The following is a 1,153,433-nucleotide window of genomic DNA, read 5'->3' as shown; positions in this document are numbered from 1 at the left end:
AAGAAAGGTGGGGTAATGGTAAACAGGGGGAGTTCTCTAAAGGGCCCCTACCATGTTCCCAGGGTAAGGATTCCCAGCCCCCCAAGTGAGAAGAAACCATGGTTTGCCGAAGGGAAACCTGCTGAGGGGGGTCCTTGTAAGTGCTTTGCATGTGACCAGGTGGGTCATGTGAGGGGGGACCCCAAATGTCCCAAGGGTACACCAGCACCCAATGGTGATCAGTTACAGGGTTTGGCCAGTGTAGCGCTTGGGGAGGAGTTGGTTCCAGGTGGGTGAGAGCCAGCTGAGATGACCCTTGTCTCACTAGGGGACAGTGAGATGGTCCAGAGAACCCAAGTGCCTGAGAACACTAAGAGGTACAGGCAGTGGGTGACCATTAATGGACAGAGGGTGGAGGCTCTGAGAGACACAGGAGCCTGATGTGACTACAGTGAAGAGGCACCTGGTGTCTGAAGAGCAGAAAGATGCCCATGTACTTCACCAAGTAGTTGCAGTGGACATTGTGCAAAGTGGCGCAGGTTCCCTTTGAATGGGGGAGTCTCAGGTTCCTTGAAAGTAGTTGTGAGTCCAATTATGCCTGTAGATTGTTTGCTTGGCAATGACCTGGAGGATTCATCTTGGAAGGAGGTGGAACACAGGTCACACTTGGAGATGTTGGGTCTGCCTGGGTGGGTATGCATATCTACTCAGTCAATGGCAGCCCGTCAGGGTGGTCAGAAGCCCCTGGGGCCTGAAACAGTGGCCCAGGACTCCGCCAGTAGGAGGAAGGGCAATGGGTGTGGGAAGCTGGCTCCTGAAGTTTGCACGGTCTGGGAGGAGGCTGAACCTGAGGGTGGCGCCCCAGAGCCTACAGGGGAACAGGTGGCTCAACTGGTGGAGGTCCCTGAGCTGTCACAGTGGCAGCAGGAAGTAGGGCCAACCAGGGAGGCATTCTGTGAGGCACAGAGAGTATGCCCTACTCTGGAGGGTTTGTGGCACCAAGCTGCAGTCCAGGCAGCTAGCAAGGATCCAGGATCTCACCTGGTCTATTGGGAGGATGGCCTCCTGTATAATGAGTATAAGGTTGCTGAGCCAGGGTCAACCCTTGGTCTAGTGGTACCCCAGTCCTTCAGAGCCTTCCTACTGGGTCTGGCTCATGATGTGCCTTTAGCTGGACATCTAGGGCGAGACAAGATCCTTGACAGGCTTTTTACCCACTTCCATTGGCCCCAGATGCGCAGGCACCTAAATGCACATTGTAGGACTTGCCAGACGTGTCAGGCAAGTGGCAACAGTGCGAGGAAGTGCAAGGCTCCCCTCCAACCTTTTCCTTTGGTTAGTACCCTCTTTGGAAGTGTTCGTATTGCCATTTTGGGGCCTCTAGATCACCAGACAGCCATGGGCCACAGGTTTATCCTGGTCTTGGTGGACCATGCCACCTCAGTACCCAGAAGCCATTCCTCTGAGTTCAATCACCTCCCCTGTGGTGGGACGTGCATTGATGTTTTTTTTTAAATCCAGATGGGGTTCCTTAAGGAAATGGTATCTAATAGGGGTACTAACTTCATATCTACTTAGATGAAGTCTCTGTGGCGGGAGTGGCAGGTAATATATAAGTTCACCACTCCTTACCACCTCCCAAAGCAATGGTCTGGTTGAAAGGCATGATTACGGGCCTGTCAGAGCCCTTGAGGTGCAAGTGGGACGTCCTCTCGCCATGCCTTCAGTTCACCTACAGGGAGGTGCCTCAAAAAGGGCTTGGATTTAGTCCTTTTGAGTTACTGTATGGACACCCTGTCAAGGGACCTTTGAGTCTGGTGAAGGAGGGCTTAGAGAAAGCCCTAGTAAACCTCCCAGGATGTATTCAGCTACATGCTGTGGCTTTTAGAAACAAGACTGCCTGCTTCAGAGCTCTCACACAAGAGAACCCAGAAGCAGGTCAGGAAGACATGAAACAGTGGTATGACCAGAATGCCACTCTGGTCGAGTTTCAACCTGGACAGACTGTGTTGGAGATGGCACCAGTGGAGCCTAGGGTGCACCAGGACAAGTGGACTGGGGCATTTGAGATGGTGGAGCGCAAGAGCAAAGTCACCTACCTGGTGGACTTGCAGACTCCCAGGAACCCCTTGAGGGTCCTGCATGTGAACCGCCTCAAGCAACACTTTGAGCAGACTGAATCGTCTATTCTCCTAGCAACAGATGACAGAGTGGAGGAAAAGAGTGAGCCTCTTCCTGTCCCCCATCTGCTGGAGAGAAAGATGGGTCTGTGGAGGGAGTGAACCTCTCCCTGATGATTGCAGTGCAGCCTACCTGGACGACATTGCAGTGTTTGGTTCCACTTGGGAGGAACACTTGTGGAAACCTCTGCCGAGTGTTGGAGGCCCTGCAAAAGGCAGGCCTCACTATTAAGGCCAGTAAGTGCCAGATAGGGCAGGGTTCAGTGGTATATCTGGGACACCAGATAAGGAGTGGCCAGGTGGCACCCCTACAGTCAAAAATTGACACCATTCTGGCTTGGGAGCCTCCCAAGGCCCAAACTTAGGTGAGGGTCTTTTTGGGCCTCACTGGCTATTACAGATGTTTCATCAAGGGGTATGGAACCATTGTTGCCCCTTGAATGAGTTGACTTCCAAGAAGCAAACAAGGAAGGTGATCTGGACAGATACTTCCCAGACAGCTTTTGATGCCCTGACGGTTGCCATGTGCATAGTACCTGTGCTGACGGCACCTGATTTCTCCAAGGTGTTTGTTGTGCAAACTGATGCTTCAGAACATGGTATAGGAGCAGTGCTATCACAGCTGAATGAAGAGGACCTAGATCAACCTGTAGCCTTCATTAGCAGGATGTTACTTCCCAAGGAACGTAGGTGGAGTGAAATAGAGCATGAAGCTTTTGCTGTGGGCTGGCCGCTGAAGAAGCTAAGACCCTACCTGTTTGGGGCTCACTTCGGGGTTGAGCCAGACCACAGGCCCCTCAGATGGTTAATGAAGATGAGGGGTGAGAATCAAAAAATTGTTGAGGTGGTCCATTTCCCTACAGGGGATGGACTTTACAGTGGAACACCTCCCTGGCACAGAACACGGCAATGGTGATGGTCTGTCCAGATTCTCCCGTCATAGTGATAAGAACTCCCATGAGGTTGAGTAGTTTCTCCCCACTTTCAGCTGGGGGACACACATGTTAGACTTGGCATTCTTGGCGTGGTCTCCCCTAACTTTATGCCTCTGCTTCCAAGGGTGTTGATGTGTGCTGGACTCTGTTTTTGCTTTTTTTTTCGTACTCTAGGCACTTTCCCACTGCTAACCAGTGCTAAAGTGTAAGTGTTCCTATGTAAAATGTATGTCTAATTGGCTTATCAATGATTGGCATATTTGATTTACTGGTAAGTCCCTAATAAAGTGCACTAGAGGTGCCCAGGGCCTGTAAATCAAATGCTACTAGTGGGCATGCAGCACTGGTTGTGCCACCCACACAAGTAACCCTGTAATCAAGTTTGTAAACATGGCTCAGACCTGTCACTGCAGTAATTGTAGGTGCAGTTTTAAACTGCCAATTCGATCAGGCAACAAACCTTCCCCTTCCTTACATGTAAAGTAGGCCCTAGGTAGCCCCATGGGCAGGGTGTAGTGTATGTTAAAGGTGGGATATGTACTGATGTGTGTTATATGTCCTAACAGTGAAATACTACTAAATTCAGCCTTCACTGTTGCAAGGCATGTCTCTCTCATAGGCTAACATGGGGGCTGCCTTTAAATAAGATTAAAGTGCAGATTCTCTTTGAGAGCAGATAGAAATAGGGAGGTTTTGGTCTCTGAACTCACAATTCAAAAATACATCTTTTATTAAAGTTGGTTTTTAGATTGTTAGTTTGGAAATGGCACTTTTAGAAACTAGGCATTTTCTGGCTTAAACCATTCTGTGACTCTGCCTGTTTGTGGATTCCCTTTCTGGGTCAGTTTGACAATTGGGCTGTTTGTGAATCCCCTCTAGACAGTGAGACAAAGGCAGCTGGGGTGTAGACTGTATATCCTAATGAGCCATCTGTGCTAGAGTGGAAGGAGGAGGGGTCACTTACACCTGAATGGGCTGTGACTGCCCTCTCACAATGGAGTCACCAACCCCCTGTTGTGTGTCTGGGGCCTGGCAAGGAAGGATCTTGTGAACAACAGACTTTCCTTTGAAGTAGGCTTACTTCAAAGGCAGAAAGGTGTATACGTATTGGACCCAAAACCCCTGAAAATCAAATCACTTCTGGAACCAAGAGGAACCTCTGCCAAAGAGAAGAGCTGAAGAGCTGTGGAGGAGTTCTACCCCTGCCCATGACCGTGCTTTTTTGGGTTATCCTGCAGTTGCTTCTTCTGCCTGTGAAAAGGGACAAAGACTGGACTTTGCGGTATATTCCTGCTTGTGAAGAATATCCGAGGGTTTGAGTTGAGCTGGCCTGTTTTGAAGTCTCAGGGCCATCAAAGACTTCCTCTGCAACCCAAACGACGCTGCCCGACTTCTCGAGTGAAGAATCGAAGCAGCGCCTGCCGAAATGTTGATGCATCACCTACCAGATGACGCAATGCCCGTGTCTTCTTCCCACATGCCCAGGATTTTCCCTGCATCATCTCTAGGTGTCAAAAAGATCCCCGCATCTCAGTGAGGAGCCAAGACTGCGCGCCTGAAATAGATGCAAAGCCTCTTGCAGCGTGGAAAGAAACAACGCATCATCTGTGCCACCCTGGAAATTCTGACACACACCCTATTTTTTCACGCATCTCCTCCTCTGCGGTCTCCGTGCTTGTTATTTTTTACGCAAACCAGGTACTTTGTGAAACCAAGAGACAACTGTTGATTTCTTAGATTTAAGACTCTTTTTAATCTTGCAAAAGTGATATCTCAACTTGTGCTTATTGAATCTTTATCGTTTTGACCTTAACTTGACCAGATAAATATCTTATATTTTTCTAAACCTGTGTGGTATATTTTTGTGGTGTTTTCACTGTGTTACTGTATGATTTATTGCACCAATACTTTACACATTGCCTTCTACGTTGAGCCTGTCTGCTCAGTGCCAAGCTACCAGAGGGTGGGCACAGGATATTTTGGATTGTGTGTGATTTACCCTGACTAGGATTATGGTCCATATTGAGACAAAGGTGAATACCTCTGCCAATAAGAGACTCCTTTTCCAACAGCCCTGCACAATGAAGGACCAGCACACTTCACCAAACGCCTGACCTTCCACCAACTAGACACCTTTGATCAGCTTTCCTCTCCCTTGCAAACACCCCTCGGATCCATTGAGCCCATGGTGGAGGATGCTCCTTCTTGCACCTGGCATCCAAGGCTTGGAACAACCTCCCCCTGCACCTCAGGACTGTACCATCACTCCAGCAATTGAGAAGAGAACTAAATACCTGGCTGTTTGAATTATCACTCCTCCATGTAGCAGCATTCATCCCCAGCGCCTCAAGACGCTCAAGGCTGATTTGCTGTGCTCTATAAATGTTTGATTGATTGATCGATATATAGTTAGTAACCATAAAACCATGGGCACACAGATAAAAAAAAAAAAAAAAAAAAACAGTTCTATGCAAAATTGCATATGTAAACAATCATTGACCAGTAGGGCCACCTGATGCACAGGGTTCCATTTCAGGAGATCTCAAGTGTAAGGCCTGTCCGTCGTTGTTATGTTATGTTATGCTATGTCATGTCATGTCGTGGCATGCTTTGTTTTTACTTCTTATAAAGCACATGTTCACCAGCTGTTTCTTGGCACTTAGTTGTAAGCAATCCTTGAAAAGTAGAGCCAGACCACAAAAAGTAAAGCTACGTATCAAATGACCTTGACCTAAGTCCAGACCCATAGCATTTGTTTCACTATGAACCAAAAGCAGATAGTATTACAATATTTTGGGAACATATGTTAAAGGATATCTATGGAAATATTGATGGAGTTTCAAATGATGACATAGTCCTGATTTTGTGCAGCTAAAGCTCATGAATCCATACATTTCACCACAATACAGATCAATTTTTCATGCATGCAACTCAGACACTGCATAACAGCTTATCTACGAGATCTTAGTAGAAGAGAACTAAAGTTTCTTCTAAGCAGTTGACTTCTCATGGCTGTAAAAGTGGGGTAGAACCACAAAATATAAAGTAGTGATTTATTTATATCTGCAGTCTGCAGTTCATAGTAGTCCAAGTTTGTTTACACTGTGGAGGTAAATCCTTGGATGGAAAGCTTCTCCAGTTTATGAGAGAGGAATTATTCACAATCCTTAATAGTTTTAGTTTTTTTACAATTATGGAAGAAGTGCTATATAAAAATAAGTTACTTATGTGGTTACTGAAATTACAAGAAATTAAGAATAATCCATGCAACAGAATAGGGGCTTTTATCCTTGTGGCTAGTACGTATTATTGCTATTAAGAAGCTGCATGAATGTATTCTTTTATCGCCACATAAATAATACAGTATGTTCAATATCCCAAGAGGGTTTGCATTTAAAGGAAAAATGTTCACCCTTGCAGCACTTACAAACAAAAGAAATGTGATAATTGGCGCTATATATAAAAGTTGTTGTTATTAAGAAAATAAGAAGGGAAAGAACAGAACAGAACACACTAAAGTGTCCTTACAATCGCTCAGATTAATACTGTGAAAATAAATACTAATTTATGTCTTTCCTGCACAGAAACTTCATCTCCAGTGTTACAAGGTTCAACACGTACCCCCACTAGTAAAAAATAGTAATGGGCTAAAGTCAACTGAAATACACACAATGCTATGGAAAGAAGGAAAAGTGCTTTAAATTAAACACATGCAATGGAAACAAAGGGGCGAATCCACAACTGTAAATTTATGCTATTTCTTATTCCCGTTACTCTTAAGTGAAGTATTAAGAGTCTCTATACCCTTAAATGAGATGGTGGAGTATCTTACTACCCATTTTACGATGGTAAAGTTGCTATTAGTATTTTTTGGGCTGTTTATGGAGATCTCCATGACGAGGGTAGAGCTTTCCTGTGCAATAATATAAAGAAAAGTATCAATGATTATTATTTAAACAGATATATATTTTATTGTGTATTTTAATGCGAAATATCCATAGAAATAAATTAAATTAATTACGGATAACATAGAACTAATAAATTAAGAAGTTACAGAACATTTCTCCTCACATTATCTTTTTATTACATTTTAGAATAATGTAAATATTAATTTCCTAAAGATGTATTCATTTTTGAAAAATAATAAAAAAATAAAATTTACCCCCTCACTAACATTTTTTATTTAATTTGCCATGGACTTGGTGAAACATTGTTTTAAGTAATTAGAAAATATTATATATGTGTAAAAAAGTTTAAATTTTTTTAATTTTTTTTATTAAATGTCTCTTAATTTGTATTGGTAAAAAGTAAATATACACATAATTCAATTGTGAAATGAATTTAATTAATTTAACATTAATTCCTATGAACTGTTAAATTGATTCCCTGCCTCCAATGTTTCGTTTGGAAGCATGTTGCAATACCACTGATTGGTCTTCTGTGGTGATTGACGTACTCCAAGGAAGAGTTGGAGTACATTTAAAAACACTTCATTAGTTGCGCTTTTGTGAATCTAAAAGTATATTGCATGAACTGCAATAGTTTTACCCTTTTATGGATGTGTTTTTTGTACTATCATGTCTTTTTTGAGACCCTTCTTAAATTCCCCTATCCCCACACCCATTAAGCAGTAATTATTCTCCATTTTCCCACCACTTCAACTTGACCCACATTTACTACTCATACATATACTTATGTATGTAGAGATCTCCACCATTTGGGCTTCCATCTCCCCACAGAAGAGATGGAAGAGGTGGACCTCTCCACCCCTAAGTTCGTGAATTCCATTTTGCAGTGAAGTAATACTACTTTATGTACTCCAAAATGTCTTTTGTGAATTGGTCCCAAAATATTTATAACCCCTTCAAACCCTTCTGCCCATCTCTGTGTTTTTGTATAGATTGGGAAACAAAATGGATCTCCCTATTGTCCTTTCACAATGTAGTTAAAAAATCAACTGAAAATGCAATGTTCACAAATGTTGAACTTTGCTTCAAAGACTTGCTTCTGTCTCTGCAGGTGCGATGTTAAGATATGTTTGTCAGTTTTATGAAGCCCTCATCTCAGCAATTGATGATTGTTGCTAAGAGTTTATGCAAAGAAAGAACTGGAAATCTAATCCTTTTTGCCTTCATGCTATAAATACTGACTCTTTGAAGTTTGCAGAAGCAATACAGGCAATTCAGGAACTCTATTAAAACAAGAGAGATACTTATTTGCACTTTTAATAGTATATACAAGTTCTGTATTATTTGTACAGTGTAATGTAGAAAATACAATTTGTTTTCTTTTTTACACAGCATTTGTTGTACACAAAAATACTTTCTTTAAAAATAAAACTTTATCAAAACTAAAACATTAACATATTTACACAATTATGTACCTTGTACTTCAAGTAAGCATTCGGTAATAAAACAGAATGTGTTGTTTCTCTAGGGAAAAGCCTTTCTTTCTAGATTAATTCTGCAGTCACCAATTAGTCTCCCCAATCAGGAAAATGGTAGTCATGCTTAGATGGTGCTGGTGCTGGTAAAGCCAAGGACATGGAAGGAAAATGCTGAAGAGGGCCATGGAGGCAGGGAGCAAAAGCATTATGACCAGGTGTCATAGTAGTGACTCCGAATATGAGGAGGAGGGTGCAAACGGTTAGAGTGTGGTGGAAGAATATTGGGGGAAGCAGGCTGTTGGACCTGGCCCTTTTTGCAGGGTCATCCTCAAACGTTTTGCCTCCTTCTTCCTATTGTTTTGACTGTTTTTGTTGGCTTTAGGACTCTGGGTGCTTTACCACTGCTAACCAGTACTAAAGTGCATATGCTCTCTGTCTAAACTGTATTGGTGATTTCTTTATCCATGATTGGCATATTTGATTTACTAGTAAGTCCTTAGTAAAGTGCACCAGAGGTGCCCAGAGCCTGTAAATCAAATGTTATTAGTGGGCCTGCAGCACTGATTGTGCCATCCGCATGAGTAGCCCTGTAAACATGCCTCAGACCTGCCACTGCAGTGTCTGTGTGTGCAGGTTTGCACTGCCAATTCAACCTGGCATGTGTACCTACTTGCCAGGCTCAAACCTTCCTTTTTTGTACATGTAAGGCACCCCTAAGGTAGGCCCTAGGGAGCCCCATGGGCAGGGTGCAGTGTCTGTTAAAGGTGACATACACATGTACTGATGTGTTTTACATGTCCTGACAGTGAAATACTGCCAAATTTGGTTCTCACTGTTGCAAGGCCTAACTCTCTGATAGATTAACATAGGGACTGCCTTTAAATTTCTTGTAGGTGCAGTTTCCCATTGGAGCAGATAGGGAGTTTGGGGTCTCTGTGTATTCCATGTCTGGGTCAGACTGACAGTTGGGCTATCTCTAGACAGTGACACAAAAAGTGCTGGGTGTAGCCTGCATATCCTGATGAGTCTCCTGGGCTAGAGTGGGGAGGGACGAGCTGACACTTGCACCTGAAAGGGCTGTGCCTGTCCTCACACAATGCAGTCTCCATCCCCCTGGTGTCTGTCTGGGGCCAGACCTGGGAAAGGCAGGATCTTGTGAACAATAGAGACTATCCTTTAAAGTTTTCCTACTTTAAAGGCAGAAAGGAGTATAAGTGGTGGACCCAAAACCCCAGATTTTTAGAATACTATATAAAGAGGAACCTCTGCCAAGGAGAAGAGCTGAAGAGGTGGAGAAGGAGTACTGCCCCTTTGCTGTGTATGCTTTGCTGGGTTGGCCCGCAATTCCTACTTCCTGCTTCTGCTTTAGAGAGGGCAAAGACTGGACTTTGCAGTGTATCCTACTTATGAAGTTTCTCTCAGGGCTTGGACTGAGCTTGCCTCCTGTTGAGAAGTCTCAGGGACAGCAAAGACTTCACCTACCAGCCTCTGGGTTCACATGCTGTGGACCCTAACTCGCTAGGTGGTGTCTATTCCAGTTTCTGGGACGTTGTGAGGGAAAGCTAGTTTAAAATTAAGAAAAACCAAGTGCAGCGACTCCGAACGACTCCAGGACTGATGCCGCATCCAGATCCGCTGTGGTGCCTGCATCCCCACGGTGTGACCGCCACCCTGTGAGGTTGCCCAATGCATATTGACCAACAGACATCAACCCCACTGGAGCAGAAGGATCTGACGCTTCGCATCAACAGTGTGACCGGCGCCATTGAGATCGGATTGTTGGAAACGACTCCGTCACAATGCAGTGATAACACCAAATTGAAGCATTTGTGTTTCTAAGCGCTATATTAAAGTTTAATCTTTGAAAATTCATAACTTTGCCTGTGTATGTTGGATTTTTGTCGTTCTGGTCTTGTTTTACTCAGATAAATATTGGCTATTGTCCTAAACTGGTGTTGAGTCCTTTTGTGGTGTTTTCACTGTGTTACTGTGGGTGATTGTAGAAATACTTTACACATTGCCTCTGAGATAAACCTGACTGCTTGTGGCAAGCTACCAAGGGGGTGAGAAGGGGTTATCCTCTGTGTGTATCTCCCTTAACCTGACTAGAGTGAGGGTCCCTGGTTGGGCAGAGAGAAGACTGTTAACTAGAGACCCCATTTCCAACACAGGCAATGAGAGTTCCAAAGCTGTGATGAATGTTGAGGGGACACAAAACAAGAAAAGAACATTGATGGCACAATATATAAAATATTGCAATGCTAGAGGGAGCAAACAGCAGAAACAAGAAACTAGAGAAAACACAGAAAAGGTTAAAAAATATATTTTAGCCTGCATATACTGGCTAGCCCTCTGTATGTGGACACATAAGAGAATATGTTCCATTGAAAAAATAATTTGTATGGGATTTTAATTGTTGGCAATGCCAAGTGCAGATAGGTTCCAGGTTCCAGCGTCAATGTAGGTAATGGAGGAGGGCCCACATGCAGAGACACATTGTGTTTGACTTGGCCCTCTCTGCAGGGTCGTCCCAAACATTTTTCCTTCACCCTCCTTTTTTCTGAGCCCATTTTTGTTTGGTTTTATCACTCTTCACACTTTATTATTGCTAACCAGTGCTAAAATGCTTATGCTCTCTCCTATAAACATGGTAGAATCGGCTTACATCCAAATGTCATATCTAATTTACTTCTAAGACCTTAGTAAAGTGGTACTACCTGTACCCAGGGCCAGTAAATTCAATGCTAGTAATTAGAAGGGAAACTACACCAAGGTGCCTAGGTCTAACACTCCTGAATTCATTTTTTACTACTGCACTGCCTATCTCTCCCATGGGATAGCACCGAGCCACCTTGTTATATTTAATGTAATAGCTTTCAATTGGGAGCAGATGAAATGTCGAGTTTGGTCTCCAAAGAACTGTAATTTAAAACCCTCTTTAATTTACAGATCGATTTTAAGTTCACAATTCTGGAAATGCCCCATTTAGAAAGTTGGAATTTTCTTGTCCAAACCATTTGGGTCCTAAAGCCTGTATTCTGAGATGCACGACTAGGGGTAGCTGGCTGTTGGTGCCAGATAGTGAGGCAAAAAGGTAATACGTGTTGGTGCCACATTTGCACAGCAAAAAGGCTCTGCCTCAGCACACTCACAAAGGGTTTCACCCCAGTCTTTTGGGTCTCCAGACAAGCTGGAGCCATGGTAGAGTATCAGAAAAGTCCAGATACCTCTGGGCGTAGAATGCTCTAAAAACATCTTCTACCTAAAAACGTGCACCAACAATAAATAGTGGATCCTCAGACCTAACTCTTGAGTAAACTTCTGGACCTGTTGAGACTGCATGTGTAGGGAGCCCTGTTGCACTGTTGCTTGAGGGCTGCCCTGCTTGCTGAGAATTTAAGACTGGACCTTCAGTCTTCATCCCAGGCTGAAGTGGCTCCAATGGTTAGCTGACTGGCCTCCCATTAGCTACAGGACATACAAAGCTCCAGAGCACCCCCCTTGCATTTGCAAACTGACCTACTGACTGGACCTGCAACTAGACCTACAACAGGAACTGCAGAGCCTTGCTGGCCTCTGCTGGAGTGAGATCCTGATCCCCAAGAGGTGTGTACTAAGATCTTACCTCCCTCCAATGCGAAGTTCCGGTGAATCCAACTCTTCACGATAGAGCAGTGACCATGGGCAATGAGAGCTCTGCCCTTCGCTCCACAGCATCAACAGCTTGTTGTGGTTGCAAATGTGTGCCTCCAGTAATGACCGTCTGCGATGTACTAACCACTCTCTCTGCTCTTTGCGGCCTCCTCTCCCACAAACTGAACGCTTCACTCTGGAATTTAGAAGGTAACTTTTTCAGTGAGACTAACTTGATCTCTATATCCAGTTCACACTCCATCTCAGTTGGCTTGAACTTGTGACTTTGATCCTGTCTCGCATGACCAGATAACCATGAGTGGCACTTTGTGTTTTTAAGCACTGTACTAACTGCAAATCTTTGAAATTGCAGATCTTCTGTTCTACTGATTGGATTTTTGTTGTGTTGGTGTCAAATAATTTATTTATATATACTTTACTTTTCTAAATTGGTTTGGAATTTTTCTTCTGTTGTGTTTTCACTTTATTACTGTTTGAAGTGCTGCATAGATGCTTTGTACATTGCATCTGAGTTAAGCCTGACTGCGTTCGAGCTAAAGTTTTTGAGGGTTAAGCACAGGTTAATTTTGGGTTTGCTTGTGTTTCGCCCTGAATTCTGGTTGCTGCTTGAGTAGGGGTTCTCCCCTCTCAACCAGTAACTCAATTACCTACACAATGTTTTAAGGAAAGCAATTCAAGAAAGGCAATTCAAAGTCAATGAAGAAAAAGAAGCTTGAAAAAGCATGATGACTGTTAAGGAAGATCAAATACAGACCACTAGACTAGGAAGTGGGAAGGGTTACTTACACAGCAAATTGGGCTCATGTAGTTGATACTTAGTATTTCAGAAGTGCTAGAAGAATAAGAGAAGGGTCTGACAGTTCGTGGTTAGAGATTCATGTACATTATTTATGCACAGATTTAGAAAGGGTTTTTAACTGCCACATAAGGGTTCAATAATTTGATGTTCCGTAATTAAGTTGAGATCAGCCAAAAACAGCTTGGGGTTCTTATGGAACAAATAAACTCTCCCTGGTCCTCTCTCAGAGATAACCTATCCACTTCTATTTTCAATAATGGGATGATCATAGGTCTGTCCATAGGTCACGACATCAAGGTATATCAAATATATATCCATTCTCTCCTAATGGAATACAAGAGCACTCTTTCTTAAGTCCAACGTTTTCCCTACTCTTGCTTCATTTGGAGTGGTAGTATGTCTTTACTTTTTCTTCCATTTAAAAAAAATATATTATTTTAATTATTTATATTTCTGGGTTATTCTTTTGTATTTTCATTGTATTGTTCTAACATTTATTTTTTTATTGTTATTAGTAAATGTAATGTACATTTATTCATTGTTTAAATATTTTGATTTTTAAAGAATATGTTTATATTCATTTTTTTATTTTATAATTGTATAATATTATGTTAGACTTTACTATCTAAATTGAATTAAGTATAGTGCTATATATAGTAATGCACATATACTTACCTGTTATTTGACAATATTCTAGTCCACAATATTTTGTCTCAATGTTTTTATAGTTTACATACAAAGTATGTAATCACAGCATTTTGGTTCCTGATGTATTTTTCGGGATATTTGTGTATCCTAATATTTTTGTTCTATATTTATAACTCAGGCTCAAAGATTTAACTGAAAAAACTTTAGAATTACTGAGGAAGTAGAATTGTAGATGGAAGAAAAAAACAGATCTGAAAAACCTTCCAACCACCCAGGACAATCAGCACAAAAAGAAGCAAGAAGGAAACCTAAACTGATCCAACAAGGAAGCAACAAGCAACAAGTGAAGTTAGGATGCCATACATGCCAACAGGCCCAATTCAGGCGAGAAACTACAGATTTTGTGAAGCCAAAATCAGATAGTTTATTTTGGCTGTTTCCCGTCTGAAATTGCCTCTCTCCAATGGAAGTCAATGGGAGAAATGCATTATCCTGATTATTTTTAAAAAATTGCCCACTTTCCTCTTCTAAAATGTTGACATGTGTGAGGCACAGAGTGGACCCAGTTCCTTGTATATAATCAACCCAGGAAGTAACTACTAGTCAGCAAGAAGGAGTTTTCCTCCATGATGCCTTACAAAACGTTTTCAGGCCAAAAGGTGAAACACCTGGGCCAAAATCAAAGGGTAAAAGATGAAATAGTTGACAGAATATTAGAATTGCAAACATTAAAGGAAATATCAAATATCTAGCCTGGTTACCTGAGACATTTTATGTATTCATTTATTTGTATCAAAAGCATTTGCTGCAATAATTAGGAAGATGAAACAAAGCCAGGTAATAAACATTACAAGGTGAAGAAGATAAACAACCCCACCCTGTTGGGTGTTTATAGATGTTCTAGAGAATGAATAAGGCATCCATGCCTTGTACCTGCCAATCTGTCATTCCCCAAACTGATGTTAACTCAGTTATTTTTTCCCCAATATTCATAGCCTTGTATGGCCAATTGGGAAATAAATAAATTTGAATATATCAATTTAGTGTCTTTGAGCAAGGTTTTCCTTGCTTTTACTGTTAACGATTTCAAATAACATGACTCGGGGTTGGTAGCATCACACCCAGAAAAATACATGAATTTATCTACATATGTATTTGAACTCCCCACTGGTTCCCACTGTGTGTACTTAAAAACTATACGTGGGGTGTGTTAGAAATGGGGTTTCTGGTTGGCTAGGGTATGTACCTCAGCCAGGCAGAACTTACCCACTCTAGTCAGGGCAAGGGAGTTACACGTCCAAGATAACCCCTGCTCACCCCCTTGGTAGCTTGGCACGAGCAGTCAGGCTTAACCCGGAGGCAATGCGTAAAGCGTTTGCACAACACACACATACATGTGACGCAATATCCCCACCACAAAGGAAACACAACACCAGATTATATAAAAATACACTGTATTGTACACAACGTAATTATTAGACCAACATCACATAACAGTACTATCCTGCTACCTTAGCAGTTGTCAGAACACGTTACACATTAATTACTCTGCAAACTAGCAGTAGTCACACATAACACACAGGTTACTCAGTATTCTGCAACATAAGCAGTAGTCAGGAAACACGTTATCACATTAGCACACTTGTCATAAGAATATCATAAAACGCCCATAATAGGAACATTAGAAAATCTATGGCAAGTTAAGCAAACATATTAGCAAGTCATGCCCATAAAAGGAACATGTGCACACATATGTCAAAAAACATCAAAGACCAGGTAGGCAATATAACATAATTACAAAAAGTCTGTAGCAAGAACTTTAAATCAACGTTACATTAGTCCCTTTTAAAGTACCTGAAAATGATGAAAAGGCACCTCCAGTGCCTAAAACGAATAATGGGGCCCCCGGCGCTCCTTTGCGCAAAAACGGGGGCTTCCAAAACATTGCAGATAGAGAGGGGCGGCACGCACCCTCTCTGACTCCTTATCGGGCCCCTTCTGGGACCCGTGATCACCGGGGGCCCCCCGGGCCTCCACCGGCCCTCTCCAGGGGGGGGGCCCGAGTCAGGGAAATCTTGTGGTTAAGGAGGGGGGCGCCACGCACCCCCTCCAAGCTGTGCACGGGCCCCTCTGGGGGCCCGCAAACTCCTGGGGTCTCCCGGGGCCTCCGTTGGCCCTTTCAGAGGGGGAGACCCCTTTCCGATGGCCTGGGCCCACGAGGGGGCCAACACCGGAGCTGGGGGCCAGGGCGAGCCTCCCGTGAGGCGGCCGCCCGGCAGAGACAGCAGGAGAGTCCTCCGGGACCCCTGCGCACGAGGGAGAGGCGTACTCCTCTCCCTCGATTCTCTGGCTGCCGTAGTGGCCCAGGATGGGCCGGCTGGTGCCCCGGGGGCGCCCTGAGAAGGGCGCGTCCCCCAGGAGCACGCTAGGAGCGTGCCAGCTCCGATTTCTTTAAAAATGATCTTTCCTGTGCCCCGGGGGCACAGAGCTGAGCGCGCTCCTCGCTTCTCAGCAACAAACAAAGAAAGAACCCGGCTGCGGCGGTGATTCTACAACACAGGAAAAGCGCTGTAGAGAGCGCACAGACACATTGAGGCTCCCGGGCTGCGGCAGTGATTTCCCTGGGCAAAAGGAAGGCGCTTTCGAAGCGCGGAGACACCTCAGCAGCCCCGGTTGCGGCGGTGATCCTTTTCAAGCGCTTTTCACAGCGCTGGGGCAATTATGCAGCCTGGGCTGCGGCGGTGATTTCTTCTACAGCATGTCCACAAGAGCGCTTTTCCCCTAAGCGCTAAGGCCACATTTAAAGAAGATCAGTGCAGGGGTCAGGGGCCACAGCACCCTGCCCCTGGGAACAATTCAACAAGAGGGAGCACAGGGCTGGTGGGTCCAGCTACAGGCCAGCACAAGGGGTGCAGTTGGTGGCAGTTCCTCCTAGTGACCAGGCAGGTCACAGGTCAGCACAGCAGCAGCAGTCCATGGCGGTTTCCTGGTGAGTCCATTCATCAGCGTTCTGTGTCCAGTTTCAAGTTCCAAGAATGTTCAAATTGTGGGGAAAATTCCCCTGTACTTATAGTCCTTTTTTTACAGTGTTTTACAATGACAGGGAGAGGAGGTTCCAGCCAGTTACAACTGGTTCTGGGAGTGCCCCCTCTCTCCTTTCAGCACAGGCTCCAAACATCAGTGGGGGGTTAACGACCCTATTGTGTGAGGCCAGGGCACAGCCTTTACAAATGTAGGTGTGCCCCGCCTCTCCCTTCTCTCAGCCCAGGGAGACTATTCAGTATGTAGATGCACCTCAGTGACACCTCCACCCTCCCTGTGTACAGGCTGTCTGAAAAGTATGCACAAAGCCCCAACTGTCACTCTGCCCAGACGTGGATTGGAGTCAAGCTGCAAAACACCAGAATCATAAGCACAGATAAATGCGCACTTTCTAGAAGTGGCATTTCTGTGATAGTAATAAAAAATACACCCACACCAGTAAGCAGTATTTATTATCACCATCACAACCATACCAAACACGCCTACGCTAGCCCTCATAAATCAGACAATACCCCTACACATAAGGCAGGGCATTTCTAATGCAATCCTATGAGAAGGCAGCACTCACAGCAGTGAGACACCAAGTTAGGCTGTTTGTCACTACCAGGACAGGCCATGCAATATGGCACATGTCCTGCCTTTCTACATACATGGCACCCTGCCCATAGGGCTAGCTAGGGCGTACTTTAGGGGTGACTTACATGTAGTAAAAGGGGAGTTCTGGGCCTGGCAAGTAAATTTAGATGCCAGGTCCCTGTGGCAGAAAACTGCGCACACAGGCCCTGCGCTAGCAGGCCTGAGACAGGTTTGAAAGTCTACTTCAGTGGGTGGCGCAAGCAGCGCTGCAGGCCCACTAGTAGTATTTAATTTACAGGCCCTGGGTATAGAGATACCACTGTACAAGGGACTTATAGGTAAATTAAATATGCCAACTAGGTATAAGCCAATCAGGTATAAGCCAATCATACCAACTTTAGATGGGAGAGCACCTGCACTTTAACACTGGTCAGCAGTGATAAAGTGCTCAGAGTCCTAGAGCCAACAGCGAAAGGTCAGAAAAACCAGGAGGAAGGAGGCAAAAAGACTAGGGATGACCATGCGTATGGCCAAAAGTCCAACACAACCCCCTACCAGCCAAAATCCAGGGGAGAACAATCAATACCTTGATGTACTTTCCTGATTGGGGCGATAGAACAAGGACCCAGGCCCACAACAGCAGGGGCATGTTCCAGTTCTACGCCTTCCTGACTCCACTGGGATCTCTCTGTCAATGCGTCCCAGGCAGCCTAGACCAACACACGGGGATTCTCTAGCTGCCAATGGCCAGAACCAGGCCCCAGGCCATCTAGGAGCCTCTGGTCTCTGAAACCATAATGAGTGGGGGGCGGTAGCCCCAGGTGCAAAGCAACCTGTCTCCACTCTATTTCCGATCAGTTCAGGGGCTCTACCCTGCCACTGATCCACCAACCTAGGGTCTGCACCCATAGGTTCTACAGGGGCTAGAGGCGAGGCTCTCCTCCCTCTACCCCTCCTTCTAGGATCCCGCCCTCCTCTCCTAGGAGGGGTATCACCAGAATCCACACTTGCCAGGGTGCTGGGTACAGCAGCCCTGCACAACTTTCTCGCCAGCCCAGGATCACTACCTGGCGACTGACCACCCAACCTAGGGACGACACCCTTGGGTTGCACCGGGGTCCAGGGCGGGCTTCCCCCTCCCTGAACCCCACTTCCAGAGTCCTGCATCTCCCCACCTCGGGAGAAGCCACCAGAAGTTTCACACGGGGAGGTGAGCGCACTAACCGCCCCCCCAACCAGGTCAGAGTTTACCCCCTGAACCTGTCTATCTAGTCCAGGGACGACACCCTTAGACTGGACCATTGCCCAGCGAACCAGGACTTCCTTGGGAGCACACCTACCCCCTACCAGATCAGAGCTTACCGCCTGAATCTGGCAATCCAACCCAGAGTCACTACCCTGCGGTTGAACCACTGCCTGGCGCACCAGGACTTCCTTGGGAGCACACGTACTCCCCATCAGGTCAGAGTTTACCCCCTGAACCTGATCATCCAACCCAGAGTCACCACCCTGCGGTTGAATCATTGCCTGGCGCACCAGGACTTCCTGGGGGGCACACCTACCCCCCACAAGGGAAACACTTTCCCCAAGGGCCATACAAGAGTCTGGCTGGCGCAGGTCTCCTGACCTCTGCCCATCTGACAGAGTCTGGATTCCCCCCAGCCCAGAAATGGTCTCACCAAGGTCATTCCTGGGGGGCTCTGCTCTCAGAGCTAACCCCTGACCCTCCAGGTTCTCCACTGGGGCCCGCAGCCCCCTCTCAACCCTATGCCTGGATTTCCGCCTCCTCCGCTGTAGAGCGAGACTACCAGACACCAGGACCGGCGGAACGCTATCACCAGCCACCCGCCTAAGTCCTAATGACAAAATGGGATCCTTCTGAACAGCTGGCCCTACGGCACAGGTTAGGCTCACCTCCTGGCGTTCACTCATGGAACCTTCAGGGGCCTGGGACGGTATCTTGGGCACCTTGGGCCTCAGCCCAGCCCCATTCCCTCTCCTCAGAGACGGGACATGGGGTCCCTCACCCATCCCAGTCCACTGGGACCTACCTGGGACACTCCATTCCTTTCCCACCACACCTTGTTGGGAAACACCTAGACCACTCTCATTAGGAACACCCCCTAATGCCACACCAGACCCTCTGGTACGCAACCAGAAGTCTGCCTCCTTTGCAAGCTCCCTGGGGTCAGAGAGCTCACACACTGACAAGTGTTGGCGTAACTCTGAAAAACAACAACGAAACAGGTGCTCTCTGAGAATCAGATTAAACAGCCCTTCAAAATTGTTTACTGTGCTACCCTTCACCCATCCATCTAGTGCAATGCAGCAATCCTCCACAAACTCCTCCCAAGACTGGTGGGATAGTTTCTTACCCCCTCTAAACCTTTTTCTGTATTCCTCAGGGGAAAAACCATACTTCACAATCAGTGCGTTCTTCACAGCGGAGTACCCCTCCCTGTCACTCTCTTTTAGAGTCAGTAGGGCATCCCTCCCCTCCTCAGGAATAAAACTCCCTAGGCCAGTTCCCCAATCCTTCTCAGGGATCCTGCGCTCTACCAGAGCCTTCTCATATTCCTTTAACCACTGACGTATGTCACCCCCCTCTTGGAACCTAGGTACCAGATCTATGGGTATGTGAGGAACATCTTTGCTACAGCACTGTACATTGCTGCCACCACTGGACTCCACCTGCAGCGCTGGTGAGTCCAGAACCTTCAGACTGCGCTCTAGAGCGAGTCTTTCTCTGGCAAAGGCCCTCTCTGCCTCTGCCATTCTCTCCTGTACTAAGGCCTTCTCTACCTCAGCCCTTCTCTCCTCAACAGCTAGGCGCGCTAACTGCAACTTCAGGTCCCTCTCTTCCCGCCTATCTCTTAGCTCATCAGGCGTCATGGAATGAGAGGTAGCCCTGCTTCTTACTCTGGGTCCAGCAAGGGACTCCCTATCACTGGGGCCTTCCCTGTCAACTGGCGTCCCCAACCGGTCATTCTCACCCTCCTGATCAGTCTCTCTACCACTCTCTAGGGATGAGGTCTGGGAGCCCTCCCATTGGGAACCCTCGCTACACTCAGGATCCTCTGGGTACCCCCTAAGCACACTCCCTCCCTGGGTAAATGTCACAAACCTTTCAAAGAAATTCAGAGATCTCCTGAGGTCCCCTTCTACAGGCAGCCCTCTCTCTCTACAGAACCCCTCTAATTCCTCCTGCGTGTAAAACGGCAGGTCCTCTAAATCAAAGGTAAGCCCCATCTTGAAAAGGTACAAATAACTCAACTGTGACAACCACAATACCCAAGCGTGAGAACTGAAAACAGGAAAAATGACCAAAGAGAGAAAGTTAAGAGAAGCCAAACATGTGATGGTCTAAACGCAATCCTTGTAGTGAAATAATGAGTCACAATGGTATTGTGCAAGCGCAAGTCCTATCCTCACCGCTGACTTCCAATGTTAGAAATGGGGTTTCTGGTTGGCTAGGGTATGTACCTCAGCCAGGCAGAACTTACCCACTCTAGTCAGGGCAAGGGAGTTACACGTCCAAGATAACCCCTGCTCACCCCCTTGGTAGCTTGGCACGAGCAGTCAGGCTTAACCCGGAGGCAATGCGTAAAGCGTTTGCACAACACACACATACATGTGACGCAATATCCCCACCACAAAGGAAACACAACACCAGATTATATAAAAATACACTGTATTGTACACAACGTAATTATTAGACCAACATCACATAACAGTACTATCCTGCTACCTTAGCAGTTGTCAGAACACGTTACACATTAATTACTCTGCAAACTAGCAGTAGTCACACATAACACACAGGTTACTCAGTATTCTGCAACATAAGCAGTAGTCAGGAAACACGTTATCACATTAGCACACTTGTCATAAGAATATCATAAAACGCCCATAATAGGAACATTAGAAAATCTATGGCAAGTTAAGCAAACATATTAGCAAGTCATGCCCATAAAAGGAACATGTGCACACATATGTCAAAAAACATCAAAGACCAGGTAGGCAATATAACATAATTACAAAAAGTCTGTAGCAAGAACTTTAAATCAACGTTACATTAGTCCCTTTTAAAGTACCTGAAAATGATGAAAAGGCACCTCCAGTGCCTAAAACGAATAATGGGGCCCCCGGCGCTCCTTTGCGCAAAAACGGGGGCTTCCAAAACATTGCAGATAGAGAGGGGCGGCACGCACCCTCTCTGACTCCTTATCGGGCCCCTTCTGGGACCCGTGATCACCGGGGGCCCCCCGGGCCTCCACCGGCCCTCTCCAGGGGGGGGGCCCGAGTCAGGGAAATCTTGTGGTTAAGGAGGGGGGCGCCACGCACCCCCTCCAAGCTGTGCACGGGCCCCTCTGGGGGCCCGCAAACTCCTGGGGTCTCCCGGGGCCTCCGTTGGCCCTTTCAGAGGGGGAGACCCCTTTCCGATGGCCTGGGCCCACGAGGGGGCCAACACCGGAGCTGGGGGCCAGGGCGAGCCTCCCGTGAGGCGGCCGCCCGGCAGAGACAGCAGGAGAGTCCTCCGGGACCCCTGCGCACGAGGGAGAGGCGTACTCCTCTCCCTCGATTCTCTGGCTGCCGTAGTGGCCCAGGATGGGCCGGCTGGTGCCCCGGGGGCGCCCTGAGAAGGGCGCGTCCCCCAGGAGCACGCTAGGAGCGTGCCAGCTCCGATTTCTTTAAAAATGATCTTTCCTGTGCCCCGGGGGCACAGAGCTGAGCGCGCTCCTCGCTTCTCAGCAACAAACAAAGAAAGAACCCGGCTGCGGCGGTGATTCTACAACACAGGAAAAGCGCTGTAGAGAGCGCACAGACACATTGAGGCTCCCGGGCTGCGGCGGTGATTTCCCTGGGCAAAAGGAAGGCGCTTTCGAAGCGCGGAGACACCTCAGCAGCCCCGGTTGCGGCGGTGATCCTTTTCAAGCGCTTTTCACAGCGCTGGGGCAATTATGCAGCCTGGGCTGCGGCGGTGATTTCTTCTACAGCATGTCCACAAGAGCGCTTTTCCCCTAAGCGCTAAGGCCACATTTAAAGAAGATCAGTGCAGGGGTCAGGGGCCACAGCACCCTGCCCCTGGGAACAATTCAACAAGAGGGAGCACAGGGCTGGTGGGTCCAGCTACAGGCCAGCACAAGGGGTGCAGTTGGTGGCAGTTCCTCCTAGTGACCAGGCAGGTCACAGGTCAGCGCAGCAGCAGTCCATGGCGGTTTCCTGGTGAGTCCATTCATCAGCGTTCTGTGTCCAGTTTCAAGTTCCAAGAATGTTCAAATTGTGGGGAAAATTCCCCTGTACTTATAGTCCTTTTTTTACAGTGTTTTACAATGACAGGGAGAGGAGGTTCCAGCCAGTTACAACTGGTTCTGGGAGTGCCCCCTCTCTCCTTTCAGCACAGGCTCCAAACATCAGTGGGGGGTTAACGACCCTATTGTGTGAGGCCAGGGCACAGCCTTTACAAATGTAGGTGTGCCCCGCCTCTCCCTTCTCTCAGCCCAGGGAGACTATTCAGTATGTAGATGCACCTCAGTGACACCTCCACCCTCCCTGTGTACAGGCTGTCTGAAAAGTATGCACAAAGCCCCAACTGTCACTCTGCCCAGACGTGGATTGGAGTCAAACTGCAAAACACCAGAATCATAAGCACAGATAAATGCGCACTTTCTAGAAGTGGCATTTCTGTGATAGTAATAAAAATACACCCACACCAGTAAGCAGTATTTATTATCACCATCACAACCATACCAAACACGCCTACGCTAGCCCTCATAAATCAGACAATACCCCTACACATAAGGCAGGGCATTTCTAATGCAATCCTATGAGAAGGCAGCACTCACAGCAGTGAGACACCAAGTTAGGCTGTTTGTCACTACCAGGACAGGCCATGCAATATGGCACATGTCCTGCCTTTCTACATACATGGCACCCTGCCCATAGGGCTAGCTAGGGCGTACTTTAGGGGTGACTTACATGTAGTAAAAGGGGAGTTCTGGGCCTGGCAAGTAAATTTAGATGCCAGGTCCCTGTGGCAGAAAACTGCGCACACAGGCCCTGCGCTAGCAGGCCTGAGACAGGTTTGAAAGTCTACTTCAGTGGGTGGCGCAAGCAGCGCTGCAGGCCCACTAGTAGTATTTAATTTACAGGCCCTGGGTATAGAGATACCACTGTACAAGGGACTTATAGGTAAATTAAATATGCCAACTAGGTATAAGCCAATCAGGTATAAGCCAATCATACCAACTTTAGATGGGAGAGCACCTGCACTTTAACACTGGTCAGCAGTGATAAAGTGCTCAGAGTCCTAGAGCCAACAGCGAAAGGTCAGAAAAACCAGGAGGAAGGAGGCAAAAAGACTAGGGATGACCATGCGTATGGCCAAAAGTCCAACAGGGTGCTAGCTTTCTGTAGGTAATGGTGTCCATAATGATGGTAACAGAACATTTTGCTGTAATTTGCAGAATTCATATGCATATCTTCGTTTTCAAATACAGTATAATATTCAGTCTCAGAAACCCTACAATCAACTGTTTTTACATCCCAGTCATCAGACACAACACTAGGTGTAATAATATAATTCATGGAAAATTTGAAAACATATGGAATTTTAATTATTTCAGTAGGACAAAAAGTACCATACCGAACTTTATCCCAAACAATCCCTTCAGGATCTTAAACTGCAGAAATGTTCACTAGGAACATGTCCCTTCGCACTTTATGGGAGGACAAGTAAGTCTCTAAAACCTCATCCACCAGTTCAACAGCAGAGCACTCAGAAGATAATGTCCATGTATAAGTAAAAAGAAGACAACAAGAAATCCAAGACATAGAAAAAAATCAAGCCATGCCAAATTAATCTGCAGACAAATTAAATAAGTGTTGAGAAGCTAATGTTTACCCTATTCTAAAGCAATAGTTGAAGATGAAGAGAAGTCGTCTATGTCTGCAAAATAACCAGAATCAGTCTGGGCAAAATCTGGAGCTGGTGCAGGTGAAAGAGAACAGGTAGATGTCTCTAACAGTGGTTCATCATAAACAATTCCATTGATTTGCAATGCGGTAGCACATTGTAGATTAACAGTTTGGACATTTCTTGTATTTGTAGTGGTAACTGTAATCAACAAGAGAAACAATTTCAGTGCTGTTTAATGCTTGAAGAGGTATCTCCTGTATGGTAATGAGAGAGGAAAGGGTACTGCACAGGAATCCTTTAGGTCTACTGTGCAGGATTGGCCACATGATGCAGTTTTATGTGGTTAATGGAGAAAAAACATTTGTCTTTGGAACCAACAAACGGTGGTAGAATCATGATCCTGATGCCCTGTATCCCTAGACCAGGAACTGGTGCTCTGTATGATGGGCCAAACTCCTTCTTCACAGGAATCATCTCACAAACCAGATCCCCAGTTTTTGGAATCCTGCCCGCGGACATTTTCTAAAGTGGTGGCGTGTGTGGTGGAACATTTATCTCAGAACTGTTGTAATTTCTACAAGACAGTGACACATTCATTTATATCAAATGGGGTTTCTGCTGCTACTGCACCAGAACCACCAAGATCTGGCACATTCCTAGGGATGCCAAGCAGGACTTCATATGGGGTACTGCCTCCCAAAGATCTTCTAGGATGATTATTTAATGCTCTCTGGACCCCATATAGAAGATGGATCCAACTATGATCTAAAGCTAAAACTCTAACTGTTAAGGCTTGCCGTAAGTCTCAGTTTTTCTTTCCACTATCAAGCTTCCCTCGGGATGATATGGAGAAAAATAATGCACAGCTACACCCAACATTCCCATGGTGTTCCTGTAAGCTTTCTGCAAAAGCAGGGCGCTAGTCCGAATGGAATGTAGCAGCTGCATATGACCCGATAAAGACTTGCAAATCTTTTTCAAAAAGTGTGAGCGTCAGCCGATTGCTGCGGCCACACTCAGAGGAATCTGGAGCAAGAATCTACAGCCAGTAGAACAGATTGATATGCAACTTCAGAATTCAAAGGACCACAATGGTCAAGGTACACACACTGCATAGGCTGGTTGGACACTAAGGAGCATATTTATACTCTGTCTGCGCCAAATGCATTCGGCGAAAACCTTGCACCATATTTATACAATGACACCCGACCCCACGAATGCCAAACGTCCGCTGTGTGCATCTTTTTCTGGATGCGGGAAACTGCCTTGCGTTAATGACATGCAAGGTAGGCGTTCCCGTCCAAAAAATTACTTAAACACCCGTGCGCCAAATTTATGCTAACGCGCAAAAATCCCGAACGGCCGGGAAGCGGAGTCGGAAAATGACGCACAGCCCGATATGCGTAAAAAAATAACGCCTGGGTCAGGGCAGGCGTTAAAATGGGGCAAACACACCAGTACAAAAGGAAACACACACAAGCAACAGCAGAGCTCCCGAAGGAAGACATGGAGGTGCTTTTTATCCAGCATGCACGCAGATGCAGAGCACAGGACCAACAACAGCAGCTTTCACAACACCAGCAGGGACCCCAAAGGCAACGCAGAAGTCAGGAGAGGATATTCCGCACCAGGACAACCCTTCTGGGACTCCGGCAACAAGACATCATCCAGAGGTACAGACTCAACTGGCAAGCCATTCAGCAGCTGCTGCGCAACATTGAGCCACAGTTGGCACCCAGCTTGCAGACACCCCACACCATTTCACCAGAAACCAAGCTGCTAGCTGTCCTCCACATGTTGGCAAGTGGCTCCTTTCAAACCACTGGTGCCCTAGATGCCGGGATCTCACAGCCCTCATTCTCTGCCTTCCTACCCAAAGTATTGGATGCCATCATCTCCCTCACACCCCGCCACATCAGCTTCCACAACACACAGCAGAAGCAGCAGGAGACCAAACAGGGCTTGTACCAAATCAACGGCTTCCCACACGTGCTTGGTGCCGGTGACTGCACACATGTACACATTGTGCCTCCTGCTGCAACCGAGCATCTGTACCGCAACAGGAAGCACACACACTCCATCAATGTGCAGGCCATTGTCGATCACCGGGGATTGATCACCAACATTGTGGCAAAGTATCTTGGGAGTGTTCTTGATTCATCCATCTTCCGTCACTGCACCATCAATCAACACTTCCAGGATGGACGATATGGAAATGGCCTACTTGTTGGTAAGTACAGAAACCTACTTATATACACACACAGAACAGCAACCCTCTAGGACAAACAACACATACACCACTGCATTGACACGTGGCCAGGAAGACACTGAGGTTGTGACACCGCTAGGCATGTTTGATATCCTCACCAAATGGGTTTCACACCTATGGACAAATGACAGTTCCAAAGAACAACAGATGCCACTCCACAGACACAAGGGAACAATTTAAAAACAACACAATGACAATGACATGGCCTTAACTGGCAGTACAACTTGGAAGATTCATCTTTCAATATCACATCAATAACACTCAATCAAACACCCTTCCTACCAATAAGTACTGTGTAAGGGGTGTGCAATGTGTTTTGCTGCAGGTCAAACACCATGAGACACATAGCATGATGATAATGACTACAATGAAGGTGACATGGAATCAATGAGGTTGTACCAGTATCTCACATCACTCCTGCTCTGACATAGGCCACTACCAATAAGCAAGTAGACTGTGCTAAGAACACATATTGATGTGACAATATTGAAAGTGCACATTCCTACACATACGGTTTGAGACTATTTCACACACACACACAAAACAGATGTACAAGCATATGGACCTTCTGACACTGTAAACAACAACCTCACAACCAAGTTAGCCACCTGAACTGGAACAGGTTCAGTAGTATAGATACACGTTGAACATGAGTCGACTGGGCAAGAGAAATAGGTCTGCAGAGAACTTGTCACACATGGGATATTTGTGCATAGTCAATTGTCAACACGTCAGTGCTGACAACTTATGGAGATGTGTTGTACATTGTCACCTTGCCAAATCAAAGGGCCTCACTCATGTTTAACAAATTCTATTGCATATGTTAAATTGGATGGGATGTCCAGGCCATATAGATGCAACGGTGTTACCACCACTGTGGAATTGATTCTGTGTATGGAAGTATCATGTCACCCCCAGTTAAGAGACATGGATACCTCTTTCACATGACATAATGCAAGGGAGTACACAATGTACTGCAACTCCACAAAAATGCCGCCTACATCCGGTCAATCAGCCAAACACCAGTTCAGATAATGAAACAACCCAATGCTGATGGTACATCCTAGAAGCCTAGGATTCCACACAATAACACAAACACAGATGAGTCACAGACAACACAAGAGAACAACTGCCATGCAAAGTGATAATCATGGTGCAAGCAACATCAACATTTTCTCACTCATTTTCTCTTTCAGCTGATCAGGGGTATGGGATCCAGCCATGGATCATGACCCCATTTGCAAACCCAAGCACAGCATCAGAGTGTGCCTATAATGAGGCACATCGGAGGACATGCACCATAGTCTAGAGGACTTTTGGCATCCTGAAATCAAGATTCAGGTGCCTCGACGTCACCAGAGGCAGCCTCCTATACTCACCAGAAATGGTCTGCAAGATCATTTTGACCAGTGCCATCCTACACAACATTTGTGTAAGGAGGAACATTCCCCTCTATGAACCAGACCCACAAATACCTGAAGAGGAGGAAGAGGAGGACGTTGTCCATCAACATGAGGGGGACCATCCAAACACAGCTGCAGGATTGCGTCGGAGACACCACATAGTCCAAAACATCTTTTAACTCTACTCACCATCACTACTGTCTTACCATATGTCATTAAACACCTATTCTAATCACTATATCCTGGTCTCGATAATCATATTTGCATCACATTATCCCAAGGATTCATAATCAGAGTGTAGCCTCATGGAGTATTGCAGGATTACATATTAGGATACTGAAAAATCCACATCACATTTGATGGGTATGAATGTACACCCAACTTCACACACACTGTAAATGACATATATCCTGTCCCTTTCACATTTGAAGGGCAATAGCAGAGGACCACAGCTATTTCACACATACATGTTGGCAACATGGTTCATTGCAGCATATGGCACACAACTAAGACACCATCCTTCACTAAGGAAAACAATGTCTCACACATGAGGCAGTGGATGTGCTATAGCATTGGTAACAAGAAGGTATGACCAGCCCCTTGATAGCAGTGAGTGTGACTATCTTTGCAAGGAGTAAGTGTGACAAGAAATCCATGTAAGCAGCAAATGGATAGCACGAGGGCCCCAGGTTTGACTAGCATTGCTCACAAGACATCCCCTGCACATGCCATCCCAGGTCATAAGTACTGTAACTGCCATGTTCTGTCTCTCCCCACCCTTCTCGAGGGGGCCCTGGAAATAGACTATTTATACCCAGATAATCCCTCATCTACACACACCCAGACTCACATTCTGACTCCAGTGTGCTTCCCTCTTTAGTATGGTATGCCATAGTCATTGTTCTTCTGTCTGCATGGATGTCTGGTTGGATAATACACTGCCTTGTAGTCTGTAGGACCTGTAATCACCTGTCCATTGCTTCCCATGTGAAAGGTATTGTTGGCCCTTTGAACTTGATTCTCACCTACATGGCTTGTGAGAGACTGAAGCTGCACACACCTATGTACATCTCCATGAAGACCAGCCATTTGAACATGCACTGCCCTTGCAGCTGCCTGGAATGGCATAGAAACTGACATTATGTGTATATCACTGTTATGCATTGCCGAGGCGGTGGGAGGCTTTTCACAGGCAGCAAGGGGGGTGTGAGTCAAGGCGAGACTGCGCTGACCCCGTCAACACCCGTCAACACCCGCCCCAGCGCTTCAACCTCAGCTCTTGCCCGGCTCAGCTCAACCGAGGTTCCAGACTCGAGTGGCTCCCGGAGGAGAGGCAGCGGTAGATGAGCCGGGAGTCCACAACACAGCACAGAAGGCCCTGACCCTTCACCCCATGGACTGATCTGCGGGAAACAGCCCTCATCTCACAGCCCTCATCTCACTAACAGAAGACAGAAGCGGAGATCGTGGAGCTCCTGGGGGGGTGCATGTGAGAGCCAGAGCACAAACTCGGTTCAACGGAGGCTCGCGTGCCTAGAAGGGTAGAGGCGGACGAGCACGGCCACAGGTGAGAGCGGCGAGGTTGGAGCGGCCCCGGCTCAGACTGCGATTCGGCGACCCAGAGAAACGGAAACCCAGGCGCCCAGCAAGGTTGTAACAGTGCCGTCTCGGTCCAGGTACCTGGATCCTGGCAGACAGCGAGAGACCATCAGACGACGCGAAGACAACTTAGCCGGTAGGAGTGGGGTGCATCGGCGGGGGCTGGGGCTACTGCAGATTTGCACATCCTGGGGAAGACACTAACGCCTGGAGACAAAAAGCTCCTGCTGCGTAGGTAGCTGCTCGTTTTATGGAAGCCTTGACTGCCACCTTGGATTAAAATGAGTGATTAGGAGCAGGAGCTATCTATCTTTGACTGGCCTCCCATTTTCGCAGACCCGCTTTTATGTATTGTTCAGAGGACGGAGAGGCAGCTAAGTGCGCGGGTCCCTTTTTGGTCTGAATTAACTTACCGACTCATCTTGAGACTCCGGTTCTTCGTTTATTTACAAGTGCCCTCCCCCAGCCAATCTGCTCGCTTCGAAGCATCGACAGCCCACAGACTGACCTGATCCGCGGCTGCCCGTCTTTCGTTGTGACGTTTCCGGGGGTGAGATCATGCACGGCGCCAGCTGCGGGGGGTCGCGGACTCCGGGCGGGGGAGGCGAGACAGTGACGAGGTGTGGAGGCAAAGACGGAGCAGAGCAAGGGGCTCTGTCGGTGTTTGTATACTGCCGAGACCAGGCTCTTTCGGTGTCTGTGCCCGGATAAAGGGCGGACAGTTTGTGACGAGGTTCTGGTTTATACAGGCGGCTGACCTTTGTGACCTGTATACCTGTACACTGAGAGAGTTCATTAAGTGTTTTTTGGGACTGTATGTAGGTTGTGTATATCACATTTTGTTTTCAAGCAGCCCTTATTATCTTATTATTTGTGCGTAATTTGGAAAAGCCTTATTCAATTTTAAAGTGATAATTAGTGACTGTTAAGCATGTCAAAGCAAAAAGTCCCCTCTATACCCCAGACATTGGATAATTATTTAGTGAAGATTGTTAGTAAAATGAATTGCGAGAGGAGACAATCCCTAGGGCTTAGCAGCCCCCCCCCATTATTTAGTGTGCAACTTTCACCTGCTCCATTGGCTCCACTGGCTCTGGATGACAGTAGTAGTGTCTGCACTAATTCCGGTGTTCCTGATAGGGAAATGATTATGCAGAATACTTCTACCTTAGCCGATTTAGAGGTTTCTACTGACCCCATAGTGCAACATCCACCCACCCCACTTCCTAGAGTGGTTAGAGCATGTAGAAGGACCCAGACTAAATGTGGGGGTGCTCGGCCCGCAAAAAAAAGATTAGTCAGCCCACTCAAGAATCCAGATAAGGATGAGGATAATATGGCAAATATCGACGACGTTAAACTAGATGCAGAAAAAACAAAAAACTTAGTAAGTATTATTGACTTAAAGATTAAGGGTATTGTCAAACCTCTTATGGTAAAAATTGATCAGCTAACCGCGGAGGTTAATAGATTAGGCGATCTCCTCAAAAAAACACTGGTGGAAGCAGATAGTGTGTCAGCCCCAATAACAATAAGTGATCATGATACTCAGGTTGCTCCTCCCGGTGATGTTACAGGTCTAGATATTAGTAGGAGTGTTGTACAGAACTACCCGACAGCACAGTCCTTAGCCTGTAATGATAGCCAGGTTGTTTTAATACCTGATAGAAAAGAGGATTGGACTGAGGTAAGGCGAAGGCGCGCCATTAATCTCCCTCCTGACTGCGCACCATATGTGGTAGTTTTAGCTAATGTTCCCCCTGTTGCAAAGGGGAATCATCAGGAAACCCACGAGTCTTTAAAAAATAAAACCGTTTCCTGGATGCACAGGCATTGTGGATTCCCAACTGAACTCTCAGATCAAGTTCTGACTACCAGAAGGGTAAATTGGATAGGGAGCTCTAAGAAAAGTTTTAGTGGTGACTGTGTCATTATAAACTTTAAACACCCTCAACATGCTGCCACTGTATTATTAAGAGCTGCCTCATTACCAATTACTGATAATAATGTGTGTGCCCGCTCGCTTGCTTTCTTTTACAGCCATCATAATAATGCCCCTTATGGGAGTAGAGGAAGTAGATTATGCCCTGCTACACACAGGCTATACCCTGATATTTCAATGCAAAACCGGTTTCAACCCCTAAGTTCTCTGGATGCAAATGATTGACTCAATGAGGGAGGGCAGTTCTTACCCCAGGTGATTATTATTCCCTGTGTGAATACCATGGCCCAAGAGATGCCCAACAACACAGAAATTGAATTGGCGGTGGATATAACGGCACCGCCTGATTGTGGGGACATAAGCAATTCAAACCAGAATGCGAATTGGGGACGAAACAATGGTATGGTGCCTGATAGTAATTGTGTTAGGGGTAAGGATACTATTACTATTGTTTGTTGGAATGTGGCAGGGCTGAAATCGAAGGAGAGGGATCCGGGATGGTTAACGTTTATTAATGCCCATGACATTTTATGTCTTCAAGAAACATGGTGTAAAGATGAAGTTAACTATGAGGGATTCGTTTCTTACAATTTACCGGCGTTGGGAGGTGGTATAGGTAGAGCGAAAGGCGGTCTCCTTATACTTGTAACGATCTGTCGTCCTATTGTGGTTAAAAAGTATATACCTGTAGGGGACCTTGTGCAAATCCTCTGGCTTGTGGATGACAAAGACCATAATGTTTTATTGATTAACTATTATAATAACCTTTTTGATGTTACCCGGGTCAAAGTAGTAACAGACTTAGCGGGCGCTGTCGAAAATCTATGTCTGGAACAGAATGTTGTATTTGACTTCATCTGGGTAGGGGACTTCAATACTACTTTGTGCGATTTGTCTACACAAAGGGTTTGTGGGGTTACTAACAGTGCCGGCTGGGATGTCCCGCATTTTGGACATAACAGTTATGGGGAAGCACTGCATAAGTTCATGGGCTGTTATGACCTGGAAATAGTGGAGTGCTGTAAAGATGTTAATGGTTTACCCATTCCCACTTTTAAAAATTGGCACACCAGCTCGGTCATTGACCATGTGATCACATCTTCTAATATTAGTTCTTACTGTGATCCACCAAGAATTGAAGTAACTACCCTAAGTGACCATAACCGTATTATTCTGGACACTACCCTTTGGACCGGTAGTTCGGTGGATGTGGGAATTACTATTTCTAATGTAGAACCACATAGGACTAACGGTGTAAGGCTAAGATGGATTGGTGAAAGAGCCGATGATTTAACTAGCTCCATAATTAATGAGAGCCTGCTGGACATTGCTTCTATTTTAAAAAATAGTTCTGACTCTGAGAGGGTTTTATATTGTTTTAACCAAATTAATAAAGCTATTGATGCCAAGTTTACCAGTCGCAATAGTAGGCAAAGTAGGAACGGACCGAGATGGTTTAATCACCTTTGCACTTCCGCACTAACTGGCCTCAAGCAGGCTTTAGCAGCGAGGCCCAGGGACAAAAAACTGGTAAATAAATTAAGAATGGAATATAAATGTGCGCTCAAACAGAGGAAGGGTGAACTGCAGCAACAGGCTTGGGATTCCCTCAACCAAGCTGCTGAATTATCAAATTGTACATTATTTTGGGCCACGGTCAACTCGCCTTTTCTAAGGGATGAAAAAACACCACAGTTGACTTCTAATGTTTCTAGCGAGGGCTGGATTGCACATTTCTCCAGCATTTTTGACTCTGATAAAGACAATGATCCTAGTCCCAATAAGTGGCCTACTCTGCCTTTGGATATATCCGTTAGTGAGGTTAAATATGGTATACGGGCTAGTAAAGGAGGGAAAGCTCAGGGCCCGGATGGGGTACCTATAGACGTTTATAAAGCTGCGCCAGATGTCTGGGGCCCCCTTTTAACCATTGTTTTTAATGTTGCCGTGTGTGCCGAGGCCCCTGTAACTTGGGGTGAATCAATCATTGTGCCAATTCATAAAAAGGGAAGTAGATCTGATGCTAAGAATTACCGCCCGATCTCTCTCCTTGACTCTTCAGTCAAGGTTATGAGTAGAGTGATGTTAGTAAGATTAGAGGAATGGGCTGAGCAGGATAGCATACTGGCTGATAGCCAGTATGGTTTTAGGAAGGGACGAGGTACGCTCGACCAGTGCATCAATCTTGATCTACTGATCGGGAAGTATACTGAAGCGAAACCCGGTTCCCTGTATCTTTGTTTTGCTGACCTGAGCAGCGCATTCGATATGGTAGATCATTCCATTTTATGGCCAACTCTGTTCAATTTAGGAGCCCCAGAAGGTATAATCTTTTTCCTCGCTAGGTTATACGAGAAATTGAAAACCAACGTACGTTTTGGAACCAGAGGAGAATGTACTCCAAAAATTTGTGTTACACGAGGAATTAGACAGGGTTGTGTTTTGGCACCTCTCTTATTTATTTTATTTATTAATGGAATTGATGATATTTTAAAAAAGGTTAATGCTGATGCTCCTCAGATCAACGGTGTTCCGGTGCCGGTGTTATTATATGCCGACGACGCATTGCCGTATAAATCACTTGGGTAACACAGGCCTTGGGTTATTGTGTAACGTTGCAGCACACAGGACAAATACTGTTTTCATTTTCCACAGTGTTGTTCCACTATTTGACCAGTATCAGTCTGCTCACTGTGTATTTGCCTTGTTAATTTTTGTTCCTGATTGACCCTGCATCCTGTTAGCCTGACTGGTTCCTGTCTTTGCGTTACCATAAAGGTTCCCTGTGGCTACATTTGTCTCATAGTTGCTTTCCATGCCCTCACTCTCCTCCTGGGGTATTGTGTCAGGTAGGTTTACAATGAATACTCAAATACATTGTATAGCGTAATCAGTTTACTTATCGTATCATGGGGGGAACTTGTCTTCAAATAGCCTAATCATGGCCCATCCCTTGTCTGGGTTTCATGTATGCATGAGTGACAAATAGTGACAGTGTACCATGGCTGTATGCATGGATTGGGTATGGTGCCTCCAGCACAACAAACAACTTTAGATAATGTGCATGAAATGTAAACATATGTTTGTACCCTGACGGTCCACACACTGATTCACATTGCCCCCAAAATATTGATGGGGCTTGCGTGGTGAAGAGCTGTGAGATTAATCAGCATAGAGGCACTGATGTTCCCGGATGCAGTGGGAATTTTAGAGGCCACCCTGTGTACAAATGTTGTGAAGAAACCTGCAGGTTTAAGATTTCTGATTCATTAACTTTGTGAGCACACCAAGGTTGCCCTGTTGTCAGGATCATAGAACTTCTGCAGTGCCATAGCTGGACTATCCCCATGTGTGTTTTCTATTCCTCTTTGGCTTTTGTTCGATTCAGCTGTGAAGGATACTTTGTTAATGCAGGGAATGGCTCCACAGACATGACTAGACCTGCACGTAACTGTGACAACATGGACCCCAATAATGATACAGGCTAAACATTGGCCCACACACTTGAACTGGACACCTTTGTGCAATTAACCACTGGAAATATGTGAACACGTGCTGCTTGGTCTGCTGGTCCTCCACTGCCACAGGAGAAACATAGGTCATTTATATGACTCAAACTGTGGAGTGACATTACATTTGTGGATTGGTTTTGGGACTCTGTGTCACAAACACTGTACCCACATAGTATTTTCCAATGCCTGACTCATGGGTAGCATACAAACAAGTGCCCAGGAATTGGTTTTCAACATTCCAGGACATGTGATGGCCTAGTCTTGGAACTTTCTATCTATCCTGTGCATGGTTTGTCATTGGAGATGCTTATGTCCCCAAAAATCTGGTAAGTTCACACAGCATTTGTTGCTACATGTATGACAAACACATTTCCTTTCTCATTTCCACACTGAAAAGCATCTGATGGTTCGCCACATTGACAACACATGCATACAAGCACATTTAAGAAAACACGTCTTGTGATGTTCACACAGTGGAACAACTACATTTGTAAGAGCCAATTCACACACATTGACACACAGGCAATGAGTTACTGTATTGAGTTGCGTAGCCTTGCTATCCTTTATTGAGGCACAACCTACTCAAACTGGGCACTACCAATTTTTATTCCACACGTTTGGGCCTCTATTGCGTCAGTGAAGAGTGCAAATCCGGTACAACAACTAGAGGATCATGGTCCGCTGCAGTATGATCTGCCACATGTACAGATACACCGGAATGCACAATGTAGGTGCAAACAGCATATCTCTGTATAGTCACACCTGTCATGTACTAATAAAATTGAGAAGTGACCCAAACCCAGTAAAAGACAGAAATTTGGACGCATACGGGTCAAAAAAGAGGCACATGCGTGAAAAAATGCTGCATATGCATCGAAAAATGGAGCTCACTGCCATGATACATTCATTGGCCTTGAGCGATAATTCCCACACTGTATCCCATGAAATTGGTTAACTATGAAAAATATTTGAAACTATGGATGCAGGGTAATTTCTAAGCATGTGCATAAAAATTAAATGACACACAGACTGTAAGCGTTATAATATTTTGACGCATAAGAATAAAAACACACCACATTTGAGGCAGGAAGTGATGTAATAGGACATCCTGTTTACAGAATTGGTATAGTGGATGTACTTTCACTTTCACTTTGCAGTCTGTGATTTTTCTTGACTGTGTGGCTGTGTTTGGACTTGTCTCTCTGTGAATATTGTGAATTTGTCGCCTGTGTGCTCTTTATATCGTCTTTTGGTGTTTCCTAAATGTCTGTGGTATCCCGTGTAAGTGTATTTTTGTCATTTCTGGTGTCTAATTTTGTCTTTGTACTGTTGGTAGTCTGTTGTGGGTAGTGTTAGATTTGGGATAGTTGGGCTGTTGTAGTGTTCTTTACTTTTCATTTCCCTCTCCTCCTTTCCCTTTATTCTCCTCTGTACCCCTTAATTCCTTCTTTTTGTTCAAGCATGTTGGGTAGGCAACATCTTGGTAGAATGGAGAGTAGGAGCTGGGTGGATTTATTTGGCCGGTGTGCCACTTTCTCCCATTAATGATTGAAGCAGGTGGCCGGGTGATACAGGTGTATCACACAGAGGCAAGGAGGCTCCGGTGGGAAAAGGTCCTGTACCATCTTAAAAGTATAAACAACACACCGCGCAATGACCACCAGCTAAAATACCGTTGGGCTGACCTGGTTACCAGGGAGCAAGACCTGCCGGACCACCTGGGGATTGTGATTGGTGGCCCTGTTGGTGAGTACAATTCAGAGTAATGTGCACATTTAAATGCTCTGTAGTGACAGTAGCAGATTTGTTCATATGGTGCAGGCAATGTTATTGGACTTGGGGAATGCAAATTAAACATACAGTTGCCGTGAGTTATACAATAATTCCTACACATTACCGTCATTTGTTGACGCAACAGCTGCACTAACTTACAAAACACAACTGGAGCCTGTAAATTAGTGCTGCCTTCATGTCAATCGATGATGCAAATGTGGCTCTAACATTTGTTTTATGCATGGTATGTGAGTGTACTAGGAGAGACATGTTTTTAATCCAGATATTTTCAAGAATTAATGTGTCCCCCAATTATTTTGGATACATGTCTGAACTGGATTCTGACACATACGTAACAAGTTATTTCTGACCTCGGGTAACATCTTAGGCTAATAGTTTGACTTGTTTGTGCCGCAATTAAATTAGGAATGGATGCCAAAAGTAATGCACACGGGTTCATATCAAAATGTTTGGTGCTACTTACCATAGCTGTGGCACATAAAATGAAGCAAATGATACAAATTGAGGGGTAACAACTATCCATGGCTCTTTGTTCATTGTACCTGTGTGTCTTACATTGGTCTTAGTCACAATAGCTGGACCCGAGCTATTTCATTTGCCATCTGTGTTACTCTGTTACCATGTACTTCTCATAAGTTATGGGATCATCATGGGATCATCATGGGATACCTCACGTTGAGGAATGCATAATCACAATGGATTAAGTACATGATGGACCAATTCCATCATACATATACAGTTGAATAATACTTTGCTAGTTTAGTTTGGCATACCCATGCTGATCTAGTGCAGCATAAGTTTAATAACTAACCTCCCAGTATGGAGGCTATCACTGACATGGGTGTATGCTAAGATCTGAAGACCAGCATTTCTGTGACTGCTGTCATTCCGAAGGTACATACAAATTGAAACCTACATCATCATGATTGACACAGTGGTACATTTGCTAAACCATGTATTAATAATGTCACAGTGTCAGTTTGCTGTATATCCGCTGATCGACCAAATTGGTAAATGTAAGATGATGAATGTGGCTCATCTGTGATTTCCGAAACCCTTATTGGGTAAACAGGGCAATGAGTGACACATTTCAGGTGCAATGACTACACCTGTGCCCATGCAGTCTGTCATGGATGACTACAATATACACTGTCAACATATATCTCCTTGTTGTATCCAAATATTAAAACTGGTCAATCCATGGCTAGCCTCAAACTGTCACCAAATAATGCACAGGATCCCTGCCATTATGGTGTCATGGGGGCATATGTGGCTCAGGGTACCCTGTTAATGTAACACGTGTAACTTAGGGCCAGATGTAGCAAGGCTTTTGTGCCTCGCAAACAATGAAAATCGCTGTTTGCGAGGCGCAAAAGCCACATCGCGATGCCCATTCCCATTTTGCGAGTCGGTAACCTGGTTACTGACTCACAAAATGGCAATGCGAGTCACAAATAGGAAAGGGTGTTCCCCTTCCTATTTGCGAGTTCCATTGCGATGCAGAATTGCTTTGTGACCGCGAACGCGGTCACAAAGCAATTCACAGTTACCACCAGTGTCACACTGGTAGTAACCCATTCGCAAAAGGGAAGGGGTCCCCATGGGACGCCCTTCCCCTTTGTGAATGGCCCTGAATTTTTTTTTTCAGAGCAGGCAGTGGTCCGATGGACCACTGCCTGATCTGTAAAAATGAAACTGACACGTTTCATTTTTACGGTCGAGCCTGCGTTTCATGCGCTTGCGCATGCGTATCGCAGCGAGACGCTTTAGTTATTAGAAAAGGGCTTAGAGCCCTGTCGACATCATGTCAGGTTTTTTATTGGTTCGTGGGCTTGCCTATCAAAATCCGCTTGCTTTAATTAGTCGAAGGCATGCACACGTCATGCCTTTTCCGGTGGCTAGCCCTCCTCGAGCGCATCGACCAAGTACAGAAAACATGCAAGGCTCGCTGTTTTCTGTCCAGCTTGTGGACTACTTTTTCTCAATTTTACTAGCGCGATTTCGCTTGGCAGAAGTCGAGCGCTTTACACAGTTAATTGCACTTTTTCGGTTACGTACATAAATACACTTTTGCCGATAGGTTAAAAGTCGGGTTAGGAGTTTACCAAGCTATTTGCTTGTTTAGTTTGTAATGCATTTCGTTTTCCTTTAAGGAAAACGGGCTGCATTATAAAAAAAAAACTGCTTTATTTAAAAGCAGTCACAGACATGGTGGTCTGCTGTCTCCAGCAGGCCACCATCCCTGTGAGTGCTGCGTCTTGCAAGGGGGTCGCAAATTGCGACCCACCTCATTAATATTAATGAGGTGGGCCTTTGCGACCCCCTTGCGACTCGCAGATGGTGTCAGGGACACCATCCTGCATCCAGCTTTGCGACTCACAAATTGCGAGTCGCAAATCCGGAATTTCCTACATCTGGCCCCTAGACACAAGACAAGCCCTACATGTAAGGGACCATAGAAAGCATGATAAATCATGCCCTTAAATCAACCCACAGGTGCTTCACATTGTTAATAATTGTCCTTTGATGGCCAAGCCACAATACCTGAGTGACTGGTATTGCAGTGCTCCAGGAAAGTGGCTTTACATGTCTCTCATTAATACAAAAGATGAGAGGAGTACACTCCATAAATGAGTCTGCAAACAAATGATGGTGCATGTTTGCCACCACATGATAGTTAGGGCCACTGCATGTGTGCAGATATGTGTGTATCACACACTGGAGTGACCAGGTCTGTACATGTTTGCAGTGGTATGTCTGTTGCAGTATCATCATGCCTGAGAGGCTGGACTTAAATATTTAATGTTACACACAGTAATTGTATTTGGAAGTGTTGTACAGTGCACAGACATTGAGCACCTTTCTCCCTTCCATGCTTTACAGGCCTGCCCCCTACACAATCGGAGAGGTGGCTCGATTTGCGGACCCAGACATCTCCAGTAAGTGTTGATATTTCTGTTCTGTGTTGTGTTTGCAGCTGTTGTGTGATTGACTCCTGTGTGTTGGACACAAAGCAAGGTATGATGTGCTGGTAAATGATCAGATATGTTACTTGAGTAGAGTATCATTAGCGTATAGTCATTGTTGGACCTGGCTTTTTGACAGGGTCATCCCCAAACTTTTTGCCTCCTTCCTCCTATTTTTTCTGACCTGTTGTTGTTGGCTTTTGACCTCTGGGCACTTTACCACTGCTAACCAGTGCTAAAGTGCATATGCTCTCTGTGTAAATTGTACTATTGATTGGTTTATCCATGATTGGCTATTTAATTTATTTATAAGTCCCTAGTAGAGTGCACTATGGCGGTCATTGCTGCCTGCCATGCGGTCACCGCCATTTGGCCACTCCACGGTCATAAGACCGCGGAGGCCATTCTGGCTTTCCCGCTGGGCCGGCAGGCGCCCGCCGGCCCAGCGGGAGAGGCCCTGCAACATGGAAGCTGGCTCTGAATGGAGCCGGCGGTGTTGCAGGGGTGCGACACCCGTCGCGATTTTCACTGTCTGCTAAGCAGACAGTGAAAATCATGCTGGGGCCCTGTTAGGGAAAGGGGGTGCAGCGCCGCCATGGAGATTCAGCCCAGACAGGGGAAATCCGGCGGAAAACCGCCGGATCCCCTTTTCTGACCGCGGCTTTACCGCCGCGGTCAGAATGGGCAGGGAAGCACCGCCAGCCTGTTGGCGGTGCTTCCGTGGTCCTCCACCCTGGCGGTCGATGACCGCCAGGGTTGGAATGACCCCCTATATGTGCCTAGGGCCTGTAGATTAAATGCTACTAGTGGGCCTGCAGCACTGGTTGTGCCACCCACTTCAGTAGCCCCTTAACCTTGTCTCAGGCCTGCCATTGCAAGGCCTGTGTGTGAAGTTTCACTGCCACTTCGACTTGCCATTTAAAAGTACTTGCCAAGCCTAGAACTCCCCTTTTTCTACATACAAGTCACCCCTAATGTGTGCCCTAGGTAACCCCTAGAGCAGGGTGCTGTGTGGGTAAAAGGCAGGACATGTACCTGTGTAGTTATATGTCCTGGTAGTGTAAAACTCCTAAATTCGTTTTTACACTACTGTGAGGCCTGCTCCCTTCATAGGCTAACATTGGGGCTGCCCTCATACATTGTTGAAGTGGCAGCTGCTGATCTGAAAGGAGCAGGAAGGTCATATTTAGTATGGCAGGAATGGTAATACAAAATCCTGCTGACTGGTGAAGTCGGATTTAATATTACTATTCTAGAAATGCCACTTTTAGAAAGTGAGCATTTCTTTGCACTTAAATCTTTCTGTGCCCTTCAATCCACGTCTGGCTGGGCTTAGTTGACAGCTCCTTGTGCATTCACTCAGACACACCCCAAACACAGGGTACTCAGCCTCACTTGCATACATCTGCATTTTTAATGGGTCTTCCTGGGCTGGGAGGGTGGAGGGCCTGCCCTCACAAAAAAAGGACTGCCACACCCCCTACTGGGACCCTGCTAGACAGGATTGAACTGAAAGGGGACCTGGTGCATTTCTTAGCAACTCTTTGAAGTCACCCCCACTTCAAAGTCACAATTTAGTATAAAACAGGGCCTCTGCCCTACCTCACCAGACACTTGCTGGAGAAGAAACCTGAACCAGAAACTACATCCTGCCAAGAAGAACTGCCTGGCTGCCCAAAGGACTCACCTGTCTGCTTTCTCCAAAGGACTGCTGCCTTGCTGTTGGCCTGCTGCTTTGCTGAACTCTTGTCTGGCTGTAAAAGTGCTCTCCAAGGGCTTGGATAGAGCTTGCCTCCTGTTCCCTGAAGTCTCAGGACAAAAAAGACTTCTCTTTTTCATTTGGACTCTTCGTGCGCCGAACATTTCAACGCACAGCTTGTTCCGCGGCGAGAAAAAACGGCGCACACCGACGCTGATCGACGCCTTCGGGGCGACCGGAACTTCGACGCACGGCCTCGCAAGGATAACGCCACCCGACTTCCAGAGGGGAAATCAACGCCACGCCTGCCGTGAGAGCGAAACTTCGACGCACAGCCCCGCGGAACGATGCGCAGCCGGAAAACCAGCAGGAGAATCCACGCACAGACCCCGGGACATCTGGTAATCCCCGTGACCCACAGAAAGAGACTGTCCGCGTTCCGGAAAGTGATGCACGACTTCCCCGCCTGAAAAATAACGACGCAAGTCCGTGTGTGCTGGGGAGAAATCGACGCACACACCATTTTTCCACGTATCTCTTCTTCTGCGGCCCCTTTGCGGAGATTTTCCACTCCAAACCAGGTACTTTGTGCTTGAAAGAGACTTTGTTTGCTTTTTAAAGACTTAAGACACTTCATATCACTTTTTAGTGATATCTTTACAAATTCATATTGCATCTTTGATCGTTTTGACCTACAAAAACCCAGATAAATATTATACATTTTTCTAAACACTGTGTGGTTTATTTTTGTGGTGCTATATTATGGTATTGTATGATCTATTGCACAAATGCTTTACACATTGCCTTCTAAGTTAAGCCTGACTGCTCGTGCCAAGCTACCAGAGGGTGGGCACAGGATAATTTGGATTGTGTGTGACTTAATCTGACTAGAGTGAGGGTTCTTGCTTGGACAGAGGGCAACCTGACTGCCAACCAAATACCCCATTTCTAACAGTCATATTTTGGGATTGTAGTGCAGCCCTGTAGGCATGGCCATTGTGAATAGGGTGACATTTGTTGATAAAACTTTTATTAAGAACATTTAGCAGAGTACCATATTTATGATTTAGTCAGCAAGTCAGACCCTGAATCTCACAGAATAGGGATGCCAAAGTCTTACCCACAGACTTGAACCTCCCTGCTCACTAATGAACACGTTTGACTGTATGTTTGACTTCCTAGTAGCTTGTAGATCAACATGTTGTGCTACATGTATGTGGCACTTGAGTATAATGTCATAGGTGTGCATGCAGCTCATCTATCTGCTTGTTGTAAAACATGTATTAGTGTTATTAAATGATGTTGATAATTGTCTGCATTTCCAAACATAAATGTGGATGGGATCGTCAAAGGTTTGGGTGTATCCTAGTTGGACATCCTCCTTACCTGGGGTGCACTGCCCAAACCCATGTACAGCTGTCCAAAGCTTCCTGGGTGTCCTAGATGTTGGAAAGTATTTGTTGCTTGTCCATCCCCCCCTCAGGCAGAGTCTTAGGATTATGAAATGTGTACCTAAGACTGATGATCCAAGTTCAGTACATAGACATGTAAATCTGTAAATGACTTGTCCAAAACTAGGATACTCACTCATGATTAGCAACTGCATTCTATCCTGGCAATTCCATTTACAAATCACAGATCTTGTGGCCCTTGATTGTCATCCAGAAGATAGTCATTAGTTGGCCTGTCACATGTGGAGGACTTGCAGCATTTTTTACATGACAAATGGCTGAACTATGATGCATAGGTCATTTAAGTTGTTACACATCTTTTAGAGCATTGCTGTGCTATTAGATAGGACATGCGTAGGCTGCGTTGGCATGTACTTCCTCAGAGACAATCTGTGATCTGCGTAATGATATGGCCTGATTCTGGTACATTAGATGTATTGTCTGATTTACTTCAGTAGCTATATCACACAATGAAGTACCTAATGTTTGTTTTTATCCTTCTTTTAACAGCAGCCAATATAAATGCCATCCAGATTCGGGAGTTTCAGCTCTGGGAGATGAGTTACCGCCACATTCTAGATGTGGAGTCTGGGTTCCGCCACATGGCACGGTGTTATCGCCATGAAAGAGCCTCCGGAGTGTGGAGGGCATTTGCCCAAGGGGGCCCTTCGGTGTCCACCACAGCCACCACCACCACCACCACCACCACCACTACCACCCAGGTGGCCCCAACCATAGCAAGCACCATTGCAGGACCATCAACTTCCACTGCTCCTGGACCGATCACAGCACCACCTGTACCTACTCCTACACGCATGGCACCGACAACAGGACAAACATCTTCAACATGCACCCAGACCACCCCTGCTGCAGTCATTGACCCTGCAGATTTCCAACAGATGCAACATGACATTGAACGCATGTTGAGGAAAATTAACAGGCTGCAGCAGGAGGTGGCACAAGTTAATAAGAGGGTGTGTGCCATAAAGATGACCCTGCGGTAGGCGAACTTGTGAACAATATACCCTCAGCCATCACTCCCTCCCCTCCCTCCTCTTTCCTAGTTTTTAAATTAGTGGATTTAGGGGCTTAGTGCTAGGTTAGAATAGGCTGTTAGTTTAGTTAGTAGTAGTGGGTTGGGGGTGAGGGTATGATACTTTTAATATCTATTTTTTATTATGTGTGTGTGTGGGTGTGCGGGTGGGTGGGTGGGGGATGTTGTTGGGGTTTTAAAAAAATAAAATAAAAAATATATAAAATATAAAAATACAAAAATATATATTTGTTTAGTATAAGATAGTATGTGTTTAGGTTAGTATATGTTATCCTCCATGTGCCCCGTCTTATAAGGGGGTGGGGAGTTGATGCTTAGATTGTTTAGTTAAATCTGATAAGTAAGTTTACCTTAGGTTAGGTAGGGCCTGTTGTGGGTAATGTGTAGTTAGGATAGGTTAGGTTAGGTAAGGTGTTTCCCCAGGTTTTATCTTCCTTTTTTACTGTTAAAGAAATATTTAGGTAATCCTTTACAGTATGTGTAACATGCTTGGGGATCAGGGCCTTGTCATGGCTGAACAGTGTCTCTTTAGTATTTGCATTTGTGTCCCATCCTGCAACCAAATCCCAATTGAGCTGTTACATTGGCAGCTCCACCAAAGCTACTTTGCCAAGATTCTGCCATCCATTGCACCCACCAGTCAAGGTTACTATGGATCCCAAAGTGTTGTTAATTATTGATGTATGTTTTCATTCTCACCTACTTTGGGACCAGATTTGGTTTCGAGGACACTGTGTTACGTCTGCCTGCCGCCTGATGTTCATGTGAAGCCTTATAAGGTGAGTGGTAGTATGATCTTATGTAGTATGGTATACATAACTTACACCTATCATTTGTTACATTGTTCAGCCAGGTTACATATTTGTACGTACACTCATACACATCCATTCTTGCTGTATGGTGTGTGTTAGGAAAAATTTGGGTCAAATGTCACATACGTAAAGATTGGCTTGAAGAAAAATGTGAAGGCAATAATTTTTGGTTTACACATCCCATGAGGAAGACTTATTCTGTCCAACACATCATTATACTGTATAGTTTCTATTTCCCTCAGAATTAACCCTCAGGAAGGGCAGATGATGGTACCATCCAGATCACAGTGCATAGTTATCAGCCCACATTCTTTCAGGGCAGCCGGATTGACATTCTATAATCATTGACATGAGGTAAACATCACTGATCTCCATCACGGTTGATGTGTCACATTACACAGAGACAAAGTTGTTGTGTAAGTGCTATTTATTTTAAAGTGCTGTAGTGCTATATTTCCATTGTCCATGATTGTGAGTCCGTTAGTGTGACACCTTCCATTGTGATCCTACACAAGTGCAAAAGGACATGTCATTGGACATGTTGGGGTTAAGTGTCAGACAGTGCAGAGGGACAGGTTTTGCCAATGAGTTAGTAAGAGACAATCACAGGGCAGAGTGACAAGATAAACAGTGGGCTGGAGAACAGTGCTTGTGAGCAGCTGTTGCAAGACTGGCATGTTACAAAGCACAGGACCTTGGTTATAAGTGGCCAGGAGGCAGGGACTAGTGCTACTGGGTACTCTTACAGGTGAAGGCAATCTGTTCCACGTCTTCATCTTCTGATGTGTGTGTTGTCTCCTCTGCCCTTGGCGGTGGTGGCTGTGAAGGGGCAACACACACCTCAGTGTTTGAAGACGTGGAGTCAGACATCCCAGTAGCTGCCAACTGTGGGGCTATTAAGGGCAGTACAGCAGCAAGGAGGAGCTGCTGGGTCTTAAGAATAGCAGCCACATCACTGTGGTACGCAGCCAGGTCAGCCCTGAGGGGGTCAATATTGCATTTGTGCTGATTTCCTTCACACTTTTTTCGAGTTCATGCAAGATTGATGTTCGCCCTTGCATGGCTGCTGCCTGTTCTGCAGTTGACATCATGCACAAATGCACCCCCCTCTAGGCTGGCTGCCATATTTTCCATCCCCACCAGCACCTCATTGGCCAGCTCCCGCTGTATTGCAACTACAGTTCTCTCAAAGCTGGTGCCAGTGTCGTCAGAGACCTCAGCTGGACTGGAGCTGGCAGGTCGTAAAATTGGGGTGGTGGGTGGGTCCTCTGTGATGGCTACTGTATCTATGTTCCTCCTTGCGACTGAAGGTGGGGTCTGGAGGGTCCCAAGGACATCTTGGAGGGTCTGCTGGCTGATGTTTGTCAGCTCCTCGTCCATGTCATCAGGGTAGTCCAGGATAGGCATATCCCCAGGAGAGCCACCGTCCTTTGCAAGGAGATATTGTACAATTAGTGTGTCTGTGTTGTGGGATTTGTAATGTGACATGCCTGCCTTCCTATTTGTTGCACATTGTGATCTTGGTTCCTGTTCATTACTCCTGTCTTTAATATTAGCATTCTCCAATGGCCTATGCCCCACCTGCATGTCACATGTATTGTGGTCAGTTTGAGGACTTATCAGTATCACATCCTATAGGTTTTGGTTCTGGCCAAATTGTGAATTTCCACCTTCTTGTCCTACTCAACCCTCTGTCTACTTCCATTCTGATGGTGAGGCCTTGCACTGGCTGTGGTTGTTCTGATGGCACTTGCACCACACTTCACAATCTGGAACTGAGCCAGTCTCAGATATTTCACATCCAGCTATATGTTGCTGAGACCTATCATATACTATGTATAGCATTGGCATGGCACACTACAGATGTCAGCATTGGTAGTGTGTAATATTGATGTTGGGGAATGTGTGCTACATTGGATTGCACTGACGGTCCTAGCAGTGTTCCATTCCCTCTTCTGACTGTGAGGGTGAACTTCACTAGCCGGTGACATATGTCCTCCCCCTCAATGCTGTTGTCTGAGCAGTATGACATTTGGGATGTTGCATGGTGTCATTGGAGCTATTGTGACCCAGGCACAGGGTGGACCCTGACAAATGCAGCATGGGTATGACATTAAAGCTCATATCCTAGAAACAGGACACTGATTTTTGTTTTCTTAAAGTTGAATTTGTGGTATTGTGAATACCAATAAAATGCAAGTTACCCTGGCCAAATGTGTATTGAGGTCATCATCCATCAGATAAATATCATCTACATAGGACAACGCTTCAGGATCAATATCATGTAACATTGATGCTACACTAGCAGAGAACAGTCTGAACCCTTGGGGGAGTCAGCAAAATTAGCGTTGTGAGCCAAGTGCCAAGAAGGGGCTCAGATCCCTGCTGTCAGGCGCTATATTTTGGCAGAAGAAACTATTGGAAATATCCAAGATTCTTTTGTGTTTTTTCCGGACATTGCTGTTCATTAAATGTGAGTTTTGCATTGCAAATCTTTATGTATGACTATTTAATTGTCTGAAATCTAAGACTATTATGTATGAATGGTCTGGGTTAGCTATAGGAAACAAAGAGTGATTTGTGGGAGACACACAGGGTTCAATTACTCTCTGGTACTGAAGTTGTTAGAGACTTTCCCTCATAGGGGCTTTTGCATCATGCTGTATGGGGTAGTGAGGTTGTACTTGTGGGCTGGTCATATTGGTATAACATGATAAGCAGAGTTACTATCCCAGCCACATGGTTGTGGAACAGTGCTGGGGCCTGTGCTGGAGCCCAATCTGCAGAATAGGCTTATTTCACTGGAATTGGAATTGGGACTGAAAAAGATGGCAAAATTCCATCTTTCCTTGTAGGAGCGTTCTAACAAACTCTGGCTCCCAATCCTTTTCTGCCAACAGATGTCAAAACTGAGCGTTAATCTTTCCCAGAAAAGTACTTTAATTGTGCGCATTATGTCCCCCTCAATTTGAATATTCAGCACACACACTCAGCTCACAATGTTTGGGTCTATACACCCTTGGAGCTGTGCATGAGTGTCAGAAGGTGAACATGCACTTTCAGCACACACACACTCAGAATGTGCACACTGTCCCACATTGATAGGTTTCAGTTGTGTATGTGTTGCCCAGGCACATGCCTTTTCCACATGGTGTTGATATGCACACATATTTTGGTCTACATAAAGTTGTGCTGGGGTGAGTGTAATACCCAGCTACAAACCTTTGGGATATACCTAATTCAAGTTGAGGAGATTTGAACGTTTTGATGTTTACAGTGACTGTGGCATGAAATTGTTTGTATGATTTCTCCTCTGTCCTCATCCTCCTCCATAGCTTCCTGCTCTTCATTGGGCATGTCCCATGGGACAATTATCCTTACACATATGTTATGTAGTATGCAACATACCAGTATTATTTTGCACAGCATGGGGGGGAGGAGTATAGCAATCTCCCCCTGACATGTCCAAGCAGCAGAAGCAAGACTTCAGCACACCAAACATTCTCTCAACAATACCCCTGCTCTTGCCTAATGACTGGTTGTACCGAAATTCAGCCTCTGCCTTGGGATGCCCAAATGGGGTCATGACCCATGGCTGCAGCCCATATCCCTGGTCAGCTGAAAATAGAAAAAAAGATTTTTCAATCAATGACTATGGTGATTGATAAACACACATTCCTGTGCATTTCTGTTATGTGTACTGAATGACTTATACACATTTCTACCAGAATTTGTCAATATTGGTTACATATATATTTGCCCAAGTTCTATGTGTCACATCAAAAGATGTGCATGCCCTGATACTGTTGACATTTTCACAATCAGACCATAACATTTGGTCAGTAGCTTACTGTGCTAGGTATTTTGAGAGGTTCATTGTCACTGTAGGTTATGTGCACTAACTGCATGTACAAAGTGACAGTATACAGTATTGATCTTAATTTAGCCCTTTTGGTCATCCCTTGGTAGGCTGTGACAGTGCCAGCCTGTTTCACACTCACACATACAATTGTCCCTGTGGAACCACTGATGTTGCTGCACTACCTGCCAACGACAGAGCCTTTGATTTGTTCACTTACTTTAGCAAGTAATTTTGGTGGTGCACTATCCAGCTCCTGGGGCCTTGGAAGGTGAAGCTGGCAGACCAAGACTTCAAATTCACACATCAACCGCCGTGCGGGTAAAATATAGATGCACCTTCTTAGACGTGGGTGAAAAACGACATGCCACCGGCTTCGCTGCAGCAATAAATGCTCCACTGGCATTGCGGCAGGAAAATCGACACACGCAGCTGGAAAAACGACACGCTGACGGAGACTGATAATGTTGCAACCCACATTGCGTGGTTTTGCTGATACCGTGCTGCAGGATTTTCGATGCAAACCATGCTGGGTGCGGAAAAACGACACAACGCCTGCCCAAACCCGAGTGCTGCCCAGATCGACACATCACTCTCCTGCAGAGAGTAAAAACGACGCACACCTACCCGACCGGAGAAGGAGAAACGACGCACGGTCTCGCTTGCAGGTGAGAAATCGACCATCGCTAACCTTTTACAACGCACACTAGTCCGCGTGTTAATTTGACGATACCCAGGTACTTTTCAGCGCTAAAAGTGTTTTTACTGTTTACCAAAGGATTAAAGACTCTTTTGCTTTTAAAATGAATAACTTGACTTGTGTATGTTGCATTTTTGTCATTTTGGTCTTGTTTTGTTTAGATAAATATTTCCTATTTTTCTAATCCTGTGTTGTCATTTTGTATTGTTTTCACTGAGTTACTGTATGTGTTGGTACAAATACTTTACACCTAGACTCTGAAGTTAAGCCTGCCTGCTTATGCCAAGCTACCAAGGGGGTGAGCGGGGGTTAGCTGAGGGTGATTCTCCTTTACCCTGACTAGAGCGAGGGTCCTTGCTTGGACGGGGGTAATCTGACTGCCAACCAAAGACCCCCATTTCTAACACTGACCAAGTAAGCCATTCCCATATTGCCCATTTTGAAAGTGTTCATTGATGATGGAGTGCCTGGAGATGTAGACATCATGAGCACACCTAGGGTACGAGGCCAGCCCATTTGTAAACATCCCCAAAAGGTCCACAATTGCCTATACGTTGATGGAGTAGGTGTGCTTTCTATTGTGAAACAGGTGTGACATTGCTGCAGGGGGAACAATTTGCACATGTGTGCAGTCCATAGCCCCAAGACATGTAGAAACCCAGAAATAGCATAGAAGCCTTGCTTGGTGTCCAGCTGTTGTTGTTTTGTCTTAGGGAAAAGGAGGTACTGGGGTGTGAAGCTGGCGATTGCACCCAGTACAGAGAGTAGGAATGCAGAGAAAGATGGCTTGGAGATTCCTCAGGTCTGGCTGTTGTGCTCTGGCATGAACCACATGCCAGCATGTGGAGGACTGCCATCAGCTTGACATGCAGTCCATCAGTTGGTGGCTGCAGCCTTGGCGCAATCTGTTTGAGGAGCTGAATGATGGACTCCCTCCTGAGCCTGTATATTTGATAACCTCATCCTCACTGAGGTCAATGACAGAAATCTGCTGGCTGTAGACATGCTCCCTTTTCCTGTGCTGACTATGTGGTGGTGGTAGTCTCCTTGCAACTCCCAGCTGAAGTATGAGCACCTCCACGGCATAGATGAGCTTGCCCAACGATTTTGTGTGTGTTGTCTTTATGTACCGGAGACACTGCGTCATTCCTTATGCCTGAGTTGCCAGTGTGTGGGAATTTTGACACATTTCAAGCTCTGGGCCCCACTTGCCAACGATGCGTCACTTTTTCGGAAAACCGTCAATATCACAGTGTGAGTTTTATGATAGAATTTTCGAGGGAACGCCTACCGTGCATCTGTTAAGATCTGGGTGGCACAGCCGGCTCTGGCGCAGGTATTTTCTCGAAGCATAAATAAATATACCCCGAAATTTCTAGCGCGAAGATGAATCTTTTAAACAGCATATTTTAATTGTTTAAAGAGCAACAAATACGCTGAATACTATGCAAAATAAAATACTCCTATTCCATAGGCAATCACATCACGCTGGGGCATGGATTATGGCAGCGTGACATGGCTCCCGGGGATTTCACCGCTAATTTTGCATGTTTGTCCTTTGATATGAAAGGAACTGACCAGTCAGATCTGCAAAATCAATTGTCCCTTTGAAATGGTAGATAATTTATGCCTGCTGTGTGTTGAGTGGTACTGGAACCATTACATGTGCACCAAATATTATTTACTGTGCTGCAATGCAAGGGGCCTTGTCGAAAACCGACGTCCTTAACTTGCTGTTTTTTTTTTACTGCACGAAGACACTGCTTTGTAGACTGGGGAGTTTATTTTTCAGGGTTGTATGCCTTAAATTAGGCAGTGAGGAACAGAACGGGAACACAATTAGAGGTTTTCGCAGTCAGGGGCCACTGTGTTCAATACAGTATGTGGTGAGCTCTAGTCGGCAGTGAGATTGGATTTTTCAGTACAGCTGCTGTAATTAAGAGGAATGGAGCACGCGGGAGCCTCAGGAAAGACCCTGGAGGCCGAAGCAGTTGATACGGGTGTAAATTCTCTGTATTAGTTTTCCTACCCTCCTCCCGTGTAGTATAGTGCAATTGACGGGTTCACTTTTTTTTGCTGAACTTTGTTCTGACAGAATGTGTCCCGTGTGGTCTACGCGTGTTATTACAGAAAGTACAGTTTGTGTCAATACTAGATATTAAGTGCCTCTGAACAGCTCCAGCGGCCAATTCCAAAGGTTAAAAAAACATGTTCGCGAAAGTACGATGTACGTCTTCGACTTTTACAGAACATATACTATTCACAAAAGTACACATAGAATTACGTTCCAGTACAGAGGTGCATCAAAGGGAGTTCAGTGAGGCAGGTGGTTGTCCCATATCTACCTCCTAATACACTTAGGGGCATATTTAAGAGCCACTAGCGCCACCTTAGCGATTCCATAGCATAATGTTTTCGACGCTGAGGCAGCGTTAAAGTGGCTTTTTCCAGACACCATATTTACACCTTGTGAACCCTTGCGCCACATTATGCATGCACCAGGCATTATGTATGTATGGGGGGAGCCATCCAGTGATAGGAAGCTTGCAAAAATGACTCAGTGAAATTGAACAGATTTCATCGTGCCATTTTTTTGCGTAATTTTCAATTCCTGTTCAGAGCAGGTATTGAAATAACGCTCCCATAGAAACATTTTTGACGCTAGGGTAGCAAAGCACCATAATAGAATCAAAAATTTTAACGCTATTGTGCTAATGACTGCCATGGTACACCGTATCATTAATATGACACAACCATGTTGTCGTTAGGTGCCGTTAGGGGTGGTGCAGAAAAAGTGGCGGATCAGCTCTGATGTGCCACTTTTTTTAAAATATGGACCTATGGGGCATATTTAAGAGCCCCTAGGGCCACCTTGGTGCTGCCATAGCACCATCTTTTTACTCTTAGGTGGCGCTTAAGTGGCTTTTTCCATGCGCCATATTTACAAAGTGGAGCAATGCATGCATTGCACCACTTTGTAAACCCTTGCACCACATTATGCCTGAGCTAGGCATAATCTATGCAAGGGGGCGTTCCGGTGCTAGAAGGCCCGCAAGAAAGGTGCAGTGAAATATAACAGATTTCACTGCACCATTTTTGGCATTATTTTCAACACCTGCTCAGAGCAGGCGTTAAAATGCTGCTCCCATAGAAACCTATGGGCCTCCTTGCACTTTTCTACACTAGCGTCAACATTTTTGATGCTAGTGTAGCAAAGCCCCACAATAGCTTCAAAAATGTTGACATTCTTGTGCTAACGACCACCATGGTATGCCGTATTATAAATACAGTGCAACCATGGTGTTGTTAGATGGCCGTATGGGGGGAGCAAAAAAAGTGGCACATCGGCTCTGATTCACCGCTTTTTCTTAAATATGGGCCTAAGTTTTTCTATTTACAGTACATATTCATATTGTCTGAAATATGTTAAATGCTTGAATAAAGGTTATAATAATAGAATTAAAACACAATGACATATTACCCTACACAGAAGAATCATGGAGAAATTATACATAAACCATATATTTATTAAACTCTATAGTATTGTGATTCTCATTGAATATTATCTAACTCGGGTAGAAGATTTACATATTAGTATGAGCATTTGAAACTGAAAGTTGCAAATCATCTCCCTTACTTTTCCCACACCCCACACATGCATCTGTAACATGTTCACAGATTGTACACAGCTGAGTCTGTATTGAGTTGTTTTCTTTCTTTTAACTTTTATTAACCTTCCTTAACTAAAAGATTAATAAACTCAAAATAACTGAGCCCTCCAAATGATATTCAAGAAGACTCCCTTCACAGTTCAGCAGCTGGTTTTCAGTTTTTTGCCTCTGTAAGTTCCTTTGTTGCCCTTCTGTGACCCTAGGGAGAATAGAAAAGATATCTGAGATCCAATTCTTATCTTATTTTAATTTTATGGCAAGACCCCAAGGCCAAAAATATGCAGTAATTTTTTTTATTGCCTCGTTCAGCAGCATCCCTAAAGCTTATAGAACTTAGAATATTTAAACATTGCAAAACATATTAGAACATTGGAATGTTCGGAGATCAATTGGAGACAATGGAGTGCTCTGGGGATTTACTGGCTCGTAAAAGCCTGGAGCATCAGCATTCCAATGTTCTTTGAAGGCCACCATGGATTTTAATCCCTTCGGTCGGGCTCCATAAGAACTATGTTTTATTTATTAGAACGTTGTGCCCTCAGGTGGCAGAATGTTCTAATAGCCTTATAGCCCTTTGAAGTTGGGCTGTACCGGCAATTAAAGCCCCGCTCCCTTATTAAAGGCCCTCACCAAAGTGGGCCTTTAATGGCCAGCATCGCCCGCTACACGTGCTTTGTGGCTTTAATAAACCCCCTGACAACCAGTCCTCTTCCATCTTTTATTGCTGCTGCTCATTCAGATAAGTTCATAAGCGCTGTGTGATCATTTGTGCTTGAGTGTGTGACTTAAATCAGAATAAATGTTTACGTGATATGCTGTGCTTGAGAGGTAAAATGATTTAGCTAGTGTAAATTGTTGAATGATTTACAACTGCTAAAGCTGTTTTTAGGCTTATGTGAGTAAGAATATGTTTATTGACAATTTGTGCTGACCTTAATCGGCCTGTCTTCTTTGAGAAACGTGTGTGAGTTACTTTCATTACGATAATTTTCAGATGCAAGGGTTTTGTCAATTTGGTCGTTTTCAGGCTGCCTGGCAGCAGCGGAGTTATGTGTGAACCCATGAGGCTGGTTTTGTCAACGTTAGTGGAAAAAGAGTGGTTTTATTTATTTAACTAAATTTTAAAGGAAAATAATTGTTTGAATAAAAATCCAACCTTCGCCTGAGCCAAGCAGCTTGACACAGTTCCAACCGTCTTCTATAGTTGTTCGGTTCTTGCAGTGGCACGCATATATGTTAGCGTCCTTTGAGCTAGAGTGCTAACCCGATACAGGGCCTAAAGAAAGCATTCGGTGAGCCTTTCTGGCCAATTTGATGATCAGTAAGCGGAGAGCCTGTCAAAGCTCACACATCATAGAGTCTGTCAGAACACTCACTCTTCAGTGAAAGTGACGCATTGGAAGGCGTTCTGCAATGTTGGGTATTTTGACACCTTTGTCAATGTTTTAAAGGGAAAGAAGTTTCTTTTTCAATATTAGACTTGAATTAAAACGTGTTTCAATTTCTTAGTGTTGCTCTGAGAAAATTGTCACAAAATACTGGTACTCTGCAGAGATCAGCAGTAGTCACATATACCACACAGGTTATTCATTATTCTGCAACATAAGCAGTAGTCAGGAAAACATTACTATAAAAATTCACTTGAAAGTATCATAAATGAAAGCATCGTAAATGCCCATACCAGGAACATTAGAAAAGATATGGCAAGTCATGAAAAATAATTAGCAAAGAATGCCCATAAAATGAACATTAGCCAGCATAAAGCAAGTTATAGCACATCAACATAATGCCCCTAGTGGGAACAGCATAAACCATATGGCAAGTCAGACAAACATCAAAGATTAGCATAAACCCTCATAATGGCAAAAACCGGCATGTTGCTAATAATGGTACTTGTCCTTGTACAGTGAAGGCACCTCGAGTGCCACAAAGGAGAAGACAAGGGAGCCCACGGCACTCCTCTGCGCTAGATGGGGGCCGCTCTGGTCATTGGGGGGAGGGGTGTTGGCATGCACCCCCCCCTGGTTTTTATATTGGGGCCCCTCCTGGGGCCTGCTCCCAAACAAGGCACCAATAAGATCTGCTGGCTCCCCTCTGGGGCCACGACCGGCTCCGGAAGCCAAGGAGCTATGAGGAAAGGGGCCCAGCTGTGGGGGGGGGGGCTCTGATGAGGATTCCACCCCGCCCACGAGTCCTCATTTAGCAGGTGGACCCAAGCCCGCAGGTTCTAAAGGTGAGCTCCCGCCTGGCCGCACTACCTCAATTGCGGTTGGGGGTGAAAGTCGGCAGACGGCCCCTCGGAGAAGGGAAGGCGTAACCTCCTCCACTGGCCAGAGGACGAGGGGGTGCACCACAAGCTCTCCTGAGCCCGGCGCCTCACTCCACAGCACACCCACACCCAATCCTGGTACACAAGTGTGCCTCTTGTTTCAGGCTGCGAAGGTGGGACCCGGCAGCAATCTGGTCCCGTTGGTGCCCCTGGGACGCTCCTGGGAGCGTACATCGCCATGGAGGCACCGCTAGGAATGCGCTCAGTGGTGCCCTGGGGGCACTTTAAAGAGTGCGTTTCCAACGCACTCATCAATTTCTGAAACGCCCAGGTCATGCGGTGATTTTAGCACGGCAATGCGCTCTCAAGGCATGAAGGGCAAAAACACCATAAGGTGCTCTCAAGCCACTATCAGCAGGGGATCCAAAGGACTCTCCACACGCAATAAGCAATAGAAAGGGGAGTGCTCCTCCCGCGATGCAGCAGGTCATGTCAGGGGCCACAGCACCCAACCCCTGGGGGACACAAGAGATGGAGCACAGGGTGGCAGGGCCCAGCAGCAGGACAGCACAAAGGGGATGCAGACAGTGGCAGTTCCTCTAAGTGACCCAGCAGGTCACAGGTCAGCACAGCAGCAGCAGTCCAAGGTGGTTCCTGATGGGTGCCTCCAGTATTCTGCGTCCAGTTACTAGTATGTTTCTTGTCCAGAGTGCCTCAAATTGTGGGGAAAGATCCCCTGTACTTTTAATCAGTTTTGCAATGGTCCAACAAAGAAGGGGACAGGAGTTTCCAACCTGTTACAACTGGTTCTGGGAGTGCCCCCTCTCTCCTCCAGCACAGGCTCCAGACATCAGTTGGGGGTAAACAACCCTTTTGTGTGAGGCCAGGAAACAGCCTTTACAGATGCATGTGTGCCACACCTCTCCCTTCTCTCAGCCCAGGAACACCATTCAAAATGCAGATACTCAGAGATTCTTTGTCTTACACAGGAAGCAAGACAGAAATTGGCATGGTGATTGAGAAATATGGAGGCGTGGAATCGGCGTGCAATTTTTGAGAGAATCCAGATTTGGTTGTACAATCAGATGCAGCTTGGAAGGATGGGGTGCAAGTTGTGGATTGCTAAGGACTGGTGGTTGCTTAATTGAGTAGGAAAGGAACCTGCAGATAAATTGTTTAGCAGGTTATTTTGTAATCAAGTGTTTTGCAGAACAGACAGTAAAGTGTTCAGTAGTACTGAGGATGGACAATATGTCCACAGTGAGGTATGTCAACAGGCTGGAAAGACCACATTCACAGGGGCTGACAGATTTGGCAAATATCTTTTGGGAGTACTGCATGGAAAGGGGTCTGAGTGTGCAGGCAGAGAATATCCCGGCATTGAACAATTCTGTGGCAGATTGGTTCTCAAGAAATTCCAGCGATTGGATGTTGGAGAGGAATATATTCAGGAGGTTGACCAATTTACGGAATCCGTTTCAGGTTGAATGCTCAGGTGGAGAGATTTTTCCGCTGGCAACCAGACTCGGAAGCAGCAGGGATAAATGCATGGTCTTTGCCCATATGCTTTTCCACCATTTTCCATGATCGGCAGAGTTACTGAGTTGATTCGCAGAGAAAAGGAGACAGTGGTGGTGGTCACTCCTTTGTGGAGCTCTCAGGCATGATACCCAATCATGTTGGAGATAAGGGTTCGAATTCCCTGTGTTGCTACCAATATTTCCAGAGATTTTATAAGGTACAGAGGGAGAAATACACAGTCTAGTAGCTGCGGGTCAGTTAATGTTGGTGGCATGGAGAGTTTCAGGAGAGTATGGAAGAAGCCAAGACTTTCATCAGAGGCTTCTAGAGTCATTGAAGAATTGTGGGCACCAGGGACAATTAAGGCATATACATTAGCATGGGGTAAATGATTTTGCTGGTATGTGGAAAGGGATCTTGATCCAATTTCAGTTGATGTAGTTCAAGTAATTAACTTTTTGACAGAATTGCTTGCTTAAGATCTGGCATACAGGGCAGTGAATCTGTATAGATCAGCAATTGCAGCTGGACACGTATTAGTGAATGGTTTGTCTGTAGAACGGGAAGTGAAGAGATTATTAAGGAGTATTGCTAAACCTCCAGCTACTAGATTCACAGCCCTAAGTTCCTAAGGTACTAGGTTTTCTGGAGAGTTGGGTTGATAATAGAGATTTGAATTTGAGGGATTTGGCATTGAAGTTGACTATGCTGTTGTGTTTAGTGTCTTTTCGTTGGGTTTCTGATGTTCGTGCTTTGGAGGTATCCTTTAGATCATATACCACGGAAGGTATATTGTTAGAAATGGGGTTTTTAGTTGGCAGTCAGGTTACCCTCTGTCCAAGCAAGAACCCTCACTCTAGTCAGGGTAAGTCACACACAATCCAAAATTAGCCTGCGCCCACCCTCTTGTAGCTTGGCACGAGCAGTCAGGCTTAACTTAGAAGGCAATGTGTAAAGCATTTGTGCAATAAATCATACAATACCATAATATAACACCACAAAAATACACCACACAGTGTTTAGAAAAATATATAATATTTATCCGGGTATTTGCAGGTCAAAACGATTAAAGATGCAATATGAATTTGTGAAGATATCACTGAAAAGTGATACAAGGTGTCTTAAGTCTTTAAAAAGCAAAAAAAGTCTCTTTCAAGCACAAAGTACCTGGTTTCTGGTGGAAAATGGTGTGTGCGTTGATTTCTCCCCAGCACACACGGACTTGCGTCGTTATTTTTCACGCGGGGAAGTCGTGCGTCGTTTTCCGGCGCGCGGACAGTCTCTTTCTATGGATCGCGGGGATTACCAATTTAGGAGTTTTACACTACCAGGACATATAACTACAAAGATACATGTCCTGCATTTTACCCACACAGCACCCTGCCCTAGGGGTTACCTAGGGCACACATTAGGGGTGACTTATATGTAGAAAAAGGGGAGTTCTAGGCTTGGCAAGTACTTTTAAATGCCAAGTAGAAGTGGCAGTGAAACTGCACACACAGGCCTTGCACTGGCAGGCCTGAGACAAGGTTAAGGGGCTACTGAAGCGGGTGGCACAACCAGTGCTGCAGGCCCACTAGTAGCATTTAGTCTGCAGGCCCTAGGCACATATAGTGCACTCTACTAGGGACTTATAAGTAAGTTAAAATAGCCAAACATGGATAAACCAATCAATAGTACAATTTACACAGAGAGCATATGCACTTTAGCACTGGTTAGCAGTGGTAAAGTGCCCAGAGGTCAAAAGCCAACAACAACAGGTCAGAAAAAATAGGAGGAAGGAGGCAAAAAGTTTGGGGATGTCCCTGTCAAAAAGCCATGTAAGTTCCTAAGGTACTAGGTTTTCTGGAGAGTTGGGTTGATAATAGAGATTTGAATTTGAGGGATTTGGCATTGAAGTTGACTATGCTGTTGTGTTTAGTGTCTTTTCATTGGGTTTCTGATGTTCGTGCTTTGGAGGTATCCTTTAGATCATATACCACAGAAGGTATATGTTTTCATTTGAGACAGAGAATTAGGACAAATTCTTCTTCAATATTTTACCCATACTTCAATGAAAGACAAAAGTTATGTGTTTTACGGTGTGCTAAGGAGAATGGGTGCAGAACAATTTTGCTGAGATCGACAGGAGTGGAACAGTTGCTTATTTCATCCAGACATCCTCATAAGGCAGTTTCCTTGTCAACTCTAGTAAGATGGGTGAAAGAGATAGTACAACGAGCTGGTGTGGATGTAGGTTTGTTTAGTGCACATTCTGTGAGGGGTGCAGCTGCTTCAAAGGCTTGTATAATGGGTGGACATTTGCAAGACATTTTGAGTTGTGCTGATTGGTCATCTGATGCCATATTCAGACATCTTTATTTTAAGCCGTTGGAGAGTGCTGCAAGATGTCTAGTTGATAAGCTTTAAACTTGCACAATATTGTCTTCCGGGTCTTGACATAAAATGTAGATTTTCCACAGCTATGGTGGGCTGAAAATCTAGATTTTATTAAAGACATTTCCACCACCATCACCAAACTAGTGAAGCTCTCTTATTTTGTGATCATCTTTCACCTTTCTCTCCACCAATTAGGTGAACCAATCACTCTGTCTTCCCTCTTCTCAGGCCAACTTCCTGCTGCCTGTATGTTCTCCCCCAATTGTGGTTGGCTTTCACGTTTCCTCCACCAGTCCTCCCCCCCAGTATATATAATGGGTGACAATAATGTTAGGAGATTTAAAATAAGCTTTACTCGCCTGATTCTGTAGTTTCACCTTTGGGACGAAGCACTCTGGACAATGATACCTTCTTCCTTCAGGTCACCAGGTGCTTGTACAGCAGTTTCTGCATGTTTACTTCCAGGAAGTTACATGCTTCCTCCAGGGCTTGCTCCAATCCTTTCTCTGTCATGCTCCTTGCCTCCGTGTCCTCCTTCTCCAAGCCTGTCTCTACTACTGTTCTCCCTGTTGCACTTGTCACCTTTGTGTCCTCCTCTTCCTTGCCTGTCTCCACTGCTGCTCTCTCTGCCACACTTGTCACCTCCGCATCCTCCTCTTCCAAGCCTGTATCCGTTGTTACTCTCCACCCTGCACTCATCCCCTCTGCATCCTCCTCCTTCACTCCCCTTGTCTCCGCTGCTGCTCTTCCCACTGCATTCATCCCAATTCCTGTCCAACCTCCAGCAACTAGAATGTTTCCCTTTCTCATAGATCGACCCTGCATGAGGCCATCTTGAAATTCTTGTGAATGGGATTCATGACTCCTTCACAATCTGGAATACAACCAATGGCCTGCACCTAGCAAGGTGTCAGAACAATGTCTGTCTTTCCAAATAAGATAAGGGTGACAGGACTGTTTCCAGGGCAGTATAATCATCAGGTCATGCCTACTAGACAGCACATTTTGCAAAACATAATATTAGCTAACAGTGGGCTTATAGCCTGTCATTGCATACCATTGGTTAGGTTTATTGTCACTCCATCAGTAAGCATCAGGGATGCTATGCAGCTTGGATAAAAACCATAGATAAAGCCAATAGTTCTCAAAGAAAAGACCTAGTAACTTTGCCAATGCTTGTTACATATATGCCCACTGCCTCTACTAGGTATCACAACCACCCATGTATGTCGCACGATGGGAAACAACAAACATATGAATACTGTTAGACCTGACAGCCTTAGGGTGGTCACCCCTAACTTTTTGCCAGCCTCCCTCCACTTTTTGGACACTGTTTTTGCTGGCTTTTAGACTTTGCACACTTTATCACTGCTAACCAGTGCTAAAGTGCATATGCTCTCTCCCTTTAAGCATGGTAACCTTGGATCATACCTGATTGGACTACTTAATTTACTTATAAGTCCCTAGTAATGTGCACTATATGTGCCTAGGGCCTGTAGATTAAATGCTACTAGTGGGCCTGCAGCACTGGTTGTGCCACCCACTCAAGTAGCCCCTTTACCTTGTCTCAGGCCTGCCATTGCAAGGCCTGTGTGTGCAGTTTCACTGTCACCTCGACTTGGCATTTAAAAGTACTTGCCAAGCCTAAATCTCCCCTTTCTCCACATATAAGTCGCCCCTAATGTGTGCCCTAGGTAACCCCTAGAGCAGGGTGCTGTGTGGGTAAAAGGCAGGACATGTACCTGGGTAGTTTACATGTCCTGGTAGTGTAAAACTCCTAAATTTGTTTTGCACTACTGTGAGGCCTGCTCCCTTCATAGGCTAACATTGGGGCTGCCCTCATACAGTACTGAAGTGGTAGCTGCTGATCTGAAAGGAGTAAGAAGGTCATATTTAGTATGGCCAGAATGGTAATACCAAATCCTGCTGACTGGTGAAGTTGGATTTGATATTACTATTCTAGAAATGCCACTTTTAGAAAGTGAGCATTTCTTTGCACTTAAATCTTTCTGTGCCTTACAATCCACGTCTGGCTGGGCTTAGTTGACAGCTCCTTGTGCATTCACTCAGTCACACCCCAAACACAGGGTACTCAGCCTCACTTGCATACATCTGCATTTTGAATGGATCTTCCTGGGCTGGGAGGGTGGAGGGCCTGCTCTCACACAAAGGACTGCCACACACCCTACTGGGACCCTGGCAAACATGATTGAACTAAAAGGGGACCCGGTGCACTTCTTAGCCACTCTTAGAAGACTCCCCCACTTCAAAGGCACATTTGGGTATAAAACGGGGCATCTGCCCTACCTCATTAGACACTTGCTGGAGAAGAAACCTGAACCAGAACCTGCATCCTACCAAGAAGAACTGCCTGGCTGCCTAAAGGACTCACCTGACTGCTTTCTACAAAGGACTGCTGCCTTGCTGTTGCCCTGCTGCCTTGCTGAACTCTTGTCTGGCTGTAAAAGTGCTCTCCAAGGGCTTAGATAGAGCTTGCCTCCTGTTCCCTGAAGTCTCAGGACCAAAAAGACTTCTCTTTTTCATTTGGACTCTTCGTGCGCCGAATATTTTGATGCACAGCTTGCTCAGCAGCGAGAAAATTGCCGCACATCGACGATGATCGACGCGACGCCTTCGGGGCGACCGGAACTTCGACACATGGCCTCGCAAGGACAGCGCCGCCCGACTTCCAGAGGGGAAATCGACACAACGTCTGCTGTGAGAGCGAAACTTCGATGCACAGCCCCGACGCGCAGCCGGAAAACAAGCAGGAGAATCCACGCACAGACCCCGGGACATCTGGTAATCCTGGAAACCACAGAAAGAGACTGTCCGCGCACCAGGAAAATGACGCACTATTTCCCCGCATGAAAAATAACGACGCAAGTCCGTGTGTGCTGGGGAGAAATCGACGCACACACCATTTTTCCACGTATCTCTTCTTCTGCGGCCCTTTGCGGAGATTTTCCACTCCAAACCAGGTACTTTGTGCTTGAAAGAGACTTTGTTTGCTTTTTAAAGACTTAAGACACTTCATATCACTTTTTAGTGATATCTCTACAATTTCACATTGCATCTTTATTCGTTTTGACCTGCAATTATCCAGATAAATATTATATATTTTTCTAAACACTGTGTGGTGTATTTCTGTGGTGTTATATAGTGTTATTGTATGATTTATTGCACAAATACTTTACACATTGCCTTCTAAGTTAAGCCTGACTGCTCGTGGTGCCAAGCTACCAGAGGGTGGGCACAGGCTAATTTTGGATTGTGTGTGACTTACCCTGACTAGAGTGAGGGTTCTTGCTTGGATAGAGGGTAACCTGACTGCCAACCAAAAACCCCATTTCTAACATTGGTGATCAACGGTGAGGATAGGACTTGTATTTGTGCAGTGACATACAGTAGCTAAGTATTTCACTACCTACCCACAGTTGAAGGTCAACTTGATTTTTATCTCTTGTTTTGCAAATTCGTTTTCCTGACAATTTTCAAAAACTAAATCCTCACTCAACATGTCTCTGACTGGGTCTCAAGTAGGAGACTTTGACCTAGCCCTGTTGGATACATATACGGTCAAACAGCTAAGAGGGTTCTGCAGGGTGGTGAGAGTACCCACCCAAGGGGCCTGCAAAAAGGAGGACTTTCAAGTGGCGCTGAGGGCCTGGGCAGAAGCCCATTTAGAGGAGGATGATGAGGAAGAGGAGCAAGAAAATGACCCCTCAGAGGATTTGTTGCTATCAGTGGATGATGTTACCACTGCAATTGTGCCCCCCCTTCCAGACCAGGGAGCAGTGTCTCTGTGCAAAGCCTGACCGCAGAGGAAAGGAGAGAAGAAAGGGAGTTCCAATTGCAAATTGCAAAACTGAAAATTGAGGCCCAACAGGAAGACAAGAGGGCAGAGAGAGAAGCCAAACAAGCTGAGGCTGAGAGAGAAGCCAAACAAGCTGAAGCTGAAAGAGGAGCCAAACAGGTGGAAGCTGAAAGATCTTTGGCTGAAAATAAACTATTGTTGGCTCATGAACTGAGTCTCAAGGAGCTGGAGATCAAGGCGAGACAGACTGAATCCAGCAATAATGGTGGCAGCATACAGACAGGACCTGCTGGAGAAAAGAAGGTTTGTATACCCAAAAATGTGGTGCCCAGTTTTGTGGTGGGAGATGACATAGATAAATGGTTAGCTGCTTATGAAGTTGCACTAAGGGCTCATGAGGTTCCTGAAGGGCAATGGGGGGTAGCTTTGTGGTTTTATGTGCCGCCATTGGGGAGGGACACACTTCTCACATTGGATCAACCTGATCAAAACACATACCCACTTCAGAAAGCCACTTTACTTGCCAAGTTTGGGCTGACCCCTGATGGATACCGTCAGAGGTTCAGGGACAGCCCCAAACAAACCACACAAACATGGGTAGATGTCTTTGACTTTTCCAGTAAGGCACTGAATGGATGGGTGCGGGGCAACAAAGTAGATAATTAGAAAGGGTTATATGACTTGATTCTGAGAGAGCATATGCTCAATACTACGTATACAGAGTTGCGCCAGCACTTGGTAGATAGTAAGCTGACTGATCCCAGGAAGCTTGCTGAGGAGGAGGACCTCTGGGTTAGCACCAGAGTGTCTAAAAAGGTACCTGGGGGGGGACAACCACAAAGGTGGTCAGGGTTCCCAACAGAAGAAAGAGGGGGGAGATAAACTTACAGATAAGGAACTTACCAAAGGCCCCCAAAAGAATTCCCGGGGAGGGGGTGGCAACCATTCCTTTTCCAGATTTGGGAAAAAGCCAGGGACTTATGATAAATCAGGGAGATCCAACCCCAAATGCTTAGAGTGCTACCAATATGGTCACTATAAAGGCGACCCCCAGTGCTCCAAGAGGGCACGTCCACTACTGGACAGACACCTGGGTTCATAGTGTAGTGCTCAGGGGAGATGGACCCAGATAGCTTTGGGGAGCAGGTAGAGATTTCCCTAGTGTCCCTGGGAGAATAAGAAATGGTGCCCAAAGCCCACATGCCCCAAAATACTTCCAAGTACAGGCAGTGGGTTACCATTGATGGGAAAAAGGTGGAGGCTCTGCGTGACACAAGAGCCAGTATGACTACTATCAAGAGTCAGCTGGTGTCAACAGAGCAGATAGTCCCTAATACATTCCACCAGGTCATAGTCGCTGACAATCGTGAGAGTCACCTACCGGTGGTTCTGGTTCCCTTTGAGTGGGGGGGGGTCTCTGGTACTCTGAAAGTAGCTGTGAGTTCTGCCATGCCTCTAGATTGTCTGTTAGGCAATGATCTTGAGCATACTGCTTGGAAAGAAGTAGAGCTCAGATCTCACCTGGAGATGTTAGGGTTACCTGAGTGGGTCTGCATGACCGAGAGGGAAGTCAAGGGCGTCTGGAGCCTGGAACAATGGCCCAGAGAACTGCCAAGAGGAGGGGCAAGGGGCGTGGGAAACCGGTCCCAGAAGTTCCCGCAGTGGTTGACGGGGGCTCATGAGGAGGAGGCTCCCGAACCAACTGGGGAAGACATTGCCACCCTAGGTGATCTACCTGAGCTTGCTGGCTGGCAAGTTGAGGGTGGACCCACCAGGGAGGAAATCTGCAAGGCGCAGAAAGAATGTCCCACTCTAGAGGGTCTGAGGCAGCAAGCCTCAACCCAGGCAGCAGGTGAAGCCTCTGGTGATCACCACATATATTGGGAGAATGATCTCCTCTACAGTGAGCCTAAGGTTCCGGCCATTGGGGCAGTACGTGCGCTGGTGGTCCCCCAGTGTTACCGAACCTTCCTACTGGGTCTGACTCATGACATTCCCCTGGCAGGACATTTGGGGCAAGACAAGACCTTTGCCAGGCTTGTCACCCACTTTTATTGGCCCAGAATAAGGACAAACTCAGATATGTTCTGTAGATCTTGTCCTACCTGCCAGGCCAGTGGTAAAACAGGAAAAAGGGTTAAGACCCCCCTAATTCCACTTCCTGTCATTGGCACCCCCTTTGAAAGGGTGGGCATTGACGATGTTGGTCCATTGGACCCCAAAACTGCCCTAGGCAACAGGTTCATCCTGGTTTTGGTGGACCATGCCACCCGTTACCCAGAGGCAATCCCTCTGAGGACCGTAACTGCACCGGTGGTGACCAGAACTCTGATGGGGATATTTACCCATGTGGGATTCCCAAAGGAGATAGTATCTGACAGAGGCACTAACTTCATGTCTGCATACATGAAGGCTATGTGGGATGCGTGTGGTGTAACCTACAAGTTCACCACACCCTATCACCCCCAATCTAATGGTCTTGTGGAGTGATTCAACAAGACCTTGAAAGGCACGATTGGTGGCCTCCCTGAGGCGTAAGTGGGACGTCCTCTTACCATGCCTTCTCTTTGCTTACAGAGAGGTACCCCAGAAGGGGGTAGGGTTCAGTCCCTTTGAGCTTCTCTATGGGTACCCTGTCAGGGGACCCTTAAGCATTGTCAAGGAGGGGTTGGAGAAAGCTCCAAAGGCACCCACTCAGGATGTGGTCAGCTACATGTTGGCCCTCCGCAACCAGATGACCCGCTTCTGGAAAGAGGCCAAAAGTAACCTTGAGGCCAGTCAAGAGGTAATGAAACGCTGGTATGACCAGAAGGCCACCCTGGTAGAGTTTCAACCTGGAGACAAAGTGTGGGTAATGGAGCAGAAGAGCCTAGAGCTCTCCAGGACCGCTGGACTGGCCCATTTGAAGTAAAGGAGCGGAAAGGGGAGGCCACTTACCTAGGGGACCTCCAAACCCCTAGGAACCCCCTAAGGGTGCTCCATGTCAACCGACTGAAGCCTCATTTTGAGAGGTCTGAAATCAACATGCTTCTGGTCGCAGATGAAGGAATGGAAGAGGAGAGTGAACCTCTCCCCGACCTCCTCTCTGCCCAAGAAGGTGATGGGTCAGTGAAAGGTGTCATTCTCTCTGACTCCCTGACTCTAAACCAGAGAGGAGACTGCTATTAGCTGTTGGAGCAGTTCTCCCCCCTGTTCTCCCTTACTCCTGGACTGACCCACCTCTGTGTTCATGACATTGACACAGGTGACAGTCTCCCTCTGAAGAACAAAATTTACAGGTTATCGGATAAGGTGAAGGCCAGCATCAAGGAGGAGGTCTCCAAGATGTTAGCTTTAAGGGTTATTGAGAAATCCAGTAGTCCCTGGGCCAGCCCGGTGGTGTTGGTCCCTAAGGCTACTGCCCCAGGTGCGAAGCCAGAACTCCGGTTCTGTGTGGACTACTGGGGTCTCAACTCAGTCACAGGGACTGATGCTCACCCCATCCCCCGAGCTGATGAGTTTGTTGACAGACTGGGCGCTGCCAAATTCCTGAGTATGTTTGATCTTACTTTAGGGTACTGGCAGATCGCCCTGACTGAGGGGGCTAAAGAGAGATCCGCATTTTCCACACCTGATGGCCATTACCAGTTCCGGGTGATGACATTTGGGTTGAAAAATGCCCCCACTACCTTCCAACAGTTGGTTAACGGGGTCCTAGCTGGCAAGGATGCCTTCTGTGCAGCCTACCTGGACGACATAGCTGTCTACAGTTCCAGCTGGGAGGAACACCTGCTCCACCTCAAGGAGGTGCTTCAGGCCCTGCAACAGGCAGGCCTGACCATCAAGGCTAGTAAGTGCCAGATTGGGCAGGGTTCCGTGGTGTACTTGGGACACCTAGTGGGTGGTGGCAAGGTGCAGCCACTCCAGGCCAAGATTGAAACTATCAAGGCCTGGCAACCACCTAGAACACAGACTGAGGTGAGAGCCTTTTTAGGCCTCACAGGATACTACCGCAGATTTGTCAAGGGCTATAGTACCATTGTGTCACCCTTGACAGAACTCACTTCCAAGAAACAACCTAGGTTGGTGAATTGGACAGAGGCTTGTCAGAAAGCCTTTGACTCTCTAAAGGAAGCCATGTGCACGGCCCCCGTGCTCAAGGCCCCTGACTACTCCCAGGAATTTATCGTGCAGACAGACGCTTCAGAGCATGGCATAGGGGCGGTCCTAGCTCAGCTAAATGAGGAGGGCCTAGACCAACTAGTAGTCTTTATTAGCAGAAGGCTATTACCACGGGAACAGAGGTGGAGTGCTATTGAGAGAGAAGCTTTTGCTGTGGTCTGGGCACTGAAAAAGCTGAGGCCATACCTGTTTGGGACTCACTTCCCGGTTCAGACAGACCCACAAGCCCCTCAGATGGCTCATGCAGATGAGGGGTAAAAATCCAAAACTCTTGAGGTGATCCATTTACCTACAGGGGATGGACTTTACGGTGGAGCATCGCCCAGGGGTTGACCACGCCAATGCTGATGGTCTCTCCAGATACTTCCACCTTAGCGATGAGAGCTCCCAGGAGGTCGGGTAGCTCTCCCCACTTTCAGCTGGGGGGGACACATGTTAGACCTGACAGCCTTAGGGTGGTCACCCCTAACTTTTTGCCTGCCTCCATCCACTTTTTGGACACTGTTTTTGCTGGCTTTTAGACTCTGCGCACTTTATCACTGCTAACCAGTGCTAAAGTGCATATGCTCTCTCCCTTTAAACATGGTAACCTTGGATCATACCTGATTGGACTATTTAATTTATTTATAAGTCCCTAGCACTATATGTGCCTAGGGCCTGTAGATTAAATGCTACTAGTGGGCCCGCAGCACTGGTTGTGCCACCCACTCAAGTAGCCCCTTTACCTTGTCTCAGGCCTGCCATTGCAAGGCCTGTGTGTGCAGTTTCACTGTCACCTCGACTTGGCATTTAAAAGTACTTGCCAAGCCTAAACCTCCCCTTTCTCCACATATAAGTCGCCCCTAATGTGTGCCCTAGGTAACCCCTAGAGCAGGGTGCTGTGTGGGTGAAAGGCAGGACATGTACCTGTGTAGTTTACATGGCCTGGTAGTGTAAAACTCCTACATTCGTTTTGCACTACTGTGAGGCCTGCTCCCTTCATAGGCTAACATTGGGGCTGCCCTCATACAGTATTGAAGTGGTAGCTGCTGATCTGAAAGGAGTAGGAAGGTCATATTTAGTATGGCCAGAATGGTAATACCAAATCCTGCTGACTGGTGAAGTTGGATTTGATATTACTATTCTAGAAATGCCACTTTTAGAAAGTGAGCATTTCTTTGCACTTAAATCTTTCTGCGCCTTACAATCCACGTCTGGCTGGGCTTAGTTGACAGCTACTTGTGCCTTCACTCAGACACACCCCAAACACAGGGTACTCACTTGCATACATCTGCATTTTGAATGGGTCTTCCTGGGCTGGGAGGGTGGAGGGCCTGCTCTCACACAAAGGATTGCCACACACCCTACTGGGACCCTGGCAGACAGGATTGAACTGAAAGGGGACCCGGTGCACTTCTTAGCCACTATTTAAAGCCTCCCCCACTTCAAAGGCACATTTGGGTATAAAACAGGGTCTCTGCCCTACCTCATCAGACACTTGCTGGAGAAGAAACCTGAACCAGAACCTGCATCCTACCAAGAAGAACTGCCTGGCTGCCTAAAGGACTCCCCTGACTGCTTTCTACAAAGGACTGCTGGCTTGCTGTTGCCCTGCTGCCTTGCTGAACTCTTGTCTGGCTGTAAAAGTGCTCTCCAAGGGCTTGGATAGAGCTTGCCTCCTGTTCCCTGAAGTCTCAGGACCAAAAAGACTTCTCTTTTTCATTTGGACTCTTCGTGCAACTAAAATTTCGACGCACAGCTTGCTCTGCGGCGAGAAAATTGCCGCACACCGACGCTGATTGACAGAACGCCTTCGGGGTGACCGGAACTTCGACGCATGGCCTCGCAAGGACAACGCCGGCCAACTTCCAGAGGAAAAATCGACGCGACGCCTGCCGTGAGAGCGAAACTTCGACGCACAGCCCCGCGGAACGACGCGCAGCCGGAAAACAAGCAGGAGAATCCACGCACAGACCCCAGGACAACTGGTAATCCCGCAACCCACAGAAAGAGACTGTCCGCACACCATAAACGACGCATGACTTCCCCACGTGAAAAATAACGACGCAAGTCCGTGTGTGCTGGGGAGTAATCGACGCACACACCATTTTTCCACGTATCTCTTCTTCTGTGGCCCTTTGCGGAGATTTTCCACTCCAAACCAGGTACTTTGTGCTTGAAAGAGACTTTGGGGGTCATTCTGACCCTGGCGGTCATAGACCGCCAGGGCCAGGGACCGCGGATGCACCGCCAACAGGCTGGCGGTGCATCCAGGCCAATTCTGACTGCGGCGGTAAAGCCGCGGTCAGAAAAGGGAAACCGGCGGTTTCCCGCCGGTTTTCCCCTGGCCTGAGGAATCCTCCATGGCAGCGCTGCAGGCAGCGCCGCCATGGGGATTCCGACCCCCTTCCCGCCAGCCTGGTTCTGGCGGTTTTGACCGCCAGAACCTTGCTGGCGGGAACGGGTGTCGTGGGGCCCCCTAACAGGGCCTGTGTGGTGTATTTTTGTGGTGTTATATGGTGTTATTGTATGATGTATTGCACAAATACTTTACACATTGCCTTCTAAGTTAAGCCTGGCTGCTCGTGCCAAGCTACCAGAAGGTGGGCACAGGATAATTTTGGATTGTGTGTGACTTACCCTGACTAGAGTGAGGGTTCTTGCTTGGACAGAGGGTAACCTGACTGCCAACCAAAAACCCCATTTCTAAGAAATACCAAAAAATTTCACATATTGTCTGTCTATATTACCATTGTATTACATGTGTTACCAGCCCCTCAGAAAACTGCCAGAATCGCCAGTGTACTTGCCCTTCCAACAGTGCCTTGAAGAACTCCTATGAGTCTTTATGGATAAGAGAGAATGGTAAGTCTCCTTTAGCATGTACAATTAATTTGCACTGCATGTTTGGTTCAGTAAATGATGATTGTTAGACATCTGGCATGACGGGAGTTACATGATAACCATCCATCTCTCTGCTATTCACCTCTACACCTACAACATGTGTAAGCAGATGTCTGAGGAATTTTCTCAGGTCAGTGAAGAATGGATATGAGAAAGAAAGAGAGAGACTAACAAATCAGCTATTCCACTCAACAGTTCTTATGGTAGTACAACCAGAAAACAGGATATTATAATGTACCAGTCTCTCACTGGTTCTAAACATGGTTACCACTAGTTAATAAAAGCAGTTACAGAAAATACTTTTTGTATCTTACAATTCTGCCTTTTCCAGTATGTTGCTACTTATGTTTTTTTTTCAGGCAGCATATTACTCTTGTCTCTCCTCCCTCATAACCTGAATGCACAGCATAAAAAGTTTTACAAAACGGGGGCTGTTCTTAATTTTTCAGCACAGCGCCTGACAGTCATTGGGGATGTGTGCAATCAAGATTGCAGTGTGCAGTACTTTATGTGGGCAAAAAAGATCCCAAGTGTTACCTAAGGACAACCTGTTGTACTGCACCCTTTTCTTCACTTTGTACACATTATAACGGTAAATGTTGCAGGTTTTTTTCAGCCAGCATTTTATAAGTGTAAAAGCGTTAACGTAAACAAGTTCTTCCTGATTACATTTCACGTGCTTTACTTAATCTTGTTTTTTTGGTCCATGCTATCCAGAGCGTTCACGCAGTAATTAACGTTCTCTGTCAACAGATGGCTCAAATATGGCATAGCTCCAAAGCTGCTCCCTTTGTAATTGGGGAACAAGGTATGAGTAAAAATGAATCTGCACTTGTGTAATATAATTGGTGCTCCTATAAAATGCTTAGATGCCTGTTGGTCGAGTTCATGCTATATAAAACTGCAAAAAAAAAGTGGTGATTTTGGAGAAGATTTTAAGCCATAAGTAGTCCAGCACTAAGAACTCACATAGATGCCGAACTTGATGTTGCTTTAAAATGTACATCCTGTCAACCTTTGTGGCATTTAAAGGTGCTTTCAGTCGGGTATGGTGCTGTGTCTGTTGGATTTCACCAGGAATTTTTACACTCAGACAAAAACACATCCACACTCTCTCTCTCAGCCTGTTTGGAAAGACTTCAAAAAAGGTTGATCCTTTCACAAAGTAATGTGCTTCATCCCACTTACTACACCTACAAATCCATATTCCTCTCTCTTTTGACTGTCCCTTAAGTCCCTCTTGTGCGCCCTGCTTACCGTATAATAGTACGTTTCAGCCACTGGAAGCATGGGATGAAAAAGTGGGTTTACACAGATTAGGGCTTGTCAAGTTGATTAAAAGCTGCCCCGCTAGTTCCAACTTCTTGTTAGTAACAGCAGTGAGGAGATGTGAGCCATCATAACTCAATTTTGCCCCATTTAAAGCTCCACATCTGTCGTAAACTCTTTAGCGAACCCTTCTCAGGAGAAGAACATCTTCATAAAATATACTCTCCCAGCTACTGACAACTGCTCCCCAATCCACTTCCCTACTTGTGCAACCACATTTATCATACTTTTGCCCTGGTTCTCCCCTGGGGCACACGTATTTTGGGGGCCCTGTTCCTAACAGATTTGAATTTGTGATCCAGGTTCAGCTCTTTCTCGCCCTCTTTGGCCAGGTCACTGACAATGCACAGGCGCATCCGCCCGAATTCTTAATGTGTTTACATCTAATATTAAGGGAGAGTGATGTGTGTTTTCAATACTTGTTGCACAGCAGCAGCTAACTAATGTTACTCCAAATAACCTCAATGACACCCTCCTATTTCTCATATGTGAGGTCCTGTTTTGGTCTTAAAGAGCCTTTTTACATGGATGTTGTATGAAACAAACACAACACTTCTCTGAAAATGTCAGTAACAGCCCCTCACACATCACCCACATTAAAAATAAATTACAAGAAAACGGTGCTAAAAACAATCTGAGAAATGTTGAAGGTCATCTGGGCAAGGCTCTGCAGTAATTGAAAGTGCCCAATTTATGTACATGGCCACTGGAATTAGGTGGCAGAAAGGACCAAATTATATGGCAAGGTTTGCCAATTTATGTGGCAAGAAAAAGTCCAGTTATGCATTTACAACACCAATAGCTTTAACTCAAGCAAATGCAAGACCTATTGCATTGCAAATGCTAGGTTGATATTGTGATTACATACATCATGTTACTCGAATTCCTGACAGTCATCACAATCAATCAAGAAATGTATAAAGTGCAACAGATACTCTCAAAGAGTGACCCTATGCTGAAAAACTACAACACTTCACCCAGCTACAGAGATGCCCTACTCAGAAAGCCAGATCAAATAGCCAGGTCTTCACATAGCTGATACCAAGCTTCGGCCGCAAAGTATGGAACAACACCCCTCCACACTTCTTGTGTCTGATCCTAAGGACCTGTAGTAGACTGGCACTTGATGAAAGAAGAATTTGAATCAGTTGGTAGTGCCTTAGTCACAAAGAAAGATAGCAGGGGACCATGTCAAAAAAAGCTTTATGAGCCAGTACTACTGTTTTGAACTGGATCCCTTCCTTGACCGGTAACCAATGGAGCTCCTTCAGGTGGGAAGAGATTGATGAACACCTAGGACTTTTTAAAATTAGCCTAGCTTCAGCATTTTGAACAACCTCCAGTCTTAAGCAGATGGTCAATCAGACGCAAGTACAGAATATTAACAAGTCACTGTCTTTTTACTTCTAAGTCCTTTGTAGTGCACTAAACCATATACTCAGGGCCTGTAAAGTAAATGCCACTAGTGGGCCGTAGCACTTATTGTGCCATCCACTTAACTAGCACCTTAAAAATGGTCTCAGGCCTGACATTGCAGCCTGAATGTAGTTTAAAACTGCTAATTGGACTTGGAAATACAACCTAATTTTCAAGCCTTAAACTACTCTTTTAATGTATATAGGTCACCCCTAAGGTAAACCCTAGACAGCTCATAGGGCAGGATGTATTGTAACTAAAAGTTTTCACATGTACTTTTAAGTCTGACATGTCCTTTAACTGCAGTTTTGAAAATGCCACTTTTAGAAAATGCAAAAACAGTAAGGTGATGGATGGAATGTTTGAATCTCAGCCACTGGCAATCACTCGGAGGTACATCCCAATCCATTGTTCTTTTATCCACCATGCCACCCCACTTTGGACCCAGCTATATGCAAATTATTCTTGATTCTGCGCCCCATGGGAAAAGTCGAGCCTGAACTGCCAGACCACTTCCTCTCTGGACCAGAAACAAGCATCCTGGAATCAATTTCAGGGTATCACCCTTCATCAGCCAGGCTACCTTGAATCCAGTGGCACAGTGAGGCCGGGACCCATGTCTGGGCATATAAAGTGCACTTTGGGCGACAAATGAAAAACAACAAGATGATGGATGAAATGCTTGAATTATTCTCAGCCACTTGCAATCGCTTGGGCCGCATACCAATCCATCGTGTGGATTAGGATGCGACCCAGAGCGATTGCCAGTGGCTCAGATTAATTCAAGTATTCCATCTATCACCTTGTTGTTTTTACTATTAGAAAGTTGGCATTTTCCTTCCACTAACCCTTTTGTGACGACAGGCTATCTTGCATCAAATGGCTGAATGTAACTGACCTCTAGTCTATGTAAATTCCTCCCAGACAGTCACACACTATTATGTGTGCCTGAATGTGCCATCTTCTGACATGATGGGCAGGAATGAGCGGGGCTAAGCATGCCCCAGTTGCAGCTGAATAGGCTGTGCTCTGCCTTCACACAAAAGACTTATCAGTCCACATGGTCACTGCAGCTAGCCTAGAGCCAAGGCATGGGAGTGAGGTAATTCCATGCACTTCCAAGACACTTTCTAGAAGATTCTCCCACCTTCCAGTAGAAGGGGACCAGGTATAAAACTAGGACCCTCAGACGCACTCTTCAGTTAACTTTCTGGACCTGCAGAAGGATTTTCAAAGGGCTACCTGCTGTGCACTCTGCAAGACTTCTTTGCTGTACCTGAAAGGACTGTGTTGCTGCCTGGAGTCTTCCTTTCTGCTTCACACGGCAAACACACTAGGCCCTACACAACCAAGGACCTGCCTACTTTAACCACTGCCTGAACTTGCACCAACTGTCAACAAAATTATGCTCCGGCTCCCTAGTACTTGCCCAAACTCCACTCATCTGCCAAAGCAGAAGTGCAGGATGCTCCTTCTTCTACATTGCAGCGAAGACATGGAACAGCCTCCCCATGCAGCTCCGGACCAGCACCTCACTTCTGAAATTCTGAAGGGCTATGAAGACCTGGTTGTTCTAATTACCCTCACGGGACCTGCAAGATCCTGGATACCCTAATGGATGATTAGCAGCACTATACAAACATCCTGTTTGATTGATTGAGCCCTGCCCTGCATCTTCACCTGCAACCACAACTATCAAAGTGACTCCAATGGCTTGTTTGCTGGCCTCCTGTTCAGAGCCACAAGGACACAAAAGGCTCCCACCATGTTGAACCCAGCCTGAGTGAGGACTAAATCCCCAAAGGGTACCCTAGCAGTACTGGACCCTTGATCGAAGTACTAAAGGTACCCAAATAGCCAAAATCCAAACCGTTTTGGCTAAAAACTGCTCTGAGAACTGAGGGGAGACAAGGACCTGTATGCTTGTCTACCCATCCAAGGTGCATTGCTGGTAGGCATTATTTTGCGGCTGCACGTGCCATGTTCCTCTCCCCAGTAGCAAATCCTGTTCTTCACTAAAAAGGGCATCCCAGCCCCTGGAACTCTCTTTGACTATAGTCTCATTTGCTGGATATTTTCAACTTTCAAAAATTAGACTAAGGCTGAACATAGACATTTCTACCGTGACTTTGACACAAAGCTCCCAGATGACGACACTCCCTCCTCAGACATTGTCTGCAGCCTTGCCCAGCTGAACTTTTCTTTCTCAGAAAAATCGTCTAATTACAAAATTAAGTGCTAACCAGCCCCAATTCCCCTTTTGCACTCAACCCATCTTCCATCACAGTCAGACATATTTTTTTTACTTTGATCTGTTCTCGTCTGACTAGATGTCCGCGGTTGGCACTTTTATCTTTTGGGCACTAGTTTTCTCTAAAAAAATTAAACATTCATAACTATGGTTCTAGCAATTAGATATTTTTCAGATAGCTAGGAAAGAATAAAGTCATGACAAGGCTAGGCCAACTACACCTATGTCCTTCAGGTATTGTAACAAGATAGTATAGGACACAGATAAATCCAACAAGACCAGGGTAACCTGTTTCCAGGATCCAGCTGCAGTCTAATAGAGTCAACAACGTTTTCCAGTGCAGTCTCTGTACTTTGTCGTGATCTAAAACCTGATTGCGAAGGATGTAATAGATTGCACTGTTCTAAATAGCAAGACAGCTGAGTATTAATTCATTTTTCAAGCATCTTAGAAGTTTCCTCATGTGCATCCTATTGTTTCTTGCTAAGACACCTTATGTAATACATGTCTCATAATTATGTTGCCCGTGTCCTCACAAATCCTTCTCACTGTCCTCACACAACATACACCATTGGCATGACCACCACTGGTGTCACCAACCCTTACGTATTCACTTAATAAATCTGTGTTTCATGATATCCACTAAGTATAACTTGCCACATTAAGCTTCAGTGTTACTATGGTACCTATAGAACTAAGGGCCACATGTATGTAGCCTTTTGCACGTCACAAACGGCGAATCAGGCTGTTTGCGACAAGCAAAATGCACTTTCCCATGTACTAAACCATTTTTGCAATTCGGTAAGCTATTTACCGAACCGCAAAAAGGGATTGCGACTTGCAATTAGGAAGGGGTGTTCCCTTCCTAACTGCTACTCGCAGTCCCATGTATGATTGTTTTGTGAACGCGAATGCGGTCACAAAACAATCGCAGTTAGCACCCATGGGACCCCTTTGTGAATGGCAGTAAAAAAAAAAAATCAGAGCAGGCAGTGGTCCTATGGACCACTGCCTGCTCTGAAAAAATAAAACTAAAACGTTTCATTTTTTGTTTTTGAAATGCATCTCGTTTTCCTTTAAGGAAAATGGGCTGCATTAAAAAAAAAAAAAACTGCTTTATTTGAAAGCAGTCACAGACATGGTGGTCTGCTGTCTCCAGCAGGCCACCATCCCCGTGAGGGCGGCCATTCCCATGGGGCCGCAAATTGCGACCTACCTCATGAATAGTCATGAGGTAGGCATTTGCGACCCCCTTGCGAGTCGCAAATAGTGTCATTGACACTATACAACATTCAGTTTTGCAACTCGCAATTTGTGAGTCGCAAAACCAAAGGTTGATACATGTAGCCCTAAATCCCTCAAAAACCAATATTGACCTAATTTCTTCTCACAGATGAATGCAGTGAGTGAGTATACATGATCAATAACTGTGTGCATGTAATGGCTTGTGATGTAATTGTAGATGTTGTTAATCCTGATAGTGTCATGTCAGCCATTATATCACTGAGCTATGCCATATCCAGCAAAACAAGTTAAAAAATAAATGACCTCCTAATACCAGTATCCGTAGGGCAGGACACTATATAGTAAAGGTATATGAAATGGCTCCATGTACACATAGCTACTCTAACTTTAAGACGTACTATACATATGTCACAATATCTGACTGTGGCAATCAATGTTTTTCACAGAGTTAAGATCCACCCATCAATTTGTATCAAGGAGCCTCCTGCAAGCAGGACTCTAGACATTTGTCATCCATCAATCTGGTATGTCTGTTGCTTTGGAGGCTCAATAGCTCCAACTGCCCTTACCAGTGCAATGTGAACAGACAATAGTTTACACAAGTATGTGTATGACTATTTGAGTTGTTTTGTGTGATCGTCCATATGTCACTTCTTGTGAATGTCCTTATGATGTTTCTTTGAAATTATTAATATGTTTAACCTGTTGTTTCTTTATGTATGCAAAACTACACATAACTCATAAGCCTAACCGATTATTTATTAGGGTCGAGCCTGCGTTGCATGCGCTCGCGCATGCTTCTCGCAGCGAGACTCTTTAGTATTTAGAAAAGGGCTCGGAGCCCTGTCAACTTCACGTCAGTGTTTTTTTATTGGTTGGTGGGCTTCCCTAATATAATCTGCTTGCTTTCATTAGTCGAAGGCACGCATACGTCCTGCCTTTTCCGGTGGCTAGTCCTCCTCCAGCGCAGCGACCAAGTACAGAAAACATGCGAGGCTCGCTGTTTTCCATCGGGCTCGTGGACTTTTTTTTCTTTAATTTACGAGCCCGATCTCGCTCGGCAGAAGTCGAGTGCTTTACATACTTGATTTCACCTTTTCGGGTTATGTACATAAATGCACTTTTGCCCGATAGGTGAAAAGTCGGGTTAGGAGTTTACAACGCGATCAGCTCTAACATGAGCAAACGCGAGACCCGATGCATTGTAAATGCTTGTTTTTATGTATGCTAAGGTTTCAATCAGTTTTTTACCTCATTTCATTAGGTAACTTAGAAGCATATACATGCCGATTAGTTTGTCAAGTAGCACATAAGGTTCATGGCTTTGTGCATATAAGTACCAAGATCCTAACTATGATTCCAACTGGTTTGTTACTCTGTCTGACGTTGTGCTCGTTTTCACTATGTACATGTCTGTTTTTTTGTATTTTTCCTGTTAAGTCTCCTAATTCTTGATTTTCTTTTAATGGACACTGGTGTGCCAGCTCATTTTTTAATAAGTTTAGAAACCGATTTACAGTCCAAGCAGCAGGCAAACATACATGATGGAGAGTGGTCTATCTTGTCAGCATAATGACACTGATTTTACACACCTTACTGTGCAGCATTATTTAGTTCTTGTTTCTCCACAGAGATCCATATAGCCAGCTTCTGTCTATGCTTACCTTTGGAAGCACTGCAACATCGCTCTTGACAAGTTTTAATGTTTTTGTAACATTTTCCAGGAACCATACTCACATCTGAAAAGTTTTCCCTAAAGCCTACTAGTTTTTCTCAATGTTTTCTGGAGATAATGAATTCACTACCATGGGTGCAGTGGCCTTTTACTCCAGCTGCCTGAGGCTTGACTTACTGTGGATCCTGAGTAACTGGGGCAAGTAGTACCCCTTTCAGCACTTGACTCTCAGTGGTAGCGTAGATTAGGCAGTCCAAAACTCTTTGAGGTGGAGGTAGATGTGAGACATACACAGACACCAGACCCAAAGTACAAATAGTACCCACAATAAGGTGCTTGACGGTCAAATAATTGCTTTTATGATGAAAGCAGTATTTTAATACAAGCACACAAAACAGAGAGGCAAACTCACTACATACTATCCACAGTCTTTTAAGTTCACCATGCTAGTGGCATCCTGGGCAGTATCATTGAGTCCCTCCATTCATTCTAGTGAAGCTGATTATTCTAAATTCGATATTGGAGATGACTCAGATGTGGCCCACACTGGTGCCCCTATGCCAGAGTCTACATTTGGTCTTACAAGTCAACTTCAGTGGTGCTATATGCTAAATATAGGTGCATCCCAAACAGGTATGTCTACCTCAAATATTCTTACCTGACCTCATGGCAGCCAGAAAGCACAGGAGGACTGGGGCATGTCTCTGTAGGCTATGGTCTCCAAATGCTGAGGGTTCATGCCCTCTTTTGGTCTTTCCCCAATGACATTTCGTATCTCCTCAGTCTCTAGATGGCCTGCGTCACTGTCAGGTGTCCTGATCTGAGACTTGCAGACCTTGGTCCCTAGTCCTGGTTCAGGCAGCTAGAAGTATTGATGATCTTCTCCCCTGATGAACAGTGCTGTTGAACAAAGTGTGGGACTCATGCTCTCATTTTTATAATTAAAATCCAGACACCAAGGTGACTTAGGCCCTCACTACGACTTTGGCGGTCTTTACTGAAGACTGCCATGTTGGTAGCTGCCAAAAGGCTGTTATGGAGGCCATATTCCGACTGCCGTATTACAAGTCACACATTGAACACTGCCAAAATACATCCACATATCCGAGACCGCCAGGACAACCAAGGGCAGGATAGAGGGGGTACGATCACAAGCACTGACACACTGACTACATTTCACTCTCCAGATTATGGCCCACAAATCAGCATAGTGGTTCTTGCACGATGGAAAACCATTGGCAGTGCGAACCGCCGCTGACAAAAGCCCACCTCAGCCAGAACACCACACCACATAGGACAGTACGAATACCCCACACCTGAGACACGTACGCACACCACACACACCTGCTCACTGCACTATATTACACCCCCCACACAAACCACAATCCTTCGCAACCACAATTACTAACACAAACAGGGAGGAGCATACAAACTGAAGACTCTGCACTTGTACACCTTAGGCACTCTCACACTCAACACTCAGCACATACCACACAACTGCACCATCAATACAATACACACATCACCTCTGCACACAAACGTCACATCCAACCAGCACACACAACCAAACATCCCTTACCCCACCAAGCACCCTATACTGCACCCCTGCACACAACACACACCACCACCCACAACACAACCACCATGTCCCGTCAAAAGCACCCACGCTTCTCAGACAATGAGTTGAGGGTCATGGTCGATGAAATTGTCAGGGTAGAGCTACAACTGTTTGGAGCACAGGTCCAGCAAACCTCCATAGCCCAGATGTTAGACTTGGCATCCTTGGCGTGATCTCCCCTACCTTTTTGCCTCTGCTTACCAGGTTGTTGATGTGCGCTGGACTGTTTTTGCTGTTTTTGATAATCTGGGCACTTTACCACTGCTAACCAGTGCTCCTATGTAAAATGTATGTGTAATTGACTTATCCATGATTAGCATATTTGATTGACTAGTAAGTCCCTAGTAAAGTGCACTAGAGGTGCCCAGGGCCTGTAAATCAAATGCTACTAGTGGGCCTGCAGCACTAGTTGTGCCACCCACATTAGAAGCCCTGTAAACATGGCAGAGACCTTCTACTACAGTGTCTGTGTGTGCAGTTTTATACTGCCAATTCAACTTGACAAATGTACTCACGTGCCAGGCCTAAACCTTCCCTTTTCATACATGTAAGGGACCCTTACAGTAGGCCCTAGGTAGCCCCATGGGCAGGGTGCAATGTATGTTATGGGTGGGACATGTACTGATATATGTTACATATTCTAACAGTGAAATACTGCTAAATTCAGTCTTCACTGTTGCAAGGCCTATCTCTCTCATAGGCAAACAGGACTAACACTTTAAATATTATTGAAGTGCAGATTCCTTTTGAGAGTAGATAGAAATGTGGAGTTTGGGGTCTCTGATCTCACAATTTAAAAATATGTCTTTTAGTGAAGTTGTTTTTTAGATTGTTAGTTTGAAAATGCCACTTTTAGAAAGTAGGCATTTTCTTGCTTAAACCATTCTGTGACTCTGTGTGTTTATGGATTCCCGGTCTGGGTCAGTTTGACAGTTGGGCTGTTTGTGAATCTTCTTTAGGCAGTGAGACAAAGGGAGCTGGGGTGTAGCCTGCATATCCTGATGAGCCATCTGTGCTAGGAGGGGAGAGAGGAGTGGTCACTCACACCTGAATGGGCTGTGCCTGCCTTCTCACAATGCAGTCTCCAACCCTCTGGTGTGTGTCTGGGGCCTGAACTGGGCAGGATATGATCTTGTGAACAACAGAGACTTTCCTTTGTAGTATGCCTACTTCAAAGGCAGAAAGGGGTATAAGTATTGGACCCAAAACCCCTTAAAATTAGATCACTTCTGAAACCAAGAGGAACCTCTGCTAAGGAGAAGAGCTGAAGAGCTGAGAAGTGCTGCCCCTTCCTGTGACTATGCTTTGTTGGGCTCTCCTGCAGTCAATGCTTCTGCCTTTGAATGGGGACAAAGACTGGACTTTGTGGTATATTCCTGCTTGAGAAGAATCTCCAATGACTTGAGCTGAGCTTGCCTCCTGTTTTGAGGTCTCAGGGACATCAAAGACTTCCTCTGCCAGCACCTGGACTCTCTGCTGAGGCTCGTGCCCTGCCAAGTGGTGCCCTATTCAGTCCCTGGGCCCTTGAAAGGTGAAGTTAGCGGAACAAAAGCTAGGAATCCACGCACAGAAAGCCGTGCAGGTAAATCTTCGACACACCATCTGCAACGCGGCTGATAAATCATGCGCCGCCGCCTTCACTGCTAAAATTGATGTTCCACCTGCATCGCGGCTGGGAGATCAATGCATCACAGCTGGAGAAACGACGCTCAACACCCACTTGCAGCTGCTGATAAAGAAGCAAACCCCACACAGCGCGGTTTTCTAACAATGTGCCACAGTATTTTCCAGGCAGTGTCCCTGGGCGTCAAAGTCAACCAGACTTTGCATGGATCCGAGGTGCCCCATCCGGAAATCAATCTTGTGAGGGAGAAGAACAACGCATCGCCGACCCTACCAGAGAAGAAACGTTGCACTGCCTCCCTTGCAAGGAAGGAATCGACGCATCGCTGAATTTTCTGATGCACGCTCGCATGTGCGGCTTTATTTTTGATGCAAACCAGGTATTTGGTATAAAATCATCTTTTCCATTGTTTTCTATGGAGTAAGACTTACACCCTTATTATGACACTGGCGGTAAATTCCACTTACCACTGCGGTGACTGCCGTCAACATACCATCGCGCAGCCGGACATTTGTTTGCCATATTATCACACACACACACAAAACCAACAGAATACTGGCACAAACACATATCTGCCACTACAGAGGTTAGTGGTAAGGTGTCGGTAGGAACACTGATACAGTCACGCCAACAAAACAACACCCTACACATTATGACCCACGAATCACCACAGCAGACATTCAACAGCGGTAAACCATTGGCGGTACACACTGGCGAGGTCAGAATGGCCACCCAAATACAAAACAACACAACATTGGCCAATACTAAAAAGACCTGGCACTGATACACACCCCACACCCACCCACAGCACCATAAAACACACAACCACATTACCACCAACCCTTTATGAACACGAAATATAGGCAACAGCCACGCAAATCACAGCAACAACTACACACACCACTAACACCCAGCCATCCGTCACGCACCCCACACCCCACCACATCATACAACACCCACTGCACAACACACACCACACAACACACAACACCCATGTCCCCACAAAGGCACCCCCATTTCACAGATGAGGAGGTGCGGGTCATGGTGGAGGAAATAGTCAGGGTAGAGCCACAGCTGTTTGGAGCACAGGTACAGCAAATATCCATTGCAAGGAAGATGGAGCTATGGCAAAGAATCGTGGACAGGGTGAACTCCGTGGGACAGCATCCAAGAACAAGGGACGCCATCAGAAAGAGGTGGAATGACCTACGAGGGAAGGTACGTTATCCAGAGGACTGGCGGTGGACCCCTACCTCCTCCCCCACAGCTGACAGCATAGGAGGAGCAAGTTTTGGCAATACTGCATCCTGAGGGATCTCACTGGAGTTGCTAGAGGACTGTACACTGGTGAGTCAATATTTACTACCTATCACCCCCCATACCTGCAAGCTGCCCCCACCCCTCACCCTGACACCCATCACTCCACTCCATCCCACACATTGCACCTACACAATTGACTAACCCCAATGCCAAGCCCTGCATGCCATACCCACTGCATGTACATCCCTCCCAGTCCTGCATGTACACACACCACCAATGCATGCAAAGCATGGAGAACTAACAATCCCACAATGCATCACCATATGCAAACAAAGGTGGCAGGCCAAGAGCAATGATATAGGGGAAGCTAGGGATGTGGAATGTGTCACAGACATGAAGCATAATGCATCACTTACATCCCCACAGGTTCCCAAGCCAATCTCAGTGGCGAGGAGGTGCCACGGCTATCCAGTCCCCCAACAGGAGATGTCCCCAATGATGACAGCAACTCTGGACTTCTGGATCTGAATGAATTTCCTGGCTCATCAGGTACCACTGGTCAGTCAGGTACCACTGGTCAGTCAGCCACCCCAGCCCACTCCCAGTCCACCACAGAGCCCCCCCCCTCAGTAGCTAACACCATAGCACCCACCCAACATCCCCACACCTCTGTCCCCAGGACGCATCATGTGCCCACCTGTACAGGGACCCCAGTCCACGCCTCACAGCCAAGACAATCAGGGTCCTGGGGTCAGTGGCAGTGGGCACACCATTCAGGGAACACAGGCACAGGGGGACAGGGACCATCGGAGGACAGATGTGTGCCAGGGGGAGGACAGGCCCAGGGAACCGACTGTCCAGGATGCACTCACTAATGTCCCAGGGGCTTACCAACAATCCCAGGGCAAGAGGGCCAGATTGTTAACATCATGCAGGACAACTAGCCACTGCAGGAGGTACACCATCAGGAGATCAGGAATGATTTGCAGGCCCTCAACACCAGCATGGTCTCCATAGCAGGGGTGTTGGCTGATATGGCCAACATCAGAGGGAATATACAGCACACCAGCTGGCCCCTTCTACTAGCCATTCAAATGAACAGCCCTCCACATCTGCTGCAGTTAGTGGACAGGAGGCCCTGCCACAGGACCCACAGGCCACCAGCACCCTTCCCCCTGTAGAAGTTGAACCACTCCGCAAACGTTCCCTGCAACCCAGACAGATGCCAGAGACACTTGCCAAGACCACCTCCAGGCAATGAGACCCTCCTGAATGTTCCCCTTGTGTTACACTCTGTCACCTTGTCCACTTTGAACTGCCATTACTCCCCTTCCTATGGCCCCTTGGACACTGGACGTGTGCTGCAAACAGACTGGACCACTACACTGGACTTTCCTCTACCATCACCCCATTCCATTGCACTATTCCTTCTATATATTTCCCTACAATAAACACCCTTGAACACAACTTGAGTGATAGTGCTTTATGTGATGAAAATGTGCAATTATGTTAACAGTTACATCTTGTGCAATTGATTTGAACTTTGTGATAGCATACAAATAATGACCTGTAGCTGTCTGTAGTCATCACATCAGTACACAGTTGTAATAATACCAACTTCTGCAAAATGAGAAGGCATAGGTAACAGTCAGTTGAGATGCAAAGGAAGAGACTGCCATCCTGCTACAGCCACACTGAAAACATAAATAATCAGAGGAATGGTCAGTTCTACTGTCTTACCTGTGTGACATTGGAAGTACTGCTGTATTACTGATGTTCTGTTGTCCACATCTTCATCCTCTGCCTCCTCATCCTCACTGTGCTCAGGGTCTACTGCTGCCACAGGAGCATTTCCAACCTCCTCCTCCTGCAGATAAGGCACTTGTCGTCTGAGGGCCAGGTTGTGCAACATGCAGCATACTACAGCTATCTGGCAGAACTTCTCAGGGGAGTAGCACAGGGATCCACCTGTCAGATGGAGGCATCTGAACCTGGCCTTCAGGAGGCCGAAGGTTTGTTCTATTATCCCCATTGTTCATCCATCTGCATCATTACACTGATTTTCCGCCCCTTTCCTGGCATTCCTCACAGGGGTCAGGAACCACGACAGGTTTGGGTAGCCAGAGTCACTAACAAGAATTGAGGGACAAACATTAACCTTACACAATGGTATGGGGGATGACTCCTGAAGGCATACACTGACATGCATTGGGTGAGGACTCAGGCTCACCTATTAGCCACATCCTATGCCTCTGTAGTTGTGCCATCACATTTGGGATGCTGCATATTCCTCAAAACAAAGGCATCATGCATCAACCCAGGATAATTGGCAGTGACATGGGAGATGTACTGGTCCGCCTGGCACACCATTTGCACATTGAGTGAGTGGAAACTCTTCCGATTTCTGTACACCTGTTCATTGTGCCGGGAGGGAAAAATGCGATATTAGGAATACGTCCCATTGCATACAATCCAGCCTTCACAGTGGCCAAATCTTCCACTTGGGGGAAAGCGATGTAGCTGCACATGTGTTTGAGCAAGGCAGAAAAAGACCTTGCCAGCACTATTGAGAACATTGGCTTTGGGACATTCCTGCTGCCAAGCCCACTGTCACTTGGAAAGAACCAGTTGCCAGGAAATGAAGCACAGATAGAACTTGGACAAGAGCGGGTATCCCAGTGGGATGACGGATAGCTGATATCAGATCAGGCTCCAATTGAGTACACAGCTCTGTGATTGTGGCCTTGTCCAGTCTATAGGTGAACATTATGTGCCTGTCCTCCAGCGTAGCCAAGTGCACAAGGGGTCTGTACACAGAGTCTTATTCCTCTGCGGTGGTAGGTATCTAAAGGGCACAAGAGTGAGAAGGGTGTCACAAATTGAACAATGAAACCACCACCTCAGTGTAACTGAGCATGGATGTAATCGGACAACGTGAATGGTATGTACAATTTACAGAAATGGTATGTACAATTTACAGAAATGACACAGTTTCCAATTTCAGATTGTTGTCCACCACCATAAAATGGCGACCACCTGTCCTGTAAGTATGGACAGGTGGAAGTGATGTAATTCCGCCGGCGATGGGCGTCAGGGCAGAAGGCGGTCTTGCACCACCATGCTATTCCTCACTGGCTAAAATGGGGCTCTATGGAGTACAGTGACCAATGGGAATCACCAGTGGTGGTGACGGTGTACACAGCCGTGGACGTGACCGCCATTTTCTGTCTATAACCTCACTTGATTCCTGACTTTCCACAGGACACCACCTACACTGCATGTGCTGTTGTGACCTGTGTCTGGAACCTGGTATATGCAGTGTTCCGGGTGATGTGTGTACCAATGGAGATGAAATGGTATTTGTGGGCCATATGTGTGACAGGCTGGATTGTATGGTTAATGGTGTCCTCCTGTCTGACTTACCTGTGCAGGTCAGCACCCATCAGAAGAAGGGATTGTGGCATGCCATCGCCAAGTAGATGTGGACTCTGGTGGTCTATAGCAGGCAGAGAACCCACTGCAGGAAAAGGTGGGAGGAACTGAGGCGCTGGACCCGGAAGACCGTGGAGGCCCAGCTGGGGATGGCCTCCCAACGTGGGTGGGGTGCCTGTTGGAACCTGAGCCCCCTGAAGGCCCGCATACAGGCGGTGGCCTACCAAGAGCTGGTTGGGCACTTGAGGGCAGCACAGAAGCCACAAGGGGGTGAGTACAGTGAGCATGACAACCATTTTTGTTGGCTGGCATGGGATCCTGGTGGTGGGTTTCAGTTAGTGGGTGCCCCTTAATGCCAGCTCAGACATTGCTGCGTGGTCCAGCTCAAGGTAAATGGGTGTATAGCCAAATCTTGTAACCTAGCTAGGTGGTATTCTATGTCAGATGGGGCTTAGTGGGTCCCAGGAGGGGTGCAGTTGGTGGTGGTTGGCTCTCATCTTGCTGTGGTACCTAGCCAATGGAATGCCAGTGCGATGCATAGTGCTCAATCCTGATCCCTGTGTGTGATGGTAATGTGTGTGCCATGTGTGGTATTGGTGCTGTAATTGACCAAGTGCTCCCTTTCTGTCCCCTCACCCCTTATTTGTCTCTGTCACCCTGCTCATGTGTGCATTAACATCATCTGGCGGAGGAGCAGGGGTACCAACGACTGAGTGAGCTGCATCCCACCGGAGGCAGAGTCCACCGACGCCAAGGGGACCAGTGGGACGGAGGGTGAGGGGAGCACCACGGCAGAGATGGGAGGTGACAATACTGACTCAGATACCTCCTCCGATGGAAGCTCCCTGGTGGAGGCAGATACCTCTGTGACCACCCCAGCTGCAGGTACAGCCGCCACCCCCTGTACCAGCACTGCCCTCCCAGTAGCCCCCCACCGAGTTGCCCATGCCCACTCACCCAGGAGGATGGGCATCACTTTTGCCCCAGACAACTCAGGCCCTGCCCCAGTAAGCCTGCTGCCCTCAGTAAGGAGGCTATTGACCTCCTGAGATCCACCTCTGTAGGGCAATCAACCATAGTGAATTCCATCCAGGGGCTGGCATCCCAGATGCAGCAATGCAATGCCTACCTGGAGGGCATCCACAGTGGGATGGCAGTCCTACAGAGATGATTTTAGGCTCTGGCCTCCTCTCTGATGGCAGCCAGTGTCCCTGTTCCTACCGTCCCCCCTCCAACTACCACTTCCCAGTCCCAGTCTCCTCAACCCCAACCCATCCCATGCACACATACAAACAAGCATGCACACAATACATCACACAAGAGTAGCACAGTCACACACAGGCAGCACACTTCAGGCCACAAACACTCACACAAACAACAGACAGTTGCACAAACAACAACCTCCACTGCCTCCAATGTCTCCCCTCCTCCTCCCTCATAGTCACATCCCCACTCGCACCTGCATGCACTGCATCAACAGCCACCACTACATCAAGCAGCACACACACCTCACTTGCAGACACCTCCACAAAATCCATCCACTTGTCCCCTTTGTCCTTTCCCACCCTGTGTGTCCCCTCCTAAGAGACACAAATGCACACACTCCGACTCCCAACAGCCATCCAACACACACACGCACACTGTCCATGCACCTGCACCCAAGTCCAGCAGACGTACACTCCGACAACCACTCCCTCAGTGTCCACTCCCATCTCTCCTCCCACATCCCACCCCAACATCTTTAAGAAGCTTTTCCTTTCCCATCTTGACCTCTTCCCTCCCCCTCAACCCCCCCATCCTGCCGTTAAGAGCAGGGCCCCAAAGACTGCTGTCTACCACTGCTCCCATCAAATCATCAGCTGGTGGCACAAAGGGGACCCTGAGTGTGACAGCTGCCACTCCTACTGAGAGCACACCTCCACCTCAGAAAGGGAGTGGTGAAAACCAAGAGACAGGAGATGAGGACAGTAGAGGCACCTCCTAGTCCTGGAGGCAAGGACACAAGTGACATGTCAAAGGCCAAGAGGACCTGTCACAAGAGGGGACACATGGATCCCGCTCCACCACCAAAGAGTGCCAAAGATCCCATTCCACCACCAAAGAAAGGGAAGGTTCTCCCTCCACCACCAAAGAAAGGGAAGGTTCACCCTCCACCACCAAAGAAAGGGAAGGTTCCCACTCCACCACCAAAGAAAGGGAAGTTTCCAACTCCACCACCAAAGAAAGGCAAGAGGCCCTCTCCACCAGCAGAGGGCAAGGAGCCCTCACCTCCAGCAGAGGGCATGTATCCCACCCTCCAAAAAGTGTTGGGCAAGGAGCCCCCTTCAAAACCAGTGAGCATGTACCCCACTTCAGAGACTGTGGCCTTTCATTCCCCCCAGTGACAATTGGGCAAGGAGCCCCCTCCAGAACCAGTGGGCATGTTCCCCCTTCAGCTGAGGTGCCCCGCCACCTCTCCCTTCCCCCTGAGGTACCTGTCCATTTCCAACATGATGTCCCTGAACATTGGATTCCGGATTGTGTCAGGACTCAAGTTGGGCCTTGGACTGTGCCCTGTGGCCATGTGGCCCTTTTGTACTTTGTACTGGCCATTGGCCCATTCTGGGCATTGACGCCTGCATTTGCTTTGGATTTGACATTATGGTGGCTGTTGACATCAAATTACATTGTTCGTTCATTCTCATTGTGGTCCTGTTTTAATTTAGCGTGGGTCCTGTGACATTCATTGCAGCTGGTTCTGTGTGTGTAAATGGTGTGTGTTGTGCGTGTGTGTGTCCCTCTCCCTTTCCTCCCTCCCTCCCTTGTGTGCTAGGTGGATGTACTCACCGTTGTCTTCTTCGTCAGCGTTGGTGTTCCAGGAGGGCCATGGCGTGGTAGAGCATTGGGAAGACTTGAAGTTCCGGTTCCAAGGCGACGGCGGAATCCTCTGTGTCCCGAAAGGTGAGCCTTTTGTTTTCTGTGCAGTGTTTCTGCCACGCTTTTGATGGTATTGGTGCTGCCCCAGAGATCTTGGTGGTTTGCTATGTAAAAACATGGTGGGCGGTACCCTGGCTTCCACCTGGCTGTTGATGGCTACCGTCATGGTCAGTCATGTTAACACCCTGGCGGTTGGTGTGGTACATTGGCTGTCTATGGGAGGTATCACCGCCACGGTTATAATTTGGCAGTATTTTCCGCCAGCCTGTTGGTGGTATTACCCCCACTTTAACAGTAACTACCAATGTAGGAATGACCACCTTATTCTTTTGAAAACTCATATTTTAACTTGTGGATGTTGGATTTTTGCCATTTTGGTCTTGTTTGATTTAGATAAATATTGCCTATTTTTCTAAACTGGTGCGGGTCTATTTTGTAGTGTTTCACTGTATTAATGTGTGTGTTGGTACACTCACTTTAGACATTGCTTCTGAGTTAAGCCTGTCTGCTCTTGCCAAGCTACCAACGGGGTGAGTGGGGGTTAACTAGGTGTGTTTCTCCTTTGCCTTTACTAGAGTGAGGGTCCTTGCTTGGACAGGGTGTAACCTGACTGCCAACCAAAGACCCCATTTCTAACACCGGAAAATGGAGTTGTGGCAGAGAATTGTTGACAGGATTAACTCAGTGGGCAACCATCAACACACAAGGGAGGACATCAGGAAGAGGTGGAACGACCTCAGGGGTATGGTCCATTCCATGGCATCCAGACACCAAACTGCCGTGATGAAGACTGGCGGTGGGCTCCCACCTCCTCCCCTAGAGTTCGCAATGTGGGAGGAGAAGGTCTTGGACATCCTGCATCCTGAGGGGCTGACTAGAATACCTGGAGGACTAGACTCTGGTAAGTAACTATCACTCCCCTGGTACTAAGTACTCCTGTCCAGCATGCTTCCCCACCATCCTATCACTCTCCAAGTCACTCTACCTTCCACTCCACCTCCCAATCACCTAATGCCCATCCCCTGCATGCCACACCACCACCCAGCCACAATGCCCACACAGTCCCTGCCAAGTGCACAGATAGCACTGCCAATACCAGTCACTACAAATCCCACAATGCACCAGCCCATTTACATCAAAACCTGCTATGTCAACTTCACAGTGCAACTCCTGCATGTATAAATATTGCACATGCTACACCAACTGGATGCTTTGATTCAGGACCACTACATGGCAGTGACAGAATTGCAATCCTCATTCCTCAACCCTGAATGGAACATGGTACCTATGTCACAATCCACTAACCACAAACAATGTCTGCAGTGCTGCATCTGTCATTGCCATAACTGGGAATAATATCAAGCTACTGTATGCATCAGACAAAGAGACAACCAATCACACCTCCACCATGCAGCCCTCTTCCACTCTACCCACAGGTACCACTTCCACCATGGAGAGGATGCCAGAGACAGCTAGCCCTCCCCGGATGAAGGCCCCAGTGAGGACAACACCCCTCGATGTCTGAACATTGATGACTTACCTGGCCGATCTGGGACACCTGTTCAGTCCACCACTACCAGCCTCATCCTGCCCACATCCACTCACCCCCCACCCTGTGGCATCAACAGCACAGCCAACCCCTCGTTCCCAAACCTGTGTCCCAAGGACTGTCCCAACAATAGTGTGCCCCACAGTACAGGGACCAGAGTCGACCCCTCACACCCAAGACAATGAAGGTCCTGGTGACACTGGGGGCGGGCACACCGAGCCGGGGGCACAGGCACAGGAGGGCAGGGGCATGTGAGGGCACCTGTGGGCCAGAGGATGGGGCAGCTCAGGGAGCCAACCAACCAGGAGGCCATCTCCCAAGTCCTGGGAGCATACAAGCAATCCCAGGACAAGATGTGTCAAATTCTCACCATCTTGGGGGAAAACCAAAGGCTGCACAAGGAATACACCAAGGGGGCTATGCAGCAGTGGCAGGCACACATCACCACCAAGACCTCCATTGCAGGGGTGCTCAGGGACCTCACCAAACGCCTGCTGTCTTCCTCTGCCCACTAGCAGCCCTCCTTCCACTAGCCACATACCAACTGAGCCAGCCAAATCTGCAGCAGCCAGTGGGATGGCGGCATTGCCAGAGGAAACACAGGCCACTGGCATCACTCCCTCTGTAGCTGAGGAACCCCCTGCAAATGTGGTCATCCATTCAGACATCCAGCTGGATGACAAAACCCACTACCAGGAAGTGACCCTTTTCTGAACATTCTCCCTTATGTGCCACGGAGACAACCTCTAGACTGTTCAATGTCATGTCTTCACATTGTCATGGCCCTTGGGCACTCGACTTGTACTACATACAGCTAGCCATCCAATTTGATGATTTCATCCTCCATGACCCCACGCATCAACTGTTGGACAATATATGCACATTAAACACTGTAGATCACAGCAACTGTATTTGTGTCTTTATTTTTAGATGTGCAAATGTGTGGCTAGCAATGTGTGGATATTCCCCTTAACCAACAACCAGTGAAATGGACAGTAGAGGGGGCATCCTCTGCAGGGGACACAGTACATCAGACATGTCCCAAACATCAGTTGTAAGGGAGTCACTAGTCCAGCAACGCACCAGAGTAGATTCAATTATCCAACCTGCAAAAAGACCAAGACAGGGACGCACATTAGGATGTTAGGCATGGTGGCACTCAAAGCACATTTTCAGTTCATTGTTGTTGTGCCCAGTGTATATTGGTAAGGGAACAGGGCACAACAGATGACACTTCTACATCAACAATCTCAGGAAATAAATGACTAATACTCTGTAGATGACAGCTGTACTGGGCTACACACTACACTTTCAACTGTTAGCAAAGGCTAATGTACATGAATGGCTCAAGCAACAGAAAGGAGAGGGAAAGATTCACAGTACACAGTGAATTGCTGGAATTACATCTGGACAGGAGATTGGAGGACACATAGCACACTACCTGCCTGTCCATAGGAGATGTTAACCTAGCAACCTGCATTGAGAACACATGTCAGAGTTGAGACCAATAACACTGCTCCTGACATCCAATCTGTCTCCTACCATAACCCACACATGGGATAGATACTGATGTACTTGGCCAGGAGGAGCATTGTCATGTTTGGACCATTTTCCACCCTATCTTTCTCTCTCTCTCTCCCTCTCTTTCTTTCTCTTTGTGTGTGTCAGCATCATCAGGTGAAGTAGAAGGGGCACAGGTGAGTAGGGAAGCAGCAGCCCACAGGACCTAGGAAGCTGGTACCAGAGAGGCCAAGGGACCCAGTGGGACAGAGGGCAAGGTGAGTGCCACGGGGGAGTCCAGATCTACCAGCTCATCTTCGGAATCCTCCTCCGGTGGACACTCTCAGGTAATGGCGGACTTAGGTGGAAGCACCCCACCACCATCACTGTCCTCCATATAGCTCCCCACTCAGTTACCTGTGCCCGCTCACCCAGGAGAGGGGCATCACCTTTGCCGCAGGCACCTCTGCCCCTTCCCCAGTCAGCCCTGCTGCCCTCAGTGAGACGGCTATTGACCAACTGAGGTCCATCTCAGTGGGCCAGTCCACCATCATGAATGCCATCCAGGGACTGGCAGCTCAAGTCCAACAGAACAATGTATTCCTGGAAGGCATTCACGGTGCCCTGGCTGGCCTCCAGAGATCCTTTCAGGCTCGGGCCTCCTCACTGATGGCAGCCACTGCCCCTTTGTCTACTGTCCTCCCTCCACCTACCTCTTCCCAATCCCAAAGCCCTCTCCCCACACCCATCCAGAGCACACATTTACAAAGGCATGCATCTACCACAACAGACACGGTTGGTACTGACAAACACAAGTACCACAAGACCCACTACCAGCATACACACAAACACCCACCTGCAGGCACAACAACATCCACTTCCTTCACAGACTCCCCCACCACCCTCTCCTTCACGGACACTACACCTGATAATCCTGCAGCCAGCACATCATCATTTACAGATCCAGCCAACAGTCCCATTTTACCCACAGTCACCACAATATCAGACCCTCAGACATCCACTCCAGTCACCACATCCATACTCACCACAACCACAGACGCCACCACATGCAGCACATGTACCATACATGCAGACACCACCTCAACAGTCACCCATCCAGCATGGCATCTCCCAGCACTTCCTCCCCCATCCTCCCCAGACACCTAAATGCCTGCAGTCACCCACCCAACAGACACCCAGCACACACAAGCATTTCAGGCATGCACCTGCACCCAAGACACCCACAAGACACATCTTACCACCACTCCCTCTCCCTCCACTCCCAAACCCTTTTGCCATGACAAGAAACATTTCCCCTATGAATTTTATCTGTGAGACCTCGGAGCGCTCTGTGTCCCTCTACAAGTCCAGCCCTTCCATCTGCAAGTCCTCCCCTGCCACCCCGGTAGTGCCCATGCCCCTCCTCCTGCCAAAACATCAACCCTTCCAAGGCCAAGGACCCCCCTCCCAAGCCCTGACCCAAGGACCCCCATCCAAACCCAAATACAAGGACCCCCCTCCCAAACCCAAACCCAAGGACCACCCCTATCAAACCCAACCCCTCTCCAACCCCCTCCTCACCACTGAGGTGCCTGCCTGCCCCTTTATTCCCTTACCCTGTGGAGGTACTTTTGCAGCCAGGAGTCAAGTTGGAGCACAGTGAGGTGCCTAATGTGCCTTTGGCACCTCTGACATTGGACTGGCCTATGGCCTTTTATTGTACATAGTTATTAATTATTTATTTATTCTCACAATTTAATACATCTGGGTCAACAGGATGTTAGCATCCATTGAACACTACTTGTCCTAGCTTTCTTTCCCCATGTGAGATTATTGTTTGTGGTACTCAGTTTGTGTGTGTGTGTGTGTGTGACGTGTGTGTGCTGTTGTGCATGGCCTGCATGTGTGTGTGAGGCCCTGCCATCAGTCCTGCGGTGATGTGTGTATTGTATGTGGGATATGATTGTGTAGTTACATGCATGTGTGTAGCTATATTGTGTAATGTTCGTGGTGCGATGTGTTGTGGTGGTGGTGTGTGCCACTGTATGGTTGTTGTGTGTGTGTCCATGTGTGTGGTGATGGCTATGTCATATGTGTTGTGTGTTGTGTGGGTGTAGCGTGACACTTGGTACGGTGTATGGGTGTGTGATGGTGTTGATTGGTTGTGAGTTGTTGTTCCATGTTGTTGTCAATATGTGTTGTAATGTGCAGGTGTGCAGTGCAATGGCTTGCCAACGCGTTTGTGTAGTTGCGATTGTGATGTCATTGTGTGACTTGGTGGTGTTGTGTTTGTGTGTGTTAGCCAGTGGTGGTGATGTGTGTGTGTGGGGTGGTGTGGTTGGCATGTGTGTATTGACCATGTGTGTATTTTTGGTGTGTGTGTGTGGTTTGTGTGTGCATGTGTGTATGTAGCTGTGTGTGTGTGTGTGTGTGTGTATGGGTGTGTGGTTGCCTGTGTGTGTGGCCGTCGCTGGCCGTCCCAAATGTGTGTGTTGTGTGTGTTCGTGTGTTCTAATGGCTTTCCCTCCAGTGTGCGCTCAGTGGGTGTACTTACGGTTGTTATCTTTGTCATCGCCATCGCTGGTTCCGGAGTCGTAGTGCGAGCAGGAGCAGTGGGAGGAGTTTGAGTTTTGGGTCCATAGCGGCTCGGACGGTGTCTGTGTTCCTGAAGATGAATGTCTCCTTTTATTGAGTTCCTTTCCACCGGAGTTTTGGTGGTGGTGCGACTGCGGCGGAAACCTTGGTGGTGTGCAGCCTCGTAATGTGTCTGGTGGAAACATGGTCCCTGCCGGTCGGAAGGTGCCTACTGCCATCTTCGGCGGCCTGACCACACTGGTGGTACTGGCAGTAGTTTGGTTGTGCTTTGTTGGGAACACCACCAGGGTCATAATTTGGCGGTCTTCACTGCCAGGCCATTGACAGTGCTACTGCCGCCACCAACATGGTGATTCTGGGACCGCCAAACTCGTAATAACCACATTAGTGTCTGGTTCTTGAAAATCTGGTTGTGGATGTCAGCTCCTTTAAAGTGCTCTCTCCTCTGCTCTGTATTTTGTCAAAGAAACAGTTTGTCACAGCAAGACTGGTTCCAATTCTGATTGGTTCACAACATAGCCAATGGAGTAACAAGGGATCACACCCAGCTGTCAGCCTCCACTGAAATATGTCTCATAAAGGTTCAAATCCCTAAGCTTTCTGCTCCTTCATGATTCCCTGGTCGTACATTGCTAACCTTATCAAGCCCACCATCTCCCTGACAGTTGGCCCAGGATTCACTGGCCAATAACTCTTTATGGAATCAATGAGAGTATGCTTGGCTCCCTTACCTCCAGTATGTGGTTTTTCATACCAGCCCTCAGGAATGTCAGAAATCAGCATCTCCTGTCTTAGAGTTTCCGTCCTCACATCCACTATCTTTTCCTGGCCCTTGGCTTCCAAAATGGAACCATCAGGCATCCATGTTATGCACCATGAGAAGGCACACACATCCCAGGACACACACACAAGTAGCATGCACTGTCCAGCACTACACACATTCATCATGAAGGCCAAGGGTGAGTTAAGTACACAGAAGCAAATTCTAAATGAGGGGGCCAGTAGGTACCACTCCTGTAACACAGGAAAAAAGGCCTGTTCACAATAATGATCACTACTAAACACAAAATGGGTGAAATACATTGTGAAGCTACTTTAGCTATTACACAGACATGACAATTCAGCCTACGCTTGCAGCTTGTGCCCTTTAACTCTGACGCATGCATTTTTATTCTGTTATTCTTTTCTCTGCATGACATTCTCAGGCTGTGCTCTATCCAAGGTTGTACGTGATAAGTTACAAATTACTGCTGCTACAAAGCATTCATCATGTCCCCAAATCTTATACACAGAAATATATGTGTTGTCACATCAGGGCAGTTTTCTCAGAACACCAGATGTTTTATTATAAAACACTTCACTGGCCCCTACACAATAGAGGGAAATTCCAACCAGTTGCCATTGTAAACTTCACGTCGCCTTTGCACGTTTCTTCTGAGACCTGACACAGTATTTCCCTCTATATGGGAGAATTGGTGGTAGACCAACAGTTCTCTTCTTTACCTACTTTCACAAGTATGAAGGATGGGGCTGTCCCAGGGGGCTTGATGGGCAGAGTAGGGGGTTACATTGCCATGCTCTTGTAGGGAATCTCAGTAGTGCAGGTAGAGATGTTAGAACCATTGTTGTGACAGTATGGTAAGCCTTTTCCTATGTTTCACTTTCCTTGTTACTGCCTTGCTCTTATTATGTTTTATCATCCTCATAATCGCAATACATGCCTTTTTACGTACAATGCAGTTCATTCAATAAAACCAATTGAACCTTGCCCTGCTTCTGTTCTGCCTTTGTATGTGTGAGACATATGTGACTGAGAGAAGGGGATAAGATCTGTTCCACCACGATTTCTCTGAGAAATCCAGATGACGTTCTAAGGACTTCCACAAATCACCTTTTACTCTTGGGTAGCCGGAAGGGTTAGGCTGACAGCTGTCACACAACGCATGACCAAACTCAGTCCCCTGCCCCAAGTGGTGCTGCCACCCAAATTCAGCAGTCTTGTTACTCTAAAGAGAGTCTTTATGACATGGCGCTTCCAACGTTGGTTAGGCACTGAATTACGGATCTCACAAGTATCTCTGTCTTACTACATGCTAAAGACACCATAATTACCTTATACAGAGACATCCGTGGTATTAGGGGTATTCTCCTTAGCTAAGATAGGCAGTACCTATTTTGACTGTAGGTTGTTCAAGCTTGAACCTTTAAAAGGATGATTCAATCCCCTGTTAGTCTCCCTATCTTCGAACTATGTAACATTGAAATATGTCAGAACCCCAACAGGTTGTAATTGCAGCAAACATTAGGCTTCCCCTCACAAGTCATTTAAAAAATAATGGCCTCACAGAGGAGAGAGGTGCAGTCACATTTGTAGTTGAGGCAAATGCAGCATATAGAACTGATCCTTTTAATTCCTGGGTCAACCTTCCAGCAGTGGATGGGAACACACTTGCATTTAAGCACTACACTATTGCTAATGCACCTGAACAATACAGACCTTATGCATACTTTTTTATTTTTTTTTATAAGATAGAGGTATTTCAAATTGGCTTGATGGCGCCGTACCACACGTTGCACACAACGTTAGACTAGGTCCTTTAAGCAATGAAGGCCCTTCATGGTCACAGCTGGCGAATATACACCACACCCAAATACTAATACCATGGCGGTAGTGGAAGTGCACTGCCTATATAATAATTTAGTAGAAGTATATAGACCCTTAATATAATTTGTGATGCAAACATTAAATACTGCCCTGGCAAGGGCTGCTCCAGCGCAACCACTCATGGTTATAGCAGGCATTAATCCTGTGACAGTACATTCGTTCATGGGTAAAGTTCCCACCAAATTTGAAGAAATTCCATTTTGGCTAGCACAAAAAATAAACACTTTGGAAGCAGTGTAGTTGTGTTTGACTCTCATTATACTAAATGAGACTGCTGGATTCAAGCAGCAGCACCACCAGGCTGTGGGGAACTGAGTTGGCTGCTGTAAAAGCTGCAGTAGAGAGCAAGCCCTTATGGAAGCCATATGCTGCCAAATATTCCTACCACATAAGTGCACAGAACGTTGCCTTTGTAACAATACCAGGTGTGGGTGATCGTGAGACCAGAGTTAATAAAAGCAGCACATGAGGGAGCTGCTTCTGCCCATGCAGGTGTGGTGGCTACGATTTCCTTATTGCAAAAACATTACTAGTGGCCTGGTCTATTTAAAAAGACCAAAAAGAATGTCCTTTGTTGTGACATCTGTCAACAACTAAAAGAATCCACCATCAAGCACACATCGCAGACACCCCTCCTAATTTCCAACAAACCACTACAATGTGTGTACCTGGATCGTTGTGGTCCTTAGACACCTGATGGTGTATACACATACATCTTAGTCGCTGTCAACTCTTGCTCTAGATTCCTATAGGTATGGCAACAAAGATCAGCTGACACACAAACTGTTATTAAAGATTTTCACATCTCTACCAGGACATCTGCAGTTGCAGCATTTCATTCAGACCAGGGCCCTGCTTTTGCCTCAAGGGCATTCAGGGACTCCATGGCCATGTTGGGGGTCCAATTGCATTATTTGTCTGTCTATCATCCCAAGAGTAACAATTTAGTGGAGTGAAAAAACTGAGCCTGAAAGCAATCTTTAACAGTGAGAGTATTAGGTACAGGTCATAGTTGACTTAGTCACCTATATGGAGTCCAGAGAGCACTTAATACTCTGCCTAGAAGGTCCATGGGAGGGCGCATCCCTACGTATGTCCCGGATCATGATGGCTCCGGTAGCAACAGACATACCTTTTGACATAAATGAACATCACTGTCTAGCAAGAATACAGCACTTCTGTGATGAAAACTTATCTGCATATGCCGCCACCCTGGGAATAAGGGATGCACCAATAACACAAACCAGATAGATTCTAAAAGTTGTGGGTCTGGTGCGTGGAAAAATGCTTTGAAAAAAGAATTCGGCCCTTCATATAGAGCACTGGTTCCAGTCCTAAAAAATACACAGTATCAGGACTGTCTTCTTACCACTGCAGCCTGGTTCGAAAGGAAACTGCTTTGTCTCCATCGACAATCTCAAATTACACCATGTGAAGGATCCTATACAGCAGACCTAGAGGACTCCTGGGTAGTTCCTAAACCCCCTCACCACTAACCAGGATGTACCTCTACAAGTTTTAGCAAACAACGCTGACACTTCCCTGAGCTTGGGGACGGTGGAAAATGATCTCTCATTAGTACCAGCAACTTCACTGAATCTTCTATGTCTTCTTAAGTAACTATAACAAGAGCATGTAAGCTGTTCACTTACCTTAAAACTAATTATGTGATTAGTACATGGAACTATTTATGGGTTCTATTAGTTGTGCTTGACTTTCTTCTTTGGTTTAGTTTTTTCATAGTTTTCTTTCTAATGATATATGGTCATTATCTCCCTAAAAGGTCTGCTGTTGAACTCGTGGATGAGGTCCTAAAACCACATGTGTCTTCACATAAGGTCCGGAGAGACTTGTCCTTAGTAAACATTTCAGTTATACTGATTCCTGATGGGATTGTTTGGGATAAAGTATTCTTTGATGTCTTTGGACCGACAGAGATCTTCCAAAAACCGTATGTGTTTAAAATGTCAATGAATTATATAACACCAGGAGTAGTTTCTAATGATTGGGATGTAAAAACAATTGATTCTATGCTTTCTGAGCTTGAATACTACATTCTATTTGAAAGTGAAGATGTTTATCAAACAACTGCTAATTATGGCAATATGTTCTGTTACAACCATTTTATTATGGACATAATTTTATACATAAAATTAGCACCCTGAGAGATGTTTATAATTACACATGAGTTCAAAAACCTACATGGAAACATTTTCATATTTTACAGGGCATGATGTAACTAATGCTGAGTCTTATTATTTCAAATTATCTCCTCTGAAACTGCTAAGTATATTGTTACCAGATACCAGATTGATTTATTCCAATTCCTTTGTTCCCCAGTTGGCAATAGAAGGCTATGAATTTTGGTTAAAGTCGACTTAAAAAGTGATTGGGGAACTCAATTTTGACAAATACAGGGAAGGGAAGCTTCGTTTAGAGCATGCCTTATTCCATTGCAATTTTTTTCTAAAAGGCACGATAAAGCAAACTAGTTAGTGAAAATTAAGGAAATGAATGTGCCCATTATTCCCTCACCAGCTAAATGTAAAAATTGGCAGAAAATAATGTCACTGAAGAACAGCTCGAAGGGTTTGTCCAGAAAGGAACATTAACACAATACTTTAAGGTCCTGACGGGTGGTTATTGTGGCCAATGGACACAAATCATTGTCATTAATGTTTTGTACACTCTGCAGGGGGTTTTACGTGAGCCAATCTGACCCTCATTATATATCATCACTCTGATATTGTCACCACATATAGAGTAGGAAAATTATGCCAATAGTAGCTGAAATCTTCCTCACTAGAAGTCATAAAAGAACACCTCATTTGCCTATCAGAAGACACAGATCTACATGATTTCTTGTTGGGCCCCAGAAGACAGCGAAGTAAGTGCTTCCTATATGCAATTTACAATGAAATTTGGAACATTTTCCAAATTGAAGTCACAGCCCAGTTAAGGCATATAGACCAGGAAAACTTACAGAAGACATTTAGCCCTTGAAGATAATGGAATGGACACCTTGTCCAACTACATATACACCCTCAACAACATAAATTCTTCTGAAATAGACATTATACAAAATAGCATGTTGTCTTTACAACATGGGCAAAGTCAATTAAAGTCCATTATGCAGTTAGGTTGGATGTTAAAAGTACTAAAAAGTGGTCGGGTACCATGGCAATATATTAGCTCAAAAGACTTGTTTGCTGAATTTAATTTAACACAACAGCAACAAACAATGGCTAAGAAAGAAGCAACTTATGTCATGCTTTACATCAAAAAGTTAGAAAAGATGCCTTTTACTATGGCAAAACTGCCATCTGCTGTCTATTTAATTCATGGGGTTATTAATCTGCTATACAATTTACTTCGTGGTTGAATCACGTTCCTGTAGGCAGATATAAAAGGCTGGGAGATAGTTACATTCATGAGATGTGTGAGTTCCCCTTCTTGTACAAATGTTTCAACGACATGAAAGAGGCCTTTCTTAGTGGAAGCAAGTGTGAGTCTTCTCTAAACCATTCAATGATTTGCAAACAGTTGTATGTGCACGGTGCATGTAATGCTTCAGTAGCAAATTTAGCCTGTTATCTGAAGGAAGTTCCTGTCCCCTTGATTTGTCCAGCATTCCAGGTGCTCTCAAATGGGAGCCATGTGGTTCTGAACAAAGGGAACTGTTACGGAATGTGAGTCGAATTGCCTACATCGTTTTGTTCTCCCAAATTGTCACCTGTTGCGGTAATGTGCTTTTTCCTCCAACACAACGGACATAAGTAGCAGAGATATGACCTCATATTGACACTTCAAATGTAAATTTTGACAAGATAAGCAGATTGAAAGCTCTTTTATTTAAAAAACACGTGGTGCTTACATCTGCTTGTGAGACGTATGCACTCTAAATGGCGAATTCATCTGCAGAGATATATTCCCTTTTAAATATTAATTTTCCTAACCATTTCGGTGAAATATTTGGGTGAATATTTAACACCTCAAACACCGCTGGGATTGTGTATTTCTTTAAGGGTGTTGGTTTTGGTTTTGTTAGCACCTTTTCCTCTATATTTGGCATCATACCTTCAGCCATACACTTTATTTTTTCGAGTGTTTTTATTGGCGTATTTTGCTGATGCTATTCTTTCTCCGCAATGGCTGCCCCTTCACAACGAGGAGGATTAATGGTGCTAAAGCCAGCACAAAAGTGCAGTGAACGCATGATGCAGTACTTTGGGGGCAGAACTCCTGGAAGAACTGGAGTGTAACTGGTCTTTGTCATTCAGACCGGTTTGGGACTGTGTGCAGCCTGTCCTTCACTACTTGTGGTGCCCTTTTGAGCAGGCACTGGAAGTGTCTCTTGCTATGCAGCACATACCTTCTTTGAACGCTGATCTGTTGATGTTCTCACTGAGGGCTCATTACCGAACATGCACATTAAGATTGCGTTTGTTGCCGGAAGCTTCTTATGAGTCGCCTTTGAGGACCAAGTGACTCCTGGTGCTACAACACCTGTCACTGTATGGGATACTGCTGACTCAGCTTGAGCTGAGATGATTGATCATGAGTGCTCTCTCACCTTCCTTGCCAGTGAATTGGTTACCTTGACATCTGACGAAGTGGGGTCTTTCCTGGATGCAATTAAAATTGAAGACATTGGTGATTTTCTATAACATCATGATTATTGCTGACTTATTGACATTCAGCCTTATTTTTTATTGCTGTTTTTAAATTTTAAATTGACCAGTTTTAATTTGAGCTGCTTTTGTCTGTTTGCTTGTCAACATGGATATTTCATTGTGTACATTTTAGTATTTATTTGAAGGTTTTAGATACAGAAATTGCAGTTTTTCTTTGGGCTTTGTTAGGAACATATACACTTTGAACTGTCAATAGGGAGGGTGCCGTCAACCTACTTTAGCTATTACACAAGCACGATATTTGAGCCTAGGCCTGCAGCTTGTGCCCTTTCACTCTGAGGCATGTATTTTTATTTTCTATATTTCTTAGCTGAAGCCTTTTTTTAGTGGAGAGGCTTTTATTATTTTATCAGCTTGTCCTTTACAGGGACTTCGATCTGTGATTCTTTTCCCCACACAAAATTATCATGCTGTGCTCTATCCAAGGTTGTACGCAATAAGTTATTAATCATTGCTGGTACAAGGCACTCATCACGTCCCCAAATCTTATACACAGAAATATACATGTTGTCACGTTGTGGCAGTTTTCTCAGAACACCAGATGTTTTATTATCAAACACTTTACTGCCCCCTACAAGATAGAGGGGAATTCCAACTAGTTGCCATTGAATACTCCACATCGCCTTTCCAAGTTCCTGCTGGTTCCTGACGCAGTCTCTCCTTCCATGTGGGGGAATTGGCAGTAGACCAACAGACCTCTTTGTTACCTACAATCATAGGTATGGGGGATGGGGCTCTCCGGGGAGGCCTGATGGGCAGATTAGGGTGTACACTGCCATGCTCTTGTAGGGAATCTCAGTAGTGCAGGAATGGCTTTTACAACCATTGTTGTGACAGTATGGTGGGACTATTCCTATGTTTCACTTTCCTTGCCACTCCTTTGCTTTTATTATGTTTTATCATCCTCATAATTGCAATACATGCCTTTTTATATAGAATGCAGTTAATTCTATAAAACCTATTGAACTTCACCCTGCTTATGTTTTGCCTTGTATGTGTGAGACATATGTGACTAGGAGAAAGGGGTAAGATCTGTTCCACCACGGTTTGCCTGAGAAATCCAGATGCCATGGTAAGGAATGCCACAAATCACATTGTACTCTTGGGTACTGGTGAAGTGCTGTTAGCTGGCCGGAAGGGTTACAGGTACAGCTGTCACAGGGCTCAGGATCAGACTCAGTCCCCAGCACCCTGTGATGCTGTCACCCAAATCCAGCAGTCTTGTTACTCTAACAAGAGTCTTTATGACACTGCCACCACCACACTTGTGTCACTTCTGATAAGGGCCGTAGGCCTCAAGCACGCTGAGAGTAGCACTTGATTGCTGTACCCATCCCAGTCTATCAAGACAGCATTACCATGAGGTAGGCCCAGGTCAGGGCACACATGTATGATCTATGATAGCCAATGACCAAAAATCCGTACTGCAGATCCTAATATCGATGCAGCTGGAGCACTCAGTGCAGGGGTGCATGTCCGAACCCATGTAGTGAACATTTATATGCCAACATGCATGTTACGGTGTACATCACTATGTAAATTGGTAATGCCAATGTCTTTAATTTCATCCCCTTCCTTTTGTTATCTCTATCCTTGATTTAAATTTGAATCTCTGGGCAGAAGTAAGGTGCTCTTACTCTCCATCAGTCATACCATTCCATATTACTTTGAATTTGAATTACATCTATTATTCCTTTTTATTCTAACTTCTCTCTATGTTTTCTGATCAATACTCTCCTTAAGTTGTTTTCTGAGTGTTAGAAATGGGGTCTTTGGTTGCAGTCAGGTTACCCCCTGTCCAAGCAAGGACCCTCACTCCAGTCAGGGCAAAGGAGAACACAGCTGGTTAACCCCCACTCACCCCCTTGGTAGCTTGGCATGAGCAGGCAGGCTTAACTCATAAGCAATGTGTAAAGTACCAAAACACACAGTAATACAGTGAAAACAGTACAAAATGGGCACCAGTTTAAAAAATAGGTAATATTTATCTAAATAAAACAAGACCAAAATGACAAAAATCCAACATACACAAGTTAAAATATGAATTTTCAAAAGAATAAGAGTCTTACTCCATAGAAAACAATAGAAACGATGATTTTGCACAAAGTTCCTGGTTAGCGTAAAAAATAAAGCCACACGGGCAAGCATGCATCAGAAAAGGCAGTGATGCGTCAATTCCTTCCTCACAAGGGAGGCCGTGTATCATTTCTTCTCTGGGCAATGTGTCATTTTTCTTCCTCGCAAGAGAGCGATTCGTCTATTTCCGGACGGAGCACCTCGGATTCGCACAGAGTCGGGTTGACTTTGATACTCCGGGACGATGCCTGGAAAACCTAGTCATACAGTGTTAGAATACCACGCTGTGTGGGGTTTGTGTTGTTATCAGCAGCTGCAAGTCAGTGTTGTGCGTCGCTTCTCCAGCTGCGATGTGTCGATCTCCCAGCTGCAATGAAGGTAGAGCATTGATTTTAGCAGCGAAGCAGGGAGCACGTCTTTTACCAGCCGCATTGCAGATGGTGCATCGAAAAGTTCCCCACACAGTGTTCTGTGAGTTGTTTTTCAGCTCTTGTTCCACCAACCTCACCTTTCAAGGGCCCAGGGACTGGATAGGGCACAACTTGGTAGAGCAGGAGTTTCAGCAGGGACTCCAATTGTTTGCAGAGGAAGTCTTTCATGGCCCTGAGAGTTCAACAACAGGAGGCAAGCTCAGTTCAATGCCTTGGAGATTCTTCTCAAGCAGGAATGCACAACAAAGTCCAGTCTTTGTCCCCTTTCACAGGCAGAAGCAGCAACTTCAGGATAGCCCAACAAAGCACAGGCAGGGGATACACTTCTCCTCAGCTCTTCTCCTTGGCAGAGGTTCATCTTGAATCCAGAAGTGATCTAATTTACAAGAAGTTTGGGTCCAATACTTATACCCCTTTCTGCCCTTGAAGTAGGCATACTTCAATGGAAAGTCTCTGTTGTTCACAAGATCCTGCTTTGCCAAGGTCAGGCCCCAGACACACTGCATTGTGAGAGGGCAGGCACATACCATTCAGGTGTAAGTGACCACTCCTCCCTCCACTCTAGCACAGATGGTTCATCAGGATATGCAGGCTACACCCAGCTCCCTTTGTCCCACTGTCTAGAGGAGATTCACAAACAGCCCAACAGACAAACTTACCCAGACAAGGAATCCACAAACAGGCAGAGTCACAGAATGGTTTAAGCAAGAAAATGCCTACTTTCTAAAAGTGGCATTTCCAAACCAACAATCTAAAAACTACACTGACAGATGTATTTTTAAATGGTGAGTTCAGTGACCCCAAACTCCATATTTCTATTTGCTCTCAAAGGGAATCTACACGTTATTAATGTTTAAAGGCATCCCCCATGTTAACCTATGAGAGAGATAGGCCTTGCAACAGTGAAAAACGAATTTAGCAGTATTTCACTGTTAGGACATGCAAAACACACCAGTACATGTCCCACCTTTAACATACACTGCACCCTGCCCATGGGGCTACCTAGGGCTTACCTTAGGTGTCCCCTACATGTATAAAAAGGGAAGGTTTAGGCCTGGCAAGTGGGTACACTTGCCAAGTCAATTTGGTAGTTTAAAATTGCACACACAGACACTTCAGTGGCAGGTCTGAGACATGTTTACAGAGCTACTCCTGTTGGTGGCACAACAAGTGCGGCAGACCCAGTGGTAGCATTTGATTTACAGGCCCTGGGTGCCTCTTGTGCACTTTACTTGGGACTTACTTGTAACTCAAGTATGCCAGTTATGGATAAGCCAATTACACATACATTTTACATAGGAGCACCTGCACTTTAGCACTGGTTAGCAGCGGTAAAGTGCCCAGAGTATCAAAAATAGCTAAAACAGAGTCCGGCACACATCAACAACTTAGGAAGCAGAGGAAAAAAGGTAGAGGAGACCATGACAAGGATGCCAAGTCTTACAATAAGAAGTCAATATGTCAACAATATTGCTATTTTGGTCTTCAGTTATTTTAAACTGTCCATGGAGCACTACAACCATTGTCCTTTAAAAGCTAACTGCTGACAACCATAGCATAGACTATTTTATGCTGGCTGTGCCTGGTTCTACATTCTTCACTTACTTTTCACCAGTCATTTGCACTGAGTCGTTTTTCTCTTGTAGCACAATTTACCTAATAGATTTACTGATATATTGTTGATACACAAAATTAATATGTAAGCTTTATGCTTGCTGAACATACGTTACATTTTGTCTCAAAATTATGTGCAGTTACTTTTAAGAATTGTGATGTGGGTGTCTACTTTATTGTCGCCTTTCAAAAAAACTATTTAGTATTATTTAGTGATTCCAAAGGAACCACTATATGAGCATTTGTTTATTAAACTTATTGGACCTGTCTTGAATGACACCTTCATTTGTGTGTCAGGACCAATATACACACACCAATCTAAGATATGTCAGATGTGAACTGATGTTTTGCACCTTCCCACACATGTTACTTTACTCCTCTATGATATAAAATCACCGATGAGGCCTAAATAAGCCAGTACCGGTTTGGGGTTGCCTATGTTTCCATTTAAGGGAACCTGGTGTGTCAATTTAGAGTGGACTCCTTCTTTCGGAGGAGGACCAAACCCTGTTTGCCTACTAGAATGGCATATGGAGCAAAAGAATGATGAACTGGAGAGTAGCTTGCACAAGAGCGATTTTAATTCAAGCATTCCCCATCACCTTTTTTGCTTTCTTCAGTGTGTCGCCCTAGGTGCGCAGTATGCTGAGACATGCGTCCTGTGCTCACTGTGCCATAAAAAGCAAGTAGTACCTCATTTGTGCGACCTAGATATACTAGAACTGCTATGAGGTTGCATGTGGTCCTAACTGTAAGAAATCTGCTTCACAGTTGAAGCTGTTCTAATTGGAGCACGATCAAGCCAGATTTGCATATGACTGTTTCTATCTAGGGAAGCACGGCGGGAAAAAACTCGGACTGAAATGCAGTCCCGAGTAATTACCAGTACCTGAGATTGATTCAGGCAGTCCACTCATCACCTTTGTTTCTATCTTCAGTGTGACACTCTAAGTGCAATGGGTAAGCCCAGGAATAAGTGCACATTTCTGGCCAGGGTGCATTTTACACATTTCTCTGTCAGAAAATTGAAAGCAGGAGTAAAGAAAATGTGGTCCATGATGCAGGTCGCTTTAAAGGACGACAGATGTATAGGGCTTTCTGTGAAAATGTGCTTGTAGGCATACCCACGTATATGCCAGAGGAGCAGTTAAGAGAATTGCAAGTAAGTGTGGTGAGCGCCCTCTCTGGTGTAAGTTAGTGGGTCTTCACTAGCACTTATAAGAACACTTCAAGCTCTTTTCAGCATAGCTAAATTGTACCTGAAAGACCCAGGTGTAAGCACTGCAGAAAGGAGAGTATAGAGCACCATTCGCCACAGTACATGGACAGGCTCTCCGTGGAAAGGGGAGCAGGGCCACAAGATTGCACATTGATGCTACAGTATCTTTATGGGACTGTTTATGTCAGAAAAGTGCTCCTTAAAGGAACAACAGGCTGAGGTTCCACAGAGAGTTGTAGAGGGTTCTGTTGCCCTTCTTCACCCGCCCGCTGTGGCTCAAACTCATCCTGCCTGATTGATTGACAGCCGTCTGGATGCTTGGATGCCTCGGCTTGGCTTTCAGAGCCGGGCAGGGCTGCCTGTCTCCCTGTCATCACGGACGGCATTGCAGCTTACTCTTTGCGGCACGCCGTGGCCACAGCCAAGGACGCCGACGAGCTGGAAAGCGGCTCCTCGGCTGCACCTTGAGGGTGAGGGATTGCCCAAGATTGCCCCTAAAGCTTTGATTCCCATGGTGTTATAGGAACCGGTGTGGCACAGCCAGTGTGCAGTCTGTGAATAGTTTTGGCACATCGGAACAAGAAAAGCTGAACGACTGCGAGTTTTGGAGCACTGTCTTGTGAGTGAGCAAGGTAAGGCTGTAGGGCTGTGGCTTATAGATGGAACGCGCAAAGGCGGCCAGCATTAAGTTGGTGCGACTTGTGCCGTTCCAGTTTACTGCCACCTACCAGCTCCTCTCCCTTTACTACAACAGCCTAATATAATTTAGCACAATATCGCTACTCCTCCTCCAATCCCTGAACTTGCTTGTGAACCCAGTTTATGTTGTAACTCACTGCCGCGATCTACAGCATACATCATTTATACCCGAAAAGCTACAGGACAGTCAAAGGCTACAAAGAGGCCGCAAGAGACCAAGGGCCAGATGTATGAAAATGTTTTGTACTCGCAAACGGTGCGAATCGGTAAATTCGGCCGTTTGCGAGTGCAAAACTGTGGTCTGCGATGCATGAAAGGCATTCGCAGACCACAAATAAGAAATCGCTAAAATTGCGATTTCTTGCGTTGCGACCTGGAAATTGCGAGTCGCAATTTGCGATTCGCAAATTCCAGGTCGCAAGGCGATGCTGCAAAAAATCGCAAATTGCGATTTTTCGCAGAATGGCATTTTACACATGCAAAATACCATGGACTGCAACCAGGTGGTAACCTGGTGCAAAATTAAAAAATGCATTAAAAATGCATTTTTAAATTGAACATGTAAAGCACACATGCCCTTTTGGCATGTGTGCACCTTACATGTCCCCCAAAACATTTTTGGGGTGCAGCAGAGGGGGCCATAGGTCCCCAGCACCCTGGGGATTTGCTTTTCCAAAATTGTGATTTCTGGTTCAGAAATCGCAATTTTGGTAATGCAAAATATTCGCAGCTATGCCATAGCTTCGAATGGGGCCGGTATTGCAATTTGCGATTCGGTAATAGCATTTGCGATTTTTAAGAAATCGCTATTACCGAATCGCAAATGTGATACATGGCACTTTGCGAGTCAGTAATAGCAATTTCTTAAAAATCGCTATTACCGAATCGCAAAGGGCTGTGATGATACATCTGGCCCCAAAACTGCTATCATGTACCGCTGCAGTGAGTTTTGAACCTCAAGAAACCACAAAGTAACCCTAAAGGATCCGAGGTGCAATTTAGTTGGGTACTGGTGTGCGTGTTCCTCTCATAGTGGAAAACAAATTGTTTAAGGGGCAATTCACAGTCTAGGGAGGAAGGCGGCACGACCCTTGTTTCATCAGAGGACATCTGAGATACAGAGAACGACTAGACTCAGGTTGTGATTTGCGCAAACAGCGAGAGGTGTGCAAGGTGCTTCGCAGGGGATTTCAAGCCCTCCTGACTCTCAATGGATTTACCTCGAGATAACAAGTACACACTAGGTGATCAGGGAAACCTAAGGGTCCTGTGGTGGCTCAAAAGGGAAGAAAGAAGCTGCCTAAGCAGCCAAGTCAGCAACTGGAACCGACACTTTTTTCGGTGTCACCACACCAAACCTCACTTCTGGACACCACCAGCCCCCTCTAAGGAGGCAAATAAAGGGCTCTTTCAACCAAAAATTACAACTGAGTTCACTTTTGGAAAGACGCCGGAGGAGCCTTATTTTCAAGCAACACTAACATCAAAAGGCTTCAAGTTCCCTTAAGTCACATAATGCTGGTACAAAACTCATTGAGAGGAATGGTTATACTACTACAGGCAGAAGATTTTGCGTCTTGTAAAGGCCTCGTCATCCTTAACGACACCCACTTGCCCCCTGAAACACGGCACAATCTGGCCATCCATGGCAGGGATAGGGAGCTGGCAGATGGAGCCTGCCCGAGTACTAAATCCAGCCCTGTGTGTTAAGAGCTCCCCTGAACATTTAGAGGTGATTGAGTAATCTGCAATGGTAAAAGATCTTACTCCCCCACTAGCGGAAGCCTCCGCGCAGCAATCTCTCAGCCCATCGCTGGGAGGAGACGATCTGCTCCAGCTAACCAACTGGAGGAGGAAGAAAAGAAATGCCAAATGCTCATGACTGAACCATCTGCGGGAACAGGAATGGGATCTGGCAAAAGCAGTCAAACTTCGTTGGGCTGCGCTCTGGTAGCGACAACCCCCTCAACAGTGATGAGCCAGAAGGGCCTTAATTCACCTCAATAGAAAGCAGACAACCAGGCCGGAATAATCAACGAGGTCTCATGAGCCAATGAGAATGACGCCTCGTACCTTCATTCGAAGAAAGGGAGAGGCTGTTCGCTTCATGTGACAATGAGGAACCAACAAACTCCAGTCCCAATCCAAAGGGAAGAATGAATCCACAAGGGACCCTTTGGTTATCCATATTATAAATTCTGCAGAGCTCAGTAGAGGCCTTAAACTTCCAGGCTAACAAAATGAATATACAAATGAACCTCCTTAACACTCTTGAAATGTATGTTGCAAGTATTGACGAGAAAGTTGCACACTTAAATAATCTTATAAAGAGAGCACAGGCTGATACACAGGGAATAGGACAGAGGTGCGGTTGCTCCCCTGTCCTAGATAAGTTGTCAATACTCCCGAAGATGATGGTCAGCCTACTCATCAACCTTAAGGATATGATCGAAGATAGGCCCCAAAAGAGGTTAAGATATACATATGCCAAAGCAGTCCACTCAGAAGCGCCACCCATAATGGAGCCAGAGGGTCTGCAGAGTCAAAATCTTCCCGGCTGTAATATGGAAGGCCTTGGGGCCGCTGACTCCAACCCTGGGGTGGCATGAGTACCACTGGCAGGTTTGCCAGAATCTGACAGGACTCAACAAAATATGGATGGTTCTCTGAAATCTAAGAGGGCTGAAAAGAGAAAGGGTTGTAACAAAAAGTTCCCACTGGTAAGCAGGTAGGCATCCTATCCTATTTTTAATACAAGATCCAGACAATCTCTCCCTCCTAGGGATGCTGATTCCCACGAGCAATCAATGGACCTGGATAGGGAAGAGGATTTAGTGTCAATGGCTTCTACTAAGCAAATGAACCATGTAAATGAAACATACAGCTGTGTTGAAGCTGTCCAGGAGGCCGTTCCGCTGGTCCTTTTGCCCCCAGCAATCCTTCTGCCCCACAAGAAATACCATCATAGGACATTTGCGTAAACAACGCAAAAGGATGATGGACGGAGTGTTGAAACATTTCAAACACTCACACCCAGTCACAGATCTGGGTTGAATCCATCGTTCTTTTGCTCACCGTACCACCCCAGTTTGCACACAGCCATATACAAATCAGTCTTGACCCTATTCCCCATGGGAACAGTCCAGCCTGAACTGCCAGGCTAGGTCCTCCCTAGTCCTTCAAGTAACCTGATCTCAAGTCGCACTTTACTTAGAGGGCTTTACAATTTTTTATACTACTGCAACCAAAACACATAACTATGGGTATGCAAGTGTAGTCTGGCGATATATGTTTCTGCTGCTTGTAAGATTAAATGCTGGAGGCAAGGCAGCAACGAAAGTGGTTTCCAATTTGTGGAAATGTTTCTCAAGACACCAAATGGCATGCCTAAGAAAATTACAACGGCAGACATTTACATCCACCCTAATGATGCATCTAGGGCTAAGCTAACCGATAAGTTGATTGAGAAGATCTTGGTGCAAAGATTAAAGGGACTGGACAATGAACTAATAGTCATGGTGACTCTAACATGTGGCTAATGAGTAAACTCCTCAAGAATGATGTTATTGAGACCCACGATGCCCTTTGGATGACCCCAGTGGTTAAAAGAAGACTGGAGAGGCCAATGACTACAAGGTCATCTAGACCATTTAGGCTTTAGAGCATTAAACGGTCAGTACAACCCCAACAAATCACCTGGGCCTTTGTATCTAACTAGTTCTGGAGCATCATCGATTACACAATTGTGGGCCTCCCAATGCTGCAGGTTGTCACAGTTTATGTATTCGGTGAGAAATTCTAAAGCGACCATCCGCCACAAGACATTACTATAGACATAAGCCTAGAAGCTCATGCACCCACAATGGATCAGGGAATTCCAGGTTATACAATCAACCTTACACCTATAAAGTGTAAAACTGTCTCCTTACCAGCATTGGCACAAGCTGCAAAACTATTGTTGACAAACATAAAAACAACAGATGCAAATCCACTGAAAATATGGGAAAGGTTCACCACAAAATTCGCAGATCAATCTGCAAAACCAGTCATGCGGGTCACAGATGAAAGGAAATGGCAAGTGAGTGAGGCCAACTCTAAGAAGAGGAGTGGGTACACCCCTATGATCAAGATGGCAAAAAGGAAAGTAAATCGCCTCTGGCGGGCCCTGGAAAAGTCACCCATGGATTCCATCATTCTGAACGACCTTGAGGAAACAACTTAAAAGGGCTGAATGGCTGTTATAAAGGGAGTGCCTGGATCGTTTTAGGCCAGGTTCCTGTATGACATAAGAAAAAATAACTTCACCTCCTTCTGGCGAATGGTAAATTGTATCAGTAGAGCTCATCCAAAAGTGTCAGCTTCTAATATTTCTGAGGCTATCTGATGTCATTTACTGCTCAGTCTTTATAATCTAAGGGTTCTACAACTTAGGTGCCTTTCTGTTGACCTGGATCCTGTAAGTACATCCCAAACACCCTACAGGGAGTGGGTCCATAGATTATCCTATTGCAGCTCATGCTCTGTCCAGAGGCAAATCACTAGAAAATGCAGGGAAGGGTTGCCAGGCCAGAATGCTTTCCTGCTAGCTATCTATAAGCCATCTATGAGGAGGACCCTTTGTTCTGGGCAGCTCAACTAGCCCGTCTATAACACCACTATTCAGCACTACAGCATTCTATCTTCATGGAGGGTCTTGATGCTCATCCCAAAATACAAGGGAGGGGACAAGGGCGACCCAGGAAATTATCACCTAGTAGTCCTAATTGACAATGATGAAAAATATTATGCAGGAGTTCTCTTGAAGAATTACAGCACAGGGCTGAAGAGAAATTCCATTATCCCTCCAAATCAAACTGGTTTTATAAAACAAACAGTAACTATAGTAAACATCATGACACTCTCGTTGCTGTTTGATTCTACCAAAACGAATAAGTACCCGGTCTACTTGGGGTTAATTGAGTACAAATCAGCATTAGACAGGGTTGACTGGAGAAAGCTCTGAAGGAAACTGTTGTACAGCTATTTTAGGCGTACTTTAGACATGTTATTTAAGCAAACCAGGCCTGCCATTGTGCAGTTTAGCCCAGTTACATTTTATGCAGCATCGCTTTATTTTTCTAGCAATAGCCACATTTGCAGTGTTGTTTTATTTCTCTCTATCTAATTGTTCTTTCGCCTAGTAAAGCAATACGTTCTCAGTAGGACATTCATTTCACTCTGTGCTTTCTTCAAGGCTACAGTCAGATAGGTTGCCGGTAAAAGTGGTATGCTGTGTCTCCAACATTCACAGAAACATACACACTCATAAGTGGAGACCATTTCACAGATTGTCAACTGTTTTATTATAAAAATACTCCTTTGTCCCATACACGTTAGAGGAAGATTCCAGCCAGATGACCAAGACTGCATGCTGAGTGCCACACTACAATTGCTTGCTTAGATGACCAAATTCCTGACCCACATGGGGAAGATGCCTTTCTAGACTACAGGCTATCTTGCTCAGATTTGAGGAATGATGTTTTCCCAGGGGGAACATGAAGGGTGGATTAGTCTTATTATGCTGTGCTCGAACATGGCATAGGTAGGAGAACTATATCTTACTCCTAGTGACAGTATGGTGGGACTATTTTTGTGTTTCACTCTCCGCGTTACCTTATTGCTTTAATTTTGTTTTATCATCCTGGTTATTGCAATACATGCTATTTTATCTAAGACGCAGTTACTCCAATAAACCCTTATTGAACTATATTCTGCCTCTCTTGTCTTTGCCAGTGTGAGATTAATGTAACTGAGAGTAAGGGATGGGATCTGATCAACCGTGACCTGAGGAGCCTTTCTTGTCCTGCGCCCAGTTGCCACAATCATCCCTACTTTTGGGTGGAGATGTGGCGCTGCTATTTAGCCAGAAAACCCAGATTAGGCCGACAGGTGTCACTTGGTGTGGAATTTTACTTAGTACCCCACAATCCATGCAATTCTGCCACCCAAATCCAGTATCCTCATTAGCATAATGAAAACCTACGTGACAAAACCGGCCAATCTAAACATCCCAATTGGCATGTTAAAAGCCTTGGAACTTCTACATACTGACACCTGGGTCAGAATCAAGATTGGGGATGGTTCCCATCTATCCAGGAAAATTAAAACAACGGAAGGGCTTAAGCAGGGATGCATTTTGGCCCCATCTTTATTTTACCTGTTTCTCGCTGATCTTACCCCTCTACTAAATGAAGTAAACTCTCATTCACCCAAACTAGGGGGCTTCCAGTTATCAAACTTACTGAGTTCAGATGATCTAGTCCTCGCAAGCAGAACCAGGATTGGTTTACAGAGCTTGTTTGATGTAACCCTTGCTTACTCTGCAAGAAACGGTCTAATAGGAAAAAACAAAAAGGGGCAAAGTGTTGGCTTTTGGCACGAGGTGTCTATACAACAAACTAAATGGCCCCACTCTCATGCCAATCTTGCAGGTGGCACACGCTAAGATCTTCCCCACTCTGACCTACGGGAGCAAGGCACTTAGGGGTAGGGATTATGCCACCCTGAGTAGAAGGGATTTCAAAATTAACAGATCTATCTTCCAGCTACCTCCAAATACATTGCCTGCACAAATCAGGTTGGAGTTTGGCATTGCCAGTCTTTGGTCCTTTTGTCATGGGTTCAGGATGGCAAAGGAGGGTTCCCTGGGCAAACACCTTTGTCATGAATTGAAAATCAGGCCGAGCTCTCCGGCACAGGTCTTTCTAAACCAAGCCTTGCATTCCCTTGGCCCAATAAATGCCTGGGACTTATTTTTAGGCCATAAGGAGTTAAAAAAACTAACCAAATCTAGTGCTCAGTTGTTATCAATGTTTGAGGATAAAGACAAACTGTCTAAGCGCAGTCATGGGGGGAAGACTCTTCAGAATTACACCAGGCTGAAACCACAGGGCTACCTAAATTAAACTTATGGCAACCGAGCCAAGGAACACTTACTGAAATACAGGCTGGGTCTATTACCACTATCAAAACATCTTCCAGCATGGAAAAGGAGGCCAGGGCACGACAGCTGTCGTTATGCATGCAAGAGCCAGAGAACATTGTTCAAGTCTTATGCCTATGTCGTTCCGGCATGGGGGATCGACGAGAACTCCACTACAGGAAGTGGAAAGACCGGGGCATTCTTAAATCCTCTGCAGTATCTGTAATTACCCTCAGTCATGTCTAGATCCCAATTCTCGAAAAATGAATCCATTTGCACCTTAATTCCAAATTGCACTACCTCAGACCTTTTCAAGTTTGCTTTGGTCCAGACATTATCATAACCATTCGCTCTGCGTCTTTACAAAAATAGGTTTTATAAATTGACTACTGCACTGCGTTTTTAACTTAATCTGGTTTTATTGGTCACACTACACTTTAGAGTTTACTTTTTTTCTGACTCAATTCAAGCATTCACAATTTTAAATAGGTTTTAACTCTTTTTGCTCTTAAGAATTATGATGTTTGTTTGATCTTATGTTCCTTACAAAGGTTTTTATTAATCCAGCAATAAAGATTTGGGGCCATATATATGAAAAATGGAGTTTGCAAATCGCAAATAGCGATTTTTAAGAAATGGCTATTTCAAAGTCGCAATTGGCCATGTAACAAAATTGCGATTCGGAAATAGCGATTTCTTAAAAATCGCAATTTGTGGTTTGCGAGGACCATTTACCGAATCGCAATTTGCATTATCGCAAATTGCAATTTTTTTTGCGATTCAGTAAAAAAATCGCAAATTGCGAGAAAGTTCGAGAATGCACACCTGGAGGAGCCTGATGACATCACCAGCAGGAAATGAGTCATCCCAGGCAGTTTCAGGTGCCACACCCAAACCAGCATCCTGAGAGAGAGCAGCCCAGCCACACAGAGCAGCACTCAGAAGGAGCAAGAACACCTGAGCCAGGATGGACACCCTAGGCCAAGCACAGGAGAAGGCTGAAAGGAAGCGCAAGCTGAAATTCAGCGCACAGGAGCTTGAGTTACTAACTGAGGAGGTGGTGAGGAGCCATGACCGCCTGTTTGGAAAAAGCTCACTCCAGGTGCCTGAGAGTGAAAAGAGGAGACTATGGCTGGACATACAGTCCAAAATCTGCGCCATTGGAGTGGCACAGCACTCCATCGAAGAGATAAGAAAAAGGTGATACGACCTGTGGTCCCATGCAAAGGAGAGGGTGGCAAGGAGACTTGCAGAGGCCAGGGGTACAGGTGGCGGTCCACCAACAGAGGCAACATCAACACCATTGGAGGGCCTAGTGGAGTCCACACTCCTCCCTGAAGCTGTGACTGGGGTCACAGACATCGACACCTCCGGCACACCGAGTACCAGCCAAGGTAGGTGCAATATTGTATAGGTATATGCACAAAAGCCCCTTAGGAATCAGCATGTAATGTGAAACAGTGTGTGAAGTAGTCCAGTCCACATCTTAGAAGCAGCACTACAATGCATTATGGGAGTGGCAGTCCACAACCTAGAACTGAAAGTAGCACAACAATGCAATTAAGTATAGTGACACCCAAAGTAACACAACACACACAACACCGTGTAGAGCAGTACCTGTACCTTTATTGCCATTGTCTGACAGATAATGTAACATACAGAACTGACATGCTGCATATTGTTGTTGCAGGTGGGTCAGGCCCAGCAGCCACACCATCTGCATGTGTAGGAGAGACAGACACCCATCTGCCCTCAGATTCTAACACCAGTGGGTCCCTCCACATGTCGACTGTCCGACGCAGGCCCAGGGCACTGCCACTGCCTGAGCTCAGCAACGACTCTGATGAGCAGCAGGAAGGGCCAAGCACACCATCAGCACCACACAGGGCGGGTGTCAGCCAACTACAGCACCACGCAGGATTGCGACGGAGTCCCGGGCACAACAGCATGAGGCAGGTGAGGGTCCCTCCTTATTCGGGGGCCTTGAAGCTGCTATGTTGCAGCAGCAGCATCTGCAAAATAAGCGGATCCTTGGTTTAGACCGAAACCTGCGCAAACACAACTGCAACATAATGGGCCTTCATCGCCAACTTGACGCACTCAATAGTAATATTGTACAGCTGCGTGAGGGACAGGTGCAGGCTTCACAGGACACCAGGGACCTTACAAGTGCTGTCCTTGAACTGTGCCAGGAGCTGCGCCATGAGAGGGTGAGCCAGCGCAGACAGGAGCGCAGATTCCGTACAATGTTTGGCAGCTACTGCTGGTCCTCTAACAGGATGGCAAATTCGACTGCATTGATTGCCCGTCGCGCAGTGGCTGCGCAAGTGGAGGCTGCACATAGCAGCAGGGACGTTGTCCATGGACTTGTTCAGTACACAAATGTGATTGAACACATCATTGGACCACGATCAGCCACTCCAAGTGAGCTAGCACTGGTCGACACTGAGGATAGTTCCAGCCTCAGCAGTGTTGCCGTACCAGCAGCAGACACCAGACGGCGCAGTGCCAGGCACAGCACTGCCACTGAAGGTGACAATAGAGGTGCCAGTGACGTAACTGGGCACCGAGTGGTGTGCGTGGTAGAAAAAAATGACTCTTGCTGCCATTAGACTGCTGTTGCCACTATGAAGAAATAGTGCATAACTCTGGTTATTTGTTGTTTTGCGTTTGTCACATCACCTGTTTCATTTATTACTCACTCGTACATTACCTGACGTAAGGTAATACATTTATTTCATTACAGGTACAGTTGTCAGTGGATTTGTGTCATTAATACTTACGTCTGAAATGGTTGTGTATGATGTTGGCACGCCTTTGCCTTCCCTCTGCTGCACTGGTCCTGTCTGCTGGCTGTAGAGGTGGTATGGGATTGTCATCCTCATCTGATTCAGTATCACTGATTTCTACAGGTATGCCCCTGGTTGTAGCTATATTGTGCAAGATTGCACAAGTAGCCACTATTCTACATGTTGTCTCTGGACTGTACTGTAGTGCCCCTCCACTTTTGTGGAGGCACCGGAAGCGACTCTTCAGCAGTCCAAATGTGCGCTCCACCACGTTGCGGGTTGCCCTGTGTGCTGCACTGTGTCTCCGTTCAGCTGGTGTTGTAGGATTGAGGTAGGGCGTCATCATGTAGGTTCGCACTGTGTAGGCACTGTCAACTGGAAGGGACAGAGGGTGTGATGAGTAACTGAGCCATCTGACATGGGTTTGCCATCTATGCACCAGTGTACAGAGTGACATTACCTAGTAGATATCCTTCACCAAACTCCCCAGCTAGCAGTCTTGTGTGAATGCCGCTGTGGCGAAAGATGTACGAATCATGTGTGCTTCCTGGGTACCTGGCCACGAGATCAGTTATGATATAGGAGGCATTGCATATCACCTGAATATTCATGGAATGTTGGTATTTATGGTTTCGGTACACATACTCTGTGGCTGATGGTGGACAAATCTATGGCACCTAGGACGTGGGGGAACTATGCTATCTGGTAAAACTCTATTTTTGTCAGCTGTATTTCCTGTGGGGTGTGGGGGAATCTGATGTACTGTTGTAGTTTGCTCAGCATGGCGTTGAAAGAATAAAAAAATCTGGAGAGGGTACTCTGTGAGACCCCTCCAGCTGCTGCTATGACCCCTTGATAGCTCCCTGAGGCGAGTAGGTGTAGGGAGCATAATACCTGCACATGGGTGGGTATGCTATGACTCCTATGTGTTGTGCGCTGCAGTATGGGTTGTAGCTCAGCTATCAGGTCAAGTATCATGGCTGAGTTCAACCTATACCTCTCATATATTTCCTCCTCTGTCAGGTCAAAAAGAGTTATGCGTACTCTGAAAATGCGCTCCTGTCTCCTTCTCCCTCTCCTCAAACCGGCCAAGATCCTCATCCTCCTCGCCATGACGTAGAGTGCAGCCATTGTGGAAAAGAGTCACAGGCATTCTGGGCCTCTTTATATAGGTTGCACCTGGTTACCACCTGGTTTCAGTTCATGGTATTTTGCATCTGCAAAATGCCATTCTGCGAAAAATCACAATTTGCGATTTTTTCATGCATCTCTTTGCGATTTGGATTTTGCGAATTTTGCCAATTTGTACCTCGCAATTTCCTACTGACAATACCGAATCGCAAAATGCGACTCGCAAAACCAGGTCGCAACACTAAATATTTCTTATTTTTGGTCTGCGAATGCCTTTCTTGCATCACAGACCACGTTTTTGCACTCGCAAACGGCAGATTTTTGCGATTCACACCGTTTGCGAGTGCAAAATTGCTTGATACATCTGGCCCTTACTTACTTAACATTCGCCATAAGTTTCACATTGGGTGAAAGAAGACAGAACATGTCAAGTTAAAGTGGGGAAGTAAAATGATCTGAGTTGTTATTTTAAAAACTTTTCCTATGTTCAAGCCGTTTTTACAATGTTTTACATAAGTGTTGGAAAACAGCAATTGTGTTTTTGCGAATATATGCACTTCTGTGTATTTTTTCTGGCAGTCTTAAATTATGCCAGCCATAAGTGATTTGAGTGCTTGCACGTTTAGATGAAACCTAAACAGAGCATAAAAAGTATGGTATGGTTAGCGTTACTTTAATAGGTACCTTACCTGTCATTGATTGTAGGCAAACATAATATTTTACCATTAAAAAAAGTTTGGTATTATTCTCTATTTCATCACTTTAATCTCACATTCGCCGTTCACATTCAGTCTATCCCACCTTCCTTCAACTCTTTCTCAGCAAGTGATGCACCAGGCTGTTAGTTTGCATAAAGATCCAGAATATAAACATTTCACTATCATCCCACACCCAATGTCATTATCTCTGAATCCGAGCTCTCTAGAAGTTTTTTCTCTTCTATAGAAAACCATAAAAAATAAAGTAATTACAATATCTGTCATTAAAGTTCACAAGCAGAAAAGAAACATTTTGTGTTGACTAAGCACTGCTAACCCAAGATATATCTTTTCTTCTGTGCTAGCCATGATACCTTCCCACTCCATATTCTATCAATAAGTATCCTTGTATACCAATGCCAAAATTACTGTTACTGATGTAGGGTTGGCAGTGGTAGCTTCTTATCTCCTTTAGTCTTTGCTATGGTATGTCGCAAACATATCTGCAAGAGAAATAACCCAAGACTTTTGATTCATGTTGTATTTATCAGACAATTCAGAAAAAATATAACACTAACGGTAGATCGCACATATACATGCAATGTGACTACTTGAGTGCTTTGACTGAATGTCCCTTCAATGAAGAACATCATGTTTTCACTTTTTCATATTTTGCATACAGAAATGCGCTTTATAGCATTATAATGAACATCATGAACTATATTATATATCATGGTTTGTAGATTAAGTACTCCTCCAACCTGCCCTTCTTCCTGCCAGGGATACCCAATTTTAAATCATTTGGTAAATAAACTTAATGCTAGTTCTTGTGTGTGATGTATGGATATTACGTTCTGCTGCAATTTCCATCAAGCCCACTTGATCCTCCATAGCATCTGATTCCAAAAGTTTCGTGAAAAGATTAATATTTTAAAGATACTGTACTATTAAATCACTCATAATAGGTTGTCTGAGTTCTGTTGCCCTAACTGCTGGTTTATCTGAAAAAACACACAGGCCCTCATTACAACCCTGGCGGTCGGTGATAAAGCGGCGTTAATACCGCCAACAGGCCGATGGTAAAAAAAAAATAGAATTATGACCACGGCGGAAACCGCTCAGACAGACAGCCACTTTAACACTCCGACCGCCACGGCGGTAGCTACAAGCACCACGGTGGTAACCGCCAACAGCCAGGCGAAAGACAATGTTCCGCCCCACTCTATTAAAACAGGCCTATCCGCCACCTTTTTCGGGACGGTACCAACTACATCAAAAGCACAGTGGAAACAGAACACAGAAGTCAAAGGACTCACCTCTGGATACTCAGGGAACAACCACAACGCCATGGAGCCCGAGTTGCACATTTTCCCCATCGTCGTCTACCTCCTCCTGCATTATGAGCAGCAACGCCGGCGAAGACGACCACGGTGAGTACTGCTGCCTAGCACACAAGGGAGCATGGAGGAAAAAGAGAGTGACACACACATGCAATACCCCCACCCCCACCCCTACCCCCAACACCATATACACAACCAGATGCAGTAACATTACATATTCACCCCCTACCGCTCAGGAATAATGCAAGGACAAAAAGATTGGAAAAAGTGAGTGTAGTACGATAAAATAACATGAATAAGTGCATCAATATACAAACGTATATACATATGTACAAATTGAAGGACACTGCCCAGTCCTCAATGTCCGTGGGCCACAGGGCCACAACACATAGGCCAAGGCCCCACCTCACTCCTGCAACAACACGGAGAGAACACTGCAGGGGCATCGGGTCGAAAATACACAGGCACCTCAGGGGGATGGGGAATGGGGGGGCACCTCAGCCGGAAGACGGCACAACGCCACTGGTCCTGGAGGGGACTACATGCCCTGTGTGATGTCCTGGGAAATGCAAGGCCACTGTCTCTCAAGTGGGTGGTTTGCCCACTGCTTGGTCCTTGAGAGTGCAAGGCCACAGTCTCACAAGTGGGTGGATTGCCCACTGCTTGGTCCTGGGGAGTGCAAGGCCACAGTCTCTCTAGTGGGTGGTTTGCCCACTGCTTGGTCCCGGGGAGTACAAGGCCACAGTCTCTAAAGTGGGTGGTTTGCCTACATGCTCTGAAGGGGGCAACATGCCCTGTGCTTGGTCCTGGGGAGTGTAAGGCCACAGTCTCACAAGTGGATGGATTGCCCACTGCTTGGGCCTGGGGAGTGCAAGGCCACAGTCTCTCTAGTGGGTGGTTTTCCCACTGCTTGGTCCTGGGGAGTGCAAGGCCACAGTCTCTCTAGTGGATGGCTTCTCCACTGGTGCAGGAGGGGGCCTTGTGCCCAGTATGCTTCATCCTGGGAAAGATGGGGTGAGTGGATGGCCTCTTCCACTGGTTCTGGAGTGGGCCTTGTGCCCAGTGTGCTTCATCCTGGGAAGGATGGGGTGAGTGGATGGCCTCTTCCACTGGTTCTGGAGGTGGCCTTGTGCCTAGTGTGCTTTATCCTGGGAAGGACGGGTGAGTGGATGGCTTCTTCCACTGGTTCTGGAGGGGGCATTATGCCCTGTGATGCAGATCTTGGAGAGTGCAAGGTCACAGTCTCTCACCTGGGTGTCACACCTACAGAATTTGCACGGGCCAGGACGCACTACAGCCCATGGAGGCAGGACTACACACTGCCCGCCGTCAGTGACGGCTGCTCAGTGGTGGCAGTAGCGGGTCTGGTGTTGGGGCTGGCAGTGGTGGGGAGGCTCCAGCCCTTCCCCGGGAGCCGCAGAGGGCTAACCACTGGGGCTGCTGCTGCTGGCAGTGGTGCTGGTGACGGTGCTGGCAGTAGTGGTGGGAGGCCCCAGCCATTCCCCTGCAGCCTCGGACGGCTGCCCACTGGGGCTGCTGCTGCTGGCAGCGGTGCTGGTGGCGGTGCTGGTGGTGGTGCTGGTGGCAGGGCTGGCAGTGGAGGGGGAGGCTCCAGCCCTTCCCCTGCAGCCTTGGACGGCTGAACCGCCATGGTTGGTGGTGGGGGCTCCGAATGAGTCCCAGCACCATGCCTCCTGTCCTTCCTGCCTGCTGGACCCTTGCCCTTCACTTTTGCAGCTGGTGGTGCCTCCTTGCCCTTCCGTTTCGCAGCTGGTGGTGCTTCCTTGCCCTTCCCTTTGGCAGCTGGAGGTGCCTCCTTGCCCTTCACTTTTGCAGGTGGTGGTGCCTCCATGCCCTTCCCTTTCGCAGCTGGTGGTACCTCCTTGCCCTTCCTTGATGCACCTGGTGCATGCACACTTCCAGTACTGCTGGTTGGTTCCCGGGGTCCTCTCCCACCTGCAATAGCTGTCATCACTACTGTGGCCATAGACTGGGTGGCTGAGGTGCTCGCCTGGGTTCTGAACACCCTGGCCCAATGTGAAGGACTGGGAAGGGGATGTAGAGAAGAGTTAAACGATGGAGAGGAAAAGCTTCTTAGGGACATTGGGGCAGGAAGAGGATGAAGGTTTGGGAGTGGAGTAAGAGGAAGTGGTTGTAGGAGGTGTATGTCTGCTGTGTTTGGATGCAGGTGCATGGGCTGGATGCTGTTGTGAGGTGGATGGCTGTTGGGTGTCTGAGTGCTTGTGTTTGTGTACTTTGGGAGGAGGGGGCACAGACACAGTTGGAGAGGACACAGGGGACGTGTGCATGGATGTGAGGGTGGTGACTGCCAGTGAGGGGTGTGTAGTGATAGGCGTGCTGATGATGGAGGTAGTGGATGAGGATGCAGTGCATGCAGGTGTGTGTGTGTAGATGCTACTGGGAGAGAGGTAGGAGACGAGGAGGAGGGGGCCACAGTGGAGGCAGTGAATGTTGGTATGTCTGCTTCTGGATGGTGTTTGTGTGAGTGCCTGTGGGATGAAGTGTGGTGCTTGTGTTTGCCATGTCCACTCTTGTGTGTTGTCCAGTGTGCATGCTCATCTGACTATGTGCTTGGGATATGTTGGGGTTGAGGGGAAAGAGGAACCTGGAGGGGGGAGGCTGGAAACAGGGACAATGGAGGCCAGAGCCTGTATTGATCTATGTTGGCCCGCCAAGCCAGTGTGAATGTCCTCCAGGAATGCATTTGTCTGTTGCATTTGGGCTGCCAGCCCCTGGATGGCATTCACAATGGTTGACTGCCCAACAGAGATAGATCGCAGGAGGTCAATAGCCTCCTTACTCAGGGCAGCAGGGCTAACTGGGGCAGAGCCTGAGGTGACTGGGGCGAAGGAGATGACCAACTTCCTGGGTGAGCGGGCACGGGAAACCTCATGATATTGGGAATTCTGTGCCGATTTCAGCCTTGTTCAACTGAGTTCCACTGGGTATTTTCATCCGATGGGTTTTAACTCATTATTGTACAGTACTGGGGGTGTTACCACACCGTACTAGTAATTATGGTTGCAGGATTTGCACCCAACCAGAACTATGAAACTCGAAATATTCAACTAGATTAAACTCTACAGGAGCATTGTTTTGGAGGAGACAAGCAAGAAGGAACGCCCAGTGGAATGTCTGCTAGCGGGTTGCCTGTGCCTCACTGTGGACGGCTTTATTGTAGTGCTTAACTTTGTGAATGTAGGAGTTGGCTAGCAGTACTTTTCCCTACGTAAAATTCTTCATGAAATCCTCAGTGGTGAACTTCAGCCTCTAAAACTTTCAAAGCACAATTGACATGCCTGACTACACCCAGCTCTAGGGCCTGATTTCAAACAGCTTTGCAAACCTCTGTGACAAGTAGATGTTCAAACAGCTGCGTTTACAGGCAGAAATTCACAAAATTGTATTTGCACTGCTAAATGGATTTACTCACATGTGTGAGTAAATCTCTTAATACGATGGTGATCGGTGATGGAGTGGGAACACTTACAAAAGTTGTTGGTTATAAGCATGTCACAGCAGGTTTCAATTCACGGGCTTGCTATTGTAGGGGATGGCAAATCACGATTTAAAGTGCTAAAATGGAAGGTTGATTACTTGGCTTTGCATTCAGTATCAATCAATCTGTACAATCTTTGGCCCTATTGGGGACAATCCCAATGTTTTTGATTAATTGGTCATTGAGCTAAGTAATAGGTCCTGAGAGGTAATTTTACTTAGTGATCCTAACTATAGGTTTCACTGAACCCATATTCATGAACAGACCTAGTCACTCATTTCATATTAAAATCCAATATTCAACTAGATCCTATGCTAATCTCTGACCACAGTACACCTATAATTAAAAACTGAATAGGGGATGACATCCGGTGTAACAAAAGATTGACTTTTGATCGGACCTTATTGTTGTACAATGAGTTTCTTAAATAAATGTGTATTTTTATTAAAGATTTTCTGGATATGAATGTTGATACAGCCCAAACAGTCATATAGATATTGTCTGGCATGCTCTTATGATGCATACATAAGATTATTAAATTATGGTAGAAAGAAGCATAGACACATGATTGAAAAGGAATGTCATCTTAAATGCGCTTATAAAGCAAGGGAAAAATACAAAGCCTCAATAATCAGGGTTATTAAAGATAAGACAGGTAGAATATTACATCACCCTGATAAAATCAAGACTCGATTTAAGGATTTCTATAAGCAGCTTTTGTAGGAGGCTGGCCTGGTTTGTAGTGGGTACCTTGGGTACTTACACCTTACACCAAGTCCAGTTATCCCTTATTAGTGAAATGTAGTAGTGTTCTAGCAGCTTAGGCTGATAGAGGTAGCTATAGGCTGAACTAGGAGACATGCAAAGCTCCTGCAACACCATTGTGAAGCTACATATCGGTATTGACCTATATGTAGTGCACGTGTGTAATGGCGTCCCCGCCCTGAACTATGTGGGGGCACCTTTGCTAGAGCAAGGGTACCCTCACACTTAGTAACTTTGCACCTAGCCTTTATTAAATGAAGGTTAGACATATAGGTGTCTTATAAGTTACTTAAGTGCAGTGAAAATGGCTGTGAAATAATGTGTTCACTATTTCACGCAGGCTGCAGTGGCAGTTCTGTGAAAGGGTTTGTCTGAGCTCCTTATGGGTGGCAAAAGAAATGCTGCAGCCCATAAGGATCTCCTGGAACCCCAATGCCCTGGGTACCGAGGTACTTTATACTAGGGACTCATAAGGGGGGTCCAGTGTGCCAATTGAAATTGGTAAATGAAGTCACTAGCGTATAGTGACAACTTTAAAAGAAGAGAGAGCATAAGCACTGAGGTTCTGGTTAGCAGAGCCTCAGTGACACAGTTAAGCACTACTGACAACACACACATTAGGCCACAAACTATGAGTACTGGGGTACTGGCTGGCAGGATCCCAGTGAGACAGGCAAAACACACTGACATATAGGTTTTTATCTATGAGCCCTGGGGTCCTGGCTAGCAGGATCCCAGTGACACAGTAAAAACACACTGACACACACTCACAAACAGGCCAAAATTGGGGATAACCATGCTTGAAAGAGGCTACTTTCTCACAGCTTTGCACACAAAATGCCTCATGTAGTCAGTAGGAAATAACTCAGTATATTAATAGCATTAGTCTTCCGTGCTTGAGTATCACTGAAGCAGCAATACTCCATGTAGAGAATTCAATTGACAACATTTTGTCAATAGCTTCTGGCAACGCTGCAGGTGAGAAAAGTATCCCTTTAGAAATGTACATTTAAAAAAAATACATTCTTTCCCCTATAATAGTGAGGATAGCTGCAGGGGCCCACCACAGTCAGGGAGTACCCCATTCATGGAGCCCAGGTAAAATAGGGGTTTTCCTAAAAAGGAATAAACCAAAGGAGGGCTGTGGATCATATTGGACAATCTCTATGATTAATGCAGATGTTAAAATATATTCCAAACATTGGCAGCTAGTTTATCTAAGATCATTGCACAGTTTGCTAGTTAACAACATGAGTTTACTTTAGGGTATGATACCAGTGTGCATGTTAAGAATGCGATAGCTATGTTTGATGCTGCCCATGCACTGGATTATAAGGACTACTTGATGCCAAAAAGGCATTTGACCACATTTCTTTGGCATATTTTGTATCTGTTATGGTAAAAATAAGGTTCTCTGCCAAGATATATAAGGTGAATGTAGGCCCTTTACACAACTCTGAGAGCTGGAATTATATCTATGGTGTTAGCATCCAACAGTCTAGCAATAACCTGTGGCGTTTGGCAAGGGTTTCCTATTTCCCAGTTGCAATTTATAACCTATGAATGAAGGTTTTTGCATTAGTGGACGATATTGTGGTGTATTCTCAAAATTTCTCGCACACTTCAAGAAGGTGAGCAAGAGGCTGATTCCTGGACTTAACCATCATTTTTTTTAAAGAAGCAACATCTTTAGTCAAAAGATTAGTAGTCTCTCAAATCAAATGGCTAAGTTAAATGATGAACATTTATTCAACAAAAATGCATTTCATTGTTTCATAATTGGAATAGACCACCCATACCTCTGGTCAGTCATTGTAATATCATTAAAATTAATATTTTTCTAACATATTGTACATATTTCGTTCCTTTCTTTGGTTGTTCCCAATTCATTTTTTCACAAGCTAGATTCCGCTTCTGGGAATATTCTATGAGGGTACAGGAAAGCACTCAAGCTGAATCATATTCTTAAAATCCCAGTACTCAAAGGTCGATGAGCTCTGCTGATTTTAAGTTGTAGTCTATTATTACAGGGTGGCAATGCTACAAAGAATCATATGCTTAATAGTGGATGGTTTAATTAGTCAATTCAATATGATGATTCGGTACTAATGTTAGTTGTTTTCCTCTGAAATACTTTTACCTCATTTATTTAAAAAAGGTTCAAAAGCTTATTGAAGCTGCACATCAGATTTGGACTTCAAGGTGCAGTCATTTTCATGTTCCAGTATTTGTATTTGTGAGGTGTTTGATGATCCAATACTGGTCGTGGGCAGAATGCCCTGCCCCCAGGAGCCTTGAGTGGGTGGTAGGGTCCAAGGTTGTGGGGCGACCCTAACTGGCCAGATAGTGCAGGGATAGGTGAGGGTCAAGTTCAAGATTTTTAGGCGGCAGTTAGTGGGTGCCATTTCAACTGTACGCACCGGCTGACGGGAACAGTAACAGTTTATGAAGAAAGTTTGGTTTGTGAAGCAAGTTTTATCATAGGGTATTGCTCTAGCACATATTATTGTAGAGATTATGATGGCTGCATCGCAAGAGGAGCAAATGAGGCAGGCGCTTCAGACTCTGCAGGAGGCAGGAAGGGCTGATTTGTAGGTAGAGGGGGGCCTTGTGGGTATGAAGCAGGAGAGGCTGCGTCAACAGGAGGAGTTGCTACTGCCGTTATAGCTTGCATGTCTCATTTGCACAAGGTATCGAGGAGGCCAAGATGCCTATGGGTGGGTCCCTGTGCAGCATAGCAGGCTGGCCGTCGAGGTCCGATATGCCTCGCTGCAGGACTGGGTATGGGCAGGGGCACAGTAGTTTGGCATACCGCCCAGGTGCTGCTTCGGGCACCGGGGCTGAGGTAGGTCAGGCGAGTAAGGTGGTGCAGGGACTTGGCATGGCCCCCGGCTTGGGCGGGAAGATGCATGGGGGGCACCAAAGTCCCACACAATGGTGGTAACAGGCACAAGCAGGGCAGGATCACACGACCCTTGCAGGGTCATCTCATCCTGCAGAGTGTATGAGCTTTGGGGGCAATTTGTCAGTCGCCAGCCCCTGCTTCTATGGCAGAGTGCGATGGGCCGGCTCCCGTGTGGCAGGCGAGTGCAATGGCGCTGCTTGACTGCGTGGGGTAGGTTCTCAATGTGGCAGAAGGGGACAGGGCTTTGGGGATGCCAGGTCCCTTTGATCTATCCAGTCCCCATCAGCACGTACCAGCAGGTGCCTGAGGAGAGTGGAAGTGATCCACCTGGTTTCCCAGCTGGAATCTGGGTTTGATGGATCCAGGCAGAATTTTATGGAGGCTAGTGGGGGAGGTACGAGGCAAGTGGAGACACCTTTAAGGAGTGATGGTTTGGGGGTAGTGACTTGTCTGCCAGGGTTACAGCACAGTTAGGACGGGGGACAGGGTGGCATGGGGAGGGTCAGGCTCCCGGCGAGAGGGCTAAGAAGGGGACAGGCCTCATTTGTTTAAGGCATGTCCCATAGTCTGGATGAATGAGGAGGCATTTGGTGATGGGGTCCAGGGAGGTGAGTGTAGTGTCATGACCTCCCCCGTCTGGTTTGAGGCATGGGAGATGCCTTGCGGAGGACACTGACAGTATCGGGGACAGCTGGACAGTGAGCTTTTCCTCCAATGACACCAGAATGGCCAGCCCCATCGACTTATATGGCGAGCGGCTGGCCAGTTATTTATAGGCCTTTTCGAGGGTGCCCCACTCCAGCGGATTTGGGGTGGGGTGGCAGGACTCGGACAGGCAGGGACATCAGGTACGTGCTAGTCCTATTAAAATGGGCACTGTTTTCAGGAATTCTGTAAGTTATATGCATGAGGGCTCGAAGTTCAGGGGAAGCACATGCTCATACAGTGTGGACCCCAGGGTAGCAGGTTTTGTCAACAGGGGGGGCAGTGGTCAGGGCCGGCGAGCATGGTAGGGGATGAGGAGGTCAGAACCATTTGGGAAAAGGTGCATACGCCAGTTAAGTTAGATAAGATAGAACAAGGGGCTCAGGCTGTTGGGATCAGAAGGGGAAGGGGAATTGCTAGGAGCTGGTTTCAGTGCTGGTTTCATTTGTGTTATTAAGGCCTGCGAGGGAGGCAATAGGTGGACAATGTCAAGTTGGTGAAGGAGGAATGAGGTGGGAGCTCGGCCGACAAGATGGCTGACCCGCTGCTCTAAGCAAGGGCTCCCAGGGCCAGCCACAGAATCCTGTAGTATCCTGCAGCCTAAGAGCCTTGTGGACCTCGTGTTCCCCTTGTGTGAGGGGGAGAGCTGAGGAGAGGCTGAACTGGGGATGGATCTGCCCGGGGACTCCTTCACGGCAGCCGGGTGCAGACCAGCAGATCGAGCTTCGGCCCCAAGATGGCGAGCATGTCGGATTGCGCCCTTTGAGTCTGAGGCTGTTGCGGGCTCTATGCAGCATTCCTGAAGACTGGAGAGAGGCGCGACTGGGGCAGAGAGGTGAGCAGGCACCCATAGCCCTCTGATGCTGAGAGGGTGCCACAGGGAGGGCTATTGGAGGCGCTTGATGCTGGCCAGGGGCTGTCTAATGCCGACGGCATGCAACTGGATGGTTTGGTTGCGTAGTAAGCCCAATTGAGTGCTGCTGGTTCTGACCTGCCGCCTTCCTGGTGCTAGACACGCGTGACCCCATGGAGGTGGAGGGAATACGTGGCACAGCTTTGGCCCTGAACTGATCCGGCTGCCTGGAAAGACACGATTGATGGGCCTACTGGAGGTGACAATATGCTCTGTTAGTCAAGAGTGACATCCCCCCTCCCTATGGGAGATGAGGAGACAGCGGTAGATGGCAGACTAGTCCCCCTACTGTTGGTGGGGGACTGACCTGGAGGCCACTGTACACAGCTGTGAGGTGAGGCCTACATAGTGGCTATATGAGAGATTGAGCTGACTGGGCCTAGACCCAGATGGAGGGCCATGAGAGGTAGGCTGCATCACTATGCGGAATGACTGAGGTGGTCTAGACTGCTGACGGGGTGGACTCGCTCGCTTGCCCCTGCCTGGTCTCAACTATTGGAGAAGATACTACAGAGGCCTATGTGAGCACTTAGTGGCCCCCAGAGACGGATTGATGGTAGGCCCGGCACATGGGATGGGTCGCACATGTGTGCCTGGCTGCTGCCTGGTCTCCCCCCTCAGGCGGTTGACATGCTTGTTGACTGGCGTGCCCACGGATGTGGTGCTGAAGGTGGACTGCGGGTGCAAGGCTGTGGTGGGAGTCCATCCTCCCGGTTTGAAGATCTGAGAGGCATACTCTTCCCAAAGGGACTGCTGGTAAGTGATAATACCCTTTGAACATTGAGGAATACCTGAGGATGGCTGATTTCCATTTGCTCTTCCCTCTGCTGTTTCTGTAGGGCATTGTTCGAGAGGTAGGGCAGCGGCCAGCACCAGCGATGGCTGCAACTGCAGGATAAGTGAATCATCTGGATCCGTCTCCACATAGTTATGGGCTGGGTGCCTTGCTGTGTTAGGGGGCTCCCCTGGGTACCGTGCTGAGGTGTGCTGGTGGACTGCGATGCTACAGGACTACACCTACTGTGCTGTGAGGATCTCAGTCTATGTGGCACAGCTGGCTTCGTGGAGGAGGGAGCTTCCTTTCATCTGCCTGACACATGTCCTCACCTGGATGCTGGGAGAATCCGACTGTCATTGATTTACTACATCACTGGGCGCCATGGGTAAGGACAGGACTGCTAAGGGAGCTCAGCAGACTATAATGGACTAGTTCACTGCGCCGAGCACAGATGGGGGCATACAGCCTGAGCCTGGTAAGGCATCAGGAGATGCTCGCAAGCCCTCTGGGGCCCAAATCCTGGCAGCAATTGAGGCCTCTGGATAGACATACAGGAGAAGATCGTAACCATGGCAGTGGATGTAAATTTATTGAGGACGGATCTGCGTGCGGTGGCGAAAAGATCTATAGCCACTGAACAACAGGTAACTACAGTGCAGACAGACCTAGATGCCCTGGAAGCCACCTTGGTCACCCTGGAGGTTAGGTCGCACAGGCTGGATGGGAGGGTGGAAGATGCGGAGAGGAGATCCCATAGGTGCAATTCAAGATTTGTGGCGTTCCCTGAGGGTGTAGAGGGAACTGCCCCAGAATAATTCCTTGAAGACTGGATTAAGAGGTCACTTCCTGCAGCACAATTGTTGCAGGTGTTTGTGGTGGAGAGGGCACTCAGGGCCCTGGCCCCTTCGCCACCACCTGGTGCCCCGTCGAGGACTATTATCACTAAGATTCTCAATAACAGAGATCGAGATATTATGCAGCAGGAAACACGTAAGCACAGGGACCTGGCCCATGAGAATCACATCATACGCATTTTCCCAGATTACACTTGTTCGGACCAACTCCAAAAATAATCCTGTAATGGAGTTAAGCAGAAGCTGAAAGCAATGGAACTCACATATATGCTGCTGTACCCTGCTAAACTGAAGGTGCTCCATACCGGCTTCTCAAATTTGTTTCCAAATACCAGAGGCTGCATGGGACTGGCTGGAGCTCAGAGGAGGTGAGCGTGTCCCAGCGGCTCCCTCAGGGAGGGAAAGTGGAGAGGCCCGGAGCACCAGAGGTGCACAGGCTGCAGTACAGAGAAGGAGTAAGTGCTGGTATCACATCAGTTCTGATGCAAAAGTGATGGTCCACTCCGATGCCACCCTGAGTTTAGAACTGTTGTGGCAGGAGTAAGAGGAGGCCAGGCTGCTAGTGGAGACTGCGACCTCTGTGGCATCCTCATGCTCTGGGTCGCTTCGGGAACAAGATGGCCCAGCTTCGGAGCAGGAAGATGTCTGGAAGTGATGTATGAAGTTCTTATTGCGCCCTTCTGTGGTGGTGGAGGCTGACCGCTGGTGCACCTGCATGACTCCTCAAGACAAATGAGTAGCATTTAAAATGAAGGACTGTAATGTGCTGTTTCTTGGGCCTTGTCCACCCCCTCTCGAGGACAGATGTTGCAATTGTGTCTGATCCTTTGTGGGGTTGGGGGCGGGTAATTTTAACCTTCCTCTTCCCCCTTCTTTCTTCCTTCTGGCTTTTTTGTTCTGCTTGGGGATCGTGGAGCTCCGGGGCTGCTTCACAGTCAGGCCGTGGCTTCAGGAGGTGACTGTGCCCCTCCTCTCCTTCTTGTTTGCTCCATTACTCTCTCTCTCTTTATTTTTCTCTTCCCTTACCTACGGGTATTGTTGTGATAGCAGTGGGAGGGTGTAAGTGTGCACTAGGTGCTCTTAGGGGTGCACTGGAGTGATCGGTCTTTACACTTCCCTGCAACACCTCAGTATCTGATAGAAGGTGAGAAACAATCGAATACGCTGCCTCTTTTTAGGTTTCAGATGGTTCCATACACAATTTGGGGAGACACAAGTTGGTACAGTGGTGTTAACCCAGGGTAGGATGTGGGAGGCTGGGCTTTGTTGTTTGTTGTACGAAATTAGCTGATTCCACGCTGTGTGCAGCAGAGATTGCAGGGGAAGCCGTATTCTATATTTCCTCTTGGTCGGGCGGTGGGTGCTGCACTTGTGCGTGGGATGACGGGGGAGGCTGCAGCCACGGAACAAAATATACAGGGATGTTTGATCTAATATGTTTTATCATGTGAGGGGACTGAATTCCTTTGTCAAGTGCTATAGAGTACATTCATATCTCAGGTGAGTCAGAGCGCACATTGCTTTCCTGCAGGAGACACAACTCTTAAACGATGAAGCCCAAAAGTTAGAAAAATAGTGGAGGGGACAACTCTAATCCTCCATATATTTCTCTTATGGTTGGGGGGTCTCGATCTGGGTCACCCCCGGGGTGCCACTTCAATTAAGAGGACAGGTGGCAGACGTGTTGGGCCGATAAGTGCTGCTCCATGCGATACTTGACGGACAAGAGCTATGTCTAGTAAACGTTTATGCCCCTAACACTGATGATGATGGGTTCTTTAGGGACATAGAAAAAGAGCTTCTGCTGTACGTTGGGATCCCCATTATTTGGGCTCGGGACTTCAATTGCGTCTTTGCTGGCAATTGGGATAGAAGCCCGCCCAGGCAGGTCACCAAGCCTCGAATGACAGCTAGACTTTGAGAGACCATGGGCAGACTGCACTTTATGGATGTGTGGAGAGTGCTTCTCCCTACATCTAGGATGTGTTTGTGTTACACACCTACTCATGGGGCATACAGAAGACTGGAAAGTTGTCTATTGGCAAACGACTGTACTTTAAATGTTAGAAAGGCAGCCTATCAGGTGTGGTGCATGTCGGATCATGACCCTTTGATATTAGAGTGTGAGATCTGCACCTACAGGCTGGCGATCCCACCATGGCACCTCAGACCTGAAACGCTAGGAGACACTGAGTATAGAACAAACATGTTGACAGCACTACATGGTTGTTTTGGTGCAAATTGGAACACTACCCAGATGCGGGTATGGAGTAGGGGGCTCTCAAAGGAGTCCTACGGGGCATTAGTCATGGTAAGACTTTCGGTATTTGGAGGAAATTGGAGCGAGAGATTGCACTGCAGAAGGAATCCCTTGCCCGGCTGCAGAGTCAGGGAGAGGATTGTGACACTGGGGATGCGGGGCTCCTAGAGGCACGCGGGCGGGTTGAGGCCACCTGGAATAGGCTGGATTGCTATATATGAAAGGATTTCAGGCAGAGGCTACACTGGGAGGGTGACCCATCGGGCGCATCTTAGTCTGGTTAATTAAGCGTGAGAGACCCCCTCCCGTTGATCCTGTCACTTTGGGGACCGACGGATGGGATGGTGGTGGGACAAACACAGGTCAACTTGCTATTTAGAGATCACCTGATGGGAGTGTATGCATCCCTGGTGAGTGCGTATAGTTAAACTGTGGGTGAGTTCCTGGACGGGGTTCGGATTCCCAAGTTGACTGAGGCACAGGTTGAATGTAGGGGCTTACAGCTGGAGGAGCTACAGGAGGCACTTCAAGCAATGCCCCATGTTAAATCTCTGGGACCAGATGGACATCCAGCCAAATTTTATCAGTTCACCTGGCAGATTATGAGTTGCTTGGGATTCAGTTAGGGGCCTGTTCTTTGTTGACAAAGTATTACTGATAGGCTGTTCAGTTTCTTGTTCATTGTTTAAGACTTTCAGTTCCTTTCTGCAGAATATGTTTGTTTACGTAGCAGGGAGGGATATCATGACCTACTATTTAGATGACTTCTTTATGGTGGGGGCCAGATTGCGAGAGAAGTTTGAACCTGTTTCAGTGACTGATGCATGTGGTTGGGGTTCCATTAGCACTGGAAAAGATAGTAGGGTCAGCACAGGTGATTACATTCCTGGGGGTGGAGTTAGACTCCATCAGGATGGATGCCGGAGGACAAGATGCAGCATTGTCTGGAGCTTTTAAAAAGGTTTTTGCAGCAGAAGAAGGTGCAGGTGAAGGACACCAAAGTTCTGTTGGGACACTTGAATTTTGCTTGGCAGGACCATTTGCAGCTTGCATGGGTGGGCTTACTCAAGGAGGGGTCACCCTCTTCACTGTTTTCACCTGACGGTGGGAGTGAGGAAGGACTTTTGGCTCTGGCATCTTTTTCTGACAGTTCAATGAGGTCCCCATGGCAGGATGAAATGGAGTGGTTGATTCAATTCTCAGATGCAGCAGGAAGGCATGGTTTTGGTCTCTTTTGGCAGGGTCCTTAGTGTGCTGAGTGGCCTGAGGCTTAGAAGCAGGGGGCAGGAGTATTGCTTTCCTTGAGTTCCGGTAGCGGCTGTTTTTGGGGATGACATTTTGCCAATAAACATGTGCTGTTCAACATTGATAATATTACAGTGGTGAACATCGTAAATCACCAGTCAGCGAGGGACCTGAAAATGTGGAAGTTGTTGCTTGTTTTCATTCTGGAATGCTTCCACTTGAATGTCATTGATGGCTGAAGTGGTCAATGAGATTGCTGATGAACTTTCTCATTTTCAGTGGACCACATTCCATGGGCTTGCACCATGGGCCTTTGAAGTGAAAACGGAGATGTCAGCTCACCAGTGGTTAGTCAGCGAGAACGTTTGAGGCAGCTGATTTTGGGCTCTCTGTCGGCGTTCACCTGTCAGGTGTACCAGTTCACATGGGAGTAGTTTCTTTCGTCTGGGGCTGTGAGACTTGGGGAGGATGGTGGGCTGGCACAGCGCAATGATGCGCTAACTTTCATACCATCATTAATTGACAGGGTAAGTTGGCAGGGGGTATCATTTTACGTACAGCTGCTGTGGGGGTATGAGCCGTTGGTGGGGGAAATGGGGAGGAGAATGCTGGAAGGCTGGACCAGGGAGAGTGGTAATTAACCAAGAGTAGGGCACGCACTCACACTGAACATACTGAAGAGGGAAATTTCAGAGGGGAGGCACTGCGCTTTGCAGCGATCATGGTTTGGTAGTTTTTCAGGGCTATTTGGGTTACGGAGGTGGTGGTGGGATCAAAGGCTCAGGCAGGAATCAAGTGGGAGCACGTCTGGGTTATATGGATGCGGCTGTTCAAGTGTAGATCCCTAGGTCCAAAACAGACCAGCCAGGCAAGGGCACGTGCATTACAATGAGGGGGTACCCGAATCCGAGAATCTGTCCTTGTATGTGGCGGACAACATTGTGCAGTTGGGGGGTAGGTGGTGGGGAAGTTTTTCATCATGAGCATGGATCGCATTTTTCTGTGGCACAGGTTTTGGGGGGTTTGCTCAAGGTGCTCCGATTTTATGCTACAAGGTGCAGAATTTCAGGACCTATTCATTTCGAATTGCGATGGCGATAGAAGAGCAGTCCGAGGGTCGGTCGGGGGCAGACATTCTGAGAGTGGGGTGCTAGTGTTGGGACCGTTATCAGTGCTACTTGCCTTTGGGCTGACTGTTTCAAGGTCAACCATAACATGAGTTTGTGTTCTCCTAGGTTGTATTTCCGGCCCAGAAAGTTGCTACATTAAGGTTTGGATATGCGGGAATTTCTTTGTGAAGTGGACGATGAGGCATGCTGACACCAGAAATGGAGGTTCTTGAACTGGGATTGCCAGACATGCTGGTTCAGTTGAAGTGGTTTGGAAAAGGTGGCATGCGTTGGCACAAATTGTTGCCCAAACTAAATTGTCTAATTCAGGGTGCGCCTTGTCTGGACTTATTGCTCCTGTACCTAGGAGGTAATGACTTGGAACGGCTAAAAGGTTTGGCTCTGGTAAAGGCAATAAAGAACAATTTGCTGGAGATCAAGGCAGCTTGGTCAGGCACTACAGTGATTCTTACCAAATTTATGCCAATGAGGAACTCGAGGGGGTGCTCTAAAACTGGTGGTGAATGACAGAGCACGTAGGAAGAGTAATAAGGAGCTGTGAAGGTTCTGCAAGGCAGAAGGTTTCTTTTTCTTGGAGCACAGTGACATCAGATTTGAAATGGTGGAGTTCTTTAGAGATTATGGCGTACATCTTTTAATTTTTGGGGTGGTGCAGATCAGGAGTGTTTTGGCGGAATTGCTACACTTACCAGCGGGGATGTAAATACGTCTTGGGATAGGTGTGTGGGGGACAGAATAGCTCAGTTTTGTCTGGTGTTGATAAGTTCAAGAAGTTATCACAACTGAAATGTTGAACAGTTTAAGACCTATTTGAGATTTTAGGGTGGGGGAGGAGAGGAGCAAAAGATTTGCAGAACGGAATAAAGTCAACAGCAGATTTTGATGCATGAGGTGTGGGTGCAGAGACCAAGAGTGATGATTGGATGTTTGACTGATTAGGTTGTGAAGGGCTACTTAGGGGAGGGAGAGGCAGGTTGGATAGTTATTGAGATGTATAGTGAGGCTGGGAGAATATTAGGATGGAAGGCGTTAGAGCCAAGATTTGGTATATTAGTGGCACCTGTCTCATTAAAGCAGCCTTTTTCACCCTAATAAGAGCCAGTCGTCCTTGGATGCGACGTCTTGCCTGATGCTGGTTTTGTTTGGGGGCAGAATGCCCTACCACCTAGGAGTCTTCCAGGGACGACCCTGATTGGCCAGGTAGCGAAGAGGTGGGTGAGGGTCAACTTCAAGATCTTGAGGTGACGGTTAGAGGTTCCTTTTTAAGTTTATGGACCAGCTAGCAGGGTTAATGGCAGTTTGTGAAGAAAGGCCTCCACCCTTCCTCCTCCTTTTTTAGGCTTTTATCAGGCAGGTTGTAGCTGGGGGTTTTTGTTGTTGAAGTTTGGGATAGGTTGTCACTGACGGTGAGAAAGTGCAGGCCAGGTGTTGATAACTTGAGATTTTTGGGGATGGGGAGGAGCACACGATTTTGATGCACAAGGTGTGTGTGCAGAGATTTGAGTGGTAAAAGTGGTGATTGGACTTTTGAGTTATTAGGTTGTTAAGGGCTACTTAGGGAACAGTGGAGGCAGATTGGATAGCCATTGAGTTATATAGGCCCATATTTATATTTTTTTTGCTCCGCATTTGCGTCATTGTTTTACACAAAAGCGGCGCAAACGTACAAAATATAATCGTAATTTGTAAGTTTGTGCCGCTTTTGCGTCAAAAAATGACGTAAATATGGCGCTAACAAAATTATAAATATGGGCCATAGTGAGGCCATGAGAATATTAGGATGTAAGGTGTTAGAGCCAAGCTTTGTAATATTAAAGGCACACCTGTCTCATTAAAGCAGCCTTTTACACATTAACAGAAGTCAGTTGTTCTTGGATTAGCCATCCCGCCCGATGTGTCGTGTTTGGGCACAGAATAAGGTAACTCATATTAGTCATATTTTTGAGGATGGGGTAGTTCCAACTTTTCTTGAAATACAGAGGGTATTTTTACAACCAAAACATTGCTTTTATAAATTATTGCAGATAGGAAATGTATTTAGTAAATACCAATTTTAGAATTATTACAATCCGGCAAATGGTTTAAGAATTAGACACTTAGGACCATATTCACTAAGTCTTTGCGTTGTCCTTGTTTTGCTCAAGGTGACACAGGGAAACGCAAAGGTTTTTTTAGGATTTACAAATCCATGCAAGACCTGATTTGCATGGCCTTGCATGGCTTTGTAACGAAATGTAACGCAAAACAGCAACTTGTGCTGCGTTGTGTCATATTTCTTAGTGGTAGGCGTTCTATTGGTGAAGGAGGGGTGTTCCTGTGTAGCCACCCAAGGACTTCATAAAATTCTAGATTTACTAAGGTTTGTGAAGCTGGAATTTTGTGAAATTGGTTCACATACCATGTTCTGCATCATGCATAAAAAGAGGAAAATGCTTTTAAGGATTGTTTTTGTGCAGGAAGGTATACCTTCCGGCACAAAAAACAGTGCTTAATTTGAGCCAGTGGTTTCCGTTGCTCAGCACTGACACTTATTTCACAGGACCAGGACTTCAAATTTCTGATCCCACAGGTGGTTGTCTTGATATAAATAGTTCAACTTTAAAATGAACAGGATATCTTGCTGGGAGGTTGCCTAGTATGTTTTCAGAGGCTGGCCCACCCCTGCCCAGGCAGACATGAATGCATTTTATGATGTTATGGATGATGTCACCACACCTGTCACAATTCCAAGAAGTCATTGTCACTCAATGACTTGCATTCTTATTTCCTGAGTTTGCTGCACCCTGCCCCTGCCTGAGGCTAAGCCTCCCATATGATAATTGTAGCTGGGGGCAGGCTCATAGCTGAGTTCATGCAAGGCAGGCTTGGAGAGCACTAGTCGAACTTATCTTTGAGGGCACGTGAAGAAGAATAAATGAAAATGTGCACTCTAATTGCTGAGCATGCATGAGTCCATCAGGATGCAACAGCCACGCTAACTCGTATTGCATTGCACATAATTTGTCAGAGTGACAATTGGAAAATCTGAAGCTTTCATATTATAGACTGAGCTACGCCCCTGCTTGTGCTGTGGCAGGCGAGGGCAGAACAAGCTAAGCATCAGCCCATTCCCAGCTGCCCAGACCTAATGAATTACAAGCAGCACCAGCTACATGGTGCCATGACCTTCTAAGATAAGTGTTCCTCTGGAGCAGCCTCCTGTTTCGCAATGAAACTAATCGGGCCACATTGTTACGTCGTGGGACCTAGGTTCACATGCTGTTTTATAGAACGACACATCTATATGTTCCTTTGGCCCTATGTGTGCTCTTGGCATCCTCCCTGTGCCGTGTGACATCTGAAAATCACCTGCAGTTTTTTCCTTCCCGACTGGCCATGGTAAGTGGGAGGAGCCTTCACCACACTTTGGCATTCTGTTAACTTTTCTTTTTGAAACAATTTACATTAAATTGTTACTGTGGTGTATGCGGTCTTTATTCACTTTGAAAAGTGTGCAGATATTTTTATGCTTACCAGTATATCTTGGTAAAAATGGGCACAAGCAACTTTTGTTTGTGTCTGTGCTGAACTGGAAGATTCTACACATCCTGGCCCTCATTACGAGTCTGGCGTTCCTAGGACCACCTGTCACAGTGGCAGTTAGACCGCCGCCAATGTGGCAGTCCAGCCTCCACATTATGAACATGGTGAACGCGCCATGGTCGGACCGTCGGCATGCCACTTTCTCACTGGCCAATGCCCTGGCAGTGCCAGCGGTCTTAATTGCAGAACTGCCCTGGGGATTACAAGTCCCCTGTCCACCTGTTTCTACATGGTGATTGCATCCCCATGTCAAAGCTGGTGGAGAGAGGGGGCCCCATGGGGGCCCCTGCACTTGGCATGGGCAGTGCAGGGCCCCCATGTACATAGCATAGCAGACAGTGAAAAGTGAGACAGGTGCTACTGCACCCAACACACCTGAACATTGCAGCCGGCTCAATTACGAGCTGGCGGCAATGTTGTGGGCTGTTTCCCGCTGAAAACTCGTAATGGGGGCCACGGGAAGGAGACCACACTGGCGGACTCTCCTGAATGTGTGTTTGGCGGGCAGCATTTTCCACTCACCAAACCCGTAATGAAGGCCCCAGTGTCTGAATCGTGCCCTAGATGGCACACCATTAGTGTTAGTACTGTTGTGTTGACAGGTTGTTGGGAAAGGAAAACCATGTGCCATGATATTTTGGGCAATTTCTGTAGACATGATAAGGGAGGCTCTGAACTATAAATCTGTGTGTGAGTTTCAGTGGCACCTTAAAATTGCTTGTGCAGTACTCAGTGGTGTAGCCAGTGTGTCCTGGGCCCCAGTGCAAGGAGGATTAAAGGCCCCCTTGGAAACTGTTTGAGCTGCCAAGTACAGCAATAATCAGGGTTCAGTGAGCCCCACAGGCTTCTGAGCCCTAGAGTCACTTCACCTACTGCAACAATTAAGCCCCACCCCCACCCACTGGACGATACTTCAAACATGTGAAACTACTTTTCTTATGCACGGTTTGTTCAGCACAGGAGGAAAGGGGCTGGCACCAGAGCTTAATGTGAGCTGGTGGTTTCCTCTGCTCACCACTGGCACTTGATTGTCAGCGCCTGCATTGGTGATAGCCTGGTGGTGATGTCTGGCTAATTTAGAGCTCACCCCTACAATGGGAAATTACTAATTCAATATACATTAAAAATGACTATTACCTGCCACACATTCTTAAAGCTTGGGGGGCCTGGCATAGTCCGAATTGTCGCACTTGGAGGAGGAGTGTGATGGCTAGTAGGTGTGTTGTTACTATTGATTGCAGCATGGCAGGGGCAATAGGTTGTGCAAGCTGCAGTGGCCTCCTGACAAGAGCACTGACACTTTTTTATTTTTTTACAAATTAAGCACTGATAAAAACAATTCTGCACATAACGCAGGCACCCTTTTGCAAGGCTGCAAAAATGCCTGCATTGGGGCTCGGCAGTCACAAATGCATCAGTGCAGGGAGAGATGTGAACAGCACCATATCTTTGTAAATATGGCACTCTTCAGTTCTCTCCTGTTCACGTGCCTGTCTGTAATTTCATTGCTTGATTCCTTTGTAAATCTGCCCCTTAGAGCTTTAATTTAGCAAGCTGATAGAAGATGACCGAATAGCAACTATTATAATGTGGTCGAACAAATTGGGAAAGTACTGAAAGTTCTTAAACTATATTAAATCGGATTGACAAAGACCATCATACATCTAAATGTTCCAACCTTATGTTACCTTATGTTACAATAGTATTAAGTTCACAATCAGTTGTATTTTATGCCATATAATGTTAATGCACTCTAAATGTCTTAGATGTAACTATGAACCGGCTGATGATACTTATATGTTCGCTGAGTGTACAAACTTGGTCTAACGTTGCTAACGTGGGGAGGCAGAGATTTTGTGGTCTGCACTGCTAGACTGTGGAACTCCTTGACCCTCAATATTAAAATAAACACTAGCTGATGACCTTTAGAAAGGCACTGAAAACATGGCTCTTTTATCACTTATCTGGACCTGTTATCTGCCTTTAGAGGTTCTCGACTTCTTTCTTCTGGATCAGAGCTTAAACACCTCCGGGTATTAGAGAGCTTTATATATGTTCATTTCATTTCTAGGAGTGTTTCTGCTCTTTTCAGTAGAAATCTTTTTCTTACAACTCCGAAATGCTCAGAAATGAAAAACATACACCAAGTAAATTGTATGCATTAGTGATGCTTGCATATTGCTCGAGTGGATTGAAAATAAGACCTCCTACATTGGCATGTGATCGGGTAAGCAGTGGTGTTATTTTAAACTTGAAGCAATTGTTCAGAGTGTAAAAGGTCCATCTGGGTAATTGCTACTTTATAAAATATGGAAGCCATTTATTTAGCACAGATAATTAATTCTGACTTGATTCTAATACATTTTACCAGGTGTTTATATTTTCATAACAATCAATCAATTGTGCTACACTTCTGGTCAATGTTTAGGAAATTATATGAGTGTATTTTTACATTTGTATATGCCATTTTTTCTTTTTCCAAATTACAAAACATGTTGTTGAACACTGTGTCAATAGCAAAATTGTAAATGTGACTTCAGGGTGGTAATGCAAAGGGAACATCCCCATAAAATAGCTGATCGGGCAGTTGAAGGAGTATCTGCTAAATGGAAGTTGTTTTGCATACATTATATTTCCAAATGTGGAAATGGTTACACGTCAGAATTCCAGGACATCTGTGAAAGGGGCAACTTCCCATTAGTACTCCTGGAATACATTTTAGATTCCAAGAAAGTATGACATTTGCTGAAAATGTTGGAGTAGCTCTACAGGGGTAATGTTCTTATTCAAGCCTTTTCTCTCTTCCTCATAAGGCTTGGAAACAACATTGTTTGTTCACAGCAAACATATAAAATATATAAGTAGGCGATTTCGGTTTAATGACTTTTATTCGACTGATAACCATAAAAGGTAAAAGTATCAATATAAGCACAAATAAAGAGTGCATTCACTCAAATAGGCAAGCCAAGATCACAGAAAAAAAACAAAACTTGCGTGATTCGAAATGCAGTGATATATCATATGATTTGTATCGAGATAACCATAAAATCAGTTTAAAAGACCTACTTTAAAAAGAACAATAAAATAAGGGACTCTGGCCAAGAATACAGAACTAAGAGACTCATGAGCCCTAAATATTCTAATAATGTTTTTTCTCTTCTTATCCTAAGTGCTTGTTGAACATAACTTATAACGCGGTGGCAGGTAAACTACAAATCAAGGCGCAGTAATGCTTGCAGGCTCAGAATATGTGATCTGAGACGATATGAGCGCAATAATGGGCGTAAGAGTTGATGTCTAGGTCTGTTATAAAAGCCACAAAATAAAATGAAATGAGCGAGAGATTGCTCGGAGATGTTATCAAAGGGACAGCAGGGTAAAGTAGAAAAACAAGAACCTTGCTGCACCAAGGCTACAAGAAAGTGCAGAGTGCCTAATCTGAAACAAGTCAGATAAAATCAATGTTCGGGATTTACTATCCACAATAAATATCATTCTACTCCCCCCTTTACGTTTTATCACTAAATATCAATAAACCGAATTCATAGATTGACTATTGGAATTCTGATCTGGATTCTGTGCTTGTGAAAGAGAGATTTCACCAAATTCTTGGAATTATTATCAATTTCATTTGGAGAATAAAACAAATTTGGTAAACCAAGGTCAGTGAAAACTCTCTTGACATAAGCTAACTAGGGCATGGAGTTCATATGATCCTGACTGATGCAATCTTCAAGAACCAATCAGGAAAATGTGGTGTGTGGAGAGTGCCAGACCTTGAGCCAAAGGAGGATGGACGCAACCTTTACAATATCCCCCCAAAAAGGTAGCCCTAGTTCCAAATAAACAATTAGACTGGCAGTACTCTTGAGGGATGCCAACAGCCTATTCTCTATAATTTGCAGGCTTCCTGGGATAGCATAGTCCCACACACCGGTCCCATTTGTACCAAAAAGAAAGGAATATGCTTTTATACAATTAAAGTAGGTCCCTTATAGGCTTATAACCAAGTTTCTTTAAAAATCTGAAGATTGTGTCAACTACCCCAGCACACTTACAGGCTCTCTGAGTCAGCAGCTTGTCCCATCTCCAACATAATGCCAAGGCAATTAAAATTCTGTACCTTGGAGATTGTGGTTCCACCTATGTTATGTGTATGTGAGTATGTTCTTTTTTGGACAGCAAATTATGACATATGAGTTCTGGTGGCTGATTTTTAAATTGAGCTTCCCCATAATTTCAATAGTCAAGAAGCATCTGCAAAAATTAGCACTGCGTGCAATTAAAACGCATCATCTGCATGATGTGAAACAGGGACTTGGCAGCTCTTATCCATTGGAAGGTCCTTTCCTCTTATCGCCAACACCGAATCAAGGGTATTTATACAAAAAGAAATTAAAAAGGAGCTAAAAAGCAGTCCTGTCTGACTCCTGTGCTAGAGTTAAAAGGGAGGTACAATCTCCATTTAAACCGTATCACACCTGTGCAGTCATTCCCCAGTGCGAACATTTTAGAAGGTCAATTGAGGCGTAATCTATGCCTGCCCATCATGTCCCATAACTTGCTCCTGTCAACTATGTCAAACGCACCGGAATAGGGCCATAAAAACCATGTGAAGGGCACCTCCCATGGCTTGAACAAATTCCCCTGATAACAGGAGCAAGTTCAAGGTTTGCTCCACTGTACCAACCCCTTGGTGAATGCCATAATGCACTTAACTACCCAGCCTGCTAGCTTCTGAAGGATTACCCTCCCTATGATCTTTATGGATGAGTCCAAGAGGGAGATAGGTCAATAACAGGCTGGTTGACTTCTATCCCCTTTTTTGTAAAATTGGGACAATGGTAGACTGCTTCCATGAATTTGTGATTTCTCCGCTTATAACACCACAAAAAACATTAGTTAATAGGGGTGCCCAAAATGTAGGGTTCAGTCTAAAGATATCAATGGGTACCTCATCTGGGCTTGGTGCCTTACCAGCAGGGGTCGTCGCTATAGCTCTAACTTCTGCTCATACTTCTATAGAGTTACTTTAAGGCTATTACATTGTCTAATGAAGGATTCAATGCATCTACAGAAACTTGGGGTATGTAAACCTGTCCAAAAATCCTAGCGAAACGCCAAACCCACTCCTCAGTAGCAATATGGCATACTATTCTCAGCTGTTTATCATCTGAGAAAAATGGCTGGTTTATAACTTCCCAGAATGCTCTGGAGTCCCTTCGTTCTATGGCAGCTTGCACGTTTTCCCATGCCTTCCTCCTAATCTCCTGTTCCTCTCATCTAAAGTTGATTTATATATAAGCCTAGCCTGTCCAATATCTTCTATATTACGAGGTGATGCTATGGTTACCACTTTTAAATGCAGCAGTACAGGCACTGGTAAAACATTTATAATGGGGATCCTTTTGCAGTTTCTTGGTAACCAACATGCTACATACCTTTTAACAGAGGCCATCAAAACATTCTAGAACATCACAAGCCTTAGCCCCTCACATGACTTCAGCTTCCTTTGTAATAATTAGAACCTACAAAAATTTGGTATGGTATAAGTTTTCACACTTAATACGGATGCCTTTAGTTAAGCTAAGCTGTAAGTAAGGGGAGCAGCAGGGCATTTGTATATCAGTAGTCATTCTGGCAATGACATGGAACACAATGCAATTAGATTTATATATCTGTTCAAACTAGATTCATAGTATGTAATTTGCACCTCAGCATATGGTTAACAAACGTTAATGGTCATGTTTTCAACTGTAGTAAACAGGATCATGCTACTTCATCTCCATAGAATAATAACTGGCATGTTGTTTCCTCTTATTTTGTGTATGGTGAGGATCTAATAAACAAAATGCAGCACATTTTATAAGCAATAAGCTGTTGCTGCAATCTACAGTGGATGAATGAGTACAACAAAGAACCCACCAAGAGTGTGTAAAACATCATGGGAACCCTATTATTCTTGTTTTGGAGATTAGACTCATATAATGCCTGTTGTTGTTCCCACCCTTCAAACTGTAGCCATTCCTTTCAAGCTATCCAGTTTACTGGGCGACTTGCAGCATCATAGGGCTTTTGCCTCACGTGTGTGGAGTCATTCCATCACAAGAGCGGTCTCCTCTATGTTAGGGAGCTCTTCAGGTCATCCTGTATTACCACAGAGGGGCGTGGCCAACATGGCGACCGGAGCGGCAGCATAAACTGCAGCTCCGATCCCCGGTGTCTAAGGTGTCAGGTTGCCCATTCAGCTGCCCGGGACCCGTGCTGGCGGCCGTGGCTGCGCATCGGGGTTCGCGGCAGCTTCGGTGAAGACAGTCGGTCCGCTGGGTTACTAGGCCCGCGCCCGCGGCGGCGCCCCACACGCTCACCGTGTGGGGCCGCTGACCGCCCTCTGGACCGGGCGCCAGAGAGAGGATCTGTGGCTGTGCCGGAGGCCGTGTCACGGCAGATCCGGCCCCTCGGCCGGCGCCGGAGGTGTGCGCCCGCCTCAGGCCACATTTCCGTGCGGCGTCGCCGGGCGGGGCTAGCCCGTTGCGGCGCCGCGCCTCATCTCCCGATGCCTGCCGGAGCTTCTGTGTTTATTAACCCCCGAGCGGTGTTCTTGATGCTGGTAACCGCACCCCAGCTACCTCGCTCGTTGGGAGGGGGCGCGCCTGACGTCTTACTGTGCCCCGAGGCTTGGGGCTGCTGTGGCCTGCCAGGAGGAGGCCTTTCAGCACAGTGCCCAGCAACAGTCGTGTAGCAAACACACAATCCAGCACCTGGGCCTCAATAACCACCAAGGACCCCACAGACCAGCGACCTCGCCTAACATTTGTTTAAGCTACACCACAGGAGCGGTGTAGCAGAAGAAATGAAGCTGAAAGTCAAGCGCGCAGGGGGAAGGTGAAGCAAAGTGAAGAGTGAGGTGAGCCTTTCAGTGACATTTACCGAGTCGCAGTGCGCAATTGTGTTGATCACCTCCCTCTGGTCCAATCTACGCTGAGCAGCTGCTGGCCCAACCGGGCACACGAGGTACCGCCCCCACCCCTCCGGGCCCTATATATATAACTTTCCATTAGCACCATCGCCCCTAAGCCGCGCAGGTGACTGCCAATACACTAAGCCATCATCTATTATCCTTCATAGACCCTCCATCGCTCTGTTTGAACTCGGAGCCCACGCTGGGCTGTGCTGAGGTGCGCTTCCTGACCCGGCCGCGTATGACACTTCTCGCTCAGCTGCTGCTCCGTCGCCCCTGTGGGGCTATTGGACTTTGCCGTTTAATGCGTTGGTAGCGGTGCAACGCGCTTGCTTCCTTTGCTGTCTAGAGTCGAGCGGCGTGGCAGACATACGTCCAAGCGCTAAAGTACTCTGTTAAACTACTGCTCGCCTCTCTATCACGAACCTGTACATTCGACACAGAGGCGGGAGAGAGGTCTTCCAAACCTTGCGCACCACTTTACTGACGCTAGTATATCACTCCTGGCCTTCAATAGTTACTTATAGCCCTGCGGAACTGAGACTTTACTACACCTCATCTGGCCCCTTTTTTCGTTCTGCCCGCATTGCCTTCACCCGGTCCCAACTCGTTAGTGACGACCGAGAACTGCACCGGTCAAATGGTCAAACCAAAAACCCCACGTGCACCTTCAGGTAGAATGGACCCCGACACCCCCCCTCCTCTGAGTCCCACGCCACCATGCAACTGGCTTTGCAGAAGTTGGAACTTACCTTACAATCACACACATCACAGTTTTAAAAGATATTGCAGGCCATTCTAGACACCAAATCCACCCTAGAAGCCAAAATTGGCTCGGTGACAGAAGACCTCAACATACTGCGTACTGATCAACACTCACTGGATGACAGGGTGGCCGAACTAGAAAAAGACGCTGCTACCCTCCCCCGGACTGTGAATGATCTCAAATCACAATTGTCTCAATTAACGACAGAGGTGGACTCCTTAAAACGCAGAGCTGAAGATGCAGAGGGCAGGTCCCGACGCAACAACATTCGCTTGGTGGGGTTTCCTGAGTGTGTCGAAGGCCCCAGCACAGAATTATTCATAGAACAATGGCTCACGGATACAATTTTTAAAGACAATATCCCGAAGTTCTTCTCTGTCGAGCGTACCCACAGGGTCCCCGGCAGACCCCCTCCACCTGGCGCACTGCCTCGCCCGTTGATAGCAAGACTCCTTAACTACCGTGATAGAGACCTCATCCTGCAATTATTTCGCAAATCTGGCCCGATACGCTTTGAAAACGCTGTGATCACAGCTTACCCAGACTTCACGGCAGAGGATCAGAGGAAGCAGAGCTCTTTCTATCGTGTTAAAGAATGCCTTCGCAAACATAACATCAAATACACGCTGATGTTCCCAGCCAGACTCCGGGTACAAGATGACACTCACGTACTTTTCTTTACTACGCCGGAAGATACCTGGACCTGGCTGCATGCCAAGGGCCTCGCCGACCCGATTGATATGAACACTCCTGGTGAAAATTGGTCCTTTCCCAAGACAAGGTGCAGGCAACGCAAAAAACAAGGCAGTAAACCCTCACCTGAACAGTCACAAACTGAGCGTTCCCTTCTCCTGCAGGCCACATCCAGATTTGTTAACACTTCGCCAACAGTCCTGTCCACTCAAACTGACGGGGAACCACATCACGACGTAAACGCTGACTCAGCAGAATCTACAAGGGGTCCCACTCTCACGCCGCGCACGGCAGATGATATTTGCTAAACCAATTAAGCACCACCTACTTCTGCTCCTTATATACAATAATATGACCTCCCTCCTCCGGCTGCCCGGAAATGGCTTGGCGACTCCACGGATACTTGATGCGGCGCGCTGTCCGCCGGCGGTCTTGGGCGGCGCTCTTTGCACCTTTAGCAACCCGGGCAGGGTAACTCCATAACTTTGATTCAATGTTCTTCGGCACCCCCCTGCTCCATATGGACCATTCTTTCAATCCGGCAAACGCTGGAATTTTTCTCGTTGTTTCATTATTTCAGTTACTGTTATACATTGTTTTTGAGTGCTTTTTTTTGGGTTGTTGGTTTTGTCACAAGCTAATTAATCGTAAACATAGCAACAGAGGCACATGTCATGTTTACCTTATTAATAGGTTCACATTTCACATCACCAAGGATATTAACTGGCTAGCCCTGGAGGGTAACCGTCATAATAGTTCCACAATGGGGGCGGAGGACACACACTTTTCAGGTTTTATCAAATCTAAAATCGCCGTATGGCCTCCCAAACTCAGCAAGGTATCTTGAAATATAAGATACTCACATGGAATATTAAAGGTATGGCAACACCGAGTAAGCGGCAAAGGATTCACACATTTTTTAAAAGACATCAGGTACACATAGCCCTACTACAAGAGACACACCTCTCTAACTCCACTTTGGAACGCACACGATCAAAATGGAAAGGACAATTGCACGGCACCACTTCCTCGTCCTTCGCTCGTGGGGTGGCGATCTGGATTGCTCCTGGGGTCCCATTTACTACATCGCGCACACAATGCAACCCCAACGCTTGACATGTGATACTAGAAGGCGTCCTTGACGGGTCCCCCTTAGCGCTCGTAGCGTTATACTCCTCAAATTCAAATCAATGCGATTTCCTGAGTACGCTCTCCACTGGCAATCTTAGTGACCCCTCACTAAAGTATATATGGGGGGGCGACTTCAACAGCGTCCTGGATACCCAAATAGACCGCTCATTCCCCCCACTCGCCTCGGCTCCATCCAATCGCGCCTCGCAGGCACTGGCAAGCTGGGCCTCCAATAACGGTTTGAGTGACATCTGGAGGGTGGGCCACCCCACCCACCGCGAATACTCTTACTACTCCCCTGTACATAAACTACACACCAGAATAGACATGGTTTTCGTATCCGCAGCTGTACTTAAAAAAGTGTGTACGACCGAATACCTAGCACGCACCATATCAGAACATAACCCGCTCTGCGTAATAATGACCCCGGGCCACGCGCACACTCGCATACCAACATGGCGACTGCAGACAGAAGCTCTCTCAGACCCCACCTTCCACGCAGAAATGTCCAAGTGACTGGCTGATTACTTCTCACTGAATAAAAATACAACCTCATCTCGCGCTACAGAGTGGGATGCCCATAAGGCGGTGATACGTGGACACTGCCTCGCGGCCACAGTGGGGGTAAGAAGGACACTCACCAAAGAACTACAAGGTCTGGAGGTTAAACGCCACAAAGCGGAGGTTGAGGTCTCCAGCAACGAGTCTACAGTAGCTGCTCTGCACTTGCTGAGACCTGCCAATAGAGAAGTAGACACCAGACTTTGTAGGCACGACTACAGACATTACATAACAAGACAACACGACGAGGGTGATAGATCAGGCAGGCTGTTAGCGGGGCTGACCCGCTAACACTCACAATCATCACCCATTGGTGCCTTACGCTTGAACTCCGACGTCATTATTAACACCCAAGCAGGAATTAACGAAGCCTTCTCCACATACTACCGCACCTTATATATGCCTCCTTCCCCCCCATCGGAGCAGCAATTAGCTGACATACTATCACACGTCTCCCAAAACCAACATATCACTGACAATGCCGCCACTTTAGACGGTCCCATTACTATAGAAGAACTGCGCTCAGCTCTGGCACAAATGGCATGTAGCAAAACGCCTGGCTCAGATGGCCTACCAGTAGAGTATTATAACTTCCATGCCACCCACCTCCTACAACCACTCATAGAGTTATTTAATGAAGCGCGTAATGTATTACAACTACCAGACTCCAAATGCGAAGCACTAATAGTCGTCCTTCCGAAGGCGGGCCGTGATCCTCTCGACGTGAAATTATACAGACCGCACTCTCTCCTCAACACAGACTGCAAACTATTAGGGAAAATATTGGCAAACAGGCTACTCCCTTACTTAAGCTTAATACACCCTGATCAGTCTGGCTTTAATCCAGGGAGAAGCACCTTTTTAAATATTAGAAGACTACTTCATATAATGCACAGTAACACAGAGTTAGAAGCGGTGGCCCTCTCCCTAGATATCGAAAAAGCGTTTGATACGCTGAGCTGGGATTATCTTCTACGCACACTCAAAGCGTTTGGATTTGGTCCAGGTTTCATCAGTTGGATCATAACACTCTACTCCAAACCCACAGCCCGAGTTAAAAATGGACGTGCTATTTCTGAAGCATTCCCCATAGGCAAAGGCACCAGACAAGGTTGTCCATTATCCCCTTTATTATTTGCCATAGCCATGGAACCATTAGCAATTAAGCTACGTAGCTACGCACACATATGGGGCATCACTGAATCTAATATACACCATATTATATCCTTATATGCAGATGATGCCCTGATATACCTACGTAATCACACCACCTCCATGGCAAAGGTGTTGCTAGTGCTCGACTCCTTCGCTCTCGCCTCTGGACTACGTGTCAACTGGTCCAAGTCAAGTATTTTCTCCCTTACCCCCATACCAATCGATCTTCACATGGTATTACCGCAATATCAACTGCCATGGTCACACACTACCTTTAAATATCTGGGGATACAAATGTATCACTCCATTGTCGATTTGAAAGAGGGCAATATTGATAGGGCACTCAGCTCTACCAGCAGCTCATTGTCATCTTGGAGCTCACTTTCTCTATCCCCTATGGGCCAGGTAGCAATAGCCAAAATGCTCATCCTCCCCAGGTTCTTATATTATTTCACTGCCCTTCCATTATGTTTGCCATGCTCGTTTTTTAGTAAACTGCATTCATTATTAACCGACCTGCTCTGGGGCAAAGACAGACGCAGAGTAGGGTTAGCTATAACACAATATCCGCAAGAAGCGGGCAGTCTGGGCATGCCTAACTTCTAAAGATACTATGCAGCTGCCCAGCTATTGTGGTTATCCACATGGCTCAGTGAAACTTCCCCTCCTGAACGCACAATGCTGCAAGCATACACAGCTCCGCAAACGATACTGTCCTCACTCTTATCCGGCCCTAACCGCCTATCCTCAAAACCTATATTGTTGGAGGCAGCTCGTTTCTGCTGGAGCAGATACGTTCAAAGCAAGACCCCCATACTTCCTTATTCCCCTCTGTTACCGCTGTTTCAGCTGCCAGGCACCCAAATACTCTCAAAACACCATGATACACGGGACATAAGCACACTGAACATGGGCGATTATTACTCTAACTCCACAATGCGCACCTTCGCGGAACTAGTGGCCGCTGAGGTTATGCACACTGGTGCCTTCTTGACGTATAGCGCCATTAAAAGGCTACTCATAACCTCTGGGGCTCTGGCAACAACGAACCACCCGAATCCCAATTACTTACCACTATCCTTACCATAGGTAGCACAAAGGGCATCATAACTAAATTATGTAAAGAATTACTAGCTGAAGTCTGCTTTGCCCTGCCGCTTGCTAAAGCACGCTGGGATTCCGTCCTCCCTTCTCCTTTACCACAAAAAACTTGGGTCGCGGCTCTCACAACGATCAAGTCAATATCTCGCAATCCTCGATTGCGGTACACACAATTCAATTACATTCACTACTCATAACTATCCCCGGCCCGTATCCAACGAATATACCCGAACACAAACCTGTCATGCCCCAGATGCACTACTCCTGCAGCAGACTTTTACCACATGGTCTGGAGCTGCCACTCAATAAACTCGGCTTGGCATCGCGTGACGGATGTCACAGCAGACATTTCATCCCATACTTTGATGCCCACCCCAGACTCTTGCTTACTTGGCATACGTCACCGTACCAAAAGCGATAAACACATACACAGATTCATTGATCTTGCATTTGTTGTCTTCAAGCGCCTAATAGCTACGCACTGGAAGGCCCCACACGTTCCATCCCAGTCCGCTTGGCTCCGCGACTTACATAGCCGTGCACAAGCCGAAGCTCAGACACTACGCTCATTACAACATAAAGGCCTACTACAGGATGGCCCTGAAGTCTGGGACACTTTTGTGGTAGCAATAGAAGCTAGGGATGACACATACCCACCCTAAACTAGTAATTGTACATGTATTATTTTTTTTTGCTCAATATTTATATCACATTATTCTCAGCTGCCCTACCATTAGTCACCCTTTGTATTAATTTCCTCATCCCCCCCCTAATACAACAATGTAACACTTCAGTGTGCTTCACCCACGACTATGCTCTTATGCAATCCACGCCTAGCCTTGCTTATTACCAGCCTGGTTCTGAGCCCCTTCCTGTCATACAATTCATATCTCAACTAAGTCTCCCCGTCCCCTATACACAATAGATGTACCCTTCTTCCCCCCCCCCACACCCTCCAAGTGTTGCAGCCAACAACAGGTGTGATATTAGCAGTGTTTAGCTGTGACTTTACTTATTTTTTGCATAGTTTCAAGTTGCATCTTTAGCACTTCATTGCGCAATTGCGCTGTACCAGTTCATAATTGTGTGTAAACAGATCGCAAAACAATTAATAGCAAAATGTACTGTTGTGTGTGCATAAAGTTTGTTTAATAAACAGATTTTAAAAAAAATTTATTACCACAGATCTCAAACTGTCCTGCTCTCAAGAGGTGAATAAGGTGGAAAAAAGCAGGGATCCGTGAAAAATGCCCCTAAATGATATAATTAAACACCTTTATTCTTCTTGCCAGATGGCAACATTAAAGGGTTGCAGGAAAATAATTTAACTCAGGTAGTATGTTGATAGGTTTCAGGTGGTAATACAAGCCCAAGTAAGGGTTGTGTGCATTTCCCAGGACCAGAGACCCTGGATATGTAATTTATAGCTGCACAAGTGTCCCAATTCTAGTGTGTATACGTGAGATGTTTTGAAGCAAAAATACGTTTTTATATACTAAGCTAGAATTCCTGGGTCCAAGTAGTAGACAGGGGTTCCACTAGCTATGAAACCCCTTCCTAGTGAGTTGTATTTGTGACCTGCAGAACTAAATGTGGGTCAGTATTCCCTTCCTGTGCATCTGATAAATGCAGCAGAGTTAGCTAGTCTAGAAACCATTGACCATTGTCACAGTCCATCAATCTTCAGAGTCAGTGTCAGTGTGATGCTCAAAAGGTCCACCTCCTGGCAGCACCAAGTTAGTGTGCTATTATATTTCAGATCTTTAGTGTGGCCAGACGAGGGAAAGGGACTGGGAATGGTGCAGAGGGGAGTGAGACCTGTAAAGGAAATAATACAATTAGCAGAAAATGTTATCTTTTTTCAAAACCAAACCACTCTTCCTACTTTTACTCGGACTGATTTTCACCTGTAAAAATAAGAAGGCTGGCTGGCTCTCTTCGTAATACCAATCCCATCTGCAGTTAGGAGCATCTTGCGCCACATCTAGAATATATCTAGACATTTAACTCCACATAAGTTAAAACGAGAATGTCAATAGTTTTATTTTAGTTTTAGTTTTTCAGACTCAGAAAATTACTTTCCAGTGACCTTTCCTGAAGGTATTGGAATCTTCCTTTGGCATCTTCTTTCAGTTTACTTTTACACAATGTTCCTTTTTATTTAACAAAACCTTAAAGGAAATATTGAACAATTATTTTCTTTACTCAAGCTAATTATTATCGAACTACAGCCTTTAATTTATCAGTTTACTATCTACAAATACAAAGTCTTTGTGAAGCACCTCTCTAACACACAGCACTGAAAGAATTGCTTTCCTTTTCAAAGTAAACTTGTCTTGGCTTGAATAATCCTCAAAATCTATAAAACAAAGATAGTGTAGGAGCACTCCTACCTAGAGACCAGTCCATTCTCTGAATTCCACTGAAAATCTTCCTTTGAAGATGGATAAAGTGCAATGAGCCTAGGGCGGGCAGCCTTTTATATCACACCTCCACCCAATATGACCATTCACTAGGCTTCCTGGGATATGTAGTCCATTTTAGTTATGTGCAGAAACAAATCTAAAGCATGTGTTAAGGAACAAGATAAGGGAAACGTGTTCAGTTGTCTATGTTTAGTGCAGAAACACTTTTTCTCATGTATCGGGCATCCTATTACAAACTGGCTTTGTCCACAGCATGAGAACTGGAAGGTGCCATTGTTGCTATGTCTGACAATATACCCCTCCCCCAAGTGCCTTTAAGGGAAGGGTTTGCGAGGCAAAAGCTGATGAAATTGATCCATCAGTCATGGGGCATGTACAGCGGTTGTGGGTTCCCAAGAGTCATTTTCCGGACCATGGCCCTTCCAGGAAATCAAATACCATAGACATGATCCTCACATCTTGGCATCCTTCATTTTACCGACCTCAAACTCCCAACTGCCTTTCACTAAAACCAGAGAATGTCTCTTAAACATGGGGTCCAAAGCTGGCTTTAAAAGCACAGTATGGAATACTGGGTGAATTTTCAAAAAGGGTAGGAGTTTCAACTTGTAAGTTACTTGATTTACTTGACGGATCCCTTCAAAAGGGCCAATGAATTTGTGTCAAAATGCACTCTACCTTGAGATGTATATTTTTGGTTGATAGCCACACCTTGCTCCCAGGAAGATGTGTCTGACCTTCTTTGCAATGACGATCATAAGATTTCTTGTATTTGAGCTGTGCCCTATCAAGATTGCGATGAATTTATTTGTGGATCTTTTGGAATTTCTATATTCTCTGATGGACTTCAGGTACATTAGAGGAAATCAGTGGGTATGAAATTGAAAGGAATCAGGGATGGAATCCGTAAGTGCTAAAGAAAGTAAAAGTTCCAGTCATTCTGCGAACCATGTTGTTGGGGGCAAATTCTGCCAACTACAATAAATTACAAATGATTCCATGGCTTCAAAAATGTGGCATTGTAAAAACTGTTTTAGGATTCACTTAGGGAGCGAACAAGATGGCTGACCAGAAGTAGTAGCTGTGACCTCCAGGTAGCACCTTGTCTAGTCCTACATAGTCCTAGACTCCCCAGCAGCGATTTTGACTGGACTGCCCACCCCCTGCAGTGAACCGGCTGGTGGAGCCCCTAATACAGCCAGGGGGGTCTGGTGGGAAGCTGTGTGGGTCAGCTGGATCTGTGGCCTGTGCCTCAGCTGAGGGGCATGAGGTGGTGGCTGCAGTGATGGAAAGCAGCCAAGAGCAGGGGCTGCTGACAGACCTGCTCCTGTGTTGTGGCCAGTGTGGCTCCCTGGGGGGGGGGGAGGATGTTGAAGCTGGCAGCGAGGAACCGAGGCTTGTTGAACAAAAAAAGGTGCCCCTCTTTTGTGCTGCCAAAGGTGAGCCTGGGGGCTGAGTGGGCCTTTGTGGCCTGTGCTCTGGGGGCTGCAATGTCAGATGAAGCTGCTGGCGGTGAGTGTCAGAGCACTCCCTGCCTTGGGGTGATCCTGCCCCCACCCCTCTGCTGCAGGTTCGGAGCTGTGCTGGCTTAGGGAGCAGCAGAGAGGGCATGGAGAATGGGGGCCCCAGAGAGGAATGCCTGTGGACCCTCCGGGGCCAAGGAGGCCCTGGGCCTTGCCCTGTGATTGGATCTGTGGTGAGAGTGATTTTTAGGCCATGTCCTCCACAACAGACTGGGAGACCACAAGTGCTGCCTGAGCTCCCCCTCCTGTGGAGAGAGGCTGAACCCTTCTGCTCAACCCACTGTGCTATTGCCTAGGAATAAGGGGAGCTGCGAAGGGACTTCTTGAGACTATAAGCCCCTGAAGGATTGAGCCTCTTCCCATCTTCAAGGCTATGGATAAGGTGGGGGGGTGCCACTGAGAAGGGATATTTTACCTGCACTCCCTGAATGACCCTAAGATGGCGGAATAAGCACAGTGCTGGGTCATGATAGATCCTCTCACATAGGGTAATAGACAGAGATGGACAGGTACATGGGGACTGGCAGCCCCACACATAAATCGAGAGAGGGGGATTAGGCATAGACATCGCTGCCGAACGACACCTCCACTGTCCAGATACTGACAGTTATCGCCCAACTGCAACAAACGCTGGAACAAAAAAGATATGTGGCATCCATTGATGTGAATCTCCTGTGTGTGAATCCTCGCAAGGTAAATGAGCGATCCCTGGAGACGTTTTGTACTGTGATAGGAATCACCACTGAATCTATGAACAACGCTTCACACCCTCACTGATAAAACAGTATACCTGGATGCATGCCTGGAAGACATAGAGAGAAGGGCACAGAGGTGCAAGCTCAGGTTTGTGGGCTTCCCAGAGGGTGCAGAGGGGAAAGTGCCAGGACAGTTTCTAGAGAGTTGGCTCAAGAAATTGCTCCGACATGGTGAACCCTCCCTATTATATGTAATTGAGATAACCCATCAGGCACTGGCCCTTAGTTGCCCCCGGCGATTGCCCAGGTTGATGATAGCGTCGGTCCTCAAGTATCGAGACAGGGAAGCTATCCTAAAGACATCCAGTTTGAGGGCTAGACTGCTCACATCATCCCTGATTATACCAAGAGAGTTCAACTGGAGCAGAAATCCTTCCTGGCAGTGAAGTAGAAGCTGAGACAGTTAAATATTCTTTTCATGTTGCTGTTTCCAGCAGAATTGCGTGTAGTACATGAGGGCCAAATGCAGTTTTTCACTCTGCCAGAGGATGCGTGGGACTGGCTTGATGGTATCCATCAGATCAGTGACTCCTGTTTCAGCCCCGCTGAGATCGGGACACCAAGACCAGCAATAGACCAAATGGATTGAAAGAGAGGCGTCATTGGGGTATGGTGACAGGACAACGTGCTTCCTGCATGGAGGTGCAACCAGGTGGCATGCTGGTGCTTACAAACTCTCTGGATCATGGACTAAGTGACAGGCTGGCAGTGGGTGTCCTGAAGAAGAGTAATTGGCTACTCCAATGGACTGATTTGGATGGGCATGGCTGTATAGATGCATCATCCACTTCACATCATGAAACGTTGGTGCCCCTGGCTTGGGGTGAATGTGGTTTCTGATACGGCTAGAGGACTGTGTTCCCCTCTGCTGGCTATGGGTGATGCTGAGAGGCAGATGTGTGGTGGCAGAAGCAACACACTGCATCCGAGGGAATGATACAACCTTTGAGGTACTGACGAGCAGGGTTGCCGGCAGATGCTGCACATTGAGGAGCACCTGAGAGCCTGGACTCCGGAGTGTACATCAGGCCTAAACCTAGCTTCTAGGAACCTGGGTAGGTCCTGACTTCAACGGCTGGCTAGTATTTGCTGGCTGGACTCAGAGGACACAAGACCGCCTTCTGCTTGAGTGTTATGGAGTTTCTGGTTACAGCCCCTGTCCGCCATCAAAATAATGGGGTTGCCCTGTGTCCCTCAGAACCTGGGTATACAATATTAAAAACTACAATGTGTTCTGTCAAGTGTTACAATTACTTTGTGCAAGAAATGGTGTCTAAGCACCACACCTGAGTATGAATTGCCAATGAATTGGCTGCAAAAATCAAAAGGAGTGCAGGCCTGCGTTGCCCTTCACTTAGGATCCCCACAGGCACACTAATAAAAATAACAACACATCACAACAATAATAATCATTTACTATATATCGTATATCAAAATGGCACAAAATCTTTAATACACAATTCTTTAAATACGGCAGTTACACAACACATACAACAAAAAATATAACTCAGTGCTACAGTGTCAAACTAAAAAAAACAATGAATGGAACACTACAACATACAGTAAAAGGCTGATCTCAGCATATTATACAAAAGCAAAATTTGTGTAAGGTCCGTTCTCTCACAAATCTATACTTCCGCCAACACCCGATATCGTTGACTTTTCATTAGAAAACATGGAGCAATGAAATTGTTGTTGACGTTTCAACCCTCCGTGTATTTGTTGTTAATTATACAGCACGGCGGGTCTTCTTTAGGAACAAAAAAGAAGATGTGAACAGCCTGAAAACAAAGAGGACGATGTACGTGACTGACCTCTATATCAGGCGATTCTGAAAGTAAGAGACTCCTCCAATCTAGGATGGAGTTCACGGTCAGGGTCCACTATTATCCCTAGACATCTATATAAAAAACAGGGGGAGGGACACCAACAATGGGGTTCACTACAAGATGGAGACAAAAAACATATAAAATAGAAATAAGTAAAAGGTCTATATCTTGCAGGAGGCTTGGATTACAGCCACACAGAGTTTTTGCGCACAATTAGAATTCTTCAAACCAGAGTCTGTGACACATCTGGCATGAGCTCTGTGAAATACACTGTAACTTTATAATCCTCTACTGTTTTATACAAATTAGAATTAATATGTTTTTTCAAAAAGGGAAAATAATCCATGTTTAGGAGGACCATCCCCAAACTCACTAATACAGCTTCCTAGCTGACTCTAGTATCCCCACGGCACGCGAAAACCAAACGCGGCAGGGGAAACTCACTTAAGCAGAGAGAGAGATTCTAATGGCCACTAAAAAAGCGTGCACATCTTCTCAACTGATTACTTTGATCACCGGGAGCCATCCTGCAAGTGGTCCCTTAAAAACAGTTAACAAAGGAAAGTCGTGATGTTATCCCCGCCATCACGTGTATTTCTTGAGATCTTCCGATCAATATACGAAGGCCAATCAGTGCAGCTACAGAACTCTAAGTTCCAAATGGAAACCAAATTGGTACCAAAAATAAAACATATTGGTAACAGAGGTGGCATAGTACCGTTATAAAACATCACCTCAGAGCTAGAGCAGCATCTCATTGTCCGCATTTGAAACGTAACAATAACATCAATGTGACAGAAATCAAAACATTTCCACATTTCCACTTATAAATGACACAGACATGATCGAAATGTTATGAATGTACTACAGAGGCCAGCTCAGTTGGCAAATAGATACGGAACAATAAATGGTATTGGTAAAGAACATTCGATATATACACAGTTACATGTCTTCTCCCAAGTGATACATTTTTTTCACATACAGATGGAAACTGATTCCTGGATATTACAGTATCAGGCCTGAATGTAGACACACACTACCATTCAACAATAACAATACATGGATTCCAATGTATAAAGTTACATCTGTCATCTCCCATCTGATAGGTTTCGTATCACATATAGAAGGAAATGAGCGATTAGCGTCCTGGGTGTTACAGTATTAGAGCTGGATGCAGACACACGCTATGATTGAAGTAATTCACACTCGTGACCTGGAAGTAGCAATCCCGGACATTAATACCAGCCCCAGGAAAATAGTAATAAGGGGATTCACTGAACTAATAATCGTAGCTCTAGCAGGGAAATAATCAATATAGAGAAAAACTACTAATAGAGCTACTCAAATAAGCATGAAGATACAATCATCTTCACGTACCAACACTATGGGTTGGAATGATACTAACTATATATTACTGACCAGTTATATGCTCATGATATCAGGCTACTATACTTAGGTGCTTGGTCACAGATAAAGTAATCCTACTACATAATTGATGTAAACTCATTTTATAAATACAAATACTTTATTGTTCAATAATAACACAATCATGAAAAATATATATTAAATCAAGAAAAAAAGAAAAAACATACAAAGCGCGTAAATCAAACATACCACATGCACACTGGACTAAACAGATAAATAAACATGTCTCATTTACAAGTGAAACAACACATCAAAAAGCTAATCAGAATCACATAATAAAGCTAAAACAATTTAAATAATAAAAAGAATGTAGAAATATAAATTGTTTTGATGTATTAACATTGATAGTCTGATACACAAAAAGGAAACAATGTTGATATAGTTCTATCCAAATGGTACCGTAGGGACCGAAGGCCTACGCGCGTTTCGGTGTTTTAGAATATTATGGACAACCTTCCTCAGGGCCGTTCCCAGTGGTACTATTCAATGATGCTCTAGTGTAAGCAGCCAAATCTTCTGGTCAGATTGGTTATAGGTTTGTAATGTTCTTTTTGATGTAGTAGTCAAAAAATCTTGCTTGAAGAGTCTTGTCTAACGTTTTTATAGGGCAATAATTTTTCCAGCCATTTCTGCTTCACTGCAGAATATGTTGATATCCATTATTATGTAGAAGGATGAGCACGCAGGAATCATTCTTTTAGGCCAAACTGAATTGCATTGGAATTTTGAAGGATTTTTTTCATACGACAGACAATAGCCTTTCTCCCAGTCCATCTGCTCTAATTAAATCCGTGGGAGAGGAGAAAATGCAGTGTTTTCTTGTGGGAAACCATGTTTGGAGCTGGGGGTCGCGTAACTAGTTAGCATGGAGGAGTCTCGTTCGTTATCGGAATTAACCAGACAAATCGCTCCACCAACTAAGAACGGCCATGATTGTGTTATTATTGAACAATAAAGTATTTGTATTTATAAAATGAGTTTACATCAATTATGTAGTAGGATTACTTTATCTGTGACCAAGCACCTAAGTATAGTAGCCTGATATCATGAGCATATAACTGGTCAGTAATATATAGTTAGTATCATTCCAACCCATAGTGTTGGTACGTGAAGATTAATACCAGCCCCACCAGACTGGCCATTACTAAGTAACCCACCCTGCCTGCCGATTTCCTCAAATTCATTGAGGCCCTGATTTACTGTATCAAGAATATGGATCCATTTGCATTCCCTCAAGGTCAGTAGCGACGAAATATCCCCTCCACTAGGGTTACGGGTTACTTTCTCAAGGACCCACCACCTCAAATTCTCTACCTGGTGTTCCACAGATTAAAAATGCTCAACTAGAGGAGCCCCCTGGACTCTACATCTGATCCTGCTACACCGCTGGAGGGTTTAAGACTTCACCTTTTGGCAGGTTTGCCCCACATACAATTTATCACAGAGACATTTTATCGCATAAACTGCCTCTGAGCTATTGCAATTAGTGAGATGTTGCTGTATGTATCTCAGATTGGAATGAGTGAACTCCTTGATCTTCATTGCTAGCTCACATGCCTTACACCGGCCACCTTAATAATGTCCCAAAAGTGGTGATAGATGAAGCTGTACTCTTAAATCTGGAGCACAGGAGGATCTCAGAAGGGAACTGACCATATATTCCTTAACATTTCTTCCCCTTTTGATGGTGAACAGTGGTTTCTCAGCCAAGTCCACTTCCTCTGCCACTAAACCCTAGTTTTTGTTAACTACCTTTTTGATCTCATGGCTCTTTGTCCAAAATGATCAGTCTATTCTTGGTTTTATCTGCCTTTTTCTGTACTTCCAACAATGTGTCACAAGGACAAAACCATGCCCTCTTCCTTGTCCTATGCAGCAAACCCTTGGGGTAACCTCTCTCCTTCAGTCTGGCAGCAGTAACCCTGTTTCTTTAAAGAAATCCACCCTCCAGATACAATTCTTGTCGAACCTCAGGAATTGCCCATATCGCAGATTATCCCACTAATTTCTTGGATGGTGGCTGCTATATCTGGGGAGTGTGTTACTAATGCTGGGTTTCCTGTACAAAGTGGTGTATTTGTTAATTTCCTTGATTTTTAGAGTAAGGTCTAGGAAACGAATCTCCTCCCTGTTATATGTTGTTGTGAATTCCCATTTAGCCAAACAAAGAAATTCTTCAGATTCAGTTCACTACCAGTCCGAACCATAAGTACATCATCAATGTGAACATTGTGATGTTGTCAAAGAAGCGGTTATATATACTGTATATACTGTATATATGGATTTCCTCAGATTTGTCCATATAAAGGTTCGCCAAAGGTTCGAACCCAGCCCTCATGGCCACACCTCATACCTTTGGTCTGGAGAAAAAACTCATCATGGAATGCAAAATAGTTCTGACTCATGTCAAGCTCAAGTAGTCCTACTACAAAATCAATGGGTACCAATACGGGGTTCACTTTCCTTTTGAGAACCTCACATACTACCTCTAGTGCCTGGTCCTGAGGTATACAGCGAAGCCACGTCCAGGGTCAACTGAAATTGAGTAGTTGGGTCAAAAGGTTGATTTTCCACCATTTGGATATCATCCATTGAATCCCTGATATAGGACCTAGTTTCACTACCCAAGTTTTAAAAAAGCACCCACATATTTATACAGGGGCTCCAGAATCGAACCACAACCTGAGACAATAGGAGGTTGTTAGACCTGACAGCATTAGGGTGGTCACCCCTAACCTTTTGCCTGCCTCCCTCCACTTTTTGGACATTGTTTTTGCTGGCTTTTAGACTCTGTGCGCTTTACCACTGCTAACCAGTGCTAAAGTACATGTGCTCTCTCCCTTTAAACATGGTAACCTTGGATCATACCTGATTGGACTATTTAATTTACTTATAAGTACCTACTAATGTGCACTATATGTGCCTAGGGCCTGTTGATTATATGCTACTAGTGGGCCTGCAGCACTGGTTGTGCCACCCACTTAAGTAGCCCCTTTATCTTGTCTGAGGCCTGCCATTGAAAGTCCTGTGTGTGCAGTTTCACTGTCACCTCGACTTGGCATTTAAAAGTACTTGCCAAGCCTAAACCTCCCCTTTCTCCACATATAAGTCACCTCTAAGGTGTGCCCTAGGTAACCCCTAGAGCAGGGTGCTGTGTGGGTGAAAGGCAGGACATGTACCTGTGTAGTTTACATGTCCTGGTAGTGTAAAACTCCTAAATTCGTTTTTACACTACAGTGAGGCGTGCTCCTTTCATAGACTAACATTGGGGCTGCCCTCATGCATTATTGAAGTGGTAGTTGCTGATCTGAAAGTAGTAGAAAGGTCATATTTAGTATGGCCAGAATGGTAATACAAAATCCTGCTGACTGGTGAAGTTGGATTTAATATTACTATTCTAGAAATGCCACTTTTAGAAAGTGAGCATTTCTTTGCACTTAAACCTTTCTGTGCCTTACAATCCACGTCTGGCTGGGCTTAGTTGACAGCTCCTTGTGCATTCACTCAGACACACCCCAAACACAGGGTACTCAGCCTCACTTGCATACATCTGCATTTTGAATGGGTCTTCCTGGGCTGGGAGGGTGGAGGGCCTACCCTCACACAAAAGCCTGCCACACCCCCTACTGAGACCCTGGCAGACAGGATTGAACTGAAAGGGGACCTGGTGCACTTCTTAGCCACTCTTTGAAGTCTCCCCCACTTCAAAGGCACATTTGGGTATAAAACAGGGCCTCTGCCCTACCACCTCAGACACTTGCTGGAGAAGAAACCTGAACCAGAACCTGCATCCGGCCAAGAAGAACTGCCTGGCTGCCTAAAGGACTCACCTGACTGCTTTCTACAAAGGACTGCTGCCTTGCTGTTGCCCTGCTGCCTTGCTGAACTCTTGCCTTGCTGCTGAAGTGCTCTCCAAGGGCTTGGATAAAGCTTGCCTCCTGTTCCCTGAAGTCTCAGGACCAAAAAGACTTATCTTTTTCAACTGGAAGCCTTGTGCGCCGAAAAATCAGACGCACAGCTAGCTCCGCGGTGAAAAATTCACCGCACGCCGATCCGGAAAGACGCCGCTCGACACGACGCCTGCAGTGCGGCCGGAACTTCGACGCACGGCCTCGCCTGGACAACGCCGCCCGACTTCAGAGAGGAAATCGACGCGACGCCTACCGTGAGGGAGAAGATTCCACACACAGCCCAACGGAACGAAGCGCAGCCGGAAAACAAGCCTAGGATTCCACACACAGACCCCGGGACATCTGGTACTCCCGCGAACCCCAGAAGGAGACTGTCCGCGTGCCGGAAAACGACGCACGACTTCCCCGCGTGAAAAATAATGAAGCAAGTCCGTGTGTGAAGGGGCGAAACCGATGCACACACCATCATTCCACGTATCTCCTCCTCTGCGGCCCTTTGCGGAGATTTTCTAAGTTAAACCAGGTACTTTGTGCTTGAAAGAGACTTTGGGGGTCATTTTGACCCTGGCGGTACGGGACCGCCAGGGCTAAAACGACGGAAGCACCGCCAACAGGCTGGCGGTGCTTCCAGGTGTATTACGACCACCGCCGGGGCCGGCGGTATTCCGCCACTTTTGCCCCGGCGGTGATAATCCACCTGGGTAGCGCTGCTTGCAGCGCTGCCCAGGGGATTACGAGTCCCCGACCACCAGCCTTTTTCTGGCGGTTTGCATCGCCAGGAAAAGGCTGGCGGAACGGGGAGTCATGGGGCCCCTGGGGGCCCCTGCACTGCGCATGCCACTGGCATGGGCAGTGCAGGGGCTCCCTGACAGGGCCCCATGCAGCTTTTCACTATCTGCTATGCAGACAGTGAAAACGCGACGGGTGCAACTGCACCCGTCGCACGGCCGCAACACCGCCAGCTCCATTTGGAGCCGGCTCCTATGTTGCAGCCATGATCCCCGCTGGGCCGGCGGGCGGAAACCAGGTTTCCGCCCGGCGGCCCAGCTGGGATCTCCAAATGGCCGCGGCGGAGTGCACTGCATTGGCGGCCGCATGGCGGTCAGATCTTGGCGGGCGGCAAGGTCGTAATGACCCCCTTTGTTTACTTTTTAAAGACTTAAGACACTTTATATCACTTTTCAGTGATATCTCTACAATTTCATATTGCATCTTTTATCGTTTTGACCTACAGATATCCAGATAAATATTATATATTTTTCTAAACACTGTGTGGTGTATTTTTGTGGTGCTATATTGTGTTATTGTATGATTTATTGCACAAATACTTTACACATTGCCTTCTAAGTTAAGCCTGACTGCTCGTGCCAAGCTACCAGAGGGTGGGCACAGGATAATTTTTGATTGTGTGTGATTACCCTGACTAGAGTGAGGGTTCTTGCTTGGGCAGGGGGTTACCTGACTGCCAACCAAAAACCCCATTTCTAACAGAGGTCATCTACCATATTTATGCACATTTCGAAGGGTGTAGATAGTAGGGATTTGGGGGCTTTTTTATTTAAGAAATCATATTCTGGTTTGTTAAGGTACCCCTTATCTAATCTTTCTTGCTTCAAACTGCAGATTAATTTAACAGTGTCCTGGGTGGGATTTGTTTTTATCTTCCTGTAACTTTCCTGCACATTCAACTGGGCCCTGATCTCATTGGCATAGTCTTGGGTGTTGTGTATGACTATGGCCCCTCCTTTGTCTCCATCTTTATCACAATCTCTGAGTTATTTTTAGAGACTGCAAGTTCTGTCTACCTTCTTTGGAAATGTTGTATATATTGAACTCTCTGTTGTTAAATAAATTCATAACTTCCATGAGCACAACATTGGGTCCAATGACCCAAAGCAGGAAAAGTGCTCCCTTGGTCATTGGAAGGAACCCAACCACAGGAAGTGCTGCCCACGTGAAGCCAGTTGACCAGCTGCAGTGTGGAGGATAGAAGTGCTGCTTAACACCAGTGAGTTAAGGAGTGGTAGGAGCAGTGTAAGATTGCACAGAAATGTCCAGCCAACAGCCACAGAGGAGGGCACCTGCAATGAAAAGAAAACTGAAGTTCTTGGAGAAAGAACTTGAAATACTGACAGAGGAGTGCTGCAACTACCATGAGCAGCTGTTTGGATGTGTATCCCTGACAGTGTCTGAAACACAGAAAGGCAATATCTGAAAGGAGATGCAGCATAAGATCAATGCTGTTTGGTTGAAGAAATACGCAAGAGGTGATATGACCTCCAGTCTCGCACCAAGGAATGTGTGGCCAACGGCCTCAGTGAGTCCCATGCTCCCTTTAAACATGGTAACCTTGGATCACACCAAATTGGACTATTTGATTTACTTATAAGTTCCTAGTAGAGTGTACTATATGTGCCCAGGGCCTGTAGGTATGTAGATTAAATGCTACTAGTAGGCCTGCAGCACTGGTTGTGCCACCCACTTTAGTAACCCCTTTACCTTGCCTCAGTCCTGCCATTGCAAGGCCTGTGTGTGCAGTTTCACTGTCACTTCGACTTGGCATTTAAAAGTACTTAACAAGCCTAAAACTCCCCTTTTTCTACATATAGGTCACCTCTAATGTGTGCCCTAGGTAACCCCTAGAGCAGGGTTCTGTGTGGGTGAAAGGCAGGACATGTACCTGTGTAGTTTACATGTCCTGGTAGTGTAAAACTCCTAAATTCGTTTTTACACTACAGTGAGGCCTGCTCCTTTCATAGACTAACATTGGGGCTGCCCTCATGCATTATTGAAGTGGTAGCTGCTGATCTGAAAGTAGTAGGAAGGTCATATTTAGTATGGCCAGAATGGTAATACAAAATCCTGCTGACTGGTGAAGTTGAATTTAATATTACTATTCTAGAAATGCCACTTTTAGAAAGTGAGCATTTCTTTGCACTTAAACCTTTCTGTGCCTTACAATCCACGTCTGGCTGGGCTTAGTTGACAGCTCCTTGTGCATTCACTCAGACACACCCCAAACACAGGGTACTCAGCCTCACTTGCATACATCTGCATTTTGAATGGGTCTTCCTGGGCTGGGAGGGTGGAGGGCCTACCCTCACACAAAGGCCTGCCACACCCCCTACTGAGACCCTGGCAGACAGGATTGAACTGAAAGGGGACCTGGTGCACTTCTTAGCCACTCTTTGAAGTCTCCCCCACTTCAAAGGCACATTTGAGTATAAAACAGGGCCTCTGCCCTACCACCTCAGACACTTGCTGGAGAAGAAACCTGAACCAGAACCTGCATCCGGCCAAGAAGAACTGCCTGGCTGCCTAAAGGACTCACCTGACTGCTTTCTACAAAGGACTGCTGCCTTGCTGTTGCCCTGCTGCCTTGCTGAACTCTTGCCTTGCTGCTGAAGTGCTCTCCAAGGGCTTGGATAAAGCTTGCCTCCTGTTCCCTGAAGTCTCAGGACCAAAAAGACTTATCTTTTTCAACTGGAAGCCTTGTGCGCCGAAAAATCAGACGCACAGCTAGCTCCGCGGTGAAAAATTCACCGCACGCCGATCCGGAAAGACGCCGCTCGACACGACGCCTGCAGTGCGGCCGGAACTTCGACGCACGGCCTCGCCTGGACAACGCCACCCGACTTCAGAGAGGAAATCGACGCAACGCCTACCATGAGGGAGAAGATTCCACACACAGCCCAACGGAACGAAGCGCAGCCGGAAAACAAGCCTAGGATTCCACACACAGACCCCGGGACATCTGGTACTCCCGCGAACCACAGAAGGAGACTGTCCGCGTGCCGGAAAACGACGCACGACTTCCCCGCGTGAAAAACAACGACGCAAGTCCGTGTGTGAAGGGGCGAAACCGATGCACACACCATCATTCCACGTATCTCCTCCTCTGCGGCCCTTTGCGGAGATTTTCTAAGTTAAACCAGGTACTTTGTGCTTGAAAGAGACTTTGGCGGTCAGGGCTAAAACGACGGAAGCACCACCAACAGGCTGGCGGTGCTTCCAGGTGTATTACGACCACCGCCGGGGCCGGCGGTATTCCGCCACTTTTGCCCCGACGGTGATAATCCACCTGGGCAGCGCTGCTTGCAGCGCTGCCCAGGGGATTACGAGTCCCCAACCACCAGCCTTTTTCTGGCGGTTTGCATCGCCAGGAAAAGGCTGGCAGAACGGGGAGTCATGGGGCCCCTGGGGGCCCCTGCACTGCGCATGCCACTGGCATGGGCAGTGCAGGGGCCCCCTGACAGGGCCCCATGCAGCTTTTCACTGTCTGCTATGCAGACAGTGAAAGCGCGACGGGTGCAACTGCACCCGTCGCACGGCCGCAACACCGCCAGCTCCATTTGGAGCCGGCTCCTATGTTGCAGCCGTGATCCCCGCTGGGCCGGCGGGCGGAAACCAGGTTTCCGCCCGCCGGCCCAGCGGGGATCTCCAAATGGCCGCGGCGGGAGTGCCACCGCATTGGCGGCCGCATGGCGGTCAGATCTTGGCGGGCGGCAAGGTCGTAATGACCCCCTTTGTTTACTTTTTAAAGACTTAAGACACTTTATATCACTTTTCAGTGATATCTCTACAATTTCATATTGCATCTTTTATCGTTTTGACCTACAGATATCCAGATAAATATTATATATTTTTCTAAACACTGTGTGGTGTATTTTTGTGGTGCTATATTGTGTTATTGTATGATTTATTGCACAAATACTTTACACATTGCCTTCTAAGTTAAGCCTGACTGCTCGTGCCAAGCTACCAGAGGGTGGGCACAGGATAATTTTTGATTGTGTGTGACTTACCCTGACTAGAGTGAGGGTTCTTGCTTGGGCAGGGGGTTACCTGACTGCCAACCAAAAACCCCATTTCTAACAGAGGTCATCTACCATATTTATGCACATTTCGAAGGGTGTAGATAGTAGGGATTTGGGGGCTTTTTTATTTAAGAAATCATATTCTGGTTTGTTAAGGTACCCCTTATCTAATCTTTCTTGCTTCAAACTGCAGATTAATTTAACAGTGTCCTGGGTGGGATTTGTTTTTATCTTCCTGTAACTTTCCTGCACATTCAACTGGGCCCTGATCTCATTGGCATAGTCTTGGGTGTTGTGTATGACTATGGCCCCTCCTTTGTCTCCATCTTTATCACAATCTCTTAGTTATTTTTAGAGACTGCAAGTTCTGTCTACCTTCTTTGGAAATGTTGTATATATTGAACTCTCTGTTGTTAAATAAATTCATAACTTCCATGAGCACAAAATTGGGTTCAATGACCCAAAGCAGGAAAAGTGCTCCCTTGGTCATTGGAAGGAACCCAACCACAGGAAGTGCTGCCGAAGTGAAGCCAGTTGACCAGCTGCAGTGTGGAGGATAGAAGTGCTGCTTAACACCAGTGAGTTAAGGAGTGGTAGGAGCAGTGTAAGATTGCACAGAAATGTCCAGCCAACAGCCACAGAGGAGGGCACCTGCAATGAAAAGAAAACTGAAGTTCTTGGAGAAAGAACTTGAAATACTGACAGAGGAGTGCTGCAACTACCATGAGCAGCTGTTTGGACGTGTATCCCCGACAGTGTCTGAAACACAGAAAGGCAAGATCTGAAAGGAGATGCAGCATAAGATCAATGCTGTTTGGTTGAAGAAATACGCAAGAGGTGATATGACCTCCAGTCTCGCACCAAGGAATGTGTGGCCAACGGCCTCAGTGAGTCCCATGCTCCCTTTAAACATGGTAACCTTGGATCACACCAAATTGGACTATTTGATTTACTTATAAGTTCCTAGTAGAGTGCACTATATGTGCCCAGGGCCTGTAGGTATGTAGATTAAATGCTACTAGTAGGCCTGCAGCACTGGTTGTGCCACCCACTTTAGTAACCCCTTTACCTTGCCTCAGTCCTGCCATTGCAAGGCCTGTGTGTGCAGTTTCACTGTCACTTCGACTTGGCATTTAAAAGTACTTAACAAGCCTAAAACTCCCCTTTTTCTACATATAGGTCACCTCTAATGTGTGCCCTAGGTAACCCCTAGAGCAGGGTTCTGTGTGGGTGAAAGGCAGGACATGTACCTGTGTAGTTTACATGTCCTGGTAGTGTAAAACTCCTAAATTCGTTTTTACACTACAGTGAGGCCTGCTCCTTTCATAGACTAACATTGGGGCTGCCCTCATGCATTATTGAAGTGGTAGCTGCTGATCTGAAAGTAGTAGGAAGGTCATATTTAGTATGGCCAGAATGGTAATACAAAATCCTGCTGACTGGTGAAGTTGGATTTAATATTACTATTCTAGAAATGCCACTTTTAGAAAGTGAGCATTTCTTTGCACTTAAACCTTTCTGTGCCTTACAATCCACGTCTGGCTGGGCTTAGTTGACAGCTCCTTGTGCATTCACTCAGACACACCCCAAACACAGGGTACTCAGCCTCACTTGCATACATCTGCATTTTGAATGGGTCTTCCTGGGCTGGGAGGGTGGAGGGCCTACCCTCACACAAAGGCCTGCCACACCCCCTACTGAGACCCTGGCAGACAGGATTGAACTGAAAGGGGACCTGGTGCACTTCTTAGCCACTCTTTGAAGTCTCCCCCACTTCAAAGGCACATTTGGGTATAAAACAGGGCCTCTGCCCTACCACCTCAGACACTTGCTGGACAAGAAACCTGAACCAGAACCTGCATCCGGCCAAGAAGAACTGCCTGGCTGCCTAAAGGACTCACCTGACTGCTTTCTACAAAGGACTGCTGCCTTGCTGTTGCCCTGCTGCCCTGCTGCCTTGCTGCTGAAGTGCTCTCCAAGGGCTTGGATAAAGCTTGCCTCCTGTTCCCTGAAGTCTCAGGACCAAAAAGACTTATCTTTTTCAACTGGAAGCCTTGTGCGCTGAAAAATCAGACGCACAGCTAGCTCCGCGGTGAAAAATTCACCGCACGCCGATCCGGAAAGACGCCGCTCGACACGACGCCTGCAGTGCGGCCGAAACTTCGACGCACGGCCTCGCCTGGACAACGCCGCCCGACTTCAGAGAGGAAATCGACGCGACGCCTACCGTGAGGGAGAAGATTCCACACACAGCCCAACGGAACGAAGCGCAGCCGGAAAACAAGCCTAGGATTCCACACACAGACCCCGGGACATCTGGTACTCCCGCGAACCACAGAAGGAGACTGTCCGCGTGCCGGAAAACGACGCACGACTTCCCCGCGTGAAAAATAACGACGCAAGTCCGTGTGTGAAGGGGCGAAACCGATGCACACACCATCATTCCACGTATCTCCTCCTCTGCGGCCCTTTGCGGAGATTTTCTAAGTTAAACCAGGTACTTTGTGCTTGAAAGAGACTTTGGGGGTCATTTTGACCCTGGCGGTACGGGACCGCCAGGGCTAAAACGACGGAAGCACCGCCAACAGGCTGGCGGTGCTTCCAGGTGTATTACGACCACCGCCGGGGCCGGCGGTATTCCGCCACTTTTGCCCAGGATAATCCACCTGGGCAGCGCTGCTTGCAGCGCTGCCCAGGGGATTACGAGTCCCCGACCACCAGCCTTTTTCTGGCGGTTTGCATCGGCAGGAAAAGGCTGGCAGAACGGGGAGTCATGGGGCCCCTGGGGGCCCCTGCACTGCGCATGCCACTAGCATGGGCAGTGCAGGGGCCCCCTGACAGGGCCCCATGCAGCTTTTCACTGTCTGCTATGCAGACAGTGAAAGCGCAACGGGTGCAACTGCACCCGTCGCACGGCCGCAACACCGCCAGCTCCATTTGGAGCCGGCTCCTATGTCGCAGCCGTGATCCCCGCTGGGCCGGAGGGCGGAAACCAGGTTTCTGCCCGCCGGCCCAGCGGGGATCTCCAAATGGCCGCGGCGGGAGTGCCACCGCATTGGCGGCCGCATGGCGGTCAGATCTTGGCGGGCGGCAAGGTAGTAATGACCCCCTTTGTTTACTTTTTAAAGACTTAAGACACTTTATATCACTTTTCAGTGATATCTCTACAATTTCATATTGCATCTTTTATCGTTTTGACCTACAGATATCCAGATAAATATTATATATTTTTCTAAACACTGTGTGGTGTATTTTTGTGGTGCTATATTGTGTTATTGTATGATTTATTGCACAAATACTTTACACATTGCCTTCTAAGTTAAGCCTGACTGCTCGTGCCAAGCTACCAGAGGGTGGGCACAGGATAATTTTTGATTGTGTGTGACTTACCCTGACTAGAGTGAGGGTTCTTGCTTGGGCAGGGGGTTACCTGACTGCCAACCAAAAACCCCATTTCTAACAGAGGTCATCTACCATATTTATGCACATTTCGAAGGGTGTAGATAGTAGGGATTTGGGGGATTTTTTATTTAAGAAATCATATTCTGGTTTGTTAAGGTACCCCTTATCTAATCTTTCTTGCTTCAAACTGCAGATTAATTTAACAGTGTCGTGGGTGGGATTTGTTTTTATCTTCCTGTAACTTTCCTGGACATTCAACTGGGCCCTGATCTCATTGGCATAGTCTTGGGTGTTGTGTATGACTATGGCCCCTCCTTTGTCTCCATCTTTATCACAATCTCTGAGTTATTTTTAGAGACTGCAAGTTCTGTCTACCTTCTTTGGAAATGTTGTATATATTGAACTCTCTGTTGTTAAATAAATTCATAACTTCCATGAGCACAACATTGGGTCCACTGACCCAAAGCAGGAAAAGTGCTCCCTTGGTCATTGGAAGGAACCCAACCACAGGAAGTGCTGCCCACGTGAAGCCAGTTGACCAGCTGCAGTGTGGAGGATAGAAGTGCTGCTTAACACCAGTGAGTTAAGGAGTGGTAGGAGCAGTGTAAGATTGCACAGAAATGTCCAGCCAACAGCCACAGAGGAGGGCACCTGCAATGAAAAGAAAACTGAAGTTCTTGGAGAAAGAACTTGAAATACTGACAGAGGAGTGCTGCAACTACCATGAGCAGCTGTTTGGACGTGTATCCCTGACAGTGTCTGAAACACAGAAAGGCAAGATCTGAAAGGAGATGCAGCATAAGATCAATGCTGTTTGGTTGAAGAAATACGCAAGAGGTGATATGACCTCCAGTCTCGCACCAAGGAATGTGTGGCCAACGGCCTCAGTGAGTCCCATGCTCCCTTTAAACATGGTAACCTTGGATCACACCAAATTGGACTATTTGATTTACTTATAAGTTCCTAGTAGAGTGCACTATATGTGCCCAGGGCCTGTAGGTATGTAGATTAAATGCTACTAGTAGGCCTGCAGCACTGGTTGTGCCACCCACTTTAGTAACCCCTTTACCTTGCCTCAGTCCTGCCATTGCAAGGCCTGTGTGTGCAGTTTCACTGTCACTTCGACTTGGCATTTAAAAGTACTTAACAAGCCTAAAACTCCCCTTTTTCTACATATAGGTCACCTCTAATGTGTGCCCTAGGTAACCCCTAGAGCAGGGTTCTGTGTTGGTGAAAGGCAGGACATGTACCTGTGTAGTTTACATGTCCTGGTAGTGTAAAACTCCTAAATTCGTTTTTACACTACAGTGAGGCCTGCTCCTTTCATAGACTAACATTGGGGCTGCCCTCATGCATTATTGAAGTGGTAGCTGCTGATCTGAAAGTAGTAGGAAGGTCATATTTAGTATGGCCAGAATGGTAATACAAAATCCTGCTGACTGGTGAAGTTGGATTTAATATTACTATTCTAGAAATGCCACTTTTAGAAAGTGAGCATTTCTTTGCACTTAAACCTTTCTGTGCCTTACAATCCACGTCTGGCTGGGCTTAGTTGACAGCTCCTTGTGCATTCACTCAGACACACCCCAAACACAGGGTACTCAGCCTCACTTGCATACATCTGCATTTTGAATGGGTCTTCCTGGGCTGGGAGGGTGGAGGGCCTACCCTCACACAAAGGCCTGCCACACCCCCTTCTGAGACCCTGGCAGACAGGATTGAACTGAAAGGGGACCTGGTGCACTTCTTAGCCACTCTTTGAAGTCTCCCCCACTTCAAAGGCACATTTGGGTATAAAACAGGGCCTCTGCCCTACCACCTCAGACACTTGCTGGAGAAGAAACCTGAACCAGAACCTGCATCCGGCCAAGAAGAACTGCCCGGCTGCCTAAAGGACTCACCTGACTGCTTTCTACAAAGGACTGCTGCCTTGCTGTTGCCCTGCTGCCTTGCTGAACTCTTGCCTTGCTGCTGAAGTGCTCTCCAAGGGCTTGGATAAAGCTTGCCTCCTGTTCCCTGAAGTCTCAGGACCAAAAAGACTTATCTTTTTCAACTGGAAGCCTTGTGCGCCGAAAAATCAGACGCACAGCTAGCTCCGTGGTGAAAAATTCACCGCACGCCGATCCGGAAAGACGCCGCTCAACACGACGCCTGCAGTGCGGCCGGAACTTCGACGCACAGCCTCGCCTGGACAACGCCGCCCGACTTCAGAGAGGAAATCGACGCAACGCCTACCGTGAGGGAGACGATTCCACACACAGCCCAACGGAACGAAGCGCAGCCAGAAAACAAGCCTAGGATTCCACACACAGACCCCGGGACATCTGGTACTCCCGCGAACCACAGAAGGAGACTGTCCGAGTGCCGGAAAACGACGCACGACTTCCCCGCGTGAAAAATAACGACGCAAGTCTGTGTGTGAAGGGGCAAAACAAATGCACACACCATCATCCCACGTATCTCCTCCTCTGCTGCCCTTTGCGGAGATTTTCTAAGTTAAACCAGGTACTTTGTGCTTGAAAGAGACTTTGGGGGTCATTTTGACCTTGGCGGTACGGGACCGCCAGGGCTAAAACGACGGAAGCACCGCCAACAGGCTGGCGGTGCTTCCAGGTGTATTACGACCACCGACGGGGCCGGCGGTATTCCGCCACTTTTGCCCCAGCGGTGATAATCCACCTGGGCAGCGCTGCTTGCACCGCTGCCCAGGGGATTACGAGTCCCCGACCACCAGCCTTTTTCTGGCGGTTTGCATCGCCAGGAAAAGGCTGGCGGAACGGGGAGTCATGGGGCCCCTGGGGGCCCCTGCACTGCGCATGCCACTGGCATGGGCAGTGCAGGGGCCCCCTGACAGGGCCCCATGCAGCTTTTCACTGTCTGCTATGCAGACAGTGAAAGCGCGACGGGTGCAACTGCACCCGTCGCACGGCCGCAACACCGCCAGCTCCATTTGGAGCCGGCTCCTATGTTGCAGCCGTGATCCCCGCTGGGCCGGCGGGCGGAAACCAGGTTTCCGCCCGCCGGCCCAGCGGGGATCTCCAAATGGCCGTGGCGGGGGTGCCACCGCATTGGCGGCCGCATGGCGGTCAGATCTTGGCGGGCGGCAAGGTCGTAATGACCCCCTTTGTTTACTTTTTAAAGACTTAAGATACTTTGGTGGTCATTCTGACCCTGGCGGTCAAAGACCGCCAGGGCGGAGGACCGCGGGAGCACCGCCGACAGGCCGGCGGTGCTCCAATGGGGATTCCGACCGCGGCGGCAAAGCCGCGGTCGGACCGGCACCACTGGCGGGCTCCCGCCAGTGTACCGCCGCCCCATTGAATCCTCCACGGCGGCGCAGCTTGCTGCACCGCCGCGGGGATTCTGACCCCCCCTACCGCCATCCAGATCCCGGCGGTCCGACCGCCGGGATCCGGATGGCGGTAGGGGGGGTCGCGGGGCCCCTGGGGGCCCCTGCAGTGCCCATGCCACTGGCATGGGCATTGCAGGGGCCCCCGTAAGAGGGCCCCTACATGTATTTCACTGTCTGCTGTGCAGACAGTGAAATACGCGACGGGTGCAACTGCACCCGTCGCACAGCTTCCACTCCGCCGGCTCGATTCCGAGCCGGCTTCATCGTGGAAGCCTCTTTCCCGCTGGGCTGGCGGGCGGTCTGAAGGCGACCGCCCGCCAGCCCAGCGGGAAAGTCAGAATTACCGCCGCGGTCTTTCGACCGCGGAACGGTAACCTGACGGCGGGACTTTGGCGGGCGGCCTCCGCCGCCCGCCAAGGTCAGAATGAGGGCCTTTATATCACTTTTCAGTGATATCTCTACAATTTCATATTGCATCTTTTATCGTTTTGACCTACAGATATCCAGATAAATATTATATATTTTTCTAAACACTGTGTGGTGTATTTTTGTGGTGCTATATTGTGTTATTGTATGATTTATTGCACAAATACTTTACACATTGCCTTCTAAGTTAAGCCTGACTGCTCGTGCCAAGCTACCAGAGGGTGGGCACAGGATAATTTTTGATTGTGTGTGACTTACCCTGACTAGAGTGAGGGTTCTTGCTTGGGCAGGGGGTAACCTGACTGCCAACCAAAAACCCCATTTCTAACAGAGGTCATCTACCATATTTATGCACATTTCGAAGGGTGTAGATAGTAGGGATTTGGGGGCTTTTTTATTTAAGAAATCATATTCTGGTTTGTTAAGGTACCCCTTATCTAATCTTTCTTGCTTCAAACTGCAGATTAATTTAACAGTGTCCTGGGTGGGATTTGTTTTTATCTTCCTGTAACTTTCCTGCACATTCAACTGGGCCCTGATCTCATTGGCATAGTCTTGGGTGCTGTGTATGACTATGGCCCCTCCTTTGTCTCCATCTTTATCACAATCTCTGAGTTATTTTTAGAGACTGCAAGTTCTGTCTACCTTCTTTGGAAATGTTGTATATATTGAACTCTCTGTTGTTAAATAAATTCATAACTTCCATGAGCACAACATTGGGTCCAATGACCCAAAGCAGGAAAAGTGCTCCCTTGGTCATTGGAAGGAACCCAACCACAGCGTCAATTTTTGATCAAGGTCAGGTTGGTAATGTAACCAACCCACATTTTGAGGGATATAGCATTCGTTGAGGGGCTATTTTTCCATTTCAATACAACTTCTGACACCTGACAATCAAGGTTTGTTCCCATGCATCATTCAAACTATTGTACGAGCACTTTCATTTGTCATATTGATGTGACCATGACTGACCTTAAAAAGTAATGTTTGGCGATGTGGTCCTTGCGCAGTTTCCCCTCCACTGCTCTACTCTCTTCTGTTTGCAGTGGGACCGGGAGTCCAGGTTGTTCATCCTCTGATTCTGAATCTGACACTAATTTCGAGGCCTCTGCAGCAGGCAATGTTGTGTAAGATGGCACAGGTTCTTACCATCTTACAGGCAGTCAGAGTTGCATGTTGCAGGGCACCCCACTTTTATGCAGGCAGCAGAACCTTGGTTGCAGTAGCCCAAAGGTGTGCTCAATTACAGTTCTTGTTCCACTATGTGCTGTTTTTTATCAGCTTCCATTCTGGTTGTTGACTGAGAGGTAGGGTGTAAGTATCCATGGGCATAGAGTGAACGCACTGTCACCTGAAAGATGTAAAATGTTGGAAGGATACATACCTTTTGTATGTCTTGTGCAATTACTTTCATGTTTGGCCATGTGTTTTCAATACCTAATATGTACCCATCATCAAACTTCCTAGTTTCAAGTCATCTGTGTATACCGCTGTGCCTAAACATGTTTGAAACATGTGCACTTCTTGGGAATTTGGCCACGATATCTGTGATCAGGTTTTGAGCATTGCACACAGCCTGTATGTTGATTGAATGTGTATTTTGGGGGTTCTTGAATAGGTATTCTATATGGGCTGGTGGACATATGGCTACGTGTGTCCCAGCTATACAGCCAATTACATGGGGGTAATTGGCTATCCTATAGAAATTCATTGTTGTGCTTTGTATTTCCTGAGCATTTCTGGGCAGGTATATGTAGCGATTTATGCAGATGGGCATGGCATCTAGAACTCTCCTAAAGAAACAGGAAAGCGCACTTTGAGACACCAGTCCTAGCATAACCTAGTAACCTCCACTGGCTAATTAGTGTAATGAGCACAACATCTGCACATAAACAGGGATAGCTTAGCTGCGCTGAGTTGGTCTTTGAAAATGTGGCCTTAACAGCTCAATAATGCCCAGGATGACGGTGCTACTTTATTTGTTTTTTTTGACTGACTGACTGCGCTACATAGCCTGTACTGGTTGTATATTTCTTCCTCTGACGTGATAAACAGTGTCAGTCTGGTGCAAAAGATCCTTTTTTTGTCTCTGCCTCCTTCTTTGCTTTACAGCCAGTTTGCACTTCTTCATAGCCATCCGGAATAGACCAGCCATTTTGGAAAGGCGCAATGCATGCTAGCCCTGTTTTTATAGTTTGCACCAATTTACCACCTGCTTTGAGTTAGTGGTAAATTGCACATGCAAACTGACCAAATTGTGAATATTCACAATTTAGGACTGCCTCATACATGCATTTAGGGCCAGATGTATGAAAAAAGCCTTCTGCGATTCGGAAATAGCGATTTTTAAGAAATCGCTATTTCTGATTCGCAAAATGCAATGTATCACATTTGCGATTCGGTGATAACGATTTCTTAAAAATCGCAAATGCTATTACCGAATCGTAAATTGCGATACAGCCCCCATTCGCATCTATGGGCCTGTCGGCACATATTTGAGAATATTTTGCATGTCCCAAATTGCAAATTCCTAACTGGAATTCGCAATTTGGGGAAATGCAAAGTCCAGTGTTTTTGGGGCCTAAGGCCCCCTCTGCTGCACCCCAAAACATTTTTTAACAACATGTAAGGTGCACACATGCCAAAAAGGCATGTGTGCTTTCATGTAAATTTTAAAAATGCATCTTAAATGCATTTTTAAAATTTGCACATGTTTTTTTTAATTTTTTTTATTGTCCTCATCTCACCAGCCCGTGCCAATAGCAGGAGGATCCATATTTGCTACAGGTATCCAGCCCCTTAGTATCAACGGGCCATTCCACCTGACGCACTTTTCTGTGGATCTCCTTATCTCCTTGGCAAGTCGTCCCCTCCTTCGCCCAAAATCCGGATTGACCAGTAGGGCCCGGTGTATCAAAGAGGGGGTCAGGTATAATCATCGGACCTCTTTAACCACTTAAATAATATTTTACCATTCATTTTCCCATCCCACCCACAAAACATCTCTTTTACTGATCGGCCCGGCTCTATCCAGTTTATACAATCTATCTATTGAGTTCAGCCACTCCTGTACTGTAGGAGGTTGTGAACATATCCATTTATAACAGATTTGTCGCCGAGCAATAAGCATCAAAAGGAATAATAAACGTTGCTGAGATTGGTCTCTCATCTCACAAACGCCAAATAACACTAAACCAAGATTCAATATTATTTCTTCCCCAAATATCCTATTTAAGACACTCTGCACATCTATCCAATATATTTAACTAATCCTGGACAGTCCCAAAACATGTGCAAATCGTCCGCCTCAATGCCTTCACATCGTGGGCATTTCCTCTGGGTTCCACTTATCCGAGATAGTCTCGCTGGAGTCCAATACACTCTGTGCAATGTAAACAAATGATTCTTCCTCATTGCCGCCGATTTCACCGTATTCCAGAGAATAGAGCATGATTTTTGCCACGTCGCAATTATGTCTATATTTGGGAACACCTCTCCCCATTTCTGACATGGAAGAGGAGGGTCCTCCTCAACTGCCTCCATCAATGCTTTATACCAAACCGCCATTTCTTTCGGTATAGATCTTTGAGTTAGTTTCTCCTCCCAGCTGGATCTACCAATTTCTCCTTCTTGTAAAGATTTGATCCAACTGACCAACTGGTAGTATTTGAATTTAGAAATGTCTCCTCCCACTCTCTCCAAAAATGTGGCCCATGGTACCAAATTCACGCCCTCTATAATCTGTCCCCATTGTATTATCCTGCTAACTTTTAGTGGATTTGATAGTTTATCACACAGACATGCCGGAGTGCCTGGTGAATCCCATATTGGAGCTGAGCCTGAGGAATAAGCTATCCGCAGTAAATTGCGGATCTGTAGCCAAATTTTACATGCCTGCCGCAGAATCTTAAGTCTAACTTTTTAGAAAAATTTTGGGTGGCCAAATTTGTATAGAAAAAACTCCGCTCCTTCTCCCACGTATGCAGTCAATGCTGCCCACATTAGTGTGTAATCTGATTTTTTATTTAAGAGAATTCTACTATTCTTAAATTGAAAAGCCAAATAGTACTTGTAGAAATCAGGTGTTGTTAGCCCCCCCCGTTCCTTTCTCTTGCATAACTTTTTCCACGAGATTCTTATTCCCTTTTGTGCCCAAACAAACAAAGACATATCTCCCTGTAGTTTTGTAAACCACTTGCTCTTAAATTCCAACGGGATAGTATTAAATAAAAAAGTGAATTTTGGCAAAATAATCATTTTCAAAATATTGGATCTACCTATTAAGGACAGCGGGAGAGCTGCCCATGATCTTAGAAGTTTCTTGGCCTCTAGATGTGTTTTCTCAAAGTTTATCCTTGCCAAGTCCCCCAATTCTTTTGTGATCAAAACTCCTAAATACCTAATTTCCTGTTTAATTAGCGGAGATTCATATGCCATATTCCAACACATAATCTCTGTTTTCTCAGCGTTAACTTTATATCACGACATTCTGCCAAAACCTTCTATCGCCAATTTTATTGGAGGAAGTGACAAAGAAAGATCCCTGGTGTAGATCATAAGATCATCCGCATATAGTGCGACCTTCTTTTCCCAACTCCTACTCTGAAAGGAGAGGATTTCCCTATTATTTCTAAGCAGTGTCGCGAGTGGCTCAATATATAGATCAAATAACAAAGGAGACAAAGGACAGCCCTGCCGCGTCCCTCTGAAAATAGCTACTTCTTGTGAAAGCACATCATTGATCAGAATTCTCGCTGTTGGTGACCTATATAGTTCATTAACTGCTCTAATAAAAATAGTCCCTAGTCCAAACCTTTCCATAACCACCTGCAAAAATACCAGTTTACTTGATCAAATGCCTTGGCTGCATCAAAAGTTATTATTGCAAGAGGAAGCCTCTCTGCCAAAGCCAGATCCATTGCCGCCAATAAATCGTGCACTAACTCCTGTAGCTGTCTATCCTTAATAAACCCTTTCTGATCTGGGTGGACCAGTCCCGGTAAAACCTTCCCCAACCTTTTAGACAGCAGACTTGTATAAATTTTATAGTCAGAGTTGAGTAATGAGATAGGTCGATAAGAAGAACACTTTGTTGGGTCCTTACGGGGCTTCAAGATCAGACAAATTACTGCTTTCTTCCAGGAGCTTGGTGCTTGGCCCCCCTCTAAGAGCATATGATTAAATAATTTCAATAGAACCGGAATTAATTCTTCCCTCAGTGCCAAATATAACTCGTTCGGGAGATCATCTGGGCCTGAGGCTTTACTTCTCTTCAAACCCTTAAAAGTGTCCATTAATTCTGACCCAGTTACCTCTCCTTCTAAAATGTGCAACACTGAGCTCTCCAGGCGAGGCAGGCTGACCGTAGCCAAGAAATCTCTAACCTGCTCCTCAGAGTTCCGCAGCTCATCTGAATACAGATCTTGGAAGAAGGAAACAAAAGCAGCTTCTATTTCTGTACCTTCTACACAAATCTGACCAGTAATGTTAGACCTAATTGACGCAATATGTTTCTTTGAATGGTCAGATTTTACCTTCCAAGCCAGTAACTTACTGCACCCTTCCCTGTACTCATAATGCGCATACTGGCTAGCTTCCCATTTCTTTCTTTCTCGGACTTCCAATAAATACTCTAGTTTCGAATGGGCTTCCTCATGCTGTCGTTCGAATGACCTTAATTGATCCCCATTCCCCATTCCATGTGCGGCTTGTATAGAGTCCTGCAGCATCGCTATACTGGTCTCGACACTATGTATTTTCTCTCTCTCCTCCCTGCGCTTAAATATGGCCAAATTGATCAGCCTCCCCCTTATATAGGCTTTATATGCATTCCAGACTATTTGCAAGCTAGCCGATCCCTGATTCACTTCAAAAAAGTCTATTGTGTCCTTTCTTTCTGATCTGGATGGACCAGTCCCGGTAAAACCTTCCCCAACCTTTTAGACAGCAGACTTGTATAAATTTTATAGTCAGAGTTGAGTAATGAGATAGGTCGATAAGAAGAACACTGTGTTGGGTCCTTACGGGGCTTCAAGATCAGACAAATTACTGCTTCCTTCCAGGAGCTTGGTGCTTGGCCCCCCCTCTAAGAGCATATGATTAAATAATTTCAATAGAACAGGAATTAATTCTTCCCTCAGTGCCAAATATAACTCGTTCGGGAGATCATCTGGGCCTGAGGCTTTACTTCTCTTCAAACCCTTAAAAGTGTCCATTAATTCTGACCCAGTTACCTCTCCTTCTAAAATGTGCAACACTGAGCTCTCCAGGCGAGGCAGGCTGACCGTAGCCAAGAAATCTCTAACCTGCTCCTCAGAGTTCCGCAGCTCATCTGAATACAGATCTTGGAAGAAGGAAACAAAAGCAGCTTCTATTTCTGTACCTTCTACACAAATCTGACCAGTAATGTTAGACCTAATTGACGCAATATGTTTCTTTGAATGGTCAGATTTTACCTTCCAAGCCAGTAACTTACTCCACCCTTCCCCGTACTCATAATGCGCATACTGGCTAGCTTCCCATTTCTTTCTTTCTCGGACTTCCAATAAATACTCTAGTTTCGAATGGGCTTCCTCATGCTGTCGTTCGAATGACCTTAATTGATCCCCATTCCCCATTCCCTGTGCGGCTTGTATAGAGTCCTGCAGCATCGCTATACTGGTCTCGACACTATGTATTTTCTCTCTCTCCTCCCTGCGCTTAAATATGGCCAAATTGATCAGCCTCCCCCTTATATAGGCTTTATATGCATCCCAGACTATTTGCAAGCTAGCCGATCCCTGATTCACTTCAAAAAAGTCTATTGTGTCCTTTCTTAGTGTCTCAATAATCAGGTCATCCAGTAATAATAAACGACTTATTGTGCCTCGGAACCTAGGAATTTGCGCCGTGAAGGAAAGATACAGCTTAACAGCCGCATGATCTGATAAGTGTAGCGGGGCATGTACTATTGAATCCACATTTCCCATCAAGCTATTCTGTACTAGAAAGAAATCTATTCTGGATTTATGCCCATATTTCTTGTTGTGGAAGGTAAATCTAGGTTCTACACCCCCCTTAACCTGCCACACATCAACCAGCCCCAGATCAGTCATAGCCTGCTTAACCAGTAACCTACATCTAGGGGAATTAGCCGTTCCCCGGGGAGTGGACTTGTCCAAGGCCAAGTTCAGTAATATGTTAAAATCCCCACCTAATACAATCGGGTATTTGGATTTCAGGAGATTATATAGTTCTATAAATGAAGTGGCATCATCTATATTGGGTCCATAATAGCCTGCGATCGTGAGCCATACTCCAAAAAAAACAACCTCCGCCACCACCCATCTACCCTTTAAATCAACATGTACATCGCCTATACCTAATCCCTTCGCTATTCTTTCTTTAAAAAGAATAGCAATGCCCTTGACTGGGCACGACTGCTTAGTCACTATCCCCCTCGATATCCACCTTGTATTCTTGAACACATTTTCCCATTCATCTTGTGAAAGATGCGTCTCCTGTAATATAATCACCTCCTCCTCCGCCTGCCTAAGAAATTCCAAGATCTTCCTTCTTCTACCCTTGACCCTAAGCCCGTTGATATTCCATGAGATTATTTTTAGTGATAAGCCCAACTGCTTACCCATCCTATTATAGGAAAAAAAAATACCTGGATCTCCCCTTTCTTACCATGTAAAAAACCCGTCTTGAGGACTTTTATTTTATTTTTAACCTTTTTTCCCCTTATGCTCCCACACCCAAACCAACCAAATCTCCAAACCCCTCCAAAACCCTCTATACCCCTTATACCCCTAACTCCTCCACCCATGGGAACCCTCCCTGCTTTTAATAGGACAGTCATTGCTTGTCCCTTTGAGCCCTCCACACACCGGGAATTCTTCAATCACGTCAATACCATTGCACTATTGCGACGACTTTATCTGTTCTATAAAGGCCTTAACCTCCTCAGGGTCTCTTATGTTATGCGTTTTATTCTGCCACATGATCCGCAGGGCCGCCGGAAACCTTAACTGTACCGTTGCTCCCAAAGAGCGGAGTTCTTGCATTAATTTGCCCAGCTCCCACTGTCTATCCAAAGTCACTCTGGAGACATCTGATCGAATTCTAAAAGACCAATGATCCTTAGTGAAATTTCCACCCTTCAGAGCCTCATTCAGAATTTTCTCTTTTATAGAGTAGGTGGCGAAGTTCAATAAAATTCTTCTAGGGGATTTCCTTCCTGGATTTTTTTTGAATGGATCACAATGTATCCTTTGAATATCATCCTCCAGTTTCAGATGCGCTAGGCCTTGCATTGCCTCTTTTATCAACGATATCAGATAACCCTTGAGGTCTGCTCCTTCCGCCCCCTCCGGTACTCCAAGAACTCTAATGTTGTTTCTTCTCATATTGTTTTCCAGAAACTCCAGTTTATCCTGCATAGCCCTCTCCCCCCGCTTAAGATACGCAATGTCTTGAGAGTTGGTTAGCACCTGATTTTTCTGCTGCTCCATAGCCTCTTCCACCTTGCCAACCCGATCCGTTAGCTGATTGATCTTAGTCTCTAAAATCACACACGCTTCTTGTATCTTAGCCTGGTTATTTTTAGAAATCTCAAACCTCTCTCGAATCTCCTTCTTGAGGGAGAGCAAGAGCTTGTATACTCCCCCATCCCTAGGCTCCAGTAGGGCTAAAGCGTTGGGCTCCGGATAGTCTTCTTTGCCCCTTAAAGAGCTGCCCCCTACTGCAGTTAACTGAATCATCTGCGCCTCCCACTGCAGCGGGGAACCCTGCTCTAATACAGCTGGACCCTCTGGGGCCAAGTGTGATTCCATAGATGCCGGAGAAGTCTCGCTTATTTCCTCCATGCCTGACTGGAAGTATTTAGTTATTGACCCTGGGGTATCCCTTTTTCCTCCTGGACCCCCTTTCGTATTAATCTCCTCCTCGCCCCGACTCTCTTTTACTCTAAATTGTCCTCTCCTTTTTGTCGAACATATGTTGTCAGTAGTTATATTGCACTCCGACCCTCGAGATCCCGCTTTTCCTTTCTGTATTACTCCTGACTTGCCGATGCCCCCCTGAGGACCTTTTACAAAGTGCTTAACCGGTGACATCAATGCTGAAGTAGTTGTCTCCCCCCCTTGGCTCTTTATTTCTGTAAAGTCTGCTCCCAAGAGTGATCCTGGGCCTCGAAGACTGCACCTAGCAGTGTAACGTCTCCCCTGGCGCACACCCCTTATCGCCTCACTCCATACTCCTGAGGTTGAACAAAACCTCCTGCGCCTCTCTCCATATAAACTACTATTTACACTGTTTCCTGCCGCATCCGCGGCCTGAGTTGAGGTGTGTGCCAGGTCTGATTACGGTGAGAAGCCCTCTCCCACTGTTATCTAGTAAACAGGGAGGGGGGCTGAGAGGGAGATAAAAAAAAAATAAAAAAAAGAAAGAAATTTTCCCAAAACGCTACCTCCCTCCAGCCCCCAGCTCACCTTAAATCCTCCATTTAACCTTGGGGGGGAGATACTCCCAGTCTATGACTCCTAAAAAGGAGTCTTACCTTCTGGATATTTCAATACTTCCAGAAATGGCCCTTCTGTCAAGCTCTGGTATTCTCAAGCCGGTTCAGCCCCTCGAATGGTCTCTCCAGGGATACCGAGGGGCTGGGTTCCTTACAAACACACACCTCCGAGGGAGGAGGTAAATAGAATCAAATTTCGGCGCTTTGTCGGTAACTCTCCTCCGTGCTCAAAAAACGCCGGCACTGGCGCTTCCGCGCGCTTCCAGCAGCTCCCTCCTCCTCCCCTCGTACTGCGGCGCGTTGCGTTGGTAACCCCCGGTGCGGTACGGAGGACTCGCGGCTCAGCTTCCTAGCTGGCCGCCATGTTCCCAGCCCGGAAAATCCAAAATTTGCACATGGTTACCACCAAGTTCAACTTGGTGGTAATAGCGATTCCTTAATGCCCAATTCGCATTAAGGAATTGCTTCATACATGTGCTTTAGAAATCGCAAATAAGGATTCCTTATTTGCGATTTCTTATTTATCTCTAGAGATTATCTCTCTAAACAGGGTCGCAATTTTATGGAATCGCTATTTTAGCGATTCCCTAAAATTGCATTCAGAATGCCTTTGATACATTCTGAAAGGGCTTTTTGCATTCGCAAATGGGCATTCGCACTGTTTGCGAATGCAAAAAGCTTTGATACATCTGGCCCTAAGTGACTCGGTATTAGTGAATTGCTAATACTGACTCACTAAATGGTTTCGCAATTTTATGCAACTTGCAAATCAGTCCAAAATGTAGTCAGAGTTTGTAAGTGGGTTTCTTACATACAGTAAGGCCCATTTTGGACTCGCAAACCTGTCTTCAACCAATTTGCGAGTCACAAATCAGTTATACATCTGGCCCTTGATTTTCTCATTTGGGACTGTTTTTGAGGTCTTGGCTATTTTAAAATGGATACTACTGCTCCATACAGACCCGATGGGGAGTCTCCACTCGGGCAAAAGGCTTTCCTGACATGGAACATAGAAAGGGACACATAACAGGGATGCCCCTATCCCTTTTTGCCCTGCCAACAGAGCCCCTGGCCATACCATTACTTTTGATAATGCAACCCTGGGGCATTCAGCTGGGTGGCACGGCTCATGTGGTATCTATGTACTCGCACAACACACTGGTCTATCTGACCCAACCTGAGGAGTTCATTCCAGTCCTTTTCCAGGAGCTAGCAGGCTTTAAGGGGAGATCTGGGGTCAGAGTTTATAAACAGAAGATGATGCTATACCCCTGCGTGTGCCTGAGAGGCTCTCCCCATGCGGTTTTACCTAAGGTTGGGATCCCATGGGCATGTTGTGCATACTGATACCTAGGTGTCTGGGTGAGAGACGCAGCAACTCAATATCACTAGTTGAATAGGGGAAGGATTGTGGGGGTCATAGGTCTTCCATTGACTTTTGGAATACACTACTCCTTTCGATAATGGGAAGGGTGGTGCTTGCAAAAATAGTCCAGCTGCCCAGATGCATTTATGCTCCCCAAAACACACTGTGGGCCAGATGTAGCAAAGTTTTGCGAGTCGCAAATGGGCCGATTCGCTATTTGCGACAGTGGAAAATCGGAAATGGGATGCAAAAAGCCCATTTCCGACTTGCAAAAAGCAATGGGACCCGTTTGCGAGTCGCATCAGTTGCGACCCCATTTTGTGACCCGCAAATAGCAAGTTGCAATTTGCGAGTCGCAAACCTTATGCAATTGCAACTCGCAAATTGCGACTAGTCGCAAAAAGCCCATTTTGCACGTCCCATTTACCACTAACTCAGAGCAGGTGGTAACCATTACCAAAGTATAAAAGGAGACCCAGAAGGCACCTGGGTTACTCAAGATGGCGGAGATATACCTGATAGCAGTGAGAAGGAGAGTCCACGCAGCCCAGCAGAGGAGGAGGAGGGGCCACAGACAGGAGAAGATATATAGAACAAGGCAGGCTCTTTTTCAGCAAACTGAGGATGAGATATACAATAAATACCACCTTAGCAGCGCAGCCATCCTAGAATTAATTGATTTACTGAAACCACAGCTAGAACACCAGACTCTGCGTGGCTGCGCCATCCCTACGCATGTGCAGGTGCTATGCTCACTGCACCTCTTGGCCTCAGGGAGCTATCAGGGGGTCATTGCTGTGGCAGGTGGGGTATCCCAAAGTGCAGTGTCCAGGTTCCTCAGGGCCTTCCTAGATGCTTTAGTCACGCACATGTCTCACTTCATATACCTACCAAGGAATGAGGCAGAAATGAACAGCACCAAGCTGGACTTTTACAGCATTGCCCACTTTCCCCATGTCATAGGGTGTGTAGATGGGACACACATTCAAATATGCCCCCCTGCAAATCTGGAACACCTTTTCCTCAACAGAAAGTGTACCCACTCACTCAATATTCAGGTTGTTTGTGACGCCCATTATGTCATCACGGACATTGTAGCTAAGTTTCCAGGCAGTACCCATGACTCATACATGTTTAGGCATAGTGGGATACATCAACGCCTGGAACGTGGGGAATTCGGAGACGGTTACCTCCTAGGTAGAGCTACAGACACTTTGCAGACATACACACAGGTCACTGTGCACAACAATCAGGACTTCCTAACAGTGTACTTTTTGTGCCCAACAGGTGACAGTGCATATGCTCTAAGGCCATGGATCATGACTCAGTTTTTAACACCCAGCAATGAATGTGAGAGGCAATACAACAATGCACATAAGAGGACCAGGAACCTTATAGAGCGCACCTTCGGACTCCTGAAAGCAAGATTCAGATGCCTCCACCGCAGTGGAGGTGCCCTCCAATATACCCCCATTACCGCATTCAAAATTGTGGTCGCATGCGCCATCCTCCACAACATAGCCACCCGACGTGGGCTACCTCTCACCCCTGCAGACCCAGATCCTGATGATGAAGAGCAAGAACAACCACATCGCCATCATGGGGATCGGAGTATAGCTAATCAAGGCAGACTGAGACGGGAACACATCGCAACACAATATTTTGGAAGGTACGTGTCAACTCCAACCATACTCACCTATTGACCAAAAACTCCATGTGTTAAGTGGAACAAAAATAACTATTTTATTAGTGCAGAAATGAAACTATTTACAAGTACTGAATGTCCATGGGCATGAAAATGCAAACCAGGCATGTGGCACATTGACGTCATGTGCCACTTCTAATGGTCCAGGTTGGTCTCTATGACCTTCTGCCCCTCCTTCCAGCCTGGCTGGTCCCTGGTGCTTCCGTGGTGCTCTGCCTGCTACTCCTGAGCACCCTGCTGTCAGAGACAGAGACACTGCTCACTGTCGAGCCCTCCTCACTGTCCTGGGGTGTTTCCCCTGTGCCCCTAGACATATTCCGTGTCTCCATCAAGTCAATGATGTGGGTCAGACATCCCAGGCCCCTAGCCACATCCCCAGCGAAATGCCCCATTTCCACCTGCAGCCCAACTGTCCTCCTCGACAGGCCTGTGGTGTTCATGGCGAGCCTGCCGATGGATGTGGCCATCCTGTCCAGTCTGTGCATGAGCTGACGGTCCCTGCGCCGCCCACCCTCGGCCTGGGCCAGTAGTCCTCCCGCCAGTTCCCTCATGGCAAGGGCAAGGTCCCCAGTGTTAGTGCAGATCATGCCCATCCTTGAGTTCAGGTGCTGCATGCTGGCATGGTTATTGCGCACGAAGCGGTGCAGCACACCACTAATCCTCCCTAAAATTCGATTTTGTAGGCGCTGACCATGCAGCAGCTGTGCCTCACTGGTGCTGGGAGGAAGTTGCCCGGATGCAGACTGCAGCCCTGATGTCCTGGACCTGCGACGCCTGCGCAGCGGTGGCTGCCCTGTGATTTCCCCTGTCTCATCCCTGCCTGTTGCTGGGGCAGCCTCTTGTGATACTGTTGCAGCAGGTGTGGCTACTGCAGGGATGCTGTTGACCGTGCAGGTGGGGGTGCTGGCGGGTCCTGAGGTGTCCTCATGGGGCTGGCTGATTGGAGTAGTGGTGGTGTCTTGTTGGAGACCTGTGGGACATGGGGAACAGACTGTCAGTGTCTACTTTCTGTTGCACACTTCCTAATAAACATTTGCCTATGAACTGCCTACTTGACTACATTTCCCATAATGCATCATTCTGGCATTTGCTACCCTGAAATGGAGCTATCTTGGTTGTGCATGCCCCTGTGTACATGGTGGGTGGGGGTATGACATTGATAGGGGTACAGGTATGTCACATGGTACTCACCGGTTGATGTGCTGGGCTCTGAGGTGTCCAGGTCCCCAATTCCAGACACTACCTCCTGCTCCAAGGTTTCCTCCATCCTTTCTTCCAGGGGTGTGGGTGGTGGCACAGACGATGGTCCCCCTCCTGTGCCTCTCATCTCCCGGAGCCTTCCACCTTTTCTTTATGTCATCTATGGTCCTATGGCTCACCCCCAGGGAATTTATCTTGTCCTGTATGTCCTGCCACAGCTGTTTCTTGGTGGCTTCAGGAACATTGAGGGCTGATTTTCCAAACAAGTCATCACAGTGCTGACAGCATTCGTCTGTCAGCACCTCCAGCTCCCTCTCAGAGAATTTCAACTTCCTCTTCCTTGGTGTTCCCTCCATGGCAGCTGCTGTTTGTCCTGTGTGTAGTTCAGCAGTTATAAAAGGGTGTGGTCCTCCCTCCTCCCAGGTGTATTAGTAAACTTCCTGGCTGTGATGTCATCATCATGTGCCAGGAAGTGTTTCCAGAGTGTTCTGGAGTGGTTTCTGGAGTGTTCTGCTGCACCTGTAATCAATTAACAAGTTAATCGCAATTTGCGACATCGACTCGCTAATTGCGAGTTCGTTTTTTGCACACTCGCAAAAAGCGACCTCGCAATCGGTGGACTCGCACACTGCGTTGCGAGTCGCATCAACTCGCAAAATCCGAGTCGCTAATTTTTAGTTTGCTACATCTGGCCCTGTATTCGATCCCACAAGCACTCTTTCATGAATTGGACATTCTCTTAGTTTCCCTTGTTTGGGCTGGGGGAAGAACTAGGGTGCAGCTAATGAAACTGAGTAGGGAGAAAGGTGGACTTGGACTTCAGGATCTCAAGCTTCATTAAATGGCATCGCAGCTGCAGCACATGATAAAGTGAGGCCACACTTCGTCAAACTGGGAGACCCTTTCCCTGGGTGGTACAGTGGAGGAGGATAATCTGCCGGTTTGCCTGATGTGGGGTCGCAGACAATTTGCGGGGGTATTGGAGGTGGTTGAGCAGGTTGCAAATGTTTGGGACAGAGTGGTATGATGAGTACTGAAGCGCCTACCATTTAGTAGGCCCCTGACTTTGGATTGGCTCTATCCATTTTGCCAAATCACTTGTCAGGGTTGCCAGGAAAGGATCCATTGATTCTGAGGAATGGAACAATGGTACGAATGGACCCGACTCCAGGCACCACTGGGTTCCTAAATGAAATTAACACAGGACCCCTGAGATGCCAGGTGAAGAGAAGGAGGAGCGAAAGGGATTGCTGGGAAGGAGGCTTGAAATGGCAAATGTAAGAAACATTTGCATAGTATATGTATGTGTCAAATTCAATAATCATCTAAAATGTATGTACTTGTCATACCACTGATAAAGTCAGTAAATGTCAAAACAAATCTTTCCTTCCAAAGGGAAATAGGCTTTCCTGACTATGATCCTTATTTTCTTTCAGGAAATGTAGAGAGGAGAATCTTGATACAATTGCTCTGTTTCCAAAATGTTTCTGTCACAAAAAAATACACATAGCTTGAATCTTCTAGCTATGAATATGTCTTATGATTATCTTCTCACAGTTGTGTATGTGTTCCTCAGCGTTATCAAATGGTTATGCCTTAAATTCTCACAACTGCACTTACATCAGCACTTGAATTTATTTTGCCTTTGAAACTCAAAAACAACTGTGTTTTCCTCAGCGCTTGATACTTCATTGATACTGATGTAGTTCACCTGGAATGCAGTTTTAATCAGCGCTTGTTAATTTGAAAAGCCATGTTAACGATACTTTGATATGAGCTTGTATTTTCCAGTGCAGCTGAGTTACTCACAGAGATCACCTTAGTTAAGCAATTAATCCTTGCATTTTCTTTGAGCTTCTGGAAAAGCAAGTGTTACAAAGTCTATTAAACATTTGAAAATGAAATGCAGCTAACAAGGTTTACTGTCGAAGGCAACCAATAAACATTCCTTGAGCTATTTGATAACCACTGTGAGCTTTTGTTTTTTCAGAAGAGTTAATTGTTGGTACAAGGTCTTCGAAGTTTTGGAACTGTAAGCAGTTAACAACGATCACTGCCAAGAAAGACAAATTCACTCCTGTTATACGTGAACAGATAAAACTGAAGCAGATATTTCTAAGATAAAACTTCAGTATTTCCAAAACAAACACGCTTTCACAGCTCTGCTTACCACATATCACACATCACCCACACTCACTAGGCAGATCTATGAGTGACTAGCCCCACAAAGATTCTGAATACTGAGAGCTTACAAACTCTCCTTCCCAGGGCAATAAATATGACAAATGAAAATCAGAGCAAGAGCACTCCTCCTCTCCATCCAATGAGAATTTGTTTTCAAATAGGAAGTGTTGGTTTGGATACCTTATATAAAAGAGATGCCCCCCCCCCAGGATAAAGGATCAGGAAGCTGGTAGTCCTGCAAACACAAGGTTTGTTTTTTCCTTGTTTATTAGCCTCGTCCATGGAAAAACACATGAAATGGTCATCTCATTCCTGATCATGACATTAGTGAAGTCATTGCACGGCTCGTGGAGGGAAGATGCCTCCTTCTGGGAGAACTCTGGATCTACCGACAATGCTCATGAAAGTGCTGTAAGCAGGGGATGGACACTTACAAAATCATCTGCCCTACCTTGAGTTGAAACAGCCTTACACCCAAGTTCAAGATATAGCCAGTAATGTCAGATTTAAGCTCACACACTTCCGCTATCTTCACCGGACTCATCTGACAGACTGAAAAAAATATATAACACTAGACTGTTGATGTGATCAAAATGTAAAGAACACAGGCCCTCATTATGACCCTGGCGGTCGGTGATAAAGTGGCGGTAATACCGCCAACAGGCTGGCAGTAATAAATATGAAATTATGACCACGGTGGAGACCTCTCAGACAGACAGCCACTTTAACACACCGACCGCCAGGGTGAAACCAACAGGCACTATGTCGGTAATTGCCTACAGCCAAAGGGAAGACAATGTTCCACCCACTGTATTATGAGACACCAATCTGCCACCTTTTCCGGGGAGGTACCAACAACATCAAAAGTCTGGCGGAAACAGAACACAGAAGTGAAAGGACTCACCTGTGGAGACTCAGGGAAGAATCACGCGGCCATGGAGCCCGAGTTGCATGTGTTCCCCTTGCTCTTTTACCTTTTGCTCCATTACGAACACCAACACCAGTGAAGACGACCACGGTGAGTACTGCCGCCTAGCACACAGGGGAGGGGGGAGGAAAAAGAGAGTGATACACACACGCAACACACCCCCCTCCAATATCATACACGCAAACAGATGAAGTAACATTACATATTTACCCTGTACCCCTCAGGAATAATGCAAAGACAAAAGGAACTGATTAAAGTGAGTGTAATAAGATAAAATACTATAAATATGTGCATCCAAATCAAGAAGTATATACATATTTACAAATGTAGGGACACTGCCCAGTCCTCAATGTCTGTGGGCCACAGGGCCACATCACATAGTCCAAGGCCCCACCTTACCCCTGCAACAACACGGAGAGAACACTGTAGGGGCATCAGGTCGAAAATAGCCAGGCACCTCAGGGGGACGGGGAATGGGGGGGCACCTCAGCAGGAAGACGGTACAACGCCACCAGGCCTGGAGGGGCCAACGTGCCCTGTGCTTGACCCTGGGGAGTGCAAGACCACAGTCTCTCAAGTGGGTGACTTGCCCCCTGGCTCTGGAGGGGGCACCATGCCCTGCCTGTGCTTGATCCTGGGGAGTGCAAGGCCACAGTCTCTCAAGTGGGTGATTTGCCCACTGCTTGGTCCTGGGGAGTGCAAGGCCACAGTCTCTCAAGTGGGTGACTTCTTCCATTGGTTCTGGAGGGAGGATTGTGCCCAGTGAGCTTCATCCTGTGGAGGATGGGGTGAGTGGATGGCTTCTCCACTGGTTCTAGAGGGGGCATTGTACCCAGTGAGCTTCATCCTGGGGAGGATGGAGTGAGCGGATGGCTTCTTCCACTGGTTCTGGAGGGGGCATTGTGCCCAGTGAGCTTCATCCTGGGGAGGATCGGGTGAGTGGACGGATTCTTCCACTGGTTCTGGAGGGGGCATTGTGCCCTTTGATGCAGATCTTGAGGAGTGCAAGGTCACAGTCTCTCACCTGGGTGTCAAACCCACAGGATTTTCAGGGGCCAGGCCTCACAACAGCCCATGGATGCAGGACTACACACTGTCTGCCAGCGGTGACGGCTGCTCAGTGGTGGCAGTGGTGCTGCTAATGGTGAAGCTGGCAGTGGTGGGGGGAGGCACCAGCCCTTCCCCTACAGCCTCGGACAGCTGCCCACTGGGGCTGGTGCTCCTGCCAGTGGTGCTGGCGGTGGTGCTGGTGGCGGTGCTGGCAGGGGTGGGGGTAGGCTCCAGCCCTTCCCCTGCAGCCTCGGACGGCTGCCCTCTGGGTCTGCTGCTGCTGGCAGTGGTGCTGGTGGCAGTGCTGGCAGTGGTGGGGGGGAGGCTCCAGCCCTTCCCCTGCAACCTCGGACAGCTGCCCACTGGGGCTGCTGTTGCTGGCAGTGGTGCTGGTGGCGGTGCTGGCAGTGGTGGGGAGAGGCTCCAGCCCATCCCCTGCAGCCTCGGACGGCTGTACCACCGAAGTTGGTGGTGGGGACTCTGACTGAGTGCTAGCACCAGGCCTCTTTTCCTTTCTGCCAGCTGGTGCAGGCCCCTTGCCCTTCCTGCCAGCAGCTGGGGATGGCTCCTTGCTCCTTTTGCCAGCAGCTGGGGATTGCTCTTTGCCCTTCCTTTTAGCAGCTGGGGGTGCCTCCTTGCCATTTCCTTTAGAAGCTGGGGGTGCCTTCTTGCCCTTCCTTGCAGCAGCTGGGTGTGCCTCCTTTCCCTTCCCTGCAGTACGTGGTGCAGGCACCCTTTCAGAGTGGCTGCCTGGTGCCCGGGATCCTCTCCCACCTGGAGTATCTGTGGACACTACTGGGCCTGTGGACTGGGTGGCTGAGGTGCTTGTCTGGGTTTTGACCACCCTGGCCTGACAATAATGACCGCACTGAAGTCTGGCTCCTCGCGGGACCCGGCTCCGCCGTCAATTTTAGGACTAGCGGCCTCCACAATAGTTCCAGTGTTATCAGAGTTATTAAACCTGTCACTATCAGTTGGCATTGTTCCTCCACAATGGAAACATGCCATCGTAAAACCACTGCTTAAAAAGCCCAATCTCGACCCTGCCTCACCCAATAACTACAGAGCCATCTCCAGGCCTTCTGCCCTGGCAAAGATACTGGAAAAATACGTTAACACTCGTCTCTGAAGCTTTTTGGAGGAAAATAATCTCCTACACCCCTCCCACATGGGTTTCAGACCGTTACACAGTACAGAATCGACATTGATTGCGGTCACTGGAGAAGCAGGGAAACGTATGGATCAGGGCATGGTATCAGCAATAGTGCTACTAGAACTGAGTGCTGCATTCGATACAGTTGATCACCGGATTCTACTGCAAAGAATGAGGGAAAACAGAGTTTCAGGAAATGCTCTACGCTGTTTTGCCTCATTCCTGGATGCACGATCACTTCAAGTACTGGACCAGTTGTTCTATTCCGACTTCTTTAAGAATAATTGGGGAGTGCCACAAGGCTCATCTTTGAGTCCCACACTTTTTCATATATCTATGGGTCCACTGGCAAAAATAGTGGAACACTTTGGTATCTCTCCTGTGTCCTACACCGATGACACTCAGCTGGTGGTCTCCTTCTCCACTGATCAGAATTCCCCCAATTCCCAACTTATTCTTTGGCTACAGGCGATCTCCAAGTGGATGTTGGATTCCAAGCTGAAGCTGAATGAAGGGAAGACAGAGGTCATGTTCCTGGGGGCTCAGGCCAATCCAAACCTAGCCTCTCCTGCTCACAGGCCATTGGGAGATCTTCCCCCACCCAATGCAAATATCAAGAGTTTAGGATTATGGCTAAATCCTTGGCTAACCATAGATTACCAGGCAAAAATAATATCTTCCTCCTGCTTCGGTCTGTTTAGAAATTCTAGAAATTCTCACGTTCATCGCAAAAAGGCTCACTATTGAGGGCCTAATAATTTTGTGTTTAGATTATCGGAATGCTTTGTTTCTTGGAGCACCAAAATATGTGGTGTAAAAACTACAGGTGGCTCAAAACGCTGCTGCCCATCTCCTTTCAGAATACCAAGACATGAGTCAGCCAGGGCAGCGTTATCCTCTTTGCATTGGCTCCCGATGGAGCAAAGGATAAAATTCAAATCTTTATGTCATATTCATAGAGCCCTACATGGCAAAGGCCCACCCCTTTTGAAAACCTTAGCCTCTTTTCACGTCCCTACAAGACAGGTGAGATCTTCCTCTGCTGCCCTTGCATCTATTCCCCGAATCAAAAAACCTAGATGGGGAGGAAGATCGCTAAGCTATCTTAGAGCTAAATTGTGGAATTCACTACCACTGAATTTATGAAAAATCAGTCAGGAACTTCCATTTTGGAAGTTATTGAAAACCTGGCTGTTTTACTGCCGGCCCCTTGTGTTGTGTCTTTGAGGATTTCCTTTTAGCGCTGGGAGGCCTTCGGGTATCTATGTGCTACATAAGTGTTCATAACATAACATGACATGAAGGATGGGGGAGGGCTAGGGAAGAGGTCAATGTTTGCAAGGAAAAGCTTCTTAGGGACATTGGGGCGGTAAGAGGGAGATGGTTTGGGAGTAGAGGAAGAGGGAGTGGTTGTAGGAGGTGTCAGTCTGCTGTGTTTGGGTGCAGGTGCATAGGCTGGATGCTAGGGTGTCTGAGTGCTTGAGTTTGTGTACTTTGTGAGGAGGGGGCACAGACACAGTGGGAGAGGACACAGGAGATGTGTGCATTTAAGTGGGGGTGGCGACTGCCAGTGAGGGGTGTGTGTTGGTGATGGGGGTAATAGATGAGCATGTAGTGCATGCAGGTGTGAGTGGAGACCAAAATGGGAGGGCGGTGGACGACGAGGAGAGGGGGCCACAGTGGAGGCAGTGGATGTTGGTATGACTGGTTCTGGATGGTGTTTGTGTGAGTGCCTGTGGGATGAAGTGTGGTGCTTGTGTTTGCCATGTCCACTCTTGTGTGTTGACCTGGGTGCATGATGGTCTGACTGTGTGCTTGTTATAGGTTGGGGTTGAGGGGAATGGGATTGGGTAGAGGAAGTTTTAGGGGGGAGGCTGTAAACAGTGACAATGGCTGTCATCAGAGAGGAGGCCAGAGCCTGGATTGATCTATGTTGGGCCACCATGCCAGTGTGACTGCCCTCCACGAATGCATTGTCTGTTGCATTTGGGCTGCCAGCCCCTGGAATGCATTCACAATGGTTGACTGCGCAACAGAGATGGATCACAGGAAGTCAATGGCCTCCTCACTCAGGGCAGCAGGGCTAACTGGGATAGGGCCTGAGGTGCCTGGGGCGAAAGGGATGCCCACCCTCCTGGGTGAGCGGGCACGGGAAACTTGCTGAGGGGCTGCTGGTAGTGCAGTGCTGGTAGGGGGGGTCGAGGCTGTACCTGTAGCTGGGGTGGTCACAGAAGTGTCCGCCACCACCAGGGAGCTCCCAGCGGAGGAGGTATCCGTGTCCGAACTGTCCCCTCCTGTCTCCGCCGTGGTGCTCCCCTCACCGTCCGTCCCACTGGTGCGCTCACCGTTGGTGGATTCGGCCTCCTGGGTCCTATGGGATGCAGCTCCCTCTGTCGCCGGTTCCTCTGCTCCTCCGCCAGGTGATGTCAATGCACATAAGGACAGGGTGACAAAACAAAAAGGGGGTAGACACAAAGGATACACTTGGTCAATGGCTCCAACAACACCACCGTTTTCGTACACAACACACTCACACACAGGGAACAGCCCTAAGCACTAGGCAATGCACTACCAGTCATAATGCTAGTCACCAGGCCATGGATAGGGACACCTAACGCAAATTGCAGCATACCTGAGACCCACAGACCCCTGCCCAGTAGTGGATGCCTACTAGCTAGGTTTGAGTACTTTCGCATCAGAACCCTGCCCAACATGGGACCAACCCTGCAATTCCGGTCCTGGTCTAGGGGGCACCCACAGGGCCCCCACCCGGATCCCACCCCACCAGGTGCAAGTTGTATATTGGGCACTGTACTCACCCCCTAGAGGTTGCTGTGATGCCCCCAAGTGCCCATCCAGCTCCGGATAGGCCACCGGCAGTATGCGAGCCATCGGGGTCAGGGTTCGACAGGCACCCCTTCCTCGTTGGGAGGCCATCCCCAGCTGGGCCTCCACGGTCTTCCGTGCCCAGCGTCTCAGGTCCTCCCACCGTTTCCAACAGTGGGTGCTCCGCCTGCCGTAGACCCCCATGGTCTGCACGTCCTTGGCGATGGCACGCCATATACCCTTCTTTTTGATGGGCGCTGACCTGCAGGGAAATGGACACAGGGAAAGGTATTAGTCTGACCATCCTGCCTGTTACACTCATGGCCCACCATGCCCCTTCCTATCCCCATTAGCATAGACATGGCCCACCATACATGCTGCACGCTGCCCAGGGCCCATCCACCACCCCCCCTCACATGAGGCCTTCACACACAGCACTCCATGCATTCACGCACCATGCATCGTACTCACAGTGTACTCACCTATTGGTCCGGAGGCCCATACAGCATTCGGTACTGGGGTAGGACCCCATCCACCAGTTGCCCCAACTCCGCCGGGGTAAGGCAGGGGCCCTTTCCCTAGTCACACGAGCCATGGTCAGTTCCAGACACAGGTCACAGCAGCACATGCAGTATAGGTCCTCTCCTGTTGAAGGTCAGGTAGCAAGTGAGGAATTAGATAGAAAATGGCGGTGACGTCCACAGCGGTGCATACTGTCACCGCCGGCGTACATCACCATTGGCCACTGTCCCCCATAGGGCCTAATGTTAACCAATGAGGAGTTGGTACGGCGGTTTTTGACCGCCTCCCGCAACGGCGCACAACATCAGCAGAAGTACCTCATTCACACCTGTCCCTCTATACAGGACAGGCGGACGCCATTTCGGGGGGGGGGCAGGCCATGGATCCTAACTGCGTCACAGGACACAAATGCACCCTTTGGACATCTCCAACAAAATATTGTTACAATCACAACATGCATTGACAGATGCAGATTGGACACAAAAAGGGTGACAATCAGGAGGGTCTTATTTCCTGGCGGGGTCTTGGCAATAGTCTCTGGCTTCTGCCTGGATCGCAGGGAACATTTGCGGGGTGGTTCTCCTCCTGCAGGGGGAGGGGTGCTGGTGGCCTGTTGGTTATGTGACAGGGCCTCCTGATCACTAGCGGCAACTGAAGTGGAGGGCTGTTAGTCAGTTTGGCTAGTGTCAGGGGCCGGATGGTATGCCACTGCCTTCCTCAAAGTGTTGACCATGTCTGCCAGCACTCCTGCAATGGAGACCAGGGTGGTGTTGATGTCCTTCAAGTCCTCCATGATCCCCAGGTACTGTCCCTGCTGCAGCCGCATGTTCTCCTGCAACTTGACCAGTATCTGGTCCAGCGTATTCTGGAAATGTTGGTATGCTGCCAGGATCGCAGTGAGTGCCTTCTGGAGAGTCGGTTCCCTGGGCCTGTCCTCCCTCTGTTGCACAGCAGTCCTCCCAGCTTTCCTGTTGTCCTGTGCCTCTGTCCCCTGGATCATGTGCCCACTGCCAGGTGCCTGATCGTCCTGTGTTTGTGGGGTGCTCTGGGGTCCCTGTAGTGGTGGACACACTGCTGATTGACGTGTCCTGGGGACAGAGGTATGGGCCCGCTGGGTGGTTGCTGTGGTTGTGTTTCCTGAGGAGGGAGGCTTTGTGGTGGTGTGTGACTGTGCCTGGGTAACCAACTGTCCGGAGATCCCTGATGAGCCAGGTTGGTCCTTCAGATCCAGGTGACCAGAGCTGCTGTCATCACTGTGGGCCTCTTCTGTGGGGGGACTGGATGTTGCTGGCACCTCTTCTCCGGTGACATTGGCTGGGGTATCTGTGGGGATGTAAATGCAGTGTTATTGTTTCTGCGTGTAACATATTGTACATGGGTGTGTTGCCCTCTATGGTTGTTGTTGCCCTGGCAGATTTGCATTTGTGTGAGTTGCTATTTGGTGGGCTAGGTGATTCTCTCCAGTGTGCATGCAGGGGTGATAGGTGTCCATGCAGGTATGTGAGGGGTGTCCATTCATTAGCGTTGCATGTAGGGCTTAGTATTGGGAGCTGTGGCTCTACCCGGATGATTTCCTCACCATGACCCTTAGCTCCTCCTCTGAGAGCCTGGGGTGTCGTTGTGGTGCCCTGGGTGTAGTGTGAGTGGTGTGGGTGAGGGTGTGTGGGGTGATGTGTTGGGGTGTGTGATGTAAGGTGCGTGGATGGTGTATAGGTAATGGTGTTCTGTGGCTCTGGTTGTGTGGGTCCTCTTGCTGTATCTCTCTCGTGGCAATTCTTTCTAGTCGTAAAGGGATGTGGGTAGTGTGGGTGTGTGTTTTATAGTGGTGTGGGTTTTGTTTGAGTGTGTGTATTTTGTGCGCGGCGGTATGTACCGCCAATGGTTTACCGCCATTGAATGTCTGCCACGGTGATTCGTGGGTCATAATGTAGTGGGCATAGTTCTGTTGGTGTAACGGTGTGGGTTTGGATACCATCAGTTTATCAATGACCTTTGTTCTGGCGGACTTGTGTGTGTGGCTGTACAGTGACGGATTAGTATGTGTGTGTCATAATATGTTTGGTGGTTATCTGCTGCGACAGCATTATGTTGTCGGCAGTCGGCATGGTGGTAAGTCGGATTTACCACCAATGTCATAATGAGGGCCATAGTGCCACATTTGTCCATAGGACATGGACATGCAGAGTGTTAACGGGATACTGTTGTGCAGTTCCTATTTTGGTATTAAGACTGCATGTTTTAGGGTGGCAGCACCACCGAGTGTGGGTGACTGAGTTGGTCTGGAAGCAGTCGGCCTCACTTCTGGCTAGCCCGCAGTGCCTCACCTGACCCTACAAAGGAAGGGGCATTTGTGGGAACCCAAACCTGACAATTTGGCTCCTCAGGGAAGTTGTGGTGAACAGATCATACCCCTTTCACTCAGTTACTCAGAGACTCACACATGTAAAGGCAGAACAAGAGATGCAGAACAGATTTCAATGCATTTATTGAAGCAGTTGCATCCTACTATAAAAAGCAGGTGCTGCGATAATTAGGCAGATGAAACATAAAACAGTGATCATCATTACAATTAGTGTGAAGAGAATAAACAACCTCAACATCTTTGTATGATCCTAAAAACCTAAAGTTGCTTACTTACACCCTAAACCTGAAGGTATAGCGGTGGTAACCCTTTGTAGTGAATCCTACTTTGTTTTAATGGGATACAGGAGTTACCTCAGCCTTTGACTTGCAGACTCGTGCCCACGTCACCTAGTGACTTTTACCCTACTTAGCTTGCTCTGTTTTAGCACATTTATTCAATTATATCTTTTAAGATGGCTGCTTGTTTTTAGTTAAGGCCTATGTTTTAGTTTCATGTTATCAGTGCCAAGGCATCAATATCAAGCAACAAAGATAAACAAACTGTAGGTGTTCACAGTAGGTACTTTCCCTCTTTACTCTTTACTCTTTTGAGGGAATTGTTTATATAAATCACCGTCCCAAGCATGTCTTGTTATCTATTCTTTGGGAACATACCTACGTCAGGGGTCCAGACAGATCTGTATAAATACTCCTCACTTAGACTGATAGTCAGAGGGATTCCAACCAGATGCCATCGCTGCTATCGATGTTGCACATCCCCTTGATGCTGACCCAGTCTTTGTGTCCCTACGGAGTCTGAGCTAGAGAAACCCATTCCAAGGTAGCGAGGGTTGAGGGACTCTTCTCATGGACATGGCATTGGCAGATTAGGTTTAACATACCTAGCTCTCTTTTAGGTTAGAGGTTAGGCTCATTATGCTAGGGTATTAGGACATATTTTACATCTCATGTCATTTCATGTCATTGCAAGATGGTGAGGGTCTTTGTATTAATTACTCTTGTCTTTACCATTCTGCTTTTTGCACTGTTCATTATCCTAATCCTTGCAGCCCATGCAACATATCGCAGATTGCAGTCTTGTTAAAGAAAACCTATTGAAACATTACTGTATCTTCTTTATTGCCTGTGTTTGATTGAGACACGTTGTTAATGTAAGAAAGGGGTAATCTCCGTTTAACCACGACACTCCCTGAGATGTTACACGATTTGTCATAGGATTGGTATAGTCACCTACAAACATAAGTACTGTCATCCTTAAACCAGTAGTCTTGCCTAGAGCAAGAGTCAAACTACGTCACCTTTTACCTGTCCCAGCCTAAGAGAAGGACCCCAACCACATACCTGTAGAGGCTGGCAAAAGACTGCTTGTTGTCTAGATGGCAATCCTCTTGGGTAGCTGAAGAGTCACCACTATGATAAGTGAAGCTGTCACTGGAATGATGTACATTGCAGGATGGTCATGACTGGGGTGCCCTCTGCCCCCTTTAGGCCTATGTGGTGTTCCTGCAGAATTCTAAGAACAGGCCTGACATGCTAATGTGTCTAGGAATTGGGGACTGATGCCTGAGCTCCTGGAGTGGCAATATGAGTTAGAATATCGTGCATCAAAAGAACATGACATCCTTGAACAGGGCACAAAGTGAAATGTGAACAAAGAACTGATAAAATGTTCAATGCAAACAGCTACAGCTTCTCAGAACTAAGCAGCCTATTAAAATATAAAAGCAACGAGCTAAGAGCTGGCTGTGCTAAAAAATATGAAATGGATGAAAAAGTGTCTACTTGTAAAAGGCACAGGCTGCGGAACTAATCAGTCAGTAAGGAGAACCCACAACACCCTCCCCTTACCAGTAAAGGAGCATCTGGTCCAAGACCTAAACTAATAAAAATATAATACAACTAACTTAAAAGCAAGTGTAATATAAAATATACATTAAAAAGGTAAAATGTCCACGTTCACAAGCACACCAGGCTAAAGAATAAGGCTGAATTAAAACAAGTCAGCTTGTGAAATAAAAAACATCAGAATCCTGCATGAGGCCTTCAAACACATCAGTAGAGATGGAATTCAGGATAGACCCCACTTCAGCAGACGATAAAACCACCAGAGCCTCATTCAAAAGGTGGAAAAAGCATATGTGATCTGTTGTCTCAGCCACAGTCACAGCAGAAGAGGCAACATTCTGTACTGTACCAGATGTTGGAACAACAAGAGCCTTCAAATCCACAAAGGACGGCTCATAGAACACGTCACATAGCAACCGCAATCTCGGGGGACAAATTTGGCAAAGAACCATCATTGAGAACATCATCAGATTCATGGCTACAGAAAGAACATGTTGCAAAGCAAGCCACACTTCCAGTGCATGTTAGAAAGGGCACCACAAGCAACGAAAGATGGGCTATACACATCAGAGAACCAGTCAAAATAACAATAACCAGTCCATGTCATGTTTCTTCAACAGTGTTGCTCCAAAATATTACATCATGGGTTCACGACACACTTGGACAGGTGGGAGCTCCATCAAACCTCTTAGTTGGGATGGGGCAGCCAATGTGAATTAAAAGTAGCAACAAGAAGATACTGCCAATTAAGGACAAAATAATCAGGAAACCTCTGAGAACAGTCAAAGAAAGTGAGTGAGTGGCTGAAAATATAACTCCAAACACAGTCTGGAAGGTGATTACAAATCCAGATCCTACAGCATTAAAAATGAATACAATCTCTGCGGTGTTTCATGCATTAAAAATGTGACTGACCAATTCACCAAAGTGTTTTGTAAAGTTTGTATTTAAAAGGGACTGTACCTCTGTAGGCAACCTTGCCACTTGAAGGCCATATGTTTCACTGATAGAGGTTAAAGCCATGTGTTTTTGAAACAAAAGTGCTTTTAGTCTACTCAGCTTGTCAAAACTGGCATTATAATTAGCAATGTGAGGTCACAAATTTGCTACTTTTATGTTATGCGTGGGAGGAAAATGCACATTTTCACAACAGGTCACTATTTGAGAAACAGAAATCACATCTGCGACACCTGCTGTCACCCCACAACAGCCTTGATCACTCAGCATCAAATTACTCCCATTCAAAAATAACTGAAACACTGGGTGAATCAAAGGGATGGGAATACTCTTCAAGTAGCAAGCTAAATTTGCTTCTGACACATTGAATGCACCATGCAATGCCATCTGTTTGCAAATTATAGAATAGCTTACAGAAGTTTCACAATAGCTTCCTGTTAGAAATGGGGTCTTTGGTTGGCAGTCAGGTTACCCCCTGTCCAAGCAAGTACCCTCACTCTAGTCAGAGAAAAATGACAATCACCCTCAGCTCACCTCTGATTACCCCCTTGGTAGCTTGGCACGAGCAGTAGGTTTTAACTTCAGAGTGCTAGGTGTAAAGTATTTGTACCAACACACAGAGTAACTTAATGAAAACACTACAAAATGACACAACACAGGTTTAGAAAAATAGAAAATATTTATCTAAACAAAACAAGACCAAACTGACAAAAATCCACAATACACAAGTCAAATTATCACTAAAAATGCAAAAAGAGCCTTCATGTAATATTAAACACACACTAACACTGTTAGTGTGAAAATGTACCTTGGGTGCATCAAAAAGAACCCTGAACGGGTGAGTGTGCGTCAAAAAGGACTTGCGATGCGTCAATTTCACTCACAAGCGAGACCTTGCGTTGTTTCTCCTTTTGCCGGGTCGGGCGCGTTGTTTCTTCTCTCTGCAGGAGAGTGATGCGTCAATCCGGTCAGCACTCTCGGGTCCTGGCAGGCCTTGCGTTGTCTTTACACGCCCAGCGGTACTTGCATCGGAAATCCAGCCGCACGATGATCCAAAAACACGCAGCGCGGGTTGCGATCTCACCAGCCTCGGTCAGCGATGCTGTGCGTTGTTTCTCCAGTCCCGGGCGTCGATCTTCAAGTCACGTTGTAGGCGAGCGATGATTTTCAGCCACGAAGCCGGCAGGGCGTTGATTTTTCAGCTGCAGATATCAGAGTTGCGTTGATCTATTCCCCACACGGCATTCTGTGCGTGGATTTCTTCCTCTTTGGCTGCCAGCTTCTCCTTTCAGGGTCCCAGGAACTGGATGGGCACCACTTGGAGGAGTAGGAGTCTCACTAGACACTCCAGGTGCTGGCAGAGAGAAGTCTTTGCTGTCCCTGAGACTTCAAACAACAGGAGGCAAGCTCTAAATCAAGCCCTTGGAGATCTTCACAAGAAGGAAGGCACACAAAGTCCAGTCTTTGCCCTCTTACTCTGGCAGAAGCAGTAACTGCAGGGCAAAGCAGTCACAGACAGGGCAGCTCATCTTCCTCGGCTCTTCAGCTCTTCTCCAGGCCGAGGTTCCTCTTGATTTCCAGAAGTGTTCTAAAGTCTGTGGTTTTGGGTGGCCTTCTTATACCCATTTTCTCCTTTGAAGTAGGCCTACTTCAAAGCAAAGTCTCTCTTGAATGTGAAATCCCGCCTTGTCCAGGCCAGGCCCCAGACACTCACCAGGGGTTGGAGTCTGCATTGTGTGAGGGCAGGCACAGCCCTTTCAGGTGTGAGTGACCACTCCTCCCCGCCCTCCTAGCACAGATGGCTCATCAGGAAATGCAGACTACACCCCAGCTCCCTTTGTGTCACTGTCTAGTGTGAGGTGCAACCAGCCCAACTGTCAAACTGACCCAGACAGGGAATCAACAAACAGGCAGAGTCACAGAAATGGTATAAGCAAGAACATGCTCACTTTCTAAAAGTGGCATTTTCAAACACACAATCCTAAAATCAACTTTACTAAAAGATGTATTTGTAAATTGTGAGCTCAGAGACCCCAAACTCCACATGTGTATCCGCTCTCAAAGGGAATCTACACTTTAATCGTATTTAAAGGTAGCCCCCATATTAACCTATGAGTGGGACAGGCCTTGCAACAGTGAAAAATGAATTTAGCAGTATTTCACTGTCAGGACACATCAAACACATTATTATATGTCCTACCTTAACCATACACTGCACCCTGCCCTGGGGGCTACCTAGGGCCTACCTTAGGGGTGCCTTACATGTAAGAAAAAGGGAAGGTTTAGGCCTCGCAAGTGGGTACACTAGCCAATCGAATTTACAGTTTAAAACTGCACACACAGACACTGCAGTGGCAGATTTGAGGCATGATTACAGTGCTACTTAGGTGGGTGGCACAACCATTGCTGCAGGCCGACTAGTAGCATTTGGTTTACAGGCTGTGGGCAGCTCTAGTGCGCTTTACAAGGGACTAAGTAGTAAATCAAATATGCCATTCATGGATCAACCAATTACGTACACATTTTGTATAGGACCACTTGCACTTTAACACTGGTTAGCAGTGGTAAAGTTCCCAGAGTAACAAAAACAGCAAAAATAGAGTCCATCACACATCAACAACCTGGGAAACAGAGGCAAAAAGTTAAGGGAGATCACACCAAGGATGAAAAGTCTAACACTTTTGCTGACAAAAACCTTGATGTTGCTGTTCAAGCATTTGAAATAAAAAAATCAAAGTGCAACTCCCACAACTCATGGATGTAGCTATCTCCTAACTGCTCAAACTTCCCAAAAGGAAAGTGTTTCAAACACAAAGTGAATTGAAATGTTGATATCAAGATTACCCGATATCGACAAAGTGAATTGAAATGTTGATATCGAGATTACTCTATGTATTTTACACACTCATGAGAGTTTTTCGTCTACAGTAAAAGGCAACTTTTCTAATTTCTCAGTATTAAGAATGATGTAACTAGCTTCCTTCTTAACCATTATCATAAGGTCAAATGTGGCTAATAACACCTTAGAGATAACATAGTTCCAGGGCAGGTGGCGACTTCTCAGAATTTGTGGAGTCCAGCTCAACTGCATAATGGCCTAAGCTAGCTTTGTCCATGGTGTAAAAATGATATGTTGTTTTGAGTAATGTAAATAGCACAAGACACAATGCTGTTTAATGTGTAAATGTGAGTGGACAATGTGTTCATACCATTATCAATAATGGCTAAAGCTTTCGCTTCATTTTCCTTAACAATTTTTGCCTTAAATGTGCAGCAGCTTCCTTATGGGAAAACTTCCAAATGTAATTATATATCTCAGGTAAGAATCTTTTAGAGCCTGGTTTCTGAGACCTAACAAGAAATCTTGCAAGTAAATGTCTTCAGAAAGGAGAAAAAGTTGTTCTTTTCTAGCTGTTAGTGTGGATGACTGTAACCATTGTTGACATAATTTACCCACGCTGTATGTGGTGACGATACCTGAGTGCTGTGTGATGATGTAACAAGTTCCTGTCTGCTCAATCTAAAACCCCATGTGGGGTTGATAAAACATGCATGACAACCATTTGTGTCCACCGGCCACAGTAACCAATGGCTGGCACCTGAAAGTGATGAATTAAAGGTACTGTTTTAAACACAACCATTGAGTTGTTTTTCTGTAACATTCACAATACTTTGCTAATTTTCAAATTTAGTCTTCGATGGAATACTGGGCACATTCATTTATTTTACTTTTGGTAACCCAAGGCAAGCTGTTTGCTGGGCAACGTCATTTAGAAAAATCATTTGCAAAGGAATTAAACAAGCTCTAAATAATACTTCTGTGCCTGGTATCTGCCAATCTTTTGTCCCCAAAGACTGTTTAAGTCAATGGGCATTTTCCAATATTCATATCCTTGTATGGCCAACTGGGAGACACAGGAATCTGAATACATTAATTTAGTATTGGTTAGCAGTATTTTCCTTTCTTTTGAATTGGGTAATTTGAAATAACAGGACTCAGAATTTTTAACATCATGCCCAGATAAATATGTGAATTTCTCTACATATGTTTTGGAACTCCCCATTGATAGAGGTGGACAATGTTCCCATGAAGTGTAATTAAAAACTACCCTTAGAGTACAAGCTTGTTGTCAAAAATGGTGTACATAATGATGGCAACAGAAAATGTCCCCATAATTTGAGGTATTCATATATATATATATATATATATATATATATATATATATATATATATATATATATATATATATATATATATGTATATATATATATATATATATATATATATGTGTATATATATGTTCACTTTCAGACACAGTATAATATTCAAGCTGAGAAAGCATAGATTCAACTGTTTGTACATCCTAGTCATTAAAAACAACCCCAGGTGTAATAATGTAATTCGTAGAAATTTTGAAAACATGTGGATTTGAATCATTTCAGGAGGATGTAGGAGGCTGGCCTGGCTTATAGTGGGTACCTGATGGTACGTACACCTTGTGCCTGGTCCAGTTATCCCTTATTAGTAGATAAGTAGTGTTCTAGTAGCTTAGGATGATAGAGGTAGCTATAGCAGAGCAGCTTAGGCTGAACTAGGAGACATGCAAAGCTCCTATTATACCACTTATATCATATAGCACTATATCATAAGAATCACAATACTCAGGGTTACTAAAAATAAAGGTACTTTATTTTAGTGACAATGTGCCCAAAAATCTCTCAGAAGATATACTCCCTTAGGAGGTAAGTAAATACACACAATATATACACAAACCAAAATCAGGTAAGTAAACAGTTAGAAAAGTAGTGCAGACACTGAAGAATACAATAGGATGCAATAGGCCTAGGGGCAACACAAACCATATACTAAGAAAGTGGAATGCGAACCACATAGGAGCCCCTGGCCTAGTGTAGTGTGTAGAGGGTCGCTGGGAGTGTAAGAAAACACTAAGGCTGTCCAAGATACCCCACCCCAAGACCCTGAAAGGTAGGAGTAAAGTGACCCTACTTCCTCAAAAACAAACTAAAGTTGTGATAGGAGATTCTGCAAAGACCACAACAAACTGCAAAGCACTGAAGACGGATTCCTGGACCTGAGGACCTGTAAAGGAAGGGGGCCAAGTCCAAGAGTCACGAAAGTGTCCAGGGGGAGCAGGAGCCCACTAAACCCTGAATGAAGGTGCAATATGGCTGCCTTCGGGTGGAAGAAGCTGCAGATTCTGCAACAACGGAGGGTGCCAGGAGCTTCTCCTTTGCACAGAAGATGTCCCTCAGAGTGCTGGAGGAGCAAAGTTGTTTCTTTGGAGAAAGACTACAAACAAGTCTTGCTAGCCGCAAAGGTCACAGTCGAAGAAAAAGGGTGCTGCCCAGAACCAGGAGGTCGCCACTTGGAAGAGGAGATAGAGAAGGCCCTCAGCGACACAGAGAGCCCATGCAGAAGAAGGCAGCACCCGCAGAAGTACTTGAACACGGGTTCAAGAAAACTGAGCACTCATCTCAACACTACAAAGGAGGGTCCCACGAAGCCGGTGGTCAACTCAGCCAGTTGAGCAATGAAGGACTGAGTGCTGGGGATCTGGGCTATGCTGTGCACAAAGGATTCCTTTCAAAAGTGCACAGAAGCCCTGGCAGCTGCAGTTCATGGAGTACACAGGATTACTGTCTGGCGAGGGGAGGCAAGGACTTACCTCCTCCAAATTTGGACAGATGGACCACTGGACCTTCAGGGTCACTGGGAGTCAGCACCTGTGTTCCAGGGACCATGCTCGTCACAATGAGAGGGGACCCATAGGACCTGTGAAGCTGAAGTTTTGGTGCCTGCGTTAGCAGGGGGAAGATTACATCGACCCACAGGAGATTTCTTCTTCGCTTCCAGTGCAGGGTGAAGGCAAACAGCCCCCATAGCATGCACCACCAGGAAACAGTCGAGAAAGCCGGCAGGATTATGCGCTACAATGTCGCTGGTAGTCTTTTTGCTACTTTGTTGCAGTTTTGCAGGCGTCCTGGAGCAGTCAGCAGTCGAACCTTGGCAGAAGTCAAAGAGGGAGATGCAGAGGAACTCTGGTGAGCTCTTGCATTCGTTATCTGAGGAAAAGCCCACTGGAGAGACCCTAAATAGCCCTCAGAGGAAGATTGGCCTCCTAGTCAGGTAGGCACCTATCAGGAGGGGTCTCTGACGTCAACTGCTGGCAGTGGCCCCTCAGAGGCTTCCACTGTGCCCTCACACCTCTGGATCCAAGATGGCAGAGGTCTGGGAAACATTGGAGGAGCTCTGGGCACCCCACAGGGGTGGTGATGGACATGGGAGTGGTCACTCCCCTTTCCTTTGTCCAGTTTCACACCAGAGCAGGGGCTGGGGGTTCCCTGAACCGGTGTAGACTGGTTTATGCAAGGAGGACACCATCTGTGCCCTTCAAAGCATTTCCAGAGGCCTGGAGAGGCTACTCCTCTCAAGCCCTTAATACCCATTTCCAGAGGGAGAGAGTGTAACACCCTCTCTCAGAGGAAATCCTTTATTTCTGCCTTCCTGGGACTGGGCTGCCCAGTCCCCAGGATGGCAGAAACCTGTCTGTGGGTTGGCAGCAGCGGTAGCGGTTTGGCAGTACCCGGGGTCCATGGTGGAGCCCCGGGTATGCATGAGATTGGCACCCCAATTCCAGATGTGGCATGGGGGCAATTCCATGATCTTAGACATGTTACATGGCCATATTCGGAGTTACCATTGTGAAGCTACATATAGGTATTGACCTATATGTAGTGCACACGTGTAATGGTGTCCTCGCACTCACAAAATCTGGGGAAATTGCCCTGAACTATGTGGGGGTACCTTGGCTAGTGCCAACGTGCCCTCACACTTAGTAACTTTGCACCTAACCTTCACCAAGTGAGGGTTAGACATATAGGTGACTTATAAATTGCTTAAGTGCAGTGTAAAATGGCTGTGAAATAATGTGGACGTTATTTCACTCAGGCTGCAGTGGCAGTCCTGTGTAAGAATTGTCTAAGGTCCCTACGGGTGGCAAAAGAAATGCTGCAGCCCATAGGGATCTCCTGGAACCCCAATGCCATGGGTACCTAGGTACAATATACTAGGGAATTATAAGGGTGTTCCAGTGTGCCAATTAGAATTGGTGAAAATGGTCACTAGCCTATAGTGACAATTTTAAAGGCAGAGAGAGCATAAGCACTGAGGTTCTGATTAGCAGTGCTTCAGTGACACAGTTAGATACTACACAGGGACACACATTGAGGCCACAAACTATGAGCACTGGGGTCCTGGCTAGCAGGATCCCAGTGAGACAGTCAAAAACAAACTGACATACATGTAAAAATGGGGGTAACATTCCAGGCAAGATGGTACTTTCCTACACAACCCCCCCCCCCCCCAAACGAGGGGCAATAAGGCTAACCTTGCCCAGATGAGTCTTCATTGTCTAAGTGGAAATATCTGAAGAGTCCATCTGCATTGGAGTGGATACTCCCAGGTCTATGTTCCACTGTATAGTCTATTCCCTGTAGGGAGATGGACCACCTCTTAGGGTTTTCACCTTTCATTTGTTTAAGCAATAATAGAGGTTTGTGGTCTGTCTGAACAGTAAAGTGAGCACCAAACATGTATGGTCTCAACTTTTTCAGTGCCCAGACCACAGCAAAGGCCTCCCTCTCTATGGCAGACGAACACTTTTCTCTAGGGTATAAGAGCAGCAGGTTGATCCTGGCCATCACTGTGAAGCTGTGATAGAACTGCCCCTACCCCTAATTCAGAAGCATCAGTCTGGACTATGAATTTCTTGGAGTAACAAGGACTTTTTAGGACAGGTGCAGAGCACATGGCCTGTTTGAGCTCACCAAAAGCCTTTTGACATCTAGCTGTCCACAATACCTTTTTAGGCATCTTCTTACTGGTGAGGTCATTAGGAGGGGCTGCAATGGAGCCATAGTTCTTAATGAACCTTCTATAGTACCCTGTGAGGCCTAAGAAGGCTCTCACCTGGGTTTGAATTGTAAGGGGAGCCCATTCCATAATGGTCTGGATCTTCCCCTGCAGTGACGCAATCTGTTCTCCACCTACCAGGTGGCCCAGATAAACCACTTTCCCCTGCCCTATCTGGCACTTACTGTCTGGCGAGGGGAGGCAAGGACTTACCTCCTCCAAATTTGGACAGATGGACCACTGGACCGTCGGGGTCACTGGGATCCAGCACCTGGATCCAGCACCTCTTAAACATCCCAAACATCTCAAACATCTGTAGCCTTGATAGTGAGGCCTGCCTTTTGCAGGGCCTCCCAATCTTTCCATAGATGGACCAGGTGCTCATCCAAGTGGAGCTAAAGACAGCTATATCATCTAGATGTGCTGCACTAAAAGCTTCCAATCCTTGCAGGACTGTGTTCACCAACCTCTGAAAAGGGGAAGGTGCATTTTTCAAACCAAAGGTCATAACCGTGAACTGATAGTGCCCTCTAATGGTGGAAAATGCTGTTTTAGGTTTAGCATCTTCTGACAACTTAATCTGCCAATACCCTGCAGTTAAGTCAAGCTTGCTTAGATACTTTGTAGCTCATCTTCCCTGGGTATAGGGTGAGCATCAGTTTTGGTTACTTGATTGAGACCCCTATAGTCAACACAAAACCTCATTTCCTTTTTATTATCTTTGCTATGAGGTTTGGGGACAAGCACCACTGGACTAGCCCATGGGCTTTCAGAAGGCTCAATCACTCCCAGATCTAACATTTTCTACACCTCTTGTTTTATGCAGTCTCTGACATGGTCAGGCTGCCTATAAATCTTACTTTTGACAGGTAAACTGTCTCCAGTGTTGATTGTGTGCTCACACCAGGTAGTTGTACCTGGGATCAGTGAGAAGAGGTCAGAGAATTGGTCTAGGAGATTTATACAGTTGTCTTTCTGCTCAGTAGTAAGGCAATCTGCAAGCACTACTCCCTCCACTAAGCCATCAGCTTCAGTGGTGGAGAAGAGGTCAGGGAGAGGGTCACTCTCTTCTTCCTGCCCCTCAGCAGTTGCCATGGACAGGGTTAAGTGAGCCCTGTCATAGTTAGGTTATTGACATGGAGCACCCTAAGGGGACTCCTGGCAGTGCCCAGGTCTACCAAATAGGTGACCTCACCTTTCTTTTCAACAATGAGATTGGGTCCACTCCATTTGTCCTTGGGTACTCTTGGGGCCACAGGCTCCAATACCCACACCTTCTGTCCTGGGTGGTACTGGGTCAGGACAGCCTTCTGGTCATGCCATTGCTTTTGGAGCTCTTGGCTGGCCTGAAGTGTTGTTACTGGCCTTTTCATGTACTAAGCGATCCTAGATCTCAGGCCACACATAGTCCACAATGTCTTGCTTGGGAGCTTTTAAAGGTTGTTCCTAATCCTCCTTCACAATAGCAAGGGGACCTCTTCCAGAGTGCCCAAAAAGAAGTTCAAAGGGGCTAAATCCTACTCCTTTTTTGGGTACCTCCCCATAAGGAAAAAGGAGGCTGGGCAATAGAATATCCCATCTCCTTCTGAGTTTTTCAGGGAGTCCCATGACCATACCTTTGAGAGTGTTCTTAAACATCTCAACCAGACCATTTGTGTGTGGATGATAAGGAGTAGTGAACTTATAAGTTACACCACACTCCTTCCACATAGCTTTAAGGTATGCAGACATGAAGTTACTACCTCTGTCTGACACCACTTCCTTAGGGAAACCCACTCTGGAAACGATTCCCAGGAGGGCTTTTGCCACTGAAGGAGCTGTAGTGGTCATTAAGGGAATAGCTTTAGGATACCTAGTGGCATGGCCCACTACCACAAGGATAAACCTATTGCCTGGGGCTGTTGGAGGGTCAAGGGGGCAACTATGTCAACCCCTAACCTTTCAAAGGGCAGTGGAATTAAGGGGGCCTGAGGTGTGCCACCAGTCGTGCCACTGGCTTGGCAGGTCACACAGGAGCAACACAACTCCTTAGTGTCCTCTGACATATGAGGCCAGTGAAACAATGGAACAAGTCTGCCCTAAGTTTTACTCTGACCCAAATGCCCAGCCAAAGGAATATCATGTGCCAAAGTTAGAAGAAACTCCCTATACTGCAAAGGGATGACCAATATCCTGGCAGCTCCAGGTTTAGGGTCTCTCGACTCAGTGTAGAGGAGGTTATCTTCCCAATAGACCTTATGGCTATCAGTGGTATCCCCATTCTGCTGTTTGACAGCTTGCTGTCTTAAACCCTCTAGTGTGGGACAGGTCTTCTGTGCCACACTCAGCTCTTCCCTAGCAGGCTCCCCCCTGCACCCAAAAGCTCAGCAGTGTCTGCTGCCAGCTCATCTGGTGTAGGTTCTGCACAGGGAGAGGATTCCTCTTCTCCAAAAGGGGAATCTTCTGGTGAGGTAGGGATAGTGGGCAAGGGTTTACCCTTTCTACCCCTAGCTTTTGGAAGCACTTGGTCCATTGGTCCTGTCCTCTTTGCTTCTGGGCCTGAGCCCTTGTGAGAGCAAAGATATGCACTGGAATGCCCAGCATTGCTGCATGAGCCTCCAACTCCATTTCAGCCCAAGCTGATGTCTCCAAATCATTGCCTAGTAAGCAGTCTACAGGTAAATCAGTGGCTACCACAACTTTCTTTGGACCAGTAACACCCCCCCACCCGCCAGGTGAGATCCACAACAGCCATGGGGTGGCTAAGAGTGTTGTTATGAGCATCAGTCACTTGGTACTGCTGACCAAGTAGGTGTTGATCAGGGTGAACCAGTTTCTCAAACACCATAGTGACACTGGCTCATGTATCCCTGTAGGCCTCAACCTCAACACCATTGATTAGGGGAAGTTGCTTGTACTTACCCATATTAAGGGGACAAGCAACCAAGGTAGCAAAGTCAATCGCACCATCAGAGACTAAAACTACCTCTGTGGTCTCCCTAACAAGACCAATCCCAACTACATTACCAATGGTGAGCCCAGCTACACCCTTTGATTGGCTATTTGTACCTGATTTCCCACCACCACTGCTATTACTAGGGGCACTAGAGGATGCAGTTGGGGTTGTGGTAGTGGGAGCCTTGGTGTTTTTCTTTGGACAAGTGGAATCACTTGCCCAATGGCCTTTACTTTTAAATAAATAACACCATGGCTTCTTTTGATTGGGTGAAGAGGATTTGGACCCATCTCCCCCAAAGGATTTTTGTGGGCCTGATGAAGACTCGGAATGCTTTTTATCTTTGCCCCCACCCTTGTCAGAAGACTTACCATCCTTCTTCTTGCCATCCTTGTCACCCCCTGTATGAACGTTTCTGTTCACTCTTGTTCTGAACCATTTGTCTGCCTTCTTTCCCAATTCTTGGGGAGAGGTCAGATCTGAGTCTACCAAGTACTGATGCAACAAGTCAGACACACAATTATTCAAACTATGCTTTCTCAGGATAAGATTATATAGGCTTTCATAGTCAGTCTCCTTACTGCCATGTAACCATCCTTCCAAGGCCTTCACTGAACAGTCTACAAAGTCTGTCCAGTCTTGAGAGGACTATTTTCTGGTATCTCTGAACTTAATCCTGTATTGTTCAGTGGTTAAGCCAAATCCATCTAAGAGTGCATCTTTCAAAACTTTGTAGTTATTGACATCACTTTCTCTGACAGTAAGGAGCCTATCCCTACCCTTTCCAGTGAATGATAACCACAATATAGCAGCCCACTGCCTTTGAGGGACCAACTGTACCATACAGGCCCTCCCAAGTGCAGCAAGCCACTTGTTGATGTCATCCCCCTCTTTGTAAGGGGGGACAATCTTGTGTAGGTTCCTAGAATTGTGTTCTCTTACAGGATTACTATCAAGAACACTGCTGCTGCCACCATGGGGAACTAACCCCAACTTCTGTCTTTCCTCTCTACATCTAGATATTCCCTGTCTAAGGCCACCTGCTGCTGTCTCAGCTTCAGTCTGGCTTCTTCCAACCTCATCTTTCTGAGTTCCCTGTCTAGGGAGTTATCCTCAGGGTGGGAGGCTTGGGAATTCTGAGACACAGAGGTAATGTGGGAACTGGCAGAAGTAGACCTGTCTCTAACTGGCTGGACTCTAGTAACCTGGCCTTTTGGAGTGAAAGGTGCCCTACTGATCTGTGACCCTCTCCCATTACCAGCTTCACTAGGTTGCCTGTTAGCTGACATGTCTTTGGAGGAACCATCCCCAGAATCCCCAGGGCTCTTCCCTGATTCTTCCTGGGTACCCCCCTCCTCTACCTCCTGATCCTGAGATAGGCCAGACTGGTTCTGGTCACTTTCTAGGAGAAGGCTAAGGAGAAGGGTTCTTACCAAGGCTTAAACCACTTTCTATTTAGAGACCCCTCAAACTTTTAAAGTTTAAACTACCATACGTTGGCTGGACAACTGTGGGAGTGAGTTCTACTGCAGACATAGTTGTAATAAAGAGTTTAAGATAGAGAGAAAAAAGTTTTTGGAAACTTTGAAAGAAAAGAGAAAAACTTTTCAAACTTTTCAAAACTTTTCAAAACTTTTTTGAAACTTTTTAGAAAGAGAGTTAAACTGTTTAGGTTAACTGTATAGATTTTTAAGTATTTGGAACAGGTTTTTCTTATGAAAAGCACCAATGACAAAGTGATAAAGCAGTTACAAGTATTTATCCCACCGCTGCACAAACAATGTAGGAGGCTGGCCTGGCTTATAGTGGGTACCTGATGGTACTTACACCTTGTGCCAGGTCCAGTTATCCCTTATTAGTAGATTAGCAGTGTTCTAGCAGCTTAGGCTGATAGAGGTAGCTATAGTAGTGCTGGAGACATGCAAAGCTCCTACTATACCACTTATATCATATAGCACTACATCATAAGAATCGCAATACTCAGAGTTACTAAAAATAAAGGTACTTTATTTTAGTGACAATGTGGCAAAAAATATCTCAGAGGATATACTCCCTTAGAAGGTAACTAAAATACACAAAATATATACACAAACCAAAATCAGGTAAGTAAACAGTTAGAAAAGTAGTGCAAACACTATAGAATACAATAGGATGCAATAGGCCTAGGGGCAACACAAATCATATACTAAGAAAGTGGAATGCGAACCACGTAGGAGCCCCTGGCATAGTGTAGGGTGTAGAGGGTCGCTAGAAGTGTAAGAAAACACCAAGGGTGTCCAGGATACCCCACCTCAAGACCCTGAAAATTAGGAGTAAAGTGACCCTACTTCCCCAAAAACACACTGAAGTCGTGATAGGAGATTCTGCAAAGACCACAACAGACTGCAAAGCACTGAAGACGGATTCCCGGACCTGAGGACCTGTAAAGGAAGGGGACCAAGTCCAAGAGTCATGAAAGTGTCCAGGGGGGGCAGGAGCCCACTAAACCCCGGATGAAGGTGCAAAATGGCTGCCTTCAGGTGGAAGAAGCTGAAGATTCGGCAACAATGGAAGATGTCAGGAACTTCTCCTTTGCACAGAAGATGTCTAACGGTGTGCTGAAGGATGCAGAGTTGTTTCTTTGGAGAAAGACCACAAACAAGCCTTGCTAGCTGCAAAAGTCGCAGTTGAACAAAAAGGGTGCTGCCCAGGAAGGACCAGGAGGTTGCCACTTGGAAGATGAGACAGAGGGGGCCCTCAGCAACACAAAGAGCCCACGCAGAAGAATGCAGCACCCACAGAAGTACTTGAACACAGGTTCAAGAAAACTGAGCATGGCGGTCATCTCAACACTACAAAGGAGGGTCCCACGAAGCCGGTGGTCAACTCAGCGAGTTGAGCAATGCAGGACGGAGTACTGGGGACCTGGGCTATGCTGAGCATGAAGGATTCCTTGCAAAAGTGCACAGAAGCCCTAGCAGCTGCAGTTCACGCAGTACACAGGATTACTGTCTGGCGAGGGGAGGTAAGAACTTACCTCCTCCAAATTTGGACAAATGGACCACTGGACTGTTGGGGTCACTTGGATCCAGCACCTGTGTTCCAGGGACCACGCTCATCACAATGAGAGGGGACCCAGAGGACCGGTGAAGCTGAAGTTTTGGTGCCTGCATTAGCAGGGGGAAGATTCCGTCGACCCACGGGAGATTGCTTCTTGGCTTCCAGTGCAGGGTGAAGGCAGACAGCCCCCAGAGCATGCACCACCAGGAAACAGTCGAGAAAGGCGGCAGGTTTAGGTGCTACAATGTCGCTGGTAATCTTCTTGCTACTTTGTTGCAGTTTTGGAGGGGTCCTGGAGCAGTCAGCGTTCGATCCTTGGCAGAAGACGGAGAGGGAGATGCAGAGGAACTCTGGTGAGCTCTTGCATTCGTTATCTGAGGAAAAGCCCACTGGAGAGACCCTAAATAGCCCTCAGAGGAGGATTGTCCACCTAGTCAGGTAAGCACCTATCAGGAGGGGTCTCTGACGTCACCTGCTGGCACTGGCCACTCAGAGGCCTCCACTGTGCCCTCACACCTCTGGATTCAAGATGGCAGAGGTGTGGGACACGCTGGAGGAGCTCTGGGCACCACCCCTGGGGTGGTGATGGACAGGGGAGTGGTCACTCCCCTTTCCTTTGTCCAGTCTCGCGCCAGAGGGCTGGGGGTTCCCTGAACCGGTGCAGACTGGTTTATGCAAGGAGGGCACCATCTGTGCTCTTCAAAGCATTTCCAGAGGCCTGGAGAGGCTACTCCTCTCAGGCCCTTAACACCTATTTCCAAATGGAGAGGGTGTAACACCCTCTCTCAGAGTAAATCCTTTGTTCTGCCTTCCTGGGACTGGGATGCCCGGACCCCAGGAGGACAGTAGCCTGTCTGTGGGTTGGCAGCAGCGGGAGCTGCAGAGAAAACCCCAGAGAGCTGGTTTGGCAGTACCCGGGGTCCATGGTGGAGACACGGGGAGGAATGGGATTGGCACCCCAATACGAGATTTGGCATGGGGGGGCAATTCCATGATATTAGACATGTTACATGGCCATATTCGGAGTTACCATTGTGAATCTACATATAGGTATTGACCTATATGTAGTGCACGCGTGTAATGGTGTCCCCGCACTCACAAAGTCCGGGAAAATTGCCCTGAATTATGTGGGGGCACCTTGGCTAGTTCCAGGGTGCCTTCAAACTTAGTAACTTTGCACCTAACCTTCACCAAGTGAGGGTTAGACATATAGGTGACTCATAAGTTACTTAAGTGCAGTGTAAAATGGCTGTGAAATAACGTGGATGTTATTTCACTCAGGCTGCAGTGGCAGTCCTGTGAAAGAATTGTCTGAGCTCCCTATGAGTGACAAAAGAAATGCTGCAGCCCATAGGGATCTCCTGGAACCCAAATACCCTCGGTACCTAGGTACCATATACTAGGGAATTATAAGGGTGTTTCAGTGTGCCAATTAGAATTGGTGAAAATGGTCACTAGCCTATAGTGACAATTTTAAAGGCAGAGAGACATAGTCACTACTCAGGCACACACATTCAGGCCACAAACTATGAGCACTGGGGTCCTGACTAGCAGGATCCCAATGAGACAGGCAAAAACAAACTGACAGACATGTAAAAATGGGGGTAACATGCCAGGCAAGATGGTACTTTCCTACAGAGGACCAAATATACCAAAAGGTACTTTATCCCAAACAATTCCATCAGGAACTGGAACAGCAGAAATATTCACAAAGGGCAAGTCTCTTTGCACTTTGTGTGAGGACAAATAAGGCTTTAAAACCTCATCCACTAGTTCAACAGCACAACATTGAGGAAGACAGTGACAATGTATCAGCAGAAAAAAGACAATAACAAACCCAATCCATATAAGAAATGCAAGTGGTGTAAATATGATCCACAGATAATACAATGGGTGAATCGAATAATTTTGTTTAAGCCATTTAACAAGCTCACGTATACCATGCGCTGGTGCAATAGCTGGTGCTGAAGAAACTGAAGAAAAATCATCAGTGTCGGCAAAGTAACCAGAAGTAGTTTGTGCAAAAACTGGAGCCGGTGCTAGTGAAAGAGAGCTGGTAGATATATCCAAAGGTGGTTCATCATAAACAATACCATCCCTTCAGGTTGCATAGGAAAATTGTAGATTAATATTTTGGACATTTCTTGTCGAAGAAACAGTTACCTTAATCAATAAAAGTTCATTCTCGGCCCAACCTCAGGGAAACAATTTCAGTGTTGTTTAATGCTAAAAGAGGTATATCCTTTATGGTAGTGAGAGGGGCAACGGAACTACCCAGTAATCCTTGTGGTCTGCTGTGTAGTATCAGCCACATGAGGTCATTTGACATGGTGAATGGAGACAAGGTGATTGTCTTTGGAACCAGGCAGCAGTGGTAGGATGAGAGCTCTGGTACCATATATTCCAAGAACCGGCACCTTCAAACTAGATCCCTAACTTTTTGAATCCAGCCTGTGGATGTTGTTTAATCACTCATTCCCAAAGAGGGGGGCATGTAGTTCTGAATGCTCATCGCGGAACTGCTGTAATTCCTGCAAAAGCAGTGACACGTTCATTTATGCCAGAGGGTGTTTCTTCCACCACTGCGCCAGGACCATCAAGATCTGAGACGTACATAGGGATGTTAAACAGGACATCGTAGGGTGTACGACCTCCCAAAGACCTTCTAGGCAGATTATTTAATGCTCTCTGGATTCCATACAAATGATATCCAACTACGCCCTAAACCTAGCACCCTAGTTGTTAAGGATTTCTTTAACCCCTTCACTGCGGGCGTCGGCCACTGACCAGACCCACATCACGCAGCACCGTGCCTCTGACAACCGAACGAAAACGCAGCCGGACTGACACGGTAGGAGTGCTATCGTTCCCCGGGGGGGTTGGAGAACGCCCGTGGGATAATGAACGCGGTCCTCTGAGCAGTCTTGTAAGTCTGATATTAGCGTCTTATCGTCTACATCACCAATTGGCACACGGCCCAGATAACAAATGAAAAATCAACGGCAGGGAAGAATTTACTTTGCCTTCTGATATACGGCTTTCCTGTCCTACAAAAGCAGACTAACTTAGAATCTGACATTATTTACAAGCTACACGGTAATCAGTACTGATAGGTATATACTCACACAGAGTCCCGGTTTACAGAATTTTGGTCCGTTATCTTTTAACTTTTTTTGTTTTTTTGTTTTCTTCGTTAAAAGTTACAAATTGGAGATTTGAATAAACTACGAGACATTGTTAAACTCTATTTGAAATGGCTGAACGGAGAAAATTGTGGGAACAAGCAGCAGCCGAGTTGTTTGACAACTCGAAAACCAGCAGTGGACCCATGGGGGTTCAAATACAAACTACCTCAAACATCATACATCAACTAGAAAAAGCACGCATTTCGGAACTCAAAAAATGGTGGGAAATGACCTCATTAACTAAATACATTGAGAGTGGTAGAATTCCTAGAGGTCTACGTATTCTAATTCTACCCACCTTAGGAGACATGGACTCTGATTTACTGGAGGAATGGCGAATGCAAACAACAGATTGCTCAACTAAACTTATGGGAACCTTAATAACTCAAGCCAAGAGACACATGGAGGAACAAATCACTAAAATTGAACAACTTACAAAAGAATTAGAAAAGATGCCTAACCAACAAGAAATTTCTATTCAATTAGCAAAAATGGAAGAACGGATCAAACACAAGGAAGATGAAATCAAATCACGTAAAGCACATAAATTCAACAGAGACAAGATAGATTACGAACATGGAAGAATCTACACATTTGCTAGAAAATATGACACTGTAAGAACCAAAGATATGTCCCAGATCGGGGCTGAATGTGCTGTACAGCAGACATCTGCAGATGACAGTTCAGAAGTAGAGTCTTCTGCTGATGAGATACCGCGCAATAAGCTGGATTTTCAGGGGGAAATGCGCCTTATGCAAATGATCACGCCACCTCCTGGGCAAAATCGCAGGCGTGGCCGAGGAAGCGGAAGACGAGGAGGGGCAAGAAGAAGAAGCAATCAACTATCAAATTAGAACCTAATCCTGGATCAGTCAATAAATTGAATGACTTGAGTACGGTGGTAAATATTTCCCACAGCACCTTGACAGACAATCAGCTTCACATGCTTGATTTAGGATTAAGCTTCTGCCCCAATGTACAATGGGATTATGTTAATACCCGTATTGAACTGTACAAATTTGTTCGTAAACTACGTCTCATCAAACACTTTTCAAATAAAGATATAAATCGAATGACAGACAACATCAACCCGAGGGCTGGACTCTCTGGATTCAACATTTCTGAAAGCTCAGAATTGATAGCCATCAATGAGTTGGATCGTGACAGCGATGAAGCTAGATGTTCTATACATGATGATATAAACAAGAGCACTGATATGCTTAATCAGATGGGATTTACAACTAACCTCTATGAAAAAAGTAATCTAAAATTGTTGAGTAGATTTAATCCTCCACTACCCAGTGGTAACATGATAGATATATTTCATGAGTTAGTGATTAACGATATTGACAAATTTCGCAATAAAAGCACTTTAAAGATATCGAGAAAGACGAGACCTAATTTTACGCAACAAGATTGGCATGATCTAAACACACTGAGGTCGAACTCTTCTATCATCATCAAGCCCTCAGATAAGGGTGGCAACATTGTTGTCATGGACACAACTGATTACACTAAGGAAGCATATCGGCAATTGATGAATAGAGAGCATTATGAGAAGTTGAAGATCAGCCCCCTATCTCAATACCAAGGGACATATCATGATATGTTAAATGAATGGTATACAAAGCAATTGATGGATTATGATGAGTTTATGTATTTGAAAATTGATCATCCTAAAATTCCTTGTATTTACTTCCTACCTAAAATTCATAAGAACAAAACCCATCCTCCAGGTAGACCAATAGTTAGTATGAATCAATCACTACTTGAGAATACCTCACGATATTTGGACCTGTTTTTATGCACCTTTGTCACAGAATTACCTTCATACTTGCGTGACACCAATGATTTTCTGGCCAAGATACATGACATCCCATGGCATAAAGACTACTTATTGGTCACCATGGATGTAGCATCACTATATACATCCATTAAACATCAATATGGATTACAGGCATGTAGGTATTTTTTACAAACACGATCCATTGAATTTTTGGAACATACCAATATGCTCCTATCGATGCTACAATTCTGCCTGACACATAACCTGTTCCTCTTTGATAATGAAAGTTTCTTACAAAAACAAGGGACAGCTATGGGAGCATCCTTTGCTCCCACCTATGCCAATCTATATATGGGCTGGTGGGAGAAGGAGGTGGCATGGTCAGAAAGCAATAACATCTATATGGATAGAGTGATATTGTGGGTGCGATATATCGACGATCTGTTCATTATCTGGGATGGCACAGAACAACTGCTGTTGGAATACATAAATGTATTAAATAATAATCAATTCAACATTTATCTAGATGCCATCTACAATAGAGATACCATCTCTTTTTTGGATGTCCTACTACAAGTAGAAAACAATCATTTAAAGACATCCATATATCGAAAGCCCACGGCTTGTAATTCTATATTACATGCCAATAGTGGACATCCTCACTCACTGAAATGGAGCATTCCATATAGCCAGCTACTGCGGGCCCACAGAATATGCTCTGATGAAAACCAATATGAGTTGGAATCTAAGGCTATGGTGAACAGGTTTTTAAGTAGAGGCTATCCTCCAAAAATCTTAAATGATGCTTTACACAGAGTACGGAATAAAAGCAGAGATGAGTTACTTTTTAATAACTCAGTAACTAGTAATGATTTCCAACATTCAGCACCTAGAATATTTCTCTAGTACAATCAACAACATGAGTCACTCAGAACTATACTCCAAAAAAATTGGCATGTTTTACAGAACGATCCCATTATTAATGATCACATAGAAACCCATCCGTCCATAACATTTCGTAAAGCACGTTCTTTGGGAGACTATCTAACTAGAAGTTATTTTTCAGTAAAAACCAATACATCTTGGTTGAGCCAAAAAAGTTTGGGATTTTGGAAATGTGGCCACTGCAAGGCCTGCAAGTATGCTAAAAACACATACAAATACCAAACTTTTGATGGTCGACAGTGCGAGATCAAAGATCGGATTACATGTGACACTGAATTTGTGATTTATGTCATCGAATGTGGATGCCAGAAAAAATACATTGGAAGTACCATTCATAAATTAAAAGTTAGGTTCTTACAGCATTTTAGAGCCATTAAAAATCAGGACAAGACCTATCCTCTGGCTAAACATTTTTGGGAAGTACACAAAGGAGAATGTGGCACTTTAGCTTTCTATGGCATCAAACACATTAAAAACAACTCCAGAGGTGGCAATAGAATACTCGAGCTCAGACAAATGGAATCCAAGATGATTTTATTATTGGGATCTGAGTCCCCATTGGGGCACAATCTTGATGCTGAGCTCTATGTCCATCTTAGATGAAAACACACTGTTCATTGCTTTTTAGATGGAGACTCCCCCTGTGTTTTAATTCCTAAAAATAGTAGTGCTAATTTGGCAGTATGTTATCTATATTTCCTTTTTAGGAAGATGGGTGATAAGATCTTATCTACTTAAATGATCGTGCCATGATGTAATCTGTAAAATAGACATGACTTAATAACTTTCCCTAGTTCGAATTCATATCACAAACTGATGAAACATAGATGGAATTAGTTCGCATACAGATTTGTACTGTACCATTGATGATGATGTTTGATTCCATTTTATTCTTTTATAACTTGGCGACTGAAGAATATTAAATATCATATATAGAGTTATATATGTACATCTAGATTATAACATGGACCAAAAGATCAACAGATCTGACTGTTTTTAATTGGAGTTTTTGTAACACTTCTATGCACTTTATATGCTCTTTTGCACTTATTATTAGTTTAGTTTTTCAGCACATTGCACTTTACGCCAAGGCCTCATTTTAATACAACATATTTATATGTATGTGTATGGAATTACCTAGTATACAGATAAGGACAGTGAGGAACTAGATTTGATTATACGGGCATCCGATAAAAACTATGGTATTAAAACATAACTATTGTCACTACCTAAACATGATTTTAATACAAGACACTAATTAATTATAAATAATTATATGTATATATAACGAATGATAATTTAAACATTGTAAAATTGAAAAAATTGATATTACCGTTTCTTCGTTTATATTCATACTATTATTGTTCTTGTTATTTAATTAATGTTTTTATATGATCAAACATTATGAATTATTGGAAGCAATTGTCTTTTTTCCTAATATATTTATTATTCAATATTTATTCCTTATGACTGTCCAATTTTAACTTTGATGTTATCTGTAAATATTGGCATCAATGTAGGTTTATTCCTCTATTAATTGTTGTATCTATAATAATTATAATTACACACTTCAAAATGGCCGCCGCGTTTGTAGTACATCACAGTGTTATAGAAATAAATGTAGGACGTAATAGCTATATGTAAATGATGCCGGCTGATTAGCCAAACTGTCCAGTAGAAGGCGTTTTGCCGAAACGCGTTGACAGACATCTCATTCGGGACTCTGAATTACCTATATAAGCTAAATAAATAAATTTATCAACTAAATACGAGCGCTTTGGACTCAATTGACCTCGACACTTGGGAGATACGTGATGGGATCGGTGCAGCCGTCAGATGGCTATCAGTCCATCTGTTGAAGAAATAATATATATATATATATATATATATATATATATATACATATATATATTTATATATAGATTTGCCACCAGTTGTCTTGCAGTTGCAGCTTGCGTCTTCAAAGCAATGCACATACTTCAGCTGACCCATTTCACCTGTAGGTTTTAGGCAGCAATAAAAAAGTCAAGTAAGTATTGTGATTATGTTTCTGCTACAAAAGGATCAGACTTTTGTCTAGTGGCAGTTTTAGTGCCATAAAGAAGCACAGAAGGTTTATATGACTGCTGCAAAGAGCAAATCTGTATTTTATGTAAATAGCTGAGTACTTTAGTAAAGTCAGCCACTCCCTGCGCTATAATACAAATGAAATGTATGTGCGGGGTGGGGGGGTGACTATGGAGAGATGAAGAGCACGTTTGCTGGGTGGTAATGAGGGAATCCAAGGAGGAGGACGTGGGAGCACCAATAAAGATTGTAGGACTGGGCGCAGGAGGTGCTAAAGACTGTGACGAATGGTATGTGACAAGGTGTTTTTTGAGTGTCTTGAAAGAACGTGCTGATTGAGGGAAGAAGCGCAGGTAAGGTGGCCTCTACTGTTGCACGTATCTCACTCACACCATCGATTTTGTGACTGTCTACGTAGGCTAGTGCTTTAGAGCAACAGTTTAGCCAATAGCAGAGATGGCATCTTGATGGATGACTGCTGCCGGCACTCGGTTTATAGAGTACAGCTCTGACATAGGATCAGAGACTGAGACATCAGATACTGAGACAGCATCTGAGGGATAGGACAATGGCGCAGACTCTGGGAGTGATTTTTCAGTCGGAGGAGTCCCATTCGATAACTCCTCTTCCAGTACATTATGAGGGAGGTGATGAGGACAGTCCTGCTGTCCCTTCGCAAGCAGTCTGTGCAACTGGATAATGGTGGGTTAGCCCAACCCAGAGAGCAGGTGAATGCGGCGGAAAGCAGAGAGATCAATTTAGTTCAGCCCCAAATTCCACAGCCCAAATCGTATTGTGGAGACATCAAAATTATCTATCGCAAAACAAACTGGTTTTGTAAGGCAGGCACCTGTGTTTTTGGTCCTGAGTTCAGCGGCCATATAGAGAAACACACTAAACCTAAACATTTCTGGAAACTAGACATTCGGGGAAGTCCACAGAGGTGTGACTTGTGTGGATTCCCCAAAGTTTTCTTACCCAGAATACCCTGCAAAGCTGAAATGTTGAATAAAAACTCTATTTTTCTCGCATTTCTGTCACACAAACTACAGGAATATGCTGGGATCCACAAAATTACTACCACCCAGTGATTCCTCACCTGTCCTGATAAAAACACTACTCCACTTGAGTGCCTACACCTAGTGCCTGCGTCAGGAATAGATCACCCCAGGGTCAACAGCTGCCTCATGTGAGGACCAACATTGACCGTTGTGTGATCTATTCCTGTCGCGGGCACCAGGCCTACCCACACAAGTGAGGTACCATTTTTATCAGGAGACTTGGGAGAATGCTGGGTGGAAGGAAATTTGTGGCTCCTCTCAGATTCCAGAACTTTCTGTCACCGAAATGTGAGGAAAAGTTGTTATTTTAGCCACATTTTGAGGTTTGCAAAGGATTCTGGGTAACAGAACCTGGTCAGAGCCCCACAAGTCACCCCATCTTGAATTTCCCTAGGTCTCTAGTTTTGAAAAATGCACAGGGTTGGTAGGTTTCCCTAGGTGCCGGCTGAGCTAGAGGCCAAAATCTACAGGTAGGCACTTTGCAAAAAACAGCTCTGTTTTCTGTCAAAAAATGGGATGTGCCCACGTTGTGTTTTGGGGCATTTCCTGTCGCGGGCGCTAGGCCTACCCACACAAGTGAGGTATCATTTTTATCGGGAGACTTGGGGGAACGCTGGGTGGAAGGAAATTTGTGGCTCCTCTCAGATTCCAGAACTTTCTGTCACTGAAATGTGAGGAAAACTTGCTTTTTTAGCCACGTTTTGAGGTTTGCAAAGGATTCTGAGTAACAGAACCTGGTCAGAGCCCCACAAGTCACCCCATCTTGGATTCCCCTAGGTCTCTAGTTTTTAAAAATGCACAGGTTTGATAGGTTTCCCTATGTGCCGGCTGAGCTAGAGGCCAAAATCTACAGGCAGGCACTTTGCAAAAAACAGCTCTGTTTTCTGTCAAAAAATGGGATGTGTCCACGTTGTGTTTTGGGGCATTTCCTGTTGCGGGCGCTAGGCCTACCCACACAAGTGAGGTATCATTTTTATCGGGAGACTTGGGGGAACGCTAGGTGGAAGGAAATTCGTGGCTCCTCTCTGATTCCAGAACTTTCTGTCACTGAAATGAGAGGAAAACATGTTTTTTTAGCCACGTTTTGAGGATTGCAAAGGATTCTGGGTCACAGAACCTGGTCAGAGCCCCACTAGTCACCCCATCTTGGATTCCCCTAGGTCTCTAGTTTTCATAAATGCACAGGTTTGGTAGGTTTCCCTATGTGCCGGCTGAGCTAGAGACCAAAATCTACAGGTAGGCACTTAGAAAAAAACAGCTCTGTTTTCTGTCAAAAAATGGGATGTGTCCATGTTGTGTTTTGTGGCATATCCTGTCGCGGGCGCTAGGCCTACCCACACTAGTGAGGTATCATTTTTATTGGGAGACTTGGGAGAACGCTGGGTGGAAGGAAATTTCTGGCTCCTCTCAGATTCCAGAACTTTCTGTCACTAAAAATGTGATGAAAACGTGTTTTTTTAGCCACGTTTTGAGGTTTGCAAAGGATTCTGGGTAACAGAACCTGGTCAGAGCCACACAAGTCACCCCATCTTGGATTCCCCTAGGTCTCTAGTTTTTAAAAATGCACAGGTTTGATAGGTTTCCCTATGTGCCGGCTGAGCTAGAGGCCAAAATCTACACGTAGGCACTTTGCAAAAAACAGCTCTGTTTTCTGTCAAAAAATGGGATGTGTCCACGTTGTGTTTTGGGGCATTTCCTGTCGCGGGCGCTAGGCCTACCCACACAAGTGAGGTATCATTTTTATCGGGAGACTTGGAGGAACGCTGGGTGGAAGGAAATTTGTGGCTCCTCTCAGATTCCAGAACTTTCTGTCACTGAAATGTGAGGAAAACGTGTTTTTAGCCACGTTTTGAGGTTTGCAAAGGATTCTGAGTAACAGAACCTGGTCAGAGCCCCACAAGTCACCCCATCTTGGATTCCCCTAGGTCTCTAGTTCTCAAAAATGCACAGGTTTGATAGGTTTCCCTATGTGCCGGCTGAGCTAGAGGCCAAAATCTACAGGTAGGCACTTTGCAAAAAACAGCTCTGTTTTCTGTCAAAAAATGGGATTTGTCCACGTTATGTTTTGGGGCATTTCCTGTTGCGGGCGCTAGGCCTACCCACACAAGTGAGGTATCATTTGTATCGTGAGACTTGGGGGAACGCTAGGTGGAAGGAAATTCGTGGCTCCTCTCTGATTCCAGAACTTTCTGTCACTGAAATGAGAGGAAACATTTTTTTTTTAGCCACGTTTTGAGGTTTGCAAAGGATTCTGGGTCACAGAACCTGGTCAGAGCCCCACTAGTCACCCCATCTTGGATTCCCCTAGGTCTCTAGTTTTCATAAATGCACAGGTTTGGTAGGTTTCCCTATGTGCCGGCTGAGCTAGAGACCAAAATCTACAGGTAGGCACTTAGAAAAAAACAGCTCTGTTTTCTGTCAAAAAATGGGATGCGTCCATGTTGTGTTTTGGGGCATTTCCTGTCGCGGGCGCTAGGCCTACCCACACTAGTGAGGTATCATTTTTATTGGGAGACTTGGGGGAACGCTGGGTGGAAGGAAATTTCTGGCTCCTCTCAGATTCCAGAACTTTCTGTCACTGAAATGTGAGGAAAACGTCTTTTTTTAGCCACGTTTTGAGGTTTGCAAAGGATTCTGGGAAACAGAACCTGGTCAGAGCCCCACAAGTCACCCCATCTTGGATTCCCCTAGGTCTCTAGTGTTCAAAAATGCACAGGTTTGGTAGGTTTCCCTATGTGCCGGCTGAGCTAGAGGCCAAAATCTACAGGTAGGCACTTTGCAAAAAACAGCTCTGTTTTCTGTCAAAAAATGGGATGTGTCCACGTTGTGTTTTGGGGCATTTCCTGTCGCGGGCGCTAGGCCTACCCACACAAGTGAGGTACCATTTTTATCGGGAGACTTGGGGAAACGCTGGGTGGAAGGAAATTTGTGGCTCCTCTCAGATTCCAGAACTTTCTGTCACTGAAATGAGAGGAAAACATGTTTTTTTAGCCACGTTTTGAGGTTTGCAAAGGATTCTGGGTAACAGAACCTGGTCAGAGCCCCACTAGTCACCCCATCTTGAATTTCCCTAGGTCTCTAGTTTTCATAAATGCACTGGTTTGGTAGGTTTCCCTATGTGCCGGCTGAGCTAGAGGCCAAAATCTACAGGTAGGCACTTTGCAAAAAACAGCTCTGTTTCCTGTCAAAAAATGGGATGTGTCCACGTTGTGTTTTGGGGCATTTCCTGTCACGGGCGCTAGGCCTACCCACACAAGTGAGGTATCATTTTTATCGGGAGACTTGGGGGAACGCTGGGTGGAAGGAAATGTGTGGCTCCTCTCAGATTCCAGAACTTTCTTTCACTGAAATGTGAAGAAAGCATGTTTTTTTAGCCACATTTTGAAGTTTGCAAAGGATTCTGGGTAACAGAACCTGATCAGAGCCCCACATGTCACCCCATCTTAGATTCCCCTAGGTCTCTAGTGTTAAAAAATGCACAGGTTTGGTAGGTTTCCCTATGTGCCGGCTGAGCTAGAGGCCAAAATCTACAGGTAGGCACTTTGCAAAAAACAGCTCTGCTTTCTGTGATGTGTCCACGTTGTGTTTTGGGGCATTTCCTGTCGCGGGCGCTAGGCCTACCCACACAAGTGAGGTACCATTTTTATCGGGAGACTTGGGGGAACGCTGGGTGGAAGGAAATTTGTGCCTCCTCTCAGATTCCAGAACTTTCTGTCACTGAAATGTGAGGAAAACATGTTTTTTTAGCCACGTTTTGAGGTTTGCAAAGGATTCTGGGTAACAGAACCTGGTCAGAGCCCCACAAGTCACCCCATCTTGGATTCCCCTAGGTCTCTAGTTATAACCAAAGGAACAGGTTTGGTAGGTTTCCCTATGTGCCGGCTGAGCTAGAGGCCAAAATCTACAGTTAGGCACTTTGCAAAAAACAGCTCTGTTTTCTGTCAAAAAATGGGATGTGTCCACGTTGTGTTTTGGGGCATTTCCTGTCGCGGGCGCTAGGCCTACCCACACAAGTGAGGTATCATTTTTATCGGGAGACTTGGGGGAATGCTGGGTGGCAGGAAATTTGTGGCTGCTCTCAGATTCCAGAACTTTCTGTCACCGAAAAGAGAGGAAAATGTGTTTTTTTAGCCATATTTTGAGGTTTGCAAAGGATTCTGGGTAACAGAACCTGGTCAGAGCCCCACAAGTCAACCCATCTTGGATTCCCCTAGGTCTCTAGTTTTCAAAAATGCACAGGGTTGGTAGGTTTCCCTAGGTGCCGGCTGAGCTAGAGGCCAAAATCCACAGCTAGGCACTTTGCAAAAAACAGCTCTGTTTTCTGTCAAAAAAATGGGATGTGTACACGTTGTGTTTTGGGGCATTTCCTGTCGAGGGCGCTAGGCCTATCCACACAAGTGAGGTATCATTTTTATTGGGAGACTTGGGGGAACATAGAATAGCAAAACAAGTGTTATTGCCCCTTATCTTTCTCTACATTTTTTCCTTCCAGATACAAGAGAGTGTGTAAAAAAGACATCTATTTGAGAAATGCCCTGCAATTCACATGCTTGTATGGGCACCCCGGAATTCAGAGATGTGCAAATAACCACTGCTCCTCAAAACCTTATCTTGAGCCCATTTTGGAAATGCAAAGGTTTTCTTGATACCTATTTTTCACTCTTCATATTTCAGCAAATGAATTGCTGTATACCCAGTATAGAATGAAAACCAACTGCAGGGTGCAGCTCATTTATTGGCTCTGGGTGCCTAGGGTTCTTGATGAACCTACAAGCCCTTTATATCCCCGCAACCAGAAAAGTCCAGCAGACATAACGGTATATTGCTTTAAAAAATCTGACATCGCAGGAAAAAGTTACAGAGTAAAACATAAAGAAAAATGGCTGTTGTTTTCAGCTCAATTTCAATACTTTTTTATTTCAGCTGTTATTTTCTGTAGGAAAACCTTGTAGGATCTACACAAATGACCCCTTGCTGAATTCAGAATTTTGTCTAGTTTTCGGAAATGTTTAGCTTTCTGGGATCCAATATTGGTTTCACACCCATTCCTGTAACTAACTGGAAGGAGGCTGAAAGCACCAAAAATAGTAAAAATGGGGTATGTCCCAGTAAAATGCCAAATTTGTGTTGAAAAATGTGGTTTTCTGATTCAAGTCTGCCCGTTCCTGAAAGGTGGGAAGATGGTGATTTCAGCACCATAAACCCTTTGTTGATGGCATTGTCAGGGAAAAAACCACAAGCCTTCTTCGGCAGCCCTTTTTTCCCATTTCTTTGGGAAAAACGAAATTTTCACTGTATTTTGGCTAATTTCTTGGTCTCCTCCAGGGGAAACCACATACTCTGGGTACCATTAGAATCCCTAGGATGTTGGAAAAAAAGGACACAAATTTGGCGTGGATAGCTTATGTGGACAAAAAGTTATGAAGGCCTAAGCGCGAACTACCCCAAATAGCCAAAAAAGGGCTCAGCACTGGGGGGGAAAATTCCCAGCAGCTAAGAGGTTAAGTCACAGTTTTTTCTTTCCACCACTAAATTTCCCTCAGGTGAAGAATAATGCATCCCAACACCCATCCTTCCCATGGCATCTCTGTATGCCTTGTAGGTAAAAGCAGAGCCCTGGTTCGACTGGAATGTTGAGACTGTATGTCCCAATGTAGACTTGCAAATCTTTAATAAACGTTCAGGCGTCATCCAATCATTGTGGCCACACACATAGGAAACTGGAAAAATAACCTACAGCAAGTAGAATGTATTTGTATGCACCATCAGAATTTAAGGGACCACAGTGGTCCAGGTATACACACTGCAAAGGCTTATTTGATATTAAGAGCGGTGTCTGTCGTGGCTGTTTGATGGTGAAACCTTTAATTTGCTGGCATCTGTCACAGCTAAAGACAGCTTGGTCTGCTTCTATAGACTGGGCCATCAATGTGTTTTTGTGGTAGAGAGATTGTAGCACCACACCAGCATAAGCAGAAGCAACACGCTTTGTGCTGCTTTAATCAAATCTCACATAAGATCTTGGTTGGGTATCACATGATCGTCCACCCCTGGTATTGTAACAAAGGCAATATTTTGGGTAGGAATATTTGGTAAGGTATACTTTTGGTAAAGGCCATCAGCTGAAGCATTCACAGCAGCCACAATGTCATCATCCACCCCCATGTGTGAATGAGTTTTCGCACCAACAGAAGCTGTAGCCACTGCAGACTGGGCCGCTATTATACCTGGCATTCGTGGTGTGGTTTTCCCTGTCTTTTTGCCTCTTCTTTCTGTATTTTTGACTGTCTGCTGGGTTTTGTTCTTGCTGGTTAATTTGGTACTCTGGGCACTTTACCACTGCTGACCAGTGCTAAAGTGCAAGTGCTCTGTGTGTAAGTTGTAAATATGATTGGTTATCCCTGATTGGCATATGTGATTTACTATTAAGTCCCTAGTAAAGCACACTAGAAGTGCCCAGGGATGAAATGTTTTCAAGCATACGTGATAAGAATTTTAAATTCTATTAAGGACAAGGAGGCAAGGATTATGCTTCTCCTTCTTTGCTGTTCATTAATTTGCAAACCATAGCAGCCAATAAAATACAACTTTTACAAAAAACTACAACTCCCATAAACCTGACGTCAAACCTCACCACCAATGGACGTCCATACTGCCATATATCTGCTCTAACCGCCATACTTCCTCCTCTTTCTTTGCAGTGAGGAATAAAGTCTCAAAGTGATAAACTACGAATCGACCGATTCCTCAAAACGTCAGAGCGACATAGCAGAAAGAAGAGGCATTCTTCATTAATTATATCACAAAGGCTTCTGATCGGATGCTGAAATAGAAGGAAAAAAATGTGTATATAATACACAGTTGTATATTGTGTGAATACATGCAATACACCATGCAATCTTAGAAAAAATGTACATTGCAGCAAATAAAGCGAGCGTTACAAGACCATGATATCAAAGTGGCATTGGATCGCGTGAGCAATAGACTGAACACTAAGCTGATATAACATAACTGGGAGGGTAAGGTATATCCATTGGGTGGGATGATTATCGCCTCTGTGTCCTTAATAGAAATGAAAATTCTTATTGCATATGCACGAACATTTTTCATTCTTTAGCAGGACCGGAGGCTTGGATTATGCTTGTTTAAAACTGTTGGAAAACAACTGAGGCTACATCCAAAACTGGTTTATGATAAAACGTCTTGAATGTAGAATCGGATGACCAGTCTGCGGCCCTCATTATTTCCTGTAACTGAGAGCCGAGAGAAAAGGATTTTGATGCCATGGCACCCCTCACCGAGTGGGCTCCAAAGGTAGAAGTATCTGTTCCTGGCTCCGACAGAATCCATCTCACCCAGCAAGCTAAGGTCGCAGAAGATACTGGATGAAAGGGTTTCTGGAGTGCAATTAACAATTGGTCCCCAGGAGATTGACAAAACTCCCTGGTACGGTCCTCATACTCTTTTAAACACTGTACCACACATAGGCCCTCATTATGACCCTGGCAGTGGGTGATAAAGTGCCAGTAATACCGCCAAAAGGCTGGCGTTAATTACCACCAAATTATGACCATGGCTGTGATAACTCCCATAGACAGCCAATGTACCACATCATCCGCCAGGGCAGAAACAACAGCCACCACAGCGGTAGCCGCCAACAGGCAGGTGGAAGACAAAGTACCACCCACCATATTAAGACACAGCAAACCACCGCCTTTTCCGGGGCGGTACCAACGCCAACAAAACCCTGGTGGAAACAGAGTTCAGAAGTGAAAGGACTCACCATTGGAGACACAGGGAATAAACCACGCCGCCATGGAACCCGAACTGCAAGTTTTCCCGATAATCCTCTATGTCATGCTCCACCTGGAACACCAACGATGACGAAGACTACGACGGTGAGTACAGCTGCCTAGCACACAAGGGAGGGAGGGTGGAAACTTGGAGTGACACACACACACACATGCACCCACCACACACACCAGACACCCACCCACCCACCATACACACAACCAGGTGCACACGAAAAACAATTTGTCCCTGAAAATCGGCAGAATAATGTAAGGACACCAGGAATTGACTAAAGTGATTTTAATCAGATCAACATCATAATTAATAAATCAATTTGGCAATGAAACAGAAATGTACACATGTACAAAAAAAAGGGACACTGCCCAGTCCAAAGTTCAAAGGGCCCACATGGCCACAGGGCACAGTCTAAAGCCCAACGCGAATCATGAGCACATGGGATAGAACACTGCAGGGGCATCAGTTAGCAAATAGGCAGGCACCTCAGGGGAAGGTGGGGCTCCTCAGCTGGATACAGGAACAAGCCCACTGGTTCCGGAGGGGGCAACATGCCCATTGCTTTGACCTCGGGAGTGCAAGGCCACAGTCTCTCAAGTCGGTGACTTGCCCAGTGGTTCTGGAGGGGGCAATGTGCCCATTGCTTTGTCCTGGGGAGTGCAAGGCCACAGTCTCTGGAGTGGGTGTCTTGCCCACTGCTTCTGGAGGGGGCAGCCTGCTAAGTAGCCCCAGGGGTGGATTACATGGTGTCTGCCGGCGGTGATGGCTGCATGGTGGTGGTGGTTGGGAGAGGCTCCTGGGTAGCCCCTGCACCCAGTGATGGCTGCATGGTGGTGGTGGTCGGGGGAGGCTCCTGGGCAGCCCCTGCACTCACTGATGGCTGTATATCCACAGCTGGCAGTGGGGGCCCTGTGACAGCTGGTGGTGGTGACGAGGTTAGCCTGACAGCTTCCTCTGGTGTAGAGTGCCTCTTCTCCTCCTGTTCATGGGTTGGGAATCCCTTACCCTTCCTGGCAGAGTTGGATGGGCTCTTCCCCTCACTGCCTGGTGGTGCAGGCTCCTTCCCCTTCCTCACAGCTGGTGCAGGACTCTTCCATTTCATCCCTGGTGGTGCTGACTCCTTCCCCTTCAGTGTTGTAGGTCTTGTATCGTTACCACTAAGAGTAGGTGGTGCTATCACTGTCCCCGTGGACAGTTTGGCTGAGGTGCTGGGCTGTGTCCTTGGTACCCTGCCCGTACATGCAGGATGGGGGGAGGGGTAGGGAAGAGGTTAAGTTGGGCAAGGAAAAGCCTTTTAGGGACGTTGGGGTGAGAGGAGGGAGGAGTAATGGGAGTGGAGGATGAGGGAGTGGTTGTTGGAGGTGTATGTCTGCTGGTTTTGGGTGCAGGAGCATGGGCTGTATGCTGATGTGAGGTGGATGGATGTTGGGTGTCTGAGTGCTTGCATTTGTGTCCTTTAGGAGGGGGGAGAGACACAGTGGAAGATGACACAGGTGACGCGTGCATGGATGTTGTGGTAGTGGATGTTGATGTAATGCATGCAGGTGTGAGTGTGGACGTAACTACGAGGGAGGTGGAGGAGGAGGAGGGGGAGACAGTGGAGTCTGTGGATGTTGTTGGGTCTGCAACAGTATGGTGTTTGTGTGAGTTCCTGAGGGATGAAGTGTGGTGCTTGTGTTTGCCTGTGCCACTCTTGGGTGTTTCCTTGTGTGCATGCTTGTCTGTTTGTGTGCTTGGGATGGGTTGGGGTTGAGGAGAATGGGACTTGGAAGTAGGAGTTGGAGGGGGGACGGTGGCTGCCATCAGAGAGGAGGCCAGAGCCTGAATTGATCTCTGTTGGCCTGCCAAACCACCATGAATGCCCTCCAGGAATGCATTGCATTGCTGCATCTGGGATACCAGCCACTGGATGGCATTCACAATGGTTGACTGCCCTACAGAGATGGATGTCATGAGGCCAATAGCCTCCTCACTCAGGGCAGCAGGGCTCACTGGGGCAGGGCCAGAGGTGCCTGGGCCAAAGGAGATGCCCACCTTCCTGGGTATGGAGGCACGGGCAACTTGCTGAGGGGCTACTGGTATGGGGGTGGTGGCTGTACCTGCAGCTGGGGTAGTCACAAAGGTGTCCGCCACCACCAGGGAGCTTCCATCGGAGGAGGTGTCAGAGTCTGTGTTGTCCCCTCCAGTCTCTGCCGTGGTACTCCCCTCGCCCGCCATCCCAGTGGTTCCCTCAGCATCGGTGGACTCTGCCTCTAGGGTCCTGTGGGATGCAGCTCCCTCTGTCACCAGTGCCCCTGCTCCTCCGCCGGATGATGCTAATGGACACAAGGACAGGATAACAAAACAAGAAAGGGGGAGAGAGAGAGACAAAGGATACATTGGGTTAATGACTGCACCAACACCATCTTTGGCGTACACAGCACCCTCACACACAGGGAACACGCCTACACACTATGCATTGCACTACCAGTGATATGGCTAGTCACCAAGGCATGAGGAGGAGCACACACCACCAACTGCAGCACACCTGGGACCCACGCAGCCCTGCCTAGAAGTGAAACTAACAAGCTAGGTTACCTGTATTTGCCATGCAACCCTTGCCCTTCAGTGGCCCTATGCTGCTATATCTGGCCTGGCCTTAGGGGCACTCACTAACACACAACCACCACCCAGATACCACCCACCAGCCACTATACTCTCCCCCTTGTGGCTGCTGTGATGCCCTGAAGCGCCCATCCAGCTCTGGGTAGGCCACTGCAGTATGCGGGCCATCAGGGGGGTCAGGGTCCGACGGGCACCCCTTCCTCATTGGGAGGCCATCCCCAGCTGGGCCTCCGCGGTATTCTGTCCCCAGCATCTCAGGTCCTCCACCGTTAGCGCCAGTGGTTGCTCCGCCTGCCATAGACCCCCAGGGTCTGCACATCCTTGGCGATGGCATGCCATAATCCCTTCTTTTGATGGGTGCTGACCTGCAAAGGTAATGCATACAGGAGAACTCCATTTAACAAACAGTCCAGCCTGTCACACATGGCCCACCATACCCAATCCCATCAGGATTGCAAAACACATAGGCCAGCTCACAACATGTAAACCGCCAAGAGTAAATGCCCCCGCCACGCACCCACCCTTACACAATGCCTTCACACACATCTCCATGCATCCTTCCCACATGTATTGTGCCCACAGTGTACTCACCTGTTGGTCTGGAGGCCCATACAGCAGTCTGTACTGGGGTAGGACCCCATCCACCATTCGCTCTAACTCCTCAGAAGTGAAGGCTGGGGCCCTTCCCCGGTCACACGGGCCATGGTAGGTTCCAGGCACAGGTCACAGCAGCACATGCAGTGTAGGTCTTCTCCTGTGAAAGGTCAGGAAACAAGTGAGTAATCAGTTAGAAAATGGCAGTCACGTCCGCAGCGGTGTATACCGTCACAGCCTGCGTACATCCCCATTGGCCACTGTACCCCATGGGGCCCAATATTATCCAACGAAGAATTGCACAACGGTTCATGACCGCCTACCGCCATGGTGGACAACGTTGGCAGAATTACCTCACCTGTCCCTCCACACAGGACAGGCTGTCGCCATTTCAGGGGAGGCGGGGAACACGCCTATCGAAACTTGCTGTGTCAGAGGATAAAAAGCACATACTTTTAAATTGCACTGTCCCTAAACATGTTTGCACAATATGGACTGCTGTTGTGGTATAGGTGTTCAAATTGTGACAGCCAACTTACTTGTTCTTTAGATACCTACCGCTGCGGATGAATAGGAGATGGAGCTATACCCCCGTGTACAGACCCCTGGTGGACTTAGCTACACTGGAGGACAGGCACATAATACTCACCTATAGACTGGACAGGGCCACAATCCCAGAGCTTTGTGCCCAATTGGAGCCTGAACTGATCTCAGCTATCCATCATCCCACGGGGATCCCCCCTCTTGTGCAAGTGCTATCAGTGCTCCATTTCCTGGCAACTGGTTCTTTCCAAGTGACAGTGGGCTTGGCAGCAGGAATGTCACATCCAATGTTCCCAATAGTGCTAGCAAGAGTCTTGTCTGCCCTGATAAAACACATGTGCAGCTACATTGCTTTCCCCCAGGTGGACGATTTGGCCACTGTGAAAGCCGGGTTTTATGCAATGGGACATATCCCCAATATAATTGGGGCGATTGAAGGTACACATATTGCTTTTGTCCTCCCCCGTGGCAAAATGAACAGGTGTACAGGAATCGTAAGAGTTTCCACTCCATGAATGTGCAGATGGTGTGCCTGGCAAACCAGTACATCTCCCACGTCAATGCTAAGTGTCCTGGGTCAGTGCATGATGCCTTTGTCCTGAGGAATTGCAGCATCCCAAATGTGATGGCCCAACTACAGAGGCACAGGGTGTGGCTTATAGGTGAGCCTTGGTCCCCACCCAGTGTATGTTGGTGTATGCCTATGCTGTTGGCCAAATAGGATAGTGTGTGGCTAAACGTTGTCCCTCAATATTTGCAGGTGACTTTGGTGAACCAAACCTATCATGGCTGCTGACCTCTGTGAGGAATGCCAGGACAAGGGCAGAAGAACATTGTAATGAGGCACATGGGTGAACCAGAAGGATAATTGAGAGAACCTTTGGCCTCCTGAAGGCCAGGTTCATGTACCTCCATCTGACAGGTGGATCCCTGTGCTACTCACCGAGAAGGTCTGCCAGATAGTAATGGCATGCTGCTTGTTGCACAACCTTCCCCTATATGCCATGTACCTTTTCTACAGGAGGAGGAGGTTGGAAATACCCTTGTGGCAGCAGTGGACCCTGAGGACAGTGAGGATGAGGAGGCAGAGGATGATGATATGGACAACAGAACATTAGTGATCCGTCAGTACTTCCAAAGACACACAGGTGAGACAGTGCAACTTCACATTTCTATGACTATTGTATTCTGTGTGGCATTGGCATGCTGGCCTTACCCACTTGTTTCTTCTACTTACTGTTACATATAGATTGGTATGTTACAGATCTTGGTGATTTGACAACATGTCCTGATGTGATCACAACAGCCTGCAACAGGTCATTCATTCTATTCTCTCACAATGTACAGTTCATTTGCAATGGATGTAGCTGTTTCAATCAATACAGATTTGCAATACATGAAATACTAGTAGTCGAGTTTTATCCAAGGGTGTTTACTGTAGTGCTAAGAAATTGATGGGAATGTGCAATGGAATGGGATGATGATGGAGGAAAGTATTGTTTTAGTCTGTTTGTAGACCATGTGCAGTGTCCAAGGGGGACATAGGAAGGGGAGAAATGGTAGTTCAAGGTGGACAAGGTGACAGTGTGGGACACAAGGGGGACAATCAGGAGAGTCTCATTTCTTGGCGGTGGTCTTGGCAAGTGTCTCTGGCTTCTGTCTGGGTCGCAGGGAACATATGCGGGGTGGTTCACCTTCTGCAGGGGGTGGGGTGCTGGTGGACTGTGGGTCCTGTGGCAGGGCTTTCTGGCCACTAGCGGCAGTGGAAGTGGAGGCCTGGTCGATGGACTGGCTAGTGGTAGGGGCCCACTCGTATGCTGTTGCCTCCCTCATGATGTTGGCCATGTCTGCCAGCACCCCTGCAATGGAAATCAGGGTGTTGTTAATGGCCTGCAAGTCCTCCCTGATCCCCTGATACTGTCCCTTTTGCAGCCGCCTGTTCTCCTGCACGTTGTCAAGGATCTGGCCGATCGTGTCCTGGGAATGTTGGTAGACTCCCAGGATCTTTGTGAGTGCCTCCTGGAGAGTCGGTTCACTGGTGCTGTGCTCCCCCTGGCGTACAGCAGTCCTCCCAGTGACCCTGTTGGCCTGTACCTCTGTCCTCTGAATGGTGTACCTACTGCCACTGACCCCAGGTCCTCGATTGTCTTGTGGGTGAGGTGTAGACTGGGGTCCCTGTAGAGGCAGGCACACTGCTGATTGACGTGTCCTGGGGACAGAGGTGTGGGTACACTGGGTGGGTGCTGTGGTGTTGGTTCCTGATGGGGGAGGCTCTGTGGTGGTCTGTGAGTGGGCTTGGGTGACCAACTGTCCACTGGTTCCTGATGGGCCAGGTAGTTCCTCCAGATCCTGAAGTCCAGAGGTTCTTTCATGACTGGGGGGCCTCTTCTTTTGGGGGACTGGAAAGTGGTGACACCTCCTCTCCACTGACATTGGCTGGGGTACCTGTGGTAATGTAAATGATATATTATTCTTCATGTGTATGACATTTGTAATTCCCTAGCTTCCCCTCTATGGTTGGTGTTACCCTGCCAGCTTTTGGTTGTGTATGGTGATGTATTGTGGTTATGTTAGTTTCCCTATGCTGTGCATGCTTTAGTGATGGGTGTCCATGCAGGGCTGGGAGAGGTGTACATGCATTGGTATGGCATGCAGGGCTTGACATTGGGATTAGTGAGATGTGTAGGTGCAGTGCGTGGGATGGAGTGGAGTGATGGGAGTGATGGTGTGGGTGTGAGATGTCATGCAGGTATTGGGGGGTGGGTGATAGGTAGTAAATACTGATTTGCAGTGTCCAGTCCTCCGGCAACTCCAGCGAGTCCCTCAGGATGCAGTATTGCCAGTACCTCCCCCTCCCATGCTGTGAGCTGTAGGGGAGGAGGTAGGGGTCCTCCGCCAGTCCTCTGTATGGCGAGCTGGTGTCTTGCTGCAATGGAACATACCTTCCCCCTTAGGTCGTTCCACCTCTTCCTGATGTCGTACATTCTTCTTGGGTGCTGTCCCACGGCATTGATTCTGTCCACAATTCTCCGCATAGCTCCATCTTTCTTGCAATGGATATTTGCTGTACCTGTGCTCCAAAGAGCTGTGGCTCTACCCTGACAATTTCCTCCACCACGACCCTTAACTCCTCCTCAGTGAAACAGGGGTGCATTTCTGGTGCCATGGGTGTTGTGGGATGTGGGTTTGTGAGGGTGTGTAGGGTAATGTGGTAGGGTGTGTGATGTGGAGTTCGTGAGGGGTGTATGAGTGTAAGTGGTGTGTGTCTAGTTGTCTCTGTGCTGTTTGTGTCAATCTCCTGTCAGTAATTGTTGTTTGTAAAGAGTTGTGGGTAACGTGGGTGTGTGTTTTATAGTGGTGTGGGTGTGGTGTGTGTATGAGTGTCAGTTGGGTGTTTTTCGTATTGGCCAATGTAGTGTAGTTTTGTTTGTGGGTGTCCATTCTGAGCGCAAAGGTATGTACCGCCAATGGTTTACTGCAGTTATGATTCGTGGGTCATAATGTGGAGGCCTTGTTTTGTTGGCATAATGGTATGGGTTTTGGTACAGCAAGTTTATCACTGCCCTTTGGTCTGGCGGATTTGTGTATGTGGCTGTATTCTGTCAGATTGGTGTGTGTCATAATATGGTGGATGGAAATCCACCAACGCGGCGGTAAGTTGGCGGCCGTCAGTGTGGCGGTAAACGGGATTTACCGTCAATGTCATAATGAGGGCCATAGTTTAGAATCGTCTGGATAGCTAGCATAGGTTACTTGCCTTGAACCAGTCTTCGTTCTCCTGGAAATCGAAAAAGTTACTCCATTTGGGAAGAACACATGATCTGAAATATCTAAAGCTCTCACATCAGACACCCGTCTGCATGACACCAAACACAATAAGATCGACAATTTAGCTGATAACTGTTTTCTGGATAAGTCCACATTACAAGGCCAGTGTCGCAAAAATTAAGGATGATATTTACATCCCACAGGTGCGTATACTTCGGTGGAGGAGAGTTAAACCAATCAGATAACTTTCATGACTCTAGACACAAGAGGGTGCTCTCCTACTGGCTTCCCCTCTAGGAATACATGACCCGCTGAGATAGTGGACCTGTAATTATTTACCGTGCAGAAACATAGTCCGTCTGATACTAGTTCTGCCAAACAATTGACTACATTAACAATTGGGGCCCCCAAGGGATCCAAATTCCGAGGGTTGCACCAACCCACCCATCGGCGCCATGCCAAGGCATAACGTCTATGGGTAGAGACTGACCAAAACGCTGATATGAAAGAAGTAGATTGCTCCGAGAGGACTGGCAGGTGCCAATATTGCCTGAAATTCGCCAAGCCATGACATGTAATTTGTCCTTGATCAAAAGAGGATGTGTCCGCCCCTCTGGGTCCAGCAATAATTCTGGGATTGGGGGAATTTGGACTGGAAAATCCCTGGACATTTCCAGAAGAACTGGAAACCAAGGCTGAGCTCACCAAAAGGGAGTGATCAGAATCAATTCTGCTTTCCGCTTGTCCGACTGAGACGCCACCCTGGGTATCATCACAGAGGGGGGTAAGGCATACAGGAGTGGCACTGTCCACTGTAAAGTCATCTGTGGCCATTGCCAGAGGATCTGGTCTCCACGAATAGAACCGCTGCAGCTGATGGGAGAGGCAGGACGCAAAGAGGTCTATGTGACACTGTCCCCACCGGCTTTGGAGGGCTTGAAAGACCGAGGGATGGAGTTTCCACTTGCTGGAATCCCTGAGGAATCTGAAGTTCCAGGCCGCTACCGTATTGAAATGACCTGGCAGGTACTCTCCTGTTACCGAGATCTGGTTCTGAAGACAATAATGCCAAAACGCCTTTGTTATCTCTTCTATGACCTGAGACCTCATCCCGCCTAGCTTGTTAACGTATCATACTGCTGAGATGCTGTCCATGTGCAGCAGAACGCAACAATTGGAGAGATGGGCCAGAGTTTTTATGGCAAAAGAACCTGCCAAGAGCTCCAAGCAATTTATGTGTAACTGAGACTCTTCACGCGACCAACGCCCTCTGGTGGAGATGGAATCGCATTTTCCTCCCCAACCCCACTTGCTGGAGTCAGATTCCAGAATTATATCTTGACGAGTACCGAAGATTGTCCTGCCATTCCACATTGCCGTTTGGTCGAGCCACCACTGAAGCTCGCACTGTGAGGGTCATTCTGACCCTGGCGGGCGGCGGACGCCGCCCGCCTGGCAGGAACCGCCAAATGTCCGTTCCGCGGTCAGAAGACCGCGGAGGCCATTCTGACTTTCCCACTGGGCCGGCGAGCGCCCGCCAAGGAAGCACCCGCCGGCCCAGAGGGAAAGGCCCTGCAACACAGAGGCCGGCTCCTAATGGAGCCGGCGGTGTTGCAGGGGTGCGACAGGTGCAGTTGCACCCGTCGCGATTTTCACTGTCTGCAATGCAGACAGTGAAAATCTCCCTGGGGCCCTGTTAGGGGGCCCCCGCACTGCCCATGCCAGGGGCCCCACGACACCCGTTCCCGCCATCCTGTTCCTGGCGGTAACAACCGCCAGGAACAGGTAACAACCGCCAGGAACAGGATGGCGGGAAGGGGGTCGGAATCTCCATGGCGGCGCTGCTTGCAGCGCCGCCATGGAGGTTCTGCCCAAGCAGGGGAAATCCGGCGGGAAACCGCCAGATTCCCTTTTCTGACCGCGGCTTTAACGCCGCGGTCAGAATGGGCAATGAAGCACCGCCAGCCTGTTGGCGGTGCTTCCGTTGCCCCCGGCCCTGGCGGTCTTGTACCGCGAGGGTAGGAATGAGGCCCCGTGTCTCTTGTGAGAGTGATGAATTCTGTGTACGAAAGACCGTTTTGAAGATGACACATTTTGAGCCGCTATAGCGCCCTGTAATGTAGGGGTGATGGAAATATGGCTTGTATAGAAGACGCTAAAAGCCCCACTATCCTGGCTAGAACTCTTAGGGATGTCCTATCCTTCTGGAGAGTGGACCTGATCTCCTTCTGGATTGATTGTAACTTCTGGGCTGGAAGAGATAGGAGGGGAAACACCCTTAACAACAAGTTGTTAAGGCCGACCTGTCTTAACAACGATTCTTAAACCACTAGTTAGTTTGTACCACGAGGTACAGAGTAACCACGGTCTTAGGAACGATTTTTCCTAAAGAACGAGTGCTGCAACAATGACTTTTATGGTGGAAGAAAGAATTTTCAGGTAAAAAAAAAAATTGTAGTTTGGTTATTTTTTGTTTATATAATGTTTATTTGTTATGTTAATATATATATATATATATATATATATATTTATATTAATTTTTATGTTTATTTATATTTTTATGTGTATATGTATTTTTTTTAAAGATTGTTGTATATATGGTTTGAATGCTGTACATTAAGGTGTGGGATATATGTTTTATGTAGGGGTTATGTGAGGGGAAGTGTGTTAATACTCAGGTATTAATTTAAATACTTGAGTATTAAATGAGGAATGTAGTCATGTAGGGGTGGCATATATGGTATATAGGGTTTATGGGTAGGGGATTGTATTTATATGTTTTGGTTTAAGTAGCGGGATGTATGAGAGGTAGGGGTTATGGGTGGGGGAGTTTATTTATACTTAGGTATTTTTTATTATTATTATTGTTTTGATTTTTTGTTTGTTATATGAATAAATGTTTGTTTTAGAAATGGTGGTGGGATGTTTGGGATTTAGGGGTTGTGGGTGGGGGAGTGTATTAATTTGTATTGGGTTAAGGAACGGGATGTATGGGATAAAGGGGTTATGGGTGGGGAAGTGTATTAATACTTAGGTATTAATAAAAATACTTGGGTATTTTTTTATTATTATTATTGTTTTTATTTTATGTTTGTTATAGGAATAAATGTTTGTTTAGAAATAGTGGTGGGATGTTTGGGATTTAGGGGTTGTGGGTGGGGGAGTGTATTAATTTGTATTGGGTTAAGGAATGGGATGTATGGGATAGAGGGGTTATGGGTGGGGAAGTGTATTAATGTGTATTGGGTTAAGGAGTGAGATGTATGGGACAGAGGGGTTATGGGTGGGGGAATGTATTAATACTTAGGTATTTATAAAAAATACTTGGGTATTAATTTTATTATTATTATTATTAATATGATTATTTGTTCCTCAGAGGAATAAATGTTGGTTTTGAATTAGTGCTGGGATATTTGGGATTTAGGGTTGTGGGTGGGGAAGTGTATTAATTTGTATTGGGTTAAGGAATGGGATGTATTGTAGAGGGGTTATGGGTGGGGAAGTATATTAATAACTAGGTATTAATTAAAGTACTTGGATATTTTTTTATTTTTTATTATTATTGTTTTTTGTTGATTAGAGGAATAAATGTTAGTTTAGAATTAGTAGTGGGATATATGGGATTTAGGGGTTGTGGGTGGAGAAGTGTATTAATGTGTTTTGGTTTCAAGAGTGGGATGTATTGGATAGAGGGATTATGGGTGGGGGAGTGTATTAATACCTAGGTATTAATTACAATACTTGAGTATTATTTTTATTATTTTTATTAATATTTTTGGTTGTTTAAAGGAATAAATGTTGTAGAGTTAGTGGTGGGATATATGGGATTTAAGGGATGTGGGTGGGGAAGTGTATTAATATGTATTGGGCTAAGGAGTGGGATGTATGGGAGAGAGGGTTTGTGAGTGGGGACGTTTATTAATACTTGGGTATTTAGTTTAATGTTTTGTATTTTTTTATAAATAAAAAAATATTTTGTGGAGTAAGGGGTTGGTTGTTTGGGATGTACACCTTATGGGAGGGGAAGAGTAGTAGTACTCAGGTGTTATTTTAATATTTTCATGTTTAATTGTTTTTTTATAGTAGCTTTTTAATGAAAAAATACTCATTCTTTCTTTTATTTTTTGTTGGGAATATATGGAATTTAGGGATTTGTGTTGATGGTTTTGTATTAATTTATAAAATTATGTTATGTTTTTTGTTTTATTATTTGTTTCTAAAATATTTTGTGGTAAATAGGATAGGATAGAGCGACCCTTGACCCAAGGGTAGGTCGCTCCCCCTGCCGCTGCAGCTCCTCCAGGTTCCTGAGTTCCTGAGACCCACCTCACAGTAAGTACCCCCACCTCCCTGCCCCTCGCTCTGCCCTGCGCTACTCACCCTCTCTCCTGCTCCTGCTTCTTTTCTTCTTTTCTTCTTCCCTGTTCTTCTGTTCTTCCTCCTCGCTCCTCGCTCCTCGTCTGTAATCTTCTTCTGTACTCTTCTTTCCCCCGTCTTCACTCTACTTCTCTTCTTCCTCATCTTCTTCTGTGGTCTTCTGCCCTCTGTTCTTCGTTTTCTGCATCTTCTTCTGTATCTTCTTCTGTGTTCTTCTGTGTTCTTCTGTGTTCTTCTGTGTTCTTCCGGTCTTCCTTTCTTCTCTCCTTCCGGTCTTCTGATCTTCCTTTCTTCTCTCCTTCCGGTCTTCTGTTCTTCTGTTCTTCTTGTCTTCTGTTCTTCTTGTCTTCTTGTCTTCTGTTCTTCTTGTCTTCTGACTTCGGCTCTTCTGCCTCCTCCGTCCTCTTCTCCCCGCGCCTGCCCTCCTGCTCCTGCCTCATCCCCCACTCGCATCCCCCTCTCTATCTCCCCTATCTAACCCGTTCACTATCTACCTCCCCCACTCCTCCTATCTACCTATCTCTCTATCTCTCTATCCCACTATCTAACTCCCTCACTCTCCACCTCCTCCTATCTTCCTATCTCTCTATCTATTTCCCTATCTATCGATTTCCCTATCTATTTTCTCTATCTATTTCTCTATCTCTCCCCCCCTCCCTCACCCCCTCTATTGCCTATCTTCCTATCCTCTCACTCTACCTCTCACCCTCACCCACCTCTACAACCCCCCCTCCCCTATCTTCTCAACCCTACTCCTATCTTTCTCCCCTATCTCCTAAACCTCCTAACACTCACCCCCCTCCACCCTTAAACCCCCCTCCCCCAGCTCTTCTCACTCTACCTGTCCCCCCCTCCCTCGCGCTTTCCCGCCGCGACCTCCTGCACACCCCCCCCAGCTCCCATTCGCCCCCACCTGACCCCTCCCCCCCCTCCTACCTCATATGGCGGCCGCTGCGCGACAGCGCAGCGGGCGAGCCGGAGGCGCGCCAGAGGCAAGCCCGTCTGCGCCCGTCCGCGCCTGTCCCGCGCCCAGCGCCACGACCCCTGGACCCCAGCTCTCCCAAGCCCCGCTGACCCGCTACGACCCCACCACCCTCCACGCCCTCAACCCAGGACGCTCCAACACTTGCTTCCAAGCTCACCCCAAACGCACCCATGGACCCTTCGCCTGCAACTCCTGCAAACGCACCTTCCACCACGCAACAACCATGACCACCAGCCCACGCGCCATCAACCACCTCAAGTGCATCCTAGTCAACGCTCGCTCCGTCCACAAACACGCCGTTGAACTCTGGGACCTCCTGGACTCCATAGCACCGGACGTCGCCTTCATCACGGAGACCTGGATGAACGCCTCCTCGGCCCCTGACATCGCCACTGCCATCCCCGAAGGCTACAAGATCTCCAGAAAAGACCGCACCAACCAGGTAGGAGGAGGTATCGCCATCGTCTTCAAAGACTCCATCAGCGTCACCACCTCCACCGAAGACACCCCTCTCGCCACTGAACACCTGCATTTTCAGATTCGCACCGATCCGAGGACCACCCTCAGAGGATCCCTCATCTACCGTCCTCCCGGGCCACGCGCCCCTTTCAGCGACGCCATCGCCGACTTCATCTCCCCGCACGCCCTCGCCTCGCCGGACTACATCCTCCTAGGTGACCTCAACTTCCATCTGGAACAAAACAACGACCCCAACACCACCACCCTGCTCGACAACCTCGCCAACCTCGGCCTCAAACAACTGGTGAACACCGCCACCCACATCGCCGGACACACGCTTGACCCCATCTTCTCCGCCAGCAAACACGTCTTCTTCAGCCACGCCTCCGCCCTACACTGGACCGACCACAGCTGCGTCCACTTCACATTCCGACGCGAGACCTGCCACCTCTGCACCCAACCCATCCCTCGTCGACAGTGGAACAAGATCCCCGAAGAGCAACTCTTCTCCGCACTCGCCGCCAACCAACCCACCCTCACCACCGACCCCAACGACGCAGCCCTCAACCTCACAAACTGGATCTCCAACTGCGCAGACATCCTTGCTCCCCTCAAACGCACGCATCGACAGACCAACACCAAAAAACCTCTCTGGTTCTCTGACACCCTCAAAGAATCAAAGAAAACTTGTCGCGCCCTTGAGAAAGCCTGGCGCAAGGACCTCACCGCTGACAACATGACCGCCCTCAAGAACGCTACCCGCGAACACCACCACCTGATCCGCGCCGCCAAAAGGAACTTTTTCACCGAAAGACTGGACAAAAACAGACACAACAGCAGAGAACTCTTCAGCATCGTCAAGGAGTTCTCCAACCCCAGCGCCAACGCCAACGCCGTCACACCCTCTCAGGATCTGTGCGAATCCCTCGCCACTTTCTTACATCGCAAGATTAGCGACCTCCACGACAGCTTCGGACACCAGACCCAAACAAACACCACCGAACCGGCATCCACGGCCATCACCCTCAACAACTGGTCCCACATCAACACGGAAGAAACCAAATCCATCATGAACTCTATCCACTCCGGCGCCCCTTCGGACCCTTGCCCGCACTTCATCTTTAACAAAGCCGACGACATCATCGCCCCGCACCTCCAGACCGTCATCAACTCTTCTTTTTCTTCTGCTACCTTCCCCGAATGCTGGAAACACACCGAAGTCAACGCCCTACTAAAGAAACCTACGGCTGACCCGAGCGACCTGAAAAACTTCCGCCCCATCTCTCTTCTGCCTTTCCCAGCCAAAGTAATAGAGAAGACCGTCAACAAACAGCTGACCACCTTCCTGGAAGACAACAACCTGCTCGACCCCTCACAAACCGGATTCCGAACCAACCACAGCACTGAAACCGCCCTCATCTCAGTCACTGATGACATCAGAACCCTAATGGACAATGGTGAAACAGTCGCCCTCATTCTGCTCGACCTCTCGGCTGCCTTTGACACCGTCTGTCACCGCACCCTAATCACCTGCCTACGCTCCACCGGAATCCAAGGCCAGGCCCTGGACTGGATCGCCTCCTTCCTCTCAAACCGTTCCCAAAGAGTTTACCTCCCTCCGTTTCGCTCAGAACCCACCGAGATCATCTGCGGCGTACCCCAAGGCTCATCACTCAGCCCGACACTCTTCAATGTCTACATGAGCCCCCTCGCCAACATCGTACGCAAGCACGACATCATCATCACCTCCTACGCCGACGACACGCAACTTATACTCTCCCTCACCAAGGACCCCGCCAGCGCCAAGACCAACCTACAAGAGGGTATGAAGGACGTCGCAGATTGGATGAGGCTCAGCCGCCTAAAGCTGAACTCTGAAAAAATGGAAGTCCTCATCCTCGGCTACACCCCGTCCGCCTGGGACGACTCCTGGTGGCCAACAGCCCTCGGCACCGCACCGACCCCCACAGACCACGCCCGCAACCTCGGCTTCATCTTGGACCCTTTTCTCACCATGATCAAGCAAGTCAACGCCGTGTCCTCCGCCTGCTTCCTCACCCTCCGCATGCTCCGCAAGATCTTCCGCTGGATCCCCGCCGACACCAGAAAAACCGTGACCCACGCCCTCGTCACGAGCCGCCTGGACTACGGCAACACCCTCTACGCCGGGACTACAGCCAAACTCCAAAATCGCCTGCAACGCATTCAAAACGCCTCGGCCCCCCTCATCCTCGACATACCCCGCAGCAGCCACATCTCCGCACACCTGAGACACCTGCACTGGCTCCCAGTCAGCAAAAGGATCACCTTCCGACTTCTCACCCACACACACAAAGCCCTCCACGACAAGGGACCGGAATACCTCAACAGACGCCTCAGCTTCTACGTCCCCACCCGCCTCCTCCGCTCCTCTGGCCTCGCACTCACTGCTGTCCCTCGCATCCGCCGCTCCACGGCGGGTGGGAGATCTTTCTCCTTCCTGGCGGCCAAGACCTGGAACTCCCTCCCCACCAGCCTCAGGACCACCCAGGACCACTCCGCTTTCCAGAGACTCCTAAAGACCTGGCTGTTCGAGCAGCGATAACCTCCCCTTTTTCCCCTAGCGCCTTGAGACCCGCACGGGTGAGTAGCGCGCTTTATAAATGTTAACGATTTGATTTGATTTGATTTGATAGGTTATATGGTATTTGTGTTTTATGTTTGGAAATTATAATTTATATTTAAGGTTTATAAGTAATAGTTTTGTTGTAATATTTAATGTTATTTTTTTATTGTTTTTAGTGTATTTAAATTAAATATATTTGTTTTTCTTTTACATTTATATAATTGTGTTTTATTGTAATACTGACATTTTTATTAGTGTAGATAATATGTAAAATGTATTGAAAATTGTTATTCAGTTATTTTTGTAAATTATTTAATTTGTAGTATTTTTTAATTTTTATTGGTTATATATGTTGTAATTGTTGTGAATTATTTTTATATTTAATTTTAAAAATATTTTGCACTGGAAATTATATTTTTTGGGGGGTAATATGTATATTTACATATGTGTTTAATATGTTAGAATGTATTTGTTTATTAAATATGAATGTAATATATTTTTGAAAGTAAAATGTATGTGTTTTTTAGACTTAATTATTTTTTTTAATTTAGTTAGAGAAGATATATTACGTTTTTTATTTTTGTATTATTGTGTTATAATCTAGAAAAATGTAGCACCATTTGTTACTTTTTTTATATGCAAGTACATTTAAAAAAAAATAAAAACACATAATCACAACTTTTTCACCACAAAAAGTTTAAAAAATACAGAAAATCATTTTTAAATATATAACTTAATTTGTACTTATTTTTTAAAAATTTTACAGACATTATTTCTATTTTTTTTGTGTACTTTTTTAGTGGTATTTATTCCATTATTTCCTATGGAAGCAATAGTCAGTTTTCTATTTTTAGTGCCCTCCTCTGTTTACATAGGTAGTACGTCTGTTTCTTCATTCCGGGAAGCGTTGCGGTCAAGAATGGATGGAAGAGGACACCTTGCTCGGGTAAGTTAACCTAAAATATTTTTAATATTTGTTTTAGGATATTTTTATTACAGAGATAGGTATCGGAGGTAATTTTAAGTTAGGGAGTAGCGTTTCGAAGTGGCGTCTGTTGATAATTTGTATGTTTTTTTCCTGTACAGGTTAGTTATCGATTGCGGTTTTATTTATAAAGTTGTTTAAAAATGTTTGGTTTAGTAATATTTGTAAAGTGAATGTTAAGAATTTGTGATGCTGATTTATGTTGTGTATTGTTGACAGACGGAGTTGGCGGTGTTTTTTTGGTAAACATTTTAATTTATCGTAATTAATGTTATTCGTATTTTTTTATTTTGTTGAATTTTTTTGTTCGTTTTCTTGTGTTTATGCTGTACTTTTTATTAAATTAATATATATTCAGTATGTTATTTATGCTTGTTTGATTTTTTTAAGGGATTTTTTTTTTTTCAATGATTATATGGAATATTGTTCTTCACCTACTTTATAATTGGAGAAAAAGTATTTTATAATTTATTTATTTTTACATTTGTAATTGGGTATATATGTTTATTTCTTCTCATACATTTTGTATTATGCATGGTAATTTTTGGGGTTATTGATTTATTTATTTTCTTCTCTGCAGGTTAAAATGAATTATTTGTTTGAAAGAAGATCAATATTTCTACAGGGAGAGATGAAGAAAAGGTCTTATTTTTATATTAAGACAAGAAAACACCTTAAGGTGGGAGCTTTTGTGTTTTGGGATTATTTTGGTGTTAAAGAATTGTAGTTATTTTTTATTTGATTAACGGTGTTTTGTAAATTAACAAGTAATGCTGAGTTTGTTTATTGTTATTAGTAAGTTAGTACATATGCCATTCCATTAAAGGGAATTCTTGTATTTTTGCTAAAGGTTTTCTGACATTTGTTTGCTTTTTTGTGTTGTGTGTGGGTTTAGGCTACATGATAGTGATTGAGCAAGCCTCATTTCTTGGAAACTTTGTTCCTTTTTCAAACTTTCCAGGAAATTATATAGGTTTGGGAAGGAGTTGTGCCATCCTTCAATGCCATTATTAGTTTTTGCTCCACCTTCTAAACAGGTTGTGTAGAAGTTCCACCATTGTATAGGATATCTTGGCTTTCTTCTGCGGCCTGATCTGTTTAGGTGTCCTATCCATGTTTCTTCAAAATAATTTAGTAATGGTGATAATTTGTGTTCGTTTATTGTGTAATAGTTAGATTCTGTGATTGTTGTGTAATATTGATCTACTTTATCAGGTGGTACGAAGCATAATGCTGTTATGTTTCTTAATTGAAATTGGAGTATGTAGTCAGAAAAATATTCTGTACTTAAGGATGATTTTTGTATTCGACACCAATAGGCTTGTGAAAAGTGAAAATAACATCCTTCTATTTGTGTTTCAGGATATATTTTTATTATTGTGTTTACCATTGCAAGTTCAAAGTCAATTATTACTTTTCTAGGTGTTTTATTTATTGTTTTGGTTCTGATTATTGTTAATAATTCATTGTAAGTAGAGGAATTTTTGTCAGGTAGTAATGCATATACTAGGGGGGTTGTGGTGTTATTTTTTGTAGCATGTATACTGTAAATTTGGTTGGATGGATGTGGTGTTGATTTAAATGTTCCGTCCATCATCCAAATTTCACTATTTTGTAGGATTAGTAACTTACGGTTTGTACTAAAGATAAAAAATCTTTTTGTGTGGTTTTCATTGTCGTATATTAGGAATTCTTCATTCGAAAAGGTAATTTTTAGTTCTGGTGTGATGTTTATATCTGCATAGGATTGTGGTGTAACATATTGGGGGTTACGTGCTTGTTTTTCTCGTTTATACATTCGTTTAAGGTTTTGTATTGAAGGCAGCCTACCTGAAACCTGTTCAGGAATTGATTGCGCTACTGCCCTTGGGACCTGTCCGCAGGATTCATTGGAGGTGTGTGCCAACTGTTTTATTTTTTGTATATTGTTTCGTACTTCTATTTCCATTGCAGAGGCAGAGTGGTTATGTTCTGTTGTTCTAATGATGGTATTTTCTAGAGTTGATGCTCTGCCTCTGCAATTTGAAGAGAAGTATTGTACACACCTCCAATGACTTCTGTTTTGATGAGTTTTATCTCTGCACTAAAGATATCATTCGAATTTCAGGAGTTGGTGTCCTGTGTGTGATGTCACATAACTTGCTTCACCCTGTGATGCCATTTTTTGAGAGTCTGTAAATAAAAGAAATAGAGAAAAATATATTAGTACGTTATTAATTACTATATAATTATTTAATGGTGTTAGAATAGTTAATTTGGTTTTTAATGGGTGTCTATTTCCTGGTTTGAGGTAAGTATTCTATAGAGTTGATTTATTTGTTTGGTTATTTTGGTGATTCAGCACCTGTTAGAAGGTAAGTAATTTGTGGTGGAGGATTAGTAATTGTGGTGTTATATACTGTTTTTTTCTGCTTTTTTGGTAAGTATCTAGTGGATTATTAGTAGTTAATTTATTTATTTTTTATTTGTGGTGTATGACTTAATTTATTTCTTGGTGGATTTAATTTAGTAGATTTCTTTAGTTGTTATACAGGTTTTGTTTTTAGGTTAATAGTTGGTGGAGTGGTTATAGTATTTTTTTGTACTTACTGTTTGGGTGATTTTTTTTATATGGTTTTGAAGATAGTGGTCTTTGCGTTGTTGATGGATTTCTGTTGTTTTTTTTGGTGAATCTGAAAAAAAAAATCAAATTATTTGCTTTAGTTATTTATGTTTATAGTTTAGTTAGTTTTAAAATGTTTTGATGAAGGAAATGTTTATTGGAGGTAGTGTCCTGTATTTGTGGGTGTGTAGTTGTTTAGTTTGATTACAGGTAATTACTGGTTGGCAAAATTAAGGAGGAAAATAAGATTGTGAGACAGGGAAGCAGAAAGAGTATTTTATTATTTTTATGTTATATATTTGTAAATATTTGTGAATGGCAGGCTTATAATATTTTTGTGGAGGAAAGCTTGAGTGAATAGAGAATCTTACAGTTTTTGGGAGGAAGGTATTTTGAAGTGGTTTTTTACTAATTTTGTGTGTATATGGTATATAAAAAGAAATGTAGAAGAGTGTAGTAATTTAAGTTTACTCTATGTTTGAACGCAGTATAAATTTATATTCATTTTTATTAACATTTTCCTTATAATGCTGTATTTTATCCTAGGTAGTATGTCATGTTTATTTTTTTGGGTAGGGTTAAGTTTGTTTGTTGGAGCGAGAGCTGTAGTTGGCCTTGAAGCCACCTCTGTTGAAGTGGGCACGGCCTGCTTGGGCTCTGGCCGGATGAAAGCTGTCTCAGGGAGCCGAGAATCCCTTGCCTGTCGTGTTGTAGGAGGGCTGAGGGCTATTGGAGGCGGCACGGCTGGACAGGTGCCCTCAAAGTCTGGCGGCCCTGGCAAAAACCCGATTCCGAAAGACCTTGTTAATTGAGGTCTGGCTTTATCCAGCACAGTAAATGTATGGACAAACTTGCCCAAATCTTTTACAATTGTGTTGCCGAATAAGGGACATCGGCAAGGGGTCCCGGTTCTGCGATTGCGAGATCTCCTAGCTTCGGGTTTATTCAAAGTAGGATGGACTTCCTCCTTTCTATGGAGATAGCTCAATTGGCGTTGCCCAATATGCAGAGCGTGCACTACGCCCATCCGGCCAGAGTATCAGGGTCTACCTGCGAGCCGGACTCTTTCACCACCACCGCTAAGTCCAAGATCTTACATAATGGACCAGAGAGGTCCAGGACTTTGTCCTGGCAGGGCTTCCAGGACCTATCAATGTCTTTTTTGGGGTCCTTTGTGGAGCGCCTTAGGAATGTCGCTAAATTTGGGTCCAGCTCTGGTGTCATTGCCACTTTGTCGGGGATGTCGGGACATTCGGACCGGAGGCGACTCCAGATGTCCTTGTCTAAGGCTTTCCTTATGCAGGGAGGGGAACCCAGGGAGGAGAACCCAGTCTGATGACCTGGGGTGAATGATGTCATCAGGATTAAAATTGAGAGCAGATGAAGGGCCGGAAACTTCAGAGGGAGCTGGGCTGTGCTGTCCATCAAAAGAGTCACTCTTCTGTTTGTCACTGTCCTGTTCGTTAAGGAAAACTGTGTCCTCTGAAGTCTGTCACTCGCTCATGGCAGCCGGAGTACAGACTTGTTTATGAAAGAACTCTTGCAAGAGGGCAGCAGGGGGGAGTCCCCAAGCTTGACCTGGCCGTGCAGGAGGCAACAAGAAATGAAGAAGCAGTAGCCTCTAGAACCTCCTCCTGGAGGATTATATACAGCAGTATGTTTATATTTGTCAAAAAATAAATCTTCCCCCTCAGGTAAAGCCTGTGATAGCCAATTTTTTCAGCCCTGGCGAGTGGGCATGTGGGGAATGCTTCTGCTCGACCAATTAATCAATTCGGGAGCCAACCAAATGACAGCTGGGTCTCTTGCCATGAGATCACTGTCAGTGATACGAAACTGAGAAAAAACCCTGCGGCGCGAGGAGCGCGCACAGGAGTAAGCTAGAGGTAGGACTATTGTCCTTGCACTGTTAGCGCTCGTTCCCCCTGCCTCCTGGCACCCTGTTGAGTGCAAATACATGAAAAACAGCCGGTCGTGTGCCGTTCCACAAGGTCCAGCAGCGCGTACACTGTGTGCGGAAGACTCCGGTCACAGAGTTAGGACTGTAAAGCAAAAAGTTAAGGCAAACCGTTAAGGAACACGTTAAGAAGACAATAAGGCACTTGTCTGCATTCCGAGCAGCACAGAAAGCGGAGGAAATATGGCGGTTAGACAGATATGTGGCAGTATGGACGTCCATTGGTAGTGGGGCTTGACGTCAGGTGTATGGGCGTTTTTTGTAAAAGTTGTATTATATTGGCTGAAGGAGAAGCATGATCTGAGCCTCCGGTCCTGCTATAGAATTGTAAATCAAATGCTAATAGTAGGCCTGCAGCACTGATTGTGCCACTCACATGAGTAGCCTAGTAAACATGTCTCAGATGTGCCAGTGCAGTGTCTGTGCGTGTAGTTTTGCCCTACCAATTTGACCTGGCATGTGTACCCTCTTGCCAGGCCCAAGCCTTCCTTTTTACTATATGTCATTTACCTCTAAGGTAGGCCCTAGATAGCCCCAAGGGCAGTGTATTTTAAAGGTAGGATATGTACTGATGTGTTTTACATGTCTTGATAGTGCAATACCACCAAATTCGTTGTTCACTACTTCAAGGCTTATCTCTCCTATAGGTTAACATATGGATTGCATTTAAATTTGTTTTAAGTGCAGTTTTCCCTTGGGAGCAGACAAAGATTTAGAGTTTGGGGTCTCTGAACTCACAATTTAAAAATACATCTTTTGGTAAAGTCAGTTTTTAGATTGTCTGTTTGAAAATGCCACTTTTAGTTAGTGGGCATTTTCTTACTTAACCTTTCTGTGCCTTTGTCCGGCTGATGAATACACGTCTGGGTCAGACTAAAGGTTGGGCTGTTTGTGAATTCACTCTAGACAGTGACACAAAGGGAGCTGAGGTGTGTCCTGCATTTCCTGATGAATCTTCCAGGGCTGGAGTGGGAGGGAGGAGTTGACACCTGCAACTGAAAGGATTGTGCCTGCCCTCACACAGTGCAGTCCCCAACCCCTTAGAGTATGTCTAGGGCACGGAAAGGAAGAGGCAGGGTCTTGTGCTCTATAAAGATTTTCCTATGAGGTTTACTTACTTCAAAAGCAGAAATGAATGTAAGTATTGGACTGCTGACCCCACAATTTTAGAACACTTCTGGATTAAGAGGAATCTCTGCCAAGGTGAAGTGCTGACGAGCTGCGAGAAGGAGTACTTCCCCTTTGCTGTGTGTGCTTTGCTGGGTTGTCCTGCAGTTGCTGCTTCTTCCTTAGAGAGGACAAAGGCTGGACTTTGCTGTGTATCCTGCTTGTGAAGATTCTCTAAGGGCTTGGATTGAGCTTACCTCCTGTTAAGAAGTCTCAGGGACAACAAAGCCTCCATCTGCCAGCACCTGGGCTCTCCTGCTGAGACCCCCTGACTTACCAAGTGGTGCCACAACCAGTCCCTGGGCCCCTGGAAGGAGAAGCGGTCTGAAAATCCACACTCTGGAGTCGAAAGGCAGAAAAGTCAATGCAGCACCTGCACTGCGGCTGAAAAATCAGCATAGTTGACATAGAGGCATCGCCCGCTCAGCACGGATGCATTGCTACCTTGTGCCTGGATTTTCCACGCATTGTCACTGGGCATCACAATCTTCAACATCACCATACGGAACTGAGTGTTTTCACTCTGTTACTGTGTGTTCGTGCAAATACTTTACACATTGCCTCTGAGATAAGCCTGACTGCTTGTACCAAGCTACCAAGGGGGTGAGCAGGGGTTATCTGAGCTGTGTATCTCCCTTACCCTGACTAGACTGAGGGCACCTACTTGAACAGGATGTAAACTGAGTGCTAACTAGAGACTGCTAACTAGAGAGCTAGAGCCCCAATTTCAAATATTGGTGGCAAGGGTGGGATAGAACTTGTATTTGTACTTCACATACAGTGACTGGTATACCCTACTGTGTCAGTGCAGACCATTACACAATCATTGGGGTTTTTTTCTTGGATGTTTTTTTTTCTTTTTCCTTCTTGAATTTTCCTTACCTTTTGAAAATGTGTACCTTTGTTGAGCCTTATCCACAAACACATCTCACTCTGGGGAACCATCAGTAGTTACTACAAAGGTAGTGTTTGAGCTGGCGACATTGGATACCTATAATGTGCCTCAGCTCAAGCAGTTCTGTAAGGAGTTCAAATGTCCAATCACAAGCTCACCCAAGAAGGAGAAGCTGCAAAAAGCACTGTGGGTCTGGTTGGCAGCAAAAGAAGCTGAGGAGCACACAGCAGTGGAGAATATGGCTATGGTTGAGGAGGTGTAGAGCCTACATGATGTTTTGTTACATAGCCAGGACCTGCCAGGAGGGAGGGCCTCCAGGGCAGGCAGCGGTGTTTCTTCCAAATGCCTGACCAGGTGGACAGGCAGGAAAACAGAAGGCATCAGCTGGAAATGGAGAAGCTCAAACTCCAGCATGAAAGGGAGCTGCAGCTGGCTAGAATAAGAAGGGAAGAAGAAAAAGACAAACTTGCCATGAAGAAGAGACAAATCTTTGCTCAAGAGCTAAGTTTGAAGGAGCCGGATCTGAAGGATAAGTCCAGCATAGATAGTGGCAGCAGTGCAATCTGACAGGAGGATGCACATTCCCAAAGATCTAGTAAAAGATTTTGTGGTGAATCCATATTCGTTTTTATTGGGAAGCAGGAGATTAACTCAGCCCTTCGGCTTGCAGGCCTGTGCCTCAACACCTAGTGACTTTTAACCAACTTAGGCCCTCATTTCAACCCTGGCGGTAAGTGCCACCTACCACAATGCTGACTGCCACCAACATACCGTGACCGTGGCGGTATACAGCTACGGGTATTATGACCCACACAGAGAAATCCGCCACTATACAGACATCCACACAAGTCCACCAGGCCAAAGGTCAGTGATAAACTGGCAGTACCAAAACCCACACCGTTACGCCAACAGAAATACGCCCACAGCATCATGACCCACGAATCACTGCGGCGGTCATTCAACCGCAGTAAACCATTGGCAGTACACACCGCTGTGCTCAAAATACACACACACATACAAAACAACACCACATTGGACAATTCAAAACACACACACCTGACACACATACACACACCACACACCCACACCAATATAAAACACACACCCACAATACCCACAACCCTTTACGCCCCAAACATTTTGGCAAGTGAGAGAGAGACAAGCCAGGAGCACCCACTGAATCAGAGCCACAATACACCATCACCCATAAACCATCCACACACCTCACAGCACACACCCCAACACATCACCCCACACACCCTCACACATACCACTCACATCAAATCCATGGCACCACAAAGACAACCCAGGTTCTCAGAGGAGGAGCTAAGGGTCATGGTGGAGGAAATCATCCGGGTAGAGCCACAGCTATTCGGATCACAGGTGCAGCACACCTCCATTGCTAGGAAGATGGAGCTATGGCAGAGAGTCGTGGACAGGGTCAACGCCTTGGGACAGCACCCCAGAACAAGGGATGACATCAGGAAGAGGTGGAGCAACATATGGGGGAAGGTGCATTCTGTGGTAGCAAGACACCAGGTAGCTACACAGAGGACTGGCGGTGGACCCACACATCCTCCCCCACAACTAACAACATGGGAGGAGCAAGTCTTGGAGATCATGCATCCTGAAGGCCTGGCAGGAGTAGCAGGAGGACTGGACTCTGGTAAGTCAAATCTTTACTACTTTATCCCCCAGCCTACCTGCATGCCATCACAAACAATAGCCCCTACCCTCACACCCATCCCACTACCACCTCACATATACCCCACCATCACAACCCACCTATCCCAATACCAAGTCCTGCATGCAACACAAATGCATTGACCCCCATCACAGACCTGCATGGACACCCATCACCAAAGCATGCACACTAGTGACAATCACTTAGCCAAACCAAACACAACTCACATAAGCCAAAGCTGCCTTGCTAATAACAACCATAGAGGGAAACATATCCATGAACAAGATGTCACACGCAGATACAATAACACTGCATTTACATCCCCACAGGACCCCCACTCAACATCACCAGAGAAGAGGTGCCAGCCGCATCCAGTCCCCCCCCTGAAGAGGCCCACAGTGACAACAGCAGCTCTGCACGTTTGGATCACGATGACCAACCTGGCCCATTAGGGACCTCTGGACAGTCGGTTTCCCAGCCACAGTCCCAACCCACCACAGAGCCTCACCAGGAAAAACCAGCACAGCAACCACCCAGCGGGCCATTCCTCTTTCCCCAGGACACGTCAATCTGCAGTGTGTCCACCACTACAGGGACCCCAGGCAACCCCACAAACAGGACGATCAGGGACCTGGGGGTCAGTGACAGTGGGCACATGGTTCAGGGGACAGAGGCACAGGACAACAGGGAAGCTGGGAGGACTGCTGTGCGACGGGGGGGCAGGCCCAGGGAACCGACTCTCCACAAGGCACTCACCAACATCCTGGGAGCATACCACCATTTCCAGGAGATCATGGGCCAGATACTGGCCAAGCTGCAGGAGACCCAGCGGCTGCAGGAGGGACAGTACCTGGGGATCAGGGAGGACCTGAGGGACATCCACACCACCCTGGTCACCATTGCAGGGGTGCTGGCAGACATGGCCAACACCATGAGGGAGGCAGTGGCACACCAACGGGCCCCTGACACTAGGCAAACCGAAGAACAGCCCTCCACCTCCGCCAGCGCTAATGGACAGGAGGCCCTGCCACAGGAACAACAGACCACCACCACCCCACCCCCTGCAGAAGGAGAACCACCCCACAAATGGTCCCTGCGATCCAGGCAGAAGCTAGAGAATATTGCCAAGACCTCCGCCAGGAAATAAGACTCTCCTGATTGTCACTCTCTGTCCCACTCTGTCACCCTGTCCACCTTGAACTGCCATTGCTCCATTTCCTATGCCCCCTTGGACAATGCACCTGGGATACAAATAGAATGGACTCTACCCTGGACTTTCCTCCATCAGCAACCCAGCCCATTTCAATACCCCCTACACTTATTAGCGCATAAATAAACACCCTTGGAACAAATTCAAGCATTGAGTCTTTGAATTCTATGGCAAATGTATTACTTTCACAAACTGTAAACATTGCAATTCAAATGTACTGTAATATTTACATAGGTATGACCTGCAGTGGGCAGCAGTAAACACACCAGGAGCCAGAGTGGGGCACAGAGATCTGAAAATAGAGATGCCAAAGGGTACAGTAAGTGGCCATAGAAATAGGGAAATCAGGCTGCCATGTTCAATGTCAAACACAAAACTGCAATGGAAAGTGAAGTTACAGTGTCTTACCTGTGTGTCACTGGAAGTACTGTTGAATCAGTGTACTTCTGTTGTCCACATCCTCTTCGTCTACCTCCTCTTCATCACTGTCCACAGGCTCCACCCCTGCCATACGACCATCCCCAGGCTCATCCTCCTGCAGAAAAGGCACCTGGCATCTCAAGGCCAGGTTGTGTAACATGCAACATGCAACAATGATCTGGCACACCTTCTTGGGTGAGTTGTACAGGGATCCACCTCTCAGATGGAGGCACCGGAATATGGCCTTCAGGAGGCCAAAGGTTATCTCAATGATCCTCCTTGTTCGCCCATGTACCTCATTGTAACATCCCTCTGCCCTTGTCCTGGCATTCCTCACTGGGGTCAGTAGCCATGAGAGTTTGGGGTAACCGGAGTCACCTGCAAATATTCGAGGGATACCTGTTAGCCACACACTCACCCTTGGGGCCAAACCCACACCCATATGCCTACATCAACTGGGTGGGAACCATGGGCTCACCTATTAGCCACACCCTGTGCCTCTGGAGTTGAGACATCACATATGGAATGCTGCTATTACTCACGATAAAGGCATCATGCATAGAGCCAGGATAATTGGCATTGACATGGGAGATGTACTGGTCCACCAAACACATCATCTGCACATTCAGAGAGTGAAAGCTTTTCCTATTTCTGAACACTTGTTCATTTCTCCGGGGCGGGGGGCACAAATGCAATATGTGTACTATCAATGTGGGCTGGTGGATAGTTGAATTCAGGTCTGGCTCCAATTGGGCACACAGTTCTTGGATTGTGGCACTTTTTTAAGTCTGTATGTAATGATAATGTGTCTGTCCTCAATTGTGGACAGGTCCACCAGGGGTCTATGCATCGGAGGGTGCCGCCATCTCATCATCTGCGTCAGTGGTTGTACCCTATGGAGAACGGTGAGCAGAAGGTCATATTTCCACATAAAATGTACAACTGTTGCTGAATTTAGGTCACACAAGCAGTATGTGAAGTCTAGAGTCAGTTGATGGGTCAATGACTCCTGTGACGCAGTTAGGTGCCATGTAATCTGCCCCCCGAAATGGCGGCTGCCTGACCTGCGAGGAGGGACAAGTGGAAATGAGATAAGTGCGCTGGTATTGTGCACCGCCACGGTAGGCGGTCGATGACCGCCACGCAGATTCGTACTGGTTATTATTGGGCCCTATGGGTTCCAGGAGCCAAAGGCGATGTACGCCGGCGGTGACGGTATGCACCGCCGCGGACGTCACTGCCATTTTCTAACTATTCACTCACTTGCTACCTGACCGTCAACAGGAGAGGACCTACACTGCAAGTGCTGCTGTGACCTGAGTCTGGAAGTGTCTGTGGAAAGGGCCCCTGCCTTCACTGCGGAGGAGTTGGAGAAACTGCTGGATGGGGTCCTACCACAGTACACGTTAGCCTACGATCCTCCAGACAAACAGGTGAGTACACTGTGAGCATGATGCGTGGGCAATGCATGTTTGGAGTGGTGTGGATGTAAGCCACATGTTGTGGGGTGCTGATGTGTCCTGGCCTGAGTGCTGCATGAGAGGTGGTGAGTGTATGTGCGTCAGGGCATAGGTGGGAACTGGGGGGCAATGAGAATGCAGGTCCGAACAGGTGAGTAATTTCCTTTTCTGCTGTATTTTCCCTCTAGGTCAGCACCCACCAGAAAAAGGGTATTTGGCATCACCAAGGAGGTGCGGACCCTGGGGGTCTATCACAGGCGGAGCACCCACTGCTGCAAGAATTGGGAGGACCTGCGCCTTTGTTTTGTCACCCTGTCCTTGTGTGCATTAGCATCAACTGGCGGAGGAGCAGAGGCACCGGCGACGGAGGGAGCTGCAACCCACATGGGCCTGGAGGCCGAATCCACTGAGGGTGAAGGCACCAGTGGAACCGAGGGCGAGGGGAGCACCACGACGGGGAAAGGAGGGGAGACCACTGACTCCTCCTCCAATGGAAGCTCCCTAGCTGTGGCGGACACCTCTGTGCCCACCCCAACAACAGGTACAGCCGCCACCCCCCTACCAGCACCGCTCTCCCAGAAGTCCCTCAGCGTGTTTCCCATGCCCGCTTACCCAGGAGGGTGGGCATCTCCTTCACCCCAGGCACCTCAGGCCCTGCCCCAGTCAGCCCTGCTGCCCTCAGTGAGGAGGCTATTGACCTCCTGAGATTGAGATCCCTCACTGTTGGGCAGTCAACCATTCTGAATGCCATTCAGGGTGTTGAGAGGCATTTGCAACAAACAAATGCATACCTGGAGGGCATTCATTCTGGTGTGACAGCCCAACAGAGAGCATTTCAGGCTCTGGCCTCAGCACTGATGGCAGCCATTGTCCTTGTGTCTAGCCTCCCCCTCCAACTTCCTCTACCCAGTCCCAATCCCCTGAACCCCAGCCTATCCCAAGCACACCTTCAGACCAGCATTCACCCAAATCAACACACAGAAGTGGCTCAGGCAAACACAAGCACCACACTTCATCCACCAGGCACTCACAGAAGCACCATCCAGATGCAGACACACCAACATCCTCTGCCTCCACTGCGTCTCCCTCCTCCTCCTCGTCCACTCCCTCCCAGTATCATCTCCACTCACACCTGCATGCAGTACATCCTCAACCACTACGTCCAAAACTCAGCAGACGTACACCTCCTACAACCACTCCCTCTTCCTCCACTCCCAAATGCTCTCCATCTTCCTGTCCCAGTGTGTCAAAAAAACTTTTCCTGGCAAACTTTGACCTCTTCCCTACGCCTCCCTTTGTGCCAGGGTGTCAAGATCGCAGGCCAGCACCTCAGCCACCAAGTCGGTGTCCGTTGTGATGCCAGCAAGTGCCAAAGGATCAAAGGGGCACCTGTCAGGGCTGCCAGTGTGCCACCGACCCCTGCAAAGGACCAGCCCATTCTGCCACCTGCAAAGGTGAAGAAGGTGCCAGCATGCAGCACGGCCAAGAAGCAAGACCCATCCAGCAAAGGCCTCCTCAAAACTGCATCTGCCAGTGCCAAGGTCCCAGCAGCGTCTGCCGAGGTGGGGAAGGGCAAGAAAACCCAAGGCAAGGCACTTCAGGCCTCGGAGCCTTCAGGTGAGGGACTGGTGGCCACCATCTGTACAGACAGCCCAGCAACCTGTACGATGGAAAGCACGCCGCAGGCACTGCCATCTGCACAGCCATCTGCACCGCCACCTGCACCGCCCCCTGCACTGCCACCTGCACCACCGCTGCCACAACAACATTCAGCAGCATCATCCCCAGTGTGCAGCCATCCGAGGCTGCAGGAGACGGCCTGGTGTCTCCCTCCACTACTACCAGCACCTGCACCACGGCCAGCACCGGCAGCATCACTGCCACATACACCGCCGCAAGCACTGCCACCTGCACCATCTGCACCGCCACATGCCCCACCGGTGCCACTACATCTGTCATCAGCAGCATCCCCAGTGGGCAGCTGTCCCAGGATGCAGGGGGAGGCCTGGACCCTCCGCCCACCACTTGAAGCACCACCACCAGCACCGGAAATACCAGCAGTTTGCAGCCTATGTCACCGCAGGATGGAGTCTGCCTCTGCCTCCATGGAGTATCATGTTACCTGTTCCCTGAACATCCCGTGCCTCAGAATCCCAGGTGAGGGAATAGGAACTGCCACACCCCAGATGCAGCATTACTGGGCACAAGGCCTCCTCCAGAACCAGTGGAGATATGCATCCACTATCACTTTCCTTGTCAGGATGAATCAGACTGGGCACAAGGCCCCCTCCAGAACCAGTGGAGATATGGATCCTCCTTCACTTTCCTTGGCAGGATGAAGCAGACTGGCCCAAGGCCCCCTCCAGAACCAGTGGAAGAAGGCATCCATTTGAGAGACTCTGGCTTTGCACTCCCCAGGACCAGGCAGTGGGCAAACCACCCACTTGAGAGACTTGAGAATCTGTGGCTTTGCACTCCCCAGGAGCAAGCAGTGGGCAAACCACCCACTTGAGAGACTTGGGAGACTGTGGCTATGCACTCCCCAGGGGCAGGCAGTGGGCAAACCACCCACTTGAGAGACTTGAGAGACTGTGGCTTTGCACTCCTCAGGACCAGGGAGTGGGCATGTTGCCCCCTCCAGGAGCTGTGACGTAGTACCATCTTCTGGCTGGGGTGCCCCCGGGTGCCCCCCCTCCGCTTCCCCCCTGAGGAGCCTATGTGTATTCAACCTGATGCCCCTGCAGTGTTCTTCCAGTTTTGAGGCAGGAGTCAAGTGTGGGCTTCGCCCATATTTTTTTGCCCACTGGGCCATGAACTTTTGGAAGGGACAGTGTACGGCCTTCTGAACATATTGTAAATATTTGTATATACTGTTTTTTCCAATTGTTAACTTTATCTGCATATTTCTAAATATCACTATTTGCACTCAATTCCTTTTGTCCTTGCGTTCTTCCAGGGGGTCACGGGGTGTAAATGTACTGTTGCTGCGTTTGTTTGTGTGTATGGTGTTGGGGGTGGGGTTGTTCCGTGTCGCGTGTGTGTGTGTGTAGGAAAGTACCATCTTGCTTGGCATGTTACCCCCATTTTTACTTGTGTGTCAGTTTGTTTTTGCCTGTATCACTGGGATCCTGCTAGCCAGGACCCCAGTGCTTATAGTTGTGGCCTATATGTGTTCCCTGTGTGGTGCCTAACTGTATCACTGAGGGTCTGCTAACCAGATCCTCAGTGTTTATGCTCTCTCTGTTTTTAAAATTGTCACTGCAGGCTAGTGACCATTTTTACCAATTCTGATTGGCACAGTGGAACACCCTTATAATTCCCTAGTATATGGTACCTAGGTACCCAGAGTATTGGGGTTCCAGGAGATCCCTATTGGCTGCAGCGTTTCTTTTGCCACCCATAGGAAGCTCAGACAATTCTTACATAGGACTGCCACTGCAGCCTGAGTGAAATAACGTCCACGTTATTTCACAGCCATTTTACAGTGCACTTAAGTAACTTATAAGTCACCTATATATCTAACCCTCACTTAGTGAAGGTTAGGTGCAAAGTTACTAAGTGTGAGGGCACCCTGTCACTAGCCAAGGTGCCCCCATATTGTTCAGTGCAATTTCCCCGGACTTTGTGAGTGCGGGGACACCATTACATGCGTGCAATACATATGGGTCAATACCTATATGTAGCTTCACAATGGTAACTCCGAATATGGCCATGTAACATGTCTAAGATCATGGAATTGTCTCCCCATGCCAAATCTGGAATTAGGGTGCCAATCCCATGCATCCCCGGGGCTCCAGCATGGATCCCGGGTACTGCCAAACTAGCTCTCTGGGGTTTTCTCTGCAGCTACCGCTGCTGCCAACCCTCAGACAGGTTTCTGCCCTCCTGGGGTCTGGCCAGTCCCAGGAAGGCAGAACAAAGGATTTCCTCTGAGAGTCAGTGTTACACCCTCTCCCTTTGGAAATAGGTGTTAAGGGCCTGAGAGGAGTAGCCTCTCCTGGCCTCTGGGAATGCTTTGAAGGGCACAGATGGTGCCCTCCTTGCATAAACCAGTCTACACCGGCACAGAGAGGTAATATATTCCAAGAATTAAGTTTAGAAATTCAGCCCCAGGGCTTTCTCAAGGCATAGCGAAAAAAAGAGCAGATTAGACGATGAGCGCGTCGGACCGTTGAATTTTGCTCATTTTTCAGAAATAGCACTGTCATACTTACAGTGGTATTTGTGCCTGAAGAAATTCTGCTCTTTTTTTCGCTATGCCTTGAGAAAGCCCTGGCGTATTCACAGTGTGGGGCGAAACACGTGTTGGCTGATACTCTACTGAACTTTGGCAGCAACTCTCTTGAATTTTGAAACTTAATTCTTGGAATATATTACCTCTCTCTCAAATTTAAGTGCGTCAACTTGGAAGCTGAAACTATGTTGAACCTTGAAACCTAAATATGGGAACATATCACTGTTTCATCAATGAAAGTGCACTGAATTGGACTGAAGAGACTTAGGTGGTCATTCCTACCTTGGGTCGCCGCCCGCCAAGCGGGAACCGCCACTTGACCGCACCGCGGTCAAAAGACCGCTGCGGCCATTCTGGCTTTCCCGCTGGGCCGGCGGGCGACCTCCAAAAGGCCGCCCGCCGGCCCAGCGGGAAAGACCCAGCAACGATGAAGCCGGCTCCGAATGGAGCCGGCGGAGTTGCTGTAGTGCGACGGGTGCAGACACTGAAAATCATTATGGGGCCCTGTGAGGGGGCAAGCAGCGCCGCCATGGAGGATTCCTTGGGCCAGGGGTAAACCGGCGGGAAACCGCCGGTTGCCCTTTTCTGACCGCGGCGAGAATGGCCCAGGAAGCACCGCCAGCCTGTTGGCGGTGCTTCCGTCATTTTAGCCCTGGCGGTCGCCGACCGCCAGGGTTAGAATGACCCCCTTAGCCTGTTCTTTTCCTTATCTAAAATTCTACTATTAACATTATAATATCTCAATTGTGGGAACTCACCAGTTAGAGTAGTGTTCTTTACCAAGGGAGGATTTGGGTCCATGTCCTCCGGTTTAAGCTCCCACAGCACAGAATAAAGGCATTTCATACAGGAAGTTATCCCGCTTGGACCCTCCCTTCTTTTTGGAGCCAAAGTAACATAAATTGTGTACAGGATCAAATTATGAAGATAAAGAAAAAACACAAGCTGACCACATCTACAAAACAAGTTTAATCTACCCAATATCAACACCATTAAGCATTCCAAAATAATTACACAAACAAGCAAAGAAATAATTTGTGCAACAGAAAAAAATGACAAATTATTTGATGTTGATATTAGTCAATCCACATTCACAGATATCACATTAAATGAGAATAATTGTGGGGACAACCTACTACTATAGCAAATTAGGATACGCTTGTGTGGGGTTGGGCTAACACATGCAGTCAAAAAGCAAAATAAAAGGACAAAAATAATTTGGAAAAGTGATCTATATCGGGCTAGATTAGTCTAACTATAAAAACAAAATAATCAGGTATCAACATGCTAACTCTAATAAAAAAAACAAGGCAAGGGCACAATTAGCATTGTATTTGAATATACCTTTCCTGGGATCAGCATACAATTCACATTCAGCAGCAAAGCAATAGATCATCAGCAAAGTCAGATAGAAGCACCATCAGAGAAAAGTGCAGAAGATGAGCTGCACCTAGAAATTAGGAAAGGACCAGGGGACAAGTTAACAGTTCAAGATTCAAAGTGGCTACTTACAAGTCCATCCCTAATCATACATACTCAAAACAGTTTGATTGGTCAATTTGATGAGTCCATGTTATGCAAAAGGGGGAGATATCCAAGAAAAATTAAGACACATATTAAATTTGCGACACCGATGAAGATTCCTAGGTCTGGGGGAAGTCATCTCTCCTTCCGTGTGACACTAGCATTAACTGGCAACTCTGGACATCACTTGATAAATTCCAATATCTTCCCATGGCACAGGACAGTTCCAACATTTCTCATGGGAGAGTTTAGAATAACAATGGTGTCTGTCTTGGTTCCCAATCTCTAGTTCTCAATGTACCATATTGAAGGTCATGGAGGAAAAACTTACACATAATACAATAGGACTCTTTACTATTCATGTGAAACAACCTAATGGAAAAATGCATGTTAGAGAGAAAGAAGATGACTCCACATTTCATGTTACTGCATTATGAAAACTTCAGGCCTAGTTATGCTAACACAATAAATTCAATGCAATCATATCATCATTAATAAAACACACATAATATGCAAACTTACAAATTCATCATTAATATTATATCATCCCAATATGCAAAAGCATTTAAATATTAATTGCAATCTTTGTTAAAGGCTTACCTTGAATATGACAAAGAGGTGTATTTATTTTTCTGCACACCTGTAACGTTATACTAATAACTCACATAAATCATAATGAATCGTATTAATTTCTACTTATAATAATTCATTCCAATGATTAAAATGTATTTCAACATTGTACTTAATCATGTTAGCACACTGTCAGTTCTTGTGGGCACAGCGTGTGCCATGGCAGGCATAATATCCGCTACCAATCAAAACATGAACACTTTTAAAATACATGTTTATGGAGCTTTTTATTTCTACATTTTAAATGTGAATATAAAAGTTTCCTAGTGCTAACTTCTGAGCCACTAAAGCATCATCAAAATTTTCGCTCCAACACAGATAATCTACCAGCTTCTTTCAAGCTCTCAACAAAGCTTTCCTTAAAAAATTTAACAAAAGTGGTGCCATGTAGTTACATTTAAAAAACAAATGTGCAGGGATCATCAGGAAAACTGAGCTATGTGAGAAATCAAAGTGATGAAACAGTAGGCGATAACTGTGCACGACTATGAAGCTTCCAGTGATGGCTGTCAATGCTCATGAGTGCCTGTTCTTCAGCCTTGCTATACCTATAGCATCTCCCCAAAACCCCAACCATCCATTATTTTCGAGCAATGCTTGCATAGAACCATTACACTCCAGCTGACTGCATTTAATAATCCTATTTTAACAGGCCTATTACCTTTTAAAGTATTTTACTTTATACATTTCTCATTTTACCTATTACACCATGGTTTGGAATGCTTCTTAACATTTATGAACCTTACTAGCAATTTTACCAATGATGTTTACAGTTGCTGTGGAAGAAAATGATTTATCAGCAATAAATATCAAATCTACTGGTTTAAAAGCAGTTTTTGCAGTCCCAGGTGTAAGGAATATGATACTAATGCCAACAGCTTTATAAAATAAAAACCTGCTCTACTTCGTGTTTCATTTATTGAACCTCATTTCAGCAATAAATCTACAGTATTTTAGAGCATTCCTGTTTACAAAAAAATGATGAAAAGATTGAGTGTGTCCTAATTCAAGCTTTCCTGCATATACTTCAAATTAAATGCGCCCATGGGAAATTATCTTCTCAAACTATCTGAAAATTATTATCCTTGGACAATTGCTTCAATACCTTTAGAGGGTCGCTCGACTAACTTTCAAACAAAACCACTTCACCGTGCCCAAACATAATTTCCAGGGTACATTTTTTTTGCAAAGGGAACACCAACGTGGGGGTAACTTTACAAACATTTTACGTTGGGTTTGCCTCACAAAAGTGAGGCAAACCAGCATATTTTTTTTCTGACTTACTTTCCAGTGCAAAAATTGTTTTACACTGGAAAGTATCATGAAGTAACGCAAAGCAGTTCGAAAACACTGCTTTGTGTTACTTAGAATCAGGAAGGCGTTATGTAGGTGGTACATGGGTGTTCCCATGCAATCACCCATGCTTTCTGACGCAAAAGCCTATCTATTAACAATAGTAGAAGGCGGTTTGCACCAAAAATTAATACCATTTGAATGGAGGCATTAAAAGGAGAAATGTTTTTATTGCGCCCTTCGTTTCTGACTTTGCATGTGTGCTGCACTGTACAGCACACATACAAAGTAGGAAAAGGTTTAAAATTAAGTCTAAGCGGGAACCGTGCTGTGCTGTTGTGCTGCACTGTTGGTTGGGGACTCTATGTCCCAGGATTCAGCACCAGGAGAGGGGGGCGGAGCCTGAAAACATGAGCGATTGAGAGCGAGTCGCGCACCCCTGCAACGCTGGAACCTTGCTGTGCTGTTGTGCTGCCATGTTGGTTGGGGACTCCTTGTCCCAGGATTCAGCGCCAGGAGAGGGGGGCGGAGCCTGAAAACACAAGCACTTGAAACTGCGTTGCGCACCCCCGCAACGCGCCTGTCAGAAACTGGAAGATGCCGGGCTGGGCCACACCTCTTGATTTTAAGGTAGACGTTTTCTGGTCTGACATTATATTTGTTTCTGGCTATATCTATAGCTTCTTTCGATATTAATTATAAAATGGGGAAGCACATGGGAGTCCTGTGACAGCAGTCACATCATCTAAAATCCCTAAATCCCACAAAAACCTAAAGAGATTTTCCAACTGTGCTACCAACGAAATTGACACTTTAATCGTAGAGGTGGAGTCTATGCTAAATGGGAAGGAGACCCGAGCTACAAAAGGATGAAATAGTGTCCCTTTTTTGTCCTTTTTTAGGCCTAGAGCATCGAAAAGGGCCAATCCAGCTAGCTGCATGGATCCCACCCTAAACTTGATAACTGCAGAGGGGTTGGATGATGCAGCTGATCTAGGGGCTAAAAGACAAAGTTTCACACAAATTGTAGATGTGGGTGTTGCTGATGGGACTACTACAGTGCATGATATACCCTGTTCCAATCACTTTTCTGCATTAGGAGACCTTGATCAAAACCTAGAGATAGGTTGTGCGTATCCCAATTTGCAAATGTTAAGCAGTCAGGTTATGGGTTGGAATTTCCAGATAGAAGTGGTCAACCTAATCATAGATCTAAAACAAGAGGTAAAGGACCTAAAACAAATGCTGTCTGAGGCTCTCACCTTGCTTCGCCCGGAGGTTGAGAAAAGGGGTGGGGAGATTTCGCATGAAAAAAGTTTTAAATCCACCCTACCTACTGCTAAAGATTGGAGCAAGTAATCTGGCGTAGGGCCCGATAAACTATTGACCAAAACAGGACCACCATTGGGAACTGTAAAAGCCCCCAGAGCATTTAGGCCAAGCATCCATCCTTTGCAGTCTAGCTCCTGTATAGGAGAGCCACGGAATACCCTTGCTAGGCAACCTACAGGGAAAAATTACAACTATAAAAGTGACCAATCAATCTATATGTGCAATGTCCCGAAGTTACAGCAAACACGTACAAAGATAGTTTGTCGTTAAGAAACAAGGCCACCCACTGGATAAGGCATGTCAGGAAATGTGGTTCCATTATTCACTCAGATATCACTTTTGCTAAGCGCCATATAGGCAAGCAAGGCCACCTGGATAATGTGGAGCTAGTCTTAGTTATTCCTGACCTGCACAAAGGCCTGATATCCCGGGAGGCCCGGAACCCATTACGCAGTGGATCGAATATTGTTCTTCAATCAAATTGTCCTACCGGGGATACCCTAGCTAAGGAATCAACTGCTACCCACTGTAAGTGGGGTCGTTACTACGGGCTCTGTCGAGCCATCTTCTCCTATTCCAACGGTTCCTTCTGTGGACACTCCCTGGAGTGAGTGTGAGACCCAGGGCAAGCAGCCGAAATCTCCAAACAAAATGCCAAGTTCTAATCTATCAGACATTGATTGACTGGAAGAAGCAATAGCCCCCTGAATATTATTCCATTGTACGAGGGTGGGAACTTATGTGAGGAACTTGGAGGGTAGTTCCCAGGAGTCCATTGCGGGGAGTCCCACTCAGGATGGAAGACCAGGGATAATAGATGATTTAGCAATCCTGCCCTTAGTCCCTCGCTATAAGGTTGGCACTGTCATCCATCCTAGACCTAGGTCTCTCCACTCTTCTTTCATTTCCTGGAACATAGCGGGCTTACGGAACAAAACTGGTGATCTGGAGTGGGGTTCTCTTATCAACTCCTGTAGTCTTTGTATTTTCCAGGAAACAAGGGCCGCTACTTATGTATACAGACAAGGGTATATCTCATTCTGTAAAGAGGCCATTCCTTCACATGCACGGAGGGTAGGAGGGGGTCTTATTACATCGGTAAAGATTTCCGAGGTAGGGGAAGTGAAGGAAATCTACGTGAATTCACCTGATATTTTGGCGGTTTCATGTAAATCAAAAATGGGTTCACCGCTTTTGTGCGTTAACCTATATAATAGACCAGGTCCCTCTAGTAAAATCTCAGAAACTATATCCCTGCTAAATACACTTGTGGCTGATCAAGTTCCCTCGCATTTTGTTATCATAGCCGGTGACTTTAACACTTCCCTAGAGCCCAATTCCCTATTTGCAGAGTTAACTCAGGAAGAGGATGCAATATGGGGAATTCCATCCTTTTCCATGGCGAGAAACCAGCCTAAATCTAGCCCAAGGGTGTTGCAGATTATTGAGCTAATGCTGCTATATGGCCTACGGCCAGGGAATGGGCGTTTTCCTTCAGATATGCCAGCACGTTCCTCTTTTTTTAGAGGGTCCTATAGCAGTCTGATTGACTATCTGTTCATTGATGTTAGGATCTGGCACGAAATTAAGGACCTTAAAGTGGGAGACCAATGCTATAGTGATCTCTGCCCCCTTTTGTTAGAGTGGGTCAGATGGTTTCCTGGTTCTGGGCCAAATAACCAAGATCAGAGTGTCATGCCCTCGTTGGGGGTGGCTAGCAATCAGCGTGTATTAAGATGGGAGGCTTTTACGAACAAAGGAGCCCTAGTAGCTCAAATGACTGATTTGGTTTCTAGGCATTCAGTTGCCCTTGTATCCAACCCCTATTCCACAGACCAAATCATGGCCAAACACGCTGAGCTCTTTGCTTCCCTGAAGGCCCTTTTCATTAGGGAAAACAGGGGAAGGGGGAGGCGTAGAGCGCTTAAACTAAATCCATGGTTTAACAATGCCTTCAGGAGGGCCAAGCATGGCCTTTTGAAAGCAGTTAGACAACAGGAGAGACCTGCCATAATGATGGCAAGGCATGACTATGCTGCTGTAATTAAGTCTAGTAAGGCCCAGTGGGTGGAACATATATGTCAAGATTTGCTGGTAGCAGCCAGGGATTCAGATACAAAGCGATTTTGGTCCCTGGTTTCCCAAGAAGGGTGAAATCTGAGCCATAGGCTGAATTGCCACATCCCTGCAAAGACTTGGATCTCTTATTTTACTAATCTATACAGCCAGGATTCAGTTGCATCGTTCACTAGGAAAGAAACAGAGGCAACTATTATAGCCCAAAAATCAGGGAAGGCTCCTGGGCTACACGGGATCCCATCTGACCTGTATAAGTCTGATTTGGTACTATGGGGCCCTTATATTAATAGAGTCTCAAATGCTATTCTGGAGAACAACATCTTTCCGCACTCGTGGAAGGGTGCAATAATTGTCCCTATCTACAAAAAAGGGGACAAATCGGCTCCGGGAAATTACAGACCGATTAGCCTTTTAGACAATCTACAGAAAATCTTTTCCTTCCAGGTTTTGGGTAGGCTCAGAGCCTGGATGGAGGAAAATGGGGCCGTAAGCCATTTGCAGGTGGGCTTTAGGCGAGGGATGGCCATGGTGGACCAGGTCTTTCACTTTCTTACAATCGAATGGAAGGTGGTGGACCTGGATAGTGGTAGGCTGTTTGTCGCCTTTGTTGATCTCAGATTTGCTTTTGATCTGGTACCCTGACCCAAGCTATGGGAGACTCTGGCAAAAATTGGAGTCCCGGGCCCCTTGTTAAATTTGATTAGGGAGCTGTACTCAGGGAGTTTTGCTAGAGTAAGGTGGGGGAACGACGTAGAGATATCCGACGAGTTTCCCATACAGAAAGGTGTTAGGCAGGGATGTGTTTTGGCTCCAACTCTTTTCCTACTTTTTAAAAATGCCTGTATCCCATACTTACTTGATAGCTTAAATGACGCCCTGAAATTGGGTGGTATCAAGACACTGTGTTTTCTGTTCGCTGATGATACCTTGCTTTTATCCCAAACTGCCTCTGGATTATCTAGGCTTCTGGAGAGATGTTTGGGGTTTTGTAAGGATTATGGCTTACAAATAAACAGCACCAAAACAAAATGCATGGTATTTGGCGACCCAAAATTTAGAGCAAAGAAGAATATAGTGCTGGATGGTGAGGTTCTTGAACGTGTTAGTGATTTTGACTATCTGGGAATTAGACTAGAAAATTCCCACAAATGGACATCACACCTGACAAAGGGTGTTATGTCTCTTAAACAATAGATAGGGGGCATTTTGAGATTTGCTGCTAGAACACCTGCAGTGGATATTTATAAAGTGCAGGCCAGAGCAGGTGCTTTCTATGGTGCTGAGCCGTGGGGCCATAGTAAGCTCGATAATATGGAAAGAGCAGAGAACCTCTTTATCAAGGCCCTGCTAAAAGTTCCCTCAAGTTCTCCTACCTTGCCTATCCGAATGGATTTAATCTTGTATTCTATCGCTGATATTGCTGCCTTGAGACCGCTGCAATATTGGATTCCGATTTGGTCCACTGCAGCGCTGAATCCTTATATGATATGGCTAGGAGTGCTTTTAAGAGACTCTCAGGTTAGAAAAATCCCATGGTGCCAGTATGTAAAAAGAGGTTTTCTCAAACTTGGGCTGGGCTCCTATTGGACGGATCCTTTGCATCTTCCAAAAAATGCCCAACAGATTTTGAAAGATGGATACTGGGTGAGTGTACAAACATCAACCCTAGCAGCTGTTCCGTCGGGTAGTATGATGGACAGCTTTTTATCATTTAAGTGTCATTATGAGTTTGAGCATTTTTTTGATACTATTTTACATCCTGTGGCATGTGCACTTTCCCTAAGATTCAGATTAGGATCCCTACCAGTGAGCGATCTTACTTCCAGATGGAAGCAAACTGTTAGTCTGTCAGATCTTTGCCCGATGGGGTGCAATACTAGGGAAACAATTAGCCATCTTTTATTCTACTGTCCCACAAATAAAAACCAAAGGGCCCACTGGATATGACCTCTTTGTAACTCCATGGGAATTAGGGATCACCATTCGGCTCTCAGGATTTGTTGTACCAGTACCCACGGGCCGGTGGTGTGTGCTGTGGCAAAGTTTTTAGCAGCCGCGTGGCGTATTAGAGCAAGCTTTTTGACACAATATTTAAGGATAGAGACTGTGTTTTTAATTGATTTAATACTGTTGTTTTTAGATTTTCACTATATAATTGTAGTATACCAGACTTCCTCCTAGTATGGGGAAAACTTTTAAGGTTTTAAGAATGTAATTTATTCGCTCAGGTTTATTGTGTTATTTGTTTGATCTAGAATATAAGCTTGGTTAAATATTTCATGCCATAGGCTTACGAATATTAAGAAAAACTAAGCCACATGCATCCCTTTATAGAGTAATTTGGTGTCTGATTTGCATGCCCTGGGTTTGGGCAATGTGAAAAAAAAATTCTCTCAGGGATTATGTGTGTATTTGTACTGCTTTTATGGTAGCTGTTGCCAAAATAAAGCTCAAATGATGAAATCTAAGCATAGTATTTTGTACTGGAAGGAAACCCTACCAGTAAAAATCCTTTGCAAGTCTCCCGCGCACACCCTTGTACTATGGCACAAAGGTATGTGCGTGGCGTTCAGCAGCAAACTTCTTCACTGGATCTAGGGAGAGGAGAGGAGAGTGTCATATCCCTGTATATATGGGACTCTCCTGCTCTCTACCTGTTAGGCGACGAAGCAAAGCATTTTTGGCTGCTGCGCTGCGTTCCGTGACAGTTATGTAAGTCTGGGTCGTAGAGTCTAATCCTTCCTGGCAACAGTGCATCAATACATTTAAAGGAATTCTGAAAGAGTTGATGGAGCATACTAAGGCCCTCATTCTGACCCTGGCGGTTCTCTACCGCCAGGGCCAACGGGGGCGGGAGCACTGCCGACAGGCCGGCGGTGCTCCCTTGGTCATTCTGACCGCTGCGCTTTGGCCGCGGTCAGAACGGGAAAACCGGCGGTCTCCCGCCGGTTTTCCACTGCCCCTTAGAATCCTCCAAGGCGGCGCAGCTCGCTGCGCCGCCGAGGGGATTCTGACCCCCCCTACCGCCATCCTGTTCATGGCGGGAAAGCCGCCATGAACAGGATGGCGGTAGGGGGGGTCGCGGGGCCCCTGGGGGCCCCTGCCGTGCCCATGCCCATGGCATGGGCACGGCAGGGGCCCCCTAACAGGGCCCAACTAGGCTTTTCAGTGTCTGCGATGCAGACACTGAAAAGCGCGACGGGTGCTGCTGCACCCGTCGCACGCCTTCCACTCCGCCGGCTCGATTCCGAGCCGGCTTCCTTGTGGAAGGCGCTTTCCCGCTGGGCCGGCGGGCGATCTGAATCAGATCGCCCGCCGGCCCAGCGGGAAAGTCAGAATACCCCTCGCGGTCTATTGACCGCGGGCGGTATTCAGGCGGCTTCCGACGGGCGGGAGGCAACCGCCGCCCGCCTAGGTCGGAATGACCACCTAAGTTTGTTATGTTCCTAGGTATAGGAGTGTGACCTGAGCAAGACATAATGCAACTAGGACACCCTTTAACCTTGACCCTCCTGAAGTACCCTATATTCACCTGTGATCCCAATGCCTAGGAAGAGCGTGAACCAAATGTGTCATTAAAAAGGTCATTGGTGAGTGATATCACATATCTCAAAACCCAAGCAGGAGTCATCAAACAAAGTAAAATTCTAGAATGCCTATTCTTGCAGGACTGGGTAAAGAGGATTGTTCCTTTTTTTCTACACTGTACGGCTCTTTCAATGAGTGCCTCCCATACTGCAGTGACTAGGCCAACAGGGCACTCCAGAGGTAAAATGATTCCCAGATCCTTCATAATAAGTGAAAAGTGCCTCAGGGCAACATGATATATACACTCCTCTACACACGATAGCCCCTTCAGGGTGTGCCTTTGCATACTGTGGTGACTGGCCTAACTGTGCAACCTATCGGAAACATAACATCCCCCAGACCTTCATAAAAAACAAAAAAAAGTCTCTGCATAAAGAAATATAAACTGCTAATCCTTGGCAAAAGCAAATAAATGCACATCCTGGCAGCGGAGGAATGATGACTTCTGGAAGGAAGAAGTAATATACACAAAAGCTAGATAACAGGATAAACCATTATCATATGTTATTTAATAAAAGATTCTGTTTCAGATCCCATACTTTCCAATGGCAATGTCAAACATATGAATTATTTTTGCAAACCAAATGCAGTGCTCATGGCCTCACCCATAATGTGATTTGTGACATTACAAGTGACATAAATGATCTCACTAGTGTCAAAACATATTATCTTTCCATTAATATTATTCATCATTCAGCAATGATTACAGTATGATTTCTTTCTTTAGAATTAATTAATGATGTTGCCCTGCCAGGTGTTTTACTTGTTGATATAAATATTGTTAGGTCATAAAATTACATTTAGTGTGCACGTTATGGTTTTCATGATGAATGTGTAATTTATGAAACTAACCATAACTGGATAAATTCAAAGGTCTATTGGTTTTTAAGTCCGAACCATGTGTATACTATAACAGGGTGCTTTTAAGTGGATTCATGAGTTTTTTCAAACTTGTATTTATGTTGTCATGAAACAATAACTTCCCTTTAACTGTTTTTTATCAGTGGATTTCCGTTCTTTTTGATAAATACTCCAAACAATAGTGTTGCACTCTGACCATAAGAGGCAGCCAACCCCCAGACTCACAGGTTTTGGTCATGCCCTGCACTGATTGGCCACAGGGCGAGGCCCTTCTTTGAGGCCCTCCATGTGCCTCCAAACCCCACTGTGCATGGCATTAGTGTTGCTATGTAGGACGCGTTCTAGTAACACGCAGATAATTAGCTTTATCTTAGAATTAGGAATGACCTAAGGAGGTGTGTTGTGTACTGTACTGTGAGTCTGGACACCTAGTAACGTAAAGCAATGCTAAGGTGACGAGGCTTCCTCGGTAGACAGGAATGTCACCAGCGCTGACCTGGAAGATACACCCGCACGTTTGTTGGGGTTTCGAGATCATCCATGTTTCTAACAAAGCTTCTTGTGATTCTCGGCTTATTTCTTTATGTGTTTTTGGCAATCACAGTACACCCCAGACATTGGTGAAAGGGCACCACTTCCTCGTGACACCTGAACTACATCACTCTTTCACAGCTGAAACCATCTGAAGCTCCTTTAAAGTTGAAATCATGATAGCCCTTTATCCGCAAGACTTGAACAAAAGGTGCATCTTTCTTTTTCACAGGGTTGCCAGTTGGGCTGGCACTAGTGGGATTAATAATACATGAAAGGAGCACTTTTGAAGTCAAATTGTGTAACTTGATTTCCATTACTTCCACGGTACAATTACATCTGGTCCATGCACCTCTCTAGGTTTTTTGAAGCTCATCGCCATTGTAGTAACCCAGCCAGTTGCAGCAATGTGCAAACAACTAGCTTTGTTAGAAGGGGGTTTTCTCCAATTAAGATAGATACAGGAGCAGAGGTAGGTTCAGTTCAGCCCAATCTAATTATTGATTGATTGTTAATGAAAGCTCAGCATCTGCAAAGTTCTGCTTTGCTGCTCGATTGTGATTGTTTAACTGTCATTTTCAAAAAGGCTACGCAGTTTGAGCTGCTTTAGTAATTTTTTCTTCCCGTTCATGTTTGTTTGCCCTCTTGTGTGCAGACGGTGGCTAGGAGCTGCTATGTCACTGCCACAGAAACAGAGATGTTTATAGTTTGCTATTAAAGCCATTCTTCTTCAGTGCTTGTGCCATCTGCCTGACTTTCAGCGTTATTAGGGTCTGTGTGTGGGGCTGTCTTAGGGCCTTCTGCCAAGCTCAGAATATGGATGCCCAGCTATTTTAAAGTGAGATACAGGGCAGTGTTGTACATAGAAGTGGGGAGAGGCTAACAACCACAGTAATGTATAGGCAGGATGGGAGGGTGCTTTCAACCTCCTGTGAATGTCCTGTTAGAACATTATTATGATAACAAACCCTCAGTGCATTCAATGTCCATCTTTCTCATGTTCATCATATGTGTGACCTCCTGCAACCGTATCTTTTTGTCCCTTGGTGCTTACCTGGTCACCTTAATTACTCTTTTTTGCACTTCCTATGTACCTTTGAGCATGATATGTGTACCTACATTGTGTTTTTAGTGTTCACTATTTGTGTCCTTCAGGGTCTCTCGTTTTGGTACCCTTAATTTTCATTGTCTGTGTCCCCTATTTAGCTCATTGTTTATTCTGTACCTACTGCTGTCTCTGATGTACAACCTTTGGATCCTGTTGCATTTGTACTCTTCATTGACTCTAGTTTCTGCAGCTGATTGACAGTTAGTTGTGCAGTGCCTTCGATATGTCTCATCTGTGCTCTATAGTGCCACTTATTTGTACCCCTTGGACTAACAGGGTTCCGCATTTACTTTTGTGACCCAATTAACCAAGAAAGTGTTACTATATAATCCCCAGTGTCCCGCATTTGCACCCCAATGTCCCTCATTTGCATAGCAGTGTCCCTAAGGGGGTACTCTTGAGTAGGCTTAATGTGTGCCCCTCACTTATCCTCATGATGGCCTTTGCTGTATCCATTGTTGATGACTTAGTGACCCTACTACCTGTCCGAACACTCCCTCCCTTTTGTGGCTTGGTAGCTTTGATGTGTACTAACGCCTTTCACACGCTTACTGGCCACTATTTGTGCCAACTAGTGTCACTTGTTTGCTTCCCTCAATAATAAGCATTTGCATCTGTGTAGTGTGTTGTTATGCCCTCAACCGTCCATCATCTCTAGCCCCTTTGTGCCCCTTATTTGGGCCCTTAAATGTTCCACAGTGCCCTTTCCTAGCTCCATCTCTAATGTGTACTCATTTGTACCATTAGCTCTGCATTGTAGGATTTTCATTGATATTTATAAACAGTAGAATTTTTCCCCGCCCCATGCGTGAACCCTGGAACTTTTCATATCTATATATTTGTCGATTTTTTCACAGGTGAGGTACAAATTCCTATGTTTCATATGGTGTGAAGCATCCTTTAGTACCTTTGCAAAGTCAAGATTTTTCAGAAATTTAGACTTCTTTCAAGACTGTATTGCAGCATCCATGAGGGCATTCTGAGGACACACCTAGTGTGCCCTTTCAGGTCACAGGATAGGTCGTGGCCCTCACATTGTTAGAGGCATGCCTAGTCTCCTTTAACACACTAACTCACTGGGATGGCAGAGCCAACTAGAAGGATGGCAGTTTAATGGGCAGTTGGGCATTAAGGGTGAAAACCATGCCCCTATTCCTTGCAGGGTAAATTACAGTCATAACAGGATCTCACCAAAATAAGACACTGTCAGCAAATACACATATTAGCCCCTGTTTTAGCCTTTACGTCAATGGGGTGCTAGGGTGGGGAAAGCTACTCAATGAAAGCTTGTCTTGCTGTAGGTAAAACGTTTTCAATTATTCCATTGTTGCTATGACTGTGAGTTTGCTTCTTTCGAATGCAGCCTCGGGTGCCTTGATATCACCTTGTGTATGCGTCCAGCCTAAGCCTGAGCTTATCAGCTGTGTTTGCCGAAGCATTTAGCTTTAGCCTAGCAGTGGACAGACTGTTTGCCTGATTCTAGTACCTATCACTACTAATATAGCACTACCTCAAATGTAAATGATGTTTCATTCTACAGTTTTACATCCACATACTGCAAGCTATCACAAAAAGCCTCCTCAATATTCCTTAACCCCTTCGCTGCCAGGCCTTTTCCCCCTCCTGTGCCGAGCCTTTTTTTGGCTATTTGGGGCAGTTCGCGCTTAGGCCCTCATAACTTTTTGTTCACATAAGCTTCCCACGCCAAATTTGCGTCCTTTTTTTCCAACATCCTAGGGATTCTAGAGGTACCCAGACTTTGTAGGTTCCCCAGAAGGAGGCCAAGAAATTAGCCAAAATACAGTGAAAATTTCGTTTATTTAAAAAAAATGAGAAAAAGGGGCTGCAGAAGAAGGCTTGTGTTTTTTCCCTGAAAATGGCATCAACAAAGGGTTTGTGGTGCTAAAATCACCAGCTTCCCAGCTTTCAGGAACAGGCAGACTTGAATCAGAAAACCCAATTTTTCAACACGATTTTGCCATTTTACTGGGACATACCCCATTTTTACGATTTTTTGTGCTTTCAGCCTCCTTCCAGTCAGTGACAGAAATGGGCATTAAACCGATGCTGGATCCCAGAAACCGAAACATTTCTGAAAAGTAGACAAAATTCTGAATTCAGCAAGGAGTAATTTGTGTAGATCCTACAAGGGTTTCCTACAGTAAATACCAACTGAAAAAAAACAATATTGAAACTGAGGTGAAAAAATCTGCAATTTTTCTCTACATTTTACTCTTTAACTTTTTCCTGTAATGTCAGATTTTTTAAAGCAATATACCGTTACATCTGCAGGACTCTTCTGGTTGTGGGGATATATAGGGCTTGTAGGTTCATCATGAACTCTAGGTACCCAGAGCCAATAAATGACCTGCACCCTGCCTTGGGTTTTCATTCTATACCGGGTATACAGCAATTCATTTGCTGAAATATAAAGAGTAAAAAATAGCTATCAAGAAAACCTTTGTATTTCCAAAATGGGCACAAGATAAGGTGTTGAGGAGCAGTGGTTATTTGCACATCTCTGAATTCCGGGGTGCCCATACTAGCATGTGAACTACAGGGCATTTCTCAAATAGACGTCTTTTTTACACACTCTCTTATATTTGGAAGGAAAAAATGTAGAGAAAGACAAGGGGCAATAACACTTGTTTTCATATTCTATGTTCCCCCAAGTCTCCCGATAAAAATGATACCTCACTTGTGTGGGTAGGCCTAGCGCCCGCGACAGGAAATGCCCCAAAACACAACGTGGACAGATTTTGGCCCCTAGCTCAGCCGGCACCTGGGGAAACCTAGCAAAACAGCACATTTCTGAAAACTAGACACCTAGGGGAATCCACGATGGGGTGTCTTGTGGGGCTCTGACCAGGTTCTGTTACCCAGAATCCTTTGCAAACCTCAAAATGTGGCCAAAAAAATAATTTTCCTCTCATTTCGATGACAGAAAGTTTTGGAATCTGAGAGGAGCCACAAATGTCCTTCCACCCAGCGTTCCCCCAAGTCTTCTGATAAAAATGGTACCTCACTTGTGTGGGTGGGCCTAGCGCCCACGAAAGGAAATGGCCCAAAACACAACGTGGACACATCACATTTTTTCACAGAAAACAGAGGTGTTTTTTGCAAAGTGCCTACCTGTGGATTTTGGCCTCTAGCTCAGCCGGCCCCAGGGGGGGCAGAAATTGCCTAAAATAACTTTGCACCCCCAGCCCCCCGGGGAGCGACCCTTGCCTACAAGGTCGCTCCCCTTGCGTGACGGCGCAAAAAAAAAGATCCCTGTTGCCTAGTGGTTTCTGCCCCCCTTGGGGGCAGATTGACCTCAAATCGGCCGATCTGCCCCCAAAGGGGGCAGAAATGGCCTAAAATAAATTTGCCCCCCAGGGGAACGACCCTTTCCTAAGGGGTCGCTCCCCTTACGTGAAATTCACGAACAAAAAAAAAACTCCCTGGTGTCTAGTGGTTTCTGCCCCCATTGGGGGCAGATTGGCTTCATAAAAATAGGCCAATCTGCCCCCAAGGGGGGCAGAAATGGCCTAAATATAATTTGCCCCCTATGGGAGCGACCCTTGCCTAAGGGGTCGCTCCCCACACCTAAAACAAAATACAAAAAAATATATATATATATCCCTGGTGCCTAGAGGTTTCTGCCCCCCCTGGGGGCACAAAAGGCCTTTAAAAAAATGCCCCCCCAGGAGCGACTCTTGCCCAAGGGGTCGCTCCCTAAGCCAGTTTCATTTTTTTTTAAATATCCCTGGTGTCTAGTGGGCGTTTTGACAGCTGGATTGCTTTCAATCTGGCTGCCAAAACTCAGAGATAGACTTCAAAGGGAAGGAAATACATTTCCTTCCCTTTGAAGCCTCTCTCGGCCTCCCCCAGCTTCCAGCGCGATGGGGGAGGCTCTGTGACAAACAGCGCGCGCTCGCGCGCTGATGTCATGGGGGGTGGGGAGGGTCGGGGGTGGAAGGGGAATGGCTTCCCCTTCCATCCCTGCCTTTGGGAGGGTGGGGGGAAGCACACAGAGGGAGCGAGAGCAGCACCATTACGTCCGTGGCACAGAACCGGTTAAGGAATGAAAAATTTAACTTGACTTGAAACCTTCGATTGTTGCCTTTCCTTTTTTATTCTTTCAAATGACCAGGGAATTTATAAAATCCAGAGTACAGTACTGCTCGGTGTGAAACGCTGGAGTAGCAAGAGCTATATAAATGCAATTACAATACAATACAAAAAATTTTGATTTCCTAATTACCGTTTCTTAGGTCTGCATGAAACTTGGAAGACACTTTGCATGCTCCACCTTTTTCTGATATATTGAGTTTCATGAAGCTCTGGCAAGGCTGGGTAAAGAGAGTCTAAAACATTTTGCTGACTTTGGCTGGCCCCACTGAAGGTGGTTACAGTGGCAAACCACATTGCATATAACTATGTGTAGTAGTGGTTAGCCACGAGGTGGATTTGCACAGGGTATAGGTGGGGGCCAGGCCTTGTAGACAACCCCCACTTCAAAAAGCTGAAGCAGAACGGTGGGGGTAGAATGCAGCATGAGACAGAGCACCATACCTAACACACACACACCACATATAACCACAACACTGCCAGTAAAACACTTTCCATCTAAAAACAAAGTTATTCCCAGCTTTGCTCCTAACACCTTAATGTATGTTTGAAATCCTTTGAAATTCACTTCAAAAACACAGTAAAAGGGCAGTTAGTGTTACTTAATAAAACAGAAAAACATCTTGAATGCAATTGTCACCATATACATTGCATATGAACCGACAATATTTTTAAAAATAAATAAAAAATACTTCTTGCCATATCTATAAATTATAAGGGGGAGGGAGCACACTGCCTGTTATCCCAGCACAGTTCACCCCATTGCATACTGGTAAATGCAGAATGCTTGCTTCAAGGTTGCTATAATTTTACACCAAAGTTGGTGCAGATAGTGCTGTTATCTCTACACACGTTTCTAGGATATAGCTATAAATTATAATGGCTATACAAAGAAACAATATTGTATACATAGTTTTGTGATTTATAACTTTAATGGTAAGGTAAAACAACATATCACTAGTGATATAATTTAAGTTAGTTCTGAAGCCACCTGTTACATAAAGAGTAAAGTGAAGTCACAGGCATGCATTTATTGTGTGAGTTATGGTTGGAATGGCAAGTGTGCAAGCTATGCTTTATGGAGCTAACTATAACTGGAAACTGCACTTAAAAAAATATATATATCTATATACATAAATAAATATATATAAACCCAGTGGCAGTAGCCAGTGGAAAGTTATGTCAGCTGTTCCATAGGAAATGCATTTTTTGTGTTGCTCATAACTTTGGCACCGTTTGACAAATCTCCAAGTAAGTTTTCAAAAAGGTGCTACTAGTTTGCGTGTGGAAAGTTTCAGTGTGATCCGTCAAGTGGGGTCCAAGAAAAAATGGGAGGGTCTTAAAACACAAAATCCCCATTCATTTTCCATAGACTACAGCAAAAAAACTGTTGAACTAAATTACATCAGATTTGGCACGAAGCAAGATCTTGGTCCACAGAATGTGCTTTGGTGTAAATACGTTCAGTAGTTTTTGAGACATTAAGGTTTACAAATAATTGTATATCTGGACAATTGTGTCCACAAGTAGGTCGAGAGAGTCTCATGATAGCGCCAATTTAAAATAAGAGCACCTTGATTGGCCCAGAGAGCATTTTTTCCCTTGGGCTATCTTGCTCCTGTGGGAGTTAGACTCAGAAACATGAGAAACATTTTCCTGGCAGCCATTACAAGACTCGGGGACTTAGCCCCCTGTCTGAACATGTTAAATAAAAAGCTAATATAGGGGGTAGCATAGCAGCATAGCCTGGCCCCCTAGGCACCATGATGGGAACCCAGAGTGCCAAAAACAAAACAAAATTGGTAAAAATTGCTGCAGTCTGGCGGGACTCTCGCAAGAATGGCGGCTAGAGTCACATTGATCAATTATTGGCCAGGAGGTACCCACCCTTGTGATTGAAATTTGCATAGAAGGAATTGGGGAAACTGCACACAAACCTGCCCCCCCCCCCAAGCCTTTAAAAACCTCGGGGACCACCCCCCACCCAGGCCCGTCTCCCTGAGCCACTAAGGGCCCAGAAACCCCATTCCGTGAGGGCCGGCTCACTACCTATATCCTGGGGATCCCACACTGGGACATAGAGTTTTCCCTGCCCACACCTGTATTTGCTCTTGTTTGGCGGGAGCATTTTTGCATCTCCTGCAAAGCAGGAGCAAAAACAAAGTCTGTTTCCCTGCTTGCACTGATACGGGCAGGGAAGCAGATTAAAATATTGTTCCCTTTATGGAGGGAGCAGCATAGGTATCTCTTCCCTCTGAGCAGGAGCAATGCTGGCTCCCGCTACAAGCAGAGAGCTGGCTGGGTCTGTGGGGGCTTCGGGCTATACCTGCAGCTTCCAACGTATATATAGTGTGTGTCTTGGGTGGGCACCAGTGCACACCCCCCTTAAATTATAGAGGCCCTGGAAGTTGGGTTCCCCAGGGCCTATTGAGACTGGACTGTGTCTCCCCCTCCCCTTCTTTGTTGGTTTTGGCTCCAGCGTGGGCTACCTTGGGGATACAATGGCTTGGTGAGAGGTGCCCCATGGCCCCCTTCCCCTTTAGAAAAAAAAGCCCTGGGGTGTGAGGTCTCCTGGGCCTAAGAAAGCTCAGGGGGCTGTTGCTCCCGCTCCCTCTTAGAAAATATAATGCCCTTGTGGATGGGGGTCCTCAGGGCCTAATGAGGCTTAACGAGGCAGGACACTTGACTGTCCTCCCCATTAAAAAATAAAAACACTTACTAAGGCTTGGGGAGAGAGGCCATGTGGCCCCCTCTGCCCTTTAAAAAAATAAGGCCCTGCGGCCAATCCCCCACAATGAACGGGCAAAGACTGTGCCCTGTGGGGGGTATGGTGATAAAATATTAATTTACTTTAAAAAAAAAAAACTAAACATTTAATGAAATGAAATGAAAAAAACAAAGGTTAAATAGTAATTATAGTTAGGTGAATATGTAATTGACATCATAAATGTGCTGAACTAAAAACACAGAAATTCAGCAGTCTTGTGACCCTGCTATGCACTGCTTATGACCTCAAGTATTATATAACTCATTACATGTTCTACGGCATCCTTTATGACATCATATAAATATTACAGGACATATAAATATATAACAAGAACAAAAAATGTCATACACAATGCCAGTAAAACAATCAGCAACAAAACAATGTAACCCACTACTAAAGCACACAACATAAAGGAATACAACACAACAATAGAAAACAATAACATAGAATTAAAACACTGCACAAAAACAAAATACAATGCAACACAGCACATGTGAATTACTTATGTTTTTGGTTTATTGGTCTGCTGTAATATAATTGTATTTCACCTAGCTTGAGTACTGTTGTTCTTTTGGGGAGTAATGTTATGTGACATGTACTTAGTATAGCGCATGACTCACTAGAGAAGGAGTATCTAAGAGCTTAGCAAAACAGGACTAGAGATAGCTTTGAAAACTAATTTTGAGTTCACTATTATACAACCATGTTTTTGACAACTTTTTGAACTTCCTAAGCTCTGCAAAGGAGCAGATGGAAAGGGGTAATTTTCTAAAATGGGGCCAGATAAGAAAAAGATCTGCCACCATGCCTAGCACTGCAAATTTGTTGAATCTTTCTAAAGGCTTTATGAGTGAATCTGGGCAATCTAGAGGGCTGATAATAACATAGATGGTCTTCATAGATAGTATTCGGTCGATCTTAATACCAAGGTTTTTCACCACCTGTTTGGGAACAGGAGCCGGACCAAGTTCAGACGGCCACCAGTCGGCTGACCAGGTCTCCTGTGCTTTGCCAAAGAGCACAATCTCTGTTTTATCGCCGTTTAATTGTAACAGTTGTTAGTCATCCAATCAGCAATATAACTCATGCAATTTGCAAATTGAGATTGCACTTTCGCTGGATCAGCCCCAAAGGAGATGAGAAGCAGGATATCATCTGCATATGATACAGTCTGAAATCCACATTGTTAGACCTGGCATCCTCAGGACGGTCGTATCCAGACTTTTTGCCTTTTGACCTCCTGTTTTTGCTGTATGTTTTTGTTGGCCATTTGGACTCTGAGCATTTTACCACCGCTGACCAGGGCTAAAGTGCAAGTGCTTCTCCTCTAAACATGGCAGTATTGGTATATACTGTTAGAAATTGGGTCTTTGGTTGGCAGCCAGGTTACCCCCTGTCCAGGCAAGGAGCCTCACTTTAGTCAGGGTAAAGGAGAATGATATTCAGTGAACCCCAAAACTAACTCCCCTGGTAGCTTGGCACTAGGCAGGCAGGCTTAACTTCAGAAGCAATGTGTAAATTATTTGTACCAACACACACAGTAATACAGTGAAAACACTACAAAATGGACACCACACTAGTTTAGAAAAATAGGTAATATTTATCCAAATCAAACAAGACCAAAACGACAAAAATCCAACATACACAAGTCCAGATATCAATTTTTAAAAGAATAAGAGTTTTTATTCTGAGAAAACAGTGAGAATGCTGTTTTTACGCAAACTATGTGGTTAGCATCAAAAATAAAGCTGCATGGGCGAGGAAAAAAAGTAGCGAATCATCGAATCCTTACTCGCAAATGAGGTCGTGCGTCATTTCCTCCTCCGGTCGGGTCGGCGATGCATTGTTTTTCTTCTTCGCAAGAGAGCGATGTGTTGATTCCCAGGTGGGGCACCTCAGATCCATGCAGAGTCGGGTTTACTTGGATTCCCAGGGGCGATGCGTGGGAAATCCGGTCGCACAGTATAAGAAAACCGCGCTGCGTGGGGTTTGCGTCATTATCAGCCTCCATAAGCGGATGTTGCGTGTCGTTTCTCCAGCCAGGATGCGTCGATCTCCCAGCTGCGATGCAGGTGGAGCGTCCTTTTTAGCCGATAAGTTGGCAGCACATCATTTAACAGCTGTGTTGCAGATGGTGTGGCAAAAATATCCCCTCACAGCGTTCTGTGCATGGATTTTCAGTTCTTGTCTGCCAAGTTCACCTTTTAAGGGCCCAGGGAATGGATAGGGCCCCACTTGGCAGGGCAGGAGTCTCAGCAGAGAGTCCAGGTGCTGGCAGGGGAAGTCTTTTATGGCCCTGAGACTTCAACAAAAGGAGGCAACTCAGTTCAAGTCCTTGGAGATTTTTCTCAAGCAGGAATGCACAACAAAGTCCAGTCTTTGCCCCCTTTCACAGGTAGAAGCAGCAACTGCAGGACAGCCCAACAAAGCACAGGCAGGGGCAGCACTTCTCCTCAGCTCTTCAGCTCTTCTCCTTGGCAGGGGTTCCTCTTGATTCCAGAAGTGATCTATTTTTCTGGGGCTTGGGGCCCACTACTTACACCCCTTTGTACCTTTGAAGTAGGCAAACTTCAAAGGAAAGTCTCTATTGATCCCCGAAGAGCAACTCCTCTCCGCACTCGCCGCCAACCAACCCACCCTCACCACCGACCCCAACGACGCAGCCCTCAGCCTCACAAACTGGATCTCCAACTGTGCAGACAACCTTGCTCCCCTCAAACGCACGCATCGACAGACCAACACCAAAAAACCTCTCTGACACCCTCAAAGAATCAAAGAAAACTTGTCGCACCCTCGAGAAGGCCTGGCGCAAGGACCACACCGCTGACAACATGACCGCCCTCAAGAACGCTACCCGCGAACACCACCACCTGATCCGCGCTGCCAAAAGGAACTTTTTCACCGACAGACTGGACAAAAACAGCCACAACAGCAGAGAACTTTTCAGCATCGTCAAGGAGTTCTCCAACCCCAACGCAAACGCCGTCACGCCCTCACAGGATTTGTGCAAATCCCTCGCCACCTTCTTCCACAGCAAGATCAGCGACCTCCACGACAGCTTCGGACACCAGACCCAACCTAACATCACCGAACCCGCACCCCCGGCCTTCACCCTCAACGACTGGCCCCACTTCAACACTGAAGAAACCAAATCCATCATGAACTCTATCCACTCCGGCGCCCCTTCGGACCCCTGCCCTCACTTCATCTTTAATAAAGCCGACGACTTCATCGCCCCGCACCTCCAGGCCGTCATCAACTCTTCTTTTTCTTCTGCTACCTTCCCCGAATGCTGGAAACACGCCGAAGTCAACGCCCTCCTAAAGAAACCTACGGCTGACCCGAGCGACTTGAAAAACATCCGCACCATCTCTCTCCTGCCTTTCCCAGCCAAGGTAATAGAGAAGACCGTCAACAAACAGCTGACCAACTTCCTGGAAAACAACAACCTGCTCGACCCTTCACAAACCGGATTCCGAACCAACCACAGCACGGAAACCGCCCTCATCTCAGTCACAGACGACATCAGAACCCTGATGGACAACGGTGGAAACAGTCGCCCTCATCCTCCTCGACCTCTCGGCGGCCTTCGACACCGTCTGTCACCGCACCCTAATCACCCGCCTCCGCTCCACCGGGATCCAAGGCCAGGCCCTGGACTGGATCGCCTCCTTCCTCTCAAAACGTTCCCAAAGAGTTTACCTCCCACCGTTTCGCTCAGACCCCACCGAGATCATCTGCGGCGTACCTCAAGGCTCATCGCTCAGCCCGACACTCTTCAATGTCTACATGAGCCCCTCGCCAACATCGTACGCAAGCACGACATCATCATCACCTCCTATGCTGACGACACCCAACTTATACTCTCCCTCACCAAGGACCCCGCCAGCGCCAAGACCAACCTACAAGAGGGTATGAAGGACGTCGCAGATTGGATGAGGCTCAGCCGCCTAAAGCTGAACTCTGACAAAACGGAAGTCCTCATCCTCGGCAACACCCCGTCCGCCTGGTACGACTCCTGGTGGCCCACGGCCCTCGGCACCGCACCGACCCCCACAGACCACGCCCGCAACCTCGGCTTCATCTTGGACCCCCTTCTCACCATGACCAAGCAAGTCAACGCCGTGTCCTCCGCCTGCTTCCTCACCCTCCGCATGCTCCGCAAGATCTTCCGCTGGATCCCCGCCGACACTAGAAAAACCGTGACCCACGCCCTCGTCACGAGCCGCCTGGACTACGGCAACACCCTCTACGCTGGGACCACCACCAAACTCCAAAATCGCCTGCAACGCATTCAAAACGCCTCGGCCCGCCTCATCCTCGACGTACCCCGCAACAGCCACATCTTCGCACACCTGAGACACCTGCATTGGCTCCCAGTCAGCAAAAGGATCACCTTTCGACTTCTCACACACGCACACAAAGCCCTCCACAACAAGGGACCGGAATACCTCAACCGACGCCTCAGCTTCTACGTCCCCACCCGCCTCCTCCGTTCCTCTGGCCTTTCGCGCTCGCTGCCGTCCCTCGCATCCGCCGCTCCACGGCGGGTGGGAGGTCTTTCTCCTTCCTGGCAGCCAAGACCTGGAACTCCCTCCCCACCAGCCTCAGGACCACCCAGGACCACTCAGCATTCCGGAGACTCCTAAAAACCTGGCTTTTCGAGCAGCAGTAACACCCCCCCCCCTTTTCCCTAGCGCCTTGAGACCCACACGGGTGAGTAGCGCGCTTTATAAATGTTAATGATTTGATTTGATTTGATTCTATTGTTGGCCCCAGACACGCACCAGGGGGTTGGAGACAGCATTGTGTGAGGGCAGGCACAGCCCTTTCGGGTGTGAGGGACCACTCCTCCCCTCCATCCCAGCATAGATGGCCCATCAGGATATGCAGGCTACTCCCCAGCTCCCTTTGTGTCACTATCAAGAGGAGAGGTGCAAACAGCCTAACTGAACTGTCAAACTGACCCAGACAGGGAATCCACAAACAGGCAGAGTCACAGAATGGTTTAAGCAATAAAATGCTTACTTTCTAAAAGTGTCATTTTCAAAAACACTGTCTAAAAACAACCTTTACCAAAAGATGTGCTTTTAAACTGTGAGTTCAGAGACCCTAAACTCCATACTTCTATCTTCTCTCAAAGGGAATTTGCACTTTTAAAAATATTTAAAGGGAGCCCCCATGTTAAACTGTGAGAGAGATAGGCCTTGCACAGTGAAAACCGAATTTGGCAGTATTTCACTGTTAGGACATTTAAAACACATTAGTATATGTCCTACCTTAAACATACTGTACACTGCACCCTGCCCATGTGCTGCCAAGGGCCTTATATGTATGAAAAAGGATGGCTTAGGCCTGACAAGTGGGTACACTTGCCAAGTCGAATTGGCAGTTTAAAACTGCATACCTAAACACTACAGCGGCAGGTCTGAGCCATTTTTACAGAGCTACTCATGTGGGTGGCACAATCAGTGCTGCAGGCCCACTAGTAGCATTTGATGTACAGGCCCTGGGCACCTCTAGTGCACTTCAGAAGGGACTTACTAGTAAATCAAATATGCCAATCAGGAATAAACTAATCAACAATACAATTTACACAGAGAGCATATGTACTTGAGCACTGGTTAGTAGTGGTAAAGTGCCCAGAGTCCGAAAGCCAACAACAACAGGTCAGAAAACATAGGAAGAAGGAGGTAAGAAGATTGGGGATGACCCTGCAAAAAGGGCCAGGTCCAACACAACCCCCTACCAGCCTAAAGCCAGGGGAGACCAATCAATACCTTGATGGACTTCCCTGATTGGGGCGATAGAACAGGGACCCGGGACCACTACAGCAGGGGTATGTTCCAGTTCTCCGCCTTCCTGACTCCAGTTGGATTCCTGTCCATACTCTCAGCGCCCACAAACCTAACCCATGGGGAACCTTTCTCCTCATCTGCAGATACCATCTGTGCAGCACCTAAGCTTACTTTGCTCGCAGATGTATCCCAGGCGCAGACAGTACCACCATGGCCAACACAGTGGCATGGCTCACTCTACCCCAGGGGTGTGACTCCCATCCCCCCCAGGGGCAATTCAGTCCACCAGGAAAGCAGGCCACAGTGGCCACTGACAGCTGGTAGGGATGCGAGCCGGGCCCCAGGCCCTTCAAGGCTCTCCAACCACTGTGACTGTGGAGAGTAGGGGGCAGTAGCCCCAGGTGCCTGGCACCGTTTGACCACTCTCCCTTCCACCAGGGCAGGGATAAAAGCCTGACACTGGCTCTCCCCTCTGGGGCTCTGTACCCTCCCCCTAGGAGCGGCACCCCCAGAGTCCAGAATTATCAGGCTGCTTGTTGAAGCAGTCCTGCACAATACTCCCACCAGTGCAGGGATGTTAACCTGCAACTGGTCTTCCAACCTGGGGTCTGTACCTTCAGGGTGGACCAGGGACGAGGCTTCCCTCCCCCTGCCCTTCCTTCTGGGGTCCTGTACCCCCCCCACTAAGAATGACCCCCCAGAATCCAGAATTGTCAGGGTATTCAAGGAAGCAGTCCTGCACAATTCTCCCACCAGTGCAGGGATATTAACCTGCAACTGGTCCTCCAACCTGGGGTCTGTACCTTCAGGTTGGACCAGGGCCAGAGGCAAGGCTTCTCTCCCCCTGCCCTTTCTTCTGTGGTGCTTCACCTCCCCGCTCACTAGGAGTGACCCCCCCAGAATCCATCATGGTAGGGGCTCTGTTAGGAGTAGTCCCTCCCTCCAGGTCAGGGGGTACACCATCAACCTGGCCCTTCAACCCAAGGTCTGTACCCTTGAATTGAACTGGGGTCAAGGGTCAGTCTCTCTCTCTCCCCTGCCCCTACTCCCAGGGTTCTGTACCCCCTCCAATAATGAGGAGTACCCCTAGAAGTCACACTTGGGTGGTGATTGGGCAAATCACCCGCCCATCAGGTGAGGGTTTACCACCTGCACCTGACCCTCCAGCCTAGGGTCTGTACCCTCAGTCTTGACCATTGCCTGGCAATCCCAGTCTTCCTGGGAGCACACTTACCCCCCCCAGCAGGTCAGAGCTTACCCCGTGAACCTGACCATCCAACCAAGAGTCACCACCTTCAGGCTGGAACGCTGCCTTGCAAGCCAGGACTTCCTAGGGAGCACACCTACCCCCCACAAGGGAAACACCTTCCCTAAGAGCCACATGAGAGTTTGGCTGGTGCCGGTCCCCTGACCTTTGCCCACCTGGCAGAGCCTGGCTCACCCCAGCGCAGAAATGGTTTCACCAAGGGCATTCCTGGGGGGGCTCTGACCTCAGAGCTAACCCCTGATCCTCCAGGTTCTCCACTGGGGCCCACAACTCCCTCTCAACCCTCTGTCTGGACTTCTGTACCCCCTCACTAGGAGTGGTACTGCCAGACACCAGAACTGGTGGGACGCTGGCTACAGCCACTACCCCCCAAGTTCTCCTGACACTATGGGGTCTCCCTCAGCAGATGGCCCTACAGTAAAGACCAAGGTCCCCTCCTGGTGTTCACTCATGGAACCCTCCAGGACCTGGGATTGGATCTCAGGCACTCTGGAACTCAGCCCGCCCCCATTCCCTCTCCTCTGAGACTTGACATGGGGGGTGCCTCACCCATCCCACTACACTGGGACCTACCTGGGACACTGCAATCCTTTCCCACCTCACCTGTTTGAGAAACACCTAGACCACTCCCCTCAGGAGCACCCCCAAATGCTATGTCAGATTCTCTGGTACTCACCCAGAAGTCAGCCTCCAATTTAGGTTCCCTGGGGTCAGAGAACTCACACTCCACCTGGTGTTGGTATAGCTCTGGAAAACAAGGACTGGACATATGCTCTCCATCAATTATATCACACAGTCCCTCACATGAATTAACCAAACTACCCTTCACCCAACCAACCAGTGACTCAGCCCTGAAAAAGTACCCCACATCACCCTCCTGAGACTGGTGAGACAGCATCTGACTGTCCCTGACTCTCAACTCACACTTTTCTGGGGTGTCCCTACACTCCATAACCAGGACCTTTACCTGGGGGGAACCCCTCTCCCTGGCACCCCCATCTAGAGTCAGTAGAGTGTCCCTCCCGCTACTAGGAATATGACTCCCCATGCCAGTTCCCCAATCCTCCTCAGGGACCTTGTGCATCACTGGAGCTACCTCATACCCCTGAACCTCCTGGTGTATGTTAACTCCCTCCTTCAAGTTGGGCACCAAGTCTCTGGGTATGTGCACTTCTTCATCAGCACTTCCTCAGTCTTAGCTCACAAGCCAAGATTATCTTTTCTCCTCTAAGTCCAGTCTTCTCTGCTCCATCTCTATTTCCATCCCAAACATCTCTAATTTCAACTGGTGAGCCCTCTCTGCCTGTCTGCCAACAAAAAACAGGTCAGACAAAATAGGAGGAAGGAGGCAACAGAATATAGGATGACCCTGCAAAAAGAGTTGGGTCCCTTGGCATATTTAATGTACTTGTAAGCTCTTTGTAATGTGGTATACTATATACCTAGGGTCTGTGAATTAAATGCTACTAGTGGGCCTCCAGCACTGATTGTACCACCCACTTCGGCAGCCCTTAAACATGTCTCAAGCCTGCCATTGCAGAACATGTGTGTGCAGTTTCAATGCCACTTCGACTCGGCATTTAAAACCTCTTGCCAAGCCTTAAACTCTCCTTTTATTACATATATGTCACCTTTAAGGTAGGCCCTAGGTAGCCCATAGGATAGGGTGCTATGTAAGTAAAAGGCAGGGAATGTACTTTTAAGTTCTATACGTTCTGGTAGTGAAAAGCTCCCAAAGTTGTTTTTCATTACTTTGAGGCCTACTCCTCTCATAGGCCAGCATTGGGAATTCCTTAATTTATGTTTAAGCTGTAACTCCTGATCAGAAAGGAGTAGCTCATATTTCAAATCATTGGAATGTTAATGATAAATCCTCTCCTCTTTACTGGTAAAGTGAGATTTAACATTATTATTTTAGAAAAGCCACTTTTAGAAAGTGCTCTTACTGCTTTGTGTGCCTGAAAGCCTATCTCCAATACACGTTTGGGCTGGGTGACAGCTGCATTTGTGCATTGCCTCCACATAGCCTCAACACTTAACCGCATACTGATGGGTCTTCCTGGGCAAGAAGGATGGGAGGGGCTCACACTTACATTTCAAAGGGTAGTGACCTGACCCCACGAAGGACTGATTACACACTCACACACACTTCAGAGCGTTCCTTTGAAGTCATCCCCCACATCAAGGGTACTTCTGGGTACAAGTACTGAGTCTTTGACCCCCCTGGAATCAGTGCACTTCTGGACCTGGAAAGAACTTGAGGCTGAGTAAAGACTACTGTGCAGTAAGGATTGCGACTTTGCCTAGACTGACTGTTCCAAGGAACTTATTCTTTGCATTTGCCGAACTGCTCTGCTGCCTGCTGATCTCTGCCCTGCTGAGGAGAAAGACTGGACACATCTTGCTGAACCCAGAGTGACTTCAAGGGTTTGCTGGCTTACCCGCTGTTCTTCTGCAGTCTCAAGGACATCAAAGACTGCCTGCAACTCTTCTGGTGCTGCTGGACTCTGCCATCTGTGAGTCCTACCCTTGCCTGAGGTGCCCCCTCCATTCCTGAGCCTCAGACGTGGGTTCTGCAGCTGATTTCTGCAAATACTGACATATTGCCAACACTGCGCTGGTCAGAACTGACGCATCGCCCCTCGACGCCGATGCAGAGGCTGTTCAATGACAGTGGGTTCACATCCTGTGTGACGTGACGACTACACTCTGTGCGGCCCAATGATGCATTGAATTAATGTAAGGAAAAGGCTCCCTGTTGCAATTACCCCCCACTTTTTGCCTGATACTGATGCTGACTTGACTGAGAAGTGTGCTGGGACCCTGCTATCCAGGCCCCAGCACCAGTGTTCTTTCACCTAAACTTTCCACAATTGGCACACCCCTGGCACACAGATAAGTCCCATGTAAAAGGTACCAGTGGTACCAAGGGCCCTGTGACCAGGGAAGGTCCCTACGGGCTGCAGCATATGTTGTGCCACCCTAAGGGACCCCTCACCTAACACATGCACACTGCCATTGCAGATTGTGTGTGTTGGTGGGGAGAAAAAAGGCAAAGTCGACATGGCATCCCTCTCAGGATGCCATGCACACAAAATTCTGCCTGTGGAATAGGTAAGTCACCCCTCTAGTAGGCCTTACAGCCCTAAGGCAGGGTGCACTATACCACAGGTGAGGGCATAGCTGCATGAGCAATATGCCCCTACAGTGTCTAAGTCTATTCTTAGACATTGTAAGAACAGTGGGGCCATATTAAGTATATGGTCTGGGAGTTTGTCAAAAACGAACTCCACAGCTCCATAATGGCTACACTGAATACTGGGAAGTTTGGCATCAAACTTCTCAGAATAATAAACCCACACTGATGCCAGTGTTGGATTTATTATAAAATGCACACAGGGGGCATCTTAGTGATGCCCCCTGTATTTTACCCAATTGTTCAGTGCAGGACTGACTGGTCTGTGCCAGCCTGCTGCTGAGAGACGAGTTTCTGACCCCATGTGGTGAGGGCCTTTGTGCTCTCTGAGGACAGAAACAAAAGCCTGCTCTGGGTGGAGGTGCTTCACACCTCGCCCCTGCAGGAACTGTAACACCTAGCAGTGAGCATCAAAGGCTCAGGCTTCGTGTTACAATGCCCCAGGGCACTCCAGCTAGTAGAGATGCCCGCCCCTTGGACACAGCCCCCACTTTTGGCGGCAAATCCAGGAGAGATAATGAGAAAAACAGGGAGGAGTCACCCACCAGTCAGGACAGCCCCTAAGGTGTCCTGAGCTGAGGTGACCCCTGCTTTTAGAAATCCTCCATCTTGATTTTGGAGGATTCCCCCAATAGGAATAGGGATGTGCACCCCTCCCCTCAGGGAGGAGGCACAAAGAGGGTGTAGCCACCCTCAAGGACAGTAGCCATTGGCTACTGCCCTTCCAGACCTAAACACACCCCTAAATTCAGTATTTAAGGGCTCCCAGAACCTAGGAAACTAGATTCCTGCAACCCAAAGACGACGAAGGACTGCTGACCTGAAGCCCTGCAGAGAAGATGACGACACCAACTGCTTTGGCCCCAGCCCTACCAGCCTGTCTCCCCACTTCGAGAAAAACTGCAACAGCGACGCATCCCCCAGGGTCCAGCGACCTCTGAAGCCTCAGAGGACTACCCTGCATCTAAAAGGACCAAGAAACTCCAGAGGACAGCGGCCCTGTTCAACCAACTTGCAACTTTGCAACAAAGAAACAACTTTTAAAGACCACACGTTTCCCGCCGGAAGAGTGAGACTTTCCACTCTGCACCCGACGCCCCTGGCTCGACCTGCGGAGAACTAACTCTACAGGGAGGACTCTCCGGAAACTGCGAGCCTGTGAGTAGCCAGAGTTGACCCCCCTGAGCCCCCACAGCGACGCCTGCAGAGGGAATCTAGAGGCTCCCCCTGACCGCGACTGCCTGCTTCAAAGAACCCGATGCCTGGGAAACACACTGCACCCGCAGTCCCCAGGACCTGAAAGATCCGAACTCCAGTGCAGGAGCGACCCCCAGGCGGCCCTGTTCCTAGCCCAGGTGGTGGCTACCCCGAAGAGCCACCCCCTTGCCTGCCTGCATCACTGAAGAGACCCCTTGGTCTCCCATTAAAACCTATTGCGAACCCGACGCCTGTTTGCACTCTGCACCCGGCCGCCCCTGTGCCGCTGAGGGTGTACTTTCTGCGCCTGCTTGTGTCTCCCCCAGTGCCCTACAAAACCCCCCTGGTCTGCCCTCCGAAGTCGCGGGTACTTACCTGCTGGCAGACTGGAACCGGGGCACCCCTATTTCCATTGAAGCCTATGCGCTTTGGGCACCACTTTGATCTCTGCACCTGACCGGCCCTGAGCTGCTGGTGTGGTAACTTTGGGGTTGCCCTGAACCCCCAACGGTGGGCTACTTTGGACCCAACTTTGAACACTGTAAGTGCTTTACTTACCTGCAAAACTAACCAATACTTACCTCCCCCAGGAACTGTTGAATTTTGCACTGTGTCCAATTTTAAAATAGCTTATTGCCATTTTTGCCAAAACTGTACATGCTATTGTGATGATTCAAAGATCCTAAGATACCTGAGTGAAATACCTTTCATTTAAAGTATTGTTTGTAAATCTTGAACCTGTGGTTCTTAAAATAAACTAAGAAAATATATTTTTCTATATAAAAAACCTATTGGCCTAGAATTGTCTTTGAGTGTGTGTTCCTCATTTATTGCCTGTGTGTGTACAACAAATGCTTAACACTACCCTCTGATAAGCCTACTGCTCGACCACACTACCACAAAATAGAGCATTAGAATTACCTCTTTTTGCCACTATCTTACCTCTAAGGGGAACCCTTGGACTCTGTGCATGCTATTTCTTACTTTGAAATAGTACATACAGAGCCAACTTCCTTCTATTCATCTCTGCTGAGTTCGATGCTGACACAGGACCCGACTGCATGGAAAATATCACTGCATCTCTTTCACATTTGCACCTCGGCATTTGCTCCATACAAGTTACTTGTTCAGCGGACCCTGTATGGATTTTGTAGCTGGCCTACCCTCCATTGCAGTCACCATGAACTTTGGATTTGCAACAGTTCCTCATAACTTCAACAAACCTTTTGACCGCTAGTGATTTCTAGACACTATTTTTAGTACAATCTTTAAAAATTCATATATCAAATTCGACTGATTGAATATTTGTCATTTTGGTCTTGTTTTACTCAGATAAATATTCTCTATTTATCTAAACCTGTGTGGAGTATTTTGCGGTGTTTTCATTTTGTATGTGTGTGTGTGTGTGTGTGTGTGTGCGTGCGTGTGTGTGTGTGTTGCACAAATACTTTACACATTGCCTCTTTAGATAAGCCTGCATGCTCTGTGCCAAGCTACCAGAAGGTGAGCACAGGTTATTTCTAAGTGTGTATCTGGCTTTTCTGGACTGAGATCGTAGTCCATGCGTGGACATAGAGTATATCTCTGCCAACTAGAGACTCAATTTCTAACACAAACGATCACAGAAATAATGCGACGAATTGGCAGTATTCTTTGAAAATAAGATTATAAAGATTCTTGATGACATTGACGATTCTTCAGCGAAGAGATTACCTTATCTCCTTGAAGATACCCCGGGGGTGAATCCCCACAAGATTGTAAGACCGCTCTGGAGACAGAACATGGCCTGTATGGGAAAACTAACTGTATGATCGATTGTTTTGACACTATATCAGAAAAATATTTTTTCAGTATTGCACTGTCCCCTATGTCTGGCTCACCATTAGATCGCGTCCCGGTGAGTCAGTGGAAAAATTGGGATCATGAGCTTTTGCCTCCTGTAAGGCTTCTTTGTAATCAATCTTTGAGTCTGGGAGAGGTGCCATGCAAGTGGAAGAAGGCCATAGTTACGCCCCTTCAAAAAAATAAAAAACCTTAGCTGATCCAGTAGTATTTGGTAACTACAGACCTATCTCCCGTCTTCCATTTCCAGTGAAGATATTGGAACATCATGGTAGCAGCATCATCTCCCAATATCTGGAATGGCATTCACTACTAGAGGAAGAACAATTCGGGTTTAGGCCTGGTCATGGCACTGAGACAGCCCTTCTGAGTGTGTTGGATGAGATGTGTCGAATGGTTGATAATGAACTGTCCGTGGTATTGATTCTGCTGGATCTATCAGCAGCTTTTGACACAGTAAACCACAACACCCTGTTAGGATCATTGGGTGTTGATGGTACTGTATTAAAATGGATAGGATCATACCTACAGAACCGTTGCCAGGCAGTGGCTTTGCCTCCCTTTCATTCAGACTTTAGATCTATCCAACATGGACTACCTCAAGGGTCTGCGCATAGTCTGGTTTTATTTAATATCTATATGCAGCTTCTGATCTCCAGAATCAAAGTGCACAACATCCCGGTGATCAACTATGCAGATGATGCACAGTTAATTTTATACTGGAATGAACATCAGCAGGATGCGATATCCTCCTTCCAGGGGTGTATAACGGATATCGTAAAATGGATGAATGCAAACTCCCTTAAATTGAATGAAGGTAAAACAGAGTTTCTATATTGTTCAGCTAATAAGATTCAGCTGCCATTTCCCCAAAAGCTCTAGCCCCTTCTGACGGAAGTAGAGATGTGCTCCTCAGAAGAGGTGCATAACCTGGGTTTTGATGTTCACCTTTCTCCTGGGAAACATGTAGCTAAAGTGGCAGGTATCTGAAAACATTTTCCAGTGTTGCAATTACACGCCAATCTCTAATTACACATGGCGCTGTACATAGCGGGCTCGACTACTGTATTGCCATCCTTCTTGAAGCTCCTGATTTTCTAATGGAGAGACAGCTGTTGCTAAATTAACACTGAATCTGCCTAGAAGATCTTCTGCCTCCCATGTTCTTAGGGAACATCATTATTTTCAAGTCTCTGTGCATTGTGTTTAGAACTTTGCAAGGGATAGGTCCTGTTCTGTGGCAGATCAGACTGAAACAATATGGTCCTAAGAAACACATGCGGTCTGCCATGGCTAACCTTGTGCAGGTACACAGGTTCTGCAAATGTCGACAAGGAGGTCAAGTCTTCTCTACTGCTGATGCTAGATTATGGAATAAGCTTCCAGCCACTCTGAGGTTGCATACAGACTTCCTTAAATTTAGAAACTTGTCTATTCCCAAAATATTGAACCTGGCTGTTTTACTGGTGACTCTCCCTGTATTGAAATGGCTGTGCATCAGTGCCAGGATACCAAATTTGGTCACAGTGCAATTTATAAATGCTATTTAGTAATAATAATAATCTCACTATCAGCGCTAGAGGCGCTACCTAGATTTTAAATAGTGAGGGCTCAGAGAGGGGGTGTTCCTTATTAATAGTTATTATTCTGGATTGAAAAGGGTCCAAACTGATGTTTTGGGTACGGCTATAAAGAAAATGCATGAGCCAATACAGGGAACTGCCGTATACTCCTGCTTCATATAATCTGTGGATAACTATAGAATGTGAGACCGTATCGAAGGTCACACACAGGTCCAGTAGTACCAGCATAACTGGGGTACCTGCATCCGGCGACAGTCTGATAGTGTCAGTGACTGCCATTAGTGTGGTCTCTGTGCTATGCGATGCTCTGAAACCAGTCTGTGTAGTGTCTAAGATCTAATGTTCTTCTAGGAAGATTGGCAGCTGTTTATTAATATAACTTTCTAGAATGTTAGCAAGCAATGGGATGAACGAGATCACCCGATAGCTAAAAAGGGTATCTAGGTTAGCAGAAGGCTTCTAGAGAATCAGAGATACTTTGGCGTGCCTCCATTCCTTCTGAAGTTTGGCTGAAGTTAAGGAAAGATTGTTGAGAGCTCTAACTGATGGCGCATTGCAATTGACGACACTGGCAGCTACTTGGGGGGTGGGCTCAGGGGCTCAAAGGGGAGTCTAATTTGGCTAGGGATAGCATCTTCTGCACCTGCTCCAAAGAGTATAGTTTGAAATTACCCAAAGCTTTGGTGGTGAGTGAGTTGGGCTGACTAAAATTGGGTTCAATCACAGAGAGTTGCTGCCTACTTGGAAACCTCATGTAAATAGTGTTAATTTTGTCTAACAAAAAAAGTCAGCCAGCGAGTGTCACAGTATTTGGAAGGCTGGAAAGGTATAAACACAAGGTTGTGGTTTTATAAAATTGTTCAAATATTTATAAATTTCCTTAGTGGAAATTTCTGCTTCGTCAAAAGTTCTAATTAGACATGCTTTACGAGCTGCTTTAAGCTGATGTTGGTAATTTTTCAGCAGTGACCTCTAGGCTTCTTTAACAGCCAGACATTTGGTTGTACCCCACCTATGTTCAAGTTGTTTACATTTAGATTTAGTCACACGCAACATTTCAGTGTACTAGGGGACTTGGTTTCTGGCTGATTTGGTCAAATGTCCTCTTGAGGAAGTCGTGATAAGCACCCCACACAGTGTTAATATCCACATGTGACGCAATTGAGATTGGCCTATAAAACTCAGAAAAGTAGGTGGGCAAGACCAACTTCCAAGCGCGGCTGGCTTTGAAACCTTTTTTGCGGGACTTGGAGGATGCACTATTACACAGGATCCGAAATTGGATCACATGGTGGTCCGGCCATATGTCTGTATTGGTAAAAATAAGTCAAGCTTATGCCATGCCTTATGCATAAGTCCTGTCACTTTGTGCGTGCCCTAATGTTTCCATGTCTGCTAAGAGTTGGGTCACTCCTACGTCCTCCATGTTTTCCCCAAAGAAATCAAAATCACCCAGCATTAAGAATTTTTTTGTAACCAAGGTATGTGGTGCGATGTAGTTAATTAGTGACTGATTAAAGTTTGTTTTCATACCAGATAGGCGATAGACCAGTGCTCCCCTCCAACAATCAGTGATGGAGATTGAGATTTTAAAAACACACAGCTCGACCCAATCGGGCGTTAACGTACATATTATTTCAACGTGGAGGAAGTAGTAGAAGGCAATGGCCACACCTCCTCCAGGTCTTCCCTCTCTGTTGCGTTTGACCAATCAGTACTGTTTTGGTATGGCAAGGGAGTTTTGTGGCATTTAACCGAGTCTCTGAAAAAAAAAAAAAAAATTAGGAGAAAGAGATGTAATAGGACCCCTATTTCTATAGAATGTTTGACCATGGATCTAACATTACAGTACAGCCAGCAGCCTTCTGACCAGGACACATATTAGAAGGGAAAGAAGTACCAATGTTTAAGTTGGAAACCTTCGAAAGCAGTACCTTAGCTGAATTAGCAGGAATGGGAGGGTCGGTGTATCGACACCATTAGGTGTTGGCAGGGAAGCAGAGCAGAAGAATAATTTCTCACAGGAGGTAGGACCCCCAAAAGGGGAGCGCTGGTCACAATGCCAGAAAGGGTCGTTAGCATTCATGAGGCTCGCTTGAATATGACAGAGCTCTGAAAAGGAGTACTTTCAAGCAGCTATGCTTACCATGATGCTGAGATATGGAGAAAAAAAGAACAGGGGTCCAGGTGTCTGGCATGGTCCAGACACAGACAGGTTTGCCTCACCCTGCTTCACCTTAAATAGGGTCCTGGGAAAGCACTCAACATCTAGACAGCCAATCTGCCCAAGATGGCAGTGGTCTGGTACCCCCCCCACCACCCCGCAGGAAGTCAAATGCAAACTCCCGACTCTCTCCGCAACACTCAGCAAAAAACACAGCAGACCAGATAGCAGTGAATAAAAATCCATTAGCAAATCCCTTCGAGAAATGCCACAAATGCTAATAAGAGTTGTGTGGTATTTTGTTGTTGTTCTGATGCACTGATTGTGTTTTTTTGTTGTGATGTTATTTTCTCTTACTGTTGCATATTCTTGCTGATGAGTTAAGGTTTTTTTTTTCTGGTTATTTTGTTGTGTTTTGCTATGTTTGTATGCTGTAGTGCTATTGTACTGTTTTGTAATATGATGAAGTCATATGGTGCTGGTGAGTTGCCTAATGTCATTATACGTTAATCCTGCCCCTTTTTACCCGGGGCCGTATTACACATACAACACACTTTCCTTCTTTGCGCCATGGTACAACTTTCCAAAGGTACTCCCTGAGCAAGCAAGGAAAGTCTGCCATATTAGAATGAATGTGCTGCCCCTAGGGCAGCCGCAAACTCATGCTGTCCTCGGGGCAGTGCATTTAAAAGAAATCCAGACTGTTTAAAAGCTGCTTTGTGTTTCAGCTGCACTTTTAAAGGGGATCAGAGACCCCCTTGCAGGTGGGTGCAGGAAGTGACATTCCAACCTGCGACTTTAAGATCTGGTCAAAAAGGTAACCATGCACATCTGGCAGGCACAGTTAAAGAAGGGAGTGGGAAGAGGATGTGCTAGGGTCAGAAAATGTGCAACAAGAAAAAGGTAACAGAGGCAAAGGCAATATAATCATCCAGGCATTGCTACAGCACTGTCCATTGCACATTAGTAACCACAACAGGTGTGTATGTGAAAAAGGCTACTTAATTGAGGTTGTCTATCTCAGTAGCAAACTCAGGCCAATACCTTACAGACTAATTACAATCTTTCTAAACATACAATATCGACCAAACCAATGTCCCCTATCATTAATCATTCCCAAAAACATTTGTTTTACTTTTACGCAACTTGTAACTCCCAAAACTAGTCTACTTATTTCCATCTCAACAGCCTCAGTACCTCCTCCCCCCAGCTCAACCCTAAAGCTGGTCCACCCCCACAGCTGCAGGACCAACTACCATTTAAGCAAAGAGAAAACCAACAAACCTGCCCAGCCACACTCACAGCACATCTGCTCATCAGCGACAATATTATAAAGAACTCCCTGCACCTTCTCCATCTAACCTGCTTACCATTCCTTTAACTTGTATCTCTAGAGCAACCCCTTTTCCAGCAGGGTTTAACTAAATTACCTCCTAGTCTATCAAACAGCCCCTTTAAAATCACAGTCATAAGGATGGGCCAACCACAAATCCATGCCACTAAGTTGATCAATCAACAGAAGAAGAGTTGTGTCACTGAAGACCGCCCTGAAGACCCTGTCTCCACCACCCCTGCCTCCACCACCCCTGCCTCCACCACCCCTGCCTCCACCACCTCCTGCCAATGGCTTCCTGATGCTTCTCAATTCCACGCTACTTGCATAAGATAACAAGAGGAGAGCCCATATTGCTAAGATGTTGAGCCTTGGTAACCACAACATTTGTATATAAAAAATTGGTTGCTGTAATGGGACAGGTGTGCATCCCAATAACAGACCCTGGCCGGAGCCTTGCAGTCTAAACACAACATCACTAAACATTAAATTATACATTACCAACACCCCCTCCCTTAATTGGCACAAACATCTTTTGCTTTACCTTTCCCCAACTCGTAACATCCAAAACTACTTCCACAACTCTATTTATGGCATTTACCTGTCCTATAGTCATTCCTCCTGTCCTATAGTCATTCCTCCAAGGTCTGTTTATTTTCACTTCGAACAAGCTCAATCTTCCTCCCCATGCCCATATCAAGCTAGTCAACCAGCACAGCTGCAAGATCAATCATCATTCAAGGGTACAAAAAAAACACCACCGCAACCCAAGAAAAATCTCCTTCAAGTAGTTTTTCTGCCCTACTTCTAATTTTTCAATAAAATCTCTCCTATGTCTTCCACAATTCATACAAATAACAGTACCACCCAATAAAAGAAAGCTGGACTCTGTCATCCCTAAAAACTATAATTGCTTGGACGCAATCTCCCCATGATGAATTCTTGCAATGCCTTTCTCCCTACTACATCTCCCTGATGACTTTGCACCTAGCCTTGTCAATAGTGGCAGTCATAAAGGGCCATATGTACCAATGCATTTTCCCATAGACACAGAATGGGTAAAACCCTTTGATACATCTGGCCCAAAATCTCCTCAGCAAACCTATCTCAAAAGTAGCTCTCTCCACACAACTGTAGTCCCATACCACAACATATCAGTGTGGCATTCTATGATTAGAATGCACTTGGTGAGAACCTTCGGGTGGTAACCAAGGTGACCGGAGGCAGTTGATGAGAAGGATCGTGAGAGACCAGGAGCACGTCCATTGGCTGGGGTGTATTTACCTGTACCTCTAATAAATAGAGACTTTATATACTTTAAGCAGTCTCATTTACATCATTTCAATCAGCTCAACAGTATTTTTTCATTTATTTTAGCAGAACCATGCCCTTCAATTACACCACATCATTCTTCTCCAAATGCTTTACCAACATATCTGGGCTACCCATCCCATGACACAGATCTGATACATTTAAAACTGACACTAGCACACCCCACACCTATTGCATGTTTCAACCTGGAGCTTACAGTCATTGAAACCCTGCAGGCTGCCAAAAGAGTTGTTCAGCCTGCCTGTCCTCTCCCACAAGACAAATCAGTGACCACAAACCACCTCCTTGACAGTGGTGAGAATAACCCCAATCGCCTACACAGCAGTTGCAAGAAGGAACCAGAAACGCTAGTAAGTATTTCATGCTTGCAGACTACTCATTCCAGTCTAATGTACCTCCACCTAAATCTCCCCAATTCCCTAATATGTATGATCCACTGACAAATTCAGTCATTCATTCTTGGTGCCTGCGTGTTGCTGCTCTAATCTTAAACTGATTATGTCTCCTACTCTCAGACGTCAACCAAAACATACTCAATATTCATTTAAAAAAAAAACTTTAGCTAGATTTCAATAACTTTCCCTTTGTCCACCTCATTGTGTCTCAAAATCCCTCCAATTCCTATCCCCCAATAATTCTGAGACCCTGAATGCCCCAACCATCAACCATGGCATAGCAACAGCAAATACCGAGTCCTCAAACTAATCTAAACCAAACTCTCTCAACAATTTCAGTATTCCATGCAACAAAGACAGTATTAATCAGGCACCACAACCTTACCTTTAAATTCTGTATTCTAGCCCTCTAACATACTCCTTCCCAGCTTTTCTTCTAGGTTTCTTAACCTAAAAACACCTTCCCATAAAAATATGAATGCCAACGTACCAGATGTAGTCTACTTAGATAAACCATTATCAAACTTTGCTAGTAGAAATGCAACTATCTCACCCCGACATCTTTCAAGTCGACACTCACTCACTGCCTATCTTTTAGCCCTATTTGCTAAAAAGTCAAGCCAAGCTTACCTGTAGCCAAAGGGGGAAATGTCAGCCTCAAATTTCTCCTTAGGGACTGTTGTTCCCTTTATCAATTGTACTGCCCTGGTCCTAGGGTTACTGGGTTGCCGTCTTTTCTTTGAATTTAAGCTTATCTGTAGCAGCGCATGGACGAGGGAGCCAACAATTTCTCTTTCAGCTGATCCGCCCTCATCCTTCAATTTGCTAAAGTTCTACCTGCATCTCTGCCTTGTAAACATCCTCTCCCTGAGAAAAATCTGAATCTCCTTCACTACAAACAAAATAACACATAATTTCATTGTTAGCTCCCAAAATACACCACGCCCGAAACACAGTCTTATATTCCAAGCAGCTAAGAACAAAAATTGTACATCAACTGCAGCACCCTAAGGTCCCTTGAAGATTCCTATTAACCACCTGTGTTGTCAATGTGCATAGGACACTCAACCTCCTCTCCGGATGTGTTGTGTATGTGCAAAGGCAACCTCTTTGTTTATGAAAGGCCTGGCCCAAAGCACTGATGCCCCCAAAAAACTAAAGGAATTCAAGCAGTGGAATGATCCTGCTTTTAATTTTTTCATGCCTAAGGTCACTGTTTGACACACCACCTCCTTAGGCAAATTAGAGCACAGCCATTTCTTTCTACTGCAACAGAAAATAACTGCACTCTACATTTCACTACTGCTACTAGGGTAAACACCTTTAAAGTTCACCAAAAAAACCTCTCACACCCTCAATTATGCTTCAACACCAGCTGATTATCTCAGCATTTCATGTGGCAAGAATTTCTCAGCTAATGCAAAACCCTAATCAGCCTCCAGCAAAATGATCTTCCTATTCTCAGTTAAAGTTTCCCAGCATGCATCTAGCCTCCACGGTCTCCAACTACAACATTACCTCCCTCTTATAGTGGTTGATCTTGTTTCCATTGCAACCAAACCCAGCTCGATCCCTAATAATGTGAAAGCTATATATCCAGATCAACTGTTTTGTCAGGTGCCAAAGGTACCACAAACACTTCCATCAAAATGTGAAAATCTTCTAAAAATCAACCCACACTTTCAGTCTCTTCTGAATCAACTAAGAAACAAATAATCTACTAAGGCTTCACTGACTCATAACTTGTTGCAAAAGAGAAAACCCATTGAAATAACAGGCACCATACTTCTCAAACAGTGAAAAGGATTGGACAATCTGTTGTGTAGCCATTTTAGTTATAGCTCCATGCACAATATTTTAGCATACTAAGCCTGCCGCCACCACTGTGCACTTTAAACTAGATATATTTTATTCTTAGAATAGCCACTTTTGCGGCCTTGTTTTATTTCTCTCTATCTAGCTGTTTTTTCCTAAGCCAGCACTACGTTCTTAAACAAGACGTTCTTGCTCACTCTTTGCTTCTTTCAAGGCTGCAATTAGATAGGTTGCCGGTGAATGTGGTAAAGGTTTTGTCTCTGACATTCATAGAAAAACACACATCCTTACGCAGGGACATTTTCTCAGAACATCAGCTGTTTTATTATAAAAACACTTCCCTGTTCCTTACATGTTAGAGGGGAGATTCCATCCTGAGAACCAAGACTGTATGCTGATTGCTGAACCTTGCTACAGCTGCTCATGCAGACTTCAGGCCTTTGCTCAGGTATGGGGGATGATGTCTTCCCAGGGGAACCTGAAGGGCAGAATTAGAGCTTAACATGCTGTTCTCCATTATAGCCTAGGTAGGAATTAGTCTATTGACTCTAGTGACAATATAGTAGTGTTATTTTTATGCTTTACTCTCCTTGTCACAATTTTAATCTTGTCATGTTGACCTGGTTATTGCAGCCCATGCTTTGCTATCTAAGATGCAGTCGCTTCATTAAAATCTTATTGAAACATATACTGCCTTTGTATGTCACTGTGTATGTGAGACTAATGTAACTGAGAGAAACGGATGAGACCTGAGTGACCACGATTTCCCTGAGAAATCAATTATGTCATGCGCTTGGCTGCCCAATCATCGCTGCCCTTGGGTAGAGATGGGGCACTGCTAGTTAGCCAGAGCAAAACCCGGATTGGGGGGACAGGTGTCACCTGTAGTGGGTCAGACTCAGTCTCCCACACTGCAGGAGATTCTGCTGCTCAAAATCCAGTAGTCTCATTAGAATAATGAGAGCCTATACGACAAACCCATCATCAAGACTTTACCAACATAATACTACTGGTGCAACTGATTACCCAGCAACTCATAATCATCCAGATAGAATATTCGAAAACCAATCTGATGTCTCACTTGGCCATAAAGATCTATTTTCCTGCTGAAATAATGAGTATCACTACATCATCTACTGAATCATAATGCACAGAACTCAGTTTCTATGAAACAAAATCATTTGTTGACCCACCCTCTGACCATGACAGATACTAAATCATGCAGACCTCCTTGCTCCTTCTTGGGAACTACACCCGCTGGTGACAATCAAAACTTCCATTAGCTAGTCATTAAATGGGCCCTCCATTCCCTCTTATTCAGCTTCCCTAAACTGCTTCTTCTGCTTTCCCAGGATGCTCCAAAGCCAAACTCAGGTTTACGTCTAATGTCAATGGTTTTTCACCTTAATCCTACCATATTGATCACAAATGTTTTCTAAGAAGGACAGCTCTTGTGCTATCCATCTAGATTCCTACCATCTTCCCTCAATGTACACCTTTCAATATAGCCACAACTTCCACATCTTTAACAGCAACTCAGCACCACTTCCACCCCTTTAATCACAACTCACTCTAGTCAAAAGGTGAGCAGAGGAATGGGTTGAAAAAGTGATTTTCCAAGAGCACGCAATTTGGCCAACAAGATAAAAGAAAAAAAAGGATACAGGATTTAAAAAAGTGCCCTTAATTAAGAGATGAAGGTGGAATGTACTCCATTCTACCAGGGCAGTGTGCATTGTACTACTCTGCCCTGGCTGACTTCATCCCTCATATTTAGAGACCTGTACTTGCATAGTCATGATCTGGGCCACCATTTATGTAGCTTTCTTGTGCAAGCTCCATCTTCAATGCAAAGTTGTAAGTTTTATAAACACAAATCTCAAAAGCAGAAGTTTTTGCTCTGTATCTAGGGGTAAGTCCTGTCTTTTTAGGTCGAGCTTCAGCGTTTGACCTGGTGTATACTTAAGTATACTTATACTGTGGGTTAAAGCAATTTCATTTGTCTGCTGCCCTGTCCGTTACAAATCCTTGCTCACTGGTGGTCAGTTCTGCCTTTTTCTCCCTCCTTTTTCTGTTTCAGACCAGTTCCCAAGTACTGTATTGTTCCGTTTTGGTTTCTTTATCTGTTGCTGTGACGGACTATTTTTGACATTTCTTTGGTGCTTCCTTTTAGATTGCACCTGCCTGCGTTTTATTACAGTATTCCATTCCTCCCACCTCCTCCCTTGTGCAGACATTTGTTTTAGCTTTTTTCAGTGCTGTCCTCTACTCTGCTCCTACAATAAGCTAATTTTACTAAATAAAGGGCACCTAAAATAAGCTTATTTTACTAAACAAAAACACCACATGCCGTCACATCCCATCCCAGTGTCCCTACCTACCTGCATCCACACAGGGTATTGCTTATCTTTATTGCGGGTCATAAATCTTCTCAGGCTTCTCTGCTAACTTCATTAGAGCTTCTTTTTTTGTTTTTGTTCATGTGCACTGTTCTCAAAAGATGACAACTTGTTTGAAATGTTTCTGTTTTTGGTCGGTGTGAAGACGTGCGTTCAGCAGCACAATACAAGCAACGTTGTTGCCTTCATCTGCCCCCAGCCTGGTCATTGATTGCATTCTTCATCCCCCTAGCTCGTCACTGCTTGCGCCCGCCCCATCGCCGCTTGCAACTGGCCTCCCTCCCCTCACCTCTCTTCCCTGTTTTTGCTACTTGAACCCACACCCACTCCACCATTTTTTCTGCGTTGTTGCTGTTTATTTTAAACTCATCGTGTTTTGATCTTTTAAACTGGCTTGAAGTGTTTGTGTTGCTTTCACTTTCAGTGACATGATACAGTTAACATTTCCCACTGAGTGAATTATTGCTAAAATAAATAATAACCAGGTTCGCACGTGTTGTTCTATTTTTCAGTGGGCATGAAGATGCGCGTTTAGCAACACAATACATGCACTGGGTTCCAAAAATATTTGGGGGGTACAAGGAGCTACAGCTACTGTGTACAGGGTAAAATCAAGCATGCATTGAGCCAGTGAATGCAGCGCTCTTATGATACGGGTTAGTTTTGGCACGATTAATCATTCTACGCAATTCCTGAAAGGATGCAAGGCTGTCTGGAGGGGATGGGCCTGTAAGCCTGAAGGCCTATCTACTTTATACATTACACAGACGACACACATGCAGACTTTTAATAATACCGCTCTTGAAAACACATTTAAAAGTTGACCACACGGGCTTGCATCAGATCTCTGCTCTGGGTCTCATCTGTTTGTTGTGGGCACGCGTGATGAGGTGCTAATACAAGACAGTGAGGGGGAGGTAATCCATCACAATTTCTGACTTATGCTTACATGATCAGATTTTCATGTGCTGGAGCATTAGAATGCTGTTCCGGTACCCATAATACACCTGCGCCTTTTATCCTCATTCTTTCATTCACTGCACATTGCCCATGCAACGTGCACAGGTTATTTTCATAACTGCTTAACATCATTTCCTCAGCTTATTTGCTTCGAAAATAATTGCAGTTAATCACCTGGGTAGTTTCTGCTTTCACCAGCCGTTACTTGGTGGCCTGCCTTGTTCTTTTGGATTGGTAGCCAAGTTGATTACTTCTCGACTTGCTTCCTGTCAGCCTTCCACAATGAAAGCAGTGAGTGGACTGCAGCAATTCATCATGTGGTACAGATTCAGTATGTTTGTTATAGAGTACACAAAAATCGTGAAAACGTTTTCCCATCACTGGCTAACGTATTTGGTAGCAAAAATGGCAAGTGCCCAGCTGTGGATATAGTAAAATTACTCTGATGCAAGTAAACATGAATAGGTAAAAAAATACTGCACGTGGTTAAATAGCCAATATGGCTGCTAGTCACCCATGTGGACACTGCTCAAAAAGTAGTTCTGGGTGTGAACTGGTGAAATGTGAATGAGATCAAACATTTATGTACGTGGAGGAGATGGGAACATTCATGTAACTCTAAAGAGCTTTACAAATTATTGTGTCCACTTTTCATGCTCATTATAGAGCTTAAAAGTATATTATGTTGAAACCTGAAACTTGCGGGGTGGCTGGCCTGTCATCCCACTTCCCATTGGAGCTATGAGTGGTAGTTGGAAACTGCCAGCAAAAGGATCATACCATAGTCTGTCTCCCCCTGTGGGACCTGGTGTGGCTTGCAAAACATCTTAGACCTCCTAATGCTTAAATCAGCAACCCGGTAGCATCAACATTATAAACCTGGGACAAATATGTGAGCACTCCAGGCCTAGCATTCTACGTTCACTTTAACCTGGTGTTTCCCTCGGCATAAGCTGAAATTCATCCCTTAAATGGAGGGAAGGATAGTGCAGAATGATAGCAGATACGTATGAAACCGATATGCCCAAAACGTTTCAGCTCGTCACTGGGTTACACACCCTTTCATTCGAGCGGAAGGCATTAAAGCTGAAACACTCTTTGACCTCCAGTTGCCCAAATTGATTGGTATGCATGATACAATTTAAGCAATATACCGACTTCTCCTGTCCCAGGAGATGCCACAAACCTGGTGGTACAATGCTGAATGGGAGAGCGCACTCGGAGCACTGATAGAACCTAAGTGGTGCGATAAACTACACAGAGATATTCACTTCTCCACCGCATCCCTTCTCACCACGGTTGAGAGAAACATCAGAAACTATTATTGGTATGGGGATGGCACTGCACCCCACATAGACTACACCGTATAAACCATAACTCCAAGGTGTTGGGGAGGTTGTGGCACGCTTGGTGATGCACTACATACATGGTAGGGCTGCCCAAAGATTCAATCCTTCTGGGGGGAAGTCGCCTCGCTCCTCCAGAGGTTCCTGACCTTCCCATCCCTGCCAATCTGGAAACAATACTCCTGGGGCTGAGGCCTATTCTCCTGAGGGCATGCAAATCGAGAACCTCTTCGAATGAAAGTACCAATAAATGCAGTGCACTCAAGCAAAGGCTTCACTGAAACAGTAAAAATGCCCCTTCCTAGTTGGTTACTGACATTGCGAGGTTTGAAAGACTATTCCACAGTAGTCTCTTTTCAGTGTCCATGGCATAAAACCCTTTAGATATTCATTATTAAATTATATGGCCGATAAAACAGTGTCATTCTTGTGGCCTTGCTTTGGTGAGGCATGACGTCATCGTGTCGCTTAATTCAGTGTGCCATAATTTGCCAAAAGATGCTCGTGGGAGCAGGAGGTTCAGTTGACGAGTTTTCCACATCTAATGTGGTCAATGCAAGTTATCCAATTTTTTTTTCTCCAAGTTTTCAAATGTGGTCTAGTGTTCAGAGCTTTGCCCGCAGGTACAGCATGTTTCTACCCACCTCTACTGGAGAGATAGGCTGGAGATACTTCAGTACACGAGCTGTCTTCCCTCCCTCATAACCTGTTTCCCATTTTCTGGTTCTCCAGTGCCGCAAGGTCACACGAATGGCAATAGCTCTATACAATATCATCACTCCACTGCATATAAAAGAACAAAAGTAAAAAAATAAATGCCATTTTCAATGGCAAGAGTACTAATTTTCACAAATGTGTGATCAATTGCATTGCAAATGCTTGTTTTCTATTGGGATTACCAGGATTTCCCTAGCGGTTCCAAACAGAATAAAAGCATGTGAAAACATCTGCCCTAAATAAGGCCAACAGTGTGAGGTCCTTAGATTGATGGCCGCTGTCTGTGGAGCCATAGGCTAAGGTTTCCACAGGCAGAGCCAACAGAGGAGACTCGGTCAGTGGAAACATGACAATTCACCTGTCACTAAATAAAGTGGACGAACTAGGAGTTTGGATGACAGGGTACTCTGTCATAATTGTGATAAGATGCTGAAGATGTGGAGAAATTATGGGGTCCTGAAACAATGTTAGGGCTGTAGAAAAAAGGGCAGTCAACTCATGCAGGAGTTGTGTAAAGATGGGGCATAGGATGTAGCGGGGGGTACAAGATGTAGTGGGATTTGACAAGAGATGTTAGGGCTGAGTAGAGACAGGGCTGAGACTGTAGAGAGATTTAGCAGTGAATGGAACAAGGTGTGGAAAATGAAAGTAGAAAAATGATTTTGGGTTTGTAGAATGATGGTGAAGAGATGAGGGAAACATCTAGGACAAGGGCTGAAGTGTAACAAATGAGGACAGAATTGTACTTCAAAGTTGGTTGGGGGTCTTTATAATCAGAATTTGCCAAATGATAATGCTTTCAGGTGTGACTTCAAGCTTTCGAGTTTCCCTACAATATCACCCCCACCCCAACAAGAACATTATGAATTCTATTATTAGTTAACAGTGGACACCATGGCCCTCATTCTAACCCTGGCGGTGTCTCACCGCCAGGGCAGAGGGCAGAGGGCAGAGGAAGCACCGCCAACAGGCTGGCGGTGCTTCCGGGGCATTCTGACCGCCGCGGTCAGAAAAGGGGAACCGGTGGTTTCCCGCCGGTTTTCCCCTGCCCCAGGGAATCCTCCATGGCGGCGCTGCATGCAGCATGCAGCGCCGCCATGGGGATTCCGACCCCCTTCCCGCCAGCCTGGATCTGGCGGTTTTCACCGCCAGAACCAGGCTGGCGGGAACGGGTGTCGTGGGGCCCCTGGGGGCCCCTGCAGTGCCCATGCCACTGGCATGGGCACTGCAGGGGCCCCCTAACAGGGCCTCAACAAGATTTTCAGTGTCTGCATAGCAGACACTGAAAATCGCGACGGGTGCAACTGCACCCGTCGCACCCCAGCAAATCTGCCGGCTCCATTCGGAGCCGGCTTCATCTTTGCTGGGGCTTTCCCGCTGGGCCGGCGGGCGATCTTTTGAAGATCACCCGCTGGCCCAGCGGGAAAGTCAAAATGCTCCCCGCGGTCATTGGACCGCGGGCGGTGTTTGGGCGGTTTCCGCCCGGCGGGCAGCGCCCGCCGCCCGCCGGGGTCGGAATGACCCCCTATGTCACGAAAGACAAAATGATTCAGTCTTGAGTTTTCCTTTTACAAACACTCCTTTACACTAGAGGCATATTTCAATTGTAGTCATTCATGGTAATCATTATTTAAATTACCATAATGCACTATGTTGTGAATTAAAAGATTAGAACTTAAGGAGTACATCCTTGGTGGCTTGGACTCATCAGGTCACCTTGATAAGGGATGTGCCTGTGTTCCTTAGTTAACTACCTCATTCACATTTAGGCCACTACTAGCCTAACTTTTTGACTTGTGAGACCACTGTTTTTAGACCATATTTTCCTCAGACCTAGGAAATGATAAATGCATGGCTGCCAACAGGTCCCATGTCTCAAAGGTTACAAGAACCAGTTCTGGTGTTTGCCACATGGTGCCTGTACGCCCCCTTAGTGTAATGTGAACATTCAAACTACACATCTCAGTTTGCAAAGTATTGGAGGATTTTGAGTCATCTGGTCACCTTAATAATAAGAAACATTTGTCAGGGTTACTAGAATTATTTGACATGGTGGACCACATTAAGCTTTAAGATTATCTAAAATATGCATCAAAAATGCAAATTATTTAGCAAGTCTCTTGAAGTATTAATTTAATCCATTTGAGCAAGAAACATTTTTAGTGAAATCTGCAAATTAAGCGGCAAAGGTGGAACATCCAGAATTATGAAGTACATAAATTCATGACTCTCACCATTGCCCATTATTTTATTATATCAAGCAAGGTAAACAAAACTCAAATATTTTTGTTCTGATTGTCCATTCTTAACTGCGCTTTCACACTAATTATTAATGTGCAGTATGTTTCTATATTGCCATCTCTGGGTTCTAGTGACATTTACAGACCACTCAACTTCCCAAGTATTATGCCTTCAGAACACAACCAAATGCAACTCTTGCGACCACACATTATTTATATCAATATATAATACCAACTAAAAGTGAAGTGTATTAAACAATTTAGGAGAAAATAGGTTGTTGGTTAAGGGAGGTGAAACCCTACTCAAGAAAGCCACAATCCCTGTCAGGGTGAACACAAAAAGTCACTACATTAACCTGTGTTTTACCCTCTGGCATCTTGGCACAAAAGCAGCCAGGCTTACCTTAGAGGCAATGTGTGTAGTATTTATGCAGCATTTAAACAGTAATAAAGTAAGAACACAAAACAAATCCCACACTAATTTTGAAAAATAGGGTACATTTTAAAAAATTTGATAGCAAAACATCACAAATCCAATCAGTTGAATGGGATTTATGAATTTTTAAGATTTAAAGTGTAAAATGGTGCCTAAAAGATCAAAGCGCCAACCACAATTTAGTTGACCAAGACCAGGGTAAATTATAAAGTTATGGCTGACCACAATGGAGTGTGGGTCGAATACACAAAGTGGACTGGGCCCAGTTCCCGCTTACCTTTGGACTTAAAAGAAATGTTAGAAGAAAAATGTCTGAGAAGATACATTTCAGCATGGTAGGCAGTCGGAGATTTCCGAGGAGGTGGTGTCAGCGCCTTGAGACCCTCACGGGTGAGTAGTGTGCTTTACAAATTCCTGATTGATTGATTGTCATTGTTGAAGAGTGGTTGGACAAAGTCACTGTGAACATTTCTACATTCTGCCTTAATCTCTTTTATGGAAGTTGGAAATCTCCAGCGGACAAAACTGTATGCTGTAGTGGATGAGTGCTCCACAAGGCTGCATACCACTTCTGAGAGGACCCGCTCAGCAGGATTTGCTACTCCTAAGAAGACCATAGCAGGAGTTGTCGCAAAGCCAGGCTGATGGGCAGATTTGCAAGCAGGCAGGTAGCAGTCTCTTCTCAGGTCTCAAAGTTTAGATATGGGCTATATGGGCACCTTTAGCACCACTTGCAGATACAATGGATACAATAACTAACCTAACCAAAGTTCTAGAGGACAGAGCAGATGAAGGAGAATACTTTAGATGAAAGAACCTCAGATTTCTGGGTTTCCAGAGCATGATGAAGTAACACGAGGCACAAAGTTCATGGAGAAATTGCCCCATCAAGTGCTTAACACAGCCACTGTCATTTATGTTTGTGATGGAGAAAGCACTTAGGGTCCTGGCCCCACGTGTGGGGTCTCACAGCACGCTCCCACTGCTTAATTCTTCAATTATGAAAATCATAGAACTGCGATAATCATACGACTGCCATATTTTCTGATTACATAAAGAAGATCCATAAATCTACAATATACGTTGCTATATCCAGCAAAACTGCAAGTCATCACAGATAGGAGAGATACATTTCTAGCAAGGGTCAAACCTCAGCTGGACTGAAGCTGTGGGATAAAATGCTCTTGACCAGCCCACTACCAAGCAAGGACAAGCAGATTGAGGAATCATGAGAAATCAAGATCTCTGAATAGAAGCCCTCACTCATCTGAACGTAAATTAACACGGATATCCATTCTCTTTCCAGTTGCCTCTCTTCTTTTTTTCTTTCTGAGTTCATTCTTTCTCTCTATCCCCTTACCTCTTTCTGCCAGGCTACCCTGAGCATTTCTCTCTTGAGCTCCCTAGCCTTTCTGTAGTTCTTGCCTATCTCGCTCCCATGTCATAGCTCAACCTCAGGCCATTGAAGGTGCACATCTGTGTGGATGCAAATGAAGGTGCAAAATATTGGTGGAGGTGTCTATTGAGGCTTTGGGCAGTATGGTGCTTGGAGAACGAAGCAGTGTTTTGTCTCCTGGTCTCGCGTGCTGAAATAAGGTAAATCCCAGGAGGTAAAGGCAAATTATTGCTGCTATCTTTGAAGATCTGGTTATAATTGGGAACTGTGCTCAAGCCACACTGCTTGTTATTACTGGAGTCTTCCGGCCGGGTGGCTGTTTTCCTTCCTAGTTGTGTCATGGTGTTTTTCTAGCTGTGCACTGACCTTTGGGGACAGAAGACTAGAGGAATTAGGTGTGAAGAAGAAGCCGCTGTATCATTACAACATAGTCAGGCATGACTACCCTTGCATTTTTTTCTTGTACTCCAGCACATGCTGTGTGTTGCGCTCTATAATACACCGCTTCCCACTCTTTCCATATCAGCTGCCGTCCCAGTTCTAGTTCCCATCTCTTTTGACTCAGGGTTTCAATCTGTAGGGTAGCTTGGTGCAGTATGCCGTATAGGTCTGTGATGAGAGCTCCTATCTCAGGTTTTCATTGCCAACCAGTTTTCGAAGGCTTTGAGGGGCTGATGGGCTCCTGCCCGACTTGTCTGATGTATAAGCCAATGGCAAACCTGAATGTAGTGCATTCTCTCTGATTCCAGCAGCCCGTAATATATACGTAGCTGTTTGATAGGGAGGGGGCCATACTCAACGAACATATGGCCCAGGGACCAACAACCTGCCTGCTGCCACAGCTGAAACGCGGCCTGATCCATTCCTGGAGTGAAGTCAGTATTGCCTATAATCAGCGTCAGTGGGGAAGGGAACAAGGATAAGCTCTTGCATGCCACCACTCAGTCCCATACCTCCAATGTACCTCTAGGAACAGGTGAGGTGTAGAGGCCTCCCAGATGATGTGTTCATTTAAAAAAATTTGACTTTTCATAGATGTAGCCCCACAACCACATGGCCCATAAACAACCAGTGCTTCTCCAGTTCCTACCTGGTTCATTCCACCACATACCTGGGTTCTGCCACCTGGTAGTAGTAGAGGAGATTCAGAATGCCTTGGAGGTCTGTGGCTCAGATCTAGCCACAATTGAGGTCTCCCATCTGCCCAGACAAAGTAGTTCACCTCTGCCTGTAGGGCCTGAACTGTACTTGCAGAAGGTTCAATCGGCAGGATCCGAAATAAAAACAAAATCTTTGAGGGGGCTGTCATCTTCAGGGCAGCCATTCGGCCAAGCTAAGACAGCCAATAGTGCTTCCAGTGGGCCACATCTCTTTCGATGTGTCAAAGCAGAGTACCGTAGTTAAGAACTGCAGTTTCCTTCACTGTCAGAGCCAACTCGACCCCCAAATAGGGGATGGAGGGCGTTGGTTATTGTATCGGGGATAGATGGGCTATTTCCCCCTGTCACCAGTGGGACCGAGAAATTGAGGGCCTGTGATTTGTGAATATTGATGTGGAAGCCAGCAGCCTGGCTGTAGGCTTCTATCACAGTCAGAAAGGCTGGGAGGGCCTCAATCAGGTTATTCAATGCCACTAGCATGTTGTCTGCATACCAGCTGATTGTCTGTTCCTCCCCACCAAATTTGACCCTAGTAATTTTAAGATTATCTCATATGTGCTTAAGGCTCTATGTATAGGGCAAATAGCAGGGGGCGACAAAGGGCACACTTGTTGTGTACCTTTGCAAATAGCGGAGGGTGCCGATGTCTGGCTGTTCACGTGGACTGTTGCCCTTGGCTATAGCTGTTGAGGACTCACATGCTGAAACGCTCATGTGAAAGCGCTTCCTCTAAGTAGGGCCATGCACCTGGTCAAATGCCTGTTTCTGTTTCTGTGTCTATGGCTAGAAGCATTATCTCTTTCCTTGACTGTTCAGATTTGTCTCTCAGGTGCATGATGAGTTTGGTATTGCCGCTACATTGCCTGTGGCGGACAAAGCCTGCCTGATCTGGGTCGATCAAGCCTGACATTAAAGGCCCCAGTCGCGCCATTAGAATGGTAGTGATTAATTTGAGAACCACATTGAGAAGAGATATCGGGCGGTAAGAACCACATTGTTTTTAGTCCTTTCCCATTTAGGGAATGACAATTGAGACATCTAGCATCGAGGGAGGTACCGTGTCAAGGCCTGCAGGTGCATTCAAGAGCCGAGTCAAAATCGGAGCGAGTATGGAGCAGAAACAATAAAATAAAAAAAGGACTGGAAAGTAGTCCGTTTTTTTGAGGAGCGATGGCAGATATGACCTCTTCTATCGGCATGGCATGATCTAAAGCAGCAGCTTGAAATGGGGTTAGGCACACAGTGTGAGCCTCTCTAAGATATAGGCCTTATCTGTCCGGCGGCAGGGTCTGCTCTGAATAGAGATCCTCATAGAAGTCCTGGAGGGCAGACGCTATGGGGATGTCCCCAACTATGGCCGTACCATCCACGGCCCTTAGGGAGTCCATTCCAGCAGCTTGTTGCTGCCTTGCAGACTAATAGCCAGGAGCCTCCCTCACTTGTCTCTCCCCAAGGAGAAGGACTTCCGTAGCTGGAGTAATGCATATTCAGCTTTATCTAGATCAAGTCCGGATAACTATGCATGTGCTGCTTCGAGTTTTTGCCAGACCCCCGGGTGCCTGTGTATTCGTTCAAGTTCCTGCACCTGCGTGTGTAACCTCTCTCGGTGTGCTGGAATTAATTGCCTGCCACTGATATAGCCATCAGTTCCCCCTTGACGACTGCTTTTAGGGTCTCCCAGAGGACTGTGATTGTGGCGTCAGCTGTATCATTAATGGCTAGGAAATCTGTCAACACTCTGGTAACCTTCACAACCTCAGGTCTATGAAGCAGGGTTCCAGGCATCCAGGAGGGCAAATAACCAGGTGGGAGGGTTAGGCAAAGGGACATTGCAGTGTGGTCTGAGACAGTCACAGAAACAGAGATGGAGTCACACTCTAAGTCCTGGAGCTCATAGACAAGGCAGGCATTTGTTTTGAGCGTGTGAGTAAAATGTATTATCCCAGGTCTGGGGGTGCTGTTCACCACTCAAGCCCATCTTCCGGAGACAGTGGGCACCCTAATGTGAGAAGGGGTCTGAGTGCCCATATTGGTGAGTTGAACAGTCCAAGTCATTTTTGAATACCAAGTTGAGGTCGCACACTCATAGCACTAACCTGTCCTGGGTGGACATTATGGGAGTCATTAAGACCGTCAAACTCATTGCCGCCACTTGACCGCCAGTGTGGTGAAGTCCTTGCCGGCCCTATTATGATTTTCAAGATGGGCCTTTACATTGACGCCGGCTCCTAATGGAGCTGGCACCAATGTGGCGGTGCAGCAGCACCAGTCACGCATTTCACTGCCCGTAATTCCGGCAGTGAAATGCACGACGGGGCTGTGCATGGGGGCCTGAGTCACCCATTCCACCAGCCTTTCCCTGGCGGTGTAAACAACCAAGAAAAGGCTGGCAGAAAGGAACTCATAGTTCCGAGGGTGGCGCTGCATGCAGTGCCACCCTGGAGGATTACAAACGCCAAGACCGCCAGGCTGCTGACTGGCAGCAGCGGCATTTCAAACATAGCGGCTCTGCCATGTTCATAATATGGCGGGCTGACCCCCACATCCACAGCTATCCATCCGCCACCGTGACTCTGGCGGTCCCAGGACTGCCAGACTCATAATGAGGGCCTAAGTCTTCTACGACTTGGCACAAGAATGTTCTTGTCCATCGCTGAGGGCGTACAAGGGAACCCAGTGTAAATGTATAGTCTCCTACACTTACTGGGTAAACCAGGAGTCTGTCCTTAACTTCTGTCAGTTTAGAGCAAATTGGGCCTCGGAAGGAGCAGGAGACTAGTACAGCTACCCCAGCAGTTTTAGAAGGGACTGAAGAGAAGAACTGTTGCGGAATGGAGCGGGACCGCAGCATGTGGTAGTCACAGGCTACAAAATGAGTCTCCTGAAGGACACACAAGTCTGCCCTTGTCTGTTCTAGGTAGGAAGGGTGATAACTTTTAGTCTATCTTGTGCATAGTGAGAGTAGAAAACTCTTGCCCACCGCTCCCCAGATTGTGTCTCCTCTGTAACCCCTTCAGAGCCAGTCTAGAGTGTGGTGCTGTTGCGTGCTGTGCAGGTACCCCTCCCACCCACCTTAGAACCATAACATAAACATTTAAGAACAAAAACATTATACCTTTCAAACCAGGATCTCCGGACAGTGTCAAAATGTCAGACTAAAAAGTGAAGCTTACAGGTCTGTACAGTGACTCACTCTTTTCATCCAACCCCCTGTCACTTAACGCCCCACCCGCCAAGGCTGCTGCTTATGAACTGGGAGCCTCTGTGTAGTTCATGTTGCCTCTATTCGGTCTGACTCACGCGTAGTGTCTTTAGCACCACTCGCCATACCATAGCCTTGGTTTCTGGGTCTGGGCGCAGTCCCTTTGGGGAGGCCTTGCGCCATACTGTCTTGACAGTTTACGAGCTTTTAAGTCTCAGTGGCTGGACTGCTGGATCCCCTTGGGCAACTCCTCAATGCTCAGCGCCCGTCAGGCTTTTGTTAGGAATCCTGCTGTCCAGGCGAAACATTATGCGGAATTGATGTCCCCAAAAGTATGGAATGCCCCTGTTCACCAGGCAGGTTGTCACTGGTCTGAAGTCTCAGAGTTCTTGTAAGGTGAGGGACACCAGGTCCTGGAAGGGCATCAATGGGTGTCCCCCAAATGGCAAAGGGTGGAGGTCCCTGGCTTTGTGTAAAATGCTTTCTTTAAGTTGAAAGTCATGAACACATTCCAGGATGCCAGCTGGGTGGGTGTTCTCTGGTCTCAGTAGACCAACTTTGTGCACTGTCAAGTTGTATCTCCTTGTCAGGCAGGAGTTTGAGGATTTGAAGGAATAGGTTCCTGGTATACGCCTCCACATCTGTGCCTTTTGCTGTGGTTGATACCCCTCTGATGCCACCTTGACCAGTTTGCCAGGTTCAGCATGGGCCTCTAAGTATATCTACTGATCTCAAAGCCTGAAAACCTCCTGCTGCAGTTTTTCGATTTCCTGGTCTCTACTGAATCCATGATCTTCCATGCTGGAAACCCTATTGCCCACCTCCACTAGATCGCGGCAGACCTTTTTGAGTTTGTTCAATAAGTCCTTTTCAACTTACTGGAGGTCATCTCGAAGGAAGGCAAACAGGAACTCCAAAAAAGATTGTTTCACCGGACCCTCAGCGTCTTCACTTTCTCATGAACAGTGATGTTCGGTCTACCACATCGGCCCTCCATTTCCCTTGGGCAGCAACTCCTTTTGGGAGTGATCCTTTTTTGCCTGTGCAGAGGCAATATTCGTCTGTGGCCTCGGGTTGCTCAGTACCCAGGAGGTGTAGAAACAGGGGCTCCCAACAGGGGTTCACCACAGACCAGGCAGGGTCACAGTGAGGAGCCCCGGAGGTTATGACAGGGAATACCTCAGCGGCTGCAGGTGCCAGTGTAGCCGAGCAGAGGTCTTGTCAGGGCGTTTGTGCTATGCCCTAGGTTGTTGTCAATGTTTTCTCAGCCCTCCTGTGCCAGCTCATCCGGGAGAACTAGACCAGGCCCTGAGGTCCCCTTTAAACATGAAGACTTCTCACCGACCCACTAACCCCTTAGATCAGATAAGCGGCCCTCTCCAGTACCCCTCTCACCTTTTCAGCAAAGGTAGCACATCAAGACTGCGATCAGGCCATATGGGTGTCCCAGGCAGTCTCGCCAGGGCCCCACCGTTTTATAGCTTGACAGCACATAGTGCTGGGGCTATGACCAGGAGGCTTACAAGTGTCCTTCAAGTATTGTAGGTACATTTGTAGCGTGCGCCCACTGAGTGCCACCAAAAGCAAGGATCCCTGGGGCTCTCAGTTTATGCACAAGCTTCACTTCTGACCGTCACTCTCTGGCCCCCTCCTGGGGCAGCATTTGTTTGCTCCAGGTCGCAAGGACTTCCCTGCTGGCCAGGTCTCCTGGGGTCAGAGATCGGGCACTCAAGGCAGGGCACCTTAGGAACTTGCAGTGGTCCCATGAAGCGATCCGGCAACATGTGGTGTCGCGATCTCTGACATGCAGGTTATGGAGCTCTCAGGCACTCGTGTAGCAGTCAGGTGAGACCCTACTTGAGGCCCATGACAGTGGCAGGGCTTTTCTGCAGTGCTTGAATTCCCTGTGGCACAGCATGGTTCTGTTAATCCCAAGGGGCAGTCTCCCCGTCACTGGAGGCGAGTGCACGCAGTTTGTAATGCGTCATACCCTTGATTGCGCAGGCCTTACCGGATGTCCAGTGGCAGTACTGTCCCCCTTTTGAGGCCGGGCTGCTGGATCATCCACCTGGGCCAGGCAGAGCACATAATTAACAGGGACACATCCTTCCGAGACTGTTTGCGGCCCCGGTGCACAACTGCGGCTCTTCTATGCACTATAGGAGCCAGCCGCTGGGGTTCTGGCAGGCAAAATGTGGCAGTGTTCCACCTCATCAGAGCACGGTCAGTGCCATTTTCTGTCTCAGGAGCAGCTCCTGCCACATCTGCTGCAGGCTTGTAGGTCCCTGAGGGATGGTGGAGGTCACGGGTGGTTCCCAGGATGCCCAGTGACCCCTGGATGGACAGGGAGGGGAGGGGAGGGGAGGAATAGAAAACATGTCCTAACCGTCTGCCTTCTTGGCCAGACCCCCGATTAGCTATTTTGAAGGCATTGGACTGTGTAGTATATTTCTACTTCAGTGATATTGTACTGCAACAATACTGCCAGAAAGCTTTCTTTGAGTGAACATTTGTTTAATACCACTTGTGAAACAAACATTTTGGTACACAGAAGTGGAAACATACATTGCATTTTTTGTGTGGTTTAGTGTGGCAATAAAAGGAACGTTCAAAGTCACTCAGGTAAAAGGTAAAATCTATTTACCGTCGCACTGGAAGGATATAAACATATTCTCCAGTTTCATCATCCCAGATCTCCTTCCCTATATTATTTTCCCTAATTCCCCACCCCTCATCAAATGGTCACTCAAAAACTCTGTTTTACTAAATGCAATTGGTGCTGCTGGAAGGTGGGCATCTCGAGGTACTCCACTCAAAGAATTTACAAACTAAGCACCTTGACCTCCCACTTTTTCTTAGCTTTCTGGAGTACTAGCTTGAGTTTGAGAGAACTCTAACCTACCTAGAAGTATGATATCTAGAGCAGCTCTATCTTCAAAATTGGTTGTAGAGTCAGTCTTGTCCCAGAGAACAAAAGAGGGTACAGTGTGGGAATATTGTAAGGGGAAGACTGCACCCTGGGACTCCCATTGGTCCATTACAATATCTAGTGTGATCTCTCTATCCCTGGATGTTGGAACTGTCCAATCATTATCCCAACACATCTCTTTCAAAGCATCTAGTGACATGTTTCTCAGGTTTCTTTCCATTTGCCACTATACACAGATTCTATGTGAAAAAGTTGGATACAATAAGGTTTTATTAGCATTTGGTGAATCCTCACTGCTTGCCATCAACTGTGGGAATTTTTCCAGGGTTCCAGGTCAAATCTGGAGTTACTGGGCCCAGACTGCAAGATTCAGGACTAGTTCTCACTTGTGTTACGAGGGTTAACTGTTCTGCTTCACCCCAAATTAAACCAGCGGTGTCTATAGACATGATTTTTTTTTAAGGAGGGCACATAGTTTACCCTGACAGATTTCCCTACAGCCATTCGGTCCTTATGTTGATCTTGACTAAAACTAAGCTAAAGAAGCCACGGTGATCTTGAGTTGAGTCCCTGACTAATCAATCCTTTGTCACACATATGCGAGAATTCACACTGACAATTCTTTCAATCTAATTTTGAGATGACAGGAAGATAAGATGAAAAAGAGGCCATTGGGAAAGATGTATATCTCAAGTTACTGGGATGAAAATAGAGAAGACACTGTTGGATCAAGAGAGGGAGGTAGAAGTGAAATCTGAACCGTTACACTGCTAGGTAGATGCTAAAAGACAGCTGGAAGACACATGGTCTACCGTGGAAAATTACAAACACAAGGTTCCCTCAGAAAGGGAGGCAAATCGGGTTGAATGTTCTCCCGGTTGTTAAAGACCCCACACATATTGAAATTACATTAAGAGGGTAGGCCTGATATCATCTCCAGGATAGGAGTAATTTAGAAATGTATGGAGTACCTAGCCAACAGATATAAGATATAAGATATAAGCAAACTGACACTATCAGAAACCAACATATTTACTTACCCAGCCAAAATAAAACCACCCATACTATCAAATGAACATAGAGCCAAGTAAAGCATCCCTCCCATAAAAGATGAACTCAAAGGCCCCTTCTTGACGATGCAGAAAGAATAAATGGTATGCCTGCTGGTCTATATCACGTCTTAATCGAGTTATAGTGAGGAAAATAATTGAAGATCTTTTGAGATGGCCCATGAACGGGGAAAAATGACCTCTTTCTCTAACAGAGGTCTTGATTACTATGACCCTTAGGCTGACAGGGACCCTAAACACCTCATGTTACATTGCTTATTATTGAGGGTGAAGGTCTATGAGAAATAAATTAGCCTAAAGAAAATATCCAGCGATAACAACACTTGTTCATGAAGATTAGTCAGGCTTTGTTGAGTACAGTGTAGAATTATAGACACTAACGTGTGTACTACAATAAAAGATTTCGAAGAGGGGCATGCCCTGGTTACCTTGGACATCGAACATGCATTTGACAAGGTGAACTAAATTTCCTTTCATGCAACTATGCAAAATATCAGGAAAAGTGAGCAAAATTACAAATAAGTGAAATGCAAAAATGTAATTGAGTGCACACTACGAGTGTGACAATTTTTGATGTGAGGATGAATTTCCGAGTAAATAAAAACAGCACACAAAACTGGCTGTCCGTGTTATTCCTGTGCACTCACAGTAAAATGTTACCCTGAGCTGTGCATAATTATGCAACATGGTAAATTTAAAAATGTCGCTGTCCTCCATGCTGTTTGCTATGACTAATGGGCCTACGACTTGTGGACTAAGAATGGCCATGGTGTGATGGTGAGCCCTGGGTGGGCCTGACAAATCACCCTATGTTGCTCTACACAGACAATACATTGGTCGATTTGGGAGACCGGATAAGCTCAGTGACACTCTTCCTCCCAGAACCCAGGGCTGAACAGATTTGGAACAAGCACTGGCAAAGCCAATATGTTGCGCTTAAATAGATCTATTGGTTTTGTCAGTGCTTTTTTTCTTCTTTTTTAACATGCAGCGAAGCAGCACAGGCTGCTGTGGAATGTGGCTTAAAGATCAAATAAAAAGTACTATGATGAGGCCAGTGTTGATACATCAAAGTGTTTTTTCCTCGTTTAATCCACGTTGCACAGCAGCTCGTGCTGCTGTGCAGTATGTGAAAAAAACACTGCGGGGAGGAGAGGGTGGCTAAACAAACCATGAACAGCAGGCGGGGGAGATGATTAAACAATTCACAGATAGCGGGGTGCATGGGGGAAGAAACAGACAGCGGGAGGAGGACAAGGGAATGCAACATGAGGGAGGGAGCAGCTGTAAAGTAGAGGGAACAGCAGAAATGCACTCTAATAGCGTGCATGTCGAAAAGTCTAAAAAGGAGTTACCTGCAGGAGCTTGCAGACAATGGAAGGTTGTGGACAGGAGGCTGTATTTGGTGTATGCTGTATGGCAGGGATAAGAACAAAGCCCTAGAGAGAAGCTGAGACGAGGAGGAAGCTCTGCCCAATTAGAAGCAAGGAGGTAAGAGTGAGGCTGGAGTCAACCAATAGTAGGTAAAGGGCAGGCCCTAGGTCAGTTTTAAGCTTTCTTTTGTGTATAAGAGATTTCACAATCAAAGCACAATTGCTGTGCAGACGAAACATAAAAATGACAGAACGGAAAACAGACTGGGGTAAATCCAAAACTTTCTCACTGGGTGGCCTCAAAGGTGCAGAAATGCACACCATTTGAACCTGGAATTAACTTGGGAAACTAAGAACTTTAAATACTTAGGGATCCAGGTGATGAATCACGAAGAGACCCAATGTACACTTAATATGGGCAGAGTATTGACAGGGCTAAGATTCTCAGTGGAATTTTAGAAGATGCTACCACTCTCTGTAATAGTAGACTATCCCATTTATTTTTTGCGTTTCAATTCTTTATTAATTTTGAAAACTTATATAAACATAAATTACATATAAACTAAATAGAATAAAGACCAAATATTTTTTTTTTAAAACAGAAGTGTACAAATAAAGGATTTCAGTAATCATTCTGCATTAAATAATATGGAAAGAAAGAAAATACACAATAATTATTGAAATATATAGAAAGAGAATCCTATTCTAATATAGCTTTTTCAATAGGTAAAAGAAAATAGAAAACGGAAAAGATATCCAATCAAATTCCATAAGGTCATGTATCAATTTGTTTAAGATTGTCTAAGAATGAATGTTTCCAAGAAAGCATCATAATGTATAACAATAAGAGGTTCACAAAAGGAAAAATATTTATTATTCTAAGAAAGAGCTCCAAATAGCCTCAAATTGTGTTAAGTTATCAATTAGTTTATATATCAGTTTTTCAAACTGTGCCACTTCAAACATATCTTTCAACCAAGATTGAAACGTTGGTAAAACATTAGATTTCCAAAAACGTAGTATATTAACTTTAGCCATACTAATTGCTGTAGATAACCATCTGAATATCTGTGGATTAATTCTTCATATATTAATGGAATCATGCAACAAGACCAACCTAGGTGATAAAGAAGTAATACTAAGTAATACTGTTCTCAGATGATTTGCTATTTGTATCCAAAACTGTTGAATCTCTGGACATTCCCATAAAATATGTACAATATCGCAGTTGGATTGTTGACATCGCCAACAATGAGAGTTTGGACTAAGTTTGGCTGAATAAAGCTTTGAAGGTGACCAGTGCCAACGATGTAGTATTTTGAAATAATTAAATTTTAATCTCGCATTGCGAAGACCCTGATTATAATTTTCTAAAACTCTAGTGCAGTCTTTATCTGAGAAGGTGATATTTAGCCTAGATGACCACCATATTTTTAAATGATTGGATGTATCAATTGAAAAGGATCTGGCAATTAATATAGAATATAAACTAAATACAGTACTTTTGGAAGTTTTCCATGTGGGGATATAGTGAGCAATAGATTATAGTGGTATGGGGTCTATACATGAGTCTAGTTTGCAATTTAAAATGGACGATATAAGAATAATCTTCTGAAATCACAGTTCAATAATTTTATGTCTCTTGCAATTGCGAGAATGATCGCTAAGAATTATTCTGTGTATATAAGTCCGATAGGGTATTTATTTTATGATTTCTCCAAACAAACCAATTAAGCTCTTTACCCTTATGGATAATAGCAGAATTATTCCAAATTGGAGTATTCAAATGAATATAAGCAATCCATTTTATTATTTTATTAGCCTTTTGCCATGCTAATTGAAAAGAATAAATTATTGGATTAGAGAACTGTTAATATTTGGGATTTTTGGTATACTAAATAGCCATGGGAGTAGTAGTTTTCAATAAGAACTGTTCACATTTGACCTGTAAAGGTGCATTACAATTTGTGGATAACATATATGTTGAATGTGACAGTTGTTTTCTAAATGTGGAAGTCTTAGACCTCCTTTTAAGGAGGATGAATGCAATTTTGAGCCACTTTTACAAGGCCTTTTTTTCACCCCAAATAAAGTGAGTTATCAAGGACACAGTGTTTTTGAAAACATTGGAAGTGACAGCATGTTGAATACATAATTGAACTTTGGGATTGTATTCATTTTAATAATTTGTACTCTACCCCATAATGAAAGATTTAACTGGGACCATCTTATAAAATCCAGTTTAAGTTTATCTACAATAGGATTCAGATTGTCCATCATTACGTTTTTCAACCCAGTATTACGTAAAATCCAAAGATATTTAAGTTGTGAGGATTTCCATTTAAAAGGGAATACATCTAGGGAAGCTGGTGTAGAACTAGTATTTATTGGCAAAGTTTCACATTTAGACCAATTAATTTTATACCCGGAGAATTTCGAGAATTGATTTAAAAGGAAAATCAAAGTATTAGCCGAAGAATCCAGGTCTGATATTGTTAATAATATATTATCTGCGTAATAAAACGCTTTTATCTCTCCCGAAGAGGTATAAATACCTCTAATATTGATATTTTGTCTAATTGCAATAGACAAGGGTTCTGAAGCAATAGGAAACAACAAGGGAAAGAGTAGACATCCTTGTCTGGTACCCCGAAAAATGTTAAAGTAAGAAGATGTAAAGCCATTACAAGTGATCGCAGTAGTTGGGGAGTGATACATTCCTTTGGTTAATGTAATAAAATCTGTACCAATACCCATTCTATCCATGGTTCGAAATAAATATCCCTATTCCACCCTGTCAAAAGCTTTTTCTGCATCCAGGGATAATATTTTCTTCTATTTTATGTTGTTCCCAAAGTAAATGTAGAATTGTTTGGAGATGATTTGAGGAGGAACACGATTTAACAAAACCGACTTGAGATGGGTGAGTAAGTGATGTAATAACTCAATTTAAACGAGTCGCAAGTACTTTTGCCAACAATTTAATATCAGAATTTATCAATGAGATGGGTCTGTAACTGGAGCATTCTAATGGATCTTTACCGGGTTTACGAATTACAGTGATATGTGCTCGTAAAAATTCTGGAGAGAAGTGCCCTTTATTTAACGCTTCTTTAAAGAAAATTTGTAACTTTTGGGTTATTTGAATTTGTGTAGTCTTACAAAATTCACTAGGGAAGCCATCTTCTCCAGGAGCTATATTTGTAGCTAGACAGTCAATAGCTTTTATGATTTCTTCTGTTGTTATTTTCCCTTCAAGATTATCCTTCTGTTCTTGGGATCATTTTGGAATATTTAAATTGGTTAAACAATCATCTTCCTCTTTAGTATCTGTACAATTCAATTCATAATAAATCTGAAATTGAGTCAATATATCAGTTGGTAGTATAAATAAATTATTTGATGAATTTTTAATAGCAGATATCGTTCTGGAGGATTCTCGAGTAATTGATATACTAAAAGTCCTCCAGCCTTTTCTCCCCTTTCATAATTACATTGACGGATTAAGAATAAACATTTTTCAGCATGAGATGTATAAAAACCATTAAGCTTAAATTTAACTGAAAGTAGTTTTTTTAATATCTCAGGAGAGTCTGTTTTGTTATATTTGGACGTGAGTAACATGACCTATTTTTCCAATGATAACCTTTTGGTATTTAATTGTTTTTTTTAAATAGATGAGTCTCTCATAATCGTTCCTCTAATTGCCACTTTACCAGCACCCCAAAATGTACCAGCATCTGTAACTGAATTCTCATTTTCTTTAAGAATTTGTTCAACATGTTGACATAAGTTTAACTTAGCCTGAGGTGTTTTATATGAAGATATATCTGAATTAATCAGATTTATAAAGACTGAAATGGATATAAGAGAGAGATGAGAGGTAATCAATAAAAATATACAGGATTCAAAATATGTCAGTACATGTAAATACTAAGAAGTGGGATATAGAGTCAAATTAAATATTTGGAATATGCTAAAATAAGAAATGATTATTTTTATGAATTATCAATACAGAAAAAAATTGGCCAAAACAGGTGATTAGACAATTATATACACTTATCAACTAAAACTTTAGACTGAGGGTGTAAGCACTTATGTCGCGGAGTGGTGAGCAGAGGAGAGGGTAATAATGCCATCTCCAGTATAAGAGAAAATATCCAATACCATATAAAGATATAATTACAATGAAAAAGGGATAAACGTTAAGGAAAATATATATATATATTTTTTTTAAAGAAAGAAAAAAAGGGGGGTACAGAATGGTATTTCACATGTGTTAAGTTCTAAACATAATTAAGGTTTCAGAGGTGATCTAGATTTGTCTCTGGGTTGATACTTTTTCCATGCTTCAAGTTTACAGTCATGAGACCAATGACGCTGAACAGTCTCCTTGACTTGCTTCATCTGGAGTGTTAGATGTAGAAGGTTCTTTTGTGCCTGATGGAGATGAAGCCTTATGTCCCATCTCTAAGTCTTTATCATCTGAGTCAGGGTTCTGCAAAGTCGGTCCTGGAGAGCCGGGTCCATGCCAGATTTTTAGCATATCCACATTTAGAAAAATGTAGATTTCTGAAACATCTTTTTTCTAAATGTGGATATGCTAAACACCTGGCATGGACCCAGCTCTCCAGGACCAACTTTGAAGAACCCTGGTCATTCAAAAATGATTCCAAGCCATGAGGATCAAAATATTCCTTGGTTTTCCCTTGAAAATTTATAATCATAGTAGCAGATTCCAAAAGTCCGTATTTTATGTCTCTTTTCTTTAATCTAGCGCGTAGGTTTAAAATTTGTTTCCTATCTACATTAGTAGAAGATAACAGCAAAAGAGGGGAAAAAAACCAAACAGTAGATTGTTTAGATTTCCAACTCTTAGATACAGCGTGAGATCCGTTGCGTTATCTGTGCTTGTTGATGCGCAGGTATTTCAGCTAGGCCGCGGGTACGTTATCCTGCCCTCTCATGCGTCGCGCTTCACTACGGCAGCATCGATTGGAACGAACAGTATTCCAAAGCGGCATGTGATTATTCTGATATTGCACGATGTAATAAGGTATGAAGTGCACATTTTGAAAATTCTTTTGCACTTGTTAAATGCTGATGTGAAGGTATTTCAGCTATGCTGTGGGTATGTTATCCTGTCTTCTTATGCATCGTGCTTCACTACGGCAGAATTAATCGGGATAAACAAAATTTTTAAAGCAAAGGTTTACGCCGCCATTTTAAGTTCCATCGTTCGTCCGGTCTTTGAACAATAAGTTTGTTAATGAAACAATTTTACTTCAGTTGATGAATCCGATCTTTTCCTCCTTTCCTCCGACAATGGAGATAGGGAAAATGTAGTTTGGCATGTTTCCCTGTCTCCATTCGTTCCGGCTCCAGAAAGGAGCCAGCATCTTCCATGGCGCTTGGCTCCACCCCCCCAAGACTATCCCATTCAAAAGGTCTTCCGCCCAAAGTGCCTTTAAATCCTACAGAGTTCTGTAGCCCTTCCGATATAGTATGTTTTGGAACCTAAAGAAATTGAGTTTTTTTTGGCCTGGGCCGAGAGCAGCGTTAAGTTGCTAAAAGTGAAATTCTCTTAGTAGAAAGGCAGTTAGAAATGGGGTCTTTGGTTGGCAGTCAGATTACCCCCTGTCCAATCAAGGACCCTCACTCTAGTCAGATTCTTCCACAAATGGAGAATCACACTCTGTTAACCCCCGCTCACCCCCTTGTAGTTTTGCACGAGCAGGCAGGCTTAACTTCAGAAGCAATGTGTAAAGTATTTGTACCAACACACACAGTAATACAGTGAAAACACTACAAAATGGACACCACACCAATTTAGAAAAATAGGTAATATTTTTCTATATCAAACAGGACCAAAATGACAAAAATCCAACATACACAAGTTAAAAAAAGAATTTTCAAAAGAATAAGAGTCTTACTCCATAGAAAACAATGGAAACAATGAGTATGCACAAAGTACCTGGTTAGAATCTAAAATAAAGCCGCAAGGGCAAGTGTGCATCGGAAAAGGCAGCGATGCATCGATTCATTCCTCGCAAGGGAGGTTGTGCGTTGTTTCTTCTCCGGTCAGGTCGGCGATGCGTCAGTTTTCTCCCTCGCAAGAGAGCGATGGGTCAATTTCCAGATGGGGCACCTAGGATCTGTGCAGATTTGGGATGACTTTGACGCCCAAGGATGTTGTGTGGAAAATCAAGTTGCACTGTGTTAAAAAAACCATGCTGCATGGGGTTTTGTGTTGTTATCAGCAGCCGCAAGCGGGTTTTGCACCTCGTTTCTCCAGCCACAATGTGTTGATCTCCCAGCCGGGATGCAGGTGCAGCGTCGATTTTAGCCGTGAAGCCGGCAGTGCGTTGTTTATCAGCCGTGTTGCAGACAGTGCGTCAAAATGGTCCCCACACGTCGTTCTGTGCATGGATTTTCAGCTCTTATTCTGCCACCTTCACCTTTCAAGGGCCCACCAACTGGATAGGGCACCACGTGGCAGGAATCTCAGCAGAGAGTCCAGGTGTTGGCAGAGGAATTCTTTGATGGCCCTAAGACTTCAAAACAGGAGGCAAGCTAAGTTCAAGCCTTTGGAGATTCTTCACAAGCAGGAATATACCACAAAATCAAGTCTTTGTCCCCTTTCACATGAGGAAGCAGGCAATGCAGGATAGCCCAATGAAGCACAGTCATAGGCAGGGTTTTGGATCCAGTACTTTTACCCCCTTCTGCCTTTGAAGTAGGCCTACTTCAAAGGAAAGTCTCTGTTGTTCACAAGACCCTGTCTTGCCCGGGCCAGGATCCAGACACACACCAGGGGGTTGGAGACTGCATTGTGAGAGGGCAAGCGCAGCCCATTCAGGTGTAAGTGACCACTCCTCCCTCCACTCCAGTACAGATGGCACAACATGATATGCAGGTTACACCCAGCTCCCTTTGTCTCACTGTCTAGACAGGATTCACAAACAGCCAAACTGACCCAGACAGGGAATCCACAAACAGACTGAGTCACAGAATGGGTTAAGCAAGAAAATGCCTATTTTGTAAAAGTGGCATTTTCAAACACACAATCTAAAAAACAACTTTACTAAAAGATATATTTTTATATTGTGAGTTCAGAGACCTCAAACTCCTTCTCTCCATTGGCTCTCAAAGGGATCCTGCCCTTTAATAATATTTAAAGGCAGCCCCCAAGTTGACCTATGAGAGAGATAGGCCTCGCAAATAAACCAATCACCAATACAATTTACACAGAGAGCATATGCACTTTAGCACTGGTTAACAGTGGTAAAGTGCCCAGAGTCCTAAAGCCAACAAAAACTGGTCAGAAAAAAATAGGAGGATGGAGGCAAAAAGTTTAGGGATGACCCTGCAAAAAGGGCCATTTCCAACAGGCAGTATTTCCCTTCATTATCGGTTTATTAACCAGTTACCTCCATGGTGCGGGTAACGACCAGTGGCAGACACCAGGGAGGGGGTTAAAAAATCCTCTGCATCTTCCCGCCACCCCCCTCCCGCCCCTTTGTGATGTCAGGTCAAGGCCAAAACAGCCTCCCCAGATGCCAGGGAGGCATCTATGGAAAGGGGAGACTCTCCCCTTTCCATCAATGCTTCCCTGGCACCGTTTCCTGGCCATGGATCGCGGCGCGGCTGTGATCCTTGGCCAGGAAACGCCGCTAGGCACCAGGGATCTTCTTTGGGGGGTGTGGGAGGGGGGGGGGGGGGGGGGTTGGCCCCCTTGTAAATTGTCCACCCCGTGGGGGGGCTATTTAAAAAAAAAAAAACATGTTTGGGTTGCTTTGGGGGGCGATCACGCCCCCTAGATTAAAAGAAATGGTTAAATAAAAAAAAATAAAAAAAATGGCGGGGTCGGCCTTCCAAACACGGGATGACCCCTGGGGGATCTAAACAGAATCTAGTTTTCCCTGGGGGGCGATGGGGCCCCCCCAGGGAATATTACAAATTAAAAAAATAGAAAATGTTGGGGGTCAGCCCTTAGACTGACCCTCTATGGGGCCACTTTTCTTTTTATACGTGTGATTTGCCAAGGGAAAGCACACATGTATGAATAAAAAGTTATGTAGAGAGTTAGTGTCTCTATCTATATATATATATATATATATATATATATATATATATATATATATATATTATTATTATTATTATTATTATTTTTCCTCTTTTGTTTTCCGGGAGCCACAATTGGCCCCCCTAGGGAAACCACACATATATAAAAGGGATATATATGTCTTTTGTCTAGTGGCAATTGCCATAAAGTAGCGCAGATGGTTTATTGCCCTGCTGCAAAGGATATACATTTCTTTGTATATAGCTGAGTGGATTAGTAAAGGCAAGCGTTACCTGCGCTTTAAAACAAATGTTATGCGAGGGGGACTATAGAGATATTAGAGGCACTTTTGCTGGGTGGTACTGAGGGAATTAGAAGAGGAGGTAATGGGAGACAGAGCACCAAAAATGACTGTCACACTGGATGCCACCAGCGCTAAAGGCTGTGATGATGGGTACGTGGTAAGGTGAAGTAATACATTCTTTTTTGTTTCTTTCAGTGGTTTCAGAGAATCTGTCGAATTGGAGAAGAAGCGAAGCTAAGGTGACGACATTTCCTATTAGACACATCAAACATACCCACGAGCAATTTTGTGACTATCTGCCTTCTACGTAGGCTAGTAATTTAGAGGGACAGTTTAGCCAGTAGAACAGATGGCGTCTCGTTGGATGACTCCTGATCAAGCCCTAACTTGGGTTATGGAAGACAGTTCTGATGTAGGCTCAGAGACTGAGACAGTATCTGAGGGAGAGGACAATGGGGCAGAATCTGGGAGTGATTTTTCAGTTCGCGGAGTCCCATCCGACGACACCTCTTCCAGTGAGTGTGAAGGAGACAGTGCTGTCCCTTCGCAAGCACATTCTGTGCAGCAGGACAACATTGGGTTAGCCGAACCCAGAGAGCAGGTGCATGCGGCCGCAAGCACAGAGTGCTCTCTTGGCAGCCCCCCTGTTTAGTTCATCCCCAAATTCCACCTTTTACTGGTGACGCTGGATGTAAAGTCGATACAGCTAACTATCTGCCAGTTGACTACATCCATCTGTTTTTGGATGTTGACTTCCTTCAGGAAATTGTGCAGCAAACAAATTTGCGTGCAGACCAATTTCTGAGGGAGCATGGAGGCACTCTAGGGCCCCATTCTAGGGCACACCAGTGGACTCCCACTTTGCTGGCGGAGTTGAAGATATTTTTGGGCCTTACGCTCAAAATGGAGAAACGCTCAAAATGCAGAAACCCACCTTGCAGTCCCTACTGGGCAACTTGCACGGTTTGGGTAACTTCCATCTTTGCACCATACATGAGCAGAGATCGTTTTTTGCTACTGCAGCGCATGCTTCATTTCAGTGACAATTCTGCTGCATTGCTCTGGGACCATCCAGACCATGACAGGTTGTTCAAAATTCGGCCTGTCGTGGAACATTTGTCTGCCAGGTTTCCAGAGATCTATACTACTGGAAAGAATATAGCAGTCAACGAGTCCTTGATCCTATACAAAGGACAGTACATTACGAGCAAAAGAGCTCGCTATGGCATAAAGCTATACATGCTGTGTGAGAGCTCTTCTGGCTATGTGTACAGCTTGAGTGTGTATACAGGGAAGGATTCGACCCTAAACCCTGTAGGTTGCCATACCGCGTTAGGGGTCACAGGTAAGATTGTATGGGAACTTGTCCAGCCACTTCTTCACAAAGGTTATAACCTTTATGTGGACAATTTCTATACAGGAGTAGAGCTGTTCAGTGTGCTCTACAAAGCTGGTGCAGTGGCCTGCAGTACAGTTCGTTGTAACCGCAAAGGATTCCTGCAGGAGATTGTTTGCAAGAAGCTCCAGAAATCAGAGAGTACTGCATTGCGTTCTAACAAACTGCTCGCAGTCAAGTTCTTGGATAAGCGTGATGTATACGTGCTCACTACAATTCATGATGACAGCACTTCCCCCATCACAGTTTGGGGTCAGATGGTCGAAGTCCACAAGCCCATCTGTATACTTGATTACAATTGGTACATGGACGGAGTGCCCAAGAACGACCAGGTTCTTCAACCATACAATGCGTGTTGTACAACTCGCACTTGGTACAAGAAACTGTTTACCTACCTGATTCAGATGGCAACATATAATGCGTATGTTGTTTACTGTCAGACAACCACAGGAAGACTCATGACTTTCCTTGACTTCCAGTTGTCTGTAATTGAAAGCCTCACTGCTGTTACAGAAGCATCAGCAGCCTCCACCTCATATGTTCTGAGTACCCTTTCTTCACCAGCATGTCTACCTTACTTTCAACAGTAGATATGCTCACTCAGTTCGAGGAATCACTTTGTACGGCATACTTGGACACCCCCAACTTGCATCCACAAACTAGTATAGGTTCATCTGGCAATTATACAGGATTAGTCAGGACTCTGATGAGAAGAGACATGAATGGGTAAGGAAAGCTTATGGTAGGTGTGCCTTCACAGGGATATTGCACAGGTAGAAGGCAGATAGTAAAGGTAGAACAGATGTACATAATCTACACCTATGGATTCAAACCCATTGGTGCCATCCCAGCACTGAAGGAGAATGACTTGTATAGGTCAGTGTTCGACCTGCTTTTCATGTTCATCCTCCATCAGAACTTAGTAGATGTTCAGTTTGCTGTATAAGTGCATTACAGTCACATCACTATGCATAATGTTGGCTGGGACATATGCTACGTTCTCATGGACTCCCCTGTGTGCCAAACACTACCCTTTTTCATAGCCTATGACCTTCTCTTTAGGGAACATCATGAGAAATCCCCAGCATGTCTTGCTTAGTTTCAAAGGTAGATATGCTCACTCAGTTCAAGGAATCGCTTTGTACGGCATACTCCGACACCCCCAACTTGCATCCACAAACTGGAAGGAGTTGGATTTAGCACAGTGAGTGCATTAAAGGTGCATGAAAAACATGTCTTCCTGAGCCTCAGGTGGCTGTCACAGGAGTCATTAGTAAAGGTTTGTTACATATGCATTTGGTAATGTTAAGGAAGGAGGAGGAAGTAGCTTGACAGGTGGTAAAATGTAGTCAAACGTATTCTGTTCTGTGGCGTGTGAATGCGAGGGGCCCATGTCGGGCAGCAGTAAGTTAATGTGAGTGCAGTGACTGGTTGGATTGGGCCTGTGGCCGGCGGTATGAAAGGGTTGTTTGTTGTGCGTGAATGGCGTGTGAATGGACCATAAACAGGTTGGTGCCTGGACGCTGCTCTATGGCCCACCTTCAGAAGGCTTGGTTTCAATATTCAGATACTTTGATAAGTATTCATGCTTTGAAACCATAATTTCCGGAGGTGCTAAAACCAACCAGTGTGAGTGGTGGGTTAACTTTAACAAACTAGTGCAAGCGGAGTCCAAGGGTGCAGGACTTGCGTGGCTCTCAACAGTTTTCCTTCACCCAGAATCCCCTTGAAATCACAAAATGTGCTTAAAAAACACATTTGCCTTGCATTCCAATGAGCAGAAGTCCAGGGATCTGCAGGAAGCCACACATTTTCTACCACTCAGCATTCCACTAAGTCTCCAGCGAAAAAGTGCCTCACTTTACTGAGTGGGCAAGTGACCACAACAGGGAAGTACCCAAAACGGATTGTGGAGACGTTAAAATTATCTACCACCAAACAGCCTCGTTTTTTAAGACAGTCACCTAAGTATTTGGTCCTGGGCTCGGCAGCCATATAGGGAAACCTACCAAACACAGACATTTCTGAAAACTAGACACCCAAGGCAGCCCACGTAAGTGTGGCGTGTTTGGATTTCACAAAGTTTTCTTACCCAGAATACCCTGCAAAAGTGAAACGTTGATTAAAACCACTATTTTTCCTTTCTTTTTTATCACAGAAACTACAGGAATGTGCAGGGATCCTCAAAATTCCTACCCCCCAGTGTTTCTCCACTTGTCCTGATAAAAACACAACCCCGCTTGTGTGTCTGCGCCTAGTGCCTGCATCAGGAATGGATCACTCCAGGGTTAACAGTAGCCCTCATGAAAGGACTACCAATTCCTGTCACAGACACTAGGCCTACCGACAAGTGAGGTACCATTTTTATCGGAAGACTTGGGGGAACGCTGCGTAGGAGGAAATTTGTGGCTCCTCTCAGATTTCAGAACGTTCTGTCACAGAAATGTGAGAAATAAGTGGGTTTTTTTTTGCCAACTTTTGAGGTTTGCAAAGGATTCTGGGTAACAGAACCTGGTGAGAGCCCCACAAGTCACCCCATCTTGGATTCCCGTAGGTGTCTAGTTTTAAAAAATGCACAGGTTTGGTAGGTTTCCCTAGGTGGCGGCTGAGCTACAGGCCAAAATCCACAGCTAGGCACTTTGTAAAAAAAAAAAAAACAGCTCTGATTTATTTTGGAAAATGTGATGTGTCCACGTTGTGTTTTGGGGCATTTCCTGTTGTGGGCACTAGGCCTACCCACACAAGTGAGGTACCATTTTTATCGGAAGACTCGGGGGAACGCTACGTAGGAGGAAATTTGTGGCCCCTCTCAGATTTCAGAACGTTCTGTCACCGAAATGTGAGAAATAAGTGGGGGTTTTTTGCCAACTTTTGAGGTTTGCAAAGGATTCTGGGTAACCGAACCTGGTGAGAGCCCCACAAGTCACCCCATCTTGGATTCCCGTAGGTGTCTAGTTTTAAAAAATGCACAGGTTTGGTAGGTTTCCCTAGGTGGCAGCTGAGCTACAGGCCAAAATCCACAGCTAGCCACTTTGTAAAAAAAAAAAAAACAGCTCTGATTTCTTTTGGAAAATGTGACATGTCCACATTGTGTTTTGGGGCATTTCCTGTCGTGGGCACTAGGCCGATCCACACAAGTGAGGTACCATTTTTATCAGGAGACTTGAGGGGGGGACACAGAATAGCAAAACAAGTGTTATTGCCCCTTGTCTTTCTCTACATATTTTCCTTCCAAATGTAAAACAGTGTGTAAAAAAAGACGTCTATTTGAGAAATGCCCTGTAATTCACATGCGAGTATGGGACCCCAGAATTCAGAGATGTGCAAATAACCACTGCTTCTCAACACCTTATCTTGTGCCCATTTTGGAAATACAAAGGTTTTCTTGATACCTATTTTTCACTCTTTATATTCCAGCAAATTAATTGCTGTATGCCCGGTATAGAATGAAAACCTATTGCAAGGTGCAGCTCATTTACTGACTCTGGGTACCTAGGGTTCTTCATGAACCTATAAGCCCTATATATCCCCGCAACCTGAAGAGTCCAGCAGATTAACGGTATGTTGCTTTCAAACACATCTGACATCGCACGAAAAAGTTACAGAGTAAAACATAAAGAGAAATGGCTGTTTTCAGCTCAATTTCATTTTTTTTTTTTATTTCATCTGTTATTTTCTGTAGGAAAACCTTGTACACAAATGAACCCTTGCTGAATTCAGAATTTTGTTTATTTTTCAAAAATATTTAGCTTTCCGGGATCCAGCATTGGTTTCACACCCATTTCTGTCACTAACTGGAAGGAGGCTGAAAGCACAAAAAAATAGTAAAAAATGGGGTATGTCTCAGAAAAATGCCAAAATTGTGTTGAAAAATGTGGTTTTCTGATTCAAGTCTGCCTTTTCCTGAAAGCTGGGAAGCTAGTGATTTTAGCACCGCAAACCCTTTGTTGATGCCATTTTCAGGGAAAAAACACAAGCCTTCTTCAGCAGCCTCTTTTTCCCAATTTTTTTTAGAAGAAAAAAAAAAAAAAAGAAATCTTTTCTCTATTTTGGCTAATTTCTTGGTCTCCTCCAGGGGAAACCACAAACTCTGTACCTTTAGAATCCCTAGGATGTTGGGAAAAAAAGGACGCAAATGTGGCATAGATAGCTTATGTGGACAAAAAGTTATGAAGGCCTAAGCACAAACTACTCCAAAAAGCCAAAAAAAGGGCTCAGCACTGGGAGGGTGGGGGGGGGGGAGGCCCAGCAGCTAAGAGGTTAAATATGATGCAGCACAATTGTAAAATGTGATACAGTGGATTGATGATAACAATGACTGGAAAATAACCTACTTGCTGGAACAATTCCACCAGGTTCTTCACCCGAAGCTTTTAGGCCACATAAAAAGACACCGAAAAACTGCCCATATTTGTTTTGGGTAATGGAAATAATCTGGGAACCATTCATTACCACAGATTTGAAAATCTCGAACCTGCCCCTGATTTTCGGATGTGAGCAATTAAAGGTTTTAAAGATGATAACGATAGGTCCATGGCCAGAAGGCAAGAAGAAGGTTGCCAAACCGTGGGAGACCTATTTTTCAATAACAAATTTGTAACTTGTGAAAAGACTCAATGACCTTTTGTACAGGCCCTAGTGCTTTTGAAAAAATTGGAAGTGACTGGAACTTTGGGATTGTATTCATCCCTATACGGAAGACTGATGCAACTTGCAGGAAGGATCTGGGCTACTTTTCCAGAGACACCCTTGGGAACATGCACAATGTCAGAAATAAAAACAGTTGATCACAAATCTTTACTCGGCATTGACACAAGACGGGGTGGTGATACAGGCCAAACCACAGAAAATGGTTACAATAATACCCAGATCCCTTAACAGACCCTTCACCAACTGGAATAAGGCATGTGCACAAATCAAGCACGTATCACGTAACATGCACATTAAAATAATCCAATTTCACTATTTACACATGACATATATGACTCCTTAGTAAAACCATTTATGTTTGGCTGCTGCAATACAAGTGGAGATGACTTTCTACATATGGTGCGACAGTGCTCATGAGTAGCCTGGTTCTGGGAGATGGTGGTAGGCATGTGCAAGTGGCAATAATGTGACCTACCTGAAAATTAGTATGAAGCAGTGTCTATTAGGTGTCTTCCCTAGTAGGAAAATATCAAATTAAAACAAGACTAGCAAGTGTTGGCACAATCGTTGTCAAAGGCCACATAACTATATACTGGACACGCAGAGGTCCAAATCTTGAACGATGGAAAAAAAAAATCATTGATTGAATGGGCTATTGTAGATGAGATACACATGGAAAACATAAGACATTAACAGATGACTTAACAGAATAGTGGTGATGCTGACAAAATTGACAGACCCTCCCAATAATCAACCACCTTGAGGTTGAAAGACGACAGGACATGAAATACATAAAATGCTCTGGTGATATGGAGCAAGACTTTGTGGAGAAGACTGGAGTAACTACAAATTAAGTTAAGAGAATACTGCAAAATATAGTATTTATAGTATATATATATTATATATAAGGAGATTTTCCATTCAATCTTCATTGTGATGCCCCTGTACTCATACATGTTAAAAGTTAATCTCCCCACATCAGCTCCAGGTAGCGCTTTCATGAACTATTAAAAGACTACAATATTGTCCATGTAAGCCAGGTGGAACATTTGCAAGCCGGACAACATGCAGGCAACGCGGCCTGGAGGTGGCAGGAGAATTCTTCAATGGAAAGACCAACGGGCCCAATTATAAGTTAGGCAGGCACTGTTCTGCCATCGAGTTTTCGGCTGTAAAACCACTGGCTCCTCAGTGGTCTGACCACCCAATCAGGAGTTGGGTAGTGACAATGTCTCAGGACTGCCGCCACTGTGGACATTACTGCTACCGCGGTAGCAGAGGCAGACCCGCATCAACCACTGCTGGATTGATCAGGACCTGCCTTACCACCAACCTTCTCCCACCGGGAGAAGTTCGGTGGTAAGGCACGGAAAGGGTCACAACAATGGCCTTGGGCGATTCTCCCTTCCTCAAATGTGCACTGTAACTCACTTAAATGCCCTCCCCCAATGCCGGCTGGTCGGGTGCGTGCACTGTCACTTGCTAGGGACACAGTACGCCTGGCTGGTTGGCAGCACTGCAGCATAGCTTGGCTTCAGGCTCTGTGCCACCACCATGACTACAGTGTCAACACGCCGTCAGCCCCGCTGGAACATCAGAATGAGCAGTCGGGATGCTGCCACATTTGTGGTCTTTTCTCAACTGCCGCCGCGGGCTGGCCCTGTGCCAGCCTAACTCTTAATTTGGCCCAATACCTTAAAATGATAGGACCCTAAGGTTTGGAGAATGCAGTGTTCTATTGACCCAGGTGCTCATGTGATTTACTAGTCGCCACTATTCAAAGTACTGAGGTACTTTGCAGCACCCAACCTATCCACTAGCTCATCGGTTCAGAAGATTGGATGGACATTAGTCGTAACATCTAGTGGTTAAATTCAGGTGCTTTTTTTAAATCCTAAACCACGGAGCAATGTTCTTTTTTTGATAGAAGGGGGGTTTCTTTTCAATGAAGGCCATATCTGGTCAGGGTTTTCTTAAAGGCACAATTATGGTCTCTAACAGTTACTGTACTGACAGGTATGTAGCTCTGGTGTTCTTTGTGATTTCTAGGAGCAAACGAGTATCTAAACTTGGAGGAATTTTGCATGGACTCAGACTGCTGGGTAGACTGGCAACAGTGTTTGAACTGTGTCCTTTGTTAACAATCTGCCTTACTATGAAATGAGTGGCATCATACTCCTTCCCAGACTGATGAGCAGCAACAATTCCTTCTTTGAGATTTACACAGATCTCTTCGGATGCATTAAACATTGCAACATACCTAAATACTCCGCACCAAAACGTTTCAGGCAATAATATTACCTTCTTAACTGATATAAAAGCAGTATCGGTACACTTTCACACAAAGCTTCATGATGTTGGCTTATTTCATCATTTAGCAAATGATGATGAAGTATGTGTTAGATCTCACATGAAGGTAAAGACAAACATACTGTTAGAGACTGGTGCAAACTCGATAAACATAATACATATATTATAAATATATGTAAAACCCTAGAATCTTAAGGAGGAGTCTTTTTTTCCCAATCACTGAACGTCCTTTTGTGAATTCGGGTGGCACACCTTTAGTATTATTCAATATTCCTTCACCTGGGATGCTTATTCAGTATTCTTCACAAAAGATGCTCAGTGTCTTAATAGGGTTTAAACGTGTGGAATGCAAGAGTCCGAGGGATAATTATGGTCACATCTGTGATTCTGATTTTGTCATCAACAGGTAGTGCTGAATTTGCTTAGAAGTGATTCCCCCAATATTTTTCTAAATGTTGAAGTGAAGTGTTAGTTCCGGTCTGCCTCGATCCCACAGGATAAGACAATCCAAATGCTGTGAGGAGAGGGTTGCAACGTAGGGAAACGTTCCCGGAGAGCGACACGATGCAATCGAAGCAAGGCTAGAGTGTGGCCGTGAGTTATTAAGTTTCCAGAGGGTGGGGGGAAATTGTGTTAGAAGTCAGCGTGTAATTATACAGCAGGGGTCTTCAAACTTGGGGGCAGGTCTCCTAGGGGAGCCTCAGATGATTTGGGGGGGGGGGGGGGGGGGGGGGGAGGGGTGGAGGAGGAGGGGGCAGGCGGTTGTGAAAAGAAGCATTATGCTGAAAACCAGGCTTTGTTTTAAGCACGAAAAAAAAATAACAAATGAGCAGCAGTAATGCACCATCACTAAAATGTTTTGTCATTTATATCCAAGCTGGGAGTATGTGTGAAAAGGGAAGGGGCTATAAATAATCTTCAAAAACCCCACTTCTAATAATCGCTCTGTGAATACGTTTATACCTTAGTAAGGCCTGCCTGAGCAGAAGAGCATGTTTGGCATCACGTACTTGCTTTGTATTTTTAAAACAGCATCAGAACTTAACTGCAATGATTAAGCCTAGACATATTTAAACACTGCAATTTCACAGAATAAATGTGAAAAATTCAGAAGGGAGGCCCATTTATTTATTTTTTCCAACTGTTGTGGGGGGGGGGGGGGACAAGAAGAGTCATTAAAAAGTTTGAAGGCCGCTGTTATAGAGGTCCTAGGTCATGACAAAGTACCAGAGGATAAGGGAGAAAGCTTAAGTCTGCCCCAGAGGGTAGGTTTTTCTGTTCAGTGCCATTTTTCCAGGGAAGTTACTTTGATTATACATGGTGTCCCAATGAGCATCGGTGGAGTGTAGACGGTTTTGTGTTTCAGATGGCCTGAGTGCGCTTGATCGTCTGTTGGTGCCGACGTTTGTGTGAGTATTTCTGATCATCGTGCCTCGTTTTCTTTGCTTTGCATAAGGAGAGATGTTATAAATACTGGGAATGTCTTCAGATTGTATTCAGTCAATATGGCGATTTTCTAAAATGAAGAAATCCGGCCTGACGAAATCAGCTGACATCTGTTTGTTGCACGTAGTACTGTAAATTCACATGCTTTGCATACTCCTGCCATCTAGTGTTGGGTCCGGATGTGTGCAAGTTTTTTTCTTCAAAGAAGCTTCTCAAGTTACGAGGTAAAGTGACTCATCCTTTCAGTGATGTTACACATGGCATCAACTCCATTGTTAGATTGTTTTCCCGCAGGAAGGACATATGAAATGTGAACGTTAGTAAAGAGATGTCCATGCATATGAGATTATAAGAATATTACTACAATGGCCACAGGTGCCCAGGGAGTGGGGTGGGGGCATTTGAATCTACTGCACTACATGCCACGAACAGATGTCTATAGGGTAAGTAACATAATCCGTTTGATGGCATGTGTGACTGTAGCTACACATGCTTTGCATAGACTATAAAGCAGTGTCCTCCGGAAAGCGGTGGCTAAACTGTGGGTGTTGCAGTTCTTTGAAAATGTGTACGTAGCACTGCCTGCCCTACATTTGCTTGTTGGCGTGGTAATTCATCCACAAAGTAATGTTTAGTAAAGGTGTGTGGAGTTGACAAGGTAGCTGCTTTACAAATTTTAGATATTGGTATATTGCCCAAAAAAAGCAATAGATGCTCCTATTTTACGAGGTCAGTGTGCTGTAGGAGGTATGGGCTAAGTTATTTTAGTTTTGGTGTAACAAGTTTGAATGCATTTAATTATCCATCTTGAAAGCCTAATTTTGAAATGGGCTTCCTTACGTGAGGGAGCGAAAAAACAATAGAATTGCTTGGTTTTTGCAAAATTCTTTAGTTATGTTGCTATAGTACACATTAGGGCTCTTTTTACATCTAGTGTGTGAAGGGCCTTTTTTACAACTGAGGTGGGTTGTGGAAATAAGACCGGTAATTTCAGTGACTGGTTTAGATGAAAAGCGGACCCTACCTTTAGAAGACATTTTGGGTTAGTTCGAAGGACTACCCTATCCTTGTGTATTTGAAAGAAGAGTTCTTCCAAGGTTAATGCCTGGAGCCCACTGGCACGTTTTAGTGAAGTGATTGCTATTAAAAAGGCTACTTTCCATAACAGAAATTGCAGGGGGCAGTTATGCAAGGGCAATCTTGATATACCAAGCAGGTGCAGGGTGTACTCTGGGTTGAATCACTCTTAAGGCCTTCCATAAATGCTTTTATAACTGGTACTTTAAAAAAGGATAAATGTCTATTTTGGAGGTAGGCAGCTACTGCAACTAAATGCAGACAGATTGATGTGTACGCTAAGCTACAAGTTTGTAAATGAAGCAAATAGACAATATTTTGAAAAGTTACATTGAAAGGCAGTAGAGAACAAATCTTTTCCATTTAGCGGCATAACATGCTTTGGTTGTGGTTTATGTTCCTCCTTGAAAATCATTTGTTCATGCATTCCAGATGGTGATCAAAGTGTCTGAATTCTATGACTTCATGAGCCAAATTATAAGACTGAGTTCCTTCGGATCCGGATCTTTCACTTCTCTATGGTGCTGAGTGAGAAGATCTGGATTTGGGGGGGAAGCTTCTCATGAGGCACTACAGAGAGTTCGAGTAGTATGGTGAACCATGGTTGTTGAGCCCAAGTAGGAGCTACTAGTGTGAGCGACGTTTGCCTGAGTTTCTGAACTACATACGGAAGGAGAGGCAGAGGTGAAAAAGTTTGGTCAAATATCCCGACTAGTTCATCCATGGAACATTGCCCTTGGATAGTGGGTGTGGGAACCTGGAGGCAAAGTTTGGCGCTTTTTGCATTGCCTGCAGTTGCAAACAGGTCTGAGTGTGTGGAAATCCTCATCTGTGGAAGTATGGGAGGAGGACTTGTGGGTGGAATTCCCATTTGTGGGCTTGTTACCGCATCCACTAGAGGAATCAGATGTTGGTTTGGTGCCTGCTTTGTACATAGGGCACCAAAAGGAGCCATGAGGAGTGAGAGTTTGAAGTGCCCCCGTAGATTTGGCGACTTCCTTATCTGTTTTCTAACTTTTGGTCTACTTGTGGGACAAAAAAATGTTCCGGATCAAAAGGGGTACTTAAAAGTGCATTCTGATTTTAAACCAGATATTTACAACCAGGCATGCCTACGCAATAGAATACTAGTGTCAATACCCCTAGATGCTGTATACACAGCATCCAGGGAACATCTAATAGCGCTGTTAGAAATTGTCACTCCTGAACAATTTGCTGTACTTTCTTCTTACACTCTTCAGGGAGATGCTGGAGTTCCTCCATTTCACTTCAGTAGGATATGTCGTATGTTGCTAAGAGCCCTTGGGTGTTGGCTATGTGTCAATGATTAGCTGCTTGGACCGCGACCTTTTTGTCAGAAGCTTCAATCAACAGACTCTTTTTCAGGTGGAGGGGCATCTTCCGATGTTGGGAGTTTGCCCTTTTTCGTGTATTTGAAACTACCAAAGAATCTGGAATGAGCTGACCCTTAATATATATAGGGTCCGAGGTAGCAGTCTCATATTTTTGTCTGCCATTGGCTTTATTATGCAAGCTCATACTGGATCTTTAAAGATCTTTTACATGATGTGTTATCCCTTTTAACATAGGCAAGTACTGACATGCCCTTGTAGTAGAAGACAATGTTATGAAGAAATAAAAAAAAAAAGGACATCCTCAATAGGATCTTTATGCAATGGGACTTGATGGTATGAAGCAGCCGTAGCAATAAGTTCCTGATGTAGCATCTTCCTGGGGGGAGAGCTTAGCTGGGTAGAGATCTGGATCATTATCTCCACTAGGGTCTATATCATAAGTATCCCATGGATCTGTAAATGGCTGCTGTGAGTATGTCATTCGCCCTGATTTTCTATGTATGTTTGTGGGATCCTAAAGGAGTATCCTCACCTATTTCATCAAGCAAGTGATGTGTTGGTGGTGAAGAAGGTGGTGGAGGCGGTAGAGGTGGCTGACAAATAGGCAAGGGCGTAGTGGCAATGTCCTTTGTGTTCTTTTTTTTCGGAGGTGCTGGCAGTTCAATGTCCTCCTCAAAAGTAAGCTGACACTGATGTGGAAGGCACTGATTGCACTGTCTTCTCCATAATACATTCAGTAGTGGGCTTGGTGTGTATTTTCTTTTATTTTGGGTCAATCCTCTCTGTCAGTCTCTAGGATTGGTACCGGTGTTAAGTTAGAGGTTTTTGGTACCAAAGCTGGTTTGAGTTTTGGTGCCAAGTGGTCAGAGCCAAAGTGGCATCGCTCGGAGCTGAGGAGGAAGATGGTTGGCAGGGCCAGAGACTGGACAGCTCAGTCTGGCCACCGTTACCACTAGACTTCACAGGAACCAAACAAGCCTGCAACCTCCAAGATGACCTCGCCTTGCAAGGAAAATGTCACTTACCCAGTGTACATCTGTTCGTGGCATTAGTCGCTGCAGATTCACATGCTGTGCATAGTCCGCAGTCTGGTGTTGGGTCGGAGTGTTACAAGTTGTTTTTCTTCGAAGAAGTCTTTTCGAGTCACGAGACCGAGGGACTCCTCCTACTTTGGTTCCATTGCGCATGGGCATCGACTCCATTGTTAGATTGTTTTCCCCGCAGAGGGTGAGGTAGGAGTTGTGTATGTTAGTAATAGTGCCCATGCAATGGAATGACTAAGTATGTACAAAATGAAGGTTAAAGTAATATATTTACAAATGTACAAATGTTGAATATTACTTCCAAACGGCTACAGGCTCCCGGGGAGGCGGGTGGGCGCATGTGAATCTGCAGCGACTAATGCCACGAACAGATGTACACTGGGTAAGTGACATTTTCCGTTCAGTGGCATGTGTAGCTGCAGATACACATCCTGTGCATAGACTAGTAAGCAGTTATCTCCCCAAAAGCAGTGGTTCAGCCTGTAGGAGTGGAAGTAGTTTGAAATAAAGTTCTTAGTACAGCTTGACCTACTGTGGCTTGTTGTGCAGATAACACGTCTACACAGTAGTGCTTAGTAAATGTGTGAGGCGTAGACCATGTTGCTGCCTTACATATTTCGTTCATTGGAATATTTCCTAGAAAGGCCATGGTAGCACCTTTCTTTCTGGTTGAGTGTGCCTTTGGTGTAATAGGCAGCTGTCTGTTTGCTTTAAGATAGCAGGTTTGGATGCACCTAACTATCCATCTAGCTATACCTTGTTTTGATATTGGATTTCCTGTATGAGGTTTTTGAAATGCAATAAATAGTTGTTTTGTTTTCCTAATTAGTTTTGTTCGGTCAATGTAGTACATTAGTGCTCTTTTGATGTCTAATGTATGTAGTCCTCTTTCAGCTATTGAGTCTGGCTGTGGAAAGAACACTGGCAATTCTACTGTTTGATTTAAGTGGAACAGTGAGATGACCTTTGGTAAGAATTTTGGGTTGGTTCTTAGAACTACCTTATTTTTGTGTATTTGAATAAATGGTTCTTGTATAGTAAATGCCTGAATTTCACTTACTCTTCTTAGAGATGTAATGGCAATGAGAAATGCAACTTTCCACGTTAAGTATTGCATTTCACAAGAATGCATGGGTTCGAAAGGTGGACCCATGAGCCTTGTCAAGACAATGTTGAGGTTCCATGAAGGAACAGGTGGTGTCCTTGGTGGTATTATTCTTTTTAGGCCCTCCATAAACGCTTTAATGACCGGTATTCTAAATAGGGAAGTTGAATGAGTAATCTGCAGGTAAGCAGATATTGCTGCAAGATGTATTTTTATGGAATTAAAAGCTAGATTTGCTTTTTGTAGATGTAGTAAATATCCTACTACATCTTTTGGAGATGCATGCAATGGTTGGACTTGATTATTATGGCAGTAGCAAACAAATCTTTTCCATTTACTTGCATAGCAGTGTCTAGTGGATGGCCTTCTAGCTTGTTTTATGACCTCCATACATTCCTGTGTGAGGTTCAAGTGTCCAAATTCTAGGATTTCAGGAGCCAAATTGCTAGATTCAGCGATGCTGGGTTTGGATGCCTGATCTGTTGTTTGTGTTGTGTTAACAGATCCGGCCTGTTGGGTAGTTTGACATGAGGTACTACTGACAGGTCTAGTAGTGTGGTATACCAAGGTTGTCTTGCCCATGTTGGTGCTATTAGTATGAGTTTGAGTTTGTTTTGACTCAATCTGTTTACTAGATATGGAAGGAGAGGGAGAGGGAGAGGGGGGGGGGGGGGGGGGGAAAGCATACGCAAATATCCCTGACCAATTCATCCATAGAGCATTGCCTTGAGATTGCCGGTGTGGGTACCTGGATGCGAAGTTTTGGCATTTTGCGTTTTCTTTTGTTGCAAATAGATCTATTTGAGGTGTTCCCCAAATTTGGAAGTAAGTGTTCAGGATTTGGGGGTGAAGTTCCCATTCGTGGACCTGTTGGTGATCCCGAGAGATTGTCTACTAGCTGGTTCTGGATCCCTGGAATAAACTGTGCTATTAGGCGAATGTGGTTGTGAATTGCCCAATGCCATATTTTTTGTGTGAGGAGACACAACTGTGTCGAGTGTGTTCCCCCCTGTTTGTTTAAATAATACATTGTCGTCATGTTGTCTGTTTTGACAAGAATGTATTTGTGGGTTATCATTGGTTGGAATGCTTTCAACGCTAGAAATACTGCTAACAATTCTAGGTGATTTATATGAAACTGTCTTTCATGAACGTCCCATTGTCCTTGGATGCTTTGTTGATTGAGGTGTGCTCCCCACCCTGTCATGGAAGCATCTGTTGTTATCACGTATTGTGGCACTGGGTCTTGGAAAGGCCGCCCTTTGTTTAAATTTGTACTGTTCCACCATAGAAGCGAGATGTATGTTTGGCGGTCTATCAACACCAGATCTAGAAGGTGACCCTGTGCATGTGACCATTGTGATGCTAGGCACTGTTGTAAGGGCCACATGTGCAATCTTGCGTTTGGGACAATGGCTATGCATGAGGACATCATGCCTAGGAGTTTTAAGACCATCTTTGCGTGTATCTTTTGTGTTGGATACATAGCTTGTATCACCTTGTGAAAATTTTGAACCCTTTGTGGACTTGGAGTGGCTACCCCTTTTGTTGTGTTGATTGTCGCTCCTAAGTATTGCTGTGTTTGACACGGCAAAAGGTGTGACTTTGCATAGTTGATGGAGAAACCCAGTTTGAAAAGGGTTTGTATAACATAATCTGTGTGGTGTAAACACTTTGTTAGCGAGTTGGTTTTGATTAACCAATCGTCTAGGTACGGGAACACGTGTATTTGCTGCCTCCTGATATGTGCAGCTACTACCGCTAGACATTTTGTAAAGACTCTTGGTGCTGTCATTATTCCGAATGGCAACACTTTGAATTGATAATGTATTCCTTCGAATACGAACCTTAGGTATTTCCTGTGCGAGGGATGTATCGGTATATGGAAATACGCGTCTTTTAGATCTAACGTTGTCATGTAGTCTTGCTGTTTCAGTAGTGGTATTACGTCTTGTAACGTGACCATGTGAAAGTGGTCTGATTTGATGTAGGTGTTTAGTGTTCTGAGATCCAATATTGGTCTTAGACTTTTGTCCTTTTTCGGTATTAGAAAGTACAGTGAGTAAACTCCTGTGTTCTTTTGTGTTTTTGGTACTAATTCTATTGCGTCTTTTTGCAGTAATGCTTGAACTTCTAGTCCTAGAAGGTCTATATGCTGTTTGGACATCTTGTGTTTTTTTGGTGGGACGTTTGGAGGGAGTTGGAGAAATTCTATGCAATAGCCATGTTGGATAATTGCTAAGACCCAAGTGTCTGTTGTTATCTCCTCCCAAGATTTGTAGAACTGGCTTAGTCTTCCCCCCACTGGTGTTGTGTGAAGGGGTTGAGTGACTTGTGAGTCACTGCTTGTTTTGAGGGGTTTTGGGCCCTTGAAATTTTCCCCGGTTTCTTGGGAATTGGCCCCCTCTGTATTGGCCCCGAAAGCCTCCCCTTTGATACTGTCCCTGGTAGGTAGACGGTGTTGTTTGTGAGGTGCTGGCTTGTGTGGCTTGACCTCGAAACCCTCCTCTGAAAGTAGTTTTGCGAAATGTGCCAAATGTGCCTCTGCCCTGCGGGGAATAGAGTGCGCCCATGGCTTTAGCTGTGTCAGTGTCCTTCTTTAATTTTTCAATTGCAGTGTCCACTTCTGGTCCAAACAATTGTTGTTCATTGAACGGCATATTGAGCACTGCCTGTTGTATCTCAGGTTTGAAGCCGGATGTGCGCAGCCATGCGTGCCTCCTTATCGTTACAGCAGTAGTTATAGTTCTTGCAGCTGTATCTGCTGCATCCATAGAAGAACGGATTTGGTTGTTGGATATGTTTTGTCCCTCTTCAACCACTTGTTTTGCCCGTTTTTGGAATTCTTTGGGGAGGTGCTCGATGAGATGCTGCATCTCGTCCAAATGGGCTCTGTCATATCGCGCTAGGAGTGCCTGCGAGTTGGCGATGCGCCACTGATTTGCAGCTTGTACTGCAACCCTTTTCCCGGCTGCATCAAACTTTCGTCTCTCCTTGTCTGGAGGTGGTGCGTCGCCTGATGTGTGCGAGTTGGCTCTTTTACGAGCTGCTCCTACGACAACTGAATCTGGTGTCAGTTGTGATTAAATAAAAGCAGGGTCTGTGGGTGGTGCCTTGTATTTCTTCTCCACCCTTGGGGTTATAGCTCTGCTTTTAACTGGCTCCTTAAAGATTTGTTTAGCGTGCCTTAGCATTCCAGGGAGCATAGGAAGGCTTTGATAATTGCTATGGGTGGAGGACAGGGTGTTAAAAAGGAAGTCATCCTCGATAGGCTCTGAATGTAGCGATACGTTATGAAACTCTGCTGCCCTAGCTACCACCTGAGCATACGCTGTACTGTCCTCAGGTGGTGAGGGCTTAGTGGGGTACGACTCAGGGCTATTGTCCGATACTGGGGCGTCCTAGAGATCCCATGCGTCCTGGTCATCTTGGCTCATGGTGGTATGAGCTGGTGATTGTGACGGAGTCTGTGCCGGTGATATAGGAGTTGCCGGTGGTGGAGAGGGTGGTGGACTTACCTTCTTCACCACTTTTGCTTGTGGTGTTTCTTGTTGTTGGAAATCTAGTTTCCTTTTTCTTCTGATTGGGGGAAGGGTGCTGATCTTCCCTGTACCACTTTGTATAAAGATCCGCTTTTGCGTGTGATCTACAGCTGTTGTTTGTAATTCCTCCTCAAACCTGTTTTTGAAGTTGGGAGGACAGTGATTGTTCCTCTGAGTAGGAACTGGCTTTCGGTTCGGTTGCTGGGCGTTTTGGCACCGAAACCGTGTCTTTTGTTGTTTTCGGCTCCGAAGAGATTTTCCTCTTTTTCGGTGTCGTACCTTCTTGGCGTCGACCATCTTCGGTGCCGCTATCCCTGTGCCGAGCAGCTTCGGTGCCGCTGTCTCGGTGTCGACCCTTTTCTGCAGCAGTATCTCGGTCCAGAGATTGCCGCATGCCTGTGTCTCGACCTGAGTCGGACGATCTCGGCACCAGCTTGCCCTTTTTCGGTGCCGATGGGCTGTCACCTACTTTATGGGTTGAGCCATGGCATGTCGGCAGTGGCGTCCCCTGGGCTTTGTCTGTTTTTCTGTGTGATGCTTGTTTCGACGTCTTACTCACGGTTTCTTCGACGTCGAATTCTTCGGAATCGGATTCGTGGATGGAGAATGTTTCTTCTTCTCCCTCTTCCTCGAACCGTTGTTGTCCTGTCGGCGTGGACGCCATCTGCAACCTTCTGGCTCTTCGGTCTCGGAGCGTTTTTCGCGACCAAAACGCTCGACAGGCCTCACACGTTTCTTCTTTGTGCTCGGGTGACAGGCACAAGTTACAGACCAAATGTTGGTCTGTATAGGGATATTTACTGTGGCATTTAGGACAGAATCAGAACGGGGTCCGTTCCATCAGTCTTGATGTTGCTCGCGGTCGGGCCGACCAGGCCCCGACGGGGGATCGAAATTACCCCGAAGGGCTTCCGGAGCTCTTCAAGATTCGGTGTCGATTCCAATCTAACCCGATACCGAACGAAACAATACCGACGAAGTTTCCATTGATTCCGACTAACTTTCCGACCCGAAACACTGAGCGAAAAGGAACACGTCCGAACCCCGATGGCGGAAAAAAAACAATCTAACAATGGAGTCGACGCCCATGCGCAATGGAACCAAAGTAGGAGGAGTCCCTCGGTCTCGTGACTCGAAAAGACTTCTTCGAAGAACAACAACTTGTAACACTCCGACCCAACACCAGACGGCGGACTATGCACAGCATGTGTATCTGCAGCTACACATGCCACCGAACCAGTGTTTCTCAGGCTCCTTCCAGCAACTGCAACACTTCCACAGCTGTGCATCCTCCTGGGGTCAGCAAGACTTCAGCTGCACCAAAGAAACAAGAAGGAATCTCCCTTGGAGTGAAGGAGTCACTCACCTGCCTCCGCAGGCACCTAAGACACAGACGTCTGGCTGCTGGGATCTGCTCTCCACAGGAACTGCATGGATCCTCCAACACAGGTGGTGGTTCTTAGTGGTCCTCTTGGTCCTCTCTTCCCTGTCCAGCTTGGGAGAGTCCTTGCCTCTCCTTGCAGAACAGTACCCCTGTGCAACGCGACTCTTGCAGTCAGCAGCCAAGGCTTGTTGACTTCTGCTTCAAGGGATTTTCAGGCTCCAAGTAGCCCCTGCCCCCAGCACTTCATTCTTGCAAGGACAGTCTCTCCTCTGCTTCTCCAGTGACATGGGCTCCTCTCCAGGTGTGCTGATTGGACCTCACTTCAACTCACTGTGCCTGCTGCCAATGGGTTGCCTGTGGGGGCTGCAACTGTATCAGCTGGACCCCCTGACTTCTGTTGGTCAGCCCGGACTCCTCTCCAAGGGTCAAGTCTCCTAGACCTTGCTGGTCCTCTCTTCACTGTAAATCCCCTTCTGTCAAGATTTGCATTTGCCTAGGCGTGTTGGTTGTTCTCCTGACAACCCACCAACTGCGACCCAGCGACCAGCGTGGCACATCTGCACAACTCCAAGGACCTCTCTGCAGCTCCTGGGCTCTACAGCTGATCTTCTTCACTCCCCTTCGACTCAGATCTTCATCCACAGAAGGGTGGGTAGCGGCTCCTGCACCACCTGGACACTCCTGTGTGGACTGGACTCGGTCTCCTTCTTTTGCAGGCCCTCTTCTTCCAGAATCCAGAGTTTGGTTCCACCGAACTAGTTCGGTTCTTGCAAAGTCCCTTTTCCAAGTCCCCATGTTAGTCCTGGGGAAGACATGGTAACTTACCTCTGCTCTCCTAGTCGCTGGGGGTCACCTAGGTACTCACTCTTGGGGGTACTGAGTTCTCCCAACTCCCTTCTAACTAGTCCACATCCTTGGGTGGAGGACCTAACTTTGCATCACACTATTTTGGTATATGGTTTGGCCCCCCCTATAGGACCCTAGCTATTTTCTATTTCTTGCCAATGCTTGTTGTTGTTCTATGCTAATTCTGAATACTTACTGTATATATAGTGTGTACTTACCTCCATTGGGGGACTGCCTATAAGTGATAGAGCGCAGTTCTACTGTAATAAAGTACCTTTGTTTTTGTAACACTGCGTGATTCTTTTTATGTGAGATAAGTTACTATGTGACTGCTGTGGTATTGCAAGTGCTTTACACTCCCCCTAGATAAGTCTTGGCTGCTCACTCCAGCTACCACTAGAGAGCCCTGTCTTCCTAGACAATGTCTCACTAACTAATAGGGATTGCCTGGACCTAGTATAAGGTGCAAACACCATAGGTGTCCACTACACACCAGGCCACCTTCCTACACCGAATAGAGTCGGAAAAACAGTCTTGAACCGGAACATGTCCGAACCTGATGGCGGAAAGAAAGCAATCTAACAATGGAGTCGATACCTATGCGCAATATCACCGAGAGGAGTCACTTACCTCAAGAATCGAGAAGCTTCTTCTTCAAAGGAAATAGACACACATCTGGACCCAACATTAGATGGCAGCAGTATGCAAAGCATGTGTATCTACAGCCACACACGCCACTGAACAATTAATTTTGGTCAAATGCTACAAGAAGACAGTATGTTCCATGTGGAAGAGAATGGAGATTACCACTCCAATAAGAACAGAAAAGGGTGTGGGAAGAGAGGATGGGGTAACGTATTGGGGGGGGTAACAAGATTAGTTATATCATTCAATGAAATGTGGTGGGTGGATAAACCATCATGAGATAATGAAGGAGTGTTGAGGAGTGACACCCTTTCTTGATAGGGAAAAAACAGACTTTGGGGATTGGTGGGGAAACCAACCGCTAAATAATAATAATGAGAATGAGAATAAAAATAATAATAAAAATAAAATACCCCTGAAAACACACCAGAAGAAATGCATTTTTTCTATTTTCCCCAGGTTGTTTTCGTCAACTTGATGAATACTTCTTGAAGAAAAACAATCGTCAAAAAGTTTTCAGCAAAACAACATTCAGTAGAAAACACAACCTTTCAGATACAGTAACTTTATGCACCTAGTCATTTATTGCACTGAGTGCATTGAGGACATGCTGTATTTTAATTAAAAAGTGAAGTTCACTCTGAAAATGTACACAAAATATCTTATTGGCAAAAGCAACGAATAGCACAGTTCTGGATAAAAGAAGGTGGTCACAGAGTGTGCTGCTGGAAAAGGCATTGGAATGTGTACAGTTGCAATGATGTGTTTGGTAGGTTTCTCAAAATATTTAAAATGTATAGATTCCCCATAGATCCGTTGTGATTTCCGTGTCCTAGTCTGTACAGACAGGGGTATTTTGTTAAAGATTGTCAAATAATATACGCTGCATGTCATTTAACGTTAAGTTTCAATTTATGTAGCTGCTTTAGATGATTATTGAACACAATTATTGAAACAATCTAAAAAATGCCAGTTGTTCTTATGAATAATACTCATAGTTAATAAGCAAAACAAGGACTTCCCTTCTGGAAAGTTTTATTTTTTTACATAAATATAACGACCAAGGTCTTTCTGAAAGACAAAAAGAACCAACTCAGTAATTTGTTTTTAATCTTCAACCGAGTTACCAGGCTAATGTAAAAAGCAAACAAGTCACAAGGTGGCAAAACGACGCTGCCTAAAACCAGGAGAAAAAAAAACACTGGCAAGTGCAGAATAGTATATATCTGTTTCCGGAAGGGGTCTAGGAATCGCCCTCCATATCCACATCTTCTTGCAATTTCTGCACCATTTTGTCCTCCAGTCGTTTTGCTTTGCCTGGAATCAAAAGCACATCCACTAATGAGTCAGTTTAAAAAGAAACGTTTTTCCATCACAGCAAACATAACATTTTCATCATAGTATGACAGTGCAAAGCAAATTGAAGAAAAATCAAGTGCTGTAAACTGGAAGTATCCAACTGCTGACAAGTGTTCTGTAAACGTATAGTCAAGATAACATTTTAATAAACGTGGCATCAGTTTTGCATTACTCGTATAGCAAGAGTGCTTCATTTAGTATCACAGAAATCGGCACGGCAATTTTTACCACTAACACAGGCTTTTTAGGCTACTGTCCCAACAATCACAGTGGCGTCTTCTATCCTACAGCAAAAACTTGAGTTACCATTTCATTATGACATACCTTACTCGAGAAAAACTACTTAACCCTGGAAGGAAACCTTAAGGCAAAGCACATTAAGCCCTTAAAGATACCTCTGCAAATACTGCCGACTACAGTGTTCAGTAAACTAGCAATTAGTATTCATTTGAAGATGTTTACTTTCAAGAGTTTCTCATGACAATTTTAACTCGTGGTTCAAGGGGCATCATTGGTATGACGGGAGCTACTAGGAAATTTGGGGACCTCAAGTCCCACAAACACTGACATCTGCAGACTTGAGGATTTACCGCAGGAGGGGGAGAAGCTCAGTCACCAGAGCTATGTAGTGCAGCCCCCGACCCAGCAGTGCAGGAGTTACTTGGCTATTCGAGGACATCGGAGTGCCACAAGCACCAGCGGACTAAAGTTGATACAGCAGGATGGTGCATCACTACGTCACCAGCACTATAACGCAGGGCCTCTCACTCCGTGGTGCGGGCCTGACCCGGGACCAAAGCAACCAGAGGAGGAATGGCTGGGCCCCCCTCATGACTTGCTGATAGTCACCCAATCGTGCTAGTAAGACCGCCGTCTTTATTTTGTCCTTCTGTTTTTAGCAGCTTCATAGTGGGCACTTTTTGATTATAGGCCTGACTTTTCTGATCTGCCTGAGGCCACCGGTGTTTTGCGAGGTCGTCCTTTTCGCCAGCATGATAAAACGTATATTGGGTGCCCATAAACTAAGAGCTGAAAGAAAGACTACACAGGATGGGTTTTTCAAGCGGGCGGTGATAGATAGTCACTGACAAGGAGACAACTAGCTGAAAGACACCCATCCTTAACACTGGATACTGTGGAGCCGCCCCCGCAACCAGTGCTTAATTTGTGCTTGTTGTAACCGGTGCTAAGCACCGGCAGTTATTTTTGAGGGCCGGGGCTTATTTTTCTGCCTCAAGCATTTACTGCGAGCAAAAGACACATATGGGACAGACTGGAGGAAGAGAAACACGAAAAAGCTTCACAATGGGAGAAAGCAGAAAGCTGCAAGAGTGAGCTGAAGGGGCAGGGAGGGGCTTTCAATGGATTGAAAAGGGCCGAGATGGTTTCAGGATTATGCTGCCTCAGTATTCCATGTTTGCACATTCTATTGCATCAGCCGCGTGTTTATGAGGAGGGCTTTGAGCACCAGCACGTTTTTATTTACAAATTAAGCACTGCCGGCAACCCTTAGTCTCTGTACCTTTAAGGTCACCAAGGTAGTAGGCGGGCCTGGTGCTTCTTCTGTTTGTAATAATGGTGAGCCTTCACCATCTATAGATGTAACTACATCAACCATATCACTGCCCCCAACTACAGCAACCTGTGCAAAAACGCCAAAGCAGGGCTTGACTCACAAGAATTTGGTGGATTAATCGGGACTGACATCTCTACAGTCATATCCACAACCTATGTGCCGCCCCCTCCTCGCAGGCTCTTTAAGAGTAAGCTTATTTCTCAAATTTGTGATCAGTTTAGTTGGGTTCTTGATTACTGCCTTTTCATAGGCGTAATTGAGCAAAAAGTAACCTCAGTGGGAGTGGCAGGGGCCATGTTTCCTAGTCCTCTAACCAAAGCTGTGAACCTAATAGTTACAAAAGCTCATGCTCTGACCAGGGTTGTAGCAAACGAGGCTGTTGACTCTCAGTCTAATATACAGCCTGCAGGTACCCACCCTAGTGCACATGGAGAATATTCAAATGTAGTAGATGAAGCCACTAATGATTCAGCATCCAATGTAGGAGCAGACTCTGTTGGCATCCTACAAATAGAAGGGCTGAAAGTAATACAGTTTGCTCTCTAACCCCAGGGCCGGCCCGTGTTGATATTGGGTAATGTTCCTTGATTAGACAAGCAAGTAATCTATGGGGTAGTTGATGAACAAGGTCAAGCACTGGTTTCATACCCACGTCAAGTGCAACGTCTGTTTGATTGCATCTTGTTTGCCAGCAGAATGGATTGCGTGGGCTCAATGATCAAGGAGTTTTTTGTAGTTTTTTTTTTTTTCACAAGCTTTGCACTGTGACCTTAGAGTTTCTGTTAGATCTGGTTAATGTACAGAGTCTTTAAGATTGTCCTGAGTGGCACGGTGGGGCTGCGTGCTTGCCCCGTGGTATACTTACGATTTATTAATGGCCTTTAACCTGACTTGATCTAGGATGTTAAATATATGCCCAAAGTTAATAATAAGGCTGTGCCTGTTTTATTACACTCAGACGCTGTGTTGTTAGTAAAAACTTCAAATGGGCCTAAGCTGTTGTTGGATGCCTTTGTTTACTTCATAGCACAGCTTAACTTGGATACTAACCTCACTAAAACTTTTGTCATGGCCTGTGGCCCAAGAAATCTACAGTCCCGCTGTTTGGCCACCTATAGGAATCCAATCTCTAGAACCCACAAATTCTCCTATTTGGCAATCATTTTCGACTTGCAATGTTCATGGGTGCCTTGTTGGCCACACAAACACAGACCTGAAAATGCTGTGGGGTTTCTTTTTAATCGTCTGCGTTCACTGAAAGAAAACCTATCTTCCTCCCTACCCCCGCTAGAAGTGTGCAAAAAGGAAGTGCGTACCAGTTTTAACTGTGGTGTCAGGGGTTATAAAAATATGATGTAATTACAAGTCAAGGAAAATAAAAAATGTAGGTACATCTGAGGCCTACCAGCTAGCTGTCCGTATCTAAACTATTTATAAAGAGATGGGACACTTTTGTTGAAGATTATATTGATTTGGCCCTCCTATTGTTATGGTGTTCGATATGGTCAAATTCGCAGGCCACTTAACAGCGAAGTCATTGAGGATTGCCTTCCTTGTGATTTGAGACTCTGAATCCAAATGCTTTTTTACATTAAACACAGTTGCATTACGATAGACACACCCTCGTGTTTTTTTTTTTTTTTTTTTTTTTTTTTTTTTTAAATATCCCAGGAGTCTACATGCAAACAACAGATGTTGGGTAAGAATAACTTCTAGGCCATTGGGCAGCTGGAAAGGGCGACAGTGGACTTACTCAAACGAACCAATGTTGAATACTCTAGAATAGGAACCATCGTGTGCCTGGAGCTGTAGTTGGCCTTGGTGTTGTCTACCAGAGATCATAAGCCACTTATGCTTCCCACTGGGCCGGTAAGACTCCCCAGCTTTTGTGATCTGTCTTTGTGGTGGGCACTCGATATAAAGTATTTTTCCATTTTCTTTTTTTGTAATTTGACAAAAAATGAATTCCTGTTCTCAGGAATGCTGTGTAAACCATCATTACTGGTTCTTCAACCCCTTAGTACAGCGTTAGTATGTTTTAATATGTGCTCTTTCCTGAATCTTCCAATACGAATTAGGAAAATCACTCATGTTTTGAATGTATTGGGACTATGGATACTGTTTTAAAATCTTATGAATTGCTGGACTAGTATGTACTGCTGGATTAGGTTTTATGCGTTTCATATTTGTATGCACTTTTATGATTATTTTTAAATGATCAAATAAAGCTTTGGACTGAGTGACTGATTTGTATTGCAACATTAAACTGTACCAGATATAAAGTGTTACAACTTCATCCCAAACTTCCAACTATTTCATTGTCCATGGACAACTGTGGAATGTACCATTTCACTTCAGTATGATGGCCAACAATTGATTTAAGGAAAAAAAATGACATGCAAGTTACTGTTCAAAAAGGGTGAAGCAGCTTGCTGAAATATTGCAGCATTTCCCGTCACGAAAGGAGAATTTTCAAATCCCTTTTACCCAGTCGCTGTCGAATAGCCTCAGTAAGTCAGAGCTTGAAAATCTACCAGATAAATTAAGTCTGAATGCAGCTCTACCAATAGTCTCTCTACCAAAAGTCTGCGCTCAATGGTTGTTTTCCAATTTTTTACCTTGACACTGGGAATGCTTTATATATATATTAGCCTGCCAAATACAAATGGTGCATTACATTCAACTCATTCAAAGCATAGCAGCAAGGCTGATCTGACATGGGTCCCATGGTCACTGTACCACTTGAACCAACCTGTGCAATGAGCCCTAATAAGGGCAGAACCGAGCCTGGATTCCTTGTGTTCTGGTTAATCGAGGTCCAGGCCTAACAGTTCTGGCTTGACTGTTTCCACTGGAACAGGGTGAATACTGATTTATATATGGCTGTGTCCAAATTGAGGTGGCATGGTGGATGAAAAAGGGTGGATTGGGTTGCGGCCTGGGCGATCACCAGTGGCAGAGATTAATTCAAGCATTCCATCCATCACTTGGTGTTTTGATAGTCAAAAGAAGCGAATTTGTGGTGGATAGATATTAGGCCCGTCACCATCATAAGTGCAGTACTGTGCTGGATCCACCAAAGGTACGGGAGTAGTGGTGAATCAAGACAATGAAGGAGCAGATAAATTATACCTTTAGTAGTGAACACTTTTTAAGTAGTATCAGTGAATATCTGGAAAGGGGGTTCAGCATGGAGAGTTTAGTTTAACTCCTGGGTATGCAAAGCATAGGCCCAAGTGTACATGTCAGCCTAAGTGAATCAAACTCGCCACAAATTCGCTTCTACAACACTATTATGCGGTGGACACTTATGACACCTTTGCCCTTGCTGGTATGTCTTGTCAGCATAGCACCTTGTGTGTTCTCACAATCACCTCTGGTGACATTCCTTGCCAGATAATGGAGGGGTATCCCACCACCTATCCCCTTTTCAGGTTGGACACTTTCTTTACTATGTGAATCTAACAGGACTGACTCACTCTGTATGATATCATCCTCAAAGATATTTGGATTAGGATTGAATATTATAATTGTTATATATTTCTTGCAGCCTTGAAGAAGTCATATACTGTGACGAAAGACGTGTTGGCTGTGGTTATGAAACAATGTTTACCCTATGATTATGATGGTTGTGAATATGGAACAACGACCATTCTATGGATATGATGTCCATGTCTACAATTAAAGAACCCACTACTACTTAACTTCATTGGAGGACTCATTTACTTACATTCACTCTCTGGAGTGCTGCAGTGTATTTTATAAATTATTTTATGTTAATTTACTTTAAAATGCTTTAAGTCAGTCTTCTTGAAATGTTCGCTGCTTTTGCTCTGGAACCTTCAGCCATTTGCCTGAGTCATTGTCCATCACATCTTGGACCAGCCAACAAGAGTATTTTGGTCTGCTCTTTTTCTATTGACTGTTTTGGTGAGGTTTTTCCCCCTCCTTTTGAAAGCATACCGAGCTAGTTTGCATCTGAATACAGTAGGCAATTGGCTTTGTGTGGTGCCAGACCACCGGTGAGCTGCCAAACCCTCATATTGTTCTCATTACCTTCATTTTTGCCCTGCTATGCAAATGAAAAATGTGTATAGTGCCGGAATAATGTACTCTATCAAGTAACTCCTTTTAAGGTTTGAATTGCTGATTAAGGTAGAGGTGGCGTGGCCTCCCATTTGCAAGGTAGAAATAGAATTGTCTAAGAGCAGCAGGCCATAACACACTGCTCAGAGTGAAACCTTGTTAAGTAAAGTGCTCGTTTGACTGACCAACCAGCATGATGCACACTTTTAAGCCATTTTTAATGAGACATACCGCATTACATGAGAAAACAGGGGCTAGATGCCTACAACACCCATGTCTCTGTATGAAAGCTGTGTTTCTTTGCCAAAAGACAGCACAGACAAGGCCTGGAGACTGCCCGTTTCATTCTAGGATTTCTACCTTCTCCATGCATTGATAATTGGATGACAGCTAATGTTCTGAAACTTCAGAAAACCTTTTCTTATATTTGATGAAGATACAAAGGTCAAACACTGGCAAAAAAACATTATTCTGAAAACAAACTCATCTGCAGACTGCAAAGATGTTATATCGCTGGAATCAGAACAAACTTCCCCTGTGGGCAAAAATGACAATTAATAAATATGAATGCTAAACCTACCGACAAATCAAGCTAAATGAAATTGTTCAAGTAAAAAATTGAGACTGTATTGAATCTTAGGAAAGTCTACATTCCAACAGCGGTCAGCGAGGATTTAGTTATTAAAAATTCAACCCTGTAGAGATGACAAACATCTTTCAACAACTTTGATTGTCATAGTTGAACTCTCACACCTAAGCAAGACTGCTGGTTTAGGGAGGACAGCACTTTTGTTTATATGTGACTAAGCCACTCCTGCAACTAATCACAGCTTTCAGCCCAACCTTCCTGGCTCACAAGCAGTACCTCACCAAAAACCCAAACAGTAAAAGGTGTTTTCTGGCAGCCTGACGCATGGACTCTAGATTGCAACATCGCAGGGGAGTTGTGATGGAACAGAAGTGAGTTGTGGTGGAACAGAAGTTACCCTTTTCTCTTGTTAGCAACAATCCTCAGTCACACACAGACAATGAAGGAGATGCATCAGAGTTTTCAGTATATTTATTGAAAAGTCTGCAATCTACGGTAAAATGCATGAGCTGCAATGATTATAATAGTGAACAGTAAAAGAAACATAATTATGAAGATGAGTTGTGAATACAAAACCTCCACCATCTTACCACAAACCTAAGATGTAAAATTCCTAGCTAGGAGCACCTTATCTCTAACCTGAGAGCGAGGTATGATAAACCTAATCTACCAGTACCATGTTCAAGAGAAGCACACACCCCCAACCCTAGTTACCTTGGAATGAGGCTTCCAAGTCAGACTTTGTGGTGACACAAAGGCTGAGTTCTACAGCGTTGGGGGGGGGGGGGGGGGGGAGAGAGAAGATGAGTGTGCAGTGTAGATGGCATCTGCAAGGAATCCCTTTAATGACCTTGACTATGTGAGATGTATTTATACAGATCATGTAGGACACCCGACGCAGGCATGTTCCCAAACAATTGATAAGAAGGAACACTTCTGGCAGCAATTATATAAACAATCTCCAAAAAGTATACATTATGGTCCTGTCACACGTGAGAAAGGGACAGTATGTGAATACCTACATAGATCACTTGATCGTGACACTGATAATGACGCCTTCACAGTGTGGCACTAATAATGCAAATTAAAACATTTCTATAACTATAAACAGTGGAAGCCATCTGAAAAGAAATAATAAAATAAATGGACTAAAACGGATTAAGTTATGTAGGGTTAAAGTCACTAGGTGGTGGGGGCTCAGGCCTGCAAGCCAAAAGGCTAAATGTATCTCCGATTCTCAATAAAACTAAATTGGATTCATCACACGATAGAATCAACCACTAGATGGCACCAGTACTCAAAGGACAGGAAGCTATAACAAAATAATGCTTCAAAAATAATTTTTTTCCCAATACCTGACCTCTGTGGTACAAGCACTAATTCGTACACAGACTACCAAAATCTACTATCAACAACGTAAACTGCACTTTTAATTTCAATGCCAGACTGAGTGTGGCAGCAAAATCTTAGCACATTATGGTCATCGCGAGACTGCCACTGGTCGCCGAGAAAGGGCAGTTCCTTGGACGGGAAAGAACCCCGACTTTCTCAGCACTGGCAGCAATCGCTGCGGAAATATGGGCACCAGCAAAACGGAATGGCAAGCTAAGGGATTGTAGTTGACATGTGTGACATGCAAGTCATAACTAAAAATGGGGAATTACACTAGGGAATACCATTTACCATAACAGACTGGAGGATATTTTATAATCATATTTTGCCAAACAAGGTTCACGTTTATAAGGGGTCATGAAATAAAATTTCTGTCACTGCTGCTTGCCTGACAATAGTCTAGCTACTTTGCTTATTGGCAGCTGTGGCATTTGTATTTGTCATTCAATGATATATCAAACCTCAATACACTGCACCGTATACACAAATTAACGTATTTATAGAATTATTGTAGATCGCAATACTAACAAGATGAACTGCAGGCAAAGGTATTTCCATAGTGCTCTTTTACGCATAAAACAGCACAATTTGTTAATTTCTTTTTGTGAGGGAAGACTTTGTGAATCTTTGGTGAAGACATGTGCCTACTGAGAGGTATAAGTAATCTGCAAAAGGGGAACAGACAGTTTGCAATCACTATGCGCCAAGAGAACAGCCAGTGCAAGTGTAAAGTATTTTCTACACATTAGACCTCAAAGGTTGCATCAAAGGATTTCTTTCAGTGGTATTTTGCCTGTGCATCAGGGGAAAGTCCAATCCCGATGCCTACCTATATGGTTTGCGTTATCCACTTAGAAACCTAGACACTGCAAAAGCCCTAATGTACAGCATTTCTATCACAAATATAACGCAACTCTGGTAAAAAATTAATAAAATAAACTCAAGTCTCGCCTCCATCAAGCCAAAAGAGAGTAAAACGCAGTTGTGGCATCGGTGTCTGTCATCAAATGAAATGAGTCCAAAACAGTTGATATGTTTGTTCTTCTGCTCTACACCCGAATTCTGTTAACACGCGTTGGCAAAAGGTGAAATGTCTCACTCGCCTTTGGGAGAAATAGGCTGTGTAAAAATAAAAAAGGGAGAAAGATGCGAACTCGCACCGCTATTGTCAAAGGCATGCCAAGTACCACGAGTTACACTAACATTTGAGTACGTGTCCTTGTCACTGTACTAAAATGCATGTTACGCATTAGCGTTCCGTCCATCCAACTATGCGCTGCCAGTAAGTGCGCTATTTGTGCTCAAATACATATTATAAAATGAGCGCTGCGTAGTCGTTAATTAATTCACATCATAAGTCAAGCCTGGCAACCACTACCACGTGCTTTCGGTCAGTGGCGCGTCGTGGTCATAGTAATAATTGCAGACCCGGCTGACCAGTGGAACTGGGGCAGCGAGTGGCGCCGGGCCTGTTTTCTGGCAAAGCACCTGCAGCACTGCGTCGTGGTCATAGTAATAATTGCAGACCCGGCTGACCAGTGGAACTGGGGCAGCGAGTGGCGCCGGGCCTGATTTCTGGCGAAGCACCTGCACCACTGTAGCCATGCAGTGCCCGTGACTGCCCGGTGAGATTGGAGGGGCGTAGATACTCAGGCGGCGGGCTGCAGCTTTTTCCCTGCGGCGCCCACTGTTGCAAAAGTGGCTTCTGTGCGCAAGGCTGAGTCTCCGACAGAGGGACGGTTGGATGTTGCCTCAGGCAAGTATACGAGTTTTCTGTTCTGCGGCAGCTACTAGACAGTAAAGCAGTTTCACCTGGCCTTCGCCCTGGGGGCTTCTCCCAGAGCGTATCCTCCACTGACTGAGCAGTGGCACCGATATGACAGGAAGCTGCCTCCGCTACTAGAGACCGGCACAGGAGAGCCTTTACAGGGCAGGTGTCCTCGCGCACCTACATAGTGGTGATCAGAGCCGGCTGGTCGGTGTCCATTCACATTGTCTGGGCGGCAGACGGTTGGCACTCGTACACTGAGCCGTGAACATTTATAAATTATGTATGTTGCAGTTTCTATTTTAGAGTCGACAAATGTGTACGCATGTCTGAAGAGACCCAATCCCTTACTGCCAGTCCCTTTAACATTATGTAACACCAGGGTTGTCTGCAGAAGTATGCCTGTAGGACTGTCTTCACATTCAAATTAAAACAAGGGTTGTTTATGGACTTGTAAGCAAGTTCTGCAGCTTTCTGTAATACATCAGCTCCGAGCAAGCAAAACAATGGAAAACTACATCCTGTAAGAGTGTGGGTTGTTAGTGGAAATGTGCGCATGGGCACTTCGCAGAATGGGAAACCCACCACGAATGTAACAGCAGCGGCTGGCCCGCAAATGGCATTAAAATTCATCATTTCAAAATTGCCAAATCTGATTAGTGGTTTAGAAAGACACGAGGTTCGGTTAGCCACAGCCGGCAAAGAGTGCACTGCAAACAATTTAGCTAGTCAGCTTCGTGTAGCCGCCCGCTGAATCAAACTGCCTCACACAGACTCATGTCAAGGAGGGGGAAGAAAGCGAGAGAGAATCTGATGAGAGGGAGAGGAGAAGGAGGAGTACGAGAGGAGAGATAGAGAAGCAGACTGCTGTATGGATTAAGTGATATAGAAACAATGGAGAAAGTCAAAGGAGGTAAAATGGTTAAAACGATAGGGAATGAGGGAGGGTGGGAAGTGAAGTAAAGAAAGGAGTTCAAAGGGGGCTATGAGCTAAATGGCAAAATGAAGGGGAAACGAAAGGAGAGAGTATCAGTAGTTCCCAGGATTGTAACAATAAGAGGTTGGGCAGTACTTACATGTGCTATCGTAGTTCAGCAGTATAGGGGTCTGCTTTAAAAGTGGGCTGTAATGTATAAATGTGGTACCTAAAGGAATTGGAACACCTCACCGAGAATCCACTGATGGGGTTTCTTCACCGTTGGGAAAGTATGGTGAAGAAAATGCGAGTGTGGTAGATTCTTCTTAGGTATTAACATAGTATTTAGGAAATAGGAAGATTTTGTGATCACCAAACTATAAACTAGGCACGGGCCTGCCCAACTGCAGAGGCACAGCAAGTCCCCTTGATAGAGAAGTGATAGGTTAGTGACCGGGTATGAGCGGTTCAGGAGCGCTTTAGGCATTTTATGACAATTTCTAAAGTATTAACATTTTCAGAAGGAGCCATCTCTGATACCAATCTTCTTACATTCACTTAACTGCTGTGTTCTACTAACTATAAAGTGTTACTTTGTCACACACAAACCTTTGAATGTCGCACATAAACACACTAAAACATGGAAATGGCACGCATAAGCCAACTGAAAACTTGACAGTTATGTTGTCATGCTAAATAGTGTTCAAAGAAGCCATGAACCTGGTGTCCCACCACGCTTCCTTCCCAGCACACATTCCTCTACCATTGCACCCTCTTGCCATCTTTTAATTGTAAAACACATACACCAAAAAAATGCTAAGTATCTTTCCATTCATAAGCCCCCAAACGTACACCCACGCCATTTCCCTTTTCCATCTCTAATTCCACCATCTATACACGTGGTGTCCAACCCTCATTCATCAGTTAAAAAAAATAAAAAACAAAAAAACAGTATGTCCTTGCCCAAAACAAAACTACCTGGCATTATGCCACCTTCGTTAATTCAAATAAACCATATACTGCATCGTGCACCCACCTACTCTCCCCCCCCCCCCCCCCCCCCCCCCAAAAAAAAGATCCAATCTGCCGACCCTTACTCGGAAACGTACTGGATGTTCATTATCTGGGATTCTGCTGCTTCTGTATAGCTCAGAACTCCCCCTACAAGGATTTCCGCCATGGCCGCCTAATACCGGCAGTTCTGCCACACCTAACCCTCTGAAAAAAACTATATAGAACATCCTTGTCGCCATCCAGACACCTTGACATACCAAGTCATATCTCATGCAAGGGATCAAAGGGTGCCTTCTTCAGCGGCAGAGAATGAAGTACAGCATCCTCTCTAGCTGATTCTTAGTTACAGCAAGTGTTTTGTTGGGACAGTCCAAATTCAGACAGGGCTACCAGGACTGCAGTTTGTAGCATTCACATCAGAAATCAGTTCTGCCACGAAAAAAGAGAACCAACCACCTTCCTACTCATGTTTTTGTACTCAATACTGACATTTTGCAGATACTACAAAAAAACAAAAAAGAAATATATAGCAACCGCGAAATCACAAACTGGGGACTTACCCAAACTAAAGGCACAAATAATCCTGAGTTTTGCTTTCGGTTTAGTACAAGGTGACCATGAACTTATGGAAATCCTGTGCATCTTTAATATGGTGGGTATTCATAAGGAAAATAAATGCCTTCACTACCTTAACATTCCCTCCCCTCATCCCACAAGAATACATTTAAAATCAGAAAGCCATGGCTCAAGAAATGAGTAACGTCATTGATCTATTACTGCAGGAAATATTACTGTCGCAGAACAAAGAGGATTCCAACTCTACTGCATCTAAAACTGCTACTCCAGTGCCACATTCCTTCATTAAAATAAACATGTATAAGTGACTAACCTGCATGAGGAGCACGGACAAGGTGTATGTTTTGCTTGACTTCTTTGATGTCCTGTGCTTTTTCCAATTCTTTCCCCTTCTTTAGTCTGAGGAAGCATAAAGATATAATAATTGAAAATCTTGCCCATCAGAAGAAACATTTGATTGGAATTATGTTGCTCATATATACAGTTTAACCAATCCACTGAAATAGTTAATAGACACAAAGGTCAACAGAAATCCAATGTTAATTAAAAAAAAAAAAAAAATTAGATCTTTACTTGGCAGCGACAGAGACTACTTAAAAGCAAAGAGAAAACAAGCATTGTGATAGCCAATCACTCTTATGTTGGCTACCAGCATCTCGGATTTATCAATGCTTTTTTGCCTTCTTTGTTACTTTATTGACCGTTACAAAGTGTTTTTATTCTTTTAAATGTTTAGGTCAAAAGACATGAGACTGGCAGACATGGGCACCTGCATAGAGCTTGCAGAGCCCATAACCTTATCTCTAGTGAAGCCGGAGATTTGGGGAAGGGGGGCGGGGGGGGGGGGGGGGCGGGGCTTTTATTGATGTCGATTAAGGACGGCACTCTAGTGAGCCGAGAGCTTGCAGCTTTTCTCCCCCGAGTGTTACTACACAACGAGAGAGAAAGTTATGGTTACTATTCCATCATATGAAACATGGCAAGAGGTTGATTATTATCAGGAGCTTATGATGTTATGAACTCCTGATGAAGTTCGAGTAGAACGAAACACGTTGGCAGCAGAGAAACATGTTTGGAAATTCCTCCATCAGCAAAGGAAAGGCTTACTTTGCAATGATTTTTATATATATATATATATATATATATATAAATATATATATATATATATATATATAAATATATAAATTGCAGTTTGCGTTACCGGCCTTTGCCTATAAAGCAACAAAAAAAGGAAAAAAATGTGAAAATATGTTTTGGTTTCAAACAGCACACATTGCCATAGTGGTCAAGGTTACTGAAGAGAACTACTTTGGATTTGTCCCATGCTAAATGAGGGACTAAACAGGCCAATGGCTGAAGATGACTGGCTAAAGCCCTTATGAAGGGAAGGGTGTGCACTCTTTACCGTGTGGTCTTTACCCCGTCAGATGTTACCAAACAGATCAACTTTCGGTATTTTCCCCCACAGTACTTTACCCGGAAGTTATGTACTTATGTTTATTTAAATGCTAAATATCATTATTTGAAAACGGAGGATTTAAGGGTTAAGCCATGGGTAAGGGGGAGGTAAAGGAAAAGAAGGGGGTTTTATGGTGGCAGTAGAAATGGAAAGTAAGGGTATTTTAGTGTTCAGGGGTGGGTAGAGGTAAGGTAAGGGTTTTTAGGGTTCAGGGACTGGTAGAATTAAAGGGAGGCTAGGTTTTTTAGGGTTTAGGTGAGGGTAGTGGTATAGGGAAAAATATGTTTATGGTTAGGTAGAGGTAGCATAATGGAAGGATTTTAGGATTCACAGGAAAGTAGAGGTAAACAGAAGTTAGGGGTTGAAAAATACAGGTGGGGGGAGGGGTGAGTGGAAATAACCTTCCAAAACACAGAAAAGGAAAAAAAAGGAACAGCAATTGCCCAAAATATATTAATTGTACAGTGGCGGTCCACACTGTCCACTGTATAGTTATAGTTAGGTCAGACTTTCCATAGGAAAAACACTTTTTTTGTTTTCCTAATAACTTTGAAACTTTTGTGAAGATTCATCAAACTGTGTTAGAGTAATACGTCAAGTGGAGGACCAAGAAAGTGGGGGTGTCAAAAAAACACAATTTCCTCATGCAATTTGGAAGAAAGCTAGATCTTTACCTAGAAGTGTGAATTGATGTATACCCTCTTTATTTTTGTAAATTACTTATGCAGGACTACAGAGGAACCAATTGTCAATACATCTCTCTTTTTTCACAACATTGATATCTCAAATACTACTGAACAGATTTACTCCAAAGCACACTCTGGGTAAAGATGTAGCTTTCTGCTAAATCTGGTGTAATTAAGTTCTGCCATTATGGTAGTAGCATTGTGTAATGTTTCAATGCCATCACACACTATTTCACCTTGAGCACCTCCACTGTACACTATTACACTGTATGCAACTTTAATCTTTGACCTTCTACTGCATGGTATTCCATTCTACTCCACTCAACTGTACACCACTCCGCTGTATGCTTTTACACTCTACCCCACAATACAACACTCAAGTGTACATCACTTTCGCAGTGCGCGACTCCGCTGTACGCTATTACACCATGCACTACTCCAGTGTATTCTCCACCACTGTATCTACACAACTCCACTCTACAAAACTCTACTACACTCTATGCCACTTTTCTAGACTATCTTCGTACGCTCCACCGGTTAACTATGTACTCAACTTTACGCCTGTACATTCTATTGTAAAACTATCTACAGCACTTTACAACAGTTTTCAACACTGTACGATAGTACTCCATTCTACTGTATGAGACACCAATCCAATTTATAAGTTTCCTTGACTCTATGTCACTTCAATGCATGCCCCCCACTCTATGCTAATCCACTGTACCCTACTACACTGTATGCTACTCCACTGTGCATAGCTCCACTCTACACTATGCCATTCCATTCTTTTACACACCTCTCAACAGTATTCCACGGTACACTATTCCATGGTATGCTGCTCCACTTTACGCTAATTCACCCTACGTCACTACAGTGTACGTCACTTCAATATATGCTGCTTCACTGTATGACACTCTCCTCCACTCTATAACTTCACTCCACAAAAGTATACCACACCTCATGGCAATCTATGACATTTTACTTAACTTGATCCCCGTACACTCCATTGTCCAACTCTATACTTCACTCTATGCCTGTACACACCAATGACAAAGTACGCCCCACACCACTCTACGACACACCAATACACTATGTTCTTTACTCCACACTACATTAAACTACTCCACTGTATGAGACTTTACCTCATTCTAAGCTACTATATAACAATCCACTCTACGCCGCTCCACTGTTTCACACCCTACTGTACACTATGCGCTTCCACTCTACAACAGTCTACTATATACCACTCTGACACTTTACTCATAACTATATCTCTTCACTCCACTGTACTATACTGTATGCCATTGTACAACACTACTCCAATGTATGATACTCTATTCCACTATACAACACTGTACTGAACTCTTTCTAGGCCACTGCACTTTGACAGTACTCCACTCTACACCCATATATGCCATTGCACTCTATAACACTGTGCAAATCCACTGCACAACACTGCACTGAACAATAATCAACTAGATGGTATGCCACTCTAATATACTGTAATCTACATCACTTACATATACTGCCCAACATCACACACATTCAACTGTACAACATGATACTCCAATTTATGACACTTTGCTTAAAAGTATGCTACGCCACTCCATTGCACTCCATGCCATTATAGTCTATGGCACACCATTCTAATACACTTTACTCCACTCTACACTATCCCACTCCAGAGTACTCCATTCTACTATACTTTATGCCACTGTACTATATTCAGATCTACACTTTTCCACTGTCTGACACCCTACACTACTGCATGCAACTCCACTCTAGAACATTCTACTACACTCTGATACTCTACTTCACTCTATGTCCATCCACTATACAGCACTGTATGACACTCAACATGCCACTCCACTACGACAGCACTCTACAACACTCTCCTCCACTGTAATCTACAACACTCCACTTGATGATACTGCATTCTATCACACTGTACTTCACCCTACTCTACTCTGAAACACTCTACTCCACTCTATAACAGTCTACGACACCCTACTCTGTTTGACACACCAATTTACTGTACAACTCGCTACTCCAGTCTACGATACTTGGCTCATTATGAGATACCATGCCAATACACTATACAACACTTTATTACACTGTACGATACGCTAGTACACCCTACTCTATTCCAATCTACAGTACTCCAGTCTAGTACAATAGACTACTAACCTCCACTGTCCTGTACAACAACTCTTGCAACACTGGACTCTACGCTTTGAAACACATTTTTTTTTTTAAAGTTTAAAAAACATTGAAATTCAATGAAAAAACAAAGATGAAGCTTAGTTAGTCAGGAAAACGGATTTTCCCTATAGAAACCATGTTTAAACTACACAAACTTTAAACATTCAAAAGTTATAAATGTAACTTTCATTTATAATTTGTTCACCACCTTCAAATTATTATAACTAGTAGACCTCATTACACACACCTCAGCTGGCTAACCAGAGTACACTAACAATTATTAACCACTCTAATATGCACTGCTTTCTCACAAATGATAGCTCACCGTACGAGGAACTCCACCATTCTACTGCACGACACTACACTCAACATCTCTGCACTACACAACAAACTTCTCCACTGACCTCCAACCTATGCCACTACACTCTAAAACACTCTGTTACACTCCATGCTACTCTATTCGACGACACTCTTCGACACTCCATTTCATGGCATTCCAGTGGATGCCACTCCACTGTACAACAGCTCCACTGTTTGACACGCCACCACACTGTACAACATGTTGCTTCGCTCTACGATACGACACCCCGTCACTCCACTGTATAACACTTTACTCCACTGTAGGCTACATCACTCCACTCTATAATGATCCACTCTGACACTAGACTCTACAACACTCATTCACTGTACTGTACTACACTCCAATAATGACACTCCACACTATGATTTGAAACATTTTTATTCAAAGATAAAAATTATTAACATACATTGGAAAAAAAAGGTTAAGGATAATTAATAGTTAAAAATACCTTATTTATTCTTTCTATACAAACAGAAATTGTGAACTTATAATTATAACTTCAATTTATAATTTATGCACCACCTTCAAATTACCATGCCACGGACCTCTGAACATAGCATTGTCACCTCACTCGCCACACTACATTAACTATATCTCATGCTTTTTCTACGTACTGTTTACACCCTTGCATACTACATCAAATAGCATGAGCATGTGAAATCATAGCATTCAAAACACTTATAACTTCTCAAATGACATTTGTCACAACACAGTGCGTGATCGAGTGGTGAATTATAGTTAGTGATGTCTTGTTAACAAGCCAAAAAAGTTTGTGTAAAGCGGTCTGGTACTTCTAATAATTTGAAGAGTAACTATAACTGCTGGACTTTTACGGGTCTGTGTGGGTAAAACATGAGCCTAATTATAATATCCCACTAACGAACGAGTTACTTACCTTCGGTAACGACTTTTCTGGTGGATACATTAGCTACCTGTGGATTCCTCACCTAATGAATACTCCCATGGCGCCAGCATTCAATGGAAATCTTCTTACTAGTCTCTGCACGTCGACGAGGACGTCACTCTTGCCCACGCGACGCCGTCTGACGTCATACAGGCAATAAGAGGTCCTCGCCGACGTGCCGATGACAGTACCAACATTTTTTTACGTGCATGAGAATAATAATAATAATAATAATATTGTAAATCACCCAACATTGCAATAAAGTAGTTGTAGATTTAATATAACCTTCTTTTTTTTTTTTTTTTCCAAAACAAATAAATATATTTATACATACGAATCATGTATATACACAATATTGAAAATGTCACTTACCCAGTGTACATCTGTTCGTGGCATCAGTCGCAGTAGATTCGCATGTTCTGCAATAGCTCGCCATCTGGTGTTGGGCCAGAGTGTTACAAGTTGTTTTTCTTCGAAGAAGTCTTTCGAGTCACGGGACCGAGTGACTCCTCCTTTTGTCTCCATTGCGCATGGGCGTCGACTCCATCTTCGATTGTTTTTCCCCGCAGAGGGTGAGGTAGGAGTTGAATTGTAGTAATAGTGCCCATGCAATGGAGTGACTAAGTATGCACCTATTTAAGGTTGAGATGACACACATATAAATAATTGAAGGTAACTTCCAAACTGCTACAGGCTCCCGGGGAGGCGGGTGGGCACATGCGAATCTACTGCGACTGATGCCACGAACAGATGTACACTGGGTAAGTGACATTTTCAGTTCGATGGCATCTGTCGCTGTAGATACGCATGTTCTGCATAGACTAGTAAGCAGTTATTTCCCCAAAAGCGGTGGATCAGCCTGTAGGAGTGGAAGTAGTCTGAAATAATGTTCTTAATACAGCTTGACCTACTGTGGCTTGTTGTGCGGATAACACGTCTACACAGTAGTGCTTGGTGAATGTGTGAGGCGTAGACCATGTGGCTGCCTTACATATTTCTTGCATTGGGATGTTTCCTAGAAAGGCCATGGTAGCACCTTTCTTTCTGGTTGAGTGTGCCCTTGGTGTAATGGGCAGCTGTCGTTTAGCTTTAAGGTAGCAGATTTGGATGCATTTAACTATCCATCTGGCTATACCTTGTTTTGAAATTGGGTTTCCTGCATGAGGTTTTTGAAATGCAATAAAGAGTTGTTTAGTCTTTCTGATGTTTTTTGTTCTGTCAATGTAATACATCAATGCTCTTTTGACATCTAATGTATGTAGTGCCCTTTCAGCTACGGTATCTGGCTGTGGAAAGAACACTGGAAGTTCCACTGTTTGATTTAGATGGAACGGTGAAATAACCTTTGGCAAAAATTTAGGATTGGTCCTTAGGACGACTTTATTTTTGTGTAGTTGTATAAAAGGTTCCTGTATTGTAAACGCCTGAATCTCGCTTACTCTTCTTAGGGAAGTAATGGCGATGAGAAATGCCACCTTCCAGGTTAGGAACTGTATGTTGCAGGAGTGCATGGGTTCAAAAGGTGGACCCATAAGACTAGTTAGGACAACATTTAGGTTCCATGAAGGAACAGGTAGTGTTCTTGGTGGTATAATTCTCCTAAGGCCCTCCATGAATGCTTTAATGACTGGTATCTTATATAGGGAAGTTGAATAGGTAGTCTGCAGGTATGCAGATATTGCTGCAAGGTGTATTTTAATGGAAGAGAAAGCTAGGTTAGATTTTTGTAAGTGAAGCAAGTAACCCACTACATGTTCTGGAGTTGTGTGTAATGGTTGTATTTGATTAATATGGCAGTAGCAAACAAACCTCTTCCATTTACTTGCATAACAGTGCCTGGTGGATGGCCTTCTGGCTTGTTTTATGACTTCCATACATTCTTGGGTAAGTTGTAAGTGCCCGAATTCTAGGATTTCAGGAGCCAGATTGCTAGATTCAGCGATGCTGGATCTGGGTGTCTGATCTTTTGGTTGTGCTGTGTCAACAGATCTGGCCTGTTGGGCAATTTGATGCAGGGTACCACTGATAGGTCTAGCAGCGTTGTGTACCAGGGTTGCCTTGCCCAAGTTGGTGCTATCAATATGAGTTTGAGTTTGCTTTGACTGAGTTTGTTTACCAGGTAAGGAAGGAGAGGGAGAGGAGGAAAAGCGTAAGCAAATATCCCTGACCAGTTCATCCATAGGGCATTGCCTTGGGATTGTTTGTGTGGGTATCTGGATGCGAAGTTTTGGCATTTTGCGTTCTCCCTTGTCGCAAACAAGTCTATCTGAGGTGTTCCCCAGAGTTTGAAATAAGTGTTCAGAATTTGGGGGTGAATTTCCCATTCGTGGACTTGTTGATGATCTCGAGAGAGATTGTCTGCGAGTTGATTTTGGATCCCTGGTATAAACTGTGCTATTAGGCGAATTTGGTTGTGAATTGCCCAATGCCAAATTTTTTGTGCTAGCAGGCTTAACTGCGTGGAGTGCGTCCCCCCTTGCTTGTTTAGATAATACATTGTTGTCATGTTGTCTGTTTTGACGAGAATGTATTTGTGAACTATTATTGGTTGGAAGGCTTTTAGTGCTTGAAAAACTGCTAGAAGTTCTAGGTGATTGATATGCAGTTTTGTTTGATGTACGTTCCATTGTCCTTGTATGCTGTGTTGATCGAGGTGTGCTCCCCACCCTGTCATGGAAGCATCTGTTATTACGTATTGTGGCACTGGGTCTTGGAAAGGCCGCCCCTTGTTTAAATTTATGTTGTTCCACCACAGAAGCGAGAGGTAAGTTTGGCGGTCTATTAACACCAGATCTAGAAGGTGACCCTGTGCTCGAGACCACTGTGATGCTAGGCATTGTTGTAAGGGCCTCATGTGCAGTCTTGCGTTTGGGACAATGGCTATGCATGAAGACATCATGCCTAGGAGTTGTAATACCATCTTTGCCTGTATCTTTTGTGTTGGATACATGCGTTGTATGATGGTGTTGAAATTTAGAATTCTTTGTGGACTTGGAGTGGCTACTCCCTTTGATGTGTCTATTATGGCTCCTAGGTATTGTTGTACCTTGCGCGGCAGAATGTTGGATTTTGTAAAGTTGACGGTGAACCCGAGTTTGAAGAGGGTTTGTATGATCTGATTTGTGTGATTTGAGCACTGTATGAACGAATGGGCCTTGATTAGCCAGTCGTCCAAATATGGGAACACATGGATTTGCTGCCTTCTTATGTGTGCAGCGACTACCGCTAGACATTTGGTAAAGACTCTTGGTGCGGTTGTTAATCCGAAAGGCAGTACCTTGAATTGGTAATGTATTCCTTTGAATACAAACCTTAGGTATTTCCTGTGCGATGGGTGTATTGGTATATGGAAATAAGCATCCTTGAGGTCTAAAGTTGCCATGTAGTTGTGTAGTTTTAGCAATGGCAATACTTCTTGTAGTGTGACCATGTGGAAGTGGTCTGATTTGATGAAAGTGTTCACTACTCTGAGGTCTAGGATTGGTCTCAGTGTTTTGTCCTTCTTTGGTATCAGAAAGTACAGTGAATAAACTCCTGTGTTTATTTGTGTGTTTGGCACTAATTCGATTGCATTCTTTTGCAATAGTGCCTGCACTTCTATCTCCAGGAGATTGGAATGGTGTGTTGTTAAATTTTGTGCTTTTGGTGGTATGTTTGGAGGGAATTGTAGAAATTCTATGCAATAACCATGTTGGATAATTGCTAGAACCCATGTGTTTGTAGTGATTTTCTCCCATGCTTTGTAATAATGACCTATTCTTCCCCCCACTGGTGTTGTGTGGAGGGGGTGAGTGACATGTGAGTCACTGTTTAGTAGTAGGGGTTTTGGGGCTTTGAAATCTTCCTCTATTTCTAGGGAATTGCCCTCCTCTATATTGTCCCCGAAAACCTCCTCTATACTGTCCCTGGTAACTGGACGGTGTGGCTTGTGAGGTGCTGGCTTGTGTGCTTTGACCCCGAAACCCCCCTCGAAAGGGCGTTTTACGGAATGTGCTGTAATTTCCTCTGCTCTGCGGGGAGTAGAGTGCGCCCATGGCTTTGGCAGTGTCCGTATCTTTTTTGAGTTTCTCAATCGCTGTGTCCACTTCTGGACCGAACAGTTCTTTTTCATTAAAAGGCATATTGAGAACTGCTTGTTGAATCTCTGGTTTAAATCCAGACGTTCGGAGCCATGCATGCCTTCTGATAGTTACAGATGTATTAATTGTCCGTGCAGCTGTATCTGCAGCGTCCATGGAGGAGCGTATCTGGTTGTTGGAGATGGTCTGTCCCTCCTCAACCACTTGTTTTGCCCTATTTTGTAAGTCCTTGGGCAGATGTTCAATGAGATGTTGCATCTCGTCCCAGTGGGCTCTGTCATAGCGCGCAAGTAGCGCCTGGGAGTTCGCGATGCGCCACTGGTTTGCAGCTTGTGCTGCGACTCTTTTACCAGCTGCATCGAACTTGCGGCTTTCTTTATCTGGGGGTGGTGCATCTCCAGATGTGTGAGAGTTGGCCCTTTTCCTAGCTGCTCCTACAACGACAGAGTCTGGTGGCAGCTGTGTAGTGATGAAAACCGGGTCCGTAGGAGGCGGCTTATACTTTTTTTCCACCCTTGGTGTGATTGCCCTACTTTTGACCGGCTCCTTAAAGATGTCTTTTGCGTGCCGGAGCATACCAGGGAGCATAGGCAGGCTTTGGTATGAGCTGTGGGTGGAGGAGAGTGTGTTGAATAAGAAATCATCCTCGACCTGTTCTGAGTGGAGGCTTACGTGGTGAAATTGTGCTGCTCTAGCCACCACTTGAGAGTACGCGGTGCTGTCTTCTGGTGGAGATGGCTTTGTAGGGTATGCCTCCGGACTGTTATCTGACACTGGGGCGTCGTATAGGTCCCATGCGTCCTGATCTTGGTCACCCTGGCTCATGGTGGTGTGAGCTGGGGAGTGTGATGGAGTTTGTGCTGGTGAAACGTTAATCGCGGAGGAGAGGGTGGTGGTGTAACTCTTTTCACCACTTTTGGTTGTGGTGTTTGTTCCGTCTGGAACTCCAACCTTCTCTTTCTCCTAATGGGGGGAAGGGTGCTTATTCTTCCTGTTCCCTGCTGAATGAAGATACGCTTTTGCGTATGGTCCACATCAGTTGCTTGTAGCTCTTCCTCAAACCTATGCTTCTGCATTTGGGAGGTTAGCGAGTGCTCTTCTGTATAAGAGCCTGAAGCTGGGTCGCTTGCAGATTGTTTCGGCATCGAAACTTTGTCTGCGTGTTTTTTCGGCTCTGAGGTGACTTTTTTCCTTTTCGGGGCCGAAACCTCTCGGCGTCGATCTGTTTCGGTGCCGCTGTCTCGGCGTCGAGCCGTGTCCACACCGGCATCTCGGTGTCGAGGCTTGTCTCCAGCACTTTCTCGGTCCCGAGAAGGCTGCGTGCCGGTGTCTCGACCGGAGTCGGACGATCTCGGCACTGTTTGGGCCTTTTTCGGTGCCGACGGTCGGTCACCGAATGTATGGGTCGAGCCATGGCCTGGTGGCAGTGGCGTCCCCTGGGCCTTGTAAATGTTCCTCTGAGTGGATTTCGACGTCTTACTCACGGTTTGTGTATCGTCGAATCCTTCGGAGTCTGAGTCTTGGATCGAGAAGGTACCTTCCTCTTCCTGTTCCTCGAACTCCCGTTGGGCTGTCGGTGCGGACGCCATCTGAAGTCTTCTGGCTCGACGGTCTCGGAGTGTTTTTCGGGACCGGAACGCACAACAGGCCTCGCAGGTGTCTTCGCTGTGCTCAGGTGACAGGCACAGGTTGCAGACCAAGTGTTGGTCTGTGTAGGGGTATTTATTGTGGCATTTGGGGCAGAAACGGAACGGGGTCCGTTCCATCGGCGTTCTTCAGCACGCGGTCGGGCCGACCAGGCCCCGACGGAGGATCGAAAAACTACCCCGAAGGGCACCGGAGCTCTTCGATCTTCGATGCGGTGTGGAATCTAAGTACGCCGATCCCGAACGCAACAATACCGACGAAAATCTTCCGAAATTAGCTAATTTTCCGTTCCGAAACTCGGAGCGACAGGAACACGTCCGAACCCGATGGCGGAAAAAAAACAATCGAAGATGGAGTCGACGCCCATGCTTAATGGAGACAAAAGGAGGAGTCACTCGGTCCCGTGACTCGAAAGACTTCTTCGAAGAAAAACAACTTGTAACACTCCGGCCCAACACCAGATGGCGAGCTATTGCAGAACATGCGTATCTACAGCGACAGATGCCATCGAACATATAGATTTATCTATAAATATACACATATATACAAATCATATATGCAAAAATGTATTGCACCCTCGAAGACCAAGAGAAGCGCACTCAAGGATTACTTGGTAAGACCAGAAAGGCAACGGGGAGGCAGGTGGGACCGTGAGGAATCCACAGGTAGCTAATGTATCCACCAGAAAAGTCGTTACCGAAGGTAAGTAACTCGTTCTTCTGATGGATACAACTACCTGTGGATTCCTCACTTAATGAATAGAGTCCCAAAGCAGTACCACGCCCGGCGGTGGGTGCCTAAATGGTCAAACCAAGAAATCCTGCAGCACTGACCGTGCAAAATGGCCGTCCCTTCTAACCTCAGAATCCAAACAGTAATGTTTTGCAAAAGTGTGAAGGGACGACCAAGTTGCGGCCTTGCAGATGTCGACCACAGGAACACCTCTGGCCAAGGCCGAAGTGGCCGACTTGGCTCTGGTGGAATGAGCTCTAATGCCCTCAGGAGGATCCTTCTTTGCCAAAGAGTAACATATTTTAATGCAAAGAACAACCCACCTGGATAGTGTTCTCTTGTGGACTGCCTTTCCTCTCCTCTTACCCACGTATCCAATAAACAGCTGATCCTCCAGCCTGAAATCCTTTGTTCTATCAATATAGAAGCTCAACGCCCTTTTTGGGTCCAGGCGATGTAGTCTTTCTTCCTCCTTTGAAGGATGAGGCGGAGGATAAAACGTGGACAAAGTGATTGTCTGAGCCAAATGGAAGGGTGAAACAACCTTCGGAAGGAAAGCAGCCTTGGTCCTCAACACCACCTTATCCCCATAAAACATTGTATAAGGGGGTTTAACCGATAAGGCCTGCAACTCACTCACTCTCCTTGCAGATGTTATAGCTACCAGGAATACTGTTTTAATAACCAAATACCTTAAGGGGCAAGAATGCATAGGCTCAAAAGGGGACCCCATAAGGAAAGACAGGACCAAGGACAAATCCCATTGAGGCATAACGAATGGTTTTGGAGGAAATTGATTCAGAAGACCTTTCAAGAACCTGAGAACAATAGGGGATTTAAATAACGACGGTTGGTCTGGAAGACAAATGAAGGCTGACAAGGCCGACAAATAACCCTTAATGGTAGCCACTGCACAACCTTTCTGCGCTAGAGACAGTGCAAAAGACAAAACATGTGACAGATGAGCATGTAATGGATCAATCTGTCTCTCTCCACACCACATAACAAATTTAGACCACCTATTAGCGTAGATAGATTTAGTGGAGTGTCGCCTGGCCGCTAAGATAACATCCACTACATCAGGCGGGAGAGAGAAGGAACTCAGGTTGCCCCGTTCAATCTCCAAGCATGTAGGTGCAGACTCTGGAGGTTGGGGTGTAGAACCTGCCCCTGCGACTGCGAGAGGTCTGCCCTGAGAGGGAGACGGAGCGGAGGGCACAGTGAGAGTTGGAGAAGGTCGGAGTACCATACCCTCCTTGGCCAATCCGGAGCTATTAAGATGACTTGGGCCCGGTCTTGGCGAATTTTCCTCAATACTCGAGGAATCAAGGGTATGGGGGGAAACGCGTAAAGCAACTGGTCGCACCAGGTTATCCGAAACACGTCCCCCAATGCTCCCTGCATCGGATACTGGAGGCTGCAGAATAACGGGCAATGCGCGTTCTCCCGAGTGGCAAACAGATCTATCCGAGGCAACCCCCACATCTGGAAGATTAAACAGACTTGATCTGGATTGAGACGCCACTCGTGGTCTGCCGAGAAATGGCGACTGAGACTGTCCGCACGTACATTCAAGACCCCGGCCAGATGATTTGCCACCAAGCAAATCTGATGGTCCTTTGCCCAGGACCATAGCCGAAGAGCTTCTCTGCAGAGAAGGTACGACCCTACTCCTCCCTGTTTGTTTATGTACCACATCGTGGTAGTATTGTCCGTTAGGACCTGTACCGACTGACCACGAAGGGAAGGGAGGAAGGCCTTGAGAGCCAGACGTACAGCCCGTAACTCTAACAGATTGATGTGAAACATCTGTTCCTCTGGAGACCAAAGACCTTTGATCTCCAGATCCCCCAGATGAGCTCACCACCCTAGAGTGGAAGCATCCGTTATGACTGTGGCCACTGGTGGCGACTGCGCGAACGGCTTTCCCTGTGAAAGATTGTTGCCCGCAATCCACCACTTCAATTCCACAGCAGCATCTCTGGAGATCTTGACAGTGCCTTCTAAATCTCCCTTGTGTTGAGACCACTGCCTTCGGAGGCACCACTGAAGAGCCCTCATGTGCCAGCGAGCATGCGTGACCAACAGAATGCAGGAGGCGAACAGACCGAGCAGACGAAGGACCTTGAGGACTGGAACTACCGCTCCATTTCGAAACATTGGAACCAATTCCTGAATGTCTTGAATCCGCTGAGGCGGAGGAAAGGCTTGACTCAATGTTGTATCCAGTACTGCCCCTATGAACAGGAGGCGCTGAGAGGGCTCCAGGTGAGATTTGGGCACATTCACCGAAAAGCCCAGGTCGAACAACAACTGGGTTGTTGACTGCAGATGATGCGACACAAGCTCCGGGGACTTGGCTTTGATCAACCAGTCGTCCAAGTAAGGGAATACTGCTATCCCCTTCCTTCTGAGCTCCGCCGCAACCACTGACATCACCTTTGTGAAGACTCGAGGTGCTGAAGTAAGACCAAACGGGAGGACCGCAAACTGATAGTGCCGCGACCCTACCACAAACCGGAGATACTTCCTGTGCGACTTGAGTATCGGGATATGAAAGTAAGCATCCTGCAAGTCGACAGACACCATCCAGTCTTCCTTGTTCAACGCCAAAAGCACCTGTGCTAGGGTCAGCATCTTGAACTTTTCCTGTTTGAGGAACCAATTCAAGATCCTCAGATCCAGGATTGGTCTCAACTGACCATCCTTTTTGGGAATCAGGAAGTATCTTGAGTAACAACCTCGACCCTTTTCCTGCTCTGGGACCAACTCTACCGCGCCCTTTGAAAGGAGGACTTGAACCCCCTGTTCTAGCAACAGGAGGTGTTCTTCTGAACAATAAGATGGGCGGGGCGGGATGAGGGGCGGGAACTCCCGAAAAGGAAGGGCGTAGCCTTTTCCCACAATGCCGAGAACCCAAGTGTCCGTTGTGATAGACTTCCACTTGTGGAGAAAATGCTGTAATCTTCCCCCTACAGGAGAGGAGTGAGTGGGAAACGGCGGAAGCCTAAGGCTGCTTCCCCTGCTGCACCCCTCCAGAGGACGAGGAAGAGGCAGAGTGCTGTTGAGAGGCTCCTCTGGTACGGACCCCACCCCTCCCCCTCCCTCCCTCTAAATGACCTATAGGGGAGGGAAGAGGCGGGTTGCTGGAACCTCCCCCGAAAGGAAGAGGAATAAGAGCCACACCCAAATCCCCGAAACCTCCTGAAAAATCTAGAAGAGGCAGAGGAAGAAGGAGCTTGCAGTCCTAACGATTTGGCTGTGGCTCTGCTCTCCTTAAATCGTTCCAAGGCCGAATCCGCCTTGGCTCCAAACAGTCTGTCCCCATCAAACGGAAGGTCCAGCAGGGTCGACTGCACATCCGCCGAGAACCCTGAGTTTCGGAGCCAGGCCTGCCTTCTTGCCACCACAGCCGTGCCCATTGCCCTGGCCACCGAGTCGGTCGTGTCCAGCCCAGACTGGATAATCTGGGTCGCGGCAGCCTGGGCGTCCGAGACCACATCCAAGAGACCCTGGGGAAGTTCCGTAAATGTGGACGAAATATCATCCATCAGAGCATGGATGTACCTCCCCAGAATGCACGTTGCGTTGGTGGCCTTCAACGCCAAACTGCATGACGAAAATATTTTCTTGGACTGCGCATCCAGTTTCTTGGAGTCTCTGTCTCCAGGCACCGTCGGGAAGGAACCAGGCGCTGACTTTGAGGAACAGGAGGCTTGCACCACCAAGCTCTCCGGCGTAGGGTGTCTAGAGAGAAAGGCAGGGTCAGATGGTGCAGCTCGATACCTCCTGGCCACAGCCCTATGAACGGCCGAGGAAGATACCGGCTTCTTCCACACCAACACCGGATCCAGCAAAGCCTCATTAAAAGGCAAGAGAGGCTCAGCTGCAGCAGAGGCCGGATGCAATACCTCTGTCAGCAAATTCTGCTTCGCCTCTGCCACCGGCAAAGGCAGGTCCAAAAAGCTCGCTGCCTTCCTCACCACAGCATGAAAGGAAGCAGCCTCCTCCGTATATTCCCCTGGAGATGAAAGGTCCCACTCAGGGGAAGTGTCCAGTCCACTGGCTGTATCCAGACCATGCAGTCCGTCTCCAGAGTCCTCAATCTCTCCCTCCTCTAGGACTCGCTGGTACTCCTGCTCTTCTAAAAGACGAAGAGCACGCCTCCTCGAATGAAGTCTCTCCTCGATACGCGGAGTCGACATGGCCTCCGCCGACATCGAGGAACGGCGCCGATCGCCAGAAGCATCCGACGCCGCGTCCGGCGCCACAGGCAGCTTCGGCGCCGAGGCAGGAGCCGGAGGACGAGGTCTTGGAGCCGATGGACCAACCGGAGTCACAGGGCAAAATCCTGACTTCGACGGAAGGACAACTTCCGGGGCCGAAACATCCGGAGCCACCGGAGCGGCCACCGACGCCGGTACCGGCGCCGAGCCCACATTACCGAAAGGGAGAAAGGGAATAAAGGGTGCCGGCCGAAGAGGCGCAGGATCACCCAAGGAAAAGGCCAAGGGCCCCGAAGGACCAGCCGGAGCAGCTCCTGGAGCCATCTGCTGAAAGATGGTATACATCGCATTAAGAAACGCGGTACTATCGGCTCCAGGAGTGGGAAAAGCCGGATACTGGGGTGCCTGGATCGAGGGCGACCCCGACGCCGGCCTCGACGTCTGCGACGCCGGAGAAAACACAAGAGGCTGCACCACCTCAATCACCGACGCCTGACCAGGCGAAGTCGGTGACGCCGGAGAGGGCAACGGCGTCGAAGGATGCGGCGTGACCGTGGGGCTGACCTCCCAAGTCTTCCGACGCCGAGCCGAAGGTGACCTCGAACGAGACTCCTTGCTGGAATGACGTCGTGAGTCTCTACGGCGCCGGGAATCTCGATGACGCCGGTGAGACCTTGGCGAAGAAGACTTCTTATGTTTCTCCTTCTTCTTTGACTTTGCCATGAATAACTTGGCCTCACGCTCTTTGAGGGCCTTCGGATTCATGTGTTGACATGAATCGCAAGTCGAGACGTCGTGGTCGGAGCTCAAACACCATAGACAGTTGGAGTGAGGATCTGTAACTGACATCTTGCCCCCACACTCTCGACAGGGCTTGAAACCCGACTTCCTCTGAGACATTATTACCACAGAGAAGACTACGCAGCAGACAATACACTGTAACCACGAAGGTAACAGTAGCTCCCTCGAAGATAACCGTTTCGAATGCACGGAAAAAAGGGAACTGTCATCGGCACGTCGGCGAGGACCTCTTATTGCCTGTATGACGTCAGACGGCGTCGCGTGGGCAAGAGTGACGTCCTCGTCGACGTGCAGAGACTAGTAAGAAGATTTCCGTCGAATGCTGGCGCCATGGGAGTATTCATTAGGTGAGGAATCCACAGGTAGTTGTATCCATCAGAACTTAGTTTTTTTTTGTGTGAATTTCTATGTTTTTTTTAATGCAAAGTAATATAAAAATACTGTATGTTAATACAACCACTGCCACACACAGCCTTTGGCTGTGCACATCTGATGTGTCCAGGCCCAGCAGCCAACTCCCCACATGCACCCAAACCCACGCTGTGCATGGCCAAGGGCATGAGTATAATGGGTATAATGGGTGAGATTCCTCCAACAATTAACAACCCCCCCCACCCCCCCCTTTGCTGGCTTCAGATCCGTGGATACCCACAGAATTTCTATGGTTTTGTACAGGTAAAATGTCAGCTTAACTATAACACCCCTGTAACCTTGGATTTTTTCTGTGAAATTCTATGGTTTTTTTTTCCAGTTTTTTTTTGTTTTTTACACACGCGTCTTAATATAACCAGCGCTGCCCTCAGTCTTTGGCCATGCAATGCAGGTGTAGGACGCAGGGCAAGGCCCTGTGGCCAACCCTCCCGCATGCACACAAACCAAGGATGAGGTGGGTGTTTTTTTTTTTTTTTTTGCAATTTCTCTCTGGATCCGCGGGTCCACCACGGATCTTACACAGGGGGCCTCACTGAGCCCCTGCGGAGGATCCGTGGACCAGATGAGAAAAAAAAACTGGACACTTTTGCCCATGAGGGGTCCCCTAAGGGACCTCTCTGTGTGTCCTACCCCTGTAAGCGGTTTTGCACTGATTTTTCCCACCCCCCTGCTGATGCGACAAACAAAATGGAGGCCGCAACTTTTGTCAAGTTGCAGCCAGCAAAACTGTGTCTTGCTTTTCCCCCCAGATCCGCCAATCAACCCTATGTACCTATATTTTTTGTTTAACCTTAAATTACTCTGAATCTGCCAAACTGATTTACACCAAATCACAAAAAGCACAACCTGCTGACCCAGATCTAGTTTCCTGCCAAATTTGGTGCAATTTCATTCAGCAGTTTGGGCTGTAGCCATGTCTAAAGAACGCAAAATCCCTACGAACACAGAAAGGGAGGGAAAAGTGTTTGGGCCCCCCTTTTTATTTCCCCTCAGCCCCTCTTGACTGATCACCCTAAAACTTTCAAGACACTAGCGAAAGTAAGTGTTGCATTAGTCTGAAAATGTTGCGAAGATTTGTCAAACGGCACCAAGGTTATTGGCAAAACAAAGCCTCATCTACGGAAAAAAACTGTCTTAACTAGAACCAAAATTATGTATATATCAGACAATACATCTGCATTGCACAGAAATGGTATGCAGTGTAAAGGCCAGCATCGAAATACAATACATGCTGGCACAGTGAAGGCATCATGGGTAAAGCCCTGCTTTGTAAAGTCTGATATTCCCTATGAAGTCATATATATATTATTTTTTTTGTGAAATCAATAACTGTTGGCTAACACTATACCAAATGAAAAGGTGCATGGAGTCAGAACAAGGTGGAGGAAATGAAAAGAACACTGGAAAACCACAGTAAAAGACAAAAAATGCAGGGGCGTGGCTTCGGGCGTCAAGATGGCGGTCGCACTCTGAGAGTGCTCTGGACCCCTCCGTCATCCGCCCGTAGTTAGAGTGGCCTGACCGAGTTGAGGATGTCGTCTTGACGATCCTTGCGACCCCTGGACCCCTGGGAATCTCCGGCGGCGAGTAACTTCATGAAAGCGGCCCCGTTCCCGAGCCGCGCCCGATCCGTCCCTGGAAACAAAATGGCGGCCGGGGCTGATTTCCGCGGCCGAGTCGGGGCCGGACCCACGATCCCTCCCGATGCGGCCGAGCTGGAACGGAGGTGTGGCGGGGTGAGGAAAGAACCCTGGAGGGAGCTGAGGCTGCGCTCCAAACGTGGTCCCCGCGGCATGCAGGAGCAGTGCTGCTGCATCTAGGGGGAGAGAGCGCTGTGTGGGTGGCGCTGCGGCCGTGCGCCGGCTCGAGGACATCAGCCGAGGAGAGCTGAGAGGCTGCGCTGCACCCAGGGGAGACCCCGCGGGCCGGGGCTGGAGCGGCGGAGGGGCGTTTGCGGAGACGGACTTCCTGGTGTTGTGAGTGATGACAGAGGTGTGCTGAGGGTCCGCGGAATGTGGCGGAGAGACCGGGATGGGACGAGGCCTCTCTGAGGATACTGACACGTCCGAATAACCAAAATTGAACGGAAAGACTTGGGGCCACCCTCTCCGGGTTCCCGTTCTGAACGGGCCCACCGCGGACCGCTGCCGCGCCGGGAAACACACCGTGATCCGGCCCAACGAAGGGCATAGGCCTTGAGTGACTTCATGGCGTCGCGGGTGCAGCGTGATCAGCCCTGGGGCCGGTCGAGGCCCTACTGAAGGTAACGGCACGAAGTGACAACAGGGTGGGGGAGGGGAGAGGAGTTAGGGGAGAGGATGCCCTACCCCCCCTTACCATTTAATACCTAATGGCGGTTAGCGGCTGGGCCGGGATGGAGCCGGACCCATCGTGGAGTCACCGCATGCCAAAGGTGGAGAAGACCACAACTTGGGCCTGAACACCTCTCCCCACGCCCTCTTTATAACTGTGGTAACTACAAACGCGCAGGGGACCTAGGCTGGACTTGAAAGACCGCAAGAAGTGAGCTACCGGACTCCTGTTTCCGATATTGTGATGGGGAGAGACAAGGCGAACAAACAACCCCCACCCTCCCAGCAAAAGATTGACCAGTTCACGACGCCGGCGGGCCAGCGAGGTGAGGGAGACACAGCCAGCGGAGGCCCCGCACCAGACGGAGTGAGTGCCATCCTTCAAGCCATTCAATCATCACAGTCTGCGGTAGAGACTAAGATCGGGGAAGTGCGAGAAGACGTGGGTCTTGTCCGACAGGACCTCAGAAACGCAGTGAACCGGATCACTGAGGTTGAAACTAGAGTCTCCCAGACTGAAAACGACCTAGCCGACCTCAGAAGTAAAGTGGCCCAGCTGCAGACCCGAACCGGCGAGCTTCACCGCCGTGCGGAAGATGCAGAAAACCGGTCAAGATGCAATAACCTGCGTTTCATCGGACTCCCAGAGGGCATAGAAGATGGTGGTGCATCCGAGTTGCTAGAGAAGTGGATTAAAACCTGGATGCCAGAGCAGTCCCTTTCGCCCTGGTTCGCGATCGAAAGAGCACACAGGGCATTGGCTCCTCGCCCCCCTCCAGGCGGCCCAAAACGTCCAATGATTGCGCGCTTCTTCAACTTCAAAGATAGAGACAATATCCTTAAAGAGGCTAGGAGGTTGGAAGATCTTCAATGGGAGAACCATAAAATCCTAATTTTCCCAGACTATACCCGTGAGGTCCAGACCCGCCGCCGGTCGTACGAACACGTTAAGCAGCTTTCATACATGCTCCTCTTCCCCGCGCGGCTCAAGGTCCTCCTGGCCGGGCGAGCGCATTTTTTTTGAAACACCTGAAGAGGCTTGGGACTGGCTGACGGAGGAGGGCGTCGGAGCCCGAGGGGGGCCTTCGGGACACTCTGAGAGGGCCCCTCTGGTTGGTCCCCTCGCCCCGGGAGGTCCCCGGAGGAGCCGGAGGCGCACCAGATCCCGGAGAGGGAGACCGAAAGACACAAACACCTTGGAAAATAATGAGGAAATCCGAGACTTTGGCTCACAAACAGAGAGGGAACCCGCGGAACCCTCGGGGCCTCAGACCCCAAACCAATCAATAGATGACAACAACTTGAGCCAATCCCCGGCCCTCGGTTAATATGACGCATTTGACACCCACTGATGGGAGTCCAAAAGACTTGGGATGTCAGACTTACCTATGCAGACCTTACAAGGGTCACTATAGAAGGCGCCAAGCCTCTCTAATATATGACACCCGAGACTTGGCAGGCTTTCACTAATTGTAATTGATCCGACTATATGGAGGGGTCCAGTCCTGCTGGCTGTCTGGTTTTGGTTGGGTATTTGGGCGACAGATGCTTCCGGGGTGGGAGTATGGGGAGGGGGGTTGTTGGGGGGTGGAGTTTTTGAAGTTAGTTTAGATAGGAATAGGAATAAGTTGGTTAGGTCTCTTATTATTTCATTGTTATGTTTGGAATGGTCGCCCCTGGGTCCACAGCCTGACACTCAGCCCTATGTAACACCTACGCAACTCATGCCTGGCACTCATTAACCCAGGTCCTTTCCTGGAACGTAAATGGCCTGTTGGACAAGATCAAGAGGTCAGCCGTATTTAACACTCTCCGCAGGTACTCCCCCTCAGTGGTCCTCTTGCAGGAAACTCACCTCCTTGGGACTAGGTGCCCCATGCTCATGCGGGGAGGATATGACAGAGTATACCACGCGGGCTTCTCCAGGGGCTCTAGAGGGGTAGCCATTTTGCTTCATCGCTCTCTGCCTGTGGTGATCACAGCCACGCAGGTCGACCCACAGGGCAGATTTGTTGTGGCCACGGGGACTCTTCATGGAACACCGATAAACTTTATATCTGCGTATGCCCCCCCCTGACTAGACTTGATGCCTTCTTGCACTCGCTCCGCCGAGTGGTTGTGGGACTGCCCCAGGGGACCACCCTGTTGGGAGGGGACTTCAACGCGGTTCTTGATCCCGATTTGGATGTATCCGGCGAGATCACGGCCAGTAGATTAGCCAGGGCTTCGGCTCTGACTGGTTGGACCGAGAGCCTTGGCCTTTGCGAGGTATGGAGAACCTGGCACCCTAGGGATCGTCGGTACACCCACACGTCGGCCGCCCACCGGACGCAATCCAGAATAGATCTGGTATTCATGTCCGCTCTGGACCTCTCAAGCGTCACAGGGACAGAGATACTTCCCCGGGGAGTTTCAGACCACGCACCGGTGCGGGTCCGCCTAGGTGGAGCAGATCCCTCCAGACGCCCGGTATGGCGCCTAAACGCATGGTACTTACAAGACAAAGACTACACCCAGGAGATCAGAAATCAACTAACCCAATATTTTGATCTGAATCTGGGGTCGGTCCGGTCCCCGGGAACATTATGGGCCGCCTGTAAGGCTACCCTTAGAGGGCATGCCAAGCACCTTCTCCACTCCCGCGAGCGAGACAGGAACTCCCAGATCTCTGACCTGGAGGCTAGGGCCCTGAGACTGGAACGCCAACAAACGACCTCTTCGTCTGCCACTGCCCTGAGGCAGCTGACTATGGTCAGAGAAGAAATTAAACACATAATGCTAGACTCGGCTAGGTGCATGTGGAGAGCTTCGGTAGCCCGTATATATGGCTGGGGGGATAAAAATGGGAAGCTCCTGCACTGGCTGGCGGCTCGCCCTCTGGCCGGCAGGGTTATACCTGAGATTTTGGAACCCTCGGGCTCCCTCTCCAGGACACCTGCTGAAATTGCACAAAGCTTTGCCTCGTACTATGCCCGCCTCTATGCAATGCACCCCCGCCCTGCCATTGAGAAAGAGACCCCTCTTTTGAATGACGTCACTCTCCCCAGTATCTCCCTGGAGGCAAGAGATAGACTGGATGAAACTATTAGCCTCGCAGAGATCACCAGTGCAATTTCCGGCTTGGCATCAGGCAAAACTCCAGGCCCTGACGGACTCCCGGCAGAGCTATATAACAAATGCAGTGATATATTGGGTCCCCACTTACTCAATATGTATGGAGAAGCCGAGAAACTAGGCAGATTCCCCACCGAGATTGACCAAGCTACGATAGTTGTGATACCAAAAACCCAACCCCCATCGCGGCATTGTTCGGCATACCGACCCATCTCACTTCTGAATATTGAGATCAAAGTGCTTTCCTTGACCCTGGCCTCTAGATTGAAAGAGATAATGCCCACACTAGTGCACCCTGATCAATGTGGCTTTATGCCCACTCGTAGCACCAGGCACTGCATTAGGCGGCTGCATATGGCTCTGGCACATCGCAGGACTCTGTCACACACACCCTTGGCATTACTCTTACTGGACTTTGAAAAAGCCTTTGATACAGTGGATTGGTCCTACCTTGAATTGGTCCTGCAGAAAAATGGACTCGGCCCCAAATTCCGAGGCCTAGTGAGACTCCTGTATTCCAAACCGACAGCTCGAGTCCAAGGGAATGGAGTGGTCTCCGACCTGTTCCCTATTGGCCGCGGAACCCGGCAGGGTTGCCCGCTATCCCCATTGCTCTTCGCATTAATGATAGAGCCTCTTGCGATACTGCTGCGAGGAGATCCCCTGATCGAAGGCTGGTCCTGGCCCGCTTGCGCAGAGGACCGTGTGGCGCTATACGCAGATGATGTCCTCCTATATCTCTCCAACCCGGCTAAAAGTGGCCCCCGCGTGCTAGAGATCCTGAGCCTTTTCGCAGAAGCCTCGGGGTTGATCCTGAATCCCGCCAAGTCCCTGTTGGTCCCCCTACACCGCTCCGGAGACTGTGTGGACTGGCAGCGGAATATTCCAGTCCGAAGAAACAGCTTTAAATACCTGGGAATATTTATTTCACTTCTCCCTGAGTTGACATGGGAACTTAATGTTACACCGTTAACCAGGAAAATTAGAAGCGATCTCCTACACTGGAGGACACTCCCTCTTAACCTGCTTGGTAAAATAGCGCTCTACAAGATGATGATCCTCCCTAGGCTCCTCTATCTCCTGCAAAATTTTCCCCATCCAATTCCTAGGAAATGGTTTGGGGAAATGGACTCATTGGCACGCCAATTTATATGGAGCGGAGCCCGCTCACGGTTAGCACTCAAAACCTGCCAGAGAGATGTGTATGATGGAGGTTTGGGCATGTCTAATATCCATTACTACCACCTCGCGTCACAAATACTTGTAATTAATGACTGGATGGGGGGTGGGTGGACAGATCCGGCATACCGACTGGAGCTCCAAACGATGGGATACCCACGGATTTGGGACACCCTTTATGGAGGTCCGATCTCTCGAGACATCCCGGACGTGACCAAGGTGGTTCTGCAGGGATGGCGGACGGCTCAAAAATCGACAGGGTGGTGGGGCCGTCTTACCCAACAGACCCCATTGTGGCAGGGGAGGCAATTGGTGGAGGTGGCGGGCCTGGAGGGGTTTCAGAATTGGGATAACATTGGCATCTCCACACTAGGCGATGTCTGGAATGGGTCACACATACAATCCTTCGAAAATCTCCAGAAAAACTTTTCATTAAATAAGACACAGTTCCACAGATACCTCCAGCTCCGACATGCCTTATCAGTACATATCCGAGTGGGAGAAACCATACCCGAGTGCAGCCCCATGGAGGCCAAGGCATTGATGGGGAGCTTGGGCAAGGGAGGTGTTTCCCAGATATATCGCACCCTGGTCTCCGGCACCTCGGGTTCCCTGGGGGTGCTTCGCCAGAGATGGGAGGGGTGGGTGGGCCCCATGGAAGAGGTGGAATGGAGTGAGGCGCTAATGGCCCCGCGTGCCCTGGCGATTGCTACCCGTCTTAGACTGATACAAACTTATTTTTTGCACACAGCATACCTCACACCCGACAAACTACACAGAGCGGGCCTCCGCCCCACTGCGGAGTGCCCCCGCTGCAGAAATCCCACAGCCGACTTCTTTCACATGGTATGGACCTGCCCGCCCATGGTAGTCTATTGGGGAGCTGTCTTGGGGGAGGTTTCCGAGGTGTTGCAGGAGAATATAGAAAGAGAGCCTTTGCCCCTCCTTCTTGGGATCATGGGTGACACCGAACTAAGGAGACCGAATCTTCCTTGGGGTGGCGTGCTTAGTGGCTAAGAGGGATATAGTGGCAAACTGGAAGGCCAAGAGTGCCCCATCACTGGCTAAATGGAGACGGGGAGTGGATTGGTGCGCACAGAGTGAAAAACTTGTATATGAGGCTAGAGGATGTCCGGATAAATACAATAGGATATGGGGGAAATGGGAGACCGCAATAGGCACCTGAACAACATGTCATCTCTAATATTAGTGCTGTCTGGGATCACAGGTTCGACCAATGTTGGGTGCCCGTTGGCATCGTGTTTTGATGTTTGTATCATGGTTTTCTTTCTATTGCAACAATCAATAAAAGTTCTTTATAAAAAAAAAAAATAAAAAAAAAAATTAAAAAAGAAAAAATGCAAGAAGAAATTATAACTGCATGCATAGAAACATGTTAGAAACATGTACTGATTTAATGAGTGACAAAAATAAAATAAAGAATAGGGAAAATTAACTATACAAATAGTTGGGACCTGGCATTCTCGAGGGTCTCCCACAAACGTTTTGCCTTCAACCATCCTATTTTGCTGAATTTGTTTTTGTTGGCCTTAGGACTCTGCACTTCACCACTGCTAACCAGTGCAACTACTCTCTCCTTTAAACATGGTAAAATTGGCCTACACCCAACTGGAACATTTACTTTACTTATAAGTCCCTAGTAAAGTGGTACTATATGCACCCTGGGCCTGTAAATCAAATACTACTAGTGGGCCTGAAAGATTTATGTGCCACCCACCTAATTAAGTAGCCTTTTGAAACCTGTCTCAGGTCTGCCCTTACAGCATGTATGTTCCATTTTAAGCTGCCATTTTGACTGGACAAAACAAGCCTTTTGCCAGGCCTAAACCTTCCTTAATATGTGTCACCTCCAAGGGTAGGCCCTAAACAATCCATAGGACACAGTAAATTGTATTTTAAAAGTTGGACATGTACTTTTAAGTTTTACAAGTCCATGTAGAAAAACTTTCTCAAATTCATTTTCCACTATTACAAGGTCCACTTCTCCCATAGATAACACTGGGTTACGTTATTACATTTATTAAGTGATACATTTTAGGTGGGTGGGCACAGGATGGAGTATCACGATTGGTGTCTGAGCAACTGTACTTAAAAACCTTCCTTAATGGTAAAGTCAGATTTGAAGTCGCAATTCTTAAAATGTCACTTTTAGCAAATTGGCATTTTCTTGTCCAAACCATTTGGTGCTTGCAGCCTCTTCTGGGGTCCTGTGATTAGGTGCAGTTGACAGTTGGTCTTGGCGTATTACTTCCATCCGGCCACACAATAGAGGGGGCTGGGTGTTGGCAAGATGGGCCACGCTGACTTGACTTGGGGGGGGACTTGACTCAGCTCACACACACATAGGACTTCACACTAGCTTATTGTGCCTGCAGGCAGACTGGGACCAGGACAGGATGGCCCGAAATTCCATATACAGGTGGAAACCAGAAGTTTCTTCCACATGTATAAAATGGAGCTCTCTGACCTACTCTTCAGTACACTCCTGGCCCTGTGGATCCTGCAGAAATAGGACTGCCCTGTTGCTTGAGGCCTGCCCTCTCTGAGAAGGAAGACTGGACCTACATCCTTCATCTCAGAGATGAGTGACTCCAAGGGTAGGCAGACTGACCACCTGTTTTGAGCTACAGGGACACAAGTTCCAGAGGCCTCCCTGCCACTGCTCAGCTTACCTGCTATACTGGACATGCAACTAGACCTGCCTCAAGCCTTCTGGCCTTTATTGGAGGGAGTTCCTTATCCACTGAGGAGTGCTACTCAAGGCCTGAAACCCTTGGTGGGGCATCAGTTGAGCTCATAAAAGAAAGGGAGAAAGTTTGAGGGTTTGGGCTCTTTGCGACTGTGCCATGATCTTGCCACCTGTGTCGACCCGCAACACAAAGCTCCGGTGAACGCAAGTCTTCGCACTACAGCAATAACTAGTAAGGTGAGATCTGCATTTTGCGCTACAGCATCAACAGCCCTCAGTGACTGCCAATGCGAAGCTCCAGCAACAACCGTCCACTACGCCCGGCAGGATTTAGACACTAAAGCAACAACAGTCTGTGATGCCCGGCCTGCTCTTTGTGCTACAGCTAGGACCATCCATGATGCCCTCCCTGCTATTTGTGGCCTACTCCGCCACAAACTGAACTCATTGCGCTGAACTTTAGAAGGCAACTTTTTTCAGTGGGACACACCTCGTTCCTGTATCCGGCCCGTTCTCCATCGTGGTCGGCCTGGATTGCCATGAATGGTGATTTGTTCTTCTAGGCGCTATACTTACTTAGATCTTTAAAATTACCTACCTATGGCTCTTCTTTCTGTTGCTACATAATAATTCATTACATTTTAATCTTTTTCTAATTTGGTATGGGATTTTCCTTGTGTTGTGTTTTCACTTTATTACTGTTTGAGTGCTCCATAAATACTTTACACACTGCTCTAATTTAAGCCTGACTGCTTTTGTGCCAAGCTACCAGAGGGTTAAGCACAAGCTAGTTTAGTGACTTTTCGTAGTTAATTTAGGGACTTTTTTGTGATTCAACTCAATTTCTCACACAAATAATGAAGTACACCACTGGAAAAAAAGGCTGAAGGAAAATGCTGCTGCATACTTGCTGTAAACAAGTATGCTCGTAGTACAACTCTGCTAGCATCTTTGCAGATAAGAGGCTGGGATAAAAACTTGAAATATCTCATGGGGGCATGTAAAGTAGATAAAAGGAGGGCTGGCCTGAGCGAACATTAAGCTGCACTTTCTGGAACTCTTCATCAAGTCCAATGTAGTCAAAGGCAGCATGGCTTGACCATCAAAAATGCAGTCTAAGCCGAGAACTCAGCAGTGCATGGAACCTGTACTTTTGAGGGACACATCCTCTAGCTCAGTCCTTAGCTGGGTTCCTAGACTTCTATCCAGTTAACACGAGCTTGATAATTTAAGGTGGCATAGCAAAGCACTGTGTTCAAGATTTTGGATTAGAAACATATCCACATTGTCGCCATAGTCGATCTTTAAGTGAGATCTTGTAACACAAATCAGTCTAATACCATATGGATCTCCTTCCAATAATGTAGGCTATATCAATGGCATTTAGGCTACCAGTCGTGAAAAAGTTCATGTATCCACCCACAATAGATAGTGAGATAAATACTCAGGTCAACGTAGAGTGCTGCCCAGCCATCCTAAAGTAGGTCACTCACAAAACAAGAACAGTCCAAAACATTCCAAAGCACTCTGATCCCTACAAGCCAAAATAAATATTTATTTAGACTAACAAAGGGTAATGGTTTATATACATGCTCCACCTGCCCTCCAAAAAAACGGAACCATATTTTAGTGCACTGATGGTAATTTGTGGATGATTAGGTCTACCATTTTGGAAATCACTGAGGCCTTGATTTTTTAACAACCTAGATACATGCTCATGCAAATATATGTTAGATATGAGAAGGTCTTTTATTTTTATTATACCCCCACAATTAAAAATTAAGTACTGTTGGCAAATATAAGTTAAGTCTGATGCACAAAGGAGCTTACTGGGAATAATGCCATCCCAATAACCAATATCATTATTTTATTTATGATGTGTGTAGTACGGACCTAGCCACCTGGGCAATGGGGCATTTCACATTAAACTAGAACACAGAAACAAATATCTTTAAAGGTGATTAAAAGGGTAAAGAAGTAGCAGGCAGAATAAAGTCACAAAATAATGTATTTCATTTCAGAGAGGCATCAAAATGTTGCTGCTGAAGATCATTCCGTTAATACCAAATTTCACAAATATTTTACAGTTAGTTAATAAAAACTTTAGTACTGATACAATCACAATCTCACAAACTCACCTGTTCATGATAAACCGAGCCTGGCGCTTCTGTTTAATCTCTTCCACTCGTTTCATTGCGTCGACTTAACAAAAAAAAAAAAACAAAAAAAAAGCTTTATGGTTAGATTAATATATTTTATTTTACCCATGCCATGCTTCTATAACAAGATAAACAAGTATCACTATTGTTCCTTTTATTGTGTACTGGTTTATGGTTTTTATCTTTCTGTACGTATGTATATATTTTTAAATCTTTTAAATGGCCCAAATTTGGACCGAATAAACTATTGAATTGAAATTGAAGTATCACTAATCATTTAAATGACAGATCAAAACTATCGACAAACTAGAATCTCAACCATGCTAAATATAATTTACTGCTATACAGACAGAAAATTAACAACGCAAGTTAGCAAAGAACTCTCCGCCTTGGCCAAAAGTTCCTCACGCCACAATTGCCATTTTAGCAACGGTGTGTTCATTTACAGTGATTTGCGCCTGCAAGAGATGTCCTTGCTATCTATAATCTTTTTCCCTGACAAGATTTCAAAAATCAGAAAACCATTAAAAACAAGCAGTAAGCCAACAACTTACACCATACTAACTTGGTGGATCAAAATCAATTTGTCTCGCATACCTAGTACACTGTAGATTTAGACCTGCATTTTCTCATTTACAATTTACTTATCTGGATTGCACAAATCGTTTCGAATGAAAAACAGGATGCTTCGCATTATACCCACAAAATTAGATTTTTACTAGCGACATGGCTACAAAACACAAATTAGAACCAACACCATACGATTCATAAAACTGAAAACTGAAAACTAAATGTTCACGTTTTTTAAGTAAGAGAAAGAACTAGTTACCGGACTTGCTCCACAACTCTCTCTGGTATTTTACGGGTTCATTTCTGCGTTTCTCAAACTCAAGGGAATTGTCCTGCATAAAAGGAAATAAAAAATTAAAGCAGTTCACTATTGAACAACTTAACCAGATAGCACACAAAGAGCACAAGAACATCTTTTTAAGCACACTTTCAATTAAGGAAGCAGTGGCTGCGAGAGCGGTGTCTTCCGAAAAAACAGAATTGTCTGCAATGACAGCCACTAATCCAAACAGAAATACCATTACAATGGAGCGAAGAGTCATTGAGATATTTGGAATGGATATGCAATGCACCTTGGAGATGACATAAGGACTACTATGGGCAAGCAATTTCATCATTTCAGGATACATGAGATAAACGGATCACACTAATACTGTCCATGGTCCTGCGAATTACACTTATGTAAAAGGTATTCCTATAGCGCAAACCTAGCCAAAAGGAATTTATCAAAATGATAATACTGTGCAAAACTGCAGGCCGGTCGCAAGGGGTAGCTGGTTATTTTTCCGTTGCTGTTTGATGTATTTAGATGTTGCTCAGATATGAAGATGAAAACGTTGGCCAATGTTACAACGCGCAATACTGCCACCAAATGTGCCAACTTATGCTACATAATTTGCCTTTTACTGTAGCATGATTGCCGGGGGGTAGAGGAAGGAAAAAAAAAAAAAAAAAAAACACCCAAAGCAGCCTGGGAATGGCTAACAGAGCAACATCTGCTCAGGATTAAATCAGTCCCCCCACGGACAGGGACCAGGGTGCGAAACCGGATCCCACACAAGCACATTCCCAGTGAAGAGGCAGGTGCAGGGGCTCTCGAGGGTGACAGAATTGGTCCAGGAAAATGTGGGGCTCCTCCGGGTCTGTTAGGATGCTAGAGACTCCTCTCTCCCAAGAGAAAGAGTCCCTGATGGATAGGACACAGCCTCCACATCACACTTTCAACGGCCTAGCCCCAGGATGGACTCACATCTGACGAGTTGGGGCTCTGGAGGCTGAGCTGCCTTGAGGGAGAGTCTTTGTTGCTCTCTTTTTTACGTTTTTATCTGCCTTTTCTTCCTTGTGGAGAGAAATGCTTCAGGGGCGGAAGTGTAGGGTGGGGGTGGCTTGGAGGGAGATTGGTTTTGGCTCTTCTGGCCTTCTCCGTTCTCAACATGCATGAATTTGAGTACAATATTGCCCACTTAGTTCACACACTGATCTGCCATTCCAGAGGCATCGCCTGCTGCACCATACACAAGTTTGAGATTTTGACATGGAATGTCAACGGGATGAACTACTGTATTGAGAAGGAGGGCAGTGCCTGGGTTTGCTAAATGACATCTCACTGCCACTTCTGCCTCAAGCATTTACTGCGATAAAAAGACATATGTGGGAAAGATGGAGGAAGAGAAAAACGAAAAGGCGTCACAATTGGAGAAAGCAGAAAGATGTAAGAGTGAACTCACAGTGCAACGAGTGGCTTTAAATAAACTGCCCGAGATGGCTTCAGGATTATGCTGCCTCAGTATTCAGAGTCTGCACATTTAATTGCAGCAGCCGCATGTTTAAGTGGAGGGCTGTGGGCACCGGTACGTTTTTATTTACGGTCATGTAACCCCGTTGGGATTGTTTGGGTTTAAGTGGGAGATTAAATAAGAAAGACAGTACTTGCTAAATGGGCCTGGCAAACATGGAACCCCTCTGCCAGAGAGTACACGCATACCTCTACAGATCATGTATAGACCCGTTCTTACCAGCCAACAATCGGCTCAACATGTCAGTGGCACACATTCACTCACAGGGCACCTCCGACCACTCCCCTGCGATGCTTCATCTAGGATCCCTAGAGGAATGGGAGACACCCACTTTGGTGGCAACGCATGGCATCTGGTAGACAGAGAATGCACAGTTTTGTTTCTGGGGCAGGAGACACAAACATACTTTAAACTAAATGCAGAATCAGTGAATTCCACAGGAATCCTGTGGGCAGAACTGAAGGTTTACGGAATCCTTCATCAGGGGGCCAGGAATGAGAGAAGATCAAAGAGATAGCCACCATGGAGACCCAAGTCCTCTGCCTCGAAGAAAATGGAGGGCCTTGACCACAATATATTTGATGGCTACCACCTGATCATTCACAGATCGACATTTCGTCAAATCTACCTGCACGGAGCTAAAAATTGTTGGAGGGCCTCCACTAACTACGGCGGCCATTATTTATGGCGTTTCCGTGGATCCTGGAAGCCAAAGCCCCATAAAAGTCAGCGCTTGCAGCTAACTTTTACGGGGCTTTGTCATCTGCTTCCTGTCACTGGCTCCAAGTCTGCTGCCCGCCTGCCTGCCTGCCTGCCGTTCTACATTTGTGGCATCTTTACAGTGCTTTGAGTCAGGTAAGGCTCTTTGGTTATTTATTTATTTGTTTTTAATGTAGTGTGTGTGTTACTGGGGTAGGAGTGAGAGTAGATTGCGCTGTGTGTGTGTTACTGGGGTAGGGGTGAGAGCAGATGGCGCTGTATGTGTTACTGGGGTAGGGGTGAGAGTAGATTGCGCTGTGTGTGTGCGCTGTGTGTGTTACTGGGGTAGGGGTGAGAGCAGATGGTGCTGTATGTGTTACTGGGTAGGGGTGAGAGCAGATGGCGCTGTGTGTGCGCGCTGTGTGTGTGTTACTGGGGTAGGGGTGAGAGCAGATGGTGCTGTATGTGTTACTGGGGTAGGGGTGAGAGCAGATGGGGCTGTGTGTGTGCGCTGTGTGTGTGTTACTGGGGTAGGGGTGAGAGCAGATGGCGCTGTGTGTGCGCGCTGTGTGTGTGTTACTGGGGTAGGGGTGAGAGCAGATGGCGCTGTGTGTGATAGACTGGACCCCGCAAGGGTAAGAACTGTGCTGCAGCATTGTTTAGCAATGGTTTGAAAAAGGGGGCGGGGTGGTTGTTCCCTCTCTAAGCCCCCCCGTCCCCCCCCCCCCACTGTCACTTCAGTCCAGCCCTCGGCCGCAAACCATACTGCAATATTTTGGCCCCCGAGAAAAAGTTTGTGAGTACCCATGCCCTAGACCAAAGAGAGAAATTCTGCCCTACAGAACCCAAGGAGCTGGAGGAGGCCTTCAAGGCTATAAATCAGGGCTAGACTCTGGGCCCAGATGGCTTACCCATGGAGTACTACCAGAAACAACGTAGACACACTTTTGGGCCCCTATTCATGATCGAAGAGAAAGTGCACAAAGAGCTTCACTCCTGATTTGGATTTGGCCACTATTGTAGTTCTTCACAAGGAGGGTAACCTCCCTCCACCCCGAAAAATGCTCATCCTACCTCCCCATCTCCATGACCAACTCTGAATTGAAATTGTACGTCAAAATCTTAGTGAATAGACTTCATGGTACTCATAAAGCTTGTTCATCCTGACCAATGTGGATTCATCCCCAACAACAGTATGCGTCACTGCATTTGTAGAGTGCAGGCAGCGTCTGCACACGGACACGGCATAATGGATCTGGCCAAGCTTATGCTCATCAACTTTGAGAAAGCCTTTGACTCTCTGGATTGGGGTTTCTTCATGGGGGTACCTGAACTTTGGATTCAGACCCTTCTTTCTAGCTTATGCTCAAGTACTTTAATCTCACTCTAGGGCACAGGGCAGGGTCAGTGGGGTGCTGTTGGACCCCCTCCCCAGTTCAGAGGGGTACCTGGTAGGGATGTCCTCTATCACCCAGGCTATTTGCCCTGGTAATAGAACCACTGGCAGGCTGGATCCGGTGCAACCACACAGGTTATCTGGGTTGACGCAGGTGCGGGCTTAGCAGGGCTGATTGCATTGCCCTTTATGAAGAGGATATCCTACTATTTCTCTTAAGACCAGCAGATACTGGTCGTTGACTCTTTCATATTCTACATCAATACGGGCAGGCATCTTGCCTCTCTGTCAATTGGATCAGCTCCCTCTTGGTTCCTTTGTCTGGAGAGAGGGGCGTGCCAGATTGGCAAGATAGAATGCCCTACCGCAAACACCACTTCCAATACTTGGGCATCCACATTTCCCTCCTGCTGGGCCTCACGTGTAACCTCAATACCAAACCGCTGTTCTCCTAGATGACCCGAGATCTCTCACAATGGACAGGTATACAGTCCTCCAAAGATGGTCTACCAAGGATTCTCAAGCTATCCCCAGGGTATGTCAGAGGGGTCAACGAAACCTATCACTGTCTACCAAGGTAATGCCCAAGATTCCATGTAACAAAGTTCTTAACCACAGACCTAGCCACAGTGTGATAACAAGCCATACTTAAAGGTCTACGGGCTTCAAAATATGGTTTTCACAATAAAAAAATAAAAAAAGTCAAGCCTACTGTGTCTCAACATTTCATAATAAATAGACATGACATATTACATAATTGCCCCTAAATAATCAATAAGGCATACACACTTTATCAAGGACTTCTGACAATAGCTATCTCTGGCCTATGGTTTTGAGAATATGCCTTCACTCAAGGCAATCACCAGACACAGCCATAAAATTACAACTATGGACAAAATTATATATTTCACAAAACGATATACAACCCCTCCAGAAAGGGCATAACAAGAAACATCAACAATACATATTTTCTATCCCCATAGTTTGTCATGGGGGTAACATCAAGATTCTTCCCTACTCTTGTTCCTGTGAGATTCCATGTAACGAAATAGCTGTCCACAGGGTTCTCACAAGCCATTTTTATAGCATTATTAGCTTTAAGAAATATTTTTCACAATAAGTCAAGCCTATTTCCTTTGTTGTTACTTTTCATAATAATATCAGAGCTATACTATCCAAAACAGTATTTCACAATGATCCAATAAGGCCCATAGACTTGATCACTGGTCTTTAACAATTAAAAATAAAAAATAAAAAAAAGAACAAAAAGTCCGGCCTACTGGATTGAGCATAATATTTCCACCACGCAGTTAGCTGACATACAGTTATAAAATTACAAGTACATACGTAATTAGTTGCAAAACAACGTAAGAACCCTCCTAATTGGGCTTAATAAGACTAAATACTCACAGTTAAGACTTTTAATAACACACAAAATAAAATGAAACTTACTGATCCGAATAAACTCTGCACTAAAATAACAACTCTCTTGATCAAAGCACAAGAGTCATTCATAGTTGGACAAAATTCAATCTAAGCTCCTTTTTCTATTTAAGAGGTAGTCGTCATTTGTACAAATAAAGAGCAGCTTTAACTAAGATTTCACATAATCATATTTTGTAATTCCAGCGATCATTCTATTTTATTACCAGCTTTCCTAATTAAAACTATCAGCAGCAAACACACGGGTTAGGGGAGGAGATAGCATGAGAAGGGGGTGGGAGTGTGTGCGTGATGGGTTTGGGTAGAGGGCTCAGTGAAAATGAAAAGGCAATGATACACGGTGAGATAAGAGGGATACCTGATGGAGAGATTGCCTCATAAAGACGATAGGTAAAGACAGAACAAAGGAAATCTCTATATTAGCAAGAACAGTTGCTACACGATTTAACAACAATTGTATTGACTTTAAAGAACGAACGCTAGATTAGCCATGCGAAAAAAAAAAAAACAGACCCAACAATACAGTTACATGAGGTGCTGCGTTGGATATAGTAGGTCAAGGACTGAAAAGTATAAACAGCAGAAAACAATATTTTACTTTCCTTTTTTTCAGACATAGGGAAATAAGCAATGATAAGGCCTATAGATCTGACGTCCTATTAATAGAAATGTGGGTCAAATGATGGACCAGTTTGCGAGTTGGTATAGGGTCGGGTAGAGGGGGAGATAAATGGTAGTTTTCTTTTTTAGTGCATAACTTTGGGAGATTTCAGATGAATGTGTGAGTGCACAGATAGATGGATGGGTAAGGAGTGAGTATGCGGTGGGCCATTCAGGTTGGTGGTAGCACACAATATTCCATTTCGGCCGCTTCTTTACCCACTGGCCCATTCATCTATCAACAATCACTCACTTAAGTAACCCAGGTCTCAATGACTCGTCCAGTCAACACCATACAAATTCGCACATCAGTTGCTATATACCATCGCTAACAAAATGCGACATCTATTCGCTTTCGTAGTTCTGCTAACAGACTGTCCGTAATGCCATGTGATTCCGGCTGGCACTAGCAGTGTTTTAGTGATCTTGCCTATTTTTTTGGTAGATCAAAGAAAAAACAGACTTTATAGCAACTACGTTCCTATCACAGATGTACTGACAGAAAGAAACGGTATATTACACCAAAAAAATGGTGTTATTTGTGAAGCTCTTATTTTTTGGGATGAAGAACAACTGGAGATAAGTTATTTTGCCACATTTTTGAACTGATAATATTCAAGGATCTGAACCTTTGTATAGCTTTCTTTTGCGGCCTTACCAAAATTGTTAGAAAAAAAGAAAGATAAAGTCAACAGCAAAGAACTCCACGAACCGGGTCTTCAGCTGGGACAACACAGCCTGCATGTGCTGACATTTTCTAAAATGTAGACGGATGCTTTTTTTAGGCTAATTTATACTTCACAGCTGGTAAAGAAAAGAAAACATCTCCTCCATTGCTGGATCCCTGTGCTTGGGCCCGACTGTGCAGAGGTTTTTTTTTTTTTTTTATATTTCTTTTAAGATAAGTGCTTGCTTATCTTGGCAGATGTTGCTGCATTCAGGGATAAGGTGAACATTTACAGTGCCAATGCCATTTCTCTGCTATCACCCCTGGGAGCCAAATGCTCAATCTGGCACGAATATAAATGTTTCTAGAAACTATCTATATGGGGGCATCCGGCTGTTTGGCTGTGCACAAGAATGTTCGTTATCTTTTCACTACCAGTGACAACCACATATACAAACACTGCAACACGAATACATCTAGGCACATATTTTTTTAATATGCTGAAAGGCTTAAATCTTTATCTCCCTGATGAAACGCATATAAGGCACTTAATCCACCGGTAGTAATCACTAGTTTTCTCTGATCTGAAATAGCTGTTACAATGATTCCTTTAATCAGAACACTGCATGCACCAATAGCCTTCTGTGTACTGTTTTTATGGTTATCAACAGACAGGATTCGTGTTAATTTGTCTGCCACTACGTCACTGTCACCCTCGAAACCAAGCAATTCCCCCATCTCTCCTGATACTGTCTGCTCCATCAGCTCAACGAGTTTGGTGTAGGAGCATGCCAGGCAATCTTTAGAAACAGCTAAGAGGGAGCTTTCGTAGGAAAAGAAAAACTAAAACAAAATTAATTCAGTACGAAAGAACAAGGCCCAAGTGCCATTTATTAAACTTAATGCGGTAGTCACTTTGAAAAAGCAAACCCTTGTCTGTGTGCTGCAGTAAAAAGGACTGTCGTAAGTATACTGAAAAGTAGATAGTAATGGCAACCCTAAAAATAGTTTTACGTACTTATAAGAAGAAAAATGTCTGCAGCTTTTTACAAACTAAATATATGAAGTAATGTATTAAATTGTCTCTTGTAGGTTTACACCTAGTCACCATATGGCCAAACCCCGTTCACTCCAGGAAGGCAGGGCTCTTACCTCCGTTCTCTTGCTTCAAGGAGCTTTTAAATGATAGTATGACGAGAGATCTCTGGTGCTTCTGAGAGTTGTAGTAATCCTGGCCAGAACAAACACGGAGGGTAGTCATGGCCATATCTGCCCTATCAATTATTTTTAGGATCCATCTTACCTTTACACAAAAAAGTGGGAAGAAATTTAAGGGATCCAGACAGACTACACAAAAAAAGATAAACAGAATGCCATCTGAAAGAAGCCAGTCTCGACAATCAGCTTGCATTGTGGTTTACATGTTTCTGAATGACAGTGTGTAAAATAGGCAATGATTGTGTGCTCATATTTTCTGCTGGTACAATGGAATAGTGGGATGTCACACTTGTACAGCATTGTGTGCTCTTATTGCTACACGGAAATGGGTAGGGAGTGATGTAACAGTCTGTGCTGCGACGTTTTGTGGCTTTAAATTGGAGCAAAATACAGAAAGGAACAGAAGCCATCTTAGCGCACTTGCCTTCTGAAACAAACTAATTCAGGTTGCCATTTTCTTTTCTTCAATAAATGAATTTGTGTATTCAGTTGCTTTGCACAAATAAATTACTGTTTTGAAAAATAATACCGGCACGTATTATACAGCATATGCATACTTACTGAGATCATACTTTAAGTAAATGACATAGAATGTATTACTTTAAGTGGGGTAATTCATCCCATCGTGATGGTTCATGTATTCAGCATGCAGTCCATGTCAGCGAGCGGCTATTCCCCAAAACAATGCACTGCTGCTGAAGCACTCCCTAGTAGGCCGAATAACACTTAATAGCCATTGCATAACATGTGACAGATATTCTTCTTGCCTGAACCAGGATGTGAATAACACTGTCTTGAAGCAATTGATAAAGGGAGCTGACCCAAAGGAATCAATGGCTACTTGGGGCTGTTAGCTGTGGCTGTACCCTAAGCTGACTCCACTGTGCAGTTTACATGAGGAGAATCCCTCAAAGATCTGAAAGCATTAAACAATTGCAAAAAGACAACAAATATCTCTCATGCATGGGGAAAGTAGTTCATAGTAAAATGTCTGCCATTGTTTAACTGAGTTATGGTTTGGTAAGCCTTAGCCATAAGCAGAATAAAACAAAGGAGCTTCAACCTGCTAAGGTTGTCTTGTTTTTCATCTACCACTGACCCAGAAATTGCCAGTAAAAACAGGAAACTATAGAAATCTGAAAAATACATAAAAATAAACAATTTTGTGTTGTTATGCCTAGCAAAGAAATAAAGAAATGTCTTCCTTTATTAGGTTGATTTTCAAAACCTGTTGTATATCCTTTGTGGGCTTCAAGTCCGCCCACTGCTTTTCATTTGTCTATGTCAGTTTCCTTTAAATATCCTTGCTTGCTAATTGTCAGTTGTTCTTCTTTCTCCCTCCTTTTTGGATCATTGCACGTTTGCCGATGCGCCTGACTGCGAGCAAATTACTTTCCTTTTGTGTCTCTCCTTCGCGCTCATGGATGCCATGGCGCTTTGAATCGGCTCGCTTATGTCAACTATTTTACTTTTCATTTTCAATTAATGTGGCAAGAAAAGTCCAGTTAGGAAACACGAGACCCATTGCATTACAAATGCTTGCTGGCTTTTGTTTCCTTTTACGGAACACCAGCCAAGTACTGTATCCTTTCGCTTTGCTCATCTGTCCTTTTGTTGGGATTATTTGATTACTTCTTTTCTGCTCATGTTACACTGTGGGTGCTTGCTCAGCTTCAGCACCCTATTTTTTTGTATCTTCCCTGCTGCCCCTCTCGCTCCTCCTCCTGACCCCTTACAGCGGAAGAACTACCCTACAGCTTCTTCTCCTAAGGATGGTCCCGCGACCTCAGAGGGTTCGGGTGTCGGCGACAAACCAGCATGGCACCGCTCTCTAGCTGTAGCACAGAGCCATGCAGCAGCTAGCACTACTTTTGGTTGTATTACTTTCCAGTTTGCTTCTTTTTTTAATTACTCTTGACATCTCCACCCTTCGTGCCCCAGACTGCCTCTGTGTGCGCGATTCCATTGTTTGCTTGCCACAGCTTCCCTTGAAGAGCATGCATATGTGTTTTTATGAATTGCAGGCCAGGCGTCCTTGTCCGTGATGCATTTTCTATAACCGAGGTGGGCTGCAGTTCTGATTTTCATTCGGGTCCAGTTGGTACTGGCAAGTTTGTTATAGGTCGCATCCTCAGGGCCTCTTGGGCATGACCGCCTCTGCGTGTGATGGTGCTGGTCCTGGGAACTTACATCTCCCTCTCCTGGCCAACATGTTGGGTGCATGGACTTTCGAAACAGAGGCAGTGCCTATAGCCTAATCAACGTCTGAGACTCCTGTGTATTGACATTCAGGAGGCAGGTTCTCGTGGCCATTCAGTCGTCAGTGTGTGCAAGTCTGGTTTCAATTTGTCCTGTGTGTGTAAAATTTCAGAATTCCGTGCCAGCCGCTCAGTGTTGCTTTTCAGCAGGCTACATGCTCAGCCTAGCATACCATTCTACCAACCATGAAACCACAAACAATGATGGACCTGCTACAACTGTATTGCCCTGTCCTTACCTGCTCTCTCAAAGTCTCTCATATGCCCTGATTCAAACTTGTAGAGACGACTGTAACCACTACCACCCTCCAACACCCCCTGACCTCTGGCATCTCCTGCTATAGCCACTCAGCCAGTTAGTGCAGTGAAATCCAGAGACAGCTGTGGGGAGGATAATCAATAATTAAGCTCTGGAGTAGATGGGAGACTGGTGACAATGTGGTTACTGGGGTACCCACACTGGTGAGCACGTACTTTAAATACATAAAGCTTGCACACTCGGAAACTGTGCTTTTGTGGGTTTTATATAACACTGTCTGTTAAATGCTATCAGTTGTGGCACAAAGGGAACTGATCGAAAAATAACTTGTCGAAAATGGCACCACATTTAACATAGAGAGGGCGCATTTAGGTTTTCCTATGCCCCCCATCTGTAGTTTATGAGTTACACCTTATTACCACATTAAGCTATTGTTTCACCTTGTTTACCTCTCTGCCGTTGAAACCGATAAGGTTTTATAAAGCCCTGCCCAAAAAATAAATCTACCTGATCTTGAACCACAAGGACACATATTAATAGACTGCTTTTCTTTTGATTTCTTGGCCAGTGCCTAAGATCCTCTGAACGTGGTGCTGTATTTTTTTAACAGGCTCTTCTATTGCTGTTATGTGGACAAAAAAACCTGTCAATACAAAAATGTATTATAAAGTACACCAAGGTGTTTCTGTGTTCCGCCATATATAATACTAAATAAAAACGAGGGTAGTGCTGCAAACATTTTTATATAAAAAAAATTAGCTATTTCTTGGTTATCCCCATAATTGCTGCATGTCTGTCATCAGTAGTAAAAGAAAAATAATGCCCCTTTCTCAGCTGCTCCCCTTGCTTGTTTTGTTCGATGTATTCTTGTTAAGTGGGAAAAAAAAGTGTCGTTTAATGACTAGCACAATTCTTCATAGCTTAAATACACTGGCAAAGTCAATAGCTCTGGCTAAACACTTATAAAGTCCCACAAGTGAGACCTATTGGCTATGCCAATGCTTGTAAGGTTTAAGATTACAATACCTGGACAAAGCATATAAAACATGAAGAAACGTTTACTCACTACAGTCAACTCCTTGCCAGAAGCTTTTCGGAAGGCCTTGGTCCATCTCACCTTCCTGGGGTTGCGCTTCTTTTTAAAGTTCTTATGGCATTTTGATCTGCAAAACTTGAACATCTGAAAAGGAACAAGCAAACATTTAAATCTAGACTTAAACTGCCCTCACAAGTGAGCAATTTACCCAACACATTTCATTAACCGTCTTAAAACTGACAGAGATTATGAGATACAAACAGCTGCAAAGCTAACAAGTCTGGACTCTTGTAGGTGGCTGTATTCTATATGGTAATGGCTATATGTTTTGCATTATGAGAAAATGCACAGACAACACGCATACATGTACCCAGACATTGCACACATATACAGGTACTCATATGCTGCACACAAGTATGTATAGACAGATGCACACAATAGATGCAAATGGAGGGACAGCTAGACATGAAGAGTGGTTTAACTCTGGTCGGATAGTCTGACATCTTAAACCAGTAGTTCTTAACATTTGATTTCAGTGGACCCCCAGAGAACTGCTATGGGAAGGCAGGGATCCTGGTCCTGGCAATTTCTACAATTTGAACCTCAGAACGATAGACAAAAAAAATATAGACACAAGAATACGTCAAATGAAATATTGCATTCACAAACAATATACAAAAAATCAAAGTTGTAATTTTTATGGGCAGTTTGAAGCTTTTCAAAATTTGGGTTCACTTCTAAAAGATGAAGTGGTATGCTGGACGTTACCATATCATATAGTCTTTTATGCTTCTAACACATGCTATTTTTTGTTGGGGTATACCGGTATACTAATTGAGGCCACCAATCATCCATACTTGATTAAAAGTGGTGTACCTGCTGTGCTCTCACAAATCAAGTTAAGGATACCAACTTAACTTTTACCTGCAGATTTCAAATGTTTTCAATGCACGTTTTAAAATTTTGAATTTTTGTATTTACACACACACACATATATGTATATATTATGAATCTGCTAATAATATTTTAAACAGTTGTGGACATCCTGAGTAGGCATTACAAACAACTAGGGTTCTTCAAACCCCAGGTTAAAACCACTGAGGACAGCTGAATAGCTCCAAAACAAGCAAGCTAATGGTCAGTGGTCCTAGACTACAGATCTGTGAGATTATACATTTCACATGTGTTACTTCCAGAAAGGAGAGTTACATCCCAGGTCACAAGTCCCACAGATCTAAGTTAAGCAGGAGAGCAGAGATTCAGCAGCAGGGGATGTAGAGTCCTAACCCAGAGCGAGTGATATGAATATGTGGGTGGCTGTGTCAGTGTGGAGGGGCAACATTGTTATTCTAAGTAGGTTAAAGTGGGTTCTAATGAGTAGCTGATTTAAACTGTTGTTTAAAAAGTGATTGTGAGTTCATGATTATGAGAAACTGATTTTTCTTTCTTTTAAAATCAATGGGTGAATAGGTGACAGATTTGAAGTGATGAACTGTGTTACATGTACTTAAGTTAAACATCTAATTATCCAATTGTGGTGGGTGATGTTATAAGAGAGGAGTGGCAAAATATGCAGCAAGTATTGGACATTCGTTTCACCCTCCACCTTTCTTCCTAAACTGTAACTAATGTTTCTGTCTACGCCACTTCACAGTAGTCTTATGCTCATCCTCTCAAAACTAAGGTACTACTCTCCAACCACACTTATTATTTTCTCCCCAGGCACTTTTCATAAGGGCCTTCTAACAATCCACAACCCTACACTGTGGCACCTCCTCCCAACATATTCAGCTCTTCTACACATTCTATCCCTCTTGGCTCAGCTACTTCTCCTATTAATATTTCCTTTACTCCTTCCTTTAATTCTGCTTAACCCTTGAACACTGAATTGTAAATCTTCTCTGGAGACTATTTTTTATGCATCCCCTGTTCTTTCACTGGACCTTTGCACCATTCATCCATCACCATGCTCACCAATAAATTAGTTGTCACTTAATGCATAGTTTCTGGGTGCCTTCCATCACACACTGCTCATTAAGCTTCTTCTGATCTTACCATCTGCTCAACTCGCTTTTGCCCCTACAACAAGCAACTGAATTTGTAAACTACTAAGAAACATAGCAAACCAGAAAAGAGTGTTTTCCATGGATGTACATCTTGGAGAGACGGATGAGACAAACCTTGAATTGTTTCTCATACACTCTGAAGCTAGAGGTGGAACAAGGACTGTTCGTGATACCACTCCTGCAACTATTACCATGGGACAGAAATACTGGGGAAGTGGGCTTAGAAGTCACTATTATACAACAAATCTGGTGACTCATACATACTTTTCACAAATTCTTCTTGAGGACCTTCACCTAACACAAAATAGCTTTTGCACTGCTACCCTGTTCCCTCACTCCTAGAATAGGATACAGTGTTTTGCCACCAACTTAGTATAATGGCAAAAGGTCATCAATGTTCACTTGAAGGCTCTCTCCACACTTCTCTTTAAAACATATCCATAACCCAACACTGACTGGCCAGGCAACTTTCGGAAATCTAATTCCTCAAAAACAGAACTGTTAATCAGCCTAAATGGTTAAACTCAATTCTTCCATCCGTCCCTGAGATTTGGGCTTCTACACAGAGTCCTCAAAAGCAGTACGCAACTTGTGAATTAATTTGTCCCTGACCTTACTTCAATACATCAGGTCTCCAGGTTTTGAGTTACTGGCAACTCAAAACAACTGCCACCATTTTCCAGTTGTCGTGGTCTTAGATCAATCTTGTTTGGGCTGTGGCAATGCCTACTCTCTGGGGCTCCTAGACATTTTTAGGTTTTGCCTGCACAGCACTTGCGCTGTATTTGCAAAATCTCTTGCATTTAAAATAAATAAATCTGAAAATGGGCTTCAAGACGGTCTATTACTTATCTTTACTTGCCATTGGATGGCTCGAACGTGACTTTACTCACCATTCGCTGGCTACCACATCACCCTTGTTTCCTAGCTTACTACTGGTCAGCACCTCCTCACCTCGGTCTTCCTTCTAGGCTTCCAGTGCCATGGTGCCCGGACCAAGTACTGCTTCTGTTTGCCAATGCCCCTCCACTGCAGGCTCCTGCAGTGCAGGCATTTTTTTTTCCTTCTTTTTTTACTTTTTGACATGCACTGAGTGTATGCTTCTGCAGTACCTCTCCACCACCACCGCTTACAGCTCCATAACACGGCCAGCATTATTTGCATCCTAGTATTGTCTTTCCCTTTTGAGCCATACCCATGTAGGTAAGGTCTGCTTTCAGACAGTCGGAATGATTCAATAATTCCCCGCTGCCACTTATGATTTACCAACTCATGAAGAAACCTGCAACAATCACCCTCATGAGGTAATTTCAGAAGCCTCATCAGTTGCTATGGTGACAGGGACAGAAGATGTTTGCGAAATCATGAGAAGCCAATAGAAAGGCATGTCCTAGAACCGTGTGAGAATTATAGCATTTTCCTTCACAAAGACTAAAATCTATTCCAGAGATAAATATAGTCAATTTTCCCTCAAAACAGACTACTCTTCACAGCCCCTATAAGAAACACAAATATCCCAAGGACACAGCCACCCATGAAATTCAGTTAATCGTGAAAGAAACAGTCTCAGCATAAAACAAACATTGAAAAAGCCAATGGGTTTCACTTATGCAAAAACTACTGGCTTTGTCTTCACATGTTGCACAGCGGTTGAGCTGCTGTGCAGCATGGGTTAAAGCAAAATAAATAAATAACATTTTGAAAAAATATTATGACACAGACAATGCTGGCCGCATCGTGCTTAAGAAAGCAAGGCGAAGCTACTGGACTATGCAGACCCTTTATGATTCAGCCTACAATCACTGATGCTTAAACGTACATTTTATCTAGTTTCTTTGCATCTCAAGAGACCCAGGTGAGGCAGAGCTGGCAACACCAGCACTAAAAACTCTGGAAGTCACATGCAGGCTGAGATGGAGGTAAGCTATTTGGAGGAGGCGGAAGAAAGATTATAATTCACTACTATGTCAAACTGGTGTACAATAATGTGCTGCACACTGGTGCAATGTTACACCAATGCAACTAAAATCAGATTTAAATTCTGTCTCCTACCGAAATACTGGTATTCCATACAGAAAATATGGTTGTCGCTGATCTAAGTTCTCAAACATTAGGTACCAATGCACCATTGATTAACTGATTATTTACAAATATCCCAGTAAGCTTAGCTTCCAACCAGAAAAAATGATTCAAAGCACAGTGCTTTTATAGATACTTACATTGGAAAGGTAGATATTTGTAGGGCACTATTGAGTCATCATGTTCTCTGATTTGGAGGTGAAAACTTCAGACACCAAATAAGGCATCTGTAGTTTCAGTCCCCCATATCCTTCATGTTACAGGTCAGAAGGTGGTATGAGCCCTGTCAATTGTAATGTTAGTACTCTAACCCCCACTAGAAAAGATAGCATTACCCTGCCAAGTTACCGAGAATTTGCATGGAATTTGAGCCTTTTATTGAAGTACTCAAGGAACACCACTATTGCAAACAAAAACGAGAGGGTTGCATATAGTAAGCACAGTGAACAGAAGGCATGCATTGACTGAGGATGCAGCATACAGCTGGCAAGATGCGGGTTGACAACATGGGTTTGCTTCCACTTCCTCAAGAGGGCTTGCAAACATCATATGGACAACTAAGCAAAGCTTTGGACCAACTGTGCTACATAACGACAGATTTAAAAAGCCTCAAGACAGACCTACAATTCAGGTATCTCAAATGTTCTTTACCTTCCGAAGTCCTCACTCTGACAAAATCGCAGATTCGAATGAAGGGGAGCAGAGGAGAACTGCATTTTCAAGTTCATCACAAGCAAGTCATAAAAATGTATTTGAAATTCTTAACACCACTCCGCAGGTTTACAAAACCATCAGTAAAGTGAGCACTTCCAGTGCCTTATGCATCATAATCCTCAATCTGCCAGCTACTTCAGTCAGCCAGAGACGAGGGGCACAGTTGCCACAACTTAGAGCTAGGAAAACAATTCTCTCAGCCAGAAAACCAAACATCTGACACCTGCTGAAATCCCAGCATACAACAGAACATCTCTTTCCTACATTACATGAAGCTTTTTGTAATATACTAATGACATGCATAGTAGTCAGTTCAAAGTCATACCATTACATTAGTGGCACACACAGCACTCAGTTCAAAGCTATTTTATCCTTGGGTGTTCACTCTTCCCCCTCCTGCCAAGCTGACGTAAGTGTCAAATTACCAACATAAAAACCCAACAGCTTGCCGCTCATATATCAACACAGTTACTACATGCTAGACAGTGACTCCACCAAATCCTGTACAATGTTAAAGCAGCAATACCAAACGATTATCTACTTGCTGAAAACGTCCTTGGTGACATTAATCTGTACACACTAAACCATGGTAGAGAATGGGCACATACAGGGAAATCTGGGGGTTATAAAACAGCAAAGGATTACCCAGTAAAACCTCCTTCTGAAATTAAAGAAATAAAATCATCCAAACTAAAACAAACATGGAAATGATTATGCAAAAGGTGCAATGCCAAGAGAAAAGGTGCAGTATACCAAGACTTGATTCATACAGAGATATCTGGTACTCAAAGCAATTAATGCTCTAAAAAACAATAAACAAGGCTTCAGTGAATTGGAGGATGCAAGATCAACAAACAGAAAGCCAACATTTCTACAAAAAAAAAAACATTACATTGAAAAAAACACTACAGAACTGGAAAAACGAAACAAAAGGGAAAAATGTAGTGTTTTCGGCCTACTTAATAGTGGAAAAGTTGACGTTTACTGCAAACAGTTTGGCAGAATATTGATCCCCACTCTCCTCAGCTGTGTTTTGTCAGAGTGTTTGAATTAGAGTGAGTTCAAAGGGTACCTACAGGGCTGGTAAGGGATGCTAAACATCCCAGAGCACCTACCTTTAAAACTTTTTTTTTTTTTTACTGCTGCTCACAAAGTATTTGTACAATGTAAATGGCTTCAATGTCAAACTTAAAATGACAGGATCACATAATATCCACAGTGAAATACTATCATTATTTATGAAATATTTAGCCAAAATTAAATAGCCTTGTATGAAAACATAAGTGCACGAGGCACGGTTGTTACATGTGGAACACCATTTAATAGCAATAAAATGAAGTTAACACTTTTTGAAAGAATTTATCAATCTGTTGGACTGTTTGGGAGAAATTCTCGCCAACGCCTTACAAAATTGCTTGTGGTGATGTCTGCAGGCTTTCTCTAGGTCTCGCCAAAGCACAACAGGATCTTAATGGGGTTAAGATATGGACTTCAACTAGACCATTCCAAACTCATGCTTATTTTCATTTTCTGCCATTCAGTCGTAAGATTTATTGGTCTGTTCTAGATCACTATCATGTTACATAAGCCACTTTCGGCTAAGCTTTACCTGCTTGACTGATGAGTCTCAAGATTTCCTCTATGCAGGCTGGTGTAGAGAGAAATCCATGGCAGACTCACAAATTATGAGGCATCCAGGTTCTGCAGTTGCAAAGCAGGACCAAACTATGAACCATGCACCACCGTGCTTGACAGTTGGCATAAGGTTTGTGTGGTGATGTGCAGTGTTTGGTTTCTGCTGAACAGGTGGCTTTAAACCCAAACAACTCAATGTTGTCTAATCTGTCCTTCAGTCATTGTTCCATAGGTCTTTTGGTCCACTGGGGTGCTGTTTTCCAAGCCTATCCTGAGAAGAATGAGTTTTCTCCTACCTACCCTACCACAATAACCATGTGTGTTTTGCAAAGGGTAGAACCAACCTCCCAAGTTCACTGTATTGTCATAGTATAAATGTACGTTTGGGGGTTCCCTGCAATCTGTAGGAGCATCACAGAACATAATAAAGGCATGAATGAGCTGGAATGCCCATTCATCTCAAGATTGCTAACTGGTTTGATCTTTCGCCATTATGTTCTCATTGAAGAATGATACATTTCATATTGTTTGTAAATGGCTTTATAACCCTTTGCAGGCTGAACAGCAAAGACTCCTCTGAGACCAAAGTGTTATACTTAACATAGACATGAGTGTCACAAGCCTAAATGCACCACACTAATTTGATAAATCTTCTGATTGCTTGTTAAGCAGGAAGTGTTATACAATTAAGTGCACTGGTTGATTTTGAGTTGATAATACAATTATTGCTTGCTAGACACATTTATAGTTCGTTATTTTATCGAGTTCAGTCCTAGTGGCAGAAGAGAGGGAGAAAGAACCCTACCATATTAGGATGGGTGTACACACTAGTGTACATGTAACCATCCTGGAATAGGGTATGTAGGGTGGGGAGATGGCCTGGGGTGTTCACAAGTCTCTTTTATGAAGTCCTATTTTCTTTTGTTTTTCCCCTACTGATTACTCTCTCTTTTTCTCTTCTCTATGAAACAGGTCTTCTGCACATTCCCCGTTGCACAATACACACAGCAGTCAATAACAGACCAATTATACAAGTGATTGCTTCCTTTACAGCTTATCATACTGGGTAGAAGCTTTAATATTCCAGCCCAACATCAGACAATGCATACAGTGTATAGGCCTCAATAAACAGTACTTCCTTTCCCACGTTTGGTCATTAATGTTAACATAGCCTCATCTCATTTTAAACCCTTCGCTGCCAGGCCTTTTCCCCCTCCTGTGCCAGGCCTTTTTTTTTTGGCTATTTGGGGCAGTTCGCGCTTAGGGCCTCATAACTTTTTGTCCACATAAGCTAGCCAAGCCAAATTTGCATCCTTTTTTTCCAACATCCTAGGGATTCTAGAGGTACCCAGACTTTGTGGGTTCCCCTGAAGGAGGCCAAGAAATTAGCCAAAATACAGTGAATTTTTTTTTCAAAACAATTGGAAAAAGTGGCTGCAGAAGGCGGCTTGTGGTTTTTTTCCCTGAAAATGGCATCAACAAAGGGTTTGCTGTGCTAAAATCACCAGCTTCCCAGCTTTCAGGAACAGGCAGACTTGAATCAGAAACCCCAATTTTTCAACACAAATTTGGCATTTTACTGGGACATACCCCATTTAAAAAAAAAATTGTGCTTTCAGCCTCCTTTCAGTAAGTGACAGAAATGGGTGTGAAATCAATGCTGGATCCCAGAAACCTAAACATTTCTGAAAAGTAGACAACATTCTGAATTCAGCAAGGGGTCATTTGTGTAGATCCTACAAGGGTTTCCTACAGAAAATAACTGAAAAAGAAAAATATTGAACTTGAGGTGAAAAAAACAGCAATTTTTCTCTACGTTTTACTCTAACTTTTTCCTACAATGTCAGATTTTCGAAAGCAATATACAGTTACGTCTGCTGGACTCCTCTGGTTGCGGGGACATATAGGGCTTGTAGGTTCATCAAGAACCCTAGGTACCCAGAGCCAATAAATGAGCTGCACCCTGCAGTGTGTTTTCATTCTATACCAGGTATACAGCAATTCATTTGCTGAAATATAAAAAGAGTGAAAAATAGCTATCAAGAAAACCTTTGTATTTCCAAAATGGGCACATGATAAGGTGTTGAGGAGCAGTGGTTATTAGCACATCTCTGAATTCCGGGGTGACCATACTAGCATGTGAGTTACAGGGCATTTCTCAAATAGATGTCTTTTTTACACAGACTTTTATATTTGGAAGGAAAAAATGTAGAGAAAGACAAGGGGCAATAACACTTGTTTTGCTAATCTATGTTCCCCCAAGTCTCCCGATAAAAATGATACCTCACTTGTGTGGGTAGGCCTAGCGCCCGCCACAGGAAACACCCCAAAACGCAACGTGGACACATCCACTTTTTTGAAAGAAAGCAGAGGTGTTTTTTTGCAAAGTGCCTACCTGTAGATCTTGGCCTCTAGCTCAGCCGGCACCTAGGGAAACCAACCAAACCTGTGCATTTTTTTAAAACTAGAGACCTAGGGGAATCCAAGATGGGGTGACTTGTGGGGCTCTGACCAGGTTCTGTTACCCAGAATCATTTGCAAACCTCAAAATTTGGCTAAAAAAACACGTTTTCCACTCATTTCGGTGACAGAAAGTTGTGGAATCTGAGAGGAGCCACAAATTTCCTTCCACCCAGCGTTCCCCCAAGTCTCCTGATAAAAATGGTACCTCACTTGTGTGGGTAGGCCTAGCGCCCACGAAAGGAAATGGCCCAAAACACAACGTGGACACATCACATTTTTTCACAGAAAACAGAGGTGTTTTTTGCAAAGTGCCTACCTGTGGATTTTGGCCTCTAGCTCAGCCGGCCCCAGGGGCTTAAAATAAATTTGCCACCCCAACCAAGGGAGCGACCCTTGCCTACGGGGTCGCTCCATCTGCGTGACATTGGCGCAAAAAAAAAAAAAAAAAAAACACGGTGCCTAGTGGTCTCTGCCCCCTTGGGGGCAGATTTACCTAAAATCGGCCAATCTGCCCCAAAGGGGGGCAGAAATGGTCTAAATACAATTTGCCCCCCCCCAGGGGAGCGACCCTTGCCTAATGGGTCGCTACCCATCACTAAAAAAAAAAAAAAAAATTTGCCCTGGCGCCTAGAGGTTTCTGCCCTCCCTGGGGGCAGATCGGCCTAATAACAATAGGCTGATCTGCCCCTGGAAGGGGAGGGCAGAAACGGCCTAAAATAAATTTGCCCCCCCCCCCCGCGAGCGACCCTTGCCTACGGGGTCGCTCCCCCTGCGTGACATTGGCGCAAAAAAATATATATATCCCGGTGCCTAGTGGTTTCTGCCCCCCCCCCCCCCCCCTTGGGGGGCAGATTGGCGTAGCAAAAATTGGCCGAGGGCAGAAATGGCCTAAATACAATTTTCCCCTCTAGGGGAGCGACCCTTGTCCAAGGGGTCACTCCCCAACTGTAAAACAAGAAAAAACAAAAAATCCCCAGTGCCTAGTGGTTTGCCCCCAGCCTAATCAAAATAGGCTGATCTACCCCCGAGGGGGGCAGAAATGGCCTAAAATAATTCCCCCCCCGATGGGGGAGGCCCTGTAACAAATCAGCGCACGCTGACGGCACGGGGGTGGGGTGGGGGGATCGGGTGGAAGGGGAAGGGCTTCCCCTTCCATCTCTGCCTTGGGGGGGGGGGGGGGGGGGGGAGAGAAGCACAGGACGGGGGGGGGGGGGGGGGAGCGCTAGTGCTCCGCCCCAGTTCCCGGGTGTAGGACAAGGTGACCTCATCCAAGGCACCCAAAAAGTTAAAGGTATATACAGGGAGTGCAGAATTATTAGGCAAATGAGTATTTTGACCACATCATCCTCTTTATGCATGTTGTCTTACTCCAAGCTGTATAGGCTCGAAAGCCTACTACCAATTAAGCACATTAGGTGATGTGCATCTCTGTAATGAGAAGGGGTGTGGTCTAATGACATCAACACCCTATATCAAGTGTGCATAATTATTAGGCAACTTCCTTTCCTTTGGCAAAATGGGTCAAAAGAAGGACTTGACAGGCTCAGGAAAGTCAAAAATAGTGAGATATCTTGCAGAGGGATGCAGCACTCTTAAAATTGCAAAGCTTCTGAAGCGTGATCATCGAACAATCAAGCGTTTCATTCAAAATAGTCAACAGGGTCGCAAGAAGCGTGTGGAAAAACCAAGGCGCAAAATAACTGCCCATGAACTGAGAAAAGTCAAGCGTGCAGCTGCCACGATGCCAATTGCCACCAGTTTGGCCATATTTCAGAGCTGCAACATCACTGGAGTGCCCAAAAGCACAAGGTGTGCAATACTCAGAGACATGGCCAAGGTAAGAAAGGCTGAAAGACGACCACCACTGAACAAGACACACAAGCTGAAACGTCAAGACTGGGCCAAGAAATATCTAAAGACTGATTTTTCTAAGGTTTTATGGACTGATGAAATGAGAGTGAGTCTTGATGGGCCAGATGGATGGGCCCGTGGCTGGATTGGTAAAGGGCAGAGAGCTCCAGTCCGACTCAGACGCCAGCAAGGTGGAGGTGGAGTACTGGTTTGGGCTGGTATCATCAAAGATGAGCTTGTGGGGCCTTTTCGGGTTGAGGATGGAGTCAAGGTCAACTCCCAGTCCTACTGCCAGTTCCTGGAAGACACCTTCTTCAAGCAGTGGTACAGGAAGAAGTCTGCATCCTTCAAGAAAAACATGATTTTCATGCAGGACAATGCTCCATCACACGCATCCAAGTACTCCACAGCGTGGCTGGCAAGAAAGGGTATAAAAGAAGGAAATCTAATGACATGGCCTCCTTGTTCACCTGATCTGAACCCCATTGAGAACCTGTGGTCCATCATCAAATGTGAGATTTACAAGGAGGGAAAACAGTACACCTCTCTGAACAGTGTCTGGGAGGCTGTGGTTGCTGCTGCACGCAATGTTGATGGTGAACAGATCAAAACACTGACAGAATCCATGGATGGCAGGCTTTTGAGTGTCCTTGCAAAGAAAGGTGGCTATATTGGTCACTGATTTGTTTTTGAATGTCAGAAATTTATATTTGTGAATGTTGAGATGTTATATTGGTTTCACTGGTAATAATAAATAATTGAAATGGGTATATATTTTTTTTTGTTAAGTTGCCTAATAATTATGCACAGTAATAGTCACCTGCACACACAGATATCCCACTAACATAGCTAAAACTAAAAACAAACTAAAAACTACTTCCAAAAATATTCAGCTTTGATATTAATGAGTTTTTTGGGTTCATTGAGAACATGGTTGTTGTTCAATAATAAAATTAATCCTCAAAAATACAACTTGCCTAATAATTTTGCACTCCCTGTAGAGGGACAAAATATTAAGTCGGTCATTAAATGATTCAATCATCAAACTAAAAACTGAAACGTTTCTGACTAAGTTGCATGACTTAAACGTTATATAATACTCCAAACATTTAACTTAACTGGGTATGTAATATACTGGATACCAATTGCCTCAGCCAAGAGAAATGATGTGGCCATTATCATCCCCAAAAATAAAGTCACAGTGATTTCCTGGGAGGATGACCCGGACGGTGGAAGGCTAGTAGGCAACCCCCAAAAACAACATCAAATTGTATGCCCTGGATGTGTATGTTCCAACAGAGGGGGACATTCTGAGACAAAGGATTCTTTGGATAGTACACGCTGATTGGTAATAGGTGACAATGTCAATCTACATTTGGTCCCTATACACAATAAATAACCTAAACTAAGGAATACAACTGCAAAGCCTTGAGTTGTTTAGAATCAGTGTGTAGAAACCCGAATTTGGCAGATGTATGGAAACGTACACAATATTACTGAGACTTTAGCATGTTCTTATTTGTCGTAAGGTTATTTTAGCATTTACACTGGCACATTATTTAGTTCTGGTCCCGATACCTGTGCCCTCTCACCTAGTTACATTGCACTTTAGTAATTTTAGCAAAGCTTGATTTTAGTGGAGATGTTTTTCATTCTTTTATCAGTTGCTCTTCCATGCAGAATTTGTTATTCATTTCTTTGCACATCATTTTCATGCTGTGCTCAACCCAAGGCTGTAAACAATACTTACCAGATATTGCTGGTCCAAAGAGTACATTAGCTACCATATACAGGACAAAAATGTGTTGCCACGCCCGGGCAGTTCTCAGAATAACAGATATATTATAAAACATCACACTGCCCACGCCATCTTATAGGGGACATTCCAACCAGCTTGACATCTCATGCTGCAAGTCATTGCAGTTTCTGCTGAAATATTTTGGTTCCTTTTAGTTTAAATGGGAGGACTCCTAACAGACAACTTCTTCACTTCAGAATGCAGGTATGAGGGTAGCTTCCTTCCCAGGACCAGAAGGGCAGATTACCACTGCTACTTGCTGTCATTGAGAAACTTAGGGTAGGTAGGGATGTTAGACACAATTGTGACAATATGGCAGAACTCTTCTTTTGTTTCACTTTCTTGGTCACTGCTGTGTTTCATTATCCTCATAATCGCAATTCATGATTTATTTATTTTTTTTTACGTAGAACGCAGTTGCTTCAATAAAATATACACTGGACGAAGATCCTGCTTCTGTTTGTCTGAGAGAAAGGGGTATGATCTGTTCCACACCAACTTCCCTCAGGAGTCTGAGGTCACGCGATAGGTTGTCAAATCACTCTTACCTTTAGTATGGGTGAGGTGCTGCTAGCTAGAGGGAAGAGTTAGGCCGACAGCTGTCACACGGTGTGGGATCAGACTCAGTCCCCCATACTCAGTGGTGCAGCCACCCAAAGTCTAGCAGCCTTGTTACCACAACGAAAGTCTACAACATTTCCATATCAAACATACTCTAGGGTAGATTAACTTTTAATCCATCACAACTCTATACTTGAACCTATCTGCACAAACTATAAACCTTGTGTATACAAACTTCACCAAAGCTGTGCTTGCCGAATCAAAAATCAAATTTTAAAAAAAACAACAAAAAAAAAAAAAAACAACAAACACACACACAACACCATATATAAAAATAAAATAAAAAAAGAAACCATAGTACTCGCACGCTCAGGACTCAAGGAAACAAACAAAATTTTTTATCACAGCACGTTTCGACTGACACAGCAGCCTTGGTCACGTGAAAGTTACTGCCAATCAGAATCAATTAAATACCACCTATTCAACAACATAAGAATAAGACAGGAAAAGAAAAAAAAAAAAACTGTACCATCTATGACATAATCGCCCAATTCTTAATCACAATGACTATTAACATGAAACAATATATCAAAAATAAATGCTTATTACATATGTAAGATAATATAAATATTTGGTCTTAAACTCATCTCATACAAAATTAATTTATATATTTCTACATATGATCAAAATTGTGAAAAACCATGCTACATAGATTGGAGAAATTATCCAAATGGTGGAAGGCTACATCTTTACAGAATTATGTCAACCAACAAATGGTCCAGAGAGGCCTGAGAATTTTTATTACACCATCTTATGAAACGCCGAATCGTGAGATGTTAAAGGAATAGGCAGACAATTCAGCTGTTAGTTCGAGACATATGTTGGACATACTGATAAAATATGCATGGCAGGACAGAGAAACTTTATTTGTGGATATTAGGAAAATGAAGGACGATTTTGATTTCAGAATAGGAGATTATACCTAAATTTATGAAGACAATGAATGTAAGATTGAGATAATATGAGGACGACATTAATGCTAAAAACCAACAGAAACTGCATAGAGATATAGGTGATTACGAGAGTGGAAGGATTCTAACTTTTAGAAGGAAATTTGACCATTTATACAAATCTGCTACTTTTTCCCACACATTGGATGACCAACAATCAAACTCGGAAAGAGATGTGGGAAGTATGAGGGAGACTGATACTCCAAGTTCAACTGAGAGTGAAATATCGACTGATGAAGTTATTAGTAAACCAGCGACTTTTTTTAGACGAGTATCGCCTGCTACAACAAGACAGGCAAGTCTCCAAAAATCAAAAAGGACAAACATCAACATACAGAGGCAGGACAACGAGTCGGAAGAGGAAGACGGGGCGGAGTCAGAAGAGGCGAGAGAGACTCAGAAATCGCAACAAAAACAGACCTAATATGGGACAAGTGGGAAAAATAACAAGGAGCTCCAACATGCAGACATAATGGATATCAATATGGTGAATAAAACGATTGTCAATTTTTCCAATTTTACGTTACCAGAAAGTGATAAAATTGACATTATGTTTTGGTCTTTCGTTTTCTCCCACTGAAGGTTTTAATTATGCCGAGACTCGGATTGACTTTTTCAAATTTATTAGAAAATTTACGTTGAAAAAAAAGGTTTAAATCAAAAAAATTACCCAAAAAATGATGGTGAAAGTTTTAAGAGCGATGATCAACATGATGTGTTGTGTATCAGTGATGGTGATTCACTGATAACTCTGCATGAGTTGGAGAGGAATGAGGTAGAAATGAATGTATACCAAGAATGTATATGAAAATTTTGGATGATTTGGATATTGTATATGATCTGTCTGCACCTTCTGGGTTTAAACCCAAATCCACTTTTTTTCCTAACATGAATCATGATAATATTGATACATTTTATGATGTGGTGGTTCGAGATCCTATTCAGTTCCGACAGAGAACATGGATTAAACGTAGACATAACCAGAATATGACAGGCTCAGAGAATCATGAGTAAAACGCTGGCTGATGACAGTGAGGCCATCATACGTCCGGCCGACAGAGGCAGTAATATAGTACTCATGGAAAGACAAACATATATTGATGAAGTTATGCCTCAACTTAATGTACAATTCTATAAAAGGTTACTACTAAAGAGATTTATACCAACAGTATTTTAGGGATTTGGCAATTGCTAACGGAATGGAAAGACAAAGGTTTATTAATATTGGAAGAATAATGTTTCCTTAAGAAAGATTTTCCCAAACTGCCGGTCTTGTATATCCTTCCTAAGATCCATAAAGATAGGATTCATCCCCCACGGATACCTATAGTATCTTCATGTGACAGTGCATTAGAGAATGTTTCTAAGTATGAGGACTTTTTTTCTGAGAGAATTTGTAGTCAATTTACCCTCATATGTCCGTGATACCAAAGATTTTCTGGGAAAACTGGAAGGTATTGTGTGGGAAGATTAATTTATATTATTAACCTTGGATATCAATTCCCTAGAACTATTATAGATCATGATAAGGGAATACAAGCATGTAGGCATTTTTTACGCCCTAGATCACTAAAGTACTTAGCACATACTGATATGATCATAGACATGATTAGATACTGTTTGACCAACAATATTTTTCAGTTCAATGGAATATTATACAAACAGATTCTCAGAACTGCCATGGGAACTTGCTTTGCTCCCAGTTTTGATTGTCTGTATTTAGATTGGTGGGAAGAGAAAATCTTTAAAGATGAAGTCAGGTATCCAGAAATTAATCAAGCTATTTTGTGGCTTCGAAATATCAACGACTTGTTTATCATTTGGAAAGGAATTGAAGAAGAGGCTATAGAATGTATTGATAAATTAAATAGTAATTATTTGAATATAAGGTTAACTTACAATATTAGCAGGTCATCAATACAATTTATGGATACTATGGGTAAGATTAGTGGTAATAAGATCAGCACAGAACTCTTTCGTAAAACAATGGCAGATAATAGTTTATTACATGCCTCAAGTGGACATCCTGATTGGGTGATCAAAAAAAGCAACCAAAAGAATTAAGGGGTTAAAAAGAGTAAAGACCCAATTTGATAATACTGTTAGAAGAGAGGAAGATGATACTGATGGAATTAGACTTATGACATATAATGAAGTTACAACACAGATTAACAATATTATTTCAAAGAATTGGAATATTTTGAAAAGTGAACCTATTATTGGGAGTCCAATACAAAAAAAGACCTCAGATTACTTATAGAAAGGGACGGAGTTTTCATGACATTTTAAGATCTAACGATATCACGACTATTCCTCAAATAAGACAACACAATTTACAAGGATTCTTTCCCTGGACACTGTAAGGCATGCCGGAACAGTGTCATGCGGAAAGAATATGCTACTTGCAAACCAGGAAAGGTCAGACAAATCAATCAATTCCTAACATGTAGTACCCCCTTTACTATTTACATACTTGAAGATCTATGCTCTAGGTGTTATGTGGGAAGTACCAAACACAGTGTTAAGAAACGTGTTTTGGAACATATGAGAGCTATTACATCAAAAGATTAATATTATCCGGTAGTTAGACTCTTTGAAGATAAACACAACTCGGATTGTACTTTGTTATCATACTTTGGTATTGAACATGTGCCATTGTATCAAGAGGTGGCAATAGAGAGCTGATATTACGGGAAAAAAAGATTCTAAATATATTTTAGATTTAGAAACTAAGATGCATAATGGATTGAATACGGGCGAGGAACTGAATACCCATTTACATGAAAACGAATTGGATGTTGGAGGACTGAAATTAATATATATTGGTGTAGTAGTTAGAAGTGTTGGAATTCACTATACTGGATTATGATTATTTTAATTTTTAGGAGACTGTTGATTTGTGTAAAATTATAATGTGTATATTTATCTCATTTTAGGTTGTTGAGGGTCGGATGGAGAATCATTGAACCCCTTCTATCTGCACCTTTTTTCGTTTATCTTTATCACCGGATGGTGTTCTTTGGTGTTGGATACACAGACAAGAGAATTAATTTACTTGTTACACTATTGCCTTAAAGTCTTCTTTTCATCCTTTTTAGTGTTTTGTTCAAGTTTATGATACATTTTTGTGGAGTTTACTGCATATACAGTTATGATTAAAAGAGATTGTTGTATAAATTGATACTAAGACGGGTCTGTAATATTTAGGTATAATATACTGTTTGGAGGGAGTGAACTTTAATGTTCGGTATGAGCACCTGCACTCATCATTGATATTTTATCGCAATTTATTACTGTAGGTGTGGAAATATAATATTAAAAATATGCACATCCCACTCTCTAAAATTTTATTTTTTTACATTCCGCTTTAGAAGCTATTTCTCCCGATGTTTTTCGCAATTTTGGTCATATGTAGAAATATATAAATTAATTTTGTATGAGATGAGTATAAGACCAAATATTTATATTATCTTACATATGTAAGAAGCATTTATTGATTTGAGATATATTGTTTCATGTTAATAGTCATTGCGATTAAGAACTGGGCGATTATGTCATAGATGGTACAGTTTTTTTTTCCTTTTCTTTTCCTGTCTTATTTCTATGCTGTTGAATAGGCGGTATTTAATTGAATCTGATTGGCGGTAACTTTCACGTGACCAAGGCTGCTGGGTCAGTCGAAACGCGCTGTGATTAAAAGTTTTGTTTGTTTCCTTGGGTCCTGAGCGTGCGAGTACTATTGTTTCTTTTTGATTTTTATTTTTACCGGCTTGCTCATGCCGGTTTCTTGCACCACCCCTCTTGGGCCGTTTGATCTCAGAAACAATATATATAGCCAAAACTGAAATGACATATGTAAATGTGGTTCTAGTTACCTATAAGTCAATTTAAAGGAAAAAAATAACTAGTGAATTGGGGAAGCACAGAAGCTAGCCAGACGGGTTAGTATGGGGGATAAATTCATAGCAATATTTGGGTTCAGTATAGGAGAGCAGGGAGGAAATGACCATACCGGTTATACATACTGAACTGCACCTACTACCAAAACACACATAGATAAGTGTACAAAACATGACATCGGTCAACTTATTCAGATTAGACAGATAAAGTTAATACCTCAATTGGCATGGAATGTCAGAGGCCTTAACAGCCCAAGAAAATGCTGAGACATATGGGAGCACACCTAGACTGACATAAGGTTGATGTCGCACTGTCACAAAAAACAAATCGATCAGTTAACCGGTCAACAGCACTGGTGAAGAAATTAAGTGCACAAATATTTCAACCTTAATTCAACATATTTGAGAGGAGAGGCAGTAGCAACTAAGAAAGAAATAATATTTAGTCAGATATAAACAGTGGCAGATGTAGAAGCCATTTCCTCATAATACAGGGAATGTTTTGCAAAACCCACACAACAATAATAAACCACAAAGGCTCAAATAATGACAAACATAATTAAGATATGGCCCCACAAAAGTGTGCTGTTAGACAAGGTATTTAAGACTGAAATCAAATAAGTCTTAAAAAACGACCATGTAGCAAGCATTAAAAGCGGTTACAGAGAGGAATGCTTAGCTAAGAGGTCAGGAATATTCAATCTGCAACAGACTATATTCACTAGACAAAGAGAAGAAGAAAAAAAAACTCACTAAACTTTGAGATAATTCTTGATACCACAAGTGACCCTAAGGTACTATCTAAAAAACACACTCACTAGCCAAACTTAACAAGGCGGTAAATCGAGAGATCTAATTCTTTGGGAAATACATAGCAGCAAGAATATAGGGGGAACGCCCCAGTCACCCACTAATTTAACACATGTGACCACACTGAGCAGCATCAGCTAGAACTTAAATACATTCCTAAACAGGAACACCACCAAACAACCCATTAATCCCATCAGCTGTACTAGTATAGTTTACCAATTCCGCACTAAACTATACAGAGTGTGAACTACATTAGACACAAGTGATATAAACAAATTCCTGAACAATCACTCACAAAGCCGTAGGCCAACCTTTGTGACCTCCTGGACTTGGCAATACAGTACAACCTGGGTACTCACAAACATTTTCCAGGTGACAAAAAGTATGGCCTGTGATGTTATTGTGAGCTACATTGCAGCTAACAGGGTAGGAGCTGGGGCAGTCATAGTAATTTGGGCATGGGGGGGCAAAGCATGTACATGCTGTGTACTGTTAATCACAAAGTTATTTTAAGGGTTTTAGTCCACACTAAGCATGAGCCCCTAGTCTTTAGAAGAAACATTAATTTGACTTTAGTGTGTTCATCTTTATCTGAATTGGTATGCTTTTATAGCATCATGGAGTAAGCCTTCTTTGATTACTATTGCTACTGGTCAGTCCATTGGATAAAGGAAGTAACTCATTTATTGAATTGGAATGAAATAAAAACTTAGGACTCTCAAACTCCTTAGACTTATTGTAGATTATCTGTAAACATTAGGAGCGCTGAGGAACAGGCTCAGGCATGGAAGTGAGTGGTACAATGGGAAAGTTTAGTCATGTCACTATAAGATTTGACGTTTAATTCAGACTTTACCATGGGGGAGGCTGGCTGTGGCCAAATGCCAGACAACATGGCAGCTTGCAGAAGCGGCTCTAACCTTCACATTACATGACCCCCTAACATCCATCCAATAATCCGGTCTCCTCAGCCCTGATGGAGCAGAGCTGAGATGCTGGGGGGTAAGCCGCTGAGCCAATAAGGAGCAGCTAGGGTAGCGAGCCAATAGAGATAGGAGAAGGGCCCGTGCGGTGTGGTGAGCCGCGGCCTCGCATTGTGGGGCTGCATCAGAAAGAGGGACTGGCCCGGGAGACGTGCAGCTCTCCAGGCGTTTGCAACCCGCTGGCCTGGCCACACCTGAAAAGCCATAGATAGAGGAGGCACAGCCGAAATCCAGTGGACACCATGTTGGGGGCAAGAGGCAGACTGCTACTGCCAGAGTGAGCAGACGTGGCCTTGTGTCATGGGCCGCTGCAGAGGAGAAGCCATAAGCCTGCATGGTGGGAGGGCCTATTAACAGTAGGCCGCCTCCAAAACTCGGCAACCCCTCCCTATTGTCACAGCAGGGAGCCAAGAGGCCTGCAAGAGAGCAATGCAGAAATGTGCCTCCCGAGATGAGTTGGGCCACCCTGAGGGTTGGACACTTCTGAGGCCCTGACAGAGAAGGAGTACCCGTGAAATCCTGGTGGTGCTGACAGGAGGCAGGCAGGTAGCTTCGGTCTGAATTGGAGACCAGCACTGGGGTGAGATCTCCTGCACCCTGTTTCCCCTGCATAAAAGATAAGTTGCCTGCTGACAGAAGAACAATCAGGAACTAGCAGTTAAAACAAGAAAAGTTGGTACCAAGGGGACAGTAAGGGCAAGTTTTTCACCCCCCCACACACACACCAAGACAGTTCGACACTGGCACTCAAAGAAATGATGGTTGCTACCCAGGGTGTCCAATGATCCATAGAGACCAAAATAGACATGGTATCCAGAGGTTATGTTGGTCTGGGCAGATCTCTGCAACATGAGTGCAAAAGTGAAAGAGGGGGAGAATTTAATAGTGGCTCTCAAGGCAGAGGCTAAGAACCTACGAAAAAAGGTCGACAAACTGAACCTCACTCCTGATGTACATGGGGCGAAACTAGAGAACTTTGAGGGCTGCTCGAGGATTAACAATATTGGAGTGGTCGGCGTCCCAGAAAGAGCGGAAGGATGAAACTCATCTCTTGTAGCACACTGAATTGGCCACAAGCATAATATTGCTCAGTTACAATTCACAGTGCTGGAAATTATTCTGACGGACCCTTAGGCCAACACTTATAAATGGCTATCACAACGTGTCTTATATTCCAGCATTCACCCTGGGATATACCTTTCCTTTGATGGCGCCGCTTTTGCACACAAGGGTTTGGAGTTCTTCCTGGTCCGCAGATAATGTGTACTGTTGTTCACTGCAATTTTGTTCTTTTTATTTCCTTTTTAACGGTTTGTCATGATCCACAGAGCTTGTGTATCGCAATTGGACTTTGGCTCCAGCTTTTTGTGGAATACCAGGCTGTTGTTCTTAGGTATTGTTTATATGGTTTTCATGGTCACTATGTGGGGGATATCTTTTGGCCTTTTCTGTTTGGTAGCGACTGTCGATTAATTCCAGGGATCTGTCTTTCACGTTGCATGTGCCCGCGTACTCACCACTAGCGACGCACCATTCAAATGGCTCATTTCTCCCAGACTGCTGGTCAGTTTATTGTGGGCAGATACTGCAAGAGTGGGGCACTTTGTTCAATCACTATGTTTCAGTTTCACGCATAGGCCACCTGAGCACTCCTGTTTTCAGCATGACGACTGACATGTTATTTTCTACAAGAATGGGTTTCCAATGATTGGCAAGTGTTTTTCCATCATTGTGCTATTTAGGGTGTTGTTCTTTGCAGCTACTTTCTACGTAATAATATAGTTTCTTAATTTTGTGTGGGGGAGGAGGGCTACAAAGCATGGGTGCATGTGTTGCACTATGTAATTCAGTTTGGAATACCTTCAGGCTGGCTGGTTTCTTACTATGTGTCTGTTATTCAATCTGTGATGCTATTCATATATTTATTTTGACTGTTTCAATTTGTGATTTACAGTTACCCTTGATGAAGGGTGATTTGCAATCATGAAAAATTATTTTGAGTTCGGAATGTCAACTCCATGTCGGTTATAAATGTGATGTAAAACTTGTAAAACACAACTGCAAATAAATTCTTCTAAACAATCACATTTCCTGCTTCAAACTTTTGTTGCACTGTCTATCATTTACTGAATATTTGATACCATTTTGACTGATTTTGCTCACTCTGAAGCCTGTTTTGGCATCAGCTGTGCATGCTGCGCCTAGTACACTTTGTTGTTCTAGCCCATTTAAAGTTGTTTCACAAGTTTAGGCAGGGCTCCTTTCAGCACTACACGTTAAGTTTGTTGATTAGGTTTTAAAATTTATGATAGGTCTGTTAGTATTGTGTAACCAGAGTGCACTGCGACCATTGTCAGATATTAAGCCAAAAAACCATGCTCCAAGAACAGGCCATTGAGTTGTCACTAGAAGCTAGGATGGTGTTTCGACATGGTAAAAAGGAATTCTTTTTTCAAGGTGCTGGCCAAGCTGGGCTTTGGCCCGCACTTTACGCAGTGGGTGCGACTCCTGTACTCAGGCTCCATGGCACAGGTTAAAGTTAAGTGGGGTCCGTCCTGAGAGTTCAGCCCCGAAAGAGGTTCCAGGCAGAGCTGCCACCGGTCCCCCTCATTTTTGTTCTGGCATTGGAGCCATTGGCAGCATGGATCCAACAAGACTCTCTGGTCCGAGGCCTACAATGGGAAGACAAAATCTCTCTATATGCAGACGATGTGAGGCTGTATATAACAAACCTGGAAAACACGTTACGCAGTCTGATGCAGATTATTACCATCTTCGGTTGGTACTCCTGTCATACCATTAAGTGTCATAAGTCCCTGATATACTTCGCCACTCAGGGTTTCACTGCTTGGGAATATATGTCATGCCAGACCTTATCTTTATCAACAACTTAGCACCGCTGCTAGAGAGGCAGAAGAGAGACGTGCATCACGTATTACTGGAGGACCACCTCTCACTAAAATGATAGCCCTAACCCGTTTTTTTTTTATATGACCGCCCCACCCCCCCCCCCACACCATATACAAATTATATTTTAAAGCAATCGAGGGAGAGATTCGATCACTGCCCAGGGATGGGAGGCCTGGCACACACAGCGTTCAGCAGGCTCGCACAGAGCTGGTACAATAAAGAGCTAGTGTTGCCTGATGTGCATAAATATTACTGGGAGGCACAATTAAATACTGTTAATGGCTGGGTCTTTCTCCCTTAAACACCGCCCACTTTTCGTATAGACAGGCTAGTTCTTCAACTCAGGGGGAGCTAGACGAAAAGACTTACCGGATCCCACAAAGACAGAAGTGAGGCTTTGGCATACAGTAATGCTGGCCCTGGGATGGAAAAATAAGATCACACAGGCGCCGCCACTCTGAATTCTGAAATGTTGGGTACACTAAAACAGCTACCAGGGTTTGCCAAATAAGACCTCATAGGACTTTACCCGGTGGGGGATGTCTAGGCCTAGGGTGATATTATCTTCCTACATGAGCTACAGCACGAATAACAACGAACACCCAATGATACCCATCGCTGTCTGCGGCTTTGCAATGTATTTAAAGTGTACCTACCCAAAGAAACTGATCTCCCAGAGTCTTCAGTTTATCCTTTGGAAGGCAATGTCATTGACATAAAAAAAGTTGTTATACCTGACAACCTGCTACACCTGCAGGAGAAATGCTTGAGGGACTGGTGGACAAGTGGAATGAGGTGCCCTGGTATCCCCCAGGGAGGTGATTGTGTGGGCAGGTTCCACCTGGTCCAGTTAAACATTTTCCATCTATCGTACTATGCTTGAAAAACTATGGTTAAGACCACAGATGGGCGTGATTTTTGTGGATGTGGGCAGAAGGGAGCGTTATTTCACACCCTTTGGGCATGCCCAATGATACAGAGATTTTAGAAGGCAGTGGCTGAATGTGTGTGGGTGGTGAGGGGGAGAGGTATGGAAGTGTCCACCAAGTGGTGCCTGCTAAATGTCTGGGGTGCAACAGATACAGGCTGCATGCAACAAATCTGAATGACGCTAGGCCTAGCTGAAGCTAAGAAAAATACAGCGCCATTGTGGGGGGCCTAGCAGACCCCGCTGCTTGACGGCTGAAAGTGAGACATGGACTGGTGCATGCTGGTAGAGAGAGTGATGTTCGAGGACAGAGGATGCCCCCCAAAATGGGGTAAAATATGGAGCAACTGGAACACATACAGGGGTAACATATGCCGCGACCTTGCCGTCCATGCCATGATGCAATATTATCATGTGGACATGTGGTCCCCAGGATGTACGATGAGTATCAATAAAAAGCAAAACTTTTTGCCAATGCTGTGGAGCAGTGGCGAGAAAAAAAACTAAAAACGAGAAAAAGCTCCTAGATGAGACCAAGTCATTTTGTGGGCAGGTCTGTGTGTGTGCTATGCATATAGAAGAACATAGGGGATATGTTATTTTTCCCAGGGCAAACGCCAATTAACTCTTAACAATAAATACATTTTAAGAGCATGAACGCTCTTTTGCTGTAGCAGAGCAACCAGCAGCAAGTGCAGCTGCCAGGCCCTCAAAAATACGACTTTATATATTTTTTCTGTTTAAATGTCCACAAGAGACAGGGGAACAAGGGAGGAGCAGGTGGAGAGTATGGGGTGCAGGGCAGAAGAAACAATGGAGAGTGTGGAAAACATAAAAAGGAAGCCGGGTGGGGGGCTATTAAGGTGAATAGAAGCCACGATTAAGAGAACCGCACAGGAAGAGGGGATAAGCACACAAGAGAGGAGCACAAATCAGAGAGAACAACAAAGACAGCAGAGGCAGGTATCTGGCAGGGGAGAAGCACACTAGGGAGAGAGCTAGAAAACATATGCATTCTCCGAGTTCTTAAAAAAAAGCTAAAAAAAGGTAATTTCTAACAGAATTGCACAATGATACAAGTCAGCCAATCTAAATACTGCTAAATAAGAAAGGAGCTAGAGGCAGGACAAACAAGAAAAAGAAGACCAACAAATAAGAAGCAAGCAAATGAGTGATAAAGCCAACTAATGGAAGCAGTAGGTAGGCTTTAAATCCACCTCAAGTTCTACGTATTGCCCTCAAAAGGTCTTTTGTGGGTATGTGAGACTAAAGCACCAGGCAGTGATGGCCTACTGCTAAAATTCTACAAACAGTGCATAGAGGAACTCGTCTCATACTTGTTATTAATATACAAGCATATAAAGCAGAGTATTAGACAGTAATAACCCCACCCAATACCTAGACATTACCACTATCTTTGTATACAACAAAATCCTTACCAAAAATATACCAAATCAACATGTACTCTTAATGTAAGTTCTGAGTGGAAAAACTGAAAAGAGAGAAAGTAACCCTTTTCATCAGGCCCTGATCACAGGACACCACATCTGTATATCATTTACAAACCTATAAATAGAATTGAGTGGCTATCTTAATCCACAAAAACTAGCAGCAAGATTCTATAAAATGTTCACAGACCCAATTAATGTTTGAAACTTTTCACTTACAATAAATTCCACTCCATGGAGTGATAACCAGGTGTACTGAGGTGAATAACACGTTAGAGAAATACACTTTTTTTTTTTAAAGATGTGTATAGAAACTTTATCAAACTCTTACATTAGCTGAAAACCTTTACACATGAAGTTAACTAGTGCAGCACACAGTTCATGCTAGCTCTTCCTTCAATTCAGATAAGTAAACTAATGCTTGTACATTTGTGCAGCATCTTTTTGAACATTAGTGCTCAAACAACTTAACAGCAACTTGGATGCTGGAGGGAGGTGACTCCAGACACATCCAGTATGCTGGACATGGTGTGGTGTATGTTCAGTGGGAGTGCTCTTGGGGCAGCACCTTCCAAACCAGACATTGAGTGGGTGACAAACATGGCACTGAATATGCTAATGGTTACTGCAATGTGTCTATATTAATTGTCGTGTTATATTTTTAAGTTGGTGGGGTGTTTACATAACATTTTTTATTATATATTGTTTATGGTGCACATAGTTTGCATAAACTAACAATATTTTATAGCATAGTATTAAATACAGAATAGTGGGGATATAAAAAGAAGCTCTTATTTGTCACACTATTTCCTTTTTTACTGGGAGAAGTATCTTTGAAACTGTTTCTTTCAACAGGTTAACGTCCACAATTTACATGCAAACATTTTCAACCTGTTATAACCCTTATAATACTGCATGAAAAATTAGCCTTCCATCATTTATGTTTTTTTAAATCGCACTCTGCTTCTACCTTCTGTCTCCCTCTTCTGTATACAAGCCATTCCAAAAAACTCATACCCAACTGCTTTATAGCTCTTTGGAAACCATAACAATATCTATTAATTCTAGCTAAGAATTGTGTCTCACTGAGCTCCCCTCTAATGATCACATCTATGTGGGCAATCGCGACACAGAAACTAACATGAATCCATAGAATAAGCATGCAAAACTAACCCCAATAACCAGTTCACTGACCACTAATGTGGCTCCCGAGTAGCGTAGTACTCGCTGCAAAGCACTTTCACGCCTCGTCAGGGGTAGTAAGCATTATACTAATACAATTTAATTCTGCTGCTTACCGGAGGCCACGTGTGGTCCCCATGATGTACGACGAGTATCTCTGCTGTACAGCATCAATAAAAAACAAAACGCACTTTGCCAATGCTGTGCAGCAGTGGCGAAAATAAAATAACAAAATAAGAGAAAAAGCCCACTGATGAGACACGTCATTTTGTGGGCAGATGTAAGCTATGCATACAGAATAACATGAGGAATATGTTCTGGCAGTCCTGTCACTTCCAATACCCTTTAGACTGCCCCTGGTTATCCATGGTCCGGCAGACATTAAAACGGCCATGACTAGAACTCATCAAATCACTGCACGGGTCTATACTCCTGAACTCCAAACACGTTACAAACCCACAGCAACTTCCCTCGTTTAATATGCTCGTGCCACCACAGCTACACGTCCACCCACCGTTTGCGATCCTCAAGCTCCCACATTACGATTCATTTCCCTAAGAGGCACTACAACACAAAACTATCTGTCCGTCACGCCCACCATGAACGTACTCCTACGTCTGCATTTCCTCACCACTACCACCTCACCTTGCAATCATTCCGCACGAACATCATGCCGTGCCCTGGGTACACCGGGGCGGAGCAGAAGTAACACTTTTCGATACGCATTCTGAGGCTGGCGAGGAGGAACGGCTCCTACACCACGAGTCACTAGAGAAAAGGAAGTGACGTAGAAATGGTCACACATGATACTTTATCAACAGGAAGTGAAATGTATTGTGTGCTGCGGGACAACAAACTAGCCTGAAAGAGAGGCTACACGTAGCAGAAAAAGACAACGTGTTTCCCTATAGCGCTCTCTGGCGGTTGCAGATGACACACACGTTCTCGCTGATAAACCCACACTCCGGTTATAAAGTCGTTCTTTCGTTAGGATTATATCAGCCGTCAGGGCACTTTGTCAGCAACCGAAGCCAAACCCAATGTTTCTTAAGGAACATCCAGCGGACAGCCCTCGATGAAATCAGTTGCCACCTTACTGCCAATGGTTTAACGTAACAGTTCTTAACAGGGGCGGATTGGAACAGAAAATAGGCCCGGGGACCAAAATGAAAGTGGTCACTATTAGTAAATTAGAAAGTTAAAAAGAGTGGCCCATGCTTGCGAACTGGGACGGTTTTAAACTTGTAACGAGATTTTAGCTTGTTGCAGTAAAAGTTTATTTTAATAACAGGGCAATTTACAGAGAAAAAAAACTGCTCAGTAGTCGTCAAAACAGGTCCCCAAAACATACAAAAACCAGCCCAAACACTGACCTATCAGACCAGCCCATCAGGAAATGCCTGATTGCCCTATAGGCCAGTTCGACCCAGCTACTTAACCTTTTGACTTTATACGGACCTCCACCACTGAATCAGTACTGGAAGCCGGGAACCAAGACCTTAGCAATTTCTACAATTTGAACCTCAAACAAATATACCACAAGCAATGGCAAAGCCAATAGGTCTCACCTATGTTCCTACAGGTGAATTGTGACAAGAGTGATTGCAGGTGCAGATGTGGTATTTACAAAGAATATAACGTTGGCTGATTGACAGTACAATTTTGATAGCACCGAACTTCTGTGTTAAGTTTAATGTATGTAAATCCACAGTTAATGATAGTCAACAGTGCCATACGTGGATGTTTCAATACCCTATAACAAAAACTGGGGTCCTTCATCATGATAAACAAAATGGTAGGAACTGTGACAATGAGTCCACTAATCAACAAAAGGGTCCAGCAGTGTCAGAACTTCAAAGTACTTCAGTTTGGAGAAACATCTATTCTGCTAAACAGTCTACACCATCATTGTGTCAGGGTGTGGGCCGCTATTCGGGCAGCAGTGCAAGAGGTGTAGGTAGAATTGAAGGCTACTGTAGCAAGAACAAGGAGGGCGGGATCAAGAGGACTGTGGAAAGGTATGTGTAATGAACTTAGAGGATAAGGCTGAAGGCTGCTGTCGCGAGGCCAGAGGGTGGGGCCAAGAGGACTGTGGACAAGTTTGTGTAATCAACTAAGAGAATAAAGCTAAGGACTGCTGTTGAAAGGACAACAGGTGGGGGCAGGAGGACTATGAAGGGAAGGGAGACAGAACATTGAGGGTAGAGTGGAAGACTACTATGGCAAGGAGCAGTCCAAGAGACCTTGGTGTGGCATTCTTTTAAAGTTGTTTATTTCAGTTACAAAACCATAAACTCCACAAGCACAGTCTAGGGATCAACCAGAAGGGCACATGCCTTGCAAAACCCAGGAGCTCATCTTGACCACCATGGACTGGGCTCTCAACTGTCAGTCCTCGTGTGATGGGAGAGAAAAATTACCCTGTACAGCAACTTGGTTACTCCAAGTCAATAGGCTCCACCCCGTTCCTAAAGTGCAGGTACATGAAGCTGTTCATCAAAGCTGTGAGTGTACAAACGTTGCATACTCGAATTTTGACACAGTTTATTTAACACACACTGACCTGCTAATGAAAACCAAAGGCTGTGATGTCACTTTCTCTGATGTCAGTGAGACCACCTTGCGTGTGACATCACACCCGGTACTGCTGAAATGGTGTCAATGGGGACGAGGGGTGGTGATTGTAATTTAGTGTTCTTTAGGATGCATTGAGCACTAACTAAAACTGGACAATGGAAAATGCAGAAGAACAAATAAAGAATCACTGCTAAATAGTCTATATATCCATAAGCCACAGAAAGAAATGCAAACAGATGTCCAGGTAGTAATAAGGGCCCACGGTCTGCTAACCATTTTGCAGACTTCGGTTCATGAACTTTTTAAACCTGGCCAAATCATTAACTATAAAGGGTGGGGAGAGGAGGCTTACCTTATTAAACCTCCATTTTGCCTTGTAGCCAGCAAGCAGTGTTACAACAGTCAATCAAACAGAAGGACCTACCGTCTTAAATCTGTATCACAACTATAGCAAAACTGTTATTTTCAAATCATTATGTAACCAAAATACACCCAGAGAGAAAGGGTTCCAGTTTACATCTTAGTAGCAGCATAAAGCTGGTTGTGTTTACTAAAGCTTTAAGGGTAAGAAAAAAATGAGCAGAAAGATACACAGGGTTATAAAAAAGGAAAAAAAATCAGGAAGTAATGAAAACAGAGAAATTGCATGTGCTGTCAAGAAAGTAAGTCAGGACAATGTGAACATATTAAATACTTTCCTTTAATGTACTATTTTCAGAACAAAAGTCTTGCAGGAACGAGAAACTAAAAAAAGAAGGGCTATGGCATGGCCAGCGCTGGCTACGTCATAGCATTTTTCTTTCCTTTGGTGGGTGAGTAAGTTAGAAAGAAAGAAAGAATTAGTACCTTAATCACAGTGCTAGCATTAAAAGGACCCTAATCAAGATGATGCTATCTGTACTTGGTCCATGCTCCAGACAAAAGAGGAGGAAGTGAAGCCGCCTCGAGCTGCCCAGTTAAGAGGTCATCAAATAAGAATGACAATGAAGTCCACAAATGGTAAACAATGAGTAGGCTCCAAGCCCCTTCTAGTTGACAATGGTGGTCATTACAACCCTGGCGGTCGGTGTTAAAGTGGCGGTAAGACCGCCAACTGGCCGGCGGTAAAAAATGTGCAATTACGACCGTGGCGGAAACCGCCAACAAAGGCAGCCACTTTAACACTCCGACCGCCACGGCGGTACAAACAAACAGCTTGGCGGTCACCGCCAACAGACAGGCGGAGGACAATGTACCGCCCACAGTATCACAACCTACTAATCCGCCACCTTTTCTGGGGTGGATTCACCGTGGACAAAAACACGGCGGAAACAGGACTTCGAAGGGAAAACGCTCACCTCTACACACTCCACGAGGAATCCGGATGCCATGGAACCCGAGCTCCAGATCCTGCCAGCCCTCATCTTCTTCCTCCTCTACCAGGAACACGAACGCTGGTGGCAAAGACAACTGTGAGTACTGCACCTACGACACAGCGGAGGGGGGAGGGAAGAAACAGGGACACACACACGCAACACCCCCACCCTCACCCACTACAACACACACACTAATACAGCATGTAACATCACAGTTACACCCCTCAAAGCCCCCAGAAGCATGCAAAGACAAAAGCAAATGAGTGTAACCATTGTAATCTATTAAAATCCAGGACACAAAAATATATATACACTATAAACAAATATATACACCAAGAATAGCAGTCCAGGTAGTGCTCCATTGAAGTCAGTGGAACACTGGGCCCACACGGCATGGGCGAGGCCCACACTCAATCCACGAACATGACGGAGAGAACACTGCAGGGGCATCAGATAGCAATAAAACAGGCACCTCAGGGGGAAGGGAAAGGGGGGGCACCTCAGCCGGATGAGTGCACAGTGCCAAATCCACGAGGGGGCCACATGCCCACTGTTCAATCCTGGGGAGTGCAAAGCCACAGTCTCTCAAGTCTCTACAGTGGGTGGGTTGCCCACTGCTCCATCCTGGGGAGTACAAAGCCACTGTCTCTCAAGTCTCTACAGTGGGTGGGTTGCCCACTGTTCCATCCTGGGGAGTGCAAAGCCACGGTCTCTCAAGTCTCTACAGTGGGTGGGTTGCCCACTGTTCCATCCTGGGGAGTGCAAAGCCACGGTCTCTCAGGTGGATGCCTTTCTCCACTGGTTCTGGAGGGGGCCTTGTGCCCAGAGTGCTTCTTCCTGCCAAGGACAGAGGTAGTGGATGTATCTCTCCACTGGTTCTGGAGGGGGCCTTGTGCCCAGAGTGCTTCTTCCTGCCAAGGACAGAGGTAGTGGATGTATCTCTCCACTGGTTCTGGAGGGGGCCTTGTGCCCAGAGTGCTTCATCCTGCCAAGGACAGAGGTAGTGGGTGTATCTCTCCACTGGTTCTGGAGGGGGCCTTGTGCCCAGAGTGCTTCATCCTGCTCATGACGGACTCAGTAGCATCAGTGCTCTTGGCGCTCATGGGCCAGCGGTGCTTGTTGCGGCGGTGTCCTTGGCAGCGGTGCTTGTGGCGGCGGTGCCCTGTTCAGCAGTGCTTGTTGCGGCGGGGTCCTTGGCAGTGACTCAGCTGCTGGCGGTCCTGTCTGGCCCAGCGGGGCTGGTGCTGGCGGTCCTTTCTGGCCCAGCGGGGCTGGTGCTGGCGGTCCTGTCCTGGGCAGCTGGGCTGGTGCTGGCGGTCCTTCATGGCCCAGCGGTGCTGGTGCTGGCGGTCCTTCATGGCCCAGCGGGGCTGGTGCCTGTGGTCCTTCATGGCCCAGTGGGACTGGTGCTGGCGGTCCTGTCTGGCCCAGTTGGGCTGGTGCTGGCAGTCCTTCATGGCCCAGCGGGGCTGGTGCTGTCAGTCCTTCATGGCCCAGCGGGACTGGTGCTGGCGGTCCTGTCTGGCCCAGTGGGGCTGGTGCTGGCGGTCCTGTCTGGCCCAGCGGGGCTGGTGCTGGCGGTCCTGTCCTGGGCAGCGGGGCTGGTGCTGGCGGTCCTGTCCTGGGAAGCGGGGCTGGTGCTGGCGGTCCTGTCCTGGGCAGCGGGGCTGGTGCTGGCGGTCCTGTCCTGGGAAGCGGGCCTGGTGCTGGCGGTCCTGTCCTGGGCAGCTGGGCTGGTGCTGGCGGTCCTGTCCTGGGCAGCTGGGCTGGTGCTGGCGGTGGCCTCCTGGGCAGCTGGGCTGGTGCTGGCGGGGGCCTCCTGGGCAGCTGGGCTGGTGCTGGCGTGCATTCCTCCACCATCATCCCTCACCATTTTACAACCCCCTCCAATATTGAGCACTTAAATAAACACCCTTGAAGCACAAAACAATCTGGAGTCAGTCTGTGATTTCGAAATAATGTATTAGCAATTGCAGTGTCAAAATGCTCTTTCAAATGTAATGTCAACATACCTGTGTCACACAACTCTAGTCCATGAGGAAACAAAGCAGCTGTCACTCAGTGGGACCCACATCTGTGAAATCGTAAGGGAAAGTGACAACTCAGTGACCATACACTGGGTGAAAACGACAGACAGTTGAGAGGTAGTAGTGTTAAAATACATGTAGTAAGCAGGTTTATAATCTTACCTGTGTCTCACTGGAAATATTGCAGGATCACCAAGTTCCTGTTGTCGATGTCCTCTTCTTCTGCTTCCTCGTCTTCCCTGTCCACAGGCTCCACAGCTGCAACAACACCGCCATCTGGACCATCCTCCTTCAGAAAAGGCACCTGTCATCGCAAAGCTAAGTTGTGAAGCATACAGCAGGCCACGATGATCTGGCACACCTTCTTTGGTGAATAGGGATCCACCTGTCATATGGAGGCACCTGAACCTGGCCTTCAGGAGGCCGAAGGTCCACTCTGTAATCCGCCGAGTTCGCCCATGGGCCTCATTGTAGTGTTCCTCTGCCCTTGTCCTGGGATTCCTCACTGGGGTCAGTAGCCATGACAGGCTGGGGTAACCAGAGTCACCTGCAAATGGCGAGGGACAACTGTTAGACACACACTAACCTGTAGGGATATCCCCAGACCCAGACAACCATTCCCACTGACTTGCTTCCAGGTGCTCCCCTAATAGCCATACAAGGTGCCTCTGGAGTTGCCCCATCACATAAGGGATGCTACTATTCCGCAGGATGAAAGCGTCATGCACTGAGCCAGGGAATTTGGCATTAACATGGGAGATGTACTGGTCTGCCAAGCACAACATCTGCACATTCATGGAATGATAACTCTTCCGGTTTCTGTACACCTGTTCACTCCTGCGGGGGGGTACCAAAGCCACATGTGTCCCATCAAGGGCACCTATGATGTTGGGGATATGTCCCAGGGCATAGAAGTCACCTTTCACTGTAGGCAACTCCTCCCCCTGAGGGAAAACGATGTAGCTCCGCATGTATTTCAGCAGGGCAGACAACTCCCTGGACAACATGTTGGAAAACATAGGCTGGAACATGCCTGATGCTATGGCCACTGTTGTTTGAAATGACCCACTTGCAAGGAAATGGAGTACTGACAGCACCTGCACTTGAGGGGGGATTCCTGTGGGATGGCGGATAGCTGACATCAGGTCTGGCTCCAGCTGGGCACACAGTTCCAGGATTGTGGCACGATCAAGCCTGTAGATGATGATCACATGTCTTTCCTCCATTGTCGACAGGTCCACCAGCGGTCTGTACACCGGAGGATGCCGCCATCTCCTCAGATGTCCCAGCGGACGGTGCCTATGAAGGACAACAGCGAGCACAGAGTCAACCAAGTCAGAGGTACGTACCCACAGCTTACACAGAACACGAATCATAATCAGAAATTTGGCCTGTATGAGTGTTGAGGCAAGGCCTAGGTATGTGTGACAAGGTTAAAAATTAAGCCATGTGGGCCCCTGAAATGGTGGCTGCCTGACCTGTAAAGTGGGACAATGGGATGTGAGGTAACTGCGCTGGCGTTGTACACCGTCGCGGTAGGCGGTCGAAGACCGCAGCGCAATTCTGCATTGGTTAACATTGGACCCTATGGGTCCCAGGAGCCAATGACGATGTACGCCGGCGGTGAAGGTACGCACCGCCGCAGACGTGACCGCCATTTTCTATCTGTTCAATCACTCGATACCTGATCTTCGACAGGAGAGGACCTACACTGCAAGTGCCGCTGTGACCTCGGTCTGGAAGAGAAAATGGCTCATGTGTCTGGGCAAAGGGCCCCTGCTTTCACATCGGAGGAGTTGGAGAAACTTGTGGATGGGGTCCTCCCCCAGTACACGCTACTCTACGGTCCTCCAGACAAACAGGTAAGTACACCGTTACCATGCTGTATTGGCAATGCCTGTGTGGAGTGGGGTGGATGAAAGATGGGGGGGGGAGATTGAGGCGTGCATGAAAGAACGGTGAGTGCATGTGCCACATGGCAAGGGTAGGGATGGGGGCCAATGACTGTGACAGTGCAGTTGGTAATAACTTTTCTTTTCCCCATGTACAATTCATGTAGGTCAGCGTCCACCAGAAAAAGGATATTTGGCGTGCCATCGCCAAGGACGTCCGGACCTTGGGGGTCTACCACAGACAGAGCACCCACTGCCGTAAGAGATGGTAGGACATTCGCTGCTGAAGCAAGAAGACGGCGGAGGCCCAGCTGGGGATGGCCTCCCAACGTGGGAGGGGAGCCCGTCGCACCATGACCCCCCTGATGTTCAGGATCCTGGCGGTGGCGTACCCGGAGTTGGATGGGCGCTTGAGGGCATCACAGCAGCCACAAGGGGGTGAGTACACTCTCATTCTGCTGATTTTGCGCGCAGTGGAGGTGTCTGGGTGGGGGAGGTGGGCTGTGGGTTTCTCTAGGCCAGGGCGAGCGTGCTAGTTAGGTCCCCTTGTTCTGGCAGACCCTGTGGCACCCTACCCCACCTGTGTGCAGTGCCAAGTACACCTAGTCAGGCTCCTGTGTTATTCATGTGTGCAGATGTCGGCCATAGCCTTGTAGGCCATGTCCCAGGGATTGAACAGTGGAGCCCAAGTGCACGGCGTAGTGCAGGGGGCTTCTGTGTCTGTCGTGTCCGCCAACGGTAGCGGTAATGCATGCACTCAACATGTCTTTCTTCTGTCGTCTCCCTCTTTTTGTGGTCTCCCTGTTCTTGTGTGCATTAGCATCATCAGGCGGAGGAGCAGTGGCACCGGAGCAGGAGGGAGCTGCATCCCACATGGCCCTGGAGGGCGACACTACAGACCTCTGTGCCCCTGCATCTACAGGTACAGCCGTCACCCCCCCCTACCAGCACCACCCTCCCAGCAGCCCCTCAGCCTTTGCCCCGTGTCTGCTCACCCAGTAGGGTCGGCATCACCTTCGCCCCAGGCACCTCAGCCCCTGCCCCAGTCACCCCTGCTGCCCTCAGTGAGGAGGCCATTGACCTACTCAGGTCCTTCACTGTTGGGCAGTCTACCATTTTGAATGCCATCCAGGGTGTAGAAAGGCAGTTGCAACAAACAAATGCATTCCCAGAGGGCATTCATTCTGATCAGGCGGCCCTTCAGCAAGCTTTTCAGATTCTGGCCTCAGCACTGATGGCAGCCATTGTCCCTGTCTTTAGCCTCCCCCCTCCAACTTCCTCCACCCAGACCCAGTCCCTTCTACCTCAGCCTATCCCAAGCACACCTTCAGACCAGCATGCACACAGGTCAACACACAAGGAAAGCTCTGGCAAACATAAGCACCACACATCCCACAGGCCCTCACGCAAGCATCACACACATGCAGACACACCAACATCCACTGCCTCCACTGTGTCCCCCTCCTCCTCGTCTCCCTACTCCCTCCCAGTCTCGTCTACACTCACACCTGCATGCACTCTAGAGTCCAGTTTATTAGTCTCACAGGTGCACTGCCCAAATGGGCATAGGAAGTGGAGCTGGGGCAGTTTGAGGATGGACAGGGTGACAAAGTGGGACAGAAGGATGACATTCAGGGTGGTCTCATTTCTTGGCGGGGGTCTTGGCATTGTTCTCTGTCTTTGTCCTGGATCTCAGGGACCGTTTGCGGGGTGGTTCGCCCTCTGCAGGGGGTGGCGTGCTGGTGTGGTGGTCCTGTGGCTGTGCCTCCTGTCCACTAGCGCCGGCAGAGGTGGTGGGCAGTTCATCGTCCAGGCTAGTGTCAGGGGCCCCTTGTAGTGCCGCTGTGTCCCTCCTGGTGTTGAGGACTTCCTTCAGCACCCCTACGATGGTGACCAGGGTGGAATTGATGGATCTTAGTTTCTCCCTGAAGTCCAAATACTGTTCCTCCTGCAGGCGCTGGGTCTCCTGAAACTTGTCCAGTACCGTTGCCATCGTCTCCTGGGAGTGGTGGTAGGCTCCCATGATGTTGGAGAGGGCCTCGTGGAGAGTGGGTTCCCTTGGCCTGTCCTCCCCCGTCGCACAGCAGCCCTCCCAGTTCCCCTGTGTTCCCGGGCCTCCGTCCCCTGGACCGTATGCCCAATGCCACTGCCCCCAGGTCCCTGTTGTTGTTGGGGTGGTGGGTTAGCCTGGGTTCCCTGTAGTGGTGGACACACTGCTGCTTGACGTGTCCTGGGGACAGAGGTATGGGCCCACTGGGTGGGTGCCGTACTGGTGTTTCCAGAGGGGGGAAGCTCTGTGGTGGCCTGTGACTGTGTCAGGGGAACCGACAGTCCAGAGGTCCCGATGGGCCGGGCTGGTCATCTAGATCCAGTTGGACAGAGCTGCTGTCATCACTGTGGGCCTCTTCTGTTGGTGTTGTGGACATGTGTGGACCATCCTGTCCGGTGACGTTGGGTAGGGGCCCTGCAGGGGCATAAAAGGATGTTTATTACATCTGTGTGTGGCATGGTGTGCAATGGGTGGGTGACCGTGTACCCCAGTGCTTGCATTCCTGTGTGGGTCCTTGTGTGATGGTGGTTTAGGGGGGTGTATGGGAATGTGCAGTGGCCATGCATTGGTGATGGGTGTCCATGCTTTGTTGTTGCAGGCAGGGCTTGGGTTTGGGATGTGTGGTTTGTGATATTGGGACATTTGTGAGGAGTTGGAGTGATGGGGGTGAGGGTGAGGGTGGGGGTATGTGATAGCATGCAAGTAGGGTGGGGGATGTAATAGTTGAGATTTGACTTACCAGAGTCCATTCCTCCATCTACTCCTGCGAGGCCCTCAGGATGCAGAATCGCCAAGACATGCTCCTCCCATGTTGTTAGTTGTGGGGGAGGAGGTGGGGGTCCGCCGCCAGTCCGCTGAACCCCAAGGTGGTGTCGTGAGACCACGGAACGCACCTTCCCCGGTAGGTCGTTCCACCTCTTCCTAATGTCATCCCTATTTCTTGGGTGCTGTCCCACTGCGTTGACCCTGTCCACTATTCTTCGCCATAGCTCCATCTTGCTAGCAATGAAGGTGTGCTGCACCTGTGATCCGAATAGCTGTGGCTCTAGCCGGATGATTTCCTCCACCATGACCCTGAGCTCCTCCTCAGAGAACCTGGGGTGTCTTTGCCGTGCCATGGGATGGTGTGGGTGGTGTGTGTAGTGATAAGTGGGGTGATATTTAGTGGTGTGTTGTGTGAGGTGCGTGGAAGTTATGTGGGTGATGGTATTGTGTGCCTGTGGATGCTTGGTAGTTGTTTGTAGTGTCTCTCTCTGGCCTTCTCTCAGTAATTTTGTCATAGGGGTTTTTGGGTGATGTGGGTGTGAGTTTTAAATTGTAATGGGTGTGTGGGAGTGGTGTGTGTATGTGTATCAGGTGTATGTATTTCGAATTGTCCAATGTGGCTGTGTTTTGTAAATGTGTGTGTATTTTGAGCGCGGCGGTGTGTACCGCCAATGGAATACTGCGGTTGAAAGACCACTGCATGGATTCGTGTGTCGTGATAGTGTAGGTGTATTTCTGTTGCCGTGACTGTGGAGGTTTTGTTTTCGCCAGTTTATCACTGACCTTTGGTGTGGCGGACTTCTGTGGGTGTCTGAATTTTGGCGGATTCCGAGCATTGGGTCATAATGACCGTGGTGGAATTCCGCTGCCACGGTGGTATGTTGGCGGTCTTCTGCACGGCGGTAAGCGGCTTTTACCACCAATGTTGTAATGAGGGCCAATATTTCTTGCAAGCACATGTACTACTGCTGCATACACTGTCACAGACCTAAAAATACAGAAACAAGTATTCAACAAAGAAATACACAAAATATGAAAACAAGATAAAAAAATATACAAACATTAACATTTTAATTTTGAAGTTTGAGAATTTCAAAATGTATTTTCATTTCTTGAAGACAAAGCAATTAGGTAGATTCCAGCATATCACTTTGGCTCTGTGTGCTCCTAATCTGTGCTTGAATAAAGGAGGATCTAGTCACATCTGGCAGCTAATACAGTATTGAACCAGGTCAGGGATCTGTCTATGCCTATTAAAAAATATACGGAATTTGTAAATTGTACTACCCTTGACAAGACGTTGAAGTGCTGTGTGGCTAGTAGCACTCTGCTATTAGAATTTAATGCAGAACGTGGATTTAAATTAGAATTTGCATGTATACACTGACATGATGTAATTGCATTTGAAACAAATTTGCTGTGACTTGTGTTCTGTTTTTTTGGCTTATGTTAACTAGGCCGCAGTTAGGCCTCACTGCCATCTTGTTTAAAATGGATATCTCCTCCTGAATGTTCACTGTTCGTTATTTCTGCAGCACACAGCCAAGCAGAGTCAGGTTGGTATATTTCCATTGACATTGTACTTGCTGTTCTCAAAGAAAACTTTCCAAGTGGACACAGTAATGCATTTTTTAAGGCAGTTCTGCAACTTCATTGTACTACAGTCATTCACAACAGTTTGCTGTTGTTCTACTCATTAGATAATAGTGTGTACAGATGAGTATACCCAATAGCAGTTTTGAGACAGGGTACAAATTATATGTTTAAGTTATAAATATAACTTTCAAATTTCAAAGGCTTCTGTAGTTTGAGTTGGGTTTCTATTGTAATAATGAACGTTTCCCTAACTATAACTAAGCTTTAACCTGCGCTTTTTCATTGAATTTCTATGTTTTTTATGTTAGAAATATTTTTTGTAACATAACACAACTTAAATGCATAATTGTTTTTTTAAAATAGCGATACAGATTTATATGGGAACTTACCTGTTTTATATAGGAACATATGCATACGTGCATGTGATGAGGTATAAATTATCATTTCTATATTAGTTTTGTTTTTGACAGAAAAAATAAAACTGTATTGCTGTATTACAGCTAGCACAATCTCTCTGGTTGTTATTGTCATTAAGTAGTATTGAGCTGCGCTTATAGCCCATTTGGTGCTACTTTCTAACGGTAACCATAATTTCTATGGTTTTTGGTGTTGTTTTTGTAGTATTGGGCTCTGTTTGTAGCCCACATGAAATAATGGGCAAAATAATTTTGGGGGCTATTAAAGTATACATACACTGTGGATAAAAAATGCAAAGGCTGTTGTAACAGGCAGTCTACAACAAGTGTAGGTTAATTTTGTGAGCTTCATCTATTTTCTTTTGTAGTTCATAAGTACCGTGATATCTCCTAGATACTGTTGCAAAAGTGCCCCAATACGTCACAATTGTAAAACCACTTTTTATTGGCTTAAAACAGTGTCAATTACAGGAAACAGGAACTTTACACCCCTTTTTTCATTTTCACTGTGAACCTGTAAGGGAAAGAGGGTGTTGTTTTCCTGTGGGAAAAGACTATTTTTTCCAGTCAACTTTGAAAGTTGTCAGGCATGGCCTGGACGAAGATGGTGGCAGTTACTTGACTCCACGCTCAGGAGCTGGCGACCTGACGGGCTGTTAAATCAGTGGTGCCTCTGGGAGTTCCAGGAGGTCGCAACAGTGGTCCTTGGGGGTGTGAGGGCACATCGATTAAGGTCCTTGTGGTCCGCAACAACTGCTGAGAGCACGAGGATTGGGACTGACGCAAACAAAGTGCATGTAAGATGGCAGCACCAACCACGCCTTGATCCCACAATGCCCTCTGGATGCTCCGGATCCCCAGGTCTGATTCAACAGTGGTGGCTGACCCCCACGCTGATATCTGCGCCTGGTGGGAATCCCTTGGCAATCTGTGTGGAGAGGTGGCATTGGGGGGTCCATGTCACTCCCCTTCCTGACTGCTGTGCCCTGGCGTACTGAGAGGAGCAAAGTAGATTGCGTCCCAGCCAGAGACGACCTGCAAAAGACTGGCAGGAGTAGGGCCAGGTAGTGAGTGTGGCCGGTGCCAGGAGGAACATACGAAGCTCCACGAGGGGTGCTCGTGCCCTTGGGGGGTTGGCAGTGGCCCCTGCAGGGGCTTGTCCAGTCTGCCTCCTGGGGCCTCGGCACATTTGGTTCCTTAGTCTTGGTCGGAGGGCCTGGATCCCTGCAGGGACTGTGGTCGTCGGCTTCCTGGGAGTGGCCCCTACCAGATATAGGAGAGTGCCTAATTTTCGATACAGAGACAATATTCTGGAATTGACCAGGGCCCACGGACCATGGCTCTATAGGGGGGCTCAGTAAACATTTACCCTGACTACACATCTACCGGCCAGAGGCAACATAAGACATTCTTCACTGTGAAGAAACATCTGAGGCAATTGGACTTGAAGTATGCACTGATTTTTCTGACTAAACTGTGAATTATCGACAGGGACAGTGGCTGGAGACTAGGGAGTACTCTGTGCCCAATGGGGAGGCACGTGATGGCTCCCCAGGCTGGATTAGGAAGTGGTCATGCCTTCAGCCCCGGAAATGTATGACAGCAGCTCCCTCGTGGGACCAGGCTGAGATGAAGAGGGCCAGGGTAGTGGTGGACATTGACCACAGACAGTCTGTTATGACTGCCAACCGGTGGGAGGCAATGGACAGAAACTTTGGTAACTCTAATGAGGAGGCCACAGGCTCAGAAGGAGAGTAAAAAAAATTCTAGCTTACGCGTCAAGAATTTACAATTCTATTAAGGACACGGAGGCGAGGATTATGCTATCTCCTTCTTTACTGACCCAAAAACAGCAGCCAATCAAATTACAGAACAAACATTAACTACATTTCTCATGAGGCATAAGCCTGCTATCACATGGTCCAATCACCTCCCATGCCCTCTGTCCATAAATGTCTTGACCCCAACGTCACTTCCTCTTTCTTTGTCCAAATCCAACAATAATGAACTTCAGAAACGAAACTTCTTACATAGTCAAAGAGTCAAAGGTTCTCAAACTCCTAAGTGAAATACGATCCGAACTCCACTGGAACCAAAACGCCTCAATTGAACCAGACAACAGATCCGCAAAACGATATCATCAGAGGAATCTACCGAAAGTTTCAAGTATTCTTCTGATCAGAACCTAAGAAAAATAATATAAGCAAAAGGTAACACCATCTAATATAGTGTAAAAAGAAAGCTTTAATGCCATATAGATATCTCAGGGTGGGAAGAAATAACGTTTATATACAATCAATAAATAATGACAAACATTCTTTACTCTAACAGTATTGTTTCTTTGGGAGGGATAATCCTCTCCTCCGTGTCTTTAATAGAATTGAAAATTCTTGACGCGTAAGCTAGAATTTTTTTTTATTCTATTTCAGGATCGGAGGCTCCGATTATGCTCGTTTAAAGCTGACTAATAACTACAGAAGCAACATCTACTACAGGTTTATGATCAAATTTGCGAAACGTAGATTCTGACGACCAATCAGCAGCCTTCATAATGTCCTCTAGACGAGAACCTAATGCATATGTCTTGGATGCCACTGCCCCTCTCACTGAGTGAGCTCCAAATTGATTAATATCTATCCCAGCTTCATTCATTAACCATTTAACCCATCGAGACAATGTGGCTGACGAGACTGGTTTGAAAGGTTTTTGCAAAGCTATAAGCAACTGACCAGTAGCATCCTGTCTAAATTGCTCTTTAACCACTTCATATTCTATTAAACATTGAACAACACAAAGTTTGGGATTATCTAAAATCATTGGATATGTTACTGACCTGCAATTGGTCTTTGTCCGTTTGGTAATATTAAATGTAACCCCTTCAGGTGAATACACCCTACCAGCTAAATCCAAGGCCTTGACATCCGATACACGCTTACAAGAGAGCAAACATAATAACATTGTCAATTTAGCTGAAATCTGTTTACGAGACAGGAATCTATTGAGTGGCCAGGAAGCCGAAAACCTCAGTATAATATTGATGTCCCACAAAACCAAATACTTGGTTTGTGGAGGATTAGATAAACAAATACCTCTAAGTAACTTACAGATAAGAGGATGTTCACCAGCAGGTTTGCCATCCAAGTGAGCATGACCAGCTGAAATGGCCGATCTAAAGTTATTGATGGTTCTATAAGCTAATCCTGAACCTGCCAATTCTGCTAAAAAGTTAATTATAATTTCAACACTTGAGTCCACGGGATTGAGATCCCATCTATCACACCAACTAGTCCATCTGCGCCATGCGGATGCGTATCTTTTATGGGTGCCTGAAGTCCAGGCTTGCCTGATGAAATCAGCAGCCTGTTGTGAAATTCTTGGGGCATTCCATCTTGCCCTGAAACCCTCCAAGCCATCAATGTTAGTTTCTCTGAAATGATCATTAGATGTTGATGGTTCTCCGGGTTAAAAAGAAGATCCGGACGTGGAGGAATGAGAAGTGGTAGAGCGCAGGTTAACTGAAGAGCAAGCGGGAACCAAGGCTGAGCTCTCCAAAAAGGAGTCACTAATATGATCTCCGCTTTCTGACGCCTTAACTGAGAGAGAACTCTGGGGATCATTAGAAAAGGGGGGAAGGCATATCCCCGAAATTTTGACTAATCCTGAAGAAATGCATCCGTCGCCAATGGTAGAGGGTCCGGGTGCCAGCTGAAGAACTTCGGCATCTGTGTATTGAGCCGAGAGGCATAGAGATCCACTTCGCATGAGCCCCATATCTTGGATATCTGTAGGAAAATTAGCGGATCTAGTCTCCAGTCACTGGAATCTGTCAGGTACCTGGAGTTCCAGTCCGCTATTGCATTCTGATCTCCTGGGAGATATTCCACCATGACAGTCAGGCGATGACTGAGACAATAATGCCAGAACTCTTTGGCAATCTCCTCCAGTATTCTGGATTTCGTGCCCCCTAGTTTGTTGACGTACTTCACTGCAGAAATGTTTTCCATTCATAACAAGATGCAGCAGTCCGTCTTCTGAGGAAAAAGGCTCCTGATGGCAAATGACCCTGGTAGGAGCTCTGGACAATTGATATGGAGAGTCTGCTCCCAAGTCGACCAACGACCTCCAGTTACTACTGAGGCACATCGGGCTCCCCATCCCCATCGGCTGGCATCGGATTCTATCACCATTTCTGGGAGAGAACCGAAAATCGCTCTGCCGTTCCAAGCTTCCACGTGTTGGAGCCACCAACAAATTTCTGTTTTTACCACATCGGTCAGGGGAATCAACTCTGAGTAACTCAGACCCTGTTGCAAATGTCTGATCTTGAGTCTCTGTAGGGCTCGATAATGTAGTGGGGCTGGGAAGATTGCCTGAATCGAAGATGCCAGAAGGCCCACTATTCTGGCAATGTTCCTCAAAGAAATCATCTGAGTGGACAGAGCAGATCTCAATTCTCTCTTGATACTTCGAATTTTCTGAGGAGGGAGAATCAGAAGGGAGCGGATGGAATCTATCTTGAATCCCAAGAAATCTATCACCTGGGAGGGATTCAATAATGACTTCTGCACATTGATAAGGAAACCCAAATCCTGCAGAAGACTGATGGTCCATTCCAGATGAATCAAGAGCGTTTGAGGGCTCTGAGCCATCAGAAGAATGTCGTCCAGATAAATTATCAATCTGACTCCCTTGGTTCTCAGCCATTAATCACTGGCCTCAACAGTTTTGTGAAGCACCAAGGGGCCGATGAGAGGCCAAAAGGAAGCGCATTGAATTCTAGGCAGTGTCCCTTCCATAGGAATTGTAGGAACCTCCTTTGAGGGGGGAAGATGGGGACCAAAGGTACGCGTCTTTCAGATCGAGACAAACCATCTAATCTCCCTCTAAAAGAATGTCTTGTAGCAAGTGGATTCCTTCCATCTTGAAGTGTCTGTATAATATCCAGTAGTTGAATTCCTTTAGATTAAAAACTAGACGATGACCGCTGCCCTTTTTGTCTACAGCAAAGATGGGACTGAGGAAGCCTGATGGATGAGGAGTTGAAAAACTCACTGCTCCTTTGTGTAATAAGGCCTGAACCTCTGTGTCTATAAAAGTCTGGTCTGCGAGGGAAAATACATTTGTGTTGGAGGGGAGAATTGAACAGGGGTTTCTATGAACTCTAGATGGAACTCTAATACTGTCTGAAGAATCTAGGGATCTCCTGAAATCCTTTTCCAATTTTCCAGGAAACCCACTCTGCCCCCAAGACGTACTTGAGAATAATGAATAATGCTCACCTGAATAACTGGATTCTTGGATCGCTCCCTGTTGACCCCTGCGCGGTCCTCTTCTATATCTGGGGCGGCCCCCTAGATTGCGAGTGGGGTAGAAGGTGGTGTTCCGATTGGTCGGAGTACCAGTTTCCTCTCCCTCTAGGGTAGTGGTATTGAGAGCTTTGAAAGGATCCCCGGCCGGGCATACGCCCTCCGAAACGTCCGGCCCTGGCAAAAAGGTTTCTTTTGAACACTTTTTTACGCAACATTTGCGCTTTATCTAGAGATGAGAATGTGGAGCAAAATTTAGCTAAATCCTTTATGAAGGATGAACCGAACAGGAGGCCATCAGCCGATGGGCCAGCTTCAGAAGTTGCCAGGACTGTTAATTTAGGATCAATTCTCATGAGGATTGATTTACGTCATTCTGACGAAATCACGCAATTTGCATTGCCCAAAAGACAAAGGGACCTCTAGGCCCAACCAATCAGAACATCATTGTCCACTGGGGCACCCGACTCTTTGACAAGAAAGGCCATGTCTAGGATCTTAGTCAAGGGGCCTGTGACATCAAGTAATTTATCTTGGCAGATCCGCCAAGACCTGTCTAATCCTTTCTTGGGGTCTTTGCCAAACTTTTTCATAAAGGTGACCATGGTGGGGTCGATGTCAGGGGTGTCCGTCACCTTCTCTTCTATATCCGGTCTAGGACATTTCGCTCTAAGGCGTGAACGGACTTCTTTGTCAAAACTCCTTCTGATATTGTTGTGGACGTATTGAGCCACCTCTGAAGATGGAACCCAGTTGGAGGCCCTAGGATGTATGATTTCCGTTGGATCGAAATCCAGGGTTTTAGAAGTGGATGCTTCTTTCCTGGGTTTTTTATTGGGGACCGGAGACTCCGGTTCGTCTGAGTCACTGGAGTTGGTGTCAGAATCAGAAGAGGTCTGAGAGGATACCACATCCTTTGAGGAACTATAATTATGTTCAGTGGAGTGTTTCTTGAACAACTTATTAAATGCATCTGCATGTAAACCAGTAACCGTGTCTTCGTTTCATTCCAAATTCTTGGTTTTGCATTTTAATTTTCTCTCATTACAAGATGACTGTTGTTCATTAAGCCAACCCTGGGATTTGGCGTAGTCAAAGAGTTGCCCTGAAAAGGGTCCTAGAGCTCTTACCAGAGCGTCATTTACAGATTGTTGGACCCTACTATCAAGGGCTTCCACCAAGTTTACTTCAAGTTGATTGCCCAACTCCTCAGGGTAGTACCCTGTTTCATTTTCACTCCACTTAATAAGAAGAACAAATGAGGGGGAGTGCAAACCCCTGACAGGCAAAGTAAACCCAATTAAAGCGTGGAGGGAGCAGCCTGTGATTAGCACTCTAGGCAGAGCCTCATAAATTATTACAGCCCAAGTTCTTTGATTTTTTATATAAACTGGGGGTCAGGGAGCATGAAAAACAACACTGTACTTCTTAATCCAGGCTTACTGGCGCTCCGCGCGTCTACAAGCGAGCCGATCCATCAAAGTGAAAGAGATGGGATTGGCTCGTAATGCGAGCGCGAAGTGCGAGCATAGAAATAAAAGAGGGACTACACCGCCGTGTAGTAAGCTCCCGCTCCACATGGCTAAAATGAAATCGGCACGGAGCCGTACACTGTGAGCGCGAAACGAGCTAAAAAAAAGGCTCACAACGAGCGAAATCGCGTCGCTACCAAACTAGAAATACAGCTGATAAAATCAACATTTAACATGCAAATACAGAAGAGAATTAAAAGCGTCACTTATCTGCTGCGAAGCAGCAAAGAAAGAGGAAGTGACGTTGGGTGTCAAGACATTTATGGACAGAGGGCATGGGAGGTGATTGGATCATGTGATAGCAGGCTTATGCCTCATGGGAAATGTAGTTAATGTTTTTTCTGTAATTTGATTGGCTGCTGTTTTTGGGTCAGTAAAGAAGGAGATAGCATAATCGGAGCCTCCGGTCCTGAAATAGAATCACATCCGCCCTGCAGCTGTTCACACCAATGTCCTTCGATTCCATTTTCTGACTTCATCTTTATGCTGTCATATGGTGCAGTGAGGGTGCAGTAGATAGGGCCATGGGAGGGACCTCGGATGGGTGGGAGAGGTGAGCACAATACATCATAAGCCTGCAACGCACTGCCCCACTGAAAGAAGGACTACATTAAAGCTCACCACGGAGGCAGTTTCGCTAGTTATGTTAGGGGGGAAACAGATGCCCTGAACTATGAGGTCATAGGTAGTTTTAAACCTGCAGCACAAGGTAGTGGGCTGGGAGGGTTTGGTTGAAATGTGGAAGTTTTGCTATGCAGACAAGGGCACACAGATGAGTAGAGAGAAGGGGGAGTATGAGCTCCCACATGGGCAGGTCCACACTGATGGCTGAGACATCTAGCTCTGATAGGAGCAGCCAGGCCCTTAGGATACTTTCCTGGAACGTTAATGACTTGGGAAAAAAATTCAACAAGAGGTTGTGATACCGTATCTCCTGCGGCAAAACCCATAAGTGATTCTCCTACAGGAGACCCACCTGGCTGGATATAATTGCAGGTTTTAGTATAGGACAAGGTACAAAATGTTGGGGCACTCAGACTTCTCGTTAGACTCTAGCGTATTTGGCATCATGGTCCACCAATCTCTCCCGTTTCACATAACTAACACCTGGGTTGATGGAGGCAGCGGTGAGTGGGAATTGGAATAGGGAGACCCTAGTAATGACTTCCTGGTACTTTTGTCTGGGTCTTCAGACAAAGGGGTTGGAACAACTGGGGGCCAGGCTGACACGGGTTTCGAGTGCCCTCCTGCTCCTCACGGCACACAGTGTACTGGACAAGATTACCAGTTCTAAAACAGTCCCCAGAAACGAGGATCAACTCTCCACCATCGGCAGAGCCTTTGGCCTGGTTGACCTTTGGCGAGTAACACACCTCTCCTAGTGGCAGTACTCATATGTTTTAAATCAGATGTGGTCTTTGTCATGCCTCGACTACATGTTGGTACCCTTCTGGCAACAGCGTAGACATGACAGCACAGAGTATCTACCAAGGGGCATCTACATTCACTCTCCCGTAGTGTCATGCCTTTGGTCGCCAACACAGCCCCTGGGACCTAGCAGACTGGGACACGACTATTATAAGGAAAACTTTGGGACGGTGGACTCAGGGGCCATTGTATGGGAAGCCTTCAAGTCAGTGATCAGGGGACAATCAATAGCCCATGTTTCGAGGAAGCGGAGGAAGTGAGACAAAAAGAGTTGGGTGCTGGAAAGTCAACTGATTGACTGGGAGACCAAATACATACAGACCCTAACTGCTAACTTGGCCATTTATATAGATATAGGCCTACAGTCATAGGTGTTATGTGACACAGGAGACTAGTGCTCTGTACAATGCCCAACAGAGTAGACTGTACAAGATGGGCAACAAGGCAGGAAAACTCCTGCCCTGGTTGTCCCACAGAGAGGAGGGACAAAGATGGGTAGATTTGGTGACCACAGATGGGAGCAGGGAGGCCTAATCGGCTGTTGACATTGCACAGGACGTCTCGGATTATATAAGTGATCTGTACTCTGGGGGAGCTGGTTTGAGTGTTGGTGACTTAGACAGTTTTATAAGGGATCTTCTGACTCCCATACTGAGGGAAGATGCCAGGACCCTGCTCGATGAAGAACTGACAGAAACAGAACTCTGAGGCCCTGGCACAGCTATGTTGTCGGAGAGCCTCAGGCCCTAATGGGTTTCCCCAGAGTTTTTTAAATGTGTAAAAAGTCACCCAGTGGGACCCCTAAAGAAGCTGTTCTATGTTGCTAGGACAGAGGGGATCCTTTCCAGAGACTTCAGGCAGCCTACCATAATGCTGGAGACCACGCTTCATAAAGACCAATTCACTCCTTAATGTAGAAACAAAGGTCCTGGCAAAGATCCTGGCCAACTGCCTAGATCAGTTAGTGTACACCCTCTTAGCACTAGATTAAACAGGCTGCATGTCATACAGGGATGCAAGGTACAGTCTCTGATGGTTCTTCGGATGTTTGGCCCTCAAGCACCTCCTCTGGGAGCTGGTGGTGCTGCTGGCCCTTGACGCCAAAAAGGCATTTGATTTCATTGAGTGGTCATATTTGAGGGCGTTTCTGGAGAATATGGGCTTTAGACCCTTCTTGAAGTGGGTGAAGCTGCTGTATAATCAACCAATGGCCTGGGTCAGGGTCAATGGGACCCTCTCTGTGGCCTTCCAGTTGGGTTCCATGCTTTTTGCAGTGGCGCTAGAGTCTCTTGCGACCTGGGTGAGACGGGATTCCCTATTCTGTTGTCTGAGATGGAACCCTGACTGGGAAGACATTTTACATTTATATGCGGTCGACATACTCTTGTACCTGGTCAATCCAGACCACTCTGTCCCAAGAGTCCTTGAAATCGTGGAGAAATCCTGGGGTCTTTGCAGATTACTCCGGGGTGCTTTTCACCTGGTGCATATCGATTTTATATCCTCTGACAAACTGGAGCCACACAGCTGATGGAAAATGCTCCCTGGCATGTGAGCAGAGAGGATTCACTTAGGAATGTACATCATGACCAACCAAGTGTTGTTCTATAACCATAACCTAGATAGATAGATGGAAGAATATCAGAGAGACGTGGGCCACTGGCAACACCTGCCCCTGTCCTTAATAGGCAGAGCAGCCCTTTAGGAAATGATATACCTGCCTGAGTTCCTATATATTTTACAGAATTACCCATACGCTGTTTATTATGACAATTTCTTTCAGCTGGTTGACGGGATAACAAGACTGTTGTTGTGGGGCGGGGGGCTGCACTGATATCATTACCGTGCTAACCTGGAGACAAGAGGGTGGGGGGATGCTGCTGACAAACCTCTGTCTTTACTTTTGGGTGTCCCAGCTGCTAGTTGTTAATAATTACACCTTTTCCAAGCACAGTGAGAGCCCTCGCTCCTAGCAGAGAGGAGGGCAGTGGACACAGGGGGATAAATATGTCTGCGGAATGGCAGCAGCCATATGGGGGCTCTCCCAAGCCTAATTGCCATGATGGTACAGGAATGGAGGAGTGCAGCTACACAGCTGGGCTGAAGCAGTAGGATCACCCTGGAGACGCCCCTTTGGGATACTAATTTACTCAAAAACCTTTGACTGGTGGAGGGTCACCGTAAATAGGACCTTATAGGTATTACCAGGCTAGGGGCCTATGGGCGGGCAATTGGCTATTAACCTTGCTCAATCTGCGGAAGCAATACAAGCTTACAGGGAACCAGTTCTTAAGTTATCTCCAGATTTGGCATATTCTACAGGCATCAGGGACCTGTTACACGACGTGACAGAAGACTCCGCTGCAATATAAAGTCCGGGAAGCCCCCTTGATGTAACATGCCGTATCTAAGTACTACAACAGCTTGTTGTTGCTCAGTCTCCCTCCCCTGACTGCTCGGAGGGACAGGTCAGACAAAGACCATGGGGCACTGGAGGATGAGGCATGGGGAGAGGCCTGCCTCCACTCTTGGGTAGTGGCTATAAGAGCAAGCTTTTGTCTGGTTCAATTAAAGATCTTTCACAGAGCCTATTATACAAGCTCAAGGCTATATCATTTGGGGCTGATGGATAGCAAGCTCTGCCTCCTGGGCTGCAGCTAAGTTGGGACACTACTACATTCTCTCTGGCACTGTCCCCGACTACAGAGCTACTGGTGGGCAGTCACTCATGTATTGTCCTCAGTGATCGGGAACGAACTGGCCCTACCCCACAATCAGTAGCTATGGGAAAATGGGGTGAGCAGACCTTGTGCAACATCAGGCTGATAGTCGCAAGGTGTGATGTCATCTGACTTTACGGAGTACAGTGATGCCTACCTTTGCCCTATGGGAGACCAACATGGAGTGGTGTATGAGGGCAGAGGAGTTAGTGTATAGGACCAGGAGATGTCCCAGAAATTTGCTAAGATATGGGACTCCTGGTGCTCTCTGGAAGACTCACCAGGCAAGGGAGGAGATTGTGCCTGAGGCGGTAGACTGGGAATGGGCACAGAGAAGACATCTGTCTGGTGCGTGCCAACATGGGAGTCCTATCATGCTTTTTAGTTCCATTTTGTGCTCTTTAGTGTTTGTAATTTTTGAGTGACATCATGCTCGGCATGCCTGCTGTTGGCTCTTGGTTTATTGTTTCTATATTTTGTGTAACATGAAAGCAAATAAAAATGTATATTTTTTTAAACTTTCAAAGTTGTCCTGTTTGCGGAATGACTGAGCTGCGGAATCCTGCCCTGCATCAGCAAGAGGAGGAAGAACAGGAGGAGCAATTGATGGTGCTAAAGGAACAGCAAGTGGAGCGCCGCAAAAACTCAGGGATTCTGTTGTGTGGCAGTTTTCTCCTTGTCATCTGAAGAGAAAAAAGTAAATGCAAATCTGGTGGCCTGTAACCTCTGTCAGATGGTAATTTTGGATGGCAGCTGACAACTGTACTCCTTTGGGATGACAGGGATGCTGAAGCACTTTGAGGCAATCCACTCTACAAGGTTGGCGTGGGCTGAAAGTAGGCAGGAGGAGGAGTTGCAAGAGGCGGCAGCAGAAACATTGGCAGGGGCCACTTCTTTAGACACTGCAGCACCTTTGACCTCAGCAGCATTGGCAGGATCTCCACCACCAACAACTCCATCTGTGGCAGTATCTGTACCTGCTCCTGGTACTGTGATTCCAGTTCACCTCTTGCATCAGGTCAGAGAATTTGTTGAGCCATATGGTAGCTCTGCTGTACAGTAACTGTTGTTGGTGAGACAGGCATGATTCTCTATCACTGATCATAGGGCTCCGCTGCCCTCCTGAACACCCCTAGATTCTTTTTCACCCCTATGTGTCCTGCTTTTTCCTCATTACACTTTGTTAGTTGATTGGTCAAGTTGACTCTTTGAAATAAAACTTCCAGAAAAAAAGGTTTAAACTTTACAAAAAGAAGAAGACAAAGTTCTTTTGAGAACTAATCAAATATTTCAACATATAAAGAACTTGTACTTTTATTAATTATCTTGTTTTTCAGGTATATGAAATAGAACATTATAATTAATATAGACATTAAAGATAAGTGTAAGATAAGGCAAACGTGTCTTACGGTGGCTTTATAGTACATGGTAAGTTAATAATACAGTACTGCAGTGGTATGTAATTTTATGTCAAGACAGGAGGCTGCTATTATGCTTATTTTTCTTGCTTTAAGCAGCAGCGCAGTCAAGAAAGAAAAATCACTAATCCCATAGAGACCAGAGAAATCCTCCGCCAATACAATGAACACTAGGAACCAAACAGTACATGACACGGTTAATATATACCCATCTAGACCTGCTCGCAGTCAAGATGAGTATATATTCTCTATATATTCTCTTCACTCGATTGGTGCATGTTAACTTTGAAGGTTAAACGGAGTTTCAGTTGTATATTGTACTTGTATTCCCTTGGCATTCTTTCTTATCGCGCTCTATCGCGTGTTTCCTCTCCCCCTGCTCGCCCGTTACCGGTGGTATCTTCTGCGGCCAGTCGTGCTTCTCCTGGCGTGGCCATTAGAAAGCCTTCTTTTCCCTCAGGAACGCTTTCGAATTTGACTCTTCTACAGCAATTTCTATTACCGCTCTGCTATTTTCAACTGTTCCTTCTCACAAACGCTCCCGGGTGCCTCAGCCGAAGCTTCACTTGCGTTCTGCAGCAGCACTCAGCGTCATCTTCTGCAATTTTTCTTCAGAGGGGCGCGGCCTTTCCTAGAACACACCCGCTTGGTTGTTTCCTGAGGATTAACCCTTCCTAGTCTGTTTTTTTTCTCCTGAATTCGTCTCTCTCAGTGAAACATGGAGTTTTCCAATGCTTTCCAGGTTAATGATAGTAAGGAGGAGTTTAAAAATAATTTAAATGCTTTCATTCAATCTTCAGTTGCCAAAGCAGTTTCAATATCTAGGGACAGGGTCTCTAAAACTTATAAAACTCTGTTTCATCTATAATGTCACAATCTAAATTGGCCCTATCTGCGGGGAAAGGCAGAAAGCGCAAAGCCAAGGTGGCTTCCAGCAGTCAACAACCGACTAAAAAATATGGGCTTATGGAAGGTGAGTCTAACTCACATGAGATTGAAGACGAAGTTCCTCACAGGCCTCCATCTAAGGAGGGGAACTTTTCAGGAGCAAAAAGTCAAAGAAAAAGTCAGCACCTTGACAATAGTGCACAAAAGATTGTGATTTCTTCCATTCAAGATACTGATTATGATGTTGACCCTGATTCACACAATACTTATGATGAGGCTTTAGATGTCTCTGATTTTTGGTCTGGCCCTCCTCCTAAAAAACAAAAGTCTGTGGTTTTCAATGACCTTCCGGAATCCAAATCTCTTTTGGACTCGGAGGGTAAACCCATGTTTGATCCAAGGCTAATTCACCATCCCAATTCTACAGAATGGTTTACATCACAACACGTAGGAGATTATATTTTGGCTAAATTACGCTTGTCCCTGGATAAATAGACAAGGGCAAAATTGAAGGCCGAATGTCCAAGACCTTCTTTACCATTGCACATCACTGCTACCCCATCCATCGACCCTTTCATGTTGACTTTCTTTACAAAGTTTGGCAAAGATCCACGCAAAGGGGTTGACAGGGCGTGGTCTATGTGCCAGGATAAAAGGCTGGATATACTGGGTCCTTTGGCTTGAATTTTTGACTTAGCAGAAACTGCCAAACTGGACAATCTTGCTATTGATTTGGAAGAATGGTCTTTACGGGTTCAAAAAGTCTTCTGTATTTTTGGCAACGCCAATTCGGCTATGACTCATGAGAGGCGCAAAAGTTTACTCCTCAAACTTAACCCTAAACTAGCAAATCTAGCATCGATGGACCCTGGCATCAAAGCCGATGGCTTGTTGTTTGGAGATTCCTTTATTGAGGAACTGAGCAAATATGTTACAACTTTTGCCTCTTTGGATAAAGCCCAACAATCTTTTTAAAAAGTGTTTGCCAATCGTGCTTTTCCCAGGGCCAGTAACGGAAGGAGTCACTTTACCAGCCGCTACCCAAGATCTCAGGGTTTCAGAGGCTCCTATTATTCATCCTCACAGGAATTTTGTCCCCAGTTCTATCCCCAAAGGTCAAGAGGCTTCAGATGAAGGAATCAATGTTTTCACAGGTCTGCACAACCAGCAAGTAAATGTACCTTCTGGCCATCTTTCTGTAGGGGTCGTCTAAAGTTTTTTCTACACAGGTGGGAGTCCATAAGTTCAGATCCATGGGTTCTAAATACGGTTCAGAGTTATTCTATCAAGTTTTACAACACTCCTTTTCAAACACGTCTTCCCCACCCATTAAAATTCTCTGCAGAAATGACTTCGCTGGTATCTCAAGAAGTTCAATCCCTTCTCCTAAAACATGTGATTCAGCGCACTTCCCTTCACCCTCTAGGCGTTTTAAGTTCCATCTTTTTGGTTCTCAAGAAAAACAAAAAGTTGAGACCAGTCATTAATCTCAGGGACTTCAACCAATTCGTGGTATATCATCATTTCAAAATGGAGACCATCTTACACCACAGAGATGCTCTCCAACAAAACGAATGGATGGTTCGTTTGGATTTACAGGATGCCTACCTCACTATTCCTATTCATCCAGATCACATGAAAAGTCTTCAATTTTAGTGGCAAGGAGAAACATATCAGTTCTCCTCCCTTCCTTTCGGTTTCTCTTCAGCTCCGTGGTGTTTTACCAAATTAATTAAACCTGTAGTGGCCCATCTCAAGACACAGGGTATCAGTCTGATTATTTATCTGGACGATATTCTTTTAATGGGTCAGAATCTTGAATCCATTCTTTCACAGATGTGCCACACTTGTTCTTTCCTGACGGATCTGGGTTTCCTCATAAACAAAGAGAAATCAATTCTTGTCCCAGCTGAGAGATTGGAGTTCCTCGGATTTCTTATAAATTCGGTAGAAGCCACTCTTCAACTTCCGTAAACAAAAATAAAAGCAATAAAATCAGAGATAACCCACTCTTTACACCTTCCTCTGTCTGCCTCAGGTTACTTGCAAGAATTGTAGGTCTGCTTTCTTCATCAATTCAAGTGATTTTTCCCTGGCCTCTCCATTACCGTGCTCTTCAGAGATTAAAAATTGGTCATCTGCGCAAGGGTCTTTCTTATTCAGATTCTATCTCTCTAGACCACGAATCCCGTATAGAACTTCAATGGTGGCTAGATCACTTCGAAGCTTGGAACGGCAGGACTATTTTTCCATCAGCCCCAGATCTTGTGTTAGAATCGAATGCAAGCCTGACCGGATGGGGAGCAAGGTGTGGTCAAATATCGACTGGAGGTACATGGCCTCCAGAGGAGTCTTAATTACACATCATCTCTTTAGAGATGCTTGCAGGCACCTTTGCGATCAAATGTTTTGGAAAAAACAAAGTCCGATGTTCCGCTTCGAATGGACAACCTGTTGGCAGTCAGATACATCTGGGAGGTACAAAGTCCAAGCCTTTGGCAAAGCTAGCGAAAAGCTTTTGGGAGCTTTGTCTACAACAAAAGTTATCTGTCCGGGCGGGAATATCTGCCAGGGAAACTCAATCGGGTAGCGGATTGGAATTCCCGTTTCCTGTCCGATTCCAGCGATTGGAAACTTCATCATTCTGTTTTCAAAACCCTATTTCACAAATGGGGATTTCTACACATAGCTCTCTTTGCGTCACAATTAAATGCCCAACTGCCTTGGTTCTTCAGTTGGAGAATAGATCCTCTAGCATTAGCAACGGATGCTTTTTAACAAGACTGGTCTCAGTCAATCAACTAACTATGCTTTCCCTCTTTTCCTAATAATCAACACGGTCCTCTATCAAGTACGTCATCAAAAGGGCCGTCTAATTTTGGTGGATCCCCTCTGGCAATCCCAGGTATGGTATCCTCCTCTTTTGGAACTGACAATGGCTTTTCCTGTCATTCTTCTGGTGTTCCCAGATCTCCTTCCCAACCCGGAGGGATACCCACAAAATCTGTTTCTCATCAAGTCTCTAATCCTTTCAGCTTGGAAGGTAACAGGACTTCCCAATCTTATTCAGGAATTTCAAAGGAAGTTTTGGAATATATCTCCACAGCTTGGGCTCCCGGAACCACAAAAGCTTATAAATCTGCCTGGCCTTTATGGCATAGTTGGTGTGTGGGGAAATCTTGTGATACATTTTCAGCAGTTATTTCTTTAATCGCAAATTTTTTGCCCGCTCAAGCAAGTTCAGGTAAATCTTATAGAACCATCAATCTTTGCCGTTTTGCTATATCCCTTAATCATATCCACATCAATGGAAAACCATTTGGAGAGCACCAACTTATCTGCTGTCTTTTAAAGGGAGTAAAATTCTCCAATCCACCTACTCCTAAATATAGTGCGCTATGGGACATTAATGTGGTTTTGCAACTGTTTCTCTCATGACCGGAAAATTAATTTTTATCTCTTAAAATGCTTTCTGCTAAATTGACAATGTTGTTATGTTTAGTTTCCATAAAACGTTTGTCAGAGGTCAAAGATTCAGATATCTATGGTTGCCATTTTACTCCCACAGGTATCCATTTTAAAATTAATTGACAAACCAAAACAAATATATCTACGGTTTTCTTATACTTATTTCCCAAACCAACCAAAGTTGTGTGTAGGAAATTGTTTAAAAATTTACGAACAAAAGACAGTCCATCTCAGAACATCCTGTTTCCCAACTCCTCATTTCTTTCAAGAAACCCCATAAACCAGTTTCCTCTCCTACACTAGACCATTGGGTTAAATGGGTAATGTCCCTGGCGGGGATTGATATTTCCAAATTTGGCACTCACTCTTCTAGGGGAGCTATGGCCTCTAAGGCCTTTTGGGCTGGCTCTCGTATAGAGGACATTCTGAGATCGGCTGATTGGTCTAATGATACCATTTTCCATACATTTTATTGTAAACCAATTAATGTAGCTTCTTCGGTGGTGATTGATATGCTTTGAAGACGCATAATAGGAGCCTCCTGTCTTGACATAAAATGTAGATTTTCCTAGTAATTTATGAAGGAAAGTCTTAATTTTATTAAAGACACAGAGACGAGTTTTAACCCACAGCAATATCATATTAATCATATTTCTTTCCCACCCAACAGTTTCATCTTCCACCGCTCCAGCAAATAATGCTTAAGGAACAGATTCTACCAGTCACCACCACACGGACTCCTCAAGCCAGAATTTCTTCAACAAGACGGCTTTTGTTCACCGATTTTGACCTTCATTGGATTGACTTTTTTCAAGACTGTTTTTCATTGATTTTGGCCATTATGTTAATTAGTTCAATTTTTCCAATGTTTACTTCTTATCCTTAGACTTCTCGTCCAAGAAAAGAGGGCTGCTCGCGGTCTAGATGGGTATATATTAACAGTGTCATGTACTGATTGGTTCATAGTGTTCATTGTATTGTTCCCATTGGCTGAGCATTTCTCTGGCATCTATGGGATTGGTGATTTTTCTTTCTTGACTGTGCTACTGTTTAACTAAAGCAAGACAAATAAGCATAATACTTGCCTCCACGTCTTTAATAAAAGTAAGTCTTTCCTTCATAAATTACTAGGAAAATCTACATTGTATTGACAGTGGAGTACAGTGTTGTACAGTGGAGTCGCATAAACTACTGTGCAGTTTGCTACAGTGGAGTGCCATACATTAGAGTGTTGTTGAGTGGAGTGTTGATGAGTGGATTGATGTAGAGTGTAGTGTCATTGAGTGGAGGCTTGTTGAGTGGACTCTCGTTGAATGGAGAATTGTTGACAGGAGTGTCATTGAGTGTACTGATGTACACTGCTATAGAGTAAGTACAGTCGTCTAGAGTGCAGTGGAATTCAGTGCACTGACATACCGTGGAGTGGCATGCACTACAGTGGAGGACAGTGTCATACAGAGGACTTGGACTGTTGTACAGTTCAGTGTGGTACAGTGGAGTATTGTTCAGTGGAGTTTAGTAGACTGGTAGAGTGGAGTAGAGTGTGCTAACATGGAGTAGAGTGTTGTACAGTGGAATGCAGTTGAGTACAGTGTCACTGAGTGTCATAAAGTGGAGTAGAGTGTTGTAAAGTGGAGGAGCTACAAAGAGAAGTGGAGTCCTCACAACTAACAGCCATCAGTCATTTGTAGTGTAACCTCTAGGAGAGACAAAGTGTATGCCCTGACAGAATGTTCATTTGCCACTTGCAAAGGAGACCCTCCCCATATTCTGCCTCTGTTCTAATAGGAGTGCTTAGGAAAGAAGAATAAGATAAGCCACTGCTAACGGCCTCAGGTACATTTCTATTGAGAGCCCTGCCTCCATCCTCCCAAACCTTATTATCTAATGCATCACAAAAGATTCAGAAATGTCAGCAATATACCCTGCTCATCTGAGTGGCAGTTATTGAGTTTCCTTTTCAGGCCATGCTTTACCAGGGAACATCCAGAATGGATCTTCCTCGTCTCATACCCACACCTAGCAAGATTCTTAATCCTAGTCGCCTATTACTCCTTGTACACATACCATGCACTCAGGAAGGCAGCTATGGGTCCAATTATGACACTTTCACTGAACTTTGGGGATCGAGGCTGGAAGGCTTCTCACTAATTAGGAGGGGCCCAAAAAAGGCCTGTCTGGTACAAGAAATAAAAAAATGGTACGCTGCCACCACTGCTAAGCGTTTATGAATCGGTACATGGACAGTAACCCCATGCAAAAAGGAAGGCACACTTTGGGTCTTCAGTATCTTTATACAAGTCTTTAGCACATGCACGATTGTCGCACTTGCTGGCCACTAAACATACAAAATACAGTGGATGCCAGCAAGTTGTGCAGCTTAGGACTTACAAAACCATGCAGGGGACTTTCCCATCCCAACAAAAGCCATGCAATCCTGAGGAAGGGGCTGACCCAAAGCCCAATTTTGGTATTGTATTGTTGACAATAGGTAGTCGACAATGGAGAACACTAAATCTGGCTGTAGGTGAGACGTAATAAGAATTTGTGCTAGCTTAAATGGCATTTTATCTTTACAACATCCTCCACTTTAACCCCCTCATTTAATAAGGATTTCGTTTCAATAAAAATTATAGTCACACATCTAATACATTTCGTCTCATTACTGGACATGGGGTGAAAAATAATTTTAAATTCCTTCAGTATCCTTACGTTCAATTAATAATCATGGTAAGGTTTTGTCAAAGATATATTGTTATAACAAACAAAACCATATTGTCATGATTGATGAATACATTGTCTTTTTACTAGCACCTCACCCTGTGATACATTTTCACTACTGAACTCTAAGAACGAGCTAAAACAGTCTTTAGAGGTTTCATTTCTAAATATATGGCGGCCCAGGTTTAATGGTAGGGCATGTAAATAAGGACAGGGCACAAGTTAGCTAGACATGGGATTTTCTTCCGGCAGGAGCGCAGTAAAAACTATAATATCAGCCATAGGAAAATAATTCAAGAATAAAAATGAAGCATGATCTCTAAGGTAGTTCTCCAGGGATATTGACATTTTATTGACACTAATTCCCAGTGAGGAGCCAATACCTCAACACTGGCGGATAATAGGGAAATGAGGGCTGCATGAACAGTTGACAAAAGCGGGTAAATGTAAATGGCCACGTATACATTCTTGGCTATTATGCCCATGCAGAACTGTCTCTGGACGGCTTTGACCTTCAACAGCCTGTAAAGATCCAGTTTCCAGTTCTACCGCGGGATTGGGGGCAGCCACATTAGTTCAGAGTAGGAGAGAGCCAGGACACACGTTTCATCGCCATTAGGACCAAATACGACCTATTTTCCCTCTAGTATAACATCGGTATGGATGGCGCACGTTTTTTCCCTAGCATTGTTACCTCAGCACCATGATGAAATAAATAACCAGCCTCATAGCAGCAATGTGCCACTATCAGGTACTAGAATGAAACCGCGCTGCAGTCACGTCATTTGGCCAGTCTCTCCTCCTTTCTCAGCGCAGCGCACCAATCCCTCCGTGGAGTCTGCAGGCCTGTGTGGCCACGCGAGCTCTGCATTTAATAAAATCATGATAACCTATCGAACAATAGGCGCAGTGCTGGTTGAACACCATGTCCGATGTTTACACAAAAAAGCATTTCTGTTCTTCATCTTAAAACATTCTAGGTATGTTTTTGTGGTGTGGCAGTGTATAAACGTTATGCCCTCCCGGGTGATCCAGAGCTGGTTGGTACATATGCAAGCACTTTTCCTTGCACTGTATGCCTCTAGCCGCTCACTCCACAAACTTTGTAATATGCCGAGCCTCCAAATTACCCCCTCGCTCGAATGCAGTTAACCTTCACCTTTCAGTAACATTTTATCAAATGGCATGTGGCACGCGGCAGTACACAGAAATAGGCGGCCACATTACTCTGACATATGGGTGGCTGCATATGTAACTCTCGTTACATATGCAGCCACCCATATTGGTCAGGACCAGGCTTGGCCACACCACTGCTGTAGAAGGAGCAACTAGTTAGGATTGGATCGTCCACATGCTTCCCAGATTGCATTCTGAATACGTGTGCCCTGCGCTAGACTAAAGGTAAGTTTTACGGCGTTATGTTAGAATGTCGACAAAAATATAGAGCTACGAAAGTATCACGGGGAAAATATCGACGACCAAACGATCACGGAGCTGAAGATTCAGTACTATTACCGCCACAAAAATGCAATCGAAGGTACATATATTGTCAAAACTACATGTATTTGAATTTAAGTATATACTAATCTACATATACGTACCTTGTCGATATTTTGGTTGTCACTATTTTTGCTACGATATTTTTTAGCACAATATTTAGTACTTGATATTCTGGTACTATACCAGATCTACATTAATCATATAGAGGGATGGGGGAAGGGATGTAAGATCTGTTAGAGTTCTCTATTTTTAATGAACCGCCATCATGCTACATGCACAATCTTTGCCTCCACGGGGCAGCATGGATCCCCACATCCCCAGGCAGCGGTGAAGCAAGTTTTGCTGAAGTCTAGGGATGGACAATTTGCCTCTCGTGGTCCAACTACTACGGTAAAATGTCATCCTGTATGTGAGAATACTGTTTCGCTAAATCATGGCAGCTGAGGGGTAGAAATTACATCGAACGACCCAAGTGTTCCGGGCCCTATTTCTTTGTTAACATTGGATGTTAAGTGCTGGACTAACTTTCTCTTCAGGCCTTTAACATTTATCTTTGTTAGAATACCTTTTCTCACATTTGGGTTGCAGCGACCATGATGATCATGATCACCCTGGATCATTTAGAACGATTTCCCTAGTAAGGGCTTAAACACTAGTCTCTGACCCTTTATCTCCATGATGAGGTGGTGTCCAAGTCCACCGTCACTACCCGATAGGGTCGTATGAGAGGTTCAGATGATCAGGTCAGGCGATAATCTACACTCTCCAACAAATTAGAGCTATTGGATGAAACGTGAATGAACTCAACCCTACTGGGCCTCTTAAGGGAGAAGGTGGAAACGAAGTAGAGGAGAAAACACGGGAGGCTTCCCTCAGAGTTGAGGATGGCGCACATCTCTCTCTTCTCTCTCTCTCGCTCTTTCTCTCTCTCTCTCGAAGTGTAGAAAAGCACGTCTACGGGAACAGCAAGCCCAGACATAACAATAAGCACATAAGGTTTGAGTGTGAAAAAGTACAAATATAACAGTTGTGAAAAAGCCCAGTCCCCTTATGGCTTAGCTAATGCTCCAATAGACAGAACTGGTAACAAACCCAGGAAATACCCAGAGGCGGTTCCCACGCACTGGGAGACTCATTTGTTGAGAGCAACCTCCAGTTAAGTTCACGTGTATACGTTCTGAACCTGATAGAGAAGTCTTCTTCGCAGGCAAGCAGTGAGAAACACGAAGGAAAGAAGAAACACTTAACTAAGAAGCAACAAGTGCAAATCTGGTGAGCAGACTGAGCATACAGAAACAATAAAAGCAGGTAGCCTAGTTGTGAGCAAATTTGTTCCTACTTTACTTCTGCTTAAATTGTCTTGGATGCAGTTCTTCCAATGTTCTGATTGGAATTTCTTCTCTGATTGACCTGCAAGACCTGGCCACGGCATATCAGCTCCAGCCACCACTGTCTGGTCTTCTACAGTTTCCAGCTCTCTGATCTTCATCTTTTCTTATGTATCCACGTTGTTCTTATTTACTGCTTTGTCTTATGTTTCGTGGTACATCTTGAAACTTGCTGAATCATGACACCTGCATGAATTGCATCAGTTGCATCCACTATGTAAGCAATCAGGTTTCAGCCAGGGAATACCTAAATTTTTTCGCTGATGGACCTCTGGGTTTCGGACCTTTGAAGAGACATGGAATTTCCTATTGGAGTCTGACCTACTGTAAGCTCTGTGTTAACATGTTTGTGAGCTGTAGCCACCAGCGTCTACATTTTAAAATAGTGTTCCGTTGTGCACTAGGCTAATAGGCACACAAGTTGCATGTGCATACATGGGCAGGCTGATGGAGTAAAACTGTCGCCATACCTCTATCTATAGTTGAGACCCAGAATAAACTAGTTCTGGCCTGGTAAGGCCTTTTTACCAAGTGAAAACACAAATTAATTTTGGCTGAAGTGTGAATCTGTAAAATGTTTCGCACTTTAGATAAACTGCCGAAAATGTAATTTTTGATTGACACAAGGTACAAGGGTCATCTACGTTTCCTTGCATTTTAATTTCAGTTTCATGAACTCATGTCAAGCGTCCGCTTTAATCTTCATGAATTATTTTGTATGTTTCATAACTGTACTTATTTGCCTTACCCAGCCTAAATGAGATTCATGCTTTGAGCTTCTCTGTTGTGAGGATTAATTGTTGTAGTGCTGCAAGTAGCACATAAAAGCTTTCTGATCACAAGTAGCCCATTCCAGGAAGATTATGCTCCTCCTGGCAGAGGAAAATAAATATTGGCAGAACCTCCTTATCAAGTAGCTTGCATGTTGTTCTCAGATGGGGCAAAGGGATGATTGGCAGACCAATGGCTCCAGTCACCAAAGGTGGTTCTTTGGACGTTTGAGAGGGAGAAAACATGCCTACGTGGGCAAAGCTTGGCACAAGGTAGAAATGTGCTGTCATTTTGGAGGAGGCTGCAATTTCGGATTCTTCCTAAAATACTGTGCAGGGGGTTGAATATCAAGTAGGTTGATCCCTGGTAGTACATGTTAGGGCTAGACAAATGTTGTATAACCTAACAGAATTAGGATGTTGATTCCCATGTGCTAGATCTCTCTCTACCCCATTTAAACTCCTCTACAAGGTAGAACATCTGGAAGAAAATGAACGGAAGAGAGAATAGGACCAGAACACTTGATGAACCTCTGTCTGGAACGTAGAGGCCCTTCTATTCTCGTATTCTTGGACTCTTGTAGGCTCTGTATTCAGGGCTAGTGGTACTAGCTCCCTGCCTTTCTTGCAGGGCCAGTCTGAGGTGAACATCCTGGTGTCCTGAAGGAAGACAATCTCTTTGGACCTCTGTGGACTTGTCCTTGGTTGTGTAACCCTGAAATGGGCACTACGGGCCACTGCTGACTTCACAGACACCATGAAATTGGCTAAAGGCCTGGGTACTGGCAGGGAGAGTTAGCTGCTATGGAGGACTTTGGGGTGTTGCTGGTAGAAGGACCACAGCTCAGGAGACTCCCTGAATTGGAGGGCAACTGCATATCACAAACAACCATGTTGTTGCTAAGGAGGAGAAGGCAGGCATTGTAGGCATAAGGAATACTCAGTAAGTTGTTGGGGGTTAGTGGTGTCCTTAAACTTGCACCTTGTAGCTGGGGCACACCACCAAACGCTGAACGTAGCAAACCTCCTCAAAATGGGCCTGATGGGTTTGGACATATTCTAAAGACACTGGTTACTAATGCATTATAGTTTGATATTTGCTGTCAGTGCCTTAGAGCCGGGGGCACCGAGGTGGTAAAAAGAACCCTATCAAGATCAACGAATTACCATCCAGGAGCTAATAAGGTGTTGGATCCCACAGGGGACATTGATGGCATTCATGCAACTTTAACAAGAATTTGCTCTTAGAGACCCTCGGAGTGGGGATGAGAAGAGTGTCCCTTCAACCCCGGAAAACTCCCAGACCTCAGCACTGCAGACTTGTACCAGGAGGACCCCTCACTTTCCTTTCATCTACCCAAGAGAGACACATGCAGACAGGAGAGTGGGAGATGCTTATCTTCACTATCTAGCCCTCAGCATAGGAGTGAGTGGCTGGTAGGGCAGATAGGGGACAGTATAGCTCAATGAGACTGCTGTGCAGTTCACCTCAAGTGTGGCTGATGCCCCAGGGAATTAAAAAACAATTGCATATTCTGCATTTTGGTACAGGGGAAAAAGGGTAGGTGTATTCAAAAGGGCAGTTGTCCAATAAACCAATGCAGAAGCATAGTGTATTAATCAATAAATACAGAAATTACTATTAATAACACATTTGTATATATATGAGATATACAACAATATCTCAAAAGTTGAATTGATCGAAAATCACTGTCACTTGTTACTTAAAGTAGTGTATTAACTATAACAAAGAGATAAACACAATGGGGGGCGTGGCCTGACGCCGATGGCAGAGGAAGCCTCTCCGTGAGGCTCCTGCTAGCGATCCCCACTCCGGTCCAGCCTGAAATGCAGTGGACCCCCAACCCGCCCCATCACCTGGCTGAAAGTGCGAGGGGGTCCCGAGGTTCATTTTGAGGGGACCGATCCCGAAAGCAAGAGAGTTTTGGGGCCGAATTTGCGGCCGACGGAGTGCCGCGGAAAAAAAAAAAAAAAAGATGGCGGCCGCGATCTGACTGGCGCTCCCGGCGGCAGACGATCCACTACAGCAACTCACTGCTCCTATCCAGCTCACCCCTCTGTGAGACAAGAACTACAAGAGGACCTGGCGGTTCCCTCTGTGGACCCAGCGCCGACGAACAGTGGGGCCCAGCACTGCGACTGTGCTCGGCTAAGGACTACGGAGCACACACAACATGGCGGCCGGCACCCGAGGGAAGGATCCAGTGGATCACGGTTTGAGGCGATAAATCCGGGGTTCCTCCGGAGCTCCCTTGGCAACTCCCCTCTGAGGGCGACTGATCGCAGACTGCACGGCAACGCCGGGGGGTACTTCTGGGGAGGCTTGACTCCATGGACCTCCTGAGGTGAGTTGGAACGAGGGGGACGAAGTCGGTGGCTTGATAGGGCGAACCTGGCCTGCACTGAGGCACGGTGCATACGACCCTCTTCTACAGGGGTCCGCCTAGTTGCGCAGTGCTACCTACAGGAGAGGGCAAGGGGCCCCCAGACACTGGATAAGAGTCATGCATGCTTGAAGGCGCCCTCCACGAACGGCGAGGCTGCTTGGCTCGACAGGTCCACACCCTGACTGGGAGGAGAGAGAGAGTCCTGACTAACTGGCGTGTGGTGTCCCCAGGGGTTCTTGGCGGCCTAGAGTGCGGAGTGCGGCTGGCACTGGAAGGCGATAAACCTCTTACACGAGTACCGAGCACCAGAAACAGCAATTCTCTAATAACAGTTCGGCGATCCCTCTGGCAGTGCAGTATACAGTGCTGAGGTGGGAGAGTCGATGTCCAGAGCCCACCGACCAGACGGAGTTGGAGCCATACCCCAGAAAATGGGTAAAGTCGGTCGCCGGAGGGACATGGAACAAAAAGGTGGGTTCTCAGCTGAGGCACAGGCAGACCCGCCTGACCCCAGGAATGGCGCTTCAGGAGAAGGACGCGACGACCCCACCCTTCAATATGTCCTACAAGCTATAACGGCTTCCCGTGTAGCACTGGAGGGGAAAATCGACGCTTTGGCCACAGATCTCACAGTACTGCGAGATGATCACCGTCGCCTGGCCGAAAAGGTGTCCACCACCGACAGACAACTTAAAGAGCTTCTTCCGGAGGTCAAGGATGCCACTAAGTCTACACAGCAGCTGGAGTCCCGGATCAGGGCCCTGGAATTAAGGGCCGAAGATGCGGAAAATAGATCGCGACGCAATAACATACGTGTGATTGGTATGCCTGAAAGTGTTCCACAAACTGGCCTGGCGGAGTTCCTCGAGCGGTGGCTCCGAGAGGACTTAGCGGACGGAGGACTATCTCCTATTTTTGCGATTGAGAGGGCGCATAGAGTTCCGTCGCGTCCTCCCCCTCCGGGAGCCCCCCGCGACCTATAATAGCCAGGCTTCTTCATTACCGAGATAGGGATTACCTGTTGCATCAAAGCAGGACCAAAGGGGATCGCACAATGGACAATCACACGGTACGTATCTTCCCAGATTGCTCCCGGGAAGTACAGAAACAACGGGCCACCTTCAGGGATGCAAAACAGAAACTGCGCCAATTGGGTCTACAATATGGCATGCTGTTCCCGGCGAAGCTTAGGGTAGTGTCCAAAGACAGTACACAGTTTTTCACTACGGCGGAGGAGGTATGGTAATGGCTTGATCTACTTCCACATGAGGGGAATGGTCCTCCGACACAGGGCCCTGAGCATGGACGGAGGAGGGGGACTAAACGCAACACGGCCCGTATAGTAAATAGTCCTTCCCCTGTGGAGATACAAACTGAGAGGCGAAAAGCCATGGAGGCAGCAGCTTCATTGAGCGGCTCTGATCGCGGATCCCAAGTACAGACCGCTGCGGACTGTGAACCATCTGATTCGGACCATGAATCCGAGACTTCCCATATATCCGACAGATCGGGCCCGGCCATAACACCGGGCACTTCTGACTGTATCATATGAGAGTCCTCCCATCGAACTACACTTGCGCCAATTGCCCTGGTCATGAGAGCCTCCTCTGGCAGACACCGTAGTGGCCGGTGAGATGGGCGCACTGGCTGTCACTCTGACGGTCGTACCCGCCAGATGGATGAGATCTGGGTCCACAAGTACTACTATATCTTGCAATCCGGTAGTGGGGATTAGAGCGATGGCCCACTCCTTATGTGATCTAGGAGTTCCCCCGTTTTCGATAAACTAGTTGACATTTCACGAAATTTGGATGAGAGCCGTTCAAACTTTTGTCCTGGGGAAGGGGAGTTGGGATGTTAATTGTTGGGGCTTGTTTAGGGAGAGTGATGAGTGGTGGTTGTTTAACATTGGTCTGCTGGTGTTGTATAATGTGAGAGTAGGGATCTTCGTGGTATCTGCTAGCCCTGCATGGGACATGTCACAGATGGGGATTGAAATACAGTTATGGCAACATTAGGCACTTATAAATTTCTCTCATGGAATGTACGGGGCATGCACACAATGTCTAAGAGATATAAGGTGTTCTCACATTTACAGCGGAGGGGGATTCAGATTGCGTTGCTCCAAGAAACACATTTAACCCAGGCTGAAGGGCTAGCACTGCAGAAAAGGTGGAGGGGCCAGGCATACTATACCTCTTATTCCGCATTCGCCAGGGGTGCCTTGATATGGATCAGAGCCGGGGTCCCATTCCAGATATTAGACACGCTCATAGACCCTGAGGGACATTTTGTAGCAATCCGGGGTCGAATGGAGGGAAGAGATCTAGCGTTGATCAATGTCTATGCCCCGAACTGGAACCAGGGTGAGTTCTTTGCACGCTTATCGGGCCTCCTAGCCACCTATTTACAGTTCCCCCTAGTGATGGGGGGCGACTTTAATTGTGTGGCCGATTCCTCCAGGGATCGCTCCCACCCTCCGTTACATGATTCCCCTCTGATGAGAGTAGCAGGGCTATTCTCCTCCTGGCAGGCGAGTTGGGGGCTGGTGGATGTCTGGAGACGGCTACACCCTGAGACCAGAGACTATTCCTACTTCTATCCCTGGCACGAGCTCCATGTCCGCTTAGATGTGTTTTTCTGCTCCCCAGACATTTTCCCTCAGGTGCATAATGTTGAATACCTGACCCGCACAATCTCTGATCATAACCCTCTGTTACTAGAGTTACGCTGGGGTTCACTCCCTTCCTGCATCCCCACCTGGCGGCTGAAGACTGAGTCCCTAGAAGACGCACCCTTTCGGGAGGAGCTGAGACAACATATTACCCACTACTTTGTAGATAACGAGGCTTCGACCAATAACCCCTTGATTGAATGGGACGCTTTTAAAGTGGTGGTGCGGGGGCGCTGTATTGCGGGAGCGGTGGGGGTCCGAAGGACTCTACTTAGGGACACTGAACAAGCGGAGAGTGAGCTGCGAGAGGTGGAGAAAAAAAGGCCTGAAAATCTGCTCCTACAACCTACTATCTTAGAGCTTAGAGCAACGGTCGCTGACTGTGTAGAGCGTCTTCGATGCTTCGACTACCAAAACTATATCACACGAGCACACGGGGAGAGAGACAAAGCGGGTCGGATGTTAGCATGGGTAGTATCGCAAACGCATAAAACATCACCTATCCTGGAAATGATATCGGAGGGTGGGAATCCCCTTCACGGGCAAGAGCAAATTAACTCTCACCTCATGACCTTTTACGAACGATTATATAAAAGCACTCTTCGCCCTGACGGTAACTCCACCGATTGTTATGTATCTGGACTGCAGTTGCAGACACTACCACCGGACGCTGCGACACAACTTGAGGGCGCCATTACACAACCAGAGATTCGGAGGGCCATTAGTGAACTATCGAAGGGAAAGACTCCGGGGACAGATGGTCTCCCTATCGAATTCTATGCCATGTATATAGATTTGTTAGCTCCTAGGCTCGAGCTTCTATATCAATCCGCCAGAGACCGAGGAATTTTGCCGGCAACAGCGAGGGAGGCGGTAATAGTGCCCTTGCTTAAACCTGGGAAAAATCCTGCGGAAGCCGGGGCATACAGACCTTTATCCATGCTGAACCTGGATTACAAGATCCTCAGCAAGGTACTGGCCTCTAGGCTACTCCCCCACATGGCAACACTAATACATACTGACCAGACAGGGTTCATCCCGGGGCGCAACACAGCGGATAACATACGCAGATTTATAGCGGTCATGAACGATCGGAATTCGACTAGCCCAGCCCCTGGAGTGCTTGCAGTCGATATAGAAAAGGCCTTTGATAGCTTGGAGTGGGCTTTCCTTTATACAGTGATGTCCCGCCTTCGTTTCGGACCTGAATACATTGCCTGGGTCAGATTATTGTATACTGAGCCCACTGCTAGGGTACGGACAGGACGGACTAGATCCAGACCTTATGCCGTTGAGCGGGGTACCAGACAGGGGTGTCCCCTATCACCGCTGCTGTTTGCACTGGCTATGGAGCCATTGGCAGCCGCAGCGCGCGGTGGTGGTGGGGGTCCCGGCATAGTGGCGGGGGGCAAGAGACATCAGATAGCGTTGTATGCGGATGACCTGTTGATCTTCTTAGACGATGTACACAGAGACCTTCCCCGAACCCAACAGATGCTTTCGCAGTTTGGTGAGCATTCTGGACTTCGGGTGAATTGGGGCAAGACCGGCCTGTTTCCTTTGACCGCTGCTGTAGCCCCACCACTGGAGTTGGGAAATGTCCAGTGGGTTCCAAGATGCCTCTCATACTTGGGGGTCAGGATTTTCCATGACCCACAGGATATAATAGACAGCAATATCGGAGGCTCATTGCGGTCCCTCCGTTCCAACATGGCTTTCTGGCAAACCTTACCTCTATCTGTAGCGGGGAGGGTAGCCATCCTTAAAATGGTGGTGTTGCCTCGCCTCCTGTATCACTTCACGGTCCTGCCAGTTTGGATTCCTAAGGCCATGTTTGCAGAACTGGAATCCATTGTCATAGCCTTTATCTGGGGGGGTGGACGGAAGCGAGTGGCTCTGGCCAAACTTCGGAGGCGGTCCCCAGATGGAGGCCTAGCAGTCCCGGATTTTGAGGCTTACTACTTGGCAGCGCAGCTCCAGTGGTTGGCGCAATGGATAGCCAACAGAGCAGCGACAGGGTCGGAGGTAAAGGCATTTACTCCCCCAGAGACTAGATTATACGAACTGTTGTTGGGGTGTCCGGGTACTGGGACGCATGAGTCCCTTGAATTTAAAGTCCTTGCGCGCTGTTGGAGGAGTTTCTTACGTAAACTTAAAGTAAAGGCCCCTTACTCCCCTGACCTGCCCCTCTTGTCCCTAAGAGCTTTGCCCCATCGGGGTGACTGGGGTGGACTCCAGTCCTGGGTGGAGGCCGGAATACAGACGGTAGGAGCACTATTTAAGGAGGGGACGCTGATGCCGTTTGAAGTCCTTCGGACACAATTCGGACTACAGAGAGGGCACTTCTTATTATATGGCTCAGTAGTGGCTAGTATCAGGAAACATTGGCTGAGACGGACCGGAGAGCTCACTGCACAAACAACCTGTACATATTTGGTGACTTCTTCTGGCACCTTTAAGGCAGTTTCTAATCTCTACAGCAGGGTTCAGGCGGATAGGACCATACCTTTGACTCAGCTCAAATCGTCCTGGGAAGTAGACCTGGACACGACTATATCCGATGTGGACTGGGAGCGTATTCTGGGGGGCTTCCCCAAAATGACTCGCAATGCCAGATTTAAGCTGATTAATTTTTATGTACTACATAGGGCATATCTCACCCCTGAGCGGATCAGCAGGTACTTTGGAGTGGAAGGAGTACATTGCCCGAGATGCGGGCTAGAGAAGGCGGAATTTAGGCATATGTTCTGGAGATGCCCTACGGCGGAGGTGTATTGGGCGGAGGTGAGCCGACTGGTGACTGAAGCGATAGGAAGGGAAGTCCCCTGCACAATAGGTCATTGTCTGCTTGGCTGGTTTCCACGCACGGCTAAGTACAAAATAACCAACAGGTTCCGGGACTTGGCCTACGTACTGGCCAAGAGGGAAATAGCGATGACCTGGAAGAATCCAGTTGGGCCGAGACTGTCCCAATGGACTAGAGAACTAACTAGGTGGGCTGGGTGCTTGGGCGCTGTTCTACATGGTGAGGCCAGAAGGGGTTGGCGGCCCCTGGAGGCGGCGCAAGGTTGGGATGCGATATTAGACTCCTTTAAGGAGGAATGTCGATTGGGTCCAGTCCCCTGATTGAATGATGATTGGATGCTTTGTGAAGTTGCCAATAGACCCAATCCATTAGTGCCATTACGGATGACCCCAGGGCAGGATTCTACGGTTGGACTAGACGGGGGAAACACTCTCACATTGTGAGCAGATGGTTGACTCTTTAATAGCACACCTACATACAATACAAATGTCCAGATATGCTACCAATATCATCACTGGGGGGTGGGGCACTGTTTGGGAGGTTGAGGGATGGGGGGGTAGGGTAGATGTTGCAACATTAGATTGCTGATAGTGCAGAGATGTGTAGATTGAAAAAGCTCTTGCCCTCAGAATCTATGTAGATCACTGTATGTTTTCTTATACTATGTTTACCTGCTCACTGGTTGATTGAAATTGCAATAAACTTTGTTTACAAAAAAAAAACAAAGAGATAAACACAATGGATAAAGCCAAGGTGGTCAGTGCTCCTGCTATCACACAATTATCATTCGTGAAAATGAAAAAAAATGTCTACATACAAAAAGGGGTAATCTGATCCAGTATGCAATGAGCAGGACGTTTTCTTCTGTATAATCTTGAGATTTTTACACATAGGTCATAATCCAATTAACCCCATGTCGACTGCATTTCACCCTTACAAAAAATTAGAGGGTCATAATCAGGACAGTTGATTTTTTTGACTCCAAGGCCCACATTTATAATTTTTTAGCACCGTATTTGCGTCGTTTTTTTGGCGCAAAGCGGCGCAAACTTACAAACGATGCAAATGCGACGTTAAAAAAGTATAAACATGGGCCCAAGTTCCCAGGCTGAGATGAAGACGAGTGTGCCAGATGGTCACATTGGTACAGAAGTAGGTCCACCCATTCGAAGGCTACTCAAATTGAATTACATAGAGACACAATCTGAAGGAAAACATTATCAGGCCTCAACAAAAAAAAAAACATTTGTGTAGGGATCGCAATGGAAAGAATCCAACTGTGCCAGGGACAATACCACTACTGTAGGTGTTAGAAATAGAAGCCCTTTGTCAAGAAGCTCAATCCATGGATAATTTGTCGAGTAATATGCAGTAAAGTACTGCAACAGTGACAAATTATACAGAGCCAATGAATCCTAAGTGTGTAAATCAGTCCATAGGAAATGATTCACAAGAAAATAAGGATTCCAAGGTGTATGTGTCACATATTGTAGATACTGGTAGGCAGTATATTTTAAGACTATTTGGTTTGGAGAAGAACACACTTGGACGGTACCATAGTTGTTGGATTTACTAATAAGAATATAGTTCTACCCAAATAAACCCTTTTAGCAACATTAGTATAATGGAAGAATAGGGAAAAACGTAAGTATTGAAGTATTTGGTAGGATGATAACCTATACCATGCAGTTTGCTTGCATCTTTTTCATGACATTTCATAGCTCACTGTGCTATATAACAGTTATAGCTTATGAACTGCGAACAAAAGGATCTCTGTAAAAAAGCAGTAACCTGAGTGAATCACATGAAATACAGTTTGGTGATTTTTGCGGTGCACTTTCTTTGCAGCAGACATATTAACCCTCTGCCCTACTTTAACATGAGCAGATTCTGCTATTGGACAAAATTGCAATCTCTCTCCAGCATTTAATCCCCATTGTTGTCTTGACATTTTATTGCTGCTTGAAAATTGCAGGAAGTACAAGTAACTCTGCAGCAGGTGCTATCAAACCTGCATTATTGCTAAACACCCCGCATGCCCAAGGTCAGCTCCAGATACGGCTGCACCGGTCGCACCACCCTAGAGCCTCCTCATTACAATACAAGAGTACGGTGTCATCCTAATTTAGGATGTGTGCTAACTAAAATCTTTTTCACACTCCAAGGAAAGCTGTTAATATGCATGCACACACACATTACGAAATCAGAAACCTGCACGCTGCCAGATATCAGTACTGACTACCACAGTTATGCATTACAGATGCAGAGATGGTCACTTTGTCTCTTGCAGTTTCATTTAGTCCCCTGTCGTCTCAAGAAGACAGTTATTCATTGAGCAGGTTATCCCAACTGCCAAGCAGTTGCAGTTTAATTATTGCAACATGGGCAGGTGGGCTCAATATCACAATATAAAAAAAGGGTAGTAGTGGTTTCTGAATTGAAAGGACTGATTGCCCTGCAAAATGAGATACTACCAAGGCTGCATTCAAGTACTGCCATAAAACATTGCATGGCCATTCCAATGATTTATTAAATTATTATTTTTCTCACATGTACATACTGCTAATGTCGTTTTAACACAGTTAGGCCTAGTACTGCTAGTGATACTTCGAAATGTGTTTTATGCCCAGATTTACGTGATGTTCATGTTGTGTTAATGAATGTGCGTGTTGAATACAATCTTTATTTACATACACCTCGTGTGAAGTCTCTTGTGACTCTCAGTGTATTTGTTGTGTAGTAGAGCTGTGCCAATGCTTTACACATTGCCTCTGTGATAAGCCTGACTGCTCTGTGCCAAGCTACCCAAGGGTGAGTGCAGGTTATACAGTGAGTGTAATCACCCACCCCTGACTGGAGTGGTAGGTTCTGCCTGGCTAAGGCCTGCCTCAGTCAACCAGAATGTGCTGCCTTCAAAAGTGGGTTGCTGTGGATTTAGGGCCCAAGCTCAGGTGGTTGCTAGAGAAACCTAGCTTACCTACACAATTTTGAAAAATAGACACCTGGGGGGGATCTAAGGTGGGAGGACTTATGTGGCTCTCAAAAGATTTCTTTATTCAGAATCCCTTGAAAACCTCAAAGTTTGACTAAAAACTAATTTTTTGTCAAATTTATATGATGGGAAGTTTTTGAATCGTGGCAACACATTTCCTGCCACCTAGCATTTTCCCATGTCTCTTGATAAAAATGGTACCTCAGTTGTGTGGGTAATCCTAGTGCCTGCAACAGAAAAGGGTCCTAAATCCAACATGGACACATCACATTTTTCCATTGTCAACTGCCCTGTTTTTTGCAATGTGGAAAGCTGTGGACTTTGGGCCCTAGCTCAGCTTGCACCTAGGGAAACCTAGCAAACCTGCCTTGTATGGTTTTCACCATGTTTTCTTACTCAGAAGACCTTGTAAACCTCATAAAAAAATATAATCGCATTTCTGTGATGGAAAGTTCTGAAATGTGCGGGGTGCCACAAATTTCCTACCACCTCGCATTACCCAAAGTGTCCCAGTAAAAATGCTACCTCACTTGTGAGTGTAGGCCTAGTCTCTGCAACATGAAAGGGCCCAAAACACAATGTGGAGCCATCAACATTTCTGACCTGACTGGGCAATGAGGGTATTAGTGGTATTTGGGTTAGGTCTATGTGGCCACCCACGGAAACCTACCAAACCCAGACATTTCTGCAAACTAGACACACAGGGTTGTACAGGGTAGTGTGTCCCACATGCATCCCACAATGTTTTCTTACCCACAGTGACCTGAAAACCTCAAACGTTTCCTAAAATGCACATTTTTGTACATTTCTGGGATATAAAGTTACAGATTATGCTGGGATTCACAAAAATTCAAACCGCCAAGTGTCCCCCACTTGTCCCTTTAAAAACGCTACCCCACTTGTGTGGCCTAGTGCCTAGAACAGAAATTGATCAAACCATGTTCAATGAGAGTCCTTGCAAATGTGGCTGTATCAAACATTAAATGCAACTATTGTAATATAGCAATATGGATAGAAATTACCAATGTAAAAAACACAATTAACTTTCTGCTACAGAAAGGTATCTAGATATCTCTCACTTACCACAGTCAGCTAGATTGAAGATCAGCTACACCTACTCTACACAGACACCAGAAGCACCAAAGATATTACACTAGAATGTAAAGCAAAGCAAACAATTACACACAAAACAATTGTAGGACTTGCACAAATCCAAAAAATAATTTGAAAGACAATAAAATATAAGCAGAATACTGAAATTAATACAACAGTGAAAAAAACAGTCAAGCAGGGCAATGATACACATTTCAAGTAAACATTACAAAAAAAGTTTCCATACCAAACATATGCATCAATACATGCTACAGATCTACCATTGCCTAAACCACAAAGAAAAGCAAAAGTTTTGCTCTTCAGCAGGGGTTCCCAACCTGTGGTCCGCGGACCCCCAGGGGTCCATGACACATTCCCAGGGGGTCAGCAGGCCTGGGCTGGGAGGAAGGCACTTCTCCAGCTGGGGCCTCTGACAAACACCTGCGTGTGTGTTTTCATATTTATTACTTCCTTTGTTGAGCAGTTTTAAACTCACAGCAAAGATCCTTGTACTGCAAAAATAAAAGAGTCAAGCTAACTCAAGTGATTAATGTATCTATTGGAGAGAGATGAGAGTTTTGTGCAGTGGCAGTTTTGACTCAAAGGTAGCGCAGATGGTTATTATGCCTGCTGCAAAGAATGTGTATCATGCAAAGAACAGTATTTTATGTGCATGGCACAGTGGGTTACTGCTTTTGTCACAGAGATTCTTTTGTTACTATGCAGTTCATAATCGTAATCTAGCACAGTGAGCTGTGAACTACCATTAAAGAGCTGCATGCAAACAGCATGGCACAAATTAGAAAGTTGTTTTTTTTCCTAGTCTTTCATTTTCCTTATGCTGCTAAAAAAGGTTTGCTTGTGTAGAAATACATTCTTATTGCTAAGGCAGTGCTTAATTTGTGCTTGTTGTTTCCGGTGCTGAGCACCAGCACTTATTTTTGAGGGCTGGGGCTTATTCTTCTGCCTCAATCATTTGCTGCAAGCAAAAGACACATATGGGAAAAACAGAGGAAGGGAAAAACGAAAAAGCGTCACAAAGGGAGAAAGTAGAAAGCTGCTAGAGTGAGCTGAAGTGGCAGGGAGTGGCTTTATATGGATTGAAGAGTCCCGAGATGGCTTCAGGATTACGCTGCCTCAGTATTCTGTGTACCCACATTTAATTGCAGCAGCCGAATGTTTAAGAGGAGGGCTTTGAGCACCGGCACGTTTTTATTTACAAATTAAGCACTGTGCTAACGTCATCGCTAATCACTGTGCTGTGTTCTGAATCCTAAGTTTGTGCTTCTCTGGACCAAGCACTCTTAGAAAATGCCTACCAGTGTGGATGACATGTGAATCCTACACCCTGTAGTCCCCTGTAAAGTGCCCTGACACCCTACAGTGGTATGAGAGGTCCTATAAAACAAATGAAGTACATGTGACAGGGAGAGATGAGAGTCCCTTATGGTTTACTTCCTTTCCCCTTCACTTATTTATGTGAAAAAGCTTTCTCAGATCTTGCATACCTAAAAAATAAAAACAAAAATCACTCCGGAAATGTAGAATCTGACCTGAGTATTCACCTTTCCTAAATAAAACCAAACATTGAAAAGGTAGTTGCCGAGATGCAGCGCCAACCTTCCCAATAAAATGTTTCGATTTTTGCATATTTTTCAATATAGAATAATTTTACCTTTAGTAATTTGAGTATTTGTTTGGTGTCCATTTGTATATTGTTTTGCAAATTACTGTTTTAATGTTTGAAAATTAAATCGTACAAATTGCAGGGGGTCCCTGGCTTCCAGTAATGATTCATTGCGGGTCCTCAGGAGTCACAAGGTTGGGAACCACTGCTCTACAGTAAAACAAAACACAAAAATATTAAGGTAACAAGTACACATTGTAAAAAAATAAAGCAGTCAGTATTATAAAATACAATGAAGTCTGTTCTAAGGGCATGCTAGAACCGAAAAAGGCTGCTTTACACCCAAGAGGAGCACAAAGTGAAGGCAAATAATTTGAATCCTAAAATGGAATTAGCCCTTACCCCAGGGGAAGCTCCACTCACATACAGAAACTTTTCCCTGGTGGCTAGTGTGTGTCCTCACCCTAAAAATGGCTGATCACAGCCCAAGGAGGGTGGTAACAAAATAATAAAATGCCCCTTCAGGGAAGTGACCCTTACTCGAAGGATCACTACCCACAAAATACATATAAGCACAAATTCCCTGGTGTGTAGTAGATCTCTACACCCACAGGGGAAGATCAGTTTACAAAACAATTAATCTGCCCCTCAGGAAGAGGTGGGGGGGGGAGAGAAGAAAAACATAATTGACCCCTTGAGGGGAGCAACCCTTTCCCAATGGGCCACTCCCCAGAACTATCATGTAATATAGAAATCCCTGTTGTTTAATGGGTTTCCACTCCTCCCCGGGGCAGATTAGCCTAGAAAATGTCCAGTCTTCCCCTAAGGGATCAGAAAATGGAGTGCAGAATGAGGTCCTCAACTGGGGAGCAACCCTTGCTGAAGGGGCTATTTCCTGCAGCAAAACCAATCCCCGGTGGTCCAGTGCGTGCATTCCTGCTGCTCGATTGCAGTTCTACTCGCCATACTGCAGCAGAAATGCACTCAAGAGAGACACCAGGGGAAAGGAAAAACTCTTTCCTTTCCTCCAGTGTCCTCCTGCTGCCTGAACCCCGCCATGTGAAGCAATAGGCTTCCAGTGTCTCCGGTACTGATGATGATGTTAGCGCGCCATGTGTGTGCTGATGTCATCATCACAGAGGGGTAGGGGTCAGGCGTTGCAGCGGAAGCACTTCAGCTGCCACCCACATAGCAGGCATGTGGTGGGGGCCCGCAGGGGGAGCGTCATGCTTCCTCAGCAGGTGACTACTAGTACATTCAGTACCTGAGTTGAGGATGTGTCCAGCACGTCCTTAGCATCTAAGGGGTTAAATATTGTGTGCAGCTTCTCCTCCAGTTCCGGTCCCAAGAGTTTGATACTTTCGAAGGACATTCATGGGTCTGAATTCTTTTGCACATAATCTGTATGCTAGTCTCTCAAAAATAACATTCCTTCTTACCTCTGTTGTCTCCCACTCCAATAAAGCTGCAGCACTCATGACATCAATGGAAATGTCGGACATGAACTATGCTTGTTTCTCTTGTCTTTCAATGAGACCTGAGCATTTTTCTCCCTCCTGAACTGCTCTAAAAAGTTAATTAAAATCTTCCAAAACATATGATGAGGGCCGCTGGAATTATGCAGTAGGAGAGAGCCAAATTATGTGGCAGGGTGGAGTAAATTATGCAGCAACTAAAGGCAAATTATGCAACATAATGCAGCCCAATTTATAGTTTTATTGCTTCATTATTTTATCATTTTTTAACTTGGTAACACTGTCTGGGCATTGGCACATTAGTACCACTTTAATACCCAAAAATAGCAATAAGCAACAAAAATCCATCTTTGCAAAGGGCCGTTCACTACGCAGCAACACGTGTTGTTGCATTTTCCGTAACTTTTGAACCATTTGAGGTAGAATTTTTTTTTTTGTTCTAATCAGCAGATTATGCTGCAGATGATGGATTATGTGGCAAATGCCCAACAAAACTGACAACCAAGGAGTCGACTGAAACAGATCAATTTTTAAAAAGATGGCAGAATTTACCTGCAATGTTTAAATAAGCCTAGACATGAACATTGCCAGATTATTAAAATAATTGTGAAAAATTCTTAAGAAGGCCCGGTGATTTTTTTTTCCACCTGGGGGGGCGTGGTATTAAGAAGTTTGAAAACCACTGTTCTGGAGGGTAAAAGTTAGACATGAAGCCAGGCATAACAATGTTATCCAGGTCTTTCCATTCTCTCAAAACTAAGTCCGACACAAATTGAATAATGAGAAGTGAAGGAAACTTTTTCTAGCTTACGTGTCAAGAATTTTCAATTCTATTAAGGACACGGAGGCGAGGAGTATGCTTTCTCTTTCTTTACTGACTTAAATAGCAGCCAATCAAATACAAGTAAACAGAAAAACTAAACATCCCATGATGCCTCACATATCATCACATGGTCCAATCACCAAGCATGACCTCTGTCCATAAGTCCCTTGACCCTTGACGTCACTTCCTCTTTCTTTGGTCAAAACAGATAAAGTTCAAAATGAATCGAAACTTCTTACACCATCTCGAAAAACAGGAGTCAGGAACATCCACTCCTACCGGATAACCAGAACTTGAAGAGCTCAACTCGAAGGGAAACAGTCCCAGGAAGTAGCTACGCACAAAACCTTCCATGAAGCCGGGAAATTTCAGGAATTCTTCTGATCAGAACCTATAAATAATAAACAGGAAGGTAATATCCAAAAAGGATTGAACACATCTCAATAAAATTGATATTTATATAAATGATGTAGGAAGTTGGCTCTGTATGCACTATTTCAAAGTAAGGAATAGTATGCACAGAGTCCAAGGGTTCCCCTTAGAGGTAAGATAGTGGCAAAAAGAGATAATACTAATGCTCTATTTTGTGGTAGTGTGGTCGAGCAGTAGGCTTATCAAAGGAGTAGTGTTAAGCATTTGTTGTACATACACACAGGCAATAAATGAGGAACACACACTCAGAGACAAATCCAGCCAATAGGTTTTGTTATAGAAAAATATCTTTTCTTAGTTTATTTTAAGAACCACTCGTTCAAATTCTACATGTAATATCTCATTTGAAAGGTATTGCAGGTAAGTACTTTAGGAACTTTGAATCATTACATTAGCATGTATACTTTTTACATAAAACACAATAAGCTGTTTTAAGAGTGGACACAGTGCAATTTTCACAGTTCCTGGGGAGGTAAAGTAATGTTAGTTTTAACAGGTAAGTAAGTCACTTACAGGTTTCAGTTTTTGGTCCAAGGGAGCCCACCGTTGGGGGTTCAGAGCAACCCCAACGTTATCACACCAGCAGCTCAGGGCCAGTCAGGTGCAAAGGTCAAAGAGGTGCCCAAAACACATAGGCTATAATGGAGAGAAGGGGGTGCCCCGGTTCCAGTCTGCCAGCAGGTAAGTACCCGCGTCTTCGGAGGGCAGACCAGGGGGGTTTTGTAGGGCACCGGGGGGGACACAAGTCAGCACAAAAAGTACACCCTCAGCAGCGCAGGGGCGGCCGGGTGCAGTGTGCAAACACGCGTCAGGTTTTCAATGGTTTCCTATGAGAGATCAAGGGATCTCTTCAGCGTTGCAGGCAGGCAAGGGGGGGGGGCCCTCGGGGTAGCCACCACCTGGGCAAGGGAGAGGGCCTCCTGGGGGTCACTCCTGCACAGGAGTTCCGTTCCTTTAGGTGCTGGGGGCTGCGGGTGCAGGGTCTTTTCCAGCCGTCGGGAAATGGAGTTCAGGCAGTCGCGGTCAGGGGGAGCCTCGGGATTCCCTCTGCAGGCGTCGCTGTGGGGGCTCAGGGGGGGACAACTTTGGTTACTCACAGTCTTGGAGTCGCCGGAGGGTCCTCCCTGAGGTTTTGGTTCTCCACCAGTCGAGTCGGGGTCGCCGGGTGCAGTGTTGCAAGTCTCACGCTTCTTGCGGGGAGTTGCAGGGGTCTTTAAATCTGCTACTTGAAACAAAGTTGCAGTTCTTTTGGAGCAGGGCCGCTGCCCTCGGGAGTTTCTTGTCTTTCTTGAAGCAGGGCAGTCCTCGGAGGATTCAGAGGTCGCTGGTCCCTTGGAAAGCGTCGCTGGAGCAGGTTTCTTTGGAAGGCAGGAGACAGGCCGGTGAGTCTGGGGCCAAAGCAGTTGGTGTCTTCTGTTCTTCCTCTGCAGGGGTTTTTCAGCTCATCAGTCCTCTTCTTCTTGTAGTTTCAGGAATCTAAATTCTTAGGTTCAGGGGAGCCCTTAAATACTAAATTTAAGGGCGTGTTTAGGTCTGGGGGGTTAGTAGCCAATGGCTACTAGCCCTGAGGTTGGGTACACCCTCTTTGTGCCTCCTCCCAAGGGGAGGGGTCACATCCCTAATCCTATTGGGGAATCCTCCATCTGCAAGATGGAGGATTTCTAAAAGTTAGAGTCACTTCAGCTCAGGACACCTTATGGGCTGTCCTGACTGGCTAGTGACTCCTCCTTGTTGTTCTCATTATTTTCTCCGGCCTTGCCGCCAAAAGTGGGGGCCGTGGCCGGAGGGGGCGGGCAACTCCACTAGCTGGAGTGTCCTGCGGTGCTGGCACAAAGGGGTGAGCCTTTGAGGCTCACCGCCAGGTGTGACAGCTCCTGCCTGGGGGAGGTGTTAGCATCTCCACCCAGTGCAGGCTTTGTTACTGGCCTCAGAGTGACAAAGGCACTCTCCCCATGGGGCCAGTAACATGTCTCTAGTGTGGCAGGCTGCTGGAACCAGTCAGCCTACACAGATAGTTGGATACAGTTTCAGGGGGCACCTCTAAGGTGCCCTCTGGGGTGTGTTTCACAATAAAATGTACACTGGCATCAGTGTGCATTTATTGTGCTGAGAAGTTTGATACCAAACTTCCCAGTTTTCAGTGTAGCCATTATGGTGCTGTGGAGTTCGTGTTTGACAGACTCCCAGACCATATACTCTTATGGCTACCCTGCACTTACAATGTCTAAGGTTTGGCTTAGACACTGTAGGGGCACAGTGCTCATGCACTGGTGCCCTCACCTATGGTATAGTGCACCCTGCCTTAGGGCTGTAAGGCCTGCTAGAGGGGTGTCTTACCTATACTGCATAGGCAGTGAGAGGCTGACATGGCACCCTGAGGGGAGTGCCATGTCGACTTACTCATTTTGTTCTCACTAGCACACACAAGCTGGTAAGCAGTGTGTCTGTGCTGAGTGAGGGGTCTCCAGGGTGGCATAAGACATGCTGCAGCCCTTAGAGACCTTCCCTGGCATCAGGGCCCTTGGTACCAGAGGTACCAGTTACAAGGGACTTACCTGGATGCCAGGGTGTGCCAATTGTGGAATCAAAAGTACAGGTTAGGGAAAAAACACTGGTGCTGGGGCCTGATTAGCAGGCCTCAGCACACTTTCAATTCAAAACATAGCATCAGCAAAGGCAAAAAGTCAGGGGGTAACCATACCAAGGAGGCATTTCCTTACAAATGACAATAAACTGGGTAGGTAATATAACAATAGGTCATCAACTTCAACCTTAATTTAATACTCAATATCATATTGTACTTAAGGGAGGGATAATCCTCGCCTCCGTGTCCTTAATAGAATTGAAAATTCTTGCCGCGTAAGGTAGAATTTGTTTTATTCTATGTCAGGACCGGAGGCTCCGATTATTCTAGTTTAAAGCTGTTCCATTACTACAGTGGCTACGTCCAAGACAGGTTTGTGATAAAACTTACGAAAAGTATTTTCTGAAGACCAATCTGCTGCCCTCATAAGCGAGAACCCAAAGCATATGATTTAGAGGCCATAGCTCCTCTAGCAGAATGAGCTCCAAAAAGAGTGGTATCAATACCTGCTTCATTCATTAACCATCTCATCCATCTAACTAAAGTAGCTGAGGTAACTGGTTTAAAAGGTTTTTGCAAAGAAATTAACAGTTGACCTTTAACATCCTGTCTAAACTCTTCTATGACAACTTCATACTCCTTTAAACATTGGACTACACATAATTTAGAATTGTCAGGATATACTGGATAAGATACTGACCTGTAATTCGTTTTAGTCCTTCTTGTCACCGAAAATGTGACCCCATCCGGGGAATAAGCTCTACCAGCTAAGTCTAATGCTCTGACATCCGATACTCTTTTACAAGAGATGAGACATAAAAGCATGGTCAATTTTGCCGACAGCTGCTTGCGAGACAAATACCTGTTGGCAGGCCAAGAATCTAAGAATTTTAGAATAACATTAACAGCCCATAATACAGAATATTTAGCTTGAGGAGGTCTAGAAAAACGTATACCCCTCAAAAGTTTACAAATTAACGGATGTTCTCCAACGGGTTTACCTTCTAGTTGAGAGTGCCCAGCTGAAATGGCTGATCTAAAATTATTGATCATCCGGTAAGCTAAACCAGAACTTGCTAATTCTGCTAGATAGTTAACAATCAATTCAATATGTGCTTCCACTGGATTGGCACCTCTTCCATCACACCAACTAATCCATCTGCGCCAAGCTGAGGCATATCTTTTATGAGTACTACCGGCCCAGGCCTGTTTAATGTACTCAGCAGCTTGTTGCGAAATGTCTGAGGTACTCCATCTTGACCTGAAATCAACCAGGCTAACAGAGTCAACTTCCCTGACGAGATCATTGGATGTTGAAGGCCCTCCGGACTCAAGAGAAGATTCCGACGAGGCGGAATGAGAAGAGGAGCGGCACACGCTAAATGTAGAGCTATGGGGAACCAAGGTTGTGCCCTCCAAAAGGGCGTTACCAAAACAATCTCTGTCTTCTGTCTCTGAACCTGAGACAAAACCCTGGCAATCATCAGAAATGGTGGAAAGGCATAACCCCGAAACTGAGACCAATCCTGAAGAAATGCATCTGTCTTTATAGCACAAGGGTCTGGACGCCAACTGTAAAATTTTGGTATCTGAAAGTTGAGCCGAGAGGCAAACAGATCCACTTCGCAATTGCCCCATTCCTTGACTATCTGGGAGAAAATCAGAGGATCCAGTTTCCAGTCGCTGGAATCTGTCAGGTATCTGGAATTCCAGTCTGCTATAGTGTTCTGGTCCCCTGGAAGGTATTCCGCTATGACCACTAGGCGTTGTGTCAGACAATAATGCCAGAAATCCTTGGCAATCTCCGCCAAAATTCTGGATTTCGTGCCCCCCAATTTGTTGAAATACCTCACTGCTGAGACATTGTCCATCCGTAATAGTATGCAACAGTCTGTCTTCTGAGGGGATAGACTCTTTATGGCAAAGGAACCCGCCAGAAGTTCCCGGCAATTGATATGCAAAGATTGTTCCCATTCTGACCATCTGCCTCCTGTCACTAGAGAGTTGCAGCGTGCTCCCCATCCCCATCGGCTGGCATCGGATTCTATCACCACCTCTGGGTGAGACCCGAAAATCGCTCTGCCATTCCAGGCTTCCATACGATGAAGCCACCACTGAATCTCCGATCTTACTTCGGCAGTCAACGGAATCTGTTCTGAGTAACTCAGACCCTGTTGTAGATGCCTGATCTTGAGTCTCTGCAGAGCACGATAATGTAAAGGGGCAGGGAAGATCGCCTGAATAGACGAAGCTAACAAGCCCACTACTCTGGCTATATTCCTTAATGAGACGGTCGGACTGGTCAGAACCAATCTCAATTCCCTTTTGATGTTGCAGATCTTTTGAGAGGGCAGAAGGAGCTGACATAGAATAGAATTTATCTGAAAAACCAGGAAATCTATCACCTGAGTCGGTTTCAACAATGACTTCTGCACATTGATAAGGAAACCTAAATCTTGCAGAAGAATGATGGTCCAATTCAAGTGAGATAGGAGGACTTGAGGGGACTGAGCCATCAAAAGGATGTCATCCTGATATATGATTAATCTGACTCCCCTGGCTCTTAGCCATTCCATCACAGGCCTCAGTAGCTTTGTGAAGCACCAAGGGGCTGATGACAGACCAAACGGGAGAGCAAGAAACTCCATGCACTGACCTTTCCACTGGAATTGAAGAAAACTCATGTGAGGAGGGAAAATTGGAATCAACAGATAAGCATCTTTTAGGTCCAGACGAACCATCTAATCTCCTTCTAACAGAATATCTCTTAACATGTGAATGCCCTCCATCTTGAAGTGTCTGTACAGAATCCCATGATTGAAATCCTTTAGGTTCAAGACTAAACAGTGTCCTCCCCCTTTCTTGTCTACTACAAAAATAGGGCTGAGGAAACTGTAAGGGTGAGGGGAAGCAAACTGGACGGCCCCTTTGTCTAACAAGGCCTGAACCTCTTTGTCTATAAAATGTTGATTTGCTAGGGAAAAACACATCTGGAGAGGTGGAGAGAGTTGCCTGGGGGTACTAATAAACTCTAGGTGAAATCCCCTGACCGTTTGGAAAATCCACGGATCTCCGGTGATCCTTTTCCAAGTTACCAAAAACAATGCCACTCTGCCCCCAAGTTTGTCCTGAGAAAAATGAACAATGCTCACCTGTGAAACTTGTGTCTTATATGGCTCCTTGTTGCCCTCTGCGAGATCCTCTGAGGACGCGAGGACGTCCTCCTCTGGGGCGAGTGTGATAGAATGTGGGATCCTGTTCACCGTACCAACCACCTCTGCCTCTGGGGTAATAGTTATGGGGACTATTGAATGTTCCTCGACCGGGCATGCGTCCTCTGTAACGACCGACCCTGACAAAAAGGCCTCGCCTAAATACCTTTTTGAGAGACATTTGGGCTTTGTCTAGCCAAGAAAAGGTGGAACAGAACTTAGCCAAATCATTAATAAAAGAGGATCCGAAAAGAAGTCCCTCGGCCGAAGGACCCGCCTCCGAAGTTGCTAAATCCGACAACTTTGGGTCAATTCGCATTAGAATAGATTTCCTGCGTTCTGCAGAAATAGCGCAGTTAGTGTTTCCTAGTAGGCAAATGGCTCTTTGGGCCCAACCGATGAGAACGTCTGTGTCTACAGAAGATCCTGATGCTTTAGCTAGATACGCCATCTCAAGGATCTTGGTCAGAGGACCGGAAAGATCTAAAAGCTTGCCCTGACAACTACGCCAAGATCTATCCAAACCTTTTTTGGGGTCCTTAGTAAACGTTCTCATGAACGTGACCATAGTATGGTCTATTTCAGGGGTATCAGAAACCTTGCCCTCTAAGTCTGGTCTTGGACATTCGGCTTTTAGTCGAGACCGGACTTCCTTATCAAAACTTTTCCTTAGGTTAGATTGAACATACTGGGCCACCTCAGGAGGAGGAACTCAATTGGAAGCTCTGGGGTGTATGATTTCTGTGGGGTCAAAGTCTGAAACCTGACAAGGAGGGGCCGCTTTTTTAGCTCTCTTACTGGGAACCAGAGTATCTGAGTCTTCTGAAGCTTCAGAAGAGGAATCTTTATCAGAGGAAGAAGGGGAGAAAGAGGCTTCCTTTCTAGAACTATAATTATGTTCCCCACCATGCTTCTTACGAAGTTTTTCGAAGGCGCCGGCGTGAATTCCGCTAACATCGGCTCTAGTCTCCAGATATTTTGCCTTATCCTTTGCTTTTTTACCTTCGGGTTGAGGTTGTTGTCCTTGCACCCAACCCTGGGAACGTGCGTAGTCAAAAAGTTGCCCTGAAAAGGGACCCATGGCTCTCACTAGGGCATCATTTACTGATTGCTGGACCCTAGTATCGAGGGCTTCCACTAGATCCACTTCCAGCTGATTGCCCAACTCTTCAGTGTATTATTCTGCTTCTTGGTCATCCCACTGAGCCATGACCAAATATCAATGTACAATAGTATTTAATAAAATGAAAATATATATAGTAATAGGTAACTATTTTATTTTGCTTTTAAATATCTTTGAATATGCTTTGAAAAGCAAGGGGAGTGCAAAAACCCCAAATCAGGCAAAGTAATAAGTGCCCCAAATAAAGTGTGGAGGGAGCTGCCTGATGGCACTCTCGGCAGTAGCCTTGTCAAATTTTACAACCCAAGCTATTATTCTTCTATAGCTGGGCGTCAGGGAGCACACGCAGTAAGGGCAAGGAATAAGCCAGAACACTCGCGATGCAGAACCAACGAGCCGATCGATTCCAAGGAAGGAAACAGACTGGCTCGTTTCGATGTGCGCGCGCACGGGAAAAAGAAATGGAAAGGAGACTGCGTAGAACACGTAGCTCTGCTCCCGCTCCACAAAAGTATACAGGCATAAAAATATCGGCAAGCCGAAAACAAAAATAGCGCGAGACGCGCTTAAGATAATACAATGAAAGCGCGCTGAATCGCGACGCTTATGAAAAGCTACAAACAATAAAACAGTGTCATAATAACATTACAATAACAGAGAGAACATTTAAGTATACTTATCTGCTGCGAAGCAGCAAAGAAAGAGGAAGTGACGTTGAGGATCAAGGGACTTATGGACAGATGTCATGCTTGGTGATTGGACCATGTGATGATATGTGAGGCATCATGGGATGTTTAGTTTTTCTGTTTACTTGTATTTTATTGGCTGCTATTTAAGTCAGTAAAGAAAGAGAAAGCATAATCGGAGCCTCCGGTCCTGGCATAGAATTGTGATTTGACAAATTGTCTCAACACGGGCTCTTTAGAAGTAGATGGAAGCTCGGGGGTGAGGCTAGCACGCCCAACATTGCAGAAGCGTTTTAGCCCAGCAATGAGCACCTGCTATCCTGCAAAGAATCCAAGATTAAACAGTCCCCCGTTCCTCACAACTCTGCACGAGAAACGTTGGAGCAGAGAGCTCTCTCCCCACATAATCAACGGACTGCAGAACCCCGGGAAAGCCATGTGCTGACTCATTGGCCTCAACCCACATGGCACTCTGGTCCACTATACAGTAGACGCAAAGTATAACTGCCGCCTTCAATTGCCAACACACCTCACTGCACATACCCCACTGACCGGAGAGACCAAGGGAGGAAGCATACTGTTGCGAGGGTGTACACTAAATACAGATTGTACTGCGGCAGAGACCAGAGTGACCGGCTGGGGCCTGTGAGATTCGTTGATGGTGCAGCGCTACCGGAGAGCTCTGCTGGAGCCCTGAACGCTGCCCGGCTTTGTGGCCTGACACTCCTGGAGACTCGAGGTGCCCAGGTCAAAGAGGGTGAGTGTTGCACACAGCAAACACCTGAAAGAGTTCAGACCACTACCCCCTTCAGTTGTCCTAGAAACATAGTGGCCTACATTGATACTCTCCTAGCAGAGACCCAGCTGGTTCCACATTGTGACAGTATAGTGAAGCACGCACTGATGGCTTGTCATGGTGTGGGACCCGGGAGCCAGATGATGAACAGATGCATAGCATGGTCCCGCTATGATAGTGAGCACCTCTCGTTGGCGTAATAAAACCCTCCAGTTACTCTTCAGGCTCACCGCCCAACCAAGAACACAACAGTTAGAAGCCTCCCGCGATTGTCCCTACCCTTCGTGTTAAACATATCTCTCTGAGCTGCACTGAGCCTGCTCACCGCACTTACAGCAAGCCACCAGTGATATACATATTACTTCTTCCTCATTGGTCTTACCATTGCACACTCCTGCAAATAAATGCACTGCGCTAAACTGAGACTGTTGCCCGCAACTGCCACTGAGCCCCCCGTTAGACAAACCCTGCATGGAAAACCCACCCTAGTGCCACGGCAGACAGTGGACTCTCTTGGCTATGGCAGGAGTGGAACATTGCAGTCTCAACGAACAGAGGTGCCTTAGAGTCTCCCTCTTGGACCTGGATTGGCCACTGAACTCCTGCTGCCTCTACCCACCCAATACTCTCATAGACACATACTGAGGGACATATTTATACTCTGTTTGCACCGAATTAGTGTCATTTATTTTTACTCTAATTCGGTGCAAAACAAACTCCATATTTATACTTTGGTGCTAGACCCCTCTAGCACCAAATTTATGGAGTTAAAGTCATTTTTTGAAAGTGGAGACCTACTTTGCCTTAATGAGATGCAGGGTAGGCGTTCCCGTGCAAAAATGACTCTATGGCCTTAACGCCATATTTAGGGGCATATTTATACTCTGTTTGCACCGAATTAGTGTCATTTTTTTTTTACTCTAATTCGGTGCAAAACTAACTCCATATTTATACTTTGGTGCTAGACCCATCTAGCACCAAGGCCCTGATTTAAACTTTTTTTGCACCGCATTAATGTCATTTTATGACGCAAAAGTGGTGCAAACTTACAAAATATTGGCCCTTATTTATACTTTTTGCTGCAAAACTGCACTAACTCAGTTTTGCACCAAAAAGTTTAGCACCGGCTTGCACCATTTCTGTGCACCAGCCGGGCACCATATTTATGGAATGGTGCAAGCCAGTGCAAAGGGTAGGCTAGAGTTAAAAAAAATGACTTTAGTCGGGTGTGGCTGGCAGTATAGAAGAAGAGGGTTTAGCACCAAAAATTGGCTTTAGGCAGGTTAGAATAAAAAAAAATGACTCTAACCAGATTAGCGTCATTTTATGGTGCTAAACCTACCATGCCACATGACTCCTGCCTTAGAAAAGGCAGGAGTCATTCCCACCACCCCAGTGGCCAGCACAGACGTCAGGGGTCCCCTGGGCATGGCCATTGCACCCTGTGCCATGTATGGGGGCCCATTTCAGGGCCCCCTATGGCACTTTAAAAAATAAAATGCACCTACCTGTACTTACCTGGGATGGGGTTCCCCATCCTCGCAGTCCCTCTAGTGTGGGTGGGGGTGCCCCTAGGGCCTAGGGAGAGCACCTCTGGGCTTATTCCATGGTGTTCCACCATGGAAATAGGGCCACAGGTCCCCTAACGCCTGCCCTGACCCAGGTCTTAAAAAATAGGGCAAAGCAAGCTTTGCCCCATTTTTTGACCACTCCTCCCTCCCTTGCACCATTTTTACATGGGACTATAAATATGGTGTTAAGGCCATAGAGTAATTTTTTTGCACGGGAACGCCTACCTTGCATCTCATTAAGGCAAGGTAGGTTTCCACTTCCAAAAAATGACTTTAACTCCAAAAAATTGGTGCTAGACGGGTCTAGCACCAAAGTATAAATATGGAGTTAGTTTTGCACTGAATTAGGGTAAAAAAAAAATTACGCTAATTCAGTGCAAACAGAGTATAAATATGCCCGTTAGAGTCAAATATTAATGCTAATCTGGTCAGAATCATTTATTTTGACTCAAAACTGCCTAACGTCATTTTTTTTTTAAGCTAGCCTACCCTTTGCACCGGCTTGCACCATTCCATAAATATGGTGCCCAGCTGGTGCTAAAAAATGGTGCAAGCAGGTGCAAAACTTTTTGGGGCAAAACTGCCTTAGTGCAGTTTTGCACCAAAAAGTATAAATAAGGCCCTGAATCTACTGCAGCCATAACAATAGGCACATACACGTAGAGCTGCTCGTGCTGTGGTGTTGTCAAATCCCCGAGCTACTGTCAGGCAGGCTCTGTTCCATCATCCTGCCTGTTGTTACCTGCTGCAGCCACAGACCTTAGGAACCCAGAGATGGGTCGCCTGCTCTCCATGGGGCAAAACACCACCTTGAAGCTCCGGACACCTTCTACAAAAATGGCGTCGTTGTCAACCTCAGGAGACCATAATGAACACCCCACTTTGCTGAAGGATAACCTAGATGCGGTACTGTTAGCAATTGAACGTTCCAGGACCTCACTGGAGGCTAAAATAGACACAGTTACATTGAACCTCACCCTCCTGCATGCTGACCATCGTGAACTTACAGACAAGGTTACAGCTGCAGAACAAACTATTGCAACGCTACAACCCAAGAAGCAGAACATTGAGGCCCATATTTATACTCCGTTTGCGCCGAATTAGCGTCGTTTTTTTCGACGCAAATTCGGCGCAAAACTAACGCCATATTTATACTTTGGCGTTAGACGCGTCTAGCGCCAAAGTATGAGTAAAGAGCGTCATTTTTTTGCGTGAACGCCTTCCTTGCGTTAATGAGATGCAAGGAAGGCGTTCCCGTCTAAAAAAATGACGGCGACGCAAATGCGTCGTATTTATACTCCCGGGCAAAAATCACACCCGGGAGGTGGCGGGTCAAAAAACCCCGCATTTGCGCCACTATTTAACGCCTGGGTGAGGGTAGGGGTTAAGGGGCCTGTGGGCTCAAAATGAGCCCACAGGTGCCCTCCCCTGCCCCCAGGGACCCCCCCTGCCACCCCTGCCCACCCCAGGAGGACACCCAAGGATGGAGGGACCCACCCCAGGGACATTCAGGTAAGTTCAGGTAAGTATAATTTTTTATATTTTTTAATTTTTTTTGTGTGGCATAGGGGGGCCTTATTTGTGCCCCCCCTACATGCCACTATGCCCAATGACCATGCCCAGGGGACATAAGTCCCCTGGGCATGGCCATTGGGCAAGGGGGCATGACTCCTGTCTTTACTAAGACAGGAGTCATTTAAATGGCGTCTGGGCGTCGAAAATAATGGCGCAAATCGGGTTAAGGCGATTTTTTTGCCTCAACCTGACTTGCCCCATTTTAACACGCCCTAACGCCATTTTCCCCCTACGCCGGCGCTGCATGGTCTACGTGGTTTTTTTCCACGCACACCAGGCAGCGCCGGTCTGCTAGCGCCGGCTAACGCCATTCCATAAATACGGCGCCCGCATGGCGCTTCAGAATGGCGTTAGACGGCGCTAAATTTTTTGACGCTAAACTGCGTTAGCGCAGTTTAGCGTCAAAAAGTATAAATATGGGCCTGAATCTTCTCGACAAACACTGGCAGTGTGCGAGTCCTAGAACAGCGGTCTGAAGATACGGAAGGTAGATCCAGAAGAAACAATATACGAGTGGTGGGTTTACCGGAGGGTACAGAGGGCCATGACCCAGTTCAATACGTGGAGTCCTGGCTACAAGGCATTCTTCCTTCGACTACACTCTTGCAATTCTACTCTGTTGAGAGAACACATCGAGTTCCCGTGCGTAGCCCCCGCCTGTCGCTTATCCATGTCTGATGGTAATTCGCTTTCTTCACTACCGAGACAGTGACTCAGTGCTGAGGGAAACATGCCAGCTCTCTGAAATAAAGGTGGACAATGCCAAAATTATGTTTTTTCCAGACTATACAGTTGCTGTCCAGCGACACCATGACTCCTTCCTCACGGTCAAACGCCCCTTACGCGAACTGGGACTCAAAAACCTCTCCTTTTTCCAGCCAAACTCTGTGTAATTGCAGAGGGCACCACACACTTTTTCACAGCCCCAGAAATGCCATGGACATGGTTTTAGATGGATGGACCAGGTCTTCAAGCTAACCATTGTGGCCGCCTGGAGGAGATGGAGAACTCTCCGCCAGCGACAACGCCGAAAAGCTCTGTCTTGGACACATCACAGCCCCTTCGCTGCTCCTAACCTAGAGCAAATAATTGAGGCACTGATGGGCAGCCAGCGTTGCTCCAGCCCCGATGCCTTGGACTCCCACTAATCCGATGGGGAAAGCTTAGTCGCCACTTGGCTCTCCAGATGAGACTCGCTTGTCACACCGGACGTCAATCCACAGATGGCAGACGACATCATTTAGCCAGGTCTATGCCTACAGTTCGTAAACGACACACCTGTGCATATTGCCACATTACTAACCACTACCAAAAAACCTCTGCATTTTTGCAAACATCGCACAGACTGAATGGCCCCTATACACAAGAGACAATACGGGGCGACCCTCTCATGCTGCTCCATATAGCACCCATTCTACTCCTTCCAGCTGATGTTGAACATCGTCTGACTCCCCCTTTGTAAAGCAAGTTTCTTTTCTGCATGGTTTGGGTGGTTACTTGTTATTCTGTACTGCTCTTTTGGTATTCATCATGTTATTCTTTCAATGCAATGTTATTTTCTCCTTTCTACAAATTATGTTTTCCCTTAAGTGACCATTGCACCATTTACTGCAGCTAACTCCGCTCCTCCCGGACCGACATTTCCACTTTCCAGATGGCACACGTTGCACTGTGTGATCACCAACAATTCCTACACTATCCATGACCCGCATTAACATACTGACTTGGAACATACACAGAATGCACACCACTGCCCGCTGATACGCTATTTACTTCTATCTTAGGTGCCAAGATACGCATATTGCCCTACTCCAAGAATTGCATCTGATGGCCTCAGAGGCCAACAAACTCCGAAAGAGGCGGCACTGCAAGATTCACTCCACGAACTACTCTTCCTGTGCCCAGGGGGTAATAATATTGTTTTGCCCTGGAGACCCGCTTGCAGTGGAGGAGGAGGTCATTGACGATGAGGGGCGTTTTGTGCTCCTTAAGGGAGACAGTATGGTAAATCTGTAGCATTTATGCTGCTAATACTGACCAAACTCCCCTCTTCCATATACTCACAACAGTGCTCCCTCTCTGGAGCAACCTACCCTGGCTCCTGGGGGCCGACTTTAACAGTGTCTTAGATACGCAGCTGGACCGATCATTCCCACCACTATCTCACACCGCTGCATCCTCTAACGCTGTCTTGCTGGCAAATTGGCTACATCATAAGCACATGACAGACATATGGCAATTTTATAATACCTCCTCTAGGGTATATTCCTTCTATTTGGCCCCACATAGACTCCATGTACATATTGACAGACTGGTTTGTACAACCGATATGATTCAGACCACAACCCTCAGTCCCTATGCTTAAACTGGGACACAGGCCCCTCTCCTCCCATTCCCACATTGCGCCTGTAACCCATGGCACTTGAGGACCCCGTGTTCTGCACCTCTGTAGGTCAGATGATCAATTGCTACTTTAATTCAAACAAAGACTTAAGCCATGGAACGTGAGGACCCCGCGTTCTGCACCTCTGTAGGTAAGATGATCAATTGCTACTTTAATTCTAACAAAGACTCGGCTACTACACGTTCTATGGAATGGGGCACCTTTAAGGTGACTCTCCTTGGCCATTGCTTGGGACTGACTTGGAGCATGCACATTTAGACAAGGAGGTGTATATCTCAGAACGTCAGTTACTGTACTTCGAAACAGAGGTAACTCGAGACCCTAATAATTTGCCACTATTATTCGCAAAACGCAAAGAACACTCCAAACTTCTTGAAAGACTGCGATGCTTAAATTATGCAGCACACTCCACCAATGTGTACGCAAAAGCAGAGAAAACAGGCTTCCTCCACACTTGGCTAATTTGCCAAGAACATCCTTAAAACCCCATCACAGCACTTCACTCAGCTGCCGGCCCCTTGTTTTACACACATCACAAGATCCACAAGACATTCCACCTATGTTATGTGGCACTGTACCGGTCCATCACAACATCCCCCCCAGGTGCCACTGATTAGTTTCTTTCAAACACACACCTCTCCCGCTTCACACCTGATCAAGAGATGGAACTGGAAGAGCCTATCACACTGATTGAAATTCAAGACGCCATCCGTGCTCTTGCCAATGGTAAAACCCCTGGCCCAGATGTCCTGCCAGCCAAATTTTACAAAGCATATGCCTTGCAGCTTGCACCACACATATACAAGCTTTATGAGGAAGCCTTTGCAACAGTGCAGCTCCCTGACACGGTCCGGAACGCCATACTAATCTTGCTGCTTCAACTGCATAAGGACCCAACCAACACTCATACAGACCACTGGCACTACTGAACAGACTATAAAATATTAGCTAAAATCATAGTGAACCAGTTGACTCCCCTAGTCCCTACATTAGTGCATACAGATCATAACTGATTTGTGCCAGCTCTCACTATGGGCCAGATGTAGCAAGGTCAGAATTTGCAAGATCTATTTCCAAGCAGGTGGCGTAGCATACCTGGATGCGACAGTGGCGTGAGGGCGTCACACAACCAATTCAGAGCTACCCTACTGAGTCCCGTAACAAATGGAAAACGGACCACGGGCCGGCTACGCCACCCGCCGGCAAATAGATCTCTAACAGACAACAAAGGCATTTGCAATGTTCCTAGGCTATTCCTAAAACAGTGCACACTTCATGGATGGAAACCGAGTGAGGAAACATTTGTCATGTGTCATGTCCTGAAGAGGCCAAACAAAGCACAAAGGCCGAAACGCGTCGACAATACAGATTTCGGAGGAATGCCCTTGGAGTTTAAAAACTATGGTTTAAAGAGACAACAGATGGTACCATAAATACACAGGATGAATAAGACCCCATCAAGTGATACCATAAGACATTCCTTTCGGCACAACAGACTGCTAGCTCAAAAGAGCTGCAGCATTTAAAAAGAAAGACTCCAGTGCAAAAGAACTGTTTCCTTCATATATTCTTTTTTTAGTTTTGTTTGTTACTGTTAGACCTGACAGCCTTAGGGTGGTCACCCCTCACTTTTTGCCTGCCTCCCTCCACTTTTTGGACACTGTTTTTGCTGGTTTTTAGACTCTGCGCACCTTATCACTGCCAACCAGTGCTAAAGTGCATATGCTCTCTCCCTTTAAACATGGTAACCTTGGTTCATACCTGATTGGACTATTTAATTTACTTATAAGTCCCTAGTAATGTGCACTAGATGTGCCTAGGGCCTGTAGATTAAATGCTACTAGTGGGCCTGCAGCACTGGTTGTGCCACCCACTTAAGTAGCCCCTTTACCTTGTCTCAGGCCTGCCATTGCAAGGCCTGTGGGTGCAGTTTCACTGTCACCTCGACTTGGCATTTAAAAGTACTTGCCAAGCCTAAACCTCCCCTTTCTCCACATATAAGTCACCTTTAATGTGTGCCCTAGGCAACCCCTAGAGCAGGGTGCTGTGTGGGTGAAAGGCAGGACATGTACCTGTGTAGTTTACATGACCTGGTAGTGTAAATCTCCTAAATTCGTTTTTTCACTACTGTGAGGCCTGCTCCCTTCATAGGCTAACATTGGGGCTGCCCTCATACAGTATTGGAGTGGTAGCTGCTGATCTGAAAGGAGTGGGAAGGTCATATTTAGTATGGCCAGAATGGTAATACCAAATCCTGCTGACTGGTGAAGTTGGATTTAATATTACTATTCTAGAAATGCCACTTTTAGAAAGTGAGCATTTCTTTGCACTTAAATCTTTCTGTGCCTTACAATTCACGTCTGGCTGGGCTTGGTTGACAGCTCCTTGTGCATTCACTCAGACACACCCCAAACACAGGGTACTCAGCCTCACTTGCATACATCTGCATTTTGAATGGGTCTTCCTGAGCTGGGAGGGTGGAGGGCCTGCTCTCACACAAAGGACTGCCACACCCCCTACTGGGACCCTGGCAGACAGGATTGAACTGAAAGGGGACCTGGTGCACTTCTTAGTCACTCTTTGAAGTCTCCCCCACTTCAAAGGCACATTTTATTAGCTTAGTTATAGGTTTCAGATAAAGCCCCACCAGGAGCAGCATCCTGCCGCTCAGCCCTTCTCACTCCAACTGTCCACTCATCCAAGCACAAACACTATCAACATTCCAACCATACAATGACCTCACTCACTGGCTGAGCAGCAGGGAACATTAAGGTAGTGGAGAGAATGCATAAGATAGAAAGAGGCCACAACACATCTCCCCCCCTAATGAAAACAATGAAATATTCAACAGAACAGAAAACGGCAAAACACCCCCCCCCCATCAACAGTCCTCCAAAATTGAGTACCACCCCATCGAAATAAACAGAACAGTTTAACAAACGCTCTATGCAAAAAACAGAAATGGTTAACAAACACTCTCTCTGCCTAACTTCAATACTCCAATGGGATGCAAGAGGGTAAAACAGAGTTAATCAATATGTTCGACAAATTTACAATTCAAGTGTACAAATAACACAAAACTTACCTGCTCACACAACAGAGAACACTAACTACCCTTTCCCCTCCATATCATGCACACTATAGCAGGACCAGCCCGTTGCCTTCCACAACTGAACACTCAACAGGACTAGAGTTTCTTCCACCTCTACTGCATTGGGATGTAACCACCTACCCTATCATCATTCACTTAAAGAGAATCAGGGTCTCCCTTACTCTCCACTGCATTGGGGTGTAAACATGTACCACTACCACCATTAACTTAAACAGAACCAGGGTTTCACCTACCCTCTACTGCATTGGGGTGTAATCACATACTCCCATCACCCTGTACTCGAACAGGACCAGGGTTTCACCTACCCTCTACTGCACTGGGATGTAACTACCTACCCCTTAACACTGGGCCTAAACCACTGCCCCCACATCCTTTACCCCTATAGGAAGGATTGGCACATATTACTGGGGTGTAACCCCCCCTGACATTGGGCTTAACATACTGCCCCCACAGCCTTAACCCCCTAGGAAGGATTGCCACATATCACTGGGGTGTACCTCCCTTAACATTGGGCTTAACACACTGCCCCCACCTCTCTAACCCCATAGGAAGGATTGACACATATCACTGGGGTGTACTCCCCTTAACATTGGGCTTAACACACTGCCCCAACATCCTTAACCCCTTGAGAAGGATGGTCAAAAACCATTTCCTCAATATACCCAGTCCATACAAACAGGTACAACAGGTCTGGCTCCATGCACAGCTGAGCAGATGACGTTCACAATCTGTAGGCCCCTGCACTCCCGGTTTGCTGTGCACGTAATAGATTAAACAGCTTGCCTTGAAGTTAAACAGGTCACATGCTCTCTAACTTTTGTTGAGTGCAGGCTGTCTGGTAGAAAAGACCCTGGTGAGGCTCCCAGGGTGTTCTTCTTCACTTCCATTTTCAGTTTCCTTTGCTTTATATTTTTCTATTAGATTTTCAATCTCTTTCCTCTTGGTTTTCCTCTGTAATCTGGTTCCTCCTTAGATTTTCTATAGGTTCAGTTTCTTTCTTCTTTCATGCACGTTTTCTTCCTTAAATCGTCGCCAGTGTTGCAATCAATGATGGATGCTCGTAGGTTATAAAAGAAGTAGGTTTATTAGCTTAGTTGTAGGTTACAAGTAAAGCCCCACCAGGAGCAGCATCCTGCCGCTCTGATCTTCTCACTCCAACTGTCCACTCATCCGAGCATAAACACTATCAACATTCCAACCGTGCAATGACCTCATTCACTGGCTGAGCAGCAGGGAACATTAAGGTAGTGAGAAGAATGCATAAGATAGAAAGAGGCCACAACACAGACACAACAACATCCACTATTTCCACTGTCTCCCCCTCTTTCTCCTCCTCCCCCACCTCCCACTCAGTGACATCCACACTCACACCTGCATGCACTACATCACCATCCACTACCTGCATCATAATCACACCAAGCATAACACACACCTCACTGACAGACACCTCCACAACTTCCATGCACACATCCCCTGTTTCCTCTCCCACCGTGTCTGTCCCCCCTCCTAAAGTACACAAATGCAAGCACTCAGACACCCAACAGCCATCCACCTCACAACAGCATACAACCCATGCACCTGCACCCAAATCCAGCAGACAAACACCTCCACCAACCACTCCCTCTTCCCCACTCCCATTACTTCTCCTTCTTCCTGCCCCAATGTCCCTAAAAGGCTTTTCTTTTCCCAGATTGACCTCTTCCCTACCCCCCCCCCCAATCCCCCCCCATCCGGCACGTATTGCCAGGGTATCAAGGACCCAGCCAAGCACCTCAGCCAAACAGTCCATGGGCCCAGTTTCAGCAGCACCTACTTGTGATGGAAAGGATTCCTGGCCACAAATACTGAAGGGGAAGGAGCCTGCACCAGCCAGCAAGAAGGGGAAGGAGCCTGCATCAGCCAGCAAGAAGGGGAAGGAGCCTGCACCAGCCATCAAGAAGGTGATGGAGCCTGCACCAGCCAGCAAGAAGGGGAAGGAGCCTGCACCAGCCAGCAAGAAGGGGAAGGAGCCTGCACCAGCAGCTGTCACAGAGCCCCCACCGCCAGCTATGGTTGTGCAGCCATCAGTGAGTGCAGGGGCTGAGCAGGAGCCTCCCACAACCATCAGCAAAGTGCAGCCCTCCGAGGGTGCAGGGGCTGAGCAGGAGCCTCCCACAACCACCACCACAGTGCAGCCATTGGAGGGTGCGGGGCTGAGCAGAAGCCTCCCACAACCACCACCATAGTGCAGCCATCGGAGGGTGCGGGGGCTGAGCCTCCCATAACCACCACCACTCATGCCCCTGCAAAATGGATGCTCAGGTCACGACAGTCTTTCACAACTAATAAGCAGCTCCCCAGCTTAGCACTCACCAATCCTGGCCAACCAACCCTAATTTCTGAAGCATGAAGAACGTATTTGTACCTTTTGTTCATGGACTCCATCTAAAAAAGCCCCACTGACTCAATGGACTCTTCTTACCCAAGTCACTGCCAAGTCAGAGACCTACACGTATTATTATACTCCACCTTTACTCCCACATATAGCAGTTGGGTACTCCCTTAGGCTCAACTGTCATGTCCAGTGGCTGCTTGGACTTGGACTGTTGGAACATGGCACTCTGATTCTCTCCCAGGTGCCTCTTTGAGAAACTCCTGTGAGGAGTCCAGGGGTTCCACAATTAGCGCCAGTTGGGTTGGACATCTTCACTCCTGGTGGTAATTCCTCACCTTAGCTTGAACTGATTCACACCACTCTCCCATTGACGTAAAATATAGTATTCTAATTCTTTTGGTAAGGAAAGCCTGTGGTTTGGGCAGCGGGATATTGTGCAATTCGTTGAGTTTCCATCGCCGTCGCTTTTCCCACTTGTATTGAAGTGGTTGCCTTGTAGTCTCACTTAACTGTGAGATAGAGGGACATCTTAAGGATTTCAGGGGCCCTAAGCCCAACGTATTTTAGGGGGCCCTGGTAGGGACAGTTTTGAATTTAAGATCCAGTTTCAGCTCTGTCATGCTCTCTTTGTCCAGGTAACTGACAGTGCACAGGGACACTGGTCCAAATTCTAAATGTGTTTACATCTAAAATTCTATGATAGATATGTGTTTTCAATGTTATAATACAGAAGTAGCTCATTAATATTGCAAATAATCTTGGTTACCCCCTCCCATTTCTCATACGTGAGGTCCTGTTTTGATATAAAAGATTTTTTGTGGATGTCGCATGGTGTTGAAAAACAAAAATAAATTCTGTCTGTAATAGACTCCCATACATCACTCATATTAAAAATAAGGTAAATGAGAACAGTATTTAGAACAGTCTGTTTAAGGATTGTTCAAGGTCATCAGGGCAAGACCCTTTGCAGATCATATCTTCTATCAGGGGGCCTCTTGAAAGGCTGGGGACGGGCCCACCTTGCCCATTCCTTAACACGCCTCTGGTGAGATAGGGTTGCTACATTTCCAAGAGAAAAATACTGGCCATCTGTTGTTGTTTAAAGAGTATGCAAAAGCCTGGACATGAAATAGAACTGTAAACAAAATCGTATATATTCATTTGAAGCATGATGGCTCTTCTGTCTTTGTTTAATTATTAGTCATGGGATTGCAACTCTACACACATTTACAAGTGTTTAGAGTATCTATAGATAAAGGCTAAAAATACTGGCTTTAGGTGATTTTGCTTATTTTTGTACCAGTCAAGACACAAAAATTCCTGTGGGGCCAGTAGAAAACCGGTGAGGTGGCAACCCTGGTAACCGTACTGTGAAGTGACACTTGGAGTATTCTGCTTTGGTGTAGTCTCTCACTTTGTAGAGAACTGATGTATTTCACAGAGAAAGGAGACCGACTTGAGGGTAAACGGTGTCCTTCCACTCTGTAAGAGGGGGGTTGGACTGCTGCAGCCCAACTGCGGCAAGCTTGCAGTGGTAAGTGTGATGCAAGAGTTTGAAGCGTGGAAGCCCGTCTGTCAGGCTAACTATGGCAATTTCCTTTCCATGCCTTAACATACAAAAAATGTAATCCTCACTAACGCCCATAAATGAAAGATTCCTGCGAGAGATGCGAGTGACATCGAACAATTCAAAGTGAAACCTCACAGCGGCACAGTTAAATTTTACTCCCTCTCACCTCGTCCTTAACCTAGTTTCTCACTGATAATCTTCATTATCCTTAGTCTGTAGTCCTGACACATTCAATTACCCACCACAGTCCATTACTCATAAGGTGAACCCACAGGACCAAAACCAGGAAATAGGAGTGGACCTGCCTTAATCTCACCTAATTTGGGTGGAATAAGATCCCATTCCTCTTCCTGGTTTTGTTTGCTGTCTCAAGGACTGAGACAGGGAGGTAGGACTTGGATTTTCGGATGACCTGTAGAAGAGAACTGCACCCTGCTGGGTTTTGGTGGGGTCTCTACCCATCGAGGAAGCAGTGAGGTCAGACGAAGGAGGCTAGAGCTCCATCCGGACTTCCTTCGTCAAGTCTGACTCGTGCCCGCTGCCTTAGACTCCAGGAGGTATGGCAGAGTCTTGAGGGTGTTTTCCAGGCAGCATTCACATGGAGTCACGGTAAGTCTGTTCTTGTAGTATTCAGCCCATTCTGTGCTTGAGTAAATTTATGCCACACAGCTGCATTTCTCTGCTCATGTAATCAGCATTGCATGCACAAAGGGAATTATGGCTTTGCTTTGAGCGTGCACACAACTGGATTGGGGTTTTGCATGTGCTTGAGCTTTCAGGCTTTCAGGCTGTTGGTGCTCCTTCCCTTGGCATTTAAAGACTGCGCAGCAGCAGGTAAAGTGCTGTGTTACACTGCATTGCCTCTCATGGTACAATACATTTGCTGTGCATTATTTGTGCCTGTTCCTGTGCTTTGCTTTCTGGCATTTTGAGCCTCTCATCCTGACAATGGATGCCAGTCTTTTGGGATGGGGGCAGCTCTGGGGACCCTCTCAACACAAGGCTTGTGGTCATTAATTCAGAGATACCAGTCAGCCAATTGGAGTTAACTCTCAGCAACCTGGGCAGCCCTTTGATTTTTTAAGCAGCATCTGGTGAATCATCATGTCTTGGTGAGGACAGGCAACAGTGTATCTACAGCTTATGTCAACAGACAGGGATTGTCACCTGACCGGTGAAGATAGGGAATTGGACAGGACAATTTCCTGTCATAGTTGGACTCTTCCTCTAGGCAAGACTGCTGCTTTAAGGATGACAGTACTTATGTTTGTAGGTGACTATGCCAATCCTACAACAAAGCCCAACCGTCCTCTTAACCTTTCCGGCTCACAAGCAGTACCTCACCAAACACCCAAAATAGTCAAAGGTGATTTGTGGCAGCCTTTACGCATGGACTCAAAAGTGTGACATCTCATGGAGCGTCGTGGTTAAACGTAGATTTCCCCTTTCTCACATTAACAACATGTCTCAATCACATACAGGCAATGCAGAAGATGCAGTAAAGTTTCAATAGGTCTTATTTTAGTAAGACTGCAATCTGCCATAAGTTGCATGGCCTGCAATTATTAAGATAATGAACAGTGCAAGAAATAACATGGTAAAAACAAGAGTCATTAATACAAAGACCTCCACCATCTTGCAACATCATGAAATAACATGAGGTGTGAGATATGTCCTGATACCATAGCATAGAGGCCTAACCCCCTAACCTAGAAGATAGCTTGGTATGTTAAACCTCAATCTGCCAATGTTATGTCCATGAGAAGAGCCCCCAACCCTCGTTACCTTGGAATGAGGTCTCTAACTCAGACTCCGCAGGAACACGAAGACTGGGTCAGTGTCAAGGCGACGTGCCTCAACGATAGCAGCGATGGCTTCTAGTCAGAATCCCTCCGACTATCTGATAAAGTGAGGAGTTTTTATACAGATCTACTTGGACCCCTGATGTAGGTTTGTTCCCAAACAACAGATAACAAGGTGTGCTTGGGATGGTAATTAGTATAAACAATTCCATCGTCAGCATGAAGAAGTAAAGTACCAAAAGTGAACACCTACAGTTTGTTTGTATTTCTTGCCTGATCTTGATTCCTTAGCGCGCTGGCACTGATAATGCAAATCAAAACAGGGGCCTTAGTCAAAACAAGGCAGCCATCTTAAAAATAATTAATTAAATAAATGTGCTAAAACAGAGCAAGCTAAGTAGGCTAAAAGTCACTGGGTGACAGGGGCATGAGTCTGCAAGCCGCAGGCTAAGCGAACTCCTGTATCCCATTAAATCAAACTAGGATTCACTACACCATCCCCAGTGCCATAACAAGTATGACGCCATATATGGATGCCACCGAAGGTGAAATGAATCGAAATGTTAAAAATGCTCTGGACTAAAAGCTGAAAGCATAAAAACTGGCTAAAAATCCTTTAAAAACATGTTAAAATCAATAGCTAAAAAACATATTAAGAGATATTACAGGTGTCATTACAGCCCTGGCGATCGGTGTTAAAGAGGCGGTAAAACCGGCAACAGGCCGGTGGTAAAAAAATGTAATCATGACCGTGGTGGAAACCGCCAACATAGACAGCCACTTTAACACTCCGACCGCCACGGCGGTACAAACAAACGCCGCGGCGGTAACCGCCAACAGACAGGCGGAAGACAAGGTTCCGCCCACTGTATTACAACAGTCCAATCCGCCACCTTTTCCGGGGCGGATTCACTGCGAACAAAAACACAGCGGAAACAGGACTTGGAAGGGAAAACGCTCACTTCTACACACCCCACGAGGAACCAAGACGCCATGGAACCTGAGCTCCAGATACTCCCAGCCTTTATCTTCCTGCTCCTCTACCATGAACAACAAAGACGCCGGTGAAGACCACGGTGAGGACTGCACCTATGACACAGGAGAGGTGGGAGGGATAAAAGAGTGACACTCACACGCAACACGCAACACTCCCACCCCCACCCTCACCCACTACAACACACATACAAGTACATGTAGATACATAACATTTACAACCCCCAGCCCCCCCCTGAAGAATGCAAGGACAAAAGGAAATGAGTCGAACGTTTGTAATCTATTCAAATACAGTAACCAAAATATATATAAATATTTACACTATAAACAAATATATACACCAAGAATACAAGTCCAAGGTATTCCACCATCATAGTCCGTGGACCACTGGGGCAAAATGCATGGGCGAGGCCCACACTCAAGACCCGATCAAAACGGAGAGAACACTGCTGGGGCATCAGATAGAAATATAACAGGCACCTCAGGGGGAAGGGAAGGGGCGCACCTCAGCCGGATGAGTGCACGACGCCTGATCCACGAGGGGGCTCCAATGCCCACTGCTGTATCCTGGGGAGTGCAAAGCCACAGTCTCACAAGTCTTTACAGTGGGTGGGTTGCCCACTGCTGCATCCTGGGGAGCGCAAAGCCACGGTCTCTCAAGTCTTTCCAGTGGGTGGGTTGCCCACTGCATTATCCTGGGGAGTGCAAAGCCACAGTCTCTTAAGTCTTTCCAGTGGGTGGGTTGTCCACTGCTGCATCCTGGGGAGTGCAAAGCCACAGTCTCACAAGTCTTTCCAGTGGGTGGGTTGCCCACTGCTTTATCCTGGGGAGTTCAAAGTCACAGTCTCTCAAGTCTTTCCAGTGGGTGGGTTGTCCACTGCTGCATCCTGGGGAGTGCAAAGCCACAGTCTCACTAGTCTTTCCAGTGGGTGGGTTGCCCACTGCCTTATCCTGGGGAGTGCAAAGCCACAGTCTCTCAAGTCTTTCCAGTGGGTGGGTTGCCCACTGCTTTATCCCGGGGAGTGCAAAGCCACAGTCTCTCAAGTCTTTCCAGTGGGTGGGTTGCCCACTGCTTTATCCTGGGAAGTGCCAAGCCACAGACTCTCAAGTGGATTCCTTACTCCACTGGTTCTGGAGGGGGCTTTGTGCCCAGAGTGCTACAGACTGCCAAGAACAGAGGTAGTGGATGCCTTACTCCACTGGTTCTGGAGGGGGCTTTGTGCCCAGAGTGCTTCATCCTGCCAAGAACAGAGGTAGTGGATGCCTTACTCCACTGTTCTGGAGGGGGCATTGTGCCCAGAGTGCTTCTTCCTGCCAAGGACAGAGGTAGTGGATGTAAATCTCCACTGGTTCTGGAGGGGGCTTTGTGCCCAGAGTGCTTCATCCTGCCAAGGACAGAGGTAGTGGATGTAAATCTCCACTGGTTCTGGAGGGGGCTTTGTGCCCAGGATGCTTCATCCTGCCAAGGACAGAGGTAGTGGATGTAAATCTCCACTGGTTCTGGAGGGGGCTTTGTGCCCAGGATGCTTCATCCTGCCAAGGACAGAGGTAGTGGATGTAAATCTCCACTGGTTCTGGAGGGGGCTTTGTGCCCAGAGTGCTTCATCCTGCCAAGGACAGAGGTAGTGGATGTAAATCTCCACTGGTTCTGGAGGGGGCTTTGTGCACAGAGTGCTTCATCCTGCCAGGGACAGAGGTAGTGGATGTAAATCTCCACTGGTTCTGGAGGGGGCCTTGTGCCCAGAGTGACTCATCCTGCTCGTGGCAGCCTCAGTAGCGTCAGAAGCTTTGGCGCTCATTGGCCTGCGGTGCTGGTGGCGCCGGTGTCCTGTTCAGCGGTGCTGGTGGCGGCGGTGTCCTTGGCAGCGGTGCTGGTGGCGGTGGTGTCCTGGTGTCCTTGGCAGCGGTGCTGGTGGTGGCGGTGTCCTTGGCAACAGTGCTGGTGGCGGCGGTGTCCTTGGCAGCGGTGCTGGTGGCGGCGGTGTCCTTGGCAGTGGTGCTGGTGGCGGCCGTGTCCTTGGCAGCGGTGCTGGTGGCGGCGGTGTCCTGTTCAGCGGTGCTGGTGGTGGCGGTGTCCTTAGCAGCGGTGCTGGTGGCGTCAGTGTCCTTGGCAGCGGTGCTTGTGGCGGTGGTGTCCATGGCAGCGGTGCTGGTGGCGGCGGTGTCCTTGGCAGCAGTGCTGGTGACGGTCTTGTCCGCCGTGCAGGTTTTCGCCGACTTGCCTGTTTTTCTGTGCACCTTCCCCACCTTGGATGGTGGCGCAGCTGTCTTCCCACTCCCAACTGTACCCATGGGAGAGGCTTTGGTGATAGATGGTTTGCCTCTCTCCCGCCCGGCACTGGCCAACTTTTTGTGCTTTTGAGGTGGGGGACTGTCCATGGTCTGGCTCCTTGGCACACTGGCTGCCCTGCTGTTTGGCACACTCCAGAAGCTGGTTACTACTGGCACCACTGTTCCCGCAGATGTTGTGGCTGAGGTGCTGGGTTGGGGCCTGGAAAGGCATGCCCTAGGGGACTGAAGGGATGGGGGAGGTGAGGGGAAGAGGTCAAGGTTGGACAGGAAAACTTTTTTGGACACACTGGGACGGGTAGATGGAGGGGGTTTGGGAGTGGAGGAAGAGGTAGTGGTTGTAGGAGGTGTACGTTTGCTGACTTTGGGTGAAGGTGCATGGGCTAGAGGCTGTCGTGAGGTGGATTGCTGTTGGGTGGGTGTGTGGCTGCGTTTGTGTACCTTGGGAGGTGGGCTCACAGATACACTGGGAGAGGACACAGGGGATGTGTGAATGGTAGTGGGGGTGGTGACTGCACATGAGCGGGTGTGGTGGTGGGTGTGCTGGTGAAGGAGGTAGTGGCTGAAGATGTAGTGCATACAGGTGTGAGTGGAGACGAGACCGGGAGGGAGGACGGAGATGAGGAGTAGGGGGACACAGTGGAGGCAGTGGATGTTGGTATGTCTGCATGTGTATAATGCTTACGTGAGTGCCTATGGGATGTGTGGTGCTTATGTTTGCCTGAGCTTCCCTTGTGTGTTGATGTGTGTGCATGCTGGTCTGATGGTGTGCTTGGTATAGGCTGAGGTACAGGGGTTTGGGTCTGGGTGGAGGAAGTTGGAGGGGGGAGGCTAGAGACAGGGACAATGGCTGCCATCAGTGCTGAGGCCAGAGTCCGAAAAGCTCGCTGTTGGGCTGCCTGACCAGAATGAATGCCCTCCAGGTATGTATTGGTCTGTTGCAACTGCCTCTCTACACCGTGGATGGCATTCAAAATGGTAGACTGCTCAACAGTGAGGGACCTGAGGAGGTCAATGGCCTCCTCACTGAGGGCAGCAGGGCTGACTGGGGCAGGGCCTGAAGTGCCTGGGGCGAAGGAGATGCCCACCCTCCTGGGTGAGCGGCCACGGGGCACACGCTGAGGGGCTGCTGGGAGGGCGGTGCTGGTAGGGGGTTGGCGGCTGTACCTGTAGATGCGGTGGGCACAGAGGGTCCCGCCACCGCAAGGGAGCTCCCATTAGAGGAGGAGTCCGTGTCGCTGGTCTCAGCTCCTGTCCCCACCGTGGAGCTCCCCTCGCCCTCCATCCCACTGGTGGCTTCTGACTCCGTTGTGTCGCCCCCCCAGGGCCATGTGGGATGCAGCTCCCTCCTGCTTCGGTGGCACTGCTCCTCCGCCTGATGATGCTAATGCACACAAGAACAGGGAGACCACAAAAAGGGGGGGGGGAGACAGAAGAAAGACATGTTGAGTGCATCCAATACCGCTACCGTTGGTGGACACTACAGACACAGAAGCCCCCTGCACTACACCGTGCACTTAGAGTTCCCTAATTAATCACAGGGACATGGGTTAAAAGGCCTATGCCCGATTGCTGCACACATGGAAGTCACAGGAGCCTGACTAGGTGTAGTTGGCTCTGAACACAGGTGGGGTGGGGTGCCACAGGGCCTGCCTTAAGAAGGGACCTTGCCTACTAAACTCGCCCTGGCCTAGGGGAACCCACAGCCCACCTCCCCCACCCAGACACCTACAATACACGCTGAATCAGCAGAATGAGAGTGTAGTCACCCCCTTGTGGCTGCTGTGATGCCCTCAAGCGCCCATCCAACTCCAGATATGCCACGCAAGGATCCAGAACATCAGGGGGGTCATGGTGCGACGGGCAACCCTCCCACGTTGGGAGGCCATCCCCAGCTGGCCCTCCGCCGTCTTCTTGCTCCAGCGGCGAATGTCCTCCCATCTTTTACGGCAGTGGGTGCTCCGTCTGTGGTGGACCCCCAGGGTCCAAACTTCCTTGGCGATGGCACGTCAAATATCCTTCTTCTGGTGGGCGCTGACCAACACGAATAGTACAGGGGAAAAGGAGAAGATATAACCATCCGCACAGTCACAGTCATTGGCCCGCATCCCTACCCTTGCCATGACGCACATGCACTCACCGTCGTGTCATGCACGCCTCATTCTCCCCCCCCCCATCTTTCATCAACACCACTCCACACAGGCATTGTCCATTCAGCATGGTCACAGTGTACTTACCTGTTTGTCTGGAGGACCGTAGAGTAGCGTGTACTGGGGGAGGACCCCATCCACTAGTTTCTCCAACTCCTCCGTGCCGAAGGCTGGGGCCCTTTCCCCAGACACATGAGCCATTGCCTCTTCCAGACTGAGGTCACAGCAGCACTTGCAGTGTAGGTCCTCTCCTGTCGAAGATCAGGTATCAAGTGATTGAACAGAGAGAAAATGGCGGTGATGTCCGCGGCGGTGCGTACCGTCACCGCCGTTGTACATCGTCATTGGCTCCTGGTACCCATAGGGTCCAATATTAACCAATGCAGGATTGTGCTGCGGTCTTCGACCGCCTACCGCGATGGTGTACAACGCCAGCGGAGTTACCTCATATCCCCTTGTCCCACATTACAGGTCAGGCAGCCCCCATTTCAGGGGGCCACATGGCATAGATTTTGACTGCGTCACACATATCTAGGCCTTGCTTAAACACTAATACAGCCATATATCGATTTTCAAACATTTTGCTATAAATTTGTGTTTACATACATCAGTGTTGGTTGACTCTGCTCGCTGTTCTCCTCCATAGAGCACGTCTGCTGGGGTAGGTGAGGAGATGGCGGCATCCTCTGGTGTACAGACTGCTGGTGGACCTGTCGACAATGGAGGAGCGACATGTAATTGTCACATACAGACTTGATCGTACCACAATCCAGGAACTGTGTGCCCAGTTGGAGCCAGACCTGATGTCAGCTATTCGCCACTCCACAGGAATCCCCCCTCTAGTACAGGTCCTGTCAGTACTCCATTTCCTAGCAAGTGGGTTCTTTCAAACAACAGTGACCATTGCATCAGGGAGTCCCAGCCTATGTTCTCCAATGTGTTGTCCAGAGTGTTGTCTGCGCTGCTGAAACACATGCGCAGCTACATCGTTTTCCCTCAGGTGGAGGATTTGTCTACAGTGAAAGGTGACTTCTGTGCCCTCGGACATATCCCCAACATCATAGGTGCCATTGATGGTACACATGTGGCCTTGGTCCTCCCCGCAGGAGTGAACAGATGTACAGAAACCAGACGAGTTACCATTCAATGAATGTGCAGATGGTGTGTTTGGCCAACCAGTACATCTCCCATGTAAATGCCAGGTTTCCTGGCTCAGTGCATGACGCTTACATTCTGCGGAATAGCAGCATCCCTTATGTGATGGGGCAACTCCAGAGGCACCGTGTGTGGCTATTAGGTGAAGACATGGACCCAATACAGTGTGACTAGGTGTCTGGGTCTGGGGATGTCCCTAAGAGTTAGTGTGTGTCTAACAGTCCCTCAGACTCCAGTGAGGAATCCCAGGACAAGGGCAGAGGAATGCTACAATGAGGCCCATGGGCGAACTAGGAGGGTTATAGAGAGGACCTTCGGCCTCCTGAAGCCCAGGTTCCAGTGCCTCCATATGACAGGTGGTTCCCTATTCTACTCACCAAAGAGGGTGTGCCAGATCATCGTGGCCTGCTGTATGCTTCACATCTTGGCTTTGCGATGACAGGTGCCTTTTCTGCAGGAGGATGGTCCAGATGGAGGTGTTGTGGCAGCTGTGGAGCCTGTGGAGCCTGTGGACAGTGAAGATGAGGAAGCAGAAGAAGAGGACACAGACAAGAAGAACACAGTGATCCAGCAATACTTCCAGTGAGACTCAGGTAAGAAGACAACACTGCCTGCTACATCTGATTTAATTCTTCTACCTCTCATCTGTCTGTCATTTTCACCCAGTGTATGGACACTGAGTTGTCACTTTCCCTTTCAATTTCACAGATGTGGGTCCCACTGTGTGACCTCTGCTTTGTTTCCGCATGGACTAGAGCTGTGTCACATAGGTATGTTGATATTACATTGGATATAGCATTTTTCCACAGTTATTGCAAATACACATTTTCGAAAGCACAGACTGACTCCAGATTGTTTTGTGATTTAAGGGTGTTTATTTAAGTGCTAAATAGTGGAGGGGGTAGTAAAATGGTCAGGGGTGATGGTGGAGGAATGTCCATGGAAGAGTCCAGTCTATTAGTCTCACAGGTGCATTGTCCAATGGGGCATAGGAAGTGGAGCTAGGGCAGTTTAAGAATGGACAGGGTGACAAAGTGGGACAGAAGGATGACAATCAGGGTGGTCTCATTTCTTGGCGGGGTCTTGGCATTGTTCTCTGTCTTTGTCCTTGATCTCAGGGACCGCTTGCAGGGTGGTTCTCCATCTGCAGGGGGTGGGGTGCTGGTGTCGTGGTCCTGTGGTGGTGCCTCCTGTCCACTAGCGCGGGCGGAGGTAGTGGCCAGTTCATTGTCCAGGCTAGTGTCAGGGGCCCCTTGTTGTGCCACAGTGTCCATCCTGGTGTTGACGAGTTCCTTCAGCACCCCTACAGTGGTGCCCAGGGTGGAATTGATGGATTTGAGTTCCTCCCTGAACCCTAAATACTGTTCCTCCTGCAGCCGTTGGGCCTCCTGAAACTTGGCCAGTACCGTTGCCATCGTCTCCTGGGAATGGTGGTAGGCTCCCATGATGTTGGAGTGGGCCTTGTGGAGAGTGGGTTCCCTGGGCCTGTCCTCCCTCTGTCGCACAGCAGCCCTCCCAGTTCCCCTGTGTTCCTGGGCCTCTGTCCCCTGAACCATGTGCCCACTACCACTGCCACTGCCCCCAGGTCTCTGGTGTTGTTGGGGTGGTGGGTTAGCCTGGGTTCCCTGTAGTGGACACACTGCTGCTTGACGTGTCCTGGGGACAGAGGGATGGGCCTACTGGGTGGGTGCTGTGCTGGTGTTTCCAGAGGGGGGAAGCTCTGTAGTGGCCTGTGCCAGTGTGAGGGGAACCGACTGTCCGAGGTCCTAGATGGGCCGGGCTGGTCATCTTGATCCAGTAAGACAGAGCTGCTGTCATCACTGTGGGACTCTTCTGTGGGTGGAGTGGACATGTCTAGACCCTCCTGTCCGGTGACGTTGGGTAGGGGTCCTGCAGGGGTGTAAAGGCATGATTATTGCATCAGTGTGTGCCATGGTGTGCAATGGGTGGGTGACCCTGTACCCCAGTGCTTCCATTCTTGTGTGGGACCTTCTGTGATAATGGTTTAGGGGGGTGTGTGGGTATGTGCAGTGGACATGCTTTGGTGATGGGTGTCAATGCTTTGGTGTTGCATGCAGGGCTTGGGTTTGGGATTTGTGGTTTGTGATAGTGGGACATGTGTGAGGAGTTGGAGTGATGGGGTGAAGGCGAGGGTGGGGGTATGTGATAGCATGCAGGTAGGGTGGGGATATGGTAGTTAAAGGTTTGACTTACCGGAGTCCATTCCTCCAGCTACTCCTACGAGGCCCTCAGGATGCAGTATAGCCAAGACCTGCTCCTCCCATGTTGTTAGTTCTGGGGGAGGAGGTGGGGGTCCGCTGCCAGTCCTCTGAACCGCAATCTGGTGTCTTGAGACCACGGGACGCACCTTCCCCCGTAGGTCGTTCCACCTCTTCCTGATGTCATCCCTAGTTCTTGGGTGCTGTCCCACTGCGTTGACCCTGTCCACGATTCTGCACCATAGCTCCATCTTCCTAGGTATGGTGGTGTGCTGCACCTGTGATCCGAATAGCTGTGGCTCTTCCCGGATGATTTCCTCCACCATGACCCTGAGCTCCTCCTCAGAAAACCTGGGGTGTCTTTTGGGTGCCATGGGGTGGTGTAGGTGATGTGTGGGGTGGTGTGTGTTGCGATGTGTGTGGTGATATTTAGAGGTGTGCTGTGTGAGGTGGGTGGATGTTGTGTGAGTGATGGTGTTGAGTGCCTGTGGATGCTAGTGTTGTTTCTGGTGGTGTCTCGCTCTGGCCTTCTGTCGCAATTGTTGTTGTAGAGGTTTGTGGGTGATGGGGTGTGTGTTTTATATTGTATTGGGTGTGTGGGAGTGGTGTGTGTATATGTATGAGGTGTGTGTATTAGGCGTATTCCTGTTGGCGTGACGGTGGTGGTTTTGTTATCTGCAGTTTATCACTGACCTTTGGTGTGGCGGACATGTGTGGGTGTCTAGATTTTGGCGGATTCCGAGCTGTGGGTCATAATAGCTGTGGCGGAATTCTGCGGCCGCGGTGGTGTGTTAGCGGTCTTCTGCACGGTGGTAAGCGGCTTTTACCGCCAATATTGTAATGACCCCCATGATGTCGACCATGACAAGCAAGGCAGGCCAAAGTAAGAACAATAAATGTATACTTTGATTTTAGTCGAAGCCAAGCATCAAATTATTTACAATAGTCCTGATCTTGAAGAGTATCTCCTGAGTCACTGAATGGAAAGGTCCCCAAGAAGAAGGCCACATTAAATCGATCAAGGGATAGGCAGATGGGTCCACGGAGCAGTAGTGCGTAGAAGTCTCTTGTGCAAGTCCACCTGCAGTAGTGTCATCCTCCATGGTGTAACGAGCCAACTCGGTAAGTAAGGAAGGCTCATGGGAGACCTCGCACATCAGCCTTAGTCTCAAGGGGCACGACTGTAGGTGAACCCTCATCGGGGACATCAGTAGTTCTTGGTCCACAGGAGGCACCAGCATAACAGAAAGTCACACTGTTGGCAAATGTTCGAAGCACCATATGCTGTGAAAGACTGGTTGCATGCTCCTTGCCTGCGGCTAACGTGTTAGACTATTCCCATTGTTGGAACAGTTTACCCACACTGTATGCTGTAACTATACCTGTGTGTTGATCCGAGAGAAAGCGAGTGTCTGGCCGGCTAATCTTGAAATCCCTTGAGGAATAAAAAAAACGTGCCTGACATCCATTGGTGTCTATTAGCCAAATTAACTGCCCGGCGAGACTGGAAAGTGTAGAATTATAAGAACCAGCCTGAACCTTTGCATCTAGCTCTTCCTCTGTGACATTCAGGAAGAAGTGCCAATCATTAAACTTTGCAGGTGTGGGGATACTGAGCGTGTTCATTTATTTTATCTTTGCTAACTCCAGACAGGATGTCTGTTGAATGGTGTCATTTAAAAAGATCATTTGGACAGAAATCAGGCATGCTCTAAATAAATCTTCCCTACCCTGCATTTGCCAATCTCGTGTTCCCCATACACTTTTCAAATCAACAGTGTTCTTCCAGTATTCGTAATCTTCAACTGTAAGACCGGAAACACAGGACTCTGAATAAATCAGCTTTGTATCAGTTAGCAAACATTTCCTAATTCTCGAAGAAGGCAACTTAAAATAATATGACGCTGATTTTTTGGTGTCTTGCCCAGTGAAATAAGTGAGCTTGTCTAAATAGTGTTTCGGGCTCCCCACTGGTGGAGTAGAACAATGTTCCCACTGTGTGAAGTTAAGTACAGGTCTGTGTCTAGTAGCATGGTGCAGGTAGTAATGTTCCCAGTTATTATAACAGAACATTTCCCCATAATTCATGGCATGTCTATATACATCAAAACTTTCAAACACTGAATAGTCCTTCATTTCAGTTAACATAGAATCAACTGTCTGGACATCCCAATCATCAGATACAACACCAGGTGTAATGACATCTGTCATAGAAATTTTGAACACATAGGGAATTTGAATGACCTCAGTAGACCCGTATATATCAAATGGAACGTTGTCCCACACAATACCATCAGTAATCTGTACAGCTGAAATGTTCACAAGGGACAAGTCTCTTTGGACCTCATGTAATTAATGATGTGGAGTTAAGACTTCATCCACAAGCTCAACTGAGGAGCGTTCAGAAAGGTACTGACCATTTATAAGTAAAAAGAAAACAGCCACAAACCAAATCCATAGGAACAATGCAAAAAATGTCAAACAGAACCATAAATAGTTCCATGGGCAAATTAAATAGTTATTTTTAAGCCATAGGCACAGCTTACGTGACTTTGGTACATTTTCAATAGCTAAAGTGGATGAGTCTGAAGAAAAGTCATCAATGTCAATGAAATAACCAGAGGCAGTCTCTGAAACAACGGGAGCAGGTGCATTACTGGTATATTGGTCCACTTCACGTGGAGACTCATGGTAGACAGTGTCATCAGTCTGTGTATTTTTGGTGTAAAAAACAGCCAAATCTTGGACAGGTGCTGTTGTTGATGCAGTAACTGGAATCAGCAAGAACTAATTTTCTGCCCACCCCATAGTCGAGGAGGTGTTTGAAACATTTTTAGACTTTGGTATGTAGTCCGAAGTAGCATTGTTGAGTCTACTTGGAAGAGGTATGTCCTGTTGGCTAGTGATAGGGAATCGGGAACTACCCAAGGGACTTCAGGGTCTACTGTGCAGGATCGGCCACATGGTGAACTTTGACGTCATCAATGGAAATTAATCTGTTTGTTCTGGAACCAGGCAGTGGTGGTAAGATGACAGTTCTGGTACCTTGTACTCCCAAGACTGGGGTTGATGCTCTGTAGGATGGACTGAATTCCTTTTTCACAGCAATCTTCTCACATACCAGATCCCCGACTTTAGGAATTCAGCCAGTGGAAGTTGTTGGTATATCCCTTATTCCTAAAGTGGCAGCACTGGGGGATGATTTATCATCACAAAATTGCTGAAGCTCCTGTAAGACAGCGAGACGTTCATTTATGTCAAAAGGTGTGTCTGCTGCCACCAAACCAGGGCCATCAAGGTCTGGGACATACGTAGGTATCCCAAAAAGAACCTCATAAGGAGTGTGTGTCCCCCAAGGACCGTCTTGGCAGATTATTCAGTGCTGTCTGGACCCCATACAGGTGATGAAGCCAACTGTGGCCTGAACCTAATACTCTGGCTCTTAAGGACTGCTTTAGATCACGGTTCCACCTCTCCATGACCAAATTTCCCTCGAGATGGTATACTAAGGAGTAATGGAGTTCAACACCCTTCGTCCCCATGGTGTCCCTGAATGCCTTAGAGGCAGATGCAGGGCCCTAGTCCGAATGGAATGCCGCAACCGCATATGTACCGATAAAGATCAACAAGTCTTTTATAACAGTTTGAGCGTCAGACGACCACTGAGGCCATACCCACAGGAATCTAGTAGAAGAATCAACAGCGACTAAGATGTATTTGTGTGGACCATCAGGTTGAAGTGGACCTCAGTGGTCCAGGTACACACATTGTAGTGGCCTGCTAGACACTAAGAGGGATGTCTGCGGTGGGCGTTTGATACCAGAGCCCTTTATTTTCTGGCAAATGTCACAACAAAGGGCGTATTGTTTTATCTGTTTGTATAGTCTTGGCCACCAGAATCGTTTCTGTAAGAGTGTTACTGTGGCCGAAATACCAGCATGTGCAGAAGCGACACCCTCATGTGCTGCTTTAATTAGACCTAGTCTCTGGTCTTCGTTGGGGATCACTCGATCTCCAACCCCAGGAATTGTTGCGTAAGCAACATTCTGTGCACTGATGTGGTATGAATATTTTGTAGAGTATGCTTTTGGAGAGACTTGCCTTCAGCCGAAGCCTTCACAACAGTCAGTATTTTATTATCCAATCTCATCTGAGATAGAATCACTGCAGCCACAGAAGCCGTAGCTACTGCGGATTTGGCTGCTTCATCAGCCAAAGTGTTACCGATAATGTGCACTCCTACACGTTGGTGGCCCAATGTATGTACTACATGGAGACACAGTAGCTTATCCTTAAGATCAGCCACCCTCCCCCACAAACTTTTGTGTTTTATGGTGTTTCCTTTGGAATCTCTAAACCTGTTCAGCTTCCAATGATTGAGGTAATCATTGTAGGACTGGACGCAGTAGTAGGAGTCACGGACTATCAAAGTCGGCAATCCTGGCTCTGTATGTTCTAGCACTAGAAGAAGGGCTTTAAGTTCAGCAAGCTGAGCTGTGCAGTCCCCTAGGGTCTGCATGTAGGTATTATGAGTGTGGAAAACTCCATCCTTCATCACGCCACTCACGGCTGCGCAAACGGCTGAATATTGATGTTTGGTACCTACAGCTGGTTGTGCTGAATCATCAGTATAAATAACAGTACGGTATCTGTCAAGTGGTAAGATATCCAGAGGAGCAGGGTACTCCTGTTCATATTGGAGATATTCTTGTGTCTGAAGTTTTGGATCAAAGATGTAATCAACATCATTGGCGGTCAGGGAGGTTGCCCACTGAATCCAACGTGGATGTAGTGCTTTAGCGTTAGGAATGCTTGCTTTAGTAACAGCATCTAAGGCTGGCACTGGGGTAACGACAATAATGTGTTTCCCTTGGGGCCTCTCCTTAATGACAGCTATTTGAACTGCAGTCAGAATTTTTTCTGTAGGTGCAAAACGTTGTTCTGCATTAGAGTATACATGGGATTTATATGCTATGGGCACTGTGGCACTGTGTTACCCTCATTAAAGGTGACATAAGTAAACCCAATGGTGCCAGCAATTATTCTGATGACTGTTGGACTTTTGCTTATGCAGGGTCATCCCCAGTCTTTTTCGCCTCCTGCCTCCTATTTTTTCTGACATGTTGCTGTTGGCTTTTCAACTCTGAGCACTTTACCACTGCTAACCAGTGCTAAAGTGCATATGCTCTCCTGTTTAAATTGTATGTAAGTGGTTTATCCATGATTGGCATATTTGATTTACTAGTAAGTCCCTAATAAGGTGCACTAGAGGTGCCAGGGCCTGTAAATCAAATGCTACTAGTGGGCCTGCAGCACTGGTTGTGCCACCCACATAAGTAGCTCTGTAATCATGTCTCAGACCTGCCCCTGCAGTGTCTGTATGTGTATTTTTACACTGTAAATTCGACTTGGCAAGTGTACCCACTTGCCAGGCCTAAACCTTCCCTTTCCTTACATGTAAGGCACCCCTAAGGTAGGCCCTAGGTAGCCCCAAGGGCAGGGTGCAGTGTATGGATAAGGTAGGACATATAGTAATGTGGTTTATATGTCCTGACAGTGAAATACTGCCAATTTCGTTTTCACTGTTGCAAGGTCTGTCTCTCTCTCATAGGATAATATGGGGGCTACCTTTAAATATGATTAAAGTGTAGATTCCCCTAGAGAGTAGATGGACATGTGGAGTTTGGGATCCCTGAACTCACAATTTAAAAATACATCTTTTAGTAAAGTTGATTTTAAGATTGTGCGTTTGGAAATGCCACTTTTAGAAAGTGAGCATTTTCTTGCTTAAACCATTCTGTGACTCTGCCTGGTTTGTGGATTCCCTGTCTGGGTCAGTTTGACAGTTGGGTTGTTTTTCACCTCACACCAGACAGTGACACAAAGGGAGCTGGGGTGTGATCTGCATTTCCTGATTAGCCATCTCTGCTAGGAGGGAGGGGTGGAGTGGTCACTCTCATCTGAAAGGACTGTGCCTGCCTCTGACAATGCTGTCTCCAGCCCCCTGGTGTGTGTCTGAGGCCTTGCCTGGGCAAGGCAGGATTTCACAAGAAGGTGTGAGTCCCCTTTGAAGAAAGGTGACTTCAAAGACTAAAATGGGTATAAGAAGGGCACCCAAACTTACAAACTTTAGAAACACTTCTGGAATCAAGAGGAACCTCTGCCTGGAGAAGAGCTGATCGCTGAGGAACAAGTGCTGCCCTGCCTGTGACTGTGCTTTGTGGAGCTTTCCTGCAGTGCTGCTTCTGCCAGAGTAAGAGGGCAAAGACTGGACTTTGTGTGCCTTCCATCTTGAAGAAGAAATCTCCAAGGGCTTGATGTAGAGCTTGCCTCCTGTTGTTGAAGTCTCAGGGATAGCAAAGACTTCTTCCTGCCAGCACCTGGAGTCTCTGGAGAGACCCCTACTCTGCTCTGTGGTGCCCTTCCAGTTCCTGGGACCCTGAAAGGAGAGGCTGGCAGCCTAAGGACAAAAATACACGCACCGAGCGCCGTGCGGAGAAAAGATCGACGCGAATCCGATCGCGGCTGAGAAAACGACGCGACGCCGGTTCCGCAGCTGAGAAACGACGCCGCAGGAAACGCGACCGAAAAACCGACGCCCGGAGCAGGAGAAACGACGCGCAGCATCGCTGACGGAGGCTGAGAGATCGCACCCTGCGTCGCGGGACTTTCGGATCGTCGTGTGGCTGGCTTTTTCAACGCGCACCGCCGTGCCGAGTTGTTTTCGACGCACACAGCCGTGCAGGGTTACTTTCGACGCCCACCGCCCGTGCGGGGTTATTTTTGACGCAAACCAGGTACATTTTCACGCTAGCAGCGCTAGTGTGGTGTTACAACTACCTAAAGACTCTTTTTATTTTAAACCTTTAAAAAATCATAACTTGACTTGTGTATGTTGGATTTTTGTCGTTTTGGTCTTGTTTTGTCTAGATAAATATTTCCTATTTTTCTAAACCGGTGTTGTGTCATTTTGTAGTGTTTTCATTAAGTTACTGTGTGTGTTGGTACAAATACTTTACGCCCAGCACTCTGAGGTTAAGCCTACTGCTCTGCCAAGCTACCAAGGGGGTAAGCAGGGGTTAGCTGAGGGTGATTCTCTTTTATCCTAACTAGAGTGAGGGTCCTTGCTTGAACAGGGGGTAACCTGACTGTCAACCAGAGACCCCATTTCTAACAATGACAAAATTAGTTTTGTTATCACATATGTGTAAATGTTTGGCTTCTAGCATGTCCTGTTGCAATTCCCTAAGGACGCACGTGTGTTCAACTGTCCACTGTTTGCTAGAAAAGTCTGGGCGTATTAAGTCATATAGTGGCTTGATAAATTGTCTATAGTCAGGAATGTATGTTCTGCCAAAATTAAAAAAGCCAAGAGGAGACTGTAACTTCTTGAGCGTGTCAGGTGGGTGCAGTTGTGCACATTTCTCTAGGAAATACGGGCCAGGCTCTTCCCCTCGTTTGATAGTTCATATCCCAGGAACAATACACTGAGAAAGGCTATCTTACTTTTCTGCTATCTTACTTCTCTTAAAGTTAAATTTGTAACCAAGGTCTCAAAATCCTAAAATGATCCGATCGACCCTGACAAGATGAATGGTGAGGTCGTCGTCTGTAAGATAGATGTCATCCACATAGGATAGCACCTCAGGACCAAGATCATGTAATATTGACGTTACATGGGCTAAGAACAGTCCTGGCCTGTTCTTATAACCTTGGGGCAAACAGCAAAAGTGTTTCTGTGAGCCAAATGAGAATCCACTCAGGTCCCGACTTTCTTGTGCTAAGTTTTGGCAGAAACACCAGTTGGAAATATCCAACATTGTTTTGTACTTTTTGCGCACTATATTGTTAATAAGTGCTGTGCTATGTGAATTTTGTATAGCGTATGTGCGTGTATGACTGTTTAAGTGTCTGTAATCTAAGACTATTCTATAGGAATGGTCAAGTTTTGCAACTGGGAATAACAGGTTATTCATTGCAGAGGCACAGGGTTCAATTACTCCCTGGTACTCGAGCTGAGTGAGGATCTCCCCTCACTGGAGCTTTAGCTTCGTGTTTAACGGGATATTGTGGCGGAGGTTGTGGTGTAGACCTGATAGGTATTATATGACAAGGAGAGTCCTTGTCCCAACCTACATGATTGCGGTATAATGCAGGAGCCTGCATTAAAGCCCAATCAACAGCTTAGGCTGGTTTTACCGCCTCTTAAACAAGATCAGAGAAAGAAGGCAAAATGATATCTTCCTCATGTGGGAGCTTACGGACATGCTCAGGTTGCCAGTCTCTTTCAGCCAATAGGATATCACAATTAGTTCAGCCGACAATATCACTTTAATAGTGGGCTCTATGTGTCCCTCAATTTGAATTTTTAAATCATAAACCCTATCGGCTGAGAGAACTCGCCCGTCCACAGTTTCAACTGCAATGAAATCACTAGTTGCTGTCACCTCCAGATGATCTTTCAGACTCTGGCGACACATCGTGGCAACTGCTGTGCTGTCTAACAGTGTCACTGCCCACGTCATGTTCTTCAGCAATGTTCTCAAATGTACTGGCATTTTTAATTGACAGTGCTGCCACCTTTGTCTTTTTAAACTGTGGCTTCTGTTGTGGGGACTAATCTTTTTTTTTGTCTGAAGACTGTGGTGAGTCTATCTTTTGTTTCACGTATTCAGGACATTCATCAGGATGGCCCCCTCTCTCGCTACGTCTATCTGGTAAGTTCTGAAAGGAACGAGAGGTACTTGAATCAGTATATCTGTCAGGAATTTTTACACTTTCTCTATTTCTGAGAGTATATCTCCTTTCGGAGTTCTCTGGATAATCTGCTCTCCTATTTCTTCTTTCTTTAAATTGTTTCTGCTTATCCCAGCACTTCTTACTATTTTCCTGCATTTGTTTAGTACCTTCCTTAAGGGTGGTACATTGTATTTCAATTGTTTTCGGTTTGGCTTCCAAACTATCTCGTCCTGTACTTGTCTAGGTATTGGAAATAACTTTCGGTAGTTCTCTCTCCTGGTCAAACTTTGGAATCTCTCGGAGATGCTGGCGTATAGCCAGTGCTACCGCTTCCCCTTTAATGTTACTGAGTATTATTGAGGAGACAGCTTCGAAGTTACGCATTCATTTCATCAAGAAATCTGGGCTGGTGCAGCCCCATGTTCATTCTGTATTTGTTTTAACACTTCCAGGAAAAATTGGCAAGTGTCGGGGTACCATGTGTGGTAGTGTATATTGCAGCGAAGACTGTACCCCATGTTTAGCAGTCATCCACTGAGGGAACCATCCCGAAAGGCAAGCATATAGTGAGAATTCTATATTTCACCTGTGGTCCCGTATGGGAAAACACAGCTTTCAGTTGATTTTTTTTCTGGGCTATCCAGAACTGTATTTTCTCTCGTTCTGTGGGTACTTTACCCATAATGGTATGTACTGTTTGTGGATTAATCCCAGTAGCCAATTGGTATCCAGCAAGTGCTGGTGGTGCTGGACGCGCTGTTGTTGTGTTCAATGTTCGCATTACGAACTGAACAAGTCTTCTGTACAGTGTTACTAATTCAAGATATAAGTTTTGCAAATCTGCTGCCTGCATATTTTGTATATCTGGGTGCGGTGTGTATGTGGCAAACATAGGCCACGTTGGTCCATCATTACCTAAGGGACCTAATCTCACGGGTTGTATTACATGTGGTAGGGCGCCATTAAACCAGTTCTGGTGTTCTTGATAAGTAATCGGAATCTCAAGATACTGGTATGTTTGGTGCCATTGAGGTCCGTTTGCAATTCTGTATGTGTGAAATGTAAATGATCTTTGGTCTTCCTCAGGAAAGGTGACCCAAGAGTAAAATGTTTCTGTTTGGTAAGCTTCATTAGCTTCTACTATGAATGTAACATCCCCGCCCTCATCTGTTAAACCAGGCTCTACTAGATGTAAAGTTAATGCTTGTCTAGCATTTTCAGGAATGTCTATGGCGTTAGCCATATTGTAAAATGAGTGAGGAGATGGAACATCAAATGGGGAGTAAACGTCCTTTCATGAGTTTGAGCTCGAACAACCTACAGCCTAATTAGGTGGTCCCTGTTCAGCTGAGGAGGATCTTCCCCAAGACCACGGACTTCTCCGTTTAATGGTACTTAGGGTACCTGTAGTATGTGAGACTGTGATAATCGGGGTATCCGTATATTAGTGCCTAAACACCATCGTTGGTGGCGCCATGCCATAGTTGGACTCTTGATCTAGGCAAGACTGCTGGTTTAAGGATGACAGAACTTATGTTTGTAGGTGACTATGCCAATCCTACAACAAAACGCAACCGTCGTCCCAACCCTTCCGGCTCACAAGCAGTACCTCACCAGAAACCCAAAACAGTCAAAGGTGATTTGTGGCAGCCTTTATGTATGGACTCAAAAGTGTGACATCTCAGGGAGCGTCGTGGTTAAACAGAGAATATCCCTTTCTCACATTAACAACATGTCTCAATCACACACACGCAATGAAGAAGATGCAGTAAAGTTTCAATAGGTTTTATTTTAGTAAGACTGCAATCTGCTATAAGTTGCATGGGCTGCAATGATTTAGATAATGAACAGTGCAAGAAAGAAAATGGTAAAAACAAGTCTCATTAATACATAGAACCCCACCATCTTGCAACATCATGAAATCACATGAGGTGTGTGATATGTCCTGATACCCTAGCATAGAGGCCTAACCCCCTAACCTAGAAGATAGCTTGGTATGTTAAACCTCAATCTGCCAATGCTATGTCCATGAGTCGAGCCCCCAACCCTTGTTACATTAGAATGAGGTCTCTAGCTCAGACTCCGCAGGAACACGAAGACTGGGTCAGTGTCAAGGCAACGTGCCTCATCGATAGCAGTGATGGCATCTGGTCGGAATCCCTTTGACTATCTGATAAAGTGAGGAGTATTTATACAGATCTACTTGGACCCCTGACGTATGTTTGTTCCCAGGCAATAGATAACAAGCTGTGCTTGGGACGGTAATTAGTATAAACAATTCCCTCAGCAGCAGGAAGAGGAAAAGTAACTAAAGTGAACACCTACAGTTTGTTTGTATTTGTCGCCTGATCTTGACGCCTTAGCGTGGTGGCACTGATAATGCAAATCAAAACCTGGGCCTAAGTCAAAACAAGGCAGCTATCTTAAAAATAATTAATTAAATAAATGTGCTAAAACAGAGCAAGCTAAGTAGGGTAAAAGTCACCTGGTGTCGGGGGCACGAGTCTGCAAGCCGCAGGCTAAGCTAACTCCTATATCCCATTAAAACATTCATTAAAAAATCTTTCAGTCACAAAGTGCTGGAATCAGTTTTGGACTCTTGAAGATTCTGAATGCTTTATTTCTTGATTTTCCTCTGCATTTGATTTTTGTTATTGAACTGAAGAATGTTCTGAGCAGTATATCTGAGTCTTGTGATTCTTTAGCCAGTGCTGGCTATGGTCTTTTGGTGACTGTTGTGTTTCACCCTGACAAGGTTTGTGGTTATTTGCTTGAGTAGGGTGTTCACCCCCTCAATCAATAACCCAATTACTTACACTCACCATGGCAAAACAGGCTCTGGGACAGGAGGAATATTTTAATAGTTAGCAGTAAACAGTTATATACAAACATTTGTTAAGGGATGATCTTCCATGGGTGCCAGGATAACAGACATTAACCAGTGTAAAGTGTTTGGTGTGTTGGAAGCTATTCCGTTCGGTTGTGTTTCAATGGCAGTGTCTGGTTGGTGGGGACAATTTTAAATGCTGCTCAAATCTATGTGAGGATGCAGAGTATAATGGTTCCTACGAGGTGTGTCACCTTTTTGATCTCTGTCTCATCAATGTCAACTGAGTAGTTTCAGGTCTTGTAGGACTTCTAAACAGTAATTATGCAGTGTTCTTTTAGTGAATGTATTTAAGGTAATCTTTGAATTAGGTCTGTTATCTCATGCAAGAATCTACCTCACCTCATATCTACGGCACTCTACGCCGGAATCAACAAAAAACTCCAAGCAAGTCTCCAGAGAATACAGAACGTCACAACCAGACTGATCCTGGACATCCCCCACCACAGCCACATCTCTGCCCACCTGAGGGACCTCCACTGGCTCCCCATCAACAAGCACCACTTTCAAACTACTGACCCTTGCATACAAGGCCCCCCACAACGTCAGACCTGCCTTCCTCAACCACCGCCTCTTATTTTACACCCCCTCCAGGCAATTCTCCTCATTACAACTGGCCCTCGCTACCATCCCCAGGCTCTGGAAGAACATGGCTGGGGGAAGATCCTTCTCCTACCTCACCGCACAGACCTGCAACACAATGATGCTCCACCTCAGGCAGTCCCCATCACTGGCTCAGTTCAGGAAGGACCTCAAAATCTGGCTCTTCGACTGACCCGCGTCCCCCAGCTAGCGCCTTGAGACTCCAAAGGTGATAAGCTGCGCTTTATAAATGTTGATTGATATGGTTCCTTTGCTTCCCTGTTTCCATTTTGTTCTCCAGGAATATATATTTTTGTCACTGATTTCACCTCATTTAGTAGTTTAAGAGTTGGGTTCTACAATTCAGTCTAGATATGGTTCTTGAGCTGGTTAATGTTGGTAAGGGGTATTTTCTGGTCGGGTCTGAGATCAAAATCGCGCAGTGTGGTGTTGGAATGTGGAGGAACTGTGGTTCATAGGTGCTGCCTAAGGAGCTGTAGGATGCAGGTCAGTTTGATCTGTGTGGCAGGTGGCTGATTTAGAGTGGGGGAAAGTGCTAGGTGTGTGAGTAATACTATGCTTAATGTAGAGATACCCTACTAGTGTAGTGTTTTGAATGGTATTGTGTGGGTGTGGTTTGTATTGTTTCACTCAGTGTCTGCAATTGGTTCTTGCATTTATGAAGCACTGATCATGACTGATCAAGGAACATTCAATGCATTGTCTTTGAGTAAGCAGTTTCAAATTTAGTTGCTTCAGCCTTACGAGTTAAATAGGTGAGAAGATGAAGTTGCCTACCTTTTGCAACAGTCTTTCTAAAGTAACTATCTAGCTACAGATTCCTTACTTCATGGATGCTCCCACATGTCAGACCATATCCAGAAACTTGAAATAGCTCTCATGTGCCAGCAGGCGGCACCATGGCTCCATCTTACCTCTTGCTTCTGCCAAAGGCCTTCCATCATGGAGCTACAGAGGGCCCTACCCAGTGTGCTTACACTGTGTTTTCTTAACATACCCTTAGAACAATCAAAAGAAGCTGTAAGGCAGTACAGAACATCATCTAGAAATTAATATGCACACATCAACCACACCTCAGGGCAAGGAAGGTAGTGGCTATGGTTTGGAACCTGCAGGTGGATAGAGTATCCGCCAGCGAGATTGTTACAGAAGGTAAGTAACTTTTTCTATGATGGATAACTCTCCCAGCCAATTCCTCACCTACAAATCTACAGGCTGAAGTACCTTTAAGGCCAGAGCTGGCTTACAGATGGTAGAACTGAAGGAAAGTATGTCCTCTGATAGGAGGTTAAGAGACCAAACTAGTTTGAACTGGCCGTCAAACCACTGGCAGAATGGAAATCCAAGTAGAACCCTTGACAATGTTAGAGGAAAAAGGCAAAAGCATATCTCTCTCGCCAACAGCAGCGCCAGAATACAGCACTATGATAGGTAATACCTCAAAGTCAGTGCTGGAGTTTTTAAAATACCCAGAGTCCTGAGCTTTACGTTGCATGTATAGAGGGGGCTCATCTGCCACACAAATCTTGACCAAATGGTCGGCATCATTCAGAAAGGTCTCCCAGCGCTGTGGAACAGGCAATCAAGAGATGAATTTGAGGACAACAACCATTGTTAGCACCCACAATGACATCAGAATCATAGAACCAAAAAAATGCCTATAACACCACAACAGGAGCTGCCAAGGTCAAACCAACATTGTCAGCACAAGTGGAGGTGGCTGACCTTGAGTAAGTAGCTGACCGATATGATAAAAGAGCACAAGGAACCGTGAGGTTCGGAGATGCACCATGGTGCTGCACTTAAGAGGGGCAGATGGAGGTCAAAACAACTCCAACAACATCTTGGTGAATGCCCTCACCTGAGTGGAATAAGTACCTGGAGCTGGGAAAGAGTGTGCGGCCTGCACCAGATATGGAGCCAGGGGAAACAGCCTTTACAACAGGAATTTTACCACACAGTGCTTTTACCACACATTTTTTACCGAACAAGTTTTTATGACATATATGCCTTTACCACGCATTTAGGGTAAGTGTAAATGTTTGCTTGTGTGTGTGTGTGTATGTGTATATATAGGTAGAGGTATATGTTGGTAAAGGTATTTTTAGGGTTTTTGGGTGGGTAAGGATATTGGGTGGTAAGGGTGTTTTTAGGGTTTGGAGTGGGTAGAGGTATTGGGTGGTAAGGGTATTTTTAGTGTTTAGTATGAGTAGGGTTATTGGGTGGTAAGAGTCTTTTCAGGATTAGGTTTGGGTAAGGGTATTGTGTGGTAAGGGTGGTTTTCAGATAAGGGTTTTTTTGGATTTAGGGGTGTATAAGGGTATTGGGTGATAAAGGTATTTTTAGATATTAGGGTGGGTAGGGGTATTGGGTAGTAAGGGTGTTTTTAAGGTTATGGGGTGGGTAAGGGTATTTTTAGGGGGTAGGGTGGGTGAAGGAATTGAGTGGTAAGGGTGGTTTTAGGGTTTAGAGGGTTAGGAGGAGTTGGGTAGTAAGAGTGTTTTTAGGGTTATGTGGTGGGTAATGGTGTCGGGTAGTAAGAGCTTTTTAGGGTTGTTTTTTTTGTATTCGGTGGTAATGGTGTTTTTAGGATTTAGGGGTGGGTAAGGGGCATTGGGTTGTAAGGGTAATTGAAGAATTGGGTTTGGGGATCTCCTCAAAAATATAAATTATATATATTTTTTTTTTTGTTTTCAGTGAAAAAAACAAATGTTACACTGATGTTATCGTTAGGTTCTGAATTGACATGCAGAAATTCAGCTGTTAAGAGGTATTTCAAATAACTATAACTTGTGCTGCAAGGTAACTATAACTTGCGTCTCCGCCATGCACAATTCTGTAAGCACTAATTTTATTGGAAATGTTGCAGTTATATTATGAATCATGGCATAAAAGTTGTCAATACTGAGGTAATATGTGGAATAAGTTGCAGTGCAAGGCAAGGATACCGGTTACAGTTATCTCGGGCACGGGTTATAGTTTTTTAAAATAACTATATATAACCAAGAAGGAAAAACAAGGTCCCCTAGGTCTGATATAGTTTACCTGTTGAATGTCCCAAAATTGGTTCAAAATTGTAGTGAGGATGAAGACTCCCTAAAGAATAAACTTACACATTGGATCAGACACCAACAACACTGTTTATCTCTAATCCACTCAGATATTATGAGGGCGGAAAGGATCCCAGGAGAGGTTGGGATGCAAGATGTTGTTGTTCTGACATTAAGGGATGAAAGACTAACTGAAGGTTTGATTATTATGGAACAGAGAGCCAGTCCACTTATGGAAAATGCTATGAGATTTAGTTTGGATCCCTGTACTTGTAAGCCTATAGCACAGAAGAGCAAAATTGGGGGTGGGAGAGCGCAAATGAGAAACAGTGACTCTCACCTCGAAGCAATCGATTGACTGAATCAAGTATATTTGAGACCACCCAGAGATCCACCAGTAGTAGAGATTCAGGAAGATACTAGTTATCAAGATATAGGGGGAGGAAGTACGGAGGAGCGCTCACCCCGCAGAAAGGAAATGACCATATCCCAGACCCCCACTACCAACGATATGACAGCTACCAGTAGGGGGTTGATTTCTATGGTTTCCTGGAATGTAGCAGGGTTAAAAAGCAAGCTTATAGATCCTGACTGGCATACTTATATAGAACAGTTTCATGTCTGTCTTTTTCAAGAAACCTGGCTAAAGGATCCACCGCACAAGCTGGGATGCAAAACTTTTTGTATTAGTGCAACTGCCGCAGCGAGAGGAAGGCCGTCTGGGGGGCTGGTTATATGGGTAAAAATTTCCCTCAACATTAAGACATGTAAACGCGACACAGGGTCGGTTGATATACTGTGGTTAGAATTAGGGGATAAAAATAAGGTGCTTTCCCACTTGTTTAATGTGTATATAAGGCCTAGAAGATCAAACCTGGAGTCACACGAAATAGAAATGTTGGATGACATGTTGGAAAAAATCTCGGTAGGAGAGTCAATTATGATTGGGGGAGACTTTAATTGTAACTTTGAGCCTATAATTGGTCTCGAACATCTGGCAGAAGAGGAAGATCTTGCTAGAGCAGTCCCCCGCCTCTCAATTGAAGAGTCGGTCCCTGGTACGGTCGCTGCAATACAGCTTATGGGCCTTACATTAAAGCATGGATTGAGGGCATGCAATGGTAGAGTGGGCCAAGGCGGTCTTAATATGGATACTTTTCAGAGAGGTAATACGGGCTCAAAACTAGATTACATCTTGCATAGCACTAGTACGTGGGAGAGAATAGTGACTTTTAAAACAGAGAAGAGGAGGGAAAGCAATCATTTTCTGCTAGTAGTTGAACTCAAGGGCTACTCTACAGAATTGAATTGCAGCGAAAGGGAGAAGGTGGAGCTGCAACCCACCCTTACTAATAACCGAAGGGCAGTAAAATGGCCAGTGATATCAGGCAATCTGGGTGTCATGACTAACATTTATAATATATACATAGAATTAATGGAACCCCATGCCCTTAAAACTTGTACTGATATCCCTATCATGGATATTTATCAATCCATGAGTATTGCACTAAGACCATACTTCACTAAACAGATACAACAAAGAAATAAAAAAGGGTAAGGAGCAGATTATCCCATCTAATCCCTGGTATACCACGGAATGCAGAGAGAGGAAATTATTATTGGTAGAGGCCCTTAAACAGAAAGATCCAACAGCCGTGAAACAGGCAAGGGCTGGATACAAGAAAAGTTTGGCTACAGCACAGAAAAATTGGGAGGATCAAAAATGGCATGACCTTCTAGAGGCAGCTAAATGCAATGATACAGTTACATTTTGGAAAATAGTTACTCATGGCAGGAAAGAGGGGACATACAGCACCGACCATCATATAGATCCCAGTGCTTGGGTCAATCATTTTACATATCTATACTCTGACTCGCCTAACTTTGATGCACAACTCTCCTGGAACAAAGAAGTACTTTCTTGGAGTAGCTTTCCAATCATACAGTTTAGCCTGAAAGAAACGGTGTCTGCTATTAAAATGATCAAATTAGGCAAAGCCCCAGGATTGGATAAAATCCCTGGGGATTTGTTCAAGCACAATATAGAAATCTGGGCACCGTATGTAAACTTACTCAGCAACGCCATAGTAAGGGGAGAGCCAGTTCCTGAGACATGGAAAGGTGCAGAAATAATCCCTGTCTATAAAAAAGGATCTAGGGAGGACCCGGGGAACTATAGGCCAATTAGCCTTATAGATGTTATGCAAAAAGTTTATGCCAGGCAGTTGCTGAATAGAATAGGATGCTGGATAGAGGAAAAAAACATCCTGACAATATACCAGGCAGGCTTCAGACAGCAGACAAGTACAATTGACCAGGCCTTCAGGCTATTAGCAATAGTGTGGAAATACACAAAATTAAAAAAAGGCCACTTGTACATTGCGTTTGTAGATCTGCGTGCCGCCTTTTATCTGGTTCAAGAGATTCGCTATGGACTGCATTGGGGAAGCAGGGTATGCCGGGGAACCTCCTCCTTCAGATAAAGAGATTGCACGAGAATACTTTTGCAAAAGTGCGGTGGGGCCCAAATGGAGAGCTGACTGACCCAATACCTATTATAAGGGGAGTGAGGCAGGGCTGCGTGCTTGCTCCGACTCTCTTTTAATTGTATATTAATGACTTGGTAGAGTATTTAAAAGAGAGTAACCATGATTCGCCAAGATTGAATGGAGAACCAGTTCCTGCCCTCTTCTTTGCAGACGATACTATCTTGCTTTCGCAAATTCCCATGGGTCTACAATCCTTATTAGGAATGTTTAGTAAATACTGTAACCTGAAAGGGTTGGAGATAAATGCAACCAAAACAAAGTATTTGACTGTCAATCCCCACAAAGCACTTAAAAGGAGTATTGTGGTTAATGGGCATGATCTAGAACGTGTAAAAGACTTCAATTATCTGGGGATACTGTTGGATGCAAAGTTGTACTGGATGCCGCAGATTAATAAAGCTGCAACCTCTTTAGTCCACAGCTCTGCGACTAAAAGTTCAAGAACTGGGATTGTTTCACCAGTGCTTGAGGTTTATAGATATAAAGCGCAGGCTGCTGCATTATATGGTGCCGAACTCTGGGGTATTGTAAACTTAAATACACTAGTATCTCAAGAAAATAGCTTTTTGAGGGGGGGTACTGGGATTGCCACAATCTACCCCGTTAATCCCTCTTATCTATGATACAAATCTGAAGCAAATAGGTAAATTGGCAGTTTTGAGGCCATTACTATACTGGTGCAGATTGTGGACAATTCCGGAATTGACTCATTACAAGCAAGCGCTAATGGAGATAATGGATCTCGATAAATCAATTTCTCTACCGTGGTTACATCATGTAAGGTACTGGTTCTATAACCTAGGGCTGAAACACTATTGGGACGAACCTCATACACTTACGATGCAATCCAAGGCTCGACTAAAACAAGCATATTGGGAATTCTCTTTGAGTATCCCTTTTCACAATCAGAATTTGGGTAGATTGACGTCCAGTTTCTTGGATATTAAACCTATACCAAGAGCTGAGGACTGGCTAGATACAATCTATCCCAGGCGAGCGAAAACATTGTTCATGAAATTTCGATATGGGATTCTTCAGATTAAAGCTTTTACTATTAAATGGAGCCCCCAGAAAGAGAATAATCATGAGGTGATATGTGGGCTATGCAATATGGAGACTATTGAAACTGTGGATCATGTTTTGTTCTTCTGCAAAGCCTATGACAAACCTAGGAAAAAATAGATTCGACCTATTTGTAGGAATGCAGGAATTAGAAATTATAAAGAAGCGTCCAGATTACTTAGGCCTAATACTATCCCATCTACTGTTTTTGGAATAAGCCGCTATCTTTTAGCGACTTCATTTATCAGGGACAAGGAGGGCCTGAGGTTTTAATAAGCTCAGATTTAGATTTATAGACAACTTTTATGAAGATCAAATGGCTAATAGGCCCTCCTCTAAGCAAGTTAATAGACCCTGAGAAACTATTCTGCCTAAGATGTAATATAGTCCTTTAAGTGAAGGAAAATATAGGCTTTTAGGTATTTTAGGAATTTTTCTTATCTTTTTAGATTTATCTATTTATTGCTTATATAAATGGTTAAATAGTTCTCCCATAGTTAGTTAACAAGTATTTGGTAGTATGGGAGGCCAATTTTAGGAATTTTAATAATCTTCATTTAAAGTAATAATGTAAATGATTGTTATTTATTGTTTTTAGGAGTTTCATTGGTCATTATTTATGTAATTTGGTTTTAGTACCTATGCGAATAATTGCTGTTGGAATGATGTGTCTTTCGCTCGACTGTATTTTCCTTTTCTAGCTTTTAGCCGAATAAAGGTGTGATGATGATGATGAAAATAACTATAACAGCTGAATTTCTCTGGTTTTGTGCGTGTATATTCAGGACCTAACTATAATGTCCCTGTAGCCTTTGTTTTTTTCAGTGAATTTCTAATGCTTTTTTACCGTTAAGTAATATTAAATTACCTTATGTTAATCCAATCCTGCACCATGCTTGGCCTTCGGTCGTGTGTGGCAGGAGTTGAGAAGATATTGTGCTCTGAAAGGGCAATGATGCATTCACCTTTCATCATGAATTTGAGATACATTTTCAGCGTGGAACTGCAGACAAAACACACTTGCTTAGCCTTGGCCAAGAGCAAGAATTTAGGAAGATTTGTACTTTATGGAGCTTAAACCGGGGCACCTGCTTTGTTTATATTTGTGAGTGCGTCCCGTTGAGGTTTAATTTCTGTGAGATCAGCTTCACCGCCAGAATGGATCATGACTTTCATTGAAGAGGTCACAATTTTGTGCAAAATGTCTACCCAACTAGAGTAATTAGGAAGTATTGCCTCATTGGGTAAATTGTATAGTGCATATTCTACACTACAGCTGCTTAAAAGAACCCGAGGTAATGTCTTTAGTGATGTTGTGTGTCTCTAATTTTGGCAATTTGATTTTCCTCGAGCACCTTCTTACTTATAACATGAATCCTTGTGTGCAGAAAATATCAAGGCTACTAAGAGTTCAGTCTCCACCACACAAGGGTACTTCTGGCTAATGTGACTGTTCCTCGAGCATCTTCATACAGTAATGCGTAGTGCAGTAAGTTCATTCTCTGTTAGGGACTGCTGGGGGAGCCTCAATTTCCCCGCTGTCCGTGCCAGCCCACTGCCTCCAACAGGAGCCGGCATTACTCTTGCATGCAAGCAGCAGCAAGAAATGCTGCAGTCAGGAGCAATCCTTTCATCTGTTTTAAAACAGATGAAAAGTTTGCTCCAGTGAGTGGGAGCAGTTTTCCTGGTCTTGCTTACTGGTAGGGACGTACAGTCTGTTCTCACTTGGCAGGAGCAGTCAAACCCCCAGCCAAGTGAAAGCAATCTGCTGTCCCCTGAAGGTGGGCACCTCGGGAGATAAGGAGTCAACCCTGGGGTATGGCAGTTCCCAGGGCCATTAGTGGCTCCAGGAGGGCGGCTGTGCAGCCCCTCTCCTTTTTTTGCATATGGCCAGCCCTGGGGAGGGGGTGGTCCCTGGGGCCAAATATGGCCCTACAAAGGGGCTTTGCAGTCCCCTCCTCCTTTATTTGGACATGTGGCCCCAGGGAGGTGGTGGTCCCTGGGGACCTACTGGGGCAAAGAGGGGGGTCTGCGCGCCTGCCCCCTCAAAATTTAGAATTAAGCCCCGGGAAAGTGGTGGTCCCCAGGGCTATGACAAGCCTGAGGCGGGGGCCAACCCCCCCCCTCCAATGTATAAATAAGTAAAGCCCTGGGGAGGTGGTGGTCCCCAGGACTCTTCATAGCCTCAGGAGGAGGCCACGTGCACCCCACTGCCAACATTTTAATATGTGGCATGCACCCGTGACCTGGCACATTCATGGGTATAGATTAATCAAGTGTAAAAGCAAACATAAGTAACCATGCTTTTTTAATTTTTCCCAGGATGCGCAGATCCTCCGTGGTTTAGTAGGAAGATGCTTCTTGGTCCCTGGTGGGGTCCCTGGGTTCCTAGCAGCATGGCTAGGGTATCAGGGTATTTCTACCCTGCCACCTTTTCTTTATTTTTAACTTTATTTTTGGGACTCAGCTGAGTCTGAGTCCCAAAATGACTGCCAATATACTTCCTACTTGAAGTGCTGACAGCCAATCAGATATCAGCACAGGGACTGTTGGATCCGCGTCCCTAGATATCTATATTTTTTTACTTTAATTTCTCTGAAACTACTGAAAGGATTTACACCAAATAAAAAAGGGTACTTTCTGGACTAAGAGCTACCTTTCTGCCAAATCGGATGTAATTCCATCCAGCGGTGCGGGCTGTAGTCGTTTCTGAACCTCCCTAAAGAAATTGTGTGGGGAAAAAGTGTTTTGGGACACCCTCTTTTATCTCTCCCCCCGCTTGATGAATAACCCCAAAACTTTCAAGACAACAACTGAAGTGAGTGGTGTACTAATTTTGAAAATTATGTGAATATTCGTCAAAGTTATTGGCAAAACAAAAAAACACTTTTCCCATGGAAACTAGGTCCTAACTATAACTACCTATCTTAATAATATTTACCTTAAACAGACTTTCAATGCTTCATAAAGGCATTTGTGAAAATTGCATATGCATGGTAAAATAACTGTATGGTAACAAATTGTGTGGTAAAAGCATGCATGTTTTTTTCTGCTTTGTAATGTCATACAACCGGAGCAAGAACACTGCTAGGCACCAGCAATGATACTCTGCTCAGCCGGGTAGGAATCTAGTCTATGGTTGATACCAAGGCCAAAGAACAGGCTTGCTGAAAAAAGCAAAAGGCTTGCTGCAAAAGCAGGGATGGCACTAGGTAGGAGGAGCAGGCAGGGGCTGTTGGGCCCTAACTGTGGTGATTGATGATGTTTTCCAATGGTCCCCAGAGGGGTTCAACCCACTACAGTTCTGCAAACTGGTCCAAGTACACCCTTTCAACACTTGACCCTTATGGTACCAGAGAAAGCATTCAAAGCCTTCTCAGGGAGGTATTGCGAGAGAGAAAGTCTTTGAAATCAACTATCGATAAACAGACCCAGTACATCAATGAAGAACCCAGTGCTTTTCTTTTCTAACACAGTGGTACAAAATACTACACAATAAGCTAGATAACAGATTTAAGGTTAAACAGTCCCACCCACAATCTCACTCTCAGGCTTTTACTGAAATGCTGCAGCCACAGCAGTGTCCCTGACCACCATTTTTAGGGAGGCCCCCTCTTGTAAGCTGTTGAGGCAAAATTAAGGACAAATCCTACTTTCACTAAACGGTTGCCCTTTGAGCATGTTTGTGAGCCCAAGAGATTATTACTGATAAGGCTAGCACATCTCATTTTGGCTTTACTCCCATTTACAGTTTCTCAGACTATTGAAGCCATGCTTCACTGTTACCTGCTTAAAAACAAACTATTCCTGGTGGGCGCTGGCTGGTGTGCACATCGGTGTACACTGTTCGTCATGTTCAGCGGCATCTCTTCATCTGTGGAACTGGTTCCGCTTCTTTCTCTCACGGCTCACCTTAGGCATCGTCATGGCAAGCAAAAATGGTGCAAGCTGGCTTTCCGGAAATTCTGCCTCTGGGCCAGGTGTCCCTGGCGGTGCAGCCTCTGTGCCAAGGCCAGAGTATGACTTCGACTAGAGCCTCTTGGTTTCACCACACACTGGCAGCAACATCACCAGTCCTCTGACTATAAGAGTTCCAACTGGCATAAGACTATGCAATTTACCTCTAGATCCATACTAGGGGAGACTGTGTGACCTCTCACAACGTAGTTCGATCCCAGTGATGCTTCAACTAGAAAGTCAACTTTTCTCAGTGCCCCACACACCAAGGCCACTGCTGGGCTTTTCCTCCTAGAACAGCTCCAGTCCTGCATGGCCAGGCACTCCTTTCCTCTCTGAGTAGTCAGGCAGGTTTCTAGTCACTACGCAGACCCACAGCTTCTTCAGCAAGTTACAGATTTATATGCCCTCACCTCTGAGAGACTGGTTGTCATGTAGGCACTAGCCCTGATCTCACAGCAGTTCCTCAAGTAGTCTGTGGACTACTCCGTTCCTTGGCCAACAAGGACATGGAAATGGAAGAAAGTTACATGATTTGGGTCCCACTTGTAGAATCGTTTTCCAGGCAGGGTGTGTGGATCCACATTGTAACATTTTGCAACCAGCTTTGGGTGTTTCATTTTCAAATGCCATTTCCTGGCTGCAGTGCAGACACATCCATTGTGCAAGACGATGGCTCTCACAGCAGGTAATGAAGATACTGGATCCAAGTAGGATCATTCAAATCATGGGCAAAATGAAGTGTAAAGACTCTGTAAAGTAATGCTAGTCAGACAAAAGGACAGGCCCTGCCTAGAAACTTCCCAACATTTAACAACGCTGCTGACTTGACTCCTCTCCCCCGCCATCTTCCAAATGGCAGTCCTCAGCAAAATCTAACCACCAATTCCTTGCTAAAAGTTCATCGTAGAATTCCTAGGTGTAGCCCTGTCACTGCCATTCCCCACTTTATTGTCCAGGTCTCTACACTATGTCCCTAGGAATGCAAGTAAGGCTCTTCCATTTCTGGAGGAAGCTTTAGCCATCCTCCATTTTGTGCCATGTGCCATCCATGTACCATGCAAGGTAAGTATTTTTTGTATTGAATTTTATCATAGTACAAAACAAAAATCGCAGCAGCATATTAGGTCGGAGATTTCTACCAATGATGCAGTGCACGCATATGGAGACCAGAATGCAAAAACATTTACTCAATCAGAACAATCTTGTTAACACTCTGGGAGTGTCAGGAGGCTAATTCCGGTGTGCGTTGGGAACAAGATGGAGAGACTAATGGGTCCCAGATGTCCTTAGGTGCGCAGTAGGGTGTAGATCTGTCACATAGTGCTCCATTATATCATGGCAGTAGCTGATGTGTTTCAACCATTTAGCTGTTGGGGATGCTGTCCTTTACCTCCGTACCAGTGCCACTCTTCTTTTGGCTAAGAGCAAGAACCATGGATGCTAAGATGCCACTTGTGGTGGGTAGAGCTGATGTGTCTCCTAATAGTGCTATCTGTGGTGAAGGATCAACTCCGGCATATCACTCATAACAACACTTTGTGACAGTTCAAAGACATGAACAAAAGTAGAGTTATTGAAGCTGCATCAGTTACATTCAGAATTTCTGGGGTGTTATATATTGGTGTAAGTACTTAAAATGTATTCATTTATGCTAAATGGTACCTATTTTACTTGAGCACAACAATACGCCCAGGTTTTGTCCTATATCTGATACCCTAGAGAGCTCTCCCATCTATATTTGCAGTATAAGAAGGAGATCAAATTTCCTCTATCTGCCTTGAGAAGGTGGGTTGGGGAACGTGGGGAACCCCGTTCTGGCAGCTGAGGGCATTCTGTAGTAGCTAAACGTCATAAGCGGTGCATCCGCACTCAGATTTCAAAAGCTTTCCCCTGTTATAAAGGAGTCCTCAGGGACTGGGTAACCCACAGTCACCCTCCCTAGGTTACGAAGCAGTCTCTTTATGTCTTTTACCTTGGTGGGTGGTAGTAGGCAGTTCTCTGGGAGGGGCAATGAAGGAGAATACAGTACATCAAGAGCTAGCAGCCGAGTCATACTCCACCAAACCAGACAGGTTGTTGCTACAACGTCAACATCATCTCTCACCAGGTGAGGCTGAATGCACACATTTCCCAGCACTGACTTGTTGCATACAGTAGCGTATTTGACTCTAGCATGCGTATGATCCACTTGCAGCACAATCCAGTATTTCAAATAGTGGGCCTGTGCCACCAGAGAATAAATATAGAAATCTAGTACCACAAGCCCGCCATTTCTCAGAGATCTCGTCACCACCTTCCTTCAGATCCTACATTGGACTCTGCCTCAGATAATCCGTGTTAACACCTGCTGCATCTGCTTGAAGAAAGATTGTGGGATGCAATTCAGAACATTAGCAAATCAAGGAACATAGGTAGCGCCTTCATTTTAATGAGGGAAACCTGTCCCTCACTGTTGGCCCTGGCCTTTTTTTCAGGGTTATCCCCAAACGTTTTGCCTTCTTTCCCCTACGTTTTCTGACCTGTCTTTGTTGGCTTTAGGACTCTGGGCACTTTAACACTTCTAACCAGTGCGAAGGTGCATATGCTCTCTGTCTAAAATATATGGGTGATTGGATTCTCCATGATTTTTATATTTGATTTACTAGTAAATCCCTAGTACAGTGCACTGTGTTTGCCCAGGGCCTTGAAATCAAGTGCTACTAGTGGGCCTGTAGCACTGATTGTGCCACCCACATAAGTATCCCTGAAACAAGTCTCAGGCCTGCCATTACAGTGCCTGTTTGTGCAGTTTTAAACTGCCATTTCGACCTGGCAAGTGCATCCACTTGCCTGGCCAAAACCTTCCCTTTTATTACCTGTAAGTTGCCCATACGGTAGGCCCAAGGTAGCCCCATGGGCAGCGTACAGGGTATTCAAAAGGTATCACATGTAATGGTGTGTTTTACCGACGCCCAACGCCTCACCGCCATCGCATCACCTTCCCTTCAACCGTAAAGAACCAATGCCTCACCTCCCCAACTCCATGCAATGTCTTTGTTTCCTCCTCATTTTCCAAGTTACTGTACCTGGGGTCTGTGCGACTCCATGACTGGCCTGTGCTTCCCCGTAAGTGGTGTCGGACTGTTGGGAACGGCTCAGTCAAAACACTGTGGTACCCTCAGTTGAAGCTATTGTGTTTCTAAGTGCTTTACTAAGATTTCATCTTTGAAAATGTGTATCTTTACTCATGAATGTTGGATCTTTGTCATTTTTATCTTGTTTTCCTCAGATGAATATTAGCTATTTTTCTAAAATGGTGTGGAGTACTTTTGCGTTGCTTTCACTGTGTTACTGTGTGTGTGCCCACATACTTTTCACATTGCCTCTGAGATAAGCCTGACTGCTTGAGCCAAGCTACCAAAGGGATGAGCAGGGGTTATCTTAGCTGTGTGACTCCCTTACCCTGACTATAGTGAGGGTCCCTCCTTGGACAGGGTGCAAACCACTGCCAACTAGAGACCACGGGCCATATGTACGAACACATTTTCCCACTGACACAGAATGGGAAAAACCCTTTGCTACATCTGGCCACACATCTCTAACAGTTACTGAGATGGGGCGATGGATCCATCTATCAACACACATCTTCAGCTATTCTAGTGCTGTGATGAAATTTACCCTAATAAATTCATCATTGTTCCAAGTAGCCTGCACACCAAGTATTTAACACCCACCGGGCTCTGCCTTAGGGGATAATCCATTATTGACAGGATAGAAAAATCCATTAAGAGGAAAATATTTAATTTGGACCAATTTATTTGTAACTCAGAGTAGCCCCAAAAGCGCACAATACCTTATGTGATGGTGGATAAGTTCTCCTCAGGCCATTGAACGCACAATATAAAGTTGTCTGCATACATCGAATAGATCAGTGATCTGAGCCCAATAAACAAACCACAGTTTGAGTGCAATAACTGCACAAAGCATGCCAGAGGTTCGATTGCCAGGCCAAAAATCAAAGGGAACAGAGGAGAGCCAGGAAAAAGCTGTGCCGTGTCCCTCTGCCAATATAGAACCACCCAGATTGTAAATTGTTACCTTTTATTTTAGCCTTGATAAGCAATAGGAAATATCCCACTAATCCCAATCAAAGGAGAACCTCTCTCATAAATGGCCACTCTAGCATATCGAAATCATTTTCCATATCGAGAAGCACCTCCATGAGGTGTGGGTCCACTCTGGGGAGAATCAACATCAGTGTTCTAAGATTAAAAGCAGCAGATCCTTGGTTGGTCCAGGAGGAACAAAAATTGCATAAGTGGCTGGAGACGTTGCAATAGGAGTCTTGCCAGGATTTTATTGTCTGTGTTTGGTAAGGACAGGGGCTTGTAGGAAGCACATAGTGTACGGTCTCCTCTAGGATTTAATAATACTGCACTCAAGGCTTCCATCTTGGTGGGACAGAGGCTACCTTTGTCAGCTGCTGCATTATGCAATTCTAAAATGTGGGGCCATCCACATTGGGTGGCTTTCCACTAGGGAGCTTCATTATGGCCTCCTTGACATCTTCCAGTGATATTGGGGAGTTAAGTAGCTCCCTAGCTGCTCAATCAAGCCATGTTAGCGCCACTTGGTCCAGTTATCCAACCAAGCATTAATAATATTGTTGGAACGCTAGCAGGATACTGTACATATCTGTAGTGATCTCCATCTCCTCAATACAGTTACTGGTAATCCTATCAGATAGTCTAATGTCCCTAGACACGTAATCCAGCATTTTGCCCCGTATATCTCCCTCACCAAAATGCAGGGCCCTTGCTCCTCTGCCCATAAAGAGAACCTCTTACTCCTCCTCCCTAAATTCAGTTAGAGCTGTCATGTGGACCCTGTTAGGACCCTGATTGGTCACCCCTGTTTTAGCGTATTTTTATTCACATTAGCAAGAGTGGTTTTAGGAAAGGCTTTTTCACATTTTATAAGTTTGCTTTTATTCTAGTAAAGCAATGAACATGCTGCTCATTTAACTTAGCGTTTGCACAACATATATAATCAGTACTTTCTGTTCAAGACTATAAACGTGGTGCACAATATGCTAGCTGGTGTTGTCCGTACAGGAGATGACTTCTACCACCGAGACATAGCAATACATCAGAACTACATCCAGAGGTGGTACTGTTTATTATATAAACCATGTAGTGACCCAAGGAAGGCAGAGGGCATTCTGGCCTCAACGATCCTGGAACACATGCTGTGTGATTCGCAGGTCTGCTGGAGCTGATCTGCCAGCTTCCTGAGAGGATTGCCATTCACACCACAGGCTGTCTCTTGATATTTTATCCAGGTTTGGGGCTGGGCCTAATCCCGTAGATCGTGCCACTAGGCACTCAGATATAGACATTTGGTTAGGTAGGAGCCTCTAGAACATCTAGAACCACATACATCAGGGTTGGACTGTTTATCTTCTTTACCCTGATCGTAATGCTGATTACGTTGCTTTGTTTCATCTGCCTAATTATTGTAGCTCACTCTTTATATGCTAGATTGCAATGGTTTTAATACATTTATTCAGCTCTTATCCTGCAACTTTTAGCCCTGCCTCAGCATGCACGAGTAACTGAGCGAAAGGGTAGGATCTGTTTCCACAACTTCCCCGGGGAGTCGGAGTGTCATGTTCAGGTTCCATAATCACCTTTTACCCTGGTGGGATTGGGTGTTGGGTGAGACACTCTGAGCTAGCCAGGAGTTAGGTCAACAGCTATTAAAGGCGTGGGTGCACTCAGTCTTCCACGCTCTGCAGTACTTCCATCCTAAATACGCAGTCGTATTACCAAAGTAGGAACAGCATAACAGAGCCTCCTGAATTCGGGCTAAAATTGCTCTACTGCTAGTCATTGGAAATCAACCTTCAAGAAATTTAAGCTCAGATTCCTGACATTCCAATCAGTTGCAAATTGAATAGAGGAAGCCGGCACTCCTAGAGTTGCACGTCTTTTCTTATGTGGGCTTTGAAAGCCTCTTATAAAGTGCTGATTTCGGCAACATAATGTTTGGTGTGTAGTAGTCTACTATGGTTTCCCTGCTAATATCCTGAAGCTTTTTACCCCTTAAGCACCAGCTGTAAATTAGTCGAGGGGAAGTTGGGATTCTCTAGAGCGATCATCACTGAGGAATGGTCCAACAAAGTTGGTATAAACACAATTGGTCAAATAGTAGGAAAAAATCTATACTTGATTTGCAATCAATGAAACTCTTAATCAATCATCGGCAATGCAAATTAATTACAAAATTCATTAATTCATGTATTTACTAAAAGGACAATCAAAAACATTGGTATAAAATCACCATTAACACATATAAACTAAACTATGCAAAAACATACTGCCAAAACATATATGCCAAAGAAAATTCTTCATTGCTCTCCTTGTTTAAAGACAATGTGGTTATATACATAGATTATACTATAAATCCACACCTATGAGATGGTTGTACTGCCTAACACATCTCAGGTCTTTTTGATTTCCATCCTTATTCATAAAGAGATGTGTTCCACAAGCCATAGAGGTAAAATAAATCTTCCTTACATCCCTCTTACAGTTGGGCCTCCTCAGGACTATCGGAGAGACCAATGCCTATTAAATATAAACCATATAAATTACTTAATTTAAATATTTCTTGAACTCAAAAAACGAAAATATCAAAAAATCCTCCACCGTGAAAAAATCATCTTTAAAAACTTTCACCATTATATGATGTATTTACCACCGAACCACATTAGTACCTTTGTAAATCACATGCTCTATTTGTTAAGGTGTGGTTATAAGCTCCCATTCTTAAATCTATTGTATCTTGTGTCTGTGAAATACTATTAGAGATAGCTGAACTAATCCTTTCATGCTTCAAATCTCTTGTGTATACCTTTCAATATTGACTCAAATTCCGTCCGGAATCTGGACTTCTACTATCTACAATTAAATCAGATAGAGTGCATATTTGTGGATCAACCATAAACTACCTCATAGTTATTCTTTAGATAAACGTTTTTGTACCCGTTGAAACTTGAAGTACTTACTTTTCATCCGCTCTTCGTTGCTCGACGAACGGTTAAGGGGCAGTTACAATGCTGCTTTCCTAGCTACCTTTAGTGGCTGCCGATCGCGGTCATGTTAATAACGAATCATAATGTTGCGGCTGCCATTTTGGAAGAGAAGATATAGCGATCACATCGCAAACCATGGAGGCCATCTTAACACTTGTTGCATTAATTCGTAGCCATCTTTCAAGGTTTATATCTATATAGCAATAATGCAAAATAATACTTTAAAATTGCTTACTTTTCTTTCTCTCTTACAAGTGATACCAATGAAATTAAGCTAAACGGATTGGTACATCGGCAAATATGTTTTTCGAATTGTAACACCAAGAATGTGGTTTACTCTATTAAGTGCCTATGTGACCAGGTGTATTGTGAACAAACATCACAACCAGTTAAGATGAGAATCTTGCAATATAGATCAAGGATTAAATGTGCAATTCGAAGCGCGCCATTGGTTGAACATTTTTGTGAACTAAATCATAAACTAGATGATATCTGGTGGACAGTACTGCTAGTGGTACATTCAAAAGGAGATGGATGCTCAATATCCAATAATTTGCTAAGAATGGAGGCAAGACTAATTGAGAAGTATGGAACAGCGAGACAAGACCTGAATGATTTGGATGAAATTTGGTCTTTGATCTAGAGGCATTTAAATTTTTATATTGCAGATGGCCTACTGACTCTGGGATGTTGAATAAAATGCTTTATCTATCAGGATGATTCTTTACATGTTGATCAGGCGATGCTTAAATAAGTAAATTTAAGATAGGACTGCTGTCGGGGGTGGAGCTAGCCAGCCAGCAAGATGGCCGGCACACTGTGAGGCTCTGCTGAGGCTGGGGCCCTTTTAGACCATTTCTCTGGTCAGGACGGAGCTGCTTTGGTGACGGTGCAGCGCGGCGGGGGGCGCCTTGCACTGGTGCTGTCCCGACTGCGGTTGAGGTGAATCGGTTGTGACGGCGGCACTGTGGAGATAGGCGGCGGAGGCGGTCGGCCTCGTGGCACAGTGGGTCAGATAGTCGCTGGCGTGTGCCGCTGGCATTCAGCTTGTGCCACTCTGGAGCCGGCGGCGTCACCTGCGGCACCTCCATTTACCTGGGGGGTCAAGCAGGGGGCCCGATCGGCAGTCATTTTGGACCGTTGTCCCCCCGCGGTTTCCCCGTTGCTCCCGCAGCCTTCGCCGGGGCTCTCTGTGGGGGCTGGGCGCCGCGCGGCCTGGCTGTAGGAGTGGCCACGCGTGGCCACCTTGTGTGCCGCTGCCCTGTGGGCCTTTTTGAGGCTAGGGGCTGGCTGTGTCTGCGGCTGCGGCTGTTGTGGACGCCTGTCGGCCGTCGGACATGCCGGGGGGCGGATCGGCGGTCGGGTCAGACCGCGGCCCCCGGCTCCCGGGTTCCCTGGCTGGGCGGCTGGGTGGTTACCACGCTGTTGGCCGGTGGCAGGGAGTGCCGGACGCGGTGAAAGGAGAGGGGCTGCAGATCGGTGGAGCTAGGCCCCTGGAGACTCCTGGGGCTGGAGGCTGGGTGCCACTGGAGGTGCGGCGACCCCCTTCTGTGGCTGCCACCGGGTTTCTCGTGTAGTGAGGCCTGTTGTGTGGTCTGGACGTGGCAGCTGACAGACTGATGAGCGGCAGGAGGTGGTGGATTGGGACGAGTGCCTGTACCGGCGGAGCTGAAGTGGGACGGGCTGCCTGCTGCGGGAGAGGTGGACTGGCTGCATAAGCCGTGAAGCTGTGACCAGCAGGTGGTGTCGTGGGCCCCGGCTTTCTGCCCTTGGTTAGGTGGCTTGGTCCGGAGCTGGGTCCATATTGGAGGCTGGACAGCGTTGTTGGTGTCGGAGGAGGCTGGTTGGTGCAGGCGCCTGGTGGAGCCTGTGGAGGCGGACGGTGTGGCTGGCCTACATTGTCAAGTTGCTTACTGATATTGGTGGTGAGCGGCTGGTGACGGGCTGCCGATTGTATGATGGGGAAGGTGGGGCAGAAACAAGCGAAGCTCTCCTTTGAGGGGGGCCGGAGGAGAGGGGGAGCATCTACTGCTCAGTCTGAGGAGCTGGTGATGGGAGAGGAGTCTTCGGATGTGTCGGTCAAGGCTATATTTTCTGACCTGAAAGCTAGCCTGGCTGAAATAGATGGGAAGCTTGACCACTTAACGGAACAGCTGGATCGTATCAGAGCCCGGGTGGATGATCAGGATTCCCACATTGACCAGTTGGAGATGCGTGCTTCTGGGCTGGAGGATACACAGCAGGATGAGCGTGACCATTTGCTGCGCATGGAGAGGGTGTTGGAGGTCATCCGGGCTAAAAACGAAGATTTGGAGGCTCGATCGCACCGTAATAATCTCCGACTGGTTGGTCTTCCGGAGTCCACAGATATGGGCAGAATGGAGGATTTTGTGGAGGGACTGCTTTCTGACCTTTTCCCCAGCCAGCTGTCTCGCCTGTTGGTGGTGGAGAGAGCGCATCGGTCGCTGGGGCCCCGGCCCCCTCATGGGACTCCTACGCGCCCCATCATTATTTGGCTTCTGAATTACCGTGATCGGGATGCGATTCTGCTACTGGCTGGGGAGCGCCGGCCGGTAATCTATAAGAACACTGAATTGAGTTTCTTTCCGGACAAAACCCCTGGCGTGCAGGCTGCGCGCAGGGCGTTCTTGCCGGTGAAGCGCTCTCTAGCCCAAACTGATGCTGGGTTCTCCCTCATTTACCTGGCAAAATTGAAAGTGCAACATGGTGGGACCCTTCAATTTATTACGGATTCGAAGCTGATGGCGAAGTTCGCCAAGACTCTTCCTCAGAAATCTGCGGCGGTGCCCCCGGATGACCGTGCTGTGGAGTGTGAGTGCCTAAGTGATAACGATTGACTGGCATGGACATCACCTGTCTGTCGGGACATCTGAGTGTGCCGCTTGCATCCTGTTGTGGAATTTTTTTGTTTTTTCCGTCCTGATGATGCTCCTTATTTTTGGGCCCCATGCCCGCCCTTCCCTGTCCTAGTTAGGAGGACGGGTTGGGTGACTAGCTTCCTGCACTTTGGATGAGTCCTGTTTTTATGCTTGGTTGGGTATATGTGCTTCATGGGGGGGAGGGCTTCTGACATGACCCGGTTGGGGGGGTCTGCGTGGGTGGTGGTTGGGGGGGGCTCTTGGATCTGTTGTCCTATGTTTCTCTGATTTCTCTTTACTGTTTTTTGTGGTTAAGTGAGGCTGGCCGGGCTGGGAGAATGGCAGTACTGAACTATGTGTTTGGTGGGATGCGAGGATGACACAGGTGGGTGTGACTTTGATCCGTTGCCTCATTTGGAATGTGCAAGGCCTGAATGATAGACGAAAGGTGCGACTTATGTCGGCATATGTTAAGCGCCAGAATATAGATATATGCATGTTACAAGAGACGCACCTAGTGGCGGCTACTCTGCATTATTTTAAGGCGGGGTGGATTGGGGAATGCCATGGCTCTGTTTATTCATGCTATGCTAGAGGGGTAGCGATTCTGATACGCAAGAGGTTACAGTGGCTCACTCATAGGATCATTGTTGACCCTCAGGGACGTTATGTTTTACTCAGCGGAACGCTGCTGGACAGGCCGTGCCGTCTCGTGTCAGTGTATGGACCTAATTCAGATGATCTGGAGTTTTTAGTGAGGTCTGGCGAATGACTGAGTCGTTGGGGGGAGGGGCTGTGCTTTGGGGGGAGATTTTAATGTGACTCTTGACCCCATTGTTGATAGGGAGAACGTGGCTCGGGTGCAGCATCCGTCGGCCGCCCGTGTTTTATCTGTGATTATGGAAGATGCAACATTGGTGGACTAGTGGTGGATGAAGCACGCCGTGGAGAGAGAGGGCACCTGCGTTAACTATGTGCATAGTAGCTGGTCGCGTCTTGACCGTTGGCTGGGTTCGCGGGATGTGGCTCTGTGGACCCGGTCGGTCGATCATTTGGCTCGCATGCTGTCGGATCATTCACCGGTTTGATTGGAGCTTGAGGTATCTGGCGGGCCTGCGCGGGCTTTATGTTCCGGTTGCCTCAGGGGGTGCTCCGAGATGAGCTGTTTAATGAGGAGATACGCCGCAATATTGTTTTATATTTTGAACAAAATGTGGGTACGGTGCGGTCGACAGGCACGTTGTGGGAGGCTTTCAAGGTGGTCGTTCGCGGGTTATGTATCTCGAAGCGCCACGGTGTGTTGCGTGCGCTGTGACGTGTGTTGGCTGAGCTAGAGGCTCGGATAGCGGAACTGGAGTCTCGTCTATCGCAGGACTGGTCTGGTGATACGCTGGCGGCTCTGCGGGCTACGGTATCCTCGTACGAAGAGGAGTCTCTGAGGGAGATACATTTTTTAGGGAAGTTTGCACGGGCACGGCGCTACGGAGAGGGTGATAGACCTGGGTGCACACTGGCGGATTTGTTCTGCAGGCCGTGGGCCAGCAGCTATGTGACTGAAAAGAATAACTCAGGAGGGGAGCAGGTGGTGGGTACGGATGAAGTCCTAAAGGTATTTACCACATTTTTTCAGGATCTGTACACTGCTCCTACTGTATTGTCTGAGGAGGTGGTCCAGGGCTACTTTTCGGAGATTAGTCTACTTTGGTTTGATAGAGCGCACAGGGAATATTTTGATGCTCCTTTTACTGAGAAAGAGGTTAAAGCCGCAATTCGCAGTTTACCTGGAGATAAGGCCCCTGGTTTAGATGGGCTGACCCCAGCGTTCTACAAAGAATATGCTGATATCCTGACGCCCCATTTGTTGGAGATGTATGCCGAGGCCCTGCAAAATGGAGTCCTTCTGGCTTCTCTGCGCGAGTCACTTATCGTTACGATTCTTATGCCTGGGAAGGATGCATACAGCTGCGATTCGTATCGCCCGCTCTCTATGATTAACATAGATAACAAAATATTGGCAAAAATGATAGCGGCACGGTTGCAGCCGCTGATGACGAAGCTGGTGTTGCCAGATCAGTCCGGATTTGTTCCGGGGCGGTCCACAGCACACAATTTGCGCACATTCTTTGCCGTTGCTGGCTCAGACGCCGGTGATGATGAGGCTGTGGCGGTGTTTTTAGAGGCTACAAAGGCGTTTGATTCATTGGTATGGCAATATCTGTTCGCGCTCCTTGAGAGAGTGTGCACTTTGTGAATTGGATACGTTTGCTATACTCGCAGCCGGTGGCTCGTCTGCGGATGAATGGATGCAGCAGTGTTGTGATTGATGTGAGTAGCCTGCTTTGGCACTCAGACAGGGAGTAGGGCCCTGTGCACTTCCGGCGAAGTGTGCATGACTGTTTGGCCAGCCAAAACGTCATGCGCACTTATGTGCATGAACCACTCCTCCAGCACAGCCCCGCTCCGCTCTAACCCAGATCCTGAGTAAAAATGATAATAACATTGTGTTATTATCATTTTATTTTCCCTTTCCTTCACTGCATAAAGCAGTGGGGTGAAGCCTTAGAGGAGGAGCCACCGCTGATTTTCTTGAATCTTTAGTTTTGCAGATAGCATTTTAAACCTTTTTGCCTCCCTTAAACATGTTTTCACATTATTGCCTCAAAATTCCGAAAGCCTCTAAGTTTTGTGGATTTGGGTTGCTCAACTTTCCCTGGTGCCAGAGGTTAGTTTGTTCTCTTTTTTTGTATAAAGGATGTTCAGAACCACTTTTTGCTCCTTTCTTGTGTTCCAGACCATGAGGCTTTAAGATCCCCAGCAACTTTATGCTTAATTAATGCGGCTGTCACTGCGCTCCAAAATGTGACATGATGTGGCTGTGCACACGGAGAAGTTGCCACTCCTTGAAAGTCAATTGATGATTTCATTCATGATTGCCATTTTCTGCTAAGGCTGCGCAGTCCTAAGTTGTATAGAGAGTTTAAAAATGTGATTCCTTGATTTGAGTTTTGTTGGCCTAATGGCACACTATCCAGAATTCCACAGACTGAATCCAGGTTTTCAATTAGTTTAAAATATCATAAGATCTAATGAAATTTGACAAGGTGTCATTATTTTCTAACCTACAGAAGCCCACAACATTCCATGAGCTAAAATGTATTGACTTTGAGTCAGTTTTAGTGTCAGATGACTTTCTACTTAGTGCAGTCAGGCTAGGAAGAGTTATGTGTGGCAGACGTTAAAGGTGAAGGAGAACTGAGGTTCTGTGTCTGAGGTGACTGCCTTCTTTAGTTTGCTGCAGCTATTTTTGTTTCTTTTGTTAATGAACACACCCTTTGTGTGGCAGTATTCCAGGAGATTTTTATACTGAATCTGAGGGGGACCACATGATTTGTAGCACCCTTTGCAGCTTTTAATAGAGAAGTGGGTCTCTGAACTACATCCATAGTCTCCCGTGATTCACTTGCCAATAAGAGTGTTGAATAGTGTAGTTTTGCATGTTTTTAGATGGTAATTTCCTATTCTTCAAAGTCTTCTTTGCAGGAGTAGATCAAATCAGCTTTTGATTGGATGTGCCAGTTTACTATAGCTGTTTCAAAATTTCCTTCTACTTGTGAGAGGATAAAACCTAACTTTTCAATATCCTCTGACTTTATATGGCTTAATTTAGGATGTCAGAATTACTGTTAGAACTATAGTGTGGAATAAATTGTAAAGGAACATTACTTTCTGGTACACAATTACGCCAGGTGAGAGATGAAGTCGCCATTTCATCATTTTCATTGATAAATGACCTTTGGGGCTCTGCAATATGGGCTTACAGTGTGACTTCTGTGTTGTCTTAGGGATTGATTGTTTACTTTTATGTCACATTGCATAAATACTAGAGAATTTGGTTTGCTTATTTAATTTTTAAGCCGTTTGTGATTATTTTGCTCGAGCATAGGTGATTTTTCAGGGCTTAAAGGATCGATATTTATCTTTTCTCATTCGTTAATTGATCAGATAAGCTACACGTTGATGTGGGCAGGTTTTCATTATTTACATTAATACTTTGCAACATGGTTTCATTTGTTTCAATCAATATAAACAACCCAGTTGGCTTTAGTTTCAAACTTGGTTGGTCATCATTTTTTCCACCCTTAGGAACATTGTGTGGTTTCCTAAGGGATGAAACTAGGTACACTGGTGGCACTACTATGTCTGTCCACAATGTTTTTTTGGTTGAGGAGCCACAGCTTTAGAAGTTTTTTTATATTAACTGTTTAAACACAACATTAATGCATGGACACCCTAACACTAGTTGTAGAGATAATTTTTTTTTAATCACGTTTAGATTGACTACAGCTGATATAGGCCTGAATTTCAAATTGGCTAATGTCTGCCATATTTGCTTTGTGACAAGTGAACATTTTATTTCTAAGGGAGCTGGAGATCTGATAACAAATTGATTTTTGTTTTTCCTTCCTTCCCCCATGAAGAAATATTTCTTTTCTTTGTGATTATTGTGGAATGTTCTTAATTAACTGCACAATCAAGAAGACAGCTGCAGTGTGCTGACTAGTCCATGTATCTTCCCTTGTTACAAGTAGTGTAAGTTTGATAGGAGCAGAAAGAAACTTATATTATGAGAAACCTTAGGAAACAACATATAATTGTATCACCCTGCTCCAACCTGATTGGATGGTCTCATGAGAATGGTGTGTACATGTTTAAAATATTAGACTTTGTGTGCCTTTAGTTCAGAACTGATTAATGAATAGAGCAAAGCAGAGTAGGCCCAGAGAAAGAGGACTGCCATTCCTTCACCCTTTCCTTTGAGGTAATCCCATGCTGGTTCATCCTATGATTTATGATATTTTCATTTAATTTGATCAAAGCATACACACTTCGATTATTAGTTGATGTTAACCTGATTTCTGCTTTTTGTAAGCCACTAATTTTTATTAAACCTTCACAGTTTGAACCTAAATTACTCAGTCTTTTTCTTGTGGAGCCTAAGTGTTTCACATTAATTGAATGTATTGATTTGTTGAACATGCTCAGCTATGGAGAACCAAATTCCATAGGGGATTAACAGTCAGTCAATCAGGATTGCACCTCTCACCCTTGAAGGTACCTAGGTGTTGTGTTCTACTGCTTGGGGATCAGGCAAAGAACTACATTGTAAGGAAAGCACCCTTTTTGACATAGTTAGCCCCCACTATTTGCCTGTTTTCTGATGTGGCTTTGACTGTTAGTGCACTGGGTCCCTGCTATCCAGGTTCCCAGTGTCAGATCTCTTTCCCCAACATTGCACAGTTGTGTTGCACAATTGGCAAAGTCGTTAGTTACCACTGTAAGTCCCTAGTATATTGTATCCCAGGTACCTAGGGCCTGGTGTACTATGGAAGGTCTCTGAGGGCTTCAGCACCACTTGTGCCATCCTCAGGGATCCCTCACCAAAGGCCACTCAGTGCTGCCATTACAGATTGTGGCCCTCATTATGACATTGGCGGTAAATGCTGCCTACCACCACGCTGATGGCCGCCAACATACCACCCGAATATCTGTTCACCATATTATGACACACACCAATTCGGCAGAATACAGCCACATACACAAATCCGCCAGATCGAAGGTCAGTGCAAAAGTGGCGGACCCAACACCCATACCATTACGCCAACAGAACAACACCCACCCCATTACGACCCAAGAATCACCACGGCAGACATTCAATGGCGTTCAACCATTGGCGATACATACTGCTGTGCTCAGAATGGACACCCACATACAAAACAACACTACATTGGCCAATACCAAAAACACACACTTGACACTCATACACACACCACACCCACACACCCACACCACTATAAAACACACACCCACATTACCCACAACCCTTTCCCAACATCAAGTACTGCCAGGCGATTGACACAAACAGCACAGAGACAACTAGACACACACACACCACTCACACCCATACATCCTTCACACACGCCACATCACACACCCCACTACTTAACACACTCTCACCAACAAACACCACAAAACACACATGGCACCACAAAGGCACCCCCGTTTCACTGAGGAGGAGTTAAGGGGCATGGTGGAGGAAATTGTCAGGGTAGAGCCACAGCTCTTTGGAGCACAGGTACAGCAGATATCCATTGCCAGGCAGATGGAGCTATGGCGAAGAATTGTGGACAGGGTGAACGCCATGGGACAACATCCATAAAGAGATGACATCAGGAAGAGGTGGAAAGGCCTAGGGGGAAGGTACGTTCCATAGCAGCAAGGCACCAGCTCGCCATACAGAGGACTGGCAGTGGGCCCCCACCTACTCCCCCAAAGCTCACAACATGGGAGGAGCAAGTACCAGCATTACTGCATCCCGAGGGACCAGCTGGAGTAGCCGGAGGACTGGACACTGGTATGTCAACATGTAACACTTATCACACCCCATACCTGCATGCCATCACCCCCCCACCCTCAGTCCCATCACTCCACTACATCCCACGCACTGCACCTACACATATGACTAACGCCAATGCTAGGCCCTGCATGCATTACTAATACATGGACACCCTCCCAGTCCTGCATGGACACCCACCACTGAAGCATGCACAGCATAGGGAAACTAATAATCACACAATATATCACCATACATAAGCAAAAGGTGACAGGGCAACACCAACAATAGAGGGGAAGCCAGGGATGCATAAAATGCCTCATACATGAAGCATAATACATCACTTACATCCCCACAGGTCCCCCAGCCAAAGTCAGAGGAGACTAGTTGCCATGACTATCCAGTCCCCCAACAGAAGATGCCCCCAGTGATGACACTAACTCTGGACTTCAAGTTCTGGAGGACCTACCTCGCCCATCAGGGACCACTGGACAGTCGGTAACCCAAGCCCACTCACAGACCACCACAGAGCCTCCCCCATCAGGATCCAACACCACAGCACCTACCCAGCATACCCTCACCTCTGTCCCCAGGACACGTCAATCAGCAGTGTGCGCACCTATACAGGGACCCCAGGCCACACCTCGCCCCCAAGAAAATAAGGGACCTGGAGTCAGTGGGCACACCATTCAGGGGACAGGCCAACAGGGGCACTGAAAGGACTGCTGTGCGCCAGGGGGAGGACAGCACTAGGGAACCGACTCTCCAGGAGGCACTCTCCGAGATCCTGGGAGCCTACCAACATTCCCAGGACACGATGGGCCAGATCCTAGACAACGTGCAGGAAAACAGGTGGCTGCAGGAGGGACAGTATGAGGGGATCAGGGAGGACTTGTAGGCCATTAACACCAACCTGATCTCCATAGCAGGGTGCTTGCAGACATGGCCAACATCATGAGGGAGGCAACAGCACACCAGTGGGCCCCTACCACTAGCCAGTCCATTGACCAGCCCTCCACTTCTACTGCAGCTAGTGGGCAGGTAGCCCCACCACAAGACCCACAGGCCACCAGCACCCCTCCCCCTGCAGAAGGTGAACCACGCCGCAAACGTTCCCTGCGACCCAGAGGGAAGCCAGAGACACTTGCCAAGACCACCACCAGGAAATGAGACTCTCCGGATTGTCCCCCTTGTGTCCCACCTTGTCCATTTTAAACAGCCTTCGCTCCCCTTCATATGGCCCCTTGGATACTGCACCTGTGCTACAAACAGACTGGAACAATACCCTGCACTTTCCCCTCAATTTCTTAGCACTACAATAAATAACCTTGAACACAACTCAAATACTTGTATGTAATGTGTTGAATCAGCGTATTTATGGATTGTCTGTTGGCGGTGTACATGTTGTGCGCTGGGCTACGTGTGTGCCAATGGTGATGGAAACGGGTATGGTGGGCCATTTGTGTGATGGGCTGGACTGTTTATTTAATGGTGTTCTCCTGTCGGTATGGCCTCTGCAGGTCAGCGCCCATCAAAAGAAGGGAATATGGCGTGCCATCACCAAGGACGTGTGGACCCTGGGGGTCTATGGCAGGCGGAGCACCCACTGTCGGAAACTGTGGGAGGCCCTGAGACGCTGGGCATGGAAGACCATGGAGGCCCAGCTGGGGATGGCCTCCCAACGAGTTAGGGGTGCCCGTCGAACTCTGACCCCCATGGTGGCCTGCATACTGGTGGTGGCCTATCCAGAGCTGCATGGGCACTTGAGGGCATCACAGCAGCCACAAGGGGTGAGTATAGTGGCTATCATTGAAGGAAACGGCTGGAGGGCTGGTATCCAGGTGGTGGGTGTGGGTCAGTGGGTGCCCTTAGGCCAGGCCAGACATTGCAGCGTAGGTCCCCTGGTGGATAAGGGTCTGAAGGACCCGAGACTCTGGGCACGGAAGACCACGGAGGCACAGCTGGGGATGGCCTCCCAATGAGGAAGGGGTGCCCGCCGGACCCTGACCCCCCTGATGGCCCACACATTGGCGGTGGCCTACCCTGAGCTGGATGGGTGCTTGAGGGAATCACAGCAGCCATAAGGGAGTGAGTACATTGAGTATCAATTCATATTTTGGCTGGTGGGATGGTATCCGGGTGGTGGATGTGTGTCAGTGGATGCCCCTAAGGCCAGACAAGACATTGCAGCGTGGGTCATCTGAAAGGTAATGGGTGTATGGCAAATACAGGTAACCTAGCTTGTTAGCAGTCCATTTCAAGCAGGGTGTTGTGGGTCCCAGGTGTGCTGCAGTTGGCGGTGTGATGTCCTCATTTTGCCTTAGTGACTAGCCATATCCCTGGTAGTGCAATGCATAGTGCTTAAGCCTGTTCCCTGTCTGTGACGGTGATGTGTATACCAATGGTGGTGTTGGTGCAGTCACTGACCTAGTGTATCCTTTGTCTCTCTCTCCCCCCTTTCTTGTTTTGTCATCCTGTCCTTGTGTGCATTAGCATCATCTGGTGGAGGAGCAGGTGCACCAATGACAGAGGGAGCTGCATCCCACATGACCCAGGAGGCAGAATCCACAGACGCCGAGGGAACCATTGGGAAAGAGGGCGAGGTGAGCACCACAGTGGAGACTGGAGGAGGCAACAAAGACTCAGATACCAAATCCAATGGGAGCTCCCTGGTGGTGGACACCTCTGTGACCACCCCAGCTGCAGGTACACCCGCCGCCCCCGTACCAGCACCGCCCTCCCAGCAGCCCCTCAGTGAATTTCCCATGCCCACTCACCCAGGAGGGTGGGCGTCTCCTTTTACCCAGGCACCTCAGGCCCTGCCTCAGTGAGCCCTGCTGCCCTCAACGAGTAGGCTATTGACCTCCTGAGATCCATCTCTGTAGGGCATTCAACCATTGTGAATGCCATCCAGGGGCTGGCACCAGATGCAGCAATGCAATGCATTCCCAGAGGGCATCCACAGTGGATTGGCGGCCCAACAGAGATCGATTCAGTCTCTGGCCTCCTCCCTGATGGCAGCCATTGTCCCTGTTTCTACCGTCCCCCCTCCAGCTTCCACTTACCAGTCCCATTCTCTTCAACCCCAACACATCCGAAGCACACATACAGATGAGCATGCACACAAGACAACACCCAAGAGTATCACAGGTAAACACAAGCACCACACTTCATCCCACAAGTACTCACGCAAACACCATACAGTTGCAGACACAACAACATCCACTGCCTCCACTGTCTCCCCCTCCTCCTCTTCCTCCCTCCATGTCATGTAAACACTCACACCTGCATGCATTACATCAACATCCACTACCAGCATCACCACACCAAGCAGGACACACACCTCACTGGCAGACACCTACACAACAACATTTCATGTGTTCCCTCTGTCCTCTCCCACCCTGCCTGTCCCCCCCCTCCTAAAGGACACAAAAGCAAGCACTCACACACCCAACAGCCATCCACCTCATATTAGCATACTGCCCATGCACCTACACCCACGTCCAGCAGACATACACCTCCAACAACCACACCCTCAACCTCCACTCCCATTACTCCTCCCTCCTCCCACCCCACCGTCCCTAAAAAGCTTTTCCTTTCCCAAATTGACCTCTTCCCTACCCCTCCCCGTCCTGCCCCTATGAGCAGGGTCCACAGACACAGCCCAGCACCTCAGCCACACAGCCCACAGGGACAGTGGTAGTACCACCTACTCATGGTGGTAAGGATACCTCTCCCCAGGACATGTTGTCCCCTCCAGAACCAGTGTGAAAGTCACCCACCTGAGAGACTGTGGCCTTGCACTCCCCAGCAAAGAGCAATGGGCATGGAGCCCCCTCCAGAACCAGTGGGAAAGTCACCCATTCCAGAGACTGTGGTCTTGCACTCCCAAGCAAAGAGCAATGGGCATGTTGCTCCCTCCAGAACCAGTGGGAAAGTCACCCACCTGAGAGACTGTGGCCTTGCACTCCCAGCAAAGAGCAATGGGCATGTTGCCCCCTCCAGAACCAGTGGGAAAGTCACCCACCTGAGAGACTGTGACCTTGCACCCCCTAGCAAAGAGCACTGGGCATGGAGCCCCCTCCAGAACCAGTGGGAAAGTCACCCACCTGAGAGACTGCGGCCTTGCACTCCCCAGCAAAGAGCAATGGGCATGGAGCCCCCGCCAGAACCAGTGGGCTTGTTCCCGCATCCGGATGAGGTGCCTCCCCTCCCCCTAAGGTGCCTGCCTATTTGTAAACTGATGCCCCTGTAGTGCACTATCCGGATGTGGTCAGGATTTGAGATACTCCCACTTTATCACTCACCACCAGGGTCATAATGAGGGCCTGTGTGTGTTAGTGCAGGCTAAATTGAAAACACGACCTGTCACACACCCCTGTGTGCCAGGACCCCTATCACTGCATGTGCCAGGTGTAAGTCACCCCTAAAGCATGGGGCATCCAGGCACATGTTAGGGCATATATGCATGAGCAGATATGCCCCTGCTATGCTTTTGTCAGTTCTCAGACATAGTAAGTGCACAGGAAAGCCATTTTAAATGCATGTGCTGGACACTCGTTATTATGAGTTCCCCAGCTACATGATGGCTTTTCTGAATCCTGAGATGTTTGGTATCAAACATCTCAGAATAATAAATCCTCACTAGCCCCAGTGATGGATTTATTAAAAATGCACACAGAGGTCACCTTAGATGTGCCACCTGAAAACTTACCAACTACTAGTGTGCTGACTGACTGGTCCTGACCACTTCAGCCACCACAGATGCGTTTCTGACCCCCCCAAGGTGAAAGCCAGTGGTCTTGAGGGCCTAAGACAAAGGCCTGTTCTGGGAAGAGCTGTGACCTCCTCTCCCAGGCAGGATAGACATTTCAGGGTGGGGAGCATCACAGGCCACGCCATCTTTGTAATGCGACCCAGGCCTCTCCAGATGGTGGATATGACTAACCCCCTGTTGGTGGCAGCACAGACGGAAAATTGGTTAAATTAGGAGGACTGCCTACTTCATGCCAGTCCCACCAATAAGGTGGACGAGCTGAAGTGGACACTACTTTTCAAATTCCTCCATCTTGCTTGGAATGAATTAGGCCACTAGGGTTAGGGTTATGCCCACTTCCCAGCAGAAGTGGTCATAAGAAGGGTGTAGTCATCCTCAAGGTGGTCAGCCCATTGGCTACTGCCTGGCACTCCCTGTAACACCCCTAAATCGAGTATTTAGGTGGCACCTATCAACGCTAGAACTCAGTTTTGGACATCCTAAGAAGACCCGGACAAAGAAGAGTTGCACTGGCAGACGAGGACAAGAAGTGGCTGACCTGAAACCAGCACCTCCGGCCTGCCTGCTGACCTCAAAGGATCATGTAAAAGAAGCCAACTTGACCAGCATTCAGTAAAGACTTGCGTCTCCCGTGGGCAGTGGACTTGCCCTGCAACAAGAAACTCCCAATTAATGACTGCAGCTGCTGGATCCCCAGAAACCAGACACCAGTAGTGACACATGCAGTCTCAACACACAGGACCCCTCTGACCGCGAGTGCTCCTGAGCGTGAAAACCCAACACCTAAAGACACCCCTGCATCCTTCACCCCTGGACACAGGAGAAGAGGACAAAAGGTGCACCTACATCTCCGAGCACCCCAAGTCTACAAACTATCTGTTTGTTGTCCCTGACTGGCTTCCTAGCAGGAGCTTGCTGCCTGTTTGTAACGGGGTCAAACTCCCAGAGGAAACCATTGGGCACTCAATGCCGTATTGCACCTCTGCACCTGGCTGCCCCATTTCTGGCTGGTGTGACCTGTTGGTGTGGTTCTGATCAGTGCCCAATACTTATCTAACTTCCCTGAGATTGGCTTCATAAGTCGCTGTTAACCCTGTGTTTGCTGAACATTGTTTTCCCTCCATAGGATAACATTGAGAGAACTCTTATGCTTAAACGTTTACTTACATGATTACGAAGTTTTTGGGTTTGAAACAAATATAAAAATAATTTTTATTTTTCTAAATTGGTCTCTGATTTATTCAATGAGTGTGTGTCTCATTTATTGCTTCTGTGAGTACAACAAATGCTCAGCACTACCCTCTGATATGCCTAACTGCTCACCCACACTACCACAAATAAAGGATTAGTCCTATCTACTTGTGTCTCTACAATACCAATTGGGGATCCACTGGACTCTCTGCACAGTGTACTTCATTTTAGTGTACTATATAGATTGCCAGCTTCCTACAGTCAGCATCTTGAATTGACATTGTTTGTGTACAGGGAGCCAGTGAAGGTTTCTCGCGTGGGTGGTGATATGGATCCCTCTGGAGACGTTCAGGATCAGTCTGGTGGCTGCATTTTGTATGGTTTGTAGTCTCTTTGTGATGTTTGAAGTAATTGCGGTGTATAGGGTGTTGCCATTGTACAGGCGGCTGGTGATGAGGGCCTTTGTGATGGTGCACCTGGTGGAAGCTGTAGCTACTTGAAAATCATGAGTGGCATGCAGAGTGTAAGGAAGCAGGTAGTGGAAACTTCATTTTTCTGGCTATTCATGGAGAGTTTTTCATTGAGGATGATGCGGAGATTGCAAAATTGTGTCTTGGGCAGGGGAGGAGGGGAGAGTCCCAGGGTGATGGCCACCAGGAGGTGTCTGATGAAGAGGTGGTGCTTCCGGAGATCATGACTTCAATCTCGATTGCGTCGAGTCTGAGGAAGTTGTCTTATATCCACTTAGCGATGATAGTCATCTAGATGCAGAAGTTGGCTTTTGTGGTGGAAGGGTCTTTGGATAGCGAGAGGATGCGTTGGGTGGTGTTGGTATATAAGATGATGTTGAGTCCATGGCTCCTAACAATGCTGGCCAGAGGGGTCATAAACAATGCTTCCAGTCCACTGAGAGAAGTGCTTTATGATCCCTAATTCACACAAAAAAAGCTAACATATCTGGTAGCAGAGGATGGTTTCCAGCTGGGCATGGATGGTTTAAAATGTATTCCCAAACTTAAAAAAATGTTATGGACAAAAATGTCTATAAAAATGTCAAAAAAAAATGTCTCTGAATATGTAAAAGATGAGGTATGGCCAGGTCTTGGTTAAGATGAGGATATGAAGCTTCCTATTCAGGACAGTAGCATACATACTAGCACAATGGGAGGGTGCAGATGTATGGTTGAGGAGCACAAATTTTAGAGAAGATGAGATATTAGACTGGTTTTAGGTAACACATCAACCATGAAGAAATTCACCTAACAGTGCCATTTAATGGAGAAACCCCTTTGGGTGTTTAATCACAGGAGTGGTCTATCTGGGAGGTGTGCAGGAGAGCCAGACCCATTTCTATTAATCAGTTTGCCGTCTAGGGTGCCGATGGCCTTGTGTGGCAGTGGCATAAGAAGTAACAGATGCATCTTACAAATGTCTTGTGGTGCCGGGTGCTTGAAGTGGGTGTATCTTAGTTTACTCTTTTAGTGTGATGTGTGGTCATATTTATGAATCTACAGGGGTCTGATTTAGCTTCAACCCTCACTAAGTATGTCTGCCAGACTGTGGCGGTGGTTGTTTGTGGGTTGCCTGTGGGGTGTCGTTGCTGGTCTTCAGAAAGTATATAGAGGTGGAGGTCCACTAACCAGGCACGGATGTCTGGTGAAGCAGCTGATTTCCCACCCATGGCTATTCTGCGCTTTGCTACAACTAATGCCAGGTCTATAAATCTGTTCACAGCTTTGGTTGCCAATGTGTGGATGGTCACCTCTAGCAAGCAATGAACAACTTCTCTGCTCACCGCTACCCCTCTGGTGTCTGATATAGCTACCATGACAGCTTGCCAGTATAGGATCAAGTTTGAGCATTCCCTGACCATGTGTATAAAGTCTGCTATGTCAGTTTGGCAGCGAGGGCATTTATAGGGTGTTCCCGGGTACATGCATGCTAATCTGGAGGGGGGGCATATGTATGTTGAAGATAATTAAACTGGGTATACTTTAATCTGGCATTAGTGGAGATGAATTTTGGGGTTTCGAAGCATTGCGTCCACTGTTTGTCTGTTAGCATCACCAAGAGAGCTGTGTTCCAGTAAGTCCATAGTTGAATTGTGTAGGGCTCTCTGTCCGCGTGCATTGCGGAGTACAAATAGTTACTGCTTTTCAATCACCCCCGTAAGTCAATAGGACCTTAAGTACTTAGGAAATGTCCAGTTCATCATGGGTTTATCGCCATGCCCTATGTAATACATTAACTAGGATGGTGTATATTAGGAACGTGCCTTGTCGTATCCCGAAGTCTGATGTTAAGGATTCAAAGGTGCATAATATCTTATCTGTGAACAAATCCCCCCCCATCCTGTTAAATCAGCTTTCGCCCACGCTTGCACATCTGGGCGTGATTGGAATATACTTCAGCTGGGCAATGACCATAATGGCAGCTCTGGTGCGTATGGCTAGCCTTGAGCACATACGTGTGCCAGCAAATTTTGGCTACCTTCGCTAGGGTATTGTTCGCTACCATAAAGAAGGAACCTTGGGAAACCTTCCAATAAGGTGTTGGAAGATTGACAGATGGAGCAGCAGCCCATCATCACTTCATCTATTCAGGTAAGAGAACTACGGGATGAAGTGAACTACTTTAGTTAGTATGTAACTAACTTCTACTGCAGATGAGTTAAGTAATTGTTTATCTAGGCTTCTGTAGGAAATATAGGGAATGGCAGCTTACCCTCCTGGCATACACTTCAAGAAGCAGATTATAAAGACAGGCTGCGCAAAAAGGCATTAATGCAAAGTTAAAGTAAAACACAAAACAATTCTTTAGACAAAGTAGATTAGAAAGATTTTCCCTTTGCTAATAGATACATCTAAACCCACTCCCTCCACCCACAGCAGACCCACCAGTTTCCCACATTTCTCTCCAACCCCAAATAAAGTCCAAAATAAATAAATGTCCAAAAACAAAAAAATTCCCTGCCCAAATTCTCACCCTCTTCACCCACAACAAAACTCTCTCCCATCAAAACAAAAAAATTAAAAAATGGCTAGCAGAGGGCATTCTCGATGACAGTCTGGAGGTGTTGGATCTGGGCCTCGTGGCATGCCATCCTATGGCCCAAGAGCACCAGTTTGCGCAGCACTCAGCAATGGTATAACCAGTCTGAAAGGGTGGGCGGCAATGGTGGGTCGGGGCGGGCAGCTCCAAGCTTCCGGTGTCACTGCCGCGGGCGTGGCCTGAAGGCACAGGCAGTTGCCTGGTAGAACTGGGCCACTTAGCATGGGCATGTGCCTGGCCCTCCTCATCCACCAGCTGCTGGTACCGGGCACTGGTGGCCTCTGCAGTCGGACCGCTATCTCCTGCAGGTTGGTGGTGGTGGACCAGCAGTAGCTATATCAAGAAAGAGAAATACATGAAAAACACAAATTGTAACGAATGCTCTGCACAAACACTTTAAAAAAAAAATGACATATTGTCCTCAAGGGTATTGTGCTGCAACAAACTCAGCATATGAGTGGCACAAGCCGGGCCAGAGCAGACACTAATAGGCATTTTTTGCAGCACAATACCCTTGAGGACTGTGTGACTACAGGGACATGCCTTCCAACTCTCCCTCCCCCCCAAGAAGCATGATAGTTACCCAAATGAAGAATCATCTTTAAAACAATGACCACTCAGGCAAGTTAGTGCAGTACCTCTCTGTGTGTGATTTGTTGCATCACTTAGTGCGGATAGAAGATTTGGCTTTTAGGTCAGGGACCAGGGTTCTTACCCTTGATTTTTTCATCCTGAAGAAAGCCTGGGAACATCTTGTTGGCCAGATAAAAGAGCTGAAACATGTTGACGATTTTCAAAGAGGGTCATAGGACCATAATGTCCTTATTTTTAATGATACCCACTACCACAGTGAATAAAGGGATACCTAAGTGAGTAGTGAGGTATTTTTCTCATTAGACCCCCCCAGCATGTTATCTCAAGTGCTCCTAAAATCCGTTTGGGCCCACTTTGGCTTATAGGTCTCAAAGCAGACTCCATGTTGAAGCATCCCACTCCTGGAGTGGGTGAGAATTATATAAGGAAATACATTTTATTCTGTAAAATGAAGAAGGTTGGGTTGTGTCTTAATCGAAGACAATTGTGTAAGGGTGAGGAATACTTTTTTGTATGAGTTCAGTAGCCAGGGAGAAGGTATTCCTCTGTAACCCAGGGTCATTTAATTAGTCCCCTTAAAATGATTCTTCGTTGCCATCAGAAAGATTAAGGAGGATAGGGTTTCGCTCTCTCCCCTGCTGTTCTTGAAGGAGATAAGCTTAGGCTAAGTCAGTCACTGTAGTTGAAACTGAAAGTTGATGAATATCAAAAGAAAATATGACCAGGCATAAATCCACTATGGAAGCAATATTACGAACCACATGTCCCGTAACATTTGGCACATGCCAAATATATTATTTTTCAATGTATTTGGTGGGCTGGGACAGAACTTAAGAAAGAATAAAAGGAGTGAGGTCCTAGGAGGTGACTGAGTTGGTACTTGAGGGGACAGGAAAGAAACCTTGTTTTTGTTGCAGTTAGCAATCCATTGAAAGCTTTTTAAATGCCACATTAACAGGAGCAGACACACCTTGCACAGCTAACACTGCAGTGCAGGATTGAACCATGCTGTAGTTAGGTGGAGTCATAGCTCATGGATTGTGCACTACCATGGGCAGGGAGGTCACGGATGATGATGGGTGTGATCTGCCTCACTTAAATACAGTGAGTATACTAGTAATTGACAATAACCAAGCAGTGTGACTAACTACCACCCATCTGTGCCACTGCAGAGATTCCCCTTTAGCTGTTGCATCTGGTGCACTGGCACTGGTGGTCTGTGCAGCTATCAAAAACATTACACATTTTTCTTTTTTTTTTTTAACAAAATACAGTTGCAATACATGACTGCAGGTCAGTTTGCAGTATCTTCTCTCTCATCTAAAATATCACTTTGGACATTTTGTTGGTTGGTTGACAATGTTAGAAAAGCCAGTAGTCAAGCCAACCGTAATGGAGGGTCAGATATATGATGATGATGGCTGTGAATCATTTGAAGCGCAATGAAGGGGTAGAAAAAACTGGTCAATGAAGGATATATGGTTTTGGTTGGCAAATGCAATGGGACCATCCTCATTCTACTTTCCTGCTATGCTGCACAGTCATCGAAACTGCTGGGATACTGAATAATGCACAAAATACAACACAACATTGGTATGGTCACTAGAACCATGGCAATTCCCTTGTCATGTGAGCATAAGCAAGAAATAGAAAGCCTTCTCAACAAATAAGCACAGAATAGCTTATTTGTGTCTGCAAACTCTGCACTCTTCACAGTGCACTACCTAATCTATAGTCCTAGGTGCTCATTCCAAGTTTGGCGGTAACTGAATCGCAACCCCGATGGCGGTCTTGTGACCGCCGGCAGTGTGACGTTGCAGACTGCCAAATAACAAATAAGGCGGTGAACCCAACGCAATACTGGCACCTCACCGCCAGCCCCGCCATCGCCGATGAGCAGCATCCGCCGGCAGAAGACAACTTCAGGCAGGAGGCAGCCAAGGTGCCACCCTCCATATTCCGAGTAACCACTCCACCAGGATATCCGGTGGGGCCTTATCACCATGAAAAACTTGGCGAAACAGAAAGTATAAATGGAAAAACCCACCTCCAGACACAGAGACGCCACAGCCATGGCAAATGAACTGCTAGTCTTCTCAGCGTTCTATTCCCCCCAGACACCTTCAGGACCACCGATAACGACGAAGACGACAACCGTAAGTATACCTACAACCGAGGGGAGGGAAATGGCAATGATACACTCTCACACAGAACACACATACTCCACACACACAGTGGAGGCCACACACAACATACGTCAATGCCAAATACCCAATACACACACCAAGCCCTGCAGATACGTGCCAAACATACAGCATAATGCACAACACACCCCATAACAACACAATGACAACTAGCCCACAAACACCTCAATGATGTCAGACAGGCACATTGTGCGACACCCCACATACACACACGCCATGAACTCCATGTAGCAATCACACACAATCAATAGCTGTGAACACACATCCAAACAATCATACAGGTGACACAACAAGTACAACCAACAATCAAGGAAATACACACATGCAGCACTAGACACACGGATGCACACAACACCCCATACAAACACACTAGCAAGCAGATACACATCACAATATCCCCATGGCCCAAACCATCTACCAAGCGCATGCAGCAACAACAGACACAATCCACACACAGACCTCACACATCTTTGCACACAGATGCCACACCACCATGTAGAAGGAAACTAGGACAAGCATCTTATCTTGGCAACAAAAGCAATGTGGGCAGTTGTATTCAAACAATAAACTATATACAAAAAGTGCCAATGGCAAGTCCAATGTCCACTTCAGCAGGACACATTGTCCATTAATATAGGCACAACTTGACTCCTGATTGAAGCTAGGCCTTCACTTCATAGGGGCAGCAATAGGACAGGCAGGCACCTCAGGGTATGGAGGTGGTGGGGGAGGCTTGGATGTTGAAGGGGCACGTTTCAGCTTGGGCTTGGGAGGGGTGACCTTGGCACTGGGAGGGGTGGCTTTTTTGCTGGGTGAAGGAGCAGGGGAAACACTAGAGGGTGGACCCAAGGAATGGGAGGTGGAAGGGCCTGAAAGGGGCAGGGGACATGCTGTTTATGGGGAGGACGGAGTGGAAGCGGAGTAGGTAAGAGGTCAAGGGCAGCAAGGAAAACTCTTAGGTATACTGGGGTGGTCACATGACTGAGGGTTGGGAGAGGAGGTAGAGGGAGTGCTCGTCTGAAGTGTCTGTGTGCTGTACATGGATGCTGGTGTGTGTCTGGATGTGTGGGGTGGCTGAATGTTGGGTGGGTGAGTGGGTACGTATGCATTTCTTGGGAGGGGGCAGAGATGCAGGGAGAGTGAATGGGTTGTGTGTGAGTGAATGTTACCGTGGTGTGTGCAAGTGAGGTGGATATGCTGCAGGTGGCAGAGACGGTAGTCGTGGTGAGTGTGGATGTGGTGTGTGTGACTGTCAGTCTGCTGTTGTGGTGATTGGGGGGATCACAGGAATGACAGCAGGACCAGTGTGTGATGATGCTGTGCTGGCAGGTATGAGTGGAGATGTGACTGTACTGAAGGAGGTGGTGATGGTAGAAGTGTCTGTTGTTGTGTCTGCAGATGTGTGTTGTGTGTGTGCATTCCTGTGTGAACATTTGTGATGCCCATGTCTGTCTTTGCACACCTTGTCTGTTGTACTGGGTGTATGGGTGTGTGTTGGTGTGCCATGGACGGGTGTAGGGAGAGGGCTTGTGGATTGGGAACCGGTAGCTTGAGGGGTGGGCGGAAGATGAAGGGGCACTGGCTGCCATCAACGAGGAGGCCAGAGCCTGAAACAATCTCTGGAGGCCGGAACACATTGGTCTGCTGCATCTGGGATGCCAGTCCCTGGATGGCATTCACAATGGTTGTCTGCCCCACAGAGATGGACCTCAGGAGGTCAATATCCTCCTCATTCAGGGCAGCAGGGCTGACTGGGGCAGGGGCAGAGGTGCCTGCGGCGAAGGAGATGCCCACCCTCCTAGGTGACTGGGCACGGGAAACTGGGTGGGATGCTACAGGCAGGGCGTGCTGAAAAGGGGAGTGATGGACAACAATGGTGTGGTACCAGAAGGGTCCACCACTGCCAGGGAGCCGCCATAGGAAGATGAATCTGAGTCAGATGTTGTGGTAGCTCCAGTCTTCCTCGTGGTGCTCCCCTTGCCCTCCGTCCAACTGGTCCCATCGGCTTCACTGCTGGCTGCCTCTTGGGTCCCGTGGGCTGCAGCATCCCCACTTGCTGGTGCCCTTCCTCCCTCACCAGATGACGCTAATGCACACATAGATAGAGGAGGACAGAGAAAAGGAGGGTGGCAGAAACAGAAAGGGAGGAAAATATTAGAACCCACACATCCACTTCACATACAGACAATGCAGATAACAGTCGCTGCCTGTGAAACAATAGACCAATTAGCAGTCTTTCCCAAATAGAGTCATGTAAGCTATGTCCAAACCCATCCCAAGCCTGCAGACCAAACTCCTGCATGAATACAACTACATGCCCATCAACGCCAAAATGACTACTCCTAGAATCATGCCCAGGACTATACCCAATCACATGTCATCCATTACAGGATGATACTAATCTAAGCAGAGAGGGACTCAGGACACTAACCAACTGATAGGAATGTGAGGAGTACATGTGGTACAGAGGATCCATTGATATAGGAAGTGATGCAACTGCAACCTTCACATAACATGCCTGTCATTACCCATATACAGTGCCATCATGACCACTTCAAAGTACTATAGTACACACAGAGATGGAGGATGCAGCCATTGACATGATAGCAGACTTGAGACCCATACCTACAGCTGACCATGTGTCACTGTACCACCACTACTCATCCTACATGGCTCAACATAGCAACAATCACAGACTCCTACTTGATGGGTGTGGCAACCAGGACTGTACATTCCCTATTTCACATCTGAGTACGTTCATTCCAAGTCCAAGGAGGGAGACAGTGCACAACCATGCAGTAGTAACCTGAGTCAACACTTACCCACTTGTGGCTGCTGTGCTGCCTTCAAGCGCCCATCCAAATCAGGGTATGCCACCACCAGTACACGGGCCAGAGTCCTACGTGCACCCCTCCCATGTTGGGAGGCCGTCCCCAGCTGGGCCTCTGCAGTCTTCTGGGGCCAGCATCACAGGTTCTCCCACCGCTTCCTGCAGTGGGTGCTCCACTGGCAATGGACCCCCAGGGTCTGCACTTCCTTGGCGATGGTTCGCCACAACCCTTTCTTCTGGTTGACGCTAACCTGATTGGGAAAAGTGAGAAAAAGGGGGACAAGATGTAAATGATACCAATCCAGCAGTAAGCTTTGGCAATACACAATGAAAACTGCTCATGCACACTGGCAATATCCCAGACATATCATGTGCATGCTACAGACCTGATCAGTCATGACATGTCAATGTGCACACACATACATTGTCAAACAACACCCAACTTGTGGGACCAAGGACGTTGTACTGACCTGTTGTCCTGGAGCTCACTACAACCGCCCATACAGGGATAAGACCCCTTCCACCAGTTTTTCCAGCTCCTCTGTTGAGAAGGCTGGGGCCCTTTCCCCTTCAGTGTGTGCCATCGTTGCTCCAAGAGACAGGACACAGCAGCACACAAAGTGGAGGTCTGTCTAGCCCGAATGCCAGGAGTCAAGTGAGCTGTCCCACACAAAAAGGCGATTATGACCGCAGCGGTGATCGCCATTGGTCCCAGTCTCCCATTGACATCAATGTTAACCAATGAGGAGTTGCACGGTGGTACTGACCGCACACCGCCAGGACGACTTCTGTTGGTGGAACGAGGTCACTTCCAGCAGTACAATGCATGCCGGACAGGCGGATGCCATTTTAGTTTGTAACATAACTGTCCTGAGTTTACAGAGTTACTACTACCTGCCTGTCATCACAAATACATACATCAGGTCTGACATGGTGAATATAGACCCATGTAGTGCATGTCTAGTGAAATTTACAGACTTTTCACAACAATTGTCATCATATTTGATCAGTATAGTAAAACACAGGGAAGGTGTAGGTGTACATGTCCTGTATACGTCCATTCACAAAGGAATCATGTGCCATTGTCTGGTCAGGTACAGAGGGTAGAGTAATGTGTACTCACACATTACAGGCAACTTGCATAACTATTACATAATGACTGTTGTGTGTCAAACTGCATAGCCTACATTGTGACAGATACCCTGATTGTTGTTTGTATCCCAGCACAGATTTGGCCACAATGTAGTGATGAGGAATGCACCAATTTACCGGCCACTCGTAGATCTTGAAACCATGGAAGAGCGCCACATCATCCTGACCTATCGACTGAACCATTTGTGAATCAGGGAACTGGTCGCCCAGTTGAAGGCAGACCTCCTGCCGGGTTTGAGGATCCCCCATGCCATCCCTCCAACAGTCCAGGTGTTGTCAATCCTGCATTTCCTGGCGAGTGGCTCTTTTCAGAGCAGAGTGGGACTGGCTGCAGGCTTTTCGCAGCCCAAGTTCTGTAAGATGTTGCAGGATGTGCTGGATGCCCTACTGAAGCATGTGTACAGGTACATTAGATTCCCACTACCTCCAGATTTTCCCACTGTGAAAGCAGCGTTCTACAACATCTCAAATGTCCCACATATAACTGGGGCCATTGATGGGACTCACATTGCCTGGTACCTCTGAGGATCAATGAACAGGTCTACAGAAATAGGAAAAATACATGTTCACTCAATGTATAAGTGGTGTGTCTTGCAGACCAATACATTACACATGTCAACGCTAAATTCCAAGGATCAGTACATTATTCCTACATCCTGAGGAAAAGCAGTGTCCCTGCAATGATGTCACAGCTACAGGGAGAAAGGGCCTGGCTCATAGGTATGTGTACTGCTCTCCATGTCAGACGTCTATACCCCTCATGACACAGTCAGCACTCCGCCTAGCAATGTTACCCATGGCCATGTTTCCTTTTCCACACAGGTGACTCCGTATACCCCAACCTGCCCTGGCTCCTGAAACCTGTGAGACATCCAATCACATTAGGGGAGAACAGGTACAATGAGGCACATGGCCAGATGAGGTGTGTGATTGAACGTACTTGCAGTCTCTCGAAAGACAGATTTTGTTGTCTTCATGTGTCTGGTGGTGCACTACAGTACAATCCAGGTAAAGTCTGCTAAATCATTGCTGCATGCTGCATGATCCATAACCTGGCCCTCAGAAGGCACATCCCATTTTTGGAGGAGGGGGGGCGTTAATGCTGGAGCTGTGTTTGTGGCCGGTGACTCGAATGCTGAGGGGGTGGCTGACGAGGATGAGGCACATGACAAGAGGGCTGACATGATTTGTCACTACTTTCCTTGATGTACAGGTATGTCTGCATTACATATCATCTGCACACGGGAGATGCATTGCTGAAGCTAATCTGTAGCCAGTATTTGCATGCATCAAGGTATATGTGGGGACTGGAGCCTTACACATTGGGTAACGACCTTGAAGGGCAGGTGAAATGCACAGCCGCTAAGTTCATTTGTTGAATGCTGGTGCCATTGCGGTACAGCCTTCTAGTTGTACTAAAGGTTTAGGGTTCTTAGGCTGCCTATTTTGGGATATGTTAGGGGGACTTATCAGCCTTTTCTTGCTGCGTAGGCATGTCATGCATTGTAATCCACTGGGTGTCAGGTACCTGTTCATGACTACTCAGGGAGTTGTGCAATTGAGGATGTTACCTATGTTTCATGTTTCCTGACCCACACGTGTGGGAATGCCAATGCAGTCCCTTACATATAGTGTAACATAGCTGCTGGGACACTCATCCAGTGTTTGTGTTCAACTGCTATTGATGTTTGACTGTGGATTACATTCCTTACCACCTTGTATCTCATTCCATTTATTCATCCCTCTTCAGATGGCATCTCTGTTTGCAGTCTGCTTGCTGATTTGCCTGTTAGCATAGTTGACAGTGGATGTTAGAACAAAATGGATGTACTTTCACACCTGCTGGAGTATCCCACTACATCTGTAACTTGGACATTTAGGTTGTGTAGACCTGTGTATTTTTTTGTTGTTCTTCAACATATTTGGCAATACTAACAGTAAAGAGACATGCACCATGACTTATGAAAATAGGTGGTTGTTTAATTAAGAATTTCACTGTCGTGAGGAATGGGGTAGTGCTCTAGGTGATGAACAGAGTGGGTGGTCCAGCTGTTAGGTTCATAGGTCCTGTGTCCATTTGCCTCGGAATGATGTGACCTTGGTATGGGACTGCCAACAGGGTGTAACAGTGGCACACAAGGGTGACATTTCAGAAGAGGGATCACTTCCTGGTGGGGTGATTGGTCTTGGCCTGGGGTTCTGCAGGATGTCTGGATCGGTGTCTTCTTTTACCGGGGATTCCTCAGCTGCAGGGGTAGGGTTGCTGTTGTCCTGTGGGTCCTCCTTCTGTGCCTCCATTCCAGTAGCACGTGCTGATGTTGAGGGCAGTGGTGTTGACTGATGTGGCCTACTGTTGGGTGGAGAATGTCCGCAGAATGCAGTTGAGTTCCTTGAACTCCCCTAATATGGAGGCCATGGTGGCATTGGTTGCCTGCCACTGCTGCCCGGCCTCCTGGTGGTATTCCTCCTGCAGCCATTGTGTGTCTTGCTAGGTGGTGAGTATCTGGCTCAACTGGTCCTGGGTTTGTTTGTAGGCTCCCAGGACCCTGGAGACAGCCTCCTGGCCAGTCATGTCCTGTACCTGCCTCGTCCTTTGTCCCATGATTGTCCTCCCACTGGCACTTTCCCCCTGTGCCTGTGCCCCCTCCGACTGACACCAGGACTTGTCTTGGGTTTGTCTTGGGTTTGACTCCTGCCCCTGTCCTGTGGGGCACACTGATGATTGATGTGACCTTGGGACACAGGCATGGGAAGGTGGGCTCTGCTGTGCACTGGCTGCCACAGGGGAGGTGGTTTGAGTTGTGGGCAGGGTGAGGCTGGTGGTGGTAGACTGACCACTCATGCCACGTTCATTGTTCTAATCCAGACTTGCATATGACTCCTCCCCTATTTGTGCTGCATCCAGCCTGGGCTTCCTGTCACTGGGTTCCTCTGCTGTGTGTCAGTACTTGGGGGACCTGTGAGATGAGAGGTATTGTGTCAGATGATGTTATTTTTGCGGTGACACACATGGTTGTATTCCCTCATTCACTGTATTTGCAGGGAAGTAATGGCATTGACAGTTTCCAGTCCACTGCTTGTGTTCCCATCAGTGGAAGGTTGCAATGGCCGTAATTTGCAGTACAGTTTACATTTGTCTTGCTACTGTCATTGCCATGTACTGATGTGCATTCCTACCACATATTGGTAATGGGGAGTGACATGGTTTAACGTGCAATTGCAGAGATGTGATATGGACGTAGCAGTCAGGCAAGGGTAGGGAGTGTTGCATTGTGGTAGTTGTGGTAATTACTGCTGTGTGAGGCATACGTGTGAGGGAATGGCGTCACTGTGGAGATGTGGCATGAAAGTGTGGGTATAGGGCCAATGATGGGACTGTGCACGTTCAGGTGGTTTGAGGCTGAGAAGGTAGTGGGAGTACATGCTGTGCACAGGGACATGGTGGCCAGTGAGTACGGTGGACTTACCAGTGTCCAGTCCAGTAGCAATTCCTGTCAGCCCTTCCGGATGTAGTATGGCAAGGACCATCTCCTTCCACTGTGCCATTTTGGAGGGAGGTGGTGGGGGTCCGCCAACAGTCCTCATGACGGCCACTTGGTGCCTGGAAGCCATGGCCAGTACTGTCCTCCTAAGGTTGTTCCACCTCTTACTAATGTCCTCCCTTGTGCATGGATGGTTCCCCACTGCATTCACCCTGTTGACTATCCTCTGACATAAGTTGGTATTTCGGGCTATGGATGTCTGCTGGACCAGTTCTCCAAACAGTTGCGGCTCCACTTTTACTATTTCTTCAACCATTACCCTGAGCTCCTCTTCTGTGAATGTTTTTTTTGTGGTGCCGTGGTGGTTGTGTTGTAGGTGGGGTGTATGGTGTGCAGGGATTGTGGGTGTGCTGTTTGTAGTTGTGAATATGTGTAATGGTATGTGCGTGTGGTGTTTGTGTGCAGTGGTGTGTTGTGTGATGCGTGCTTAGTATGATGGTGCCTGTGGTATCTAGGCGCAGTGCCTCCTTTCAGTGTGTCCTTCTCTCGCTCTGTCAGGGTTTCTATTTGCAAAGGATTCTGGGTATGTGTGGGTGTGTGTTTTGTAATGCTGTGGAGAAGGTGTGTGTATGGTTTTCAGATGCTGCTATTGGTGTTATCCTATCTGGTGCAGTGTTGCTGCGGTGGTTGCTAGTTTTTTCCCGCAGGTGGTTTGGACCGGCAATGGATTATCACTGTGTTGGTTTCCGCGATGCTGAGTTGTGAATCGGAATTTGGCGGGCAGCATTTTCTCAGCATGGCGATGGTGGTGGTGCAGCTGCCTCCTTCATACCGTAGTTTGGGCCGACGGTGTTTTTTCGGTTAAAATTTGGCGGTGTTGTGTTGATCACTCATAATGCGGTGGGCTTCACTCCACCATCATTGGTGGTGTATCGGCTGCCGTTTGCGCGGCGGTCTTCGGAAATGACCACCACACTCGGAATGAGCACCTTAGTCTTAAAGTACCAGTTCGCATGGTATCTAAGTTAGGGGAGAGGGAAAGCTTAATAACCAAGCAGAAGAAAGCTTAAGCTACAGATTAGTACAGACAGGAGGAAGTCAGTTAAGAGAAACAAGAAATATAGAAAAAAGGATAATGCAGGGAGTGATAATAAGAAAAAATATTAAATAGAACAAAGAGGATTGGAGAAAAACGTCACAGTATAAGAAAAACGAAGAGGTAAAAGAGAAATTATTAGTAATAATGAGAACTTACTGGGGCCAGTAGAGCCGTCCGACACTGCACTGGTGGTGGTACCCTCTTCAGCCCAACCCTCTGATGTGGTCTTCTTGCCCTTGGGTGCTGATGTGAGAACTAAAGAGGATAAAAATAGTGGTACAGTTAATCTCCTAGAAAATATTTTGACAGGTAAAGGCAAACACAGTGACATATTGACATCCTACTTTTCTAAATCAGATCACCTCTATTATTGAGTTGACCTATTCCTAATTTTTGAAACCTTACCTAAGCCCTATACCAAATTTAATGAAATACATTTGGAAATACTAAATGCATTTCAACAAATGGTCTTCACTTCGCAAATTGCAACCCTCTTTGATAGGCCAACTTAGTCAGTTTCCCTTTTCAATGCATAGATGCATATTACACATGACTGGGAGATTGCTTGGAGCTGTATGAGCTACAAGAAAGACACAGAGAATGCTAACACACTGCTATTATGTTACTACTACTACCACAGTACCACTAATCTTAGTGGCAGGATGCCCAAGTGTGCACCAACAAACAGAACTAGGTAGCACAGAGCGCCTGGCTTGCACAAATTGGATCACATTATATTCAGAACATTACGTGAACTTAACTTACCTCCGAGGATGACCAGCATGCTATCTGAAAAAAACAAGCATTATAGGACACAACAAAATTAGTAATATTTACTAGTACTCACCAAGCCCTGCAACCTGGATGCCCAGCAAGTTGAGCAGGTCCTGCTCCCGGCTGAGGATGTCAGCTCAGCTGTGGCTCAAGCTACTGTTGGGTGCTCCGAACTCCAGTCGGCCTGCTAACACAATGGCGCACCCTCCCCCACAGTAGCTGATGCTCCCACTGGCCGTACCCACTCCCGAGCCTGCCCCCTGCTGCCAGCATAGAGGGGAGGTGGCACTGCACACACAAAAAAAAAAAACAACAGTGCCGCCACCTCCGCCTTGCTGAAAATGGAGCAAGGCTGCACTCCCTGGTGGTGGCGGTGCCCGCAGGGTGTGCGGTTTGCTGCACCCCCTGCATTGGTGCCGCCTCTCCTATGCTCTGCCATGGCGCTGAGTGGGAATAAAAAAAAAAAAAATAAGACAGGAGGAAAGAGAAGGAATAGAGAGGAAGAAATTAGGAAGATAGGGGAAAACAAAAAAGGGACAAAGTCACAGAAAATAAAACAAGCATTTACAATGCAACGGGTCTTGCGTTTGCTCAAGTTAGAGCTGATCGCGTTGTAAACTCCTAGCCCGACTTTTCACCTATCGGGCAAAAGTGCATTTGTGTACACAACCCGAAAAAGTGAAATTAACTATGTAAAGCGCTCGACTTCTGCCAAGCGAGATCGCGCTCGTAAATTAGAGAAAAAGAAGTCCACGAGCCCGATGGAAAACAGCGAGCCTCGCATGTTTTCTGTACTTGGTCGCTGCGCTAGAGGAGGGCTAGCCACCAGAAAAGGCATGACGTATGCTTGCCTTCGACTAATGAAAGCAAGCAGATTTCATTAGGCAAGCCCACGAACCAATAAAAAACACTGACGTGAAGTTGACAGGGCTGCGAGCCCTTTTCTAAATACAAAAGCGTCTTGCTGCGATACGCATGCGCGAGCGCATGCAACGCAGGCTCAACCCTAAAAAGAGGCAAAAACATAAAATACACTAACACAAATACATACACTAATAACTACTAATAAACATTAATAATAAATGTAAAACAGGGGAGAATAATTAGAATATTGTAAGGATCGCAAAGGAATAGATTAAATTGAAAAGTAGGTCCAGCACCGTGCACAGGATAGGAAAAAGAAGATGGCTGCGTGCGAACGTGTGGCGCCGTTCACGCTTGCTTAGCAATGTAGAGTACATCAATCGCACCAATCAGCGTGAACGGGCGGACGTTCACAACTCCACCGGTTCACGGAGTTCACAGAGTATTTTGGCCACTCTGGAATTCCACCTCATAGCAGAACTCTGCAAAGGCTTAGTCTTGGGCTCACGGGTTCAAGAGAACCTCAAGCTGAGCCAGAGCCATTCAGCTTAATTGAGCCTTCAGTGGCTCACTCATCAACTATTCTTTAGAGCAGTCATTTCACTTTCATAAATTGATGTACATATTGGACTAGATCTTTCCAAAGAAATAAAATGGTGAAGTACACTGCCTCTAGTAATGACATCTGCAGAAAAACATTAAAACATTAGCACTAGCTTGTTGATGATGCATAACAAGCGTTACCAGTTCTCAAAGTCTGGGATCAATGCAAAGCAATGTGTTGCCCTTGCTAATTTTAATAGTCAACTACTTATTTGAACAAACTGTTCCACAGCATAGTCCCATCATTAACTTCTGTCTGAGTTATAACTCTTTAGTTAATGTTGCAACAAAGAACCTGGGTTTTACCACGGACAAAGTAAAGTTGTTCGCTTTTTCTGCTTCTTGATGACAACTACCAGTGTTTACCAGAGGTGACGGTGGTCATGTCTGAATGCTGCTCACTTGTCTCATGAACTCTCATTTGCAATGAAGGGCAACACATTTTAATAGCTGAAGCAGCTGAGGTAACAATTAATGCAATGGCATGTCCAGGGCACACTTGGCAACACAGGAGAATGTGTGATTTATTTCTTCTTACTAAGAAACATTTGTATGCACAGTCACCATGGAAAATAAAATCAATACGAGGCGGGACTTTATACAGTTGATTTTTAATTTACATGTATATTTATATACGTGTATATGTAAACATACACATGTACATAAGTATTTATGGAGAGAGCAAGAACAAACTCAAACAAGTTGGTAAAGATGTATAGTACTTTTATACAGTTCTGCAAATAGATACAATATGCAAGACAAAAATATAGCACTTATGCATTTAGTATCAAATCTAAATATATTTGCATCCATTAACTATTCTTAAGAGATAAATATACTTCATTTAATAGACTAGTTTGATAAAACTAGCGTTTGACCATGCATGAGGTGATCTATTCAGCCAGGGCACTCGACTGTCTTGGATGTTAGGATAATCCCCTCAGTGGCCCTTAAAGTGGCAATATCATGTAAATTCTGTAAACATATTTTTGTTAAATGTTGGGAATACCTCTTTAATGACAGTCTCCCCAATCTTTTAAAAATAAAAATACACTTTGAAAAATATCTGCAGGCATTTAAGAGGGTAACTTTAGAAATATCCTTATCTCTGTCCTAACCAAAATTAATAACCTACATAAATAAGGAACTGCATACCACTCTACACCATAACATGTGGCACCAAAAATATTTTCCTCTTAAGGCAGGCCCAGTAAATAATGTACATTGCAATGATCAATCAAGTGAATACATTCACGAAAACAACTTTCTCCAAATTGGTTGGAGTAGATGAAAAACAATATCTCCCAATTGAAATATTAAAATTACAATAAAAGTAATATTGAATGTATGGTTGTTTTTAGCCACAAAAAGATGAATAGTTGCGCATGCAAGAAATATAAAATGTGCCATGGTTTAGTAAAATTTTAATGAGGCACTGACGAATTACCTTGATCCCGATAAACTTTATGCTTTTCTTTGTGTACTTGCAGTGTGTAAAATACTGTAACAGTATCTCCCAAGTGAAATAATAAAGTTACAGTAAACGTCATACTGAATGTATGTTTTGTATGTTTTTTTAGTCCACAATTAGCTAAATGGTTGTGCATGCAAGAAATATAAAATGTGCCATAGTTTTTGTAAACTTTTTCAGGGCACTGATGAATTAATGATGCCAATAAAGTTTTGTTTTTCTTTGTGTACTTGTATTGTGTAAAATGCAATACTCTTTTCTAATGGTCCTATTGGATACCACACATTCATTATATTTGACTCATAAGAAAAATCTGACATACAATAGCTTCTACCAGCAGCTTTTTCGACCTAAAGCTATATTTCATATAGGAACGAATATTTTCATTACTTCATTTTTGCCCCTGTGCTATGTACTTCAGTCCCATTTAATTGTTTCAAAATGATGGCCACCATGTTGGAAGTGTCCTCAAATCCACATCTCGGGTAGTAAGTACCAGCCTGGGATGAGCTGAGCGCAAAATTGCCGAAATGGATAAAGTAACGAAAAAGCTACTTGAAAAGAAACAATGCTGTTTCAAGACATTGTGATTTTATGGGTCCATAACCAAATACACACATTTAACAAGCAGTCATAAATGGCACTTGAACATTTTTTGGGCAGGATAGTGTTTTCAGTAATACAATTCCCACAATTACATGCCATATTGAATATGCTGTGTATCCACATACCACAATGACAAAGACTAAAACCGATAGAAAAAAACAAAAAAAAAAATACTGTTTCCATATACTGTACATTATTTGTTGAAACGACTGGAATCGGCACTCCAGACATCTTCAAAATACAATACCCATGAAATGCAAAAATAGACATTTTACAAAATGTAAATTTAAAAAACTCCAATGCTGTTGCAATTTTAATTCAAATAGAGCATTGGAGCAGAAGATATACAAAAAGTTTACTAGCTATTTAGAAATTTAGAAAAGTTTTAATATAGTTAATCCAGTGATTCGACATCATAAGTTCTTGGTTTAGGATGTTTCACCATAAAGGGACCCATTTTGAAATTTTCTATATCCACATTTCGAAGCTACAGGGTCCAAAAAGAATACTTGACACAAACATTTCAGCGAAAAGCACCAGCCCTCATGAAATTAGTCTGCCCTAAATTCCTGTTGAAACATAAGAAAATTGACATATAATTTATGTATATATACAGGTACATGCATACATCAGCACGTTTCAATCTCTGGGCTACCATTTATTTGTTGACACTTTTTAACCCCTTCTGTCTGTGAAACTGTGTATATAATACAGCTATAGATTAATATATTAAGTTTGCAACATAACAAGCGTTTCCGGCTGGTAGTGAAAAACAAATCAATATTGCGTAATCAGATTGCTTGTAATACACTTAGATATTATATAACAGGCAGCTCCTTTTAATGTGCTTAGATAAAACCTATGCATAAACAGAAAAGTGGTTTTCCTCTGTAATGGAAATTCAGTTTTCACAATTATTGTTGACATAATAGCAAGCATGTTAAAATGGCTTTGGTAAATGAGATTTACCATACGCCTCTCAGTACATCTGCACCTCTAATTCTCAGAAAATACAGAAGCTACCTCTCAACATTCCAACTTAAAGCAACAGTACAGCAATAACAATTTCAAATTGACATTTGCAGTGGAAGCCAAATTCAAATCGTAATAAGGCACATTTTAGATATTTTATTCCATTGCCGAAAACAAATAAAGATGTTGAAAATATTGCAGTGTCCACTATGATATATGTTCATAAAGGACAATGTAGCAATTTTGCTTTGGAAAACTATCTTATCTGCTCTGGTCCAATAAATCAAATAAATCAGCTCAGGATTAACTCATGAAAAGGTATCTTGGAAGAGGGACTTTTTAAATATAGGGTATTCTGCTAAAATGCAATGCTGGTAAACCTTTATTTATAAATCATACTTCTTTAAAAAGTGAAGGCAACTTGGACTACAATGAAAGTTGAGCAAGGGAGATAACACCAAAATGCAGTTCAGGGTTTGTTCCAATGATCCTAGTACTGTTGCTTTAAGAGCAATGTTTTCATTGAGGCTCTAAACCTCATTGTCTGCTTATGCAGGTCTAGTATCACCAGGTGTAGTACCAAAGCTTCCTCAAGGGTTGAAGTACTCTCTATAGGAGGACAATTATTCATATCTTATGGAACACCCAGAAAATATTTAGAATTACATTTGCCAGATATCAGAGAAAAAGACAACTAACTGCTGACATTTTTTGGCAATTCAGAAATACCTCCTCTAAGCTGAAATTCACTAAACAGTAACCATACTTAAGAAATATATACTTATGGCATTTGAACAGCTGCAGTTTCTTTGAAACTTAACAGCTACATTTCTCTTTGTCCTTCTCTTTGTCCACATGTAAGTGCTCTGTAGAGCTGTGGCCGTTGGACCGTACCACCCCTTCAGGTATCCATGACTTGTCCACGCACCGTTCCATGCGTTTCATGATGAGGTCCAGCAGACGATCAACAGCCTCACTCACATTAGTGCCCGTTGAAGCACTGGTCTCATAATAAGGTATTCTGGAAATCAATGGAACATATCACACAAGATTAGACAGTATCTGAGAGATTGCAATAAGACCGTAGTACAATGGCTAAACAAAGTAAATATCTGCAAGAAAAATAAAGTGGGGCAATGAAATATTTATGTAATAGGCCAAAATATATATTGATTAGTTTGAAAAACCAAAATATTTAGAAGAGCTGACCTTTACTAAGAAATATTTCTTGGTAGAGTTAATTTCAATTGAATAATGCCATAGCTTACACAAAGTGACTACTTACTCTATCTTGTGTGGCCTTTGTGTTGAACACCACTTTTGACTCAAATTTCAAGAGAGCAGTAGAAATGTCATTGCACACAAATAAATACATTTTTACTTGACACGTTGTACAAGGGCAAAACATGTGGCTTGTATGAGGAAGATATGGGCAAGCAAGGTAGGCAAGTGGGAGTCATGTTTACTGTAGCTGAAATACAGGAGTTGGCTTTAATGAGTCAACTATGCAACCAGGCAAATACAAATAACAACAAAAAATGTATGTTAAAAGATCTTGCCTAGATATATTAACATGGAAATTACTCATCACACAACATATATGAAGAGGAGACCTCAGTCATAAACATGAGAGAATCCAAAGACAAATATTAGAGACACAGATGGGAGAGAAAATCCACATACAGAGGAGACCCGCAGGGAGAGAGGGCAGAGAAAACCCCCATTGATGCACATCTGTGTGAGAGGCTACAATGCATATGAGAAGACATAGACACTAAGAAGAAAGAGAACTAAGATTCAGAGGGAGAAGATAAAGATACCGCACAGAGGGAGGCAGCGGGACCAGATATGTGGTGAAGAGCTTAGACAAAGGTATGAAAGGGAGGTGAGAAAAGCAGAAAAAGACAGGATGATCTACACAAAGGTGAGAGACCACAGAGATTGAAGAGCAAGTGTGACAGAGGTCACTGTGAGATAGCAAAACAGAGAGCAAGAACTCATAACAGTGCATATCTCATGCAGCAGAGAAAATAATTAAACATTTATGTTGTTGGTGATGGAGAGATCTATGCGACATACAGATCAGCCTCTTCCCAGTACCCCCAAAAACACAGTCCATCACTTATTAATGAAAGATCCAACCTCAGTGCTCATTGTAAAGGGGGCTATTTGTTAAGTGCCTCAGATGTTCACCGTATCTTTGTTTATTGGTAAGGTGACCAGATGTCATGGGGTGCTGAGGATTCTCAGTTTTCTGTCCGTTCCAGCAAATTTCGATAAAGCTATCAAGTCACCAGGTTTAGGTTTACAAAAGGAGAGGAGGTTCCAATTCTCAGATGCTGCTTGCTGTAGGACAGCGGGGGAATTATACATGATTCTTGTTGTCCGAAAGCCTCTGAAACCACCAATCTGTTGTGAAGCTGCAATCCAGCACGACATTTGTGATCTCTTTAATGGAAGAGTGGAAGACCATCTCTTTAATAGAAGAAATGTCGCCTTTGGCAGACCTCAATCCAGAATGGCCTCAATAGATTGAATTCTTCTGGATTGTATAAGAAAACTTAAGGGTAGTTCACAAATGTCCAAAATTGTAAAGAGTTTTGGAAGGTGTCTGTGGTTTGCTGACAAATTTCTGGAAGTTAACCTTTCAAGACACTGAACCAGAGAGGAGGAGGAGTGGCGTTTCTGCAGTTGAAGACATACCACCATTGAAGCCAGCATTTTTGTAAAGACCTGTAGGGCTGCCTTCATGTCAAAAAGCAGCATTTTACATTAACAGTTCAAGTGATAGATACTGCTTTCCCAAAGTGAATCTGAAGAATGCCCACAGGTTTGATGGATGGGGGCATTTGGAATGCATTCTGAAGGTACAAAATATAACTAACCACTGGTCTGAACAGATAGCAGTAACTAAGCAAGAATCAAAATCTTAAACATCTGGAAAGGGAGGAGGTGTTTGAGATCATACATGTCCAGTAGAGGGCAAAACCCACTTGTGTACTTTCAATTATACAATAGTGAAAGTAGTAGCGCTAACACATTATGGAAAACAGGAGAGCTTTATATGCCCTAGGAGATTAGCCCTTACTACTTCTTCCAGAAGTTCTTTATTGGTGGACTGAAGCAGAGGTGGCCTTGAGGATGTACTGATCAAAGTCGTGCCAGAGTGGCTGAAGGACCACCAGATGGATGTGTTTTATTCCAGTATTTCAGGAGAAATCATGTGCTTTTCCAGATACAAGAGCAAAATGTTCTCTTTCAGAAAGTCATCATATACTCTCAAGGCTGGCAAGAGGGTTACCAGAGATTAATATGAAATCATCTTTAGGGGGCCTGCATCTGATGTTGAGAGAGTTGAGGACTGCAGGCTTGAGATAGGACTTTCCCATAAACCCTGAGCATGCTAAACAACTAGAGACTAGGAAGGAGGTGAGGCAGCCACCAATGCATAAGTGCCCTAACTCTCCTTCTGATTAAGAATGAGAATACAGGCCCAATAATATTGTCTTAATCTGAACAACTAAAACCTCAACATACTTGAGTTCTTTCGATATAACCAGGCTGAAATCGATTCAGTAGCAGATCACAGGAGGGTGTACCAGTATGTTAGTACATTAATAGATGCATTTACGTAAAAAATATGGAGTAGCTCTTTCACCATGGCTCAAATTTCCAAATCTATCCGGACCAACTGAAGCAATGGATCTAAATTGCGCTTACTTCTTGAAAGATCCTTCGGAATACACGTAACAAAATAAGTCACTATCTCCCTTCCTCTAAAATTCCTTCTGCTCGGGTTCTTTCATATAAAGGGTCTCATATATAGCTATAAGGCATATCCTTCAATTTACTCTGTACCCAGTCACAGATGACTCCCAATAGGAAAGGAGCTATCCTAGATAGCTCAATAAAAACACAAAACGCTTCCTATCCATACAAAGAAAGCTTGTATTCTTTCTGTCGCAATGTAATCCATTAAACCCTGCATTTTTATGAACCACTCTCAACAGTGGTGTAATAAGCTCATCAAAAAGCAGGCAAGACAAAGGGCACCACTGTTTTTCTACACAGGCAGGATCAAATGAAGTAGCTGATAGCAGGAGGTTTTGAAATCGTTGATTAGGCTGTAGTTGAGTGGAATTAGTATGCAGTGGCCAACCACAGTACTGACATACAGAGATGGGGCTACATTACAGCAACCAAGAAAGAATGGAGGGAGGTTTCTCTCTGAATTTAACACCTAAGGGAACATAGTGTGGAAATTAATGATTGAAATTGAAAAGGTCCGTTTTGAAATAGCGAGGTTGGTTGAAAGCTGGAATTGAAAATATGGATTGATTGTGGCTTGATGGAAGGTCCTAACCTTTAGAGAGATGCAGAGGCAGCTTTGGTAAAATAGGGAGAAAAAGAATTACCCGACTATTAAGAACACTTTGAAGGACAAGTAACTGACCCGTATAAGGTGTCCCTTAGTGCACTGACATCAGCACCCATGTTTATTATAGAGGGAGACAAACTTACAAAAAAGCAGCAAGGCAATGCAGAAAATCAGAAACCAAGCCCAGCTCTCCATAACAGCCATACCTCAGGTAGATAGAGCATCCACTAGAAAAGTCTTTACCAAATGTACACAACTTTTTATTCTGACTATTCGGATATTTCTACATGTAGATTCCTAAACTCACAATTCAATACTGAAGCAGAGCCCCAAAGGAAGCAGGTTTGAGGAACATTGAAAACACCTTGTATATTTGATGCACCACAATCCCTACACAGAGGTACCACATGCTCAAGGCCCAAAGCCAAATTAGAGGCTAGCTAAACTGCAACAGCAACTACAACTGAAAAACAGAAATAACCCAAGTCTCAGGATAAGGGTTGGCAGGCGTGAACCAATGCATACCAAAGCCAGCAAACCCAGTAGAAGAAACCAGCAAAACAGTACCAAGAGATTTGTAAGCACACAAACACTACAAGGGGTGCTGCAGGAAGGACACACTTCCATTGAAGGCACAAAACAGGCCACAAGAGAATCAAGGGATCAAAAGCCACTGCAGCTACAGGGAAATACATCTGCATAGTGAAAGCATAAAACAAACTGCATCACAACAAAAAATGTCTAATGATCGCCAGGTGATATGGCATGGACACATTGCCACTCCCAGAAAACAACAGGGTAAATAGCATCAACTACAAAGTCGCAGAGGTAACACTAGAATCCCCCAAAACCAAAGATAGGGCAACTCCTTGAGAGCCCTGAACCAAGTAACTCACAAGAGTTGTAAACCAGGAGCCTGTGGACAAGGAGAATTTTTGGTAGATGAAGCATGGCCAAACTGTGAGGAAGGAAAGGCCAACCATCAACAAACCACAAAACAGGATGGAATTGTGCATCCACTCTTCCTTAAACAGCTCCACAGAACACTAGTGTGGGAGCTGGAAGGGGTAGGCAGTCTGAAAAACAACTATCAACATAGTCCATGTGCAAGAGTCATCCACAAAACGTGAAAACCAATGGAGGGCAGCAACACCTCCCACAGTCTCTCGGTCATTAGGACAATTCAACACCTAAACCATAATAAAATACAAAGGCTACACCGACCCAAGTCACAAACACAGCACCAGGCCAATGAAGTCCATAAGAAATGGCCCTCTAGGTGCTCCCACTGGGAAGCCCATGTCATTCACAGCCGTCCACTACACATGAATGGCTTGAACATCAAAATATTCCCAGTTGGTCATCTCTCCAAGGAGGCCAGTTTAGAGGCTGCACTGCTAAGGGTAACTTCTGTCACTTTGAGACAGAAAAAAGGAGGAGACCATGGCACTAACAGAACAACAGCCCCCACAAAGCACACAGCTTATCAAACAACACTGCTGTAGAGAAGGGATAAAGAACCATGGACATTATTGGCCACGATGAACCAGAAAGTAGTCTAGACATCAAGGACGCATCCTGCAGTGACCAGGTTCACAGCCAATGCCCCACCACAACAGGCAGTAGTGAGGCACAAAGTAATACCAACAACAAGAAAACTGTACCATCCAGTATAACTAAGAAGTGTCAATAAGAAAGACTGGATTAAAAAACACCAGCATGGCACACACGACCAGAAGGAAACAAAGACAATCAAGAAAAGGGATGCTGTACACCCTTGCAACACCAAAAGGAGACCGGATACAAGCATGCACCAAAACAATGGACATCTGGTCAACAACCAAACAGGACCCAAATGACAGAAACATCAGCCAGTGCAACTTGGATGGCAACACACCACCCATGACAGGAACCCAGTGGGGAACTAAATTAATCAGGTCTACAGCATGCATCTACTGTGGCAAGTGCTACTTGCAATAAAAGATAGCAATAATGCCAAAATGGCAAACAAACTAGCAAACTTGAAGGATCAGAAGGACAAACCAAATACGCAAAGTATTTATGCCCAGGATGGTGTAGCACACAAGTCCGAAGACAAGGAGGGTGAAAATCCTATAATAGAATGGGAAGATCCAAGCAAAACAGAGCCAGCACCCGACTCCGGTGCCCTCTTTAGGACTTGGGCCCGAGCAACCCTTAGAAAATCCATGTTGTCCGCATGATCAACAAGAAGGAGGGACCACACTTCCAGACGGACTGGCGGACCCTCACAGTCTAGATGCAGCACACTAGAAATGCATCTGCCCTTGTACCAAAAAGGAATACACCAATAGAGTGCAAATCCAACAGGACATACTGACATACTGAACCTCCCAGGGAGGCCAGAGCTGCACAAATGGGCAAAGCAGTGCAGGGACAGAGGTGAGCCCATAGACCTGGTGACAAAGTCTGCCAAGTCAAGACCAGACCCAAGAAGTAGTCCGACAGAAACCCAAACCATCACATACCACCTACACAAAGGGGCCTTTTCGACTCTCAAGGCGCATGGGAGTAATGTGCCCACAAGCGCATGACACTGCAAGAAAGAAGGGCCATGTCTCCAACAAGAATAAACCAAATGGAAAAACATTAAGCCCTTCATAAGGCAGAAAAGAGGCGAAAGAAGCTAAGAAAATCCTTGTGTTTCAGGGACCAAAGTGGGAGGTCACTCCAAATAAGCCTCTAGGGACACGAACAACAAGAAGTAAATGCATCCCCAGCCGGGCAATACTTGTGCGCAATTCAAGCACTAACAGTCAGTCCAGACAGGCCCATTCTACACTGCCCAAAGAGGAACGCTGAATGTCTCAAGGAAAGGCAGCAAAGATACTGATGAGGAGGAGCAAGGCTGTAGGATATCCATTAACATTAAAGGCTGGGGCAATTGCAAGACTGATGATGCCTTAAATATGGTAGAATGGAAGGAGAGGATATCCTATAGAGGGAAATTTGAACACAATTCGAGATCGAACTCTGACTCAAAGACCAAACTACTAGCAGAATGAAAATTGTACCCCTTCACAGAATGAGAAGGGGAAGCAGAAACAGTCCCCTGTTTCCAACAGAGGTGCCAAAGTATTACCCAGCAATGTGAAGTGCCTTGAACCTGGCACCAGAAAGCAAAACACTGAGAGACCTGGAACCAAAGCAGTAAGCCTAATGGGGGTGGGTCCTTATCCAGAAACACCTTCACAGAACAATCTGTGTCAGTCAGACTGCCTCCCAGCACTCCACTCCCAGGGCAGAGGTTGAGACAAGGATGACGCTGTCAGACGAGTTTAAATCAGACAAATAGAGAAGACTTCCAGTAGCAAAGACGGAGTCAGTGAGAATTAACTCATGTTAGTAAGATCAGCAAAATCGACTGTCAGCAGGGCTATAGCAAACAGTGGGGAAGCGGTCAAAAAAAGAAACCGAGTCACCTTGGGGCTCAGAGGAACAGAAGAGGTGGTTGTAGGTAGCAGAACATCACCAGTTAACCCTGAGTAAAAGTGGCACCATGAGCAGAGACAGTACCAGGAAGGCCAGAAGCACATGTAGTAGCATCAGCATAGAACTAGAAAACAGCCAGATACCAGCTCCAGGCCTCTACCCAACTGGGCACGAGCTAAGTCAAAGGATAATGCCAAGGCGGAGGGTGAGGAGAGGGACTAATGACAAAGACACCTATCCCTCAAGCGGGACCAGTGCAGGACAAGGGGAAAGTGGATAGAGGCAAAACAGTCACAAGAGGAAGGCCCTGAATGTGTAGTCATCTACTCAAAATCACTGAGTGAAGAATCAGCTGGAGCTGGACCTGGGGTAGTGACAGCCACCTGCCCCTCCACCCCTCACCTGACCTGCCAGTTCTTCTGAAGCATTCAGATGCTCATTGGAAGAAGATAAAGATGAGAGAAGGTCAAGCAGGAAGTCTGTCACACGGCTAGGCAAAACTGTGTGCCTAAAGACCAATTACTGCCACAGCAAATACAAAAATCCAAGGACAGCAGTCCTGATCTGTGTAGAAGAACATGGTGAAAAAGGAACTGACATCAGAGCACCAGGGGGCAACTTATACCGTTCCAGGGCATCACAACTTGGGAGTCGAGACAGAGCCAAGGCAACAATTGCAGTTGGCAGACAGCTACTTCAGGTTTGCGCATCCGATCTCACGACAATGAAGGATGGAGGCAAGCAAACTGCAGGTACAAGTATCCATTAGAAATGATGGTACTGGAGTCACTGGCAGTGACTGGACCCATATGGCTTCAGAAGTGGAGATACATTTTCCAATACAGGAGAAAAATCGGAAAGGTACATTACAACTTCCTGATTGTTGAACCAATCTCTTCCTGCAAATGGCACTTAGTGTCATCAGAAAAACTGTAATTGAGTGCAAGATTGTCAGTGGGAGTCCCTGTACTAGTGAAATACATTGGTGGTGTGTCACGAGGACAAGAGAGATTAGTGAAGACTACTCGCCGAGCAAGTAGACTGGCATACAACAAGGTCTTCACCATCAGGAATGTGAAGAAAAAGAAGCAATGCCCTACGCATAAATCTGAGAATGTGAATTGGAAACTGGGATAAAAAAACTACATTGATTGTGAGTGGAAGGGGACAAGGCTTACTGGGGGCTTGGGCATGGTGGGCAGAGAAGACTCTTCATATATGCCCTTCTTCACATTCATTGGTGAACTTAAAACCTGGCTCTTCAACTGAAGCTGAGAGGACTAATCCTCTTAGTGCCTTAAGACCCTTATGGGTGAGTAGTGGAGCTTTATAAACCCTGTTTTGTGGTGCGTTGCGGTCTGGTGCGGTGCTGGAGACTTGGAAGAACTTGGTCTTTGACACTTCTTTTGTTCCCAACCTATGTTTACCCATAAACCACCTCCTAGATTTAATGGTGCAATCACTGGGGAGGAGCCAGGAGCATAAATTCAAGTTTCAGGCTGAAACTCAACAGGTGAACACCCAAAGGGGAGGACTTGCTTTACTCCCATGTGCGACCTTTCAGACATAACAGTGTAGGTGTAGACTTCGTCTCAGTTCTTTGTGCACTATCCCAGTGCCACAGTTCCTAGAGGTAGAAACAAGCTCAAGTACAATAACTGACTGTTATAACTCAGCCAAGACCCGATATTGCAGCAGTAATTGTGGAATAGTGGGATTAGCAGTGCCAAAGAGACAGCTGACCATGGGCAAGATGTGCTCTTTTTCTTGGACAAACCATTAAAGTCAAACCAAATCAGCAGAAGCTGGTGGAAAGATAGCATTTTTGGCCCACTTGTTTTACCTTTTCCACTCAGGTTGATCCTGTGAGTGACCTACTGTCACGGTGTCCTTTCCTCGGGATCTGCACGCTGCTGAACAAGAAGGCCCACCTCCCACCGTTATTGACTCAGAAACTTTACTAGCACAGAGTTATGATGAAGCCAGGCGGGGGAAGGGAATTAGGGTAGGGAAGAGCTGGGAGAGAGATCTGAAAAGGAAGAGGTTAGAACAAGCATGCATATACTCATTAATGACAATCTAATTCACCATTAGAGCCTTTGCGTACATGCATCTCTATAATACCAGCTTGAAACTCTTTGTGATTGGGTAATAGCCCCTTCTGTAAATCACAACACCAGAATAAACTGAGACCTCAGAGTCCCAAGAAGACCAGAGCTTTAGACCACGTACGCTCTCCGAAATATCAATCATAGAACCACTTATGCATTGATAAAACTCTAAACATTAGATCTCTGTTTAGATGACTCATAAAACACTTAAAGAGGACCTTTTAAATCATGTAAAACACCTTAATATGTATCTCGCAGATCATGCATCTTAAACAAGGAAACTGTGATTTCTTTATCTTTGAAATCCTTTTTCAATAAAGGTTCTCCTGTGCATGAAAAGTGCTTCTACTGGAGCGCGTTGCTTACGTGAACTGAAGCACTTTACTGAGCGAGTTTGCTGCCGTGGACTAAAGCGATTTACTGAGCGTGTTTTGCTGACGTGAACTGAAGCGCTTTACTGAGCGTGTTTGCTGCCGTGAACTGAAGCGCTTTACCGATCACGTTTTGCTGCCGTGAACTGAAGCGCTTTACTGAGTGCGTTTGCTGTCGTGGACTGAAGCACTTTACTGAGCGTGTTTTGTTGCCGTGAACTGAAGTGTATCACTGAGCGCGTTTGCTGTCGTGGACAGAAGCGCTTTGGTGAGCGCGTTTGCTGCCTTGAACTGAAGCGCTTTGGTGAGTGCGTTTGCTGCCATTAACTGATGCGCCTTACTGGGCGCGTTTGCTGCCGTTAACTGAAGCAGCCTAAAACGCCATGCTCGTTAGTCTAGGGGAATGCTGAAAGTTAGGGAGAAACAACCCCCTTCCGACTTGGGCTCTTCATGACCTTACTGCCCACGAGTACGACCTACTCGTGTCTGAATTCCCAAAGGGAATAACTGGAACATTCCAGTTTCTATCAAGCTGCCTTTGAAGAAATTCTGCCTTGCTCCAGAGGAAGGTACCTTGAGGTCTGACTGCATCAAAGTCTTCAAAATAGTGAGCCACGAGGTTGGGTATGACTGGGCTTTATAGGCCAGCCACACCCCAAGATGGCTGCTGCCTCTAAAAACATGGGAAATGTAGTCCCCTTATAGAATAGCACTGATAAGTGCATCTTGACCACCAATGGCCTGAACCTGCAGCTATGTGGGTTTTACCACAGGGCAAGCGACGCTGCTGGCCATTCTTGGAACACGCAGGGATTACCAGTGGTGCGCATAACGTGCTGCAAATCTGCGCAGCAGACCTTCGGGTGGAACCTGGACTGCAGCCTTGATCCTGACATTACACCCCTCTCCCAAGCGCAGTCCAGGGCCTGGTTTTTCAGGATGGAGCAGGTGAAATCGCTGCACCAAACGTGGTGCATGGACATTCTTTGCAGGCTCCCAAGAGTTATTTTCCGGTCCATAACCTTTCAAAAACACCAGGTACCAAAGGGAAAATTCCTGATATTTGGAATCAAAGATAGCTCGCACTTCAAATTACTAGTGCCCTTGGACTAAGAGAGGAGCAGGTTGTGTGACACTTGGGGGCGAAGCTAATTTGAAAAGTGAAGTGTGAAATACTGGGTGAATTTTGAAAGACGATGGTAGCTTCAGTTTATGTGTTACTGGATTCACTTGTCGTAAAACTTCATAGGGCCCTATGAATTTTGGATGGAACATATTTTTATTTTTGATTACAAAGTTTTTTGTGGACAACCAAACTTTATCCTTGTCTGTATATTGAGGACCAGGCTGGTGTTTCTTGTCAGATTGTATTTTATATTTTTTCTTAGCTTCATGGAGATTTGTTTGCAGTTCTGAATGTACCTTCTTCATGTGTGTTAGCATGTCCATAACTGCCGGAGTGGTTTGTGTTGAAGCCGGTAATGTGACTGGCAAAATATGTGGATGACGACCATATGACCCATAGAAAGGTGTTGAGTTTATCGAGGAATGATGAGTTATTCTATGCCAGTTCAGCTAGCCACAAAAGATCCAACCAGGTTTTTGGAGATTTTGTTGCATAACATGGCAAGTATTGTTTTAGGGTTTGGTTTAGTCTCTCTGTTTGACCATCCGTTTGTGGATGATAACTAGTAGACAAGGTTGAATCAATTTGTAAAGCCTTGCACCATTGTTGCCAAAAGCGTGCAGAGAATTGTGTTCCTCTATCAGAAAGGATGAATCTTGGGAGTCCATAAAGGCGAGCAATGTTTTTTAGGATAATAGTTGCTAAGGTGTCAGAGGTTGGGAGCCCTTTACAAGCGATGAAATTAGCACATTTAGTAAGGCTGTCCACTACCACTAAAATGGTAATAAATTGTTTTATTTGCAGAAGACCAGTAATTAAGTCCATTGAAATATGTTCCCATGGATGATTGGGAACAGGTAGCGGTATTTGTAGACCTTTAGGTTTGCTATGTTTGCTTTTGCATCTTGCACATACCTCACAGGATTGCAACATTTGCTTAAGATCGTGGACGAATGTAGGCCACCAAAAATACCTCTTCATGAGTTCTATTGTTTTTTTGAGGACCTGGATGACCAGCCAGAGGGTGACTATGTAACCAATGAAAAGCTGTTTCTCGTAACTCCTCAGTAGGCAGGAACACTAGAGATTCATGTAGTGGTAAACCTTGTTGAATTTGATCCTTTGGTCTCTTGTTGTAACCACTCTTGCCACTTGGCGATATGACATTTTTTACGAATAAGATCAAAGAATTTCTCCGATGCTTTTAAACACAGTACTTTTGAAGGCGTTATAATAGGCATAGGTTTTTGTTCGGTATGAGTAATCGAAGAATCTTACCTAGACAAAGCATCTGCCTTTCGATTGTCAACTCCTCGTCTAAAGGTCACTATGAAATCAAATTCTGCGAAGAATAGCATCCATCTCAATTGTCTGGGAGTCAATAGTCTGGCAGAACTCATAAACTGTAAAGTTCTATGATCAGAATATACAGTTATGGTGTGTTTTGCTCCCAACAGATAATGTCTCCATTCCTTAAAAGCATTGCGAATTGCTAATAATTCTTTTTCAGCTATGGTGTAGTTCTGTTCCGCTTCATTCAATTTCCTTGATGCATAAGCGATGGGGTGCAACTGCCCCGTTTCTCTATGGCGTTGAGATAAGATGGCTCCCACAGCAACATCGGATGCATCAGCTTCCACTATGAATGGTTCCTCCACATTGGGGTGAGCTAAGATGGGAGCTGTAGTAAAAGCCTTTTTCAATTCTTGAAATACTTCCTCAGTTTCTTAGGACCAGTTGAAAATGACCTTTTTTCTTAGCAATTTAGTGATTGGTGCCACCTTTTGGGAGAAATGATGGATGAAACGTCGATAAAAATTTGCAAATCCCAAAAAGCATTGAACATCACGTACTGATTTTGGTGTGGGCCATTCAGATACTGCTTGAATCTTTCAGTCGTTTGCATGCCATTTGGTGTTAAGATGACTCCTAGAAATTCAACTTCTTTGGAATGAACACAGGCATCCCAGTATGGGTTTATCCTTGGAATGCCGTGGTTAATGTTACATAATCCATGCATAGACTGGCGCAATCAAGTTTTACTTTTTTCTTCTTCCTCTTGTGCAAAAAAAGTGTTCAAATGAAGAGAAACAAAGAAGAAGAGTTTCAACATTCTATTTTTACTGCAGCCGAAAAGGAAGTTCATTTGCCATCCCAATACTCAGAATATTCTGACATTTTCAGTAAGAAGAAAGCAAGTTCCTTACCACCTCACAGACGGTACGATTGGAATTAAATTCACATTTACTTAATTTACAGAATAGATTGTGCTTTTGCAGGGGTTTTAATACCTTTTTCACAAGTTCTTCATGTATTTCCTCTGAGTCTAAATAAATCAATATATCGTCTATATAAACGATAACAAAGATGTCTAAATACTCTCTCAGGACATAATTTAGGAAGTATTGAAAGGCTGCTGGAGCATTACATAGACCAAACGGCATCACTAGATACTCGAAGAGGACATAACGAGTTTTGAAACCAGTTTTCCACTCATCTCCCTCTCAAATTCGAACTAAGTGATAATCACCTCGTAAGTCAAGTTTGGTATAGATAACAGTGGATTTTACTTGGTCTAACAAGTCTGGAATAAGAGGAAGTGGATATTTGTTCTTGACTGTGATCTTATTGATTGCTCTAAAGTCAATACAAGGGCTCAAATCACCATTAGCTTTGGGTACGAGGAATAGGGGTGAAGCTGCTGGAGATTGTGATGGCCGAATTAACTTGTTGGCCAAACATTGATCAAGATATTCTCGCAGGACTTGGTTTTCTTTCTCAGATAAGGCATAGATTCTACAATTTGGTATTTTAGTGCCAGGTACTAAGACGATCAGACAATCGTACCGTCTGTGAGGTGGTAAGGAACTTGCTTTCTTCTTACTGAAAACGTCAGAATATTCTGAGTATTGGGATGGCAGATGAACTTCCTTTTCGGCTGCAGTAAAAATAGAATGTTGAAACTCTTCTTCTTTGTTTCTCTTTATTTGAACACTTTTTTTGCACAAGAGGAAGAAGAAAAAAGTAAAACTTGGTTGCGCCAGTCTATGCATGGATTATGTAACATTAACCACGGCATTCCAAGGATAAACCCATACTGGGATGCCTGTGTTATATCGAAGCAAATGATTTCACAATGATTCTGGTTTTCATGATCTTTACAAATTATTTGGATTTGTGAAGTTTGCTTAATAACTGGGCCTCCGGCCAATTTGCTACCATCAACTGCATAAACAACTTCGAGAATCTTTTTCCTGACACTGGGTATCTGTAAGTTTAGTGCAGTCTGTTGAGCCACAAAATTTTCTGTTGCCCCTGAATCAATTAGGACTTGTACTTTATGTCTTTTTCCTTGCACAGTCATTTGTACTAGAATTCGAAAATGTTAGACATATCTGTTTGTGCATGAGCACACTGAAGGGATTGTTAATTTGCCCAAGAGGTCCCCTTCATTTTTTCTTGGGAATTTTAGTTTTCCTGTGAGTCTTCCAAAGCAATAGCTATCTTTTTCTTTGTTCCGAAAGTTGGGTCCTTTTTACCTTTGAGTTTCTTTTGACATTCCTTTATAAAATGACCCTGATTTCCGCAATATAAACACTGACCATTTTTTTGTTGTTTGTTCATTTCCTCTTTGGTCAATGATGGGCTGACAGTTCTGATATCCATTGGTTCAATCATCGGATCTGAGGACGCTTGAAGATGTCTGGGCCTTTCCAGACGCCAATTGTTTTTTTCCAATTTTTTCCTTACTCCTTTTCTTTCAGAGAGTCTATGATCTAACCGTAGAGTTAGATTAATCAAATCAGAGCAAGTTTCTGGTTGTGGTTCAACTTAGGCCAATACATCTTTTAATTTGTCTTTTAACCCCTGATAAAATACTGCTGACCTTTTTTTCCTCAGGCCAAGCAGTTTCCACAACTAGCCGGTTGAAATGGGACAAATACGTTATCAAATCTTTATTTCCTTGGTGCAATTCTAGCAACTCTTTGTCTGCAGCCATAGTTATAGCGCGCCTATCAAATACTTTTTCAAATTCTTCCACAAAATGGCGCCAATTATACAACAAAGGCTACTCAAACTAAAGGCACAGCCCAAATAGCTGCATCACCACTCAGATACAATATCAGAAATGCAATTCTAGATTGTGCGTCCGGAAAAGCACTGGGACGTTATGTAAAATGTAACTCCACCTGAGTGAGATAAATTTGAACCTTATTAGGGTCGCCTGAAAACCTTTCTGGTGCAGCTAAAGGAATCTGTGGTGGAACGTTCACAGCTATATTAGTAGGTGTGGCAACCATAGGGCGAGTAGCAGAATCAAAGCCATCCACCTTACTCTGTAACTGAGTTACTTTGCTAACAAAATTAGCTGTGACATTTTTTGAGTCTGTCAGATCTTTTTGCATCTGAGCTACCGCTTGCATACGGGTGTCTAAGGTGGCCATTCTTGCGCAGCTAACGTACAGACCAAAAGGAAAGTATTAAATCATGGGATAAATATTCGGTCAGGGTGTCTTTTCCTCAGGATCTGCACGCTCCTGAACAAAAAGGCCCACCTCCCGACGTCATCGTCTCAGAAAGCTTTAATAGCACAGAGTTATGATGAAGCCAGGCAGAGGGAAGGGAATTAGGGTAGGGAACAGTTGGGATAGAGATCTGAAAAGGAAGAGGTTAGAACAAGCACGCATATACTCATTAATGACAATCTAATTCGCCATTAGAGCCTTTGCGTACCTGCATCTCCATAATACCAGATTGACACTCTTTGTGATTGGGCAATAGCCCCTTCTGTAAATCACAACACCAGAATGAACTGAGACCTCAGAGTCCCAAGAAGACCAGAGCTTTAGACCATGGACACTCTCTGAAATATCAATCATAGAACCACTTATACATTGATAAAACTCTAAACATTACTTCTCTGTTTAGATGACTCATAAAACACTTAAAGAGGACTTTTCAAATCATGTAAAACACCTTAATATGTATCTCGCATATCATGCATCTTAAACAATGAAACTGTGATTTCTTTATCTTTGAAACCCTTTTTCAATAAAGGTTCTCCTGTGCATGAAAAGAGCTTTTACTGGAGCGTGTTGCTTCTGTGAACTGAAGCGCTTTACTGAGCGCGTTTGCTGTCGTGACCTGAAGCGTTTTACTGAGCATGTCATTTGCTGCCGTGATCTGAAGCACTATACTGAGCACGTTTGCTGCCGTCAACTGAAGCGCTTTACTGAGCGCCTTTGCTGCAGTGAACTGAAGTGCTCCAGTGAGCGCCTTTGCCGCCGTGAACTGTAGCGCTTTACTGAGCGCGTATGCCGGCGTGAACTGAAGCGCTTTACTGAGCGCGTTTGCCGCCATGAACTGAAGTGCCTTACTGGGTGCATTTGCTGCCGTCAACGGAAGCGGCCTAAAACGCCATGCTCGTTAGTCTAGGGGAATGCTGAAAGTTAGGGAGAAACAACTCCCTTCTGACTTGGGCTCTTCATGACCTTACCGCCCACGAGTACGACCTACTCGTGTTTGAATTCCCAAAGGGTATAACTGGAGCATTTGAGTTTCTGCCAAGCTGCCTTTGAAGAAATTCTGCCTTGCTCCAGAGGAAGGTACCTTGAGGTCTGACTGCATCCAAGTCTTCAAAATAGTGAGCCACGAGGTAGGGTGTGGCTGGGCTTTATAGGCCAGCCACACCCCAAGATGGCTGCTGCCTCTAAAAACATGGGAAATGTAGTCCCTTCATAGAATAGCACTGATAAGTGCATCTTGACCACCAATGGCCTGAACCTGCAGTTATGTGGGTTTTACCACAGGGCAAGCGACGCTGCTGGCCATTCTTGAAACACGCGGGGATGCCCAGTGGTGCACATAACATGCCGCAAATCCACGCAGCGGACCTTCAGGTGGAACCTGGACCGCACGCAGCCTTGATTCTGACACCTACACCCTTGAACAAGAGCACTATGGGGCCATACACATGGCAGAAAAGTGTTAATAAGGTAGGGGGCTGCCAGGTCAGGCCCCCCCTGGACCGAAACCAAGTGTCCTGGGACTGGTTTCAGGGTATCACCCCTCATCAGCCAGGCTAGTTTCAATCCAGTGGCACAGCTAGCAAGGGACCCACATCTGGACATACCCTAGCCTCTTAGGGTGAACATAGCAACACCATCCTTTTGCCTAGGCAGGCTATGCAGCTAATCGGGATAAGAGTAAACCTGGGTCTCAGAGGTTGTAATGGCCGAACACCATCAGATCTAGCCGAATAACACATATAATTTTATTATTCACACTAGCCGAATTGATTATATTCTCTTGATCTTTGGCTCTAGCTCTTTTTGAAAGGTATAGTAGGTATAGGATTCTCAGAGAGTAATCATAATATTTTACATCTTACCCTCAAGGGATACCACACATGTACATTTTACATTTCTCCCCGTATTCAGACAGGGACGATTAGCCTGTCAAACAATAAACATATGCTCAAATTGTCCAAAATAAAATGCTTCCCAGATACAAATTCACCAATCCAAGATAAAGATGTGAAGGCTTAGAATATCCTGCCCATATGCAAGACAAATAAGTCTGACACACTTAATAGTATAATCGTTCTTCATGAGAAACTGCTTTAAGGCTTCAGAGCCCCAATCATTAAGGAACTAAGCAAAGGTACCAGACCAATTGGGAGGAAAAAACGGTACAATAAGGAGTGTAGGGAGGCTAGATTCTCACTTCTTAAGTCGATAAGAAGCAACACCCAGTAAGATATAAAAATAGCTAGGAAGAACTGGGAAACATTGAATGGGATATGGAAATGTGGTAAGATCTAACCACAGCTGCCCATGCAAGTAACCAAAAAGCATTTTGGCATATAGTTGCCTATGGTAGAATACATATATTATCAAACGTTTCGATTTTTATCGAGCCTCAGGTTTGGGTGGCTCACTTCCAAAACTTGTACTCGAATGACTTATGCAACACCTAACTCTTTGACTGCTGATGGCCAGGAATTGAAGAGTTGGTCTAGTGCAGTATCATTTACACTGGATGAAACATATGAGGCTATCCTTAATACTGTAAGTGTGAAGGCTCCTGGCCCAGTTAGAATCCCAAGAGACGTATATGTTGCTGATTTGCAGACATGGAGGCCCTATATTAACTAATAGTATTTTGAAGGTGCCAGAGGTCCCAAAGTTTTGGTGTGGGGTGTAGCTCACCCCATCTGTAAAAAAGGGACATAGGATAAACTTTGGAATTACAGACCTATAAGTTGTATAAACAGCAGATACTAAATAAATTACGGATATGGCTAAATGAAAACAAGGTTTTGTCCGATTTGCAAGTGGGGTTTCGGACTAAAGCCTGCAGCATGGACTGGGTCATTAGATTTACAATCTACTGGAAAACCGTCAAACTGAGCAAAGGGCACTTACAGTGGTGTTTGGCCTTTGTAGAACTATGGTGGGCCTTTGATATGATTCTGTGTCATAAGTTGAGGAAGGGGCTGAAGGCCTTGAGATTTCCCATCTATTATATTTTGACTGCATAATGATCATTTTGCTGATGTTAGATGGGGACTGATCGGTGAGCTTTCTGACAAGATAAAAGTTGAAAAAGGAGTCAAGCAGGGATGTGTCATTGCCCTGACCCTTTTTTCCTTTTTATCATCCTTTTACCCAATGATGTGGTTACATTCCTTGACATCCCTGGTAATGATTGTCTAAAAATTGGTTCCTTGAAAATTCCAGCATTGTTATTGCTAATGACACTTTGCTGAAGGCAAAATACATAACTTAGGGCTACTCAGAGCTGGCTCTGATCTAATTGGGGAAGTTAGAGACTTTGATTACTTGGTAATAAGGATAACAAACAGTTTAGCCTGAAACTCACAGATCACCAACAGTGCACTGAAGCTCCAAAATGAATCAGCAGACATTTTACAAAAATTAAAAAACATTATTATTTTTTTATTATTTTTTTTTAAATCGTACTGGTAGCCCACCTGCGGAAATTTACAAGATCAAGACCTTAGGATCCACACTTTATTGTGCGGAGCTATGGAGGAATAAGAAAGTAACTAGGGTGACAAGGACAGAAAATACATTTTTAAAATCTCTTGTTAACCCACCTACAGATTACACTCCTAATCCCGCTGTTCACTAACTTGGGCCAACGCCGCTTTGACCATGTTCTAAAGGTTAGATACTTACTCTACTGGCTTAGATTACATTGTATGCCAGAGCTAGTTTCATATAGATTTACTTTCAAGGAACTTCAATAGCACCGCAACTATCACGATATTCCCTTGCTTGCGCATTTAAGTGAATCTTTATTCCATTCAGGGTTGACAGAGCTCTAAGATTCACCTATTAAGGTAACCTCGATCACAGTCGGCCTTGAAAGAAAGATTTTATTGTGCGCAATGGGAAGAAGATATGCAAAAATGTAAAGCTGGATCACTATCAATAAATTTTCAGATTAGAAAATTACTCCATCTTTTGAGCCTTTTTTTTTTTTTTTAGATAACACAACGTAGGCGCTAGTGAAAACTCTTTATGCCAAATTCGGATATGGAATTTCACCACCAATGTAGGCTAAAAGCTGGAAGTGGCCTTTGTCCAGTATGTGGGAAAGTGCCTGAATGGGTTCTTCACTTCCTTTTTCTTGTGATGCTTATAAAGGACCAGGGAAAAATGGATTTTACCAAACTGCTTTCAGCTAGGGATCAGGCAACATCTAGGGGCCCTAAGCTCGTGCACTGGGGAAGTCATAGTTTATAGTGTGGCAAAATTCTCGACATCTGCATGGATTAGCCGTAGAAAATCTGGTGAACAATGATTTGATCTATGATAAAGCACCTTGATTTGTTTTCTTTTTATATATTCAATTACATTTGATGATAATGGTTTTATTCTTTTTTCTGCAAAGTTTGAAAGCAGAAAAAACACAAATGAAATAAAAATTAGGGAAAACATATAACAAAGTTGCTGAAAAAAGCTCAGGGCAGTGCTGCATCTAGATTGTATGCAATCGGGTAACATATTAGTAAGAAGTGTTAAGACAGAAATGTTTTTGGAGCAGCAGGTCAATAGTTTTTCACAGTTTTCATTTCAGACACAATTACCGGTAGAAGTTACTTACCCATACTTCTCAGCAAGTTCTTGTGCTTCCTCCTTTTTAACCACTCTCTGATCTACCAAATCACTTTTATGACCACAGAGTACAATGTCTGGGTTTTCACAGTATGCATGCATCTGTAGCTGGCCTACCAAAAATAAAACGAATGGAACATATTGTGTTAGCCAGTAAGCACGGATTGCAGAGTAGACAATGCAGAAAATATTCTTTAAAACATAACAGAAAGGCCCATTTCACATCTATCTAAAAGCCTAAATTAGACTGCAGGGCTTTATCACATTCTTAAATAGTTTTGTTCCTTATTTCACTTATTTTTCTTAAGGGAAGGTATAATGGCATCTTTATTGCATTATATTTTTGGTGATTATTGATCTACTCATTGATAATCACTCACCAGATCAATCCTGTGGTGTCAACAAAGCCATAAATAGGAGTAAAACAGTCACCTTCTCTTAGGACACATACAATGAGATAAGAACAGCGGTCCACACACCGCAGAATGGATTCTCTTCAGAGACATTAGCCCACATAAGGTGAACTCAAAATTAATGTTTTTAGAAGTTTTATTTTTGTGTGTACAGTTTAAACATTTAATATATTTTTAAAAGGTAAGTTTATTATTTAATTAAAATATGTAAAATTATGTTGTGTATACACATATATGTATGTATATATGTGTATGTTTGTTATACGTGTGTGTGTGTATACAATTTCAAATATTGAACTCTTTTAATACATTTAACATTAGATCCTATGGAGTTTATTTTAAATCCCTGCTTCCCCTGTTTTCTATGGGAGTGTGTTGCAGTACCAGTGGTTGATCATGTGTATTCTTGAATGATTTTAAGGCGCCTATGCTGTTCTGGCACTTTGATGGTTGTTTTGACTTTAGAAATATATTTTGTGAATTGCAATTTTCTTAATCTTTTGTGGGTGTATGTTTTGTTTTCCCATGTTTTACAATGCAATACCTTCCACAACCCAGCTTCCTACTTATTTAATGTATGCTGTTCTTTGACTATGAAAAGCGTTCAACTGCTATTTGGCCAGGTTGTGTTATAAAAATGCCATACATATACATACATACACACAGATACATACCATGTGTCTTCCACACTCCTCCCTAAATCCTCCTTCACACATCCAATTTAGGCCCTCATGAGTTTGGTGCAGAGATTCTGAGGTTGGGGGGAGCAGGCGTTTGACTACCGGCTAGTATGTCTACATACTGTCCTGGTGTCACTGCAGGTGAAATAACCCAATTTGTAATGAAGGTCTGAGAAGCAACTATGTATCCTTTTCCAACCACACCTCATTGCCTCTCCTACATTTTTTACTAATTTGTATAACCATTTGTGCAGAGATCTCCATTTCTGTGGCAAAGATCTCCACATTGAAAAAATAAGAGCAGCAGAGGTCAAAGGTTTGTGGTTTACATTTTGTAGTATGCGAGTCTTTGTAATTTGTAATGTAATACTACTTTAGGTGCTATAAAATGCAGTTGTGCATCGGGCCCTATATTTTGAGGTCCTAAAACCACATTTTTCTTCTCACAAGGTCCGCAGAGACTTGTCTTTTGTGAACATTTCCGCTATACCAATTCCTGATGGGATTGTGTGGGTTAAAGTAACATTTGATATATACGGCCCCACAGAGGTCATTCAAATACCATATGTGTTTAAACTTTCAATGAACGATATCATAATACCAGGAGTTGTTTCTGATGATTGGGATGTGAAAACAGTTGATTCGATGATGACTGAATTGCAGTATTATACTGTATTTGAAAACAAAGATGTTTATCAATCTAAAGAGAATTATGGTGATATGGTTTGCTATAATTTTTATGGGCAACATTTCATCCACAGAGCAAGTACCCCAAAGACTGTTTGTAATTACACACAATAGGAACATAGTCCATCTCCACTGCATGGGAGTTCTAAAACATACTCTGAAAAGTTTACATATTTTTCCTGGGCACAATGTAAAAAATGCTGCGTCATATTATTTTAAATTGCCACCGACCAAAAATGTACACATTATTGACAAATACTAAATTTATTTATTCGGATTCCTTTGTTTCTCGGTTGACTATAGAAGGCTATGAATATTGGTTGAAGTCGATTGATTTAAAAAGTGTATGGGGAACTAGACATTGGCAAATAAGAGGCATATTCCAGCCAGTGAACCACAACTGTATGCTGATTGCTGAACGCTTCGCTACAGCTGCTTATGCAGACTTCAGTCCTTGGCTCAGGTATGGGGGATGAGGTCTTCCCAGGGGAACCTGAAGGGCAGAATTAGAGCTCAACATGCTGCGCTCTATTATAGCCCAGGTAGGAATTAGTCTATTGATTCCAGTGACAATATGGTAGCGTTATTTCTATGCTTTACTCTCCTTGTCACAATTTTAATCTTGTCATGCTGTATCGTCCTGGTTATTGCGGTACATGCTTTGCTATCTCAGATGCAGTTGCTTCATTATAATCTTATTGAAACAAATACTGCCTCTGTTTGTCATTCTGTATGTGAGACTAATGTAAATGAGAGAAATAATTGAGACCTGAGTGACCAAGGTTTTCCTGAGAAATCAATCAAATCAAATCAAATCATTAACATTTATAAAGCGCGCTACTCACCCGTGCGGGTCTCAAGGCGCTAGGGGGGAAAGGGGGGGTTATCGCTGCTCGAACAGCCAAGTCTTTAGGAGTCTCCGGAAAGCGGAGTGGTCCTGGGTGATCCTGAGGCTGGTGGGGAGGGAGTTCCAGGTCTTGGCCGCCAGGAAGGAGAAAGATCTCCCACCCGCCGTGGAGCGGCGGGTGCGAGGGACGGCAGCAAGTGCGAGGCCAGCGGAGCGGAGGGGGCGGGTGGGGACGTAGAAGCTGAGGCGTCTGTTGAGGTATTCCGGTCCCTTGTTGTGGAGGGCTTTGTGTGCGTGGGTGAGAAGACGGAAGGTGATCCTTTTGCTGACTGGGAGCCAATGCAGGTGTCTCAGGTGTGCGGAGATGTGGCTGTTGCGGGGTACGTCGAGGATGAGGCAGGCCGAGGCGTTTTGGATGCGTTGCAGGCGGTTTTGGAGTTTGGCTGTGGTCCCGGCGTAGAGGGTGTTGCCGTAGTCCAGGCGGCTCGTGACAAGGGCGTGGGTCACGGTTTTTCTGGTGTCGGCGGGGATCCAGCGGAAGATCTTACGGAGCATGCGGAGAGTGAGGAAGCAGGCGGAGGACACGGCGTTGACTTGCTTGGTCATGGTGAGAAGAGGGTCCAAGATGAAGCCGAGGTTGCGGGCGTGGTCTGCGGGGGTCGGTGCGGTGCCGAGGGCCGTGGGCCACCAGGAGTCGTCCCAGGCGGACGGGGTGTTGCTGAGGATGAGGACTTCCGTTTTTTCAGAGTTCAGCTTTAGGCGGCTGAGCCTCATCCAATCTGCGACGTCCTTCATACCCTCTTGTAGGTTGGTCTTGGCGCTGGCGGGGTCCTTGGTGAGGGAGAGTACAAGTTGGGTGTCGTCGGCGTAGGAGGTGATGATGATGTCGTGCTTGCGTACGATGTCGGCGAGGGGGCTCATGTAGACATTGAAGAGTGTCGGGCTGAGCGATGAGCCTTGAGGTACGCCGCAGATGATCTTGGTGGGTTCTGAGCGAAACGGAGGGAGGTAAACTCTTTGGGAGCGGTTAGCGAGGAAGGAGGCGATCCAGTCCAGGGCCTGGCCTTGGATCCCGGTGGAGCGTAGGCGGGTGATTAGGGTGCGGTGACAGACGGTGTCAAAGGCAGCCGAGAGGTCGAGGAGAATGAGGGCGACTGTTTCACCGTTGTCCATCAGGGTTCTGATGTCGTCTGTGACTGAGATGAGGGCGGTTTCCGTGCTGTGGTTGGTTCGGAATCCGGTTTGTGAAGGGTCGAGCAGGTTGTTGTCTTCCAGGAAGGTGGTCAGCTGTTTGTTGACGGTCTTTTCTATTACCTTGGCTGGGAAAGGTAGAAGAGAGATGGGGCGGAAGTTTTTCAGGTCGCTTGGGTCAGCCGTAGGTTTCTTTAGTAGGGCGTTGACTTCAGCGTGCTTCCAGCATTCGGGGAAGGTAGCAGAAGAAAAAGAAGAGTTGATGACGGTCTGGAGGTGCGGGGCGATGATGTCGTCGGCTTTGTTAAAGATGAAGTGCGGGCAGGGGTCCGAAGGGGCGCCGGAGTGGACATCAATCATGTCATGCGCTCGGCTGCCCAATCATCCTTGCCCTTGGGTAGAGATGAGGCACTGCTAGTTAGCCAGAGCAAAAACCCGGATTAGGGCGACAGGTGTCATCTGTAGTGGGTAAGACTCAGTCTCCCACACTGCAGGTGATTCTGCAGCTCAAAATCCAGTAGTCTTATTAGTATAATGAGAGCCTATGTGACATGGCAATACAGAACAAGTTGTGGAAAATACAATACAGGCTTTATAAGTTTACAAAAATATTCACGATTAAGTTATGATCAAATTAAAATTTTAGAGAAAAGGGGTTTGGAGTAAAAAAAACTGCCAGCATCTACATTTATAAAGAGTAAGCTGTGAGGAAGGTCTCAGGTATTTTCCGAATATAGCTAATGCCCAGAAAAGTACCAAATTACTAAGGTATTTTAGGTCAATGCCATACATTTTAGCAAATAGATGTGAGAAAAAGATCCGCGTCAACATCAGTGACCAGAACAGGGGACAAAAGGTGGGGAAAATGCAGGCCCAGGGTTTGATACATAGGACCTTATGGGAAACAGCATTCTGGAGAAGCTGCAGTCTCTGAACCGGACACAATGAACAGCCATCAGACTAAGGGCCTGATTTAGAGTTTGGCAAAGAAGTTACTCCATCACAATGGTGATGGACATTCCATCTGCCGAAATATAAACCCCATGATATTTTATGGGATTTGTATTCCATTGGACGGGATATTTGTCACCGGTGTGATGGAGTAACCCATCTTTCAAACTCTAAATCAGGCCCTGAGTCTGTATGACCTACTTTCAAGCTGATGGAGAGTGTATCATCATTCAACTTGCATGGAAAAAGGCAGTAAAAAACTTCTGAGATGAATCTCAAAGAACATGCAAACACAGTTGAGATTACCATCAACATGCCTGAATCAAATGAATCCACCAGATCTAGTATCACAATGAATGGTGAAGACATATCCTGCATCCTGTTTAAGAAGTGACTGGATTTTCCCTTTGTATGGCCAAATAGATCATACTGTGTAACTTAATTGGTTTGTACTGAAGTTGAGGTGTATGGCTCTACCACATCCTGTTGCAGGGTCCAAACAGCAGTCAACCTGAAGCTGAACATTGATTCCTGTGAAGGATGAAAATGCTCCAGCAGATCAAAGATTTATCGTCCGATATGCAGGAGGTTTCAACCGCAAGATGATTAAGGCTAGAAAATCTGTGCATCATCTACATAAAATATGATTTGCAACATTGGTGAGGAAGGTAGAGAAGACGAAAAGGTGGGACGCTCTAGTGCTTAATTTGTAAAAAACTTAAATGCCAAGGCTCTTTCAACAGACCACAGCAGCTTGCACCACCGCCACTGCCAATGACAGTACCAACACAGCTAATAACCCCTGGAGTCCTACAAGTGTGATAATTCAGACTATTCCAGGTCACCAAAAGCTTTAGGATTGGCGTGGGGGGCAGGTATTATGCATTTTTTTTGTATGTTGCATGATTAAACCTGTTGTTCTGCACATCAATGTGGTGTGGGGTCATTAATGTCAGTGTTGAGCATTAATTGTAGGTGCCAGGCACCAGAAATCACTGGCTCAAATTAAGCACTGGGGAGCTTAAGACTAATCATTGAGGCATTCTGACTTGCAAACAGGTCATGGGGAAGGAGAGGTGGATATGAGTGGTATGCATTATTGTATGACTGTTTAAATAGAGAAGATGAGACCTATACCATTGCAGTACCTCCAGTACTCAATAAGGAAGGTTTTGGTCATGACGGGAGAATCAAAAGTATTGAACTCTACTTAGAAGTTGATACTAAAACTAGAAAAATAAATGTGAAATAACAATCTCTCTGCAAGACTGTCCATTTAACTCTCTCTAATTATGCCCACCCACATTACTGGTCTGCTACAAAGATGCTCAGCTGGCCTGGCCCAGCTGTAGTTCCTGGCCTGTAAAAAGAGGCCGGACTGCTGAGAAAATGGCCTCCGAACCATACACATGGCAACTAAGAGAAGGAAACTTGACTGAGCTGCTAATTAAACACAACACTAGTAGGTATACAAGATGTAGAGATGCTGTTGATGTGACCTCAAGACTAGCTCTCAAAAAAATATCTGGTGCGCCCTATTAAAGAAAAAGAAAAACTTATTCTTTATGGTGACACAGAAGATGTGCTGGTATCACAGAACTGTTACAGCTCTTGAGAAAGGGAGACTATGATATAAACGGAAGCGAATATTGAAATGTCACACTTTCAAGCTCACATTCAGGGGATTGTTGTCTTTATTTTTGTGTGCAGCTTTCATTCAGTTACAGGTTTCTTCATGCATATGCAACTTCTTTATCTCAGTTGTTAAAGGCTGTTTATAGAAATAAGCCATGCCTACATGAAGACCGATGAGCAGGGCACAAGTTGGGGTTGCATGCAGGTACGGGGCGTCCACCCACTATTTTCACAGGGTGGACGCCGTCCACCCTGCAAGAAGTGAGTCCCACTGAAATATACTAAGCTTGTCCTGGTGTAATTTTCAGACACCAGGACACATTCCGCAGCACCCGCACCATGCCTGCTTTCGTTTTCCAGCAGCAACGTGCAGGTGGTGTGGGGGCTTTCATGTTTCAGACTTCAATTGAGCCCATAACAAAGGCTGAATTAAATTTAAGGGGCAAGCAGACCTCCTTTTCTTCCACTTATTGTGACTGGGAGCTACCTGAGTCTCATACCTAGATGTAGAGGAGGGGAAACAAAGGCACACAGCTTGTTGCTATCACTTCACAAATGCTTGAGAGGCTTGTTTTGTTTTTATGTTGTTCAATCCCTGTTTATAACAGATTTTCATGCACTGTAAGAATTTCAGATGTGTTTGGCTGTTTCACTATTTTCACAAATAACAATTTAAATACCACTATTTTGTTTTATTTCTTTTATGGCGCTACTCAAACTACTCCACTGTGTCATAGCACTTTACATCACACGTACATTGTCAATACATTGTCAATAGATCCTATAAATGTGTTACAGAAGACAGTGAGGGTTACAAGGGATAGGAGTCACATTTCCTTCATTGCTTGATAGCTTAATAAAAATTACCATTTATGAACTGCAAGTAACAAAAGGATCCTTGTGTTAAAATCAGTAACTCACACACTAGGGACCAATAAAAATCTGTCATTTGCAGTTAGATGATGTGCTTTGAAGCAGGCACATTAACCTTCTGTGCTACTTTGATTCAAAACCGGGACCAGAGAAAAAACAGGTTACTCCAGCAAAGAGGTTACACTCCAAAGTTATCTTACCATTATTATTATTGTAGGAGGCTGGCCTGGCTTGTAGTGGGTACCAGAGGTACTTACACCTTGTGCCAGGTCCAGTTATCCCTTATTAGTGTAGAAGAGGTGTTTCTAGCAGCTTAGGCTGATAGTGGGTAGCTATGGCAAAGCAGCTTAGGCTGAACTAGGAGACAAGTAAAGCTCCTACTATACCACTGGTGTCATATGCACAACATCATAAGAAAACACAATACACAGATATACTAAAAATAAAGGTACTTTATTTTTATGACAATATGCCAAAAGTATCTCAGTGAATACCCTCAGTATGAGGATAAGTTATATACACAAGATATATGTACACAAACCAAAATTATGCAGATAATAGCAAAAGGAAGTAATGCAAGCAATGTAAAGTTACAGTAGATTGCAATAGGAGCACATAGGTATAGGGGCAATCCAAACCATATACTCCAAAAGTGGAACGCGAACCACGAATGGACCCCAAACCTATGTGAGCTTGTAGAGGGTCGCTGGGACTGTAAGAAAACAGTGAGGGTTAGAAAAATAGCCCACCCCAAGACCCTGAAAGGTAGGTGTAAAGTGCACCTACTACCCCCAGAGAGCACAGAAGTCGTGATAGGGGGATTCTGCAGGAAGAACAAACACCAACAATGCAACAACAGTGGATTTCCGGACCTGAGTACCTGTAAGACAAGGGGACCAAGTCCAAGAGTCGCGACAGTGTCAAGAGTGGGCAGGAGCCCAAGAAATGCCAGCTAAGGGTGCAAGGAAGCTGCCACCTGTTGGAAGAAGCTTGGTGTTCTGCAAGAACGAAGAGGACTAGGAACTTCCCCTTTGGAGGATGGATGTCCCACGTCGTGAAGAAGCTTGCAGAGGTGTTCCCACGCAGAAAGACTGCAAACAAGCCTTGCTAGCTGCAAGGGTCGTGGTTAGGGTTTTTGGATGCTGCTGTGGCCCAGGAGGGACCAGGATGTCGCCACTTGGAGGAGGAGACAGAGGAGGCACCCAGCAACGTAGGGAGCCTCACAGAAGCAAGCAGCACCCGCAGAAGTACCTGAACAGGCACTTAGAAGAAAAGTGAACCGGAGTCCACCCAAAGTCACAAAAGGGAGTCCCACAACGCCGGAGGATAACTCAGAAGGTTGTGCACTGCAGGTTAGAGTGTTGGGGACCCAGGCTTGGCTGTGCATGAAGGAAATCCTTGAAGAGTGCACAGGAGCTGGAGCAGCTGCAAATCATGCGGTACCCAGCAATGCAGTCTAGCGTGGGGAGGCAAGGACTTACCTCCACCAAACTTGGACTGAAGAGTCACTGGACTGTGGGAGTCACTTGGACAGAGTTGCTGAGTTCCAGGGACCACGCTTGACGTGCTGCGAGGGGGCCCAGAGGACCGGTGATGCAGTCTTTTGTTGCCTGCATTTGCAGGGGGAAGATTCTGTCGACCCACAGGAGATTTCTTCAGAGCTCCTGGTGCAGAGAGGAGGCAGGCTACCCCCAGAGCATGCACCACCTGGAAACAGTCGAGAAAGCCGGCAGGATGAAGCGATACAAGGTTGCTAGTAGTCGTCTTGCTACGTTGTTTCGGTTTTGCAGGCGTCCTGAGCAGTCAGCGGTCGATCCTTTGGCAGAAGGTGAAGAGGGAGATGCAGAGGAACTCTGGTGGGCTCTTGCATTCGTTATCTGGTGAGATCCCCAAATCAGAGACCCTAAATAGCCAGAAAAGGAGGTTTGGCTACCTAGGAAGGAGGATTGGCTACCAAGAGAGGTAAGAGCCTATCAGAAGGAGCCTCTGACGTCACCTGCTGGCACTGGCCACTCAGAGCAGTCCAGTGTGCCAGAAACACCTCTGTTTCCAAGATGGAAGAGGTCTGGGACACACTGGAGGAGCTCTGGGCACCTCCCCTGGGAGGTGCAGGTCAGGGGAGTGGTCACTCCCATTTCCTTTGTCCAGTTTCGCGCCAGAGCAGGGCTGGGGGATCCCTGAACCTGTGTAGACTGGCTTATGCAGAGATGGACACCATCTGTGCCCATCAAAGCATTTCCAGAGGCTGGGGGAGGCTACTCCTCCCCAGCCTTCACACCTATTTCCAAAGGGAGAGGGTGTTACACCCTCTCTCAGAGGAAATCCTTTGTTCTGCCTTCCTGGGCCAGGGCTGCCTGGACCCCAGGAGGGCAGAAACCTGTCTGAGGGGTTGGCAGCAGCTGCAGTGGAGACCCCGGAAAGGCAGTTTGGCAGTACCCGGGTTCTGTGCTAGAGACCCAGGGGATCATGGAATTGTCCCCCCAATGCCATTCTGGCACTGGGGGGGACAATTCCATGATCTTAGACATGTTACATGGCCATGTTCGGAGTTACCATTGTGACACTGTACATAGGTAGTGACCTATGTACAGTGCACGCGTGTAATGGTGTCCCCGCACTCACAAAGTCCGGGGAATTTGCCCTGAACGATGTGGGGGCACCCAGGCTAGTACCAGGGTGCCCACACACTAAGTAACTTTGCACCCAACCTGCACCAGGTGAAGGTTAGACATATAGGTGACTTATAAGTTACTTAAGTGCAGTGGTAAATGGCTGCGAAATAACGTGGACGTTATTTCACTCAGGCTGCACTGGCAGGCCTGTGTAAGAATTGTCAGAGCTCCCTATGGGTGGCAAAATAAATGCTGCAGCCCATAGGGATCTCCTGGAACCCCAATACCCTGGGTAGCTCAGTACCATATACTAGGGAATTATATGGGTGTACCAGTATGCCAATGTGAATTGGTAAATGTAGTCACTAGCCCGTTAGTGACAAATTTGGAAAGCAGAGAGAGCATAACCACTGAGATTCTGGTTAGCAGAGCCTCAATGAGACAGTTAAGCATCACACAGGGAACACATACAGGGCACATACTTCTGAGCACTGGGGCCCTGCATGGCAGGGTCCCAGTGACACATAGACTAAAACAACATATATAAAGTAAAATATGGGGGTAACATGCCAGGCAAGATGGTACTTGCCTACAATTATTCCCTGAGATTTACTGGGCACACAAAGATCTCTGCAGCAGGTGCCATAACCCCATAAGATATTTTTAAATGTAGACTTTCCAACCAATTAAGCAGAACAGATGTATTGCCACATTTCTCCTTGTTACCAATTTCTTTGGGGCAGGGTTTTTAAAAAACAAATGTGTAAGTTGAGGCCCAGATTTTGCATCGGGTTGTGTCATTTTTTTGGCACAAGCCCAACGTAAATTCTCATTTGTTAAATATTATAATGAGCTCAAATGTAATCACAGTAGACCAGCTAAACCTGTGTGAGGTCTTAAGGTTTGATGTCACTGTATGTGATGTCACTTCTTGTGAGGTTATGGGTTGTGATGCCACTTCCTGTGATGCTACATGCGATGTCATGCGCCATGATGCCACTTGCATACTGCGTAACTTAGTTAGGCCCCCCCATTTATTTTTTAGGACTTGTACCCTGCTGCTGAGCAGGTATACATACTGGACTACTGACCAAGACGCATTATCTTAGCAAAGAAGTGCTTTATTTTGATAGTTTAGCATCATTCTGACAGGTTCCTGAAAATGTGTGGAGGTGGCCTGTTGACTTTTGTCACCTGAGGAGACACCTATTCCAACACAGTAACTACACACCTTATTATTAATCTTAAAACACAACGAAATGTGAAGGGGCGTTCCATCTGTCAATAAAAGGCTTCTTTACAATTTAGAAGGGCAGGAACAGATCTGATGTGAGAAGAAAGAAAACAGATTTAAAATGAAAAGTGGTGCTATCCTTTTAATCCCGTTGCGGATCTGTCAGTAAAACGATGACTAAATTTCCACCACTGTCTAGAATAAAAGAGAGAGCGACCTCCCCGTCTCACCAGGGTGCACCTTGAGATGCGTGTGTGCAAGGACTGGATGATTGGAACTCTGCAGACCTTGCACTGTACTTGCTTGAGTGGTTCCTGCAGGGGATCTCGAGCGACTAATCCCGGTTTTCTTCTGGCCAGTGCTTACATTAAGCAGGTGGTTGCGTGTAGGGTGGGGGCCGGCACTTATTTGTCCTCAACAGATGTTTTCCGAGCGCAGGAGAGGGAAAACGCGCATCGGAAAGAAGGAGTTAAAAAAAAAAAAAAAAAAAAGGCGAAATAACCTGCACCCAGGGATAAACCAGGAACCTGCAAGAGTGAGATAAACGGACAGGGACTGTCTGGTTGTAGATTAAAGAAGCATGACATGGGTTTAGAACACTCAGCCTTTGTATTCAGCACGGTGACGTTTAATTGCTCCTGTCAGGGGCTCCTGAGCAGGGCTTTGGACACCAGCACTTTTACATTTTCAAATTAAGCACAGCACCTATCCCGGACATTAGAGAGCAGCAGAGATTGGAGGCACACCGGTGGTCCTGGAAAGGCTGCGCGGAAAGTGTACACATTCCAAGAAATAAAATCTTCTTAGTTCAAATATCCGAGGAAGGGGAGAGGATACCCGTGTCTCAGTAGCAGACGATGCTGCAATGCATGGCTAGTCCTACCGGTGTGTGTCGTCACCATCTTTTAATATTAGCTTCTCTGTTCAGCGATGCAGGCTCCAGACTCCATCTCTCTCAGAATGTCCGCGACTACTGGAGGCCATGGGCTAGTCTGTAAAGCGCCAGTGGGTTCAATGTAGATTCTACTGGTTAGACATATCCCTCTTTCGGCACCGGATTGCCTGATAACAGCATACGGGATTTTTTTTATGAGTATGTATTCACGAGCGTCTTGAATTTTAAATACAGTTTCAAATCAAAAGGTCCCAACTAGTACTGCCTGCATGAGTCTAAAATCCTTCCCTTAAAATGTACTTTTAAAAGAAAAATAGTGGAAATGCGGAGGTTGCATTTGGAAAGGGAAGACTAAGGTTAAATGAAAAGGAGATTATACGGGGCACTGCCCTCTACCCATCGTATTAAATGCTGCCAGCACAAGTCCTCAACATATTGACTTACATTGGGCAGGTCGGTTTATGTCAGAAAATATCAGAGCGGACTTAAATATTGGTACAAACCTTTGTGTGCGTCTGTCCCTCTCCAGTACTCACTTCCTACGTCGAAGTCGGTCTTGTTACCTGTCCTAAACAGGATAATCTGCAAGAACACGTCAAAGAGTGAACTCATCACATCGCGAGTAAGTCTAGAAGAGGGGATTGTGTAGTGCACATAAACCAACAGAGGAATGGAAAATGTAAAACTAAAAACCCATGTGCTGAAAAAACAAAGGTGTCAGGGTACAGGGTGCTCTTGGAACAGACAGGGTGAAAAGAAAGGCCAAGACGTAAATGCCAAACTGGAGTTTTCTGTTCCACCACAAGGTGGTGCATAGCCCCCACAAGATGATGCGGCACTTTCAAATAAGTAAAATTCTCTAAACTCGAACAAAGGCGGAAGCCAAATTGACAGTTGACGCCTGTCAGCGTGATGGGAAACTAAGTCACATTGTTCTGTGAATTATCTCTCAAGCAAGGATAGACGACTGTTTGGAACTTTCAAAAGGCCCTTACCAGGAAGTAATCCCTTCAAACTACTAACTGTACTGTAAGTAGCACAGAAGGAAAACCTAAAAGGAGATGGACTAAGAACAATACGAAGAAATTAAAATAGCAACAATACTATTTCCGACTATGCCCCCAAAAAATCCGCAAGTAGCTCCACTGGAAGAAAAGTGAAGCACTCCTTTTAGTCAGGCCTTGAGGGTGTACCATATCCGACCAGGTAGGTAAGGATGTAGTTTCGGCCGGGGGTGCGCGTGGGGAGTCTGGGGAGTGGGGGGCGGTCGGGGTCACTTCCAAAATAAATACAATCTTGGCAGTTGGGTCTACTATATCTATGTCGGTTTTCCTGTCATACTGACTCACGAAAAAGGTTTTAAAATATTTTTTAGGGATCAGGAATTTATATAAATGTATGCAAAGATTTTGTTTAATGGTTGCCTCACTTTTTTGATGCAGCCTGACAAAATCCTTTGTAGGTATTTTCAAAGCCACACAAAAGTCGATTTGCATGGCTTTGTAAGAAAAAGTAATAGTGCACTGCGCTGCCTGACATTATTTTACATCAGGTAGTCGTTCCATGGTTGGAGCACAGCGTTCCCATGCATTCATCCATGGATTTTAACACAAACCCCATATTTATATAGGCGAAGATTTACAAAGCTTTTTGCGTGTGGGTTGCATCACTTTTGTGGCACAGTTATAATGCAAAATAAATTTGGGGGTATTTAAGCCATGCAAATGTCGACGTGCATGGCTTTGTAAGACAAAGTAATGCAGTACAATTAGCCTGCTTGCATTGCTTTGCGGCCACGCATCCATCCATGGATTCTGAACTTCTTGTTCATTTAGAGTGCAAGGGAAAACCATGTTTTCATATGGTTGTGCAATCCAGTCCAGTCTCTGGACCCTTTCTCTGACAACTGTTATCTAATTGCGCGCGTTGCTGTTCAATGCAAAATCAATGAAAACAGATAAAAAGAAACAAAGAGTTTTGCTGTACTTCCATTTGAGGTGAAAAAGTCAGACAAATCAGTTAATACTCGACTATCTGAATATCTTGAAACAGAGTAAACAGTTGCTACACAATTTTTAATCTGGTTTCAGGCCTTCAAACAGCATTGAGTCTGCCCTCTTAAAATTTTGGAACACATTCACAGTATCTTAGATCAAGGTGCTGCAGTTGCTCTGGTGCTGTTAAAGGTGATCGACAGGGTGTCTCATTCTATCTTGACTGAACGACTTTTTAAAATAGGTATCCGGGGTCCGGCACTCAAATAGATCCTTGCTTTTCTGTCCAAAAGTTCAAGCCATTTCTTCACCTCCATACAGATCCTACCACCTAGATCTCGAATAGGGGGTCCCAGAGTGCTCAGCCATGAGCCCTACTTTATTTATCCTCTACATAAGGCTACTTCCTATGCAGGTGACAATCAGCTAATAGCCTACAACCAAAACCATTCAGTTGACCTGAGATAATTTTCAAAACTGCATGGTAACAGTTGCGAATGGATAAGAAACAAAGAAAAAAATGAAATCGTAATCTTTAGACAGCACAGCTTGGTTTGGACATATGCTTGGTGGCCTTCTTAGTTTGAAAAGACCCATAGTTCTACCAAATCTGCTAGTAGTCTTGGCATTATCTTTCTTTTAAATCTCTGCTAGCTGCAATTTCTGCTAGCTGTTTCACTCTGTTGAAAACACTCAGCAAAATACTTAAGTCTCCCAGCGTCTATAGGAAAAACAGTGATTTATGCCTAGATAGCTGCTAGACTGAATTATAGCAATATGCTACACCTAAGACTCCAAGTATCTCATGCACAAACTTTGTATCATTCAAAATGGAGCAGCCAGACTAACCTTTATACTACCTCAGATACAACTCATGTCTGCTGACCTAAAAAACTATACTAGCGCCCAATAAACAAGAGAATCAAGTCCAAAGCGTTGCTCATCACTCACAGAGGGACCACAAACATGGAAGATTGTTTCACCCTTATCTACCTTTGCAGCTTTTAAGATTGGCATGTGCCAACTTGTTGAATGTACCTAAATATTCCTATATGCAGACTGAGGAGTGCTTTTTACCTACTTAGCTTCTAGAACCGGGAATTAACTTCCCTGTGAGCTCCGTCACTGTCCCACAGAAGAAAATGTCTTTATAGCCACGAAAACATGTTCTTTATCTCTACTTAACAACCTCTTTGCTTTTTTCTGTTGTTGCAGTAGCTCAAGCACCAGGACACTCTCTGGGATAGCAGAATGCTTTAGAAAATGCACATTCATTAAACGCACCATTTTTCAGAAGTCTGGTCCAACAGTGTGCCTAAAGGGAACAATTAAAACCTTTTCTTTAGTCCATCTTAGATGCCAGAAATGCACTGAGATTGGAAACTTCATTGGTGCAACACTTTGGTCTGTTGTCTATGAAATTACAAGACAAGCTTGCAAGCTCTCCAGTTCAAAGAAATACAACAAGGTCCCAAATGTTGCTCTCTCAAAAATATAAGTCAATAGCAATGGGATTCTTTTGTTTTGAGCTTCTCCAGAATAATCAGTCAATTTCAAGAGGATGCTTATAAAGCAATATAAATTGCAAAACATTTGAATGTCTATTAAAATATAATGTACAATACATGTCTACTGTAGGAGAACAGGTTCCCTACAGAAGAATAAACAGGCATTGGCAAAGCTGATAGGTCTCACCTATATGAGATCTATTGGCCCTGTAAATACGTTTTTAATCAAGCTGCACAGCAGAGTGGTTCTATCTATCATTGCTGAAAGTAAAGAAAGAAAAGCGATATGACACAGCCAACCTTGAACACATAATGATGCTTTTATTTTCTTTACCTTCAGCCATGTTTTAAACAACTTGGTCGCTGTGTAACATGACTTTTTAACAGCTATATTCTGCTTAAAATATGTTTTCATAGTTTCTGTGTAACAACAAAAACAAAAAGAAACAATAAACTAATAAAATAAGCAACTCTTCTGCAGTCTTAGTCCTGATGCACCCTAAGAGATGCGAGAGATGAACCCTACATCCTAGGAATCTGCATGCAAATGGCCAATGGATAACATGAATTCTGAACCAAATAGAGTCCAGGCGCCTGCAAAGAGAAGAAAATTAAAAGGATTCTAAATTAATCAAAAATATCTTTTGCCTTTAGTTAGCCTCCTCACTAAGATTGGTCGCCATCCTCTAGGACCATTTAATTGTAAACAGATTCAAAACTTCTACTTCTACCAGCCATTAATTACAACCGGGCTGTTTATACAGGACCTTGCAGCATTTTGTGAAGGAGGCCTCAAATACACCCTCCGTAAGCTTACACCCACTAACAACTCTGAGGACAGTAGAAGGATAAACATCTGTGTTCTTCGGTGTTTCTCCAGGACAGTTTTAACTTAGTAGAAGTCACCAGAGCAGATGTATTTACTTCCTGGATAAAGTGTTTTTTTACCTCAATCTTTTGAAGCTATGGTGTGGCACACTGAGGGTTCTTAGACAAAGAAGCCAGAAAACAATAATACATCAGCACATTCAGGTGAATGGATTATGGATGTTTATTCAGATATGATCCAATGTACTTCCGTCTGCAAGTAGCTGTCACTGTTGGGTACCTTAGCTTCTTCCTAGAAATCTTAGTGTGCCTGGTTTTCTTGTTTAACTGGTACTGATAAAGTTCCTATTTGGTGGTCATGATGTCTTCAGGCCACCACATACTCAGGTAAGTAAGCAACAGTGAGTGTTGTGCTTCACAGGGTGAAATAGTCTTTAGAGTCTGCACACAGATTGCACCTAGGCCCTTTCCGTTGGCCTGGTCACACAGTGGATGATCTAGATGCAACATGTGCCTCATGTCGTCGTTGGACCACTCAGCTGCCTTGAAAATGTCACCCTCAAATGCACCCTAGGCTTTTCAATGGGATTTACCTGAAATATCCTTAACAGGTCCTCTCCCTTTCTTTCCAACCAATGCCACCTTGTTCACATGGGCACCTCTAGTTCCCACAAGATACCTATCACCAGAAACGTCCTGCAGGGTTCCGTACTATTTCCTGTCATCTTCAGCCTCAACATGGAGCCACTTGGTGCTTTACTCACAGATAACAGCATTAAGATTTACCAAAATGGCTATGATACACAACTCTTCTTGAAAGGCTTCTCTGCTTCAGACAGCCAATACCTTAAACACTGCCTACAGATCATCCAGACATGAATGTCCAGCACTTATCTGAATCTCAATTCATCCAAGAAAGAATTCCCTTATTTGCTTTAACAACAAATAAAAAACATTTGAAATCTGCCTCAACTACATCAACCTTGACCCACCTTTGACAGAATGGCAAGTCAATTGGACTCACCCTGGGCATTGGCGTCACCCTTAAGGAACATATTGTCAAAAAAAAAAAAAAGCCATGCTGGTAGCAGCTGTCTCTTCTAAAGAAAGTGAACTTGTTCCTTCCAGAAAGCGACTCCAGAACTGATATTAAAAGTTGTATGATAGAACCACGCATGCTGGAGCAATGCATGCCTTGCCAACGTAGTTGTTTCCCTTAAACAAAAAATCCTTGTATCCATTAGGACTGCACCAGAACTGCTCCAATTTGGGAAAAAGCTGAAGACGCAACTCTTTAAAGAACACTACATCAAAATGCATTAACAACCAACTTTCAGGTACATATCCAACGTCAGTGTTAATTTAACATCTGCTTTCCCTTTGAAGAGACACTGGGTGTGGGCTCCGTTTCGTCTAGGTGGTGGCAAAGAGGCCAGTAAATACAACCTCTATGCATAAAATCTCTTGTCCATTCCAAAGCTCAGCTGTCTGTCTTATTCTGGTTTTGCCAGGTCAAGCTCCATTTTGCTCTTGACTTGTGATTACTATATGTTAACCAGATCTTTGAACTTAACTATACGGGACAGCTGCTCAGCTCCTCTTCATTGTTCGATTGTCCCTTGGATGCTGCACACCTCTTACTTTCACTGGTTCATGTACACACTGCTGTCTGGCCGGTTACTTTACTTTATGGAAGGGGAGAAATATGTTTCTCCTTCTAAAGACATCCTCCTATCTGATGTTTCCAAAGCAGGCTCTGAGAACATGTTATTGGTTCTGCTTGTGACAATGATCCTTGCCTTGCTTGTTCCTTCTCAGTCATGCTACAAAGCTGTGAAAAACAGAATAGTAATTAATTGTGGTACAAAAGTACCTTCAGGTTTTCCTTTTCTTTTGCCTTTGAAAGACTTGTATCTTCATTCATGAGTTTTTCTTCTTTATTTCCCCTTACGTGAATCTTTACCTCATTCCTGGACATTTTCACATCCCGAGTTTGAAACTCAACACCCTCAAATTATCAGTCTCAAGGACATTTCTTACAATGTTTTCACAGACCTGCCCCAACACAAAAAGAATGATTTCCATAAATGTTGCGAGTCCCTGTGTATCAGTTCATATTTATTCTCTGCAACCAGCTTTATCCAAATACCTTTGGCCTTTTGCTGGTGGATGAAGGCATCACTAGAATACCAATATTTTCAGGCCTTTAAAATATATGACTCGATTTAAGCCAAATGCTACACTACTAGTTGTTTGCATTTATCATGTTTCAGAACTGCTGTATTGCTTGAACCATATTTTTCAGCAGGGTATCAATGTGTAGTGCCAACAGTTCTACAGAATTGCCACAACACCTTTGAGCTCCAGATAGTGTCCAGCCCAGGTTGATCTGGTACTTTAAGGAATTTTCTCCGGGCTGGTTTCATAGTCGAAAGGACACTGTGGGGGTGATTCTGACTATGGCGGAGGCCGTCCGCCATAGTACCGCCGCCAAATGACCGCACCGCGGTCAAAAGACCGCGGCGGCCATTCAGACATTTCCTCTGGGCCGGCGGGCGCTCTCCAAAAGAGCGCCCGCCGGCCTAGAGGAAATGCCCCTGCAACGAGGACGCCGGCTCAGAATTGAGCCGGCGTAGTTGCAGGGGTGCGACGGGTGCAGTTGCACCCGTCGCGTATTTCAGTGTCTGCAAGGCAGACACTGAAATACTTTGCGGGGCCCTCTTACGGGGGCCCCTGCCGTGCCCATGCCATTGGCATGGGCATGGCAGGGGCCCCCAGGGGCCCCGCGGCACCCCCTACCGCCATCCTGTTCATGGCGGGTTTCCCGCCATGAACAGGATGGCGGTAGGGGCTGTCAGAATCCTCATGGCGGCGGAGCGCGCTCCGCCGCCATGAAGGATTCCCCCGAGCAGCGGTAAGTCGGCGGGAGCCCGCCGACTTGCCGCTTCTGACCGCGGCTGAACCGCCACGGTCAGAATGCTCGTGGGAGCACCGCCAGCCTGTTGGCGGTGCTCCCGTGGTCGGTGGCCCTGGCGGCCACCGGCCGCCAGGGTCAGAATGACCCCCTGTATCTTTTCTTTGAATTAGAAGTGTTAACCAGCAAAAGTACTGGAATTTGGAGCTGCGACAGTCTTAGCCTTCTCCTGTAAGCATTTATTTAGCATTCAGAGCTGAAGCATGCAGGTGTGAGCTTGGGCACCTGAGCAGTATTGGCGCAATCAGTGAGTATCAGAGGGAATAAGTAGAGGCCTCCTGGACAAATAGCAGTATAACTCTAACAGGAAGCACAGTTATTCAATGAGTGCATGAAGGTGCCAGGAGGTCTGACCGTGCATTGGCAGACTGCATTGTTTCACTCAGAAGTAACGGTGTGGCACCCCCCGGCGGAATGGTGGTGAAAGAGACCATGATCTTGTGCAGTAGTGCTGCAGCCTATGAATGGTCTCCCGCACACATACTTCGAATGGTGGGTGTCTGATGGTAATACAATTTACAGTGCATCCTGCTGAACAACCAAGCACAAAGTACCATAGATGACCCTAGCCGTCCACGAAGGAATCAAAAGTGCGTGAACAAGAGTTCTTTAAGATGTGTAACTGTTGGCTCAGAGAGAAGGAGAATCAGGTGCTTCGAGAGCAAGCACCCACAGGGTGATCACACTCAAAACATGAGAAACTGTTCTAGAAATGTAGTGAGGTCTGAGGCCATCAAGTGCTCACAGAAGACCACTGAAAAGAAAATATAAGCCTTTCTTGGGTGGTTGAAAGGTGTACAATAGTCCCAGACATCTGGTGATTTTCGAATTTAAACAATTTAAGAAGTGGTGCATGCCTGCAAATCTTGGGTATCTTGTGTTTGATTCCAATTGATGTCTTACTTGGAGCGGTTCAACATGGGCTCATACTCCTATGTGTCCTAACGGATGGTGGTACCAGTGTCCACAAGAAGTATACAGAATGTGAATTATGACAGTAGCCGTGAGGGTAATTGTACCCTGTTTTTTTTTGCCAAATTTTGAGGTTTGCAAAGGATTCTGGGTAACAAAACCTGGTGAGAGCCCCACAAGTCAGCCCATTCTGAATTCCCCTAGGTGTCTTGTTTTTAGAAATGTCCAGGTTTGCTAGGTTTTTCTAGGTGCCGGCTGTGCTAGAGGCCGATATCCACAGCTAGGCACTTTGCAAAAAACAGGTCAGTTTTCCTTAGGAAAATGTGATGTGTCCATGTTGTGTTTTGGGGCATTTCTTATCATGGGCACTAGGCCTACCCACACAAGTGAGGTACCATTTTTATAAATTTGTGGCTTCTCTTAGATTCCAGAACTTTCCATCACCGAAATGTGAGGATTTTTTTTTTTTGCCAAATGTTGAGGTTTGCAAAGGATTCTGGGTAATAGAACCTGGTGAGAGATCCACAAGTCACCCCACCCTGGATTCCCTTAGGTGTTTAGTTTTCAAAAATGCACAGGTTTGGTAGATTTCCCTAGGTGAGCTAGAGGCCACAATCCACAGCTAGGCACTTTCCAAAACACACAGATTTCAATGTAAACATGTGGTGCACCCATGTTGCGTTTACTGTCGCAGGCACTAGGCCTACCCACACAAGTGAGGTACCATTTTTATCGGGAGACTTGGGGGAACACAGAAAAGAAGAACAAGCGTTATTGCCCCTTGTCTTTCACTATATTTTTCCTTCCAAATGTAAGACATTGTGTAAAAAAAAGACATCTATTTGAGAAATGCCCTGTAATTCACATGCACCCCGGAATTCAGAGATGTGCAAATAACTACTGCTTCTCAACACCTTATCTTGAGCCCATTTTGGAAATCCAAAGGTTTTTTGATACCTATGTTTCACTCTTTATATTTCACCAAATGAATTGTATACCCGGTATACAATGAAAACCCATGGCATGGTGCAGCTCCTTTATTGGCTACCTAGGGTTCTTGTTGAACCTACAAGCCCTGTATATATCCCAGCAGCCAGAAGAGTCCCAGCAGATCTAACGGTATATTGCTTTTGAAAATCTGACATCGTAAAACGTGTAGAAAAATGGCTGTTTTTTTCACCTCAATTTCAATACTTTTTTTTATTTCAGCTGTTATTTTCAATGGGAAAACCTTGCAGGATCTACACAAATGACCCCTTGCTGAATTCAGAAATTTGTCAACTTTTAAGAAATGTTTAGTTGTCCAGAATCCAGCATTGGTTTCACACCCATTTCTGTCACTAACTGGAAGGAGGATAAAAGCACAAAAATAGTAAAAATTGGGTATGCCCAAGTAAAATGCCACAATTGTGTGAAAAATGTGTTTTTCTGATTCAAGTCTGCCTGTTCCTGAAAGCTGAGAAGATGGTGATTTTAGCACCGCAAACTCTGTTGATGCCATTTTCAAGGAAAAAACCACAAGCCTTCTTCTGCATCCCCTTTTTCACATTTAAAAAAATAAAAAATGAAATTGTTGCTGGATTTTGGATAATTTATTGGTCTCCTCCAGGGGAACACAAAAACTCTGGGTACATCTAGAATCCCTAGGATGTTTGAAACAAGAACGCAAATTTGGCATGAGTAGGGTATGTGGACAAAACGTTATGGAGGCCTAAGCGCAAACTGCCCCAAATAGCCAAAAAAAGGCCTGGCACCTGAGGGGGAAAAGGCCTGGCAGTGAAGGGGGTAAAAGTTGAATACTGTATTTCCACTGTGAATACCGCATTATGAATGACTGATTAAAGTTTTCATGGCAGTTTGAATCTTTTATCTGCAGCATTTCACAAGCAGCCATAGCTCATATTGTCATTTTTTTAGTACGTTTTAGACCACTTTAACCCCAGTCAGGCGTCATAGCTTTAAAAAGTAGAGTGATGGAGCAGAGGCTACATCACTATTGGTAGGAGGTTTACCTTGAAATCCACACAACAGTAAGCACAAGAGAGGGAGAGTATGAAGATGGTGCTGAGACAGATACCATCATGTCATTTCATTTCATTTCATTTCACCAGAACTAGTTTCAGATTCCCCTTGCTGACGGTGTATCAACACCAGAGCAGAGGTTTACCAGTATGACTGGAATTGTGATACACAATAAAAAAGAACATTTTCTACACTCCCCACAGCACCCCTCTGAATATCTGTGAGATATGGGAGTTTCAGAGGCTTCCGATAACATTCTGCAGGTGGTGGAGCATCGTTTTGTGTTACACCATTGATTGGATTTGCAATGGGGAAAAAGGAAGTGGCCATCTTCTGAAAAGATACATCCCTCTGGTTCGCAGCTTGGTGGCCCCAAGAACTAGGGTCAATGCCTACCCCACAAAACTCAGCAGGGGCCCTAGGACTGAAATCAAACCTCAATGACTAACCAGGTCACCACTGTCACCTCCACCTGCTTTTATACCCTCAAACTCCTCAAGAAAGCTTTTAGATGGCTTCCGCTGGGCCTCGAGTAGTAGAGCGTTAAAGTAGGGAATTCTTTAGTCCCTTCCCCCCTTCATGTTGTCAATCCCCCCATCAACGACCTAAAGCTAGAGCGACACTCCTGGCTATTCAGAACGCAGCAGCCAGACTCACTCAAACTCCCACTACACACACACACATAACCAATTACCTCAAAGACCTCCACTGCCACCCCATACACAAATTCTCTCACTTCAGTCTCTTCACTCCCATACATACAATACTAAAGCAAGGCCACCACATACGTGAGCAGTCACATCAACTTCTAAACCCCACCAAACACCTCCTCTCTGCCAACCTATTGTCCGCTCACACCCCTTCCTTCAGAAGAGCCAGAGCTAGGGATCACACCTTTTCTTACCTGGCCCCTAAAGCCTGTAATGACCTCCCGTTATCCATTAGAGGTACCAGCTTTATTTTAGATTTTTGCAAAAAACTGAAAACTTGGCTATAACAACAGAATCCAGTCAGGACAGCCCCTCTCCCTCTTATGCACCAGGATAACCCCCGGATGATATGAGCATCATACAAATCAATATAAAATAACAGAGGCACCAATATAATATATTTTCTCTCAATTCTCAGCTTTGACTCCTGTGACAATTAAGTAGACATCTAATTTACTGCACTGCTAACAGTTATGATTTTCTGGAAACCAGGACTGCTTGAAACCAACATTTTTTTCAACTGTAATTAAACTTTTCTACTTTGGTAAACACATCAGTGTAATTTGAGTAGGGTAATTTGACACCCAGGCCTTAAACTTAATGCATAAACCTAAAAACAAAAATGAAGAAAGACTTACTTATCCAATTTCTGACATTGATGAAACTCTGTTCACTTGTCAAATCAAAAAGCAGAAGGAACCCCATAGCATCCCGGAAGAAAGCAGTCGTTAAACTACGAAACCTACAAAAACAAAGGAAAAAAGAACTTATTGTACTTTTCCAGTGCTAGTACATTACTACCGCTGAGTACCGGAAGAAAGCAGTCGTCAAACTATGAAACCTACAAAAACAAAGTAAAATAGAGTTTATTGTACTTTTTTTAATGCTAAAACATTACTACCGCTGAGTCACAAAGATTATATTCGGAAATAAATACCATTTGATAAAACCCAATATGTTCACCATTGTACAGTGCCTTCGTAATTTTGGAGACAAACTTGTCTACTAAAATTCAAAGATGAAACTTACATAGAGGCTGGAAGATTTGCAGCAACGTGCTTGATGCATTGTTAGACAAAAAGAAGCAAGATGAAGTATAATCACAAGTTAATGACAATGGTCTAGCGCTCACTACTAATCAATACTTATCAGAGGCAACATTTTATCGAAAGGAAGAACCAAGCACAAATTATCAGTTTTCACATTTTTGTCCATGAAACATGCTAAATAGACAAACGCCAGATAAGTCACTTCCCATGATTCGAAACTTGAAATAAAAAACGAGCAATTGTGGAGCCCCATGGAGGGAGCCAAGAAAATAGTCAAAATCTAGCAAAATGTGGACTTTTTGTTTTTAAATTGGAAAAAGTGGTGCGCAAGGAAGTCTATATTTTTTTTCTAAAATGGCAAATAAAAAGGGTTGGAATTCTTTTAATTTTGAACACAGTTTTTGAATGTTTCTAAATGGTAGTCCACGGTTCCTATATTTGGTGGTCTCAACCTACATGCAGTTTGTAGTGGCAACTGGTGTGAAACCCACAGGTGAACCTGTAAAGCTATACACTTCTAAAAACTAGAAAAAAATTCAAAATCAGCAAGGGGTCATTTGGGTAGCTCCCTCATGGTTTACTCAAAAAACGGGTCATTGCAATGAAATAAAAAATAATGTAAAGAAATTATAAAACTCATATCGACCCACCAGGATTCAAACCTGTGACAATGAGGTCAAACACTGGTTCCTGGAGTGGATGCATTATTTCACAGAGCCACTGACCCAACACTTCTGTGAGGGAAAGTTCCAACCCAGCATTTCCACACTTCTGAGTAAAACGATACCCCACTTGTGTGGCTTGGCTTACTGCCTGCAACAGAAATAGATCAAACCATGGACATTGCAAAGATCACAGAAAGTTGCTGCAGATGCAGGATTTTGGCCAAAAATTGAGTTTTGCATAATATTCAGAGTAAAAAAACATAGCAGGATCCACACCACCTTGGATTCGCCTGGGTCTCTAAGGTTCTGAAATGCCTAAAGTTCGTAGGGTCCCCTAGTTGCTAGATGACCCAGAGCCCAAATAGTACAGCCATTCACAGTGACAAGGGAGAGGAAATTGGGATTTACCCCCTTCTCAACTGGCCCATATGTCAAAACTACTGTCCAAAGGATCCAAATTTCCTCTTGTTTGCCATGGGAAAAGGGAATTTCTAGGTCCCAATAGGGGCAGATAAACTGTTGGGATTTAAGGGTGAGGGTGCAGCCTGATGTCAGGACGGACCAGCCCCACCCCATTATTTAAAGACAATATCCCTGGCCGCAAGTAGACATCTGGCCTCTCGGGGGAAGAGGTGAGGGCAATCCTCCATCTTTGCCTTAGGGGAGAAGAGATATTTTTGGGGCTTTTGGAGGAATGCATCTCATTCTTCTTTGTTCTACTGTGCCTCGGTGTAGTGGGTTTTTGCCTTTTTCCTTGTCATATTGAGTATAAACCCCAAATCTGCTCCTTTCATAGGGACAGAAAGACTGCTGAACCCATTATGGAGCGGAGGCATGGCTAGAGGCCACCCACATCCATTCTTTGATTTTAACATTTTTCTCTGGTGTCTAGTGAGCGTTCTGCCTTCCTGGGGGCATACTGAGGTAAAACTCTCAATGTGCTCCAGGGGAAGGGGGGCAGCAATACCACTACTTGGGGTCGGACTACAGATGATGCTTGATCGGGCAGAAACCACACCCTTTTTCACCATTTTTTCCTGGTGACTAGTGGGCTTTCTGTCCCACCTTTTCTGGGTGGGTGTATTGCCTGTTGCCAGGGTGCGCCTCTAGAGGCTGGTGTTGAGTTCGGTTTCTCAGGGAGGAGGGGCAGATTGGGGTAGAATGATAGTTGAATTCTTGAGGGAGAACTTGCCCATACCTAGGGTTGCCATTCTCCCCCCCAAATTGTCCCTGGTGTATACTGGGTGGTTCCCTGCTTTGTTGATCACAGTCCAATGGCGAAGGCCTGTGGGGTCCGTTTGGGAAAGGTACTGTTAGAAAGGTGACACTGCCTCCTTTCAGAGGTGCCTCTCTAGCACAGATGAGTGCTCAGGAGGCCACTTAAAGCCGATCAAAGTTAAAGTAGACAGCGGTTAACAACACTGTGCATCACAGTAAACAAAAGAAACCAGACAAATTGACTCAAAGGAAGCTTTTCACCCGCATCCGACTCTCTTCTTTGAAAATAAATTCTTTCTGGTGCAGGTACCAGGATTTTCTGGCCAGTGCAGTGGCTGCCCTACAGAAATAACGTGATGGACATGAAGGTTTCATCCACAGCACTGAAGAGGTTAAGGCACAATCCTTTTTGTGCCCTAATAGCGATTGCTTTTCTGTCATTTTTTGCTTACGTTCCTTTTTTGGGTGACACAAGTGCCTAACATTCCTTAATGCACAGCTTGTCTGACTGGAAACAAAGGTAGCACCACAAGCCTTATACTTGGTTTGTCCCAGAGTGTGGCTCACAGAGTAGTTACTATCTCCAAAAAAGATCCTTGATGCCCAGGTGTCCACTTTATCTTTTGTTTAACCCTACGGTGTGGTATCAGTTGTTTTGATGCCTGCACGCTTGATGGCATTTATTTTCTTTATGGGTGGCACCGAATTTGCGTTGATGTTATTTATCCTCTGACGCTCAGATATCTTGGTATATATTTGGAGCATCTGAGTAGCACAATTCTTTAGTGGCGTATTCCAATATGTTTCTCAATACCTATGTTGATACCACATCCAGTGGCCAGAATTCCACCCACGCCACATCAGCAATTATTTTACCGTTTTTGGACTCTGCTGCCTAAAGCAGTGAAAGGAAGGTCAACACTGCAGAACGATACTGGACCAAATACAACGTTTTTATTGGCATCATTTTAATTTGTCAGTCACAAGTTGTGCATTATTCAACATTAACACCAAGTTGCGCCATAACATCTGCTACTTTTTCCTTTCATCGGTACATCATGAAAAAGTTTTGTGCAATTTATTTACCGTTTTCTAAAACTAGGGAAGATAACGAACACTTCTAAAAGCTAACTGAGCAAGGTAGTGGAGAATGAGAAACAAACTACGGGCCTGATTTAGAGTTTGGCGGAGGGGGTTACTCTGTCACAAACATGACTGATATCCCTTCCGCTGAATTACAATTCCATTATAGCCTATGGAACTTGTAATATGGCGGACTGGATATCCGTCACATTTGTGAGGGAGTAATCCCTTCGCCAAACTCTAAATGAGACTCTAAGTTATGTTCATTAATGATTCTAGGGAAAATACTTAATGGAAGAGATGGTTCTTCAGATGTTTTCGTAAAGTGATTTCCAAAGAAAGTTTTCAGTGACTGAGTTCCAAGGAGAGGAGCCTTAAGAATGTAATGTCCTTCCTCCACATCTGAATTTAGGCTTCTGGTTGTAGATGTGGTTTAAGAAAACTGGAGAGGTACTCTTGAGAAGCACCGCCCAATGTCCTGTTGATCAGGCAGAGTTTATCACAACCATGTGCCGGATTGGCAACCAATGAATACTAATTAAGGGTCTTCTAAGATCAGATCCTTAAAAGCTGAATATGAGTCACCATGGCTAATTGTTTTGGTTTCGTTCAAAAGAATGTATATGGAGGCATTGCTGAGTGTGAGTACAATTGTGTCCATGCTTGGTTTGGCACCGTTCACACCTGCACCATCCTTCACATTCTGATTGCCAATTCCTGTGTTCTCGGTCATAAAATCTGGCCTTGTTAGAGTTTCCAAAGTATTGTATTGTAATCGTAATTATATAGCGCTTACTACCCCTGACGAGGCGTCAAAGCGCTTTTCAGAGAGTAGCACGCTACTCTGGAACCCAACAAGAATTAGTGATGGATTAGGATCATGAAATAATGAGTACAGTTTTAGTGTTATTAGGAGTTAATTTGAGCCGCGGATATGAGAGTTTGTTAGTTAGATGGACTGGAGTAATGGAGGGGTGGAGGAGGAAAGAAATCCAGAAGTGTTAATTGGGAGTATATCCTTCATTTACTCAACCCAAAGGCTTGGGATGAGTAAAGGGGGATGGAGGAGGGAAGAGTATGTGGAAAGTGTTTTTATGCTATGAGGCACCACATGTGTACTGTTGCTTGGTAATTGTTTCCCTCAAAGCTTAATTAACTGTGTGACTTCCTCATTGGATAAAGATCACATTTAGTGGTCCTTCTGATGCTGCTGTCCTTACATTCATCCATGTGTGGGTATTCATAAGAAAGACACTTTTTATTTAACAATACAACAGAGCTTGCATTTATTCCATTTTTTTTTTTACTAGTTTAGCTTGGTCTCTGGCACTTATTTTTCTGCATCAGACACTAATTGAGAGCAAGAGAGTGAAAAACAAACAAAAGTGAAAGACGGAGGAAGAGAAAGATAGAAAAACCGTCACTAAGGTAGAAAGCAGGAACAGGTAAAGAGTGAGATAACGGTGCAAGGAGTGGCCATTAGTGAATTAAAGTGGCACATGGTGGAATAAAGACTAAGCAGCCTTGGTATTTGGCATGCTAACATTTAATTGCACTGGCCGCTGGTTCATGAGCAGAGCTTTGGGCATCAGAACTCATTATTATAGAAATTAAGAAAGGTCTCTGGCCCAGTTGTTGAAAAGCTCCTGTCATGGTGATGTCCCAGAATGCAAAGCAACACAAAATATTGCTGACATATCAAGCAGACAGGATGAGAAACAAAAGTGTTTAATGCAACATGAATGTACAAAGATAGGGGTTTAATAGTTTGTGAAATCAATTGTACCTCTTCACTCAAATATTTTAGTTTCACGTTTTCGCTCTACGCAATTTGTTGAAGTTCAGAATTGGAAAAATATAAAGATATCTCTTGACTCTTACTAAATGATTGAAGTCATTTTTTGCTTGTCCTGCCGATATTGTATTGCATGTCTAGTAGACATCAAGTATTACAGACCATATTGTAAATATGTTAACTGATTTCTAAATGCTCACTTACGAGTTTAGGTCTTTGTAATAAACTTCTACGTGCCGTTAAAATTATAGCAAAATGCATTACTATCTGGGGGTCATTGGTGTCTGGATTTAATTCTGCCCTTTGAAGTTTTCTTAGCATGCTTACATGGTTACCACGACATACCTATGAGAAATCTGATACTTAGAGATGCTGAGGTTCGGATCTTGTGTCAACAAGCAGAAGCTGTGCCACCACTGTCTATGGGTGTATTGACCCGATTCCTAGTGCTCCATCACTGTGGGGCCATCTGCCCAAATGCTGAGGTCTCCTTATATGAAGGGAACATTTCAAGGTGGGCATTACAAATTGTGTCAGCTCCTGTAGATTGGGAGTGATTGCACATGTTAAGGTAATAAGTCTGCTATGTATTTTAGAAGCAGATATTTGAAGGACCCTCATGTGGCCATTTGAGTTCCTTGTAGGTAGTGCAAATTTGGTCAATTCCATGTGGCCAGGTATCTGAATCTTAAAAAGATGATGTAATAATTCAGGTGGTAACCAACAAAGCTGTGCTCATCGATTTAGAGAGCACTGCTGTGAGGACTGCTGTGTTTCTGAGTACGCAAATGTATGTTTTATATGATTAATGTTAAGATTTTGACAGTATGTTACAATCCACATGTTGTGTTATGGAGGGTGCCCTGGAAGGAATCCAGGAAGGTTAGGTATTGAGTGAGGTGTGCGGAGGGATTGGTTGAATGCTAAATCTTGACAACAACTGGCATCATGTATTTACTAAAGGGGTGTGTTAGTGAGGGGAAAGAAAAAGGGTGCTCAGGGAAAACCTGGCCACAAATATACCTAAAAGGTGCCTTCACAAGGGACTACACCCAGCCCTTAAGTGTTTACGTAGTAAACCAAAACTAATTAAACATATATGTGAGGCACTCAATACATGTATGTACATAAATACAGCAACTTCTCCACAAATATGTAGAAATATTATATGAAAGGATTAACAATCAAAGTCAGAACAGTTCTTAATATTTTATCCAGTCTGCGTGATTTATTGAGAAAAGTCTTCAAGAGCTTGAGTCCCAACAGTCCGAACACCCAATATTCCAAGCCAACACGTGTTTCGTCATAGGGAAATAACCCAAACGACTTCTTCAGGGCTTATTCGCAATGAGAGTAAAACAATCTGTGTACACGTCGTCCGTTCCCGTGATGTCCGTTGGTCCTGAACATCACAGACCAAGTCTGGATCAAGTTTCAAAAACAATTTTTCTATGCATTCCTTCCAATATCTGGCGTCGGCGTACTCGCCGTGGTGATCTGGCATTAGAACATGCCGGGTACTTTATCGATTTGGCTCTCGGGTTAATGACTAAGAAACTTGAAGATATTGGAAGGAATGCATAGAAACATTGTTTTTGAAACTTAATTCAGACTTGGTCTGTATCGGGTCAATACCAGACTCCAAGACTTTTCTCAATAAATCACGCGGACTGGATCAAATATTAAGAACTATTCTGACTTTGATTGTTAATCCTTTCATATAATATTTCCACATATTTGCAGAGATTGCGTTATTTCTTAAATTCTATCAGTCACAATGAGTATCAAAATGTCCAGAAATCTTCAAATGCTGTCTTAGCCCTGGCTTGTACACCAGCAAATTGGTAAATAGGGCTTCTCGTCTGCCGTCTTAGGAGCTGAGTGAGTTGCATCAGGGAGCCATAGCTCTACAGTTAGTAGATTATCATAGACACTGAATATTAACCTATTTCGGCCTTGCCACAAGGAATGTACACAATCTACTAGAGGCAAGTATAAAGTCTAAGCCAATGGAATATATCGTAACATTTTTCCATACCTTTCTTGCCCAGCAGTGTCCCACAGCTGAAGATGTATTCTCTGGCCTCGCCCAGCAATGCCATCTGGTCCATTTGACCGATAAACCTTTACAAATTTAAGCAGATAAAATGTGAGGAAAGAACTTTTGTTATGTAATTTCTCATAGAACTAATCTTCTGCATGAAAAGCGTGGCTAATGAAGGAAAAGAATACGTTTTCGTGTATTGCTTAGCATGGCCTGTTAGTCTTAAGGAAAATTAACACTGCATGCTATGTGAAAAGGTTAAGTACACAAACAGCTAAAATAACCATGTGAGCGCTGAAATTTACGTTAAAAATTATTTCATGTATTTCGAGATTTGATTTAACATATAAAACCTATTAACGTGAAAATTAACGTGTAACATGAAATATGCCTACCTGACTGGCCACCATCATATACGAAGTTCTTCATAAATAGAGTATTAACATGTATTAAGAGCTTATATATTTCTGGAAATACACTGCTCTGTCATACTTACAGTTAAACGTTATGAGTTTCACTTGTGCTAACTAAAAGGCCTCAAGTTTAGCAACACCGCAGCTAGAACTGAATGTCTGCCAAATACTGCAAAATGCAACAGTAGTAGAATGATCTCATGTCCGCTGTATAACTACTTCATTGTTTGAATGTTAAACTTGTCCAAACTTGCCTTAACAAAATGTTACTTCTCTTGAGGAAATGTGCGTAACCTGAAATGTATCCACAGCATTGTAGCTGTTGACCCAAAGCGTATGGGAAAATAATGTTCTCATGGACATGAACTGCAATCCTCTGATATCTAAGGAAGAGCTCAAAAATTGATTCTTATTGTATCGACTGAATGCATGCAAACGGAGAAGAACCAATCATTGACACGTGATCGTTTATCTAGTATCTCTCTGATATGTAGTAAATTTGCAATTGGACAATCTTTCATTGCAAGATGCCTCTGACCAATGACAACGTGGGAAAACTTTAACTTAACCGCACTGCACTTGGAGTTCTCTGCCATTATTCCAAGATTCATCCCGTCACTTTGACTCTCTGTCACTTTGACATTTGCCGGCCTGTCTACTGACATCCTGGTACTTTATTATTTTTGAGTTGATTTCTTATACTCCAAGCAATGATGCTTGATGCTTAAAGACTAAAGTGCTTGCTGCCTGCCTCAGATACTTAACCTGATGATGAAGATAAATCTGCTTGCTGATTGTTAAGGACAGGTATACTTGTGTAGATGATGTATTGCTGTTTTGTATTTTGTTTTCCGTGCTTTTGGTAGAGCCTTAGCTAGATGTTTTCCAAATTTTATGTTACTAAAACTTCTGCGTGAAGCCCCAACACGCTAATGCTAATTTGGAGTTAGTGAGGTGCTTTTCTCTATTCATCTGTCTTGGTCAAATGAACTGACAACATTCAATTGCTGATCAAATGCATGTTATTAGCATTGCACAATTACTCTTATTATTGATCTGTACTGTTGCTATTGAAAGCCTAGTGATTACTGGCTTCAAACAATTAAGATTCTTTAGACGTTTTGGTCAACCTATGTTGTTTCTGTATCTTTATCATGTGGTATTAAGACTAACTTACGTGACCTTAGCCTGTTTAATATAGGGAAATAAACATTTTAACTGATAAAATAAAGGTGTGGTTATTCGTGGCCAAATGGGTCCTGGTGTGTAAAGTTACTGACTCTAATGAATTGCATTGTTTATTTGATGATATTAATTCGATGTGCGGTGATGGTGTGATCATTTTAAGCGAGTCAAAAGGTCCATCGGCCTAAGGGCGTGTACCCCTTATTAGTTATCAATAACTAAAAAGATAAGGTCACACGTGCTAACAAGAAATGGTAGCAGAGTATGATGGTTAGTCTCCTTAAGAGCACATCATCATACACAGTTTGAGGTTTGCCATAGAGAAATTCTCAGAGGGCCTTGTAGGTAAAATAGGGAAACGCAGGTTGATTTTGGTTAAGATTTTTGGATTCAATGATGCAAAATAGAGACGTGCCCCTAAGTGCCCAAAGTGACTTTTCCAGGTCCTTGGAGTTTGCCTATGTTTGTTTAAAAATGTTCTTGGTGTTCTATTGACAGGTTGAATGGAGTAGATTATGCGCTTGCACAGCCTTTGCAAATTACAGTTGAATTGAGTTGTTTGCGAGGGTTCAGAGAGTTTGCTTACTCCAAATGATGTTGTAGAAGGAGTTTGCATACTCCGCAGACTTAGAGTACTTCATGTGTGGCGCATGGTGCTCAAATATTATCCACTTGGTTGTTGGTATACGGGCCGTGCGAGGTCTAAGACTCCATAGAATATTGGAAAGTGCATTGAGACACTTGGTTTTTGTTGTAACTTGTCTGTTTAGTAGGCCAGTGGGCGTGCTTGGCAAACCGAGGTTATGTGTTGAGTTGAGTGAAAGGTCTATTTGACTGAGATTTGGCGAGTCCTATGTGCACCAGGAAAGACCTATTGATCAGTTGAGAGTAACATTTCCGAGTTGAATTTTACTTGCAAATCTGGGGGACTGAGAAAGAAAGAATAGCTGTTAGAGTGAAAGCCGTCAGTGACAAATCCGTAAGGTTCCTGAATTGATTGTGTTACCCTACCTGTAGTAAATGGGCAAATTGTTTTTTGGTTTTGTTGAGGTGCTCGCCATAATTTTTGCATTAGTTTTGAGTGGTTCGGAGTGTAGGGAGACAAGCCGCAAGACTTTGTCAGCCACTGCGCGTGCGAGTGTGATGTCACTGGAGCCGCGCTGAGACAGGTCTGTTAGTGAGAATGGTCGCACACTGATTGGTGGACACCCATGAGGAGCAATTTGACGAGAAGGTGTACAAAGAGGATTTCGGGATTTAAAGTCACTTCCTGATTACCAAATTTTAACACAAATTTGCGAAAATTAAGTTTTTCAAAGCCTTAAAAAGCGCACTTAGGGGAGATGAGTATATTCCAGCTAGGGTAGGAGAAATTTGTCCTCCAGATGGTACTCCGGCATATGTCATATTTGAGGAGAGAGGTGTTGGAGCATGTCTTTCGTTAAAACATTGGTGCAAAATCACAGAAAAGGAAGGGTGCTTAGCGTTTCCTGAAAATTGAACCTTTAAATTTGAGAATTTTAGAAAATTTGAGACAAGTGATGTCTGATTTAAAACCTCTGCCAAGACCAGCTCAGTTTGAAGCATTGGCGACCTGGGAGGTAGTAGCCAGACAACAACAGTTGAAATTTGAGAAAAGAATGAGAAGGGCAGAGAAGACACTAGAGGAAGCTAGGTGGGACAATGATCAGAAGTACTGGAGGTTAGATACCTTACAGGGAATTAGAATGTTTCCTGCAATTTTGCAGGACAGTGAGAAAGAAGCAAAGAAAGACATTAGAAAATCAAACAGGGGCCCATCTGAGGATGGAGAGAAGCAATCAAAGGAGACTAAGAAGGCTTTAATATCTGATGACGAATCAGATGATGATGAATTTATTTTACAGCGGTTGAGAAATCGCCCATCACCATATGTGGCACAAAAGAGCGGTCCAAGCACTAGAGTGAACCCCTCTGTCCGACACTGGTTAACATGCCACAGACTCCAACACAGAGTAACCTTAACATGACTGAGAGTTCCGTTCAAGTTAATCCTAACGTGACACAGAATTCAGTCCAGACTAGTCCTCACTTAGTGCAGGCACCAATGCAGAGCAGCTTTAACCTGTCTACTGTGTCTGCAGTGCAGATGCCACCGCAGAGTATTCCTAGGATTTACCCAGATGTGCCTATTGTAGACACTGCAACCAATTTAATAGTGCCAACGGGACAGGTTTACCAGAAACCAATGGTGGTTCAGCCAGAGCCAACTCTGCTTTTACTACCTCAAATACAGCCACAAACAATTCCGAAATACACTCCCATAGCAGGGACCCAGATGGACATGTCTGTATTAATGAGCCAGAACATGGGAGTAATGCAGTCTCAAAACGCAACTGTTAGACCAAGTCCAGATGCTGTGTCGGTACCCGTCACTATTGGTCCAGTCATACCATTGTTTGCCCAGGGTAACAATGGCACAAATGGTCAGGGAATCCTGAATCAGAGTCTAGTTGGAGGAGGACTTAATGAAAATGCCAGGATAGTCTCGCCTGTGGGACGGACTTTTGACGGAACAGGGTCATGGTTGGACCTGAGCCCTTTCAGAGCTCCTTCAAATACTGAAGCAGGGTCACACATTGGTCCCAACATGAAGTTATTTGCACCCCAACCTCTGAGTTTAACTGTACAACAGTTACCTAGTACTCAGCCCAGCAACATCTCACTACAGGGTTTGGCAGCCCAACAATTAACCGAATGGTTAGAAAAGCTGAATACTCCTCAAGATACTTCTAGTGGAGGGAATTGTATTAATTGTACTAGGCTTGCAATGGAAGTAGGTGAACTTGTTGGGGGAACTATGGGTGTAAATCGACTCAATTCCTTCACTGAAGCACAAATGCGATACTTGTGTCCACAAATTTACTAAGGAAACATGTGAGGTACACCAAAGGTTAGCAGACTTAGCAGTGAAATATTGAGGAAACTAAATATTTGAAGAGAAATTACAGGTTGGAATTTAACACCAAAGATTTCAAACACATGAGAACAGCAGGGATGAAAATGCATCTTAGAGTGTTAATTCAAAGCGTCCGGACATGGACAGCATTAGACAAATGGGAAGATAGATGAGTAAAGAAACGTGATAAAAAGAAAAAGGATACTGGTGTTCCCCCAGCAAATATGCAGCAGGCTGTGGATCCGGTAAGAATTTTACCAATGAGACAGATTCCAAGAGAGAATTTTGTACATGTCCCCTGGGGCAGAAGTGACATTTTATTATTCACAAATGATTACCCCCGTCTGAAGGAGAAACCAGTAGAATGGTATCAGCAGACACACAGGTTTGTAAAACTTGCAAAGTGCCTGTGGGAGGATTTGAACACTCTTTTAGAGATAGTAGTTCCAGCAGACTTATGGATTGAATGCAAAAGGAGTGTAGATTGGCCAACATAGGAGCCGCCAAGAGATCCGACAATAGGTGTACCATCCCCTAATGTAATTAAATATTACTATAAGGTGACTTAATTCTTGAAAAACTGAATTTCAACCAATAATATTGATTGGCAGCTCATAGACAGGACTGCTCAGGAAGATAATGAGACAATTCACTCATACTATGAGAGATTGTTTTAGGCGTTTAAGCATTACAGTGGTACAGAGACAATTGAGCTAAAAGATAGGATTCATTTTGTTTTCAGATTTGTTGAAGGATTGAGACCCAAAATTTGCCAGATGACTAAGAGTCATTTGATTTGCTGGCAAGCAAAGCCGATTGATGAAGTGCTGCACTATGCGAAATACTGTAGTGATGAGACTGAATTGAAACAGAGAAAGCTGAAAGAGAAGGCAATGGTGATGCAGATTAAGGCTGCACAGACAGGGATTCAGGGAAGTTTTCAGCCTCTGCAGCAGAGAAACATGCCATTTCAGAACGTCGGTAGAGGTCGTGGAGGAATGGGAAGTGTAAATCGTGGTCTTGATTTGAATACAGTAGTGATACAGGGTGAAGCACAAGGGATGAATAGGATGTTGCCATGGCACAATTGAGAGGGCCTCGGGCACTGGAAACGGGAGCACCCAATGGTAAATCGAGGTGTTGTTGTTCAGGAAATGAGTGATGTCAATACTTTCCAGAACGTGAGTGGACCGAGAATGAGACGTCCAAATCCACATTTTCAGAATAATTTGAACCCAATGCAAGGTTTTCAACCCATGCAGCCCATGCAACCCGTACAGCCATTGCAGGTACAAGTGCCACAGTTACAGTATATGCAACCTCAGGCTCAAATGGTGCCTAGACAACAAATTCAAATACCTCAAGCCCCTCTGGACCAACAACAGATGATGCTTTCTCAGTCGCTCTCAGGACAAAGACTTAATCAGAGTAATAATACTGTACACCAATTCCCCCTACACAGTGTGGTTGGAATAAACGATGATTGTATAAGTGAGAGTTCGGATGAGGAAGAATGCTTGTTGGCCGCATTACTAGAGGTAGATCAGAAAGGTCCCTACGTTAAAGGCAAGATGAATGGTCACAAAATCTAATTTTTGGTCGACACTAGAGCTACAGGCACTACAGTGAGAACTGCTGAAGTTCCAGACCTGACCCTATCAGGGAAAACAGTCCAGATTGTAGGAGCTGCAAACCAATATTTGATGAATCCAATCACAGAACCAGTCCCGGTTAAAACTGATAATTTTAGGGGAATGCACAAATTCGTAGTCTGCGACTCAAGTTCTGTGTTTCTACTGGGAAGGGATTTATTGTCCAAAACAAGATGCCCGATTACTTGCTCAAATGATGGTATTGAGAGTCAAACAAACAGTGATGATGAAGAAGACCTGATACTTATTGTTAGCAATGAGACTGAGTGAAGAATTTCCTCTAATCAGTTTCTTTCCAGTTTTTACTGTGAGAGATCTTCCTCCTGACTTACAACAATCCGTTGTATCAAAGGTGTGGGATTTTTCAGGAAAGGACATTGGTTTGATAGAAGGGGTTGAGCCAGTTAGAGTTGCAGTTAAGCCTAATGCAGTTTTCCCCAACTTCCCTAATACCAAATGACAAAAGAGGCAATCGAAAGCGTGATGCATATAATTGCCAAATTGCTAGACAGAGGAGGTTTGAAAGAAGTGACGACCAGCCCATGTAATTCACCAGTAATGGGACTGTGCAAGCCATGTGGGAAAATTGGAATTGCTCAGGAGTTGAGAAAAAGAAATGACATTGTGGTTAACTGTTGCCCAGTGGGGCCAAATCCACCTTTGATTATGTTCTAAATCCCATGCGATGCTGAATGGTTCACTGTAGTGGACCTGTCACAAGCATTCTCTTCTGTGCCTCTTCATGGGATGGTAAATATCTCTTTTGTTTTAAATTCTTATATACAGTATACTGTTGGTGTCAGATTCCACAAGTGAATTCAGAGTTCCCATCCATTTTTAACCAGATCATGAAAAATAATGTAGAGACATTAATAATGCCTTACCAGTCAACATTGGTGCAGTGCATTGATGATCTACTGATCGTGTCCAAAATCAGAGAAGGGTGCAAGTATGATGCAATTGCATTACTGAATCACTTGGGAGACAATGGTCAAACATAGTACCCGGCCAAATTACAACACTGTCAAAAAGAAGTGAGATATTTGGGTCATTTGATTGAAAAAGGAATCAGAAAAATTTCCAGAAAGAGGGTCGGCACCATATTACTGATGCCACTTCTAACTACCCAGAAAGATGTAAGGATGTTTTTGGGAATGGTGAGCTACTGCTGCCAATTGATCCCGAATTCTTTGGTCATTTCAAAGCCTTTGCAGAAACTGACACAAGGATATTTCTGATCCTCTAGTGCTAGATCAAGCCAGTGTGAAAGCATTTACAGATTTGAAAGAGAGCTTGTGCCAAGCCCCAGCTTTAGGTATGCCTGATTACACAAAACCATTTCTGTTGTTTTGTCATGAACGTGACGCTTGTTCTTTGACTGTCTTGACCCAAACTCATGGTGGTGTGAATCGCCTGGTGGAATATTTTTTAGCCACTTTGGATCCGGTCGCAGCAGCTTTACCAGACTGTTTGCAGTCCATTGCAGCAGTAGAGCAAAGCCTCGCTCAGGTTGAGAGCAATGTATTGAGACACCCCCTTACTATAATGGTCCCCCATTCTACTGAAGTCTTACTCACAAGATCCAAAACTCAGTTTCTAACCAACTCAAGGTTGACCAGATACGAGACTGCAATCCTAGGATCACCTAAAGTGGCCATTAAGAGATGCACAGTGCTTAACCCAGTGACTTTGCTTCCAAATGAGAATATTAACATTGATAAAATGGATGACTGTCTAGAAATAACTGAATTGTGCACAAAACCTAGACCCAACATTAAAGATACAGGTCTGGAAGAACATTACCAAATTATCTTTGTTGATGGTTCCTGCCTGAGAGATAATATCAGCACATTAAGAGCCGGATATGAAGTGTAAACCATTTCAGGCATGCTGGAAGCTTCATAGCTTCAAGGAGTGTTTTTTGCGCAAGTGGCAGAATTGGTGGCTCTTACTGGAGCATGCCATGTTTCCACCCAACTGAAAGTTACCACTTACACAGACAGCCCACATGGATTCGGCATTGTGCATGATTTTGGCCAATTGTGGTCACAGAGAGGTTTCCTGACCTCTTCTGTCTCACCAGTAAGGAACGGTGAGAGAATTAATGAATTGTTACAAGCAATTCAATTGCCCGAAAAGATTGCTGTGGTGAAATGCAGTGCACATCAGAGATCACAGGATTGTGTCAATGGGAAACGGCTATGCGGATCAGGTCACAAGGTTTTCCACCTTGAGCAGTATATACTACAAAGACAAGTGGGAATTTTTACCTGAAAATGATAATGTCTATGCCAATTACGCAATGCACATTATAGACACTTTAGAAGAGTTAAAAGCCTTACAGGATAATGTATAAAAGGAAGAGCGTAGAGACTGGCAGAATTGAAAGTCCTTGCAAAGGGGTGATGATGTGTGGTTCTCAGGAGAGGGGAATGTGGTATTGCCGAACAGTCTGTTAACTCAAATGGCTAGATACTATCATGGTCAAGCTCATGTGGGAAGGTATGCTATGGTCAGGACATTCAAGCAGTATTGGTTTAATCCTAAATTTAGACAGGTTGCCAAAGCAATTTGCCAGTGTGTGTGATCTGCCAGCAGATAAACTTGGGAAGAGGAACAGTGGTCAATAGGGGCCATATTGGCATGGCTGGAGGACCATTCAGCAGAATGCAAATGGATTTAATCGAGATGCCTGTGTGTGGAGGATTAAAATATGTGTTAGTGATTGTGTGCATTTTTAGTCATTGGATTGAGCCTTATCCCACATGAAGAAATGACAGTCTCACAGGAGCAAAATTACTGCTTAGGGAGTTAATTCCACGTTTCGGTTCCCCGTGTCTTTAAAATCAAATAGGGAAAGCCACTTCAACAATGAAGAGATCAAACTGCTATGTTCAGCCTTAAACATTGAGCAGAAACTGCACTGTAGTTACCGCCCCGAAGCCTGAGGACTGGTACCCAGAATGGCAAAAATGTGTGCATTCACAAATTTAAAATGGCCTGATGCGTTGCCGCTGGACCTCCTGGTCAGCGTCTGCTGCCCTACCCAGCTCCTCTAACTGCTGCTGCTGCCTCTGCCTTTACTGGGACAAACTGAGAGTCTTCTGACTCTGTTAGAAGCCCTCCTCCACCCTCAGGCTCATCCCTGCGCCTCATCCTTGGTGGTTTAGTGGACATCTCAAGTAAGTATTTCCTTTTCTTTCTCTCTTGTCCCTCTCTCACTCTTGCTTTTTCTGACTTTTTCCTCTATCACTCCTCGTTTTTCGTATCCCTTTTTCCTTTCTCCCCTCTTTCCTCAGCCCACATCCTCGTGAAGCTCCTTTCCTGCCCTCTGCCTCCTAGCTGACCGTCCCCTTCTTAATGGCTGCCCCAGCTCTGTGAGAGTGCAACTGCACTGACCTCCTAGTCAACTTCTGCTGCCCTCCCCAGCTCATCTGGCTGCTGCTGCCTCTGCCTTTGCTGGGACGAACTGAGAGTCTCCTGACTCTCATTTAGAGGCCCTCTTCCACCCACAGGCCCGCCCCTGCGCCTCATCCCTGGTAGTTTAGTAGCCATCTCAAGTAAGTATTTCCTTTTCTTTTTCTTTCTCTGTTGCTCTTTCACTCTTGCTTTTCTGCCTTTTTTCTCTATCATCCCTTGTTTTCCTCTATCCATTTTTCCTTTCTCCCCTCTTTCCTCTGCACTCCCTGCCCCCGCAAAGCTCCTTTCCCGCCCTTCCACGTCCCAGCTGACCACTCCTTCTGCCCCCCTTCCCTTCTTAATGGCGGCCGCAGCGCTGAAAGAGGGCAACTGCACTGACCTTCTGGTCAGCATCTGCTGCCCTTCCCAGCTCCTCTAACTGCTGCTGCTGCCTTAGCTGGGACGAACTGAGATTCTCCTGACTCTCAGTTCGAGGCCCTCCTCCACCCGCAGGCTCGTCCCTACGCCTCATCCCTGGTGGTCTAGTGGCCATCTCACATATTTCTTTTTCTTTTTCTTTCTCCCTGTCGTTCTTTCACTCTTGCTTTTTCTGCTTGTAGGAAGCTGGCTCTGTATATACTATATCAAAATGAGATCCAGGGGTTCCCCAGAGGCTTGACAGAGGCAATAATAGATAATACTAATGCTTTATCTGTGGCACTGTGGTCGAGCAGTTAGGCTTATCAGAGGGTAGTGTTAAGCATTTGTTGTGCACTCGCAAGCAATAGAAGAAACACACACTCAATGACTTAACTCAAGACCAATATGATTTTATATAGAAAAATATGCTTTTGTTACTTTATTAATAGAATCTCAAGATTCAGTTCAGAAGTAAATACTGTTGCAGGTAAGTACTTAGCATAGCTATCAATGTAACTTTGTTTCACTTTAGTCAAGTAAACAGTTTTTAAGAAAACAGAGAATATCTATTTTAAATGTGGACACTGCATTTTCTGAACAGTTCCTCGGGGGAGAAAGAAAAGTACAGTTTTAGAGGTAAGTATATGATTTACAATTCCACTCTCCACGTTTTAGGTAGTCCGTCATTGGGGGTTCAAGTTAATCCCAGACACCCAACCACCAGCAACACGGGGCCAGTCGGTGCAGAGGTCAAAGTTGAGCAATTCTAACATGGGCTCCTATGGAGACAGGGGGTACTCAGAATTCGGTCTACCAGCAGGTAAGTACCTGCGACTCGGAGGACAGACCAGGGGGGTTCAAGAGGGAAGTAGGCACCAATCCCACACCCTCAGCGGCACTGGGGCAGCCGGGTGCAGGGTGCACACAGTGTGTCGGGTTTCCAATGAAACTCTATGAGGGGACTCCAGGGGTCACTCAGGTGCTGCAGGCGTTGTCCAGGGGGCGTCTCGGGCACACCACCTGTCAGACAGGGAAGAGGTCAGCCTGTTGATCGCTGCACTGGGAATCTATTTCTCCAAAGCCTGGGGGCTGCAGATGCAGTGGGTCCTTTGGCGTCTGTTACCTTCATCCAGGGCAGTCACAGTCAGGGGGGGGTCCTCTGGATTCCTTCTGCAGGCGTCTGTGTGAAGGGATGGAGAGGTCAACCCAGAGTGGGCACTTGGTCGTCATCGCCTGGGCTCCTCTCTGGTCAGTTGGGCCACCTGGTCTCGGGACGTAGGCGTCAGGTGCAGAGTGGTTAGGTCTCCCGCTTCTGGAGTGAGATGGGAGTCCTTTAGAAGCAGTATCTTCTTTTTTTCTTTTAGGCACGGCCGCTGTCCACAGGAGTTTCTTGATCCTCGGTAATGCAGGCAGTCCTCTGGAGGTTTTTCAGGGATCACTGGGCCTGCATCGCATGTTGCTTTTCATTTGCAGTTTCTTTGAAGCAGGAGACGGGCCGGTAGTCAGTTCTTGTCTCCTTTCCTTCTCTGCGGAGTTTTCAGCTCAGCAGTCCTTCTTGTGAGATCATCAGGAATCTGACGAGCTAGGTTCAGAGGAGCCCTTAAATACAGGATTTAAAGGTGTCTTAGGGTTTAGAGGGCAGTAGCAACTGGCTACTGGCCCTGAGGGTGGCTACACCCTCCTTGTGTCCACTACTTTTGGGGAGGAGGGCACATTCCTATCCCTATTGGCCCCTGTCCTCCAAACCAAGATGGTGGATTCTGCAGGGAGGGGTCACCTCAGCTCTGGACATCTTAGGGGTGGTCCTAGCTGGGGGGGGGGGGGGATCACTCCTCCCTGCTTTCCCTAATTTGTACACCGAATTTGCCACCAAAAGTGGGGCTTTGTCCGGGGGCTGGGCATCCCCACTAGCTAAAGTGCCCTGGGGCATTGTAACACGAAGCCTGAGCTTTTGAGGCTAACCGCTAGGTATTACAGTTCCTGCAGGGGGGGAGGTGTGAAGCCCCTCCACTCAGTGCAGGCTTTGATTCTGGCCTCAGAGAGCACAAAGGCTCTCACCCCATGAGGTCAGAAACTCATCTCTCAGTGGCAGGCTGGCACAGACCAGTCAGTCCTGTACTGAAGGACTGGGTAAAATACAGGGGGCATATCTAGGATGCCCTCTGGGTGCATTTTTTAATAAATTCCACACTGGCATCAGTGGGGGTTTATTGTGCTGAGAAGTTTGATACCAATCTTCCCAGTTCTCAGTGTAGCCATTATGGAACTGAGAAGTTCATTTTGACAAAACTTAATACGACCACACTGCACTTACAATGTTTAAGAACGGACTTAGACATTTTAGGGGCATATTGCTCATGCAGCTATGCCTGAACCTGTGGTATAGTGCACAGTGATTTAGGGCTGTAAGGCCTGCTAGAGGGGTGACTTACCTCCGCCACAGGCAATATTTTGTGGGCATGTAACATGTAACGGGGATGCCATGTCGACTTTGCCTTTTTTCCCCACCAACACATACAATCTGCAATGGCAGTGGGCATGTGTTAGGTAAGGGGTCCCTTTAGGGTGGCACAACACATGCTGCAGCCCTTAGGGACCTTCCCTGGTCACAGGGCCCTTGGTACCACTGGTACCTTTTACAAGGGACTTATCTGTGTGCCAGAGGTGTGCCAATTGTGGAAACAAAGGTACATTTTTAGGGAAAGAACACTGGTGCTGGGGCTTGGTTAGCAGCATCCCAGCACACGATCAGTCAAGTCAGCAGCAATATCAGGCAAAAAGTGTGTGGGGGGTGCTGCAACAAGGAGTCATTTTCCTACACTGCCTTTTTTCTCTATCATCCCTTGTTTTTCTCTATCCCTTTTTCCTTTCTCCCCTGTTTCTTCTGTCCTCTGCGTAGCTCCTTTCCCGCCCTCCCGTGTCCCAGCTGACCGCTCCTCCCACCCTCTTCCCCCTCCCCTTCTTAATGGCGGCCAAAGCGCAGGCGCGCCGAAGGCAAGCCCGTCTGCACCCGTCCATGCCTGGACTACGCCCAACACCAGGAACCCTGGTTCTCCATTAAACCACCCCCTGAACTGCCTCCGTTACGACTCAACATCGGACGTCTCAACAACTGATGCACCATCTTCCCCAAGGACACCCATGGACATTTCACCTGCAGGAACTGCAACTTCAGCGCCAGCCTCAACAAACTGAAGGTACTCTCTGCAGACAAAGATACCAACAACCTACACAACCCCATCAACTGCCTGCTCCTGAACATCCGTTCCCTCCACAAACATGCCGCCGAACTCTGGGACTTGATCAACACTACCCGACCGCACATCGCCTTCCTAACCAAGACCTGGACCAACCCCACCTCTGGTCCAGACATCGCCATTGCCATTCCCGATGGTTACAGCATCCTAAGGAGGGACCGGCCCTCCAGCACGGGTGGAAGACTCAAAATCGTACACAAGTCCTCACTACATGTCATGGCCATCCCAGAAGAACATTGCACCACCATGGAACACCTTCACTTCTTGGTCCACTCCAACCACAACTCCTCCATCCACGGCACCCTGGTGTACAGACCACCCGGCCCCTACCCAGCTTTCGTTGACGACATTGTAGACATCCCAACCCCCCCAAGCCCTGCCGTCAGATGGCTACCTCCTCCTCAGTGCCCTGAATTTCCAACTCGAGGACTGCACCGACTCACACACCACCACTCTATTCGACAACCTTGCCACCCGCGGCCTCAGACAGCTGGTCTCCACACACATCGCAGGGCACACACTGGACTCCATCTTCACCTCAAGCAACCAGATCACTATCAAGACCATCTCCACCCCAGACTGGATCAACCACCACTGCATACACTTCACAATCACTGCACCCAGCAGCCGCACCCGCACCTGCACCTCCAGGACCTCCCTCCCCCACAGGGAATGGAACAAAATCACCAATGAGCAACTCACCTCATTGCTTGCAAAATCCCTCCCTCCCCCTTCTGATGACGGCAACACAGCAGCATGCAATCTCAATGCATGGCTCACCAAATGCGCCAACACTCTAGCCCCTCTCCGGCTGACATCGGCCAAACGCATATCTAAGAAAGCCAGCTTGTTCACCAGGAACTCCAAGAATCAAAGTGTACCCACAGACGTTTAGAGAAAAAATGGAGGAACAGCCAATCAAGTGAAGACCTTGCCTCATTCAGAGCTGCAACCGCCACCTACTGATGAAAAATCAAGAATGCAAAGGAGGACACACTCTGGGAGCGCATCAACTCCTCCGCACACAGCTCTAAGAAACTCATCTCAGTCATCAACAAGTTCACATATCCCTCCTCCGAAGCCACCAGCATCCCCCGTCACAGGACCTCTGCGAGAAACTCGCCTCCTTTTTCCACCACCAGATCCAGGATATCTACAACAGCTTCCTCCTGGAAAATCCTGGCACTGGAACCTGTGACTGACCATCCCCCCCCCACCAGAACCCACCAAGACCATCCACAGCTGGTCCATGCTCACCACAGAGGAAACAGTCAACATCATGAACAGCACCCACTTCAGAGCCCCATCGGACCCTTGCCAGTACTACATATATATCAGAGCCTGCACATCCATCGCCCGAGAGCTCCGTAACACAATCAACTGCTCCATCTGCACGGGCACCTTCCCCAAGGACTGAAAACACGCTGAAATACACCCTCTCCTGAAGAAACCTTTGGCCAATGAATCAGAACTAAAGAATTTCTGTCCCATGTCTCTGCTACCCTACCCCGCCAAGGTACTGGAGAAAGCAATCAATGCACAACTATGGAATTTCATTGAGGCCAACAACTCTCTGGACATCTCCCAGTCTGGCTTCCGCAGCAATCAGAGCACTGAGACAGCACTCCTGGCATCCACTAATGACATCTGATTACTCCTACACCACGGCCATGCCACAGCACTCACCCTCCTCAACCTCTCAGCAGCATTTGACACGGTCTCCCACAGCACTCTGCGCTCCAGACTCCATAACATAGGAATCCGTAAAAGAGCACTGGAATGGATCCACTCCTTCCTCTCCGGGAGGGCGAATAGGGTCAGACTCCCACCCTACACTTCTAGACCAACAGGAGCCAACTGCAGAATCCACCAAGGATCCTCACTGAGTCCCACACTGTTCAACGTATACATGGTCCCTCTTGCTGCCATCGTCAGAAGCCACGGTATGAACATCGTGTCATATGCCGATGACACCCAACTCAGCATTTTCCTCACCGAAGACCCGGACACAGCCAAAGCCATTGCCACCTGGATGAGAGAAAGCTGACTTAAGCTCAACTCCGACAAGACGGAGCTCATCATCTTTGGAAACGCCACATCAGCTTGGGACAACTCCTAGTGGCCCACATCCCTCAGCATCCACCCTGCACCGACCGAGCACGTCCGCAACTTAGGAATCATCCTTGACTCCTCCCTATCCATAACCCCGCGAGGTGAACTCTGTGGCTTCTGCTGGCACACACTCTGCAAACTGCAGGTGATCTTCAGATGGATCCTAGCAGACTGTCGCAGGACAGTCACCCACACCTTAGTCACTAGCAAGCTCGACTATTGGAACGGCCTCTACGCTGGCCCCTCAACTAGGGACATCAAAAAACTTCAACTCGTCCAGAACACCACCACCAGACTCATTGTGGACCTCCCTCACCGAGAACACATCTTCCAACACTTGAGGCCACCCCCCCCCCCACTGGCTACCGGTCAAGAAACAAATCATCTTCAAGCTTCTCACCCACACGTACAAGGTCATACACAACGCAGGACCAGCCCACATGAACCACTGCATCTCCTTCCACACCCCAGCCAGATCCCCCTGCTCTGCCCAGATGGCCCTGGCCACCGTCCCTCGCATCTTCAAAACCACCGCCGGAGGACGATCTTTCACCTACGATGCAGCAAGGAGCTGAAACAACCTGCCCCTGCACCTCAGACAAAGCCAGTCGCTCAGCATCTTCAGGAAGAACCTCAAGACATGGCTCTTCGGATGAGGCCCTTCCCCCCCCCCCAGCACCTTGAGACCCTCACAGGTGAGTAGCCATGCTTTACAAATACTGATTGATTGATGTCAATGAGAAGCATGCCTGACAAGAAAACAGGATTGTCACTTCACAAGATCCTTATGGGAAGAGCCATGAGATTGGCAGCTGTCCCTGCAGATGCTCTTGTGAACATTACAGATGGTATAGTATTGGACTACTGTAAAGGCCTGTGGTTCGCTCTTTCTCTCATCAGTTGGAGGCCACCACACTGCAACTGTCTCAAGACCAAGGACACAACCTGAGAGCAGGTGACTGGGTTGTGATCCGAAAGCATGTGAGAAAATCATGTTTGGAGCCTCAGTGGAAAGGGCCTTACCAGGTGGTATTAATCACTACCACAGCTGTGAAGTGTGCTGGACTTCCGTACTGGATCCATGCCAGCCATACTCCGAAAGTACCCAATCCACCTGAGCAGGAAGAAAAGTTGTTGAGATTACCAACAACATCCAGATGCAATCCAAGCCAAGAGAGATGGGGAAGCGAACGGGAAACGGTGCCGGAGTACCACCCAACCAACTTGCCCACTCCTGTGTTAGATGAAGTGCAAGGAGCACAGGAGGATGAGAAAGAACCAACCTCAAGTGGAACAATAGGAGAACCTGATCAGAGGAGAGTTTTCCTAGAAGCAGACAGTTTTGAAACATAGACTGAACAAACGACTGACACCAGCGGGAAAAGGAGCTGAGGCAGATCAAAGTCAAAGAGAATGACTCCTCCTGAACCGGTTGCCGGAATGTCAAAAGAAGATAATTCACGTCCAACACTGAAAAGAGTACTGACAGGAAAAACATGAAAAGGTGGCCAAAGAGTCAAGGCCAAAGACAAAGATAATCACAGTAACACCAATCCAGGAAGAAGTCGACACCACCAGAAAAGAGGATCTGAGTGATGGTTGTTAGACCTGACAGCCTTAGGGTGTCACCCTTAACTTTTTGCCTGCCTCCCTCCACGTTTTGGACACTGTTTTGCTGGTTTTAGGACTCTGTTCACTTTACCACTGCTACCCAGTGCTAAAGTATAAATGCGCTCTCCCTTAAAACATAGTGGCATTGGTTAATACCCAATTGGCTTATTTAATCTACTTGTAAGACCCCAGTAAAGTGCACTATATGTGCCCAGGGCCTGTAGATTAACTGCTACTAGTGGGCCTGCATCACTGATTGTGCCACCCACATACGTAGCCTCTTAACCATGCCTCTGGCCTGCCATTGCAAGGCCTATGCGTGCAGTTTCACTGCCACTTCGACTTGGCATTAAAAAGTACTTGCCTAGCCTTAAAATCCACTTTTTCTACAGATAGGTGACCCCTAAGGTAGGCCCTAGATAACCCATAGGGCATGGTGCTATGTAGATAAAAGGCAGGACATGTACCTGTGCAGTTTATATGTCCTGGTAGTGTAAAACTCCTAAATTAGTTTTTACACTGCCTGCTCCTTTCATAGGCTTACATTAGTGCAACCCTCATATACTGTCTGAGTGGTAGATTCTGATCTGAAAGTCATATTTAGTATGGCCAGAATGGTAATACAAAATCCTGCTGCTGGGTTAATTGACTGCTCCCTTGTGCGTTCCACTCAGACACTGAAACCCAAACACAGGATGCTCAGTCACACTTCCACACATCTGTATATTTTGAATTGGTCTTCCTGGGCTGGGAGGGTGGAGAAGCTGACACTTAAATGTCAAAGGACAGTAGCCTGCCCTCTCACAAAGGACTGCCACACCCCCTACTGAGGGCCTGGGCAGAAGCCCATTCAGAGGAGGATGTTGGGGAAGAGGAGCAAGAGGATGGCCTCTCAGAGGATTTCTTGCCAGTAGTGGGGGATTCTTCCCCTGGAACTGTGTCCCCTAGTAAACCTGGGAGCAGTATCTCTAGCCATGGCCTGACCGCAGAGCAAAGTTAAACCTGTAAGCAGAGGAGAGGAAAGCAGAGAGAGAGAGGCTGAGAGAGCAGCCAAACAAGCTGAAGCTGAGAGAGCTGAGGCTGCAGCTGAGAGAGCCTCGGCTGAAAAGAAACCTTTTTTGGCTTATGAACGGAGTCTTAAGGAGCTGGATATTGAGATTAAGGTGAGACCGTCTGAGTCCAGCAGTGATGGTGGCAGCATACATGCAGGACCTACTGGGGAAGGAAGGTTTGTGTACCCAAAAATGAAGACTGGCATATAAAAGGTACACTGTTCCAAAGAAGGCTGAAAATATAGAAATCTACAGGGCAATCCTATTGCTAGAAGAAAATGCTCTCACACATCAAATTGGATGTCATGCTTCATCATTGGGCCTGTTCCTCGTCAGACCTGTGCTGCAATGTCTGACGGGCACCCCATAGAGGGGGCTCTTTACCGGAGATCTTGTCTCAATAGTACTGTGCCATGGTGAGAGATAGTGCCAACCTACAGGCACATGAACGATAGGAGAGTAAAAGAAACAAAGTTTAAAATTGGCTCAATACCTAATTCAAAGCCACTATTTATTGATCAAGTAGGGGTCTTGGACACAGTAAAAACATAGGGGAGAGTGAGAAATGAGATCATGCTCATTCACTCTTTTAAATGCAGTTAGGAAGAGGGGAAGGGATTACCTTCGCCCCCATGATGGGTCAAAATGTTTCGCGCCTCAAGGGTCCGTACGGATCAATGACGCTTCATCAGGACCAAAATACACAACACTTCTCCTCAGCTATACACACAGACCACAATGAGTCTTAGTCTAACAATCAGGAAACCTCTGGTCACTTACTGAAAACAACTGCACGTCAAGCTAGTCATAGTCTGAAACCAAATGCACGTCCTGCTAATCATATATGAAGAAGGACCAATGGAGAAACAACAAGAATGGGCTAAATTCTAACCCAAAGCATGTAATGGCATACAATGTATACATAAATGGTGACGTGGCACTCTGTGTACAGTATAGTGCTTTCATGCTCAGTGGTAGTGTGGGATGCAAAACTCGCTTCCCATCCCCATTATGGATCAGGCTTCATAGGAATCCGCATGCCGGGAGAACGGCACATTCACTATAATAGTATTTTACAAAAACAAAATTATTATCAAGGAGCCTCACACTGCCATCCTCCAAATGCACAAGGTACAATATTATGGGATCTCATGCATTGAGATATGATCCCCCCACATATCTCATTAAGGTCAGTCATGGAAAAACCTGCATAAACTGCAGAAGGGCCACCATGCATAGCAACACACCACAGATACCTGCCCGCTTCACAGTATTCATCCAAACATACAGACAGGATCTGGAGCGGCACATGAGCCTTAACACACATGGACTCATCTGAGATGTGACAGTAAAGATAATACAGATGCCTAGTCGTCTGTTCAGGAGGCTGGATGGTCGTTAAAAATCTGACCGACCCCAATAATAATAAGCGTATTGTAAAACAGTCAAAGAGCTAGGATATGAAAGGTTGTAAAGAAATAAGTGATGTTACTTACATCACAGCTGCTGGATATCTGAGAGCCCACCTACCCCAAGGCCGCGTTCCTGCAACAGTGCGGGGAACACGCTCTCAAGCGTAATTATGTTGAGCGCCCTGGGGAGCAGGCCGGCAAAATCTGCGCTGATTGGTTAGCTCAAGTCAGGATGTTACATGACTGCCACAACAAACGAAGGACTCCCAGTGGCACGTCACTCATAATAAACACAGACAGAGGACTGAAAGATAGAGAACGGCACTGTGCTGTAAGATGCTGAAAATCCTCCCTACATGCGGGGAGTGCCACTGGTTGAAAAGAGGAGCTCAGTCTCAAATCCAACTTCAAAACAACACCTTGCGTGCAGCTATAGGCTGGGCGAAGTCGCCTGACATAGAAGACTCTTAATAAAGTACCCAATTTAAAAAATGATGGCAGACAAGGTTAGTTTAGAAAAAAGGAGGCTTAACCAACCAGGTCTAGGAACCCCCATCACAATAAGTTGTCGACAGATCTAATAATGCACCTTGAGGCGGAAAAAATAATTAAGGCCTGCATAAGAGATCTGAATAGCGTTTCAACTTGGGGATACTGTCAAAAGGTTAAGGACTCATATGAACGAACTGGATCAGGGGGATTAGTGAGAAAGGTTCGTCCACGGGATGTCATCATTTAACCCATGGAAGTGAGTGCCCAATTTAAACATCCATTGCTGTTCTTTTTCGAAAAGAAACCCAGAGCCACTGCTTACGTACTTGGGGGGAGTCTAATACCACCAACCACATATCATCAGGAGTGTGATTCATTTCCAAAAAGTGAACACCAAGTTTAGTAGTGGCTCTGCCGCATCTGATGTTACTGCAGTGCTCATTAATCCTCAATTTGACAGATCTGTTAGTCATTCCAATGTAGTGCAGGCCACAAGGACAGGTAATCAAATAGATACAATTGCCGGTGTTGCAATTGGTATGTTTAACAAGCTTCCAAGTGCCTAAGGGTTCCAGGTCGACGGTGTCCAAACATCTGGTAAGTGAACAAACAGTACAATTACCACATGGATGATGTCCTGAAACAGGGGGGAGCTGCCACAGTGTAGTCTGTTTAGAGTCTGCTTGACTTACTGGTGGACGGGTGTGTACCACCATATCTTTGATATTGGTTGTCCTCCTGAAGGCAAACAGAGGTTTTGGAAGCGGAGTGTACATGGAAACACAGGTCAGACGAGTATCAGTGTCCTTAGGGGATGTGTTCATAAGTGCTTCTCTATGGTTATTCCGAGCCCACTTATGGGCTGTATTGATTACATGGCCTGGATAATGTCGCTCATGTAATTTAGACATGAATGGGGGGTGTGGCTACGAAAGCCAAGATGTCAGACGCGTAGTCAGAGTGCTCCGACGGGGCCTTGCAATTATCCGCAATAACGGAGCCCCGCCAGAGTGAAGCCGGCGCCTGAGAAGTGTTGCGTCACCGCTAGAGATAGCGGTGCCGCGTAGGGAAGAGCCGCCTGACTCGAGGTGACCAGGGGCCAGAAGCCCTGCCGCACCCTGGGCCTCCTGAGCGAGCCGGGGGCTCGAGTAGACTGAGACGCCGGACGGCAGTACTCGCCCGACTGAGCGGAGGAGGTGACGCCTGTCTGCTGCAGGCGTATCAAGCGGGAGGGAGCCTGCTCCGGGCGTGTGGAGCGCTGGCGGCTCTCCCCCCGCCAGGGATCGAGCAAGCTGAGACGTGGGACGGCTATCCTCGCTCGGCCGAGCTGAGGAGGTGACGCCCGCCTGCCGCGGACGTAACAGGCAGAGCAGGAGGAGAGGGCCTGCCCCGAGCGTGGGGGGCGCTGTCGGCTCTCCCCCTTGAGGCGCAGAAGATCGTCGGGTCTGCCGGCCTGTGACCTGGCGGGGAGCGGCTGCCCGACCCTCTGCAGGTAATGGGCCTGGGGCCCGGAAGACGAAAACGGTGACACAGGGGTGGAAGCCATCCACCAGCTGGGGACCTCCTGAAGATGAGAGAGGGGGCCAACACAGAGGAAGCCCAGGCAGGGAAGGAGCCAGTGGAAGCCGATGCTGAAGAACTTACTCCGCATAAAACAGTAACCCAGGTGAGCGAAGCCCCAGCCAAAGCCCTGAAAGGGGTGAGCGCCTAGGACCACAACTGAAGAAAGGGCAGCAGAAGAGGGCAGGAGAAGTTGAGGGAGCAAAAAAGAGGCGGTACTGGACCCCTGTCTGCCGGGGACGACCCCACGAACACCACCGAGCCTGAGGTGGGGGGCACGGGCCTGCCCGCGGTGGGAGGGGCCAGTTGATGACTACCCCACAAGCAAAAGAACCGAGGGAGCAGGAACCGGTGAGAGCCCGACAAAGGGCGAACGGATCTGTGACGCATTCCGCGCATTGAGGAGTAGCACCACATACGCACAAACAACTCCGGCGAGGTGTACAGCACCCAATAGAAGCACCAGTGGGTTAAGGTAGATGGCAGTGGAAGCACACAGAAGTCCGAGGAACAAGTGATACCCAAGCCCTAACAGCTGGCTGACGTAGTAAGCTGGAACCCGATCTAACAGGGCTGATGACATCAAAAAGCCGCCGAGGAGGGAAAAAAATGGAATGCCAAGCACTTGATGGCAATAAAGGTGGAGACAAGCATGAACCAACACAATCTATGATGCAGGAAAAATTGGACAAAATCCTAGGAGCAATAGAGGACACAAAAACCACACTGCAACGCAACATCAGTCAGGTCGCAGTAGAAGTGGGTCTCCTCCGAGCAGACCACCAAAAGCTAGCTGACAGGGTCAAAGACACAGAGGCGAACCTGATAGATATAACCCCGAGGCAAAAGGATTTGGAATCCACTATACTGCACTTGACAGAGAGAATTCCAAGATTGGAGCAGAGAGCAGAAGATGCAGAGGGACGAAGCCGAAGGAACAATGTGCGAGTGGTGGGACTGCCAGAGGGAACAGAGGGCACAAACATGGTGGAATACCTGGAGAAGTGGATGAAGGAGACAGTAGCCCCAGATTGCCTGACGCCATTCTTTGCGCTGGAGAGAGCACACTGAGTCCCCGCGAGACAGCCGGTACCTGGTCGACCGCCAAAAGTGGTGATAGCACGCCTGTTACATTACAGAGACAGGGACATCCTGCTCCAGAGGGCTAGGGAGACGGGCCCTCACAGAGTAGGCAACGGAGAAGTGACCCTCTTCCCAGACTTTACTGCCATAAAGAAGGCTCTCCTAGTTTGGACCTCAAAGGTAAAGAGGGCACTGAGAGAAGAGGGAATCCAGTACTCACTCCTCTTCCCGGCCAAACTGAAGGTGATGATCGACGGTAGTGCCACGTTCTTTCCTAGTCCAGAGGAAGCTTGGGAATGGCTGGAGGCCCGAGGAGGTGGCGGAAAGCGGACTGAGGGCCCAGGCCATGATCCCTCCTACCCCGCTGGAGGGGTGAGTAGGAGGATGAGACGCAGACCCTGCACACGAGCTGGGCCATCACAGACTCAGAAAGACCTGAGTAAAAAAGAGGCCCTAAGGGCAGCGGCCTCAATGAGCAACGATACCTCACCGAAGAGAAAAGTTGACAATGACTCGGACGACACAGCAGCATCGTCTGCAGAGAGCACCTGCACCTCAGAGAACCAGCCGAAAGTGACGCTGCAGACGGCGAACGAATTGGGGTGACGTGGCACAGCTGGACACCAAGGTGGGGCACACCGACCAGAAGTAAGGCCCCAATGGACTCTATACCAGCCCCCCGACAGGCTTCTCGCCTATTCAGTAAAATGGCGAGAACTAGACGTACTTGTTGTATTACTTTGCTCATTGGCACATTTTTTCTGGGCACCCTACAGTTAGGGAGGGGCCCTGGGGTGGGGGACTTGGGGTTACGTAAGTTTGGAACCAGTAGGTGCATAAATGGAAAAGATCATATACATGTGGGTCGTCGGAACACACAATGGAGAGGAGAGATCACTAGGAGGGGGTGGGACCAGCATCCCTCACAGACATGCCCAGATGATAGACTATAGCCTTTTGACATGGAACATACGGGGGATGGGGTCACCTGTAAAAAGACACAAAGTATTGGCCCACTTGAAATGAAGAGGCATACATGTAGCAATGCTCCAAGAAACCCACCTGACAACGAACGAGGTAGAAAAGTTGAAACGCAGATGGCGAGGGCAGGTGTTTGCCACCGGGTACTCGTCTTACTCCAGGAGTGCGCTAATTTGGAGCTGTGCTGGCATGCCATTTGAGGCGAGATCCATAGAAGTAGACCGGGAGGGCAGATTTGTAGTAGTGGAGGGATGGTTACATGGGACTCCAATAGTGTTGGGAAGTGTCTATGCCCCCAACCAAGATCAAGCGCCTTTTTTGCAGCGTCTCCCGAGGCGCATCACCCGTCAACAACATGGGGAGTTACTAATAGGGGGAGACTTTAATAGTGTCATGAACGTAGACTTGGACCGTTCTTCACCCCCACTACAGGGGGCAGCGACACATAAAACAACGAAGAAAGTAAGAGAGTGGGTGGAAGCATGGGGAATGGTGGACATCTGGCGAGAACAACACCCAAACGAGAAGGATTACTCCTTTTATTCTGCACTACACCAATTACACACTAGAATCGACAGGGTAGTATGTACTCCTGGGATAGCAAGAGGTATCTTTTATACTGAATACCTGGGACGAACCGTATCAGACCATAACCCGCTACTGGTGAGGTGGAGAGTAGATGGGGATAGGCCCCCCCATATCGCTATGGAGACTCACCAACAGCACTAGAAGATCAGACATTCAGAGAGACTCTTAGATCTCACCTAGCAGACCAAATTAACATAAACAAGGGGTCAATATCCTCTAGGTACCTAGAATGGGAAGCACTAAAAGTGGAATTGAGGGGTTATAGCATAGGTCAGACAGTCGGGATTAAGCGCACACTAGAACAAGAAGTAATTAAACTTGAGGAGGCAATACATAGATGGGAAAAGAAAGGGCACAAGAATGCGCAAGAAAAGGAGGAGTACGAACAGGTGATGAAATCCCACTCGCGTGCGGAAGAACAGCTCTGCTGCCACTGCTTCCAGAAACACTTAGCCACAGTACAAGCAGAAGAGGGTAGATCGGGGAAGATGCTGGCATGGCTGGTGAAAACAGGAGGAGAGGGAACACCTATAGTGAGTGTATATGACATGAGAGGGAACCACAGATTCAAACCCGGACCCATTAACGAGGCCTTTAAAGAGTACTACACTCACCTATATAGGGAACCAGACAAATTAGAGAAAGACAGACTAACGGAATTCTTACGATCACTCCCGCTCCCGACCTTAGACAATGGAGAAGGTGAAGCACTAGGGGGCCCAGTGACGAAGGAAGAGGTACTTGAGGCTATCACACAGTTGGCCCCAGGCAAAACACCAGGTACCAATGGGCTGCCAATGGACTTTTATAAGAAATACCCCAAACTATTGGCCCCACAGCTGGTGGACCTTTATGCAGAGGCACTACACAGAGGCCTTCTCTCAGACACACTCAGGGAAGCAGTAGTGATTCCACTACCCAAAATAAAGACAAGCGAGGCCTCAGTCACCAACTTCAGACCACTCTCAATGTTAAACAATGATTTTAAAATCCTCAGCAAAATCCTAGCTAACCGGTTGCTGCAACATATACCAGCTCTGGTACATGTGGATCAAAATGGTTTGTACCGAACCGCAATACATCACTCAACCTCCGACGACTCTTTGCCATTTTACAGATGCCAGTAACAGCGAAGCCACCTAAAGGGATGTTACTGGCCATAGATTTCGAGAAAGCCTTTGATTCGGTCCGATGGGATTACCTGAGAGTAGTAATGCTAAAGATGGGCATGGGAGACAAATGGGTAAAATGGGTAGACCTGCTCTACACAGCCCCACAAGCGAGAGTCAAGACAGGGAAAGTTATCTCAACCCCCTACACCATTTAGAGGGGCACCAGGCAAGGGTGCCCATTGTTGCCACTACTGTTTGCCCTAGCTATTGAACCTCTAGCCGCCTATTTCCCTATGGAGGGTAAGGACAGAGGGGTGAGATGGGGAGGGAGCGAACACAACATCTCACTATATGCCGATGATATCCTAATTTACCTTAATGACAGGGACACTGGACTTCAATGGGTCTTACTGGCTTTGGACCGGTTTGCTGAACTATCAGGACTAAAACTTAATAGAAGCAAAACATATGTTTTTCCGATTACAAGGGGTTGCGCCCAGCCATCAGCATTTCCGGAGACAGTGGTATGGGCTCCTGACACATTTAGGTACTTAGGCATCCAGGTGTATCATGACCAGGGGGACCTGCGGGAGGGTAACCTTGGCAGGGCGCTTGGCTCCCTAAGAGCATCCATTGGGTTCTGGAGAACTCTGAAACTTTCTATAATGGCCAGAATAGCACTAACCAAAATGGTCATGTTACCTCGTCTCCTTTATTATTTCACTAATCTACCAATACTGATCCCAGCGTCATGGTTTAGCTAACTAAATTCACTACTCAGAGAACTAGTCTGGGACGGAGGTCAGTGTTGTACGGCACTATCAACGTTATGCAGACCAACTATTGAGGGGGGACTAGGAGTTCCTGACTTTGAGCTATATTATTTAGCTTGTCAATTACAGTGGTCGGCCAGATGGATTGCAGGGGAGGGCACGCTAGACAGACACACGGGGAAGAGAGAATTAAGCACGGAAGAGATCATGTCAGAAATGGTAGGACGAAAGTTGAAGTCACAAGAAAAAAAGCATATTGACGAAAGTGGCATTGATGTGCTAGAAGAGATGTTCAAAGAGGGTAGGAATAGGTAAACCCTACTCCCCGGCATTACCACTGAAGGCAGAAACGACCGATGGGAAGTGGATGGACACAGACCTAGGGCCCTGGACGAGGGCGGGAGTAGAGACGATAGGAGACCTATGCGAGGAGGGGGTACTGAGCCCATTCACCGAGATAGTAGAGAAAAAAGGGGTTCCCAGAGGTCAGTTTCTGGTGCACCAAAGACTAACCCATATTGTACAGGAACACTGGGAAACGATCAACGCAGAACCTGCCACGCACTGCGTGTTACATCAACTACTGACAATGGGGACAGATGCCCACCCAATCACCAAACTATACAAAACACAAATTGGAGACACACTAGACCAATTGAGACCACTAAGAGATAAATGGGAAAGAACACTCTGAAAAGAGCTAACAGACAGAGTGGAAGAAAATACTGACATACCCAAAGAAAGTGTTGAGAAATACCCGTTTGAGATATAACCAGTATAACTACATTCATAGGACATACCTCACTCCACAGCGCTTAACCCGTATATATGGAGGCCCTCCAGCGGAATGCCCCAGATGTGGTGTGGCGAGTGCCGACCTGGACCATTTGGCCTGGCAATGCCCAGAGATCCAAATTAGATGGGGGATGGTGATGAGTGATCTGGAGAAGTTGATGGGATGCCCAATACCACAAACTCCGACAATATGCTTGGTAGGCCTGAAACAAGGACTCACAATTGGGAAGGTACAGGAGCGTTACATAGATACTGCACTAGCACTATATAGGCGACTAATAGCGGTAGGATGGAAATCCACTAAGGGCCCAGTAGTAGCCGAGTGGAGGCGGGACGTAGAGAAGTGGACAAAGGCGGAATTACAGGTCCTGAAGAGCGAGGAAGCAAGAGGGTTGCGCCAAACACTGATAGTTCCGGCCTGGGAAGAGATATTGTCAAATTGGAGAAGAGAAGTAATGGGAGAAGGCAGTGACACAGGAGACTCAGATTAGCAACTAGCCAGTATATTGAGACATAGTAGAGAAATACATACTAGTTGAGCCGTCACATCAGGGGGAGAGAGCGAAAACAGTATAGAAACCACAAGAAGTAATGGGCTGCCCATTAGTAATAAGGAGGTGATGAGAGGAACTAGGGGACACCGGGAGGATAGCAAACGATCAAACATACCAATAGAAGGGGTAAGAACTAGTTAAGGGTAAGATGGAATAGGACAATGCTCCAAAACCACATCCACATAAAAAGACAACTGGGAATAATGGCACCATAGAGTTTAAGTTCATGTTTAAGTTCAGGTTAAGCCGGCAGGATAAAAGTAAGGACCAATCAGTGACTTCACTTTACTAAACCGAACACAGAGTAAGATGTCAAATACAAGAGAGTAAGTGATAATAAAGCACGTAAAAAAACTTGCAAGACATCTAATGCAAGATGACTTTAAACAGAAAAAACAATAATGATGTTTAAGTACAAAATAATATTTGAAAATGTACATTTATTAAAGAATACAACCTGTAAATGGCAAATGTTAATAAAAATATTTAACAAAAAAAAATGTAATTTAGACAGAAGATCAGTGGCTTGGGTCTCAAAGGACTGAGCACTGCTGCAGTTGCGACAATCACAAAAACTGTCCATAAGGCAAGTTGTCACGTAATGCTTTCGGATGATGACCCTCATATAGTAGGAAACTGTTACGATCTGTTGTCTTGTAATTAGTGCACGTTTTTAATTAGCCCCCCTCAATACTGATCATCAGATCCAAAAAATAAATGTGAGTTAGAGAGTCAGAGGAGGAAAAATTCAAAAAGGGATCAAGTTTATTGATCCACATGGTAAAGGAGTCCACATCCTCTGTTGGGCCTTGCCATACAATCAAAATATTGTCAATATAGCGACGCCATAGTTTGATATTATCACAAAAAGGATAAGATGTGGGCAGTATGTATCGCTTTTCAAAATCGTACATGTACAAGCAGGCTAAACTGGGAGCAAAAGTACTGCCCATAGAAGTCATATTTAATGTTACTATTTTAGAAATGCCACTTTTAGAAAGTGAGCATTTCTCTGCACTTAAATCCTTCTGTGCCTTACAATCCACGTTTGGCTGGGTTAGTTGACAGCTCCCTTGTGCATTCCACTCAGACAAACCCCAAACACAGGATGCTCGGTCACACTTGCACACATCTGCATACCGAATGGGTCTTCCTGGGCTGGGAGGGTGGAGGGCTTGACATATACATGTCAAAGGACAGTAGCCTGCCCTCACACAAAGGACTGCCACACCCCCTACTGGAACCCTGGCAGACAGGATGGAACTGAAAGTGGACCTTGTGCTCTTCTAAGCCACTCTTTGAAGTCTCCCCCACTTCAAAGGCACAGTTGGGTATTTAAGCAGGGTCTCTGACCCTACCAACTCAGACACTTCTCGACAAGATACCACTGGAGAAGAATCCCTGAACCAGAACCTGCAACCTCCCAAGAGGAACTGCCTGGCTTCTCAGAGGACTCACCTGCTTTTCTGCAAAGGACTGCTGCCCTGCTGCCTTGCTGCCCTCTGGCCCTGCTGAGAAGTGCTCTCCAAGGGCTTGGATAGACCTTGCCTCCTGTTCCTTGAAGTCTCAGGACCAAAAATACTTCATCCTGCAAAAGAACTCTTTGTGCGGCGAAAATTCAGTGCACAGCCCACAGAATCGACGCAAAGCTGAGCCGGAACAACGCAGCCTGACTTCCTGAGAGAAATCTACGCAAGCGCCTGCCATGCGGCAGAAATTTCCACGCATCATCCAACGGATCGACGCAGCTCCTGTGACTTTGTCCTGCACACCCAGGATTTTAACGCATCGTCCCCAGGGCGTCTGAAAACACCGCAACCTGAAGAGGATCCAGGTCAGCGCGCCGGAAATCAACGCATAGCCTTCCCTGCGTGAAAACTCAATGACGTATCGTCTGTGTGTACCGGAAAAATCGACACACACTTCCCCGTTTTCCATGCATCTCCTCCTCTGCGGTCCCTTGCGGAGAATTCAAATGCAAACCAGGTACTTTGTGCTTGCAAGAGACATTTGTTGCTTTTTAAAGACTAAAGACTTCTATTATCATTTTCTACAGTGGTAACTCAAAGTGTACCTATCAAATCTTAATCGTTTTGACCTACATTTAACCAGATAAATATTATATATTTTTCTAAACACTGTGTGGTATATGTTTGTGGTGTTATACTGTGTTATTGCATGATCTATTGCACACATATTTACACATTGCCTTCTAAGTTAAGCCTGACTGCTCAGTGCCAAGCTACCAGGGGTGGGCACAGTATAATTTGGATTGTGTGCGACTTACCCTGACTAGCATGAGGGTCCTTGCTTGGACGGGGGGTAACCTGACTGCCAACCAAAAGACCCAATTTCTAACAATGGTGAATTAAGTGGAGATCGAAAGCTGAAAAGAAAAAGTATTGGAAACCGAAGATACCCCAGTCCTGAGTGGGCATTTGTAACGGTCATCGAATGGCAAGAACAGTTTTTGAATTTTTGTTTTGATCTCGACATTACAGGTGAATATTTTGGCACCTGAAGAGAGTCAATGAGCTGAATTATTGAAAAAACTCAAATTGAGAAAGTGTAAAGAAAAGAGACTGTTGAAAATTAACTGGAAAAGACTTTTAAACCTGATTTGACAAGTTGTAACCTGATTTGACAAGTTGAAACCTGATTTGACAAGCTGTGTTATAGTTAGGAGAATGTCAGTAAGAACAGAAAAATTGCCAGTTATAGTTTTCAGAGCTAACTATAACTTGTGCCTCTGAAATGTACTGCTTATGACCTCACATATTATATCACCCATTGACAACATTTATGACGTCACTGATGATATCTCACATGACATCTCCATGCCTTATTAGGCCCTGTGGGCACCATCCCCCAGGGCCTTTTTATTATTTTTAAAAAGGCAGGGGGCCATGGGGCCACCCTCCCCAGGCCCCTGTGGAGCCCACCTCCGGGGTTAAAAGTTACAAAAAAGGGGAGAGGGCCATGCAGCCCCCTCCTGAGTCCCTTTAGGCCCTGTGCACCCCATCACCAGGGCCTTATCTGTATTAAAGGAGTGTGGCCTCCCTCCCCAAGCCCCATTATGTCATCAAGACCCCCATGGCCTTTTTTTATTTTCTTTTTTTTTTATTAATGGGATATGGCCACATGGCCAGCCTCCCAGAGCCTTTATTAAAGGGACTCCATCTATCAGGGTCCTTTTTTATGAAAGAGGAGGGAGGTGGTTTCTCCCTGAGCCTTCCTAGGCCCTTGGGACCCCATCCCCCAGGGCCACTACTTAAAATAAAGAGGAAAGGGGGACATGCGACCGCCCCTGAAACTTGTTAGATCCCGAGGACATTTATCCCCCATGTCTATATATATATTTTTTTAATGAATGGGGAGGCGACCATGTGGCCACCCCACTCCCAAGCCTTGTTAGGTCTTGAGGACCTCATCCTCCAAAGCCACTACGAAAAATTAAAGGGGAGAGAGGCCCCTTCGCAGAGCCTTTCCGGCCCCTGGCTCACATCGTTAAAGGTGGGTACCCTGGTGCCCACCCAGGGAACCCACCATACATTCACTGGGGAGAGCCCCAAGGCCACTATGCCCCCAACTGGCTCCCTGCATGCAGCGTAGAGCACGTAGAGAAACATATCAAAATTCTTCTCCCAGCTGGTGGGAGCATTTTCAAAGCCTCTGCCTCCTGGGAGCAGAATTAATTTGATCCCGCTTGATGGGAGATTAAAAAATGCTCCTGCCATGCAGGACTAGACACAGGTTTCCGTTCCTGTGCAGGCAGGAAAACCGCTACGTCCTAGGGATGGTTTCCCTGGCATAAAGCAAGTGAGCCGGCCTTAGGGAAAGGGGTCCCCGGGGCCAATAATGGCTCAAGGAGGGAGGCCCAGGCCCCCCTTCCTCTTAATTAGGTTGGGAACCTAAGGGGTTGGCCTCCCCAGGGTCTTTAGAGGCTCAGGGAGGGGAGCCACATTCCCTCCTCCCTATTTTGAGTAATTTCAGCACTAGGTGTGGGCTCCCCGGGAGCTGCAACGGTTTGGAAGAGGGAGGTGACCGACATTTATTTTTTTAATGATCATGTGGGAGGCTCAAGGTTTCGGGCAATTTTTCCCAGTTTCTTTCTTTTTGGCCCCAGGGGTGAGGGGTCCCGCTGGGCTCCCCTCCCCCTTATATTTGTTTTTTTTTACATGGTCAGGAGAGGAGGCTAAGTCCCGGAGCCCTGCAATGGCTGCCAGCAACATTTTTCTAATGTTGCTGGCAGCCAATCAGAGAACTCCCACGGGGACAAATTGGCCAAAGGGTGAAAAAAGCTCCCTGGGCCAGTCAGAGTGCTCTTATTTTAAACTGGCACTCCTGCGAAAGTCCCTCAAGCCTCTCGCGCATCAAGCCTCTTGCGCACCCAACAATTCAGATATACAAATATTAGGGTCGAGCGCGCAAGCGCTCTGGCCTGTTGTAATCTCTCTGTGGGCTCCAACCACACCCACTCCTGCTATTCATTCTTTGGTGTGCTTGTTTTAAATGCTTTATTTTCATTGGTGCATTTTGTGAAGTGCTCCTCCTTTGTGTGCTGAGTTCCATCCCAGGCGATTTCACTAAGTGAACATTTTTGTTGGCCATCATACTACATCACACTTCCTCCTGCTACTGTGTGTGATGGCCCCTCCTCCGGTTTCAGTTTGCCTTTCATTCCAGCCGTGATCCTTTCGACACATTCACGCAGGGAGCCAATAACTCTTGTGCTCACAGTCATGGTGGCTGTGGTGCTTTGAACTGACTTGCTTATGTCAACTGTTTTACTTTTCATTTTCAATTTATGTGGCAAGAAAAGTCCAGTTAGGAACTTACAACGTTAATAGCTCAAAGTCAAATAAATGCAAGACCCATTACTTTCTCATAAACTACTGAACGAATTTACATCACACCACATCAAGCACAATCTAGGGACGAAGATCTAGCTTCCTGCCAAATGTGGTGCAATTCCATTTAGCAGTTTCTGCTGCAGTCCACCTTAAAAAAGTCAATGGAGATTTTGCATTTTGGGCCCCCCTTTTTTACTTAGCCCCCACTTGCCATTTCACCACAAAACTTTCCATGCACAAACTAGTCAAAATATAGCACCGTTCTGAAAGGTTTTTGTAGAGATTTTGTCAAATGGTGCCAAAGTTATTAACAACACAAAAAATGCTTTACATATGGAACAGCTGGCCTAAATATAACTACTCAGTGTGCCTCCACTGGGTTACATACATACAGGGAGTGCAGAATTATTAGGCAAATGAGTATTTTGACCACATCATCCTCTTTATGCATGTTGTCTTACTCCAAGCTGTATAGGCTCGAAAGCCTACTACCAATTAAGCATATTAGGTGATGTGCATCTCTGTAATGAGAAGGGGTGTGGTCTAATGACATCAACACCCTATATCAGGTGTGCATAATTATTAGGCAACTTCCTTTCCTTTGGCAAAATGGGTCAAAAGAAGGACTTGACAGGCTCAGAAAAGTCACGAATAGTGAGATATCTTGCAGAGGGATGCAGCACTCTTAAAATTGCAAAGCTTCTGAAGCGTGATCATCGAACAATCAAGCGTTTCATTCAAAATAGTCAACAGGGTCGCAAGAAGCGTGTGGAAAAACCAAGGCGCAAAATAACTGCCCATGAACTGAGAAAAGTCAAGCGTGCAGCTGCCACGATGCCACTTGCCACCAGTTTGGCCATGTTTCAGAGCTGCAACATCACTGGAGTGCCCAAAAGCACAAGGTGTGCAATACTCAGAGACATGGCCAAGGTAAGAAAGGCTGAAAGACGACCATCACTGAACAAGACACACAAGCTGAAACGTCAAGACTGGGCCAAGAAATATCTCAAGACTGATTTTTCTAAGGTTTTATGGACTGATAAAATGAGAGTGAGTCTTGATGGGCCAGATGGATGGGCCCGTGGCTGGATTGGTAAAGGGCAGAGAGCTCCAGTCCGACTCAGACGCCAGCAAGGTGGAGGTGGAGTACTGGTTTGGGCTGGTATCATCAAAGATGAGCTTGTGGGGCCTTTTCGGGTTGAGGATGGAGTCAAGCTCAACTCCCAGTCCTACTGCCAGTTCCTGGAAGACACCTTCTTCAAGCAGTGGTACAGGAAGAAGTCTGCATCCTTCAAGAAAAACATGATTTTCATGCAGGGCAATGCTCCATCACACGCGTCCAAGTACTCCACAGCGTGGCTGGCAAGAAAGGGTATAAAAGAAGGAAATCTAATGACATGGCCTTCCTGTTCACCTGATCTGAACCCCATTGAGAACCTGTGGTCCATCATCAAATGTGAGATTTACAAGGAGGGAAAACAGTACACCTCTCTGAACAGTGTCTGGGAGGCTGTGGTTGCTGCTGCACGCAATGTTGATGGTGAACAGATCAAAACACTGACAGAATCCATGGATGGCAGGCTTTTGAGTGTCAGAAATGTATATTTGTGAATGTTGAGATGTTATATTGGTTTCACTGGTAATAATAAATAATTGAAATGGGTATATATTTTTTTTTGTTAAGTTGCCTAATAATTATGCACAGTAATAGTCACCTGCACACACAGATATCCCCCTAACATAGCTAAAACTAAAAACAAACTAAAAACTACTTCCAAAAATATTCAGCTTTGATATTAATGAGTTTTTTGGGTTCATTGAGAACATGGTTGTTGTTCAATAATAAAATTAATCCTCAAAAATACAACTTGCCTAATAATTCTGCACTCCCTGTATTCACAAAAAATATCATAAGCTACAGGACTGTTATAGTTAGGTTCAGATTTTACAAACATAAAACCATAGAAATTCAGCAGTTACAGTCATATTTATCTCAGGCAACTATAACTCGTGCCCTAAGGTAACTAGAACTTGCGCCCCAGCCATGCACAGCTTTCCCATCAATATTTTTACTGCACATGCTCTGGTGATATTATTAATGATTTCAAACAAGTTGTTGTGATAGATGTAATATGTGGGGTAATTAGCAGTGCATGGCAAGGGCAGGAGTTATAGTTACCTCAGGGCACCAGTTACAGTTACTTGAGATAACTATAATTATAACTGCTGAATTTCTGTGGTTTTGTGCATGTAAAATCTGAACTTAACTATAACATCCCTCTAACCATTGGGGGTTTTTAGAGAATTTTAAAGATTTTTTAAATTCTATTTAGTAACTAGAACATCCCTGTAACCTTCATTTTTTTTGTGAATTTCTAGGTTTTTTAACGTACAGTAATATTTAACTACCATACGCTAAGCCAACCGCCACCACGCACTAATTGGCTGTGCACCGTGGGTGGTTGACCGCAGGGCCTGGTCTGCAGCCAGGTCCTGCATCCAACCCCCCACATACAGCCAACCCATCAAAGGCAGCCAACCTGGGGGGGGGGGCATACAGCCCCCCCCGGACAATTTCTGCCCTCGGGACCCCTTTCCTGGGGCCCACCAAGTTTTTTTCAGGGGAAGGGAGTATATGGTCATCCTACCCAGGCTATATTTTGAACTCCATTACTTTTTTATAGTGCCATAGATTATGTACCGAAGAAAGTGAGAGGAGGTGACAGGGAAAGGGAGTTAAGGAGATTGTAGTTAAAATATATTTTGAACATGGATAGCAAGGAACCGTTTGAGTTGAATACTGATGAGGAGTTACATGTTTTTCGCTAACTCCCTTAGCAGCTGTTAGGTGATTTGTATTGGTTTTAAACTTTTTTTTTGGGTATATATGTTTCAGGGACAATGTAGGAGGACACCAGCATTGGGAAAAATAATAAAGGGGAGAAAATTTCAGCAAAGAATACCACACCAGGCACTGTTATGAGCACAAATTACTTTTAAGGTAAGTTAGGAATTGTATTTGTATTAATTTTTACAAGTCATGTGTTGCAGAGTTTCTATTTTCAGCCCGCTTAGGCTTGATTGTATGAACAATAAGGGCAAGACAGTAAAAATGGCATATATTTAAGCTGGTCAATATAATTAGACAATTGTCATGAGGTAATGTACGGGTTGTTAGTTTTTTGGATGCATCTCATTCTTAGCTAATAATTGTGCAACCTGATTATTATTATTTTTAATTTAATTTTTTATTTTTATAACAGTGTGATGATTGAACACAGGTACAATTGTGCTCATTGGCTTAATGCGGAGGTCAATTATATGAGGGGAGACAGCTATTCAAAAATGTACGTCAAGTGATATATTGTGAGATTCGCAATAGGTGATGTATCAGTTTTTGTATGATCTGTTTGAATTTGTGTGTACTCTACAGAGACGGATATTCTCTGTTGAGGGTTACTGTACATGTCTTTCAAGATGGCGATTTTGCGCCCATAAAGTACTATGTTCTATGTTCGTTTTACTGGCAGCACCAGCACAAGTTGTTTTGTATATGTATCTTCACTTTAGTAATGGTTGGCGTCATGAGAAAGGCACGCAAAGCGCCGAAATGCGTTGACGGATCCTTGGCCACAGCACTACATAAACCTTCCGGAGAGTGCAGAGTCTTCTTTAGGTGGGAGTGGAGTGTTCTGGATTTTTAACAGTGCTCGGCGTAGCACTTTAAGCCGGCACCACTGAAGCTTTTGCAGCCCGCAGGCAGTACACAGTATTGATTTTCCACACACATATATATGGAAAATGTCACTTACCCAGTGTACATCTGTTCGTGGCATGAGACGCTGCAGATTCACATGCTGTGCATATCCCGCCATCTAGTGTTGGGCTCGGAGTGTTACGAGTTGTTTTTCTTCTAAGAAGTCTTTTCGAGTCACAAGATCGAGGGACTCCTCCCATTTCGGCTCCATTGCGCATGGGCGTCAACTCCATCTTAGATTGTTTTCCCCGCAGAGGGTGAGGTAGGAGTTGTGTATATAGTAATAGTGCCCATGCAATGGAGTAAGTATGTATGTACATAATGTGACTAAAAGTGTTATATTTACAAATTTACAAATGTACAAGTTTAATTTTAATCAACTTATAACGGCTACAGGCTCCCGGGGAGGTGGGAGGGCGCATGTGAATCTGCAGCGTCTCATGCCACGAACAGATGTACACTGGGTAAGTGACATTTTCCGTTCGATGGCATGTGTAGCTGCAGATACACATGCTGTGCATAGACTAGTAAGCAGTTATCTCCCCAAAAGCGGTGGTTTAGCCTGTAGGAGTTGAAGTTGTTTGAAATAATGTTCTTAGTACTGCTTGTCCTACTGTGGCTTGTTGTGTTGTTATCACATCCATGCAGTAATGTTTAGTGAATGTATGAGGCGTAGACCATGTGGCTGCCTTACAGATTTCTGTCATTGGTATATTTCCTAGAAAGGCCATTGTGGCGCCTTTCTTTCTAGTGGAGTGTGCCTTTGGTGTAATGGGCAGTTCTCTCTTAGCTTCAACATAACAGGTTTGAATACATTTAACTATCCATCTGGCAATGCCTTGTTTGGATATTGGATTTCCTGTATGAGGTTTTTGGTAAGCTACAAACAATTGTTTTGTTTTGCGAAACTGTTTGGTTCTATCAATGTAGTACATTAGAGCTCTTTTTATGTCTAATGTATGTAATGCTCTTTCAGCTACAGACTCTGGTTGTGGAAAACACACTGGGAGTTCCACAGTTTGGTTTAAGTGGAACGGTGATATAACTTCTGGCATAAATTTGGGATTTGTGCGTAGAACCACTTTATGTTTGTGTATTTGTATAAAGGGTTCCTGTATGGTAAAGGCTTGTATTTCACTTATTCTTCTGAGAGATGTGATAGCTATTAGGAAGGCTACTTTCCAAGTTAAGTATTGCATTTCACAAGAGTGCATGGGTTCGAATGGTGGACCCATGAGTCGCGTTAATACAATATTGAGGTTCCACGAAGGAACTGGTGGTGTTCTGGGTGGAATGATCCTTTTTAGACCCTCCATAAATGCTTTTATGACTGGGATTCTGAATAGTGAAGTTGAATGTGTAATTTGCAGATAAGCAGAAATTGCTGTGAGATGTATTTTAATGGATGAAAAAGCTAACTTAGATTTTTGTAAGTGTAGTAAGTAGCTTACAATGTCTTTAGCGGACGCGTGTAATGGTTGAATTTGATTATTATGACAGTAATAAACATATTGTTTCCATTTATTTGAGTAGCAATGTCTTGTAGTAGGTTTTCTAACCTGTTTGATGACCTCCATACATTCTTGTGTAAGGTCTAGGTGTCCGAATTCAAGACTTCAGAAGCCAGATCGCTAGATTGAGCGATGCTGGATTTGGTGTCTGATCTGCTGTTTGTGTTGAGTTAACAGATCTGGTCTGTTAGGTAGTTTGATATGAGGCACTACTGACAGGTCTAGTAGTGTTGTGTACCAAGGTTGTCGTGCCCAATTTGGTGCTATTAGTATTAGTTTCAGTTTGTTTTGACTCAATTTGTTTACTAGATACGGAAGGAGTGGGAGAGGGGGGAAAAGCGTAAGCAAATATCCCTGACCAACTCATCCATAACGCATTGCCCTTGGAGTGAGGCTGTGGGTACTTGGATGCGAAGTTTTGGCATTTTGTGTTTTCTTTTGTTGCGAATAGGTCTATTTGCAGTGTTCCCCAGTTTTGGAAGTAGGTTTGTAGTATCTGGGGATGAATCTCCCATTCGTGGATTTGTTGGTGATCTCGACTGAGATTGTCGGCCAACTGGTTTTGAATTCCTGGGATGTATTGCGCTATTAGGCGAATGTGATTGTGATTCGCCCAATGCCAAATCTTCTGTGCTAAGAGACACAGTTGTGATGAGTGTGTGCCTCCCTGTTTGTTTAAGTAATACATTGTTGTCATGTTGTCTGTTTTGACAAAAATGTGTATGTGGGCTATTAGCGGTTGAAATGCTTTCAATGCTAGAAACACTGCTAGTAGTTCTAGCTGATTTATATGAAGTTGTTTCTGCCGAGTGTCCCATTGTCCCTGGATGCTGTGTTGGTTGGTGTGTGCTCCCCACCCTACCATGGAAGCATCTGTTGTGATCACGTATTGAGGCACTGGGTCCTGGAAAGGCCGCCCTGGATTTAAATTTACATGATTCCACCATTGTAGCGAGGTGTGTGTTTGGCGGTCTATCAACACTAGATCTTGAAGTTGACCCTGTGCTTGTGTCCATTGTGTTGCTAGGCACTGTTGTAAGGGCCGCATGTGTAATCTTGCGTTTGGGACAATGGCTATGCATGAGGACATCATGCCTAGCAGTTTCATCACTAATTTTACCTGATACTTCTGGTTTGGGTGCATGCTTTGTATTACATTTTGGAATGCTTGTACCCTTTGTGGACTTGGAGTGGCAATCCCTTTTTTTGTGTTGATTGTTGCTTCTGAGTATTGTTGTATATGACACGGCTGTAGGTGTGATTTTTGGTAGTTTAGTGAGAAACCCAGTTTGTGAAGGGTTTCTAAGACGTATTTTGTGTGTTGAAGACACTGTTCTTGAGTGTTGGTTTTGATTAACCAATCGTCTAGATACAGGAATACGTGTATGTGCTGTCTTCTGATATGTGCAGCTACTACTGCAAGGCATTTTGTAAATACCCTTGGTGCTGTTGTTATCCCGAATGGTAACACTTTGAACCGGTAATGTACTAATTGGATTACAAACCTTAAGTATTTCCTGTGTGAAGGATGTATGGGTATATGGAAGTACGCATCCTTGAGATCTAAAGTTGACATGTAGTCTTGTTGTTTGAGCAAGGGGATTACATCTTGAAGTGTCACCATGTGAAAGTGATCTGATTTGATGTAAAGATTTAGTGTTCTGAGATCTAAGATGGGTCTCAGAGTTTTGTCCTTTTTGGGTATTAGAAAATACAGGGAATAAACACCTGTTCCTTTCTGATGGTTGGGTACTAGTTCTTTTGCGTCTTTTTGTAACAACGCTTGGACTTCTATTTGTAATAGATCTAAGTGCTGTTTGGACATGTTGTATGTTCTAGGAGGCACATTTGGTGGTAATTGTAGGAATTCTATGCAATAACCATGTTGGATAATGGCTAGGACCCACAAGTCTGTTGTTATTTCCTCCCAATTCTGGTAATAATCTGTGAGTCTTCCCCCCACTGGTGTTATGGATTTGTGACACTGAAGTCACTGTTTAGTTTGAGGGGTCTTTGGAACTTTCCCCTAGTTTTAGGGAACTGTCCGCCTCTGTATTGTCCCCAAACGCCTCCTCTTTGATACTGGCCCTGGTATGTGGGTCTGGTTTGTGAGGTTGAGGGTCCTGTACTTTGGGCCCGAAACCCCCCTCTAAATTGTGTCTTTCTAAATGTGCCTCTGCTCTGTGGGGAGTAGAGCGCGCCCATGGCCTTGGCCGTATCAGTGTCCTTCTTCAGCTTCTCTATAGCTGTGTCCACCTCCGGCCCTAACAACTGCTGTCCATTAAAAGGCATATTAAGCACAGCCTGTTGGATCTCTGGCTTAAACCCGGAGGTGCGTAGCCATGTGTGTCTCCGAATAGTGACCGCTGTATTCACAGTTCTTGTAGCTGTGTCCGCTGCATCCATTGCTGATCGTATCTGGTTGTTCGAGATACTTTGGCCCTCTTCCACCACTTGTTGTGCACGCTTGTGGAACTCCTTAGGAAGATGTTCTATAAAGTGCTTCATCCCAATGAGCTCTGTCATATCTTGACAATAAAGCTTGGGAATTGGCAATGCGCCATTTATTGGCCTCTAGTGCTGCAACGCTCTTTCCCGCTGCATCAAACTTTTGACTTTCTTTGTCGGGTGGTGGTGCATCTCCAGAGGTGTGTGAGTTAGCCCTTTTACGTGCTGCGCCCACTACTACTGAGTCAGGTGTCAGTTGTTGTGTGATGTACACGGGGTCTGTAGGGGGAAGCTTGTACTTTTTCTCCACCCTAGGTGTGATGGCTCTGCCTTTGACAGGTTCTTGAAATACTTGTTTCGCGTGTTTCAACATCCCTGGTAACATTGAGAGACTTTGGTACTGACTGTGTGTCGACAACAAAGTATTAAATAAAAAGTCATCCTCAATGGGTTCAGCGTGCAGTGCCACATTGTGAAAAGCCGCTGCTCTGGACACCACCTGCGTGTAGGCAGTACTGTCTTCAGGTGGTGGTGGTATTGCTAGGTAGCAGTCTGGACTATTGTCTGATACAGGCGCATCATAGAGATCCCATGCATCTGGGTCATCCTGGCTCATCCCTGTGTGCGTTGGAGATTGCATCATAGGGGGTGTTGCAATTGGTGACAGTTGCGGTGAGTGGTGTGGTGATGGTTGTGGCGAAGAGTGAGGTGGAGTTACTGCTTTTGCCACTTTTGCTTGTGGTTGTTTTTCTTTGTCTTGGAAAGCAAGTTTCCTTTTCATCCTTATAGGAGGGAGAGTGTATCCTTTTGAATATGGAGCCTTCTTTGTGTATAATCTGGCTCCCCTGCTTCTAGCTCTTGTCCAAATATATGGCCTTGCAGTTGTGCTGAAAGGCCTTGTTCTTCGGAGTAGGAGCTTGTTTTCGGCTCCGAAGCTGGATGTTTCGGTACCGAAACTTTTTTTACAGTCTTTTTCGGCTCCGAAGCCACGTTTTTCGGTTTCGGTGTTCCGATCTCTCGGTGCAGACTTATCTCAGTGCCGGTATCTCGATGTCGAGTTTGGTCGGAACCAGGCTCTCGGTGTCTAGTATGTTCTGTGCCGGTATCTCGACCGGAGTAGGATGACTTCGACACGTGTGTGCCCTTTTTCGGTGCCGATGGATGGTCACCGATTTTACGGGTTAAGCCATGGCCTGTCGGCGGTGGCGTCTCCTGGGCCTTCATGATTTTGGTGTGAGTTTTGGCCGGGGCTGGTTTACTCACGGTTTTCAGCGTCTGCTCTGTTTCGGGCTCGTCTGAGTCAGAGTCAGCAATGGAGAAAGTCTCTTCTTCCTCGACGTCGTGGTGTCCTGACGGCGCCGACGCCATTTGAAACCTTCATGCTCTCCGGTCCCGTAGCGTTTTCTTCGACCGAAATGCCCGACGGGTCTCGCAAGTATCCTCTTTGTGTTCGGGGGACAAACACAAATTACAGACCAGATGTTGATCTGTGTATGAATACTTGTTATGGCATTCGGGGCAGAACCGGAATGGGGTCCGTTCCATGAGCCTTTAAGACGCACGCGGTCGGGCCGACCAGGCCCCGCCGGGTGGTAGAAGCCCCGAAGGGCTACCGGAGCTCTTCTTTAATTCGGTGTCGATCTGCGTTAACTAACCCGATACCGAACGCAAACAATACCGTCAAATTTTCCAAGATTTAACTAACTTTCCGAACCGAAACACGGAGCGAAGAGGAACACGTCCGAACCCGATGGCGGAAAGAAAACAATCTAAGATGGAGTCGACGCCCATGCGCAATGGAGCCGAAATGGGAGGAGTCCCTCGATCTCGTGACTCGAAAAGACTTCTTCAAAGAAAAACAACTCGTAACACTCCGAGCCCAACATTAGATGGCGGGTTATGCACAGCATGTGTATCTGCAGCTACACATGCCATCGAACATATATATATATATGTATATATACACACATTACACTTTAAAAAAACAAAGGTTACAGGGACATTTTAGTTAGGGTCACATATTAACTGTACAAACCCATAGAAATTCACCTGTTACAGTTAGGAGTTATCTCAAGTAACTATAACTCGTGCCATACGGTACGTATAACTCGCACCTCCGCCATGCAAAGTTTTTTCATCAAAAATGTTACTGCGAATGTTACACTGATATTATCAATTATGTTATAAAAGATGTCATGAGTGCTGTAATTTGTGGGGTTATTAGCATTGCATGGCGAGGGAGCGAGTTATAGTTACCTTAGGGCACGAGTTATAGTTTCTTGAGATAACTAACTATAACAGGTGAATTTCTATGGGTTTATATGGTTAAAATGTAAGCCCAACTACAACATCCCTCTGACCTTGATTTTTTAAGTGAATTTCTATGTTTTATTACATTTATTTCCTTACAATAACGTCCCTGTAATCTTTGGCTTTTTCAGTAAATTTCTATCTTTTTGTAACGTAAACCAATTTTAATTACTATACTTTAATCCAACCACTGCCATTCATTGCTGGCCTGCCGACAGGCCCTGCAGCCAATGCCCTTTAACCATCCAACCTTGCGCACGGATAAAGGTAATGCAGGGTGGGGTTGGCCACAGGGCCTTGCCTGCAGTCAGTCCCTGCGGCCAACCTCCATAACCACCCAAACCCACGCTGTCATTGTCTTTGGCCATGCACAGTGGGAGTTGGCCACATGTTCACGTGGCCCCACCTCCCTCAGCTAATTTTGGCCCCGAGGACACCATCCCCGGGGCCTGCTCTTAATACATTTATTTTTGGGGGGGTGGGGAGGCCATGTGGCACCCTCCTCCACAGGCCGATCTTGGCTCCAGGGACCCCATCACCAGTTCTCCTAAAAACATTTTGGGGGTACCACATGGGACCCCCCTCTCCTGCCCGATTTCGGCCCCTGGGACCCCATCCCCCAGGGCCTGGAATGAATATATTATTTTTATGGGTGGGCAATCTCAGCCCTGGGAAACCCAGCGGCCCAGCCATGTCCACCTAGTCAAAATGGTTGGGGACTATTTTGCCACGGATTTGTGACCCCATCATGAATTTGCGCCAAAGTTTTTAAAATATGTTTTTTTGCCCGGGAGAAGGTCCCTCTGTGTCCCCCAGCACCAGCGTTAAGGGTCAGGATGTCCCTACCCTGACCTCATTTTTTATCTTTTTCAACCTTGTTGAAGTGTTGGCAGCCAATCAGATCTCAGCACGAGATCAGGCGATGTCCCAGAGCCATTGCGTGCCTATACACACAAATTAGGTTTTTCTTTAACTTCTCAAAAACTACTGAATAGATTCACACCAAATAACAAAAAAGGTGCTTTGTGGACTAAGAGCTATCTTTCTGCCAAATTGCATTTTATTCCATCCAGTGGTTCGGGCGCTATTCCCGTTTAAAATTGCTATGGAAAAATGCATGGGGAAAAGGCATTTTGGGCCTCCCACCCCCTTATATCGGCCCCCGCTTGACAGATCACCCTGAAACTTTCCAGACCACGTCACATTTTTTGGGAAAGTTTTATGAAGATTCATCAAACAGCACCAAAGTTATTAGCAAAACAAAAAATGCTTTTTCTATGGAAACTAGGTCCTAACTATAACTACCTAGGGTTGACTGCCACTAGGTAATATACTCATGCACACTAATTTAGGATATTATATATAATAAATATATTTTTATTTAGGATATACATACACCTCACATATATATTTATTTAATTTGCCTTGAATTTTTTAACAATATTTTTATTAAATGTATGTAGCATGGACCAAGCCAGTCAAATCATAGTAATGAAAAACGAGTATAATCAAGGGAAAGCTCATACGTAAAAACATTCAATTTGGTGCATAGCAACACAAATGCACCCAGGCAATGAAAACAGCAAATAAATCTATCATATAAATATCTCAAGAAAATATATGCCAATCAAAACGCTGAACCCAAAAACTTCGTTTTCAATTAAATTTTGTGCCTCACAAACAGATTATCAAAATCAAGCTCTGTCTCCAAACACACACTGACCTCTTATCCCGTGAAATTTATCACGAATGCCCTGCTAATATATTAAAGCGAAATACAAGAAGAACCACGATTAAGTGTGGTATAATTTTGTGCAATTTTTGCGAGAGTTAAATTTCATAGCACTAATCTTTTCAAGGTTACAAACTGATGTTTGTCAAATATTACCAAGCTCATTATTTCATTGATTATGTACCATTATCTCCTCTTCTAAAGCACTCTGCGGCTAGCCTTTTGGTAAGAATTAAAATAAATAAATGAAATGATCAAAGATGAGTTAAATGGCCGAAATGTAACCTTGAAACTCTATATACAGGGATGATTACAGAAATGACATGATGCATTACCTACTTGAGCTAGAGACTGTAGCACACATGTAAAAACAGAATTTTTGCCAACATCTCCCACAACCCAAATCCCAGGCTACCTAAAAGTCCCTAAAGTCAAATAAGGTCTTCTAATGCTACATGCTGTCTGAAACGTGGACTATTTGCAGATTTTTACTAATTATTTCATACTCCAGATACCACCATTAACTCTTATGAGAGTCTGGTCTTTGGTGCCAAGCCTGCCACAGTACTGAATGTTACCTTCGTTTTGCCTCTCTTACCTAAGACTTGGCGCCTTAAGAAATCATTTAAATTAAAACCAAATGGGTCATCGGTAAGGCCATTCATTCACTGGAATGAAACCGATTTTGTTTTGCTATGGTGTCACCACTGATCGTTTTGTTTGTCTTCGTGACTCAGACTTAAGCTCTTTTAAGCTCATTCACTGATGTCATTAGCCTGTATATTCCATGTCGAGCTGCATCTTAGTTCGGAACATAGTTTAAATTGTGTGCTGGCAACTTGAAGGGCAAAATGAAGCTTTGGAAAGGTGGAGGGTTTGCATTCAAGCGAAGCATGGAATCCGATACGACAGTGCTTTACAACAGGATTTGTGAAACCCACATGTAACTTAAATGTCAACAAATCTTGTGTTTTTGTCGGGAAATCCACACTCCTGCTTCAACCCTAGCAGATGCTATAAATACGGTGTTAGCAAACCCAGGAACTAAAAATATATAACTCTGTGAATGACTTGACCATTCACAAGTGAGGAGCCTTGTTTTCAATTTAAGAGTCTCCAGTTCAGCTTTAATAGCAAGACATCTCTGGTAGGACTCCGTGGAAAGTATCTGTGTTCAGTGGGCTAAGCAGTGTAGATAACTATATACTCTCTAGGTGGTTAGAAACTGTAATATTAATAGAAATCCAAAAGCCTGTTCATGCCATGTTACCTTTATCTAATCCCTGATGCTACAGAGCAGAGTCTCCGTCTCTAATTTCAGTAGATAAGGAAAGGCAGGAGCTTTATCTAGTTGTCCAGGAGCAAATCTGTATTCCATAAAAACTGCCCTCAGGCTTTCAATGAGATCGGTGAAGAAACAAAAACATCTGACTCATTCTTTATTTTTCCACTCTATAATGCTGATATCCTCATTATTAGACAAGTGAATGTATCATCCGCAGTGAGCATACGGATCAAGCCTCTCCATTACCCTCCACTCACACAGACACCCCTCCCACACACACACAGAAACGAAAGGCTATAAAAGACAGACTAGGATGCAAGTGAAAATCAAGGACGTCCATCACTTCGTCAAACCTACACCACAACATAAAAGAGTTAAATCTTTAGAAATTGAATAAAAACATTTTTAAATATCATTTAGTGGAGCAAGGACACATGCGCTATACAAACGTCAAAGTATGTCAGATGGAATAAAAAAAAAATTAATGTGCCAAGGTTGCCTAGAAAACACATCCAATGGTTTTCAGATGCACGCATATGTTTGTTGACAGATGATTTACAGCCAGACAATCGGGCCTCTGCAAAGAGCATCAGCTTAGTTTACTATGTGTAAATATATACAACATAGACAAACACAATAGTTTGAGCCTTTAGGACTTATTGGCTTTCTCAGGGGTTTTTGGGCATGCTGTACAGTATTCCTTATCATATGCCACATGGCTCAATTTTTTATTTAAAAAGTCTATTGTGTCATTTTGGAGGCGCATAAACCACACAGGCACAAGCCCACACAATGACATGGACAGTGTTATAATTGGGTATCTAGTTGGCCGGGGAATGCACCCTGTCCAAGTAAGTCCGCTACACTCCGTACATTAACCTGTGCTTATCCCCTAGTAGGTAGGCACACAGCAGTCAGGCTTAACTTAAGAGACAATGTGTAAGGCATTTGTGCAACACCTAATTACAGTAACATAGTGAAAGACACCACAAAAAGAATCAACACCAGTTGAGGAAATTGAAGAATATTTCTCTGAGTAAAAAACAAGACCAAAAAGACAATCATCCAATCAGTCGAATTCGAGATATTAATTTTTAAAGATTAAGGCCCTCATTATGTCAATGGCGGTAATGACTGCTTACCGCCGCGGCGATGGCCGCCAAAATACCATCGCCGCGGCTACCTACTGTCTGCCATATTATGACCGTAGCCGGAATTCCGCCAGAAGAATGGCGGAATTCTGTCTACAGTCATGGTGCCAGCAGCAGCGGCATGCCAGTCGACTGCCGCAGACCGTGTCAAGAGCCATGATACAGCCTGGCGGTGTTCTGCTGGCAGACGTTGCTGCTGGCAGCAGCGCCGCGTCCAGTCTCCTGCCGGAGGACCCCCCTGCAAGCACGTAAGTCGGGTGCTCCGGTGGGGGTGGGGGGTGCTGTATGTATGTGTGTGTGTGTGTGTGTGTGTGTGTGGGGGTGTGTGGGTGTATGAGTGTGTGCGTGCATGCAGGTGTGTGGCGTGCGGAATGCGTGTGTGCATGAATTGGTGTGAGCGCGTGTATGTTGTGTTGTGTGAATGCACGTGTGTTTGTATGTATGTCAGTGTGTGTGTGTGAATGTATGTATGCATGCGTTGGTGAATGTGGGTATGAGTGTGTGTATGTTGGTGCGTGAATGTGTGTGTATGTTGTGGGGGGGGGGTTGGGAGGCAGAGGGGGAGGACTCTGGGGAGGGGGGAGACCCCTATCAGTGTCAGGGAAGGAATTCCCTGGCACTGATAGCGCTTACCGCCATGGTTTTCGTGGCGGTAAGGAAGCCACAAAAACAATGGTGGTAGGTGGGCCAAAATCCCATGGGTGGGACAGTGACGGCCGCCTGGCTGGAGACTGTGCCAAACCGCCAATGTCATATTTTGGGGAAAGGTACTGCCAGCCTGTTGGCAGTACCTTTACGTCCACCAGAGTTGTAATGAGGGCCTAAACGTGAAAACAGTGCTTAGAAGTCTATAGAAGTAAAAAGGTTACTTGAGATCGCAAGGGACCAGTGTAAATTCCAAATCAAGGAAAACTGCAATGGAGGGTAGACTGGCTACAGAACCCACACAGGGTCTGCTGAACAGTGCCTTTCCTGGAGCAATTCGTCAATGCGAGGACCTGATGCGTCAATATTTCTGCTGTACTCTGAAGGTCCCTCTCCTGGCCTCCCTGGCTCCAAACACTGTATAGGGGGTTATGCAGCCATATTCAGGTTTAAAAGAGGCAGTGCTGAACTCTTCCCCTCCCCCCAACAAGCCAATTAATGGTCCATAAAGTCCCATTAAGTCACACCTAAGCTTCCATTGTGTGACTGTCTGGAGGGAATGTACAAAGCCCAGCTGTCATCTACCGTGTATTCAGAAACAGGCAGAGGCAAAGATTGGTTAAAGTGAGAAAATAGGATCTCATTAAAAGTGGCATTTTCAGACTTGCAATTTAAAAATCAGATTTCACCATAAGTTGCGATTTGACATTACAAATCCAGGGACACCAAACTCCATATTTCTATCTTTTCCCATTTGGGAATTACACTTAAAACATGTTGTAAGGTAATCCCAATGCTATTCGTTGGGAGAGATAGGCCTTGCAATAGCGAAAAACGAATGTAACATTTTTTCACTATTCAGACATGTTAAACTTAAATGTACATGTCCAACTTTTTAAATACACTGCAGCCTACCCTTGAGACTAATTAGGGCCTACCTTAGGGGTGACTTACATGTAATAAAAAGAAAGGTTTGGGCCAGGGAAGTGGGTACACTTGCCAGGTCGAAATGGCAGTTTAAAACTGCACACCCAGATTCTGCAGTGGCAGGCTTATGACATGTTTAAAAAGCTACTTATGTGGGTGGCACAATCAGTGCTGCAGGCCCACTAGTAGCATTTAATTTACAGGCCCTGGGCACATATAGTGCACTTTACTAGGGACTTACAAGTAAATTAAATATGCCAATTGGAGAAAAGCCAATGTTACCCTGTTTTAGAGCACAGGCACCTGCTTTTTAGCACTGGTCAGCAGTGGTAAAGTGCCCAAAATCCTAAAAAACGGCAAAATGAGTCAGAAAAACAGAAGGAGGAAGGCAAAAAGTCTGGGGATTACCCTACAGAAAGGGCCATTTCTAAAAGACAGTTTTTTTTAATTATTTACTGCTCCAACTCTCATCTGAAAATGAAAATAAAAAAAACACACAAAACCTTTTTTTTCAGAAAGCAGATGGGAGGGGCAACACATGTGGGGGGGTGAAGCAATAAGAGGGTACAGAAGCAACATGGAGGGTGGGGAAATCAACACTGAGGGCGCTGGGGGAACAGACAAAAGGTAGAACAACGGGGAGTGTGGCAGGAAAGCAAATAAGTGAGAGTGAGCATTTGGAGATGGGAGGGTGTAGAAGTACATAAGTGAGAAACCAACCCAGGTGGGGGAAGCACACGAGGGAAAGTGCATTACAGAAAGGGTGAGGGAGAAGCGCACAGCTGAGACAGATCAGTGCAGAGGGAAGAGGAGAAGTGCATGACAGAGATTGATGGAAAACACATCCAATCTCATAGAGTGCTTTAGCAAGAAGAAAAAGTAATGGCTGAAAAAGTGAGCAACAGAAGGAAACAGTAGTGCATCAATGTTCCAGGTGAGGGACAAATATACAAAAATGGAAAGAAAGCCACACTACCTAACACATAAGAAGCAAGCAAATGAGAGTGACAATAAAGCAAACCAATGTTAAGTAATTGGCGGGGTCTAAGCCCACAGTAAGCATCTGGCAACAGACCGTGCATGTGCGGTCTAGTAGGCGAGACCTAAAAATGCATTACTTCAAACACATCTAAAAGCGGAGTCAGTGTGATGAGCTGTAAGCAGTATTGAAAATGATCACACTCTAGGGCACATCCCAGCACTAAGCTATCCTCTAGTGTAAGAGCTGGTTGAATCCTTGGTTAGGTACCCAAAAGGTTTTAAACTGTGAACCTGTAAGAGGCTGGCATTATACTGGTCCAAAGTGAATTGGTAATTTATCAATGAGAGTTTGTAATTCATAAAGGCTCATGTAAGTCTCAAAATGCCATGTACTTCATTGTATCCAATCAGACAACGGGAAGTGCTATCAATTCCAATGGGCGTAAGCCGTGTACTGCAGTATTGCAACAATAACTGACAAGTACAAGCTCCCAACAGAATGTAAACAATGACAGCCAGACAGTTGTCTACATTGACCCACATGTCATTTGCAAGGGACAATATATAGGCAAATGCAGGCCCTCAGCAGCGTTCCGATAAGACTAGATCATTGATCTAACTCCTGGCCACCACATGCTGCTGCTCCTCAACACCGTCAGTTCTGGACAGTTTACCTTAATGTTACAACTAACCTAATAATATTTATAAACAAGCCAGATGTGTCAAATGAGTTAGGGGTGCATGGTCCAGTGCTGCATGTGCACGTTTGGCACATACTAATCATGTCTGAAAGTATCACACCAGAGTTCTTAAAACTACAATTCCTCAACGTTTTACATTTTGTTGCAAAGACATCTGTAGGACACTTCTCTTTGTTACTTTAAGCTTAGGCCAGACCTGCCTTTTATTCCATTGGACAGTTCTCCAGCGGGCTGACTCTTTTTTATATGAATATTCCAAGATAATGTGCCAGGGTTTTTGGCTTCAAATTTCAGTAAGCTTTTTTAATCCTACTTGAATAAATCTGGTAGAGATAAGCAGACTTACCACTCTCTTTTCCCTAAAGTCGATGCCCACTGTTGTGATGAATTTGGAGTTAAACTTTCCATCCGTGTACTGGAAGAGAAAACTTGTCTTTCCGACTCCTGAATCTCCAAGTGCCAAGAATTTAATTAAGTAGTCGTAATCCCCATCAGACATGGTGATAGCTTAGTTATTGACCTGCGAGATGAAACGACCATGGGTTAGTATTTTTAAGATTTAAATTCTAACTTTGAACACTTACATATTTATCAGTGGCTACTGCATCAGTGGAATGGCAAGAACCTCCCTTTCTCATACATGGGAACCACTTGACACTATTCTCTGATCTCACTCTCAATTACAAACAGAAGTCTTTTGTGAATTCATTCCAAATTGCTAAACACAATACAGAGGAATAAACAAGTTGAAGGGGGTGTACCTTGTTGAGACTAATGGAGTCACATGGAAATGGAGGACCTGAAATAGAGAAGCTGAGTAATAGAGCAAATTAACAGGTGCTGTTGATCAGTTAGCCATTATGCCATAAGATGATGGCGTGGTAGAGAATATACCAATATCGATGGAAGGGTGATACAAGTGGCAGGGACAGTTCTAGTTTTAACAGTGCAGACAGGCTTGAGGGCTACCAAGAAAGATTTTAATACAGGCTTCTATGGATATATACATGCGAAGGAAGGGACACAGAAGCGGACAGAAAGGCATGTATGGTGCTTTTTTTAGGCGTTGGCAGTATTAAGCAAGAAAAAGAAAGCGGTTGCTACAGGTTCGAGGGAGTGGTAAGAGAGGACCTGACGGACCACAGAAAGAGGTGAGAATGGAGCCAAGTAAGTGAAACAGAGGCATAACATTCCTGTCAATGACATAGAAGGTATAGGGCCTGGAAAGGAACAATGGAGAAGAAGCTGAGGCTAGATGATAGATACCAGGGTAAAGAAAGAAGTGATAAAGAGTGTAGTAAGAATTATGGACTGTATCAGGAAAGAATAAAAGCTCATTGAGAAATGGAAAATAACAGAAAGAAGGCCAGGGACAGACGTGTGCAGGGGACAGAAAAGACAAGCTGTCAAAATAATGCACCTGGCAAGAGATGAACTGGAGGCAGAGGAAGAATGATACATACAGTAATGTCTTACAGAATGAAGGTAGGTACAGGGGATATACTGGCTGATAATGGATTATAGTGTACGGGAGGGCAATAACATGGTTATATTTTAAAGACATATGGAAGATTCATGGGGGATTCAATGTGGTCAGCATAGTTCCACAATCGATTATGGGCCACAACGTCTTACGGGAGCAGTTGAAGCAATAAGATCATATAGAGAGGGATACACAAAGGAAAAAAGCTGGTGGGAGATCTCTACCCCAGGAACCACAGTATCGTGGGGAGGACAACGTTCTTGGTAACTTAACAAAAGTGCAGACATGCACATTCACAAGTTGTGAAAGAAAAAAGTAACAACATAAACTTTATACATTACAATTACCAAGGCAGCTCAGCACTCTTTATGCAAGACTCGGTCACATCAGTGCAATTGTCAATACAAGTTAGTTTAACACATCTCAAAATAAATAGTGTCAGTAATTAATGCACTATACCTACTATTATTCAGGCTGCAAAGAATGCAAATTTCAGTCCATCTAGGATCCCTCAAAATGAAACATCCCATCTGATCAATCATATACAGTATTATTCTCCTTACTTGCAGACAGGCACTGGGGGCCCTGGCCACGAAGGTTTGTGTATTTTCAGCTAGAGAAATGTAATAATATGTTCTAACAAATGAAATCGGTACATATTATCACCTGCCTCTAACACGCAATACACGACCCTCAGCTCTTTATTACACTGGGTGCCCAAAGGATATAGAACTTATCATGCATTTGTTTCAGTAAATGTTAGGGATCAAACCGGAACTCCTTTAGTCTTCTGGGAAAACAGCCAATTTAAAAAAAAAAAAAAAAAAAAAATCCAAGCTTAATTTACTTGCCAGATGATCGAGGTCAGGCAATTCCCAGGACACAGCCGGGCATGGTAGTCTGGTGATATATCTAAAGCTAGTCAGTACTGCCGAAGTTATCATTAGTAAGTATGTGGGAATTAGACGCAAATTCCTTTTAAAGTCTTAGGCCACTATTTAAAGGACTCTGCACACCACGTGAAATATTCAGTACAACGTATGTTTACCAACTTGCAAAAATAAGAGTATTGCAAACTTCCCCTACAGACTGAAATGATATAATTTTAATACAGTAAACGCTCAATTCAGAATTAAATCATCCAAAAAACAAGCTACTTTGGGATGCTGTTAAATTAATTTGTCCTGATATTGTTTTCTCCACGGAATAAAAAAAGAATGGACTAACTGAATATGGTAGAGTTTGAAAAATGCCGAGAGCTCTATATTTATAGTGTTCTGTTTTTTTCAGAAGAAAATTGGAAGAAAGATTCAGAAAGTGAATAGGTGAGTTTCAGAGAGTCTGAGAAGGTTAGCGCGTAGTAGGTCACAAGCAAGCGAATTCCAAGCCGAAGCAGTTACAGAGAAGGCCTGGTGTCTCTGCATGACTATAAGAGCCTAGGAACTCGAGAGCAAAGTACTCTGGTTAAAGCATAATTTGTGAACAGAATGGTTATAAATTTATTTGAAGAAGTGTGAAGGATTGTGTGCCATAAGCATTACAAATGTTGTACCTACACACAGGATGGCAATGTAGAGACTGAGGATGACAGCGGATTGTAGCTCGACAATCACACCTATGATGAGACGGTCAGCTGTACTCTGAACTATATTTAGGCTATCATGTATGCAGGCAAACGTACATGGAGGGAATCACAGTAGTCACAACTAGGGAAATACGGGCTTGAAGTACCATTTTTGGAGTGTAGAACTGCAATAATCTTCTAGATGACCCTTATTAGGAATAAGACGTGTCTATAATTGAGGCAATAAAAGGCAAGTCTGTGGTCAAACACGATGCCCACATTCCAGAAAGAGGTAGCCGGGATAAGGGTATGGCCTGGATCCTTTGAAAACCACGCACTGGACCAGACACAGATTGCCAAAAATGAAAATCTCTGTTTTACCATTGTTCAGCTGCAGTTAGTTGCGGTTCATTTAGCTGGCTACTTGACACATGCAGCTGCTAAATCGAGATTGTAGTGTTGCTAAACCACAGTCTAACCTAAGAAAAACTTGGGTGTCATCAGTTTAGGCACAGAATCTCAGACTAAAATAAAAGGATGATGGATGATGGATGCCGGAGGGAAGACATACATGTTGAAGAGCATGGGTCTTGGGGCAGGAGAACTGCTAGGTCACTAGTGTCAAGGCTCGAGAACAACCCTTAAAAGTTGAGATCCATGTCAATGCACAGCTAGACAGTTCCCAGAAGGTCTGAAAGAATGAAGACTGCTTCTCCTTCACAACTGAATAGCATACGAATGACATTAGCTGCAGATACCAGGACTATGTTCTCTTACCGAGCGAGAGACAGAAAATGGGGGGGGGGTGAGAAAAAAGAGGTTGCTGGTTTCTACAAATGCAGAAAGTTGTCGATTTGCACTCTTCTCTATCATTTTGGCAGAGAATTGAAGGAGCAAAAAAGGTCCACAATATCTCTTTTAACTGGATAAAGTTCTATGGGATAGCCTGAAGATATAGAGTTTAATTTAGAGAGTAAATTGTTCTCCGAGATGAGCTCAAATGGACAGAAGCTCTATTATTAGAAAATTGGTTCTGTGCTAGGGACATTCCAGGAACAGTAGGGGGAAATGTTCCCGGAACAACAACTATGTTAACAACTCAAGCGTAACCATGCTTATGTTAACAATGACTCCCTTTTTCTCTCCCTTAACCACACATGTGCTGAACAAAGCACATGCGCGTTTAAGGCAGAGAAAAAGCGAGTCAGCATTGAGAGAGGATGCGGTCAAGTAAGTAGAGATGGGGGTCGTTTTTAGGGCAGTTTTGTTTTTACGGCGGGGTGGAGGGGTCGGGGTCATTTTGTACTTCGGGCAGGAGGGTGGGTTTTTAGGGGCGGGTGGAGGGTCAGGGTAATTTTGTATTTAGGGCAGGTGGGGGTTGAGTTTTAAGGAGCGGGGTGGGGGGGTCGTGGTAATTTTGTATTTAGGGCAGGTTGGGACATCAGGTTTTTAGGTGATGGGTGGTGGGGGACCTGGTAATTTAGTTTTTAGGGTTGGGTAGCTTTTAGGGGTCAGGGTGTTTTTTTTTTTTTAAGGGGTTGGGCTAGTTTTGTTTTTAGGGCGGGGTGGAAGGGTGACAGGGTACTATGGTTTGTAGGGCAGGGGTGTGGGATTGGGGCAATTTTGTTATTAGGGGCTGGGTGGGGGGGGTCAGGGTAATTTTTGTATTTAGGTCGGGTTTTTAGGGGCGGGGTGTCGGGCTAATTTTGTATTTAGTGGGGTGGTGGGCCGGATTTTTAGGGGCGGGTGGGGGTTGGGGTAATTTAGTTTTTAGGGTGGGGTGGGCGGGGTTATCGGGTAGTTTTTAGGGGCAGGTGGGAGGTTGGGGTAGTTTATTTTGAGGGCAGATGTGGGGGGTCGGTCGTTGTATTTTTAGGGCAGAAGGGGGTGTCTGGGTAGTTTTATTTTGTGGGTGGGGTCGTTTTATTTTTAGGATGGGGTGGGGTGGTCAGGGTAATTTTGTTTTTAGGGGAGGGTTAGTTTTATTTTTAGGGTGGGGTCAGTTTTTAGGGTGGGTGGGGAGTCGGGGTAGGTTTTACGGCTCAGGGTGTGTGGGGGCTATTGGGGCAGTTTTTATGGTTGGGTGGGGGGTCTGGGTAGTTTTATTTTTAGGGCGGGTGGGGGCTCTAGGTAGTTTTATTTTGTGGGTGTGTGGTCAGGGTGTGTGTGGTTATTTTTAGGGCAGGGTGCGAGCGTCAGGGTAATTTTGTTTTTAGGGGCAAGGTAGTTTTATTTTGGGGGTGGGGTCAGTTTTTAGGGTGGGTGGAGGGGTAGGGTAGGTTTTAGTGCTCAGGATGGGTGAGTGTATCGGGGTACTTTTTAGGGGCAGGTGGGAGGTCGGGGTAGTTTTATTTTGAGGGCAGATGTGGGGGGTCAGGTAGTTGTATTTTTAGGACAGAAGAGGGTGTCGGGGTAGTTTTATTTTGTGGGTGGGGGTCAGGGTAGTTTTATTTTTTAGAGCAAGTGGGGGGTCAGGGAAGTTTTATTTTTAGGATGGGGTGGGGTGGTCAGGGTAATTTTGTTTTTAGGGGAGGGTTAGTTTTATTTTTAGGGTGGGGTCAGTTTTTAGGGTTGGTGGGGAGTCGGGTATGTTTTATGGCTCATGGTGTGTGGGGGCTATTGGGGTAGTTTTTAGGGTTGGGTGGGGGGTCTAAGTAGTTTTATTTTTAGGGCGGGTGTGTGGTCAGGTAGTTTTATTCTTAGGGCAGGGTGTGAGCATCGGGGTAATTTTGTTTTTAGGGGCAAGGTAGTTTTATTTTGGGGGTGCGGTCAGTTTTTAGGGTGGATAGAGGGGTCGGGTAGGTTTTAGTGCTCAGGATGGGTGGGTGTATCGGGGCACTTTTTAGGGCGGGTGGGGTGGGCATGCGAAAACCAGGCATGCCATTCCACACATGCCTTTACTCTGCATGCCTTTTTCAACCAAAAATCGTTGTAAAGGCATGTGTGGTAAAAGCATTCATGGAAACAACGCGGTTCTTGTTCTGACCGCGTTGTTCAGGCATGCGTGAATGGTGCATGCATTGTTCCATAATACATCCACAGTAAGCTCAGTGGTAGACAAAGTATTGAGAAGCTTATCAATTTCAGAAAGAAAAACTTTTATAAGTGAGAACAGAGTAGGCCGGATAGCTGGAACAACTGTAGAGTTTGCAACTGTAGTATTGGCCAAATTGTTAAAGACAGAGAAGATTTCCTGTTAGAGTTTTCAAGTACACAGGTGGCAATGTGACGCATGGGCTTGTCTAAGACACTTTTTTTTAATTCATGAAACTTCTAGAGTGGTTTCTCTGTTGGGAAGCAATTACGCTTCCAGCATCTCATAAAGGTTTTACAGAGCCTTTTAGCTACTGATGGTTTTTCTGAGAACCAGGCAGCAGAGGGGGCATAGTGCTGATGTTTACATGCCTTTAAACCAAGATATGCATGTGATCAATGTAAAAAAGCAACATCATTAATGTTGGTGTCCCCATCAACATTGGGCACAGAGGAGTCTAGAACAGTATGAAGTTGCTAGGCCTGAACAGGAAGAGCACTGTGAATGGCTCTTACCATGTGAGAGGATTTACTGAAACAAAAATTGCCTTATTGTCAGACCTGGACAATTCAGGTGTGTAACTGAACTGGACTAGATTAGGTTTTGCAAAAATAAAATGAATAATGTGACCAGCCCAGTGCTTGGGTCCTTCCACAACTTAATTTACCTCGGGTGCGGAGTTGGATGTGGCCAGGTCCTGTGCATCACTAATAATCTATTATATTTTTGAAATATCCAAAGAGAATCAATTTGTCAGTTGCAAGTGTTAGAGATTTTGCAAGGTCAAATAGAGAGTGTGAAAAAACAGAACTCAATGAGTCTGGAATGCAAAGAAATTAATTGTTGCAAGTTGGGCTGATAGTAAGATTGAGTGAGAGAAATTCTGCCTCAGGTTTATTTCCCAAAGAGAAAGTGAAGACCTTAATGAGTGCTCGGCTAATTACAGAGTGAATAAACTCTGCCAGCCTTATTCATTACTCACCCATTTATCATGATTGCCGAGAGTCACAGGCAGTGGAATGATACTTTTTCTGTTTACCCCACTTCTGCATTTCTCTTTTCCCTGCAGCTGGAACTGCCAGCTAAAACTGTTCAGTTTGAGTAAGGTTTTATGGAAATAAGCCCAACACTAGTGTTTTAAATCAATTTTAATTAAAGTTACGATCCATTGCTATACTTTTAGCTTCAGATGCAATTGTGGCTGCCAATACTATGTATCATCAGGGTCACAGTAAAATCCAATCATTCTGATTACAGTGAATTTGGGTGGGGGTGGATTAGCACACCAGTTGCACTGAGGCACAGAGGGTTTGGACTTGGCTACTGGTTCAGAATGCAATCAGAAATAAAATTCTAATCGGTTTAAAATGTTTGAGGGAATACCTTTTCAGGACAACACAAAAAGGCAGTGCTTGTCCTTTGCGGCGAGGGTAGCGCACAAGCACAAAAATGCCAGGAAAAATTAATACCAGGTCAAACTTAGTAAGCCACTATTGCACCATTGAACATTGTGGGTTCTACTTTCTCCCTATGACGTTTCTCAGGAAAGCAACGCACACTTTCGAAAATGAGAAGTTACTCCTAATATCTACGCATGTCAAATTTGGAATTAGGTCTGAGCAGAGATTGTATTTCAAGTGCAAACGCATACTCTGTAGGTCAAGAAGGTTTTTAATAGAATTTGAAAATGTAGGGCCCAATTGACGAATAAATTAGTAAATTAGTGTCCGAAGAAGTGTGCCTACATAAGTGTGCAGATTTACCACTTTTGGGCTCTATTACCCAGTGTGGAAATCTACATAGTTTAAATTTAAGCCGAGAGGGAACGTATCTCGCTATGCAAATGCATATTTTTTTATTTCTTGCTTTTCTCTGCTGGAAATACATTTTCCACAAGGGGAAAAACCTTACCAAATTCTCCCAGCAATCTCGGATTTATCCGTTCTCCTTCCAATCCAGGAAAGGGAGTTGCCCCAGTCTTTGGGGGTAACACTGGCTATTTCCAAATGTGGGATTTATCACTCAGAATTTCGCCACACTCGTGGCTCAGACATTTGCAGTTGTAATTCCATGTAAGTTTGGCAGAAGCCCTTTTGTGACATTCTGACAGGGGTATATAGAGGTATTTTATAGAATCCACAGCGTCTCTGATACAGACTTCAAAATAAATCCCTACCTCTCTACAGCTTGGACCACCTAAATTTAATTCAAGCTTACAAACATATTAAAAAAAAAATTTAAAAAAAACTTTGTGCTGCCTTTCTATAAAGACTAGCTAGCATTATTGAGCTCAACCAGAAAATGTAAATGTACCATGATCGAACACAAATTGTAATTATATTAATTATTTAACTAAAAGGTGTTACATCTCCCCCCCCCCTTCATAACATGATGGCACCAGTGCAACATTACACAATTTCACTGCAAATGGATGAGATCAGTATTTTGTCATCCTTAAAAGTAAATTGTAAGTTTGTATACCACAAAAATAAAAAAAGACTACGGAGTACACAGATCCGAGTTAGACATGAACTCTGCCCTCTCTTTACTGAAATGAACACATCCATTAAACAATAACAGGCGATTTCGAGAAAGGAATCTGTCATAGGTAAGTCTTGCCCTGTTCTCCTCCCTGTACAAATATTTAAAATGTTCTCCCCACCCGTTCACCTACATCTGTGAATGCAGAAATAAAACAAGCATATTTTCCTCAACACGCTAAATGCAAATTATCCAGCTATGACTTGACCCATGGTCCCACAGACTGGCTCAGCAACATGCAGCCATTACATCTCTCGGTTGTAGGTTCAAAACCGACCCATAGTGGTAGTCATCACAATTCATTGCTGTCCACTGGCTAGAATGAGAGATCATTTGATGTGACATGTTGCTCTCAGTAATACCTGACGAGGAGGCACACACTTAAAATCCCTACCAACCGACCTCCCCAGCTCCTCCCCCCTCCCACCACATGGCACTCTCCTGAGAATTCCAGAGTGTACCACTCTCATAGCAGTACGTTTCACAAGCACTGTGTTCACCACACAATATTCTAAAGTAGATTATATTGTTGAGATTTGGTGTCCACTTCACAGAAGAAGCACGTGTGCCCCGTTAGCTGTGTCTTCATCATCATTTTTTATTGCTTGATTACTTAAAAACTTCATAAACAAAGAAAATTATACAGGAAACAAACAAAAAAAAGTGCTCTCCGGAAGTCCGTCGACCACATATAGGTCACATTAGGTACTATATATATATATATTTTCTAAACCAAGTGACAAAGTCACACACAGCACACGCAGGAATCCTTGAGTTTGAAATGTATTCTTCCAACAGAAATGAGTACCCAAACATCACCAACGCGTTTCAACAACCAAGGTCTTGATCACGGGGAGTAAGTGATCCATTTACACCTTCATTTATAGGTTCTCCAATTATATGCCATTATGGGGCATTCTGGGATATGTAGTTTTACCAAATGTTTCCATTATAAACCCCGATCCAGTGACAAATATAATACAAAACTAATATAAATATTACAAATGTTAAAACCAAATATTTTTTGACCTTCTCTTGATTACACACAACAAATTTTGAATTTAAATTTGCCAGCTTTCAAAAGAGGAGACATCATAAAAGGGAGAACAAATTATATATGCACACAGAAACAAACAAATGAATCTCTTGCCATGTTGTCATTGCCGAATATTTGTCACTTAAAAAAATATATTTTTTTTCATATTTCTTAAGGTACAAATCAAATAAACAGGTCAGATAATCTTCTAACAGATTAGTGCTTAAAAGCATTTTTTTTCTCTCCCACTTTTCTACCTATCCCTGCCTTACTATTTCATCCAAACAGTTCTTTACCATTTACTCTGATGTTGAACATATTTTCCTATATGTATATATCAATATCCATGTGTCTATATACATATTGATCATGCTCTTCAGCAAAATTCACTACATATCACATGCCCCCTCTCAGAGGCAAAAAAACCTGACATATTTGTTCATAAGTTTAGATTTCTAGAACAAGTTAAAGAGAATTAAAGATGGCAATATAGTTCCTCATCCCCATTGATCCCATACGGGGTCTTGGTTTTGAAGCTAATTATGAGCCTTGATTCCAAACATCTTAACTTTTGTACTCTGTCACCTCCTCTCTCATGTTTTTTCACTACCGCTATGCCAAAGAATCTCATATGTAGCCAATCAGCTCCCATATGCTTTTTCAAGTGTTTAGTCATTGCATAGTTGTCACCATTTTGGATTGCCCTTATATGTTCCAAAATTCGTTTTCTTAAGGGGCAAATAGTGCTACCCATATATCTCATGCCACAGAGACATTCTATCACATATACTACAAAAGTAGTTTCACATGTGATTTTCTCATCAATTATAAAGTCCAATTCTGCCTACTTTGTATTTCTTACCAAAAATTCATAAGACTTTGAATAAACCCCCAGGGAGACGATCATCTCCAGTTGTGGCTCACTATATGAAAAATAATCTGAAGTAGATCACTTTTTGGCCCCAATGGTGAGGGATCTCAATTCATATATTAAAGACTCAGGTGATTTCCTAAGATGTTTGTAGGGTATAACATGGCAGGAGGACCATATATTAATTACCATCAATGTTGTGTCTTTGTACACTTCAAGATCTCATGATTTGGGCATGAAAGTGCTGAAATATTTTTTACAACAGAGAAATATCCACTTTCTAAAACATTCAGAAATGTTAGCAGAAATTATAGAAATGTGTTTATATAACAATGTTTTTATTTTCAATCATGATATTTATCAGCAAATCTGTGGGACACCTATGGGAGTTTCATTTTCTCCAAGCTATGGAGACTTATGGGAAGGTGTTTTTTGTAAACTGTGAACAAGATTGAGAGGTTGAAACGCGTTGGTGGTGTCTTTTTGTAAATTCTTTGGATATAAGAAATTAAACTCCTGGAGTGCAACAAATCAATTGTTTTACAATTGTTTGTTTTGGATATATATATATATATATATATATATATATTTTTTTTTTTTTATTTTTTTTTTTTAAAGAATAAACCCTGGACTGATTGCCTTTCACAGACACAGAGTTAAAACCTAAGGACCCTTTGTGTGGGCAGCCAGTTCAGCTTGAGCCAGCTTAATAAACTTCCAAAATTTGGCCAGGTCAATAGGTTCCTTTAAAGCGAACACCAGGGATATTGCCTCTGTGCAAGTTCTTAGATTATGATGGAGAAAGAGAGATTTTAGGAGGGAGCGATGTGCGTTCATTGGGGCCGGACAGCAGCACATAAGGTGGATAAAGGTTTCAGATTTATAGTCACATAGCTTGCAACCCCCAAAAGGTGGTAAGGGAGCTCCATTTTGGGTTTAGCTCTTAATGTGCCCCGTTAGCTGTGATTAAACGAATGGGCTTAATTTGGAATATGACCTAATCTACTTCTTGAAACATAGACAGAGGAGGATAAGGTCAAGGCAACACAGAAAGACCAGAATGAAGCCAAACAGTGAAAGCAGAAAAAAATCACTGCTGTGTCAAGTGTTCAATAGATCGTGAATTCTCACAAAGAAAATCTCTTATGAAGGCAATCCAATTTTTCCTTTTTAGGACCATTCTATTATACCCCTTTTCTATTGTTAAAGATTACAGAAGATATATCTCTCACCATTGTCCCTCTAACAAGTGACCTGTCCACCTTAAATCCACATTGCCAATAAGTGGATTACTAGCTACCACTGCAACGAAAGGCATTTACAGATTGTCAAAAAGTCTACAGAGCCTCTTTTGTTGGTTAGTGATGCTCTGCCCTTTAGACACATTTTTTAAGTTTTCTTTCACCAACTTCATCTAGCATGCCTCAGCCCCCTGCATTGCTACTCTGGGTAGGGGACTGACTGACCCATTAAGCAAATCCTACAATGGAAATTGTCACTGTGTTTACTGCAGATTTAATTATACTACAAATTAGTGTAATCTTAAATGTTCTCTCAGTATTAATTCAGTCATAAATGGGTGCAGCTGCCTTCGGTCACTAGGAGCCATGCAGCATCTACAAATAACCTAGGGCTAAAAACCAGTAACACACCTGTGTCACCCCCATGAGGCACAGGCATACACTCCACTCTTCAGATCTGTATTGCATCTGAGCTTTAGGAGGGTCAAAGGCATGCAGGGTTTACTTGTGTGGCTACCAAGCATCAGACAGAAGAACTACATTTGAAAACTCCTCGAAAATAAAATGTTTACAAATGGTTAACTTCCTACTAGTGAAAATGCTTTTTTTTTTTTCAATGGAAGAATATGCTATTAAGTGGTCCAGTCAGGATGCTGCTTCCCCATTGCTAAATTACTTTGTAAATCTACGTGTATTGCTGCCTCTTTCCTCATGCCCCTCCGTTGCCTGGATTGATTTGGAGGAATGTTAGGCTAATGAGAGCTCTTGGGTAGATCTGTCTCCCCATGACAGATGATGTTCTGTGAGGTCCAGATTCCGAGCTGTATTAACTGTCAGGCCCCAATGCACCCACAATATGCAAAATTGTTGAACAAGAAAATCTGCCCGGACACACTAAGGGTTCACTAGGCAGACCTAACTGGCCCTGTCCAGTCGCCAAATTATTAGCAGTGACACGTTATTACTGGAAAAATTAGATGAAAAGGAACAAAACCAGAGGCCCTAGCAATAAAGGTGAAAGCTACACAGAAAGCAGTGTAGACGTTTGAGAGAAAATTATATCTGCTGAGACGATGTCACCATTGTGAATTAGGCCAAAACAGTTGTGTCTTACAGCACTCTTCAGCTGTGCTAGAAGATAGAAGGGGTTAGGAGTGTGTAGAGGGGAACCAATTTACTCCTTCTGGTCATTCCAGCTTGACCCACAGGTAAAACGCTTATCAAGTGATGAAATGCTTTTTATAGCTACATGGCTCATAAAGGAGGATCACACAACCCTTGTGGAGGTCAGTAGTATGACAAGACAGATCAAAGGAGGGATGCACAAAAGCTACAGGAGGCCGACACTGATCAGAAGTAACTCAATATTTTGCCTTAAGTACGCCATCTGGAATTTCTAGGCATCTGAAACCTCAACCCTGCATAGGTGAAGTTACCCTTCTACACCTCTATGCCCCTAATCGCACATTGTAAGCCTGCTCTCAGGAATCATCAAGGCAGTGGAAGGAACAGAATGTAAAACCTGTGTACTCTCTTTAGTTCACACTCTGCCTTTCTCCTAGAACATCAGCAGCAAATAGGCGAATGTTGAGTGGCTAAAGGTGAGACAAAGGGTCAATCCACTGATGTCATCTGAGGCAAAAGGGCATGTGAATTCATGTCAGCTTCCGTTGTCACTTTAGGGAATAAATATCAATGTTTAGGGCTCCTCAAAGGAGATTGACAAACCTTTACTAAATCACATGCTGCGCAGCAGATTTTTAAGAGTAAAAGGGAGTTCCAGTTTATTCCCGAAGGAAAACCAGTAGTGGCTGAGGGGCGTCATTTGGGTTGTGTCCTATTTGGCACCCTGAAAAGTGGCTAGTTCATGCTGAAAGAGGAAAGGGAGTGTCAAGACATTTGACAATTGTGACTAATGATTATCGTGGGCTGGGCACTGCCTTTCTCAACCTCACTTACCTTCTCCCATAACTATTAAAATAATAATAATTGAGGGGCTGGGATTCTGAGGGCTAGTTTAGTTTAGCACGTAGTTTATTACGTTGTCGGAACAATGAACGATGAATTGCACTGGTAAATGGATTTCAAGGCATGTAAGTGTGCGCATCATTTTTCCACTTTCTGTTCAGCTCTCTCTCCCACCAGGCCAAAGAGCAACCCCCATCAAGCCAAATTTCCACTGAAGACGTAAGGACACACCCAAACAGCCAACAGAAAACTCCTGGGCGGACGCCAGGATGACCCAGGGTGACTTTTAATGTCTCAAGCCAATGGCTAAAGGGTTAGGAGCAAAGTAAGTCCACATGTTGAAGGAGGCTGACCCAAAGCCCCTGAAGTATAGATTACAATATGTTCACTGTGAATGACAAAAGCGTCATGCTCGTCAAACATAACTATGAATCGATATAGTAATAATACGCATCACGAGACAACATACAGCAACATACAGCAATTAAACTTGGCAATTACAAAAACAGTCCCCATCTTCAAATACATTGACAATTGTGTTTATGATTGAAAATATAGTTCAACCAGGCATCTGAATTACCACCACAGATTAACTAAATTGGTGTATACAAAAAGGTTTACAGACATGGCATATGATTAAACATTTCATTTTCATTAAAACAAAATAGCCATTCAAAATTCTGATTAAAAGCACGACATTCCAAGGAAAACCCACTCTATAGAATACAGTCAAATTTTTTTTACCACCTCTCTGTTATCTACCCCACTCCAATCCAAAACAATCTGACACACTCAATTCAAAAAAAATTCCCCAATCCAAAACAATCTGCCCCACTGCAATCTGCTGCACTCCAATCCCAAACAATATGCCCCACTCCAATCTTTAATCCAATCTGCCCCACTTCAAACCACCCCACTCCAATCTGCCCCACTATGATCCAAAACAATATGCCCCACCCACACTTACAGCACTCCAATCTGCCCCACTCCAATACAAATCAATCTGTCACATTCAATTCAAAACAATCTTCCCCAATCCGAAACAATCTGTCCCACTGCAATCTGTCCCACTCCAACCCATCTCACTGCAATCCAAATCCACCCAACTCTATCCCAATTCACAACACTCTAATCCACCCCACTCCCATCCCAATCCACCCCACTCCAATCCACCCCATTCTATCCCAATTCACCCCACTCCAATCGACCCTAATAAATCTGCCCCACTCCAATCCAAAACAATCAGCCCCACTCCAGCCTGCCGTTCTCCAATCCAAAACAATCTGTCCCACTCCAATCCAAAACAATCTGTCCCACTCCAATCGGCCCCACTCCAATCCAAAACAATCTACCCCACGCCAGTTGGCCCCACTCCAATCCACCTTACTCCAATCCACCCACTTCATCGCAATTCACCCAACTCCAATCCACCACAATCCACACCACCCCAATCCACCACAAATCAATCCAATCCACCCAAATCAAGCCCAGTCCAATCTACCCCACTCCAATTCAACACACATCACCCCAATCCAATTCACCCCACCCCACTCCAGTCCAATCCACAACACTCCATTCCAATTTAAACCCACCCCACTCCAATCCATATCCCTCTAGTCCTACCCACCCCACTTCAATCCAACCCACCCTACTCCAACCCAATCCACCCCACTCCAACCCAATCTACCCACACCACCCCAATCCATCCCACTCTAATACAATCTACTTTAATCCACCCCACTTCAGTCCAATCCAGTCCACATTAACTCACCCTACTCCAGTCCAAACCACCCCACTCCAAACCACCTTAATCTACCCCACTCAAACCCAGCCCACCCCTCTCCAATCAATCCACCCTCACACCAATCCAATCCACCCCAGATCAAGCCAATCCACCCCACTCAATTCAGCCCAGTCCAATCCAATCCAATCCAGCCCACTCCAATCCAATTCACCACTCACTTCAATCCACCCCACCACATCCACCCTCAGTAATCCAATCCATCCCACTCAACCCAATCCACTTCACCTCAATCCACCCCACTCCAGTCCAATTCACCCACACCAATCCTATCCACCTCACCTCAATGCAATCCACCCCACTCCAATCCACCCAATCCCAACCAACCCACCCCGATCCATTCCACACCATTTCAATCCAGTCCAATTCATCGCACCCTATCCATCCGACTCTACCCCAATCGAATCAACCCCATCCCAGTTCAGTCCACCACACTCCAATCCATCCAGCCTACCCCACTTAAATCCACCCCAATCCAATTCACCTCAGGGCAATCCAATCCACTCCAATCTACCCCACGACAACCCACTCCAAACCAATCCACTCCATCCTATCCCAGTTTCGTCCATCCCAATTTAATCCAGTCCATCCACCACACCCCACTCCAATCCACCCCACCTCAATGCAATCTGCCACATTCCAATCCACCCCTCTACAATCCAACACACCCCACCCCAATCCAATCTACCCCAGCCCACACCAATCCATCCCACTGCAGCCCACCACACCACACCCCAATCCAAATTACCCCACTCTACTCCAACCCATCCCAATCCACCTCACTTTATCCCAAGCTAATCCACTCCACCCATCCCAGTTCAGTCTACTCCAATCCAATCCATCCAGCCCATCCCACTTTAATCCACCCCATCCAGTGCAATCTACCCCGCTCTAGTGCAGTCCACCACACTCACTCCACCCCACTTTACTTCAGTCCAATCCACCCCACTACCTCAATCCACTCCAACACACTTCACCCTATTCCACCCCACTCCAGTCTACTACACTCTGTACCACTGAACTCTATGACACTGTACTCCCCCTACGTCACTAACAAATCCACACTAGGACACTGTACTCCCCTGCTCCATGCCACTTTTAGCCAAGATGGACAGCAGCCACACTGGTGTACAATATGGCAAAACACATGGCCAAAGCCAATAGCTCTTGTATAGGAGAGACCTATTGGATTTGCCAATGCTTGTTATTTTCTAGTAGAACACTAATGAGCTTTGTGATGGTGTGTACACACACAACATACCACTGACAACAAGTGGACTGCACAAATAACTATGCATTCTCAAAGTTAATCAAAAGAAAGCAACAAATATTTATAACTATCACAAAAGTATAATAGAAAATCACTATGTTCTGTGTTTTTCTAAGAATAACCAGTTAAATGCAATACAGAATTGTAGCTAGAAAAGCTGGTTTCACAATGAAAAACGACAGCGCATCAATCATGAGTGCAAGAATCAATTCAGCATGTGCGAAGCATATTTCAGTTATTCCTCACAATAAATGAAATTAGCTTGCTTTACCAACTTCAAAGTTGTACAGACACAAACAGAACACAACAGAGCAGGAAAACCATTATTTAGATCAGTACTTTTTTATATCATTGTCAATATGGGCTAAGCTGATGTTTTTTTGGAACTGGTTTGTATAAACTGAACAGAGGAGCGGCTACCATTGGAATGAATTTCAGGCAATGTTAGAGGTTCTCTCAGTAGTCTGTGGTTTGAGTGGTTTGAGTAGCTTTGATTTTTTTTAAGTAAATGGTACATTTTTTCAGTTTAAGTATAGGCAAATAGTTTATTATAGAGATGTTCAGTAGCAGATGACATGAAATTCACAATGTATATGTATATTGTGTTTTGCATAGCTGCCCACTTCAAACCTGGAGGTTTTTCCATGTCACCCTGTAGAGGTATGCCATAAGCACTGGAGTCAATGCCTGTTGATAATAAAGAAATTAATGATTGTGTCAAACATGCTATTTTGCGAAGGATTTAGTCTAGCAAACATTATTTTTAATATACGTAGGCCGGGCACAAATCCTCAGCCAGTGAGCATACTTTATGAGGTCTGTATTTACCATGATGAGATGAGGAATCCTGTGACAAACATACATTACCAACCTCCTTTGCTCGTTTAGGACTATCCATGATGGAACTGAATGGAATCAGGTCAAGTAGACATGTTTATGGTTTTAAAACACAGTTGTGCTACCTGGGAACCTACCCACATTATACATAGGAGGTCCCCTAAGCTGTGTGGCCTCAGGGCAAGGCTTAGGACAGCCCTGGTCAACGTAAATATTTTGGTATTCTCTAGATCCAAGCTTAAGTGTAATCACATTTTCTTCATTGTTTTATTACATTCATTTTCTTTCACCATTAATATTTCCAAGCCTAGGTCGTTATGCATTTGAATTGTTCTTTGTAGACATCCCTGGTTAGGTAATATGCCAAGTTCTGAGATGAAGGAATGAGCCTTGGCATCTGTAAGTCTGGCACTCAGACATGTTAAACAGGTTGGTCAGCTCAACAGTTCGAGGAGCTGATGACTCTTCTTCCATATCTGGAGGTAAACGAATTCCTTTGCCAGTGGGTCACTAGCTGCAGCATGGATGCCCGGGAATCATTGTTTATCCCCTTGGTGGGTGACAGGTTAAGGCACTCAGAAAAGATGTTACAAATGTATCCTAGAAGCCGAATTTATACATGTAGTTTAGAAAATAAATAGCATTTTTGGTTGGGTGTGTAAGACTAAATCACAGGGATCAGAGAAGTATATATTTTGTTTATTTGTGAACTGAAGGGGAGGTGTTAACACGGATAGAAAAGATGAAACGTCTATAACATTAAAATAGATTCGACTTCAAACAATGTAATCAACTCTGCTGCACAACCAGGATGTGAACAGGACGCAAATGTGAAGATAAACAATGTAAACGTTAAGTCAACTGTACTTCAAGCTAATACTGGAAAAGGCCTAACAGGTGGCACTGGGAAAGGCTGATTTTAGAATAACCTGGTGCTTCTGAAAAGCAAACTTCAACTATCCTTGCCCTTTGATCCAGCCTCTTGGAAATATTTTTCCACTGCATCTGTTACTCTATCTGCTTGCAGGGTTTAATGTCCTCTCATCACTCTTGCCACTGTTCTCAGTTTAAGGGGTTGGTCAGGTGTCAGCATTGGAACACACTCCCATGTGATGGTACGCACCTAGATCCAGAATGTAGTAATGCAATGAACAAGCATGGCGCGCGATAGCCGATGCGACCACTGATTGGCTGCGAAGTCTTAGTACGTAAATGGGTAGGACAGAAAACAGCTACTGAAAGTGCTAGGGCAACTTGTGACAAATGTGTCTGCCGTTCTACTGCATGGAAGTACCAAAGCTGCTGGTGCCGGTCCTCGGGTGGCAGTGGGTCTGTGAAAATTACAACTAAAACATGTAGGAGCGGCCAACCAGTATTCTCTAGATGAGCTCTTGATATCTTTTAACGGGCAGTGACAGACCAGGAGTAAGGCCCCGATGATGATCCTGATTTTTTTTTACCTATTACTTGGATCTCAAGAATTAACTGATTCAGTGCATGTGAACTACCCCAGATGGTAAGTGGACAGCAGGTTTCTGTGGCACTTCACACCTTGGGATATCGAGAGTAAAGCAGTTATGTCCTTGACCCATGAGTGTAGAGGGAAGGATGGAAGAATGCTAGATGCCACATGAAGAACGGCGGCTCAGACCCCACTCATGTAAGAAGTCTAATTCTAGATAAGATTGTGAGGTCCCATGTGCCACAATCTCAGACAATGCATATTCGGCTGACGGTCCTGGAGGTATGCAGCAAGGAGGAGGAAACCCGGCAGCATCCCGTAATGTACGGATAGCTGTACATTTGCCCCATACCGATGCCGTTAATGATTAAATGTTTGCGTTGACAGTGAATAATGAAAGCAAAAACTCAAAATGAGATAACAGACTACTGAGAACCAGAACAGATACACTTGTACATTGTATATCAAAACAAAAGTGAGGGTAAACAAAGAGTCGCTACAACTCTGGCCTTGTGTTTCCTTGTTTGTAAAGCGACTGGTGAGGCAGCAATGAAGCTGCAGAGTCGAACTGTAGCCGAGTCTGGTGAATAGAACTGAGGATAAGACACAGAAGAAAAGCTGGCCAAGATCAGGGGTGCAATCACTAGGATCAGATGAGTACTTCTCTCTCAGCCTAAAGTCAAAAGGTGGCACATATTACACCCCCCCCCAAAGAACGAGACCACAAATTTCAAATTAAATGCATATATTTTAAAAGGCCTTGTAACAAAGTCCTCACTTACTCAGGGTGCGTGGCAGACAGGCTGGGTTGTACATTTGTATATATATAATATATAATTTTGACTTCTAACTCACGTAAGTTTCAGGCCACTAGTTCTAAGGAAAGCTTACAGTAAAAGTTATAAAAATGTGCCGAATGATTTCTTTAAACATTTATAAATGTTGAAACAAGTGCCAGTATAGTGAAAGTCTAATAAGTGTGAAAGTCAAAGATATTCAGGGTAGCTTAATTTTCAGACATAGACCCTCTTCATACACAGAAATGCCAGTTGGTCTTCTAATTTCCAGGTGTAAAAACACAAGCTAAAGATAGTCATGCTAATCACAACCTCCCCCCTATCGGAACCCATTGACAAAAGGAAATACTCTAAACAGACAAGTTGTGCCGGAGAAGGTAGGTTGAGTTGAGGACATCAACCGACTACCCCACTTGGGCGTCACGGTTTAATATTTAAGGCCAGAATGTATTGGGCTACACCAGCACGATTGCAAAAAATCTACACCCCTTTAGAAAAAAAATCAAGCACAATAAAATAGATTGAATGTGTTTTCCTTCAGGAGCACGAATTCAAATCCAGTTACCGAACAAGAACCTTGCAGTTTTTATCCTGAGAGGCACAATCTACGTAAAGCGTCCCCTGAATTCCAGAATCGCAAAGCCAAATGAGCTCACACCAGCTTGGCATCAACAGAGCCTTCTTCACAAAAAGATCCCTTCCTTCCTCAGCTAGCTTATCTCCACTACTGTTTAAGCTTTCATGCTCGCCCACACCGATGGAGAGAATATTCTATTGAGAAACATATCTGACTCCACACTTGCCACCTGAATGCTTCTCTTCATAGGACTGTCATCATAAAATATAGAAAAGATGTTCAAACCACCAATATCCACAATGATCTGCAATAGACCCCTTCACTGCCTCCATCAAATGTACAAGTTACTATATCATATACAAAGCCCTTAGATCCTAAACTACAGTCATTTGATAACAAGCTTAACCACTATGTCCACTTTACCCTGATTTTGCACTCTTTAGGTTGACTCTCTACTGACTGTGGGTTCACTTACAAATCTGCTTCCTTAGTGAACAATCCCATTATTCGTCCAAGAACTGAAAAACTCAGGTGGCTCTCTCAACTACACAGCTCCCTTACTTTGCATCTGGAGACCATGATGTTTAATAAAAACACTCAGTGACCCAATCCTTCTTGGACTATGCACTCAAGAGCCTGAAACTCCCTCCTACCCAACATACACAAGATATCAATCTCACTACATTCCAAAGAGAACTAAAATAATTCCTCCTTAATGTTTATTCCCTTCCTCCTCTTTCTATACTTCTTCATTTTGTTCCCCTTGGATTACTGGTTATACCCTCCTTTGGTTCCTGTATACTTTTATATACTTACTAGCACCCAAACCCAGCGGGTGGAGGAACTGACCAGAACTGGTTTAGTGGGTGGACAAAGGCTGACCCTCCACCCATAGGCTGGTGCTGGGCATAAAAGCGTACCCCACATACCTCTCTTTAGAACACTCCTGGATTTCTCAGGAATCAGAAGGATTGCCGTGCTGTATGAATAAACTGAAAGAAGCCTGGATGTGCTTGCCTTGAACCCAGGACCTCAGAAGTATCTCTAAAGGTCAGCTAGCTGACCTCCCATCAGAGCTACAGGGAAACAAGCAGCTGTCAGGGACCTCATTCTCTGCAACTGCCAAGCGTACCAGTTCTAACTGGCCTCTGTTAAATTGAGTCCCAGCCCCAAAGTGGAGCACCACCAGGTCCTGGACCTTGTCTGGAGTTAGAGGGTGCTCCTCCTGTGTCCAAACTGCAAGAAGTGGGACTTAGATTTTATTTGACAACATATTGCCTGAAGAAACCACCAGAGACCGGAATGGCCACCGAAGCTGCAGCCGTCAAATTGTCTCAGTTTGATGGTTTACCCTACGGATGGAGATCTGACTTTCAGAAAACCATTTAATTCTGAACATAGAGGGTTTAATCAGGACCAATGTTGAGTAGAATCCAAACAATGTTGGGGGCTTATGGGGAACAGTCTTCAAACTTAACCCAAATAAAGCTTTCCCACCTTCATCAATGACTGCAGTGTGACCCAGCTCTTCAGTAACCCGCTGTCATCGAGCCCCAATTAGGACCAAGCTTTTCCTGTAGACATCTCATTGACAGACATTTTTCCTCCACAAAAGTTTCTACGTCAGAAGGTAAACTTTCTACTGGGATGAACCAGGACCCTGTGTCCGACACACGCTTCATCGTAACAGCCTTAACTTTGACCCAGTCTAGCACAATCAGTTAACAGCTTTAACACATTGTGCTTTCTGGCACAATTTTTAACTTAAAAGTTAAACATTCATATCTCTGGTTCTACTTATTGGATTTTTGTGTTTTGGTATAATTTGTTTGGGACTTTTCTTGTGTTGCGTTTTCACTTTCTTACTGTGTGAGTGCTTCATAAAGAACCTACATATTGCCTCCAAGTTAAGCCTGACTGCTTTTGTGTAAAGCAACCAGAGGGGGTAAGCACAGGTTTATTTTCTGACTTCAGTGGTTCACCATAACAAGGACTGTAAATATCATTTGAGGTAGGTTCTTACTACCCTCAACGAATACTATAATTTCTTACCGAAAGGAAGATCAATTGAACTGAATTATGGGAGATACTAGGGGCAGACCACAGGCCCCAGAAAGCTCTGCAGGAAGGAGGCTGGGGAGCTGGACATGGCACCGGCTGGGCGCTTGATGAGGCCTGCTTTCTTCCCACAGAGCAGGACAATTGTTATAGAGACGCCAAGGTCCCTGCAGGGAGGAGGTGTTTTTTTTTGTTGGGAATATATTCTGCTTTGTTCAGCCATGTTGTAACCAGAAGTGGGGCAAGTTAAGTGGGCTCTCCTCCGTGCTGGCCAGTCTTTTTTATTAGAGCTAGCTATGGGCAAGAGGAAAGCATCTGGAGAATGGTCAGCCCCGCTCTCCCTATGAAGCGCACTTCTATAGATCAGATGTTGGAGAGGGCAGTGGGGGTTATTAGCATGGAAATAGCCCTTACTGAGAGAAGGTTGTCCATGAACTCGGGTATCAGCTCTGTACCAGTGGATGACACTCTTCCGAGTCATTTGTTTAGTTCTCCTACTAGCGCTCTCTCTATTTTTCCAGACCCTCCAGAGGTGGTAACAGCTGTTCCTCTTGTTGCTGCTGGTTTTAAGGTGTCTACCAAGGGAAAAAAGCTGGGGCCCGGGATGACATGATGGATGCAGCCACACAGACAGACAATTTGACAGTGTTGGTTGGTGATGTTCTCCGCACCCTAGTCATCGAAAGCAGATGTGGTTGAACCCTTTTAGAATATTTGTGGTGATGAGCACTTTATGGATAACTGTATTTCCAAATGTAGGGGACTCTTGCAGGATGAACTTTCACAGTTACTAGACTGCTTGGGAGCTATTGAAACCCGGCTCACGCCTTCTTTGTTGCATCGTCCCTTTTTTCAATAACTCCACAGAGGCCACTGTATCAAGTAATGTGCCTGTCAACATTGTTCCAACCCTGCATCCGATGCTTCTGAGCAAACAAACTTCACCATTGGCAGGGGAGGCGTCACATTCTGTTAATTCAATTAGGTACCTGTGGCTGCTCCTTTGACAGGGGAACTTGAGGTCAAGGACTCTCATATGTCTCCAAATTGGATTATTTTAACTCTTCCCTCTCCCGTATGTCCTTATGCCCTGGTTTTAAGTGGAGTCCCCCCTTTACTGAAGAATCATGAGGAGTACTTTGTGGAGCTGCGTATTAAGGTTTTGGACTGGTTAGCTTCACAGGGATTTTCCTTTGGTCCTCTCTGAGGAGATTTTCTTTACTCGAAGGATTAGCTGGATTGGTTCTGGTCCAACTGTTGTTCAAGGAGACTGCATCATTATTAATTTAAAATCGCCTTCAGGGGTTCAGGCTATACTTCGTGGGAATAGGAGTATGCTTTGCCCTGGGAACTCTATAGCCCCTGTCCCACGTGGATATTTTTATAAACCTTGCCCAGTCTGTACCTTTTCGCAGTCCGCAGGCTGGGGCGATGTGTGGGAACGGGGTTGTAAATACTCCAGTGGCAACACCTGCTAGAGTGCAGCCTGATTTGACCGTTACCCCTTCTGTCTCAAACAAAAATCAGTTTAATGAGCCTTTGGGGAATCACTTTAATATTTTATCTGATGTTGACTGACTCCCACAGTCCGCTATAGGAAGCTTGTCCTATAACATGTCTGAGGGGCAGAAAGTATGGAGAAGGGGTTTGGTGTAGGTTCTGCAAGGCCCAGAAATTATTTCTGTCTTGTAAAATGGAATATATCTGGACTTAAAGATAAGATTATAATTCCAGACTGGTTGGACTTCATTGATAAATTTGATTTCATTGTTCTACAAGAAACCTGGGCTATTTCACCAATCTCATGGAGGGATTTTTCTTGTCATTCCTGCCCTGCTATACCCTCTGCCCATGGAAGAGCTAGGGGTGGTCTTTCTATATGAGTAAAATTAAATCCCAGGGTTTTAGTGACACCTAATGATTTGGGTGTCCTGCATACTAGGGTTTGCTTATTAAAGATAGTGTGTGCCCCTTTTATTTCGATTTAACACATTTTTATAATAATGACTTCATTAATTCTTTTTATCATCTTTTTGAGGAATTGTTTCGTTTTATATAGAGTCTGAAACCAATAGGATATGGTGCTACTTCCCTGCCTAGATTTTTGCTATACAGTGACTCCAGTGCTAAAAAAAAGGAATCAAGCAATCAATCAGCAATTTCTATAGCGCTGCTCATCACCCAGGGAATCTCAAGGTGGTGTTGAAGGGAAGCCTGTCAAAGAGCCAGGTCTAGAGGTCCTTCTTGAACTGATTCAGTGAGAGGGCTTGCCTGAGGTGGGTAGTTAGCATGTTCCAGGTCTGTGCTGGGAGGTAGGAGAAAATTCTGCCTCCCACTGTGCTCTTCCTGATTCTAGGGGTGGTGGCGAGGGCAAGTTGAGAAGATCGGACTGGTCTGGTGAGGGTGTAGAAAGATAAGCAGTGGTTGAGGTAGGCTGGTCTCATGTTGTGCAAAGCCTTGTAGGCATGAGTCAGGAGCTTGAAGGTGATGTGTTTGTTGATAGGGAACCAGTGCAAGTCTCTAAGGTGGGCAGAGATGTGGCTGTGGTGGGGGATGTCTAGGATGAGTGACTGCTGCATTCTGAATTCTCTGAGTCTTGCTTGGAGTTTCTTCATGATTTCAGCATAGAGAGTATTGCCATAGTCAAGTTTGCTGCTTGCAAGTGTTTGGGTGACAGTCCTTCTTGCCTCAGTGGGGATCGACTTGAAGATCTTCTGGAGGAGGCAAAGAGTGTGGAAGCATGACAATGAGACAGCGTTGCCTTAGCGGGTCATGGACAGTGTGAAGTCCAGGATGATGCCCAGGTTGTGCGTGTGGTCAGTGGGTAAAGGGGCACTTCCGAGGTCAGATGGCCACGAGGCGTTGTCCCAGGCGGAGGAAGTGGGACCCAGGATGAGGATCTCAGTCTTATCCGTGTTGAGCTTGAGGCAGCTGTTTTTCATCCAGTCAGCAACTGCTCTCATTCCATTGTGGAAGTTGTTCTTGGATGTTCATGGTTCGTCGGTGAGGAGAGAATTAATAGCGTAACGTCTGTGTAGAAGACTATGTTGGGGCCGTGCTGTCTGACGATTTTGGTGGGAGGAGCTATGTAGATATTGAAGCAGACTGGGCTCAGGGAGGAGCCTTGGGGTACTCCACAGCAGGTTTCTGTTGGGTCTGAGACAAATGACACGAGTCTGACTCTGTGGGTCCTTCAGCGAGGAAGGGAAGGATCCATTCCAGGGCCTTACTGTGGATGCCAGTGTCATGAAGGCTGGTGCATAGGGTGGTAAGGGATATGGTGTCGAAGGCAGCAGAGAAGTCGAGGAGGATGAGGGCAGCCGTGTCTCCATGGTCCAGTATGGTGCAGATGTCATCCGTGGCCGTGAGGAAAGCAGTTTCGGTGCTGTGGTTGCTCCTGAACCCGGATTAGGAGGGGTCCAAGCGGTGTCAGTAGATGGAGCTGGGCTTCAAGGGTTCTGTTACCATAGAATGCCTCCTTGATATTAGAGGGAGAGCGGAGGAACTTTTTAATCTCAAACATTCTTGTGGACCTAATTTCCTTTAGGCTGACAGTCTGAGTATACCACTTTTGGGGAGAGGGGCGGGTCATCCATTATTGATTATGTATTTGCCCCAAGCAACTATCTTCAGCGGCTTTCTAAATGTGCAATGTTGGAGACCCAGTGAGGGATCATAATCCACTATTTATAGAAAGGGTTCTTCCTGTGGGCATGGACAAACCGCCTGTAGATTGTACTGAAATCAACCAACACTGGAGAGATGGGCTGTGATTGGTTTGGATTTTAATGGACCCAAAGGCTATGCTTAGTCACCTTCTTAAAAAAACATCTGTCAGTTTTTAAGGGTTGTTTAATAAAGGATACTGGAGAAGTTTAATTTGCTTGCTACCAGTATTTATGTTTATGTATTAAGAGCCATTTGATTAACACACCCTCTCCCCTGCCTGCCCAAGATTACCCATGATGGTTTGATGAGAATTGCTCTGTGGTTAAATCGCAGTTTAAGGAAGGCTCTTTCAGAACGCCCAAGAGATGTTGGGGAGGTGGGGGAAGCAAGGAAGGTAAACCTGTGAACCATTAAGGACAGGAAGAATTGGCATTGGCAGTCTCACAGAATAATAGAAAAGTGTTTTGGGATACTGTTAATAGGTTTTGCCAGAGGGATGCCTTACTCAGATAGCTTCTAGTCTAATATATTGTGAAGATGTCTTGTGAGCCTGGACAGTGATTTAGTATGTGATGGGTTCTGTGATGTCATATGGAATGTAGAAGGGAGACTGGAGGAGGAAGAAAAGAGAGCTGAGGGAGAGGAGCTCTGCTGGAGATGTCATATATACTAAACTTGTATGAAATAAAGAAGTAAAGAAGCACTACGCTTCTTCATCTTTATACTGGTGACGAGGGACCTATCTGCACTGGGGGTGGATTAATGACAAGGGACATCTCTATCCCTGGAAACCTTGGATATTTAATCCTTGATCTTCACTAGTTGGCACAACTGGTACAACAGCAGTATGAACTAAGGCAAGTTCATTTAACTTAGATAAATTGACAACATAAGCAACGTGAAGTATATCGGATCCAAAAGCTGGATTTCTAAAATCTATTTCAAGAGTGCTAACGACACTTGCGCGATCGTTAGTTTTTAAACGTGGAGTGCGAGCCACAGCACAAACAAGTCTTTAATGCACATTGAGCACGAGGTAAACAACAGCAGGCAAGCCCGTGGTTATCGCGCGGTGAAGCGCAATGTGCGCAAAATAAAATCTGGCAAATGAGATGGTGTCGCGCAGTGAAGCGTGATACGGAGCACATGAACAGAGTCACATAAAAAACATAATTGGATTATAAAACTAACAAGTTACATGCTGATGCCGACACTGTTCAGCCTCATACACAAAGAGCAACGATACAAAAGACAGACTAAAATCTGGAACCAAAAAATAGTAATAGAAAGAGGACTAGCAACAACGAATAGAAGAGAAATAGAAATAAAAAGAGAACTAGCAACAAGGAGTTTCGTATTTTAGTTCGTTTTTATGACTTATTATAGCTTGTTATGTTAGTTTATTATTTTAATTCATTGTATTAATTTATTGTATTCAATTGATGTTATTTAGGTTAAAAAAAAAAAAAAAAGAAGATAGAGACAGTACAAATGGGAGATCAAAACATAGCATCACCACCACCTTTTCTTTCAACACTGAGTGATCCTCCTATACCGTGGAAACAGTGGAAAAAGATTTTTCTAAACTATATCTTAGCGATTGGTGGTGATCGCTATAGTCCAGTTAGAAAACAACCTATTCTTCTGCATCATCTAGGAACTGAAGGGAGAAGAATTTATTAAGATTTACCAGAAGTGTCTTTAGGGATGGGTGATGGTCAACCTATGAATGTGTTCGATATGTCTATACAGATGTTGGACATCCAGTTTAGCCCCAAAACTAACTTAATTTTGGAACGTCACAGGTTTTTTCAAGAACGCAAAGAGTTGATGAGGACATTGCATCGTTTGTGCCAGCATGAGGGGACTGGCACTATCTTGTCATTTTGAACAATTAACTGATTTATTAATAAAGATCAAATTGTAAGGTGCTCCTACGATAAGAAAATAAAAGAAAAATTGTTAATGAAAGATCCCTCCTTGGAAGAAGTTGCACAGATAGCCAAAAGAATGGAACACGCGGCTGTGTGGTTGCAAGAATTTGATAAACCGGGTCAGGAAATGAAATACAGTGCCATCCAGAAAATTAGAAATAAGTCTGAGTCAGACAAGACTGTAAGGAATAAAAAGAGTCTAACAAATAATGTAGAGAAAGGGAAAGTGAAAAACGATGAAGAAAGGGGCCAGAGAATATTTGATTGGAGAGAAAGTAAATGTTAGCGGTGCGGAGCCCAAGGACATATTGCATCGAGTAAGATGTGTGCAGCAAAGAACGCATTGTGTAGAAATTGCGGAAACAGAGGACATTTTGCAAAAGTGTGCAGGTTCAAGTCTGAGACAGGAAGCAATAAGAAGATTCAAGTGATTGATCAAGAAGTCCAAGATGTTTGTGAGAATGTTCGTGAGGTAATCTTAATGGTGAAGGGAGAATCTTCTTGATGTCCGGTGTTCAGTGTCCATTTAACCTAACAGTTGAAGATTCGCAAATATGAGTTGAAAGTACTGACGCTTTGGAAAAACCACATGCCCAACTGGTTCTGAACAACATGTCCGTCAATGTACCAATAGACTCAGGAAGTTTATTCACACTTATATCTAAAGAAACGTATGAATCAAGATGGCCGTGTACACAAAGTTCTCAACTTGATAAACCAGACATAAAAGTGGTTGGTTATGCAGGGAAAAGAATAGAAATCCTGGGAATGAAATGGGTGACCATTGCTTTCAAAGATAGAGCTGTTTATGGAAGGGTTTACATTACATATTATGGATCAGATTTACTGAGATGGCGTCATCAAAAGGACTTGGGCATAATATAAAATCTTAATGCAAAGGAACCAGTGATGTTAACAGAGAGGTTCAAAATAGAAGAAGTTAGTATGGAGTTTCAACATAATTTGTTTGAAAAGTATCCTAAGGTATTTTCAAATAAATTAGGTTTATTGAAAGGCTTTTTGCATAAGATAATATTAAAGAAGAATGCTAAACCATTGATTCACAAAGTTCAGAGCATTCCTCACATGATGAGAGATCCCTTAAAACAAGAATTGGATAAATTATTGAAAGAGGATATTATTGAACCTATTGAAGCTTCTGAGTGGTTAGCACAGATTGTGGTGGTACCGAAGGAAAGAGGAAAAATGTGCTTATGCATAGATCTCAGAGATTTAAATAAGAATATATGGGTTGATAGACAACCACTTCCTAATATTTCTGAGATGTTGACGATGGAAGGGAAAGGTTAGGCGTTTACTGTCCTTGACATGTCATCTGCATATCATCAAGTTGAATTACATGAACAATCTAGACACTTGACGTCTTTTGTTATGCAGTTAGGAGCTTTTCGTTATAAATGGATGCTTTTTGGACTGGCCTCGGCGTCCTCTGTTTTTCAAAGAGTGATGACTAATATTTTCAGGGATACGAAGCATGTGCTATGCTATCAAGATGATATCATGATTGTAGGGAAGAATGAGGTGGAGCATGACCTGTTGTTCAAAGAAGTGAGGAGAAGATTGGAGAAGCATGGTTTAACTATAAAAATTGAGAAATGTCAAATTAAGAAACATGAAGTAACGTATTTGGGACATGTTGTGAGTGGTAATGGGATTAAACCAAAGAAAAGTATAGTGACAGCAATAGAGAATGCTCCTGTGCCTTGTAACAAGGAAGAACTGAAATCGTTCCTTGGTCTTGCAGAATACTGCTCGAAGTTTGTAAAGAATTTTACTGATGTGGTGGAGCTTTTGAGGAAATTAATGAAGAAAAATGTGGAATATGTTTGGAATGAACATTGTGGGAGTGCTTTTGAGAAAATAAAAACATTAGGACTTTTTGATGTAACAGCAAGAACTGATGCTAGTAAAGTAGGCATTGGTGCAATTTTGACACAGATTAAAGACGAGGAAGACTATGTGGTAGGATTCGCATCTAGAAGATTGCAAGGTGCAGAAACGTCGTATTCAGTCATAGAAAGAGAGGCCTTGGCATGTTGCTGGGGAATCAATCATTTTAGGTTCTATGTGTGGGGTAAACCTTTTAAGTTAAGGACAGATCATAAACCCTTGACATATATTTTCAATGGTGGAAGGGGTTTAGAAGGAAGTGTTCCATCACGTATTTCAAGATGGTTGCTAACAATAATGGATTACAATTTTCAGATAGAATTCCTATGGGGTAAAAAGAATGTAGTTGCGGATTGTTTGTCAAGGATGCCAGTCGAAGTAGAGGAAGTGGAGGAAGATACAATAGTAGGAGAGACAGGATGTGTTTTGGAAAGTGTAGCGATAAACGTGAAGGAGTGGGAGCTTGCTAAAAGAGAAGATCTGATCATGGAAGAGGTTGAGAGGAAAGTTGTATGTGGGTGGAAGGATGAAGCTTGATTGAATGATGATGTGTCTAATTATTTTAAGGTTAGAGATCAGTTCAGTCTACAAGGTGGCAAGTTGATGAGGAGAGAACAGTTAATTCTGCCAATTGGAAATTGTTAGCACATAATTAGTATTGCCCATGAAGGCCATTTAGGTAGAGGAATGATGAAAAGGAAAGAGAGACAGTTTTTGGGTGGCCGGGTATGAACCGAGAAGTAGAGGAGACTGTAAATAGTTGTATTGCATGTGCAAATAGTGACAAAACCAAGGTAGTGGGACAACCTCCTCTGAGGACAATGCAGTTTCCTAGCAGACCTTGGGAGAAATTAGCTATAGACTTCATTGGTCCAATCTCTAAAATTGGTTCGAGGAGTAGGTATATAATAGTAGTAGTGGATTATCATTCTAAGTAGTTTATGATTAAAGCAGTAGAACAAGTGATTATATTGAATGTTATTGAATTCTTGGAAGGGGCCTTTGTGGAGGAAGGTATTCCTAAAACAATTGTGTCAGGCAATGGGATGCAATTTGTATCTAAAGAAATGAATAGTTATTTAGCTAGGATGGGAATAACTCATGAAAGGATTGCTTTGTTTCAACCGCAGGCTAATGGCTTGGTAGAAAGAGTGAATCGGATTGTGATAGAAAATATTCAATTATCATTGGCTAATCATCTCCCATGGATGCGAGAGTTAAGATGAATGATGTGGGCACCCAGGACAACTCCTCATTCTGTAACAGGGGTATCACCATTTGTGTCTCTGAAGGGAAGAGAGCCTGGAGTGAAGGAGTGTCCCATATGTTTGAGGGAAAAGGAAAGAGTGAGAGTGGTTCGAGACCTTGTAAAAGAAAGGGTTGAAAAGAAGCAAAGGAAAGCTACTCTGTATAATAGAAGGATGGGTGTAAAACAGTGCACATACGTGCAGGTGATTGGATCGTTATAAAGAAAGGAGGTATTGTTCAGAAAGGGGATAGTAAATACTCAATTCCACACAGGGTAAAGGAAACCAAGCATAATGTGGTAGTTTTGGAGAATGGTTCGACGTGGAGTTTGGGAAATATATGTAAGATTAATCGCTAATACAAGAAGCAATACTAGAAGATATTTAAATGTGGTTTTGTTTAATGTGGTCTATATAGTCTATATCATGTATGTGTTGATTATGTTCTTTTTAGACACTGTTAGATATTGTGAAATATATCCTTGGGGAAAGAAAAATGTATAAATATATATTTTGTTTCAACAATGCAAGGGGGAAGATGTGTGAAAATGTCTTGTGAGCCTGGACAGTGATTTAGAATGTGATGGGTTCTGTGATGTCATATAGAATGTGGAAGGGAGACTGGAGGAGGAAGAAAAGAGAGCTGAGGGAGAGGAGCTCTGCTGGCGATGCCGTATATACTAAACTTGTATGAAATAAAGATGTAAAGAAGCACTACGCTTCTTCATCTTTATATATATCCAGTTTGGAGTGGATTAAGCACTTCACTGCTATTAATCAGTTATCAGAGGACAAGACTCATAATGATTTGCTTTGGGCTCATTTGGGAAACTCTCTCTCACTACAGACTTTCCATGAGGAAGTGGAGGAAGCCATCAAGTAGAGTTTAAGTGGTAGAACTCCTGGGCCTGATGGGATACCCATGGACCTCTTTGAGTGTTATACTGAGCTTTGGAGTCTTTCGCTTTCAAAACTGTTTGATAACTCTTTATGTAGCAGGATTACAAGCTCTTTGACACATTCAATAATTGTTACAATCTTTAGTAAAGGGAACCCTGGGTCACCCAAATGTTATCGTCCGATTTCTCTTATTGATAGCACAGTAAAGATTCTGGGGATGATACTTTTTAACTGTTTAGAGGCTTGGCCAAGTCTCAACAATGTACATCGCCCCAGATACCGTTAAAAAATCTGCTAAGAAGTTGGGAAAGTCGCATCATGCAGAGTTTTGTATCTCAAAAAATTGAGGGGGTTTTAGTAAGTGTTATATCCATAATTATTACAAGTTTTTAGCAGAGGGAAAGGTGGCATTTTATTTATATTTGGAACTTTCATGATAGGAAAGATCTTATCTCTTCAGATTTAGGACAGGCACAGTATGGCACCTTTTGTGTTTCTCTCATGGGACAACACTTTGGGGGAGTAGACCATCAGCCTGTCCTTGTGATGGGTTGGCTGAACAATCTTTGTAGCATTTTAAGTTTTTTTTGTGGAAGTTTTAGAGACCTTTTTTGTGTTGTCTTGAACGCAGTTTGAACCAACTTTCCTTTCAGCAATGTAAAGATGCCTTCTTGTATTTACAGTTATTAGGCAGTCCAGATGTTTGTTACAGCGTGTGTTACTTTCTTAAATGGTCTGTTAAAAACAGGAAATCTATAGACGGTTGAGGAGAGACTTGTATGTCTGTAAATGGACTTGCCACTTCCTCTACTTTGTAATCGGTTTTATAGCACAGAGACTTGATTCCCCCTCGATGAACTGGCAGCAGAAAACTCTACTTGCTAGTTTATTTTTATATTTTATTATTTTATGGTGCTTTGCATTATTTTATGATTTTACCCATAAAATCCAAGATTTGATTGATTGACTGAATTATGAATAACTCTTAAAATGCACCCATCCTTGGAATGTCATCCCAGGTTCTGAAGAGCAGTGTTACTTTGGCACGAAATCATCTTGTAACTATGAATGGCCTAACTCTCTATGTAAAGATTTACTCTAACAGTTCTAGAGCAATCTAAAGATTTCCCTCTTTCCACAATTACAAACTATTCCTGCTCCAACCCCTTCCCGTTCCATAGGATCTGTATGACCCTCTACACTCCATAGCATTCTGCCCCTTGCCAGCCCTTGTAATCAACCAAACCTGTCCAATTCTTCCTGTGATCAGATACCACTGGAACTGATCTGTTTACTATGGAACCTTTTTAAATGTGTTTACTGCTTGCACCTATTCATGTTTGCATTTTGATGATTTGCTCATCACTATAACCGATTACTGTAACAATACTCTACTGTACTGCATTTCACACTTGTTGTCTAACCTCTCCTTGGCTTAGTTTCCATCACTGCTAATGAGTGTCACGTTATCTATAGACAATGTTTTTGCACTTAAATACCATTTAAAATATAAATAAAAATAAAGTTGATAGGTTTAGACAAAGAAACTGTTGTATAAAACTGCAAGAAGAAGAAAAGGAAATGTGCTGAAAAATGACATGACCGAAAAGACTTGGGTTGGTGGGATGAAAAATATATCTTTTGTAAAAAAATAAAAAAATAAATAAAAAGCTGAAATGGAGCTCGACGTGTAGCCCTAGAGCTGATTTTTTGTACAGTTATGGACGTTTACTTTTATTTTAGTGGAGTGTGTGTTTATGTATAGTGCTCACACCACTTCTCAAGCACTTCTTAGAGATATAAAAAGGGCCAGTGATTCAGGGACCAAATTATACTTGGGGCCTCCTTTACAATTTGAGGGACGACACTCCATCCATCAGGGTGGCAGACACTATTACCTCCGCCATCCTGGCGGACTACTGTCTGACAAATTTAGAGATGACAACCAATCCAGCAGTCACCTGTGCACACTGAAAGGAACCACGATCACAGTGGTTTCTTTCAGTGTACAAAAAATGTGACGGTCGGCTGCCTTTATTTTTGATGTCTGTCCTCCAAACTTCTAACACTTCTTTGTTTTTCACACACAAACTGCCAAAGCAGCAGTTTATTTCAGAAAAACAAAAACTAATGTCCCCAAACACCCCAAAAGTTTGGAGGTGGAGTCATTATTATTATTTTTCACCTGGTGTGATGGAAAGGGAAAAAAAGACATTAGTCAGTCCACCATAAAAAGGGTGGGGAGTGTAATGTCTTTCCTCTGACGGCTCTGGGCTGTTAGAGGAAGTTTCCATTAATGGAGCCAAATGAGATGAGAGGGCCGAGGGTTTTGCAGAGCACTAAGTCAGGTTTGGGGTGGAGTATTCTACTCTTCAGTCTCTAAGATCGAACCCTTGGTCTTTCACCTGAGGCATGTTCTCTTGTAAAGAGATTTGGTCGTGAACCAATGAGAACAGGTGGGATTTGAGTGCTCTGACACACAGAATGTCTTGTTCTAATCCAAGGCGGAGCAGGAAGAGATTCGGGAGAAAGATTATGATGTGTGAAAGGGTCTGCCCGCACACCTATTTTAATTGGCAGAGTAAGCGCAGAGTATGTTTTAAGCTGCTGGCCTTGGGCCATCTTCTGAAGAAAATGTTAGTTTATTATTGACAGATGTAGACCCAAGAATTTGCAGTATGTAGGTAAAACGTATGCATAATGTAATGGAGTTAAAACTAATTACTGAAAGTGTTTCTCTATATTTAAACTCGTAAGAAAAATGTATTCTTTTTTTTTTTATGCAATGCATTATTACTCCGGACCTACATTTTATGTGCTGTGGTGGTGTCAGTAATGACAGGAATAAGATAAATACAGTGTACAAAGGACTTTTTGGTTACTTCCTTTACAATGTACCTGATATGGGTTGACATCTGATATATCACATACCACATCTGCCATGGTTTTTGATATTGCCTCCTGAATATGAATCATTAAAACTTACTTTCGATTATACGCGAAAAGCACCCAAACATCTCTGCAACACTGGCTTCATTTCAATGAAACCACAGCAAATGGGCTATAGATAGTTTTGATGGAGAGTGTTCAAATCAGGAGAAGTGTATAGTACTGCAACTGCAATGGTAACCTGTGGTTTCTTCTGTAGGGTTTCCGTTTTATAATTATTCACAGATAGTGTCAGTATACCTATATATTCGTTGAAGAGCATACATTAAAGTACATGGAAATAAAAAAGTGCAGAATTTAATACATTTGAAATAAAGTGTTATCTGTTCTCACCCTTCTATATTTAACAAACAAAAATCCTTTTGGAGCTCTGAAACCTGTAGAGAACAAAGTGTTATATTGGCGTTTTAAGAAATAGACTAGCACTGCAGTTAAAAAAAAAAAAAAAAAAAAACATAAATTATCCTTACCTCGCCACTTCTTGCATTCTATATTTGCCCTTTCTGCACACCACGGCCGAGATTGCTGTGGTAGTTGCACAGTGGGACAATTCTTGCAATGGTGAGCTTGTCCCACAAACGCTAGCATCCAGACGGCCTTCTTGATGACCATATAAATTCTACAGTTTTAAGATTTCAGATGTGTAGCAAGTCCATATCATTGTGTGGATTTTACTTTTTACTCGCTTGTTTTTGCAATTTTAAGTTTGTTTCACACTGAGCTCTGCACCTCAGAGCTGCCCTTGTGCTTATGAAAAAAAAGGTGCCTGCCCCAGTGTTCCCATGAGAAGGTGGGAAGGGGAGCTGAACTAGTGTCCGTTATTATGCCTCTGAAGAACCACCTGGAATTGGGAAGATTCATGTATGTCACGCTGATACTGCTCCATCTTTCCAGAGGTACTAGATAGACATAGATAATTATGCAGCCCATGTTTGAGGTCCTCCTCTAAAAGAGTGTTGCCATTGATCGGCACTACGCCCTTACTCTCCTTTTCTCCCTGTGTTTAGTGGAGACACCAAAACCAGCATTCTGCCCAAAAATCACGTGAAGCAACACCCCAAGCAGCAAGCCAAGCAACAACAGGAGGCACGAAAGCTATGGGCATCTGATGTGAATAGGGTGCTACAGAGCAGTAATAACTAGTTACAGGCCATTTCTCTATGGCCAGGAACGCTCGCCTGACCTTCCAGGACTCTGTCTGGATTCCAGGGCACATGGGGCAAGTTCGCCACTCCATCAGTGCGATCACCATGTAATGTTTTCCTGCAATGAAGTAACTTTTTTTGTATTATAGCTAAGCTTGTACTGCTGCTTCCTGTGCTATACCCATTTTGTGTGAGTTGGAAGCTTGTACCTCACTGTGCTTGTGGATGGAGTGGGTTTCCACTACTGTTACCCGTGCTATACATAGTGTGTGTTACCAACATTTTCAGTGCTGATTGCCGTTATGTAATTGTTCTGTGTTTCAGGAAAACATGCATGTAGCTCCATGTGCTTCACCTGGTTGTATGTCTGTGCATGTCTGTCTGTCTGTATGTACATGGGGATCCTACACTGCTATTACTCATAGAGTAACTTATGTGGACAAGGATGCTTGCAGTGCTGTTACCCATGTTGCATCTGCTGTTTGTGTGAAGGTAGTTTGTAATGATAGAGCCTGTACTCAGTGTTCTATTTGTGGGCAAAGAAGGAGTTTGCAACGGTGCCTGTGTTTTGATTTGATTATGTGGAGGAAGATTGACCTGCTGGAGTCTGCATTGCACCTTATCAGTGTGCACGCATGTGACAGAATCTTGCAAAATTGCTGCACCTGTTCTGTGTGAGGAAACACTACACCGCTGTTGCAACATCTGTGCCTGTTCTCTGTGTGCAAAATAAACCCTAGTTCTGTACCTGCTCTTCAAGTCTGAGTGAGGCTTGTGCCCTTGCTGTAAGCAATTAACCAGTTAAAAATGGGTATGAGAGATGCTTGCACAGCTGCAGCTTAGCTGTTGGTATACTTTTTGTTGAAGCATGTACTATTGGCCGTACGAAGCCCGCTCTGTCCTTCTCTGTGCTGTAAACGTAAAGAAAGAGGCAGTCTCTTTATGAGGGGTTGAAGCCTGCTGATTGCACATCCATTTAGTATGTGTGAATAAAGCTTACATTGCTGCTACCCAAGCTATCTCTATTTGGGTGTAAGGCTTTCAAGTTCTGCTGCCCATGCTGCATCCATTCTCTCTATAAGAGGCTGCATAGTTGTGGCCTGTGCTGTTCTGTGTGTCTTACTGAAGCTTAAGAAAACCTTTTTCACTATGCAAAAGTAAAACTGGCTGGCTTTGTCAATGCTTGTTAATCTTTGCTGTGTTGCACAGTCTCAAACTGGGAAAGGACGTACGCCAGCATCTGGTATGTGTTGTTAATCATGTTCCCCTTAGCTTGGCTGAGACGTACTACTATGGTCTGTAGTTCTACTCCGCATGTGGATCAATTACCAAAACTCTCCTGTGTCAATGGAGGGAAACAATAGCTCAGCACAAACACCAACAAAAGAAAAACACTGCAAAAACAAAAACAAAAAAACTGAAGCAAATCCATTCTGCAACTCCAAAAACAAATACATGCGGCAAAATAACACTGCTTCCTTCCTGGAGAATTCAAATGTATCAAATTCTGAGCCAGGAGCAAATACAAATGTCTATGCTTGACAAATGTTTAACAGAAAAACATCGTCCATCTTCCATCCATCACTTACAGAAAAGCATAGTCCACTGAATACTGCTTAGATGCATCAGGTGCATCTGTTCACTATCTTAAAACATATCTGTGCACATTACCTCTGACTAACTGCTCAAAGCACAACCTGCTACATATAATGTTTTACAGCGGATATCCTAAACTATTGCTTTCAGAGATTACAAGTCATAACTGGCAAAAGACTGTACACCTCAAGGAAATACCTAACCATCTAATGTGAACCCGAAAATATTCATTGGTTTCAAAACATTTTTCATATTTCTGTGGAAATTGACATCTGTCTTAGGCAGGAAATAACACCAAAAAGCCATTTATCCATCAGTGTCATTAAAGGGTAACCCCCCCCCCAGAATTTAACAGGTGAAAAATGCCGAGTAAATACCAGGATAAGCGGATTTGTGAGCTTTAAACACCAAAACCTTCATGTTATGCTTCCCTGTGTTCAGGACAAAAATCGTAATAGGTCATAATTAAGCATTCGCTAAATTCCATACACTCAGTGTGACAATTTATCCGGTGTGATTATTGCATGTAAAACTTGGGTACTCATGATTAGGGCCCCTGTATCTGAGTCTTGGCAGCCAATGCTCGACAGAGAGGATTTTGCTGTGAGAGCTCAGGTGCACCCCCAATTGTTCCCATTTCATGAAACCATATTAGACTCTGTTTACGTCTCACCTACCACACATATTTTAGCTGTCTGTAGGAGAAGCCTCTTGTGGACCATTCCAAAAATTTACAGTGGGCTTAGGGCCCGCCCGCTGCTTACCATTGCTTTGCTTTAATGTCACTCTCATGTGCATGCTTGTTATTGATTGCTTGTCTTCCTCTTATGTTTACCTTTTCCCTGGAGCATAGCTTCTTTGTTATCCTTTTGATGTGTTGACTTGTATCCTTCTACTGTTCATTTTTTGGGAAGTACTTTTTTATTTTTCGTAGAGTAATCCACGAGGATGCATGTGTTTTCCAACTCTCTCTCTCCCTCTCTTGTTTGCTTCACTCCTGCCTAATAACTGCCTGCAGCCTACATGCTGTTCTGACCCTTATGTGCTGCTCTCTCTTGTTTGCCTCCCTCTGCCAAATCCTCCCATGCTCTGTGTTGCTCTCTCGGTTGCATGCTCCTTTCTTTATTCGTTCTCATGAAAGTAAGCTTTGGTTTCATTTTTATGTTGACTCCTCTGTTGGCTCTCTATTAATTTGCCTCGCCCATTCCTTCATTTCTAGCTTACCCATCATGCTCTTTTAAGAATATTTATTTAGTTTTACATTTCTTGGAGGGTTGACAGCTCTCATTTGCTTCAGGAATTCTCTACTTGCAGAAACGGACTTTAGTTGAAATGTTTTGTTTATTTCTTTCTAAATTTATAGCACCAAGTAGCGTCCATAATCTTGGATCAGTAAATAAAATAAATAAAATGTCATCCGCATTATTCAGTGTGCATTCACACAGTGCCATAAATGTACATGCCTACTGAATGATGCAAAAACTAGTACCCAGTAGTCTAAATGGGGGGGGGGGGGGGAAGAGAGAATCTGAGGGGCACGATGTACCCATACCGTTTTTTTTTTTATTTAGGAAAAACAGTTCCCTTACTTTTGTGAAAAGACAGCCATCTCAGGACAGTTAATTCTGTCCGTTGAAATGCTTCAGGTGAAGTTTAAGCTAGGTAATCTTCTGTGAAGTGAAACTGAGGGAGGGGCAGGCAGCTAAACAAGCCTTCTTGCGAGCATCATTGCTTCTCTGAAAGAAATGTAAATGTGCACAACTGGCCAATCTGCAAATGTAAAGGGTGCTTGGAAGTCAGCATTGGCTTTAATTGATGAAATCCCTTGAAGCTTTCTGGTGACAATGTATTCTTCATGAGTGGTATTGGATGGGCGTTACCAGCTGAGCTGTAAAGTGTTTTTAGTGGAGAGTTAATTAACAAAAATACACTATGTACAGTCTGGGTTTTACTACAATCCATATTTTGGAAGCACTTTATCTTAAAACTTGTTGCGCTTTGTGTAGCAGCTTATTTAGGAATGTGTATAATGCAAGTTTAAAAAAAAAAAAAACTTCTGTCACAGGCTGGATGGGATGTTGTGAAAGTAAAAATATTCAAGTCACTATTCGCCACTGCACCAAGCGGGATTGTTTGTGGCTCTCTCGTTACACAGAAAGATCTCTGTAGAACATTAACTAATAGATGTAGCACAGTGTACAACAGTGCATTCCTCACTGATTAACTTAATATGTATTTACTTTTTCATTTAAGTTGTACGTTATTTTATATCCATTTACCTGAAGGTGAAAGATCGAAAAAAAATTACAAAATATTTTTTAGCCACGTCTTTGACCACAGCCCCAGGCTCACTGACCCCACCACCACTGCATGCAGCATCACAGTTCTCATACTTATTTTATAATGCACTTCAACGGCTGCTAGTAGCGTCTTGGCGCTTATGCACGAATAACATCATGATACATTTTTTCAAGGGGGAAGGGCAGCATCGGCCAAAAACATTTTGCTTTTACTGATGTACAGCATCACCAAAAGTAAAAAGGTGAGAGCTAATGGCTTTTCCAATGTGTATTTCTTTTAAGTTTCCCTTAAAGGGGAAATTTCAACCAACACGTTTTGGACACTTTTTCCAGTATGACTGCTTACACTTTTCTGCCCAAATATAACAGCGGAAAATTAAGCACCTGGTAGCTGCCATCGTCCTCCGTCCGCGTGTTTTTCATTCAATTACGAACTTCAAGTGGAAGAGAGGCAGATATTACCTTGGGATCCAGCCAGTCACAAGAAGCGCACTCCGTTTTTCAAAATGGCAGCGCCCAGGGGGGCAGGACAGAAGGTTTACAAACAGCAAGTACAAATATGCTTTACTAAATGTTGAGGGTACGGTTCTGCTCATACAGCTACCTTCGTGTAAATGCTTGACTGCGTTCATAAACCAATATGCTTTACTTAGATTTCGAACAATCTAGCGACTGTATGTTATTTGCCCAACATCACAAAGTATGCCAAAGCCAGGCCTTAACCTTCACATCCTACCTGTGAAGTTGCTTCTTGCAGGCCCACCGATGCCTACTGTTGCTGTACACCTGGGGTCCTGTACACCGTTCCCCAGTGGCCCTGCCCACCGGTGCCTATTTAGTCCTGCTGGGATCATGCAAAGCACGTACACTACGCCTGGCTCTCTGGATTTTCACCCTGAGCTGCAGTCTGCCCCACCCCTCACCTTTTTTCAAGCAACCTGTCCACGTTTGTTCTACTGGTTTTACCCGTTTTCCACCCTCCCTCCCCAAATACCTGCCACTTGGTCTCCTCCTGTGAGTAATTGAACTCAGTCTCCACACTTCCGAAGACTCCAGAGTGGGGCGGACAGCTCAGCATCTAACCTTTGACATATTGTGTCTGGCAGCAGTGGCGTAACGAAACTGGAGGGGACCCCCCACCCCCTTCCCAGAACATGGAAGGGAGCCCTCTCAAGAATCACTCAGGCCACGTGCTGTGGCACCCCCGTATCGCGGGGGCCTTTGTTACGCCCGTGGCTGGCAGACTGTTTCCCTCAGTGGGCTCTGCAGAAGCCTCGACCCTATGAGAAGTTGTAACTGCCGTGCGCGGGGCACTCACAAGAGCGGTGCGGGTGAGCGGGCTTGTGGAGCTTGCAATGTTTCCTGAAACAGTAAAATGACCCCGAGAGATTTTAGGTACAACAAGTAATATTTTCCTGTTTCCGCTGCAAAACAGGTCGGGCTGAATGGATGTGTAGAGATATCAAGCTAGCTGTCCACTGGCCCTTGTCACTTGGACGACTTTCTGTGGATTTTGTTTTCTTACTACAGTGATAAAGCGTCCTGTGAACTTGTAGCCCAATACCAGGAACATAAACTCCCAATATGCTTGTTGTTGTCCGCTAAAAGGCAAAGATTAGCCCGAACACACCTGGTCAGTTGGGTACATTTAACAGCGAGGCGAAAACTGCAAATGTGTCTTTCGGCAGGTCTCAAGGGGTACTCCAGTACACGTACACGCGTGCCTTTAATGTTCCTGTTAAAACGCGAAAGCCACCTTCATTGTGAGTTGCCATGGTTAATCGAATGAAGCGCAAGGAAGGTGGCGGAAGGGGCTGCACATGACATCTGTTTGTACCCTGCAATACGACGAACAAGGAGCCAGTCGAGCCCAGACAGGCAGCTCCTTATCATAACTACCACTGCTCGCGCCCAGGCCTTGGACCCTTGTACACACCTGTTGCCGTGAACCCAGCTGCGCCGAGCATGAGGTGAAACCATTCAGGGACGCGCGCACCATCCGTCGTTTCTGCGTCTGCTCACACCCTGCCTTTCGTGGGCTGCTACGAAATCTACTGGGAGCTTAACTTTTGTAGTCTTGGATGCAGTTTAAAAAACAAAACCCAAAGCAACTCACCTCCGCTGCGGCGACGGGGATGGGGATCTGGCCGAGCTCTAAGCTCGGGTGAGTGTCTGCGGAGGAACACTCCCCAGCTCCACCTGCTTCGCACACAGGCGATTAGCCGACGTGTCACCTGTTTGCACTGCGGTCTGTGACTGAGAGCAGATAAAGGTGTGTCTGGTGTGTGAGAGCAGAGGAGGGGTGGTGAGGCGGCAGCGGAAAGCTGCGGCTAGGGCATCTCCCGAGTGCGGTCCCTTCCAGCACCCATGCACAGCCGGAGGCCATCTCGGTTCTCTCTCCATAACCTATTTTACTATCTGCAGCTGGCAAGGAGGCAAGAAAAGCATCATGGAACAAACGACTCCCTTTCGAGGCATTGTGTTCTGCCAAACAGGGCATTAAAGGCTAACTGTGACCTTAAAGCTGCACCGCATTAAATGGCCACATGGAATAACTGTGCACATGTAGAATATGTTCGTTAGTGTCGATCTAGCTGAAAGGAGTGGTCATTTTATGTAGGTTTTAGACAGAACATTTACTTTTACCGTTACTTAGAAGCGTCACTTGCAGGGTCAAGCTGTCTGTTTACCTACTGCCACGAGTTCTTTTAAAATATACATAAAGTGGGCTTTGGCTCCAATCAGAGGAGTTTACTCTTGCGCCAATGCTATTAGCTGTTTGCTGTATCAATCTGCCTACCATGGAGTGCTTGCATTGCAGTCTGCGAGGAACTATTCTACATCTCAAAAGTACACAGAAATAGGACACGCCAAATTCTTTATCTAAAAAATGTTGTATACAGCAGTGGTTCCCAACCTTTTGACTTCTGTGGACCTCTACTTTATCAGTACTGGAATCTGGGGACACCCAATGGATCATTATTGGAACCCAGGGACCCCCCACCTCCCCCCACCCCCCCCAGTAAGTCATTACTGAAAGATGGGGACCTAATCTGTTAATATTATATTTTCTAATCAGTCACGGACCCCGTGAGAAGGCTTTGCGGACCCCCAGGGGTCCCCGGACCACAAGTTGGGAACCACTGGTCTACAGAACGCAATACTATTGCTTTTCTGTTTTTATTGCAGCCGGCAACAAATGTTTTAGTCAGGACTCAAAATGTAAGGCAGTCTTGTGGCTTTTTCAATCATTTGTTTAAGTCCTGGATAGAATGCAGTTTGATTTTTAGGTCTGGCATAAAAGAACCTTCATTTATTTAGTTACGTTTTACCTAAACAAACCTTTGGCAGTCTTGCCAGCTTTGCATACACAGAAATTAATTTAAATTAAAAAAAAATAAACACAGAAACTCAAGGTCTTTGAGTCAGTCCTCTTCATCCACTGCCGTGTTCAGCTGTCATTCCTATTGCACTTCCATCCACAACAGCATACAGCATGAGGCAATAGGTCAGCCCACTTAAGCCACTAGTTTTCTTGCACTGTAATTGTATTTTTCCTGATCACATGTGCACATCTATGATAAAAGGCATTCAGTTCAGTGCCATGGTGGTTGGCAAAAAGGTTACTTTGCCACTGAACTTTCTTTCCATTTAAAAAACCTTTTTGTTTTAATTATTCCTGTGTGTTTAAACTATGTGTGGAGGTTACATAGTTTTAAAGCTAATAGTACATTTTCTTTGTGTAAGTATGAATTGTTTCCTATGCCCCCAATCCACTCTTTTTGGGACAAGGTTGTGCAAACTACATTGCACTGAGCTCACCCATATCGGGCGAGCTCCCACATATGGCAGGTCTACGCTGGGCCGGGGGCACCTGGTGGAAGGGGGGCCCAATGTGCCTCCGTCCCCCTAACAAGGTGCTGGGAGAAAGCATCAGTGCAGCCATGGAAGCACTTCTAGTGTATTCCGGGTCGCGCAAACAAAATGCGCTCATCGAACCCACCCATAAAGGGGTCACAGTCAGCGAGCGGGTCTTTATTTACCACTCGCAAACCGCAAGAGGATCTCTGCTCCTCACCCAGGGCAACTTTTGAGCACGCACAAATCTTTTCACCTTTTTTTCTCTTCACTTCCAGTTCTTTAATTTATTGCAGATCGAGGAGGTTAAGCAGGCATGCTCCGCTTCGTGCTCTGCACCTCGTTGGTTTCAGCAGCAACCCAGTCGTGCCGTGCGGGGAGCCACATGGGTTTGAGTGCCGCTCACCTGATCCGAGCATGGCTTAGTGGCGGCTCTGGCAGGGGCCCTGGAGCTGCAGGTGAGAGGGTGAATTGTTTGAGCTTGAGGTCCTTGGTAAGTGGGCAGAGGAAATTTGTGAGGGGCATTAGCAGCATTTGTGGCTTTTTGTGACTGAGTTAGTTGGTGTTGCTGGTGTAATTGTTGGGTTCCTCCTCCTGGGTTCCTGGTTTCACTGGTCCTTGTACCCCTTTTGGCAGTTGTTTCTGGTGCCTTACTAGCAGCATGGTGTTTCTTTCTAAGAGGCTCTGGCAACATTTGGTGGGCATTACCAGTGAAACTGCTTTAGTTGGTATTGCTGGTCAATTTTAGTCCTTCCTGTATTCCTGGTTCGCTGGGTCTTTGGGCAGTTGTTCTGGTGCCTGGCTAGCAATGTGCTTTGTAACACTGCAAACTCTGTGTTAGGATGGTTATAGTGGTGTTTGTCTGCAAGGATCGATCAGCATGGCAGCAAGTGGGAAAAAGAGTGCTAAGCGATCCCGGACCGAGACGGTTTTAGAGGCATTGAGGCTCAGAATGGATGCTATTGATCAGGCCATTGCATCATTGAAGTCACAGCCACCTGAGGTGCCAATGAAGCAGGTGGAAAGACCAAGGAGGGCAGGAGGGCCCCCCAGGCAGGCATTCCCACGAGTCCTGAAGAGAGCTAATGGGCAGGGGAAGCATAAAGGGAATCCATTCGGGCCGGCTCTCAGTAACCAGGACATTCGGGGCCAGGGGGCGGAGAATCAGGATCCTAGCTATGTGTCAGTAGTGCCGGTGGATCTGACCCTGTCCCAGGATGCTCCTAGTACAGTGACGGTGCAGCCTGTTACTGAAAATGCACTGGTCCTGCCCAGGGGGTGGCAGGGGGGCCTAGAACCTCAGCTGCAGGTGGTGCTGGCCAGGTGGGTGTACAGGGTACTGTTGCAGATGTTACTGGGATGGCAGCCGCTGGTAGTACTGTGCAGAATTTGGGTTTTGGTATGCTATGGGAGTTACCTCTGCAGGGGGACAGGTTCAACAGGACATGGTGGCTAATTTAGTATCTGTGTTGCCATGGCTCTCTGAGGTGGGCATGCTGTACGCCCCTTCAGTGGGGGGGCACCTTGGCAGGGATTGGTGAGGGTGATGTTATGGAGAAAGCTCGATACCTGATTTCTCATCTAGGTAGCACAAAGGATGGTCAGGGAATGCAGGGGAGCGCAGCCGGGCTCAGGCCCAGCTGGGTGGCTGAGAGGACCACCCCTGCTACTTTGTCAGCCCTAGTAGGGAGTCAGACCCTCCAAGTGGCCACTGTTCCTGAGCAGCCATTGTGTCAAGCGCAGGCAGCCTCGAGTGCAGCAATGGGTGTCGCCAATCCAGAGGGAGCGGCGGCTACGCTGATGACCGCCCCTGTTCAGAGGTCAGCAAGTACAGGTACTGGGCTTTCTTTGCCCTCTATGGGTTTGGGTGATATTCGCTCTGAGCATGAGCGGTTGGGTTTGTGCCACTGGAGGTGAAAGGAAAAATATGGAAAGGTGCTTGTGTGGACATTTTTGATCTGCTCATTGATAAATCTGGGAAAGAGAAGGTTAAGCATTGTAAAGAATTTGCTCACTCTAGGGAATGCGGTCATTGGACTCATAAGAAGAATGTTGACAAGACTTTGCTTAATTGAGTCAGGGGTTTCTCAACCTATCAGGCATTTTGGTGGAGCATTTCAATGATGAAGGCCCAGCTGGCTTGTTTTCAGAACAGAATAGTGGGTGTGCACGATGAATATGGCAGTACAGCCTGGAAGGATTATGATAAAGTTAGGAGGATTAAATCCAATAGGCCCATCCTGGGATGGGACCAGATTGATATAATCACTTGGCTCCGCTATATGAATCAGCCTCAAGGCACAGCGGGTCAGCCCTTTTGGGCAGGGTCGAGGTCCAACAGTGGACTGGTGGGAGGCCAAAGAAAGGGGCTTGCTGGGATTTTAACCAGCGCACCTGCTTCCAACCTCATGAGACTTGTAGATTCAAACATTGCTGTTCCTTCTGTGGTCAGGCCCCCACCCTGAATCTAAGTGTTTTAAGAAATCCAGAGATAAAGGCAACAAGAAGCAGGAAGGAAAACTCAGATTTTGGCAAAGCTCCCTCCCAGGTTAACCTAATGCCAATGGTACCTTGGCTCAATACTTACACTAACCAGGTGGCTGCTCAGATATTCTATAAGGGTTTTAAGGAGGGATGTGGATCTCAGAAGAGACTTCTGGTTCCTACCTGTAAGTCCTTGGGTTGGACCTGAGAAGTCTCTCATATCCAACCCAGGTGTGGCAAGGGCAAAGATTCTAAAGGAGATGAGTTTGGGACACGTAGGGTGTCCCTTTGTTCTAGTCCCTATGGGTGTTTTTTTTCTGTTCACCCCTGGGGTTGGTTCCTAAGAAAGAACCAGGGGAGTTCAGATTGATCCATAACCTGTCAGCTCTCCTGGTGTGTTTCTATGAATGAAGCTATTGATGGTGCACTATGCTCAGTCAAATATGTGTCCCTGGATCAAGCAAACCAGATGCTAAAGGAACTGGGGCCCGGGGTTGTGATAGGTAAATCCGATATTGAGTCTGCTTTCTGGCTGCTGCCTGTCCACTTGGAAGATTTCCATCTTCTGGCTTTCCAGTTCGACGGAGCCTACAACTATGATAAGTGTATGCCGATGGGTTGCTCCATGTCCAGTTCCCATTTAGAAAAATATAGCATGTTTCTGGTATTAAGGCAGAAGTCGAGAGACCAGTGGGTGCTTCACTACCTTGATGATTTTCTGCTCCTTGGCAACCTTGGCTCTGAGCGGTGCACTGAAGCTTTGGGGGTCTTTAAGAGACTGATGGGGAAGTTTGGGGTACCACTAGCACAGGTCAAGATGGAAGGCCTAGCCACCATGATTGAGTTTCTGGGAATTGAATTTAATTCTGTGGCAGGGATGTCCAGGTTTCCAGTGGGGAAGGTTGACACTTTCTCCCAAGCCTTGCAGGCATGTTTGAGAGCTAAGAAGGTCATGCTCCATCAGCTGCAAGGACTAATGGGGCAACTTAATTTCGCTCTATGGATCATTCCCATGAGGCACCTCTTCTCGCGCTCTATTGCCTAGGCCATGCCTGGCTTAAAGGTAAAACATCACTACACCAGGCGAGGCCAAGTAGGATATGAGGATTTGGGAATCATTCCTCTGTGACTTTAATAGGAAAGTTGCGTGTCCGGGTCAGCCTAGGTCCAAAGGGGAACTGGGTCTCTTTATGGATGCAGCAGGCAGTGAGGGGTTTGGAGCCATCTTTGGGGCTGCATGGTGTGCGCAGCATTGGCCCAAGGAATGGATGCAGTCTGGGTTGGTGGCCTATATTGGCTTTCTGGAGCTGTTCCTGATCCTTGTGGCTTTGACAGTGTGGCCGAGCATTTTTGTAACCAGTCAGTGATTTTCTGGTCGAACAACATGACAGTGATAGAGTAAATCAACAAGCAAGCTGCAAAATGCATAATGATTCTGAGGCAGTTGAAGAAAAATGGGTGCCTGTGTCTGCGGTTGAAAATCCTTTTTAGAGCGAAACATGTGTCTGGTGTTTTGAACATTACCGCTGATACTCTGTCCCATTTTAAAATGCAATTTTTCATATCCTACCATCCCAACGCCCTTCGCGGAGCATCTGTGACTGATTGGTGCTCTAGATTATCAGACTTTGTGGCAGCCAGTTTAGCACCCAGGATCAGGAGGGTCTATGAGGGGGCTTTTAATGCTTATTCTGAATTCCTTGAGTGGGTTGGGATGTCTGATCGTTCTGCTGCATCGTCGGTCATATCATTCTTGAGGGTGCTTAAGGGCGAGGGAAGGTCAGCTGTTTGCGCTAGGCGCCACACCGCTGCTATTTCTTTCTTTGCTCAACTACCTGGTTTGCCGGATGGAACTAAATCTTTCCTGGTAAGAAGGGATTTGAAGGACTGGCAGCGGCTCGAGGGGGCCAGATCGGATTCTAGGCACCCCAGTGTTACAGCCACGCTGGCTGCCATCTTGGGGGCTCTTGGAGGTATATGTAGCTCCCTGGAGGAGGTCATCCTATTCAGGGAGGCATTTACCCTGGTCTTTTATGGGGGCTTGGTGAGTTGGTGGCCAGAAGCAAGAGGGATACTGAAGGAGGGCTACAGCTGGTGGACATCCAGTGGTTGGCTAGAGCGCAGGCCCTGGCGATTAACATTCCTCATTCTGAGGTTGATCAAGTAGGGAAGGGTGACCACGCACTGTTGCCTAGGGCCCCTGGCAGTGAGTGCTGTCTGGTCTACAACTTGAAGGTCTTCATGCTCTAGTGGCTCTGGGGAAGCGGGGGGTGAGGGGGAGGTTCCTGTCTTAGTCCACGCAGACGGCACCCTGCTGACCAGGCACCAATTCTCAAAAATACTGAAGCGTGGTTTGTCTTTAGTGGGTTTAGTGGGTTTTGACTCATCTGAGTTTGGAACTCAATCCTTCAGAATAGGGGAGCCATGGCGGCCGTGGCGATGGGACTCTTGGTGCAGCTGTATGAAGGATTGGTAGGTGGTCCTTGGACTGCTATAAACATTATGTGAGACTACATATGCTTTAAGTGCTTTGTCTCAAACCGTGTGTCTTCTCCTGCTCTTTCTGTTAGGTGTCTGGTGTGGGGAGTGGGGTGACCAGTCGGAGGTCCCGAGTGTTCCGGTGTACACAGAAGCTCAGGGGATCACAGATGTTTGTGTCATCGGCCACTCTTATGTGCGGTGAGCTGTATACCAGAAATGTATTTGCATCACATGCATTGCAGGCAGGGTACCGCCTTGCCTTTTACCGTCTTCGAGGGCTCCAGCTTGCTCAGTTGAAGCAGGCACTGAACAGGATTCTGCAAGAGGGGTGCACGCCTCTGGGCATCATCATTCTGCACTTAGGTGGTAATGACTTGTTTCCTCTTGGGCCGTGGCAGCTGTTTGAACTGGTGGTTTCAGAAGTCGGCTGATTGGCAAAGAGATTTCCACATGCGGTGCTTGCTTGGTCAAGTAACATCCCCCGGTTACAGTGGAGGGACAGCAAATCGGTCAGGGTTTTTAATGAATCGGTGAGACGGATAAACAATAAGGTTGCCGAGCTATTCAGGCCACCCAGGTTGGCCATCATTCCACATGGTTAGAGGGAGCAGTTCTTCTTGCGGGATGGGGTGCACCTATCATGGGCTGGCAATTACATGTTTTTGGAGAACTTCATGGCTTGGTTGGTGCACTGCCCACAACAGGGGAGCAACTTCTGGCAGGGGTGAGGGGGATTGTAGGTCTACTATGCTGGCCTGTGGCGGGGTGAAATCATGATTGGTGGGGCAATTCAGATTATCTTTCTTACTTGAGCAGGACACCAAGGTCACAGAACCCTTGAAGGGTGCTGGCAGGGAATCAAAGGCAACATCCAGTGGTGTGGGGGGTTGTGAGCAATCGCTGGCATCTGGTCCCTTAGGGCCAACCACCCGCGTATGCGCAGTTTGCACAAAGCTAGCACTAGCTCTTTGGGGGGGTGGGAGTCTGAAGGGTGGATAGGGTGCCTGAGGTAAGTATCCTGGTGGGCAGGCTGCCCCCCTGCACAACGTTTGCACCTAGAAAGGCTGCAGGGGGCTGGGCTCGCCCATATGGAGGCACCAACCCCTGGGCCACTTAGTCGGAAGCGTGGATCTGGGACTGGGAGTCCCCATCGGGGCCAGTCATGATCTCATCTGCAGTCACTGAAGTGGATACGCAATCTATTGGTTCAGGGTCACTGCATGCTGAGAAAGACTGGATTAAAGATGATTACAAGCAATGATACAGCAGACACATATGCATTGTTGCAGCCACAGATATCGAGGCTCAAAGATATATGGGCCCCATTGAGGGCGTGTCTGTTACAATATACCTATGCTGAGATGCCTTGGAAATCTGGTACTTTAACAGACAATAGCAAAACATCTTAAATACGAACCAGCACACTATTAGATACTCCTGCTTGAGGAGAGACAGGGCAAATACAAATTACATGGTCTATACAGACGACATAGTGGATGGAAATGTTAATATTGGAGGAGACTGGTAGGAACTGAAGTGAAAATGTGAGTCTGATATACCTGTATACTAGTTCATACCTTCTTCCCAGATATTAATATCCCCTGCCATTTGAAAAGATAGATTGCCAGTATAATACTGACATGATCCCTGAGGGCTTGGCATAACTGTATACATACCTATTGCAAAGTGTGTCATGCCAAGTGTTTCATTTACATTTGTACTCCCCATTCTTTTTTATTTTGTTTAATGTATCCCTTTCCCTTGTGAAAATAAATAAATAAAGAGAACTACAATTGCCAGAATGTAAAAAAAGAAAACCTGCACTGGCTATGCTGCTTAAGAATGGAGTCTCGAATAGTGGTGGCTGTATATTTATATTTGACATTCTTATCTAGGAGTACAATATATATTTCCTCAGTTTTTCTCTACAATCTGCAACTACTCTATGTTATAAAATAAAATTCATTGTTTTTGAAAAAAAAAAAGTTTTTCTATGCCTGCTCCTCGTGCTGTTCTATTAAAATGATACCATTTGTTAATTTTATTTTTACATTTCTATTGTTTATTGCAAACCAACGTCCAGCAAGAATAGCTGGGAGCATGTTTTCTTTTCTTTGCCTTTCTTTGTGTGGCATATGCTTGTGTGGTGTCCAATGTTGGTCCAAAAGGGCTGATGTCATGCCATCGTTTCATGCCAACTATGGCTACATACACTATTTCCATTTAGATCCACATAGAATATCGGGGGTATTATATAACACATTTTGGCCTCCTGACCTTTATTGCATCAGATTTACAATAGAAGGGAATACAAAATATGGGCAAGATGAAACATAGATTACCTCCTCAATCAATTCCTTTCTAATAAAGAGTAAACTTTGAAGAATGGTCAATGTGCAATGTGTCTTCACACAATCAAATTAGAATGAAAAGATCCCAAAGGCTTTATGGATTTTGCAAGTTATGTGCCTAACAGCAGAACAAGGAGGTATTTCAGAGAATGTTAGTTTATGGCAGAAGATACCACAAATAGGTTATTCCCTGAATTTTTTAACAGGAATCTGCAATTTGGACCTTTCCCCGCATCAAACAGCGGGAGAATTGAGTGGAATTTGAAGGCCTGTGTATTCCTTTTTTACACAAAGAAAATAGTAGGTTGCAGGAACCATGTTAAATGATTATGGAACCATAAATTAAATACAGTTCAGCAAAATGGATCCTTTACATATTTTCCAAGTCACAGCACTGTATCCCTGGTGGACCACACAGCTCTCACTGCCTGGGCAAATTTTATTCTACAGAGATCCCGACAGTTCATGCTGCAACATTCTGCCAGTATTGGCCAGCACAGTATAGTGCATGTCCATTCTCAGGCTGGCAATCTTTCCCTCTTTCACTATAGATATTCCCCTTTGAGTTTTTCAATGTTATCTGCAAGGTGCTATCGTCCAGATGCAAAAAAGATGCAATGGTAGTCAATTAGCTGCTGTTCGTTGGGATTATCCTCAGGTCTGAGTTAATGGCCTGTAATGTTGGTTCATATTGGCCTTGAGAAGAAGGACTGTTCCTGCTCTTGAGGTTGCCAATGCCAATAGACCTACAGTATTGTCTTGGGTACCACTAGACACAGTGAGTATTTTCTGTGTCAGATTTGCAACCACTTGATTTTGAGCCTCAATTAGTTCAATCAGTTCCTCGTGGACCATGCCAGTTAGGATCATGTGTGTGAGCTCTCTTAACTGCATGGTTGAAGCTATGACACAGATCAGTCAGGCTTATTCCCATAGGTTATGTGTAAAGCGTTTGTGTAACACACTTGCACCAGTGACACAATAAATACCCCACAAAAGAGACTCCACACAGGATTATATAAATATGTATATACTGTATCTTGTGCATAAAGCATAAACCAAAACAGCAATATTCATAGATACTTTGTGCACTATGCAACTCCTGAGTCGGTACTCATTATCTTGTTAGTGCAAGAATCCAAACATCATACAATATAACATCAGGCCATTAAATGCAGTAGTTTGGCTAGGAAACACATAGATTCCCAGGTCTCATCAATAATACATCCCTCATAGATATTTTCTGCTTTGGACATGAATCATAGCTCTTCATTGCATAATGCTGACAGCAGGACAACAAGCAGAAAAGCAATCCAGTGAGTCCTTTACACCACACAGGAGGCAGCAGGGCAACAGCGGAGACCAGTCCAGATCAGTCCTTTTGCAGCTCAACAGTCCTTCTGGCAAACATTCAGTCCTGGTTCCAAAAGTGCTCTAAAAACCATGGGGTCAGAGCCCCTGTACTTATACTCCAAAATGTCTTTCTTCAGGGGGAGACTACAAAGGAACCCCTTCAAGTGTAACACAACCTCTTTCAACCCAGCCCTGGCTCCGGACATCAGTAGGGGGTACTCAGCCTATTGTCTGAGGGCAGGACATAGCCTCATGACATGTGAGGTGTGAACAACCTCCCTCTCCCCATCCTAGAATGACTATCGGTATGCAGATGCCTCTTGTGTCACACCTAGCCCCTCTTGTGTTTTGGCTGTCTGGAAAGTATGCACCAAGTGTAGCTGTCACTCTGCCCTAGACATGGATTGAGGTCAAGCTGCAACAACTAGAGTCATAAGCATAGAGAAATGGCCACATTCTGAAAGTGGCATTTATAAAACAGTAGCTAGGATTTCTCACTACAATTCCAAACATACCAAACATGCCCACGTTACTCCTCTCAGATCAGAAATTACCACTAAACCATATATAAGGGAATTCCCAATGCCATCCTATGAAAGGAGAAGCCTAAAACAAAATAGGCTGTTTGTCACTACTAGGACATGTAAAACATATAAGCACATGTCCTACCTTTTACATACACAGCACCTTTCCCATAGGGCTATTGAGGGCCTAACTTAGGGGTAACTTAGGTGTAGTAAAAAGGGAGTTTACGCGTTGGCAAGTAGTTTGAAATGCCAAATCAATGTGGCAGTAAACTGTGCATGCAGGCACAGCAGTGGCAAACATGAGACAAGTTTGAAAGGCTACTTCTGTGGGTGGCGTAATCAACGCTGCAGGCCCACTAGTAGCGTTTAATTTGCGGGCCCTGAGTATATGGGATACCACTTTACAAGGGACTTACAGGTAAATTAAATATGCCAAACAGGTGTAAACCAATCATACCAAGTTTTAATTGGAGAGAGCACATGCACTTTAGCACTGATTAGCAGTGGTAAAGTGCCCAGAGTCCTAAAGACAACAAAAAGAGGGTCAGAAAAATAGGAGGAGAAAGGCAACACGTTTTGGGATAACCTTGTAGAAAGGGCCATTTCCTACACGTCAAATGCTGATGTGGCAGACAGCTTCTCTTGTAACCTCACTGGATGAATCACTGATGCCTTAGTCCCTTAACCAACAACTCCTTTTCCAGACCAGTGCTCAGGTCTAGAAAGGGACTTAAGTGGCTCCCCTCCACTACTATAGTTTTCTTCTAGACTGACACCCACAGAACTTAATACTACGATTTTAAAGCACCACTTAAAATGCACCTCTTGAAACTTGAGTGTCATGGAAGTTAAAGTGCGTAAACACTGTAAATATGTCAATTGTTGTACACATACCTCAATTAAGGAGGCATGTACCTAGTTTTGCTGGTGGGTTTCACATGTTTGCGATTTTACTGTATTTGGGTGTCTGTCTGTTCTTGCTGTTCTTGTTCTCATACAATGGCTTATTTAAGGCATACCATTTATAACCACATCTGAGTTTCTAATTCCACTTAATCCATTCATTGTCCGATGTACCAACATTGAAACCTACCCCAGTGTACAATATTTGCGATTGCAATACTATTTGCTGAGACCTGTTAAATAAATAGAAAGAACATTCATTTTAAGCCAGGGTAGAGAGAACGTTTGTATTTTAGCTTGGCTGCGAGGAATTCTTTGGTCTAACTAGCACAGGTCGTTTTAAGGCCTGAATAGAAGGGAGGGTCTTTTTTGTGATCAGCTAGCAGTGTTCTCATTCAGAAAGATTAATATAAGCAAACCATAATTTCAGCACTTTGCTTTCACTGCTTGCTTATGCATACATGTCATGCTGGAAACTCCGCAACTTAACATCAAGATTTCCTATCATTTAGGATTTTAGGGCGCCTGATCTGCCATTTATTTGCTCTCTAGCCCTGGCTCACTCCTGGAAAGTGGACTGCAGACACAAAGATCACATGTCCATCGCCCATCGCCCATTCCAACAGCTTTCACTGACACACGGGAGAAAAGAAACAAGGGCCTCACTGCACCGATTTACTTAACCTCATAGTGTGTGAGCCCACTGTTACCAACACCAGCGTGGCATGTGGGCAAAAAATGTGGGGGGTTTTCCGACCGTGCTGGTATCTTTACTTCTTGCCAGCAACCTATAGGACACCTGTTCAAAGGGAACAAAACATCTGCCCTACTCTAAGGCATGCAATGACACTACCACTGAAGAAAAGGAATTGGTAATAAGAACTCATCGAAACAGGTTGTCCTCGTTCAAACAGTGAAGTTTCATGACACTAGCGTGGAATTAAACTTTGGTTTTAAATAGTGCCGTCCCGTAAAAAAAAGCTATGCAAACCAGCTTCAAAGGCGAGATCTGGCATAATCAGATTAAAGAGACAGCAAGACAGCAACTCTTCTGGAATGATCTACTTAAGTGGAAACAAATGTCTTCTTTAGAATTGACACCTCTTTTGATAGAATTTGTTAACACTACCACGCGTGGTCCCCAGGTCCCGCAGCTATTGACCTAGTGTATAAACTGTATTTTAATTATTCAAGGTAGTGCTTAAGTTGGACAGCAGTTTTAAAGTGATGAAGAACATAACTCACGTTTAGCTATGCGTTTTCCTCCAAGGCACTAAGGGGGTCATTCTGACCCCCCAGGGTCGGCGGAAGCACCGCCGACAGGCCGGCGGTGCCCCGCAGGGCATTCTGACCGCGGCGGTTCGGCTGCGGTCAGAAGAGGCAAACCGGCGGTCTCCCGCCGGTTTACCGCTGCCCTTAGAATCCCCCATGGCGGCGCAGCTTGCTGCGCCGCCATGGGGGATTCTGACACCCCCTACCGCCATCCTGTTCCTGGCGGTTCGCCCGTCAGGAACAGGATGGCGGTAGGGGGTGCCGCGGGGCCCCTGGGGGCCCCTGCCGTGCCCATGCCAATGGCATGGGCACGGCAGGGGCCCCCGTAAGAGGGCCCCGAAAAGTATTTCAGTGTCTGCTTAATACGCGACGGGTGCAACTGCACCCGTCGCACCCCTGCAACTACGCCGGCTCAATTCTGAGCCGGCGTCCTCGTTGCAGGGGCATTTCCTCTGGGCCGGCGGGCGCTCTTTTGGAGAGCGCCCGCCGGCCCAGAGGAAATGTCTGAATGGCCGCCGCGGTCTTTTGACCGCGGTGCGGTCATTCAGCGGCGGTACACTGGCGGACGGCCTCCGCCATCCGCCAGGGTCAGAATGAGGCCCTAAATATCCAGATAAAAAAAGCATTGGCAAAGCCAATATGTCTCATCTATGTGAGGGCTATTGGTTTTGACAACGCCTTTTAGTCATGTTGTACAACAGCAAGAAAGCAAGTTTTCATTTTAAAAGAGAGCCCTGCCTACCTGAGAAGGGAGGTAGCCCAGATTTTTACTCAAATCTGTTTATTGAATTTTACTTAGAGAAGAACAAGGTTACAAAAAGGAAAAGTTATAGCCATCGGGGTGCACTTGGAAATGGCAATGGGATAAGGGAGGTAACATATAGCTCCGTATAGTCAAAGCATGAATAGAGCCAAATATAAGTCTAGGTTTGTGCTTCCCATGTGCAGTATAAGAGTGTATCTAGTTCCCTAAATGGGAGATTGAAATCTTGAGAACAATAACAGACCTAGGGGCAGTGAACTAGTAGCCCCATCTCACCTATTCTTAACATAATCCCTTCAAGAGAAAGAAAAAAAAGAAGGAAAGAGAAAGGAAAAACAAAAGAAAAAGGGAGGGAAGAAAGTGGGGAAGGATGAGCAGTTCCTTGGGGGGCACAGCAGAGGAGAGAAGAGAGGAGCAAGAGACCTGTATCACGGGGGTCTGAGTTGAGTCCTGTCCGTCCCACAATGTAGGTGCCTGTGTTTTGCATTTAGAAGCTTTTAATGAAGTTAATGATACTCAGGAGCCACACCAGAATTCCTGAGAGCAGAAAACATGTCTCTCATGCTGATCTCTGGGGCGTGCATCACCTTTGATGTGGAATGTCTGAGAAATCAGCCCTTTCTTTAGAGCGTATGATCTTATTACAAACGTGATTGGTTGATTTTTTTTTTTTTTGTGATCCTAGATTTAGGTGGCAAAAGAAAGCTGCAAAAATTAAAGACTACTTTTGCAACTTTCCTTACTTGTGGTATACTAAGAACAAGTATAATGGCTGCTCTGATCGCACGTTTGCCTTTGGACTCGCCCAACATTTGAAAGGATGAACTGGTGTATATGCTTACAGTTTAAATACATTTAAGCTTGTAAGGGTCCTTTCAGGTCCTACAGCAATCAAAAGGGTTTAGCACGTAGCCTAGACATACGTGTTCACTATAATTGAAATCACTGTACTGCACTGTGCAAGACAGGAGTGATTCGCCAAGTGGGGAAGAGTATAACATTGTAAACCACTGGAAACTCAGCTGCCTGTATGGTGGGTCTCCAATAAATGAATACATTATAGTTGGCACTGTGGATACGGAATTGGTACTGTCGCCAGAATCTGAACGTATGTATATTTAAAACACTGGTGAGACACATAGGGTTCCCATTGTCACAACCATCTGTGCTCTCAAAGGGTAGCAAGAACTGATTCAGACCTACTCCTGGACATAGCTAAATACATAAGTTTGCCAACAGGAATAGTATCTGGTACATCCAAGCAATCACGCCCCTCCCTACATGCCCCCCCTCTAGATGGGCGGTAGTGTGGATGTAAACAAAACCCGTGCTGAGAACCATCAGATAGCAGATTTCTACTTGAGGGGACAGAAGGCACAGGTGTCAATGTTGCTGACTACTCTCTGGGAGAATCAGGATTAACCAGCTCCACGGTGTTCGCATGTATTGCGCAGAAAGTCCTAATAAATGGAGAAGTGAACAACAGAGTTCGGGACAAATAAGACACACATTTCTATTGTCAACTAAAGAATGGAATTTGGACCAGGGTGCCCAATTTAAATCCTTCCCCTGACTATAGGCAAACACCACACAACCTAAAAATGTAGACGATGCTCGATCGCAAATTGTGAACAACATTTCTGGCACTTTTTGGGGCACTCAGTAGTGAAAAGGAACTGCCAGCTAAAGAACTCTACGTAGCGGCGACTATAGTCACTGGACTGTCCCCTTCACTAGAGTTTCAGAAATTCTACTTCGTGCCTTGGGTTTGTTACTGAATGGGGCAGAGGCTTGGAGGGATATTTTTTTTTTTTTTAGGTAGGAGTTTCTTTTTTAGCACAAAGGGCCTGATTACAACTTTGGAGGAGGTGTTAATCCATCCCAAAAGTGACGGATATACCACCAGCCTTATTATGAGTTCCATAGGATATAATGGACTCGTAATACGGCTGGTGGTATATCCGTCACATTTGGGACGGATTAACACCTTCCTCCAAAGTTGTAATCAGGCCCAAAGTCCTCTGAATAGAAGCCAATCGCTTACTTCATTCGTTCATCCATGGCGAGGACTGCCACTGATTAGGCAATTACAATCCAGGTTTTAAATAGTGTTGTTTTCACAAATACATTTCTGTTTTAGTGCTGCTTAGCTCTCTCTGGTGATATATTCTCACCCCACAGTGGGCCCAGAAGGAACAATCCAGCTGGATTCGACCACAAGTTCAAGGACTGTGTGAACATTTGTGCTTCGCGCTGCACAACCTCGTTTTTATCTCACCGACACGATCCACCACTACTCGTCACAGTCATTCCTCTCATTTCAATGAAGTAATCATCAATACATGGACTACTTTTATTGCACTAAAAGCTCCCAGAAAGTAGGACTAGGAATTCTCACAATATGTTTGTCCTCAAAGCTGCATATTATTGTACTGCCATGCAATCTATAGCTTGGTAAAGACATAACAAAAATCTTCACATTGCCAGTTCCGTGTTCTTGCTGTTTGGAACAATAGATTTTGGCCAATATTGTCTAAGGTAAAATATTAAAAAATATATATATATAAACTGGATTTAAATGTAGCGGAGTTCACCTTAAGAATGGTGTTGTAAAGTGTCTTAATTCAGCTCATTGTGTACGCTTCTCCATTTTACCATCATCTTCCCCAGGTGGTCAGTAGCTAGGCTTCAGTTAACACGGAATATAATTTTAAACAATACAATCTAACCATAACTTTAGCATTAATAAGTAGTTTTCAAAATTATTGCAAGAGTGGAAGCTGAAAACCTCAAGTGTGGTGGGGTAATGTTCAAGCAAAAATGTTCACTTCTATCCTTTCCGCAATTGGTCACGTTTTACTGCTTTTTTACACTTGCTAATTATTTGCCTATTGGCTAATAAATTCAATATCTGCAGCGTATAACCTTCAAGGAAGCTGCTGAACTGAACAGTGTCTAGGGGCAGTGTCATTGGGTCTGAATGGCAGACCACCGCTGTCACAGAGCACGATGCTTTTTTCACAAGTTGGGGAACCAAATTGTGTTATACTAACCTTAAGGCTGTGGTGCAGACAGACTATCCCCAGGCCTGCCTAAATATTATGGGCAGTAGTAGGGGCTGGTGGGATACTCAGCAGCTCGAGCTTGAGGGTTGGAGAGAACCACAACTGTGAGTAGAACCACGGTTAACAGGGCGGTGAGTGCTGCAGTAGGAGCTTTACCACTCATGGGGTACTCAGCAATGCGGGCGGGAACTCTGATACGCATCTTTCATAAATGATTGAGTGCTGAGATTGCAGCGTCCACAAAAAGGCATCTCATATTCTTGTGGCAAGACCAGAATCTTGAATCTCCATCTGGAGGTGCCAATATGGTGATAAAATATACAAACTCACACTTCCTCAGGACATGGGACTCCTTAAAGACCCCATCAATTGATGAGTTACCACAAACACCCATTCCTATATATTGTATCGGTCAGTAGGTCAGCAAAATGGGTCAGAGGAGGCAGGGCAGCTTTTACATAATAGCAAGATGATGTAGGAAGCAAAGCGTACTTTAAGTGCCACAATCCGTTCCAGCTAAAAGATAAAGAAATTGAAAGAGAGGACCACACAAATAGGCAATATGTAGGCAAAGAAACTCAAAGGAAATCCCAAACAAGACAGTGAATTTCTAAGAACATTCATGGGACTACCTGAATAAAATCTGTAAAATATTTTGGTTTCAAAATACAGCTAATTGCAGGTGAAAACGCAAACACCAGAAATCCTCTGTCACTTCTGATAGCTAGATACAGCTGTGGGAGTAAGTCAACTTCATTAAAAAATGTTTCCCGTGCCTGCACTAGTGCCATCGCTAAGCAAAGTATGAAAACCAATGATTAAGGAGTTTCGAGGGAGGGAATTTTATAGGAGCAGTTGCCAAACCTCTAGTGGTAGTTTGATGGGTTGCACATCATTCAGGCGGCCAAATTTACAATATAAGAAACGTAGAATACCAGCCCTAAAATATTTGTGCACCAGGAAAACAGTTCTGTACATTTAAATTGTACTTATCATTGGCACAAGGAACATATACTCCACAGATACATATAATCCCAAGAATGGCTCCAAATAACGTTTAGAAGTGGGCATATTATACTGCCAATTTCTGGGAATAAAAGGTTTACTTAGTATTATTATATTATAATAGCTACACATTGTAGTAGAAAAGATGTATTTTAATCTCAAAATGTGCATTTCTTTTGCTGTAATTCATGGTTACGTATATAGATTAAAAACGGGCCCCTCTCCAGATTAGGGACCTTTGTGGACTACCGCAGTCCTGGTGTCACTGAGCTAGACATACCAGTTTGCAACTCATGTATATCTGTAACTCTCCATCTTCATCTGTTTTTAGAGCATTTGCCTGACTCTAGCATAAAAAAAGATCAACATGTTGCTTTTCCAGCAGACAGGCCATACTTAAAAGGATATTTTAGTGACGTTTTCCACTAGGTACCCTCCTGTTCGTCAAACCCTGCCCTCGTCCAAGAGATAATATTTGATGATCTGTCAGACTGGGTAAAACTGATCTGTGGCGGGGTCATCGGAGATGAGAGGCGGCAACATCTCCCATAGTGGATGCTTCTGGTGTGATGTTTTGTGACCCTTTTGTAACTTCCCCAGCAGCCTATTTTATTAGGGTCAAGCCTGAGAGAGCATGCGGGACACTGTTGTGAACAAAAAGCTTGGAGCCCGCTCATTGTTTACCATTTGCTGGCTTGCCTGGCACTTTTCTTTCCCCCCTTGTAATTCGTCACTGCAGGCCTGGCATCATTCTGTAGAGCAGGTACCCAGCACTGATTGATTCAACGTAATCAGTGTCTGTCTGCTACCCCCAATGAGATTGAGGTACTATTTTTGTTCTTTTTAACTTCTAGTGTCCGCAAACAGAAGGCAAGGTATTAACAAAAATGTGGCCAACAGGACAAACAAAATTGCAAAGTTTTATTTTCTATCTTTGCAATCATGTTTTGTTTTATTTTTGCCTGTGGGCGCTGTTCTCAGACCATGAGGATTATCTTGTTCTAATTATTGCAGAGCAACATTGTTACTTCCTTATGTGTAATTCCCTTAATTATGCTTTAACACATATTCATGCAGTACACCCCAGTACACCCTACTCCAATCCACATAATTTCACCACACTTTACCCACACCAATCCATTACACTCAATCCAATCCACCTTATTCCAAACCACTAACCCCAATCCAACCAATCCACTCCAATCCAAATCAATCTTCCCCACGCTAATCTGCCAACTCAAATCTGCCCCACTCCAATCTGTCCCACACCAATCTGCCCCATGACAATCCAAAACAATCTGCGCCAATTCAATCTGCTCCACTCCAATCGAAGACAATATGGCCCACTCAAATGCAATCCACCTCATCCCACTCTAACCCCCACCATCTAATCTTCCCAGTCCATCCCAATTTACCCCACTCCAATCCAATCCAATCCATCATCAATTCAATCCACCACACACCACCCCACTCCACCCCAATCTACCTCTGACACTCCATTCCAATCCAATCCATTCCACCCCACACTAACCCAATCGGCCCACCAATCCAATCCAGCCCAATCCCATCCTCCATATCACCCCAATCAACCCCAATCCAGTGCACCACAATCCACCCCACTCCAATCCAAAACAATCTGACCGACTCCAATTCAAAATAGTTTGGCTCACCCCAATCTGCCCCACTGCAATCCCAAACAATCTACCCCACTCCAATCCAAAACAATATTCCCCACTCCAATCTTATCCCCTCAAATACATGACAATCTGCCCAATCCAATCCAAAACAATCTGTCCCACTCCAATAAAAAAACAATCTGCTCCACTCCAATCCAGAACAACTAGCCCTACTCGAATATGCCTACTCCAGACTGCTCCACTCCAGTCTGCCCTACTCCAGCCTGCCCAATTACAGTCCAAAACAATCTGCCCCATGCCAATCCAAAACAATTTGCCCCATGACAATCTGCTCCACTCCAACCCACCCCACTCCAATCTTCGCCACTCCAGTCTTCCTCACTCCAATCTTCCTCACTTCAGTCCAAACAAAATCTGCCTTACTCCCATCTGCCCCACCCCAATCTAATCCACCTCATCCCAATCCCATTTACAAAATTCATCCAAATTCACCCCACTCCCATTTGATCCACCCCACACCAAACAAATCCACCCACCATTCCAATCCACCCCAATCCAACCCAATCCAATCAATCCCACTCCACCCCACTCCAGTCCTAAAAATCTGACCCACTCCAATCTGCCCTACTCTAATCCAAAACAGTGTGCCCCACTCCACTCTGCCCCACCTCAATCCAAAACAATCTACCCACTCCAATCCAAAACAATCTGCCCACTCCAGTCCGTCCCACCCAATCCACCCCACACCAATCCAATCCACCCACCAATACCAATCCACCACCAATCCAATCCACATCACCCCAATCCACCCTAGTCACCCCACTCCAATCCAGTTCACCACCATCCACCCCATTCCAATCCAAAACAATCCGACACACCCCAATCTGCCCCAATCCAATTGCCCCCCCTACAATCCAAAACAATCTGCCCCCCACCAATCTACCCCACTCCAATCTGCCCCACTCAATCTCAATTCACCACACTCCAATACACCACAAACCACCCCACTCAAATCAAGTCCACCCTACTCCAATCTAATCCACCCCAGTCCAGTCCAATCACCCAACTCTAGTCTATTCCACCCCACACCAATGCATCCCACCCCATTCCAATCCAACCCACCCCATTCAAGTCCAATCCAACTACTCAAATCCATTACACCCCATTCCAATCCTTCCCATTCCATTCCAATCCACCACAACCCAATTGATCGTACTCCAATCCAATCCACCCACACCACTCCTAACCATCCCACTCCAATCCACCTCACCCCAGTACAATCTATCCCTCTCCAAAGCACCTTAATCCACCTCACTCCAATCTAATCCACCCCACCATTCCAATTGACCCCACTCCAATCCACCCCAGTCCACTCCACCTCACCCCATTTCAAACCACCCCCTCCAATCCAATCCACCCCATCCAGTACACCCACTCCAATCCACCACACTCCAGGAAACCCACCCCACTCCACCGCAATCCACACCACTGTGGTGTACAACATGGCAAAAACACATTGCCAAAGCAACTAGCTCTTGTATATGCGAGACCTATTGGCTTCGCCAATGCCTGTTTTTCATGTGAAGACATCTGGCTTAAAGTCTTTATCCAGACATAAGTGAATAGTAGTTCTGCCAAAACAAAATGGTGACACACAAAATGGAGAAGACCAAATAAATTAATTAGACATGTTTTATAATTTAACAGCAAGGATCGAAAAGTTAAAAGAACTGTTGCAGGGAGCTTCTCGCAGTCAGATGGGTATGTGACAGCTAAATCAGTAGACCATATTTCCCTGAAGTACTGCTTTAAAGAAATAGCTAGGTGGGACATGTAATGGGTACTTTTTTTAAGCTTTCACAGTAGAAGGCCAATGGCTTGATCTGGAATGACCTTCTCATGCCACACTGGTATTCCACAAGAGCCTTCATATGACAGATGTGGTTATCAAAATATTGTGTCAGCATGGAAACGGAGGAGAGTGTACACTTGTGTCTCAACAAAAGTACACCTTGCCTTTAATAAACTACGCTTTTAGAGCTTTTTTGCAACATAATTACTCAAACAGCACCTATAAAAGCTATATTAGGCGCACAATCTCTACATCCCTCCTCTTAAGGGGGGATGAGGGAGGGGGGCACGATTCTGGTAAAAATGCCAGGTTGGAAGAATGCAGAGGTAACGAAAGTAACAATAATCTGTTGGCCTGAGTCATAGAAGGTCAGAGCTGTGGCAGGTATGTGCTGCACTGGCGAGACCACTGGTGCAGAGGGAAGTTTACCGAGCATGCTGAGATGGATATCCACTTGCCCCAATGCAGACCCTTCTGTAACTGGCCGACTGGTACCAAGGAGCAAGCCCAGGTAAAGTAGAATGTAATTTCCTAAGGAGAAAAGACCACCGAAGATGCATTTGCAAATCTGCGACAATATGGTGAGACAAGGTGGGGAATCCCACACTTTAAATAACAGGCATAACCCTGAATTGGAGAAAACGTAACCATCTGGAAACGACTATCTGCATGAATATTACATTATTTATGCGCTCGTGATGAGTAGCTGGCTGGAAGATATGCATTTAGAATACTCATTAACTCCTATGCGAAGTTTCCTGTTTCTTACTAGAGCGCGCAGATGACCTGAAAAGATGCCAGTACTGAAAAGGTAATTAAACAAGCTATGACAACAAATAAGGTAACAAGTAAACTCTAAAACTAGGCCGTTTCCTTGACTGCAACATTGTTTTTCTAATTTGCAACACGGTGACCCCCTCGTGTGACATGTGTTGGACGCGCTGAAAGAATGTAAAAAGAATGCTGGCTGGTCCATGGAGCGCTGCAATCTGAAACATGCTGCAACCAACCGCGTTGTGATTCTAATTACATAGTTACGTAATTATACACCTCGTATGGTGGAAGCAATAACCGTGGGCCACCGAGATGTACCGCCTCCTGGTGAAGTCCCAGTGGTGATTCGAAAGAAGGCAAAAGACAAAAGTCCCTCCTTGGAACATTGGGCAATTTGTTCCAAAAATATTCCTTACCCACTGTAAACTTCACGAGCAGTGAAACTTTGTACAGCTGCCTCCACCTCCATAAGCTCACCTAGCAGGACTATAAAATCTGATGCCACCTATTGCATAGTACATACTCTCTATGTAAAAAGGGAGTAAGACCTATGACAGTTTGCAACCAATTTTTAATTTTTTGAACCACGAGACTGCCCCAACTCACCCGGCCACCCCAGGACCTGGGAGGAACAAACGTGCCTTCAGGATTGGAGACAAACTGTTTCTAAGCCCAATCCGCTAAAAAAAGGAAAATGAAAAGTGTAAACATACTTTGTTTTACTTTTTTGACTCATCAAAAGGAGAAGCCCAGATAGTCATTTGTAAACAGGCTGCTAGTGAAGAGGCTGAGCTGAGGGAGCACCACAGGAGAATGAAGCTGGTTATGTTTTTCCTGCTGAGAGTGCAAGCGCTGTTGCTGCAAGATGTACTGTGTACAGGGCTCGGAGCCTGCCCTTTGGTTACCATTCGTTGGCTTCACTGTCACTTTTCGTAGCTGTCACCAGAGCATGCTGGGAGTCACTTCCTTTTATTTCTGTGAAACATTGACCAAGCACAGATTGCGTCCTCTTCATTAGTATCCATCACTGTGATTGAGACACTATTTCTTTTTTCCCCCTCTCAAACACCCCTTCTCTGTGTTGCTTCTCCCCCTCTCACCCATCCCTTCTGTGTTCCTACCCTGTCCCCCACCCATCCCCATCATCATTGCTTGCATGTACCTCTTTTTCCCCTTTCCCCACCCTTGCTTGCCTGTCCTGCCAGAAACAAAAAAATTTATGATGCGGTGCCAGCACTGGCCATGTAATAGCACGTTTTTGCTAACTTTACTTTTGACCATGTTGTACTGCCATTCTGCTATATAACAGGGATAAAAGGCAATGGCAAAGCTAATAGCTCTCGCATAGGCCGTATAGGTGAGCCCTATTGGTTTTGCCAACGAGTGTTTTTAGGTGTAAAATACATATTGTGGGTTTACCAAGAACATATTGGGGTTTGGAATCTGTCTGTTGCTAACCATTAGCTGGCTTTCCTGTCACACATTTGCCTGCTTATTATTCGTGTTGCTGCTTGTCAATCTTGTGTTTGTCCCCCCAACAGAGCATAGCCTCTTTACGATCTCTTGATTGGCTGGCTTCTATGCTCCACTACCATTTTTGTTAAGCACTCCACAAGACTCCATGTGTTCTCTGGCTCTCTCCCTAGTGTACTTCTCTCCCCCTGCACTGCCTGTTTGCTCTCTGTAGCTTGTGCTTCTCCCCGCCCCCTCCATGTTGCACTTGCTTGTGTGTCCTCCCCATTTGTTTTCTCACCCAAGTGCTTTTCCCTTGCCCACCTGACATTGATCTCCCCTGCCCAATACATCTTCTACCCACCATCACCCCCTGTGTTGCTTCCATCCACCCACCCTCTGTGTTGCTTCCCCCACCCAGGCCCTCCTTCTGTTACCCATTGCTTCGCCTCCTGACCGCCACATTCCTTGCCCCAACCGCACCCTCTGTGTTGCCCCTTTCATGCCCTGAGAGTTTCCCCATCTGTGCCCTCCATGTTGCTCCTCCCTGTGTCCTCCATGTTGCGTCCCCCATCTGCGCTTCAAAAAACACTTTTAGGTATTTCTTTAGCCGTGCTTCACAGCATTGGGATACTGGCCAACATGGCTTAAAACCACTAACAGTCATTCGGTTTCAAAGGCAAAACCTACTGGATTTGGCAAAGCTTGTTTTCAATCTCTTCAGATAAGACCCCGTTTCTGAGGAATAATGGGCTTCATTGCCCTCACCTGCAGGGCAATAACGACTTATTTACCATCTCTTCACTATAGGTATTTACTGGTGACTTGGGTCTATAATAGAGGTGGAGAGTAGTGAACATCAGGTATCGGAAATAATGCTTAATTATGATACTACTGATTTAAATAGTTCTACAAAACAACCAACTGGCCTCTTGGAATTATCCCCAATGAAAAAAAACAACTGGATGCCTCAACATAACTTGCCTTTTGTCCCGTGATCAATATGGGAACCTCTTAAGACTTGATTATCTCCATGATTCATGTCATGTCCCTAAATATAAATTCAAATTTTCTACATTTTGGTTGATTAAAATCCTATGTAGTAAAATTACTACTGTAGTCCTCATACTCATGTTATTTAAAGAGCCATAAAATATAAGCTGGTATGAAAAGCAATATGGTACCATGCACTCTCTTCAATGCATAAATGATCCCTCTGGTCAACGTTATCCACAAACTCAACATCCTCTCCTACATCAAATACAATCAAGTGATACACTCCCTCTTGGACAAGACCCCCCAACAGAAGGAACAAGTTTACCGCCTGTATGACAGAAGTCGCAGAATGATTGAAATCCAACAGTTTTAAGCGCTATCAAGCTCAACAAGACAGAATAAGGGATCTTTTGTAATAACTTCTCACCGTGGGATTCAAACTGGTGGCTGGACGAAGTCAGGCCAACAACCACACACAACATCAGTGCAAGGAACCTCTGGATAATCACTGATAGCCAACTTGACATCTCCACCAAATCAACGCCATTATAACATACTGCTTCCACACACTGAATCTGCTGAGGAAAATGCTCAAGTGGCTTCCTAAATGTACTAGAAAAACTGTACTTCACCCTCATCACCAACAGATTGGACTAGGGGAATACACTGTATGTCGGATCACCAAGCAACTCTCAGGAAGAATACAAACCATCCAGAACACAGCAGCTAGACTCATACTCACCTGCCCTTGCAGAACCCACAACAGACCACACATCACGGAGCTCCCCTGGTTGCCTATACACAAACATGCCAAGTTCAAAATTCTTATGCACACATTCAAGGCACTACATAACATAGGCCCCAAATACTTGACCAGTTTCATCAGCTTCGAACAACCATGTAGGCGCCTCCCCTAGGTCAGACACCAGCTTGCACACATCCCACGCATAAGCAGAAATAGATATGGAGGCCGGGCCTTCTCATACATCACTCTTAAAGTGTGGAACAATCTCCTTCTTCACCTCAGAGCCTCTTCCTCACTTCTTGAATTTCGAAAGAAGCTAAAGACTCAGCTCTTCGATTAACCACCAACCTTAGGCACCCTAGGCAGACTAAGGACTTGCACCTGCTCAGAGACAAGATACTCATGACAATTATCATCATCATTTGTTCTTGGATTTGGTCTGCACTTTATGCAATCATCCAAACAACTACAGAATATGACAGCATTTAAAAATGGCCAACTCACTGTTCTGCATCCACATAAATCAAAGTCCTCAGGCTATTGTCCAAGTGAGTCAGGGTCCATTTTAATAAGGGGGTGCCGAATTATGAATGCCACCATCAAACTATGCTTTTACAATGAGTGAAGATTATACATTCACTCCTTGCACAAAGTACTAACTTATTTACAAACATTTTTTCCCATGCACAACACATATGCACAGAACTTAGGGCCAGATGTAGCAAGCCGTTTTGCCCATTCTATGTCTATGGGAAAATATGTTCATACATATGGCCCTTACTCCTTAAATTCTTTCAAATGCACCTTCTCTGTTAACATGTGATCAACACATCAACTGGAACAATGGTTATAAGCCACCTGCTTGAACCTCTTACAGTCTGATTGGATACAGTGAGGGGACATTTCCAGAACTTAAGAAAAATACAGATGTGTTACTTGACTTTCAGGTTTAAAAACAAAAGGTAAATATGATGATGAGTATGATGAAATTAGCCTTAGTGGGTTACAACTATGGGGTTTAGGGAATGCCACATTCTTGCAGACTGCAAGAGTGCGAAGAAGCGAAAGATGATGTAACCTTTCAATAACGTATTCTAATGCCCATTACTTCATTCCATTCTTCCATATTACCGTCCCTATGCCTTTTGACATTGAGGATCGTCTGCTTTAAACTTCTGTGGGTTTTGACATTTTCATTAAGTGAGCAAAGCCTTTCTGCAGATGAAACATTATAGTATGTTTTAGGGACTATTTAAAAAAACTTGCTGTTCCTTTGATTTCACAATTGTTTTTACCATTTGTCTCTCTAAGGGCAATAACATAGCTAAACATCAATACAGACAGGCTGAAGTGGTAGCTGTGTAACGTGGGTGGTTTGGGAGGATTTTTAGAAAAGTAATGCTAACAGCCTCACTTATCAAAACACTTACTGACTGAGCTGGTAATTCCCTTTTATAGTTTACTAATAATCTCAGTACTGTTATGCATGGCTTTCATGGAAAACCTCTATCATTTATACCAGATTCTAAATCTGGTAACTCACTGCTGTGATGTAGCAGAAGTTGATAACAAAACTTGTTATTTTCACATTTAGGTCAGGGAGGAGAGACTGTGTTTTGTCTGGCTCCTTCATTACGTCCCTGACCCTGAGTAGCAATTGAAAGCAGAAGCAGATGATTTTGGGGGACATACACAGCATAAAATTAAAAATAGAAAAATGTGAACTGTGGGGGTGTTTTTCACTGAGGGGTTCTGGGTGACATCATAGACATCTTGCACTTTGCTCTTCTTATCTATTTATTGTCACTCAGAACCCCATTAGTCATTGTTATCTATAATTCTAAATATTTTCAATAAGGTGTCCTGATTAATTGCCTGCTTTTTGTTGAGATGGGACTGCCAACTGCATGGGCAATGCAGGGGCCCCCATGGGGCCCCCTGCACCCCGTCTCTGCCAGCTTTCACATGGCGGTGCTACCGCCATGCAAAAGCTGGTGGCAAGGGGACTCGTAATCCCTAGGGCAACACTGCATGTACCACCGCCTTGGTGGATTAGGACATCCGGCACCACCAGCCCCTCCTGTGGAGGGAAACTGGTGGTGCCAGCGGTCCGACGTGGTGCTTTCGCCATGGTCATAATGTGGCAGTCTGACCACCAGACTCATAATGAGGACCACAGTGTCCAGGTCCCTTCAGAAACACCAACTCTATGCTGCATGGAAGTTTTAACAAAACCTGGTGTGGAACAAGTAACTGCTGCCAGCTATATTTTAATAGGAAACATTGGCAGTTTTGCCTGGAACACTGAGTATTGTGGTAAGGCATCGTGCCTAGGTCAATAGATATTTGTACCAATATCAGAGAAATAATTTTTGCTGATCATCATACTGGGAATGGTTATAGAGTCATTTGCAAACAATAAGAAGACAATCATTCCACAGCATATAAGGCTGTTTACAAATGGAGAAAGTTCAGGAGGTTGCCAATCTACCCAAGAGCTGGAGTTCCCAGCAAATGAATCCCGAGACAGTATGATGGCTCATTTAGATCACACAGAAACCCAAAGCTACATTCAGGAACTTACATGACTCTATAAATTCAGTACATTAAGAAATGACTGAAACACTATTGCTTTCATGGAAGTGCAGATAAAAAGAACAAGCGCCTGAATGAACCACAAAATGCCTGGAAAACATTTTCTGAAGAGATGAGACCAAAGTATAGTTGCTTGACTGCAATGCATGCACAGAATATTTGGTGAAAACCAAACACTGTGTACCACTGCAAGAACCCCGATCCATCCTGCAAGTATCTGTTTGAGAGTGCTGTTGCAGGACCTGGATGCCTCACAATCACTGGGTCCACCATGAAGTCATTTCTATACCTGTGCAACCTAGAGAAACATTTGAAGCCATCTATTCAACAGATAAAACGTAGCTAAAAAGTGATCATGCAACAGAATAATAATCCACAAACACAGCAAATCTATGACTACATAGGCTGAAAAGGGAAGAAAATGAGGATTTTGTAACAGTGAATTCAAAGTCCAGACTTCAACCCCACTAAAATGTTGTGCTGGGTCCTAAAGAGAAGTATCCATATATGAATGCTCACAAATATCACCAATGTTCAGCAGTTTTGTAAGGAGTGGGCCAGACATCTTCCCTGGATGATGTGAGAAACTAATTAACCATTGCATGGAAGGTGTACTTCAACTTACTGCTGCTTAAGGGGCACACTAACTGCTCAATCACAGGGCGTACTCACCTTTTCACACAAAGTTTCTGAAGTTTGCCCGATTTTTATGGTTAATAAATAATGACAACATGAAATCTCTGAGTTTATTGATTATCATACAAGGTTACATTTATTTAATGCTGGATCTTGACGAGGAGCGGATGAAGATCATGTATGTCTTCATATATAAAACCGTGGTCTGAGGAAGAACATTCTTTTTCTCAAGAATGTTTCCTTTTGTAGCAGTATAATTTGAAAGGTAAGGAGCCTGATCCACAAAGGTAAACTTACACTATTGTGTAAAATTACTTTTTTTGCAATTCACAAAGGAATTTTATCTAGTAGTATCCTTATGACTGCCTATGTTTTTAAGAGTGGTATCTTTGCTGTGAGTGCGAAGACTATGCACTACTCGTAAACTTTCTTTGTGAACTGCAAAAAATCCTAAATGTCCACAGCAGTGTAAGTTTACCTTTTTGCGTATTGCACACCAATCTGCCTGTAGATTGCTGTAACTCATTACTGCTCTTAAAATCTCCAATTAACAGTATCTAAATTACTTTAAAATAAATTATGTGTACTTGGAAGACGGACATTAGCAAACATTTTATGCAAGCAGTGGTGAAACAGTTACTGGTCATTTTCAAGTCTAGCTTGGGAAAAGATGGGTGTTAGGTGCTATGCCACTGGCTGGTTCCACTTAACTGAAGACCAAATCCCTGCTTGACCCACTGTGCGTAATCCTGGCCAAACCACTTCAACATTAGGAGAACTTTGAAATAGGCTGAATGTACCACTTGTGATGGTTCACAAACAGAAACAAACTCTCACACCAATAACTTGGCACAGACAAAAGTATTATGAAGAAGAAGTTCAGGAATACCCTGGGTTATTTAAATCCTTCTGTCCCTGTAGTACTGAGCTACAGTTTGAAAAGCCACAGCTATTGCTCCTGAATCTTGATTATAAGATATTCATGGGCCTACTGGCTGCACACCTTAATACACATGTGGATGGCTTAATAGTAATAGACTCAGATCAGTTGGGCTTTATTCCAGGACAACAATGCAGAGACAATGCAAAAAAACAATGCATGTAATAGAACACGTCAAATGAAAACAGAGCAACACTATTCTTCTCAGTCTCAACATAGAAAAAGTGTTTGACAGAGTAAACTGGTATATGGCGCAAAGACTCCACAGACTGGGATTTGACCAGTGCTTCGTCACCTGCCATATAGCAAGGTATGGTTCATCAAGGGTCTCTATCAATGTCAATGGGGTACGATCATCCCACCGGGAGACTGCCAGAGGTACTAGACAGGGATGTCCACTGCCTCCACCTATCCACCCTCCCAATATTTGTATTAAACTATGGAACCACTTGACAATGCATCACAGGGGAGACAAGACATCAATTTTCTTGACTGGGGGTGGCAATAGATTTACATACTGGTGACCCCAACTGACCCCGAGAATTTACTGCCACCATTGTTGGAGGAACGTGACACATACACAGCCAGTATTTTAGCCACCAACACTATAGAAACCCAAAATAAAAATTTTACCACGGGTACCACTGACCAGGCAAACTAGCAAAATGGGATAAATTGAGATCAACCATGTGGTGCGATAAACTCTTTAGAGGGACAGACACCTTACTTATTTTTTGCAATACACAAAAAAAGTTACAAGTACTAAAACTGCTGGTGCACTTACTGTGGATGTGCACTAAATTAGATAGATTTTGGGAACCTATATTGAAATAAATTGACCAACCCTTTTTTGTCAACATTCCAAGAGACCCGAAGGTGGTCCTGTGGGGGCTGCCGTACACAAGGGGTGAAATCTCATAAGTCTCTATGTGGGACCACAGGTCTTAATCACAGCAACTGGTACACTATTGGCGGTATACCGATGGTGCTCAGCCTTGAAGATTGGTTGCACAGAGTGAGGGGAAGCCTGGCCATGGAAATAACTGCAATCCCACTAGAATTCAAGTAGAAAGCAATCGGGACCCCATAATCTAGATCCTCTCCAAAGGCTTTGACGAATTAACATTGCCCACATTTCTGAGAGTAATGCACCTTTTTATGATCGATTCACTGGCAGAAGCACATGGAGACTAGCTGTGTGTGACTTACCATCCTTAGACCACAGAAGGGGGACTAGCTTTGAAATACTGGAGGGACTTTCTTGTTCGTACCGACAAGCTAGTCATGAGAAGAGGGTTACTAGTTTTTACATTGTGAATTTTGTTACTTTGATCTTTTTTCTTTTGTTTATTTCTTACTTATTTGAAAAAATAATGCTACCGCTTGCCGACCACAGGCAATGGTACGTGTAACTATCTACTCAAGTGTAAAAACAGAAAAGCTACAGTTGGTGAAGGCTGTGCCTTAGTTACAGAAGATGCAGCTCTAAATATGTCACTTTACCTGAATAATGCAGCACATGTGAGGACTTTCGCTGAGGTACATTACTTCTAGATTAGATAATGCTGAAGGACGTGCAATCAGTGGAAATCTCGGAAACACAATGACTCCATGGATGTACTTTCACCTGCCCTAATCAAGGGAACAATCCAAGCGTAGCTCAAGGGTCACTTATAGCCTTGAAGTCCAAATACAGACTGGATTCTACTTGCAAATTCAGAAGTACATGGTAAATGTATGCAAATGTGACTGAGTCCTTCACATATTTCTTCATCTGGGCTAGTTAGGGGTGTGGCGAGACCCTTCACAAACATCTTCATCTTGTATTATCCTAAATCTAAAGTAAATGAGAGGTGGTGCTACAGCTTGAATGCAGATGGTGTGGGCCATCCCACGGTCTCTCTTGTCTGCATCACAACTTATCTCAAAAGATTCACATTGAAAATGTGCCTCTACATTTCCTGTACCATCCAGATGGGAAGCCTTGACTGGTGTCATCTGCTAGACACTAATTGTTAGTACTAGGCTGATGCCTTGTCTCCTCTGACTGCTACCCTCCCTTTGTGTAGAAGCCACTCCAGACTGAGAGTCAGGAGATGTAAGCATATCTGCTCGGTTATATACCAAAGAAAATGTCTACAAATGCAAAAACAATTAGCCAATTTGTCACTATTTTGCTGCTTATTTAAGAGTGAATGGAGCAAAAACAAATGTTACCTCAATTTATAATGTAGATTTTATTGCATAAGCGTATATTAAAGAATCATTACTAAACATATATAATGTGAAAAAGCAGAGCTGCTTGTTTCTATGGCTTACACCATTGATTGTATTGCCAAAATGCTCATGTTCACGCATACCTTACCATGTGTTGATACTGCTTTTGCCTACCTAGGAGCTGGTTTTGTGCAGTAGTGTGATAATGGGCCTTACTGGGCAACCCAGCTCCTACCCTTAGCCCCATCTTTCATACTTGGAAACTGTAGAAAATATATATTCTTAATTTCCTATTATGTGAACACAACAAATGCAGGGGCAGTCGGTTTGATACAGTAGTTTTGTGGTGCAAAAAGCTAGTACCGCTTTCACCATTCCCAGTTACAAATTAGCAAATTGGTGTATATCACTTTATTTCATTTTTGCACTAGCGTAAAGTATATTTCGCAGGTCCCTAAACCTCTTGCCCCAACTATTCACCAGTGCATCCTTAGGCATAATCAGAAGACACAATCCCTGAAAAGGGATCACCTTGAAGGGTTATTTTATTAATCATTCAGCCTGTGCTAAATTTCACTATATCAAAATGTCATAAAACTCTATTTAGACGTGGCTCTGCAGGCACTCCGGAGACCAAACAACACCGGGAAAGATTTACCTTCAAGCTAAGAAAACAACTCACTTAACAATTGGCGAACCACATGGTGTCCTTTACTGAACCGGGAACAGATGCAAACACAACTAAACTAGAGTGCGTCTAATCACAGGCAAAAGACATGCAATTTCTTCATAGCACATCTATCATTTACAAAGATTACAGGAATCAGTCCTCTTGCTCAGCTTGCCAAAGTGCCCATTTACATGTAATGCGCAGCTGCAAAGTATAAGGTTGTTCGGCCTCCCCCACATGCCTCCCCCTCCTGTCGTTCTACCGAAAAGGAAACGCACAGGCCGTTGAAAGCTGCTATGGTGACGTGAGTCCTACCGCTGACGTCTCTAGTCACAGCGTTCGCACAAGCCTGATACAGAAGCCGCGAAGAGGACGACGCGGAGATAACGTGTCTCCAAAACCATCTACTCCGTGTCCGGACCTGCAGACAACTCTTTCTGGTCTTACCCCAGGCTCTCTCACATCTCTCGCTCCTTCTGCGCCAGGACGGATGCCTTCAGCACCGCTATGATTAATTAGGCTGTTAGTTTCAGTGTCCTCCAAAACACACATTGTTGCCATGATAAAGATGGGAACCTGCCCTCCCTCCACCAACGTCCCCGTCCGTCCAATATTATCACTGCCGTGTCTTTGTGACACCTGTGCTTTGGCACACAGAGTGACCCTGGCACGTGACTCATAGTGGACGAAGAGGCAGAGCCTTGACCTGATGTGATGACTTCTTTCGGGGTCTTAAAGGTGCCAAGATCTGCTCGAGGCATCTATAGCATAAGCAGTCCAAATGTAACTGTCTGTGAGGGACAGGTATATTCAGAGTGCCAGATACCCATAGTGTGTAGTATTGCACAGTGGGGGTATTCTATATTTATCAATTAAGATTCAAAACGTTTCCAAAAAATTCTCGGTCCTGGGATTACACCTCCCAATTCTTCCATAACCTTGGAGCAATAGCTTTATTATATGCTTGCCCTAATTCCTTTGCTCTGGCAACACTGAATTAGCCATCAGATGCATATTTCAGACTGTTTCACAATCATCCCTCGTTGGACGGCTCGACGTCCCTCACACGGAATTCTTCAAAAATGTAATTATCCATTTCTCTGGATCCCCTGCTCCAGGCCCTGTGTGCGGCTTCTATCCTTTTCCCCGCAACATTCTTGTAATGCACCCCTACACCAGAAAGCAAGGGGTGTGCTTCAATCCCTGCTCGCTGCTGGAGTTAAAGTCAAGTTTTATGTAAATACCACCCCAGGTTTTCTCTCACTTAGCCAAGGCCAAAATCCTAGTTTTCCTACTGCAGCACTCCTGTTTACACACCCTTCACCATTCACACCGTCTTTAGAGCACACATTTCCCCCTTACTGACTGGCCTCCAGAAACATAGGCAGATTTGGGGTATTAATATTAATCTTTAAAGTGAACTATGGTAATCCTCTTCAACATGCATTCATCAAACCCTGATCTTTTATACTGTCGCACAGAATATAAACTCTGCCAACCAGAATCAGTTAAGAAAACCCCCAACATGTTAAGTTTCAGACCCAAAGCCTAGGTCCAACAAATTACCATATTCCACTCAATATTGAAGATGGTCTAAAAACTCACTTTCTAGGGTTTGAACACCAAAACGACCTTCTGCTATCACCATAGTGCATGTCCCATCCCTCTCCTCATCCATTTCACAGCCCTCTCTAAAATGCCAAAAAGCATCCTTTTCTATATTATGATATCTAATGAATGCATAATATGATTTGTCAATTACCAGGTCAATTAAAAGGTCTAAACACACACCCATCGCTCTCTCACAAATATAAATGTACCCACTTAGACTGATGATATTCTTCTGTTCTGTCATTGTCCAGGTATAACCACTCATACCTCTAAATGTACACACGCTGAAAGATGCGGTCCAAATGGACAGATGAGTTCCAAATGTACTGTCTACCAGAAATATAAATAAATACAGAAAATAAAAATGAATTCATGATAAAACCTCCTCTAGACTATAAATGGCTTTGAAGTAAAAGAAAGTAATTGTGCTTCAACTACTGGCCTACAATAGTTACATGGGCATATAATTTTCACCCGCATGCTTAGAATCAGGGTGAAAGAAAGTTTTAGTCTGATAAAGACAGAAACTGCACGTGCCTAGGAACACATGAGAGGGGCTCTCCCTTTCTCCCAGCAGGTGTGTCCTACCCAGATCGGCGTGCTGGAGAGGCCACGGAGCACAGATAGTGACAACCCTTAGCAGGTTGGGCAAAGTGCCTGCTGCCTGGGGCTCTGGATTGGGCTGACACAGTGGGCACAAAGAGATATTATCTTGTGGGCACTAGCATGCTGTACTCTGCCTAGGTTCTCACAAGCCCAGATTGGGGGAGAAGTTTAAGCTCAAAATAGTAGGCTTGAGTTGGTTATGGTGACAAGGCCAGTTTGGTGCACTATGGGAAACCTTATGTCCAGTGCCATAGGTCTGTCTGCTTATTATGAAAAGTTATGACCAAGTCAGTTGGTCTAGATTATTTATTGTGAAAAGCATTTGTTAAAGTCAGTATGCCTTTAACAGATGGTTGTTATCACATTGTGTTAGAGGCTATAGATATGGGTTTTGTTACATTTAATCTTACAGTTTACCGTAGTATGCAAGGACTCTTCTTGTGCAGCAGACCAATTGACCAGATTAAACTTGTCTGGTACTGGATTTGGTGAAGATTTTTTTTTGGAACTAGAAAGTAGCAGAGCTAACGCTCACCAACTGTGAATTGGCATCTAGAAAAGGGACTCCTGAGGAAGGCCAATACTTTGGAGTCAACACCAAGGACTGGGATGGGAGAGGAGAGAGACTCAGAAAGACCAAATAGACTCTCTCTGCCATGGGGATGCAAGCCTGGGACACCCCTACAGGAACTCTGTGAAGTTTGGAAGCAGTGAACTTTGGCTGCCTGCACAAGACGACTGTTAGCCGGCCGTTCCGGTGTGAAAACTAAAGGCAGTCTGGGGCTGAAAGTCATACTTTGTAAATGGATGAAGAAGAAGCCACCAGTCACAACCTGTGAGTACTGCACAGCAACTTATACTGAGGAATAAAGTCCTGGGTGCTTGGGTGGCATATGGGTGATCATATGCACACCAGGTTGGCCAGCCTGCAAATTGGCCTTTATTTATACTCCCTCCAATGTGGCATGGCTGCATCCATTTTTTGATTGGCCGCATTGACTATCTGATCCACTTAGTATCTGTCTTGGTGTGGTTGTTTCCCTCTGACTTGACAGAGTGCCCTGCAGAAATTGTGCCCCGTTTGACTGGCACAAATGATCAGTGCCTGTGGTGACCGATTTGCCCGACTGTTGCCCTGTTCATTTTAGAGACAGCTGACAGCTTTGGAGGGATCTTGGATCTGTGAGTCCCCTCAACAGAGTACTGCCTATGCTTGCTACACTGGGTATCAGAGACTGTGTTTAGCAAGTCCTATGTTCCCCTCTGTTCTGGTCAATGCCATCCCTTGCTTTCAAATATCTGGTAGCCTGGGTCTACCACACTGATGAAAAGCCTATTCAGGCAAACTTGACAGGGGCACTGGAGGATGTCCATAAATCTGGAACATTTTTTGGAGAAGGCTGCACTGTCCATAAAGGGCACAGAGCTTCTGTCTGCAATGGTGGCTCTTGCCCATGTGCTGTATACATTTCTAAAATTATGCTGTAAACCTTAGATCGTATTTTTTAGAGACTTTTTTCTGGACTAGGATAAATTGAATGTTACAATGAACAAGCTTTACCTCACCATGGAAGATGTCGTGCACATGGGACTTTGCTATATCATGGCCCAAATTCAGTTTGCAGCCACGTTGCTCATTACAGACACTTCCTAGGACAGGACACTAATCAGTGGCATTGTTCTCTGACTAAGAACTGATTTCTATGTCAGGACAGGAGGCAAGGATTATGCATTGCCTTTAATTAGCTTTAATTTCTCCAGCATATTTCACAAAACACAAACTAAGCGCTACATTTCCCATAACTAATGGGAAATAAAGATCCAATCAACAGTCAATGTATCTATGGAAAGGTCTGAGTGCTTCCTGTCCTTCTTCTTTCTTCGCTGCTCCAACATCAGTTAAGTACTCCCTTGGAAATTCTCTTTAATTGAATTGTTGTGATCTTTGTACTGTATTGTTGTGCACTTTGGGAAATACTGTTGGGACAGCCTGGTGATGATCCATGCTATTACCTGTTGCTATCCGACCATGGGATCCTCTTCCGATTCCCTATGCGGCTGTGTAACAGCGTGGGGACTGTGCTTCAGTGCTGTGGTCATCCAACCTCTAGATGCCATCTACCCTTATTTATGGGCCAGCTCCTTCATTGCATGTCGTCATAACCATACACACTTTCCTGAGGCTTTGTGACACCTGCAGCAAATGTTTAATGCAGACAACTTCTCCAACCTCGTAATCCCCTTAGGCAATCCCGAGCTATTCGGCAGGAGAAGGAGAATGGGGAACCCAGCTGCTAGGGAGCCTGGAGCATTACGACCATGACTGGGGTCTGTACTACAAACTTCATGGGGTAGCCGAGGCTTCATCCACATTATTACATTATACATAACCTGCACTGGACTACTCCTCTCTGAGCCTTGATTCAACTTTAGCTAACCTAAATCACATTTAACAACCCTTCGCGGTACGTATCCACTTTGGCTGTAGCTAACCTCATTCCTACCCGCCACTCAATTTAGTCCTCCCAAATCCCCACAGTGTATGAAGGGGATGACTCCCTCCTGCAAGAGCAGGAACTTGAATATGTGTCCAGGGATGACCATATAGCAGAGGTGGTAGATGCCTTGGGACACAAGGCTCTAGCCACAGCACTGGCACCTCTGGAGAGGAAGCTTCTCCTCCAAAGGAATCAACAACCAGGACACTCAGAGTCAACAGAACCTCTGAAGCAGCCTAAGCCTCCAACCCAGCATTGCAGAGAACCTAATCCAGCAGGGGACACATTCTATGACCTCACAAAGGCTTTTCTTGGCAAGGAAGTTCATCATCTTGGGAAATCAGGGAACTCCACCCTGATAGGCCATTCTGACCTTTTTCTGAGGACATAGCTTCCCCCTTACATGATCCAAATGATTCTCCTCCAGAATCTGATGGTGGCAATGAGTCTGGATGGCCCTGGCATTCTAACAATGACAACCTGGCCTCCACCACTAGACAAGATCCGTTGGGGGCTCCCTTTTGGTAGATGTGCTTAACCCAGTTGATATATACCATTCCCGTTCTACTGAATGGGTTCTGGCAGACAATGTGCTAGGGTACATATAGGGGATGACAAGGTAAAACCTGTGGACAAGGAGGTCTGCAGTACATTTAGAGCAGAATGCCTGTGCCCATCCTTAGGGGTGTGGGGGGTGAGTATCCCTTACCCCTAGAATTTATACAAAATACGTAAAGTATACGAAAAAAGGCATCAACTTCTTGTGGTGGTAATGCCAAGATGAATGTTAGGACTTGGCGGGTATCCACTGCCTGAAATTGTGGACATGGCCGAGGAGGCCAAACAATCAGCATTTTTAATTTCCCCTAACACAATGTCTTGGTGGTCTCAAGGAGCAATAATATTCTGCAGAAATGGTAACTGCGGGTTTTCAACAGAGAAATGCAGATCTCTGCTCTTCAAGGTTGACCACAAGCTGTGGGACCTGGTCTCTACCGAGATGGTAGCAATGGCCCTTGTGGGGCTATCTGGCAACCCCTTTATAAAGGATCTTGGTAAATTTGTGTCCACCATCACTTCCTTAGATAACGCCCAGGCCTCTGTTAAAAAGGTGTTCGCCACAAAACGTTTTCCCAGGACCAGCAGAGGAACAGGCGCTCAGCCACCATCCATAAATCAATGCTTCCCAGCAGGGCCAATAATCAAGATGTGGATACTGGCATGGCCAAACTTAGTTCAGGGGTATCTTTCCCACGCAAGGTGCCAAAAGGGAGAGACACAACAGAGGCATATCCAATAGATATTCCGCTAAGTGTTAGATGTTCAACTCTAGTCCAAGAGGGTGGCAGGCTGGTGCAGTTAGTTCACAACTGGTGTCAATTAACCTTGGATGCATAGGGGCTTCAGATGGTCAGGGGGTTCCACATGGGTTTTACGGGTTCCCTTTCTAGTCAACGCCTCCTCGTCCCCGGGTGTTTTCCAAGGACCAGGTCTGACTCATCGACCAAGAGGTGACAGATCTGGAGGCCAAACTGGTCACTGCAAGAGCCTCCTACCATCCCAGAGTCTTCCTCAGCAATATATTCCTCATTGAAAAGAAAGAGAAGGGGTTTTGCCTGGTATTAAAACTGCAAGACCCTGGTGTATCACCATTTCAAGATGGAGGGCATCCATCTGCTTCGATATATATGTTGTTTCAGGAGACTGATTGGTGCATCTGGATCTGGATCTGAAAGACGCCTACCTCCCAGTTCCAATCTTCAACCTCACTGCATGATCCTCTAGTTCACCTGGAGATAAAACATCTTCAATTTCATGACTCTTCCATTCAGTCTATTGTGAGCACCTTGGTGCTTCACGAAGGTTCTTAAACCAGCAATGGAATTCCTCAGTATGCAGGGCTTCCAACTGATAGTTTATCTGTATGACATCCTTCTCATGGATCAGTCGCAGGAACTATTCCATTCACTCCTAGCAATGGCGCTCTCCCTGTTGAAGGGTCCAGGTTTCATCATCAACTATTGAAATTAGTGATGACCCCCTCAGACAATCCAGTTTCTCGATTTTGTGATAAACTTAGTATGGGAGCCTTCCCAATAAAAAAGATGTTCAAGTTCTGTCAACAGCTCAGAAGACTTCTCACCAAACCAAAGTCTTTACTCAGGCAGATAGCAAGGATAGTAGGGTTACTATTGTATTCCATCCAAGCAGTCTTTCCCAGAAGCCTCAAAGCTTCACATTTCAGGAAGGACCTATTCGGAACTGGTTCCACTCTCAGAAGATGCTAAAGAGAAGATCAGGTGGTGGCTCAACAATATGGAAGTGAAGAACGAGAGAGCTATTTTCGGCTCGGACCTGGACATCGTTATCAAATAGGACACCAGTCTTCATGGATAAGACGCCAGATGAGGAGCGTTGTCTACAGGTGGAACCTTGTCAGAGCAACAACACTTGCACATCAATTGCCTCAAACTCCTGTCAAGCTCTTTGGCAATCAAACACTGGACCAAAGAGTGCTGTGTCCTCCCAAAGATTGACAACATCTCGGCAGTGAGGTACATAAATCATCTCAGGGGCACGAGGTCAAAAGTACTGGCCGACATAGCGAAGGACATCTGACAATTCTGTCTCTCCAATCAGGTTTCACTGACAACAGAATATGACCCAAGGAAGGACCACGAAGTGGCAGAATGGAACTCCAGAAACCTCAGAGAATCAAGCATGTGGAGAATGAATCCAAGAGGGTTCAATATACTCGACAGGCACTGGGGTCAATTCTCAGTGGACCTATTTTCATCCCATCTGGATCATCATATTCTCAAATACTTCAGTTGGAGACCAGACCAGGAAGCAGACATCAGAAAGCAAACATGATTTATATCACACTGACCTGGAGATCTCAAATGTGTGGTTTCCAGTTCCTCTGCACCTTTCCTGGGATTCTCCAATCTGACTCCCCAATTATCCCCAAATCCTAGTGAACCTGAAGGGTCTGTATCATCAGTTGGTTCTGGAATCCAACTTACAACTGATAGTGTGGAGGATTACAGGGGAAGATGGAAGATCCCTGGAGTTTCGGAACAAGCTCAGAGGCTTATCCACAAAACAAGGGCAGAAAGTACAACCAGAAGACATAGAAAAATTTGGAAACAATGGCTGGGTTGGTGTCTGCAATGACATCTGGATCCTGTGGAATCCAACTGTGTTCACGTTTTAAACTTCCTTCCAAAGCTGGTGATCCAAAGTATGGCTTACAGGTCATTAAAACCCTTAGATCCACCATTTCTGCAATCCATTTGCCTGTTGAAGGGATGTAGGTGGGGGACCTCTGCTGGTGTGGACACTTCTCAGGGGCATCAGGTTATCACTTCCTATAGAACCAAGATACTCTGCAACCTAGGATGTGAATTGTGTGCTTAAACTTTATCTGTCTTGGCTGCAGAGTAAGTACCTGAACAGAAATGAGTTATCCAGCAAATTAGCAATGCTGTTGTGCATGCTTCTTGTAGGAGAGTGTCAGACAGATAAGGTCAGACCCAAGGGAGAGGGTCAACTCCTTATCTCAATTAGGAAACCTTTTAAGGTGGTTTCCTCCCCAACAATTGCCTGATGGGTCAGTTGGATAATGCAGGAGGCTGGTATACATACCTCTTTGTTTGGGGCCCATTCAGTGAGAGGTGCTGCTTCATAATTATGACTATGGACTTGGGTTCTTATTATGTACACTTTATTAATGCTTTCATTTTTGTTTAATAGGAAACAATCAGAAGACTGAATAGCTGGATATTCTTCAATTCACAGTGGCGGTCATGCAAAGAGAAGGGATAGGAAGCACTCACACCTCTTCATAGAAGCATTGACTGTTGATTACATGATCTGTTGGTTTATTTCCCATTGGTTATGGGAAATGTAGTTCTTAGTTCCCCAAAGCTACTGGAGAAGTAAGAATAAAGTTAATGTCCCTCCCCATGTCCTTAATAGGTTTGAAACTTTTCTTCATGATTGCTAGGAATTTTCTCATTCTCCCTCCCAGGCTAGTGGAAGTGGCAGGTTACTACTGTAGGAGAGATTCCTTATGAGTCCTTATGAGTGTACTCAACAAAGACAACCTTATGTGAGTTCTGCCTTTTTACTAGGCTTGCCTCTGAAACAGATCTGGCCCTCTGTGGGCTTTATACACATAGGCGACTTGTACAACTTTGGAGAACTATGCATGTTTGCTGAATTAGGAAACCCTTTATGATCCCCACAAGCCAATTTCTAATAAACAACAGGAAGACAGATACTGCCTGTTTAACATGGAACCCAGGCAGGCAAGAACCTGCTTCCCTAGTAGTACTGCAAACCTTATTAAATCTGGGAAATGACAGAAAAGCAAATACCCTTACATCTGGAGCACTGTTGATGGAACTGGATCCCAAAGTGGAGTAATGATGAGACAAATGGGCTACAGCCCTGATGGATGAAAAAAATTGGAAAGTACTGACTTAATCCACAGATTTCCCTCAATTTCTGCTTTACAGTTTTACAATTTAATTATTCACCTCATACTAGCACATCTTAAGAAGATTTAGGAGTCCTGGAATGACCCAGGCCCCATGTATCAATCTGATGGGCCTGACCTTCATTATGTGGTTTAGTAGTGCCCAAAATTACGACCTGTCTGGAAGAAGGCCACAGACAAGCTTACTGACCTAAATGGGAAGTCAGATATTCACTACTCAGAGGCTGGTCTTCAAAGCTTCCATGCTTCCGTGACGAGGTCAAATGCAGAATTTTAATGGTGTGGAAATCAGAGCTGGCACCAAGCACAACGTGTTCGATTAGTGTCTTGGGGAGATGGTTCACAGCAAAATGTACTTCTATGAAGTCTATGTCAGCCACTTAGATTCCTCAGAGTCAGATAAAATGAGGGAGACTATAGTGTTGGGACTCTCCAGAAATTTGAAAAATAGACTTTCTTAGCTTACCATCAGGGCTCAAACCACATGACTGTATGAAGGTTACATAATAACCGGCCCTGGATGGGGGGCCTGTTAATCTAATATTGAGTGCTCTCATCTGTTGTTTTACCAATCCCAATTCTCTATGGTCCAGGTTATGAGTTGTGGGATAAGTTCCCATCTTGTGCGAACAGGAGTCTTTGCAAGGATCAGAATCCTCAGGTCACTGGAAATGTGCAGCATTTCTCTGAAAAAAATATTCTTTATAATGGCATAGATCCGGACAAAGGAAAATAAAGGCTGTTTGCATATAGAAAATGTATCTATAACAGTAGAGGGTTCACACAGAAGTTGAACAAGATTTAGGGACCAAACCAAACGTCTTTAAGTACTGAGGTAAGGCTAATGGTGAATACGCCACAGAATGATTCTTATTAGACATCAAATCCACTGCTTGCCCATGATATTATGTTTACATTTATCGAAGTGTATGTTCATGATGATCCACAACAGCTTATTACTCTTTAAACAGCTTGTGTGTTTATGTGTTTGACTTAATGGTTTTGAAAAATATCCCAATGAAAAGAATTGTTAAAAAATAAAAATATTTGTAAATGCAAACCTCACATAAATTTATCTCCCCATTCAGGAAGGTGATTCTCTATTTCTCATTCACACCAAAGGGATTTGCCATTTAATATAGAGTGGTGTAAAACCTCATATCCAGGGCAAAAGTCCTAAAAATCAGAAGTGGGGAAACTAACCAAGTTAGACAGTATTCAAGTGACATCTTGGTGCATGATATTTCATTATGTGACATTATGACGCAACATCACAAGTCAAATCTAAAGAACTGACATCACAGGAAGTGGCATTACAACCGAAAACCTCACAGGAAGAGACATCTGGTTTTAAGACCTCACACATATGTTTATCAGTTATATCGGGATTACATTTGAGCGAATTGCCAGATTTAACAAATTAGATTTTGCATTGGGGTTGTGCCAAAAATGTGACTCAACTTGGAGGCAAAATCTGGACCTCAATTTCAACATTTATTTTTTTAAATCTCTGGCACAAAGAAATTGACACAAGGAGGAACTTGGCAAAACATCTGTTCTGATTAATTGGTTGTGAAGACTACATTTAAAAAAATCTTATTGGGTTAAGGCACCTGCTGCAGAGAGCTTTGTGCGCTCTTTAAATCTCAGGGAATAATAATAATGGTAAAATACCTCTGGTGATTAACACATTTGCTGGCAAGATGTATGTTGTGTCTAGTCCAAGTTTTGAATGAAAGTAGCATAGAGGGTTATGCGTCACCTCCAAAGCACATCATTACAGATTTTTATTTTATACAGATAGGTAAATGGGCTACTGTTTTTAACATAGAGATCCTTTTGTTACTCACAGTTTATAAATTGTAATCCTTCTAATATAGCCCAGTGAGCTATGGACGTGTGACTCCTACACCTTGTAACCCTCACTATCCTATGTAACACATCCTGTACATAGATTTAAACATATGATTTATTGTTAATTTAAAATGTATACAAGTGGTGTAAAGCACTTTGACACCCTCCATTGGGATAAGTAGCACTATAAAATAAATAAAATAAAATTGCGTTATTTAAATTGCTATTTTTGCAAATACAGGAACAGACCAGCATGTCTGACATACTTCCTGCAGGTGCATATTTCTTAAATGTAGGGACTGCCCAAAGTCAAATTCATGCCTCTCAAGTACCTGTGATGAGTCCTGTGCCTCTGTTTTCCCTCCATTGCAGTCACAGGTGGGTGTGAGGCTCCAAATAGCTCTTACCAGGACAAAAGGAGGCGTGATGGCCACTTAACTTCGGCCTTTGTTTTGGCCCCAACTCGAATTAAAAAAAAGCCCCTCACTGCCGCTTGCACGTTGGGGCTTACATGGAAAGCAGACAATGTGCAGGCCCTGCTAAATCCGTCGCGGTGTTTATATACACCGGGACGAGTTTGTGCGGTACAACTACTGGCAGGGTGGACGGCGTCCACCTTGGGAAAATAGTGGGTGGACGCCAAGGTGGAAATAGTGGGTGGACGCCGTGTACCCGCGTGTACCCTCGACTTGCTCCCTGCCCGCATCACCTTTTATTTTGTAGCATAAGAGAACGCCCTTTCATTCCTGGCACGCTCTCCGTTTACCGAAGGAGTCGAAAATTGTACACCTTTGGCAAGTAAGGCAGCGCGCTCAAAGCAAGAACACGCCCAGGGCAAGAAGCCAGTTTATAGGAAATGCTGCTGAAATCCTTATATGGAAGACAGTATTACACGGAGCCACCGTGGCGTGCGTGCGCAGTGTCTCACTGCATGATAAGCAAATACATATTCTCTTGACAAACCTTAACGATTAATTATTCCCGAATCAAACAAAAACTGCTGGCACACAGAAGGAAAGAGACACCATGCGACTATTGATAAAGTCAGTAGGCCTTTCTTTGTAATACAGTGAAAATCGAGTGTTTTGATCACTAAATTGTGTTTTGTTTTTGTGAAACTATAATTCTCACATAATTTGAACATAATTATGATAATGACATCTATGCAAACTGGCAAGATGAGAGGATGTAAGCTGCGAAAAATTGTGTTAAAAGGGATTATATTATTATGTGTAATGGTGAAAAAGAAAAGGGTTTTCGGAGATGGTCACAGCAAAATTTCTGTAGGTGAAAAGAAATAGCTGGACACTTGTAGTCTATGAGGTGTTGCTTCAGAATTTAACAGAGCGGAGCGTATGGGAGCGACTGAACAAACACATGCAGAACAGTCGGAGCAGCGTTATCTCAAGTAACAAGACTAAACTGGTATTGTAATAGTATTTATATAGCGCTGACTACCCCTGAAGAGGCGCCGAAGCGCTTTTCGGCGAGTAGCACGCTACTTCGGAACCCAAGATAATGCAAATGTGATAAAGAAAGAAACACACGCATGCAAAGTAAACGTAAAGATCACAACTCACACGTGAAAGAGGACTGAAGCCATGCTGAAGTGGATTAATTGACCATAGTGTGGTGCACAGGTTAAAAATACAGAGTTGCAACTTGCAAGAAAATTAAATCATGGGAAATTGATAACTGAAACTGTACATTATACTTCTTTCACAAGGCAATTGGAAACCCGACCTATCAGTCCAACTCTACAGCCCTTCCCCCATCACAGCACTCAAAACCAGTGCGTAATAGACCCCAGACATGTATCCAACTGGGGGTCTTGCAAATATTCCATTGGCTACAGTCCCAGCATGCGTATAGCAGTCCCCTAAATGCTACACAAGCACCCACACTCTATTTTCATAGCAACAGTCCTGCAAGTCTGTTTCACAGAATAGCCATTCAGCAACACCAGTTAAAGACTCTTCCAAGGCAGGTTCTGTGGACATGGAAAGTGTCCAGCAGTGGACCCTGTGGCATTTAGTTTACCAACCTCTCTCATGCAAGAGACAACACTCACCTTGGGTAAAGGAGAATCTGGAAAACTACAACAGAGGAAGGCATATCCAAGCCCAACTCTAAATTAGCTCTCCTCTCTCATGCTATTTAGTACCAGCATGTTCTTAAAATTTCCAATTGAAAAGCAACATTGGCGTGTTAGACTCCTAATGGCTGCCAAGCTACACTCACCCCCATAAAATCCAGGCTCCATACACTCTGTACTTGGCAGCCACACAAAATATATCCTGCAGCTGCAGCCCATCGCCTCACGCAGTACCCCTGCTCCTCCACCCACAATGGATGACATCAAAACTTACAAGAAATGCAGACGTCCTACCTCCAGCTCTTGTATCAGAGCACTTAAAGAACACCTTGTAGGACCTCAAAGGAAAGTGCTAGCCCTTGACCTCCAAATATACAGATTATGGGGGCACAGCAGAAACAAATCACAGTCACATAATATGACAGCGTCTCAGCGAGAAGTGCCCAGAAATTGATTGCACACACAAAGACTACTTGATAAAAGAGGAGATAGCAACCAGATGTCCAACTTCACTGAAAATGAAACATGGGTCCAAGAACAAGATATAATCTCAAGTAAAGTTGCTCTTCCATTCTGCCTGAAAGTAGAGAGCCCTCTACAAAGTTACATTAATGACATATGCAAATCATTTTGTGCACAAGAGCAAAATAGCAGAACTAATGCCGGCACAAATACGGATCATGTAGAACATCCAAATGCCACTGAAAAAATGACTCAATGAAAGATTGGCATGTAGGAAAGTTACAATGACTGCACCAGAAAAACTCCAGGTAAATAGCCAAACAGGACACTAATGTGACACATGGGTTACGGACCAAACAATAGGAATTACTCTGGCACAGCCACCTCGAGAGGTTAGGTACATGCATAGGGTACTGTTAGTAATGGGGTCTTCAGTTGACAGTGGTTTGTACCATGTCCAAGTAGGGATCGTCACTCTAGTCAGAGTAAGGGAGCCACACAGCTAAAATAATCCCTTCTCACCCTCTTGGTAGCTTGGCTCAAGCAGTCAGGCTTAGCTCAGAGGCAATGTCTAAAGTATTTGTGTGTGCGCGTGCACACACACACACAGTGAAAACACCACAGAAGTACTCCACACAAATTTAGAAAAATAGCCAATATTTATCTGAGTAAAACAAGACCAAAACAACAAAAATCCAACATACACAAGTAAAGATATCACTTTTTAAAGTTTAAATGAGTCTTAATCCATAGGAATCAATGGTTGTATCTTTTTAGCACAAAGTACCTGGGATGCATCAGAAACAAAGACGATGTGGGCCACAGTGGAGGTGAGGTGCCGAAAAGCAAAGCGATGCGCCAGTTCCTTCCTGCACAGGGGAGGTGATGCGTCTTTTCTTTCCTCACAGGAGAGGTGAAGAGTTAGTTTCCTACTGGCAGGGGAGGTGATTCATCAAGTCTTTCCTCGCAGGAAAGGCGATGCATTGATTTTCAGACATGCAGCCTTGGTTCCTTTCTGCAGTGCGGGTTCAATGAGAAATTGACGCCCCAGGGACGATGACTGGAAAATCCATACGCGTTGTGTTGATGGAGCTGCAGTGAAACAGGTGCTGCATTGGTTCTTCAGCCTTGAGACAGGTTCTTCGTCAATTCTCCAACCACGGGACAGGCTGCGTCAGTGCATGGACTTTCTCCTTCAGGTCACAAGCTTATACTTCAAAAGGTCCAAGGACTGGAGTTGGCACCACTTGGCAAGTCAGGACTCTCAGCAGAAGAGCTGAGACTTCTTAAGTGGGGGCAAGCTCAGTTCAAGCCCTTGGAGAAACTTGGAAAGCAGGCTGTAGAAGATAACGCCCATTTCTTACACTCACAAGTTAGAATCAGCAAGCAGCAGGCCAGCACAACAAAGCAACAGGTAGAGTGACAGTCCCTCCTTCCCCATCCAGCTCTTCTTCCTAGCAGAATGTTCTCAGCCCAGAGGTGTTCTGACTTTGTGGTGTGAGAGGTCCAGTAATTATATCCATGTCTGTCTTTGAAATAGGCAAACTTCAAAGAGAAGTCTTTGTAGTGCACAAGACCTGCCTTTCCCTGCTTTGGCCCCAGAGACATTCCAGGGGGTTGGAACCTGCTTTGTGTAAGGACAGGCATAGCCTTATTCAGGTGCAAGTGTCAGCTCCTCCCACCACTCTAGCTCAAGAAGAACCATCAGGAAATGCAGGGCACACCTCAGCTTCCTTTGTGTGACGGTCTAGAGTGAATTCACAAATAGTCCAACTGTCATCCTGACACAGACGTGTAATCCATAGACAGGCAGAGGCACAGAATAGTTAAGCAGGAAAATCCCCTGTAAATGGGTTCGTTATCTGACGTATGTAAGATATTGGAAGAATGCGACAGGCACTGCTATTTGAGGTAATAGTAACTGTTTTATTTATATCTTGGCCAGTCCTCTCTTGTTCCTCTTCACAAGATCAGCCCTAATTTCTATTTCCTCAAAGCCCCTTTTCTTTTCCCTTTCCAGGCTCTGGTGGTGTCTTGGCTCCGTCTTGAGGCGGTCTGGTTTCCCGTCCTCCGGTCGCCCGTATTCCCCAAAAGAAAATAAAAATAAAAATAATCAGGTAAGTGAAAATGAAGTAGGGCTAAGATAAGGAATCAGATAGGGGGTAGTAGGGGTTGTGAAATAGATAGGGGCGGCGGTGCTGGTTGTGGTGGGTTTCTCTATTTAGTTATTGTGCTTTCTCTCCCCCTTTAGTCCCAGACAACCCCTTCTCTCCTTTCTAGGGTTCTTCGGGAGGTGTCCCAGTCCGTGGGTTAAGTAAACGGGTTTCCCCTCTCTTTGCAGGTTTATGCCCTTCTTTTAAAAAGTCCTCCCCGTCCTCCCTTTTCTCCCCCCACCTCCCTCTTTTCCCTGCGAGCCAACCTGACAGAGTCTGCCAGGCAGGGTATAGTCGTACCTGGGAGGGCCACGTCCCTCCAGGGGCGCGGCCGGCACGTAGGTGGTCCCCCGATTTCTCTTCGGTCGGGTTGGGGGTCGCCGACTGGTTCTCCTTTTCCTCGAGGCGTCCCGACTTCCGGGTCTCTCCCTCCGTCTCGATTACTTTGCTGGCGGTGTCTTCCTCTCCCTCCAGCTCCTGGGTGATGGTGGTTTCCTCTCCTCGGCTTCTCCGCGTTCTCGGCTCCTCCTTTTCCTCCGACCTCTCTCTCCGTCCGTCTTCTCTTTTTCTCTTTATGACGCCCTCAGCGTCATACGTCATTATAGGGGAATCCTCTTCCGTGCCCCGGGGGTATCGGTTTTCTTCCCCGACGGGAGCTTCGGACCCGGGATCGGCACCTCGCCCGTTACACATCCCCTCCCTTGGATGGGGCTGTTCGAGCCCCCCAGATCCCGGAAATCGAGACAGATAGTCCGCTTGCCCCATAAGGTCCCCAGGGAGATGACAAACCTGGAAGGAGAAAGGTTGAAGCTCCATAAACCATCTTAAAATGCGAACGTTGGTATCTTTATACCTCGAGAGCCAGGTAAGAGGTGCGTGGTCGGTGTATAAAAGGAAGGACCTCCCTAGGAGGTAGTATTGAAGACTTTCCACAGCCCATTTAATGGCCAGGCACTCACGCTCTATTATGGGATAGTTCTGTTCCCGTGGAAATAGCTTACGACTAATGAAGACCACTGGATGGCTTATCTCATTCTCATCTTTTTGGAAAAGTACTGCACCCAGGCCTACGTCCGATGCGTCTGTTTGGAGGTGGAAGGGACGGCTGAACTCAGGACATTTTAATACCGGTTGCGTGGTTAGACATCGTTGTAAGGTACGATAGCTATGGGACTGTAGAACAGTTAAACTTGTGATGATCTTAGGTTGACCTTTCCTCAAAAGGTCAGTGAGAGGGGCGGCCACTGTAGAGTAGTGGGGTATGAATCTACGATAATATCCCACTAGTCCGAGGAAGGAACGGATCTCTTTTTTTGTACTGGGTGCGCTTATGCGTAAAATGGCTTCAATTTTACTCATTTGTGGCCTAATATTCCCGTTTCCAATATACCCCAGATAGGGAATCTCATTGAAGGCCAGCCGGCTCTTGGAAGGATTGGCGGTCAATCCGGCCGCCGCCAGTGCTTTAATGATCAGTTCTAAATGGGATAAATGGTCTTCCCAGGTTTCGCTATGAATAACGATGTCATCCAGATAGGCGGCTGCGTATCTGGTATGTGGTCGCAATATAGTATCGATGAGTCTCTGAAAGGTGGCGGGGGCCCCATGTAGTCCAAAGGGAAGTACCTTAAAGTGATATAGACCGGAAGAGGTGGAGAACGCCGTTTTTTCTTTATCTGCTTTAGCTAAAGGAATCTGCCAGTACCCCTTGGTTAGGTCCAGGGTAGACATGTATTTAGCTTTACCCAGCCGTTCTAGGAGTTCGTCTACCCTGGGAAGAGGATACGTATCAAATTGGGACACGGCATTGACTTGTCTAAAGTCGATACAGAACCGTATAGATCTGTCCGGTTTTGGCACTAATACCACCGGGGAGCACCAGGGGCTTTGTGACGGCTCTATAATACCCATGTCTAACATCTTTTTTACCTCCTCTTCAACTATGACCTTCCTTGCTTCGGGAATGCGATAGGGACGTAACCGGATTATTTTTCCCGGTTGGGTTATAATCTGGTGGTGGATTAGACCTGTTTTACCTGGAATCGGGGAAAATATGTGGGGCTGCTTATTAAGGAGTTGGTTTAGTTGTTGGTTCTGTTGCACTGTTAACTCTGCATTTCGGAGGGGTACCTCGCCCCTTGAGGGGGGGTCCGTGGGGCACACCCTATTTCTAGCTCTTTTACTGTATTAATTAAACAGTTTATATTTTGGTCCACCTGTGATTCCTCCCATCTTTTTAGTAAGTTAACATGAAAGATCTGAAATCGGTTGGGATTAGTTGCTAGTTGTAGCTTATAGGTAACAGGAGTTACTGCTGCTATTACTTTATATGGTCCTTGCCATTTTGCCAAGAGTTTATTGTCTGAACTGGGTAAAAGCACTAATACTCGGTCTCCCTCTACAAAAGATCGCACTTGAGTGTTCCTATCATAGTATCGCTTCTGTTTCTCCTGGGCTTTTTCCATATGCCCTCTCACATCTTCCCATATTGTTTGTAGTCGAGACTTTAACTCGCTAGTGTACTCTAGGAGAGGCTTTTCCCCGTTTTCGTCTTCCTCCCATAGCTCAGCTGCCATGTCCAATAGGGTTCTAGGCTGTCGCCCAAACAGGAGTTCGAATGGACTATGTCCTGTAGAGGCTTGTTCATGGGTTCTGACCGCATATAATACTAGGGGAAGTTTCTTGTCCCAATCTTTACCTGACTCGGAAATCGTCTTTCTCAGGAGGGTCTTCAGGGTGCGATTATACCTCTCTACTAATCCGTCTGTCTGGGGATGATAAACCGCTGTCCTTAGCTGTCGTATCCCTAATAATTGGCAGATCTGAGCCATTAGGTTGGACATAAACTGGGTCCCTTGGTCCGTCAATATTTCTCGGGGAAACCCTATTAGTGAGAAGAAACTTATCATGGCGTTGGCGACACTTTTGGTGCTAATACTGTTTAGGGGGATAGCTTCCGGATATCTAGAGGCGTAGTCGACCAATACTAGGATATATCGGTATCCCTTGGAAGACGGTAGAAGTGGCCCGACTAGATCCATTCCTATTCTAGAGAAAGGTACGTCAATAATGGGAAGAGGATGTAGGGGGGCTTTTTTCTTGGGTCCGGGATCGATCAACTGACATCTAGGGCATTGTTGACAGAACTTTCTGATATGAGAAAAAACCCCAGGCCAGTAGAACTTCCTTAATAGGTACTCCTCGGTTTTCTCTCTCCCATAATGACCACCCCCCGGCTGATTATGGGCTAGATGCAACACCTGCTGCCTATAGGGTTCGGGAACCAATAACTGTTTCTTTTCCCCTCTCTCGTTACTGGTGATCCGATATAGCAGATTTCTATTTATTATAAAGGAGGGACCCTTATCATCTATGGTTCGAGGTTTGGCGCTTTTCCAGGCATGGATCAGACTGGGATCGTCTCTTTGACTACATCGGAAGGGCGGAAGACCAACGAGGGCGAGTACCTGCGCATTAAGACTATCGTGGTTCATATCTCCTCTTCCATAGGACTTCCTGGCTTCTCGTTTCTCTCTTTTAGTGGGTTTATAGGGAATCACCGGGGTTGGTATGGTTAAATCAGAAAAAGGGGCACTTCCCAACCAGGCATCCAGGTCATTCTTACTCTGTGTGCTGTCTAAGAGAATCGGAAAGTCTTTAAAGTCTGTTCCTATGATGGCTTCTTCCACCAAACCTTCAACTACCCCCAGCCGTAAGGGGGTCTCCTTTCCTTCCCAAAAAAGGGTAGTCCATATTAGGGGATATTCCCTTGTTTCCCCATGAATGCAGCATATGGATACCGTGAAATCCGGGTCAAGGTTATGCTCAGTAATTAGGTCCGCTCTAATTACGGACTGGCTACATCCGGAGTCGATGAGCGTTAACATATCCCTTCCATTAATGGACACTATCTTTTTGTATTGGGTTTCTTTCCCCCCGGTGTAGAATACCCGGCCTCTCGTAACCCCTATTTCCATGGGTTCGGGTTTTCCGGCCTTCAACGGACAAAAGCGGGCAATGTGTCCCCATTCCCCACAACTAAAACATTGGGGCTGCTGCCCATATGGCTTTTCCATCCCTCGTATTCTTCCCAGTTCCTCTATTGGCCTTTTCCCCGTGGCTGCGGATTGTCCCGGGTTTTGCCTAACGGGTTGAGGTAACAACCGCGGGAGTGGTGTTTTGAATTCGAGGGAGCGGTGGAAAGCGCAGGCCAGCTCAATAGTAGTATTCGTGTCGGGGTTTGGGTGTTGCTTGATCCAATGGCGAGTATTGGTGGGTAGGGCATCTAAATATTGTTCTAGGAGGACGGCCTCGATAACGTCTTCCCTATTCGTCCCTATGGGTCCAAGCCATTTGAGACCTAGGTCTTTGACCCGAAAATATAAGGCTCGAGGGTTCTCAGCGGGGCCCCACTTGGCCTTCCTGAAGCGAACCCGATAATGTTCTGTATCAAAGCCGACCCTTTCTAGGATACTCTTCTTGATGTCCGGATAGGGCGTTGTTCCTCCCGGGTTAACCGCTTGATATGCTGCTTGTAGTGTCCCGGTTAACAAGGGAGCGATATATTGACCCCATCTGTCCTGCGGCCAGGTGGCTGAAAGGGCAACGCGTTCAAAGTTAGTAAAGAAGGCGTCGGGGTCTTCGCCTTCCTGATATCTCTGCAAAACGGAACTCGGTACGTTTGGATGTACCCTAGTTGCGGCAATGGTATCAGTCAAAGTTTTTATTGCGTTGTCATGTACCAACTGATTGTTGGCCATGATAGTGGCCTGACTTTTAAGTGCATTTTGCAGAGCCTCCCTTTCCACCTTGGCTGCCTTCTGTTGTTCCTCCCATACAATTTGCAGTTGGCGTTGGCCCTCAGCCAGTTGCTGCATCATATCGGCCATTGTGGGTGCACCCTCCATTTTCTAGAGTTCTCCTGTCGCTTGTTCCAATATCCGTCTTCTGACACCACTGTAAATGGGTTCGTTATCTGACGTATGTAAGATATTGGAAGAATGCGACAGGCACTGCTATTTGAGGTAATAGTAACTGTTTATTTATATCTTGGCCAGTCCTCTCTTGTTCCTCTTCACAAGATCAGCCCTAATTTCTATTTCCTCAAAGCCCCTTTTCTTTTCCCTTTCCAGGCTCTGGTGGTGTCTTGGCTCCGTCTTGAGGCGGTCTGGTTTCCCGTCCTCCGGTCGCCCGTATTCCCCAAAAGAAAATAAAAATAAAAATAATCAGGTAAGTGAAAATGAAGTAGGGCTAAGATAAGGAATCAGATAGGGGTTAGTAGGGGTTGTGAAATAGATAGGGGCGGCGGTGCTGGTTGTGGTGGGTTTCTCTATTTAGTTATTGTGCCTTCTCTCCCCCTTTAGTCCCAGACAACCCCTTCTCTCCTTTCTAGGGTTCTTCGGGAGGTGTCCCAGTCCGTGGGTTAAGTAAACGGGTTTCCCCTCTCTTTGCAGGTTTATGCCCTTCTTTTAAAAAGTCCTCCCCGTCCTCCCTTTTCTCCCCCCACCTCCCTCTTTTCCCTGCGAGCCAACCTGACAGAGTCTGCCAGGCAGGGTATAGTCGTACCTGGGAGGGCCACGTCCCTCCAGGGGCGCGGCCGGCACGTAGGTGGTCCCCCGATTTCTCTTCGTCGGGTTGGGGTTCACCCACTGGTTCTTCTTTTCCTCGAGGTGTCCCGACTTCCGGGTCTCTCCCTCCGTCTCGATTACTTTGCTGGCGGTGTCTTCCTCTCCCTCCAGCTCCTGGGTGATGGTGGTTTCCTCTCCTCGGCTTCTCCGCGTTCTCGGCTCCTCCTTTTCCTCCGACCTCTCTCTCCGTCCGTCTTCTCTTTTTCTCTTTATGACGCCCTCAGCGTCATACGTCATTATAGGGGAATCCTCTTCCGTGCCCCGGGGGTATCGGTTTTCTTCCCCGACGGGAGCTTCGGACCCGGGATCGGCACCTCGCCCATTACATCCCCATTTTCTAAAAATGGCATTTTCAAGCCTACAATTCAAAAACTAACTTCACCAAAAGATGTATTTTTAAGTTGTGAGTTTAGAGACCCCAAACTTCACATCTCTATCTGCTCCCAATGGGAAGTTACACCTCAAAGATATTTCAAGGCAATCCCCGTGTTACAGTATGGGAGAGATAGGGTCTTGCAATAGTGAACACCAAATTTAGCAGTATTTTACTACCAGAACCAGTAAAACACACTAGCAACATGTCCTAGTTTTTAAATACACTACGCCCTGCCCATTAGGCTGCCTTGTGCCTACCTTAGGGATGACTCACATGTATTAAAATGGAAGGTGTGGACCTGGCAAGTGGGTGCACTTGCAAGGTCAAAATGGTACTTTAAAACTGCCCACGTAGACACTGCAGTGGCAGGTCTGAGACAAGTTTACAGGGCTACTCATGTGGGTGGCACAATCAGTGCTGCAGGCCCACTAGTAGCATTTGATTAGCAAGCCCTGGGCACACATTGCACACTATACTAGGGACTTACTAGTGAAGTTAAATCTTTATTGCCAATTCATAAAAATCATTGCAATGTAAACAAGACTTAATAGAGTTGTTATTAACATAAAGTACAATATATATATTAAAACCCAGAAGAGTGGGTAGCAGCAAAACGAAAAGATTAATTAATTACTTTAAAATTAGATACAAAATACTCATTGCAAATGTTCATAGTAGTCCAAGGCGGGAACCGTCTAAAGCATTCTTCAGTTTTGGAGTGAGGAAACCGGTGTTTGCTGTGTGCGCAGCCTTGCTACAAGAGTAAAAAACCTAGTAGCCTTGCAGAACAGCTGTATGCTGTGACCATTCAAAAGAGCCATGACTGCAGAGTGGCATGTCCTGATCCGAGGGGCCCTTAAAGCTGGACACAGCAGTTTCCATCTGAGAGGAAGGACAGCGGGACACATGCACAGAAGATGAGGAAAGCTTTTTTTGGAAAAAGCCACACAAGCAGCACTGTCTGTCTGACCAGCATTGCTTTCAAACGGGAACCAAGTCCTTTGAAGGGAAATCACCTAATCGGAATAATAACAATGAATAGACTTATTAGTAAATCAATTATGCGATTCATCATTGATAAACGAATCACCAATACTTTTAAGACAGACAGCACACGCACTTTAGCACTAGTTAGCAATGGTAGAGCACCCTGAGTCCTAAAGCCAACAAAAACAGGTCAGAAAAAAGTTTGGGGATAACCTTGCAAAAGGGCCATGTCCAACAGTTACCAATGTCTTTCTATTATTATTCAAAGTGAGTACACAGTCACACAAATAGGAGTTTGCTGGAGAAGTGTTACTTTCATTGTGGTCAAAACACAGCCAAAGCTGTGACTGCTAACAATATGGCAGGCGTATGACCAAACTCTCTACAAGACTGTAATACCTGTCCCCTTCAGATGTGCGGCATTTGAGGGACATACTGCTTAGTTTAAGTTGCTGGGTTGATGTCCATGCTTTCCTGTGAGGTACTTCAAAGTAGATTAACGAGACATGAAACAATGTGGATGGCAAAGTCTATACCCACACAGAGTCTGTGAATATGTACAGCAGTGAACTGGTTGCAATGTCACTTTAGTGTGTCTGAGACTATGGTGGTCATTGTGGCATGCCACGCCGGCTTTGGCGGTAGTACCGCCACCAGTAATGACTGCCAAATTATGAATATGGCGGTGATCCCTCTCATAGACAGTCCAATGTACCACCCCAACTGCCAGTGCGGTATGACCACTGAACACAGCGGTAGCAATCTCTAGGCAGGTGGAAGACAAGGATCTGCCCACCATATTATGACATAGCAGACCACCAGGATTTCCGGGGCGTTAGCAATGCCACCAAAAGCCTGGAGGAAACGCATCATATAAAAGGAGACACTCACCCCCAGGGACACAGAGGAGTCTGCGGCCGCCATGGAACCAGAACTGGAAGTCTTCCCGATGTTGTACCATGCCATGGCAATACAGGAGCACCAACGCCGATGAAGACGACGACGGAGAGTACAGCCACCTAGCCACAAGGGAGGGAGAGAGGGAGGGGGGAGTGACACACACGCACAACACACATCATACACACATACCACACACCCAGAACCATCTGCAGAGAAATCCCATACCAACATAGTTCAGAAGGAAAGAATGCCAGGACACATACCTTTGGTCCAACCACTGTAATACATTGGGTATAGGGTCCTCAAGATTCGAAATGCAAATATTTGCAGATAGGGCCATGGGCCAGTCCAAGTGAAGCACAATGTCACAGGGCAATATCCAAGGTCCAACTTGAGTCCTGACAGCCCAGTCCCTCTACTGGGCAGGGACATCATGGTAACGGTAGGCAAGCACCTCAGGGGGCAGGAGGCGGTGGGGGGAAAGTGGGGTCGTTTTTTGCAAGGGGGCCCTTGGGCTTAGATTTGGGAGGGGGCGGGGCCTTACTTTTTGGCTTGGGGGCAGAGGAGTGGCCTTGGGACGGGGGGCCGGAGTGCCACCCTTCTTCAACTTAGTGGCAGGACTACACTCAAAGGGAGGAACAGGAGTCGGTTTGGAGCTGGAGGTACTGGGCTGGGGGGGTGGGACTTTCCTTTACTTGCGTGTGTGAGGTAGATGGCTGTTGGGGGTCTGAGTGGGAGCGTTTGTTTGTCTTTGGAGGGGTGGCAGACAAGGTGGGGGGGTCAAACAGAACGTGTGGAAGGATGTTGTGGTGGTGTCTGCAAGTGAGGTGGGTGTGCTGCATGAGGTGGTGACTGTGCATGTGGTGTGTGGGATGCATGTCTGTGGGTCTGCTGTTGTGGTGACTGTGTGCAAGGCTGTACAGGTGGCAGAATCTGGGACTGTTGATGCTGTGCATGCAGGTGTGAGTGCTGATATGACTGTCAGGGAGGAGGAGGGGGAGGCAGTGGATGATGTTGTGTGTGAATCTGTGTGTTGGCTGTGTGTGTGCTTGAACTCAAGTGTGGTGCCTGTGTTTGTCTGTGCGAGTCTTGTCTGTTGTTTTGGGTGCATGCTTGTCAGAATGTGTGGTGGGATGAGGAGACAGGGACTGGGAAGAGGAAGTTGGAGGTGGGACGGAAGAAACAGGAACACTGGCTGCCATCAGAGAGGAGGGCAGAGCCTGAAACGATCTCTGTAGGGCCGCCAACCCACTGTGAATGCCTTCCAGTAAGGCAATGTATTGCTGCCTCTGGGGTGACAGCCCCTGGATGGCATTCACTATGGGTGACTGCCCTACAGAGCTGGATCCCAGGAAGTCAATAGCCTTCTCACTAAGAGCAGCAGGGCTGACTGGGGCAGCGTCTGAGGTGCCGGGGGCGAAGGAGATCCCCACCCTCATGGGTGAGCGGGCACGGGCAACTCAGTGGGGGGCTCCTGGGAGGGTGGTGCTGGTACGAGGGTGGCGGTAGATGAAGTTGCTGGGGTGGTCCCAGAGGGGTTCGCCACGACCAGGGAGCTCCCATCGAGGAGAAATCAGAGTCAGCTGTATCTGCTCCTGTCTCCCCCATGGTGCTCCCCTCGACTGCGGTCCCACTGGTCCCCTCGGCATCGGAGGACTCTGCTCCTGGGTCATGTGGGCTGCACCTCCCTCACTCACCGGTGCCCCTGCTCCTTCACCAGATGCTGCTAATGCACACATGGACAGGATGACAAAAGGTGAGGGAGGAGAAAAAAGGGAGCATAGGGTCAATGACAGCACCAACAACACAGATGGCATACACATCACTATCACTCACTGGGACTAAAAATGGGCATTATGGAAAACAGTGGCATACCACTGCCTAAGTACTACAGCATGTAGGAGCCAAACATTTTCACCTGCACACCTACTGGGACAAACTAAGCCCTGTCTGTCATGGAAAGCCAGCTACCTAGCAATTCAAAATATGCATACCACCCTACATACCTAAGCTAGACCACGCAGTAATGTCTAAACTGCCATATAGGGGCATCTACTGACTAGAACACTGCACCCAAATCCTATGCCAGACAACAAATGATGAATGTCACACACACTGTACTCACCCCCTTGTGGCTGCTGTGCTGCCCTCAAGTGCCCATCCAGATCTTGGTAGGCCACCGCCAGTATGCGGGCCATTAGGGTAGTCAGGCTCCGACGTTGGGTGGCCGTCCCCAGCTGGGCCTCCGCAGTCTTCGGGCCCAGCGTCTCAGGTCCTCCCACCTTTTCCTGCAGTGGTGCCCCACCGGCTATGGACCCCCAGGGTCCGCACGTACTTGGCGATGGCACACCACAACCCCTTCTTCTGATGGGCGCTGACCTGCAGAGGAAACACAAACATAGGGACACCATGAATCATACAATCCAACCCGTCACACATATGGCCTACATACTTCATATGTCCCTCATCAAGTACACACATGACCTGTACCTCTTCATTTACACTGCCTGCAGCCATAACCCCCAAATGACACACTTTCAGCACACACATGTTGCTTTCAATGTACCCATGATGTACTCACCTGTTGGTCTGGAGGCCCATACAACTGCCCATACAGGGGTAAGAGCCCACCCACGAACCTCTCCAACTCCTCTGACGTGAAGGCTGGGGCCCTTTTCTCTGTAGCATGGGCCATGGCAGGTACCAGACACAGATCACAGCAGCACAGGCATCGGAGATGTAGTCCAGTGGAAAGTCAGGAATCAAGTGAAGAAGTAGGAAGAAAATGGCAGTCATGTTCACTGCCGGCGTTGATCATCATTGGTTCCTGTACTCCACAGAGCCCCATGTTAGCCAATGAGGAATGCAAGGCGGTACAGACCGCCTTCCGCCATGATGCATAACGCCGGTGGAGTGAGGTCACTTCGACCTGTCCCTGCATACAGGACAGGTGGTTGCCATTTCCTACTGTTAGTACTCATGTACTGAATTTAAAAGTGCGTCATTGGTGTTGACTGTACATACCTAGACATTTCTAGTGTCCAACATACATACATGCTATGTGTACACTGATGTTGTGTGTCCATTGGTCCTGTAGTCACTCCCTTTTTACTTTTGAGTCACTTAGGTACCAACCACTACGGAGGGATAGGAGGTGGAGGCAAGCATCCGTGTCCAGACTCCTTGTGGACTTGGCTACACTGGAGGACAGGCACATCATACGCACCTATCATCTGGACAGGGCTACAATCACCGAGCTGTGTGCACAATTAGAGCCTGCTATCCGTTGCACCAGAGTAATTCCCCCTCTTGTGCAGGTACTATCAGTGCTCCATTTCCTGGCAACAGGTTCTTTCCAGGTGACTGTGGGCTTGGCTGAAGGAATGTCACAGCCAATGTTCTTGATTGTGCTTGGAAGGGTTTTGGATGCCTTGCTCAAACACATGTGCAGCTACATCGCATTCCCCCAGGCTTATGAGTTTCCCACTGTGAAGGCTGCATTCTATGCAATGGGATACATACCACATGTGATTGGGGCCATTGACGGCACCCATACCTCCTTAGTCCCCCCCCCCCCGGGCCAATGAACAGGTGTACACAGTACATCTTCCAAGTCACTGCCAAGTATCCGGGATCTGTGCATGATGCCTTTGCCCTGAGGAATAGCAGCGTCCCACAGCTGATAACATGACTACAGAGGCACAGAGTGTTCTGCAGGAGTCATACCCCATGCCATTGTGCAAGGCTAATGTGTGTCCCTCACTTCTTAAAGGTGACTCCGGCTACCCAAACCTGTCCTGGCTCTTAACCCCTGTTAGGAATCCGAGAACAGGGGCTGAGAATAGGTACAATGATGCTCATGGGACTACCAGGAGGATTGTGAACGCACCTTTCGTCTCCTGAAGGCCAGGTTCATGTGCCTCCATCTGACAGGTGGGTCCCTATGCTACTCCCCTGAGATGGTCTGCAAGATTGTTGTGGTGTGCTGCATGCTGCACAATTTGACCCTCAGACACCATGTGCCCTATCTGCAGGAGGAGGGGGGTGACAATGAACCTGTGGCAGCAGTGGACACTGAGGACAGTGAGGACAGTGAGGAGGAGGATGTGGACAGCAGGACACGTATCATACAGTAGTACTTCCAATGACACTCAGGTATGACTGTTGAACTATACATTTCTCCATTTAAGTGTTGTGCTGTGTGGCTGTAGTATAATGCCAGTCACTACCTTTGCATCCCAACTGACTGTCACCTGTGCCTTCCCTTATTGCAGATGTTGGTGTGGTTACAACAGTGTAAAGCTGTGATGTGTACAGACTGATGAGACACATATGTAGGATGGATGAACACATTACAGGGCATTTGCTCAGGATCATGCAGTTCATTACAGATCAACACATTGTACATTTCCCTCAGATACACCACTATCACTCAAGTTATGCCCAAGGGTGTTTATTAATAAATTAGATATACAATGCAAAGTGCAATGGGGGAGTGATGGTTGGGAAAAGTCCAGTTTAGTAGCCCAGTCTGTTTGTAGCACAGGTCCAGTGTCTAAGGGGCCATAGGAAGAGGAGCATTGGCAGTTCAAAGTGGACATGGTGACACAGTGGAACACAAGGGGGACATTCTGGAGGGTCTCATTTCCTGGTGGTGGTCTTGGCAACTGTCTCTGGGGTCTGTCTGTGTTGCAGGGAACGTTTGTGGGCTGGTTCACCTTCTGCAGGGGGACGGGTGCTGGTGGCCTGTTTGTCCTGTGGCAGGGCCTCCTATCCACTAGCTGCAGCAGATGTAGAGGGCTGGTCAGTACACTGGCTAGTGGTAGGGGCCCACTGGTGTGCTCTGTACTCCTGCATGATGTTGGCCATGTCACCCAGCACCCCTGCAATGGAGGCCATGATGGTATTCAAAGCCTGCAATTGTTGCATGACCTCCTGGTGGTATTCCCCCTGCAGCCGCTAGTTCTCCTGCATGATGTTGATCACCTGACCCATCCTGGCCTGGGATTGTTGGTATGCCCCCCAGGACATTTGTGAGTGCCTCCAGGGGCAGTCAGTTCCCTGGGCCTGTCCTCACCCAGGTGCACAGCTGTCCTTCAACTGTCCCTGGCCCCGTGTGCCTGTGTCCCCTGAATGGTGTGCCCACTCCCACTGACATCGGACCCTCATTGTCTTGCCTGTGTGGTGTAGACTCGGGTCCCTGCACAGGTGGGCACACTACTGATTGAGGTGTCCTGGGGACAGAGGTCTGGGGGCATTGGCTGGCTGCTGTTGTGTTACATTTAGAGGGGGAGGACTCTGTAGTGGACTGGCTGTGGGATGATGTAGCCGACTGACCAGTGGTCCCAGGTGGGCCAGGGAGTTCATCCAGATCCAGACCTCCTGAGTTGTTGTCATCACTGGGGGCATCTTCTGGCAGGGGACTCGGTAACTGTGGCACCTGGGTACTTTTCTGTGACATATTCCACATTTCTAGCTTTCCCAATGATATTGGTGTTGTCCTCCCACCTTTGGTAGTGTGAGATGATGGCTTGACCGGTTGGTAGTTCTACCTGCTATGATGCATGCATTGGTGGTGGGTGTGCATGCAGAGCTCGAAGGGATATGCTTGCTGTGGGTATGCCATGCAGGGGTTGCCATTCAGGTGTGGTAATTGGGGTGGTGCACTGTGTTAGATGGAGTGGGGTGAAAGGAGTCAGGGTGAGGGGGTGAGATGGCATGCATGTATGGGGGGTGATAGGTTGTAAATGGCACTCACCAGTGTCCAGCCCTCTGGCTACTCCAGTAAGTCCTTCAGGATGCAGTATTGCCAAGACTTGCTACTCCCATGCTGTCAGCTGTGGGGGAGGAGGTAGGGGTCCACCACCAGTCTTCCTGATGGTGAGCTGGTGCCTTGCTGCAATGGAAAGCACCTTCCCCCTTAGGTCCTTACACCTCTTTCTTATGTTGTCCCTTGTGCGTGGCTGTTGTCCCACTGCGTTCACCCTGTCCACGATTCTCCACCATAGCTCCATCTTCCTGGCAATGGAGATCTGCTGTACCTGTGCTCCAAACAGCTGCGGCTCTACCCTAACTATTTCCTCCACCATGACCTGCAACTCCTCATCAGTGAAACATGGGTGCCTTTGTGGGGGCATGGGTGTTGTGTGGTGTGTGTGTTGTGCAGAGGGTGATGTGTGATGTGGTGGAGTGTGTAATGTGTGGTACATAATGGATGAATGGGTAGCTGTGGTAAGTGAGCAGTTGTCTCTAGAATTGACATGGCAAGGTGTGGCAATCTTTTTGTGTTTGCAAAGGTTTGTGGGTGCTGTGGGTGTGTGTTTTTTTTAAAATTTTAGTGCAGTTGGTGGGTGTGTGGGTGTGTGTATCTGTGTCAGGTTTGTTTTTTTAGTTCTGGCCAATGTTGTCTTGTTTTGTATTTGGGTGGCCATTCCCACCTTGCCGGTGTCCACCGCCAATGGTTAACTGCAGTTGAATATCCACTATGGTGATTCGTGGGTCATTATTTGGAGGGCGTTGTTTTCGTGGCATAACGGTGTGGGGGCTAGTTCTGACAGTTTATCACGTTCAGTGGGACTGGCAGATTTGTGGTTGCGTCTGGTTTCTGTTGGTTTTGTGTGTACGTGTCATAATCTGGCAGATGGATGTTTGCCTCCGTGGCGGTATGTTGGCAGCAATCACTGCGGCGGTATTCGGTATTTACTGACAATGTCATAATGAGGGCCTATGTGTCTGTTGTTTGAGCGGGTTTAATCAAGAAAAATACACTTAGTCCTCGAGCTATTTTCTTCCTTTTATTTAGTAGTTTATTGGGCACTCGTACAGAGACAAGTGATAATGAGCTGTCTTCTTTCTTTCTTGCTGGGATGATGGTCTGAGGGGCACCGGGACTGGAGGTGTGGCTCTGAGGAAATAGACAGGCAACTAGTAAGTGTTTTGTTTTATGAGTTTCTTTCTTCTCTTTCGTTTGTACCCATGACTACTGTTTTGATAGTGCTCAAGTAAATTTCAGGTGGAGGGACTTGTGTAACTCAATCAAGTGCTCTCAGTGCTCCCCAAAAGGTTCCCACAACATAATAGCTGGAATTAGGGAATTTAGAGACGGTCACCACAGCAAATCACCGGTTTCGTATTACCGTTTTCCACCAACCTACCACCCCAGCTGTTCTTGTTTTCCCTCTGTAAAACTTCCCCAGGAGGTGTGTGAATACCTGGGTAAGCAATACTCCTCCGGGAGCATGGCGGGATGCATTGCCTTGCCTTACCTGTGGCTCTCTGGATTATCCAGAGTCTTTGATCTTCTTCAGGTATCACTTGTCTCACTTTCCAGCAATGGCTCCCGTTCGGCACCCTTGGGTGCTTTTCCCTGGCCTGCCTCTGTCTCGGTCTTTGTGACGGTGTCCGCAGCAGCTCCCTTCATCTCGTTTCCCTCATTGGTATTAAGATGTCTCCCGCAGTCCTCTTCTCCTCGCTGTTGCGTCTCTCTTCTCCTCGGCCACCACTTATTAGGCGATCGCTCACTTCCTTCCTGTTCCTGTTTAATTCCTGGTTTGAGTCCTCATTGTTACGATGTTTTCCACGTGACAGTCATCTAGGTCAGAATTAAGGGGGCCACATCGGCTGAAAATGACTTGTGGAAAGTCGGGCTGACTCCTTTCTCGAGATACGAATGAGTGTCTGCCCGGGCTGCCCCCCTCTGATGACATTTCTGTGACAGGCTGTAAATAGAGGAGACGTGAGTCAACAGGGGGAATGGAAGCAGAGGAGGGATGCCATTAAATTCCATTTTCCTATTCTTTACATGTCCCCTCACTGCTCGCACCTTCCTAACAGTGTTAGACTGACTCTGTCTGTGGGACAGGCTGGAATTGTGATGGAATTGTCTCCTTCCTAATTCCAGGTCATGCCAGGTGAGCATGCTGGACCTGACGAAGCTGAGAAAGAAAAACAAGTCAGAAGGCTAGTAGAAGGATGTGCAACATGAGATCAGGGAAATTAGGCTGCCCAGCAGCAACAGAGCTACAGTGTGCCATGAGGCAGAGATGGCAGGGAAGCCCACAGCAAGGGAAGGAGAATATTGGAAGGTGAACCAAAGCACAATGAGACAAGAGGTACCATGCAGGGTGAAGAATAAGGAAACAGTTCTAACACAGCAGTGTAAAACAGAAACAGTGAATAGGCACTACCATATCAGGTGCAAAGTCTCACCAAGTAAAGCAAACGGTGGGAGAAGGACAGAAGGAGAGGGCAAGACTCCAAGAAATAGTGCAGTGTAATTGGAGGTGAAAGGCAGACAACAATGGAAGAGGTAAAAGTTCAAAGCATTGTGAGAGACGTAAAAGAGAATTCAAAAATGTTATCAGTATCCAAATACTTTTTTATCACAGGCCCCAAGTAAAAGTTGAAGGAAAGAGAGGGGCACATGTGGAAAACCTCCTTCTCTAAAATGACAGTGAACTGGAGATTAACAACAAGAGGGCCCTAGCATATGTCAGTGAATCCCCCGTGCAGAAAAGAGATCAAATGTTCTGCAGAATTGGAGATGAAGAAAAAAGTGAGACATTGATGGGGAGAAGAAAATAGAGATGTGCACCCCCTGTGTAGCCTGTAACAGATACAATGCAAAGAAGGTCTGCATCAACAACACATCTGAGGGACTTGGCATACCTAACAAACAAAAGAATGGAGTGACGAGAAATTGTAGGCGAGCTAACTATAAATGTAAGTATTTAGTGTGATCATTGGGAAACACAGAAGCACAAGGCTACAGTAACAAAGTAAAATGGGGAGGTACACATTCCTGGCTCATCCACTGATTGAAAAGCGGGAGTCTCTAATGTCCCCAGCAAAGGCTAGGATCAAGCGCATTGGGCTGCCAGAATTACACCCGCAGGACATACTGGGGCTAGTCAAGGATACCAAAATGATTAAAGAACAGAAAATTAATACTATAGATGCAGGTGTTAAACTCCTTCGAGCAGATTTTCAGAAACTAAATTGTAGTGTGACATCAGTGGAAAAAGGTACGGCCCAGATGGCTGACAACATTAAAGGACTCAAAAATGTAGTGGCAAAGCTGTAAGCAGAAACAAGATTCCTGGCAGCATAGTAGAGGATGCAGAGTACTAATTCCAGAGACACAATGTACGCATAGTGGGTATGCCAGAGAGAGCAGAAGTACAAAGTACTCAACTCTGTGTGGGGGACTTTGTCTTAAATTGCTGTTTTTCTTGTTAGAATGAGTCCACCAGACTCTGGTTCTTCTTCCAGGAGCAACATCACTCTTATGCTGAATTTTAGAAATAGGGATACAATTGACAAGTCCTCTACAATAAATGAAAGACCTGTTATTCCTGGACTTCACCCAGGTGGTACAGCGCCAAAGAAGAATGATTGATGCAGTTAAAATAAATAAAGGAGTGAAATAGATGATACTTTTTCCTGCCAGACTACGGATGCTTCTAGGTAGAAAAACGAAACAGCTCAAGTCCTTTAAAGATTTATGGAACTGACTAGAAGGCTGGTAGAAAAGTGAGAGAGAAGCATCCGGGAATATCTAGTGAGAACAGGAAGGTAGAGGCAGCCCAGTGTCACAGACGCCTGCATAAGGAGGAACCAGTAGTTAACAACCAAAGAAGCAAAAGGCGTGGACCAGTAATGATCACAGATCCCTGACTGGTAGCACTGATGGACCCAAGAGGAGAAATTCAGCAAAAGGATGAGATATTAAACACAGGTTGCTAATGCAGGTAAATACTGTAGTAAGACCCTAAGATGCAGGTACACGTTTATTCAGCCTTTGCATTGTCTTTGCATCACGAAAAGGCTTCAGGAAAATTTACAAAGCCATGCAAGGGGTGATTTGCGCCACCTTGCCTTGCTTACAATGCGTCACATTAATTTCAGTTTAATTAAGTTATCAGGCATTCCATGGGGGGGGCATGGGCATTCCTGTGCATCCACAAATGGATTTTGGGGCAATCGCAGATTTACTAAAGCCAGTAAATCAGGAAAAGTGAACCTGGGAATGTGTCACAGTGCTATGCCTTCCCCGGTGAGGGGGGAGAAATGTGTTTATTTGTTTTTGTTACTTACTCTTTCTATGCGTGATGCATTCTGAATTCAACATAGAAAGAGGAAAATGCCTCTAAGGATTGTTTTTGTGCAGGAAGGTGTCCCTTCCTGCACAAAAACAATACTGCCCATAACAAAGGCACTCTTTCACTCTGGAGCAAAGGTGTCTGTGTTGCCACTAGGCAGCACACAGTGGCCTTCAGGGTCATGAGGCAAGGCTTCAAAGCATTAAAACATTTTTCATTAATTTTAGGAAATGTAATAGGTTCCCTGAAGCTCACTGTGAGCTGCAGTAGGTTCCATTTTCTAATAGAATCCATTATAAGGCACTCTATTTTGCATGCAAAGCATATTATGAAACAAGCTCCATGTCAAACGGCGCATTTTTCTTTCACTTTTATGGTAATGACGATGATCACCATTACCAAAACAAAAATCTCAGGGTGTTCAGGAAGCTCTTCCAAAGCAGCTCGAGTAGAAGATAGGAAAAAGCAGGAATCGCCCTGGTCCAAGCACCAGGGGGTCCTTTTAAAACTTCATGAGCAGCAGCAATGGCCATCAGATGCACTAGGGAGGTAATGCGGGTCAGGAATCGGCCACTGGCCGGTGCCTGCACTAAAAGGCTTAAAGTATGCCTTGTATGTTTTTCTCTGGGATGGTGTTTCTGCCAAGGCAGCACACCTGCACTCTCCTAGCATAACTGCTGCATTGCTGTGTCCTGCCTAGTCCAACTAGTGTAGTTTGTCACAAAGTGTTTGTGAAACTTCATTCCGCTGCAAAACTAAGCCTGAGTCTGATGAAATCAGCATAACTCTAATATTATGTATAAAAGGTTACTAATGGAAAGTTATTGCACAATGAAAACACTACTTTATACACTACTTGTTCCAGTTTTACAATGACAAACTGGTAACCATACTGTTCGCCTGGTGTCTCTCATGTGCCCCATTACAGACTGTCCCTATCTCTACCCAGGTCAGGCTAATTGCTATAATTAGTACAGACATTACTTAACAACCATTACAGAGAATAATGGTCATTAGTCTCAAAGCAATTATAGAAACATTTGTAACAAATGTTGCACTTTATAGTGCACATTACCCCCGCATTGATATTTCAGTGAACTTGATACTTAGGTGCTGAGTGCTTCAGAACAGAACTGAAGATATTTGCAAGATATTGCCTATCTGGCTCACATTCGGTGTGCTCTGGTGCTAAAAGAAACATTGTACCCTCTGTATGCTAGAATATAATTGTAGCAAAGTTATTTCAAGGCAGCTACCTCTTTTGTCAGTTCTGGAGGCCTAGTTGCTTCCCATATGGATGTAACTCTGTCATCTCATATAAGAATTGCTCAGTGTTGGTTGCTAACAACAACTATTTTATTTTGTTTTTAGAATATCTGGCAGAGTAATTGACAGTAAAATTGCCAACTGATTGGCACTCACTTTTTCAATTTCAGGAGTTATAAAAAATGCATTAGGAATCAAACCTGAGGCTTGTCTGTCATTTATCCTGACATTAGGTGCATTAACCTACTAAGCTTAATAGTCTGAAACCTGTACATGTGTGCGGCCTTAAACAAGCATATGTTGGAGCTTCCCAATAACAAGACTGAATACATACCTTTGGTCACCAGTCAGACAGAATCCCATTTCTGAAGATGGAACTAATATATCATGAGCTTGTTATCATTTCACAAAATGCGTTTTCTGAGAATTGGAAAAAAAGGTTTGTCATATTTAAAAAAAAAGTGCAAAAGATGGTTCTAAAATGCTTTGTACTGAAATTTGTAGAAGCTGCCTTTTAGTTGTCAAATTACTCAATTTTCCTTTGAAGATCTGACAGTAGCCTATAATCACTGTCAAATCCACTAAAACATTTGTTCTAATTATACTGAGTTTGACCAATAAGTTTAAAGTCACAATTTAGCACTATTATCTTGCATTGGCTCTAAGGATAGTCCTGTCATATTGTTTGAAGTCTCAGTGCCTTCTCCATTGGTTGGCCTATTAGACTCCACACTCTGATGTTCAGGTCGGTCTATGTGCACTACTGGGCAAGGCAGCTGTGTACTGAACTGTTTTAGTGAAAACCTTTCATGAAATGTGCATTTGTTACTCTTTTATATACTTTTGAATTGAAAACTTTACAAGCATGTACTACACCTGTTTCATACCACCAAAGGCTGTGATAGCACTGTGTATTACAATTTTTTTTTTTTTTACTTTCTTGCTAAATAAATCACTCTTGTTGGCAACTGTTTGCACTATATACCACGGTGTCAAATATACAGCAGCCAGAAAAAAGCAGACACCTAGCTTGGCATATGTCACCTTACTATATTTCTCTTAGCAAATGGTCCTGGACAAAGGTAAGGTAAAGTCTTTTCAGTTGCATCTAATAAAGATCAAAGTTGTTTTCAATGTATAGGAAGAACCTAAACTGGTTGTGTCATCTTGCAACTGTAGAATCCGTTTACACCTCAACAGGGCCGGCTTTAGGAAGTGCGACCAGTGCCACTGCGCTAGCAGCAGACCTCAGTGTACAGTGAATTTTCAAATATACTTTGGATTTAAAAGCACCTGCTGCAGAGTTCCTTGCTTTCAGCAATCTTCAGGCAACAATAAAAATATCAAGATAACTCTGGTGATTAATGAATCTTCTGGAGAGAGACAAGTGTTATGTGTAGAGGAAGTTATGGCTCATCATAAGGTAGTGCAGAGGGTTAATATGTCTACTGAAAAGCATGTACACCATGCAGGTCACATAAGTTAATTTAATGTAGATAGTTCAGTGGGTTACTGCTTTTGCTAGAGAGATGTTTTTGTTGCTTGCAATTTATAATGTACAGCCCTAATATAGCACAGCTAGCTATTAACTGTCATCAAAGAACTGCATGAAAACTGCAAGGTATAGGTAGGGACTCTGGAATTATGTGGCAGAGGAGAGACGAATTATGCAGCAGTGTTGCGTAAAGTGGCAAGGAAATCAAAATTATACAGCATAATATTCAGCACATATTGTGATAGTATTACTTCATTTTTTTGTCATTATTAGGGGCGGGCGCAAAGCGCTCCGCCCCATGTTGTAATCTCTGTCTGGGTTTCTAACCACTCCCATGTGACGTCAGTCACTTTCATTGGTTCATGGGCTTGCCTTTTAAAATCAGTTTGCTTTCATTAGTTAAAGGCATGAATATGTCATGACTTTTCCGGTGTTTAGCCCTGCTCTCACGCACCGACCAACTACTGAAAACATACGAGGCTCGATGTTTTTTGTCCGGTTTCTCGACTACTTTTTCTCTTTATTTAGCAGCGAGATCTTGCTGGGCAGTAGTCGAGTGCTTTGTATAACATCGATCCTGTTACATAGAGAATTGCAGTTTTTCCAGTTACATGGATAATTGCACTTTTGCCGATAGGTTTCACTGCAAGGGAACTTTTATTTCCCTTTGTGTATCTGCGTTGGGCTGATGGCGGCTATCGGCTCGCATATGTGAAACTTTTACTTTTCAGTTTATATGGCAAGAAAAGTCTGGTTAGTTATGTGAAACTGTTTTACTTTTCATTTTCAACTTATGTAGAAAGAAAAGTCCGCTTAGGAGTTTACAATGCTAATAGCTCTAACTCAAGCAAACGCGAGACCCATTGCATTGCAAATGCTTGTTATGCTTGTTATCACTGTTTGGGCATTGGTTACACCTCATTAGTACCAGTTTAACACCCAATTATACATAAGCAACAGAAAGGTGACCCCTCAACCCTTGCAAATGGCCTTCCACTGCATGGCAACACGTTTTGCCTCATTTTTAGTAACCTTTGAACTGTTTGCACTGGAACATTTTTTGTTAAACATACGGATTACGCAGAAGCTGATTAAATATATGGCAAATGCAGCAAATCTATAGTAATAGAAAAAATGCGGCAGCAGCACTGTTGCATAATTCCAGCAGCCCTGGGTGTAGGTTAGAGCGTTATGATGTTTTCCCGTTTCTTTCTTATCTTAATGTTGCTAAAAAGGGTGCATTTGACTAGAAATAAATTCTTATTAGTAAAGCCAACTCCCAGCCATGGCATTACGTTTTAAGTCCTGAGCTTGTGTTTTTCCAGAGCAAGCATTCTTTAACTATGCTGCCTACGGGTACGGGTGACGCGAGGCCTGCACCTGCGGTCCCCTTTCTCTTATGTAACATTTTCATTCATTGTCTCTGTATAATTTGTGTGTGATGTAAAAGGCTCTGACACCCCACACTGGTTGAGTAGCATTATAAAGCAAAAGAAATACATTTTTGAAAGAGTAGTTGTGGAGACTTGGGGGGCACTGTTGGAGGATGGTGGTGAGGGAATTTGTGGAGGAGGTCACAGGGGGCGCCAACAAACATTGTCGCACTAGGCGCCACCAGCGCTAAAGCCGGCCCTGCGTCTCGCGGACACGTTCATAGATGAGGGGTGTGAAAGCAGTCTATATAGGGAATGTTTGATGATGTGTACAGCAGAACAAATATAGCAATTCAAAAACCACTACAGTTTAAACGTACCAACAATGGCAAGTCGCGAGATATACACAGCCACATTTCTTAATGTCACCGAATATCGCCTTTCCACAATAAGCATTTCTCTTTTGCCGGATTTTCGAGAGAAAGTGTGTTTTACAAGGGGTTTCACTGTGTTGATAAATCAAAGCAGAGACAGTACGTTCACCTGTACGCAGCCCGGCGTGTCCCAGTAGGTCCTCGGGGGCACTTCTATGGATTCCTGCGGAGCTCTAGAAGCTTCTGAAGTGGGGACCCCGCCAGGAGGTTTCTGTGCTGCTCCCGCCAATGCCTGGTTCTTTCTGTTGTGCGGTTGGTGGGGGGCGATCTGTGGGGGCTGCTGTGCCTTTGTCATCTGCTCGGAGTGCACCCTTTGATGCGGGCAGCCATTGTGTACTGAGGAGCCACACTCATTGTTGACTTTAAATTGGAAAACCTTGAAGTGGATGCGTTTGTTATTTGCTGCTTTGTGAAATATCCGTGACTCAAAATAGCAGCATGAACCAAACGCCTGAAACCCCGTCAATGCTTAAAAGAACTCATTCTGTGTCTATGTGCAAACCGATGTGCTTACGTTATTGACTCTTGGAATAGTGTTTTTACGCAGTGCAATGGCAGGTCTCCAGCAGGAAACCTCCAGGACAGTTACAGTGACAAGGAAATGCCCTTTGTTCTTTGAATAAAATCTGCAACCTCGAAATCACAGGGATTGGTTCTGTTTGTGTTACAGAGGTCATATAGATCCACATTGGGAAGCATTAAAATAGTCACACTTAGTAGTAACAGAAACTAAATGATACTTACTCTCTGGCTTTCTTGGTAGTGCAGAATATTTCAGAAAAGAGAAAGTAATGAAATATTTTCCCCATACACATGCCGACGTTGCTTACATCCTGCCCGATGACACACGCATTGGTTTAAAAACCAGAAGTTCGCGTCTCAAGGAAAAGGTCCGTTGGCAGCGCCGACAGACGGCCAATGTTGGGGTGAAAGGGTGGGATGTATGGTGGTGGGAGTTGGACATATTATGTGCGACAATGATACAACCCTAGAACTCTGCTGTCATACAACTTGCACTGTAAGGCTATCATCATTTTGAGTTGCCCGGAGAAGTATCTCCGGGGCGTTACAGCAAGTTTCCTGGTTCTGTAAGCGACGTAAGTCTGAGGTCTGAACTATGGACCTGGTCATTCTGGGCTTGGAAGCTCAATACCTGCTGCAGGCCCAAGGAGCCCTCGCCCACATCTCTGCAGCTTTACTGTGGTTGCAGGCAGTGCCTCTTCAGCCCCGCTGCCAGGGACCCCAACCGCCCCTAGCTGACACTTTCTGCCTGCTCAGCAGGAGTGTAGCTTAGACAGTAAGATTTAGGCAGCGGTGGCCCCTCCATTTGAGCAGAGGAGATCGCCCTACCACAAAAATGGCCCTCATAACGGAAAAATAATATGGTAATAAATGTTTGTTACCATTTTATTTTTCAGCACCCCATCCTAAATCAAGTGTCAGGACAGAACAATTGCTGCCTAGTGGCAGCAGGGAGCTGTGCACTTGTTTAACCCCTTCCCCGCCACGGACGTAATGGTTACGTCCATGGCAGCGCCCGTGTGGCGCCATGGACGTAACCATTACGTCCGCAATGCTGCCCTCGGGAGAAGCGCTAGCGCTCCTCCCGAGGGCCGCCCCCCCACCCCCCTAGGTCAGGGCTGACCGGGGAATCCCTTCCCCTTCAACCCCCGACCCCCCCCCCCACTCCCCCTGTGACGTCAGCGCGCGAGGGCGCGCTGACAATCACACAACCTCCCCCATTGCTTGCAATCCGGCTTTTGAAACCCCACTAGACACCAGGGATTTTTTTTTTTTCTATGAAATTGACAGAAGGGAGCGACCCCTTGGGCAAGGGTCGCTCCCAGGGGGTCATTTTTTTTTAAGGCCTTTTCTGCCCCCCCTGGGGGCAGATCGGCCTATTATTAGGCCGATCTGCCCCCAGTGGGGGCAGAAACCTCTAGACACCAGGGATACTTTTTTTTGGTTTGTTGTTTTATTTGTTTTCTTTTGTTTTTTAGGTGTGGGATGCGACCCCTTAGGCAAGGGTCGCTCCCATAGGGGGAAATTATATTTAGGCCATTTCTGCCCCCTTTGGGGGCAGATTGGCTTATTTTTATGAGGCCAATCTGCCCCCAAGGGGGGCAGAAACTACTAGACACCAGGGAGTTTTTGTTTGTTTGTTTGTTTTTCACGTAAGGGGAGCGACCCCTTAGGCAAGGGTCGTTCCCTTGGGGGGGCAAATTTATTTTAGGCCATTTCTGCCCCCCATGGGGGCAGATCAGCCTATTTTTATTAGGCCGATCTGCCCCCATGGGGGGCAGAAACCACTAGGCACCAGGGATTTTTGTTGTTGTTGTGTTTTACAGATGGGGAGCGTCCCCTTAGGCAAGGGTCGCTCCCCTGGAGGGGCAAATTGTATTTAGGCCATTTCTGCCCGCTTTGGGGGCAGATCGGCCGATTTTAGGTCAATCTGCCCCCAAGGGGGGCAGAAACCACTAGGCACCAGGGATCTTTTTTTTGCGCCGTCACGCAAGGGGAGCGACCTTGTAGGCAAGGGTCGCTCCCCGGGGGGGTGAGGGGGGCAAATTTATTTTAGGCCATTTCTGCCCCCGCTGGGGGCAGATCGGCCTATTAGTATTAGGCCGATCTGCCCACAGGGGGGGCAGAAACCTCTAGGCGCCTGGGCAAATAGTTTTTTTGTGGTTTTTTTTTGTTTGTTTGTTTTTTTAGAGATGGGGAGCGACGCATTAGGCAAGGGTCGCTCCCCTGGGGGGCAAATTGTATTTAGACCATTTCTGGCCCCCTTGGGGGCAGATTGGCCGATTGTAGGTCAATCTGCCCCCAATGGGGGCAGAAACCACTAGGCACCAGGGATCTGTTTTTTGCGCCGTCACGCAAGGGGAGCGACCTTGTAGGCAAGGGTCGCTCCCCGGGGGGGGGGGGGGGTGAGGGGGGCAAATTTATTTTAGGCCATTTCTGCCCCCCTGGGGGCAGATCGGCCTATTGGTATTAGGCCGATCTGCCCCCGGGGGGGGCAGAAACCTTTAGGCGCCAGGGCAAATTTTTTTTTGTGGGTTTTTTTTTTTTGTTTGTTTGATTTTTTAGAAATGGGGAGCGACGCATTAGGCAAGGGTCGCTCCCCTGGGGGGCAAATTGTATTTAGACCATTTCTGCCACCCTTGGGGGCAGATTGGCCGATTGTAGGTCAATCTGCCCCCAAGGGGGGCAGAAACCACTAGGCACCAGGGATCTTTTTTTCGCGCAGTCACGCAAGGGGAGCGACCTTGCAGGCAAGGGTCGCTCCCCGGGGGGGGTGGGGGGGCTAAATTTATTTTAGGCCATTTCTGCCCCCCTGGGGTCAGATCGGCCTATTAGTATTAGGCCGATCTGCCCCCGGGGGGGGCAGAAACCTTTAGGCGCCAGGGCAATTTTTTTTTTGTGTGGGTTTTTTTTTTGTTTGTTTGTTTTTTTAGAGATGGGGAGCGACGCATTAGGCAAGGGTCGCTCCCCTGGGGGGCAAATTGTATTTAGACCATTTCTGCCCCCCTTGGGGGCAGATTGGCCGATTGTAGGTCAATCTGCCCCCAAGGGGGGCAGAAACCACTAGGCACCAGGGATCTTTTTTTTGCGCAGTCAAGCAAGGGGAGCGACCTTGCAGGCAAGGGTCGCTCCCCGGGGGGGCTGGGGGGGCAAATTTATTTTAGGCCATTTCTGCCCCCCTGGGGGCAGATCGGCCTATTGGTATTAGGCCGATCTGCCCCCGGGGGGGGGCAGAAAACTTTAGGCGCCAGGGCAATTTTTTTTTTGCGTGGGTTTTTTTTTGTTTGTTTTTTTAGAGATGGGGAGCGACGCATTAGGCAAGGGTCGCTCCCCTGGGGGGCAAATTGTATTTAGACCATTTCTGCCCCCCTTGGAGGCAGATTGGCCGATTGTAGGTCAATCTGCCCCCAAGGGGGGCAGAAACCACTAGGCACCAGGGATCTTTTTTTTGCGCCGTCACGCAAGGGGAGCGACCTTGCAGGCAAGGGTCGCTCCCGGGGGGGGTTGGGGGGGCAAATTTATTTTAGGCCATTTCTGCCCCCCCTGGGGGCAGATCGGCCTATTGGTATTAGGCCGATCTGCCCCCGGGGGGGCAGAAACCTCTAGGCACCAGGGCAAATTGTTTTTTTTGTGGATTTTTTTTGTTTGTTTGTTTGTTTTTGTAGAGATGGGGAGCGACCCATTAGGCAAGGGTCGCTCCCCTGGGGGCAAATTGTATTTAGACCATTTCTGCCCCCCTTGGGGGCAGATTGGCCGATTGTAGGTCAATCTGCCCCAAGGGGGGCAGAAACCACTAGGCACCGGGGATTTTTTTTTTGGCACCAATGTCACGCAAGGGGGGGCGACCCCATAGGCAAGGGTCGCTCCCGGGGGGGCAGGGGGGTTGGGGGGTGGGGGACAAATTTATTTTAGGCCATTTCTGCCCCCCCTGGGCCCGGCTGAGCTAGAGGCCAAAATCCACAGGTAGGCACTGTTTTCTATGAAAAAATGTGATGTGTCCACGTTTTGTTTTGGGCCATTTCCTGTCGCGGGCGCTAGGCCTACCCACACCAGTGAGGTATCATTTTTATCGGGAGACTTGGGGGAACGCTAGGTGGAAGGAAATTTGTGGCTCCTCTCAGATTCCAGAACTTGCTGTCACTGAAATGTGAGGAAAACATGTTTTTTTAGCCAAATTTTGAGGTTTGCAAAGGATTCTGGGTAACAGAACCTGGTCAGAGCCCCACAATTCACCCCATCTTGGATTCCCCTGGGTTTCTAGTTTTCATAAATGCGCTGGTTTGCTAGGTTTCCCCAGGTGCCGGCTGAGCTAGAGGCCAAAATCCACAGGTAGGCCCTGTTTTCTATGAAAAAATGTGATGTGTCCAGGTTGTGTTTTGGGCCATTTCCTGTCGCGGGCGCTAGGCCTACCCACACAAGTGAGGTATCATTTTTATCGGGAGACTTGGGGGAACGCTGGGTGGAAGGAAATTTGTGGCTCCTCTCAGATTCCAGAACTTTCTGACACAGAAATGTGAGGAACATGTGTTTTTTTAGCCAAATTTTGAGGTTTGCAAAGGATTCTGGGTAACAGAACCTGGTCCGAACCCCGCAAGTCACCCCTCCTTGGATTCCCCTAGGTCTCTAGTTTTCAGAAATGCACAGGTTTGGTAGGTTTCCCTAGGTGCCAGCTGAGCTAGAGGCCAAAATCTACAGGTAGGCACTTCGCAAAAAACACCTCTGTTTTTTTCCAAAATTTAGGATGTGTCCACGTTGCGCTTTGGGGTGTTTCCTGTCGCCGGCGCTAGGCCTACCCACGCAAGTGAGGTATCATTTTTATCGGGAGACTTGGGGGAACGCTGGGTGGAAGGAAATTTGTAGCTCCTCTCAGATTCCAGAACTTTCTGCCACAGAAATGTGAGGAACATGTGTTTTTTTAGCCAAATTTTGAGGTTTGCAAAGGATTCTGGGTAACAGAACCTGGTCCGAGCCCCGCAAGTCACCCCTCCTTGGATTCCCCTAGGTCTCTAGTTTTCAGAAATGCACAGGTTTGGTAGGTTTCCCTAGGTGCCAGCTGAGCTAGAGGCCAAAATCTACAGGTAGGCACTTCGCAAAAAACACCTCTGTTTTTTTCCAAAATTTAGGATGTGTCCACGTTGCGCTTTGGGGTGTTTCCTGTCGCCGGCGCTAGGCCTACCCACGCAAGTGAGGTATCATTTTTATCGGGAGACTTGGGGGAACGCTGGGTGGAAGGAAATTTGTAGCTCCTCTCAGATTCCAGAACTTTCTGCCACAGAAATGTGAGGAACATGTGTTTTTTTAGCCAAATTTTGAGGTTTGCAAAGGATTCTGGGTAACAGAACCTGGTCCGAGCCCCGCAAGTCACCCCTCCTTGGATTCCCCTAGGTCTCTAGTTTTCAGAAATGCACAGGTTTGGTAGGTTTCCCTAGGTGCCGGCTGAGCTAGAGGCCAAAATCTACAGGTAGGCACTTCGCAAACAACACCTCTGTTTTTTTCCAAAATTTAGGATGTGTCCACGTTGCGCTTTGGGGTGTTTCCTGTCGCCGGCGCTAGGCCTACCCACGCAAGTGAGGTATCATTTTTATCGGGAGACTTGGGGGAACGCTGGGTGGAAGGAAATTTGTAGCTCCTCTCAGATTCCAGAACTTTCTGCCACAGAAATGTGAGGAACATGTGTTTTTTAGCCAAATTTTGAGGTTTGCAAAGGATTCTGGGTAACAGAACCTGGTCTGAGCCCCGCAAGTCACCCCTCCTTGGATTCCCCTAGGTCTCTAGTTTTCAGAAATGCACAGGTTTGGTAGGTTTCCCTAGGGGCCGGCTGAGCTAGAGGCCAAAATCTACAGGTAGGCACTTCGCAAAAAACACCTCTGTTTTTTTCCAAAATTTAGGATGTGTCCACGTTGCGCTTTGGGGTGTTTCCTGTCGCCGGCACTAGGCCTACCCACACAAGTGAGGTATCATTTTTATCGGGAGACTTGGGGCAACGCTGGGTGGAAGGAAATTTGTGGCTCCTCTCAGATTCCAGAACTTTCAGACACAGAAATGTGAGGAACATGTGTTTTTTTAGCCAAATTGTGAGGTTTGCAAAGGATTCTGGGTAACAGAACCTGGTCCAAGCCCCGCAAGTCACCCCTCCTTGGATTCCCCTAGGTCTCTAGTTTTCAGAAATGCACAGGTTTGGTAGGTTTCCCTAGGTGCCGGCTGAGCTAGAGGCCAAAATCTACAGGTAGGCACTTCGCAAAAAACACCTCTGTTGTCTTCCAAAAATTTGGATGTGTCCACGTTGCGCTTTGGGGCGTTTCCTGTCGCGGGCGCTAGGCCTACCCACACAAGTGAGGTATCATTTTTATCGGGAGACTTGGGGGAACATAGATTAGCAAAACAAGTGTTATTGCCCCTTGTCTTTCTCTACATTTTTTCCTTCCAAATATAGGAGAGTGTGTAAAAAAGACATCTATTTGAGAAAAGCCCTGTAATTCACATGCTAGTATGGTCACCCCGGAATTCAGAGATGTGCAAATAACCACTGCTCCTCAACACCTTATCTTGTGCCCTTTTTGGAAATACAAAGGTTTTCTTGATAGCAATTTTTTACTCTTTATATTTCAGCAAATGAATTGCTGTATACCCGTTATAGAATGAAAACGCACGTCAGGGTGCAGCTCATTTATTGGCTCTGGGTTCCTCGGGTTCTTGATGAACCTACAAGCCCTATATATCCCCGCAACCAGAGGGGTCCAGCAGACGTAACGGTATATTGCTTTCGATAATCTGACATTGCAGGGAAAAGTTACAGAGTAAAACGTAGAGAAACATTTATGTTTTTTTCACCTAAATTTCAATATTTTTCTTTTTCAGTTGTTATTTTCTGTAAGAAACCCTTGTAGGATCTACACAAATGACCCCTTGCTGAATTCAGAATTTTGTCTAGGTTTTAGAAATGTTTAGGTTTCTGGGATCCAGCATTGGTTTCATGCCCATTTCTGTCACTGACTGGAAGGAGGCTGAAAGCACAAAAAATTGCAAAAATGGGGTATGTCCCAGAAAAATGCCAAAATTGTGTTGAAAAATTGGGTTTTCTGATTCAAGTCTGCCTGTTCCTGAAAGCTGGGAAGCTGCTGAGTTTAGCACCGCAAACCCTTTGTTGATGCCATTTTCAGGGGAAAAACCACAAGCCTTCTTCTGCAGCCACTTTTTCCAATTTTTTTGAAAAAAACAAATATTTCCCTGTATTTTGGCCAATTTCTTGGCCTCTTTCATGGGAACCCACAAATTCTGGGTACCTCCAGAATCCCTAGGATGTTGGAAAAAAAGGACGCAAATTTGGCTTGGTTAGCTTATGTGGACAAAAAGTTATGCGGGCCTAAGCGCGAACTGCCCCAAATAGGCAAAAAAAGGCCTGGCACAGGAGGGGGAAAAGGCCTGGCAGCGAAGTGGTTAAAGTGCGCATGTCACTTTGGTGTGCCATCTTGCAATGGCCAGCCAGACATCCACACTTTAAACATTTGTCACCCAGCTGTTTTAAGACAGCTGAGTTAGAAAAGGCACAGGCCTCCAGCGCTCTGGTGAGCTCTGAGAGAGTCCGCTCTCACCAATCCTGATGCTGCTTTCATGTTGGTTGCCAGCATGAAAGCAGCATCAGGATTGGTTATGGGTATTTCCTGGTTCTGTGCGTTGAAGTATCTAGGAGCAGGAGGGCAACGAAAGGAAGATGTCTCAAGGTAAGTGCCTTTTTTCGTCTTTTATTTTTAATATTGTGTTCCCCGCCCACCCTGCCGTAAACATAAGACAGCTGCCACTGGATTGAGTGGGTGTGAGCTTCAGATTTTCCAACAGTCACGCTGGTATATAAAGTTAAAATACAATATTTCTTATTCTGAGGTAAAAAAAAATCAAAACAGCTGAAATTTGATGCAGGGATAGCGGCGTGCTGGAACCTCTGATTCCCAAACTACATTCCGCCCAACTTCTAACGAGGGCCTGAGTGTACTGCAAAGAACGAGCTACCTCCATGGATTGGAACCTTTAACGTGTGTATATATATATATATATATATATATATATATATATATATATATCGCTCTCTCTCCGCCCGCTCCTCACCCTCTTCTCCAAAAGGCGTGTTGACCACTCTCTTTTCATCTCTCCGAGTTTGAGTTTTCTGTTCTGTTGCCCAAAAAGAGTGTGTTGTGACTGACTGGGTCAAAAAAACAGATAGAGATGAAACCGGAAAAATGAAGAGCCTAGAGTTGCAGTTGAAAAAAAGCCATGTTTTCAATGTTTTGTGAGCGGGAGGTTTGAGGCTGTAATTCTGAGTTTGGGAGGGAGATGGTGTTTACTTAGCAGCTAGGCAGAAGAAGAAACGGCAGCACATATGGTTTCGAGCCATACGAGGAATAAGAACGAGGGAGGGATCCGAGCTCCACTACAAATGTTACAAGTGTCTGCTTAGGCACCTATGAAAGTGGAAAAACACATTTATTGTGGAAACCGCAAATCTTGGGTAGAGTTTACAGCACTGTCAAGAAATGAGTCAGAAGTGGAGGGCCAGTGGCAGTCTATCCATGGTCAACACACCCGCCCCGCAGCAAGTGACCACAAGAAGAAATGCTATAGAAAAACTGTTATGATTTAGTTCACAGGACACAAATGGACCGTAATTAACAAATCATATTCCGACCATCTGAACAGGAAGAATGGGCTGATGGACAGTATGGCCCAAGGACACTTGAAAGGATGGGCAAAAAGAAGATGGATGAAAGACTGAAAGGATGGATATGGGTGGATGAATGGGTTGATGCGTGAACAGAAAAGTCATTGAATGGAATGTTGGAAGAATGGATAGATGGACTAATTAATCATGGACGGATGGAAAACAAATGGTGCCTGGGTGGGAAAAGGGATGAATGTGTGAACAGATATATGGACGTAAATTTGAAAGGATGGACTTAGGAATGAAAGGCTGAAAGTATGGATGAATGGATGGGTGGAGGGCAGGTGTGAGGAAGAATGAACAAAAAGATGGATACAAGAAGGAACAAAACTGTCCTAGCATGGGTCAGACTTACTTTTATTGCCAACTCGGTGTTATCAGAGGTTTGGTTTGAAGTGGGAGGCATTTCAATTTCCTGGCTACTCCCTTGATTCTGACTCTGAGGTCTCCTCTACAGCACCAAGGGACCTTTCTACAGTTCTGCAGTTGAGTGCCTATGCCCTACAAATGAAAGGTAAAATATATAGTTCAGTAGGATGACCAAATGCAGATTTTTGTATATTGCCCTTGGCCACAGCAGCGATATTAGGAGAAAGGAAGAAGGCAAGGGTAGTGGTCCGAGGGTGAACACTGGTAGTAATGCTCAGTCAGTTGACTTCAGAGGACATTGCTAATGGCAATTCTGCCAATGGCTTGTTCACACACTAACAGAAATTCTATTTACAGGCATGCCTTCCACAGCTAGCATAGTCCCTGAAGATCTGAGGGAATACCTAATGTGTGTTAGTACCAATACTGCTTTCATCTCCCAATGAAAGAGAGCCTTTGTGGTTTTTACAAGTCATATACATAATGGTCTGCGTCCAACTCTGAGACTGCATGGGATGATACACTGCTCTGCTCATTTAGGAGTCCAGAGAGCAGGGATCTGCTTGCCACTACAGTGAGCTGGGCCCTGCATTGACAGGTCCGGATGGATCAAAGACCCATAGAGTTGCCGAGGAAGGTTACCTTCCAACCATGGGACTGACTCTGAGAGATAGTAAGTGCTGGGTTTTTCACAAGTAAATTGACATCACTGGAAGGGATAGAGAAGAGGTTTGCCCCTTGCGCGCAGCTCAGCTCAAAGACCATTCGTTTTAATCCTGTGCCACCTTTGCAGCAGGGAATGTAAAATGCCAGCCTTTCAGCATTACTGGCTCACAGGTCCAAACACTAACTGCTTTGGGGAAACATTTGGAAAGTGAAAAGCGTTCTGGGACGACTATACATAGTTCAATATCAGTGATTAGAACATCGGGGTCACTTTGATCAGAGCACCAAATAGGGTGACCAGATTTTGGGGAGCAAAAACCGGGACAGGTCAGACATAAAAGAAGGACTGAATAATTTACTCTCACTTTTATATCTGGCCTGTCTCGTTTTTTGCGTAGATTTGTGAATGTGTGCCTAAACATGTGTGAGTTTATACACACACACACACACACACACATTTACAAGACTACATATATAAACTTATCTATGGCTTGACCTGCACCCCCAACCCGCCCCCACCCACCTCTCTCTGTTCCTCTCTCTCTTCTGGGAGCAGACAGGGGACTGTGTTGCCTGGCAGTAACAGATAAATTACTTTAATAACTTCATACTTCGTAGGCGTCTGGTAAAGGAGAGCATACCTTTAACATATGCTTCCCTAGATGATCTGACCTTTGTCCCAAAAACCGGGACATTTATTTAATGATCTGACATTTGTCCCCAATACCGGGGCATTTTATTAAAATTAAGAGAACCGTCGGTACACCCGGACAGCCTCTAAAAACCGGGACTGTCCGGGGAAACCCGGGACGTCTGGTCACCCTAGCACCAAACCTTCTAAAGATTAACTTCCCACGCTGCCCCTTTATTGCGTTTATCAGCGGTGAGAGTTGCCAATTCAGTTGTGACCGGGTATTTTTACAGTATTGTACGATTCATCAGTAGTCTGAGCTGGCACGCGGCTCATCTTGAAGCAGAAGGTTCCTTACTTCCGCATATTTCTCGCTGGTTTTTCTGAAGATTGTATTTTGTTGTGCATAGTTTAGTTACTTTCACTCTCGCGGTGATGTCCAGTTCTCTATATTCTTCTGGTTTAAGAGATTCAATGCCGTTCCTTACCGGCCCATACAGCGCAATCATCAGTTTGGGTGGTTGCACACCAATACGATGCCACTGAGAGATTTTCACAGGCGAATTACCACAAAGGTACTAATCCGTTTACTGAAGGATTCAGGGTAGAGCCACCTGGAGTGGCGCCAACGGGTTTTGGGGCTTCACACGTTCAGGCCCACTGACCCTCCTTGAACCGGGTGGGTGACTGCTCCTGTCCCCAGCGAGTGCCCTTTGCCAAAATCAGACCAAGAATCCACTCGAGGCTCCCTGCAGGCCCGTGAAACTGGTTACACTAGGACCCAGAACCGGAGCGTAAGCACAAACAGTATCTGCACTGTGGAAGGCTCAAAGGAGACTGATGGCGCAGGCCACACTCACTGTCAGGCTTGTCCATCTGGCAGAGTGGACTGGGTAATCTTGGAGAGGGGGAGTGGTGTGTGATTCAATATACAAAACTACCAGGGTCAAGAAGAAGTTCATTTACTTTTCTCTCACACATAACCTCTGTCTTTTTGTTAACAGAATGCAACGTGCTTCTCATCTGCTGCGGGATGAGCTCAGAAAAAATAGTGTACTCAGCAAAGAGTTTCTGCAGTGCTGGCAACTTTAACAGGTACCCTTCCGTGTAATACTGTCAAATAAACGTGTATGTGCTCTGAGATTCAGCCCATCTCCTGGGATACTCCACCCCACTGAATGAGCTCTAATGCATTGTAAACTAACACCTCCGCTGTAAGTCAGAACGCTGAAAGACTACTAGTCGATGCACTAGGCCAACGGCATCCTTAGATCTATCTGATGTTTATACTCAAATTAAATGGTGTTGCTTTGCTCACCACCCTCCCTGGTTATTCAGGTGTGGGTGGGGTTGACTGCTGCTCTGACTCAAAGATGGGACCTACTAGAGCAGTGTCTGATAAAGCTAGACCCCACCCCCCTCTTTAACCTTCTCTTCATACTTCTGGGCTACTAGTGCTGGGGCAAGAAGAGGCTTGGCATGGAACACCACCACGTTGGCTGGCCCCTCAACGTCCTCATGAAGAAGACTACAATATATGAAATCATAACCTAACATACAGTTAGCATGGGCCAACATGCAGAGTTTCTTAAAACTAGTTTGTGAGGGTGAGGAACTGTAATCCTAAAATTGGACACTGTTGTAGCACATTAAATATTTAAGGAGATACATGGTAATAATATAGGAAAGAACAATATTGAAATCTGGATTTTATGCACACAATTAACTCAAGGGCATAGCTCAGTCAGTGAGATTTTTTTTAAGGGGGGGAGGATCTCAAATATCCCAATAAAAAATGAGTGGGCTGCAGGGTGGAGGGGAGAGATGATAGAGGTTCGGGATGGACGGTTTCATGAGGAACAGGGTTAGTGCTGATTTGCATTAGATCACCTCTGTCTAGAGTGGCACAGTGGGTGACAAATGATGGGCTGGAATACTACCCTGAGCGATTGCCACTGTTAAGAGTATTTGCAAGCATTCACCCCATCACTTTTTGGGTGTGGCAGTAGTATGCCTAGAAACATGAGAATGGTGCAGCTTTCTAAGCCAACTACTGCTAGTGTTTATTAATTCCGAACAGTACTACATTTGCACCCATTCAAAGAGTACTTCCATAGGTGCAGACCTACTAGTATTTTGGTAAACCAATCATTATATATATATATATTTAGGATCCCAACCTAACAAGTTTACAAGTTAAAACCTCTTTGTGAAATGAGAACAAGAACAACTGACACAAAAACAGACAAAGAAGACCCAACTCAGGGCCCCCCAGCTACAAAACCAGTGCATTTGGGGGCTGTTACATCTAATACACCCTTGCTGAAACTATGCCCTTTTCCAAGTCTGGTAGGTCCCCCTGGGAACTCATGACTACAGTCACATACAAATCAACGGCCTGGAGTCCCTGTCCTGGCAACAGCTTTCTTTAAATGCATTTTTACTGCGCACAGTCTTCTTCATCTTTGCTACAAGAAGCCTTGATGGTTGAGTTCTCAAATTGGTGCGTGTGGTCTTGCTGCATGTTGTAAATAGAGGAGGGCGTACAGACTAATTAATACAGTGACTGAGCCAGAACCCAGCCACAGGTCTTGCTTGGCTCTAAGAGTCTGTACACAAGCCAAGCAATGAAAACGTCTGGGTGTATATTGTGCAACAAAGATACTGTAAAAACATGATACAATCTCTTCAAAATGGAAAAAAAGGCTACTCCATAACATGTGGAAGTGTTTCACCTTTGTACATCAGATTAAATCACAGCATAGATAGACATTTATAAAAAGGGATCTTTTTATTCACTGCTCGCCTCCTGCGACAATGCCATTAGTGAAGCAAAACGTGGCCTAGATTTGTATCATAGATGGAGCAACATATCAGTCTATTAAATCAAACAAAATATCCTGAGCTTAAGAATTTAAACATGTGCTCAAATGTGGTAATAAACATAAGGGCGGCTCTGCGAAATGAAATATTTGCCTAGGATAACACAATTTTGACATGTACGGAAGCCAGATGGTTTTATATATATATATATATATATATATATATATATATATATATATATATATATATATAAAATTTACATCAAAGTTCACTGTCTTCTATTCTTGGCTCAGGACAAGAAATAATGACCCAGAGAAACTAGAACCGACTCAGGGCCACAGCCCTAAGTGTTAAACCAAGAATGCATTTATTTTGGGGGTGTCAGACCCCAAACACCCCCTGATGCTACACCCCTAAATAAACTATGTTAAACGTTTTTTTAATAATAATGGATATTAGAGATAAAGAATGCATTTAATCATATTGAACCAGGTATGCCTTGCATGGATGTAGCTATAATCACTGTCTATTATTAAAATCTTTTCTTATTGCTCATAGTTATGACATCCCTTTTGGAATTGAATGGCTAAACATTTCGTCACATAAATGTATTTTTCATAGAAATGACATCATGGCAAATACAGATATGCGTAATAATTATTTGATCTATGCAGAAATAACAGTTCAACGTAGAATAATTCAGTGCTGACTGTTACAACTACACACTTTAAAAATGTAATCTAATTTTGTTTTTATAATATCATTTTTATTAAAGTAGTAACTGACAGGTATTTTTCCCAGCCTGCATTTTGTGACAAAAGAGCCGTATTTATGTTTAAGAGCACTTGAGTGGCACATGGCATTGAAAAATGACTTTGCCATTTAGCAACTATATGAATATATTAGCCAGGGCACCACAAAGTGTACACTGTGGGACCAAACTAATGGTACATAAATGTTGGATACTACACAGTGGGAATAGTATGTATCACAATGAACAATCACCCAAAAGCTGTTTTCACTGTGTAGGAAAACTTGCATTTTGTAGGAACAGGCCTAATTATGAATACAATCATTATTTCATATCTTCACTTGGGGAAATGCTAGCACATTGATTAAAAGGTATTTTTCAGTTAGATTCAGTGAACGAAGAATTTTTAAAACCATAGTGGAAAAATAACTAAAAAGGGTGTACTTTGTGCTAACAGTAAATCAATTTAGAACTTGTTTGCCTCCCAGCCATGCTCCAGAGGTCCAAAACACATCTTTGGCTGGCTTGCAAATCACCCTACTTCTGGAAGACAATACCTTTGCCTCTGGGCCCAGGAAGCAAAAGGTGTTATCAGCTGGGGTCCCTTAACTATTATGATTAATTTCCAGGACTACCGCAGATTTTCTGGTTCCATACCCAGTAGAAGAGAAAACCACTTTTTACCCGAGCGAGGCAAACGGCATCTTATCTCCCTAGGGGAGTGTTTAGGTAAGGACTAGAGCTCTGTCAGGTGGAGGATAGTGGAAGCCATCTTGCTTCATGGCTGCTGGGAAGGTCTGCAGTAAACCAAAAGAGGATGTACTGAAAAAGGAGGTGGGGACACTGCAAAAAAGTAACCCGGATTGGGTGTTGGAATGTTTCTAATCACTGGCTAGTACACAGAATAAGCCTGGTATGTCACTAGTTTCCCCTCGAACATTCCTGGACCTTTGGAGAAACAACTGGAAGAAAAGGAAGACTCTGCCTAACTGCAGGAGAAGGAAGATTGAATGACTCCTGCTATCACCCAGAGACTAGTATTGCTCTCTATTTGTCAGGTGGCTGGACTCCTGTTGCTGCTACAGGATCACAAACAACAGAAGTCCCTACTCGGATGAGGAGTCTTACCATTTCAGATTGAACCCTGTAAAAACCCTCGCTGGAGGGAGGTCTGGTGCCTGGAAACCTGCACTGTGCACTTGAGGGCTGCTGGGGGGACTGCCGGAGTGACTTTCTCATCTTCAAGAAATGTATGGGACTCTTGATTATAGTAATAAATAGTGACACAGCGGCCTTTCTCCCTCAAGGTGCTGTGACTGGAATCACCCGGAAGAGCACCAGAAAGATTATAATCACAGGAGCAGCGTGGAAGATTATTGACTCTTTACCTGACCTCAAGTACTCCTGGCATCTGTGAGGCAGAGCAGTTTGCTGGTTATATTTGGTGGCTGTTTTTCATCAGATAATGCCGCTAGACAGAGAGTGACTTTTATGAAATCCATTGTTCCTGTGGGTATTTATTGACCGTTAAGACTTAAAACCTTAAAGATCCATAACGACAGTTCCCTTCATAAAATCCTACCCAATTTTTGTCTTTTTGCTTATTAAACTCCTGTTTTTCTATAGTGATTTGGGAACACAGTGTTCTTTACTTGACTTTAAAATTGTTGGAACTGCTTGAACTTACCACACATTTTTCTGCTGCTTGTGCCATCGCTACCAGGGGTTGAACAGAGTTTCTCTTATACGATCTAACCAGTGTGTAACAGTTTCTCCTATCACTGTGTTGTGGCCTAACCAGCCAGTCTGATGTAAGTGTGTATTTCTGTTTGTATATTATGAATGTCTCTCATTTTGGCTTCAATGCAGCACACATTAAAAATGATCCTACTTACTATTATGGTACAGCAACAAATCATATCAGTAGATGAAACATGTTTTGGCACTACAACAACTCTGAGAAAGGTGATTAGGTAGTGCCCTGTGTCCAATAAGAAAACAGTGGACACGCCTCACCACCTCCAAATTAGATTATGTCAATTCATTATATTTAGGTCTACTCCTGTATCTGATTTGGAAACTCTAGGTAGCACAAAATGGTGCAGCCCGACTCTTATTTTCCCCCCAAAATGCAATACTTCTTCTAAGCGCAAGGATCTATATTGGCTACCGATAGGAAAGAGCATTTAATTTAACATTTATCTCTCACACTCAGAGCTATTAAAAAAAACAGCCCCTGCAATCTTCAAAAACAGATTACTCTCTATTCCCCTACAAGAACACAGAGGTCTTCCAGCACTGGTCTCCTTTTCCCTCTCAAATACAGCTTGAATCAGAGAGGAGCCCATTGCTTTGCAATCTAGGCACCAATCTGTGGAATCAACTCTCACTTGGCTCAGAATCATACCTACCCAGGCAAGAGTTCTCAAAGTGCTGAAAACATGTCTTTTCAGTCCCATAGTTCAGTGGTTCCCAACCTGTGGTCCGGGGACCCCTGGCGGTCCGAAAAGCCTCCTAAGGGGGTCCACACCTGCTTAGAAAATTAAATAATACTAACAGATTATTAAGTGTATATAAATAACGTGGCTAAATGTATAACTGGAAAATTTAAATGTACTGTTAATGTCAAGGAATTTGAAATGGGATGATAAAAAAATAAATTAGTACCCTCAGATTGATTCGTGGGAGCAGTTCAGGTGCATCAAACAAAATATAGTTTAGACAATGTGTGGCTTCAATTGAATCTAAACAAGCTCCAACCTTCCTATTAAAATCATTTTTTTATATTTGTTTTCAAATTTAATAAAATGTGTTATCATTTGTGTATGTGTTATTTTTGTGTATTGTTTTTGTGGTTCAAATCATCAACATTATTTAGGTCTGGGTCCCCGGCCTCCAGTAATGACTCAGTGGGTGGTACCCAGATTCCAATTATGATTCACTGGAGGTCCATGGGTTCCACAATGTTAAAGTGGGAGTCAAAAAAGTCAAAATGTTAAAAACCACTGACCTAGTTCATCTGAGCCACTTCTCATAGGTTCTGTTATGTCAGGTTTCAGCGCTGAGAAATCCATTTTTTTAGTATTAGTTGCACTCTATAGATCTTCTTTACATTACATTTATTTAGTTAGTAAGCCTCCTGCTTCCCAAATTAATAGTCCATTTTTAAAAAATGCATTGACAGTGAGATGCAAGGTTTAATTATATGGACAGTATCAAGAGAACCCAATGCATTCAAGATTGTCCACTCAGATGTTACCCTTTCCGAAGCTACTTTTTGTTCCTGCAGTAGAATATGTTCTAAGGTCACTTAAAAAAACTTTGGTGCGCAGACATTCAAGCATGTTGCTTTTTATTCCCTGTGGCTCTTAACATGTCCCCTTCTTCTTAAGAGTAAGATGAACTGAGTCCATCACTTGAGTTTCATTATAGCTTTTCTGACAACCATCTCACCCAATATCTCTAGTCTGTTCAAATGTTTCCGTTCCTATTCCTTCAAATGTTAGAGAAATAAGCCTCAAGATAGCTCACACCGTTGTCCTTATTGGCAGCATACCAAGTATATTATTCCGACCTAAATGTATGCTTTAACAATCGGAGCAAACATGAGCAGCAAAGCATGGTTCTATAGGTCTAATAAAACTTAACACTCACTAAATCAACTTAGTGTGTAAGGCCAACTGTGTTCATCACCTGTGTTTCATTATACATTTTTTGATAACATTCTCCCCAATACCTCTAATCTGGACAAAGGCTTCTGGTTCCATTCCTCTACAAAGTAGCGAAGAGAAACCACCATATTACTCACATCGCCGTCCCAATTAGAGATATACCAAGTATATTATTCCAACCTAAATATATAGTTTAACAATCTGAGCAAACATGAGCAGCAAAGCACGGTTCTATTGGTCTAATAAAACTCCACACTCACACTAAATCAACTTAGTGTGTTAGTACATAACCCCGATGCCTGAAGCTAGAATTAGTTTTTTTTAATTTGGCAACAGCACCAGAACATTAGATTAGAAAATGAGTAGAATTTCAGGTTTATAACCTCAAATAATTAATTTTACGAACAGCCTCCGTAGAATATATGAGATCGCAAGGGTCCATGGCTTACAGCCTCATCTGTATTAATTCCATTAGACAAGTAGAACTTAAGGGTAATGTAAAAACTGAGAAGCCCATTATTTTCTCATAGTTTATGAAAATGTGTGTATAATTTTGTATTTTATTCAGATTTCAGCAGGACTATGAAGCCTGCAAGTAGCATCCTTTGTGGATCCTATAAAGTCTCCAATTCAAATCTAATAAACGTTTGAAAAGTCCATTATTGTCTGATCTCAATCCGAAAATACTGTTTTCCATTGAAGACATCACTCACTTTTTTCACAATAACAGCCTTGGATTATCGATCATGCAGAACTAGTGCTTTGAAAGAGCTAATGCTATGGGTTTATGGTCTTCTACTTTCAGCAATGAGTCTATATCCCATTTTTGAGTTGTCAGGTCTGAATGACTACTACAAGATAGTGGCCCTGCTTTAAAAATCCAAATACATTAATAAATAAATACAATAAACAAATTACATGAAGGAAAGGTATGACTTAATTGTGAGATGTAGAAAAGTTATATTTGGGCATGGTATAAAATGTCCTTTCCAACTCCTCAGTTAATCACTGGTGCAGAACCCCCTTGCTGCCTTATACCACCAAGCAAGACAAAGGGGGATCTAAATGACAGAATGTTATAGCAAGGACTCTGGATTTGACTAACCAGGAGAGTCGAATCCTGGATAACATGGGCAGAGATGTTTGTTCACAAAATACGTCACAATTATTGGTTACACTTGTTGGTTATTGCTTCACTGATGTTTAACATTTCCATCTATTACACATCCTAACCACGGGCACATATATTAACTGCTGCTGGTACTTGAATACTAAGCCAAGGATATGAATCAAATGTCCTGGTACATAGACAGGAGGGCAGACAACATGAGATTGAAGAGTTATATAGAAAAAAACTACTGAGTGACGCAGATTTCGTGTGAAGGCACAGATGCAGGAGACAAGGTTCAAAGAAATAGGAAGACACCTGCAGACACAGACAAACAAAGATAAGCCAGATGGGAAAAACACCAAATCATCTCTCTTTCTCTAGACACACACACACACACACACACACAGAAAGAAGCAAACTCTATATTCATCCTATTTTCAATAAAAGCCCTATCCAAACCCGGTATTACTACACATACTACCACACTGCAATATTTCACATCCATCACAAAGCATGCCACACCATGAACAAATATACACCACATTGCACCAACGCACCACTCTTCTGCATAACGCTTTTCTCTATACCACATTACATCAATCTGTACCACCTCACTATTCTATGCCACACAGCACACCCACACCTCTTTAAAAAAACGGCACTACAATGCATTACTAGTCCACAAAGTAGCTATCACTCTCATCACTCGTTGATTTTATGCTTGTCTTTGACTGGACCATTGCCTTTTGGCAAGGTTTGCGCTATAGAAATACCACATACATACATACTTCATCACACCAAACTATCCTATATCACATGACAACATCCTACACCACTTAGGAAGTCTTAAACATTCCCAAAAGCACACACACAAACACCATGTACTCCAAAAACAGACTACCTCATATTACACCACTTTAGCACACTCTAAAACATAGCAGAAGCACAACAAATTAGACCACAAAATACTTTCAAAGCAAGTCACACCATATGATAGGACATCCTCTATAGCTGATAACTTAACACCCTATAAAACCACCTTATCCTATTACACCAAACCTTTCCCTGTAACATGCCTTGCCTTGACAGAGAATTAGGGTGGAGAGCGAACGAAAAGGAGGTGCCTACAAATCAGTTTTAAATGGAGTGGTTTTGAAGTAGTTTAAATGACTTCATGTGTAGGTTACACTAAGTGATTCATCCCTGCACTCTGTAAAAGAAATTTTGGCTGTGTGCAAATGCCTTTGTGGGTTGTCGATTCTGAGTGATTCATCATTGCATCCCTTGAAAATATTGGTGTATTCAGTGCTGTTGAGTCCATCCATTATAAGGAAGTCCTCTCAAGGTGAGAGGGTCCCCTGTTCACCAGTGACATCCATGTGTTCTGTGTCCAGAGGAGAATCCCTTAGTTGTGTGGGTTCGAAATGCATCTACACATTAGAGTATCTGGACAGCGCTTGTAAAGATGAATGGGCCTTCAGGCAGAATTCCAAAGCTGTTCAACACTCAATAACCTGTTTGGGTCATATATAGCAACTATTGAAAATTTGCGCCTCTATTTCTAGCTCTCCAGTGTTGAGCTGCTAATCATTTGACTATAATTCAGGTCCTTCCTTCCTTTAAAGATTTGGTCCAGAACCTGGATCTGTGTTTTTTAGCAATGTGTGTTATTTCATGCATATGTTTTGTTTGTTATAAATGTTTTATGTAGTGCCAACCCATTATATGAAGCTATTATATATTGTTTGTTTGCATTTTTGTGTATGACAGTTATCGTACATATTAGATGGAAGTTTGATGTCAAATGTATTAAAAAAATCTGTGGGAGCGGCAATTCATTTGTTCCCCGACTGGTTGTGGATAAATAATATCTTTGTCTAATTGTTACAGCGTTGGCTTATCTTTCCTTATTTATTCATATTGGCCTAGCCTCGTTGTTGAACAGGCCAAACCCCTTTCCCTTTGCAATAGAATGCCATACAACGTAACATCATACAGTATCATACCACCACATAATTCCTTAGCCCAACACCATTCACCACATCAAACCAGTTGACAAAATAATATCAGCTTGCATGATCCACCACCACACCATACAATCACACCAACACCTTACATTACCACACTTCGTACCTCACAATCTTATAACATACCCAAAATAAAAATGTAAGATCACCCCACAACATCATCTTACTGTAGAGCAGCATAACACCACATCATTGAATTCCATACAACACAGCAGTGAGGCTGGTGTGACACTGATAGCAGACAGTTGGAGAAGACACATAGTCAAGGGAAGATACACGGGTGGGGAAAGACACACAGACAGAAGAACATTAGGGGTATGGGAAATTTAATATGCAGAGGATAGACTTCAAGTTCTGAAGAAGTTTGCAGCTGGAGACTAAGATACCAAAACTAATTAAATAATAATGACGAGAAATTTGGAGGCTGGGGGATTCTGCAGGAAGAAGGTCCATAAATAGAACAATTTAGGCAAGAAGCCCTGGTGACACAATTCAAAAGATAATTACCATGGGACCTAGTGTGGTGACATTGGTGTCTGATGTAAGTCGCTGGGCACAGGGTGAAGAAAGAGCACTTCAGAGGGAGAAGCTAGGTGCATACGTCGCAGACCTATTGCTCTTCTCTGGAGGGAAGAGGTTGATGAATGTAAGTCCCTGGGGATGTGGGAACAGTTGCCATTGAGGAAGGGTAGGCCTTTGGGTGGTGTCCTGGTGGGTGGCAAGTAGATGCTGCTGTAAATAGAATGGGTTGCCTACCCCTGCCCCACCCCTGCTCCTCCAGACCCACATCAATTGATATTGCTCTGACATCCTACAATAAGTATTAGAGACGCATGGATACAGTTAATGTTTACATTATTTCATGTATATTTTAAATGTGTATTAATATTATGGTATGGCGTTTAGAGTTACTGAAATAACCCCATCACTGCCAGGTGTTTGTTTATCTCTGCTGGTTGAATGTGGGCATATAATTGTTGATCTAAAAAAACTCTTACGGATAGATTCCAAACCAGGAAAATTGCACATATAAAGACAATGTGACAAAAAAAGTGCCAGAAGGGTTTCTACAATGGCAGACAATGCTGCTACACCGGAACTGGCATAACTGGAGCATCAGAAGTGACGCAGCACCTCTGTGGAACAATCCGCAATAAAATTCATGACCCAGATTATACTCACAGGGTTTAGTTGGAGAGTCGCAAAAGTGCCAATTTAGGGCCAGATGTACGAAAGGATTTTACCCATTCTGTGTCTCTGGAAAAAAGCTTTTGTACATATGGCCCTTAGTGAAAACACTACCCTTACACATCACAGCATTCACACCTACTGGGACAGGGGAATCACCTTCCTACATCAAAGCCCTTTGTCAGGAAAACTATCAAAATTATCAGTCTGTCCAGAAGAACCTATAAGCACCACGAGGGCAAGATAATGACAAACTCTCCACTGTACAATAACTGTGGAACATGACATAATATAGCACAAGCGTGGACAGGCAGTAACCTGCTCTGCTCAAGCCCGAATTTTCTACTTGGATGTTTTAGAGCAGAGCTCTGTCTGGTGCTGAAGTGTCTGGAGATGCTCTGGCCGAGAAAGAAGCAGTGGGTATTAAAAATAGATGCAAGACATCTGTGCATCGGACCGTAAAGTCTATTAACTCACTGCTCTGGCTAGAAATCAGATTTAGCTACAATGCTGTGCACTTGTGTATTATGGAGGCTGCCTCTTCTGACAAAACATGCTGAGGAGCTACAATGGAGTGTTGCACCCCCTAGGAGGAAATTACAAGGACTGTAAAAAAGGAAATATTTCCTTTCAGAGTATCATGCACTCTCGTGCAACAATACAGAAGCTCACAACAGAATATACGGAACTTAGAAGAGATAAGAACAACTCCTAGATGGGACCAAGAGCCATAAGGAGAACACACGCACAAGCCAAAGAAAGAATCCCTTGTTACATATATCCACAATCTGAACAGAATGTTTTACAACCTCAATTAGTGTGGTGCTTCTGGAGTTAACTTCCCTTTTGTAAGAGTTACTACCGTGTTCTTGTCCAGTAACCACTCCCATCCTGATGACTTTGGTCAGATGCCTATTTCCTGTTGATAATCTTTTGAGCCTGAAGAGTCTAATTTATCACAACTTCTGTGGCACTGTGCTCTGGGGGGATTTAATCTAATGTATGTGCTGAAGTAAGCCACCACACCAGGTGGCTGCAGGGTGTTTGGTCACAAAAAAGGATAACCAGGTTGTCATGTTCTCTGGAACGAAACAGAAATAAGAGGTAGAGTAATATACTAGCATCCAAAATGCTGAGACGGAGAAGGGACTATGGCTAGGATCAATTTGTGATATCTTGTTTCCTGGTTGCACTGATTCAGGAAAGCTTCTTGAAGCCGGAGTTTGACGCAGGCACGACTTAACATGTAGAAACTTACATAGTTGGACTTAGTAAGGTCAACAATATATAAAGAGAAGCTCAACAAAGCATTACCATGGGAACCATCTGTACTTTTATGTCACCCCGTTCCTCTGCTAAGTTCAACTCTCTTCTCTAACCTCTCTTAGTGTCTTGAGAAAGCAATACCCAACCAAACATTTGTATGACTCGCCGGAGCGTTCACCCATACCTAGTCCCTTTGTTGCAAATGACAATAACCACTGTTGAAACAACAGGAATTCCAAGGGAGGTGTGGTGTAGTGTTAGTCATTCATAACATACATGAATCTTTTGTTGAATGTCTGACACAAGTGGTTGTTACAGAGATCTGGCCAAACTGGTATGGGAGTTGTTAATAATAGGCGGAATATTTGAACAGCCATAAATGAAATGCCCTGCATGTTTTCTTGTAAATTGTATGATAAGAAACATTGCTTCCGGGTAAGTGACGGCACATATTCAGGCATTTTCTAGAGAGCAGTTCTACATTTGTAGGAGGCGATCTTTACACCGTCTGGCATTGCTTGAGCCGGTGCTTAGGAAGATTATTTTTCCAATAGCGCTTTTCAAGAATCTGATTCCTTAGTGAACCTAGAAGTGCCGTCTTACCAAAAAAGAAGGAAAATTATTGCAGACAATAAATAAGATATACTGCAACAACACGCTTTAAAAAAAATCCAGTAAACAGTTTCTTAAAACTTGAAGGAGCAATGCAACCGCTGAGGTGCCTATTCAGGTGAGAATACATAGAAATCAGGGACGTTGATTCATCAAAATGTCAGTTGTGATTAAAAACGATTCCATGAAACATTTGACCTCATAATAATAACACAGGGTCGACTCCTTGCCCAAACCTCAGCTCCCTGACAGCCTCCTACTTGCTGTTGATGTGCTAGGGACAGGAAAAAATAGCTCTTAGAGTCCTATTTACTTTTTCTGTTCCTGTCACAGTCAATATTATCTTTGAGACCAAAGGTAGCAAGGGTCGTGCTGGGGTGCCAAGGGGAAAGCCAGGGTAACTAGGGCTACCTCTAATTGTGCGACCTCTAATTGACGTCCATGATACAAATCATTAAATATTTCATTACTTCTGCTCATATATGTAATATTCTGTCTGTCATTCTAGTTTCACACAGCCCCAATTTGCCTTCTGGCGAAGGTTTCTCCGAGAATCTTGACAATCTGACAGTTTAAGTACGAAAAGTCCCTAGCTTGAAATTTCAACAGAGATGCATTTCGCACCGAACACCCAAGCCAGACTCCTACTAAATCGCAACCCCCTTTGAAATCTGCACTCGTCCATAAAGGTCTCTCAGAGTCAGTATGAGGCACGAAAACAATTACAAAAGATCGACCAACCACAATCTGGAAGAAACAACCAAGTGTTTGGAGAACATGGACTCATCAGATGGAATTCTACTCTTGAAAAAACATGCTTAATTAACACATACAGGAACCAACAAATTGCTCGAACCCTAATCGCCATCCACAAATATTCATTTGCTAGACAATAGGCATGACTATCGACCGAGAGAAGCGTATTCCATAGGGGTACTATTATCATGTCTCAAACAACAAGCACCATGAACCTCCACTTAATATAGACACATTTCCCTTGACAAAAAAGCACATCTTTACAAGCAAAGTCTGACAGCGACGGAAAGCTCTGAACCACTCCGCAGACGAACGAAAGCGCCTCAACGCCATACTCGATTATGCATCGAAATGCTAAAACGGCCAGCAACAAATACCTTTTAGAAAGATGGTTGATAATCAGTTCAGACTGGACATGTGTTCACTTAAGTTTAAGCACCGTCGAACTGTCCAGATCACACTTAGATCACGGGCATTACAACGTAGTGCCTTTCACAGGCAATGCTTTCATCGCGCTATGCCTTTATAGTGCACGCCTCTGCCACAAATATGCCTTCACATCGCAAGGGAAGTATATAAAGTCATTGTATGTGAGTTTGTATGTAGGGGTGGGAAGGGGTATTGGGTGGTAAGGGTGTTTTTAGAGTTTTGGGGAGGGTATTATTATATATATACATATATAGGGATTTCATTTACCTTATATATACTTACCTTCCATTGTAAAGGAATGCGTAGTAAAAGCTTAGTCATGCTTACGGCTTCTGTTGTAAAGGCAATGCGTGGTGTTAAATGTATGGTATAGGCATGCATTGTAAACATGTGTTGTTAAGGGATACAACCCATTTAGAGTAATGATAATGATAGGAACAGGACTTGTCTTCTACATTTGTGACAGAACAAGTAAGGTATTCACAATTCTCAGAATGTATTGTGGTATACAGACCCTAAGGGTGCAGGTCACTAGGCTTCCTCCCATAGGGCACCCTCTAGCCATTAACTTAAAACACCTGCACCTGAGTCATAAAGTTACTCTGAATCACCTTTGTTTCTCAAGGTTTAATTAATGGTTATAACTGACACAAGATGCATCTTTTCCGTTTTGCTTTCAATAGCCTGTACTTCGCCTATGACTTGATAGCACAGTCAATAGTGCTAAGCTAGCACATATCTTCCAAAAGCATCTGAAACTTCTTGGTTTCAACTTCTGCAAGCTAAGTCTTATATTTAATCAGTTCTTTAAGTTTAAAATGAACTGTCTACACTGAGAGATTAATTAGAATGCAGATGCTCAAATATGTTGTCTGTATTGATCAAAACTGTGGAGGTCAGCGACTCAAAACAAACTCGCCATCCATCTAGCAAGATCTGAAAGATTAAGAGGCAGAATTCTTCAGGTGCTTGCATCGCTGGTCTTCTGGTTTCCTTCCATCGGCTTCCGAGGCGAGGCATTTAAAGCTTAAGCGATGCTGCATTTACTATAACCCAATTTGCCACCACAGTCCTACCATTCTTCAAAAATTGTTTACCACCTTTAAGACTTCACTGTTAAGGTTCTGGTGGTTTCTAAGATCAAGAAAGTACAACAAGGTAGTCAGATTTTCTCCTTCCCCAAGATAAAACACTGCACCTCTCTTGCTCTCCCCCAGGAGGAAGGAACTGCTAATGACGTTTTTCTTCCAAAAATGGTTATGTACTTAGTACATAACCATTCCTCTAACTTTTTCCTTCCTCTACCTGATGCCTTAATCAATAATTATATTTTCTGCACAAAAATAAAGTAAATAAAATAAAGCACAGACCTTCTCACTCTGGAACCTCTTTCCTGCACATCTGAGATTTGAAGACCGACCTTTTCAATTTGGAACTTCAGTAATGGCACACTACTATTCTCTTTAGCCGGTCTCTGTCTCCTTTGTACTTTGTTGTCCTGTCAAATGTGTAAGACAGCCCAGCATCTGATCTACCAAGTGGGATGTTTCCTAACATTATCAGTTACATTCACCAAAAACTGTTTCTTCCTGCTAGTATCAATCTGGTGGTCTCACAGAGTATAGGATCAGGATACTTTTGAGCCATCCAAAGTAACTACCTAACCATCTGATCGAGTTCCACGCTTAGGGCCTGATTTAGATCTTGGCGGAGGGAAATACGCCATCCCAAATGTGACGAATATCCTGTCTGCCGTATTACAATCCCATTATGTCCTATGGAGATCATAATATGGAGAACGGGATATCCATCACATTTGTGATGGAGTATTCCATCCGTTGAAATCTAAATCAGGCCCTTAATGTTTACTGGATTGATCATCAGAAATAACACCTGACTTTCAATGATAAACCAGTGGTAAACCCAGCCTGCACTACCATTGAATCAGTGGACATTTCCCATTTGGATGTTTTGATGACGTGCCATACACTTTACTGTCACCCTTCAAAGGTATGACATTGCTCATCCCACCTTCACAGTTTGTGTGATATTTAGGGGCTGGGTGCATTGAGCTCTTTGGAGAGCTGGGGGTGAGACTTCAACACTCAGCTTTCCAGGCTAGCTCCTTACACTCATTACTCAAAGCCAATAGTAAGTCCTGCACTTCCACCATCAGTTTGACTGACTGCACAGGGTATGAAAATGTTGCCCTTTTAGAGTTTAAGAGTTGCCAATTATGCTAGTATGTCAACCTGTACACCTGGCATCCTTGGCGTGGTTTGCCCTAACTTTTTTACCTTCTGACCTCCTGTCTTGCTGACTTCATTTTTGCTGGCTTTAGGATTCTGGGCACTTTATCACTGATGACCAGTGCTAAAGTGCATGTGCTCTTTCCCTACAACATCGTAACTTTGGCTTATCCACAATTGGAATATTTAATTTACTTATAAGTCCCTAGTAAAGTTCACTACATGTGCCCAAGGCCCGTAAATTAAAAGCTACTGGTGGGCCTCAAGCATTGATTATACCACCCACTTCAGTAGCCCTTCAAACATGACTCAGGCCTGCCACTGCAGAACCTGTGGGTGCAGTTTTCTGCCAGGTCGACCTGGCAAGTTAACCCTCTTGCCAGGCCCAAACCTTGCTTTTTGATACATATAAGTCACCCCAAAGGTAGGCTCTGGACAGCCCCAAGGGCAGGGTGCAGCATATTCAAAACGTTTGGCATGTACTTTTAGTTTTTAGATGTCCAGATAATGAAAAACTTTTAAATCCGTTTTTCACTATTGTATGGCCCATCTCTCCCATAGGTTAATATTGGGGTGGGATTGCCTTATTACAATTTATAAATGTAATTTCCAATTGGGACTAGATAGGTATTTCGAGTTTGGTGTCTCTGGATTCACAATTTAAATCACAACTTATGGTGACACTGGATTTTACGTTGCAAGTCTAAAAATGCCACTTTTAGAAAGTTGGCATTTTCTTACTTTAACTTACTGTAACCATTCTGTACCTATGCATGTCTCTCAATACACATCTGGGTAGGTGACAGCAGGGCTCTTGTACATTCCCTCTAGACAGTCAGACACAAAGGAAGCATAGGTGTGCCTGATGGGCCATCTACATCCTGTAGGCCATTAACATTTTGATGGGCCATCCTAGGCAGGATTGGAGGGTGGAGCTGACACTAAGACCTGAATAGGCTGAGTCCTGAGTCCTCACAAATGGTTGCATAACCCCCTATACTGTGTCTGGAGCCAGGAAAGAAGGACAGGAACTTTGTGCACTTCAAATGACTCTCTTTGAAGTCTCTCCCACTTCAAAGGCACAACTGGGTATAAATACTGAACTCCAAACACCATCAAATCAGTACACTTCTGGACCTGAGGACATTCAGCCAGGAAGAATGACTGTTGTGCTGCTAAACAGACTGTCACTCTACTAGAACTCTGCTGGACTTTGTTGGACTCATTCTTTGCTGTGCCTGCCCTGCTGCCTGCTGCCTTCCTTGCCTTGGAGTGGGAAAGACTGGACCTGCTTCTCTTAATCCCCAGAACCAAAGTGACTTCAAAGGCTTGCTGGCTTGCCTTCTGTTCTGAAGTCTCAGGGACATCAAAGATATCACTCACCTCTGCTACAGCTTATGCACTATGCCTACTGTAAGTCCTAACCTGCCAAGTGGTGCCAATCCAGTCCTGGGCCCTTGGAAGTGGGTTCTGCAGCTGTAGTCTACAAAAATCCACACGTCACCGACACTGCACCGATCAGAACCATTGCATCTCTCCTCAACATCAACGCATCACAGCTACTGATGAGGACTTTGAATCGACAATTGTGCGGCTCAGGATCGCTGATCACCATCAGCCCTGTCGCGTCACCTTTGCATCGTCGGGTGCGCGGCTCGACTACGAAGCATCGCTTTCATCGCAAAATGTTTGACGCCGCACCACTGCTCAAGGATTGAAGATGGCATGGCTCGACAAAGGCACATCCCCTGATGGCACGGATCGGAATTGGTGCATCGCCTTCACATCGTCTCCTCTGCTCCCCGCATCAGATCCTTGACATCGACGCAACCCTCCACCCAAGGTACTGTTTCAGGGGGACAAGGTTGGTCCTTGTAGCTGGCCAGCGCTTCATTGCAGTCATCCTGAACTTAGGATTTACTCCGGTCTAGCGTCTAGCCCCGGTTACTAAGCACTACATTTGCAGATATGAAAAAATAAATTATATCTCGACTTCTGCTTATTGGATATTGGTCATTTTAGCCTTGTTCTGTTCAATAAATTAAGATCTAATTTTCTAACTTACTGTGTATTATTTTTCAGTGTTGTTTACACAATTTGTTACTGTTTTAAGTGTTGCAAAATACTTTACACATTGCCTCCTAAGTTAAACATGCCTGCTCTTGCCAAGATACCAGATGGTGAGCACAGGGTAAATTATGGTGTGCATCTGACTTACCCCGACTAGGATTGTGGTTCCTTCTTCAACAGCGTGCATACCTTTGCCAAACAGAAACCCAATTTAAAAAATCAACAAAAGGTCTGCTGTGCAGCATGCAATGAGTACAGAGAAGATGAAGAGTATGATCTGGGTCAGGAGTGGCAGACAGGGTCAGAACATGAGCCACAGCAGAACACAGGGTCACTATAAAATAATGTAGTAATTGCTACAGGGGATGGAGTGTGCATACGTGTGTGTAGGTGGCTGTGTAAGTGAGAATTCATGTACTTGTGAAAGTATTTTATGTGTCTAGTGCCTATGGTGTTTCTTACGGTCATCGATCTGACCCCAAGGTTTCAGATGCCTCAGCCTCACATAAGGGGTCATTTCTGACATAATGAGGCCCACCCCAAACATGATGGTGGTAAACTCCTGGCATATCTGGGAATCCTTGGTCTGAAGGTGACCAACATCAGCATAGTATTAATCTTGAAATGGTGGTAAATCCAGGCATACTTTTGAGATCTTAACATGTTGGTACCCTGCCCACCCTTTGTATAATGACTCTCCTGGTATAATGCCAGTAATTCTTACCATGTTATTAGCATGCTTGAGCTAGTGATGCCCTGATACCAGCGGTATAATGATTATTGTGAAATAATGGTGGCAACTCTTGACATATTGCAAGCATCCCTATCTTGGGATTGTGGTGTCCAAAGCTTGTTTAAGTCTGACCCTGGTGTAATGAAGGTGTAATTCATGGAATAATATGTGCAGCTCTGGCATGGTGATGCCTATTCTTGAAATGTTGCACTGCCACACTAGTGGTAAATCCTGGCATATTGGTAGGATACCTGAAATATGTGGTGCCCTTTCTAACCATGCTATGATGCTGGCCCTGGTATAATGGTGGTAATTTATAGGTCGAGCCTGCAACAGTGCATGCACTCCATACGCTCTGACTTGCAAGACACTATTGTTTAACATAAAGGGCTTGGAGCCTACGCATTGCTTACCATTTGTTGGCTTCACTGCAATTCTTCTTTGCAGCTTCTTAATTGCCCTTCTTAATTGGCCAAATGCCACTTCTGTTTCTTTATGTAGAACATGGACCAAGCAGAGATTGATTAAACTTAATTATTGCCTGTTCGCTTTTCACACTGGGATTGAGGTACTATGTATTCTTCCTTCTTCCCACTTCTCCTGGCCTCATCTGGTATTCCTTCTCTCCTACCCACACCACCCTCATTTTTCTGTCCCCACACCCCACTCCTCCTGCTGGCCATTACTGTTGCTATCTTCCCCTCCTCCCTGAGTGTTGCACACCCTGCGCCAGTGTTAATATACTGCACAGCAGCACAGGTTGCTGTGCAACATAGCTTTAAAAAAAGTGATATCACTCTGTCAACGCTGGCCGCATCATAGTGCTTTTGTTCTTGATTTTAAGCCATGTTGCACAGCAGCAGACATTTTCATGCTTTCCATTTGCTAGCTTTATTTGTTTTAGGCTGTCCACCTTGAGTTTGTACCTTCCCTTGCCCAAACCTTATATACGGTATCCTTGCAAGTGCTCCCTTTCTGTAAACAAGCCTGCAAATCGTGTTGTTATCTTGTCACATTTGCTGGGCATTCAAAGACTAAGGTCAAACATCGGACACTGTCTTCTGAGAGTGCTTGTTTACTTTTCTTTTTCTGACTTCAAAGTGAGAGGACTTATGCCACAATCTTGCTGGATATTGGGGGTAGGAAAGAGTCTTTTCTAGCACACAACAATATTTAAATAAACGGAGTAAGTATTTCAGACTATATCAGAATTAGGAACACAAATGAAGCACACTTTTTGTTATTTCTGAAGTGTGTTGGAAACAAATAATTTAATGTGATCAAAACAAACCATTACACTAGGTCAGGGTTCTGCAAAGTCGGTCCTGGACAGCCGGGTCCATGCCAGGTTTTTAGCACATCCACATTTAGAAAAAAGATGTTTCCTCCGAAATCTACATTTTCCTAAATGTGGGTATGCTAAAAACCTGGCATGGACCCGGCTCTCCAGGACTGACTTTGCAGAACCCTGCACTAGGTGATGCAATTTCCACACATTTCCCTCTGTGCACTGTACATTTGTATTAGTAAAACTGTATGGCTGTGCAAATGTAATGGGCATTTCAATTGAAAATATGTTGTCTGGAATGGCAGTGTGCTACCACACCATGAATACTCCACTCTACACCACTCCCCTTGATGCTGCACCAATCCACACCACTGCACTTTACTTTGCACCACCCTGCTTTACACCACTCCACACTACTGCACTCTGCACCACTGCACTCTATGCCACTGCACTCTGCATCATTTTACTCTATGCCATCACAGTCTATGCCACTCTGTGCAACTGCACTCTACCCTGCACCATTCCACTCTATGCCACTTCACTATACCCTGAAACAATCTACTATACGCCACTGCACTCTCCGCCATTCTACTCCACTCAATGCCACTCTATTCCTAATCAGTGCATTCTATGCCGCTCTACTCTTAACCACTGCACTCTGCACCACTGCACTCTACACAACTGCACTTTATGTCACTGCAAACTATTCCACTCGACTCCACTCTGCACCACTCCACTCTGCGCCACTCTAATCTACATCACTGCATTCTACGATGCTGTACTTCTGGATGCTGTATGCTGCTGAATTTAATGCCACTGCGCTCAATGCCAATGCACTTTGCGCTAGTATACTCTGCAACACTCTACACCAATGTACTGTACACCAGTCCCCTCTACGCCACTCCAGTGTATGCCACTCTGCGCATCTCCACACTATGCCACCCCAATATACAATATGCTCTGCCACTCCACTCTACAACACTCCACGTCCCTCTCCACTATGCCACTTACGTTTAGCCATGCTGAACAGCACCCACACTTGGTTACAACATGGCTAAAAGACACTGGCAAAGCCAATAGCTCTTACATTGTCTAGATCTATTTGCTTATTGGCTTTGCCAATTCTTGTTACAAAATGAAGTTTGTATTTGATAGAAAAATGCATGCATTTTCAGAAAATCAGTTGCTGATCTTCAGGAAAAAATAACAAATAAACATCTTAAACTGATATCAGAGTAATCATTCAATTTACGGAGTCTTACTAAAGTTGGTGCGAAAGGGCACATGAGGCAATTTGATGAATAGTGGGCAGGCCTTTCATGATTTATACTAACAAATTATTTTAAAACATTTTTGCTTTATGATGTCAGAGTTTATACATTTGGTGTAATATGTCATTGTCTGAAATTATACTGTCTGTAATCTCAGCAATAGCAATGCTGAATCTGTAAAATCTGTCATGTTACGCTGTCTGTGACCACATAATTGTGAGATTTCTGTAAATCTTGATACTTACTTCATACCTCAGTACTGTACATTAGTGTATTCATACAGTGCTTACTACCTCTGATGAGACTTTGAAACGCTTTACTGCGAGTAGCACGCTACTCCGGAACCCAAGGTTAGCAGTTAATCCAGTGGTTGTTGTGGTTAGTCATGTGCAGTCAAGAAAAGATTGCATGCATTTACTCCAGTTACATTGTGATAGCTTATATTAGTACTGGTTAGGTGTGATCATTAGTCAGGGCTATGTGGTTTCAGGTGAGAGACTGGTGAGAGATAGGTTGGCGGAAGTTAGATAATGTTACAACCTTGGTACAAGTCAGTACACCGAACAAGGGCAGTTGGTTCCAAAAAAAGGTCTCATTTAAAGAAAAGATCTCCTTCTATTCTGTAATCAAAGGGTTTTTCATTTGCTCACAAAAATGTGTTATTTGGCACTGGCTGAGAGTGTCTCGCCAATGCTCAGTCAGATTTATACTCTGTCATCCAATCCCATCAAAGTGTATATTATGTGTGTTTATGTATGTAGCCATTGTACTATATGCATTGTAGGTACAAGTGAAGCAGAGTGATGGGGGCCCCTGGATTCCATTTTGAAACCCCTTGCCTGTTCCTGTGCACAAGATGGCAACGATGTTTTCCCAGACAGGGGAAGTGTATCACGCATGTTTTGAGAATCTACGTGGAGGGTGCATGAAAGAAAACTGAAAGGAAGTGGCATGCACAAGTACAAGTGAAAAGGATGCTAAGAAAGTTATAGACTTAAATTGCATCTCCAGATTATTTGAAGTGCAGGTATGTTACCCGTTTTCTGAAACTTATGAGGAAAATACACCTTTTTTGCACCATGTTCTCAAAGTTTTCTTAGTGAAGGTTAACACACAAAACCCACAAGTGAAGTCAGTCTAACTTGGCACATATTGAAATTAATGCAATATTTCATTAGTTTCCCTTGTGAGCCTAAGGCTTTTAGAAAATGTGCATGAAAATTGTACTGTAAAATGTAGTATCTGAACCCTTTTTTTCAAAAAGTTTTCATGGGAAGAATCCCTCTAGCACCCTTTTAAACGAAGTCTAGAATTGCTTGCAGTTAGAAATGTGGTCTCTAGTTGGCAGAGGTATGCACCCTGTCCAAGCAGGGACCACAATGCTAGTCAGAGTAAGTCAGTTACACAACCTAAATTAACCTGTGCTCACCCTCTGTAGCTTGGCACAGAGCAGTCAGGATTAACTTAAGAGGCAATGTGTAAAGTATTTGTGGAACACACATGCACACAGTAACACAATGAAAACACGACAAAAAGGATTCCGCACAGATTTAGAAGAATAGAGAATATTTATCTGAGTAAAACGAGACCAAAACTGCACAAATCCAATTAGTAGAAGCCGGGATAATATTTTTTAAAGGCTAAACTCAAAATAGTGCTTAGAAGTCACTAGCGGTCAAAAGGTTACTTGAGGTTGTGAAGGGTTGGTGCAAATCCAAAGTTCAGGTTGACTGCGAGGGAGGGTAGTCCGGCTACAGAACTCACGCACGATCTGCTGAAACAGTACCCTTCATGGAGCAAAGCATTGACGTTGAGGGCACAGTGTGCGTCAAACTCAGTTGAAGTGAATGCAATGCTTCATCATCTAGCCATGCAGTGTATTGTCATACCGCGCAAGCTGAGAATCCACTGTTGTCAAACATCCTCTGTGTCACCGTCGAAGGAGTGATGCAGCGGAATTTCTCACGCACTTGAGGCGATGCGTCGGTTTTCGCAGAAATCAGCTTCAGAACCCACTTCTGACGCCCAGGACTGAAACCTCAGGCATGAGTAGGACTCACAGATGGCAGAGTGCAGAAGCACCACGAGAGTTACAGGCAGGTTCTGATTTCCCTGAGACTGCAGAAGAACAAGGGGCAAGCCAGCAAGCCCTTGGAGTCACGCTGGGTTCAGCAGAATGGGTCCAGTCCTTGTCCTCAGCAGGGCAGAGATCAACAGGCAGCAGGGGAGCTGAGCAAAGCAGAGAAGCAGCTTCTTGGAACAGTCAGTCCAGACAACGTGGCAATCCTTACTGCACAGCAGTCTTTATTCCAGAAGAGTTTTTCCTAGGTTCAGCAGTGATCTGATTTGCTAGGATCAGCCCCAGTACTTATACCCAAAAGTGCCTTTGAAGTGGGGGTGTCTTCAAAGCAGCTCCTTGACGTGCACAGGTCCCCCTTTCATCCCAGGCTGGGTCCAAACTATCAGTTTGGGGTAATCAGCATTTTTTGTGAGCTCAGGCCACTACCCTTTGAAGTGTAAGTGTGAGTCCCTCCCATCCTTCCTTCCCACGAAGACCCATCACTATTCAGATGAATGCAGATGCAGCTGAGTGTCCTGTGTTGTTCCTCTCTGGAGGGAATGCACAAAGGTAACTGTCACACAGTCCAGGCGTGTATTGGAGACAGGCTGTCAGGCACACAGAGCAGTGAGAACAGAGAAAGGCCCACTTTCTATAAGTGGCATTTCTAAAATAGTAATAATAAATCTGACTTTACCATTAAAGAGTATTTATCATTACTATTCCAATGATAAGAAATATGATGTAACTAGTCCTTTTTCATCAGGACTTACATCTTAAAAGTATATTAAGGCATTCCCAATCCTGGCCTATGAGAGGAGTAGGCCTCAAAGTAGTGAAAAAACACTTTGGGGGTTCTTCCCTACCAGGCCATGTTAAAAGTAAACGTAGGTCTCCTGCCTTTTACTCACATAGCAACCAGCCCTATGGGCTGCCTAGGGCCTACCTTAGGGGCGAGTTTAACACGTGGAAATAGGTTTTAAATTCCAAGTCGAAGTGGCAGTGAAACTGCACACACAGGCTCTGCAGTGGTAGGTGTGAGACATGTTTACAGGGCTACTTAAGTGGGTGGAACAATCAGTGCTGCAGGCCCACTAGTATCATTTCTTTTACAGGCCCTGGGTACATGGTATACAACTTTACTAGGGACTTACAAGTAAATTAAATATGTAAAGTGTGGATACACCAATGTTACTATGTTTAGGGTGGAAGCATATGCACTTTAGTACTGGTTAGCAGTAGTAAATTGCTCAGAGTCCTAAGGCCAATAAAAAGATACAGGAAAAACAGAAGGTAAAAGGCAGAAAGTCTGGGGTAAAACCACCCTAAGGATGCCAGGTCTAACACTTACTCAGTGACTACAATTTAGAAGGGGGTATTTACAACCCACCATTTTCAAAGATCACCAGCAGTCACGTCCTCTGCAAAGTAGTCTGAGAAAATAAATCCTAAATAAGTAAGTTTATAAAGTAAATCTAGACCTCAGGTTTCTCTAATGCTTACCTCTGTCCCTTTATCTCTACTGCAAATGTGAAAATCAGAGATTGTATCATAATCTTTGCAGCCAGCTTATACATATTGGTCTTTAGGTCCATGCGCAGTTTCCTTCTGATTGCAAGATGCTATTGGCTAAATTGTGGCACTGGCTTGTAGACGTTCAGCCTGGAAATATTAGAAATAGGGCCAGAAGTATTATCAAAGTATGGACAAGCTTCTTAAAGCCACCAATAAAGTGGGTGGTCCAAATTTTCCTGTTTTGAATTTTTTGAGTGAGAGCAGAGTTTAAGTAAACAAGCCTTCCTCTTTCCTCATGAAACGTAAATTTCTTCTCCGTGTCAACACAGGTTACTGCCACCTTAGTCTATGCTGTGATGAGCACTGGGGCAACAGACAAGGGTAAAAGACACAATATGTTTGCAGCTATTTTCCCATGGTCCGAAGAGGGGAGTTTTTGAGGACAGTTTATTTTTTAGAAAACATAAACTTACATTAGATGCCAAACATGTGAAACGTGTATAGTTGGCATTAGAAAGTCTAGACAAATGGCTATGTTTAACCATCTGATAACTAGACTAAAACATGCTTTAAAATTATCACAGAGGCCCTCATTCAGAGGTCCCTTTTGAATTCCAGTGAGGCTGGAAATAGCAGTTACTGGCCCCATCAGAATTATGAGAATTGCTGTAGTACAATGGATCTGTGGTGTTTAACCTGGGATTTTTTGCTTCTTTGAACAGCTGAAGTCTATTAGTGAAATGCTGGGTCAAAATGAGAATTATCAGGGGAATTGTTGGACATGGAATTACTGATATCATATTTCTTTCTTAGATATTATATTTCTTAGAGGATTTTAAGAGTTCAACTCGGAGAGCATCCCCAAAAGTAATGGGCCACCGGTATTGCAAACTCCAGGGCTGTGGAGTTAGCATTTACAAACCCGGGGCACTAGTAATGAAGCCCATAGAGGCTGATAATATATTGGTGTGCTTCACCATTGAAGGCCTATCTTCAAAGAATAATCACTGTTGCATTATAGCCCGCTCCCAAGGTCTGTATCTCCCTTTAAAGGCCCTGCACCCAAGGCCAAAACCAAAGGAAAGATCCTACAACTAAGAGCAGTATTCTTCAACAACCTGTATTGCCCAAGCCACTCATGGAAGATACAATGTTCTAAATTAAAAAGGAAGAACAAAAAAGAGAAAACTTGGAATGTTGGAGCAGAAGGTCTGTGCCAGCCATTTTTGGACCCGAGCCACTCCATTGTCTTCAATAGAGATATCAACATTCCAATGTTCTAATTTAAAGTAACGCATTACACAATGAAATTGTTTTCCCCTGTTCACATGAATGCATCTATGGGCTAACATTAACATGACAGAAAGAGGGACTACGCATTCTAGTACTCCAACTGCCAGTCATACTCTGGATTTCCTTTATAGCATATTTTCTGAAACTATTTTTCTACCATGCTATTTTTGTAATTCAGAGGCAGTGGTGCCGGAGCAGAATTGCTGTAGTGAAAATTTGAGTCGTGGTAGGCATACTAGATTAATTTGCTTTTTTGTGTTTAGACGGAGTGAACTCTGGGGAATTCACAGAATTAAAAAGGTGGGGGAGGGCTAGAGGATGTTCATTTATGGCCAGACATGCCGACTTTTAACTGGGGAACAAAGTTTGATTCCAAGTGACAACACAGCATCCTGCAATTGAACAACTCACTGAATCTGATCTTGTGTAACGTAACTGCTATTAGTGAACTGAGTTACAATATTTAAAACTACGCAAAATAAATTACCACCTGTGACTCAATTTTGTGGTGAAAGCAGGCGGTGTTTTTAAGAGTAGATTCAGGAACCCATCACTGGGAAAAACATTTCAGCGAGACATTAAGCTAGTACACTGTGATTGGAAAGGATCATGGAGTCCGGTAATGGTAATACTAGTTATTAATAACTCTAGATGGCAACCTTGCAAGAGCTAGGGCTATGTAATAACTCAAGCCAGTAATCATATTAATTATCTGACCCACAAGGCCTCATTTTGTGGTTTGGTTCCCCTCTGAGAGCCCTTCCACCCTTGTCCGTGACTTCCTCACCTTGGGAGCATTATGGCACTTTTGCTTGGGATTGACTATTCACAAAAGTACAAGAAACACCCACCTACCACAGGTGTGCTCACGGCGGGCACACAGCCCTATGCCACCCGTTTAGTAATGAAATGAAAAGAAGTGAAATGAATTGAAAAATGAAATATAGTGCACTAAACCCAAGGGTATCAAAGCGCTAGTGCATGCTGGGAAACAGCTGATAGCAACCAGCAAACAACACCTCATAGGAGGGAGGAAAGACAGGTTTTAAGATGCTTGCGAAACACAGACCAGTACTCCAGGGATTAAATTCCACAATTTTGCTGCTGCCATTGAGGAGGAGTGGCCACGCAATCTGTTTTTGGGGAATCTGGGGACAATCTCCTTCCTGCGAGAGGATGATCTAGGCAGTCTTTTAGGTGCATACCACTGGAAGGATACAGTAAAGGATGCAGGACCTTGAAGGTGGAGAGCCAGGAAGACTAAAAAGGGCTTTATATACTGCCCGCTTTCTTACTGGTAACCAATGTAGGGAACCAATGCCATTCCTCACCGAGATATGTTTAAGCTCATTGAAAACAAGGCGGGCTGCCGCTTTCTCAATAACCTGAAGCCTGTTCAGCAAGGACTTGCTGATATTCAGATATAAATCATTTCAGTAGTCCAAAAGAGAGGTTATCAAGTTGATGACTACTGCAACTCCGATTTCAGGAGGGATTAGAGAGAAACTTTTCTTCAAGGTCCTGATGATGAAGAAACAGGAGATGGCAGTCCAACTGACCTGAGAGTCAAAGTTAAGTAAGTTATCAAATGAGAAGTTGAGGCTGATAGAGACAAAAATGCTTATTATGTACTCTAGGCATGCAAGCCATCTATCACTGCCTAAACTGCGGACTGATGACCATCCTACCACACCAAACACCCACAGTGCAACTACATTCCTCAGACAATCTGAGCTTGGACAGGCCTCACAAGCATGATCAGCGGTCAGCGCACAAGGCAGTGGTGACTGCTGAGTACAGGTGGGCATGGTCCCATTTTCAATCCACTGAGTGAATGGGCTTCAATTCACGATAGACAGTGGATCACGTGCTCATTAGTACAATCCAGTTTGGTCAGGGCCGGCATACTTGTTAAGTGTATTGTAGTTACATTTACATAGCGCTTAGAGGTGCCTAATCTCATAAGCAGACGGGGAGCTGACTATACTTGGATGGAAGTGCATTGAAATGCCTTGCATCCTATGTAAGAAGAGTTTAGTGTAAAATGAATTCACTGGTAAGCAATTCCCTAGCTAGCCAGGAGTTAGACACAAGCAATTTCCTCATCTTAGTGCTGGTGCCCTCTACATGTTTTATAATGCCTGCCCATCTTATAAGAGTAGATAAGGGCGAGTCCTTTCTTCTGGAGAACACCTAGGAACCTGCTCACGAAGCCCGTTCTGTAAAGCAGGCTGCGGACGCCTCTCATTACTGCGGGCTAAACCTGATATAAACTTCCTGTCCATGGTGTTTATTCTGCAAAGGAATTAAAAGTATGGGTTGACGGGTTTCAAATTGGTGGTTCTGCAGGAAATGCCTCATCGGGTTCTCCAGAACTAGAGAAACTATTTGAATTATGTAGTGTTGTAAGCAAAACAGTGCAACTTAACCTCAAACCGGTTTGTGAAGTTTAACCAGTTTGTGGCGTTTAATAAACAAAACCGGCTCTTCGAAGGAACGTGAACACCCTGTTAAACTGTGCTTCCTTTAAGAGTGCGTTTGGTATACTGCAGGCTGCAGAGAAACTACCGGTAGCCAGAGGCGATAGTTCTCCACGGGGAGATCCGCTCATTAATTACTGGTCTCTAAGCAACGGTTGCTGACACCCTTCCTAAGTGACCACCACCACCCAAAATAAACAAGCATTTGCAATGCAACGGGTGTCGCATATGCACGAGTTAGAGGTATTAGCGTTGTAAACTCCTAACACGACTTTTCTTGCAACACAAATTAAAATTAAAAAAACAAGCGCAATCGCGCTATGTAAAACACATCGCGATCACGCTGAAATTGGAAAAATGAAAAAACCAAGCGCGATCATGCTACGTAAAATCCAGCGCGATCGCGCTGCGTGGCAAATAAAATGATAAAGTAGTCCGTAAACCATGCTGAACACATGGAGCCTTGTATGTTTTCAGTAGTAGGCCGGTGCGCTCGAGGAGGGCTAAACACCTGAAAAGGCATGACATATGCATGCTTTTCACTAATGAAATCAAGCGGATTTTAAAAGCCAAGCCCACAAACCCATGAAAGTTACAGGCATGACATGGGCGTGATTAAAAGCCAAAAGAGAGATTATAACAGGGACAGAGCACTTGTGCTCCCAAACCTAAAAATGAAGCTGTCACCAATTTCCTGGGGTATTTTCACACCTCTTAATGGACATCTCGGAGCTTGAGTTCCACTATATGCAGTGGTTTCCAGTTCGCCTTGCCTGCCACCGTGGTTTCAGCTTGTGAAGTGTGAAGTGTGAACTGTGAAGGGAGCCGAAATCGTAGGACACACAGTGGCACCATGTGAGTTGCCAGGTCTACACTACATCTCAGTTCTAGGATTTCCCATCATAAGCATGGCAACTGGGAACATGCAGCAGGGGATGACCAAATCATGTGGCCGGGTTGACAAAATTATACTCACAAAAAGGCAGATTATGAGTTGTTATGCGGTCCGTTTTGTGGAAATATTACCTCCTTATTTTAGAATTTTTACACATGGTAACAGAATCTGGGCAAAGGTTACTCCTAATGAGCACCACTTTGACATACAAGTGCAGAAATAAGCAACAGAAAGGTGGCAAGTCAACCTTTGTAAAGGGCGTGTCACTAAGCACCAACACATGTCGCTGCATTTCCTCTAACTTTTGATCCGTTTGAGCTAGAAACAAAAATGTTTTATGCTGAAATCTGCATTTGATGTACTAATAATTATTTGGCAAATGTGGCAAATTCAAAATTATGTATAGATTATGCAGAAAACACTGCAGTCACAAAATCGCATAATTCCTGCGGCACTGTCAGGAAAATGCATGACTCATGACCACAGCACGTGGCTCAGTGGTTCTAACTATGAACCACGTAGTACTGTGCTTACAGTGAGAACCACTGTAACTGTGCAAGAAACTGGTTCTCAGGCATCATCTGCCCAAGCAACCACACCTTTGCCATACATACACAGAGCCAAAATGACTGGGCAGAGGGGTTCTACATCTCTGCATGCTCAAAAACGGGAATGGTATATATAACTGAACACAATGTACATATTGTGTGGTGAGAAGGTCAGGCATTATTATCTGCAGAGTGACACAAGAGGTGAGATTTGTGCTGCTAACACAGCAGACGACTGCACCAAACAAAAAGAACCCTTATAATGGGTGGGGTTTGTCTTCCAGAGCACTAGACAAACCAATGTAAGTTTTCATTTAAGACACTAAACGAGCGCTACATTCATTAGTCTCCATAAAGCATGGAACAATTGCAGAAGGGCACCTTTGCAGGAGGACACCAGAAATCCAGTCCAGGGTTTTCAATCGAAACATCGGTGCATCCTGGGACTTGTAGCCTTGTTTTTATTCAACTGAACCAAATGGACAACATCTGATATTCTAATACAAATGGTTGGGGGAATGGTATTCTTATGACACAAAGCAATGTGGCAATCCTAACCAAAGCCTCCTACATATCAACGCTTTTATAAAGGGTATACAATTACATTTCATTTATGACATACCAACAAATACATCAGTGGTTGTTATACATGGAGCATCACCACTGACTGCATCTTTTGTTATCCATCCCACCAAAGGAGAAACATACCATGTTCCGAACATTCAGGGTTCACAAAATCCATGCATAAGAGGAAGCAAACACAGATGGGACTTACTGAGGTAAAATGCAAAAAATGCAATATTGTCAGTTAATGATTTCAAGAGACGTATAAGGGTGATTTGTGGCAGCAAATTCATACCATGTCATACGGAGGAGCAAATGATTCGTTCTGACACATTAAGTGAGCAGAACTGGAAGCCATTCTGGACTATAAAAAGAAAGGTGATTACAGTTATCAGGAGACACAAAATCAAAAGGGAAACAAAAAAAAGATTTCAGAGAGGTCAATCAATGACTTCTGTGTAACAGTGAAGACCTCCGAGGACGTGCCATGCTGCAATATTACATGCAAATGCTATCTTGATTCAACAAGGCTGATCATCTAAATATTTGTGTGCTTTTCAAGCATGAAGCTGCAGTGCTCATGCTAAAAAGGAGTATTTATTTTCACTGTAAAGCTCTCCAACAGTACAGATGTTAAGTGTCAATAGAAAAAGAAAAAGATTCAAATATATTTTGGTATATGAACTGCACACTAATGTCACAATAACTCGCTTACACTGGGATAGGACTGTTCGCATATTGCAACGTTTTCATGGTGACCTCTTTAAAATCAAGAGACCATGCAGTTGCACATTTCAAAACACAGCGTACAGGCAAGCTAGATAACAAGCATTTGCAATGCAATGGGTCTCACGTTTACTCGAGTTAAAGTGATTAGCTTTGTAAACTCCTAACCGGACTTTTCTTGCCAGATAAACTGAAAAGTAAAACAGTTTCACATAAGCGAGCCGACGGCTGCCATGAGCGCAAAGCAAACACACAAAAGGAAAAAGAAGTTCGCTCGCAATGAAACGTATCGGCAAAAGTGCAATTATCCATGTAACGCGCAAAAGTTCAAATATCCATGTGATTGGCAAAAGTGCAAATGTATGTAACAAAGTAGTCCAGAAATCATGCTGAAAACACAGAGCCTTGCATGTTTTCAGTAGTTGACCGGTGTGCTCAAGAAGGGCTAAACATTGGAAAGGCATGACGTATGCATGCCTTTCACTAATGACATGAAGCGAATTGTAAAAGGCAAGCCCACAAACTAACCAAAGTGATGGGCCTGACGTGGGTGTGGTTACAAGCCCGTAGAGAGATAACAACAGGGACAGAGCGCTTTTGCTCAACCCTAAAAAGGGAGCAAGGTAATTCGCTTTATGCGTAGCAATACAAAGAAAATGAATCCAGCCTGAGATAAAAGTCTAATTTTATTACACGCCCAGAGGCTTATATCATGCTTTCTTCGTTTGCTTATTTTACTCTACTATCTATGAATCAGAAAAAACGACACTTCCATGCACAGCACAAGTCAGAAACTACAGGTAGAAGGGAAGTGAAACCACTAATTAGTCATGTGCAATCATCAGAAAACAATAGCCTTTTTCCTGCTGCCCAGCCCTGAGTTAAGTACTCTGTGACACTCCTTTTGCTATTCTATTGCTAGAAACGTGTTTGTTTGTGGGGGTCTTACCTAGCCTGTGTTTCACACAGTTGTGCTTTGTTTCTATAGACCTATATAGATTTTTTGGTATTGTATTTTTTCCTTTTCCTGCTACTTGGGCTATCACAATTGTCACACTATATTTCATACGCTGACATTTTATTTAAAAAGATGACATGAACAATACAATGACCAGCATGCATTGCTGTGGTAGAACAGATTCAACAATGGAGTTTATTAACTATAGGTATCATAACTGCCCACATGCATTTATGGCTTGCACCTGACATACCTGCTTATGTCTTCTTTTTGAGGAAGCACAGGAAAAAACATTTGAAGAGGGAGTTGTTGATGGAATTGTGAAGTCAGATTGTTTGAAGCATGGCCTAAATTGTAAAATCGAAATTACAGCCTACAGGAGTGGGGACCTATATATATGTATATAGGTATTTGCTCATTCCAGGTTGGCTTGTATGGCATTTTACCTGTCCAAAGCTGTAATACTGTGTCTGGAGTGGTGAAAGGCTTTTTTTGTTTTACAGCTCGGCAAGGATGGCACTGGGACAATCCTATGCTTAAAAATGTTGCTGTACAAATGGCACAAATGGCAAAAGACCTTGTCACTTTCTAGCTCGGCGTGGGATGGCACAGTGCCAATCCTATGCTTAAAAACTTTGCTGAAAAAAAGACATTTGAGATGAGCAACTGTAGAGTGTTGATGGTTTTGCAGGGTGCTCCTTACTGGAGCTGCTCTCCGCCAAAACTTGGGAACTACCCACAGTTCTCTCTTCTGTTTTGCATATACGTCACTCTAACCTTGGGGTTTTGTTTTCCCCATGTATTTTCCCATAGGGTCTTTAGACATGCCTACAGCCCGAACTGCTGAACGGAACTACACCAAATTTGACAGGAAGCGAGATCTTGGTAAGCAGATTGTGCTTTTTGTGATTTAGTGTAAGATTTCGAGTTATTATTGTAAAAAAATATAGTTGTATAGGAAAGCGGCTCCTCTGCGGATCTGGATCTGCAGATCCAGCGTCAGCTCTGTGGATCCAGGAGGGGGGGGGGGGAGTGAGGCCGTGATTTGTTGGCTGCTACCTCACAGAAAAGTTGTGGCAGCAATTTTGTTTGTTGCATCGGCTGGGAGGGGGAAGTGGGAAAAGAAGATTGTAAAAACACATAAGGGGTCAGGATACAGGTATCCTGACCGCACAGCACACATAGATGGGTCTCTTGACCTCTTGTGGGAAAAAAGGTGCCCATTTTGTTTTTGTCCAGATAGTGGATCCACTGATCCAGAGAAAAATTGAAAAAAAAAAACACCCACTGCATCCAACCCCATGCAGCACAATATCAAATAGGCCAGGCCTTGCAGCGCAGATTATATTTGCATGTGTGTATGCTAAAAAAAACATAGATATTCATTAAAAAAAAAAAAAAGTTGAAAGAACATAATAGTTAAGTTCTGAATTTCTCACACAAAACCATAGAAAGTCAACATTTATAGTTATGGTTAACTCAAGTAACTATAAATCACGCCCTAAGGTAACTATAACTCGCACCCTCGCCATGCACATCTAATTCCTCCACATATTACATCACTGATGACACCTTCTATGGCATAATTGATTTTATCACTGTCACAATTGCAATAAAGTTATTGATGAGAAAACTGTGCATGGAGGGGGTACGAGTTATAGTTACTTGAATTAACTATAACTGCTGAATTTCTATGGTTTTGTGCATGTAAATTCAGGTCGTAACTATAACGTCCCTGTAGCCTTGTGTTTTTTTAAGTGACTTTCTACGTTTTTTACATTTTATATATATATATATATATATAAAAATATATATATATAAATAAGATTGTGACCCCATTCCCAGCTGCGCAGCCCCACTCTCACGAGCAGTTAGAGCCCAAGGACCGCATCACCGAAGGCCTGTATTATTAAAGGTGGGTGCCCTGGTGCCACACTGGGCACCCACCATACAATTGTTGGGGTTCACAGGAGGAGTCCCAGGGTCCCAGAGGCCCATGAGGCTCCCCGAATGCACTTGGGGCAGCACTGCTCCAGGCCACTGGGAACCAGCTACTTATGCTGCTTCCTGCAGGTGGGAGCAATATTTTGATCTGTTCCCTGTCCACATCAGGGTAGGCAGGGAAACAGATCAAAAGTCTGCTCTCAGCTGGCGGGAGCATTTTTATAGCTCCCGCCTGCTGGGAGCAGACTTTGTGTTTGCTCTTGCTTGGCCTGAGTTTTGAAAATGCTTCCGCCAAGAGAAATATTTTAAAATGCTCCTGCAAAGAGAAAGCAAAAACAAGTTTCCCTGCCCACGTCTGTGCGGGCAGGGAAATTGCTATGTCCCTGAGGTGGCCTCCCCAGGACATAACATGTGAGCGGGCCCAAGGGGATGGTCTCCCAGGGGCCTTTAATGGCTCAGAGAGGGGGGCTGCACGGCCCCTCCTCCTCATTTTAAGTAATTTTAGCCCCGGGGTGAACTCTCGGGCCTTTGGAGATTCGGGGAGGGCTGCACGACCCCCCCATATAAACTAATTGCAGCCCAGGGGTGGGCTCGCCAGAGCTTAAACTCAATAAATGCAGCCCGGCTGCCTTGTTGTTTTTCTCTTCAATCCCATGGGAGTCCCGAAGGATTGCAGTATTTTTCCTGATTTTTTGTTTGTTTTTGAGCCCCATTGAAGGTTCTTCTGGGGCGGGGGGGTCCCCCAATGATATACCTACCCTGCCCCTTATACTATTGTTTGTTTAACTTCAAGGTAGGGGACTAAGTCCTCGATTCCTATAATGGCTTTCAGTAACATTTGTCTCATGTTGCTTGCAGCCAATCCGATCTCTTTGTCCAGCAGGAGTCTGACTTCTGCTGGAGCAAGATGAAAGGGAAAAAAAGACCCCTGGGCCAGTCAGAACTCTCTATTGTTAAACTGGCGCTCCCTTGACAGTCCAACTGTCCAGATATACAATTATTTTTCAACCTTAATTTCTCAAACATTACTGAATGGATTTACACCAAATCATGAAAAGCAGAATCTGTGGACCAAGATCTAGCTTCCTGTCAAATTTGGTGTAATTCCATTGTGCAGATTTTGCTGTGGCCAATATTAAAGAAGTCTATAGAAAATGCATGGGGATTGTGTGTTTTGGGGTCCCACTTTTTTCTCAGCCCGCACTTGACAGTTCACCCCAAAACGTTCCATACTAGCACCATTTTGGAAACTTTTGTGAAGACTCGTATGACGTGGCCAAAGTTATTGGCAACACAAAAAATTATTTTCCTATGTAACATCTGAACTAACTATAGGTACCTAGTGGCGACTGCCACTAGGTTACACGCACACACAACACCCCCCCCGTCGACTACTGGCGGTCCCAGTAGGTAGGTATAGTTAGGACCTAGTTGTTTAGCTACTAACTTTGGTACTGTTTGACGAATCTTCACGAATTTTGGAAACTACAGCTACTGAGCCATCAAGCAAGGTTTGAGAAAAAGGGAGGAGGGTTCCAAAAAGTGTTTTCCCCATGCAAATTCCCATAGGGATTTTAGACACAACTATAGCCCAAACTGCTGAACGCAATTACACCAAATTTGGCAGAAACCTAGATCTTGTCCCAGAAAGAGTGCTTTTTGTAATTTGGTGTACATCTGTTCAGTAGTTTTGGAGTTAATAAATTAAAAAGATTTAAGTATATATAGAAACACGGATCCACCTCAGTGCATCCATGTGCCAACAGCAATGTCGTGATAGGCTGGCCACAACCTGAGAGGAAAGTTGCAGCCACCATTTTATGTATCACTTCAAAACAATGGTCATTTTTCATCTCAGGGATGTTATGTTTCCACCAATGTTTCTCTGTAGAGTCCAAATAATTGTTTTAGCAATTTTGAGTCTAAAATAACTCTTGACAAAAATAAAGAAGAATTATGTCAAACTCCCACATATCTCTCAGACAATTGGTCAGAATAATTTGGCTTTTGTCATTGCCTATTTAAGGCATCATGATCCCTTCATTACCATGCAGGCTAATGTCTCAAGATCAGACATATACAGAAGGGTCTCTCTACAGGTGTTCGAGAAGCAATGATATGGTGGCAAGACTATTAAGTTGCTTGGAATGATCATACGATTTTCCCCAAAACCCCAGTTTTAGGTTGTAATCACATTCCAGTCTGTGGGGATGAGGTCATTGGAGTGTTCAGTACTCAAATGGGGATAAATTATTTATAAATGGATTGTCAATGCATTCAATTGTTTAGATGTTTTGCAGGGTCCTTTGCCATTTAACTTTACCAAGGAAAAGGCGCATTTCCATTTCACCATACATTGGACAACATTTTCATGATCCAATACATAAACCATCTGGGAAGTGCCAAGGTTGGGAAATGCATATTGGGAGTAAAGTCCCTATCACCAAGTTTCAGTTAAGGCAGAATTTCTTCTTGGCATTCACATGGAGGCTGGTCGGCACCCCATGTACCTACAGGACAAGAGACTTCATCCAGACACATCATCACTGGGGCCTGTTCCAACAGATTTTTGTCTCATATTGCTCCACTTTCACAGTATCCTTTTGCCTTAGAAATGTTCTCGTAAGATGTGTCACAATTACGCTTTTCCTCTTTTTGTCATGATTACCAGATGTTTGGCTTAGATTCCTATAGAGAGGGCCTTGGTTGTTCCCTACGCTGAATGGCTCAGGATTCAGGACTGGTTCCAATCTCTCCTCAAACTGGACATAGAATACTGGATTGCTTCAAATTAACCCTCACCTTTTGTTAGATTTTTAAAGGTGAGATACAATGTGTCCCTGGATGCTAATCTATAGCTGATGGTGTCAAAACATTCTGGTATTCTTGGTCACTAACAGGCTTGTTACCTTCAGCTGCTAGCCTTGTAAAATCTTTCTGGGGTAAGGCTACCATCTGAACTTACAAAACATATTGGCAAGGAAGGAGTGGGTTAGCGTACAGAAAAGAATGACTATCTAATATTAGCAATTTGTTTAACAGATCAGGTATTTTGTTGGCCATGAGCCTTTTAGAGGACAAACTCATAGGGGAACATCCTTTAGTGAGTGAATTGCTGATGGATATCAGATATTCCACCCTCTAAACTCAATTATCCCGCAACATGGATTGTTCAACTAATTCTGCAATTGTTCCAAAAATGACCTGACAAAGATTCCCTATCATTCCAAATCTAACCTCACTAATCTGTTTGAGTTTCTAATGATGGGGTCCCAGGTGTTTCAACAAGACACTATTCTCCTTCAGTGGTCTTTTTTCCTGCCACCAGACACATGGAAGAATGCCTCCACTAGTGTTGAGTAATTTTATTTTCCTTCTTTTCCATAGCTGTGTATAATATGTTTTTCTACTTCATTCATGGAATTTAATTTGTTTTTCACATCAAAAAAGAGGCTGTTATTTCTTGGTGAGTGCTATATATAGACTAAGCTGATGAGTGATTGGTGGTTTTACCTCACCTCAGCTAACTAGGAAAATCTGCATTACCCTCTTTGCTCAACTAACACCAGCCGGAATCCAGTTGTCTGAGGTAATTACTATCACCATATTTAGTGATTCTGAATGATGCATACATTCAGCACGATTAAGAAATTTTGCATGCACTTACTGTAGTGCTTCACGTCTGGAGGCTGTGTGTGCGCGTGTGTGTGTGCAGGTGAAATAAATTAAGAAGTATCATTTGCATGAAGAACAGCATGCGACTAAACATATTAACAGAGTATGATTTTAACATACAGTAACCAATGTGTGTGAAACGTCAACTAAAGAAATTATTTAACTGTACATAACTTCACTCAAATGGATAATTCAAGTTGAAATAGTAGGTTGTTCAAGCTGGCAACAGGTTACAATTTTATCTCAAGGCTGCACTATGTTAATCAACAACCTGAACATTAGTCAAAATTGATACTATAGGGTATACCACATGGACCTGGGAAGGACTATGTTGTAGAGCCAAGCTGGATGCTCTACATTCTCTTGACTTTCCCCTATTTTACCACCCAAGATAACCATTAACAAAGAGAAGTAAACAATGTCACTGTTCCTCTTATTGAATAGGCATCCAGGCCTATAAATATTAGGAGGCCCTTGAAATATTATATACTTTACACAGGACATCTATCAAACTCATCAACCTAAATGCACCAATACATTATATTTTAATACAATAGTAATAGGTTAAGCATTCATAAACGGTATTATTGTGGTTGATAATGTTAGATGTATGATACATACACTAGTTAACAATATAATTTAACCTATATATATTAGCAAAGTATGTATATTTGTCACTGACTAGGAGGTGATACAAGTATGTAGGAATGATCATACTGCATGTGCCAAGTAAGGGTGGATTACAGAACATGTTGCCAAACAATACAGTTTTAAAATGTATATTGGTCTTTAGGGGTCAAAGGGTCTCCCAGCACCATATGCCTTATTAGTGAGGCGGAAGTCTCAAAAAGAGACTTAAGACTCCCATCATTAATGAAGGACTTCCTGGAAGGTTGGTGTACTAGTGCCTTGATGCCCTTGGTGTAAGTATTTACAACCAAGGTGGGCTAGATACAATAACATAGGAGTCCAACTGAACAACTGGAGATCAGTCATCAGAGTAATTACATGATTAGTAGAAATACAAATTCATGGTTAGATTTAGCAGGATGTAACATCCAAATTCAGCATAGAATTCAACCCTTTTACCTGAAAGGTGAAAACAGCATAGTATTAATCGTTTTTAATGACAGCAGTCAAAAAGTACTAGCTATGATAGGTGTCTCCTGTTATGGCTTCTACTAAAAGTATTACTAAAAGGAGAAATCTAAGCTCAATCATAAATCAAAGTACATACACTTTCCTTTAGGTCACCAAAAGCTGAGCACTTCTGACTTTTTTTTAATCCAAAGATATTTCTTCCAGAGCTTGCCACAATTTATCTGAATTCATATAATCTTTGAAAGTTGAGACAAAATGTTAAAGGTCGTGCTCGAGTGAGCTTAATGGTAACTGCTTTTTCCATGAGCACTGTTATTTATGGATCATCAGAACCTATTGAGACCAGATTTTCCCAATCTCAACCATGCAGCAACATTAATTTTTGAACTACAAGACAGGGTGGCGAAACATGAGAAGAAAAGGTCATGTTGGGAAAATAAGACTTCTATTCTATCAGGCATAAAAAAGTTTAGAGGGTTAGAGAAGCCTCAGGACTACATTTTAAATTATGGAGATTAACAGTTGTGGCTAACGAAAACCTCCTAAGAATAAACCTATAGTGGGAAAATGATAGGTTCCGTTATAGAGGCATGCAGGTAACGCCCTCAATTGAGAATCAACACATCTATAATACGGAGAGAGTGTTTCAGAGCCTAGACACGTCTGAGCCATTCTGAAATACACTCTCCCTGTCTATTATGGGCAGCATTGCAATTGCTAAGATGGTGCTCGTTCTTTGATGTGTATATGTCTTATAAAATGCAATGTGTCCAATCCCTCAGTCTACTTTTGAAGAGTTAGATGGTTTGTTGACTTCACTGGTGTTGGGAGGTGGGGGGGCAAAGGAAGCAGAGTCAGGTTGGATATCCATAAATTGGTAGAGCTGAAGGAGGATTACACCTGCAAAATTTAGATTACATCGCAACAGACCTACATGTTGCAAAATAGTGTACAGAGGTAGACAACTGGGAGAAAAGACTGATAGGTGAGGCCTTAGATGATACACCGCTACTGAGTCTCATGATGAATTACAGGAATACACCTATAAAATATCCCCATGTTTTTTGACAGGCGGAAGCTACATGGGAACCTGGTGTTAGTTAAGTACTGAAATGCACCCCCTTCTCCAGGTCATTAGAAACTTGGAAAACATTCTGAAATAAATCCAAGGATATGTTGATGGCCAGATGGTGGAAGGGAGGATGCTAGATTATTGGTGGTCTACACCCAGGTGAAAAGGTTTTCTTGTTCGCACACACACAAAAAACGTTTCTAGTCAGTCCAGGACAATTCCTCCAATTTACAAAATTGGCCACACCAGCTAGGAAGATCTGGATGAGGTTTCCTAGGAATATCTGGGACAAGTTTCCTAGTACCCTAGCTCCAAAGACTATATTAGATGTATTGTTAGAAATGGGTAAGGTTATGGATTCATAATGCATGTTCAGAAAGCTCTCAAGAAGACGTGAAGAAAATCACAATTGGAGCAACCCACAAAGTGTGTTCCTAAGTACAGGAGGTACCTAGCAAAGCAAGTTTTAAATGAACACACTTAGGGGGTCATTCTGACTCCCGCCGGCTGCGGTAACCGCGGTGCCGGCGGGAGCCGCCAGAATACCGCTGCGCGGTCAGAAGACCGCCGCGGTTATTCTGTGTTTCCCGCTGGGCGGGCGGGCAACCGCCAGAAGGCCGCCTGCCCACCCAGCGGGAAACCCCTTTCCACGAGGATGCCGGCTCCGAATGGAGCCGGCGGAGTGGAAAGGGTGCGACGGGTGCAGTTGCACCCGTCGCGAATTTCAGTTTCTGCTATGCAGACACTGAAATTCTCAGTGGGGCCCTGTTACGGGGGCCCCTGCAGTGCCCATGCCATTGGCATGGGCACTGCAGGGGCCTCCAGGGGCCCCACGACACCCCATACTGCCATCCTGTTCAGGATGGCGGTATGGGGGTCGGAATCCCCATGGCGGCGAGGATTCCCCAGGGCAGCGGAAAACCGGCGGTACACCGCCGGTTTTCCGTTTCTGACCGCGGCTGTACCGCCGCGGTCAGAATGCCCTTGGGAGCACCGCCAGCCTGTTGGCGGTGCTCCCGCGGTCCCCGGCCCTGGCGGTCCATTACCGCCAGGGTCGGAATGACCACCTTAATCTCATACAATTGTATCAACCTAAACTTTCTGAAACAGGGGTCTATTTTTCCCCTAGCAAGCTTTAAATGCGAGGAGAGGGAGGTCATGTGTATACATATGACAAACTCTTGTGAACACCCACTGAATTCTGGAGATGACTAACGATCAGATTGAAGGGGACAACAAACATTAACACTGACACATCAGTCAAACATTGCCTACTGGGTATAGTACTGAGACCCAAAGGACCAGGAACGCACCATAAATTTGCCTTACCAGCATTACTATTAGCATAATCTCGCATAGCAAGCCATAGGCTCCACCTGGGAGTCCTGCAATGAAAACACGGGAGGGGGACCTATTGGAAAGAGCCCTAGCAAAGGAAATTAGAATGTGAATGATCAGGACAGATAATATTACGTGATCTTGTGGTCTGACTTGATGAATGCACTAACAGAAACAGGGGAGGAAGCTGCATATTAGAAACATCCAATATGTTTAGATCCAGGCACTGGGATAATAGATCTGTGTGCAACCAAAACATGTGTGCCAACCAGAGGATGGGCAGGAAGTACATACAATAATAGTGATGGCTATTGGCTACCTTATGATAAAGCTAGAGATAAGTCAGCTAGGGGCCCATATTAACTTAATACCGGTTGGAAGAATCATAATATTATTACAGCCAAATACTAAAAGTGTCTCAGCAGCAGAATTTCATCCGCATAGATCATAATAGTAAGCACATCTTTTCACTCAGAAATTGGGAGAAATGCTATTCCTTTTGTGTAATAACATCTAAACACACCATGAGCTGCATTTGCCAAGGTAGCAAATCAAGAGGATAAAATAAGTCTTGCATATGTTCGACAAATCTTCTAGTACTCTGTCATCTATGCAGACCACGTTTAGGTGAATTTCCTCTGCTATTGTCCACACAACTACATCCTTAACCCATCTGTCCACTGTAGAATGCTCTGAGCTAATTCCGTTTCTAACTATCCTCTTTTGGCTGGTAATAACGTACAGAGTGCTGGCATCTTGCACATTCTAACCTTAGTTTTCAAGGGGATGTGTATACTTAACAGGCGTGTATTTAAAGTGAATGAGAAATTACTACTTTTATGTACAAAACTGACTATTTTAATACACATTTGCAATTTATGTCTGACTAAGGAGCAGGGAGTTAAGGATGCAATTACTGCAACAGCAGCCTGCAATTTTACTCGGCTCAGACAAGCTCATATATTTCAACTCACATTTAAGATCTGGACTTAATGGAATGTGAAATTATGGCATTACACACAAATAACAGCACTACATAAATGTTGTACCAAAATTGCATCACTTTGAAACTTCATCATCTTCAAAAAAACATTTTTTTTATATTTGTATGTTTATCAGCTTAAAGACAACGCTTGGATGCTGGCAACTGTTTGCCCATATTATCTATTTTACAGGCCATAAACATTTCTTCTCGCAGGGCTCATGCACGCCCATCTGCTCCAGTTGTTTGATTTCTGCTCTCCTGCATCTTTTATGTTTCCTATATTCGGCTTAAAATTAGATGAGGACAGTAGTTCTGAGTGCCAATGTATGGTACAGCTTACTCTACACAGAAACATGTTCAGACCCTTTGGTCATAAGCAAGATGCCCTTCATTGCACCGTGGGCAGATTCTAAGTGAATTGTTCTCACACAGCTGTAAATGCTAAAACAAACAGGTTCACATACCCACAAATCGTGCCCACGGACCTAGAATACTTTGCTAAAAACACAGACTATATGCTTTTTTATGACACAGGGATGTTTGTCGATTTTACAGGATTCAGAGCCCAGGCCGAGACTCGAACCTGGTTCCCCATGTTACACCGTCAGCATGTATACCTAATAAGCTACATCGTCTCCTGTGACAACTCGGCTCGCATTCCAAATGGGTCTCGCCAAGCATCTGACTTGAGCCTAGCTCAAGCTTTAAGTGACTACCTACCTCTACCTAAAGGTCTATGCAATGGGAAGTGATGGGGCGGCATGCAGGGTTTCATCAACCTATCTAGAAGAATGGTTTCCAGGAGGGAGACACTTACAACCCCTTCCAATGATGGACACATTCAGTGCTTTCTGTTTCTCGTGGATAAAACACCCATGGTCTGGAACATGGTCTACAATACATGGCACTTTACGCCACATTCACAGTACTACCATTCGACCTACTTAGCTGGTTGTTTAAAAAATGGTCTAAAGGCTGTTCACTTAATGGGGACAGCTGTTACTGCAAAAGTCCAGTTCTGAAGCACTACTGCATGGTGAAGAGGGAGACAGAAAGAGCCTTTTGTGTGGTGCTCACTTATCTGAGCACCCATGACCATGATAACTAGATGTCCTTGACATAAGCAAGTTTTTTGGCTGTGGATCAGACACCAACAAGGACGAGTCATTTGACCACTTCTCATTCATCTTCATCCTCGAAATACATTTGTAAATTTCAACCACACCCACATGAGCAGAACCAAGAGAGATGAGAAGATCAGAATTGTAGCGTATAATTACAATTGTAAATTGTATTTATATACCGCTTACTGCTCCTAATAAGGCATTGAAGTGCTTTGCTGAGAGAAGTATGCTATTCCAGAAACCAATGTTAGAGGTAAATAGTATATTAGTATCTGATATGTGCTTCCTGTTTTTTCCTTCTGGATTAGTTGTGTTAGGTTTGTTAAGTTAGTGCTCTACAGTTTTCATCTGTATAGTTGTGTTTTGAACAAGGATAAATTAATGGGAGTGGATTGTAAAAGGAAATTTGTGAATTGTTATTTGAAGTAATGGACATGTGCACCTGTTAGTTGAGTGAATTCGATAAAAAGGAGGTGGGAGAATAAAAAGGAGGTTGAGGAATGTGTATAAGAGAGAAAGGTTTGAGATGAGTCACAGAGAAGAGGGATGGGACAACGGTTGAAGAGAATTTATAATTGATTGAGCCACAGAAAACTCTACAAGTAATACATTCGTAACTTGCCATGTTGCGAAACAAAAGAACGTATATTTGTGTTGGACTTCTGAGATTTGGGAAGTGCTACTATCTTGCACATAAAACCTAATACATTTTTTAAATAATGCAGATTTATTCCGTAGATGAGTTACTAGTGTGAGTGCTTTAAACGTAACATATATATATATATATATGGAAAATGTCACTTACCCAGTGTACATCTGTTCGTGGCATTAGTCGCTGCAGATTCACATGCTGTGCACAGTCCGCCATCTGGTGTTGGGCTCGGAGTGTTACAAGTTGTTTTTCTTCGAAGAAGTCTTTTCGAGTCACGAGACCGAGGGACTCCTCCCATTTCGAGTCCATTGCGCATGGGCGTTGACTCCATCTTAGATTATTTTGCCCGCAGAGGGTGAGGTAGGAGTTGTGTATGCTAGTAATAGTGCCCATGCAATGGAGTGAGTGCGTATGTACATAATAAAGTTTTAAGTAATATATTTACAAATGTACAAATGTTTAAGATCTACTTCTAAACGGCTACAGGCTCCCGGGAAGGCGGGTGGGCGCATGTGAATCTGCAGCGACTAATGCCACGAACAGATGTACACTGGGTAAGTGACATTTTCCGTTCGATGGCATGTGTAGCTGCAGATACACATGCTGTGCATAGACTAGTAAGCAGTTATCTCCCCAAAAGCGGTGGTTCAGCCTGTAGGAGTTGAAGTAGTTTGAAATAATGTTCTTAATACAGCTTGACCTACTGTTGCTTGTTGTGCAGTTAGCACATCTACACAGTAGTGCTTGGTAAATGTATGAGGCGTAGACCATGTTGCTGCCTTACATATTTCGTTCATTGGAATATTTCCTAGAAAGGCCATGGTAGCACCTTTCTTTCTGGTTGAGTGTGCCTTTGGTGTAATAGGCAGTTCTCTTTTAGCTTTAAGATAGCAGGTTTGAATGCACTTAACTATCCATCTAGCAATGCCTTGTTTTGAAATTGGATTTCCTGTATGAGGTTTTTGAAAGGCGATAAATAATTGTTTTGTCTTTCGAATTAGTTTTGTTCTGTCAATGTAGTACATTAGTGCTGTTTTGATGTCTAATGTATGTAGAATCTGGTTGTGGGAAGAACACTGGTAATTCTACCATTTGATTTAGGTGGAACGGTGAGATTACTTTAGGTAAAAATTTAGGATTGGTCCATAGAACAACTTTATTTTTGTGTATTTGAATAAATGGTTCTTGAATGGTAAATGCTTGAATCTCACTCACTCTTCTTAGAGATGTGATGGCAATTAAAAATGCGACTTTCCACGTTAAGTATTGCATTTCACAGGAGTGCATGGGCTCAAAAGGTGGACCCATGAGTCGTGTTAGGACAATGTTGAGGTTCCATGAAGGAACTGGTGGTGTTCTTGGTGGTATAATTCTCTTTAGGCCTTCCATAAACGGCTTTTATGACTGGTATCCTAAACAATGAAATTGAGTGCGTAATTTGTAGGTAAGCTGAAATTGCCGTAAGATGTATTTTAATGGAAGAGAAAGCTAGGTTAGATTTTTGCAAATGTAGTAAGTATCCTACTATTTCTTTTGCAGATGCGTGTAAAGGTTGAATTTGATTATTATGGCAGTAATAAACAAATCTTTTCCACTTATTTGCATAGCAGTGTCTAGTGGTAGGTTTTCTAGCTTGTTTTATGACCTCCATACATTCCTGTGTGAGGTCTAAGTGCCCGAATTCTAGGATTTCAGGAGCCAAATTGCTAGATTCAACAATGCTGGATTTGGATGTCGGATCTGTTGTTTGTGTTGTGTTAACAGATCTGGTCTGTTGGGTAGTTTGACATGAGGTACTACTGAAAGGTCTAGTAGTGTTGTGTACCAAGGTTGCCTTGCCCATGTTGGTGCTATTAGTATGAGTTTGAGTTTGTTTTGACTCAACCTGTTTACTAGATATGGAAGGAGAGGGAGAGGGGGAAAAGCGTACGCAAATATCCCTGACCAGTTCATCCATAGAGCATTGCCTTGGGATTGATCTTGTGGGTACCTGGATGCGAAGTTTTGGCATTTTGAGTTTTCTTTTGTTGCAAATAGATCTATTTGAGGTGTTCCCCAAATTTGAAAGTAATTGTTTAGTATTTGGGGGTGAATTTCCCATTCGTGGGTTTGTTGGTGATCTCGAGAGAGATTGTCTGCCAACTGGTTCTGAATCCCTGGAATAAATTGTGCTATTAGGGGAATGTGGTTGTGAATCGCCCAATGCCATATTTTTTGTGTTAGGAGGCACAACTGTGTTGAGTGTGTCCCTCCTTGTTTGTTTAGATAATACATTGTTGTCATGTTGTCTGTTTTGACAAGAATGTATTTTTGGGTTATTATAGGTTGAAATGCTTTCAGCACTAGAAATACTGCTAACAGTTCTAAGTGATTTATGTGAAACTGCCTCTGATGTATGTCCCATTGTCCTTGGATGCTGTGTTGATTGAGGTGTGCTCCCCACCCTGTCATGGAAGCATCCGTCGTTATGACGTATTGTGGCACTGGGTATTGGAAAGGCCGCCCTCTGTTTAAATTTGTACTGTTCCACCATAGAAGCGAGATGTATGTTTGGCGGTCTATCAACACCAGATCTAGAAGTTGACCCTGTGCTTGTGACCATTGTGATGCTAAGCACTGTTGTAAGGGCCGCATGTGCAATCTTGCGTTTGGGACAATGGCTATGCATGAAGACATCATGCCTAGGAGTTTCATTACCATTTTGACTTGTATCTTTTGTGTTGGATACATGGCCTGTATTACCTTGTGAAATGTTTGAACCCTTTGTGGACTTGGAGTGGCAATCCCTTTTGCTGTGTTGATTGTCGCTCCTAAGTATTGCTGTGTTTGACACGGCAAAAGGTGTGACTTCGCGTAGTTGATCGAGAAACCTAGCCTGTGAAGTGTCTGTATGACGTAGTTTGTGTGCTGTGAACATTGTCTTAGCGTGTTGGTTTTGATTAACCAGTCGTCTAAGTACGGGAACACATGTATTTGCTGCCTTCTGATATGTGCAGCTACTACTGCCAGGCATTTTGTAAAAACTCTTGGCGCAGTTGTTATTCCGAATCGCAACACTTTGAATTGGTAATGTATTCCTTGGAATACGAACCTTAGGTATTTCCTGTGTGAAGGATGTATTGGTATATGGAAATACGCATCTTTTAGATCTAATGTTGTCATGTAGTCTTGCTGTTTGAGCAGTGGGATTACGTCTTGTAACGTGACCATGTGAAAGTGGTCTGATTTGATGTAAGTATTTAGTGTTCTGAGATCTAGTATTGGTCTCAGAGTTTTGTCCTTTTTGGGTATTAGAAAGTACAGTGAGTAAACTCCTGTGTTTTTCTGTTGAATTGGAACTAATTCTATTGCGTCCTTTTGTAGCAATGCTTGAACTTCTAGTCCTAGAAGATCTATATGTTGTTTTGACATATTGTGTGTTTTCGGTGGGACGTTTGGAGGGAATTGGCGAAATTCTGTGCAATAACCATGCTGGATAATTGCTAAGACCCAAGTGTCTGTTGTTATTTCCTCCCAAAGTTTGTAAAATTGGCTTAGTCTTCCCCCCACAGGTGTTATGTGATGGGGGTGTGTGACTTGTGAGTCACTGCTTATTTTGAGGGGTTTTGGGGCCTTGGAATTTCCCTCTATTTTTGGGGAATTGTCCCCCTCTAAATTGCCCCCGAAAACCTCCCCTTTGATATTGACCCTGGTAGGTAGGCCTTGTTTGTGAGGTTGTGGTTTCTGTGGGTTGACCTCGAAACCCTCCCCTAAAAGGTGTTTTCCGAAATGTGCCTCTGCTCTGCGGGGAGTAGAGTGCGCCCATGTCTTTGGCTGTATCAGTGTCCTTTTTGAGTTTTTCGATGGCAGTGTCTACCTCCGGCCCAAACAATTGCTGTTCATTAAACGGCATATTGAGCACAGCCTGCTGGATTTCCGGTTTGAACCCAGAAGTGCGCAGCCATGCGTGCCTTCGTATTGTGACTGCAGTGTTTATTGTCCTTGCAGCTGTATCTGCTGCATCCATGGAAGACCGTATCTGATTATTTGAGATACTTTGTCCCTCTTCCACCACCTGTTGCACTCTTTTTTGGAACTCCTTGGGTAAGTGTTCGATGAAATGTTGCATTTCATCCCAGTGAGCCCTGTCGTATCTTGCCAAAAGTGCTTGTGAATTGGCAATACGCCACTGATTTGCTGCTTGTGCTGCAACCCTTTTTCCCACAGCATCAAATTTGCGGCTCTCCTTGTCTGGAGGTGGTGCGTCGCCTGAGGTATGAGAGTTGGCTCTCTTACGAGCTGCCCCCACAACTACTGAGTTTGGTGTTAGTTGTGTTGGAATATATATTGGATCTGTGGGCGGTGGCTTATATTTTTTCTCCACCCTTGGAGTGATGGCTCTGCCTTTAACTGGATCCTGAAAAATTTGTTTTGAATGTCTTAGCATTCCTGGGAGCATGGGAAGGCATTGATACTGGCTATGGGTGGAGGATAGGGTGTTAAAGAGAAAGTCATCCTCAATTGGTTCCGAATGTAAGGAGACATTGTGAAACTCGGCTGCCCTTGCGACCACCTGTGTATAGGATGTACTGTCCTCAGGTGGTGACGGTTTTGTAGGATAAGAGTCTGGGCTATTGTCAGACACTGGAGCATCATAGAGGTCCCATGCATCGGGATCATCCTGACTCATTGTGGTATGAGCTGGTGAGTGCATCAGTGGTGGAGTTGTTGCTGGTGATGCATGTATTGATGGTGGTGGAGACGGTGGTGGGGTTGTTTTCCTTGCCACCTTTGCTTGTGGTTGCTTGTCCTTTTGTTGAAAGGCAAGTTTCCTTTTTATTTTGATTGGGGGAAGAGTGGTTATCTTCCCTGTGTCCTCATGAATATGAAGCCTTCTTTGCGTGTAGTCAGGCTCTACAGCTTGAAGCTCCTCTCCAAATCTGTGTAATTGGGAGGTTAATCCTTGTTCCTCTGTATAGGAACTAGTTTTCGGCTCTGAGGCTGGCTGTTTCGGAACCGAAACCTTTTCGGAAGTCTTTTTAGGCTCCGAAGAAACCTTCTTTGTTTTCGGCGTGGTGTCTCGGTGCCGAAATTCTTCGGTGCCGAAGTTTCTCGGAGCCGCTGTCTCGGCTCCGAGGTTGCTGTGTGGCGGTATCTCGACCGGAGTCGGATGACTTCGACACCAGCATGCCCTTTTTCGGTGCCTTGGATCGGTCACCTAGTTTTCGGGTTAAGCCATGGCCTGTTGGCGGTGGCGTCCCCTGGGCTTTTGTGGACTTCTCGTGAGTCTTGATTTTCGACGTCTTACTCACGGTTTGGTGTGTTTCTTCGGCGTCGAGTTCTTCAGAATCCGACTCGCGGATGGAGAAAGCTTCTTCTTCCTCCTCGAAACGATCTTGACCTGTCGGCGTGGACGCCATTTGTAGTCTCCTGGCTCTTCGGTCTCTCAGCGTCTTCCTCGACCGAAACGCTCGACAGGCTTCACAAGTATACTCCTTGTGCTCGGGGGACAAGCACAAGTTACAGACCAGATGGTGATCCGTATACGGATACTTGTGATGGCATTTTGGGCAGAAGCGGAATGGGGTCCGTTCCATGATCCTTGAAGTCGCACGTGGCCGGGCCGACCAGGCCCCGACGGGGGATCGAAAAAACCCCGCAGGGCCACCGGAGCTCTTCAGAATTAGGTGTCGATTTGTTCTAACTAACCCGATACCGAATGCAAACAATACCGACGTTTTTTTCCGAGATTCTAACTAACTTTCCGACCCGAAACGCAGAGCGAAAAGGAACACGTCCGAACCCCATGGCGGAAAAAAAAACAATCTAAGATGGAGTCGACGCCCATGCGCAATGGACTCGAAATGGGAGGAGTCCCTCGGTCTCGTGACTCGAAAAGACTTCTTCGAAGAAAAACAACTTGTAACACTCCGAGCCCAACACCAGATGGCGGACTGTGCACAGCATGTGAATCTGCAGCTACACATGCCATCGAACATATATATATATAAACTAGCTTCCAGTGCAGTTCCGTCAAATGATGAGTTATATGCCATACTTGGAAGCTTTAACAACTGCACATGCTGCCACATACTCAACTATCTTATGGGTATTTGTCTTCATATTGCTTATCAGAAGACCATTTACTTAATTGAAATTTGATTCCTAATTTGCACTGACAATGGCAGCTCTTTGGGAAACTTCACGAAAACGGTTCACTTACTTTAGTGTGTCCGTGTCATAAAGGGGCAAAAACACTATGGCATTTATATGACTGTCTAAAAACAGGTTCATACTCATCCATTTGATTACACATGGCCAGAGCTTGAAGCATGCCCCATCTGATTTCTTCACAGGATTTTTAGGCGTTTGACAGTGCCTTAGAGGAGTTGTCAGATTTATCAACTTTCTCACCCAACTTTCTCACCCTGAAGTCTTTATGGGATTTCTTTAATGCCTTCTCAATATAGTCCAACACTTTCTTTAGCGGATTATTTTGGCTTTTACAAAGACTAGCTTTCGTAGCCTTTAATTTAGAGAACATCAGCCATTGTGTGTTTTAAGTGGTGGAACTTTTCAGAGTCAGGCTGATGTAACCAGTATAAAAATGCTGCACTTTTCTGCAACTATGGAGAGAACTTTAGGTGTGTACATTATAAAAACATTTTTGATAAAAGTAGGGCCAAGGACTCCCTTTCCATCAGCATCGGATCACAACTTTTCCGCCTCACTTGTCAGATATATATTAGTTACTGTCTATCTAAGTGATAACAGAATTGATTGGGACATGATCAGGCCTGGGTCTTAAGAGTAAGAGTCTCTGAAGAGTGTAAGCACTGGTGTTCTGTGGAACACCGAACAACAAGTCAAAGTCCCCATTAAGAATTATATATATCAGAAGATGTTGGCTCTTGGTTGGGTTGTAGATCACCGCTATAATGCATACATCATTTGAAGCTAGATCTCCAAATGAATAGTTACTCATAAATCAACACTTTGCAAAACTCTGAAAGTTAAACAATAAAACCATACTGCCCACACTTCCCTCGATGTTAAGTATGATATCAGATACTTTTCCGGAACAGGTATGACAATCCATGCAGACATGTTTCAGTAAAGGCTAAAATCTTTAAATTCACTAGATGGTAGATATTGTAAGAATCAGAATGAAAACAATAAGTACCCAGGGCCGAGCAATACTAACCTTAAAATTAACTGACTGCACTATCTTGACCAGTAGCAGTGATACAACATCTCTTTCAGTTAATAAGTACTGCTTGCTTTTGGGGGTGCTTTCAAAAGGATTACTGTGATTAGTCAATCTAACACAACATTTTTTCTCTACTCTGAAGGTAAATTGTCACAAGTTGAATCAGTGAGCCTGTCAAGAAGGGCCTTGTTTCAGTATTCAAATTAACTTTTGTCCTGAGAAGGTGTAGCTCCCTCTGCTTCTGGACCCTCCTCCCTTGTTTGTACCCATTCTCAAGTCTTGTTGCTAGAACCACCATCTATGGAACATTCAGATACTTTGCCGCCTGCTACAGCAGGACCGTCCACATCCTGAATATTAGGCCATGTGGCAAATATATAAATACTTAGCTAATGATTCTTCCCCTCAAAGGGCATCACATGCAGGCCCTCTGTGTTTCAAAGAGCTTTAGGAGAGATCATAACCCAGAAGAGATAATAACACTATGCACCAACCTCTCCCCACACTCAGCACCCATCAGACTTTAAAGTTATCCCCTCACCTCCACATAGGGGATATATTGCTAAAGGCAGAACTCAAAGAAGACAGGAATGGAGACTCTTTACCAAACATCTTTGCGATCCAACAGTGTGGCACTACCACCTCAGTCGCTGCACCACCCATGACCAATAGGAAATGCAGTTCCAGTCGTTAACAGGCATGAGTGGATGGGTAATAGGAGCACACCACCAGTAGAGTGGGAAAGAAATCCTCATAGAAAGATCAATGGAAATAGATTAAAAAATCAGAACCCTAACATATTTTATTTTTAAAAAGTCTATACAAGAAAAAATCAACTATAAAAAAAATAGAAAACATAAAATCCCATCTGGGCAGAGTCCTGGAAGGCTTCATTTTTGAGTGAGTTTATGCCACTGTTGAATAGAATAAGTCATGAGGCCAAAGGTACTTCTGAGCCACTGAGCTGCTGCTATGATCCCTACTTGGAATCACATGAGAGGGCATGTGTTTAGGAGAGCGTGACCTTGATATACTGGAGGTCAAAAGGGAGAATTAGTATTTCTGTCTTGGCTAAGATGTAAGAGTCTACTTGAGCTCTTTTTTCGCATTTTGATTAAACCTTTTGATGAAAAACAACTGTTAGAAACATCTGATTAAAAACAAGTGTAGGAATAATGTGTTTAAGCCATCATTAAGTGCTGAATACTAATACATCTTGCCCACGATATTCTAGAACTAGAGAGAGAAGTTATCTTAGTCACACCATAATAAACTATCAATGTATTAATACACTTAACATAATACTGAGTACGAATTTGGTTACAGTGAAGAATACTATGTTTAGGATGTGTAAAAAGCACCTTTCCCAAAATGTTCCGAATTAAAAATAATACCCTGCCTAATGCAAGAATAACGGCAGGGAATAGTTACTTCAATGGTTTGTAAGAAAATAATTCACCCATAAGCATTACTCTATGCAAAGTATATATTACTGATCAAAAAAACGTTTAGCGAAAAGTTTGTAGCAAAAGTGTTTTCAAAGCCTCCTTTCTATTAAAAAACCTAAATCTTGTTAGATTATTCAAATTTAGGTGCACACTTCTTGTGTAGTAGAAATATTATCTACGATACAATGACCGCGATTAACAATTTAAGGCTTATATAAGGTCAAATAGAAATGCCCAAAACTTGCAATAATAATAGCCAATCAGATTCCACAGATACTGTTTAACAGAAAGTTTAGAGAGCTTATTAAGTATGTTTCTTTGCAGTACTTACGACCTGGCAAAGTTACACATTTTGAGCTTTCTTGTTTTCTGAAATGGCTCAAGTCTCTCGGATAGGGAGTGCAACCACACCCTCCAATATGCATTTGAAAAAGAAGACATTTCACTTTCAGGGTGAGTGAAACCTTCTGCTGTACCCGAGAAAAAACGTATCTGGCACACCGACAGTTTGTATGTTACATCATAGTCAGAAATATGGTCTGACATAAATGATTGACACAAATGTTGTGCCCTACTATTATTTACAGACATATTGGGCCTCATTACGAATTTGACGAATGGGATTTCTCCATCACAAACATGACAGATTATCCCGTCGCCGTATTACAAGTTAAAATATATCCCATGGAGCTTGTAATGCGTGGACGGGATATACGTCACTATTGTGACAGAGTAACCCCACCCCCCTCCACAAACTCGTACTGAGGCCCATTGTCCCATCCAAAATAGAGTTTATACTATGAACTGAAATGGTGCAATGGTTATATTTATATAAACTATATTTAGGACAATATTTATGTCAACTATTGTCACTACGGTATACCGTATACCACATCACACAAACATTCAGCTGCACAGGAAGGAAAAATAAATACACTCCCAGTGCATAAATGCATGCTTAACCAGTCAAGATGTCGGGACCAGTCGAGCTGAAGTTGAGGCGGCGTTATGGTGGAACATTTTCACAAAGCACTTTCCTGTAAGGCCTAATGGAGGAATTATGCCATTTGAAAGGTAAGATGGTACCAAAGTGATCTGTCAATTCCCTTGCATTAAACTTTTAATTTATAATCTTCAGCTGAGCCAAAACGAGCTTCAGCGTCAAAGAAGGGTCCGATTGGACTGTTGCCAACTTTATCCTCACATGTTGAGCCATGCAGTGTTAATGGAAGGTGGGATCGGTGTTTGTCAGAAAGCTAAAAAGGAGGAGAGAAATTAAGGCAAAGTGGGGTGCGCGGCTGAGATGACTAAATGAGAATATTCTCTTAACTCGCTCGAATACGGTACCCAGGATTTAACAAAAGATGATGGTTTTAGTTAGTAGTGCAGTCCTGGATCTCCGGCCTATTCATAATGGGAGAGGAGACAAAGAGAGATAACATCAATAGAGGCTGATCCCTATCTTCTTAAAGATGCAGGCACCAAGAAAGGTGACAAGCATCAAAGCAAGGTGACCACCACAGATGTCATTCAGCGACCTTAATGCACATAGCAGAAAGGATAAAGAAATACAGACCTTTGTTCAGATGGCAATTCTTGAGCTGAATGGCTCAGAACTTGAACCCCTGTGATCTGGACTTTAAAGCAGACATAAGCCTTCCCCCACAGTTATCCTACCAAACACTTACCCCACGTTTACCCTACCTTCCCAATGATTTTTCCAAACATTCGAACTGAAATGTGACTCACTAATTAATCATCACTTTAATCACTTTGTTATGTTTTGTCACTTTCCAGACCTTTCATAGCACTCAAGAAATCCATGGCATGTGGACCATTGACAAGACCGCCAGAGGTGCCTGAGGGACCACAGATGGACAAATAAACATCATCCACCTATGCATTTCTCTGCTGAGAGTGTCCATTTGGAACCTTCTTTTAATTCATGTGTGCAGATGCACTATACGCACCTATTTTCCTATTTGTAGGATATCATACAGTGTGGATAGAATCGACATACTTAAAGATGCAATTAAGAAGCATATTCTGCCCACTTAAGGAGGAATCATATTTTTAAACCATTTATATTTTATACTGCAGCACTGCATTTAGGTTCTGCAATGGACGCTGGTTAATTTCAGTCATGAATAATACCTATTGAATTAGCGGAACAACAATTAATGCTCATAAGTTTCAAAAGGAAAAACCGCTAACATCACCTCTACCAGAAAATTGTGTTCTTGGAGTACAAGAAAGTGGAACAAACTCTTTAAGTAAATGGAAAGTGAATGATACGTTGAAGACAGTCTGAAGTAGCAGCCCCTTCTTCCTGTCAGCAGCAATCTGAAAGATGCACTGACAAAGCCAGTGGGTTTGACTTCTGTATAGAGTATCGACACAGACACACACCACACAGTGCCCCCGCACATACATAGGCAGAGTAGAACGTCCACGTTTTGAAGCATACAGACATACAAGGGCCCGTGTACCTAGGCAATGCACAGTGTTTAAAGACTTGCACTAATTGCATACGTGCACAAATCGCAAAGCAGACAAGTGGCCCTATATCATATGAGACGCCGACACCAGTTCTGCCCAACAGCCTTTAGGTTGAGATATGGAGTCAAACCATAGTATCACAGGATCTACCTTAGCAGGAGGTACCTTAACAAGGTTCACTTCTTTCTTGCAAAATAGATTACTTCATAATTACTCATCACCTTCTGTCATGTTGAATACTGGTGTGACTAAGGGTCCCATCTTCTCTCCATACCTTCTCAATACTTACATGCTTCCTCTTACTCAATTGATCAGCACTTTCGACTACTATACCACTAACCCAATGGCACCGAGCTGATGTTTCAGCTCAAAGGAAGATTTGCCAATCCCACTATAATACAAGATTGTTTGTGGAACATCAAGAGAGTGATGGAACCTAAATTTGTTTAAAATCAAGATGGAAAAACAGAAATTCTAATAATCTGTAATAACCCTTCTGATTTTCTTCACTGTGGCCCGAAACCTTTGTTCCTTTCCTTCATTTCAAGCCTAATACCAGACGTCTTGGCATCAAATTAGATAAGAAATCTACAATGAACTGCCAGGTATCTGCGGTCGTCTCATCTTGCATGCTCTACCTGCACAAGTGCAGACCCATTATGTCTCTTCTTTCACTGGAAAACAGAAAAACAGCTCTAGTTTCAGTTATAGGATCAAGATTAGACAACTGTCATTGCCTCTTTCTTAGGATCTAAAAATATCTACTACAAAAATTACAATCTATATAGTATCAACGAGCCAGGCTAGTAACTACCACCCTTCTTCTTTTTTGCCTAAGCCGGTTCTAGAAAAGCTACGCTGGCTCCCAATTCAGTGCACAGCAAAGTTCAAAAGACTTTGGCTCATGTGTGTGCCTTTAAGGAAACACCTTTGGATTCTTAAAAGCAAACATCTCCAAATATATTCCAACCTGAATTGTTGGCTCATTCTCTGCTAACCTAGTAGTACAAACCACCCTATAAAATAAAGCCTCTTATGAAGAAAAGGCTTTCTCAACCCATTTCCCTCACCCATGGAACAACCTATCCCCTGATCTAAGATGAATATCTTCTCACCAACTCTTCAGAAAGAAACTAAAAACCTTACTTTTTCATATTTTGTTTTCTATTATTGCCTTCTGTTTCTTTTCTCTCCTTACTTTGACTACCGCTAAAAGCCTCGAGGGTGCCCTTGTGCAAAAACCATAATTATAAACCCCTGAATCCAACTTATTGTTGGCTAAAAAGCCAAACGGACTGAAGGAGTCACATTACGTGTGAGTTAGCAGCTAAGCTGATGCAAAATATATACAAATATGGGTTAAACGTTCTCTGCTTTTACTTCGCCATACAGACAGAAGAGAAAATGTGCCTTAGAAACCACAAGGTTTCTAGTGAGATCATCTAGTTTTAAAAACATGCAATGAACTGTTTTGATATGACAGCGAAAGACAAAAAAAAATCCATTCTAAAATGAATCACATCATTGTGAGACATAACAGCCTTTGAACAGGGAAAATTTGATTCACTTTGAGCCAGCCAGTCATGTGTTCTGCACCAAAAGAAGATTTAAGCAGCCACAGACTCAGACATCCCCACAGGACGTACATAAATGTCTTTAAACTACAGCACAAGTGAAAACTGCAGATTTCACATTGGCCTGGTCAGTACTTAAACTCCATTCTTGGAGCAAGATACTTACAGACTTCTTTTGTGGTCCCAGCTGCAAAACCTACAACTCCACATGAACCACTCAAGTCTCCAATTCCTTTATCAACTAATGATTTGGCTTTAATGAAAAGGCATTAAGGTAAACCTAAAAATGTCAACAGCACTGGATCTGACTCCTAAAGAGAATGCTAGAGGAGTGCTTTCCTTGAAGGGAATGTGTTAGACCTGACAGCCTTAGGGTGGTCACCCCCAACTTTTTGCCTGCCTCCCTCCGCTTTTTCAATCAATCATCAATCAATCAAAAAATGTGTACAGCGCGCTACTCACCCGTGAGGGTCTCAAGGTGCTGGGGGGGGAAACAAGGGGGGGGCCGGGAGGGTCACTGATCGAACAACCATGTCTTGAGGTTCTTTCTGAAGACCAGGAGGTCTTTGGTTTTGCGAAGGTCGGTGGGGAGGGAGTTCCAGGTTTTGGGGGCGAGGTAGGAGAAGGACCTGCCTCCTGTGGTGGTGCGTTGGATGCGGGGGACTGTGGCTAGGGCGAGGTCGGCTGATCGGAGGTTGCGTGTTGGAGTGTGGAAGTTCACTCTTTCGTTGAGGTAGGTTGGGCCGGTGTTGTGAAGGGATTTGTGTGCGTGGATGAGGATCTTGAATGTGATTCTCTTGTCTATGGGGAGCCAGTGAAGGGATTTGAGGTGTGGTGAGATTCGTTCGTGTTGGGGGAGGCCAAGGACGAGGCGTGCGGCTGTGTTCTGGATTCTCTGGAGTTTGCGTTTGAGTTTGAGTGTGGCGCCGGCGTAGAGGGCGTTACCGTAGTCCAGTCTGCTGCTGATGAGTGCATGGGTGACTGTCTTCCTGGTTTCTGAGGAATCCATTTGAAGGATTTTTTTAGAGTGTGTGGAAGCAGGAGGAGGTTAGGGCATTGATTTGCTGTGTCATGGAGAGGGAGGGGTCTAGGATGATGCCGAGGTAGCGTGCGTGGTTTGAGGGGGTGGGTGCAGGGCCTAGGGCGGTGGGCCACCAGGAGTCGTCCCATGTGGTTTTGTTGGGGCCGAAGATGATGATCTCGGTTTTGTTTGAGTTGAGCTTGAGGTGGTTAGTGGTCATCCAGTTGGCGGTGTCGAGGAGAGCAGCGTGTAGGTTGGTTTTGGCGGTGGTGGTGTTGCGGGTGAGGGACAGGATGAGTTGGGTGTCATCTGCATAGGAGAGGATAGTGATTCCGTGTGCTCGGAGGATGTTGGCTAGGGGGATCATGTAGATGTTGAAGAGTGTGGGGCTGAGGGAGGACCCTTGGGGGACTCTGCAGGTGATCTTGGGAGTGTTGGAGTGGAAGGGTGGAAGGCGGACTCTCTGGGTCCGGTCGGTGAGGAAGGAGGTGAGCCAGTCTAAGACTTTGTGGCAAATTCCTATGTTGTGGAGGCGTGTGCGGAGTGTGTGGTGGCAGACGGTGTCAAAGGCTGCGGAGAAGTCTAGGAGGATGAGTGCAACGGTCTCGCCTTTGTCGACTTTGGTCCTAATGTCGTCAGTGCATGCGATGAGGGCGGTTTCGTTGCTGTGGTTGTTGCAGAACCCGGATTGTGAGGGTCAAGAGTGTTGTTTGCTTCGAGGAAGTGGGATAGGCGGGCGTTGACTAATTTCTCTGCAACCTTGGCGGGGAAAGGGAGGAGGGAGATGGGGCGGTAGTTGGAGAGGATCTCTGGGTCGGCTTGTTTTTTTTTTAGGAGAGCGGTGATTTCCGCGTGCTTCCAGGGGTCTGGGTAGGTGGCGGAGTCGAAAGAGGAGTTGATTATGTTGTAGAGTATGGGGGCGATGGTTGGGCTGGCTTTGTTGTAGATGCAATGTGGGCAGGGGTCAGAGGGGGAACCAGAGTGGATGGAGTTTATGGTTTTTTCGGTTTCTTCGTGTGTGGTGGGGGTCCAGGTGGAGAGTGTGGTGGGTGGGTCATGAGTGGGGGTTGGGTTGGGTGAGTGAGGGGTGCGTGTGGTGGGTGTGTGTGGTATGAAGCTGTTGTGGATGTCCAGGATTTTGTGGAGGAAGTGGTTGGACAGTGCGTCACATAGGGGCTGTGTGTGTGTGTGGGGTCTATGTTGCTGGCTTTGGGTTTGGCAAGTTCATTGATGATGATGAAGAGTTCTTTGCTGTTTAGAGAGTTGTTGTCAAGGCATGTCTTGTAGTGATCTCTTTTGGCAGTGCGCATGAGTTGGTGATGGGTGCGAATGGTGATTTTGAGGGTGGAGAAGTTGGTTGTGGAAGGTTCTAGTCGCCATATTTTCTCCTCTTGGCGGCATTTGCGCTTGGAGTCTTGGAGTTCAGGGGTGAACCATGGGGCGTTCTTGATGTTGCGGGTGGCGATGTGTTTTCTGAGGGGGGCTAGTGTGTCTGCGCAGGTAGTGATCCATTTGGAGAGGTTGTGTGCGCCTGTGTTGGGGTTGTTGGTGTGGGAGGGGGGGTTATGGGCCAGTTGGGAGTTTAGTCGTTCTGTGGGGATCTTGTCCCACATGCGGTAGGGTGTGGTGTGTTGATGGTAGCGTGTGGGGGATTTGGTGAAGGAGAAGTGGACGCAGTGGTGGTCAGTCCAGAGGAGTTCAGTGGTTTGGGTGTAGGCTATGTGTTGGCTTGTGGTGAAAATTGCGTCAAGCATGTGTCCTGCTGAGTGGGTGGGTGCGGTGACCAGTTGTTTGAGTCCGAGGTTGGTGAGGTTGTCTATGAGGGAGGTAGTGTTGTGGTCTTGTAGGTTTTCTAAGTGAAAGTTGAAATCACTGAGGAGGATGTAGTCTGTGGAGGTGAGTGCGTGCAAGCTGATGCTGTCGGCGATGGTGTCGCAGAAGGCGGGGTGTGGTCCTGGTGGTCTGTAGATTAGTGTACCATTGGGGGTGGAGTTGTTGTTAATGTGGATTAGGAAGTGCATGTGTTCAGTGTTGTCGGTGGTGTCTTGGGAGCTGGTGGTGACTTTGATGGTGTCTCTGTGTAGGATGGCAATGCCACCGCCTGGCCTGTTGAGGCGGTCTTTGCGTTGGAGTTTGTATCCCTTGGGGGTGGCGATGGCTATGTCGGGTTCTGAGGAGGGGTTGGTCCAGGTTTCCGTGAGGAAGGTGATGTCAGGTGAGTGTGATGTGATGAGGTCCCAGAGTTCTATGGCATGTTTGTGTAGGGAGCGGATGTTGAGGAGCAGGCAGTTGAGGTGGTTGTGGTGGGTGGTGTTGGTGTGGTGCGTGAGGGTGTTGTTGCGCGGTGTGTTCTGGTTGTGGGCTGGTGTGTGGCGGGGTTGGGTGGCGGGGTTGGTTGGTGGGGGCAGGGCGGGTGAGTCTTGCGTTGGGGGTGTTGTGTTTATTGAAGGTGGGGTCGCTATGGTTGTTGTGTGGTGTGAGGAATGACGAGCAGGAGAAGTGACAGGTGTGGCAGGTGAAGGGGCCATGAGTGTGTGTGGGGTTAGATGAGGTGCATGTGGGCCGGGGGCCTGGGTTGAGAGAGTGGAGGGTAAGGGGGGAGTAGGTGTATCTGAGAGGGCCGGGGGACTGGCGCTGGGCGCGGTCTTGGCGCGGACGGCCATAAGAGGAGGGGAGGGTGGGAGTGGCAGCTGGGAGGAGGGAGGGCTTGACGAATGAGAGGACTGGGGGGTGGGTCCGCAGGGACGCAGCGGCAGGGAAAAACAGGCAAAGAGAGATGGTGAGGAGGAGAGGGAGGCGGGAGGGGCCACAGGGACGCAGCAGCGGGGAAAAACAGGCAAAGAGAGACAGTGAGGAGGAGGGGGAGGTGGGAGGGGCCGCAGGGACGCAGCGGCAGGGAAAAAGGAGGATAAAAGATGCGGAGTGGAGGTGGCGCAGAGCGGGAGTGACCTGCCTGCAGAAGCAGGGTCAAAGGTTGCTCCCTGTTACTGCGCCGCGGCTGCCATAAGAGGAGGGGAGGGTGGGAGTGGCAGCTGGGAGGAGGGAGGGCTTGACAAATGAGAGGGCTGGTGGGTGGGGCTGCAGGGACGCAGTGGCGGGGAAAATAAGGCAAAGAGAGACGTGAGGAGGAGGGGGGAGGCGGGAGAGGCCGCAGGAACACAGCAGCGGGGAAAAACAGCCAAAGAGAGACGGTGAGGAGGAGTGGGGAGGTGGGAGGGGCCGCAGGGATGCAGCGGCGGGGAAAAACAGGCAAAGAGAGACGGTGAGGAGGAGGGGGAGGCGGGAGGGGCCGCAGGGACGCAGCGGCGGGGAAAAACAGGCAAAGAGAGACGGTGAGGAGGAGGGGGGAGGTGGGAGGGGCTGCAGGGATGCAGCGGTGGGGAAAAAGGAGGATAAAAGATGCGGAGTGGAGGTGGCGCGGATGGCGGAGCGGGGAGCGAACTGCCTGCTGCTTTTTGACACTGTTTTTGCTGGATTTAGGAATTTCCTCACTTTATCACTGCTAGCCAGTGCTAAAGTGCATATGCTCTCTCCCTTAAAACATGGTAACATTGGCTCATACCCAATTGGCATATTTAATTTACTTGTAAGTCCCTAGTAAAGTGCACTACATGTGCCCAGGGCCTGTAAGGTAAATGCTACTAGCGGGCCTGCGGCACTGACTGTGCCACCCACATGGCCCCTTGACCATGTATCAGGCCTGCCATGACAAGGCCTGAGTGTGCAGTTTCACTGTCACTTTGACTTGGCATTTTAAACTACTTGCCAAGCCTTAAACTCCCCTTTTTCTACATATAAGTCACCCCTTAGGTAGGGACTAGGTAACCCAGAGGGCAGGGTGCTGTGTAGGTAAAAGGCAAGACATATATCTGTGTGTTTTATATGTCCTGGTAGGGGAAAACTCCTAAATTTGTTTTCCACTGCTGTGAGGCTGACTCATTTCATAGGCTAACACGAGGCTACCCTCATATACTGTTTGAGTGGTAGATTCTGAGCAGAAAGGAGTAGACAGGTAATATTTAGTATGGCCAGAATGGTAATACAAGATCCTGGTGACTGGTGATGTTGGATTTTATATTACTATTTTAGAAATGCTACTTTTAGAAAGTGAGCATTTCTCTGCACTTAAAATCCCTCGGTGCCTTACAGCCTGTCTCCAATCCATGTCTGGGCTGGGCTGGTTGACAGTTCTCTTGTGCATTTCACCTAGACAACCACAAATACAGGATGCTCAGTCACACCTGCACACATCTGCATACTGAATGGGTCTTCCTGGGCTGGAAGGGTGGAGGGCTTGAGCCTTACATTTCAAAGGACAGTGACCTGCCCTCACACAATGGACTGCCAAACCCTCTACGGGGACCCTGGCACACAGGGTTGTACTGAAAGGGGACCTTGAGCCCTTCAAACCCACTCTTTGAAGTCTCCCCCACTTCAAAGGCACTTTTGGGTATATAAACTGGGTCCCTGACCCTACCAACTTAGACACTTCTTGGAACAGACACTCTGCACCAGAACCTGCAACCTGCCAAGAGAAGCTGCCTGGCTGCCCAAATAACTCACCTGGACTGCTTTGTTGTAAAGGACTGCTGCCTTGCTGTTGCCCTGCTGCCTTGCTGGTCTCGGGCTCTGCTGAGAAGTGATCTCCAAGGGCTTGGATTGAGCTTGCCTCCTGTTCCTGAAGTCTCAGGGCCAAAAAGACTTAATCTCTGCAAAGAAACTCCTTGTGCTGCGCAAATTGACGCACATCCTGCTGGAACCGACGCACAGCCTGTCTAGCGGTGAGAAAGTCACTGCATCGCCGAACCGGAACGACACAGCCCGGCTCCCCGAGTGGAGATCGACCCATCGCCAACATTGCGACTGGAATTTTGATGCACAGCCTACTGAATTGACGCGTTGCCGAGCCGGAACGATGTAGGCCGACTTCCTGCGAGAGGAACCGACGCAGCACCAGCCGTGGGACAGGAACTCTGCTGCTTTGCCCACCGGACTGATGCAACAGCTTTGACTTCATCCCGCAAGCCCAGGATTTACACGCATCGTCCCCGGGTGTCAAAAGACCCTGCATCGCAAAGAGGATTCAAGCCTGCATGCCAGAATTCGACGCAAAGCAATTGCCGCGTGGAAAAGAATTGACACATCATCTGTGTGCACCCGGAAATCCAGCGCACACCTACCTTTCTCCACGCATCTCCTCCTCTGCGGTCTTCGTGCATGTAATTTTGACGCAAACCAGGGACTTTGTGCTTGCAAGAGACAATTGTTGCTTTTAAGAACTAAAGACTCTTGTTATTATTACTAAAGTGATATTTCAACTTGTTTTTTACCTTAATTTAATCAGATAAATATCTTATATTTTTCTAAACCTGTGTGGTGTCTTTTAGTGGTGTTTTCACTGTGTTATTGCATGATTTATTGCACAGATACTTTACACATTGCCTTCTAAGTTTAGCCTCACTACTCAATGCCAAGCTACCAGAGGGTGGACCCAGGAGAATTTGGATTGTGTGTGACTTACCCTGGGTAGGATTGTGGTCCCTGCTTGGACAAGGGTGTATACCTCTGCCAACTAGAGACCCAATTTCAAACAGAATGGAATCGCAGAGACCTTCACTGGAAATCCCCAAATTCTAAAAATATTCCAAAGACTCACAATAACATCCCGATTTCCCTGTCACACAAGCACCTATTTCCACAGGGCATTACTTCTTACCACCATATTCAGTAATTGGAACAGACATTATATTTTTATAATAACTATTTTCAAATCAAAATCTAGTTCCCCATTATGCATCTCAACAGGAAGACATCTCTGTGTGTCCCGGAATTCATCTCAGCAGGAAGTAACATCACTGCATTTCCCAGCAGCCATCCGCACAGAATGTGATATTACAGGTGTCCTGCAAAAAACTCTCTTTAAAAAAAGAAGCCAACCAAGCAGACTTGATTTCCCAGCATCCGTCTCAACAAGACATCACCAGACTTCCCAACATCCATCTTGACACACTGCATTTTCCCACTCTCTACAGCCTTCAAAGGCCTGCTCTGTCAGAATATGTCCCTCTCTCAAGAGTCCCAAGACAAGGGAGGACAACCTCTTTAGACAAGTTTGGATCTGAAGAACTTGGGGCCAGAAGCCCTGCTGTTAAGGCAAGCCAGCAATCATCTCCTGTTTCTCAAAACCGCCACTACACACCAAGATCACACCAAGACTCTGAATGCATACTCATCATACTCACACATATAACATAAACAACCTTAAAAACATACCACTCACTAAAAAACGCACCACCCACATCATACCATCTTGAAATCAAGCTCATCAATGCACATTTAGGAACATGCAAATAGTGACTCTCCCCATTCATCAACATCATCACGTACCAACAACCTAGATGCCCTTTTTATCACAGAAGCCTGGGTCACACCCTGATCTATACACATTCTTGATGCCCACCTCCCCTCTAGATACAGCATCCAACACATAGACTGCACCCACCTGCAAAACTGGAGGGGAGTTTGCAGTCATACATAAGTCAACATGGCCCTGCACCATGTTCAACATGGCCACACCAATGTCTTTTGAGTGCCTAACTCATACCTGCCAACATTTTAGAAGACGTAAGGGAGAGATTTTACAAAAAATATCTGGGATAATGTATTTCCCCCATTGACGTCTATTGAAGCAGAGGAAATTTCATGCAGCAGACAGGTAAAATAAAGCCATTTTGGCTTAAAAAAATGTGAGTCTCCCGTCTGAATCAGGTCTATTGGCATATATGGCCTAACCTGCCTTTTTTCCTTTCTCAGCTTGTCAAACAGCATCCTTTCATCTCATCTACAGATCACCCAGACAACGTAAGGACATAACAGAAGAATATCAGACCTTATAGCACCTGTCTCCATTCAGCGCTCCCACCCCATCTTCCACAGCAACTCCATCACCAAACGTAGCCCTTAACACTCTTCTAAAAATGCTGAAAATAAGCCACAATGCAGTTCTAACTTAATCTAAAGGCAACGCATTTTACCTCATCCTCTATGCATCCCTCAACATCCACTACCAGCCCCCATTACAGCTGAACAAGGCTAATCATCTTGACATTCCCTTCACCATCATACATGCCACTCCCCCACATGAAGAGCAGCAGGAAAAGGTGAAAGTTAACCTCTTCTCCTTTATCTATAAGATCTATAGGAATTCCAAGAAACATTAATCAACCTACCATGATGTTTCTAGCCATCAAAAGATAATAACACACTTCTCAACATCTATAACACCACTCTGCCGTATCATGTAGACCAATATGTTCATTTGAAAACTTGCACCTCCTATCCGAAGCAGTCAGCACCCTGATACATCCAAAAACTTACCAAAAACTGGAGAAGATTAAAATGACAGGACCATAACCTCTGAAAGCAGTCTGCTCCAACTGACTCTCCATCATCACCACAGCTAAAGACACCTACTACAACACCACCATCAATGTGGCAATCAACAGAAGTTAGCCCACTTTAAGGTCATCAAACAGTTTGCCAACTCCATCCTGGAACCAATTATCCTGTCATCAGCCAAGAGACGCAACATTATCACCAGCTTCTTCAAAGATAAAAATCAAATCTATTCAACATCGCTTGCCACACTGTCAATTATACCCAGCCACGACACCACTATTTGGTTATTCTTCAACACGGTCTTCCACGCATTATGAACTCGTTCAAAGTCACCTGCTACAAAGATGATATGCTTCCCTCCTCTTATCAGAGCTCTGCAAGGAGAATGCCTCACATACCATTTCCACCCCTCTTCTGCTCAAACTCCTACATTAGATCAAGCCAACCTTTGTCCTGCTGTCATATTACCCACCTACTATTTGTTTGAAAAATTAAAAAGGCAGCCACCAGCCAGCTACAGGAGCACATCAGTAATAATAATGAACATTACGACTATCAACTGGGGTTCAGAACAGGCTGCAAGATTGAAATAACCTAAGTAGTCACCATGCCCTATACCTCAACTACAAAATTGATCTTTGCTACTTCACCCTGCTCGGCCACTTTGCAGCTTTCAAAAACCATCAACCAACCAGCACTGACTCACACCCTGAATACTCAGCTGGACTTGATTGGCACAACCATACAATGATTCACATTCTACCTCACCAACTGATAGCTACTCTTTCAGATCTGAACTACCAGAGCCTGAATTCCTCCCATCACTTGCGGTGGCTCCAGAGCTCCATACAGTCAGTCATTTTAAACTCTTATGTAAAACCCCTGGGAGCCATCCTTGTAGACAGCAGCATCAGCATTCTCCCGTATGCTGGTGACACACAACTCAATCTGAAAATCTCCTCACACACTGAAAGCCTGCTGTGAACCCATACAAGCCTGATGGCCAACAAACTAACTGATGCCAAAACACACAAAGACCAAATTCCTGCTGTTTTCCAACACCACCAAACAATCTATGATTTAGCCAAGGCTCTGCAACCTAAACCTAATGAGCTTCGTGCCATAATTGACAAAACAGAACAAATCTCTTGATTCACCTTCAACGCAAAACTCTCAATACATTGCCAAGACTAAGACATCCAGGTTCCAATTCTTCCCATGAAAAAAGTGAAACCGTTTTCTCCCAGGAGAAGACTCCAGAAAAGCAGTTCAGGCACTAGTTCTTTCCCAACTCCATCGAGGCACCACCCTCCTCAACTGCATCTCAAAGAACAATCTTGTTCCTATGAAAGACAACCTTTAAGCAGCAGCATGGCTCCTCCAGGGGCTGAAGAAATACTACCACACCACCATCCCGTTAAGAGACAAGACTGGCTCTCCCTGAAGCCGGGATCATCTTCAAGATATGATGCATCAGCTACAAGGTCAGCTATACCAAAACTCTTGTTTATCTAGATCACAAACTAACAATATCTGGAGATCAACACATTATGAGGAGCTCCGATGTTGCCAGATTAGAGACCAAACACAACAAGAAGGTAAAACCGAGCAAACAAGCAACAGTACCTCATGTAGGCAGACTTCTCACCCCTTCCACTTGTTTTACATCCTCCATCTCCCTCCTTGTATCCCCACTAGGACTTGCACTGTACAGAGCTCCATTGCTAGTCACTTTTGTTTGCACTTTAGAAATACTAAAACGTATATAGACTACCATTGAAGGGCTAGCTATGACTGCTAGTACCCAACTTCAGAAATAATACTATACCCAAAACCATTTAAGGTGAACGTCTTACAAAAACAAATTACTGGGAATATGCTTCATGTGCAGTAGAATTATCAATAACATCAAGACTACTAGCCACATCCTCTTCCTGTGTGCTTGATGGTGCAAGTTAAAAAGTTAATATCTCTTCCTTCATACAAGCAAGATTCTCACTTTACTTCCTCAAGTACATTTTCTACTCGGTGAAAGTCTGCTGTTGGACAGGGTCAGAGTTAGATGTACAGGTTATAAGTAGGAAACATACAAAAAAAATAATTTCAAACAATTTCAAAGCCCATTTCCCTTGGCAAATCTCTGCTCCCTGTGCATAAAGCAAGAGGACTCAGTGATGTATCTGATACCTCCAGTGCACACCAGTACTGCTACTCCTACGTTCAAACGCAATATTCTCTGTAAGGTGGCTCACCTCTTGTACATATGTCAACGTAGCAATTACCCAATTCCTGCTGCTGTTGAAAGTGGAATATTGAAACAACTGGTACACAGACGTAACCTTGAAACGAATACAAAAACTGCTGAAAAATTATAACCAAGCAGTCAAAGATGGCCTGTGGTTGAATAGGTTCGACCTGCTCAAACTCCCATTGAGGTATCTACTTTTGCCTCCATTTCTTTTTTATAACACATTTTATTACATGTATGCTACATTAACACAATCATTACAAACATCAAGCTCAAGCCATGAGGGCCACAGTTAAAGCACTGAGAAATACAGAGAAATTGCACTGAGTCATTCACGGTATCGAAGATGGCAGCCGGCACCACTGCCAGAGCCTGAAAACATATTACGAGAAAGAATAACCATAGTCTCTACAGACAGACACGTAGTACTCAATCCATACCCCACAGATTTGGATGAATTTCTGTGGAACACCCCTCGCCTTGAATATATCAATTTTTCAAGTGCTGCACAGGATTCCATTCCTCAAAACCACCCTTGTGTGGATAAGGTCCACTCATCCTTCCACTGTCTAACAAGATCCCTTTTGGCGGGGACTGTTCTAGAATCATCCACAGAGCTCATTATCCCTAGTAGAATATTTTTTGTGTCAGGCCCCAGAATGAAACTCACCACCCGCCCTATTTGCCTATTGAGTGCCAACCTGTAAGCCTGCGCCCCTGGGCACCTCCAAATAGTGTGATAAAGAGTACCCGGGGTAGACCCACCCCATAGACATGCTGGGTTGCCGGCCCTGCCCATAAGCCAAAAAAGAGAATGATAAATCCTATGGAAGTATTAGAAGTGGACCAAGCGACGACACATTGATATCTCTTACATCTTCTGGGCCATTTTTGCCTCAGGCGAGTCTTCTTCTAGGAACCCTACATCCTCCTCCCACTTGGATCTCAGTGCTGCAAGGGTGTTGGGCGTGTTTTTGACCAAGAATTTGTACAGCATAGATATGCCACCCGCGCCCAGCACATCTGTTACTAACTTGCATTCAAGTGGGTTGAATTCAGGGAGTGTCCTCAGCCTGTTTGTGTAGCGCTCTAAGGCATGCCGCAGTTGGAGGTAACAGTAGAACTGGGAGGGATGAGGGCTGCTAAGTCTTGAAAGTACTGTATGTGGCCATCCCTTCAGACAGCTCCCAATGCAGAAATGCCGAACAGGTCCCACAATCGAAATCAGTCCAGTCTTGCAGTCTCAGCCACAGGGGGCTGAGCCCCATAAATGCACTGTAGCACTGCATGTGGTGGAGTGCCGAGTCCCAACAGCTGATAGGGACGTGGGTAACTCGTAGAAGAGAGAACGGTGGCCCCCAACCATAAAACAAGGAGAGTAAACCATGGGGCTGAAGAAACGTGATCTCAGGCCTATGAGCCTGGACCCTTCTATCTATCCAGGAACTAGTTGTCAAAAGTTGACCAGTAATATAGACGAATGTCCAACCAGCCCAACGTCGGCAGGGGGGCAGCGACACTTCGCAAAAGATACCCTAGAAGTAGTGCTATGCGACTGCAATTTGGTAAAGTACGTTGGCGTTTTAACATGGGGGTAATGCTGCAGCACATTAAGGAAGTGGGGGAGAGCCACCATCTTAAACAGGGCATTGACAGTGGCAGCTTGGACCGCTCAGTCATATCTCTCTGTGTCTGGACTACCAAGGGGAGAGTACTAAGGTCCCAATCCCAAGGCTGGGAGAGGGTGACCGACATGCCCAAATACCGGAAACTGTTCCCTGCTATCCTTAGTTGAGAATCCACCTAATCTCTCGGTAACACCCCACGGAAAGGTCAAGGGTAGATTTGGTCCAATTCACCCTTAGGCTCGAGGCCATCCCATAGATTTCCAGAATTTACATGACTCTCAAGGGTGTATAGTAAGGCTCCTGGATGAAGAGGAGAATATCATCTGCGTACAGCAAGGCTCTGTCTTCCACTCCCCTCCAAATCAAAGCCACAGACCCTGGCATCGACCCGAATGAGCTCATCCAGAGGCTCCATTACTAGAGCAATCAAGAAAGGCAAAGGTGGACAACCCTGACGAATGCCCCTCTCCACCAGAAAACACGTGGAGAGAGTGCCATTGACTAAAACCTGAGACCACAGATCAGTGTATAGGACCCACACCCACCGACAGAAGCGGTGACGGAACCCCATCTTGTGGAGGATTACAAAGAGATAGGGCCAATGCACAGTGTCCAATGCCTGCTCTGTATCCAGCAAGAATAGCACTGCATCACACCTCAGCTCCTTCGATCGGGCCAAGGCTACCTGGAGCTACCATAGATAGTGTCAGGTTCCCCTTTGTGGCATAAAGCCATTCTGATCTGCATACACTATCGAAAGAACCACAGCTGCCAGGTGGGGGACCAGCACCTTGGCCAGGATCTTCACTTCCAGCTTGATGACATATATTGGTCGAGAAGACACACAATCCTCAGGTGGCCTCTTTGGTTTCAAGATGACCGTGATGGTCGCTCCCCTCAAATCATGTTGGAGTGAGCCACTAAGAAGCCCTCCCTCATATAACACCAGCAGGTGAGGTATTGACAAAGGTGCATTTCTTTTATACAATTTGAGTGGGAGTGGTTCGAGTTCCCTGCACTCCAAGGTCAATAGCTTTCTTACTGGGATATCGAGGATGAGAGGCAGGTCCTGTTCGCAGGCTGCGCAAAGGTTTCGGAAATGGGAAGCAAAACGCTGCACCAGCCCAGCCAACCCAATTGTAATCTCACCTTCCACGCACCTTAATTCAGTAATCATGGTGGAAGGGGGGTTGGTAGTTGTCAACCAATTAATCAACTTGCCCGCCTTAGCCCCCATCCTGTAAATCCAGCCCAGTGAATGGTGCCAACTCAATTTTATGGATTCCAGCAGTTTATGCTGGGGATCCAGGCACACCTGTGTAAGCCCTCACTGCTCTACCTGCGATAGGGGAGCTCCAGTGGTTTCCTCAAAATCCCTGATCTAATTTTCTAAGAGCCACAGGTCTACCACTCTACACTGCATGCAACCCCCAATTGTGCAAAAAAGCCTGGCTTCTAAAGACTGTCTTGAATGCCTAAAACAGCAGCACCGATGAGTCCACAGAACCCTTCTTGAATTCAAAGTAGTCTGTGATAGTATCTCTAATGTCCTCTGCGAAGTCCTCATCTCATAGCCACTACATGTTCAGCCACCTAAGTCCCCTCTCACCACAGCCGCCCTGCACACTGTCAATGTTTCTGGAGAATGGTCCCATAATGCCTGGGGAAGAATGCAGGGCAGTGTGATCAGCCCAATGTCTGAAGATGGGAGAAGGAAGTAGTCCAGTCGCAAAGACATGCTGTGCGGGGGGAAGAGCGGGATGTGTATTGCCGCTCTGTGCAATGATGAAAGCGCTAAATGTCCATGAAGCCAATAGCGTCTGTCCAGGATCTATGCCTGGTAGTTCTGAGGGCTGCCAGAGCGGACATTTTATCCATCATTGGGTCCATTAAAGCATTAAAGTCGCCCCCCAGTAGAGTGAACCCAGGGACGGCTGCCGTCAAAAGCCCTGCTACTGCTTCTAGGATAACTCCCAGCAATCTGTGTATCCTGAGTGGTTAACACAAGAGTAACCGTTTCCCCCCAAGAAAAATCACTGGGTCCCCACGGAATTGCATCTCTTGGAAAAAAATTACCATGGAGGTGTACCTTTCGATCCTGTTGCTGAGACCGTTCATTTTCCACGTGACTATCTTGTGTTCCCCTACTTGGCCTGCCATTGTTGGATTCCCCAAGAAGCTAGTAGGTGTGTGTATGCTCTTTCCAAAAGCGAGTTAGTGTGATCCCAGTCATGGAGATCGTACTGCTGAACGATAAACATCTGAACACCACAGTGCACCCCTGGAAATGCTGAAACAGGCAGCCACCAGACCCCAAACCCTCCCTCCACCCCCCTTGAAGCACCTGTCACCATAGAAACAAAAACATATCTCCCCAACAAAACTCAAACCATCAGAAGTGTACGGTCCTCCGACCCTCCTAAAAAGGATACAGCATCATATTCCATCATGATCATCCAGAAGAAGTCCAGTGTGAATCTGGTGGATGCATTCACTTCCTCTCTCCCAGGTTCTCCCCCAGGCCCAGAGACCCCTTTGCTGAGGCCAAGCGCCACCTACTCGGGAGGTGTCTTCCAATCTGTGGCGACGTCTGTCTTTTTATGACACTTAGGCAGTGGATTCCAAGCAGCTGCCACTGAGTCTCTGCCAGACATGGGGGATTTCTCATGGCCCCTCGAGCCTAGGACAGGGTGTTCCTCAACCCAGGCCCAGGCACTCCCAGGAGTGTTGAAGAATAATGTACGTTCATTATGTATGAACTTTAGGTGCGCTGGAAACTGCAACATGTAGGTGATCTGCATAACACGGATCTACTCCCTTACTGCTTGGAAGGTGGGCCTCCGTTGTTGTACTTTTAGCATGTAGACCGGGAAAAGCATAATCTTATGTTCCCCACAAAACAGCCCATCTTTCTTTCTGGCCTTATTGAGGATTGTGTCTCTGTCAACAAAGCTGAGAAGTCGGGCAATGATCGGTCTGAGAGCAGCCCTCGGGTGCGGCCTCGATGCTAAGGACCTGTGGGCCCTCTCACCCACAAAGCAAGCTGACAAGGAACCCTGCCGGACCGAGGAGTGAAACCATTCCAAGATGTAGGTAGTGGGCTGAGGTCCCTTAGTGCCCTCCAGGACCCCACCATGTGGATGTTGTTGTGTCTAGACCTGCCCTCAGCCCTGGATTCCAAAAAGCCTACTCACTGCCGGAGTGTTGTCAATTCAGTCCGGAGACAACGTATTTGTGTCTTCGACTTAAGACAGCCGCCCCTCAACTTCAGTGACTCTCTGCACTGTATTGCGGACGTCTTAGCAGAGCTGGGAGATGTTGGCACTCAGCTCCCCTATCTTGCTCTTGACGGAAGAGTGAGGAGTGAGGCATTCAACCCAAAATGCATGATACACAAAGCTCACTATACCTCCAGTTTCTGGTGACTCATTACTTGACATTCAAGATTTAAAATCGGTCAAGCAAATTCAGAAAAGAACAAGCCCAGGCCTCCGCACTCTCACACGATAAAGCCATGAATAAAATAAATTAGAAAGCCTCCCTGCATTCCAGGTCAGCATCAAGACAGTAATTTTGAAGCAAGCTAATCTAAAAAGGCATCTTAGTGGGACTACCCCACCTAACTAAGGCTGATGAGTATGTAAATTCACTACAAATAACAGAAATATTTGAGCATGGAACATTGCTAAATATACAAAAACGAAAATTTCACAACATAGAGCACTGGGCCAATACTATGGTTCTGGTAGATGGGAGACCTAGACAGAGTAAAGGATAAAATAAAAGATTGGTATAGAATTAGAGTTATAGTTGAGATTGTGGTATGGCTATATTTTAGGGAACTTTTAAAAATACATATTTTAGAAAAATGATTACAAATGTTACAAATCAACAAGGGAAGTTTAAATGAAATTCAACCCGGTTTTCACTGAAAGTATCTCACCAATTGTTTTCAATGAGAGAGCTATTTCAGTAGTGAACATAGCAACATCTGACATGTGTAGCAAAACAGTTTTCATTGAAAAAACTTCAATGGAATGGAATTTTGTGGAAATGTTTCAAGATAAAAAGACCTAGGTATCAGCCAATTAAAATAATGTAAATAAGCATAGAGCAGGAGCTCTTACATTGACACTTAATTCCGTGAATACTTTAAAAAGACAGTAAAAATTAAACACAGCCACTTCCTCAGAACATAAATATTAAGAAAGAGTGTCAGTGAACAGACATTCATTTTGAAGCAGAAGGCTATATCATTAGTTTACAGTTGTGAGGGGCACATGACACTACACAAGAGTAATGACACAAGCGAACTTAAAAGCTTTTAAAATGGCTCCGATGGATTTCGGAATGAATAGTCAATTGTTCTTGTATAATTAGCAAAGGGATCACTTAGTTGCCTAATTTAATGGGGAGGTATGGGTTGCACATTAGACGACTTTTTGCAACAGAAAAGCATCACATTGCATAGAGATATAGATTTCTTAATGTTGTTGGAAAGTACACTATGCCAACATGAAAACACAATGTATTTGTGTGTAACTGTGCATAGTGCTGTTTACATAGAACTTAGCTGAGGTATGAACTAGCGACTCCAGAGTGAATGCAGTGGACAGTTGTCTCTTTTTTTTCTTTTGGAAATGCTCTGAACTGCTGGTAGAGCACTAAAGGGTCTTTAATCAGCCATATATAATGAATAGTATTGGAGGGTGTTTGGCAGGATTACACTGATGCTCCACACCAGGGATAGGAATGTCCTCACCAGTTCAACGTTCAATCAATCAATATTTGTAAAGCGCGGCTACCCACCCATGAGGGTCCCAAGGCGCTGTCATTGGGTGTGGCATTACAGCAGCGAGCATCATTTCCAGGTTAGAGGGTTGGAGGATCATGCATCCATGCCTGCAAAGTCTGGAACTGAAATAATCTCAATCCAATATGGCACCCCAAAATAGGCCTGACCTTCTCCTTCCTCTTCTGGGTCATTAGTGACACAGCATGACAGACTACAAGACCCGGGACAGAGAAACACACTGCCTGAAAACATTGTGTTTTGGTGGGATTTTAGTTCCCCCATGCAGTTCATTACCCTGGTTTGAGTTTGTTGTTTTCTTCACATACCTTGCCATGGGTAAGCCCTGCCTAGGAATAGTCATAAAGTGAGGCGCATGTGAAATGACATTTGGAAAGTGGGGCGCAGCTAGTACCCTACTACAAACTTTCTCAGAACCGGCATGATGAATACAATAAAGTGTTGCAATTTATCAAACTAAGACCTAAAGTGAAATTGTCTATTTTTTTTAATTGGTGACCAGAGAGGGAGTTGAAGTGTTCTTACAATGATGGCTTTTGATGATCACATAGCTGGCTTTACTGTTGGATATCCCAATGTAATTACAAAAGAAAAACACACTGGCTAAGACTATGTTAATAGTTTGCGCTACCAACTTACTGGTCACTACAAACATAAGAGGTATTTAGCACTACAGGCACAGAAATGTGTACAAAGCCTTACCCTGTGTACTCCTTAGAGCTCATAATTCCACAACCTAACATACAATTCAGTGACAACGGGACCATTTCAAATTATTTTTGTTAGCAAAGACTGTTGCAATCAGTAAACACACAGGTGGTGAATGCAACACTTAGAAGCCAATCCTCCAGCCATCTCAGCAGAGGAGTGATAGAAAGGCATCTGCAACTGGTGGTCAGGTGACCCATTAAAATTACCAGCCGGAGTAAAACAGAGTACATACCGGGAGGGCCACACGCTGCTGCTCAATCAGTGCCCAGTGTCTCATTATACGGTAAAGCTCATACACCGAGGCCACTTTAATGCGGACAGCCATAGCCCAGAAATATCAATTATGGGCTCCTTTTCAGGGAAATGTGATCAAATGCCTGCTTGCCTTGAGAGCAGGAAATTCTTGGACGGGCTACGCAAAGCACGCAAGAAAGTGAAGTGCGTGTCATTGATTGCTGGACATTTTTGAGACGGATGAGCCCATCACATTAACAGTAGTGGAAGTGGCCCTTCACCAACACAAAATTATGCTGCGTAACTTGCCTTTTCTTTCTGCATAATTTTTTCACATCTAGCGCACATTTTGGTCCTCCCCGGCGCATATTTTCAGTGGGCCTGCTCATACATTAGGTAAATACCAACTCTGGGGCACGCACCATTTTAAAAGCTGCAGTGCTGTCACTGCACCACCTCTTATGCACTCCTGAGCTATATCACCACTTATAACACTTTTTTTATTTAAAATTATCAACATGCTGCACAGAAGACACAATTCTGTACAACACAGCTTACAAATGTTGCCAAAACCAATAGCTCTGGCTAAACACTTATAAGGGCCCAAAGGCGAGACCAATTGGCTATGCCAATGCTTGTTGGTGTCTGTGCTTTATTAGAGTAACCAGTTGTTTCCAGAGTCACCAGTCTCATTCACTTCATCCAGGCTAGTAGTTACCCGAACTTGCTGGAGGTGAGTAATATTCAAATCCCTTTTTCTGTAATTACGGTATTGTTTTTATTCTCATGAACTGTATTAACCTTTTGTTATTATCTCTTGAAAATGTTCCCAGGTCATGGAGAATCCCTCCTCGTCCTGTTGTTTTCCTCCAGTTTCTCTTTGTTTTGTTCTCCTGTGTCCCCGCAACCATCTCTCTCCTAGTACATCACATATACATATTTTGTCCAGGGGGACCTGTATCTGGAAATAAACTGTGGGTTATCTGCAATGTTTTCTTTCCATAGCCCAATTCTTGACAGTGTTTTAATCTATAGATATGTCTATGTGCTTCTAATAATCATATTTCATTACCTCTAGAATGTTTACTTTAGAATTAGCTATCTGGTCAGTGCCTTGGAGTTGGCTAGAAACGAGGAAGGCTCTTGTTGAATGAATTCCTTCTACCTACTGGATTTGTCTAACAACTGATCTTCTCTACATTTGTGGTGTCGAGGATGGAGGACTCTTCAGTTAAAAGGTCTTCAGTATGACCAACTATTAGCTGTAAGTTGCGAACCACGCAGGGACTTTTCACCAGATGAGAAAAGCAAAACATCAAGAATGCAAAGTGATTTTTGATTTAAGATCAGATCTTCCTGAAGGTGTCACACATATTTATACCCAAGTGGGTTTGTGTTGTGTGTGGTTTCCAAAACGCTGTATGCTACCGAATGCCCCATCAATGCCCACCTCACCCTAAGAATGCTTTGATTATAACTCTGAGTAAAAACTACCTAACACAGAGGGTAGACACCAAAGACTAGGTGCCCAGCAGGTGTTTTTTGACAGCTGGCTACTGATAAAATCATGTTTACACTTCATCGGTGAATTTAAGGAGGTTTAAAAAACGTAAAGCATTTCTGTGCTTTCTGGTTCTCAGTTCCTTGTGCAAAGAGCACATATTCCATAAGGCTTGTTTTCACAGGGCTAGCGTTAGTTAACAATAAATGAAATAAAAGCTTTAAAAGAAGTGAGAAATTGAACATACTAATGATGCTGTTGTTTCTGCAAGCAGCAGTGCTTTGTCCAAGATCACTAATTATCACACACCCTGTCTACTGCCCTTATCTCAAAATTGCATTATTCAGTTTGCTGCACTACATTGCTTTCACCTGACCAAGTTGATCACAACACTTTCCACATAAGAAAGCAACACAACTGAGCTGTGCAGTCACTACAGTCTTGCCTCTAACCCAGGTTTATTCACAATTTAACTGAACAAGCAAACTACTGACTGACAAACTAGGCCCATCCACACTCCCTTAGATGAAGGCTGATTGAAATTACATTGCCAATTAATTTGTCAAACAGTAGATTAATATACCAAACCACCTAAAACTCTTATTTTCTTATAGTCTTGTGTGAAATTTAATTGTAGGTGTTTTTCTAGAGACAGAACACAATCAGGCCTTACGCTTTGTCCAATATCTACTTATAAGACAACGCAAAAAGGAAAATTAGTCAAATTGACAAAGCAGTGATTTCAAAAGATAAACTCAAGAACCTACTAGCCCTTGTGGGGCCTGATACTACCGACTTATTCCACCTCACTGGAAAACACTAAGGCCCTCATTACAACCTTGGCGGGCGGCTGAGCGGGAATCACAGCCGCAACACAGGAGCCGGCTCCAAATGGAGCCGGCGGTGTTGCTGCTGTGCGACGGGTGCTGTGCAGACAGTGAAAAGCTGCACGGGCCATGGCAGGGGGCCCCTGCACTGCCCATGCCAGGACCGCCGGGACCACTGTGGCGGGAAACCGCCGGTCCTGGCAGTGCGACCGCGGCGCTTTCGCTGCCGTCGTAATTCCCTGTGAAGCACTGCCAGCCTGTTGGCGGTGCTTCCTCCAGAACAGCCCTGGTGGTCTTTGACCGCCGGGGTTGTAATGACCCCCTATGCTGCTACACTCATCTATAAAGAGGTCATCATGCGATGTCTAACATACGGCCAGAAAGTCAGACCCAAGACAAATTTTCAGAATAACCACTGACTTATTTTTTCTGAGATTCACTGTATGCAGATTATCTTGTGAGGCTTGTCGGCCCGATGCCTTAACATCCATTAAGCACAGACATAAATAATATTTACTCAATATACAAAACATCCTTCTCAGTGATTAGCAGCTCAATAGTGGCCATATTTAAAGCACCAACTGTCAGAATACAACTCCAAAGTCACTCTGTGTGAGTAAAGCTGAATACGGCGGAGGGTTTATGCATAAAAAGCTGGCGGGGGAGATATCGGACGGCATAAAAGTCCTCATCAAAAGTAAGTATTTTCGAAAATTAAAGGAGAAGCAGATGAAGTTAAATCTAGTTGGACAAGAGGTGCAATTAAATGCACACAGGCTACTATGCATAAGCAAATACTTTAAATTGTATTTGTTGTTTACTAGGGGAAGGGCGATAGAGCTCAAATTTATTCACGAATGTTTAATTTACAGAAGCAAAAAAATAGTTATTGTAAGGGAAAAGGGCACTAAACTGTAGTCTACGTTAACTCATAACCTGACTAATCCATTGATTTTTCCAAATATGACATTTGACTGTGTGCTAGTATATGAGATGCGACAGAATAACAAACTGCACAATTCACAACAAACACATTCAAACGTGTATTACGATCAAATAAAGAAGAGACCCCAAGAATAATGTAAGAAAAAATAGGAAACGACAGTGTCTACCTTGGCTTCAGATGAACAGCACGGCGAAGTCTTGGTCACTCCCAGATATATTCGCGAGGGCCCACGGTTCGGCGCGCTTAGAGAAACTTTCTGGGTGCATCCACACAAAATGTGTTCGTTTTCATCGCAGGAGCTGTTAGAAGGAAGGGAGAAGTGTGATTGTGAGGAATGGTCTACAGCCGCATGTTAATCGCCACACGCGCACTGGATCCTCAGGACCGGTAGCAAGTCCCCCGGAGCCCAGCAAGCGCCAGGGCGGCTAATTACTCTCAGCTGCTTGTCATGTGCTGCTGCTGACGGATCAAGTGATTAGCCTTCGCCTCACCCACCGGGGGACCGAGCGAGAGGTTCATGCTACTAACGGTACACGGGCATGGAGCTGCCTTCGTAGGGGCCCCGGGCCATACTAGCGCCCTTCTGCAAAGCGCGGCTTTACTCACTAATGGGGCTTCTGGGCGCGACCGGCACAGACTGTACATGCGCAATCAGCATGGACCAAGAGATGGCTGTCTAGAGAGAGAAAGGAACTTGAGGCTTTGTGGAAGGAATAGTATGTATGAATGTATGTATGTATTTAGGTGGTAGCGGAACGCTGTACGTGGTCCAATACAAGTTTAAGGTCAAGGAGCAGTAGGAGAGGAACCTGGGTAGTGGACGGTTAGTGCGTTCTGACGTGGCACCCGCAACATCCGAGCTGTAGCACACTATCTGCGCTGGGAGGGAATTCTATAACTAGGTTGTCACTTCTGCCTTCTTCAGCTTCGAGACAAGAAATGGAAGGAAGGTTTCTGGGGCTGGAGGACTGGAAGTAGTTCGAAAGCACAGAGGGACTTTTATGAAGCTCTACTTCGACAATGTAGAGTGACACCATGTTCATGGCTATGGTCGTACCTGCCAAGTGGCATCACATGTGATAGCTATGTCAGGCGCAGCATTTTAGAAAACAGCACACTGCATGCTAAAGACCTTACCTTGGAAGTTGACATGCAAAAATAAAAGTTCCAGAAATCAATTTAAAATTCACTACAATCAAGAATGACTGAGATTGTTTCACACATTATATGGGCTGGTGTACGTTGGCAATAAAACTAAGGAGGGTTGTTACAATTTTAGAAAGTTAGAGTGAGTTGGCCATGCTGTGGTAATAGTTGCATACATAAATATATTTGCAGAGTACCAGGCGGGCCATGTGCTTGGAACCGCATAACGAACTTAACAAAGTTTCCTCTCCAGGAAGGACGGATGAGGCATTAACTGATGAGCTGATAAGTTCTTGCATGACTGCTGTCTGATGGGCTGCCTGCATTATTATGTGAGAGTGTATGAATGGAACTTTCCAGCAGTGTTAACGCATTTGTGTTTAGAGCTGGTCCCTGGGAAAAGCAGTGTGGTGCTTGTGGACACACACGTGTTAGGCTACTTGACAGAGCCTTTGCCTTGCTATGCCCTGTCTCAGCAAGGCAATGCCCTGTCTAAGTGTCACTGCTCCTGAAGGAAGGGCCCTCAGAAAGTGCCCTCAGCTTTATAGAATGGACTGGATCCAAAGGGATCAGAGATGAACAGTGAGGGACTAGGCCATGTCAAGCCATCAGTGGGCATAATATGTGCCCTTCGGGCACTGCCTGATTGGCCAAAAGACCAGCCCAATTCTGCAGATGGATATTAGAGGAAACCATTCCCACATCTGCTGGCACAAACAGTGGTGCCTCAAGGATTACCTTCCAAATCTCAGAATTTTTTATATATTATATTATCAAGATCACGATATGTTGAAGGGCCATTGTCGGAGATCGAGGAAAAGATGTTACATAATTAGTGTGAGTGAGCCACTAGGGGAACGAGCGTGAGAACCTATATGATTGAGCAAATGCAAGTTTTCATTGCATTTTGCCATACTGATTCAGTGACTATGAACAAACCGAGTAAGGCATTCAGCCGGCCTCAGAGCGTCTTTCATTTAAGAGATAAATGACGGAAAATCTGACGACCAGCATGATAGCGTTTGAATCTACACTGTGTACTTTATGTCCTTACAGTATGTTAAAAAATGTGGACAAGACAATGTACCTAGATCCTCTATAATTGGCACTCACCAGGCCCAAACGGAGAGATGTGCTGCAGAAAGAGGTTAAAAGAGCATCTAATGGCAAACTTGCTGTACACCATGAATAGGTAAAGACTCATAGATGCTGTTAGACCTGGTATCCTTGGTGTGGTTTCCTCTAACTTTTTGCCCTCCGACCTCCTGCTTTTCTGACCCACTTTTACTGGGTTTTAGGATTCTGGGCACTTTACCACTGCCGACATGTGCTAAAGTGCAGGTGCTCTGTCTCTAAACATGGTGATATTGGCTCCTCTACAACTGGCATTTTTAATGTATTTGTAAGTCCCTAGTAAAGTGCACTATATGTGCCCAAGGCCTGTAAAATTAAATGCTACTAGTGGGCCACCCACTACAGTAGCCTTTCAAAACATGTCTCTGGCCTGCCACTGCAGAGTGTGTGTGCAGTTTTAAACTACCATTTCGACTTGGCAAGCATACCCACTTGCTAGGCCTAAACCTTTCTTTTTAGGTTGAGCTCGCAAGCGCTTTAACCTGTTGTAAGTCTTGTGGGCTTTTAACTACGCCCACCGCACGCCGATTACTTTCACTTGTTCATGCCTTTCAAAATCCTTTGTTATCATAGGTAAATGCTTTATGTTTGTCTCTCCGTGGGGCGTTTTTTTTACCGCCTTGCAGACTGCCCCTATTGCATGGATAATTGCACATTTGCCGATACGTTTGACTGTGAGCGAACTTCTTTTTCCTTTTGTGCCTCTCCTTCCCGCTAATGCTCATGATGGACAAGGCGTTTTCAATCAGGTCGCTAAAGTCAACTAATCTTTTACTTTTCATTTTTATGGTATGTTATGTTTTTATGCTATAGCATGACATGATATATCATGTTATAGGATCGTACAATATTGTGTGGTATGTTGTGTGATATTATGTAGTTGTATGGTGTGCTGTACTTTATTGTGTTGTGCTGTGTTGTTAAAGCTCTGTTGTGCTTTGTTGTATTAAGTCCTGTTGTGTTCCAATGTATTTTTCTGATATGGTGTGTTGACATGTCACATTACTTTACTGAGTGCACGCGCAGTTAGTAAATGGAAATTACCTTAGTGAACAGTGCTCTAGCAGCTGTCAGTCAAGGAGGAGACTGGCACGGGTCATGCACCACAATTTGCGAGAAAGACGTGCACGTTGGCTGGAAAAGAACATCCAGCACTGAAACCAGTGTAAATCCCACCTTCTCTCCCCTCTGAGTATCTCCCATCATTTTATTCCTCACTCGTCTCCATCTCGGGTCCTTTGCTCACTCAGACTCCTTCCCTACCTCTCGCACACACAGCCCCCTCCATCAAAACTCCCTCCATTTGTCGCTCCCCCTCTTTCTCACACGCCCTTTCTCTTGCTCTCTTTTACCTCATAACTCTCTTCCTCTTTCTCTTTCTATCTCTCTACCCTAAACAGGAACAGGAGTTTTTGCGCCTCTCTTTGATCATTTCTCTTTCTCCCTCTAATTTCTCTTTCTCCCTCTAAGACTTTTTACCCCAACACTTACTCTCTATTTCTTGTTACTTACTATATAAACCAGAAAACATTACTACATAATGATTGTTCTTTTTATTTTTTAATGCGCACATGCATGCACTCTTTTATATATACATCAATATATATTCATATCCATTCTAACCCATACACACACATAAAACAGCCAGTTTGGCATTGCGTAAACAGAATTGACATTTCGCTTCCTGTCTGTCCTGATGGCAAGAGAGCTGCATGTTACATTGCCTGTAGAGCCAGGTCTGCGATGGCCATCCATGTTACACTGGCTGCAGACTGCGGCATCTCACGCTCCCTGCAGAGTAAGCCTGGGGTCCTCTATTTTACCTTGCGGCATAGCCTGCTGTCTCTGTGGCCCTGCATGTTACACTGGCTGCAGAGCCTGTCCTCTCTGGGACCATCCATGTTCCACTGGCCGCAAAGCCTGTCCTCTCTGGGGCCATCCATGTCCCACTTCTGCAGAGCCTGTCCTCTCTGGGGCCATCCATGTCCACTGGCTGCAGAGCCTGTCCTCTCTGGGGCCATCCATGTCCCACTGCTGCAGAGCCTGTCCTCTCTGGGGCCATCCATGTCCACTGGCTGCAGAGCCTGTTCTCTGGGGCCATCCATGTCCACTGCCTGCAGAGCCTGTCCTCTATGGGGCCGTCCATGTTTCAATGGCTACAGAGCCTGTCCTTCCTGGGGCCATCCATATCCACTGGCTGCAGAACCTGTCCTCTTTGGGCCGTCCATGTCCACTGGCTGCAGAGCTTGTCCTCTCTGGGGCCACCCATGTCCACTGGCAGCAGAGCCTGTCCTCTATGGGGCCGTCCATGTTTCAATGGCTACAGAGCCTGTCCTCTCTGGGGCCATCCATGTCCCACTGGCTGCAGAACCTGTCCTCCCTGGAGCCGTCCATGTTCCAATGGCTACAGAGCCTGTCCTCCCTGGGGACATCCATGTCTCACTGACTGCAGAGCCTGTTTGATCACCAAACACTTACTCTTCTACCCCTCTGCAGGTAACAGTTACCATAATTGTGTTTTTATGACTGTTAAAGGCATCCATATTTTATTATTTGCACACCCACAGTTGATTAATACACCCTATTTTTAAAGAAACTGTCCAGCTATTTTGAGGGGAAAACCTGCTTGCTATAAAAGTACGAATGTCTAAAAGTAGCAAACATTTTGCTACACCTGTTTATCAATATATATATTGTAAATAGGCTCTTTCATACGAAGATATATATGTATTTATAATAATGTTTTTACCTCTATTGCCTTGCAAGAAACGCATTCAGTTTCACATTTATGGCTCGCCAAATAAACATATTTTCCAAATGCCTTGAGTTTAATGACTGCCCTCCCTATGCTTCCATCCATTTCATTCTGAGAATGGTTCCAATAATCATCTGTAGCAAACGGTGATCAGTGACATAGTGGGGTAAAGTAAGAGGCAAAAGCCATTCACAGCCGCATGGAAGGCGTTTTTATTAATTCGCCATACTTGGAAAGACTATGCAAGAAGCTCCGGTTAACGATGCACCTATATAACCTGGTATTGCTACAAATACCGACTAACCCAGCGTGATGTTTTTGCTAGTGAGGTCCGCAATATAACGCGTTCAGCGTTTCCCATCACTCCACAATCCGACTCTTGGTGCGCACTCACAATCTACACATTGGTTATGCATGCCTCTCTTCCATTGGCATTACGCTGTCAACATGGACCAACAATGCCTCTGCGTAGAATGACAGTGTAGCCGCACTGGTGGTAATACTTGATAGACTTACACTTTAGCTGGGCTTGGCAGGTAGCTTGGCTGTGGTAAAAGGAAACCCTGTCAGACAGCTTAATACTAGAGCCAGTTAGCCATCATTATTTTCACAAATTTTAGCTCGCTCAGTTCACTTTGGTCAGTTGCCATAAAGCACGTGACTGTAGTAGTATGTATGTATATGTTACCATGCAAGTAATAGTTTTATTATTATTATTATTTCTTTTGGTTCAGCTGTCTACTCAATACCACATAAATACATCCCATGTAAAACCACTCTGTCCTCTGTCATATAGCAACAATCCACATAGATACACCCCAGACCATGTCACATAATTCCAATTAACATAACTCCATTCAATACCACACAGTTTCATACCACACAATTCATCTCCACACATTTCCATCCTACACCACATAATTCAACAACAAATTATAGCATTTAACTCAAAAACACAATTACACAATGCACCACCCACATCAAATCCACACCACAGAATTACACATCATGGCACATAATCCAACAGCACACCACATAATTAATCTCCACTACATATCACTCCACAACACAAAATACCATTCCACACAATTACACTCCATGATACACAATCCCACTCCACATATTTCCACTGCACACCATGCCACATAATTCCACTACACAAATCCACTCCACACCACGCAATTCCACACCACACAATTCCATAGCTAACAGTTCCAATCCAACCCACATAATTCCACTCCAGACCACAAACATCCACTCCACTCCATAACACATGGGTAAGAGACATTGGCCCTCATTCTGACCTTGGCGGGCGGCGGAGGCCGCCCGCCAAAGTCCCGCCGTCAGGTTACCGTTCCGCGGTCGAAAGACCGCGGCGGTAATTCTGACATTCCCGCTGGGCTGGCGGGCGGCCGCCTTCAGGCCGCCCGCCAGCCCAGCGGGAAAGAGGCTTCCACGATGAAGCCGGCTCGGAATCGAGCCGGCGGAGTGGAAGCTGTGCGACGGGTGCAGTTGCACCGTCGCGTATTTCACTGTCTGCGCAGCAGACAGTGAAATACATTTAGGGGCCCTCTTACGGGGGCCCCTGCAGTGCCCATGCCAGTGGCATGGGCACTGCAGGGGCCCCCAGGGGCCCCGGGACCCCCCCTACCGCCATCCGGTTCCCGGCGGGCGGACCGCCGGGAACTGGATGGCGGTAGGGGGGGTCGGAATCCCCTCGGCGGCGCAGCAAGCTGCGCCGCCTTGGAGGATTCCAACGGGCAGCGGAAAACCGGCGGGAGACCGCCGGTTTTCCTGCACTGACCGCGGCCAAAGCACCGCGGTCAGAATGCCCTGCGGGGCACCGCCGGGCTGTCGGCGGTGCTCCCGCCAACCGCGAGCCTGGCGGTCGCAGACCGCCAGGCTCGTAATGAGGGCCATTGTCTATTTACAACACCAATAGCTCTAACTCTTGCAAAAGCGAGACCTATTGACTTTGCCAATGCTTGTTATTACATGTAAGTCACCCCTAAGGTAGGCCCTAGTTAACCTCAAGGGTAGAGTGCAGTGTTTTTAAAAAGTTGGACATGTACCTTTAAGTTTAACATGCCCAGAGAGTGAAAACCACTTAAATTCGATTCTCACTAATGCAAGCACTGTCTCTCTCATAGGGTAGCATTGGGATTACCTTACATCATCATTTAAGTGTAATTTCCAATTGGCAAAAGATAGAAATATGGAGTGTGCTGTCCCTTGACTCACAATTTAAAATCACAACTTATTGTGAAGTCAGATTTTAAATTGTAAGTCTGAAAATGCCACTTTTAGAAAGGTTGGCCTTATCTTACTTTAATCATTCTGTGCCTCTGCCTGTCTCTGAATACACATCTGGGGTTGTTGACAGCTCAGCGTTGTGCATTCCCTCTAGACAGTCACACACACAGGGACATTTGCATCCTGATGGCCCATCACCAGGCTGATGGGTCTTTCTGGGCTAGATGAGTGAGAGGAGCTGGCACTTTACTCCTGAATAGAGCTGTACCTCTCCTCATACAAAGGGCTGCATAACTCTCTGTAGAGTGTCTGGAGCCAGGGAGGAGTAGGGCAGGGACCTTGTGATCCTCATAGGCCTCCTCTGAAGTCTCCCCCACTTCAAAGGCACATTTGGATATAAGTACTAGACCCCCAAACCCCAGCAAATAAGAATTCTACTGGAACAAAGGAGACTCTGCCAGGATGAAGGACTGCTGTGCTGCCAGGAGAAACTGCCACTCTGCAACTGAATTGCTGTGTTGGCCTACTGCATGGTGTGCTATAGGAGGGGATGCCATTTTGCTACTTGCTTTGCTGTGTTGGACTGCTGCCTGCCGTGAGAAGAACTGAATTTGCTCTCTATGTCCTTGAACCCAAGAATCTCCAAGGGCTTGTTGGCTTGCCCCCTGTTCTACTGTAGTCTCAGGGACATCAAAGACTGCCTGTGGCCCTCCTGGTGCTGCTGGACTCTGCCATCTATGAGTCCTACACTTGCCTGAGGTACCTCCTCCAGTCCTGACCCTCAGAAGTGGGTTATGTAGCTAAAACCTGCAAATAGCAACGTATTGCCCCGAGTATGGCAGACAAATCGGTGCATCGCATCCCTGAGGTCAATGCAGTGGTTGTCTGACGACGGCAGATTCACAGACTGTGCGGCCCAATGATGATGCTCTGTGCGGCCCAACGATGAGGCATTGCATCCGCTTCCAAGGAGCCGATGATGATGCGGTGCCCAGAGTGCAGTGAAAACATCAGCACATTGTGCCCTCGCTGTCAACACATTGCTCCATCAAAGGTACTATTCAGAGGACCCTGCGTGAGTGCTGTAACAGGCCTCCTCTCTATTGCGGTTGGCCAAGATTCTGGATTTGCACCAGTCCCTTGTGACCTCAAGTAACCTTTTGACCGCTAATGACTTCTAAGCACTGTTTTCACATTTTATCTTTAAAAATTCATATCCTGACTTCTACTGATTTGATTTCTGTTGTTTTGATCTTGTTTTAATCAGATAAATATTATCTATTTTTCTAAACTGGTGTCGAGTCTTTTGTGGTGTCTTTCACTGTGTTACTGGAATTAACTGTTGCACAAATACTTTACACATTGCCTCTTAAGCATGACTGCTCTGTGCCAAGCTGCCATAGAGCCAGAACAGGTTAATTTAGGGTGTGTATCTGACTCACCCTGACTAGGATTGTGGTCTGTACTTGGACAAAGTGCATATATCTGCCAACTAGAGACCCAATTTCTAACAGATGCCTACTGGATCTATCATGTGATGATTGCCTGCAAGATGTCCCATGTCCTTTAGCGCATACCACCAGATGCACTGTAGTTATTGTATGCCAAACCTTTACAGGATCAAAAGTACAAATCCCAGAATCTAAAGAATCCAAAGTGATGTCGGATCAAAAATTAAGAACAGATTAAAGATGGACTACAAGACCAGGGAATAGATGACAGCTTATTTTATTGTAAATATATTTATTGTTCTGTAGTGAGCACTGGCTGAATGGCATCCTGATGCTTCATGAATCTGTAGCTCAAAAATAAATGAGATGGTCCGATGAATAAATGAGAGAGAAAATAAAAGTAGAGGGTTTATCTAACATGCATACAGCAATGCGCCTCAGTTCTGAAAAGCAGAATAATGAGCCTTAATTTTTCTTAAAGCAAGCTTCACCATCATCTGAGGTTCTCAGTGAGTAAAATATAATTAATGGTAGATCTTAATCTCATTAGGTGTGGAGGATTATTTTCTTATTATAGGCATGTTTTTACATCAGAATGAGCCAAAAATAAAAAAATAATACCACTACTATCGCTTGTAATAACATATTGCATTGAATAGTGACATGACAGCACAGTGCATCTTGCACTGTCACTAACATGGTCTCTGCTTTTTCTCCCCCGTGTGAGCTTGCATGCAGGAAGCAGGAGCCAACCAAAGAGGGAATCACCCTCTGTGCACATAGGCTGTGTATCATCTTTGACCATGGAAAGGCCATGGACAGCGCTGTTGCAGCCTCTGGTAAGGAGAGGCTTCACATAGTAACTATGCCACCTTTCGACCATTGCCACAGAGGAAAGACCACAATATGGAAGTCCTCATGACTAGACCTACCTTATAATATACAGTTGCAGGTATAGTTGTGCTGGTCGCGCTCTTATGTTACTCATCATCATGTGCTAGATCTAGATACTCAAAAAGAATGGTGTGAGCATAAAATAACATCACCTGAGGGAGGAAGAAAATACTTGATTGGTTCTAAATGGTGTCAAAAGCTGTTAGTGAAAAAAATAGGGGTTGTGTAAGGCTCTTTAGGAAGCCACTATTGTAAACACCAGAACTGAATCCAGTTATGCTTATCTGAAAATGTTTTTGGCTAGTTTTATGGCAGAGCAGTAAAAATGGGATTTTAATCTGGTGACTGGGTAGCTGGTGATCCATCACCTCCTCCAGGTCTCCACCCACCCATGGAAAGAGGTATGAATGTACATGGTGCTTGTCTAGTGCAAACCTAACCAAAAGTCATAGGAGCACTGTAAATGGTCAAAGGCAATGATACCAAGTGATCGGAGAGGTAGCTGGGTTCTGGGAGCAGACGTTTGCTGTTACTGCATCATGTTTGTTAGAAATTTGGTCTGTAGTTGGTAGAGGTATGCACCCTGTCCAAATAGGGACCACAATCCTAGTCAGGGTAAGTCAAAACACAACATAAATTAGTCTGTGCTCACCCTCAAGTAACTTGGCACAGAGCAGGCAGGCAGGCTTAACTTAGAAGGCAATGTGTAAAGTATTTGTGCATTAACTCATATAGTAACCCACAAAAAGACTCCACACCAGGTTAGAAAAATAGATTCAGATTTTATAAATATAATAAGAGCAGAATGACAAATATCCAATGTGTAGAAGTCTAAATATGAATTTTCAAAAAATAAATGCAGAATAGCACATAAAAGCAAATAGACATTTTGGGGTCTCGCCGGACTGCGGCAAAGTAAAATTTCCGGCCAACCGCGATGGAGCGTACGCTGGCTACAATACCCACATATGCCCCAGGGAACAAAGTGCCTTTCCTGGTTGCAACAGTGAGATGCATGGTAAAATGCATCAGTCGGGTCCTCGCACGGATGGCAATGCATCGATCTGTCACACGCAGTGATGACAATGCGTCTGTTCCGAAGACAAGCACGCAAGCCAAGATGTGTTGGTTCCATAGTGTGATGTGCCGGGTTTCTCCATGCAGTCAAGGGATATACCGATCTCCGTAGACTGCTGCGGCGGTCAAGTGCAGTTCCGATGCATCCGGCTATCAAGGCAATGCATTGGTTCCGAGAGCGATGCACTGATTCTACTCCTGCAACCGGGTTGATGCACTGGTTCTGCTACATGCAGACAGGAGATGCGTTGATTTCCAGGATGCAAGTATCTGGGTCCACTTCCAGTGAACCAGGCACAGCATCAGGGGTAGAGACTTTGATATTCCTGAATCTCAAGCAAAAGGAGGCAATCCAACAAGTCCTTGGAGATCACTTGTGGTGCAAGGCAGAGTCCAACTCTCCCTCAGCAGAGTCAGAGAGTAGCAGGCAGCAGGGCAGTTCAACAGAAAAACATCCCTACCAGGTCAGCAGAGTAACAGTCCTGGTTGCAGCACAGCAGTTCTTCTGACAGGGTCCAGTTGTAGGTCTAGAAGTGTCTGATTTGGTAGGGTCAGAGACCCAGTACTTTTATACCCAGTTGTACCTTTGAAGTGGGGGAGGCTTCAAAGAAGGGTCTTTAAAGTACACAGAGGCCCTTTCTTCCCAGCCCTGGCGCCAGACTATCCGTAGGGGGTAATCCGCTCTTTGTGTGGGGACAGGCACTACCTTTTCAGGTGTGTCATCTCACCCTCCCTCTTCCTGCCCAGGAAGAGCTATCAGAATACAGATTGAGTTCTCTGTCACACCCACCCTTTATATGTTTATGGCTGTCTAGAGGGAATGCACAGTGAAGCTGTCACCCACCACAGACGTGTATTGGAGGCAGGCTGTAAGGCACCCAGAGCAGTAAGAGCAGAAAAATGCCTACTTTCTAAAAGTAGTATTTGTATAATAGTAATGATAAATCCCATTTTACCATTACAGATGTCTCCCTCATGGGGCCCTGCATGGGAGGTGGGGGCAGCAGGCTATCCCCACCCTACCTTCCTATTTTTTTTATATAACTTCAGGACAGGGTAAGTAAGTCCCCGAGTCTTGTAATGGCTGCCAGAAACATTTTTCTCATGTCGCTGGCAGCACATCAGAGCAATCGCTCCAGCGGGAGTCTGACTCCCACGGGAACAAGATGGCGCAAGGGGAAAATAGCTCAATGTGACATTCAGAGCACCCTATTTTTAAAATGGAGTTGGAGGGACTCTTGCGAGAGTCCCTTGAAGCCAACTGTCCAGACATACAAATATTTGTGAACCTTAATTTCTCAAAAACTACTGTACGGATTTACACCAAATCACAAAAAGCAAAAAGAAAATTCAGCAGTAATAGTTCACGTAACTATAACTCGTGCCCTAAAATACCTATAACTCATGCCCCCACCATGCATAGTTTTTTCTTTATTAATTTGTCTGCTAATGCTTCATTTATATGTGTAATAACATTACAGAGGTTGTCGTGAGTGCTGTAATATTTGGGGTAATTAGCAGTGCATGGAATTGTATGTGTTATAGTTACCTTAGGGCGTGAGTTACAGTAACTTGAAATAACTATAACTGCTGAATTTCTGAGGTTTTGTACGAGTACATTCAGAGCCTAACTATAACATCCTTGTAACATTTGTTTTTTCAGTGAATTTCTATGTTTTTTTAATTGTATTTCAGGGGTGTGGTATTTAATAAAAGATCTACTTGTCCAAGGGAGAGGTTGCTTTATAAATATCCTTGTCCTGTAAAAGAATCTACTTGTCCCTTTGGTGCCACGTAGTGTGGCCACAAATTATGGCAGCAGTCTCACTCTATAAGAGCTCTGATAATAGCCTCTGATTATGCCAGGGCTAATACTTTAATAAGGCATAAATACTAGCAGTTTCCTTATTTTGTCACCTTTCTGCAGATCTATATACTGGTGCTGGAGGAAGCAGTAAGCAATAGTTCCAAGGTTGGAATGTCTTTAAATCTGTGCAAACCTACCATCTTGCATGTTTTAAGGATTTTCACGAGTTTTTCTCTAATCTTTTCCCATACCTAAAAAGGCTGGAAATTGACACCAGATAAGGGGGGAAGTATAAGTTCTTTCAGGGTTGGGAAAAAAGTGGTTGGAGGGAAAATGAACTTGTAAACAATCAATAGATTTTTGCATGAGCAAATCTACACATGCATATTTGCTCATACTAAAATACAGTTCACAAATATTTTCTAGGAGTACAATTTCCCAACCTTCTGTAAATTCTTGTGAATTCATGAAAGCCATAATTCTGCACAAATGTAAAGACATATACCATGGGTGCACTTTTGTGACTTTCTTTAAGAATTGGGCCCCTAATTAGGTTTGTGTTAACCAAGATCTTTTGTTTTTATTAAAATTCTATTTCTCTCTCCATCTATCATCTAGCGTTACTGTGAGTGATGGATAATATTCCACTCTTTCACAAAGAGCATATTGACACACAAAGTAGTTTTGTTCAGTGCCAGGAACTAATGTTGCAATTTGTGCTTTTTGAGAAAAAGCAACACATAGTTTTTTGCTTTTGCCAATGCTTGTTACAATGGTGAGGACCTGGCAGCTCGAACAAAAAAGTTTTACAAAAACAATGGCAAAACTAGACACGCATTGACAAAACCAAAAGACTGACCACCAATGTCAGATCGGTTGCCTTTGCCAATGCTTGTTTATTTGAATATTTCCCACAATCTAGTTGAAACTGGTTACACTAGTTTTCCGCTATGAATATTTTTCTAGAAATACTAGCATGCATCAACACGTTTTACTAAATGATGGTTCAAAAAATTGGTATCTAAAATTTCGCCCTAATTTACCAAATGTTTTTTTTTCCTAGTCGCATTCTTTTTCTGAACATTTAACTTTGAAAGCAAAAAATCATCACTCTCGATTGCAAGCTTCTGCAAACATTTGCATCTAATCAGAGAGCATTCTACCCAGCCTTATATTGTTAAACTTTTCAAAAAGTGTGTGTACATTTTTTGTTGAAACCACTGTCAGTTGTGCAGCCCGAGCTTGCCACATTTTTATGGGCGAGCACAAAGTGCTCCGTCCATTCTGTAATCTCTCTTTGGGCTTGAAACCAGGCCCGTGCCACGTCAGTCACTTACATTGGTTTGTGGGCTTGCCTTTTAAAATCTGCTTGCTTTCATTTGTGAAAGGCATGCATACGTCATGCCTTTTCCAGTGTTTAGCCCACCTACACAGCACCGGTAAAGTACCAAAAACATACGAGGCTCGATGTTTTCAGTCTGGAGTCCGGACTACTTTATCTGTTTATTTTCCACGCAGCGCAATCGCGCTGCATTTTTTTTTGCTTTACAACGCTAATAGCTCTAACTCGAACAAATGCAAGACCTGTTGCATTGAAAATGCTTGTTTTAAAGTGCTCACCCTAATAATAAAGGCTTTGTATTAATGAACCATAAATAACAAGTTGAAACAGCATTAGCACATGGAAATAAATATGACCTCAACTGCAGACAGTTCCCTTCCCTTTAAACTGGCAGTCAAAGAGTTTGTGCTGCAGAGGGTTGGGCCTATTTGTCCAAAGGACAAAATAAACACGAAAACCTGTTGTCCTTGACCTTAAACAATATGCCCTGGGTGCCGGCTATAGGAATTCCACACCCCTGGTATTTCCTAACTATAACATCCCTGTAACCTTTGTTTTTTTCCATGAATTTCTGAGGATTTTTAAACGTAAAGTAATTTTAATTACTATATGTTAATCCAACCATTGCTGCGCATGGCCTTTGGCTGTGCTTGGTGGGGGTTGGTGGCAGGGCCTGGCCTGCGGTGGGTCTGGGAATGTCTGAGAGGGTCTGTGAGGGGGTGCGTGAGTGTCTGAGTGGGTCTGTGAGTGGGTGCGTGAGTGTCTGAGTGCGTCTGTGAGTGGATGTGTGAGTGCCTATGTGGGTGCATCAGTAGCTGTGTGAGAGACTCATCCAAAAAGGAACCTCACCTGCTCTTTTGTCCAACAAGAGTCCACAACTTTGTGCAAACTATCTAGCCAAGTGGGGTTCTTTCTGCCTCCTTGGGTGCATGTCCTGTATGTATTCTACACTACAGCTGTGTAATGTATCATAAGGAAATGTCACCAGTGACCTTGTGTGCGTTTTGGCAACATGATTGTTTCTGTTGGCTCTTCCTCTGGGATTCTGTGAATGTCTTGTGGGTGCCCCCCTAGGCACCCAGCGTGCAAAGGGACCGCCGGGGGAGCATAAAGGTCCCCCGGGGTCCCAGTCGACTCTCCGCCTCCTGTTGGAGCCAGCATTGCTCTTGCACACAGGGAGCTACTAAAAATGCAGCTCCCTGTGTGCACCTGCGGCCAGGGAAAGAAATGAAACCCCTGCTTCCAGTGGGTGAGAGTACTTTGACAGATCTCGCCTACTGGAAGCAGAGTGTTTGCTCTGACTTGACAGCTGTCAAAGCTCCCGCCAAATCAGAACAAACAGCTATTTGCTGGAGGTGGGCACCCAGGAACATAGCAGGAGCCAGCCCTGGGGAGTGGAAGTCACCAGGGCCATTATTGGCTCCACGAGGTGGGCCACATGGCCCCCCTTCAACATTTAACTAAGCCCTAGGGAGGAAGTGGTCCCTGGGGCTGCGGGGGGTGCAGCCTCCCTTAATTGTAGTAAATTGCCCTGGGGATGTGGTGGTCGCAGGGTGGGGAGGGGCACACGGCCCTCCCCTTAATTGCACCAGGGAGGTGGCAATCCCAAGGGCTGCAGGGGGAGGCGCATAAGGGTCTCCCCACATAAATTTCATATTCAGCCCTGGGAAGGAGGTGGTCCCCGGGCTGCAGGGGGGCTGTGAGCCCCCACTTAATTGCAATAAATGCTCTGGGGAGGTGCCGGTCCCTACAGCTGTGGGGGGGGGGGGTGACATAGGCTCCCTGCATACATTTTCATATTTAGCCCTGGGGAGGTGGCAGTCCCTGGGGCTGTTGGGAGGCAGTACGGGCCTCCCCATTGCAAATAAACATTTTGCCCTGGGGAGATGGTGGTCCCTGGAGTACAGGGGTGGGCACATGACCCCCTTTCTTATTTTTACACCATTGTCCCGGGGAGGTGGTGGTCCCTGGGGCTGATATATGCCTTAGGAGGTGGGGACCGTACACCCCAAAGCCTCCCAAATCAAAGCCTCCCAATGCCCCCTGGACCTAGCCCACTTGGGGGCAAATGAAAAGAAAAGGACAGGACACTGCTCTTTTTTTAATGCTTTTTAGCCCTGGTGGGGTCCGCAAGGGACCCCTAGACCAAGGCTAGGGGCTCAGGGTGACCCTACCCTGGCCCCTTTTCTTTTTTAGTTACTTTTTGTGGGAGTCGGTTGATTCCAAGTCCCAAAATGGCTGCTGACAGTTCCTTGGTGAAGTGTTGACAGCCAATCAGATATCAGCATGGAGACAGTTGGCACCGCGGAGGATCTGCGTCTCTAGATGTCTATATTTTTTAAACTCTAATACCTCAAAAACAACTGAACAAATTTACATCAAATCACAAAAGGCATGCTTTGTGGACCAATTGCTAGCTTGTTGCCAAATTTGATGTAATTCCGCCTAGCAGTTCGGGCTGTAGTCATGTTCAAAATCCCTATAGAAAAATGCATGGGCAAAATGCGTTGTGAGACCGTCCCTCCCCCCCTTTTCTCAGGCCCCGCTTGACAGATCACCCTGAAAATTTCAAGACAGCAGCTGACTGAAGTATAAGTTTTGAAAATTTCGTGAAGATTCGTCAAGCGGCGCCAAAGTTATTGGTAAAACAAAAAACTCTCTTCCTATAGATAGATAGACAGATAGATGTAAAGGATTTCTTAGTGCATAGTCACTTCTATGAAAAGAGAAAAAGAAGGTCTCAGTAGGTGGGTTCTGTCCCTGTACACAATGTAAAGCTTGTAGATACAGTTCAAAGATCAAGGAATTTGAGGTTCCTGGGGAGAGGAAGAAACAAAGGATCAACAAAGTGTTGAATTGTTACTCTGATTTTGTTATATACGGTCTACTCTGCCCCTGTGGGACGAAGTAAGGCTGTGCAGGGATTTAGTCCATTCAAGGCATGATAGTCAAAGGAATAACGTGCTGCAGGATATGTATAAAAAAATGTTCACATAGCACTATTCTAATGAGATGAATTAAGCTTGGTGATTTTTGGTTTGCAATTATGAGATAAATGATTATCATTGTGTTTGTTTTTGTTATTATTTGCAAGTGAAAAAAGGGCCCAGTAAAGACAGAGATTATAAATGAAAGATTGGAAAATGAATTGGTAAAATAGTGCAACTATTATGTTAAGATGGCGCCCAGGTGTGCCACACCATGCCAGTGATGTTTTTCAAGAAGCAGTAATACAAGATCTTACTAAATTGAATATGAATTAAAGACAACATATGCGAAAGGGCAATCTAACCAAGGATCAGTGACTGGCATTGTTATCATTGAAACAAGATGAATACATAGTAATTAAACCCTCAGATAAGGGTGGCAATGTAGTATTGCAATCTAAGGAACAATACAAGGCAGAAGCCCAGAGGTAACTCAATAATAGATTGCGTTATCACATCATCACTAAAGAACAGTATTTGGAAAGCGTACAAACCTTCTAAGACTTACTGGATTACTGGAGGGACCGAGGAATTTGGAACTTTGAGGAATTCCAGTACTTGAAAGTTGAACATCCCACCATTCCTACTTTTTATCACATACCAACGATACACAGAGATGCTACAAGTCCTCCTGGCCATCCCATTGTGTCATCAAAAAAAGTCTACTAGAGAATTCTTCCATTTATATTGATTTATTTCTTTTTCCTTTTGTAAAAGATCTCAGCTCGTATGTCAGGAACACCACTGACTTCATGAGAATTATAGAGGGGGTGCAATGGGAGCCAGGTTTGGTACTGATCACATTAGACATCAAGAATCTATATACATGCATTGCACATCATCTAGGATTGGAGGCAATAGATGTTTTTCTTAAAAGCAGGCCTTGCAAATATTTTGAGCATAATAGGATGTTGTAACAGATGATATCATTCTGTCTACATAACAACATTTTTCTCTTTGCAGGGCAGATGCATCAACAGCTACAGGGTAGAGCCATGGAAACGTGCTTCGCCCCAAGCTGTGCAAATTTATTTGTTGGCTGGTGGGAGAAGCATGTGGCCTGGGCTGAGGAAAATGACCATTGGGTGGAACAAGTGGCTTTATGTTTAAGGTACACTGACGACCTATTTATAATATGGAAGGGCTCTTGACAATCAGCGAAAGAATATATAGCCATGTTAAACTCTGATAATTTGAACTTGTCATTTACCGGCGAGATTAGTGAGGCCCAAGTTTCTTTTTTAGATATACAAGTATACATTCAAGACAATCAAATACATACAAAATTATATCGAAAGCCCACAGTTGGCAATTCTGTATAACAAGCCACTAGTCAACACCCTGGTACACTGATGAGAAGTGTCCCATATGGGGAGTTACTAAGAGTCAGATGTAACTGTTCCTCTGATTATGAATATAAGAAAGCAGAAAAGGAGACTATTACGAAATTCTCCAGGAGAGGTTATCCAGTAGGCTGTTGAACGAGGTATCACAAAAAAGAATGCAAAATGGATGGAAAAACATTATTGGTCACCAGCAGATTTTTTTTTTGCCCAAATAAGCATAGAACAATGCCCTAGGATGATTACTACATTCTCTGAAAGATCTAAAGTATTCTTCAAAATTATGAAGAAAAATTGGGGCATTTTACAGGCATATTATAGGTTCCAAACTTCCTGGCTCCCCAACAATCACTTATAAGAGAAGCACTTCAGTGATGGATTTCTTAGTGCATAGTCATTTCTCTGATAAGGGGAAAAAGAAGGTCTCCCTGTACACGATGTAAAGCTTGTAGATACAGTTCAAAGATCAAGGAATTTGAGGTTCCTGGGAAGAGGAAAAAACAAAGGATCAAGAAAGTGTTGAATTGTAACTCTGATTTTGAAATTATACTGTCTACCCTGCCCCTATGGGAAGAAGTATGTTGGTAGTGCAATTTACTTGGCCAGAAAACGTGTTCTAGAGCACATGAGGGCGATTGCACACAATGATCCATCTTACTCTGTAGCCAGACATTTTCACGAGGAACATCATGGGGATAGCAGCCATTTATAGTTTTTTTTCATTGATCAGGTGGCAAAGATGGAAAGAGGTAGTGACAGAGTTAGAAGACTAAGGCAACGTGAGTCTCACTACATTATTAGACTAAGGACAGTAGCATCTTTTGGCCTGAACAGGGATGAGGAGATGTGGACACATATAGGTACTTAAGGCTTTGTTACTTTGAACTACACTACGGTAATGAGGAAAAATAGCAAGATAGGTATAGCTGGATAAGATCTGCCATCAACAGATTGCGCCTTAATGGTGGGTAAGTTCCACAGCATGCCTCAGGGAGTAGGGATTGTAAAAGATTAACAGCAACACGGTCAATGAATGTTGAAAATAGATTGGGAAATACACAAGAGGCACCTAACTGATATGAATTTGTTTATGGTTTGTTGTTTGTTTTTTGTAATCAAAATATCAACATGATGAAATATGAGTTGCATTACAAAGTGAAATTGTGAAATTGCAATACAAGATTGTTACAATTTGGAACCCTAAGGCTGTGCAAGGATTTAGCCCATTCAGGGCATGGTAGTCAAAGGAATAATATGCTGCAGGATATGTATAAAAAAGTTTTCACATAGCAATATACTAATGAGATGAATTAAGCTTGGTGATTTTTATTTTGCGAATGGTTGGTGACGACTTTTAGTTGTGAAACAAATATATATACATATGTACACACACACACACACACACACACAGATATATGTATGTATATATATTCACTGAAAAAACAAAGGTTACAGGGATGTTATAGTTAGGTTCACTTTTAATTTTATTTTTCAGCCCTGAGGCCCGAATCCCATTACTAAAAATGGCTGCTGCAACTTTCTGGTCAGATTGTGGACAGCCAATCACAGCATTCCTACTGTCACGTGTATTCGGGAATTTGCGGAGATAATCGCAAAAACGCTGCGATGGATCCACGGACCTAGATATACAAATGTAATTCCCCTTTAATATGTCAAAAACTACGAAACAGATTTACACCAAAGAAGCGAAAGTGTAATTTGCATATCGAAAGCTAGCTTTCTGCCAAATTTGGTGTAATTCTGTCCAGTGGTCCGGGCTGCAGCCTTGTTCAAAGGTGTAGGAGGCTGGACTGGCTTGTAGTGAGTACCAAGGGGTACTTACACCTTGCACCAGGCCCAGTTATCCCTTATTAGTGTATAGGGTGTCTAGCAGCATAGGCTGATAGATAATGGTAGCTTAGCAGAGCAGCTTAGGCTGAACTAGGAGACGAGTGAAGCTCCTACAGTACCACTAGTGTCATATGCACAATATCATTAAGAAAACACAATACACAGATATACTAAAAATAAAGGTACTTTATTTTTATGACAATATGCCAAAAGTATCTCAGTGAGTACCCTCAGTATGAGGATAGCAAATATACACAAGATATATGTACACAATACCAAAATATGCAGTAATAGTATTAGAAAACAGTGCAAACAATGTATAGTTACAATAGGATGCAATGGGGACACATAGGGATGGGGCAACACAAACCATATACTCCGAAAGTGGAATGCGAACCACGAATGGACCCCAAACCTATGTGACCTTGTAGAGGATCGCTGGGACTATTAGAAAATAGTAAGGGTTAGAAAAATAGCCCACCCCAAGACCCTGAAAAGTGAGTGCAAAGTGCACTAAAGTTCCCCAAAGGACATAGAAGTCGTGATAGGGGAATTCTGCAGGAAAGACACAAACCAGCAATGCAACAACAATGGGTTTCCAGTCGAGGGTACCTGTGGAACAAGGGGACCAAGTCCAAAAGTCACAAGCAAGTCGGAGATGGGCAGATGCCCAGGAAATGCCAGCTGTGGATGCAAAGAAGCTGCTACTTGACAGTAGAAGCTGAAGGTTCTGCAGGAACGACAAGGGCTAGAGACTTCCCCTTTGGAGGATGGATCCCCCACGCCGTGGAGAGTCGTGCAGAAGTGTTTTCCTGAAGAAAGACCGCCAACAAGCCTTGGTAGCTGCAAATCGTGCGGTTAGGGTTTTTGGATGCTGCTGTGGCCCAGGAGGGACCAGGATGTCGCCAATTGCGTCTGGGGACAGAGGGGGTATCGAGCAAGACAAGGAGCCCTCTCAGAAGCAGGCAGCATCTGCAGAAGTGCTGGAACAGGCACTACAAAGATGCGTGAAACGGTGCTCACCCGAAGTCGCACAAAGGAGTCCCACGTCGCCGGAGGACAACTTAGGAAGTCGTGCAATGCAGGTTAGAGTGCCGTGGACCCAGGCTGGACTGTGCACAAAGGATTTCCGCCGGAAGGGCACAGAGGCCGGAGTAGCTGCAAAAGTCGCGGTTCCCAGCAATGCAGTCTGGCGTGGGGAGGCAAGGACTTACCTCCACCAAACTTGGACTGAAGAGTCACTGGACTGTGGGAGTCACTTGGACAGAGTTGCTGGATTCAAGGGACCTCGCTCGTCGTGCTGAGAGGAGACCCAGGGTACCGGTGATGCAGTTCTTTGGTGCCTGCGGTTGCAGGGGGACGATTCCGTCGACCCACAGGAGATTTCTTCGGAGCTTCTAGTGCAGAGAGGAGGCAGACTACCCCCACAGCATGCACCACCAGGAAAACAGTCGAGAAGGCGGCAGGATCAGCGTTACAGAGTTGCAGTAGTCGTCTTTGCTACTTTGTTGCAGTTTTGCAGGCTTCCAGCACGGTCAGCAGTCGATTCCTTGGCAGAAGGTGAAGAGAGAGATGCAGAGGAACTCGGATGAGCTCTTGCATTCGTTATCTAAGGAAATCCCCAAAGCAGAGACCCTAAATAGCCAGAAAAGAGGGTTTGGCTACTTAGGAGAGAAGATAGGCTAGCAACACCTGAAGGAGCCTATCAGAAGGAGTCTCTGACGTCACCTGATGGCACTGGCCACTCAGAGCAGTCCAGTGTGCCAGCAGCACCTCTGTTTCCAAGATGGCAGAGGTCTGGAGCACACTGGAGGAGCTCTGGGCACCTCCCAGGGGAGGTACAGGTCAGGGGAGTGGTCACTCCCCTTTCCTTTGTCCAGTTTCGCGCCAGAGCAGGGCTAAGGGGTCCCTGAACTGGTGTAGACTGGCTTATGCAGAAATGGGCACCATGTGTGCCCATGAAAGCATTTCCAGAGGCTGGGGGAGGCTACTCCTCCCCTGCCTTCACACCATTTTCCAAAGGGAGAGGGTGTAACACCCTCTCTCAGAGGAAGTCCTTTGTTCTGCCATCCTGGGCCAGGCCTGGCTGGACCCCAGGAGGGCAGAAGCCTGTCTGAGGGGCTGGCAGCAGCTGCAGTGAAACCCCGGGAAAGGCAGTTTGGCAGTACCAGGGTCTGTGCTACAGACCACTGGGATCATGGGATTGTGCCAACTATGCCAGGATGGCATAGAGGGGGCAATTCCATGATCATAGACATGTTACATGGCCATATTCGGAGTTACCATTGTGAAGCCACATATAGGTAGTGACCTATATGTAGTGCACGCGTGTAATGGTGTCCCCGCACTCACAAAGTCTGGGGAATTGGCCCTGAACAATGTGGGGGCACCTTGGCTAGTGCCAGGGTGCCCTCACACTAAGTAACTTTGCACCTAACCTTTACCAGGTAAAGGTTAGACATATAGGTGACTTATAAGTTACTTAAGTGCAGTGTAAAATGGCTGTGAAATAACGTGGACGTTATTTCACTCAGGCTGCAGTGGCAAGCCTGTGTAAGAATTGTCAGAGCTCCCTATGGGTGGCAAAAGAAATGCTGCAGCCCATAGGGATCTCCTGGAACCCCAATACCCTGGGTACCTCAGTACCATATACTAGGGAATTATAAGGGTGTTCCAGTAAGCCAATGTAAATTGGTAAAATTGGTCACTAGCCTGTTAGTGACAATTTGAAAGAAATGAGAGAGCATAACCACTGAGGTTCTGATTAGCAGAGCCTCAGTGAGACAGTTAGTCATAACACAGGTAACACATTCAGGCACACTTATGAGCACTGGGGCCCTGGCTGGCAGGGTCCCAGTGACACATACAACTAAAACAACATATATACAGTGAAAAATGGGGGTAACATGCCAGGCAAGATGGTACTTTCCTACAAAAGGTCCTAAAGTAATTAACATGGGAAACTCAACTTTTTAGACCCCTCCTTTTTCTCGGTCCCCGCTTGACAGATCACCCCGAAACATTCCGTGCACAACAAGAATAATCAGGGCACTTTTTTGGGAAACTTTTGTGAAGATTCATCAAACAGTACAAAAGATATAGGTGAGTCAAAATACACTTTTTCTATGGAAACATGGTCCTAACTATAACTACCTACTGGCGACTTGCAGTAGGTACTATATATATATATATATAGAGAGAGAGAGAGAGAGCGATATCTATATAAAATCATCAAGATTCATAGTGCTAAGCACAGTAAATCTTTTCTTACTTACTTGTATAAATTTATCTCCACAGTATTTTGGTTCTTGATATTTTTGTTTCAATGTTTTGATCCAATGGTATTCTGTTGTCGATATTCTGGTGGACTACCTTATACATGCATGCATTTCTGTTTCTGATGAGTATTGGTAGTAGCATCCCTCTTGATATTAATTATACTAATCTACAGATGACATTCTCTTCATTTCTTCTTAGATAAATATTAGTGATTTTGGACTACTCCGGTCTCCTGAACCTGTGTTGAGAGCAGAAAATTCAGAATAGATGACCCACGTATTTGGTAACACTAGCATTTTTTAGGTACTTTTACAGATGGCACGGTAAGACTGCCTATTTTTGTACAGTGCACATTTCCCCAAGCGATGTCTTGACAAGGTTCAGATACGGATCAAATTTGTCAAGGCTGTTAGTAGATGAGTTAAGTGTTATTTTTTTTTCCTAAAAGAAACAAGACAGAATCTATTGATTAACGCCGACAGGCAGCTCATTCCAGCAATTAGCGCCTCGGAGGGGGAAAGATCTACCACGTCAAGATGGCACCTTAGAGCAATGTTTGTCCCAGATGGAGATTCTCACTGCTTAGGGAGTGTAGGGGTGAACGTAGCTGACATGCTAGGATGGGCCCAAGCCATGAACGCACTTATGGATCAGCCATGTACTTTAAAAGGGAGTCTTTCTGTTTTTTAACCCAACAAGTGTAAGGCTTTTCGTGCTGCCGAAATCCGTTCTCGCTTTCTGAAGCCTAGTCTAGTACCATCTCAACAGAGGCAGCCGGTGAGCTCGAGTTCTGCGCACTTAGCGTTGCAGTAGTTTAACATCTGCTACACGCAGGCAAGCGCAGTCGCAAGAGGTTATCATTTCTAAATGTGGTTTGTTGTGATATTGGATTAAATGCCCTGCAGTGTTTTATCTGAGTTTACCATTACTGCGGCTTCCTGTACGGCGTCGCTAGACTGCACGCTAGTTATTTGGCCCAAGGCGTCTGAAGCAGAAATGGTTATGTCATGTCCTGGCCGAGCTCACTTGGCTCGCCTCGCTGTTAATATTTTACAGAAATATTCCAGCAACGTTAACCCCGGTAACATTTGGAAAGCAGGGCAACAATGAATGGGCGTGTGCTGCTTGCAGTTAGCTTAACGCAACTCGGCAAACGTATTGCTTCTTGACAAAGATGTAAGCTGCTTTTTGTCTGCACCAACAAGAGAGAGATACAAAAGAGGACATTTGCGTTGAAAATAGGGGCGGTCACATATTTCCACTAAAGTTATCGGGGAGAGTGGCCTTTTTTAAATACACAAACACCGCTATAGATTCTAAAGTGAAGATTCTCTCCCTGTGAATAAGGATATTTGGACGTGGGTTCACACTTCACAACTCCGTTGCCATCCCGCACCATCAAAAATTGTCAGAACCAGCACCTTTGCCTATCTGTCTGACAAGCTCACTATCTTCCATGGGTCTTGGCACACTCACAGTCAGGAAACCTTCAGACTGAGCAATGTAAAAAAGAAAAAACAGAAACAATAAAACAGGTTCGGAACATTTCACTCTGTCCATCAGGAGGGCACAACCCCTACTTCAGTTTATGAAAGCTTGCAAGAAAAACCTCTTAAAAGAACAGTATATCAATGTTGGAAAATGGCCATTTCTGAAGGGTCAACCTTAACTTTTTGACTTCCTCCTCCTCTTTTTCTGATTTCGTTTTTGTTGGCTTTATGCTAACCAGTGCTAAAGTGCTTGTGCACTCTTTTTAAAACATGCTAATGTTGGTGTATACACAATCAGCATATTTCACTTACTTGTATGCGCCTTGTAAAGTGGTATACCATACACCTAGGGCCTGTAAATTAAATGCTACTAGTGGGCCTGGAGCACTGCTTGTGCCACCAACACAAGTAGCCTTTTAAACTTGTCTCAGGACTGTTATTGCATGGCTTGTGTGTGCAGTTTACTGCCACTTCGACTTGGCATTTAAAACGACTTGTCTAGCCTTAAACTCCCCTTTTAGAACACATAAGTCACCCCTAAAATAGGCCGTAGGTAGCTCTCAGGACAGGGTGCTGTGTACGGTAAGGGTAGGATTGGTACTTTTAAGTTTTATATGTCCTGGTAGTGACAAACAGCCAAATTTGTTTTTCACTACTTCGAGGCCTAGGTCTTTCGTAGGCTAACATTGGGGATTCATTAATATACTTTAAAACTGTAATTTCTGATTAGAAAGGAGTAGCTGAATCATGTTTCATCTCTTTGGAATGGTAATGATAAATCCGGATCCTTTAATTAAAGAGAGGGGGCCCACAGCACCCCTCCTGGGGCAGTTTTGGGCCCAAAAGACCCCATCCCCAGGGCCCAATTTAAATAATTAGGAGAGGGGGCACTGCCTCCCTCCCCATCTGCATGCAGCATTTATTGGAGGGGAATCTCTTCTGCAGTGACTGTCCATGGCAACTGGGTTCTTTCTTTTTGTCTCCTGGTCTGACAGCAAAGTGCATGGTTCTCCCTTTTAATTGCTGATCAGTATGCAAAGGCGCCAAATCACCTAGAAGTTCCACCCATTTGGATCAGCCACTTCCAGTTAATAGTATTCAACAGTGTCCCTGCCATTTTCAAGGCTGATGACAGTGAGTTTTCTTTATAATTGCACATTGAAAAAGAATCTGTAATCCTTTAGGTAGGTGGTTGCATTGGAGTGCAATCTTCTGTAATAACAGTCCAAGATGACTAGGTTCTTTTTTGTTGTCTCCTAGTCTGAGAGCAGAGTCCATGGTTCTCCCTTTTAATTGCTGCTAAGTATGCAATGGCACCAAATCACCTAAAAGCTCTCCTCATTTGGTCCCCAATCCCTTCCACATTAGTAGTATGCAGTGGTGTTTCTGCTATTTTCCAAGGTGATGGATACTGTGTTTTCTTTACAATTGCACAAACTGAAATCCTTGATGGAGCTGAATGCATTGTTGGTTTGCTGGAACACAATCTCTTCTGTAGTGACTGATCAAGTGGGTTACTTCTGGTCTCCTGGTCTGAAATCAAAGTCCATGGTTCTCCCTTTCTATTGCTGCTGAGTATGCAAACGTGCCAAATCATCTACAAGCTCTGCCTATTTTGCCCAGCCCCTTCCAAGTTAGTTGTAAGCAACGGTGCTGGCTCCAAGTGTGTTGGCCAGGTCCTGTTTCCAATACCCTGTTGTGCACAGCCAAAGGCCATGCACAGTGTGGGGTTGGCTGCATGTGGGGGGTTTGCCGCAGGGCCAGGCTGCAGGCCATGCACAGCAGGTGGTTGTCTTTACTTATCGTAATAAAAATATTACTTTTCATTAAAAAAAATTGAATTTCACTAAAAAAAACAAAGGTTAAAGTAAAGTTATAGTGAATGTCAGTGACAACATTAACGTTTTGAACTAAAAAGAAATCACCAGTTATAGTTAGCACAGCTCACTGTCTCTTGTGCTCCCGCCATGCACTTCTTATAACCTCACATATTACATCATTCATGGCATGTACTATGACATCATTTATGACCTCACTGATGACATCTCAAAATACATCATTGATGATATCACTGATAAGATCATCCAAGCTTCTTTTGTACATATTACTCTATAAACTAGTCTGGCATTAGAGGCCTGAAAGTAAGTACAAAAGAGCTCAGAATAATATGAAGCATAATTAACGCTATCACAGCTACAAATCCCTGAGGTGGAGCAAGCATGTGCAACATTGATCCTATACCATACACTTCACCAGTAGCCTAGTTCACATTAACAATGAAGCACAAATATGTGGGAAACCTTCACTGCACACGGTGTTTAATATATATACACAACTATTCAGAGAAAGCCAAGTTACTTAAGATACTCAATGTCTGTTCCAAAATGAATTCCGGCTGAGGGAGAAACACACTTTGTCTGCACACCTGCAGCCTGGCACTGAGAGATATCACCACAGGCAAGAAGCAGCTGCACTTCAACAATTCAAAACAACTTTCTTCATGTCAGAAGCCCATGGAGGGAGGGAGGTGAGGCCAAAAAGAAGGCTGGTGTGAGAGAAAAATACTGCATACCCAGGAAGCAGGTTAGTTCAGCATCAAACCAGATTGGGGGCCTTGATATTCAATCGCCACACTCCTCAGAGGCAAGGGAAAGCTACACCAGTTCTGCTTTCATGCCATTATGTGCTTATTCAGCCGGCACCACTCCTGCTGCGTTGGACGCACCAAGCCTGAATGGGGGCCTTGAATTGTAATCACCACACTTCTCAGTGGCAGGGGGAAGCCACACCAGCTCTGCTTTCGCACCAGGAGGCGTTTACTAAGCCGGCACCACTCCCACTGCGAGAGAGGCACCAGCCTGAGCAGGGGCCTTGAACTTCAATCACCACATTCCTCAGCACCAAGGAGAAGCTGCACCAATCCTGTTTTCATGCCAGGTTGTGCTTATTAAGCTAGTACCACTCCCGCTGCATAGACGCGCCCCGACGCTTGCCCGAGCAAAGACTGGGCCAAGAGCATGCCCGTCTGCCTCCATCAGAGCCCGGATAAGGCTGGGCTGGGCCAACCCTCTTGGCCTGGTTTCTTGAGAGTGCTTTGGAATGTCTTTTAACCAGCAGACTTCAAAGGAATACAGGCAAAAGAAAGGTTAGCAGTATTTCTGTTTCTGTAAATAAACGCCAGGGGCAGGCATAATTACTAACTAAGTGAACTCCGCTACGAACACTATCAATTCAGAGATTGAAAATGTGGAGGAAATATTGGGGGTAGCCAGGAGGTCGCTACCACTCTCCCTCAATAACGATCCTGCATAAAATCAAGGGCAACTAGATGGAGGCTTATGTATTGAGGGAGAGGGGCCCCCAAACAAAGCCAACACTAACCCCAAAAATCCATGTGTTTATAGGAGACTTAAATATTGTAGTCGTGTCACAGGGACAGCAGGGTTGCAGTGGGAAATCTTCTGCTAATATTGCTTCAGATCCCCCTGCTAAAAGGAAAAAGGGCAATCCACGTTTGGCACGTACTTACAAAGCTCGTACAGATAAACTCCAAGAGCCAAAACCTTTCAGGGATAAAAATGGGCATTCTGACCCCAGAAATACCTTGCATGTGCAACCTTTTTCAGTGAAAGGTACCACCAACAAAATTGTTACTGGTATCATTATGCAGTTAGAAGGGGTTCTGACCACTGCTCTCAGTCCCATTGCAGCTGCACTGCATTGATAAGTCTCTTAAAGAATTCATTAAGAACAGCAAAACCAAATCAGATACTGTTCCAACATACCTGGAGCACTATCTATGTCAACCATGTTTTAAGGCAAGAATGGACAGCATGAGGCCTAACGTAGTTGCTGGGGTGGAGTCGGGAGCTATCATTAAGTCCAATGCAGGCTAATCAACATAGGTTGCTGCAGAAGCAATAACTCATTCGCAGAGAAATCTTCCGCCTGTATCTGTCTCGGACTGTGGTCACCCTAATGTTAGTAACAAATCATGCACTTTACAGCTCCCGCCTGATTTTACACCATACGTAGCGGTTTTAAAAATGCTCCAAGTTTATCCCCTAGTCACCCTGAAACATACCAGCAGTTAAAGGACAAGGTCATTCACTGGCTTGGCATGTCCCTTGGGACCATCAGCAGCAATGTATTATCTACAGATGTAATTGGAATATGTAGAGTGCATTGGGTCAGCAACAGACAAAAGCAGGAAGTAGGAGATTGTATTGTAAATAACTTCTGTGACACCGAATTAGCAGGTATATGTTGCATATGCTGCTCTGTACCGGGGAACATTAATCTGGGATTCAAATAGTATCTTTAGGGTACTTTTAAGATCTGGGAAGAATTAACCCCTTGCTCGGTTAACTTTCAACTTTGAGAGAGTTCTGTCATTTAATATTATCACATGCAATTGTTTTTCCATCCTTGAGAAGGTCGACTGACTAACTTATGTCGAAGGGTTTCGCAGCATTCCGGCTGCGATCAAAGACTCCATTGATACTTGTTTTTCTGGAACAAAACAGGCTTCCCGTTATTACTGAGAATTTTAAGGCCAAGCCAAATTATTGCCAATCTTTGCCTGAGGTGGGAGTCTTGAAGCTGATCAGCTAATTATCACCAAGAGTGTTGTTGATGGAGAACTCTTGTGTCCTGTAATTAACATTCCTAGGGAGTTCAAGGATGAGGATGGATGTTGTGACCATGACCCGAAGGCAGCCGGTGCCATGATCCCTTGTTATTTTACCCCAGATTTTAGTCTCTTATCCTGGAAAGTTGCTAGGGTCACAAATAAATTTAATGACAATAATTGGGTAGCACTGTTAAACAACTATCAAATTGTTGGTCCACAAGAGATCTGGTTGCACACTGATTTTCATTTAAATGGTTCTTAAAAGGTTTTTACCCCTGCTACTCCTCATCTTCAGGGTGCCACGGTGGTGGCCTTGTGTCACTAATATAGGAATAGGATTGTAAAGCCATATTTGGAGTTTGCTTTTTTTCAGATAGTATGCATAGTTTTAGCAGGGGCTCTTGTTGCTTTAATCAATTTCTATCATAACAATTTTGAGACTAGGAATATTACAATTATAGAATCCCTTGTTTGTGTCCTTGACAAAGTTCTGGCAGGATTAAGCAATGATTTTGTTATAATATCGGGGGGGGGGGGGGGTTGACTTCAACCATAATATTTGTCCTATTTCAAATCATTGTATATGTGGTAGTAATGGAACTGACTTTTTTAAATTATTCCCATATTTTGCCCATAACTGGTGTAGTGATAGATTGAATGAGTTGGTGGTAATTTATGACCTCATCCTTTGATTTGATCTGGGCCCCACATCAAAATCTAAGCAGGGTACATATACAGGCGGGGGGGGCAGGTCCCTAATTGAGTGCATCATAATTTCTAAAGCCTCACAAGTTCACATGTTTCATATGGATGAGAGCTGTTTAAGTGACCACAATCCACTGTCGCTGGATCTTTATCTAGGGCTGACACTTCCTGGCAACAAAAAACAAGCTGCCCCTATTAAGTATACCAGAAACGAAGGGCTATGTTGAAAATGGTGTTAAATTGATCTAGAGCTGTATATGACCCAATTAGTTAACAGCAAGAGGGAGCATTTTGATATATGTTTAAGCTTTGAACCGGCTCTAGAGGATGTTTTGGAGGCCTTCTCTGGAATCTGTGAAAAGGTTAACAAATTCTTAACAGAAAGGTATTCTAATGAGTCCTCCAGACGTAAAACTGGTTTGATAGGTCGTGTTCATAGGCCCATGTTAGCTATTAAAAGCTGTAAAATATACTCCCAGGGATATGGCTGAAAACAGAGTGTGTAGGAAGCATTATAAGGAGACAATTAGAACCAGGAAAGAGACAATTAGAAGGAAGGCCTGGGAAAAATTAACTTTATCATCTGCCAGGAAAGATTCATGTCTCTTCTGGCAGGCATTTAATGCACCTTTCTTCTCTGATAGTTTTGCTACAAGCATAGATGTGACTATCCCGAAACGTGGTAGGTTATCCATTTTGGCAATGTATACAACTCCCACAACTTGAGGCACCATATCGTTTGCAACACTGATGAGCCCCTTCCCCAGGGATAATTGTGAGCAACTAGTAATTACACTTAAGGATTAAGGATGTTATATCAGCAGTGGGGAGATGCCCAGACAACAAAGCCAGCGCTGGATGGGATGCCAAATGACCTCTTTAAAAGTAACCTGGCTCTTTGGGCTCCAATCTTGGTGAATGCGCTTTACAGTGGGATCTCCGCTGATCCTCCAAAATCCTGGTCAAGGGCAATAACTGTTCCTTTTTAAAAAAAGGGAGATAGGAGCGACCCTTGTTGTTATCGCTCTATCTCCTTAATTGATTCCACTGCTAAGATCTTAGGTACAACAGTGTTGAATCATCTCGAGAACTGGGCAAATGAAAAAGGCCTCCTATTGGTAGTCCAATACGAATTTAGGCAGGGTATTGGTACAATTGATCAGTGCCTGAATCTGCATTTACTGGTCTTTTTTTTGGCATCCATGGACCTCAGCTTTACCTTTGACAATGTGATCAGAGGCAAGCTGTGGAACATGCTTAAGGCAGGGGTACAGATCCAAAAAATTGTGTATTTATTATCTCAGCTCCTCGAGGATGTGGAAGTAAGTGTTAGGTTTGGACCCAATGGCGAATGCTCGACACCTGTTAAAATAAGAAGAGGGGTCAGACAGGAGGGCGTGCCTGCCCCCTTTTTTTTTTAGTTTTTATGTAAATGGCCTTGATGAGTATTTAGCTGAGGTTGAAACAGATTTGCCTAAGGTTGTGTCTAGAACAACACCTGTGCTAATGTATGCTGACAATTGCATACTCATGGCAAGAACAGGACAGGGACTTTAGAGGCTGGTGGACAGATTTGTGACCTTTATGTCAGATCTAGGGTTGTCCACAAACAAAACTAAGGGGGTCATTACGACCCTGGCGGCCGGTGGTAAGCTGGCGGTAACACCGCAAGCAGGCTGGCGGTGTACCGCCAGCTATTATGACCGTGGCGCAATAGCCACGGCCATACCGCCGACCCCTCCACTATACCGCCAGGCTTCCACCTGGCGGTTATAATCCCCAGGGCAGCGGTGCAAGCACCTCTGCCCTGGGGATTATGAGTCCCCGACCGCCAGCCTGTCCGTGGCGGTAAACACCGCCATGGAAAGGCTGGCAGTAAGGGGACTTGGGGTGCCCCTGGGGGCCCCTGCACTGCCCATGCACTTGGCATGGGCAGTGCAGGGGCCCCCAGGCATAGCCCCATCGCGCATTTCACTGCCCGAATTTCGGGCAGTGAAATGCGCGATGGGTGCTACTGCACCCGCTGCACATCAGCATTGCCGCCGGCTCTATTATGAGCTGGCAGCAATGTTGATGTGACTTTTCCGCAGGGCCAGCAGACGGTAACACTGTTACAGTCTGCTGGCCCAGCGGAAATTCATAATAGGGAGCCAGGAATACCGCTGGCAATGGCGGTATTCTGGCTCCCACAGCCTCGGCGGTCTTTTTGAAAGACCGCCGAGGTTGTAATGAGGCCCTAAGTCCCTTGCCATGGTGTGTGGATGTCCCCTTCATGTTGGCGGAACCGCATTGCAGTGTGTCCCTGCATTAACTTATATGGGGTCCCTTTTGATAATGGCAGCTACTTGAAGCACTTGTTGAGTGTACTTTCAATGCAGTTGGCACAAAGCACATCTGCACTGAGTAAATTTGCCTCCAAGCTAGGGTATATGCCCCTTGATGTGGCAATTCAAATTTATAAAGCAAAATCTATATTGATGGCCTTTTATGGTGCTGAGGTATGGGGATGCACTGACCTTACACAAATCCAGGTTATACAGAATAGATTTTTGTGCAGACTTGTAATGCTTCCCAAAAGTATTCTGAGTGTAATATGCCATGAGGAGTTTAGACTTCATTTTATCAAAGACATTTTCAGATCAGCACCAATTTTATTATGGCTTTCTGTCTGGTCCAGGCCCAAAGCTTCGCTCACCCAAATGATAATTTCAGATTGTTCAAAACTTTCCAAAGCCCAAAATATCAAATAGCTGATGTTCATTAAGGAAGGTCTTTGAGCAATAGGAAGGGTGGACCTGTATGAAAATCAGAAGAGTACTACTTCTTTTACTAAAGCTGTCATTAAAAATTAACTTCTAAACTTAGCAGTGCAGAAAAGGGTAGGAATTGAACAAAGTAAGAAGATAGTGGAATCATTTTTACCACTGTGCACCACTACTCAAATGGAGTCATATCTAGCTAAAGCATCACGTCATCACAGGTTTTATGTAACAAGATTTAGATTAGGTCTGGCACACTATATGGTGTCTTATCCCTCAGCTGTCCTACTAGTAGTGACCTATTACCTTGGCCTTGTGATTCAACCACTCCTCAGTCCCAGCTGCAACTTGTGCAGGGATCGAAAGGAGATGTATTTTGAAGCCTCTCTTGAGGTCTCTTATTATCAGAGAATGTAAGTCTGCCTTACAATCTATTGGCTTACGTTTGCTATAGTGAAAAAAACACACACTTGTTGGCAAGTGAATTAGGTCACGTCAACAGCTAAATGTGCTTGTGAATTAGCATGACAGTTGTTTAGCTGCAGAGGTTCCACTTGCACTAGTTGTGGTATTATATTTTTCATACTTATCATGTTACTTACAGTCATATCGGATGAGGATTGAAGAGAATAATAGGTGGAATGTATTGTATTGTTTTAGGTGTTAAATTGTGATCTAGACTGGTTCAATAATTTATTTTATTTTTGATTTCACTTATTGACTGTATCTGTTCTATATTTGAGACATGGCATAATATGTGTCAACATTCTTCGCACTCTTACTTTACTCTTAGTTACACTTGCCAAGAATGGATGAGATAATGTTCAGAATGCATTTTTATTGGTTTTAGGTGCTAAAATGTGATTAAGAACAGTTTAGGATTTTATTCTGTTAATTGATTTTAGTGTCATTGATTGCACTTGTTTGAAATTCTGATGTAGTTTTTAATGATTTGAACTTTTATGGCTTTGTTTAAGTCAAATAAAGTTTATTGAACTGAACTAATGCCGTACTATGGACAGCTTTTATCTGTTCCAAACTCCTCACTGTCATCAAACCCACTTTGAGAGATGAAGTTGATATGAGTAGAAAGGTGGGTGCTGTAAACAGTGTTTACTCTATGGAGAGAATTTACTATAGTGTTTGCAGACAGAGAAACTCTAACGAGAAATACACCATACAGTATAAAAAAATATTTACTAAGAACAGTATACACTCTATGCAACACTTGTCAAAAAAATACACTTTTTCCTTAAAATAACCAAGGTCTGAAGGTGCTAAAGATGATACTGCCAGCAGCCTCCATACTGTGGTGAAAATGTTACAGATAGCCCATCTTCCGAGGCACAAGAAGCACATGTACATAGGTTAGTACCTGGTTTACACAATCTTCTATTTTATGTGGAAATTTGCATGCTGGGTGGATTCTGTCTAATAACTCAAGGCTGCTTACAATAATTAGTATGTAATATGTAAACCAGTGTGGAACATGCTGAACACAAGTCGTCAACTGTCACCTGCACACGAAGTTACTCTTCAGTGCTAAGAATAATAACATGTTCAATACCTCATCTGCAGATGCAAGAGAAGACCAACAATGTGGCATTCGTGTCAGCACAACTTGGCCTCAACATCCACAGGGGAAAAACATGGATCCTGAAGGCTAACATGGCCAGCAAAACTGCAGTCACTCTTGCTGGTGATGCCATCTACCTGGCAGTGTCCTAGACAAGAAGGGTGGCACAGATGCCTAAGTCAAGGCAAGAATCAGCAAAGCAAGGGCGGCCTTCATTCAGCTAAAGAAGATCTGGAGCCCCATGGACTTAACGCTAAAACCAAGATCAGGCTTTTTAACACCAATCTAAAATCAGTCCTTTTGTATGGAGCAGAAACCTGAAGGACAACAGTGGCCACCACCAACAAAGTCCAGACTTTCATCAACACCTGTCTAAGAAAAATCCTCCAAATCCACTGGCCAAACACCATCATCAACAATGACCTATGGCAGCAGTCTTTCCAACTCCCTGTTCATGAAGAAATCACGAAAAGACACTGGCACTGGATAGGTCACACCCTCAGCAAGCCCATATCAAACACCACCAAGCAAGTCCTGACCTGGAACCCTCAAGGTAAGAGGAAAAGAGGTAGGCCAAAAAACATGTGACACAGAGGCCTGGAGGCTGACTGCAAGGAAATAGGTTACACCTAGAGTCCGACAAAGTAAATCCCAGAACAGAGATGCCTAGAGAGTCCTGGTTGATGGTCTATATCCCAGGAGGGGTAATAGGCATAAGTAAGTCAATAGCTCTAAACACCTTTGATGCATTAGGAGCACATGCGTTTTGTAAACACTTACACCTATGAGCTGGACACAGGTGTAATTAGGTAGAAAAGTTATATGGTAGCTACTCACCACTAGATAAACTACAAAACAAACTAACACACTTATTGGATGATGTCATCAGTGGATGTAATCAAGGATATAATTTTAGATGGTACCAGTGATGTCATAGAACATGTCATGAGTGATGCAAAATGTGAGGTCATAAGCAGTGCACAAGTTATAGTTAGCTCTCCGCCCGGTCCACACTCTACTGCGGTCGGACTGAACTTTTGTATTTGCCTCGGTTCAGATAGCCCTGTTTGGAGCCATTGACTTCTAAGCACTGCATTTTGACTTAATCTTTAACAAAATCATACAATGACTTGTGTATGTTGGATTTTTGTTGTTTTTATCTTGTTTTACTCAGTAAAATATTGACTGGTGTGGAATTCTTTTGTGGTGTTTTCACTGTGTTACTGTGTGCACAAATACTTTAATCATTGCCTCTGCTCTTTGCCAAGCTACCAGAGAGTAGCACAGGTTTAGTGTGTATCTTACTTGACTTGCCCTGAATAGGATTGTGATCTCTACCTGGACAGAGTGCAAACATCTGCCAAACAGAGACCAAATTTCTAACAATGGCATTGGCAGAATCGCGTCTGTGGTGTTTTGCAATTAAACTGATCCTCTTTGGAGCATCTCTTATTGAACAGCCTTTTACTGTGCACCCTGGGGATTGCAACCGCCACAGGGCAAAAGTTGTTAAAGTGATGCATGGGAGCCGCCTGTCCCCCCCTCCCCTCACAGCCCCGGGGACCACCACTTCCCCAGGTCAAAGTGTAATATATTTTGGGTGGGAGGGCACATGGACCACCCCATCTCCCAGGGACCGCCACATCCCCCGGTGGTTGGATTAGCATATACTAATTAAAATTAAATTACATTAAAAAAATTGAAATTCACTGAAAAAAAACAAAGGTTACAGGGACATTATAGTTAGGAAATAGAATTTAAAAAAAACATAGAAATTCACTTAAAAATCCAAAGGTTACAGGGACGTTATAGTCAGGTTCTGAATTTACTCGCACAAAACCATAGAAATTCAGCAGTTATAGTTAACTTGTGCCCTAATGTAACTATAACTCGCACACTTGCCTTGTACTGGTAATTACCTCAGATATTACAGCACTCGTGACAACTTCTATAACGTCATTAAAAATATAAATGAAACATCAGCAGTCACATTATTGAAGATAAAACTGTGCATGGCAGGAGCACAAGTTATAGTTACCTTAGGGTGCAAATTATAGTTACTTGAAATAACTCTAACTGCTGAATTTCTATGGTTTTGTACGAGTAAATTCAGAACCCAACTAAAACGCCCCTGTAACCTTTGTTTTTTAAGTGACTATATATATATATATGTATATATATATATATATATATATATATATATATACATATATATATATATAAAAATGTGGTCTTTGGTTGACAGTCAGGTTTCCCCCTGTTCAAGCAAGGACCCTCACTTTAGTCAGGGTGAAAGAGAATCACGCTCAGCTAACCCCTGCTTACCCCCTTGGTAGCTTGGCAGAGCAGTAAGCTTAACTTCAGAGTGCTAGGTGTAAAGTATTTGTACCAGCACACACAGTAACTTCATGAAAACACAACAAAATGACACAACCCAGGTTTAGAAAAATAGGAAATATTTATCTAAATAAAACAATACCAAAACGACAAACATCCACAATACACAAGTCAAGTTATCAATTAAAAAGCAAAAAGAGTCTTTATGTAGTTTAAAACACACACTAACACTGTTAGCGCGCAAACGTACCTTGGGTGCGTCAAAAATAACCCCGCACAGGCGAGTGTGTGTCTTGCGATGCATCAATTTCACTAATAAGCGAGACCTTGCGTCGTTTCTCCTGTCGTCTGGTCGGGCGCGTTGTTTCTTCTCTCCGCAGGAGAGCGATGGATCAATCCGGTCAGCACTCTCAGGTCCGGGCAGGCCTTGCATTGTTTTTACATGCCCAGCGGTATTTGCGTCGGAAATCCAGCCACACGATGACCCGAAAACCACGCAGCACGGGTTGCGATCTCCCAGCTTCCATCAGCGGTGCTGCGCATCGTTTCTCCAGCTCCGTGCATCAATTCTTTGGTCGCGTGTCCGGCGAGCGTCGATTTTCAGCCGCGGAGCCGGCAGCGCATTGTTTCTTCAGCCGCAGATCGGATTCGCGTCTATCTTTTCCCCGCATGGTGCTCTGTGCATAGATTTCCTCCTCTTAGGCTGCCAGCTTCTACTTTCAGGGTCCCAGGAACTGGATGGGCACCACAGGGCGGGGCAGGAGTCTCTCCAGAGACTCCAGGTGCTGGCAGAGAGAAGTCTTTGCCGTCCCTGAGACTTCAAACAACAGACGGCAAGCTCTAAATCAAGCCATTGGAAAGTTCTTCTCAAGATGGAAGGCACACAAAGTCCAGTCTTTGCCCTTTTACTCTGCCAGAAGCAGCAACTGCAGGATAGCTCCACAAAGAACAGCCACAGGCAGGGCAGCTCTGCTTCCGCAGCTCTTCTCCAGGCAGAGATTCCTCTTGTTTCCAGAAGTGTTCTAAAGTCTGTGGTTTTAGGTGCCCTTCTTATACCCAATTTCTCCTTTGAAGTAGGCATACTTCAAAGTAAAGTCTCTTCTGAATGTGAAATCCTGCCTTGCCCAGGACAGGCCCCAGACACTCACCAGGGGGTTGGAGACTGCATTGTGTGAGGGCAGGAACAGCCCTTTCAGGTGTGAGTGACCACTCCTCTCCTCCCTCCTAGCACAGATGGCTCATCAGGCAATGCAGACTATACCCCAGCTCCCTTTGTGTCACTGTCTAGTGTGCAACCAGTCCAACCGTCAAACTGACCCAGACAGGGAATCCACAAACAGGCAGAGTCACAGAAATGGTATAAGCAAGAAAATGCTCACTTTCTAAAAGTGGCATTTTCTTACACACAATCTCAAAATCAACTTTACTAAAACATTTATTTTAAAATTGTGAGCTCAGAGACCCCAAACTCCACATGTCCATCCACTCCCAAAGGGAATATACACTTTAATCAGATTTAAAGGTAGCCCCCATGTTAACCTATGAGAGGGACAGGCCTTGCAACAGTGAAAAATGAATTTATTAATATTTCACTGTCAGGACATATAAAACACAATACTATGGGGGTCATTTCAAAATCGGCGGTCTTTTCACAAGACCGCTAAGAGACCGCCGTGCTGAAGACCACCAGTGCTGGCGGTTTTCCGCTCGGCAAATTATGACTGCTGGCAGCCCTCCGTCCTTTTCCGGATGGAGAGCCGCCAGCAGCCATACTGGCGGTCGGCGGGAAAGTGGAGGTTGCTCTACCTCCACCGACCCGTCAACAGAACAGCGCCCACCGAATCACGTTCCGTGATTCGGCGTGGCGGTGTTCTGTTGACTGGGTGCTGACGGCGGAGCAGCCCCCATGGATCCCATCCCCTCCCGGAGGATCAATGGACCAGGTAAGTTGATCGTCTGTTAGGGGAGGGGGGTGTTGTGTGTTGTGTGCGTGCATGGGGGTGTGCGTGTGAGTATGAAGAGGGGGGTGTGAGTGCGTGTATGCATGCTGGGGGTGTAGTGTGTTTGGAAATGTGTGCATGTCTGCCTGTATGTATGTCTGTATGGATTTGTGCGTGTATGTCTGAATGTGGGTGTGTGTGTATGACTGTGTGTCTGTTGGCATGTTTGTTTGTGTGTGTGCGGGTATGTGTGTTGGTGGTGTCTGCAAGCGTGTCGGGTGTGTGTCTGTATAGTGATGTCGGGGGTCGTGGTGGGGAGGGGGGTCCTGCCACCTTTAGGGGGTGGCAGAGGGGTGGGGGGTGTCGGGGAAGGACTCGGGTGGGGGTGGGGGATGGGGGAAGGTATTCCCTGGCACTGATAGTGCTTAACGCAATGGATTTCATGGCGGTGCCCAACCCCATGAAATCCATGGCGGTCAGCCGGGTCATGATACCGCCGGCGGTCTTGTGACAGCCGCTGGGCACCCTGCGCCTGGGGCTACCTAGGGCCTACCTTAGGGGTGTCTGACTTGCCAAGTCGAATTCACAGTTAAAACTGCACACACAGACACTGCAGTGGCAGGTCTGAGACATGATTACAGAGCTACTTATCTGGGTGGCACAACCAGTGCTGCCGGCCCACTAGTAGCATTTGATTTACAGGCCCTGGCACCTCTAGTGCACTTTACTAGGGACTTACTAGTAAATCAAATATGCCAGTCATGGATAAACCAATTACATACAATTTACACATACATATGCACTTTAGCACTGGTTAGCAGTGGTAAAGTGCTCAGAGTTCAAAAGCCAACAGCAACAGGTCAGAAAAGATAGGAGGCAAAGACATTAGGGCTGATCCTGCAAAAGCAAAACAAGTTCAATTATATATATATATATATATATATATATATCTATATATATATATATATATATATATATATATATATATATATATATATATATATATATATATATATATATATAGGAAATAAATGAGTGGGCCACTGCAGCCAGCGATTTAAGCCATTCATATATATAAACTTTTGTCTTTGCCTCGGTTCAGCGTGACCAGATACCTCCGGTTGGAGCCATTGACTTCTAAGCATTCACCATTTCTAATGCCACCAGAAAAGAGATCTTTTGTTCAGAACCCTATATGTTCTCCCATACTTTGTATTTTATTGAGTTCTTTGATTGGTTCTGTCCTTTAACTGAGCTTTGCAATCTGATGTATTCATTAATTGACTTTTACTATATAAACTGACTTCTGTATGATAATCCTTTACGGTTTAAGGCTTCTCTGTAATTTTTATAGGACCAAATGGGTCCTACGTGCTCAATTGAAATTCTCATTTAGAATGCCTTAGTGAGACACAGGTTTGGCAAGGAACACCAAAATCTGTAAAGGAATTAACAGTGCTCCTGGTCCATCCGATGCACAATAGAATGAGGTGTAGCATGACATCACGCTTACCTTCTCAATATTTTGAACCCCAATATTTATGCCACAATATCTTAGCCGCTAGATATTCTGTCCTACAAGCATGCACAACTAAAAAAATTGAAGAGCGTTCAAGCACTTACTCCCTATATTTTGTGAAGTTGCTCATTCATGACTACGACATTAAGATAAGCCCTGCTTTGAAGTATAGTCTGATTTTCAATGCCTACAAGTTTATGAAAATGTGAACTCCCTCTCCAAAGCTGACAGACATTTGAGAGTGTACTTTAGTGAACATGATAAAAGATGTGTCTATTCCCCGAATAAACCCATCAAGGGAAGTTATGGCTTCTTTTGCTCATAAGACATTTATGTGTTCTTTTTTTTTAATGTTCCGAAATTCCCTGACAAAACCGTTTAATATGAAGTTATGGTTATGAAAAAGACCTTCAACCTCCCTGAAACTGACAAGCTACGCAAACCATAAGCAAAGCCTTATAATGCACTGCTTATGACATCACTGATAACATCTCAAATTAAACCACTGATGACATTACTGATGAGATCAAATATGAAAAAAAAACTAGAACTGTCATGCAGGAATCAACTACACTGGGCTCAGATGTGTTTAGATTCAAAAAGTGAATGTACTCAAATCTCCCATCTAACCAGTTGAATATCGGTGTGGATTAGCAGAGACGTGAGTGAGAAGTGACACCTGAGATGCTTGCAGTCCGGAATTAGCATTTGCCATTATGAACGCCGATAGTTGCAAGACCCCCACTGTTCACTCAAGTCCAGTCAGTCCACTGTAGATTCACACACATTTGCAGACACTGCTGAGTCATTTTACAGGCAGCAATAAGAAAATACTATTTTTGAAATGTTTTGGAAGGTTCTAATGGTTCCCTATGTGCATTGCAAGACTCCAGTAATATGAACCAGGACACCAAGTACTGTACAATGAGAGGTACTCCTCACAATAGTAATTATTTGTCTGGTGTGCAGCCACATTTCTAAAAGCCTTGAAGGCAGCACCACTGTCACACAAAGAGTTACTAATTTTTTTTGCAGTTTTATATAGCACAAACTCGTCCCGCAAATTGAAGCGCTTCCACAAGGTCACATTCATTTTTTTAGGCAAGGGGAGGTTAAGGGCCTGATTTAAAACTTGATGGATTGAATAGTCCATCACAAACATGACAGATATCCCTTCTGCTGTATTACAATCTCCATAGAGTATAATGGGATCGTAATACTGCAACAGGATATGTGTCACATTTGTGATGAAGTATTCCCCTCTGTCAAGTTCTAAATCCGGCCCTAAGTGATTTGCCAGAATCACAACATGTTGAGCCAATGCCCAGGCTCAAACCTGGTTCCCCAATTCTGAAGTCGGCAGATCTGGCTATAAATAACATCCTCTCCACTATGACACTGACAGCTGTCAACACACGCTCCAGTGCATAGTATTTGCTCTGATTCTGGCCTCCAACAGATAACCAGACTCGAGGCAAGGGGAGGTTAAGGGCCTGATTTAGAACTTGGTGGATGGAGTACTCCATCACAAACATGACAGATATCCCTTCTGCTGCATTACAATCTCCATAGAGTATAATGGGATCATAATACTGCAACAGGATATCTGCCACATTTGTGATGAAGTATTCCCCTGTGCCAAGTTCTAAATCAGGCCCTAAGTGATTTGCCAGAATCACAGCATGTTGAGCCAATGCCTGGACTCAAACCTGGTTCCCTAGTTCTGAAGTCAGCAGCTCTGGCTGTAAGTAACATCCTCTCCACTATGACAATGACAGCTGTCAACACACGCTCAAGTACGTAGTATACGCTCTGATTCTGGCCTCCAACAAACAACCAGACTCGAGTTGTGCCCACTGACTCTCACTAGGCCATTGAAAGTCTCATCCTCTTTCATCCATGGGCATGAGGCACCTGGCTCTCCTTTTCACCACGCCAAGTGTAATTAGCCATTTCCCTGAGATTTAGGTATCTGCTGACAAGTCCACCTTTATCTGTGATATCCTCCAATTTTTCTGAACTAATGCTCCACACCCCCACATGGCACCTCTCGGCCTCTCCTGTAATCCAGCAATACATCGATCAGTCACCAGTTTCTAGGACTTCAGCATCCCACCACATATATGCACCCCACTCAAGGAGGTCAGTAGGGGTCTGTGACCCTAGGGATATAGGTGCCCCCATGCCATCCAAAAAGCTTTGCTCTGCTAGTCCTAGAGGATCTTGTAGCCTTCTCTTCTATAAGGATTTAGCTGCACTTGATGGATGCATGATTTCTTAAATTAGCTTTTGCCGCTCTTCCAACTTGCTACCTCTCTGCAGAGGGACTGAGGCGGGTGTGTGGGGAGGTGAGAGCAAATAGGTCCAGTTCCTTTAATAAGTCTGCATTTTGGTTCCTCCAATAGAAACTTTCCGAGCAGCCATGACCAGCCTTTGCCCTTTAGGCACATGTCAGAGTTTTAACTGATTCACCTTTTGGTAGCCTGAATTAGATGAATCCCTGGTTTCACCTAGTGAGGACTCCTCCTCACTCTATTTCCTGACAGATGACCCAGTGAGGAGCTCTTCATGTTTTCACTAACCTGAACCATTGTTTGCTCAATGGTGCGAGGGTGGGGGGCCTCACTTTCTGCACCTGCGATCATCTGGGATGAGGGGCTGGGTGGGTTATGCCTAGCTTTCATCCCTGCTTTACTAGCATCACACAGTTTTCTGTAATCAGGGCCCTGGGGATTTCTTATCTTGTATTTAAGGTATCGTTTAGGAAGAGAGACAGCTCACAACTGATATGAGAAACAGTTTTCTCAATACTACATTCATCTACACTGACATGGTATTAAGGAATGCTGATCTTCTCCAGTAGCACTCACACCACACTCCATTAGTCCATCCTACACTTTGCCTATCACCAAGCTACCACTGGGAGCCCCTTTGAACCACAGTTCCAGCAAAGCTCCTGGCAGATCATGAAAGAAAGAAAGAAAGAAAGAAAGAAAGAAAGAAAGAAAGAAAGAAAGAAAGAAAGAAAGAAAGAAAGAAAGAAAGAGGAAGAAAGAAATAAAGAAGGGGAAGTAAGAAATAAGTTGAGAAACATAGATAGAAGGAAAACAAAACAAGATAGAGACACAAATGAGGAAACATAAAAAGATCAAAAGGAAAGAAATGAAGGAATGAGAAATTGAAAGAGGAAGGGAAAAGGTGGAAACACTGAAAGGCATGAATGTAAGGAGAGGTAGAAAGAACATGACAAGGGGGAAAAGAAAGAAGGCAAGAGAAAGTAAAAGATAATATGAAAGGGTGGAAAGTAAGGAAAGGCAAACATTAGCGAAAAAGGGGAAAGAAAGTATAAGAAAAGTAAAATAAAAAGGAAAGGTATGGTGAAAAGGACAGTGGGGGAACAAAGGAAAAAATAAAAGAATAAAGCACAATAAGTAAATATAACAAGAAAAAAGAGGAAGGATAACAGAGGAACAAAATGAAGACAGAGAAAGAATATAAGACTGGAAGAAAGGAAGGAAAGAAGAGAGGAAAAAGCAAATGAAAGAAATGGAGAACGAAAGCGATAGGACAAAAGAAAGAAAGGAGAAAAAGGGAGAATTCAATAAAGAGAAGATGAAGAAAAAATAAACATAAAATGTCAAAAGACAGAAGGGACGAAAAAGAAAGAATAAAAGGACAAAAGAAATAATTGAGAGAACGAAGGAGAGAAAGAAAGGTGGGGAACAAAGAATTAGAGAGAAAACAGAAAGGGGCAGAGAAAAAACAGGAAAAATAAACAGTATGAAAGTAAAGAAGAAAGAAAAAAGCAAGAAAGAAACTAAGAAGGAGAAAATGGAGGAAATGAGAACAGTAGAGGTAGATACGTGAAAAAAGTAGAGAAAAAAGAGTACATTAAAGACAAGTAGAAATATGAAAAAGAAAGAAACTGAAGAAGAACGCACAACAAAGAAGTAGAGAAAACGTAGTAGTATAAAAAGATAGGCAGAAAAAGAGAGAGAAAGGGATACAAAATCAAGAAAGGCATGGAATCAGGGAATAAAGAAAAAGAACGAAGAATGTGCAAGAAAGAAAGGAGAAATAGAAGACAGAAATTTTCAGAACAGCATAGGCTGAATCATCCTGCACTGAATGTTTCGAGTTCTCACAGAAGTGTACACAGTGTTTTAAATAGCTGTCTTATCAGGTGGGCAACTGCATATTTGAAAGCCTGCTGACAGGCAAATGCGGTCGCAAACCAACTCGCAGTTACCATCCACTTGAAGTGGATGGTAACACATTTGCAAAAGGGAAGGGGTCCCCATGGGACCCCTTCCCCTTTGTGAATGCCCAAAAAAATATTTTTTCAGAGCAGGCAGTGGTCCTATGGACCACTGCCTACTCTGAAAAAACCGAAACAAAATGGTTTCGGAATTTTTTCGTTTTGCAGCTCGTTTTCCTTTAAGGAAAACGGGCTGCAAAAAGAAAAAAAAAACTGTTAGATTTAAAAGCAGTCACAGACATGGTGGTCTGCTGTCTCCAGCAGGCCACCATCCCTGTGAGTGCATGGACTCGCTATGGGGTCGCAAACTGCGACCCACCTCATTAATATTCATGAGGTGGGTCTTTGCGACCCCATAGCGAGTCGCAGAAGGGGTCTGAGACACCTTTCTGCATAACATTTTGCGAGTTGCAAATTGCGAGTTGCAAATTGCGAGTCGCTATTACTCGCAATTTGCAACTCGCAAAATGATTTTTTGCTACATCTGGCCCATATTGTCTTAGGGGCTTCTCCCACCCCACCACGGTGAAAAGCCTGAAGGTAAAGGTTGACGACCAACTTACTATGGCCTAGCAGGTGCCTTCCACAGTTTCTGCCTGCTGTCATCAACTCCATATTTTGGTGAAAATATTCCTTACCTAGGTATTAGAGAAGGTGTCCAGTCTTCCAAGCACTAATAGGGTCTAGGTTAGACTATGCCAATTCAGTATACCTAGCCATGGTCTTGTTTTGTTTTAGTCACATTCATCCTATTCTGGAGCAGTAACACTATTGCTAATCAAGCAAATAATCCAGTTAAAGGTTATTTGCCTTATTCATAAATTGAGACTTGTTCATGGTCACTTTCTTCAAATTCCCAGGCACCTTCTGACCCATGTTGGAGGATCGTACAGATGGATGCACTTTTTCAGTCATTACTCTGAATTTACAAGCCACAGAATTGTAACTTTGGAGCACCTGATGTAGGACGGTGGGTTAATTAGTACAACAAGAAAATATACAGTACACACAAAGGGGATACACAACATGATTTATATAAGCGGTATACATGAATGTTCCGTTCACATGGTGGATGAAGCGGCTTGGGCATGAGGCCAGAGCTGGCCTTCTTGAAATATGTGACAACAGAGGACCAAACAATGTGCAAAATTATCGAATTATGAGAAATTAAAGACAAATTATGCTGACAATTTCGCCACATTCTGGGAGATACTGCCTACCTAATTTTGAATTTAAACGCAGCTTAATAGAGGTGTGTCCTAGCACTATAAAAATACATATTCAGTGGATTATAAATCAAAGAGTAAATGTTTGTGGAAAGCATGCAGCAGAAAACATGCCTACCTATATGCACCAGTTACCATTAAAGGTGTATCACTTTCGTTCTCTGCGTTTCGTAGAGGAATATTGCAGAAAACATATTATGATGCTAGGTGTCACTATAAAGTTCAAGGTATCAGAGTTTTAAAAAGAAGCAAAATGTTTGAAATTTTGTCTACATTCGCAGTGCCCTCTTGAAATAACTGCTGCTTTGAGAACAGTACCTGTGGTATAATATGAATTTGCAAGTGACATAATGAAACAAGGAAAGAGCATTTTCATGACAAGGTATTGTTATTTGCAAACTATTTGAATTACATTTAAATATTAAATCATTCTTTGTTGATGTCGAAGGCAAAAGCCCTTCCCTAGTCTATAAAATGAGGCTATAATACTATCTGGAAAATATTTACAAGCATTTAAACATGATTAGTCTGATCCTGCACCCAACAGCTGAAAGGTTCTCAGTTACCTTCTGCAGTGTTTGTGATTGCTACTGTGCTAAATTATGAGGCTGACATTTTTTACAGACGGTAATTTTGCATTAGGTGTATCTTACTGTAAGTATTTTATGAGTGGGAGTTCAGGCTAAGTGTTGATGTTGGTCGTAAAACACCACAGAGAGGATCCACCTCTACTCTTGAATTTCTTTTAGGTGTTTATGTCCCAGCCATAATCTACAAGTTAGTCAACCTTAATTGTGGAACAGTGAACCAGCCAAAGCAAAGCACATGAATGATGCCATACAAACAGTGCACAGTTAGAAACCTCATTTCACAATATGTAGACTGGTATATATGGCTATAGAGGGCAAGACTCATACCGTCTTCGGTTAGCCCTAAAAGTGTCACTAACCCAGCACAGGCACAAAAGTCTTCAAACACAATGCTATCAGCTCCACAAAAGGCTGAAAACCCCACACTACAGAAGAACACCATGTTTAGGCAAAGTGGAATGTTTAGGCGAAGTGGAATGTTTAGGCGAAGTGGAATTTTAATGCCCCCACTCATAGTAATGGTGCCAAAGTTGATGCTCTTAAATGTAATGTGTGCCCCTCGGCTAGTGGCCCTTAGGTTCCTCCCTAGTATTGCCATGTCTTAGCAGCATTGCCTGGACAACTCTAGACAACTCTTCCACTTCCAATTCACTTCGCTCTATGCAGACGTCACCATTACCTAGAAAAGAACTATCTTGGTTTATTACAGCTGCCTGGCTCCCAATGTAAGAAACCCACTTTAAATTCACTCCAACCCTTTCCTAGGCTCATTGGATTTATGCGACTGTGTGACTGTTGTTTTTCATACAAGTAGTAATCTGCCACATCCTTAATCATCTGCGGTATAATTTGCAGATTTCAACAAAAATGTTACTTACTCAAACGGATCTCCGTAGGAGTAAAAGTAGGAGTCAGAATGAGAAAGGAGGAGAAAAGTCTTAGAATGAATAAGTAGTAACAGCATCTGTTAACTGAGGAAGTTATCTATGGTTATTCCTTGTGCACAATGATGATTCCATTTCACATGCAAGCAGTGGAATAACGAAACTTGAGGGGGTCCCCCCTGCACAGTACATGGAGGGGCCGCTCGGCAGGTCTCAGCCTAGTGTACGGAGGGGGCTCTTCCGTTTTAGCAGAGGAGGGTCACACCCCTGCTTAGTCAGGCAGGCACCAGCAAATAAAATGAGAATGTTATTATTATGTAGGGTGGACAGCGCCAGGTCAAAGGAAGGTGGGCACTGTAAAGTGCGCATGTCTGTTTGACTGGCCATCTCAGCCATGCACACTTACATTTATCCAACCTGGCTGTGTTGCACAGCCAGGCTGGTGAAATGGCACAATCTCCCTGTGCCTTAGCAAGCATCAGACCAGCCCACTCAGGCCAATTCTGGTGCTGTTCTCATGCTAGTTTTAGCATGAAAGCAGAGGCTGGATTGTGAGCTTGTAGTGTCTGCTGGGAAGAGAGGAAGCAACCGACAGCAGGATCGGGAGCAGCACGGGACGGAGCAGAAGCGGCAGGTAGGTTTTTGTTTTTTTACACCCCCGTCACCATCTCCGATACCACCCCCCACCCTTGACTGGCGGTAGCCGCCACTGCTAGTGTACTGTGCTGAAGGGACCCCCTGGTGCTTGCCCCATCCCCCCACACCCCAGGGGTTGCGGGGGGCTTTGTTATGCCACTGCATGCAAGTGCAGCGCATTATTATGAATGCTTATGGTTTTTTTTTAAACATGTTCATTGACTTGGCACAAAGTCATGAATGTTTACGGTACTTGTAGCCAAATAAAAAACGAAGCTGTCCTGAAAACACTGTCCTCAACAATTTAGAGCCTAGACTGTGCCAGGGGACGTCACCAGTCCAGACCCTGAGCTACTCAGCTTGGCTGCAAGTCAATGGACGGGGCTGTGAGTCAAAGGGCTGGACTGGTCTTCACTTGAGAGGAAGATGTCACATGCCCAGACTGGACCTCACTGTGTCAGACAGACAGTTATTGAGCCAGGAGGTGGGAGGATCAATAGGTTGAAATGGCATTCAATAGTTAATGGGCCAGGCCGGGTATTCATGGCACTGGACTATCAGTCAATGCCCTACAATAGGGGTTACTTAGATAGGCTGGTGTTCACTGTGAACTGCCAGGTATTGTACTGGGCCGGGTGAGTCAGGAATACAGGTGTCTCATCACTAAGGTGGGCAGCCTGGCCCCTTTGACCCTCAAAACAATGTGGATGTAGTACTGCTGATACAGCTGATGAATGCCTTGGCACCCTGTTCTCAATGATCAACATAGAGGTAGGGCAAGATGTCAGCAGCCCTGGTCCTCGTTGGCCATCAACACTCTCTGGACCAACAAAGCCCAGAATAAGTCACAGCTGGACAGGCGTTCTCTTTTCAATTGAAAGCAGGGCACCAGGCAACTTCTCAGGCCTCCTAATTCTCTTTTACCCTCAAACACAGAGGGAAAAGGAGGGACAGTTTAGCTGATAGCTGTCCCAGCACACTGTTCAGTATATTGAATTTGCTATTGGGAGATGTTGTTAATTGCTCCGATATTCTTTATCAGGCACTGTTCAGTATATTGAATTTGCTATTGGGAGATGTTGTTAATTGCTCCGATATTCTTTATCAGGCATCACGTGTGACAGACATCTCAGAGTCACCTAACCAGCTCCTGGCAAAAAAAGGGGCAAAAAAGCTGAAAATTGCCCTGGCACCCTATTTGAGTTAGCAAACATGCCATATTTTCAGTGAGTCTTGCCTCAAAATTTAAAAGACCTGCTACTCTATAAAAATAATGAAATTCCACCAAAAGACAAAAGCTTTACTATTACCACCAAAAACTCTTAAATAGCTAAAGTTGAGAGGAAGTTAAGGTAAACGGATGTAGTGATAATGGCTACTTACAGAGTTTGTGAACAGGGCAGGAGAACATCTGTGAAATGCAATGTACCCTCCTAACTCATTTTGTGAGACTGAAAGATCGCCATTACACCTCAGAACTGTTCTACATGTGTTCAGATGAATGGGACACCTACTAGCTGCGTCCAGAGTGGCAACTAAACTACACTACCTTTGGGCGAGGCAAGGTATTTAATTAAAAAAAAAACTAAACCTTTGTCCTTGGGCCCTTATGCAAGATAGTGATGCTAAAAGCTACCAAGAGGGGTATAGCTGAAGTCATAGCGACAGGTGCGTATATAAATCTTCCCACACTTCAGCATTAGGATTGTCAGCGGGCTCTGGCAACAACTCCCTTCCTGCCCTAAGCATGTGCTGGGAGTGTTCTGTTGCTCCTGAGCAGCATCTTGCTGCCACGGTGCAATGGATGAACTTAGTCCCCCCAACCTTGAGCAAGGCTAAAGGCTATGTGTAAATTTTACTCCTCCATAGCCTTTAGCCCAGGCAAAGGATGGAAGAAATAAAAACCTACCCCCTGTCTTCGGGCATAGTGCAGTGGGGGGCAGTAAAAAATGCTAAACAGGGATATTTGTAGCTCCCCTCGTTTCACTGAGGCCAGACAGGGAAGAGTTCAAGGTATATCACTGGCCTGTTAAGCAGGTCAGGGAGAGATATACTTATGAGATTGGGCCACAACCTACCGACATATGCCTAAATGAATAAGGCAGAATCCAGTCTCCTGCTGTGTTTCATCCTTTTCTTTGTATTCCTTCCTCACCCGCACACTATGTTTGCAGACATGGAGAGAGTAAGGGAGTGAGGATTTACTGTGCATGAACTTCTTTTTCTGTTTGTTGTTTGGGACAAATATCGCAAGTCAAAAATAAAAAAATGCCTTACATCTTATGTTTTTTACTTATCTTTACCTTTCTTTACGTTCTTTAAAAGTGAGAGAGCGTAGTTTAAATATTACATATTGGATGTGAAATACTTATATCTAACAATGCTGCATACAAAAATGATCATAAAAATTATTTGTTTAAATGTATTCTTAACATACTTATAAGTGTGAAGTTATTATTGTACACATATACTAATGTCGACTGTAAGAAATAATTGCTTGCATTTACGTTAACACCTACGATGATTGCATTTGTATTAGAACCCATAGGCCTTAAGTTAGCGTGAGTCGAAGACTTAGCCGTGTAGCTCTCATATTAAAGCATATTTTTCTGTTTTCCAGTGTGCTGACTCGTAAAGGGCCATGACCCAGCAGTTGTTCTCTTCTTCACTTTATGTAACAATGCTAATTTTTCTCAGCCGCATGCTAGCTGCTTCTGTATAAGTTTTATAGGTTTTGCAACAATATTTGAAACATTCAAGGACAGTCAACCATGGAAAAGAGAACTTTTGACCTGAAGAACCAGACAGAGAATGAAGTAACCCCCGGATGTGCCACCTACAAAAACGTCAATTATGAAGACCAATCAAAGTGTTATAAATTATCGTGGGGTGACAATTTGGATTACCTAATGTATAATTGGTAGGCTAAAGATAGTGGGGAATATCGATTATCCAATAGAATTTTTGGGGAAGGTATTGCGAAAAAGGGATAAAAACTCATGACACAGAAGACTCGAGAGAATTAGGTAGGGAATGATATTGATTGCATCCAGAAACTCTGTCACTCTGTTTGGTGACTTGAGACTTAGACAAATATCCTCATCCATAGACTGCCCTTACACTTCTCCTCCTTATGAGGGAAGTGTCCCCTGTCCCTTAGACTAAGCAGACTGATGGCGATCTAACTGATGCTCTGAAAACGAAGACTGATCCTGTATGCTGACTCATTCCGAGGAGGGTAATTATGACAATTGCTATTGTAATTTGTCTATTTGCTTTTCCTTTCTAGGTACCAACTGCTGTATTTTTGGATAGAGACCCTAGTTAGATGTTTCTAAATTGGTGTTCTAAATTGTTTTGCATGAAGTCCAACATGCTGATGCTAATTGGTGGTTAGATTAAGGTGTTCACTTTGACTGACGCAAACAGACGTGACTGACATGGTGCTTTGCTGAATTGAGACGTATATGATATTCTATGTACTCTGATCTGTGTTTATCTTACATTGGTGCTTTTATGTTCGTGATCTTTGCGTTGTCAAAATCTTATTACAGTTGCCATATCGTAACTATGCTCCTTTGCTTCTTGGTTTTGAGATTGATACTCTTACTATTAGATTGTAATCAATAGGGAATAAAATTCACAAAACTTCAATAAAGGTGTGGTTATTCATGACTGAAAAGTCATGGTTGCGCCGACAGTTTAATCAATGTCTTTATCTAAAGTAAAGTATATTGTGGTGATATATGTTGATAACATCATTGATATATTGCTTGACATATTGATCAGTTATCTCGTTCTACGGTGTCTCACCACTGGGTCAAAAGATTCATCGGCCTAAAACGAGTCCTAATGTGTATAAATTGACATAAAGCGACGCGTTAACAAAAGTAATCATGGTTGCCAATGCCTATGCTCTCAGAATATCTGAAACTATTGCAATGGCTCCCAGTAGACAAAATAAACCAATTCAAATCAGCGTGCATCATTCACAAAATTCTTTAGAGCTGTTGGCTAGGATTCCTTTTCCAGAAATTCAAAAAGCATATAAAAATAGAAAAGGAGACTCTTCCAGGTCAAAGGTTCTAAGCTTTAGAATGCTTTTCCCATATCACAATGAGGCGAACCCAAGCCTCCTTAAATTTAGAAAAAAATCTCAAAACGTGGTTCTTCAACCAAAAATGTATTTAGCCCTCGGGATCTTCGCTACAGTTGGCATGCTCGCAGCTTGAGTTCTGAACTCTCTTTTTCCCAAACCCGTGAAGAGGACACTTATTAGGGATGCAAATCATCGTCGAGTAGTGAAACCTCTGTACTCGGCCCTCTATTTCAACTACAATATAAAATAAACAAAAATAAAAGGCCGGAGACAGAACAGTGATGCGCTAACAGACTCATGTAGGTTATGTAGAGTATTGATGGGGACACATCAGGTGTTTAATCAAATGCGACACACTATATATGTCATTGTGTGGTGTGCAACGAACTGTTGTTCCTTTGAAAAGAATATTACAGAAAACCTTTTTTTTTAAATGCAAAAACCATGGTCAGCTCTCTGTCTTTAGGTGGAGAGCTTTTTCTTTTCATAATGCATCTGAGCACCAGCACAACTCCAAATGTAGCCACCTCAAACGTTTTCTTCTACATATATGGTCTATAAAACTTACTTAATATAAAACTCTAAATAATAACAGGAGTGATCATCAAAACAATATATTTCATCAATACGCTCACACCTACTTAGTGGTCTCAAGAACATTTTACAAAAGAAAGAAACCTGATGAAGAAAATAATAGCACAGGTTTTCTCGCGACTGAGGTGCGCAAGCGCAGTATTTGGCCAGTCCCCAGCTTTCCAACAAACATCAAGCCAGTGAAAACTTGCAGCGTGTGCTTTCTGCAAACTACATCATTGCCTCCCACGTGGGCCATGGTCAGTTAACAATTTCGAACTAAAAAAATCAAACTAGATCAGTGGCTCTTTACGTGTGGTCCGGAGACCCCTGTGGGTCCATAAAGCCTACCCAACGGGTTGGTACAAGCTAGATAATATTAACATATTAATAAAGTTTACATAACTAATGAAGTAAGATGTGCAGTTGAACATTTTGAAAAATTCTGTAAAGGTGAAGGAATTTGACATTTTAAGCGTTCAGGTTTCTGTCCTACAGCATGTCGGAGCTAGTTTACCTGTCTTAGAAAAGTATCCCTGTCCACAACAACATAATGGCTTATTGAATCCAGAGGTGTTTGTGCAATCTGGAGGTCAGAGTTAAAAATGCCAGTCTATCCTCTCAGCTTTTCATCCTCCCGAAGCCAATAAAATGAGCAGTATCATAAGTACCACACGATATTATAGTATTTTAGACTTAAGTAAAAAATGCCTTATAAGCAGCCAGCAATAAACACAGGCCAAAGGTTCCAGAAATAAAGCACTTTTAGATGTATCTGTCTGGTCACTTCCCTGCTTAAGCTCTTCCGCTTCTGCCGCGCACAGACGGATGGAAATAACGACGGGGCCTAACGTTCACAGAAAAGACCTTCTGCCTAAGCAAAGGAAATGCCCTTTTCCTGGTTGCATGCACCATTAGTTACAAAGGCTTCATGAACACAGTTCACACATTACTAAAGGAAACATAATACTCACAGCCCACACTACTTAGCAGTCTGCAACTGTGGTATTCCTGTGAGTGACCTCGCGAGCATCTTCATCCCGTTCAGGAGACAAATTGCGCAACAATTGTCAAAATGGTTTTAAAGCCAGGTTCCTTATGAAGGGTCTGCCCCCTCCCCTGCTAGCGCTGGCATGGCTCGCACAGACTCACGGGAAATGTAGTCTCTCCGCCTGCATATCACAGAAGGTGGACCGCACTGCCAGCAGCTGAATAAAAAGTGAAACTATCATCTGAACAGAATGAGGGCGTGGAGCCTCTGAATGATACGGCGGCTGAGACTGCGCTCGCACTCGGTGACTTTATAAGGTGGTGTAACGTGCCTGGCTTTTCGCAGGATCAATGCATCTATAAACACTTCCCCCGGAGTGCGGAAAGAGCTCCCTCCTTCTAACCGCAGCGAGGAGGGTGCAAGCCCCGGCCGCTTCTCAGCGCACGCACTTCCTCGTCGGAGCGGCAACAGCAAACTTTGGGTTACGAGCTGGGGGGAAGGCGGCGTTGTTAAAGTATCGGGAGAGCACATAGTTGGCAGAGTGTTGGATTTGTTCTGATCCTAGGTGGGAAGCGTTTTGGTGTGCGAGCGGCCGGAGAGGTGCTTTTATCTCGTCGGTGGGTGCAGGGCAGTGCCTGGCAGTGATGGTGAGGCTGTGTGTATGGGAGAGGCGCTCATAGTATAACTGCAATGAGTTGATAGTTACAATTTGCTCTGAACGTGGCGTTCTGTTATTCATACCTTCAATCATGCTTGAGGAAGATATTTACCTGGATGGCCTGCGTTACAAGTAGGCCAGCTGGATGGGCTGGGTTGGTGGGTGACTGAAAATATAGGCAGCTAGACAGCAGCAATAACCTAGCCAGACGGGCACCGGGGTGCTCTATGCGCCTACACCAGTAAAGGGAGGAAATCAGAGAAGATCCAGGAATTGAGATGAGAACTTGCTCAAAGCAGATATGCTGTCAAATGAGAAAAATAATGTCAAGTAGACACGAATGGAAGTTGGTGACTGACCAGAGTACATGCTACCTTTTAAAAAAAACAGGGATACAGCCCAATGCTGTAAAATACCTCTTGAGAAAGGAAAGGCGCAGTTTTGGCAACCAGAAAAAAACTACACAATCTTTAAAAGACTCAAATTCCACCTACTTTTGCTAGGCCAATGGAGGACAATATTTTAATAAGATATCTGAACATAAAGCCCCTCTCATGCTTCTGAAGGCTCTCAAAGGCAGATGTACACCAATCAGGCAAGCCCTAGTCGGGTCGTGGCTTACACCCTAGTTAGACCAGCATTATGCAGATGCAACAATAAGAGACAAAGCGCTTACTAAGGTTTCTGCCCTGACAGCGCAAAAATGAATCGACCTCTCAGTGTTACGCTTCTGTCCTTAACCATCCATGCAAGTCCAGTACTTTTCTTAGATCGCAGAGAGGCTTAAGTCCTTCTAGTTTATATGACACGGAATGGGAACAATACCCTTGACATTGGGCTAATCTAGGTCTGCACTGATGTCATTGTGACTTGCAGAAGCTAATGCTATGGGTAACCAGAGTTCATCTCTAGTTGGGTTGCCACTCAGGCCATATTTTACTGACTTGGCCAGTGTTTTCCTCTCAAGGGACCCAATTACAAGTCAGTCTGAAAAATCTGACCTCTGTGCTACCTTCTGTTTGCACAGGAGTTGGAATTATGAACTCTAAGGACTTTATGGCACTGAGTAGATCCCAAGTGTGGCAAAGTCCAACCACCATGTTAAATTTCAGCAGGTCAAACCAGTTGAATTTTACCAGAGTACAAATGTCTGGTGAATACCTGGTCGTGTGGATTTTGGTGTGTAGCATATTGAAATCAGCAAGCTATACCCTATTTTTAAGGGCTAAACTCATAACAGGTGATAATTACACAAATCTGGACATCTCCTGCATCCCATTTTTACAAACATTTCTGATATGGATCCAGGAGATCCATTTCCAATATATTGGTCACACAATTATATTGTGCCATTTCACTTGCACAGAACGGGAAACAAAGCAAATGTATTTCAAGTGCTTAGGCTTAGCCGGTTCTGGTTAAAACTGGGCAGTGATTTGGGAAAGCTCTCGCAAATTTCACCCCCAAAATCAAAGGGGAAATTGCAGAACGGTATGCTAGGTTCGAGGACTGGTTGAATAATTCCCTGGACAACCTCATTCATATGAGATTTCAGAAGGCTAGTCACCCTGGGGGGTCGTGCCCCATGGTTCCCTTTGCAGATAGTGGAGTTAGGGAAAGAATCAAAAAAATTGGAATGGATGTGGAGGAAATATTATGATGACCCTAGCAAGTTAAGTTATAAGAAAATAGTGAAAAAATATCACTATGCGATAAGAGAAGCTAGAGTTAGCCATTTTACCTAAAAAATTTATGGTACAGTAAAATCCTCAAAAGAGTTATTTAAGATGGTGAACTTTTTTATGAAACAGGCCGGGAGTCAGTCGGGTCCCCCTCCCTCTAATGCCCGCTGCACTATGTTTGCTAACTATTTCTTAGGAAAAGTTAATAACATCCTTGACTCATTGCCCGGTGATACCGACCTTATTAAGCTCCCGCATGTGCCTCCTGTAGGCAGTATGGCTAGGGATAAATTGATGGTATCTCCAGAAATTAGCAAGATGTTACTGAAGAGATTTTAAAATGTATTACATTAGGTTCACTGCTAGATCCAGCGCCCCCTGAAATAGGAAAGGAGAAAAAGCAAACTTGTCAATTTTAACAGAGGTTTTTAACTGCTCATTGGAGAGCAGATGTGTTCCTCCAGCCTGGAAACACACAATTGTGAAACCTCCTGCTAAAAAAAACTCTGCAGAACCATTACGAGTTGGAACTTATAGGCCAATCTTCTTACTTCAAAGGGCCAGCATAGCCCTTGAGAAGTTTGTATATAAACATCTTTCATAATTCCGAGAGAGACATGGAATTCTTCATACAATACAAACAGGTCTTAGACCTGGAAGCAGTAAGGAAACTGCTTTACTAGCAGTTACGGAAGAACTAAAAAAAAATCTTGACCAAAGTGTTCAGCAGCACTCATTTTACTAGACTTAAGCGCAGTCTTCAATACTATTTCCCATCCCGTTTTAATTCAGAGGCTGGAGGCGGTTGGAATTTCTGGGATTGCACTCAAAAGGCTCACCCCTTTCTCAATAATAGAAATTTTCAAGTCTATGAAGAGTCTCTCTGTTTAGTCACTTATTTTCTAAAAGTTGTGGGGTCCCACAAGTTTAATCATTAAGCCCTTTTTTATTTAATTTGTACGTTCTCTCTCTCACTGAGATTCTATGGCCTCATGGCTTCTCAATCGTATTGTATGCAGATGATACGCAGATCATCATCTCCCTCAGTGGCTCTGCTAAAAATGACAAACCATCAGTGGGTCACTTCGGCCTTGGCATCTCTGCATGGTTACCAGAGTATAAGAGAATTCAGTTTAATACCCTTTGTCTAACCCATCATGCAATGCATATGAAGGGCCTGCAGCTGATTCAGCAATTGTTGAGTCCCTATAGCCCTAACGCCCAAGGCGATCATTGCAATCTACTGATCAAAGGCTGTTCTCTGTCCCCAGGATTAAGAAAGCACTTTGACTTCTTAACCCCCCAAACTCTGGAACGCCCTTCCGCATGAGCTGAGAAAGAACAAGGCACCATTAAGTTTTAGTAAAAAACACATGAAGACCTTTCTATTTAATTAGTTTCTCTCGATGTGCATTGGACTTTGCAACCAATGTGTCTCTAGTGCTGTGAGGCCCGTTGGGTAGGTATGTGCTTTAGAAATTTCCTAGAATAGAATAGAATTATGGCACACAAATGCCATCAGGTGCGATATTTATCACCAATGCTCCGGGCTGCTTGTAATCAAGGCTTTGGGCATTAAAAGATTTGGCAAAGGTCCTGATTATTACTCGCAAGGAAGATTCTGACCCCAGCACAAAGTGCTGCACACAGGTTCAGAATGAATGGTGCGGAACTTACTTAAACAAGTAAACACCATGAGCAGTCGAGTCCACCCTCTTCCAATTTTCTCCTGATATATATCGGCAAGTAAAACTGCAAATGTATATTGGTGGAAAATTACCAGCAAATACCAGGACTTGCAGAGTTTGGAGCAGAAAGCACCAAACTCCACATGGTATTCCCCTTTTGAATGGCAAAACATTTACTAGGTGCTATTAGCCTTACCCATTAAATTCAGAACCCCAGAATATCGCTTTTTCACTGGTGCAAGACATGACATATCCTTCTCCGGGGCACTTGTAATGAAGGACTAAATCAGCAAAAGCTACTATTTTTCCTTTTTAAATTAATACTTACAATAGCAAATACAATAATAAGTTACATAAAACATATGTTAGAGCTGTTTAAACTATTCACAAAAGAATATTAAAGAAAACAGAGGCCATCTTGCCAAGTAAAGAAATAATACTGAGAATTAAACACAAATTATTTTTCCAGTGTGAATTCCTGCCTCCCACAGAATCTGAAATCATTAACAAATTACCAGGATTTGACGCTGACAAAGGTGACAACCCTATTTATGAACTGGCCCTGTTAATAGGGAGCTACCTGGCAGAAAATTGTACTTTATTTTAATGTTTAAGGGCATTGAAACTTTCTTGCTGAAGAAATTGATGAGGATAAATGTAAGCAGATACTTTGTTTAAAAATATGTAAATCTAGGATGGGTATCTGTAGAACCGACAGAACTTGTCAAACAACCATGCAGAATGCTTTGGTGTAGTCATGCTTTTGTCCTTCTGCATGCTACATCTCTCTGTAATTCTTATTTTAGCTTTTGCGTTCAAGATTACAGAAATATTAGCAAACTCTAAATAAAATGCCAGTCAGAACCTCCTCACTGAGGGACTGCTGTGATGAGAGACCACACCGAGGGGTTGAGTTACTTGGACTTGGGAAAATACTTTAAGACTCCAGAGTATACTAAGGCCCCTATTATGAGCTGAGCAGAGCGATACCCCTGGGTTGGATACCACTGATCTCTATTACAAGTGGTCCGGTGTCCCCACACCTGGATCTTTCTGTGATTTTTATAATTTCATATGAAATAATTGTGTATACAAACCCTTGATTTTGGGGGTGAGCAAAAAGACTTTTCTATTCCACTAGGGATGATACCCGTTTCTTTCCCAATTTTGGTGCCCATTGAGACTCCGAATATTTTCTGATATTTATATACTCTTTGTAACTCTGCATTTAGAGCTTTCAAGGCAATGGCTCTGCACTGCTTATGTTTGAATTGTGTAATAAAACCCTTTTAACTTTTCATTGATCTAGAACTCAGTTATTGAGGAGATCAATTCAATCTCCAATTTATGAATGAATTATAATTTCTGATTTTGACATTTGGGATTCACCTTAACATGGGGTCAGTGCCTCAATGAAACTGAAGTTTAACACCGCCTCCAATCCAGTTAATTGTGGAAAATCTGATTAAAGTAAATTTGGGAATGTCTCAATTTTGGGGTATCCTTTTGCTCGCACAGTCTCACCACCAAGGTGCAAATAAAATGGGTTGTACTCAAAACACTGTGTGTAGCTTTACTGCCCATAAAAGTCTACTATTCTGTTAAAGTGCCTGTAAGGGTAGTCATGAACAAAGCTTCTTGAACAGAAAAACATACCAGGTCAGTCAGAATAAAAGAAATACTGAGAATTAAGATGTCTCATGGCTTCTTCAGCAGTAACATTTGACTCTATTGCACCCACATTCCAAGAAACAAGGACCCTATCCCAATGAAGTCACTGGTGCAGTCTAGTGTTATAGTGAAGTATGATGAGGCATCCAGTCACCAGTTTCCAGTTGTGACACAGTCCAAGTCACAGAAGTCCTTGAACTGCTTTACAAACAACTGATTCCTACTCACACAGTTACTCACCCATTTATCTTATGCTCTGTGACTCAACTCACTTTCACTCATCACTTTATTTCACCTACTCAAACTTTAACACAGTCAAATTCAATTTCTCACTCACTATTGGTCACTCTTTCATTCACTGTTGCTCATCCCTTCAGCATTTATGACTTCCATATTAAAACCCTGACACTTTCGTGCTTACTTTATGACATACTCTATATAATTTAATCTATTTTACTTATTTTCAAAAGCATTTACTGACTCCTTCTTACCCCATCTCAGCTATCACTACCTCACTCATGTGCCCTCATTTACTCACACCCACTCATTGTACAAATGATGAGAATTGAGCTTTGGGGCATAGCAGACCAGAGAGAGGTCTGTTCTCCAGAGGCATTGAGGAATCAGGCACACTCTAGTTGAGTGGGCAAGATCGGGCTACATTCTTTAAAGGATGTAGCCCAAAGGTTATATAGGTGGCTATTTTGGGGCTGGCACCACCAATTTATGGTAGGTGCACACGGTGGCAGTTCCATAATCTAAGAAAGCGATTTTCCTTCCTCCCCACCTCTTCACTATAGGCCTAGAGCATTGGTTTTCAAATATTTTAATGCTGCGCTCCCCTAGTGAGAAAAAAAATCATTAGGGGTCCCCGCTGAATTTTTCACAATTATTCTATTAAATTGGCAATGTTTAAATGTGTCTACCTTTATTTAAACTTTGTAGTTAAGTTCTGTTAATGTTTTAAAAATGCAATCAAATACATGATGCCAAACATACTCTTCTGGTCAGGCAGGCTACTAACTTGTAAAAGTATCACAGTGTGCTTATTGAAACTGTGTTTGTGTGAGGGTGGAGTGTGTTTGAAGAGTATTTGGAGTCCCTTCCCTTTTGACACATACTCTCAACTTGGATAATGACAAAACATGTTGGTGATGACCCATTACAGAGCGGTTTGGTGCTGCTCATGTTTTTCAGTAAAACAAAGCCCTGTTATTAGCATAATACTTCTTTTGGACAGAGCCTGGTGACCCCCAGTTTGAAGATCTTTGGTCTAGAGGGTTTAAGGTGCAAAGGTTATTTTGCCAAGGGCTGTGTTTTGTTGAAGACAAGTGCACAGGAGGGGAGATAATTGTATTGGTTGTTGCTTTGAGACAGGTGCCATGGGGGCAGTTGGCCCACAAGTTTGCAGTACTTTATTAAGTTTATGGTTATTGACATAGGCATAACAGGCTGTAAGGGAAAGTGGATAGGCCCACACCGGAAGTGAAAGGAAATTAAAGGTTACGTCACACAAAGATTACGTTTATTAGGTGTTAATAGATTCACTGTTAAGCAGGAGGGGAAGCTTTAAGTGATGCAATGACACTGTGCAGTAGATCATGACATAAGAGTTTTTATGGTGAGGTATGCAGGGGGCGGGTGGGACTTAAGGCTGGAGGGGTAAGAAGTGTAGGTGATTAACCGCTTCTGTGCCTTGGACGAGGTGACCTAGAGAAACCTCTAGGCGCCAGGGCAAATTTTGTTTTTTGTTTTTTTAGAGATGTGGAGCGACCCATCAGGCAAGGGTCGCTCACCTGGGGGGCAAATTGTATTTAGACCATTTCTGCCCCCCTTGGGGGCAGATTGGGCGATTTTAGGTCAATCTGCCCCCAAGGGGGCAGAAACCTCTAGGCGCCAGGGCAATTTTTTTTTTTGTGTTTATTTTTTTGTTTGTTTGTTTTTTTAGAGCTGGGGAGCGACCCATCAGGCAAGGTTCGCTCCCCTGGGGGGCAAATTGTATTTAGACCATTGGTTGATTTTAGGTCAATCTGCCCCCAAGGGGATTTGTTTTTTGGCGCCAATGTCACGCAGGGGGAGCGACCCTGTAGGCAAGTGTCGCTCCCGGAGCGGGGGGGGGGGGTTGGGGGGGCAAATTTATTTAGGGCCATTTCGGCCCCCCCTGGGGGCAGATCGGCCTATTATTAGGCTGATCTGCCCCCAGGGGGGGGCAGAAACCTCTAGACGCCAGTGCAAATTTTTTGTTTTTTGTTTTTTTTGTTTGTTTGTTTTTTTAGAGATGGGGAGCGACCCATCAGGCAAGGGTCGCTCCCCTGGGGGGGCAAATTGTATTTAGACCATTTCTGCCCCCTTGGGGGCAGATTGTTCGATTTTAGGTCAATCTGCCCCCAAGGGGGCAGAAACCACTAGGCACCGGGGATTTGTTTTTTGGCGCCAATGTCACGCAGGGGGAGCGACCCCGTAGGCAAGGGTCGCTCCCGGGCAGGGGGGGTTGGGGGGGGGTGGGTGGGGGGGTCAAATTTATTTTAGGGCATTTCTGCCTCCCCCCCCCGGGCCGGCTGAGCTAGAGGCCAAACTCCACAGGTAGGCACTTTGCAAAAAACACCTCTGTTTTCTGTGAAAAAATATGTTGTGTCCACGTTGTGTTTTGGGCCATTTCCTTTCATGGGCGCTAGGCCTACCCACAGAAGTGAGGTACCATTTTTATCGAGAGACTTAGGGGAACGCTGGGTGGAAGGAAATTTGTGGCTCCTCTCAGATTCCAGAACTTTCTGTCACCGAAATGAGAGGAAAAAGTGTTTTTTTGGCCAAATTTTGATGTTTGCAAAGGATTCTGGGTAACATAACCTGGTCAGAGCCCCGCAAGTCACCCCATCTTGGATTCCCCTGGGTTTCTAGTTTTCAGAAATGCACAGATTTGGTAGGTTTCCCTAGGTGCCGGCTGAGCTAGAGGCCAAAATCTACAGGTAGGCAATTCGCAAAAATCACCTCTATTTTCTTTCAAAAAATTGGATGTGTCCACGTTGCGTTTTGGGGCGTTTCCTGTTGCGGGCGCTAGGCCTACCCACACAAGTGAGGTATCATTTTTATCGGGAGACTTGGGGGAACGCTGGGTGGAAGGAAATTTGTGGCTCCTCTCAGATTCCAGAACTTTCTGCCACAGAAATGTGAGGAACATGTGTTTTTTTAGCCAAATTTTGAGGTTTGCAAAGGATTCTGGGTAACAGAACCTGGTCCGAGCCCCACAAGTCACCCCATCTTGGATTCCCCTAGGTCTCTAGTTTTCAGAAATGCACAGGTGTGGTAGGTTTGCCTAGGTGCCGGCTGAGCTAGAGGCCAAAATCTACAGGTAGGCACTTCGCAAAAAACACCTCTGTTTTCTTTCAAAAAATTGGATGTGTCCACGTTGCGCTTTGGGGCGTTTCCTGTCGCGGGCCCTAGGCCTACCCACACAAGTGAGGTATCATTTTTATCGGGAGACTTGGGGGAACGCTGGGTGGAAGGAAATTCGTGGCTCCTCTCAGATTCCAGAACTTTCTGCCACAGAAATGTGAGGAACATGTGTTTTTTTAGCCAAATTTTGAGGTTTGCAAAGGATTTTGGGTAACAGAACCTGGTCCGAGCCCCACAAGTCACCGCATCTTGGATTCCCCTAGGTCTCTAGTTTTCAGAAATGCACAGGTTTAGTAGGTTTCCCTAGGTGCCGGCTGAGCTAGAGGCCAAAACCTACAGGTAGGCACTTTGCAAAAAACACCTCTGTTTTCTTTCAAAAAATTGAATGTGTCCACGTTGCGCTTTGGGGCGTTTCCTGTCGCGGGCGCTAGGCCTACCCACACAAGTGAGGTATCATTTTTATCGGGAGACTTGGGGGAACGCTGGGTGGAAGGAAATTCGTGGCTCCTCTCAGATTCCAGAACTTTCTGCCACAGAAATGTGAGGAACATGTGTTTTTTTAGCCAAATTTTGAGGTTTGCAAAGGATTCTGGGTAACAGAACCTGGTCCGAGCCCCACAAGTCACCCCATCTTGGATTCCCCTAGGTCTCTAGTTTTCAGAAATGCACAGGTTTGGTAGGTTTCCCTAGGTGCCGGCTGAGCTAGAGGCCAAAATCTACTGGTAGGCACTTTGCAAAAAACACCCCTGTTTTCTTTAAAAAAATTGGATGTGTCCACGTTGAGCTTTGGGGCGTTTACTGTTGCGGGCGCTAGGCCTACCCACACAAGTGAGGTATCATTTTTATCGGGAGACTTGGGGGAACGCTGGGTGGAAGGAAATTTGTGGCTCCTCTCGGGTTCCAGAACTTTCTGCCACAGAAATGTGAGGAACATGTGTTGTTTTAGCCAAATTTTGAGGTTTGCATAGGATTCTGGGTAACAGAACCTGGTCCGAGCCCCACAAGTCACCCCATCTTGGATTCCCCTAGGTCTCTAGTTTTCAGAAATGCACAGGTTTGGTAGGTTTCCCTAGGTGCCGGCTGAGCTAGAGGCCAAAATCGACAGGTAGGCACTTTGCAAAAAACACCCCTGTTTTCTTTCAAAAAATTGGATGTGTCCACGTTGCGCTTTGGGGCGTTTCCTGTCGCGGGCGCTAGGCCTACCCACACAAGTGAGGTATCATTTTTATCGGGAGACTTGGAGGAACATAGATTAGCGAAACAAGTGTTATTGCCCCTTGTCTTTCTCTACATTTTTTCCTTCCAAATATAGGAGAGTGTGTAAAAAAGACATCTATTTGAGAAATGCCCTGTAATTCACATGCTAGTATGGTCACCCCGGAATTCAGAGATGTGCAAATAACCACTGCTCCTCAACACCTTATCTTGTGCCTTTTTTGGAAAAACAAAGGTTTTCTTGATAGCTATTTTTTACTCTTTATATTTCAGCAAATGAATTGCTGTATACCCGGTATAGAATAAAAACGCACTGCAGGGTGCAGCTCATTTATTGGCTCTGGGTTCCTCGGGTTCTTGATGAACCTACAAGCCCTATATATCCCCGCAACCAGAGGAGGCCAGCAGATGTAACGGTATATTGCTTTCGATAATCTGACATTGCAGGGAAAAGTTACAGAGTAAAACGTAGAGAAAAATTGATGTTTTTTTCACCTCAATTTCAATATTTTTCTTTTTCAGTTGTTATTGTCTGTAGGAAACCCTTGTAGGATCTACACAAATGACCCCTTGCTGAATTCAGAATTTTGTCTACTTTTCAGAAATGTTTAGGTTTCTGGGATCCAGCATTGGTTTCATGCCCATTTCTGTCACTGACTGGAAGGAGGCTGAAAGCACAAAAAATTGCAAAAATGGGGTATGTCCCAGTAAAATTCAAAAATTGTGTTGAAAAATTGGGTTTTCTGATTCAAGTCTGCCTGTTCCTGAAAGCTGGGAAGCTGCTGAGTTTAGCACCGCAAACCCTTTGTTGATGCCATTTTCAGGGGAAAAACCACAAGCCTTCTTCTGCAGCCACTTTTTCCAATTTTTTTAAAAAAAACGAAATTTTCCCTGTATTTTGGCTAATTTCTTGGCCTCCTTCAGGGGAACCCACAAAGTCTGGGTACCTCTAGAATCCCTAGGATGTTGGAAAAAAAGCGTAAATTTGGCTTGGTTAGCTTATGTGGACAAAACGTTATGAGGGCCTAAGCGCGAACTGCCCCAAATAGGCAAAAAAAAGCCCTGGCACAGGAGGGGGAAAAGGCCTGGCAGCGAAGGGGTTAAATGTATAGTGAGGTTTTTAGTTCCGTAAGGCGGTATGCCTAGAATGCTGTGTGTGATGTGCACCTTTCAATAAAGTAGCCTTTTTCACACATATTAAGGTCTCAGTGGTCTGTAATGTACCCCATTTCAACCAAATAAACATGCAAATGTGGCTGAAAGGATAGGCTTTGTAATCCATTTAGCAATAATATGTAACTGAGCTAGCAATACTAATTACATGTTTACGCATCTGCATGCAGAACAGTCACTGTAGTGCTATGGGGAATGAGAGAAGATGGACATTATAGGTGTTGTAAGCAGACTCTTATAAAGCATGAGGCTAGTCAAACTTCCTCTAATTGCAGGTCGTGTGTAGTCTCTGGTTTCATCTTCGTTTTTGGCTTGGGGTAAATTAGAGTGCTAAGTCAGGTGCAATATTGGCCTCAGCAGTGGAAAAAACTGCAAGGTAGGCTGTGAGAGCATGTGAGTGCAAAAGAAATCCTGAGTGCCAGACAGTAGCACTTTAAGGATAAGGCGGAAGAGCCTTAGCTCGAACCGAAGAAATCATAGAGGATCTGGCAATAATAATAGTTTGCTTTCAGTTTATTCAATTGTCACTTATATCTACTGTCTTTCTTTTATCTGTCCAATCCCACTTCTTTCTTTTGAACTCAAATAAAGCTCTTGTACCGTAAACAAGAAGTTCCTTTCTAATCTACTAACCTAATGGCCCCCTCCATGTTGGAAAATCTTATCCTGCTCATGTGCACTAGCACGAGGAGCAGGATATGCTGAAGGGGTCACTGTTTAGCCTCCTTTTGTGGCAAGAGGAGAAATGTAGAACCGATAAGTGTTCTGCTTTATTTCAAAGTTAAAACACCCACAAGATCCGGGAAAAATGCACCATCCTGTTATGAAGATTTACCAGGTGCTGAGCCAAGAATCACAGTACAGACTAGCTTGAATGAATTAGTGTGACATCACTGAATCCAGGAAAGAGATTGCATCTTTTCATGTGGCTTTAGAAACCAGCAATAACATTGGAAGACGGCAATAAATGAGGTTTCCAGGAGCAGGGAAATACCAGCTCTGAACTGAGGGATGGGATGGAGTCCTCCCACACCCACCTGGATGAATAGGTTTTGGGACGGGGAACACAGGAGGGAGATACCATATCTGCAGTATGCATGCAGAGTCCCAATAGACAAAGTGGCTCACTCTCAAGAACGACAGGACTCTGTCCTCGTTGTTTTCTGCATCTAGACTAAAGTGAACAATAAACTAATACTTATTACTGATGTAATAAAAAGGAGGTCCTGAGCAAAGGTCAAGAAGCGAGCAGTGTAGGACAGTACATTTGTCTGCCGACTGCCAGGCACATAGAGGTGCTTCTGCAGCCATAAGGCAAAAACTGGCGAATTCCCAGCCTTGACCACAGGGGACTATCATGAGCAGGTCCCACCACATTTGTGACACACGAAGGTAGCCTGGGCGCTTTAGGCCTTATCTCTGTAGTGCACGTGGTTAACCAGGAATCAGACCGTTACCACACTGTCACATCTCGTCATAGGCTTGGGTGGGGGCAAGACCCTCACTAACTCTCCCCACCACCACTCTGTGACTAGTTAGGCACAGGTGAGCTGAAAAATCAAAAGGCTGAAATCTGAAGCAAGCGCAGTGGATCAGCATGATGTATGCAAAGATCAGGCCTCAGCTTCCAGTGTTCTGCTTCAGTAATCCAGGCATGGGGGACCTGTGTGCCCGCTGGGAGGTACTACCCAGCACAAGCACCTGAGGAGCTGAAGCGGCCTGTGCAGGCAGCTGAGGATAAGTCAAACTAGGAAAACCTCTCAAATGTTGTGTGAGTGTATGAGGTTAGAGTGTGTTTATGTATGTTTGAGAGGGAGCATGAGTGTGTGTGGATGAGTGGATGTGAATGAGTGAAAGTGAGCGAGTGTGAGTGAGTGATAGGGAGTGATGGAGAGTGATTGGGGTACAATGATTACCTGTGAGTGAAAATGAGTCATTCAGACAGCGTGAGACTGAGCGAGAGAGTGACAGTAAGAGTGGGTGCAAGTGAATGTGAGTGAGAGCAACAGTGAGTATGCATCCTGTGTAGTGATAGGGTGAGAATCAGTTTGAATATGAATGAATGAGTGAGAATGACTGACTGTAAGTGAGCGAGAATGAATGTGATCAGGAATGAGTGTGGTTGAGTGAATGTAAGTGTAAGTGAGGATGAGTGACTGGGAATCTGTCTCCCAGATGTCAGAGTCCATCTCACCCAAGGAACGAAGATAGACACCACTTGTGGATTCAAAATTGTCAACTTCACTAGAAGAAAAACACAAGGCTAAAAAGAAAAAAAACAGGCATGATGGCACAGCTTTTCTGACACATGAAGCCTTTGAACCAAAGAGCTTTGGACTATAGAATCTACCTTCTATGATAGATTCTCCATTTGGAAACCTCAAATCAATTCTATTCCCTTAAAATCTTCTAATGTTGATCTCAACTCAGCCCAAGCTTTATTAGCATCTCTGATTCTGACTGACGTTTTAAACATCAACATCTGGCCTTCTTAACAAGGTTCTACTTATTCCACATTATAGGTTCATTTTGAACCCATTCCCAACCTCTGCTGGACATCAATACTGGTTACCCTTTATGAATCTTTGTATGATGAAATCAATAGCATAACATAGGTCCTCGCAGCGCCCATTATGCGGGGGAAACGGGGACGAGCTCCAGGGGGCCGTCCCAGCACTGTGCCCTGGCCAGAGTGCTCCTGAATGAGTCAGAAGCCCCACTCATGTACCTTGCAGGAACCCCCTTAAGGTTTGTTACTCCACTGTATGAAATCCACACCCTGCCTTAGCTCTCTGTGGCACCACATTCTCTACTTGGAACATCTGTCAGATTCTACTCAACCACCAAGCTTCCAAAATACCTTAGTTTCAGTGTGCCTCTTTGTGAGAAGCATCACCATTGCAGCTATACCGTGTCAGTGATTTACTTCATACTAGACGGTAAGCCCCTCAGCGCTGCCATTTTAAAGAGGATCCTGGTCCTTTCAATACAAGACTGAGTGTTAGGGATATGTGCGTTCTGCAGGGTGCTTGCATGACAAATTCATTATGTCTGTGTTTTTTAATGTTTTTATGCTTTCCATTTCCGAGTCACTCTGTTTCTTTAACTTGAACAGGTCTAAAAAATGTGCTACTGATGCCTTAGATTCCAAAAGCTTTTTTTTAAACACTACACACAAAAAGCATTGGCATGGCCCATAGGTCTCGCCTTTGGGACCTTATAAGTGTTTATCCATGTAGTACATTATCCATTACATTAGCCATTAAAGACATTAAAGTTTGTGGTAACATAATGATGGGAGATATAAATAATATGCAGTCGAAAAAAAAGCCCTCAAATAAATGAATATGTAAGGCCATTAGTAATAATTGTTTTGTCATAAACTGATAGATACCTTGATTAATTGCCAGAAGGCATCAGAGCAGGTGTTAAGTATGTGCAGATTTGCTTCAGTGTTCTGTCAACCTCACACTCTATAGACGCCCCATCTCTCACCAATGACTTGCCTGTTGGACTTCCAAGCATTGCCAGAACATCTATAGCACACAGCAGCAGCCCGTGGAGCGCTTTGCAGAGCACTCAAGCAAGCACATCCCATGCCATTTGCAGCCTAGACCTAGAATATGAATAATGGACAGAGTTGGTTGTCCTTTCTATGTATCGGGGTCCCACTGTGGTTTTGTAAAGCAACTTGTCTTTATGTAGCACATTTTGTTGGCTTTGTAGTGCTGTGAATAAGAGGTATTACTGAAGTGAGGTAAATGGTGAGTGCCACGATGGAGAGAGTGGGTGTGCTGTACCGTGGACAGTTAATAGAGGTGCAATCACTGAAGGTTCAGCCACGTGCTGCGAAAAGTATAAAATGGCAGGTTCACGTTTAGGTATCTGTGACGTACACTGCAATAGCTAGGAGCGTTGAAGAGCATGAGTGTTGCATGAGCTTGCAGACGAGTGAGTGAAGATATCCATCTCCACATATCGCCCTTTACAGCAGTTTATAAATGATGTAATGATTTGGCATTTAAAGCAACTTTGGCATACTTGCATTATCTGATGCACCCAGGATCACATGGCATGGCAAAACTTGGCAGTGAGGATAAGAAGCCGTGTTTATTTATTTCACAGTTGACTAGTTATTGGGTCATATCTTTTTCACATCCTGGCTATTAAAGATTAAGCCTCTGTGAAATCCCCCACTAAGCTTGTGCCTTTTGTTTTCGGTCACCCATACTCATGGCCACAATGTTTGATAATCAGTTGGTTTACACTTTCGGTGTGTGTGCTTGGAAGCGTGGTTGGACAAAGAGGGGAAGCTACTCAAAATACACACAAGAGGCAAACTGGCCGGCTTGGAATGAAGAGGCTGACCGATTCAGAAGAACAGTATTTCCACTTGGCAAAACTGAAGCATGAAACCACTTCCCACAATAAGTCCAATGGCTGCAGTTATCCTAGCGTCCGAGAGCTGTGTTCACGCTGAGATTTATCTCCGTTCTCAGCTTCAAGCGTAGATTTAGTGCCTTTTTTAGCATAAAAATCCCAACATGGCAATCTAGAATACAATTCAAAGTACAATGTCTAATAACAGCATATTTCTAATTGAAAACAGCATAGTAAGATTCAATTCTTGAACACCAGAGCAGTGGGAAGGCTATGAGAAAATTTCTAGACAAAGTTTGACCAAAGAGGAAGGCACCTCCTGATCAGAGAGAGGATGCAACTCTTAACAATGCATACCATGCAGTGCCAAGGTTACACATGCACCCATGTGGTGGCTGCAGACAAATGTTTACGGGAAGTCCTAGGGTGCTTCACATGTGTGCGCCAGGCCATGAACCTAGACTCCAGATAGAGCCAAGTATTAAGGGGGCATGCCCGCGGTACAGATGAGGCACAGCGAGTCCCCTGGTTAAATTTTGTCAGCCTCCTCCTGCTTGTATCATCCGACGCCTGGCACTAGCAAGGGAACCACTGGTCCTAATGCAAACAGAGTTAATGTCCCTGCTCCCTTCCCGTGAACGATTTGGTATTAAAATAGAATAATAACTGGGAAGGATGGACCTCGGTGGAACTGCACCTGCTGCACGACGGATACATACACCCCTGATTTCTGTCATCATAGTTACCTAAAACTGTCCTAGCTAACCCCAGTGTACCAACTGCATCACAAGTTGCACCTGGGTGTCAAACTAAAATTAAACTATGGAGAGGGAGTACACAGGTGTCTGGGCAGAGTCATTACAGCTTCACGTGCGACATTCAGTGAGTTAAACAAAACACGTCAAAGCTGTGGATGCCATGGCAGGATCCAGCTGTTATGTAGGAGACACTGAAAGCGTGCACAGACGGGGTGGACAAAGTCATACACTGCGTGAGGTAAACAAAGCCGTTGTGCACACTTTACATGCTGTAATGAGACCTACCAGGCTCTGAAACCCTATGTTGCAGTAACTGCAAATAAACACAGACATTGCACAATGCACTGGACTCAGAAACCGCAGCGATCCTTTCTTTGGATAGCACCAATGGTGTCTGAGGGTAGCATACAACCGCTCTTATAAAGATCACACGCCACAGCACAGGGAGCACAGGGACTGAATCCGCCTTTGGGAGAGCACACACTGTAAACAAGCAGCACGTGCAGGCTGCTTTGGCTCTTGCAGCTTCACTGTAAGAGCGGCTCTGCCTGTCCTGAGTGTTAAAATGCATTCTGGCACTTGCAGTCCTGGGTTTTAGAAGATTATAAAACAAAACTACCATTGTCATAAATTAGATTAAAATAATAAGATTGTTTTAGTTATTCACCCTGGCACGGGACAGCTTCAGATCTGTGCTAGCACAGTAATGGCAGAGGGCGAAGAGGTGCAGCTGCACACCGGGGCCCTCGCTCACTTTAAATCAGGCATGCTCACTTCCTGTGGCCAGAGCCTGCTCATTCGCAGCGGCAATAAAAACATGTTTGCAGCGTGTTCTCGGCCAGATCTCAGTTTTTCTTTCCAGGTGGATTGCGACTTACAGGCGGGAGAGGCAGGGGTTGTGCCATGCTGGCACTGCAACTACCACACAAACTCAAGTATGATCCCCAGGTCACACCGTGCACGGTGTGTTTGTAAATAAATAATGTTGGTATCGGAGATCAGCAATCAAAGTAATCAGTGTGTTTCTCAAATAAAAAACATGTGGTTGAAAACATCAGCTGTGTGCATTCGCCTCAGAAAGCCAACAAAAGCAGCATTCCAAACACTCGAGCCGAGGCGATCTAAAAAAATAGTGTGCCTTGACGAACTCAAATGGCAAGAAGCGAAATAAGACATGTAGGGCCAGATGTATCAAAGGATTTTACCGATTCTGTGCCTATGGGAAAAAGCTTTCCTACATATGGCCCGTAGAAGGGCCAGTCGCCATAGGAGGGAACAACAATCCAAAAGGAGGGACAACTGACTGTGATTTACCAATGAAAAGTGAAGAATTTAGAAATGCACATGAACCAACCAATGACAAGCGATATGCATGCTGAAAGCCCACAGAGGAGATACAGCATGTCGACCACCCATACCAATGAAATATGAGGGCAGTGGTTGAAGTGGGGAAAGGGTAATAGATTAGAGAGAAAACAAACACACAGGACTCGACCACTTCGTCTTGCCACATGGCTGATCAATAAGGAATGCAGCATTTCATACGAGGCAAATAGATTTCTTAAATGTTTTGTCATAGACAGAACTAAACATAATGACAATTGCGAATGGATATAATTTAACTCTGTTGAACAAACTCGCTGTAGTTCATTATACAACTGGAAAATCTTGAAAGCTAAACATATAAAAACAATAGGCATCTAAAAAAAGAACACATATCTCTATATGCTCATAATAACTACCTGAAGTATTGTCGCTACAAACTCTCTTCTGGAGATGAATTATTGTTTGATATCCTTAACAGGGGGGTCATGAACTCCCTGCTTTAGCAGCTTCAGCGGGGGTGGAGTTCGTTATGGACCTATTCTGTCTGCAACTTCGCAAACAAAACCTTATCATTAGGGCTGGCATACAGCCTCAATACGCAAGCAGCCAAGAGTGAGGAAAAAAAACAACTGGGTAAATAGGAGAGGGAAAAAAGAAGGAATATTGGAAGGAATGGTAGAAAGAGGGAATATTGGAAGGGTTAAGAGAAGAAAGTATGGATGAATGAGTGGGTGAAAGGATGAGTGAATGATAGGTGGCTGGACAGGATGGCAGAGTAAAGGAATGGATGGATGAGTGAATGGATAGGTGTATGAGCAGGTGAAAGGATGGCAGAGTAATAGGCTGGATGGATGGGAGGATGGGCAGGTGAACAGACGGTAGAGTAAAGGAATAGATGAATAGTGGATGGACAGGTGAAAGGTTGGCAGATTGGATGGATGATTGGGTAGGTGGGGCTGAATTGATCGGTGGTTGGACAGGTGAAAGGATATCAGAGTAAAGGGATGGTTGGAGGAGAGGGTGAAAAGATGAATGACTAGATGGCAGAGTGGATGGGTGATGGTGGATGGATGTCAGGATGGCTGGATAGCAGAGTGGAAGGATGGAAGGAAGAGTTGACAAAAGGATGGATGGATGGTAGAATGAATGGATGGATGGCAGAGTGAATGGATGGATGGAAGGCAGATGTGGACTGATGCATGGCAGAATGAAGGAACTGATAGATTGATGGAATAGTGGATGGATAAATGGCAGACTAGATGCATGGTAGAATAGACATCACATTCTTAACTGAGACTTGGACCAACCCTACCTCCGGACCAGACATCCCCATCGCAATCCCGGATGGCTACAACATCATAAGGAAGGACCAGCCCTCCTGTCTGGACGGAGGACTGGCCATCGTACACAAGTCCACACTCCGTATCTTGGTCAACACAGAGGAACACTGCACCGCAATGGAACACCTTCACTTCCTGATCCACGCCACTCCCAACTCCTCCTTCCGCAGCACCCTTGTCTACAGAACACCCGGCCCCTGCCCAGCATTCATCGATGCCATTGTAGACATCACCACCCCCCACACCCTGGTGTCCACCGAATACCTCCTCCTTGGAGACCTGAATTTCCACCTCGAGGACTGCAACGACCGAAACACCACTTCCCTACTGGACAACCTCTCCACCCTCGGCCTCAGACAACTGATCACCGTGCACACACACACCGCAGGACACACACTAGACCCCATTTTCACCTCAAGGAACTGGATTACCATCAAGAACATCTCCACCCCGGATTGAACCGACCATCACTGCCTACACTTCTCCATCATCACACCCAACAGCCGCCTCCACGTCCCCAGCCTCCCCCTCCCACAGGAAATGGAAAAAAATCACCAACGAGCAACTCACCACGACCCTTGCAAATCATCGCCGCCTCCCACTGACAACGCCAACTCCGCAGCATGCAACCTCAAATCCTGGATCACCAAATGCGCCGACGTCTTAGCCCCCCTCTGATCAACTTCAGTCAAGCACATCCCAAAGAATGCCAGCTGTTTACCACTGAACTCCAGGAATCCAAGCGCCTCAGCAAACGCCTAGAGAAGAAATGGAGAAACAGCAAAACCAGCATAGACCTCACCTCCTTCAGATCCACTACCCACTGCCAACGCATCAAGGATTCAAAAAAAGTTGCACTCCGTGAATGCATCAACTCCTCCACGCACAAAATGAAAAAACTCTTCACGGTAATCAAGGAATTCACCAATCCTCCCTCTGAAGCCACCATCATCCCCCTGTCGCAAGACCTCTGTGACAAATTGGCCTCCTTTTTCCACCACAAGATTAAGGAGATTTACAACAGCTTGCTCCCGGAAAACCCACCCAGCATCAGAACCCTACGACCGACCCAGCCCCCCAGATCCCAACCCAACCCATCCACAGCTGATACACTCTCACTACAGACGAGATGGAAAGGATCATGAACAGCACCCACTCCGGAGCTCCCACAGACCCCTGTCCTCACCACATGGACAACAGAGCCAGCGTATCCACCGCCCGAGCTCCGCAAGATGCTGAACTGCTCTATCAACACAGCCACCTTCCCAGAAGACTGGAAACATGTTGAAGTACGCCCCCTCCTGAAGAAACCCATGGCCAACCCATCAGAGCTAAAGAACTTCCGGCCCATCTCACTACTATCCTACCCGGCCAAAGTACTGGAAAAAGCGATCAACTCACAGCTGCGACAATTCATCAAAGACAACAGCTCACTGGACACCTCTCAGTCTTGCTTCCGCAGCAAGCACAGCACGGAGACAGCTCTTCTTGCAGCCACCAATGACATCCGCACACTCCTTGACCACAGCCACACCGCAGAACTCATACTCCTCGACCTCTCAGCAGCCTTCGACACGGTCTCCCACAGCACCTTATGCACCGGACTCCACGATGCAGGAATCCATAGAAAAGCCTTGCAATGGATCCGCTTCTTCCTCTCTGGAAGAACACAGAGAGTAAGGCTCCCACCCTTCACATCCTAACCGACAGAAGTCAGCTGTGGAGTCCCTAAGGGTTCCTCCCTGAGCCGAACGCTCTTCAACATCTACATGGCCGCACTCGAGCCATCATCAAAGGCCATGAAATGAACATCGTGTCATACGTCAATGACACAACTCATTATATCCCTCACTGTAGACCCGACAAAGTTAAGATGGACTTTCACACAGGAATGGAAGCCGTCGCCGCCTGGATGAGAGAGTGCTGCCTCAAGCTCACCTCAGACAAGACCAAGCTTCTCATCTTTGGAAACCCCATTTCAGCCTGGGACGAATCCTGGTGGCCCACATCGCTCAGCGCCCATCTTCTCTGACTGACCACGACCGCAACCGAGGAATCATCACCGACTCTTCCCTAACAATGACCCGACAGGTAAATGCAGGCACCGCTTCCTGCTGCCACACCCTCTGCCAACTCCACAAAATCTTCAAATGGATCCTGGTCAACTGCCGCAAGACAGTCATCCACGCCTTAATCACAAGCAAGCTCGACCACAGCAAGGCAGTCTACGCCAGCACCACAACTAAAAACATCAGGAAACTGCAACTCATCCAAACCTCCCCCACCAGGAACATATCTCCCAACCCCTTAGGACCCTCCATTGGCTCCCAGTGGAGAAGGGAATCATCTTCAAACTACTCACTCACACCTACAAGGTCATTCACAACATCGGACCAGCCTACCAGAGCCATCGCATCTCCTTCCATAATCCCACCATACGCTTCAGCTCAGCAGGCACTAGCCACCATCCCACGCATACGGAAAACCACCTCTGGAGGAAGATCTTTCACCTACCTCGCAGCTAAGAGCTGGAACAACCTGCCCATGCACCTCATACAAAGCCCATCACTCACTATCTTCAGGAAGAATCTGAAGACTTGGCTCTTCGGATGAGGCCAGATCCTCCCCCAGCACCTTTAGACCCTCATGGATGAGTAGTTGCGCTTTACAAAAACTGATTGATTGATTGATGGTTGTCTGAGTGGATATATGGCAGAGTGGCAGAGTGGAAGGATGGATGGCAGAATAAATGGAGGGTAGAGTGAATGTACGGCAGGGTGGATGGGTGGCAGAAAGAATGGATGGATGGCAGATTGAAAGGATGGATGGATGGGGTGGGCGGACGGACAGATGGATGGATGGTTGACCGGATGGAAGGATGGCAGAGTAGACAGGTGGCTGATTTAATGGATAGATGGAGGAGTGGATGGGTGGATGGATGACAGAGTGGATTTATGGATGGCAGAGTGGATTTATTGATGGACGCAGAGTTGAGGGGTTGATGGATGAATGATAAAATGAATGGATGGATAGGAGGGTATATGGGAGGACAGATGGCAGAGTGAATGGGTGCATGCTTGGCAGGCTGGATAGATTGATGGAAGAGTGAATTGATGGATGGCAGAGCGGATGAGTAGATGGATGGACTGATGGATGGATAGATGGCAGAATGGATGGATGGAAGGCAAAGTGTAGGGATGGATGAATGGATGGCAGAGTGTCCAGCTAGATGGATCGCAGAGTGGATGGATGATGGATAGCTAAGTAGATGGATGATGGATAGCTGAGTGGATAGATGGACAGCAAAGTGGTTGGGTGGCAGAGTGGATGGATAGCTGGGTGGCAGACTGAGTTGATGGCAGAGTTGTTAGATAAATGACAGTGTGGATAGATGAATGGCAGCATGGATGGCAGAGTGCATGGATGGATGTCTGGATGAAAGGCAGGATGGATGGATGGACAGACGGATGGCAGAATGGATGGATGTATGGATGGATGAAAGGACAGATGGAAAAATAGGGAAAGAATGAATTATGGATAACTGAATGAATGGATGACAGAATATAAAGGTGAAATAGTGGATATCAGCAAGTGGATGGAAGAGTGAAAGAATGAATGCATAAATGCATGGAAAGAAGTGACAAGAAAGCTGTTCGATGGAGGGTTCAGTTCATTTGCTTTGCTTGCTTAGTGGCATGAGTGCTCTAGTTCAAAGTGGGGGCAGTTTTTATTTTCTGGCCACTCCCTTGATCATTAACATCCTGCTTTTCCTAAATCTGGCAATAATACCTTATTAATGAAAGACTAAAACCTTATTCATGGTATTTGTGAAGATATATGATGAGTTGTTAAACGTTCATAAGCATAAATCAAGTTCATTTCCAGCTACAACACAACTTTAGAATATTCACTTTATTCCTTGTTCTAATAATTCACAATAAGTTCAATTTTAAAGTTTGTTTCCATCAACAAATCACTCTTCAGTGTTTGATATAACTCATTAGTAAATTAAACCCCAGGCCCATTCGTTCAAAATAAGTTGAAGTTTCAAGTTTGTTTTAATCAATAATATGACTTCAGAATGCCTCTCTGTGATCTAATGGTAATGTAAACAGTCTTTAATAGGTAATAGGTCTCTGGAAAGAGAATCCGGTATACAAGTACCAATGTCCAGTACTCATGAACTTTCTAGCACAACCACCTAGCAAGGACATCATGAACCATGAGACAACTTATACCCAATAATCCACAATGGCAGCAGTCTCTCAAGAACATGCAAGACGTAATCCTGCTGGGAATCATTGTACACATCATGTCCACTACGGCACGGGGCGTCCTCCTTGCCCGTGCCACTTCTGTATGGGTGCACGATGCATGACTGCTATTGGCTTCAGGCTTTCTTTGCCAATAATTTGCTTGCATGCTGGCACATGCGTACATCTGATGCTGTTGAGACTCTGTTGGTTCCAATGGGGACATCCAGTAACTCTCTTTGCCCTAAGTAATTACTGCTAATTGCCCATTGAGGGATCTGATTGAGGATCGTGACTACAGTCAATTTATTGAAGACTTCTTAATTGACAGATGTCCCTACAAAGGTTTATTCTGGTCTTGATTATATAGTCAGTGACTAGTTATGTGCATCTGAGGCATAATTGTTATGTCCTGATGATGATCCCAACAATCTAATAAGGGATCGAAACGTCGTCGACATTTAGGACTTGGACTCTGTACAATAATACATGTTTTGACATGAGCAAGAGTTCTGTAAAATTGTGACCTTAACTGTGCTTTCTGTCACATGGGGTATGCCTCGACAATTATGATTTATAGTTTCCAAGACATTTTTGTTTTCCCACTACACTGTTTTTTACTTTTGTTTGCAATAAATATACTGATTTATTGCATGTTTTCCATAGACTTCATTGTGAGTCTATGTAGTATTTACATTTGTAGTCCTTTTATCTAAGGGTCCCTTGTTCCTTTATAAAATACTTGCCCCTGATCCCTTAGTACCTGTGTGTTGTCCCTTGTGTGTTTTAAAACTTCTGTCCATACAGCACTAGTGATAACTGCTAACAGCCTGCTTCCTGACAGTTAGGCCCTCATTCTAACCCCGGCGGTCTCAGACCGCCGGGGCCAGGGTCGGCGGGAGCACCGCCGACAGACCGGCGGTGCCCCGCAGGGCATTCTGACCGCGGCGGTTTGGCCCCGGTCAGAAAGGGTAAACCGGCGGTCTCCCGCCGGTTTACCGCTGCCCTTAGAATCCCCCATGGCGGCGCAGCTTGCTGCGCCGCCATGGGGGATTCTGACACCCCCTACCGCCATCCTGTTCCTGGCGGTTCGCCCGCCAGGAACAGGATGGCGGTAGGGGGTGCCGCGGGGCCCCTGGGGGCCCCTGCCGTGCCCATGCCAATGGCATGGGCACGGCAGGGGCCCCCGTAAGAGGGCCCCACAAAGTATTTCAGTGTCTGCCTAGCAGACACTGAAATACGCGACGGGTGCAACTGCACCCGTCGCACCTTCCCACTCCGCCGGCTCAATTCTGAGCCGGCATCTTAGTAGGAAGGTTGATTTGCCCTAGGCTGGCGGGCGGCCTTTTGGCGGCCGCCCGCCAGCCCAGGGCAAATCCCAAAATACCCTCAGCGGTCTTTCGACCGCGGAGCAGTATTTTGGTGGGAGAACTTCGGCGGGCGGCCTCCGCCGCCCGCCGAAGTTAGAATCACCCCCTTAGTGTGTTCATTTTTGGAAGCTGAAAATTAAACTTTTTTTTTTTGAAGATGAAACAAAAATAGAAAAATCTATACCACAATTCCTCACCTAACAGCATGGGACCACATATTTAAAAAAACATTCATTTACACACACTTTACAGGTGTTGGTTTTGTAAATGTGTTAATATGACTGCACATGATCGAAGTAAGAGATTAAGGGCCTCATTCTGACTTTGGCGGGCGGCGGAGGCCGCCCGCCAAAGTACCGCCGTCAGAATACCGCTGTGCGGTCAAAAGACCGCCGCAGTAATTCTGAGTTTCCCGCTGGGCTGGCGGGCGACCCTCCAGAAGACCGCCCGCCAGCCCAGCGGGAAACCCCCTTCCACGAGGATGCCGGCTCCGAATGGAGCCGGCGGAGTGGAAAGGGTGCGACGGGTGCAGTTGCACCCGTCGCGATTTTCAGTGTCTGCTATGCAGACACTGAAAATCTTGGTGGGGCCCTGTTAGGGGGCCCCTGCAGTGCCCATGCCAGTGCCACTGGCATGGGCACTGCAGGGGCCCCCAGGGGCCCCACGACACCCGTTACCGCCAACCAGGTTCTGGCGGTCAAAACCGCGAGAACCAGGCTGGCGGTAAGGGGGTCGGAATCCCCATGGCGGCGCTGCCTGCAGCGCCGCCATGGAGGATTACTCAGGCCAGCGGAAAACCGGCGGGAAACCGCCGGTTTCCCTTTTCTGACCGCGGCTTTACCGCCGCGTCAGAATAGGCCTGGATGCACCGCCAGCCTGTTGGCGGTGCATCCGCGGTCCCCGGCCCTGGCGGTCCATGACCGCCAGGGTCGTAATGACCCCCTAAATTAGTAAGTGAATCTAGTTGGAGGTGTTTGGTTTCTGACAGGAAAGTTATACTATCACTGTGTCACCATGTAATGCTATTTAAAGAGATGCATCTTCAGCTCTTTCCTAGATTAAGCAAAGATATGGGCAGTCCTGACGGATCCATGAATGTTCTTCCAGACTCACGGTACATAAATAAAGAAGCCCTGTTGGCAAATCTTTTTCTTGGGTCTCCAGACTGATGGTGTCTTGGCTGAGGGTGTGCTGTCAGCCACTGAAAGAGAGTTTTCAGCCAGATGGACAGGGGTGCTGATCCTAATGACTTTGTAGATTATGCAGCCACCTTGAGGGTAGTGCAAGCCAGCAAGTGGAGCCAGTGGAGTTCAATAAGGGTAGGAAAAGTAATCTAATGTTTCTGTCTCTTGATGAGGTATGCTCTGGCAAGTAGGATAACAGGATAACCCTAAATGGTACCAGTGTGGAGTATGGAGGCTGCAGAGCAGGGTACTGCCTCCATCCAGATGCAAGTTCTGGAATGGCACTTCTAAAGTCACTTTCTGGGAAGAATGGCTTCCCTTTTAGTAAACAGACCTGGCACCAAGCTGACATGGATTTCTTGGTAAGATTTTTCTAAAAGGTGAGATCAGTGTCAAGGATAAATGTCAGGAATCATGCTTTAACATTTTCTCGAAAGCTAATGGTGTGCAGTAATAACCAGAATACAGTCTCACATGGCACCCCTGTTTGAACTCTTTTTGACACTTGGAGTTTGTTTTCCAGAACATAATTATGCCTGGACTTGTTTGTTCCAAGTTTCCTGATTAAAGTGGACCTGCTAGATCAGTTTCACAGTATGCTGATGATGCATGAAAGAAACATGTGCAGAACCAATCAAGCTGGCACAATGAGCTCCCCCACAAGCATTCCAAAATGACTCATCATAATGAAGTAAACACAAACCATTTGTCACCACATCCTGAATGGCTCATCGTAAGGTGTTAAAAACAATCAGCCACGTGTTTCTAAGTGACTCATCACCAGATGGTAAACATTTTCAGTAATCATGAACATTATAAATGATTCATCACAGTCCAAAGACATAGACTATTTAAACCTGCTCCACCCTTGAACCAGCACTTCGCATTGAGAATCCAGAGTTTGGTCAAGCCTCCTCGGACCCTCAAAGAGCCTAAGTTCAGAGCATCTACTTACTGTGAGTTTCTTCAGAAGACTGAAACCTTCTTCCTTGACTCCCGGACAGCTCGACACCTGTAGGAAGCAAGAAAAGACAAGATTAAAAGGTAAACGCTAACCGCAGTGCTACGCTGCACAGCATGCATTGATAAGAAACAGAAATCAGCACAAGCAAACCCCCCCCACAATTGAATTGCACTAGTATCACGGCAGCATCAGGTGTGCTGAGCCTTTCAGAAAGGAACCAATTTGAAAAAGACAACTATTTCGCCGACAATATACTACAACCAGACTTAGCCACAATTTACATATACATGTCACATGACAGGACTCAGCCACAATTTCCATATACATGTTAAATCAGGAGGCACTTCAAGCCAAAAGGTGACCTTTATCTGCTTTCACGGGATACAATCCATGAATTGTAATGTAGGAGTCTTTTTACTCAGAATGATCTGAAGTTAGATTGGTAGTAATGTAGGAGATGGCTGGCTGGCTTTTTAGGTGGTCTTGCCAATGAATGGTAATGAATGATGAGTGAGTGATGGACCGATAGCTAGGAAGGTCATCAGGACCTGGGCTGTCTTGAGACGTTCTGGGAAGATACCATGTGTGAGGGAGACATTGATGAGGTAACAGGGCTAGTCGTCGGAGGTTTTTGACGAAGTTCATACATCATCTTCATAGGAGCTGAAACTGAGGGAATTCAGGATGGTGGTGATATCTGTGAGAGGCAAAACTTTGAAAGATGGCCATTGTGGGATAAAGTGAATAGGGGTGGTTGTAAGAGGAGAAGCATGTTAGTGTTGTCAGCATGCTCTCAGATCTTCTGGATTTTTTCACAGAAGTGATTGAGAGAAGTATACTTGTCTATGGAGAGTTAGATTGGAGGACCATGTAGGTGGCTGATGCAATGCAGACAGCCTTGCATCTGTTGGTTGCTTCATAGTATTTGTTTTTGGCGGATGTGAAGAGTTGTCTGCACATTGTACGCAGGGGCTTTGCTAGTGTGAGATTCCCGGGTTCTGCTTTTCTTACCATTTTCTTTTTTGTCTACCAAATGAAACATTTGTTTTCGGTAGGGCTGGACCAGGGTGCTAAGGGGTTCATCTTGAACTTGCTTGTTTTAGCTGGAGCAATCATGTTTACATTGGGGAGCTGATGTCAGATTTTGATTTAGAAGTGGCAAGGTGAGAGATGATTTTGTGCACTTGTACTTGTTGATGAGAAGTCTTTTAAGGATCCCAATATTTATTGATCTCTTTTGGGTTGACCTTGTTGTGATTGGACGCTGAGCTGAGTGATGGGGATGGGGATGGAGAGATGGTCAAGTCCAATTCAAAGGCATGGGTTTTTTGCAATTAATGGTTGGTGATGTAAAGAAGATGAGATTGAGCATATGGCCTTTGGAGTGTGTTGGGTGGGTGACTTGCTGAACCATGCTGAGTAAACCAATCAGTTTGAAGAGGGTGTTCCTTGTTTCATTAGTGCTTGAGCTGTCTGAGAGATTATAAGTGTTTGACCAGGCCCTTTTTGTAGGGTCATCCCCAGACCTTTTGCCTCCTTCCTCCTATTTTGTCTGACCAGTTTTTGCTGGATTTAGGACTCTGGGCATGTTACCACTGCTTCCTAGTGCTAAAGTGCTAACGTGCATATGCTCTCTGTGTGAACTGTATTGCTGATTGGTTTATCCCTAATTGGCATATTTGATTTACTAGTAATTCCCTAGTAAAATGCACTAGAGGCGCCAGGGCCTGTAAATCAAATGCTACCAGTGGGCCTGCTGCACTGGTTGTGCCACCTACATGTGTAGCCCTGTAAACATGTCTCAGACCTGCCACTGCAGTGTCTGTGTGTGCAGTCTTGCACTGCCAATTCGACCTGGCAATTGCACCCATTTGCGAGGCCCAAACCTTCCCCTTTTATGCATGTAAGGCACCCCTAAGTTAGGCCCTAGGAAGCCCCATGGGCAGGGGGCAGTGTATGTTAAAGGCAGGACATCCACTGGTGTGCTTTTACATTTCCTAACAATGAAATACTGCCAAATTCGGTTTTCAATGTTGCAAGGCCTATCTCTCTCATAGGTTAACATGGGGGCTGCCTTTAAATATCCTTAAAGTGTAGTTTTCCTTTGAGAGCAGATGGAGATGTGGAGTTTGGGGTCTCTGAGCTCACAATTTAAAAATATATATTTTAGTGAAGGTAGTTTTTGGATTGTTAGTTTGAAAATGCCACTTTTAGAAAGTAGGTATTTTCTTGCTTAAACCATTATGTGACTCTGCCTGTTTGTGGATTCCTTGTCTGTGTCAGACTGCCAGTTTGGCTGTTTGTGTATCTCCACTAGACAGTGACACAAAGGGTGCTGGGGTGTAACCTGCATATCCTGATGGGCCATCTGGGCTACAGTGGAGGGAAAAGTGGTCATTTATACCTGGAAGGCTGTGCCTGCCCTCATACAATGCAGTCTCCAATCCCCCTGGTGTGTGTCTGGTGCCAGGCCTGGTCAAGGCAGGATCCTGTAAACAACAGAGACTTTTTTTTTTAAGGTGGGCAACTTCAAAGGCATAAAGGGGTATAAGTAGTTGACCCAAAACCCCAGACTTTAGATCACTTCAAGGTTTCAAGAGGAACCTCTGCCAGTGCTGCCCCTGCCTGCAACTGTGCTTTGTTGGGCTATTCTGCAGTTGCTGCTTCTGCCTGAGAAAGGGGACAAAGACTGGACTTTGTAGTGTATTCCTGCTTGAGAGGTATCTCCAAGGGCTTGGACTGAGCTTGCCCCCTGTTCTGAAGTCTCAGAGCCATCAAAGACGTCCTCTGCCAGCACCTGGATACTCTGCTGAGACTCCTGCCATGCCAAATGGTGCCTAATCCAGTCCTTGGGCCCTTGAAAGGAGAAGCTGGTGGAAAACCAAGAAGAACCAAGTGCTCTGACTTCGGACGACTCCAGACTGATGTGCTGCCGGATTCAGCGACGCCGCCTGCAACTGAAGCTGTGCTCCTCGGTGGAGTGCAATGACCCCCACAGGCCCGAGGCCATAGCCGCCTCTCCGAAGTCTGTTACTCTGTGAGTCCCGAAGTGCAGTGTCACTGACGTCTGTGACACCCGACTTCGCTGCACCACGCCGTGAGCTCTGGATATCCACTCCAACAGAAGTGCGAGGATCCAATGCTTCGCACCGACACCGCCTCGCCTCCACTGATCAACAGCAAGGACCCGACGCCTCTTCATGGCACCTCCGCTCCTTCATTCCACAGCACCAGAACCAATGTCACACTGGATCCAGTGATGCCGCAATCTCCGACTCCGTGCACAGGCTTGTTTCCTCATTTTTACAAGGTACTGTACACCTTGGGATCCATGTGATTCCGTGACCAGCACCATTAGCGTTGGATTGTTGGGAAAGACTCCGTCATGACGCCATGATATCACCAATTCGAAGCATTTGTGTTTCTAAGCACCATATTGAAGCTTTATCTTTTAAAAATGCATAACTTTGCTTGTGTCAACTGGATTTTTGTCATTTTTGCTCAGATAAATATTGGCCAATTCTCTTATTTGGTATTGAGTCATTTTGTAGTGTTTTAATTGGGGGCGAGCAGGGGTTAACCAGGTGTGTTTCTCTTTGCCCTGACTAAAGCGAGGGTCCTTGCCTGGACAGGGGGCAACCTGACTGCCAACCAAAGACCCCATTTCTAACAATAAGTCACAGAGGAAGCTGGTGTGGGTGTTCAGATGGATGAGGAGGGAGGAGGCCTTAGAATTCACCAATGAAATACTTGTAGATGAGGTGGAAGGTGGTGAACTTGGTTGCAAAGAGGGGCTCCGTGGATTTCAGTGTCCTTTATTTGTTCAATGTTCAGGACCTGGAGGACTTTTGTATGATGGTGCTTCCTCCTCCATTCCTATGAGCGTGATCCACACTCTGGACATTGTAGCCTGGCAACAAGGGCCTCTAGGAAGTATGAGGATGTGGATGAAGACCGAGTCAATCTTGGAATAGGTGATGTGGGCTGGGATGTCTGGAGTATATAGTATTTCAGAGAATGCGTTGACTGTGACAAGGTTGAGTGTGTTCAGTAGGTTGGGGGGGAGTGGTTAGTGGGCTACATTTGAAGTTGAGTTTGTGTTGTGAGAATGTGGTATAAGTACCTCTGTTCTTTTCTGGCTTTGATTAGAGTAGGGGTCATGAGGGATGCTAGGGTGGCTTTCAAATAACAATATGACATAAACAACATCCTTGCACAGTGATGGCACTCTGCTTATGAAACTCAAATGTTTTGCAGGCACCCTACACGTATGCAGTTTGGTTAACTAAACCTTATTTTATAAGTATACTAGGAACACCAGGAAGATCAGGCTGTTGTTTGTAAGCTAAATGTGAAAAATATGACTTTGGGCTTAATTTAGGACTTAGCAGAGGGAATACTCTATCACAAACGTGATGAATATGCCATCGACCATATGACGATCCCCATAGGAGGCGATGGGATCATAATACAGTGGTATTTCCCTCGGCCAACACCTAAATCAGGCCCTTAATGTGTGTTTTGTTCATGTTTAATAGACCATTGTATTCTGTTTTTTCCAAGTCAGAGGAAACACATGATCCTGGGGAAGTCGGAGTTCAGTACTGGCCACACAAACATAATAACTGACTGTTAAAAGAGTGCCATGAGAGTTGGATGGCCGCAAACTGAATGTTGAGTCAATGTGACGTCTCACCTATGAACTCAGTATCCTCCCAGGTGGGATGAACTCAGACGGCCTTAATTTTGGCTAATGTTAAATCAAAATAAATGTTTCATCATAGTAAGCAGGAATGGGCAGTTTCCTTCTGTGGTTAAAGGAAACAGCAGCACAACATTTTAGAATCTCACTGCATGTCAAGGCTTGCCAGGTACATTTATGCTGCCCATGTCCTTGTCTACTCTTGACACATACGTTAAAGAAACAAGAGAGGTAACGTGCACTTTATTGAAACTGGACCATAAACAGTTTACACGTCTCTGTTCCACTAAGGTAAGTATTTGATACATTAAATGCAATTATTTCTCTGAGTTCTGGAGGTATAATGAATTTTCCGCATTAAAAAATTGCAACTTTGAAAAAAGGAAACATTTTAACCATCATGTAGCAAAACTTTCCTTTATATAAAAATACTAAAATGTGTGCAAACTTGAACAAAACATTGGCAAAAAATGAACAATGAGCTCAGTGGATTTTCTGGGCATACAGTGAATAGTCTGACAATAATTATGTGCATCAGGTTGGGGCTTGGTCAGCCACTACAAGAAGGCGGTCGGGTTTTAGGATCACTCCACTAGTAGACCCATGATCTGGCAGCACTTGTAACCAATTGTGCTCTGCTAGCCTGAGCGGCATCATTTGAGCCGTTTTTCGAGACTTCATTGCCACCAGAAGGTTACCTTCCCGAATGGTGTCTGCCCATGCCCACGTGGCTTGCATTGCAGCCTGGAGCACATGGAGCAGGCCCAAGAACCTCCACAGACCATGCACATGACTGGGTGGCCCAAGAGTGGGGGAGATGGAACGGCCTGGCTCCCGGCAGATGCTGCTAGGTGAGAAGCGCCTGACAGAGCAACTTGCTTGCTGCACAATTGCCTGAAGGCGCGTGAACTGGCCTGGAGCCGGAGAGAGGCTTGTGCAGCCCCATCCCCTGAAAAGGAAAGAAGTAGGTACTGCCATTGTGAGTATTAGAAAGCTCTTGATGAACACTGCAACTTCCCCCCCTCCGGGCACGGCCATCTATGCTGCGCAAACAATGCCGCTTCCACACTCTGGCTCTTTTTTCCTGGCACTAGCGATACCACAACAACCAGCCCCAAGTGACAAGTTGGGGCCACACTGGGAGACGTGAAGAGCAAGGAGCTCCCTTCAGAGCCCTAGAGCGACGCAGGATAGTGGCCCAGTGAGCCTGCAGCTTCATACCTCCTAGTCGAACCATGCTCGCATTGAAGAAGGAGGCCGCCGATACATACCTACCCTAAGCACCACTCATAAAAGGAGTGCTCTGAAATCTAAGTGCCTCATTTGTAGCCATGGGCCTTGGCAGTGGTGTGGGGAGGCCATGCGAGCCCGGTATGCCAGACAACGTGCTACACTTAAATGATCCACAAGGGAACATAGGGGCAGATACTGTAGGGCAGCGGATGCAGGAGTCCATGCAGACATTTATCGGACCCTACACAGACACTGGAAACCCCCCACCCCCCCTCAATTAAATGATTCCCCTTATGGAGAGGACGCAAACACGGAGTGACAGCAATAATGAGCCAGGTGTGCGCTGGGCCCTGACCCCTTGCCTCAATACAGGGAGCTCTAAGCAAGGAATCCTGAGACGGTGAGTGGGGCCTACAACATCGCCCATGCCTTAGCCGCGATATGCCCCCCTACCCTCCACCAAAGCACCACAGGGTTCCCGGGCAACATTGGGACTCCCTACATAAACACATAACCAGTGAAAGCGGTTTACAGTGAGGATCTATTTACCCTAAACAGCACCTCTCCTCCAACATACTATAAGGTACTGCATTCAACTCTACTGTACCGGACTGTGTACATACACTGCTGGATTGAATAGCACTATCATCTGCCCTCCCAAAGAGAACTGGGTATAGTGGGGGCCTCACCTGGTAGCTGGCTCCTGCTCTTCTACTGGGACAGCAGTGGCCCCGTGAGGAAGCTGGGCTGCTTGTGCCCCTTGGGCAGTGGTCAGAGGGAACCCAGTGGGTGAGGCAGGTCCTGTCACGCTTCTATACTATGGCTGAGAAATGGCCTGATGAAGGGTCACCAATTGAATGTGCCTGACTATGGGGCGAAGAGGAGGGACCAGTTCTCAATTGAATGTGCCTGACTATGGGGCGAAGAGAAGGAACCGGTTCTCAGCCCGGAGTGCTGATCAATGCAAACACTCACCCCCAGTCACAGATCTGGGTTTAATCCATCATTCTTTGGTTCACCATGCCACCCCAGTTTGGACCCAGCCATATGCAAATCAGTCTTGACCCTGTTCCTCATGGGAACAGTCCAGCCTGAACTGCCAAGCCAGGCCCTCACTGGACCGGAAACAAGCATCCTGGGACCGGTTTCAGGGTTTTACCCTTCATCAGCCAGGCTAGCTTGAAACCAGTGGCACAGTGAGCAAGGGACCCACGTCTGGGCATACCCTTCCCACTTAGGGCAACTTTAGCAAAACAAAAGGATGATGGACGGAGTGCTGAACAATGCAAACGCTCACCCCCAGTCACAGATCTGGGTTTAATCGTTCTTTTGCTCACCATGCCACCCCAGTTTGGACCCAGCCATATGCAAATCAGTCTTGACCCTGTTCCTCATGGGAACAGTCCAGCCCGAACTGCCAAGACCAGCCTAGCAGTTCGGGCTGGACTGTTCCCATGGGGAACACGGCAAGACTGATTTGCATATGGCTGGGTCCAAACTGGAATGGCATGGGCAGAAAAAAACAATGGATTTAGGCCCAGATCACTGTACTGGGGGTGAATGTTTGACAATGTTCAGCATTCCGTCCATCACTTGCTGTTTTTGCTTTGTCGCCCTAAGTGGGAAGGGTATGCCCAGACGTGGGTCCAGTGCTTCCCATGCCACTGGATTCAAGCTACCCTGGCTGATGAGGGGTGAAACCCCGAAACTGGTCCTAGGATGCTTGTTTCCAGTCCAGGGAAGACCCTGGCCTAGCAGTTCGGGCTGGACTGTTCCCATGGGGAACAGGGTCAAGACTGATTTGCATATGGCTGGGTCCAAACTGGAATGGCATGGGCAGCAAAAAAACGATGGATTTAGGCCCAGATCACTGTGGGTATGCCCAGACGTGGGTCCCGTGTTTCCCATACCACTGGATTCAAACTAGCCTGGCTGATGAGGGGTGAAACCCTGAAACCGGGCCTAGGATGCTTGTTTCCAGTCCAGGGAAGACCTGGCCTAGCAGTTCGGGCTGGACTGTTCCCATGGGGAACAGGGTCAAGACTGATTTACATATGGCTGGGTCCAAACTGGAATGGCATGGGCAGCAAAAAAACGATGGATTTAGGCCCAGATCACTGTACTGGGGGTGAATGTTTGACAATGTTCAGCATTCCGTCCATCACTTTTTGTTTTTGCTTTATCAGATCAATGAGGCCATTGATTGTCCCGTCCAGGAACTGCCTTCGCAGACACAAAACTTGACAAAAGTCTGGAGGCTATCGCTGACACCAGACAGGACCTACGCAACAAGGTCAACGTAGTGGTCATCAAGGTGGGCCTATTGTGAGACAACTAAAGAAAATTGACAGCCTGTGTCACACACACAGAAAGCACAATAAATGAACTTCATCCAACGCTGTCTGACCTGGAAGGACATGTCCGATCCCTCACTGCCAAGGTTCAGGAGCTGGAGAGTAGGGCGGAAGACTCTGAGGGACATTCCTGCCACAACAACCTCCTCATCGTGGGCGTCCCAGAAGGGGCGAAAGGAGCGTCCCAGGGGCAAGTCTTTGAAAGCAGGCTGGCGCAAGTGGTTGACACCCACAAACGATCACCTCACTTTTTAGTTAGATGCGCCCACAGAGTACCAGCAAGATGGCCACCAGCGGGGGCATCCCCAGGCCAGTAGTAGCAAGAATAATGAACCTTATGGACAAAGAGACCAAATGACAAACTCCCCAACTGCTGAACCACTCCTGCATGAAAACACCAGAATATTTACTTTGTTGAATTACACTCTTGCAGTGCAACGCCACAGAGAATTATTCCTAGGGGTGAAAGGACTGCAGTAATGCAGCTTAAGTTACTTACTGCTCTTACTGGCTAAACTAAAAGTCATGGTCAAAAACTCAAGCTACTTCTTCACTAAATAGGCCGGCGCATAGGACTGGGTAGAACAATGCAGACATGAATCTTCAGCCCCACCTTCACCGTCACCTAGACCTCGTCCGGACAGGAATAAGTGTGATGGCAAACACAGGATCCGGGGCACTGGAATCACTAAAATTCAGGAGGCCCACACTCTGGCGCAAGCCAAGGAGGAACAGATACAAGCACTGTTGACTGTGACCTCATTATGGGCTGTAGTGAAATATGTGTTTTGACCACTGACTTTGTGTTGCACCACTTTGCACCTGGATTAGCTGTCCAGTGTTCACCAGTTACAGACTACATTTTGTATTCAGTTTAGCCTGAGATTCACTCTGCCTATTGACTTTATCGTATCATTAGACACTGCTGTGTTAAAGGCTTCCTGTAATTTTCCACATTGTAAACTGGGCATTCTGTTTTGTTTTCATGCTTTTTCTCACCAAGGGCTTTGGTTGGTAAGGATGTACTTGGACGGCAGGGAACGGCCTTGTTTTGACTTGACATCTAGGGATTGTGGCCAAACCCCAATGTGTTATTTTCAAAGCATACCTAAACTAGCCACCATGTTTGAATATTTCTTGCAATGGGTTTTTCCAGAATGCTCCTTTTGTTTTTTTGAGATATAAAAAGACCCAGTGCGACAGTGAGAGGGTCAGTGGCCTCAATCTGTATTCTAAATGTGGGATGCCTGATATCTTTCCCGTGAGGGTAGAAATCTCTTTCTCTTTCACAGTCGAACAGGGTCATCGTCTTGCTGCCATGTGAAAGATTAAACACCTGACAGGCCCTACGGTGATGCATTTTTAATTCATTATTTGCTTTGCATTATAATATAGATACATATATTTGCTGTGTATATTGCAGTGGAGAATAATTTTGGTATGTTTTCATTTCATTGCTGTGACTATTTTTAAACGTGTGCTTTCAACATGCTAATCTCCTTTTAGGAACCTCGTGGTGAAATAATACATGTCTTCGAAGTGCATTCCAGAGACTTTCGTCAGCTCGGTCATTAGTGCAAAGCAAAACATGGGCGGACCAGCGATCTCTGGCACCTCAGACTCCTAGAGACTGACTTGAGCACATTGGCAAGCAGTGTTTCGTCAGTGGTCCTCCCGGATGTGAGCCCACAGAGGCAGACACTATGATGTGATGGACTCACAGGTAAAACATCAATAACTAATATTTGAGACCACCTGTCAGTGACTGACCTGAGTGCTTGACAAGACAGGATGCAATTCCAGATCTTTCGCATTCCTGAATCATACCACAAAGAAATGGGTCGACTAGCCTTCCTTGGATATGCTATAGGCATGATTCTCAGTCTGACCATGACTGATCTTGACGCTTTGGCCATCCCCACCTTAATCATAAACGACAGCTGTATCTACTAAAGTACAATCAGGAGAACCTCATCTATGGGATTGTTTGTTAACTGTTTGGATGGCTGCAGGTTATATGATCACCCTGGGTTGGGAGTTGAGGGTTTTGGTTTTACCATTTGGGAAGTCATACAGTGTGTATTTGTCTAACCCTGTGAAGTGTATACCTCATGAACTAATGCATGTAGGGATCATCACAGAGCTCGCCTTCCCCCCGAATCCACCCCAAAATGAACAGAGTAAGCATATTAAAGTGGAATGTGTGTGGCATGGACAAAGCACATAAGAGACATGCAGAGCAGCAATATATCAGGAGGAGAGGCACTCAGATTGCATTCCTACAAGAAACTCATGTTGCAGGGGTTGAGGATGACAGACTACAGAGGTGCTGGTGAGGCCAATTCTACTGTACTACATAAACAGGCTTTACTCAGGGGTGCACAGCATATCGGTCAGACCCGGACTCCCATTTCGCTGCACGGCCACAGATATAGATCCTGAAGGGCACTATGTCCTGGCTGAGGGGCAATTAGATGGCAGATCAATTTTATTAGGGAGTGTCTATGCTGTGCCAGGCAGAGCTGATGCAAGGCTGGCTCCCGCAGTCACTCCGAGAGTCCCTCCTTATATCCCTTCCCAAACCCGATAAAGACCCCTAGATTTAACTTCATACCACCCTTTGTCTATGCTTGGGTCAGATTGCAAGATATTGAGCAAGATCATTGCAGTCCAACTCCTTGAGCATATGCCAAAGCTGGTTCATTTGGACCAGAACAACTTTATGCAAGGTAGATCTACTACACGCAACATCTGTAGACTACATTGAGTGATGGAGCTTTCACCCACATACTAGCCCCTTGCTGCCTGCATGGTGCTAGGCTAAGAGAAAGCATTTGACACGGTGGACTGGAAGTACCTGTTCTCCACCCTGACCTCCTTGGGCATCATGGGCTGGTTGCAAAAGCTTATCAGCTTCGTATATACAGAGTCCACTGCCTAAGTGAAGATCGGGCAATGCATCTTCCCCCATTACAGGTGAGCAGAATGACCTGGCCCTACCAATGGAGCCTCTGGAGCAGAGGCTTCAACAACAGGGTGAATGAAGAATGAAGGGATGCATATAGTCTTGCTGCATGCAGATGATGTTTTAATCTACATCTGTGATATCAGGAATGGAATATAATACATCAGGAATATCCTGTCGGAATTTCAAGCAGCCTTGGGCCTAGGAGTAAATTGGGCCAAATCCTGCTTCTTCCCATTACACCCTGGTTGCCCGCCATAACAACTGTTGGTAGATTCACATCTTCTTTGCTGGGAGCCCCGCACATTCTATTATCTAAGCATACATATTTGCCTCAAGACCTTATAGATGGTAATCTCACTAAAGCCAGGCCAGCCAGGCCCCAAATAGCATTCTGAAGTACGCTTCCACTCACAGTGTAGGGAAGAATTTCTAAAATGGTAATGCTCCCCGCTTACTATATTACTTTCAAAATCTTCCTGTGCACAAACCCAGAAGTACTTTCCACGCACTACACGCTACACTAGGGAGCTTTATATGGAATAAGGGCAGACATTAATTTGCATTACACAAGCTACAACTACATGTAGACAAGGGGGCCTGGGAGCACCTAACTTCGAGCATTACTACCTAGTGGCACAGCTCCAATGGCCTGTTTGTTAGTTAATGGGATGCCTGCTGGTGGAGCTGGACTACCGTCTCCTAATCGTGGCCACCATGTGGTACAAAAGGGTTTCCTCCCCGGGGCGAGACCCCCTTGCTAGTCCAATAACCTACTGTGCATAGCACATGACAGCTTCTGTCGAAGTTTACGTCTTATGCCACCCACCACACTGTATTCCCCTGAAATCTGACTTCGTTCCATCACATTATTTTGCAACGTGTTTGCGAGGGAGCACCTGTTGGCCTGGAAAGCCACTGGGGTGAGCATACTAGGAACCTTATTCCACAGTGGCGCTCCCAGACCATTTGAGCAGCTACAGAAAAACTGCGAAAGCCCTGAATATTTTGATTGACTTAGTACTGCTGGTGGTTCACAGAATCATTGCCATGCACTGGAAGGCCCATGCACTACCGGGGCTGAAACACTGGTGTTCAGCAACACTCAAGTGGGGCAAGGCCGAAGCTGTGGCACTCAGGCGTGAGGAGGCTGATGGGTTGCGCTGGGTCCCCATAGCCACAGTTTGGGAGGCACTGGTCCATGATTTGCAAATATTCAAGTAGGGTCTCCCTGATTAGCCAGCATTCACACTCAACTCTAGTTGCATGCCATGTCACTCGAACCGGTTGGGTCTCTCACCCCTCCACCTTTTTCTGCCAAGTCTATTCCCCTTTTATCCCTCATCTAGATGAGCACTATTTCAAGTGGTAACATTCTGTAGCATTATTTACATCACCATCACTGTGTATGATGCCACAAATATATGCAAAATGATCACAAGAGGAGATGGCAAAATTGCAGCAGTATTCATAATTTCTCTTTATACGTCAATGTAAGTGTTATGACCTACCATTTCTAATTGTTCATATATTTATAATAAGGACCAATAAATCCTGCTGCATATACTATGTCACATTACACATTTATGGTACTTGTTACATCGATCCAACTGTACTTGACATATTTGTGTACTTTTGATAAAATTGGTTAAAAACAATAATAATTTGTATTAGGCATAGGTGTTCCACAACCAAACAATGATCAGTCCCAAGCAAGTGTAAGTGATCAAGCTAAGCTAAGACTTTGTCATCAGTCCAAAATGTCAGTGTTCATAGTAATAGCAGGAGGGGGTGCATTTTGATCTACTCACATGTACCAGGTCATTACCAAGACAAGGAAAAATAAAGCAAGACCACAAAGTGCTGAAAGATCAAAGCAAAGAAAACACCGTTAAAAGTTGAGGTAAAAGTGGAAGTAATAGTCGGTACGAGAACCCATGGTGTTCACAAAACTTACACAAAGGACAGAAAAGGGAAAACAGATGAGCCGACCCTGAAGACCTACAATGTAAAAATAATTAATGTCAAAGTAGAAAGTCACTTACAGATGTATAAAGCAGAAATCAGCTGGACACATGCAGGATGAGAAAGTAAACAGAGAAATTGAGATGATAAGCCAAAATCTAGTGTGAAAAACGACATGGTTTATGACTCACGCAGCAACTTGATGAAGGCAGTACAGCAAATCACAGGCTGCAAACAACAAAAGTTAAACACAGGTCTCATAAGGAATGCCAGCGTGTATATCTGAAGAAATATACCCATAAAAAACACTGAGGTTAATTTCTGTGGATCCACGATCCAACCAAAAGTGAATATGTGGCAAGATCACAAGTTTATAATATACGATGTCTTAGAGAAAAATGCATTTGATTTTGGAGCCCCCAGTTTTAGATCAATGGAGGTACCCTATATTGTCCTTGTCCTCCAGCACAAAAGCATGGAAAATCAGGCACAGGTTGCTGAAGAGCCATCAAAGATGGTGACACATGCCCTAAGGAATTGCTACAATTCGTCTCTGTGCTCTAAGAAAAGCTACGATTCTTACATGTATGTATCAAACCTTCCTTTAGCTCCTCTCATGTACATTCCAAAGCCTCATGGGAACATGCATATCTTTCTAATTTTTTTTGCCACTCATCAAAAGTCTCCAGACAAGAGTAACTTGGGGTTACTGTGGTGTGGGAGGGGCATGCTGAGGAAACAGAAGTCCTCTGAATAGGTGGGCATAGCTTTGTTGTTTTTCTACAACCTACCCCATGGTTATCCCAGTGCACTCAACAACCTCCATACCCACTAGAAATGCTCTCCCATTCAACAGGGTTTCTTCGATAGAGTCCTGTTCTGTTGAATGGAGTTAGATCCATGTTCCATTGCTTAGGGCACCCTCACAGCTATTAGTTATTTAATGAGTCGTAGAATGCTTCCTCTTCTCTTGCTATATCTATCTCCTTGCTCAATTAAACTCCTCCTCCCTCTTTTCCTTTATTGCTGGCTTATGTCTGTCAACATTAAGCACTTTGTGCGCAACACTCCATTACCCCACCAGAAATTGACAACTTTGGACTGGCCTAACTTGAGGACTCTTTTAGAATGTCGTGGAGCAAAATCCCTGCTAGAGATCAATGAGACTTCCACACTCAACGGTTAGCAATTTCTTTGGACATATATTTTTCCTTATGGGGACCGGGAGGAAAAACCTGGTGGTCCCAGGACATGAAAAACACAAATTACCCTGGTGAGAGAAACCTCCAAGTGCATTTCGAGGGTTTGATTCTGAAAAACAAAACTTTTTGCCGAGCAGTATCAAAACAACATGGCATTTGCTCTACAATCAACTTTGCTGTTGGTGCAACCACAGCACTTTTGGATGCACAGAACACAGTGAGATCCCCACTAGGCATGTTGGATCTCATAATACACAGGCAATCCTCCCCAGTGCTGTGAAGCCCATGGCCTCCACAGGCAGCCGGAAGGGGACTAAGGGCCAGATGTAGCAAAGGTTTTTACCCATTCTGTGTCTATGGGAAAAAGTGTTCGTACATATGGCCCTAAATGACACTGCTGGTCTTCTCCTTACAGGAGAAAATCATAAGATCAACATGTACTTTCATAACACTGGAGAACGTTTTAAGTGTGCATTTTGTTTTCACTGGCTTCACATTGTTGTTTTCACAGTAAGATTAATTCAGACCCATTTCATGGGAGTAACTTGTGCCTTTCTGATTTAATATTCTGACTCCAGTTCCACAAACATTGGGAAAAACGGATATATTTGTGTGTTGGGGGTTGAATATTGCCTATCTCAGCTTCTCTTCACAAACATTGGTGAAGTGCTTATGTTTGAGGGAAGGAGAATTATTCTTTTGACTACAGTCCCACAAACAATGTGGAAAAAGCACGTATTTGGTGGGTGGGTCACATTTAATCCTCTAACGCCATTTCCAAAATCATTTGGTAAAGTACATATACTTGGGAGGTAAAATTTACTATTTTAACTCCCACCGCACACATTGGGGAAAGTGTTTTTATTCAGGGGGGAGGAAAGGGGAAGATTTAATATTTTAACTATAGTACACGCACATTTGGAAACGTGCATATGTTTTTTTTTTTTTGGGGGGGTGAGATTTACTCTTCTATTTCTAGTCCCATAAACAGTGAATAAAGTGCCCACATTTTGGGGGTGAGGGGTGTTGATTAACTATTAGAACTCTAGTCCCACAATTATCAAGGTAACGTGCATGTATTTGGGTGGGGTCAGATTTAATGTTGTAAAACTCAGTTCCCATAAACACCTCGGATAGTGCACTTACTTTGGGATGTCAGATTTACTATTCGAACTCAAGTCACACAAACACTGGGTAAAGTTCATGTATTTAGTGGGGTGGGCTTTAATACTCTAGCACCAATCCTAAAAACACTGGGGAAAGTGTGTATATTTGGTGAGGTCGGATCATGCATATTTTTGAGGGACAGCCGTCAGATTTGCTATTTTAACTCTAATCCCACAAACATTTGGAAAAGTGCATACATATTTAAAGTGGGGGATCTGTTTTACTTTCTTAACTTCAAATACAAATACGTTATAAAGTTAATAAAATAAAGATTCAGTCCTATAATGTTTATTATTATTATTATTATTACATAGTAATATTATTACATTAAATAAAATATTTTTATCATGATGTGATGGGCATCTGATAGTTTGGAATTGATCTCAGAATAAGATACAGAATCCTTTAAGGGATAAGCAGAGGTTTGTATTAAGCTTGAAAGTTGGTGGATATCCCCATTAAGTAATGGCCAGGCATTCAGGCGAAACTTCCAGATCATTACTTCTGTTCCCTTTTGGTGAGTGATGTTATTGGCCAACTATGAGCTGGGTGTCATCTGTCTCCGCTGTGATTAAGTAATCCGACAAGTGGCCGTATCTACTTTTTAATTACAAAAGAGGAAAGTTTTAATCCCAATGGGACATCAAATTCAAATTTCTGACTTTTGAGACAAAAATGGAAAACAAAACAGCTTGTACGCTTCAGCTAAGTAGAATTGTATCCAGCTAAAAATGATGCCTTTGAAATGGCTTGAGCAAGATGTTATGGTTGATGGTGCTGAAAGCATCTGGCAGCTCTAACATAATTTGTGCTCCCACACTACCACCATCAACCAGCCTGTGATGATTGTCCAGCACAGATAGCACCACTACCTCCATGCTGTGGCCCTGGTGGAATCCCACCTGAAAGCGGTCAGACACCCACAGGGGTGTTTACCACTAAATACTTCCAGATTTAGGGACGAATGTGTATGAAGACTGAGCTGTTAAACAGCATAAGAAGTTCATTCATATGAATTGGACAAAAACTCTTAGTACTTCTTACTGGACAGGAGTTATTTGTACTCCAGAAGGAGGACTTCCTGTCATAGTGGCCATTAACAGAGATTGGGGGGCAAAGTCAAATCATTCCAGGCATGATTCAGGGTATGCTGAAATAAGATCTAGGACCAGGACACTTTCAGGATCTTTGAAAGCTTCTCTATATATAAGAGCTAAACATGATCAGTATCATGGGGAAAAAGCAGATTGCCTGGCTATAGGCTTTTGCATCTCAGCAGTGATATAATTCATTATGAAATAAAACAATTCTTTTGACAAGCCAGGGCCTGACTTACGCAATCCAAATGAGAGCTCCTTTGTGTTCCTATGTTTTCTTTTATATGTAGTTGCTAAGGTGCCATAAATGAGCCTTAGCTCAAGGGAACAGGTTTCTCTCCATTTTCTTTCTACCTGATATATTTCTAGTTTGAAATTAGTAAACCCGATGGAGAACCAAGTGTTTTTAGGGCCACACGTGTTTTTAGGCCCACTTAAATAGGATTTTCCGATTCTGAATGGGCAAGATCTCAGTCATAGAGCCTATAAGGCCCTTATTAAAGAGATCAGGCAGAGTGTTGTGATAAGATTGTGGACCAGAATATAATAATCCAGTTGGGGCAATGATCATAGGTGCAGCAGATGGAGCTGAGAGAACCCCATTAGATTTTTGATGACCAGAACTAGTAATAAAGAAAGGGATCCCAATATGATCAACCGTGGCGGATGGAATTGTCTGTACTATTGAAATGGCTTTATTTATAATCCATATGGGTTTTAAAACATATCCAGCCAAATGTGTTGGTTTTGTATTAAGCAGCCTGCAATTAAAAACTGCAAGGTCATTTATAAAATTACAAGCAGCTGCTGTAGAGGCATCCAGCCAAAGATTCAGATTATTCAACTAACCAAACTTTCTCTCTCTAAATCATGAAGGTCAGTTTATTCAGCTAGTGTGTCATGTAGACACTGATGCATTTGTAGTGTGATAGATTAACACAGCATTTTGTCAGGGCACTAGTAGTACATGAGAATGTCAGCAATTTATTTCACTTTCGACATGAGGCTAGACTGTGTAGTTACCGATGGCCGAGGACCGATGGGCTCCCATTGCGATACCCTCAACCACCTAGTTAATTTCGTTTTGTCTGTACATTTTCAAATTGATCTGAAGTAATTCATCTGTGCTAAAGACACATTCATCTGATAGACAGGTGTCTGTTTTAAACAAAATATCAAAGGGCTTAATGGAAAATCAGTCAGTGATTTGGTGCTTGTGATGCCCGCGGAGCTAATGTTGCAAATCAAGCAGCTAAGTGACACCTGCAGTCATGCCTCATGAAGGATTAGGAGAAAACATTTTGTAAGGAGATTAGGTGATGCATATTTACTAGTTTTAATATTGTGACGACGTTAGGCTGTATTTGTTACTGTAATGTAAAGAGTTAAGACTTCGGAAGAGTAAGAAGAGCAATCTCTGGGTAAGGAGAAAAGCAAGCTAACATTAACTAGTGGAAATGCAGGAACATTAAAAGCATGAACCAAAACACCTGGTACCAAAAGAATTGAAAACAAACAAAATCAGACCACAGCCAAAAAATAAGCTTTAAAAAGTACGCAACGAGCAAAATAGTTGAATAAGTGTTGGTTGCACAGTTGTGGAACATCTAATCCTAAATAGTTATCAGCTGCCTCACATCACACTAATATTGTGAGTATAGACTGCTATAATGGTGGCTCTAAATGTCACTCTCAGATGTACACTGAATATGGGAGGCCCAGACTGGATATACAGTGAACCAATGAGCACAATGATCACAGAATGACGCATTGATGGTGAAGACAACAAATTAAATCTTCAGCAACGTAAATGATGGAAGGTAAAAAAAATCTAAGCAACTCTTTACGAATCAGTAGTATTTTATGAAATGGTGACAATCACAAAGGGCCCGATGTACAAAGGTATTTGGTGTTGACAAAGTCTGTAATTCGTACAACCACAGGGTTTGCCACACCAAAATAGCATTTTTCCATATACAACATTATTTTCACAAGTTGAAAAGATCTTTCTGACTAATAAAAGCACTACTGCGACCCTGCCCGAATCGCAAAGAGGAAGGGGCAAGAAAAGTGAGCCCGCTCCAATCTGCGATTCGTTGACGAGTGTATCTGGCACAGGAAATAGGCCAGGCACCAGAATAACCGTGGCCCCCATTACCGAATCAGATCGCTAAAAAAGTGGCTGACATTTGCAAATAGGGCAGATTTGAACGTGTAATGACACTACAGGTGTTTTGCATGAGTTGGGAAAATGCACGCATTTCTGGTTGGTACAGACAATGCTTGTTTTGATATCAGGGCAACCAACAGTAGAAACTGTTTCACTAGACCATAAAACAGGCCTATAAACCTCTGCTGGCCCACGCATTGGCCCATCAGACCAGCCCCTCGGACACTGCCTGATTACCCTTCAGGCCAGTCCAGCCCTGGCAGTCGCAAACCATTGATCAGATTTTGAAAGCTCAAAAAGTCCTGTATCTAATCCGTAAAGGGAAAGTGGTACCCACGTAACAACTTCTTTGAGAATCAGTACAACAGTCCTGGGAGCAGAGGGAAGGTCAGGCAATGCTGCTGTCTGCTTTCCCTGATGTCTTCCCAATCGAGAAACATATATCTTTTTTAAAGCAGCACCATTCTCTTTAATGGGCACAGGATGCTTTTAAGCCTCCATCCCTGCATTTAAAGGGGGTCGCAAATTGAGACTTGTCTAATTAATAATAACTATGCAGATCTTGAGGTTGACAGTCCGAAGTCTTCACTGGTCGTTTTGTAACATGATAGGGTGCAGTAGAGGCAGTTGCAAGATAGTAGGGTTGAAGCAGAGACAATCACATGACAGTCTGGCAAAGCCAGTTGCATGCCAGGTTGGTAACGACGGATCAGTTGTGCTGAGCATAGACAGTCACAGGATAGGCCAGTCATGCCTCATTAGTCCGGTTAGAGCCTGTGGCATGGCAGGGTGGCAGTACTGTATCAAAGCCTGTGGCATGCAAGTCTGGCAGGCTGGGTTTGAATGAGTCAGTTGGCAGGCCAGTAGGGCTAGAGAAGAACCAGATGCATACCACACTAGTGGGGCTGGTTCAGGGTTAGTTGAATGGTATGCCAGTTGGGCTGGGGAAGATTCAGTCACATACAAATCAGTGAGTCGGGAGCAGACCCAGTCAAACAGCATTCCAGTAGGGCTGAAGCAGAGCTAGCAATGATGCAGGATGGGTGGGGGTAACAGACAAGCAACAAACGCGAGAGAAGGTGGGGTACTGGCCAAGAAACAATACAGGAGGCAGGGAACAGGAAAAGCAACAATGCAGGAAGGAGGCAGCAGGTGAAGGGGGGGCGGGACAAACAACACCGTGCAACGTAGGAAAAAGCAACATTGTGGGAGGGATGTAGGAGGAAGAGTGCAAGCAATAACATGGAAAGTGTCAGGAGGGAGCAGGCAATCAACATCACAGGGGTGTGGGGCAAGCAACAACAATGGGGCAAGAAGCAACGCGTTCGAGGGGAAGAGGGACAGGGCAACAACATGGGGGAGTGGTACAAGCAACAATGTAGGAGGGGCAAGGAACAAAGCAGACCAGGGTGGAGGACAGCCTGCAAAAACATGCACTCATGGAGTACTGCAAGTAAAAGAAAAAAGTACCTTCAAAAGCGCAAGCAGTGGAAGGACGCTGGGCAGGGATGTAGTACTTGGGCATTGCTCCAGGGAAGGGACAAAGACAGAAAGAAGAAGTAAAGCCAGCGCATGCTGACGAAGGAGAAGCAAGGAAATAAAAGTGACAATGAAGGCAAGGAATGGTAAGCAACGGACTGGCTCCAAGGCCTTGGCAAGCAAAACAAAATGTCTTGCAAGTGACAGCGCTCTTGCTGTCTCAGGCAAACCTATAAAAGTTGTGGATTTTTCCTTCTGTGGGAAGCCTGCAGACAACAAATTAATAAAGAGGTTCACTGCTGATAAGTAACATACCCATACAGAAACATATTTGCTACAATACTAATACCTCACTTGTAAGATTTTGTTTTTATGACAAATTCTCGGCTTATAGTTACTAAATCCTTATGGCTGGTGTTGATTAACTGCATTGTGTGTTCTCTTCACTACTAACAGCTGAACAACCAAAAGACTCTTGCCAGCATGTTGAGTTGCTCTACTTTTTAAACCAGTCGTTTTTTAGGAGAAATGCACTATCGCAAACATAAAAAAATTGAAAAACGGAATGGATGCTGTACATTTATCAAAGACAGCTGATCTTCCCCTAATACTGCACTGGGGTACTTCAGCACTTTACCAAATTTAGAAGTTCACTTGTATTACTATTCCAGTGTCTGACGTCAGCATTTTACCAAACACATAAGTTCATCCGTATTAACATGCCAGTAGGTGCTGCAAGGAAATAAAAGAAAGCATCACATGTGACTAAATGAAGAGTAAGAAATGTGTTTTTCTACCATTCTTAGTTAGAAAACAATGACATGCTATGTGGCAACAACTTCGTGCATGTCTTCTTGTGTTTACTGTCCATGGCATTACAAGTACTGGACGTTTTTAAATATAAAAAAATGAGAACGCTGGACCAACAATAAACTATCACAACCTTCAGACTCAACCACTTCTTCAACAGAGGAGTATATACTTCATCAAACAAACTTCCTCAAAAATACGGTCTAATCATTTGGAACAAATTATGCAACAGTCTTAAGATTGCACAGTCACGATGTCCGAAGATAACAGAGCTCAAGGAAAGAGACCACAAGAATGTGGTTAGCGACACAATATCCTATTAAAAGCGACAGCATAATACATGAAAGTAACAGAAATTGGACGTGCCAACCACGTAAATGTACCACATTAATGACTAAGCTATTTCTCCGCCCGTTAGTAGGGACCCTGGAGGGTTAGAATATCTGTCAACAAGTCTTTAATAACATAGATCTTATCACTGCAAATTTCAGGAAAATCTCAGTGTCTGTAGCTAGAATCAATGTATGTCGTATGTAGGGTTAAATCATGAGGATTACTTGCAAACTGACATGAGCAATGGATTTTAAGAAAAGGTCTTGGCGCAGGTACAAGGTTTTAAAAGAAAGACATCCACCCCTGCCTCTGGCATTACCAAAAGCAACAAGCCAGCCACGGTGAGAGAAAAAGACTACTGGGAGAGTGAAAAATAGCTCTAAATAGAAAAGCTCATTTTCCAAGGGATGCTGGTAGTGGGGGAACAGTTAGCCTGTGAAGCCAGGTTAAGTTGGACTAACTGGGTTCTGCATCCGAATACAAGACATGCCACTTTAAAGTGGATTTGTGCACCTACTTGCAATGAATGTAAGACTCTCTCAGCAGAAGCCACATAAGCTATTTTACTAAGGCCTGAGATAGCTCTGCCAGCTTTATTTTGAGCTCTTTGAAATCGACAAAGGAGAACTACAGAAGCCCTCAATAAAGTGCATTGCAGTAGTCACAACGCAAGTTGTTGGAAGCTGCCATCATACAACATGATTTTTTTCAATAGCAGTGGAAGAATGGCCTTTAATTTCCTTGGATGGAAACCAAGACTTTTGTCTTTATCAACTAGCTGGACATTAAGGCTGAAGATAATGAAAGGTGTGATGGTGGACGCTGATAGTCTTACCTTAAGACCAAATATAATCAGCTCAATTTTAGAACTCATGAACTGAAGAAAATAGATGCCATCCAAGCCTGAATTTTCACAAGGATTGGCACTTGGTGTGGGGTAGGTAGAGAGCTTTAATTATACTTTGGTGTCAGCAGACTAGATCTGAATGAACAGCAGATGCTCCCGAAAAATTGAAAGCACGGATACAAGAATATTTTAAATAGGATTGACGGAAAGGAGGACTACCACAGCCCTCCACAGACCAGCTAACAGATTTCTGAAGTAGACCCAGTTTCACTGGCTGGAAGCAATGTTCTACTAATGACCAAATGGCAGTGCTTAATTTGTGCTTGCTGTTTCCAGTGCTGAGCACCGGCACTTATTTGTGAGGGCCGGGGCTTATTCTTATGCCTCAAGCATTTGCTGCGAGCAAATGACACATATGGGAAAGACGGAAGAAGGCAAAACTAAAAAGCGGCATAGTAGGAGAAAGTAGAAAGTTGCAGGATAAGCTGAAGGGGCAGGGGTGGCCGTAAATTGATTGAAGAGGCCCGAGATGGCTTCAGGATTACGCTGCCTCAGTATTCAGTGCTGGCAGATTTAATTACAGCAGTCTTGTGTTTAAGAGAAGGGGTTGAGCACTGGCACCTCTTTATTTACAAATTAAGCACTGCCAAATGGCCATACTAATCTTACATCTCTACTATTTCTGGCCTTTTGTGAAGGAATATTGGCCCCTCCTGTATTGTAAAAAAATCTCAGCTTCACTTTAAACCAGGTTATGAAGATAGCAGCTGAAAAAAACGAAACCTGTACTCCCTCTTCTTTTCAGAAAAACAGAGTACTTTAATGATCGACGCCACTATTACCACCAAACTTGACTATCAATCAATCAATCAATCAAGGATTTATATAGCGCACTAATCACCCGTTAGGGTCTCAAGGCGCTGGGGGGGGGGGGGGGCAGCTACTGGTCGTAGAGCCATGTCTTGAGGTGTTTCCTGAATGTCAAGAGGTCTTGGGTCTGGCGAAGGTGGAGCGGTAGGGAGTTCCAGGTCTTGGCGGCTAGGTGAGAGAAGGATCTTCCTCTGGCGGTGGTGCGGCGGATGCAGGGGATGGAGGCGAGGGCGAGGCTGGCGGAGCGAAGATTGCGGATGGGGGTGTGGAAGGTGAGTCTGTCCTTGAGGTCGGCTGGGCCTGTACTGTGGAGGGCCTTGTGTGCGTGGATGAGGAGTTTGAAGGTGATCCTCTTTGACACTGGTAGCTAGTGAAGGTCTCTGAGGTGGGGGGAAATGTGGTCAGGGCGTGGGATGTCCAGAATGAGGTGGGCGGATGCTTTCTGGATTCTTTGCAGTTTTGTTAGGAGTTTGGTTGTTATTCCTGCATATAGGGCGTTTCCGTAGTCCAATCGGCTGCTGACCAGGGCGTGGGTGACAGTTTTCCTGGTTTCGACAGGAATCCACTTGAAGATTTTGCAGAGCATGCGGAGAGTGTTCTAGCAGGAAGAGGAGATGGCATTGACCTGCTGAGTCATGCTGAGTGTGGAGTCCAAGATGAAGCCTAGGTTGCGTGCGTGGGTGGTGGGTGAGGGCTCTGTTCCTAGGGAGGTGGGCCACCAGGAGTCATTCCAAGTTGAGGGGTTGGTGCCAAAGATGAGGATTTCTGTCTTGTCTGTGTTTAACTTGAGGTGGCTTGATTCCATCCAGCTGGCGATTGCGTGAAGTCCATTGTGGAGGTTGTTCTTTGCAGTTGTAGGGTCTTTCGTGAGGGAGAGGATGAGCTGAGTGTTGTCTGCGTAGGAAACTATGTTGGCGTGGTGGGTTCGTGCGATGTTGGCGAGGGGGGCCATGTAAACGTTGAAGAGCGTGGGGCTGAGCGAAGATCCTTGGGGAACTCCACAAATGATTCTGGAAGCTTCTGACAGGAACGGTGGGAGGCGGACTCTCTGGGTTCTGCCTGAGAGAAATGACGAGATCCAGTCGAGTGCCTTGTCGCGGATTCCAGCATTGTGTAGGCGTGTGCGGAGTGTGTGATGACATACCGTGTTGAAAGCTGCGGAGAGGTCCAGGAGGATGAGTGCTGCTGTTTCTCCTTTGTCGAGCATGGTCCTAATGTCGTCTGTGGCAGCAATGAGTGCAGTCTCAGTGCTGTGGTTTCTGCGGAATCCGGATTGGGTGGTGTCGAGTACCTTGCTGTCTTCCAGGAACCAGGATAGTTGGCTGTTTACAATTTTTTTGATGACCTTGGCTGGGAAGTGGAGGAGGGAGATCGGCTGGTAGTTCTTGGAGTCGTCTGGGTCTGCCTTTGGTTTCTTTAGCAGGGCGTTGATTTCTGCGTGCTTCCATCTTTCTGGGAAGGTGGCTGACTCAAAGGAGCTGTTGATGGTTTTACAGAGGTGGAGGGCGATGATGATGTTTGCCTTATTGAAGATATGGTGTGGGCAGGGGTCCAATGGTGATCCGGAGTGGATGGAGGCCGTGGTGGTGGCGGTGTCCTCTATGTTGACGGGGGTCCAGGTGTGGATGAGGTGGGTGTTGCTTGGAGCGTTGGGTTCTTGGGTGTTTGTTGTCAGCTGGTGGGTCTGGGGTTTGAAACTATTGTGGATTTCTTCTATTTTTCTACAGAAGTGGGTTGCCAGTGAGTTGCAGAACTCCTGTGATGGCAGGGGTTCGTTGGAGCAGGTCCTGGGGGTGGAGAGCTCATTGACAATGCCGAAGAGCTCTTTACTGTTGTGAGCATTGGCGTTGATGCGGTTTTTGAAGTGGGTCCTTTTGGTGGTGGGGATCAGTTGGTGATGTTTGCGTAGGGCATCCTTGAAAGCAATGTGGTTGGAGTTGGTAGGGTCAAGGTGCCAGGTTGTAATTACCTGTTTGCAGGGATGCCTACATATCATTGTAATCGGCTGCAAAGATCCTAGATTCCAGCAATCAGGGTTATAATCGGTCTGAAAAATAAAAATCAAGCCACATAGAAGCGGAATATGCTGCCCTCTATATTTCTATTTCTGTTTCTATATGCGTGATGAAAGTTCAGATGCCTACTCAACTTGGGGCCAGCTTATCTTACCAAACATATGGTGCCATGCACACCAGCCAGAGGTTTGACAGTCAGGACGAAAAGCTGCTTCTTATTCCCAGTTTTCAGTTAAACTCTGAGGGAGGAAGAGCTTTCTCACTGACAAAATCAATGATCTTGAAATTTCTCTAAGATCAACTAAGGCAACTTCCTTCCTTTACTAGCTTTAGAGGAGGAATTCATTCATACCTTTTTTAAGTGGTACATTTAGACTGGTGTCAGAAGACCTACTCAATGGGAAGTCTGTGCTGCATAAATATAATAACTGATCAATTGATAATTGATTTTCTGGGGCTCCTGCCACAGTGTCTCTCAAACAAGGTGCTTTGGTCCATTCTGTCAAAGGAAGCAGAGAGCTAAAAAAGTGTTAACATAAATGTTGCACCCTCATCATGAAAGAGAAAAGTGACATATTTAAATCAAAGCAGGTCAGTCCCGATGCCCTGGCAGGGTGTCCTATCTTATTGTGCTGGAGAGAGGATCTGGTGAAGGACAAGAAAGGCTTTGAGCTGTGAAAGAACTGAGATGTTTTCGGCTAAAATTGAGAGATTGGTAATTGGCTGGTAGTTATACAGTTCAGAGGCATATAACTTACACATATTAAGGGTGTCTGTAAAAGTCCCATACATGGTAGATACAAAATGGATTTAAACAACCTATTGGCCAGAAATGCCGACTGAACTAGCCTGAAAGGAGTGTTGGCTATATTCAGAGCCTTTCCGTTTGAGTCTCTCCAAAAAACATACCAGAAACAACAATGTAATGACAGCAGCCAAGCTGATATCTTACAGGTTGGTTTATTTGGATCTACGTTTTCTTTTTGCCTGTACACCCTTCACAAGGAAGCCTAAATGTACCAGGCTGTCATCTATCAATGAGTGCTTCACTGTAACCATCAACCTATGAGAATTAGTTTTTCTGTAAAACTGTCATTTCTGGAATATATCTAACAAAAAGTAACTGACCCTAGGTGTCTTCTTAGACACAAGCGAAACCAGGCACTCAAGAAGTCTTTCAAGTTAGAAACTGAGGTCTCCCTAAAGCACCAGCACATCCATATTTCCCCTCAGAGGAGTCCAGAGAAAGATGGAAGAAGCAATAGGTTTGCCACAGAGCAGAAGGCACAGACAAAACGATTTGTAGGTCAGATATCACTATCACAAAAAGTAATTTGTGCACCTCAGTTGTAAGAAACCTCATGGAACCTAGGCAACCGCGGGGAAATTCACTCTACCTCATTTGTGGCCAACCATGTCAGACGTTAAAATAAAAATGTGACAGGTATGATGCTTGAATTAATCTCAACAAATCGTAGTTCTTCAGGCCATATTCCAGTTCATTGTTCTTTTCCTCGCTATAGCACAACTGATAGGAGCTAGCCTTATGCAAATCAGACAACTGCTGAAAGAACCTCTGTCTTTGGAAGTTTGGCAGCATCCCTATTTTACCTGTATGGGGTAAGACCAACACTGATGGTAGCTTAAGTCTCACAATTGTTTGGGTCCTCAGTATACTTTCAGACTGACCACAATAAAGTGCAGGTCTAGGAAGGCCTAGCTGTTTGTCCCGGTCATCAGTTCTATCTTTTGACGTAGTTGTTTTTCTGACATTAGAAATCTTTCAGCAGGGCAAAGCAGGACACTTTGGCTACCAACGGCTCCACAAGGTTGCTCAGGTTGTAGACCTGTTGAAGCATTGTGTTTTAGTACCTAAATCTCAGATTTGGAAAAACTTTAAAAGTGTAACTGCCAAAATCCTCTTACAGCAGTGATCACTTTCGCCTTTTTCACTCTCAGGTTCTACATTGGGTCCCTTTTTAGGAGCTTGAAATCCTCCAGCAACGAATGGCTGAAAACATGCTGACAGCGACTCACGAGGCTCAATAACTTCTGCACGAGGTTACACTGGAGCTTTGGTTCCTAAGGCAAAATGCTCTGAGCAGGACAACCCAAAAAAATCTTGTACACCTATGTCATGCCTTTTTCGTTTAGCCTTGGCACCTTGTCCCCTTGTCCCCTTCCTCTGTAGGCTTAAAACTTTGCATAAGTTCTTCCTCGAGGCCCCAGTGCTGCTAAATCTTCAGCAAGTCTGTAACGGGTGCAAGCCACAGATCCAAAGGGGTAATAGAATTGCCTACCTGTTTTCTTTAGCACAACCAAAAATCCGGGTCTACTGAGCTAGTGAGTGTTTTTCTGGAATTTCCCTGTGGACTACTGAAGGGCAGTTTTCATGGTCTTTTAAGAGTTTGGATACAAAGATAATCAGAATACAAGGCAATAGACTTCTTCTATTGAGCTAGCAGACTCCCTCTTCTTCCTGCTGTTCCCTCCAAATCCAGTAAAGTTATAGTTTGCAGATGATGGGAACCACAAGACATAGTAGTAATTCAGCAGTAGTTGGAGGAGGGTCCTGAGCAATCCTCATTAAGGGCCTGATAATGAGTCTGGCAGTCCTGGGACCGCCAGACTTGCGGTGGCTGTTGGACCGCCGCGGCTGTGGCGGTCTTACCGCCACATAACAAGGTTGGCAGGAAGACCTGCCAACCTACCGCCGTCCCCATCAGGACCTCAGATCCTGACGAGCTGATGGCAATGCAGGCCGTAATCAGCCAGGGTGGCGCTGAAGTCAGCGTCTCCCTGCTGAATACAACCTTGTTCTTCACAAGTCTTTTCATGGTAGTTATACTGCCATGAAAAGGCTGGTGGAGAACATGTGCAGGAGGCCACAAGGCAGTGCAGGGGTCCTTCTGCCCAGTACCCTCGAAATGCACACTGTCTGGTGTGCAGACTGCGCATTTCGAGGGTGCTGGTGCCCCGTGCATGTGGCAGCATTGCCGCTGGCTCTATTATGAGCTGGCGATAATGCTGCTGCTCCTTTCCCACGAGCTAATGGTCAGGAACCTTGGTTCCCGCTCGTCAGCCCAGTGGGAAAGTTGTGATAGGGCTGGCGGAGAGGTCGCCAGTATGGCAGCGGCAACCCCATCGGGAGTTTGGCGGACTGGTGTTCCTGTCCGACAAACTCATTATCGACCCCTAAGCTCCAACCCATGTCACTTCCCAACTTTATAGCACTTCTCCAAACACTCACAAGAGGCCTTATTCTAGGGAGCTATACTAGCTCACCGCTGGTCTTCCCTGTTAAAATGCAATACCTCGCTATTCTAACCAGTGAAAAGTCTATTTACATTGGCCCTGTTCCCCTTCGATCTCTCTGACAGAAAGGAACCAGCCTAGTTGGGAAATGGTTATTTTCCAAGCTATGACCACGTTATACCTTTGCTTTTACATAAACAGCAATGCTTCCAGAGTTTCTGCCTGTGCGTTCTGTGGCCACTTGTTATCATCTTGTCCTGCTCCCCCTCACATTACTGAGATCAGTGTAGGTTGATGGTCCTGTAATTAAACGTCCATGTCTTCTTACTAGGAATCCCCCAGCAGTGCAGCTGTCACAGATGACCGTCTATTTGAGCCTGATGAGGGTGGGACGAGCTGGGCATAACAGATTTATGGGGTGCTCAGGCAGAAAGGACCACGTTTTCTTAAAATCATCTTAGGACAGTTATACCAAAATCTAGGTTCGCCAATGAATTTGATTTTTGATACCTAGTAAAATGCTACAAAGAAGACATTTCTGCATCATTCCCCACCAAGTTATCAGACTATGATTATTATCCACAAAACAGACCTCTGTAAATTTAAATTATTTTTCAGTCTGTGCAGTAAATAGCACTTTTGAGTTCTGTTACTGCATAGAGGTCTCACTCTTACATAATATACACTTAACATTGTGGACTTCCCGGCACCCTCTACCCTTCTACGGGTGACTTAACTTATATAGAAGCAAAATTTTAAACATGTCAAAAATGTTTCTTTTTGCATGCCTCTGCAACACTTCTTCAGGGGATACAAGGACACTTTTCAAAGTCACTTGTGGGAGGAAGGACACAGACATGATCACTACTGCCTAGTAGTAAGAGTGGCAAGAACACAGAGACCCTGGATTCGCACTGACACACTATGGAAGCCGATTTGGAAGATCAAGGATTTAACAACAAATTTGCTGCCGTAAGTCAAGTTAGATGCCTGTGCTATGAACGAAGCACTACCCTTATCAAGAGAATAACTCAGCAGTAGCAGATCAACATTGATGGCACTGTATTCTCCCTTTGGTGTGTCAGCTAGGCTGCCGCTGCATAACAAGGCACTGTAAATCCAGACAGCAGCAACCTAAGAGGTGGGAAGACAGTGAGTGCGATACAAAAGAAGACACAAGCAGCATAAACAGCAAATTACTGTATCATCATGACCAGCCGGGTGGCCACTTTCAAAAGCAAGCATGGACCACCTGGGCAGCCGAATGGATGTATTAGAAGATCCAAGGTAGGTCAGGGCATGCTGTACGGAACAATTTGCATACCTTGTGAAAGCTATAAACTGAACTTTGGCAAGATTTAGAGGCAAGAATCTGACTACAAGCCAATACACAAAAATGAAACCCACTTTTTTATTTGGTGAAATCTTGTTTTGGTGGACAAAACTGTTTTATCAATGGGTCAGTCCAGTAATGCCTAAAAAAGCTCTCACACAGTGGAGGGCTTGGTATACAGCAGAAAACAACATGAAGATCGTGACAAACCCAACTATAGAACAAAGGGGTTGTGTTAGTATAGACAGCAGTCATTTATGGAATGCACAGTAAAACTAATGGCTATGAATGAAAATGATACTAATAGTTAGAAATGGGGCCTCTAGTTGGCAGAGGTATTCATGCTTGTCCAAGTAGGGACCACAATCCTAGTCAGGGTAAGTCACACACAATCCAAATTATCCTGTACCCTCCCTCTGGTAGTTTGGCACTGAGCAGTCAGGCTTAACTTAGAAGGCAATGTGTAAAGTATCTGTGCAATAAATCATACTGTAACACAGTGAAAACACCACAAAAATACACCACACAGGTTGACAAAAATAGATGATATTTATATGACTAAAATAAGGTAAAAATGACACAGATCCAATAAGCACAAGTTGAAATAACACTTTTAAAAGGTTAAAAAGAGTCTTAATCCTTGAAAATAAACAGTTGCCTCTTTGTTACACACAGTACTTGGTATGTGTCAAAAATAACGACGTGCAGAGACTGCAGGGGAGGATATGCGTGGAAAAATAAGGTGTGCGTCGGATTTTCCAACACAACACAGATGATGCATCGTTTCTTTCCACTTTGCAAGGGGCTTGTGTCATTTTTCAGAGGAGCGCAGTCTTGGTTCCTCATTACGATGTGGGAATATTTTGGCACCCAGGGACGATGCAGGGAAAATCCTTGACGCGCTGGAAGAAGGCATGGGGGCTGAGTTGATCAGGTAGGCAAGCATCAAAGTTTCTGTCTCAAGGCAGGTGCTGCATCAAATTTCCACCCAGGAAGTCCGTCTCCATCATTCAGTTCAGCGATTTCTAGGTTGCAATGCAGGCTTCATGTCAATTTCGGCAGGTGGTGCGTTGATTTTCAACCCACAAGGAGTTTCCTGAAGAGATGAAGTCTGTTTGGCCCTGAAACTTCAGAAAACAAGAGACAGGCTCAATCCAAGCCCTTGGAGAGCACTTTTGGGGAAGGCAGAGTCCTTCTCAGCAAAGTCAGAGGCCAGCAGGGCAGCAGTTCTTCTCAGCAAAGCAGTCCAGATGAGTACTTTGGGAAGACAGGCAGTTCCCCTTGACAGGATGCAGGTGTAGATCCAGAAATGTCTGAGTTGGTGGGGTCAGAGACTCAGTTTATATACCCCAAAAAGTGTGGGAGACTGCAAAGAGTGGTTTTGAAGTGCACAAGTTCCCCTTTCAGTGCATTCCTGTCTGCCAGGGTCCAGTAGGGGGTTTCTCAGTCCATTGTGTGAGGGCAGGCCACTAGCCTTTGAAATATAGGTGTCAGGCCCTCCACCTTTCCAGCCCAGGAGCACCCATTCAATATGCAGATGAGTGCAGGTGTGACCGAGTGTCCTGTGTTTGTGGTTGTCTGGGTGAACTGCACAAGGAAGCTGTCAACCAGCCCAGACGTTGATTGTAGACAGGCGGCAAGGCACAGATAAACCATCAGAAGAGCAGAGAGATAGGCTCACTTTCTAAAAGTGGCATTTCTAAAAGAGTAATATAAAATCCAACCTCACCAATAGACAGCATTTTCTATTACCATTCTGGCCATGCTAAGTATGACCTGGTTACCTCTTTCCGATCAGAATATACCACTCAAAATGTATATGAGGGCAGACCTAATGCTAGTCTATGAAAGAAGCAGGCCTCACTGTAGTGGAAAATAAATGTAGAATTTTTTCACTACTAGGTCATATAAAACACGTGTAGGTTTCCTGCCTTATACCTACATAGCACCCTGCCCTATGGGTTACCTAGGGACTATCTTAGGGGTAACTTGTATGTCAAAAAAGGGGTGTTGAGGGCTTGGCAAGCACTTTTAAATGCCAAGTCGAAGTGGCAGTGAAATTGTACACACAGGCCTAGCAATGGCAGGCCTGAGACATGGGTAAGGGGCTACTTATGTGAGTGGCACAGTCAGTGCTTCAGGCCCACTAGTAACATTTAATTTACATGCCCTAGGGATATGTAGTGCACTTTACTAGGGACTTCCAAGTAAATTAAATATGTTAATTGGGTATGAGCCAATGTTACCATGTTTCATGGAGAGAGCATATGCACTTTAGCACTGGTCAGCAGTGGTAAAGTGCGCAGAGTCCTAAAAGCAGCAAAAACAGTGTCAGAAAAGTGGAGGGAGGCAGGCAAAACATTGAGGGATGACCATCCCAAGGCTGACAGGTCTAACACTATTACAGTGAAATGGAAAGATGAAGAAAAGGGAAATTCAGAAAAGGTCTTCTCAGTGTTCAACAAGCACCAAAATCTGCAGTCAGGGGAAAGACAAAAGTACACGTTTCGGGATCACAAATAAACAGCATAAACAGAGGAAAAAATGTACCAACTTAATTCCACACATATGAACATTAAATACCTGGTATTAAAGATTCTTATCTAGCTATTCAGCTGGAAGAACAAGAAAATTGGATGAGGAGATCAAGTCTATGGTTTGTTGGCATTCCTGAAAAGAGAGACCAAAACGCCTTAGTTATGGAAATAATTGAGGTTTTAATCAGAAGGTATGCGCTGCCAGGTACCAATAAGGATTTATTCCTATGCAGAGGGCATAGAGTCCCTTTTTCAACAAATTGGAATAGCACCTATCCCAGAACTAGTAAATTCTGGCAATTATAGAACTAAAGACAAAGTTCTTGCCAATGTACTGCAGGCAAAATGAGTCAAATGAGCTTTTTTTCCACACATTCAGACACGTCTCATTAAACATGGAAACCCAAGTAAAGGTTTAAATGAATGATCCCCCAGATTCAAGACATAAGGTCCTCAAGTCATTCTCCTTCCTTCCACCAGCAAAATCAAACATTCAAATAGGACTATTAGAATATCAGTTGACATTGCTTCAACCAGTGTACGTCCGTGTAAGCACAGTGAAACAGGGTCATTTCTGGTAGCTGAAACTGTATTTTCTAATGACTGAGGAAAAATAATCTTTATAAAAGTAAATTGCCTTAACAATGTAAGAAAAAAAAAAAACCTATTTTAGAATGACTTGCTAGCCGGAGCCCTACAATTATATCACATAAGGAGACCCATATTACAAAGTATTTAGAGAAAAATCAAGGTTGGTCATTCTTCAGCCTGCTGGGGGTATCATCAGCCTCAGCAGCTTGAGGAGGGGTGAAGTCTTAAAATCGAGCAGATTCATAGTAAATTACCCAGGATTATGGTTGTAGGAGGGAGGTTGCAGCACTTGAAATAAATGAACAGCAATTTACATTTCTTTGACAGTATGGACAATTAAAAAATGAACTTCTCCAAACTGCATATCTCTCAGAGGAAACCACAACATGCATTGTCCATTGCTTAATTAAAAGAAGATTGGCTGGGGTGGGGCAGTGGTGAATGATCCATGGAGGGCTGTAAACATTTCCACAAAGCAATTTACTTATTTTTCACAACGCTAACTGACGGCCTCACAGTTGGATTGTTTTTTAGTCTCTAATATTTAGTAAAATCCTTCTGTGGCATTTATTCCTAATTGTTTCTCATACCACATTGTTTTGTATTTAAAAATATCTTAGCTAGCAAAATCAAAACTATTTTATAGATGGAACTTTGATATGTCCCTACATTTAGATGCTACTTTTACTAACAAAATAAAATTTTTAAAAAGCAGGAGAAAAGATTAGGTTATGTTAAAGGAAAACATAGGGGCAAGTGAGAGAGGTCTTTAGAACTAGCCTTGAAGTGAAATAATTGCCCACTCAATTTATGTGAATTTGTGGAATAAATGTGAAATACAGGTATTATAAATTTCATTACAATAAGCTGAAGCAAAACTTAATCTATAAAATGATAAAGTGGGTTACAGAGATTTGGAAATTGCAAAAGATAAGTTAATAGAGTTTCTGATAGAGAAACATCTATTGGTTTGCCATATAAAAAGAAGGTAAATAAAACAAAATACAATAACAAACAAAAAATTCGGAGTACAAACTCTGTAACTGAAGAAACAGCAAAGATAGAAGGGATGGTACCTAAGTTGTGTTGAAGAACTGTTGGCTCCCCTAATTCAGATATCTAATCACATACTCACTGGAGGGAAAGTGCAACCTTTCGTTCATAAGGTAATTTTATTTATTTATTAAAGGCGGAAAGATTTGACAGATTTAACTCTGCTAAACATATTATAAAACATTTTTCTAAATTTCTAGCTAATGAAATACATTCAGTAATTAGAAACCTAGTACTCGTGGATCAAAATGGCTTGTTAACTACACTCAAAAATATTTTTGGGCAAAGTAATTGATCATTTTCATAAATAAGATGCCAGCTATTATTATACTTTTAGATGTTCAAAAAGCATTTGATCTTGTGAGCTGGAATTTGTTTAGTACATTAACTTCAAGTGATGGATTTTCCCTTCCTGCCCAAGAGGCTAATTGCTTCTTTATAACAGGGCACATTTGCTTTCTTGATATTAAACAGCAGGTTTGTTAAGAATATCAGCATCACACAACAGACTAGGAAGGGCTGTCTGCTATTTTCCTTGACTCTCTAGCAATTGTAAACAAGTAAATAGATAATGTTAAGCTAGCCTTGCCAGGAGCACTCAAACTTAAATTATATGCTTATGATATAGTGGTATTTCTAAGTGTAAGAGACACTGTATTAACAAATTGTTTCAGATATTTGTATTTTCGACCAATTTAGAGGGGTATAAAGAGTGAAGTGGGCAAAAACGGAGGTGCTTCTTTTTAATGCTACTTCCCAGTTTCATCTGCACTGTCTTAGACAGAGCTACATTAGAGTGTAGTGTGGTCAGTTTTACGTATTCATTGCGCTTTAGCTTCAGGCTTTAGGCCTTTGTGCACTTTGCCCTGAATATATTTTATTCATGTGCTGACAGCTTAGAGCCTCTGTGCACTTTGCTCTATATGCTTTTTATTAGGCTTCCTACTGTTATTTTTCAAATAGCCAGTTCTACGGTGTTGTTTTTTTATTCATATCACACTGTTTTGCCTACTTCAGCACTGGAGTTCTCCATAACATATTTACTCTGTGCTTCAGTCAAGGATACAGTCTGGTACATTGCCGATAGACGTGGTAAGAGTTTAGACTTGGCATTCCTGCGTAGGGACATTTTGTGATCACGATGACATGTTAGTTATAAAATCACTTCCTTGTCCCAATACACGCAAGAGGGAGATTCCGACCAGGGAACCACAACTAGACGCTGACTGCCTCGTTGCAGATGCTGAACCAAGATCACAGGTCTTTGCTCAGGTATGAGGGCTGATGTCTCCACAGTGATTCTAATAGGCAAGCTAGAAGCTTAACATGCTGTGCTCTAGATAAAACAAGCAGAGGGAGAGTAGAAACTGTTTGACAATATGATAGCTTTGTTCTTATGTTTTACTCTCCTGGTAACTATTACAATCCTACTGTGTTGTATCGTTCTGGTTATTGCGGCTCACGCCTTAATATATAAAAAACAGTCGTTTTATTTTAAAACATTATATAAAACTTATACTGTCTTTGTCATTTGTATATGAGATCATATTGGAAATAAGAGAGTTTGTTTGGATCTGAGTAACCACGACTTCCCTGAGAAGTTCCAAAGATGTCATGCGCTCGGCTGCCGAATCATTCCTTCCTCATGGGAGAAATGAGGCACTGCTAGTTAGCCGGAGCAAAAACCGGATTGAGGGTGACAGAGTTCTTTACACGTGGGTCAGACTCAGTCCCCCACACCGTTATAGATCCTGCTACCTAGAAATCCAGTAGTCTCATTTAGAATAATGAGAGCCCACGCGACATGGCGCCGCCAACGTTTGGTCTGGCTCTAATGTTTAGGTACGACTGACTCTCTTGGTCTCATATATATTTTGACTCCTCAGTTCCGTATACGGAGACGTCCGTGGGGCTGAGGCTTTCCGCCACCACGGGATAGGTGCTTCCTATTGCTTAGTGGTTGGTTGTTCAAGCTTGAACTTTGAAAGGAAAAACCCCAATATTGGTGTGCCTTCTCTGACCTGAAGCTATTTTTTATAAAATGGCGAATCCTAATGTAGTGAATATAGCAATTAATATGCGTCATCCGCTCACGGGACATCTGTTGACACATGGACTGACAGTCCAGGGGGGTCCAGTCACTTTTGTGGTGGACGCCCATGCAGCCTTTAGAACGGAACTTTTTTATTCTTGGGTCGGATTTCCAGCAGTGGATGGGGGAACAAATACTTTTCACGAATACACTGTTGCGAATGTCCCTGGACAATACAGGGCTTACGCTTATTTAGAAATACCTCTATCTTATCAAGAACACCATAATTGGCTTGATGGCGCCCTCCCACACTCAGTAGCACAAGTTAGGTTAGGTCCACTGAGTAATGATGGTCCTACCTGGCCTTTATTGGCTACATATACACCTCATCCTGCGGTTGCTCAATTGGCAGTGGTTGAAGTTCGTCGTTTGTATACAGAATTAACGGCTACATATAGACGATTAGTTCAGTTTGTCATGCAGACACTAAATACGAATGCAGCGCGTGCTGCTCCAGCGCACCCACAGGCTGTGGTTCCGGGTATTAATCCGCCCACTGTACACTCAGTTATGGGTAAAGTACCGGCTAAACGAGAGGAGACTCCATTTTGGCTGGCGCAAAAAATTAATACGCTGGAAGCAGTATTTCCCCATACGGGACCTCAGGATAAACATAGAATTTTGACGATGTGTTTGCGGTACGGGATGGTTCCCCCGGTGGACCTTTGTAATACCTGGGGCACGGTGTTTGCCGCGCTCTACACTACGGCACACGGTACACCGACATTAGCTAATTTACCGGACGTGCTTAAACAGATTCAGGATGAATATGGGGCTGCCCCTGCCTTGGATTTGGGCATGCAGTTGCTGGGCAATTTTGCCACAGTTTCTTCTATTATTTTGAGTAATCTCAAAGGAGAGGCAGTAGCACTAGCAGTGCGAATGCGTCTTCGGGATGTTCCACTGCTTAATCAGGAGCGGGAGCTTCCGAGAATAATAGCAGAAACATATTCTAGTATTGGTTGTGATAGCCTAGGGGCTAGACCACAAAAACCCCAGTTACAGGGTAAAAATAATAAAGAGAATGCTAAACAGCAACAACCTGAGGGTTCGAAAAAGCGCTGGGAAAAGAAACAGCAAACACCTAAGAAAGATGGTGGGCAGTCTCCGCAACCGGAGACCCCACAGAATAAGTATAATCTCAGGAATAGGGATACTTTGAAGACACCTGATAGATATCAATATACTGATACACGCCAATCTCGTTCCTTTCAGGACTCCTCGGAAAAGAGAAGTGAGAGAGGTGGGCGGTCAGAGTGGAGGACGGAGTACGTGAAACAGAGACAGGATTCACAACGCTCAGCGGAGGTTTCTATTAAACAAGAAGAGAAACCGCTGCAACAAAAACAGCAATTTAAAAAGAAGAAAGTGGCAGCAGTCTCAGTTAGACATGCCGCTCAAGAAGAGAGTTCTCTTGACGAACAAGACGTGGGCGTTAGCTCTGTTAGACAGCGCGGCAGAGGTCACAATAGTTCGCCGGAGTCTTCTAGAGCATCTGGAGGTGAAAGCAACTGATGACTTCATACAAGTCGAGACGGCGGATATGCGAGTCTCTGATCCTGATAGAGTATATGAAGTGACTCTACGATTGGAAGGGGACATTGACCGTATTGTAAACGCCATTTTTTGGGACCATGTGGTAAAATCATATGATGTTCTGCTGGCCGAACAAGATTGGCCACCTGACTTTGTTCGCGACTGTCCGGTTGGGGAGGAGGTTATTACACCTTCCTTCTCACCACTTGTTCCGAAAGAACTAGCGGAGTCCTATAGTAAATCATGGGCTCTAGCACAAGCTCCCGCCTTGTATAGAAATAATGTGGGATGGGACAGACAATCACCTTATCATGTAATTCCAATAAAGGGCGAACGTCAGCCACAACCGCAGTATCCTATCAAATTTGAAGCTAGGGCATCGGTTAGAAAAATTCTTACACAATTGGAGTATCAGGGTGTAATTGAGCCCTGTGTCTCGCCGATGAATAATCCCTTGTTTCCGGTAGCTAAACCGGACCATTCATATAGGATCGTGGTGGATTACCGACATTTGAATAGTCATACACGCACATATGCAATAGAGAATTCACACAGCGCAGCGCTTATGAATAATATAGTGCGTAAAAAATACAAGACAACATTGGATATCTCGAATGGATTTTTCTGCCAGAATATAGCGCCCGAGAGTCGGGACTATACCTGTTTCAGTGCGTTTGGCTCTCAGAAATTTTTTTGTCGTTTGCCTCAGGGGTATAAGAATAGCCCAGGACTGTTTTCGGCTCGTGTAACTGAAATGCTGCATGAGTTCGACCCTGAAGCGTTATCATATGTCGATGACATATATCTGACAGATGATGAGATTCTGCAACATCTAAGGCGTGTATCGCGCATTGTTGTGGGGTTTGCTGATATTGGCTATAAATTTAATTTTAAGAAATCAAAGATTGCCTTCCTCAGCGTAATTTTCCTGGGATATGAGTTGTCGAGTGAGGGCAAGAGCCTAGCGCCACATTTTTTGGAGAAATGTGCTTTATTGCAGCCTCCTAATACGGTTCGGAAGCTCCAGTCCTTGTTGGGGTTTCTGAATTTTGGCAGAACTTACATTCCTGAATATGCGACGCGTATAAAACCCTTATACGAGTTGATTCGCCCACATTTTTCGAGTAGATTTTGGACGATTGAACATACACACATACTGCGAGAGTTACAGAGTGATCTCTTGGCAGTTAAACACTTACACACACGGGACAATAAGACACATTTAGTCATCAGGGTGATACCTGGGGCTGTTGGGTTTACTTATGTCACCTTTAATGAAGGGGAGACAGTCCCGATTGCATACAAGTCTCACTTGTATTCTGCTGCAGAGCAACGTTTTGCACAAACTGAGAAAATTCTCACTGCAGTACAGATGGCTGTTATTAAAGAAAGACCGCTGGCCCAGGGTCAACGCATTGTTGTAGTTTCCCCGGTTCCGGCCTTAGAGGCTGTTACAAAAGCGAGTGTTCCTAATTCGAAAGCTTTACACCCGCGATGGATACAATGGGCTACGTCTTTGACAGCCACTGATGTAGATTATGTATTTGACCCTAAACTGCAGACTCAAGAATTTCTTCAATACGAAATAGAATACCCTGTTCCTGCTGGTACGTTGCCTATTGACCAATATCAAGTGGTCATGTATACCGATGGCTCTGCGCAACCAGCGGTTGGGACTAAACAACAGTATTCTGCTGCATGTGCGGTGGTGAGCGGCACTATGGAGGGGGAAGTGTTCTGCCCCCGACATATACTAAAACCTTGGGAGAGTGCACGGCACAGCTGGCTGAGCTCAAAGCTCTATTGTTAGCGTTGGAGCACGCGGATCCGGCACTTTTAACCTTGCTGGTCTGTGACTCCTACTACTGTGTGCAGTCTTTCAACGAATATTTACACTATTGGAAGATGAATGGGTTCAGAGATTCTAAAGGCAACACCATTAAACATAAAATGTTGTGGGGTAAGGTTGCGGATCTGAAGGAAACGCTTCCTAATGTCCATGTTGTGCATACACTTGGACACCAGCGCGTTGGAATACACGTTGCTGGGAATACTTTGGCTGATGAAGCCGCAAAATCGGCAGTGGCTGTCGCCACTGTGGCCGCAGTGACTCATTCGAGTTCCAAACCAGACACAGAAATTTCGGCTGCCATAAAGGCTACGGCTGCTGGCACGCCCTTTCCTAAAGGATTTCCTTCAAAATATAGTTACTGCTTGAATGGTGCGCTAAATGCTACTGTTACAATTCCAGGCATTGGTGTACGTGAAATTCCCAATAAAATTGAGAGACCTCGATTAATTTCTGCAGCACATGAGGGGGTTGCTTCTGCACATGCTAGTGTGGCTGCCACGATTTCACTTTTACAGGCTCGTTACTGGTGGCCTGGTCTCTATAAAGAGACGAAGCAATATGTCCTTTGTTGTGACGTTTGTCAACAAATTAAAGCATTGTCGGCTAGACGCCCGCAGCAGACGCCCTTTCTGATTTCAAATAAACCTTTACAGTGTGTGTACTTGGATCATTGTGGTCCGCTGACACCAGATTGTGCATACAAATATATATTGGTTGCTGTAGATTCGTGCTCCAGATTTGTATGGGTATGTCCACAACGCTCGGCTGACGCTCGAACTGTTATTAAAGATTTGCGTATCTTTGTCAATATATTTGCAGTTGCGGCTTTTCATTCGGACCAGGGCCCTGCTTTTGCCTCTAATGCATTCAGGGACACCATGGCTTTGTTGGGGGTCCAACTCCAATTCTCGTCTCCATTTCATCCCGAGGGAAATTCTGTCGTGGAGCGTTTAAATCGTGATTTAAAGCAGTCCTTAACGGCCAGAGTTATAGGTACGGGTCGTGGTTGGCTAGCCCACCTATATGGAGTACAGAGAGCACTTAATAACTTGCCTAGGAGGTCACTGGGGGGTCGTACTTCATCTGAGTGCCTGTTTGGAACACGAATGTATGTTCCTGATCTAGATGGTCCTGGTGTGGAGGCGGCAGATACGCCCTTTGACATAAATGATCGTGTTACTGTTTTGCAGGATTTACAACAATTCCGTGAAGATAACTCTTCTGCCAGTGCTGCCTCCTCAGGAATTAAGGATGAGCCAGTAACACCTACTGGTTGGATACCCAGGATTGGGGATCTAGTGCGTGAAAAGGTCGCAGTTAAAAAAGAATTTGGTCCTTCTTATCGAGAACCTGTCCCTGTGTTGGGGGTGAGCGGCACGAGAACTGTGATTTTACCGCCGCTGAGAGGGGCCAAAGGAAATCGCTTTGTTTCCATTGATAATGTCAAGTTACAACATGTGGCCGATTCTGCACAACAGACCAAGAGGGACACCCAGTAGTTCCGGAATCCCTCTCACTACTGGGGAGGAAGTCCCGCTGCAGGTGATTTTCACCGACACTGTTTCCTCTCCGAGCTTGGGGAGGGTGGATGATGATCTTGCGATTGTTCCACCGACGGCGATTAATATGGAATCTTGTGATCAAATTGCTGTACGTTCTACTGATGTTTCTGAACATGTGGTTTATAGCGTGCCACGGCGAGAGCCTCCATCTGCTTCTTCGTTCACAGTTGCACCTTTTGCTTGAACTGCTTCTGGCTGCTTCAACGACGCTGATAATGATGGGTCTGGCTCCTCGTCCTCGATGTCTTCTGTCCACGGTCCACGACGGCTGCTGGGATGGCTTAAACGAACATATTTTGTTTTTCCTTGGAACTATTTTTGGCTGTTTTGGGCCGTGATGACTGTTTTATTATGGTTGGGATTTGTGGTTACTTTTTTTCTGATAATACATGGTCATTTTCTTCCTGATCGCTCTGACATTGACCACGTAGAGACTGTGTTGAAACCGCATTTTTCGTCTCATGTGGTTCGAAGAGATTTGTCCACTGTTAACATTTCTGCGATACCAGTTCCGGATGGAATTGTGTGGGATAAAGTAATGTTTGATATATATGGTCCCACTGAATTGATTCAAATACCGTATGTCCTCAAATTATCAATGAATGATATTGTTATACCTGGCGTTGTTTCTGATGATTGGGATGTGAAGACAGTAGATTCTATGCTTACGGATTTGCAATATTATACTGTCTATGACGATGATGATGCTTACCAGTTTAGAGATACTCATGGTGACATGTTTTGTTACAACTATTATGGACACCACTTTATTCATAAAGCTAGTAGCCCCAAGTCGATGTTTAATTATGTACAATTGGAACATTGCTCGACTCCTCCACAAGGGAGTTCAAAAACGTATTATGATAAATTTGCATATTTTTCTGGGCATGATCCACGTGATGCTAAGTCCTACTATTTTAAAGTTGCACCGTATTCTAATAAGCAGATGTTATTGACCGATACTAAATTACTGTATTCCAATTTGTTTGTATCTAAACTTTCGGTCGAGGGATATGAATACTGGTTTAAAACTGTTGACTTGAAAAGTGTTTGGGGTTCGAAAAATTGGCAAATGCGAGGCAGGGACACGTTATTTAGAGCATGTATTATCCCTGTGCAGATGATTTTCCTCAATGACACAGTACAACAGACTAGCTGTTTGGGCTTAGCAACGATTAGGGAGTTGACTTTGCCTAGTATACCTGTCCCTTCTAAATTAAAAAATTGGCAGCACTATGTGAATGCTACTTTCAGTGACTTTACACATTGGGTCCAGAATGGTACGCTTAACATTTCATCGTTACATCCAGGCGGGTGGTTATTATGGCCTGTAGACACTAATATGTGTCATCAACGTTTTGTCACCTCTTCAGGGGGGTTCAGGACTAGTAGGGCAGACCCTCGTTACGTTTCACCAGAACATGCTGATATTATAACTACATACAGTGTGGGGAAGCTTTGTCAGCAATGGTTGAAGTCATCCACGCTGGATGCAGTTAAGTCACATCTCACGTTACTGTCTAATGATACTGATTTACAAGATTTTTTGTCAGGTCCCAAAGTACCACAGAAGAAAAGGTTCTTATACGAGGTTTATAATGAGATTTGGAAGCTTTCACAACAAGAGGCTGCAGCCCGGTTGCGGCAGATTGATCAAGAAAATCTGATGCAGACTTTGTCTGTTGTTGATAATGGCATGCATACCCTTTCTGATCGTGTTTACACGATTGACAGCATTGTTTCCTCTGCCATTGACATTATTAAATCGGACATGTCTTCTTTATATCATGGGCAGAGTCAGACGCGGTCCATCATGCAGCTGGGTTGGACTCTTCAGACCTTGAAGGCGGGTCGCGTTCCATGGCAGCACGTTCGTGCCAGAGAGATCTTTATCTCTTTTAATTTGACTCGTCAACAACAACTGATGGCTAAAAAGGAAGCGACATATGTTATGTTAAATATTGAGAAATTAGAGAAACTGCCTTTCACGGTAGCTGAGATTCCGTCAGCTGAATGGTTGATTCATGGGGTTATTAATTTGCCTATCTCCACTTTGCAATTTACTTCGTGTTTGAAGCACATTCCGGTGGGTAGATATGAACTATTGGGAGACAGTTACATACACGAGGTGTGGGACCTTCCCTTTCAGTACAGATGTGTTAATGGTTTGAAGGAGGTTTTTTCTTAGCGGCAGCCACTGCGAAGCTTCTGTCAGCCATTCAATGGTTTGTAAACAGCTGTCCTTGCACGGGGCGTGTAACGCTTCGATTGCTAACTTAGCTTGTTATCTGAAGGGAGTTCCAGTCCCGGTTATTAAAAACACTTTCCAGGTGCTTTCTAACGGCAGTTACATTGTTCTTAACAGCAAACGCTGCTGTGGCATGTGTGCCGGAATAGTTTACATCGTCGTTGTCAACAAGGCCGTTACGTGCTGCGGGAATGTGTTGTTTCCCCCCACTCAATTTAGGGAGGTAGCGGACATCTGGCCTCATATTGCTACTTCCAAGGTTGATTTCGACAAGTTGAGTCGGCTAAAAGCTTTATTGTTTCAAAAACATGTGGCCCTTACATATGCTAGCGAGACCTACGCACTTCAGGTGGCAAGGTCATCGGCGGAGATACAGTCCCTTTTGAATACTAACTTTCCAAATCACTTCGGTGAACTTGTGGGACGTATATTTAATGCATCCAGCACTGCTGGTATTGCAAATTTTTTCAAAGTCGTTGGTGTTGGTTTTGCTCATACCTTCTCTTCCATATTCGGTTTGATACCTTCGGCTATACATTCTATTTTCGGAAGCATTTTTGGGGGTTTCCCGATTACTTTGGTTTTATTGGCTGGAGTCTGGCTGTCCCGTCACAACGAGATCTTGTATTGCTGCTCCCGTCAGCGCAGCTGTGTCGTGAACGCATGATGCAGCATTTTGGAGCGACACTCCTGGGACATTTGGAGTGTGACTGGTCTCTGTCATTCAGACCGGTTTTGGATTGTGTGCAACCCGTGTTTCGATGCCTTTGGTGCTCGTTTGAACATGCACTGGCTCTCTGTCTCTCCTTGCAGCGCCCTCCAATGGTCGATGCTGATCTGTTGATGTTCCCGATTAGGGCTCATTCCCAGACTTGTGCACTACGGATGCGCTTGCTTCGTGAGGCAGTTTATGAGATTCCCTTCCTGGAGGAAGATGGTTTTGTCTCTTTCATAGGCCCTGCACGGGGTGCTGCCCTGAATGGTTTTGGGGCTTTGGATCACACCTGCTCCATGGTACTTTGTGGCGTGGATCTTCCGATATTGACATATATCGAAGTGGAGGAACTCCTGCGTTCTATTGCTTCTATCTGACGATTGGATTTTTACGAAATTGACACTATATTGAATTAGGCTTTATGATCACATGTTACCTAAATTTATGACTTTGTTGTCTTCTCACCTTGTCGAAATGATTGTTTTAGGTATTGTTTATATTTAGGGCATCCTTTTATATTATTGGAACCACTTGCTACCGACAAGGGGAGGGTGTAGTGTGGTTAGATTTACGTATTCATTGCGCTTTAGCTTCAGGCTTTAGGCCTTTGTGCACTTTGCCCTGAATATATTTTATTCATTTGCTGACAGCTTAGAGCCTCTGTGCACTTTGCTCTACATGCTTTTTATTAGGCTTCGTACTGTTATTTTTCAAATAGCCAGTTCTACGGTGTTGTTTTTTTATTCATATCACACTGTTTTGCCTACTTCAGCACTGGAGTTCTCCATAACATATTTACTCTGTGCTTCAGTCAAGGATACAGTCTGGTACATTGCCGATAGACGTGGTAAGAGTTTAAACTTGGCATTCCTGCGTAGGGACATTTTGTGATCACGATGACATGTTAGTTATAAAATCACTTCCTTGTCCCAATACACGCAAGAGGGAGATTCCGACCAGGGAACCACAACTAGACGCTGACTGCCTCGTTGCAGATGCTGAACCAAGATCACAGGTCTTTGCTCAGGTATGAGGGCTGATGTCTCCACAGTGATTCTAATAGGCAAGCTAGAAGCTTAACATGCTGTGCTCTAGATAAAACAAGCAGAGGGAGAGTAGAAACTGTTTGACAATATGATAGCTTTGTTCTTAGGTTTTACTCTCCTGGTAACTATTACAATCCTACTGTGTTGTATCGTTCTGGTTATTGCGGCTCACGCCTTAATATCTAAAATACAGTCGTTTTATTTTAAAACATTATATAAAACTTATACTGTCTTGTATATGAGATCATATTGGAAATAAGAGAGTTTGTTTGGATCTGAGTAACCACGACTTCCCTGAGAAGTTCCAAAGATGTCATGCGCTCGGCTGCCGAATCATTCCTTCCTCATGGGAGGAATGAGGCACTGCTAGTTAGCCGGAGCAAAAAACTGATTTAGGGTGACAGAGTTCTTTACACGTGGGTCAGACTCAGTCCCCCACACCGTTATAGATCCTGCTACCTAGAAATCCAGTAGTCTCATTTAGAATAATGAGAGCCCACGCGACAAGAGAGCCAAAACTAATTTTGGTATTTGGGTCTCAGAAACTATGAAAATCTCTATAAATTAAATTAATTTCCTCTGCTACAGAACATTAAGAAATGACTGGAAAGATGGAGCTATGTCCCTATGTCTACAATGGGTAAAGTTTAGGTTGTCAATGTGTACATCAGATCCTTATTTACATTTACTTTTTCTACCCTCCCATGCATTCTATATGATAAATTCTTTAAAAAAAATTAAACAGTGATTATGAACTTTCTTTGGAACAAAGACAACCTAGAACAAGTTTGAAATATAGCTACAAAGAGAAGGAAGTCCCTCTTCACTGTCTATATAATAAGGCACAATTGACTACACAATATATCTAAAATGAAAATCTTTACAAATTATTGTTTTGATTTAAGTAACAGAGAAAGATATTCTTACCTAATTCCCCAAAAATGAGGTCTTAATTACACCTTAAAGTCATATAATTCAATACAACAACAGCAATTCTGCTGCTTTCGCATACCAACTGTGCATGCAGGGGCATCATTAAAGATGCTTATCAGGAAACTTTTCCCAAATGAGTTAAATTGCCAGGAAGCAGTAGACATAGGCAAAGTGGGGGGACTGGTTTATTATTGTAAAAGGGTGTTTCCTTGAAAATATTTAGGAGTTATTTCCTTCAAAATATGTAAAAGAAAGAACCAGAGAAAATAAAGACTCCAATTTTCTTAATGTCAAATATGCAGTATAAGGACTAAACATTCAGAACAGTAGGTTGAAAACTCTACAGTTATAGTTGGATATCTCTTTAAAGTTTGTTCCATACAACTGGGGATTGGCCAATGGGTTTCAAATTTGAGAAATGTAAAAGCATGACTAGTTTGTTTCCTAAACAAATATTAAGAAAGTGATAAAAAAGAGACAGGGTCAGTAGTTAATGTTGCAACTCGGCTTGAGGCTTGTGAATACAGTCTAAACACTTGAGGAGGTCCAAACTATAGGAGGATGCCGCTATATGCATAGCAGTTTGTTTATTACACTTTGGCTTACAGGGGCGCTTCCTCTATAGGGGCATAGGGGCGTAGACCTCTTGCCCCAACTGGGTGCCTCTACATTCATGGCTTTTTAAATAAAATACAGATTCAAATACTTTCCCCCATACCACACATCATTCATTACTTCCTAATGGGGGTGGGGCTCCACAGAGCTGTCTCTCTGACAGCAGGAGACCTGGTTGATTGAGACAAAATGCTGAGGTTATCTAATTGAACTGTGCATGTCAGATTGACTGGTATTTTTCTGTGGCCAGCTTGACATGTGCAGTTAAGGCTTCCACAGTCAGCACTGACAGAAAGCTGAAGAAACAGAGTCCTAGCACTCGCAGGTGGAGCACTGTGTTTGCATGGCCCTGTCAATCCTGGCACTGTCTTATGCTATTACTTTTATAGGTAGCATACAGCAGTGCTTGGATTAGCTGGAAGGGAGGCATGGCGCTTAGTTTCCACAGGCCTTGCATGCACTTCATACAGCCAGGCAAAGAGGAACAGGTTCTAAGCACACAGATGCAGGTGAGACAGTCTCTGCCTTGTAAGTTACTTTTGTCTAGTTTAGGGTATGTATTCATGGTACCCACACTCTTGTGATCCTAAGCATGGCCTATGTATTCAAGCAAGAATATGTAAATATTTTTTTCACAAACTCTGTTACTCCCAAACATTCTAATGTGTCTGCAACATGAATGCACCAGGGCTCACAACAACAGCAATCGCATTTTTTATTTTACTTTGTGGTTTAGTTGTTACATCACACCGCAGGCCCATTATCAGGTCTCTCTGAAAAGATGTCAGTGTTTTATCACTCTCTCAAAATGCCTTCTTCCTCTTATTGTTTCTGATCTGTTCTGGCTGGTTTATTGTTTCTGCACACTTTACCAATGTGGATCAGTGCTAAAGTGCAAGTGCTATTGGTGATTGGTGATTTGTTTATCCATGATTGGCATATCTGATTTACTGGTAAGTCCCTAGTAAAGTGCACCATGTGTGCCTAGGGCCTGTAAATCAAATGCTACTAGTGGTCCTGCAGCACTGATTGTGCCACCCACATGAGTAGCCCTGTGAATATGTCTCAGTCCTGCCACTGCAGTGTCTGTGTGTGCAGTTTTAAACTGCCAATTCACCTGGCAAGTGTACCCACTTGCCAGGCCCAAACCTTCCCTTTTACCACATGTAAGGCACCCCTAAGGTAGGCCCTAAGTAGCCCCATTGGGAGGGTTCAGTGTATTTAAAAGGTAGGACATGTACTGGTGTGTTTACATATCCTGATAGTGAAATACTGTCAAATTCGGTTTTTCACTATTGCAAGGCCAATCTCTCCTATAGGGTAACCTGGGGACTGTCTTTGAATATCCTTTAAGTGCAGTTTCCCATTGGGAGCAGATGGAGATCTGGAGTTTGGGGTCTCTGAACTCGCAATTTACAAATAGCTTTTTGGTAAAGTTGGTTTTTGGATTGTCAGTTTGAAAATACCTCTTCTATAAAGTGGGCATTTTCTTGCCTAAACTATTCTGTGCCTCTGCCTGCTTGTGTATTCCACGTCTGGGTCAGACTGACAGTTGGGCTGTTGTGAATTCCTTCTAGACAGTGGCACAAAGGGAGCTGGGATATAGCCTGCATATCCTATGGGCCATCTGGGCTAGAGTGAGGGGAGGAATGGTCACTTGCACCTGAAGGAGCTATGCCTGCCCTCACACAATGCAGTCTCTGACCCCTTAGTTTGTGTCTAGGGCCAGGCTTGGGCAAGGCAGGATCTTGTCAACAACAGAGACTTATCTTTGAAGTTTGCCTCCTTCAAAGGCAGAACTGGGTATAAGTAGTGGACCCAAAACCCCAGACTTTCAGAACACTTCTGGATCAAGAAGAACCTCTGCCAAATAGAGGAGCTGAAGAGGTGGAGGAGGAGTACTGCCCCTTTGCTGTGTGTGCTTTGCTGGGTTGGCCTGCAGTTGCTGCTTCTGCCTTAAAGAGGGCAAAGACTGGACTTTGCTGGGTATCCTGCTTGTGAAGTTTCTCCAAGGGCTTGGAGTAGAGCTTGCCTTCTGTTGGAAGTCACATAGATATCAAATACTTCAGTTTCATCTGCCTAAAGCACTGAGAACTGTGTGTTTTGTGCTGCAACAGAAGAAAAACCACTGCAACACTGTCAATGATGCTGCTGACTGCACCTTGACCTGATGACGCCACACAGAGCCGTGCCCCACGTCGCACCACAACCCTTGTCTCACCCCCGCCTGCCACCTGACACCACCACTGAGCCACTTCTTCCACCGTGACCTGTGAGCCCCACACTCCGCATTGCCTTGCTCACACCACAGCCTTGGCATCCCCGACGACGATGCTCCACTCTGACACTGCTGCCACTGTCTGCACCATGGCCTGTGGACACCGCTCGTGAGGTACATGACACACCGTCATGCACAGCAGCCCCAGTCCATCAACGCCCATACCATTGACTCCAGTGTCATCAACAGATGCCCCTGTCTGCCCCCCCAACAGGTGGGTGCTGCACAGAGCCTGCTTGCGTCGCACTGCTACCTTTGACCTACTGACGACAGTGCTTCAGCAACAACTATGCTGATGCCTGCACCGTGACCTGGAGACACCGCATGTTGCACCGCCCTGCTTCATATCGTAGCCCTGGTCTCACTGACGCCACAGGACGCCGTCACCGAGCCACTGCCTGCACTGCGACCTGTGGGCACCGCACGTTGCATCGTCCAGCTTTGAACCGCAGCACCAACACCATCAACGCCAGCTCTCCTGACTTCGTCATCAGCCCGGAGTTCGATCTGCAATGCGTGTGACTTCAAGGGCCTGACGACCCCTGCACCGACCTCTGGAACCCACGCCTGTGACACCAGCGATGCCAGCGACGCCAGATCTCATCACGACGTTCTCCATTTCCAAGGTACTGTTTGCAGATCTTCCCTACACCATAGCTGGCCCGCGACGCCGTAGATGGATTTAACTGTTGGATTTGTTGTTCACAACGCCTAGATAGCCCCAGGCAGAGCCACTGACTTCAAGTAACTGTATTTTAAAATAATCTTTGGAAAATTCATATCTTTATTATTGTAGGTTAGATTTTTCTCATTTTGGTCTTGTTTTACACAGATAAATACTGGCTATTTTTGTAAAACGGTGTGGTGTCCGTTTGTACTGTTTTTACTGTATTACTGTGTGTTATGTGCAAATATTTTACAAATTGTTTCTGAGATAAACCTGACTGCTCGTGCTAAGCTACCAATGGGTCGAGCAGGGGTTGTCTAAGCTGAATATCCCCCTTATCCTGACTAGAATGAGGGTCTCTACTTGGACAGCCTGCGAACCGCCTTCCAACTAGATACCCCATTTCTAACAAGGTGGCTAACTCCCAGAATGCATTGATAGCGAAATGAAAGCAATTCAATGAAATTATTAGTGTAGCACAAGCTTTTCCAAGGGTTGATTCATAAAATCACACAATATGAACTAAAATTGCAGTTTCCTTATCATAGGTTGTTGGATCCTGAGAGTATGGAACAACAAATGTGAAGGCATTATTTTAAAATGTTTGATTCATAATCATTGGCTGGTTCTTTGCTCAGTGCATATTCAGACCAATTACACATTGGTTTTTGATTGAATTTGATGGAGTAGATATGTTAATTAAAGACATTTCTAATGATTAATGTGTGTTTAATAATGAGAAAAACGTATAAAGAAAATAATTTTAGAAAATAACGTGCGCATTTGAAAATGTGCCCTCGGAGGATGGTCACCATGTGTATTAACAGATGCAAAATAATAGAAAAATCTACAAGGAAATGTACTAATATGTCATAACGAAGTGAATAACCTATGTTTTGTATTCATTCATATTCTTAAATTAGCCGGACTAAGGGCCTGGATTTGTTGGGCCTTGCTTTCTCTGAACATGAAGAATTTGAATGTCTTGCACAGGACTGGTATCTGGGGATGGCAACCTTGAACCGCTCAGAGTTCAAGCCGCTCAGCTCAATCATTCTGCAAATGTACCGACGAACAGGAGATGATGAAGACAATTTGATACAATTATGTGTAGTGTAGGCTAAATGTGCTTTCCGAGGACTTGAACAATAGAGGCACTGACTAAAGACTCGTATGCAACAATTTTGTTACCTGAAGAGACGGATGATGTTCTTGTTGCAAGAAGAACCAATTAATTTTATAGGACACAAGACATATGCAAAATTAAAGATTTGGTAAACAAAAACTATAGGTTAGAATCATAACTTCCGACAGACTGACCAATTAGCAATTAGTGGGATGGACTGGGAGACCCTAATAAAAAGTCGTGACAAGGGGTGAGGAACCAGTACTGCGAGGAGAAAGTTGATGACGTCAGGAGACGCTGTCTGAGGTGCTGACATTGGGCTTGTACTCTCTTGAGCCTGATATGTAGCTGACCATTGATGACCTGAAGACGAAGACTGACTTGTTGCTGATCCATCCTGGATAGGTAGCTGTGAAAATGTGACTGACAATTGTGTGCCTTTTCTTCTAGGTACCAACTGCGCTGCTTTGTAGAATTTCTTTGTTTAGGTAGAATTTTTCCAAATTAATGTTTTTTTCTCTAAATTGTTTTCGCATGAGGACCCACATGCTAATGCTAATCTTGGCAGACAGGGGAGACGTTGACAGTGACAAATGACTGCCAAATTAATTTGCTGAATTGCATCATTAATGCTGATATTCACTGACTTATGATTTTCATTGTTGCTCATGTTTTCCTTGAAGAGAATTTTTTTTTCTTTTGATGAACTAATAAAGATTGATTAATAAAGGCATAATTAACATTTGATTAGAATTGTAATCAATGGGGAATAAAAATTGTTAACCTTTTCCAGGAGTGATGGTTATTTCTGATTAGGGTAGGTTTAATTTTGCCTGTGGTACTTAAGGTGTTTTATCTTGTTCTATGGATGTTGATTATTGATTCAGTGATCACTGCATGACTAGGCTACTCCATGCGATTCAAAAGATTCATCGACCTATACGCGTCCCCTTGTAAGTTTACTTACTAAGGACTAGGCGAGCTAGCAAATTCATTGCAAACATTTTGTTATTCGTCACTCATATTGTTTCTAGGAGGTGCTGGAAATAATTTCACAGTGAATTCCTAATTCTTTTATTTGATCCACCTGTGGAAGGGACTACTACAGTGCATTTAATGATAACAGTTTCCATTTGATGAATACATTTATGGTGCCTTGTTTAATATAACAGTCTGGTGTAATTAGTATTTATTTGATGTAACAGTAAGGCAATCATATTCTATTTTTTCTCATTTTTTACATTTTACTTTGTTAACTCTACTCCTTTTTTTAATGCCCTTTTACGCAGCACACCGCAAAAGAGAAGTTCTCTCCATTTGCACAGTCTTACAAATTAAGTAAATGTGTGCACAAAATATGTTGAAATGAAATTTAGATCCACAGATCAGCAGCCAATATGCACATTTTAATTTACTTCCATCCATTTCACAGTGTGTCTTTTTGTCATATCCTTGACAGATGAGGATACTTGGTGTTTGAATTTGGACATAAATGTTGATGTGCATCAAAATGACTTCAATTAAATCAGAAATCTTCTATGGCAAGAATGTGTAGTTTTATATGAGAGTTTGAAAGATGTGCATCTCAAATGCTTAGAATTATCATTTAATTAAGAGAACCTCTTCCTGATTGAGACAATACACACAATGAAAATATTTACTGCCACAAGGCACACTCTTTCAAGTTTTTAATTATTTCCAAGGTACACTTTAAGATTTGACTTATAAACCCTATAGTTTTTAAACCAAATTCTTTGCCATATTTTTCTTTAAATGTCCCACTTGACCATCTGTTTTTCAAACTTTCCAAACTGAGGACACCTATGACCCGACTTATGACAATGTAGCTTGCTTGGTTTTCACACTTCCTACGTCAAGCTCATCGCCAACTTGTGCGCCCTCACCACTTTAACAAGTCACCAGCCGCCACTGTTGGCTTATTTGCAAACGTGCAATCCGAATTTAATAGTATATAGCCCAGATTTTAATCAAATGGAAATTGTTTAAATATGATTTGGTTCTGTTTTATGCTAAGCGGCATCTGGGAATAGGTTCTCCCATATCTAATGGATTGTCTAGTAATTAAGGGAACACGATGTGAATTTAATATTATTGGACATCTCGGGGAAATTGGGATCAAGCCAAAACTCAGTGCGCCGTTGGTGATTTCGCAATGCAGTCGACATATGACATTTTACTTTTATACGACTTGTGTTGTTTCTGCACACCTTCACTGTGATCTTACGTAAAAGGGAAGTGAGCCAATTGGATCTAGCCAATGATTTACCATTTTCGGATGTAAGCTTTGCCAATGCTTGTTTCTAATTCAGTGAAGGATGCTAATTCAGTGAAGGGAGCACCCGCCGACAGGGAAACTGTGGCTACAGCCCTCGAATAGAAATAGTAATTCTTGCCAGGAAAGAGCAACCACCCTTAGGAAACGATAAGCAGACAAGCACACCCTCTGCCATACAGGCACGCCAAACAATAACAAAAGATAACGGTTTTATGAAATAAAACGCGTTCTTAAGTAAAGAAGAATCTGGAAACATTATTTTTTTCTAGAAAAGGTGGAAGCGAACAAATACATTGCGAGAAAAAACGAGTGTATTTTTTTCCCTCTGAAACAGCAGAAGTTCCTGTAAAGTTAAGATAATGTATCAATTGTTGAACAATTATGCGTTTAGTCATTCTTCCGGCGTGACTTCACTTCCTCAACAAAAGTTACTCTGAAGGCAGTGAAAAGGCAGTGGTCTACACTTGTTTTACGGTTTTTAAGATTCCTTCAAAAATAACCGCAAAAGATAAACAGCCAGAGGTTGGCGCAGCAGCAGTTACTCGTGAGTATGCATTGAGCTGCATTTCTCGCCTTTTCACGTAATTCTTTTAAGTGACAGATGTGTGTTGTGAAGATGATACCGCAAGCATGATAATGCCTAATCTTGGCCAGTGAATCCTTTTTTCAAACTAAAATGAAGACAGGGCTACTGACTTGTTTTAGGTCTGGCTTGAGATTCCTGAAGGAGCAAAAAAGAGATTACGCAGAGAGAGGAGAGGGCCTTTCAATGTGTGTTTGCATCGGTGAGAGGACTAAAATAGCAGTACCTCTCTAAGATCACACTACAGAGCTTATTGGGCACCATTGTTGTTCAAACCATAGCTCCTGGAGCAGACAAGTCTTTAAGGGGGTTGGTCAGCTGACACATATGTTCAAATTTATTTCCATATGGATACTTGTGCTTATGAGATACATCTACAGTGCACCCTGTGTGTTCAACCTTCTCTTAAATCTGATGCTTATGGTGAAGCCCTTGAGTGCAGGGGCACATCACTGCCCATGCTCGAGGGAGAGGTGTGTGTGTGTGGGGGTGGGGTGAGAAGGGGGAGGGGAGTATGAAAGGTCTCTGTAGCGAGCAGCAGCCTGGGCATTTCTTCTTCAAAGCCTCGAAGGCAAACTCTCCCCCACTTCCCTATGTTTCATGTACACCTCCATCCAGTCATTCCTGTGCCATCCGAGGGGTGAGGCTGAACTTCTACCCCTGGAGTAGCTAAAGAGAGGGCACAGTCTGCTGAAACCTGGAGCAGGAAGAGCAGGCACAGCTCTGGATAAATGATGCATGCTAACCCCAGGAGCGGCTCGCGGTGCTTGGAGGGGGTGGCGCGCGCATGTGGTGGGAGGAATAAACATTCAAATAAAAAACTTCCCTCATTCCTCGCTGCGACCGTGCTGCTCCTCTCCTGTCTTGCTGCTGCAGGCACAGGCTCCCAGCCTGCCCTGCGGCCAATCCTGACGCTGCATAGCAGCATCAGGATTGGCTGGGAGCCTGTGCAGGCTCTCGTTAGCGTGGCAGGAGACAGCCTTCTGCGCATGTATGTTTGGCCAGCCCGAGACGACCGGCCAAACATACATGCATTGTGAGGAGGAGTCCTGGGCCCTCCCCCTCACTGCTCATCACCTCCATGGCCCTGCTGCTTCAAAAGAAAAGGATAATAAAGTTGATTATCCTTTTCTTTCAAAGGTTTGCAGCTACTGCTACTGGTGGGGGAGGAGGGCAATGCTCCTCCGCCCTAAAGGAGGATCCACCCCTGGCTAACCCACCCCTGGAACAGGGCATCCCAATCTCGAAGGTGCAGCACATCCCGGGATTCCATGAAGGGATACTTATTTATGCTTTTTTATATAACGCGTAGTGTGGACATTACCCAAAGGTGCTAGAGCATTTTACAGGAAAAATATTTTGTTACATGGAAATTATAGATGGCTTAAGATAGACCATACTATAAGTAATTACAAAGGTTGAAAGTACAACAAAGTAGATCATTACATAAAACAGAATGTACAAAAGCTGTAAAAAGGCTGACGTAGTATACAGAGTGTATCCCTGCCAGCAATGTACAACACATCCTGGAGAAGATGGGGTGCAGCAGAGCCCTAGCTGTGTATCCCTCCTCCAAAGCTGAATAGAGGGACACACTGCTTCTTCTCACACCTTACTCCCAACTGCTACTTTCTTCCACATTGGCTTAGACAGACAGCGCTGAAAATAGAGAGTGAGGGGGTTGCCCCACTGGTGGATCAATGTATGCACAGCCCGCAGGTGACCTGGGTGAGAGTGGTTCCATGCTGCTGAGACTAGAGTCTTTGATACCTGTGCAAGCATGCTTTGCATGTGCTTTATTTACACAGAATACATGTGAGAAGTAAACAAATTGTAGTATAGTTGTAAGCATGAGTTGGGTAACAGACATTTTGATCATAGTAGCATGTATCACAATGCCTCATTCAAGTGGATGACATTTTGGGACATGCAGGTCTGCTTATTCAGGTGTACTGCATGGGTCCGCCATCCTATTTGGCAGCAAACGAGTTTAAATAAGATATTCAGTTATAGATAAGTAGGTTATTTGCTCTCTTAGATAGCGCCTGAAAAGACACAATAAACTCCAACAATATAATAAAGTTTTGCAGACGTTCTGCTAACATGAGAGCAAAAAGGGGTGAACTTTTAATCACAAGTGCATACTTTTTAAATTAATTGTATGACTGCTGGTAATTGAGTTTCTGGTTGGATACAGTTTGCACCTAAGTGAGGCAGAACCCAACACTCTAGTCAGGATGCATAAGTTACACACCAAAGATAATCTGTGCTCACCCCCTGGTAGCTTGGCACAGAGCAGTCAGGTGTATACTCAGAGGCAAATTAAGTGTTTGTGCAAAAGATTTACACCAGTGACTCCATAAACACTCCACCAAAGAGACTCCACACAAAGTTATATAAAAGTGTATATATAGATCACAAGACCAAAACAACATGAATCATAAATATTGTACATATTATGTAACTACTGAATAGTACTCATTATCCTGACTATGCAAGAATCTAAACAATTTACATTATAATATCAGGGCATGAAATGGAATAACTTGGTTAGGAAAAACACATAACTCCCCAGGTATCACCATAAGTACATACATCACCCCATCACCATAAATGTTGTGAAAATAATGCAATACATTTGATAACTGGTATCAGGTATAATGCACTCATGTTTCAGACAATGCTAGGAATTTTACGAAGGGCATTGGTGTTGCCAACCTAGGGGTAAACTTACGCATTGTGCAAACACACAATGGGGATATCCAGGTGAAATATACATGAATCCCACCAAATTAGTAGAACATAGAGGCAGAGGACCTGCTTGCCTACTCTATGTACTACAGTAGCAGGACTTCCTCTGGCGGTAATCCCTCAAGTTCCAGATCGGGCACTCGGATGCCAGTGCAATCAATGCCCCCACAGTCCTGTCATGACAGGAGGAAGGTGGGGAGAGCACCCACTGGCAGAATCACAGGGGAGATCGCAATCAGTCCCTCTGCCAGCAGAGGACCAGCAGCAGCAGCTGTAATGAACACTCAGCCTGTGGTTCCCAGGGCCGGGCTACCTGTGCAGGGACAATGGGCAACAGGAATTCCCTTGTCACCTCCACAGTAGCTCTTAGTGCAATCCCACAGCGTTCAAGAGCCTCTGTTGCAACCCTCAGGAGCGGAGATCATTCATCAGTGTTACGGGGCAGCCTTGGTCTCTCTGTCTCTTGTACCAGTGGGAGTCACCCAAGGGAGATTCTAGCAGCCAGCAGAAGTTTCTAGGATCAGCACCTTCCCTCTGAGACCTGCACATCGCGTTTCCCTCGTTGGGGGGGGCCACAGACACTGGGCCAACCTTGGATATCTGATGCGCTCAGCACGCGTTAGGTAAAAAGAGGAAAACAACGAACCGCCTCAATGCACACTGGCCTGGGCAATCACCTGGCCCTTCGGTGACAGGAACTATGCGGACAGGGTCCCACGGTACTCCTTACAGATCAGAAATTACCACTTACTACCTTTCAGGAAATTCCCAGTGCTGGCCTATGAGAGGAGTATGTCTCATAAATAGAGAGTATGTAGAAAAACAGATATGTGAAATAGCTACCAGTTATCAGTAAGTAAGGTGCAGCACTACCATGCCCCAAACTTCAAGAGAGGAACTATAGCTGAAGGGTGGTGCAGACTACTTGTCCATTTAGCCTTAGACCTTTGTTGAGACTGCAAGAGAAATGCTAAGTGCGATGGTACTGAAGTGCCATCCTACTTGGATTTAAAGTGATGCAGCAAAGTAGCTGGCCCTAACAGGTATGATCGCTTGCATGGCTGTCAACTAGCCCATGCTGTGGGGTGTCGTTTAGCCAGTACCTATTTATTCATTGAACAGCACTAAGGAAGCAGTAATTTATACCTTCAAATTTGCCACCATAGCCACATGTCTACACGTCTTAGTATTCATAAAACCTTGTCTAAAAGTAGGATTCATGAACGTTCTCTCAGCCCAGTTTAAAGTTATGCTCTTGGCTTAGAGCAGTGGTTCCCAACCTGTGGTCCGGGGGCACCTGGGGGTCCTCGAAGCCTCCTCAGGGGGTCTGTGACTGCTTAGAAAATGGAATAAGATTAATAGATTAGGTCGCCAGCTTTCAGTAATGACTAAGTAGGGGTCCCCGGATTTCAATAATGATTCAGTGGGGGTCCCCGGGTTCCAGTAATGACAAAGTGGGGGTCCACAGAAGTCAAAAAGTTGCGAACCACTGGCTTAGAGGGACATGCAACCAGATCACCCACATAGTCTGCTTGGAACCAACTGGTGCTGTGTTGTGAAATACAGCATAAAATTATAGTTTTCTGTGCACACCTATTAAAGAATGCAGATGACTTCAGTCCCTCAAATTGTGATGGAACACGTTGAAGCTTTTCCTGAAGAATGGTCACATGTCCAGCCAAAGCTCTGTAGGATACGAAACCAACAATTGTCAGCAAAGCCACTAGGTCAGTCTCATAACTGAAGTGCCTTCCTATTGCACATTAAGGTTGTGTATATGATACTGAGGATAGACTTGTGAGTAAATCCAAGAATGAGTCACATGTTAGAAGAACAGATGCATGAGTGTAAGGCTGAGTGACGGATTTCATGGACAGACGAATGAGTGTCTTCATAGATGAAAGCATGCAGGCACTTTCAGTTGGAAGCCAGACTTACTGGCTTTGCCAGTGCTTGTTTTACTTGTATACAAATGTATTGGCTTCATGGATATTTCCTTGCCGTGATTAAGAAATGCACTTAAATATGTGTAGAAAATAGGGAGAAGCCAGTGAAGCAATATAGAACAAAATGGCAATCTAGACTAGTCCATTACAGCCTTCACATGTTAAGTTTTGATCTGCAGATGTGATTGTGCTGGTGCTGCTTAGGCAGATAGTCTGAGTACGTGTTGATGATTTTAACTTAGAAGGGGGTCTTTTATGTAAGCCACTTAGACAGTAGGGAGGGATCAAAACTATGTTTATTATCCCTTCGTTGTGAAAGGGGCAGGGCCATAGGGGTGATGAGCAGTGAGGGGTGTGCACTGTGCATCTCGGGCCGGCCAAACACACATGCGCAGTAGGCTCTCTCCAGCCCAGCACATTGATGTTCCTGGCATCTCCCTTTGAAGCAATTTGTCCACATGCACATGAAAGATATAGATATAGATATAGAAAAAATACCTTGAAGCATTTTTGTGCCCCTGATTCCCAGCCTTACCCCACTGACCTGCTTGGTAGCCAAATCTTTAACTTATGAGTTTGCTACTGCACTGTCCTGCACTTCCAGTACAGAAGAAGCACATCCTCTGTGTTGACTGCATATAGTGAAAGTTGAACAGGATATAGTAGGACCAAGGAGAAGGAGATGAGTTGGATGGATGAGTAGTTATCTGTGATGGAGGGGGTCAGCTGTATTTTCCTCAAGCAGGTAGTTATGCAGGTTATTTTGAATGAGTGAGACTGGTCAACTGTGTGTAGTAATTTGCTGAAGGAATATGCAAGAAGGCAGCATAGTGTAAACAGGAAGAGGTGTTTTATGAAGAAGGGAGGAAGCTGTGAGTACATAAAGAGGGAGGTACACAAGTTTACAGCACTTGCGGGTCTTGTGTTTCACAACTCAAAGTAGGAGGATTGTTTTTCTTATTTCAAGAAAATGCAATAAAGATTAAAATAAAACATCATCTTCAGTATAGCAGACTATAGCAAAAGGGAATAAGGGTAATAGCAAGACTGGACATTGCTAAAAATTACTACATGCTTTAAACAGAATACACAACATTTTTGCCTCATTTTGTTTTTAACCTTTTTAGCATTAAAAGAGGACAGTGGGCATATTTGTCTTACATTTGTGGACATGAGCTAATGAGCACTTACATGCCACAAATCAACTATTATACAAATGTCTAACAAAGAGTTAAGACAAAAAATATATATATATATTTTTTTTTAAAGGGCCTGACATGGTTCAGTTTCCAGGGTATAAAGCTGATGACTATGGGCCCCTTACGAGATGATCTAATTATGGGCTGGTGTTTCACAACCCTCATCCTGCAGAGATACTGATACTATGGGTTTTAGTAGTTATGAGAAGGAGATAAATACCCAGGGTTACAAGTTCAACCCTTATGCCCCTCTAAGAAACAGGGATTATGAATTCAGATGAAACACACCTGATTCACAGAGTTACTGTGGACCTTGTAACCCTAAAGGGTTACAAAACAAAACACAAAACAAGTAGTGGCAAAGCCATTAGATCTCACCTATGCAAGAGCTATTAGCTTTGCCAATACAGTTCAACCATGGTGTACACCCACTTGGCAGCTGTTCATCATGGCTAAAAGTGTTGTAAAGTAGAGTGGCCTGGAGTGTTGCAGAGTAAAGTGTGGTAATATGGAGTGGCGTAGCGAGTCATGGAGTACTGCAGAGAAGAGTTGAGTAGTGTGGAGTGGAGTGGAGTGGAGTGTCGTGAAGAGGCATATAGTGGAGTGGCATAGAATGAGGTTGAGTGTTGTGGAGGAAGTAGAGTGTCGTAGACTGGAAAGGCATAGAGTGGAGTAGAGAGTGTGTCATAGAGTGAAGTAGCATAGAGTGTTGTAAACCGGTAAAGAGCAGAGTAGTGTCACGTAGAAGGTGTTGCATAGAGTGAAGTAGAGTGTTATGGCATAGAGTGGAGTAGATTGTTGTAGAGTGGAGTGGCATAGAGTAAAGTAGTGGAGTAGAAAGGAATGGCATAGAGTAGAGTGTGAGTGGAGTGGCATACAGTGATGTGGAGTGGTGTAGAGTGGAGTACTGGACTGGCGTAGAGTGGAGCAGTGCCTCATAGAATAGAGTGTAGTAAACTGCCATGGAGTGGCATTGAGAGAGTTGCAGAGAGCGTTGTTGAGTGGAGTAGTGTCATAGAGTGGTGCAGAGTGCAGTAGAGCATGGTAAAGTGGAGTGGCACAGAGAGGAGTACAGTTTAATGGAGCAGGGTTTCATGGGGTGGAATGTTGGAGTAAAGTAAAGTGGCCTAGAGTGAAGTGGTGTAAAGTAGGGTTACAGACTAGATTGGCATAGATTGCAGTGGCTTAGAGTGCAATAGTTTTGAGTAAAGTGGTGTAGAGTGCATTTGCATACAGTGCAGTGACGTAGAATGGCGTAGAGTAGGGTGATGCAGAGAAAGAGTGGAGTGGCAATAGTGTAGGGCGGAGTGGCGCAGGGTGGAGTGGTACAGGGACGAATAGAGTGACATAGAGTGCAGTAGCACAGAGTAGATTGTTTCAGAACACAGTGAAGTGGTATTGGGTAAAGTGGTGCAGGATAGAGTGCAGAGGTGTAGAGTAGAGTTACATAGAGTGCAGTGGTGTAGAGTGCAGTGGTGCAGATTAGATTAGAGTGGCATAGAGTGCATTGGCATAGAGATGAGTGGTGCAGAGTAGAGTGCAATGACATAAAGTCCAGTGGTGCATTGTAGAGTAGAGTTCAGTGGTGGATAGTGCAGTCTTACAGAGTAAAGTGCCTTAGAGTGCAGTGAGTTAGAGTGTGTTGGCAAAGAGTGCAGTGGCGTAGAGTGTTGCAGAGTAGTGCTGTAGAGAGTAGTGGCATACAGTACAGTGGTGCAGAGTAGAATAGGGTAGTGTAGAGTGCAGTGGCATATAGTGCAATGATGTTGAGTGCCATAATGTGCAGTGGCATAGAGTACTGTGTTGCAGAGTAGAGTATGGTGGCGTACAGTGCAGTGGTGCAGAGTAGTTGGCATAGAGTGCAGTGCCATAGAGTGCATTAGTTTTGAGTAAAATGGTGTAGAGTACATTGGGTAGAGTGCAGTGGTTTATAGCACAGTGTTGTAGAGTGCAGTGGCATGGAGTAGAGTGTCATAAAGTGCAGTGGTATAGAGTAGATTGTTTCGGTGCAGGGTAGAGTGGAGTGGCACAGAGTAGTGGTATAGAGTGTAGTGCTCAAGAGTGGAGTGTTGCAGGGTAAAGTGCAGTAGCATGGAGTGGAGTGATGCAGTGTAGAGTGGTGTAGAGTACAGTGGCATAGCGTAAAGTAGCATAGAGTTCAGTGGCATAGAGTGCAGTGTTGTAAAGTAGAATGCTGTAGAGTGCAGAGGTGTATAATAGAGTGGCATAGAGTGCATTGGCAGAGTGCAGTGGAGTAGAGTGGTGCGGAGTAGAGTGGCATAGAGAGCAGTGGCTTGGAATACAGTGGTGCAGAGTAGAACAGAATGGTGTAGAGTACAGTGACGTAGAGTACAATAAAGTACAGTGCAGTGGCATGGAGTTTTGCAGAGTAGAGAATAGTGGCATAGAGTGTAGTAGTACAGAGTACATTGGCACAGAGTGCAGTGGCGTAGAGTGCATTGTTTTTGAGAAAAGTGATGTAGAGGGCATTGACAGAGTGTGTGGGTGAGCACAGTGGAGTAGAGCAAAATAGTACAGAGTAGACTGGCAAAGAGTGGAGTTGGTGCAGCTTACATTGCAGGGGTGTACACTAGAGTTGAGTGGCACAGTATATTGTTTCAGAGTAGAATGAAGTGTCGTAGAGTGGAATAGGTCACTGTAGAGTGGAGTGGTGCAGGGTACAGTGCAGTGGCACAAAGTGCAGGGGTGCAGAGTAGATTAGCGTGGCAGAGAGCTGATGGCATAGATGTCATTGGCATAGAGTGAAGTAGTAGAGAATGCAGTGCACTGTTGTAGAGAGCAGTGGCATAGAGTATAGAGTTGCAGAGTAGAGTGACAGAGTGGAATGATGTGGAGTGGTGTAGAGTGCAGTGGCAAAGAGTGCAGTTGCGCATAGTAGAGTAGAGTGCATTGGCATAGAATGATGCAGATTAGAGTAGAGTGGCATAGAGTGAAGTGGTGTAGAGTGGAATGGTGCAGAGTAGAGTCCACTGACGCAGTGTGGAGTGGTGCAGAGAAGGATGGAGTGGGGTACAGTGAAGTATGCAAGGCATGTCATCACACTACTATTACAGACAGCACATCTTCAATTGAAATTACCATTACATTTGCAGAGACATATAGTTTTACTGATAAAAGTATACAGTGGACAAACTATAATATGTGGAAGTGTCATAACGTAGTGGATTGATTTGTTTTGATGGTATTAAAATATTTGTCTCTACCACACTTCATAATTTCCCCCAGTAACCAGCATGACTGTCACTTAAATCCTCTCACTTTGAAGTCAAAGAAAGAAAAGTAAACACCAAACTCCCTGGGAAGACATAGCCTGACATTTGGCCTCTTTCTTTGAATGCACAGCAAATGTGACAAGATAACAACAAGATTTAAAGGCCTGTATACAAAAAGGGAGCACTCGGAACAATACGGTAAAAAAGGTTTGGGCAAGGGAAGGGACAGGCTCATGCATGCTGGACAGCCTAAAACAAATAAAGCCAACAAATAAAAAGCAAGAAAATGTGAGTTACAAACCAAAAAGTCAATGATAAGCAACAGGTGGAATGAATTCCCAGGAAAGCTTTCTGAATGCCCTCAAGATGCTACCAAACCAGACAGCTGCTGGAAATCTTCGACCTAAAATCAGTTTGCTTTGTATTAGCATGGGGCTCCGAGGCACACATGACAGTATGAAAAGTCAATCATTAGCAAAAAATATTGTCTGACAGAAAAATTATGTATTAAATATTGTTTACAAAACTATCTATAGAATTCTATAATTGATTAACACCAATGGGACAATATTTTTGTAAACGATATTTGGGGCACAATATTTCTGTCAGACATTATTTTGGTTACAATATTGTGGTATCATACTGCGTGAAACGAATTGTCAGGAAAGGGGTAGACTGGATGGGCCTCTGCATTACATTTTAAACATAGTTGCGGCATCCTGTTTTCCTAATGAACAAAGTCAGTATTTGTTTACTCCGACTTGACATGGCAGTGCACCATTTCCTTTACAACCACTGAAAGCAGACTGCTAACAATTTCTCTTTCTTCACCACAGCTTCCTGTTCAACTGTAGACTTTTCACGTGTTGACGTTTTCAACTGTCATCTAGCATTTACCAATTTAACCGAATCGAAGTTATGTGCATGACCTCTAAAAGCAGTTGTGTGTCAGCAGTAAAATGTATTTTCTCTCTGTGATGAGGGGCGTATCGGCGCACTAACGAATATCTGAAAATATTTCAATTTGTAATTTTGGCAGTGTCCACTTAACTAAGGCAACAAGCGACTGGTTGAAGTTCCCTACATAAAAACGCATAAAAAACAAAACCGCGTAACAACAGCAAGTCTGCTTCTGAACACCAAGCGCAAGCACGGTAAGCCTTTTATCACAGTGTAGGGTGATTGGTGAGTGGAATTTACTTAGCCAGTTTTTCGCATTTAGACTCATGTTTATACTTTTTAACGCCGCATTTGCGTCATTTTCTGATGCAAAAATGACGCAAACTTCCAAAATATAATTGTGTTTTGTTAGTTTGCGCCGCTTTTGTGTCAAAAAATGACATAAATGCGGCGCTAAAAAGTATAAATATGGGCCTTAGAGTCCTCTGGCAGAGTGAAGGTTTCCTCCATTATCTAGCTTTGAACACTGTAATGTCCTGCTGTTTGCTACACAGCCCCGTCTAAAGGGCTGGTCTTAACACCCACCCCACACCCATCCAAAACAGGCATCACCGTTCAGGTGACAATGCCAATAAAACAGCCTGAGTGCACGTGCTCAAGGCCAGTCCTGCATAGCGTGCATACGTGTCCGTGGGGTCCTTTATCTAGCACGTAGGCCTAGAGCCCACAACACGACAAACACTAGGTCATATTCTTTTACAAGTCCAGTTATCTCATTCCCTGGTTCATTAAAAACATATTCCAGGAAAGTGGTATTAGTAGCTACTGTCAGAAAGTATTCACTAGTCAAGGACTAGTGGGAGAGTGGACTTCACGGCCATTTTAGCCATTTGGATTCTGCTTGGTCTAAGGCAGGACTTTTTCAAAGTAAAAAAAAAATGAAAAATCTGTGGCAGTCATGTTTTTGTGAATATCGCCTTTTGGTTTTTATTTCATTTACTATTTTGATGTTTTATGTTATTTGCTGCAGCTCCCTGGCATTGATGTAGACTACAATATGTGTGTCCCTGTAATACAGGGATAGACCTATGAATCCTTCAGCACATATGCGCACATGTAAGTAGTAATGAGATTCCATTGTACACGTTGTACTTATTTTAAAAGTATAAACTGTGTTTGAGGTTACCATCTATATCTGACAAAATGAGCATGAGATCTTTTGTTTTGCAATACTCTGGTTTCAGAACCGTTTGTGCTGCTATTTCATAAAAGGAGGTGGCACTAGGATCATAAAAACGTTCAAGTGAAAAGCTGGGTACTTCTGGCTGGTTCACAAATCCAGATAGAGAGGAGATACAATTTAGAATGGTTTTCGTGTTTTGGTTTGTGTTACGAAAAACGTATTCCAATGTCAAAACTCATTACTACCACACTTCTGTATAAAAACAGTATCTAAAATACAAGGGAAAAATTAAATCCTATATGGAACAATGAGAACCATTATCATCATGATAATCAGCTTTATTCGATTATCTTAAAAGAAACCATAAAAGCAAACATACAAATTAAATACATATTTCATAATCGTAAAACATTTGACCTAAGCACATAAAAATTAAACTAATAGACATCATTACTGTACAATCATATTTTTCCTTAAACATATTACAGACCCTAAAAAGCTAGAAATCTTACAGCAAATCACTAAAGTACTCAGTTTTTGTAAAAACAGTAATACTGGCTTGGACTTCAAATAACCAAAATGGCAGGGGGAGCGGAAGTGACATCAAAGGACATTCCATCTTTACTTTCACTCAGACAGACATGCTTACACATACACACACATTCACTCATACACACACACTCCCTCTCTCACATAAACACACTCTCACCCGCAAGCACACACACAGCATACATTTAAAAGTGTTTTTACTTACCCCAGCTACCAAGTAGGTTCCTATTCCAGCTAACTGTACTCCATTTTTTATTACACTAATAGTGAATAATATATTCACTATTAGTGTAATAAAAAACTAATTGGAAGCAAGAAAGTGGGGCCCCAAGTAACGTCCATAGGATGAGCTGCCCCTGTGTTCCTGGCACTGATTTTGCAACCTCTGAGGCCAGGGGCCACAGAGGGAGTGCCAAGGGTCAAGCTGGGGATCATAGCTGCGACCCCTGGCAGCTCTTAAATGTCCATGAATTGCTGGCCGAAATTGTTTAAAGTTAAGTTTGGGTAAGAGAGGCAGAATAAAACGTTTACGTGGCACAGCATAAAATGGACAGAAGAACATAAAGTGCAATGTGCATTAACCAGAAAGGCCATCCAGTGCTTAATTTGTGCTTGTTGTTTCCGGTGCTGAGCACCGGCACTTATTTTTGAGGGCCGGGGCTTACTCTTCTGCCTCAAGCATTTGCTGCGAGCAAAAGACACATATGGGGAAGCCGGAGAACGGGAAAAACTAAAAAGTGTCATAAAGGAAGAAAGTAGAAAGCTGCAAGAGTGAGCTGAAGGGTCAGGGAGTGGCTTTATATGGAATGAAGAGGCCCGAGATGGCTTCAGGATTACAGCGCCTCAGTACTCCGTGTTCACACATTTAATTGCAGCAGCCGCGTGTTTAAGAGGAGGGCTTTGGGCACCGGCACCTCTTTATTTACAAATTAAGCACTGAGGCCATCACAAGGACAGATGGTCAGAACCTCTGACCAGTACTTGACAATGAATAAAGTGACCAATGTCAGCTGGGTTTTGACAACACTGAATTTGGTCACTTCCCTGGAAAATCTTTGATCTTTGAGGAGGGACAGACATTGATTTTTTAACTCTGTTCTACTCACATTGTGTAAAGCATCGGATGAGTCAAAATATTCGGAATGGCCCAAATTTGTACAAAAATGTTTAACAGATTTGAACCAGGAAAATGTGCCAGAACTAGTCAAGTTTAGGCTTTCATTATGAATCAAATGATTTAAGACAGTAAAATTGCTGGTCCAAACTTTATGCCATAATAATTTTGGCTGAATGTTAATCAAATCAAATAGAAATAGAGCCCTTTGTCCTGTGTGGCAACCAAAGGGGGAACTGAAGCTTGGAACATCCAAAAGATCCCTAAAAACGCATTCTCCAGCATCTGGAGCTGGGTGACGTTATTAAAGCCCCAGATCCTCACCCCATGTAGGGCCACGGATACGCATTTTGAATTGTAGATGCTTAACATTTCTCTAATTGGCTTGTTGCCTAACGTAATGGGAAATTTGATTAGCAAAGAAATAGATTTATTAAAATACTGCTTTCTGATACCAACAGCTGGGATCCATGGCAGTGATCGTCAAATAAAATACAAAGATTACAAAAGGTCAGGGTAAAGCTTTGAAGATTGACTGGGGCTGTGTTCTAGTTAAAGCAGCTTTAACACCACCAGAGATGGAAAGGAATGCGGTCTTAGTGTCAATATCACTGGAAGAAATGTCCACACAAGTATCAAAGCATCCCTGTGGGCAGTGACCAGTTTATCAAGGACATTTTCCGAGTTCACTAGACTCCAACTCAGTAAGTACTATTGCGGGTTGCTAATGCTGAATTATCAATGATGTGTTTAACATGGATGTTTCTACAACTATACTCTAGTCTGACCGAAATACTCTGAGGAAAATGGTCACTCATGGAAATAGATGAGTCATGAAATCACCTAAGGCGTACTGACAATTAACAGAACATAAACTATTATCAATAACAGAATTATGCCCTCCTCCAAAAAGGGTAGGATTGAAAGCAACAGAGGAGGGGGTGGGATACACGGTTTTTCGACAAAACAAGATTTGATGTTAACATTAAATCATTTCATTTCATTTCAGCCAATAATCGCTGTGAAAAAAATAAGATTGATCATCATTATTTTAATCCACCATACCACAAATTATTTTAGCTGGAAAAGAACATAGATGGATGTCAAATTCGCCACCCTACAATAAGAAAGTTTCATTCCCTTCACTGCAGCACATTTTGTGTAATTCCTGCTCCAGCTGGGAAAGAACCGTACTGATTTAAAGGTGGGGGCATTGTTATAAAATTTCACAACAATAAGGATTATATTAAAAGAAAGAACACAAACAATGATCAAGTAATACGCTGAAGATGATTCAGCTCTATGCACAGGATAAGGCAGCCGGTTAGAAACCTAGGTGGACAACCCCACCTTTGATCTGCCGGCATTAGATTACACTGCAGGTTGATGGAAAGTCTTACAGCCATTAATATGTGTAGGATACATGGCCCGAGTCTCCTGGAAGCAAAGAGGCCAAAACGTTGACACAAAGTCCATCCAGGATGAGAGAAGTAACTTGGAAGGAAATTCCGCCTAGTTTCCAGAAAAGAAAGTTATAGAAAAGGGGCAGCTCAGTGACCATGCATATAAAATTGGAAACTGATGGAGTATAAATGATCTCGATTGTCGGTGTGGCCTTGGAGAATCATAAACTACTTCAAGATAAAGTTTGTGAAACCCACAAAAGCATACAGCAAAATCTGTTCACTGGAGGAAAACAGACGACACACATTAATAAAGTCGTTCAAAAACTAAAAAGCTACTAAAAACAAAAAGCTGCGAGCAAATTAAAAGTGAAGCCAATCATTGATAAATATTTTGTTAATGAGCTAATGCTTTCCCCATTCAGATCACATATTCAGAATTTATTACGGTTGAAGGAGATCACGGGGATTTCTGAGAAGCTCATAGTAAAGCAAAGTAGGAGTTGCTCTGCATATAGTGCCATTATAATAACTAATAGTCAAGGTCGGATTAGGACTAAATAAAGACCTGCCATCCCAAAAAGGTTCTTGGACTGCAAATTTTTTATGAATAATTACTTGGTTAGTACAGGGAGCTAATCACTGGTGAAAAATAGTAAGACAAGAATCCTTTACGGGCCCAACTCCCAAACTCTTTATCAGTACTTTTCATCCTCTCATCTCTCCGATTGTTTCCCCTGACCTTTGCTCTTCTCCTTTCTGTCCAACTCCTCTCTACCACTCTTTCTATTACAGTTTCACCTTTTTAGCCCTTCACTTTGTTTTTTCAACCCACCTTGGCACTCACCCTTTCCTCTCATCCAGTTTATGTTCATCATTTCCATTCTTCCCTCCTTTTCTTGCTGTTAGCCATTTCCTTTCTTTTCCTACTCCTTCCTCTTATCTTCCTCCCTTCAGTTGCTCAAGCTTTGTCCCCAGCCTTTCTTTTAATTCCTCTCACTCTCAGTTGTTTCTGCCTGCTCTTGCCTTCACCTTTTTTTCTTCATTTTAACCATTCTACCTTTTTCCACTCACCTCTTACCTTGCCATGTTCATCACATCCAGGCTTCATTCTTTGTTGTAGTCCCCTATGGTCATCTCCACCCTTTTCCCTGCATTTGCATTGTTTTCTTCTTTTCCTCCACTTTGTCCTTCTCCCTTAATGTCCTCCTCCCTTTTATTCTCCACTCAGTCTTTCTCTCCTTTCCCTCACGTCAACTTTCCCTCACGTCAAAATGGTAGCGTTTAGCTGTCTATTGTGAATAAACTACTGTGCACAATATTAATACTTACATTGTGCTTAGGATCAGTCCACTGGTTACAATTGTTTGACTCTCTTGTCAATCTCATTTGCTTTCTTGTTATTCAGTGGCTTGCCTTCCTCTTCTTGGGTTTGTCCATCACTTGGAGCACTGCTCCTTTACCATCCTTTTGAATGAATGACTTGTATCTGTCCTCTGCTTACATTCAGGAAACTACTTTTTTTCAGCACTCCAAGCAAGAGTATGTGTTTCTTGCTCTCTCCCTTGTGTGCTGTTTTCTCACTCACATACTTTCCTCACATGCTTTTTAGGGTCGAGCCTGTGAGTGCATGCGCTAGCGCATGCGTCTTGCATGTGAAACTCTGTTGTGTACAGTAAAGGGCTTGGCGCTCGCCTGTCCCACACCATTTGTTGGTTTGTGTTGCACTCTTCTTTACAACGTCTTAATTCATCAAGGCAGGCCTGGCCTTATTACTGCTCCTCTCTGTGGAGCAGGGACTAAGCACTGATTGATTCAACTTAATTAGTGCCTGCCCGCTGCTCCCAACGTGATTGAGGAACTACTTTGTTCTTTTTAACTTGTAGTGCCCGGCAAATAGAAGGCTTATGACTGGCAAAAATGTGCCCAGCAAGACAAACAAAATTGTAAAGTTTTATTTTTTAAAGCTAACTTTTTTAATGTTGCCAAGTCATCTTTTCTCACTTCCCACCCATGTTTTCTTTTGTTTTTGCTTGTGGGCGCTCTACTCAAAAGATGACTATTAACTTGTTTGAAATATTTCACACATTGTTCCTTTCCAATCCCAAACAACCCACTCCAATCCAATCCACCTCACGTCATCTCACGCTAATCCAATCCACCTCACCTAATCCCAATTCACCCCACTGCAATCCACCACAATCCACCCCTCTACAATCCAGTCCACCTCACACCACTCCAATCCACCCACACCAATCCAATCCAGTCCAGTCCAATCTAACACACTCCAATCCAATACACCTCCCCAATCCAATACAGCCCACCCCAATCCACTCCCCAGTCTGATCTACTCTACTTGAGTCTGATCCACACCACTCCAAACCAACCTACTCCAATCCATGCCACCCCAATCCAATCCATCCCACCCCAATCCAACACACCCTCCTCCAATCCAACCCTACTCCAATCCAATCCACCCCACTCCAATCAAGTCCACCGCTACCCAAGCCCCCTCACTCAATCCAGTACACCCACACCACCACAGTCCATCCCACTCCAATACAATCCACATGAATCCACCCCACTCCAGTCCAATACAATCCACATTAGTCCACCATACTCCAGTCCAATCCATCGCCACTCCAAACCACCGTAATCTACCCTACCATAGTCTAGTCCACCCCTCTCCAAACAATCCACCCCACTCCAATCCAACCCACTCCAGACCACCCCACTGCAGTCCAATCCACCACAATCCACTCCACTCTAATCCACCCCACCCCATTCGACTCTAATCCACCCCAACCCAATCCACCACAATCCAATCCACCCCACCCAATCCAATCTACCCCACCCCACGTTAACCCACCTCACTCAATCAAATCCATCTCACTCCATTCCACTCCACTCTGCCCCAATCCAATTCACCCCACCCCAGTCCACCCCACTCCAATCCACTCCACTCCACTTAAATCCATCCCACCCATTCCAATCCACCCCACCCCAATCCACCCCTTCAGTCAATCCCATTTCAATCCACTCCACCCAACTCCAGTCCTTCCCACTCCAGTCCACTCCAATCCACCCCACTCTACCTCAACCCACCCCATCCCATCCCAGTTCAGTCTACTGCGAACCAATCCAATCCATTCATCCTACACCACTCCAATTCCCCCAACTCCAATCCAATCCACTCCACTCCAATTCACCCCACTACAGTGGGGTCCACCCCAATCCAGCGCACTCCAATCCACCCCATCTCAATGCAATTCACTCCACTCCAATCTACTCTAATCCACCCCAATCCAATCCGTTCCATTCCAATCCACCCACCCATTTTAATCCACCACACTCCAATACAATTCACCACACTTTACTCCAATCCACCCACTCTATCCCAATCTAATCCACTCCACCCCACCCCATCCCAGTTCAGTCCACCCCAGTCCAATCCATCCAGCCTGCCCCACTCCAATCCATCCCATCCCTGTCCAATCCACCCGACTCCAAAACAATCCACTCCACTCTAATCCTTCCCACTCCAATCCAGTGAATCCAACCCACCCCACACCAATCCAATCCACCCTACTCAAGTCCAATGTAATCCACCCCACTCTACCCCATCCCTATTACTCCATTTCAAATCCCCATCCAATCAAATCCACCCACTCAAATCCACCCCAACCCAATCCTCCCTACACACCTCAATCTAATCTGCCCCACTCCAATTTGCTCCACTCCAAATTCACCTCACCCCATTTCAATTCACCCCACTCCATTCCACCCTACACCAATCCACCCAATTAAATCACCCCACTCTACCCCAATCCAATCGACCCCACTCTACACCAATGCAATCCACCCCACTACCTCAGTCCACTCCATTCTACAACACTCTCTGCCAATGAACTCTATTCCCCGCTACTCAACTCTATGACACTCTACTCCTCCTACTCCACTCTGTGGCATTGCAACAAATCCACTCTAGGACACTCTGCTCCCCCACTCCAAGCCACTAACTTTTAGCCATGCTGAAAACCAACCATACTGGTGCACAACATGGCAAAACACATTGCCAAAGCCAGTAGCTCTTGTATAGGTGAAACATATTGGCTTTGCCAATGCTTGTTTCATATTGCTCCCTCCTAGCCTCGCAGCTTGTCTGTTTCCTCCACAGCCAATCTCTGTCCCTCTAGGATTTGTCTTTTTTTATTTTAGAACCCCTATCCAGCACCTCTGCTGCTCCCTCGCCTTCTGTTTCCTCTATTTGTTAGCACTTACTCATCCCCACCACCCCAGCTCCCTGTACCGTTGCACCCCCTATCCTTCCTCCCATTAAAGTTTTTTTCAGTTTTATGGAAAGCTCAGAAGGTGCAGTTTGCAGCCAGACTATTCCTTTTCTACAAAAATATTTGCTTGGAATACTTTTTACATTTTTTTTATTTAACTCTTGAAGATGTGCACCTGCCTCTTGGAACTGTAAATTAAATCAAAAACATAATTGCTGATGGGTTATAATGCATGTGCACATGCATGTGGTAATGTTAAGTTAGACCTAGCGTTATGACAAATACGTGCACATACGTGATGAATCATGCTCACAAATGCATGAGCATATTCTTTTATTCTTTTGCCAGTGCTATTCAGCTCAGCAATGATCATTTTTTATTTTCGCAGATGCTGAACAACATCAGCAAGCAAGGATTGCCAAAGCCTATAGGTCTTGCCTGGGCAAGAGCTATTGGCTTTGCCAATGTGTTTTAAATACAGTAAACAAGATTGCTCTACAGGAGGAACAAACTCAAGCTGACCATCTTGAAACAGATAAAGCCTGCAAATAGAATCCAAGCAAATGTATGTTTCCAACCACAAAGCCAATGGTAAGCAATGGCGGTATTCATTCCCAGGGAAGCTTTCCAAACGTTTCCAAAATGTCTTTAGCAAAGCAGGCAGCTGCGTTATCTGGGAGACTTCAACCTAAAAAATAAAACTAGACTACTATCTGGAGGGCCTGCTTATTGGCATGGAAAGAATTGTTGATGTTGCTTGTATTATTCTCCTATAAAACAAAGGCAAAGCCAATAGTTCTCGCCGATGCAACAGCTATTGGCCTTGCCAATGCATTTAAGCCATGTTGTGCACTAGCGTTGCTGCTGTTCAGCATGGCTAAAAGTGAGTGGCATAGAGGAGAGTATTGTAGAATGGAGAGGCAAAGAGTGGAGTAGAGTGTTGTAGAGTGGAGTGGCAGAGAGCGCATGTATTAGAGTGGTAGAGTGAGGAGTTGCTTAGAGTGGCATACACTGGAAAGGCAAAGAGTAGAGTGAACTGGTGTAGAGTGCATTGCCAAATAGTGTTGCAGAGTAAAGTGGCATAGGGTGCAGTGGCATTGAGTGCAGTGGCATTGAATTCAGCGGCATTTAATGCAGTGTCATAGAATGGAGTGGCATAGATTAGAGTGGTGCATAGTAGAGTGGAGTGGAGTGGCACAAAGTGGAGTGGTGTGGAGAGGCACTGAGTGGAGTGGCGCAGAGCAGAGTGGTGCAGAGTAGAGTGGCGCAGAGTAGAGTGGTGCAGAGTAGAGTATAGGGTCACAGAATGCAGTGGTATAGACTGCAGTGGCATAGAGTGAAGTACTGCAGAGTAGAGTGGTGTAGAATTCAGTGGCAGAGAGTGCAGTGTTGCAGAGTAGTGTCAGAGTTCAGTGGTGTAGAGTGGACTAGAGTGGTGTAGAGAGCAGTGGAGTAAAGTACAGTGATGCAGAGCAAAGTGCAGTGGCATAGACGGAAGCGACACAGAGTGCAGTTGTGTACAGTGCATTGGCATAGAGTGCAGTGTTTAAAGTGAAGTGGTGCAGAGTACAGTGCAGTGGAATGGAGTTGTGCAGAGTAGAATGGAGTGACATTTGGACAGACATAAAGTTTTACTAATAAAACTATACAAAGTGCAGATGAAAATGTGTGGAAATTGCATCACCTAGTTTAGTGATTCATTTTGATCAAATTAAAGTATTTGTTTCAAACACACTTAAGAAATACCAAAACATGTGCTTCAGTTGTGTGTTCATAATGCTGATATATTCTGAAATACTTGTACAGTTCATTTAAACGTTCTAGTGTGCTAGAAGAAAACTCTTCCCTATCCCCAGTATCCAGCAAGATTGTCACATAAATGCTCTCACTTTGAAGCCAGAGAATGAAAAGCAAATAAGCGCCCCTGGAAGACAGAACCTGATATTTGACTTCTGTCTTTGAATGCACAGCAAATATGACAAGATAACAACAAGATTAAAGGTCTGTTAACAGAAAGTAAGTTTGTGGAAGGAAAACACAGTTTAGGGAACAGGAGGGACAAACTGAACCTCGAAAGCCTGAAGCAAATAGAGCCAGCAAATGGAAAGCCAGAAAGTGTGAGTGACAAACCACAAAGCCAATGATAATCAATGAGTGGAATTTTCTGAAAGTCTCCAAGATGTCTTTAGCAAACTATCTAGGTTAGACTGCGACCTAAAAATGGATTATGGTACTATAAAAGTGCACACTCCATGAAAAAAACTACTGAGGAGGCTTCGCAAAGTGGACTACTCTACAAATACCCTATTTTTATATTGAGAAAGTGCAGAAAGAAGGATGGTCTCTATTTGTGAATGAGCCTTGGCCCAGGAATCAGCCCACAGCTGTTTGAAGCAAAAGAAACCCGTTAGCCATTGCCAAAATTAAAATATAGCCTTTGAGGTCTAACATAATGAATCATCAGCAACAAACGTGCATTAAAAGACCATGCACTTGATCAGAAGACTCCCCTAATGATCAGAAAATTCAAGTCAAGCAAATGTAACAAAAATGACTGTGTGTTAAATATTGGGTTTCTGGTCGGCAGACGCATGCACCCTGATCAAGCAGGAACCACAATCCTAGTCAGAGCAAGTCACAATCACACCCTAAATTAACCTGTGCTCACCCCCTAGTTGCTTGGCACAGAGCAGTCAGGCTTAACTTAAAAGACCACATGTAAAGTATTTGTGCAACACTTCAAACAATAAAACATTGTAAACACCACACAAAAATATACTACACCTGGTTAGAAACATAAAGCTTAATTTGATGAACAACAAAAGAGAAAAATGACAAAAATCAAATAAGTAAAAGTTGAGATATGAATTTTTAAAGAATAAACTTAGCAGTAGTGGTTAAAAGCATAAAGCGCCAACTGGGGGCTATCTGGTCCTGCTAGACCGGGTCAAATCTCAAAAGTCAGGCTGACCACCATGGAGCACAGGTCATTTACAGGGACCAGCCTTGACCTGCTGAATCAGTACCTTGGTTCGGAGTTGTGTCAATGTCGAGAACAAGATGCGAGGAGCAAAGAAGGTGATGCATTGGTGCTAATCACAAAGATGCAAGCGATGTCTCACCTCACCTCAGAGCTGTGCAAAGTCGTTGATGCATCAGGAATAGAAGGTGATGCATTGCACAGTCTGCAATGCAGTGTTCTCAATCCTCGCAGCAGCAGCATTGCGCCTACATCAAAGGCAATATGGTGTCCTCGATCCTCACAGCAACGGCAATACATTGGTGTCAATGCAGATGCACCATTTGCAAGTGACCCAACACCGTTGATGCAGGGATTTTAGACTGATGCAGCACTTCATACCCACTTCCAAGGCCCTAGGACTGGATTGGCACCACTTGGTAGGGCAAGGCTCGGAGATGGCAGAGTCCAGGTGTTGCAGGTGATGAGGTGGAAGTCTTTTGTGTCCCTGAGACTTCAGAAAAACTGGAGGCAAGCCAGCAAGCCCTTAGAGTCAGTCTGGTTCTGCACTCAGGTGTTATGGGTCCAGTCCTTCTCACACAGGTAAGGAGGGCAGAAGACAACAGATCAGCACAACAAGAAAGCAGTTCTTCCAGAGCAGCAGTCCAGTAGAGTAGCAGTCCTTGTAGCAGCACAGCAAGCAGTCCCTCTTCCTGACAGAGTAGTACTGAGTTGGGAGGGTCAGAAGTCCAGTTCTTCTACCCAGTGGTGCCTTTGAAGTGTGGGAGACTTCAAAGAAGGCCTTTGAAGTGCACGGAGGTCCTTTCTTCATGCCGTGGCTCCAGACTCACTACAGGAGGTTAAGCAGTCCTTTGTGTGGGGACAGAACATAACCTATGTAAGTGTAAGTATGAGGCTCTGTCCTGCTCCTCTATCCCATCCTGCCCAGGATGGCCCATCAGGATGTTGATAGCCCATAAGTCACACCCAAGCTCCCTTTGTGTGTGGCTGCCTAGAGAGAACGCACAAGCCCAGCTGTCGCCACACCCCAAATGTGTATTGGAGACAGGCTGCAGTCACACAGGGCTAGGAGCAGGAAAATGCCAACTTTCAAAATTGTAACAATAAATTGACATTACCATTAAAGAGACTTTATCATTACAATTCCAGTTACTAAACATGATAGGTATACCCCTTCCCAATCAGGAATTATAGCTTAATAAATATAATAAGGAATCCCCAATGTTATCCTATGGAAGGGTAGGCCTCACAGTAGTGAAAAACAATTTTTTTAGTTTTTTACTACCAGGACATGTAAAACATAAAGGTATACGTTCTTTCTTTTAATTACATAACACCCTGCCCTTTGGGCTACCTAGAGCCTACATTAGGGGTGACATTTGTAATAAAAGGAGAGTATTAAGCTTGGCAACGTAGGTTTCACAGCAAGTCGACATGTCAGTATGACACTGCATTCAGGCTACAATGGCAGGTCTGGGACATGTTTTAAAGTGACAATTAAGTGGGTGGCACAAGCAGTGCTGCAGGCTCACTAGAAGCAATTAATGTACAGGCCCTGAACACAAGTAGTACACGTTACTAGGGACTTATAAGTAAATTAAATATGCCAGTTAGGTATATACCAATCAGACCACGTTTTAGGATGAGAGCACATGCATATTAGGAAAGGTCAGCAGTGGTAAAGTGAGCAGAGTCCAATGGCCAAAAAACAGAAATCAGCAAAAATGTGAGGCAAGCGGGGAAAAAGTTTGGGGGAAGACCATCCTAAAGCATCATGTCTAACACTGTAGAAATGGCACAACCTAACTCAAGAAATTCAAAATAATTTCCAAACATTACTACCAATAATAAAACTGTTGGAGGGAAACCATTAATTAAAAACATCGAAAGAAAGGGACAAATTTAAGAAGAAATGCCCACTTCGGCACGCCTCAACTAATTAGCCATTGACAGAACATTAGAATCTGGGAGTAAGCTGTTCCTGGCTAATTCTCATTTATCATGTCAGTACTTTCTGGGGCAGAAAAGGCAGACAGGAATTAAATTCAAAAACTAAAAGAACTTTATATTTCTATAGATGCATGTTGCTGCTCTTTCTCCATGGCAGTTTACATCTGCTGGGTTCTTAGATATGCCGCCTATTTTTTGTTTTTTTGAGGACAAGTTTTAGTTTTTTGCTTTAGTGATGTATAATAGAAAAGCAAGTCGACATGTCAGTATTCCATGGCTGTGGAATAAATGAGCAATAATAATGTTAATAATAATAACAAAAGTATTAATAATAGTAATAGTAATAATAATAATAATAATACAAGAAAATATCACTAGCAAAGCCAAAAGACCTCGACTTTGGGACGTTTTGGGTTTACCAATGAAGAAAGTAAAAGAAAATGAGTCATGACGCTACTGGTGATGGCGTTCAGTACACTTGTGCATGCGTGATGACACAGGATGTATGACATATGCATATGCATGCGTCATCACGCATTCATGCACCTACTGAATGATGTGGGTGGCATTTTATTTAGTATATTATTTACCTATCTGGGAAGGCTAAAACCACTTGGGGCAGTAAATAAAAAAAATCAATTGCATTTCAGCAGGCAACAAAGTCCGGCACCCAATGGGAGGTGCGAGGCCCTTTAAAAATAAAAAAAATATATTTCTTAAAGGACTGGTTGGGGTGGGTGACCAATGGTGGAGTGGGTAGGGGGAAGCAATAGGAAGTGACCATATTGGGGTAAATTAAATGAAAATAAAGTGGAGAGGAGGGAGAAGAACAAAAAGCAAGATAAAAACAGCACACAAGGGAGAGAGCAAAACTGAGCACAATGGATGTTTTGAAGGAGTAGAAGCACATGAGAGAGAGAGAAACACGGGGTCCAAGTATTTGGCAGGTGGAAAAGCATGAGAAAGTTGGAAAACAAATGCACTCTCTTAAAAAGAAAAAAGTGGGGCTTAACAAGAAAAATGTGGCTTCCTAAAAGCGAGCAGGGGAAGTATACAAGTCAGCCAATGAAAAGGAGGGGGCTATGCTCCAGTGAAGGGACAAACATAATAATAAGCAAGCAAATGAGAATAATAATGAAGTCAACAAATGGTAGCAATGGCCAGACTTCAAGCTCACTGCAGGTTTTTTTTTCCAGAAAGCCAAAAGTTGTCTGGTATGCGAGAACTAAAAATGACAGAATAGAGACGTTATGTTACAAAATGTGTTACATTACACCAGATAATTTGCTTTTTACTACTGCATAATTTAGTCAAGGCTGTCACATAATTTGATCTTACCTTTGCCACATAATTTTCAACAAACGAATGGGTCGAAGATAAGCTCTTTTTGTAAGGCTGCAGAACTCATAGGTGACTTGCAATATTCTTCTCTTGTACGGCAGGGATATTTTATTACTTTTAATACATGGTAACACACAGTCTACCTACACCCTTTATTTACGTTCTTGAACGTTTTTTGCTTGCTAAGAAAGGACCTTTTGGTATAGATCAATAGAATGATGGCAGACTCAGTCAAATAACCATGACAACATCTGAAAACAAAATCACAATCATTCTGAAACCCAAAGATAACATTATCGATCAAATCAATATTTTGAAATGCCGATTCTGCACAGTGACCCGCCTTTTACGCTGGCAGCAGGTGTTGTTGCGTCACAAGTGGACTGTAATATGCTATGAACAGGAGCGAAACAATGTTCCATTTTTAAGTAATTTCTGAAGTGATGACAGTAAAACTGCGGCATGGAAATTAGTCACACATGCAGTTATTACAGGTTTTGATTTATTATATGAAAGTTAAATGAGGCATGTTTATTATTCCCTTTCATGTCTTCGCACTTTCAAGAGAGGTGTCAGTGTTCTACAAGCAAGGTCTTTTCAACAGTGCTAGGAGAGTGTATATGATAAGGACAGTAAAACAGAAGCCATTTATTATTCAAGAAATAAAGGTTAAATCCTGTAACACAAACACTTTTGGTTATGGAAATAATCATTAACCCGCTTCCTTCTCTCCGCCACAAACGGAGGTCGAAGTGGGTGGGATCGGAGGGGCAAAACGTGCCTATACATTTTTGATTTATGTAAAACCGTTCCACTACTTTTCCTAAAAAAACAACTGTGCAATGGATGTTAATTCCAATAGTTTAAATGTTTCAACTGAACTGTCATTTAGTGAGCCTCTTGCACTGTGAAATTGAAGCTGTACAGACAGCTTGTAGGACAGGGCTACTGTTGGCATGGTTACCCCCTTCCCCCCACTTTTTGCCTAGTTTTGATGCCAACTTTGATTGAAAGTGTGCTGCTAACCAGGCCCCAGTACCAGTGTTCTTTCCCAAAAACTGTACCTTTGTTTCCACTATTGGCACAACCCTGGCACACGGTTAAGACTCTTGTCTTAACATAATGACTTACATATTCACAGTGCTTTCTGTCACAGGACGTGACCTCGTAGCACTGAAAATACACAAGTCACTTACTCTCCACTGCACCAACCAAGTTTTCATTCTGTGGCTTTCTGGTTACACAAAGACCTCTGCAGTGCATTAATTGAGAGGTTTCTTAAAGTACCATAGTGCATTTCCCACTGAGTAACAATTTCTTTATTTATTTTCCATTTTAAGCTGCTGGCTGGTTATTTTATATGTAGCTACCTGACAGTAAAATATTTTGGTTATTTTGGCCACACCTTTGACCCCGCCCCCGCACCACTGACGACACCCACACTGCATGCAGCGTCTTAGTTCCCTTGCTTTTTTTTAATGTACTTCAACTGCTGGCAACAAATATAAGGATTTTCAACAGCTTAACTAGGGAGGCTTCAAATAGCAGTGTTTATGCTGACTTGTAAATCTTTTATTTTACGCGTTACCAACTTTGTTTTGTTGCTCTAGTAAGCACGCAGCGCACCCATGAGACTGAAACAGAGTTTAGAAAACGTTCAGGGTGAATGTCAGAAAACTACACAGTGCAGGGACAAAGGAAGGGGCACCATTACACAAAAAACATAAGAAATCACACCGACAGAACAGCAATGGACATCCATACAGTGCCCCTCAAAAGAACCACGCGGATACCTGCCTTCCAAAGACAACACCCAAAAGCAATGTGTGTGTCACACTTCAACAGTAGTCTGTTATCTCGATAGTCCAAGCAATACAGGGGAATGCGGAAGCAACACAGGGTAAGGTTGAGAAAGTAATATGTGAGAGGCAATGAGAAGAAGCACATGAACGAGTGCAGCAGAGAGGGGGCAGGCAACGGATAGCAATGCAGGGGGGTAGAAGTACAGGAGAGACACTACTTGGAAAAATATGCATTCTTAAGGAGTGCTTAACAAAAACAGGGGTGGGTTGCCAGGTCTAAGTAACGAAGTAGGGGGAGGAGGAGGCACAGCCTGAAAACACACACATGTACACCTCTGGAGTGTTAGGAACAAATACTGACACGAGGAGGAGAGACAGCCTGCAAAAATACAAATGCACTCTTTAGGAGTGCTAAAGCACAAATGCTATGGAGGAGTAGACTGGAAGCTGGGATGGGGAACAAATAGTAACTTTGAATCAATCTATGCTTGGTTCCTGCTCCACAGAAAGCATTGCAAAATGACGTTTCGGCTGCACTGGCTAATTAGGATGGCTGTAAAGAAGAGTGACGTGAAGCCAACAAACGGTAAAGCAATCGGCAACCTCCAAGCTCTTTTTGTATACAGCAGTGTCTTACAAACAACGCATGCACTAGCTCATGTATTCGCAGTCACAACCCTAAAAAAGAACTGTCAAACTCAGTATATCTGCCCTGGCAAAGTCAAAAGTTGAAACATACTGGCATTGTCAACGGTTTTTGGATTATTTTTCGGCTTCTGTTTTTGCCAGCGGTGGGAGCACTTAGAATAAAGCTAAACACTGGCAGTAAATGTGTGATCACAAAAATGAACTGGTACCTATCACCCAATAATGGTCCAAGGAAAATCAACTCGGAGTCCTCATTATTGGTGTATATGGGCAAGGACAAAATTGAGCAGGTGCGAGAATACAAGTACCTGGGCATGCTTGGAGATAACCAGGGCTCCTTCAAACCCCACCTGCAGCTAATGCGCAAGAATTTAGTTGCTCTTACTGTGGTCTTTAAGCACATAAAAGCAGCTACAGGATCCTCTACTTTTTTACCACTTATAATCCAAGCCAAGCTAATTCCCACCATTGCCTACGGTAGTGAAGTTTCAAGTGGGAGGGACGCTGTCCATTTGGATAAATGCATAATTAAACTTTTCAAGGCTGTCTTTCTTTTGCCAGTATACATATCTCCAGCTCAGCTCCACCTCGAATTCGGCCTAGTCACACAAAGCATTGCAAGGCAGGAAACCTTTGTTAAAATTTGCTACATATTTAAAGGAAGTTAAGTGTGAAACGTTTTCCATCTATGGCCTGAAATCAAAGGTAGGGTTCACTCCCCGGCTAGAGACTGTCTTGCTAACTCTCTGGTATAATTAGACTTAATGGAACAATGGGAGACTTTTGCCACCTACTCCCAGACTAAGGGTCTGATTTATGAAAAGTTAGCGCCGCCATTACGTCATTTTGTGACGCAAAAGCGGTGCAAACTTAGAAAATATCATTATATTTTGTACGTTTGCGCCGCTTTTGCGTCAAAAAATGACGTTAAGGCGGCGCTAACTTTTCATAAATCAGGCTTTAAGTCTGTCATCAACAAGTACATCAAATCCTGTTCGATACTTGCAGAAAAAGTGACATTTGCACAAAGATGGCACGCCTGACTCACATTGGGGTCCTACACCAAGCTAGCACCCGCCATATCTGGGCATAGCCATCGAAGCCCAGCTCAATGTAGTGTTCATGAGGTTCTGAATGGGCTGCCCACCCTCACTTATACACTTACCCCGTGGAAGCGTACCAGCATGACAGAGCTCTGCTGGCTTTGCCAAAAATCACCTGAGACTTTGGCCCACCAGATATGTATTTGCAAAGCTAACATACATGATTGAAGCTTTATTCTAAAAACAGTTTAGAATCAGTGGGGTTACGTCGGTGTAGGCCGGCAATACGAGCTTGCTTCAAAGTCACGGACATGCAGCTTAGCTGCAGGCCTACAAGGTATTTGATTAAACGTGGCCAGAAAACTACTAGCACACCAGAAGTTTCTGCCCCTGCGATTCACCATGATCCTGACTAAGGGCCCTCACACAACTTGGGCAATAGTCATACTCAACAACATCCTGGAACATTAGCAGCATTTTTATCCAAAGGCCCATGTTGGCCTTTTCTTTATGATTTATCCAGTGTGTTATTCGTTGTTAACAATGTATGCGTTTTATGCTATTTTCTAACTATAGGTTGTAATAAGCACTCAGTGCTTAGGTTTTCATTTATTATGCACTTAAGAAAACTAGCATGAACTATCGCACATTTATCATTACCCTGAGGAAGATATCTTCCAGTCTCATGCTCTACTCACTAAAATGTGGTATAGGGAAAATGACAAGCCCTGGAATAAGCAGCCCTTAACTACAACCTCAGTTCTACTTGACCAAATTGTTTGATCTTCCACAGTCCATGTGCTCCCTATGCCTTTGGCCTTTTATCTCCCACTGTCTCAGAACTCTGTAGGAGCCTCACTGAGGATATGAAAACAAAGGACACCTACCCAGAACAGTCCCCAAGTGCGGTTTTCTTTCAATAACATTTTATTTTCAGATGTTCTTTATATTTTTACTACTAACTGGCTATAAGTATAAGATACTACCCTCCTGCTCTGCCCCGATCACCAACTGATGACTATTTAACCCTATTTAGTTCAGTTTTACAATAAAGATGTGTTAGATAGGTTCACAACTGATGACAAAGTCCTAAAATGACAAAGGTATATTTTCAATTTTTAAACAGAGTAAAATATGTATCCACCTGCATGCCGTCCATTAATGCCATATGGATGAGTACCTCTGAGGTATCTGCTTTTAAGGCTCCCCTGCTAGTTTACCGTTACTTCAATGAATGTTTTCACAGCCCTCCTTAACAACATAGCTAAAGGAGGGAGCAGCTTCCCGACGCTGTCTTTTACAGCACTCTTTCTGCGGTGCAGGCAGCCCGTGCTTCTCACTCAGCTTTCTCGATCGGTGGGGGCTCCTTTCAATTTGCTTAGTCCACCTTGTGGTAAATCAGTAACCCCTGTACTCGAAATATATACGATGCATTACGTTGCCACTGCGGTGTATAGAGCGGGAATTTGGGGTTCCACAAACTGTACAGTTATTCAGTCTGAGGAGAACCACTACTGAAGATGACTATTTGCTACAGCCCCCTCAACTCCACACTGTCTGCCACGAGGAACTAGGGCTTCAATATATCGAGGACTGCATCAAATTTAGCCAAATTGCCCTGTGGCTTTCAAGTCTGGCTTAACCCCGAAGCTAGACTGAATCAGTTAGTTATCAAAGACTGTTCTGTGATAAGGGCCTTATCATACCTTAGCTCGCCAATGTTCGTAAAGATCTCACAGGGCTTGGCAGTCATCCTAAGGTGAGTTATGTGTTTGCTCTGTTTCCCACTAGGGTGTCATGAAGACGTTTCAGCTTGTGTTTGTCCATGTGATGGAACGCCTCCCCGGTCTTTGCTGCACTTTTCCTTTTTTTGCAAATAATATACTATTTTTAACAGAAAAAAAATAAGTTATTAAAGAGTAGCACTACCTTTTAACAATTAAGTGATGAGAATGTATGATTTCAAGTGGGGGCTTTTCTGAAGTCAGCTCTACGCTCTAAAAGTATTATGCTCTCCTAGTTATTGGTAACTGACATTTTATCTTCCTCAATTCCCCAATGAAGAGATTGTATGCTATCTATTTATATTATTGAGAATATTTCAAACCTTTTCAAACTACTACAATGCCTTTGAAATACAATGCGTTGTTTATTATTGATATCTGCTCTTTGACCTAATGATGATAGCGTAAGGCGTCTACTTTATACATCCTAATTTGACTGGTTTTCACTATTTTATCTGCCTTTATGGGTATTTCCCAGCACTCGAGTAAATTTTGATTTGATTGATTAATCGAAGCAGGGTAGCCACACAATTGGTCCAAGTAGATAATATTGGCTTTATACCTGGTCAGCAAATACATGAGTCAACACAGGTTCCAGTGGGAACAATAGATCTCAATGTAACTAGAAATATACCCTTGGCAGTGGTTACCACTGATGCAGCCAAAGCGATAGGCTCTCCCTGTGGGAAGATCTACACCAGCTAAGAATAAAGGGAGGGTACTCCACAGTAATGCAGGCCGCATATAAAACAACAACAGCCAATCAATTAATAAATGGAAGACTGACATCCAAATATAGTATTACTCAAAGAACTAAGTAGGGGCGCACTGCTATTTGATATATTACATTGAACCTCTTGCCCACCAGCTAAAATTAGAGGGGACAGTTACCCCATTTATATTCAGAAAAATAATGAATAAAGTGACACTAAATACATGCGATTTACTGTTTTACATTTCAGACTTGGAGATAAGTCTTCCAAAAATAAAGGAGAACAGTTTTGGCAAGTTATCCGGATATCTGGCAAACAAAGTAAAATCAGAAATAGTGATATGGAATATGGCCATCAAAGATAACCAAATTCAAGAAGAGATCAAATATATAGGGATAAATATCACTCATGACATAGAAAATATCCCAGAGAGTAATTTACGAAGAGTAGGGAAAGAAATTCACAATACTATCAAGAGATGGAATCGTATTCCCTCACAATATTTCAGTAAAACTAAATCTTGTGACGATGTCTATTTTATCAACAATGAACATATTTATTAAATTGTATTCTATTAACATTTGACACCAGGTTAAATAGCTTTATTTGGACATTTTAGTGTCCAAGATCATCATTGAGAAAACAGCGAAAGGGTCTAGATCAGCCTGGATTACATGGACCCCTAGGGGTCAGCAAGGCCTACTCAGGGAAGTCATAACTGTATAGAAAATTAAATAATATCAACAGGTTAGTATCTATGCACACACAAAAAAGCAAAATTGAAAATGGTTAAAATGTTCTGTACATGAAGGAATTTGAAACCGAAGGCTAAAATGTAAAAAGATTGCCTTATTTTGATTTGTGAGAGTAGCACAGGAACAGCAAACAGTATCTGGTCTGGACAATTAGCAACCTAAATTGAAGAACTGGTATGTACTGACAAAAGGGCAAGAATTAGGAGCAAAAAAGATAAAGTGATATAGAGTCTAGCATATCATTTTGCCTTTTAGAAGTAAAACTACATATTGAGAAGCTTCAACCGTTCAATTACAATTATAATGTTGATTTTTGCATATTTTTGTTTGCAAATTAAATAAAATATTTCCTAATGTGTGTATTTATTTGATGTATACTTGTTTCTGTATCTATGTGTATTGGTTTGAAGTTCGAATCATAAAACTTGCTTTGGCAGGGCTGACAGCCTTCCAGCAGTGATTCAGTGAGAGTCGACAGAAGCCAATGGATTAATAATTGCTGATCTTCTTTTGGAGCAGGAAATACGGCAAGGCACCTGTAGAAGTAATTTTCGATATCAATGGACAGCGCTTAAATATTTTAAGAAGGTCACACAAACTACTGCAAACACCTGCAGGGATACGGTTTGACTCGAGGAGTCTCCTAAAGATTCCAAATTATAGTGACCATGTCCAAGTTTTGGATTCTCCAAGGCCGCAGGAGTTTCTTTTGAGTGACCCTTTAAAAGATACGAGGATAGTAAGGGGATCAAACAATCTGAGAAGGAAGTTGCTTCCCTGTGATTATTCGATGGCAGAAACAGAAGTGATCCAGATATAAACATTTACAACTGTCATCATGAAATGCTCAACAAAAATCACTTTTGGTACAACCAAGACAGAGATGGAACTAGAGTGGAGTAACAATAAAGATAGAAATATCAAAATGGTACTGTGGAATGAGTCAATGCAGAGAGGAGTCCCCTACAATGCATGGGAAAGAGATCTGCAAAGGATGAATCTTGACAACTTATATTAAGTATCCTTATACATTCTTTATAGTAAATCAAGACTCAATCATTAAAGAGAAATCATTTCTTTTTTTCTTCATATAATTTACTAGACAACATAGTAAATTACAAAAATATCTCACCAAGCAGAAGGGGGAAGCAAAAGGTGTTGACAGTTGCAGGCAGACAACATTCATATGTTTGAGACGTGCCCAAGTTTATCTGACATCTGGAAATATGCAGGTAAGATCATTTCAAGTATGATTCAACAAGAAAACAAGGTACGCCCAGTTCTTATACAGAAGAAAAAAAGATGAAATGAAAGATGAAATGATGAAATCTGTAAAAACAAAATGAACTTCCCATATGCCACCTAGAAGCAGTGACTAGTTAAAACAATCAGTCACACTTAGGCTGGATCATAAATGCTCTAATAAAAATAAAGATAAATGTTGGTCTTGTCTTGGAATTTGGTTAGATCAGGATGAAGTCTGATGGTTACAACCTGCATTTATATCCCTGCGCATATTAGTGGTCCATGTTGAGATGCTTAAGATGGCATCATGGAAGGCAATATGTGAGATTAGTATCTCCAGAGAAACATATTTCTTGGCAGCGACAGCATATGCCAATGTGATATTGTGACATGAAGGCACAAGAAAATTCATTTTTTTTAAACTTCAGTACATGAAAAAGGAGACTTGCACATGGGGCTGTAACGCAACCACACTGGAGCAGAGATCCTCCATCAACAACAGGGGGCGTGTGGGTAGAGAATGCACAGATAATGTAACAGTGATTACACCAACAATGAGTCAGAAATACAAGGGCAAAATGGAGAGGAAACATTGTGACATGGAGTGAAGTAATTCACCAACAACAGAGAGATACCTGAAACTTTTCTGCTGACACTTATCACGCAGTCAAAGATCCTTCCAGCAACACATTTCCGGCCACGTTATAGTGGAGGTTCTAACGTGGTTCAGGAACATGTCTATGGTCCCCGCAGTGGCACGCCAGGAGATGGGACAACAGGAGAGCGCACAATGGTTCTAACTTTAATCCCCGACATCTGAGGAGGTCTCGCAAGATAGCGAGGTATGATGCGGAGTGGACTTGCCCCATCAGAGATTTTATTCTACAGAAAGTGAATAGATACATGTTCCTTATTGGTCCTGAAGAGGCCAGAAGTTAAGAGGCCAAAATGCATTGATAATTTTATATCAGGATTCCTTATAGACTAAAAATTGATGTATGATGGCGAAGACCAGCAATTTTTTTCACAGTTCAAATAATTACACTGGACTGCGTTGATTGATGCTTGTACAATGGACTACCTGCACTTACCTCAAGGCAGTCAGCCAACCGGTTCATCATTCTGTGTCAGTCTTGTCTCTGGGGGTATCATGGGAGACAGCATCAGCATCTCCATTGTCCGGCAGCTTCTCCTTCCTAGAGTCCTCGGGTGAGGAGCTATGGGATAGATTATACTGCTCAATCCAACAAGGCTTTCTCTGCATTAAGGTCTATGGAAACTCCCCAATCTAACATGGTGGCTTAATATCCTGTGAGGTATTTCCTGTTTTTCTACCTAAAGGAGGGAGATCTGATCACTCCTCGCGTCTCAATGCTTCCAGGTCTACTGTGGTGTGTTCCAGTGATTCAGTTCTACCTTAGGGTCGTCCTCTAGGAATCAACTGTCTTCTTTCCTGATTGTTTCTCTGCATTCCTGATGTCTCCCTGGTGTTCTGGATCCTTCCATACTTCATATCTTCCCAGATTCCTGGCCTGAAGTCCATCCCCACTGTGGAAGTTTTTTGCCCTCTGCCTTTTACCTCCTCTTGGGGCCAATTTAGGATTGCACTTTCTGCTTAGGTGCTATCAAAGTCAGCAGCAATTTTGCTACTGGAAGGGGTCACCAATGTCACTGGCAGTCAAGAACTGTGAAAACCTGGGCATCAGGTCCAAGCCACAGACACTGACTTTCCACCAGGCGTCAACTTCGTGATACTGGGAGACACAGACACTAGGACTACTCTCGTCCACAACAGTTTGTATTTCCTACAGGTACCTTAACAGGTGAAATATGGAGGCAAAGAATCCTGGACAAGGATTTCAGGTGCAATAAATGAAGGACAAACACGTGGAGTACCAGAATAGGGAGGATAGCACAATGAGAAGAGTACACTGTCATTGGGACAACAAACATTTGGACATTGAGACAGCATCACACTGGCACAGAAAATAATATACAAGGAGATAAGGAATAATCTTTTTACCATGTGTTTATTATCAATTCAAGGTAGATTGCAGGAACCTGTGTGCTTGTGTGCTTAAGGAAGAAAGAGAGAGAGACGTGAAGATAAAAGAAGGACATAAACAATTTCGTCTTTTAAGGAATTTTACAACGGAAAAGAATCCAAGGGTGTAAAGAAATGATACACGTAATAATAGTAAGAATGCATATTAATATTCTCAGCAAAGGAATTCAAAAATCCGTTTAACAATAATGAGATGGAAGAAGAATCATAGATATGAGATTATGTTCCACTGAATTTGTGATGAGTCATTATAGCACCAAGGCGCCATTTTGGCATAAGAGGAAATAATACAATTGTAAGAGGTTGTTAAAAGCTAATAGAGATGATAATGATAAAGAGTGTGCTTATATATCACATTTATGTTATTAACAAGCGATACTGCTGAACTGTATACGCGAAATAGTAAATATACACCCATCACAAATAGGTTTACCAGCAAATCACTGAAAAGGCTGTAGTGGCTGCTCGGGAAGCATGCATTAAATTCAAACCCCTTTACATCGCCTACAGATGCGGAGTTCTTTACGAAACAGTAGCTCCAGTGTCACTAATGTATATCAACTAGGCAACTCAGATCATAAACCCCGCCCTCCTAGAAGCTGCAGATTCTGTAGCAAGAGCAGGACAGCCTGGAATGTACTGCCCGCCACACTATAAGAGAAAGCTGACCCTCTCACTTTCTCTCTGCTATCTATGCCCTTGTGCTTTGCTGCTGTTGTATCTTAATGCCTGATGACGAAACAATAGCTAACTAAAGCACGTGCTGAAAGCTGAATTACTTCTACCCTTTCTTCTTTTTTGTCTGTCAATAGCGATAGATCCTGCCAATAAAGGCCAAAGGCAGTACTGAAAAGTTTGACAGTTTACATTTTTGTTGCCCTGACCACAGCAACCGAAGAAAAGAGTCCATCGTCATTGGACCGGAAGCTGTGCATGGCCAACTGAAGATAAAAAGGAACAATTGTGTCCCCACTGATGCGATGTATCAGACTACATGCACTGGTTAATGAATAATGGCTATTTTAGTAATGCCATACAAACTAGAGACAATAAAACCAGGTTTGCTTCTGTAGGGCTACACATACCTGCCTGGCACAGCTTCTGTTCCCAATTCTGTTGTGGGTGGGTTGGTGCTGTTTTACACAATGGCAACACAGGTGCATGATTCACAGACCTTAATGCAGAAGTACGAATTGTCAACAGTAGGAGAAGAGTAAGTAGACCTGGATGAATACATTTACTGTCAAGCACACCGTAGGACATACACCAATGAGGCAGAACGTGCATCTAAGATGGTGTCAGACCCCATTCATTGGGCCACATGGTAGACAAGGGTTGTGGGCCCCAACAGTGGAGGCTGATGTCATCCTGAGGCTCGTACTGTTATGGCTCTGCAAACTGAGCCAAGTACAATCCCTTCTGCACTTGAAAGTCAGGGCAGTGAGGGTGAGTAGTCCAAAGCTTCTCAGGACGGCTGTCAGGGATAAGAGCTCAGACCTCAATAGTCAATCAACAAACACAGTGCATGTACTCCAGACCACTGCTTGCTATTGACGTAACAGAAAGTACTATAATCAAAGTTGTGTTTGTAAGCCCACGGCCGGTGCTACTGAAGGTCAGGGTGCATAGTCTTTTTTCCACATAAAGCCCCTCTTGCCCCTCACTTAACTTCCCTGCCTCTTTACCTCACTCTTTAAGGTTTTTTTTATCCCTTCTTTGTCACTGTTTTTCCATCTTTCTCATCCTCTTTTTTTCCCCCAATTTGTGTTTTTCTCTCTCTTGCTCTGGATCAAAATGTATTGAGGAAAAACAAGTGCTGGTCCCAAACAATGAGTGACAGTTGGCTCAACTAAGCTCTTACCCTCTGGTAAAAAGTCATATTCCTCTGTGCATGCTAGTCTTTGGTCCCAGGTGCAGGCGAAGCCACACCACTGACCTCACAAAGGCCGCAGCAGCCCCCGTGTGTGAGGGCCCCATAGCTCCAGGGGGCCCCCTCAACACAGTACACTGTGCACTGGCAGCAGGCCCTTGTCTGGCTCCAAGGGGAGGAGGCTCACTCCGGGTACTCTGCAGGGGGGCGGGAGGCTCAAGTTTTGTTATGCCCCTGAGCCACGCATTTACCTGCTGGCTTTTGATGCAGCTGCGTAGCAGAGCAGCACATGCAGGTTGTGTTCCTGCTTTCACTGCAGTGCTTTTGTCCTGTGGGGGGGCTGCTCGGCAGCTTCACTTTGGAACAGTGTTCACAGGATGAAATCCTAGAGACAGGACGGGGCAGCATCCCTTGTCTTCCTCAGCAGCAACTTCCCTGGCTGATCACAGACAAGGAGTCAGGTTCAGAAATTGCAGCCTCTAATCCATGTCATGCGTGGTGGGGGGCCTTTGACAATTGTGGTCTCAGGGCCTATCAGGTCTTCTTCCTGTGGTGGCAAGCATGGGCACTGCAAGTAGGTGTGTGGAGGTGCTGCAGCACCCCTAGAATAACTGTGCTGGTGCTCCAAAGGGGAACGAATAGCAATGATGCCTTTAAATTTTGTTTTTATCTGTTCACGTTTGCTGTGTGTTCAAAGCTGCGTCTTCTGACAAATTGCTGCTTATTCTTTTAACATGGAAATGTGTATGCTTTTCTTTCTCTGACTGCAAAATGAGAGGATTTTGTTAAATGTACTATGTGGAAATCTTGCTGGTGTCAAAGGAAAGTTAAATACCTATAAATGAACTGTACATATATTTAAAAATATATCAGCAGTTAAGAATGTCCAAATAAAGCGATTTTTTCTAATTTTGAAGTGTGATGGAAACACATAATTTAACACAGAGAGAACAGGGGCATCCCTTCACAGCACCAGTCATTCCTGACTTCACTTTCTGGAACAGTCCGATTTCTCTGGGAGCTACAGACCCCAGTAACATGCTGGGCTTTTAATTCCCAGACAGTCTCTCCTCCTGCAGAGCCAGGCACACTCCTTTCCTCTCTCTGTGCGGACAGGAGGCTTCTAGGCATTTCAGGTAGACCTTCAAAACACAAGGGGGGGAAAAAAGGGAGAATTGGGCGGTCCAGTGTACGTTCTCCCAATAATATGCAAATATAAAGTGGTACACTGTTCCGAATAAGAGGAAAGAAAAGGAGTCCTGAAATTCAGGAGCAATGGTCCTCACACACCTTGGTTGGTGTCATGCTTCATCATCGGACAGCTCCTCGTCAGACCGGCGCTGCAATGTCTGACGGGCACCCCCCGAGGGGGGGCTCTTTGCCGGAGATCTTTTTATATAGTCGATGATGCCGTGGGACCTAATATGGATCTGAGAAAAGAACAAATCCACAAGAGAGAGAAAGATAAGGATAAAATTGGCTCAAATCCCTCACTCAATGATTTATTGTTTGCTATTGGGAGATGGTCAAAAATAAAAAAATGTAGGGAGTGGAAACAGAGGTAATGCTCGGACACTCACACAAAACATTTAAGAAAAGAGGATAGTGGAAATAATCCACTCCTCATTAGTATACGGTCGACATGTTTCGCGTCTGTGATGGTCCAACAGGATCCAGTGACGCTTCTTCAGGACCTACTAAATCAAGAAATCACTCTCAAAATATCAATATACCTATACTCCTGCTGACTATCGTACACAGTCAAGGCGTCATCAGTCACTTACTGAGGTCAAGCCGGACTGGCTTCTCTTTCCTACTAGTCACCCTAAATCAGGGGAAAAAAAGGGCTCAAATTAGCGCTGTAAAAAATCACTCCATCAGTACTAGAGAGTGATAGATTTGTGATGAAGAAAACAAATTGTGACAAACTGTGCAACACTCAGTGACCAGGTGGGTGCAAAGCAAGCCATGCTAATAACACATAGGGAGGCTTACCCTCTTTACTGAAAGAACAGGTTCCATGGGATCACGCTGGCCTCTTGCCTGGCTTACCGAAAATCTGATTGGTAAGAAACAATATATATACCGAATGGGGGACCACATGTTATAGTCCAGCATTAGTCTAAGGAATATTCCGCAAAGTAGCTGGGTAACGGTAGACCATAGCGCGGAAACAAAATTCAAAAGTAATACTTCACAACTGTGTGTAAGTATCTCATAAACACACACAAATAACAATATCCACACAGCAGAAAAAGATAATGCATAGTTTATTACTGGTACGTCACCCTTAGAAACGAATATGAAGTAGGGTGTTCAGTACAACCATATTTAGGTAGAGAAAAATATGATCGTTTACTCTAATAGGTAATGCGATGTGGCACACAACAAAGTAATTCGCCCATGCGAGGAAAATGAAGTTACGGCACCGATACATCTAAGAATGGTATACACATTCTGAAATTCACCTCTTGAAAGTAAGGCGTCTCATTTGGCCAAAAGTGAAGTACATAACAGAACCGGGTACGAGGAAAACAAATTGCTCATTTTTATATCACTCGCCCTGAAAGAAAACGTCCCATAGACTTGTGGATACAGGCACCGTCTATCAAGATTGAGTACGTCTTCAAAGACACTCGCAAGAATCTATCGAGAGAGGCTGGGTCAGGGCACTTACTTTTCAAGTAGCCGAAGTCCTCCGTAGCACCTACCCTGGGGTTCGCGGTCCCGGATGTGGTCGTAGCCCAGGGACCGGCGAGTTTAAATATAAAGCGTAATAGGCGCGTATGTCTTAATTAGGGGAATCGGTATCCTAGCAACCTACTAGTGAGTTGCAACCATATCTGGAAATAGACGATGGACTATAAAAACGAGGTGGTGAGAAACCCTCGTTCGTGTCGGCCATCTTAAAATGGTAAAAGGCCACTAATAGTGAGCCTAGTCTGCAGTGATTGACCAGACATCGAACAGGTCATTTAGAAATGCCAATGATATCGATCATGGCATTCATCAAATCACACAGTCTGATAATTTTGTACATCGTATGGTGAAAAACGGGGGTGACAAAGTTGAAGACTGACATGAAAGGTGTCGTCATAGGGAATCTGTCCAAACAAAAAAGGGTATATATAGGGGGGTTACGTAGTCAGAATGAACATACTGTCTATTTGGATAGGTGGAACCAAGGGATGTCATCATTGAGTCCCTGACGGTGGGTATTCAAACGATACACCCAGCGTTGTTCCAATTCAAAAAGTGAATGTGTGCCTGTCGAGTTACAAGTCTGTAGCACCACCCACCACATGTCATCTGGTGTATGTTTAAGTTCAATGAAATGGATGCTGAGTTTGGTAGTGGCGCGTCCACATCGGATATTACTCCGATGTTCATTTATCCTGATTTTCACAGGTCGTGTAGTCATCCCTACGTATCGTAGCTCACACGGGCAAGTAATCAAATACACACAATTCCGAGTGTTGCAATTAGTGTGTTTCCTCAATTGCCAAGTGAGGAAGGGTTCAAGGTCTAGAGTGTCTATACGTTTGGTGAGTGAACAGATGTTGCAATTTCCACACGGAAAATGGCCCACGACTGGGGGAAGGTCCCATAAAGTCCTCTGTCTAGGAGGGGTGATGGTAGGTTTTGGTCGAGTATGTACCAACATGTCTTTAATGTTGGTGGTCCTCTTAAACGCAAACACAGGTTTGGGAATGTCTTCACCACCACTGCAGAGGACTGACCATCTCTTATTGATTATCTTCTTCACCGTATTTGAGAAGGGAGTGAACGTTGATACACAGGTGAGTTTATGGTCTGTGGGTTTTGGAGTCAGTTGTAATAATGACTCTCTATCACTGTACTTAGCTCGTTTGTAAGCTGTATTGATAACTCTCTCTGGGTAATGACGGTCATGTAGTTTGATCTGTAGATCAGCAGCTTGGGTGTTGTATAGTCGTAAATTGCTGCAGTTCCGTCGAAGGCGTAGGAATTGTCCAAATGGTAAGTTTTGTCTGAGTGCCTTAGGATGGTGGCTATCATATAATAGTAGGCTATTCCGATCTGTAGCTTTTTGAAAAGTGCGGGTCTCTAATCGACCTTCCTCAATGCTGATTAGCAAATCTAAAAAAGGGACCTCAGTGGTAGAGACAGAGGAGGTAAATTTGAGGAAAGGATCCAGATTGTTTATCCATGTAGAAAAAGAGTCTACCAAGGCTAAAGGTCCGTGCCAAATGACAAGGATGTCGTCAATGTAGCGACGCCATAGCTGAATATTTGTGAAGAATGGATTAGACTCTGGCAAGATAAAGCGTTTTTCAAAATTGTACATGTACAAGCATGCTAAGCTAGGGGCGAATGTACTGCCCATCGAGGTGCCATGAATCTGGTGGAAGAGTTTATCCTCGAACTGGAAAAAATTCTTAGTCAGGGCCAGACTGGCACAGTGCATGATAAAGTGAACAGGTGTCATTGACTCTAGGTTGGTAGATGTAAGGGCTGACTCAACTACATCCAGTGTGGCTGCTTGTGGGATGTTGGTGTATAAAGCCTCAACATCAAGGGTGATCAGGGCATCAACAAACACTGTTGAGTTTATGGTTTTGATCAGGTTGAGGACGTCTTTAGTGTCTCTAAGGTAAGTAGAGGACCGTTGTACAAGAGGTCGTAAAAAGTGGTCACAAAATACAGAAAGTGGTTCAAGAACAGACCCAATGCCAGAGACTATCGGGCGTCCTGGTGGAGGTAGAATACCCTTGTGAATTTTGGGGAGACAATAAAAGTAAGGAATACGGGGATCTTCCGTATTCAAAAAATCCGCTTCTTTTTGTGATATCCAAGTATTGTTAACAGCTTCTTCTAACATGCCCCTTATCTCAGTTTGCAAACAGGCCGTAGGATCCTGATCAATTTGAGCATAATAGGTAGCATCGTCAAGGAGGCGAAGACACTCTTGTCTGTACTCCTCTGTGTTCAAAACAACGATGGCGCCTCCCTTGTCTGCTGGTTTAATAGTGATATTAGTTTCAGCTGCCAGAGTTCGAAGTGCCTCATTCTCAATTTTAGACAGGTTAGTAAATCTATGTTGTGGACGTATATTTAATATGTCGGAGGTGACTGCTTTCTCGAAAGCCAGGACCTCGCAAGGCATTGATGTGTGTGGGGGTATGAACTTGGAAGGTTTTCTAAGGCCGGAGTCCTCAGGGGAATCAGTGGTAGGTCTGTCTTTAAAGAAAAATTGCAAGCGTATTTTTCTAAAGAACCGAGAAAGTTCGCATTGTAAGCGAAAAGGATCCTCCTTAGGAGTGGGGACATATCCCAAACCTTTGTTCAGTACCTTAATTTCATCAGAGGACAAAGGCCTAGAGGACAGATTTACCACTAGATCTTTGCTGGAGGGGTTTTGCCCTGGCTCCGTGTGACCATCTGTGGTTCCTCCTGTGACCAATGGACTCGTCTTCCTCTTCCTCGTCTTCTGCCTCTTCCTCTGCCCCTGCCTTGGCCTAAAAAAGGCCCATAAGGTGGCATTGGTTGGGGTTGGTAAAAGGGGAAGGGGTGTTGCCATGCCATCGGGGGACCCTGGTGGTATTGTGGAAAGTTGTAGTAAGGTTGGGGTCTTTCGTCTTCCGTGCTCCATCCATCAGAGGATGAGCTATGGCTATATTTGCGAGGTTTTCGACCAGATATAGAGGAATCATCTGATGAAACAGAAGGTATATCACCTGTGTAATCTTCTTTGACATAGGGATAGACCTTCTCTCTATTGAATCTATTAATGTCTTTCTGTAGCTTAGTGATCTTCTGTTGTGTTAGGAACTCTTTGGTATTATTAAGGTCAGCGGTAATTTCTGCTAATCGGCTTTTGAATGCTGTTATGGAGATAGTGGTTTTAAGTGTGTTCTCCATAAAGGTAATCTGTATGGATAAGGATTCCGCTAATCGTCTGGAAGTATTGATGATAAGGACCAGCCAGTCCCGGGTGCACTTCCATGCAATCTGGGCCCAGTCCTTCCTAAAGGCCAGGTCTTGTAAAAAGATCCTGGGCATATTGGACACAAGTAGTCCATTAGGGGCTATATTAGCCCTGAGGTATTCGGTCATAATAGTCCCATGGAGGACTGTTTTAACCAAGTCACGTTTGAGTGAGGACAGTTTATCCCATTCCTCTTTGGTGGGGCCAGATGGTCCCGCACCATCATTAGTCAGAATGGAAGGAGTCTGCAAAATAGCTGACACTATATCTTCATCAAAGCTGAGACCTTGAAAATTATCCATGTTAGAAATCTCAGTGAAATTCTCAAATATACCCCACAGCGAAACTGCTGTACTAAATACTTCAAAACACAAGGCGGGGGAAAAAGGGAGAATTGGGCGGTCCAGTGTACGTTCTCCCAATAATATGCAAATATAAAGTGGTACACTGTTCCGAATAAGAGGAAAGAAAAGGAGTCCTGAAATTCAGGAGCAATGGTCCTCACACACCTTGGTTGGTGTCATGCTTCATCATCGGACAGCTCCTCGTCAGACCGGCGCTGCAATGTCTGACGGGCACCCCCCGAGGGGGGGCTCTTTGCCGGAGATCTTTTTATATAGTCGATGATGCCGTGGGACCTAATATGGATCTGAGAAAAGAACAAATCCACAAGAGAGAGAAAGATAAGGATAAAATTGGCTCAAATCCCTCACTCAATGATTTATTGTTTGCTATTGGGAGATGGTCAAAAATAAAAAAATGTAGGGAGTGGAAACAGAGGTAATGCTCGGACACTCACACAAAACATTTAAGAAAAGAGGATAGTGGAAATAATCCACTCCTCATTAGTATACGGTCGACATGTTTCGCGTCTGTGATGGTCCAACAGGATCCAGTGACGCTTCTTCAGGACCTACTAAATCAAGAAATCACTCTCAAAATATCAATATACCTATACTCCTGCTGACTATCGTACACAGTCAAGGCGTCATCAGTCACTTACTGAGGTCAAGCCGGACTGGCTTCTCTTTCCTACTAGTCACCCTAAATCAGGGGAAAAAAAGGGCTCAAATTAGCGCTGTAAAAAATCACTCCATCAGTACTAGAGAGTGATAGATTTGTGATGAAGAAAACAAATTGTGACAAACTGTGCAACACTCAGTGACCAGGTGGGTGCAAAGCAAGCCATGCTAATAACACATAGGGAGGCTTACCCTCTTTACTGAAAGAACAGGTTCCATGGGATCACGCTGGCCTCTTGCCTGGCTTACCGAAAATCTGATTGGTAAGAAACAATATATATACCGAATGGGGGACCACATGTTATAGTCCAGCATTAGTCTAAGGAATATTCCGCAAAGTAGCTGGGTAACGGTAGACCATAGCGCGGAAACAAAATTCAAAAGTAATACTTCACAACTGTGTGTAAGTATCTCATAAACACACACAAATAACAATATCCACACAGCAGAAAAAGATAATGCATAGTTTATTACTGGTACGTCACCCTTAGAAACGAATATGAAGTAGGGTGTTCAGTACAACCATATTTAGGTAGAGAAAAATATGATCGTTTACTCTAATAGGTAATGCGATGTGGCACACAACAAAGTAATTCGCCCATGCGAGGAAAATGAAGTTACGGCACCGATACATCTAAGAATGGTATACACATTCTGAAATTCACCTCTTGAAAGTAAGGCGTCTCATTTGGCCAAAAGTGAAGTACATAACAGAACCGGGTACGAGGAAAACAAATTGCTCATTTTTATATCACTCGCCCTGAAAGAAAACGTCCCATAGACTTGTGGATACAGGCACCGTCTATCAAGATTGAGTACGTCTTCAAAGACACTCGCAAGAATCTATCGAGAGAGGCTGGGTCAGGGCACTTACTTTTCAAGTAGCCGAAGTCCTCCGTAGCACCTACCCTGGGGTTCGCGGTCCCGGATGTGGTCGTAGCCCAGGGACCGGCGAGTTTAAATATAACGCGTAATAGGCGCGTATGTCTTAATTAGGGGAATCGGTATCCTAGCAACCTACTAGTGAGTTGCAACCATATCTGGAAATAGACGATGGACTATAAAAACGAGGTGGTGAGAAACCCTCGTTCGTGTCGGCCATCTTAAAATGGTAAAAGGCCACTAATAGTGAGCCTAGTCTGCAGTGATTGACCAGACATCGAACAGGTCATTTAGAAATGCCAATGATATCGATCATGGCATTCATCAAATCACACAGTCTGATAATTTTGTACATCGTATGGTGAAAAACGGGGGTGACAAAGTTGAAGACTGACATGAAAGGTGTCGTCATAGGGAATCTGTCCAAACAAAAAAGGGTATATATAGGGGGGTTACGTAGTCAGAATGAACATACTGTCTATTTGGATAGGTGGAACCAAGGGATGTCATCATTGAGTCCCTGACGGTGGGTATTCAAACGATACACCCAGCGTTGTTCCAATTCAAAAAGTGAATGTGTGCCTGTCGAGTTACAAGTCTGTAGCACCACCCACCACATGTCATCTGGTGTATGTTTAAGTTCAATGAAATGGATGCTGAGTTTGGTAGTGGCGCGTCCACATCGGATATTACTCCGATGTTCATTTATCCTGATTTTCACAGGTCGTGTAGTCATCCCTACGTATCGTAGCTCACACGGGCAAGTAATCAAATACACACAATTCCGAGTGTTGCAATTAGTGTGTTTCCTCAATTGCCAAGTGAGGAAGGGTTCAAGGTCTAGAGTGTCTATACGTTTGGTGAGTGAACAGATGTTGCAATTTCCACACGGAAAATGGCCCACGACTGGGGGAAGGTCCCATAAAGTCCTCTGTCTAGGAGGGGTGATGGTAGGTTTTGGTCGAGTATGTACCAACATGTCTTTAATGTTGGTGGTCCTCTTAAACGCAAACACAGGTTTGGGAATGTCTTCACTGGATGTAGTTGAGTCAGCCCTTACATCTACCAACCTAGAGTCAATGACACCTGTTCACTTTATCATGCACTGTGCCAGTCTGGCCCTGACTAAGAATTTTTTCCAGTTCGAGGATAAACTCTTCCACCAGATTCATGGCACCTCGATGGGCAGTACATTCGCCCCTAGCTTAGCATGCTTGTACATGTACAATTTTGAAAAACGCTTTATCTTGCCAGAGTCTAATCCATTCTTCACAAATATTCAGCTATGGCGTCGCTACATTGACGACATCCTTGTCATTTGGCACGGACCTTTAGCCTTGGTAGACTCTTTTTCTACATGGATAAACAATCTGGATCCTTTCCTCAAATTTACCTCCTCTGTCTCTACCACTGAGGTCCCTTTTTTAGATTTGCTAATCAGCATTGAGGAAGGTCGATTAGAGACCCGCACTTTTCAAAAAGCTACAGATCGGAATAGCCTACTATTATATGATAGCCACCATCCTAAGGCACTCAGACAAAACTTACCATTTGGACAATTCCTACGCCTTCGACGGAACTGCAGCAATTTACGACTATACAACACCCAAGCTGCTGATCTACAGATCAAACTACATGACCGTCATTACCCAGAGAGAGTTATCAATACAGCTTACAAACGAGCTGAGTACAGTGATAGAGAGTCATTATTACAACTGACTCCAAAACCCACAGACCATAAACTCACCTGTGTATCAACGTTCACTCCCTTCTCAAATACGGTGAAGAAGATAATCAATAAGAGATGGTCAGTCCTCTGCAGTGGTGGTGAAGACATTCCCAAACCTGTGTTTGCGTTTAAGAGGACCACCAACATTAAAGACATGTTGGTACATACTCGACCAAAACCTACCATCACCCCTCCTAGACAGAGGACTTTATGGGACCTTCCCCCAGTCGTGGGCCATTTTCCGTGTGGAAATTGCAACATCTGTTCACTCACCAAACGTATAGACACTCTAGACCTTGAACCCTTCCTCACTTGGCAATTGAGGAAACACACTAATTGCAACACTCGGAATTGTGTGTATTTGATTACTTGCCCGTGTGAGCTACGATACGTAGGGATGACTACACGACCTGTGAAAATCAGGATAAATGAACATCGGAGTAATATCCGATGTGGACGCGCCACTACCAAACTCAGCATCCATTTCATTGAACTTAAACATACACCAGATGACATGTGGTGGGTGGTGCTACAGACTTGTAACTCGACAGGCACACATTCACTTTTTGAATTGGAACAACGCTGGGTGTATCGTTTGAATACCCACCGTCAGGGACTCAATGATGACATCCCTTGGTTCCACCTATCCAAATAGACAGTATGTTCATTCTGACTACGTAACCCCCCTATATATACCCTTTTTTGTTTGGACAGATTCCCTATGACGACACCTTTCATGTCAGTCTTCAACTTTGTCACCCCCGTTTTTCACCATACGATGTACAAAATTATCAGACTGTGTGATTTGATGAATGCCATGATCGATATCATTGGCATTTCTAAATGACCTGTTCGATGTCTGGTCAATCACTGCAGACTAGGCTCACTATTAGTGGCCTTTTACCATTTTAAGATGGCCGACACGAACGAGGGTTTCTCACCACCTCGTTTTTATAGTCCATCGTCTATTTCCAGATATGGTTGCAACTCACTAGTAGGTTGCTAGGATACCGATTCCCCTAATTAAGACATACGCACCTATTACGCGTTATATTTAAACTCGCCGGTCCCTGGGCTACGACCACATCTGGGACCGCGAACCCCAGGGTAGGTGCTACGGAGGACTTCGGCTACTTGAAAAGTAAGTGCCCTGACCCAGCCTCTCTCGATAGATTCTTGCGAGTGGCTTTGAAGACGTACTCAATCTTGATAGACGGTGCCTGTATCCACAAGTCTATGGGACGTTTTCTTTCAGGGCGAGTGATATAAAAATGAGCAATTTGTTTTCCTCGTACCCGGTTCTGTTATGTACTTCACTTTTGGCCAAATGAGACGCCTTACTTTCAAGAGGTGAATTTCAGAATGTGTATACCATTCTTAGATGTATCGGTGCCGTAACTTCATTTTCCTCGCATGGGCGAATTACTTTGTTGTGTGCCACATCGCATTACCTATTAGAGTAAACGATCATATTTTTCTCTACCTAAATATGGTTGTACTGAACACCCTACTTCATATTCGTTTCTAAGGGTGACGTACCAGTAATAAACTATGCATTATCTTTTTCTGCTGTGTGGATATTGTTATTTGTGTGTGTTTATGAGATACTTACACACAGTTGTGAAGTATTACTTTTGAATTTTGTTTCCGCGCTATGGTCTACCGTTACCCAGCTACTTTGCGGAATATTCCTTAGACTAATGCTGGACTATAACATGTGGTCCCCCATTCGGTATATATATTGTTTCTTACCAATCAGATTTTCGGTAAGCCAGGCAAGAGGCCAGCGTGATCCCATGGAACCTGTTCTTTCAGTAAAGAGGGTAAGCCTCCCTATGTGTTATTAGCATGGCTTGCTTTGCACCCACCTGGTCACTGAGTGTTGCACAGTTTGTCACAATTTGTTTTCTTCATCACAAATCTATCACTCTCTAGTACTGATGGAGTGATTTTTTACAGCGCTAATTTGAGCCCTTTTTTTCCCCTGATTTAGGGTGACTAGTAGGAAAGAGAAGCCAGTCCGGCTTGACCTCAGTAAGTGACTGATGACGCCTTGACTGTGTACGATAGTCAGCAGGAGTATAGGTATATTGATATTTTGAGAGTGATTTCTTGATTTAGTAGGTCCTGAAGAAGCGTCACTGGATCCTGTTGGACCATCACAGACGCGAAACATGTCGACCGTATACTAATGAGGAGTGGATTATTTCCACTATCCTCTTTTCTTAAATGTTTTGTGTGAGTGTCCGAGCATTACCTCTGTTTCCACTCCCTACATTTTTTTATTTTTGACCATCTCCCAATAGCAAACAATAAATCATTGAGTGAGGGATTTGAGCCAATTTTATCCTTATCTTTCTCTCTCTTGTGGATTTGTTCTTTTCTCAGATCCATATTAGGTCCCACGGCATCATCGACTATATAAAAAGATCTCCGGCAAAGAGCCCCCCCTCGGGGGGTGCCCGTCAGACATTGCAGCGCCGGTCTGACGAGGAGCTGTCCGATGATGAAGCATGACACCAACCAAGGTGTGTGAGGACCATTGCTCCTGAATTTCAGGACTCCTTTTCTTTCCTCTTATTCGGAACAGTGTACCACTTTATATTTGCATATTATTGGGAGAACGTACACTGGACCGCCCAATTCTCCCTTTTTTCCCCTCCTTGTGTTTTGAAGTATTTAGTACAGCAGTTTCGCTGTGGGGTATATTTGAGAATTTCACTGAGATTTCTAACATGGATAATTTTCAAGGTCTCAGCTTTGATGAAGATATAGTGTCAGCTATTTTGCAGACTCCTTCCATTCTGACTAATGATGGTGCGGGACCATCTGGCCCCACCAAAGAGGAATGGGATAAACTGTCCTCACTCAAACGTGACTTGGTTAAAACAGTCCTCCATGGGACTATTATGACCGAATACCTCAGGGCTAATATAGCCCCTAATGGACTACTTGTGTCCAATATGCCCAGGATCTTTTTACAAGACCTGGCCTTTAGGAAGGACTGGGCCCAGATTGCATGGAAGTGCACCCGGGACTGGCTGGTCCTTATCATCAATACTTCCAGACGATTAGCGGAATCCTTATCCATACAGATTACCTTTATGGAGAACACACTTAAAACCACTATCTCCATAACAGCATTCAAAAGCCGATTAGCAGAAATTACCGCTGACCTTAATAATACCAAAGAGTTCCTAACACAACAGAAGATCACTAAGCTACAGAAAGACATTAATAGATTCAATAGAGAGAAGGTCTATCCCTATGTCAAAGAAGATTACACAGGTGATATACCTTCTGTTTCATCAGATGATTCCTCTATATCTGGTCGAAAACCTCGCAAATATAGCCATAGCTCATCCTCTGATGGATGGAGCACGGAAGACGAAAGACCCCAACCTTACTACAACTTTCCACAATACCAGCAGGGTCCCCCGATGGCATGGCAACACCCCTTCCCCTTTTACCAACCCCAACCAATGCCACCTTATGGGCCTTTTTTAGGCCAAGGCAGGGGCAGAGGAAGAGGCAGAAGACGAGGAAGAGGAAGACGAGTCCATTGGTCACAGGAGGAACCACAGATGGTCACACGGAGCCAGGGCAAAACCCCTCCAGCAAAGATCTAGTGGTAAATCTGTCCTCTAGGCCTTTGTCCTCTGATGAAATTAAGGTACTGAACAAAGGTTTGGGATATGTCCCCACTCCTAAGGAGGATCCTTTTCGCTTACAATGCGAACTTTCTCGGTTCTTTAGAAAAATACGCTTGCAATTTTTCTTTAAAGACAGACCTACCACTGATTCCCCTGAGGACTCCGGCCTTAGAAAACCTTCCAAGTTCATACCCCCACACACATCAATGCCTTGCGAGGTCCTGGCTTTCGAGAAAGCAGTCACCTCCGACATATTAAATATACGTCCACAACATAGATTTACTAACCTGTCTAAAATTGAGAATGAGGCACTTCGAACTCTGGCAGCTGAAACTAATATCACTATTAAACCAGCAGACAAGGGAGGCGCCATCGTTGTTTTGAACACAGAGGAGTACAGACAAGAGTGTCTTCGCCTCCTTGACGATGCTACCTATTATGCTCAAATTGATCAGGATCCTACGGCCTGTTTGCAAACTGAGATAAGGGGCATGTTAGAAGAAGCTGTTAACAATACTTGGATATCACAAAAAGAAGCGGATTTTTTGAATACGGAAGATCCCCGTATTCCTTACTTTTATTGTCTCCCCAAAATTCACAAGGGTATTCTACCTCCACCAGGACGCCCGATAGTCTCTGGCATTGGGTCTGTTCTTGAACCACTTTCTGTATTTTGTGACCACTTTTTACGACCTCTTGTACAACGGTCCTCTACTTACCTTAGAGACACTAAAGACGTCCTCAACCTGATCAAAACCATAAACTCAACAGTGTTTGTTGATGCCCTGATCACCCTTGATGTTGAGGCTTTATACACCAACATCCCACAAGCAGCCACACTGGATGTAGTTGAGTCAGCCCTTACATCTACCAACCTAGAGTCAATGACACCTGTTCACTTTATCATGCACTGTGCCAGTCTGGCCCTGACTAAGAATTTTTTCCAGTTCGAGGATAAACTCTTCCACCAGATTCATGGCACCTCGATGGGCAGTACATTCGCCCCTAGCTTAGCATGCTTGTACATGTACAATTTTGAAAAACGCTTTATCTTGCCAGAGTCTAATCCATTCTTCACAAATATTCAGCTATGGCGTCGCTACATTGACGACATCCTTGTCATTTGGCACGGACCTTTAGCCTTGGTAGACTCTTTTTCTACATGGATAAACAATCTGGATCCTTTCCTCAAATTTACCTCCTCTGTCTCTACCACTGAGGTCCCTTTTTTAGATTTGCTAATCAGCATTGAGGAAGGTCGATTAGAGACCCGCACTTTTCAAAAAGCTACAGATCGGAATAGCCTACTATTATATGATAGCCACCATCCTAAGGCACTCAGACAAAACTTACCATTTGGACAATTCCTACGCCTTCGACGGAACTGCAGCAATTTACGACTATACAACACCCAAGCTGCTGATCTACAGATCAAACTACATGACCGTCATTACCCAGAGAGAGTTATCAATACAGCTTACAAACGAGCTAAGTACAGTGATAGAGAGTCATTATTACAACTGACTCCAAAACCCACAGACCATAAACTCACCTGTGTATCAACGTTCACTCCCTTCTCAAATACGGTGAAGAAGATAATCAATAAGAGATGGTCAGTCCTCTGCAGTGGTGGTGAAGAAATTCCCAAACCTGTGTTTGCGTTTAAGAGGACCACCAACATTAAAGACATGTTGGTACATACTCGACCAAAACCTACCATCACCCCTCCTAGACAGAGGACTTTATGGGACCTTCCCCCAGTCGTGGGCCATTTTCCGTGTGGAAATTGCAACATCTGTTCACTCACCAAACGTATAGACACTCTAGACCTTGAACCCTTCCTCACTTGGCAATTGAGGAAACACACTAATTGCAACACTCGGAATTGTGTGTATTTGATTACTTGCCCGTGTGAGCTACGATACGTAGGGATGACTACACGACATGTGAAAATCAGGATAAATGAACATCGGAGTAATATCCGATGTGGACGCGCCACTACCAAACTCAGCATCCATTTCATTGAACTTAAACATACACCAGATGACATGTGGTGGGTGGTGCTACAGACTTGTAACTCGACAGGCACACATTCACTTTTTGAATTGGAACAACGCTGGGTGTATCGTTTGAATACCCACCGTCAGGGACTCAATGATGACATCCCTTGGTTCCACCTATCCAAATAGACAGTATGTTCATTCTGACTACGTAACCCCCCTATATATACCCTTTTTTGTTTGGACAGATTCCCTATGACGACACCTTTCATGTCAGTCTTCAACTTTGTCACCCCCGTTTTTCACCATACGATGTACAAAATTATCAGACTGTGTGATTTGATGAATGCCATGATCGATATCATTGGCATTTCTAAATGACCTGTTCGATGTCTGGTCAATCACTGCAGACTAGGCTCACTATTAGTGGCCTTTTACCATTTTAAGATGGCCGACACGAACGAGGGTTTCTCACCACCTCGTTTTTATAGTCCATCGTCTATTTCCAGATATGGTTGCAACTCACTAGTAGGTTGCTAGGATACCGATTCCCCTAATTAAGACATACGCGCCTATTACGCGTTATATTTAAACTCGCCGGTCCCTGGGCTACGACCACATCCGGGACCGCGAACCCCAGGGTAGGTGCTACGGAGGACTTCGGCTACTTGAAAAGTAAGTGCCCTGACCCAGCCTCTCTCGATAGATTCTTGCGAGTGTCTTTGAAGACGTACTCAATCTTGATAGACGGTGCCTGTATCCACAAGTCTATGGGACGTTTTCTTTCAGGGCGAGTGATATAAAAATGAGCAATTTGTTTTCCTCGTACCCGGTTCTGTTATGTACTTCACTTTTGGCCAAATGAGACGCCTTACTTTCAAGAGGTGAATTTCAGAATGTGTATACCATTCTTAGATGTATCGGTGCCGTAACTTCATTTTCCTCGCATGGGCGAATTACTTTGTTGTGTGCCACATCGCATTACCTATTAGAGTAAACGATCATATTTTTCTCTACCTAAATATGGTTGTACTGAACACCCTACTTCATATTCGTTTCTAAGGGTGACGTACCAGTAATAAACTATGCATTATCTTTTTCTGCTGTGTGGATATTGTTATTTGTGTGTGTTTATGAGATACTTACACACAGTTGTGAAGTATTACTTTTGAATTTTGTTTCCGCGCTATGGTCTACCGTTACCCAGCTACTTTGCGGAATATTCCTTAGACTAATGCTGGACTATAACATGTGGTCCCCCATTCGGTATATATATTGTTTCTTACCAATCAGATTTTCGGTAAGCCAGGCAAGAGGCCAGCGTGATCCCATGGAACCTGTTCTTTCAGTAAAGAGGGTAAGCCTCCCTATGTGTTATTAGCATGGCTTGCTTTGCACCCACCTGGTCACTGAGTGTTGCACAGTTTGTCACAATTTGTTTTCTTCATCACAAATCTATCACTCTCTAGTACTGATGGAGTGATTTTTTACAGCGCTAATTTGAGCCCTTTTTTTCCCCTGATTTAGGGTGACTAGTAGGAAAGAGAAGCCAGTCCGGCTTGACCTCAGTAAGTGACTGATGACGCCTTGACTGTGTACGATAGTCAGCAGGAGTATAGGTATATTGATATTTTGAGAGTGATTTCTTGATTTAGTAGGTCCTGAAGAAGCGTCACTGGATCCTGTTGGACCATCACAGACGCGAAACATGTCGACCGTATACTAATGAGGAGTGGATTATTTCCACTATCCTCTTTTCTTAAATGTTTTGTGTGAGTGTCCGAGCATTACCTCTGTTTCCACTCCCTACATTTTTTTATTTTTGACCATCTCCCAATAGCAAACAATAAATCATTGAGTGAGGGATTTGAGCCAATTTTATCCTCATCTTTCTCTCTCTTGTGGATTTGTTCTTTTCTCAGATCCATATTAGGTCCCACGGCATCATCGACTATATAAAAAGATCTCCGGCAAAGAGCCCCCCCTCGGGGGGTGCCCGTCAGACATTGCAGCGCCGGTCTGACGAGGAGCTGTCCGATGATGAAGCATGACACCAACCAAGGTGTGTGAGGACCATTGCTCCTGAATTTCAGGACTCCTTTTCTTTCCTCTTATTCGGAACAGTGTACCACTTTATATTTGCATTTCAGGTAGACCTTCAGCCCACCAGCAAAAACACAACACTTGCGGTGGTGTTCCTTCACCTTTCAGAGACTGGCTGTCAGGCAGACACCAGCTTTGATTGCACTGTAGCTCTTTAAGTATTTTGTGGAACTCTCCTGTCCTTGGTGAAGACAATTTGGGACTGGAATCAAGTGAACTGTTTTGGAATCCACTTTAATACACATTTTATCAGGCAGGAATCATGGATTCACCGTCTAAGGCTTTAGACCAATATGGGTCAGTTTTGTTTTGAATGTCATTTTTAGGGTGCTCATCAGACACAGCCTTTGAGAAAAGTGGTGATTCTCGCAGCACAACAGGAAGCAATGGAACTGGCTCCTAGCCAAGTATCCAAAACATGGACGCAATGAAGTGTGTGATCTCTGCATGTGGCTGTCATCACCCTTACTAGCAATAATCAGGGACAGACAAAAGAGCAGGCCCTGCCTAGAAACTCCTTTTACTTGAACAAGCGAATCTGCAGTCCCATCCCTTACCCCAACAATCTAGCAAAAGGACTAATCAGCAGCACTTTGCTAAAAATGCACTCAATGAGTTTATAAAGGAAGTCCTGTCTCAATTCTCCCTTACTTCTGTGTCTGGTAGCGGTGTAAACAGGGACCATGTACTTTAACACAAGCAAGGGAATTAGACCCCTAAGCCCTGCTTTAGCAGTAAAACAAACAGCCTCATAGCCCTGAGCCCCACTGCCACTGAACAGCCAATAGCTACAACCCTGGTATTTGGGTTTGCAACCTCCAGCCATAGGGATACTGGCAATGCACATCCACTCTCTGGGACAGCTGTTCTCATCCTCATGTTGTGCCATACTAAACAAGGGTCATCCAGCTGGATCCCACTGCCCCACTACTCAAACTCACATAATACACAGTCCTGCTTCCTACTTACATACATGTGCTACACACTCATTGCACATACACAAACTCAATAGGCATGCAAGGTGTTAATGCAAGGGTTAGGGTTTCACCCAACGTCAGAACTTTACATGAGAGGTGCCTCCCCTTGACTCAGAGAAAAAGGTCTGGTCAAACTAATGAATCATAAAACAAGGTATATTGCCACCAGCACTTTATGGGATACACCCAGGGCACGGGCAGTAATGCCACAAGAGTACGCTTTGTGCGCCCCTTCAAAACTTGCATTTCTCTTGCATTACAATAAACAGACCAATTCCTCTGTGCACATGCTAAGTTAGCGTGATGCAACAGCCAAACTAAAAGTCAGGGTAACAGTTTCACATACAGTTAAGCACTCAGGGCAGGAGTTCAGAGCTGTTTAGCATGCATGGTCATTTCCATCCCAACAGATGGACTCACAGGACATTGGGGATCTCGGCAGAACACCAAACCCTTCATGTAGACATTTACACTCATACTCATTTATCTAATGCATCAAACCAAATGGAGTATGTCTACAGACCTACCAACTCACACAGTACCACTGTGTGTCACTTTATTTCAGCTCCCTTCACACAGTCACACGGTCACACAGTGAGGTGCCAAAAGCACATGATAGCAGGAAAGACAGATTTATTTGTAGGTTGACTGGTCAGTGTCTATAATCACATAACAGCTACTTTACTTCCGTATCCCATTTGGTGCAACTAATTTTTAACTTAATTTAAATTAAACTATGGGAACTTATATCTCGTGTGAAAACACTTTAGAAAATTCTTTGATGATAAAATGAACCGTTTAGTTTTTAACTATACAAGTCAATGTCAGAAGTCTGTGCTAAATTCATGTTCAGCTTGTCACTCTCTCGAGCCTTGACACAACTCATTCACCTGTTTTGATGCACCAGTGCAGCTATTCAACCCTCAACCCATCTAACATCAGAAACGGACAACAGGTCATTATGTATTGTTGAAACGCTGAGCGTAGTGTGCTTCGCTTTTGTATAGTGCTGAATGTTTATTTTGTACCCATTTGCTTTTGTGCTTTGTGCGTAGATATGTGTAAAGCTACTCTCAAATTTTGTTAATGTATCCATTCTTTTTACAGTTTTTTTTAGGTTGAGCGTAAGCGTTCGACCTCTTGTATACTTTTAAATATACTTCTTCTGTGAGCTTCCAGCTACTTCAGTTGTTAGTTTCAGTGTCATTTAAAAATCCTTGCTTGCCAGTGGACAGTCATACCTCTTTGTCCCTCCTTCTTCTGTGTAGGAGCAGGGACCAACTACTGTATAAATTATGCTTTATTTTGTTTATCTGGTATGTAGGGGACTTTTTTTTTACTTTGTTTTCTGCTCCTGTCCAGGGAAGCTTCCTTTTTCATTTGCAGAGCATTCTTGCTCTGAACTTAACTGTAAACAAGGCTATAAATCAGGCTATTTTGGTCCTATTTGGTGTTTGTGGGCTCTCTGCACCATCTCTCAGCTGCCTGGTTCCCGCCCTTACTTTGCTTGGATTTTCTTTACCAAGTGCACCTGCCTGTGGTCCCCAGGGTGGAGGATCACTTGGAATTGTTTATAGCCTAGACACACAGCTCTACCAGGACTCTGCAATCCTTAGAGATGGTGCTCACTTCTGCTCCACACTGGGCTCCCACTCACAGCTCCAGCAGTGCACCTCAGTTCACACACTCCAAGCCCTCAGTTGTGCCAGTGCCAGAACCCCTCACACGCTGTCTGCCAGAGTACCTCAGTTCTTGCAGTCAGTACACTTTGCTGCTCCAGTAATGGGACCTCGGGTGCAGCTCCATCAGCGCACCTCAGTTCACACACTCCAAGCCCCTCAGCCATGCCTAAACCACACACACGCTGTCTGCCAGAACACCTCAGTTCTTACTGTCAGCACACACTTATGTTCCAGTACTGGTACTTCAGGTGCAGCTCCATCAGTGCACCTCAGTACACACACTCCAAGCCTCTCAGCCATGCCTGTGCCAGAATCCCACACAAGCTGTCTGCCAGAGCACCTCAGTTAATACAGTCAGTACACACTGCTGTCCCAGTACTTGTACCTCGGGTGCAGCTCTATCAGTACACCTCAGTCCACACACTCCAAGCCCCTCAGCCATGCCCAAGCCAGAATTCCACACACGCTGTCTGCCAGAGCATCTCAGTTCTTACAGTCAGTACACATTGCTGTTCCAGTACTGGGACTTCGGGTGCAGCTCCATCAGTGCACCTCAGTTCACACACTCCAAACCTCTCAGCCGTGCCTGTGACAGAACACCGCACATGCTGCCTTCAAGAGCACCTCAGTTTTTACAGTCAGTACACACTGCTGTTCCAGTGCTGGTACCTCAGGCGCAGCTCTATCAGTGTACCTCAGTTCACACACTCCAAGCCCCTCTGGCTGTCTGCCAGAGCACCTCAGTTCTTAAAGTCAGTACACATTGCTGTTCCAGTACTGGGACTTCAGGCGCAGCTCCATCAGTGCACCTCCGTTCACACACCCAAAGCCCCTCAGCTGTGCCCGTGCCAGAACCCCACACGCGCTGTCTGCCAGAGCACCTCAGTTCTTACAGTCGGTACACACTGCTGTTCCAGTACTGGGACCTCAGGCGCAGCTCTATCAGTGCACCTCAGTTCAAACACTCCAAGCCCCTCAGTTGTGCCAGAACCCCACACACGCTGTCTGCCAGAGCACCTCAATTCTTACAGTCAGTACACACTGCTGTTCCAGTACTGGGACATCGGGCGCAGCTCCATCAGTGCACTTCATTTCACACACTACAAGCCCTTCAGCTGTGGAAGAACCCCACACACGCTGTCTGCCAGAACACCTCAGTTCTTACAGTCAGTACACTATGCTGTTCCATTAGTGGGACCTCAGGCGCAGCTCCATCAGTGCACCTCAGTTCTGCTCCGGTGACGTCACTTCCGTTCCTATGCTGAGACCCTGTTCACATACAGTTCTGTTACAGCAGCTCAATTCTAATATTCAGTCCCACTGCCAAGCCAATACTGGACCCAAAAGAGCAAAACACAGCTCAGCCAGTGCACTGCAGTTCTAACATCCAACGCCACTGTTGATGGGAACCACCACAGCTCCACCTGAAGTCATCAATTCTAACATTCAGTGCACGTTTTTTCTCAGTATTAAGGCTCACACACATGCCCCTCGCTTCTGTGGTTCAGAGGCAAAGCCACTCACATGCTGGGCCACATTCGCAGCTTCACCAGGGCACCTCCAGGCTAACACTCGGCAACACTGGCACACCAATACTAGGTTTTACACGTAGCTCCACTAACACTCCTCACTTCTGACCTTGTGTGCCCGTTACTATTCTCGTACTGCAGCCCACATACAACTCTGTCAGTGCACCTCAACCCTAGCCTGCAGCACCCCATTATTCCAATACCAGTAATTACACGGTGCTCCATTTCTCATTCCTCACCCGCTGCCTTTCTGTTATTCCAGCACTGCACCGCGACACAGATCTGTCTATACCCCCAGTCCTGATTTGAAGCGCCCCAATATTTCTGTATTGGGGTTCAGATACAACTCAGCTAATGCACCTCATGCTGTTCTGCAAAGCCCCCAGGTGTTCCACACTTTGACTTCTGTTTGAGGATGTGGGGAAGACAATTTAATCTATTCTTAGCTGCCATCTTTATTTGGGAAGGTCTGTTCCACCTATCTCACTCCGTTCTGTCCTTTACTCTGTTTACTCTCAATGTTTTCTTTCTCCCCCACTTTTCTCTTTCCAGCTCTTAAAATCCACACATTAACAGTTTCGCTCTTTCTTTCAACTGTTTATTTCTACTCCTCTCCCTTTTCTTTTTATTTCCCTCTCCCTACCTCCTCTTTCAAACTTGCGAAAACGTGGCTATTTTTTTCCTTCTTTCGTTCCTCTCTTTCTTCTTCATCAGGCGTTCATACTTTCACTTTTTCTTTCTTCCCTTCATTCTTTCTTTGTCTTTTTTATTTGCTCTTTCCTTTGACTCAGTATGTGTCCTTTCACTTTTTTAGATCTTTCTTCCTTCCTTTCTCTGATGTCTGGTTATCTTTATCTCTCAATTCAAATTTTTCTGTAAATCCCTCTTTTTCCCATCTGAATGTGGAAGGCACAACTTACTTGTCAGGACCCAAAGTGTCAAAGTGATTTTCCCATTCTCTGACCATGGGAAATGTGTCAGTACATACATGCTCTGGTTCTTTCACTGCTTGGAAGGAAGATTCAGGAGTGCTGAGAGTGCTGGAACAGTGGCAAAGTTTTAAAAACAGGCACTCTGCAAATGTGTTTGAGCAACTCTAGATGGTCTGTAGCAGGAAGTGGCTATTGACACAACTGGATCTTCGCAGTATGGTAAAAATACCACACTGTACTTGCTAGTATTAGTTGTTATGTATTAGGGAGGGCCTGAAGTACAAGTGGTGAATGATATTAGTTCTAAAGGTGTCATCATATTTCTGGAAGGGATTTTCCAGAGAGCAGGGTATCCTCATCAGATCTTAAAAGGCAACTGTATGTAATTTTGTTTGTAGGAATTTGAAAATGTTCTAAAATGGTGTGGGACCAATCATCTGAATCATGCTCTTTACCATCCTAAAACCACAGGTACGGCTGAGAGGATGAATAAGAACAACAAAGAGGGTATCCATTTGGCACAGGTGAATGGTCTTAATTGAAGGAAAACCTCACATGAGCATTTAGTAGCTTACCGATTGTCCGTTCACCAGATGACTGATAAGACACCATTTGAGTTGTTCAGAGAGGGTAAACCAGTAAGCTGATTCCTGGGTGAATGGAGTGGACAAAAGGATGGAGTGATGGAAGAGGGGATGAAAGTTGGAGGAGCAGAGAATCAGCATTGAAGGACGGTTGGTTGTGATCTAAGGAAAATTGTGTCTGATGTTGCAGGGAAGATAGGTGATTTGGGAAGGTATGTGCCCAAGTGGGAACAGAGAAGTGATACAACTTTACCTGGGTTATGCAGGTTGCTAAACTGTTCTGCATTGCTGTGAATTTGGAAGATTTCAGGATATGGAACATGGGCAGAGTGGCACTATGTGGTTGTTAAGTTGAGTGATGAAGAGAGAAAAGTGACTGGTGACACTGCTGAACAAGACGCACCTACTGATCAGCCCTATAAATCTAGCACAAGCCACTCACACCTGCCAAGAGTGCAGTGTTGAATGAGCAAATTGAAAACAGCTTCAACAACTACAAAGAGATATTCCACATAGTAAAGGAATTCACTTCTCCAACCTCCAGCACCATGACTGTCATCACCACTCACGATCTCTACTCAGCTGTCCTACTACTTCAGCACCAAATTTAGCAACATATACAACTTTGAGGTCTCTACCTGTCCACCTTTGTCACACTCCAACCACAAGAGACAAGCGGCCTGGTAACAGCAGTGACCCACTGGCCAATCACCACCAAGATGGAAGCCGCCGCTATCTTCACGAAAGGAATCGATCCCATCTGCGGTCCTCGTCCCAGAACTTAAAAGGCCCACTCACCACCCCTACTTTCTCAGGCACCTGGAAACATGCCACCAAACTCCTGCTAGTGAAGAATCCCAAGACTCTGGCCAACTACAGACTAATCTCCTTTCTACTCTATCCAGCTTAAGTCCTGGGAAAACTTGTCAAGAAAAGACTGTCCTACTACCTAAATGAAAAACACTTACTGGCTCCTTCGTACTCTGGATTTAGGGCCAATCTCAGCATTGAGAACACTCACATTGGCGCTTTAACAGCATCCCCCTTATCATGGATGAGGCAGAAACTGTAGCACTCATCCTCCTTGACCTCTCCACTACATTCAACACTGTCTCTTGACCCATTCTAATCCAGCACTTCCACGAAACTGACATACATCGATCCACTCTTCAATGAATAAGCTTCTTCCTCACTGAATGCACCCAGTCCATCTGCCTGGATCCATATACCTCTTCTGCTGAGAACCTGATCTACAGAAGTCCCCCAAGGATCCTCAATCAGCTCCATGGTCTTCAATGTCTACATCAGGGGTCTCCAACCAGTTGATCGCGAACTACCAGTAGCTCGCAAACACTTTGTGAGTAGCTCAGCATCTCTATTTTGTATCCCTTCATTATCTAATCGATTTGAAGGCCTTTTTTTGTTTGCACTTGCCCGCCCTTACCCAAATCAGCTATTCAGATTGGCCGTGCTGAGTTTAGCTAGGGCAGGGCGGGCCGAAGATAATGACATTCCTGAACTATGCCACCTGCCATTCACAGCCTAACATGCGCTCTGTGTTCTGCGTGACGTGTGCCTGACCAGGGAGACAGGTGTGCCAGAGCAGAGCAGCAGACCAGGAAGTCTGCATAGTACAGGTGGCACAAGCAGCATTGAACTGCTACTAGTGGGAGCCGTGCCACCTGCTGTTTGCAGCCCTGCACCACAGCCGTGTTTGATACATTTCGGGAGCAGCAGATCAGTATGCCCCGACCTGATAGCTGCACAGCGAGCCCCTGGTGGCCATAAAAGCTGCATAGGTGAATACATTTTAAAAAAACGGTGTGAACCTCTGTCTTTGAAGTGTTGGGGAAATAAGACTTTGTGACATAGCTTCCCTCCTTCACATGGAATTGTGAGTAGTAACTTTTAAGGGGAGACAACCAAAAGGATGAAACACATGATCAAATCCCAACAACTGATGTGAATCAAGCCTTTAAAAATTAAGAGAAGTGTAATTAAGTAATTTATGCCTATTGAACCGACAATACAGTTTAATGGCGTCTCAATTCATTGTGATGGTACTAGATTTTATTGTGTGAAGTTATCTTTAGCAACTACTTTCCGTTTGTGCAAGACAGCCCTCATCTTTGTTTGAAGTAACCTAATCCATTCTGATTGCCCAGTAACTAATTGATAAAGATACTATGTGCGAGACTCAGACAACAATGATGTAATTTCAGGTGCTTTAATGATAACACAATCAAATACTTCCAGGGACCAAAGCTTGGCTTCCTACTCATTTTTACCCTATTAATATTGTAAAAGCATACTCAAAACCTTGCTCTTTCACTGGCAGGGTGGCACCTTTGGCATTACATGGTCCAATTTAAGAACCCAAATCATGAAGAGTTCTAAGTGGTGACATTCAGAGCCAAGAGGGTGGCAGGGGTACAGCTAATAAACATATCTGAACGGGTTTCTGGTCAGCTGCTTCTTCATTTTCAAGGGCATCCCTCGTGTGGAGGAGTGGGGTATATCGAACAGTACAGTAAGATATCTAAGAGTGAGTAGAAATGACACCTAACCACTAAAGGATCAAAGCCCCTCTGCATCCTTTGTCAGGACTGGAGCTGCAGAGCCGCTACTTTGCTATTTCAGATGCACCAGTTGAAGCACAGTTTGTTCGCTTCCATGATTCCATTCCCCCTCTCAGACTAGATTAGGCAGTGTCAATGCAACTGGTTTTTAAAGTAGATTTGTAAGCCCAGCTGTTGGAATCATGTTATGTTCAACTGTGACCTGTTCTTTTATGTCGCTCTGGCTGAGGCACGGGATCTCCCGGGGTCCAAAACACAAGAGCAGGACTTGCTATGACTCCCATACTCTAGAGCCCACACAGAGCAATCCATCCAGGCCATCCTGTGAGAGGGTACCACTATCCTTACTTAATTACTGAATCTGCGGGTCTGATGCGTGCACAGTTTCAGAAACTATTATTCTGGATAATGTTTTTTATTGACCAATGTAGGTTGCAAGGTCTTTGGACGCAACATCCTGCACAACCTTTCCATATGCAGCATCACAATTATGGCAGCGAAAGCATGCTCAGTCTGAGTAATTTTGGACTTACTGCATGCCATCCTTTGTTGGTTTAGAACAAAACAATTCCTGGTGGGTACATAGAAAATTTGAAAAGGCTAAAATCTGACCAGTTTTGAAGCTGGCAACATGAAAGGGCGCAACATCAGAAGTGAGTTGCTACAACAGCCTTGGATTTTTTCTTCTAGTTCTTTACATTTTGATACTTGTACTTTTGTAGTTATCATTAACAATGCCAAACTAGGTATATTTCTAAGAGAGCTTATTGGAAATCGTTATACCGTTGCCACTGCTGTTCTCACAAATTGCAGGGGTAAGATTTTGTTCTTGTGAATATGGACTGATGGTCTACCGATAAAGTATGCTGAAATGCTCTGTAACCCCACGTTACAGAGCATTTCAGCATACTTTATCGGTAGACCATCAGTCTAGATCAGTTGAGATGCTGAAATGCTCTGTAACGTGGGGTTAGTGGTAGCTTGTTAAGATGCTGAAATGCTCTGTAACGTGGGATTAATTGTAGCTTGTTGAGATGCTGAAATGCTCTGTAACGTGGGGTTAATGGTAGCTTGTTGAGAGGAGGTTACAACCTTCATGAAATGGTGCTCAAACATGCACTGGTACATGACTGCTGAGAAGTATGTATGCAAAAGAAGAGGCTATGCCATAAATCTGAGGAAGGGCCGGGACCATGACCTTAAATGCAGAAATGAGCCCTGGCATGGTAGCGAAACATCGGTGTAAGGTCCAGACACATATTTTGGGACTACTGAGCCACAGGGATCATAAGCGCCCTTCTTGAGAGGTGTCCTGTCTAGATACATTTAATTCCTGTATTGCTGCCCCTTACAATTCTGGGAGCTGGTGTTTTATAATTTTCTTATGCTTTTTCTAGAACAAAATAAAATGTGCTAACAAGAAGCTGGACTAAAGTTCCAGAATGCAGTACAAAAGAGGACTGGATGAGTATCTCACACATGACACAAGGCAACAAGAGATGGAGAGTGTAGCGTCCAACAGATAGGTTTATCTGATGACACTATATTTTCTGCCAAGTTTTGATGACCTATAAAACTGCAGGGTCAAGGCATGCATTACATCCTCCAGGCACATTATTCAAAATAGTCATTTATTTTGGCTTAATTCTCGAATGTCACATTTACACGAGGAGGGTGTAACCTGAACACAGAAAGGAGGGGGCGGGGGCATGCTGTGGTAGCTGTTCTGGATAATGAACATCGAACTCTTAGGAGTCAACTGCTGGCCAATGTTATGCCTCGTGAATCCGTATGTAATTTACGCACCAAAGACGGCTCAATTCTCGTTGCTTTTCCTAGTTGTTCTGTAAGGCGTACATGACACATATCTAACGTCATATTCTAACGGTAAACATCTTTTGTTGTGTGGTTATCTTGAAATTGAAAATAAAATGTTAATTTGTTTACCCGAATAGTGGCACAGTCACTAAAGGCCAGAAACAAACTGCAGAGAGTATGACGGAGAGTGCAGCTGGGGCATGAAGTGACTCTAGGCATTGCATCCTTACTTCATGGCTTCCTCCTCTCCTGTGACACCTGTGCCCTGCATGTGGAAAAGTAGTCCCATGACGTCTTTCCCATGCATTAGACTATACTGTGAAGAATAATGCTTTATCAAATGCTCTTTGGAGTGAGACGCGCCACTGCAGGCAATACTGGCTCTGCTACCCCCGCCCCCAATCACGGAACAGGATTTAGCTGCTCCACGTCCCCACTTTCGGGGTTCCAGTGAGTGAATACCTGCCTGTCTTGTTGCGCTGGCTCCAAGAGACGAGGCAGCAAGAAACACTGCTGATCCATGCGAAGGAGCCCTGTTGGTGAGTAGCGGGTACCCCACAGCAGGCTCGGCCAGACGGAACTCTAATTCGAACCTACAACAGCTTCCATTGCACAGTGCGGAACAATCTCCCTTCTAGCTCCAGCATAGGCAGATCACGCCCTGCAGGCCCCCTTTCATCTCTCCTTCGCCCAGGGCTCAGTCTGAGCTTCCTTCTACCCTGCCTGGTCTTAAACATCTCCATCTAGCAGGGCTGTGGAGATATCCTTACATCCACATCAAGTATTTTCCTGCCCCGCCATCACTTCTGCTTGAACCTGCCCTCAGGACCCTCAACCCTTCATCAGTGGTTGAAGTGCATTAAAACGAGCATGGCAACTGTGATGCTGCATGTAGTGGGGGTAGAGTCTGGGCATGGGGGCGGGGTCAAAGGTGTGGCTAAAAAATATATTCTGTACATTTTTTTGGTCTTCCTCTGCCAGGTAGCTACATATAAAATGACATGCAGCTTAAATTAAAAATACATTTAAAAAGTTGTTACTCATTGGGAAATGCTCTATATAGTACAATATTTAACTTCTATTGGTTAATGCACTCCAGAGATCTGTGTAACCAGAGAGCCACAGAATTACGTTTTGGTTGCTGCAGTGGTGAAAACTGACTTGTGTATTTTTAGTGCTACCAGGTCACAGCCTGTGACAGAAAGCTCTGTGATTATGTAGTGTTTCATAAATCATAAAAATATAGGCAAGTTGTGCCCCCTTCGAATCCCACCCACTTCGACCACTGCCATTCATGGACCCCAGAACTCTTCACAGTGGTCCCCATTCAGCAGCACTTCAAGGACCCCTGAACTCTTCAGAGTGGTCCCCATTTCAGTCTAAGGTAAATGAATCTCTGAGTTGGGAGACTCTAGGCCCCTCATCATATTCTGCAGGGGGCCCCGTCGTTTTATCTTATGCCTCTGCCGGTACTGCCACCCAGGCCAGTACAAGTGAAGCAATGTATAGTGTTTAACTTTTGTCTGCCGAGGAGCTAGCCCTTTCCGTACTGTTGCTACCTTCGCTGTAACTTTTTTGTGTATGTGAAGAAAACCTGCATTGCTGTTGCATAGTTTGCACCTGGTGTGTGTGGGTGTCTACTGTTGCTTGCACTATACCAGATGTGTGTGTGTCTTGCACTTGTGCTGTTCAGGATGTGCCAGTTCTGTATGAAAGGAGCTTACACTGCTGCTGCAGAAGGTTGAATGTGTATGTGGTGGAAGAGAGGTTCGGTGTGTGCACTTATCTGTGCTGCCAAAGAGAGAGAGAGAGAAAATTATGCACTAGTGTTTCTAATGTTGTGTATATTGTTTTTGTGCAAGTAACTGTTTTGCTACCATGTTGTTCTATATGTAACACCTAAATCTGCCTTGCTGACTGATGCTGGTGGCACTTCTGTTGTCCATGTGGTACCTATCCTGATGGACTTATGTCTGAGAGCACCTTTTCACTGTATAAAAGCTAGTGCGGCTGGACTGGTCATCCTTGTTGCAGGTCCAAATGTACCCTATTAGTGTTTCTGTCAGCCATGTCAAAGCTAAGTGACGGCCACATACATGATATGCTGCTGCAGTTAGTGTTTAGTGCACTATACATTCATGTTTATCTGTGTGTGTGGATTTATTTACCGGAACCCCACCTACAAAGCAACAGAGCGCTGTTCAGTAAAACAGGGATGCAAAGCACGGAAGATTGGGCAAGTGGAGGGTGGATGCTGAAAGACGCAATACTGAAGGGGTAAAGAAATGGGAGAGGGAAAAAGCATACAAAGGAACAGGGGCAACAATGAGGGATGAAAATAAAGATTAAAATGCAGAATGAAAACAACATGATTTGTGAAGGCTGTGCATTCGCTGCTTATTGGTCAGTTAGACCCTGCGTGAGTATTACAAATAGGACACATTGTCCCACTCTTTGCTGCGGAGCACATTTAACTGGGTGTGCAGACCAGGACACTACACCTTATTACAGTCAATGCGCTGTTTCCAGCTTAGGCTCGTACTCGCACCCCTACTGGGAACATCGCTTTAGTGGAAGGTGGAACGGCTGCTTGAAGCCACCGGTGCTCTTTTCACTAAGGTGACAGGTCCGGCGTAACAATTAAAGGGGTGAGGCACAGATTTCCATTCAGCCAAGAACAGTGAGTGGCTGCACCAGCCTGCAGGGCGATGCCTAGGGAGGGTCGGGTCCCTCGGACCATCAAACCCACTTCTAACAGCCACCCTCAAACCACATCTTTGATTCTTAATCCCCCTCCTTAGGACTGCCCTCAGGGGCGCACTGACTGTGCGCCATTTCTACGTGGCTTTGCCAATGCAGGTTTACATTTTGTGTTGTCCACCTGGTGGCAAGTGTTTGGGCCAAATGGCAGAAAACGCAGTTTCCAGTCAGCTTTACTTCAAGTCGGAACTAGTGAAAATGGGAACAAGTAATGTCTGCTCTCACGGGACTCGGGGTTGCTCAGGAGCCTCGATGGCTAATACTCCAGATCTCAGGGGAAGAAACCTGGTCGAAACATCAAAAGACTTGGTTGACACTGGCAGCGGGGGTGGCCAAACGGGACTTTGCCCAGTCCTAGGGGGCGTCAGAGCCGCCAACCGTCAAAAGCTGGGAGAGGAACATGGGCTGTGTCATCATGCCGAATGGGTAGTCTACTGGGGTAGGGGCTGCCCCAAGAAATTTGACAATATATGGTCGCAACGGTGACAATATAGAGGACTGTAGAGGGAGGGGGTCTAGGCTCCTAGGGGGAGTTATAGAAGGGGTAGATTGTGTTATCGGGATTCTAGCTACATAGTGGGCTCCAGGGCAAGATATGGATAGCAGGTTTGATGATTGTCATAACATCTTTTGTGGACTTGCTTGTTTGAATGAAGGCTGATACCCTTGACCAAGATATCAGAGTTGACTATATTCGCTACTACTGTACTGAGCTTTGATTTAATAAAAAGATGTTAAGAAAAAAAGTAATGTCTGCTCCAGTAGAACCATTACCAATTGAGTCTAAGCTACAGTGTTAGGTGATAACGTTTTAGGCTCCTGTGGGCTAGAAATCGTGTCTGTGGGATAAAAAAAAGAATTTTAAAAATATTTCTGTCAATGCTGAAACTGATTATCAGCCAGTAGAAGGCCAACGAAAGGCATCCCTTCGCAAAGCACGAACAGACACGTGGTTCAAGGTGGGAACGTCTGGGAAGTGGATGCCACAACAATTTCTACGTGGCACTAGATTCACTGACATAAACGGAAGTGCGGCGCAATCGTTTAACCAAGGTGCATTGCGGTAGGTGACATTGCCAGAGTATTAACTTTTGCCTACACCTAGATAGAAGGAAGTTCCTCAGACAGCCTGCCCTATCTGCCACCTCACTATAATAGCGCTAAAGTGAAAACTACCCACTAAAAAAGAAAAACATAAAAAAGTGACATGCCTGAAAAGATTAGTTGAACCTCAGTGCAAATAGTGTGTATATAGTGCTCACTGCCCCTGCTGAGGTGTTGAAGAGCTCTGTGGTGAGTAGCCTGGTACTCCGGAACCCAAGGCTAAAGGGAAGAAGGTAGAAAATTAGTGAAAAGTGTTTTTTTTCCTTCCTTGTGGATTAGTTGTGGTAAGTGTGTTAATTATTGCTCATTGACATCTCAATCATTAACTGTAATTTGTAATTGAAAGGGATGGATTCATTGAAATGGATTAGTAAAGGGAAGAAGTAGGTTGTTATTGGGAGTGATGGACATGTGTGCCTGTAAGATGGATAACTAGATAAAGGGAGAAGAGTTTGGAAAGGGTGTTTGGGAGTTCATGTTAGTCCAAGATGTTTGGAATGTGTCAGAGTGGAGTTATGGGCAGAGGTTGAAAAGAAAATTATTATTTTTGTATTATTTTATCCCATCCCAGTAAGTAAAAATGAATATATGACTATAAGGAGACTTACCCACACATCTAGATATATAGCAACATGTATACATACGAAGAGACATTAACACATTATAATAATGCAATTTGATGTACACGGCACAAATTCCACTATATAAACACTTTGGAAGCATGACCTGCACAAATCCAAATCCATATTAGCAAAACATAACACAGGTAACGAATTCCCATTTGTCAAGCATTGTGTTATGTGAAGAATGAAAGGCGAACATTTAGAAAAATATATACATTAATTAAACAAAAAAATAGATTAGTAAAAAGATCAGTACAAACAACTCAGGAGAAATTTTATTAACAGACACTTTCAATGTGCTGGGAAGGCTGAGTCTTTAAATGCAGGAAAAGATTCTAGATGAAACGCACTGGCAGTCAAACTAATACATTTAAATGGCTTAATTTGTTGCACTAAAACTTATCGTGCAGTATTTGTGTGACCTTAGTAGGTCAGTACCCCCGAAACAGTGTTTTTGCTGCTTACAGGCTATTCCTGAGGCAGTCTCACGCCCAATGAGACCAATCAAATCACTTTCCAAACTATCGGGAAGTATTCATTTGCTCTCCCATTTTGTTGCTCTGCTGACCTCTGACCCCCCCACCCCCCAATGAAGTACAATATAAACGATAAGGTTCTGTCATAGTCAGAAAGCTCTGCGGAGGGACACATGCAGACCTGCCTCTGAAGTGTTTACGTTGTTTTCATAGTATTGACAATATGGTTATGTAGCCCGCCTCGCACCTCTTTCTCATGGAAGAAGCAGGGCTTAAAGAACATGCCTCAAGATCCATAAGTCAAATAAACTATGGAGGATAACAATCTCACAAATTGTGAACACAAAAAAACCCGTAGCCGACGTCTCATAAACGTATAACTAACTATACACACAGGTTCATGGCTACGTTTCAATCAAATGTAAATATGTTTTATTATTCCCAACAAACTGGAAGGTACTCCTGGTAAGGGGTGTGTACTCCCGAAATGCTTCTGCAGATACTGCTCTAGAGGAATACTCACCTACATAAATAGAACTAGCGTATATTCACTCATATGTAAATTCTTTGCTAAAGTGCTTTTGCACATGTTTTTTTGTTTATATTCACATGGCACATGTTTTATTTTTTTCATGAAGTACGGTCGAACATTTTCCCTACACTTTTTTGTTGAGTTTACTTTTCATTTCTTTCCTAATTAAAAAGTTATCCAGGTTGGGAAGGGGCAAATAAAAGGTTTGCAAATTATCACTATTCTGTCAGTCTCTGGGTGGTATGTTATGTTTCACATATGTATATGGCTTGCATTGTGCTTTTCATATTGCCTCACATCGCCAGTGGAGCTTGATATCTCCTTGCCCTCTTTCAATAATTCAATTGCAAGCTAGAATGTGTTGTTGTTGCATGCTGTGGTAAGTAGCTGACAGTATGAGGATATATGATGCTTTGTTGATATTGAGGTGTATTGTGTTTGTAAGGGGTGTGGCTGAAGGTCTAGCTAAGATACTTAAGTGCTAACTGGGTTATATGGCTTACACACTGCATTGTGTGTTGGTTTGTGTCTAAATTAACTATTGCGTGGGTTGGCTAGTCTTGATATTCATCCAACAGTTACACCTTGTAACTAGACTCACCAGAGGCATGCACACTTGGACTTGCATCCACAGAAGAGACGTTAGATCTTTTTAGATCCTCACGATCGACATGCAGTGAGCACTCTCCTTTTATACTGTCCTGCCAACTTTGGTGTTTCCATGGCAGCAGTCAACTAGAGGGTTGATCCACGTGCTGTGTGGAGCATCTAGAGAACAGCAGTTGCATGGAGGACAGGAAGGATGTCAAACATGGGGTTGTTATCTTATCCCACAGTGATCAGTTCTGAGCGATGGGGAGAGACTACCCTTAAATCTATTCTTATCTGAGATGGCCACCTTCCCTGTGTTTGCTGCCCAAAGTTTCCAATACAAGTTGATGACAACCTCTTTTCCGGTGATGCAGTCACCTGGCTCATCCATACAGAAGGAGGCTTTGGCCAGAGAAGTTTGTGTCGTGACTAACCCACTTTCATGCATTTTTGTCCATGAGTTTAGTTTCCTTTTTCAGTCGCAGGATTCCGGTTCGGTTCTTTCTTCTGGAAGAAGCTATGTTGGGTTCCTTATCCTGATTTTAGGGAGGCTTTGGTGCCTCGCCTGTCTCATCCTTTATCTTCAACATAGAAATACCGATATTGCCAAAGATGTTTTTGTTGCTGTTTGTAGCTGCTTCCTCCCAGCTGGGACTCACTTAAAGACACTCTTGGCACCCTTCACACGTATATTTAGTGCAGGATTTCACCTTGGTTACTGAGAGGAGTCGTCTTTTCTTCAGGGAAGACCTTCTCAGTATCCAGTCCTTGACATGGTGCTCGTGCCCTGAAATGCCCACTCCCTGCCCATGAGATGAGACTTATTCCCATGTGATATTACACCATACAGGTGTATTTTATTCTGCGAGTAAATGCATTTTCGACATGAACGTACACAGGTGAATCATGCTATTTGCCCTCCTAAAGAAAACTTAGATGGGCAAATGGGTCTGTGAATAGGTTCATAGGTGCACTCTGATGAATCGATGGAGGAGGGCCTATAGGAGTAAGGACGCCAAACTGGACACTTTATTTTGAGCAGACTGTCTGATATTTTTCTTTCTGTTCGTCACTTCCAGGAAAAATGTGACCGTACCGAACAGATATAAAATTAGAAAAATTGCTCCCACACCTCTGCACAAATCTCCTATAGTTTGGAGGTCATGAGTTTTTTCAATAACAAACTCCCATTTTGAGAGTTTATTTCTAAAAAAACAAAAAAGATGTTTGCGCGGCCACCTGAAAGATGCCAGCTGTGCATCAAACCTGCAGTGTCTATAGAGGAACAACTGCGATGCTGGTTCTTCTGTGGGGAAATAGATAACCTCTGGGCTGCTGGTGGTTTTTAAATATGGCTGGAGGTACTCCACCAGTGTGCAGAACTACTGACTGCTGCCGCCTGCCAGACAATAACTCAGGCCCTTATTTCTTAAGAGCACACTACACCTTTACCCAATAGGAATCTCCAAGCATGCATTTTATTAATCCCCATTGTAAAGGATCTAGAACCGTATCTTGGGGCGCCATCCCATGTCCTTCACTACATTGCTGTCTTTATAGGTTCTGGCTATACAATTCCCCATACAACAGACATACATGCTTATCAGTGCAAAACTCAAACCATGCTGGAAACACAGGCCGTCTTGAGTGCCCAACCCCCCAAGTAAACCCCAGGTCGAGGTTTCACACTAAAAAGCCCTACTAAGACATAGTGCTGTGAAGCTCGTGTGATTTGAGTGCAATCAATGTGGCCATCGCTATCCATTCCTCTTTGGAGACCAGAAAACACGGTTCTCTGAAGCAGTGTTAAAAAATTGTAATATCACTTTTAGACTCTTTGATCAACCTTTTTGGCAAATGAATTCAGACTTAAGACATGACTGTGTTATCAATTAATATACACTGAGCCCATAACAGTCCGGACTGAGAAAGACATTGGTACAAATGAACAGATTCTGGTGTTTTTTCAATTCTGTAACAAGCACGTGGACTCAATTTAATGTGAACATTGGGCTTACAAGAGACTTTTGTGGACCTGGAGACTCTTTATTGACCAAAGGTGTTGGTCCTGCCCTGGGATTCCTACAGAGCTGCTCAAAAAAGGTAGAGAAAGAGTTATGAATGGCAGATTAGGGGCAGTTACTAGTGAGGTCTTGTCGTCAGGGAATGTGCTGCTAGTATGGGGCTAGTACTTCCCTGTACTTCTGCTGACTGATGACCAATCCACACTGGCCAGACCAGTATGTGCCCCCAGGTACTGGTATAAGGGTTCATAGAATCGTGCACAAGTAGAAACTTTTAGAAATTAATACAATGGTGGCAGGTAGGCATCCCAATGTAAAGAAGAGACTTTTGTTTGAGTGAATATCCTTAGATTTGGTAACTGATTTGTTTAGCTCCTGATAAGGCAATCAACATTCCTATAAAATCATTTTTAAGTTGATAAATGCCAGTTAATGCTAATCCGCACTGTTTGGGGACCAACTGAAAACTGGCTTTAGAATTCTAGTAGGTTAGGTTTGTATCAGCAGCTGCAAATGGCATTGGGATTTGGGGGTACACAAACTTCAAAGAGCTGACCACCAATGAAAACATCAGTGATGGGCATGGTAAAGAAATACTCCATTAAGACATAAGTGGGGTCTCCCAAGTGAATATGGACATTCCCCACCCTGCCCCAAGGAAATTATATTGCCTATTTTCAGATTTTCTGCTGTACAGACTGTTTAAAAGTTTTTGAATGTTTGATGATGCTAAAAGATTCTCCTGTACCAAGTGCATTTGTAAAAAAATCTTGCTGTGATATCTAATATCGTGATTTGTTTCCATTGTGATGTCTGAATGGAGTTATCGTCTAATAAAGTTTCTTTGAATTGAATAAGTAGGTCTTTATTCTTTGAAGCAGAACTGATATTGGTCAAGAAACATGAGCAATTAGAAGCAATGCTTGAATGCCAAAGCATTAGGAGAATTCCACTACTGGGTCATGGTAAATCAGGGGGCATATTTATTCTCCATTTGCGCCGAATTTGCGTCTTTTTTTATGTATATTCAGTGCAAAACTAACTCCGTATTTATATTTTGACGTTAGACTCGTCAAACGTCAAAATATTGAACTTTACATAATTTTTTAGATGCATGAACCTACCTTGCGTCAATGAGATGCAAAGTAGGTGTTCCTATCTAATAAATGGTGCTAACCCCATAGCCCCATATTTATCCTCCCATGCTAAAATGACACACGGTGGGATGAGGGGCCAAATAACGGTGCAAAACTTGCTTTGCACCATTATGTGACGCCTGGTCAGACCAGGCGTTAGGGGACCTGTGGACCCTTTTCCATGGTTAAACACCATGGAATGGGTCCACAGGTGCCCTCCTCAAGCCCCAGGAACACCCCCACCCACACCAGAGGGACACCGGAGGATGAGGACCCCATCCCAGGTAAGTATGGTAAGTATAGGTAAGTATTTTTGTTTTTAAATTAAAGTGCCATCGGGGCCCAACTTGGGCCCCCCTGCAGGGCACAGGGTGCAATGGCCATGCCCAGGGGACACTGGCCCCCTGTGCTGGCCATTGGGGTGATGGGCATGACTCCTGTCTTTCTAAGACTGGAGTCATGTGGTATGAATGGTTTTCTGTCAGAAAATGACGCTACGCTGGTTAGAGGCATTTTTTTTGCCTCTAACCAGCCTAACATCATTTTTTGGTGCAGAATCCCCTTCTCCCATACCGCCACCCCTACCTGGCTAACGTCATTTTTTTTTACGCTAGTCCACCTTTTGCACTGGCTAGTGCCATTCCATAAATATGGTGCCCGGCTGCCGCTCAGGAATGGCGCAAGCCGATGCAAAACTTTTTGATGCAAAACTGCGTTAGTGCAGTCCCTACATCCTCAGCTGTTTACCACTGCAGAAACAATAAACTCCTAAAAAGTTTTCTGCTTTCTAAAAAGTTTATGAAATTTAATACTTAACAGCTCAAAGTATTTTTTTGCCGTGACAGCAGTGCCTGCATGCTAAAAGCTATGAAAATATGGCACAAGCATAAAATAATTTTTTTATAAAATAAAGGTAATTTAATTACAATAAAAAAGATTTTTAGGAGAAGCAATTTACTGGCTTTGTATGCCTCCCACCCAGGTGACTTCATCAAGTTAAAACGCCTTTTATGTTTTGTCATAGTAAGAGCCAAGAAGCCAAAAAGAGTCTTGAAATGGACCGGACAGCTCCTCGCCAGGAAGCACCTTGATGCACCACATCTTGTGACATCAGTCGAGGCGTACACCTCTTTCTTCCCTGCTGTAAGCTGGGTGGATGCAGCCCACTTTGTGTACATTCTGGGTTCACTGGAAGAATGAAAACCAAGGTGGGGCATTCATGCTCTTCCAATAGGCAGCTGATGGTCATTGTGACCAATTCCCTGTTGCCCTCCAATCTGACGTCATCTTGACCAATCCCCTGTTGCCCTCCAAAGCTGTATAAAACGTGCCAAGTAGAAACACCTCATCCAGTCTTTCAATATCATTGTTTGGATTCACCTTGTTCTGGGATATTTTTTATTGGCTTTGTTTTGAGAAAACGTGGGACAACAAGTCGGAAGTGGACACAAGAAGCGTTGTGATCAACTACCTGTTGGAGCAACCAGGACTGGTGCATATTTGTGAAGGCATCTCTCTCAGGTAGGCATACTGTACCTGTATTGTGTGTTAATGAAGTCTGGGGAAAACATTTTCACCATACAAAAACCAAAAAGATTGGCCGTCACAATCTTTATTTCTTACACGCATTTCAGGTGTGAGATGGGGCATATATCTCCTAAAACCTCAATTTTCAGCTGTTCTAATACCCAGAGGAAAGATCTGTGTACTCTTCCATCATGCTGAAATATACCCTGACACTGCAAATGTGCATTTTAGATCAAAATACATTGAACTGAGGGGCATATTTACAAGCACCCTGGCGCCACACTAGTGACTTTTTTTTACGCTAATGTGACGTTAAGGAGGCATTTTCCCCATGCCATATTTACAAAATTGCACAATGCATGCATTGCTCCACTTTGTAAACTCTTGTACTACATTATGCCTGCACCAGGAATAATGTATGCAAAGGGGGCGTTACAGGCAGGGAGGCCTAAAAAAATGGTGCAGTGAAATTTACAACATTTCACAGTGTCATTTTTTCCATCATTTTTAATGCCTGCTCAGAGCAGGCGTTAATAGCCCTCCCTGTGCTTTGGTACACTAGTGTCAACATTTTTGATGTTAGTGTAGCAAAGCGCCACAAAAGCATAAAAAATGTTGACACTTTTGTGCTAACGACCACCATGGTGCACTGTATTGTAAGTACAGTGCAACTATGGTGTTGTGAGATGCCAGTAGGAGGGGTGCAAAGGTGTGGTGCATCATCTATGATCCACCGCTTTCTTGTAAATATGCCCCTAAGTGGTACCTTTGAAACCGGAAACAAGAAGTCAGAGACAGAGTTTAAAACAGTAGATGAAAAGATAACACTAGTTCACTGCTGTTTATGTATATTTTCCATGGGAAAGCATAAGTAAGGGAAAGCGTTCATGAGAGGACTTCACAAGCATCGGGTCCTTTCATCTGCGCATGCGTCGCAGCACTGTTTTGCTAATCTATGTGCAAACATTTATGTTTGCTGGAAGAATTAACAAAATGCCATAAAAAAGCATGCAAGGACACCATGCCATTCACCAGTTTGGCGCCTGTTACTACTACATTGCAACTCAGACAGCTATTGTGAATGACCTAGTACAATTTTGTAAACCTACCTACTATTTACACGAGGTAGATGCAAAGTATTGGTGCACAGGTCACGATACCACTCATATTTAAAGGATCCACTCCCAGTCTTAGGTCTCAGGTGCAGACCTGCTCAGACCTAGGCCAAAGGACAGGGTTTATAATGGATAATGCTCTCTGGTGCTTGTGCAGTTACTTCTAAGTCTCAAAGCTTCGTGGTTGGTCTCCTGGTAAGACAGGATGCCATTAGGTGCTCCAGAAGCAATAGGTGCATTGAACTTAGGCCTACAGGACACACAGAACACATCTAAAGGCGTGGGCAGCAATCACCTACTGCATTAGATATCAAACTCATATACAACCATGGAGATGTAGGCTAAGCGGTCCGTTGCTGGCTTGATGTAGCAAACCTGGGTTACACTCCTACTTGGCTACACTATGCAGTCCTTGGCCAATTACCTAATCTCCTATTCCAGTGTCTGCCAAACATTGGGAGAACCTAGGAACAAGGTAAACACATGTATGGCACCCTTTATAGATAACCCGGAATACACATGTATGTAAGCCAGGAACAACACAGTGCCCAACAGTGTTGAGCCACCATGGTCAATAAATACAAATCTACTTTGACTGAACCACAGGAAGACTGTATGTGCTACTCGACATTTTATGCTACATATTTCCACAGTGCATTTAGCTCAGGTCTTTTGTTGACCCGTTGATAAGTCCCTCTGTAGCATTGGTGGACTCAGAAAAGAATCATCTTTGCAATGGGGTAAAAGACATCAGGATGAACACACCTCATGGGAAATCTGTGGACCCTTTGTTTCTCCTTGGACAGTACCCTAGAGAGAAGCATGCTTCTTCCCTGCATATTTAAGAGCCCCTAGTGCCACTGTAGCGCCTCCATAGTGTCATTCTGTTATGCTAAGGCAGCGCTAAAGTGGCTATTCCCCTGTACCATATTTACAAAGTGATGCAATGCATGCATTGCACTACTTGGTAAACCCTTACATCACATTACGCCTGCACCAGGCATAATGTATGCAAGAGAGACGTTCCGGCGCTAGGAGGCCCGCAAAAATGGTGCAGTTTAATTTAACAGATTTCACTAGGCCATTTTTGGCATCATTTTTAACGCCTGCTCAGAACAAGCGTTAAAATGACGCTCCCATAGAAACCTGTGGGCCTCCTTGCACTTTGCTACACTAGCAACAACATTTTTTACGCTAATGTAGCAAAGCGCCACAAAAATGTTGACTCTATTGTGCTGACCAGCGCCATGGGGCATCGTATTATAAATACGGCGCAAACATGGTGTTGTTAGGTGCCAGTAGGGTGGCGCAGGAAAAGTGGTGCATCATCTCTGATGCATCACTTTTTCTTAAATATAGGTCTGTGTTCCAATCACAACACTGTGCTGCAGCAAATAGCAAATGAAGTGTGCAAAGCAATAAAACAGTGGAAATCAACAAGAGGGGCACATCACCCAACGAAAAGGGCAATCTAAAGATCAGTAAACACAATCTGACCCAAAGCATAAGAAATGGTTACAAAATGGACATTACAAGACAAATGACTCCAACAAGAAGCTAAAAGCCCCCAACGACAGAAATACAATAAAGGTAACAAATGTTTGCCATGCTAAAAAATACCGATGTATTTTTGTGAGGTCAAACACCTCATGCATGTATGAATGTCATGGTTAATGTGAACGAGCAATAACGTATTTGTACTTTTTGCCGAGTGGAGACCTATGCGAGTGTGCCCTGCCTCCTTTGCGCACTGACACCAGTGCTGCACAGGTCTTCCTGTGCCTCCTGCCCTCTCACCACGCACTGATACCAGCCGTCCTGCTCTCTCGCACATCAACCACCCATGTTCTGAGCGTGTGTTCCCCTTTCTCTCCTCACACCAGCACCACCAGAACACATTCTCTGAGTGCACGTTTCCCAGCACCGTCATCGTGTGCGCATCTAGCTTTGTGGTAAGCCAGGCTTCACACTGGCACCAGGGCAGGGAGTGTATCCCGACATGTGCCCCTATTAAGAGACTAGAGATAGACATTCCCTGCCCGTGTGTGCTCCTCCTTCACATATCACTGTCACACTGCAGAGCAGCACTCGACCTCCGGAGGGTGCCTCTTCATCCATCTTCCCTCAGTGATAACTTCTGCACACATGGTGAGTGCATGCCATCACCACATGGTGACATCATGTTCTAAGCATGTCATTTGCCCAGTCACAAGTGCAGAGTGGGGCATACCCAGCTATGTTTGCTTCATCACCTCTGTCCCCAAAGTGACACTAGATCTCAGCTGCACGTGTCCTAGGTGCGCGCCTGGCCCTCGCCGTATACTGACGTGTGCTGCATGTATCCTGAGTGTGCTTTTATATGTCCTCGCTCCTCTCTCCTAAAACACCAGTACCAGAGGTGCACGTCTTACTCAGTGAGCATCTCTTTACCTCTCCTCACAGTCACTCCAGAGCCTAGCTGTGCACCTGGCCCCTTCCCGTTTACTGACGCATGGGCTGCATATATCCTGAGTGTGCCTTCACATATCCCCACTCATCTGTCCTAGTACACCGACACCAGAGCTCCACGTATTCCTCAGAGTGTATCTCTTGACTTCTCACAGTGACCCATAGCTCAGCTGTACATGTCCTAGGTGTGCACCTGGCCCTCGCCATATACAGACACGTGTGCTGCATAGTTCCTGAGTGTGGTTTCCCATGTCCCTCCTCCTCTCTCCTAAAACACCGACACCAGAGCTGCACATCTTCTTCAGAATGCACCTCTTGACTTCTCCTCACAGTGACACAGAGCTCAGCTGCACATGTCCTAGGTGTGTGCCTGGACCCTCAACATTTACTGCCACCTGGGCTGTATATATCCAGAACGTGTGTCCTGCCCTATCGCAGGGGCGGGACATGCCTTCCTAAGTGTGTCTCATCACCTCTGTCCTGAAAGTGGCACCAGAGCTGAAGTGCACATGTCGTAGGTGAGTACCGGACCCTCACCCGAGGCATAGTCAGCACTGATGCAGCACTAGGGCCCAGGGGTGGGAGGGGTCCAGTCTGCCCTGCACCAGCAGATGTTTTTCGGAGGCTGTCAGTTCTGATTTTGTAGAGATAGCGCACACCAGGAGCTTGACTGACTGTTTACATTTCAGAGAGAGGGGTACAGAGCGAGCAGATGATAACGGAACAACAAAGAAGACGGAGGTCAGGGTTGAAAGAAAAGGAGAGGGTGAAAGAACGGGGAGGAGGGCCGGAAAAGTTGACCGAATGGGAGAAGGAAATTAAGGCTGAGCGAGAAAGAGAAAGGAGACAAGGATGAGTAAAGGGGACAAGAGAAAACGAAGAGAAGTGAACCAGAAAGAAGGTGAAAGGGAGGAAGATGAGTGAGAGACAGAAAAGGGAGAGGAGCGAGACTGAGGAAGGGGACGGATAGGAGGGGAGATGACAGGGGAGCTGGGTGGAGACAGGAGGGCAAGAAGGAAAGAGAAGTAGAATAAGGAACTTGGAGAACCCTAAATTCACGGACTTGCCCCTTGCGACCCCTGACCTCAGAGATAGCAAAAGAAGTCCCAAGAGCAGAAGATAAACAGTCTCTTGATGAGGCCGTTTACTTTCTGCTGCTCAGACTGGGATGCAGTACTAGAAAAGCAATGCACTCTTCTGAGTGAAAGATAACGTAAAATAAGAACCACAGTGTTACGCAACTTATATTTTTGTCACAATTGTGAATACATGAAAAATTATTGTTTAACAAACCCTTCACCTTTATCCTTACACTGAGACAGTCATTTTCAAGTGGTCATAAAGCAAAATGTTTAAAATAGTTCATAAGCGTAAATGCATGTTTCCTTGACAGATCATGTCAGCATCTCCATTACAAAGGTTTGTGCTCATAAGGGATGTGTTACTATATACATTGGGCTCTTACGTCGGGGTCAACAGTCCTATGACATCATTTCTTACGATGTCATTGAGGTTAAAGAGTTTGTGAAGCCACTTCCGCAACCCCTTGCATATTAATGAATCGATGTTCATGCGTAAATTACACCAGTGCAGCAGGTGCATTGACACTGGGTCTACGGCTGTGATGGCCGTCCACGCCTCATTTATAGAAGTATTTGCTATACATGGCACAGTGACACCACTTATCTATAGCTGGTCTTAGCTTCAATATATCAGTGCATTCTGGAGTCGGAGTCTTGGACATTTTAAATGAGCCAGTTGGATACCACCCCTGATAACAATGATGAGTAATCGCAAAGTCCAGGAATGTGAAGGTGATGCTCCAGCTATAAACATCAATCTTGGTCATTTTATGCATAAATCTTGAGTGTGTGATGTAAGCCTTCAATACTTATTCCCCCTACTATTCAAACAGCTGCACGTATGTGCGTCGGTGTGCCCAGCTCTCTGCTCCCACTCCTAGGCGCACTATAAACTTCTGAGTCTGCCCTGATGTGTGCTGGACATCTGAAAAGTTGTCATCCCTGCTTCCTCTGTGTCACTGGCCTGCACCTGCTTTAGGGCACAGGGCTGATTACAGACAACACTTACCGTCCCTTCTGCGGTCCTGGTGGCATCCACGGGCGCGAGCCCCTCGGCTGGTGCGATCTTCCTCCTTCTGAAGTTGTGGATGGTCAGCGCATGCCCTCCATATCGCAACTTGCGCGCCCTCTGCTGTTCGAAGGCCTGCAGTATCCATTTTTTCTGCTTTCAATTTAACAATTCAAAAACAATCTTCAGCACACCAACGGGTGCAAAAGTAATGTACGGGATTTTTATGTAAAGCACATTTTATTAATTTTAGAGAATAAACAATACAGCAGTAGGTCAGACAGAAAATGATACAAGCAGTGCCACGCTCGGCTTCGACAAGGACGTGTACAAAACTGCAGGGGGGAAAACAAGCATTGGCAACTGCAATAGGTCCCGCCTATGCTAGAGCTATTGGCTTTTTACTAATGTCTTTTAGCCGTATTGTAGAGCAGCGTGCCTGCTGTGCAGCACGTCAAAGTCATTTAAAAAAAACAACGCTTCAAAGTTATAAAAAAATGCTATGATGCGGGAAGTTTAAAAAAAAGGCATGTGTAACTTTTTTTGTTATAACTTTTAGGCATGCTGCTCTACATCATGGCTTAAAAGACACTGCAAACCTAATGGCTCTCACATAGTCAAGACATACTGGCTTTTCCAATGCTTGTTTTCAGTTGGAAAACTCATTATGTCCCACCTGGATATCTCTCCTCCTTCGGATAAAATAAAATCTATTTTTTGGCATGGGTCGTGGCCTGAAAGAGCAAAATGGCCACTTAAGCCGGAGCTCCATCTTCTTGATGCTGCATTTTTAACTCGAATGATGAGCTAATTAATCTATTTGTCCCTTAAACACCGGTAAAGAACCCCGGACCATGGAAGGACACGAACCGAGGTCCTAAAACTCTTAATAGACACTTTCTACGCTGCAGTATATCGCGTCCTAAGTTTCGGGTGTCCGACGGCCTCTGATATGGCTGCCTCACTTCCCACGAGGGGACAAGACTGCGAACCAGGACCCTACAAGACCACCTAAACTAAGAAATCCGAATGGCCAGCTGATTTCATCAAAACATTAACTGTGAGTGTGACTCCTGAGTTATTATGAATGTGATGCAGCCAACAATTACCCATATGACACAGTAACGAAACAGAAATCGCAATACCTGCACGCTTCCTGCCACTGCCATGCGGCATGAAATCAACTAGCGGATGTCTGCCTTCCACACGCTCTATCGTGTAGCACTTGCATTGCAAGAGCTCGTTCACTGGGGCTGTTTCCTATACTTAATTTGTCACCGTATAGGGTGACCACCTAGCATCGAGGCAAATTCTGGACAGTACTGTAAAAAATTGAGGTCAAAAGGTCAACATTCAGAACAAAAATTCAAGACGAAGGGTCAAAATTCAGGGCCAAAATTCAAGAACAAGTGTCAGTCTTATGGACACACCCTAGAGAGGCCATACCCCATTATGTTCTCAGTACATTCATTTACTCTTTTTTATAGCGCTATTTGTTCACTGTGGTCTTTTTGTGATTGCCTCCTGATATGCTACATTCAGGTGTCACATTACATCCATATTCAGTAGTAAATCAATGTCCTTCAGCACTGTGTAAAGGCCATCACCCCTACCCAAACCTATCCAATCTTTCTTGGAGCGAAAGCAACAGCAACATTTTGATTATGTTTCTAAACATTTTAAAACCAAAGACAAACAGTTTGGGAAACATTAAGGTAAGTAAAATTATGGTAGTTTAAACAAGCTAAACAAAAACATCTGACTCACCTCGACCTCAAATGGACTTTCAACCTAAATACAATTTAATGAGGCAGAGTAGATGGTGTGGGTGACAGTCTCACGCCTAATGTCAGGATGTGAGGTACCCACAGCCTGTCTGTAGTCTCACAGCCCTAGAGTGTATGTCCCGGACTCTACATTTATCTCAGAACTGGGAGGCCGGACTACCAATCAAAGATGATAAAAGAGTAGGATGAAATCAAGAACAAATGGGGGATCCACGGCAACTGATTCAAGGAGTTGTTGCTAAGAACTGGATCAGTACGGAAGAGAAGAACAAGGTGGGACAATTCCTAACATCAGACAAGATGGGTTCAATAAGACTATCAGGAGGTATTGTATACCTGGCGAGTTGTCTCTGCAGACAGGAGAGAAACAGAAGAGGCACTGTTAAGTAGTTGAAAAGCAGCACTAACCCACCCTGGCAAACTCTTCTGGTCCAATGGTCTGTTGTTCACGCTAGTGAAGGGTGAGCAGGGGCCAGACCCCTTGCAAGGTTGTGCAAGGCAATTGCCCACTCTGTCCATGTGTTAAAACGGTTTTGCAATTGAGCAAAAGCCAAACCATTGGTCTGGGTTATCCCTAAGTGTCAAGTACACATAGAATTTTCAAAATATTTGGGATGTAAATTGCACAAAATGTAAGAACATGAGAATGATTTTCAAATGTAATGAGTGTTTCTTTAACATATGGTACCGCTTTTCCCTTTATATACAATTAGACCTCGGATTGAACTGGGAACCAGCTACTTTTCGATACCTAGGGATTATTAACTACCATTTCCCCACTGATCTACAGAATGGAAATTTATTTATTTTGTATTATTTTATTTATCTAGTATTTGATAGAGCACATTTCGACCAGAGGTATCAAAGCGCTATAAGGAGGAGATGAGACCATGATACTGCAATCTGTCTATGATTAGGCTTGAAATAGCCAGGTTTTCAGTTGTTTATGAAATAGCTGAAGGGAAGGAATGTTCCTAATATTCAAAGGTAAAGTATTCCATAATTTGGCCGCCGCTGGTGAAAAAGCTCAACCTCCCCATTTAACTTTCTTGGTCCTACAGGCATAAGCTAGCTTCCGAATGAGCTGAAATCTCTGCAGAGTGTCATAGTCCCCCTGAGTCCAGTTTGCTTTTTGGTCTTCTCGTCTGCTTTCTCTAGTGGGCCACGTGGCACTAGTGAAGATGGTATGCTACCCAGAAGATAGTATTATTTTGAAAACCTTCCCCTGCACATCCTTCATTCCTTCTTCAGACGCACTACACATCCGATTTGGTCACTGGGACTCCATCGGGTAGCTCTTTCCACTCTAAAGCTACCCCTGACTGTTGGTGGATTAGGCCTTCTAGACTAAGGACGCCATTATTTAGCTGCACAGGTCCAGTGGGTGGCTCACTGACTGTCTGCTCGAGCCCCTGCATAAGAAGGGGCTTATTCGTAAAGACTTTTAAGGAGGGCTTACTGCACTGCTCATTGTTTCCTACTGAATATTCTGTGGATCACCATCTGGGATTATCATGCACTGCTTTCTTTTGCCTTGCTAGAACTGTAAACTCACTAACAGGAAGAAACCCTGTGCTCCTGCACTACATTTGCTAGGCCTTCCCACTCGCACAGGCCCGCTGTGCTCAGAGCAACTCCATCAGTGGCGTGCTGCAGGCATCTTAAAATTGGGTTGGGTTTGTTTTGGATGGCGAGCTACTAAATTTCCAAAACCTAGTGGCAGACTACCTTCATCACCCCAGTCAACTCCTTACTTACAACTACCTTAACAATCATTATATGCCCTATTTCATGTCTGCCACCTAGCACTAACCATACTTGAGGTGTGTCAGAAGCTCTACACCATAGGGACTTGTGGCAAACTGATTAAATTGGTGTACAGACCTTTCTTGCAACATGGACACCACTCCAGGTCTTCTTGTCATACTACTTGGGAGATAGATGTGGCCAAACCTCTGCAACATATGGACAGGACTAAAATACTGGAATTTCCCCAGAAAGTATCCCACAGCTGTCACTTTAAGTACATACATAGAGCTTTCTTGGGAATGCATTCCACCTGTTACTTGCCATTGGCTTTGTGGTTTGTAACTCACATTTTCTTGCTTTAAATTGGCTGGCTTTACTTGTTTTAGGCTACCCAGCTTCAGTTCGTCCCTTCCCTTGCCCAAACTTTATTTATAGTATCCTTTCTGAGAGCTCCCATTCCTTAAACAGGCCTGTAAATCTTGTTCTTATCTCATCACATTTGCTGTGCATTCAAAGAACAAGATCAAATGGCAGGCTCTGTCTTTGGTGGGAACTTGGTGTTTACTTTTCTTTCTCGGACTTCAAAGTGAGGGAACTAATGCATCAATCTTGCTGGATACTAGGGGTAGGAAAGAGCTTTTTTCTATCACATGGCAGCATTTAAATAAACTGTGCAAGGATTTAACAATATATCAGAATTAGGAGTACAAATGGAGCACATTTCTGTTCATTCTGAAATGTGCTGGAAACAAAATACCTTTATATGATTAAAAAAATCATTACATTAGGTGATGCAATTTCCACACATCGTCTGTGAACTGTATAGTTTTATTTGAAATACGTAATGTCTGTACAAATGTAATGGCAATTTCATTAAAAAACGTTTTGTCTGTAATGGCAGTGTGTTACCAGACCATGCATACCCCACTCCACTCTACACTATTCCACACCACTGCACCATACTCTGCACCACTCCATGCCACTGTACTCTGGAACACTGCACTCTTCTCCACTCTTCTCCACTCCACTCTATGCCACTTCATGCTACACCTTTCTACTCTGTACCACTCCACTTTACTCTATGCCAATGCATGTTAGGCCTCTTAGGCCACTTTAGGCTCTGCACGCTATACTTCTTCAGTGTAGGAAACACCAATCTACTCTGCACAACTCCACTCTATGCCATTGCACTCTACTCTGACACAATCCACCCTATGCCACTGCATTCTACTCCACTGCACTCTAAACAACTACATTATATATCACTGCACTCTACTCTGCACCACTGTACCCTACGCCACTGCTCTCTATGCCACTCGACTCCACACCACTGCACTGACACTCTACTCTGCAACATTGCACTCTCTGCCAATGTACTCTACACCACTCTACTCTGTACTACTGCATTCTATGCCAATACACTCTACACCACTGCACTCTATACCACTCTACTCTGCTTCACTCCACTTTACATCACTGCACTCTCCAGCACCATACCCTACCCTGCACTGCACCACTCTACACTACTTCACTCTGCACCACTCTACGTCACTATGTCACTTGAGTCTACTCTGCACTCTATGCCACCTCACCACTCTACAATACTGCACTCTCTGCCACTCAATTGTATGACACTCTACTCCACTGCACTCTATGCCACTCTACTCTACCCCATGCTGCTCTATGCCACTGCACTCTAAACCACCGCACTCTACACCAATGCACTCTAAACAACTGCAACTTCTACCTTGATGCAATGTTCTATTACTTATTTAAAAGACAGAAACAGGAGGGACAACATAAGACTTTATGGCTTCCCTGAAAAATATGAAAGACAGCATGGCTCTTGTGTATCCGTCCTGGAGGAATGGATCCCTTGCAATATCAAAATCTCCTTCAACAAAAGCTTTGAGCCGGAGGGAGGGCATCGTATTCCAACATGGCAAAATGACCAGGCAGCCCCCAATGGACCACCCAAACTGATATCTGCAAGCCTCTCCGCTATCAGAAAGTTGAAAGAATCCTAGACTTTATACACAAGAATAAAAACATCTCCTGGGAAGCCCACCTGATCATCTCACAGGGTTATTCCAAATCAACAGCCCAAGTGAGAAAAGGCTTCCTCTCTCTCAGGCCCAGGTTGTGACACATGAACATTCCTTTTTCATTTTCAGGCCCCACCAGGTTTTGTATTGTCTACAAAGGTACATCACACTTGTTCCATGGCCAAAGTGATCTGGCCACCTCTTAGAAAACATCCATGAGACCAAGTGGACATTTCCTCTTCAAATTCAGGGACGTCATAAAGTATTAACATTCATCATGTTGCCTTTCCCACTATTGTTGCACTATATGATGTTGAAACAAATGTTATGTTTCCTCAATTTCATATTGTCTTGCACATACAACTGTCACTATTTCTATGCTGCTAGGTCATGATGTCAGACTGTCTTTACTTCATGATGTTTCTATCATGATTGTTGGTATATGTCTCCTCAGACGTCATCAGGTATCATTTTTCACTTCACCCATTTAACAAATAAGCACCTTGGTCACCTACAGTAGACTGCCTACGTGACGCCCATTCCAACAGACAATATCTCGTCATGAGAGGTCACAGTGTTCCACCCGAGCTCTATTTGATTTCGGGTAAATCTATTTGATTTCTGGTAAATCATCAACTGTTTTCGAAGTTAGAACACATTCAAAGTTGGCGCAGTTGGTCCACTCATTTGATAGTAAACTGTTCCCCTTTCTCGGCATTGGCACTTTAAATTACATTCTTCCATTACTTCCGTTACCTGAATACTGTAAGCCTTCAAACCTTTTTTCAGGCTCATTGAAACAAATACGTGTTTACACCATGGTGCCGTGCAGATGTTGAGTCCCATGCAATTCCTATTAGAGGTAGGAGTTTGGGGAGAGGTAGGGTTGGTGGGGATGGGTTTTGGAGTTGGTGGGCTCTAATTGTTTGTTTTATTGTTTTTATCATTTCTCTACTCCCCCTTTCTTGGTGATTTCTGCTTACTCTTACCTACAACCAGGTCGTTCTAGTATAAAATTATGCACAACATCAAACCGCGCAGGTTCAGTGATCCCAGGAGATACCTACCATATGACACCTACATTGGACAGTAATCCATCTCAACATTTCGAGGGGATGCTGTTTACCTGCATATCTTTGATTCACCATCATAATACTAATTTCCAAATGAGATTCTGTATGATTTATCTCCCTCAATATCAAGGGGTTAAACCAGCCAGTTAAGAGGAGGAACATTATTGAATACACATAGAAGTTCAGGTGTGATTTTAATTCCTACAGGAGTCTAAGCTCTTCCCTTCCAAGATATCCTCCTACAATGCTACGTGGTTCTCGTACCCTTTTCATTTACTCTTTTTATTTTCCCTCCCACCTCATGGCTGTGCAAATGTGATACAGTTCCCCTGTTATGCTTATCAATACCGTATTTAAACAATTGAATACCTCAGGAATATTACTAACTGCTAATACACTGCATTCAGAATGTAGTTATCTTGTGTTGTTATGCCAACTGTTTGTTTTGTAAACCTAAAATTTTCAATAAAAACTTTTGAAATCAAATAAAATCTATATTTTTATTGTCCTGGCCGCCTGGTAAATTGGTTAAGGATCTCCACTATTTGTCCAACAACCTGATAAACTGCATGAACGTGCTGAGGTTTCCATTGTAGCCTTACAAATACTACAAGTGTTTTGTCATTAATCTCATTGCCTAACAAAATAGTTAAATGTTTCGAACGTAATATGGTGTTCCTCTGAGTCTAAAGTCAAAAAAGAGGCCAGAGACAAGAAAGCATAGACATGCGTCTGATTTTCTGAGTTTCCTTTACAAACGCACTTATTGGACATGGTCAGAATAAATGCTAAACATTAATCTCACCCAGTAAACCAGCAAGCAGCCAGTAAAACTGCAACCTCCTCAGTGCCTCCATGCCAACAGCCTTTGTAAACAATGTACAATTAAAGAGCCTGTTTTCAAAATAAAATATACAGGAGCAGGAAAGGCTTGGAGTAGGTGACGGACTGTGGTTTGCATGGTGCAGCCGCCCCTGCCGCCTCCCAACGTCTGACAACCGCGAAAATCATCCACGAAAAATTCCACATCTACTCAGTGCTATTAACCCAGATTAATTTTGGGGTAAAATAAACAATGGTAGCAAATGATTTAAAGCTAAAACAAAAAGGACGAGCAGGCTGCAGCTTTGTCCCTCCCGTTTTCTTTCCCTTTTGGTCTGCGCCACTCTTATACACCGCTTTACATATTGCTTAAGTAAATTGGGCAGAAAGGGTGCATTATCCACCGTATGGCGCAATTTTTGTTACATCATTCGCAGATACAGTTTGGAGCACTGCACTATTGCAACGGACGTAACGTGGGTTAACATCAAACGTTTATTCCACGACCCTTTCACTGACCCCATCACACTCCCACCACTCACATGAAGGTGAAGCAGCCACTGTCAAAATGGTACATTTCGAAAAGCATTAAAATTGAAGCGTTAATTGAAAAATGGGCTTCTCGTTAGACAACACACATTGAGGGAAACAAAGATTATATTCTTTCTATATAAATAAAATTGCTGTTTATGTAGAACATACATTGTGAGAGGCTTTCAGTAACAATGGTGCCCAAGTAGCTGCCACTTCTTGACACAGTGTGCCATAAATTTTGTGTTCAATGGCTGCTAAATAGGCCGCTTTTCCCCACTGGGTGCCTAGGGTCTATGTCAGCCCATCAGGTAGCTAAATGTGAGTTTCAGCACAGCAAAGGGAAATGATGGTTGGGATGCAGAAAAGCGTTCTTTCACTAAGGCTAATGTGGTAGCCAATTAGGAATACACTGTTTAATGTGCTTCAAAACTATTTGACGTGTATTGTGATTTTGCATATCTACATTCTGCTGCAAAAGATCAATACTATTTCAAGACGGAGATGCTGGTTGTGCCGGTCTTCATGACACAATCAACATTACAGTCCAGAATAGTGTAAAAGGCCATTTATTAGGACAAGATTACCAATAACTTCAAAACATCTGAACAACTTTTAAATTTAGCTTACCCTAGACCCTCCCCTACCTATCCCCATCATGTCTTCATGACACGCTTCCGTGTTACGAAGAATCCCGCGGAAAGACTAGGCTGTGCCTGTTGCTCTCCGAGGGACGCTCCATCGTGACACAATCAACATTACAGTCCAGAATGGTGGAAAAAGCCATTTATTAGGAGAGGATTGCCAATAACTTAAAAACATCTGGACAACTTAAACATTTAGCTTTACAGCGTCTCAATTCTGCACCACACCTTTTGTATCCTCACCTTTCACTTTCATTCCACACTTTACCTCAGTTAACTCAGTTCCCCCTCTTCCATTCACCTACCGTCTGAGCTCTCCTTCCATACCCCATTTCATTCGGGCATCCCACACACTGTCATCCTTCACCTGTGCTTCTTTTTCCCCGTGGAGGGGTTGCCAGGCCCCCATCTGGCTCTCCACCACTTTCAGCTAATGCCACCCAGCGAAAACCCCACAAGGGCATTTCGCTGCCCCACCAGCGAACCCACTGCAACACTGCACCCTTCACTCATTGTCCCGAAACCAAACTTTTTCACCCCACAACTCTCCCAACATGATCCGCAATTTCACAATGTAATATGCATTCCCCACATCCGAAAGATGCACCCCATCATCACAAAAAAGTACTGCTTCCTCTTCAGAAATCCCCTCATGGATCAACACCTTGATGTCATGAGCCCAGCAAAAACACTCATTGCCCAGTTGAGCTTCCTTCTAGCTCTGTCAATGCCCCATGTTTCATTGCTTCCCTCCATTTCTTACAGGGCACAAAATTCAGTCCAGACGAAACAAGTTTCCGCCATATTTTGCTGAAGTAATGAGAGGTCCTGTCGCATGTGTTGCAGTAGGGTGAGTCCCGATAAGCGCAGCAGATCATTCTCTCCCAGGTGAAGAAGCAAAACAGCAGGACAAGCCCAATTTGGTATCATAGATGTCAAGAAAGGCAGCAAATTTACCCATCTCATCCGACTCTCCCCCCCCCCCCCCCACAAAACCTCATGGCATCTGTCTGGCAATCCAAGGGAGCATCCATAGATCTGTTTCTCTGCATACTTCGCTGCCCAATGGATAAAAGAGTGTCCCACCAGCCACATGCCCACCCTGGACCTCTCCTGCGAAAAGAAACAAAAATTAGTAGGGCACTACAATCATACCATCCGCACCCACCCTTACAAACTCTCATTTCCGCACATATCTCTCACAGCACCTTGAGCGCCACCTACCAATCCGCTGAATCTGCAGCCAGTCCCAGCTAAGATGTGCAGCCTCTGAAGCTGCCCCAATCCTGAAAGAGTGGGTCCCAAAGTTATCCACCTCCCTTCCAATCCTACACAAAGCCTTTCACAGCACCTCTAGCAACTGAAAGGCTGTAAGCTTTTCCCCATTTGAATGACAAAATATCTCAGCATTCGTGGCCACTACCCATTTTTTGAAACTGCACCACTCACGGACCAGGCATGCTTCGCCATTCACTCCTTTACCCAGCCATACCCATTTTCCCCTCCCCAGCTGGTCCGTCTTGGATCTCCTCAACCACATGCCATATTTCTCTTCTTCCAGTCTCGTCTCCTCATGTCGCATCCCTGCAGCCGAAAGGCCCCAAAAAACATCTAAAAGTGCCACTTCATAACCATACTTGCAGCAAACAGGCAGAACTTGTAACAATTCCAATAATAACTTAAAAGTGATAGCCTCTCTCAAAACCCTGCCCTGTCCTTTCTTTCCCCCACCCTTTAAACATCCAGCCTAAGATATCATCCACAGCCGGATCGGCACAAAAAAACAGCTTACCATAAAAAGATATACCTGCTAACTTATTCCCAATCGTCACAGGTGATAAATCTTTGTGAATCAAAAACAGAACCAAACGTATCACTCATGCCTCTCGGGCCCCCTGATCCTGACTCCACCAATCTTCCTCGGTCCCCTCAAAGGACTGAAATTCCAACCAGGTCAGATGGTAGCTCCATCGAGTGGACTCAGCTAATGACTTCTTGATGAGCCTAATGACCATCATGCCCCCACTCCAAAATCTCTGCTGGGACCTCCGTCTTGTGCGCCAGGTGCCAGGCTGCAAAAACGTTGCCACTGTGAAAGAGAGAGCAAATCAGCAATTGTTGACCCCCGGAATGTGAGCTGCCTTAAAAATTACCTTCAGGCTTAGACATCGCAGCATGAAATGCCAAAGCAGCCGCGGCACCCTCAGATTCCCAGCTCTTTGTTTGTTCACCAAGTCAACCACTGTCATGTTATCCACCTGAAACAGCACTGTCCGATTGGCCAACTCTTCAACCCAGACCAGCAGCGCTACAAGCAACGGACAAAATTCCAAAAATGCTTCTTCCTTGAACCAACCACCGCTGAGGCCATGTTTCTGCACACCACCTGCCATCCCAGAACAAACCAAAATCAGAAGCTCCAGCCGCATCTGAAAAAATCTGCACCTGCCAAACCATGTCCTCTTCCCGAAAATTCATGGAGACCCTGTGAAAGCCTCCCATACCCTGATGTCCTCCCTCATGCCAAAGGACACGTGTATCCGATGGTGTGGCAGCAATGTACCAGACATCACAAGGCTCATCCTTCGGCAAAAAGATCTGCCCCCCCCTGCACCACTCTGCAAGCAAAATGAAGAAAACAGAGGAGCTGCTGCACCACCTTCAACTCAACTCTGTTCAAGCACAGGAGTCACTGCAGAAAAACCACCATCTTGCCCACTTTGTCCACTGGCATTTACACTACGAGAGCCACAGTGTCCAATTCAATGCCCAGGAACATCAGTACCTTACTAGGACCCTCCGTCTTTTCTGGGGCCAAAGGAACTCCTAGGTCCCCCGGCAGGTGCTCAAAACACCTCAGTGCCCTGTCACATGCACTGGACTAAGCCTGGCCCACAAACAGGAAATCATCCAGATAATGGGACACCGCATGATGTCCGCTCATCTTCGTGAAAACCCACTGCAGAAAAGTACTGAAAGCTTCAAACAATGCGCAGGAGATGGCACAACCTCTCGGAAGGACCGTGTCCACATATATAGCCCCATCCATCTGCATGCCCAATAAAGAAAAATCAGCTGGATGAATGGGGAGCATCCGGAAAGCCACCTTGATGTCACACTTCGGCAGTTTCAATTCCCGACCACACTCACAAACAAGGCGTATGGCATCGTCAACTGAAGCATAGATCACTCGCGTGTCCACGGGTGTGATAAAATCGTTCACTGATGCCCCCTCTGGCCACAAGTGGTGTACGACGCAAAACTTTCCTTTGCTCTTCTTTGGCACCACCCCCAAAGACGATACCATCAAATCATGCATGGGCCACCTGTGGAAAGGGCCCACAATCCATCCAGCAGGCCGCACTGGCCCCACTTGTCCTCTCTATCATCATGAAGCAGTACCCAAACCCACGATCCCCTTTCTTCTTCCTGACCCTCGGGGACCCCCCTGCTTATGGGCCCCCTGCGCTGCTCTTCCTCTTCATTTGCCCCTCACAGCCCAAGGTGCCCTCTGTCTCTCTGCACAGCTTCTCCCAGCTGTCCTCCATTTCTGCCACCAACTGGCACCAATCCCTAATTCTTGCCTCGATGTCCACTGCAGACTAAGTGGTGGCCTCTGACCACTGAGCTTTCCTCCTATTGGTGCTGTGCTTGTACCCTGCACTTGCTCTTCATGATCTCCAAGGCCCCCCTTGACGCTTCCATGTATTCTCGCCCCTGTGAGAAGGCTCCCCCAAACCTTGGCCTGGTGCACACCCCAGACCTGTCACTTGTTGTCTTCTTATCCCACCGACTTGACTGGCCCTAGAGCCCATTCCACTGGCAGCCCCAGTGGTGAGGTCCAAAGACAGATCCTCATTATCAGTCCCTGTGGACCACAGTTTCTCCCCCTGTCCCACTACAGGCCTGCTTACTAAAGCAGGTGCCATAATATTCCCTTGCTCAGCCCCAGCCTCCCCAGGGACACCTGTTTTGATCTCCTGAACCCTTCCCCGACTTGGCCGCTTCCCCAGGGCCTTCCTCGGGGCAGCAGCATAGATGTGCCATGTTCCCATTGACTTTATATGCTGTGGTGTCCTTTTTGGTGATCGGCAAGTGGCTACCACAGCTGCGATGCCAGTCGCCGCCGACCGAGATGAGCGTGACATGCTGACCCAGGCCTGCTCCAAAACGCGAGGCCTGAGCAAGTCCACTCTCCCCGCCTCACCCAGGGTCCGGAGAGTGGTGCGCACTGCCTCCGATGTCGCACTGCCTTCCATAAAGGCTGCAACTCTACCTCGGTGGGTGGGTGTCTGGCCAAACTTCTCACAGTGCAAGTATGCGAGCCATGGAAGAGGCCGACCCTTCCCCACTTTCACCTTTTATAACCCCCCCAACCTACACCTTCCCCTAACCCACCATCATGTCTTCATGACGCGCTTCAGTGTCACAAAGAATCCTGCGGATAGACTAGGCTGCGCCTGTTGCTCTCCGCGGGACTCTCCATTCTTCTATGTCGGTGCTCTGTTGTATATTTAATATTACCATCTGTTAATTGTTTCAGTGCTTGGTTAGTGTGTCTATGGAAGGCTTCTCCAATGAGTAGCTTGTGAGCTACTGCTAGCTGTCCACCTAGCTGTAAATAGCTGTCCTGTTTGCAGCTCAGCCTATTAAATTAGATGCTTTTACTTGATTGAATTAATGTATGTATACCAAGAATTAGAGTATGTATTTGAGACGTAAATTTGTGTATATTCAATACTCAATAGCTGATGTTTTAGGAAAAATGGCTCAGTTTTCAAAACATATTTAAAGCTGAGATTTGAGTGATAAATCATGTGGCTTTGGACAGACTTATTATCACTATCATAACCTTAGTGTCCTGGGCAACAGTTACAGCTGCAATGTAATTTCCTCATTCAGGCATTTTAAATCGCTATAGTCTTTTTTTAAATTACTGCTGGCAATACTGCCTCATGTACTGAGGTGATTATTGCTAGCAATCTTGCATATGGTGGCCACTAATGTAATTGTGTATGGTGTGGTCACTATTACAACAATAATAATATTGGTAGCTCAGGATGATTTTCATTGAACATAAGTAGCTCTTGTTTCAGAAAAGGTTGGAGACCCCTGGTCTATGGTTTACAGCATGCTCCAAGTGTGAGAGAAAATGTTGCAGGAACTGCTGAGTGCATTTGCTAGTTTAAGGGTGTACATTGGTGTTTTCAGTAGGGTTGGGTAGGGTGTGTGAGAGGCAAGACTAAACAACTAACGGGATGAGCTAATGGGGGAGAAGAATCACAGACACAAGGACAGGTGGAGGGAGATAAAACAGGGATGGACATGGGTAGAGCGAGATGAAACAGGTAGCGGGGAAGTGAAGGAAACAAGCATCAATGACGGGGATTTGGAATACGGCCTGAAAAGACAAGCACTCATATGTAGTGCTTGAAACAAAGAAAAAAGTAGCTTCAAAATTGAGAGCAGTGCAAGGACACATGTAATTGATCCTTGCTCCAGGGGAGGGACATACTCAAGAGATAACATGGCACATGCATGCCCTGACAAATTAAAAAGAAGCAAATAAGAGCCTCGCTGAAATTAACCAATGGTCAGTTATAGCGTGCTGTAGCCCACGCACTGTAAACAACATATCTCAAAGAGACAGCACATGCACTGTCTACGAGAGACCTAAAAAGATGTGTAATGATTGGAGGACACTTGTGAGTGTGAAGACACAATGCAGAAAACCTAAGATGCACATCTGAAGGTCTTTGTTTGGGAAAGCGGGGTTGGCTAAGAGACAGTAGTGCTAGAACAATTTTCAGAGCAGGGGTGCTGCCATCAATGTTACATCACTGAAGTCATTCCGTTTGTCAAAAATTCAAACCTTACAGAAGGAACAAGTGTAGCAAATGAGCCACGCCCATCTCGACGTCAAGTGTTAAGGCTGTAGTGCTTGTCTGGTGGTGCTATTAGAAGCACACTGTCGCAAATATATCACTACAGCATTATGTGGAAGTGCACCGTCATTTATAGACAACACATTTTCTATTGAAATAGCCCAAAAAGTTTTACTGACATGCAGTTTTACTGATAAAACTACGTAGCACACAAGTGATGATGTGTAGAAAAAAGGTTTTTCATTTGCACGTCACCAACTAAAGTGTTTTGATACATTTTGTTCCTGCTAACATCTTTGTTTCCATCACACTTCAGAATTAGAAATGTGCCTCAGTTGTGCTTTTCTTGCTGCTGATACATTTTGAAATATTTGTACAGTTCATTTACAGGTATTTACTTTTTGTGGTGCTTTAAAAAATAGCCCATCCACAGTCTTTCCTTTCAAACGTAATGTATGCCAGGCAAGACTGTCACATAGTTCATAGTTCATTTTACAAAATCCTACAAAATTGCTGCCAGAGAAAGAAAAGTAAACACCAATATGCCTTTTTAAAAGAATAAACAGCAATTTGTCAGAAGAGATTGTTAGGGTTTGTACACAGCAAAGAGCATGTCCCCTCTCACTGCACTAGTGGGTTCTGTAATAGCTCCCTTTTAAACTTACTATTCAAAGCCTTTCTTGTTATCTCACCTTCCCCCCCCCCCCCAGGCTTCTGTGTATGTTGTTTAATGTGCTGTTTTGTTTACACATTGGGCCTTGCTTTTACCAAGGCTTCTTTAAAACACTCCTCCCTAGGCCATGTGTTAATCCAACTCATTTGCATAATAACTGAAACTCTGCACACCTTTCAAGAACATGTGCAGCATGTGAGGACCACACCCAGCTCTTCAAACCACACCCAGCTCTGCACACCTTCCAAGAACATGTGCAGCATGTGAGGACCACACCCAGCCCTTCAAACCACACCCAGCTCTTCGAACCACACCCAGCCCTGTCTATAAAAGGCATCCCCCGAGCCTCACCCAGTGCTTGAGAACAGATCCCTCGGCGCTGGCACTCCTGCTCTTTACAGACTTTCTTTGACTTCAATTGGCGCAGCTGCTGGCTCTTCCTTCTTCCGGTTTCCGGTTCCTCCTTGCCTCAGCCTCTCTCCTACGAGTAACCTGCAAAAGAGAAAGAAGACAAGGTTAGACTGATCAGTATCTCTTGCCAGCAACAAGTAAGTGCAAAACTTGTTATTACCTGAGGGAGCTTTGACGGCAATTTCTGGATTCGTGTATAGACAGTTTGAGGCGAAGTGCCTTCCACGAGCATTGTGATTAAGGCTCTTTGTTGCAGGATTATTTTGCAGGACTTTGTGAAGCGGACATTGTTTTTTTTCATGGAACTTTTGGGAATCGAACAGTGGAAACCATTGACAGCAAGGAAAACAGTAAATCAAGGACTTGCACAAATTACATGCTGTATTTTGATGTAAAAGTACAGTATTTGTTTTATAAAAGATTCTGGAAATATGCGAAAAAAGCTTAACAGTAATAGAAAACACATCCCAGAGCAGTAACACATTCCAAACCTGGAAACTAGAGACCAGGATCCAAGAGGTACTTTTAGAAGAGAATTTCCAATAAATAAAGGGATAGTCAGGAACCCATTTAGGAATAGGTTGCACTTATCTGTTCTTTGTTTATGTTTCATTAGGCACCAGTTTCTACAGAAGTCAGAAAGGGCCGCAGATTTGTGCAGCACTTCAACAGTGGAAACGCAAGAACGGTGTTGTCTCTCTTTTTTTTATTTTATCCACTTCCCCCCTTCCCTTGAGCTTCTGTTCTTAGTGCACTGTTTTAAAAACTAGTGTGCTGGAACAAGCAGTTTCAGGGTGGGGTCGGATTGTCTTCAACCTCCATCAGAACTGAACAAGAACTCAGGTGAGCTGGGCTTTGACAGAAGCACAAGCCTTAAAAAATAATTTCAGTTCTGGTGGACGATGAATACCGGGGAAGAAATAGAGGGCATTGACGTCACGGATATGGCGCAGGCCCTAAATGAGGACTTGGCTCATAATGAATCAGTGTCTGGCATCTTGCAACATATGCAAGAGGAAATAGAGAGATTAAAGATGGAGAATACCTCTTTAAAACAGGATTTAAGCAGGTATAAATTTAGGGGATCTCAGTGGAACACAGCTTCTATGCCTTTGTTTAAAACCTCCTCAGAGACAGGGGCGCCATCAAAACATACAACTTTGCCTTCCCCAGTTGAGGTTACTGTTAATGTTCCTAATGTTGTGCCCTTAGCAGCACCTGAACGTTTTCATGGAGATAGTAACAAATTCCATGTTTTTATCAATCAATGTCAATTACACTTCATTTGTAAGCCACAACAGTTCCCTACTGATGATACGAAAGTGGCATTCGTCTCGTCTTATTTGGGTGGCACAGCAGCCAATTGGTCAATTCCTTTCGTGGATAGAGATGATCCCATCCTCCATAATTGGAATCAATTTAAACGTACCATGACCAGCCTTTTTGCAAAACACACTTTCATGCAGGCAAGTGATAATGAGCTTTTAAATCTTAAACAAGGTAACAAGGATTTATTGACCTATCTCACTAGTTTTAATCGTTTACTCACCGAGACACAGTGGCCAGAAGAAAAGCGTGTATCCCTTTTTTATAAAGGTTTGAGAGACGAGTTAAAAGAAGCGCTGGCTCATATCGTTGATTTGCCAAAAGACTATTCAGACTTTGTAGATTTAGTTGTGAAATTAGAACATAGACTAGGAGAAAGAAAGAGAGATAAATACGAACTGGAATCACGGTTAACTTTTATTAGACACGAGAAGAAAGACACAGATAATAAACTCCCTGAACCAGAGCCTATGCAAATAGGGACACTCAGAGGTCCACTCACATCAGAGGAAAAAGAAAGAAGGAGAACATTTCAATTATGTTTATATTGTGGCAGGGCAGGTCACTTTGCCAGAGAATGTCCAGTAAAGCCTAAAACTCCACGAAAGGGTGCTGTTTCCTCCACCTCCTCAACTGAATCGGGAAACGATTAAGCTCGACAAGGGGAGAGGTTACTTGTTCGAGAAAACATCTTAATCAAACCTCTAATGCTGCAGCCTTCAGGGTACCGCACATACCTAGACATTTCATAATTCAGGTCGTTTTAATTGTTACTACCCAAGTGAGGCATTCTCTCCCTGTCCTACTGGACTCAGGCGCGACAGGAAATTTTGTGGATAATAAGTTAGCTGAAATCTTAGGACTTCCTATGTGCCTAAAGCCTTGTCCAGAAGCAGTATGTGCAGTGGATGGGTCAGAATTGACCTCTGGATTAATCACAAAACAAACAAGTCCACTTGTTATGGTCTGTCAGAACGGGCACACAGAGGTGATTAGCTTTGATCTGATAGATATTCCTAATTTTGGTTTGATTCTCGGGGTACCCTGGTTAACAACTCATAACCCAAAAATTGATTGGGTGAATAGAACTGTTACTTTGGATTCCTCTTTCTGTAGAACCAATTGCTATCAAGAAGCAGGTACAGAACAGAGCACAGTATTACACTGTGCTAGTGTTACACAAGATGAACCAAGTCTCCCTCCTGAATATTCTGACTTTAAAGACGTCTTTGATCCAGTAAAGGCTAGTGTGCTGCCCCCACATCGGTCTTATGACTGCCGTATAGATCTTATCCCAGGGGCCCCTTTACCTAATAACAGAGTATATGCTTTGACTGACGAAGAAACCAAATACTTAAGAACCTACCTAGATGACCTACTACAGTCTGGGTTCATCCGTCATTCCACATCTCCAGTGTCATCTCCACTCTTTTTTATCCCGAAGCCGGATAAATCCCTGCGCGCGTGTATCGATTATAGAGGACTAAATAAGGCTACAATAAAGAATAAATATCCTCTTCCTCTAATACCTGTGTTGTTGGATCAATTAAGACATTCTACTGTATACACTAAACTAGATCTGCGGGGAGCTTACCACCTGGTCCGAGTAAAAGAGGGGGATGAGTGGAAGACAGCTTTCAAGACAAAGTTTGGTTTATTTGAGTACACAGTAATGCCCTTTGGGTTATGTAATGCCCCTGCGGCCTTTCAGTTCTTTATAAATGAGGTCCTACACGAATTCCTGGACGTTTGTGTCATAGTATACATAGACGACATCCTCATTTACTCTAAGAACTCAGAAGAACATACCCAACATGTTCGTGCAGTATTATCAAAGTTAAAAGAAAATCATCTTTTTGCTAAGTTAGAAAAGTGTACTTTTAATGTCAACAAGGTGGACTTTTTAGGATACTGCCTGTCACCTCAAGGAATAACTATGGATGTAAAGAAAATCAGTGCTATTGCTGATTGGCCAGAACCATCCTCTGTAAAATATATTCAGAAATTTCTGGGTTTCGCCAATTTTTATAGGAGGTTTATTGCACATTTTGCAGACATTGCAGCCCCAATAACTACCTTGTTGCGGAAAGGGCAACGATTTCTTTGGACTGATGAGGCGGCACACGCCTTTCAACTCCTAAAACAAAAGTTCACTTCAGCCCCAATTCTGAAACATCCTGATCCTGACTTGCCCTTTTTTGTTGAAGCGGATGCTTCACAAGTAGCTTTAGGAGGAGTTCTCTCTCAACGAGATGCAGTAGATGGCCAGTTACATCCTATAGCCTTCTATTCCAAAAAGTTATTACCAGCTGAACAAAATTACACTGTGGCTGAAAGGGAACTACTAGCTATCAAAGTAGCCTTTTCAGAATGGAGGCACCATTTAATGGGAGCCAAGTACCCAGTTACAATCTTTTCTGACCATAAGAACCTACAGTTTTTTGGATCACTTAAAGCACTAACACCACGTCAGATGCGCTGGTTAATTTTTTTTAGCACATTTGACTTTGTTATAACCTATAGACCAGGTGCACAACAAATTCAATCTGATGTGTTATCTAGATACGGACATACCTCAGACATGAAACAAGATAAAATAGGAGAACCCATTATTCCTCCCCAAAAGTTGTTGGCACCAGTACAACAGAAGGATTTCATCACAGATCTATATAATGCACACATGCAAATAGCACCTCAGGATTGGTTAAAGGATTCCCATAACACAATACAACGAGGTTTATTGTATCACAACACCTCTGAATTACAAACACAGGTGATAATTTGGCATCACGCCTCACCGTTGGCAGGTCATCCTGGTTGGGTAAAAACCCTGGAAAATGTGCAAAAACACTTTTGGTGGGACACTATAAGAAAGGACATTAAGCAATTTGTCACTACCTGTCCAATTTGTGCAAGACATAAATCTTCTCATAAGGCTCCTGACGGCTTGTTAATACCAATGCCAACACCCAAACAACCTTGGCACACTGTGAGCGTAGACTTTATTGTAGGTTTACCACCTGTAAAATCCTTCACAACAGTGTTGGTTATAGTGGATTTTTTATCTAAAATGGCACATTTTGTACCATTACGGAAATTACCCACGGCGGCAGAATTTGCCGATATTTTTATAAGGGAAATTGTGCGTTTACATGGTTTGCCAAGCAAAGTGGTGTCAGACCGAGGGAGCCAGTTCAACTCCAGATTTTGGAAAAAATTATGTGAAAAACTGAAAATAGATGTGGCCTTATCCACTGCTTTCCACCCAGAGACAGATGGACAGACTGAACGACTGAACCAAACCTTACTTCAAACGCTACGTTGTTTATTGGCTGATTATTCTAGTGAATGGTTGGAAGCTCTTCCTGTAGCAGAGTTTGTTTATAATAATACTGAGCATTCAGCTCTACTTTGCTCACCATTCTATTTCTTGCAGGGGTATCATCCAAGAGCTATACCCATTTTGTTAGAAGATTCCCTGTTGCCTACAGTAACGGATAGACTAACGAGGTTAGGTGACATACAAGACAAAGCCAGGAAACATTTATTAAAGTACAAGGAAAGCATGAAAAGACAAGCAGACAAACACAGGTCTGAGGCCCCAATGTATAAAATTGGTGACAAGGTATGGCTCTCCACAAAAAACCTAAACATAGAGGGATCCCGAAAGCTGCAACCACGTTTCATTGGACCCTTTAGTATAACTGCCATAGTAAACCCGGTAACAGTAAAATTAGATTTACCAAAAGAATATCCAGTACATACTACATTCCATGTGTCCTTGCTTAAGCCGTACAACTCAAAAACCCGACCTGAACCACCACCTCCACCCATACCAATTAAAGGAAATCTGGAATATGAAGTGAAAAGCATAAAAGACTCAAAAAGAATTAGTGGACGTCTGTTTTATTTAGTAGAATGGAAAGGATATGATGAATCTGAGAATTCATGGGAACCAGCATCATATGTACATGCCCCACAGCTGATTAGACGGTTTTATTTAAAAAATCCAGGAAAACCCCGTCCTGTAGGAGGGCCTTTGAGGGGGGCAACTGTTAGGGTTTGTACACAGCAAAGAGCATGTCCCCTCTCACTGCACTAGTGGGTTCTGTAATAGCTCCCTTTTAAACTTACTATTCAAAGCCTTTCTTGTTATCTCACCTTCCCCCCCCCCTAGGCTTCTGTGTATGTTGTTTAATGTGCTGTTTTGTTTACACATTGGGCCTTGCTTTTACCAAGGCTTCTTTAAAACACTCCTCCCTAGGCCATGTGTTAATCCAACTCATTTGCATAATAACTGAAACTCTGCACACCTTTCAAGAACATGTGCAGCATGTGAGGACCACACCCAGCTCTTCAAACCACACCCAGCTCTGCACACCTTCCAAGAACATGTGCAGCATGTGAGGACCACACCCAGCCCTTCAAACCACACCCAGCTCTTCGAACCACACCCAGCCCTGTCTATAAAAGGCATCCCCCGAGCCTCACCCAGTGCTTGTGCTCGTCTACCTCCCGCTTACCTGAGAACAGATCCCTCGGCGCTGGCACTCATGCTCTTTACAGACTTTCTTTGACTTCAATTGGCGCAGCTGCTGGCTCTTCCTTCTTCCGGTTTCCGGTTCCTCCTTGCCTCAGCCTCTCTCCTACGAGTAACCTGCAAAAGAGAAAGAAGACAAGGTTAGACTGATCAGTATCTCTTGCCAGCAACAAGTAAGTGCAAAACTTGTTATTACCTGAGGGAGCTTTGACGGCAATTTCTGGATTCGTGTATAGACAGTTTGAGGCGAAGTGCCTTCCACGAGCATTGTGATTAAGGCTCTTTGTTGCAGGATTATTTTGCAGGACTTTGTGAAGCGGACATTGTTTTTTTTTATGGAACTTTTGGGAATCGAACAGTGGAAACCATTGACAGCAAGGAAAACAGTAAATCAAGGACTTGCACAAATTACATGCTGTATTTTGATGTAAAAGTACAGTATTTGTTTTATAAAAGATTCTGGAAATATGCGAAAAAAGCTTAACAGTAATAGAAAACACATCCCAGAGCAGTAACACATTCCAAACCTGGAAACTAGAGACCAGGATCCAAGAGGTACTTTTAGAAGAGAATTTCCAATAAATAAAGGGATAGTCAGGAACCCATTTAGGAATAGGTTGCACTTATCTGTTCTTTGTTTATGTTTCATTAGGCACCAGTTTCTACAGAAGTCAGAAAGGGCCGCAGATTTGTGCAGCACTTCAACAGTGGAAACGCAAGAACGGTGTTGTCTCTCTTTTTTTTATTTTATCCACTTCCCCCCTTCCCTTGAGCTTCTGTTCTTAGTGCACTGTTTTAAAAACTAGTGTGCTGGAACAAGCAGTTTCAGGGTGGGGTCGGATTGTCTTCAACCTCCATCAGAACTGAACAAGAACTCAGGTGAGCTGGGCTTTGACAGAGATAGCCTGACATTTGACCGCTGTGTTTGAATGCATTACAAATGGACAAGATAAAGTAAAGGCATCTTTATTGCTCATTCACTTTCTGAACTCCAGCAGAGTTATTTTGGGGGTGTTGCAGCACCCCTCACCCCCTACTTCTAGTGTCTATGCTATGAGACACGCAATGCATTTCTGGGGTTAGATTCTAAACCTCCTCCTCTAAATCAGGCCATTTTAAGAGATATAACTCGGTGGGCTATTGAGTTCATCATGTGTGATTATTACTTATACCTTATTTGAGTTCTAATCCCTTTACCATCTTGCTGATTGCTTGCTATTGCAACTTCTGAGAGCATATAATAATTATATGCTATGAAACACAAATGGATACTATCAGTAGCCACCACACAATCTACCCTGTAACAACCGACTGCCACAGAAGCCATTCAAAAGCTAATGAGTGTTATAAAATACATTGACAGGACCCTCATAAGCAGGGCAAGTTACTGGAGCGCGCAGACAACAGAACTTGATGTGGTGGTGGGTGGAACTAGACAAGGAACAATATGGCCGCTACATGATCACCTCTGCTGATCGAAGGGGATGGGTTGAGGTGGAAAAGGCACCCAGTGGGGTGAAAAGGGATGCATCTTAGCGTAATGAAGGCAGTCCTCACATCCCAATGACACCCTTGGAGACAATTCTCTAATGAGTTGAAATCCTTGAGTGTTGACTTTGGGTGCATCCACAAGTGGTTCCACTCCGCAGACTTGAGGAGATTGAGAGGCAATTATACATGCAACTTAACTGGAGGAACAAACTGTGGCAATAGTGACGGAAGTCATGGCCCTTGAGGATTACACCCACATGGATAATATACCCAAGGCATTCCCAAACAAAAGAAAGAAGAAGACATGAATGCTTTTCTGAGCAACTTCATCCTGCTCCTTTTGAAAGTGAACTCCCAAGAACTCCTGGAATTCTAATGTGTGCACACACTGTGATCCAGAAATCCTAAAAACCCAGACTATCCCAGGTCTGGGTAGCCTCCCTGCTGGGGCATCAATATAAATATATTATATTGCAGGCAGACAAGTAAAAAAAGAAGGACCCATCCTTCTTGGGACTCTCCACATTCACATTTTTGGTGGATTATTCGCATGATAATAATTTCATTAAAAAAACAAGCAAAGAAGAGGAAACAATAAATTGGGCCTCCTCAACCCTGTGATGAAATAGGGATGTATGAAGGGATAACCTTTGGATTCACCAAGCTTGATCACATCATACACATTCTGAACAATATCACGCCTGCCTCTATGGACACTGGTCCATTTGACCCTGGGGGCCACTGCAGGAGAAACAGAAAAAACTGCAACCTGAAAAAGACTGATCCTAAGGGAATTCTGCCTACTGCACATGGAATCCACCATAGGAAGTCAGACCTTGGCAGAATAAACTGGGCAGTGGACTCTTTGGAAGAAGACAGGGATAAGTCCCACTCCCCACTGATCTCATTACTAATTGGTTTGAATGCCTATATTATGTTCACCATGTGGTAAGGGGACTGTTCTGTAGGTTACACAATGCATATTTTCTATGACAATCTTTGTTCTTGAGAGGTGATATCTGTACTTTACGTTTAAGCTAGTGGACACTATTCTGTCCTAATATTTGTCCATTCCCTAATTAGTATAATATTTCCCTACAATATGTTCCTTTCTGTGCTTGCTCGTGAAAAGGGAAGTCTCCACCCTACAGAGCACAGTCTTAAGAACTTCCCCTTGTACTTTTATTCCTTGCTGCAGCCCGCCAACGTCCGTGAGATTGAGAATGTTTTACTTTACAGATTGGCCCAGCCTTCCATCTAGGTAAAACCACAATTTACCACATAAAGGAAATGTCTCACATAACAGAAAAAAACCTTCTTTACATCATTTTACATTCTTATCTGACTATTAGGGAAAATAGAGGCTTGATAGCCCATGGATATTATTCTGCGTCTCTTTGGTGTCCCCAACCATTACTTTATAGATCTCCCAACCCTCTGCACCTTTGACCAGCTATAGAACGCATTAAACTACACCTCCCATATATGAATCCCAGAGACCTTTACGTATCTTGTTCCAAAATGTTAATGGGTTTTCCAATTTCATCAAACGCAAGAAGGTACTGCAGTACTTGAATAGGATGAAAACAGAGATGTGATGCTCAAGGGATTCACAGCCCAACTTCCGAGACAGACTAGCTGAAACATGACTGGGTGGGGAATGTATTTGGAAGCAGTTGGTTCCAAACCGAGAAGAACATCCAAGATCAGAGCAAATCTGCGCATAGGAGTGAGGAAGTACGGTGTGGCCATCCTAATCTGTAAAACACTGCCGCAGACTATACTCAAGACTGGGACTTCGCCAGAAGGCAGGTATAATTTGATGAAAATAAAGACAGTCGGTCAGACACTAATTTCGGGGTCTGTATACATCCCTAAAGGGAGCAAAGTCAGATTCTCTGCGAAATAAAATTGAATTCAGGGAAAAAATGCATGAATTGTAGGAGATTGAATCTGGCTATGGATTCGGTTCTGGATAAAACAGAGACAAGTAACAGATGTAATGAACCTCATAGAGCCATTTTAAAGGATGTCATGGAAAGTCATCTCTTCAATGTGTGGTGCTTAACGCACCCCACTAAAAAGGACTATAACTTTCATGAACCACTGCATGGGGCACAATTGCATATTGATTATTTAATTCTCCGCGGCCATACTGAGATTTTTCCTGGGATTATAGGCCATTTCCGCTTTATACTAAACCTCTTAATGGGACACCTTTCAGCCCTAAACAATGCCGTTGTATGGTGGCTCCACAGGCTGCCAGAGGATAAACATACCCTGAATGCTCACATATGGACATCCAATGAGCAAAATAGTCAGTCCGTCACATCTGCTTAAGTTCTGTGGGCCATTCCAAAACAATGGGGTGACCAAAAAAGTTGAAGGACCTGGGTATAAGGCGGTACACACAATAAAATGGGTATAAGGACAGAAAACATAGGAAAAAAGAACTGAAGATGCAAAACAATTCAGATTGTATTAGAAATCAGCATGGGCGTAGGAAGTGTGGGGGATGCGGGGGATATGTCCCCCCCAGAATTTGGAGTGTGGGTGGAGACAGAAGACAAGGGTGGGGGGGACGAGGGGACAGAATAATTTTCCCTTCTCTTCTGTAATTCACAGGGCCATTAGCGCACGAAAGTGCTATCCATACTGGCCCTGCATTTGACCTGTGACCTACTTCTAGGACACTCGCCCTCTCCTCTTTTGTTGTGCTGCAGCACACAAGGGATTCTTTCTCACCTTGCAGCCACAGTTGCCTGCAGTCTGCACTTCTGAGAACAAAGGGAGACAAGAGGCCCTTTGTTAATTGCTGTCTACATCCCATCCCTCCTGAACCCTACCCTTCCCATCCCTTCCCTTGAAAATCAAAACCTGAAGACAGCAGCAAGATTTGAGAAGGTGAGGAAGTTTGGGTAATTAAATAAAGTATTGCCAAGTAACTCCCTTTCTTTTTAAATACAGTGCTGTGTTGAAGCGTATCTCCCTTTCTAAAAACAGTATTGTTGAGTTACTGTGAGATATGAGCAGGGCAGGCTTTAGTGCACTAGTGGCACCCTGTGTGACAATGTTTGTTAGGCCCCCCGTTTCTGTCACCACTCTCTCACTCTCTTATCTCCTCTGTCTCCAGCTTGCCTGCCCCAGTGCTAATTATTGTCCCCTAAATTGACATCCTGCCCCCCCAAAAAATTTTGGTTCCCTGTCTCTCCGTCAGCCTTCCTGGTATTTGTGACAGTCCACTCTGAAGGCCAATGGCTGTCTGTAAATCTCATTTCCTGCCAATGGCCTATGGATGCGAAGCCAGCACTGTGTCAGCTCACAGGCTTTACAGGACTTCACAGGCTGTGGTGGAACAGAGCCCGACACTGCTGGATAGACAGCGGAGAGACCAGCACACAGCATGGGTCCCAGGAAGAACCAGATGGCCTGAGAGATGGACAGGGCTAGGTAAGGCGGAAGGGCCGGCTCTAGGGCGATGGAACCGGTGCCGCTGCACCGGGTGCTGACTTAGGATGGGGGTGCTGTGTTTGAAAGTATATTGTGACTTTAAAAGCACCTGCTGGGTGTTCCTTGCCACCAACAGTTTTCAGGCAACATTAAAAATCTCAAGATAATTCCGGTGAATAGTGGCCTTCCTGGAGAGAGATTGAAGTTTTGTCTAGTGGACGTTTTGTCTCATCATAACGTACAGGGTTACTATGCCTGCTACAAAGAACGTCTACATGCAGATCACAAAGTATATAAATTGTGAATAGGTCAGTGGGTTACTGCTTTTGTCAGATGCAGGAAAGTAGCCTGTTTTTGGCATGGTTACCCCACTTTTTGCCTGTGTCAGCATGTTTTGACTGTGTTCACTAGGATCCTGCTAACCACAACCCCAGTGCTCTCTCCCATTAAATGTGGTTGCTTGGACCACAAACACCCCACATTTGCCATACTGGTGCCCCTTATAAGTCCATAGTATATGGTACCCAGGGCATTGGGGGATCAGGGGTTCCCCATTGGCTGCAGCATGTATTATGCCACCCATAGGAGCCCATGTAAACTGTGTCTGCAGGCCTGCCATTGCAGCCTGGTGCAAAGGTGCATGCACTCTTTCACTTCAGGTCACTGCACCAGGTCACTGTAAGTCATCCCAGTGGTAGGCCCTCCTAGCCCAGAGGGCAGGGTGCATGTACCTGTGTATGAGGGCACCTGCTTCCACAAACTCCAGCTCCATTTTCCTGGACCTCATGAGTGCGGGGACGCCATTTTACGCTTGTACTGGACATGGGTCACTACCTATGTCCAGCTACATAATGGTAACTCCGAACCTGGGCATGTTTGATAACAAACATGTCAGAATGATACCCCAATACTATTGTCAGTATTGATTGTATGATTTCTTGCACTTTGGGGGCTCCTTAGAGGATCCCCAGCATTGCTCCTACCAGTTTTCTGGGGTTTTCCGGGCAGCCCACGCTACTGCCACCCCTCAGACAGATTTCTGCCCTCCTTATGCTGCTTGAGCAGCTCCTGCCCAGGAAGGAGGCAACACCCTCTCCCTTTGGAAATAGGTGTTACAAGGCTTGGGAGGTGTAGCCTCGCCAAGCTACTGGTAAGCTCTGAAGGGCACATTTGGTGCCCTCCTTGCATAAACCAGTCTGTACCAGTTCAGGGACCTCAGCCCCTACTCTGGCGCGAAACTGGACAATGGAAATGGCGTAACCACTCCCCTGTTCATCACCACCCCAGGGGTGGTGCCCGGAGCTCCTCCAGGTGGCCACTTGATTCTGCCATCTTGAATCCAAGGTGGGCAGAGGCCTCAGAAAGCATCTGAGTGGCCAGGTCAGGCAGGTGACATCACAGCCCCCTCCTAGATGGTCACCCTGCTAGGTGACCAATCCCCCTTTCTGGGCTAATTAGGGTTTCCCGCTTGGGTGGGTCCTCAGATTCGACATACAAGATTCCAGCAGGACTCCTCTGCTATGTTTACTTTGACTTCTGGCCACTAGAACTGCAACTGGACTTCACATGAACCTACAATCTGTAGCTCCAGCAACAACTTCACCCTGCAACATTGTTTCTCCGGCTCCTTCCAGCAACTGCAACATATGCCTGGCTGTGCTTCCTCTGACGGTAGCAAGTCTTCAGTCTGCATGAGAAGAAAGAAAGAAAATTCCTTGGATTGGAGGAGTCACTTACCTGTATCCACAGGCACCAACTGCAACAACGACAGGCTGCGTGGATCTCCTCCCCTGAGCGGCGTGGATCCTGTATCAGGGGTAGTAGTCTGGAGTGGTATCCTTGGTCCACTCTACCAGCTATCCAACTTTGGAGTAGGTCTGTCCTTGCCTTCCCATGCAGAACAGTACCCCCATGCACTGCATCTCTTGCAGCTATCAAAGCTTGTTGTTACCTCCTCCAAGGGATCTTCAGGCTCCGTGTAGCCCCAGCCCCCAGCACTCTTCTCTGTCAAGCACAGCTCTCCACGTGCTTCGCCTGCGACGTGGGCCTCTCTGCAGCTCCTGGACTCCTTGCCTGTAGGTCTTCTGTGGGGGCTGCCTCTCCTTCTCCAGACTCTCTGCCTTGCTGAGGGTCACCTGGGACTCCACCCTATGGGTTGAGTCCCCCTGGACCTTGCTGGTCCCCGGCAGCTCCACTTTTCTCCAACTGCAAAATTTGCCTTTGCCAAGACTTGTTATTGGGTTTTCCACACCACAGACTGACAGCAATTCTCCATCCTGTGTGGGACATCGACTGCATCACCTAGGAACTCTTCATCTGCTCCAGTGCTGCATTGCTGACCGTCTTCGTCTCCCTGTCGACCAACACCTGTATCCACAGAGGGGGGGGTAGTGGCCCCTGCCACGACCGGACACTCCTACGTAAACTGGACTTGGTCCCCTTCTTTTCCAGGTCTTCCTCTTCCAGGATCCACCTCTAGTTTCTTGAAGTCTTGTCTGTGTTTTGCAATATCCTTCTCTGAAGTCCTTTTTGGTGGGTTGGGGACTTACCTCTTTTCTCCTGGTCACTGGTGGGCACTCTGGTACTTACCTTTGGGGTTTCCTAGTTCCTCCAGCTCCCCTCTATCGATTCCACTTCCTTGGGTGGGGACCCGTCTTTCGCATTCCACTTTTTTAGTATATAGGCCTTCAGTATTGCCTATTGCTTTTCACTGTTTTCTATTGATTTTTATGCCAATTTCTGATTGCAAATGTACATATAATAGTGTGTTACTTACATCCTATTGGAGTATTGCCTATCTAGTGTTTGTGTTACTGTAATAAGGAACTTTTATTTTCGTAACACGTGTTTCTTTCATGTGTGTAAGTGCCGTGTGACTACAGTGGTATTGCATGATCTTTGCATGTGTCATCTGCAGCTACCTCTAGAGAGCCTGGCTTCTAGACACTGCCTACACTAATAAGGGGATACCTGGACCATAGGTACTCACTACACACCAGGCCAGCTTCCTACATCAGAGAGCTCCCTTTGTGTCCCCTGCAATTTATAAAGTAAAACTGAATATAGAACAGTGAGCAATTAATTCATCAAAGAGCTGCATGCAAACATCAAAGTATTGATTAGAGCATTATGATTTCCCCCCACTTTTTCATTAACTTAATGTTGCGAAACAAGTTAATTTGAGCGCAAATCAATTCTTATTATTAAAGAGAGCCCCCAAACATGGTGTTATGTTTAAATTCTGAGTTTGCGCTTCTCCAGATAAAGCACTCTTGAACTATACCTGCTACCAGTATGGATGACCTGTGACACCTACACCTTGTAGTCCTCTGTCTTATGTAAAATTTCGTATACACTGATTTACACATATATGATGATTGTCTCTGCCTAATGTCTGTGTGATGTAAAGTGCTTTGACATTCTAGACTGGTATGAGGGATAAATGATGGAACAACACATGCGTATATCATGCATGCCTTAACATCGCGGTCTCAACAATGATTGTGTCTTTTCCTACGCATGCCTTAACAACGAATTTTGTTGAACACTAGGGCAAGCAGCACAGGAATCGAGGTGAAGCACTGCGCCCAGCAGGCAGTACAGGCCTCTAGGGACTTCACACAGGCGAACAGCAGCACAGAGCCTGTCACTGCCTAACAGGCAGCAAAGGGCCCAGCAGACAGAGAATTGCAGGCCGCACAGGACTCGACTGGAAGCTACCGCCTCCCCCCATCTCCCCCCTCACCCCAACAGCAAACCTTCTGGGTGCAAAATTTGTGCAGGGGGCCCACCTCAAGGTTGCCCCTGTCCCCCCCAGATATTTGGTTTCTCCTATGCCCCTGGAAATCAGTAATATATACACATCTTTTTAAGTACAGTGTTTGCCGGGGGAGGTGCTAGAGAGCCCACAGCAAAATGGCAGCTCCCTAGTGCAGCTCTGCTGTCTGGGGATTACTATCTGACAGTTATCCATGTAAAGGACGACCATCTGTACTCTACAATGCGAGCATGCTCCGTCCAAAGCGAATGACTTGCATACGGGCTGAAATTGACATTGTAGGAGCTTACCTGGCCGGTAAATGCCACCTCCCAGTCCGCAGCAGTGAGGGCCTCGCGCAAGATGGTGTTGAAATAACGACAGGGGGGCGGCAAGCAGAGAGACTGTATTGGAGGGTGAGCCCTTGCTTGTGAGTGGCATCGAAGTGCTGCCCTCCTGACCCCTGCTACAGGGCACTGGCGATCTTGCCGGCAGTAGAGAGAGTGCAACACGGGAGCCCAATGATAAAATGTTGACTGGGAGGCCTGCTGCGCACCGTGGAGCCCAGGAGCCATGCCGCCCTGGGCTACGCGGGCCCTCCTGAGAGTGTGGACCTTATCTGGAGCCCTTTCAGATCCTTGTCCTCCAAATGTAATGCATAAGATTGTGGAAACAATTTCATCTCCCCTTTCACATCAATTTAACTCCATTCTGGAATCTGAATGTATCCCTTTAGACTGGTAGCCCTCCAGCTTCAATAAAGGGAAGATCAGCAAGCCACACCAGTAATACATGAGGAAATCAATGTGGCCATTGCATCTTATTATGGGTCAATTCACGACTCAGCTCCAAGAGACACAACTTCTCCCAAAAACCGTTTTTTGGAAGGCCTGAATTTATCATGATTAAATGAGGATGGGCGAGACCTATTGAGTGGTGATATAGCGCTTGAAGCGACGGAGGAACCCTTTTTAATTTTACCCACCAGGGTTACAATGGATGTCCTTGGGGAATTTTATAAATCTTGTAAATCCCATATTGCACTCATGTTACTAGCCTCCTTTAGAGAGGCACAGCATACCTCCTCTCCAATATGGCAGTAATAATTCATTCCAAAGCCGATAAAGATCCGTTAGACTGCAGCAGCTACAGGCCTATATCATTGATAAATATTGATGTAAGGATCTTAACAAAGATGTTGGCAAACAGGCTTAAGAACTTCATCCCATCACTTATCCACCACTCACAGGAGAGATTTGTTACCTAACGCTAATCTAGAAATCACTTACGATCCCTTGCACATCTTCTATGGGATCCAAAAGACCCATCAGATGGAAGGATTGCATTGTCTCTTGATGGTGTAAAGGCTTTATACAGGGTTAAATGGGCCTACCTATTTCCATATTTATATATTCAAAGTTAAAAGGCTGTAGCACTCTCCCAGCACCCAAATTAATATAGCAGATTCCTATTTCGTCCTATAAGACGTCTGCCCCCCTCCCACCCACCCCTTCTTTTTCTTGTAGCTCTGAAACCCCTGGTGATCGGCATCTAGAAAGCAGATACAAGTAAGTAGGTGCTTTTGTGTAAAGCTCTGCTTAGCGCCTTTTTTGTTTGCGGATTATATCTTACTGACAATGTAAGACCCAAGAACATCTATACAGTTCTGATGTCGTTTCTCTAAGAATTATCCCAATTCTCTGAATACAAAATAAATTAGGGTGAAGATAAAGCTATGCCAGTTTCTCAAACCACAACCACTGTCAGCAGATCCAACTATCCAAGGAAGTGCGTCCCCAAAGGGCTTCAATACCTTGGTATCCTTCTCAACAGGGCCTAAGAAAGTATACCCAAGGACAATATTATTCCTGTCCTCCACAAGACATGATCAGATTTTATGAAACTGTCATAACTACACTTCTCCCTATGGAGTAGTGTTCATACAATTAGAATCATTTTCAAAGCCTATAGGTCTGGCATTGACTGACAGCATTTTGATTTTTCAATGCTTGCTTTGTTTTTTCGTGACTTTTGTAAAACTTTATTGTTGTGGCTAAAAGCAAAAACATTTGCTAATCTAAAAAAACACAAATTGCCATATTTATACCTGGTACTGAAGTGAAATACTGTACTTGCACATATGTACATTATGAAATAGCAAATGCCATCACTCACAGTGAAGTCAGCCAATGGCTGAAGGGGGCTAGCCAACAGTGCTATGCTGTACAGCTGAAAGAAAAATGTGAATGATGCAACAAAAACAATGGATGAAGAGGGGTGGTTGAATGCTCCTATATGTATATTATTAGATATAATTTTAGTAACATCACCAGGTCGTGGCTAATGCCAGATACAAAATGGTAATGGCTCCAAGATGTAATTATGTCATAGGGATGCTATCCATAATTGTGAAGAAACCACTGCTCACACAGGTAATATCCTTTGTATGGGGACTCTAGACCAAGGCTGAACCTGGACGAATTCTACACTTGCATGCTAATCTGTGGATTATGCTTGCTCTATATTTCATCATACGACTTAGATAACAATTTATCACAACTAATATATTTGTACACAGACATTACTCACCCTCCAGGTTGGGGATCAATTAAATTTGCTACACTTAAACAGTGGGCGCAACGTCGATGCCCTTTACAAAAACTGCCCTCCTAGGTCCTTCATGGATAACCTCATTATAATCGGCCTCTTATAGACCTGGAAAGCTGGCCACAAAAGACTGAGATGCTGGGTCCATATGTTGGCACCCATTTGGTTAAACTGAAAGTCTGTGCTCCGAGTTATGCTACCCCTTATTAGTTTGACACACTTCTCGTGTAGATGATACTGGAGGGGATAGAAGTAGTGGTCTAGAGTGTGTACTGTGTGTTAATTTATCAGAATTACTCCGTACCCTTTATAGGTGGGTCGAAGGCCACACAGCAAACCGCTTCAAATCTTGGATTTTCAACTGAAAACGCATGTGCTAGATTATTAAGAGAATCGAGACTCAAGTTCTCCTCTTCGAAAATCTATCATATTTGGTACTGGGCCAGTTCCAAAGCAGTTGTAAAGCGTTGTGGGCAGACAGAATGTGACCTTACCCATGTCCTGTAGCATTGTAATACACTTAGGAAAATCTGGTCTGACGTATGGGCCACACTTTCTAATATTCAGATTTCAAGATAATTCTATCCATCCACCTAACCTTGCTGCATGATGTGTTTGAATGCACATTGCACACTGATAACATGCACAGATGGATAGCTACCTCCCTAGCCAGTGCTTAGTGTGCATTCATCGATATTGGTGACTGCCTTCAACACCAATGCATGAGGAGGGGCTCAAGGAACTTGCGAGGGTGAGAACACATCATTTGTAAACGAAATGATCAGATGTTTAGTTTTGATTTGATTTGGGAACCATTTATCAGACCCTAGGGGATCTCTTGCACTCACTTCAACTTAGCAATACCGCTTATGTAAACACCACAATGTCAGGGGACTGTGGTTAGACCCTCTGGTAAATACTTCTTAATATTACTGACATCGATGTGCGTCTGCACAGTTTTGTCTCCGTGCATGTACATCTCAGGTTTTTTTAATTAGGTATGCGTTACCTCAGACATGCAACAGGATATTAGCTACGATTATAGACTATGGAGGTGATCCGTTACAACTGGAATGTAAGTGTAATGTTATGAAGGAAAATATCCCAGAATGTAGTTTGATTAGTCTGTTGTTCATAATGTCTATTTCGAGATTTCGAGGAAACCTTGTCGGAGTAGGTCAGCTCCTCACCAATACTATTCCCTACAAAGTATCAATCAACCAATCACAGGATTTATAAAGCGCACTAATCACCCGTTAGGATCTCAAGGCGCTGAGGGGGGGAAGCTACTAGTCGTAAAGCCATGTTTTAGGTGTTTCCTGAAAGTTAAGAGGTCTTGGGTCTGGCGAATGTTGAGCGGGAGGGAGTTCCAGGTCTTGGCGGCCAGATGAGAGAAGGATCTTCCTCCGGCGGTGGTGCAACGGAGGCGAGGGCGAGGCTGACGGAGCGGAGGTTGCGGATGGGGGTGTGGAAGGTGAGTGTCATTGAGGTAGGCTGGGCCTGTGTTGTGGAGGGCCTTGTGTGCGTGGGTCAGGAGTTTGAAGGTGATCCTCTTTAGTATTGGTAAGCAGTGTAGGTCTCTGAGGTGGGGGGTGATGTGGTTACGGCGTGGGACGTCAAGAATGAGGCAGTCGGATGCGTTCTGGATTCTTTGCAGCTTTGTTTGGAGTTTGGTTGTTGTTCCTGCATATAGGGCGTTTCCATAGTCCAGTCGGCTGCTGACCAGGGCGTGGGTGACAGTTTTCCTGGTTTCGACGGGAATCCACTTTAAGATTTTGCAGAGCATGCGGAGGGTGTGTAGCAAGAAGAGGAGATGGCGTTGACCTGCTGAGTCATGCCGTGGAGTCCAAGATGAATCCCAGGTTACGTGCGTGGGTGGTGGGAGATTGTGCGGATCCTAGGGAGGTGGGCTACCAGGAGTCGTTCCATGCTGAGGGGTTGGCGCCGAAGATGAGGATCTCTGTCTTGTCTGTGTTTAATTTGAGGCGGCTTGATTCCATCCAGCTGGTGATGGCTTGAAGTCCGTTGTGGAGGTTGTTCTTTGTAGCTGTAGGGTCTTTCGTGAGGGAGAGGATTAGCGGAGTGTCGTCTGCCTAGGAAACTATGTTGATGTGGTGTGTTCGTGCGATGTTGGCGAGTGGGGCCATGTAAATGTTAAAGAGCGTGGGGCTGAGTGACGAGCCTTGGGGGACGCCACAGATGATTCTGGAGGCTTCTGATAGGAACGGTGGAAGGCGGACTCTCTGGGTTCTGCCTGAAAGAAATTATGAGATCCAGTCGAGTGCTTTATCGCGGATTCCGGCGTTATGGAGAGTGTGATGACATACCTTGTCGAAAGCTGCGGAGAGGTCCAGGAGGATGAGTGCTGCTGTTTCTCCTTCGTCAAGCATGGTCCTGATGTCGTCTGTGGCAGCAATGAGTGCCAGGTTTTTTCCATTCTGCGGCATAGCCATTTGGATTACTGTAGGTCTGTGGTGAACCAGCTGGCCTTGATTCTGTGGAGGGTGTTTTTTTTTTTTTGAGCAGTGCGAGGGTGTTGGCGCATTCCTCTATCCAGCGATTCAGGTTGGTGGTGGCTGTGTTGGGGTCCGGAGTCTCGGGGGTGGGTCCCGGGCGAGTATGGAAATCAGTTGATCCGTTGATATTTTGCTCCAGTTGTGTCGGGGGGGTTGTGTGCGGTGGTGGTGGGTGACTGGTTTCTGGTAGGAGAAGTGGAGAAGGTAGGAGAATTGGAAAGTAGATGCTGTTCAGAATCTTTTATTGTACCAGTTTAAATTCGGTCAATATGGCTACCTCCCTCAGATAGGTGGACTGTTTCGCAATCCTCATCATCTATTTACAGCCAGTCTATGTCCAGAAGAGACAAAAGTAGCCCATTTCAATATTATGAATCATTCTTATACAGGACTCTCTGCAGGTTGCGGTTGCCCTGAACCATTTCTGCTTCCAAGAAACATTGATAGCCAGGTAACTAAAACCAGTCTTATCCATATTAAGGTGGTGATTTCCTGTGGTCTGATGAAACATTGCAGGGTGGGGAATTAAGTAGATTTGCTTGCGTTAATTAGGAACCGTGAGTGTAGTTCAAAATGCCACAATATAGGCATTACTCTCAGTTTAGTGTACCAGCGGTAAGCAGCAAACAGTAAGACATTGTCCACATACAAGAATATATGATCCTCCAAAGCATCGAAAAATCCTTTTACCAAAGAATCACTCCTGATCACACAGGCCAGGGATAAAGGTGAGATAGACATCAGTGTAAATATCATATAACATTCCAGCCTTGTTTCTCACCTCGTGAAGCCTTTCCACACCCTACTATAATGTGCCCTATCTGGATCAGTGGAGCTCTCCTTGTTCTCATCTCTTAGCTACACTCTTCCTCCAGGCTGATCTGGCTCAAAAGTCTCCTGTTTCCAGACTCCTAATCATTCTGTTCTCCTCACACATTTTGTAGTCAATCTTGGACATAGCCTGGCCCCAAAGAACTGCTGTGAAGGTTTACAACAATGTAACATAAGCGTTTAATGGCTCCTTGTTCTCCTGCCAAAACGGAGTAGCCACTGTAATCAAGTGTTCTGTCAAACCAGAGTCATTAAAATCTCAGGCATCCAATCTCCAGATTCCGAGGCATCAGGTAAGTCAGATATTTCTTGTGGTAGGTCATTCTCTTTCCCCCAGTGGTCTTTAAAAATGAGTATTTTTCCTGTTTAATACTGGGATGTTGCCCCCTATTGCTTCCTATGACTATTCTTCTATCAGCACCCCCTCAGTCCCAAAAGATGAGCCTCTGATCCAGACCAGGATGATACAGGCAGAGATGTGTTCAGATGTGTAACTGACCACCCAAAAAGTCCCAAGAGTGTCCCTGGCCCTGTGCTGCAGCCCAAGCAGGGATGGGGAAGACATTCTTCACCTGCAAAGTCCATGGGTTTATGTCGCCAGCCACTGAAGTGAGTGCCTCTTAGGTATTTCCACAGGGGGCAACTGGCCCAGAACAAGACCGCCACAATCATCATACTCAGGAATCAGGAATGACTGGTAACTCTACAGTGTGTCCACAGCCTTGGGCTGCTGTGAGCCTTAGGGGCAAACAGGTACCCACCTACCTCCCCAAAAGCCCAGTGACATTTTGTGGCACAGGGGAGATGGCAAACGTCCTAGGCCACCCAATCACTAGAGTGCCTGTAAACCTCTCAAGACCAGATGCAAGCCTTTCTCTGATGGGCATCAGGTCACCACCAACAGTCTTTAAGCAGAGTTTCATTGTCCCCTCAGTACCACAGGAGACAGAGCAGCACTTGCTAAAATTTTGGGGCGGTGAGTTGGGTGACATATCTATCTTGGCACCAAGATAATGTATCAAAAGATGCATAAATAACAGGGGCTGGTCCTGGAATAAAATGCTTCTCTGCTAAGACCCAGCCTCTCCAAGGCAATCCTCCTCATCAGGGGCCCCTGTGCAGCACCATGGAGTCCAACTTCATTTTTCGTAATCCCACTCCCACCGCTGGTGTTGCCCCATTGTCAGCAGTGGCCACAGCCTAAGGAGGAGGACCGGTCCACTTAGAATCCGGCACAGCTTCTCACAGTTGCTACAGCCAACTCATAGCACAAAGATGGCAGGAGCCAGGGCAAACAGGCAATGTACCATGATCTGGGCTGGAAACAGTGGAAAACAGATCAGCGAAAACTCGGGAGATTGAGAATATTAGACTGATAACTGCATGAATTAACTGACACTTCTTGGCGTTAAGGTCACATTTATTTATATATAACGTTACAGGGCCTTATTTATGACCATTCAGGGCTCAGAGTCTCGTCCTGGCAACGCGTTGCTAGTTGTATTGGCTCTGCCCATTTATGTATCAGTTCACTCTCTCGTACCTGGATTCCTGGTTTCCCCGAGGTTCAATAAGGCAACCTCCGCTCGCAAAACACGGGAGTTCTGTCACAGCCCACTGCAGCTGATCAGCATCTTCCACCCCATATATTCCCAGGGATTTGTGTGGAGTCCTTTCTAAGACAGGACCTGAAATAGCACAATCTGCGGTGGCAAAGAGGAGTGGGTTAAAACTCCAGAGTGCGTGAACATGCAGCCTGATGCCGAGAGTCGAGCAACTGTTGAGCACTGCATCACAATTCTGCTCCAAAGTAACAAATGCAAATAAAACACCCTTAAATGGTATGTTGAAGGTCAGTGAGTGTGGGAAAACGTTAAGGAGACAAGGCCTAGTCAGAATGTCTGCCACAAAGCTAGAATCACAGCAAGACTCTCTTAGGAGACACGCAATGATCAAGAAGCCCTAATGGATCCATTACTCGTGGAATGGGATACCCACAAAGCGTGTCTTTTGGACATCTAGACCAGCAGTTCTTAATATTTTGACTGTTGTTGACCCCCACTGAATCATGACTGGAATCCGGGGACGCCACTGAGTAACTATTGGAAGCTGGGGACATCCAGCCCAAGCAATTTCTAGGACTGAATTTCAAAACAATAAACTAAAATACAAAAACAAGTATACAGCAAGCAAATGTTTAATTATTGAAATATTGTTTAACTCACAATCAAATATAGAAAAAGTTTCACATTTTCGATTTTGTTTTTTATTTATATATAGATTAGTAATCTTAATTTATTAAATTTTGTATTATTTAATCTTGTAAAACATTCATTGACCACTAAGTAGGCCTCGCCGACACCTAGAGTTCCTTTGCCCACAGTTTAAAACCCAATGCAGTGACTGTTGCATGGACTTCAAACATAATGGACAAAGTACGGGAACTGATCTGATGCCTGACTAACCCAACTACGGTTCTCGGTACTGGGACATCAACGCCATGTCAGGAACATATTTCTCCAGAAAGGGGATTAGATCATCTCAATGGATGTCTTGCTAGTAATTTAGACTGGACCACTAATGAGCTAATGTCAACCTATCTACCCCTTAAGATCCTCCACAGACAATGTCCCATCCTTTGTGGACTACCATTTATGTATTTGTGTGGCAGTTTCACACTGCATGCGTGTAACCTTTTGGTTGCTTGATATGGGAGATCGCGGAATAAATACATGTTTAAAGAGAAGAAGGCAGCAAAGGCAGGAGGAGGCCGGGGAGAAACTTCCAAGCGGTGCGGGAAGAAGCTCTAGACTGATGAACTACAACCACTGCTGCTGGAAGTCTAGGAATTCAGTAATATTTCATTGTTCAAAAGAGTTACGTAAAATGCAAGGGATCTAGTGCAGTTGTAAGGGAGTGACTAAAGGCATTCCACAAATTAGGGTTTTATAATCCGATGGATTATAATCCCATGGATCTTCCTCTGTGTTCCTCTGTGAAACTAGCATCTTCCATGCTTAAATGCATTCACTCACAAGGTGAATGGACGCCCTGGTTCACCATGGTGCCACAATGCCATGAAACACATTTTGTGGAAAATTTGAGTCAGGCGAGACCGGTGGCGTTAGGTTATGGCATCTGTAGTGCTGGTTTACGCCTGCCTGTCTGACTAGCCTCAGTGCAGGAAGTTCTGACTGTGACCTCTGGTTTATGAAGGGCCTTCATTTATTAACAGTTGGCCAATAGGAGCCTCAGTGGTGCTGGTTTGGGATACTAAACCTTTCACTCACAGAGTGGCATCAATATGCACCATTCTGCTGACCTACAACCAGCACTGACTCGCTGTTCGGCTGTGCATGTCACACCACTGACTTGCTATTGGCTGAAACAGGGGTTGGGCTGTAATCAGTACTCTGCACCTCTTTTTGGAAGGAACATGAGAGTCTGGGAAGCCGTAGCAACTGCAATAGGAGATGAATAAACGTAACCACAAACCAGGAAGGAAACAACAGTCCACTGCATGATCTAAATTGATAACCTTGGAGTCTATGTAGTTTCAATTATGATGCATTCACTGATTGGTGGGGAGCACTCTGTGAATCAGCTTTTTGGTGGGGACTGTCTCACAGTGGTGCTGACATGAGCAGACTAATGTCAGGATGAGCACCGGCCTTTAGTAGGGGTGAGCTGGGCCCAAGCCCAGAGCACTGAGTTTCAAGGGGAGTCACAGATCACACAGTAGATGCACACTGGCCTGGCTCCAGTGAAACTGCTCTAACTGCACTCTCTTCTGCAGCCAATGGCACCATGCTGGTAAATCCCAATTTTGTTCCTGTCACTCCTTCTCCCTCTTTATTATTCCCTTTAGGCCATTCATCGCCTCATTTGGTGTTGGTGAAAAAGAGCTAGTCGGAGAGTCAGGAGAGGTAGGGGAGGAACAGGGAGATGCGTGCTATGAGCCAGGAACTGGACTGTGCCAGGAGGCAGACAGCATACTAGGAGGTAGGGGAAGTGCACGGGATCAGAGGACTCTCCAACTCCAGCCATAAACTCTGCTTCTTTTTCTCCTAGGTAAGAGGCACAAACAAGGTCAGTGGTGGTGGGGGAAAGAGGTGGGTGTGGCTTAGGTCGCAGCTCTAAAGTTACTGTATGATCAATATCGGTATTCATTAATCATGTTTCCACTTTGCATTCTGGTGCTTGCAGTTTTAACTCTCCTCATTAACCTCAGTATAAATGCAGGTCAATAAGTACAGGATGCAGATTAAACAAGTATTGGCAAAGCCAAACGGTCTAACCGTGACCAGCTGGTGCAATGGTTAAACTTTTATTTCTTATTACAAGCATATGAAACAAAATATAAAGATAAGATGAAAAACATGCTGCTGTCTAAATGTGGTGACTATGTGCCTGTAATTAAAAATTAAATGACAAAATGATAACTAGGGGTGGGCAGAGTTTCACGTGGTGGAATTCCATGGAGTTACATGAAAACTCCACTAGATTCTGCATAGCTCCATGAACGGGTGGAAATATGCACGTCACCCTGCTGATTTGTAGTGCTGGGAGCTTGTTCGTCGCTGAAAAATCAGTGAGAACTGCACCACACGGCACACAAGGGGGCACTGCTTCTCAAGCTGATTTTGATGGCACTTGAGTAGATTTTCTACTCGAGCAACAGCTTTCTCACCGCGAACGGTCATGGCCATCTGCGTTGCAGAAATCACGCCGGGTGCCCTCCTAGTGACCAAAAATCACACTAAGGGACACCAAATCTTGCTCGCGCTCGCCAACCTATGGTTACCAAGCCACTTGTGGGGAAAAAACTCCACCACGCAGTGGTTGGTGGAATTTGACTGGAACGCCATGTTACAAGCGTAACGCAGAGTGGCCAAAATTTTACCCACCCCTAATAATAACCATTGCATATAATTTAAATTTAACAGCATGAGTGCTTCTCCGAAGAAAAGTAAAAGAATAAAACAAACCTTTGGTGGAGAAGTGTGGCACAATGGTTAGAGCGGCAGACCCTGATGCAGAGATCTGGCAAGGGACCAGGGTTCAATTCCCACCTCGGTGGGTCTTGGGCTCAATTCCCTTGGACCAGATAATTCTCGCCTCGGTGCCTAATCTAATTAATGGGTCCCACTCTGTAACTCTGGGCAATAGCTTGCTTAATCTCCACAACGGCCCTCACAGCGCTTGGATGCCTGGCTTCACCCTGGGGCTGTCCAGGAGTGGGTGCCTCACAGGGAAAAGCCAAGAGGGGTTCCACAGCGGTATGCATACAGCACCTTGAGACCCTAACGGGTGAGTAGTGCGCTATACAAGTGCGAAGTTTACAGTTTATTTTTAGTGCATATCAACTGAAAATATGATTCTTAATGGTTGCAAAAAAGGATTTTAATCATAGTAAGCAGAAAACATAATTTAAACATAACAGGATTATTAAATAATAGAAAAATGACAAAGAATGGAAAGAAAAAGGTATTGGCAGAGTAAAGTAGTGGTAGAAAACATTTTTAAATGGATGTAAACATTTGATAAGGAAAAATGCCACCACTCGCAGTGCAAAAGAGCAAATGGACAATGTTAGCTGACTTATTGCCCAATGATGTATGCTGTGACGGGAGGAAGCAAAATGTAAATGACAGTTGACTATACTATTGGATGAAGAGGTCTGACCAAAAGCCTTTGTAAATATGCATACATGTAAGTCATTTTTAATGTAAGATTTTTCTTTATTGGATATAAGCTATCTTTAGGACAAAGATAAAAATGTATTTACTAAGCTAATTATTTGTGTAAGAAATTGAATTATTTGTTGAAGGTGGGGAGAACTCACTTTAAAGAATAATCACAGCCCTTGTAAGGGTGATCCACAAAAGTCAATAAACTAAACCTAAAACTAGGATTCTTCCAGCGGGGAAAGGCTGCAGGCTGTAGCAGAAGAGAGCTCCACGAGGCTGGAGATCTTCTCCACAATATTCCACTGGATCAGATTTGCTGCTGTTGAGAAAAACATACCAGGAGCAACCTAGATCTTTGGGCCAGCTACGATGCACCTTGGTCAGATTGCCTTGACAGTTTAGTCCCAGTCTCCCATCGGTTCTCTGAGCAAAAAGTTGCCATAAACCTTTGAAGTCTCAGGTTTTAGGAAACTTTAGAAGGAGTACACTTTGGAACCAGGTAAAGGTCCATGACATTGGGGACTGAAGCTGGGGGTTAAGACCACTTCAACAGAGGTCAGTAGCAGGGTCCAGGGCAGGTCCAGTTGGAACTGGTCAGCTAGGCAGAAAAGGCCTCTTGATGCCTGTTGTGTTCTTGTAGCTCAAACAGTAGGTCACCCAAATGACCCCCGCAGTCACTTCTGGGGTCCTGGGTTTAAGGTAAGGAGCTTTAGTCTTCCTTCAGGATTCAGATAGCAGGAAAGTATTCCCTCTGATTTTCACAGGTCCAGGGGTGTTCTGAGAAGGATCCTAGGGATGCCACTTTTATGCCCAGCGCCAGCTTGTGGTTTAGGTGAACCTCCTTGCCACTTTCTAACCAATGTGTTCATCTAGCTCAAACAGGAGACCAGCCAACTGACCCCCAGAGTCATTTCTGGGGTCCTGGATTCAAGGCAAGGAGGTCTAATCTTCCTTCAGGATTCGGTCCAGGAGTGTTCTGAGAAGAGTACTAGAGATGCCACTTTTATGCCCAGTGCCAGCCTGTGGGTGAGGGGAAACTCCTGGACACTCTCGAACAAATGAAGTAAAAGTTCCCAGAGGTAACCCTACCCACTTTTGCAGCAATTCCTGTGTGCTTGACTGTATACTACCTCACAGAACCGTTCTTCCCCTCATCAGAGCTCCCTGTGCCCACCCAGAGATGTGACTTTGATAATGTGCAAACCCTCCCTTATGGTCACTCCAAACCAGTTCTGTGGCAGCTCCCACTTCGTTTGGAGCCAAGCTGACTAGGAAGATAAAGGGAGGCAGGCCTAGGTGCAGGCTACTTCTGCAGTGACAAGGTTTGCACCCTTTGAAGCTCAGGAAAGTGCTAGGCACAATCCCCCAGGTCATCCTGCTCAAGGAAGAAAAATCCCTCTCCGCACACTAGCCATTTGTCCACTGTCTGAGACCCATTCACCACTCAGGTGATACTGGACACAGGCAAAAAGGCACATTTGGCTTAGGCAAGAAAATTACATCTTTCTATAAGTGTCATTTTCAAAACAGTAATATAAAATCCGACTTTACCATTAAGTTGGAATTTATGTTACAATTAAAATACACCCTTGAATCATTTTTCTACCTGATCTCAATCCAAATGTATAAATTATAAGTTGTTATATTGTAACCCAATGTTTCCCTGTGGGTCTGTCAGCCTTGTTACAGTAAACAATTACACTGGTGGGGTTTCACTGCAAGGACACATACAACTTTAAATATACAACTTCTAGTTTTTAAATGCCTTGTACCATAACCTAGGGGCATTTAGGGCCTACCAAAGGGGTGAATTACAAGTGTTAAAAAAAGGTGTACTATGCCAGGTCGAAATGGCAGTTTACAACTGCCCTCCCAAGTTACAATGGCAGACCCGTAGACGTTTTTTACAGTGCTATTTTAGTGGGTGTCAAAATGAGTACTGGAATCCACTTGTAGCAGTTCATTTACAGGATCTGGGTACATGTTGTACCATACAGTAGGGAACTTACAAGTACATTAACTGTGCTAATTAGGTATATTCAGGGCTACTAGAGTTATGAGGCAGGTGTGGACCAAATTATGCGACAGGGTTGACTAAATTATGCGCCAAGAAAAAAGGAAATCATGCAGCGTAACGTGGCGCATTTTGTGATAACATTACTTCATTATTTTGTCATTTTAACACATGCTAACACAGTTGGGGCAAATATTTCACCTTATTTGTATCAGTGTAACACCCAAGAGGTAAGTCTTTCAGGCTGCAATAGGATTAATTAGCACAACAATGATGTTCCTAAAAATGGTATCATATTACTTCTGCGCCTGTGGTGTAATCACAGGAAATTATATAATGTCACTCAGGAGAAAGGGATCCTTCCAGAAGTCCAGGCCAGCACTGGTGGGTAACACATGCATTTCTAGCATATCCATGCTGGTTTGTTTTAGACATACAGTAAATTGACAGATAAGGAAAAAATGTGGAGCTCTGGGGGGGTTAATTTCTTTTAGGCGCAGTCTCATACTGCATTCCTACACTGGTATAATATGCGCCTCCTACGGTTGAAATAGGAGTCTCATAGTATCTCCCTACACAGGTACGGCCTATTGTATGCAATAATATTTGCAGGCAGTGATGATGAAACATAGCTTCTGCCAAGCTTAAGAACAAATATCTGCTGCCAAAAAGTGACAAAGTTAGTATTCAGGCTCCCAGGGCCTATTCTGCAGCCTGTGAGGCGTGGTCAGGGCTGTATGTTCCAGTTCCATTGCTACCACAGGTGGGTTCACAGCAAGGCCTTGCCTCATACTAAAACTAACAATCTTTGACACAATTTACAGTCATTTTCCTCGTAGGAAGACACCAAGCGCTGTGACGCTGTTAGGCAGACTTCAGGTTGAACATTAAAGAATAGAAGAGGGGAAATTCCCCAGAGTACACCTCCACCCAAAAACAAAATATGCTACACCCACACAGGTACTCTAGCGAAATGAAAAGCTTAAAGCAGGAGCCCTCATCAGGGAAGCCAAAATGCAAAAATCATTATTTGGGAGTGCCTATTACACTCTCATGTCCAATAAGCGTTCATTATTTTTATTTAAAGGATGCTGTGTCATCACCTACTGGTAGTCTCTAGAGCACATGGCTCGACCTCATCTTTGAGGGAGTGCTTTTTTGAATGATGTATATGTAAAGACACTATCCCCAAACTTACCGTACTACATCCACAAGCGGAGTGTGGGATATAAATGTTAAAATCATTTTTAGCTATAAATAAAAAAAATAATCATAACACCTCCTAATTTTAAGCCACTTACACTCAACCCAAAACTTGAGGGGAGGCTATCTTGTTTCCTCAGTAAAGGCAAGTTACACTCGCAACTTAGAGACTCCTTATCTCTTGGAGAGGGGTGGCAGAGCCCAAAACCACATTAAGCAGGTCATTCTGAGTTTGGCGGGCGGCCTCCGCCGCTCACCAAACTCAATCCGCCACCTGAATGCTGGTGCAGTCACGACACTGCTGGCCCTATTACGACTTCAGTGCAGGGCCGGCGGGTGGAAACAGTGTTTCCGCCCGCTGGCCCTGCGGTTAAGAGGGCCTTAACATTGACACCGGTTCAGAATTGAGCCGGCGCCAATGTGGCGGTGCAGCGGATTACAACCGCCAGGACCGCCAGGCTGGAGTCTGACTCCAGCCTGGCGGTGTCGGTGGTATTACCGCAGCGTTTCAGACGCAGTCAGAATGTGGCGGATCGGACCGCCACTACAGCGGTGGTCCAATGGCCACCCAGAGTCTGGCGGTTTTAAGATGTCAAGTACAGTATATTTAAAACATATTTAAAAGTACTTAGTGAGTGTGCCAGTGTACACAACTCACAAGGCAAACCTACTGAAACATATTAGGTGAGACCACCTGTAAACATAATGTGTTTCTCTCTTTGTGTCCTTTAGTGACTGAGAAATGGAAACCAGATATTCAAGGAAACCTGACTCGCAAGGCCATGCTGGCGTTAGCGTCCTTACCAGACTATCACAGCATCAATGTACCTGACTGACAGGGTAAAAGTGAATGACTGCCTTGAAAAGGCACACAACTTTCCACGCATTATATAATGGCTCCGAAAACGAGCACTGGCAAAGCCAATAGGTCTTGCCTATGCCACAGCTATTGGCTTTTCCAATGTGTTTTAGCCATGTTGTACACCAGCGTGGCTGCTGTTCAGCATGGCTAAAGGTTCGTGGCGTAGAGGAGAGTGACATGGAGTGAAGTATAGTGGCATAGTGTGTAGCAGAATGTCAAAGAGTGGAGTGGCATACAGTGGAGTACAGTGTCAGAGTGGAGCGACGTAGAGTGTAGGGAAGTAGAGTGGCGTAGAGTGTCAGAGCATGGAGTGAAGTACAGTGGAGGGGTGTACAGTGACATAGAGTAAAGTGGAGTTGAGTGGAATGTACGGGAGTGGGATGACGTAGTGTAGAGCGGACTAAAGTGTCATAGTCCAGTAGCTTAGATTGGAGTGGAGTAGAGTGGCTTAAAGAGAAGTCGTAGATATAGTGGCGAACAGTGTCATACAGTGGGGTACAGTGGAATGACAGAGTGAAGTAGTGTGGAGTGCCATAGAGTGTCATAGACTGGCACACAGTGGAATGGCATAGAGTTCAGTGGAGTATTACAGAGTGGAGTGGCATAGAGAATGGAGTGACAGAGTGAAGGGGCGAGGTGAGGCATAGAGTGGCATAGCATAGAGCAGAGTAGAGTGGAGTGCTGTGGAGAGGTGCATCGTAGAGTAAAGTGTCAGAGAGGTGTGGCCTAGAGTGTAGTGTCACAGAGTGGCGTAGAGTGTCATAGAGTGGCGTAGCGTGGAGTGGCATAGAGTGGAATGGCATTGAGTGGAGTAGAGTGGAGTGAAGCACAGTGTCATGGAGTGTTGCAGAGTAGCATGTCAGAGTAGAGTGGCTTAGAGTGGAGTGGAATGAAGTGGAGTATAGTGGAGCGGTGTAGAGCAGAGTGGCATAGATTGGAGTGGCGTGGCAGGGCATGACTTAGAGTGGCATAGACTAGAGTGGTGTGTCATAGTGTAGAGGGGAGTAGAGTGTTGTAGTGTAGAGGGGAGTAGAATGTTAAAGAGTAGACTGCCGTAGAGTGTCCCAGAGTTGAGTATGCCTGGTGTGGTAGTGCCCAGCCATTGCAGACACCACATTTTCAATTGAAATGACCATTATATTTACTCAGATGTAAGGGTTTTACGGATAAAACTATACAGCGCACAAATGGTTGTGGGTGGAAATGGCATTACCAAGTGTATTGATTTGTTTTGACTGTATTAAAATATGTGTGTCTGCCACACTTCAGAATTACATAAAAAGGTGATTCATTTGTGCTTTCCTGATTCTGGTATATTCTGAAATAGCTGCACAGCTAATTTACAGACATTTACATAGACATTTACATTTTGTTGTATATTAGAATAAACATACACCCATAGCATTTCTCTGACATGGGTATCCAGCAGGATTGTCACACATTTCCTCTCGCTTTGAAGTCAGAGAAAAAAAGTCAACAACAATCTTCCTCGGAAGACAAAGCCTTATATTTCACCTCTGTCCTTGAATGCACAGCAAATGTGACAGATAAGAACAAAATTAAAAGGGCAGAAACCAAGCACTTGTGGAAAAATACAAGGAGTGATAGTGAATAGACTATACTCAATGGGTCAGGAAAAGACATACAAAAGAGCCTAAAACAAATAAAGGTAGCAAATAGAAAGTAAGCAAATGTGAGTTACAAATCACAAAGCCAATGGTAAGCAATGTGTCAAATGATTTCCTAGAGAAGCTCTTAGAATGTCCTCAAGATGTCTATGCAAACCACACAGCTGTGCTGTCTGGTAAGCTTTGACTTAGAAAGAGCTAGACCTTGCATCATTTAAAGTGGCAATACAAGAAGTTCCCAAAGGACCAACAAAATAGGGTGTCATGATTGTATCACCCTAGCATTATGCATGTGCACCTTGAAATCCGGGTTGTGACGCCCTACCCCTTTCCAATCAGCTTGCTATGGCTCAAAAAGCTAAAACACACATGCAATATACATGCAGATGGAGTAAAAAATCTGTTGGTTTAACTGCATGTAATAAAGACCTTCATACCTAGAGAAAGTTTATACAGCATGCAGCGACGGCCGGTGATTTTAGGAGGGAGGGGGGCGGGCGGGAAGCACACTCACACTCATTCATTCACACACACACATGCACATCCATTCACAACACTCATCAACATTCAAACATTCATTTAAAAAACACACACACTAACCTTCAGCTCGGAGGCCCCAGGAGGGTTGGGACTGCTGCCTTCCCGCACTGACCTCACCCAATGAGGGAAGGCAGCAGTCCCAACTTCATCTCAGGGTGGGATGGGGTCAGTGAGGCTTCTGACCCCACCCCAATCTGTGACAAGGTGTCACTGATTGATACTCGCCCTGGGCGCTTCAAGGCTTAAACCTGAAGCGCCCACTTCAAAGTCAATGTGAGACGCTTCCCTCGTCACCGAGGGGGTAGGGCCTTGAGGCACCTTTGCTGAGCTGAGGAGGTCTTGCCCATTGGAGCTGTGAACTCTTCAGCCCAGCAAAGTTCAGCTCAGGCAGCCAGCAGTTTGCACAAATCGCGCATGTCTTGCTCCTTGTGCCTGAGCGTCTGTCAGGCTGACCTTTGCTCAGCCTGACA

At 45.0% G+C, this 1,153,433-nt stretch overlaps 2 protein-coding genes across 9 annotated transcripts; both read right to left on the bottom strand.

Moving 5' to 3' along the window:
• Positions 1–357,564: 357,564 nt before the first annotated feature.
• RSL24D1 (ribosomal L24 domain containing 1) lies at positions 357,565–437,966 on the bottom strand. The gene is made up of 6 exons (XM_069222445.1): positions 437,810–437,966; positions 410,858–410,971; positions 399,655–399,727; positions 398,805–398,868; positions 370,136–370,221; positions 357,565–357,863 (listed from the first exon to the last, which is right to left on the bottom strand). The coding sequence occupies exons 1-6, from the start codon at positions 437,888–437,890 to the stop codon at positions 357,790–357,792; spliced, it is 492 nt and encodes a 163-aa protein (XP_069078546.1). The 5' UTR covers positions 437,891–437,966; the 3' UTR covers positions 357,565–357,789.
• A 146,815-nt stretch (positions 437,967–584,781) lies between these two features.
• RAB27A (RAB27A, member RAS oncogene family) lies at positions 584,782–1,104,952 on the bottom strand. 8 transcript variants are annotated; one of them, XM_069222438.1, is made up of 8 exons: positions 1,104,889–1,104,952; positions 970,705–970,761; positions 890,290–890,422; positions 687,250–687,423; positions 637,208–637,293; positions 629,998–630,101; positions 606,383–606,506; positions 584,782–586,811 (listed from the first exon to the last, which is right to left on the bottom strand). In XM_069222438.1, the coding sequence occupies exons 4-8, from the start codon at positions 687,400–687,402 to the stop codon at positions 586,607–586,609; spliced, it is 672 nt and encodes a 223-aa protein (XP_069078539.1). In that variant the 5' UTR covers positions 687,403–687,423; positions 890,290–890,422; positions 970,705–970,761; positions 1,104,889–1,104,952; the 3' UTR covers positions 584,782–586,606. The 8 variants fall into 8 exon arrangements, with proteins under 8 accessions (XP_069078539.1, XP_069078540.1, XP_069078541.1 ...); XM_069222439.1 differs by lacking the exon at positions 1,104,889–1,104,952 and adding an exon at positions 1,003,094–1,003,181; XM_069222440.1 differs by lacking the exons at positions 970,705–970,761; positions 1,104,889–1,104,952 and adding an exon at positions 943,642–943,786.
• Between the last annotated feature and the right edge of the window lie 48,481 nt (positions 1,104,953–1,153,433).

The sequence above is a fragment of the Pleurodeles waltl genome, chromosome 3_1 (assembly GCF_031143425.1).
Source record: "Pleurodeles waltl isolate 20211129_DDA chromosome 3_1, aPleWal1.hap1.20221129, whole genome shotgun sequence".
Lineage (NCBI taxonomy): Eukaryota > Metazoa > Chordata > Amphibia > Caudata > Salamandridae > Pleurodeles > Pleurodeles waltl.
Note: the sequence above shows the minus strand (reverse complement) of the source record. Positions and strands in the feature narration are given on the sequence as shown.

Excerpts from the sequence above, each read along its gene's own strand:
- RAB27A (XM_069222438.1), bottom strand. The coding sequence starts at position 687,402 with ATGTCTGATGGGGATTACGACTACTTAATTAAATTCTTGGCACTTGGA. Across the intron at positions 637,294-687,249 it reads ACTTTAGGGAAAAGAGAGTG|GTTTATCGGTCAAATGGACC; the intron begins GTAAGTCTGCTT and ends AAATTTGTAAAG. Across the intron at positions 606,507-629,997 it reads CAATGTCAGAAATTGGATAA|GCCAGCTACAGATGCATGCA; the intron begins GTAAGTCTTTCT and ends TATTTTTGGTAG.
- RSL24D1 (XM_069222445.1), bottom strand. The coding sequence starts at position 437,890 with ATGCGTATCGAAAAGTGTTACTTCTGCTCCGCCCCGGTGTACCCAGGG. Across the intron at positions 399,728-410,857 it reads CTGGCAAGGAGTTGACTGTA|GACAATTCCCTTGAGTTTGA; the intron begins GTGAGTAAACGT and ends CCTTTTATGCAG. Across the intron at positions 370,222-398,804 it reads GCTCGGTTTATCATGAACAG|ACTAAAGAAGGGGAAAGAAT; the intron begins GTGAGTTTGTGA and ends ATGCTTCCTCAG.